This window comes from Callithrix jacchus, chromosome 8 (assembly GCF_049354715.1).
Source record: "Callithrix jacchus isolate 240 chromosome 8, calJac240_pri, whole genome shotgun sequence".
Lineage (NCBI taxonomy): Eukaryota > Metazoa > Chordata > Mammalia > Primates > Cebidae > Callithrix > Callithrix jacchus.
The window spans coordinates 53,005,120-54,158,552 of record NC_133509.1 but is presented as its reverse complement, the minus strand read 5'-3'; the positions used below and the strand labels follow the sequence as shown (position 1 = coordinate 54,158,552).

Here is a 1,153,433-nt window from a genome sequence, read left to right as displayed (position 1 = left end):
ACGAAAGAAGACATATATGAGGCCAACAATCATATGAAAAAATGCTCATCGTCACTGGTCATCAGAGAGATGCAAATCAAAACCACATTGAGATACCATCTCACGCCAGTTAGAATGGCGATCATTACAAAATCTGGAGACAACAGATGCTGGAGAGGATGTGGAGAAAAAGGAACACTTTTACACTGCTGGTGGGAGTGTAAATTAGTTCAACCATTGTGGAAGACAGTGTGGCGATTCCTCAAGGCCTTAGAAATAGAAATTCCATGTGACCCAGCAATCCCATTACTGGGTATATATCCAAAAGACTATAAATCATTCTACTATAAGGACACATGTACACGAATGTTCATTGCAGCACTGTTTACAATAGCAAAGACCTGGAATCAACCCAAATGCCCATTGATTATAGACTGGATTGGAAAAATGTGGCACATATACACCATGGAATATTATGCAGCAATCAGAAATGATGAGTTCGTGTCGTTTGTAGGGACATGGATGAATCTGGAAAACATCATCCTCAGCAAACTGACACAAGAACAGAAAATGAAACACCGCATATCCTCACTCATAGGTGGGTGATGAAAAATGAGAACACATGGACACAGAAAGGGGAGTACTAAACACTGGGGTCTATTGGGGGGAAAAGGGAAGGGCCATTGGGAGGGGGAGGTGGGGAGGGATAGCCTGGGGAGAAATGCCAAAGGTGGGTGAAGGGGAGAAGAAAAGCAAAGCACACTGCCATGTGTGTACCTACGCAACTGTCTTGCATGCTCTGCTCATGTACCCCAAAACCTAAAACCCAATAAAATATTTAAAAAAAAAAAAGAATGAACTGTCATTCACAATTGCTACAAAGAGAATAAAATACCTAAGAATACAACTAACAAGGCACGTAAAGGACCTATTCGAGGAAAACTACAAACCACTGCTCAACGAAATAAGAGAGGATACAAACAGATGGAGAAACATTCCATGTTCATCGTTAGAAAGAATCAATATCATGAAAATGGCTATACTACCCAAAGTAATTTACAGAATCAACGCTATCCCCGTCCAGCTACCATTGTCTTTCTTCACAGAACTGGAAAGAACCACCATGAAATTCATATGGAACCAAAAAACAGCCCACATAGCCAAGTCAATTCTCAGCAAAAAGAACACAGCGGGGGGCATCACACTACTGAACTTCAAACTATACTACAAGGCTACAGTAATCATAAAGCATGGTACTGGTACCAAAACAGAGATATACCAGTGGAACAGAACAGAATCATCGGAGGCAACACAGCATACCTACGACCATGCAATCTTTGATAAACCTCACAAAAACAAGTAATGGGGAAAGGATTCCCTGTTCAATAAATGGTGTTGAAAAAACTGGCTAACCATGTGCAGAAAGCAGAAACTGGACCCCTTCCTGACACCTTACACTAAAATTAACTCCCATTGGATTAGAGACTTAAACATAAGACCTGGCACCATAAAAACCCTAGAAGGAAATCTAGGCAAAACCATTCAGGACATAGGAGTAGGCAAGGACTTCATGAACAAAACACCAAAAGCATTGGCAACAAAAGCCAAAATAGACAAATGGGACCCAATCAAACTCCACAGCTTCTGCACGGCAAAAGAAACTGTCACTAGAGTGAATTGGCAACCAACAGAATGGGAAAAAATTTTTGCAGTTTACCCATCTGACAAAGGACTGATATCCAGAATTTACAAAGAACTCAAACAGATTTACAAGAAAAAAACAAACAAGCCCATTCAAAATTGGGCAAAGGATATGAACAGACACTTTACGAAAGAAGACATACATGAGGCCAACAAACATATAAAAAAATGCTCATCATCACTGGTCAATAGAGAGATGCAAATCAAAACTACATTGAGATACCATCTCACGCCAGTTACAATGGCGATCATTAAAAAATCTGGAGACAACAGATGCTGGAGAGGATGTGGAGAAATAGGAACACTTTTACACTGCTGGTGGGAGTGTAAATTTGTTCAACCATTGTGGAAGACAGTGTGGTGATTCCTCAAGAACTTAAAAATAGAAATTCTATTTGACCCAGCAATCCCATTACTGGGTATATATCCAAAGGACTATAAATCGTTCTACTATAAGGGCACATGCACACGAATGTTCATTGCAGCACTGTTTACAATGGCAAAGACCTAAAACCAACCCAAATGCCCATTGATGATAGACTGGACTGGGAAAATGTGGCACATATACACCATGGAATATTATGCAGCAATCAAAAATGATGAGTTCGTGTCATTTGTAGGACAAAATGGATGAACATCATTCTCAGCAAACTGACACAGGAACAGAAATGTAATACCGCATGTTCTCACTCATAGGTAAGTGATGAACAATGAGAACACATGGACACAGGGAAGTGTGTACTATACACTGGGGCCTACTGGGGGGAATAGGGAAGGGAAAGCAGTGGAGGAGAGCTAAGGAGGGATAGCATGTGGAGAAATGCGAAATGTGGGTGAAGGGGAGGAAGGCAGCAAAACACACTGCCATTTGTGTACCTATGCAACTACCTTGCATGTTCTGCACATGTACCCCAAAACCTGAAATGCAATTTAAAAAAAAAAACAGGACTGAAACAGGGAGCCAGGCCAGGAGATTCTCAGGTGACACTGTGCCACAAGCCTCCGGTGCAGCTGTTTCAGCTGGTGCAGCAGGTCTTGGCACAAGAACTCACACAAATCCAGGTGCCATTTCAACTGGTGGCTGGAATGCCTGGGAGACAGAGTAGCCCATTCTATTGAGAAAAAAAGGGGTCTGAGGGAGCCAGGTGATCAGGCATGCCCAATCCAACCCCCATAAATACCAGCAATTTGAAACACTCTGGATTGAGAGTTTCACAGCAAGCACAGATGAACCTGGGACAGTCCATCTCTGAGTGGGAGGGGTGTCCACCATTACCGAGGCAGTCCACCACTACTCAGGTAGTCTGCCATTGCTGAGGAGGTCCGCCGTTGCCAAGGCAGTCTGCCATTACCAAGGCAGACCACCATTACAGAGAGACTCTGCCATTACAGAGGCAGGCCACCATTGCCAAGGCAATTCTACCTATACCCCTATAAGCAGTACTTCAGGGAAGTTCACATGGCAGCTGGGCGGAGCCCACAGCAGCTCAGCAATGCCTCTGCTGGCAGACTGTGACTAGGCTGCCTCCTCACTGGAAAGGGCATCCCTGAAAAAAAGGTAGCAGCACGAAAGAAACTTGTAAATAAAGCACTACCTTTCTGGACAGAGCACCTGGGGGGAAAAAAAGGTGGTTATGAGTTCTGCTGCAGCTGACTTAAATGTACCTGCCCGGCAGCTCTGAATAAAACAACGGAGCTCACAGCTCACCACTTCAGCTCCCATAAAGGACAGACTGTCTCCTCAAGCAGCTCCCCAACCCCCGTGTATCCAAAGAGTCACCTCATAAAGGAGAGATCAGACTGACATCTGGCAGGTATCCTTCTGAGACAAAGATAGCAGAAGAAGAAACTGGCAACAACCCTTACTGTTCTGCAGCCACTGCAGAGAGCCCCAGGCAAGCAGGGTCTGGAGTGGATGTCCAGCAGTCCTACAGCAGAGGGGCCTGACTGTTAGAAGGAAAACTAAGAAACAGAAAGAAATAACTTCATCATTAACAAATAGGATGTCCACTCAGAGACCCCATCTGAAAGTCACCAACTACAAAGATCACAGGTAAATAAATCCACAAAAATGGGAAGAAACCAGCAAGAAAAGGATAAAAACACCCAGAACCAGAAAAGCTCTCCTCCTACAAGGGATCACAACTCTTTACTAGCAAGGGAACAAGGCTGGATGGAGAATGAGTTTCATGAATTGACAGAAACAGGTTCAGAAATTGGGTAATAAGAAACTTCTATGAGCTCAAAGAGCATATTCTAACCCAATGCAAAGAAACTAAGAACGTTGAAAAAAGGTTTGACGAAATGCTAATGAGAATGAACAGCTTAGAGAGGAATATAAATGAAATGATGTGATGGAGCTGAGAAACACAACATGAGAACTTTGCAAAGCATACACAAGTTTCAGTAGCTGAATTGACCCCGCAGAAGAAAGGATATCAAAGGTTGAAGATCAACTCAATGAAATAAAATGAGAAGGCAAGATTAGAGAAAAAAGAGTAAAAAGAAATGAACAAAGCCTCCAAGAAATATGGGATTATGTGAAAAGACCTAATGTACATTTGATAGGTGTACCTGAATTTGATGGAGAGAATGAATCCAAGCTGGAAAACACTTTTCAGGATATTGTCCAGGAAACTTTTTCAACCTAGTGAGGCAGGCCAATATTCAAGTCCAGAAAATACAGAGAACACCACAAAGATATTCCTCAAGAAGAGCAACCCCAAGGCACATAATCATCAGATTTACCGGGGTTGAAATGAAGAGAAAAATGCTAAGGGCAGCCAGAGAGAAAGGTCGGGTCACCCGCAAAGGGAAGCCCATCAGACTCACAGCTGCTCTCTCAGCAGAAACCCTACAAGCCAGAAGAGAGTGGGGGCCAGTATTCAACATCCTTAAAGAAAAGAACTTTCAACCTAGGATTTCATATCCAGCCAAACTAAGTTTTATAAGCGAAGGAGAAATAAAATCCTTTATGAACAAGCAACTACTCAGAGATTTCATCACCACAGGCTGCCTTACAAGAGCTCCTGAAAGAAGCACTAAACACAGAAAGAAACAGTGAGTACCAGACACTCCAAAAACATACCAAATGGTAAAGAACATTGACACAATGAAGAAACTGCATCAACTAACAGGCAAAACAACTAGCTAGCATCAAAATGGCAGGATCAAATTCACATATAACAATATTAACCCTAAATGTAAATGGACTAAATGCCTCAAGCAAAAGACACAGACTGGCAAATTGTATAAAAAGCCTAAACCCATCAGTGTGATGTATCCAGGAAACCCATCTCACATGCAAGGATACACATAGGCTCAAAATAAAGGGATGGAGGAAGATTTACCAAGCAAAAAAAAGCAAGAGTTGTAATCCTAGTCTCTGATAAAATAGATTTTAAACCAACAAAGATCAAAAGAGACAAAAAGGACATTACATAATGGTAAAAGGATCAATGCAACAAGAAGAGCTAATGATCCTAAATATATATGCACCCAATACAGGAGCACCCAGACACATAAAACTGTTCTTAATGACTTATAAAGAAGCTTATACTCCCACAAAATAATAGTGGGAGACTTTAACACTCCACTGTCAATATTAGACAGGTCAACAAGACAGAAAATCAACAAGGATATTCAGAACTTGACAGCTCTGATGGATAGCTACAGAACTCTCCATGCCAAAACAACAAAATATACATTCTTTCCAGTGCCACATGGTACTTACCCTAAAATTGACCACATAATTGGAAGTAAAACACTCCTTAGCATGAAAAAGAACTGAAATTATAACAGTCTCTCAGACCACCATGCAATCACATTAGAACTCGGTATTAAGAAACTCACTCAAAAGCAGTATTAAGAGGGAAATTTATAGCACTAAATGCCCACATTAGAAAGTTTTAAAAGGTCTAAAGTTGACACCCTAACATCACAACTAAAAGAACTAAAGAAGCAAAAGCAAACAAATTTAAAATCTAGGAGAAGACAAGAAATAAGATCAGAGCAGAAGGAGATCAAGACATGAAAAACTCTTCAATAAGAGTGAGTCCAGGAGTTGGTTTTTGAAAATAGATAGACTGCTAGCTAGAGTAATAAAGAAGAAGAGAAGAATAAAATAGACACAGTAAAAGAATGCTAAAGGGGATATCACCACTAACCCCACAGAAATACAGACTATCATCAGAAAATACTACATTCATCTCTATACAAGTAAACTAGAAAATCTGGAAGAAATTGATAAATTCCTGGATACATAAAACCTCTCAAGACTAAACCAGGAAGAAGTTGAATTCCTGAATAGACCAATAACAAGTTCTGATATTGAGGCAGTAATAATAGCCTACCAAAAAAAAAAGCCCAGGACCACATGGATTCACAGCCAAATTCTCCCAGGGGTACAAAGAGGAGCTGGTACCATTCCTTCAAAAACTATTTGAAACAATTAAAAAGGAGGGACTCCTCCCTAACTCATTTTATGATATCATCCTCATATCAAAACCTGGGAGAGACACACAAAAAAGAAAAGAAAACGTCAGGCCAATACCCTTGATGAACATCAATTTGAAAATCCTCAATGAAATACTGGCAAAACAAATCTAAGAGCACATCAAAAATTTTATCCACCACAATCAAGTCAGGTTTATCCCTGGGATGCAAGTCTGGTTCAACCTACACAAATCAATAAACATACTCTATTACATAAACAGAGCTAAACATACCCTATCACATAAACAGAACCAATGACAAAAACCACATGATTATCTTAATAGATGCAGAAAAGGCCTTCATTCAAATTCAGCAACCCTTCACATTAAAAACTCTCAATAAAGTATGTATTGATTGGACATATCTAAAAATAATGAGCTATTTATGACAAACCCACAGCCAGTATCATACTGAATGGGTAAAAGCTGAAAGGATTCCCTTTGAAAACCAGCACAAGACAAAGATGCCCTCTTTCAACTATTTTACTCAACATAGTATTGGAAGTTCTAGCCAGGGCAATCAGGCAAGAGAAAGAAATAAAGTGTATTCAAATAGGGAGAGAGGAAGGCTCTGCTTGAAGTTGTCTCTGTTTGAAGATGACATGATCCTATATTTAGGAAACCCCATTAATTCAGCCCAAGAACTCTTTAAGCTGATAAGCAACTTCAGCAAAGTCTTAGGATACAAAATCAATGTGAAAATAATTAAAAACATTCCTATACACCAATAATAGACAAACGGAGAGCCAAATCATGAATAAACTCCCATTCACAATTGCTACAAAGAGATAAATACCTAGGAATACAGCTAACAAGGAATATGAAGGACCTCTGCAAGGAGGACTACAAACCATTGCTCACAGAAATAAGAGATGACACAAACAAATGAAAAACCATTCCATCCTCATGGATAGGAAGAGTCAGTATTGTAAAAATGACCATTCTGCCCAAAGTAATTTACAGATTCAATGCTAATTTCCTTCAAGCTACTATTGACATTCTTCACAGAATTAGAGAAAAACTGCTTAATTTCATATGAAACCAAGTAACAGCCTGCATAGCCAAGACAATCCTAAGCAAAAAGAACAAAGCTGGAGGCATCATGCAACCTGACTTCAAACTATATTACAAGGCTACAGTAACCAAAGCAGCATGATACTGGTACCAAAACAGATATAAAGACCAGTGAAACAGAAGAGAGACCTCAGAAATAAGATCACACTTCTACAATAATCTGATCTTTGCAAACATGACGAAAACAAGCAATGAGGAAAGGATTTTCAACTCAATAAATATCGTTGGGAAAACTGGCTAGCTATATGCAGAAAACTGTAACTGGACCCCTTCCTTATATCATATACAAAAATTAAGGTAGATTAAAGACTGAAATGTAAAACCTAAAACGATAAAAACCCTAGAAGAAAGCCATTCAGGACATACACATGCACAAAGATTTTATAATGAAACCACCAAAAGCAATTATGACAAAAGCTAAAATTGACAAATGGGATCTAATTAAACTAAACAACTTCTGCACAGTAAAAGAAACTATCATCAGAGCAAACAGACAACCTAGAGAATGGAAGAAACATTTGGCTTTATTTTTCTGTTTTAGTTTGCTGAGGATGATGGCTTCCAGCTTCATCAATGTTCCTGCCAAGGACACGTTCTCATTTCTTTTAATGGCTGCATGGTATTCCATGGTATATATGTACTACATTATATGTCAGATGTTAGACCCGTCTGACAGAGGTCTAACATCCAGAATTTACAGAAAACTCAAATTTACAAAGAAAAACAACCCCATCAAAAAGTGGGCAAAGGATATGAACAGACATTTCCAAAAGAAGACATTATGTGGCCAAAAAACATATGAAAAAAGCTCAACATCACTGATCATTAGAGAAATGCAAATCAAAACCACAATGAGATACTGTTTCGTGCCAACTAGAATGCTGATTATTAAAAAGTCAAGAAACAACAAATGCTAGTGAGGCTGTGGAGAAATAGGAACGCTGTTACACTCTTAGTGGGAATGTAAATTAGTTCAACCATTGTGGAAGACATGTGGCTATTACTCAAGGATTTAGAACCAGAAATACTATTTGACCCAGCAATCCCATTACTGCATATACACCCAAAGGAATATAAATCATTCTGTTTTAAAGATACATACACACTTATGTTTATTGCAGCACTGTTTACAATAGCAAAGACATGAAACCAACCCAAATGCCCACCATCAGTGATAGACTGGATAAAGAAAATGTAGTACATATATACCATGGAATACCATGCAGCCATTAAAGAAAATGAGAACATGTCCTTGGCAGGAACATTGATGAAGCTGGAAGCCATCATCCTCAGCAAACTAAAACAGAAACAGAAAGCCAAACCCTGCATGTTCTCACTCCTAAGTAGGAGTTGAACAATGAGAACAAATGGACACAGAGAGGTTAATGACCCACAATGGGGCCTGTTGTAGGGAGGGAAGCAAGGAGAGAGAAAGCATCAGGACAAATAGCTAATGCATGTTGGGATTAAAACCTAGGTGACACGTTGATAGGTACAGCAAACCACCATGGCACATGTATACCTATGTAACAAACCTGCACATTCTGCACATGTATCCCAGATCTTAGAGAAAAAAAAAATAAAAATATATAAGATATAAATAAATAAGACCCTGCATAGCCGAAACAATATTAAGCAAAATGAACAAATCTGGAAGCATCGTATTACCTATCTTCAAATTATGGGACTATGTGAAAAGACCAAACCTACAACTGATTTGTGTACCTGAAAGTGATGGGGAGAATGGAACCAAGTTGGAAAACTTGGCTGTAGAAAACAGTATGGAGATTCTTAAAACTATAGAACTACCATATGATTTAGCACTTCTACTGGGTATATGTCCAAAGGAAGGGAAATCAGTCTGTTGAAGAGATATCAGCCCATGTTTATTGCTGCTCTATTTACAATAACCAAGATATTGAATCACCCTAAGTGTACTTCAACAGATGAATGAATAATGAAATTGTGATACATATACAAGATGGAATACTATCTTTTTTTTTTTTGAGACAGAGTCTTGCTCTGTCACCCAGGCTGGAGTGCAGTGTTATGATCTCGGCTCACAGGATAAATAAATGAATAAATGAAAAGAAAGATGTCTATTCAACTCATTTGCCCATTTTTTTAACCAGATTATATGCTTTTTGCTGTTACACTGAATAAGCTCCTTGTATATTCTGGATACTAGTCCCTTATTGGAAGAATCATTTCCAAATACCTTTGCTCATTATGCCTGTTGTCTCTTCCCTCTGTTTTCTTTGCAGTGCAGAAGTTTTTCAGTTTGGTATAATCCCATTTGTCTCTTTGTGATTTTGTTCTCTGTTTTGAGGTCTTCTCCAAAAAATGCTTGCCAAACCAGAATACCAAAGCATTTCCTCTATGTTTTCTTCTAGAAATTTCATAGTTTTGGGTCTTTCATTGAAGTCTTTAATTCATTTTTTAGTCAATTTTTATATATGGTGAGAGATAGGGGGTTTAATTTCACTTTTCTACATACAGATGTCTAGTTGTCCCAACACCATTTATTGAAGAGATTTTCTTTTCTCCACTGAATATTTCTAGAACTTTTGCCAATAATCACCTGGCTGTAAATGCATGTATTTATTTCTGGATTCTTTATTTTGTTTCATTGGCCTAGGTGTCTGTTTTTATGCCAATGTGATACTGCTTTAGTTACTACAGCTTTGTAGTATATTTTGAAGCCAGGTAGTGTGATGCTTCTTACTTTATTCTTTTTGCTCAGTATTGCTTTGGCTATCCAGGGTCGTTTGTGATTTCACATAAATTTTAGGATTGTTTTTCCTATTTCTGTGAAAAATGTCATTGGTATTATTATAGGGATTGCATAGAATCTTTAGATTACTTTTGGTATTATGATCATTTTCACAATATTAATTATTTTAATCCATAAACATCAGATGTCTTTCCATTTATATGTCCTTTTCAATTTCTTTCATCAGTGTTTTACTGTTTTTCTCATAGAGATCGTTCAACTCCTTGTTTCAATTTATTCCTAGGTAGTTTTTGATAGCTATTGCAAACGGAATTGCTTTCTTGATTTCTTTTGTGCTAATTTGTTGTTGGTATAAACAAACACTACTGATTTTTATGTTTATTTTGTATCCTGCACTTTACTGAATGTATCAGTTCTAAGACTTTTTTGGTGAGGTTTTTAAGGTTTTCTATATAGAAGATCATGTCACTTGCAAACAGAGACAATTTGACATTTTTCTTTCCAATTTGGATGTCCTTTATTTCTTTCTCTTGCCTAATTGTTCTAGCGAGGCCTTTAAGACTTAATGTTAAATAAGAGTGGAAAGAGTAGGTGTCTTTGTCTTGTTGCTGTTCTTAGAGAAAAAGCTTTGTCGGTTTTTATTATCTATTGAGATAATGTTAGCTGTGGGTTGGTCGTATGTGGCCTTTATTGTGTTGGCATGTGCTCCTTCTATTGCTAGTTCATTGAGATTGTTATTGTGAAGTGATTTTAAAGTTTATTTAATGTTTTAATGTATCTACTGATAGGATTATATGGCTTTTTCTTTATTCTGTTATTGTGACATATCACATTAATTGATTTGTGTATGTTAAATCATTCATTTTTTATTGCATTTTAGGTTTTGGGGTACATGTGAAGAACATGCAAGATAGTTGCATAGGTACACACGTGGCAGTGTGTTTTGCTGCCTTCTTCCCCTTCACCCACGTTTGGCATTTCTCCCCATGCTATCTCTCCCCAGCTCCCTCCAACCGCTGTCCCTCCCCTATTCCCACCAATAGAACCCAGTATAGTGCTCCCTTCCCTGTGTCCATCTGTTCTCATTGTTCATCACCCGCCTAAGAACATGCGGTATTTCATTTTCTGTTCTTGTGTCAGTTTGCTGAGAATGATGTTCTCCAGATTCCTCCATGTCCCTACAAAAAACACAAACTCATCATTTTTGATTGCTGCATAATATTCCATGGTGTATATGTGCCACATTTTCCCAATCCAGTCTATCACTGATGGGCATTTGGGTTGGTTCCAGGTCTTTGCTATTGTAAACAGTGCTGCAATGAACATTCGTGTGCATGTGTCCTTATAGTAGAACGATTTATAGTTTTTTGGACATATACCCAGTAATGGGATTGCTGGGTCAAATGGAATTTTTATTTCTAGGTCCTTGAGGAATCGCCACACTATCTTCCACAATGGTTTAACTAATTTACACTCCCACCAGCAGTGTAAAAGTGTTTCTGTTTCTCCACATCCTCTCCAGCATCTGTTGTCTCCAGATTTTTTAATGATCGCCATTGTAACTGGCGTGAGATGGTATTTCAATGTAGTTTTTATTTGCATTTCTCTAATGACCAGTGATGATGAGCATTTTTTCATGTTTGTTGGCCTCATGTATGTCTTCTTTTGTAAAGTGTCTGTTGATATTCTTTGCCCATTTTTGAATGGGCTTGTTTGTTTTTTTCTTGTAAATCTGTTTGAGTTCTTTGTAAAATCTGGATATCAGTCCTTTGTCAGATGGGTAAACTGCAAAAATTTTTTCCCATTCTGTTGGTTGCCAATTCACTCTAGTGACTGTTTCTTTTGCTGTGCAGAAGCTGTGGAGTTTGATTAGGCCCATTTGTCTTACTTCCTTGGGATATATCTCACTTGATAAAAGTAAACAATCTCTTTAATATGATGCTGGGTTTGGTTTTCTAGTATTCTGTTGAGAATTTTGCACCTATATTCATCAGGGATATATTGGTCTATAGTGTTCTCTTTTTGTTGTGTTTACTCTGGTTTTCATATCAAGGTAATGCTGACCTCATGAAATAAATTTGGAAGAATTCTATTCTCTCTAACTCTTTGGAAGGTTAGAAAAGAATTGCTATTAGTTTTTTCTTAAATGTTTGGAAGAAGTCAGCAGTGAAACCATCAGGTCTTGGACTTTTCTTTGATGAGAGTTTTGTTTTTGTTTTTGTTTTTTTTACTAACTCAATCTTGTTATTCATAATAAGTCTGTTCAGATTTCTATTTATTCTTGGTTCAATTTTGATAAGTTGTATGTGTCCAGGAATTTATCCATTTTTGCAAAGTTTTCCAATTTGTTGACATATACTTGTTCATAATAGTATCTTATGCTCCTTTGCATTTCTATGAAATCACTTATGTCTCCTTTTTATTATTTGTTCATTCATGTATTTTCTTTTTTTTTTTTCTTAGTCTAACTAATGGCTTGTCAATTTTGTTTATCTTTTCAAAAAACCAACTTTTTATTTTATTGATCTTTTGTATTTTTTAGCCTCAATTTTATTTCTACTCAATCATTATTATTTCTTTTCTTATACTTATTTTGGATTTTCTGTGTTTTTGCTTTTCTAGTTCCTTGGGATGCACTGTAAGATTGTTTATCTGAAATCTTTTCAGATAAATGCCTGTTATTATAGGCATTTATTGCTGTAAATTTTCTTCTTGATACTACTTTGGCTGTTTTATTTTTTTCAAAAAATAATTAAATTTTTCTCTTACATTCTTTATTGGTCACTCAAGAGCATGTTTAATTTTTAATTTTCAATTTCTGTGAATACATGGTGGGTATATATATTTATGAGGTATATGGGATAGTTTGATACAGAAACACAATATATAATAATCACATCAGGGTAAATGGGATATTCATCACCAAAAGCATTTATCTTTTTTCTTATAAGCAATCCAATCATACTCATTTCATTGTTTTAAATGTACTATTAAATTATTGTTTACTATAGCCACTGTGTTATGCTATCAAATACTAGGTCTTATTCATTCTATGTTTTTGTACCCATTAACCATCCTTACTTCCTTCCTATCTTTCCTACAACCCTTATTGGCCTCTGATAACTAACATTCTACTCTGTCTCCATGAGATCAATTGTTTTCATTGTTAGCTCCCATAAATGAATGAAAACATGTGATGTTTGTCTTTCTGAGCCTGGCTATTTCACTTAACATAATGTCCTCCATTATGTTCTACCCATGTTGTTGCAAATGACAGAATCTCATTCTTTTTTATGGTTGAATACTACTCCATGTGTATATGCAGTAAAACCTCACTCAAAGTCAGAACAGTAAAATCTGTGATTCCCCTTTGGCTAGGGCTCATTCCTTCTGCAGGCAGGCATTGACAATTTGGTTCAGTTTTCCTTTCTGCTCTAATAGGACAGCAATGAGTTCAATACCTCACAATTGCTCTTTTCTCCCTCCCCCAACACCTACAGACACTCTGCACCAAACCGCTGCTGCCAGAGGTGATCTCAGTAATTTGGACCATTTTTTTCTATCTTTTAAGTGCCTCTTTCTGTGATGTGAAGTGAAAACCAGGTACTATGAGTGCATACCTGATTTTTGGTTCCTATGAAGATGTTTCATCTGTCTAGATAGTTGCTAACCTAGTGTCCTTGTAGGAGCTAGGGAAATGATCAGTGGAGCCTTCTATTCTGCCATCTTGATCTACCTCCTTGTACTGTATTTTCTTTATTCATTAATCTATCGATATTGTATTTTTTATTTTTTCATTGAAGTCTTCAGCTGAAGGATTTCTATTTTTTTAAACATATCTTTCTCCTTGCTGCATTTTTCGTTTATGTGGTGAGTTGTTTTTCTGATTTTATTGAATTGTCTATCTGTATTTCCTTGTATTTTGTTGAATTTCTTTAAAATTATTATTTTTGATTTTTTTCAGCAATTAGTTGATTTCCTTTTCATTGTGATCTGTTATTAAATAGTTATTATATTCCTTTGGTGATGTCATATTGCCTTGCTTTTTCATGTTTCTTGTTTCTCTGCATTGATGTCTGTATGTCTTGGGGAAAAATTTTCTATTCCCAACTTTCTAGAATAAATTTCATAAGAAAAGAATTTAACATTCAGTTGGATCTTAGTGTACTGTTGCAAAGGTGTGGTAATTCTATTTTTAGGTGGGGTGAGTGGTATAATCTCCATGCAGTTTCTTTGGCTGCATTCAATGTTAGCAATAACTGTATGCATCTCAGTGGCGTAGGCTGTAGAAGTTTGTGGTAGTGGTAGTGTAGAAGTTTGTGTCAGCTTAGGTTGTTTATTTCCTCTATGCCAAGGGCTTTTAAAGCCCTCCTATTTTTGGTTTCCCCACACTACTGGAACTTAGCCATGGGGAATTCTCTAGGTGTCAGGTCTAACAGAGCCTAGAAGAAGCTATAGTGGTGCTGGGTTACAGAGGCAGAGCTTTGGAGCAGCAACTGGTCTTTGGGGCCAGGCTTCAAGTCTGAGGGTCTCATGAACCTATTGTGGCACCTGTGGTGAAGGTTTTTTTCTTTGTAACAGGGTTGGATGTAGGTGGCCCACAGAGCCAGAATCTGTGACTCTGAGGCACTCCCTAGCAGCTGGGGTTATGTTGTAACTATGATTCTAACCCTATAAGGCAGAGGACAGCATTGGCCTGACACCAGGGAAGAAGAGGTAATCTGGAGTTTGGGGCCTGGGACGCAGAGTATAGCCCTAATTTGGGAATCCTGAACCAACAGATTCAGTGGCAATTCAGGTCACTGGGAATGAGGCATCATGTAATGGTGACTCTAGACCCTGGAGAATCCCAGACTCTATGAACCCAGGTGCTGCAGAGGTGAGTTCTCCAGAATAACTGAACACAGCTTTCATTTGGGCCCTGGGGACATGAAGCAACACAGGAGTGATTCCACTCTCCAGGGACAGGAATGTCTCAGCAGCTCACACTTTAGGTGTTAGGCATATCGCTCATGTAAAGAAGCCACTAGGCAGGCCTTGTGTGAGCAACATGGCTATTTATTCACTGGGCTGCAGGCCGGCAGAGTCAGAAAAGAGAGTCAGCAAAGGGTAGTGGGCAAGGAGTTGGTTTTTTAGGTTTGGTTTAGGCAGTGGAAAGTCACAGAAGTTACAGTTCAGGGCAGTTTTGCAAGCCAGTGGGTGCTGCCAGGGGCAGTGGAGGGGAGCTGTCATGGGATGCACAGTTACAGGGATAGGGGTTACCTACTACAAACAGTCATGGTCATAAGGGGGGGTGTTATCAGTTGCAAGTAGAGGGGAGGGTGCAGTAAATTACATAGTTACAGGGGTGGGGACCTCGAGAAATCTAATGGCTATGGGTAAGCTTTGCAAGGCTAAGCAGGAACAATGGTTGAATGTTGCAGTGGGAAGGCAATCAGTTGGGGCAGGAACCAGATGTTTTACTCTTTTTGCGACATCTGATTACCTTAGACTTTCTGGCTCCTGGAGACCATCCAGAGGTGTACATGCAGGTTACCCAGGCTATAATGGCCAGGCTTGGACTTGGAGGGCTGACACTAGGAAGCTACTCTAGCTTTTGGGAAGCAAAGCTGTGTGGACGCCAGTCAACTCTCTTACCCAGGGTAATTGCCTGTGAGGACCAAGGGGACCCAGTGGTGAGGACTATAGATACCTAAGGTGATGCTGGGGGTTGCTGGAATCCTTTTGCCTACTTTCTCACCACAGAGAGATGTTCCCCTTAGTTCAAATCTGAGCTTGGCTGAGGAATTGGGTGATGGAGTCCTAATGTTTGCTTCTGTTCTCTATGTGGCCATCCTAAGTTTCTGTGCTCACCAGTGTTTCTGTTACTGCTTTGACTTATTCCGGTGTTCCCCATTAGTTTTTTGTTAAAATATCGTTGTTTATTCGTTGTTTTTGCTGCCTTTGTAGAAAGGATAAGCACTAGGGGCTTCTAGTCAGCCATCTTACTAACATCATCCTCCAAGAGGGAACTTCATAAAATAGGAAGTCTTTCCTTGGAGTTGACACTCAAGCTAAAACCTGAGTGATGAGGAGCCACGCTTGTCTACAGCTGGGTAAAGTACTCAATAAACTCCATAGGTCTCAGAAGGCCACAAGCTTATTATATCCAAGTTAGCAGAAAATACAAAATGCCTGAGAACCCCAAGCAAAGAAGAGAGGATCATGAAAAAGATTGGCAGGGTCAGATCTTACCAGGCTTTATATATTCTGCTTAGGCAATGAAGTACAGTAGGTGTCTAACCTCCCTGATTGTGCTGTGGTATCAACTTGCTTTGAGCCTCCAGAGTTTTTTGTGAGCTTTTCTTCTTCCCATTACATGCATTGAACTCAGAGCACTGGTCAACATGGGCCTAAACCCCATCCATAGCATTCACAAATTCATGAATCCCCTCTACTCAAAGCCTTTCATTGAATCTGCCCACCATACCATACACTTGAATTACTTTTAGTAATTTTTCACTTCAGAGAAAACTGGGTTGTACAATATTCTACAATTCAGTTGTATGATACTAACACAATTTCAACAGTTCCTAGCATAGGAATTAGAATATAGTAAACACTCAATATTTTTATAGCATTTTAGGTTTTGGGGTACATGTGAAGAACATGCAAGATAGTTGCTTAGGTATACATGTGGCAGTGTGATTTGCTGCCTTCCTCCCCTTCACCCATATCTGGCATTTCTCCCCAAGCTATCTCTCCACAACTCCCCTGCTGCTGTCCCTCCACTATTCCCCCCAATGGACCCCAGTGTGTAGTGCTCCCCTCCCTGTGTCCATGTGTTCTCATTGTTTATCACCCACCTATGAGTGAGAACATATGGTTATTTCATTTTCTGTTCTTGTGTCAGTTTGCTGAGAATGATGTTCTCCAGATTCATTCATGTCCCTACAAAAAACACAAACTCATCATTTTTGATTGCTGCATAATATTCCATGCTGTATATGTGCCACATTTTCCCAGTCCAGTCTATCATCATGGGCATTTGGGTTGGTTCCAGGTCTTTGCTATTGTAAACAGTGCTGCAATGAACATTCGTGTGCATGTGTCCTTATAGTAGACCAATTTATAGTCCTTTGGATATATACCCAGTAATGGGATTGCTGGGTCAAATGGAATTTTTATTTCTAGGTCCTTGAGGAATAGCCACACTATCTTCCACAATGGTTGAACTAACTTACACTCCCACCAGCAGTTTAAAAGTGTTCCTATTTCTCCACATCCTCTCCAGCATCTGCTGTCTCCAGATTTTTTAATGATCACCATTCTAACTGGCATGAGATAATATCTCAATGTAGTTTTGATTTGCATTTCTCTGATGACCAGTGATGATGAATATTTTTTAATATGTTTGTTGGCCTCACGTATGTCTTCTTTTGTAAAATGTCTGTTCATATTCTTTGCCCATTTATGAATGGGCTTGTTTGTTTTTTTTCTTGTAAATCTGTTTGAGTTCTTTGTAAATTCTGGATATCAGTCCTTTGTCAGATGGGTAAACTGCAAAAATTTTTTCCCATTCTGTTGGTTGCCGATTCACTCTAATTCTAATGACTGTTTCTTTTGTCGTGCAGAAGCTGTGGAGTTTGATTAGGTCCCATTTGTCTATTTTGGCTTTTGTTGCCAATGCTTTTGGTGTTTTGGTCATGAAGTCCTTGCCTACTTCTATGTCCTGGATGGTTTTGCCTAGATTTTCCTCTAGGATTTTTATGATGCCAGGTCTTATGTTTAAGTCTTTAATCCATCTGGAGTTAATTTTAGTGTAAGGTGTGAGGAAGGGGTCCGGTTTCTGCTTTCTGCACATGGCTAGCCAGTTTTTTCAACACCATTTATTAAACAGGGAATCCTTTCCCCATTGCTTGTTTTTGCCAGGTTTATCAAAGATTGCATGGTCGTAGATATGCTGTGTTACCTTCGATGCTTCTGTTCTGTTCCATTGGTCTATATCTCTGTTTTGGTACCAGTACCATGCTTTATGATTACTGTAGCCTTGTAGTATAGTTTGAAGTCTGGTAGTGTGATGCCTCCTGCTGTGTTCTTTTTACTTAGAATTGACTTGGCTATGCGGGCTCTCTTTTGGTTCCATATGAAGTTTAAGGTGGTTTTTTCCAGTTCTGTGAAGAAGGTCATTGGTAGCTTGATGGGGATAACATTGAATCTGTAAATTACTTTGGGCACTATGGCCATTTTCACAATATTGATTCTTCCTAACCATGAACATGGAATATTTCTCCATCTGTTTGTGTCCTCACTTATTTCATTGAGCACTGGTTTGTAGTTCTCCTTGAAGAGGTCCTTTACATTCCTTGTGAGTAGTATTCCTAGGTCTTTTATTCTCCTTGTAGCAACTGTGAATGGCAGTTTGTTTTTTATTTGGCTCTCTTAAAGTCTGTTATTGGTGTATAGGAATGCTTGCGATTTTTGCACATTGATTTTATATCCTGAGACTTTACTGAAGTTGCTTATTAGTTTCAGGAGTTTTTGGGCTGAGACAATGGGGTTTTGTAGATACACTATCAAGTCGTCTGAAAATAGAAACAATTTGGCTTCCTCCTTTCCTATTTGAATACCCTTTATTTCTTTTTCTTGCCTGATTGCTCTGGCTTGAACTTCCAGTACTATATTGAATAGGAATAATGAAAGAGGGCATCCTTGTCTAATGCCAGATTTCAAAGGGAAGGCTTGCAGTTTTTGCCCATTCAGTATGATATTGGCTGTTGGTTTGTCATAAATAGCTTTTATTATTTTGAGATACGTTCCATTAATACAGAGTATATTGAGGGTTTTCAGCATAAAGGGCTGTTGAATTTTGTCGAATATCTTCTCTGCATCAATTGAGATAATCATGTGTTTTTTGTTTTGGGTTCTGTTTATGTGGTAAATTACGTTTATAGACTTGCGTATGTTGAACCAACCTTGCATCCCTGGGATGCAAGGTTTCTGCCTTGTAGGATTTCTGCCAAGAGATCCGCTGTGAGTCTGATGGGCTTCCCTTTGTGGGTGATCCGACCTTTCTTTCTGGCTGCCCTTAGCATTTTCTCATTGATTTCAACCCTGGTGAATCTGACGATTATGTGCCTTGGGGTTGCTCTTCTTGCTGAATATCTTTGTGGTGTTCTCTGTATTTCCTGGAGTTGAATATTGGCCTGCCTTGCTAGGTTGGGGAAATTTTCCTGGATAATATCCTGAAGAGTATTTTCCAGCTTGGATTCATTCTCTTTGTCACATTCAGGTACACCTATCAAGCATAGATTAGGTCTCTTCACATAGTCCCACATTTCTTGGAGACTTTGTGCATTCCTTTTTGTGCTTTTTTCTCTAATCTTGCCTTCTCATTTTATGTCATTGAGTTGATCTTCGCTCTCTGATACCCTTTCTTCTGCTTGGTCAATTCAGGTGTTGAAACTTGTGCATGCTTTGTGAAGTTCTCGTGTTGTGTTTTTCAGCTCCATCAATTCGCTCATATTCCTCTCTATGTTGTCCATTCTTGTTATCATTTCATCAAATTTTTTTTCAACGTTCTTAGTTTCTTTGCATTTATTTAGAACATGTTCTTTTAGCTCACAGACGTTTCTCATTACCCACATTCTGACGTCTGATTCTGTCATTTTATCACACTCGTTCTCCATCCAGCTTTGTTCCCTTGCTGGTGAGGGGTTTTGATCCTTTGTAGGAGGTGAGGTGTTCTGGTTTCGGGTGTTTTCCTCCTTTTTGCACTGGTTTCTTTCCATCTTTGTGGATTTTTCCGCCTGTCATCCGTGTAATTGCTGATTTTCCAATTGGGTCTCTGAGTGGGTGTCTGGATTATTGATGATGAAGTTATTTCTGTTTCTTAGTTTTCCATCTAACAGTCTGGCCACTCTGCTGTAGGCCTGCTGAGGTCCACTCCAGGCCCTGCTTGCCTGAGGAACACCTGCAGCAGCTGCAGAACACTAAGGGTTGCTACCAGTTTCTTCTGCTGCTATCTTTGTCCCAGAATGATGCCCAGCAAATGTCAGTCTGATCAGTACTTTATGAGGTGCCTCTTTGGATATATGGGGGTCAGGGAGCTGCTTGAGGAGATAGTCTGTTCTTTATAGAAACTCAAGTGCTGAGCTGTGAGCTCCATTGTTCATTCAGAGCTGCTAGGCCAGTACGTTTGAGTCTGCTGCAGCAGAACTCATAAAACCCCTTTTTTTCCCCAGGTGCTCTGTCCCGGGGAGTTAGGGCTTTATTTATGCATATCCATTGTGCTGCTGTTTTTTTTTTTTTTTTTTCAGGGCTCTCCTGCCCAGCAAGGAGGTAGCCTAGTCACTGTCTGCCTGCAGAGGCTTTGCTTAGCTGCTGTGTGGTCTGCCCTGCTGCCGTGCGTGTTTCCCTGAAGTCTTGTTTATATGGATGTGTTTAGAACTGCCGTGGCAATGGTGGCCCGCCCATGTAAAGGCGGACCGTCTCTGTTATGGCGAGTTGGCTTGGCAACCACAGGCTGCATCAGCAATAGCAGACTACCTTCATAGGGGTGGAGTGCCTTGGTAATGGCAGATACCCCTCCCCCACAGACCTGGACTGTCCCAGGTTTAGCTGTGCTTGCCATGAATCTCTCAATCCTGGGCGTTTCCAATTGCTGTATTTTTTTGTTTGTTTTTGTGGGCGTGGGACCCACCAAGCCTGATCACCTGGCTCCCTGCCACAGAGCCTTTTTTTTTAAGTTGAATGGTTGACTCTCTCCCAGGTGTTACAGTCACCTGCTGAAAGGGTGCCGAGATCTGTGTGATTTTCCATGTGGCAACCCACTGTACCAGCTGAAACAACGTCGCTGCCTGGGAATCTCCTGGCCTGGCTTTATGTTTCAGTCCCATTTAATCAGATGAATGTGCTAATCTGCCTTCCCAGAGCTCCAATTGCCAGTTTAACAGGGCAACCAGACCAGTGTATTTTGTACAGTGAGCCACTGCACTGTGGCACCAACTGAAACAGCCACACTAGCCAAAACTGCCATGCCGGCCAAAACAGCCACACTGGCGACCCGTGGGTCTCCTCCACCTGGGAATCTCCTGGTCTGTGGGCAATATTCATCTGGAAATGCAGCATCCACTCATCCTCTGCACTTTCACTGGGAGCTGCAATCCTGAGCTGCTCCTACAGCGCCATCTTCAACTTACTCCCAAATATTCAATATTTTTTATTTTTTTATTCAACCTTAGATTACTGACAATATATTTTTGTATCAACCAAATTTCTATTTATACAATTTTCTGTAAGTTAATCAGCTTAGTAAATTTCTCCAGCACATTAAAAAGCACCAAAACTAGCTATGTAGAAATACAACATAGCACTTAAGAAGGCAGTTCAAATATAACAAGAGGAAAGTATCAAAAGTAAATTGAAGGGTAGCATTTAGAAGCTCTACACTCAAAGAATTCTCTCATTTAAAATAGTTGAAGAACATGTACCCCAGTCCTATAAGGAAAAGAAAGGGTTATTGATGAAAGACTGATGAATAGAGTTAAAAAGAAAACAATTTGTAGATAGTAGGAGAGAAGGTCATCAAAACTGATGAAGAAGTTGTGTTAATGTTTTATTTCATTTCATTGAACAGGCACTTATATTACTATACACAAAGAATTATTTAAAGCACTTTATAAATATTCAGTTAATTTTTTAAACCTGATGAGGAAGATACTTATAAGGAACTGCCATTTTTGTAAGTTAAAAACAGTCAAATATTGGGAATTTCAGAAAGCGCAATCTATCTCTATTTTATAGATGATAGAAGTGAGACATAAAAAGGTCAAACAACTTTAATTAGTAAAAAGCATAGCTGAAATTTGAAGGAAGGCAGTCTGGCTAAAGAGTCTGTCCTTGTAATCATGCTATTAAAAAAGAAGAAAATTTATCTACCTCTGAGGAATTATTGCTGATTTCAGTGTAATTAGGTCAAGCACAAGCTGAAATGGAATTATTAAATAGGATGTTGTCCTTGCCCCTTACCAGGCCTCCATTGTTAAATCCCCTAACAGTACAGAAACACAATTTTTGAAAAACTAGAGTAATTATAAGGCTTAATTCAGTTACCATATGCACTAACTGAAATGCTGAAGAAGCCATAACCATGTAATTGGAAGTAAATCACTCTTCAGCATTTGTATAGCATTTCACAGACTTAAATGAAATATTGGTTGACTGTTTGTTATTTTCTTCCCTTATTCCTTCCTGTCTCCACTGTTAAGCACAATTATCAGCATAAAAGAGGTTTTTAATGCCTATTTTTAGATTGCATTCCAGCGTGGGCAATAGAGCAAGACTCCTGTTCTCTCTCTCTCCTTTTCTCTTTCTCTTTCTTTCTTTCAAAAAACAAACAACAAAAAAACCATACTGCATAAAGGTTGACTTTTAGAGTATTTATCAGTTTAAATTTATTGGTCACAAGGAGCTGACCCAAAGGGCCCTACATTTATTCAGATAATACATTGTAGAAGTCCTTCATGTTTCCTGGGCTGCATAATTTCATAAATTTCCCTTATGACAGAAAAAAAAAGCCATAATCTAGTAATCCAATTTTAGGCTGATGTTGTGATCAAAAACAAATTTCAAAATAATCTTAGCTCTTTACTTCTGTTTATTAAAGGATAATATACATTAAATAATAATATAGAGACAATAATATTTTTTAAATCCTCTTTTTATGGCTCATACCTATAATCCCAACAGTTTGGGAGACTGAGGTAGGTGTATCATTTGAGCTTAGGAGTTTGAGACAAGCCAAGGCAACATGGCAAAACCTGTCTCTAAAAAAAATACAAAACATAGCCATACCTGGTGGTATATGCCCATAATCCCAGCTACTTGAAGGTGCTAAGGCAGGAGGCTCACTTGAGAACAGAAGGTCAAGGCTGCAATGAGTCAAGATCACACCACTGTACTCCAACCTGGGTGACAAAGTAAGACCCTATCTCAAAAAAAATCCTATTTTTATCTTTCATGTTTTCTTCACATTTTATAGCTACTTCCACATATTACCTCAGAGTCAAAAACACTATCCCCACACTGAGCAACATGAGTGAGACCTCATCTCTACCAAAATAAATAAATAAAATCAGCCAAGCATGGTGGTACATGCCTACAGTCCCAGCTTCTCAGGAGGCCAAGAAAGGAAGACGGCTTGAGCTTGGAAGGTGAAGGCTGCAGTGAGCCAAGTTTGTACCAGTGAACCCCAGCCTGGGCTACAGAGTGAGACCCTGAAAAAAAAAAAAAACCTATCCCTGATAATTGAAAATTTTTCTCATATTTCCAAAGCACTTTTCTTCATATTCTGCATCACAAAACCCCAAAGATCAATCTAGCAAGGAAAGATTCTCCTCAGAATGCAGAATAAAATATAGTAAGTCAGTCCAGAATTCTCCTTATCAAGGAGGGGTGGGGAAAATGTGGGAAAAAATCTATATTAATACTTTTTATTCAAACATATTTCATAAGAAAGAATATAATATCCTTCTTGATATGAGCAAAAGAATACGTTAAGAAAATCCTGCATATTGGTAAATAAATTAGTAAACAGAGCATCCATATTTCACTGGATTCATGTCTGTAGCATGGACCAGAAATTTTAGAAATGCTTGTCTTTTTTTATATCAAAATCACTTAAAACCACTTCCAGGCCAGGCGCAGTGGTTCAAGCCTGTAATCCCAGCACTTTGGGAGGCTGAGATGGGTGGATCACGAGGTCGAGAGATCGAGACCATCCTGGTCAACATGGTAACCCAGGAGGTGGAGGTCGCGGTGAGCCAAGATCACACCATTGCACTCCAGCCTGGGTAATAAGAGCAAAACTCCGTCTCATAAAAAAAAAAAAAAAAAAAAAAAAACTCTTCCAGGCCGACTGAGAACTATCCCAGCAACCCAACCACAGCTGATCTTCCCTTAAAACCATGAACCACACTGTCCAAACCTTCTTCATTCCCACCAACACCAACCATCCCCTCAATTATGAGATGCTGAAGGAGCATGAGGTGGATGTGCTGGGGGTGCCCCATAACCCAGCTCCCCCAATATCCACCATGATCCATATTTGCAGCGAGACCTCCATGCCCAACCATGTCATCTGGTCCCTGTTCAACACCCTCTTCATGAACTCCTGCTGCCTGGGCTTCATAACATTTACCTACTTAGTGAAGCCTAAGGATAGGCAGATGATTGGTGATCTGATCAGGCCCCATGCCTGTGCCTCCACCACTAAGTGCCTGAACATATGGGCCCTGATTTTGGGCATCATCATGACCATTCTGCTTATCATCATCCCAGTACTAATCTTGCAAGTCTATCGATAGATCAAGAGGAATCATCCCAGCCAGGGGCTCTGCCTGTCATCTGTTTCCCATGTACTCCACCTACCATTCCTCGCCCTGCCCCCCAGCTGAGTCCTGTATCAGCCCTTTTTCCTCACACACTTTTCTACAATGGTGTTCAATAAAATGCATGTGTTCCTGGTAAAAAAAATAAATTTTAAAAACACTTCCATAAACTCAGCACCTGTTTGAATATTCTCCTCATTGCCATCTTCATCTCTTTCTTCCTAAAAGTATAGATGGTAGGGTTCATAAATGGTAATAATTACATAAAAAATGTCAGGGAGTTTATCCACAGGCACTGTGAGAAATGGCTATGAACACACAAAGATTCATGGACCAAAAAACAAGACCACCACTGTAATGTGAGCTGACAGTATTGAGAAGGCCTTGGACAAGCCACTTGGAGAATGTTGCCAATCCGTGATCAAGATGAAGATTCAGGAGATAATCAAAATGCAAAAAGTCCCCAGAAAGATGAATCCACTGTTGGCAACGACCATGAGCTCCAATCTGTAGATGACCATGGAAGCAAGCCTAATAAATCGAGGAAAATCACAGTAAAAGCTGTCCACTTCATTGGGACCACAGAATTATAGGATAAAAACAAATACAAGTTGAATCAATGAATGGATGATTCCAATAGTCCTGGAAGCCACTAGGAGTAGAGTACAAGTTCTGAAGTTTATAATGGTCAGGTAGTGGAGAGGCCTACATATAGCAACATCTTGGTCAAGGGTCATAAAAACAAGAACCATCTCAGCTCCACCGATAACATGAATGAAGAACATCTGAGCAACGCAGCCTAAAAAGAGATTACTTTTCTGTATTTGAAAAGATCAGAAATCATCTTGGGAACTGTAATGGAGGAAACCCACATGTCAATAAAGGAGAGGTTGGCCAGCAGGAAGTATATAGGGGAGTGTAATAGGGAGTCGGAGACCACTGTGAGCACAATGAGGTTTCCTAAAATACCTGCCACAAAGAACATAGTGAAAACCAAAAGCAAGACAAGTTGCACCTCCAAAGACCTGGTGAGTCCCACAAAAACAATCTCATACACCACCAAATAATTTTCTCCCTCATGATCTCAGTCACTTTGGGCTGCAAATCTGCCTGAAAGAATAGGAGAAATAAGAAAGTGAAATTATTGACTGTATCATTCAGGGTTCCTAGAGAGACAGGACCGCTAGGAAATAATATGCTGGGAAATTGTTACAGGAAGTTGACTTTACATAATCATGGAAGCTGGTTCACTTTGGGAGGCCAAGGGAGGTGAACTACTTGAGCTCATGAGTTCGAGACCAGCCTGGGCCACATGGTGAAACACTGTTTCTACTAAAAATACAAAAATTAGTTGGACACAATGACGCAGACCTTTAATCCCAGCTTCTCAGAGACTGAGGCACCAGAATCACTTGAACCCAAGAGAGAGAGGCTGCAGTGAGCCAGGATCATGCCATTGCATTCTTGGGCAACAGAACAAGACTCTGTCAATAAATAAATAAATAAGAAAGAAAAGAAGTGTTGTAGGTGAGAAAGAGAAAAGAAAACATTATGGTAACAGAAACTTCAAGTTCTGGGACTGGAGATTTCAAATAGAAAAATACAGAAAAGGAATTAAAAACTAGATAATATTTATATCTTTAGCATTCCAAAGAGTTGTAGCCACACACCTAGCAAATGCCTTTAGAAGGAGGAGCTAATCCCACAAAGATCTGAGTTTTGCATGTCAGAAAATATTTGACAGACCCATGATGGATGAAAAATGACAGACCCTTAATTTAAAACTTTAAAGTTTAAATTTAAAAGTTTACCCCCCCATTTCTTCCACTTCTTTTCTAGTGGGACATTTTCCTAAAGAGCATTTTTCCCTTATTTACCTTTCCACCTTTGATGTGTTCCCTGCTCTAGCTGCTAACTTTCTATTTCTATCTCCCACACCAGTCTATGAGCTCAGAGACAAAAGATACTGTCTTCTTCTCTATCCCCAGCACCCACCACAGGATTGGAAAAATAATAGAAGCTGACAAAGTGTGTTTTGTTGAATGAAAAAATGTGGGTACACACAAAAGTGAACCTAACCCAAATATCAAGTTTCTTTGAATATTTCAGAAAGATGGGATCCAGGATACAGGGAAATACTTGCCTGCAGCAATCACTTCAAATTTGTTCTCCTGAATCATTTAACTGGTTAAATTGCCAGTGTCTGAGGAAAAACATGCAACTCCTGCTTCTTTGTCAAACAGCCTGAATTGCATTCTTTTATTTGCATGGTCCACATAGGACTTGTCATCTACAACCAAAACCAAATACCATTACAGACAGAAGTGGATATTTACTGCCAACCATAAGCATTAGGTTATTTATACACTTACATGCCTCTTGACTCATGCTGATTCTCCCGTATCATGCTTATCCTTAAATACCTGAGACCTTCTCTGTCCCTGTTTAAACAACAAGATAGATAGGTTCCCTGCAGAGTATTTACCAAACCCTATCCACTGATTCAACTACTGCTCTCAATTCATTCTCCTCTAGGTATCCTCTTCTCCTATATCCAGTGGTAATTTCAAACTGCAATTTAATTACCATAAAATCTCTTAGTTGGCAAAATACAAGCTGATTGAATGTGTTCTTTCTATCATTCTCACCCACCTGTTCTGAAATAGCATATCCGAAATAACAGCATCTTCAGAAAAATGACACTGGGAACAAGGAGCTATTTGAAATTGCCCCAGAATAGAAAAGGAATAACTGATTCTCAATACAGAATTAGTAAAAAGTGATACTAAATAGAACATGGAAAGGCAATATAACTTCAACCTGTGCTGGAAATGGTCTCATAAAATAAGACTGATTTTCCCAAAGCAACATAGGAGGAGGCAATAAATGAATCCTAGGGGAAGAGGTCCCTCATGAATAAATAAGCTTAATCAAGTTATTTTTATACTTCGGGGCTTGAGGTAATGATGAAGTTCTAAGATTCATGAAAATATATTTTAATTATTTTTAATAAAAATCATCTTTACTGTCTTCCCATATATACACATACAAAACATATGCAAACATAAACAGTTGATGTATGTTTTCTGGATACAAGCACTTGGACAGGTCGAGAAAAGAAAAGCAGATTTTGGGAGTTGGCAAATACAACAATCAATAAAATAAATGAAGAGTCATCAAAAAATGAGACCCTGTTCATCTTTACTCTATCCTGAATCTACCTGTTGATCTGTCTAAAGGTTAGCATCAATATGCTTACTTCTAAATGCCTATTACTCTGCTGAATAAATATTTATAAGAATTTTTATAGGTTGGGAATATATACTTTTTATATAAATATCTGACAGATTGCCTTTATTTAAAAAGACAGAATGGTATAAAAATCAGGCTACTCCAAAGACATGTGGTCACTACACACAGGATACTCTTGGAGGAAGACAGCATTGTGATACACAGGCTCTTCAAGGACCAATTCTTTCTTTAACTTACATCTTTGTATTTTTCAAACTACATGGGTAATATAAATTAAAACTCCCACAACCTAGATGAGGTATAGGCCTATGAATTTCTAGGAAATATTTCCCTCTTCCTCTTATCTGAATTCAGGCTGAGATAGAAAAGTTATCTAGCCATTTCTTTTTGCCAGTAAATGGATTAGAATTTCATTCGGGGTATAAATAAAAGGATTTGGGATATAACTTGCAAGGATTTGGGGTAGGGACTGGGTGCTGTTTTTCATTTACAACTGTGTGCCTGACAAGCCCAGGGTACTTCCATATGGATTTGAAAACTCAAGTCCTTGTGTGAACTGGTTTGGGCAAGTTTGTCAGTCTTGTGAAAAAATCACAAGTACAGCTTGTGATTTCTTTTTCCCATAGGTTATTGGGGTACAGGTGGCGTTTGGCTGCATAAGTAAGTTCTTTAGTGGTGATTTGTGAGATTTTGGTGCACCTATCACCCTAGCAGTACACACTGCACCCTATTTGTCAATTTTTATCCCTCATCCCTCCCCTAGTCTTCCCCCCAAGTCGCCAGAATCCATTGTATCATTCTTATGCCTTTGCATCCTCATAGCTTACCTCCCACATATCAGTGAGAACATGTTTGGTTTTACATTAATGAGTTTACTTCACTTTAATAGTCTCCAATCTCATCCAAGTCACTGCAAATGCCATTAATTTAATACTTTTTATGGCTGAGTAGTATTCCATCATATATATATCACAGTTTCTTTATCCACTCATTGTTGATGGGCATTTGGGTTGGTTCCATGATTTTGTAATTACAAATTATGCTGCTATAAACACGGATGTGCAAGTATCTTTTTCATACAATGATTTCTTTCCGCCTACATACGCAGTAGTGGGATTGCTGGATCAAATGGTAGTTCTACTTTTAGCTCGTTAAGGAATCTCCACGCTGTTTTTAATAGTGGCTACTAGTTTACACTCCCAACAGCAATGTAGAAGTGTTCCCTGATCAACGCATCCACACCAACATCTATTGTTTTTTGATGTTTTGATTATGAATTTTCTTGCAGGAGTAAGGTGGTATCACATTTATTTGCTTGGTCCACATGGTTTTGATTTGCATTTCTAGGTTTGAGGTATATTTTCTGTTTCAATTATGCCCTATGCAGCATCTAGTTAATTCTCTTAGCAAAATATTTTTCTTTAAATGTTATAGATTATTGAGCAAGATGGTAGGGAAAAGGATGAGAGAATTATGAGTTCAAATCACTTCTACAAACACTTATTGGAATTGTAAATATACCAAGTTCTATTATATAGAAGATGGTCATAAAAAGGGAGAAGGAAAAAGAGGAAGAGTCATGGACTATTTCTCAAAGATTCACATTCTGTAGATGAGAGAAAGGTAAAGAAATATTTTGGTGTTTTGTTCATGAAGTCCTTGCCTACTCCTATGTCCTGGATAGTTTTGCCTAGATTTCCTTCTAGGGTTTTTATCGTGCCAGGTCTTATGTTTAAGTCTTTAATCCATCTGGAGTTAATTTTAGTGTAAGGTGTCAGAAAGGGGTCCAGTTTCTGCTTTCTGCACATGGCCATAATAGACAAATGGGACCTAATGAAACTCCACAGCTTCTGCACAGCAAAAGAAACAGTCACTAGAGTGAATCGGCAACCAACGGAATGGGAGAATATTTTTGCAGTCTACCCATCTGACAAAGGGCTGATATCCAGAATTTACAAAGAACTCAAACAGATTTACAAGAAAAAAACAAACAAGCCCATTCAAAAGTGGGCAAAGGATATGAACAGACACTTTACGAAAGAAGACATATATGAGGCCAACAATCATATGAAAAAATGCTCATCGTCACTGGTCATCAGAGAGATGCAAATCAAAACCACATTGGGATACCATCTCACGCCAGTTAGAATGGCGATCATTACAAAATCTGGAGACAACAGATGCTGGAGAGGATGTGGAGAAAAAAGAACACTTTTACACTGTTGGTGGGAGTGTAAATTAGTTCAACCATTGTGGAAGACGGTGTGGCGATTCCTCAAGGCCTTAGAAATAGAAATTCCATTTGACCCAGCAATCCCATTACTGGGTATATATCCAAAAGGCTATAAATCATTCTACTATAAGGACACATGTACACGAATGTTCATTGCAGCACTGTTTACAATAGCAAAGACCTGGAATCAACCCAAATGCCCATTGATAATAGACTGGATTGGAAAAATGTGGCACATATACACCATGGAATATTATGCAGCAATCAGAAATGATGAGTTCGTGTCGTTTGTAGGGACATGGATGAATCTGGAGAACATCATCCTCAGCAAACTGACACAAGAACAGAAAATGAAACACCGCATATTCTCACTCATAGGCGGGTGATGAAAAATGAGAACACATGGACACAGAAAGGGGAGTACTAAACACTGGGGTCTATTGGGGGGAAAAGGGGAGGGCCAGTGGGAGGGGGAGGTGGGGAGGGATAGCCTGGGGAGAAATGCCAAATGTGGGTCAAGGGGAGAAGCAAAGCAAAGCACACTGCCATGTGCGTACCTACACAACTGTATTGCATGCTCTGCTCATGTACCCCAAAACCTAAAATGCAATAAAAAATTTTTTTAAAAAAAGAAATATTTTTTAATAGAGTGATAAGTATAGTATTGAAAGAGCCACAAAAAAGACAAAGTAATAAAATATGACTATAAAATGTAAAGAGGTTTTACCAAAGAGATGACAGCTGAATGACAGCTTGGCTTTGAGCAGTGGTAGAGGAAGCAGCATATGCAGAGATACAAAAATCTGAAGTAGCAGAGCACATTCAGGTGTTTACCAGCAGTTTGTGCATTGGGAGCTGTGGTTTGCAAAGGGAAATGAGGTTTCCTGGAAATAACTGTTGGCACCTTAGACCAATGAGAGAAGAAATGCTCAAAAATCACAGAGCAGCTTGTTGTGAAAGAGTACAGAGGGCTGGGCACAGTGGCTCATACCTGAAATCCCAGCACTTTGGGAAGCCAAGGCAGGTAGATCATTTGAGGTCAGGAGTTCGAGACCAGCCTGGCCAATATGGCAAAACCCCATCTCTACTAAAAATACAAAAATTTACCAGGGGTTGATGGCTTGTGCCTGTAGTCCCAGCTACATAAAAGGCTGAGGCACAAGAATTACTTGAATCTGGGAGGTAGAGGTACAGTGAGCTGAGATCATACCACTGCATCCCAACCTGGGCAACAGAGCAAGACTTCATCTCTAAATAGATAGATAGATGATGATAGATAGATAGATAGATAGATAGATAGATAGATAGATGATTGATAGATAGATAGATAGATAGATAGATAGATAGATAGATAGAGCACAGAGTAGGATATACTAGAGGGGTATTGTCTACTTGGCAAAATATAACAAACTGGTATTGTGATTCTCCTTTTTTATTTTAAAATTCTGAATTTTTGTTAGATTTGAGGGATTGGGGGTGGGAAACCTTAACCTCCTTGACTTAAGGTGAGTTTACAGCCAATATAATTTTTTATCATCATTTAAACCTTAACTTGTCTCACTTTTAACCCTTCCTATTTATGTCCAAATCATTAACAAACTGTTCAAAAATAGCAGGAGCATAAGTATATTCAGTACTCATTATACTCTTTAAATGGTACTCTATGGGTAATGTGTCCCTGAAGTTTTAAATTTATATAATTAGGTTTTCAAAGAATTCACAGTTTTTAATTTTTATAATGACTGAGATACACTTTATTGAAATCTGGATATATTGTGTCTTTCTCTTTTTCCCTTATATAGAAGTAGATAATCCTTATTAGATCAGATAAACTTTGACCTTGACCCTGAGCTCAAAAAATTGTAGTAAAACTAACCACTGCTAAACTATCAAATTGCTGTGTGATAGAGAAAATCAGGCTATTCAGCTTCTGTTTCTAATCAAAATTCATAGCACTAAACAATGGTTATATCCACAAGAATGAACAACATTTACTATTAATACTACTGGTTCAATAAACACATGATAGATTCAAATATTTTCTCCAAAGTATCTCATGATGAATAATATAATGAATATGTATTGGTTTTAAACAGCTTACATTTTCATAAGCTTTATAAATTTGTCCAATTAGGATTTTTACTGCTCCACATGTATTTTTACTGTTATTATTTGTGACATATCTTAGCAGATTCCACTTCACGTTACACTGAATTTGTGTTTTTGCAACTTTGAAAATATTATCAACTATAGTTTTTCCACATAAATTATTAATAGAGGCTAATTTCTCAGCCAGGTTGTACTTGGCATTGACTCCTAAAATTAAAGGCAACTGAAAAGTATTGGTTGTATGTCAACCTATCAACTGCCAAAAGAAACCACTTGATATAATTTACCTTGTTTTTTAATTGCCTTGTTTCTTTTTTTTTTTTTATTGCATTTTAGGTTTTGGGGTACATGTGAAGAACATGCAAGATTGTTGCATAAGGTACACACATGGCAGCGTGATTTGCTGCCTTCCTCTCCTTCACCTATATCTGGCATTTCTCCCCATGCTATCTCTCCCCAACTCCCCACCACCCACTGTCCCTCCCCTATTTCCCCCAACAAACCCCAGTGTGTGATGCTCCCCTCCCTGTGTCCATGTGTTCTCATTGTTCAACACTCGCCTATGAGTGAGAACATGCGGTGTTTGAGTTTCTGTTCTTGTGTCAGTTTGCTGAGAATGATGGTTTCCAGGTTCATCCACATCCCTACAAAGGACACGAACTCACCGTTTTTGATGGCTGCATAATATTCCATGGTGTATATGTGCCACATTTTCCTTGTCCAGTCCATCATCGATGGGCATTTGGGTTCATTCCAGGTCTTTGCTATTGTAAACAGTGCTGAAATGAACATTCGTGTGCACGTGTCCTTATAGTAGAACAATTTATAATCCTTTGGCTATATACCCAGTAATGGGATTGCTGGGTCGAATGGAATTTCCATTTCTAGGTCCTTGAGGAATCACCATACTGTCTTCCACAATGGTTGAACTAATTTACACTCCCACCAACAGTGTAAAAGTGTTCTTTTTTCTCCACATCCTCTCCAGCATCTGTTGTCTCCAGATTTTTTAATGATCGCCATTCTAACTGGCGTGAGATGGTATCTCAATGTAGTTTTGATTTGCATTTCCCTAATGACCAGTGATGGTGAGCATTTTTTCATATGATTGTTGGCCTCATATATGTCATCTTTTGTAAAGTGTCTGTTGATATCCTTCACCCACTTTTGAATGGGCTTTGTTTTTTTCTTGTAAATCTGTTTTGGTTCTTTGTAAATTCTGGATATCAGCCCTTTGTCAGATGGGTAGACAGCAAAAATATTCTCCCATTCTGTTGGTTGCCAATTCACTCTAATGACTGTTTCTTTTCTTGTGCAGAAGATGTGGAGTTTGATTAGATCCCGTTTGTCTATTTTGATTTGCCTTGTTTTAATTAATGTTGTTGCAACGTCCTTGAATCTTCAAAAAACTGTTCTTATTGAAAGGCTAAACTCTTAAACAGGTTTGTTTTATCTGAACACCTCTATTTGGCTGTATCGATCAAACAAGATTTAATTATTTTACCAACGATAAATGTCTCTCCTTCTTTGGCCAACAAATGAGCTACTTGGAAATTTACTTTGGTTGTGCCTTCATTTTCATTTTTTATTGGTGGAAATAAATTTTACTGTAAAGAGATATTTTACTTTAAATTTTTTTATTTTTCTGACCATGGTTTTTCTGTGTGTGCTTAGTAATGATTATACAATATATTGTATTCCCTATGTATACCAGCATACATTGCCTAATCAACAGTGCTCTGCAATCTACTTCAATACAAAATAATCCACATTCTACTATGCTTTAAGACACATTAGAAGTCTACTTTTCCCTTCTTTTCAGATCTTTGCATAATGGATATGCATGTGTATATCAGTCAGGGTTCAAATATGGAAGCAGAATCAATAGGCATAAATTTACTAGAAAGAATTGGCTTATGTAACTCTTTTAAGTTTTTGTCTGCTTGGGTTTTGTTTTTGTTTGGTGTTTTGTTTTGTTGTTGCTATAAGGTTTGCAATATATGTTTTTTTAATTATCACAGTCTGCTTTCAAATAATTCTATACTACTTCACATGTAGTATAAAAAAAAGTTTCTTTCCTCTATCCTGTTCCTTGTTTTATTGTTGTCATACAATTTATTTCTACATACCTCATTATCTTCAGAACATACTGTTATTATTTTCTTTTTAAACAGTTTTGTTTTTGGTTTTTAGTTTTTGATATTTGAAATAAGATCTCACTTTGTCACCCAGGCTGGAGTGCAATGGATCACCACTCACTGCAGCCCCGGCCTCCCAGGCTTAAGTAATGCTCCCACCTCAGCCTCCCAAGTAGCTGAAACTACAGTCACACACAACCACATCTAATGTTTGTATTTTTTGTAGAGACAAGGTTTTGACATGTTGCTCAGGCTGGTCTGAAAATCCTGGGTTAAAACTTCACCCGCCTAAGTCTCCCAAAGTGCTGAGATTACAGGTGTGAGCCATTGCATCTGGCCAACAGTTTTGTTTGTTTGTTTATTTGTTTGTTTTTTGAGGTGGAGTCTTGCTCTGTCACCCAGGCGAGAGTGCAGTGGCATGATCACGGCTCACTCTAACCTCCGCCTCCTGGGTTTCAACAATTCTTCTGCCTCAGCCTGACAAGGAGCTGGGACTATAGGCATGCACCACCACGCCCCACTAATTTTTTGTAGAGACTTTTAGGAAAGACAGGTTTCATGGTGTTAGCCAGAATGATCTCGATCTCCTGACCTTGTGATCTGGCCACCTCGGCCTCCCAACTGTTTTCATGTATTTGTTTGTTTGTTTGTTGAGATAGAGTCTTGCTCTGTCTCCCATATTGGAGTGCAGTGGCGGGATCTCAGCTCACTGCAACCTCTGCCTCCTGGGTTAAAGTGATCCTCCTGCCTCAGCCTCCTGAGTAACTGGGATTACAGGTGTGAGTCACCACGCCCAGCTAATTTTTGTATTTTTAGTAGACACAGGGTTTCGCCATGTTCATCAGGCTGGTCTCGAACTCCTGACCTCCTGATCCACCCGCCTCAGCCTCCCAAAGTGCTGGGATTACAGGCGTGAGCTACCATGCCTGGCCTGGCCAACAGTTTTTTTTAGAATTTGGGTTTTTTTTTAAACTTCTATCTTAAGTTCAGGGGTACATGTGCAGGTTCATTCAGTAGGTAAACCTATGTCATGGGGGGTTGTTGTACAGATTTCTTTGTTACCCAAGTATTAAGCCTAGTATTCATTAATTATTTTTCCTGATCCTCTCCCTCCTCCTACTTTCCACCCTCTTGTACACCACCGGTGTATGTTGTTCATGTTTCCATGAGTTCTCATTATTTAGCACATACTTATAAGAAAGAGCATGCAATATTTGGTTTTCTGTTCTTGAATTAGTTTGCTAACAATAACAGCCTCTGTCTCCATCCATGGTCTGGCAAAAGACCATATCTTGTTCTTTTTTTATTTTCTTGAGATGGAGTATTGCTCTGTCACCAGACTGGAGTGCAGTGGTGCAATCTCAGCTCACTACAAGATCCAGGTTCAAGCAATTTTCCTGCCTCAGCCTCCTCAGTAGCTGGAACTATAGGCACATGGCACCATGCCCAGCTAATTTTTTTATTTTTAGTAGAGATGGGGTTTCATCGTGTTGGCCAGGATGGACTTGATCTCTTGACCTCAAGATCCACCTGCCTCAGCCTCCCAAAGTGCTAGGATGACAGACATGAGCCATCGTGTCCAGCCTTGTTCTTTTTCATGGCTGTGTAGTATTCCATGGTGTATATGTACCACATTTTCTTTATCCAGTCTACCATTGATGGGCATTTGGGTTGATTCGATATCTTCACTATTGTGAATAGTGCTGCAATGAGCATAAATGCATGTATTCTTATGATAGAATGAATTATATTCTTTGGGTATTTGCTAGGTCAAATGGTAGTTCTGTTTTTAGCTCTTTGAGGAATCAATACACTGCTTTCCACAGTGGTTAAACTAATGTACACTCCCACCAACAGTGAATAAGCATTCCTGTTTCTCCAGAACCTCACCAGCATCTGTGATACTTTGGCTTTTTAAATAATAGCCATTCTGCTGACTGGTGTGAGATGGTATCTCATTGTGGGTTTTAGGGCATTTTTGAGACATGGTCTTCCTCTGTCACCCAGGCTAAAGGGCAGTGGCACCATCTTGGCTCACTGCAACTTCTACCTTCCATGTTCAAACAATTCTCCCACCTCAACCTCCCTAGCAGTTGGGACTAGAAGCATGAACCATCATGCCCAGCTTCATTATGGTTTTGATTTGCAATTCTCTATCAGTGATGTTGAGCTTTTTGTTTTCATATGATTGTTAGCCACATGTATGTCTTATTTTGAAAAGTGTCTGTTCATGTTCTTTGCCCATATTTTTATGAGGCTGTTTATATTTTTCTTGTAAATTTGTTTGAATTCCTTAAAGATGCTGATATTAAACTATTGTCAGATGCATAGATGGCAAAAATTTTCTTCCATGCTATAGTTGTCTGTTTACTGTATTGATAGTTCCTTTTGCTGTGCAGAAACTGAAAGAGTTTTAATGAAAAGGGACAGTTATATTTACCATTTCTAGTGTTACATATTTACCATTGTCATAATACATATTTACCTAGATATCATTTCTAGAGTTTTTTTTTTCTTTGAAGAGACAACATCTCACTCTGTTACCTAGGCTATAATGCAATGGTGGTCATGGCTCACTGCAGCTTCAGTCTCCTGGACTCAAGCAGTCCTCCCGCTTCAGCCTCCTAAGTACCTAAGACTACAGGTGCAGGTGCATGCCATCACAACCAGCTAATGTTTTAAATTATTATTTTGTGTAGAGATGAGTATTCACTGTGTTGACCAGATTGATCTAACACTCCTGGTCTCAAACTCTCCTCCTACCATGGCTTCCCAAAGTGCTAGGATTACATGTATAACTCGGCTGTTCATTTCTTTCTCAACGTCAAATTTCTATCTTGCATCATCTCCTTTTGCCTGAAGCACTTTGATATTGCTGTGGTCAAGGTCTGCATTAGATTAATTCTCTAAGATTTTGTTTATTTGAAAAAGTCTTTGTTTCACCTTCAATTGTGAGAAATATTTTTACTGAATAGAGTTCTTGATTGAGAGTGGATTTGTTTGTTTTTTAAAACATTAATGATATTTCTCCATTGTCTTCTGAGTTGCATAGTTTCTGATAAGAAGTCATTTTCTTTCATTCTGTATGTAATAATTTTTTTAAATCTGGTTGCCTTTAAATTTTTCTCCTCATTAGTTCTTTTCAGCAATTAGTGATGTTTCTTGACAAGCATTTTACAACTTTTTCTGATAGTTTCATTATTTCTATATTTTCTTGTTCTATTTCTGTTGACTTATTTTTCTTCTAGGGATCATATTTTCCTGATTCTTTGCATGCCTGGTAATTTTTACTTGCATGCTAGCCATTATGGTTTTTCTATTGTTGATTTTTGCATTTTGTTGCATTCCTTTAGATAGTGTTGGATTTTGTTTTAGCATTTAGATCATTATAATTTTTCACTCCACTTCTAAATATCTATTATGAGATTTGGGAAGATACTTTCCAAAGAATGATTGCAAATCATAACCAAGGAAGAAGGGAAATCTTGTCCTCTTTGCCTGATTTAGTCCAACCTGGTGCAATCACTTTAAAAGAAATATAAAAAGTTGAAATAACTCTTGGAGTTTTCTCAGATTATTTGATGAGGAAAACTTTCTTTTTTCTTCACTGCTTTCTTTAAATAAATGGTTGATTCTATTTCTTGAAACACCCAGCAGCTCCTGGTGATGGTTAATGCTGACTGTCAACTTGATTGGATTGAAGCAAGCAAAGTATTTATCCTGGGTGTGTCTGTAAGGATGTTACCAAAGGGGATGTGATGGGTAATACTGTGTCAACTTGATTGAATCGAAAGATACAACGTATTGATCCTTGATGTGTCTCTGAGGGTGTTTGCAAAAGAGATTAACATTTGACTCAATGGGCTGGGGAAGGCAGAACCACCCTTAATCTGGTTGGCACAATCTAATTAGCTGCTGGCGAATATAAAGCAAGCAGAAAAACATGTAAAGGAGAGCCTGGCCTAGCCTCACAGCCTACATCTTTCTCCAGTGCTGGATGCTTTCTGTCCTCCAACATCAGACTCCAAGTTCTTCAGTTTTGGGACTCATGACTCTCCTTCTTCCTCAGCTTGTAGATGGCCTATTGTGGGACCTTGTGATTCTTTATGTTAATACTCAATAAGTGTCCCTATACATATATTCATATATACATATACATATATACATATATATACACTATATACATATACACACATGTGTGGCATGTGTTTACCTATGTAACTATCCTGCAAGATCTGCACATGTACCACAGAACTTCAAGTATAATTTTTAAAAACTCTCTTGTATTAGTCAGGGTTCTCTAGAGGGAGAGAACTACTAGAATATATATACAAACATATGTATATGTATGTATAGATGTATACACACATGTATATACATATGCACATGTGTATATATGTATATGTGTATATGCATACATGCATGTGTATGCATGTATACATGTATGTGTACATATACATACGTATATATGTGTATGCATACACACGTATATATGTATGCACACATATGTATGTGTATACGTATGTATACATGTATATGTATATGTGTGTGCATATATGTATGCATGTATGTGTATGAATGTGTATGTGTGTACATATGTATGCATATATGTGTGTATTTATGCATACGTGTGTGCATATATACGTGTGTGTATACATATGTGTATGTGTGTGCGCACATATGTGTGTATGTGTATACATACATATTTTTATGTATGCCTGTGTATATGTGTATACATATACTTATTTGTACACATATGTGTATATGTATGTATACATATATGTGTATATGTATGAACATATATACATATATTTATGTATACATATAGGTATGTGTATATATATACGTATTTTTATGTATATGTATGTGTATATATATACATATTCTTATATATACACATGTATATATACATAAACACATATACATTAAAAGTGTGTATATATACATAATATACATAAATATATACATTTTTAATGTATATATGTATATATACATTATGTATATATACACACTTTTAATGTATATTTAATGTATATTAATTTTAATGTATATATGTATATATACATATATGTATATATACACACTTTTATATATGTATGTATGTATATATTCTATTATTTCTCTCCCTCTAGAGAACCTGAACTAATACAGAGATTTTTTTTTATTATTATTATACTTGAAGTTCCAGGGTATATGTGCAGATCTTGCAGGATAGTTACATAAACACATGCTATGGTGGTTTGCTACTTCCATTTCCCCATCAACTACATTAGGTATTTCTCCTAATGTTATCCCTCCCTAATCTCCCCATCCCCTGCTATCCCTCTCCATCCCCAAATCCTCCAACAGACTGCCGTGTGTGATATTCCCCTCCCTGTGTCTATGTATTCTTATTGTTCAACACCCACTTATGAGTGAGAACATGCGATGTTTGGTTTTCTGTTATTTTGTCAGTTTGCTGAGAATGATGGTTTCCATATTTATCCATGTCCCTGCAAAGGACATGAACTCATTCTTCTTTATGGCTGCATAGTATTCCATGGTGCATATGTGCCATATTTTCTTTATCCAGTCTCTCATTGATGGGCATTTGAGTTGGCTTCAAGTCTTTGCTATTGTAAACAGTGCCACAGTGAACATACATGAGTGTACGTCTTTATAATAGAACACTTTACAATCCTTTGGGCATATAATCAGCAATGGGATTGCTGGGTCGAATTCTATTTCTAGATCCTTGAGGAATCACCACACTGTCTTCCACAATGATTGAACTAATTTACACTCCCACCAACAGTGTTAAAGTGTTTCTGTTTCTCTACATCCTCTCCAGCATCTGTTGTGAGATTTTTTAATTATCACAATTCTAATTGGCGTGAGGTGGCATCTAATGTGGTTTTGACTTGCATTTCTCTAATGAACAGTGTTGATGAGCATATTTCCATATGTTTGTTGGCCACATAAATGTCTTCTTTTGAGAAGTGTCTCCATATCCTTTGCCTACTTTTTGATGGGACTGTTTGTTTTTTTCTTGTAAATTTGTTTTAGTTCTTTGTAGATTCTGGATCTTAGCCCTTTGTCAGATAGGTAAATGGCAAAATTTTTTCCCATTCTGTTGGTAGGCTGTTCACTCTAATGATAGTTTCTTTTGCTGTGCAGAAGCTCTTAAGTTTAATTAGATCCCATTTGTTTATTTTGGCTTTTGTTGCCATTGCTTCTCATGTTTTAGTCATTAAGTCCTTGCCTATGCCTATGTCCTGAATGGTTCGCCTAGGTTTTCTTCTAGGGTTTTTATGGTGTTAGGTCTTACGTTTAAATCTTTAATCCATCCGGAGTTAATTTCTGTATAAGGTGTAAGGAAGGGGTCCAGTTTCAGCTTTCTGCACATGGTTACCCAGTTTTCTCAACACCATTTATTAAACAGGAAATCCTTTCCCCATTACTTCTTTTTGTCCAGTTTGTCAAAGATCAGATGGTTGTAGGTGTGTGGCATTACTTCCAACGCCTCTGTTCTGCTCCATTGGTCTATATCTCTGTTTTGGTAATAATACCATGCTGTTTTGATTACTGCAGTCTTGTAGTATAGTTTGAAGTCAGGTGGCATGGTGCCTCCAGCTTTGTTCTTTTTGCTTAGGATTGTCATGGCTATGTGGACTCTTTTTTTGTTCCATATGTAGTTCAAGGTGGTTTTTTCCAGTTCTGTGAAGAAAGTCAGTGGTAGCTTGATGGAAATAGCATTGAATCTATAAATTACTTTGGGCAGTATGGCCATTTTTATATTGTTTCTTCCTAATCATGAGTATGGAAGGTTTCTTCATCTGTTTGTGTCCTCTCTTATTACTTTGAGCAGTGCTTTGTAGTTCTCCTTGAAGAGGTCCTTCACATCCTTTGTTAGTTGTATTTCTAGGTATTTTATTCTCTTTGTAGTGATTGTGAATGGGAGTTCACTCATAATTTGGCTCTCTGTCTGTTGTTAGTGTATAGGAATGCTTGTGATTTTCCCACATTGATTTTGTATCCTGAGACTTTGCTGAAGTTGCTTATCATCTTAAGGAGATTCTGGGCTGAGATGGTGGGGTCTTCTAAATATACAATCCTGTCATCTGCAACTAGAGACAATTTGACTTTCTCTTTCCCTAATTGAATACCCTTTATTTATTTTCCTTGCCTGATTGCTCTGGATAGAACTTCCAATAGTGTGTTGAATAGGTGTGGTGAGAGAGGGCATGCTTGTCTAGTGCCAGTTTTCAAAGGGAATGCTTCCAGCTTTTGCCTGTTCAGTATGATATTGGCTGTGAGTTTGTCATAAATAGCTTTTATTTTTTTGAAATATATTCCATCAATACCAAGTTTATTCAGAGTTTCTAGCATAAAAGGCTGTTGAATTTTGTCAAAAGCCTTCTCTGCATCTATTGAGATGATTCTGTGTTCTTTGTCTTTGGTTCTGTTTATGTGATGCATTATATTTATAGATTTGCATATATTGAATCAGCCTTGCATCCCTGGGATGAAACCTACTTGATCATGATGAATAAGCTTTTTGATGTGCTGTTGCATTTGATTTTCCAGTATTTTATTGAAGATTTTTGCATCAATGTTCATCATGGATATTGGCCTAAAATTTTCTTTTTGAGTTATATCTCTGCCAGGTTGTGGTATCAGTATAATGTTGGTTTCATAAAATGAATTAAGGAGGATTCCCTCTTTTTGTATTGTTTGGAATAGTTTCAGAAGGAATGGTAACAACTCCTCTTTGTACATCTGGTAGAATTCAGCTGTGAATCCCATCTGAACCTGGACTTTTTTTTGGTTTGTAGTCTACTAATTGCTGCCTCAACTTCAGACCTTGTTTTTGGTCTACTCGGCGATTCAACTTCTTCCTGGTTTAGTCTTGGGAGGGTGAAAGTGTCCAAAAATTTATCCATTTCTTCTAGATTTAGCAGTTTACGAGCATAGAATTGTTTGTAGTAATCTCTGATGGTAGTTTGTATTTCTGTGGAATTAGTAGTGATATCTACTTTATCATTTTTTATTGCAACTATTCAATTCTTCTCTCTTTTCTATTAGTCTGGCTAGTGGTCTATTTTGTTGATCTTTTCAAAAAAAATCTCCTGGATTTATTGATTTTTGAAGGGTCTTTTTGTGTCTCTATCTCCCTCAGTTCTGCTCTGATTTTACTTATTTCTTGTCTTCTGCTAGCTTTTGGATATGTTCGATCTTGCCCCTCTAGTTCTTTTAATTGTGATGATAAGGTATTGATTTAGATAGTTCCTCACTTCTCATGTGGGCATTTAGTGTGATAAATTTCCCTCTAGGCAGTGCTTTAACTGTGTCCCAAGAATCTGGTACGTTGTGTCTTCATTCTCATTGGTTTCAAAGAACATCTTTATTTCTGCCTTCATTTCATTATTTATTTAGTAATCATTCAGGATCAGTTTGTTCAGTTACCATGTAGTTGTGTGGTTTTGAGTGAGTTTCTTAATTCTGAGTTCTAATTTGATTGCACTGTGGTCTGAGGGACCATTTGTCATGATTTCTCTTCTTTTGCATTTGCTGAGGAGTGATTTACTTCCAATTATGTGGTCCATTTTAGAGTAAGTACAATGTGGTGCTGAGAAGGATGTATGTTCTGTACATTTTGTTTTTTTTTTATTGCATTTTAGGTTTTGGGGTACATGTGCAGAGCATTCAATACAGTTGCATAGGTACACACATGGCAGTGTGTTTTGTTTGCTTTCTCCCCTTCACCCACATTTGGTATTTCTCCCGTGGAAATCCCTCCCCACCTCCCCCTCCCAATGGCCCTCCCCTTTCCCCCCTATAGACCCCAGTGTTTAGTACTCCCCTCTCTGTGTCCATGTGTTCTCATTTTTCATCACCCGCCTATGACTGAGAATATGCGGTGTTTCATTTTCTGTTCTTGTGTCAGTTTGCTGAGAATGATGTTCTCCAGATTCATCCATGTCCCTACAAACGACACGAACTCATCATTTCTGATTGCTGCATAATATTCCATGGTGTATATGTGCCACATTTTCCCAATCCAGTCTATCATCGATGGGCATTTGGGTTGGTTCCAGGTCTTTGCTATTGTAAACAGTGCTGCAATGAACATTCATGTGCATGTGTCCTTGTAGTAGAACGATTTATAGTCCTTTGGATATACACCCAGTAATAGGATTGCTGGGTCAAATGGAAATTCTATTTCTAAGGCCTTGAGAAATCGCCACACCGTCTTTCACAATGGTTGGACTAATTTACACTCCCACCAACAGTGTAAAAGTGTTCCTTTTTCTCCACATCCTCTCCAGCATCTGTTGTCTCCAGATTTTGTAATGATCGCCATTCTAACTGGCGTGAGATGGTATCTCAATGTGGTTTTGATTTGCATCACTCTGATGACCAGTGACGATGAGCATTTTTTCATATGATTGTTGGCCTCATATATGTCTTCTTTCGTAAAGTGTCTGTTCATATCCTTTGCCCAATTTTGAATGACCTTGTTTGTTTTTTTCTTGTAAATCTGTTTGAGTTCTTTGTAAATTCTGGATATCAGCCCTTTGTCAGATGGGTAAACTGCAAAAATTTTTTCCCATTCTGTTGGTTGCAGATTCACACTAGAGACTGTTTCTTTTGCTGTGCAGAAGCTGTGGAGTTTCATTAGGTCCCATTTGTCTATTTTGGCTTTTGTTGCCAATGCTTTTGGTGTTTTGTTCATGAAGTCCTTGCCTACTCCTATGTCCTGGATGGTTTTGCCTAGATTTCCTTCTAGGGTTTTTATGGTGCCAGGTCTTATGTTTAAGTCTTTAATCCATCTGGAGTTAATTTTAGTGTAAGGTGTCAGGAAGGGGTCCAGTTTCTGCTTTCTACACATGGCTAGCCTGTTTTCCCAGCACCATTTGTTGAACAGGGAATCCTTTCCCCATTGCTTGTTTTTGTCAGGTTTATCAAAGATTGTATGGTTGTAGCTATGTTGTGTTGCCTCTGATGCCTCTGTTCTGTTCCATTGATCTATATCTCTGTTTTGGTACCAGTACCATGCTGTTTTGATTACAGTAGCCTTATAGTATAGTTTGAAATCCGGTAGTGTGATGCCCACCACTGTGTTCTTTTTGCTTAGAATTGACTTGGCCATGCGGGCTCTCTTTTGGTTTCATATGAAGTTCATGGTGGTTTTTTCCAGTTCTGTGAAGAAAGTCAATGGTAGCTTGATGGGGATAGCGTTGATTCTGTAAATTACTTTGGGCAGTATAGCCATTTTCACGATATTAATTCTTCCTAACCATGAACATGGAATGTTTCTCCATCTGTTTGTGTCCTCTCTGATTTCGTTGAGCAGTGGTTTGTAGTTTTCCCTGAAGAGGTCCCTTACGTTCCTTGTGAGTTGTATTTCAAGGTATTTTATTCTTTTTGTAGCAATTGTGAATGGCAGTTCATTCTTGATTTGACTCTCTTTAAGTCTGTTATTGGTGTAGAGGAAGGCTTGTGATTTTTGCACATTGATTTTATATCCTGAGACTTTGCTGAAGTTGCTTATCAGTTTCAGGAGTTTTTGGGCTGAGGCGATGGGGTCTTCTAGGTATACTATCATGTCGTCTGCAAATAGAGACAATTTGACTTCCACCTTTCCTATTTGAATACCCTTTATTTCTTTTTCTTGCCTGATTGCTCTGGCTAGAACTTCCAGTACTATATTGAATAGGAGTGGTGACAGAGGGCATCCTTGTCTAGTGCCGGATTTCAAAGGGAATGCTTCCAGTTTTTGCCCATTCAGTATGATATTGGCTGTTGGTTTGTCATAAATAGCTTTTATTACTTTGAGATACGTTCCATCGGTACTGAGTTTATTGAGGGTTTTTAGCATAAAGGGCTGTTGAATTTTGTCAAATGCCTTCTCTGCATCAATTGACATAATCATGTGGTTTTTGTTTTTGGTTCTGTTTATGTGGTGAATTACATTTATAGACTTGCGTATGTTGAACCAGCCTTGCATCCCTGGGATGAATCCTACTTGATCATGATGAATAAGTTTTTTGATTTGCTGTTGCAATCAGCTTGCCAAAATTTTATTAAAGATTTTTGCATCTATGTTCATCATGGATATTGGCCTGAAGTTTTCTTTTCTTGTTGGGTCTCTGCCGGGTTTTGGTATCAGGATGATACTGGTCTCATAGAATGATTTGGGTAGGATTCCTGCTTTTTGGATTATTTGGAATAGTTTCAGAAGGAATGGTACCAGCTCCTTTTTGTGTGTCTGGTAGAATTTGGCTGTGAACCCGTCTGGACCTGGGCTTTCTTTGTGTGGTAGGCTCTTAATTGCTGCCTCGACTTCTGCCCTTTTTATTGGTCTATTCATAGTTTCAGCTTCCTCCTGGTTTAGGCTTGGGAAAACACAGGTGTCCAGGAATTTATTCATTTCTTCCAGGTTTACTAGTTTATGTGCAGAGTTGTTTGTAATATTCTCTGATGATGGTTTGAATTTCTGTGGAATCTGTGGTGATTTCCCCTTTATCATTTTTTATTGCATCTATTTGGTTGTTCTCTCTTTTCTTTTTAATCAATCTGGCTAGCGGTCTGTCTATTTTGTTGATCTTTTCAAAAAACCAGCTCTTGGATTTATTGATTTTTTGGAGGGTTTTTCGTGTCTCAATCTCCTTCAGTTCAGCTCTGATCTTAGTTATTTCTTATCTTCTGCTGGGTTTTGAGTTTTTTTGATCTTGCTCCTCTAGCTCTTTCAATTTTGATGATAGGGTGTCAATTTTGGATCTCTCCATTCTTCTCATATGAGCACTTATTGCTATATACTTTCCTCTAGAGACTGCTTTAAATGTGTCCCAGACATTCTGGCATGTTGTGTCTTCGTTCTCATTGGTTTTGAAGAACTTCTTTATTTCTGTCTTCATTTCGTTGTTTATCCAGTCAACATTCAGGAGCCAGTTGTTCAGTTTCCATGAAGCTGTGCGGTTCTGGGTTGGTTTCTGAATTCTGAGTTCTAACTTGATTGCACTATGGTCTGAGAGGCTGTTTGTTATGATTTCAGTTATTTTGCATTTGCTGAGCAGTGCTTTACTTCCAATTATGTGGTCAATTTTAGAGTAGGTATGATGTGGTGCTGAGAAGAATGTATATTCTGTGTATTTGGGGTGGAGAGTTCTGTAAATGTCTATCAGGTTTGCTTGCTCCAGGTCTGAGTTCAAGCCCTGGATAGCCTTGTTGATTTTCTGTCTGGTTGATCTGTCTAATATTGACAGTGGAGTGTTAAAGTCTCCCACTATTATTGTGTGGGAGTCTAAGTCTCTTTGTAAGTCATTAAGAACTTGCCTTATGTATCTGGGTGCTCCTGTATTGGGTACATATATGTTTAGGATCGTTAGCTCTTCTTGTTGTATCGATCCTTTTACCATTATGTAATGGCCTTCTTTGTCTCTTTTGATCTTTGTTGCTTTAAAGTCTATTTTATCAGAGATGAGAATTGCAACTCCTGCTTTCTTTTGCTCTCCATTTGCTTGGTAAATCTTCCTCCATCCCTTTATTTTGAGCCTTTGTGTATCCTTGCATGTGAGATGGGTTTCCTGGATACAGCACACTGATGGGTTTTGGCTTTTTATCCAATTTGCCAGTCTGTGTCTTTTGATTGGTGCATTTAGTCCATTTACATTTAGGGTTAATATTGTTATGTGTGAGTTTGACACTGCCATTTTGATGCTAGCTGGCTATTTTTCCCGTTAGTTGTTGTAGATTCTTCATTATGTTGATGCTCTTTAGCATTTAGTGTGATTTTGGAATGGCTGGTACTGGTTGTTCCTTTCTATGTGTAGTGCCACTTTCAGGAGCTCTTGTAAAGCAGGGCTGGTGGTGACAAGATCTCTGAGTGCTTGCTTGTTCGCAAAGGATTTTATTTTTCCTTCACTTCTGAAGCTCAGTTTGGCTGGATATGAAATTCTGGGTTGAAAGTTCTTTTCTTTAAGGATGTTGAATATTGGCCCCCACTCTCTTCTGGCTTGTAGAGTTTCTGCCGAGAGATCTGCTGTGAGTCTGATGGGCTTCCCTTTGTGGGTGACCCGACCTTTCTCTCTGGCTGCCCTTAGTATTTTCTCCTTTATTTCAACCTTGTTGAATCTGACGATTATGTGCCTTGGGGTTGCTCTTCTTGTGGAATATCTTGTGGTGTTCTCTGTATTTCCTGCAATAGAGTGCTGGCCTGTCTTGCTAGGTGGGGGAAATTTTCCTGGATAATGTCCTGAAGAGTATTTTCCAGCTTGGATTCATTCTCTTCATCACATTCTGGTATGCCTATCAAATGTAGGTTAGGTCTCTTCACATAGTCCCACATTTCTTGGAGACTTTGTTCATTCCTTTTATGCACTTTTTTCTCTGATCTTGGTTTTTCGTTTTATTTCATTGAGTTGATCCTCGACTTCTGATATTCTTTCTTCTGCTTGGTCAATTCAGCTATTGAAACTTGTGCATGTTTCGCGAAGTTATCGTATTGTGTTTTTCAGCTCCTTTAATTCATTCATATTCCTCTCTAAGGTATCCATTCTTGTTATCATTTCCTCGAATCTTTTTTCATATCTTTTTTCAAGGCTCTTAGTTTCTTTGCATTGATTTAAAACATGTTCTTTTAGCTCACAAAAGTTTCTCATTATCCACCTTCTGAAGTCTAATTCCGTCATTTCGTCACAGTCATTCTCCGTCCAGCTTTGTTCCCTTGCTGGTGAGGAGTTTTGGTTCTTTCTAGGTGGCGAGGTGTTCTGGTTTCAGGTGTTTTCCTCCTTTTTGCACTGGTTTCTTCCCATCTTTGTGGATTTATCCACCTGTCGTCTGTGTAGTTGCTGACTTTTTGATTGGATCTCTGAGTGGACACCCAGATTGTTGATGATGGAGTATTTCTGTTACTTGGTTTTCCTTCTACCAGCCTAGCCCCATTGCTGTACGGCTGCTGAGGTCCACTCCAGGCCCTGCTTGTCTGGGGTGCACCTGTAGCGGCTGCAGAACTGCGAGGGATGCTACCAGTTTCTTTTTCTGCTATCTTTGTCCCAGGATGATGTCTGCCAAATGTCAGTCTTATGGATATAGAGAGGTCAGGGAGTTGCTTGAGGAGACAGTCTGTACTTTGTAGGAGCTCAAGTGCTCAGCTGTGAGCTCTGTTCTTCATTCAGGGCTGCTAGGCTGCTATGTTTAGTTCTGCTGCAACCTAACTCATAAGAAAACCCCTTTTTTTCCTCAGATGCTCTGTCTCGGGGGGGCTTGGGGCTTTCCTTGTGAGTGTCTGCCTTGCTGTCCTGCCCAGCTAGGAGGCAGTCTAGTCACTTTTTGCCTGCCAAGGCTCCGCCCTGCTGGTGTGAGGTTTGCCCTGTTGCTGCAGGCTCTGCCCTTCTGCTGTGGTCTCCGCCCTGTTGCCATGGGCTACGCCCTGCAGCGGAGTCTCTCTGTTGTGCCTGGTTGCCTCAGCAACGGCAGGCTGCATCAGCAATGGGCGTGTACCTCAGTAGGGGCTGATTGCCTCGGTAATGGCTGACGCCCCTCCCCCACGGAGTTGCACTTTAAAAAACCTATTCACCGGGAGCGTTTGGAATCGCCATTTTGTTTGTCGCACTGCGCTCCCCCAAATGCTGAGTCCCTGGGATTTCCTGGGCTGGGTCACAGTTCAAGACCCGTTCAGTCTCAAGTTCAGCCCTCTTGGGTCTTAGTTTGCCGGTTCAACAGGGCACCCGTAACAGTGCGCTTTTGTATGGAGCGCTGTGGAGCGCCTCTGCACTCCGGCGTGGGCCGGAGCCGCACCGGCTGCTGGCTACACCAGCGGAGACCTCTGCCTGGCGTCCCGTGTCTCTTTTATACCCGGGAATTTCCCCATTCTGTGGGCAACTAAGATCCGTCTGGAAATGCTTCCCCGACTCACCCTCTCCATGCGTCCAGCGAGAGCTTCAATCCTGGGTTGTTCTCACAGCGCCATCTTGAGTCCTCTCTTGTTCTGTAGATTTTGAATGGAGAGTTCTGTAGATGTCTATTAGGTTTACATGGTCCAGATTTGAGTTCAAGTCCTGTATATTCTTATTAATTTCTGTCTCATTGATCTGTCTAACATTGACAGTGGAGTGTTAGAGTCTCCCACTATTATTGTGTGGGAGTCTAAGTCTTTTTATGTATTTGGTGCTCCTGTATTAGGTGCATATATATTTAGGATAGTTAGCTCTTCTTGTTGCATTGATCCCTTTTCCATTATGTAACACCCTTCTTTGTCTCTATCTCTGTTTGGTTTAAAGTCCATTTTATCAGAGACTAGGATTGCAAACCCTGCTTTTTTTGATTCTCTATTTCCTAGGTAAATCTTTTTCTATCTCTTTATTTTGAGTCTATGTCTATCTTTGCTCATGAGATGGGTCTCCTGAATACAGCACACCAATGGGTCTTGATACTTTATCCAGTTTGCCAGCCTGTGTCTTTCGATTGGGGCTTTTAGCCTGGTTACATTTAAGGTTATTATTGTAACATGTGGATTTGATCCTGCCATTTTGATGCTAGCTGGTTGTTTTGCCTGTTAGTTGATGCAGTTTCTTCATTGTGTCAATGGTCTTTATTATTTGGTACATTTTCGTAGTGGCTGGTACTGGTTTTTCCTTTCCATGTTAGTACTTCCTTCAGGAGCTCTTGTAAGGCAGGCCTTGTGGTGACAAAATCTTTCAGAAATTGCTCATCTGTAAAGGATTTTATTTCTCCTTCACTTATGAAACTTAGTTTGGCTAGATTTGAAATTCTGAGTTGAAAGTTCTTTTCTTTAAGTACATTGACTATTGGACCCCACTCTCTCTGTCTTATAGGGTTTCTGCCAAGAGATCTGCTGTGAGTCTGATGGGCTTCCCTTTGTGGGTAACCCAACCTTTCTCTCTGGCTACCTTTAGCATTTTTTGCTTCATTTCAACCCTGTTGAATCTGAGGATTATGTGTCTTGGGGTTGCTCTTCTTGAGGAATATCCTTGTGGTGTTTTCTGTATTTCCTGGACCTCAATGTTGGCCTGGCTTGCTAGATTGGGGAAGTGTTCCTAAATAATATCATGAAGAGTGTTTTCCATCTTGGATTTATTCTCCCCATCACATTCAGGTACACCATGCAAACATAGATTAGGTCTTTTCACATAATCCCATATTTCTCCTAGGCTTTGTTCATTTCTTTTCACTCTTTTGTCTCAAACCTTGCCTTCTCATTTTATCTCATTGATTTAATCTTCAATCTCTGATATCCTTTCTTCTGCTTTATCAATCTGGCCATTGAAACTTGTGTGTGCTTCATGACGTTCTCATGCTGTGTTTTTCAGCTTCATCAAGCCATCTATGTTCTGCTCCAAGCTGGTTATTCTAGTTAGAATTTCATTTAACCTTTTTTCAAGGTTCTTAGTTTCTTTACATTGGGTTACAACATGTTCCTTTTGCTCAGAGAAGTTTTTTATTACCTACCTTCTGAAGCCTGCTTCTGTCAGTTTGTCAAACTCATTATCCATCCAGTTTTGTTTCCTTGCTGGTGACAAGTTGTGATCTCTTGGAGGAAGAGAGGCATTCTTGTTTTTGGTGATTTTATCCTTTTTGCCCTGGTTTCTTCCCATCTTCGTGGATTTATCTACCTTTAGTCTTTGAAGTTGGTGATTCTCAGATGGGGTCTCTGAGTGGACATTCTATCCATTGACATTGAAGCTATTTCTTTCTGTTTTTTAGTTTCAGACTGCTGAAGGTCCACTCCAGGCCCTGTTTTTCTAAGAATCACCTGCAGAGGCTGCAGAACAGCAAAGATTGCTGCCTGTTCCTTCCTCTGGTAGCTTCATCCCAGAAGGGTACTCACCAGATATCAGCCAGAGCTCTCCTGTATAAAGTGACTCTTTGGATATGCGGGATTCAGGGAGCTGCTTGAGGAGGCAGTCTGTCACTTATCAGAACTCAAGTGCTGTGCTGGGAGCTCCATTGCTCCCTTCAGAGCTTCTGGGCAGGGACATTTAAGTCTGCTGCAGCAGAACTCACAACTGCCCCTTTTCCCAGGTGCTCTGTCCCAGGAAGGTGGGGCTTTATCTGTAGGTCCCTGACATGCTGCCACCATTTTTCAGAGGTGCTCTGCCCAGCAAGGAGGGAGTCTAGTCACAGTCTGCCTGCAGAGGTGTTGCTGAGCTGCCACAGGCTCCCCCAAGCTGCTGTGTAAACTTCCTTGCAGTTCTGTTTACACAGGTAAGGTTAAACTACCTTGGTAATGGCAGACTGCCTCAGTAATGGCAGATGCCCTTCTTCCACTGAGTTTCACCATCCTGGGTTGAACTCAAACTGCTGTGCAGGCTGTGAAACTCTCAAGCCAGTGAGTTTCAGTTTGCTGGTCTTTGTGAGGGTGGGGCCTGCCAAGCCAGATCATGTGGCTCCCTGCCTTCAGCCCCTTTTATTTTAGGGGAATGGGTGGCTCTGTCTCACAGACATTCCAGGCACCTGTTAAAACAGACACCCAGATTCGTGCTGGAAACCCACAGCAGTTGTTGGCCCAGTGGGAATCTCCTGGTCTGTGGGCTGTAAAGACCGTGGGAGAAGCACAGTACCTGAACCAGGGTGCTGGAGTGGCTGGAAAAGTACCCACTGGCTTCTGTAGGAGGGGCATCCTCCAGCCCATTGCACTTTCCAGGTGAGGCAGTGCCCCACCCTGCCTCAGCAGGGTAACCCTCCTCAGGCTATACCCACTGTCCAACCAGTCCCATTGTGGTGAACCTGGTACCTTGGTTGGAAATGCAGAGATCGCTAGCCTTCTGCATATCTCTCACTGGGAACTGTACTCCAGAGCTGTTCCTATTAGTTCCTACAAGAGATTAACTTTTGAGTCAGTGGGCTGGGAAAGGCAAACCCACCCTTACTCTGGGTGGGCACCATCTAATCAGCTGTGAGCATGGCTGGGATATAAAGCAGGAAGAAAAAAATGTGAAAAGAGTAGACTAGCCAAGCCTCCCAGCCTACATCTTCCTCTCACACTGGATGTTTCCTGTCCTTAAACATCAGACTCCAGGTTCTTCAGTTTTGGGACTTGGACTAACTCCTCTCACTCCTCAGCTTGCAGATGGCCTATTGTGGGACTTTATGATCCTGTGAGTTAGTTCTTGATAAACTCCCCTTTATATGTATGTAATTAGTTCTGTCCCTCTAGAGAACCCTGACTAATATACTCCCTATAAGCCAAAATAATAGGCATGTCTTTTTCTTGTTTCAGAATTGTCTTCTACAGAAGTACCCCACAAAACATATTTCAGCAATGGTCACTGACAAAGCAAGCTTCAAAGGGATGTCTGCTGGTCATATAACCCGCCTTTCCATTCCAGAAAAGTTATTATGTAAAACATCTAATTCATAATCTTCTGAAAATAATATTAAGAAAACATATTTTCTGTACCATATAATTCTCCAGTTAGCTTACATAAACTTATTTAATTTGTATTATGTATACATAGAGAACAACTGACCAAATTTCTATTTAAATATTTCTTGATTCAACTCCTTAGCTTTAACTCTTTCATATGAGTGATCAAGACTTTTTAAATGACAAAGGTAGGATAAAATATATCTGCTTTTATCTCTTCCACTATTGCACTATTGTACTCATTCTGTGTATCATTTCTAAAATATTAAAAACAAATAAAATTTAACAGTCAAAGTAGAAACTAGGGCTGAATTTTTTTTTAAATGATTTCCTCCTGGTTCTTGTAAATGATGTGCTGTTATAACATCATAGTCTCATTAGCCAAGCATTAAGGTGCATGTCTGTAGTCCTAGTTACTCAGGAGGCTGAAGCAAGAGGATTGCTTGAGCCCTGGGTTCAAGACCAGCCTAGGCAACTTAGTGAGACCCTGTCTCTACAAATTAAAAATTAAAAACTTACCTAGGCATAGTGATATATGCGTATCATTCTAGCCGCTTGAGAGGCTAAGATGGAAGGATCACTTGAACCCAAGAGTTGGAGGCTGAAGTAAGCTGTGATCACTCCACTGCACCCCAGCCTGGGTAATAAAGGGAGACCCTATCTCCAAATTAAATAAAATAGAATAAATCACAGTCTCATGCAGGCACTCATGCTAAAATCTCATGTGTATAGTGGAACAAGGAGAACCGCCTTATAGCAGTTCTTTTTATAATTACTGGGCTACTGATTCCTATGGAATATCTATGATCATGCTACCTCATAGTTCTTTCTACTCAGTATGACAATTTTTTTTTTTTTTTTGAGACAGGGTCTCCCTCTATAACCAAGCCTGAAGTTCAGTGGCTCTATCATAGTCATGCAGCCTCAAACTCCTAGACTCAAGTGATCCTCTAACCTCAGTTCAAGCCAGGTCTGGTCTTGAACTCCTTTTTTTGTGGGGTGGCGGGTGGTGAGGTGTAGCGGGCTAAGCCTGTGTCCAGATCTGTGACCTGGATCCAGTATCCCGCCCTTTCTGCGGATGCCCTGTGAAGCGGGGAGCGGAAAGCAGCGTGGTAGACCACCAGCCCTCGCTTGTTTTGCAAGTGGCACTTTCTATTTATTGGTTGTAAGCCTAGACCTAGGCCAGAGCCAGCGTGTGTGCACTGTCGGGATCCTACGGCTCACGCAGCTGTTCTGGGGCTCAGGGCGGGAACCCCAAGAGCTCAGCCGGGCAGTGTCCTGGGTCTCCTGGCAGGAACAGCTGGGGTGGGGTGGAGGGTGGGGGGTGTGGAGGGGTGGAGGGTGGAGGGTGTGGGGGGTTGGAGGATGGAGAGGGGGGAAGGTGGAGGGTGTGGGGGAGTGGAGGGTGGAGGGTCGGGGGGAGCAGAGAGGATTTGCAGCGTCCTCTCTCTCTGCTCTCTGCCACCCCCGTGTGCTCCGGCACTTCTCCTTGCCTTGTGAGCATCTGCGGGGTCCACAGCTTTGAGAGCTGTGGGATTATGGATACCAAATCAGATTATTGTAGCATCCCACCCCACCCAGCCCCAGGCTTTGTCCGCCTGGGGTGGGGTGGGCAGGGTCGGTGGAGGCGATGGGGGTCCGGGGCCATGGGGGCTGGGGAGGGCCGAGGCAGGGAGTTGCACTTTTGGTGGGATTCTCAGCTGTGGGCCTGGCAAAGCTCTTCTCTCCTAATCTGGTTGTTACCTTTTGTGCCCACCGGAGGTCGGGAATCCAGGTTTCTCAGCTGCTGCCCTTGACTGCCACGAACTAGCTCGGCAGGGAGACTCCCACCCAGGTAGGCTGAAGATATTGAGAGAGGCAGACACCCCGGTAGCCCCCAGAGTGGCTCTATCCTGGGGACCAACAGCCTGAGAGCCTGCCTGGCCTCAAGCAATTCTTCTTCCTCAGCCTTCCAAACTGGGATTTGAGCCACATGAGCCACCATGCCCAGCAAATATGACTTTTTTAAATCTCTAGTGCCGTCTCTGGGTGAAGTATTTTTCTCTATCTGGGAAAGTTACGTTTTCTTTGGAAGGCTCATGTATTATTAGGGAAGGAAAAGACTACTTCCCTGCCAGCCATATCAATCTTTGAGAGCTGTGGGATTATGGATTCCAAATCATATTATTGTAGCATCCCAGACACAGTCCTTCCATTCTCTCTTTTCCAACATAAGAGTTCAGCTCTAAGGAAAGTAATGGTATTAATTAATATTCAGGATTAATATTGTTATGTGTACCTGCCCCACTGCTGTTGAATTTTGAAAAGTTTTATCCCTTAACCGTTTCATATATTCATGTGCCAGCACTCCCATCTAATTTTTGTATTTTTCATAGAGACGGTGTTTTGCCATGTTGGCCAGGCTGGTATCAAACTCTCGGCCTGATGTGATTCACCCACCTTGGCCTCCCAAAGTGCTGGAATTACAGGCGTAAACCACCAGTTCAAAAACTGGATAATACTAAGTTTAGATCTCATGAGGGAGAAATTGCCTACATCCGGGTTAAACTTGATGGGCCCAGAATTCCAAGTTATGGAAGATCTCACTCACAAAGCCATAGTCATAGCAGAAGCCATAGCAGAAGCAACAACAGGAGTCCCAGTTACTCCCGAAGGAGAAACAGAGGACCACTGGCCAGAATGGGTAGATTTTGATAGAGTGTGACTGCCACCCAGTGTAATTTTTGTGAATGACAGATAAACAAAGTAGATACCCTTCGATTTTTTTTTTTTTTTTTTTTTTTTTTGGTACTTTAAGTTCTGGGGTACATGTGCAGATCTTGCAGGATTGCTGCATAGTACACACTTGCCATGGTGGTTTGCTGTCTCCATCCCCCTGTCACCTACATCAGGCATTTCTCCCAATGTTATCCCTCCCCAAGCTCCCCACCCCCCTCTGTCCCTCCCCTATCCCCCTACCTTCCAACAGACCCGTGTTTGACATTCCCTTCCCTGTGCCCATGTGTTCTCATTGTTCAACACCCACTTATGAGAACATGTGGCATTTGGTTTTCTGTTCTTGTGTCAGTATGCTGAGTATGATGGTTTCCAGATTCATCCATGTCCCTACAAAGGACATAAACCCATCCTTTTTTATGGCTGCATAGTATTCCATGGTATATGTGTGCCACATTTTCTTTGTCCAGTCTATCATTGAATGGCATTTGGGTTGGTTCCAGGTCTTTGCTATTGTAAACAGTGCTGCAATAAACATCTGTGTGCATGTGTCTTTATAATAGAACCTTAGAAAATTTTTCAGTAAAACACCATAGAGGCTGTTCCAAGAACTAAAAGAAGTGCTGCAAAAAGCAACACTAGGATTTGAGATGGCCCTAAAACTATACTCCCTTTCTTCCTCATGATCAAGTAGGATAAAGATAATATAGAATGTAGTTTGAGGCCAAACGTCACCAATTTTGATACAGTTTGTGTCAGAACAATGTTGTTTAGGGTGTGAGAGCTGAATTAGCTCCCAGTGCTGAACCCCAAATCAGACTTACCCAGGAGCAAGAAGTGTTGGTCCACTACAGACTTTAGGGGTCAGCCTTCATAAAACCTAGTGCTGAGAAGAGCAGAGAAGATCCCACCTGTGCTGCCTGGGAGAAGGAGAGGAATGTCCACTTTCTCCTTCCAAACTCATCCATCAGATGTTGGGTGAATGTATGTTTATTCACAAGAAAGACAATGTCAGGAGGGAAGGCTGAGCGACCCTCCCATCTCCCACCCTACCACACTCCTGCCATTAAAAAGGTAAGGAAATTATAAATTGTTGAGAATGATAAGTAACATAAACAGTAATAGCAATAAGGACAATGAACTGAATAAAATAAAATTTTTATTTTTCACCAACCTAGACCACCAATATTTCATAGAATGTTAATGTACCTTGCTGTGAGAATTAAATTAGCTGGCACATATATGACACTTGTGGGCCAGGAACAATGGCTCAGGCCTGTAATTCCAGCACTTTGGGAGACTGAGGGAAAATGGCTTGAGCCCAGGAGTTTGAGACCAGCCTCGGCAACAAAGGGAGACCCTATCTCTACCAAAACTAAAAAACATATTTAAAATTAGCTGGGCATGGTGGGATGCACCTTAGTCCTAGCTACTGAGGAGGCTGAAGTGGGAGAATTGCTTGAGCCCAGAGTTTGAGACTGCTGTGAGCTATGACCCTGTCTCTATAAATAAATAAACCACTTAGAACATTCCTGTTTCTATGTTGTCCCCATTATAGTGAGCCATTTAAAGAACAGAACAACCATGTCTCTTCTCCACCCAAAACCCTCCATTGGTTTCTGGTTCTGCTCAGAGTGAAACCTGACTATAAGTGAAAACCTGCAAGGCCCTATCTGATCTGGCTTTCACTGTCTTCCCCATCATGTCTCCTGTAACTTTCCTCCCCCTCACTCTGCTTCTTTCCAGTCCTCCAAGGAGACAAGCATGTTTCTCCCCAGAGCCTGTACACTTGCTCTTTCCTCTGTTTGGAATACTTTTCTCCCAAATAGCTTTATAGGTTCTTTCCTCCTTCTCAAATGTTAGCATCTCAGTACGTCTTGCCTGATCACAGCTCTGACCTGCTCAGCACTCTCATCCCCTGTTCTTACCTTTTCTCCATAGTATTCAGCATCATCTCAAACTTTTTATATACTTCTCTACGGTTTTTTGGTCTGTCACAGACATACACATGCACACACACACACACACACACGCACGCACACTCTTAAATGTTGCTCCAAAAGAACAGAAATTAGTCTCTGGTTCATGGCTATATCCCCAGACTTTAGGACACTGCTAACACATAGTAGATGCTCAATAAAAGTTTGTGGAATGATTAACAGAATAAATTAAAATATTGCACAGTTTTCTAAAAGTGGGGTCTTCAGTCTGTCTGAATTCTAAGCCACCTGGAATGCTTATGAGGCAATACAGATTATAAAACCCACCCCAGCCCTTCTGAATGAAAGGTTGAGCCAGAAAATTTCCATCTACTTGAAGGCATACAAAAGTTTGAGAATGATTGGTCCAGCCCAACCCAATTATTATACAGGAAGAGTATGATGTCAAGGGCTACAGAGCAAGTTTGCAGAAAAGAAGAGCCACAACTATTATTTCGTACTTTTCTGTTGCAAATTATTTTCATTTGCATCATCTAAAATGGTGCTATCAGGAAAAACTTAGAAAACACTAGTCTCTGGAGTTCCTACAGAGAAGCCATGAAAAAGTGATATTTCTTCTGTCAAGATCTGAGATAAATAAATGAACAAATTTAGAAATTATTTATTTGTGGCAAGATGACAAAAGTAACCAAAGAAATGTGAGTCATAATTCTGAAAATTATATAAAATTTTCAAGAAAATATCAATTTTAATAATGGAATTTTATGTAATTTTTAAAATTTTTATCCACCTATCTGCACACTGATTATGAAATTCTTTTACTCAAACTTTTTACTACATTCTGTGCTGAAGAACAGCAGTTTAAGTGATTGTTAGGGAGCTCAACTAGATGTTCTGTTCTAGATTGGCAGTAACAAAAAAAATAAGTTTCTGTCCTCATTGAGCAGACATGAGGGAAACAGTCTCAGTAAACAAAATAGACAAATGGGACTTAATTAAACCAAAAAGTTTTGTTCAGAAAAAGAAACAAGTAAACAACCAACCTATAGAATGGGAAAAAAATTTGCAAACTCTGCATTGAACAAAGGACTAATACCCAGAATCTACAAGGAAGTCAAACAACTCAACAATTTAAAAAGTAAATGAACAACTTCATTTAAAAGTTTTCAAAGGACGTGAACAGACGCTTTTCAAAAGAAGACATACAAGCAGCTGATAAACCTGTGAAAAAATGCTCAGCATCACTAATAATCTGAGAAATGCACATCAAAATCACAATGAGATCCTATCACATGCCAGTCAGAATGGCTATTATAAAACATCAAAAGAGCAACAGATATTGGTGAGGATGTGGACAAAAGGGAATGCTTACCCAATGTTGGTAGGAATGTAGATAAGTAAAATCTTCATGGAAAACAGCATAGAGATTTCTCAACGAACTACAAATAGAACTACCATTCAATCCAGTAATGCCACTACTGGATAACTAGCCAAATGTAAAGAAATCACTATATCAAAAAGACACTTGCAGCTAGTGTACTGGCTCATGCCTGTAATCCAGGCACTTTGGGAGGCTAAGGTGAGTGGATAGCCTGAGCCCAGGAGTTCAAGACTCTGGGTAACATGGTGAAACCCCATCTTTACAAAACACACACACAAAGTCAGGCATGGTGGCACATGCTTGTAGTCCCACCTACTCAGGAGGCTGAGGTGGGAGAATTGCTTGAGCCTGGGAGGCAGAGGTTGCAATGAGCCAAGATCATGCCACTGCACTCCAGTCTGGGTGACAGAGCAAAACCTTGTCTCAAAGTCAATTGCACTTGTATGTTTATCACAGCACTATTAACAATAGCAAAATCTGTTTTTAAAAACACATAAAAATAAAATTTTTTATTAAAATAAACAAGAAGATAAGTATATAATTCAAGGGGTTGTCAGTGTTATGTTCTCACTTACAAGTGGGTGTTGAACAATTAAATCACGTAGATAAGGGGAGGGGAACATCACACACTGGGGCCTGGGGGGTGGGGGCTGGGGGCTGGGGAGGAATAGCAGGGGGTGAGGGATTGGAGAGGGATAACATTAGGAGAAATACCTAATGTAGATGATGGGGCAATGGATGCAGCAAACCATCACCATGGCACGTGTATATCTATGTAATAAACCTGCACGATCTGCACATGTACCCCAGAACTTAAAGTATAATTTAAAAAAAAAAAACTAAAACTAAAACCGGTAACTGAGATAGAAGGCAATAGGAGGAGAACAGGAAGGAAGGAGAGGTGCTATTTCACATGGGAGTAGTCAGGAAGACCTCTCCGAAGATATGGCATTTGAGCAAAGACTCAGATGAAATAAGGAAGAAAGCCAAAACATGTTCAGATATCCTAAGTCAGAAGCAAGCATGTTGTGGGTCTGAGGTCGGATGCCCAGGAGCAGACTGAGGTGAGGATTTCTATTCAGGTGGCATAGCAAGAAAATGTTCCCAAGAGAAACTAATAAGGGAGTTGGGGAAACAGAACACGGAAAAGGAGAAAGCCAAGAAAGGGTGAAATCTCACGCAAAACTGGCCCTCAGCCTGATCCTGCAGGAGACCTCTGGAATGTAGACACTTGCTCAGCATTTAGTTGGTCTCAGCTGGAGCCAACCGAGCTGCTACTGCAATAGCTAAGAATTATCCAGAAGGTATGTAATCTCTCTGGCATTTTCTTTTGTCTCTGCCTAAGCAAAACAGCTGTAATAGCCTGAGGACAGTCCTCCTAAGAAAGTTGCTGGTTTGGGCCATTAAAAAGCACGTAGAAATGGCAAAAGAAATCCAAGCAGCAAGAGTGTGGTGGCTCATGCCTGTAATCCTTGCACTTTGGGAGCCCGAAGTGGGAAGATGGCTTGAACCCAGAAGTTTGAGACCAGCCTAGACAATATAGTAAGACCTCCGTCTCTAAAAAATAAATAAGTAAAAAAATAAATAGAGAAGGAAAATAAAGGAAGGCTTTATTTGCAAATAAATACTAGCTAGAAAGCATAAAAAAGACTTGAATTAAGAAATTACCCTTTTATAGTCACAATGTAATCATTGATTCAAGTGAGAATGACCAAAGGATGTCAAAACTATTAGGTAAAGCAAAGCATAAAATTTGTACACTGAAAACTACAAAACATTAATGAAAGAAATTAAAGAGAACACAAATAGCAAGACATTACATAATCATAAATAAAAGGACTTAATATGATTAAGTGGCTATACTACCCGAAGCAAACTACAAATTCAATGCAATCTGTATCAAAATCGCAATGGCATTTTTTACAGAAAAAAAATCCTAAAATTCCTATAAAACCACAGGAGACCCTGAATAGCCAAAACAATCTTCAGAAGAAAAACAAAGCTGAACACCTCACACTGCCTGAATTCAACACTTATTACAAAGCCACAGTAATAAAAACAGTAGGGCACTGGCATAAAGACAGACATAGAGAACAGAATAAAATGCCCAGAAATAAATCCACAAATATACAGCCAACTGATTTTTAACAAGAGAGCCAAGAATACACAATAGGGAAAGAACATTCTCTTCAACAAATGGTGTTGGAAAAACTAAATATCCCCATGCAAACAAATTAGACCGTTATCTTTTACCACATACAAAAATCAACTCAAAACAAATGAAAGACATATATGTAAGATCTGAAACTATAAAACTCGAAGAAAACAGGATAAAAGCTTCATACATCGATCTTGGATATATCACGGAAGCACAGGCAACAAAAGCAAAAATACTAAGTTTGACCACATTCAACTAAAGTTTCTGCATAGCAAATGAAACAGTCAACAAAGCGAAAAGGGAACCCATGGAATAAGAAAAAAATACAAATTACATATCTGACAAGGGGTTAATGTCCAAAATATATAAGGAACTCCTACGACTCAATAACAATAAATAAATAAGGACTTGGGGCAAAGCAAGATGGTGAAATAGAAGGCTCCATCAATTGTTCCTCCCCTTCCCTGACCAAGGACACCAATTTAACAACTACACACAAAGAAAATTACCTTCATAAGAACCAAAAATCAGGTAAGCACTCACCGTACCTGGTTTTAACTTAGTATCTCTGAAAGAGGCACTAAAAAGATAAGCAAAACAGTTTTAAATCACAAGCACTACCCTTGCTTCATCCCCCAGCAGTGGTAGTATGCTGCTGAGAGCATTTCTGTGCTCTGGGGAAAGGGAGATTGCAGCAATTGTGAGGCATTTAACTCAGTGCTGCCCTATTATAACAGAAAACAAAATCAGACCAAACTCAGCTGATGCCTGCCCATGGAGGGAGCAATAAAATCAGCCCCATCCAGGAAAGAATTGTCAATCCCAGTCGTCCAAACTTGAGTTCCTACAAGCCTCACCACCAGGTTCTACAGTGCTCTGGGGCCTTGAATGAACTCAAAAGGTATTCTAGGCCACAAACATTGCAACTCCTAGGCATGTTCTAGTGTTGAATTGGGCCCAGAGACCCACATACGTGACCTACTGAGACACTGGCTATAGAGTGCTGGCATCACCTCTCCCCTAACCCCAGGATACACAGCTCATAGCTCTAAAAGAGACCCTTTCTCTCCACTGAAGAAGAGGAGAGGGAATACTGGGAAGGACTTCTACTCACATCTTGAATACTAGCTCAGACAGACACAGCAATATAGGGCACTAGTCAGAGTCATGAAGCCCCTTTTCCAGCCCCTCGCTCCAGGATGACATTTCTAGACACACTATAGGTTGGAAGGGAACTCACTGCCTTAAAAGAAGAACCAAGTCCTGGCAGAATTTATCACCTGAAGATCCCTTGGGTCCTGAATAACCAGCAGCAATACCAAGATACCACATTGAGAGCCTTAGGTGAGATTATGAGACTTGCTGGCTTCAGGTGAGACTCAGCACATTCAGTTGTGGTGGCTGTGGGGCAAGGCTCCTTCCACTGGAGAAAAGAAAAAGAAAAGGTAAGGGGAACTTTGTCTTGCACCTTAGGTACCAACTTGGCCAAAGTGGGGTAGAGCACCAAGCAGGGTCTTAGTGTCCCTAATTCCAGGAATTGACTCTTGGATGGCATTTCTGGACTTACCCCTAGGCCAAAGGGGAGCCCACTGCACTGAACTATGAGTCCCAGGCCAGGTAGCATTCACCACAAACTGACAAAAAAGCCCTTGGGCATTAAAGAAACATTGATGGTAGTCTGGCAGTACTCCCACGGGCCTGAGGTGTTGGTGGCCGTGAAGTAAGGCAACGCTGCCATGGGAAAGTAGAGGGAAAGAGTGGGAAAGACTGCATCTTGTGGTTTGAGTGCCAGTTCAACTGCAGTACAATAGAACAATAGGTAGACTTCTAAGGCTTTTGACTCTAGTCCCTGGCTCCTGGACAGCACTTCTGGACATGCCTGGGGTCTGGAGAACTCACCACCCAGAAGGGAAGAACACAGGCCTGACTGGCTTTCCCACTTACTGACTGTAGAGCCCCAGAGCTTTAAAGAGCATAGGCAATAGCCAGTGAATGGTTACAGCAGAACTTGGGTGAGACCCAGTGCTGTGCAGGATTCAGGTCTGACCCAGCACAGTCCTAGGAGTGGTGACCACAGAGCTGCTTGTGTCACTCCACCCTCAACTCCAGGGAAGAGGTGGGATGATTAATGGGTACACAAAAAGAGACAAAATGAATAAGAACTAGTATTTGATAGCACAACAAAGTTATTATAGTCAATAATAATTTAATTGTACAGTTTTTAAAAAACTAAAAGGGTATAATTGGATTGTTTGTGACACAAATGATAAATGTGTGAGGAGATTGATCCTCCATTTTATATGATGTGATTATTACGCATTGCAAGCCTGTATCAGAACATGTCTTGGACCCCATGAATATATATACCTACTATGTACCCACAAACATTAAAATTCAAAGTTTAAAAGGAATTTCAATAAGCCAATTTAAAAATAGGCAAAGAATCTGAAAAAAAATTCCTCCAAACAAGACATATGTGATTGTTGACTTGGGGTATCAAATTGACTGTAATTTTTTTATTGTACTTTAACTTCTGGGGTACATGCACAGAATGTACAGGTTTGTTACTTAGGTATACACATGCCATGGTGGTTTGCTGAACCTATCAACCTATCATCTACATTAGGTATTTCTCCTATTGCTGTCCCTCCCATAGCCCCTACCCACTGACAGGCCCCAATGTGTAATGTTCCCCTTTTTGTCTCCATGTGTTCTCATTGTTCCATTCCCCCTTATGAGTGAGAACATGTATTTGGTCTTCTATTCTTGTGTCAGTTTGCTGAGAATTATGGTTTCTAGTTTCATCCGTGTCCCTGCAAAGGACATACACTCATCTTTTTTATGACTGCATAGTATTCCATGGTGTATATGTGCCACACTTTCTTTATCCAGTCTCTCATTGGTGGGCACTTGTGTTGGTTCCAGGTCTTTGCTATTGTGAACGGTGCCACAATAAACATGAGTGTGCTTGCATCTTTATAATAGAATAATTTATAATCCTTTGGATATATACCCAGTAATGGGATTGCTGGCTCAAATGGTATTTCTGTTTCTAAGTCCTTGAGGAATCGCCACACTGTCTTCCACAATGGTTGAGTTAATTTATGCTCCCACCGACAGTGTAAAAGCATTCCTATTTCTACATCCTCTCCACCATCTGTTGTCTCCTGATCTTTTCATGATCACCATTCTAACTGGTGTGAGATGGTATCTCAATGTGGTTTTGATTTGCATTTCTCTAATGAACAATGATGATGAGCTTTTTTTCATGTTTGTTGGCTGCATAAATGTCTTCTTTCGAAAGGCGTCTGTTCATATACTTTGCCCACTTTTGATGGGGTTGTTTGTTTCTTTCTTGTAAATTTGTTTGTTATTTGTAGATTCTGGATATTAGCCCTTTGTCAGACGGGTAGATTGCAAACATTTTCTCCCATTCTATAGGTTGCCTGTTCACTCAAATAATAGTTTCTTTTGCTGTGCAGAAGCTCTTAAGTTTAATTAGATCCCATTTGTCTGTGTTGGCTTTTGTTGCCAATGCTTTTGGTGTTTTAGTCATGAAGTCCCAGCCGGGCATGGTTGCTCATGCCTGTAATCCAAGCACTTTGGAGGCCAAGGCAGGTGGATCACCTGAGGTTGGGAGTTCAAGACCAGCCTGACCAACGTGGTGAAACCCCAACTTTAAAAAAATAAAAATAAAAAAAGAATCACATAGTCATGAAGTCCTTGCCTATGCCTATGTCCTGAATGGTATTGCCTAGGTTTTCTTCTAGAGTTTTTATGGTTTTAGGTCTTATGTTAAATCTTTAATCCATCTAGAGTAAATTTTTGTATAAGGTGTTAGGAAGGGGTCCAGTTTCAACTTTCTGCATGTGGCTAGCCAGTTTTCCCAACATTATTATGAAACAGGGAATCCTTTACCCATTTCTTGTTTTTGTCAGATTTGTCAAAGACCAGATAGTTGTAGATGTGTGGCATTTCTTCTGAGTCCTGTGTTCTGTTCCATTGGTCCATATCTCTGTTTTGGTACCAGTACCATGCTGCTTTGATTACTGTAGCCTTGTAGTATAGTTTGAAGTCAGGTAACGTGAAGCCTCCAGCATTTTTTTTTTTTTCCTTAGGGATTGTCTTGGCTATGGGGGCTCCTTTTTGGTTCCATGTGAAATTTAAGGTGGCTTTTCTCAATTCTTTGAAGAATGTCAATGGTAGCTTGATAGGGATAGCATTAATGCTCTTTGAAACCAGTAAGAATGAAGGCACAATGTACCAGAATCTCTGGGACACATTTAAAGCAGTGTCTGGAGGGAAATTTATAGATCTAAATGCCTACAAGAGAAAGGAGGAAAGATCAAAAATTGACACCCTAATGTCACAATTAAAAGAACTAGAGGAACAAGAACAAACAAATTCAAAAGCTAGTCAAAGACAAGAAATAGCTAAGATCAGAGCAAAACTGAAGGCAGTAGAGACATGAAAAACCCTTCAAAAAATCAATCAATCCAGGAGCTGGTTTTTTTAAAAGATCAACAAAATAGATAGACCACTAGCCAGACTAATAAGAAAAGAGAAAAGAATCAATGCAAGAAAAAATGACAAAGGGGATATCACCACTGATTCCACAGAAATACAAACTACCATCAGAGACTACTATAAACAACTCTATGCAAATAAACCAGAAAATCTAGAAGAAATGGATAAATTCCTGGACACTTACACGCTTCCAAGTCTAAACAAGGAAGAAGTCAAATCCCTGAATAGACCAATAACAAAGTCTAAAATTGAGGCAGCAATTAATAGCCTACTAGCCAAAAAAAATCCAGAACCAGATGAGTTCACAGTCAAATTCTACCAAAGGTTCAAAGAGGAGTTGGTATCATTCCTTCTGAAACTATTCCAAACAATACAAAAACAGGGAATCCTCCCTAAGTCATTTTATGAGTTTAACATCATCCTGATACCAAAACCTTGCAGACATACAACTAAAAATGAAAATTTCAGACCAATACCCCTGATGAACACTGATGCAAAAATCCTCAATAAAATACTGGCAAACCAAACACAACAGCATATGAAACAGCTTATCCACCACAATCAAGTTGGCTTCAACCTTGGGATGCAAGGCCGATTCAACATATGCTAATCAATAAATGTTATCCATCACAGAACCAAAAACAAAAACCACATGATTATCTCAATAGATGCAGAGGCCTTCAACAAATTTCAAACGCTTTATTCTACAAGCTCTCAATAAACTAGATATTGATGGAATATATAGCAAAATAATAAGAGCTATTTATTACAAATGCACATTCAATATCATACTGAATAGGCAAAAACTGGAAGCATTCCCTTTGAAAACTGACAAAAGACAAGGATGCCCTCTCTCACCATTCCTATTCAACATAGTATTAGAAGTTCTGGCCAGGGTAATCAGGCAAGAAAAAGAAATAAATGGTATTCAATTAGGAAAAAAGGAAATCAAAGTGTCTATATTTGCAGATGACATTATTTTATATTTAGAAGACCCAGAAGACCTCATAGTCTCAGCCCAAAATCTCCTTAAGCTGATAAGCAACTTCAGCAAAGTCTCAGGATACAAAGTCAATGTGCAAACCACAACCATCTGATCTTTCACAAACATGACCAAAAAAAAAAATCAAAGGGGAAAGGATTCCCTATTTAATAAACGGTGTTGGGAAAACTGGCTAGCCATGTGCAGAAAGCAGAAACTGGATCCCTTTCTTATACCTTATATAAAAATTAACTCTAGATGGATTAAAGATTTAAACATGCGGCCTAACACTATTAGAACTCTAGAAGAAAACCTAGGCAATACCATCCAGGACATAGGCATAGGCCAGGACTTCATGACTAAAACACCAAAAGCAATGGCAACAAAAGCCAGAATAGACAAGTGGGATCTAATTAAACTTAAGAGTTTCTGCACAGCAAAGGAAACTATCAATAGAATGAAGAGGCAAGCAACAGAATGGGAAAAAGAATTTGCAATCTACCCATCAGACAAAGGGCTAATATACAGAATCTACAAAAACTTGAACAAATTTACAAAAAAGAAACAACCCCATCAAAATGTGGGCAAAGGCTATGAACAGACACTTTTAAAAAGAAGACATTTATGCAGCCAACAAACATATGAAAAAAGCTCATCATCACTGTTCTTTAGAGAAATGCAAATCAAAACCACATTGAGATACCATCTCACACCAGTTAGAATGGCAATCATTAAAAAATCAGGAGAAAACAGATGGTGGAGAGGATGTAGAGAAATAGGAATGCTTTTACACTGTTGATGGGAGCATAAATTAATTCAACCATTGTGGAAGACAGTGTGGTGATTCCTCAAGGATCTAGAAATAGAAATACCATTTGAGCCAGCAATCCCATTACTGGGTATATATCCAAAGGATTACAAATTATTCTATTATAAAGACAATACACACGTATGTTTATTGTGGCACCATTCACAATAGCAAAGACCTGGAACCAACCCAAGTGCCCATCAATGATAGGCTGGATAAAAAAAATGTGGCACATATACACCATGGAATACTATGCAGCCATTAAAAAAGATGAGTTTATGTCCTTTGCAGGGACATGGATGAAACAGGAAACCATAATTCTCAGCAAACTGACACAAGAACAGAAACCAAACACCACATGTTCTCACTCATAAGTGGGTGTTAAACAATGAGAACACAGACACAGGGAGGGGAACATCACACACTGGGGCCTGGGGAATGGGGACTAGAGGAGGAATAGCAGTGGGTGAAGGGATTGGGGATTGATAGCATTAGGAGAAATACCTAATTTAGATGACGGAGCAATGGATGCAGCAAATCACTACCATGACACATGTATAGCTATGTAACAAACCTGAATGATCTACACATGTACCCAGGAACATAAAGTATAATAAACATATATTTGTAAATCTCAAGCATTTCTATACACCAATAACAGATATAGAGAGCCAAGTCATGAGTGAACTCTCATTCACGATTACTACAAAGAGAATAAAATACCTAGAAATACAACTAACAAAGGATGTGAAGGACCTCTTCAAGGAGAACTACAAACCACTGCTCAAGGAAATAAGAGAGGACACAAACAGATGGAAAGATATTCCATGCTCATGGTTAGGAAGAATCAATATCCTGAAAATGGCCCTACTGCCCAAAGTAATTTGTAGATTCAATGCTATCCCCATCAAATTGACTGTATTAAGAGATACTCAGATAGCTGGCAAATTATTAAATAAAAAGAAATTGAATGTAAAAATAAATTATCCCTAAATATTACTTATTCTCAAATCTTTAGTAGGCACTGAGCTTGTCCCTCCTGTGCTAAAAGAAAACCCAGGTGGTTTTACTTTTGATTAGAATCATTGAACTACCCCAGTTTTGTCTGTGAACATTTTTCCAGAGAAAATTGGCACATAAGTGAGCCCTCAATGTGTTCAGGAGCCATTTGGCTGGGGGCCCATTGAGACAGAAAGTCGAAGGAAGGGAAAATTCTCACCCTCTCTCTCCCAGAGCCTAGACACTCTTCTCCTTCTGCCCTTGGACATCAGAACTCCAGGTTCTAAAACTACCTTTGCAAAAATTATATCAGTGAGAAAATTATGACAGTGAGAGAGGACTGAGCTAACCACCCCACCACCATCACCACACACACGCACGCGCACGCACACACACACACACACACACACACCCCTACATGCCTTACCTTTCCCTTAATTGTTCCTGAGCTGTTGGGCTGAGCTAACTTTGAGAGACATTTAGGCAATAGTTTAAATGATAATAGGCCTGTTTGAAACTTAACCACTTTTGTAAAGCCAATGGTTGGCCACCAGGCTTCAGGAAGGAGAGGAGCCTGAGTGAGCTAAGGCTCAGACACAGACGATTGTCAGTCATTATTCCAGAGGTTATAAGATATGCAACTGCCCCAATTACTCCTGAAGATACCACTATGGTAGATTGGCCTTTTGAGATATCTTTTCAAGATTTTTCCATGTCTGACACCCATGGCTCCACTTGAACCTGCCAACCCTGCCCCTGTGGCCCCACCTAGAAGGACAGCCCACTGGAGGACAGCTTTCACACTCTATGATCTCATCTCCATCCCAACCCATCAATAGCAAGCACCTGTTACCTGACAATCCCCACCCCTTCCCCCAAATTTCCTTTGAAAAACCCCTAACCAAAGAGATTTGGATGAGATAATTTGAGTATGAACTCCATCTCCCATGAGATGTGGCCAGCCTCATCTATTAAACTCTTTCTCTACTACAATGCCATGGTTTTTCTGTATGCAGCTGGCAGGAAGCACTCCTCAAGTAGTAAATTTGGGGGATTGTCTGGGATCTGCTGCCTGTGGTTCATCAGTTTCTCTCCAGTTCAGCAAACCTAGAGGTGAGCTCTGGCAGCCACTTATTTAACTTAAGGCCATCTCTGGTCCTGTCTCTGCTGATAAGGCAGTATCAACTCTTAGTGCCTGGACTTAATTGCAGTGGGGAAATAGTCTGGAACCTCTCTAGTGAGCATTCTAGGTGTTGCTAACACCCTCCCTTCTCCTGATCTGTAGGCCTCTCTAAGAGGCACTACAGCCCTGTCATAGGAACTGGTCCCATCACAGGGATGGTCAGACTGGGAAAATTTCTCCCCAGTAGGACTAAAAATAGTGGACTGTTTGGAGGAATGCTCTTCTGGTGTGGAATCGATTTGGAAAGCCTTCTGTCCCTCTTGTCTTTGTTGTGTGTGTTTGTATATGTGGAAGGGATGTCTCAAGGAATTGCTGATGGAAGTCCAGTAGGCCTAACTCAGAGAACCTTTCTTATTTGTCTGATCACATTTAGGGAGCCCTAAATGAATGTTAGCAGAAATTCAACAGGTCTGACTCGGGTGACCATCTGCTCTTCCATGTGACCCGGAGACCACCCACTGAATTCCTGGGTGACCTCCTAATCAGAGGTCATCAGTCCCCATCTTGAGTGGAAAAAAGATGACAGAGAACAATGTGGGCAAGTTTGAGCCCTTCTAGGTTAATATTGGGTGCAGAGTAAAGTGACTAGTGTCTGTTTTGTTACATGTATTTTGCATCAGTTGGGATGGAAAATGTTAATTCAGTTTCCCCATTTTTGTTCTTGCATGCAGCCCATTGAGGGGCACTTTTCAAAATTGAGAGACTTTTGGCTATGGTCCCATGAAATAGATAAAGATGGTTTTTCTTTGTGACTATGGTGCAGCAAGCACAGGCACCAGGAGCCCAGAGGCCTGGTGTATCCATCCATTCTCCCACTGCCAAAAAGTATGTGGTGGCCAGATGTGGTGGCACATGCCTGTAATCTCTGCCCTTTGAGAAGCTGAGGGAGGTGGATCACTTGAGGTCAGGGGTTTGAGACCAGCCTGGCTGACATGGTAACACCCCCTCTCTACTGAAAATACAAAAATTAGCCAGGCATGGTAATGCATGCCTGTAATCCCAGCTGCTTGGAGGCTGAGGCATGAGAATCACTTGAACCTAGGAGGTGGGGGTTGTGGTGAGCTGAGATCACATGACTGCACTCCAGCCTGGGTGACAGAGAGAAAAGAAAGGGAGGGAGGGAGGGAAGGAGAGAGGGAAAGAAAAAAGAAAAGAAAAGAGAAAGGAAAGACCTAAAACTGGGCAATTGATAAAAGACCTTTAATTGCTTATGGTTCTTCATGCTGTACAGGCTTCTGCTTCCGGGGAAGCCTCAGGAAATTTATGATTATGATGGAAGGCAAAGGGGAAGCAGGCACATCTTCACATGGCTGGCAAGAAAAAGAGAGAAAGCAAAAGGGGAGATGCTATATACTTTCAAAAAACCAGGTCTCATGAGATTCTATCACAAGAACAGTAAGGGTGAAGTCCACCCCCAGGATTTAATCACCTCACACCCAGCCCCTCCTCCAACACAGAGGATCACAACTCGACATGAGATTTGGGTGGAGACACAGCCAAGCCATATCACATAGCATGCCTGCAAAAGGGTAAGAAATTCTCACCAGTCAGACTTCTGGCATTTCTCTGTGTGCAAAGTGGTTAAGTGAATAGTAGAAATTACTTCATTAATGAGAAAAAAGATTTTGAGGCTAGTCTGAGGCTGTAGCAAATCTGGTGTACCTTGTGCTATGAATTTGTCTTTCTGTGTCATTCTGTCATAAAGAGGTACTGCAGGGTAGAATGTGGGCATAGGACCCCATAAGCCCACTTGCTCAGGCCAGCCCAGCAGACTGGTTAGTTACAAACCTTGCTGTGAGTCCCTGGAGCAAAAACTGGATGAGAGTTTCTTCTTGTTTTACATCATTGAGAGCATGACTTTATGACCATATAAGGTACTTTCTCTGTATCCACCATCTGAAGTGCAAGAATTTTTTAGTTTATGTGAGGCAGCTAGTCTGAGAGGACCAGGAGCCTAAAATGAGTCAGCACACTCTTTATCCCAAATGTATCAAGCCTTTGTGTGAGTTTTGTCTTAAAAGGTCATCCCTATGGGGCTTCTGTCATCTTTTGCTATTTTAAGGCCCTTTCTGACAGTAAATTCTTGGAATTCATGAAGATGCCTCCTCTACCTACTTTGTGGAAATAACTTTTGCTTATATGGTTAAAGCCTCACAAATTACCATCTAGATTTTAACAGGCTTTTGAACAAACATTGTTTTAAAGCCCTTACTCTCACTCTTAAACACTTCTCAGTCTAATTAATTGGCTTAAGGAAAATAAGCTCTTAAATAAGTGCTATCAGAAAAATAGAAACTTAAATGCTTTTAGGTCACATGACTCAGATATTCTTTGAAAAATAAAGACAGTTTTTAAATTATTGGTGAAATTAAAAATGTCTTCAAAGTTAGACATTTGGTCTAAATTAGGCAGGTTAGATACTCTGCTAGATGCTGCAAGATCGTAAACTGTTTCTATGATTTTTAATAATTGTTTTACTTTGTCGATAAGAGTTGGCTGTGTCCCCACCCAAATCTCATTTTGGATTGTAACTCCTATGATTCCCAAGTATCATGGGAGGCACCCGGAGGGAGGTAATTAAATCTTGGTGGTAGGTCTTTCCCATGCTGTTCTTGTAATAGTGAATAAGTCTCAAGAGATGTGATGGTTTTAAAAATGAAAGTTTCCCTGCACAATCTATCTCTCTGCCAGCTGCATCCATATAAGACGTGGCTTGCTCCTCCTTGCCTCCCACCATGATTGTAAGACCTCCTCAGCCATGTGGAGCTATAAGTTCACTAAATCTCTTTTTCTTCCCAGTCTCAGGTATGTCTATATTGGCAGCATGAAAATGGACTAATACGTCTGTTTTACAGTGTTAGATTCTAGGTAAGGCCTGGGACATACAGAGTTAGCCAGGTCCCCTGGGTAGGCTGGCAAGACTCAAACATTATCTGCACTCTGTCCTTGTCCTGGACTCTGTAATCTTATATGTGGTTAAAATTGCTTGCTTACCAGGTTTTTCACCAAAAATGAAAGTTGTTAAGAGTTAATTGTGTAATATGTACTTGAGACTACTGGAAAAACCGTTTTACATGCAAGACACGGAAAGTAGATGTCTTTTGGTCAGAAGTTATAAGAAGGCATAGGAATATGACTTTTGTTAATGGGAATGTGATTTTGTCTAGTTCAGAGAGTTTTAAAGATTGTCTTAACCTAAAAGAGTACTGGGACAAAACTAAAAGTCTAAACAAGTTGAAAATGGTTGATATTGCAAATGAAGTTCCATGGTTATGGTTAAGTTGGCTAAGATTTGAAGTGGATTATTTAGTTTTTTTAATAGGTTGAACATTAAAATAAAAACACACTAAGGGCTGGAATTTGAGCCTATGTATCTGAATAACAGAGTTTTCTTTAGAGAATTAATCTGTTTCACAGAAAATTATAGCATTAAAGAGGTTTATGAAAATTTCACCTTATTGTCAAACTAATTAAGATTGTATAGACTTGTTTATAAGGTTTTATTAAGAACTGAGCTTACTTACACTAACAGAAAGGTAAAATTTTAGTTTTTCAAATAAGATTTTAGTGTAATATTGAAAGATAATGAAAGATTTTTCTTTGCCTTTCAAATAAATGACAAAAGCAGGTGAGAGAGACAGATTCAGTTGGCCTCGTGCTGTCTTTATGAAAACCAGTTTGAAAAGTTGAGTCTCTCCTCTGTTAGTGAGTATTGTTTTAGCTAATAAGTAACTTATAGTGACCTAGGATCTTATTTTGTAATATCAAACATTTAAACTTTTGAAATTTGACAAACTGTTTTTGGGGGATTTTTTTTGGTTCTTGTTTTCTTTTTTTTTTTTTTTTTTTGCTTTTGAGACAGAGTCTCACTCTGGCACCAGGCTGGAATACAGTGTCTTGATCTCAACTCACTGCAACCTCCACATCTGAGTTCAAGTGATTCCCCTTCCTCAGCCTCCTGAGTATCTGGGATTCCAGCTGTGCACCACCACACCTGGTTAATTTTTTTCATATTGTTAGTAGAGATAGAGTTTCACAATGTTGGCCAGGCTGGTCTCAAACTCCTGACCTCAGGTGATCAGGTCCACCTTAGCTGCTCAAAGTGCTGAGATTAGAATTATGAGCCACCATATCCAGCTAATATTTGACAAACTTTTCTAAGTCAAAATCTAAATTTTCTTTTTTTAATCTGATCAACCTTTCAGTTATTAAATACTCTAATGTCCAAAAGAGACATATTTTGCTTATTTGGTATATTAAAATCATAACAGAAGCATTGTTAAGTATAAAATGGTGTTTTGCTTTCTTTAGACTGCATTATTGGTATGTTCCACAACTGTGTAAAATTCCTGCAATTCTGGTATGTTCCAGTATATGTTAACAGTAATAACTGATTTTTATGTTAAACTATTGTGTGCCACAAAGATGACCAGAACTTTACCATGGTTATTCTGAAACTTTTGTCCTCCACAATTGTTTTACTTGGATTATTTTCAAGGTGGTTTTATAATCAGCTGTAGGAATCTGACAGGTGCTCTTGAGTGCACATTTCTGATAACTTTGGAGACTGTGACATTAAAATAGAGGAAAAACTTCCAAGACTCCCATAGAGAGCTAATATGTTCATGAATATTGAGCAGAGCAGGAATTAATTACATAGGCTGAACTAATGAAAGACTGAATCTTTTTATGGATTTTTGTTTAAAGCATTGCTTTTGTTTTTCAAAATCAAGAAAACCTTTTTTTCTTTTGAGTTATTTACAACTTTTAGCAATAAACTATACTATTGTGAACAAAATTTGGAACATGTTGCTTTCTCTCCACCTGATTTCTCCAGACTTTAGAAACTATTTGTGAGTATTCTGAACTTATGGGCATATAGTTCTTTATTGCATAAGTGCAATAAGATTCTGTTTTCTTTTGTAACAGAACATGATTGGAGTTACTGGTTATTTTACCAAGGCTTTGACTGGAATGGCATACTTTCAAATATAAACACACTGCTTTAAGGAATCAAAGTTGACTTATAGGGCCAATGCAGTACCTGTACAGGATTCCTAACCTGTGATAAGTAAAGAATGTCACTTTCTGACAAGCCCAAGAAGCCCCAAGTTATCTTGCAATATCAGGGTGAGGAATTTACCCATTTAATACAGACATTTGTAGCCAGATATTGGTTAGGTCCAAGAATTTTTTTTTTTTGAATGGAGTCTCACTCTGTCACCCAGGCTGGAGTGCAGTGGCATAATCTTCACTCATTGCAACCTCCACCTCCTGGGTTTGAGCGATTCTCCTGCCTCAGCCTCTCAAATAGCTGAGATTGCAGGTGCCCACCACCACGCCCAGCTGATTTTTGTATTTTTAGTAGAGACAGGTTTCGTGAGGCTGGTCTTGAACTACTGATCTCAGGTGATCCACCTGCCTCAGCCTCCCAAAGTGCTGGGATTAGAGGCATGAGCCACCGTGGCTGGCTGGCTCAAGACTTTTTTAAAAATCCAACCTAAGATTCCTTATGGAATAAAGTTAGAGCAAAGCCAATTTTTAAAAGGGCCTAGGCTGGGCATGGTGGCTCATGCCTACAATCCCAGCACTTTGGGAGGCTAAGGCAGATGGTTCATGAGGTCAAGAGATTGAGACCATCCTGGCCAACATGGTAAAACCCTGTCTCTACTAAAAATACAAAAATTAGCTGGGCGTGGTGGCACTTGCCTGTAGTCCCAACTACTTGGGAAGCTGAGGCAGGAGAATTGCTAGAACCTGGGAGGCAGAGATTGCAATGAGCCAAGATTGTGCCACTGCACTCCAGCCTGGGTGACAAGAATGAGACTCTTAAAAATAAGGGGTGGGGGAGCCTATATGGAAAAAAAAATTTTTTTTTGAGACAATGTCTTGCTCCCTCACCCAGGCTGGAGTGTGGTGGTGTGATCTTGGCTCACTGCAACCTCAGCCTGCTATGTTCAAGCAATTCTCCTTCTTCAGTCTCCTAAGTAGCTGGAATTACAGACACCCTCTCTCACACCTGGCTAATTTTTGTATTTTTAGCAGAGATACGGTTTTCCCATGTTGGCCAGGCTGGTCTCAAACTCCTGACCTCAAGTGATCCACCTGCCTCAGCCCCCTAAAGTGCTGGGATTACAGATGTGAGCCACTACACCCAGCTGGAAAAATAATTATTCTTGCTGACTTTATGCACTCAGGCCAAATATAATAAGACTAACATTTATTTTGCAAATAAATTTGTTCTACTATGATATGACTTTAGTAACAACCAGAACTGGATAGAGAAAAATATGTTTCAGAAAAAAATCTATAGTATACCTGTTGTTAGATTCTAGTCTTGTCCATTCTTTTTCAGTTTTTATTATTTTCTGCAATGTGGACTAAATCCTGGGAAATTTCCAGGATACAGGTCCCCAAACTAATGCTTTCAGTTTTTTCTTTTATATTTCTGACTTGGACTCAGTAGAATTGCTACTACCTCTTCCATGAGGCCTTGCAAGCTAAGCTTATTTCTTGTAATAGAGGCAAGAGAAAAGTATGTTCAATTGTCACCACCTTCCTTCTCTATAACCAAAGATTCTTTGAGTCTAATGTCTGGATAAATTGTGTCCAGTGTTAAACTTTGTTTTTCATCTGTCTCTACGGAAATGCCTTTCATTAAAAATGTGTTTGCCTTCATCATATACAGAGGCCTAGCTCATCTGCAATGCCACCTTCTGATAGGGGAAACAGCTGTTAAATGAACTGATCTAGTTTCAGGTTTCAGGACTAGGACACTGCCTGAAAAGATGTGAGACAGTATATTTAAGTTTGCTCCTTCCTGTTTATCCCAATCTATCTCTTCTAATGACCTATAATCAGCTGTTCATTTGAGTGATGTACTAACCACTTAAATGTGTGGTTTTTCTCTATGCAGTGGGCAGGAAGAACCCCTCAGGTGGTTATAGTTCTCTGACTTTTGGTCTCCAGATTCGTACCAGCAGCCCCAGGCTCTCAGGCCTCAGAACCCAGACTGAGAATCACACCATCAGCTCCCTTGGTTCTAAAGGAACTGTGGGTGAGAATATTAATACATTTGTCAAACATGCATGAGTACATACAGACAGCTACAAAGCAGTGGTTTCACTCCTATTCTCCTAGAACCAACCCCAGCAACTATGCCACCTGTCAGCAGGAAGAAGCCAGAATGGTCTGTCACCCTTTTCCATCTCTATAGCCAACACCTTGAGTGTCCTCTCTATCAGTGAGCATCATTATGGCTAAATAAATAACTTATTGTGACCTGGGATCTTATTTTGTATATCAAGTGTTTAAACCTTTATTTTTTGACAAACTTCTTTTTCTTTTCTTTTTTTTTTTTGTTTGTTTGTTTTTGTTTGTTTGTTTGAGACAGAGTTTAGCTCTGTCACCCAGGTTGGAAGCGCATGTATGTGCCACCATATCCAGCTAATTTTTAATTTTTTTTTTTCATTTTTGTTTTTATTTTAAGTTCTAGGGTACATGTACAGATCCTGCAGGATTGTTACATAGGTATACATATGCCATGGTGGTTTGCTGCCTCCATTACCCCCATCACCTGCAATAGGTATTTCTCCTAATATTATCTTTCCTCAACTCCCTACCCCCGCTATCCCTCTCCTAGCCCCCACCCCCAAAAAGACACCAGTGTGCAATGTTCCCCTCCCTGTCTCCATGTGCTCTCATTGTTCAACACCCACTTATGAGTAAGAACATGCAGTGTTTGGTTTTCTGTTCTTGTGTCACTTTGCTAAGAATGATGGTTTCCAGATTCATCCATGTCCCTGAAAATAACATGAGCTCACCCTTTTTTATGGTCTTACAGTATTCCATGGTGTATATGTGCCACATTTTCTTTATCCACTCTATTGACAGGCATTTGGGTTTGTTCCAAGTTTTTGCTAAGGCAGATGGTTTGTGAGGTCAAGAGATTGAGACCATCCTGGCCAACATGGTAAGACCCTGTCTCTACTAAACATACAAAAATTAGCTGGGCTTGGTGGTACATGCCTGTAGTCCCAGCTACTTGGGAAGCTGAGGCAGGAGAATTGCTTGAACCCAGGAGGCAGAGGTTGCAATGAGCCGAGATTGTGCCAATCTTGTAAACAGTGCTGCACTGAATATACATGAGTACATGTCTTTACCATAGAATGCTTTATAATCCTTTGGGCATATACCCAGTAATGGGATTGCTGGGTCAAATTCTATTTCTAGATCCTTGAGGAATTGCCACACTGTCTTCCACAATGGTTGAATTAATTTACATGCCCACCAACAGTGTCAAAATCTTCCTATTTCTCCACATCCTCTCCAGCATCTGTTGTCTCCAGATTTTTTAATGTTTGGCCTTCTAACTGGCATGAGATGGTATATCAATGTGGTTTTTATTTGCACTTCTCTAATGAACAGTGATTATGAGCATTTTTTCTTATGTTTGTTGGCTGTATAAAGATCTTCTTTTGAAAAGTGTTCATATCCTTCACCCACTTTTTGATGGGGTTGTTTTTTTCTTATAAATTTGTTTAAGTCCTCTGTAGATTCTGGATATTAGACCTTTGTCAGATGGGTAGATTGCAGAAATTATTTCCCATTCTGTTAGTTGCCAGGTCACTTGAATGATATTTTCTTTTCCTGTGCAGAAGCTCTTAAGTTTAATTAGATTCCATTTGTCTATTTTGGCTTTTGATGCCATTGCTTTTGGTGTTTTCATCATTAAGTCTTTGCCTATGCCTATGTCCTGAAAGGTATTGTGTAGGTTTTCTTCTAGGGTTTTTATGGTGTTAGGTCTTATGTTTAAATACTTAATCCATCTACAGTTAATTTTTGTATAAGGTGTAAGGAAGGGGTCCAGTTTCAGCTTTCTGCACATGGCTACCCAGCTATCCCAACACCATTTATTAAACAGGAAATTCTTTCCCCATTGCTTGTTTTTGTCCAGTTCGTTAAAGACCAGATGGTTGTAGATGTGTGGCATTACTTCCAAGGCCTCTGTTTTGTTCCATTGCTCTATATCTCTGTTTTGGCACCAATACCATGCTGCTTTGATTACTGCAACCTTGTAGTATAGTTTGAAGTCAGGTAGCATGGATTGTCTTAGCTATGTGTGCTCTTTTTTGACTCCATATTAAGTTCAAGGTGGTTTTTTCCAGTTCTGTGAAAAAGGTCAATGGTAACTTGACGGGAATAGCATTGAATCTATAAATTACTTTGAGCAGTATGGCCATTTTTATGATATTGATACTTCCTAATCATGAGCATGGAATGTTTTTCCATCTGTTGTGTCCTCTCTTATTACCTTGAGCAGTGCTTTGTAATTCTCCTTGAAGAGGTCCTTCACGTCCTTTGTTAGTTTTATTTCTAGGTATTTTATTCTCTTTGTAGCAATTGTGAATGGGAGTTCACTCATGATTTGGCTCTCTGTTTGTCTGTTGTTAGTGTATAGGAATGCTTGTGATTTTCCCACATTGATTTTTGTATCCTGAGACTTTGCTGAAGTTGCTTATCATCTTAAGGAGATTTTGGGCTGAGATGATGGGGTCTTCTAAACGTACAATCCTGTCGTCTGCAACTAGAGACAATTTGACTTCCTCTTTTCCTAATTGAATACACTTTATTTCTTTTTCTTGCCTAATTGCTCTGGATAGAACTTCCAATACTATGCTGAATAGGAATGGTGACAGAGGACATGCTTGTCTAGTGCCAGTTTTCAAAGGGAATGCTTCCAGTTTTTGCCCATTCAGTATGACAATGACTGTGGGTTTGTTGTAAATAGCTTCTGTTATTTTGAGATACATTCCATTGGTACCAAGTTTGTTCAGAGTTTTTAGCATAAAGGGCTGTTGGATTTTGTCAAAGCCCTTCTCTGCATCTCTTTTTCGTTGGTAGGCTATTAATTGCTGCCTCAATTTCAGACCTTGTTTTTGGGCTATTCAGGGATTCAACTTCTTCCTGGTTTAGTCTTGGGAGGTTGAAAGTGTCCAGCAATTTATCCATTTCTTCTAGATTTACTGGTTTATGAGCATAGAGTTGTTTGTAGTAGTTTCTGATGGTTGTTTGTATTTCTGTGGAATTGGTGATGATATCCTCTTTATCATTTTTTATTGCAACTATTCGATTCTTCTCTCTTTTTTATTAGTCTGGCTAAAGGTCTATTTTGCTGATTTTGTCAAAAAAACAGCTCCTGAATTTACTGATTTTTGAAGGGTCCTTTGTGTCTCTATCTTCTTCAGTTCTTCTGTGATCTGTTATTTCTTGTCTTCTGCTAGTTTTTGGATTTGTTTGATCTTGCTCCTCTAGTTCTTTTAATTGTGATCATAAGGTGTTGATTTTAGATCTTTCCTCGATTCTCATGTGGGCATTTAGTGAGATAAATATCCCTCTAGACACTGCTTTAACTGTCTCCAAGAATCTTGTACATTGTGTCTTCATTCTCATTGGTTTCGAAGAACATCTTTATTTCAGCCTTCATTTCATTATTTATTCAGTAATCATTCAGGAGCAGGCTGTTCAGTTTCCATGTAGTTGTGTGGTTTTGAGTGAGTTTCTTAATCCCTAGTTCTAATTTAATTGCACTGTGGTCTGAGAGACTGTGTTATTATTTCTGTTCTTTTGTACTTGCTGAGGAGTGATTTACTTCCAATTATGTGGTCAATTTTAGAGTAAGTGCAATGTGGTGCTGAGAAGAATGTATGTTCTGTGGATTTGGGGGGAAGAGTTCTGTAGATATCTATTAGGTCCACTTGGTCCAGATCTGAGTTCAAGTCCTGGATATCCTTGTTAATTTTCTGTCTCATCTATCTGTCTAATATTGACAGTGGAGTGTTAAAGTCTCACACTATTATTGTGTGGGAGTATACATCTTTTTGTAGGTTATTAAGAACTTGCTTTATGTATTTGGTGCTCCTGTATTAGGTGCATATATATTTAGGATAGTTAGCTCTTCTTATTGCATTGATCCCTTTTCTATTGTGTAATGCCCTCCTTTGTCTCTTTTGATCTTTGTTGGTTTAAAGTCTGTTTTATCAGAGACAAGGATTGCAACCTCTACTTTTTTTCGCTCTCCATTTGCTTGTGAGAGAGCCAAAATCTTCCTCTATCTCTTTATTTTGAGTCTATCTTTTGACTGGGGCATTTAGCCCATTTACATTCAAGGTTAATATTATTATGTGTGTATTTGATCCTGCCATTTTGATGCTAGCTGGTTGTTTTGCCTGTTAGTTGACACAGTTTCCTCATTGTGTGGATGGTGTCTACCATTTGGTATGTTTTTGCAGTGGCTGGTACTGGTTGTTCCTTTCCATGTTTAGTACTTCCTTCAGGAGCTCTTGTAAGGCAGGCCTCGTGGTGACAAAATCTCTCCATAGTTGCTTGTCTGTAAAGGATTTAATTCCTCCTTCACTTACGATGCTTAGTTTGGCTTGATATCAAATGCTGGGTTGAAAGTTCTTTTCTTTAAGGATGTTGAATATTGGCCCCCACTCTTTTCTGGCTTGTGGGGTTTTTGCCAAGAGATCCTCTGTGAGTCTGATGGGCTTCCCTTTGTGGGCAACCCGACCTTTCTCTCTGGCTGCCCTTAGTATTTTTTTCTTCATTTCAATGCTGGTGAATCTGACAATTTTTTCTCTCTGGCTGCCCTTAGTATTTTTTTCTTCATTTCAATGCTGGTGAATTTGCCTCTTTTTGCTTAGGATTGCCTTGCCTATTCAGGTTCTTTTTTAATTCCAAATGAATTTTAAAATAGTTGAGAATTTTCAAAAGAAAATTTCAAGGGAAATAAGCTTCCCAAGTTTGGGCTCTGCTTCTGTGTCACTGCCCACATTTTATTCTAACAACCTAACTATGCAAGAAATCACATGACATACTTGGTCTGATAATGGGAGAAAATATTTTAAACTTACTATCTTGAAAACTCTAAGACATGCAGCTGAATATCAGATGAAATTTTAATAGGAAAATAGTATGAGCTATATTGATGGCACAGCCAGCTTGAGAGAAAGAGGCCCATAACCAGTAGGTGTCTCAAATACATGATCCTTCAGTCCCCACACATTGATTCTCTATGTTAAAGGCTTTTACACCTCTCTAAAATCCTGTATTTTCTTGGGGTAGGGCATGATGTCTCATGCCTGTAATCCCAGAACTTTGGGAGGCCAAGGCAGGGAGGTTGCTTGAGCTCAGGAGTTCAACACCACCCTGGGCAACATAGTGAAACACAGTCTCTACCACAAAAAAAAAAAAAAAACTACAAAAATTAGCCAGGCATTGTGGCATGCATCTGTACTGCCTGCTACTCTGGAGACAGAGGTAAGAGGACTATTTGAGCCCCGAAGGCAGAGTTTGCAGTGAGCCAAGATCATACCAGTAGACTCCACCCTGGCTGACAAAGTGAGACCCTGTGTCAAAAATTAAATTAAAATAAAATAAAATCATGCATTTTCTTATCTGTGGGTCAGATGATAACTTATATTTCTTTGGATGTCATTTTTTCAGTCCAGGCCTAAATTGGGTTCCATAGAACAGTAATTTCAGAGGCTGTGAACAGATACTCTGAAAACAAGAATTCTTAATTAAACACTGCAAAATAAATTTTCCTTTTGGAGATGCATGATGCCTATTGTGTACTAAAGATTGTGAGGCTGGACACAATGAATACCTGTAATCCCAGCTCTTTGAGAGGCCAAGGCAAGAAAATTGCTTGAAGCCAGGGGTTCAGGACCAGCCTGGGTAACATAGTGAGACCTTGTCTCTACAAGAAAAATTTTTTTTACATTAGCTGGTTATGGCAGCACATGCCTGTAGTCTCAGCTATTCAGGGGGCTGAGGTGAGAGGGTTGCTTGGAGCCCAGGAGCTAGAACTGCAAAAAGCCAAGATCATGCCACTATACCCCAGCCTGGGCAAGAGAGCAAAACCCTGTCTCAAAATTCATATATATGCACACACATGCACACACACACGCATATGCACACATACATATGTGTATATGTGTGTACATACACATATATGTGAATATGTACATATATATTATACATATATATGTACATATATTATACATGTATATATATGTTCTGAAAGGTCTCGAGACTCCAATTTAATTTTGTTAAACTCAGCATTCCCAAACTACTTTTTTCAGTACACCTATTAACATCCTACAGAGGGCTCTTCCATAGAATTGAGGATATACATTTTACCGTTTTTTTTTTTGGAGACAGAGTCTTGCTCTATCACTCAGGCTGTAGTGCAGTGGTGGGAATTCAGCTCACTGCAACCACTCTCCCCTAGGTTCAAGCAATTCTCCTGCCTCAGCCTCCCAGGAGCTGGGATTACAGGCATACAACATCAAGCCCAACTAATTTTTGTATTTTTAGTAGAGAAGGGGTTTCACCATATTGGCCAGGCTGGTCCCAAACTCTTGATCTCAGGTGATCTTACTGTCTCAGCACCTCAAAATGCTGGGATTACAGACATGAGCCACTGTGGTCCATTCTACCATTTCTAAGATAAACTTCTTTTTAACCTTTCAGTGAAAGATTTGTAAAATTAAGGTATATCCTAGTATCTCTGTATGGTGCCCATCGATCATTGTAACCCAGGTTGTGGATTTGTGGATTTGGTCAAACCTGTTCATATTATCACTTCAACTGAATTATGTGTATTATTGGTATAACACAAGTTGAATTTTCATGCTATTTAATATGACATATATATTAAAGTATGATTCAGAAATGAAGAGGTAATGTGCATGCAAAAAGTCATAGAAAGAGAACAATAACATGCAGAAAATATTAGTCAGAAAAAAAGTTATTGGAGGAATTTAGAATCTGATGGTGGATATTAATAGTTTTAGGAATAAGTTAATCTATTTTTAAATTAATGTTTAAAAGTTCTATTAATAAGTATAAAATAAAATTCTGGGAGAGGGGTGGAGCAAGATGGTGGAGAAGTCTCCTCTGATCCTTCCTCCCACAAGGACATCAGTTTAAGATCTACATTAAAAAAAAATGCATTCATAAGAATCAAAAATCAGATGAGCACTTACAGTACCTGGTTTTAACTTAGTATTGCTGAAAGAGGTACTGAAGAGGTAGAAAAATCAGTCTTAAAATGTGGACACCACCACTGCCCTTCCCCCAGAAGTGGCAACAATTTCCCTAGGGAAACAGAGAGCCAGCAATTGTGAGGCATTGAACTCAGTGCTTCCCTTTTACAGCAGAGAGCAAAACCAGACCAAACTCAATTGATGTCCACTCATGGAAGGAGCATTTAAACCAGCCCTAGCCAGATAAGAATCACAGATCCTAAAATGTGGTACATATACACCATGGAATATTATGCAGCAATCAGAAATGATGAGTTTGTGTCGTTTGTAGGGACATGGATGAATCTGGAGAACATCATCCTCAGCAAACTGACACAAGAACAGAAAATGAAACACCGCATATTCTCACTCATAGGCGGGTGATGAAAAATGAGAACACATGGACACAGGGAGGGGAGTACTAAACACTGGGGTCTATTGGGGGGAAAAGGGGAGGGCTAGTGGGAGGGGGAGGTGGGGAGGGATAACCTGGGGAGAAATGCCAAATGTGGGTGAAGGGGAGAAAGGAAGCAAAACACACTGCCATGTGTGTACCTATGCAACTATCTTTCATGCTCTGCACATGTACCCCAAAACCTAAAACGCAATAAAAAAAAATTAAAAAAAAAAAAGAATCATAGATCCTGACAGTCAGAATTTGAGTGCCCACAAGCCTCACCACCAGGGGCTGAAGGGCTCTGGGGATTCAAATAAGCTTGAAAGGCAGTCTATACCACAAGGACTGCAACACCTAGGCAAGTCCTAAGGCTGAACTGGGCCCAGAGGCAATGACTGGGGAGGCACGTGACACACTAAGACACCAGCCAGAGTAGTTAAGGGAGTGCCACCATCACTCATTCCTTAACCCCGTATATACAGCTCAGAGTTCTGAAAGCGCTACTGGGCTTAGGGTTTCCTCTAAATCAGATACAGCTTACAGTACAACCCCCAAGCCCTTTCAAATATCTACAAAGCCTTTCCAAGATAGACAGGAACAAACAAGCCAGACAGTGAAGATACATACCTGAATCTTCAATGCTCAGACACCAAAGCACATTTACAAGCATTGGCACCATCTGGGAAACATAACATCACCAAATGAATGATAAGTCATCAGAAACCAATCCTAGAGAAAGAGATGTATGTGACCTTTCAGACAGATAATTCAAAATTGTTGTTTTGAGGAAACATTAAGAAATTTAAAATAACACAGAAAAAGAGTTTAGACTTCTATTGTATAAATATAACAAAGAGATAGAACTGATTTAAAAGAATCAAACAGAAATTCCAGAGAATAAAAATGCAATCAGCATACTGAAGAATGCATTAGAGTCTTTTAATAGCAGAATTTATCAAGCAGAAGAAAGAATAAGTGAGCTTGAAGAAAGGCTCTTTGAAAATAGAAAATACAAAAGGAAAAGAATTTTAAAAAGAGAAGCACACCTGTGATATCTAGAAAATAGAATCAAAAGGGCAAATTTAAGAGTTATGGCCTTAAAAAGGAGGTAGAGAAACAGATAGGAGTAAAAAGTTTGCTCAAAGGGATAATTGCTCAAGAACTACACAAACCTAGAGAAAGTTATCATTATCTAATCAGAAGGCTATAAAACACCAAGCAGATTTAACCCAAAGAATACTACCCCAAGGTATTTAATAATCAAACTCCCAAAGGTCGAAGATAAAGAAGAGATCCTAAAAGTAGCAAGAGAATAGAAGCAAATAACATACAATGGAGCTCCAGTACATCTGACAGCAGACTTTTCAATAAAAACCGTACAGGCCAGGAGAGTGGCATGACATATTTAAAGTGCTGAAGGATCTGGGTGTGGTGGCTCACACTTGTAATCCCAGCACTTTGGGAGGCCAAGGCAGATGAATTAGTTGAGGCCAGGAGTTTAAGACCAGCCTGACCAGCATGGTGAAACCCCATCTCTATAAAAATCCAAAAAATTATCTGGGTATATGCTTATAATCCCAGCTACTCCTGAGGTTGAGGTGGGAGAATCACTTGAACCCAGGAGCTGGAGATTGCAGTGGCTGAGATTGTGCCACTGCACTCCAGTCTGGGCAACAGAGCAATGGCTAATGCCTGTAATCTCAATACTTTGAAATCTGCTGAGGTGGGCAGATTGCCTTGAGCCCAGGAGTTTGATACCAGCCTGGGTAACATGGAAAAACCCTATCTCTCCAAAAACAAAAAACAAAAATCAGCCAGGCATGAAGACACATGCCTGTAGTCTCAGCTACTTGAGAGACTGAAGCAAGAGGATCACCTGAACACACACCAGGTGAGGCTGAAGTAAACCATGAATGCATCACTGCAATTCAGCCTGGGTGACAGAGTGAGACCCTGTCACAAAAAAATAAGAAGGAATAAAAGGATGTTAATGAGCAATAAAACTCACTAGTAATAGTAAGTACACAGAAAAACAGAATTTTATAACACCAAAACTGTGGTGTGTAAACTACTCTTATCCTAAGTAGAAAGACTAAAAGATGAACCAATCAAAAATAACTACAACAACTTTTGAAGACACTGACAGTACAATAAGTTATAAATAGAAACAAGAAAAAGTTTTAAAGCAAGAGGACGAAGTTAAGGCATTGAATCAATAAAGACTAAAAAAAGTTTTCTTTTGGCCTGTGTGTTTGTTTATGCAAACAGTATTAAGTTGTTGTCAGCTTAAAGCCATGGGTTATAAGATGGTATTTGCATGGTAACCTCAAACAAAATATATATATATATATATATATATATATATATATATATATATATATATAATGGATACACAAAAAATAAAAAGTAACAAACTAAATCATATCACCACAGAAAATCACCTTTGCTATAAGACAGAAAGGAAAGAAAATAGAGAAGACCACAAAACTAACAGAAAAAAAAAATAACAAAATGGCAGAGGTCCTTACTTATCAGTAACAACATTGAACTTAAATGGACTAAATTCTCCAATCAAAAGATACAGACTGGCTAAATGGATTAAATAAACAAGACCCATTGATCTGTTACCTAAAAGAAACATGCTTCGCCTATAAAGACACACACAGACTGAAAATAAAGAGATGGAAAAAGATATTCCATGACAATGAAAACCAAAAAAGAACAAGACTAGCTATACGAATATCAGACAAAATAGATGTCGAGACAAAAACTATAAGAAGAGACAAAGAAGGTCATTATAAAATGTTAAAGGGGTAAATTCAGCAAGAGGATATAACAATTTTAAATATATATGCACCCAACACTGGAGCACCCAGATATATAAAGCAAATATTAATAAAGCTAAAGAGAAAGATAGGCCCCAAAACAATAATAGTTGAAGACTTCAACACCCCACTGTCAGCTTTGGATAAATCTTCCAGAGAGAAAATCAACAAAGAAACAACAGGCTTAATTTGCAGTATAGACCACATGGTTCTAATAGATAGCTACATTTCATTCAAGAGCTTCAGGATACACATCCTTTTCCTTAGCATATGGATTGTTCTCAAGGATAGACCACAAGTTAGGCCACAAATCAAGTCTTAAAACATTCAAAAAACTAATGTATCAAGCATATTCTCTGACCACAATAGAACAAAACCAGAAATCAATAACAAGAGGAATGTTTGAAACTATACAAATACATGGAAATTAAATGACATGCTCCTGAGTGACCAGTGGATTAATTAAGAAATTAGGAAGGAAACTGAAAAATTTATTGAAACAAAGGATAATGGAAACACAACATGGCAAAACCTATAGAATAGAGAAAAAGCATGCTAAGAGGACAGTTTTTAAGTTTGTACATCAAAAAGAAAAAAATTCAAATAAACAACCTAACGATGTATCTTAACTAGAAAAGCAAGAGCAAGCCAATTCCAAAATTAGTAGAAGAGAAATAACAAAGATCAGAGTGTAAATAAATGAAAAAAATGAAAAAACAATATAGATCAATAAAGTAAAAAGTTTGTTTTTTGAAAAGGTAAACAAAAGAGACAAACCTTTAGCAAGACTAGCTAAGAAAAAAAATGGGAAATGCAAATAAAATCAGAGATGAAAAAGAAGATATTACAATGGATACTGCAGAAATTCAAATGACAATTCATGGTCATGAGCAACTATATGCCAATAAATGGAAAACTGTAGAAGATATGGTTAAACTCTTAGATTCATACAACCTACAAAGATTGAACCAGGAAAAAAATCAAAACTTGAACAGACCAATAGCAATTAATGAGATCAGAGCTGTAATAAACAGTCTCCCAGTAAAGAAAAGCCTGAAACCCAATGGCTTCACTGCTGAATTTCATCAATCATTTAAAGAACTAATACCAATTATACTCAAACTGTTCTGGCAAATATAGGAGAAGGGAATACTTCCAAACACATTTTATGAGACCAGTGTTACCCTGACACCAAAACCAGACAAAGACATATCAAAAAATTAAAAACTACAGGCCAATATACCTAATGAAAAATCCTCAACAATATATTAGCAAACATAATTCAACAATATATTAAAAAGGTTATTTGTCATGACCAAGTGGGATTTATCCCTGGGATACAAGGATGGTTCGACGTACACAAATCAGTGTTATACATCATATCAACTGAATGAAAGACAAAAACCACATGATCACTCCCAGTCAGGATACACAGGGGTCAGGGAGCCACTTGAAGAGGCAGTCTGTCCCTTATCAGAGCTCAAATGCTGGGGTGGGAGATCCATTGCTCACTTCAGAGCTACCAGGCAGGGACATTTAAGTTTGCTGAAGCTGAACCCACCACCACCCCTTTTCCTAGGTACTCTGTCCCAGGAAGGTGGAGGCATTATTTATAAGTCCCTGATGGGCTGCTGCCTTTTTTCAGAGATGCCCTGCCCAGCAAGAAGGGAGTCTAGTGACAGTCTGCCTGCAGAGGCCTTGCTGAGCTGCTTGGCCTCTACCCAGTTGCTATGTAAACTTCCCAGTGACTTTGTTTACACAGGAGAAGTTAAAACTGCCTACCTGAGCCTCAGCAATGGCGGACACCTTCCCCCACCCCCCACTGAGCTTGAATATCCCAGGTAGAGCTCAGACTCCTGTGCTAGCTGCAAGAATATCAAGCCAGTGGATCTTAGCTTGCTGGTCTTCCTGGGGGTGGAACCCACCAAACCAGATCACTTGGCTTACTGACTTCAGCCCCCTTTTTCAGGGGAATGAGTGGTTCTATCTTGCTGGTATTCCAGGCACCACTGGGGTATGAGAAAAAAAAACTGCTGCTGCTAAAACAGCCCCAGTTTTGTGCTGGACACCTAGGGTGTTGGTATCATAGGCACCAGAGGGAATCTCCTGGTCTGCAGGTTGTGAACACTGGGGGAAAAGCACAGTATCTGAGCCAGAATGCCAGAGTGTCAGGAAAAGTCCGTAATGGCTTCCCTTGGCTAGGAGAGGGAGTTCTCTGGCCCCTTGAGCTTTCCAGATAAGGCGATATCCCACCCTGCTTCAGCTCACCCTCCTTGGGCTGCAAACCCACTGTCTAACCAGTCCCAGTGAGATGAACCTGGTACCTCAGTTGGAAATGTGGAGATCACCTGCCTTCTGCATCACTCTTGCTGGGAACTGCATGCCAGAACTATTCCTGTTTGGCCATCTTGGCCCAACTAAAACTTCATTACAAAAAGAAGAAGAAAATAGATATTAGGCAAATATCTAGAGTATAGACCACAAACACAAATACAAAAACCAAAGGAAAACCTGCTCTTCTCTTAGGTAAGGCATGGTTCTTAACTTTGTAGCATGAATATCTTAGTCTGTTCAGGCCACTATAATAAAGTACTGTAGACTGGATAGCTTATACGCAACAGAATTTTCTTTCTCATAATTCAATTCAGGAGGCTGGGAAGTCCAAGATCAAGGTGCTAACAGATTCAGTGTCTTTTTGAGGGCTCATTTCCTCCTAAATGAACATCTTTTTGTTATGTCCTCACATGGAAGAAGGGACCAGTGACCTCTATCAGACCTCTTTAGTAATTAGCTGCAAGAATCTCCATGTAATTTTTTTTAATTTTTTGTAGAGATGGGGTCTCGCCATGTTTCCCAGGCTAGTCTCAAATTCCTGGGCTCAAGTAGTCCTCCTGCCTCAGCCTCCCAAAGGGCTGAAATTACAAGTATGAGCCACTACACCCAGACTTAAGCTCTTAAATTAGTGTAACTAGTGTCCTTATACAAAGAGAAGAACAGACACAGATAGACACTGAGTAAAGATGGCTATCTGAAGACAGATGCAGAGACTGGAGTGATGCAGCTAAAGACCAAGGAACATCAATGATTGCTGGCAACACCAGAAGCTGGAAAGCAGCAAGGGAAGGATCCTTCCCCAGAACTTGAAAGAGCATGGCCCTCCCAACACCTTAATCTTGCACGTCCAGCCTCATGAACAGTGAGACAACAAGCCTCCGTGGTTTCAAACCACTCAGGTAATGGTATTTTGTTACAGCAGACCTAGGAAATGAATACAACTGACCTCCTTTTAATAGTATTAGTCACATAAAATTAGTACATTAGTCTTTTCAGATATCAGTCATTGAAAAGATTATTAGTCACCTGCAAACATTATTCTGAGGAATTTCGTGGCATAAAAAAGGTTAAGCATTCTTGAGAAATGTGTAAAATTGTTCTGCTTTCAAAAAGAGTCCTCGTAAAGTTTGAAAACTTTCAATTGTATTCCCTCCTTATTTTTCTCCCTCAACTCAATACAATCCAATCAGTTTTTTGGTTTGGTTTGGTTTTGTTTTTGAGATGAAGTCTGCTCTGTCACCCAGGCTGAAGTGCAGTGGCGCAATCTTGGCCCACTGCAACCTCCACCTCCCAGGTTCAAGCAATTCTCCTGCCTCAGCCTCCCAAATATCTGGGATTACAGGCACCAGCTACCAAGACTGGCTAACTTTTGTATTTTTAGTAGACGGGATTTTGCCATGTTGGCTAGGCTGATCTCAAACTCCTGACCTCAGGTGATCCACCTACTTTGGCTTACCAAAGTGCTGGGATTACAGGCATGAGCCACCTCACCTGGCCAATCCAATCAGTTTTTTAAATCTTACCTGTTACATCTCAGAAATATTTCCTAAATGCTACAGTGGGTTGGTTTGTCCAATGGACAGCAAGTCAATATACTGAGACACAGGAGACTGCAGCAGAGAAACTTTAACAATCACAGGGGAGCCGAACGAGAAGATGGGAAGAAACCTCAAATCTGCCTACCCAAGCAGTTTGGGGATAGGGAGTTTAGAGAGGGCTTGAAGTGTGGGGATTGCTGATCAGTGGAAGAGTGAAAAGTTATTTTATGGGATGGAAAGATGAAGAAAGTGCATTCTTAGGCTTCAGTTCCTCTGCGGGAGGTCTTGGTTAGTGTCAGATGTTTTACTGGAATTCTGGATCTGAAAAACATCTTAAGCAACCTAAAAGCCATTTGATTCTAACAACAATGATTCTCTCTGTAGGAACAGTGGGGATATAAATGGTGAGAATCTAGTTCTACATGACTTTTTCAGTTACAAAGAAGTGGATATAAGTGCAGTCCAATGAATGCTTAAATATAATTATATTCCTGTCCAGGTCCCAGCAGGTAATTCTTGTTAACCCTGTGAGAATGGTTTCAACGCAATTCTCTTTTTCATACCCTCACCACCATCTTGAGAATATGCCCTCACTTAACACCTCCCACCTGAACCATAGCAACACCTCCTAACTCAGCTTTGACTGCAAGTCTCTCCCCACTCCAACTCATTCTTACTTACAACCAGAGCTTCTGCTGAATCCTGCCATGTTTTTCATTGACCTCTACTTACTACTTCCTAGACATGGGGACAAATACAAATTCAGAAAACTTCAAATGATTTGCAGAATATCCCTCAGCCTCCTTTTCCAGGCTTTTTTGTCCCACCAACCCAACCCACATGAGTATGTTCACATCCTCATTAACTTTTTTTTTTTTTTTTTTTTTGAGATGAAGTCTTCACTCTGTAGCCCAAGCTGGAGTACAATGGTGCAATTTCAGCTCACTGCAACCTGGGCTCAAGTGATTCTCATGCCTCAGCCTTCTGAGTAGCTGGGACTGCAGGCACACACCACCATGCCTGGATAATTTTTTGTATTTTAGTAGAGATGGAGTTTTACCATGTTGCCCAGGGTGATCTGGAATGCCTGAGCTCAAAGAATCCACCTGCCTTGACCCCTTGAAGTGCTGGGATTACAGGCATGAGCCACCACGCCCAGCCCTCATTAACTTTCTATACACTCCTATTTCTGTTTGATTGGTTTCTCCCCAACTTCTTTGCAAACTGCTACCCATTCATTAAGATCTAACTCAAAACCCCTTGGGAAAGTCCCTCGTGACTCATCAAAGTCAACAGTTGTTTTTGTTATGTTCTATATTAAGTTTCAATATAGCTCATGTATTTCTGAGCATAAAACAGTTAAAAACTCTGAACAAGGCAATGATTTTACTTTTATTACTCAAGAATAAGTGCATTTCTTCACAACAGAAAAACAATCTTCATCTTGGACATGGACTCAGTTAGTCTAACTGAGTGGACTAGATGGCACCATAATATCTCCTCCTAGTATGCAGCACCACTGTATAATCTATAATCCCTTCCCTTTGAGTTCGGGCAGAGTTTATGACTTGCTCCTAACAGAATATGGCAAAGGTGATGAGATATACCTTCCTTGATTATGTAACATTGTTTGGCAAAAGTGAATGGATTTTACGGATGTAATTAAGGTCCCTAGTTAATTGTTTTCATTTAATCAAAAGAAGTATTAACCTAGATCAGCCTGACATAATCAAGTGAGCCAAAAATTAAATTCTAAACCCCCCAACCAACTGAATGGGCCCTCCCCTCAGCCATTCCAAAGTTAACCTGAAATATTAGTTCAGGCCATGATGGAAAGGATAGCTATCAGAAATGCTTCATTATACCCACCTCTCTTTGGAATGCAGGCACAGCTAACCAGCATTAACATTAAAACAGAGTTCTTAAGACTGAAAAACAGATTTCCTGTAGCAATAAGACACCAAATTCCAGCCTGAATCTAGCATAGCATCACATGACAGATAAGCCCTAAAAAGATTGAAGTGTTTTACCCCAAAATATATTTCTTTGACATATTTTGAAATGGCAAGGCTGTCTCTTGTGGGGAAAAATCTATATTCTGTAGAGAATTCTTGCTCCTTTCCAGGTCTTTTCCCGGATCCAGGAGAGAATTAACTAAGAGTCTGGCACATTTTTAGGTCTAATAAGAGCTCTGAGGCCTGCTCCCTAGAGGTTTCATCTGCATGATAAAACCTTGATCTCCACAACCCCTTATCTTAACCCAGACCTTCCTTTTTTTTTTGAAACGGAGTTTCGCTCTTGTTACCCAGGCTGGAGTGCAATGGCACTATCTCGGCTCACGGCAACCTCTGCCTCCTGGGTTCAGGCAATTCTCCTGCCTCAGCCTCCCGAGTAGCTGGGATTACAGGCACACGCCACCATGCCCAGCTAATTTTTTGTATCTTTAGTAGAGACGGGGTTTCACCATTTCAACCAGGATCATCTCGATCTCTTGACCTCGTGATCCACCCACCTCAGCCTCCCAAAGTGCTGAGATTACAGGCGTGAGCCACCGCGCCTGGCCCCCCCACCTTTTTTTTTTTTCTTGAGACGGAGTTTCACTCTTGTTACCCAGGCTGGAGTGCAATGACGTGATCTTGGCTCACCTCAACCTCTGCCTCCTGGGTTCAGGCAATTCTCCTGCCTCAGCCTCCTGAGTAGCTGGGATTACAGGCACGCACCACCATGCCCAGCTAATTTTTTGTATTTTTAGTAGAGACGGGGTTTCACCATGTTGACCAGGATGGTCTCAATCTCTTGACCTCGTGATCCACCCACCTCGGCCTCCCAAAGTGCTGGGATTACAGGTGTGAGCCACCGCACCGGGCAGACCTTCCTTTGTATTGATTCCAGGTCTTTAGATAACAAACCTTTTTTTTTCTTTCTATCTTCAAAGCTACTGAAAATCAAGATAACAAACTTTTTCAACCAATTATCAGTAAGAAAATTTTTTAATCTGCCTACGACCTCGAAGACCCTTCCCCACTTCAAGTTTTCCCACCTTTCTGGACCAATCCACTGTTCATCTTACATATATTATTTGATATCTTATGTCTCCATAAAATGTATAAAATCAAGCTGTAGCCCAACCATCTTGGGCACATGTTCTCAAAATCTCCTGGAGCTGTGTCATGGGCCATTGTTCACTCATCACTGGCTCAAAATAAATCTCTTCAAATATTTTACAGTTTGATTCTTTTTGTCAACACCCTTATAAATGGGGTCTGTAGGTCAGAAATGAAGAAGCCAGACTCTCTGGTTCTTGCATTAAGAAGCAGGCTGACAGCTAGGTGCAGTGATTTATGCCTATAATCAGAGCACTTTGAGAGACTGAGGCAGGAGGATGGCTAGAGCCCAGGAGTTTGTGACCAGCCTGAGCAACATAGAGGTCTAGTCTCTACAAAATTAATAATTTTGTTATATAAAATAAAATTTAAAAATTAGTTGGATGTGGTGGCACACACCTGTAGTCCCAGCTCCTCAGGAGGCTCAGGTGGAACAGGATCATGCCACTGGCACTCTAGCCTGGGCAACAAAGTAAGACCTCATCTCAAGAAAAAAGAGAAGAAGCAAGGTACCATTAATTCACAGCCTCAAGGAAACCAATTCTGCTAACCACTAAGGAAGCCTATAAGCAGATGCTTCCCTAGTCAGGTCATCAGAAGAGAAGATGGCTTGGCCAGCACCTTGATTTCACCCGAGCAGTGGACCTGGCTAAGGGTATCTAGACTTCTGATCTACAGAAACCAAAAATAAATGGGTGCTGTTTTAAGCCACTTATTTTCTGGCAATTTATTACACAGTGTCAAAAGACAAAATTACAACAAAATTAGTTTAAAGAAAGGCTGAAGAAAGCAGAAGAAGCAAAGAACAAAAAGTGTATTAGTTATTACCTTTTTTTTTTTTTCTGAGACAGAGTCTAGCTCTGTCATCCAGACTGGAGTACGATGGTGCGATCTTGGCTCACTGCAACCTATGCTTCCTGGGTTCAAGCGATTCCAGTGCTTTACCCTCCCAAGTAGCTGAGATTACAGGTGTAGTGATGCTAATTTTCATATTTTTAGTAGAGATGGAGTTTCACCTTATTGGTCAGGCTGGTCTTGAACTCCTGACTTCAAATGAGCCACCCGCCTTGGCCTCCCAAAGTGCTGGGATTACAGGCATGCACCACCGCTCCCAGCCAGACTACCTTTTTTGTATAAGGATTAATGCAGAGGTAACTTCACTATAACCAATTGAAGATTTTAAACAGGCTTGTTTGGGAAATTGGCTGTTATCTCTTTCTCCTGGTTTCTCAGAAGGTCAGACAACTTCATTTGGGTTTGATGACATGAAATTTTTTTTTTTTTTTTTTTTTTTTAATTTTTTATTGGATTATAGGTTTTGGGGTACATGAGCAGAGCATGCAAGACAGTTGCGTAGGTACACACATGGCAGTGTGCTTTGCTTTTCTTCTCCCCTTTACCCACATTTGGCATTTCTCCCCAGGCTATCCCTCCCCACCTCCCCCTCCCACTGGCCCTCCCCTTTTCCCCCCAATAGACCCCAGTGTTTAGTACTCCCCTTTCTGTGTCCATGTGTTCTCATTTTTCATCACCCACCTATGAGTGAAAATATGCGGTGTTTCATTTTCTGTTCTTGTGTCAGTTTGCTGAGGATGATGTTTTCCAGATTCATCCATGTCCCTACAAACGACACGAACTCATCATTTCTGATTGCTGCATAATATTCCATGGTGTATATGTGCCACATTTTTCCAATCCAGTCTATTATCGATGGGCATTTGGGTTGATTCCAGGTCTTTGCTATTGTAAACAGTGCTGCAATGAACATTCGTGTACATGTGTCCTTATAGTAGAACGATTTATAGTCTTTTGGATATATACCCAGTAATGGGATTGCTGGGTCAAATGGAATTTCTATTTCTAAGGCCTTGAGGAATCGCCACACTGTCTTCCACAATGGTTGAACTAATTTACACTCCCACCAACAGTGTAAAAGTGTTCCTTTTTCTCCACATCCTCTCCAGCATCTGTTGTCTCCAGATTTTTTAATGATCGCCATTCTAACTGGCGTGAGATGGTATCTCAATGTGGTTTTGATTTGCATCTCTCTGATGACCAGTGACGATGAGCATTTTTTCATATGATTGTTGGCCTCATATATGTCTTCTTTCATAAAGTATCTGTTCATATCCTTTGCCCACTTTTGAATGGGCTTGTTTGTTTTTTTCCTGTAAATCTGCTTGAGTTGTTTGTAAATTCTGGATATCAGCCCTTTGTCAGATGGGTAGACTGCGAAAATTTTTTCCCATTCTGTTGGTTGCCGATTCACTCTAGTGACTGTTTCTTTTGCCGTGCAGAAGCTGTGGAGTTTCATTAGGTCCCATTTGTCTATTTTGGCTTTTGTTGCCAATGCTCTTGGTGTTTTGTTCATGAAGTCCTTGCCTACTCCTATGTCCTGGAGATGACATGAAATTTTAGCATGGATGACTCCATTTTGATTTTTAGTGAGGTCTTCTGGAGATAAACACAGAAACTTAGAAACAATGGCCTCCTGTAATTTTTATTTAACAACAGCAATAGAAAACTAATACACATAACACAGTCTCTTAGACTGGTGACAAAGATCCTCTCCTGTCAAAAGACAAAATTGCAACAAATTTAGTCTCAATCTTAATTGTCTTATTTTCATTTCTAAAATCAAACAATACCTCATTCTACAAAGTACAATGGATGCTCCCATGAGCTGAGCAGAGGAGGTTAGCTTTATGAACAGAAAAGTGCTGAGGAAATCAAAAAACAGAAAACAAAAAGATTGGTCACTTCAAAGTTACTTTACTTGTAAAGGTTAAGGCAGAGGGGACTTCCTTATCATGGCAGCTAAAACTGACCCATTTGGGAATTTGGCTATTATCTCTCTCCAGATTTCTCAGAAAATGCGATAAACAACTTCATCTTGGTGATGTGGAATTTCAGCATTTTTGTGTGGTCTATCAGGCCTGGTGAAGGAATATAGTCAAACCAATTACCTCCTATGAGTTTTATTCACACTCTCTTTACCTAACTCAGGCCACACTCTTCTGAACTCTTCTCAACCGGGCCCTGACTTTTGGGCTTCTTTGTTTGCCTCCACTTAATCCAGTTTTAGCAAGAGCCCTACTGGGTCAGTTTAGCAGAACTCCCCCACTCTTGGTGTCTGATCAAATTCATTATCCCCCACCCTCAATTTCTTACCACCTTGGCCTGCCTTCAGCAAAAATCCTCTTAGGTCACTTTTGCCAGAATTCCCCTTACCCTTGATGTTTCCTTTTAGTAATTTTTTAGCCACCACATCTGGCCTGTTTTATTTTGTTTTATTTTGAATGAGCCACTGTGGCCTTACTTTTTGTTCCCCAACTTGAAGTATATGAAGGCTTTTGGTCTCCCTGGGATTGGGTGGAGGTGTGAAAGTAGCAAGGGGTCACCTGTACACTGACTTGAGACCAGTTTAATAAAAGTGCACACATTAAAAATAAAGTATTAAAGGCATAAAAATAAAAGTATGTGTAACTATGCATGTATAAATTGCCTTAATTTAAAAAAAATGAAATTTAAAAATTATTAGAACTACCTTGGAAAACACAAGATGTACAGAAACCTGCCCTCCTTTAAGTAGTAGATAAAGGAAAGCTATGAAATCTTCTCTAAGAACCTTTAAGAAATTGTCTTAATCTTCTCAGGCTGCTGTAATAAGATACCATTGACTGGGTGACTTAAAGAACAGAAATTTATTAATCATGTTCTAGAGGCTGGGAAGTCAAAGATCAAGGTGCCTGCAGATTTGGTGTCTTGGTGAGAGCTGATATTCTGATTTGTAGACAGCTGTGTTCTCACTGTGTGCTCACATGTCCTTTCCTCCATATGTACTCATGGAAAGAAAGAGCGCTCTCTCTCTCTCTCTCTCTCTCTCTCTCTCTCTCTCTCTCTCCCCCCCACCTCTCTCTGTCTCTGTCTCTCTCTCTCTCTCCCCCCCCCTCTTTTCTTATAAGGGCACTAACCCCATCATGAGGGTCCTACCCCATGACCTAATCTAGATCCAATTATCTCCCAAAGACTCTTCCTTCAAATAGCCATGACATTGGGGTCTAGGGCTTCAACACATGAACTGAGGGTAAGAGAGACCCAAACATTCAGTTCATAACAGAAATAAATCTTGGCCTAGTGTGCTGGCTCACACCTGTAGTCCTAACACTTTGGGAGGCTGAGGCAGGAGGATTGCTTGAGGCCAGGAATTCTAGATCAGTCTGATCAACATGAGACCCTACCTCTATTTAAAAGAAATGAAAAGTAAGATTAATAAAATTAAAAATTTTTAAAGGACAGGCATGTGTAGTGGCTCACACCTGTAATCCCAGCACTTTGGGAGGCCAAGGTAGAATGATGGCTTGAGCCCAGGAGTTCAAGACCAGCCCGGGCAACAAAGCATGATTCTATCTCTTCTTAGGAAAAGAAGAAGGTAGGGGAGGAAAAGGAGGTGGGAGGAGGGGGAGTGAAGGAGGAGGAGGAGGAGGAAGGGAAGGAAGGGAAGGGGGGAGGAAGAGAAGGGGAGAGGAAAAGGAGGAGGGGAGGAGGAAGAGGAGGAGGAGAAGGAAGAAGGAAGAAGAGGAAGGAGGAAAAAGGATGGAAAGGAGGAGGAGAAGGTGAAGGAGGAGGGGGAGAAGATGAAGAAGAAAAGAACACTGAGAATGTTGACTGCTCTCTTTGAGGATATAAAGTATGGGAGGTTGGGAGGGAGTTTAGATAGGAGTGACTTCGGGCTTCTGCCTGGTCCCCCTTCCAATAGAAGATTAACGGTATCCAATGATCCAGAATTCCATTGATCTGTCATTGTTTCCATTACCCCTAGGTAACCGTGACTGATAAAGATGCAGGGTTCAAGTGGAGGAGGAACCTGTCTAGCCTGGTGGATATTTTGAAGGGAGTGACAGATACTACCAGAGATTATCAATTTCTCAAGGTTATTCTTTACCTGGGTTGCCCCTTCTCAGACTGCCTACAGAAAGGCCACCATAATATTTTGGTGAGGGGCTAGAAAAAGGGGAGATGCGGATGCTTTCATGACTCAGTCGTAGCAATGACCTTTCTAGTTCATCCTGGATGACTGACACTAGCAAATATTTGATTACCAAAACTCTAGCCTTTTAGTTGGGTTTTCATAGTACCTACTAAATGCTCTTGAAGGGTACCAAAAAATTTCATTCCGAATTTGACACATTTTGAAATAACTGTTCAGAAGACCTGTAAAGTTGTCTTTTGTGGTGGAAAGGTGCATCTGCAGAGACTCTGCATTGACACAGACAGGCTTTCTCTGGTGCTCTCCCTTGTCCAGATCTAGGAAAGATCAAGAGTCTGACATCTTTATTTTTTTTTTTTAATTTTTTATTGGATTATAGGTTTTGGGGTACATGAGCAGAGCATGCAAGTCTGACATCTTTAAAGGTCTGACAGAAACCTTTACCATCTATTCTTTCTAAATCTGTGAGATTTCATTTGTTAAACAAGACCATTTTTGCTACCCAGGCCTCTTCTTCTTCCCTCCCATAACCTGTCTTGCCCAGATGCAGGCCCCATTCTTTCTGTAATCTCTGCAATCTCAAGGTGGTATAAAAGCAACCATTTGGCCATTTCTTTGAGTTTTTATATTTTGTATGACTCCCACACACGTATACATCAAATAAAATTTGCAGGCCTCTTTTCCCATTAATCTGTGTAATCAGTTTGTTTTATAGACTCAAATTATCAAACATTCAAGGGAAAAATTTAAACTTCCCTACACTCTCATCTTTCCCTGTCTCCCACTTTATGAACAGAACATTATCTTAGTCCTTAAACCTCCTTCTAGGCTGGGCACGGTGGCTCATGTCTGTAATCCCAGCACTTTGGGAGGCCGAGGTAGGCAGATCACGAGGTCAGAGTTCGAGACCAGCCTGGCCAACATGGTGAAGCCCCATCTCTACTAAAAATACAAAAAAAATTAAAATTAGGCATAGTGGCAGGTGTCTGTAATCCAAGCTGCTTGGGAGGCTGAGCCAAAAGAGTCGCTTGAACTCGAGAGACAGAAGACACAGTGAGTCGAGATTGTGCCATTGCACTCCAGCCTGGACAACAAGAGTGAAACTAACACTCTCTCTCTCTCTGTCTCTCTCTCTCTCTCACCCCTCCTTTTCCCCAAAGGCAAAGGAGATTAATAAATTAAGTTGTACTTTCTCGATTCTGGTGAGAATGTACAAAGCTGAAATCATCTGCTTAAAAAAAAAGTTTGAACTGGACACGGTGGCTCATACCTGTAGTCCCAGCACTTTGGAAGGCCGAAGTGGGAGGATCACTTGAGACTGGGAGTTCAAGACCAGTCTGGGCAACATAGCGAGACCCTATCTTTACAAAAATAAAATTTGGAAATGACGTATTTGTGTTGGGACCTCCTCTGTGTTATATACAAAAATATCCCAGTGTAGCTCCTACTCTCAGTAGGATGCATGAGCCTTCAACCCTCTCAGCCTGGGCTCAGAACATTTCCTGGAGCGGATTAATCTGGAGTTTGATTTAAAGGAGAAGCCAGTGGCCGCAAACACTCTTGGTTATGAGAGGTATCTTTTTCTTTCACTTTCTCCTTCAGCTGCCCTAATTGCCATTCACTGGGCAGAAGAAATAAAGTGAACTTAGGGTAGATTCTTTCCTCAAGCAATGAGACTCTTACCCCTTTTGTCATGGCAATGGATCTCAGAGTCCACCTACTTCCCTGGTCCCCGATCTCACCATGGCCTGAGGCTAAACAGTAGGATAGCTTGGAGCTTGTGGATGAGGGGAATTACTACTGTGTCCTCTGTGTTCACCCAGAGAGACTGAGATCAGAACCACTGCTTCTCCCCGGCCAGGCCTTGTCGGGCTCATGGGAAGCACATGGGCCAGTGTACTGGGGATTCCTGGCGCCTCAGGGATTCAAGCAACTTTCACACCAGTAAAGGCGGCCCTGCCTAGCGCAGGCAGGACGCGGAGGTGGACAGTTGCGGGGCGCCATGCAGCCGCCAGAGGACTCAAGTGCCTCAAGTCTCCGCGCGATGGCGTTCCCCGAACCGGGAAGGAAAGGTGGTCGGACTGCGAGGAGGTGCGGACGGGGCCAGGAAGTCTACAGGCAGAGCAGGTTCCCGCCTCACGCCCGAGCTGCCGGCCTCCGCATCCGGCCCACCTGTCCCTCCCAGCCCACCAACTCAAGGGCCCCACCCCGATCTGCGCTCGCTGGGTGACCTCGACGCCCGGGCGGGGACCAAGGACCCTCTGAGCTCCGTGCCCAGCTCCGAGACCCACTCCCGCTCCGAAGCTGAGGCCAGGAGTCTCCAAACAGGAACGACAGAGGGGCCGAAGCCCAGGGGCAGCCCGCTCCAGCCCTGGCCGCCGCGGAACAATGACCCTGGGGCTGCCGGCGCCGCGGCGAACGCCGAGGAGCAGGGGCGCCCGGGCGCTGGAAGCCCCGCCCCTCGGCCGGCGCCCTGACAACGCGGGCGGGCTGGGCTGCGCCGCCTGCTCCCCGCCCCTCGGCGGCCAGCACCAGGCGGGGCCCAGGCCAGAGCGCTGCCGCTGCTGCAGCAGCAGCTGCTCTGCAGAGTGGTGGCCGGGGCCGGGGCCGGGGCCGGGGCCGGGGCGCCCTGCCTCGCACCTTCTCCTGCCATGAGCCAGGGACGTCCGGGGGACTGGGTCCCCCTCGATCCCACCCCCGGACCCCCAGCCCCCCCCAACCCCTTCGTACATGAGTTACATCTCTCCCGCCTCCAGAGGGTTAAGGTAATGTGTGGGGAGTGGGCGTCGGGAGGACCCGTGGGGATAGGAAAATGGGGCCGTTTGAGCCCTGGCAAAGGTGGGCTTGGGGATCCTAGAGAAGGAGATGGCTGAGAGGCTTGCTGAGCGGGAGTCCGGGGATGCGCACGTGGGGGCGGCCGGGGGTGGGCAAGGAGTCCTGGAGAGGACGCTGCGGGCTTGGGCTCTGGACAGCTCGAAGGTGTGGAAGAACTGAGTAGGTGGGGATGGAGGGCTGCAGGGGACCCAGGGTTTGGAGAGATGAAGGACGCTGGGGAATGCGGATTACATCCTGCGGAGGCTGACGGCTAGGACGGAGTTAGAGGCTACGGGAAGCCGGGGGTGGGGGCGGGGGCGTGCCGAGTTCTCCTCCGGGGCTTGACTTAGACGGAAGGCGTTTCTGGGCCGGGAGCCTGCGACCCTTAGCCCTTCGTACACCCCCTCTTCCCACTCCCTCCAACCCCCCTCCACCCCGCACTGCAGCACCTCCCGGTGGGGGCAGGGAGGCTGAGAAGGGGGTTGGCTACAGGAAGTGTAGGGCCGCGCCAGCCTTGGGGAACTGCGAGGTGGTGTGGGGAGGGAGTGTCCAAGGTTTCTGCTGTCATCACCTCCCCAGAGGCAGGCTCCAGGGGCTATGTTTGTTTACCTGCTCCTTCCCCAAGGCAGCCTATGGAGTCAATCTGGCTCCCGGCAACCTCTCCCATGCGGAGTGGGGCCGAGCTCTTGTCTCCCGTATCCCCCAGTGGTATGGGATTGCTGTTGGGCAGTGCTAGAAACTGATCTCGGGCCTGAAAACTGGACCTCTCGGTATTTACAACCCTCTGCGTACTAGGCCCAAAGTGGAAAGATCTGTGCACCTGGTTTCTGTTGGGCATAGGAGCTATTTATGGAATAAGATGTGGGGGGGGGGACCTATCTCTAACCTACTGTACATCAAGCACAGCACCCTGCACTTTCGCATGCATTCTTATTAAATCCTCTAAGTGCTAGATGCATTTTATGACATTCGGTTTTATAGGTGGGGTAGGGACCAACTGAGAGATAGGAAAATAAGGTCCTTGATCCCATTAATCTTTTATCCTCTTGCCCTCATTGGTATCCTTAGCCCACCTTGGGTCCCAGTCCTCTCTCCTGTTCCCACACCACCTATCACCTGCAAGGGATGATGACTGTCTGCTCCTGGGTCTATCCTTTGTGGGAGAGAGATGCTGTGGAGGGAGCATATCCAAGCCCTAAAGTGGCATTCTCTCCCACCCTTTGCAGTTCTGCCTCCTGGGGGCACTGCTGGCCCCCATCCGAGTGCTTCTGGCCTTTGTCGTCCTCTTTCTCCTCTGGCCCTTTGCCTGGCTGCAAGTGGCCGGTCTTAGTGAGGAGCAGCTTCAGGAGCCAATTACAGGATGGAGGAAGTAAGTGGGAGGTCAGCCCCCAGAGACCCTTCTTCTCTTCCCTGCTGTCTATTTCCCTCCCTCTTTGAGAAGAAGAAAAGGGAGGATTCTGAAACTATTCTGTTTAACTTGGGTGAATGAGTCAGCCAAGCTCAGATCTGGTTCCCAGACCTCACCTGTAAGTAATGCCCTGATGTGTCCCGAAGTGGCCAGAGACCTTGGCCCCTTTGTCACATCCTATTTAAGGGTAAAAGAGAGGTGCCCTACTTCTCCAGTGCCTGAACCTGGGGGTGGGTGAGGGTTAGAACCACTGCTTCCGCTGATACCCAACCTTGCCCTGGTTAGGACTGTGTGCCACAATGGGGTGCTGGGCCTGAGCCGCCTGCTCTTTTTCCTGCTGGGCTTCCTTCGGATTCGCGTTCGGGGTCAGCGAGCATCTCGCCTTCAAGCCCCTGTCCTTGTTGCTGCCCCACACTCCACTTTCTTTGACCCCATTGTTCTGCTGCCCTGTGACTTGCCCAAAGTTGTATCCCGAGCTGAGAATCTTTCCGTTCCTGTCATTGGAGGTGAGAGAGTTCAAACAAACGGGGTCGTGAAGGGGAAGGGTGACAACTCTGGGCAAAAGTCAGGAATGGAGACACTGGAGAGAAGAACTGGCCTCAAGTGGGGAGGGACTGTTGGCAAATGAAATATAAATTACCACCATTGGTCAACCAGTCTTAGATTCGGAGGGCTGGGACAGAGAGGTATTACAGGGAGTTCTGGTCAGTTCTCTAAAAGGACAGCTGCTATAAAGGACAGCCCCAGGGCAAACAGCTAGCAGAAACTTATACTGTTGAGAGAGTGGAGGCTGCAGATGTTACTGCCCCTGGGTAAGAATGAAGTGATTCTTCTTCATATCCTTTCCAAACCCCAGCCCTGCTTCGATTCAACCAAGCCATCCTAGTATCCCGGCATGACCCAGCTTCTCGTCGCAGAGTGGTGGAGGAGGTCCGAAGGCGGGCCACCTCAGGAGGCAAGTGGCCACAGGTTTGTAAGGGTCTCAAGACCGTCTCCTCACTTTCCATGTCCTCCTGAAGAGACTTCCCTTTCCTCTCTCCTCAGCCTTCAGCCTTCTTCACCTCCTTCTGCTTTTTTCCTCCCAGGTGCTATTCTTTCCTGAAGGTACCTGTTCCAACAAGAAGGCTTTGCTTAAGTTCAAACCAGGTGAATAAAATGATAGTGGGTGGTGGGCTGTAGGAAAAAGAAGTTCCAGAGTTGGGGAGGGACTCTGAAATAACCCAAGAAGTGGAAGAGTGGAAGGGATAGGAGAGGAAGGGAGGGAGACAGGGAACCTCCTAGCTAATGCTGATAAGTTGGGGAGTCAGAGAGAAAATTATCAATGAGTGGAGCAAGACCATATCTCATTTGAGAACTGTCCCAGACCTCCATACTTCATGCCCTCTAACTACTTCTGTGTACTAACCTCTGCCTTGTGGGGGTGGGGGTGGAAATGGGATTTAGGAGCCTTCATTGCAGGAGTGCCTGTGCAGCCTGTCCTCATCCGATACCCCAACAGTCTGGTGAGTCTTAGTCCAAGAAAGAGTGGAAAGGGGGCACACAAATCCACTCCAAATGGAAATAAAATGTAAACTGTTGGTGCTATGATGGGATGTGCACTGGGGTGTGACCAGAGGTGGGAGCAGGCCCTCTGCTCAAAGGTGATTGGCCAGTTCCAGGGGGAAAAAGTAATGCTCTTATGCCCTCACCTGTTTCTCCCATAGGACACCACCAGCTGGGCATGGAGGGGTCCTGGAGTGTGAGTTCTGGTATTTCCCAGGGTGAGGGTGGGGTGCAGGGTCCATCAGAGAATCCCTGCCTGTCTTCCAATCTCCAGACAAGGTGAATGGCCCCTCTTCATCTGAGGACCAAGAGAACTCTAGAGGAGATGCCACTTTTACCCTGATCTCCCCATATAATCTAGCAATGCTTAGATTAGCTATCCTACCTAAATTGTTCCTACTGTAATTATGGCTCCTATGCACTTATTTTCCCATGCTTCTGTGATTTTTCTCCCTCGGTTGTCCCTTCTTGAGAATCATCACTATCAGGCATGCCCTTGCCTTTTTCTTCCATTACTCACACCTCTTCTAACCTACAGTTCTTCCTCTGGCATATCCATGCCGCTCTTCTCACTTTCCCTACCACGTTTCTGGCCCTTCCTTGTATCTCCCTACTGCATATTCACGCAGCTGACCGTATGGCTAGGATTCTGTCCCTATATCAATGCGCAGAACTTTTCCCACTCCCCACCTGGGTTGGGGGAGGGGAGTGGGGTTTGGAAGCCAGGGAAGGAACCCATAGTTAGAGATCGGTGAGCATTGAAATCTCTCTTCTCTTAGACTCAAAGTCCTCTGGCTCACAGCCTCTCAGCCCTGCAGCATTGTGGATGTGGAGGTATGGCCCTCATGGGTGAGGTGGGAGAATGGACATCTCGTACCTCTGAAACTTTGGGAAAAGAGGGTGGGAGTGGTCATACCTCACTTTGAGGTTCTGATAAGAATTGTGTGTGTCTGTTTCAGTTCCTTCCTGTGTATCACCCCAGCCCTGAGGAGAGCAAGGACCCCACCCTCTATGCCAACAACGTTCAGCGGGTCATGGCACAGTGAGTGCCCCACAAAGTATTTCCTGGAGCAGTTACACAGGGCAAAGGAACCACAAGGTGGTGGAGGGGGGCGAGTTTTCAAGCAAAGATTGAGGAGCAGGCAGTGAGAAGGGCTCTTGGACAGCTGAGATGGAGGAGGGGAGATTTAAAGGGGCCTGATCAACTTTTCCAGTCAGTGGGCCAGAGTCAGGAATGAACCTTCAGGAGTTTCTTCTGTTTCCTTCCCCTCCATCCCATTCCTGTTCATCGTGTAGGGCTCTGGGCATTCCAGCCACCGAATGTGAGTTTGTAGGGAGCTTACCTGTGATTGTGGTGGGACGGCTGAAGGTGGCGTTGGAGCCACAGCTCTGGGAACTGGGAAAAGTGCTTCGGAAGGCTGGGTAAGTGGTCTTGAAAATGGGAGTGTGAGCGGTGTCACAGAGAGAGAGAGAGAGAGAGAATGAGAAGTGGAGAAATGAAGAGGAAGGAAAATCTCAAAAATGAAAAAAACTGGGGAAAAAAATAATGGAGTAAATAAAAGGAAGTGGGGAATAAATGGAGGGATATATAATAAGTCAGGTGAAAAAAGTAAGAAGGACTATTAAGGGACTCACTCAGTATATCTTAGAAAAACAGCAGCTGAACCTGTCCTGGTAGAACTCTTGGTACTGGGGCTAAAGTCCTGCTGGATGGTATGTCCAGAAGGAAACTGAGACAGCTCTCTGCCTTCAACAATTCCATTGTAGGCTGTCCCCTGGCTATGTGGACGTTGGGGCAGAGCCAGGCCGAAGTCGAATGATCAGCCAGGAAGAGTTTGCCAGGCAGCTACAGCTCTCCGATCCTCAGACGGTGGCTGGTGCCTTTGGCTACTTCCAGCAGGTAAAGGAGCTAGAACACAGAGCAGAGCAGAACCGAGGCTTCTCTCCAGGCTGACATGTTCCTAGTGGCCGTATCAGTCACTCAGAGTTTGGAGTCAGTGGATGTTCTAACAGCTGTTAGATGGCCATCCCCTGAGATCCACTGAAGATTCATTTTTTAATCAAGCATCCAGTGCATTGAAAAGCAATGTTATCATCATCATGAGGAGAAACAAGGGAGAAATAATCAGTGAGGACTATAAATTTCTGAAACCACTTTAGAGATTGGCAAAAGTGGGGAATCATGAAGACTTTGTGAGGCACTGGGTGAGGGTCTTTGAAGAAGAGTCATGAAGGTTACGTGCAAAGATGACAGTAGAAATATCACTAGACAGGTGAGGTGGTAGAGAGCTTTGAGACCCAGATGTATCTACAGGAGTTGGCCAGATTCTTTTAAATACCCTATAGCTTCTCCAGAGGAATTTTCTCAAGATTCTTAGCAAGCCATGTATTTCTCAAGATTTAACCAAGTTCCCTGATCAAGTTACCAAAGTCCTAAAGGATTCTTAATGCTTATGAACAAACAAGAGTGGTCCCAAGGAGCTTTTTGATCGAGATGCAGAATGTGACTCTCAACATCCTCTGAAGGGACAGAGAGTGACCAGGTATCTAGATTCCTTAGACTGAGCAGACGGTCTATGAAAAGAGCTTCCCCCACTTGGCCTGTAGCAGAGCAGAAACAAAATTCAAATGCCGTGGTCCCGCATGGAGCTGGGACAGCAGCCATCATCCTTGTGTTTTTCATAAGAAATTATGCCAGTGACCCCCTTTCAATCTGTTGGACTAGTTCTTCTACATAGGCCAAGTCAGAGAGAACCAATTTGTCTAGCCTGGGGACCAGGAGTGCCCTCCGCTGGCATGTCAGAAACTTCATAGTACCTGCAGCATTCCTGAGGGATTCCCTTACATTCCTAGGAGATCCCTTTATGGAAAGGCTTTGTCACCACATGACCTGGTATAGCTTGAGAAAGCCTATGACCTGAGAGAAGTTCCAGGGATCCTAAAGAGTTTGGGGCTTACAGTTCTGAGGGGAGCAGTCACAGGGGTCACCCCATTATCTGCTGAGAAGAGGAGGAGCCAAAATCCAAAGAGCATGAAGCAGGGTACAGGGTCCCCACATTGCCCTGGTTTCTTTTTCACACCAGGATACCCAGGGTTTGGTGGACTTTCGAGATGTGGCCCTTGCACTAGCAGCTCTGGATGGCAGCAGGAGCCTGGAAGAGCTGACTCATCTGGCCTTTGAGGTACTGAGGAGTAGAGGGGGTACTTAATGGCTATGCTCACCCCACTCCAGGAGGCCTGTTTGGTATGCTGTTTCCAGTAGCTTCTAGATAGCAGGCACTTGGTATCCAACCTAGTGCCACACTGCCTAAAACTGCAAAGTCTCAGCCTCTATGTTGAGGCCTAACTGGAAACAAAAAGAAGGAAAAAGCTATAAAGTCTACAGTTCTGCAGAAAGGAAACTGAGGGTTAGGGAAGGCTTGTGCACCACGCTTTTGGAAGAGGAGGAGCCTGTCAGGCTTATCTGTGGGGCAGGGTGAGGCCATGGCATGAGGAGAGAAGTTGACTTGCATCCCTTTGTCTCCCAAGCTCTTTGCTGAAGAGCAAGCCGAGGGACCCGACCGCCTGCTGTACAAAGACAGCTTCAGCACCATCCTGCACCTGCTGCTGGGTTCACCCCGCCCTGCTGCCACAGCTTTGCATGCTGAGCTCTGCCAGGCAGGATCCAGCCAAGGCCTCTCCCTCTGTGAGTCACTGCCTTCTCAGCCCTACAAAGGCATTTGGGGCACCAGGGAAAGCACTGGGCTGTGAGGGAATAAGGGTTAATGGCCAGTACTGGAGATCAGAACCTATGAGAAGTGAGGCTGGGAGGAACAGGCTAGAAGAAGAAAGGACAAAAACCTGGATTTGAGAAGTTAGGCAGAGTAGAGGGACAAGATGTTTTAGTTCTGAGAAAAGAGCAGGGGGATCCTCTTCTCATTCTTAGATCTTTTCACTTTTCCCCATCTCACTCTGATTTGTCCAGGTCAGTTCCAGAACTTCTCCCTCCATGACCCACTCTATGGGAAGCTCTTCAGCACCTACCTGCGCCCCCCCCACACCTCTCGAGGCACCTCCCAGACACCAAATGCCTCATCCCCAGGTAGCCCCACTGCTCTGGCCAACGGGACTGTGCAAGCACCCAAGCAGAAGGGAGACTGAGCGCCTGAGCCTCTCACCCCCTCCTCCTCAGGGCAGCGCCAGGGGCCTCCCCTAAGCCTCAGCCCCATCTCTGCTCCTGTTTGAATTTTGTTATTGTTGTTTGTTTTTTGTTTTTCTATGTTGATTTTAATTTTTTGTTTGGTTGATTTTTTTGTAAGAAACTATTTTATATATAAATATAAATCTATATCTATATCTATTAAAAAAAATGAAGTCCAGTCACGTGTGATGCTCTCATTACTTTGGAAGGAGAGGGATGAATGGTTGTAGGACACCCATTGAAAGATCCCAAAGGTTTCCAAGGTTCGTCCTCTTGGCCACAGCTGGATGAATCTTCCTCACTCTCAGATGGGCAGGGCTCTTTCCTGCACCGAAATCTTACTGAGATTCCATATCCTCCCTTCCTGCTGTCATCTCTCTATGTACATTTTAACAGACTTTCTCATGAACCTCTTTTCAGCTCATTCCCTCTTGTTCTGCCCTCATTAGAGATTAAAAAATAGCTTGCTACCATTCCATATTTAATAATCCTACTGAGACTTGATTCCATTGCTCCTAGTGGAAGCACAGAGCTGTGACTGTAAGGAACCAGCCTCCTCCCTGCTGGTCAGACCAGCCACACAGGAGGGTTTCTCTGCTACAAGATGAGTAAGGACACTGAAGTCCTTTCTGTCCAGCCTCTTCTCAAAGAAGAAACAAGGCCCCCTAGAGTTACCTTGTCTGGACACAATTATGGACAATTAGAAAATTAAACTGGGCACAATAGCTCATGCCTGTAATCCCAGCATTATGGGAGGTGGGGGCGGGCAGATGGCTTGAGCCCAGGAGTTCAAGACCAGCCTGGGTGACATGGCAAAACTCTGTCTCTACAAACACAAAAAGAAATAGAAAAATTAGCTGGACATGGTGGTGTACACCTATAGTCCCAGCTACTTGGGAAGCTAAGATGGGAGGATTGTCTAAGCCCAGGAGGTCATGGCTACAGTAAGCCATGATTGCACCACTGCACTCTGTAGTCTAAGCTATAGAATGGGACCCTATCTCAAAAAAAGAAGAAAGAAAATTAGATTACTATCTCAGAGATCTAAGTTTTTCTATCTATAGACTTAAGGGAGGCAGATACTTATAAGACACCCAGATAAGCCTTCCCAACACCAAGTCCAGGCTTGCGAAGAGGGGATATATAAAGTGATTATTGGAGATTCCTCAGTCTGGGGACTTATCACAGCCTGAGAGCCAGTCTGTTGCCAAGAGGAGGCTGCAGGGAGCCCAGATAAGGCTGGAGACAAGGTAAGATGTGTGGATTTGTAGAATCTGAGACTACCCCTACAGCCTTTCTTTATAGCATCTTACCCTATCTAGCAGCAAAGACATGAGTACAGAAAAAGGGCACTTTGATTGCATTTTCCAACAAAACTTTATTTGTTTTTTTTTCTATATAACTCCTTCCAAAGGCAATTCCCCCTGCAGCCTAGCCAGTCTGACCTCTCCTCTCCATGCTTGCCACTTTTGCAGAACAACAAAACAACATTGAGCTGAGATTCAACATTGGGATTCTCCATTGGTGAGCAGCAGGGGTGGAATCTACTCTGGGGCACCCACCTTTAGGGACTGGCAAGTGGGGTCAGATGTTCCTGCTTCTCCCTACTGGCTACGACGTTGTTTCTTCCTTTTGCCCGTGACAAAACTGTCACGCCGCCTTTTACGACGCTGTGAGGGTTGAACTACTCCCAGAGCTAGGGGTTTCTCCCCGCGGACCCCAAGTTGAGCTCCTGAGTGGGGTCTCTTTTCAGTAGGGGCTGGACCTCCAACTAGAGCTTGCTTCCCAGACTTGGCAATTGGATTTGGAGGTTTGCTGGGGCCTTTTGCCTCAGAAGAGAGCAGGTGGGATGCTCTGTGGCTGTCCTGACCTCCTGAGGTATGGTGAGGACTGACAGGATGCCCCCTTGGTGAGAGGCTAAGTTTAGAGGCCAAGAGATAAGCAAAGTTGGAGAGTTCCTCATCCTCTTTCTCTGCTTCCTTCCCCTTCTTTTTACCCTTTCTTTTGGCCCTATCTGCTTTACTAACAGAAGTTTCTCTCAGAACTATGGCATCCCTGGTTCCCCATCTAGGGGAAGTGTTTCCAAGGCCCTGGTGAAATGTTGCTTTGAGAGTCCCAGTTGTGTAAGACTCCTGACACTCTTGTAAAGGAGCAAGGTTTTTAGGCTTGGATAGATCAGGATCCACCCCACCTTCTCCTTCAGGGTCATAAGAATGAACATTCAGTGGGTAGGTGTCCTCACTGACCCTTCGTTGGAGGTCATAGTCATCTTTAACATCTAATACGTTGACCTGTTCTGGGGTTTCCAACAGAGGAGAAAAGGAATTGCCTCTGCTCCCTGCCTCTTGACTGGCTTCAGGCAAGGAGGAGGTATCCTGGGTCCCCTTGATAAGGAGATTGCCTTGGCATGTGGGCTGGAGGGTTTCTCTGGCAGACCCCAGTGTGGAACCACCAATTCTGCTTTCCAGCAATGGCAAGCAACCTTCTGCCCATAGATCATTGGGATCCCCTATGGTTTCATGGCTTTGTTCTCGATTTTTTTTGGATATCAAGGTTGAGCTGTTGGCCCTCAAAGGTCCTGGCAAGGTGCAATAGTTTCCTTTTTCTAGGACAGCTGTTGCAACTGTGCCTCCACAGGGAATCACACTGTTGTCTGTGTCCCCAGGTACTATGGTTTCTCCAGGACCCAGGGAAATGCCCCTGGAGCCCAGTTCCTGGCAGCCTTCCTGATACTCAGTTGCACACTCTTCAATTTGGAAGCTCTCTATGACCTCTTCTATTTGTATGGGCAGCTCCAAGCCTGCAGTATCCATCTCACTGCTCAGCCAGAGTCCTAGGCTGAGAGAGACTTCATCCTTGTCCCCAGCTGCTCCAAGGGAAAGATTCTGATCATAACTCTGAGCTGTGGAGGTACCACTGTCATCTCCCCACATGGCTCCTGAAGAGCCTTCCTGGGGCATTGCCAAAGGCTCCTTCCCTTGAGGAAGCACTCCATGATCCCCTGTTTGTTCTCCTTTCTGCAATCCCAGGATTTGCTTTTCTAACCCTTGTCCTTGCAGAGGAGCCAGCTCTGCAAGTCCAACATCCAAACTGGGAGCGCTCTTGGGCTGGAAGTTTTTCTGCCAGCAAAGGGGCAGAGCCTCTGAAGTCCTATCAGCCACCAGGCAGTGCCCAGGAGACCCAGCACCTCCTAGGTGGCCATCCTGACATGGAGATACCTGGTTTATAACCTTCCCAGACCCTCTCCTCTCCATACCCAAGGATCCCAAAGTTCCCTGTGGAGCTGCAAGTTCTGGCTGCAGGTCCCAACTGCTGGGGGCTGGCAGAGTGTTCCCATTCCTGTGCATCTCTCTGGAGCTATCTAGGGATCTCTCCTGCCCACTATGCACTTCTCTTGCCTGTTTTCCTGAAGAAGAAACCTTTCCAAGGTAAACAGCACCCCCAGCTCCCCGAAGCCCAGGTAAGGGCCAAAACCGCCCACCCCCATCTTCATTCTCATCAGAAACAGAAGGACTTGACTCCAGCTGAGTTCCACTGTAACTTAGAGACGCCTCCACATCTTCCTCCTCTTCCAAGGCCAAGCGTCGCTTCTGGACCAGCTGGAAGAAAATGGACAAATAATCAGTTCTGCACATGGTTGTGAGAAGAGGTGACTGAATGAGTGGTAAGAGATGGTATTTGGGCAGGGCAAGGGAGGCAAGCAAGTAGTTTAAGCGATGGTAGCAAAGACAGATACTGCAGCTCTTTCCCACCTTCTTGTGCCTTATTCCCATGCTTTGAACCCTTACATTCTCATTTCCTGTGTTTCCAGAGCCCTCTACCCACTTGTTCTGCACCTAAAGCCCAATTCTGAAACTGTTCATCTCTAGAGCCATATTATCCATGACAGTGTAGGGTTAGATAACATCTTGCACGCTTCTTGTCCTGATATTCCCTATATCCCATTTTTACCTGGGCAAAAGTGAGTCCTTCTTCTTGCTCTAGCTCCTCAATTAAGGCCAAGGGATCTCTGTGTTTTTCTGGGGACAGCAGATCTGCCAAAAATTGAGGGTGAATGATGGCCTCCACCTGGAGAACAGAAGGAAAAGTGATATGAGCCCTTAAGCAGGTAACCTGTGAGGCAAGGGGCTGTAGAGAAGAAGCCATGAGCTCCCCAGCTGTCCCCTCTTACCTCTCCTGTATTGTTGTAAACTGACTACCACCAACTATACACATTCTCATGATGTATGCACACACATTTCTCAGTTACAGAATAAAACCTAATTCCTACTACCTTGGACAAACCCCAGAGCATTAGTTCCTGGGAGTATCCACAAGGATCTGCTAGAAACCAGATGTGCAGGCCCAGCTCACCTTGGAGACAAAGACCTTCTGAGAACACAGCTCGTTGATGTAGCTCAGAAGACCTGGATCTGGATACAGCCCTTCCTCCTCCTGCTGCTGCCCTTCTTCCTCTTTCTGTTTTCCATCTGACTCCCCAGTGGCCAAGTGAGTCCCCACCAGCTCTTCCATGATGTCAACATATTCCTGCACAGCTTCTGGTGGGATCTCCTCGGGTGCCTCAGGAACAGGAGGTCTCCGGGGTTTACGCTGACGCTGGCTGGGGGCCCGTGCCTTAGGGGCTGCCTTCTTCAGAGTGTACACTAAGGGAAAAGATAGTCAGGAGAATGGGAAGTGGCACAGAAACCACAGCTTCTGCCTCCCAGCTCTGTAAGGCCAGCAATCTGGGTACATTGAAGTGGTTCCAGGCTGGATTGGGCCAACCTGAAAAAGTACCAGTCATGGGAGATTTAGGACCTAGAGGTCTAAGAATCACTGTATGAGGAATTTTTGAACCCCTGAAATTCCAAGAAACCACCTGATCCAGCTTCCATTTAGGCAGATGAGGTATTATGTGCCTAATTTACAGTCTTGGTGAGAGTAGTTAGTCTACTTGACCAAGATCAATACCTATTTCAGAACAAAAGGAACCTGAGAACCCAGCCTCTTATGGGATGGTCTGTTTGGAACATCAAATGCCACTCTCCAGAGGGAAAGTGGCAGAGCCCGGGCCATGCCTTCTCTAATCTGTGAGTGGCTTCTGTACACCACCCTTTGAGCCTTTGGCCCATGGCTCCTGTCAAAATTGAGTAGCCTCACCTGGTTGCTGGCAAACCTCCGAGGCCAGGAGCTCTGGAGGATCAAGTTTCAAAGGGGTTGCAGAAGACAGGCCCTGAGACCCTCTCATCAACTGTGTGTTCTGAATCTGCATCTCCTCAGCCTCAAACTCCATGAACCTACAGAGGGTGAGAAAGGTGTAGGCAATGCTAAGGAGGAGACCAGACCCATCAGAAACCCAGGTGACAGCCAAGCATGGCTAAGAAAGGACGTGTCTCAATTGGGCAAAGTCTGCCTAAGTCATGTCACCCAGGAGGGTGCTCACAGGTGACTTAATCACAGCTCTAGGGAAACCTTGGGAGCTCAGCACATAGTTCCTTTCCCTATAGTCATCACTTAGGAAGCTTAAGAAAATGAATGGCCAGGTTGGGTGGCTCATACCTATAAACCCAACACTTTGGGAGGCTGAGGTGGGTAGATTGCTTGAGCTCAAGAATTCGAGACCAACCTGGGCAAAATGGCAAAAACCCATCTCTACAAAAGATAAAAAAAATTAGCCGGGAGTAGTGGCACACATCTAATAATGGCTACTTGGGGGGCTGAGGTGGGAATATCACTTGATCTCAGTAGGTGAAGGCTGCAGTGAGCCATGACAGTGCCACTGCACTCTAGCCTGGGCAACAGAGTAAGATCCCGCCAGGAAAAAAAATTTTCAAAGAAAAAAGAAAAACAATAATAAAAATTAAAAAAATAAAGAATGAGGCCAGGCATGGTAGCTCATGCCTGTAATCCCAACAATTTGGGAGGCCGAGGCAGGTGGATCACAAGATCAGGAGTCCAAGACCAGCCTGGCCAACATAGTGAAACCCCATCTCCACTAAAAATACAAAAAATTAGCCTGGTGTGGTGGGCACCTGTAATCCCAGCTACTTGGGAGGCTTAGGCAGGATAATCACTTGAACCCAGGAGGCAGAGGTTGCAGTAAGCCAAGATCTCGCCATTGCACTCCAGCTCAGGTGACAGTGTGAGACTCCGTCTCAAAAAAAAAGTCAAAAATGATCTACAGCTTGTACAGTTCTCTTGGACAGAGCCAGGGCTTTCACTTCTTTTCCATACCTTTCTCACCCAGCTTCATGGATTGTACACAGCAGTGCTTAATATAGTTTAATTTAATCAGGCATATGCAACAGCCTGGTGGGATCTCACAGTGGGATCCTCCTCAAAACCTCATTTGCTGCTGCCTACAAACATAAAGAATTCAAGGCAGTTCCTACCATAAGACAGTGCTGAGACCCCAGAGTCCTGAGACTAGGATGGGGTTCTTGGAAAGGTAAATCTAGGAAGCATGGGTCCAAAAGGTTTGGGGGAAATAAGTGGAAGCTAAGCTTGGAAAAAATCATTCATTTTTCTGAGTTTTTTCCTTTTTTTTTTTTTTAAACCAAGATATAGAGAAATAGAATAAGAGCCGGGAGACAACTTTGGGCATCCAGGACACTGGCTTTCCCTGGCTCTTCCAGAACTAGCCCCTCCCAAAAGGGGAAAGGGACTTTCTTTGCCACTATTTCCAATGGAGGAGTGCTCTTGAAGTTCTCCATCAATAGCCACTTGCTACCAAGTCAGTGAGAAAAGAACTTGCCTGGTAGAGCGTATTTCCACCTCCTCATTGCTAGGTCCCTTCAAAATGGAATTTCTATACCTATTGGGGTCCAATCCCACCCTAAGACCTAGAATATCAAGACTCCTATACAGATTCAGGATCTGGTGAGGGGGGAGCTTTCAAGAGGAAATCAGATAGAAAAACCCAAGAGTCAAGGTGGTGGAGGAAGCAGGAAGGATCCAGGAAACCCCCATCGTAGTCTGCACCTCTCCTCTCCTCCCTTTTTTCTTTTTTTTTTTTTTAATTGAGATGGGGGTCTCGCTATGTTGTCCAAGCTGGTATTGAGCTACTGGACCCAAACCACCCTCCCACCTCACTTCTAGTAGTGGAGTAGCTGGGACTACAAGCATGCACCCAGCCTAACATCTCTTTTTTTTTTCCCAGAGTCTCGCTCTGTCACCCACACTGGAGTTCAGTGATGTGATCTCAGCTCACTGCAACCTCCACCTCCCGAGTTCAAGCAATTCTCCTGCTTCAGCCTCCCCCATAACTGAGACTACAAGCATGTACCACCATGCCCAGCTAATTTTCTTTCTTTCTTTTTTTTTTTTTTAGTAGAGACAGGGTTTCACCATATTAGCCAAGGCTGTTCTCAAACTCCTGACCTCAGGTGATCCACCCATCCTCCTCCTCCCAATGTGCTGGGATTATAGGCACGCCCAGCCCTAACATCCTTTTTGATAATCACCCAGACACCAGCCTCTCCGCTGCCCCTACTGCTCTCAGCCACACAGCTCCCGTCCAGGGAATGAGGATTCATCAGACTCACTTTTCCGCCATCTCATAAAAGATCATCCGGTCGAAGTTGCTGGTATGCTCCCATTCCTGCACAGCCTTTGGTAGTCCCTCCTCCAGGGTCATAGCGGGATTCAGCCGGGCCAGGGAACGAAGCACTGGGCTAAAACCCCCATTAGGTCAGTCACATTCTAAAAGTGTGCTCCCATCCACCTGCCCTGACACCTGCCTCAGTAACACATCCCCTGCCCCTCATCAGATCTATTGTGCCCCTCAGGCCCTGTCATGCCCCACTTCCGATTAGACTTAGAGACATTCAACCTCCCATCCATTCATTTACCATACTCGCCCCTCTTCCTGTCAAAATTTACAGCTCATACAGAATCAAACATAATTCTTCTCCCCACCTTTGAAAATCAACCGCAGCTATCACCCCTAATTCTCACAGTGCCATCCTCAATTAATTATTAGAAAGGGAAGATTCTTGTTATTAAATAAACGGGACTTGCTATATAAAATAGGTTTAACCTTGTCCAGAGGCTCTTGCATTTTTTTAAAAAAAGGCATTTGCTAAGCCAAAGGAATCTCTAATTAAAAGTCATGTGGTGTTTTTATTTATTGGTTTTCCAGTCTTTGTTTCCAGATATCCCCCACAGACAGTCAAATGCCAATACTAGACCCCTACTTCTAGAAGGCTCTTGAGCCCTTTCTAATCCAGAAGAAATCAAGAGCCTATCCTAAACTAAGGGCTTCCTTTTTGCTTCTCTGACTTCCCTGGGAGTTCTCAGACATTATTGTTCATCAGCATCACCTGGAGAAGCTCATTATAACCAAATTGTAGCTGCCCAGGATCCCACAACTGAGCATTTTACCAGCTTTCCAGGTTGCTGTGGTCTGGGCTGCCCTTTGTAGAAGACCCTGCCTAGAGGCTCTGAGTGTGAAGCACAGCAGGCCAGGACCCAAAGCAAATGGATCCCAAGCAAACCTTGAGAGCCCATACTGGTTCAAGATTTAGAAATTTAACCTGCCAGGCTCCAGGAGTGAACTCAGACCTGTCAAAAAAGCAGGGAGTCAAGAAAATGCTGTACATCTAGGACTTTGGGGGAACATCTTGATTCATTTGCTCCAAGTTCGGGGTAGAGGGGAGATTCCTTTAGGAGGTCAGCCACTGGAAGAACACCATGTCAACAATTTGTTTAAAGCAATAAATTGTGGTATGTATTATATAGTGGCTTACACACACAGTGCAGTTGAGAGGGACAGTAGGTCTGGGTGCAAAGAAGAGAATATCACCCAGCTGAGGAATGACTCTGTCTTGTAAACAAAACAAACAGCCTAGGACCCTGGGCTCCTTGGCTAAACATACACTCCCTCTTAAGCAAGGATGTTTTGACCTTTTGTGAGTTCTTTTCCTCTTCTAGATTGTCTTTTTATGATAATAATAAAATAGTTACCATTTAATGAAATATTCTCTGTGCCAAGGACTTCAGATATATTAACCCATTTAATCTTCTCAGCAACTCTCCGAAGTAAGTATAGTTATCCTCCTTTTTAAATGAGAAAACTGAGGGCAAAGTTGTTAAATGTCCTGCCCAGGATCACAAATCTAGTGAGTAGTAGAGCAACTAAGCAAGCTCTACTCACCGCCCTATTTCAATGTGAATTCTCGTGAATAAAATGTGTGGAGGGAGCAACACACACAAAGTCCTTTGCCTGGCCCCACACTGTCCCCACTGCTCCCCAGGGCCCTGAGTCAGGGCCCAGCACTCATCCTGGCAAGTTTGGATAGTTCTGACTCAGTGTTAGAAAGTAGTAAAATAGAATGGGGGTACTCTGGCACTTGGAGTGAGAGACCTAAGTTCCAATCACTAGTCCTTGGTTTATGGCAGGAACCCTCTCTTACCTTCAGTCTTCTTATCTGTAAATAAAGATTACCAGAGAAAGGGTTGCCGGAACTCACAGTGTTGTGAGGATCACTTAAGATAGGATACCTGAAAGGTTGTTATAAACTAGAAAGTGGGTTAAAGGGCTGATTATTATTAATATGTTTTTCATTCTCAGAGCATCTCCATTGCCCTCATGACCTGCCCTCAAGTATTCCTAAATAGCCTAAACTACTATGTTCACCCCAAAGTTCTCTTTATTTAAAAGCCCTAGAATCAAATATTGGGTCTCCCCACTTACATAAGAAAACAGGAAAGAGCTTCTGTGTCAGGACTTTGGGATAGGTGCATCCGGGCCAAGGCTTTGTAACACTGCCATCGACGGAAGTTCTCATAAACGTCCTTGGAAATTTTGGAGCGGCCACCTAGTGAAGGCTTGGATAGAGTGGCCACAGTACCTCCTTCCCTAGCAGTCCCATGTGGCCCTGGCCAAGCTTTTTCCAGGGGTACAATGGGAGCCACTTGAGCAACTGGTAGTGGAGCCTGAGGCAGAAGTCCTGGGGGGCCCTCCTGGCTGACACCAACAGCCTTAGAGGGCAGAATAGTCTTCACATTAGATGCTGTCACAAATCGAGGTGCAGGACCCTCAAGGCCCCCACAGGGAGCGCCCGGGGTAATCCAATTGTGGGCAGTCTGATTAAGGATAAAGTTCTGAGTTTGAGAGGGCTCAGCTGATCCTCCTCCTGTCTTGACTTTGACAATGACTTTGCCAGCCCCAGCCCTAGCCCCACTGAGGCAAGGACCCCCATTCCCTGTCACCATCAGTGAGCCGGGGAAAGCAGAGAACATCAGAGAGTTGTCTGGAGAGAATACTGAAGGCCTGGTGGGCTGTGGAGGTGGCTCCCCAGATGGGTGGTCTGTTGGGCCGGAAGTCAGTGGGGGAAAGGGAAGCACAGGGAATGGAGACTGGCCGGCACTAGGTTTCATGCTCATGTCTGATCCTGGCAATGGAGATGCTGTTGAGACAAATAAAAAGAAAAAATGGAGTAGCAGAAAAGTAGACCAGAGCTAGTCATCTGAATTCCCCCTTTATTTTTAAATTTTTTGTAGAGGCAAGGCACGGTAGATCACGCGTATAATCCCAGCACTCTGAGAGGCCAAGGTGGGAGGATCACTTGAGTCCAGGAGTTTGAGATCAGCCTGTGCAACATCGCAAAACCCTGTCTCTACTAAAAATACAAAAATGAGCCAGGTTGGGTGGCATGTACCCATAGTCCCAACTACTCGGGGGACTGAGGTGGGAGGATCACTTGAGCCCAGGAAGTGGAGGCTGCAGTGAGCTGAGATCGCGCCTCAAAGCAAAACTCTGTCTCAAAAAAAAAAAAAAATTTCTTGTAGAGATGTGGTTTCACTATGTTGCCTAGGCTAGGCTCAAACTCCTGGCCTCAAGTGATCCTCCTGCCTCAGCCTTCCAAAATGCAGAGATAAAAAGTGTGATCCAGCACACCCTGTCTGAGTTCCTCTTTGGACCGGAAGACTCAGAGCACTGATTCTCAACAGATGAAAGAGGGAATATGGATGGGGAACTTGTGTAGTCTGCCAGTGTCCCCCAAGTGATTTTGATGTCCCTTACTCTTCATTGAGAATGACCGCATTAAAGAAGTTGCTTCTAGGGCCAGGCGCAGTAGCTCACACCTGTAATCCCAGCACTTTGGGAGGCCAAGGTGGGCAGGTCACAAGGTCAGGTGTTTGAGACCAGCCTGACCAACATGGAGACACTCTGTCTCTACTAAAAATAGCAAATTAGGCTGGGCATGGTGGCTCATGCCTGTAATCCCAGCACTTTGGGAGGCCGAGACGGGTGGATCACAAGGTCAAAAGATCGAGACCATCCTGGTCAACATGGTGAAACCCCATCTCTACTAAAAATACAAAAATTAGCTGGGCATGGTGGTACAAGCCTGTAGTCCCAGCTACTCTGGAGGCTGAGGCAGGAGAATTGCTTGAACCCAGGAGGCAGAGGTTGCGGTGAGCCGAGATTGAGCCATTGCACTCCAGCCTGGGTAACAAGAGCGAAACTCCGTCTCAAAAAAAAAAAAAAAGCAAATTAGCCAGGCATGATGGCACATGCCTGTAATCCCAGCTACTCGGGAGGCTGAGGCAGGAGACTTGCTTAAACCCAGGAGGTAGAGGTTGCGGTGAGCCAAGATCATGCCGTTGCACTCCAGCCTGGGCAACAAGAGCAAAACTCCATCTCAAAAGAAAAAAAAAAGTAGAACATAACCTGCCTAATTATCCTCCCTCTTACAAAAAAATATTCCACTAGCAAACTGATAACACTCAACTTCTGCAAACTCAGATTCAAACTCATTTCAGCCACATAGCAGAGGGCCAAGGGTACGCCACTGAGTATGGAACACAGTGAAAGGGGCCTGAAGGCCTGAGATCCATGAAGAAAGAAAGAAAGAAAGAAGAAAGAAAGAAAGAAAAGAAAGAAAGAAAGAAAGAAAGAAAGAAAGAAAGAAAGAAAGAAAGAAAGAAAGAAAGAAAACCCAAGAGCATCTCAGCCCCAGCTCTCATCCTGGCTGTAATGACCCACCTCCCTGGCTCAGATGAATCAGGAAAAACTGCTTCCTGAACTCAAAGTGAAGCTACCTCTAGGGCTGGAAGGAGCCATGAGGTTCTGAGCAGAGGCAGTTTATAATACATTCCAGCCTAGTTTTCAGGAAGGCATTTCCCTGCAACAGATAACTACAGATTATCTTTTCCAGCTAAGGCCCTTCCTACCCTACCCTCCCATCCTCCATCCTCCACACCCACTTCCCTTCATAAGCCCAAGCTAGCATGATCCTAGAGCAGGTTTCAGTTGCCTAAAAAAGACAGATGAACTTGGGCCTTCCCCTTGAAATTTCTCTGTGCCACTCCTAAGACACATACCTCTGATCCCCTCTCCCACCACAAAAACACATGCTGAAGTATCCCCTGTTCAAGAGAATCAAGTTGCTAATTACCATCCATTGTCTATACTTAGCATGTGCCCTCAGAGACACTTTGATCTGCCCTTAAGGAGATCCTCTTCCTTCTCCAGCCCCCAGTCTTAATGGTACAATCTCCTTCCCTAGCCTCCCCAAGTGTAATACATTTGATGGGGTCTAGCATCTTATATACCTTTAGGTCAAGCCCAAAGAGCCCGTCCCAAAGGATGCAAGCAGGTGCTGGGAATCTTCCCCACCAACTGCAGACTTACCTCCCTCTGAAGCCATCCTCTCAGGTTTGGACACTAACCATGGCTGTCTGGAAGCCTCCAGAATGAGGCAGTCAGATCCAGGACCCAGAGTAACCTGGCTCCAGTAGGTGCACAGGGATCCAAGGAAGGGAGGATAAAGATCAGATCAAATAGAACTAGAATATGGAACTCAAGGCATTCTACTGTGGGGGAGGGGAGATGGAAAAGTGGGATGGCTGTTGGAGATATTCCATGAGGTTTCTAGTAAGTATGCAAAAACCAGGAATCCCCTTCAAACTACAGTTTGGCAACACAATTGATGTTCACCTCTTTAGGGCTATTTGTAAATTCTTTCCCAGATTCCCAAATATTACAGTTTTACCATTTGGTTCCCTATACTTCAATTCTTCACCAACATATCTCATTTCCTGTCCTTCAATACCAACCAGTTCTATAACTGACTTCCTATTAACAGCAAGTTGATGGTTGATCCCTGACTTAATTTAACGATGGCTATATTTTCTGAACTAAATTCAGAGTACATTCTTCTGTATACTTAAGGATCAAGGGAACTAAAGTTTAAAACTAGAATTGTCACCGGGCACAGTGGCTCACACCTGTAATCCCAGCACTTTGGGAGGCCGAGGCAGGCAGATCAGGAGGTCAGGAGTTTGAGAACAGCATGGTGAAACCCCGTCTCTACTAAAAATGTTTTAAAAAGTTAGCCGGGCATGGTGGCATACGCTTGTAGTCCCAGCTACTCTGGAGGCTGAGGCAGGAGAACTGCTTGAACCTGGCAGGTGGAGGTTGCAGTGAGCCGTGATCACGCCACTGCACTCCAGCCTCTGTGACAGAGCAAAACTCCATCTCAAAAAATAAAAAATAAAAAATAGAATTGTCAGATGATCCAAGGTGCTCAATTGCTGTGTGCACATCATTTCCTTGGAAAGCTGTCCAGTCTATTACCATAGGCTCTGTACTCCACAGAAGCTTTATCCTTTGCTGAAAAGCCTCACTAAATAAAAAAAAAGCTGCCATGCAGTTTAAAATTTCAAGAGCAGAAAGTTCTTTTTGTTAATTATTTTGATTTAAATTTTAAAAATATAATTTCTCTGCTTAGGTTCCTGTTGACTATTTCAGGCCAGTAACTCCCAGACTGTCCTCTATAGCCGCAGATTCATTCAAACTTGGACTTCCTTCCCTGGGGTTCACCGCATCTTTCTTGCTTCCTCTGAGATATTTTTTTTTTTTTTTTTGAGACAGAATCTCGCTCTTTTACCTAGGCTGGAGAACAGTGGTGCCATCTTGGCTCACTGCAACCTCCACCTACTAGGTTCGATGGATTCTTCTGCCTCAGCCTCCCAAGTAGCTGGGATTACAGGTGTGAGCCACCACGCCCAGCTTATTTTTTATTTATTTATTTATTTTTTTTTTGAGACGGAGTTTCGCTCTTGTTACCCAGGCTGGAGTGCAATGGCGCGATCTCGGCTCACCGCAACCTCCGCCTCCTGGGTTCAGGCAATTCTCCTGCCTCAGCCTCCTGAGTAGCTGGGATTACAGGCACGCGCCACCATGCCCAGCTAATTTTTTTTTTGTATTTTTAGTAGAGGCAGGGTTTCACCATGTTGACCAGTATGGTCTCGATCTGTTGACCTCGTGATCCACCTGCCTCGGCCTCCCAAAGTCCTGGGATTACAGGCTTGAGCCACCGCACCCGGCCCAATTTTTTATTTTTAGTAGAGACAAGGTTTCACTACATTGGCCAGGTTGGTCTCAAACTGCTGACCTCGTGACTGCCAGCCTCAGCCTCCCAAAGTGCTGGGATTACAGGAGTGAGCCACCATGCCGCGCCTTGTTTTCTAAAGACTCTTTTATTAATAAGACCTGAAGGCTGAAATCATCCTTTTTCTTTCTAACAAAAGTACTTGGATTTTTTTAAACTTTTAATAGGTAATACATTAGCAAGGTTCAAAAATCAAACTGCAAAATAAAATACATAGGAATAAGTCTGCCTCCCACCCCTTTCCCCTGTAACTAGTATCATCTGTTTCTTGTGAATACTTGCAGAGATATTTTATGCGACTACAAGTAAATACAAACCATATTCTTTTTTTTTTTTTCTCAGAGATGTAGTCTCGCTCTGTCGCCCAGGCTGGAGTGCAGTGGCACGATCTCAGCTCACTGCAACCTCCGCCTCCTGGGCTCAAGCTGTTCTCCTGCCTCAGCCTCCTGAGCTGGGATTACAGGAACGTGCCACTACATCCGGCTGATTTTTGTATTTTTAGTAGAGGTGGGGTTTCGCCATGTTGGTCAGGCTGGTCTCGAACTCCTGACCTCGTGATCCGCCTGCCTCAGCCTCCCAAAGTGCTGGGATTGCAGGCATGAACCACCGCGCACGGCCAAACCATATTCTTAAAAAAAATAATAAATTGCAGGTTTTTCTGGTTACACAATTAATATATATTCCAATGCTCTTGTCATTTTAAATAATGCCGTAATGATCATCTTTATAATGATACTTTGGTTATCATTTTCATTTATTTAAACGAGTCCTGTAAGGAGAATTTCTATATTCTTTTAAAAATTATAAAAACTCCTAGAAGGTGCACTTTGTTACGCTATTATTAGCTACTCACCACTATAAGAAAGAGTGCTGAATTTGCAGTAGAGACCTGAGTTTGAATCTCGGTTTGACCGCTGAAACATACTTCACCAGTTTCATAAGATAACTTTACGCTATTTTCGCTTTACGGAATATTGATACTCGTCATGCATTCTTTACCGCCAACGCTTTGAAATGGAGCAGGGGAACTGGATGTAAAAGAGGGGAGGGAAGAAAACCTCTTCTTTCTTCCCTGGGATAAAGGGGCTCTGAATCCTGGAGCCCTTGTTTCTTCAAGCACTAGAAACTCACTGCTCCTGAAATGGGCGTGTATCTTGAGATAATGACAGGACTCCATACATCATTGTTCTATCCACATCCATCCCTATCCCCCCTCTAAAGCTGTGTACCTAGCACACAGTGGGCATACTCCACGTGTTTTAGCCTGCAAAGTTGCAAGTGAGGCCCCAAGCCAAGCCCTGCTCTCGTGCGCCCTCTTCTGTCTAGCTGAAAATAAGGCAAAAATTGAGTACATTTTCCGGCGTGCCTGGAGAGACTGACTTCCGGCCCTGCAGGAAGGAAATTGACGAACACGTGACGCGACCGGGCAGTCGGAGCTGCGTACCGAATTGGAACCTCTGGCTCAAGAGTGGTCATGTTTCTCCAGTATTACCTCAACGAGGAGGGAGATCGGGTCTATACGCTGAAGGTGAGGAGAGAAAGTAGGTTGTAAATAGGCATAGCGAAAAATGTAGATGGGAGGAGTGGGTGAGGCCATCCACCGAGTTACCTAGCTGGGTGCGGAGAACCAGAAAGACCAGAACCGAGGTGAGGAAGAACCGGGAGTGCGCGACTAATTTTTTTTATTAAAAAAAAAAATGTGGTCGGGCGTGGTGGTTCACTCCTGTACTCTTTGCACTTGGGGAGGCCGAGGCGGATGAATTGCTTGAGCTCTGGAGTTCAAGACCACCTCGGCAACACGATGAAACTCAGTCTCTACTAAAATACAAAAAATAGCCTGGCGTGGCGCCGTCCGCTTGTAATCTCAGCCACTCGGGAGGCTGAGACAGGAGAATCGCTTGAACCCGGGAGGCGGAGGTTGCAGAGAGCTGAGATAGTGCTGTTGCACTCCAGCCTGAGCGACAAAGCGAGACTCCGTCTCAAAAAAAAATGTATATATAATATATATATTTTTTATAAAATTTTTTTAAAATCGTAGTTATCTCTAGGCGCGTTAGAGTCACTTTTTCTTTTTCTTTTTTTTTTTTTTTTTTGAGACAGACTTGCTTTGTTCCTAGGCTGTAGTGCAATGGCGCCATCTAAGCTCACTGGAGCCAATCTTGGGCCAAACGCTCCTCCTGCCTCAGCCTCCCGAGTAGCTGAGACTACAGGCGTGTGCCACCATGCCTGGCTAATTTTTGATTTGGGGTTTTTTTTTGTTTTTTGGTTTGGTTGGTTTTGTGTGTTTGTTTTTTGTAGAGACGTGGTTTGCCATATTGCCCAGGCTGGTCTCGAACTTCTGACTTCAAGCGATCCTTCCGCCGCTTGCCAAAGTATTGGGATTACAGGCGTGAGCCACCGCACCCGACCTTTTTACATTTTATTTTTATTTACTTATTTGTACAACTATTTGAGCTGACCATTGCATCTAATGTTTTCATGTTTGCTCTTTTTCACACTGTTCCACCCCATTTCACCACTCCTGAACTGACATACGTTCTCTCTTCCGCGAGCAGAAATTTGACCCAATGGGACAACAGACCTGTTCAGCCCATCCTGCTCGGTTCTCCCCAGATGACAAATACTCACGACACCGAATCACCATCAAGAAACGCTTTAAGGTGCTCATGACCCAGCAACCGCGCCCTGTCCTCTGAAAGTCCGTTAAACTGATATGTCTTCTGCTGCCTGTTACCCCTCAGAGACTCCATAACCAAACTCTTCAATCCGTGAGCCCTGATGCCTTTTTACCAGCCATACTCTGTGGCATCCAGTGTCATCATGGCGATTGATCATACTTGTGTGAGCCTATCATGGTGGCATCACCCGTAAAGGGAGCATGTTTGACTTTTCTCATACTTTAAATTACTGCGAGATTATTAAAGATAAAATGATTTGAAAGAGCTCTCATTTTGTGAGTTGTTGGAGGAAAGGATTAGCAGTTTTTTTTTTTAAAGGAGAGAAATGATGGAGGAGCGTACCCCAGAGAATTGCACCAATACCACTTGGAAGAAAAACTTCAGTCCTGCTGTAGCAAGAGTGGTCATGTGTTGTTAGTGATAGGAGGGTATTGGGGAAGAAAGTTTAAAAAAGACTATGTAATTTCTCATCCCTTGAAATGACATTTTGATTTAAAATGGAAGAGTACTTGAAAAAGTAAAGGCATATTATAGAGAGAAGGCAGTGAATTGAAAGTCAGAAGATCAGTATTTCCTTTTTGTATAACTTTGAGAAAGTTACTTAACCTGTTTAGTCTAATTTTTCTCCTGATTGACTTTTCTACAAACTCAAATTGATACAGATTTAGCAGTGGGTCTTTCTCTCTCTCTCTTTTTTTTTTTTTTTTTTTTTTTTTGAGACAGAGTCTTGCTCTGTTGTCCAGACTGGAGTGCAGTGGTGTAATCTTTGCTGACTGCAACCTCTGCCTCCCACGTTCAAGCGATTCTCCTGCCTCAGCCACCCAAGTAACTGGGATTTCAGGCACTCACTATCATGCCAGGCTAATTTTTGTGTTTTTGGTGATGGGGTTTTGCCATGTTGGACAGGCTGGTCTCAAACTCCTGACCTCAAGTGATCCACCCACCTTGTCCCCCCAAAGTGCCGGGATTATAGGCATGAGCCATCATGCCTGGCTTGGGTCTTTCTTAATATATCTACGGTATTTGTCCAAACATTTTGAATAGGAATGCTGTTATGCATATTTACTGCTCCTTTGGAACTATTTCCAGACTTTTAGTTTTCTCCATCAAAGAAGTCTTCTTACATACACCTAACTGTATATTCTCTTTGGCACCTAGCCACTCTATGTAGATCCTAATTTAGATGATGAGGTATGAGACACTCAAGCAGGAATTGTTTTTTCAAGCTGTTGTTAGGGCTTAAATTTTTAAAAACTAGTGAAGTTTGTTATTACCCAATCTCCTTATTCCAATGGCTTTTGACATTGGACTTGAATATTTTGCATAGTGCTGCTGCTGTTTTTTGGAGCAGGGGTACGGAGTCTCACTGTGTGACCCAGGCTGGAGTGCAGTGGCAAGATCTTGGCCCACTGCAACCTCCTCCTCCCAGGTTCAAGTGATTCTCCAGCCTCATCCTCCAAGAAGCTGGGGTTACAGGTGTGTGCCACCATGCCCAGCTGATTTTTGTATTTTTAGTAGAGATTAAAGTGCTGGGATTACAGGCATGAGCCACCGCAGCAAGCCTAGTGCTGCTGATTTTAAAATTGCTCTGTGAAGTCTGTATTTTAATTCTGCATCCCTTATTTTCTATGATATCAAAAATTCTAGACTCCAGAAGCAGATATAACGTAAATTAGCACAGATGTGATTTATGAAGACTGGCCCTAGAAAGACTTTTTTTTTTTTTTTTTTTTTTTGAGTCAGAGTGTCACTCCTGTGGTCCAGACAGGATTGCAGTGATGTGATCACAACTCATTGCAGCGTCAACCTCCTGGGATCAAGCTATCCTCCCTCCCCATTTTAAAATTTTTTATAGAGATGAGGTCTCATTATGTTGCCTAGGTTGATGTTGCACTCCTGGGCTCAAGTTATCCTCATGCCTTGGCCTCCCAAAGTGGTGGGATTACAGGTGTGAGCTACAGTGACTGCCAGACTGTTTTTCTTGGCTCTTGCTATTTGATTATCCCAGCAGAAAAGTTCAGGATTGTTGTGGATTGCTGAGAAGAAAAAACTTCTCTCATCTGGGGTCATAATTAATAGAAGACAGATGATTTTCAAATAAATTACTGTGAAACATGTAAGAATGGTGAAATGAGACTTGTTACCTGTCAAGCAATTTTATTTCTTAACCTGTTCACTTATTTGCAGGGTTCTTAGCTTTGGATCTGAAGGATTCTAAAGAGTTAACTTAAAGAAATTGTGAAATGAGATACTTGTTTCCTGTCAAGCAATTTTATTTCTTAGCTTGTTGACTTACAGGATTGGATATAGCATTGGATCTGAAAGATTTTAAAAGGCTATCTTATCCAATTAAGAGGTTAATGGTTGCAGAAATGTTTCTTAAGCCCCAAAGTCAGTAAGTGAATTTTGCTACCAGTTTTTTAATGTTGGCCGAAATTCTGCCTTTATCTTACAAAAAAGAATTAGCAACTGGGGGTGGTGGCTCACACCTGTAATCCCAGCACTTTGGGAAGTCAAGGCAGTTGGATCACAAGGTCAGGAGATCAGGACCATCCTGGCTCACATGGTGAAACCCTGTCTCTACTAAAATACAAAAAATAAAAATAAAAATTAGCTGGGCCTCATGGCACGCACCTGTAGTCCCAGCTACTCAGGAGGCTGAGGCAGGGGAATTGCTTGAACCCGGGAGGCAGAGGTTGCAGTAAGCTGAGATTATACCACTGTACTCCGGCTCTGGTGACAGCAAGACTCCGTCTCAAAAAAAAAAAAAAAAAAAACAAATTAGCATTGCTCCATGCTACCACATATGTAGCTGAAAAGATTTATTCTAGAAATATTTCTAATGGGTATAGAGGAGAAAAAGCAAACTGGCATGAATATATCAAGGACTTTTTCCATAAGAGATCCTCTGGGGAATGAGCCTTCATTTTGTACCAGAGGCTGTGTCTCCCTGAGAAAATAAAGAGATCCCTGGTATATTAATGTCTGAGACATACACTTACAGGGCTTGTTTAGTGCTCAGAAACAAGAAAAGTCTTAATAGGTATAGTATATTGGAATTAGGTGATATTATATACATAAGTGCAGATACACTGGTAGAAAATTGGATTTTGTAAAAATTCTGTGTTTCTTTATAAAGGAAAGTCTGAAGTTTGAACAGCAGTCTTGAGGAGAAACTTGATTCTGCAGAAGATGGATGAAAGCTGTGAGCCTGAATCAAGAAACACAACCTTTATCAAGTGTCAAGCTTTAGGAGGTTTACCCTTTAAATTCGAATTTCTCATTTTGTTAGCAGGATCTTTTTAACCAATTTAACCCTGTAATTCATTTTTTTTTGAGACAGAGTTTCACTTTTGTTGCCTAGGCTGGAGTGCAATGGTATGATCTCAGCTCACTGCGGCCTCCACCTCTTGGGTTCAAGTGATTCTCCTGCCTCAGCCTACCAGGTAGATGGGATTACGGGCATGTGCCACTATGCCTGGCTAATTTTGTATTTTTGGTAGAGAGGGAGTTTCTCCATGTTGGTCAGGCTGGTCTCGAACTCCCGACCTCAGGTGATTGCCCGCCTGGGCCTCCCAAAGTGTTGGGATTACAGGCATGAGCCACCGTGCCTGACAGTCCTTAAATTCTTTAAAGGATTTGGACTTTGTGTGTCATTTGATAAATGTTCCTCATTTCATGAGGAACAAAGACCCCAGGCAAAGCCAGGGCGGGTTTCTGGTCCCAGGTGATTGTTAAATTTAGAAGTCTTTTTTTTTTGAGGAGTTTCGCTCTTGTTACCCAGGCTGGAGTGCAATGGCGCGATCTCGGCTCACCGCAACCTCCGCCTCCTGGGCTCGGGCAATTCTCCTGCCTTAGCCTCCTGAGTAGCTGGGATTACAGGCACGCATCACCATGCCCAGCTAATTTTTTTTGTATTTTTAGTAGAGACGGGGTTTCACCACGTTGACCAGTATGGTCTCGATCTCTTGACCTCATGATCCACCCGCCTCGGCCACCCAAAGTGCTGGGATTACAGGCGTGAGCCACCGCGCCCGGCCAAATTTAGAAGTCTTGATCAAAGCTATAGGAAATAGCTTTACAAACAAAATGTTGATGAGTCAAAATTTATTGAACACCACCATTTATATATTAAATAAACACTAAGGAAAAATATTCTAGCAACTATAAATGTAGTAGTGAAAACATGGAATGAAGTCAAGAAAATATCTTAACGTCCTCTGCTGTGTATTCTTCAGTGGAACTTTCAGTCTGACTAGCATCTGAATAGCATCTATTAAAAGGACAAGAACAGGGAAAAAAATAACGTAGAACAAATTGTGTTTAAGTCTAAGGTGCAATGCTTTTTATTTTCTTTATTTTCAGATGGAGTTTCACTCTTGTCCTCCAGGCTGGAGTGCAATGGTGCCATCTTGGCTCACTGCAACCTCTGCCTCTTGGGTTCAAGCGATTTTCCTGCTTCAGCCTGAGGAGTAGCTGGAATTATAGACGCGCGCCACCGTGCCTGGCTAATTTTTGTATTTTGGATAGAGACAGGGTTTTGCCATGCTGGACAGACTGGTCTTGAACTCTTGACCTCAGTTGATCTCTCCGCCTCGGCCTCCCAAAGTGCTAGGATTACAGTGCCCCGGCCTACTTTATAGTTTTAATTTTTTAACATAAAAATGCTTATTTGTCGTGCTTGCTTCGGCAGCACATACACTAAAAAAATGCTTTATTTGTATGTAGACTTTCACATAAAAATTACAAGGAGGGTTATTCCTAGGTATAGGAGAGGTGTTTCTGGTTTATAAAGAAATCATGAATGTTTTCAGACACTCATGAAAGAGAAAGGTTCCTCGGGTTCTGAGAGTGAGGAGCAGCGCCCGCCCCTAAGATGCTTCCAGAGTGAGTGTGCAGCACTGCTGGACCAAGAAAGAAAAGGATTTTTTCCTGTTTCACGCAGGTCAAGCAGTGCCCTGGACTACAGCTCCCGTCGTGCCTCTGGTCTCTTGCATTCGGTCCCGCCCTCCCGCCGTGGCCCGCGGCGAGCGCAGGCGCGCTGCACGCTGTCATCGCGGGCTGCGGAGGCTGGGCGGGGCTTTCGGGCGCCCGCGGGATGGTTCTGTCCTCTTACTGCACCCCCGGGTTTCTCTTCTGAAGGTTCACCTCGAATGAGGAACGAGCGGGGAGGGAACGGAAGGGCTGTGGCGGCGTGGGTACAGCCCGCCGGGCCCGGGGCTGGGGGAGGCCAGGTCACGTAACTGCTGCTCTGGCGTCGGGCCGGGGAGGGGGCGCTAGCCCCAGCAGCGCGAGCACTGCGCGCGCCGCGGCTCTGAAACAGTTACCGGCTAGTAAACAACAGCTGCGCGCGCACCCGCATCAGCTGGCGCCGGGATACCATACCTGGACCTCCTTCTCCCTTACCCCGCTGCCCGGTCAGTCCAGCCTGCGCTGCCATTTCCTTCTCTGCTGCGACCTGGTGAAAGAACGGCAAGGGGGTGACCTGCGCTGGGGACAGGGTAGGAGTGAACGCGCCTCCCGGCAAAGGGGTGGCCCGTTCTGCCACAGGCAGTAGAAACCTAGTGAGCGGACCGTGGCTCAGTGGACTAGCAAAGACCTGCCGCGACTCTGAGCTGCAGTCGGAGGTGTCTTGATCCGCTAACCTCCTCCCAGACCCCGGGGACCTTTCTGCCAGGAGAAGAGCGGGCGCGCCACCCCCGCAGACCTCTCGGAGACGGGAATCTGCTCTGCCCCTCATCTTCCTCTGCTCACCCTTCTCTCAGTGGTGTGGGTTATTTTTCCCGTTATGCATGCGCACCTTTCCCTCCAGACCCAAGTGGATTATCGACCCCAAAAACACCGGGTGGCTTTGCACACACCTCCCCCCAGCCAGACCTGTGGGGTATTCACCTGATACACAACAGGTGGCCGGGTGTACACCTTTTTGCAATCTGACTCCACGCTGTAGTCGCCTGATAAAGGTGGGCCTTCACGCACTTTGGTGAAGTAGAACCGTGGAACACCCACCAGATAAAGGAACTACCTCTACAGGAACCTGGGGGCTGAGCGGAGGGAGGCTTCATCTGCTGCTCTGAGACCATGGCACTGAACCTTCAGCTCTGGACCAGAGAGGAAAGCTAGAGAGCTCTTCATTCTGAAGGAAAGAAGTCACACAAGATTGACATTTTTTTGTTGTTGTTTTTTGGTTTTTTTCTCTCAAAAAAAAAAAAAAAAATCACCTATTGGGTGATTCTGGGATAGTCGGCTGGAATTCTGAGTAGAAGGATTCTTAGTTGGGGCTTTTTGTGTGGTGTGAATCAAGGTTATTGAGATGTGTTTTTTTCCAAGTTATCTTTTGTATTATTGCAGTCAGAAGTAGCTAGCGTAAGAGAGAGATTTTGCGAGGTTCCCCCCGCTTTTTTTTTTTTTTTTGTTCTTAAAAAGAAAAAAAAAAATGCATCCTCCAGAAACCACCACCAAGATGGCTTCAGTTCGGTTCATGGTGACACCGACAAAGATCGATGACATTCCAGGTTTGTCAGACACCAGTCCGGACCTCAGCTCTCGATCTAGTTCCCGAGTAAGATTTAGCTCCCGGGAAAGTGTGCCTGAAACAAGCCGTAGTGAGCCTATGAGTGAGATGTCTGGGGCCACCACCTCACTGGCAACTGTTGCACTGGATCCACCCAGTGACCGGACTTCTCACCCCCAGGATGTCACCGAGGGTAAGTGGAAACGCAGACCGCAGCATACTTTTATTACTGCCTTCTTTGTCCCAGATGACCGTCTAGGGATCTGGAAGATCATTTCCCCATTTTTATAATCATCAGGAATCAAGGCTCCTCTTTTTGAGGTGCTTAGAAACTCTTTGGAATAATAGCATAGTGGCTCTTTGCAGTAGTAATTTGGTATGTGAGAAGGTGTATGACAAGAAGGAAGGCAAATGTATATTTTAACTTCCTCATTTTTGTCTTGGAGTTGAAATGAGTATTTTGATTAAGGGTAGATATCAAAGAATGTAATCGTTTTTTAGCACAGAGAATCCTAAATTTTAAAATTTAGTCGGTCGGATATGTGTTCTCTAGCCATCATTGGCTATTTCAGTCTGCTTTAAGGCCAGTTACGTGGAGGAATTACTGATCATATCTTAGTAGCGTTCCTCCACGACTTCGGATGTGTATTGCAAAATTCTTTTTTGAAATCTATATTTTTATAGAGACGTTGGCACAAGTAGTTAAGCCTACACGGGGTGATGGTTGGTAGAACTTACGTGCTATTCTGTCAAATGGAGGACTTCTAAAAAGACTTTTAGGGCCTGATTCCTGTATAATTTCTTCTCTCTGAGCTTTAGATGTAATGTCTGTTGAGTATTTATAGTTAGCATGTAGCACACAAGCCACTCCAGGCTCATGTTGTCCACTGCAGACCTTTAGCTTCCTAAACCAGTTTATGTGTGTCAGCTGGCTTGGTTTTATTTGGTGTAGTGGGAAGAGGTGACGGAAGAGAGAGCAGAGAGAAAATGGGAAGATCGTAACATTTTTTGGACTCTAAAATTTAGAAGTTTGAGACTGCTTTTTATAAATATATAAAGTACTGCTTTATATATTTAGTTTTATGCTGTCTTGTAACTAGTACAGTCTTTTAGTGATAAAAATTTCTCTTAAAGACTCTTAAAATGATATTCCACCCAAGTTTGAAAACCATAGCCTCAGCCACTGACTTGTGAAAGCGAGGCTTACTCACCATTTTCCGGTGTCAGAAAATATTGTTCCTTTTAACCTAAAGGGTTCCGGAAACCAGAATGATTTTAGTTCCCTAATTCTGTTTGTGTTTTTAATGTCTGGAGAGAAGGTAGATCTGGTAAAGTTTCCAGTCCTAGAACTCACTCATCCTTGACTAATCATTTCTTCTTTGGAGATATTATAGGTTGGTTCTCAGACTTTTCTGTTTTCAACTTCTTGACAGATTTTATACTATGTCATGTACACTGTATTAAATTACAATATGAAATAAAAATTTATCATTTCCTCTTCCTCCAAATTAATTCCAAATTGTGGTTTTATCCTTCATGCTGTATTTAGTTGTAAAATATCAGGTAAAGACTATACCAGTATTAATTTTTTAATACATTTTTCATTAGGTAATTTATAGTTTAGTGTTGATAGACTCGTGGCTTACATGTTATGGAATTGTATTTTTATTCTTTTGAAAAGTGGGCTTATTTCAGTAATGTGTTAGCCTAGCAGAACAGGATCTTTGTCCAGGCTGGGGTTCTTAACGTTACTCTTAAGCATTCTTTACAGTTTAGAGTAGTATCCTTTTACACTATTGGGGTAAAAATGGGGACATACCTAAGTGAAGTCTATGTTGTTTACATGGGTTACAGATGTTAAAAGCTTGGTTCTCTATGTGACACATTCCTTACTTAATGTTTAAATACTCTCTGGTACCCAGATGAAAGGGAAATTAATAAATAGGCCGGCCATTAGCACTTTGCCTTATTCTCATGGAACTAGTTTTCTACTTTCCCAGTGACCTACCTTTTCTCTTTTTTTTCTTTCTATATTATGATGACTATCATCATGTGATAAATTTTCCCCACCATTAGAAGAAACCAGTTAGAAACATAATTATTTCACCCTTGGCTTCTTAGTATGTGAAAGCCCTTGTTAGATTTAGATGTAGCTTTTCAAAGGATGCTGTTGTGAATAAAGGGTCTAATGTTAATATACATTTCCCTCTAGGCTGGCTTTATTTTTATTTATTTATTTATTTATTGAGACAGAATCTCGCTCTGTCGCCCAGGCTGGAGTTCAGTGGGGCAATCTCGGCTCACTGCCACCTCTGCCTCCTGGGTTCAAGCAATTCTCCTGTCTCAGCCTCCTGAGTAGCTTCAATTACAGGCACTTTTTTTTGTATTCTTAGTAGAGATGGGATTTCACCGTGTTAGCCAGGATGTACTTGATCTCCCGACCCCGTTATCGCCAGCATTGGCCTCCCAAAGTGCTGGGATTACAGGTGTGTGCCACCATGCCCAGCCAGGATTCAGTTATTTTCTATATTAAAGCCAGCCTAGGCTGGGCACGGTGGCTCATGCCCATAATCCCAGCACTTTGGGAGGCCTAGGTGGGCAGATTACAAGGTCAGGAGTTTGAGACCAGCCTGGCCAATATGGTGAAACCCTCTCTCTACTAAAAATACAAAAATTAGCTGGGTGTGGTGGTGCACGCCTGTAAACTCAGGAGGCTGAGGCAGGAAAATTGCTTGAACCTGGGAGGTGGAGGTTACAGTGAGCCGAGATCGTTCCATTGCACTCCAGCCTGGGTAACAGAGCGAGAGTCTGTCTCAAAGAAAAAAAAAAAAGAAAACAATTGCATCCTTTTCTACAGTTGACTGTCCTTAAGCTCATAGTGTATTTCACAATTAAGTTTGCTATTTTAATATTTACAGTTCTCTGAATTTTTCGACCCTTTGTACATCCTTCTGTGGTTGTGACATTAGTATGATCCTTTCCCCCATTCTTCCCATGTTTCTTCCTATAGAGAAACTTCCCGCCTGAAGTTTCTTGTCATGTCTTTTACTCACATTACAAAAGGTGACACATTAAGTTTTAAATACTTAATTTCAGTGTGTTTTAATTTTTTTTGCTGTTGGCTTTCTTCTATCAAAGTGATTTTTCTTTCATTTTGGTAAGGCTCCATGTGAATGTATAGGACTGTCCAGTTGGTAAAATCAAGAATGTTGGCACTGTATTAGCTTATGTATGAAGAATGCCTTAAAGATACAAAAGAAACTGTTGAGAGTGGATGCCTCTGGAAAGTAAGTTATAAAAATAAAGTGGAATTTTCTTTTACCAAAACAATTAAGGGCATGTACAATTTTAAAATATTTACAGTTTGTCACTTTTATAATAGTTTTGAAAAGCACCACGTTAGAGCTAATGATCTAGACTCTCATTCTCATCAAACCACATTTTAGTAAATGAGGAAACTTAAAACCCCAATAGATTAGACTTAAAAAATAACAAAATAAATGAGGAAACCAAGGCTTACAGAGATGGTTATTTGTTGATCATATAATGGCAAAGCCAACACTGAAGTTCAGGCCTCCTGACTTTTATCCAGTCCTCTTTCTTGCATCATCTTGCCTCTGCTATGATGAACATTTTTTATGTGTGCTATGAAGTATATTTTTATATGTCATTTGTAGTCCCTAATACTTTTGTTTTTGAGATGGAGTCTTGTTCTGTCATCCAGTCTGGAGTGTGGTGGTGCTGTCTTGGCTCACTGCAACCTCTGCCTCCCTGGACCAAGTGATTCTCCTGCCTCAGCCTCCCAAGTAGCTAGTATTACAGACAGCTGCAACCACACCCAGCTAAATTTTGTATTTTCAGCAGAGATGGGGTTTCACCATGTTGACCAGGCTGGTCTTGAACTACTGACCTCAGATGATCTGCCTGCCCCTGCCCCACACCCTGCTTGCGGTCCCTAATACATTTCAACCTTTTATAATTCAACAAATACTCCCTGAGACTCTGATACATATGAAGCAGTCTGGTATTAATTGTAGGAAATATACAGATAAGATATAGTTTCTGCCTTTGCAGATCTGATGGGATAGCAGTGAAAATGACTAGAGCACTTTATTTATTTCTTCATCAAATATTTGTTACTCTGAGCACTTATTAAATATAAGGCCCTGTGCTGGCTGTTAAAGATGTTGGGTGTTAAAGACGGAGAAAAAGAATCCATTATCTATTCTAAGGAAAGTTATGATCTAATAGGGTAAGCAAACACATTTGTTTATAAATTATACTGCTGTGTAAGTCTGACAGTAGAATATGCAGAAATACAGCAAAGGAAATGATGAACTGAAATAAAATAGAAACACTAAGAGACTGGAGGACGTAATAAGGTAAAGTGTGTTGGAAGGTGTAGAAAGATTAAAGACTGGTCAGATGGTTGAATGTTGTTGGAGTAAGCAGTTTCAGAGGTGGAGCATTTCTTATATAATGTGATCTAGTGTGTAGCCTTGGGAGTGGGTTTCTGAAGTGCAGAGTTGAGGTCTAAGTATAACAACTTTGAGACTGGCTGTTAACCAAGTTTTTGTGAGAGATGTTAGAGACACAAAGGTAATTTAGATAAGTCCTTTCTGTGTGTGTGTGTGTGTGTGTGTGTAATTTAGATAAGTCCTTTCTGTGTGTGTGTGTGTGTGTGTGTGTGTGTGTGTGTGGAGGGAAGAGGAGGGGGAAAGGAGGAGGGAGGAGAGTAGGATCAGATAAGTCCTTTCTTTAAGGAGTCATGTCCTTTCTGAAACCTTTTCTGATTGAACCCCATATCCAGATAAAATAAACCAGGCTCTTATTGTCCCTATAATGCCTGTATCACTTTATTTTTTTTTTAATTTATGTATTATCTTTCTCAGCTATCCTGGAGGGTTCTTTAGGACAAGGATACAAAATTACTTACACCTAGTATAATATGTGATATCCCATATACCTTGTATACAATAAATAGATATTGAATTGAAGATCTTGTATACTTAAAAACAAGAGACAAATTAAAAATGTATTGTGATAAAGGCATATTAATGTATGTACTAGACCAGTACTAATTCATCTGGCTGCATAATGAAATGATCTAGAGAGCTTTTTAAAAAATACCTCTAGGCTGGGCGTGGTGGTTTATGCCTGTAATCTCAGCACTTTGGGAGGCCAAGGTGGATGGATCACTTGAGGCCAGAAGTTCAAGACCAGCCTGGGTAACATGGTGAAACCCATCTCTAATAAAAATACAAAAACTTAGCTGGCATTGTGGTGCATACTTGTAATCTCAGCTACTCAGGTGGCTGAGGCATAAGAACCTGGGAGGCAGAAGTTGTACTCCAGCCTGGGTGACAGAGTGAGACTCTGTCTCAAATAAATAAATTAATGAATTTAATTAAGAATAAGGCCGGGTGCAGTGACCCACCCCTGTAATCCCAGCACTTTGGGAAGCCGAGGCAGGCAGATCATGAGGTCAGGAGATCGAGACCATCCTGGCCAACGTGGTGAAACCCCATCTCTACTAATAATACAAAAATTAGCTGGGTATAGTGACACATGCCTGTAATCCCAGCTACTCGGGAGGCTGAGGCAGGAGAATCCCTTGAGCCAGGGAGTTGGAGGTTACAATGAGCCGAGCTCTCGCCACTGCACTCCAGCCTGGCGACAGAGCGAGACTCCATCTCAAAAATAAATAAATAAAAAATTAAAAATACCTCTATCCTGACAAAACAAACAAAACCCAAGAGAAAAACAACAAAATTCTCATTTTTAGCCACACACCAAAATAAGTGAATTTTATTGTATTGCCAATCATAGGTGATTATTACCTTTTTTTTCTTTTTTTTTTTTGAGATGGAGTTTCAGTCTGTCACCCGGGCTAGAGTGCAGTGGGGCAGTCTCTGCTCACCGCAACCTCCACCTCCCAGGTTCAAGCAATTCTCCTGCCTCCGCCTCCGCAGTATCTGGGACTACAGGTGCGCAGCACCATACACCATACCTGGCTAATTTTTGTATTTTTAGTGGAGACTGGGTTTCAGTATGTTGGTCAAGCTGAACTATTAACTTTCTCTTTAATATAGCTTCTATAGTATATGATTATTGAATACTATCCATGTTTTACTTTGGCATTCTGATAGTAAGCTAGATGACATCATTTAAGGAAGTAATATATTTTATAAAATACATTGATCTTTACATATCTTTTATAAAATACCTTTTTAGCTTGCCTGAAAGCATCCTCTTGATGGATTTTTTTTTTTTTGAGACAGGGTCTCATTTTGTCACCCAGGCTGGACACAGTGGGGTTATCACTGCTCACTGCAGCCACAACTTTCTGAGCTCAAGCAGTTCTCCCACCTCAGCCTCCTGAGTGGCTGGGAACACAGGTGCACACTACCATGCCCCGCAAATTTTTTTGTAGAGACTAGATTTTACTATGTTGCCCAGGCTGGTCTTGAACTCCTGTGTTCAAGCAGTTGGCCCACCTGAGCCTCCCAAAGTGCTGGGATTACAGGTGTGAGCCACCCTGCCTGGCCTTAGATTTTTTTTTTCTTTAAAAAAAGCTTTTCAGGCTGGGTGCAGTGGCTCACGCCTGTAATCCCAGCACTTTGTGAGGTAGAGTCAGACAGATCACAAGGACAGGAGTTGGAGACCAGCCTGGCCAACATTGTGAAACTCTGTCTCTCTACTAAAAATACAAAAAATTAGCTGGGCATGGTGGCAGGTGCCTGTAATCTCAGCTACTGGGGAGGCTGAGGCAGGAGAATCACTTGAACCCGGGAGGCAGAGGTTGCAGTGAGCCAAGATCAGACCACTGCACTCCAGCCCTGGCATCAGTGCGAGGCTGTCTCCAGAAAAAAGGCTTTTCAGTATCACTTGTCAAAAACATTCTGATTATTAACCTTAACTGTTTTTCCTCTCTTCTCTATGCTCCATAGCCAGATTAAACTTTATAATATACTGCTTTACACCACAAGAAGCAATCAGCCAAATCCAGAATATGGGAAGTTTTATTGAATAACTAGATTATTCAACAAATAATTGGGATGGGGTAGAGGAGGAATGATGGGAAGGAAGGGAAAGCTGTTACAGATAAAAAGAGCCATATCAACCAAATGCAGTGTGTTAACTTGGTTTGGATTCTGATGTGCAGAAAACAAATGAAAAAAGATTTGCAATAAGGGGGGGCAATTTGAACATGTACATGGTATTAAACAATATTAAGGAATTATTGTTAATTTTGTTAGAGATGTATATGACACTGTGGTAATGTAAAGCTCTTATCTGTAAAGATATATATTGAAGTATTTACTGGCTAAATGAAATATACTCCAGCTCCTTCCTCCCCACTCCTCCCCAAAAAAGTTGGGGAGCAATAGACAGAACAAGATTAGCAAATGTTTATAATTTGTTGAAGTAGAGTAAAAGGTACATTTTACTATTTCTTAGCTTTTATCTTTGAACATGTCTGTAAACTCCTGAGCCCAAGTGATCCTCTCAGTTGGGCCTCTCAAAGTGCTAGGATTGCAGGCATGAGCCACCATGCCTGGCCAAATTTTTAAAAGGTTAAATTACAATTAAAGGATTTTCTTTCATTGAGTGTATCCCAGAATACTGTAGATATTTGATTAGATATCAGTGATTGATACAGTGATTACCTCAATGTCTTGTCTTTGATCTTCAGTGGTCTCTCATATGTCCTTAGTAAGTCTTTCCACCATGAGCCCAAATTTTTTTTCTTTTCAGCGGCGTGTTTCTAGATTCCAGATTCTCATTAATTTTAATATTACCTTTACTGGAATGGAAGAAACAAATGAAAGAAGGCACTCCTGCAAACCTGGGAACCTTATGAAAGTCATGTTTTCCCATTTTAAAGCTGTTGGGAGAATGTTTCTAATGCCAACATTTAAGGCAACTTATAATTCTGTAAGCTTTTGAATTATGGCTGCTGCTGCTTTTGCCGTTCGTGTCTAACATATATTTCTTGACTACAAAGAACTTTGTGCAAATTCTAAAAAGGCACCCCTTTGTACCCTGAGCCATCATGGCTTCACTGGAGAAGGGCAAGCTGGATTTCAACCCCTTTCCCCTTGCCCTTCTGGCCTAATGCCCTTGTGCACCGTCTATACAGCTGTACCTGGTGAACTTGTTGATTCAGAATAATGAAGTTACATGTGTTTAAGTTTTTGGTGATGTGTGTTTCTGAGGAGTAGGTGTGAATGTTTGAAGTGCTATAGGGTAGGAATTATGTGAGCATTTTATTTTGTGAATGTTAAAACAATGTATTATTTTTTTAAAATTCTGTAAGTTTTACAAGTGTATGGAAAAACAAGAAGCCATCCTCTGTTCGTTTGTTTCTTCTTTGAGATGGAGTCTCGCTCTGTGTCACCCAGGCTGGAGTGCAGCAGTGCAATCTTGGCTCACTGCAACCTCTGCCTCCTGGGTTCAAGCGATTCTCCTGCCTCAGCCTCATGAGAGCTGGGATTACAGGTGCACACCACCACACCAGGCTTATTTTTGTATTGTTAGTAGAGATGGGGCTTCACTGTGTTGACCAGGATGGTCTCGAACTCCTGACCTCATGATCCGCCTGCCTTGGCCTCCCAAAGTACTGGCATTACAGATGTCAGTCACCACACCTGGCTGCCATTCTCTGTTAAAACCCTGTAACTAGTGGTTCAGTGTATGTTTTATTTTATTTTTTTGAGACAAAATCTAACTTTGTTACCCATGCTAGAGTCCAGTGTCTATTCAGAGGCACGTTCGTAGTACACTGCAGTCTGGAACTCCTGGGCTCAAGTGATCCTCCTACCTCCGTCTCCCGAGTAGCTGGGAGTACAGGCATGCACCACCACGCCCAGCTAATTTTTGTATTTGCTTTTGGTAGACATTAGGTTTTGCCATGTTTCCCAGGATGGTGTCGAACTCCTGGGCTCAAGCAAGCTGCCTGTCTCGGCCTCCCAAAGTGGTAGGATTACAGGTGTGACCCACTGTACCCGGCCCTGGTGTATTTTTAAGAATTTCAACAATTACATTTGAAGGTACGAACACAAAACTGCAGAACATACATTAGGTACACACTCATACAGCACCTTGCCTTAATGGTAGAAGTTCAATAGATGATTGGTAGGAAGCATTATCACCATATTTGCTCAGCTCTAAGGTGATTACTGTACTTTAACATTTGTGATATTCAGGTGTGTTTTACTTTTGAAGAATTTTTAAGTTAAAGTGAAGTTTATACTTAAGATTTCAGAATCAAGTCAATACTGTAAATCAGTCAGTCTGAGGGGCTATGCAAAAACTGAAATTTTGAAATTACCTTTGGATGTCTTAACAAAAAAAATGTGAAGTCTGAAGATTTTTTCTTCTTAAAATTTCAGTTTTTGCCAGGCACAGTGGTGTGTGCCTGTAGTCCCAGCTACTCAGGAAGCTGAGGTGGGAGGATCTCTTGAGCCCAGGAGTTCTGGGGTATAGTGTGCTATGCTGTTTGGATGTCCGCACTAAGTTCAGCATCAATATGGTGACCTCCAGGGTGCAGGGGACCACCGGGTTGCCTAAGGAAGGGTGAACCGGCCCAGGTTGGAAACATAGCAGGTCAAAACTCCCATGCTCATCAGTAGTGGGATTGCGCCTGTGAGTAGCCACTGCACTCCAGCCTGGGCAACATAGCGAGACCCTGTCTCTAAAAAAAGAAAAAAATTTTAGTTTTTGTAGTTAAAAACTGTAGAAGGCTGGGTATGGTGGCTCACACCTGTAATCCTAGCATATTGGGAGCCCAAGGCAGGCAGATCACAAGTTTAGGAGACCATCCTGGCTAACATAGTGAAACCCCATCTCTACTAAAAATATGACACAAGAACAGAAAATGAAACACCGCATATTCTCACTCATAGGCGGGTGATGAAAAATGAGAACACATGGACACAGAGAGGGGAGTACTAAACACTGGGGTCTATAGGGGGAAAAGGGGAGGGCCAGTGGGAGGGGGAGGTGGGGAGGGATTGCCAGGGGAGAAATACCAAATGTGGGTGAAGGGGAGAAAGCAAACAAAACACACTGCCCTGTGTGTACCTATGCAACTGTATTGCATGCTCTGCACATGTACCCCAAAACCTAAAATGCAATAAAAAAAAAAATATGACAAATTAACGATAGAAGGCTGGACGTGGTGGCATGCGCCTGAAGTCCCAACTACTTGGGAGGCTGAGGCAGGAGAATCACTTGAACCCAGGAGGCAGAGGTTGCAGTGAGCTGAGATCGCACCACTGCACTCTAGCCTGGGCAGAGTAAGACTCCCTCTCAAAAAAAAAGAAAGAAAGAAAATACAACTGTAGAAATAGAAAACAAAAGCCACATTATTAGGAAATGACAGGTACATTTAGATGTTAATTCTAATTTTAGTCTTTTTTTTCTTTTCTTTTTAAAATTTCCTGTTACCTCAGACCTGGGTTTCAGTCTTCAGTTTTCTAGCTAAATTAACCAGTGGCAGCTTTTGGTTTGTAGTTTCATTACTGCTTTGCTAACCTTCGTTACGTTTGTCACGACCTTGAGAAATCCATGCAAAATATTCAATTGGTGACATTCATCTGTTTATAGCCATAACCATTTGGTAAATAACTTTACTTTTTGGCAAAGTAGCAATTGAATTTATCTCGTTTTACCAGACAGGTCTACATTTACTTTGAGGTAAAGCTATTGGTTTTTTATATTGCCAGTTTAAAAAAAGAGAGAAGAGAGAACACTAATAAGTTAAAAGCTCTTATATATACATGGACATTTTCACTTTGAGGATCTATGAGAAATTGAATCTTACCAAAATTTACCTTTGTTCTATTTTGAGAGCATTTGCATTTACCATATTTAAAGTTTTTTTGGTTTTTTTTTTTTTTGACAGCCTTTTTCACAACTGGCTAATTTGCATCCTAAGATGTATGCAAAAGATTATGCTGGGTTAATTTATTTTTTGTCTGGTTCAATAGCATACTCCATTTCAAATGAAATTTTAAGAACTGATAGGAATAGAAAGATACTCTTCCCAGCTGAGCATGGTGGCTCATGCCTGTAATCTCAGCACTGTGGGAGGCCAAGGTAGATGGATCATTTGAGGTCAGAAGTTCAAGACCAGTCTGGCCAACATGGTGGAACCCCATCTCTACTAAAAATACAAAAATTAGCCAGGTATGTGGTGGATGCCTGTAATCCCAGTTACTCAGGAGGCTGTAGCAGGAGACTCATTTGAACCCGGGAAGTGGAGGTTGCAGGAAACTGAGGTCCTGCCACTGCACTCCAGCCTAGGCAATAGAGCAAGACTCTGTAAAAAAAAAAAAAAAAAAAAAGAAAGAAAAAGAAAAGAAAAGGCAAACGTTCTTTCCTATTAGATGAGGTCAGTTCTTTCCCCTTTTGAAAAATGATCAGTTTGGGTATTTTTTCATTTTTAAAGTCATTTTCTTCTGTACTAAGATGAAATTTTTCTCATCCAAGAGAAACAAGAGGTTGATAAGGTTAAGTAACTTGCCCAAGGTCATACAAGTAACAAATTGAAGAATAATGATTTGAACCCAGGCACATGTAATGCTAAGACCAGCATTTTTGTCATTACACTGCATTTTCTCTGGCATGCTAATAGTAGTTGGCCCTATTGAAACATTTATTAGGATGCATTTGCTAGCCTGGGCAACATAGTAAAACCTCATCTCTACAGAAAAAAAAAAAGTATCCAAGCCTGGTTGTGTGCACCTGTAGTCCCAGCTATTTGGGAGGCTGAGATGCGAGGATTGCTTGAGTTTGAGAGGTCGAGGTTATAGTGAGCTGTGATCATGACACTGCACTCCAGCCTGGGTGACAGAGCAAGATCCTGTATCCAAAAAAAAAAGTAATAAAATGGCACATTCTCTGAATAACTTAGATTCTATGTTCCTAAAAGGAAATCTAGTATAAGGTTAGGTATTTCATTGTCGTTCACACAAATAATGTGCCTAGAGCCAGGGCAGTAGTTCTGAGTTTCATCGACAGTTACTGACCTAGTTACATTAGTCCTTCTGTCCTAATGAAGATTTTGACCCAAGTCTCCGTAGATCTAAAATGGAGTTTTGTTTCAGGGGAGGGAGAAAGCAGTAACTTATAAAAACACTTGTTTTCTGATAAAAAATTAACAAGGTAATTTTGTTTTGGATTATGTTTTCATTTTCCTTCACATTTTAAGAAACATGTCCTTAGTTTTAACAATATGTTGCTTAATGTGAGATTTATTTTCTATATACTGTTTTTGTGTTGACTCGAAGCATCATACATCAGAAGTGAAATTCTGAGTTACTGAATGTTTGTGTTCATACCTGCCAGTGCTTCGTCCTTGGTTGGTGATTCTTAGGTCCTATCACACCTAGGCTATAATGACATTGGACTAAGGAAAAAGCTGGCTGCCTTTTATAAAGAATTGTGATAAGGTGAAAGAGGTAACAGTGGAAACTGAGGACTCAGAGGCATTTGATAGTGCCTGTTTTAGTATTTGGATCAGCAGCTGAAATGGCTGAAGTAGCTATCAAATTAGCCATCAACTATCCTACTGCATTGTTTCCTCTAGTGAAGACACAACTTTTAGTTTTTTGAAAAAGTAGATGGGCAGGTGGTGGTGTGTTCTCAAGGTTCGTTCTTTGCTTGTAGTGCGTTGTACTTATAATCCTAGTTTTATATTGCCTTTGAGTCTGTAGTTAATTGGATAATAAGATTATGAGCTTCTTGGGCAGGAACAGTGTCTTGCTCTCCATTTCATTCCTATTTCTTGGCACATAGTTGGCACTCAGATATTACTGAGTAAATGCATGATCCTTTTGGCCTCAGTTAAAGCATGAGATTTTCCTGAGGTGTTAAGTGGGAGAATTCTTTGTCTTCCTTACTCTGCAATATGATGAATCCATCAGAAAATAATGTATTTTATATATTTATTATCTTTTAGCCCCCAAATTCATTATATATTCACCAGTGATAACATTTCCTAAAAATCCATTTTCATAGACAGTTTCAAGTCGAGATATGGAAGACTTAAGCAGTAAGTCCATAACATCCCATGATAGTTGGTCTTTACCAAAGTAATTGATTCCTTCAATAATTGTATGCATAGGAGACAAAATTTAGAATTTGTGATCATTTTGATATTTTTCACCAATATTTACTGTCTCCATTACAGAGGGATAAAAGGGTTTGCAGAATATGATAAATAAGGAAAACATGTATACATCTTCTACTTATGAATGAGACTGTATTTTTCAGGCTCCAGGTATACTAGTAACCCTAAACGTAATGGTGAACTGCTCGTTGTCCTGTAAGATGTTTATAGCATTTTCTAACACAGAACTATTCAGAGTGTAGTAAGAGACAGTGCTGGCCCATGAGCTGTTTGTTATCTGTGAGGAGATAAGTTCAGAAATTGAGTTTTTAGAAACTTGCATAGCAGTTTGAAAGAACAAATATATGTCTGTCAAATCTAACACTAACAAATTGGGGCTTGTATTTGGTATATATTTATTTTGTTTTTCTGGTAATGCATTTTTAATATTTTCTAACAAAATTATTGGCCTGTAATGAATTGGAGATTCAAAGAAAAAAAAGTTCTTTACCAGAGATAAGTTGCAAAGCAGTATTCTAAAACAGTGGTTCCCATCCTTTCATGTTCACCTAACCTTCTAAATGATGCCACACTCAAGGGGGTGTGGAGTGTGGGATGTAGAGTGCTGTTTCCCTACCAGTAGCCCTCTGATAGAGAATCCTTATGTTGAAAATAATTTCCCACTGACATTCCCTTAATTGTTCTGATCTTTTCACTAAATCTGACTTAAAAAATTTTTAAATAAATGGGCTGAATAAAACAAAACGCTGGCTATTATGAGTTCTGAGCTATGCTGGTATAATATATTAAGATTGCAGGGTCAAAATACTACCCCTAAATAGACTCATTCTTCTGAAGAATGGGCATGCTAACTTTTTTTTAGCAGGTATAATATAGTCACAAATAATGTGTTTTACTGAAACTAATTAGTAACATAAATACAATATGTATAAGATTTGGCCTAATATGTAGAGCACTATAGGAGTAATGCCATTATAAATGCCCCTTTTGCCCCGTACTGACCTTTATATCTTATTACTTTAAAATATCATAATTTTTTAAAGTATAAAAATATAAATATTTCATACCTGTATGATTCCTGTTTATCATTGAATAATAATTCATCATATGCCATGTATTATAGGTTGATTATTTTATTGATGGATACCTGGGCTATTTCCTGCTTGGGTTGTTATGAAAAAAGCTGCTATATGTTTATTTGTTTGAATTTTTTGTGGATTTATGCTTTTATTTATCTTGGGTAAAAATACTGAGAAAATAATTGCTGGGTCTTAGGGTAGGCATATGTTTTTGATTTATAAAAAACTACTGGAACTTTTTCCAAAATGATGTGCCATTTTATACTCCCCACCAATGTTTATGCTACATCTTTGCCAAAAGTCTTTTTTCTGTTTTTGAGACAGGATCTCATTCTGTCACCTAGGCTGGTGTGCAGTGGCACAATTAGGGCTCACTGCAGCCTCAACCTCCCAGGCTCAAGCAGTCCTCCTGCCTTAGCTGGGACTATAGCTGTGTAGTAGCACACCTGGCTAATTTTTTCTGAATTTTGGTAGAGAAGGGGTTTCTCCTTGTTAACCAGGCTGGTCTCAAACTCATGAGCTGAAGCAGTCCTTCCATGTCAGCCCCCAAAAGTGCTGGTATTACAGGCCTGAGCCACCATGCTTGAATGCCAACAGTCTTTTAAATTAGCAGTCCCCAACCTTTTTGACAACAGAGACTGGTTTAATGGAAGACAATTTTTCCACAGACTAAGGTAGGGGACAGGTACGATTTTGGCATGAAACTGTTCTACCTCAGATCATTAGGCATTAGATTCTCATAAGGAGCACACAGCCTAGATCCCTCACATGTGCAGTTCACAACAGGGTTGGCGCTCCTGTGAGAGTCTAATGCTGCTGCTGATCTGACGGGAGGCGGAGCTCAGGCGGAAATGCTTGCCTGCCGCTCATCCTCCTGCTGTGTGGCACAGTTCCTGGCAGGTCAGGGACCACTACCAGTCCATGGCCCAGGGATTGGGAATCCTTGTTTTTTATTGTGATTTTAATTTACATTTCCCTGATGGCCAGTGATTGAGCACTTTTTCAACAGCTTTTTGTGGTTTGCATATCTTCCTTGTCAATTGTTTAAATCTTTTGCCCATTTTGTTTGTTTGTCTTCATATTATTGAGGTGTAGGGAATTTTGATATATTCTAGGTACAGATCTCCTTTGTCAATCATATGTTTTGTGAATTTTTCCCAGTCTCTGGCTTGCCTATTCATTTTCTTAATGGTGTTCATTGTATTTTTTCAACATTTTATTATGAAAATTTTCTCCTTTTTTGAGACAGAGTTTCACTCTGTCACCAGGCCTAGAGTGCAGTGGCGAGATTTTAGCTCATTGCAACCCTCCAGGTTCAAGTAATTCTCCTGCCTCAGCCCTCTGAGTAGTTGGGATTATAGGTGCCTGCCATGGCAACTGGCTAACTTTTGTGTTTTTAGTGGAAATGGGTTTCACCATATTGGCTGGGCTGGTCTCAAACTCCTGACCTCAAGTAATCCGCCCACCTCGGCTTCCCAAAGTGCTGGGCTTACAGGCGTGAGCCACCTCACCCAGCCTATTATGAAAATTTTCAAGCATACAAGAAGTTGAAAGACTTTTATAGTGAACACCCATACACCCACCACCCAGATTCTGTCATTAACATTTTATTATAATTGTCTTTTCACATCTGTGTCCATCTATCCTGTTATATGCATTTTAAGGTAAATTGCAGAATATTTGCTTCCCACAGATACTTCACAATGCATTATTATGAAGTATAAATAATTATGAATTTGAATTCAGTCATTGCACCTTTTTTCTTTTGAGGTAAACTTTTCGTACAGTTTACCTCAAGGAAGGGTGTGTGTGTGTGTGTGTGTGTGTGTGTGTTTTAAAACGGAGTTTCACTATTGTTGCCCAGGCTGGAGTGCAATGATGTGATCTTGGCTCACCACAACCTCTGCCTCCCAGATTCAAGTGATTTTCCTGCCTCAGCCTCCCCAAATCTGGGATTACAAACATGTACCACCATGCCTGGCTAATTTTGTATTTTTAGTAAAGACAGGGTTTCTTCATATTGGTCAGGCTAGCCTTGAACTCCCGACCTCAGGTGATCTGCCTGCCTCAGCTTCCCAAAGTGCCGGGATTACAGGTGTGAGCCACTGGGCCCAGCAAAGGCACAAGTTTATAGTGAACATTGGCTGAGTTTTGACAGATGCATGCACCCGTGGAATCCTAAGCCCCATCAAGATGCAGAATGTTACCATTACTCTAGGAAGTTCATTCAGGCCCAGTCCTAGTTAATCTCTGTCTCCATTCTTCCAGATCCAATCATCATCCTGCTTTTTCGGCATCATAGGTTAGTTTTGTCTGTTCTAAAACCTTATAAAAGTGGATTCACATATTATGTACTCTTCTGTTTAAAGCGCCTTTCACCTAGTATAATGGTTTTGAGATTCATCCATGTTGTTGAACCTATTAATAGTTTATTCCTTTTTATTACTGAGTAGTAATTCTTTGTATGACTATATCACACTTTATCCATTGTCTTGTGAATGTATACCTAAGATGTTTCCAGTTTTTGTACATTATGGATAAACTGCTGTGAACATTTTTGTTCAAGTCCTTTGTGGGAATATATTTTGTTTTCTTTTTTTTTTTTGAGACAGAGTCTCTCTCGCCCAATCTGGAGTGCAGTGGAGCCATCTTGCTCACTGCAACCTCTGTCTCCCGTGTTCAAGCAATTCTCCCTAACCCTCCTGAGTAGCTGGCATTACTACAGGCACCGGCCACCACGCATGGCTAATTTTTGTATTTTTAGTAGAGACAAGGTTTTACCATTTTGGTCAGGTTGGTCTCGAACTCCTGACCTTGTGATCCACCTGCCTGTCTCCCAAAATGCTGGGATTACAGGCGTGAGCCACCACACCTGGCCTTTTTGTTTTTTTTGTTTTTTTTTTTTTTTTTTTTGAGACGGAGTCTCACTCTGTCACCCAGGCTGAGGTGCAGTGGTGTGATCTCAGCTCACTGCAACCTCCACCTCCCAGGTTCAAGAGATTCACCGGCCTCAGCCTCCAGAGTAGCTGGGATTACAGGCATGAGACACCAAGCCGGGCTAATTTTTGTATTTTTGGTAGAGATGGGGTTTGACCATGTTGGCCAGGCTGGTCTAGGATTACAGGCCTGAGCCACCTCAGCTGCATCTTTCGTATTCCAAGTTGATGTAGTGCCAGTCTTTCTTTAAAGAGGACGGTATAAAAATGAACCCTTCCCGGCCGGGCGTAGTGGCTCATGCCCATAATCCCAGCACTGTGGGAGGCTGAAAGGGCGCGGATCATTTGAGGTCAGGAGTTTGAGATCAGCCAGACCAACATGGTAAGACTGTCTCTACTAAAAATACAAAAAAAAAATTAGCCAGACATGGTAGCATTTGTCTGTAGTCCCAACTACTCAGGAGGCTGAGGCAGGAGAATGGCTTGTACCTGGAAGGCAGAGGTTGCAGTGAGCCGAGATCGCGCCACTGCACTCCAGCCTGGCCGACAGAACTAGACTCTGTCTGTTCTGTCAAAAAAAAGTGAACTGTTCCCTAATCTTTCTTGTGTGAAATATGAAGACAAAGGTTGAAATCATGACGTTCACATAAGGATGACAACTTCAGAGAAGAAATAGAGGAGCAAGCAATGGACGGTAGTTCACTGTAAATTCTGTCCAGTCTCCAGCTTTCGGCAGCTTTGGGAAAGCAGGCTAAACTCTTCTTGGGGTTCTTCAAGTTAATAACAATAAGCAAGGGTGGAGTGCTTAATCCTTTTAAGTGATAAACACTGTGGAAGGCGTGTCTTCAAGCGTCCCACTCCCTCGGGCCTGTAGGTCACGTGAGCTTAAAGTACTTCCCGAATCCCAGCCACTGTCTCCTGTAGGCGGGGATCACAGTCTGAAAGGACAGCAAGGAAGAGGTAGGAAGGGAAAACTAATTGGAAGGAAGTTTAAATATAGAAAGAGTAAAGTATTCCTTTCTAACTATAACAATGCCGCACTTTACTGTGACTAAGGTAGAGGACCCAGAGGAGGGAGCAGCAGCTTCGATCTCTCAAGAGCTTAGTTTAGCAGACATAAAAACCCGGATTCAGGATTCAGATGAACCAGGTGAGTAAGCAACTTGGGTGCTTTTGGAACCTATAGAATTTTTCATGAAGGAAGAGGTAACTAGAATATCAGAATTCAAAATGCCTTCTTTAGGACAGAGAATAGTGTTGTGGTTGAAGTGTTTTTCAGTTACTTGTTTTACTCCCCTGTATATCTGATAACTTCTCTTACTTTTCTCACACACTGGTTTGTTTTTCCTCACAATGAGTTCTGTGTTCATTACCAACAGGTGAAACTGAATCAGTGGCAATGTTTGAAGAGTTTTCAAGCAAAAAGAATGGCACAGTAGAAGTCAGTTTATGTGGAATTTAGAATTCACTTTTTCCTCACAGTTTAGATTGTATCTGGAAAAGCCTTTAAACCCAACTAAGTGGATATAGCAGTTTATGTAATATTATATAAAGAGGGAGCATGGTTCAGTAGTTTTGTACCGTGGACTTTGACTGTACTTGTGACTTCTCAGGTTATTCAGTGTTTTGCCTCAGTTTACCAGCTGAACAGTAATTCAGTAGTGAATGGTCCAAGAATTTTTTAATGGCAGAACAAAAGTACAATAGACAGTCATTGTGGTGACTAACATAGCATCAGCTTAAAAAAGTATTTGATTAATGTGATTATCCCTGTTATTTTCTTTAAGTGGTAACAGTACACACTTGCTAGGGGAATTGTTTTGACTTTTTAAACAAGCAATTAAATCTTTGTTAATATTACAGTATTAAATATATTCGTAATTTGAAGCCTCTTATTTTTCAAGTAAATTGTGAGCAGCTTCTTTGGTTATATGAATTTAGGATAAGGGAATAAGCTCTCAAAATTACTTTTATTTTATTTTATTTATGTTTTTTGAGATGAAGTTTTGCTCTGTCACCCAAACTGGAGTCCAGTGGTGTGATCTTGGCTCACTACAAACTATGCCTATCAGGTTCAAGCAATTCTTCTGCCTCAGCCTCCCAAGTAGGTGGGATTACAGGTACCCACCACCATACTGGCTAATTTTTGTATTTTTAGTAGAGACAGGGTTCCATTTTGGCCAGGCTGGTCTTAAACTCCTGACCTGAAGTGATCCGCCTGCTTCTGCCTCCCAGAGTGCTTAGATTACAGGTGTGAGCTGCTTCACCTGGCCTCAAAATTACTTTTAATCCCGTGATTCCATGATTCTCACTTTCCTTTTTTGCGTATAACACATTGCGATTCCTTGGTGTAAACAGTGATTGGTTTTTTTCTTTCATTTCTTTTCTTTTTTTCTTTTTTTTTTTTTGTGAGAGGGAGTTTCACTCTTTTTGCCTAGGCTGAAGTGCAATGGCGTGATCTCGGTTCACCACAACCTCCGCCTCCCAGGTTCAAGTGATTCTCCTGCCTCAGCCTCCCAAGTAGCTGGGATTACAAGCATGCGTCACCACACCTGGCTAATTTTGTATTTTTAGTAGAGATGGTGTTTCTCCATGTTGGCCAGGCTGGTCTGGTTTTCTTTTTCTGAAAACCATTTGAGAATTTTTATGAATCTTGTTTGAAGATACAAACTATTGAGAAAAATGTTCCTTTTATTATTTTCCTTCTAGCGAGAGAATTTTTTTAGGGGAATATCAGAAAAAGGGATTTATTTAAACTGTCCCCAAGGTTATTTTCACTTTGCTAAATAGGATGGTGAAAAGTGGAAAACAAGTTGAACTTATTTGAACTTGAATGTTGTTCTCACAACTCAACTTCAGCTCAGAGGAATTAGGTTCTCTCTCAGGCCTGTGCGTATTTGTTCAGCTCAAAGGAATTAGGTCCTCTCTCAGGCCTGTGCGTATTTGTTTATTTACTTATTTTTTAATTCCAAATGTGATAATAAGGCTTATGTGTATTTGAATCTGCACTTTCTTTGTTGCTTATGTTTGCCACTCTTAGATTTTAATCCCTTTAGGCTTTTGTTTTTGCTGTTGTCTTCATTAATTTCATAAGCTGTAAACAAATGAAATCCATTTGTACCTCATTTCATTTATTATTTTTTTAATTTCTTTTCTTGACCACCTACTGTCTTTCATTATTTCATCTTTACTAGTCTCATTATGTTCGCAGAAATTTGCTTTCTTCAGATTATAAGAGAGTGTTAACATCATTTAATCTATTAGCAACTACCTGTAAAGCCATAAAAATTTGATAGTACCCAATTTTGTAATGAGTGACATTATTAGGCTTAATTTATTTTCTTCAGTAGTAATTGCCTTTAGCAAGGAAGAAGTGACAGATATAATCTAAAGTGAATTTAATAAGCCTTTTTATTTTGGCATTTTCCATAACAGCCCAGAAAATACTTATTTGAATAAGCTATTGCTTAGCAAGTGAATAACTGCTGGTAATATATTATCTAAATTGCACTTGCCTTTTCTGTAGGGTTAAATTCAAGGGTAGGAAAGAGAGAAATATATATGAAAACAATGTAAAAGTTGTTTGTTTTTTTAAAACCTAGAAGTAAAATGGTTTTGAAGATACATGATTTTTTCAAGCAGTTGCTTGAAATGTAGTGAGTTTAATCCCCTTGTTCTCCTAAGTAAAAAAAAAAAACAACTTAAATTGATCATGGTTTTTTTCATGAGCACTTCCAACACTGGCCAGTTATGTACCAGTAGCCTTTTTCATTGTTTTTTCTTCTAAATTTGTATGGAGAGAAAAATATGTAGCATCATGTAAATTGAACATATTTAGAAAGTAAATTATCCTTTATAATGTGTTTTTAAAAGATAAGATTTATTTGAACTGGACAGGTGAGGAATTTGAGATAAAATAGAAGTGGGAATATATATAATCTAATTTTTTGAAAAAGTACAGGTATACTTTGGAAATATTGTGGGCTCAGTTCCAGACCACTGCAATAAAATGAGTCACATTAATTTTTTGTTTGTTTGTTTAGTTGGAGTCTTGCTCTATTGCTGGGCTGGGGTGATCTCAGCTCACTGCAACCTCCACCTCCCGGGTTCAAGCGATTCTCCTGCCTCAGCCTCCCAAGTAGCTGGGACTACAGATAAATGCCACCATGCCTGGCTAATTTTTTGTATTTTTGGTAGAGATGGGGTTTTGCCGTGTTAGCCAAGATGGTCTCAATCTCCTGACCTTGTGATCCACCCACCTCGGCCTCCCAAAGTGCTAGGATTACAGGTGTAATCCACCGCACCCAGCCGTTACATGAATTTTTGACTTTCCACTGCATATAAAAATGATATTTATACTGTACTGTAGTCTGTTAAGTGTGCAATAGCATTATGTCTTTAAAAAACAATGTACATACCTTAATTTAAAAATTATTTTATTTTTTTAAAGATGGGTTTTGCCATGTTACTCAGGCTGGACTCAAACTTTTGGGCTCAAGCACTCCACCCCTCCTGCCTCAGCTTCCTAAGTAGGTTGGACTATAGGCATGCACTACCATACCTGGCTCTCAAAAAATACTTTATTATCAAAAAATACTAATAATCATCTGAGCCTTCAGTAAGTGATCATCTTTTTGCTGGTGGAGGTGGAGAGCATTGATTCAGTGTTGATGGCAGATGGGTTGCTGAAGGTTGTGGTAACTGTGGCAGTTTCTCCAGATAAGATAACAATGAAGTTTACTGCATGAATTGACTCTGTTTCATGGAAGATTTCTCTGTAGTATGCAGTGCTGTTTGATAGCATGTTACCCACAGAACTTCTTTCAAAATTGTAGTCAATCATCTCAAACCTTGCTGCTTTGTTTATGGAATATTCTAAAATTCTTTGTTGTCATTTCAGCAGTGTTCACAGCATCTTCATCAGCTGATTTCATGTCAATAAACTATCTTCTTTGCTCAACCATAAGAAGCAACTCCTTATCCATTCAAGTTTTATGAAATTGCAGCAATTCAGTCACATCTTCAGGCTCTACTTCTAATTCTAGTTCTCTTGCTGTTTCCACCACATCTGCATTATTTTCTCCACTCAAGTCTTGAACCCCTGAAAGTCATCCATGAGGGCTAGGATCAACTTCTTCCCAATGTTATTATTGATTTCTTTTTCTTTCTTTCTTTTCTTTCTTTTTTTTTTTTTTAAGGCTGGTCAAGTGAAGGAGTAGGAGTGAGAGAAGGCACAAAGAAAGCTATAACTGGTTGTGATCACTTAGTTGTGAGGTGAACACCATTTCACTCACCAGCCTAATGTTGATATTTTTACTTTTTCCCATGAATCACAGAGGTTCTTAATGCCATCTAGAATGGCGAATCGTTTTCAGTGTACTTTGCCCAGATCCATCAGAGGAATCACTATCTATGGCAGCTATAGCCTTATAAAATGTACTTCATAAATAATAAGATTTGGAAGTTGAAATAATTCCTTGATCCCTAAGCTGTAGATGGACCAAAGATGCTGCTATTGATGTTATGCTGGCAGGCATGAACACAACATTGATCTTGTGTATCTCCATCAGAGCTCTTGAGTGACCAGTACGTTATCAATGAGTAATAATGTTTTGAAAGAAATTTTTTTTTTTTTCCTGAGTAGTAGGTCTTAGCAGTGGGCTTAAAATACTTAGTAAACCGCTGGATGTGGTGGCTCACACCTGTAATCCCAGCACTTTGGGAGGCTGAGGCAGGTGGATCACCTGAGGTCAGGAGTTAAAGACCAGCTTGGCCAACATGATGAAACTCCATCTCTACTGAAAATACAAAACTGGGCATGGTGCCACATACCTGTAATCCCAACTACTTGGGAGGCTGAGACAGGAGAATCTCTTGAACCTAGAAGGCAGAGGTTGCAGTGAGCCAAGATCGTGCCACTGCACTCCAGCCTGGGCAACAGAGCAAGACTCCTCAAAAAAAAAAAAAAAAATCAGTAAACCATGCTGTAAATGGGTTAGCTGCTATCCAGTCTTTCTTTTTCCACTGAGGATAGACCGTAGATGTGCACCATTACACCTGGATTGTTGTATAATTTTTAAGGGTCTTAGGATTTTCAGAACGGTAAATGAGCATTGGCTTCAACTTAAAGTTACCAGTTGCATTAGTCCCTAACAGTAGAGTCAACATGTCTTTGGAAGTGAGGCATTGTCTTGTCCTTTCCAGCTAGGAAAGTCCTAGATGGCATCTTCTTCCAATATAAGACTGCTTCCTCTACATTGAAAATTTGTTGTTAGTGAAGCCACCTTCCTCAGTGATATTAGCTCAGTCTTCTGGATAACTTGCTGCAGCTTCTTTAAAAGCACTTGCTTCTTTACTTTGCATTTTTATGTTTTGGAGATGGCTTCTTTCCTTAAACTTCATGAACCAATTTCTGTTAGCTTCAAACTTTTATTTTGCACCCTCAACTCTTTCAGCCTTGAGAGTTAGGGTCTTGTTCTGGACTAGATTTTTGCTTACAGGAATGTTTTGGCTAGTTTGATCTTCTATCCAGACCACTAAAACCTCTATATCAGCAACAAGGTTGTTTAGCTTTCTTATCATTTATGTGTTCACTGGAATAACACTTTTTGTTTGTTTTTTGTTTTTGAGACGGAGCTTCGCTCTTGTTACCCAGACTGGAGTGTAATGGCGTGATCTCGGCTCACCGCAACCTCCGCCTCCCGGAACAGCATTTTTAATTTCCTTCAAGAACCTTTCTTTTACATTCACAACTTTCTGTTTGGCGCAAGAGACCTAGCTTTTGGCCTCCAGGCGGCTTTTAACATGCCTTCCTCGCTGAGCTTAATCATTTCAAGCTTTTGATTGAAAGTGAGAGGTGTGCAAAACACACTGCCATGTGTGTACCTATGCAACTGTATTGCATGCTCTGCACATGTACCCCAAAACCTAAAATGCAATAAAAAAATAAGAAAAAAAAAAAAAAGAAAATTTAAAGGCCATTGTAGGGTTAACTAGCCTAATTTCAGTATTGTTGTGTGTCAGTGAGTAGGGAGGCCCCAAGAAGAGGGAGAGAGACAAGGAAGCAGCTGATTGGTGAAGTGGTCAGAACACACACAATATTTATGGATTAAGTCTTCTATGGCATAGTTCATGATACCCCAAAACAACTTGAATAGTAACAGCAATTTTAATAGCACAGATCATCATAAACAGATATAGTAATAATGAAAAAGTTAGAAATACTTCAAGAATTACCAAAATGTGACAGACATGAAGTGAGCACATGCTTTTGGAAAAATGGCACTAAAAGACTTCCTTGACATAGGGTTGTCACAAACTTTCAGTTTGCAAACAAAAAAACCCCACAGTACCTGTGAAGCACCGTAAAGCAAAGCACAATAAAACAAGGTATGCCTGTTTATTAGAACCCTGCTTCATTTGGGTTTCAAAGGGCAAAGCAGAAACTCAGACTTTCCTTACATCTTCCTTGACTGTTTTCTTCCTACCCTTTCTGTTTTCTCAGCAACCTGTGCACAGAAACAGTACTTGGCCACACACTGTATTATAATAATCTGTTTACTTGATTCCCTCCCCTAGTTTACTGATTATAAGCTCCTTGAGGACCTTGTCAGATCATTTTTTATCTCCAGGTCCTAAGGTAAATGTCTGGCACATAATAAGCAACTCCATGAATAAGACATGCTTTCTGCCTTTTTTATTCACCAAACACATGTTCATTGTAAATATGCCAGGTGGTGTACTTTTTTCCTAAGGGTACAGAAGTATAAGATACATGGGATGATCCCCACCGAAGGCAGGAGAATGGCTTTAGAGTCAGACTTCACTTTAAATCCTAGTCCTACTAATTATTAGTAGTGATAATTTGTAATAATTATACTTGAGTGACTTTTGCCAAGCTGTTTAACTTTTCAAGGCCTACTTTCCTTCATTGATAAAACAGAGAATAACAGTACCTGCTTTACAGGGTGGTTGTGAGGATTACATGGGATTATGTACCATATATAAAACAATACATATATGACAACACTCAGAACTAAGAACTACCTTTAGTGCTTTAATAAGAAAAAAACAGATTTAAATAACAGATGATGGAGAGAATAACAACATTACCTGGAGGGGATCCTGGACGGGTATGGAAGGGACACAGTTCTTGCAGAAAGGTTTAGAGGCAATGATAAACAAAAGGAATACAAAGGAATGAGAGCAGGGTACAGCATTTAGCAATAAAAGTTTAGGGCAGTTAGCACATTGGACATGTGGTAAAGAAATAGATGAGGGAGAGAGGTAGAGTGAGACCATTTATGGAAATGTTATTAATTTCATTCATAGTGGGTGGTTATTGCCTTTTTAGTGTTAATCTGAGGCTGGTGACTAAGTGACTTGCCTCAGGCCACATGGTGAGTAGCAGAGCCAGTGTTCAAACTTCTGAATTCTCTGCGCTCCCCACTAAACCAAATCCTAACTTTCTTTTCTTTTATTTTTTTTTGAGTCGGAGTTTCACTTTTGTTACCCAGGCTGGAGTGCAATGGCTCCATCTCAGCTCACCGCAACCTCCACCTCCTGGGTTCAAGCAATTCTCCTGCCTCAGCCTCCTGAGTAGCTGGGACTACAGGCGTGCGCCACCATGCCCAGCTAATTTTTATATTTTTAGTAGAGATGGGGTTTCACCATGTTGACCAGGATGGTCTCTATCTCTTGACCTCGTAATCCACCCACCTCGGCCTCCCAAAGTGCTGGGATTACAGGCTTGAGCCACCACACCTGGCCCAAAACTGTGATTCTTAAAAATAGGACCAATATACACACATGCCTGTAATCCCAGCTACTCAAGAGGCTGAGGCAGGAGTATCACTTGAACCCGGGAAGCGGAGGTTGCAGTGAGCCGAGCTCTCACCACTGCACTCCAGCCTGGGCAGCAGAGTGAGAATCCCTCTCAAAAAGAAAAAATAGGACCAATATAACAAAGTTTTACTGATTATTGCTTTTACTCAATCAGGCATGAATTCGCTATTCATTCACTTATTTAAATATTTATTCCCACTGCTTCAGTTGGCTAGCTAATAAATATATATATTAAAAGATTAAAAAATAAATATTATGGTTAGTATTTTTATGAAATAATTGTTCCAGATTTTCTCCCCTGCTCCTCAAACCTTATACTGCCTATGAATTAGGCAGATTTGAATTGATGAACTTGCCTTCACTGGACACAGATTGCAGTTTGGAAGATTTTCCCTCCTTTAAAATAAGATTTTAAGGAAACTTTTAGAAATAAACCTATAGCACAATAGAAAGAAGAACCCATATTGGTGTTGAAGAGCATCTCCAAACAGTAACCCACAAGTAATACAAGTGGTAGGAGAGCAAACTGTGAGACAAATTTCTATTAAATGGGGTTTAAATTTTATTGAGAATCCATAGGATGTTAGACTGTTACAACTAAGTAATTGTTACCCATGAAAGCTTACGTTCTAAAAAAGGTGATTTGGCTGTGCTCGGTAGCTCATGCCTGTAATGCCAGCACTGTGTAAGGCCAAGGTGGGCAGATCGCTTGAGCTCAGGAGTTCAACACCAGTTTGGACAACATGGTATAACCCTGTCTCTATCAAAAAAAAACACAGAAATTAGGCGGGCATGGTGTTGTGTGCCTGTAGTCCCAGTAACTTGGAAGGCTGAGGTGGGAGGATTGCCTGAAACCTGGAGGCAGAGGCTGCAGTGAGCTGTAATCGTGCCACTGCACTCTAACTTGGGCAACAAAGTGAGACCCTGTCTTAAAAAAAAAAGTGATTATCTCCTTTTATTCACTAACATTTACATAGATTGAAATAGACAACTAAAGAGCTCCTCTGCATCAATAAAAATCTCTTCTATAGTGACAGTCAAAAAGCCTTTTATTTTCTAGTGGTTTTTTTTTTTTTTTTTGAGATGGAGTTTCGCTCTTGTTACCCATGGCACGATCTCAGCTCACTGCAACTCCGCTTCCTGGGTTCAAGCAATTCTCCTGCCTCAGCCTCCCGACTACAGGCACGCACCACCATGCCCAACTAATTTTTGTATTTTTAGTGGAGACAGGGTTTCACCTTGTTGACCAGGATGGTCTTGATCTCTTGACCTCGTGATCCACCCGCCTCGGCCTCCCAAAGTGCTGGGATTACAGGCGTGAGCCATTGCACCCGGCCCATTTTCTAGTCATTTTAACAATTCACAGGAGGCTTTTACTAGTCTAACGGAAATTTAGATCTGTATGCTTTAAAGTCTCAGGGTCAAAAGTTTATCCTTTTTTTTTTCAGTTGGCTCTGTGGGCATGTTTTCCTGTCTCCCTTCCTAACCTACAGTATCCAACCATTGTCAGAAAGACTAATATCTCTCTGAAATACCTTCTCAATTCTTTTTACTATATCTGAAATCTTAATATAAGAATACAAATTTGATTTCTTTCAGATTTTTACATCTTAAAACTTTGTTTAGGTTTTGACCCTTCTTTCTCATATTAATATCTCGGACACTTAAATTTCCTATTTCAATGCTGTTATCACTGGCTTTTTAGAATCTCTCACTTCCAGAATTTTTCTAGCTTAGTATACCAATCCTCTGAACTGCCTGCTACTTTTGCCTCACAAGAGATACACCAGGTTCCAACTGATTTAAAATTCTATAAAGATAAAAATTTCTATAAAATATACATATTGCTTAACTTTAAAATTCTGCATTGAAAGCAGTATTTAGTTGGAAATATAAAAACGTATTAAGTGTAATTTTAGTGTATTATAAAATATTCAAAAGATTTTTAAATTTTAGACTGAATTTAGACATAGGGAATAGGTTAGCAAATTGATTAGAAGCTGATAAATTTAAAGAATTTAGAAGTTCTTGCTTTGGCCAGGCTGCAGAGGAAACAATTTTTTTTTTTTTTTGAGATGGAGTTTCGCTCTTGTTTACCCAGGCTGGAGTGCAATGGCGCGATCTCGGCTCACCGCAACCTCCGCCTTCTGGGTTTAGGCAATTCTGCCTCAGCCTCCCGAGTAGCTGGGATTACAGGCATGCGCCACCATGCCCAGCTAATTTTTTGTATTTTTAGTAGAGACGTGGTTTCACCATGTTGACCAGGATGGTCTGATCTCTTGACCTCGTGATCCACCCGCCTCGGCCTCCCAAAGTGCTGGGATTACAGGCGTGAGCCACCGTGCCCGGCCTCAGAGGAAACAATTTTACCCAGAAAATGTCATCAGCATTACAGTAAAAATACTAACTACCATTGTTGAGCATGGTGAGTGGCAGGGCCAGTATTCAAACCAGGCACTTGACAAATAGTGGTTTATTTAATCCTCACAACAATTATGACATGAGGCCATTATCATCGTGTTAAAAATGAGGTGCCAGAAAATTAGGCAGATTATTTAAGTGTCAGATTTGGAATTCAAAATAAGGGCTGTGTAACTCTAAAGCCATTATTTTTCATCACACCTCGTTTCGGACATATATGTAATAAATTATTTTTGTTTTCTGAACTAGGCTCTCTATTTTTTTAGTAGTTACTAGTTCTAATTAAGCTCTGTTTTTCTTCACGGATTTAAAAAAATCCGTAGATGTTAACCGCTGCTTCTACCGTTTTGTTTGGGGTTGCTTTTTTATTTGTCGTAGAGTATTTCCAAATGTAAAATACTCTTTCAAATGGCTCTAAAAATTGAGAAATCTGAACTTACTTAATCCAACAATCTTTTGTTTTTGTTTTTGTTTTTGTTTTTTGAGACAGTCTGGCTTCTTCGCCTAGGCTTGAGTGCAGCGGGGCGGTCTCTGCTTACTACAAGCTCTGCCTCCAAGGTTCAAGCAATTCTCCTGCCTCAGACTCCAGAGTAGCTGGGATTACAGACATGCACCACCATACCCGGCTAATTTTCATATTTTCAGTAAAGACAGGGTTTCACCATGTTGGCCAGGCTGGTCTTGAACTCCCGACCTCAAGAGATCCACCCGCCTTGATCTCCCAAAGGGCTGGGATTACAGGCATGAGCCACCGTGTTCAACCCTTAATCCAACAATCTTTAGTGGCTCTCCACTCCTCACATTTCTAGGAAGATGCACAATTATCAGTGAGATAGAAATAAGAGACTTAACAATTCACAGGAGACTTTTACCAGTCTAACTAATGGAAATTTAGATCTGCATGCTTAAAGACTAAGGGTTGGTGATGGAAAAAAAAATGGGCATATGGAGTGAATGAAACAATTGAATTTTAGTATCACTGAAGGTATACAAGGTATTTTTTAATGTATTAAGAAAATTCTAATATTTAAGTCGAGTAAAAACTAAATTCTATTCAGAGAAAAATACTAATATAGATAGAATATAGATATGGAAAAGATTAAATATGGTATATAAATAACAAATGATTCTAATAAATTCTAAAGCCTCATACAGTAAATTAGGTCTTATATCTTTTCCTGTATTTTTTCCATCAACATGTAACCTTTTGTGAGAAAAGATTCTGATGGTTATGTTAGAAATGGTGAACATTAGTAAAAACCCTAAAAGTTGTCGTCATCTTCTTCCACCTCATTGCCTTTGTTCCTATTTTTTTCTTCATCTGAACTCTCTTCTCTTCTGTTTCCTGCCTACAGTAAAAAAAATTGTATATACCTACATTCAGTTTCATCACTTCAAGACCAAGTTCATACTTACTTCCTCCAAGTAAATTGCCTAATCTTCTACTCCAACTTTGATTATATCATTAATTGGTATTAATGCCTGGGCATGGTGACTCATGCCTCTAAGCCCAACACTTTGGGAAATGGAGGCTGTAGACCAGTAGTTTGAAACCAGCCTTAGAAACATAGTGAGACCTCATCTCCAATTTTAAAAATAAAATAAAAATGTAAAAAAAAAATAATTGGCATTTATCAGCAATAAAAAATTCTTGCAGTAGCATTGTAAAATACATATCTATATCTATATATATATGTATGTATGTATGTTTTTCTTTTTTTTTTTTGAGACAGAGTTTCACTCTTGTTGCCCAGGCTGGAGTGCAATGGTGAGATCTCAGCTCAATGCAACCTCTACCTCCTGGGTTCAAATGATTCTCCTGCCTCAGCCTTCCAAGTGGCTGGGATTATAGGTGCCCACCACCATGCCTAGCTAATTTTGTATTAGTAGAGACGGGGTGTCATCATGTTAGTCAGGCTGTTCTCGAACTCGTGACCTCAGGTGATTCACCCACCTCAGCCTCCCAAAGTGCCGGGATTACAGGCGTGAGCCACCTCGTCCAACCTGTAATTATATTTTTATCTCTTCAACCATATTATGAATTATATGAGGGTCAGATATGGTATTTTAATATTTTTCTGAAAATTACATATTTTTATTTTTTATTGTGGAAATTTCAAATTCAGAAAAGTTTAGGGATCTTCCTGTTCATGTCTGTTAACTGTAGGTGTTCTTCTTTATTTTTTAGGTGTTTTTTATATTTAGGGATGTCAACCCCTTTGGGAAATAAATTCAAAATGTTTTTCCACATCAGTATTTCCTCATCAAGGTGCAGTTGACATAAAGTTAACTGCATGTTTTTAAGGTGTATAGCTTGATGATGAATTTTGACATAGATATGCCCATGAAATAATTATGATGGATATAGTGAACATTTTCGTCACCCACCCCAGAAATTTCTTTGTGCTCTTTATGACCCACTCACCTAATTCCCTGGTCCCTAGGCAACCACTGATCTGTTTTCTGTCACTAAATTAGTTTACATTTCCTAGAATTTTATATAAATGTAACCATACAGTATGTACTTTTTTGGTCTGACTGCTTTTATATAACATAATTGTTTTTAGAGTTCATCTAGTCAGTATCCTTCAATTTTGACTTCCATTTAAGATCTTCCTTATTTCTTAAACTTTTTTCTTCAAAATTTAACACTTAAGGCAGTAGGTAAAAAATGCAGGCCACAGATGTTTCAACTTTACAGTGGCACTTTAAATTTTTGACTTACGTGCCAAAATTTTAATGCTTTTAGGATTAGTCTGTAAACAGGACTGACTTTTCAGAGAGGGTTCTGGGAGAGTGACTACTTGAATATCTCACTTCCAGCCTGTGTCTGCCATTCTTGAGTGAAGTGGCTCCTGGATCTAATGAACAGTTAGGTGCAAGTGAGGCCCTGGGCTCTGTGAGAACTCTGTCAGGGAGAGCTAGTACAGGACTTTTCCTCTAGACAGGAGCCTGGAAAGTCTCAGGATGAGGATAAGAATGGCAGATCCAGGAAAGAACTTGGCTTAGTAGATATTCATGGATTCTTGGAGGGAAGGAGAAAAAGAGCCAGATGTCTTAGATCTCCCTATCCCAGCGGCTGACATGTGGAAGGGGACCCGAGAGCAGGGAGGCTTCCTCCTGGGCCTCCAAAAGGACTGGTGGCTTGCCTGCTGCAACATTGCCTGCTCACAGGGGCAGAGACTGCTTTGCCTTTCCATTTCCTTGAGATACTAATATAGTATCTACCACTTGTGGTCCTCCAACAACTGAATCTAATCCCCCATGAGGTGATAAAGATAAACAACCCATCTGGGGAAGCCAGGCAACCTGAAAGAGAAAAACCACTTAGAATGAACAGTATATTGAGTCAGCTAAAGAGAAATGCTGGAGAAGACAGTAACTTGGACATGAAAATAGTAATGGGCACATTTAAGAAAGTTTAAGTGAAGTATTAAAAAAAAGACTTTATGGAACACAAAATGTGATTTTCCACCTAAATACTTGTTATCACCTGACTCCATTTATGCTCACACACTTTTTTGTTAAACTGTCTCTACTAGAATGTAAGCACCAGGAGAACAAGAACTTTTTTGTATTCACTGCTAATCTGTTATCAACTCTAATACCTAGAACACTGTCTTACACATAGTAGGCACCTGATACATAATTACTGAATACAGGGATGAATGAGTATGAACAATTATTGGCCTGGAAGAGCAAGTAAAAGAAATATTTCAGCCAGGCACGGTGGCTCACACCTGTAATCCCAGCACTTTGGGAGGCTGAGGCAGGCAGATCATGAGGTCATGAGTTCAAGACTAGCCTGGCCAGTATGGTGAAACCCCGTCTCTACTAAAAAAATACAAAAATTAGCCCAGCATGGTGGCACATGCCTGTAGTCCCACCTACTTGGGAGGTTGAAGCAGGAGAATCACTTGAACCCGGGAGGCAGAGGTTGCAGTGAGCCGAGATTGCACCACTGCACTCCAGCCTAGGTGACAGAGCAAGACTCCATCTCAAAAAAAAAAAAAAAAATTTCAAAGCATGGAGCCAAACACAAAATAAAAAAAGACTTTCAAAAAGAGACCTAGTGGATAGATTCAGGACATCTAACATGGCTAATACAAGGTCCAGAAGAAGAAAAAGGAACAAATGTAGAAGGAATAATGAAACAACAGAAATTTTTTTTCCTGAGTTAAAGACTTCAAAGTTCTGGGGAAGATCAGTGATGAAAAACACACTCCTAGGGATATCCTGGTAAAGTTTCGAGCTCCAAGGATTCATCTTGGAGGCTTCCAGATACAATAGGTTGCACCTATCAAATTATCAGACTGGAATCAGAATTCTAATTCACAACACTGGAAACTAGAACATCGTAGAAGAGTATTTACAGATTTCAAAGAGAAAAAGACTACAATCCCAAATCCCTGTTTCCCTTGAAGATACTTACCACAATGAGGGAAAAACATGTTACAGCCATACAGAAGTGTCAAGAATATGTTACCCACTTAACTCCTCTGAGAAAATTCAAGAACAGGTTTTAGCCAGATAACAAGTGACCTAGAACAGAGATCACAAAATGAAAGGGATCGAAATAATGGGAAATAACAGACTCTTTGGGAATATATTATGTAAATGCTAAGTAAGGTTTTAAACCAAGGGATGCATAGTTCAGAGAACAATAATAATTACAATTTGATAAGTAAGTCAGGGCAGAACCTCAAAACTGTGGGAAGAAAAGGAAGTAAAACTTTCCAGTTAAGGTGAGGAGAGGAAAAAGTACCAATACACACGTGAAAACATGCTCAGCATCATTAGTCATTAGAGAAATGCACATCTAAACCAAAATGAGGTAGAATTTTTTCACAACCCCCAGGATGGCTATAATCAAAAAGATATCAAGTATTGGAAAAGATGTGAAGTATTGAAAACGCTCATCCACCACTACATTGGTGACAATGTAAAATGGTACAACTATTTTGGAAAACAATTTGACAGTTTCTTAAAAAGTTAAACAGAATTACCGTATGTCCCAGCAATTAAGTACATTTCCATACAAAAACTTGCATAGGAATATTCATAGCAGCATTATACATAATAGCTAATAAAGAAGAAACAGCCCAAATGTCTTCCAGCTGACAAGTGAATGATAATGAATGATAAAATGTGATATAGCCATATGATGGAATATTATTTGTCAATAAAAAATAAAGTATTGGCTGGGCGTGGTGGCTCATGCCTGTAATCCCAGCACTTTGGGAGGCCAAGGCGAGTGGATCACACCTGAAGTCAGGAGTTCGAGACCAGCCTGACCAACATGGAGAAACCTCATCTCTACTAAAAATACAAAATTAGCCGGTGTGGTGGCACATGCCTATAATCCCAGCTACTTGGGAGGCTGAGGCAGGAGAATGGCTTGAACCCAGGAGGCGGAGGTTGTGGTGAGCAGAGATCACACCATTGCGCTCCAGCCTAGGCAGCAAGAGCAAAACTCCATCTCAAAAATAATTAATTAATTAATTAATTAAATACATACTGATTCCTGCTATAATAGGTATGAAACTTGAAAATGCAAGTTAAGGAATCTAGTTACCAAAAAAAAATGCCACATGTTGTATGATTCCATGTATAGGAAATGTCCAAAATAGGTAAATTATATTATAGAGACAGAAATTAGATTAATGGTCATTTGGTCTGGATAGGGTCAGGGAGAATGAGATGGGGATTAACCTCTGATGGGTAGAGGGTTTCTGCTAATGGGGAGACCAAAATATAAAGTTAGATTGTGGTGATAGCTACACAGTAGTGTGAGACTATGTTAAGAAACATTGAACTGAACATTTTAAATGAGTGAATTATATGGTATTGTCGTAGTAGGTTTCATGCTGCTATGACAGAATACCACAGACTGGGTAATTTATAATGAATTGAAACTTACTGCCTCATGCTTCTGGAGGCTAGAAAGTCCAAGACCAAGGTGCCAGCATCTGCTGAAGGCCTTCTTGCTATATCTTCCCATGGCACAAGAGCAGAGAGGGTAAGAGAGAGAGAGAGAAGGGGACCAAACTCCCTATTTTGTTACAAACACTCCTGACATTAATGACATTAATCCATTGATGAAGCTGGAGCCCTAATGATCTGATTACCTCTAATTAGTCCCCTACCTCCCAGTGATGTTGCATTGGAGATTAAGATTTCAAAACATGCTTTTTGGGAGGACATATTCCAACCATGGCAGGTCTGTAGTTTATGTTTTGTTTTGTCTTGTTTGAGACGTAGTCTGGCTCTGTCACCCAGGCTGGAGTGCAGTGGTGCAATCTTGGCTCACTGCAACCTCTGCCTCCCAGTTACAAGCAATTCTCCGGTCTCAGCCTCCTGAGTAGCTGGGATTACAGTCAAGCACCACCACGCCCGGCTAATTTTTGTATTTGTAATAGAGACAGGATTTCACCTTGTTGGTCGGGCTGGTCTCGAAATCCTTACCTCAGGTGATCCACCTGCCTTGGCCTCCCAAAGTGCTGGAGTTATAGGCATGAACCACTGTGCCTGGCCAAGATGTATTTTTTTTTTTTTTTTTAAAAAGGACCTAGTATTAGCCGGTGACTAATACTGTAATCCCAGTAAACCCCTGTGCGGTGGCTCACATCTGTAATCTCAGCACTTTGGGAGGCCGAGGCGGGCAGATCATGAGGTCAAGAGATTGAGACCATCCTGGCCAACATGGTGAAACCCTGTCCCTACTAAAAATACAAAAATTAGCTGGGCGTGGCGCGCCTCTGGTCCCAGCTACTTGGGAGGCTGAGGCAGAAGATCACTTGAACCCAGGAGGCGGAGGTTGCAGTGAGCTGAGATTGCACCACTACACTCTAGCCTGGTGACAGAGCAAGACTCCGTCTCAAAAAAAAAAAAGAGACCTAGTATTGATAACGCACAGAAGCTTGTCTGAATCTCCAGGACATTAGGCTAAATGAAAAAAAAGGCAGTCTCAAAAGTTTATATGCTGTATGATTCCATTTATATTCTTCTAAATTATCGAAGATCATGACACATTACTATTCAGAATATGTGTGTATATACATAAATACTGAAAACGTTTTATAAAAATTTGAATATACAGTATATATACTAATAGTTCTAGTTTAATGTCTGGGTTTACAACTTTAGGTAATGTTATATTCGGCTTACATTAATTACCTTTGACTGTAACATAAAATCAATATAGCCTCTTAATATATTGGAAATGTTTACAGTAGTCTTTTAGTCCTCCTGATTTCCCTCCCCCCCCCTTTTTTTTTTGACGAAGTCTCGCTTTGTCACCAGGCTGGAGTGCAGTGGCGAGATATCGTCTCACTGCAACCTCCACCTCCAGGGTTCAAGTGATTTTCCTGCCTCAGCCTCCCAAGTAGCTGGGACTACAGGTGCACACCACTATGCCTGACTAATTCAGAGAGAGAGAGAGGGAGAGAGGGAGAGAGGGAGGGAGAGAGGGAGAGAGGGAGGGAGGGAGGGAGGAGAGAGAGGAGAGAGAGGAGAGAGAGTTTTCTGTGTTTTCCAGGCTGGTCTAGGCTCAAGCAGGCCTCCCAAAGTGCTGGGATTGCAGACATGAGCCACTGCACCCAGCCACCTCTTTCATTCTTAATCCTGGCAGCTGTGTTAAGGCTGTGGGGAATAGAGTAGGGGAATCTCACAGCTATGAAAATTGATACCATCATAAATTCATCATTTCCACATTTCCAACAGTGTTGTACTGCCAACACTATTTAGACATTCTATGTGATTCTAGTTAGCCTCCGTTCTCATTCCTTACAGAGCCAAAATGCTTAATTAAGACCCCAATCCTCCATTCTCATATAACTGAACCTACTTCACAGAGTAAACTGTATTTCTAATATTATTCTTCCCAGGTTCTTACTCGCGTCTGTGTTGACACCTATCCTTTACCATCTTCCTTCTTTCCATTCAGTACTGATCCATACACCTGTGCTCTGGAACCTTTCTTGCTTCCCAGCTTGTGATTTCTACTTTTTTATGGACGCCTTCCCCCTTGATACATTACAATATTCAATCTTTTTGTCACTCTTTCCTTGTCTTTCTCACCGATTTTTGCTCATTTAGTCTTCCAGGTAATTCTCAAATTTTTCCCATTCTCTCCATCTTTGCTGCTACTATCCTAGTCCATTGTTATTTTTTTGTCTAGCCTCCTAAAAGCATCCACTGCAGTAAATACCAGAGGAATTTTTCTCATATGTAAATCTCATTCTATTACCCCCTCATTTAAAACCCCCTAATGTTTCCCCATGCTGACAAAGTAAGTCTGTACTGCTTAGCAGGTTATACAGGTACCTTCCTGATCTAGAACATCCAAACTTAATAGCTTCCTTATTACTCTTTCATAGATAACTGCACACCAGATATAATGAATGTTCTTCAATGTGTCTATTGCTTTAACACATTATTCCATCCTCTTGGAGTGTTCTTCAGTTACCTAGCAAACAATCTTCATTTTAAGACTGAGCTCATATACCACTTCGTCCATAGTGGTTCCTGTGATTGCTCCAGGGAATGTAATGGAATGTACACACTACCATATTCTTTGTCTACACCTCCAATATAGTACTTTAGTCACCCAGTGCAATCACTTGTCTTACCCTAATGTGCTGTAAGCCCTTCAGGGGTAGCTGCTATGCTCTGTTCATCTTTGTGTATCTCCAGTGCCTAGCACATAATCTGACATTTATAGATGCTTAGTAAATATTTGTTGAATTAATATGTTGATTAATTAAAAGATAATACATGGCAGTTTATACCCAACATTTGGAAAAAAAAAAACTAAATTATAAAGGGGCTTGAATAGCAAGCTGAAGTTTTTCAAGTTTATCCTATAAGCCAATGGGTCCAAATAAGTAAACCGTAATCTATTTATAAATGTCTACATCATTAGCCTTTGCTACTACCATCCCCACCTTTATTTGTCAGTCTGAGAATTAAAAGTAGGAAAGAAGGTAGAGCCTACAAAGGCAGCCCTTCCCCTATAAAGGCTTTGAGAGACTCAGATTTGTATCCTACACATGATGTAGATTACAAGTAAACAAGTGAAAATGATCTTCACAAAATGGTTGGGGGTCTCCTGGAAGTGTCACTTGAAAAGCTTTTAAAGTATTTATTTTAAGCATTGATGATACTGCTAAAGGCAGAATTTTAGGATTATTATTATGGATGTAGGATTGTTTGAATATGGGAGAATTGGTGGCATTTGAAGCTGAAAAGGATGAGAATCTAAATGATGGCAGTGCAGTAGAATGGACTGGTGTGGAAGCATACTGAAGCCACAGTTAACTGGATTTGGTGACTAAATATGGAGATTGAGAAGGGGAGGGGGAAGAGTGAGAGGCTGTAAGTACAAGTGCTCGCTGCTTCTATGTATCCACTTTTCTCTGTGAATGACAGCATTCTTTTCTTCTTTTTTATGTTAGGTATATTAAATTCTGATATTTTATCTCAAGAATATCTCTCCTCCATTTTCCCCCACCCATTGTTCTACTTTTTCATAAACTAATCGTCCTTTTCCATTTAGCTCAGTTATCCCCTTGATGACATCCCTGACCACTGCTTTATTTTTGTTCTTTCCTTCTTGGATCCCACAGTATTTATACTTACACTGTAATAATTATTGTATTGCTTCATAGTTGTATATTTTTTCCCTCTGAACTTCTTAAGAGCAAAGGGTTGCTGTTTTGATATCCATAGTGCCTAGCATATACCTGACACATAGTAGCCATTCAGAGTCTTGGTTGAATTAATAATAGCAACTATTACTTCTATCCTAGAGACAGCCTTAGAGATGTTTGCACATGGACACACTGCAGTGGTTTATTAATGAATGTGCCTGCCTGTCTCTAATATATCTGGCATTTATTTCATTTTGCATTTTGTACTCAAGTTTCCTTACCTAAAATACTTCTTTCATTTTTAAACTTCTACATAGACAATTTTAGTTATTTTCCATCTCCTTTAGACTTCCCTATTTGTCTTCCAAGACTTTTCCTAATATGACCCTATGTTTCCAAGCAAATCTTCCCAGACATGTGCTGTATTTATTGGTTGTCTGTGATTTTGAGCCTTCCATGATTTTTTCACAAATCCTGAAAGTTCACACTGCCTTGATCAATGTTGCACTTCTCCTTTGGACTCTTACTCTGCTTCCTGCCAGTGCGATGATCCAAAGACCAAGGCTGAGGCCTGGCTTGACCATGGTTCCCTTGGCTTTATTGGCTACACCATCTTGGGCAAATCATTTCAGCTTTCTCTGAGCTAGTTTCTTTATGAATATAGGAATAATTCTTCCTCACGTGGTTCCTGTGCAGTTTTGATGTGATAATAGTAGAAAATTTTCCTTAAATTCCGTCCTTTAGAAACTACCTTTATAATCTTTCAATTTTTATAGATCATTTTTACATTTAATACTTTTTTCTTAAATTGAGTCACTGCTTTTATGGTTTCCTTTTAAGAAGTAACGTCATGAAATGAAATACCAGCATGCTTGCCATAAATAGAGTATAAATTAAAAATAGATGCAATATAAGCAATACTAATCTTTTTAGATACTGTTGCCAAGCTTAGGCTCTGACTAAGCCTGTTAAAAAAGATTAGCAACGTTTAAAGAGATTTTAAAGATATTCTAGCACATACATTTAAAAAAAATTATATTTGGCAAAGCGCTTCAATTTTTAGTTAGCTGGGTTAATGGCAGGGTGAAGGGGGAAGGTAGAATCACAGTTAAAACTTATCAAGGTGTTTACTAGAAAGTGAACTTAAACATTTGCAGTTAAAATTTCAAAAATTTGATTCTTATGGAGTAATCAAAAGTATATAAATAATACAAGCAAAATAGCTTGGTTAAAATATTTTTTTAAATATCAAAATAGAAGCATATCTACTTTTCTTGGTGGATGTTCTTTATTAAATTTTTTTTTTCAGATATCAAAATAGAAGCATATGTACTTTTCTAGGTGGATGTTCTCTATTTCTTCTTAATTTCTCTGCCCTTTGAGTCCTGATTCTGTGTTGGATTCCGTAATCACATGAGCTTTCCTTGACCTTCCTTGTGGTCTGCCATACTCTTGGCAAAAAGGGGTGGGGCAGTCTTTTTTTTTCTCTTTTTGTTTTTGAGATGGAGTCTCATTCTCACCGAGGCTGGAGTGCAGTGGTGTGATCTCGGCTCACTGCAACCTCCACCACATGGGTTCAAGTGATTTATCTGCCTCTGCCTCCCGAGTAGCTGGGATTACAGGCATGCACCAACATGACCAGCTAATTTTTATATTTTTAGTAGAAACAGGGTTTCACCATGTTGGCTGGGCTGGTCTTGAACTCCTGACTTCATGATCCACCTTGGCCCCCACAAAGTGCTGGGATTACAGGTGTGAACCACCATGCCCGGCTGGGATGGGGCTGTCTTACCTGGGTAGGCAATGTTTGTGAACTCTGCTGCATTAGCAACGCGTAGATATGACTATCTATGGTCACTGTGTAGTTCCATGCTCTAGATACCTACTTTTAGTATTAGTAATTATTTTATAAATGCCTTGTGTGATCTTTTACCTAGATAATGATCTTCCCTGGATAATTAAAAGTTCCCTATATTACCATACTCATTCTTATACCTAAATTTTATGAACAACCAGTATAATATAGTACACAAATCAGAATCCAAGTTTAAGCCAGTCTTTGAAATTTACACTCAATTTGCCTTGGATGAACCATTGAGCCTAACCTTGCTTTAACTTTTTATGTTTCCTATCTGTATCACAGCGTTATCATGAGAATCAAAGAAAATATGTGAAAATATTTTAAAAACTGTAAAATGTGACTGTGTGTAAGATATTATTGCCATCATTCTTTGTTAGTTTCTTAAGTTGAAATTGACTTTTCAACTAGAGTATAAGCTGCTTAAGGTCAGGAAATGTCTTATGCTCACTCTTATTCCCCATAGCATCCAACGTAGCTTTAGGCATATTTAAAACTTAATGGAATTAAATTGTTGTTTATTTGAATTGGAGTCATTAATAAAATTGTATTGGGAATGTAGTACAGACAGTCCTCAACAATTACTATTATAATTAATTTTATCACAACATTCCAAACTATATGTTAATGCATATTTGGTCTACACTATAAATGTATCAGATATTTTGATATAAGACTAGTGATTCAAACAATTATCACATGACTGTATCATTATAAGCCAATGTGTATATCACTACTAAGAATTCAACCACATTTTGATATTTTCCTCAGTACTATTGTACTATAAAATGTTTAAAGTTTAGAGTTCCAAGAAATATGCCCAGCTACCTAAATTCTAATTTGTCACCATGACTACATGTAGCATATAATTGTTATTATGTCTCTTGATAATCATTCTGTGACTTACCTCACAGAGATAATTTTCTATGATACAGTATTATTCCTATTGCATAGATAGTAAATTAAGGCTAAAAAGTATTGACTCATTTTCCCAAAGTTACAGGAATAACATGGTAGAGCTAGAATCTCACATGAACTTTACCTCCTTCCCAATCCTGTGTTATCTTTTCAATCTACCTCATGTCTGCTCTCTGGGATAGTTGCACAGCTGTCCTAGTGGGCTCTCTCTTCACCACCACCCAGGAGATTCCCTTTGCCTTTCCTCTAAAATGGAACAGTCATGATAGTACTTGCAGCATGGGATGATACTGCTGTAAATGAGATAATTCATGTAAAACATTTAAGTGTCTATCACATATGTACCCTAATAAGTGCTGTTGATAACTCTGTTGTTGTTCTATCAGGAGATTTTTATTGGTCCCAAAACTATTCATGCCACTTGTATTTATTATAAACCCATAATTTAACTAAATGTTACACAAATTGATGTAATATGAATAGAGACAGTAGAGTAATATGAAAAGGGGAAAGTAAAGTTGTCTGTAAAAACTAAAGTGGTTTATTTATCAAGCCATAAACATTTACTTAAGGTGGCATGGTGGCTCACACCTGTAATCCCAGCACTTCGGGAGGTGAAGCAAAAGGATAGTTTGAGGCCACAAGTTAGAGACCAGCCTGGGCAATATATTTTGTCTCTACCAAATAAGTTAGCCCGCTACAGTGATGCGCGCCAGTAACTCCTAGCTATGCAGGATTTTGAGGTGGGAAAATTGAGCCCAGGAGTTAAAAGATTACAGTAACCTAAGATTGTGTCATTGAACTCCATCATGAGCAACAGAACAAGACCCTTAAGAAAAAAGTATTTAGGGCCAGCCACCGCTGCTCATGCCTGTAATCCCAGCACTTTGGGAGGCCGAGGCAGGTGGATAACAAGATCAAGAGTTCGAGACTATCCCGGCCAACATGGTGAAATGCTGTTTCTATTAAGAATACAAAAATTAGCCAGGTGTGGTGTCACCTGCCTGTAATCCCAGCTGGGAGGCTGAGGCAGGAGAATTGCTTGAACCGGGGAGGCAGAAGTTGCAGTGAGCCAAGATCACACCACTGCACTCCAGACTGGGTGACAGAGCAAGACTCTGTCTTGGGGGGAGAAAAAAGTATTTAAATTAGCAGTGGACAGGAGACCTGTAAAAGAGTTGGGGGTGGGGGGCTCGGGGAATGACAAAGCTTTGAAAAGAGTATAGATATTGCTTCACAAGTATCTTTAAACCAAAGGTGGAAATCACAGACTTATGTCTGATGGGTGTAATTTATACAGAAAGAAAGTGAATGAATTCAATCTGCATGGTTACATTGCTTTTATGAAATGATTGCTGAATTAATATACTTAAATCTGTATGGTTGTATTGCTTTTATAAAATGATTGGTGAATTAATTTACTTAAAGTATAAGTTAATATACTTTAAGTTGAAATATTAATGTATGAGCCTTTTGTGTGTGTGTGTGATTCTCTATTTCAACCAGCTTTTTAAATTACCTATTAGTCCAGGCTGGGCGTAGTGGCTCACATCTCTAATTCCAACACTTTGGAGGTAAGGCAGGAAGATCGCTTGAGCCCAGGAGTTTGTAGCCAGCCTGAGCAACATAGGGAGACCTTGTCTCTACAAAAAAAAATTTAATTAGCAGGGTATGACAGCACGTGCCTGTACTCCCAGGCACTGGGGAGGCTGAGGCCAAAGGATTGCTTGGGCCCAGGAGGTTGAGGCTTCAGTGAGCTGAGATTGTACCATTGCATGCCTGCCTGGCCCACAGAGCGAGACTCTGTCTCAAAAAAATAAGATCCACCAGGAACAGTGGCTCACACCTATAATCCCAGCACTTTGGGAGGCCGAGGTGGGTAGATCACCTGAGGTCAGGAGTTCAAGACCAGCCTGGCCAACATGGCGAAACCCCATCTCTACTAAAAGTAGAGCCAAGATCGCACTATTGCACTCCAGCCTGGGCAACAAGAGCAAAAATCAGTCTCAAAAAAAAAAAAAAAACCCCACAAAAATTAGTCGGTCATGGTAGTGGGCACCTGTAATTCCTGGTAGCGGGGAGGCTGAAGCCAGAGAATCACTTGAACCAGGGAGGCAGAGATTGCAGTGATCCAAGATTGCGCCACTGTACTCCAGCCTGGGCAAAAGAGTGAGACTCTCAAGAAATAAATAAATAGAATAAAATAAAAAACTATCAGACCTGACAGCAATGGTTAGAATTACTTTTACTACATTTTACTAATTTCCCTGTTTTACCTCATTGCTATGTCCTTAAAGCCATATCAGAACTCAAGATTTTTAAAAAACAAGTTTGACATTTGCTTTGTTTTGCTTCCTCATTGTCTTTTTTCAAGCGAATTGTTACAAATAATTTCTGTAGCCACACTAGGCATCACCATATTTAAGCTTTATGATTTGTCCTCTGCTGAAGCACAGTGTGAGCACATATTATCTTCTGAATTAGGAGATCAGGTTGCTGGAGAATTAAGGCACATAGGGAAATTTTAAAAATGGAAAATAGAGCTCTCATTTTAGACTTACGAATGCTATTAACGAAGACCATAATATATTTGTCAAATGCCTAAGGAGTCAAATACATTTTTTTAAATTGTGGCTTAAAAAAATAGCTTAAGGCCAGGCACAGTGGCTCATGCCTGTAATCCCAGCACTTTGGGAGGCAGAGGTGGGCAGATCACTTGAGATCAGGAGTTTGAGACCAGTCAGGACAATATGGCGAAACCCCATTTCTACTAAAAATACAAAAAAAAAAATAGTTGGGCATGTGGCACGTGCCTGTAATCCCAGTTACTTGGGAGGCTGAGGTGGGAGAATCTATTGAACCTAGGAGGCAGAGGTTGCAGTGAGCTGAGATCATGCTGCCACATGTCAGCCTGGGCATCAGAGCAAGACCGTCTCAAAAAAAAAAAGTGCAAAACTCAGCATCTTAATCATTTTTAAATATGTAGTTCCATAGTGTTGAGCATTGTTGTGCAGATCTCCAGAACTTTTTAATTTTGCAAAACTGAAACTCTATACCTAATGAACAACTCTCCATTTTCCACTCCCTGCCACCCCCTGTTAACCACCATTCTGTTTTCTGTTTCTATTAATTTGAATACTTTAGATAACTAATACAAGTGAAATCATATGGTATTTGCCTTTGTATGATTAACTTTTTTTATTTAGTGTATTGCTCTCAAGATTCCTCCATGTTGTAGCATGTGTCTGAATTTCCTTCCTTTTTAAAGGCTGAATAATATTTCATTGTATATATGTAGCATGTTTTGTTTATTCATCCATCAATGGACATTTGGATTGCTTCCACCTCTTTAAATGAATTCCTACTTACTAGCGTCTTGGTGGGTACATGGAGACCTCACACCTAATTAAAAAACCCATCCCACTGATTTTCCATTACACAGGATTCCCTACTAAGCTGGCTTGGAAAAAAACTCATCATAAGCACTGTGCCTTTAATTTAGATTACTTGCTCTTCTGTCAGTCTCCTACAACTCAGTAAATGGCATCCCTGTTCATCTAATTGCTGTGGAAATACCTTTGACTCTTTTCTTTGTCTCCTGCCCTATAGCCAGTCATCAGCATGCCAATCTTGTCAGCCCCTCCTTTGAAGCGTACCTAGGCTAGTCAGCATACCCAACATCTGACCACTTCTCATTACCTCCAGTACTTCTGATCTGATCCATACTAGTGTTATCTTTTCTTAGACCATTGTAAAAGCCTCTAACTTTTCTGTTTCTTAGCTTGCTTCCTGCAGTCTGTTCAATCTAGTTTATAGCTGTTGGGATCATGTTAAAACAGAAATCAAAACCTTTCAATGGCTTCTTATCTCATAGTAAAAATGAAAGTCCTGATTATATCCTACAATGCCACATGATCTGTGTTTCCTTCTCCAACATCTATGTCCATCTCTTATTCCATACCCTGTCATTTTCAACTTGCTTATTCTGTCTGATAATCTGGTCTCCTTGCTGCTGTTCATCAAACATGTCAACACACACCTGCTTCACTTTGCACTAACTGTTCTTCCTGTAGATATTTGTATGTTAGATATCTTCAGTTTTCTGCTCAAATGTCACATTATCTGAGAGGCCTTTTCAGACTGAGTATCTAAGTGTGCACACAAACCACTCTCCCACTAGTCCTCTGTATTCTCTTACTCAGCTTTTTTGTTTGTTTTATGACTTACGCCTCTTGACATAGGTTACTTGTAGTTGGTCTTTTCTCCACTAAAATGTAAGCTCCTTGTTGGCAGGGATTTTGTAACTACATTTCAAGTAATTAGAAAAATGTTTCACATGTAGAAGATGCTAAGAAAATACTTAATACATGAGTGAAAGAACTACAGATTTGAAAGTAACATGGGCTGGGTGCTGTGGCTCACGCCTGTAATCCCAGCACTTCAGGAGGCTGATGCAGGTTGATCACGAGGTCAGGAGTTCAGGACCAGCCTGGCCAAGATGGTGAAACCCCATCTCTACTAAAAATACAAAAATTATCCAGGCATGGTGGCAGGCGCCTGTAATCCCAGCTACTTGGGAGGCTGAGCCAGGAGAATCGCTTGAACCCAGGAGGGGGAGGTTGCAGTGAGCCAAGATCCTGCCACTGCACTCTAGCCTGGGCAGCAGAGCAACACTCTGAAAAAAAAAAAAAAGTAACATGGACATAACATTTGAAGATGAGTCCGTGAGCTCTCTTTCCAGAAGATATAATCAACCTGTCTACCTCCATCAGCTTCACTACAGTCATTATGTCTTTCTGTGATTTCTTTAGTTGGTTCCCCCAACTTCTAATTGGCTTCCCCATTTCTATTCTTTGTCTCCCCAACAATCTATTCTCAAACTAGCAGCCTGCATTTAAAAAAAAATTATGCTAGCCAGGTATGGTGGCTCACAACTGTAATCCTAATACCGGGAGACTGAAACAGGAGGATCACTTGAGCCCAGGAGTATGAGGCTGAGAGACTAGCATGAGCAACATAGGGAGATCCTGTCTCCACAAAAAAATTAAAAAATTAACTGGGTGTAGTAGCTGTGACCCCAGCTACTAGGAGGCTGAGGTGGGAAGATCACTTGAGCCTAGGAGGTTGAGGCTGTAGTTAGCCATGATTGCACTGCTGCACTACAGCTTGGATGTCAAAATAATAATAATAATGTTTCAAAAAAAATACTAACTTTTCAATCATTTTACATCATTTTCAGAGTAAAATTCACATCCTTACTATAAATGTGTAAGACTATAAGATGTAACGCCTACCTAATTTGCCCCCTTAAAAAAAAAACAAAACACTTTCTTACTCTGCTTTAGCTACATTAGTATTTCCTAAATATATCAAGTTTATTCCCATCTTAGGGTCTTTTCACAGCTATGCCTCTGCCCTGATCAGTCTTTTCAGGATCCTTACATGTCTGGCCCCTTTTTGTGCCAGTTGAGACCTTAAGGGTTACCTCCTCAGAAAGATCTTCACATTCCACCCAACCAAAAATAGCCTCTCTAATTACCCTTCTTTATTTTCTTTATAACACTATAAGCTGAAATTACCTTGATGACTAATTTTATTTTCTTATTGATGTTCCTGTATCTGCATGACAAAAGGAACTTCTTCTTATTTATTGTTCTATCCCTAGCACGTAGAGAAATGACTGGGACTTATTAGTCACTCAGGTATTTCAACAGAAGAATGGTTGAATGAATGAAGTTTGCTAGTAGTTATCTCAGGCACTTGGTAAAACTGCAGAATCTCAGCCTCCTCCCATAAAATTGAGTCATTAGTGTTAGTTATGTGACCCAGAAATTTGTAGTTTAACACATACCACATGATTGTTTTAACCAGGCAAATTTTGAAAATACTGATTTAATGGAAATAGTGCTGAGTGAATGAATGAGTGAGTGGGTGATCATAGCTCATTGCAGCCTTGAACTTCTGGGCTCTAGTATCTTCTCACCTCAGCCTCCTGAGTAGCTGGGACGACAGACACACACCACCACACCCAGCTAATTTTATTTCTTTTTAAGAGATGGGGTCTTGCTGTGTTGCCCAGACTGGCCTCAAATTCCTGGCCTCAAATGGTCCTCCAGCCTCAGCCTCCTGAATACCTGTGATTACAGACTTGAAGCACTGTGTCCAGCCAGGGAGTTATCTTTTAACCTTAGTATGTTGATAGGAATTAGTTCAACATTTCCCTAAGTGTGTATCATAGGACACTAATTATACAAGATATTTGATACAAAATGAATTATCTTTTTCGATGTATTTAGGAATGCTGAATATTCTTCTTTTAGAGATTAGCTAAGCAGTCATTAACATATTGAAGAGTATAAGAAATTACACTTTAGAGCAGTCTACTTATCTATTAAATAGATTTGCCAAGTCTACTTATAATCCCTGCTCCAAACCATTTCTCACCAAATTCCTATTAATATACTAAGGAATATGTACTTATGCACTGAGGAATACACATTGTACATGAATACAGTATGTGGTTCCATGCTACTATAACAGGTTATTCTGTTCATAGTTAACTGTCTACACAAACCACTTATGTAGCAGATGGTATGGACTAAAGTATACATTTTCGCCTAATGATCTTTGGGGATTTTTTTGGGGCATATATAGGCTCTATATATCTTTTTTAAAACTATATTCTTATTACATTAAAAATTAAAGATTTTTGTCCTTTATGAGGTAGGATAGAAACATAATTAACTCTTTGTATGCACTTGTTTACATTGCCATCTCATTGCTTACTTTGCCTAAAATTACCTACTGTTTTTTTTACTTGTTTATTTATTTGAGACAGAGTCTTGCTCTGTTGCCGGGCTAGAGTGTAGTATTGCGATCTCTGCTCACTGCAACTTCCGCCTCCTGGGATCACGAGATATCCTGCCTCAGCCTCCTGAGTAGTTAGGACTACACACACACCACCATGCCCACCCAATTTTTGTATTTTTAGTAGAGATGGGGTTTCACCATGTTAGCCAGGATGGTCTCGATCTCCTGACCTGACCTCGATCTCCTGACGTGATCCTCCCGCCTCGGCCTCCAAAAGTGTTGGGATTACAGGTGTGAGCCACTGCGCCCGGCCTACTCCGTTTATTTAAACCTCATTAATCTCATGTTAAGTTTTTCCAGATCTATCTAGTTCATTGCTATAAATTTAGAATCTATTATGTAAAGAGGATGGGCTTTTCAGATTTTGTCTTATTTCAACTTGTTTTCTCACCAAGATGAGAGCTTACCCATACAGAGAGGCAGAATCTAATAAATGTGAATGTTAGAGTAATTGTCTTTGGTTCTATCTTTTTTAAATATACATATTAATATATAATGCTCAGATCAGTGTAATTAGTATATCTATTGTCTCAATCATTTATCATTACTTTGTATTAGAAACATTCAGTATCCTCCTAGCTACTTGAGGCTAATATATTATTGTTAACTGTAGTCATCCTTCAATGGTATAGAATACTAGACTTATTCTTCCTATCTAGCTATAATTTTTGTAACCTTTAACAAATTTCTCCCTATACCCCTACCCTCTCCCCATCCCCCTGTTCTCTGCCCATCCCCCTGCCCTTCTCATCCTCCTGCAAGTATCCTCTGTTCTAGTTTTTACTTCTGTGATTTTCAACTTTTTGTTTTTTGACTCTCACATATGAGTGACACATGTAGTGTTTCACTTTCTGTTCCTGACTTATTTCACTTAATATAATGTTGTTCAATTCCTTCTATGTTGCTGTGAAAGGTAGGATTTTATTCTTTTTTAGAGCTGAATAGTATTCCATTGTGTATCTATACCACATTTTCTTTATCCATTCATCTGTTTTTGGACACCCAGGTTGAGTCCATATCTTGGCTGTTGTGAATAGTGCTGCAATAAACATGCCATGCAGGTGCCTCTTTGATATACCAATTTCCTTTCCTTTGTATAAATGCTCATTAATGGGTTTGCTGGATCATATGGTAGTCTAGTTGTAGTTTTTTTGAGTACTCTCCATACTGTTCTCCATAGTGACAATACTAGTTTACATCCCCAAATTTGGTTCCACCTTTAACTTAGTTTAATTCTGAATTGGAATAGTTTCTTTCGATGATGATGATGCTTTGTTTTTTAAAAAAAGAAAACCTGGAGTTGACCAGGTGAGGTGGCTCACACATGTAATCCGAGCATGTTGGGAGGCCAAGGTGGGTAGATCACCTGATGTCAGAAGTTTGAGACCAGCCTGGCCAACATGGTGAAACCCCACCTCTAATAAAAATACAAAAAATTAGCCAAGTGTAATGGCACATGCCTATAATCCCACCTACTTGGGAGGCTGAGGGAGGAGGATCGCTTGAACTCAGGAAGCAGAGGTTCCAGTGAGCCAAGATCTCACCATTGCACTCCAGCCTGGGTGGCAAGAGCGAAACTCCATCTCCAAAAAAAACTTGGAGTGAAGAAAGTTAGAAATGCCTTGTATTAAGACTAGGCATTTCAGGTGTTTGTTTTCCTGAAATAGCTTTTGTAATATGTCTAGATAATATAGCCAGTAGCATAATTGTCTTAATCCTGATATATATGTGCTTGATCATACCTACTTCTCTATCTAAAGAACTGGGCAACAGTTTCCACTGTTGGTGTGTTATTTAATTATATTACTGATTCTATATTTAATAAAGACTAAAACCGTCTACCCTGTGTTTTAGCTACAAGATACCAGCAGCTAGCCTTCATTTGCTTCAAATTATCTGCCAATGATGGTAAATGAAGTAATTCTTAAAGGAAATTTTGCTCAAAATAGTCTCAAAGACTATTGCTGTTGGCAAACTAAGGAAAATAATAAAGATCTTCAGAAAAATTTTACGGAGGAAGTTTTGCAAATGATCACTACCCACAATCATTTCAGTTTGTCTCCATTCTCCCAGGTGCATGTCAGGAAAATAAAATCTTCATTCTTCACTGTTTACCCGAGATAAGTTAAATATATTGAGCAAGTGCCTATTTGTAAAACTACCATATCATTGCTGTTACGAGGAAATATTTTCCATTTATTTTTCTGATTCATCTACCTATTGTTAATAGGTATATAGTTTTTTCTATTTTTTATTTGATCTATCATTTTGACTTATAGAGTATCTCTGGCTTTTTATTATAACCTGTTTGTATTTTTGTCCTAAGAGTGGCTTAATTTATGAAGGCCATCAAAGGGTAAAAATAGTTACCTTATTGGCACATAGTTCCTATTACAGGAAATAATTTGGTTAAAATAAATGTCATTTTGAGTAATCTTTAGGACAACTCCCAGTCTTAGGCAAACTTGGGTGTGTCCTCACCTATGACATAGTCAGGAAAAGCAAATGGGGGAGTTTAGACACAGAATAGTTGAAAGGCGCCCAGACATATCTCAGAGCAGTGTTAACATGATGACTACACAATTTGGATTGCAAACTCAGAAACACCCTTCAGGTTAAATCCACTGAACAATTGTAATTTTTACAGTCAAAACTAGTTTCATTCTAGTAGGTTCATGGGCCTGTATACTCCCAGATTTGCCTTTGTTTTAGTTTTCTTTTTTTCTTTTGAGATGGAGTCATGCTCAGTTGCCCAGGCTGGAGTGCAGTGGTATGATCTCAGCTCACTGCAACCTCTGCCTCCTGGGTTCAAGGAGTTCTCTGCCTCAGCCTCCTGAGTAGCTGGGATTACAGGTGCCCGCTATCACGCCCAGCTAATTTTTTTGTATTTTTAGTAGAGACAGGGTTTTACCATCTTGCAGGCTGATCTTGAACTCCTGAACTCGTGTTTCACCTGCCTCGGCCTCCCAAAGTGCTGAGATTACAGGTGTGAGACACCATGCCCAGCCTTGTTTTAGTTTTTATATATGTTAATAAAAAATTGGCAGGTTCTTGGAGGTTAGTCTTCAGATTACCAAATAAGTCTCAAGTATTGCCCATAATTTTTTAATTATAATAAGTGAAAAATAAAAATCTAAGTTGAACTTGTAGGGAACTACACAGACTTGTTTCTACTCATCTGAAGTATAGTCGGGTGTTCAAAGGAAGACTCATGGCTTGTCTCGAAAGTACACATGCATCATGTATGGTAGCTTAGAAGGCAAGAAATTATATTATACAACAGAGCGAGTTAATTCTTTTTTTTTTTTTTTTTTTTTTTTTTGAGGTGGAGTTTTGCTCTTGTTTCCCAGTGTAGAGTGCAATGGCGTGATCTCAGCTCACTGCAACCTCCGCTTCCTGGGTTCAAGCCATTCTCCTGCCTTAGCCTCCGGAGTAGCTGAGATTACAGGTGCATGCCACCATGGTCAGCAAATTTTTGTATTTTCAGCAGAAACAGGGTTTCACCATGTTAGTCAGGCTGCTCTCAAACCCCTGACCTGAGATGATCCACCCGCCTTGGCCTCCCAAAGTGTGGGATTACAGGTGTGAGCTGCCACGCCCAGCTGAGTTAATTCTTTTTAAAGGAAAAGTCATTTATATTTTCCTCTTTAAAACCATATGTAGTCTGCCAGAGTTATCTGAGATGTTTTTCTATTTCTCTTTATGGGACATATTCCCTGGCAATTCCAAATAACTTGTTTTAAACTATCATACCTTGTTTTAGAACAAGAAAGTTAGAATTACAGAATATTGAGAAGCAAGAACATAAGTTCTCAAAGCATCAAGACTATAACCTTTTTCTTGGGGGAGTAGTTGTGTTGTGTCTTTAGCCACTGATAAACCCAGGCATTCATTATTTATTTATTTTTTATTTTTTTGAGACAGAGTCTTGCTCTATCCCCCAGGCTGGAGTGCAGTGGCACAATCTTGGTTCACTGCAACCTCCGCCTCCTGGGTTCAAGCAGTCCTCCTGCCTCAGCACCCCCTAGTAGCTGGGATTACAGGCACGCGCCACCATGCCCGGCTATTTTTTGTATTTTTAGTAGAGACAGGGTTTCACCATGTTGGCCAGTCTGGTCTTGAACTTCTGACTTCAGATAATCCACCTCCCTCGGCCTCCCAAAGTGCTGGGATTACAGGCATGAACCACTGTACCTGGCTTAGTTTTTTAGAACTATAAACATTAAAATATGAGGTTCTTAACTTTTTCTGTTCCTGCACACCTGAGAGATACAAGGTAATATTAGTGACTATAGCTGGGAATCAGAATCTTGAAGGAGGGGTGTTGGTATGATTTAAGAGAAAAATAGATGATGTGATTAACCTTTACCCATCTTTTCCTCTAGAGTTACTGGAGTAGATTTAGATGATGACCAAGGTTCTCCTAGTTCTAAAATTCTATTCTTTCTCTGCTCTTCTTTACATGCCACCTATATGCTTGCTTCTCCATAACTATAGGGCCCAATTTTTCCTAAGAGAGAGTGTGACAGCAATCTAATAAACCAACTGTTATTCCTACTTTGTCTTATGTGCAAGAACAACATATATACATGTGGCAGGGGGTGGGGGGGAAAGATAAGGTCTCACCCTGTCACCCCGGCTGGAGTGCAGTGGCATCATCATAGCTTACTGCAGCTTCTAACTCTTGGGCTCAAGGGAACCTCTTGCCTTAGCCTCCTGAGTAGCTGGGACTACAGGTGCATGCACCGCTATGCCTACCTAATTTTCAAAATGTTTCATAGAGATGCAGTCTCACTATGTTGCTCAGGCTGGTCTCAAACTCTGGCCTCGTGATCCTCCCACCTCACCCCCCCAAAAGACTGGGATTACAGGCAGGAGCCACTGCACCCAACCCCAGTATCCGTTATTTAGATGGGAAGTAAGATAAGTTTAAAGTAAAAACTGGGAATTCACTTGCTGGTATGTTTGGGGAAAATACTCTAGGAGCATTTCAAATTTTTATTTTTCAAGCAAAATTAAGGAAAAAAATCCCCTGAAAATAAAATTTTAAATGTTCAAATAGCATTTAAAACCTTTGTGGCAGAAATCAGGTTTCTACCTTACTTCCTTAATTAAAGTATGTAGCATATACTCCAGTATACATCAGAAGCTGAAATTTGTTAAGTATTCTGATTGATTCTTTCTGTCTGGAATGCTTGAAGTGTTAGATTTAATTAAGTGATGCAGAAAACATATGTGGACTATGGAAGATACTTGAATTTTGTGTAAAACAGCAATAATTTGATATAAAAATATCTGAGATTTATTGTTAGAAAAAATCACAGGTACTTTTACGTAATCTGTTGCATACATCATAACCGTAGAAAATACTAAAGTTCTGTTAGAGGTTAGTGAAAATAAAAGGTTAACTTTTTTCCCATTGTTCACATACCATTGGTCTAAAATTATTTCTGTTACCCCAGGCACATTCAAGGAAGCCAGACTCCTCAGCATCTCAAGAGATTTAGTCTTTGAGGAAAGCGGAGCTTACTCTTTTTTTAGCTCTTAGTGCTTTTCAAACCTTTAAAATAAGTGAGTGGTTGACTGTTAAATGGTGATTGTCCGTGTCTCTTGCGATAGGAAGTTGGCTTATTGCCACTAATTTTATTTCGGATTACTAAGGAAATTGATATTTATGAAAGCCAATTTAGTCTGTGTATCTTAAAGTCAAACTAGAACATATCTGCTAATAACAATAAGTGACTTTAAGCTGCTGTAGCCATAAGTTTTTTTGTGTCATTAAAACGTTCATTTGTCATTAAAAATGTAACTCATGTCACAGCCCTAAATCATTCTTCTACTTTATGAAACTGTTGCTTGGTCAAATTTGTGTGATTATTATTTTTTTAATTTACTTTTTATTGTGGCAAAATATGTACAATACAGAAGTTACCATTTTAACCATGTTTAAGTGTACAATTCAGTGGCATTAATTACATTCACAGTGTTGTACACCCATTACCACTATCTATTTCCAAAATTTCTCATCACCTCAAACAGAAACTGTACTCTTTAAGCAGTAACATTCCATACCCTCTTCCACTTAGCCCCTGGTAACCTCTAATCTACTTTCCATCTTCATAAATTTGCCCTTTCTCAACATTTTATATAAATTGAATCATACATTTATCTTTTTTTTTTTTTGAGACGGAGTTTTGCTCTTGTTACCCAGGCTGGAGTGCAATGGCGCAATCTTGGCTCACCGCAACCTCCGCCTCCTGGGTTCAGGCAATTCTCCTGCCTCAGCCTCCTTTGTAGCTGGGATTCCAGGCACGCGCCACCATGCCCAGCCAATTTATTGTATTTTTAGTAGAGACGGGGTTTCACCTTGTTGACCAGGATGGTCTCGATTTGTTGACCTCGTGATCCACCCGCCTCGGCCTCCCAGAGTGCTGGGATTACAGGCATGAGCCACCGCACCCGGCCATATATTTATCTTTTTTATGTCTGATTTGTTTTCCTTAGCATAATGTTTTCAAGGTTTATCTATGTCATCAAATTTATCAAAATTTCATTACTTTTTATAGCGGAATAATTTTCCATTGTAGGTATATATTACATTTTGTTGATTCATTCATCTGTGGGAGTATACTTGGTAACCTTTTGGCTATTGTGAATAATTTCACCATAAACTTTGTGGTAAAGTATCTGTTTGAGTCCCTGTTTTCAATTATTTTGGAAGTATAATTAGGAGTGCAGTTGCTGATGGTGATTACGTTTAACTTTTTGAGGAATGTGATCATTCTTTACACTAGTTCATTCTGTTTTTTATTATCTTCACATCAATATTTCATGTTTTTTAAATTTTTTGCTTATTTCCTTGGTTGACTTTTGTTGCTGATTTTAAAGAAATTATTTGTTTTGATCATTCATTTTTTTCTTTTCTTTTCAATTGTTTGTTTTTCAGACCTGAGTCAGAACTCCATCACAGGGGAACACAGCCAGCTGTTAGGTATAGTATTACTGTGGGGATTGACTCTCTCCCAAGTCACTCTTAACTCATTTATTCTAACAGACATTATTCCCTTCTCTGATTCTGTTTTCTGTTCCCTTCTTTCCTACTTTTCACTCCACAACTTTTTTCCTGCTTCTTCTACTCCCACCTTGCTAAGTTTTAGGAAACTACTCCTATAACTGATTACTAAGACTCAGTTAAATTAAAAGTAATTTTGCATAGTCTGTGGTTAAAAAAAAATCTAAGAACCAGAACTTTTTTTTCAAGATAATTTAGCAAAGAAAATATTATAATACCTTATAATATCTCTGACTTTGCAGCTAATTTTCCCTTTTTGTTACTTTTCTTGGCCTTTTTATCACCATTTTGATTATTAAAAAGTACTTTTTAAACAGCATGGCCTTAAACAGTCCTTAGAATTTGGTGTCCCAGTTCCTTAGCTATGAAACAAGTTATGGAAATGAATTTACTTCCTCTGGTTATCACTTTTTTAACCTTCAGTAAGTGTATAATTTGACAAGAATTTTTTTTTTCTTTAAGATAGCATCTCGCTCTGTTGCCAGGCTGGAGTGCAGTGACATGATCTTGGCTCACTGCAACCTCTACCTCCTGGGTCCAAATGATTCTCCTGCCTCAGCCTCCCAAGTAGCTGGGATTACAAGCGTGGGCCACCATGCCCAGCTAATTTTTGTATTTTTAGTAGAGACGGGGTTTCACCATGTGGGCCAGGATGGTCTCGATCTCCTGACCTCATAATCCGCCCACCTTGGCCTCCCAAAGTGCTGGGATTACAGGCGTGAGCCACTGCGCCCAGCCTTGACAAGAATTTCACAAGACCTCAGGATTGATAAATTCTCAGAATATAAAAAGAAACATACTCTGATGAGGCACTCATCCCATATAAAAGGTATATATAAACAAAGTAAAAGTCCTTTGAAGTATCTCTTCTTACTACCTCACTTCCACCTCTTATAAGTAGTTGCTCTTGACAGTTTCTTGGGAATTCTTCAAGTTTTTAATTACAAATTTTTTTGTTATATATCATTATCTTTTTTCCTTTATATATCAATGGTGTTATAGTAAATAGACTGTTCTGTTACACAGACTGCTTCTTTTTACTTAACATTTTACCTTGGACATCTTATATCAGTATGTAAAGATCTGCTTCAAGGGCCAGGCACAATGGCTTACGCCTGTAACCCAGCACTTTGGGAGGCCAAGGCAGGCAGATCACCTGAGGTTGGGAGTTCGAGACCAGCCTGACCAACATGGAGGAAAACCCGTCTCTACTAAAAATACAAAAATTTGCCGAGCATAGTAGCACATGCCTGTGATCTCAGCTAATTAGGAGGCTGAGACAGGAGAATCACTTGAACCCAGGAGGCAGAGGTTTTGGTGAGCCAAGATCGTGCCATTTCACTCCAGCCGGACAATAAGAGCAAAACTCCCATCTCAAAAAAAAAAAAAGATCTGCTTCATTCCTTTGGTGGAAGAGTATTTTATTGTGCTCCTACACTATAATTTTATTCAGCCAGTTCTCATGAGCATTGATTTCTAAGTGTGTTACTGTTATAAGTTATGTTGCAATCAATGTCTTGTACTTATATTCCTGCAATCTTAATGCCAGTATATATGTAGGGTAAATTCCTAATAGTGAAATTCCTTACTCAAAAGATACATACATTTTTTTAAAAGATATATCAGCTTAAACTCTCACCAATGTATACTTGACTCCCTATAATTAAAAAAAAATAGGTATTATTAATCTAACATAGTTTATTTACCTAAAAGGTAAAAATGGCATCTCTAGTTTTTTATTTATACTTCCTTCAGTATATGTGAGGTTACTTAATTTTTAGTATATTATTTAGTATATTAACACGTGTGTGTATGTGTATGCTTTGATTTGAGGCTTATTTTGATCACTGCTGAGCTCTTAGCTATTTAAATATATGTAAAGCAGCTATGGAAAAATAAGCTATCAAAAAGTCCAAAGTAGGGAAAGTAGAGGATTTGTTGAATAAGCTGGGATACTTGTTTTTTGTTCTTTCTATGTTAAAGACTTAGAATAGTTCTTGAGTTAATGAGACCATAGCCCTCATTCCTTTAGTGAATTTATGTGCAGAACAGTACCTGACATCCTAGGCACTCAATAAATATTTGTTAAGTAAATGGCTTGACAAAAATGTAGAAATTTAATCACTAAGGTCCTGACCGTGTGATGTTAGAGTTTTTTTTTTTTTGAGGCAGATTCTCGCTCTGTCACCCAGGTTGGAGTGCAGTGGCACAATCTCAGCTCACTGCAACCACTGCCTCTCAGGTACAAGCAATTTTCCTGTCTCAGCCTTCCAAGTAGCTGGGACTACAGGCACCTGCTGCCATGCCCAGCTAATTTTTGTATTTTTAGTAGAGACCTTGGTCAGTCTGGTCTCAAACTCCCTCCACCCACCTCAGCCTCCCAAAGTGCTGGGATTACAAGTGTGAGCCACCATGCCCGGCCACTTTTTTATACTTTTATATAGTATAGTTTCTTTACATTGTTCAAAAATAGTCTTCTGTATATAAAAATTTTATATTTGGATCAGAGATGATTAAGCTTTTATTGTAAAATTTTGCCAGACCATGGAAAGAACATCCTTCCTCTAAACTATGAGAGTGCTTCTATCCCTGATACATACATGACAGCCGAGATGCTTGAGAATAGTTCATTATCATCAAGAACACATGTACAATGGAGGCAGCTTAGCTGATGAAATGGACAGTCAAAAGTTGATACAGTGCCAGTATTACCAAGCTGGATTTTGATCCCAACTAACCACCTGCAATAAAGAATACATGGGGAATTGTAGGCAAAAAGAAATAGCTTTGATTGTGAATGAAGAGTTATCTTAGTCATTTTTAGCCAAAAAAATTCTAATAATATTTGCAAAGAGACTACTTTAAACATTAATCTTATTTGGCAGCCTAGTGTTGCATTCCATTTTTAGCCAACTTGAGGATTTATCCAGTCTTTTGGCCAGATTCTCAGGTTAGTCCATCCTGCCACCCTGAGTTCTCTCTCCTGGGTTCATGGAGTCAGATCATATTTTCCTTTTTTTCATGCTCTGAAGAACTATCATCTTCTGTTTTCTGTCTTAAATGTCTTTGTCTTAGCTATAGCCTCAAAATCTTTAAAAGGCTGGCTTATTAAAAGAAATTTATGAGTTACAAAAGAGTGAAAGATGTTTTTTTGTTGTATTTTCTAACCATCTGATAAGTTACTCAGAAAAGGCATTATAAGCTTGAATGTTCAAATTCCTAATAGTGGAATTCCTTATATAATGCTTGAATGTTCAAGCTTATAATGCCTTTTCTGAGTAATTTGAACAGTTATAAGCTTGAACATTCAAGCTTATAATTCCTTTTCTGAGTGACTTACCAGATGGTTAGAAAATAACATCCAGCTAGGGGTCCAAAGTGGCTCCCACTGGAGGTCGTGGCGCTTGCGAAGGCGAGGTTATGAGTTCAGGGCTAACCTGAGCAACCTTATAAGCTCAAACTGATTGGCAAAAAAAAAGAAAAAGAAAATAACATCCAGCTTTCCCTAAAAACCTTATTTAGAGTAATTTGGACTGGTAGGTGAAAAACTGGTTCAGTTGCTTTGACTGCTTGATTGAATTTGTGGTAACATCTTTCAGATCTTTCCTGTTGAATTGGATATATAATAGCACTTTCCAGGCCTTCAAAATGTTTTTACTGTCAACAGGGCACTGTTATTTTAATGTTTCCACTGACTCATCAGGTCTCTTGCAAAACTTAGGGTCAGGTTGAGGAGCTATATAGGAGAATAGAACTGCTATTGTAATAATGAATCAAGCTGTACACCTGTGATTTATGAACTTTGTGTGTGTGTGTGTGTGTGTGTGTGTGTAGCTTTCTACTTGACAATTTTTAGAAGGTTAGCAAGCAAACAAGCCTTGGGTCCAGGCATTTTTATAAGTTTTATCAGACAACATAGGAAAAAATAATTCTAGTCTTCTGCAGTCAATCTCTCGTGGAATAGAAAACCAAATAACCACTACCTCAGTTTCGAGACTTTTGCAACCTTAATACTAAAACTTAAGAACGGCAATATGAGATTAAAAAAAATAGTGCTCGGATTAGAGGTGTGAGCCACTGTACTCAGCCACACCTCTTTTCTTTATAAATTACCCAGTCTCAGGTATTTCTTCATAACAGCATGAGAAAGGACTAATATACGAAAAACCCACTGTTTAAGTTCACGATTTCATGATGATAATTAAAAAACTAGCCAGGCACAATGGCTCACACCTATAGTTCCCACACTTTAGGAGGCTGAGGAGGGAGGTAGGAGGATTGCTTGAGGCCAGGGATTCAAGATCAGACTGGGCAACATTGCAAGAACCCATCTCTACAAAAAAGCAAAAAAATAATTGGCTGGGCATGTTGGCACACACCTGTAGTCCTAGCTACTCTGGAGGCTACATTAAGTTGTGATGGTGCCACTGCTCTCTTCCAGCCTGGGCAACAGAGTGATACCCTGGTCTCACACACACACACACACACACACACACACACACAAAAAGCCCACAACTAATTGGTTACCATTGAAGTATTTAGTGAACCAATTATTCTGACAACTGGTCAGTAAAGGGAAAGAACTAAGTATTTTTCTTGTTTTTAACTGAACCACTTGGTAACCAAATAGTAGATTAAAGGAAATGTCTCTATATAGAGGTAATCCAGCTAACAAATGAAGGAACCATAATAAAATGAAAATATTACCTTTTGGTAACCTCTCATAAATTAATGGAGCCAGGCATTACTCATCAACAATTGCTAATATCTCAAAAGGAAAGACAACCAGATGACAATGACATGTAACTCCTGGCAGATCATAATACCACTGTGAAGTAGTTTTTCTCCCTACCCTCCTAAAGTACTGAATGTGATTAAGCTTTTAGAACCAGCTACCAATTTATAGGAATTACAAAAAACAGAACAGGTTAAACAGCATTATGTGGATGCCATCATCAAAACCCAGACCATCAGAAACTCTCTAGGACAAATGGCATGGTTTCCTTAACAAATAAAAGGCAAAACAAAGTATAAAATAAAAAACATAATTTATAGCATTTGAGACAGGCTTTCAGATTCACATAGTCACATAGTACAAACCCAAACCTGTGCCAAGGGAAATTAAGTACCCTTACTGCCCTCCTGCCTATCTCAGACCAGTGAAGGCCATTTGACAAGATTAGGAAGCTAAAGGAGTAATTGAGATTTATCTGGGGCCCAAATTATAGTATAAGTGGTAATTGACAAAAGCAACATTGTAGAAGTAATAATGGTACAACAATAAGGTGTTTATGAAGAGTAAGACCTTTGGTATACGTTTTTCTGTTTACAAAAAAAAAGTATGCCATACAAAACAGAAATCTGAAATCTTGAATAGATCTATCTTAACAGTTTTCATTTGAATTATGCGTTGGAACACCAGTAAGTTTCCAAAAAAATATCAGCATTATTTAGATAGTAAAATGAGAAAAAGAAATATAATGGTGTCTGGGTGCCAGTGGCTCACACCTGTGATCCCAGCACTGAGGTCACCTGAGGTCAGGAGTTCCAGCTGGCCAACATGGTGAAACCCCATCTCTACTAAAAATACAAAAAATTAGCCCAGAATGGTGGCGGGCACCTGTAATCCCAGCTACTTGGGAGGCTGAGGCAAGAGAATCACTTGAACCCAAGAGGCGGAGGTTGCAGTGAGCTGAGATTGCGCCACTTTGCACTCCAGCCTGGGCAACAGAATGAGACTCCGTCTCAAAAAAATAAAAAAGGAAGAAACCATAATAGTAATCTGATAGATGATGTAATGCAAAGCGTTACTGAGGCCAGTCTTAGTAGGGATCCTTCAAAGGACTCATTTTAGCATTCTGGATAATCATAAAAGAGCCCTGGAATATGGAGTTGGTTCCTAGTTCCTGCAGAGTAAAGATTATTTGCTATTTAGAAACTAGAAGTTCCTTTCCATCTGGTATCTCCTGGGTACACAATAGTGACCCAAACTTTTGAAGCCTGAACTCTGAAGCTCTGTGGTTTCCCACCAAGGTATTCAAGCCAAGAAGTAATCCATGCCTTTCTGTATAACCACTTCTAATTTCATGCCTTTTGGGATAACCCACTTGATGAAAGCTTTATTTCTTGCCTTGGAAACCCTTGACCTTTCATGACTGTCCACATAACCCATGATTGACCAGGAACTCTATGGGAGCCTCCCATTGCACAACACTACTGCAAGTAGACCATGAGTAGAAGGCATATTGGAGGCGTCAATGGTCTCATAAAATGTAGGCAAAAATCTCCAGTGATGTTCTTCTAACTTCCAAATAAAAGTAAGCAAGCAAAGGAAGGTGGGCCAGAAACAGCCAGGATCTGGACTGTCTGATGATTATAATGAGTAAAATTGTCATAAAAGTTATGTTGATTTCATCTGAAACTTGAGACTAGAGAAGTTCAAACATAGAGGTGCCAGGGATGTAGCAGCGGGAGCCAGAGCTGCTAGGAGGTGGTTTGGACAGCAGGTAGCAGAAGGGTACAGGATTGTCCTCATGCAGATTTTCATAACAGCATCATTGTAAAGTTATTGAATAATAGAGAGGTAGTATGTTGACAATCCTCAAGATAAATGACATGGTCCTGAGTCTGGGTTACAAAATTCTGTTAAATGTTCAAATCAGTAAATGCAGTTATGAAGATGAGCAAACTCCTCAAGAATGAAAGGCTGTTTAAAGAGAAGGAAAATAAATGGAACTTCCAGAAAAGAAAAAACATTCATTGATATAAAAAGTTAAATGGTAGCTTAGTAGTAGGTAAATAATGTAAACAAAAAGAACTGCGTCTTAATGAAACTACAGAATATCTAAGAAAAGATCTTGAAAGCAGCCGTAGAGAAAAGACAGTTCATCAAAGGAACAACAGAATGACAGAAAAATTCTCAGTAGCAAAATACAAAGCCACAAACACAAACCAGAAAACACAAATAAATGTACACAAAAATTTTGTAGAGACAAAGTTTCATAGTGTTGTTCATGCTGGTCTCAAACTGCTGGCCTCAAGCGGTCTTCCTGCTGTGGCCTCCCGAAGTGCTGGGATTATAAGAGAGAGCCACTGTGCCCAGCCTAGAGACATTTCTGACAGTCACTACTGGAGGTGCTACTGGCATCTAATGAGGCCAGGGATGCTCTTAAATATTCTACATATTCTGCAGTGCACAGGACAGTTCCCCACAACAAGTAATTATTTGCTCTAAAATTCCGTAGTTCTTGGTTTGAGAAACAGAAAGGCGTTCTAAGGAAGGTACCTCAGGAAAAAATAAAATCCTAGAAGACTAGTAGTCTGAAATATAACAAACGGTAGTGAATAAATGAACTAGTAAACTTGTACCTTGACCCAAATCAGTGTTGTCTCTATAAAACAACTCTAATATTTGTGGAGGTTTTTTTTTAAAAAAAAAGATACTACTGGAAACATTGGACACCAATATTAGGTAAGTCAGGAAAAGAAAGTTGGAATTGAAGTATTAGACAGTCTTTGGGTTGTTCAGGAGGTTTTCAAGCAATTGTTTAAACATATTTAACAATTTAAGTAAAATATATAGTAAAATGTCAAGGGTCATTGCTAAAAGAACAGAAATAAAGGATGGAAACTAGAGGGGAAAATGGTATTAGGGAAAAACAAACCAAAATATCCAAAGAGCGAGAGAGAGAGAGACAGAGGATGAGAATGAATCATAGAGAAAGAACAAATGAAAAGATGGTAGAACCCTGTATAAATATATTAATCACTAAGGTTGATTGACTAAACTTGGTAGTTCGAAAGACAGATTGCCAGACTTTTAAAAATCTAACCCAAACAAATAGATAATAAACTTGTGTTGCTTAAAATGCCAATACATTTGGAGGTAATTTGATAAGCAAAAAAATTATTACTAAACAATAGACGTATGTTTAAAATTGTTGTGTCAGCCAGGACCGGTAGCTCACATCTGTAATCTTAGCACTTTGGGAGGCTGAGGCAGGCCAGTGGCTTGAGCCCAGGAATACGAGAGCAGCCTGGGCAACATGGCAAAACCTCATTTCTACAAAAGAATCCAAAAATTAGCTGTTCATGGTGACATGAGCCTGTAGTCTTAACTACTTGGGAGGCTGAGGCGGGAGGGTGTCTTGGGCCCAGGACGCCAAGGCTCCAGTGAGCCGTGATCACACCACTGCACTCCAGCCTGGGTGAAAGAGTGAGATCCTGTCTCAATAATAATAATAATAATGATAAAATTGTCATGCCTTCTTGGTGAATTAACCCTTTTTTTATTATGTGGTTACCTTCTAATCCCTAACAAAATTTTTCTCTTACAAACAAATTTATCTGATATTAATAAAATTATATTATCTTTCATTTGGTTAGTGTTTCCCTGATAGCTCTTTACTTAGTATTTTTCTAATGTTCAGCTTTTGTATGTCCTTATGTGTCTTATAAATAATATATGTCTTGATTTTGTTGTTTAATCCAGTCTTGTCAATCTTTATGTTTTAAATTTAGTCTATATACATACATTACAGGTATTATTGATATACTTGGACCATTCTGCCATCCTAAATTATTTGTCCCACTTTTTCTGCTTCTTTATAATCTCTTCTTAAAAAAAAAAAAAAGCTATCTATGTTACTCCTGCCTCCCAAATGAACATTAGCACACTCTCACATTACTTTCTCCTTTGCTCCAACCACATCATGTTATTTCAATCAGAAAATGAGGGTCTATTCAATAAATGGATTTGGAAGAACTATCTACGATCTGGCTCTTTTCTGTCTTTCTAAATATGCTCTCCTTTCGTCACTCTCCTTTAGCTATGTTGTCCTTTCTGCTTTATGAATCCACTAAAATTTTTTCTGCTTTAAGATCTTTTAAAATTGCTATATTCCCTTTGCCTGAAATGTAGACTTTTCCTTATTATCCTATGCCAGGAGTGTGCTGCAGCCAGCTCATATCAGCTCACAAGAGCCAGTTAAGCAAATCTCTTCCCAAAACCATGTTCATTGTCTTCACATTAGTAGTTTGAAATTAGCCATGCATGAATACTTATACCACAGAAATTATCAAGTACTCCAAATCAGGGGTTTAATTCTTGAGAGGTTGCTTATCAACACACCAATGGCCTTATATGAAGTTGTCATTCCCCTCCCTAGTCACAGTCTCTCCCAATACCTATTTCATTTTCTTCCTTGAATTTATACTTCTTGAAATTCTTTTTTTAATTTAATTTTATTTTATTTTATTTTTGAGGTGGAGTTCCACTCTTGCCCAGGCTGGAGTGCAATGGTGTGATCTCGGCTTACCGCAAACTCTGCCTCCCAGGTTCAAGCAATTCTCCTGCCTCAGCCTCCCGAGTAGCTGGGATTACAGGCATGGGCCACCATGCCCAGCTAATTTTGTATTTTTAATAGAGATGGGGTTTCTCCATGTAGATCAGGCTGGTCTCGAACTCTGACCTTAGGTGATCCACCTTCCTTAGCCTCCCAAAGTGCTGGGATTACAGGCGCAAGCCACCATACCTGGCACTTCCTGAAATTCTTTTTGGGTTTGTTTGTTTTTATTTTGTCCTGTTTTTTGTTGCTGCTATTGTTATTTTTAGTTATTTTCTATCTTCTGTAACTTCAGTATATGCACAGTGAAGGCAGTGTCTCTACTGCTGTACCCTTGGGACCTAGAACAGTACCCAGTACATCCTAGGAATTTAATAAATATTAGTTGAATAAATTGAATAAATGAATTACTCAGAAGTGGTGATAATTTTAAGCTATTCTCTAGAATTTTCTATTCTGTACAAAAATTAGCTGGGTGTGGTGGCCTTTGGTCCCAGGTACTCGGGAGGCTGAGGCAAGAGAATCGCTTGAACCCAGGAGGCAGAGGTTGCAGTGAGCCAAGATTGTGCCACTGCACTCCAGCCTGGTGACAGAGCAAGACTCCCATCTCAAAAAAAAAAAAAGAATTTTCTATTCTGGAGCCATTAGAAAGAGGAAAATAATTATATTGTTCTTTCTTTTTATAACTTTTTATTACTGAAAATATCAAAAGTACGGAAAAGTAGGATAGCGTAATGAACTGCCGTGAATGCATCATTCAGCTTCAACAATGTTACAAATCTGTTTTCAAGACCCTACCTAATTTTTCTCTAGACTGTTTTAAAGAAAATTCCAGCCATCATATGATTTTACTTGCCCTTTTAAAAAAATAAGCAATAATTTTCGGTTATTTTTTATTGTTTTAAAAATGCCTTTTTACGTTTGATTTGTTGAGTTAGGATCCTAACAGTGTTCACACTTTGCAATTAGTTGATATGTCTTGTTTTGTTTTGTTTGGTTTGGTTTGAGACGGAGTTTCACTCTTGTTACCCAGGCTGGAGTGCAATGGTGCGATCTTGGCTCACCGCAACCTCCGCCTCCTGGGTTCAGGCAATTCTTCTGCCTCAGCCTTCTGAGTAGCTGGGATTCCAGGCACGTGCCAACATGCCCAGCTAATTTTTTTGTATTTTTAGTAGAGACGGGGTTTCACCATGTTGACCAGGATGGTCTCGATCTCTTGACCTCGTGATCCACCCGCCTCGGCTTCCCAAAGTGCTGGGATTACAGGCTTGAGCCACCACGCCCAGCCTAGTTGATATGTCTTTTAAGTCTCTTTTATGTATAAAAGTTCACCTTTTAAGTTTATGCTATTTATTTGCTGGAAAAAGTCAGATCATCTTGTAAAAGTTCTCACATTCTGAATTTGGTGATTAGATCCTTGTGATGTTTAACATGTTCCCCCTTTGTGTTTTCTTTAAGTGATAGATTTTGAGGCTTGATTAGATTCAATTTCCCTTCTTTTGGCAAGAATATATCATAGCTTGTATAGTGTATTTTTCATTGTATTACAGGAGATTGTGTTGTCCTACCTTCAGAGATATTAAGGCTGATTAGCAGGCTGCAGATCACCCTGATTCATCCATTGTAAAGTTCAGCCTCAGCCTTTCACCTAATGGTTTTAACAGCCATTGATGATCATTGCCTAAATCCATTATTTCATTAGTGACTTTTTTTTCTAATTCTGTCATTCCATCTATGGAAGGATGAAATTTTCTTTTAATTAGTGGTTACCCTGATATGCAGTTGGCACAAGAAAGGCAAGATGATTGCTTTCCATTTATTTTTTTTCTATTTATTAATATTATTTTTCAGAGGCATGTGTTGTTTCCTTAACAGCCCCGAAAAGGTGACGAATTCTTCAAAATATAATTTTGGGTGTTTCATAAATTTGCATTTCAATCCACGTTATTTATTTTTAGTGTTTATATATTCCGTTTTTGGGCATTGGGAACCCCTTCAGTTTGGCTCTGTACCCTTTGATGTGACCCAGTAATTTTAATAGTTTATTGACTGTTTCTCAAGCCCATCCTTATACATTTAAGGTCATAGGGTTTTTAATTTTTTAATTTTTGTATTGATATTTATTTCCCAAGTATTGAAAATGTTAATTTTTAATATATTTATGATATTTATTTTTCACTTCTCTCCTGCCAGACTCTGTAATTATGTAACTTTTGCATAATAATGAAACAAAGTTAAGGAAGAACTCAAATAACACAGTCTGCTGTCTTATGGACCTAGTCTCTTTTTTTTCCTCATAGCTCTTTCACTGAATTTCTGTCAGATGCCTCTTTTAACATTAAAAAAAATATGGGAGGGTTTGTACAAAAATAATAGTTAAATGACATAATATAATGTTTTTCTTTTTTCAACATTTTTCTCCCTGAGACTGAGTCTCACCCTGTAGTACCGGCTGGAGTGCAGTGGATCAGTCATGGCTCACTTGCAACCTTGTACTCCTGGGATCAAGGGATCCTCCTGCCTCAGCGTCCTGAGTAGCTAGAACTACAAGCGTACACCACCATGCCCTGCTAGTTTTTAAATTTTTTTTGTAGAGGTAGGATATCAATGTTGCCCAGGCTGATCAGGAACTCTTGGACACTAGAATCCTCCCACCTGGGTCTCCCAAAGTTCTAGGATTACAAGCGTGAGCCACCATGCCTGCCCTATTTTTTTCAACTTTTATTTTGGATTTAAAGTGTACATGTACAGGTTTGTTACATGTGTATATTGCATGATGCTGAGGAATGTGTTATGTGCAGTCCTTTCACCCAGGTAGTAAGCATAGTGACACAGGATTTTTCTTCTTTTTAAGACAAACTCTCACTCTGTAGCCCAGGCTGGCCTGCAGTGGCTGGATCTTAGCTAATTGCAACCTCCAGTTCCCAGGTACAAGCAGTTCTCCTGCCTCAGTCTCCCAAGTAGCTGGGACTACAGGCATGCCCCACCACACCTGGCTAATTTTTGTATTTTCAGTAGGGAGGGGGTTTCACCATGTTGGCCGGGCTGGTCTCAAACTCTTGACCTCAAGTGATCCACCCACTTTGGCCTCCCAAAGGGCTGGGGTTACAGGCATGAGCCACTGCACCCGGCCGACACAGGATTTTTTTGGCCACTTTGCCAGCCAGAGACCTCCGGCCAGCAACATTCATGCCCAGGCCTTGCCCAGGCCCAAGCTCACCAGAAGAAATGCCCAGTCTATTCAGCCTACTGGGCTGTGCCTGGCTTGCGCTCTGGTGCAGATCCTGCAGCCATTTCAGCTGCACACTCAGACTCTGGTGGGAGTTGGGTGGTGAGCAAGTAAGCGCAGTGTCTGGCCAGCCGCTCTAAGCACTGAGACAGGAGCAGGCTCTATGTGGGGCTTGTTGCTGGACCGGGCGTGTCACACTGACGGGAACACAGTGGTGCCCAAATAGGGGTGCCTGCAACCCTGAACCTCAGAGGGGGTGTCGCAGTGTGTTAATTGTGCTTTCAGTCCCTCCATCTGCAGCGGAATGGACAGAGGCATGTTAATAGTCCTTTCAGTCTCGTTGCCCCGGCTCTGGCCTGCTGTTGCTTTCCATTGAGTGGGGTAGCTGCCCTCCACTGGCAGAGTGTGGAGGGCCACAGTATTACAGCCTTCTTTGTACCTGTGTTAGGTAGGTCCTGAGTTCTTGTCCCTCATCCAAGAAGAATGAGGTTGTGCTGATGATCAAAGGGTAAGGAGAGCAGAGAAGAATTTTGTTGAATGACAAGAAATGGTTCTTAAGGGAGAGGACATGCAAAGGTGGTTTTCTCTCCCTCCCTCCCTCCCTCTCTCTCTCTCTCTCTCTCTCTCTCTCTCTCACATTGGGGCTGGGGAGCTTATGGGCTCAGAGTGGGAGAGTGCATGCTGATTGGTTTGTGAGTATGCAAAAAAGGCTAAAACAAAGGCGCCACTCAAAGGGGCATGATAATGTAAAAAAACCAATTAGGGAAAGGTAGATACAAGTTAAATAGGTGACAGGTGGGGAATCAATCAGAGGAAAGTGTGACAAACAGGAAGAGAGGTTCTCAATCCAGTCCGTGGATTTATCCAGGACTTGTAGCTAGGCTTTAAATTGTCTTTCCCTTGAAGGTTGGGTTTCCCTAGGGATCTACCCCATCTGCCTAGGCATCTAACTGCCTCTTGATGCTATCAATAGTACCTGATTGATAGTTTTTCAGCCCTTTTCTCGCGTCTTCCCTGCCCCCTCCCAGTGTCTGTTTTTCCCATCTTTATGTCCATGTGTACTCAGTGTTTAGCTCCCACTTAGAAGCGAGAACATGAAATATTTGGTTTTCTGTTCCACATTAATTTGCTTAGGATAATGGCCCCCAGCTGCACCCATGTTACTGCAGAGGATATGATTTTGTTCTTTCTTTTTTTGTGGGGCTTATCATATTCTATTGTGTACATTTTATTTATCCAGTTTACCACTGATGGGCACCCCTGGATTGAACCTTGTCTTTGTTATTGTGAGTAGTGCTGTAATGAACTACAAGTGCATGTGTCTTTCTGGTAGAATGATTATCCTTTGGGTATGTACCCAGTAATGGGATTGCTGGGTGGAATGGTAGTTCTAAGTTCTTTGAAAAATCTTCAAATTGCTTTCCAAAGTGGCTGAACTAATTTACATTCCCACCAACAGTGTATAAGCGTTTCTTTTTATATGCAGCCTCGCTAACATCTGTTATTTTTTACTTTTTAATAATTGCCATTATGACTGGTGTGAAACGTTCATCACTGAAATCAGAGAAATGCAAATCAAAAACTTCATATAATTTATAAAAGGTTAGAGAGCTATGAAGGCAGAAGGCTTTTACTGTCATTATCAGCAGCAATAGGGTATAAAGGAGACCACATCTAGCACAGTGTTATACACTGAGTAGATACTCAATATTTTTTTCTCCTAAATGTAGGTGACTTTAAGAGTAGTCTCGGCTGGGTACAGTGGTTCGCGCCTGCAGTCTCAGCACTTCGGAAGGCTGAGGTGGGCAGATCACTTGAGTCCAGGAGTTTGAGACTAGCCTGGCCAACATGGTGAAACCTCATCTCTACTAAAAATACAAAAAGTTAGCTGGGCATTGTGGTGCACGCCTGTAATCCCAGCTACTCAGAGGCTGAGGCAGGAGTATCTCTTGAACCCGGGAGGTGGAGGTTACAATGAACTGAGATTGCGCCACTGCAGTCCAGCCTGGGCAACAGAGTGAGACTTTGTCTCAAAAAAAAAAGAAGAAGAAGAATAGAGTCTCAGTGGGCTGGACTGGAATTCCAAAAGAATAGTGTCTCCAAAGAATTCCAAAAGAATAATTCCTAAGGAAAGGAATTACCCTCCATGTTTAATTCTTAGAGATTTATTTTTGCTCCTGCTGGAGAGGGGGCCATATTCTCCAAGCAATGCTGGTTGAGTTCTACTCTCTAAGATGAAATTTGAATATGAAAATGGGTTTTATTAATAAGGAAGAAATATACAGTTATCTGATGCTAACTTGATCTTTTTTTTCCCCAGATGATGGACATAAGAAAGCTCGAAACGCTTACCTGAATAATTCCAATTATGAAGAAGGAGATGAATATTTTGATAAAAATTTGGCACTCTTTGAGGTAATATTTGGGAGAAAACTATGGACTGAGACTTTAGGAACAGAGATCTCATGATAGGCATTTTTTTTTTTTTTTACATCATTTGGTTTTAAAATTGTACAAGCTGGATTATTTAATAACTAATATTAAAAGAAAATATCATAATTATTGTAACTTGTTTTCATGCTAATTTTGTCTGTGTAATCTAATTATAGTGGGTAAATATCAAATCAAATTGCTATGTAGTAAAGAAGAGGAGTTTGACTTCTTGGACATATGGATAACCTTGCAGTCTAATTCAGCTGTGATTTAAATGTTTTTATTAGAATAATCTTTCTTCTAAGTATAAATCAGTGTATTTCTCTACCCTTTGTCTGGAAAGACTATCATTTGCCTTAGAACTAACTAAACAAAATCACTGTAGGAAGCAGGCTGCCAAATTAGCAGGACCTGCTTATTTTTTTTATGTCAAATAATAATTGTATATATTTATGGATTACAGTGTGATATCTTGATATTTGTATACATTGTGGAATGATTAAATCAAGCTGATTAGCATATCTATTACCTTGGATACTTATCATTTTTGTGGTAAAAATAATTTGATTTTCTTAGCAGTTTTGAAATATACAATATATTATTATTAACTGTAGTCACTATGTTGTGCAATAGATCTCAAAAACTTATTTCTCCTAACTGAAACTTTGGACTCTGTGACTAACCTCTCCCTATTTCCCTACATATATCCCAAGCGTCTGATAACCACCATTCTACTGTTTACTTCGAGTTCTACTTTTTAGATCCCACATGTAAAGTGAGATCATGTGATATTTATCTTTATGTGCGTGGCTTATTTCACTTTACATAATGAAGAGGGTCTGTATATCTTATCGGAGTAAGACAACATGGACTCTGTGGCCAGACTTCACAACCTGTGGCCAGGTTGTTGAAAGGACCTGCCTTGGTTTATTTCAGCACTACCTTTGTCTGGCTTTCGACAATAAATGCCACTTCTCTATGGACCTTTTTTTGGTTTGTTTCTGAGACAGGGTCTTGCTCTGTCACCCACTCTAGAGTGCAGTGGCATGATCACAGAAATCTCCTGGGCTCAAGGGAGCCTTCTACCTCAGCCTCCCTAGTAGCTGGGACTAACAGGCATATGTTACCACACCTGGCTGATTGCTAAAATCTTTTGCAGAGATAGAGTCTCAGTATGTTGCCCAGGCTGGTCTTGAATGCCTGGGCTCAAGTGATCCTCCTGTCCTGCCCTCCCAAAGCATTGGGATAGCAGGTGTGAGCCACCATACCCAACCCAATGTTCCTTTTTTTTTTTTTTTTTTTTTTTTGAGATGGAGTCTCACTCTGTCGCCCAGGCTGGAGTGCAGTGACACAGTCTTGGCTCACTGCAACCTCCGCCTCCCAGGTTCAAGTCAACTGCATCAGCCTCCCGAGCAGCTGGGATTACAGGCATGCGCCACCACAGCCAGTTGATTTTTTATATTTTTAGTAGAGATTGGGGTTTTGCCATGTTGGCCAGACAAGTCTCGAACTTCTGACTTCAGGTGATCCACCCACCTCAGCCTCCCAAAGTGCTGGGGTTTCAGACGTGAGCCACCACGCCTGGCCACTTATTTTTTAAATAATACTCTCTCTCATCTTCCTTCAAGCAGAGGTCTGAAGTCAATATTTACTTAAGTCACAAAAGTTTTTCCTCAGCCTGTCCATACTTGCCGTAAGTAATAGCTATAAATGTTAATAGCCAAAAAATGGGAGGTACTACAATTAAGGATCATATTATTGATGTTCTTTACTAGGTTACTGTGATTTTGTTTTTACTAAAGTTACATAGCTACTAGAAAGAATGTAAGGTTTTGTTTGTTTTGTTTTTTGAGACAGGGCTCACTCTATTGCCCAGGCAAGTGTTCAATGGTGTGATCACAGCTCATTGTAACCTTAACTTCTGGGCCCTAGTAGCTAGGATTACAGGCATGTGCTACCATGTCTGGCTAATTTTTCAAGAACATTTTTTGTAGAGATTGAGGTCTTGAACTCCTGGCCCCAAGTAGTCCTTCCCCCTCAGCCTCCCAAAATGCTGGGATTACAAGCATGAGCTAGTAGTGCACCCAACCCAGTAATGAAAGTTTTTATGTAAGAATTTTATGAGTGGAAATTAGCATGGAGGTTCCTCAGAAAATTAAAAATAAAATTAACTGTATGATCCAACAATTTCACTACTGGGCGTATATTCAGATAAAATGAAATCAGAATGTCATTGATATTTTCACTCTCATGTTTATGGCAGCATTATTGATAAAAACCAAAATATGGAATCAACCTGTGTCTTATCAGTTAATGAATAAAGAAGATGTGATATATAGAGACAGTGGAATCTTATTCAGCCATAAAAAGAGTGAATGCTATCATTTGTGAGGGCATAGATGAACGTGCGGGACATTGTTAATTGAAATAAAGCAGGCACAGAGAGACAAATACCACGTGAACTCACGTGCGGAATCTAAAAATTCAAACTCTTAGAAGCAGAGAGCACAGAATGGAAGTTTCCAGGAGGGAGGGAGAGAATGGGGGATGTTAGTCATAGGGCACAAAGTTTCAGTTAGGAGGAATAAATTTTTGAGATCTATTATATAGATAGTGACTATAATTAATAATAATGTATATTTTAAATTGCTAAGACAGTAGATTTTAAATGGTGTCAGCACAAGATAATTTGAGGTGATATGTTAATTAGGTTGATTTAATCATTTCACAATGTATGCAAATATTGAAGCATCACATTGTGCACCATAAATATATACATTTTTTGTCAAATAATTTTATAGAGACTCATGTTGCCCTGATTAAGTGTGATTGTCTAATGTGGCGAAGAGGGAGAATAAAGTCTCATTGATAAGTTGTCTTAAAATGTTTACCTGTGAAATATTTTTTAATTTACTTTAAAGTTTTCTGGTAGCAAGATTTGACAGTTATGTTCAGTGTTCTTTGTAACTTATTTCTTCCATGTCACTGGCTTTATAGGAAGAAATGGACACCAGACCGAAGGTCTCTTCTCTCCTCAACCGTATGGCCAATTACACTAATCTGACTCAAGGAGCAAAGGAACATGAAGAGGCAGAAAACATCACTGAAGGGAAGAAGAAGCCCACCAAGGTGAGGCCTCAGAATATCAAGGACTACGTAAAAAGAGCCCTGTATATAAGAAACAAGGAAATACCTAAGGCAGCATTCTGTATTCAGTAGCTATTTATTAAATGCTTGATAGGTGCCTGGAACTGTTCTGAGCACCAGGGTTGTAGCACAAACAAAACATACGATGCAGTCTAAATTCTAATGTGGGGATACAGTCCTTAATGTTTTAACTGCAAAAATATATAACATATTAAGTGTTGATAAATGCTTTAACAGAAATTTAAACAGAGCAAAGAGACTGAAATTGGCAAGGGAGCCAGAATGGAGGGGGATTGCTACTTTGATAGGTTGGACAGGAAAACCTTTCTGATAAGGTGATATTTGAGGAGAGATCTAGCTGCTGTGAGGGAGTGAGCTATGTGGGAAAAGAGCATTCAGGGAGACGGAATATCTTTTCAAGAGAACTGTGTCCATACCCATCTGCTGATGCCATCTGTCTGTTGTGAAGTTGTTGGGTTTTTTAAAGACTAAACATTAGTTTGTCTCAAAATGAAAATGTAAGACATTCAGTTTACCATTCTGGTTGTTCAGCTCTTTGAAAAAGGGATAAAATGGCCCTCAAACCTTCATTTTACCATCTATTTTATTTACCAACTACTGTGAAGAATTTATGCCAAATTCTGAAGAAATTCCATCAAGTCCTTATTCTTTTTAAATGAAAAAAGCCAATAGCTTTGTAAAACAAAATTTTAAATTGTTGTGGGTGCACATAAAAGTTTATTTGTGGCAAAGTGCCTATGTGTAATAAAAACCTGTGGGAAACTTTACAAAGTTAAAATGTATAGCTTTAGGAATAATGAAAGTGTGGCGATAAACACTTGAAAGATGGAGATTTTTTATGTGCCCTTTTGAAGATATTGATTAAACTTATGATCTCTGCTTTGAGACTAATATGGTAATTAGGGAGCAAGTTAATATATAAAAGATTGAAAACCTCTCTTTAGGATAACTGTTTAATTTTTTGTCAATGTCTTTCTTTCTAGACCCCCCAAATGGGTACCTTCATGGGTGTCTACCTCCCGTGTCTACAAAATATTTTTGGAGTGATCCTTTTTTTACGCCTTACATGGGTGGTGGGCACAGCTGGAGTTCTTCAGGCTTTTGCAATTGTCCTTATCTGCTGCTGCTGTGTAAGTACTGCACTGGCACCTGGAGATCACCTGAATGTTGCAAGTTCTCAAGAGTAGCTGTACACGACCTCTTTGGGAATAAAACAGAGAATGCTAGGGGAGGATTAATGATGTCAACAGAAGAATTGATTCTGATATTAAAATTTAAAGGATTTTCAGTCATTTAGTGCCTATTAGTCATGCTTGCTGTCTATTACATGATATACTAGAAATTACAAAGCAAGACTTCAAATGGAAATAGAAGATGAAGTTCCTGTCTTCAAAGAATTCAGAATCAGAACCATTTGAGCTTGAAAGCACCAAAGTTGTGACAGAAAGTATGTTAGAAAATGTGATGTACTACTCCAGTATATATTGAGAAACAAGACAGGTTATTGGGGATGTGAGGGTAATTGTTATTTTTATTTTGTTTTGAAGTCTCTTCCCTTATCCCTTCTTTAAAAATTCAGATGTTCTTTCCAGGTCTTCTCTATACTATACTGAGAACATTTGTGTCTTCCCTTAATTTAAACTTCTCCTATTTATGTATCCCAGTCACACCGATGAATTTTATAGGTTTCTACTGTCCCCTTTTATCACTATGACCATTTTACCCTACCTTTATATTATGCCCAGCTGATGAGTATATAGCTGATGACCAAAACAGGTTAAGCAGGCACAGTTCATATATTTAGTAACTTAAAACTAATGGTACCACCTTTTTTTTTTAGTTTCTTAGGGTTAAAATCTTAATGCTGTGTTTGCCTTCTTAATTGCTTTTCACATCTAATCAGCTACCAAAGCTAATCTATTCTCTTTCTGAAATCTTTTACACTCAGCCCTTTTTATTCACTCTACCACCTCTATAGTTTTTACCTTTCACTGAACTACTATGGTAGCCTGCTAACCAATCACTCTTCCTCCAGCTACTCCTATCTGCAGTCCATTCTATACTATGCTTACCAGGTAATGTTTTTAAAATGCAGTTCCTATGTGCTCAGAAGCCTTCAGGGGTTTCCTTCCTTACTGAATATTGTTCTTGGTATTGTTTAGTCTTTAGTCAGGTTCTAACCTATTTTCTGAGTTGTTTCTCTAGTTACTTCTTTTGAGTATACTATGCTCTATTTCCTGTGTAACTAGGAAATCCAGAGTGAGATTAGCAGTTTTTTTTTTTTTTTTTTTTTTTGAGACAGAGTTTCATTCTTGTTGCCCAGGCTGAAGTGCAATGGCACCATCTCAGCTCACTGCAACCTCCACCTCCTGGGTTAAAGCAATTCTCCTGCCTCAGACTCCTGAGTAGCTGGAATTACAGGCATGCGCCACCATACCTGGCTAATTTTGTATTTTTTAGTAGGGACAGGATTTCTCCATGTTAGTCAAGCTGGTCTCAAACTCCTGCCCTCAGGTGATCTGCCTGCCTAGGCCTCCCAAAGTGCTGGGATTACAGGCGTAAGCACCACAACTGGCCAGACGAGATTAGCAGTTCTTAATAGCACCTGACCTACTGATGTGGGAGCATTTTGACAGAATCCCCCAGATATTAATGGTATGACTAGTGCAATGAAGTGGACCATATCATCTTATTTCCATATCATTAGGTGTGACTGTCCATAAAAGGAGATGGAGTTAAATGTTTGCCAAGTGCTCTTGGAACACCAGTGGAGAAGTAGTATAGAAATGTCATCTTTACACAGTAACAATGCTCTCCTTTCCCTTTCCCCACAGACTATGTTGACTGCTATCTCCATGAGTGCCATTGCCACTAATGGAGTGGTGCCAGGTTAGTAGGCCAAGACTGTATTTCAGGATTTATCAGTGTTGACTCTGTGTTTATGCTATAAAGCAAGAGGTGCAAACTTCTGAGGAAAAGAGTACTATTTAGTTTGTTCTGTGCTGCAACAGAGTAATAGTCTATAGGACATAGACATATTACTACTTGACTTTAAGATGTCTTTTTAAAAAATCTATTTTTTTAAACTAGAATGTGTTAATTTCAGTCATATTCTTAGCTTGTATTAGTTAGAAAAGTGTGTGTGTGTGTATTTATAGATAAAGCCTCACTCTGTTACCCAGGCTGGAGTGCAGCGACACAATCATAGCTCACACAGCCTCCAATTCCTGGGCTTAAGCTACCCTCCCATTTCAGCCTCCTAAGGAGCTAGAACTAAAGGTGTATACCACTATGCCTGGCTTTTTTTTTTTTTTTTGGAAACAGAGTTTCACTCTTGTTGCCTAGGCTGGAGTGCAGTGGCGCGATCTCGGCTTACTGCAACCTCCACCTCTGGGGTTCAAGCAATTCTTCTTCCTCAGCCTCCTGAGTAGTTGGAATTACAGGAGCCTGCAAAAACGCCTGGCTAATTTTATATTTTTAGTAGAGACAGGGTTTCTTCCATGTTGATTAGGCTTGTCTCAAACTCCTGACCTCAGATGATCTGCCTGTCTTGGCCTCCAAAGTGCTGGGATTACAGGCTTAAGCCTCTGTGCCCAGCCCTTTTTTTGGTTTGTTTAATTTTTTGTAGAGATAACTTCTCACTGTGTTGCCCAGTCTGGTCTCAAACTCCTGGCCTCAAGCAGGACTCTCGCTTCATCCTCCCAAAGTGCTATGATTAGAGGTGTGAACCTCCACATCTGGCCAGAATGTATTTTATTGGCCTATCTCATGTCATAGTAAATATTCTCTAATTTATTTCTAAGTAATGGTGGCAAACTTTATTGCTTCATATGGCTCATTACATTAGATGTGCAGTATATCCCACAATAACCCTTTCATCTTTTACTTCCCACAAGCAAGTCTTTTTATCACATTCAGGGTCTACAGAAGCCTGAAACATTTAGCCTTCTTGTATATTTTTATTCTTAATTATGACTTGATCACATTCCTCTTACTAATACATACTCTTTATCCTATTCACCTTCTATTTTGTCTTTTACAGCTGGGGGCTCATACTTTATGATTTCCCGAGCACTGGGCCCAGAATTTGGTGGGGCTGTTGGCCTCTGTTTTTATCTTGGTACCACATTTGCAGCAGCCATGTACATTCTTGGTGCCATTGAAATCTTTCTGGTAAGTAATGACTTCATTGTGGTATATAATATAGCAGAAATATTGATTTGGGTTTATTCTTTGATATGAAAGCTTCTGAGAGATTGGCTGTAGGAATAAATCAGGTGATTGACTGCCAACCCAACCTGAGTTGGCTTCTTACTGTGAATATGAGGTGAAAGGGTTGAAATTCCCTTTGCCTATTTCTTCTTCTCAACCTGATTGCCACCACTCTGCCACCTCATCCAAGAGGGTCAAGCCTTGGAAGCAAGACTTGTACCAATGGGGAAAATGTAAAATAAAGTTTTTTATCTTTTTTGATACCTTCTTCCCTATGAAATAAAATATTTCTCATTTCTCTATTCACTGAGACATATTGTTTACTATTTAAAGTAGTGACAGCAGAATCCGAGTTAAAGATGATTATTATATTTATTTTATATAACCTTGTGAATAAAATTATTAGTTTATCCCTTTCTTTCCATTAGGAAATGTAGCTATTTAGAACAGCATGTAGACCAAAAAAATATGGATATATATATCTATAACATTCCCGTTTCTGTAGGCATTTCAGATCCTATTAGAAACTATGCTAATTTTCCAGTCATTTTCTATCTCAGCTTTGCTTGCTTTTGTAAAAGTAGATGCAAACAGCTATAGCCTTTTTACTTCTTTTGAAATAACCTAATTTTGTACTTTTTTTAACCTAACAGATATATATCGTTCCCCGGGCTGCCATCTTTCGCAGTGATGACGCACTCAAGGAAGCAGCAGCCATGCTAAATAACATGCGTGTCTATGGCACAGCTTTCTTGGTCCTTATGGTATTAGTGGTATTTATCGGCGTACGCTATGTGAACAAGTTTGCCTCACTTTTTCTGGCCTGTGTCATTGTGTCCATCTTGGCCATCTATGCTGGAGCCATCAAGTCTTCCTTTGCCCCTCCACACTTCCCGTACGTGTCTGTCTCTCTGCCTAGCCATCCTTATTGGGTAGTAATGGAAAATATCTGGTGGTGTGATAATTCCAAGTCAGAATTTCATGGAGTCTCTCTGAGATTTTCCCCTTTGGATAAGCCCAGTTAGACTTCCTTCCTTGTCTGGGCAGGAAGCCTCCCAGCAAACTATGTCCTGTTCATCCTCTTTTTTTTTTTTTTTTTTTTGAGACGGAGTTTCGCTCCTGTTACCCAGGCTAGAGTGCAATGGCATGATCTCGGCTCACCACAATCTCTGCCTCCTGGGTTCAGGCAATTCTCCTGCCTCCGCCTCCTGAGTAGCTGGGATTACAGGCACACGCCACCATGCCCAGCTAATTTTTTGTATTTTTAGTAGAGACAGGGTTTCATCATGTTGACCAGGATGGTCTCGATCTCTTGACCTCGTGATCCACCCACCTTGGCCTCCCAAAGTGCTGGGATTACAGGCATGAGCCACCACACCCGGCCCTGTTCATCCTCTTTCTTACGTAGAACTGGTAGCTATAACAATCATTTAGGTACAAATACTAGGTTTTTTTCTCCCTGATAATTGTACTTAATCTTTTTTATTATACATATTTTGAACTATTCATGAAGGGCTTTGCAAAAATGTAGTTATTGCCAGCAACCTTTATAGGTATTTAAATGTTGGATTTTTTTTTACTAATGAAAAATCAAGGGAATCAAAGGAAACCTAAAATGTTTAATAAAATAAAAGGAAATATTAGTAATTTGCATGTATATTTCTATATATGTAATATTAATTCTAATACAACTGCCTTTTTTCATCTTTTTAAAATTTATATATGTTTATGGGGATACAAGTGTAATTTTGTTACATGTACATATTGTGTAGTGGTGAAGTCAGGGCTTTTATTTTTTATTCATTTATTTTTGAGATGGAGTCTCTCTCTGTTGTTCAGGCTGGAGTGTGGTGGCATGATCCCAGCTCACTGCAACCTCTGCCTTCTGGGTTCAAGCAGTTTTCCCACCTCAGCCTCCCAAGTAGCTGAGATTATAGGCATGTGCCACCACACCCAACAATTTTTTTTTTCTTTGTAAAGACAGGATTTCACCATGTTGGTCTGGCTGGTTTCAAACTCCTGATCTCAGGTGATCCACCATCACATGAGCCTGGCCTTTTTTTTTTTGAGACAGTCTCGCTTTATTGCTAATGCTGGAGTGTGCAGTGGCACTATGTGGCTCACTGCAACCTCTACCTCTCAGGTTCAAGTGATTCTCCAGTCTCAGCCTCCTGAGTAGCTGAAACCATAGGCACAGGCCACCGAGTCTGGCTAATTTTTGAATTTTTAGTAGAGATGGGGTTTCACCATGTTGGCCAGTCTGGTCATGGACTCCTGACCTCAAGTGATCTGCCCACCTCAGCCTCTCAAAGTTCTGGGATTATAGGTGTAAGTCACTGCACCCAGCCTAGGTCAGGGCTTTTATCCATTACCCAAATAATGGACTTTGTACCCATTAAGTATCTCTTATCATCCACCTCCCACTTCAACTCCCTAGTGCAAATACCTTAAAGTATGTTTTTTGTGCAGATCTGTAATGGATTTGTGCAGATCTGTGACTCATAGGCCCACTTTTCCCTTTGACTAGTGGCATAGGGACTAGCTGGCACTGAGTGTTATTTGTAGTCTTGTTACAGGATTATCTTGAAAAGACATCTGGATTATCTGAGGATCAAACTCATTGGTCCTATGTTGATTTAACCAGATTACAGAAAAAAGATTTTTCAAGACAAAAAGACAGGTCCAGTGAGGCTTAATGACTTACCTCCAAGTTAATAAATGGCAGAACAAGAAGGTGAACTGTGATTTTATGACTCCCCATTCGTTATTTCTTTTATGCCATGCTATATGATGGCAGAAGTAGATTCCATCTTAAACTTTTAATCTGCTTATCTAGGGACTGTAATATAGCTGAAGGTCCTTTTTAGAGTCATAAAAGTTCTAAAGTTGACAGTCTGGCTGTATCTCAACTTGGGAAATTCCATTTTGCCTCAAGTTCACCTTTGAGGCTTCTCCTCTTCTTTGATTAGTACACAGTCATTATGCGTGGCATTTTCTTTGAGATATTCCAGCAAAACAAGACAAATCTAGAAGAAGACATGAAACAAGCCTGGGAAATGATGGGAGTTATTGAAGCTGAGTACTAGGTACATGGTTCATAATAATGTATTTAATCATTTTGCCAATTTTAAAAGTCTCTTTGTTGAATCTGAGAGGTATTTTAACTATGGATGTATTATTCCTTTGTTTATATTTGTGTCTCTGCGTTAAAAAAATAAAACCAGCAGTTAATATTTGTGTTATAGTTACCCTCACTCCCACTGGGTCTAGGCATAAGTTCAAAAACACTTTTCTCTTAGGCCATCGAGGGATTTACCTTTTAATTCTGGCCAAGCTGTTTTCCTTGCAACAGTAGCCAGAAGATTCGACCTTTAGCATAACATTTTCAAGGTGTTTTTATGAATGTCAGGCCTTTCTAGGCCAAAAAAAGAGGAGTGCTTTTTTCTGTATAAGAACAACAAAAGGACTTCAGTAGTCTTATAGACCTAACAATTTTAGCCAAAAATTTTGGAAGATGAATCAGCGTAATGTCTTCAGACAGTTCTTCAGTTTGAGTTCTGTCACTGCCACCTGCCACCTATGACCTTGGACAGAGAACTGTATTTCCATAACCTTCAGTTAACTCCCTAACTTCCTGAACTTCAATAACTTCATCTACAACATAGAAATTCTAATACATTGTGATGTTGCTGTAAGGATTAAATTGGCAGAAAATGTAAGTCACCACTCACAGTGCTAAAATAAATTATAAATAAATAAACATTAGTTTCTTTTCTACCCTTGATAGTAGAAGCTCTTGGAGATGAGGTTCTTGTTTACTTTACTGACCTGTTTACTTTTTTTTTAATGCATTTTTTTTTCCTTACTTGATCTCTCTCCCTATTTCTTTTACTTAGTGTCTGCATGCTGGGTAACCGCACCCTTTCATCAAGACACATTGACATTTGCTCTAAGACCAAGGAAATTAACAACATGACAGTCCCATCAAAGTTATGGAGATTCTTTTGCAACTCGAGTCAATTTTTCAATGCCACCTGTGATGAATACTTTGTTCACAATAATGTCACTTCAATCCAGGGCATTCCTGGATTGGCTAGTGGTATCATTACAGGTAAGTTAGGGAGTTATTGGACAAGGTTTTTACTGTTTTCTGAGGAAAATAGGCCTTGTCATCTTAGATTCTTCTACTGTCCATAAAGATTCACTGCCATGGTGCTACTTGCCTTCTTAAGCACGCCACACAGCTCTTAAATCAACATATTTCTGCTTTTCCATTAGTAAAGCTGTCCTTATTTAGGATTCCTTTACAGAGTGGTATCTGCTAACATTCACTTCCATTTCAGAGCAGAGTTGAGCAAATCACTTTCTAACCTTAGGATAAAATATTCTGTGTATTCTTGTAAAATTGCCAATGTTCTTCCTGCACTGACAGAACAGAGTGTCCACACCCACATGTATCTTCCTTAGCTAAATTCCTGAAACGTTCCTTAAGTGACTTCTATCATAAATGTTTGGTCTAGAAATTCTTTGTACTTAAGTAAGTTTACATTAAGGTGATAGAAACAGCATTGATGACTAATAAAAAAATTTGTGCGGCATTTAGTTTTAGTCTGTTTAACTTTTACTGATTTGCATTAGTAAAGTTAAACTGCATTTATATGTACCAAATCATTTTGCCAAATTATATTTAAACTAGATAAGAAAGAGCACTATATTTTTATTTATGTGTGTTTTATTGTGTGTGTACATGTGCTCACATAGAAGCAGGCACACCTTTAGAAACTGTATAAATGAGGAATCTGATTTTGAATGTTGTTTGGGTAGAAAATTATCTAATTATCTTCTTTCCCTACTGCTGCTGCTTAAATTCCCATTTTTCCCACTGTAGAGAATCTTTGGAGTAATTACCTGCCCAAGGGAGAGATCATTGAAAAGCCTTCAGCCAAGTCTTCTGATGTCTTAGGCAGCTTAAACCATGAATATGTTCTTGTTGACATCACCACCTCCTTCACGCTTCTGGTGGGAATCTTCTTTCCCTCTGTTACAGGTAAGCACATGAGCCGTTGTCTATTTTAGAAGCTGTCAGACCCAGGAAGTAATTTTTCTCAGGGGAGCAGAATTCTCATGGTTCCTAGATTTGCTTCTAGTTGCTATCAATATCAATATCAAAGTATCCAAGAAGTTAACTTGATTTTTTTTCCCCTTATCTCTAAAGGTATCATGGCTGGATCAAACAGATCTGGAGATCTGAAAGATGCTCAGAAGTCTATTCCCATTGGTACTATCCTTGCCATCCTGACCACCTCCTTTGTCTGTATCCTTTTATGGATCTGGTCTGAGTCTTAGTCTTAGGAACGTAACTAGATGATCAGTATTTTTATCCTGGTAACAAAGATACCTGCTTTCTATCACTTCACTTCTTGCCAGATAATCTGTCCACCTCATATAGAAAATTCAAAAAAGAATTTAGAGGAGTATTTAGCAACTCATTTTACTGATAGAAGAAATATTCTGAGTATCTACTTTCTATCTCATGTTAGAGGGTAAACAGCAGTTTCCTTGACTCTCAATATGGTAGATTTAAGCAATGTTGTCCTTTTTGGTGCATGTATTGAAGGAGTTGTTCTCAGAGACAAGTGAGTAATTAATCTCTTTGTAACAATTCTGTGTCTGTCTGCCATGACTTCTGATCGTTCCACATAGCTCCAAGACAGTTACAAACTCAACACAGCCAGGCACTGTGGGAGGCCAAGGCAGGTGGATTGCTTGAGCTCGGGAGTTTAAGACCAGCCTGAGAACATGGCAAAACCCTGTCTCTACAAAAAGCACAAAAATTAGCCAGGTGTGGTGGTGTGCACCTGCAGTCCCAGCTACTTGCGGGACTGAGGTGGGAGGATCACTTAAGCCTGGGAAGGCAAAGCTGTAGTGACCTATGATCACACCACTGCACTCCGGTGTAGGTGGCAAAGTGAGACCCTTTCTCAAAAAAATAACCCAACCTGAGTTATCATTTATGACTAACAATAAGAAAATGTATTTATGTAGTTCCCAAAGGGGCCAGTATTTGTTAGTAAATATGTGAGACAGTTATAGCTCTTCAAAAAAACAGTGAATTTGTCTGAATAATGACTTCCCTGTACATCGAGAACTGTTCAGAAACGAGACCAAAAGTAAGAAGGGCAAGTAAAAAAAATTTCAAGTGTCTCTAGCATCTCCTCTATGAGAGATGAGTATCTATTTGTGTTTGGCATTCTAAATAAAAGCCTGAAAGTTACTTTCTTCATCTTCTGTTCTTTTCTCTTGTGTTCTTTTCTACTTATTTTTTTAGAGACAAGGTCTTGCCCTGTTGCCCAGGCTAGAGTGCCGTGGTGCAATCACAGCTCCCTAGAGCCTCAAACTCCTGGCATCAGGCAATCCTCCCTTTTCAACTTCCCAAGTAGCTGGGACCACACCTAGCTAGTTTTTTGTTTTTTGTTTTTTAATTTTTTTGTAAAGATGGTGCATCACTATTTAGTCCAGGCTGATCTGGTACTCCTGGGCTCAAGCAGTCCTCCCACCTTAGCCTCCCAGAGTGCTAGGCTTATAGGCATGAGCCACCATACTTATGCTTTCCCCTATTCATTTTTTAAAATTTCCCACACTACACAGGTCTGTCTCCTATTCTTTGTCCACCTCACTCACTTTGTACAGGCCTTCAGAATTTTTGCCTATGTTTTTTGTAATAATCTCCCTTTTAGTTCTACCCTCTAATCCTTCCTCCACACTGCCACCAGAATGGCTTTTCTAAAACACAAAATTTGAACATAAAAACCTCCCTGCTTCAGCACCTGCCACTGCCTCTTAAAATCCATCACCTTGGGTACAGTGGCTCACACCTGTAATCCCAGCACTTTGGGAGGCTGAGGCAGGCAGATCATGAGGTCAAAAGCTTGAGACCATCCTAGCCAACATGGTGAAATCCTGTCTCTTTCAGATCTGGAGATCTGAAAGATGCTCAGAAGTCTATTCCCATTGGTACTATCCTTGCCATCCTGACCACCTCTTTTGTCTGTATCCTTTTATGGATCTGGTCTGAGTCTTAGTCTTAAAATTAGCTGGGCGTGGTGGCACGTGCCTGTAGTCCCAGCTACTCAGGAGGCTGAGGCAGGAGAATTGTTTGAACCTGGGAGGCAGAGGTTGCAGTGAGCCGAGGTCACGTCACCGCACTCCAGCCTGGTGACATAGCAAGACTCTGATTGAAAAGTCCATCACTGTGATCTGGCCCTCTCTACCTTGTTTTATTCTTATCTTCTGCCATTCCCTCATAAATTCCCTAACTTAGAGTTTAATATGTCTTGTTATATCTCCACTTGTATACACATTTGTCTGTGTTGTTTCCTCTGCTTAGAATAGGTTACTCCCACTTAGCTAGCTCATATTCATTCTCTAAGAGATTAGGCTAAGGGTCTTCTCTCCTGTAAAGCTTTCCCATACTCACCCAAACAGAGGTAAACATTCCTCCCTTTGTTCAGGCACTCTATTTGAATATACTATTTTATGTTATTTGTGATGCTATTTTGCAGCTACTTGTTTTCATATCACTCTACCTACACATTGAGCTTTTTGAGGACTCAAAGCCTAATATATCCGATATAAATATTGTTGACAAAAATAAAGAGCACAGTGTATATATATGTATGTAACACAGTATATATCTGTGGGTATATATATATGCGTGTATGTAGTATAGTATATTACTATACCCTTGTAATAGGAAATTCATGGAGCTTTGGTAAGTTACACGATAAAATAAAAATTATTATTGAGACTGTAAATTAGAGTATCATTTTGGAAAACTATTGGTTATTATCTCCTTAAAGAACATCCACTTACCTATGACTCAGCATTTCCTCTCTAGGTATATCTAATAGAAATGCTTACACAGATGCATCAAGAATAATTAACAAGATTTTTCACAGTAGTGCTTTTTTGTTTTTGTTTTTGTTTTTGTTTTGACTGCTTCATTTTCCCTTCATAAGTATTATTCTCAATAGCCAAAACCTGGAAATAATCGAAATGTCCATCACTAGTAGAATGATTTAATTATATGGTCATGTAATAGAAAACCATATAGCGATCAAAGTAAGTCATAGCAATATACAGCTCTCCCCAAAAATATTCACAAGCAATGCTAAGTGAAGAAAACCAAACATAAAAGTATATACTGTATATCATTTATATAAAGTTTTAAAATGGTAGAACTACATAGTATTCAAAGTCAGAAGGCTGGGTATGGTGGCTCATGCCTATAATCCCAGCACTTTGGGAGGCTGAGGCTAGAAAAGTGCTTGAGGTCAGGAGTTCCAGACCAACCTAGGCACCATAGCAAGACCTTATCACTACAGAAAGTAAAAAATTAGCTGGGCCTGTTGGCATATGCCTGTAGTATAACTACTGGGGAGGCTGAGGCAGAAAGATCAGTTGAGCCCAGGAGGTCAAGGCTACAGTGAGCCATAATCAACAGCATTACCCTCCAGCCTCAGTGACAAAGCAAGACCCTGTCTCAAAAAAAAAAAAAAAGGTCAGGAGAGTAAATAGTGGAGAGGAAGAAAGAGCTTATCATTGGGCATAAGAGAAAATTTTGGGTACTGGCAATGCTCTGTTTCTTGACCTGCATTGAGCATAGGTGTTTGCTTTGTGGAAATCTTCAGATATACATTTGTTGTTTTTTGCACATTACTTTTTGTGTGCTTACTAAAAATTGTTAAGTAATTAAACTGATGCCATCTTTCACCCATCAAATTAGCAGTGATCAGGCTGGGCGTGGTGGCTCATGCTTGTAATCCCAGCACTTTGGGAGGCTGAGATGGGTGGATCACCTGAGGTCAGGAGTTAGAGACCAGCCTGACCAACATGGTGAAACCCCATTTCAAAAAAAAAAGTTAGCAGTGATCTTAATATTTTTATTTTAATACATAAGACTGGTGTGGAGTGTGCATGTACCATAAGACTGGAATACTATTATTCAAATCACTACAAATTTTTATTCGTAGTTTTTTATGACATAGAAAAATGCTTATGTTTTAAGAATACAGAATTATAGGCGCAGTAAGATCTCAATTTTTCTTAAAAGCAGATATTTTTGATACCCCGAAGGGGAAAGTTATTACTGAAGCTTAGCTTATTTTCTAGCCCTAACGTATTTTTTTCCTAATATAGGTCAGTAGTGCCTTTTGATCAAATCTGACTATCTTTATATTTCATAATATTATTTGTCTCATTTTTGATTCTCTAAAACTTATAAATGGAAAAAAAAAAAAATGAGTGGGCCAGACACTGTGTCTCACGCCTATATTCCCAGCACTTTGGGTGGCCAAGGCAGGTGAATCACTTGAGGTCAAGAGTTTAAGACCAGCGTGGGCAACATGGTGAAACGCTGTCTCTACTGAAAATACAAAAATTAGCCAGGTGTGGTGGTGCACACCTGTAATCTCAGGTGTTGGGGAAGCTGAGGCAGGAGAATCCCTTGAACTTGGAGGTGGACTTTGGAGTGAGCCAAGATTGTGCCACTGCACTCCAGCCTGAGTGACAGAGTGAGACAAAAAAAGAAAAAAAAAGAGGGGGTAAATGTCTCTAGTATTTCAGTCTAAAGTTATTTCCAGATTAAATTTCCCTACTCCTATTTCCTTCCCAGGTTTGGGGATGCTGTGAAAGGTAATTTGGTGGTGGGCACCTTATCTTGGCCATCCCCATGGGTGATTGTTATTGGCTCCTTCTTTTCAACATGTGGGGCTGGACTTCAGAGCCTCACAGGTGCGCCAAGGCTGCTACAAGCTATTGCTAAGGATAACATCATACCGTTTCTGAGGGTAAGTGACCTTTTTTAATGTCCTCTTCTTTTTTTTCCCAGCTTTAATGAGAAACAGTATGGTCTTCATGGGCTTAGAAATTACTAGATCATAAATGTAGAGACATGGGTTTTGACCACAAGACCCTCTAAATTCCAAGCATAAGTTTATATGTGAGTGCTGTAATGATGTTTAAAAGATATCACAATTGTAACACTATTGTCTTCCAGATGTCTGGAACTGTAGGCTGGAGGAATCAGACAGCATTGACTCAGTACTCCTATGCCTGATATTTCCCTTCTGTGTGCAGGTTTTTGGCCACAGCAAAGCCAATGGGGAACCTACCTGGGCTTTACTTCTAACTGCTGCCATTGCAGAGCTTGGAATACTTATTGCCTCTCTGGATCTTGTGGCCCCAATTCTTTCCATGTAAGAACCAGTGATTCTCTTCAGTTTTTCTTTTTTAAATGATAAAGAATACATGTTTATTTCCATTAGTCATAGAACAGTAGTGACAAGAGTGGGCTAAAGACAGATGTACTTCACTTAAATAAAAATCATTTCTGAGAACTTTCAAGTAGCGCTAACTTTTGTAAGTTATTAGGTTTTTGCCTACGTATTTAACTTGAGAAGTTCTTTGGCTTCATTTCTAATTCATTATCAGTTGATTATAGCTTTTATGACCACTGTTAGTTTTATTTATTCACCTGTGACTTACTGATGGCTTACTACTTACCTGGCACTGTGTAATATGGTATTCTGGAAATACAAAGATGGATAAGACAATCTGATGGCACTGATAATGGATAAGGAAACCAGCGATCCACATAGAGTGTGATGAGTGTCATGCTAAAGGTGAACAATCAGTACCACAGGAACACCGAAGCAAGACATCTAAACAGACAGAAATGCAAGAAAGATTTTGTGGAGGAAGTGATACTTGTATCTTGAAGAATGACTGGTTACTTGCTAAGAAAACAAGGGATGACAGCCATTCCAGGCAGAGAATGTGTCTAAAGGAATTAAGGAATGATATAAGATAGCAGATCTGGAGAACTGGAAGTAGTTGGGCTCGAGGGGAGGGTGCATGTTGAGGGAATAGCAGAATAGAGAAGTAGGTAGACCAGATCACAGAGGACCTGGAAGTAGTAGGTAATCTTTGAGAACAAAATGGTAATGTTTTAGGATGATCAGTCTGGTATAAAAGATGGATTCGAAGGAGGCTAGAATTGAGCTGGGAATGCTAATTGGAAAGAAGATATGAGAGCCTGAGCTAAGGTGATTAGTAGTAGAGATGAAAAGGAAGAGAAGCAGCTTAGAGATTTTTAAATAGAATCCATAGGACTTGGTAAGTGAATTTGGTACAAGGGTAAGGAAGACGAAACCTGGATTATCCTAAGAACAACTGGGTAAAGAGTGGTTGTGTCATTGAGAGAACAGAGAAGGATCAGCAGGTTTGTGGGGAGAGGTTTAAGTTTATCTGCTTCCTATTTAATCAGGGGTTAGTTGTCTAGAAAGAGGCTTCAATACAGCAAAGGTCTCCAGTTACTTAACCCTCAAGGAATCATCTTCCAGTAATAATCATTCTTCTTTTTTTATTCTTCAGGTTTTTTCTCATGTGTTACCTCTTTGTAAACTTGGCATGTGCCTTGCAAACATTACTTCGAACACCCAACTGGAGACCCCGATTCCGCTACTACCATTGGTAAGTCTGCTGCTTCTCTTCTTTTTACTCACATTTGAAGAGGACCCATCTTTGAACTAGAAAACTAGGAGAATCTGGCTTCTTGATAAAATTTTTTTCTTTGTCAGCCATTTCATACTGTTTCAACTTTGAATTCTTAACTGAATCCTCACCCCCTATCCTATTTTCCTGTATCACTTCATATTAACTTACAACACCCAATAAAAATAGAGCAAAAGCACAGTATAGGTATTTCCAGCCTGCTATAATTTTCAGGTTAAAACAGCCTTCTCTTGCATATTTATTTTCCTGTTTGTCCCTTAGGGCTATGGAGTCAGATAATCTAAGTTCCAATCTCAGCTCTACTATGTCCTACCTTTGTACCCTTCAGCAAAGTACATAACCATGTAAAATTTAATTTTATTCATTTGTAAAATGGGACTAATAAATCTAAAGTGCTTATCATAGTGTCTGATACATAGCAAAGCTCTGCTCTCAACGAAGTGTTGCTGCTGTTGCTATTGTAGTTAAGTCTCCCCAGTCCTGAAGGGGTCATCATTGAAAGTTTTTTGGCTGTCATCCCATCTCTTTCCTCTCATAGCTAAGTGCTCATTAATCATGTCCTGTATGTACCTGTTGCTACATTCTTCTTTGCTGACTTTCTCCTTATTCCCTTTCTGACTTCACTTACCAATAGTGGGCAGTGATGTAACCTTTACTGGGCAAAAATTGAAATCTTCTACTGATTTTTAATGTCTCTAATGCCCTTTCTAGCTTTAACTTTAGTTAAAAGTTCTTTACGCAGCCTGTAATCCCAGCACTTTGGGAGGCCAAGGCAGGCAGATCACCTGAGATCGGGAGTTTGAGACCAGCCTGACCGACATGGAAAAACCTTGTCTCTACTAAAAATACAAAATTAGTCGGGCATGGTGGTGCATTCCTTTAATCCCAGCTACTTAGGAAGCTGAGGCAGGAGAATCACTTGAATCATCGTTTGAACCCGAGAGGTGGAGGTTGTGGTGAGCCAAGATTGTGCCATTGCACTCCAGCCTGGGCAACAAGAGTAAAACTCGATCTCAAAAAAAAAAAAAAATTCTTTATGAACTTTTTTTGTTGCTATCTTGCTTCTATTTTTCTCTTTCTCTTTACCTTATATTTTCATTACATGCTAGTTTTCTCCAGATTAACTCTCCTGTTCGTTCTTTAAAATTCATCGTAGAGCTAGGAAGTTCATTCTGTACACAGAAAACCTTCAGTACATGTAGTTGTCTACCTAATTTGCGTGATCAAAACAAGTAATTCTTTATTGTCTGCCAGGTTTCTCTTATGTACAGTCCAAAAATAATAGCAAATTTTTCTCAGCGAGTTCTGCAGGTACGCTAATAAATATTTATAAAATTTAAGAAATATTTACATGAAAAATTTTTAAAAGATCCTAGAGTTATTAACATTTCTGACTGTGTGTCCACCCCTGCTTTGCCAAGTAAGTATTAATTGTCCTCAGAACTACAGATGACTTTCGTAGTGTTCTGTTATTTATGTTTTTCCAGCAGTTGGAAACATCTTCTAATGCAAAGTACAGTTTGGAGTTTAGTGCCCATCTACTGACTGTTTCATGATAAGACAACTGTAGAATTGAGAATAAGCATTTAGAAACTTTTGTGGCAGTTTGACATTGCTGCAGCATCCAGGCATGTGATAATTAAGAATTCATTTTTATTGCATTTTATAAAAGTTCTATTTATAATAATTTCAAAGTTTTTAATAATCCCTTACTAGAGATAATTGGAGAAGCACCTCTAACATAGGCTTCTTTTTCAGCTACTTCAAAAAATACTTTTTGGTATTTGTTTTGTTTTTAATTTTGTAGGGCCCTTTCTTTCATGGGAATGAGTATCTGTCTGGCTCTGATGTTCATTTCTTCCTGGTATTATGCCATTGTAGCCATGGTAATAGCTGGTATGATCTACAAGTACATTGAGTACCAAGGGTGAGTGTGGATTTAATCTTGATCACAGCTAAAAGTAGCAAGACTAGCTAGTTTGGTTAGAGCCAGCTCAGTGAAAATACATTAAGGACTCAGGTAATTTCATTTTGTTCATAACTATATTTTGTACCCCTAATTCTCTAACCATCTTACCGATGCAAACTTTCATCACAAGGGAAATCCGTTGAGAAAGTATGAATGGATCAATGGAAAATAACAAAGGACGTATCCAAATAATGATTCATACTAAACGAAGTACAACACAAATATAAATAATTTTGCTCATCTTTTCAGTGAAGGGATTATCTCTGAAATGAAAAAGAAATTAGTTCTGAACAACTTTGTAACTACTAAGACTTACTAACAACTTTCAAAAATGAGGACTAAATAACATTCAGAAGACTACATTGAACTTTCCTTTCTCTGCATTATTTTCAAAGTAACTTAAATTCCAGGTCTGTTATAATTTTTTAATCTAAATTGCTCTTTTACATTATTGCTTTTAAGAATTACATAGAAGGGCTGAATGAGTGACCCCTTCAGGCTTTATTCTGAACTGTTTATGCCGTGCAGTCTGTTGGTGCAGGGTGCTGTTTGTTGATCTGCCTACAACAGGTTCATTATTTTAGTAAAGAACATTTTATCATTAATCTGGGTTTTAATCTTCTACCTTGCACATATGTGATTTTTAGATTCAGAAAAAAAACATTATTTTTTAAAATTATGCTTACTATAGTTTAAATTTGTCTCTGCTCTTTTCTTTTTCTCACAGAGCTGAGAAAGAATGGGGCGATGGTATCCGTGGGCTGTCCCTCAGTGCAGCCCGGTTTGCTTTGCTTCGGTTGGAGGAAGGACCTCCACACACTAAAAACTGGAGGTAAAGAAATCAACACTAGTGGTATTTGGCACATAGTTAACACACAAAAATATGTGCTTTGTTGATTACAGGATAAGAAAACCTTGTGGCTCAAGAAATTGGTATAATGGACCTGTTTTGAACTATTCTAAATCCTTAATTTTTTATTCCCTTTTCTTCATGCCATTTATGGTCAAGATTTCTACAATTTATTATTCTTCCTTGAAGACTGATCAACTTGAGATAGTACTGGGAACATTCAAAATAATACTCTCATCCTGTCATTTCCTGTGATCTCTTCCTTCTGTCAAGTTACCTGTTTTATACAGATCTCCTGAATTAAAGGGTGGAGTCTGTCATTCTGTTCCCCAAACCCAAAATGTTTTCTCCTCCCCTCCAACCCCCACCAACCTCTTCACAGGCCTCAGTTGCTTGTATTACTGAAACTAGATGAAGACTTACATGTCAAGCATCCTCGCCTCCTCACCTTTGCCTCACAGCTCAAAGCAGGAAAAGGTCTCACTATTGTGGGTTCAGTCATCGTGGGGAACTTCCTAGAGAACTATGGTGAAGCTTTAGCTGCTGAGCAGGTAAGAGTCAGACTTTGGATGTATTGGAACTCAGTTCACAGCTTTGTGATGCTAAGTAGTAAGACCTCAAACTTCTACTTAAATCTTGTTCCTGAGAGATCTAGGAGATTTCTCACTTAGTGCTGACCTTCAAACAGACACTTTCTCCCAAATAATAAAGATGAGCCAGAAAATAGTTATTCTTTCTTCCCATTTAAAACATTACTAGATTATAAGGTTATTAAGTCTAAACATTATTTTCAAATACACTCCAAAATTAATCTCAGCACTGAGAAGAGTCATGTAAACAAATTTATTCCTTGAATTTTGGAGAGGATTCCTCTCAATCTTGTGACAACAAGGAGTACTGACCAAATTTTCTTCCTCTTTACTAACCTATGTGGTATCATGAGTAAGATTCCTTTGCTACTTCTGGTTAGCTGTTCTTAACACTAAAGTTCTTTAACAAAGAAGTTGTTTTCACTCTAATACTTACTATATATGATAGAACTAATCCTATTGTTTTTGAAATGCCATTGTGTTCAGTGGCATTCATTTTGGAACGCTTATGAAATCCTAAATACTAGAAATGCTGAAGAAACATTGGTCCAGAATAATGCTAAAAATTAATAAAAGGTACACAAGATTGAAAATCAGGATAGCCTAGTTCTTAGCCGTATCACAAATTTAATCTGTGCCTTTGTGAAAATCATGCCATTTTCCACACCTTTATTCCCTTCCTTAACCTACCAAGAGGGTGGAGTAAGAGTAAATGAGATGATATCTCCAAATTGGCTTGACTAAATACAGGAATAGTAATGTAACTACAAGTGTCATAACTAATCACCATTAAAATGTCAAAAAGCATATGGGAATGGGAGAAGCAAAAAAGAAAACACACCTGAAAAAATTCTAAAGTGAAACTGAATCATCATATTGAATTTCTGGTAAGATGAGTCAGGGCATGACTGGGGCTGAGGCAGGAAGAAGATCGTGTTCACACTAGTGAATCACTCTGGTCAATTGAGAATGTTGAATAGTCACTTTGTAGAGATCCCTGTTCCCAGTTTTTTTGGTATGGTACAAAGGAACAAAAGCAGAAAAAGGAAAAGGCACAGAAACTACATGTAGACGACCAGCTACAGAAGTAAAAACATGTAGTATGCACTTAGAAAGTAAAAAAGACAAAAGATTATTAAATTCCTTTGGGATAATTTTAACTTTTTGGACTTTTCTATAGGCGATACAGTTTTATGCAGACTTTGGGAACAGGTGGGGGATATAATATGGAAAAGAAATAATGGGTTAAAAGGTCCAGAGTGAAGCAGTTTAGTGTTGCGCTCCTGTGTCTCTTTCAGACCATAAAGCACCTAATGGAGGCAGAGAAGGTAAAAGGATTCTGCCAGCTGGTGGTGGCCGCCAAACTGAGAGAGGGCATTTCCCACCTCATCCAGTCATGTGGCCTTGGGGGCATGAAGCACAACACAGTGGTGATGGGCTGGCCTAATGGCTGGCGTCAAAGCGAAGATGCTCGCGCTTGGAAGACTTTTATTGGTACCAACCATTTCTCATACAAACCTAAGGGCCTAAGTCAAGGGGATATAGTTAAATCTTTGTCACCCCAGCCTCCCAAAATAGACGCTATTCCATTGCTGAAGCGTAGTCTTATATGGTAACCCAAAACACTACCAGTAGTAATACCCAGATTCTGCCCACCCCCTTCAGCTTCACATTATGTTTATGAATTACTTATTTCTGTCAGGTCTTGTGCTATAAATTTTCTCCAAAATTGCCATGTTTTCATATGTGCTTTTCCATATTGATGTCCTCACAGGAATTGGAAGGATTGTTCTTCAGCATCATAATCTCCCAAATTCACATATCCCCCCTTAGAAATGTAGTAATCAGAATATACCTAGTAACACAAATTATGGTTCTCAGTCTAATTCTGTTAGCTACTCAGATTTTTCACAATTACTTTTCTTACTTAATGAGATGTAACCTACTAAGTAGATAGGACCCTTTGCTCAAATAAGTGTAAAAAGAGCATTTGCTTGCTTTCCTGATGTGATCGGAAGCAACGCAAGCCTAAGGAGTCTTCTCTGCTTATTCTTTTTTCTCCCTAGGCACAGTTCGAGTGACAACTGCTGCCCATCTCGCACTGCTGGTGGCTAAAAACATCTCCTTCTTTCCCAGCAATGTGGAACAATTTTCTGAAGGCAACATTGATGTGTGGTGGATTGTGCATGATGGGGGCATGCTCATGCTACTGCCATTCCTACTGAAACAGCACAAGGTATTTTAGACACCTTTTTTTTCCACAAAAGTCTTTCTCCCTTCTGTCCTGGTTCACTAGACAGATTCTTCCTTTGATTATATAGTGTTGGAGCTTAGAATCAGAAGGGTTGGAAGTTATTCTGGGCTCTACCATGATTCCAGTTTCAACCGTAAGAGAAATCATTGTCTTTGTATTTGAAACCTGCCTATTGTCTGTATATTGCACACATATACATGCCCATTCTATGGTAAGACTAAACTGAAATTTAAAATAGTAAATATTATAGTCTGCATGTTGTCATCAATGTACTATCTGAATAAAGCACCCTCTTAATGTATCATGAGCCATCTTTTGCCAGTGTTTTCTTGTTATGAAATTAAGGACTCCTTAAAACTGTATTAAGTTCGGTGTTTAGTTACAATAACATAGCAAGTAGGAAGCTAGGAACAAATACCCTCATACTATATATAGCAAGGTTCTTCTAGACCACAGTGTCTCTTAGGAAGTAACTTTTTTTGCCTCCTTGCTCTAATTTTCCATATATGTATGTCTCTCTCTAAGGTGTGGCGGAAGTGCAGCATACGGATCTTCACAGTAGCCCAACTAGAAGACAACAGTATCCAAATGAAGAAGGACCTAGCCACTTTCCTGTATCACTTGCGCATTGAGGCGGAGGTAGAAGTGGTGGAGATGGTGAGAAAGCTGAGTTTGAGATACAAGAGGTTCATTCCCCCATTCCTGTCCCCGTCTTCCTTGAATCTTTTCTGGTTTGGGGAATTACTCAGCTCTAAATGTGGATTAATCCCCTAGTGCCAAAAAAAAACCCCCCTAATTTGTTAACCTAAATAGGATGTATATGTGATGCATATTTGATGTTGCTTTTTGTTTTTACATTCTTGTTTATTACATAGCGCTGATATTTCTGCCAGATTCTCATCTGCTTAATATGGTTCTATGAAATTTTAATTCATATATTCAGCTTAAAATCACACATGGCTTTAAAAAAAAATCGAACAGTATTAAAAAGACTAGAGTTTGTGTTTTGTGTTTCAAGGCAACACATCTATTGGTTAGATCATGAAAAAGATTCTCAGGTCCTCTGGATTTTATCAACAATCACAAAAACATTATGTAGCTCAATGACTAAACAAAATTGAGGAGAAACTTAGGTTAATATTGTGAGGTTTTCCCTGGTTTAATTTAGTGACTGGAAATAAAAATGTGTGGGTCATCCTTCTTTCTCCTTTGTGCTTTTTGCCCCCTTTGTGTGATGTCTATGGCAGCATGACAGTGACATATCAGCTTATACTTACGAGCGCACTTTGATGATGGAGCAGAGGTCCCAGATGCTCCGGCACATGCGGCTGTCCAAAACAGAGCGAGACAGAGAGGTGAGACCTTACTGCATCAATCCAGTCCTGGCTCTCACTGAAAGGGATGATACTATATTGTTTTCACAGGATGACAAATTCTTTCCTTCTCACTGTCAGTTATTCCTCTATAACCCTATTATTACTTCAAAATAACTGAAGAAGAAGCATGAGAGAAAATTTGGTAGAATAACTTGTGTTGGATCTTCCTCAGGCACAGTTGGTCAAAGATCGAAACTCAATGCTACGATTGACCAGCATTGGCTCTGATGAGGATGAAGAGACAGAAACCTATCAGGAGAAGGTGCACATGACTTGGACAAAAGACAAGTACATGGCATCCCGGGGACAAAAAGCCAAGTCAATGGAAGGATTCCAGGACCTGCTTAACATGCGTCCGTAAGTTTTCCCACTCCCAAGTTTGTCATAAAATATAATAACCTAATCAGTGGCACAAATGTGACTTTGCCTGGATATACAGGATAGAGTCTGTTCATTTCACCTCGAATCTGGCCACCTCATTATTGTTTTCCTGTTCGTACTGGCTCCCAATGAACAGTGTACGCAAGCTAACCATCCTCTCTATCCACATAGTTCACCTCCATACTGTGTTCTTAGTATAAAATAAGCAAACAGAGAATGAGAAAACCCAGATATTAATATCATAAAGAAATCATTTTAGGCCAGGAGCAGTGGCTTATGCCTATAATCTTAGCACTCTGGGAGGCAGAGGTGGGCGTATCACCTGAGGTCAGGAGTTTGAGACCAGCCTGGCCAATATGGTGAAACCCTGTCTGTACTAAAAATACAAAAAAAGTTAGCTGGGAGTGGTGGTGGGTGCCTGTAATCCCAGCTACTTGGGAGGCTGAGGCAGGAGAATCGCTTAAACCCAGGAGGTAGAGGTTGCAGTGAGCCTAGATCACGCCATTGTACTCTATAGCCTGGGCAACAAGAGCGAAACTCCTTCTCAAATGAAAAAAGAAAACTCATTTTATCAGATTATCCATAGTCAAGTGAAAAAGCTCTGGATATCAAGTTTTTAAGGTTGACTGTATAGCTAGTTTTCTTTTTACCTTAACAATCTTTATTTCTTTCCCACTCAGAGACCAGTCCAATGTGAGGCGGATGCATACAGCAGTGAAACTCAATGAGGTTATAGTTAACAAGTCCCATGAAGCAAAGCTGGTTTTATTGAATATGCCAGGGCCACCACGAAACCCCGAGGGTGATGAAAACTGTATCCTTTCCAAGAGTGGGGCTTCCAGTAGGGAAAATCTCCTTAGCCTCTTTCTGAGATGAGGTAACAGGGTAACTATAAAAGTTATTGTCTATGCCCCCCACTTTCCCTCTTTAAGGAAGACTGAAAAATCTTAGGTAAGAATTTTTACAAAGTTAATTCTTTTAGGGGAGTTGGGGCAAATATAATTCAATTCTAGAAGACTTTTTAGATGGTGTATTTGCAACATGACAGCTAATATTCAGTGTATAAAACCCTTCCTCACAATCCTACGGAAAGCATATCCACATCCTTTCTCCGTTTCAGGCTCTACCCACTTTGCAAAACCTTTTTATTTTCGATAAAGTTAGGAAAGAAGCTGAGATAGAACCTCCTTTAACTGAGGGGGAAAAAAGAGATATGGATTCTTTCTCATACCTTCATCCCAGGACTTCTGACATGAGGGAAACTGTTCAGCACTGCAACCACATAGATTAGCTTATTCCCACCAGTACCATTTTAAAAAAAAAGAGGTTTAGGCCGGGCATGGTAGCTCATGCCTATAATCCTAGCACTTTGGGAGGCCAAGGCAGGTGGATCAACTGAGGTCACGAGTTCGAGACTAGCCTGGCCAACATGGTGAAACCCCATCTCTACTGAAAATACAAAAATTAGCTGGATGTGGTGGCAGGTGCCTATACTCCCAGCTACTCAGAAGGCTGAGGGAGGAGAATCACTTGAACCTGGGAGGCAGAGGTTGTAGTGGGCTGAGATGACACCATTGCGCTCCAGCCTGGGCAACAAGAGCAAAACTCCCTCTCAAAAAAAAAAAAAAAGAGAAAGAAAGAAAAACAAAAAGGAAAGAAAGAAAAAGAAGTCTTTAAAAAAAAAAGACAAATTGAACTGGCAGAAAATTCTGACTTGAGAAGCTTCACTTAAAAATTACTTGGGTTCTCTCTAGGCATCTTGTTAGCTGCCCTATTGTGGTTTTTTTTTTCTTCTTTCATCATTTTTATCTTATTTAGAATAATAGTTGTAGGTTTTCCCATTTTTAAAATAACATTTAGAAAATAACAAATGGGAGTCCTGTATTATGTATGCACCTGGATCCCTGGTTACTTCACAGGGTTAATTTCAATACAAAGTTCAGACTTTTCTGAATATATAATTCAGCAGCTAATTCTGTAACTCTATGACCAGGTAACTTCAGATTATGATGCCAGGTTGTAAGTTTGTACTTTTTGCCTGTCTCCTTGACAAGTTCTGAAGACATGGAGTTCCTAGAGGTGCTTACCGAGGGACTAGAGCGAGTCCTACTTGTCCGGGGTGGTGGCAGTGAAGTGATCACCATTTATTCATAATCTACTCTGAATGACTGTGCTTGGCCTGTTTTCTTAAAAGGCCTACATCCTCCATGGAAGTGCCAGCTCATTACTACCACTCCTACTCAACTAGAAGCCTGTGTTGTATACACATCATACTGAACTCTTGATGAGCTGAGCCTCAAGTACCTGTGTTAAAGAGCTCCCATCTGATCTACAGTTCTTACAGAAAAAGCAAGTACTCCCTCAACATCAGAACAATGTTCAAGTCTTAGGAGCCACGTCTGACCAGTCAAAGGCAAGTTAGAATTAACAAGCTGAGCCAATAAATGAATTGGTAAAAGGGATGCCAGAAATTCAACTGAAGAAAAAAAGTCAAGTACATATTCGACATTAAAGATCAATCTCAGAAGTCATGGTTCAATGATGGCACTGTGCGGATGACAACCAGACACAGCTTTATCTTACTAAAGAATTTATGGTCAAGTATATGTGGACCTATTATCCTTGGCAAGCCAAGATGCAAACATTTTTTAGCTATATTTCTTTAGCATACCCACTGCTCTAATTCTATATTAGGATACTAATGTACAAAACTTGAAACACAGCTGCAGCCTCTACTTCTTCATAAATATTTCCCCAAAAAAACAGATTTAAGTATCCATACTGTATCAGTGTATACTTCAATTGTTTCTCTTAACTCAGAACCCGTTCTGTGGTTGTAACACAGGCAGTTACCATGGAAATTGTTTTTGGTAAGGTAAAAATTATTCCTTTCAGTTTCCTTTCAAATAGCCAAACTAAGAGAACTCCAAAAGGAAGCTGTTAACATTTACTGCAATAGTCTGTGGTTCTCTATACAACATGGACAAAACATCCAAGCTGTTATCTAAGAAATGCAGGTCATGATGCGCATTAACCAATAGGTTCTACTTCCCCCGGCTCCACCCACCACCCTCCCCCATGCCTTTTTTTATGCCCTCTTATTAAGCACAGGTCAGAAAATCTTAAGGAACAAATTCAAGGAAAACTGGCTAAAAATCCTTCCCTGAAAGCACTAGACTGTCTTTTAAAGGGCACATCTGGCAATGTAATTGGAAGTTCTAGAGCCATACTCTTTCTTTAGTGCCAGTTACTGAGCGGCTGTTCTCCTTACCTACTTTACTAAAATGGCATTCAGACTGGCATTGGCCTGTTGAAGAAATTTTACTTTCACTAAGAAATCTGTTGCCTCATCTACAAAGCAGTAGTTAAGACTTGAGGCATTCAACTTAATGCCAAGTATAAGCATTTTCCCCTTTTCCTTTCAATTTTATCCTTCATTTTGACTACAGACACTTGGCTCTGAACTAAGAGATTAACCAAGCCAACAGTCTTCTATTTTTTTTTTTTTCTTCAGAAAGTTCAGGCCAGGTGCTATGGCTCACACCTGTAATCCCAGCACTTTTGGAGGCTGAGGCAGGTGAATCACTTGAGTTCAGGAGTTCAAGACTTGGTGGCCAACATGGTGAAACCCTGTGTCTATTAAAAATGCAAAAATTAGCCAGGTTTGGTGGCACACGCCTGTAATCCCAGCTACTACAGGAGGCTGAGGCAGGAGAATCTTTTTAACCCAGGAGGCAGAGGTTGCAGTTAGCCAGGATTGCACCACTGCAGTCTAGGATGGTAACAGAGCAATACTTCATCTCAAAAAGAAAGTTCAATGTGCCAAGGAAATACTTGTGCAAGCTCAGCTTTTTATTTACTCATCACACAACATCTGGCTTACAAGCATAGGGAAACTATTTGGCTGGCTGAGCAGTAATTTCAAGTATATGAAATCTTCATTTCTTTTACAGAATAGGTATTTAACTTTTCTTGCCTTTATTCATGGCTGTTTTTGAATTTCAATTTAATAGTCACAAATAGTGCCACTCTTGTTTGAGTACTCAGTAGGACACGGAGGAAGCTGATCTTAGTGTCACAGATTATTCATTTGACCTGTAAGTACAGAGAAAACTCTTCAGTGTAGCTTAATTGAGTAATTTTGATTTGTTCCCTCTGCTCTTTCTTCAACCTCCAGGCGAACTCAGGATGGCAGCCCAAATAGGATCTTAAGTCTTTTTCTGTTCCCTCCTGCAGATGATAGAAACATTGTTTATAACTACCACTGCAACACTCCATTGCTTAGTTGCTTCTAACAGTAGTGTCAGGTCCCGCTAAGTACCTTTTTTTTTTTTTTTTTTTTTTTGAGACAGTTTTGTTCCCGTTGCCCAGGTTGGAGTGCAATGGAGCAATCTCAGCTCACCGTAACCTTCAATTCCCAGGTTCAAGTGATTCTCCTGCCACAGCCTCCTGAGTAGATAGGATTACAGGCATGCGCCACCACACTTGGCTAATTTTGTATTTTTAGCAGAAACGGGGTTTCTCCATGTTGATCAGGCTCGTCTCAAACTCCCGACCTCAGGTGGTCTGCCTGCCTTGGCCTCCAAGAGTGCTGGTGTGACCCACTGTACCCAGCCAGGATCCAGTATCTTAAAGACCCATATTGTAAAGGTCAGCCTGCCTAGGAATTCCCCCACATTTACACACACCCCTGGCCAAAGTGGTATTTTTGTTTCCATGTAGAACAAATTATGGGCAGACAATAAAAGTTAGTTTTAGAAGTGCTGTTTGTGGTTGGAGCTCTGTAAAAATCTTTTAAAGGGATAAGGGAATTAGTGGCTATTAATGTAGCCACTACTCAAAATCACTATTACATGGAAAAATGGTTATTAGGCCAGATTTATACTAATCTCTGTCTAGAGCATTTCATGTCTGTATGTGTTGCTTATGGTGTCTCCAAAGTCTTTCATCTCTCTTAATCACTGCAAATAAAGCAATACTGAAAACTTGAGAGAATGCACCTTAGGGGAAGGGGCTGTTTCAAGAGAAAAGACAAAGGAAATACCTGCCTCTTGAATAAGATCAAGCTTTTGAGTCTTACCTATGACTTTACCAGGGCAGATTAGAAATACACATCCTCCTATTGCTGACCCTCTGCCTTTAATAGCTGTCTTAAAAGCTTACGTCTGAACTGCAGCATCTGCTTGACAGGTGCCAGCTTCCTCTCGGCAGGGGTAAGATCACTATATGTATCTTCTGTTGCCTCAGATTCCTGTGGCCCCAAGGATCCCACCAATCCTCATTCCCCCTAAACATGTTAACATAAATCCCTTATTGTGGGTATTAAAACAACAGTTAGACTGTATGCATGTTTATGTGCTCTTTTGGTCTGGTTTATTTTTCTTTTCATCATGTATAAGCTGAATCCTGCATTATTTTCTTACATCTTCCATAAGTGTCTCCAACAGAATTTTTATGATGTCCCAGCTTGTATTAAATAGAAGTGAAATATTAAGGAAAATAGATTTAAGGGAACTTGTGCAACTTTTTTTATGCATTGTTCTCAACCATTTAATTTATTGAAAGGATATGCTGCTACACTTCCTGATTTAGCAGCAGTTATTCTCTTGTTTACATAGAGTTATGATTTTATTTGTTGTTTTGCTGTGTACTGGAAACATAAATAAAGTTTTCTACATTATTTTCAGTCAGGGGTTGTGGTATAATTTCTTTGTGTTTATAGTAATATGCACACTGTCCTTCCAGGACCTGTCACCCCACCATGGAGAAAAGACCTTTGTGGTTCTTTTTAACATGAGTGGTGATTTTAAGAGTATGCTGAGGAGCCACTGGGCTTAAAGAAGGGTGTAAAGACCCAAATACATAGGCAGCAGGTGCTGCTTTCTCAGGTTCACAAAAGCAGTCCTCCACCACTGAACTCCATTCTCTGAAAGAAGAAAGAATAAATAGGTGAGTGGCAAATGAGTGTTAAAAATAACTTCCTGATTCAATTACTTAATACTTTAACCACAAGCTCTATTTTGCCTATTTTTAAAAAAGAACTTCCAGGATAGGCACAGTAGCTAATCTTAACACTTTGGGAGGCTAAGAGGGGGACAGATCACTTGAGCCCAGGATTTCAAGACCAGTCTGGGCAACATGGTGAAACCCTGTCTCTACAAAAAAATAAAAAAATTAGCCGGGCATGGGGGTGCGCACTTGTAGTCCCAGCTACTTGGGAGGGTGAGTGCTAGAGCCTGGAGGTCAAGGCTACAGTGAGCAATGATTACACCACTGCACTCCAGCCTAGGCAAAAGAGCAAGACTTTGTTTCAAAAATAGTAACTTAAAAACTCCTAATGGCTCTTATTTTTTAAGAAACTCTAGGTCAGGCGTGATGGCTCACGGCTATAATCCTAGCACTTTGGGAGGCTGAGGCGAGTGGATCACTTGAGGTCAGGAGTTTGAAATTAGCCTGGCCAACACAATGAAACCCCGTCTGTACTAAAAAAATACAAAAAAAATCTGGGCATGGTGGCAGGCACCTGTAATCCCAACTACTTGGAAGGCTGAGGCAGGAGAAGTGCTTAAACCTGGGAAGCAGAGGTTGCAGTGAGCCGAGATCGCACCACTGCACTCCAGCCTGGGCAACAGAGGGAGACTCCATCTCAAAAAAAAAAAAAAGAAGAAACTAATACCAACTCTAATTTCCCCACCATCGAGTAAGTCAGCTATTCACTGTACACTACAACCACCCAGAATTCAGCTTTTCTTTTGCCTTACCTCAGGGGGCTCAATGAAAGCTAACCAATCTGATGCATGTGTAGGCAACAGTCCCATGGACTGGCACTTGTAAACAGCCAATGCCAAACCCATCAGGTTCCCAATGAGATACACCAAACCCTGAAGAAACTTCTGGCTTGAACTCTCTAACATCTTGAAAGCTGTTGGGGTAACAGAAGTTGTCAAAACCAAAAGAACTCTTTCCTCCAATATGAATCAAGCCAACCATATATTAAAATCACACAGACCCATAGTAAGACAGCAAACAGGACCATTAAAGGCAAAAGGAAAATCATGGTAAGTACTATATTCCCCTCCATGCCACCACCATTACCCCACCTCTCTATATGCCTATTAGCCAAAAACTGTCCTTAACAATTTGCCTTTAATTCTTTTTTTTTCTTTTGAGATGGAGTCTCACTTTATCACCCAGGCTGGCATGCAGTGGTGTGATGTTGGCTCACTGCAACCTCCATTTCCAAGGTTCAAGTGATTCTCCTGTCTCAGCCTCCCAAGTAGCTGGGATTACAGGCATATGCCACCATGCCCAGCTAATTTTTGCATTTTTAGTACAGATGGGGTTTCACTGTGTTGGCCAGGCTGGTCTCAAAGTCCTGACCTCAGATGATCCACCCACCTTGGCCTCCCAAAGTTGCTGGGATTACAGGTGTGAGCCACCACACCCCGCCTGCCTTTAGTTCTTATAACTTATGGAAGGGTTATTGTTTCAAGAATACTTACTGGCTGAAATGGCCATAAGTGCCTGAATGGGTCGCCAGGCCATCATACAAACCATCATAGTAGGAAAGATGGAGATAGTATTGCCTGCCATGTACATGATGAAGAGGTTCATGGGAATCTGTTTAAGGGGACCCAAGGCGATGTCCCAACAGCGCTGAAACAAACACACAATTTTAACCCTCTGATCACCACCCTCAGATTTGCATGACATTAACAACCCACTGACATACATGTAACACTACTCTCAACAACTGCAGAATTCACATTATTTTCAAACACGATATTTGTAAAAACTGACCACTTGCTGAACCATGAACGAAATGTCAATCTCAAAGAATGCATATTGTATAAAACATTTGACTATAATGCAATTAGATTAGAAATAATTTTATAGTAACTAGAAAATCTCTTATGTTTGGAATTAACAATGATACATGAGTCGATGAAATTATAATGGAAAACAGAATTATAACAAATATACCACATTTTGAAACTTGGGGGACATAGGTAGAGCTCTGAGAAATGTGTAACTTTAAATACATACTATATGGTTGATACAAAAGTAATTGCGGTTTTTGCCATTAAAAGTAATGGCAGTCTGGCCAGGCGTGGTGGCTCATGCCTATAATCCCAGCACTTTGGGAGGCCGAGGCGAGTGGATCACCTGAGGTCAGGAGTTCAAGACCAGCCTGGCCAATGTGGTGAAACCCCATCTCTACTGAAAATAAGAAAAAATTAGAAGAAGTAAAAATCAAAACAAAAATACATACATATATATATATATATATATGAAAAAATTAGTTGGGCATGGTGGTGGGTGCCTGTAATCCCAGCTACTTGGGAGGCTGAGGCAGGAGAATTGCTTGAACCAAGGAGGCAGAGGTTATAGTGAGCCAAGTTCATGCCATTGCACTCCAGCCTGAGTAACAAGAACAAAACTCTGTCTCAAAAAAAAAAAAAAAGTAATGGCAATCTAAAAATAAACTGAGCATCTATTTCAAGAAACTAGAAAAAAAAAAGCATTTTTGAAAAGATTAATAAAATCCATACTGGTGATGGGTACAGTGACCTGTAAAAATAAATGAAAATAATTTTTAAAAAGTCAATACCAGGCCAGGCATGATGGCTCACACCTGTAATCTCAGCATTTTGGGAGGCCAAAGCAGGTGGATCACGAGGTCAGGAGTTAAAGACCAGCTTGCAAACAGAGTAAACCCTGTCTCTACTAAAAAATACAAAAAAATTAACTGGGCGTGGTGGTGGACAGTTGTAATTCCAGCTACTTGGGAGGCTGAGGCAAGAGAATCGCTTGAACCCGGGAAGCAGAGGTTGCAGTGAGCCAAGATGCCGCCATTGCACTCCAGCCCAGACTACAGTGCGAGACTCCAACTCAAAAAAAAAAAAAAAAGTCAGTACTGGTAAGCCTGATGAAAAATGGAGACAAATAAATATTCAACATCAGGAATGAAAAAACGTCCATCACAGATCTTGCATATAGGGAAGCGATCATATTATCAACAACTTTATGTAAATACATTTGAAATTTTAGGAAATGGATAAGTTCCTAGAAAAAATATAACAAAATTACACGAGAAATTAGAAATATAAATAGCCCCAGGCCGGACACAGTGGCTCATGCCTTTAATCCCAGCACTTTGGGAGGCAGAGGCAAGTGAATCACCTGAGATCAGGAGTTCAAGACCAGCCTGACCAACATGGCAAAACCCCATCTCTACTAAAAATACAAAACAGCAGGGCATGGTAGCGCGTGCCTGTAATCCTAGCTACTAGGGGATGCTGAGCCAGGAGGATCACTTGAACCTGGGAGGTGGAGGCTATAGTGAGCCGAGATTGTGCCCCCACACTCCAGCCTGGGCAACAGAGTAAGATTCTGTCTCAAAAACTATATATAAATAGAAAAAGAACTATAAATAGCCCCTATAACTGTCAAATAAATTACAGTTAAGCCCAGATGGCTTCCCTTGGCAAATTCTACTTAACATTTAAGGAAAAAATAAAGTTAGGCTGGGTGTGACCAAGGTGGGTAGACTGTGTGAGCTCAAGAATTTGAGACCACCCTGGGCAACATGGTGAAACCCCCCATCTCTACAAAAAATCTGCCCAATGTGGTGGAGTATGCCTGTAATCCCAGCTGCTTGGAGGCTGAGGAAGGAGGATCCCTTGAGCCCAGAGGGTAGGGGCTGCAGTAAGGTGAGATTGTGCCACTGTACTCTAACCTGAGTAACAAAGTGAGACCCTGTCTCAAAAAAAAAGAAAAAAAGAAAGCTAATCTTACATAAACTCTTTAAGAGAATTAAAAAATGCACATTCCACAACTAATTACATGGGGCCTCATAAATACCATGACCTGACAAGGACATTAAGGTAAAAGTTTATGGGCCAATATTACTCATGATTCTAAATGAAAAAATCCTAAACAAAATATTAACAAAGTAAATCTAGCTATATTAAAAGAAACATTATATATATAAATGATATGTAGAAATATAAAGTAAGTAAACAGGACAGGGATTGCCATGAGGGTAGGCTTCACTAAGAAGCTAACATATGAGAGACCTAAAGGAGATAAGCAAATCATAAAGTATCTGGGAAGGAGGATTTCAGAAGGAGGGAAGAACAAGTACAAAAAGCCTGGGATGGGAGTTTGTATGGCATCTTTAAAGAGCAGCAAGAAGGCCATTATGACTACAGTGGACTCAGCAAAGGGGAAAATGGTAGAAGTTAAAGATATTACAAGGAGCTTGATCAATGCAGACTTATGTAGACATTATAAAAACGGGCTGTTGTGCTGAATGAATGTACAGCTACAGGAGGGGTTTTTGTAGGAATGACTTATGTTTTAAAAGGATCATTCTAACTGCTGTGCTGAGAATAGACTACAGAGGGCAAGTAGCAAGACCAGTTAGTTACAAGTCTATTGCAGAAGGGCACAAGGAGGAATCTTTTGGAAATGAAAGATAAGTTATTTCGAGATGGTGGTTTCATGGGGGTATACCACTGTCAAAGCACATCATATCCTATCCTTTAAACTAACTAGTGGTTTTCAAATGAGGGCAGTTTGCCTCCTGAGAGACATATGATAATGTTGGAGACATTTCTGGTGTCACAACTAGGCAGGGACACTACTGGCATATAATGGGTAGAGGCCAAGGATGCTGCTAAACATCCCACAGTGCAAGTACAGTCCCCCACAGCAAATAATTATCCAGCCCAAAATGTTAATAGTGCTGAGGCTGAAAATACATGCTTTAATTGAATGTGGTTGTACATAAACTATACCCCAAAATAACTGACTTTTTAAAAAGTCTACTGCAGAAATCTAGATCGTTACTTGGGTCAGGTTGAGAGGTGAACACAGTAAGAAGTAGTAGATAAAACCAACAGAATATCCCGACAGTTGGAAATGTGGTGTAAGGGAACTAGAGTAGAAAAAAAATCACTTCAACTGGAAGATGTTGCCACCAAAAGATCATTTTCAACCTACTTTCTTATATGTTATGTTCCAAACATCTTTTATTTTTCAAACTATTAAGCACTTTTGTAGCTGATCTATAAACAACCGAAATACCGGTCTCGAGCAGTTTAGTTTCCAAATATTCAAGATAAGGGCTATCTACAGTAATTTCACCTGGGAGAAGAGGATGGGTATATGAGTCAGGACTGGCCCAAGGACTACGGTAACATCTATACCTCTGTACCTTCTCCACCAGGATCCGGTCTGTCTCTTGCACGCTGGTATCAGGCACTTGCTTGTCCAAGTAACCGACTGGGTAGAGTGAGTCTCCCTGGCCACTGCCCCGGTCACTTCGACCCCTAAAAAACCAAACCAAGAAACTAAAGCTGCAACCTCCGACACTTCATATACCACATTTCCTGATCTACCAATTATAGGAATAAAGATGTTCAGATGCACCTACTCAGATTAGACCAAGCTCCCTCGTGTGTTCCTCAGTCCCTTATCAGGAGGACTGATGTAAACATTCTTTGGGCAGAGAAACCTCCACGGCAGAAAAACCGATACCTCCCCAGGTGATGTCTGTATGCCACTCATCTTGTTCAGAGTTATGCCTGAGGGATCGGGTCTCATTACTCTGGTGCTGTTCTGGGATGAAGAGTGACGTACACTTGCCCAAGCGCCTCACCTGCTGCCTCCTCCAGGCCCGCTTAGCTCAATGGCCCACTTGAAGCGCCGGCCTCGGTTAGCCACCAGGCCCCCCTGGGCCGTCATGGCAACTGCCGCTTCCTATACAGCCCCGATGCTTCTCACTCAAAAGCTTACTCCGCAACAGGCCCACCTGCGTTCTCTCCTTTGTCTCACTCCGTAAATGCACTTCCGGCGCGTGAATACAGACGTCATTTCCGCCCCTGAAATTGGCGGTGTTGCAGGTTGTGGAGTCCGTGTTCGGATTTAGAAAAGCAGGGAGGAGAGAAAAGCAGGCAAGACTTAGTGCTTCCTAAAGCCATTTTCGAGCGCTCTCTACTTTTTGAATATACGTGTTATGTTTTCCCGGACCTCAGAGGTGCGCTTTATGGGGCAGAAAGAAAGCCCATACTGACTCAGCGTTAAGAATTGGTGGACGGATCACCTGAGGTCAGGAGTTCGAGACCTGTCGGGCCTACATGGTGAAACCCCATGTCTAGTAAAAATACAAAACATTAGCCGGGCGTGGTGGCGGGCGCCTATAATCCCAGCTACTCAGGAGGCTGAGGCAGGAGAATCGCATGAACTCGGGAGGCGGAGGTTGCAGTGAAATGAGACCACGCCATTGCGTTCCAGCCTGGGCAACAGGAGCTAAACTCCGTCTCAGAAAAAAAAAAAAAAAGGCAGCAGCAGCCAAGAAAAGCTTCTTAACCTCCTGCGCACTCCCTGGAAGGAAAGATTCAAATCCTGTGTTTAAATCCTAATTTGACCTTGAACGAGTTACTTAGTAGTTTCTGAGTATCGAGTGTCCACTGTGTCCTAGGAGCTTTGCGTTTATTTCATTTCACTTGCACAGTAACCTTGTGACGTAAACAGTTTTAACCCCATTCTGCACAAAGGCAAGGAGGCATAATGAGCATGGAAAGGAACATGGGCTCGGTATTCATATAGTCTGCGTTTGTTATTGTTTGTTATGCTTTTGTTTTCTGAGACAGGGTTTCACTCTTGCCGAGACTGTCTTGCAGTGGCTCGTATCACGGCTCACTGGAGCCTGGACTTCCCAGCTCAAGCGATCGTCCCACTTCCCACTTGAGTGTTCCTAGGAGCTAGGACCACAGGACGCGCCACCACGCCCAACCTTTTAATTAATTAATTTATTTTTTTTTTTGAGACAGGATTTTGCTCTGTTGCCCAGGCTGCTCTCAAACTCTTGGTCTCAAGTGATCCTCCCGCCTTGGCCTCCCAAAATGTTGAGAATCCCGGTGTGAGCCACTGCACCCAGCAGATGGCCTCCTCTTGAATCCTGGTTTCACCACTTAATAATTGTATGATCTTGGGCAAGTTAAATCAATTATGTTTCAGCCTCCTCATGTAAAAGTTGGATAATCTACCAACTTTCAAGGCTGTGAGATTAGTGCCCAACACATATGTGGTGTTTTTGAACTTCCCACCTCAGGTGATCCGCCCGCCTTGGCCTCCAAAGGGCTTGGATTACAGGCATGAGCCACCACACCCGGCCCATATGTGGTGTTTTTAATGATGTGTCACACCATTACCAAATCATTCACACCACTGATGGTTTTTAATGACATGTCATTAAATAATGTATGTCATTCTTTGAAGTGTTTAGGTTTGGTATTGAATAGTATACCTTTTTCATAATTTAACCTATTATTGGACTTTTCAGTTGTTTCCTGATTTTCTTCCTTTTATAACCAGTGTTGCTGTAAACATAGCTGTATCTTTTCTTATTTCCTTAAGTGATAGTCCTAGAAGTGGAATTGGAATTGCTGGATCAAAGAGTATGCATGTTTTCAAAGAATTTTCATTTTAAATGCCCACCCGGGGCCAGGCATGGTGGTTCACACCTGTCATCCCAGAACTTTGGGAGGCCAAGGCGGGAGGATTGCTTTAGCTCAGGAGTTCAAGACCAGCCTGGGCAACCTACTGAGACTTCATCTCTGCAAACGACAACAAAAAAAATTAAAATGCCCACTAGGAAAATTGGCATCATTTACATTTCATAGTCTTTATAATTTTTTTTAAATTGTGAGTTTAAAATGGTACTGTATTTTTTTAAATTTGTATTTCTTTGACTCCAAGTTAATTGATATGGCTGGAGCTGGGGGGAGGGAGATGCTGTGAGAGGTAAGGTTGAAAAATGCTTCCGTGGCCAACTAAAATGTTGGGATTCTTGACAATGATGGTGATGTAGAGAGGCTGAAGATTTCCACCTCCACTTTGTTTTCTGATTTTAAAAATATGTGTTCATAGCAGACTGCTTAAACAAGGCAGAAATGAAAGTCTTTTGCCCCTCCAATCCTTCTTAAAATGTGTATCTATCTGATTGTAGGAAGACCTAACTTATCGATTGTATTTTTGTTCCTTTCGACTTTTTGCCTTTACTACATTCTCTCTGATGAACCTTATATTCATCTCAAGCTTCTGACCCTATTGGACTTTCCTCTTTATTGCATTATATTCTTCATAATAGCACTTGCCACATTGCATTTTGTTTGTTAACGTCCCCTTATTTCTACCCCTCTGTAGACTACCCCAAATCCCTTGACGTCAGAAGCTATATATTATCTTTGAGTCTATTTCGTAGAACATAGAAAGTATTAAATAAATGTTTAGTGAATGTGAGTAAATGAAATTGAAAGTAAACAAACACCAAAATGTGAATGTACTATAACTACACTTATGTAAAATAAAACATAAAAAGGGATATACATTGTACTGGGGCAATGATTTTCATGCAATTTTGTCTTAATTTTCAAGATACTCTTCTTATTCCTTTTTTTTTTTTTTTTTTTTTTTGAGACTCACTCTGTCACCCAGGCTGGAATGCAGTGACATAATCGGGGCTCACTGCAACTTCAGCCTCCCGGGTTCAAGCAGTTTTCCTGTCTCAGCCTCCTGAGTAGCTGGAATTACAGGTGCCCAGCACCATGCCCTGCTAATTTTTCTGTTTTTAGTAGAGATAGGGTTTCACCATGTTGACCAGGCTGGTCTCAAACTCCTGACCTCAGGTGATCCACCCATCTCGGCCTCCCAAAGTGCTAGGATTACAGGCATGAGCCACCACACCTGGCCTTTTTATTATATTTTAATAAATTTTTTTAACTTACTACTTGTTTGAGACAGAGTCTCACTATGTTGCCCAGGTTTGTCTTGAACTCCTGGGCTTAAGCAGTCCTCCTGCCTTGGCCTCCCAAAGTGCTGGGATTACCGGCATGAGCCCACACCTGGCCCCTGCTTTAATAAGCTTTAAACGAACATTTTTCATTAAGTTTATCATTGGAATCATATATTCTCTCTACTTAAATTGTTCCCTGCATGCTATAAAAATTAGTAAACTATAACCTAAATTAAAGTTGCTTTGGGCAAGGCACAGTGGCTCAGGCCTGTAATCCCAGCACTTTATAAGGTCAAGGTGGGTGGATCACGAGGTCAGGAGTTCAAGACCAGCCTGGCCAAGATGGTGAAACCCCGTCTCTACTAAAAATACAAAAAATTGGGCTTGGTGGCAGGCGCCTGTAATCCCAGCTATTTGGGAGGCTGAGGCACAGAACTGCTTGAACTTGGGAGGCGAAGGTTGCAGTGAGCCAAGGTAGTGCCACTGCACCCTAGCATAGGTGATAGAGCAAGATTCTGTCTCAAAAATAAATAAATAAGTTGCTTTGGCCTCAGTGGGGTACTCTGGATCACTCATTTCTTTATCCTAGGAATCCTCATGGTATAATTTGTGAAACTCTGTTTCAGAAAATGAAACATCAGGACTAGGCTGAGGATGGTTCAAAGGTTAAATAAATTTGAAAAATTCTACATATTTTATTCTGCACACACACCCAAGTGAGTCTTAGTGCTATTAGTATAACATATGAAAATAACAAGAAATTGTTTAGTAAAGAATTTCCTATAATTTTCTTTCCCAATCTACTTAAATAAGGAACCTGTTTTTTGTTTTTTGGGTTTTTTTTTTCTTAATACATTTGTTAACATCCAATAGAATCAGTGTTCCACAGAATACAGTGAGGGCAACTGCTCTATATGCATGCTAGAACTCTTCAGGAGAAAGATGAAGGTTTTGCCTGTAAAGCTTTGCTTGTTATTTTTAAAATATTCAAAGATCATTAGAAATAATAGGTTATTTATGGAAATGGAGCTTTGAGTTGAAATTAAAGTTTTAAGGATTCAAGTTTTTGCACAAATTTTGTTTTGCAAGGAAAAGAAAACTAGTATTAGATTTTCCATGCCTGGTGTGGTGGCTCACACCTATAATCCTTGTGCTTTGGAAGGCTAAGGTGGGCAGATCACTTGAGCCCAGGAGTTTGAGATCACCCTGAGCAACATAGTGAAACCCTGTCTCTACAAAAAATAGAAAAATTAGCCAGGCATACTTTCTTGCATCTGTAGTCCCAGCTACTTGGGAGGCTTAGGTGGGAGAATCACTGGAGCCCAGGAGGTCAAGGCTGCAGTGAGCTGAGATCTTGCGGCTGCACTCCAGCCTGAGAAACCTGGATTCTAATCCTGACTCCAAATGAACTACATGATTCACTTTGAATTAGCAGTGGATGTCATTACTTGTGGAGTCGATGAGCTGTTGCTGTCTTTTAGGTCCCTTCAGGCATTGTCCTCTGTCAGGCTCAGCATCAGTCTCAGTCAAGGAGAATGACACACAGTGCAGTAAATGCTATGGCTCCTTGGACCCTGGACTGAACTACACTTTTATACCTAATGTTCTTGCCTTCAGTCTTTCCTCCCTACCCCTAGCCATCTAGCATCCTGGTGACAAATCAGCCCTTCTTGTTGTTGGTGTTTAAGAGATAGGGTCTTACTCTCTTGGTGGAGTGCAGTGGTGTAATTATAGCTTACTATAATAATTTTGAGCTCCTTGGCTCAAGTGGTCCCACCTCAGCCTCTCGGATAGCTAGGACTACAGGTATATACCACCATACCTATTTTTTAAAATTTTTGTAGAAATGAGGTATTGCTATGTTGCCCAGGCTGGTCTCCAACTCCTGGCCTTAGGTGATCCTTTCACCTCAGCCTCCCAAACAGATCAATCCTTCTAAAGCACTGACTTCACTAAGCTATTCCCCTGCTCAACTGTCTTTGCTGACCCCTTTACCTTCAAACACCTTTGCTTGATAATTCCAGATCTTCACAACCTATCAGGTACCTACATACCTTTTCAATCCTCACTCCTATGACTCTTCCAAGCACTTTTCCCTCCACTCAAATCAGAATAGACTGCAGTGCTAGAACTTACTTTGCATTTCCCCCTCTCTGTCTGGAACACCCTGTCTGTCAAAATCCTTTCTAGCTTATCAGGCCCAGCTCCATCATCCCTCCCCTGCCTGCCATCAAGCAGTGTAAACAGGACTGCATGGCAGCCCTTTTCTCATGTGGGTCACTCTACACACTGTCCTTGAATGATTCTGCACCCCATAGAGAGGGGAATGTGAGGCAGGATAGCTAACTTAGCTGCTTGTTCTCTTCAGAAGGAAGAAATGAAGGAATGGCCAGAGGAGTTGTCTACCTTGGAGATTGCCAACTGCGAAGGCTATCAGTGAACCACCTTTTTGTATACATGCACTGATGTAGGGGTGTTTTTCAATGTATGGGCTGTACTTTTTTTTATTAAGAAAGCAAAGTTTATTGAGCCCCAAAGGGGAAAAAAATTCAACTTTATTGATAGGAAAACTATCAATGAATAAATTTGCCCTGCATTTTTATCACTAAAATGATAGTTTTTGTATATATTCCAAAAGTAGCAAAATGTAAAGGCAGTTTTCCTTATTTTTATGTTAAATTATGAGATGTGGAAGCCTGGGCTGCCCATCACTACCATAAACTTTATAACTTGGCTCTGGAGATTAACCTGCCTGAGATCCTGTGCCCCAAACAAGCTCCAGAAATGAGAATATTAAGGTTCTCCTCTGGCCTCTGTTGTATGAGCTGAGGTTCTTCTGTGTTAACACAGCAGATTCCCTGAGTTTCACGACTTCATTATTTGTCTTACCTCTTCATTTAGCCTCCCTTGAGGATAAGGATAATATAGTACACTCTTTTTACCCTATTCTTCCGATGAGAGACCAGCATAGTGTCTTTTGTATAGTGAGTCATCAAGAAATTCCTTTTTATGATGATGAAGAAATTACTGGAGAGAAAGTGACTTCACCCATGTGTGCTGAGTTTTTATTTTCTTTAAAACAACACACATACTTAGTGGAAATCATATTCAGGAAATACTCTTCATTGTACATCCATGGAAACAAGGGTTCCAGCTTCGTTTAGTCACCTAGCTGGACTCTCTCAACAGTACCACCTGCTAACAGATGTGGTCCCACACATAGGTATGTGCCTGCTTACGCTTGGTGCAGTCGAGAAGCTCTCAAAGGTGTTGCTTATGCAAAATATCCTAAAACTATTTTCCCACTGCCCAAAAGCCCTGCCTCAGTTTTCACCATTACTTATTATTTTTTTTTTACCAAGTAAGGACTCTGTTACTAGGGAGGAAAAATACATAAGGTTATAACAACCTGATGACATCTTAGTTCTGACCAGTTTATCTGACAGGCTTCTGACTGCACCAAACTCCCACAGCATTTAGGAGATGCCTTTTATCACTGCAGTGTTTTGGAATGGTCTCTTTTCCTGTTTCTCCAAGCCATTGTGAGCTGCTTGAGGCTATTTCCAGCAAAATTTTCCTGGCACATGGTGGGCTTTCAAAAATACTGTTAAACTGAACTTAAGCAGCCTGCTCCCTAGGCAAGCCTTGTAGAGTTCCGAAATGAGTGCCTGAAAAATCAAGCCAAGCATGTAGTCTTGTGGTGAGGAAGTGTTGCATCAAATGCACTGCTTGGTTGGCTTCTGTAGGGGGTGAGAGGACCACCATAGGCAAACTTGCTCCTGTCACAGCTTGGCTAACCTTGACCAGTGGCTTATCTATGAAGGTGAGAGGCCTGGTTCTAGTGAAAAGAATTGCACTCAGTAATTAAAAGTTCATTATCAAGAGACCCAACTGTAACTTCATAATCTAATTTAGTGTTCCCCATCCCAACAAGACTGAACCGTCTTCCCGAGGACAGATTCTGCATCATGTACATTGTTTGTGTTCTTAAGAGTTTAGCACAAAGTTTGGTACATAATGGGAACTGAAAAAATGATGACTAACAAACATGTAGTGCTTACCATATGCCAGGCACTCCTCTAAGCATTTTATGTGTATTAATTCATTTAATCCTCAGAAAACGAAGACGAAGATACTATTGTTATTATCCCCACTTAACAGAAGGTGAAAGCAAAGCACCTAGGAGTTTATGTGACTTGCTCAGTGTCACAGTTCCACAATCCATGCTTTTAGAAACTATGCCTTAGTGCGTTTATTATTTTTATTTTTATAAAGATAGAGGGTGGAGGTGGGGGGGGTCAAGAGCAGTTGTCACCATGTCGTCCAGGCTGTTCTTGAACTCCTGGGCTCAAGCGAACCTCTTGCTTTGGCCTCCCAAAATGCTGGGATTACAGGTGTGAGCCACTGTGCCCAGACCCTTAGTGTATTTAAATAGGTGTGAATGAATAAATCTCCCAGAACCATAACTTTATAGGAAATTGTTTGCACCTCCCGGTACAACACTAAGGCACGGTCTCCCCCGCTAACTTGTCCCTAGTGCAGGGTCCGTCATTCGTTGACTTTTACCCACCTTCAGTTCCTATCGCAATATTACTTCTCGCGCCATAACTAGGCTGCCCTGCGTAGCTCTGGCCACCAGGAGGCACTGTAGGTACACGTCCTTTTCCCTCTGGCACTTCGCGACCCCCAGAGGGGCGGAGTCAACGTTGGGCGGAGCCCGCGGGACGGCTACAGCGCCAGCTATCCCGGCGGGCCACGCGCGCGGCCGCGTTTGAATGGCCCTTAGTGGGACTCGGCCCAGAAGCCGAGGGACACTCCAGGCTACCGGGCGCGGACGTTCAGCGCCCAGGCTAGGCTGAGGCACCGCGGTACCATGAGGCGCCGGTAAGTGGCTGCCGAGCCGGAGCGAGCCCCGCGCCCGCAGCTCCCCTTCCTTGGCAGGGCTTCTCCAGCCGGGCTTGACCGCGCCGAGGCCCACCTACAGGCCCCGCGGCGGCCTCGGCTCGGCCGGGCTCGCGGCGGCTCTGCCGGGGTCGCGGGGCGGGGCGGCAAGGCCGGGGCGGAGCCCCTCTGCTGGCCGCGGCGGGGAGTGTTGGGCGGCAGGCGCGGGGGGCCTCCGGGGGGCTTCAGTGGCCTGGCCCGGGAGAGGCGTGGACAGAACCTGCTGTCACTTATTTATATTCGGGTGGAGTCGACAGCTGCACCTGGAGAAGGGGAAGGACAGAACGCGTGTGGGGCGAACTGTTTTGAGGACAGGTTTTCCGCACAGCGCCTAGGCCCGGCCTAGGCATTTCCTTATTTTCTGACGGGTCCTCGGATTCCTGACAGATAAGCTTTTGTTTCGCGGGACAAAAACTTGACATAACTGCATAAGAATTGCTGGTTACAACTTTAAAAACCTTATTGTATTTTTTGAAAAGTTGTTCTGTAACAGTATCTAGGCTTTTACTACGCTCTTAAATTGCTTAAATATGGAGATAACAGAGTTGGTTTGTTTTCTTGTGGCTTATAAAGTTCCTTGAAAACAGAGGTACCTTGGTCAGTTTGTTTGCTAATTTTAAAAAAATGTAAGAGAAATTAGTTCTGTACTAATCATCAGTTCAGCACTTTGGAGAATTATGAGAAACTAGTCCACCTAATAGCTTAAACCTACTGGTTTTTTGGAGTTTCTTTGGATAACTAGCTACAGACTTGAATTGAAACATCATCCACTGAGGCTTTTACTTGCTAATAACTAATATTAGCCAATAAGAATATTAGCCAGTGTGATAATAATGATGGGCAATATTTATTTTGTGCTTTCTATGCACTAGGCACTGTATTAAGAGCTTTGTTTTGGGACAGATACTTTTATTCCCATTTGACAGGAAACTAAAGCACAGGGAATTTTAGTATTGTAACTTGTACCGTACAGGGTTACACAGCTAATATAATTAACACCCAAGCAGGCTGGCTCCATGCTTTTAACTCTGCTGCTCTACCACGTCCTTTTTCTGTGGCTCCTTTTAGTTTACAAAGCGCTTTCATGTCATTTCAACTTTGGAGACCTGAGTGTGCTTTTGTGTACACATGCATTCATTCACACACCATTCATTCGCTTTTTCTGGTCTTGTTGATTATACTTAAGGTTTGTGCCTGAGCAACATGGCTATTTTAAGATAAATGAAGTTAATAAGCTTTATGTGTGTGTTCTAATTTGTATTTTGACTTCCTTTTTGTCCTTTCCTGAAAGTTTTGAAAGTGTTAGTTTTAGCAACTTATGTATTACTTTAAAATAAAAAACTATGTGTTAAATCATCCCTAAAACTTATTGAGTGGTTATTCTGTACTTGAAATGGTTATAGTTAACTAATAGCTCCTTGACAAGGAATAAAGTTCAAAAGCAAAATGACTTCATAAGAAATCAGCAGTTTACACTTACTTATAGCAGAGCTTTTAAATGCCATTCGTCAGTTACAAAGCTTTTCATTGCTTGTATGCCCAAAAGGGTAGTAGACCTAACTGGCTATACAAAAGAAATGTGCCACAAGAATGACACTATGGACTTTGGGGACTTGGTAGAAAGAGGGTGGGAGTGGGATGAGGGATAAAAGACTTTATTTTGGATACAATGTTCACTGCTTGGGTAATGGGTACACCAGAATCTCAGAAATCACCACTGAAGAATTGATTCATGTAACCAGACACTACCTGATCCCCAAAAACCTAGTGAAATAAAAAATAATATAATTTAATAAAATAAGAAATATGCCAGGGCAACCAACCTCAGGGAGATTAATCTAGTTTGGGATATGAGATTAAACAACAGAAAGTATATGTGACACTCTTCATTAGTACAATGGATGAATGCAGAACTGAACTGAGTAAAGCTTCCGCAAAGAACCAACAGTTGCAGGATTTACGTAGGGCACTGAATACAAGGGTAGATTGTGGGGACTAGGCACACTTGGTAATCCCAACACTTTGGGAGGCCAAGACAGGAGGATCCTGGAAGCCAGGAGTTTGAGAGCAGCCTAAGCAACATAGCAAGACCACATCTCTACAAAAAACTTAACAATATTTTGCCAGGCATGATGGCATGTACCTGTAGTCCCAGCTACTTGGGAGGCTGGGGCGGGAGGATCACTTAAGTTCAAGAGGTTGAGGCTACAGTGAGCTGAGATTTTGCCACTGCACTTCAATGCAGCACCAAGACCCCATCTGTAAATAAGTAAATAAGGGTGGATGGGCTGGGCAAGGTGGCTCATGCCTGTAATCCCAGAACTTTGGGAGGCTGAGGTGGGCGGATTACTTTAGGTCAAGAGTTCAAAACCAGCCTGACCAGATCACTTGAAGTCAGGAGCTCAACATGAGCCTGGCCAACATGCCGAAACCTCATCTCTACCAAAAATAAAAGTTAGCTGGGCATGGTGACGTGCATCTGAAATCCCAGCTACACAGGTGGCTGAGGCACAAGAATCACTTGAACCTGGGAGGTAGAGGTTACAGGCTGGAGTGTAGTGACACAGTCTTTGCTTAATGCAACCTCTGCCTCTCGGGTTCAGGTGATTCTCCTGCCTTAGCCTCCCGAGTAGCTGGGACTACAGGTGTGCACCACCACGCCCAGCTAATTTTTGTATTTTTATTAGAGATGGGGTTTTGCCATACATGCTGGTCTTGAACTCCTGACCTCAGGTGATCCACCCACTTTGGCCTCCTGAAGTGCCGAGATTATAGGCATGAGTCACCGTGCCTGACCTGTTAATATTTTAATGTGATGATTTCTTTCAAGTCTTTTTTTATGCTGGTAACTATTTTTCTTTTTGGAAAACTGGAATTATGCCTTTTTCTCCCTGTGAGATTTTTTTGACTCAGCACATCATGTATATTTTCCATTCTTTAAAATTTTTTTTTGCTTTATTTACACAGATAATGAGGAAAAAAATGCTCTTTTTAATGGTAATAGTATTTTTTGTATGTGTTCTTTTGAAATTGGGAATTTTGCTTTGTATTCCAAAGAGACATTTTGAAGGGAGAAATACTGGAACATGATAATTTTTTTTTTTTTTTTTGAGACAGAGTCTTGCTGTCACCCAGGATGGAGTGCAGTGGCAAAATCTTGGCTCACTGCAACCTCCGCCTCCCAGGTTCAAGCGATTCTCCTGCCTCAGCCTCCTGAGTAGCTGGAATTAAAGGTGCGCGCCACCATGCCTAGCTAATTTTTTTTTTTTTTTTTTTGGAGACAGAGTCTCACTCCGTCACCAGGCACCAGGCTGGAGTGCAGTAGTGCGGCTCACTGCAACCTCCGCCTACCCGGTTCAAGCAATTCTCCTGCCTCAGCCTCCTGAGTAGCTGGGACTACAGGTGCACGCCACCACACCCAGCTAATTTTTTTGTATTTTTAGTAGAGACGGGGTTTCACCATGTTGGCCAGGATGATCTCGATCTCTTGACCTCCTGATCCACCCACCTCAGCCTCCCAAAGTGGCTGGGATGATTTTTATATTTTTAGTTAGAGACGCGATTTCACCGTGTTGGCCAGAATGGTCTCGATCTCTTGACCTTGTGACCTACCTGCCTCAGTCTCCCAAAGTGCTGGGATTACAAGTGTGAGCCACCGCACCCAGCCAATAATTGATTACTAAAAACAATGGAAGTAAAAGTCTATAATGTCTCCAAGGTTTTTTATCTGGGAGACTAAAGAATCATGGAACCACTGAAATAAGTTGGGATTCTCATGATACAGTTTTTTTTGTAAACTGCTATTCACAGACACATGAGATTTTAATGAAGACTCTTTCTTTCTCTCATTTACATTCTTCCTAAAACTCCTAAAATTTATCTTCCTTGATTTTTTTCTTTCTTTCTTTCTTTTTTCAGATGAGGTCTTGCACTGTTGCCCAGGCTGGAGTGCAGTGGTGCAATCTCTGCTCACTGAAGCCTCCACCTCCCAGGTTCAAGCAATTCTCCCGCCTCAGCCTCCTGATGAGTAGCTGGGATTATAGGTACCCGTCACCTCGCCTGGCTTATTTTTGTACTTTTAGTAGAGACAGGGTTTCACCATGTTGGCCAGGCTGGTCTTGAACTCCTGACCTCAGATGATCCGCCCACCTCAGCCTTCCAAAGTGCTGGTATTACAGGTGTGAGCCATCATGCCCGGCCTCAATTCTTTCTTAGCAAGCCTTCTCCTCTCCCCTTTTTTGAAAAGATTTTTTAACATATTTTTTTCTATTAGAATACTAAATAAGGCGCCGGGCTCAGTGGCTCATGCCTGTAATCCCAGCACTTTGGGAGGCCAAGGTGGGCGGATCACCTGAGGTTGGGAGTTTGAGACCAGACTGACCAACATGGAGAAACCCCGTCTGTACTAAAAATACAAAATTAGCCTGGCATGGTGGTTCATGCCTGTAATCCCACCTACTTGGGAGGCTGAGGCAGGAGAATCGCTTGAACCCAGGAGGCCGAGTTGCAGTGAGCCAAGATCACACTATTGCACTTTAGCCTGGGCAACAAGAGCAAAACTCCGTCTCAAAAAAAAAAAAAGTACTAAATAAGGCTTAAATTTGGTCATGAATCTTCACTTCGAGAGACTAAAGGACTCATTTTATTTATTTATTTTTTTAATGTATTAGATTGCTACAGTTTTTTTGTTTGGTTTTTGTTCTTTTTTGAGACAGAGTTTCACTCTTGTTGCACAGGCTGGAAGGCAGTGGCGACCTCGGCTCACTGCAACCTCTGCCTTCTGGATTCAAGCGATTCTTCTGCCTCAGCCTCCCAAGTAGCTGGGTTTACAGGCATGTGCCACCATACTTGGCTAATTTTGTATTTTTAGTAGAGATGGGGTTTCACGATGTTGGTCAGGCTGGTCTTGAACTCCTGACATCAGATAATCTACCCACCTCCGCCTTCCAAAGTGCTGGGATTACAGGCATAAGGTACCTCGCCCAGCCAGATTGCTACAGTTTTACAAGCAAGAGGTGAGTAGAACTCTTTTATCAAGGGAGTAGGAACTAGCTTTAAAAATTCTTGTCTAGGTCAGGTACAGTGGCTCACACCTGTAATCCTAGCACTTTGGGAGGCCAATGGTAGGAGAAAAGCTTGAGCCCAGAAGCTTGAGACCAACCTGGGCAACATAGCAGACCCCTTCTCTACAAAACATTTTAAAATTAAGCAAGTGTAGTGGCATGTGGCTGTAGTCCCAGCTCCCCAGGAGGCTGGAATGGGAGGATTCCTTGAGTCCAAAAGTTGGAGGCTGCAGTGATCCACAATCATGTCATTGCACTCCAGCCTGAGTGACAGAGCAAGACCTTGTCTCAGGAAAAAAAAAAAATTCTTGTCTAGTTAAAAGATGCATCATAACATTACACTAGTCAATATTATATTCATATTTTCTCAGTCATTATACTTGTTGATCTATATTGGTTAATTTTTGCTTTCTGGAAAATGTATTTAGGAATGTAAATTTTTTATTAAACACCTTAAACCTATACAAATGGTACTTATATTGGAGCATACACTTTTTAAATTGTACAGGGTATAATTTGACTTTTCTTTGCCAGATTCAAATGCTGTGTTTACTATTTCTTGCTCATCTCTAATTATTTTTTCACTATCAGCTTAATACCCTGTAACTTTGGAGACTTTTGCATTAAATTTACCATTCTTGTTCTTGGGGCATGATAAGGGTAGAAATGAGAGAAAAGGTATTCTGAAAGGACTCCCTTTTTGGTTTCCTGTAACCACCTCTCTCTCCTTCAGTTTTATATACTGTCTGAAATTTTTTTGCCTTGAGCAAATCACCCAGAAACCTACCACCTATGTATGAATCATGAGATGCTCATTCTAGCATCTCATCTGCTCACTAGTATACTCTTAAGATGCACAGCTTGATGTTATAGTGGGAAAGGCACTATTACTGTAAGTCACAGCTCTAAGCCTATTAATAACTGAGTGTTGGTGGGCAAGTCACTTAATCTCATCTGAAATTATCTCCAAGGTCCTTTATAACTCTGAGAATCTATAAAATAGTTACTTTTTAAGGAGAGTTATCTGGGGAGGAGGGAGACCTGTGGGTAAGAGGCCTCTGGATAGTCTTTTACATCTTAGTGTGATCAATCATAGATTATTTCTTCTAAAGGCATTTTTTTTTTTTTAAAAGACGGGATTTCACCATATTGGTCAGGCTGGTGTTGAACTCCTGACCTCAGGTGATCCGCCCACCTCAGTCTCCCAAAGTGCTGGGATTACAGGGGTGAGCCACTGTGCCCAGCTAAAGGCATTTTTAAAACCTACTTCCACATGATAGCATTGAGGAAGAGATCTTAGGATGGAATTTAAATGCCAATAGAATATAACCTTCAGGCTGGGTGCAGTGGCTCATTCCTGTAATCAATCCCAGCACTTGGGAATTGGAGGCAGAAGGATCACCTGAGGTCAATAGTTCGAGACCAGCCTGGCCAAATGGTGAAATGCCGTCTCTACTAAAAATACCAAAATCAGCCGGGCGTAGTGGCAGGTGCCTGTAAATCCCAGCTACTCAGGAAGCTGAGACTGAAGAATCGCTTGAACCTGTGAAGCGGAGGTTGCAGTGAGCTGAGATCGCGCCATTGCACTCCAACCTGGGCAACAAGAGTGAAACTCAGTCTCAAAAAAAAAAAAAGAGGAATATAAGCTTCATTACAGCAGGGATTTTTGTTTTGTCCACTGATGTTTCCCTAGTGACTAGACCAGTAATTAGCCTGTAACATGCACTTTATATTTGTTGAATGAGTGAAGAAATGAAGAATGGGTTGTTGGGGAAAGACAAGCTTGTTGGAGTACTGCACACATGCTCTGAGTACCTTGAAGGAATTGAAAATACAAACCAATCCAAGTACAACCCATCATTTATACAATATCAAAATACCACCCAGCAGTAGAAGTGTCTGTTGTTCACTTGCCTTTTTGAAATACTAAGTGATTACTGCCATGGCTGTCCCTGTTACTCACAGAGTACGGTTTTGACCATCACTAGATACTTAAATACCAGCTTACTTAAGTACGCATTTTACTCTTATTTGCAAAAACCTATGTCCTACCCATTCCCTGTGCTGTTTAATATAACGAATAACAGTACATTTATTTTTATAGCAAAAATGAATTATATATTGATGAAAATTTGGGCTTTCATCCATGGAGGATTCATGGCACACCAGTTAAAAGTTGGCACTCTTCACCTTCCTGTTCCAGTCATCCTAATTCCAGAACTGCCATATAAATAATCAAGAATATTTTTTCATTGTATAATTCATATACAAAGTTTCTCAGTAAGTCTATTTGTCTACAAGATAAAGTCCAAATTCCTCACCTAGCAATCAGAGACATCTGCATTTTAGCCAACCTACCTTTCTATTATTTTCCCTTACAGTGGCCTGGACTCAATAGTTACTTAATTATTGAACAGTTGGTATCAAAAATAAGGAAACAAAAAGTAGTTATTCTTGCCTAGAAAGTATCTTTTCAGATGAAGAAAGTCTGGCAGATGGTTTATTAAGCCTGTATAGGGTGGCTTTCATTATTTGAGTGAATTATCTATTTAGTGAAAAATAGTATTAGAAACAAGAATTCCTTAAAACTCCATATAAACAGTTTTTTCTCTCCTTGTTGACAGACCCATTGGAAACTAGGTAATACACTCTGCCCACAGCTTCCATGGGTTTTCTGTGTGGAAGCCATGAATACAGAACACTGACTAGGGGACATGAGTATCCACAAATATTGGTAACTGAGGTGGTCCTAGAACCAGTCCTACTCAAACACTGAGGGACAACTGTAATCAGAAGGAAATTAAACGTGTATCTAGTGACATCAGTTTATACTGCATATAACCTCTTAGTGGGACTCACTGAATCATTCTGTGCCCACAGTATTGCTTGAACAGTTTATCAGTCTGGATGGAGTAGGTGGTTTCATAGTAACAAACAATACCCAAATCTCAGTGGCTTATTCAGAGGTTTATTCTTCCTCAGTTCATGTTACACATGAGCTCTCTGGGTCTGTGGTCCTAGTTTTCTTTGTTTAGCAATGTGGACAGGAGAGTCTTAACTTTCTGGACTGTTGTTGGTTACCTGTTGCTGGTTAGAGGTAAAGTGATAGGAGTGAATCACACACACTGTCTCTTAATGGCTTCTGTTTATAGTTCATTGGCCAGAGCAAGTCATATGACCATGCCTGACTTCAAGATGATAGGGAAGCATAAACCTATCTTGTCTAAGAGGAGAGCTGGAGGCCGGGTGCGGTGGCTTACGCCTATAATCCCAGCACTTTGGGAGGCCGAGGCGGGTGGATCTCGAGGTCAAGAGATCGAAACCATCTTGGTCAACAAGGTGAAACCTTGTCTCTACTAAAAATATAAAAATTAGCCGGGCATGGTGGCACGTGCCTGTAGTCCCAGCTACTCGGGAGGCTGAGGCAGGAGAATTGCTTGAACCCAGGAGGCGGAGGTTGCGGTGAGCTGAGATCATGCTGCCATTGCACTCCAGTCTGGGTAACAACGGAGAAACTCCGTCTCAAAAAAAAAAAGAAAAAGAGGAGTGCTGGAATGTCATGGCACAGTTTTAATGCTGGCCACGGTTGGGCGCTCTCACATTGACATCTTTGACTATTTTGTTTTCTCTCCTGGCTGACCATTTTGTTTTACTTCCGTGGATTCTCTGTGTAGTTGACACAGTTTCTCTTTAGTTATGCTCCTTCATTCATCAGCTATTAGCATCTATTATTAATAGATACCAGGCCGGGCGTGGGTGGCTCACACCTGTAATCCCAACACTTTGGGAGGCTGAGGCAGGCAGCTCATGAGGTCAGGAGATGGAGACCATCCTGGCCAGTATGGTGAAACCCCATCTCTACTAAAATACAAAAAATGAAGGGGATGTGGTGGCACATGCCTGTAGTCCCAGCTACTCCGCAGGCTGAGGCAGGGGAATCGCTCGAACCCGGGAGACAGAGGTTGCAGTGAGCTGAGATTGCACCACTGCACTCCAGCCTGGCGACAGAGCAAGACTCCATCTCAAAAAAAATAAAAAATCCAGAATAGGTGTATCTATTTTAGGTACAGTGAACATAGTTCATTCTCTCATGGGGCTCATAGTCTAGTGAGTGACAGGTCATGGACAATAAGTGCATAAGCGAATTTCCAGGTGGTGATAAATGCGCTGGGGGAAAAAAGACAGGGTACTGCTATAGAGAAAAATACAGGGTACTTCATAGCAGTATAGCACTTCATATACTGCTATGAAGTGAGGGTGTGGTTATTCTTGATTGAGTGTGTGGGAGGAATATTTTAAGCAGAAAGAATGGCTCAGCCACAAATGGAAATAAGTTTGAAATATTGAAGGACAGGCCAGTGTGGCTGGAGCATTTAGGAAGCTATTATAGTCTAAAGCAGTTGGTGGTTTGGTCTAGAATGGTGGTAATGGAAATGGAAAGAAATGGACAGTTTGGGAATATATTAGAAAGGCAAAGTCAATGAATTGGATGTAGGTAATTAAGGGAAAAAATCAAGGTTGAATCCTTTATTTCAGCCTTGAGAAACTGGGAGGATGATGGTTCTGTTTACTGAGTTTGCGTCTGTTGGGAGGAGCAGATTTGAGAGGGGGCATATTAAGGGTTCCATTTTTAATATGTTAAGTTCAAGGATAGATGACTGTTAGATATCCATGTGGAGTTGACAAGTAGGCAGTTGGAGATTTGAATCCAGAGTTTAGGTGAAACATGATGAGAGATTTTTTTTTTTAATGAAAGTTAATATGTTAATTTTTGTTACAGTTAAGTCTTGGACCTAGGAGTCATATTTTCTTGACCCTGCATATGATTCATCTGTTGGAGAAGAAAGTGTTCCCTAAGAGAAAGGAGGCATTTTCAAACCTTAATACATGTTCTGATTTCAGCCCAGGAGATGTTATGGTGACCAACCACTATAACTGATAGGGATACAGTATGTTTCTCACAAGTTTTGGAACATAAGAAAGGTTTAAGCACCATTGTTACAGAGGATTTTGAATGTCTCTAGCATCATTTTTGTTGATTTCTTTGTTTAATTCTTAAAGGATGATCTACCCTTTTTTCCAAGGCTTAGGGTATACTTAACCCTGTTGACCTCTGGTACTATAGAAATTAGGCACAGTGTCAGAGGGTGGTGACATTAGTCGAAATCATGAAGATAGAGTTTTAGAATTAGTTTATATTAGCTCATCTTTTTGAGAGTTGAATACTATTTTATTGGTATATCCTTTCATATATAGAAAGTCTGTCTGTTTTGAGAGTATCAGAAATACCTTTAGTAGGCAAACAAGGGTAAAAAATGATCGTTAAAGTGACAATGTTTTATGTATGTATACAGTCATCCTTCATTATCTATGGGCGATTGGTTCCAGGACCTCCCAATGACACAAAAATCCAAGAATGCTCAAATCCCTGATAACAAATGGTTTAGTATTTCCACATAACCTTTGCACATCCTCCCATATACCTTAAATAATTTCTGAATTATTTGTAATATCTAGTACAATGTAAATGCTAAGTAAATAGCTGTTGAATTATTGGGGGAATAGTGACAAGAAAAGTAAGTCTACATATTCAGTACAGATTTACTTTTATCTCAAGATTTTTGATTGGGAATTGGTTGAATCCACAGATGCAGAACCCACAGATATAGAAGGCCAATTGTATATATTTTTCCATTTCTGAAGTCCAAGAAAACAAAACAGAATCGAGTATTTTTTCCTCCCTCCCAGTTGAATACTTCCAGAAAATACTGGGTTATTCTAACAGGAAAGTAAATTGGAATTTGACAAATTCACCAAAACATGCTAGAATAATTACAATCATCTACTTCTGGGTCTAAGAAGCCCTGAGTCTTCCCAAGGATTCAGGTGTGTATATAGCCATTTAAGAAAATATGTCTGTAATATTACTAATACATTGTAATTAAGTTAAAACATACTTGCACATTATACAAAATTTAAAAGGCCCAAAAGGGAAGTCTCACTTCACCCCCCATCCCCCAGCCACACATATCCTCTCACTGGAAGTGACCTTTGTCCCTAGTTTCTCGTGTATCCTTCAAGTGATATTTAGTGAATATACAGTACTCCCTCACAGACTCACACTTTTTAACCTAAGTGGTAATATAGTGTTTTGCTACCTTACTTTTTTCTCCCTGCTTCCATTATAAGGCATAGTTAGGTTTCTAAAAAGCCTATAGGTTTGCAACTATGGATGGTGATAAACATCTACCTAGTTTTCTAACTTTATTTTACCATTATTAGTTCCAGTTCCCTAATGTAGTATACTCAGTGGACTTGATTAAAACTGAGAAAGAGGCCGGGCACGGTGGCTCATGTCTGTAATCCCAGCACTTTGGGAGGCTGAGGCAGGCAGATCATCAGGTCAGGAAATCGAGAACATCCTGGCCAACATGGTGAAACCCTGTCTCTACTAAAATACAAAAATTAGCTGGGCGTGGTGGTGTGCGCCTGTAGCCCCATCTAATCAGCAGGTGAAGGCAGGGGAATCTTTTGAACCTGAGAGGCGGAAGTTGCAGTGAGCCAAGATTGCACTACTGCACTCCAGCCTAGCAACAGAGCAAGACTCCCTCAAAAAAAAAAAAAAAAACACTGAGGGAGATGTCATAGGAAAACTAATTCCTACTTGGCATCTCTTTTGTATTTTTTATTTCAAGGTATCTCAGTCATGAGAGAGTTGGAATTCAGTTTGATCTAAATTGACTGAAATGATATGTTTTAGTTTGTACCCACTGAATCTCCAGACATCTGTCTTTATTTTCATGCTTGATCTGCTTTCCCCAGTTTGACATTTCTCAAGTCAGATTTCTGTGGCAAACTGAATTAAGAGAAAGTGGTGTGATGAATCATCATTCAGGAAATATTAAACCTTGAGATAACAACTTTGAGTTGTTCTGAGTATGGAATCGGGATGAGAGGACTTAATTTTATGATTTGAATATTTAATAGTATCAGGCTCTGTTAATTTGGTAAATCTTTTTTCTTTTTCTTTTTTTTGAGACGAAGTCTTGCCTTTTTTTTTTTTTTTTTTTTTTTTAGTAGAGACAGGGTTTCACCATGTTGGCCAGGCTGGTCTCAAACCCCTTATCTTGTGATCTGCCTGTCTCAGCCTCCTGAAGTGCTGGCGTTACAGGCATAAGCCACCATGCCCATCTGGTAAATGTATTTTCTTAATAGGAATAAACCTAACAAGTGTACTAGACAATTCAGGTAACCTGATGGGACATCCTTTTGCTGGGCAGTGCATGAGTACCACTGCCTGTAATTGTCTCTGTTTATCTTTATTCTTCTTGCAGTGTTCACCTCCTCCCTGAATCCATGCCCCATTGAATTGATACATTCTTTCAAAATGGTAACCTTCAATAAGATTAAATGGGATTAAATGGGTGCAAAAGGAAACTAGCCAGGACAACAGAAAGTATCATTGCTCTACCCACATAATAGTTTCTCATACTTTATAAAAAGTACAGTTTAACATACCATTTACCTTGTTAGTTTTTGACTGCAAGTCTTTGTTGCCCTTGTCCGTCCCCCTTTCCAATTCTTGGCCAAATATACCTAGAAAAGGAATTTCACATTTATGGAACTGTGTAATCTTTCTTTGAATCTGGTTTAACATTAAACTATGGGGTTTTTTTCTTTGTGATAAGTTCCACCTGCTGTACACTGGGTCACATGATAGGATTAGTGAAAAGTATTTTTTTGGAACACTGTTGTAGTAGTTATGAAAATAAATTTTACACATTGATCAAAATGTAGAGAAACACTTATTGAGATTACTGAGCAAGTCCTACTAGACCAGAAGCTGTTACTTTCTGTAAAATGACTCTCTAAATATCTTTGCTTTAAACCACTATTGACTATTTCGTAGTTTAACTTCAAGAACAGTTTTTGTTTGTTTTCGCTGAGCTCTTAGATAAATCCTCAGGGATATTTCAGTGCTTGACATATTGTATTATAATTGCTTGACTATTTCTCCCACTAGAAACTATGGGATGATGGTGAGAATTTCACAGCAGGAAAGGCTGGGAAGTTTAAAAGTCTGAACAGGAGTGAGGTTGGAAGATACTACATCCTATGATGTAACTGTATATAACATAAACATTCTACCTTAGAATGGTTTAGGTGACTGAATTTTATAATTTTACAATTATTTTATGCTCCTTTTACATAGCATAAGACTTTGTGTGTTGCAAGGCTTAAGAGGCTTTATCAGTTCCTATTAGCATACTGTACTCTTTTGTGTCAAGAAAAGAAAATTGGCTGGGCGCAGTGGCTCACCTATAATCCAAGCACTTTGGGAGGCCAAGGTGAGTGGATTACCTGAGGTCAGGAGTTCGAGACCAGCCTGGCCAACATGGCAAAACCCTGTCTCTACTAAAAATAAAAAAAATTAACTGGGTGCGGTGGCACATGCCTGTAATCCCAGCTACTAGTGAGGCTGAGGCAAGAGAATCACTTGAACCTGGGAGATGGAGGTTGCAGTGAGCCGAGATCACACCACTGTACTCCAGCCTAGGAAACAGAGCAAGACTCCATCTCAAAAACAAAACAAAACAATACAAAACAAAAACAACTCATTCTTTTATTTAAAATGTATTATTTTTTAACCGTTAACAATTGTTAAAGAAAAATATGCCAAAGAAAATGATTCAGTCTTAACCTTATAGAAAAATAAACAGAGAAAAGGAATGTAATACTACTATTTAGAAAGTGGCATTACATTATCCTTTTAGTCTTCTTCTCTCTGTGCTTCATTTGCACGTACAGAGACATACAACAAATTTAGAAACTGATATTAAAGTTTGCTGACACCACAAATTATATTTCTTACACCAAAGGCAACTTGCCTCATAGGTGAAGTTTGTGTATAACTGAATAATAGCTAACATTTAGAGAGTGATTTACAGACATTGTGACAAGTGGATTATTTAATCCTCACAGCATTATTCTGAAATAAGAGGTTAGGTAACTTGCCTAAGATTGTATACAACTAATAAATGGTTAAAACAGGATTAAAACCCAAGAAGTCTGACTCTAGGACGTATAGTTCTCTGTCACACCATACTGCCTAGTCTTTTCAGTTTAAAATATATCATTTCCATGAAATTAATTGTAATGCTTTGGGTAGTCTGAACAAAGGCATATGTGTGAAAAACTGTATATCAAATAAGGTGTAGATTAGAAAGCTAAACATAAATGAAGTAAAACTGTAACAGTTTAGGATTTTGTACTGATAATGTATCAAGTTCCTGAGCCACTTTAAACCCAAACTAGAAATTATAAATGATGCATTCTACATCATTTTTAGATTTCTTTCTTTATTTATTTTTGAGATGGAGTCTTTCTGTCACCCAGGTTGGAGTGCAGTGACACAGTCTTGTCTCATTGTAGCATCTGCCTCCTGGGGTCAAGTGATTCTTCTGTGTCAGCCTCTTAAGTAGCTGGGACTACAGGCATCTGTCACCAAGCCTGGCAGGTTTTTATATTTTTAACAGAGACTGGGTTTCGCCTTGTTGGCCAGGTTGATCTTGAACTCCTGACCTCAAGAGATCTGCCCACCTTGGCCTCCTAAAGTGCTGGGATTACAGGTGTAAGCCACCGTGCCTGGCCATTAAAAAAATTTTTTTTTTAGATGGAGTCTTGCTCAGCTGCTTAGGCTGGAGTACAGTGGCGCGTTCTCAGCACACTGCAACCTCCGCCTCTCAGATTCAAGAGATTCTCCAGCCTCAGCCTCCCGAGTAGCTGGGATTACAGGTGCTGGTCTCAAACTTCTGACTTCAGGTGATCCACCTGCCTCAGCCTCCTAAAGTGCTGGGATTACAGGTATGAGCTACTGTGCCCAGCCATTTTAAAATTATTATATTTTCTTTTATTCTTGAGACAGATTCTCTATCTGTCACCCAGTCTGGAGTGCTGTGGTGCAATCTCAACTCACTGCAGCCTCCGCCTCCCGGGTTCAAGTGATTCTCCTGCCTCAGCCTCCCAAGCAACTGGGATTACAGGTGGGTGCCACCATGCCTGGCTAATTTTTGTATTTTTACTGGAGACAGGGTTTCACTGTGTTGGCCAGGCAGGTCTTGAACTCCTGACCTCAGGTGATCCACTCCAAGAATTTTAAATTGAAATGTTTAGGATACATATGTAACATCTTTTTTTAATGAATCTTTTTATTTTTTTTCTTTGAAGCCAGAATGCGCTTACCCCTTTCCACTTTTTATTATTTTGAGACATATTTTAGACAAGCATGCACACATAGTTTAAAAAAATCAGATACACGTTGATTTATCATATATAGCAAGTAAGATAAAGATTTATAAATCAAATATTCATAAATCACAAAGTTACTTTTAGTACCCTAAATTTATTTCCATTTATTATCGATTTCCATGTTGTCATAACTATTTTGTATATTCCACAAAATATAATTGCTTTTGATGAATGCAGTGTGGTTTGGAGTATTCCCAATACATACTCATTTGACAGTTTAAAAAAAATTTTTTTAATTGTTTTTTGTTTGTTTTAAGATAAAGTCTCACTCTGTTGCCCAGGCTGGAGTGCAGTTGAGGGATCTCGGCTCACTGCATCCCCGACCTCCTGGTTCAAGCAGCTGTCCTGCCTCAGCCTCCTGAGTAGCTGGGATTATAGGATACAAGTGCAGTTTTGCTACATGGATATAGTGCATGTGGTGAAGTCAGGAGCTTCAGTGAACTGAGCATTAGAACAACACGTTTTACCCAGTAAGCAACCTTTCATCCACCTTTCTCCCACCCCTACCTCTCTGAGTCTCCATTCTCTATTATTCCACACTGCTTTCAAATGTACACATTATTAGAAGTGAGAATATGTAGTATTTGTCTTTGTGTCTGAGTTGTTTCCCTTGAGATAATGGCCTTCAGTTCCATCTATGTTGCTACAAAAGACATTATTTCATTCTTTTTTAAGGCTGAATAGTATTCCATATTGTATATATTCCACATTTCTTTATCCAGTCCTCTGTTGATAGACGTGGGTTGATTCCATATGTTTTGTATTACAAATAGTGCTGCAATAAACACATGAGTGCAGGTGTTTGGGGATATAATGATTTATTTTCCTTTGGGTAGATACCCAGTAGTGGGATTGCCGGATCATATGGTAGTTCTATGTTTAGTTTTTTGAGAAATCTCCATGCTATTTTCCATAGAGGTTGTACTCATTTACATTCCCACCAGTAGTATATGAGTTCGTTTTCTCCACATCCTTGTTATCTGTTATTTTTTGTCTTTTTAATACTAGCCATTCTGATTGGTGTAAGATGATATTTCATTGTGGTTTTAATTTGCGTTTCTATGCGTGAACACTTGTTCACACGCTTCTTGGCCATTTGTCTTCTTTTGAAGAATGTCTATTCAGGTCCTTACCCTGTTTTTTAATGGGATTATTTGTCGGGGGGGTTGTTCAATTGTCTGATGAGTTCCTTGTAAATTCTGGATGTCAGTCCACTGTCAGATGTATAGTTTATGGATAATGTCTGTTCACTTTGTTGATTCTTTGGGTATGCAGAGGCTCTCCCTTCCCAACCTCCACTCCACAAGGTCCTGCTCTGTTGCCTAGGCTGGAGTGCAGTGGCACAATCTCAGCTTAACTGCAGCCTCCACCTCCCAGGCTTAAGCTGTGCTCCCACCTCAGCCTCCCAAGTAGCTGGGACTACAGGCACGTGTAGTTTTGTTTTTGTTTTTGAATCCAAGTCTCACTCTGTCACCCAGGCTGGAGTGTAGTGGTGTGATCTTAGCTCACTGCAACCTCCACCTCCCAGGTTCAAGTGATTCTCCTTCCTCAGTTTTCTGAGTAGCTGGGATTACAGGTGCATGCCACCATGCCCATCTAATTTTTGTATTTTTAGTAGAGGCAGGGTTTCATCTTGTTGGTCAGGCTGGTCTCAAACTCCTGATTTCGTGATCTACCCGACTTGTCCTCCCAAAGTGCTGGGATTACAGGTGTGAGCCACCTCACTTGGCTCTCATGTAATTTTTAAAGGTTTTTTTTTTTTTTTTCTTATAGAGCCAGGGTTTTACTACGTTGCCCAGGCTGGTGTCAAACTCCTGGACTCAAGTGCTACTCCTCATTTGGCCTTTCAAAGCACTAGAATTACAGATATGACCCACCATGCCTGGCCCTAAATCATATTTTCAAAAAAATACTTTCATGTGTAGAAAAACATACTATTAACGACAAAATGCAGTATATAAAACTAAACTGCAGGCCAGGCACTGTGGTTCATGCCTATAATCTCAGCACTTTGGGAAGCCGAGGAGGGCAGATCATGAGGTCAGGAGTTCGAGACTAGCCTGGTGGTGAAATCCCGTCTCTACTGAAAATACAAAAATTAGCTAGGCATGGTAACGTGCACTTGTATTCCCAGCTACTCGGTAGGCTGAGGCGGAAGAATCACTTGAACCCAGGAGGCAGAGGTTGCAGTGAGCCGAGATCGCGCCACTGCACTCCAGCCTGGGTGACAAAGTGAGACTCCGTCTCAAAAACAAAACAAAACAAAAATAAATAAACTGCATGGGAGGAAAAGTGGTTGAATAACTGGTTATTTTACTGTTTGTTTGTTTTTTGTTTTTAGTTTTTTTTTTTAGGCAGGATCTCTCTGTTTCGCCCACGCTGGAATGCAGTGGTGCAATTTTATCTCACTGCTGCCTTGACCTCCTGGGCTCAAGTGATCCTCCTGCCTCAGCATCCTGAGTAGCTGGTACTACAGGTGCACACCACTATGCCTGGCTAATTTTTATATGTTTTGTAGAGACAGGGTTTCACCACGTTGCCCAGGCTGGTCCCAAACTCCTGGGCTCAAGCGATCCAACTGCCTTTGTCTCCCAAATTGCTGAGATTATAGCAATGAGTTAGCACAGCCAGCCTACTGGTGATATTTTTATTTTATTGACTGATTGAGACAGAGTCTCGCTCTGTTTCCCGGGCTGGAGTGCAGTGGCCCCATCTCTGCTCACTGCAACCTCTTGTCTCCCAGGTTCAAATATTTCTTGTGCCTCAGGCTCCCAAATAGCTGGGATTACAGATGTGTGCTACCACGCCTACCTAATTTTTGTATTTTTAGTAGAGATGGGGTTTGCCATATTGGCCAGGCTGGTTTCAAACACCTGGCCTCAAGTGATCTGCCTGCCTCAGCCTTACAAAGTGCTGAGATTACAGGCATGAGCCACTGCACCTGGCCTTAAGTTATTTTTAAAGTAAGTTATACTTATATGAGATGCAAAATTTGGTATAAAGAGGGCATAAAGTAAAAACGTTAACTACTGTTGTTCCCCAGCTTCCAGGTTCACCTTTCCGGCATTCATTGATTGTTGGAGGGATATTCTAAAATGAAAGAGATTATTTTTTCTGTGTTTATTTCTGATTTTTTCTTCTTCTATGCAAACTTCTCCCTGTACCCAAATCCAGGAGTGTGGAGTGAGAAGGAGGGACAGCATGTAGTCTTTCTACACACATCTGTTTTTGTTTGTCTCTTCCCCCTGGCTGGACTTCCACATTACTCTTATTGAGACAAAGTTGATTGTACCTACAGTTATTAAAGAGAACACCATGCTCTAGGCCTAAAAGCAAGAGACATGCCATTTTCTCTGTATCATTGCAGAATATTGCCGTAAATGTGTATGTCTTCCATAAATTGGCTTTGTTCACTGAAATAGTCTAGTATCCTATTTCTTGTAACTTTTGAGAATTTTTTTTTTTTTTTTTTTTTTTTTTTTTTTTTTGAGATGGAATCTCACTCTGTCGCCCAGGCTGGATGTAGTGCAGTGGTACCATCTCTGCTCACTGCAAACTTTGCCTCCCGCTTTCAAGCAATTTTCCTGCCTTGGCCTCTGGAGTAGCTAGTATTACAGGCATGTGCCACCACACCTGGCTAAGTTTTTTTTTGTTTATTTGTTTGTTTTGAGATGGAGTCTCACTCTGTCACCCAGGCTGGAGTGCAGTGGCGCAATCTCGGCTCACTGCAACCTTCGCCTCCCAGGTTGAAGCGATTCTTTTGCCTCAGCCTCCTGAGTAGCTGGGATTACAGACATGTGCCACCATGCCCAGCTAATTTTTGTATTTTTAGTAGAGACAGGGTTTCAACATCTTGACCAGGCTGGTCTCGAACTCCTGACCTTGTCATCCACCCGCCTTGGCTTCCCAAAGTGCTGGAATTACAGGCGTGAGCCACCGCACCCAGCCTAAGTTTTTGTATTTTTAGTAGAGATAGGGTTTCACCATGTTAGTCAGAATGGTCTTGATCTGACCTCATGATCTGCCTGCCTTGGCCTCCCAAAGTGCTGGGATTACAGGTGAGAGCCACCATGCCTGGCCAAATTTTTAATGATATAAAAAAGCAGAGAGGGTAGTAGAATGAACTTTCCAATTACACAGCTTCATCAGTTATCAACATATCTTACTTCATTGATACTCCCTATTTTATGCAAATTCTAAATATAATTCATTTTATCTGTAGGATGGATTTCTAGAACACTCTCAACAACAACAACAAAACACATAACCACACTACCATTCAACTAAAAATAATTAACATTGTTTAACAACAATCCTTACACTCATACACTGCTGATCAGGATGTAAAATAGTATAACCACTATAAAAAAAGTTGGGCAATTTTCTTTAAAACTTCAACATACACCTACCATAAAACCCAGCCATTTCTCTTCTGGGTATTTACCCATGAGACATGAAAGCATATGTTCATACAAGTGTACATGATTTATAGTAATTTTACTAATAGTGAAAAATTGAAACAACCCGAACGTCCAGATGAATAAACAAATTGTGGTATGGCCACATAATAGAATACTGGTTAACAATAAAAAGGAATAGACTGTTATTACATGAATGCAACAGCATGGATGATTCTCACATTAGTTATGCTAGTACATGATTTATTTGAAATTCTTGAAAATGCAAACTATTCTATAGTGACAGAAATGCATTCAAGTGATTGGGGAGGGATATACATTTCAAGGTTTGTTTTTTCTTAAACTAGGATCTAAGCAACATCCAAACATTGTATTTAGTTGATATAGTCCTAAAGTGTTTTTTAATATGTAGGCTCATCCTTTTATTTTCTTGAGAAGCATTTGTTGAGAACACTGAGTCATCTATCCCAAAGAAAGTTTTCTGGATTTTTCTAATTGCATCCTCATGGTCACATTAACAGGTTCCTGTGTCTTCTGTATTTCCATTAAACTACTAGTTACTAACAAGCAGTTGAAGCTTAATTGTGTGTAGGTTAGATTTTTTTTTGGCTAGAATATTCATTAGTAGTGTTGTTAATATTTCCTGTTGTATTATATCAGGAGGCATATAATGTCTGGTTGTCTCTGTTTTTGATGCTAAAATTGGTTGGTGTCTTAGATGTTGTCAACCTGATTTATCCATTGTAAAGTTCCCCATCACCTTCTGTAGCTGTTTTTTGCTTTCTATTCATGCTCAAATTGAGAAGCCATTTCTGGAAATTCGAAAATGTGGAAATCTCTGGATTCTGAGTATTGAGTATAGAAGAGTTTTAGTATACTTGCTTAACTAGACAGCTTTCCTTTATTTCATGTTTACAATTTCCTGCTTGTCTTTGGGACACTGTGCCTACTCTGACCTGAGATGTGTTCTGGGATGCTTCATTGCCTCTTAAATTAGATGAAATGTTTCTGCGTTTTTAGTAAACTGTATCTATTCCTCTTTTATAGCACTAATTATTCATATTTATTGGCTTCTTTGCCGTTCATCCCCACTGGGTTGTAAGCTTCTTAGAAATAAGAATGTAATTCTTATTCATCTCTTGGTACATAGTAGTGCTAAATCAATACATGTTGGATTGAATACAAACACATTTAATTGTGTAAGAAATGAACCCTAAAATACCAGTACTGAAACATACAAAGGTAACATTTAATTTTCTCTTTTGAAAATAATTTGTATGTAATATTAGAAAGAGATAAAACATTTTTGTTTACTGTATAAGTAAACCGCAGGGAACAAAACAGAGGGAAGAGACAAATTAGTTAGCTTTGTGCCATCTTTATTAAGTCTTATTGTTTGGGAAACTGTCTCTTCTCTGTCAAAGAGTAAACATTTTTGTTTTTTCATTTTGGTTAAATGAATGACTATTTTATAGTGACCTCTGATCATATTTTGTGATATCAAGTGTTTTAAACCTTTGATATTTGACAGACTTTGAAAGCAAAATTTCAAGTTCTAAGTTCAGTCTTTTTGCCTCAAACTTTTTTTGGATGTTGGGTTCCCTGAAGTCCAAGAGAGATTTATTAGGTTTATTTGGTGTTAGATTTATACAGGGAGGCATTATCAAATGCGAGATGGTGTTTAGCTTTCTTTGGGTTATATTTATATCGATGTGGTATTGATATGTGTTCCAGGGCCAGGCACAGTGGCTTACGCCTGTAATCCCAGCACTTTGGGAGACCAAGTTGGGCGGATGACCTGAGGTCCGGAGTTTAAGACCAGCCTGACCAGCATGGAGAAACCCTGGCTCTACTAAAAATACAAAATTAGCCGGTCATGGTGGTACATGCCTGTAATCTCAGCTACTCAGGAGGCTGAGGCAGGAGAATTGCTTGAACCTGGAGGTGTAGGTTGCGATGAGCTGAGATTGTGCCAGTGCACTCCAGCCTGGGCAACAAGAGTGAAACTCTGTATCTCCAAAAAACAAAACCAAAAAGTGTTCCAGGTTATATGAAATTCCTAAAATTTGATGTCTTAATTATTAGTATGTCAGTAATGACTTCTGTGTTACATTTCTGTATGCCACAGAAGTAACCAAATGTTCTTGTCAGTTGTGCCTGTCCTGAGATTTTTGTCATCCACAATTGTTTTGCTTTGATTCATTTCAAAAAGAAGCTTACAGTCAGCTATAATCCAGGGCATACTTCTTTGGGGACTTCATGAAAAGGACTTGAATGCAGGCATCTGATAATTTTGGAAATTGTGCCATGATACTAGAGAGAAAACTTCCTGGACAAACTAAAAGGCCGATGCGTTCATAAAAATTACTAATCCAGTATGAAGCAGAGCAGGAGTTGATTGCCTGGGCAGAACTAATGGAGAACTGAAATAATTTTGTCTGTTTTTTTTTTTTTGTTAGAAACACTGCTGATTCTTTTTATTTGGATTTTTAGAGTCTAGAGAACTTTTCCAGCCACATTTTTTGAGACAGAGTCTCACTCTGTTGCCCAGGTTGGAGTACAGTGGCACAACCTTGGCTCACTGCAACCCCTACCTCTCAGGTTCAAGCAATTCTCATGCTTCAGCCTCCCAAGTAGGTGGGATTACAGGCATATGCCATCCTGCCTGGCTAATTTTTGTATTTTTAGTACAGATGCAGTTTCACCGTGTTGCCCAGGCTGATATCGAACTCCTGGCCTCAGCTGATCTATCTGCCTGCCTCAGCCTCCCAAAGTGCTGGGATTACAGACATGAGCCACTGCACCCAGCTCACTGGAGCTAATTATAACCTTTAACAGCTGAATAGAGTATACAGAATTTGAGTTGTATTTCTGTCTGCCTAGTTTCTCCAGGATTCATAAATTATTTGTGATTTTTTTTTTTTTTATATGGTGTCTTGCTCTGTCGCCCATGCTGAGTTACAGTGGCATGATCTTGGGTCACTGCAACCTCCACCTCCCAGATCCAAGCGATTCTCTTGCCTCAACCTACTGAGTAGCTGGGATTATAGGTATCTGCCATGACACCTGGCTAATTTTTATATTTTTAGTGTATATGGGGGTTTCACCATATTGACCAGGCTAGTCTCGATCTCCTGACCTCAAGTGATCCGCCTGCCTTGGCCTCCCAAAGTGCTGGGATTACAGGCGTGAGTCACCATGCCTGGACTGTTTGTGAATATTCTTGATTCATGGCAATGTGGTTGTTTGCATAAGTTCAGTAAGAATCTGTTTTCTTTTATAATGGGACACCGATGGAGGAACTGGGTATTTTTCCAGGGCTTTGACTGAAACGGCGTTGTGATAAGTTCCAACAAAACCATTTTAGGAGAGCCTAGGTAGACAATGAGTTTTGCTGTACTTTGTGTAGGTAATCAGGCCAAATATAGTTGGACTAAAGCTTATTTTACAGGTAGCTTGGTTCTACTGTGATTTATCTTTGGTGAAAGTAGGGGACTGGAGAGAGAAACATTATATTTCAGAGGAAAACTATAGTATTAGATTAACCTTTGATTCCTGGGTGGCCAGGTTGTTATGGGATCTCTGGGGTGTCGATTTTTCTGGCCAGAAACCTCTGTGACTACAGTGCCTTTGCCCAAGTTCTTGTCCTGTGTCCAGGAAGAATGAGGTACACAGACAAGTGAAGGGTGCAAAAAGAGTTTTATTTAGTGTTAGAGCTCAGAGGAGTGGGTGGCTCCTCTCTGTAGGCAGGTCATCCAGTTGTGTTCAGCTCTTAGCAAAGAGGAGGCCCTGGAGAGGGTGGCTGCTCTCCACAGACAGTCGTTCTGACATCTCTGCAGGTCTCTGAAGGTCACAGATAGGGTAGCTCCTCTCTTCTGCTTGGTCATCTCTGCAGCTTTCAGCAGAGTGGGTGGTTCTCTCTGCAGCTTTCAGCAGAGTGGGTACTCCTTTCTGCAGCTGGTGGTCCCATCTTCTCCAGCAATCAGCAGAGAAGATACTCCACTCTGTAGCTGGTCATCCTCTCCTGTTATCTCACTGTCATCTTTGTCCTCTGGCATCCTCTGCCCTGATCTGCCTGAGCCTAAGGCTTTTATGAACCTCACAGGGAAGGAAGTGCATGCCAGTTGGTCCATGGGCTGCCATGGGTGGGCCTGGAAGAGGCACCATGAGTCCCCATTCTAGTCCTCAGGACTGGTAGCTCACCCCCCTCTCTTCAGGTCTTCCCTGACCTGAGAATGGGAGACCCCACGCCTTTCCACCCAGGACTCTGTCTGCCTCCTGCTGCCATTCATGGCCCTGCAGCTTGGCCCCAACCCTGCACCCAAATCAGAGCAGGCAATGAGAGCAGAGAGAGGCCAGGCAGAGGGAGTAGACACCCCTGAACCTGCAGGGATGGTTGGGGGTATTCTTCCTGGGGATACCTACAGGTGTAGGCTGCAGAGACGCCCGGGTCCTGCACCTGGGAGGGCAGCCACAGCTGCATAGGGGACCTCTCATCCTGCCAATTCGGAAGAGGCAGGGCTCCTGCCTGTCTCCAGCTCCTGCCTGTTCCCAGGTCCCCCAAGAGCACAGGGAGGCTGAGATCCACAGCTGCAATTTGGGCAGCTGTAGTCTGCTTGGGCGGGGATACTGCTTGCTCAGTAAAGCAGGTCCCGGGTCTGCAGCTACAGTGGCATGGGAGCTCCGGTCCCAACTCAGAAGGGGCTGGCTCCCACTGGCTCCATGGAGTGTGCAGCCACAACTGCGCTTCCCTGCAGCCGCGGCATGATGGCAGCAACCCACTGCCATCAGCGTCGTCACTCATGGTATTGAGTTGCCAACAATGCCCCTTCTCAGCATGAAGCAGCCAGAAAGATCAGTGACCAGACTCCCCATCACTGAGGAACTGATAAATAGAAAGAAGGGTACTGAAATGGCCCAATTGTCCCATAGAACTGATGTTTATGGTTTATTTGAATAAACATAAAAATTGACCCTCTCAGTCTTAAAACTTTGAGAAAATAACTCTTGTCTTATGTGCATACCTTTCTCAGGAAACCAACCAGCACGCCTCTCAGATAGTATCACAGAACTAAAACTTACCATATCATACTATCTGGACAATAAGACACCAGACCCTTATTTGTCCTGATTGCTACCTGTTTCCTATTGACCAACTCTTCTCTCTTACCCCTCCCTAATACCTGTTTTCCTGCAAGTATACATTTCTTCCCTGCTATATAAACCCCTGATTTTAGTTGGTCAGAGAGATGGATTTAAGGCTGATCTTACATTTCCTCAGTTGCAGCACCTGATTAAAGCCTTCTTCCCTGGCAGTAATTATTGTCTCAGTGATTGGCTTTCTGTATGCCAAGCAGCAGGACCTAGACCAAACCTCTGGTGTTCTGGTAACAGTACTTTCAGTGTGATGATACTCATTTGTTCACTAGAGAATATATATGTATAGGTTAACATTTATATTTAATAATAATTGATTTGCAGTTTACATTGCATACATAAATGTATGAAATGTAGTTTCTGCCCAAGAGAAGTTTTGCAGTCTATTTGGCAAGAGGAGACACACCTGGATCAGTTATTGCCCAGTCATATCTTACCTTTAGGCCTTCAATTATTTGTAGATTGTTAAAAGTCTTAAACTGTGCAATATTAACTAAGTACAGAAAGAGAGACTGAAGGAAGAAATCAACAGGGATCAAGACAGGGATCAAGAAGTGCTTCAGAGGCCAGGCATGGTGGTTCCTGCCTATAATCCCAGCATTTTGGGAGGCCAAGGCAGGCGCATCTCTTGAGCCCAGGAGTTTGAGACCAGCCTGGGCAACATGGCGAAACTTCATCTCTACAAAAAATACAAAAATTAGCTGGGCGTGGTGGCACATACCCATAATCCCAGCTACTTGGGAGGGTGAGGTGGCAGGATCACTTGAGTCTGGAAAGTCAAGGCTGCAATGAGCCATGATCATGCCATGGCATTCCAGCCTGGGCACAGAGTGAGACCCTGTCTCAAAGAAGTGTTTCAAAGAGAAATATTTGAACTCAGTCATCAAGAGAGGCTATGATGAAGTAGAAAGGAAGGAAGGAGAAGTTGTAGGGAGAAGAAACATTTTGTTTTAATCAAATGAAACATTAGGAGAGACAGGAAGTATTAATAGCAAAAGCTACAGATAGTTACAATGAGTTTAGGATTTTTGTTGTTGAGACAGAGTCTCACTCTTGCCCAGGGGGGAGTGCAATGGCGTGATCTCCGCTCACAGTAGCAATCTTGGCTCACTGTAGCCTACCCTCCCAGGTTCAAGTGATTCTACTCTCACAGCTTCCCGAGTAGCTGGGACTACAGGCATCCAACACTACACCCAGTTAATTTTTGGGTTTTTAGTAGAAACGGGGCTTTTACCATGTTGGCCAGGCTAGCCTTGAACTCCTGACCTCACTCGATCCACTGGCCTCGGCCTCCCAGAGTACTGAAATTACAGGCATGAGCCACCGTGCCCAGCTGAGTTTAGGAGTTTCTACCTTTTTTCCTTTCCTTCTTATATAAGATTTAATGTGGTTAGTTTTTTAAGTTTTCACCACCTTCTCATAAATTAAATCCCTTGATCTCTGTGTGGCATTCCAATATTAGTACTTTGCCAAACTTTGCCTACCACTTTGAAATTGCTTTGCACATCAAAATATTCTCTCAAGTTTTGAGTTTGGAAATTAACTTACTTATTCTTCTTTCTCTTTATTCTAGTTTCCTCCTCTATTAAAAAATAATTGTATTGTCTGCAGGTTTTTCTCATTCTTTTGGAGTGAGGCAAGGTAGATACATAAACATCTTTACTTTCATAGATTTAAAAAAGTGAGACTCAGCTGTTTCCAAGGTTACAGAGCTAGTTACGTAGGAAAGCTAGGAATTTGAACATGGATCCTTTTGACCTAATCTTTTTAGCTGTACCAGCCTTTAAAATTTTGAATGAGTCTAATTTTTTACCCGGATTATAAGTTGTGATACCTACCTGCATAATGAGTAGAAGGCTTTCCAGAGAGCTGGGAGGGACAGGAGGAGCCTGGAGGCCTTTATAAATTAAGTTTTAACTCCCATTGGCCTCTGAGTAAGAGCACTTACCCTGCATCATTGCATGCAAAGGGTACTGAGGGCATCCCCAGCCAGCAGGGTCGGACCCAGCCCACACAGCTGAGAGGAGCAAACCGAAAACCAGTAGGGCTGGCCTTGGTAGTCACCTGTCAAAACAAAAATTCCAGATACTTAGAGGAATGTTTCTGGCACCTCCAGGATTGAAGAGTAACCAGTTTCCTGGAGAAAAAGGAATGGATGTGGACCAAGGGGCGCCATATTTCTCAGCTCTGTCAAGCAAATGCCAAGTGTCCAAGGAGTCTAGTGAAAAACCATGGATAGCATGTGCTCTGTACCCCAATTTCTTTTAAGTCAGATTATTGAGGTATCCTTTCCATGAGTTTTGGCAGTTGTGTAATCACTACCACAGTCAAAATACAGAACATGTCCCTCTCCTCAAAACGTTTCCTCTTATCCTTTTGTAGTCAGCTTCCTTCCTTTTCTCTGGCAATCACTGATATTTTTCTTTATGCATATATTTGCCATTTCTAGAATGTCATGAAAATGAAGTTGTGTAATATGTAGTATTTTGAATCTGGCATCTTTCACTTGGTATAATGCAGTTGAGACATCCATGTTGTCATGTTTGTTAGTAGTTCATTCTTTTTTATTGGTAAGTAGTTGTTCATTTCTATAGAAAAAAAGTCATGACGAAATCAGTCTAGGAAAGTAAACATTTACCTCAGGTGGGGTGAATATACATCCCAGTATGCCCGGACTGATCTGATTTATGCCTGTTGTCCAAGCATTAATTTTTTTTTTTTGAGACGGAGTTTCGCCCTTGTTACCCAGGCTAGAGTGCAATGGCGCGATCTCGGCTCACCGCAACCTCCGCCTCCTGGGTTCAGGCAATTCTCCTGCCTTAGCCTCCTGAGAAGCTGGGATTACAGGCACGCGCCACCGTGCCCAGCTAATTTTTTGTATTTTTAATAGAGATGGGGTTTCACCATGTTGACCAGGATGGTCTCGATCTCTTGACCTCATGATCCACCCGCTCAGCCTCCCAAAGTGCTGGGATTACAGGCGTGAGCCACCGTGCCCGGCCAATTTTTAATAGTAACTTCTTTCATTCTCAAAAGTGTCCTAGTTTGGATGATAAATTCTATGATGACTCTAAATGAGGGCATACCAAGATGTGATTATATTTCACTTGGTTTACAGTGCTGTCAGATTTGCCTTCCAGAACACCATAATTATATATATTTATATTTCTTATAAATATTATTGGTGTTAATAGCAGTAGTAACTTAGCGTAATCTCATTTTGATTTTCACAGCAATATTCCCATTTTGCATTTGAGAAAACAGATTTACAATAAAATAAATGACCTGCCAAAAATCATGAGCTAGAAAGTGATAAAAACTGCATCATCTGTTTAATGCATTCAGCCCTTAATCTTTCATATGAATTGGGAGGCATTACAGTGTATTGGTTATGAATGTATGCAGTGGAGATAGAATACCTGGGTTCCAATGCAGATTCTTCACCTTATTTTGTTGTTTAATCTCTGGAAAATTATTTAAGCTTTTCATGCCTTTCTTTTCTTATCTATAGAAAGAGGATAATATGTCTACAGTGCCTACACCTGGAATATGATAAATTTTTGGTAAAGGCTAGCTGTTATTTTTAATGATACGATTAAATAACACCGTGAACCTTTCCCCTGGCAAAACCCTTTTTCCTCCCTATCTCAGTATAAAAAAAAGCTGAAATATTTTGTGTTTTCTCCCTTCTTACTTAAAAAATTATTTATATAATGTCTAATTATGAATACTTTCAGTATTTAAGAGGTGAAAGATTAATATGATGTGAAGAGAAATGAGAGTATGTCTGTGATATTTAGATGAACAGTTTAGACTTGGTGTAGTAAATCAATTCCAAAAACTATATTTCTTAGAAATCTACACTTTTCAAATTTTATATGTATCTGTTAAAAATAAGATAGGATGTTGGCTAAGTTTGGGAATCACGGAATAATATTGTCCCAGCTTCTTAGAGCCTCTTTAATATATTTAATTTCCAGAAAACAGTTAAACATACAACATATCCAAACGTACTTAAATAGAATAAAGCATCCATTAAAATTCTTGGGAAATTTCATGGTAGTATTTTACCATGAACACTTGAGGTAATGATTGTATAGGATGATCATTATCCTATACAAGGACCAGGAGAAGACCGGTGGCAGGAAAATCAAATAATTGTTATGGTGATTTAGGCTTGAAGTGATCAGGCGGAAGAAAGATCTGAATGGATCTGCGCAATATTTTGCAGGAAGGTTTTGTTGTGTTGTGTTGTGTTTTGTTTTTTGGAGACAGATCTCATTATGTTGCCTGGGCTGATACTGAACTCCTGGATTGCACAATCAATCCTCCTGCCTCAGCCTCCCAAAGTGCTGGGATTACAGGCATGAGCCAATGTGCCTTGCCTGAAGGAAGATTTGAAAAGACTTAGTGATTTGTTAGAAAGAAGGAGAAAGGAGTCAAAATAACTCCCATGTTTTCAGTATGAGAGAAGTTTGCCAGTCATTTCAAATGTGATAGCTAGGAAGAGCAGCAAGTTGTTTTGACATTGAAGAGATTTCTTTTAGATGTGTTGTCTTGGACCTAGCAGTGGTTGACCAGGGGCCAAATACAAAGAAGTTAAGGAAGACTTGAGTCAAGAGAAGTAACTGAAGCCGTGAAAGTATATTTCCTTAATTTTAGTAGAGAGAGGAGTTGCTGGAGGAAAAGGAACTAGAAAAATGGTAAGGGAATGAGGAGAGTCAGGACAGCTGTGTTATATGAACAGAAAGAGTCAGGGAAGGGCCATGAAGTGACAAAAGAGCTAAATGGTGATGAAGAATGAGCAGTGTCAGTAGAGTTGGCTTGGCTAACTTTGATGAGCATCATCAGGGCTATAAAGGTTCCTATATTTAGGTTTAATTTAAGATGCATTTTGTTTTTCAGATGAGAGAGCAAAATAAAAGCAAGATTACAAAGGGTTAAAGAGAAAATGGAAGCTAAAAAGCACTCATTGTAGAAATTTGGCAGGAAAGGGAAGCAGAGAAAGAATATAGGAGTTGATAGGGGAAATCTGATCTTGTTTGAAAGCAGAAGGGAGGAATAAGTTCAAAGGGAGAAATCAAAGATTTTTAAGAAGTGTTTGTGGGAGCAAAGTCCATACTGAGGTGAGAAAGCAAGAATTGAGAAAATTAGATAAAGTTGTCCTAATTTTGGAAAAGTTAAAATAGATTCTTCTTTTGAAATACTACCTCCATGTATTGACATTTCCACGTTTTTTGCTTTTTTACTATAAGGGAGTTATACAATTAAGCCATGTTTTATAAGACAGTGATCTCATTAAGTTAAAAGTATTTACTTCTTCAGATTATAAAAATAATTCATGTTCATTGTAGAAAATAGAAAAACATATTAAGTAATGGGGGAAAACAACCATAACCCCACCAGCAATAAATAATTTCTGTTAATGTTTTGATAGACCTTTTTTGAATGGACAGATCTTACCTATATCTCTTTTGAAAAACCAGGATCATACTATTACACCCGAGCAAGTCAAGGAATGCACCACACTCTGAGATTGAATTATGAGTCCTTTATTTTAGCTGGCGACTGAGAGATGGCTAACGCCCAAAATTCTCTTGGCCCTGAAGAAAGAGTTAGGGGGTTTTTTATACCTAGTTTGAAAAGGGAGGGGGGAACCTAGCTGAAGCAATTTTTTCACAGAAGCAAAGTAAGCAAAAAAGTTAAAAGGTAAACTAGTATGTGAGAAATAATGCAGTACCAGGTGCAAGGGCTAGAGCTGTCATAAAAAGACATACAACTTGTAGATATGGGGGCTCTGGGTACTCGACAGCACCTGCATTCCCGTGCTCTGCTGGTACCCCTTAACTCAGCCTCTTATCAGCAAAAGCACTCCTGGATGTGCCTGGTGTCATCCTACCCCAGCTACATACTACAGTTATTAATAATGAGGGAAATAACTAAAATGAAGAAGCTAAGATGGAGTCTGTCCTGCTCAAGAAGCTAACAAGAAGCCTGAACAGCAGCTAAGAAAGAGTCAGTTTAAGCTAACAAAAAGCAGGTTATCACAATTCTATGCTAAATAAAACTAAATTCTATTTAGTTTTCTGTTCTGCTTTTTAAAATACTGTTGTTAGCCAGGTGGGATGTTTTGTGCCTATAGTCTTGGCTATTCTGGAGGCTGAAGTGGGAGAATCCCTTGAGCTCAGGAGTTCGAGGCTAGCCTGGGCAACATATGAGACTTTATCTGTTAAAAAACAAACAAATGAAAAATACCATTGCTGTGGTTTCAAAGTACACTCCAGAGTTCATGTGTTGGATACTTAATCCCCTATACAACAGTGTTTGAGAGATGGGACCTTTAAGAGGTGATTAGGTTATGAGGGCTCTGTCATGATTGGATTAATATATTTATCACAGGAGCAGGTTTATATTGTGAAAGTGGGTTTCTTATAAAAGTAACTTTGGCCCTCTTGCTTTCTGTATTGCCCACTTGTCCTTCCACCTTCCACCATGGGTTGATGAAGCAAAAAGCCCCTTGCTGGATGTGGGCCCCTCAGTCTTAGACTTCCTAGTCTCCATAACTATACAAAATAAACCTCTGTTCTTTATAAATTACCCAGTCTCAGCTATTCTGTTGTAGTAGTGCAAAATGAACTAAGACAACCATTATTTTTGAATTTTCCTCCTCTTCACGAAACAGTCTTTGAAAATAGTGTTTTTAATATTCCATTGTAAGCACCAGTCCCATTCAGATCAGTCTTGGCTTTCTCAGATCCGTTCTTATCACCTTCTTTTTTAACCTGATCTGTATTGCATTATGAAACATCAGAACTACAGATAATACTACGGTTATTGAAAAATACTGCACATACTGAGAGTCTGGCAACTGAATTTAGGAGGAAGGAATCAGTATGTACAGGCCCTAAGGATTATCACAGAAAAATCTCATGTTTAGGTTCTCTTCCTCTTTCCCTCACTGAAATTCTTGAAGAAAAAAGTTCATGTCCATCTTTCCCTTTCATTTTTTTGCATAGTAGCTGCTTCATGGGAAAAATGATGATAATTTTTTATGTGATTCATAAATCTCCTGGTAGGCCTTAGAAGACAGGAAAAAGATTACCTATGTTAGATGAAGGAAAGATGGTAGATAGTTTATAGCTTATGTTCATATGTCCACCTGTTATCTCCTCAGAAAAATTAGTACTCTCATCTTATTTGGCTTGAATAAGCTTTTTAAAGTGTGGTTATTCAGAATTGAAAATGTTTAGTTGAAAACAAATTGGATTGAATTAATGAAAATAGAAATGTGGTTGAATGGCATGGATTCTACATCCTGTGATCTCCTATTAACCGTCTCTGGGTTAGTTACTTGACATCTCTGGGTTAAAACAAATAAGCTAAAGCTTTACGTTCTAAAACTCTTTTATATCTTATGTATTGTATTACTATAGTGGTTATAAGCAGTTTTCAACCTCAAAGATTCTTGAGCGATAACTACACATACATACCCTTTGCGGTAGTGGGAGTGACTGTGTAGTAGTGACTGGAGGAGAAAGTTTCTTTGTACACAACCATGCTTTGATTTTCAAGAGGGGGAATGAAATTGCCTCATGAAATTACAGTTACATACGATGTGAATGATAAATATATTTTAGTATATTAATGGAAAAAGAAAGCTTAACTTGATCTTGAGCTGTAACTTAAGGTATTACAAACAAAAGTCTAGACATGTTCAATTCCTGTATGATAAATTTTTCTCATTCTTTTAAGTAAATACAGAGTATGTGAACATTTAGAACTGTTTAATCTTTTTTTTTTTGAGACAGAGTTTTGCTCTTGTCGCCTAGGTTGGAGTACAGTGGCTCACTGCAGCCTCTGCCTCCCAGGTTCAAGTGATTCTCCTGCCTCAGCCTCCCAAGTAGCTGGGATTACAGGCATGTGCTACCACGCCCAGTTTATTTTTTTTTTCTATTTTTAGTCAAGACGGGGTTTCACTATGTTGGCTAGGCTGCTTTCAAACTCGTGCCTTGGCCTCTCAAAGTGTTAGGATTACAGGCGTGAGCCACCACACCTGGCCACTTCATTCCTTTTTGTTGAATAATATTTCATACAGATTTACCACATTTCATTTATTCAGCAGTTGATGGACATTTGGGTTGTTTTTTGCTTTTTGACTATTCTGAATAATGTTATAACATTTGCATACATATCTTTGTGGGGACATTATATTTTTGTTTCTTTTGGATTTTTATATAGAAGTAGAATTGCTGGGTCATATGATAAATCTGTATTTAATATTTTAAGAGCTGGGTGCAGTGGCTTACACCTGTAATCCCAGCACTTTGGGAGTCCGAGGCAGGCGAATCATGAGGTCAGGAGTTCGAGACCAGCCTGGCCAACATGGTGAAATCCCATCTCTACTAAAGATACAAAAATTAGCTGGGCATGGTAACACACATCTGTAATCCCAGCTACTCAGGAGGCTGAAGCAAGAGAACCAGGGAGGTGGCATTTGCAGCGAGCTGAGATCGCACCATTGCACTCCAGCCTGAGCAACAAAGAATGATACTGTGTCTCAAAAAAAAAAAAAAAATTAAGAAACTGCAATGTTATTTTCCAAAGTTTGAATGCATTTTTATATTCCCTTAGTAATGCATGAGAGATCCAGTTCTTCCACATCTTTCTCAACGTTGTTACTGTCTTTTTTAATATAGCCATTATAGTGGTTATGAAGTACCATCTCATTGCTTAATTGCTTGTGCAACAGGTTTGCGAGTAGTTTTGACTTGAATTTTATAATGACTAATGATGTAAAGTCCTTCATTCTTAAATTTTAGAAAACTTATTTTAGCCTATGGAGCAATAAACATGTTTGCCATATGACAGAGGAGCAGACTATCCATAATTATATGTTATCACCTAGAGGAAAAAATAACTGTATAGATTTTTTAAAAGCACATGCAGGTTGAGTATTCCAAATCTAAAAATCCAAATCTGAAATGGTCCAAAATCCAAGGCTTTTTGAGCACTGAAACTTCTTGAGCTCTCAAAGGGAATGCTTATTGAAGCATTTGGAATTTGGGATTTGGGATGTGTAACCAGTATATAATGTACATATTTCAAAATCTGAAAAAATAAAAACTCCAAAACACTTCTGGTTCCAAGCATTTCAAGATTACAGGTAAGGGATACTCAACCTTGTATGTATACACACACACACGTGTATGTTGCTTATTTTATATTTGTATTATATTATTTTTATTATAATGAAATCTTAGTATGTTCCCCTGTCTGGTCTTGAACTCTTGCACTCAAGCAATTCTCCTACCTTGTCAGCCTACTAAAGTGCTGAGATTACAGGGGTGAGCCGCTCCACCTGGCCTGCTTTTTAAAAGTTAATATTTGTGGCCAGATACAGTGGCTCACACCTATAATACTAGCCCTTTGGGAGGCCGAGGTGGGTAGATCACTTGAGGTTAGGAGCTCAAGACCAGCCTAGCCAACATGGTGAAACCCCATCTCAACTAGAAATAGAAAAATTAACCAGGTGTGGTGTTGGGCACCTATAGTCCCACTGAGGCAGGAGAATTGCTTGATCACAGGAGGCGGGGGTTGCAGCAAGCCGAGATTGCACCACTGCACTCCACGCAGGGTGACAGAGCAAATTAAGGGGAAAAAAAAGTTAATATTTGCATGATACATATTTTTCCCTTCCTTTTACTTTCTACATACCTATATTATTATTTTTGAAGTGAGTTTCTTGTGGACAGCATATAGTTAGGTCATGCTTCTAAATTTAATCTCTGACTTTTAATTAAATGACTTTTAGACCATTTACATATAATGCAGTTATTATGTCAGAGCTTAAGCGTAAGTCTATCACTTTATTTTTTGTATTCTATTCTGTGTTGTTTGGTTTCCCTGGTTTTGTTTGTTATTTTGTTTTGTTTGCCTTTCTCCAGGTTACTTAAACACATTTCTCATTCCATTTTGATTTATCTGTAGTGTTGTTGAGTATAATTCTTGATACTGCTTTTTCAGTGATAGCTCTAGTTATTGCATTGTACATACGTAACAACACAATCTACTGATGTGGTCATTTTATCAGTTTGAGTGAAATGTAGAAATCTTACTTCTTTTTATGTCCCTTTACCTTCCACCACTTATCCTATAAAAGTTTTAGTTTGTTTACTGTATTTTGAACAACATCAGATAGGGTTATAATTTTTACTTCAATAATTAAACATAATTTGGAAAACTCAAGAATGAAAGTCTATTGTGTTTTCCTATATTTTTGCACCATTTTCTGTCTCCCTGCTATTCTAAGATTCCCTCTTTCATCATTTGTTTGTTTTGTTTGGCTGAAGAGAACTTCCTGTAATCATTGTTTTAGGGTAGATCTGCTGGTAACAAATTCTCTTAATTTTCTTTCATTTGAGATTGTCATAGTTTTCTTTTCATTACTGAAGGATACCTTTTCTGCACATAGGAATCTGGGTGGACAGTTCTTTTCTTACAGCACTCGAAAACTGCCATTCCTTCTTCTAACTCTTCCCCAGTTGTCTTCATTTTCTCTCTAATGAACACCAGGTATTTATTATAAATTAATTTCATTATTGTGGATACTTCTTCCTTACTCTGCTAATGTACTCTGATGTAGATCAGTTTTCCACTACTTCTGGTGGATAGCTTTCATCTTGGGATCTTCTTTCATAATCATCCTGGGAAATTCCTTCCATATATCCTATTGGATTTCCATTTCTTATCTTTCTGTTTTTTTGGTTTATCCTTCTCTTACTGCTTATTGTGAATAAATTTTTGGGAACTTTGCATATCCGAAGATATCTTTCTCCTACCCTCACACTTGATTGATAATTTGGCTGGATACGAAATTTTAGGTTACCTGAGAATTTTGAAGGCTTTGCTCTATATCTGTCAATTTTACATGACCATGTTTGGATTTTAGGATTTATTTTTTATTTTACTTGTTTGTATATTTTTACCTTCTCTAGCTTCCCTAATGCCCTGAAATTTAACAACGATGTGCCTTGTAGGTCTATTTTCATCCATTAAGATACCCTTTTCATCAAGAAATTTACGTTCCTCAACTTTGTACAGCTTTCTTAGATTATCTATTTGATTTGATTTCTCTTTTACTCTCCTGTCCTCTTTCTAAAATTCTCTTTATTTGGATGTTGGTCCCTCTAAGCCAGGCTTGTGATTTTTTTTCTTTTGTTCCTGTGTTCTGGGAGATAGCTTGAGGTTTCTCTTCCAACTTCTGTTGAGTTTTTTGCTATCTTTATTATGTCCTATTTTTAATTTTTAGGAGTATTCTTGTTGAAGTTTTTTTGGTCTCACTTTTGTTTTGTGGATGCAATTATTCTTTCAAAGATTTTTTAAAAGTTAGGTTTATCAGCCAGGCACAGTAGCTCACACCTGTAAACGCAGCACTTTTGCGAGGCTGAGGCGGGTGAATCACGAGGTCAGGAGTTCAAGACCAGCCTGGCCAAGATGGTGAAACCCTGTCTCTACTTAAAAAATACAAAACTTAGCCAGGCATGGTGGCATGCACCAGTAATCCCAGCTAGTTGGGAGGCTGAGGCAGGAGAATTGCTTGAACCCAGGAGGCGGATGTTGAGATTGCGCTACTGGACTCCAGCCTCAGCAACAGAGCAAGACTCTGTCTCAAAAAGAAAAGATTTACTGAAGTACAATTTACATACAATAAAAATCTACCCGTTTTAGTGTATGGCTCTGTTAGTTTTTATGATTAGGTAACCCATACCCTAGTTGACATACAGAATAGTTCTTTAGAAACTGACCACCATTGATGTTAGTATTTTAGGGGGAAGTAAGTGTGCGCGCGCACGTGTGTGTGTGTGTGCGTGTGTTTTCCTATGGGGCTGGTCAGAGTTTCTAAGGAAGTATCCTTTGCACTCTAAGCCTGGTTGCAAGCCTCTGTGAGGCAAGTGGTAGAAACAAATTTAGCAGTCTCAGTATTTAGTATGTAAACTTTCACTTGATCTCCCTTTTTAGAATATGTTCCTAGGCTGGGTGTGGTGGCTCACACCTGTAATCCCAACACTTGGGCAGGTTGAGGTGAGTAAATCACTTGAGGTCAGGAGTTCGAGACCAGCCTGGCCAATATGTTGAAACCCTGTCTCTACTAAAAATACAAAAATTGGCCAGACATGGTGACAGGAGCCTGTAATCCCAGCTACTCAGGCTGAGGCAGGAGAATCGCTTGAACCCAGGAGGTGGAGGTTGCAGTGAGCCAAGATTGCGCCACTGGACTTCAGCCTGGGCAATAGAGTGAGACTCCATTTAAAAAAAAAAAAAAAAAAAGAATATGTTCCTCCCAAGGTCTCTGTTTAACATTTTCTGCAGAATAAAACTCCAGTTTTTTTTTTTTTTTTTTTTTTACTGAAATGGGGACGATAATCTAGTAAGCCAACTGTATCTTAAATGGATATTCAATCTATCTAGTTGTTCTTAGGATTCCTTTTATCTCTACTTCTTGATGTCCTTGGTATTGCCAATTCCTTAACTTTTGGGGGATTCTACATTTCACTTTCCTCATTGCAGATTTAGGATCTGACTTTCTCAGATCTGCCAAGTCAGTTACCACATTGATTGACTGATTGATTGAGTTGGAGTCTTGCTGTGTCACTCAGGCTGGGATTACAGGTGCCTGCCACCACACCCTGCTAATTTTTGTATTTTTAGTAGAGACGGGGCTTTACCATGTTTGCCAGGCTGGTCTCGAACTGCTGACCTCAGGTGATCTGCCCGCCTCAGCCTCCCAAATTGCTGGGTTTACAGGTGTGAGCCACCATACCTAATACAGTTACCACTTTTAGCTTTGCAGTTTCCAAAATATTGTTGCCATCACCTGATCTTCTTTGTCCTCATGGGTTTTATGTTTTTACAAACCTTTTGTTGTCATTTTAATGGAGTTTTAGGGAAGGTTAGAGGTAATTGCATGTGTTCAATCCATTATCTTTTAAACTAAAAGTCCCTTTTTTTGGGGGGGAAAAAAAGCTTACCTTGTAGCATTGTGGACAAGACCCTTTATGATCTAACTTCTCTCTGGCCTCATTTCTCATTCTATGGCAAGTGGCCCCTAGCCTAAGCTCCAGCCACAAGTATCTACTTAAGAGATTGCCAAACAAATAATGTTGCTTCATGCCTGTCAGTTCTGCACATGCTATTTCCTCAGGGTGCAGTTTCTACTTTAAGACTCTTCTTGGTTAAACTTTGCTGATTTGTCTGGATGTCCTTCTGTGAAGGTACTTACTATATTATTGCAGTTATTTATCTGCGTTTCAAAAAATCTCACTCTACAGGTTTCTTAACCTGGGGTACAGGTGAAAGTGCTGTGCATTGATTAGCTGTAAGTCATCTTAGAAAATGCTGAAATTATTTGTAAAATTTCATGTATATGTTCATATTTTTGGAGAATTCAGAATATGCATCAGAAATAGTTATGGAGCTTTTTAAAAATCTAATTGCTTTGGGCTCAACTGCAGAGAGACATACTGAGTTATAGTCTCTTAAGTTTAGGCTTACAAAAATGCATTTTTAAAAAGTCTCCTTAATGATTCTTTAGAACAGGATCTCTGAGCATCATCCACATTAATGCCAGGGCCTGGCGTTTAGTAGATGTTTAAAGAAAGAATAAGGGAGGAACTTATGTTCAGGGCATGACCTAAAATTTCCAGTGTGAAACCAGAGTACAAGTGAGAAAATCACAAATTTCCTCTATTATATAAATTAGGTCATAGCATTTATTTCCATCACTACCTCCTTTTTAGACCCTCTTTAGATATAATTAGTAAAATAGGAGAGCACAGATGGTTTTTTCCCAAGGTAGAAGGGAGCTTTGGAGAGCTGTCTGTAAAAATTAAATAAAAATTTAAGGATTAGCCATAGGACAAGACAACTGTATGTAGTCCAATTTTGGTTCCTTTTGTTGCTTAGGGTTGTATTTGATCCGGCAATTTGGCTGCACAGTTTTAGATTTCTGTACATTTGGATGTCATAGATACCACTATTGTATAGACCTGATTTCATAACCTGTGCATTTAATAAATGGCTAGTGACATGGAAAATGGGGAGATTAATGTGTTGCTTTGGCAAAAAAAAAAAATACATAAAATATTAGTATTTTATGGTTCCAACTAAAGAATGAGGTTAGGCTGGGCACGGTGGCAAATGCCTGTAATTCCAGCACTTAGGGAGGCCAGGGTGGATGGATTAAGAATAGCCCGACCAACATAGTCGGCTAATAGCCATTCCTGCTTAAAAAAAAAAAGATACAAAATTAGCTGGGCATGGTGGCGCATGCCTGTAATCCCATCTACTTGGGAGGCTGAGGCAGGAGAATTGTTTGAACCCAGGAGCTAGAGGTTGCAGTAAGCCAAGATCATGCCATTGCATTCCAGCCCTGGCAACGAGAGCAAAACTCTATTTAAAAAAAAAAAAGGAAAAGAATGACGACAGATCTTTAATTTCTTGGAATTCCTTGCCTTGTGCTTCCTTTATGTTTAAGGTTTTAAAAAATGTGGAGGCTGAGCGTGGCGTCTCACGCCTATAATCCCAGCTCTTAGGAAAGCAGAGGCAGGAAGATAGCTTGAGCCTAGGAGTTTGAGACCTGCCTGGGCAGTATAGTGAGACCCCATTCTTCACAAAAGGAAAAAAAAAAGACAAAAATAAAGTGTAAAAAATGTGTAAATTTGGGGCCAGCGTGGTGGCTCACGCCTGTAATCCAAGCCTTTGGAGGCCAAGGTGGGCGGATCACCTGAGGTCGGGAGTTCAAGACCAGCCTGACCAACATGGTGAAACCCCATCTTTTAAAAAAAAAAGTGTAAATTAAAGTGGTGCCCTCTGCCTTTTTTATATAGCATGGTGCTATTATTGTATGTTTGTATGTATGTTAAAAAAGGATCAGGCTCGGTCCAGACATGGTGGCTCACACCTGTAATCCCAGCCCTTTGGGAGGCTGAGGCAGGCAGATCACAAGGTCAGGAGTTTGAGATCAGCATGGCCAACACAGTGAAACTCTGTATCTACTAAAAATTCAAAAATTAGCCGGGTATGGTAACACGAGCCTATAGTCCCAGCCACATGTGAGATTGAGCTCTTTTTGCTTTTTTAATTTTCTATTTTATTTTATTGTCTAGGTACTTAAGAGATTATGGCATCGGAAACCCACAATGTTAAAAAGCGGAACTTTTATAATAAGATTGAGGATCATTTCATTGATCTTCCTAGAAAAAAGATCTCTAATTTCACTAATAAGAACATGAAGGAGGTAAGTCCATGGTTTCTAGAAAACAGGTAAGACAATTTAAACTGTCAGGTCTCTAGATATCTCTAGTTGAATTGTGTAAACAATGGGAGGATAATAATTCTGCTTAATCTCCCAGAATTAAGTTGAATTGTTGAAGTATAACCATGATATTTCTTTCTTTCTTTCTTTTTTTTTTTAGGCCTTAACCATTCCATTATATTTCTATAAGCTCTAAAAAGTTTTTAGTCAGGCTGGGCATGGTGGCTTATACCTGTAATCCCAGTGCTTTGGGAGGCCGAGGCAGGTGAATCACCAGGTCAGGAGTTGGAGACCAGCCTGACCAACATGGTGAAACCCTGTCTCCACTAAAAATACAAAAATTAGCTGGGTGCCTGTAATCCCAGCTACTCAGGAGGCTGAGGCAGGAAAATTGCTTGAATCCAGGAGGCGGAGGTTGCAGTGAGCCAAGATCGTGCCATTGCACTCCAGCCTGGGCGACAGAGTGAGACTCTGTCTCAAAAAACAAAAAAAAAATTAACTGAGCATGGTGGTAGGCCCCTGTAATCCCAGTCACTTGGGAAGCTGAGGGAAGAGAATTCTCTTGAACCTGGGAGGCAGAAGTTGCAGTGAGCTTAGATCACACCATCACACTCCAGCCTGAGTGACAAGAGCAAAACTTCATCTCAAAAAAAAATTTTTTTAGTTAGTATACTATTTTGATATGATGTAATTTAAATATTTTAGTTTAAGAGTAGAATTTCAGAGGTGTTTTCTGTTTACTACTGTGAGGTTCATTAGCACTACTATACTTTCTTTTAAACCACATTCAGGCCAGGCGTGGTGGCTCATGCCTATAATCCCAGCACTTTGGAAGGCTGAGGCAGGAAAATTGCTTGAGCCCAGGAGTTCAAGCCCAGCCCGGGCAACATATATAATTAACTGAGTGTAGTGGCCTACACCTGTAGTCCTAGCTACTGGGGAGGCTGAGGTAGGAAGATTACTTGAGCTCAGGGCATTGAGACTGCAGTGAGCTGTGTTCACACCACTGCACTTCATTCTGGGTGATAAAGGGAGATCCTGTCTCTAAAATAACAACAGAAACAACAACAAAAGATATTAAAATTTAACTCACTTATTAAGCATCCTGTAAGTTGCAGTATAACTTGTGACTAGCACTGTGGAAAATAGGGAGATGGATATTGTATTAGTCAGTTTTCATTCTGCTGATAAAAACATACCTGAGACTGGGTTATCTCTAAAAAAAGAGAGATTTAATGGACTCACAGTTTCATGTGGCTGGAAAAGCCTCACAATCATGTCAGAAGGTGAAAGGCACATCTTAGATGGCAGCCGACAAGAGAATGAGAACCAAGCAAAAGGAGTTTCCCCTTACAAAAACCATCAGATCTCATGAGACTTAGTCACTACCATGAGAACAGTATTGGGGAAACCACCCCCATGATTCAATTATCTCCCACTGGGTCCCTCCCACATCATGTGGGAATTATGGGAACTACAATTCAAGATGAGATTTAGGTAGGGACACAGCCAAACCATATCAGATACGTTGCTTTGCCAAAAATAACTACATATGATGTTGTTGTATGCTGATTTAGGCTACAGAATTAGAATAGAGAAAACATTAATCTGAAAAACTTACCTGTTGAATTTTAGATTTGTTGATACCAATCACAAAATTTACATAACTATTAAAGGACTTAAATATGCCTCAACTATATAGTACAGTGAGTTCTGAGTTCCTTCTCAGAGACCAGTATGTCAGTATGTTCAGCTTCCTTATTCTTTGTTCTTCATTTTAAAGTTTAACATCCTTGGCCAGGTGCTGTGGCTCACACCTGTAATCCCAGCATTTTGGGAGGCTGAGGCGGGTAGATCACAAGGTAAAGAGATCAGGACCATCCTGGCTGACATAGTGAAATCTCATCTCTGCTAAAAATACAAAAAATTAGCTGGGCATGGTGACGCACACCTGTAGTCCTAGCTACACGGGAGGCTGAGGCAGGAGAATCGCTTGAACCCAGGAAGTAGAGGTTGTAGGGAGCCGAGATCTCACTACCGTGCACCAGCCTGGGCAACAGAGCCAGACTTCATCTCAGAAAAAAGAAAAAAAATGTTTAACTTCCACATTCTTTACACCTCCTTGCCTCTAGTTTCAGTAAACAACCCCCTTCTAGCCTGTATACTCACATTAATTTAGAGTCCTTAGTCATCCCTAGTCACCTGCTCTGTAACCACCCTTCCTGGTGAATCTGCTCACCCTTCCACTCCAGCTCATACTTCTGCTCTCTTTAAAATAGCTGATTAGAATTAGCTTAGACTTTTCAGTCCAACCCTAGCCAGTAGGGAAATTGACACAGCAGTAGGGACTAGCTGCATTAGGGGTAAGAAACCCTTCCCCTCCCTTGCCCGGTGTGCTCTTGTGACCACACCAGGCGTGAGTGGCACCCTTTGGAGAAGTAAATTGTCTTATTGAGAAAGCTTTTTGTTGGAGTATTGATTCTTCTTTGAGGCACCAAGCATTTGTTTCTAACATCAACTGTCTACTTTCATTTTTCAGGTTAAGAAATCTCCAAAACAGTTGGCTGCTTACATAAATAGGTAAGAGTTTCTTTAAAGTTTGTGGGCAACAACAAATATGAAAGCTGGGTAAAGATGATCCAGCTTTTTCTTTTTCCATTTTCCTAAGGATGACCAAAGGGAAAAAATAAGTATTCTCTTTAATCATAATAATAATTAACTTATTGTCAAACAGCTGCACTAATAAACACATGAATATTGTCTCTGCTCCTTACAACAGTCCTACTCTATAGATATCATTACCCCTAACAGTTAATGAGAAAACTTAAGATCAGAGAAGTTAAGTGATTTGTTCAGAATCATATAGCTAGAAAGTGGTAAGAATGACATTCATTTCTCAGATCCCCCTAACTCTAAAGGCACTTTCTACAAAACTGCTGGTTCTCAAAGTGTGATTTGAGGACTTGGAGGTCCCTGAGGACCATTCATTTTTCATAGCAATACCAAGACATATGACTGTCTTCATTTTCATTCTCTTGTTTGAGGGTACAATATAAGTTTTTGAGAAGCTATATGACATTTGATATCACAACAGACTGAATGGAGAAGCAGAAATGAAAACCCAGCTGTCTTTTGTTAAACCAGATATTAGAGATATATAAAAATGTAAAACAGTGCCATCTTTCTCAGTTTTTAAAAAGTTATTTTAAAAAACATGGGGTTTTAGTAAAATATTCCATGTTAATATGTAATTAGTCTATTTTTTGCATGAATTAACAAATTTTAAAGTTTGTTTTAGTTTTTACATGGTAAATATCAATAGGTAGTATTCACATAAAAAATTATTTTGGCCAGGCATGGTGGCTTATGCCTGTAATCCCAACACTCTGGGAGGCCAAGGCCAATGGGTCATGAGGTCAAGAAATTGAGACCATCCTTGCCAACATGGTGAAACCCTGTCTCTACTAAAAATACAAATATTAGCTGGACATGGTGGTACACATCTGTAGTCCCAGCTATTCAGGAGGCTGAGGTGGGAAAATCACTTGAACCTGGGAGGCAGAGGTTGCAGTGAGATCGCACCACTGCACTCCATCCTGGCAACAGAGCAAGATTCCGTCTTCAAAAAATATATACTACTTTGAGTTATTAATAATTTTTAAGAGTGCAAAGCATCCTGACACTAAAACACTTAAGAACCACTATATTAAACCGTGAGGTTTGCTGTATTGTGTTCTTCCTTACTCAAATAAATTAATATAATTCAGCTTAATTAAAATAAACTTTAAAATATTCAAACTTGCAATCTGTTTGCCACTTTGTTAGAAAAGATTAGGTGTCTAGAAAGTGTTATGATTTTCTTACTCTGAGAATGGTCTTTAATAATTCATTTTTAAAAGCATCTAGTCATTATGTCTTGCCTTCATTTTTATTTGGTATAAAATGTGATCCTTTCATTTGGTGAAAGCATCTAGTTATTATGTCTGCCTTCATTTTTATTTCGTATAAAATGTCTTCCAGATAATTTGTAATTTTCCTTTTACTTTCCTCTTCAAACTCAGAATTAAGATTTTTAAAATTCTATTTACTTCTAATTTTAGTAGATTACATTCACAAAGTATGGCCTGTTAACTCTCTGTTTAAAAACTTTTAAAGGATTTCATATGGTTCTTTTTTATTTAAGAAAATAATTTTTTTTACAGAACAGTTGGACAAACTGTTAAAAGCCCAGATAAACTTCGTAAAGTGATATATCGCAGAAAGAAAGTTCATCATCCCTTTCCAAGTCCTTGTTACAGAAAAAAACAGTCCCCTGGAAGTGGGGGCTGTGACATGGCAAATAAAGAAAATGAACTGGCTTGTGCAGGCCACCTGCCTGAAAAATTACACCATGATAGTCGAACATATTTGATTAACTCCAGTGATTCTGGTTCTTCACAGACAGAGAGCCCATCATCAAAATATAGTGGGTTTTTTTCTGAGGTAAGTCATTTTTCTGAGTCATGTCTAGTTTAACTTTGTTACTGTTATAATCTTGATTTTTTTCTTTGCCATATTCCACTAGCAGAATAATTTACCACCTATTGAATGTAGACTTATTTAAGTCAAAGTAACTCCCTGAGACAATTTTCTAGATTAACCATATTTGTTTTTTTTTTGATTAACCATATTTGAATCAATAATTTATTTCATTTCTATAAGATGGGATGAAATGCTTAACAGGCTGCTAAAAATATCCAGAATGACAAGTTAGCCAGTAGAGATTTAAAAGAAGGGAAAAGGAGAAATCTTGCCTAAAAAGTGGAGCACCAGGCTGGGTGCAGTGGCTCACGCCTGTAATCCCACCACTTTCAAAGGCTGAGGTGGGTGGATCACGAGGATAGGAGTTTGAGGCCAGCCTGGCCAACATGATAAAACCCCGTCACTACTAAAAATACAAAAATTAGCCGGGCGTGGTGGCGCACAACTGTAATTCCAGCACTTGGGAGGCCCAGGTGGGTGGATCACGAGGTTAGGAGTTCAAGACCAGCCTAGCCAACATGGGGAAACTCCATCTCTATTAAAAATGGAAAAATTAGCCAGGCATGGTGGCATGCACCTGTAATCCCAACACTTTGGGAGGCTGAGGTGGGCAGATCGCAGGGTTAGGAATTTGAGACCAGCCTGGCCAATGTGGTGAAACCCCGTCTTTACTAAAAATGGAGAAATTAGCCAGGTGTGGTCATGTGTACCTGTAATCCCAGCTACTTAGGAAGAGTCTGAGGCAGGAGAATCACTTGATCCTGAGAGACGGAGGTTGCAGTGAGCTGAGATCATGCCATTGTACTCCCGCCTGGCCAACGCAGCACTACTCCATCTCAAAAAAATAAAAAGAAGGAAAACATCTGTGGGCAGATCACCTGAGGTCAGGAGTTCAAGACCAGCCTGACCAACATGGTGAAACCCCATCTCTACAAAAGTACAAAAATTAACCAGGCATGATGGCGGGTGCCTGTATTCCCAGCTACTCAGGAGTCTTAGGCAGAAGAATCACTTGAACATGGGAGGTGGAGGTTGCAGTGAGCTAAGATTGTGCCATTGCACTCCAGCCGTGGTGTGAGAGCGAGACTCCATCTCAAGAAAAAAAAACATGTAGACCACCAAAGCCAGTTATCCAGACACATTTTGCTGGGCTCTCAAAATTGCCTAAAGCATAGTTCAGGCAAACCTGCTGTGGTTTGTTGCTTTTCTGGCTCAAGCAAAACTGGTTGTTTTAACAGGCTCAAAAGTATATTTGAGAGTAACAGAAGTATTCTAAAACTGGATTGTGATGATGGTTTCACAACTCTAAATCCACTAAAAACTATTGGATTACATACTTTCAATAGATGAATTTTATGGCATGTAAATTATACCTCAAGAAAGTAGTTTTTATAAAAATGTTTGATTGAAGCAATGGTTTTATAAAAATTTATAAACACATTGAGTTTATGGTAGTAAACATGTTTATTGTATAAGTTATAAAAAATAAACCCCAAGGAACATATTATCTATTATCTCAATCTTAATTATTGATGAAAAGCATTTTCTGTAGCAAACTAGCAGGAAAAAATCTTTTAAAACTAAAATTTTAATAAGTGTATATAGGTGAATGAAGGAGATTGTCATATTTAGGATAATAATTACAAGTAAATAAGATGAAAGAAAGGTAAAAAAAAAATAAAAGTACTATTAACTAAAACCATAATGAAATGATGTAAAAAATTTTGTTTGCCAGTGAAAACATTCTTACTTGTGATAATAAAATCCTGGAGTCAGAAAAAGTTAGTAATGCTAGGAGAAATAAAGGGAGTGAGTAATATCTGTGAGAAAAGAGGAACAAGGAAAATTTGACTTAATAGTGAATTATCATGGGCACTGGAGAATAGCGCCTTAGTGGTAAAGAGAATCATTGTTGTAATAATTCTCTCACAAATATTGAGGGCTCTATACCGTTGATACTTAATGCCGTTTCCAGTATCAGATGTCCTCTGCAGGCTCTGAGGATAGATTTGGTGGGTAAAAAACAGACACTGCCCCCTACTTTCAGATAATTATAGAAGTGATGCAGTACCCACTAATCAAATAATTATAGAAACGTTAAACTCTGAAGGAAAAGAACTTGTGACTGTATAACCTAGAAATCTGACCTAGGTTGGTTCTTTACTTGAACTGACCAAATAAACTTCTGAGTGCAAATGCCTTTTAAAAAAAAGTTTTTAAATGTAAAACCTCAAATTATAAAAATCCTGGAAGATAACCTAGGAAATACCATTCTTGGCAAAGATTTTATGACAAAGACACCAAAAGCAGTTGCAACAAAAAAAATTGACAAATGGGACCTAATTAAACTAAAGAGCTTCTTTTGCAGAGCAAAATGAACTATCAACAGAGTAAACAGACAATCTACAGAGTGGGAGAAAATATTTGCAAGCTATGTGTTCGATGAATGTCCAGTATCCAGAATCCATAAGGAACTTAAGTTGGTTAAGCAAAAAATGAACAACCCTGTTAAAAAGTGGTCAGAGGAGCCAGGCATAGTGGCTCACACCTATAATACCAGCACTTTGGGAGGCCAAGGCAGGTGGATCACTTAAGGCCAGGAGTTTGAGACCAGCCTGACCAACATGGTGAAACCACATCTCTACTAGAAATACGAAAATTAGCTGGGCATGGTGGCGCACTTTGGAAGGCCAAGACAGGTAGATCACTTGAGGTCAGGAGTTCAAGACCAGCCTGGCCAACATGGCAAAACCTCATCTTTACCGAAAATACAAAAATTACCCAGGCCTGGTGGTGCATGCCTGTAATGCCAACTGCTTGGGAGGCTAAGGCTCAGGAATTGCTTGAACCTGGGAGGCAGAAGTTGCAGTGAGCCCAGATCGTGCCACTATACTCCAGCTTGGGTTACAGAGTGAGATTCTGTCTCAAAATAATAATTTTTTTTAAAAAGTATCTTACAGCTGTGAGCCACCACACCCTACCTGCTTTTTTTTGTTTGTTTTTAAGAGATGAGGTCTCACTGTCTTTCCTAGGCTGGACTCAAACTCCTAAGCTTAAGTGGTTATCCCACCTCAGCTTCCCAAGTAGCTGGGACTGTAGCCACACACCACTGTGCCAGGCTATGCCTTTGTTCTTAAAAGTGAAGTTGGGGGCCAGGCACAGTGGCTCATACCTGTAATCCCAGCACTTTGGGAAGCTGAGGTAGGCAGATTACCTGAGGTTCGGGAGTTCGAGACCAGCCTGACCAATATGTAGAAACCCCGCCTGGGCAGCAAGAGCAAAACTCTGCCTCAAAAAAAAAAAAAAAAAGTGAGGTTGGGCCTGGTGTGGTGGACAGAAAAATTAGCTGGATGTTGTGGTGGGCACCTGAGGCTGAGGCAGGAGAATCACTTGAGCCTGGGAGGTGGAGGTTGCAGTGAGCTGAGATTGCACCACTGCACTCCATCCTAGGCAACAGAGCAACACCCTGTCTCTAAAAAGAGAGGTTGATCTGTTTTGACAGTGAAAAAATGTTTATATATTATAGGTAAAAAAGCAAGGTTCTGAACAATATAGGTAATTAATTTTTCAGTGTTTATATGTTTACCTAATTTGTCTTTGTCTAGAAAATGGTTTGAAAAGATACATACCAGTCTGTTAACTGTGATTATTTCTGCAGAATGATACTGGATGTTTTTGTGGGCAGGTAGAGAGTATTTACTTTTTATCTTGCATAGTTCTATGTTAAACACATTAGAATAGGAAAATGACACTTAACAATAAATAGATAAATTTAAATGATACCGCAACACTTGTCAGAAACTGAGTTTTTGTGGTTTTCATGCCATTCAGTTGGTAATGACTAGCCGGTATGTTTACATTTTTCTTTTATCCATGTTATAGTCCTAGTTTGTAGGTCATCTAAAAATAATTTTACAAATTATTGCATTTTAAAAGAAAAATGGAAGCAAGCAAAAAAAAGTATGAGTAAAAAGTAAACGGGTCTTAAACTTGTTCACATCATTTGTTTACTATAATCAACTGCATATTCCTTTTTTGTGGGCCAATAAAAGGAGTTGTCTTTGCATAATTTCAAACTATGTCTCCCAAACAATTTAATAAAAAAATAGCTTCATATCTTGTTTCGTTGTGCTTTTTAACAAATTAGATTATTGCCTTTCAGGTTTCTCAGGACCATGAAACAATGGCCCAAGTTTTGTTCAGCAGGAATTTGAGACTGAATGTAGCTTTAACTTTCTGGAGAAAGAGAAGTATAAGTGAACTTGTAGCTTATTTATTGAGGTAAGTTTGACCTTTTATCCTCTTTGTTCAATAACGTTTTTTTTCTGGGACAGGTCTTGCTTTGTCACCCAGGTTGGAGTGCAGTGACACAATCATGGCTCACTGCAGCCTCAACCTCCTGGGCTCAGGCAGCCCTCCCGCCTCAGCCTCCTTAATAGCTGGGAGTACAGGTGCATATCATCACATCTGGCTAATTCTTTAAAAACTTTTTTTGAAAGACATGACGTCTCATGTTTCCCAGGCTGGGCTGAAACTCCTGAGCTCATGTGAACCTCCTTCGTTTTCTAAACTGCCTATATGTAGCTTTAGTAGAGACTATTCTATTTAAATTACATTTATCATTCATCTAAGAATAGCCAAAATACAAAAAATAATGTTTTATCAGATTGAACAAAGCTGTTACCTTTTCTGACGCCATTCTTACCTATAAAACTAAGAGATAATGACATGGGAAAGCTAACCTAAAAATCCCTTTTAAGGCCAGGTGCGGCAGTTCTTGTCTGTAATCCCAGCATTTGGGGAGGCTGAGGCAAGAGAGTCACTTGAGCCCAGGGGTGAGAGACCAGCCTGAGCAACATAACAAGACTCCATCTCTACAAAAAAATAAAAATAATTAACCAGGCACAGTGGTGCCTGCCTGTGGTCCCAGGTACTTGGGAGGATCGCTTGAACCCAGGAGTTGGAGGTTACAGTGAGTGGTGATCATGTGACTGCATTCTAGCCTGGGCAACAGAATGAGACTCCATTTCTTTAAAAAAAAAAAAAATTAATACTCCTTTTGACTGGGAATTTGAAGCATTGCTTTCTTCATTGTATTCAAGTCTCTCAAATGTTACCTTAGGGAAGCCTTTGACCACCTTATTTTAAAATACTTATTTCTCCTCTCCCTATCTCCCTTTCCTGTTTTATTTTTCTCCATAGCGCTTATATCAACCTGCTATATATGTCTTGTTATTTGTTTATTGCCTGTCTCTGCCCCACCCCCAACCCCCACACTTGCTCACATACTGGAATGCAAGCCCTATTTCTTTGTTCATTGCTGTATCCACAGACCTGACTCATTGTAGATACTGAAATTTTTAAATGAGTGAATTTCTCAAAAGCAGTATAAATAATCATAACATGAAAATAAATAAGGAAATCATCTCTGAGGCAATGCTGTTCTTTTTATACTCTCAGGATAGAAGATCTTGGCGTTGTGGTAGATTGCCTTCCTGTGCTCACCAATAGGTAAAAACAATATTTTTCAGAAAAAAAAGTAAGATTAAAGGAGGTCAAATTATGGCCCATCCATATTTTTACAACTTGATATTTATTTTAGTTTACAGGAAGAAAAACAATGTATCTCACTTGGCTGCTGTGTAGACTTGTTGCCTCTAGTAAAGTCACTACTTAAAAGCAAATTTGAAGAGTAAGTGCTAATCTGAATCTTGATTAATTTTTCTTTTTCAACATCCTTGATTTTGTGTTTTGTGAGTACATAGTAGATTGGATTTCATGAGACTTACAAGATTTCTGTTGTCAAGAAGCTAATAGTACAGTTAGGAAAATAATATGTAATGACTAAAGGACAATTACAAAAGCATCTCTAATCAAGTTGCATGAAATACACTTTTGTGAGATAGATTATGAAGGTAATAAATTTTTAAAAGGGAAGAGTCCAATTTGTGTATGTGTTTTTTGGGAGGGAAAGTAACATCTCTTATAAAAAGTGTTCTTAAATGAAAAGCTTGAACTTTGTAACAAAATATCATTTCAGATATGTTATAGTTGGTTTAAACTGGCTTCAAGCAGTCATTAAAAGGTGGTGGTCAGACCTATCATCCAAAACAGAAATTATAAATGATAGGTGAGTATATACCTTTAAAGATAAATTCATGCTGAAATTTTCTTCAGGAAAGCTTGGTTAAACTAGGTAATAATTTTATTCTCTTTTCATCAGTGTGATATTTATTCTCTTTATAGATAGAAACTAACTTAACATACTGTTCATTTGTGAAAACCACACCTGGAAGTTGAATTACAGAGCCTACTAATCCACTGTATCTCTTCTTCTGGCACAACCCTACCCTTCATTTTAGAAGAAGAACACAATAGTGGTTTAATCTTCATATTCATTATATGAGTAAGAGAGGGAAAAGAGATGCCCACAGTAGAATAAGGAATGGAGGCGTCCTGCAGGGTCCTTTAGCCTAGACATGAATCTGAGAGTCCGGTGTTGGTGTTTACAGTTCTAAAAACTAAATTATTACTGCCCTGATGTGAAAAATGTTGGGCATTCTACCAGAGTATAGCCAGATTATCATGAAACCACAGAAAAATATCCCCCAACAGTTTCCTTAAAGTCCGTAATTTTGGGGCAGATACAGTGGCTCATGTCTGTAATCCCAGCACTTTGGGAGGACAAGTCAGGCAGATCACTTGAGACAGCCTGGGGAACATGATGAAATCCCATCTCTACAAAATATACAAAAAGTAGCCAGGCATGGTGGTGTGCACCAGTAGTCCCAGCTGCTCATGCTGAGGCAGGAGGATTATTTGCACCCAAGAGGTGGAGGTTGCAGTGCATCACTGCACTCCACCCTGGGCGGTTGAGCCAGACCTTGTCTCAAAAAAAAAAAAAAATCCACAATTTCTTTTCTAGGCTCTCAAAAATTTTTACTTCACACCCAAGGAATGTCCAAATGTTCCAAATGCCTAGTCATTTTCTTACCTGCTTTGACAGTTAAATAACCTTTCATTTTCTTTTTTTTTTTAATGGGAATCAAGAAATTTTATTAATTTTGGAATTGGAAAAAAAAATCTTTTGGCTGGGCACAATGCCTCATGCCTGTAATCCCAGTATTTTGAGAGGTTGAGACAGGTGGATCACCTGAGGTCAGGGTTCTAGACCAGCCTGGCCAACATGGCAAAACCCCATCTCTACTAAAAGTACAAAAATTAGCTGGGTGTGGTGGTGAGCACCTGTAATCCCAGCAGCTCAGGAGGCTGGGGCAGGAGAATCACTTGAACTTGGAAGTTGGAGGTTGCAGTGAGCCAAGATTATGCCACTGTACTCTATTCTGGGCAACAATAGCAAGACTCCATCTCAAAAAAAAAATATTTGTTTTTGTTTTTTCCCAAGAATTAATTAAATTGAAGGTGTTTGGGGATGTTATGTGAACAAACCTTTAAGTTTCATGACTGACATGTATTATTCTAAAAGTTATTTGGCTTTTTTTTTTTTTAAATTTTTCTCCACGTTCCAGAATGTTTTATTTCAAATAGCATAATTTTCTCCTGATAAATACCTGAAACATTTTAGAATGGTTTTTATTATACATATTTACTATGAAAGTCTGTATCTTAATATATTTGTTTTCTCATTTTTCTTCCTTTTTTTTTTTTTAAAGAAATATTCAGATTTTAAAACAACAATTAAGTGGATTATGGGAACAGGAAAACCATCTTACTTTGGTTCCAGGATATACTGGTAATATAGCTAAGGTAATACACATTTAAGTTTATAAATTAAACATTAAAAATTAGAAATAATATATTACTTTACATGTATAAATGAATTTTTCAAGTCTCTAGGCAGAATAATTTGGTACTGTTCTAATGTCTAAAGTAAGTTTAATATTTGCAAATGCTTCAGGTCCTCTGGGTATAACTGTGACCTTGGCAGCAAGCACAGGAATTAGCCATTGAACATGTTTCATGTACAGCCACTTGAAATGCTTTGCTAGAGGGTATTTATAGAGGATTTTAATTAGAGAAAAATATTTGAAAAAATTTTGAAAATCTAATAAGGACAGCATCAGAAAACAAGATGAGGAACTCAGGCAACTAGGAATAAGGACACAGTTAAGTGGTTTTGGGGGTTAATTTTTACTTTTGCTAATGTTATGCTTTTGAGAAGATAACTATTTAAATCACAGAGTGAATTTGATGTTGGTCTTTGTTCATTTGTCTCTTAAAGGAAAAAGTACAAATTGCTAGTTTGAATTTTAATATTTAAACTCCAGAAAACATTGGTAGTTAGGCCAGGCACAGTGGCTCATGCCTGTTATCCCAGCACTTTGGGAGGCCAAGATGGGCAGATCACCTGAGGTCAGGCGTTTGAGACCAGCCTGGTTAATGAAACCCCGTTTCTACTAAAAATACAAAAAATTAGTCGGGTGTGGTGACACAAGTCTGTAATCCCAGCCACTTGGGGACTGAGGCAGGAGAATTTCTTGAACCCAGGAGGCAGAGGTTGCAGTAAGCTGAGATCACACCATTGCACTCCAACTTGGGGAACAAGAACAAAACTCCATCTCAAAAAAAAAAAAAAAATAATAAAGCATTGGTAGTTAAAAAATAATTGAAGAAAAAATTGTTTTTAAGAAATTCTTTCACTCTATTACTCGGCATACTGCTATCATAAATGGGCATTAGCCAGGAATATAAAAAGCATTCTTTGGTTTTAAATATATACATATTTCTAAATACGAGGATTTATGTCATGGACTTAGTTACACGATTTTTCTTGGAGATGAAACAGCTAGTTAGAATTCAAGGGGGATAAATACAATTCTAAGGGAAACAGAGGCTTGGACAAACCTAGCTATTCTTGAGGGACAATCTGACTTCTACTCTAAGATCATAAGTTCAAATCTTACAGGAGACAGATGCTTTCAGGGAAAGAATCTAGCTGAGGGAAGAAAAGCAAATGGGAGTGATACCAACAGTGACCAACCAGAAGCTTATCTCCTTTAAAAGTGGCAGCCACAAAGGAGCTCTAGCCATTACTTATTGGAGACCATGGGCCCCAGAAAAAAAAAAAATCAAACAAAAAAATTTCTTGGATACCTTCAAAAAAAGAAGCAAAATGATATATCAAGCAAGTTTGTTACCACTGTGTGGGATTTTAGTTTATAGAATTTTTAATGATGAAAATCTTATAAACAAATCAATTTTCTACAAGGTTTTTGTTGTTTTAGGTTTTTAGAGCATACATGACATATTACCTTGCTCTAAATGGGTGTTATATTCTGTGTAGAAGAACTGAAAAATGATTGTTCCTTATGACTGAAATTTGCTTTCAATTGAATTTTTTTTTTTTTTTTGAAATAGAGTCTTGCTCTGTTGTCCAGGCTGCAGTGCAGTGGTGCAGTCTCAGCTCACTGCAACCTCTGCCTCCTGGATTCCAGTAGTTCTACCTCAGCCACCTGAGTTGCTGGGATTACATGCCTGGCTAACTTTTCTATTTTTACTGGAGATGAGATTTGACCACATTGGCCAGGCTGGTTTCAAACTCCTGACCTCAGTGATCTACCCACCTCAGCCTCCCAGAGAAATGGGATTACAGGCAGGAGCCACCATACCTAGCTGCAATCATAGTTTTTTTCAAAGGGGAGAAGCTTTATTGTGAATATGACCTTATTATTGAGGGCATTGTTGCGTGATTAAAAGTTCAGTGTGAAGTTTCTTAAGCTATGATGAGACTTTATTACAAAATTAAACCATCAGTCAATTTGTAATTTTTTTGAGTGTAGAAATTGAGAGAAGAGGGCCATGCACAGTGGCTCATGCCTGTAATCCCAGCACTTTGGGAGGCTGAGTTGGACAGATCATGAGGTCAGGAGATAGAGACCATCCCGGCCAAGGCAGTGAAACCCCATCTCTACTAAAACACAAAAAATTAGCCGGGCATGATGGCGCGTGCCTATAGTCCCAGCTACTCAGGAGGCTGTGGCAGGAGAATCACTTGAACCCAGGAGGCAGAGGTTACAGTGAGCCAAGATTGCACCACTGTACTCCAGCCTGGTGACAGAGCAAGATTCCTTATCCCCTCCCCCCCCCAAAAAAAAAGAATGAAAGAAATTGAAAGAAGAGGCTATTGTCAAGCTGGGCTCAAGTAAATATAGCACTGATAGTAAACAGCACTGTTAGAATTTCTGTGAATGTTAGCTACGAAAGCAGAGTGTTTGAGCATAGGAACCAACACATTCATTGTAGCACTTAGCAAATATTTATTGAGCACATATTATGTGCTAGGCCCTGTGCTGAACAAATGCAGATAAAAGCACTGAATAAGATACATCTTTTACCCTCAAAAGATCACAGAAGGAAACTGAGGCAAATTAAGCAGCAAATAAAGAAAAGAAAATGGATTGTTTATGTGTATATTTACTGTCTAATGAAATGTTTTTGTTTTATCCTCTAAGGATGTAGATGCTTATTTATTACAGTTACATTGAGAGATTTCATCTACTAAAGAGCATTTGGTTTTTCAAGAGATCCCTGAACTATATGATTTACAACAAAAAAAGTCTCGTCTGAGAACTGAACTATGGAAGAAATCAAAAGTATTTTTTCTTTTAAAAAGCCACATAATGAAACCACTAATGAAACTCCAACAATCTACTTCACATTGAAGTGGAAAGCAGCTTCAGCTTCATTGAGGTGAAAGTGCACTTTGAAGATTGTTCACCTTTGTTGCATTTGGGAGTTATATGGTTATTTGGTAACATTAAGAACTACTGGATTTTAATGCAATTCTGCATAAGAATATAATTTATACTATGTGAAAAAATAAGACAGGACTTATTACTAGGAACCACCAAGACCAATCATCATTAACTTTTTTAAGATTGTGTTTTATTAAAAAAAAAAAAAACACTTAAATGTGTGCAGCTATTTTCTTATGTTGAAAAGACTGAAAGTTTAAAACATGGAAAAATCAATATTAAAAATTTTTTGTTCACATTGAGATACTGTGTATGCAAAATGCCTTAATTATTAATAAGCCAGTGTGTTATGATACCAATATCTGTTTCAAAAAAGTAAAACCAACCATGCTTCTGGCATGATAAAATCATGGAATTACATCAGGGGTTTACATTCTTGTAGAATGTTCTTGAAACACTCTCTGCACCATTTTTAAACTTGAGAATAGTTTTAGTATCTCTGATATTTTTTTGCCAGAATCATCATGTCATGTATGTATGTGTTACCACTATCTAAGGAAAAAGGTGAATATGTATTTGTATGAATGTTTAACTGGAAATGTCGATGGACTTGGCTAATTTATATTCACTTTTTATTGTACATAGATTTCTAATATTTTTGATTTCTGTATCATTTAAACTTCCTTCATTTGAGTAAATTCACTAAATATTTCTATTTTTTGCTTTTCTAAATTCTGGTTTTATATGAATTCTAATTCTTTTTTCACTACATATGTTTTAAAGAATTACATACAATGATTTAGAATTGTTTACAGTTAATGCTGACCTTGTATTTTAAATCCAACAGTTTATGTCACTACCTCCTCTAATCGTTAGTATGATATGCCAGCAGACTGTATGTGGTCTTTTTTAAAAATACCATTTTAAAGTGTCAAAGAACCAAATTCTAGAATGTCTTAACAGCTCTAAATCTTATTTGTCTTGAAAATGATTGGGGTTTAATACCACTACTGGTGGTTCACACATCATCTGAGCAATTGATATTGTTCAGACAGGCATCTGAACAATTGATATTCTCTGCAGTAGCTCTTCAAGCACTTGAATGTAAATCTTTAGTATTTACCCATTTAATGACTACTGATAGGAATCTCAAGCAAATTTCTTGCTTTAAAATTATGTTTCACTGAGTTCTGGTTTTCTATAGCTATATTTTATATAGCTAGATATTCCTTACAGTGAGCATCAATTGTAGTAATTGGTTATTTCCTTAAGTCTTTAGGTTAAAATAATTTCAGATTCTTGCACTTCTGTGATTTGAGAGGTGAGTTATTTAAGAGGTAATTTTTCAGGACGTGGGAATTTGAATTGTAAACTTGTCATATCTGTGAAACTTTAACATGTTAAAATATAATCTTTCTTTGTGCTTATTCCTGTAGTTATCATCACTGTCTTATGTAACAGTTTGAACCAGTTAACTTGGTTGGAGGATTGTGCTAAAGAGGCCAAGGACAGGAGTTTGATGCTTTTGTAGGTTCATTAACTTTACATACATACAAAATAGTTTTATGGCTATCGATTGCACCTTCCCTCATGTATCCATCTCAAAATTCTAGAAGATGGTCTGTATAGCTTAGCATAAATCCTTCGCCTCAAATGGAAAGATTACTCAAATGATGGGTATATGTGATACTGTAGACTTTTAATCTAACATTTAAAATAATAGATTCAAAGTAAGATATCTAAAATACTATATAATGTTCAGTTGCAAAGTATTAAAATAACATTACATCAGACATCAGACATTTTCCACATTTTTCTCCGGGTCAGATCACTGACTGAACAGTATCTTCAAAAATCAAACTTCAGTAAATCAGACTTCAGCAAAATTAAGTGTAAGTACAAATGAAACACAGTAAGAATATGTATTATCTTGGTAACACTTATGTCTAAATATAGGTTTTTTTGAAGGCATGTAGATAATACTTTGTCTTATATACTCAGAGCTGTATAAGTCATCAGAGTCTTTAGCTTACAAAGATTGTTCAGTAGCACATACTCCTAATTTCTGTTCTTGGCCTGTGCAGTCCTTAATACCTACCTCTCTCAGTTACTGAATTGATTAGTATTAAGTGATTTTTAAGATTCTTGAATAAATGATAATAGAGAAATAAGTATTTTTGAACACTTCTGTTGCTAGTAAGCCCTTTCATGCTACAGCATTTTAATAACAGTGTTGATCTCCTGGAAGAGCCAAAGAAAGTGTTTACAAAGTTTTGGCTGTTGTATTGACCTAGATTAGGACAATTACTGTCTGTCATTGCTAATTTGTTGCTGTGCTTCTAGGCAGTATACAGAACTGAGGGACTACCCAAGGTCTCTATGCCTTCTTAGCCCTTTTATCTTAGATTTTCTATACTTGACTTTGCTAACTTTGCAAGTACAGGGGTAGGTAGTTTATTGAGGTGATGGAGGGTTATCAGATAATTTGCTTCTACTTGGGACAAAGTGGATGAGTTTTGTGATGAGTGATGATGATGAGAATAAGTGTTAAAAGTTAGGAAGTTAGTATCATTAGATGGTTCTTAAAATTAATATTTGGCAGTGATTTCAAAGGCAATTGGCACTGACTATGCGAATCTTGAGATGTGAGAATTGGGATGTAACTATCTCTGTCCATTTGAGGGAATCATAAATGCCAGCATTGAACTCTAAGGGTACTGAGGAATTAAATCCTAATGCCTTTAAATTTACTTGGTACACATCATGTCCTAACCTTAACCATGGTTGTGTGGGATCAAAGCTAGGTTTCTGACCTTTGAAACAGTAGTTTTCTCAAACTTAGAACATTTGTATATTTTGTCAAGTTGTTGATGTAATATTAATGGGTAACCAATTGGAGTGATGGTTATTAGCTACTGAATGCTGATAATAAAAGTCATATTTAAATGCTTACTTAGTCACTTAAGTTAGTCAAGGACTCTGAAAAAATAAGGTTTAAGTTAATAATTTCACCAGTCATTTCCAGTTATCTTCTTATTTAAGAACAAGATGGTAATGCAGTTGCCTTTGTTTATTTAAATAGAAAAAATTAAATTAGAAGAAAATGATCCAACTGGAATGGTGTATTTGGACACTACTTCTTATCTTTCAATATAGACTTTTATTTTTTTGATTACCATAGATAGAAATAGTATTACTGGACATATGTTGGTAGGTATTTACTTGTATGCTTTTCTTTCTGCTTTAATTTCAGATACTTCTAGCTATGAAAATTGTCATAAAACTTTGCAACACTCTATACCTCTCCCCCTTTTTCATTCTGTAACAGGATTATACAATAAAAATTCAGGCTGGGTGCAGTGTCTCATGTCTGTAATCTCAGCATTCTGGGAGGCTGAAGCAGGCAGATCACCTGAGGTCGATGAGACCAAACTGACCAATATGGAGAAACCCCGTCTCTCCTAAAAATACAAAATTAGCCGGGTGTGGCGGTGCATACCTGTAATCCCAGCTACTCAGGAGGCTGAGGCAGGAGAATCGCTTGAACCTGGGAGGCGGAGGTTACAGTGAGCCGAGATCGCACCATTGCACTCCAGCCTGGGCAACAAGAGCAAAACTCAGCCTCAAAAAAAAAAATAATAATTGATCCCTGAAGACTGTATGCTTTTGATTTGTCATCTACTTGATTGATTCAGTAATACCACCAACTGTAACAATAAAAGTAAGTTCTGCATGTCAGATATCCAGTATACTGAGTACATTTTCCAATGCTGTATTTAAAACTTATAGATACTATAATTTTCTCTGGGCCGAATCATTGACTTAATAGTATCTCCTAAAATGAAACTTTAATAAAGTCTAAGTACAACTACAAAAAAATATTTATGCCATAGTATTTTATAGACTGTAATTGGTCATAAAACACAAAAAGACATAGTTGCTCTGTACCAGTAATTTCATGAAAGGGGCCAGGGGTGGTGGCTCACGCCTATAATCCCAGCACTTTGGGAGGGCGAAGCAGGACCATCCTGGCCAACGTGATGAAACCCTGTCTCTACTAAAAATAAAAAAATTAGCTGTGTATGGTGGTACGTGCCTTTAATCCCATCTACTTGGGAGGCTGAGGCACGAGAATGGAGATTGCACCACTGCACACCAGCCTGGTGACAGAGCAAGACTCTGTCTCCAAATAAATAAATAGGCAGCCCCATAGGTGACAACATATTTTACATAGCAAAGCTTGTTATATATTATTTCTTTTATATACAGAATTATTACTCTCTGAACTAAGAAGTTTTCAGATGGAAGATGCCAGGAATTCAGATAAGGATTCAGCCCCCAGATACACATGAATTAGTGTTGATTCTTAAGCTTTACAGTATATTCTGTATTTTCATTTAGATTTAAACCAGGATTTGTTAAAAAAAAAAAAAAAAAAAAGTCCTGGACCTGGCCAGGACAGCCGTGACAATGTGGATTTACACCAAAGTTACAAAGAGTTAATCCACAGCATTTTCTAGGGTAAGAAAGAGTTGTCATTGGGAGTCCTGGAATACACTGAATCACCAGAATTACTTGCTTCCAGAACTATCCTATTGCGTTTATCAACAAAACCTGCATTGTGGAGCCTGGATTGGAATTAGACCTCATCTTCCAGGAGTCAAGAGAAGAGTTAGCATTCATTTACTTTTCTACTTCCATTTTTTAAAAAAAGAAATGCATTAACCATTTGTATACAATTACAGGTGCCTGAGGACCTACCTTACCTCTCTCTTGCCCCGAAGTACACTTGCCATTCTCTCTTTGTATAACTCCAACTTAGTCTGAACAATAGCAGCAGACATTCCTACTTTTTCCCCCCCTTTTCCTGGGACAGGGACTTACTCTGTCACCCAGGCTGGAACACAGTGGTGTAATCATGGCTCACTGCAGCCTTGACCTCCCAGGTTCCAGCGATCCTCCCACCTCTTAGCCTCCTGTGTAGCTGGGACTACAGGCATGTACCACCGTACCCAGCTAATTTTTAAATTTTTTTGTAGAGATAGGGTTCCATCATAGGGTTTCACCATGTTACCTAAGCTGCTCGAACTCTTGGACTTACATTGGCCTCCCAAAGAACTAGAATTACAGATGTGAGCCACTGACATGACTACCTGCCTTGTAGGCAAGTTCTAAAGCTTAAAAGGGGTTTGGAAGAGGTTTCTCATTTCCCCTTAGTGGTTTAAATTCCTTTTCCCATACTTAGCATAGGTGATAAATCAGTAAAGGGGTGAAATTCACTTTCTAGTTTTTTCCTCAATGATTCCTAGACTATAGAGAGGGTATTCTCATTTTAAAATCTTATTTCACTGTAAGTTATTTCTAATGCAGAGATTTACCTCAAGACTATAGTTTGTTAGTATATTTGTGGTTTTTTTTTTTCTTTTTTTTTTTGAGATGGAGTTTTGTTCTTGTTGCTTAGGCTGGAATGCAATGGCATGATCTTGGCTCACTGCAACCTCCACCTCCTGGGTTCAAGCGATTCTCCTGCCTCCGCCTCTCAAGTAGCTGGGATTACAGGCATGTACCACCATGCCCAGCTAATTTTGTATTTTTAGTAGAGACAGGGTTTCTCCATGTTGGTCAGGCTGGTCTTGAACTCCTGACCTCAAGTGATCTGCCTGCCTCAGCCTCCGAAAGTTCTGGGATTACAGGTGTGAGCCACTACACCAGTGACAAGTTTAAAATTAAACACTACAGTAATTTTAACGATTGACATGTGCTTGGTGTAGTATTCAAGAGAGTAATGTTTTAGAATAGCATTATGTCATATATTGTAAGATTTGCTTAGACAAATGATAGACTTTTATAATTTGAAGTAAGTGAATACAGTAAGACTTTCTTTTTCTGTATCTTTATTAGGTAGTGGGACCTGATGGTTTTTCGAACATATAAGTTGATATGGAAGGACTCATAAGCTTTGTGTTTAAATGACCTGAAACTTAGTGCTTTTTACAAAATGTTAATGCAACTGTTGAGTAATGTGATATTTGAGAAACTGTGTTGTATCTTTGAAATCAAATACTTTAATTAAAAGATATTTATAAAATATGCACAGCTTCCATGAGCTCCTTGTAGCAGCTGGCACACCCACATTTGTCATAACACATGTGGCATGAATTTCAGGTCTTACTTTTTTTTTTTTGGAGGTGGAGTCTTGCTCTGTCGCCTAGGTTGAAGTGCAGTGGCACAATCTTGGCTTATTGTAACCTCCGCCTCCCGTGTTCAAGCCATTCTCCTTCCTTAGCCTCCTGAGTAGCTGGGACTACAGGTGTGCACCACCAAGCCCAGCTAATTTTTGTATTTTTAGTAGAGATGGAGTGTCACCGTGTTAGCCAGGCTGGTCTCGAACTCCTGACCTCAGGCAGTCTGCCTGTCTCAGCCTTCCAAAGTGCTGGGATTACAGGTATGAGCCATCACACCCAGGCTGTTAACTTTTGTCTCTTAATCATTCTTTCATTTCATCTTTTCTTTCAAGAAAAAAGCAACAGCTGACTCTATAGTGGGGAAAGCTTCCTCCAGTACATTGCAGTAATGTTTATTAGCAGTTATCTGAGTAAGTTGTAACACAACCATAAGCCAAGTGTTAAAGATACCAAAGAAACATATTTGGTTCAACATTCAACTAGTAAGTTGTAAGTAACAACTACAACTTAATTATATGTTTAAGTTGTATATAAGGAACAGAGCCTAAGGGAGCACAGTGGGGGGAAAAAAAACCAGAACCTCAAAATTAAAGTTCAATCTATGGAATTTTTTTCCTTCAAGTTAGACTAATATAAATAAATTTCTTGTTGGTCATTCTAATTATACAGCTCTCTAAAATCATATTTCAGGTTTCCCAAAATTTTGTTGGAAAATTAATGGTTTTATGTTTTAATTAATATTGATAAGTATGATTGAGAGTATGTCTAAATTTCTCTATTGCATGTCTTTGTTTCTGGATGATAAACACAGGCATTGAGCTGCCAGATACTTGGTGTGTAATAAGATGTCAAGTGGCTGAGGTGGTGAGGCTGTTCACAGTGAACAGATTACTTGCTATATGCTTGTTAGTGTTAAGCACAAAGGTAAGATAAAGTCCCTACCATCAAAAAGTTGTTCTAAAATACAAAATGTATTGTTTCTAAAAGCATACTATTTTGGAAAGGACTCTGAAAGCTTTAGTTCTAAGTTATACTTTTAGGAAGATCTAGATCTAAGCAATTTCTAACTCAGATGTAAAGTATAGTATTGCATGTTGTAAAACCAGTTTGTTCTTTATATAGTATGTTACTTTTTTTCCCGTGACTGACTACAGAAAGAAGCTGTTTGTATTACTGTCAGTAGGCCCTCAGACCTTTATAATCAAAACTCAAGAAATAGTGAGGTTTAATAGAGAGTTTTGTATACCACGGTCATCCCTGTTTATTTCTAAGTTAGATATATTCATACTTATATATTAGTTCATTATCCATACTGTGATGTCTTTTGAGAACAATAGCATCCAGTGGGCTAAGGTACAACTTTCAAAGCCATTTTGTCTTAGGTTCTTTGTTCCTTCCCTACACATTTTGACTTGTAGAATGGGTAGCTGTTGGGAAGTTTTCCCTACAAGAACTTGACATGGAAAAATTCTTATTACATCATTTCTAAATTATCTTTTTTCTTACCTTGGCTATGAATTTCAAGAGTTATTAAGCATCCTAATGTTCTTTGGCATCACACCATTATTATTTTCACTGAAATGATGACTATCTTGTTTATCCATTAATACTTTGAAACAAGAGGAGTTGCATTAGAAAAACTAATATGATTCAAATTTAAACATTTGCTTAAAAAAATTAGGTATTTCTACTTTTATGATAATTTGCTTTTTTATTTTCTTCTACAGGCTGTGTACATCCTTGTTCCTATTTAATTTAGATTGTAAGTCCTCTACACTCTTCAGTGTTTGTATCCTGAGTCATACTGAGTAAATGGCTGCTTGGTAAATTCTAAGTATTGATTTTTAATTTTTTTTATGCTGAATTGTTACAGCAACATTCTTTCTAAATTGCTACTTTTGGCTCTTCAGAAAAAAGTGACATTTTTATAAACAATATACAAATCAAAACTATAGATAGAGCTCATTTGGGCTTGTGAAGACATCACCTTTTGTTTTGGGGGGGTTTTGCATTTGTTTTGTTTTGCTTTGTTTGTATACAGACAGGGTCTCAGTATATTGCCAGGCTAGTCTTGAACTCCTGGCCTCAAGAGATCCTCCCACATCAACCCCCAATGTTTTGAGAATACAGGCATGAGCCACCGCACCCAACCACTATCATCTTTTATAGAAAGAACTCTATATGTAAATTGTGTAAAATCATAGCCTTTAAATATACCCACTCCTCACCTCCTCTGTTATAAAATACTATTACCTGGTAAAATTGACATTGTACAGTGGTTGTGCAGTGACTAGGTTGTATTCCTAATGCATAAGATAAAGCCATGTGTTAAAAGCACTCCCTTTTTTATGGGTATGTGGTTAGCCTAGAAGAAATATATTTCCTGAACTGTCTCCAACAAAATTACTGAACTTTTAACTCCAGAGTTGCATATGTCCTAGATATTTGAGTTTTTCCTTTTAAGGAATCAGAAGGAAGCTGTTTCTTAGCACATGCAGAGTCACAGATACTGCAACTCAGGGGAAAAGATACTGGTATAGGATTAGGGGAGACCCTGAGTTTTAAACGCTTAAAATTGTGGCTCAGAGATTATCAAGTGAAGTAGGTTTTATGTACTTGGATTATGAGAAATGAGTCTGACTTCAGTTTAACGTCCCAAAATAATAATGGGCTCTGCTCCACAATAATAAAGTCCTCAACATACTGTACAACTTCTGCTTTGACACCACAATGGAAAATTATCTTACAGCTCTGCCAAATTTAGAGACCTTTAGGTTTTATGCCATCTGAAACCTTTTTTATATTCTGGAAGGCTGGCCTAGAAGCTCAGCTAAATCCTTAATCCTTAACAAACTTAAGCTCCTTCACTATAGCCTGACCTGCCCTTTTTTGTATACTTAAGATGATAAAGATCTCAATAAATATACAACAGCTAGTTGATTATAAGTTTTGAATTTCTGTGTTTATAGAAACATTACAATTTATTTGGAACAGCATTCAGTGAATACATTGCCTTCTAAAGGGATTTGCTGAGTCACTTGATCTAGTTTGTGATCCATTCAATACCTTCATAGAACTTAAACCTGTGTTTGAAGCATTAGCACAGCTATAATTGTGTCCGATAAACACATTTTTGACTCATACATTCAAATCTTGATTTCTCCTCGTGCTCTTTCAGCATTTTATACTTGTTTACTCAAAGCAACTTGCTTAAGTCAGAGCTTTACAATAATCAGGTGATTTTTTTTGTCTCCCCCCTGTATTTTTCTCCCAAGAGTTAGTGTTTGATTGCAGCTTTACATCAATAAACATTTTTCTCATTATTTCTCCTTAATATTGTACATATGTGTGTTATTTCTGCAATCAAAGATTATGCTAAAAAAATACAAACATTTCGACCCTTCTATAAAGCCCTTGCTGTAATTGAGAAGAAAAAGTTTTTCTAGAGATTTATAATAATAGCTGACAATTACCAAATACTGCCAGGTAGTGATCTGAGCACTTGCATTATCTCCTTTTGTCCTCACAACAACAATATGGTAGCTATTATAGTTGTCCTTAAGAAATGAAAGAGAATTTCACTGATTTGCCCAAGTCTGTTCAGTTAATAACTGTCAAAACAGGCAGCCTAACTCCAGAGTTCATGCTCTTCAGTTATGTTCTAGAACATAAACAATGGTGGAGGTCGAGCAAGCTTATATTTGACCTTTTTTTGTTGTTCGTTTGTGTTTTTGTTTGTGTGTTGTCACCCAGGCTGGAGAGCAATGGCATGATCTTGGCTCCTGGGTTCAAGCGATTCTCCTTCCTCAGGCTCCCAAGTAGCTGGGATTACAGGTGCCCAGCTAATTTTTGTATTTTTAGTAGAGACAGGGTTTCATCATGTTGGCCAATCTGGTCTGGAACTCCTGACCTCACGTGATCTGCCCAACTCAGCTTCCCCAAGTGTTGGGATTACAGGCGTGAGCCACTGTGCCCAGCCAGTATTTGACCTTTGAATATGTCCCGTAACAAATTAGGCATTACTGTCACCATTGACATATGTAAATAATGTTTTATTCTCTCAGGATATGTGTTTAATATTAGTTTCTTTTGTATGATACACATTAAACCTTATATGAATATTTTAATCTATTTCTACCATATTTCAGATGTTCTTGATAGGAATAATATCTCCATAAAATGTAAAATATATATTAACATGTTCATTCCTGTTTTATTAATATGTTTAACCATGTATTTTGGCTACTATAGCACCATACCGATTCATTCTTACGGTGTGTCTTTTGAACTGTAGGTGGAACAGGAAAAAATTTCATTTAAAATGTACTTTGCTAAGTTTAACAAGAATTCCTGCTTATATTTTTTCTTACTGTAGAGATTTTAGTGTGTATCAAACTCCTTTGTATCAAAATGACAAAAATTAATCAAATCTGAGGCTTATAATAATCCTTTAATACCCTAATAAAGGAAAGCAAAACCATTTAAGAAAGTTTATGTTAAAATAATGCAAATAAGCCTGTGTCTTAAGGTAGACAAAAGAAACAATTATGTTGTTTTTCTATTTAGTTTATTTTTACTAGAATCTACAAGATAATTTGTCTCATTGTACATCCTTTGTATATGTGGAAGGTATTTGTTATTCTAATGTAACCATAAAGCAGAAAATCTATAAAAGAGTAATATGGAAAGCGCTTTCCTCATTATATTTGTAAGTAAGGCACCCTAAAGTAAGGATCACAAAATGAAAATAAGACTCCTAATCTGAAGGTAAAGTTAAGAATTGATGCTGGCTTTCTTCCTAACCTTAATTCCTTAAATTTGGAGGCTTATACTTTCCTCCCTGCCACCGCCTCCCCCCCACAACCACCAATAGTATTATTAAAAAGAACAGGAGATTAATTTCCTGGGAAATATATTGTCAAGGATACATATTTCATGAGTGGGATCTAGGGTTTCACAAAAGGCTGTCTCCTTTGATTATGAGAAGCTACAGGATGGAGAATCAACATGTTTTCATTTTCCAGCTCATCCTCCAAAAGTTAGTCTGGAGACTTAAGACTTGTTTTCTTAACCCTCTCCTCTTTTATTTGGATGCTGTTTCCTGGTATGCTAGGTGTTAAGAATACAAAAATCATTCGGAGTTGTCCTGGGCCCTTAAGTGGTTTCCAACTTGAGTATAGTGTATTAAGCTCAACAGTGGAGGGGAAGGTAGGACTTTATGAGCTCACAGAGGAAGAAACATAAACGGACTGTGGGGGGAAAAAAAAACAGAAAGAAAAGATTCACAGAGGTATCCCAAGTTAAAGGAAGATGAGCATGGTGTGAGCTAGCTAGTTGGGGGAAGGTAGCCCCAGTAAAGTAACCATTGTGTCTGAAGGCTTGCACAAGTTACATTGGAAGGTGGCAGGAGTATATGTTGGGCCAGTTAGTAAATGTTTTGTGAGTTTTGATTATATTATTCCAAGTTCTTATGTTTGAATCAGTATTTGATTATTCAAAGCAAGTAAATTGCCTGAAAGTCTGTCTTTCAGACAACTCATTCTGACAGTAGTGTAGAGGAGGAATTGCAGGAGACTCGATGGAAGCAGAAAGCTCTGTTAGAAGGCTATGGGGATAAATCTAGGTCAGTAGGGGTGAGGCCCTGAGCTAAAGCAGAGACAATGGAATAGACAGGAAAGAGGTTAAGGTGGACATTGTAGGAATAAGTGAATGATTGGTGTTCCAGTTATCTATGCCCTAAAATATTGACATACGTAAGATTGCAGAAGACAAGGACAACATAGAAAAATTGGTTGTATTTCTATACAGAAGCATTGAGCAAACTGAAAAATGAAACTAAGGAAATGATTTTAAAATAACACCAAAAAAATTAAATAGGAATAAATTTAACAAAAGAAGTGCAAAACTTTTTTTTTTTTTTGAGACGGAGTTTCGCTGTTGTTACCCAGACTGTAGTGCAATAGCACGATCTCGGCTCACCGCAACCTCCACCTTCTGGGTTCACGCAATTCTCCTGCCTCACCCTCCCGAGTAGCTGGGATTACAGGCACGCACCACCATGCCCAGCTAATTTTTGTATTTTTAGTAGAGACAGGGTTTCACCTCGTTGACTAGGATGGTCTCGATCTCTTGACCTCGTGATCCACCCGCCTCGGCCTCCCAAAGTGCTGGGATTATAGGCGTGATCCACCGCGCCCGGCCAAGAAGTGCAAAACTTATACTTTGGAAATGACAAGTCATTGTTGAAAGAAAGTAAAGAAAACTTAGATAAATGGAAAGACATTCTATGTTAATGGCTTGGAACACTTAATGTTAACATGATAGTCCTCCCAAAATTGACCTACAGATTCCATGCAATTCCCATCAGAATTCTAGCTGGCTTTGCAGAAATCAGCAAACTGACTGTGAGACTCATGGAAATGCTAAAGAACCAGGATAACCAAAAGAATCAAGAAAAAACAAATTGGAGGACTCACACTCCCGATTTCAAAACTTACTACAAAGCTATAGTAATCAAGACAGTGATAGTGGTGTAAGAACTGACATATGTCAACAGAACAGAATTGAGAGAGAAAAAGCCCTCACATTTAGGGTCAGTTGATTTTCCTCAATGGTGCCATAATAAACGGGGAAAGAATTGTCTTCAGAAATGATGTTGCTGGAACAATCAAACTTCTATATGCAGAAGAATGAATTTAGACCCCTCACACATACAGAAAAATGAAAATGAATCAGAGATCTAAGTATAAGTGCAAAAACTGTAAAACTCTTAGAAAAAAACATAGGATTAAATCTTTGTGACCTTGAATTAGTCAACAGTTTCTTAGATAGGCCATGACATCAGAAGTATAAGCAACAAAAGAAAAAGGTAAATGGGGCCCAGCATGGTGGCTCAAGCCCGTAATTCCAGCACTTTGGGAAGCCAAGGTGGGTGGATCATTAATGTCAGCAGTTTGAGGCTAGCCTGGCCAACGTAGTGAACCCCATCTCTACTAAAAATACAAAAATTAGCCAGACATTGTGGCACACACCTGTAATCTCAGCTACTCAGGAGACAGAAGCAGGAGAATCCCTTTAACCAGGGAGGCAGAGGTTGCAGTGAGGCAAGATCACACCACTGTACTCCAGCCTGGGTGACAGAACGAGACTCCATCTCTTAAAAAAAAAAAAAAAAAAAGATAAAGATAAATTGGACTTTCTCAAAATTAAAAGCTTTTGTGCCTCGAAGTTTGTGCTATGAAATAAGTGAAAATACCCATAGAATGGGAGAAAACATTTGCAAATCATATGTCTGATAAAGGACTTGTATCTAGAATATATATAAAGAGCTACTACATATGTATAAAGAGCTATATATACTACATGTATACAAAGAGGTACTCAATAATAAAAAAGGCAACACAATTATAATATGAACAGACTCTGAATAGGCAGTTCTCCAAAGAAGATATACATGACCAATAAGCACATAAAAAGGTACTGAGCATCATTTGCCATCAGTGCAAATCAAAACCACAGTGAGATATTCCTTCACACCCACTAGGATGACTGTCAACAAAAAAACAGGTTATAACAGGTGTTGGCAAGGACATGGAGAAATTGAAATCCTCATACATTGCTAGTGGGAATGGAAAATAGTGAAGTCACTTTGGAACATAGTCTACTAGTCCCTCAAATGGTTAAATAAACTTACCATATGATTTAACAATTTCACTTCTAGATATTCACCCAAGAGAATACCAGGAGAAATCACAACATGTGTTGACCCAAAAAATTGTATATGAATGTCCAAACCAGAATTACTTATGATAGCCAAAAGGTGAAAAACACCCAGATGTCAATGAGAGACTAATGGAAAGATAAAATGTAGTATATTCATTCAATGGAATACTAGTTGTCAATAAAAAGGAATGAAATACTATACATGCTATAAAATGATGAACTTTTAAAACATTAGTGAAAGAAGACAGTAACAAGTGACCACATTGTATGATTCCATTTATATGAAATGTCCAAAATAGGCAAGCCTATACAGACAAAAACAATAGATGAGTGGTTGCCTAAGGATAGATACATGGGAAAATTGGGGAGTGATAGCTAAGGGGGAATAGGATGGGGGGGGTAATGAACGCTTTTTTAAAATTGTGATGGATACACAACTCTGAATATATTAAAAGCCATTGAATTGTATACTTTAGATAAGTGAATTGTATGTTATGTGAATTATATCTCAATAAAGCTATTCGAAAGAAAAATTTAATGGTAAGCTAGGCATGGTAGTTCATGCCTGTAATCCCACCACTTTGGGAGGCTAAAGCACTTGGGGAGGATCACGTGAGTCTAGGAGTTCAAGGCCAGCCTGGGCAACATAGCAAGACCCTGTCTCTTTAAATAAAATTAGCTGGGCATGGTGGTGAGCACCTGAACACCTAGCTACTTGGGATGCTGAGGTGGAGGATCGCTTGAGCCCAGGAGTTTGAGCCTGCAGTTTCAGTCATAATTGGTTTTGGTGGGTGTATGTACACCACTGAGACAGAAAAGTGCTACAAGTTAGTGTTTCCTGGTTTGAGTATTAAAGCAAGGAACAAAGAAAAAAAATAGAATGGCATCAAATTCTCTCAAAACAAAAACAAAGCCTGCAATCGTGCTTAGTTTTGTATTTTTGTTTTGCTGAGGTTTTAACATAAGGATTAAACTGTTAGGGTGCTTCTCTCCCTGAGATGGCAGAATGAAAATTGAGACAGGAACACTCTCCTGCTGCAGTCAGGCAGCCCTCTCCCAGCCTGTTTCTTGAGGATTCCCAGGTTACATACCACATGACTTATTCCAGCAGAGGAGTGAAGGATGGTAGCCTAGGTGAGGAGTATCACAGCACCATGAAAAGCCCAGGGATCTGGCATTTACTCTTCAAGGAGAGTAATTATAATTTGAAATATTTTAAATGACATGTTTTTGGAAGGGGAGGGGCATATAAAATAAGCATAATTAGGGGCCCTCTGTCAACACTCTTGTTCATATTGAGGATGAAATCCTTTGGGTTGAGCTGTTTGGAATCTCCTACTACTTTACTTCTTCTGTCTGTATCAACACAAAAGTTTGGGAAACTACGAACTCTAAATTTTCAAGTGTATTGTTGCTGACAGATTGTTATGCACATAAATGCTGATATGTATAATCTTGCCTTCATAGAAAACAGACAAAACAGACCCCGTTACAAGACCCCTGCTGCGTGAGGCTTTGTGGGCTGTATTGGAAGGTACACTTCTTTTTTTTTTTTTTTTTTAAGTAAAAAGTAGTATAAAGCATGTGAGTGGAAGGAGTGTACTTGTGTTTGTTGTTTTTGTTTATGTTATTTTTGCTGGGTGCAGCTGGTTAAGGGTTGATAACTTCAGTCTGGAGGAATCTGGGAAAACATGATCTTAGCACTTAGGCTAGTAGTTCAGGTAATGTATATCAAATACTAAATTTGTTTGTATACTTTATAAGCTTTTTGTGGACAGAATTCCTTTATTGTTGTCTACTAATTGAATAGTTTTCTTACTCATGTTGACAAAACTGCTGTGTTCCTGATATTTGATAGGTGGTTGAGACTAGATAGGCTTTAACAAGATATGAGGTGACAGCATCAATAGCTAGCGTAGAAACCAAACTCTTCAACTTTGCTCAGAATCTGCTCAGATTTAATGATGTCAACTTACTGCTGCTAGTGACCTAACTGGAACTTCCTGGCACCTTATATGGTTTTAGTAAATTCAGAAATACTGTATGTTACTTTATTTTTTTTTTAAGAGGCAGGGTTTCTCTGTCACCCAGGCTGGGGTGCACTGGTGTAATCATAGCTCATTGCTCACTGTAGTCTTGAACTCCTGGGCTCAAGGGATTCTCTAGCCTCAGCGAGGACTGCCCAGCTAATATTTGTTTTGTTTCATAGAGACAGGGTCTCACTATGTTGCTCAGGCTGGTCTCAAGCTCCTGGACTCAAGCAGTCTTCCTACCTATGCCTCTCAAAGTGCTGAGATGGCCATTGTGAGTCACTGCTCCTGGCCACTAGCCTCTTGATGTTCTTGGCTTTGCTTTCTATCCTCATGTCATCTCAACATCACACACATACATACTCTACTGTGTGCCAGGGTACTTTTCGGCCATTTGATTGGACACACCCTGCAATTTCATTCCAGGCCTTCAAACTTACCAGTTTTCTCTGTACAGAACAGTTACTCTGCCTTTTCCCCTTAATCCATCCTCCCATCTTCTCTGAAAATAACTCTTTCTTGAATCTTCAAGTCTTAGCTTGTTCTTCCCTTCAAATTTTTGTGTTGGGTGCTCCATCTTTGTGCTCCGAGTGTACCCTGTTCTTCCTCCATCATGGTGTACAAATGTAAGTGGCTATACTAAATTTTATTTTTTTATCTGTCAGTAGCCTCTTAAGTAGGATCAGTGTCTGTCTAACTCACCATTGCACCATTGTAACTGCGATAAAAATTTGTTTGAATAAATGAAAAAACAAAGGAACAAAGAGCTACTGGGTGTTTATACTAAACTAGAATATTCAGACAAGACCCAGGTGTCTGTTCCTATCAGTCATTCATCATTATTGGCTGTAGCCACCAACTAGCACCTGTTTTTCTATCAAGAGAAGATTCATTCAGTAATAGAATTCCTGTAACAGGACCCTGCCATGCTTCCAGTGAGCATATCTGCAAGCCCTATGTTACTGCTATTAGGATTCACTCCCTTACACATGGATCATTAATTGTAAGTCTGCATATTTTGTTGCAGAATTAATGTAAGATACTTACTCTGTATGGGTACCCAGAACAGTATGCTTTACAGTTGCATCGTTCCATGATGTGTTTGATAATTATTATTACTCCCAAGGGACCTCCAGAAGCTCATCAGGATCTCTGCCAGTAGATCTGGCATGAAAGCCATTGTCCTCTCCATATTTGTTATGACTCTGGCCCAGCTCCAAGAGAAGGGCACGAGTAGGGAGCTGAGCGACTCTATCATCAGCACTGTCCACCTCTGTTCAGGAACTGCTAACCTCTGGGACACTTTCTGCCCTTGCCTCACCTCTACTCCTACCCATTTGGAATCATAAAGTATCTAGGAAATGAAAAGTTGTTGTTATAGATAAAGATTAGGGACTTTTGAGAACCAGAGTTGTGTAAGTCTAGGATAGGGCCATTGTGTTTCTCTACTGGAAATGTAGTTAAAGATTCTTTATCTGAAAAATTGTTCATAATCATTTTAATGTAATAGGTCAGAGGACTATAACTAAAAGAACTATGGTTAATGCTGTTTGCTGATTACCACTTTTATGTCTGGTATTATAAATGTATGCCTTCATCACCATAAGACTAATTTATTTTTAAAAAGCATTCTGGTTTTGAGGGATAATTTTGGCCTAGGATATAAAACCAGTCTCCTAAATCTTGGATTTCCATAGCTTGTGACTGCTGTGTCACCTAGAATATGAAACAGGTGGCCATCTCATGCCATTCATTTTCTTCTGTAAAATGATCTCCCTATATCATATGGAAGTATATTTCTGAGTAAAGGATACAAACACATTAAGAATGGAAGAAACCAAATATTATTACTTACTTTAAAATAGATAAAACATTTATTTGTAGTGGGTATAATATAAATATTAGTATGTTTCACCCTCTCCAGGAACAAATATATAGTCATAGAAAGCTTAATATGGTCATATTAAGTTGATCCTGTTTCTAATTCTGCATTAATCACAGCAGGGTCACACTGAAATCATCTAATAATTAGTCAACATAATAGTAGTTCCTTTTTTTGTTTTTTTGAGACAGGGTTTTGCTCTTGTTGCCCAGGCTAGAGTACAGTGGTGTAATCTTGGCTCATTGCGATCTCCGCCTCCTGGGTTCAAGTGATTCTCCTGCCTAAGCCTCCAGAGTAGCTGGGATTATAGGCACCTGCCACCATGCCCAGCTAATTTTTGTATTTTTAGTAGAGATGGGGTTTCACCATGTTGGCCAGGCTGGGCTCGAACTCCTGACCTCAGGTTGATCCACCTGCCTCGGCCCCCCTGACTCAGCAAAGTGCTGGGATTACAGGCGTGAGACACTGCACCTGGCCAATAATTCCATTTATTGATTGCTTTCCACTTGCCTATAGCTGTGGTACATGCCTTATTTAGATTTTCTCATTTAATTCTCATAACAACCCTGGGAGATAAATAAGTACTCTAGTTCCTTTTTCCACATGCAGAAACTAAGTCTCAACAGCATGAAGCCTCTTGGACTAGGTGTCACTGTTAGTAATTGACACAGCCAGGATTCAAACCCTGGTTTGACCCCAAAACCTATGTGTGTATGTGTTCTTAACCTCTGCACTATTTTAATTGTTAAGTCATAGCTAGACAAAAATTTATTAGAATTGTGATAAATGGACATAAAATTTCTGCTTCTGGAAAGTTGCTAATGACTAATAACCACATAGGAAGCTTTATGCTTAAAAAATAAAGCTCAGCATTATGCTTTGTTTTCTAAGAGCTTTACTAGACTACTTATTTATTGCAAATGCTATTCCCCTGAGATAAGCCAGCAGCTCTCAAACTTGCAGCGCATCAGAATGACATGACAAGCTTGTAAACATGTAACCGCCCAGGGCCCCATTCCGGATCTACTTAGTCAGAATCTCTGTGGGTGAGGCCCAGACATCTGATGTTTATTAAATTCTGCAGGTGATTATCACACACACAGAAGTTTGAGAATCATTGAGGTCTGTGAGTGGTAGGGTTTTGTTGTTCTTGTTTTAGGAATTATAATTTTCAGGTTTGTCAGTTTAGTCAGGGCCTCACAGGAAGTTTGGGAATAGCTAAATTATAACTAAGAAATTATAAATCATCTTGTCTAATTGTGTAGTATAATTATCAATTGGCAACATCTGTGGCATGACCTATTATAATGGAACTCATTGAATTTTCATTTTTTTCTCATTGAAAAATTATGCAAGCATAGAAATGAAAAAACAGTCCTAAAACATATATGGAATCACAGAAGACCCAAAATAGCCAAAATTACACTAAGCAAAAGAACAAAACTGGAGGAATCACATTACCTGACTTCAAATTTTACTGCAGAACTGTAGTAATCAAAAGAGCATGGTACTGGCATAATAACAGACACATAGACTAATGGAACAGAATAGAAAACTCAGAAACAAATCCACACACCCGCAGCGAACTCATTTTCAACAAAAGGGGCCAAGAACATACACTGGGAAAAGAGACTCTTCAATAAATGGTGCTGGGAAAACTGGATATCCATTTTTCCAGAAGAATGAAACTATACCTGTATCTCTCACCATATACAAAAATCAAATCAAAATGGATTAAAGACTTAAAACCAAGACTATAAACAAGAAAACTGGGGCGGCCAGATGCAGTGGCTCATGCCTGCAAGCTTAGCACTTTGGGAGGCCAAGCGGGGAAGATCCCTTGAGCACAGAAGTTCAAGACCAGCCTTGGCAACATGGCGAAATGCTGTCTCTACGAAAAATATAAAAAATTAGTTGGTCATGGTGGTACATGCCTGAGTACTAGTCAGGAGGCTGATGTGGAGGATCGCTTCAGCCCAGGAGGTGGAGGTTACAGTGAGCTGAAATCAAACCACTACAGTCCAGCCTGGGAGACAGAGTGAGACCCTGTCTCAAAAAAAAGAAAAAGCATTGAGGAAACTCTTCAGGATATTGATCTGGGCAAAAATTTCTTGAGTAATACCCTGCAAGCACAGACAACCAAAGCAAAAATGGAATTGACAGATGATGTCACATCAAGTTAAAAAGCTTCTGCAGCTGGGTGTGGTGGCTCACACCTGTAATCCCAGCACTTTGGGAGGCCGAGGCAGGCGGATCACCTGAGGTCAGAAGTTCAAGACTAGCCTGGCCAACATGGTCTCAACCCTGTCTCTACTAAAAAAAAAAAAAGCTTCTGCACAGCAAAGGAGACAATCAGTCAAGTGAAGAGACAACCCAGACATTGGGAGAAAATATTTGCAAATTACCCATTTGAAAAGGGATTAATAACCATAATATATAAGGAGCACAAACAACTCTATGGGGGAAAAATAATCTGACTGGGCAAAAGATTTTAATAGACCTTTCTCAAAAGAAGGCATACAAATGGTAAACAGGCATATGAAAAGGTACTCAACATCATTGATATCACAGAAATGCAAATCGAAACTACAGTGAGAAATAATCTCACCCCAGTTAAAATGGCTTTTATCCAAAAGGCAGTAACAAATGCTGATGAGTATGGAGAGAAAAGAGAACTCTTGTACACTGTTGGTGGGAATGTTAATTAGTATAACCACTTTGAAGACCAGTTTGGAGTTTCCTTGAAAAGTTAAAAATAGAGATACTGTAGATCCAGCAATCCTACCACTGGGTATATACCCCAAAGAAAGGAAACCAGTATATTGAAGAGATATCTGTACCGCATGTTTATTGCAGCACTATTTATTGTAACCAAGATTTGGAAGCAACCTAAGTGTCCATTAATAGATGAATGGTTAAAGAAAATGTGGTACTTACAATGGAGTACTATTCAGCCATAAAAAGAATGAGATTCTGTCATTTACAACAACATGGTTGTAACTGGAGGTCATTATGTTAAGTGAAATAAGCCAGGCACAGAAAGACAAACATCACATGTTCTCACTTACTTGTGGGATCTAAAAAGCAACACGATTGAACTCATAGACATGGAGAAAAGAAGGATGGTTACTAGAGACTGGGAAGGAAAACAAGGGACTGTAGGGGAGGTAGGAATGTTTAATGGGTACCAAGATGTATTTGACAGCATGACAGGGTGACTATAATCAATAATTCAGTTGTACATTTTAAAATAAAGAGTATAATTGGAATGTTTGTAACACAAAGGATAATGCTTGAAGGAATGGATACCCCATTTTTTGTGATGTGATTATTATGCTGGATCAAAATATCTCACATACCCGATAAATATATATACCTACTACATACCCACAAAAATTAAAAATTAAAATTTTTTAAAGATTGTGTATTAATGATAACAGCTAGCACTCTGTTTTGTATGTGTTTCATCTTTTTCCCTTGGCATGTGAGAAATGATGGTTGTTTTTCTGTAACTACTATTAATAAACTCTCAGTTAGTTTAAAACAACAACTGTTCAGACTCCAAATAAAGAACCACAGAATCCCAAGATTAAAGTGATCATGCACAGCCATATGTTACTTGCATTCTCTTTCACAGCATCTCCACCGAGTGAGTGACTAAGTGGATTATTCCTGTAGGAATTCCTGGCTATCCCCTGGGAATGATCTATTCTGTCTGACTTAAAAAAAACTCTTCCTTGTAATAAGATTGAATCTATTTCCCTAGAGTTTCCATATATTAGTCCTTTTTAGAACTTTCTTGTCAAAACTTCTTACTCAAATCAGCCAAAACCTTGCTCAAGAAGATGGCTTGATTGCTGTTTTCTGGAATTTCACAGGTTATAGGACTTAGGCTGGGCACAGTAGCCCTGTAATCCCAGCACTTTGGGAGGTCGAGGTGGGCGGTTCACTTGAGGTCAGGAGTTCAAGACCAGCCTGGCCAAGGTGGTAAAACCCCATCTCTAAAAATGCAAAAAAGTAGCCAGGTGTGGTGGTGCACACCTATAGTCCCACCTACTTGGTAGGCTGACGCAGGAGAATCACTTGAACCCAGGAGACGGAGGTTGCAGTGAGCCGAAATCATGCCACTGCACTCCAGCCTGGGTGACAGAGCCAGAGTCCATCTCAAAAAATAAAAATTGGGGGTCCAAAGTGGCTCCCGCCGGAGGTCATGGCGCTCGCGAAGGCGAGGTCATCAGTTCAAGGCTAACCTGAGCAACCTCATAAGGTCAAACTGATTGGCAAAAAAATAAAAATTATGGCCAGGCATGGTGGCTCACACCTGTAATCCCAGCACTTTGGTAGGCCGAAGCTACAGATCACCTGAGGTCAGGACTACAAGACCAGCCTGACTAACGTGGTGAAACCCCGCCTCTACTACAAATACAAAAATTAGCTGGAGGTAGTGGCAGGTGCCTGTAACACCAGCTACTCGGGAGGCTGAGGCAGGAGAATCACTTGAACCCAGGAGGCGGAGGTTGCAGTGAGCCAAGATCATGCCATTGCACTCCAGCCTGGGCGGCAGAATAAGACTCCATCTCATAAAAAAAATAAATAAACATAAAAATTATGGCACTTAAACTAAATTCATGATTCATATTGTTTTGTTATAAATTTTAGTCATTCTTTATAGAGAGATTTGTTCTGGGGTGTTTAAATATAGAGGCTTAATGACAGAAAAAGGAATGTGATCTTATATTCTGTCAAAGCATTCTAAGTGTTCCCATTTGTAATTAGCATGTAGCAACCAAATTTAAAGTTTAAGGAGTTATTTGCTTTGTTTATGAGTTATTCAGAACTTTCTTAAAACCCCGTGGTTGTTAATGGATCTCTTCTAAATGAAAACTATATTGTATATCTGGTTCCTGTGATTCACTTGCTCCTTTGAAGCTAGAAGGAAAAAGAACATTTGGGCCAGAGGTGGTGGCTCACGCCTGTAATCCCAGCACTTTGAGAGACCGAGGGGGATGGATTGCCTGAGCTTAGGAGTTCAAGACAAGCCTGGGCAACACAGTGAAACCCTGTTTCTACTAAAATACAAAAAGTTAGCCGGGCATGGCAGTGTGTGCCTATAGTCCCAGCTACTCAGGAGGCTGAGGCAGGAGAATCACTTGAAGATGGGAGGCAGAGGTTGCAGTGAGCTGAGATCACACCACTGCACCAGCCTGGGTGACAGAGCAAGACTCCATCTCAAAAGAAAGAAAAGAAGGAAAGAAAGAAGAGAACATGTATGTCCTTACTACCTGAGATCTGAAAGAAAGAAAGATGAAAGAAAGAAAGAAAGAAACAAACAAACAAACAAAGAAAAGAAAGAGAAAGAAAAAGAAAGAAGAAAGAACATGTGTGTCCTTACTACCCGAGATCTCCAGAAAGAAAAAAAGAAAGAAAGAACATGTGCGTCCTTACTACTCGAGATCTCCTAAAACTCATTCCTCAAAGTATATACACTTTTTTTCACAACCCTCTTCCACAGACCAGAACTTGACTTACAGCCCAAGAAAAGAAGGGCAGATGTACTGCTAACCAGTAGCCCAGATGTTTGCCATTTAACCTTCAAAGCTCTGCATTCAATTAGAGTCAAATGCAGGCAGCAACTAAGATAACAAGTCAGGGGAGTGTTGGGAAGGGGCATTTTCCTAGTAGGCCTTCCTTGCTATAGGTATATTTGGGTGTAAGTCCAAATATTAGAGGAAAAGCCAAACCCTACTATGGCCATCGAGATAGACCAACCAGGTTGAACTCTGAAAATACTAATCACATGAAAGTGACATTATATACTAACATAAAGAGAATTTGCAGTTTGATTATGACTTACAATGAAAGTTACAAGGTATGTGCCCAGGAGACAGTCCCTTCTCCAATATCCTTTTTCCTGAGGTAGAATGGGAGGCCAGCATTTTCCTCCGTTTCCCTTGAGGCTTCCAGATTTGGTCCTGTCATGAATATTCTTTTCTGAAACTGTAGTGATCTCTTTTCGTCACTCTCAACCCATCTATTCAAGATATTTTGCCACCTCTTCTTTAGCATCTGGTTACACCTCGTCTCCTACCCTCACTGATGCATCTAGATTCAAGTTGATTCTTCAGGTTTAAAACAAAGTATAGGAAAGAAACATTTGAGTCACTTGTATTTATAAGAGAAGACTATGAAGTTACAGACATGTACTGACAACTAAAAAAAGTACCCCGTGGGAAATTATATATGTATACCTATGCTTTAGCAACAAGGGACTGAATGGTTGATATTTGAACTGCAATAGTACCTGTGTTAAAGTCTGACTTTTGGAAAATTATAGGCAAAAATGTATCCATTTGTATCATTAAACTTTCTAGGGTTAATACCACACAAATTAACAGAGTATACCATTTTTATAATTAAAAAACAAGAAGAGAGGCCAGGCCTGGTGGTTCATGCCTATAATCCCAGTACTTTGGGAGGCTGAGGCAGGTGGATCACGAGGTCAAGAGATTGAGACCATCCTGGTCAAGATGGTGAAACCCCGTCTCTACTAAAAATACAAAAATTAGCTGAGCATGGTGGTGCATGCCTGTAGTTCCAGCTACTCAGGAGGCTGAGGCAGTAGAATTGCTTGAACCCAGGAGGCGGAGGTTGCGGTGAGCCAAGATCATGCCATTGTACTCCAGCCTGGGTAACGAGCAAAACTCCGTCTCAAAAAAACAAACAAAAAAAAAAACAAGAAAGGTCAGGTGTGGTGGCTCCCACCTGTAATCTCAGCACTTTGGGAGCCTGAGCAGGTGGATCACTTGAGGTCAGGAGTTCGAGACCAGCCTGGCCAACAGGGTGAAAATCCATCTCTACTAAAACCCCAAAAAATTAGCCGAGCATGGTGGCATGTGCCTGTAATTCCAGCTACTGGGGAGGCTGAGGCAGAAGAATTGCTTGAACGTGGGGCAGAGGTTGCAATGAGCCGAGATCGTGCCACTGCATTCCAGCCTGGACAACAGAGCAAAACTGTATCTCAAAAAAAAAAAAAAAAAAGAAAGAAAGAAAAAAAAGAACAAGAAAAGCAGCAATGGAAAATTATGACCAACTCACAACAACACTGCTGATCCAGTTTCAGACAGCATCCTGTCTGAAAATCATAGGAATTCCAACTATCTGCCTCTGACCATTAATTGTGGGAGCTCAGCAGCCTGCCAACTATTGTATGGCTGCCAGTCTTACCCAGAGAATTCTGAATTAGAGTCTTCAACAAACCAAGGTCAGTTTTCCTATTAGGCACAGTAGATACAGGTCCTAGAGCCAATGATACTTTCAGGGCTCCACAAAAATGTCTTAATTCCTTTTAAAATAAGAAGAAATAAATAATAGTGAATTTACCTTAATGAATCTACCTGTATTATAGTTTCTTTATCCCAATAGTCATCATATATATATATATGTATATATCTTTTTTTTTTTTTTTTTTGAGACAGCGTCTCCCTCCGTCACCCAGGCTGGAGTGCAATGGTGTAATCTCAGCTCACTGCAACCTCCACTTTCCGGATTCAAGTGATTCTCCTACCTCAGCCTCTCTAATAGCTGGGATTCACCGCCCTGGCCAAGATGGTGAACATTTGTCTCTACTACAAATACAAATATCAGCAGAGCATGGTGACATGTGCCTGTAATCCCAGCTGCTAGGGAGGCTGAGTGAGGAGAATCACTTCAATTTCGGAGGAAGAGGTTGCGGTGAGCCAAGATTACACCACTGCACTCCAGCCTGGGTGACAGAACAAGACTCCATCTCAAAAAATAAAAATAAATAAAGGAGAGGACTGCTCCAAAAGCAGTATCAATACAATTTTATTTTCTCGATTCCTTTGTGGGACTCAAGACAGGTGCCCCATTTACTCAGCCTGCCCTGCTCAAGCCCTCGCTGGATAGAGCACAGGAGCAAAGGAGTGTGGGAACTAGCTGGCCACTTCAGTGGAGCAAACTCTGTTCACTAGGGTTTGCAACCATGTTTCCACCCCTTGTAGGAGGGAGTACATAGGTGAGTGAGTGCAGGAACCAGCCCACTGCTTTAGTGCTGGCAGGAGTGAACTCCGTGCAGGTCCCATGGCAGTGTCCAGGTGGGAGTGCCTATGACTCCAAGGCCCTAGAGGGCATGTTACAATGCTCACTTAGCTTCACTGTCCACAGACAGCAGTGTGTTATCAGCTCAGTGGGCATTTTGCCTCATGAGTAGGATGGCTGCCCTCTACCAGTGACGGTGAAGGGTCATTGTGAAAGCCTTTTTGGGTACCTGCAGGTGGTGCATCCTGAATTCTTGTCTAGTGCCCAGGAAGAATGAGATCATGCAGATGAACTGAAGGACGGTGAATGCAGAGAAAGAAAGTAGCTCTCATCAGAGAGGGGAGCTGAAAGGGGATGGGAATGACAGGTTACTCTCCTCTAAAGCCAAGTCACCTCTCTGCCTTTCTCTTCCAAAGTCAAGTTGCCTCTTACCAATGTCCAACCATCATCTCTGAAGTCAGGTTGCCTCTCCCTGACATCAGCTGCTTCTCTTCTTTATTGGCTCAGTCTGGGGTCTTTATAGGCTCAGGATAGGGGGAAGGGTGGGCAGTAGGTGGTTTTGGAAAAGGCAACATTCGATTAGTAAGAAGACATTATTCAGAAAGAATCAATTGAGAGAAAGTGGGCACACAGGAATGGAAGTTCTCACTTTGGGCCATGGGTTTCAAGCTTTTGAGCTTGAAAGTGGGATTTTGCCAGGTACCCACCCCTGTCTGTCTGGAGTGATTCTCCTGCCTCAGCCTCTCTAGTAGTTGGGATTCACCAGCCTGGCCAACATGGTGAAACTTTTGTCTCTACTACAAATAAAAAATCAGCAGAGCATGGTGGCATGTGCCTGTAATCCCAGCTGCTAGGGAGGCTGAGGCAGGAGAATCACTTGAATCTGGGAGGCAGAGGTTGCAGTGAGCCAAGATCACACTACTGCACTACAGCCTGGGTGACAGAGCAAGACTCCATCTCAAAAAATAAAAATAAATAAAAGACAGGTCTGCTCCAAAAGCAATATGAATACAATATATTTTCTTGATCCCTTTGTGGGACTCACGACAGGGGTGCCCCATTTACTCAGCCATGGGTTTCAAGCTTTTGAGCTTGAAAGTGGGATTTTTCCAGGTACCCACCCCTGTCTGCCTCCTGCCTCTATCAGTGTGACTAAGTAAACAGACACACAAACAAATCCTTGACCAACAACTCTACCCACAGGACATGAGTAGTCCAGATCCCACAAGAAGCAGAGGAATCTTCCAACAAATGTGGAAAGGGTAGTCATAAAAAAAAAAACAATGAAAAAACTACAAAATTCTTAGAAGAAAATATAGGGGGAAAGCTTTATGGCAATGGATTTAGACATGATTTCTTAGGCTAGGTGTGTGGGTCACACCTGTAATCTTAGTACTTTGGGAGGCTGAGGCAGGTAGCTTACTTGAGCTTAGAAGTTTGAGAATGAACATGATGAAACCCTGTCTCTATTAAACGTACAAAAGTTAGCCAGGCATTGTGGCCCATGCCTATAATCCTAGCTACTCAAAGGCTGAGGCAGGAGAATCACTTGAACCTGGGAGGTGGAGGTGCAGTGAGCTGAGATTGTACCACTACATTCCAGCCTGGGCAACAGAGTGAGACTCCATCTCAAAAAACAACAGCAAAAAAATAAAAATAAAAATAAATGATTTCTTAAATATGGCACACCAAGAAGAGCACAGATAACCAAAATAAAATAAAAACAAATGAAATGAACTACATCAAAATTAGAAACTTCTGTGCACTAAAGGACACAATCAACAGAGTGAAAAGGCAACCAACAGAATGGAAAAAAGTGTTTGCAAATCACACATTTGATATGATGTTAATATTCAAAATATGTACAATACTCCTACAATTCAACAACAAAAAATTCTATTTAAAAATAAGCTAAAGGCTAGGCATGGTAGCTCACACCTGTAATTTCACCCGTTTGGGAGGCTGAGGCAAGAGGATTGCTTGAGTTCAGGAAATTGAGACCAGCCTGGGCGCATTTTTTTTTTCTGTCTCCACAAAAAATAAACAATCGGCCAGGTGTGGTGGTACACGCCTATAGTCCCAGCTACTTGGAAGGATCAGGTGGGTAGATCTCTTGAACCCAGGAGATTGAGGTTATAGTAAGCCATGATCATGCCACTGCACTCCAGCCTGGGAAACTGAGCAAGACCCTGTCTCAGAAATAAAAAGGAACAGAAATAAATGCAACAGAAAATAATAAATGTCACTGAGGATGTGGAGAAACTTGTGTACTGTTGGTGAGAATGTAAAATGTTACAGCCACTATGGAAAACAGTATGGCAGTTTTGACAAAAACTGAAAATAGAATTACTATGTGACCCAGCAATTCCACTTTTAGGTATATTCCCAAAAGAAGTGAAGGAAAGCACTTGAACAGATATTTGTATACCTATGTTCTTAGCAGCATCATTCACAATGGCCAAAAGGTAGAAGCAACCCAAGTGTCCATTGAGAGAAGAATGGATAAACAAAATGTAGTACATACATTCAATCTAATTTATTCAGTCTTTAAAAAGAAAAAAATTCTGACACATGTTAGAACATGAATGAACCTTGAGGTCATTATGCTGAGTGAAATAAGCTATTCACAAAAAGACACATGCTGTATGATTCCACTTGTGTGAGTTATTTAAAGTAGTCACATTCACCTGGCACAGTGGCTCATTCCTGTAATCTCAGCACTTTTGGAGGCCAAGATAACTGGATCACTTGAGGCCAGGAGTTCGAGACCAGCCTGACCAACATAGCAAAACCCCATCTCTACTAAAAATACAAAAATTAGCTGGGAGTGGTGGTGCGCCTGTAGTCCCAGCTACTCAGGAGGCTGCAGCAGAAGAATCGCTTGAACCCAGGAGGTAGAGGTTGCAGTGAGCCAAGATCGTGCCATTGCACTCCAGCCTGGGTGACAGCGAGACTCTGTCTAAAAAAAAATAATTTTAAAAAAGGTAGTCAAATTTACAGAAGCAGAAAGAATGCTGGTTGTCAGGGGCTGATGGTTGCCAGGGGCTGTGGGGAATTGGGGAGTTTAATGGGTATAGTTTCAGTTTTGCAAGATGAAAAAGTTCTGTAGATGAGTTTTACAATAATGATATACTTAATACTTGCAACAATGATATACTTAACACGACTGAAATGTACACTTAAAAATGGTTGAGATGGTAAAAATTTTATCATCCACCCATTTGCACATTGATGATGATAAATTTTTATTTATTTATTTTGAGACAAGTTCTCTCTGTTGCCTAGCTGGAATGCAGTGGCATAGCCTGGGCTCATTGCAACCTTCATCTTTTGTGTTCATGTGATCCTCCCACCTCAGCCTATACTATACCACAGGTCATTTGAGAGGTGGGTTTCACCAGACCAGCAGAGCCTAAAAGCACAAAGTGCAGTCAGTGCAACATAAGTCCTTCCCCTCAGCTAATTTTTGTATTTTTTGCAGGGACAGAATTTTGCCATGTTGCCAAGGCTCATCTCGAACTCCTGAGCTCAAATGATCCACCCATCTTGGCCTTCCAAAGTGCTGGGATTACAGGCATGAGCCACCGTGCCTGGCCTGGTAAATTTTTTATGTGTATTTTACCACAGTTGTTTGTTTGTTATGGAGTCTCGCCCTGCCACCCAGGCTGGAATGCAATGGCATGATCTTAGCTCACTGCAACCTCCACCTCCCAGGTTCAAGCAGTTCTCCTGCCTCAGCCTGCTGAATAGCTGGGATTACAGGCATGAACCACCGCACCTGGCTAATTTTGTGTTTTCAGTAGAGACTGAGTTTCTCCATGTTGGTCAGGCTGGTCTCAAACTCCCCACCTCAGGTGATCCGCCCACCTCGGCCTCTAAAAGTGCTGGGATTACAGGCATGAGCCATTGCGCCCAGCCCAGTTTTTTGGTTTTTTTAAAAGTAAAATCCTAATTGAGGCATGAAAGAGATCCAGATTTGCATTTATTATGTAGAGATATAAATAGAGCACTAATGCTTTATAATGGCTGGCATGTGAGGTAGCAACACAGAGAACATGCAAGGAGAGCTTAGGATGTTGTGTCTGGAGCTGGAGTTTAACCACTGTCCTAAGTTCTGTGACTGGTCTTAGAGCCAGTCCTTTGGCCTGAGTCCCCCATAGTGCATTGAATATCCCTATACCGTACCACAGGCCATTTGAGAAGCGAGTTTCACGAGGCCAGCAGCGCCTAAAAGCACAAACTGCAGTCAGTACAACATAACTCCTTCCCCCTAACGCTTTCACTTCTTAGTCACTGTTGTTCAATTATAGTAAGTAACAATATTTACATTTTAGCATTTACAAAGCACTTTAGAATATCTCGGGATGTTTACAGTTTTATAACATTTCTTAATATCAAAGATGGTTGCCTCCTCTTCATGTTTATAAGTTATTTAGCATATCTTCACACTTTTTCAATTTATTTTACTTATGTTTTTCACAGATTTGGTGGAAAAAATGAGAATTTAGAGTAAAATGGGGAAAATGAAATATTTCCATTATAATTTATTTTTGCAGGACTCTGAGACAGGTTGGGATTCCTCTTGAACTCCCTCTGAGAATGGTGGATGACCTATCTGATTTCAGAGGGCTTTATAGGGAACTTCAGAAAGCCAAATCCACAGTCCTAGTGGATGACAAGCATTTAAAAATATTATGGGAATTGGCTCCTGTTTACTGGAGTGAAACAGATTAGCTAATCTTCGTGAAGTAAATGAGATTTGAAAACTTAAAGCTCAAAAATCACTTAAAGTAAATGGGTATTTGGAGATTAGCACAGCTGAAGTTTCCTCAAGCATTCTGCTAGTGTTACTATATTAAAAAAACAAACAAACAAACAAAAAACACCACAAACCTATTGACTTTAAAAGAGAAGTGGCTGAAGGTATGATCCTTGTTACTTTGAAGTCTTACCTTATAACTGACTACCTCTTACATGTAAATAGATAGCCAATGTGTGAAGAATAGTTTGAAAAGCATGATTACATCAGTGCTGATAAGCAGAATACTGAAACAAAACCGGGAAAGGCTGAAAATATCCCCAAAGATGTTACTTTAAATGATCATGAAAAGTCCAGAAAGAGATGATAACTGATTTTGACAGATTCCAATTTTAAGAGTCCAAAGTAAATTCTATTATATATATTTAGCATTTATATATTTTTAGTTCAAAGTAAATATTCTATATTTTTATCTAATATATATAGGTATACATATATATTTTAGCGTTTACTTCCTCCTTTATTTTGAAAAATAGCTTTATATTTTTCTGACTATAAAATGGTGCCAAAAACAGAGACTTAAAAAGAACACTGAGTAAAATAAAAATATTACATGTAAATCCTAGAGTTAACTTCTGTTGGTATAATCTGACATTTATAAAAATTCCTAAAGCATGGGTTTTGTGATTTGTTTCTGTCCCTATCTTTGTTCACCCCCTTGTGGCCATGATATGAACAGCTAGGCAGCAAAAAAAAAGGGCGGGGGGGGGGGCGCGAAAAGTGAACGGCTTGGATGATAAATCACTTTAACACTTTTTGCATTAATTAACATATGTAGTTCTTGAAATACAGATGGGTCACGGTCTTGGCAGGAAACAAAGGGAACACGCAAAAAAGGTGATTGTAAACTTCATTAATCTTTTTTTGAAGTATGGGGAGTGTTAAGAGAAACTGCAGGGGTTGTGTTACTAGTATACAGCTCCCATTAGCTGAACCCAACAGGAAGCCAGAAGCAAATGGAACCGAATTTCTGCAGCCCTTAAGGGTCCAGCCTTCCAGGACACAAAGCAGGGTGAGGGTAGAAAGTGATCTAGCTGGACCGGGCGTGGTGGCTCACGCCTGTAATCCCAGTCCTTTGGGAAGCCAAGGAGGGCAGATCACGACATCAAGAGATCCAGACCATCCTGGCCAACATAGTGAAACCCTGTCTCTACTAAAAATAAAATTATTAGCTGGGCTTTGTGGCACGCACCTGTAGTCCCAGCTACTGGGGAGGCTGAGGCAGGAGAATCGCTTGAACCCAGGAGGCGGAGGTTGCGGTGGCGAAGATTGCGCCACTGCACTCCAGCCTGGGTGACAGAGCAGACTCCGTCTCAAAAAAAAAAAAAAAAAAAAAAGGTGATCTAGCTGGACAAACTAAGCCAGTCCAGCACAAAATCTTTCTACAATATTTTATTATAATTATAGTTTCTTTTATAAAGTATGAGTCCAAGGACTACATTATGGGAAAACACATAATTTGGAATTGAATCTCTATCCAATTCCTCTGGCCTACCTGGAAAACAGTAAAGATAACAGAATTTAACAGTACCTGAAGACAATTACTCAGGCTTTTCTTCTCCATGTAATGCCTACAGGGGTATAAGCCTGACATATGAGAGGTTCGAAGCATTGGATAGTTTAGTATGTGTAACAATAAGGGAAAGGGAGAAAGGAAGAAAAAAATGGGGATACAGAGACCTCAGTTGCTGTTCACTGCTGGTCCTTTTCCACCTTTTGTCCTACTGAAAAGTAAACTTCCCAGCTCCTATCTGAGGTATTGTGATGAGCATTGATTACCTGTTAGTCAAACTGAACAAGTATCTAAGATACTACCAGCAAAGAGGGATCACCAAAAATATATGGAAAAAAAAAATCAGGAAACTTGGGATGAAGCTGTTTTTATTTCAGCGTGTTTCTAAATTTTGCAATTTTTGAAATCATTTTTGAAAAATAAAATTTTATTCATAGTTTAGAAAGTGTGTAATGGTCAGTGGGCTGTAGCACATTATAATCTTTTGTCCAAATCCATTATTTCTCAAATAATCTTTTTATTATGGTTCCAAAAATGCTTACTTCTGCTCTGGTTGGGACTGAAACAAAGGCCTGTCTCAGGGCTCAGCTCAACGTGGGCTGATTTTAAAATCAGGATTTTGAGGCTTTTATCCTTCATGATAACTATCCTTGGCTGAACACATGGCTTTATTCCTCTTTAGCTGCTCTCCATTAATCCTACAATACAACTTAGATTTAATTCCCCATATGGCAGAAGAAGGATTAAAAAACCAAGAAGGGCCAGGCATGGTAGCTCACACCTGTAATCCCAGCAGTTTGGGAGGCTGAGGTGGGTGAATCACCTGAGGTCAGGTGTTTGAGACCAGCTTGGCCAACATGGTGACAGCCTGTCTCTACTAAAAATACAAAAATTAACTGAGTATGGTGGTGGGTGCCTAGTAATCCCAGATACTCGGAAGTTGAGGTTGAACCCAGGAGGCAGAGGTTGCAATGAGCTGAGATTGCATCACTGCACTCCAGCCTGGGCAACTTTGGAAGGCCGAGGTGGGCTGATTACAAGGTCAAGTTAGAGACTGGTCTGGCCAACATAGTGAAACTCTGTCTCTACTAAAAATACAAAAATCAGCCAGGTGTGGTGGCAGAATCCTGTAGTCCCAGCTACTGGGGAGGCTGAGGCAGGAGAATCGTTTGAACGTGGGAGGCAGAGATTGCAGTGAGCCAAGACTGTGTCACTGCACTACAGCCTGGGTGACAGACTAAGACTACATCTCAAAAACCAACCAATCAAACAGACAAACAAAAAACTGATATATCAGTTTTAATTTATTTGCTTGGCAAGATAACATTGTTGGTGAGGAGGAGCAAGCCATCTTACACATTGCTGGTGAGAGTGAAAGTTGCAACAACTTCTGTGGAAGAAGATTTCACAGTATCATCAAAATTACAAAGGCACATATTCTTTGATCTAGCAATTCTACTTTCTGCTAGTACTAGTTATACTACATATGTACACTCTGGAAATCACGTGGCAAAAGAAATTCACTTCAGCAAAATTAGGAATAGTACAATAGGACACAATCTTACTGTTGCTCAATGAAGAATCAGTCCATCCATAAGCTGGGACATTTTGCAGCCATAAAAGGGAATTATGAAACTCTTTACTAATAAAGGATGACTTCCAAGATATATTAAGTAAAAAGAGCAAAGTGCAGAATTGCATTTATAGTATGCTGTGGAAATATATATGTAAAACACAGTACACATTATAGTTATATATAATCATGTTGGGTAATACATTATATATTATAGTATATTTTATATTAATACTTTTATTTCTAGAATGTTATTTGTATATTATAAATTCAATAAATACATATTTTGCCTCTTTTTTCACACAACTGGTCACATACTATATATATACATATATATGTATATATGGATTTTTTTAAATGAAAAAAAAAGTGTATTTTTTTTCTTTTTTTTTTTTTTTTAGAGACAGGGTCTGGCTATGTTGCCTAGGATGGAGTGCAATGGCTATTCATAGGCCTGCTACCATCGCACACTACAGCTTCAAACTCCTGTCCTCAAGTGATCCTCCTACCTCAGCCTCCTAAGTATCTGGGACTACAGGCATGCCATTATTAAAATGCCACTTAAAAATAAGTGCCTAGCTTTATTTTTAATATATGTATTTTTCTGCAGATAATTTACTACTTCTGGAAGAACACTCAGGAAAATGATAACACTGATTGCTTCTTGAGAATTGGGTGACTAAGGAGAGAAGTAGGTGAGAAATTTTTTTTAATACCTTTTGAATATTGTACCATGTGACAAAGTCTATCAGATAAAGACCACCAAAGAACACACCTGCAGTCAAAGTTCAGCTTATGAGTTTGCTGCTGTAAAAAAGACTCCACACCAGAGAAACCAAAGATATCACAGTAAGAGGGAACAGAAAGGAACTTTTACAGTATTTGGGCTTCTGTTGAATGACTGAGGAGAGTCTAGGGAAGCAAGGATCAGCTCTGGATTGAGTATCTCAGCAATCTGTTCAGAGGCAAGTGGAACAAAGCGAAGTCATTGGTAAAAAAGCAGTAATCACTGAAAAAAAGGTTATTAGGTATTTTGCAGGTGTGGTGTGGACTTGGGAAAAAGTTTTCTGATGGCCTTGCCACTGGCCCTATCTGTATCTAGTAGGTACATCACTGTCTGATTAAAATTAGCACTGATCTTTCCTTTCTTGGTCCTGAACTGACTTTTACTTTCTGACACTTGAATGTCTTATCTATTCAAAAACAAAAGCATATTTTAAAGTAAAAAGAATGAAAATAAACATTCTCCACACACTTCTTGATCCTAGATTACCAGTTCCCTGGCAAATAAGAGATTTATCTGGCAGACACGAAAGTCAAATGTGTTTGTTTGTTTTTCTGAGCAATGTTGCTCCTTCCAACCATCAAATATGAAGAAATAACTATCTTCAGAAAACGACAAGGGAAAGTACCCCAATGCTGCAGTAGCTGATGCCAGGAAGACTCGAGTATAGGGGTGGCTCTAGGCACCATGTCCTCATCCCCTGCCATGGCTGAGTACTTGACTCTTGAATCTCTTTTTTCAGTTGTTAGTCTTCTCCAGGATGTTAACTCTTAAAAGAGTGCACAGGCTAAAACATGCATTACCTTCAATAGGGATCTGTAGTAGAGACAGCCATGTTTAGGGCCAAGAAAATCTTAGGCAAGTTACTTTGCTTTTCTTTTTTTTTTTTTGAGACCAGAAAGAAAATGGAAGGACTGGAGCAAATGATGTCTAAAATCTTGGCTAAGGCCCCAAAGATCAACACTGACAGCAAGCAACCCCCCTCCTCCCACTACAACCTTGTTGTTTAGTTTACAGTAAAGCAATTACAACAGGAAGCATAGTGTAGCATCAGATAAATTGTCTTCCTACCCTTTTCACCAGAAAAGGTAACACTTATGTATTTTTCCAGCTATTTTTGTGCAGAGACAGTCTCTTCTTCCCATTTCCCATTTAGGACAAAAAAAACAAAAGTTCTGCTCACTGCTTGCACTCATCTAATTTTACATAAATGCGCTCTTCGAGGCGGAAGCAAATCTGACTGGTTTTCAATATGAAAATAAAAGATAGGGCCGGGTGTGGTGGCTCACGCCTGCAATTCCATCACTTCAGGAGGTTGAGACCGGCAGATCATGAGGTCAGGAGATTGAGACCATTCTGGCCAACATGGTGAAATCCCGTCTCTCCTAAAATTAAAAATACAAAGAAAAAAAATTAGCTGGGTGTGCTGGTGCATGCCTGTAGTCCCAGCTACTTGAGAGGGTGAGGCAGGAGAATGGCTTGAACCCAGGAGGTGGAAGTTGCAGTGAACTAAGGTCTTGCCACTGCACTCCAGCCTGGCAACCAAGCAAGACTCCATCTCAAAAAAAAAAAAAAAAAAAAAAAAAAAAAAAAATTGGGGAAAGGAAAGAAAAGAAAGTAAAATAAGTAAAATATAAAAACTTTTCTTGGAGTTATTGGTCTTTTTTTTTTTTTTTTTGAGATGCTGCCCAGGCTGGAGTACAGTGGTGCAATCTCGGCTCACTGCAACCTCCGCCTCATGGGTTCAAGTGATTCTCCAGCCTCTGTCTCCTGAGTAGCTGGGATTACAGGTGTGTGCCACCATGCCCGGCTAATTTTTGTATTTTTAGTAGAGATGGGGTTTCACCATGTCGGCCAGGCTGGTCTCAAACTCCTGATCTCAGGTGATCTGCCCAGCTTGGCCTCCCAATCTTGGAGTTACTTCTAAACAGAACTTGTCTCTAATCCTAATGGAACAGATATGTATAAGATGATCAGTATTTAATAATTTTTTTGTGTGTGGTAAATTTCAAAGCATGGAACAACACAAAGTGGAACATCACATTCCGCACAAAAATAGCGTGTTTCTTTCCGGATCTTCTTGCCATCCTTATCATACTGGGAGCAGCAAATTTTGCAGCGACCAGTTGGATTCTGTTTCCCTGAAGTTGGCGGTATGCTCTTGGGGAAATGTCTTCCAGATAGACGAAGAGGTGTGACATCATCAGAGCATGGACGACCTCGAAGATGTTGCTGCCCTGGCTTGTGATGCTTTTCCAGCATTCTTTCAATCAATGTCAGTCTGAAGTTTATATGGCTCATGGTATACTCAGGATTGTCCTTCTTGAACAGGATGTAGGAGTTCAGCACTGTAATGTGTAGAAGGTGGTGAAAGAATTTCTTATACCAGACCTTGTGTCTTTTGCGCTCAGATGGATAAGAAGTAAGCATCTGATCAGCTGAGTCCACTGCTCCCATATTCTCATTATAATCCACAATGACACATGGCTTTTTAGTTTTCTTTCCATTTCTGTTGTTCACTTCAATCACGGTATCGCTGTGGAATGTTGACAACATTGTCACCTCCTTTGTGTCACACCATTTCAGTGCCATAAGTTCACCACAGAATCTGGCTACAGTCGTCCCCTTTGCAATCCTTTTTTTCAGATCATTTGGAATCTGTTTTCTGTTCAAACGAGCTGTCCCAACTGCATCAGTCCTATTTTGATGTAATTCTCTGAAAAGCATGGGAGATATATTAAAGTTATCGAGGAAGACACAATACCCCTGGCCTAGAAGGTCATTGACCAAGGTAAGAACAATGCGTGATGATTTCAGACCATCAACTGAATCTTTCAAATTCATACCCGGCCCTGTGTGAACAAGCGCATTCCACACATAACCAGATTGACTTTCGCAAAGTACATATAGCTTCAGACCCAATCGTACGCGTTTTGTTGGGACATATTGCTTGATAGCTAATGGACCCTTGAACAGCATCAGTGATTCATCAACTGCAATGTTTCTGTTTGGAGTATATACAGTTGAAAATTTATTTACAAGAAAGTCAAACACAGGTTTGATCTTCTGCAGTGAAATCTGGGCCTTTGATTGACCAGCGGATATAGAAGAATTGTTGACAAAATGCAGGCACCGAAACAAAAGTAAAAATCTTTCACCAGTCATAATTTGCCTGAGGTAAGGGGTATCCAAAAGAGGCCTTGTTGACCAAAACGTCTCCAGCTCAGGTTTCTGCACAATGCCTTGCAGTAACATTACTGCAAAAAAGACTTTCAGCTCATCATTGTCAGTGTCTTTCCATTTATCCATTCGTGAAAATCCTTTTGGACCAGGTGGCTTTGAAGCCAACAAGGCAGCTTGGGCATTTGTTTCTCTAGTAATTTTTGAAACTAATTCTTCAGTAAAAAACAGTTCAAAATACTGCAATGGGTCAGTGAGATCACTGACATCCACTTTTCTGCCAGGTGTGCCGGTAAAGTCATACCTTTGACGTGGAATCATAGCACGAGTTGACCATTTCAGAGAACGCCCTGAGTCCATTGATGTAGGGCTCTTTCCATCAGATTCTAAATGGGACAGAGGCCTGATCTTATCATCTTCTAAAGCACTATCTGAAAAATTATCAGAATCGTCTATTTCCGAAAAATCAGATTCATCAAATGAATCTTCGGCCAACAACTGTTGGAGACCAGTATTACCATCACGCATAGGAATGGTACGTTTTCTCGGATTTGACATTTCAGCGATCGAGAATTAGTATATTTTGTAAATGGTAATGCCACTACTAAAAACAGAATGCTATAAATAGAATGATGTCTTTTGTTTTCAAAGTCAAAATACTAGAACCATGCAAAAATAATAGACGCGAGATATTTTGTGGCAAACTTTGGGAGTAAAGTCGGGACTGTAATCCACGCGTTATCCGGGCGTAAACGCTGCAGTCGCAGGCACAGCAGCGCCTAATCTCGGGGATAAGGAGAAATGGGTTAAACGCACACAGACAGGAGCCTTTCATCTCATACGTCTTGGGGAGTCTCTAGAAGTTTTTTGAAAGTTCTCTTCTTGATGGTGTTTCTCCTGAAGCCAGTCCCATCATCTTTTACTCCCGTGAGGTCCCTGGCCTCCGTGGCTGCCACAGCAACACAGACTTCACTTTCACTTAATGGGCGGTCCCCTTTCTGAGCATTTGACACATGCTCTGCGCACCGCCTTCCAACCCGGAGCGCCGGGAGTTTAGGGCAGTACTTCCGCCTTTCTTCCGCCTCGCTAGTCGATCGGCCATGATTTCTTCCCTCTGGTTGGATCCCACAGCTTATGACATAAGCGGGCGCGCACTGATGACGTCACGAAGCCGCCAACGGCGGCGGTGGCGGCCGGGAGACAGGGAAGGCTTCCGGGGCTGCTGACCTGAGTGTAGAGCTTCTGTCATGGCGGCCGCTCTGTGGGGATTCTTTCCAGTCCTGCTGCTGCTGCTATCAGGGGATGTCCAGAGCTCGGAGGTGCCCGGGGCTGCTGCAGAGGGATCGGTAGGGAGTGGGGTCGGCATAGGAGATCGCTTCAAGATTGAGGGGCGTGCAGTTGTTCCGGGGGTGAAGCCCCAGGACTGGATCTCGGCGGCCCGAGTGCTCGTAGACGGAGAAGAGCACGTCGGCTTCCTTAAGTGAGCATCCTGAGGGCCGCGGGAAAAAGGCTGGGGTGGAGGCGGGACAGGGGCCCCACTAGGAGAGTTAAGTGTCAGGACGTGACGACGTCGCTGTCTCGGACTGAAGGGGAGGGTGCCGCTAACGGTCTATGCCAGGAGACCTTGGGAGGCAGTCGGAGGCTTTCCCTTTCTCGGTCCTGTACCTCTGGAATGAGGATGGCAGGTGCTCACCCCCTGCCGTGGTCAGAGCATGGAGTCAGTTATTTTTAATCTTATTTTGGCCCCATGTGAGAACGACCATTCCTGCGCCCTGAGAACAGGTGGACCCTTATTTGTCTCTTGGTTTCTTTCTTTTGCATCTCATCTGGTTTCCCTAGAACCTAGTCGTTTTTTGCATTCATTTCAGTCTTTTGGTAGCTTGTTGTTCTGTAGAAAGATGCGACACACCAGGGAATTCTCAAAACCCAAAGGGCTTCTAGTGACGACAGACTGGGAGACTAATGTTACTGCTTCTAAAATTAATAGGCCCTGAAATCCCTAGTTAAAGCACTTTTGGCTTTTGGCTTGGGGGGTGGGCTTGTCCTTTTTACATTTGAATTCGTCGAGGGATTTGCTATGTCACACTTGTCACTTATGTGAGACTACATTGCTTTCTTCTGTCCCTTAGTGCTATTAGTGGAAGTGGGATTTCTGTCTATATTAAAAGACAGGATGAATTTGTTAGCACTAGTTTTGCAGCAGTCTGCTTTTGAAATGTCTAGGCACACATACATTCTTTTAAATCTTTCCACCCTTACTTGGAAGGTGAAACTGCAAACTGAAAGAAAGTAATTAGTAAAAAGTGTTTCTTTTGATGGGTTTGTACACCAGCAAATGATATCTGAAAATCAGACAAATGTGGACATTTAAATCTAAATCTTATTTACAGATTTGTTCAGATCATGTAAGTGCCCTTGAATGATAATTCCAACCTCAGATTTAATAAATAGTGACAGATTGACAACCAGTATTTTACTGCCATCTATCATTAATAATCTGTCATTAGGGCATTCTTTAGAGTTTACCCTAATTAATGATGTTTTAATGATAAAGTTCTCATTAAGCTTTAGAAAAGAGCCTTAATTGACCATTTGGCCACTCTTCTGCTGTATACAGTTCTTTTAAAAGGCATTTAATTTCTGTTTAAAAATAGTATATTAGAAACAAGAAAGAAGGGAAGCAACCCTTACTGATTTAATGTTTTATTGTATCTTTTTTTTTTTTTTGAGACAAGGTCTTGTTCTGTCACTCAGGCTGGAGTGCAGTGGCGAGATCATAGTTCATGGCAGCCTCAAACTTCTGGACTCAAGAGATCCTCCTGCCTCACTCAGCCTTCTGAGTAGCTGGGACTACAGGCAGTTGCTACCTTGCTATTTTTTTTATTTTTTGTAGAGACAGAGTCTTGCTATGTTTCCCAGTGTGGTCTCAAACTCCTGGCCTCAGGTGATCCTTCTGCCTCAGCCTGTCAAATTTCTGGGATTACAGGCATGAGCCATGGTGCCTGCCATTTTTCCAGCTTCTTTGGGAATCATACGATTTATGTTTTTACTAGTAAAATACAATATATAGTAGTTTGTAAGCTGCCTTTTTCACCTAATATTTTTGAACAGCTTTTGATACCATTTCATATTATTTCATTTATATGTAGAAAGGTTGATGGAGAATTGCCAGGCATGGTGGCTCATACCTGTAATCTCAGCACTTGGGGAGGCTGAGGGGGGAGGATTGCTCGAGCCCAGGAGTTTCAGACCAGCTGGGGTAACATTGTGGGACCCCATCTCTACAAAAAATAAAAAAAATAGCAAGGTATACAGGTGGTATGCACCTGTAGTCCCAGCTACTCAGGAGGCTGAGGTGGGAGGATCACTTGAGCCAAGGAGGTGGAGGCTGTAGTAAGCTGTGATCATGCTATTGCACCCCAGCCTGGGCTACAGAGCAAAACCTTATCTCTCAGGAAAAAAAAAAAAAAGGTTGTTGGAGAGCTAATGTGAGGAGTTTATGGTGATAATCTTATTGGAAAAGGGGTAGGTAATTTGTATTGTAGCTGTTTTGCATGACTAGCACACAGTTTTGACTTAGGTTTATGCTTATTGGAGGTGGCTTAAGACTTGGTTAATGGAGATAAATGGAATTGGGCCTGAAGACTACTCGCATCATTTCTTGCTATTATCACAATGTATATAAGCCATAATTGATTTAACCAGTCCTCTGTTTTTGGACAGGTAGTTTTCAGGTTTTTTTTTTTAACATAGTAATTTTATATTCTATAGTTTTTTGAACTTCTTATTATGGAAATTTTCAGACATGCATATATAGAATGGCATTCTACTGTTTTGTTTCATGTCTTTTATGTACCTCATTTTTTCTGAAATATTTTTAAATGGTTCTAAGCATAATATGATTTTACTTGTAAAAGCGTCATTATGTATCTCCAAAACATAAGGACTTAAACAAAAACCATATTACCATTATTGATTCAACAAAAATAATCATGCCTTAATATCATCTAATAGTCTTATTTTTATGTTTCCTCAGTCATCTCAAAAATGTTTTTGTATAATTGTTCTTTCACATCAGGATACAACAAGGTCTATATTTTTATAGACTACATTTTTAAGGACAAATTTTAAATTTTTTATTGCAAACTTTATATTATTTTTCTTAAGTAAAATATTTACCTTAGGATGATAAATATATTTGCCTTTTCTTTAAATAATTATTTCTGATATTATTTGTGTTCCACAGTCATCAGTTTGTTTTTTTTCTGGATCTAAAAAAAATGTTTTGAAATTGGTTCAGTCGGGGCTGGGTGTGGTGGCTCATACCTGTAATTCCAGCACTTTGGGAGGCCTAAGCGGGCAGATCACCAGAGGTCAGAAGTTAGAGACCAGCCTGGCCAACATGGTAAAACCCTGTCTCTACCAAAAAACAAAAAAAAAATCAGCCGGGAGTGGTGTCGGGCCCTACACCACTGAGCTACTAGGGAGGCTGAGGCAGGAGAATCACTTAAACCCAGGAGGCGGAGGTTGCAGTAAACAGAGATGGCCCCAGTCCACTGTATCTCTGGTTACAGAACAAGACTCTGTCTCAAAAAAAGAAAGCGGTTCGGGGGTGGGGGAAGGGAGGGAAGGAAAGAAATTGGTTCAGTCAGGGTCCCATTAAGAAGTAGAAGATGCACTCAAATTAGAGTAATTCAAGGAGAATTTAATGAAGGGATTAAATGATCAAAGAGTATAGTAATGGTGCAGGGAAATAGCCAGCTTGTGCAGTACCCTGGAGTTTACAACTTCAAGATTATTATCCCCACCTCTAATCCTGAAGGAAGAGAAGAATAGAGGTTACTGGAACCTTGAAAGGAAGAAGGGGCTGCATTGAAAGACAAGCCAGTCCCTTGACACAGCCAGTCATAGGTTGCCTGTCAGTGAGAGAGCTGGGGGGAAAATATACTAAACTCATTTTCTTTCCTTTCTCCAGTCTGCAAAGAGGAGAAAGGTGGAGAGTGGATCTAGAGGGCAAATGGAAGATGTCCAGCCCAGGCAGAAGTTAACTTATTTACATTGCAGTTATGTCTTGGTTCAGTGTGTGCTTTGGAGTAACACTTTTTCATCTTACTTTTTAGTAACTATTGTGGATATCATCAGTATTAGTCATTCCTCTAACTATGAAAGTATGAAGATTTAAGAAGCATTATTTTAATATATTGTTATGATATTGGGAATTATCTGATACAGTTGATTCATTTAGAACCATTTGCTTTCCTGAAACAGAAAAAATTTTCCCCTCAGAATAGTAGTTTCTCATTTTCCAAACAAATTAATTTTGATCTGTGAAATGAAATTATCAGCTCCTGATAGGATGGTTTTCTAAGTCTAGGAAGTTTAGAAGAAATCAGTAAGGAAAAGATGGATGTTTTTAACTACATAAACATTTTAAGCTTCTAGTAACCAAAGTAAATGGGAATTATGTATAACAAGTAGAACAAACATACTTAAATACCTTTTATTATTTGTTGAAAAGAACAGAAAACCAAAAAATGCAGATCAAAATTAGAACAAAATGCCTTTTTTGGGGGGCGAGGGGTAGATGGAGTCTTGCTCTGTCCCCAGGCTGGAGTGCAATGGCATGATCTTGATTAACTGCAACTGCCTCCTGGGTTCAAGCAGTTCTTCTGCCTCAGCCTCCTGATTAGCTGGTACTACAGGCACACACCACCATGCCCAGCTAATTTTTGTATTTTTTAAATAGAGACGGGGTTTCACCGTATTGGCCAGGCTGGTCTTGAACTTCTTTGTGATTGTGATATAGCTGGCCTAGAATTAGAACCAGTACAATGCCATTTTAAAATGGGAAAACTGTTTCCATTCTCCTCACAATGACTGCTAGCCATGGCTTCTGTAAACTACTAAGATTACCTTGCAAAATGCAAAGAGAGGACAAGCTGCATACTTTCTCTTATCTGTAACTGCCAGAATTGCCGGCCTTTGTTTACCAAAGTAAGCACCCCTAGATAATTCCATCCTGGCGCCAAGTAACCTAAAATTATGTGGACCCCACACCTGTCCAAATAATGTATAAACTAATGTTTACCTTGACCTCTGTAAACCACTTAAGTGGCAATCGGAATGACAAAAGTCCCCTGGCCCTTGGAATATCTGGAGCCCCCTCACCCTCCTCTCAGCCTAGGAGGTGATTGACAGCTTTCATTCCCATCTCCGTTCCTCACCCCCACTCCCAAGGTGGTTTTGTGGGTATAAAAAGGCCTTGTCACTCTTCTTTCTCTGCCACGGGTTGGAGAGACGTGAGTCCTCCGTGGTTGCCGGCAATAAACCCTGTAATTTGGCATTCTTTTGTTCTGGTGTTGACTTTCTGTGCTGAGTGCGATATAACATGATCTACCCGCTTCAATCTCCCAAAGTGCTGGAATTGCAGGTGTGAGCCACTGCACCCAGCCAAAATGCCATTTTTAATAGTAAGAAATTGTTAGGCCCGACGCGGTGGCTCACGCCTGTAATCCCAGCACTTTGGGAGGCCGAGGTGGGTGGATCACACGGTAAGAGATCGAGACCATCCTGGTCAACATGGTGAAACCCCGTCTCTACTAAAAATACAAAAAATTAGCTGGGCATGGTGGTGCATGCCTGTAATTCCAGCTACTCGGGGAGGCTGAGGCAGAAGAATTTCCTGAACCCAGGAGGCGGAGGTTGCGGTGAGCCGAGATCGCGCCATCGCACTGCAGCCTGGGTAACAAGAGCGAAACTCCGTCTCAAAAAAAGAAAAAAAAAAAAAAAGAAATTGTTGGGGTGACTGGCAATATTGAACCCTAATATTGTAATAATAATATATATTCAATGAAGAAATGGCTTTAGAATGGGAACTGTGTTTCTGTCACCTATCATCTCTACCCATAGAAGGAAAATAATTACTTTCTATGTTAGGCTTCTCTGCTACTTTGGAGTGCTTGGGTATTTTCAGAACCTATTCAGTATAATTATAGAAACTGAAGGCCAGGTTTAGTGGTTCACACCTGTAATCTCAGCACTTGGGGATGCCAAGGCAGATCACCCGAGGTCAGGAGTTCGAGATCAGCCTGGCCAACTCCGTGAAATCCCGTCTACTAAAAATACAAAAATTAGCCAGGCATGGTGGCACATGCCTGTAATCCCGGCTACTCGGTAGACTGAGGCAGGAGAATCGCTTGAACCCAGGAAGCAGAAGGTGCAGTGAGACAAGATTACACCGTTGCACTTCAGCCTGGGTATCACAGTGAGACTCTCAAAAGAAAGAAAAAGAGAGAGAGAGAGACCATTGCACTCCAGTAAAAAAGAAAGAAAGAAGTGCGAGAGGAAGGGAGGGAAAGAAGGAAAGGAAGGGAAGAAAGAAACTGAAGCATGGGACGTTTGCCTATTTATTTGCCAGTTGCTTTTAATGTCATTGTTCGGGAGAGTTGATTTGGTCATAGCAGGTAAGAAAAGACTAAGCTGTTGATCAGAAGTAGCTAAATATGATTTTCATTTTTCCAGGACAGATGGGAGTTTTGTGGTTCATGATATACCTTCTGGATCTTATGTAGTGGAAGTTGTATCTCCAGCTTACAGATTTGATCCTGTTCGAGTGGATATCACTTCAAAAGGAAAAATGAGGTGAGGGCAGCTGATTTAATTTTTGCCAAAAGCTAGGCTACCGAATACCTTATCATATATTTCTTTTAGAATTAATAGTTCAGATGAAAAATTCTTTTTATTTAAACTATAGCTATTCCTTAAAACACTTAAAATATCTTCATGTTGTGTTAATCTGAACATTGAAAAAATTGTAAAGTTGAGCATCTTGCTCTGGCTTAAAATTTATTTTAAAGCTTCTAATATGATTATATAAAGAAAAGGTATGATTACTTACTATAGGAGCTAAAGCGCCATGGAAGATATAATTGAAATATGATTATTAAGTTGGAAATAATTTAACTTTTCTAAATTAGAAATACCATTCATCACCTGTTTTTCACTAGGATATTTTGATAATACCTCTTATTATCTATCTGATACTTCATTGATCTAGAAATTACTGTGGTCCTTTCTTTCCGGAATCTTTTATGTTCAATGGAAATGTAGTATTTCTTTTTTTTCTTTTTTCTTTTTTTTTTTTTTTGTGAGACAGAGTCTCACTCTGTTGCCCAGGCTGGAGTGCAATGGCACGATCTCAGCTCACTGCAACCTCCGCCTCTCAAGTTCAAGCAATCCTCCTGCCTCAGCCCACTGGTAGCTGGGATTGCAGGCATGTGCCACTATGCCTGGCTAATTTTTGTGTTTTTAGTAGAGACGGGGTTTCACCGTGTTGGCCAGTTAGGTCTTGAACTCCTGACTTCAGGTGATCCACCCATCTCGGCCTCCCAAAGTCCCAGGATTACAGCTGTGAGCCACTGCTTGCGGCCAGAAATGTCATGTTTCTAGGGAAAACAATTGAGGTGAAAAGAACTGTAGTCTAATTTAGACTGGGAGTGTGGAGAATAGCAAGATATATTTGGAGTTGAAACATTTGTGTAGATATCTATAGTTTTCAGAGTCAGCTTCCCATTATAATAAAACAAATTTATTTATTTATTTTGTTGTCTCAGGGCATTCTCTTTGGTAAAATCTGAACAGGCAATATATTAAACAGTTTTAAGTGGTAATGTCTCTTCTTTGTTTGAGCTATCAAATATGACTCTATGTTGCAGTAATAAAGCACAGATCAGGCAAAGGCAAAAACAATTTCTGGAGGTAGAGGACTAATAAATAATTTTACTACTGATCTTTTTGGTGTGTGCCCAGCATATTTAGGCTGATTTGTTTTTTTTTGAGCTGACACATGTTTACTTAGTATCGTAGTATTTACATTTGAGTTAGTGTTTACTGCTAAAATTTGCTTCTTCTTTCTTTGCTTTCTTTGACATTGAAAGTTTTAAGAATGTAATATGTAAATACGCCATAATTCAAATAGAATGAGTCACATATGGAGCTGTCCCATCCTGTATCTTAGGTGCATGTTAGTCCTTTGATCGATTTGCCATCATTTATATAACTAGCTCCTATTGATAGACAAGTAATGGTTTCATTCTCTTCTTTTAGCATGTATACTAAACAGAGACAGTTATCAAGACAATATTCTTTTTTTTTGAGACAAAGTCTTTCTCTGTCACCCAGGCTAGAGTACAGTGGTACATTCTTGGCTCACTGCAACTGCTGCCTCCCAGATTCTTGTATCTCAGCCTCCCAAGTAACTGGGATTACAGACACACATCACCATGTCCCTCTGATTTTTTTTTTTTTTTTAGACGGATTCTCACTGTCTTCCCGGGCTGAAGTACAGTGGCATGAACTTAGCTCGCTGCAACCTCCAACTCCCTGGTTCAAGCAATTCTCCTGTCTCAGCCTCCCAAGTAGCTGGGACTACAGGCACCACCATAACCAGCTAATTTTTACATTTTTAGTGGAGATGGGGTTTCACCATATTGGCCAGGCTGGTTTTGAACTCCTTACCTTGCGATCCGCCCTCCTCAGCCTCCCAAAGTGCTGGGATTACAGCCATGAGCCACTATGCCCAGCCTGATTTTTGTATTTTTAGTAGAGATGGGGTTTCGCCATATTGGCCAAGCTGGTCTCAAACTCCTGACCTCGAGTACTCCACCTGCCTTGGCCTTCCAAAGTGCTGGATTACAGGTGTGAACCACTGTGCCTGTCCAAGAGAATATTCTTGATATTATCAGAAAACTAGTATTCTAATGCCACCAATAAACATATTCTTAAAAACAAATTACTTTTTCCCCCTACTTTCTCTTTTTAGAGAGACAAGGTCTTGCTATGTTGCCTAGGCTGGAGTGTAGTGGTTATTCTCAGGTACAATCATGGCCCACTACAGCCTCAAACTGACCTTTAGCAATCTTCCCACCTCAACCTCCTGAGTAGCTGGGATTACAGGCACACACTGTGTCCAGCTTCTTCCTTATTTTTGAAGTTAAATTATTGTCTTAGAATTTTTTTTTGTCCAAACTCTGGTGACGTTTCTTGCTTTTGACTATTTAGGGTAGGGGCAAAGCTTCAGTTAGAAGGTAGTACCTTGCATATATGTTTATAAATATTTTTTGATGGAATAGATTGTTTCAAAGTAGATGAACTTTTTTTTTTTTTTTTGAGACGGAGTTTCGCTCTTGTTACCCAAGCTGGAGTGCAATGGCGTGATCTTGGCTCACCACAACCTCCGCCTCCTGGGTTCAGGTGATTCTCCTGCCTCAGTCTCCCGAGTAGCTGGGACTATAGATGCGCGCCACCATGCCCAGCTAATTTTTTGTATTTTTAATAGAGACGGGGTTTCACCACATTGACCGGGATGGTCTCAATCTCTTGACCTCGTGATCCACCCGCCTCGGCCTCCCAAAGTGCCGGGAGTACAGGCTTGAGCCACCGCGCCCGGCCCAAAGGAGATGAATTTTTAAAAGCATTAACTTTCTCGTGGCTTTTTGGAAAGGTGAAGATTTTTAAAAATGTATATATATAGGGTCGGTGTGGTGGCTAGTTCCTAGAATCGCAGCACTGCAAGGCTGGTAAAGGAGGTGTATCACTTGAGCCCAGGAATTCACGACCAGCCTGGGCAGCATAGTGAGACCCTATCTCTACCAAAAGAAAAAAAGGTTCAAAACTTAGCTGGACATGGTGGCACATGCCTGTGATTCCAGCTACCTGGTAGGCTGAGGTAGGAGATTGTTTGAGCCTGGGAGGTTGAGGCTGCAGTGAGCCATGATTGCACCACTGCACTCCAACCTGGGCAACAGAGTGAGATCCTGTCTCAAAAAATAAAATTAAATGAAAGTTTTTTTGTGTTAAATCTAGGCATTAAAGGACTTTTTCATGACTTTGTATCTTGTATATTTTAGAATTGTAAGCTTGGAAATGGGGGGTACATGGATCATAGTATATGTTATATATACTGCTTTAAAAACTTTTTTGTTGAAAACACAATATTGGAGGGAATGAGAGCTGTTACACAAAAGGGAATACTTGTATTTTTTTTTTTTTTATCCTTTTTACTCTGGTTAAATTTTGAATAAAGTGGTTTCAGCAAATAGGAATATTGTTTTAAATATAGATGGTCCCCAGCTTACAATGGTTCAACTTAGAATATTTTGACTTTACCATGGTGCTAAAGCAATACACAGTAGAAACCATACCTTAAGTACCCTTAACAACCATTCTTTTTTTTACATTTAGTACGAACGTAGTAAGTTACATGACGTCAATAAGTTTCTTATTATAAAATGGGCTTTGTGTTAGGTGATTTTGCCACCTGTTGGCTAATGTAAGTATTCTGAGCAATTTTAAGGTAGGCTAAGGTATGCTGTGTTGGTCTGTAGGTTAGGTGTATTAAATGCCTTTTCTAGTTACAGTATTTTTCAACCTGCAGTGGGCTTATTGGAATGTAAATCGAGGAGCAACTGTATAAAGTTTTATTTGCCTTTTTAAAACTTGGGTAAAGAATACTTCTTGCTTGAGCATTTAAGAACTGATTGCAGTAGTGGGATTCATGTTTTCAGATACATTCCTGATGATTGTATGTCTGAAGCATAGGTTAAATTAAATAAAAGAAAAAAATTATTTTAATAATTGGGGGTGGGACAGAGTAGAGGACAAAGTGGGATTCATATATGTCCTAATGCTTTTTTTGTGTGTGTGATGGAGTCTTGCTGTGTCACCCAGGCTGGAGTGCAGTGGCATACCCTCAGCTCACTATAACCTCCACCTCCTGGGTTCAAGTGATTCTTTTGCCTCAGACTCCCAAGTAACTGGGATTACAGGTGTGTGCCACCATGTCCAGCTGATTTTTGTATTCTTAGTAGAGACAGGGTTTTACCATATTAACCAGGCTGGTCTCAAACTCCTGACCTCAAATGATCACCCACCTCAGCCTCCCAAAGTGCTGAGATTACAGGCATGAGCCATCTGCCCAGCATTGACCAATATTTTATAAGCATGCATAAATTAGTTTTGAATATATGTGGGATATCCATTTCTGATGTTTTGGCAGAGTGAAAAGCCTTAGAAATGCTGGATAAAAGTATGACAAACATTTCTCTTCTTCTTTTTTTGAAATGAAGTCTCACTCTTTTCCCCAGTATGGAGTATGATGGCACAATCTTGGCCCACTACAACCTCTGCCTCCTGGGTTCAAGCAATTCTCCTGTCTTAGCTTCCTGAGTAGCTGGGACTACAGGTGTGTGCCACCATGCCTGGCTAATTTTTGTATTTTTAGTAGAGACGGGATTTCACCATGTTGGTCAGGCTGGTCTCAAACTCCTGACCTAATGATCCATCTGCCTTGGCCTCCCAAGGTGCTGGGATTACAGGCATGAGCCACCGCACCTGGCTAAACATTTTCTTTTATTAGTAAATGCATAGTTCCCCCCAAAACAAAGGAACTCCCTAGGGGATAAACTGCAAACCACTCCCCACCTGAGATTTTGATATTCTCTAGCCCATACGGCTTAGATTTAATTAGCAGTGTGCAGTGGGGAGGCAAGCCGTGTGCAGTGGGGGGGCTTGCTTGGAGTCAGAATTAGATCTAAAATTTGGTCCTCCCTTTGACACTTGGGACTAAAATCCAGAAGGCTCTAGATTTTTTGGGGGAAAAGTCTGACCCTCACCTTTGGGGGAAAAAGTCTCCCTGAAAACTGATAGTTATGCTCCTAGACTCATTAAAATTTGGGATATGAATTTATTACTTCCTGCATAATCCAGGAACTTCCAAGCTGAGCAATGAACAAAATAGTTCCTGGTTATAATCCCCAAATTTCTGGCAGAAACAATTGCATAAAGTCTCTGGAAGGAGATGCCCTTTCTATCTATTTACTTAAGTAGGTAAATGAGGTCAACTAAACTTATAAAGTACCCAAGAAAACAGACTACATTGAGTCAGCAAATAAATCAGACCTCCAAGAACTTTGAATAGTAGAATTATTGGATATAAACTCTAAGATAATTTAACATATGAAAGTACTTAATGGGAATAAAAGACTGCCATGGAAATGATATACCAGGGCTGGGCATGTTGGCTGACACCTGTAATCCCAGCACTTGGGGAAGCTGAGGCGAGTGGGTCATGAGGTCAGGAGATTGAGATCATCCTGGCTAACATGGTGAAACCCCATCTCTACTAAAAGTACAAAAAATTAGCTGGGCATGGTGGCACGTGCCTGTAGTCCCAGCTGCTCAGGAGGCCGTGGCAGGAGAATCACTTGAACCCGAGAGGCGCAGGTTGCAGTGAGCTGAGATTGCACCCTGCACTCTGGCCTGGGTGACAGAGCAAGACTCCATCTCAGAAAAAAAAGAGATGATATACCAAAATAGGCTATAGATATTTGAAAAAAGAATAAAATGAACTTCTACAATGAATATAGGCATTGAAATGTACAACTTCATGGGTGCATTAAGAAATTGAACAGAAGTTTGATGAAGTGGGAGATAGATCAGAAAAAAAAAAATTCCCAGAATTTAACACAGCAGTGAACGGTGAAATAGGAGGAGGCAGTTTTCAAAAAGTAAAATGGATCATGTGTAAACATGGATGAGAATTTTGATTAAAATTAGTGTATCTTTGATGAAAAATGTAGTGTTACCTATAGCACTGTTGCAGTGCTTTCTTGCATTATAAAATTTTCTTGCAATATAGTCTTAAAAATTGGTTACATCCAATAATGCATTTCTTAGACCACCAAAAAAATCCAGTATTTTTGTATGTTCTAATGAAGTAAGTTCATTACTAAATATAATTAAATGACTTTAGCACTGGAAGGATTCTAAAAGAACTTTTGACATCAATAGAAGTTAGGAAATTCATCTAATTTCACAGGCCTACGTAATGACAGAGCTACAACTAGAAGATTCCAAGTCTAGCATTTTTTTCCTCTGTGTTTTGCTGCATATTTTAGACATTTAGATAAAGCTATTTTGGTCAGATTTTCAAGATCAAAAGTTTTGATTTTAAAGCATTTTGGAAAAAGCTGAAGATGTGTATAATGCTTTGCTAATATAGTATAAGCAGTTCTTTTAACTAGTCATGTTTTTAATGGAATTACTGTTGCTTTCCTCATGTTGCTTTATCAGAGCAAGATATGTGAATTACATCAAAACATCAGAGGTTGTCAGACTGCCCTATCCTCTCCAAATGAAATCTTCAGGTCCACCTTCTTACTTTATTAAAAGGGAATCATGGGGCTGGACAGACTTTCTGATGAACCCAATGGTATGTATCAGCCTAAAATAAAGCACTTTAGTAATACCTAATTCACTTCTAGGTAGGGGAAAACTTCAAACCACTCTGAGATAGAAAGCTGAGGTCAGATTGTTGGATGAAAGGATAATTGTGAGTAATTTGCAGATTTTAGAAGGATAATGGCTTCGGGAATACATAATGAAGAGAATATAGTGAGAATTGCACTGTAGATTTGATGTTGAAATGTGTAAAAGAAATTGGATAAATATTTATAATGACATGTTTTATATTTCAGATAGAATAAGAATATTCAGTAAGTCAGTCATATCTGGAAATGTCTCATTCTTCATACTACCTGCATATTATTAGTCCATTGGTTAATGTGCCGTCATTTATTAACCATCCCTGTTGATAGCACAAATAAGGATTTCTTTCTCTTTTTTTAACATGTGAAATGAAAAGTTTTTCTGTGGTAATTTAAGTAGTTGGCATTATGAAACTGATGTTATGATACTAATAAGAAAACACTAATAGCATGCATTCTTTAAAAATTTGTTTTTATTATTTATTTATTTATTTATTTACTTTTCTGAGGCAGAATCTCGCTCTGTCGCCCAGGCTGGAGTGCAGTGGTGTGATCTCGGCTCACTACAACCTCTGCCTCCTGGGTTCAAGCGATTCTCCTGCCTCAGTCTCCTGAGTAGCTGAGACTATAGGCGCCCACTATCACACTCAGCTAATTTTTGTATTTTTAGTAGAGAGAAGGTTTCACCATGTTGGCCAGGCTGGTCTCGAACTGATCTTGTGATCCGCCTGCCTCAGCCTCCCAAAGTGCTGGAATTACAGGTGTGAGCCATGCGCCCGGCCTTATTTTTAATTATTGTAGGTACATAATAGATGTATATATTTATGAGAGATATGTGATATTTTGATACAGGCATATGATGTGTATTAATCACATCAGGATAATTGGGATATCCCTCACCTTAAGCATTTATCATGTTTTTGTAAATGTTAGGAACATACCAATTCCACTCTTTGGTTAGTATTTTAAAATATACAATAAATTATTGTTGACTACCATTAAGAAAACAGTTTTTAGAAACAAATTGACCTTTTCTTTTGCTGTTTTTTTTTTTTTTTTTGAGATGGAGTCTCTCTGTGTTGCCCAGCTTGGAGTGCAGTGGCACGATCTCAGCTCACTGCAACCTCCGCCTCCGAGGTTACAGAGATTCCCCTGCCTCAGCCTCCTGAGTAGCTGGGACTGCAGGCATGTGCCAACATGCCTGGCTAAATTTTTGTTGTTGTTGTATTTTTAGTAGAGACAGGGTTCACCATATTGGCCAGGCTGGTTTTGAACTCCTGACCTCGTGATCCACCCTCCTTGGCCTCCCAGATTGCTGGGATTACAGGCATGAGCTACCACTCCCAGCCTTCTTTTGCTGTTTTTAAAAATTGAATTGCTGTTTAGAATTTATCTAAATAGGCTGGGCGTGGTACCTCACGCATATAATACCAGCACTCTGGGAGGCTAAAGTTGGCGGGTCACGAGGTCAGGGTTTCGAGACGAGCCTGGCCAACGTGGTGAAACCTCGTCTCTAACAAAAATATAAAAAATTAGCCAGTGTGGTGGCGGGCACCTGTAATCCCAGCTACTTGGGAGGCTAAGGCAGAAGAATCATTTGAACTTGGGAGGCGGAGGTTGCAGTGAGCCGAGATTGTGCCATCGCACTCCAGTCTGGGCAACAGAGCGAGACTCAGTCTCAATCAATCAATCAATCAATAAAAATAAAAGAATTTATGTTTTGGCCATATTCCTTGGTGATACCTATTTAGATCACACATGATATATATAGCCTCTGAATATAGAGGCTGTATATCACCTAGAGAGAAATAAATTAGTACTTAGAATCTGTCAGAGATAAAGAGGCAGGAGGGTAGACTGGATAGAAGAAGTCAGCAGTGAATCTCCAGTTTATTCATCTTCCATGTTCTCATTTCTGGAATTCCATGGAAATATCCAGTGCTTGATGCTTCTAGATCATTTTTCAGAACTCATCTGCTAAAGTAGATCAGTTTTACAAGAACCACAGTCATCCGAAAAGAGCAGTTAGCTTGCCATCAGGATCACCAATCCAATTGCCAGGCTATAGATAGAAAAAAAGTGAATAGATAGTTCCATTTGCAAACTATTTGTGTTAAATAACACACTAAACTGCAAAAAGATAGGTGGGTGGCACAACTATGAAGTGAGGTATCTATAAAGTCCAAGCATACATACAGAAAACGTTTACATTCTATAATACTCCACCATAGTCAGACAGACAGCACCTTGCTATCATCAGAACTGTTTCAGTAGAATAGAGGTGGTTGCTACTAGCGTTATTGTGTGTACAACATTTAAATCTTTAATTTCACCATTGATTATGTGCAATTTTTGTTCTATTAACTGTAAAGTGGGGGAAAAACATCTGGATTTTTTTTTTCTGCAGGTTATGATGATGGTTCTTCCATTATTGATATTTGTGCTTTTGCCTAAAGTCGTCAACACGAGTGATCCTGATATGAGACGGGTAAGATGATTGTCCAGCTGTGAAGTTTTTTTTTTTTTTTTTTTAAGAAACAGAGTCTCTGTTGCTCAAGCTGGAGTGTAGTGGCACAATCAATTTGAGTGGCCTCAAACTCCTGGACTCAAGCTATCCACTTGCCTCAGCCTCCCAAAGCACTGGGATTATAGGTCTGAGCCACCATGTTTGGTCCTGTCTGTGGGTTTTTGATATTGTGGGATACAATGGGACAGAGCAAGCATATCGTGATACTTGCTCTATCCCATTGTAGCTGGGTGGCTTAGTTTTTCTCACTTTTATTCTAGTTCCCAAGCCAAATTAATCTAGAATTTGTATTAACATAGTATTATCTTCCTGGCATTTAATTAGTTGTTTCTATTAGACTAGATAAATTGTTAGTTCTGCCTGATAAAGGCCTGAATCTTTTTGTATAGCTAAAACATCTTACTGAATCCTAGCCTCTTTGTATGCCTTACTTGTTAAATAGTTGAAATGTATAATAATTCTGGTATACTTAATCTAAATAATTCACAAAATGATTGCTCCTATGATCTGTCTTTACTTTGTAAAACTCTCTTCAGAGTACATACTCAGTTTATGTGTTCAGACACACGTAAGTAATTCAGATAGACCATGGGGGATGGATTAGTAGAAGAGTGACCTTTAAATTCTATACCACAAAACCATACTGGTTCTGCAGAGGGAGAGGATTTGCTAAGTAGGATGCTTCAAATTTAGCGCTACCACATTTTCTCTTTGAATATTGGCTTCTATTTGAACTCTTCATTTTTTCAAAAATCCATTGTGTATTTTTCCATTCAACCATCAACAAGTATCTTCTGAATTTCAAGGTTCTTCATTTTATTTAGTATGTTGATGTGTTGCCATTTTATTAATTGCTGACTAAACATTTATCAATCAGTTTCTAGGGTCCAGATACTGGAGATTCAGAAATGAATCATAGGCTATTCCTGTCATCAGTAGGCTCATAGTCCAGTTAAATGTAGGAAATAGAATGGATTTATCAAATAGTGTTCTTGCTGTCAGGGGATTTTGTAACTTTTCTTTTTTCTATTCTTTTCTTTTTTTTTTTTTTTTTTGAGACAGTCTTGCTCATGTCACCCAGGCTAGAGTGCAATGGCATGATCTCAGCTCAGTGCAACCTCCCCATCTCAGGTTCAAGTAGTTCTCCTTCCTCAGCCTCTCAAGTAGCTGGGATTACAGGCACTCACCATCATACCTGGCTAATTTTTGTATTTTTAGTAGAGTCAGGGTTTCGCCATGTTGGCCAGGCTAGTCTCAAACTCCTGACTTCATGATCCGCCACCTTGGCCTCCCAAAGTGCTGGGATTACAGGTGTAAGCCACAGTGCCCAGCTCTTTTTTCTTAATAGAAATGTTTGCTAAGGTAGTAGGTGATTACGTTCTGTGGAAGGTAGATGTCTATTCCAAGCAGGAATGGCAGAAAAAGATTCATAGGAAAAGTTTATGATATTTCAGAATGTTTTATTGGTAAATGTTTGCATTTTTGCTTCAGTGTTAGAAAGTAATACATCCTATGCATTCCTTGTATATGTTAAGCCAATTAACTGTGGCATCAGTAGAAGGAAACATGAAGAGTCACATTTGATTAAAAGTTCATTCCTTGTAAAGTGCTTTGCCCATAGTAAACATTGTAAAAAGTTGATTCAAGAGCTTCAGAAGCTCTCTTCCTTGGTACTGCCTGCAGAGGTGGTGCCATTTCCTAATTGGCATCATGACTGCCCTCAGATCCTTTGTGAAGCCCAAGATCATCAAAAAGAGGACCAAGAGGTTTATCTGGCACCAGTCAGACCAATATGTCAAAATTAAGCTTAACTGGCAGAAACCTAGAGGAATTGACAACAGTGTTCGTAGAAGATTCAAAGGCCAATTGGTTATGGGACCTGCAAAGAAACAAAGTACTTGCTACCCAGTGGCTTCTGGAAGTTCCTAGTGTACAACATCAAGGAGCTGAAAGTACTGCTGATGTGCAGCAAATCCTACTGTGCTGAGATTACTCACAGTGTTTCCTCCAAGAACCACAAAGCAATCTGGAAAGAGCAGCACAGCTGGCCATCAGAGTCACTAGTCCCAATGCCAGTCTGCACAGTGAGGACAAGGAATCAATGGCTCGTGTGCATGTTTTATTTGTTTAAATAAAACCACAAAAACTGGGAGATAAAAAAGAGCTTCAGAATTGAACAGAATCCAAAATAGAGTTGATATATGTTTGTAGGGACTCAAGAGCTCTTACCATATACATTGATTTCTTAATTATTGGGGCATGTTAACATATTTGGTTTACATTTACAATATTTCTTTTCCTAGCCTTACTTGTAAAAGCACTTTCTCCTTTAAAACTTAGGAATAAATTCTATCTTTGTGGGAACAGTTCAAGCTAATACCGTAACAGCGTTCAATTTGAAATGGTAAGCCTAGTGCTGTGGTGTGTGCCTGTAGTCTCAGCTGCTCAGGAAGCTGAGGCAGGAGGATCACCTGAGCCCTATCTCTTAAAAAAAAAAAAAAAAGGAAGAAAGAAAAATAAAGAAAGAAAGGAAGGAAGGATAGGTAATACGGTATTTGCTATCTTTTTCATGTCTGAATGGGACTAAAGTCAATTTTAAGTTCAGTTTTAGAATGCCACTTAAAATTTAAATGAAGCAGACATTACATTAATGTTATATAAATATTAAACAATACTTTATAGATTTTTGGCTCAATTAAGGGGGAGGACAAATACTCAAAAGTGCCAAATCCTATCCTGTTTTGCCAATAACTTGTTTGTAACATTTGTGTTGATTGCTTTAGCGTCTAGTTGAAGTCACCCAAGCCATACAGGATTCATAGATTTACTACTGAGGCTTATAAATGAACTCTTGGAAATACTACACTTCTTTTCCAAACTTTACTGATGCCTTCATGTATAGTTAAAAATTAATATTCTTATTATAGGCATCTAAAGAAAGCATGAACTTAAAAATATATTCATTAAAATCATAAGAAAGCATCTTAATCAGAAAATATAAAGATAGGAATATGATCAAATATATTCATTATCAGAAAAAAATATTCTTTATTAAAACACAAGCAGACTCAAACCTTAGGCAATCCTTTATTGGACATTTACTAAGAATCAAAATGTTTAGTGGTTAAAGGAAGCATGGAAAATAGTAATAATCTATAGGTGAAGTTCTATTGAGCAGGATGTTGCATCATTGCTCAGAACTAGTACCTTTCACTTGTTATACTCCTTTGCTTTTTCTTTAATAGAAAGTGTTAGGAGTTAAAAGACTTGAAGGATCCTACATATCATTGTGCCTTGTCTTCTTGCAGGAGATGGAGCAGTCAATGAATATGCTGAATTCCAACCATGAGTTGCCTGATGTTTCTGAGTTCATGACAAGACTCTTCTCTTCAAAATCATCTGGCAAATCTAGCAGTGGCAGCAGTAAATCAGGCAAAAGTGGAGCTGGCAAAAGGAGGTAGTCAGGCCTTCCGGAGATGGCATTTGCACAAACACAGTAACACTGGGCGGCATCCAAGTTTTGGAAAACTGTGTGAAGCAACTGCTGTAAACTTGAGTCATCCTGAACGTTGATCTCTTACAACTATATACATTAACTTTTTAGCACATGTTTTGTACTTGGTACACAAGAAAACCCAACTTTCATCTTTTGTCTGTATGAGATCAATATTGACGTCACTGAATTAATTACAGTGTCCTATAGAAAATGCCATTAATAAATTATCTGAAATACTATACATTATGTATATTAAAACATCTTAATCTAGAAATCAGATTATCTTTTTTTTTTTCACATAATGTTTCTTTCTTCCTGACAATTTTCTTAAGTCATCTGAGGCTTGAAATTGACCTTTCTTCTTTAAAAGAGAGTGGTTATTTTAGATTGCATGCACATTGTTTTTTATGTGGCCACCCCTTTCAAAGTTTTCAGTTCTACTCTGCCATTTAATTTCCTGATAATCTGAGGTGGAACCATATGTTGCTGATGTAGCTTCAATGTTTTATTATTACAGTTAGTTTCAGAGTGTGGATATATGAATCAGAATAGATCTTACCAACTTTTTTATTCTGGTTACCATCTATGGTACTCATTTTACAATTATTGAGTACCAGCTATGTGCTGTCATGCAAGGTAGAATATAGAGATGGATAATATCCAAGTGCTTCTCATTGACAGAGCTTGTTATGTAGTGAAGGAGGACAAATAATAACTGAATGAATGGCCAGGGGAGAAGTACAACAGTAGAAGAGCCTTCTACAGCCTAAAGATGGGAAATCAATCTTAGAGCTCCATATTGTAATTGAGTTACATGTAGAACAGGTAGCTTTCAGTCCCCTCATCTTTCTCATCATAGGTTCTCAGAGTTGTTAGAAGATAAATTATTACTTTTTTTTTTGAGATGGAGTTTCACTCTTGTCGCCCAAGCTGGAGTGAGATGGCATGATCTTGGCTCACTGCAACCTTTGCCTCCCAGGTTCAAGCGATTCTCCTGCCTCAGCCTCTGAAGTAGCTGGGATTACAGGTGTGTGCCACCACAATCAGCTAATTTTGTAGTTTTATTAAAGACAGGGTTTCACCATGTTGGCCAGGCTGGTCTCAAACTCCTGACCTCAGGTGATCCACCTGCCTCTGCTTCCTAAAGTGCTGGGATTACAGGTGTGAGCCACTGCACCTGGCCAAATAACTACTTTCCAATCAGGAGTATCTCAGAAGTTTTCTATTTCAGTAAGTTACAAAATTTTCATACCTTTTCCTTTTGGGTTGTTTTAATTAAAGAAGAACTCTTAGGCTACCGTATTAATTCTAGTAGAGGGCTCCTATTATTCTCTCTCATATTAAAGAACTCCTGTATTGCTTTCTTAAAGTTACTACATCAGTGAAGAAAACAAAGTATAGGTTCCAAACTTAATTTTCTCTTTTGTAGTAGGTGCTATTGTTCATTTTAAAGTGAGGTACGTGTTTTCTCTTAAAGAAATAAGTTCTAGGCCTGGCACTGTGGTTCACACCTGTACTCCCAGCACTTTGGGAGGCCGAGGCGGGTGGATCACCTGAAGTCAGGAGTTTGAGACCAGCCTGGCCAACATGATGAAACCCCATCTCTACTAAAAATACAAAAAAATTAGCCAGGTGTCATGGCAGGCACCTGTAATCCCAGCTGCTTGGGTGGCTGAGACAGGAGAATTGTTTGAACCCAGGGGAGGAGGAAATTGCAGTGAACCATCATGCCACTGCACTCCAGCCTGGGCAGCAAGAGCAACACCTCATCTAAAAAAAAAAAAAAGAGAAGAAAAAAATAAGAAATAAGTTCTCATGCAGAACATTTTATTAACTGTCTCTACTTATATTATATACACTAACGTTATCAAACTGGTTAAGCTGTGAATGATTAGATGGGTAACTGGTTAATGATAGAACTAGGTCTTTTAAAATTGAGTCATTTATTGAAAAGAAAGGGTTAGAACCTAGCTAAATGTTATGCAACTAGTATTCTAATTTTCACTTAAGATTAGTGTTCTAATTTTCATTTAAACACTGTTTTAAAAAAATGACATTCTCCTTTGTAATTCAAAGGAGACATAGTAAGAGTCATATGACCAGAAATCATGTTTTAAAATTTCATAATTTACTCTGTGACATGTTTTTATCTATGTAACAAACCTTCACATGTACCCCCAAACTTAAAAAATAAATACAAATTTTTTTTTAAATTTATAATTTAGATTGTCAACATTTGCACATAGAACACCTAACGACTAAGAAATTAGGAAGTACTTCCAAGGAAATTATTATTTCATATGCTATATAAGAAACTGTGATTATTTTACATAGATTCTATTAGCATCTGAATATAATGTATATCCCTTATATATACCCCTTATCATATTACCTCTGAAGATAATATATACCCCTGATGAAATGTTGTATCAGTTGTGTATGAAATCTTATATTTTCATAGAACCATCATTAAATGCTTAGGGTGCTTACAGGCACAGAAATGACTGTATGTTATTCGACAATATGGGGTTTAGTACAAAGAGCCCCTGGTTAACTGCTAACTTGCTTTGTGACTTTGGGCAAGTGACTTTCCTGAACTATGTCTTGTCTTGGTCTTTGTTCTGTCTCTAGCATCTAGCATGTAGGCACACTATTCAAAGTTTGTTGGATGAATAATAAATAGACCTTAAATTTCCTCATCTGTAAACGAAAGGATTTGGATTAGATCTGTAAATTTCTTTTTGGAATTTGAAATTTGAAATCTCAAATTCTGTTATAATTTTAACCTGGTCCTAGTATTTACTACCTTAAAGAACCATATGATCGGTGCTGGCTGTTTTTACTTCCTTAGGTTCTTTCTGCTGTTTCCCATTTGGAACGAAGTATTCTTTTGCTCTTCTTTTTATTTTTTTTTTTGAGACGGTGTTTTGCTCTTGTTACCCAGGCTGGAATGCAATGGCGCAATCTTGGCTCACCGCAACCTCTGCCTCCTGGGTTCAACCAATTCTGCCTCAGCCTCCCGAGTAGCTGGGACTACAGGCATATGCCACCATGCCCAGCTAATTTTTGTATTTTTAGTAGAGACGGGGTTTCACCATGTTGACCAGGATGGTCTGGATCTCTTGACCTCATGATCCACCCGCCTCGGCCTCCCAAAGTGCTGGGATTACAGGCGTGAGCCACTGCTCCCAGCCTGTTTTGCTCTTTTTTAGGGCCTTTATTAGATTTGGTTTACATTTATCTCCTTTATTTATTTATTTTTAATTATTATTTATATATACTTATTTTTTGAGACAGAGTCTCGCTCTCACCCAGGCCTGGAGTACAGTGGCGTGATCTCGGTTCATTGCAGCCTCTGCCTCCCTGGGTCAAGTGGTTCTCCTTCGTCAACCACCCGAGTAGCTGGGATAACAGGTGCTTGCCACCCTCCCTGGCTAATTTTTTTATTTTTAGTAGAGATTGGGTTTCACTGAATTGGCCAGGCTGGCCTCAAACTCCTGACCTCAAGTGATCTACCTGCCTTGGCCTCCCAAAAGGCTGGGATTACAGGTGTGTGAGCCACCAGGCCTGGTCACTGTGTATCTTCTTTTAAATGTAAATTTTGTGTTTTATAATTTTTCACATCTACTGAATTAAATCTGAATAGTTACTTTGTGTAAAACAAATTTTGCCTTCCATTCTTGCCCAAAAGTCGTTATTGTCCAGAATGATTTCTCCAGGGTATCTATTGCTCCCAAGTTTCAAATGGTGTTTTAGGAGCTGAAACTTCAGGATTTACCCCACATCTGGTTAACATTTTGAAAAGATGCAGGATTTCATTCACCTAACCTGCCCTGAGTAGAAAACCATCTTACCATTTTCCCCTATGTTTTCTCTGACAGGAGGGCACATGCTATTATACAGTATACTTTCCTCAGTAGTTTGAAGGGTCTGAAAGGCCCAATGAGCAATGTTCATACAGATAAAGGAGAGCTTTTCATTTAAGTAGTCACTCAGACTTTTAGGAAGTTTTGAATTTTTTTTTAAGTGCTTAGCTAAAGTACCTTTTGTTTGAAAACTTATTGAAATACTTTTATTAAATATTGTAAACCACTATTTTCATTTTTCCTTATTGCCTTTCAGGTCAAATATAGACATACTTTTGCATGGTTACAATCATGTATGTACCATTTTGTATTTGAATTCAGCAAAAAATATGCTAAGCATCAGTTTCAGGTAACACAATAGAAGCTAGTGACTGAGTCCTTTAATTTAATTCAAGGACTATGTTGAGATAGAACCAGTTGTACTGAGCTCTTATGCATTTTAGGTGTGATTATTTCCATTATTTAGAGTCTTTTTAAAAAAATTTATAAGGCAAGTAACAATATTTGGTTAAAATGTTTATATTATTCAGGAGAACTTGAAGGTAGCTTTGGTAAATTCAGATGGTGTCTACAAATTATGGTTATTGTTTTTATATTCTTGGTAAAAGATGGAGTATTGAAAATTTAAAAATGCTCCCCAAATAGCACCAAATATTAGCACATCTCTTTTGTTCATGGTAATACGACTTTATTATGAGCGCCTGGGGGCCTGAAGTTTCCACAGTGGCTTCTGTCTGATAGGACTAAGCCAGCCAGGAAAGCAACCCTGAGAAGAGGAAGGAGTAAATTAAGGTCAAACAGTAAACTAGAGGAATGGGTGGAACTAGCTATACACGGCATTTCCAACAGAAAACTGTTGACAAGGCATTTAATTCCACTGAAATGTAATAATCTAATAATTGCTGATTCATATCTGTACCTCTTTAGATAATTTTGAAATCAAAAGTTTCATATATATGAATGTAAATAATTTATTTAATTCCCTTTTTAAAACTTTAAAAATAATTTATGAAGATTGAATATAGGCTAGGCGCAGTGGCTCACGCCTGTAATCCCATCACTTTGGGAGGCTGAGGCAGGTGGATCACCTGAGGTCGGGAGTTCGAGACCAGCCTGACCAACATGGAAAAACACTGTCTCTACTAAAAGTACAAGTTTATCTGGGCATGGTGGCACATGCCGGTAATCTCAGCTACTTGGGTGGCTGAGGCAGGAGAATCACTTGAATCTGGTAGGCAGAGATTGCAATGAGCCGAGATTGCACCATTGCATATCAGCCTGGGCAACAAGAATGAAACTGTCTCAAAAAAAAAAAAAAGATGGAATATATTCAGAGTATGCAATGTGATTATTTGATATACCTTGTGTAATGACTACCACAATCAAATTAATTAATATATCCATCGCCACTCATGATGTATTTAAGATCCCTGAAACTTGTTCATCTTATAATTGAGAGTTTGTACCCTTTGGCCAGTATCTTCCCATTTCTCCTACCCCTCAAACCACCATGTAATTCTCTGCTTCCATGAATTTGGCTTTTCTAGATTTTGCATATAAGTGAGATTAGGCACATAAATTATCAATAAGTTTGTAATTATTAATATTCTTACTTTTCAGATGAGGAAACAGGTTAAACAATTTCCCAGGCTCATCAGTGGGTAAGTAGTCTTAATCTAGAGAAGACTGTTAACTACTTTCTATAGTACTGCTCTCACATGCTAAACTGAAAAACAACATTAATATACCCATCATCAACACATGGCATTATATCTCTTCCAGCCTGTCCACCCTCCCCCTACCTCTATTGGCATGGCCTAGGGACTTGCCTCTCTCCTTCCAAATTGTACTTAGAGAGAAAGCAGTGGTGTAGTCAAGAGAAATTGACTTCAAGAGAACATAGTGGTAGTCCTAGTTTCTGGTAACTGGAGTTTTAGACACTAATCTTAAAGATGTGTTAAAAAAGCAAATCTGAAGGGGTCACTCATCAGTTAAACCCTTTACTGACTCTGATGGACTTCAAGACAAATATCTTTTGTCCCTGAGCACAGTTCCTTCAGACTCATTTCTTTCCACTTATATATCTTGAATTATTCACAGTTCCCCACTGAAAACTACATGCTTTCTCACCTCTGAGCCTTTTTGAGTATCTCTTCATCTCATCTCTTCACCACCCCTATCCTTTCCCCTTATCAATCTCTTAGTCTTTTTTTTTTTAGGACTTTCTACAGAAATCTTCCAGATGCTCACGAGGGTCAAATAAGAGCCTTTGTCCCCTCTTCATGCCTATGCTTATCCTATTATAGCACTTCATCTTCTGGGATTACTTGTCTACTTCTCTGATTTTCCTACCTGGATGCTAGGCTCCTTGGACAGTAAAGCACTAGAAGAACAACAGTCCTGTTCTCAAGGAAGGGTAGGAAGAATATTAATCTCTCCTCTAAAATAGTTCTGGGGTGGCTGCCATATGTACAGCTCTATCATATTGTTGGGATTCTAATTCAAATAATTAGATGCGGATAGAGATCAGAGACCCATGGTGAATTAAGTTTCTACTTTTTAGGGAATCATAAGGATACTAAGAATACAGGGAAAAAATCTCAGATATGCACATACTTATTTAGTACTGAATACATTGTGAAGTACCTATGCCATGTACGTGCCAAGGGCTGTTAAATGAGGGGACATGATCATGAGCACAGTAAGCATGAACTCTGGCTTCAGAGCTGAGCATTTAGTGGGAGACACAGACACTGAATCAACTAAACACAAGTATTTAATGAAAACCTTGATAGATGCTACCAAGAAAAAGTCATTTATAGCTCATAAATGGGGAACCTGAATGGGTGGGTAGAAGGCAAATGTAAGAGCACTTCCATTAGAAAGTGACTTATAAGTAAGATTGAAAGACTAGGAATTGACCAGGCTGAGGCTGAAAAGAGGGGAATAAGAATGAGATGCTTCCTAGTCTGAGGAAGCTGGATGGGCTTGGAAGTTGGCTCTTGAAGGAACTGAAAGAAGAGTACAGCTGGAGAGAAGAGAGGCGAGTATCTGGAAAGGTAGACAGACATCGCCTGATTGCATTGCAGGCCTGAATTTACCTTATCTTCTGGAGGACAATACCCTGATTCTCTCTGGAAAAGTCATAACGGAAGGCCTGTGTATGGTGTTTAGTGTGCTTGAGACAATGAGGTAGCACTGAACACAGATTGGGAGCCAGGCCAACTTGGGTTTGAATCTTGTGAGTAACATGGTGGTGACTATGGCTAATGACCATTAATAATAAGTAAAGTAGTGAAGTAATAAGGCTCCTTTTAATTATTATTATTATTGTTATTTTGAGACAGTCTTGCTCTGTTGCTCAGGCTGAAGTGCAGTGGCACGATCTCAGCTCACTGCAATCTTCACCTCCTAGGCTCAAGCAGTCCTCCTGCCTCAGACCCCCTAGTAACTAGGATTACAGGCATGTGCTACCACGCCCAGCTAATTTTTGTATTTTTAGTAGAAATGGGTTTTGCCATGTTGGCCAGGCTGGTCTCCAACTCCTGACCTCAGGTGATCCACCCGCCTCAGCCTCCCAAAGTGCTGGAATAACAGACATGAGCCATTGTGTGGCCTATTCAATTACTTCTATTACTTCCAATCACTTCTAGTTGAAGCCTAGCATTATTATTCACTTTACTAAAGGATTCACTATAAGCTTCCTTTAAATAGTTCCCCCTAATGCATCTAAAATATATGTGATTGCCCCAGGCAAATCACACAATTCTGGAGGGACCCCCTCTTATAGGGACCTGAACTGGGCTGTGACTGGCCGTGATCATCTGATCAGTAATTAGATTGCCTAGCTGGTGATTCTTGGATATAAAAAGATGGTGAATAATATGATCTGGCTCTGCATCCCCACCCAAATCTCATCTTGAATTGTAATCCAACTTGTAATCACTACATGTTGCGGGAGGGACCTTGTGGGAGGTGATTTGATCATGGGGGTACTCCCCACCATGCTGTTCTTGTGATAGCAAATTCTCAGGAAATATAATGGTTTTATAAGGGGTTATTCCTCTCTTCACGCTGCACTTCTCTCTCCTGCTGCCATGTGAAGAAGGACATATTTGCTTCCCCTTCTCCCATGATTGTAAGTTCCCTGAGGCTTCAATTAAACTTCTTTCCTTTATAAATTACCCAGTGTCAGGCAGTAATTTTTTTTTTTTTTTTTTGAGACAGAGTCTCGCTCTGTCACCAAGGCTGGAGTGCAGTGGCGCAATTGTGACTCACTGGAACCTCCACCTCCCAGGTTCAAGTGATTCTCCTGTCTCAGCCTCCCAAGTAGCTGGGACTACAGGTGCATGCCATCATGCCCAGCTAAGTTTTTTGTGTATTTAGTAGAGATGGGGTTTCACTGTGTTTGCCAGAATGGTCTCGATCTCTTGACCTTGTAATCTGCCCACCTCGGGCTCCCAAAGTACCAAGATTATAGGCACAAGGCATCGTACCTGGCCTAATACAGGTGGGAATGGGATGGAAGGGATAAAGGGTAGAGTGACACTTCTCTGAGTGTATCTTCTCATATAGTTTTGATTTTTAACCATAATAATATTTTACTTATTCAAGAAAATGAAATTAAATAAACAGTTATGGGGAAATCTCTAAAATTCAACATAAACAGAAAAAACTTAACTGATTTCAAATGAACAATATAACCACACTGAATGAAAAAAAAATACCAAAAGCAATTATTGAGCATAGTAATTTGAGTATATCCCTTCAATCTGAAAACAAAACTATTATAAGCAAATCTTGGAACTTTGCTTAAAAGGTTGGTGTACTTAAAATGTTGATCAATATTAACATCACCAGTAATGAGACAGAACATTGTATGCCTCCCAGTGTGATGCACTGAGAACATAATAACACATTTGTGATATTCTTGGCCCCCCAAAAACAGTTAAATTCAATCTAATGAGAAAATAGCAGATAGCCCCAAACTGATAAAATTGTTTTTATTTTTTTAATTTTTTGAGACAGAGTCTTGCTCTGTCACCCAGGCTGGAGTGCAGTGGTGCCATCTTGGCTCACTGTAACCTCTACCTCCCGGATTCAAGCAATTCTCCTGCCTCAGCCACCCAAGTAGCTGGGATTACAGGTACCTGTTGTATTTTTTGTAGAGATGGGGTATCACATGTTGGCCAGGATGGATTTGAACTCCTGACCTTGTGATCTGCCCACCTCGGCCTCCCAAAGTGCTAGGATTACAGGTGTGAGCCACTGAGCCCAGCCAAAATTATTTTTAAAAATAGGATTGTAGATGCTCCTAAAAAATGACCATATCGTGAAAGACAGAAAAGCTTTAGGCAGATTAAAGAAGTCTAAACATGACATGACAACTAAATTCAATGTGTGATCCTGGATTAGATATTGAACTGGAAAATAAATTTTTACAGTGAACATTTGCTAGTTTTCCAAATAGAAAAAAACTAGTAAATTTTGAGTGTGGACTGTAGATTACATGATAACATTGTAGCAATGTCAAATTTCCTGATTTTTACATTTGTACTGAGGTTATGTAAAATTACCTGTTTCTTCTGAGCCCGGTGCAGTGGCTCACGCCTGTAATTTCAGCACTTTGGGAGGCCAAGGCGGGCAGATCACCTGAGGTTTGGAGTTCAAGACCAGCCAGAACAACATGGAGAAACTCCATCTCTACCAAAAATACAAAAAATTAGCCAGGTGTTGTGGCACATGCCTATAATCCCAGCTACTTGGGAGGCTGAGGCAGGAGAATCGCTTGAACCCAGGAGGCGGAGGTTGTGGTGAGCCAAGATCATGCCATTGCACTCCAGCCTGAGCAACAAGAGCAAACCTCCATCTCAAACAAAAAAAGTCTCCTTAAGAAATATACATTCTAGGCCGGGCACGGTGGCTCAAGCCTGTAATCCCAGCACTTTGGGAGGCTGAGGCGGGTGGATCACGAGGTCAAGAGATCGAGACCATCCTGGTCAACATGGTGAAGCCCCGTCTCTACTAAAAATACAAAAAATTAGCTGGGCATGGTGGCACATGCCTGTAATCCCAGCTACTCAGGAGGCTGAGGCAGGAGAATTGCCTGAACCCAGGAGGCGGAGGTTGCAGAGAGCCAAGATCACGCCATTGCACTCCAGCCTGGGTAACAAGAGCGAAACTCCGTCTCAAAAAAAAAAGAAATATACATTCTAAGGTCAGGTGCGGTGGTTCACGCCTGCAATCCCAGCATGTTGGGAGACCAAAGCGGGTGGATCACCTGAGCCCAGGAGTTCGAAACTAGCTTGGACAACATGGTGAAACCCTATCTACAAAAAGTAGAAACAATTATCCAGGTGTGGTGGCATGCATCTGTAGTCCCAGATACTTGGGAGGCTGAGGGGGGATCACTTGAGGCTGGGAGGTTGAAGCTGCCACTCCAGCATGGGTGACAAGAGTGAAACCCTGTCTTGAAAAAAAAAGAAGGAATTACACACTCGAGAAGTATTTAGCGGTAAATTGGCAAGATGTCTGCAACTTACTCTCAAATGGTTGAGAAAAAAAAAGTGTGCCCACAAACATACACATACAGAGAGAGCAGGCACAGATGTGACAAAATGTTAAATGCAGAATGTGGGTGAAAGACATTAGAAGTTTTTCATATTACTCTTGCAGCTTTTCTGTAAATTTTAAATTATTTCAAAAAAGTTTTGTTTTTAATTGCTTCTAGCTTCTTTGACAGCCTTATTTCCCTTCTTCTTGTCTCTCAATCTGGGGTCCTTATTGGACAAGGGTTTACCTAATTGGTATGGTACGGTGGCTCACGTCTGTAATTCCAGTACTTTGGGAGGCTGAGGCAGGTGGATCACTTCAGGTCAGGAGTTCAAAGCCAGCCTGGGCAACATGGTGAAACCTCGTCTCTACTAAACATACAAAACATTAGCCAGCGTTGTGGCGGGCACCTGTAATCCCAGCTACTCAGGGGGCTGAGGCAGGAGAATCGCTTGAACCTGGGAGGCAAAGGTTGTAGTGAGATGAGATTGTACCACTGCACTCCAGCCTGGGCAACAGAGGAAGACTCCATCTCAAAAAAAAAAACACACACAAAAAAACAGACTTTACATAAACTAGAACTTTACCAGTAAAATGACCTGGGGGAGATGGAAATTAGTATCACTTAAATGGGAATGAAGTGACTGGGGCACCAACTCTTTAAGTAGTTTAAGACGAAATGCTGCTGCTCCTTTTGGTGTGGTCTCTACCTGGTAAAGGACGGTGGTTTGCGGTCTGCCCCACCTCCCTTGTCCCAGAGGGAAGGGGAAGCATTTTACTCACAGATCTCTTGTTATTATTATTTAATTTTAGTTTGGTCATTGGTTCCTTAGAGGAAGAGGGGAATCAGAAAAGGTAGAAAGAAGGACATGTCCCCATATTGTGTATCAATTCCAACCTTCTTGAAAGGCCAGGCCATGCAAATGTGTGTGGGAACTACAATATAGATGGATCTAACAAGCTACACTGAAGCCATTTTCTTATTTAAACGCTCTGCATTGGACTGCTCTGTGGATAAATTTCTTTAATATCTTGAATAGTGCTAGTACAATACAGAAAAGCAGCCCAGTCCCCATATCTTTTGCTGTAATTGCAGCATTTACAGTAGACAACTAGAGATACTAATCCAGAGGTTTGGGTACAGATTTCACAATTACAAAGAGCTGGCATCAGCATTGTCTTCAAAGAACATTCACCAAAGGAGCAAAGCAAAGGCCAGGTATATTGACAAAATGCTTTGTTTAACCAAAAATTGAATGGAAAACAGATTCCCTGACAAGCCATCAAATTCAGAGCCATGGAGAAACAAATTACAATGATAGCAATGTAACAGCATCCAGTAGGTAACTAGCCAAAGTTGTACATAGTTTACCATAGACAAAGCCTGGAAGACGGGGGGCACAGATGGCCTAAGATCTCAAGTCAGGCCATGCACCTCTCCCCCACCCACCAGATCCCTGTAGTTTACAACTGGGTCTGTTCATTCTGAGGACCCCATTGAAGCCCCTATTCTACAGAAGTTTAGTTGTCTCTAGTAGGTTGGGATATTTTTTGTCTATGTCAAGGGGCATAGGTAGTTTGCAAAACTGGCTGCTTTCCAAAGCCAAGAAGGAAGCATCAACCTCTCTTTTTTTTTTTTTGAGGCAGGGTCTTGCTCTGTCAGACTGGAGTGCAGTGGTATGATCATATGATCATAGCTCACTGCAACCTTTAACTCCTGGGCTCATGCAATCCTCTTGCTTCAACCTCTGAAGTAGCAGGGTCTGCAGGCACATACCACCATGTCCTGCTAATGCCCAGCTATCTAATTTTTTTTTTGTAGAGATAGGGTCTCGCTATGTTGCCCAGGCTGGTCTTGAGCCCCTAGGCTCAAGCAGTCCTCCTGCCTCAGCCTCCCAAAGTGCTGTGACTACAGGTGTGAGCCACCACACCCAGCAATAGGCTTCTTAATCAATTTCACAAAACATTAACAAAAAAAGCCAAGTCCTAAGCAAGAGTGGAATGTGCAGAGTGCCCTTAGTGGCATCCTTTCCTGGTTTGTGTTCTTTTGTTTAAATTAACTTGTTTCACTCTCAACTGTGATGGTGAATGCCCAACATGGGCTTAGAAGCCTATTTTCATAAAGGGATTTTCATCTTTGTCAGGAATCAAAGCCTTAAATGAAAAGACTCAACTATTTATTTGGAGCGGGTGGAGCAAGTTTGCTTATGAAGTCACACCCAGTTGGCATCACATAGGCCTGAAAGCCTCTGTGCTGGATTACTGAGCCAATTACTATTCCCACCAAATTCTTGGCAAGTGTTAACCTGCCCTTTACAAAGTCTCAGCAGATATACTGCTTCCAAGATGTTTCATGTCAATGTCAAGTCCTTGTAGGGGAACCAGTCCTGTCCTGCCCGAGATTCTATTACCCTGAAGCCTCTTTGAGACATCTGTGGGAGGCTGATTATGCTCTTCAGTGGTAAGCTCTCCCATAGTCAGGTACAGATCTAATTCCCAGGACAACTAAATCAGCTATTTTTCCATCCTCTTAGCAAATGAGACTGAAAAGGACCTGGCCTACACTGAGATGCATGAAATCTGGCAATCTTTAAATCCAGCTGCAGATGTAACCAACAGGTTAAATAATGTCTGACAGGAGGGCTTCATCTTTAAAATCCATTTTGTGTACCACACGACTGCTTCTTTGTGGACTTTTGTCCACAAAGGTCCTTTGATTCAGTTTATGTACACTTAGAGATTTCAATATAAATATAATAAACCTCATGCTCTAATGCATGTTAACTTTTATTTTTATGCATTACTATGACCTACACTTTATTTTTAAAAATGAAGCTTTCAGATTATTTTTATCTTCATTGCCCCCTCAAGTGTGCTTTTCTGGCCTTCTCATTTTTGACTGAATTTGGAAAGAAATGAATAAGTCATTTTTAGGCCCTGAATTGAAGGACCTATAAAAAAGAAAGTCTTTCCATTCCCATCCCACCACGCAACCCTCTGCTTGGAGGCAGCACAGTGACCTGCTTGTATATTGGTATGAATTGGGGATCTGAACAAGGGAAATTGGAGGCTGCAAAATGGCTCTGGAAGAAGTTCAAAAGCAAATTTGTTTTCCACATTTTGCTCAGGTTTGTCCTGTGAAGAGATTAGAAAGCAAAATCTCTGAAAACAATGGAAGAATCTTAATTCCATAGCCCTGGAGAAAATCTTCAGCCAGTGAAGGGCTCTTATACAATTAGTCTTCCTAAGAACAGAGCATACATAAATAAATGGGTTCAAATGGGCACAAAATAGAATGTACAATATTTGTTTGGATTAAAGAAAAAATTTCCACCAGCAAAACCTAAAATAACTGACTGTGGAGACTTGATCCATCTGTATTAGCAGAATAGAGTCCCCTTTAAAGCACTGGGTATGACCAGGTTTCAGTCCTTCCAGATCCTGGATTCTGAGGGAAAGGATGGTTCCCTGGAGATCACCATGAGTTCAGTAAGTATGAGGAATTAACATTGGATATGAAAGGGAAGAGCAAGACCTTCACTCAGATGTAGGGACAGGAAAACAAAACACAGTATAGACCACATAATAGCTGCATAATAGATAGTGATCAGTTTAAGAAGATATTCTTAGAAGCCAGTTGAATATCAGTCTTGTTAACAAGTGACACTGATGTACATTCTCCTGGTTCTCACTGGCACAAGACAGCTTCATAGACACATACATATTGCACAAAGTTCTATGATAGGTTTCCACAGGAAAAGGTTTCCACCTGGTCCCTACTTTTCCCCACAGAAGGGACAAAAGTTCCCTGAGTCACTGTTCATTGTTACCAAGTGTGCTTTCCCCTGTGAAGGGCCATCAGCCTATCCCTTTACTTCAGTGGCAAACTCCAGTGGCATCAGGTGGCCTTGGTCATAGGCAAGAGTCATTTAATATGACAGCAATTGCTGCAGCTGTGATCCCTTCCTTTTAGCAACAGACCTTGAGCCTTTACAAAAATCCTGAAGGACTCAAAATGAGATGTCTTCTTTTTGAAAATATACAAACCAGAATCAGCTTGCTCATTCTCAGAGGATGTTGACTGTGGTCATTCTTCTTTTGAGATAAATTGTTAACTTTTCAGGGTAGCTTGCTGTTCCCCTGCCAGTACAGCTTCTCTTCCACTTTTTTCTTCTTCCATCGGCAGAGAAGCAGCATCTTAAAGGTCTTCCTGAAGGTTCTGTTACAGAGGGCATAGCAGATGGGGTTGACAGTGCTATTGACATAGCACAACCAGTAGCCCAAGTGCCACAGGGTAACTGGGACACATTTGTCACAGAAGGTAGAAACCAGGACCATGATGTTATAAGGGGTCCATGTGATGATGAAGGCCAGGAGAATGGCACTCAGTGTCTGGGCTGCTTTCCTCTCTTTGACTAGGACCATTCTCTTTCGTTTGGTCATTTGGTGGCTGAGATTGGGACTGAGGCCTTTCGTTGAAGGTTCCTTGGCCACTGGGAAGGAGCAGGGCATGATTTTCACTTTGTGACAGCCATTGTTGGTCTCCTGGGTCCCATCAGCTTTTACAACCAATTGGAACTTATAGGCCATACATTCCTGACTCTTGGGTCTATGAGCAGCTGCTGGAGACAGAAAGTAGTTTGGGGAGTCACAGTCATTTTTATCAGTTTGACCATTCACAAAAGTTTCCTCAGCCTCTTCGGCACTGAATTCTTCCCCTGCGCTTTCCTTGCCCTGACTCTTGTAGACCATTTGGAGGACAGGGTCAGTGGCAGGCTTATCCTCATCCTCTGAGGAAGGATAGCTGCTACAGGTGGTGAGCTTCTCGGCTTTGGCCCAGTTGGTGCTTGGGCCAGTGGCTTGGGCTGGCTTCCCAGTGATGGAGGTGCTCCTGTGGGAGGATGACCAGGAGGCCTGGTTCCTTTCCCTCTGGACCAGGGTGGGTCGAGGACAGCGAAAGCACGATCTGAACAAAGCCCTATGAGCTGGCTTTCTCTTCTCGGCTTTGGTCACAGAGACAGAACCCTGGAGGTCAGCCAGGTCCTTGGTTCGCTTTTCTGTTTCCCGGTAGATTCGGCAGTAGAGGATGGTCATGACAGAAACAGGGATGTAGAAGGCAGCAATGGCAGTGCCAAAAGTGATGGTGGGCTCAGAGAGAAACTGGATCTGGCACTCATCTGGTGGAACTGTCCGCTTCCCAACCAGGTACTGCCAGCAGAGAATTGCTGGAGCCCAGAGGATGAAGGAGATCAGCCAGGCCAAGCCAATCATAACGCCAGCCCTTTTTGGAGTACGCTTGGCCCGATACGTCAAGGGTCTTGTGATAGAAAAGTAACGGTCAAAACTGATCACCAGAAGGTTCATGACAGAAGCATTGCTGGCCACATAGTCCAGTGCAAGCCAAAGGTCACAAGCCAGACTCCCGAGAGCCCAGCGTCCCATGAGGATGTAGGTGGTGTAGAGGTTCATGGAGAAGATCCCAATGATGAGATCTGCACAGGCTAAGCTGAGCAGGTAATAGTTGTTCACTGTCTTGAGCTGGCTGTTGACTTTGAAGGAGATCATGACCAAGACATTGCCCACAATGGTGATCAGGCTTACCACAGCAGTCACAGCCGCAATGGTGATGACTTCCCACAAGCTGTGGCGTTCCAAAGGCTGGTGATTTACTGGGGTGCCATTGACGGTGGTTGCATTGTGGTAAGAGTCCCCTTCCATCCTGGGGCAAAAATTTTACATTAGAATTGTCTTAGGTTCTAGGCTGTTTTCTTTCAGCTCTTCTTGGCCAGCATCTGGAAGAGAGGGAAGCATATTAGCTCCAGACACCAGTATGACTTTCTTGTCCATCCGTTGTTTATAGTTTCTAACAGAATATTAAACGTGTCTGCACACATATGCAGAGCAAGATGCTGAAATCTCTAAAGTTTGATCACCTTTTTATAATGGCATCTTTTTGCTTTTTATAGTTACCCATGTCGAGTGCCCTTCTTATGCATGAGGTTGCTGCCCTCTTGTGGCAATTTTTTAAAGGGCTGGGAAGACGAGGGTGAAGGTAAAGGGAAAAAATGGATAGTTGAGAAGCAGCAAAGAGGGGAAAGCAGAGATGTTAAATCACCTTAGATTGTGATGACCGTAAGGGCGGAAACCCTATTTTTTTTAACATCCTGGCAATAAATACCTAAATTGTCATGCACTGGGGAAAAAGGGGTATCTATTCTATAGTCTCAGTCTCGATTATTAAACATTACTGAGGTGCTGTTGTGAGCCAAGACCATATTATACCACCTCTCCCTGCCCTAATGCACAAAGTCCAAGTGCAAACCTGGTTTTCATCTAGGGGGTTTTACATATGCCCCGGTTGCTAAAGATAAGGACCTTCCCTTTGTTCTTGGACTATTTGTAATACTATAGAATTGTTTTAGGTTATCATTTTTTCTGATTATAGAGTAATATATTCCTCATAAAAGTTCTAACAATGTCAAAATGTAAAACTTAGAAAGCAAAAGTCTCCTCTAATTCCATCTTGCAGAGGTAATCAATGCTAAAAGTTTAGTGTATATTTTGACATTTTCTCCTATGCATACACTAATAAATACTTAAATACAATTTACCCTATGCACATACTAATACATATTTTAAATGGGTGCCTTTGACTATTTACAATTTGAATTTTGTTTTTTACTCAACATCGGCAGGTGGCTCACGCCTGTAATCCCAGCACTTTGGGAGGCCGAGGCGAGTGGATCATGAGGTCAAGTGATCGACACCATCCTGGCCAACATGGTGAAACCCTGTCTCTACTAAAAATGCAAAAATTATCTGGGCATGGTGGCATGCACCTGTAGTCCCAGCTACTTGGGAGGCTGGAGCAGGAGAATTGCTTGAACCCAGAAGGTGGAGGTTGCAGTGAGCCCAGATTGTGTCACTGCACTCCAGCCTGGTGCCAGGTGACAGAGTGAGACTCTGTCTCAAAAACAACAACAACAACAACAACAACAACAAATCAATCATCACAGACAGCTTTTATATCAGTACATCTAGAGCTATCACTTTCATTGTAATGACTGTACATTATTTCACTTAATAGATGTACTATAATTAACCTGCTGTTGACAAATTTTAACTTTTAAAACTAAAAGGAGGCCGGGCACAGTGGCTTACATCTGTAATCCCAGCAATTTGGGAGGCTGAGGCAGGCGGATCACGAGGTGAAGAGATCGAGACTATCCTGGTCAACATGGTGAAACCCCATCTCTACTAAAAGTACAAAAATTAGCTAGGCAAGGTGGTGTGTGCCTGTAATCCCAGCTACTTGAGAGGGTGAGGCTAGAGCATAGTCTGAACCCAGGAGGCAGAAGTTGCAGTGAGCTGAGATTGTATCACTGCACTCCAGCCTAAGTGACAGAGCAAGACTCTGTCTCAAAACAAAACAAAACAAAACAAAAAACAACCTAAAAGGAAATTTTCCTTTTGTAGATTAAAAAATATATGTATATGATAAAGATTTCAGTGGGTACCAAAGGATAAATGGTAGAAATTAGGTTTCCTTCCCACCCCTGACCACCAAGCTTTCAAGCCCCTCTTTTCAGAGGTTACCACTGCTACTGTTTATTTTTCCTTCTAGAGATATATGTGCATACAACATATATTTGATGATATATGCAAATACCATCTTGACATGATAATGGGCAATAAAGGGAAGAAAATCTTTTTGAGGACCCATAAAATACTCCATGTGGGCAATACCTGGTCTGCCTATGGCCAGTCTTGACACTTTTTTCATAACTGACATAAAGATGACAAATTTGTGAAGGGCTACAGTTTTCTTGGCTTTTCTTTATATTTTCAGCTTAATTTTGAGTGTTTTCATAACACTTAAAATTCAATATGGAGTTGAGTTGATGATATTGTCTTGTATGGGAAACCAGATTCTCCCATCTTCCCCATCTTGCATGCTTCTTCACCTCCCAAACGCATGCAGACTAATTGACCTCTGAATACTCCTCTTCTTGGTCCCTCTCCATTCCTGTTGCTACCATTTGTTACCTTATACCTATAACTCCTCAGTGTTATCAACATTCTTGAACTTGTTGAAGCAAATTCTAAGGTTGCCAGGTCATTAGGTAGAGATTCCCCAGCATTTGGAAAGACCAAAATTACTCTACACTGGACAATTATCTAGGCAAATGCCATCACAGATTGTTTTCCAATGGTGAGATCTAAGCCACGCAGTGCAAAAAAGGGCCTGTGGAAATTCCTTTCTTCTTTATTCCTTCTTTTCTTCCTTCCTCTCCTGCCCCCCACCCCTTAATTATTTGAATGTTTATTATGTGACAGACTCTAGTGCTGAGGATACCATGGAACAGGCCAATGTCTCTGCTCTTAAGACACTAGTTGGGAATGTAAATAAATAAGCAGATAGAAAGAGCAGGGGTGCAGCCTGTCATAGGGGCACCATGAAGGACCTCCAACCTCATTGAGTGGACATGGGAAGCATCCTGAGGAAGAGATCTAAGAGTCGAGACTTGAAGAATGAATCAGCCATTGCAAGGCAGAAGGTGAGTGGAGGCTGGGGGTGGTAGTGCCAGAATGTTTCAGACAGGGAAGGGAAGAGCTTGTTTGTAAGCTCAGAGGCAAAAGAGGAGGAATGGAAAGAACGTAGCTGGAGACAAAGAAACCTGAGAAGTGAAAGGTGAAACTGGAGAGGCTGGCTGGAGAAGGATGGGCAGGAGAGGACCTGAGAGAAGAGTTAGCTTTCTGGGAGAGCTGTGTCAGCTATTTCCAGACTCCTCATTTGCTCTGAAGGTAGTCCCAACATCCAGGTTTTAGGGAGAATTAGTCTGGAGAGAAGTAGTAAAATGATCTGACCGCTTGCTGAATTTTTCCAGTCAATTCTACAAAATAAGAATACATGGTGTTTTGGAAGGATTTAATTTTTTCACTTAATTTTATTAGGTCATAAGCAATTTACAGAGGGTTCTGGGAATTTGGATGTATACATATTCCTTTGAACACATGTATAACCTGGGTACTTCTTTTTCATCCATTTCCTCATTTTAAAAAAGGAGGCCAGGCGCGGTGGCTCATGCCTATAATCCCAGCACTTTTGGAGGCCAAGGTGGGTGGATCACCTGAGGTCAGGAGTTCAAGATCAGCCTGGCCAATATGGTAAAACCCCATCTCTACTGAAAATGCAAAAATTAACTGGGTAGAGTGGTGCACACCTGTAAACCTAGTTACTTGGGAGGCTGAGGCATGAGTCGAGATCTCACCACTGCACTCCTGTCTGGGTGACAAAGCGAGACCCTGTCTCAAAAAATAAACAAAAAAAGGAAATTGGACTATGGGAACTAACATACCTACATTTCTATGACTATGCATGTTATATTGTGTCAAAAAAACAAAATTAAAACAAATGTAAGATCTCAGTTGACTTTATTTGTGATTCTAGAACCAAGCAATTCTTCATTCCGTGAAATTAATGTTCTAATGAGCTGAGCTGAAGAATTTGGCTTTATAGACAGAGAAGGCCTGAAGAAAGCAGAAGAAAAGAACAAGTAGTGTATTAGACAGAACAACAGACAATAACTGGCTAGTTAATATTAGGTTACTTCAGGCTACGCGTGTGTGCATGCATGTGCGTGTGTGTGTGTGTGTGTGTGTGTGTGTGTGTGTGTGTTAGAATTAAAGCAGAGAGACTTCCTTATCATGCTGATTGAAGATTTATAGTGGCCTGTTTGGGAAACTGGCTCTCTTTCTCTTCTGATTTCTCAGGTCACATAACAGTTTGGTTAGGGTTGGTAACTTGGAACTTTAGCATGGGTGTCTCCATTTTTATTTTTATTCTGGTTTGTTGGAGCCTAGCTCAAGAGCTTAGTCCAAAACAATGACCTCCTATAATTTTTAAAAAATCAATAGTGTGATGGTTAATTTTATGTGTCTCCTTGACTAGGCCACAGTACCCAGTTGTTTTGTCAAACACCAGTCTAGATATTGCTGTGAAGGTGTTTTCAGATATGATTCACACTGAAATCAGTAGAATTTAAGTAAAGAAAATTACCTACCGTAATGTCAGTAGATGTCATTCAATCATTTGAAGGCCTTAAGGGAAGACTGAGGTGGCAAATGAAAAGAGCAAGGAATTCTGTCACCAAATTGCCTTAGAATTCAAGACAGTAACATCAATTCCCGTTGGATTTTCCAGTTTGCCTACAGATTTCAGACTTGCCAGCCCCTACAATCATGTGGCCCAATCCCTTAAAATAAAAATAAATCTCTGTCTCTTTGATAAATGGAATAAGGTCTTTGATAAAAGGGAAAGGAAAATAATTTACAGTGGTAATATCACCTCACAATCATAAAACAATTTGGCATTGGTCACTCTCAGATTCAAAACCTAGTACCATTATTTACTGTATGGCATTAATTAATTATTTAGAAACAATGTCTTACTCTATCACCCAGGCTGGAGGACAGTGTCACCATCATAGTTTACTGAAGCTGGAACCCCTGGCTTCAAGTAATCCTCCTGCCTCATCCTCCCAAGTAGCTGGGACTCTGAGTATGGATCACCACATATAGCTCCAACTTACTATCTGACCTTGCGCACATTACTTAACCTGAGTCTCAGATTTTAAACTCTGAAGTGGAGATAAAAAGAGTGTTTACCTCGTAGGATTAAGTATTAAAGTTTTTTTCCCAACTTTTATCCTAAGTTCAGGGATACATGGGCAGGAGGTGCAGGTTTGTTACACAGGTAAATGAGATAATCCATGTTGTATTTAGCCAGAGACTGACACAGTGGAATGTTTACTACAAAGTAGCAATCCAGCAGCAAGAGCATCAAAATGACTCTTTCCCTGGTAGGAATGAGCCTGAGGCATGGCTATTAAGGGATAAGGTGAGATAATAAGGCAATATTTTCATGACCACACACTGGCTCTTTTAGGTGATTCATGGTGCTAATGCTGGATTGCAGTGGTGTGATCATAATTCACTGCAACCTCAACCTCTTGGGCTCAAGGGATCCTCTCACATTTTATTTATTTATTTGTATTTATTTATTTTTTTTGAGACGGTGTTTTGCTCTGTTGCCCAGGCTGGAGTGCTCCTAGATTTGTTTTTTAAATTATTTTTCTTGTCTCTGTGTCCTTCAGTTCAGCTCTGATCTTAGTTATTTCTTGCCATCTTCTAGCTTTGGAATTTGCTCTTGATTCTCTAGTTTTTGTTGCTGTTGTTGTTGTTTTGTTGTTGTTGTTGTGATGTTAGGTTTTTAACTTGAGATCTTTCTAGCTTTTTGATATGGGCATTTAGTGCTATAAATTTCCCTCTTAGCACTGCTTTAGCCAAATCCCAGAGAGTCTGGTACTTTGTCTGTTTCATTAGTTTCAAAGAACTTTTTGATTTCTCTCTTAATTTCATTATTTGCCCAAGTCAGGAGTAGGTTGCTCAATTTCCATGTAGTTGTGTGGTTGTGAGAGACTGTTATAGATTTCACTTCTTTTGTATTTGCTGAGGAGTGTTTTACTTCTGATTATGTAATCAGTTTTAGAGTAAGTTTTGTGTGGTGATGAGAAGAATGCTTATTCTGTTGTTTCGGGGTGGAGAGTTCTGTAAATGTCTATCAGGTCTGCTTACTTTAGAACTGAATTCAGATCCTGAATATCTTTGTTAATTTTCTCTCTCAATACTCTTGTCAGGGGGTGTTAAAGTCTCCCACTATTATTGTGTGGGAGTCTGAGTCTCCTTGTACACCTCTAAGAACTTGTTTTACGAATCTGGGTGCTCCTGTATTGGGTGCATATATATTTAGGATAGCTCTTTTTGTTGAATTGAACCCTTTACCATTATGTAATACCCTTCTTTGTCTTTTTGATCTTTGTTGGTTTAAAATCTGTTTTGTCAAAAGCTAGGATTGCAACCCCTACTTTTTTCTGTTTTCCATTTGTTTGGGAAATTTTCCTCCAGCTTGACATTTTGTGTCTTTTAATTGGGGCATTTAGCCTATATACATTTAAGATTAGTATCCTTACATGTGAATTTGATCCTGTCATCATGATGCTAGCTAGTTATTTTGCAGACTTTTTTATGTGGTTGCTTTATAGTGTCACTGGTCTGTGTACTTCAGTGTGTTTTTGTAGTGTCTGGTAACAGGTTTTGCTTTCCATATTTAGTGCTTAATATGGGAGCTATGTTGAAGAGGAGTGGTGAGAGAGGGCATCCTTGTCTTGTGCTGGTTTTCATGGGGAATGCTTCCAGCTTTTGTCTATTTGGTATGATAGTGGCTGTAAGTCTGTCACATGTGGCTTTTATTATTTTGAGGTATATTTTTTTCAATACCTAGTTTATTCAGAGTTTTTAACATGAAGGGATATTAAATTTTATCAAAAGCTTTTCTGCATCTGTGGAGATAATCATGTGTTTTTTTGTCTTTAGTTCTGTTTATGTGATGAAGTACATTTATTGATTTGCATAGATGAACCAAACTTGCATCCCAGGGATGAAGCCAACTTGATCATGGTGGATAAGTTTTTGATGTGCTGCTGGATTTTGTTTGCCAGTATTTTATTGAGAATTTTTGCATTAATGTTCATCAAAGATGTTGGCCTGAAGTTTTCTTTTTTTGTTGTATCTCTGCCAGGCTTTGGTATCAGGATGATGCTGGCTACATAGAAAGAGTCAGGGAGGAGTCCCTCCTTTTCAACTTTTTCAAATAGTTTCAGTAGGAGTGGTACCAGCTCTTTGTACCTCTGGTAGAATTCTGCTGTAAATCTGTCTGGTCCTGGGTTTTCTTTTTTTGGTTGGTAGGCTATTTATTATTGCCTCAATTTCAGAACTCATTATTGGTCTATTCAGGGATTCAGTTTCTTCTTGGTTCAGGCTTGGGAGGGTGTATGTGTTCAAGAATTTATTTATTTCTTCTAGATTTTCTAGTTTATGTGCATAGAGCTGTTTATAGTATTCTCTGCTGAGACTCCGCACAGCTCTGCGTGATGGACCTAAGGCCCTGGTGGCATGCATGGGCTTATAAGAGGGTCTCCTATTTCATAGGCTGCAAAGATCTGTGGTAGAAGTGTGGTTTCCTGGGTGGGGTTGCACAATCACTCACTGCTGCCATTGGCTGGCAGTGGGGGTTCCTTTAGCTCTGTGCCGCTCCCAGCTGGACCGTCGCCCCACCCTAATTTTCTTTGTTTACTGTGGGTTGTTTGCCTCATCAGTCCCAATGCGAGAGCCTGGATATTTCAGTTGAATATGCTGTATTTGCTCACACCTTTCATTCCTCTCCATGAGTGCTGTGGACTGCAGCTGCTTCTAATCGGCTGTCTTGGCCATATTTCACAATTCCACATTTCTGAAAAGCTCCTGAGTATTCTTGATGCTACTGATCCATGCACCATATTTTAAGTTGCAAGGTTGAGAATGATTTCCTAAGTTCCTAGAAAAGGGGAGTGATTGCTCACGAAGGGGCTGTTAAATCGGAATTTTCCAACTGCAATGTGCAATAACATTTGAACCCCCCACCGCCTTCCAAAAATCATTTGAGTTAAAAAAATTTGTCCTGTTTGAAATTAATACAACTAGCCTTTAGAGTTTCTCTGCCTTCTCTTTTCCCCATTTTTTTCCTGCCTCACTTTCTGGGAGAATGATTTTTCCCGATTCCTAGGCTGCTGGACAGATCTTTCCACAAAGGGACATAAGGTAGGTTCCATGGCTGATGGATTGATTTCTTTTTTTAGATGATAGTTGAGTTTGAAAACTGAGTTTCCAGCCTGAATATTTTCCACAATAAACTTCTTCAATCACTGATTGTGTTTATGAAGGGGTAACTTATTGTGTTTATGAAGGGGGAAGTTGCAGAAGCAAATTAAGTATAAGTGTTTATCTGGGAGTGTGGATCCTTTTGAGCTCTTCTCTGATTACTCAAACTTTCCAAGTTCCCATTTTTCATCCTACCATCTAGATTATGTTTATTTTTAGGGTACCAGCATTAAGCGAGAGCAGTTATCATCCCAGGTTTATTTTCTACCACTACATAAGACAAAGACTCTCACAGAAATAAAATCCTCTGTGTTTCTAACCTTGGCCGATTATTTCTTATTCTTTGCTGTCAATACATTACAAATGAAGCAAAGCAACATAAAAATCAAAGAAGGTAACCTCGTGTACCAAATGAATTCCTTTTCTTGTCAAGTTGCCTTGCCAACTTTTGAGGCTTTGCCTAAGGTGAGCTTAGGCCTTGCTTTTCTGAAACACCTTTTTTTTTTCTGAGAAGCTTTATGCCTGAACCTGTCTTTGCTACTCTTGATTGTTTCTATAGCAACTACAATGGAAAACTTTAATGGCATCTACAATCCAATGATATTGGGACATCATGATAACCAGCTCATATTGTTCTATAGAATATTGAGTGGCTCTTTCCCTCCTTCCTTTTCAAGGACAAATCAAGACAAAGTAGACTTAAAGCACATGGGGTACCACTGTGTTAGATATGAGGAAGGACTTCCAGTGAAGGAATGTGTGAATGAATAAAGGACATTCTGGACTTGCAGTTTTTGGTGAATATTTTAAAGTAAGCTATATCTAACTCCTTTTGATTGGTAGGATCAAAATGCTGACTGAAGATAAGGTGCTGATTAACTTCTTAATATCTCTGAAGCAATAATATCCAGAGCAGGATTTCAATGTGACATGTTCTTGAAAACATACTGGTGTTCACCGTTGTGCTAGCTGCTGTGGGGCATATAAGAGAGATATACGTAGTCCTTGAACTGAAAGGTTTCATCTTTACAGATCTAAGGAAAAGAGAATGTAAGAATAAAGTTGAGCTTTTAGACCAAATTCAGGTGACAGAGAGGTCTGTTACTGAAGACATTAAATTTCTGTATTGTTACAGGAAAGCAATAGGTGGAATTGCTTTACATGAAGGCATCAACTGGACCCATTTAATGCATACAATGCCCACCCCTGCCACAGCTATGGGGTTGGCTAGGTGGGTCCCCTTCTGTTGGGAGAGTACTGTCTTGTTATTCCAGAGTACTGGGAAAATATTACCATTTTCTATGTGTATCATGACATGAAAAAGTCTAGGAAGTATTGCCATAAACAAAGTTACGTGAGAATCTGGAAGTACAGAAGCCCTTGACTGTTGCCCAACTCTTCCCCTCAAACCTAGGCCAAGGATTATATTTATCTTTGAATTCCTAAGGGTAGTGTATTGTTCTGGAAGCAACAACGTTTCAAGGAGGAAGGAATAATCAGCTGTATCAAATAAGGCTGATAGATCAAGTAAGATTAGGTTGGAGACCTGACCACTGGATTTAGTTACATGGAGATCACAGTGAAAGTTGGTGAGTTGTTTTGGTGAAGTGGTGGGAACAAAAGCCTTGAGGAGTGGATGAAATAGTGAATGGAAGGAGAATTGGAGACAGTGCTATAGATGACTCTTCTGAGGAACTCTGCTATAAAAGGAAGTAGAGAAATGAAGCAGAAAGTGGAATAGGGTGTAGGGCCAAGTTTTTTTTGTTTTTGTTTTTTTTTTAATCTTTATTTTTGAGACAGAGTCTTGCTCTGCTGCCAGGCTGGTGTGACCTCGGCTCACTGCAACTTCTGCCTCCTGTGTTCAAGCAATTCCCCTGCCTCAGCCTCCCGAGTAGCTGGGACTACAGGCATGCACCACCACACCCGGCTAATTTTCTGTAATTTAGTAGAGATGAGGCTTCACCATGTTGGCCAGGATGGTCTTGATCTACTGACTTTGTGGTCTGCCCACCTCGACCTCCCAAAGTGCTGGGATGATAGGCATGAGCCACCGTGCGTGGCCTTCATTTTTTTTAAAGGTAAAAATATAGCATGCTTGGATGCTAATGTGAATGATTCGTTAGAAGGTAAAAATGATGTTCTGCACATGGACACAGAAAGGGGAGTACTAAACACTGGGGTCTATTCGGGGGAAAAGGGGAGGGCCAGTGGGAGGGGGAGGTGGGGAGGGATAGCCTGGGGAGAAATGCCAAATGTGGGTGAAGGGGAAAAGAAAAGCAAAGCACACTGCCATGTGTGTACCTACGCAACTGTCTTGCATGCTCTGCTCATGTACCCCAAAACCTATAATCCAATAAAAAATTAAAAAAAAAAAATGATGTTCTGGCGAGAGTGGGAGCATCTGCTGGAGAGATGTCCCCAAGTAGGTGAGCACAGATAAGATCTAGTGCAGTAATAGAGGCCTCATCTTGGACTGGGGCAGAGACCCCTCTACACTAACAGGAAGGAAGGCAGGAAACATAGGTACAGATACAGGTAGGCTGGGAGTTGTAGCAATAGCAACACTGGAAATTCCTGGTTGCTTCCATTTCTTCATGAAATAGGAAAGTCAGCAGCTCAGAATGAGGGTGGAAGGAGAGAGAAGATATTGTCTTGTATTCTGTATTTTAGGAGTTTGCTCCTTTCATTTTCAGTTCTCTAATCATGACTCCAGCCCTTCAAGTCAAAGTACTCTTATGACCTGATAAGCTCTTCACTTTCCCTTTTCTCCACCAGAGTACAGGTTGTGAATTCTGGGCAGAAAGAATAGCTCATGCCAGAGTCCCTCCGCTGGAGCTTGTGAGCACCCCTCAGTAGTAGTAGATAGAGCTGTTCAAAACAACACAGTAAATAAAGACATCTTTCTGGCCTGTAGCAGTGTTATCCTGGAAGTTACTTAACATCAGTTTTTGATCCCTCTCTGTCTGTAAAATGTGGACAACACTAGCTTACCTCATAGGGCAGCTTATTAGTCTCAAATGAAGTTATATGAGAAGTATATAGAATAGTGTTTGGTGCATATAAGTGTTACTATTTTTAAGACTGTTTCTCTGGAGTTCAATAGTTCCCTCTGCTTGGAAGGCTCCCCTACACCCATTTACCAACCAGGCAAACTCCTACTCAATCATTAGGCTTTAGCTCATCGTCTATTTCTCATGAAGCCTTGGGTAACCCATTTAAACATAATTAAACTTTTCTTCTTTGGGCCTTGACCTTGAATCTCTCACTGCACTTGGCAACACTGTACTGTACTGTAATCATCTGCTCACAGGACTAGATTATCTTCCTTGTGGGCAGTGAGCTACATGAGGACAGGGGCAAGGTCTTTTTTTTTTAATTTCAGGACATAGCACTGTGCCTGATGCAGAGTAGACAACTAGAAGCAATGAAAAGTATTAACTATGTATGGATATAGGAAAGAACCAGAAAGTACTGAGAGAGAAGAAAACACTTGTTCTGCTACACTGACATTTTAGCCCTTGCTTTCATTATTTTCATGTGGTTTCAGTACCAAGTTAAAAACTGCTTCCATCCGTGTAACCAACTGTCCCCCTCCCTTTTTTCTCCTTGGTCCAAAGAAGGGACTGGAGTGAGACTGCCTTAGAATGTCAGTTCCACCACTACCTAGTTGTTCACTTCAGACAAGTTTTTTTTTAACCGTTCTAAGGCTGTTACCTTCACCTGCAGAATAAAGGTAACAGTAGTCCCTACCTCACAGAGCTGTTATGAGAATGAAGTACTCATGTGCTCAATAAATGTGAGCTACAGTAGTAATTTCTACAGAAATTCTGAGAACATTTAAGCCCCTTCTAGCCATCTCCCAGTGTGCACTGCTCTCTCCCAGGTGCTGCATTCTGCCTCTCACCAAACACACACACTGTTTTTACATCCACACTTCTGAACCCTGACTTCGGTATAGTTTTAAAATGATACATATTCATTCCTGAAAATTAAAATGGAAGAAAAAAATTAACTCACTGGAAATCTCGGCACAGTTAACCACTAACATTTTTGAGTCTATTATTTGTTTAAACCTTTATGTGAATGCACACATTTAAACATTTTTCCCCCAAAAGTCCGTATTATACAAATTCTAAGACCCGTCCTTGCACTTTCCATGGTCCCCTCCACCTATCTCTGAGGCCTTGAGAACCCCACCCCGCCACCAATGCAGACCCCCACCACTCCCAGCTCCCACCAGTCTGGCCTTCCCGCAGTCCCAGTTCCGGTCCCACCTGCGGGACCTCGGCCGCGCCGCCCTGCCCCGCCCCGCCGCGGCCGGCCTCCATCCCCGGCCCAGCACCCCGTGGCCACCGGGCGCCGACCGCTCGCGGCTCCTCCGTGCGGCCCGCTTCCGGTAGGGCCGGGGAGTCTCCGCTGCGGCTCGGCTCCCTCGTGCTCAGCACTGCCAGTGGCGGTCAGATGCAGGCGGAGCTCGGAGGTCGGGGAGGCCGCGGGCGGCGGCCCGGCCGCGATAGGCCCGGCAGAGACCGCCACAGCGAGCGACCAGGAGCCGCAGCGGCGGTAGCCAGAGGTGGCGGCGGCGGGGACGGAGGCGGCCGCCGGGGCCGTGGCCGGGGCTTCCGCGGCGCTCGCGGAGGCCGAGGAGGAAGAGGCGCCCCGCGAGGCGGTCGCCGGGAGCCGGGAGGCCAGGGTGCCGGGGCCAGCGCGCCGGTAAGGGGCGACGGCTGGTGGGGCCGGACGGCGTGGAATTCGGGCAAATGGGGTAGGGGCAGCTAGTCAAGAGCCGCCAGCGACCGTGCCAGGCGCGCGCCAGAGTGGCGGCGGCGGCGGCGCATGCGCGGGACCGGCGGAAGGTGGCGGGGGCGCGCTTGTTTTGTGAGCTTGGCGTTCCTGGCGGCCTCCGGTCCCTGCTGGCGCTAGACGGCAGAGGTCGGAGGGCTTTCTAGCCTGCCCCAGGGTCGGGGTTAGGAACCCAGAGACCAAGGCCTTGTGTTGGGGCTGCAAGTCTCGGCTGCCCGTGGGGCCGGCTGGGATGTCTGCACGATTAACCACTGTGGGACTGAGGCGCAGCCAGGGCGTGGTCTCTCGGTGCCGAGGCCTTGGCAGCCTTACTACAGGACGCTCCTGTTAACTGGGAGGGAAGGGAATTTTTGGTCTTTTTTGTTTACTGTCTGTACAGTGCCTAGTACACAGTAGGCGCATAATAAAAACAGTTTGTTGAATGAAAGAACGACCCGTGCGACTGGACTCTAGTATTTGGGGGCGGGATCAGATGCATATTTCTTTGTAATATCGTAATTCTCTTTTATTACACCTATACGTGTAGCAATCAGGGACCACTGTCCTTCGTCGTTTTTAATTTTCAACTTATAAATGTTTGAGCAGTCAAATTATGAGTTTATATAGCAATATCATCAGTCTTATTGACACATTCATAGAAAGTTTTCAGAGATTGGAGCAGGGGTTGATATATATGGGGGCAAACTCAATCATATCTCAGCTAAGGAAGTTGGAGGACTGCCTTTTTATGAGCTGTTCTGTTAACATCTATAGGACAAGACCATCTTTATATTCTAAATTCTTATGCACACAGATTTAAAAAATTCTTTTTTGAATGAGGCCAAATTTGCTATTACTGAAATATTTACATCTTAAGGGCACAGCAGATAAGATATCCCTAAAGAGAGTAATTGTATACAATACAAAGCTGGGAAAAAAATTATAAAACTTTAAATGTAACAAACTTAAGTCTTGTTCGGATTAAGGTAGGTAATAGGCAAAACTTGAATGAGATATAAAAACATTTTTGGGTCAGTTTACCTAGTATTTGAGGAAGGTAATGCCAGAAACTATAGACCAACCTAGTGCCGACTTTGTATCACATTTTGTTCTTATATCTGTATTTTATATATATGTAATATGTACATAATGTAGAATTATGTAATACAATAGTATATAATAAACACAGTGTATTATATAATATATATAATAATTTTTATTTTTATAGGTTAATTGACTAAGCTTTCACAGATAGTAGCAGAGCTGGGATTTATACCAAGCTGGCTTGAATCAACTATATTTTATCTGTTACTTTTTTGTGAAACAGTCACTTTGCCGAGAACAAAGTAGACAATCCTTGGCTGCAGAGATCCTGCTTTAAGAGTAATTGTAGTAATGATACCTTTGGTATTAACTATGGTGTCTGGCACACAGGACTTTACTAAGTGTCTTTAAGTTGAATTGAGTGAGTGAAGGTGCTTCTGTTTTGTTAATCTCTGTTGAGTTAAATTGGGTGAAATGATGGTATATCATTAAAGAAAGAATAACCCAAGACTTTAAAAAATTTAAGCTAGTATTGTAACGTTCTGTTAAAAGTTTAGGCTTTTATCTTTTGTCGAGTTGGTCTTATGCCTTAATCATCATGTTTTCAGTCAAAGCTGGAGGAAGGGATGTTGGGCAGATTATTCCTTAATTTTGGTTTGGATTGGTGATCTCTAAGTTCCTTCCATTTCTCAGATTCTGAAGTACTGTTTGCATTTAGTCTTGCTAGGATACCATTTCTGGTGCTTAATGATTACATGAGACAAGATTGACTTTCCTGAATCTTTCTCGTTCTCATACCCCATGGTGCATTTGTACCCCAAGGAGAGAGTAGTTGAAATGATCAGAAGAAAAAAAAAAAATCGTAATAGACTCTCAGCCATGTAAGGACCAGTTGTCCACCTTCAGAAACCAGTATTGTTTACACCTTTGCTTTCTAGTTTGGACCACTGCATGTAAATGGAAAACAAAATCAAACTAACCAACTTTTAGATAGCTATGTAATACTCCAAGGTAACTTACTTGAGTACGAATTTGAGTACACCTCTTCTTAGTCTCTTGCTCTTATATCATTCCTTGTGAAAATGGTCTGAGCTCTAAACTTACTGATTATGGGAATGCATAATTATCTTCACAGAATGCTCACTAGAAGCATTACTGTACTAGACATAATCGTTAAAAAAAAAAAAAACTGGCTGGGTGTGCTAGCTCACACTTTTAATCCCAGCACTTTAGCGGGGCTGAGGCGGGTGGATCACTTGAGTCCAGGAGTTCAAGACCAGATTGGGCAACATAATGAGACTCCCCATCTCTATAAAAAAATATAAAAATTGCCAAGTGTGGTGGGGTGCATCTGTAGTCCCTGCTACAAGGGAGGCTGAAGCAGGAGGATTGTTTGAATCCTGGAGGCAAAGGCTGCAGTGAGCTGTGATTGTGCCACTGCACTCCAGCCTGGCTGATAGAGTGAGACTCTGTCTCAAATAACTAACTTACTAACTAAATAAACAACCGCTCAACCCCACCCCTCTCCTCCAGCCCCCAATACTAGGATTCTTTAGTATTTATCTTTGTGATGAGCTGTTAGCAGAGAGGAAGACAAGGCCTGTTGGCAGTAGTTGCAGTTTTTTTTCTTTTTCTTTCCTGTATAAATAACAGTAATTCACATTTGTTGAGCACTTAATATGAGATGAAACGGCTGACGCACCATTAAATAACTCAAAGTTAGGAGAGGTGAAATAACTTTTTAATATCACTCAACCAGAAAATTGCTGAGCCTGGATTTCACCCCAGCATTTTCACTCCAGAGCCTGTTCTTTCAACTGCTGCTCTAAAATGCCCTGGAACTTTGAGATTTGAAAAAGGGATGTGTGGAGGACTGTTGAGTGATTCCTTCACATGCTTGTTTTTTTTTTTTTTTTGGCAACTGATGTTTTAGTATGGTTATAAGGTTTTAAGGTAATATTGATACCATCTTCAATTATTGTGGGTATTAGCAGACCTTTGCTTTCTTCTTCTTTTTTTTTTTGAGACAGAGTTTCGCTCTTGTTACCCAGGCTGGAGTGCAATGGCGTGATCTCGGCTCACCGCAACCTCCACCTCCTGGGTTCAGGCAGTTCTCCTGCCTCAGCCTCCTGAGTAGCTGGGATTACAGGCATGCGCCACCATGCCCAGCTAATTTTTTGCATTTTTAGTAGAGACAGGGTTTCACCAGATTAACCAGGATTGTCTCGATCTGTTGACCTCGTGATCCACCCGCCTCGGCCTCCCAAAGTGCTGGGATTACAGGCTTGAGCCACAGCGCCCGGCCCCTGCTTTCTTGCTTCATGTTTACATTGCAGCTTTTCATATTCCTTTTAAAATGACTTATGTTCAATAAAAGATGAGACAGCTGTTTATAGCTATACTAAAAAGTAGAATCTGGAGATGATTTATTCTGATCAAACTTTTCTTTGTAAGTAAAGCCTGAGTAGTAATTAATACCAGATGCCTTTGACATTTTCATTTCCCTTGGTAAAAGGAAAATCTCTAATTTTCTGTTCAAGTTTAGTGGGAACCTGGAAGGAAGAAATGTCAGTCAGTTACAGGCAGGTGTCTAAGGCACTTGCGCCTTTATTGTTGCTGAAAGGAGCCACCAGCAACATGTCAGCCAGCTAGAGACTGAGAGCCTGTAAAAGCTCAAACTGAAATGACAGCCTCTAGACTCTATTTTCCTTGAAAATCTTGAAGCTTTCTGGAAAAAATTTGGTTAGAAACTTCACGTGCTTAAGTGTCCCAACAGAAGATTGCTTCAAGATTAGCTCTTGGTAATCCATGAAATTGACCTCCTCTCCTCATGCTACAAACAAAATTGCTCACAACTGTAATTATTTTGGCATCCTTATCCTTATTAACATATTCTGTTTTTTAAGTTGCTTTTCTCACTGACCATTATTTCACTTACATATTTTCAATATCAACACAGACAACTGAACTTTTTTGCTTGTAAATTCTGCCTAAAAAATTTTGGGAAACCATGTGCAATGTACTTTAAAGTTTATATCTAACACATTTTTATCAATGGATCAGAGAATTTCAAAATATAAAATTTCCAAACATATTGTATAGATTGACTTTTAAAATAAAACTGTCACACAACTTTTATATATTGTTTCTTTTTCTTTTTTAAAGAAACTGGGTCTCACTTTGTTGCTCAGGCTGGAGTGCTTCCTTCAACTCCTGTACTCAAGGGATCCTCCCACATCAGCCACCTGAATAGGTGGGAGTATAGCTGTGAACCACCATGCCCAGCTAATATTTTTATATTTTGTAGAGATGGTCTCGCCATCTTGCTCAGGCTGGTCTCAAACTCCTGGGCTCAAGCAGTCCTCCCGCCTCAGCTACTCAAAGTGCTGGGATTACAATTTGGATGGATTTTAAATAGTAAAGTGATTTGATATTTGCCTTTATCCATTTAAAAAATCACATTAATAAACTCTTTAGTGGTGTGAAGATTTCCATTGTTTCTTATTCTTTTTTACTTGTATTTTAATTCCCATCTCCTACAGAACTTTATTCAACAGAATACATTTTCATAGTTGAAAATCTTTTAGTGGTTGCCATTTCATGTTTTCCTGTAATAAAGGTTGAATTATGAAATGTTATGTAACCTTAAAGGCTTGAGTGCTATTTTTTCTTTTAGATTGAATTAAGATTATATTGATTAATAGTTATTTTGATTTGCAGTTGTTAAACATAAAGGTAAAACTTTATTGTAAATGAATCTCATTTTCCCTAATGAGCTTAAGTATCCGTGGATAAATATTACTTATTGCCTGCCCTAGACAGGATTTAGTGTCAATTCTTTTCTCAATTTTTGATTTTATAGATGTAAACACTGAGAAACATTGTTCACATAAATAGGTAGATGGGAATATTGGAGTTTTGCCATGTAAATATCACCCAGTTCATTAAATATCTTTTTATTTATATGCCAAAATAATTATTTTAGAAGTATTTTAAGAATCTGTCAAGTGATCACTGTATTAGGTTCTCCATCACTTTGGTTGAAAGCAAAGAATTGGAACTACCTGATTTGCAAAGGACATGTTATACTTCCTCAACATCTATATTTAAAATTGGGACTTGGGGAATACAGCCAGATTGAGAAAGGCTGAGAAGGAATTGTGCTGTCTTCAGGTGCCTTCTAAGGTAGACTGCTTTTGGGAAGACTGTGGGTCTTGAATATCTGAGAGTTTATTCTCTGAAAAACATAACCGCTCTTACACTCCTTGGAAAAATTGAACCACCAGGTATTTGAACATTCCATTTTGAGGACAGCTAAGATCATAGCACCTTTGTTTCTTAGTGAGTTAGTTCATTGCATAAATTAATTCAGAGCTTTTTTGTTTTCTGGCTATCCATCATTTGTGAAATATGGTTTCCAAGTTTGGTCATTCTTTTTTTTTTTTTGAGACAGAGTCTTGTTCTTTCACCCAGGCTGGAGTACGGTGGCCTGATCTCAGTTTACTGCAACCTCCGCCTCCTGGGTTCAAGTGATTTTCCTGTCTCAGCTTCCTGAGTAGCTGGGATTACAAGGTGCGTATCACCATGCCCAGCTAATTTTTGTTTTTTTAGTTGTGACAGGGTTTCACCATGTTGGTCAGGCTTGTCTTGACCTCGGCCTCCCAAAGTGCTGGGATTACAGGCGAGAGCCACCACGCCTGGCCTTTCTGAGCTATTTAAAATTTTGTTTAGTTACTGTGAGCATGTATTACTTTCTTTCATGATCAAAGAAACAAGTTAAACAATAAATGAAATTAACTAAAACCAGCTACTTCTTCAGAATAGATCCTAAAAGAAATCCTCACAGTTAAATGATTATCTGAACATACCTGTGAAGGAGGAAGGTGGTGTTAAATGTAGTTTTGCCGTGAAGAAATAGCAATTGGGTAGATTTTGGCTTTTTTCAGTACAGCCTAATAGTTGGTAGTGGGATTCGTAGTCGAACTTGAGGTTACTGATTTCTAGGAGGAGATTTAGTTTGTCATTATTGAATGATGAAAACAATTAATTGTACTTTTTTTTCTCTGCGATAACTATTATTTACAGACTAATTTTCATGCTTTCCTTTCAGGCATGTATACCTTTCATTTCTATTAATAACATTGCAAAATGGTTTGGCTATGTTGAAAGGTAGTTCATCATTTAGATTTGTTGACTTAAGCTTTTCTGGTTTATTCAATATATATCTTATTACCCTTCGAGATATTTAAAGGTGGGGTAATAAAATGTGGAGATGGGAATTTAGGGTTCCTACCAAATAACTTAGAAATAGAAGTCTCTGCCTGGGAGTCTAAAGTCCAGGGATGTGGCTTCACCACAGTATGCTGCCAAAGCTGAAAAGCTCTACTCCCATTTCTAAAATTATGGTTCTTTAAACCCCAGGGCTTCTAAGCTGCTGTGTGCTGTTAAAAAGACTCGGGTCTTTTCTATCTTATATGCCTGCCTTCTCAATTTCTTTTTCTTTCTAAATTTGGGACATCTTAATATTAATTCATTCTTATTCTCTCTTTTACTTATAAAACATTTTGATGTGAAAAGCCCTTAAGAGACTACTCAGTTTTCGAATGGCATCATTATAGTTTATAATCAATGAAATAATCCTTGTAGGTTTTTTTTTTTTGATACAAGTTCTCATTCTGTCTCCCAGGCTGGAGTGCAGTGGTATGATCTTGGCTTACTGCAACCTCCACCTCCTGGGTTCAAGTGATTCTCCTGCCTCAGCCTCCCCAGTAGCTGGGATTACAGGTGCCCACCATAATGCCCAGCTAATTTTTTATATTTTTAGTAGAGACAAGGTATCACCTTGTTGACCAGGCTAGTCTCGAACTCTTGACCTCCAGTGATCCTCCCACCTTGGCTTCCCAAAACACTGGGATTACAGGTGTGAGACACTGTGCCCGGCTGTAGTTTTTTTATATTTTACTTTCAGATTTGCTCTGTAAGTACATATAATTGATGTGCAGCTAGCTTAAAAGTGACCGTGAGACCAGGTGCAGTGGCTCGTGCCTGTAATCCCAGCACTTTGGGAGGCCAAGGTGGGCAGATCACTTGAGGTCAGGAGTTCAAAACCAGCCTGGCCAAAATGTTGAAACCCTGTCTCTTCTAAAAGTACAAAAATTAGCTGGGCATGGTGGTGCACACCTGCGTCTCAGCTACTTGGGAGGCTGAGGCAGAATAATTGCTTGAACCCAGGAGGTGGAGGTTGCAGTGATCCGAGATGGTGCCACTGCAGTCCCTCCTGGGCAACAGAGCAAGACTCTGCCTCAAAAAAAAAAAAAGTTCTGATTAAAGGAGTTTTTATTTTATTACTTTTTAAAGAAGTGAATACTGGAGTTGAAAGCACATGTATAGGTGCTGTTGGGCCTAACCAAATAAAGGACAATTGATTCATCTGTCAAATGAAGGTTGAGCTAGATATATTATCTTCACAGCCCTTTTCCAGTTCCAAAACAACAATGAAAAGAAAATTCCAGGCCAGTCCTGGATATCATCTGCTGCATAGAACATGTTTGCTTGCAGCTGAAATTAAACCAGTACCAAAGCACAGTTTTAGCACTGAACGGCAGGTGGGGTGAGCAGCCCAACATGTTTCCAAATACAAGTACCATTCCTATCATTCTTCAGCCACTGAACGACCATGGAATGCTTGCAAAGCTCACTCAGTATATTTAAACCTTAGCCAAGTAGATTCAAACAACAGCAATAGAGTCTTGATAGTGATTATAATACTTGATTACTCAGTTTGACTGCTTCCAGAATTGTTACTATTATTTCAAAACAGACTGGAAAAGTTTGAGAAATGATATTCATTTCTCATTCTCTTCTCTGTTTTTCCTCCTCATGTTTTATTAGATTATCAAGTACATTCTTATTCGTAGAGATAGAAAGACTGGGAATCAGAGAAAAAAGTTATAGAGGAAAATCTTTTGATGATGGACCTTTTTTTTTTTTTTTTTTTTTGAGACAGAGTCTCACTCTGTCACCAGGCTGGAGTGCAGTGGCTGGAGTAGCTGGGAATCCAGGCAGGTGCTCCCACGCCCAGCTATTTTTTTTTTTTTTTTTTTTTGTATTTTTGGTAGAGATAGGGTTTCACCATGTTGGCCAGGTTTGTCTCAAACTCCTGACCTCAGGTGATCTGCCCACCTCAGCCTCCCAAATTGCTGCAATTACAGGCATAAGCCACTGCTCCTGGCCGATGACGGACTTCTAAATCTTTTGGATATGTGAGGCATTGTCTCTGATTGATCACCAACATATATCATGGCCAAGGATAATTAGCAAATCTGTAAGCTTAATGTGATGTTTAGTGTTTTGTCTTTTACATAGGTTTTTCTAGATGAAAATGTTTACTGAAACTGGTAGTATAAACAATTGCAGTCTGGCATGTATTATCAGATTTATGAAATTTCAATATAATTTCATTTATTACTGAGCATTAATGGCTTAGAGTCAAAGTAGAGCTTATGTCTACAGAATAAATTTTATGTAACAAATAGCAAACTTTGGGAGTTGTTCTTTTCTTTTGCATTACTAATCTTTTCTGACATATTTAGTTTTGTTTAGTCTACTTTCTTAATTTTATGTGTTTTAGAAACAGAGTTTACATTTGCAGTTTACATATATATTGACTTTGTTGCCATAGCCACCTGTACCTTCCATTTTCCAAGCTCCCATATCTTTAAATATGTATTATTTTAAAAGAACAAATTAAAGCGATACCTTTGTTTTTCAGTGCAGGAGGTGACTATATATGTTATATAAACATGTGTAATTGGCCCATGTCTCTCTCTAATCTCTCTTTATATATTAATATATAAAAATCTCTATATATTAATATATATAAAATTATATGTTATGCTATTTGGAAGCTGTTTACAATCTGAGTTTTTAAAAAATTTATAGTAATTTGTGGTTTTAATTGATAGTTTTCCTTAATGAATATGCTATGGACAAAGGGCTTTGCTTTTTTTTTTTTTTTTTTGAGACAGGGTCTCATTCTGTTGCCCAGGCTGGAGGGCAGTGGTGCCAGCTCAGTTCACTGCAACCTCTGCCTCTGGAGGTTCAAGCGATTCTTGTACCTCAGCCACCTGTGTAGCTGGGATTACAGGCACACGGCACCATGCCTGGCTAATTTTTGTATTTTTTGTAGAAATTAGGTTTTGCCATGTTGCCCAGTTTGGTCTCAAACTCCTGAGCTCAAGTGATCTGCCTGCTTCAGCCTCCTGAGTAGCTGTAACCACAGGTGTGTGCTTCCATGCCCTGATAACTTTTTGATTTTTTTTTTTTTGTAGAGACAGGGTCTCCCTTTGTTGCCCAGGATGGTCTCAGACTCCTGGGCCCAAGCCATCTTCCTGCTTCAGCCTACCAAAGTGTTGGGATTGCAGGTGTGAGCCACTGTGCCTGGTCCCTTGTTAGTTTTCTGACACAAATAATGAATATTGATGACTATCTCTCTAACCACGAGAAAATAGGTTTTTGGGTTTTTTTCTTGAAGTGGTTAATATGAAGATTTCAAATGAACTTTGTGGCTAGCCAAGGTCACCTGACCATCACTGGAATTAGCCTGCTCTCTGCTGTAGTTTACTTATATCATAAGTCTTTTAGTTCCTGATCTTTTGATCTTCTTGTTTGTTGCTCACTTCACACTTACTGATAACTTTCTTCCTTTCCTTTAACTTGCATGTGGTAAAAATATCACTTGGATGTTGAGGTGAAAGGGCTTTCCTGCTAAAAAGCAGGAGAGTTCTATAAGCAGTGTATTAGTCTTTATTGCTGCTGTGACAAATTATCACAAATTTAGTGGCTTAAAACATACAAGTTTATTACAGTTCTGGAGTTTAGGGCTCCAACACAGGTCTCACAGGTAAAATCAAGGTGTCTGCAGGCCAGAGTTCCTTCCTCGAGGACTCTGGGAGCATCTGCTTCCTTTTAAGCTTCTAGAGGCTACCTAATTCCCTGGCTCTTGGCCCCTTCCTCTGCCTTCAAAGCCAGAAACATAGCATGCCTTGGACCCCGCTTCTTTGATCATATCTCTTTCCCTCTCTCTCCTCTGCCTCCCTCTTTTGCTTTTAAGAACTCTCGTGATTACCTGAGCGCACCTGGCATATTCTCCCTATTTTAATGTCAGCTTCTTAGCAACCTTGATTCCTAGCCACAATTTTTAATTCCCATTTGCTATGTAATCTCACATATGCAGATTCAGGGGATGAGGACATGGACATCTTTGGGGAACATCTTCAATAAAGCATTAAAAAAAGCATAAGAGAACTTTGGTTTGAAAAATTTTTGGAGTTCTTGTGTTTTTAGCCTGTGTCTTTCTGGAGGAGTCATGCCCTGTGAGTGTTTCTCAACCTTTTAAACCCATGTCTTCTTTTGAAAAATATAAAAATCGTATTCTCTGGTCAATAATAGACATATTCATTTCCCTCCCTAAAATATTCATATAAACAGCCCCCAAAACCCCAGCCCAAGTGTCTGAGCTAAGGAAGGTTTATCACACCTGTACTTAGCCTACAAGTGAGCCATCATTTTTGACTTATGGATTATTTTAAGCTCTGGGATATGGTGTTCACACTTTTATTGAGACTTAAAATCTGTGTAATATTTGCTTTATTCTTTATCACCAAACCCACTTCCCCCATAATAGTGATTATCTATATTGTTATCATGAACTTATTCAAAGAAGCAACACATATTTTCTGGATGTGTCCCTATACTTAAGAGATAGGTAGAGTGCAGCTGGTGCTGGTTCAGGAAACGTAGAAGGCCTAGCATCTCAACTGTGTAGTTGACTACAAGCTAATTTTTGTCTCGTTGTTGTAACAGCTGAAACAACTCATTCATAGCAATAGGATAAGATGATTGATTTTATAAGGTCTGTGGTTTCAGAGAATGTAACCTGCAGGGTGCACACACTCTGTTTCCATATATAGAAAATATATATTTAATAAGCTTTGCAGACTTTTACAATCATTCTTCAATTTACAGAAAGATTGAGAGACTAGGCTAGAGAGCATACTCAGTTTATACTCTGTACCCAGTTTCCCATATTACTAGCATCTCACGTTAGTATACCACATTTGTTACAATTAATGAACCAATATCCATATATGATTATTAAATAAAGTCCATACTTTATTCAGGTTTCCTTAGACTTTACTTAATGTTCATCCTTTCTTTCTTCCAGGATCAAAGTATACTACATTTAGTTGTCATGTCTCCTTGGGCTCCTCTCTCAGACTTTCCTTGTTTTTGGTGACCTTGATGCTTTGAGGCGTGCTCGTCAGGTATACTGTAGGATGCCCCTCTGTCTACACACTGTCAACATGATTTCTTGCTGTTGATGTAAACCTTGATCACCAGCATAAAATAGTTATTTTTCAGGTTTCTCCACTGTAGAGTTACTCATTGCCTGCAATCTGCCCCCCTTTCTACGCGGCACTCTTTGGAAGGAAGTAACTGTGCAGCAGCACCTTCTTTGACGGTGGAGTGTCTATATAAATTATTTGGAATTATATATGGGAGATTTGTCTACCTCATTTATTTATTTACTTGAACATTTTTGCTAGTGCGGACTCATGGATGTTTATTTCATACCGTGTGCTACAACCCAATGCTACTTTTTGTTGTTGTTGTTCCACTTATTCCAGCTTTGGCCACTGGGAGCTCCTTCAGTTTGCTCCTGTGCACACTTCATCAAAGGGGACAAGAGAGAGAGAGAGAGAGAGAGAGAGAGAGAGAGAGTGTTTGTGTGTGTGTTTGTGTGTTTGGAGAGGTATGGGGAGATACATAAAAATAAGATTAGCTGGGCATGGTGGTACATGCCTGTAATCCCAGCTAGTTGGGAGGCTGAGGCAGAAGGATTGCTTGAGCCCAGGAGTGTGAGGCTGCAGTGAGAGATGACTGTGCCACTATACTCCAGCCTGGGTGACAGAGCAAAATCCTGTCCCTAAAAGAAGTAAATGCATGCATAAATTTGTGATTTCACTTTGTATTGATTTCTCTTTGATCTGTTAGAACTGAGGATGAAGTAGATTTCAACATTAGGCTTTGCTCTTAATTCGAAAGTAATTTTTTTTGGGTTGAGATCGAGGGTAAGGAAGATGGTCAGATTAAACCTTGCATGTTTTGTGTCTCTGTAGATCTGCCTTCCCATCACATTTAGAATAAAATCCAAATTCCTTACTAGGCCATATAAGGCCCTTCATGATCTGACTCCTGCTTGTCTCTTAGACCTCATTACCTCTTGCTTTCCCCCTACTTCATCCAGTGTATCCATAATACCAACTTTGTTCTGATCCTGGAGTGTGGCAGGATTATCTCTCCTGAGGGTCTGAGCACTTGCTGCCAGGAATGTTCTGCTTTTCTACCCCTAGATCTTGGCATGGCTTGCTCCCTTATTCCATCTGGTTCTCTGCTTAAATATTAGTCGGCAAGGATTGCTTTTCTTTTTTCTGTTTTTTTTTGAGAGGGGGTCTCATTCTGTCACCCTGCCTGGAGTGATCTCGGTTCACTGTAACCTCTGCCTCCCAGGCTGAAGCAATCCTCCCACCTCAGCCACCTGAGTAGCTGGGACCACAGGTGCACACCATCACTCCTGGCTAATTTTTTTGTGTTTCTATAGAGACGGGGTTTGGCTATGTTCCAGGCTTGAACTCCTGAGCTCAGGAGATCCGCCTGCCTCGGCCTCCCAAATGCTGGGATTACAGGTGTAAACTATTATGCCCGGCCTGCAGAGGTTTCTTCACATAGGTTGCCCCCGTCACTCTTCATCTCATACCTACTTTATTTTGATACATTTATCACTACTTCAGAGTTATTGTGTCTTATGTATTTAACACTAGCATTATGAAGTATTCATTTTGTTGTTTGACTCCTCCAGTGGAATGCAGACTTCATGGGTGCATGGAATCTGTCTTGTTCACTGCTATGTTCCATGCACATTGGCTAATTCCTGGCGTAGTATCAGCTCTCAGTAGATATTTGTTATATAATTGAATCATGGATTTTGTGTTTAAGCAAGGGATTACATCCAATATTCTGGAAACATTCACATTTATTTTCTGGTAGCAGGTTGGATGCTTTTCCTGTTACAATTAAAACCAGTGAAGGGAGAAGGGGTTTAGTTTACATCTGAAATCAAATCCCCTCTCTGGGCTTCTCTCTGGATAGAGTCCTCTATTTTGCCATTAATAAAAAGAGCCAGAATGAGCTTAAATTTCTCTGGCCAAAAAAGTGGCATCGTCAGAATTTCTAACACATATTTTCTTTCTTTGATGCCCTTCACAGCCTGAAGGTGTGTAGATTAGGTCTTTTTAGTCCCTGGGAGCATGCAGTAAGCAACTGTTTACACTTAATATTTAATTGCCCACCTGGCCTTTTAAGCCTGGTGTGATTGAAAGGATGACAGAGGCTTACGGAGTAGGGGCAAGAATAGGACAGTACTCTGGAGGTCAGAAAGTTTTTGTTTTCTTCTGTCTTTTGTTAGCGCCTAAAATAAATGGTGACACCTAAGAGAAGGTTAAAATATTGTGGACCAAATATCAGGTTTTAGAAGAATAGATGACCAGGCTTTCTCTACCCTGACCACATCATCAAGAGGAAGGTGAGAGGTAGGCTGGGCCTGAGCTCCAGTGTGTATCAGCTATCATTATGTGATGTGGTCAAGAGAGAGGCTGCCACAGCTATTACTAACATTGCTAGAGAGGACTCGGCCAAGATGAGGTTAGTCCGCTACAGCCTATTTCTCTTGCTGATGGCAGCTAAACTCAGTTGGCAGATAACCTGAGGGCTCAGAAAAGTAAAAGAAAAGCTGGCAGATTGTAAAGTGAAAGCCTGGAGAAGCAACCTGTGTGGGGCATGAGTTGGGTGAGTTTTTCATTGTTCTTTTCTTTTTTACTGCTTTAAGACGGAGTCTCGCTTGCAGCCTCTTCCTCCTGGGTTCAAGAAATTCTCCTGCCTCAGCCTCCTGAGTAGTTGGGATTACAGGCTCGTGCCACCATGCCCAGCTAATTTTTCATATTTTCAGTTGTGATGGGGTTTCACCGTATTAGCCAGGATGGTCTTGATATCCTGACCTCATGATCTGCCTGCCTTGGCCTCCCAACCCAAAGTGCTGGGATTATAGGCGTGAGCCACTGCACCAGGTGCTCATTGTTCTTTTCTATCTGGCTTTGAGCCAAAGGCAAGCTTTCAGCAGAGCTGCAGTGGTGGTACAGAGATAGCAAAAATCCAACAGAAATCCCATCCTGCTGGCCAGAAGGTCAGGAAAATGTCAGCTGGAGGGAGGTGGGGAGAAATGCCTTCCTTTTTTAATCATGGTGTGCAGACTCCTCGGAGTCTTTAAATTTCTGTGAAGCAGAGAAATAATCTCATACTTATGCAAAAGGTGTTAGTATTGCTAACTCCAAGGGAATTTTACCAGCATGCAGATGTTCAGGCTTGCAAGTCCTGTGTTCCTGCCTCAAAGCTTATGTGCCCTTCCTGCTGCATAATCCTTATCGTGAGATTTGCATTTTGTTTTGATGGATGGGGAGCTTTGAGAAAATCCACCTTTCTCTAATACAAGGTAAAAGCTTTCTCCCTTCTGTAGGCGTCTTTGCTGCCCTTTCTTTTAATTAAATATTTTTTCCTCCTTAATGTTGGGAGAGCTTCCTAAAGGTCACACTTGAAAAGAGCTGCAGAAGGGAGATGCAGATTATCGTAGTATTCTGTCCTGTCATGGGGGAAATTGCCTTGAGAATTGTCTGCCTCTGAAAAATGTGTTTTCTTATTTCTCTATTCTAGTTATAATTGTCGGGATTGGAAGGAAGGAATTTTTGCTAACATGTAGCCATGATGCCATTCATTTAATGGCTGAGGAACAAGAGAAAGCAGTTCAGCTAGAAAAGGGGATGCCAGCCACACTCCTTTCAAATGTCATGCATTGTGTGGCAGGACTGGGTTTCCAGTATAATGCATGCACTTGTCTTTATTGTAAACAATGCTGTCTTATTCCATCTCCAAACTATTTGCACTTGAAATCTCTAAGGACAAATTTTGCAGTAGTTGTCATTTACTTTTTGTGGACTTTAAGAATGCTGCATTTTATGGACATTGAGTGCTGTGAGTGCCTACTTCTTTTCCATGTTAATGTTGTCATGTAGTAGTGCTTTTATTTTATTTTTGTTTTTATTTTTGAGATGGAGTTGCAGTGGCATGAGCTCAGTGCAACTTCTACCTCCCGAGTTCAGGTGATTCTCCTGCCTCAGCCTCCCCAGTAGCTGGGATTACAGGCACCTGCCACCATGCCCAGCTGATTTTTGTATTTTTAGTAGAGACAGGTTTTCACTGTGTTGGCTAGGCTGGTCTCTACCTCCTGACCTCAAGTGATCTGCCCACCTTGGCCTCCCAAAGTGCTGGGATCACAGGTGTGAGCCACCTCACATGGCTATGTGTAAGTGTTCTCTTAAATATATAGAAAATACTTTGTAGCCGAGTGTCCCAGCTACTTGGGAGCTATAGTCCCAGCTACTTGGGAAGCTAAGGCAGGGCAAAAGAGCAAGACTACATCTCCAAAAAAAGGAAAAGAAAAAGAAGCAAGTTTTTTAAATAGAAAACTTCAGCCAGGTTACAAATGAGAAAAAATATGCATTTTATGGACTCTTCATCAGGGAAGAACTGAAAAGGAGAATAAATTTAAAAGAGGAGCTTCAGATGCTGGAAAGCTAGAGGAGCATACATGAAATCATTTCCTGTCAGGTGACATAGATGTGTAGAAAAAGACTTTTCAGATGATTGGCCCAGTGACTCATTCCTCACCATTTGGTCAGTGTGTGCATATAGACTGTCTCCACATAAGGTAGGTGCTTAGAAGGAAGAGGATTTTGGTAGGTCCATTTGTTTTTGTTTGTTTGTATGTTTTTTTGAAACGGAGTCTTGCTCTGTAGCCCAGGCTGGAATGCAGGGGTGCAATTTTGGCTCGCTGCAACCTCTGCCTCCTAGGTTCAAGCGATTCTCCTGCCTCAGCCTCCCGAGTAGCTGGGACTACAGGTGCGTGTCACTATGCCTAGCTAATTTTTTTTGTTGTTGTTATTTTTAGTAGAGATGGGGTTTCACCATGTTGGCCAGGATGGTCTCGATCTCCTGACCTTCTGATTCTGCCCTCCTCGGCCTCCCAAAGTGCTGGGTTAACAGGTGTGAGCCACCATGCCCGGCCCCATTTGTTTTTTAATACGAAGTGGCAAATCAAACAGCTTTTACTGATTAGGGCTGGAGTTTGGCCCTTTTTCAAAAAGGTAAGTAAAAAGTTATGTAGAAATTATATCTTGTGTCTTATGAAATTTGGCCTAATTTGTTAAACTTACAGCTTTTCATGACAAGGAGAGTAAGATTGTGATTCAGTCAAGAGGACTGACGTGATCTGCTTTTATGTGATCTGTTTTTATGAAGGTATACACAGCTTTATGAAGTTACAGCTGTTCATCTGTAAACTTACAGCAAGTAGTAATGAAAGTGCAGTGAGAATTGAAATCCACTTCAGAGTTGTGAGGTGGTCTGAGAAGAGGGGATGTTCTACTAGATGATGGCATTAAGCCTTTAACCAACCATGATGGGGGAGGAAGGTCTAGGTCACATGTGTTTCACATAGTTTCCTTTTTTCACATTTTGCCAGTTTGTCACTAGCTGACATCTGTTTTGGTTTGTTCGAGGTATTTTCAACATTTTTGCAAATGGTCCTCAACTTCTTTGGTGAATTGTATGTTTTTTCTTTACTGCCGTTGATGGTGTGCATCTTTCTCCCCAATCTCTGGTAGTGGTGATTGCTTTTAACTCTGAGACACTTCTTATTATAAAGCTGTTTTCCTGTACTGTGAACTTGCCGTTTTCAATGATTCTTATGAATAACTTTCAGTGAGTAAGTTTTTGGGTTGGATTTGTTCACTTGAGTAGTTGATAAGCTTTCAGAGTGGACACTTGAACTGTTTCAACTACATTTCATTTGTATACATATAATTGATTATGTGTAAGTAAGGTCCTGTCTATCCTCCAGGGCTTCGTTGAAATTAAGGTAATTGAATGAAAATGAGTTTTGAAGAGATTCAAGATGGTGTCATTGTAGAGAAGGGTAGTTTCACACATCAGAAAATTCTTCAATCATCACTCTCTGGCTTCTTACATCTCTTCTGCCAGTTAAACATTGCCATTTTTCTCATTGGTTATTATGAGTTTTGAATAGAACCTTCACAAGTCTTTATAAACTAAGACATTTTAAATGGAGAGTGATTTTATTTTAATCTTGTTTAGTTATGAGACATTCTATTAGCAAAGCACTGGATTGCATTTTAGTAGATTGTGATTTGCCTCTGCTGTTTTGACCTTGAGCAAGTCCTACTCTGAACTTTATCTCACCCCTAAGGCCTAGGGGCTTAAACCAGATAATCTACATGCTTTAAGATAAATGGTATTATTTCATCCAAATTTCTGATTTGTGTCCTTGGATTTATATTGTGGAACAAACTTGTAAAGGCATCAGCAAGGAAGTTCTATTCTAAAAGCAGAAAATAACACTATCTTTTTAAAACCTCTATTTTGAGGCGTGGAAAAGGCATTTAAAAAATCAACTCTTGGCTGGGCACGGTGGCTTCCGTCTGTAACCCCAGCACTTTGGGAGGCTGAGGCAGGTGTATCCCAAGGTCAGGAGATGGATGGTGAAATTTTGTCTCTACTAAAATACAGAAAACTAGCCAGGCATGGTGACACATGCCTATAGTCCCAGCTACTTGGGAGGCTGAGGCAGGGGAATTGCTTGAACCAAGGAGGTGGAGGCTTCAGTGAACCGAGATTGTGCCACTGCACTCCAGCCTGGTGATGGAGTGAGACTCCGTCTCATAAAAACAAAAAACCAAAACAACAACAACAACAAAAAACTCTTTTGAACCTGTTGTATGCATTAAAGTGTAATTGCATACAAAATAACTGCTTAAGATTTTGCAATTTTATTTTTGTAAGTTTTGCTAAAATAAATAGTCATGTATTGCTTAATGGGGATATATTCTGAAAAACATGTCGTTAGGTGATTTGTCATTGTGCAGTACCATAGAGTGTACTTACATAACCCTAGATGGTGTAGCCTGCTATACACTCAGGCTGTAGGGTATAATCTGTTGCTCCTAGGGTACAAACCTGTACAGCATGTTACTGTACTGGATACTGTAGACAGTTGTAACACAATGGTATTTATGTGTCTAAACATAGAAAATGTAAAGTAAAATTACTGTGTATAAAAATGGTACACCTGTATAGGGTACTTTCTATGAATGGAGCTGGCAAGACTGAAGGTTGCTCTGAGTGAGTCAGTGAGTAAGTGGTGAGTGGATGTGAAGGCCTAGGACATTACTGAACACTACCATAGGCTTTATAAACACTGTATTCTTAGGCTACACTAATACATTTTTTTTTCGGTAGTAAGCCCTAGTTTCCTGTAATTTCCTTATAAAATTTTTAAACTTTTAATTATTTTTACCTTTTTGACTCTTGTAAAAACACTTGGCTTAAAACAGAAACACATTGTACAGCTGTACAAAAATATTCTCTTTATATCTTTATTCTATAAGCTTCTTTTTCTATTTTAAAATATTCTTCTTTTTTTTGAGACGAAGTCTCACTCTGTCACCCTGGCTAGAGTGCAGTGGTGCGATCTCGGCTTACTGCAATATCCGCCTCTCAGGTTCAGGTGATCCCCCTGCCTCAGCCTCCTGCGTAGCTGAGACTACAGCTGTGCACCACCACGCCTGGCTAATTTTTTGTAATTAGTAGAGATGGGGTTTCACCATGTTGGCCAGGATGGTCTTGATCTCCTGACCTTGTGATCCACCTGCCTGGGCCTCCCAAAGTGCTGGGATTACAGGTGTGAGCCACTGTGCCTGGCCTATTTTTCTACTTTTAAAAGTTTTTTCTTCAAAACTAAGACACAAACAATTACACACATTAGTCTAGGCCTACGCAGGGTCGGGATCATCAATATCACTGTCTTCCACCTCCGCATCTTATACCACTGGAAGGTCTGTAGGGGCAGTAACATGCATGGAGCTGTCATCTCCTAGGGTAACAATGCCTTCTTCTGGAATACCTCCTGAAGGACCTGCTTTAGCCTTACAGTTAGCTTTTCAAAAAGTAAGTAGAATGACTATACTCAAAATAATGGTAAAATGTATAGTATAGTAGATAAATAAGTAATATAATCATTTATCATTATCAAATATTATATACTGTACGTAGTTTTGCTAGACTTTTATATGACTGGTAATGTTGTAGGTTTGTTTACACCAGTATCACCACAAGCATATGAATAATGCCTTGTACTATGACATTATTTTCAGTTCCTTTATAACCTTATGGGACTACTGTTGTATATGTGGTCCATTGTTGATTAAAATGATATGTGGTGCATTACTTAGTTGCTGGATAATGGAGTTTTTAATCATTTTAGAATCCTAGGCTTACTGGCCAGGCACCATGGTTCACACCTGTAATCCCAGCACTTTGGGAGGACGAAGTGAGGGGATCACTTGAGGTCAGCAGTTTGAGACCAGCCTGGCCAATATGGTGAAACCCTGTTTCTAGTAAAAATACAAAAATTAGCTGGGTATGGTGGCGTCCATCTGTAGTCTCAGCTACTCGAGAGGCTGGCAGGAGATTTCTTGAACTGGGAGATGGAGGTCGTGATAAGCTGATTGCACCACTGCACTCCAACCTGGATGACAGAGTGGGTCCCTATCTCAAAAAAAAAAAAAAGAACCTTACTGAAATCACTTATCTTGGTTAATTGGCATCTTACGAGAATTGATACCTATGTGGTCCTAGGGACATTACCTGAAAAATCTTAAGTGGTTGCTATCTTCTCATCAGCTATTTTGAAATGTCATTCTTTGGAGAATCTGTTTTACTTTATTGGAACAGGGATGAGATCTCCATGCTGTTTAAAATGGTATGGTGGTTGCTTTGCTGTTTTTCGTTTTGTAGGAGAGCTCAGTTCTAGGCTTTTGGATGAATTATTAATAGGTGAACAGAGTGGGTAGATTTGAGATGGGTGGTTGGGTTCATTGTAGATGAGAAGTGTTGGCAAATGACATCTTTTTCTTTTTTTCCTTGAGATAGGGTCTCATTCTGTTGCCCAGGAATGCTCATTACAATCACAACTTATTACAATCTCAACCTCCCCGGGCTGAGGTGATCCTCCCACCTCAGCCTCCTGAGTAGCTGGGACTACAGGGACGTGCTACCACGCCTGGCTAATTTTTGGTACTCTTTTGTAGAGATGGGGTTTTGCCATGTTTCTCAGGCTGATCTTGAATTCCTTGGCTCTAGTAATCTATCCACATTGGCCTCCCAAAGTGCTGCAATTATAGGTGTGTGTCGCCATGCCTGGTTGACAAATAGATATTTTGGTGAACCTGAGTTATTTAGAGGTAATGGTCTAGAACTCTGAATGTGAAGAAGAAACAAACCTCTTGTCTTTGACAAAACAGTTATGCTGGTTTAAAATGGAACCACTCACCAGAGAAGGGAATTCTCTGGTATTTAATTTGTTTCTGAGTACATATTCCGTACATACTCCATAGCATATAAGCAGGCAGAGACACTTGGGTTTTGTTAGTGGAGAAAAGTTTGTTTACTGGATCAAAACTCCTGTTGGCACTATATTTCAAAGATTCAGGTGACATTTTTTAGCCCAGGAGATAAATATTGCTGAGATACTTTTGAAGTGTGATATGAAGGGAAAGGGGGAAATTTGTAAGAGCAAAGAATCATGTGGCCACATGCAGATAATCAAGTACTAGGAAGTAGGTTACTGACCTGTTGAGATGGAGAGGTCAGGACCCATGCGAGCCCACCTCAGTGTCTATTAGTATTGTATTCTAAGTATACTGCATAATAAGATTTTTAAAAGTCTGTTGTTTTGTTGATCTTATAGTACTGTGCACTTTGTTCTAATGCAGAACCTAGGAAAGATAATTGCTTTCTAGTTTTATGTCCACATAATGGTTACTGTTCCGATCTGAGGGTGTATTATTTGAAGAAAAGTTAGAGTCCATCTAAGGAGCCAGGAATGTACTGTCTACAATTCTTGATTCTGCTAATGAATGGTAATTACTCTGATGTATCTCATTTTTCTCTGAAACAAAATAACACCTATGAGAAAGATACAAGGACTTGGATAAGGAAAGGGATGGAGTGAAGATCCCCGTGGGATGTGTCACTGAATATTAGCTTTGTGGGTTGGTTTACCTTTTTCTCCGTTCTCAGAGTCTCTCTACCCACTTTTTAATCTTCGTGTATTGCTGTTTCTGAGTAAGATTGAGAGTTGACAACTGTTATTTTTATTTTTAGCCCCTAAAGACCGAAGGTGGAATTTTTAGTTAGATAGTTTAACAGTGAGATTGTATTATAATAAAACATTTTTTGATATTTTGTGAAATTTTTTTGTTTTTATTTTTTTGAGCTGGAGTCTTGCTCTGTCACCCAAGCTGGAGTGCAGTGGTGTGATCTTGGCTCATTGCAACCTCTGCCTTCCAGATTCAGGCAATTCTCCTGCCTCAGCCTCCTGAGTAGCTAGAACTATAGGCATGCACTACCACACCCAGCTAATTTTTGTATTTTTAGTAGAGTTTCTTTGTATTGTATTTTTGTATTTTGTATTTTTAATTGGCCAGGATGGTCTCGATTTCTTGGCCTCGTGATCCACCCACCTCGGCCTCCCAAAGTGCTGGGATTATAGGTGTGAGCCATTGTGCCCAGCTGATAGTCCTTTTTCTGTGCTTCCATAACATCTTGTAAATGTTTTATAGTAGTTGATATCACAATATATATGTTTACTTCTCTGAGATTCCCACAGTGCTGTGAGTTCTTGAGGCTAGGGCCGTTGGCTTATTGGTGTTTGTATTCCCAATGCCTGATCCAGTGCTGGGACTCAGTAACTACTCAGGAAGCACTGTTAAATGAATGTTGGCAAGTTAAGCGTTCAAGGAGCAAAAGTAGCTCTCAGTGGACATATTGCAGGACAGACAAATGTGAAAATAAATGCCACGGAGGGGACTCAAGATGGCGCTGTGAGAACAACCCAGGATCGGAGCCCGCGTTGAATTCGCAAACGGTGAGTCAGTGCTGCATTTCCAGACTGATCTTTGTTGCCCACAGAACGGGGAAACTCCCAAGTATAAAAAGACACGGGACGCCAGGCAGTAGGTCTGCCTGGTGAAGCCGGCAGCCGGGGCGGCGGCGGCCGGCCCTACCCAGCAATCCCCACAGGGCGCGCTTGTCCGGGTGCCTTGTTGAACCGGCAACCTGAGACTTGAGAGGGCTGGACTTGAGACTGAACGAGACTTGCACAGTAGCCCAGCCCAGGGGATTGCAGGGACAGATCGTTTGGGATACCCAGTGGGACGAACAAAACCGTGATTTCAAACTATCCCGGGCAGACGGTCCGAGACGCTCTGTGGGGGAGGGGCATCCACCACTACGGAGGCAACCTGCCCCAACTGATATACACGCCCACTGCTGAGGCAGCCAGCCGTTGCCGAGGCAACCCGCCCCAACTGAGATACACGCCCACTGCTGACGCAGCCAGCCGTTGCCGAGGCAACCCGTCCCTACTTAGATACACGCCCACTGCTGACGCAGCCTGCCGTTGCTGAGGCAACACGCTACAACGAAGAGACTCCGCCGCAGGGCGTGGCGGAGACCACAGCAGAGCCGGCAGGAACAGCGCGAATCACACAACAGCAGGGCGGAGCCTCGGCAGCCAAACAGTGGCTAGTCTGCCTTTGAGCTGGGCAGGACACCTGATCGGACATCCAAAAATAAAGCCCAAACCCCTCAACACAGAGCATTTGAGAAAAAAAAAAAGGGTTGTTTAATGAGCTGTGTTGCAGCAGAATCAAACATAGCAGACTAACAGCCCTGAATGAACAACAGAGTGCACAGCTCAGCAATTAAACCCCTATAAAGTACAAACTGTCTCCTCAAGCAGCTCCCTGACCCCTCTATATCCAAAAGACTGTCATTAGGCAGGCATCATCCTGGGACAAAGAGAGCAGAAAAAGAAACTGGTAGCATCCCTTGCTGTGCCACGGCTACTAGAGGTGCACCCCAGACAAGCAGGGTCTGGAGCGGACCTCAACAGTCGTACAGTGAAGGGGCTAGACTGGTAGAAGGAAAACCAAGCAACAGAAATACTTCATCATCAACATTCTGGGTGTCCACTCAGAGACCCAAACGAAAAGTCAGCAACTAGGCAGACGACCAGCGGACAAATCCACAAAGATGGGAAGAAACCAGCGCAAAAAGGAGGAAAACACCCGAAACCAGAACACATCGCCTCCTAGAAAGGACCAAGACTCCTCACCAGCAAGGGAACAAAGCTGGACGGAGAATGACTGTGACGAAATGACGGAATTAGACTTCAGAAGATGGATAATGAGAAACTTTTGTGAGCTAAAAGATCATGTATTAAATCAATGCAAAGAAACTAAGAACCTTGAAAAAAGATTTGAAAAAAGATTCGAGGAAATGATAACAAGAATGGATACCTTAGAGAGGAATATGAATGAATTAAAGGAGCTGAAAAACACAATACGAGAACTTCGCGAAGCAAACGCAAGTTTCAATAGCCGAATTGACCAAGCAGAAGAAAGAATATCTGAAGTCGAAGACCAACTCAATGAAATAAAACGAGAAACCAAGATCAGAGAAAAAAGCGCAAAAAGGAATGAACAAAGTCTCCAAGAAATGTGGGACTATGTGAAAAGACCTAACCTACGTTTGATAGGTGTACCAGAAGGGGACGAAGAGAATGAATCCCAGCTGGAAAATACTCTTCAGGACATCATCCAGGAAAATTTCCCCCACCTAGCAAGACAAGCCAACACTCAATTGCAGGAAATACAGAGAACACCACAAAGATATTCCGCAAGAAGAGAAACCCCAAGGCACATAATCGTCAGATTCAACAGGGTTGAAATAAAGGAGAGAATACTAAGGGCAGCCAGAGAGAAAGGTCGGGTCACCCACAAAGGGAAGCCCATCAGACTCACAGCAGATCTCTCGGCAGAAACACTACAAGCCAGAAGAGAGTGGGGGCCAATATTCAACATTCTTAAAGAAAAGAACTTTCAACCCAGAATTTCATATCCAGCCAAACTGAGCTTCAGAAGTGAAGGAAGAATAAAATCCTTTGCGAACAAGCAAGTACTCAGAGATTTTGTCACCACCAGGCCTGCTTTACAAGAGCTCCTGAAAGAGGCACTAAACATAGAAAGGATCAATCAGTACCAGCCATTCCAAAATCACACTGAATGCTAAAGAGCTTCAACATAATGAAGAATCTACAACAACTAACAGGCAAAACAGCCACTTAGAATCAAAATGGCAGAATCAAATTCACACATAACAATATTAACCCTAAATGTACCAATCAAAAGACACAGACTGGCAAATTGGATAAAAATCCAAAACCCATCAGTGTGCTGTATCCAGGAAACCCATCTCACATGCAAGGATACACAAAGGCTCAAAATAAAGGGATGGAGGAAGATTTACCAAGCTAATGGAAAGCAAAAAAAAGGAGGAGTTGCAATTCTCATCTCTGATAAAATAGACTTTAAAGCAACAAAGATCAAAAGAGACAAAGAAGGCCATTACATAATGGTGAAAGGATCGATACAACAAGAAGAGCTAACGATCCTAAACATATATGGACCCAACACAGGAGCACCCAGATACATAAGGCAAGTTCTTAATGACTTACAGAAGGACTTAGACTCCCACACAATAATAGTGGGAGACTTTAACACTCCACTGTCAATACTAGACAGATCAACCAGACAGAAAATCAACAAGGATACCCAGGGCTTGAACTCAGACCTGGAGCAAGCAAACCTGGTGGACATTTACAGAACTCTCCACCCCAAATCCACAGAATACACATTCTTCTCAGCACCACATCACACCTACTCTAAAATTGACCACATAATTGGAAGTAAAGCACTGCTCAACAAATGCAAAACAACTGAAATCATAACAAACAGCCTCTCAGACCATAGTGCAATCAAGTTAGAACTCAGAATTCAGAAACCGACCCAGAACCGCACAGCTTCATGGAAATTGAACAACTGGCTCTTGAATGTTGACTGGGTAAACAACGAAATGAAGGCAGAAATAAAGAAGTTCTTCGAAACCAATGAGAATGAAGACACAACATGCCAGAACCTCTGGGACACATTTAAAGCAGTCTCTAGAGGAAAGTATATAGCAATAAGTGCCCATATGAGGAGAATGGAGAGATCCAAAATTGACACCCTATCGTCAAAATTGAAAGAGCTAGAGGAGCAAGATCAAAAAAACTCAAAACCCAGCAGAAGACAAGAAATTACTAAGATCAGAGCTGAGCTGAAGGAGATTGAGACATGAAAAACCCTTCAAAAAATCAATAAATCCAAGAGCTGGTTTTTTGAAAAGATCAACAAAATAGACAGACCGCTAGCCAGATTGATTAAAAATAAAAGAGAGAACAACCAAATAGATGCAATAAAAAATGATAAAGGGGAAATCACCACAGATTCCACAGAAATTCAAACCATCATCAGAGAATATTACAAACAACTATATGCGCATAAACTAGTAAACCTGGAAGAAATGGATAAATTCCTGGACTCCTGTGTCCTCCCAAGCCTAAACCAGGAGGAAGCTGAAACTATGAATAGACCAATAACAAGGTCTGAAGTTGAGGCAGCAATTAAGAGCCTACCTCACAAAAAAAGCCCAGGTCCAGATGGGTTCACAGCCGAATTCTACCAGACACACAAGGAGGAGCTGGTACCATTCCTTCTAAAACTATTTCAAACAATCCAAAAAGAGGGAATCCTTCCCAAATCGTTTTATGAGACCAATATCATCCTGATACCAAAACCCGGCAGAGACCCAACGAGAAAAGAAAACTTCAGGCCAATATCCATGATGAACATAGATGCAAAAATCTTCAATAAAATATTGGCAAGCCGATTGCAACAGCAAATCAAAAAACTTATTCATCATGATCAAGCAGGATTCATCCCAGGGAAGCAAGGCTGGTTCAACATACGCAAGTCTATCAACGTAATTCACCACATAAACAGAACCAAAAACAAAAACCACATGATTATCTTAATTGACGCAGAGAAGGCATTTGACAAAATTCAACAGCCCTTTATGCTAAAAACCCTCAATAAACTCGGTATCGATGGAACGTATCTCAAAGTAATAAAAGCTATTTATGACAAACCAACAGCCAATATCATACTGAATGGGCAAAAACTGGAAGCATTCCCTTTGAAATCTGGTACTAGACAAGGATGCCCTCTCTCACCACTCCTATTCAATATAGTACTGGAAGTTCTAGCCAGAGCAATCAGGCAAGAAAAAGAAATAAAGGGTATTCAAATAGGAAAGGTGGAAGCCAAATTGTCTCTATTTGCAGACGACATGATAGTATACCTAGAAGACCCCATCGCCTCAGCCCAAAGACTCCTGAAACTGATAAACAACTTCAGCAAAGTCTCAGGATATAAAATCAATGTGCAAAAATCACAAGCATTCGTCTACACCAATAACAGACTTAAAGAAAGCCAAATCAAGAGCGAACTGCCATTCGCAATTGCTACAAAAAGAATAAAATACGTTGGAATACAACTCACAAGGAACGTAAGGGACCTCTTCAAGGAGAACTACAAACCACTGCTCAACGAAATCAGAGAGGACACAAACAGATGGAGAAACATTCCATGTTCATGGTTAGGAAGAATTAATATCGTGAAAATGGCTATACTGCCCAAAGTAATTTACAGAATCAACGCTATCCCCATCAAGCTACCATTGACTTTCTTCACAGAACTGGAAAAAACCACCATGAACTTCATATGGAACCAAAAGAGAGCCCGCATAGCCAAGTCAATTCTAAGCAAAAAGAACACAGCGGGGGGCATCACACTACCGGATTTCAAACTATACTACAAGGCTACAGTAATCAAAACAGCATGGTACTGGTACCAAAACAGAGATATAGACCAATGGAACAAAACAGAGGCACCGGAGGCAACACAACATACATACAACTATACAATCTTTGATAAACCTGACAAAAACAAGCAATGGAGCAAGGATTCCATGTTTAACAAATGGTGTTGGGAAAACTGGCTAGCCATGTGCAGAAAGCAGAAACTGGACCCCTTCCTGACACCTTACACTAAAATTAACTCCAGATGGATTAAAGACTTAAACATAAGACCTGGCACCATAAAAACCCTAGAAGGAAATCTAGGCAAAACTATCCAGGACATAGGAGTAGGCAAGGACTTCATGAACAAAACACCAAAAGCATTGGCAACAAAAGCCAAAATAGACAAATGGGACCTAATGAAACTCCACAGCTTCTGCACGGCAAAAGAAACAGTCACTAGAGTGGATCAGCAACCAACAGAATGGGAAAAAATTTTCGCAGTCTACCCATCTGACAAAGGGCTGATATCCAGAATTTACAAACAACTCAAGCAGATTTACAGGAAAAAAACAAACAAGCCCATTCAAAAGTGGGCAAAGGATATGAACAGACACTTTACGAAAGAAGACATATATGAGGCCAACAATCATATGAAAAAATGCTCATCATCACTGGTCCTCAGAGAGATGCAAATCAAAACCACATTGAGATACCATCTCACGCCAGTTAGAATGGCGATCATTAAAAAATCTGGAGACAACAGATGCTGGAGAGGATGTGGAGAAAAAGGAACACTTTTACACTGTTGGTGGGAGTGTAAATTAGTTCAACCATTGTGGAAGACAGTGTGGCGATTCCTCAAGGCCTTAGAAATGGAAATTCCATTTGACCCAGCAATCCCATTACTGGGTATATATCCAAAAGACTATAAATCGTTCTACTATAAGGACACATGTACACGAATGTTCATTGCAGCACTGTTTACAATAGCAAAGACCTGGAATCAACCCAAATGCCCATTGATAATAGACTGGATTGGAAAAATGTGGCACATATACACCATGGAATATTATGCAGCAATCAGAAATGATGAGTTCGTGTCGTTTGTAGGGACATGGATGAATCTGGAGAACATCATCCTCAGCAAACTGACACAAGAACAGAAAATGAAACACCGCATATTCTCACTCATAGGTGGGTGATGAAAAATGAGAACACATGGACACAGAAAGGGGAGTACTAAACACTGGGGTCTATTGGGGGGAAAAGGGGAGGGCCAGTGGGAGGGGGAGGTGGGGAGGGATAGCCTGGGGAGAAATGCCAAATGTGGGTGAAGGGGAGAAGAAAAGCAAAGCACACTGCCATGTGTGTACCTACGCAACTGTCTTGCATGCTCTGCTCATGTACCCCAAAACCTATAATCCAATAAAAAATTAAAAAAAAAAAAAAAAGAAAATAAATGCCACTTAGAGTTGTCATTAAATAAACAAGTTTGTCCTGGGAAGGAACTATCAAGATGACTGCTTTTATTTTTATTTTAAAAAAGTTGGCCAGGCGCAGTGGCTCATACCTGTAATCCCAGCACTTTGGAAACGTGAGGCAGATGGATCACTTGAGGTCGGGAGTTTGAGACCAGCCTGGCCAGCATGGCGAAATCTCACCTCTACTAAAAATACAAATATTAGCCGGGTATGGTGGCATACACCTGTAATCCTAGCTACTCAGGAGGCTGAGACATGATAATTGCTTGAACCCGGGAAGTGGAGGTTACAGTAAGCCGAGATCCAGCCGTTGCACTCCAGCCTGGGTGACAGAGCAAGACTCTGTCTCGGGAAAAAAAAAAAAAAGGTGGTAGAGAGGAAGAGACATGGGTCAAGTCCTTAGTATGCTGCATTCATTTTGATTATAACCATTAAAAAAGGTGGTGAGAAATTTAGGAAATTTAAAACAAACCATGACAATGAGTAAGAAATTAGAAATTTGTGCTCATAAAGGAGGAAATAATGGTTAACTTGGGTGAAGAGTAAACATAATCTGTGATTTCTGCCTGTTCTTGCTTGAGGGCAGAGGTTTGAACTATCTAGGTTCCTTCTAGTTCAGTAATGCTTTACTTGTTTTTTTTTTTTTTTTTTTTTTTTTTTGAGACATAGTTTCTCTTTTGTTACCCAGGCTGGAGTGCAATGGAGCAATCTCGGCTCACCGCAAGCTCCGCCTCCTGGATTCAGGCAATTCTCCTGCCTCAGCCTCCTGAGTAGCTGGGATTACAGGCATGCGCCACTGTGCCCAGCTAATTTCTTTGTATTTTTAGTAGAGACGGGGTTTCACCATGTTGACCAGGATGGTCTCGATCTGTTGATCTCGTGATCCACCTGCCTCAGCCTCCCAAAGTGCTGGGATTACAGGCGTGAGCCACTGCGCCCGGCCTTGCTTTACTTGTTAATAAAGTTTTCTTCCTCTGATGATTTGAGGGTTTGGGAAGTGTTTTAAAGTTGGCCGGAAGACAACTATTTAACAGTCTGAGTTTTGTGGAAAGTGGAATGTGTTGGCATTAAAACCTGATAACTAAGGAAGCCAGACTTGTGCTGGTAGATAAGAGAGTTAAAAATTTAATGAGACATAGCTGAAAGAAAATCTGGCCATTTGCAGCACTAAGAATGTGCGGTGAAATCCCAGCAAAAATGGAACAGAGAGGCGGATGTGCCTGAAGCATCCCTTCCCCCCTTCAGAAGAACAGTAAATGATCAGTGGCAATGGTTAAGGTGAATATATTTTACACACTAAGTTCACCCAGAAATGCTCAGGGTCTTTTATATAAGAGTTGATATTTTTGTATATATACATGACCTTTAATCAAATGATTTAAAAAAGGAAATTTTTTGCTTATAGGCCTTCTAGTTAGGTCACTAGTTATTGTGTGTGTCTGTGGATTAAATTGATTGGCAAATCAAAACACTGTCTTTTCCCTTAGATCATAACCACATCCAAGAAGCAAATTGTCTTTATATAGGACCATTTAGTGCCTTCTTTACTAGAAAAGTTGTCGGTAGTAATCTAGCTCATAGACTTTACCTGGGAGTTGGGACTTGCAAAATGGCTTAATTTGGTAGTTTTCAAACCTTTTTGAAAAGCTTAAAAAGTCCCAAATTCTTATAAGAAACTCTTTTTTTTTTTAATTTTTTTTTTTGAGATGGAGTTTCACTCTGGTTGTCCAGGTTGGAGTGCAATGATCTCGGCTCACCGCACCCTCTGTCTACCGGGTTTAAGTGATTCTTCTGCCTCAGCCTTCTGAGTAGCTGGGATTACAGACATGTGCCATCATGTCTGGCTAATTTCGTATTTTTAGTAGAGACAGGGTTTCTCTATGTTGGCCAGGCTGGTCTTGAACTCGACCTCAGGTGATCCGCCCGCCTCAGCCTCCCACAGTAATGGGATTACAGGCGTGAGCTGCTGCACCCTGCCTAAGAAGCTCAATTTTTAAAGCAGATTAAATGAAACTGCTTCCTTTTCATAAAGACTCCCTAAAATGACTTCCACAAAGTATAGTTTAAAATCACCAGTTAGTCCAATAAAAGTTACTCTAGTCTAATTTCCCAAATTATTCTTAAGTCATTGAAGCATAGAACTCTCAAGGTCTTGATTTTAAGAAATCTCATAGTCTGTCCCTGGTGTGGGCTGCCTGCAGATACTAATTACCTTTCTGTGCTTCCCAGTTTTAGCCAACTTTCAAACAGAATGACACACGTGAGCAAGATATAAGGACTTGGGGAAAGAGAGATGGAATGAGAGGCCTGTGAGACGAGTTACCGAACAGCTGCACTGAGGGTTGTGTTCCCATTTTCTTGGTCCCGGGATGTCTCTCCTCCTTTTCCCTTTGCTTTTTCCATATATGGACCACAAGGAAGGACAGCTGTATATACTTCTCTTGCTAGAGAACAGTTGAATTTGACTATCATGTGGAACATTTTATTCCCATTCTTAATGGCCACAGTATTTTGCAGCCCAAATAATTAATATTATGTACATTGTTCTGGGATCAAGAGATAATTCACATGTATGCTATATACTGCATTTGCTAATTTTTCAAATACGATCATGTATATTTTATGTAATACAGAATGTATATTTTAATATACAAAGACAAATGGGAACATCCTTTTATATATATATCCATATCCTTTTCCATTCAATTTGAAATTTCATTTTTAAATATTGAAAACTGTCACTGAATTCTTTAATTATGATGGTTTATGAATTTTTCTTTTGTTAAAAAGATTTTTTTAATAGTGAAAAAAAGCATTGTAAATTGTTGCTTATGGTCCAAATGATTATGTAAGATAAAAATGACCTTAATACATTTACAAATATAAAAGTTGGCAATTAACTATTAATCAGTAACATATTTTAAAGCTCAATAACATTAAATATTTTGAATAGGCTGAATTAATATTTTTCAATTATATACATTGTAAAATTTTAATTGAGCATATATGACATTATTAATCATTGCAATTAGTTTTTGGTGACTTTTTGCTGAAGGATTTCCTTAAATATGTTGTTTCTCATTTCTTTCTATTCTACTTACTCCCTTCTATGATTATAGTTTACGTTTTGCGAGGAACATAGGAGGTGGATGAAACGTGTGAATGTTTTTGAACTCCTTACTAGGTTCCCAACAGAAAGCCTTTTCTATACCCCTTTTGCTCCAGAAGAAAGTAGAAGCAGGGACCTGCAAGAACTAGGTGCTTAAAAATAAAAGGCTTTAAAGAGGATCTTTTGTCTGGTTGTTATATGTTATTAGTATTAATAACTTTCAAAATTTTTCTGGCTTATCTGAAGGCTCTTGGTGATAGAGATAATCTTTAAATATTCTCTTGGCAACCTCTTTTATTGATGTAATTATTTTTGGAAAGAAAATGTAGGAGGATATTTAATGAATAAGGTACCCAAATATACTGTTCATAGGTGGACCAGTAAATTAAGCAGATTATAAATTAATGTAAATTATTGGCTACATTATTTATTGTAAGTTAAATAGGATGGCAGCCTCAGTAAACAAATCTTTTTTTGGTTCTGTGGAGCGTATAGTTCCTTTTGTCTAGTTGGTCTAATCCATTATTAAAGGTAGGGTCTTGAAGTTTCTAATTATTATTGTTAAACTTTCTATTCTCTCTTCAATTCTGTCAGCTTTTGCTTCATACATTGTGGAGATTTGTTCCTAGGAGCATATGTTTATATGTTCATAATTGTTCTGTCTTTTTTTCTTTTAAAAGACAAGGTCTCGCTCTATTGCCCAGGCTGCAGTACAGTGGCATGATCATAGCTCCCTGTAAGTTCAAACTCTTGGGCTCAAGTGATCCTCCTGAGCAGCTAGACTAGAGATTCATGCCACCATGCCCAGCTAATTTTTTTTTTGATAGAGATGGGGTCTCTCTATGTTGCCCAGGCTGATCTCAAACTCCTGGCCTCAAGCAATCCTCTCTACCTCGGCCTGAACCATGGTGCCTGGCTCAGTTGTTATTATCTTTTTGATTGACCTTTCTATTATTGTATAACAGCTTTCTTGGTCTTTATAACAATTTCTGTTTTAAAGTCTGTTTATTTATTTATTTTTAAGATGGAGTCTTAAATATGTCGCCCAGGCTGGAGTGCAGTGGCACAATCTCTGCTCACTGCAACCTCTGCCTCCCAGGTTCAAGCAATTCTCCTGCCTCAGCCTCCCAAGTAGCTGAGACTACGGGTGTGCACCACCACGCCTGGCTAATTTTTGTATTTTTAGTAGAGATGGGGTTTCACCATGTTGGCAAGGATGGTCTCGATCTCTTGACCTAGTGATCCGCCTGCCTTGGCCTCCCAAAGTGCTGGGATTATAGGCATGAACCACTGCACCTGACCTCTTTTTAGGAGACAAGGTCTTAATCTGGCCCCCAGGCTTCAGTGCAGTGGCGCAATCATACTCACTGCAGACTCAAATCCCGGGTCAGGTGATCATCTTAACTCAGCCTCCTAAGTAGGTGGGACAACAGATGTACACCACCATGCCTGGCTAATTTTTATCTTTTCATGGAGATAGGGTCTTGATATATTGCCTAGGCTGGTCTTGAACTCCTGGCCTCAAACAGTCCTTTTGCCTTGACTTCCCAAAGTGCTGGGCTTACAGAAGTGAGCCATGGTGCCAGGCTCATTATTTTTGACTATATTTTTCCCCGGCGATAGGTGATTTTTGTCTTCCAAAAATTTTGATATGTTTAAATTCTAATTCCCAGTACCTGTGAGTGTCATCTTATTTGGAAATAGGTTCTTGCAGATGTAATCAAGATAAAATAAGGTCTTACTGGATTAAGGTAGGCCCTAATCCAGTATAACTCCTGTCCTTATAAGAATGGAGAAGATACACACCCATAGAGGAGAAAATACCATGTGAAAAAGGCAAAGGAAGGAATGCAGAGTATCTCCAGCAACTGCCGAAAGCCAGAGAAAGTCATGGAACAGATTCTCCCTCAGAACCTCCAGAAAGAGCCACCCTACCAATACCCAGATTTCAGACTTCTAGCTTCCAGAACTGTGAGAGAAAAGAGTTTCTGTGGTTTTAAGCCATCTAATTTGTGATACTTTGTTATGGCAGCCTTAGGAAAGTAATGCAGATGTTGGTACCAGGAAATGGGGTGCTGCTCTAACATACCTAAAAGTGTGGAAGTGGCTTTGGAATTGTGTAGTGAGTAGAAGCTGGAAGAATTTTAAGGTGCATGATAGAAGCAGCCCGGTTGTCTCAAAGATACCATTGGTAGAAATATGAACATTAAAGGCCACTCGGGGTAGGTCTCAGATGGAAATGAGGAACGTTTTACTGCACACTAGAGGAGAAGCAAGCCATGTTTGAAAGTGGCAGAGAATTCGGCTGAATTTTGTTCTACTGTACAGTGCTAATATGTATGTGTAAGGGGCCATTGGCTCTCCTGTTTGGAGAATGACATAGAGTTATCATGTCAATTATTATTAGGAAGTTGTTTTCTAGTCTTTGTCTCTCTTTACTTTTTGCTGTTTTCCTTTCTTGAGTATCTAATGATTTTGATGCTAATATTTGAGGTGAGTTAGGAAAAAGATAAATATTCTATACTCTGCTAGTTATGCTGGTATTAGTTTGATAAGAAAGAAAATTTAATTGTTGCCTATAGTGACATTTTTAAGATCTCTGTGGATTGAATGAGTTTGAATCTCATTTACCTAATTAGTTCAATGTAGGCTACAGTTCCTTATGGTGATACAGTGCTTTCTTCAATAGAGATTTTTCAGTATCCTTTTATTACCTGGAACATGGGTAAAAACATGATATGTGTTTTAGTTTTGAGAAGAAAACTGATAGTTTAACAGTCTCACAAATTGTTCACATATGTCCATGAATGGGCAGAGTTGCTAGGTTCCAAGTTTTTTGTCCTAGCCTTCCTTCCTGGAGAGTGTTAGATGATGTCAACCTTGAGTAGAAATCTATGGAATGATTGTTTTCATTTTCATTCTGCAGAGTAGGTAAAGTCAAAATGATCCTTGCCTATTGGAAAAACTGCAAAACTTTAAGCTACTCTTTCTAGTTGGGAATCTCAATTTGTTGTAAATGGATTTTTGTGTGTGTGTCATTGGACAAGATAATAGCTCAGCAGTAGTTTGATTATATAATAGGTCTTCAGCTTATTAATCTAGTTGGATTCCTGTTAATTTCTGAACAATGTAACCAGTGACCAATGTCCAGGTATAAAATATTACAGTGAATATCACCAGATTAATTTTGTAATGATATTAATATGAAAATGATGTCTTTATCTTTAGTTTTCACCTTGTTTTCTGATCAGTATTTTATTTGCTCTCTCCTTTTTCTCCATATTGAGGCTTTGCATATTTTTATTTTGTCTCAGATCTTTGCACAATGAACTTATAAAATTATCTAGGAGTTTTTAAGATACATCTTTCTCTCAGTTAGATCAAATGTCTTCTAAACTTAAAAAAAAAAAGATTACTTCTTACCACTCTCTTGTGAATGGAGGCTAATGACAGCTCTGTTTGTGTCTGCATTTGGGTAGGGGTAATGAGATCCTTGTTCAGTTTTTCTTTTAATTTGGGGATGAGTGAGTCATTCATATGAACAAGGCTCAGCCTATTAGAAACCCTTGGCAGGACCATTAATTCCGTCTAGATCTCCCACTTTCCATTTCAGTACTTGTTTCACTGCATTAATAGTTCCTCAGGTGTTTCAGATCATAAACTTCTTTCAGATCAATGTAACTATTTTGCTCAGGTCCACATTTTTGCCATGTGTTATAGCTGTGTTCAGAGGTTTTATACTAACTGGAGAAGCCTCTATGAACTTTATTCACCCAGTGGGCCAACATAATAATACTGGATTTTCCCGGACAAAACCCTGCTGTTGTTTTCAGCTCTAGTTCTATCCCACAAATTCTCATCAGTTACAGGCTATTTTCTTTAAAATGTTCCTGATATTTGTTATTTACATAGCAGATCTCATTCTGTTACATATCTTTAATCTATCAGAATCTTTTGGTTCTGAGAAACTTGCAGAACTGCTAGTTTTCAGGCATTCTTTGCAGTCCCTAGATCTTAATGTAGACTGCCATTTTTTTTTTTTTTTGGCAAGGAGGCTTATGATGATGTCTGAGTGCCAACAGTGATCTTGAAAGGCCATTTAGTCTGTTATTTTTTGAAAGTGCATGAAAATTGGTTCAGGTGAGGGTTATTGACTAGTGTTAAATTTGTTAAGTGAACATTTGGGGAACTAGAAATTCACAGTGGACCAAATAACACTACACAAACAATTTCGTAGATGAAACAGGGAAGACATGCCCGTATGTACACTGGGTGAGTGGATCAGACTTCATTATCCAGACCCTGTGGCCCATCTTAGTATTATAGTGCTTATGTTTGTTCAGTCATCTGATTTGACGTAAGGTAAGGTTCAAAGCACCGTGTGTGATGTATTTTAGCAAAAAAATATTTAGCTTGACTCCATTGAGCACTTACATTTTTTAGATTAGTTTATAGATAATATTGGAGATAAAAATCTATAAATAATACCATGAGGAAGCAGCCAGACCTGGCCTGGCCTTGTCAACAAGTCAGTGCCATAAAAATAGGGACTGTGCTGGATTCAAAGAGACTTAAGGAATAAACAATTAGATACAATGCTGGGTCCTGGATTGGATACTGTCCTGGAAAAAACCATCTGTATAGGAAATTTTTTGGGTTAGGGAAATTTGGAAATAGCCTGGGTGTTATATGAAATGAAATTTATTAAAATGGAGAGATGAAGAATATTTTTTAAACATTTGGTGACCAAAAAGAAGTATATGTAAATATATACATAGAAAAAGATCTGAAAGTATGTGTACTCAGGGGTTAGTGGTACTATGTGGGTGAGGGAATTTGGGGGTTTTATTTATTTTAGTTTTGCTTGTCTTTTAATTTTCTTCAATGCACATGTCCTGTTTCTGTGTTAATAAAAGCTTGTTATTTTTTTAAAGTCCACACTAACCCATCCTATACAGTTGAGTTATTTTAATATATTTCACTAGTTTTTTTCTTGATAAGGATTTTGCAATGTTTGGGACACATGTTTGAACCATGTCTTTAGATTCTATGTGCATCTCTCTCTGTTTTAAAATTTTAATATTCTATTGTGAAAAATTTAAATACATGCAAAGGAGATAGAGTAATAATATAATTTTCCATGTGCCAATCATCCAGCTTCAGTAGTTATCAATTATGTATAGTGTATTTCATGTCTGTCCACCATTCCTCTCCACCCACTATTTTGGAGCAAATCTCACATGTCCTATCTTTTCATTCATAAAGTGTTCATCATTTATATCTAAAGTTAACAACACTTAAAAAAATTTACAAAACCAGTATCATAACAAATAATAAATTAGTGATATTTCCTTAATAAAATCAAATATCCAGTCATTATTTCCTTTTCCCAATTTTCTCATGGTCATTATTTTTTCTAGATGATTTAAATTGGTACGGATAAGTTCCCTACATTACAACTGATTGTGTGTTAAGCTTTTTTGGTTTACAGTTTTCTCCATCCTCCCCCACCATTTTTTTTCTTGCAGTTCATTTATTGAAGAAACTGGGCTCCTTCTAGAATTTTTCACATTGTGTATCTTTCTGGTTGCTCTCTTAACCTTTCAGTGCCCAAGACTAGAAACCGTTCTCTAGACTGCATCTGAGCAGGGTTGCTATTTAAAGCTTATAGAAATCTATACAACATAGTCAGTTGTAATACCGCAAACTTTTTTTTACCCAAGCATTTTCTTTTCTATTGAATTAAGGTTTCATGCCAGCTTTTTTTCTAGGAGTATTGTGTATGTGTCCACGTGTATACAACTAGGTGCTCACACAGATGCTACCTGAAAAATCCCACATGCAAGTTGTAGAAATTGAGCCTGGAGAGTATTAAGAGGGCACCTGAGAGGGCACTCACAGAAAGATATCAAGGGCAAATGAAGTGGCCTTGACTTTGTCAGCGATTTGTCTCCTCTCAATATTTAAAAATGGATTCGTGTCAATATATAACCTCAGAACATTCATGAATCACCTATCTGGATGGTTCTGTTCATAACATGTATTTATTCCAAACTCAAGTTGTTAATAAGTACTAAAACAAATTTGGATGTGGACTGGTTTTCATTATTGTAGAGTATGGAACCATATGTATAAAGGTAGTACCACATAAATTCATGCTCCGTTTCACAAGCCATTGTCCCTCACTATGTGTAATGATATTTTCCTAGGAATGTGTGTCTAAGTTAAATATTTTTAAATGATGTCATACTTTAATTGCTCTAAAAATTAAAAAAATAAAGCTTACAAACATTTACTAGTCAGTTACTAATATCTGGAATGTGTTTGTAAAATCCATAAATTGAAAGGAAGAGTTGATTTCCATCCTGAAGTCCTTTGAGTTTAAGATGCTTACAGCCTTGATTATTACAACTGGGTGAAACTGCTATTGAAATAGAATACATTGGGGTAGATTTTAGAGATTAGTTACACAAATATTTAGGTAGCTGCTTGCCAGATTTTCTTTTCAATGATTACTGAAAAGTTTACTCTGAAAGAATGCTCTGGTATAGTGTGATTCTCTTAAAATATTTAATATTGTCAGACAGTTTGGTCTATAAATTGCTTTTTATTGCTCTACCTATGTACTTCTTTGTTTTACTGGGAAGTCTCCTAAGGTCAGGATTTCCACTGGCTACTTATTGATTTGTCTCTAATGATTGCAGGTTGAAGATGACAGTGATGCAGAGACCCATGGAGAAGAGAATGATGAACAGGGAAGTTATTCTAAAAGAAAGATTGTCTCTAACTGGGATCGATATCAAGATATTGAAAAAGAGGTCAATAATGAAAGTGGAGAGTCGCAGAGGGGAACAGATTTCAGTGTCCTCCTTAGCTCTGCAGGTATGAATTCCAGTTGCATGCATACTGCTCGATGCTCTGAAAGTTGCATGGACTTTTTATTTATATTTTTTAATTCCACTGTTACAACTAGCAATTTATTCTTTGTTCTTTGGATTTTAAATTCAAGTAAAGGACAGTGTTTCTAATGGCTTGTAAGGGAAAAAAAATGATGTTTCTTTAAGTGGAAGTAAGGGTTTCCATGTACTGATGTAGAATGACTAAAGTCTTTGCGATAGATAAAAGGCTTTCTATAAGTGGAAAAAGCTGAGCCATGCTGCTGTAAATTTGATAGTCTGAGAAACATAAATGTTTTCTTTGATATTAGGGGAAACATTACTTATAGGAAGCATTATGAAGTTTCTAGAATATTTGTTCTCTTTTTTTCTTCCTTTTCTTAAGTAGCCAGGCATATGCATAGTAGTAGATATACACATATTGGAGTCATATGCACTTGAACACCAAAATTCTTTTTGCTTTTGCTTTTGGATAGTCTTCTCTGTCAATACAGTGAAAAACCCAGTCTTTCCATGGTCAGCTGTAATCTAAGATTGATTGCACCTTTAGTGATGTGATGCTGAAGAGCAGTAACAGGGAACAGTGGAGGAGTACTGGGTGTATAGGTGGGCGCAGGGTCCCTACTGGGGTGTGGGTAAGAATTTAAAGAATAAGTGGAAGATAGATTGGTGATTTCCAGGGGTTGAAGATAGGAGAGTGGGAGGTGGATGTGGTTATAAAGGGGCAGCATGACAGATCTGATGCTGATACCGTTTAGTATCTTGACTGTTGTGGCAGATACACGAACCTTCACAGGTGATAAAATTATATAGAACTTAATATAGAACATGTGCACAAATGAGTATGAATACATCTGAATAAGACTGGCAGATTGTATCAGTTTCAGTGTTACCCTCCTGGTTGTGATATTATATTATGGTTTCGCAAAATGTTATTGGGGGTAACTGGGCAATATGTACAAGAGATTGCCCTGTATTATTTATTTACAACTGTGTGTGAATCTGCAACTACCTCAATAAATAATTATTGCCAGGTTAAAAATATATAAAGGATGTAGATTTGAGAAGCAAAGAAGTAAAACAAAAATAATACTTTGGGACTGGAATTTTCTCATCTTCGTGACTTTGAGGTGGCTGTCTAGTTCTACCCTTTTTCTTTATCTTCCTTTATTTTTGAATGCCTCCACCAGGCGTTCTCTTTTAACTTAATAGAATATGCTTTTCTGAGCAGGAAAGAAGTAGAGAGATCATAAAATGGAGTCAGAAGCACAAGATTCAGTTTTGTGTCATTACCATAGATGATTCAAATAGCATAACTTCTTTGGCTTTGTGGATGGCTCTGAACTCATTGACTGTTCAAGGACTGGTAACACTAAATAATTTCTTCAGTCAAATGAGTGCTTCCTTCTTGGTACCTATATTTTGGCCAGTTATGGATTTATAAGCACTTTGCCTCAAGATGGGAGAAGAGGAATGAAGGTAAAATATAGGATGGTTAGTTTTAATTCTTATAAGCTGTTCTGCCAAAAGATCTAGGGGGACAAAATTGAAGTAGTCCAATGAAATTAACTTGTGGACTAAAGTAGATTTAATTCAATCAATTATATATTCAGTTACCAGTATCTTCCCAAAAGAGATACTTTATCAATGTTGGAAGGCAGTTAAAAATTCCAGTCTAGGCGGGTGGATCATGAGATCAAGAGATCGAGACCATCCTGGTCAACATGGTGAAACCCCGTCTCTACTAAAAATACAAAAAATCAGCTGGGCACGGTAGTGTGTGCCTGTAATCCCAGCTACTCAGGAGGCTGAGGCAAGAGAATTGCCTGAACCCAGGAGACGGAGGTTGCAGTGAGCCAAGTTAGCGCCATTGCACTCCAGCCTGGGTAACAAGAGCGAAACTCCGTCTCAAAAAAAAAAAAAATTCTAGTCTAATTTACCAGGCCTGTCCTCTGGATTATGATTTTGGTTATTTATTTTAACATTCTATTTATAATTGAAAACCTGGCATGGTTTGGGTCTCTCATGTATTTTTCTTATAGTCTGTCTTTGCTTACTGATTCCTTCTGAAGAGGCTTGTTTATCTGTGATTCGTTTTTTTTTTTTGGTGATTGCAACTGTCCTGTCTTTTGATATGTACTTATATTTCTTTCCCACTCAGTTGCTGATTTTTCAGTTTTTTCTCACGATAATATAAGCCTGAGAGGAGCTGCCATGCTTTCTTCATACTTAGTGCCATAGTGCTATATTGGTTTACTTTTGAGACGTAAACTTCATTCTCTGAAAATAAAAATTCTAGGGTACGTAGTGTTCTCTAGATAAGCTATCCATACTCCTTGGAACGATTCTGCTTCCCAGGATACTATCCTTGTTTGTATAAATAAATATACAACTGAAAAAAAATTGCTGATTCCTTAGGTGTGCAATCATAAACTTTTCTAGATATTGCCGAATTGCTTTCCACAGTAAAGATGAGCTAGAGTTCCTAGTGTTTGGCATCTCTGCCAATTCATAGTACTGTTGGACTTTTAAATTGTGGCCAGTTGATTGAATGGTGTCTAGTGTAGTTAATTCAACAGATATTTAAATGCCCACTGTTCCAGGTATTGGCTTAGAGGCTGGGCATAGAGTGGTGAATAGAACAGATATAAACACCTGCCTCACAGAGTTGACTTTCTAAAGGATAGAGACAAACAAGAGTATACAAAATGTTAAATGCCATTCTTGCTTAAGATAGAAAGAAAGGGCTGTTACCATTTTAGAAGTAGCCAGGGGTCTTATTGAGACGACAACATTTGACCAAAGATATGAGGAGGGCGAGGGAGCAAGTGAGGATGTCTGGGAAAAGTATCCCAGGCAAAGGGAATAGCAAGCTCAAAGGCTGTGAGATAGGGGGATAGGGAATCACAAGGAAGGCCAGTGTGCAGAAGCAAAGTAGGCAATGAATTTGGAAAGGCAGCCAGATTTGTGTAGTATTGTAGACCATGGTAAAGATGTTTGCCTTTACTCTGAGATGAAAAAACCAGTGGAGGGTTTTGAAGAGAAGAGTGATACAGCTAACTCCTGTGTTAACAGGATCACTCTGCTGTGTTGGAAGGAACTGAAGACTGGCAAGTGGGGAGCAGGTAGACTATCATTAGGAAGCCACTAATAATAATCCAGGGGAGCAATGGTGATAGGTTCCGGGTCCAGAGGAAAGCTGTGGAGGTGATGAAAAGTGGTTGGGCTCTACATCTATGTAAAGGGAAGGGCAGAGAGCACTTGCAAATGTTGGGTATGAGATAAAAAGATACGTAAGGATGACACTAAGTTTTTGGTCTGAACAGTGAGAAGAAGGGAGTTGCCATTAACTGAGGTGTGTAAGTTATAGGAGTTAGTCAGTGTTGCATGTATTAAAATTGAAATGTCACTTAGATACCTGTTGCCATCAGAATACCTTAAGAAATGGTTGGCACACTCAATATAATTGGACATTTTGACACAGGAACCATTTACAAAGGTATGTGTGGAGTATAGTGAAAGCACTGACGTAGTGCTGTGTTGGAAGGGTGAGTAGCAGCATATATGTTACCACCCTAGTTACTAGAAATTTGAAGAGGGTCATACAGAGTTTGCCTTGGGAGAATGAATCACCTTCGTTGAGGGCACTCAGCCAGTGAAGATGACTTAAACTGAGAGAGGAATACATATTCTCTTCCTGTCTCTTTCAGGGCTTCCATAAGCCTAACCTGCTGGAAGCCAGAAGACAAGGGAAGTTGTAGTCCATACTGGTCAAGCTTCTAGGGCAGAACTGGATGGAGAAGGGTGGTGGAGGATAAGTTTGCATTGACACATGGAAGAGACCCAGCACAACATCTAATAGGAGACATGGGGCAGGCTGCCTGATAAAGGAATGTAGGGCTCAGGATACAGGCATGGGCTGGTGATAATACATTTGGGTGATGCCAGCCTTTAGATGATATTTAAAGTCATAAGAATGTATGAGATGACCAGGGGAGTTATTACCTAGAGAAGTGCTGACTTCTGGGCACCACAGTGTCTAGAGATTAGGGGAAAGAGAAGAAACCAGCAAAGGAGACTGAGCATGAGTGGTAGAAGGAATAACCAGGAGAGTGTAGTGTCTTTAAGTGTTTTGAGGCAGAAGGAGAAATGTGTATCAAATGCAGTTGATGACAATGAAGAATTGACTTTAATTTAACAGGAAGGTTATTGGTGGTCTTCACAGGTGCAGTTTGTTGGAGTGGTGGGCTAAATTTTTTCTTGAATTTAAAAAGAATGTGGGAGGATACCTTCGAGACAGCAGACATACATGACTTAATTTTAAGGAGTTTTGTTATAAAGGAAAGGAGAATAATGGGCTGGTGGAAGAAGTGGGTCAAGACTTTTTAATTTTTTCTTTTTTTGGTATTTCTTTTATAGAGACAGGGTCTTGTTATGTTTCCCAGGCTGGTCTCGAATTCCTGGGCTCAAGCAATCCTACTGCCTTGACCTCCCAAAGACCTGGGATTGCAGATGTGAGCCACTGTGGTTGGCCAGTCAAGACATTTTTTAATGATGAGAGAAATAACTACATGTTTACTTCTTGGTAGATCCAGAAAAGAGGGCAAAGTAAATGTGGGGAAAAGTGAGAATGCCTGGATTTATATTCTTTAGTAGATATGAGCTTGATAGGATCTGTTGTGCAGGTGGAGAGATTGCCCATTGCTGGGGCTTGGGCAGTTTTCCAACTGTAATTGGAGGAAAAGTAGAATACATGGGCATAGATGTGGGTAGATGGGTAGATGTCATGGGGGCTTGAGGAAGCATTCTTCTAAGAAAACCACGGATAAGTGTTGCGGAGGAGGTACTGGAAGTGGAAGGAGAGAGTAGAAGTTTAGAAATAGTTGTCGAGGAAGTGGGAAAATACAGTTTTCTATTTTCTAAATAGGAAAATATGGTATAGATGTTGGGCCACAATAGGGGTATTCATAAATTTAAGGTGAGAACAGGTATACTTTTCCCTGACTCATATTCTGCTGTAGGGGTGCAGGCCCAGAAAGACGGGATGGAAGGGTAGGACTTAATCATGATTATAGTTTAGTAGAGCAAATGCAAGGAAATGAGAGAGGGAAAAGGAGATGATTAGAATGATTGACATAAATTTAAATGAGATAAAGAGATAAGTGAAGGTATGAGAGAAGATGAGGGGCAGTAAAAAGATCGCGGGATCACAGGATGACAGATTCTTCTGGGCAGACAGATTATTGACCTTTTTGTGAAGGTGTGAGTTGGAGAGCTGGGAAGTGGTGGCTGCAGATTAGAATGTTTGCCATTGAGATTTGGTGGGGCAGGGGGTTGCAGATGATAGTAATGATATGGTCTTGTATAAAAGCATGGGCGCACCTGCTCTGAGATGATGTGGAGACCTCATTGTTGGAGGTTTTAGTTTACCTTTCTTCAGTTATTACTGTAGTTGAACATCTTTGTATTAATGGTGTTTGCTTTCTTGGTGAACTGCTTGCTCACATTCTTTAACCATTTGGCTATTTTGTTTCTTATTGACTTGTGGATTAAAAAAATGTAGTCTTTATACTTATCTTTGGATATTTGTGTTTGCAGATATCTCTTGATAGGAGATTCACTTCTATAGTGGTGTCTTTCAGTGCTTTTAAAATTTCAGTTGAATTTATCAATTGTCTATCTTACTGTTTATGCTGTTTTATGCCTTGAGAACTCCATCTTTCCCCCAGGGTTAAAGATGTTCTATATTTTCTTCCAAAAGTTCTAATTTTGCTTATTTTCCTGAAGAGTGTTACATTTTATTGTTTGCTACATGCTTTTGCAACCATTTTTGATTGGTGGAGTGAGGTGGCATAATTACCTTGTACTTCAGTCTCCTAAACAGTATATATCCTTTTGGTTTTCATTTTCTATTTTTCTTTATGAGTATATAATTTCCCTATTACATACCAACGTAGTGAAATTAGGAACAATTTATCAACCTTCCAACATTTGATTTTTAATATTGAACATTTAAATTTCGCCTGTGATGTGACAGTTTTCTTTTGACAGTGTGGTTTAGTGTAAGGAGCATAGGCCACCAAGTCAAATAAATGTTGACTTGAGTACTTCTACCATGACTCTATTTTTGGGCACTACTGTTTCTCCATGTAGGAAGAGCAAGAACAGAAGTAACAGTGCTTGATCTGATGATGCCAGCATCTTATCTCAAAGTCACCACTGATTCTAGTTCTGCTTAATACGTGAACTTGGTACCTAGTTTTAGTATTTAATTTTTTTCCTAGTAGAACCTTAGTTATCTCTGTTCAGTAAAGTCATAGTCTAATATTTTCCCTCGAATGTTAGATGTAAATAACAATGTTATTTATATTTTTCTGAGAAATTAAAAGTTCTCAGGTATACTATCATTGATTATTGAGTCGTTTATTGAATGCTAGTGTTTTTCTGAGTCTCTAAGCATTAAAAAGTCAGTGGTCTTAGGTTAAGTAATAAAAATAAGCTTTTTCCACCTTTTCCTTACTTGTAGTTGTTTCCATCTATAATTGTTCATCTGTTTTTCTCTTCTATCTCAGTGTTTGTTTGCCATGTGCCCTGAAGGATGGCCATTGCCATCATGGTGAGATATAATCCGGATTTGGTATCTTAGAGAAAGGCTCTATGGTGTGGACTGTTCCTATTTTGTTGCTGTTGTTGTATTCATCTTTTTTTAAAAAAAATAATTGCAACTTTTATTCTGAATCGAGGAGGTACATGTTCAGGTTTGTTACCTGGGTATATTGCATGATACTGATGCAGAGGTTTGGGATATAATGGATCCGTCACCCAGGTACTGAGCATAACACTTATTTCACCCCTTGCCCACTTGCTCTTCCCTCTCCGGTAGTCCTCAATATTTACTATTGCCATCTTTATGTTCATAGTACCCAATGTTTAGCTCCCACTTATAAGTGAGAACATGCAGTCTTTGGTTTTCTGTTCCTGTATTAGTTTGCTTAGGATAATGGCCTCCAGCTACATCCATGTTGCTGCAAAGGACATGATTTCATTCTTTTTCATGGCCACATAGTATTGTAAGGTGTGTATGTACCACATTTTCTGTATGCAGTCCACTACTGATGGGCACCTAGGTTGATTCCATGTCTTTGCCATTGCGAAAAGTGCTGGCGATGAACGTACAACTGCATATGTCTTTTTGGTAGAAAGATTTCATTTCTTTTGGATGTATACCCAGTAATGGGATTGCTAGGTTAAATGGTAGTTCTAAGTTCTTTGAGAAATCTCTAAACAGCTTTCTACAGTGGCTGAACTAATTTCCACTCCCACCAACAGTGTGTAAGCATTCCCTTTGCTCCACAGCCTCATCAGCATCTGTTTTTTTTTTTTTTTTTACATTTTAATCATAGTCATTCTGAATGGTGTGACATAATATCTCATTGTGGTTTTGATTTGCATTTCTCTGATGATTAGTGATATTGGGCATTTTTTCATTATTTGGCAACTTGTGTGTCATCTTTTGAAGTGTTTCTTCATGTCTTTTGCCCATTTTAAAATGTTTTTTAACTTGTTTAGTTAAGTTCCTTAAAGATTATTAGAACTTTGAGAGATACATAGTTTGCAAATATTTTCTCTCATTCTATAGGTTGTCGGTTTACACTGTTGATAGTATTTTGTTTTTGTTTTATTTTTTTTGCTGAGCAGAAACTCTTTCATTTAATTAGGTCCTACTTGTTAATTTTTGGTTTTGTTGCAATGCTTTTGAGGACCTAAGTACTGTTCTTTATACAGTTTTCTCTTGGTATCCAAGAGAGATGGTTTCAGGACCCCTGTGGATACCAAAATCTAAGAAGCTCAAGCCTCCGATATAAAATGGCACAGTATTTGCATATAACCTATGAAAAGAGTATAGATATCTTATATACTTTAAATCAGCTTTAAATCACTTATAATATCTAATACAATGTAAGTGCTATGTACAGTTGTATTATTTTTTATTTGTATTTTTCTTGTTGTATTGTTTATTTTAAAAAATTTCTTTATTTGTTTATTTTTAGAGAGACAGGGTCTTTCTCTGTTGCCCAGGCTAGAGTGCAGTGGCATGATCATAGCTCACTGTAGCCTCAATCTCCTGGGCTCAAGCAATCCTTCTGACCCAGCCCCCTGAGTAGGTGGGACTATAGATGTCTTACCACCCACGCCTGGCTGATTTCTTCATTTTTTTTGTAGAGACAGAATCTTGCTATGTTGCCTAGGCTGATCTTGAACTCCTGGCCTCAAGTGATTCTCCCTCTTTGACCTTCTAAAGTGCTGAGATTACAGGTGTGAGCCACTGTGCCTGGCCAGTATTGTTTTTATTTTTTTTTTTAATATTTTTGATCTGTGGTTGGTTAAATACAATATGGAGGATTTAATATGGAAGGTTGCCTATATGTTATATTTTCTTCCCAAATTAGCTGGACCTCTGGTCCAATTCTGAAATGCTATTTTGAAATAGACCTTTTTCTAAGAGTGCACCTAGCTTAACATATTCTCTAAGTAGATTTGCATTGTAACAGTGAATTTTTGAAGACTGGTAATTAAAAAGTGAATTTCTATTTTATACACAGTGTATGTATATGTTGATGTTCACTTTGGAAGATAGTTTGCCATTTTCCAATACAATTGAAGATCTAGCACTTTCACCCTTAAAGGATACTCTAGAGTGGAGGTCCCCAACCTTTCTGGCACCAGGAACCGGTTTTGTGGAAGACAGTTTTTCCACAGACTGGGATGGGGATGATGGTTTCAGGATGATTCAAGTACATTGCATTTATTGGGTACTTTATTTCTGTTATTATTACGTTGTGATATATATAGTGAAATAATTTACAACTCACCATAACGTAGAATCAATGGGAGTCCTAAGCTTGTTTTCTTGCAACTGGACAGTCTCATCTGGCAGTGATGGCAGACAGTGAGAAATCATCAGGCATTAGATTCTCTTAAGGAGCACACAGCCTGGATCCCTCGCATGTGCGGTTCACGATAGGGTTTGGCATCTATGAGAATCTAATGCTGCTGCTGATCTGACAGGAGGCAGAGCTCAGGCGGTAATACAAGCAGTGGGGAGTGGCTGTAAACAGAGAAGAATCTTTGTTCGCTTCCCTCCTGCTATGCAGCCCGGTTCCCAACAGGTCACAGACTGGTACTGGTCCATGGTCTGGGGGTTGGGGACCCCTGCTCAGAGAAACTCTAGAACGTGTATGCACACATGTTCACAGCTGTATGTTCAGAAGGGCCTCAGATGGAAGCAGCACAAATATTCATTAATAGTACAATGAATGCTTAAATAAATGGATGAATCTTTTCAACATAGCATGAAGTAAAAGAAACATGCCCACAGAATTCTTTAGTATGAATCTATTTATATAAAGTTTAAACACAGGAAAAAAACTGTGTTATTTAGGTATGCATATTTAAATGCTAAAATGACAATCAAGGAAATGATTATTCCAGATATCAGGACTGTGGTCATCTCTAGTGGGGGAGATGAGGTGTAATGATTGAGGAGGGCCAGATAGCTGGTGTGGTGTTGGCAGTATTCTATTTCCTGACCCAGACGACGGTTATTTATGTTGGTTTAATAATTATTCTTTAAGTTCATATGTATTGTCAACTTTTAAAATTTTGCAGATTTCTTTATAAAATGAATACAAACCTTTAAAAGTAGATTTCTAATGGGAAAATTTCTGTTACTGCTATAGAGGTGGGAACCATTTTTAGAGAGGCAGCTCTTTCCAGCCTGCTTCACTTGTGCTGCCCAGGCACTGCCTGCTTTATTTCTGGCCATGGACAGTGACACCCTCATTTTTATTGGTGTGGATATGGGAAGGGGGACGATTGTTCACAGTCATACTTTTTTTTCCTAGAATTGTGAGTCTTTACGTGTCTTTGTAGAACTCTTTCTGTAAGACTCTGAAAGAGCTAACCATGCCTTTGGCTTTTCTTTTTGAATAGTATTCTTGCAGTTCTAAGTTAGGTTTCAAGAGCTTTGAAAATGACACCCTACTCTTACCTTCAAACATAAAATGTAAGATCTATAAGAAATTTCTTCTGCCCTTCACTTTTTTCCCCCAAAAGTCAATCATTGAATTCATGCCATGTGCATTGTCTGTTCCTTTCAAGATGGCACAGATAGCCAGAGTTAGAAAAATGTTTACAGTGTGAGCAGAACACACTGGATCAATATTGAAGATAAACATGGGGAAAATATTATGTGCAAGTCCATTAATACTGTTTTCAGAGGTACAAATAAAAACGAAATAACTAGACTGCAGTTTGGTCAGTATAGTTGCTGTCGGTGCATATTTTTGCTTAAAGCTATTACATATTTTCCTCAGTGTAGGTTTATGAAAAGCTATATTGAGTGGGAAATTTTATTTGTAATGACATTTGAATTTCTTCCCTCCTCTGTATCCTTATGCCAACTATTAGACTGAAGGGAAAAGAAAGGATATTTTTCTAGCAGCCTATTCTTTTAAACTAAACCTTGAACCTTTTCTTTCCATGAGGCAACAGGACAGTTTTATTTGCCCTCATTGATTCAGTTTATTTTTTTCCATCTTCTTGTATGGAATATAGTTTGTACTAATATAGTCTCATATTACAAAGGCAACATAGTAGAAGATGATTCTTCCTTTGATATTTAAAACATCTGAAATAACACAAACAGAACTATACATTTAAAAAAAATTTCATGACTGAGCATGGTGGCTCACACCTGTAATCCCAGCACTTTGGGAGGCTGAGGTGGGCAGAACACCTGAGGTTGGGAGTTTGAGACCAGTCTGACCAACATGGAGAAACCCCATCTCTACTAAAAATGCAAAGTTAGCTGGGCATGGTGGTGCATGCCTGTAATCCCAACTGCTCAGGAGGCTGAGGCAGGAAAATCGCTTGAACCCAGGAGGCAGAGGGTGCAGTGAGCCGAGATTGTGCCATTGCATTCCAGCCTGGACAACACGAGTGAAAATAAAAAATTTTTTTCATTTCTTCTGACTGACCGGGCTAAAAAAATTTTCAGTTAGATAACGAAAAAGAAAAAAGGGAAACTTCAATAACAAAAACCTTTCCTTTCCTTATAGCTGAATATTGAAGTCGGCCTAACTTGATTTTCTTTTTTAAAAACCTTCAAAAGTTAAGAGCAGAATTTGTTTGCTCAGCTGCTAGTCTCCAGAGCCATTTTGTGTTTTCTATTGTTTTGAGGCTCTTTTCTTTCACTGGTCCAGCTGCCTCATTTTCATCATTCTGAACTTTTATTTTCCTGCCCTGAAGTTGTACTTTTCCTTTAGCAGATGCAGCCTAGGTAGCTTTATTTCCCTTTTCTTTTCCTTTAAATCTGTGACTTTTTGATTCTCATTTGTTTAGGGAATCTTGGTGGTTTTGCATGAGTTTTTTTCAGTGTTTCTTTTTCTGCCTTTCTGTCTAGTACTTTCCACATCTCTTCCTTGTTTCTTAGTCATCGGTTACAATTACTAGCTGCTTCTGCTTTATTTAGTGCTTTTTAGCTTTTTTCTTAAATAGAATTATTCCCTCTTTTGCTCCATTGATAAAGTCCATCCATTTTATTCCCCCCATGATTTGAGAAAAGGTTATGTGGATGCTTTCTATAGGTCACATCATCTACGTCACCCCAAAATTTCAGCAAACATCCAATCTAGACATTTCATTTCAACATCCTCAGCACTTCCGGTTTTTTTTTTTAAGTTTATTTTTGTGGGTACATAGTAGGTATATATATTTACTGGGTACATGAGATATTCTGGTACAGGTATGCAATGCATAATAATCACATCATGGAAAATTGGGTGTCCATCCTCCCAAGCATTTATCCTTTGCAGCTTCCATTTTTCTTCTTGCTCTTGCTCAGCTGAATTTAGTTTATACTTTGTTTTGCTTGCCTTCTTCATTATTTTTTTGCAATGTAATCCTCCTTGAAAAGTATTAGAAGGTCTGTATTTTTATACCTGGGTTCAGAGCTGGGGTCTCTATAAACTTTTTATTGGATTTAATACTGTCAAACACTGCAAATGTTGATTGCTTAACTGCTTTGTGTAATGTTTTTCTCATTTGAATATTTAGTGCTTGACCTTTATCTTCTAATCTTTAGAAGATTAGGCATGAAAGAATTACGTTACCAAGGGTTGCATCCATTGGGAAGCCTTTCATATGAATGGATCCGGTTTTATATTATGTTTTTCAACTCATTCATTGCCAGAGGGACATTTTGTACTAATCAGAGGGAGGTTTGTTTGGAAATCTTCTGATTTTTAGTTTTATCTGTATTTTTATTAGTTCTCCCTTTGATTTGTTCAGTGCTTCTATTTATTAAAATCTGTTAGGTAATTTAACCTGTTGAATTTTGTTATTTCCAGAGGTATCCAGCTTTCATACAAGCTGGATAGTCTGTTTCTTTTCAAAATTTGTCTCATGGCAAATTAAAGTCATCAAAAGAATACTTGATTTGATGGTGGTAGGTTTTAGTCCCCAGAGCAGCCATTGTTTTCGCTATCACGATTTTTGGCTGCTGTGGTTATCTTTCGGGTCCCAGGCCCCCAGAACTGAGCCATAGGATCACTAGCAGTGACTTCACTCTCAAGTTCACATTAAGGACTCAATGTTTATTTTTATTATTAGATAATATAAACTAGTTGTACTGGACACAGCTTAATGAGAGAACATGAGTGAATCTTTTTTGAGTTTAATTTGTATTCCAAGTACTCTTCTGGTTATCAAATGACTTGTATTCCAGTTATTCTTCAGTTAGATAACCGGCTGTGTCATCAAATCATCTGGGCACTACATTATTTTCTTTCTTTTTTGAGACAGGATCTCACTCTGTCGCCCACGCTGGAGGGCAGTAGCGTGATCTTGGCTCACTGCAACATTCACCCCTTGGTTCAAACAGTTCCCCTGCCTCAGCCTCCTGAGTAGCTGGAACTCAGGCATGCACCACAATGCCCAGCTAATTTTTGTATTTTTAGTGGAGACAAGGTTTCACCATGTTGGCCAAGCATGTTTCAACTCCTGACCTCAAGTGATTCTCCTGCTTCGGCCTCCCAAAGCACTGGAATTAGAAGCGAGCCACTGCGCCTGGCTTCATCTGAGTACTACATTCTAATAGCATCTCGTGTATCCCTCTCAACTGGTATTGTCTCTTCTTTGTATGATTATCTTGTAGAATCATACCCCTCTTTAAAAAAATTAAGATTATTTTAGGTGGACTTTGGGAATGAGAGCAAATAAATGTTCCTGATCAATGTCATATTTAATTAGAAGTTGATATATTCTCTTTACTTGCTCTAGAAAGATGATAAAAGGATATTTTTCCTTAAAATCAGTGTAGAACCTCTTCTAAAAAAACATGAAACATGAATTCAGAGACTATGAAAAGGGACAGCTGTAGCATTAGTTTTGTGGTAGGAAAGGCATCTTTTCAGTAGTGTACCTGAAGTGTGCTATACATGTTTAGGTAGTAGAATGGAAAGAACACTTGGTGGGTATCAGGGAATCTTAGTTTTGGTTTTGGTTGTCTTGAAACTTTTTTTTTTTTTTTTTTTAACTTAAACTGTTAGAAATAATACCTGCCTTGCTTTAATCTAGGGGTAGTTGTCAAGATCATGCAGAATTATTTTAAAAATTGTAAAGTTCTGTACAAAAGCTAAGAATTATTTTTTAGGCAAAGAGAAGCAAACTGTTGGATTAGAATATACTGTGGGTCATATCTGAAATTAGGTCATTAATATGGGGCTGTCATTAAAATATCCAAACATGGTACTAACATGTGTATGTAATTAGAAAAATAAGAGCAATGACCATTAACTCACTGTCCCTTTTATTTAGCGTGTGTGTGTGTGTGATTTATTGAACTATTTTAACTTCTGCAGCTATAGAGGTGATACAGAGAACTTAAAAGATGATTAAAAATAAGAAAAACAGGATCTGTAATGAAAGGTTTAGGATGCTAAGCAAAAGAAGTCTGAGAATGGTTTAATACTTTGTGTTTTCCAAGCTGTAAAGACAAAGGAAAAAAAATCACAGGTGCTTAAACCAAAATACAGGGATTTAGATTAGCCATTTGTGCTATGAATGTTAACTGGGCATCCAAGGGAGAGTTGGGAAATCATCTTCACTGAAGATCTTTCAAAATGAATTTGGTTTATTTAATGGAAATGGGTTCAACAATGTCCTTCTTACTGTGTGGGATAGAGCAAGGTTGTTTATTAAGGAGTTTTTTCAACCCTGTAGTTTGTTCTCTTGGCTTTTAATTTAGAGACAGTTTTATACTGTTTTACCTTTGTGTTAAGTGAGCACACCCAGTGTTCTCAGAAGGGTTAGGCTTAATAAACAGGCAAGGTGTGTGTGTGTAAATGAGCCCTGTGGCTGTTAGTGACCCTGCAACAGCAGGTGATGTTAAGCTAACAGGCTGATGGTGGTCATCAGTGCTGTCATTTCCTGAAACCTACCAGGAGCAAGCTCTGTGTGAGATGTGTTACATGGGCGCTTTCTCTATTTCATTAAATCCTAACTTTAACCTAATAGGGTAGATTTCATTATCTCACTTCTGTACATGTTGAAACTAAGCCTTAGAAAGAAAGTTCATCAATTTGTACAAAATTCACATATCTCTTAGGTAGCAGAATCAGGATTTAAACTTAAGTATGCCTGGCTTCAAAGTTGGTATTTTTTGCACTTGATACTATTCATTAAAATCGATGTATATTGTTGGTAGTAAAGAAAAAAAATCGATATATCACTATCTAAGATACACAGTTTTTGTTTCTGCAAGAAAAGAAGCTGTCTTGTTTACATTTAGTCTGCAGCTTCAGAGAGGGTTTGTGGTTGGTTAGGAAGCTGCCTTTAGATTGGAGGCAGACACCTGGACAGAAGCCCCAAGGCTTGGGAGCTGCAACCAGGCCTCAGGGCACTGCACTGCCAGGCTCCCAGTTGTGTTGGAGGGTGAGTCTTTTGATCTATGGAGGTTGGTCAGGTGGTTTTCCTTCTTGATGAATTTCACCTCCTTGTGTGGAAAGTCACAGAGAATGCGGGTCCCTGTGTCCCTAGCCCAGGGCCTGCAGATCTAGCAGGACCTGGTTTTCCCTGGGGCCAGGACGGTTTTCTAGGCACCCAGGGTGTGACCCCACTCATCTTGGGGCAGCTTCTGCGTGCAGCGCTGATTTTGAATCTTCTAGGCATGCTTGGCACGCTTATTCGCCAACTTGTGGCAGAAGTGGTTCATGCCTTCTGGGGCCACACTGTTGTATTTGAAACAAAAGCCCAGAGAGAGAAAGAGAGAGATAAGTGGAGGAGGCCCACAGATACAGGTGGACCAAGCAGCTGGCAGTAGTCTTGACCTCAGTAGAGTAATTCTGGTAGAGTTAGGAACTCATGGTTAGTTGGAGACAAGGAGCTAACTACAAAAACCATTGTTAGCTGGTCTCAGAAGAAGGAAATGGGCAAGGAGATGGTCCCTGAGGCTGCAGCTGAAGAGGCGATGAGAGGGTGATGAGAGGCCGGAGTAGGGGAAGACCCTGAGTCTGTGGGTTTATTCCATCCTAACACTGTGGAGGCAAGAGACTGCCTACTGGCTGTCCACTGCTTTTCTCTTTTCTTTTCCTTGCCTTTCCCTTTCCCTTCCCCTTTTGTTAAATAAAAAGCAAGCCAGCATAATAAACTAATTAGATCTTAGTTTATCAAATGAAAAAAGCTTAAAATGTACCTTTTCCAACTGAAAGGTGATATATGCAAAAGAATAAAGCGCATATAAAATACTGCATGGTATATTCTTAGCACTGTCGTATCTGAAGTGGGATGGAAAGAATATCCTCAGGTGATTTGTTGTGAGAATACTACATTGGTCTCAGAATTTTCAGTGACCTGAGAATGGAATTAATGCTAATGAAATATGAATATATACTGTTTAATTTAGTGGCATTGAGTGGGGAGGATGTCAACATACTGCTTTTCATAATCTGTGGTGAGAATTCCTCAGTGAAAAGTAGATCTATATTTTATCTGTTTACTTAGAACTTGAAAAGAACCTGATATAGAGCGTTATGATCATGATCTATTATATCCTGTGTATTGCACATGAAGGGAAATACTGTTTTTAATAATGGTACTACTGGTTTTTTTAAATCAGGAAGTTTTAGAAACTTTCTTTACTTCTTTCTAGCTAAGTAGACAATTAATGTGGTTTTGTATTCAAAATTCTGTAGTTATAGAGTCTTCTGTCTTGTGTTTATAAAGACTTTATAAAAATTGACAGTGAAATGTGGGGTTTTAATGAATAACCCTGAAGAACAAAACTCAACCTACTAGAATCCGAAATTTGTTTTGTCATCATGAATTTCTGCCTCTGTTGGGGAATGCACCGTATGAGTCGGATCTGTCAGAGAGAGATCAGGCACCTGGGCTTTCTAGCATTCTGCTGTTGAGAGAATCATGAACCGTTCAGTATTAGAGAATAATCCTTAGAATTCTTTCACTGAACATTTCTTGAACTTCTGTTATTGAACATTTCCTAGAAATTAAGAGAATGAAGCTTAAAAAGATTAAGTGACTGTGTACATGGTCACAGAATTGGGAGCAGTAGTCTTTTGCTTCAAACTCTAGCTTATAGGTACTTATTTACCAAACAGTAAGGAATCATGTGTATCATATACGATGCCAAGTGCTGAGGGTACAGAAATGCCTACAACACACTGCCTGCCTTTCAGAATATTGCTGGGGGAGCTTAACTGCAGTGGCCCAGAGTGCTCCTGGTGGGTAGGTCAAGAATGCAAGGCTCTGACTGTTCTTTGTCTATATTTCTCACCGTTGTGCTTCTAGCAAGCGATCTGAGGGATGAGGTAATACCTCCCCCAGGGTTGCTTCTACTTACTCAAGAAACTTCCTCACTGACTGAAAAGAACACTCAGCTCAGTGTTCCTTTCCTGTAACAAAGTCCACAGCATGTACAGGACTCTTCAAATTACCACTCTGAGACTGGGGGCATGAGGAAGCAACAAAAATTAACATGAAGTTTGACTACTGCTTTTGCCAGAGACTCCTTTGTCTCTGGCACAGGTGTCTCATATCTTCTGCTAGCAACCATGAAACAGTAACAGGCTAACCTATTAGCTTACAGATAATGTGGAATCTCAGACCCTGCATGGTTATTGGCAAATATCACTTGTGAGGTGATACAGATGTGAGGAAATGAACAAACACAGTCCAATGTGGCAGGTACAGGGTGCAGTGGGATAACCCGGGGAAAGTACCCAGTTCAGCTCGTCGAGGTTAGGGAGACTTTTCTGATTCTGCTGCTCTTGAAGTGAAAATACTGGTTGGTTCATCTATTGAGGGTAGATCTTTTCATTCTCAGTGTATGACACAGTACATGACACATGGTTCATGATGACAGCAATTGTTGAGTGAGTGAATGAGCTGTCATTTGTGGTTATTGGGTGTGATTTTCTGCACTAAAGGTCCATATGTTTGCTAGTAAAGTTTGTCTCATTTTTAAAGACCGAAGTCCTGGGACTATGTTCTTCAATGAAAAGCAACTCATGTAGAAACCTGCCATGAATCTATTCTAACAGGTGAGGAAAAAGGTTGAGTTTGTAGAAAATCTTGTATGTAGATTAACATAATACTAAATGACATTAAGGTCCAATTACTTATTTTGTAAACTTTTCATTTTCTAATACTTTTTTATATTTTTTGGAAGAGTTACAAAACTAATGCAGAGAGTTTTCATGTACCTTCTACGTAGCTTCCCTTAATATTTTATAAACCATATTACCTTTATCAAAACTAAAACTTGAAACGATCCAAGATGGCCAATCGATAACAGCTCGGGATTGCAGCTCTCAGTCAAAGCGCAGAGATCTAGAGGAGGCCACACTTTCAGACAAATTCTGGTCGCTCAGGGAGCAGAAGATCCCCAGTGGAGGAACCACAGGGTCGCCGCGCGACTCTTGTGGCCGGTGCAGCGGTTTCACCGGCACCTTGGCACCGCAGCTCTCAGAGCAGAGTAAACAGGGCTGGCTCCCCTTCTGACCGAGGCTCAGAGGACCCACACGGGCCACCAGCACGACTTTTGTGGCCGGTGCAACGGCTTCGCTGGCACCTTGGCGCGGCAGCTCTCGGAGCAGAGTAAACAGGGCCGGCTCCCCTTCTGACCGAGGTTTGGAGGACCTACACGGGTCCCCAGTACGACTCCTGAGACCGGCGAAGCAGCTGTGACGGCACCTCAGCAGGGCAGCTCTCGGCGCAGAGTAAACGAGACTGGTTCCCCTTCTGACCGAGGTTTGGAGCCTGGGGAAGGCAGAGTCGCCCATTACGGACACAAAAAGGAAGCCAGACAGGAGAATCCTGGGCAGAAAAGCACCATTAGTCTTAACGCCACCGTTCTGGCCCTGGGAACTAACAACTTGGACATCCAATCAAGAGACCTAATCTGAAAGTTGGTAATTTCAAAGACGACAGGAGGATAAATTTATAATGATGGGAAGAAACCAGCGTAAAAAGGCTGAGAATACTCAAAATCAGAACGCCTCTCCCTTTAAAGATGATCACAGTTCCACATCAACAATGGAACAAGGCTTGACGGAAAACAAGCGCATCCCAATGACAGAATCACTCTTCAAGGAATGGATAATAAGAAACTTCTATGAGTTAAAAGAACATGTTGTAGCCCAACGTAAAGAAACTAGGAACTTTGAAAAAAGGTTTGATGAAATCCTATTGAGAATAGACAACTTAGAGAGGAATATAAGTAAATTAATGGAACTGAAGAATACAATACAGGAACTCCGAGAAGTATGCACAGGTTTAAACACTCGAATTGTTCAAGTAGAAGAAAGCATAACAGAGGTCAAAGTCCAACTTAATGAAAGAAAACAAGAAGACAAGATTAGAGATAAAAGGATAAAAAGGAATGAGCAAAGTCTCCAAGAAATGTGGGACTATGTGAAAAGACCAAATTTACGTTTGATAGGTGTACCTGAATGCGACGGAGTGAATGAATCCAAGCTGGAAAATACCCTTCAGGATATTATTCAGGAAAATTTTCCTGAACTAGCAAAGCAGGTCAATATTCAACCCCAGGTAATACAGAGAACACCACAAAGATATTCCTCAAGAAGAGCAACCCCAAGGCACATAATCGTTAGATTCACCAGGGTTGAAACGAAGGAGAAAATACTAAGGGCAGCCAGAGAGAGAGGTCAGGTTACCCACAAAGGGAAGCCTATCAGACTTACAGCAGATCTCTCAGCAGAAACCCTACAAGCCAGAAGAGAGTGGGGGCCAATATTCAACATCCTCAAAGAACAGAACCTTTAGCCCAGAATTTCATATCCAGCTCAACTAAGCTTCACAACTGAAGGAAAAATAAAATCTTTTATGAACAAGCAAGTACTCAGAGATTTTATTACCACCAGGGCTGCTTTACAAGAGCTTCTGAAAGAGGTGTTACACACAGAAAGAAACAACCAGTATTGGCCTTACTAAAAATATACCACAAAGTAAAGAGCACCAACATAAAGAAGAATTTTCATCAACGAATGGATCAAACAGCCAGTTAACATCAAATGGCAGTAACCCTAAATTTAAATCGACTAAATCCCCCAATCAAAAGACACAGCCAAAACCCAACGGCATGTTACATCCAGACCCGTTTCACATGCAAGGATACAAAGACTCAAAACAAAGGAATGGAGAAAGATTTACCAACCAAATGGAGAGCAAAAATAAATAAATAAATAAATAAAAAGCAGGAGTTGCAATTCTTGTAGTGGATAAAATAGATTTTAAAGCAACAAAGATATAGTGGTAAAAGGATCAATACAACAACAAGAGCTAATGATCCTAACACCCAGATACATAGAGACTTAGATTCAGTGAGACAGAAAATTAATAAGGATATCAAGGACTCGAACTCAGATCCGGAACAAGTAAACTTAATAAATATTTATAGAGCTCTCCACTTCAAATACATAAAATATACATTCTTGTCAATACCACATCACACCTACTCATAGGTTTAAATGAAACATTGATTGGCCATTATTAATACCCATTTTTTTTTTCAGAATAAAGCAGTATTTCCGTTCACCCTCCCTCTCTCTCTTCCTCTTTCTTTCTCTCCTTTACTCATTTTTTTTTCTTTCCTTCTCTCAGAAAAAGAAATCAACTTGTAAACCTCTAGATCCAGGTCAGCAATGTCTCTCATTGCTTGAATTCCTTCCTTCCCTTCCCTTCCTTCCCTCCCTCCCTCCCTCCCTCCCCCCGCTCCCTTCCTTTCTTCCTTCCTCCCTCCCTTCCTTCCTTCCTCCCTTCCTTCATCCCTTCCTTCCTTCCTTCCTCCCTTCCTTCCTTCATCCCTTCCTTCCTTCCTCCCTCCCTTCCTCCTTCCCTTCCTCCTTCTGCCCCCCCCCCCAAAAAAAACCTAAAAATTAATATTGGTATACCACAGACTTTATTTGCATTTCTCCAGTTTTTTCCACTGATGGCCTTTTTCTCTTCTAAGTGAGGATACCACATTGCATTTATTCTTTGTATTTCCTTAGTCTCCTCTTATTTGTGACAGTTTCTCAGTCTTATCTGAACTTGACACTTTTGAAGAGTAGACCATATTGTGGAATGTCCCTTAATTTGCGTTTTTCTGATTTTTTTTTTTTCATGTTGAGGCTGAGATTATGGATTCTGGGAGAGAATACCCTAAGATGATGTACCTTTCTTGTTGGATTATGTCAGTGGACACAAAACCTACAGGACTTACTGCTGATGATGTTAACTTCAATCACTTACTTACCTCTCAGTTACCACTTAGAAACCTCTGTCAGGTTTCTCCCTGTAAACTTCCTGTATTTCTCTTTCCTTTTTTTGTTCACTAGCAGCAAGTCACTAAGTCCCACTCACACTCAAGAGGATGGGAGTAAGCTTCATCCATGGAAGGAGGGATTTCTGGGCATGTGTTAACAACAATGACAGTAAATATTTTGAGGCTATGCAAAGATAGTGTTTTTCCTTAAAGGTTCAGGGGAACTAGTTCTCTGAATGAAGCCAAGAATTGCTTTTGGACAAGAGGTCAATTTATAATGACTAAATAATCGATCTTTTTGTTTATGCTTTATTGCAGAGCTATCTATATTATAAATGGTGCTATTCTTGTGTCATTGGCCGTTCTGTCAATTTCTTTGAAGAGTGGAAGCATTTATATTAACTGAATGGGGTTAATTAGGGTACATTTGTAAAACAAGGTAAAATATCAGTAATTGATTGTAATTTCTTCTTCATTAATCAGTTACAAAAAGCTTATTTTATATTTTGGCATTTGTTGGTTACCAAGTAAGAAGCACCCCCCCCCCCCACTACGGACATGTATGTATATGGTTAGCTATATCCCAAGTGATTTATATAATATCCATGTCTAAAATCCATTGCTCAGAAAAACTTGCCCCAATGTTGTGCTTCTTGTGCAAGAGACAGTCATTGTCCATATAGTTAAGAGGTGCAGTCTTTCAAAAATTATCCCAATAGGAGTCGACGAATAGGAAGTAGGCCTGTCCCAGTGATCCAATAGTCATCCCAGGACATGCTAACCATTTGTCTCATCTCCGTCAGAAATTGGGATAATTCTAAGGTAGCCTTTACTGCTTTAGGGGTATTGTCCAGATGGGCTGGTCCAGAGAGATAATGAGGTCAATGTGTTTTTAGATTCATAAGAGAAAGACATCATGGTATTTGTATGTACAATATAACTACATTCCTTACTGCTGTTCTTGGAAATGCCATAACCTAAACAAATTATTGTTTCCATTACTAAATTCAAAAATTTTGAGTCAGAAGTGGTAGTATTCGGTACAGTGCTAGATAGGGGTAAACATATGTAGAATTTTTAAAAAATTTATATAATCTTAACAAAAAAGATCAAGATTTGGCAATGGTGGGTTAATAGCAGTCAATAAATTGAATTTGATCATTGGGACTGAGATTTGGCCTCAATCATATGTGATTACTTTGCTCCAAAAAAATTTTAGTAATAGTGTCAGAAATACTTCCATTTTTTTTCCTTTTTTAATTTTTATTTTTGGCAGAGCATAGCATTTTCTAATTCTTGGGGTCATTAGTAGGGTTTGGGTTGGGATGGGAGAGGGTGTAATCTTACAGGAATTTGAAATTGAGAAGGCAACACTGCTGAAAAATGCATTAGGGCCAACCTCTGAATCACATTGAGCTAATTTGTGGGGGGCAGAGGGCAGAAGAGATGTAGGTGTTAACAAATGTGTTAAAACAACTCTTATTTAAGGCTGGGTGCAGTGGCTTACGCCTGTAATCCCAGAACTTTGGGAGGCTGAGGTGAAAATGGATCAACTGAGGTCAGGAGTTCAAGACCAGCCTGGCCAACGTGGTGACACCTCATCTCTACTTAAAAAAAAAAAAAAATTAGCAGTGCATGGTAGCATGTACCTGTAGTCTCAGCTACTGGGGAGGCTGAGGCAGAAGGATTGCTTGAACCTGGGAGGCAGAGGTTGCAGTCAGCCGAGATCGTGCCACTGTACTACAGCCTGGGTGACAGAGAGAGACTCCGTCTCAAAAACAGACAAATAAAACTCTTATTTACAGTGTACCTGGCTAGATATTTGTCATTTTGTATACATTTTATTTAAATTCAAAATACCCCTTCAATGTTAGTATTAGACAATTTTATAGATGAGACCAATTAAGCTCAAGGAAATTAGGCAACTTAAAATCACTTAACTAGTATATGATTGAACTGCAGTGTGAATTCCTTTCAATCTGATTCCAAAGCCCATGGCTTTTCTTTATACTGCACTCTCGCCTTCTGTGGTGTGCATACAGTTGGCTGTGCAGCAGTAGGCCCTTTTGGTAACTGTATACAAAACGAGCCATTTTATTGTTTGGGAATACTTGTGTTTTCTCCCCTTTCCCCCATATTTAGTATCTGTTAAAAGAAGAAAGCTTTTGGCTACTTAAAACTTGGTTATGTTGTTTAGTTTGGTGCCTCTTGATCTGGTCATGACAATGGTAGTGATACTCTTATACTTGCTACTTGTTTTATTTAAACTGAAAAATCTGGAAAAAATACATTAATACACAGGAGTGCTAACATGGAAATGAGTTTTTCTTGACTCATTTAATTAACTCAAGCAAAAAGATAATTATGTGTTATAAGCTGTACATGCTGAAAGTGAAATGAAATTCATCTGCTTCATATTAGGAAAATTGATAAGGCATCACTGTTAACATTTTTCACATTACCTTTTGGATTTCTTAATTCAAGTATTCCCTCCACAATTTTGAGAGAAAATTAAGAGGAATTGCTGCCCAAAATTGGAGGAGTCTTGGAACCAAGTTGTTATTGTGTATTCATATAAAAACTCAGTGTGACCTCAGTAGGCCACAGCCTTTTTTTTCAATTTGATGATCTCTATTTTAAAGTGAGAAAGTGTTTACTTGCAAAGTGTTTATGAATTCTATCTTAATCTTTTTTTGAGTTCTGATTGGAGGCTCTAGTGATATGATTTTTAGGGTAGGCTACATTTAGCTATATTTTTTCCATTATATTTTGAAGTCAGAGTGGTATTGCAAGTTAGCAGTTTTCATACTCTTGATGATAATGTTTTGCATATGGTATACATGGGACTTGGGAACTAGTTAAGGTCCTTGCCTATACTCTACTTAGAGCAAAAAGTAATTTGGACTTCTCTTTGTACAGATAATGATAAATGGGCCAAGTTGTGGGGCAGGTTTATCTTTAGACCTTGCCTCTGCCTCTCTTTTTTCTTCTCTTATTTTTTGGAGATGGAGTCTTGCTCTGTTGCCAGGCTAGAGTGCAGTGGCACGATCTCGGCTCACTGCAACCTCCGCCTCATAGGTTCAAGCGATTCTCCTGCCTCAGCCTCCCTAGTAGCTGGGACTACAGGCATGCACCACCATGCCCAGCTAATTTTTGTATTTTTAGTAGACATGGGGTTTCACCATGTTGGCCAGGATGGTCTTGATCTCTTGACCTCGTGATCTGCCTGCCTTGGCCTTCCAAAGTGCTGGGATTACAGGCGTGAGCCACCACACCCAGCCTAGATCTTGCCTCTCTTTTGTAGAAAAGACAGGCAATCTTTCCTATGTGGGTGCCCTATTACCTATTTTAATTCAAGGCTTTATTACTCATTTACGCCTTGTCTGGTCTCCCAGGATACCCATACATGCATATTTAATATTTGTAGTTTGTGCTCATGTCATATATGGCCATCAGCCCACAACTAGAGAAATCAGAGGAAGTGTTGCCTGGGAGGCAGTACATTTGGAGTGTTTGTGTGTGGGACAATACTAGAACCACCTTGTGGAAGTAACGCAACAGGTAAAGAGGAATCATTTTAGAGCAGGCTGTCATGCTGAGGTCTTGTCAAGTTAAGACATTACCAATGCAGTGATTCTTGACTGCTGCCAACAAAAAGATGTTATTAAATCTAGTCTGTGTGGGAGTGTGCATGTCTGTCGCCTATACAGTATAATTCCTAAATAAGAACTTGCTGCTCCTGACATACTTACATACTTTAAACTAATGTGTCTTCAGTTCTACATGTTTGCTTTCCTTGTACCTCATTTCTTCTGTGCCTAGTTGCTCTGAGCCATACTAGTTTACTATGAGATCATGCTAAACAATATCATGGATTCAACCAGGATGTCTGAAATCTTCTTTCTTCTTATCCTCATTCTTTTTTTTTCCCTTTAAAATCATAGTGAAAAAGTGAGCTGATTATTTTTAAAAACCCAGAAAATAGAGATTTAACAAATTCATAGCTAGAACAAGTTAACGTTCACCTGAATGGTTTCCTCTGTTACCAATCTTGAATCTCTTGAATTGCTTATGTTATTCTAATTAACCAGTAGTTGATATAAGAAAAATATGTAGGCACATATACATTGCATTTTTCTTTACCACTGGAACTCCTTGGTGTCTCTCTACATGTGGCCTTTAAGAGTCCTGAGGATGCCAAACCAAATTCTTAGTTGAGTAAAGTTGGTATGTTGTGAACCAGTGGTGTCTTTTCCCTCACTCTTCAGGAACATAGAATGTTCATTCTGAAAACAGTGTTATATAACATTTGGTCCAAAAGCTTTCATTTTTTAAATGAGGAAACCGAGGCTCTTACAGGTTGAGGTTTAATGTAAGGCCATATAGGTATTTGTTGGAGGTGAATTGCTCAGATAAGTGTTTTCTGGAGGTTCATAAACAGTGCAGTTTTGTTTGTTTGTTTTTGAGACAGGGTCTTGCTTTGTTGCCCAGGCTGGAGTGCAGCCTTGACCTCCGGGGCTCATGTGATTCTTCCACCTCAGCCTCCTGAGTAGCTGGGACTACAGGGACACCCTAGCATGCCCAGCTAATTTTTTTTTTTTTTTTTTTTTTTAATAGAGATGGGGTTTTGCCATATTGCCCAGACCTTCCTAAACAGGATGAAAAAGAAACCTGGAATATTATATGAGCCAGTAGTTGCCATTTGTTGTCTGTCAAACTCTTGGGCTAGAGCAGTCCTCCCACCTTGGCCTCCCAAAGTGCTGGAATTGCAGACATGGGACACTGCACCCAGTCAGCAGTGCAATCATTAAATAATAGCCTAGATACCCATTTAAATTCTGACTTTTATTTTGAAGAGGGGTTTAAGAGTTGACTCCTCTGTGGTTGTGTCCTTTGGGGTAAGCTGTAATCAAATTGATACGCAGAGAGGAAGTAGAGGGTTCTTTATTAAAATAGACTTAAAATTTGAAACATGATCTCAAGTATGTAGACCTTCCTAAACAGGATTAAAAAAAAAACCCTGGAATATTATATGAGCCAGTAGGTCCCATTTATTGTCTGTTTTTGTCTATCTTGTTCTGCTGCCCCTCCTCCTTACTCTTGCCTGGCATGGGCATACATCTCTCTCCTATGTTTGTTTTTCATATGTTTGTTCTTGTGGACTTGGGACTTCAGGGTGAAAGTTAACATTACTCTCTGGTTTCCTCTATGTTTGTGATTCATTAATATATCCTTTTAATACTTCTTGGGTATAGGAACCATGGGAAAGGGAAAAAGTAAGTCTGAATTCTCTTTTTCTCAAACTCTTGAGGACAAATTTGTACACTTTAATTTTTTTTTCTTTCTTTTTTTTTTTTTTTGAGATGGAATCTTGCTCTGTCACCCAGGTCTGCATGCAGTGGCACGATCTCAGCTAACTGCATCCTCTGCCTCCTGGGTTCAAGCCATTCTCCTGCCTCAGCCTCCCAAGTAGCTGGGATTACAGGCACCTGCCACCATGCTGGCTAATTTTTGTACTTTTAGTAGAGGCAGGGTTTTGTCATGTTGGCTAGGCTGGTCTTGAACTGCTGACCTCAGGCGATCTGCCCACCTTGGCCTCTTAAAGTGCTGGGATTATAGGCATGAGCCACTGTGCCCAGCCTGTACACTCTAATTTTCATTTGGTGTTTTTATTTCCAATTAATTAAGTGTACTCCCCAGCTCTTTTTTTTTCTCACTCAAGAGACTTCCTGTGTCTACAGTGGGTTTGCCATAGTCTAGTACCACACATGTTCAGAGGGTGCTCAGGAAATATTAGTAGTACATTAAGTGACACTTTGTTCAGAACGGCCAGTCTGCATTGGTTCTGCCTAGAGAGAAATTTCCTTTCTTCATGTACTTGGATTGCTAAGGTTTTCTGGTTGGATTTCTATGTTTTTAAAAATAGTTTTAAATAGACATAGTGACTTTTGAAATGGCCCTCCTTCCCTCCATTCCTTTCTTCCTTTACTTCTTCTTTTTTTTTTGACAGGGCTTGTTCTGTCACCCAGGCTGGAGTGCAGTGGCGTGATCACAGCTCACTGGAGCCTTGACCTCCTGGGCTCAAGTGATCCTCCTGCCTTGGCCTTCCAAAGTGTTGTAATTACAGGCATGAGCTACCATACCTGGCCTGAAATAGTCCTTTTTAATTCAAACCTGGCTGTTTTACCAGAGAGGACTTACTTGCTCTGAGACCATTTTATTGGAAACTTAGAGTATAATAGAGAATCTTTGTTTCTTCGCTTGTAGAAATAAAGAATTTCAAGGTTGAAGATTTCATGACGTAGACATAGGGCTGTAATGAGAGGGAAAATATGTATGTACTATTATTTCTTCCAATGTGTCCTGGGAGGAGAGCAAGCATAAGAATGGTGCTCAGTGAGGCCATGAGGCTGGGATACAACAGCCTGAATCAAAACATGCTGTCATAGCCTCCTAACAAAAGAGAATGTCAAGGTATGAAACTAGAATTCCTTGTAATATGCAGTATTTTATGTACTTGTAAATAAAGGTAAGGGAGTACAGGAGATGATAAGAGGAGGATTTGTTTGAATCTGTCTCTTCTGCTTTGTTGAAGTGCTAATCAGATTATCTTTTTATCTGCCAAGATATGAGAAACAGTGTCTTAGAGTGAGATTATTTGAGCTTGTTATTAATTGTTATCCTGAAGGCAAACTTCCCTGTCTCATGTAAGAACTCCAGCTTTTTGTGTTCCCTTTAAATGTGGTTATTCTGGTTTTTGTTTATTTTGTTGCTTAAAAAGGTAGTGTGGATTTTCTAATTGTTAGTGAGGAGAAAGAGAGCCTTTTAACCTTTCTATCTCTTGGTACCAATTAGAGCCCAAAATTCTTTTTTTCTATACAAGATATTAACCTTGCTCTAACTAGTTCATGCCATTGTGACCATGAGTTTAGTTATCTCTTTTCTATATAAGGAATCACTGCTGGGAATTGGTCTCCTTCCCAAGAGACCCTGTAATTTTGATTATTTTACTTTCTTCTGGAATGTCACTATACCACAGGAGGCTGGCTGACTCGGGTGGGAAGAGAAGGCATAGGAAAATAAAGTAGTCTATGTTTCTGTACCTAGGATGTTTGTTTCAAAAGTTCAGCTGGGCATCTGAGCCAGGAAAGGGACAATAAATATATGTAAAAAATTTTTTTGCTTCTGTCTTGCTATTTACATTTATTTAAAATATTTTTAATGGAAATGTACAATTATGCCTATATAATTAATTGCCTGTATAAATCAAGTCCTATTCCTGATACTTAAAAAGCCTTAATAATGATGTGTAAATTTTAACAAGTTCCTCAAACACTTATAGAATAAAGGTGTGTTCTTCCCAGATCCATTTATGGAGAGGCCATAAAAAATCTGATGCAAGAATGGCAGAAATTGATATTTGTTAAAGCTGCATAATAAGTACATGGGTATTGGTTGTTGGTTTAAAATAACTCATAATACTTAAAAATGAATCTCAAGAATGTATGTGAAAATATTTTAAAGTATTTTAGAGAAAAAAGCAACATTGCTCCCTTAGGAGATTGGCTTCAAAGTAGGAATCATTTGAGATTTTGGATTAATAGTTATGCGATTTTCTTAGTGAATAGGATGGTGCTGGAGATGATCACTGAATGCAAATGAATAAATTGTAATATAAATAGTATGACAATAATTGAAACATGGCTTTTGTAGATGGAAGATCATATTTCCCTATATTTAAAGTTGACTATCCAATATATCCTGCTAGTTATAATATTTAGTTATAAATGGAGGCTCAAGCTTAAATACTTGCACCCCATCTCACTCACAAAGGCAAGTAAATTGCAGTGTTCACAAACCTGGAAACAACTCAAGACATTGCCAGTGTTTGGCACAATGTTGTTAGGTGGAAGAATATTATAAAGGGGACCTGGTATTTCTAACTAATTCTGTTTTCTCACACTAAATTCTGAGTTCTGTTATGACAAATTCTCACTTTTTGTTTCTGTGTCTTCTTGATTGCAAATGATAATTTTCTGAGATTTTGTTAATTTTAGTTTCTACTCCAACCCAAATTATAGATGTTTAGTCCCTTTTAAAATCAACTTATAATTTATTTGAATCCTAGCTCTTGGTTGCTTGATCAATCTTTAGGCAACAGAATAATTGAGTAGCATTCTGCATAGCTAAGCAGCACTGTTTTGCAACCTATGCCCTCTTGGTCTAGAAAATACTATTGCTTGACATATACCAGGAATTATAGAGTAGAGTGTTTGGCAATGTCTGTATGGAATAAAAACATGCAGTAAAATGGAGAATACCTTTGTGAATCCTCTAGATGGCAGAACAATTACAACAAATATATCTTAGAAGGTATCCAAGAAATGTATGGAGGAGAGATGGGGTGAGAAGGGGGCCCGTGTACTCTTAAGCTTTCTGTCTCAACCCAACCAGGGCAAATCTGCTCTTATATGTTTTATATGTCATTTTATCTAAGATCTTGTTTGAAAGAAGGTAACATGGCTAAAAACATCATAGGATGACAAAGCTCAAAATCTTTTTTTCTTTCATTTGGGACAGTTTCACTCTCTTTATCCAGGCTGGACTGTAATGATGCAATCTTGGCTCACTGCAACCTCTGCCTCCCAGGTTCAAGCGATTCTCCTGCCTCTGCCTCCTGAGTAGCTGGGATTACAGGTGCACACCATCACGCCTGGCTAATTTTTATATTTTTAGTAGAAACGGGGTTTCACCATGTTGACCAGGCTGGTCTTGAACTTCTAACCTCAGATGATCCACCCTTCTTGGCCTCTCAAAGTTCTGGGATTATAGCCGTGAGCCACCGTGCCTGGACCAAAGCTCAAAATCTTAAGTTGTGGACACCAACATCAAATCAGATTTCTGTGAGGACATATGCATGCATTATTCATGTACCTTGAGCATCTTTAGATTACAGCTGCCCTCACCCCAACACACACGTTGATGAATTGGAGTGATGCTTGCTTACGTCAACACTCTACTGTTTAAATTTCTATCATAGAGGTTGAGGCACAGCATAACCTTTTAGTCTTTGTCCCTGCTTTTAAAGAAATCACCGTTGTTGGCATATTGTGTGGTTGGCATAAGGAGGAGAGATGACTTGGGAGATGTAACATAGGTAACTTGCAAAGATTCATTCCTCACAGAGAGTGAAAGAGACGGGGGGCAGGGAAAACATCCAATAGAATAAATGTAAGATTTTAAGTCTGTCACTTTCTCTACTCATCTTTGAGTAGAAAGATGATTGCAGTATCTCTTCAATTTCATTTGCAAAATACTCAAATTCTCCTGAAGTCACTTTTTAATAATAAGACCAATTTAGATCCTTTTGGATTATTGATGAAATTCTAGATCACAGTGTAATAGAGCAAATGTGATTTCTATATGTCAAATACAGCAAAAGCATAAGGGATAAATTTGCTATCCTGTATTTGCATACCTAATAACATTATATAATATCCCTAACAGATATTATCTCCTTACAGCTATTATTTCAGTGTAAATTACTTTAAAAGGCTCCTTGATTAGATTTTTCTGAGTTACCTACTTGCCCATTATCAGTGAAATATAGCTGAGGTGTATTTTAGGATCACTAGTCTTCTGCCTGTTTGAGATTGTACCTGAGAATGTATTAAGTAAGATACATGTTCACATTCATTTAACACATCTATTGATTAACTAGTGCTGAATTTACCTTGGGAATAGACAGATAAATTAGGTGTGGTCTTTATTCTTAAGGCCCTCAACCATGAAAAATGCAATTTCATATGTGAGACAACTATATTAAATAGATTTTCTTATTTTTTTTAACTTTTAAATTTTTTATAGAGGTGAAGTCTTGCTATGTTGCCTAGGTGGTTCTCGAACTCCTGGCCTCAAGCAGTCCTCCTGCTTTGGCCTCCCAAAGCACTGGGATTACAGGTATGAGTCGCTATCCTTGGCCATAAATAGGTTTTCGGTGCAATCTAACAAGGTGTTATAAAAGAAGTATCCTCAAAGTGTTGTGGAAGTTCCTAGGCATGAATAGCTCTTCTGTTGGTATTAGCACAAGTTATGCACAAGATACTACATGTAGAGGGCTGTGTCCTTGCAACACATATGAAGGGAAGGTATACAGTTGATGAAATATTAAATGTTAGGAGTTGTACCATGTTATATACTGAGCCTGATAAATGTACACCAACAGCTTTCTAGGTTACTGTACCAAAAATTCTATAAATAGCTAAGGATTTTTAGTTGATAACTGAACTGGAAATCATTTCTAGCTTTTGCTTCTTAAAGAACACATTATTCAGTGCTACATTTCTGTAGTGATAATCAGGAAATAAGAAGGCCCACATAGTCTGAAGATGACAACAACAGTGTGACATCAAACAATATGTCTATAAAAGTGATGTTTTTTGATTGGTCCATATTCTTGAGTTATTTCACTAATAATTTCAATATGAAAAATGGAGAATGTCAGCATCTTTAAACAACTGTTGAATAATCCAGTGGCTGTAATGAACCAGTTCATAAGAATTCTCTACACACCACTGGATCAAGCAATCTGTTTAACTATAGATGATGAGACTTCAGCTTGACTTGTAATTATGCGTGGAGTTGTTACTGTACTTTTTACACATCATCTTTGTATTGGCTCTGAGTCTAGGAGGGTCAATCACAAATGACTGATACTTTGAATCAGGGTATTGCCACTAATCAAAGGACAGACTGCACATGTGTTCACTGTGGAAGGATTTGTAGGTCTGCTTTGTCCTTTGGCTACAGTTGCAAGCAAAGATTACAAAAAGAGGCCTGTATATGCCTATGTGTTTGTAAGAGGCCTGTATATGCCTATGTGTTTGTAAGAGGGGCTCTCATTTTTGTTTCCTTTATTGAACCCTAACTCCTGATTTATTTTTTACAAATATTTGTTGAAGACTTTCAAAGAACACAGTAGTTTCGCTAATTAAAGAGAGTTCTCTTTTTTTTTTTCCCTCAACAAATTCATGGTTTCTTAGAAAGGTGTTAACCAGCCCCCTCCCTGCCGTTATACTAGTCCATGTGTCAGATACGAATTAATCTATGTCATGGGATCACTTTATAATCTATATTAAGGGATCTCTTTCTCATTCAAAGAGACCATCTTTCCCATTTTGGGTGTTTCGGTAATTTTTCAATTTTCCGAGTAGCATCAGTATTTCTGTTCTGTTTATATATAATATAAATATATTATATCTATATTATACAATAGATGTAAGAGTAGCATCTTTGCTCAGTTTGAACTAAGGTGAAATTTTGCATTTTTTTCTCATTTCTCTAGGGGCCTCTTTCATGACTGTCTGCTTGCTTATTGGTATTTTCCTTATTCCCATTTTATCTTGGTCTGTGAATTTAACCAACATGATGTTTACTCCCACTTTCAAATTATTGATGAAGACAACTGTGAGATGGTACTTTTATCTTCAATAGTTGATGCTGAAAAAGTGACAAATGCAATAAAAGCATCTTTCTCTAATTCAGTTCCTGTCATGCATCTCCGTAGTGTCTTGGTCATATGACTTGAAATAATGGTGCTTACATCTCTCTTTCAGCTAGTTCACACTGAAAGGATATAATCATCTGTTTGATATCAGAGCCACTTTCCCAGGCACAGATTGTGATGTCACAAACCAAAGATTGTTCTCTCTCAGCAGGAAGAAGCTGGAGAGGAGATGCATCTTCATGGTGAACTACATCCTTGCTAAAATTTGGTCACTTCATAAAGAAAATTAACCATAATAAGGAACAAATATATTGGCTAGTTAAAATGCCTGGTTGAATTAAGCTTCAACACTGTGCCATTATAATAGAATGAAAAAAATTCCTTATGAAAACTTAAAGTTATAATAATACAGATATAAGTAAATATACATTTAATGCATTAAAAGGTATTATGTAATATCAGTCCCTTTAAGTTAAATGCTAACACACAAAAATGGATTTTAGGTATGTTTCTAATTTTATGTACAAAATTGTATATTTTGTATATAAAATTGGTATTTCAGACAAAAATTACTTTTAAGATTTTTATGTCAACAGACACAAAATGGATGTGTTCATTTTGTCCTGTAGGCCTATATTTATTTTATCATGGTTTAAATAAAAAGCTTACAGCTTTTAGATAATTTACAATGACCAGAATTTAAGGATATAGTAATAGGTATCATTATAAGAATATGGCAGCCAAAATATTTGCTCCATTTCTATGAAAGAAACCAATAATACACAATCACATTACTTTTACAATACAATACTTTTATATAATATGTATGAATGAAATACATCCTAAATTGCAGAAACAAATAGTCATTGACTACATTCCAGGACTGTTCAAAATCTCTTTAATTGTTAAATCTATCAATACCAGAGAAAAATTCCTGTAAATAAACCAAATCTTCAGGTACTAGCATAAAATTTCTTATCCATTTGTACCCATGAGATGTAAAGCTGAAGCAGTTTTCAATTTTTTTTCACCCTATGTGAAGAAAATATCGATTATTCCAAATTGCTGTAGGGTATTTTTTTTTGAAAGCTGTTGTTAAAACTTCAATAATCACTTTTCTAAATGGGTTATTATAGAGCAGAGCCTTGACTTGGATAGGAAAGAAAGTGACAATTCACTGGGATTGATGCTGACAAGGACCAGATTGGGGTGGAGTGAGGTAATATTCATTTGCCCATCCGTTGTCATTAGAAGGTGAGTTATAGAAAGCAAGCCCCCAGATTAGTGGGATGTGAGTCTCTGTTTACATTACAATGAGTAAATAAAATCCAGAACACTTAAGGAATATTGTTATTTTCCCCCTTTAATTCTGTTTATTGGAAGCAGATTGTTTGAGCATAATATAAATTTCATACTTGTGTCCAAATTAATTAAAAATATTTAATTACAATTTAAAATATTGATTAGTATTCTTCATTTAAAATATCTGCATATTTTTGACTCATGACTGTTTACAAACTGTAATATAATAAGGAGGAAACAGATGAAAGAACCCTTAAGGGTTCAGCTATTTCTTAGTGTAGGTAAACAACAACTACTTAACTTTTAGTTATGTCTGGTGTACATATGAAGTAGTTTGAGATTTCTAAATAAACACTTTTTTCTCTGAAACAAATTGGTATATTAGATACTCACTACTTGTATTAAATTGCTGTTTTCCTTTGTTACTAGAAAATGACAGGTACGTTTCTGTAACGACTTCAGATCCAACAGACTTACGATATTTAAGGTTATTTATACACTGTCTTGGAAAGCGTGAGGGAATCATATAATTTACTCCCTTAACTAAAATTTGATGAAAGAATTCAGTGAAATGGAAGACAGTTTCAAATTTGACTACTTTTAGACAAGTATTGAATACTTACTTCTGATAACTTTATGTGTATTATCACAAGATCTCCATAGTTAGGTGTGATTTGCTCTTGTTTCCCTGTCTCCTCCCTTCCAAGAAAATAGAAATAGGATTATTTGTTGTAGGGCTTCTTTATAAGGTTCTTTGGACCTCACTTTTCCAAAGAAACTTATATGAAAACCAATGTGGTTGGGATTTCTGCTAAAATAAAATCTATGTAGCAAATTAAAGTATCAGATGAAGAAGATCAGATGATTCGTTTCTGTTATTTTTACATAGATTGTCTCTCTAGAAGTCTCCTTATGCAGTGATTTCTAGGGAATTTCTAAAAGGCACTGTATCTTTTAAAATTCTTTGATGGCTTCACTAGTGCTTTGCATTTTATAGTTTGGACCATTGACCTGAGTTAAAGCTTTGAGGTTTTAAGGTACCAGACATCTTTTATCCTTTTGTCCTCTTGTTAAATCAGAAAAATGTCTTCATTTAGTCTGTTATAAAATTGTCTGGTATCTTCAGGATAAATTAGCCCCATCCTACAAGAGTGTTACATACCTTAATTTAGTAGAGATTATTTTTCTTTAGTATGAATGAAATGACATCACAGCTTTTTTTCTTGCTAACAATAGAAATCAGTCATTGAGCTTTTGTTCCTTTGTATGAAGAGAAATATTTAAAATACTTATTAATTTTTCTTTCATCAAGTACTCTAGGAAGCAAAGTTCATTTGAATATTGTTGGTAAACAATGTCTGTGAATGGACCTTATGCACCATTCAGGGCTCTCTTCATGCATTTTTTAAGCTATTAAATAAAACAAAATTGGGATGAAAAATAAAGACAAAGATGAGACAAATTCAATGAAAAATGAATGGGAGTTTTAGATGCTTTATTATCTATGAGTGACTTGTTTATGCAGCATAAGTAAAAACAAGTGTTTACCTCAGCTTAAATCTGCAAAAGCTTAAGGAAAGGGTTGCATGAAATTCAAATCCACTAGTTCATTCACAGCACGAGCAGATTTAATTCCAGTAGACAAGATATAAATTAAGGTTATAAAATTGAATCTTACCTGGCAGTGGTTTGTTTGAAGCTCAGTAATTTGAACTCTGGCTGGAAATAGTAAGCTTCGAGACCTGAAATTAATTCTCTACTTTCCTTTCATGTTTTCTTTTGCCAGTATTTTATTTCTTGCAGTGTCTTTATATCTGTATTCCTGATAATCCTGTAGCATTAGTTAGGATAGTATGCGGTACATGAAGACTCTATTTGGATAGGATTATAGAAGCAGAAGGGTGAGTTTTGCCTTTATCTGATAACAGCAGTTGATCTGACCGCAGACAATTTGAGTGTTCAGAACTTATTAAAGATTCATTGAATGCTTCAGCAATGAGAAATCCTGGTTGTTCCTATGTACATTTTACCTCCTGGAAAAGTTCTGCTTGTTCGTATTTCAGAATTACACACACTTCCAAATCAAGCTGTTTTAAAACACATTATCTGGACTAGAAGCATGAATGTTCTTGTACTCACTTGCTTTCCTTTCTGCTTACCAACTTTTCATTCCATTAGCTTCCTTTCTGTAGAGGATGAAGGCATTTGTTCCGTCCTCCTTGTGCTTTTGTAACCCATGCTTCTGGTGCACTGTTTTTTGAATAGTGAGGTAAAAATCCAAAAGGAGGTATGGCTTTATCATTTCTCTGTCCGGTGAACGTACTTGGCATGAATGAAGAGCTGATAGGAGCTATTCAAACCAGACAGCAAACTGATGGGATGACGCTTCTGTACATTAAAAACCCATTAATTACTTCCCCTGATGGACAGCAGTATATCCTGAAACGAAGAAAGAAAGGAGCAGATGATGATACATTTTGATAGGTGTTCTCTGTTTGAACAGCTTGTCACTGAGAAGCGAATGCAGGAAAAGCTGCAGCTTCAGAGTGTGATCAGGTAGAATGGGCAAGAGTTATTTGACAGACAGTTAAGTGACGTATTTTGGGAGGAAAAAGAGGGCTTAGCATGAAGGTAGCTGGAAATAAGGTTTCCAAAATGCTTCTGAAAATGTTCATTTTTCCCTCTTAGTCTTTTTGGCTGAAGCTTTTTTTTTTTTAAAGCTTTGCTAGGCATTATTCACAGACATGTTACTGAGTTGTTTTCTCATCATATGGTTTTCCCTAAAGAAGGAAAATAATTTTTAAGTTTTTGAGATAGAAAGACTATACTGTGAGTTTTAAACATTTGTAGCAAAGAAAAGACTGCTTTTTTTTTCTTTTTTGCTAAATGCACGCCTGTTTTTATACATCTTTTGGGCATATGCATATTTTGTTGCTTTGGAATAAAGCATTGTAAGTCCTCATTTGATACAGCCTTTTTAATAGGGTCTTCATTAAAGCTTTTTCTTAAATTAGATGAAATCCAGATTCGCTGTATAGAAGAATAGATTTTAAAATGTCAGTTTCATAATTTTTGCACTTCAGTTTTTAAATTTAAAATTCAAATTTTAAATATTGCACTTCAATTTAAAATTTAAATTTTAAATATAAACGTTTTTCCCTGCCTGCCAGAGTTCTTTATGAGTGTATCTAAACAATATAATGTTTTTAAGTATTTAAAAAATTATTACAAAACATTTCAAACTTACACAAAACTCTGAAAAATAATACACGAACCTCCAGAAACCCATTACTCAGATTCAATAATTGTCAAATTGTCAATTATTTGAATTGTCAGATTCAATTCTTGTCTAAAATATTTTAAAGCAAATCTCATTTCAGCTATTCATACTTTGGTATATATATTTTTAAATTATGAACACTTTTGACATGGCCCTGTGCCATTATCACACCTAATACATAAGCTGTAATTCTTTGGAGTCATATAATATTCAGTTCATTTTGAATTCCTTGTGTCTCAGAAAGTGTCGTTATGCAGGTTTTTTTCTGAGAGAGAATCTAGACAAAGTATACACTTCAATTGTTAGACAATAGAATTTTAAACATTGAGATTACTTAGATGAGAAAAATAAATTTTAGTTTTATAGTAGTCTTTGGCACACATTTGTAACAGGAATATTTACGCAAGAAAACATATTTCTAGAATATTTTTCTTGAACGTTTCCCACTTAACATTGCATGATAATGAAAAGGATTGTAATTTTATATGGTAATGATTAGTGATTATATACTGGTCACTTCCGTAATAAACACTCCAAGTTTTAAGCCCCTGATTATTAAGCCATTTCCATGATTGAATGTGACTTAGAGTTTGGTGGAGATCTAAAATGAGAGAAGTAAAAATGTGTCAAATGGGGTCATTGTGTTTATAAGCATTGATGACTATAATATTATATACTTTTTTCATTAATGTCAAGGTTTTTTCCCAATGAATTTAAATTTTTCTATGAAGTTTGAATTCCTAGCTCCTTTCTGATAAAGCATAGCATTTGGCTGTTCACTTAACTTTTTCAAAAATATAATAGCATGAGTTCCTGAAAATAACTTGTGTGCTGCACCCTCACCTGTTGAAATTCATTCTCATTCAGTTTCTCTCTTCTTACTCTTATCTCATCTTTCAAATTGGCTAGATGAATGAAAGAATGGGGGTGGTGAATATGGGAAGCCATTAAGGGGGTATAGATGAAAATTATAATTTTGTTTCCATCTAGGCTCAAAGCCACTGCTGATGACCATGCTCCCATTTTTTATGGAGAGCAATAGAATATTTCTCTCTCTTGAGAATCTCTTGTCATATGTCATGTTATGGCATGAACTCTTGGGAACTTTCCGTTATACCTTATGTTCTCAAATTATACCTTGTCCCTTAAATCTTGCTGAGGACTATATGTGCCAATCACTTTTTTGAAACCTTAGTAAATAGTTACTGATTATCACCATTTACATATAGATAAGTTGAAAAGGAAAACATGAGTAAAAATGCTTCTGTTCTCTTTCCAAGTTGTTTCTGAAATTTTTCTCAGTCGTTTGTAATGCAATGTCAACATCAGGAGAACGCTTTGCAAATATGCAGGTTCCGCTGGAGAACTTTGTATGGTGGGTGAAAAAGTGGTTATAGAGGGAATTGGAATAATAGATTGTGAGTCTATTTTGGGTGCAAGTATTTCAGATCATTATCTCTCAGTACATTAGCTATAAACTGAATTAATAGAAAACCATTGACTCAAGTACTGACCTGTAGAGTTCCAAATAAAAAATAGTTATACTTCAGCCATTGTGGAAAGTAATTTTCTGCCAAACTTTGCTCTTGGTATTCCTGATGTTGTTCTTTTTTTAAATAAAAGGCTGCACTTATTTTTTACTTTCTATAGGATGGACTTTCTGCTTTGAAGCAAGGAGTTGTCTACATGAATTGTATTGTTCAGAGATCTAATGGGTTGAGTAGCTAGTTGGGTAGATGGCTTGTTTTTTCACCCAAAATTTGAGGAGAAGGAGGAAAGTCTTAGGGATAGAGATTTTTATGTTTTTTCTGATACATATAATAAAGCACATTTTTCTTCTCTTCAGATATCTCAGCTCTCCCTCTTTGTAACTCCGTGTATTCTCATATTTAATCTAAACTCTCCTATTGTGACTGTAAAGTTGACCAAACAACTTCAGAAACATGATAGACTTTCAAATAACTTTATGTGTAAGATAAATGATTTTTTTCTTTTACAAGGTCCTTTTTTGCTAGAACATTTGGTCCATACCTGGAGTTACGTTCATAGCTGTTTACAAAGCTATAAATACTTTTATAAAGAAAAAAAGTTTCTCCTTTATGCTCTCCACTTTTTAGATGAGTAGGATTTATAGTTAACGATTTTTCCTGTGGCAACTACTACTTATTTTTAGGGCATTTCAAATATTTATAATCTCAATTGAGTGTGATTATTTTTCAATTAATAAACGAAGAGAAAAAGTTGCATTTTAAGACAGTATTGTGGACCCACGAAAGCTGTTTCTAAAATAAATATGCTTTTCAATTCTTGTTGAAGAAATCAAATCTTCGTTGACTTATGTGAGTCATACTAGGTCATTTTTAGCACATTAATTGTAGTAAACATTTGTTGACTCCTTACTGTGCTTGGTTCTTCGGATGTATAATACATTTACTTTTAAAGATCTGAGGCAGACTGTTACTATTCATCTTCTATAAGGGAGGAAACTGAAATACATAAAGGTTAAGTAACTTGCTCAAGTTTATCCTGTTAGTAACATGTTGAACTGTGGTATGAATCCAGGCAAAGTGATTTCAGAGTCCAGTAAGATTAGATTGCCTACTGAGAATGATGATCATTTCACTTAAGTGTGAGACTCTCAGAGTAATATTGAAAGAGTGGTGTCTCTTCAGCATAAGTAACATTCTACAAAAGTGAGATCTGCAGTTTCTCTGAGATCTCAGATGACCTGGAGAGTTGACTGTCTTTAATATATACAGAATGTTTTCTTCCTGTTTTCTATGCCTCGAATTTATAAAGGGGTGATTTTTTTTCTTTCCTGAATTATATTATGAACTCTCAAATAACAATGTGCTTAAAAATAGTAATCATTTGTTTAATTAAATTAAAAAACCTAAGTAGTGGTATGAGGGGGTGTGAACCAGATTCATTGTAATTTGCAATGCAGTTGATTATTAGGAAACAATTGCTGTCTTCATATGTATGCAATTCAGGTAAAATTATAGCCTTTTTTTTCTTTTGGCATCAGTTTGTTGGGATGAAAAAGATTGAATTTTTATCTTATAATTTAGATACTTTTAAAAAGGCTTTCATTTTTAAACTTCTCTAGTTTATTCCTCTACTGTAGCACCCACTTGTTTCACTCATCTCAGGCCTTAACCTGTGTCCTGGTATTTGGCTCTTTGCTAATCTGTCATCCTTAAGATTTTGCCCTTACGTGAACTGCAGACAACCACTAGGGGTCTCCAGACCACACTTTAGAAAGCTCTGATTTTACAAGCATACCCTAGTAAGTGGAACAGCTATGTTCCAGGGGAGATTAGGTACTACTGTTCCTCATCAAGTATTCATGAAATGCTTCTTATATTACAGGTTCTAGAAATATGCTATGTCCTGGGGGTAGATTTTTTTTTAAAGTAAGGTCTTAGACCCTAAGAACCCCGTAGGCTAGTGGAGACGCTGACATTTGATCTAAGGTCACATCACATCCTTTTAGATCCTGGTTACTGGAGTCCTTTAGATTTCTAAGTTTGTGAATGCCCCACTAATACTTTCTGTAGCTTCTCATCTGTAGCAAGATCATTCCTGCTTTCTTGATGAGTGCTGATACTGAATCTTCATCAATCTGGCAAGGAGCCATTCTCTGGGGGCAAGTAGGATTATTTGGATGGGCTCTAGAGTTTTTCGTGTGTTCGTTTTCATTTTTCTTTTTTTTTATTTTTTAAGACAGAGTCTTGCTCTGTCACCCAGGTTGGAATGCAGTGGTGTGATCTTGGCTCACTACAACCTCCACCTCCTGATCTCTTCCCTCAGTCTCCTGAGAAGCTGCCACCACACCTGGCTAATTTGTGTACTTTTAGTAGAGACATGGTTTCACCATGTTGGCCAGGTTGGTCTCAAACGCCTGACCTCAAGCCATCTGCCTAACTTGGCCTCCCAAAGTGCTGAGATTGTAGGCATGAGCCACTGTGCCAGTCTGGGTTCTGTTTTTTTTTTTTTTTTTTTAAATTTTCGGATATCCTTCTTAGCAGCTCTAGGCATCTGATCTTTAGCGAAGCACCTCACACAAAAGTCAGCCACTGCCTGTCTCAGTGAACAAGACAGATCCCACCGAGATTTTAGACCTCCATTTCCATTTTGCTTTATACCTGATAAATTTAAAAGAAAGAATTGGCTTTCTGCTTGCATCTCTTGTCTGTTAGGGGTGTTTAAATAGGTAGGTATCTCATTATAACAGTCTTAGAGACGTATTCTGAGTAACCCACACAAAGCACCTAGCACAATGCCTGGTACAGACAGGGCAGATGCTCTATAGATGTCAACGGTTATCATTATTATTATGGAATTAATTTAATTTTACAGCTGGAGGGGTCTGTAGAGATAATTTAGTCCTGCCACCCATTTTACACAAATCTTAGTGCTCTTTTCTTTCTCATACAGACATCTAACTGTTTGGAGTTGTTCTCATCAGTGTTATCCCATGTTAGGAAGGCCACAATTTTGATTCAGTCATTGTCACTTAATGATTATACTTCTGTATGAGAATTTTTATACGGATAAGTGTTTTGAACTAAATGGCAATTGTCAGTTTTAAAAGCATTTCAGGGCCAGACACGGTGGCTCACGCCTGTAATCCTAGCACTTTGAGAGGCCGAGGCAGGCAGATCATGAGGTCAAGAGATGGAGACCATCCTGGCCGACATGGTGAAACCCCATCTCTACTAAAAATGCAAAAATTTTTGTATTTATAAAAATACAAAAATTGTACCACTGCACTCCAGCCTGGGCGACAGAGCAAGGCTCTGTCTCAAAAAAAAAAAAAAAAAAAAAAGTATTTCAGGATGACACTGGGAAAACAATAAGCAAACATTTTTCTTTTTCTATTTTTTAAAATTTTCATTTATTTATTTATTTTTAATTGCATTTTAGGTTTCGGGGTACATGTGAAGAACATGCAAGATAGTTGCATAGGTACACACGTGGCAGTGTGATTTGCTGCCTTCCTCCCCTTCACCCATATCTGGCATTTCTCCCCATGCTATCTCTCCCCAACTACCCCCGCCCTGCTGTCCCTCCCCTATTCCCCTCAATAGACCCCAGTGTATAGTGCTACCCTCCCTGTGTCCATGTGTTCTCATTGTTCATTGCCCGCCTATGAGTGAGAACATGCGGTATTTCATTTTCTATTCCTGTGTCAGTTTGCTATGAATATGTTCTCCAGGTTCATCCATGTCCCTACAAAGGACATGAACTCATCGTTTTTGATTGCTGCATAATATTCCATGGTGTATATGTGCCACGTTTTCCCAGTCCAGTCTATCATCGATGGGCATTTGGGTTGGTTTCAGGTCTTTTCTATTGTAAACAGTGCTGCAATGAACATTCGTGTGCATGTGTCCTTATAGTAGAATGATTTATATAGTCCTTTGGATATATACCCAGTAACAGGATTGTTGGGTCAAATGGTATTTCTATTTCTAGGTCCTTGAGGAAACGCCACACTGTCTTCCACAATGGTTGAACTAATTTACACTCCCACCAGCAGTGTAAAAGTATTCCTATGTCTCCACATCCTCTCCAGCATTTGCTGTCTCCAGATTTTTTAATGATTGCCATTCTACCTGGCGTGAGATGGTATCTCAATGTAGTTTTGATTTGCATTTCTCTAATGACCAGTGATGATGAGCATTTTTTCATAAGTTTGTTGGCCTCATGTATGTCTTCTTTTTTTTTTTTGAGACGTAGTTTCACTCTTGTTACCCAGGCTGGAGTGCAATGGCGCAATCTTGGCTCACCGCAACCTCCGCCTCCTGGGCTCAGGCAATTCTCTTGCCTCAGCTTCCCGAGTAGCTGGGATCACAGGCATGTGCCACCATGCCCAGCCAACTTTTTGGATTTTTAGTAGAGACGGGGTTTCACCATGTTGACCAGGATGGTCTCGATGTCTTGACCTTGTGATCCACCTGCCTCAGCCTCCCAAAGTGCTGGGATTACAGGCGTGAGCCAGTGTGCCCGGCCATATGTCTTGTTTTGTAAAGTGTCTGTTCATATCCTTTGCCCATTTTTGAATGGGCTTGTTTGTTTTGTTCCTGTAAATCTGTTTTAGTTCTTTGTAAATTCTGGATATCAGCCCTTTGTCAGATGGGTAAACTGCAAAAATTTTTTCCCATTCTGTTGGTTGCCGATTCACTCTAATGACTGTTTCTTTTGCCATGCAGAAGCTGTGGAGTTTGATTAGGTCCCATTTGTCTATTTTGGCTTTTGTTGCCAATGCTTTTGGTATTTTGGTCATGAAGTCCTTGCTTCCTCCTATGTCCTGAATGGTTTTGCCTAGATTTTCTTCTAGGGTTTTTATGGTGTTAGGTCTTATGTTTAAGTCTTTAATCCATCTGGAGTTGATTTTAGTGTAAGGTGTCAGGAAGGGGTCCAGTTTCTGCTTTCTGCACATAGCCAGTTTTCCCAACACTATTTATTAAACAGAGAATCTTTTCCCCATTGCTTGTTTTTGTCAGGTTTATCAAAGATTGTAAGGTTGTGGATATGTTGTGTTGCCTCCAATGCTTCTGTTTTGTTCCATTGGTCTATATCTCTGTTTTGGTACCAGTACCATGCTGTTTTGATTACTGTAGCCTTGTAGTATAGTTTGAAGTCCGGTAGTGTGATGCCTCCTGCTGTGTTCTTTTTACTTAAAATTGACTTGGCTATGTGTGCTCTCTTTTTGTTCCATATGAAGTTTAAGGTGGTTTTTTCCAGTTCTGTTAAGAAGGTCTTTGGTAGCTTGATGGGCATAGCGTTGAATCTGTAAATTACTTTGGGCAGTATGGCCATATTCAAGATATTAATTCTTCCTAACCACCAACATGGAATGTTTCTCCATCTGTTTGTGTCCTCTCTGATTTCGTTGAGCAGTGGTTTGTAGTTCTCCTTGAAGAGGTCCTTTATGTTCCTTGTTAGTTGTATTCCTAGGTATTTTATTCTCTTTGTAGCAATTGTGAATGACAGTTCATTCTTGATTTGGCTCTCTTTAAGTCTGTTATTGGTGTATAGGAATGCTTGTGATTTTTGCACATTGATTTTATATCCTGAGACTTTGCTGAAGTTGCTTATCAGTTTCAGGAGTTTTTGGGCTGAGATGATGGGGTCTTCTAGATATACTATCATGTCGTCTGCAAATAGAGACAATTTGGTTTCTTCCTTTCCTATTTGAATACGCTTTATTTCTTTTTCTTGCCTGACTGCTCTGGCTAGAACTTCCAGTACTATATTAAATAGGAGTGGTGAGAGAGGGCATCCTTGTCTAGTGCCAGATTTCAAAGGGAATGCTTCCAGTTTTTGCCCATTCAGTATGATATTGGCTGTTGGTTTGTGAAAATAGCTCTTATTATTTTGAGATACATTCCATCAATACTGAGTTTATTGAGGGTTTTTAGCATAAAGGGCTGTTGAATTTTGTCAAAGGCCTTCTCTGTGTCAGTTGAGATGATCATGTGGTTTTTGTTTTTGTTCTCTTTATGTGGTGAATTACGTTTATAGGCTTGTGTATGTTGAACCAGCCTTGCATCCTGGGATGAATCCTACTTGATCATGGTGGATAAGCTTTTTGATGTGCTGTTGCAATCGGCTTGCCAGCATTTTATTGAAGATTTTTGCATCTATGTTCATCATGGATATTGGCCTGAAGTTTTCTTTTCTTGTTGAGTCTCTGCCAGGTTTTGGTATCAGGATGATGTTGGTCTCATAAAATGATTTGAGAAGGATTCCCTCTTTTTGGATTATTTGGAATAGTTTCAGAATGAATGGTAACAGTTCCTCTTTGTGTGTCTGGTAGAATTTGGCTATGAACCCATCTGGACCTGGACTTTTTTTGTGTGGTAGGCTCTTAATTGCTGCCTCAACTTCAGATCTTGTTATTGGTCTATTCATAGTTTCGACTTCTTCCTGGTTTAGGCTTGGGAGGACACAGGTGTCCAGGAATTTTTCCATTTCTTCCAGGTTTACTAGTTTATGTGCATAGAGTTGTTTGTAATATTCTCTGATGATGGTTTGAATATCTGTGGAATCTGTGGTGATTTCCCCTTTATCGTTTTTTATTGCATCTATTTGGTTATTCTCTCTTTTCTTTTTTATTAATCTGGCTAGTGGTCTGTCTATTTTCTTGATCTTTTCAAAAAACCAGCTCTTGGATTTATTGATTTTTTTTGAAGGGTTTTTTGTGTCTCTATCTTTTTCAGTTCTGCTCTGATCTTAATTATTTCTTGTCTTCTGCTAGGATTTGAGTTTCTTTGATCTTGCTCCTCTAGCTCTTTCAATTTTGACGATAGGGTGTCAATTTTGGATCTCTCCACTCTTCTCATATGGGCACTTACTGCTATATATTTTCCTCTAGAGACTGCTTTAAATGTGTCCCAGAGATTCTGGTATGTTGTGTCTTCGTTCTCGTTGGTTTTGAAGAACTTCTTTATTTCTGCCTTCATTTCGTTGTTTATCCAGTCAACATTCAAGAGCCAGTTGTTCCGTTTCCATGAAGCTGTGCGGTTCTGAGTTAGTTTCTGAGTTCTGAGTTCTAACTTGATTGCACTGTGGTCTGAGAGACTGTTTGTTATGATTTCAGTTGTTTTGCATTTGCTGAGGAGTGATTTACTTCCAATTATGTGGTCAGTTTTAGAGTAGGTGTGATGTGGTGCTGAGAAGAATGTATATTCTGTGGATTTGGGGTGGAGAGTTCTGTAAATGTCTGTCAGTTTTGCTTGTTCCACGTTTGAGTTCAAGTCCTGGATATCCTTGTTAATTTTCTGTCTGGTTGATCTGTCTAATATTGACAGTGGAGTGTTAAAGTCTCCCACTATTATTGTATGGGAGTCTAAGTCTCTTTCTAAGTCATTAAGAACTTGCCTTATATATCTGGGTGTTCTTGTATTGGGTCCAATATTTAGGATCATTAGCTCTTCTTGTTGTGTCGATCCTTTTACCATTATGTAATGGCCTTCTTTGTCTCTTTTGATCTTTGTTGCTTTAAAGTCTTTTTTATCAGAGACGAGAATTGCAACTCCTGCTTTTTTTTGCTCTCCATTTGCTTGGTAAATCTTCCTGCGTCCCTTTATTTTGAACCTTTGTATATCCCTACATGTGAGATGGGTTTCCTGGATATAGCACACCAGTGGGATTTGGCTTTTATCCAATTTGCCAGTCTGTGTCTTTTGATTGGTGCATTTAGCCCATTTACATTTAGGGTTAATATTGTTATGTGTGAATTTGATACTGCCATTTGATTCTAGCTGGCTGTTTTGCCCATTAGTTGATGCAGATTCTTCATTCTGTTGATGCTCTTTAGCATTTGGTATGTTTTTGGAGTGGCTGGTACTGGTTGTTCCTTTCTATGTGTATTGCCTCTTTCAGGAGCTCTTGTAAAGCCGGCCTGGTGGTAACAAAATCTCTGAGTACTTGCTTGTTCGCAAAGGATTTTATTCTTCCTTCACTTATGAAGCTTAGTTTTGCTGGATATGAAATTCTGGGTTGACAGTTCTTTTCTTTAAGGATGTTGAATATTGGCCCCCACTCTCTTCTGGCTTGTAGGGTTTCTGCCGAGAGATCTGCTTTGAGTCTGATGGGCTTCCCTTTGTGGGTATCCCGACCTTTCTCTCTGGCTGCCCTTAGCATTTTCTCCTTGATTTCAACCCTGGTGAATCTGATGATTGTGTGCCTTGGGGTTGCTCTTCTTGAGGAATATCTCTGTGGTGTTCTCTGTATTTCCTGGACTTGAATATCGGCCTGCCTTGCTAGGTTGGGGAAGTTTTCCTGGGTAATATCCTGAAGAGTATTTTCCATCTTGGATTCATTCTCTTAGTCACATTCAGGTTCACCTATCAAATGTAGATTAGGTCTCTTCACATAGTACCACATTTCTTGGAGACTTTGTTCATTCCTTTTTGTACTTTTTTCTCTTATCTTGCCTTCTCATTTTATTTCATTGAGTTGATCTTCGACCTCTGATATCCTTTCTTCTGCTTGGTCAATTCGGCTGTTGAAACTTGTGCATGCTTTGCGAAGTTCTCGTGTTGTGTTTTTCAGCTCCATCAATTCACTCATATTCCTCTCTAAGTTGTCCATTCTTGTTATCATTTCCTCAAATCTTTTTTCAAGGTTCTTAGTTTCTTTGCATTGAGTTAGAACATGTTCTTTTAGCTCATGGAAGTTTCTCATTACCCACCTTCTGAATTCTGATTCTGTCATTTCATCACAGTCATTCTCTGTCCAGCTTTGTTCCCTTGCTGGCAAGGAGTTGTGATCCCTTGTAGGAGGCAAGGTGTTCTGGTTTCGGGTGTTTTCCTCCTTTTTGCGCTGGTTTCTTCCCATCTTTGTGGATTTTTCCACCTGTCGTCTGTGTAGTTGCTGATTTTCCTATTGGGTCTTTGAGTGGACATCCAGATTGTTGATGATGAAGTTATTTCTGTTTCTTAGTTTTCCTTCTAACACTCTGGCCCCACTGCTGTAGGACTGCTGAGGTCCACTCCAGGCCCTGCTTGCCTGGGAATCACCTGCAGCAGCTGCAGAACAGTAAGGGTTGCTACCAGTTTTTTCTTCTGCTATCTTTATCCTAGAATGATGCCCACCAAATATCAGTCTGATCAGTCCTTTGTGAGGTGACTCTTTGGATATATGGGGGTCAGGGAGCTGCTTGAGGAGACTGTCTGTACTTTATACTTGAGGAGATGGTCTGTACTTTATAGGAGCTCAAGTGCTGAGCTGTGACTCCATTGTTCATTCAGGACTGCTAGGCAGGTACGTTTAAGTCTGCTGCAGCAGAACTCATAAACCTCCTTTTTTTTGCCCAGGTGCTCTGTCGCAGGGAGTTAGGGCTTTATTTATGAGTATCCATTGTACTCCTGCCTTTTTTTTTTTTTTTCAGAGCTGTCCTGCCCAGCAAGGAGGCAGCCTAGTCACTGTCTGCCTGCAGAGGCTTTGCTAAGCTGCTTTGGAGTCTGCCCTGCTGCCGTGTGTATTTCCCTGCATTTCTATTTATATAGGTGTGGTTAGAACTGCCTTGGCAATGGTGGCCCGCCTCTGTAATGGTGGACTGTTTCTGTTATGGTGGGTTGCCTTGGCAACGGCAGGCTGCATCAGCAATTGCAGACTACCTCTGTAGGGGTGGAGTGCCTCGGTAATGGCGGAAGCCCTTTCCCCAAAGAGCTGGACTGTCCCAGGTTTAGCTGTGCTTGCCGTGAAACTCCTAACCCTGAGCGTTTCCAGTTGCTGTTGTTTTTGTTTGTTTGTTTTTGTGGGCATGGGATCCGCTGAGCCTGATCACCTGGCTCCCTGCCTCAGAGCCTTTTTTTTTTTTTTTAAGTTGAACAGTTGACTCTCTCCCAGGTGTTCCAGTTGCCTGCTGAAAGGGCACCGGGATCTGTGTGATTTCCCATGCAGTGACCCACTGCGCCGGCTGAAACAACGTCGCTTCCCGGGAATCTCCTGGCCTGGCTTTATGTTTCAGTCCTGTTTAATCAGATGAATGTGCTAATCTGCCTTCCTGGATCTCCAATTGCCAGTTTAACAGGGCAACCAGACCAGTGTATTTTGTATGGAGAGCTGCTGCGCTGCAGCGCCAGCCGAAACAGCTGCGCCGGCCAAAACAGCCGCGCTGGCGACCCATGGGGCTCCTCTGCCTAGGAATCTCCTAGTCTGTGGACAATAAAGATCTGTCTGGAAATGTGGCATCTACTCACCCTCTGCACTTTCACTGGGAGCTGCAATCCTGAACTGCTCCTACAGCGCCATCTTGAATCTTCTGCTCAATAAGCAAACATTTTCAACATCCACAGTGATGCTGTAGAAAGCCTGGCAGCTCGTTAGCCTCTTATCTGTAGCACATGTTCCAGAGGAATTTCTGACAGCTGTGGATTAGTGACTTTCTGGATGGTGGACCTGTTTTTAAAAGTATAGAATTCCTGAAGGCACGTGGAAGTCAAGTAATTGGCACAAGATAGAGAGAGCTGATGAGTGACAGAACCAGGATCCAAACTAAGCATTCTGTGCTCTTAACCCCTATGCCATGATGTTTTTGTAAGGATGCTAACTAGCATTATTTATATTTGTGAACAAGTACAAATAATCTAAGCAGACCCCAATAGGGGCTCAGGTGAATACATCCAATAGAATACTGTACTGACATTTAAAAAACAGTGGAAATCTTGAATGCTTAGTGAATAATTACTGAAGAAAAGGTAGCTTGGTTTTAGAAATAAATATATGGGCAAATAGAAATAAGTGGGTTATACTTTAGATTCAAAAAATATTTTGACAAAGTTAGTAGTACCTTAAAATCTGTTTTAAAAACCTTAATAAAGAGCTGAAATATGTAAATAGCCTTGGGTACCTTTGTGAATAGCCATTTGTCTGACCCAGAAGACAATTACAGGACTTAACCATTAGTTCTTGGAATGCAAGAATTTTGGGGATCCTCTAAGAGTTGTGGTAATTCTCATTTAACAGTTTTATAAATACCTTGAAAGACAATAGTAAGAGAAAAAGCCCCAAGATTTGTAATAAATAAAGCCATTAGGGATAATTTCTTGGGTAGATCTTTGAGTAAGAAATGGTAGATGTGTGTTAGTTTAGTTTTTTTTTGTTGTTGTTTATTTTTTTGTTTTGCTTTGTTTGGAGACAGGGTATCGTTCTGTTGCCCAGACTGGAGTTCAGTGTAACCTCAAACTTCTGGGTTCAAGTTAACCTCATGTTTTGGCCTCCCAAGTAGCTGGGACTATAGGCATGTGCCTTCATGCCTGGCTATATATACATTTTAGCGGGATATGAAAAAATGAAAATAGTCTTGGTCATAATGATATGATATGCTGAAGATAAGGGGGAATTGTAGACAGATTTTATGCTGGGGAATTCAATGATGTGTTACGTTTTTAAAGGATTTGAGTCCTATGTAGTGTGTTAAAAAATTTAGAAATTAGCAGGAGGTTATGATTATGATCCAGGCAAAATATGATGGTTCCTTAGACTAAGGTAATAATAATTGGAAAGAAAGGGATGGATTACAGGAATATAAGGAGGTTTAGATGATAGTTGGCTGATGAATTAGGTATCTAGGTATGATGGTGAGAGAAGTGTTGAGAATGACCCCCAGAACTCTGACTTGAGTAACTGTGGCTGGAGATGCAATTTGCCGAAATAGGGGAAGCTGGATGAGGAACAGGTTTGACAAAGGGAAATCAAGAGAGAGAATATTGAACAAAATGGGCTGTGGATCTGGTAATTCTAACTTCTGAAATACTTGAGGCATATGAAGGAATGGAATACTTTACAATCATATGTGAGAAGAATACACTGTTACATGTTATTTTTGTAAATAGGTCTTTTTCTTCATTCCTTTGTTTTTCATCACAGTTTTTAACCTTACTTTGTTTTTTCTTGTTTCTGCTACTTACATGTAACACTTACCAATCATAACTTCTCTCTGTGCAAGTATTCCAGTGAAATAGGAAATGAATTAATGAATCAATCTTTCTGTATGGGGTATGGTTGGAAACAGCCACTCTAAGAATAAATATGCTGTACTCTGCCCCCCAAATCTGGTTGAGAATCATTTCTTTAAAATTATCTATGAATGGTTTTTGATATGGAACATTTCTCTAATTTCTAAAAGGATTTCTTGGTTACAGTGGTTCATAGGAACACACTCTCCTCAGATGATCAGGCAACTAATTTTCTAGATGAGAATGCTGAGCATCTCAGAGGTTGGCATTCACCCAAACTGCACCCAGTTGCAGATCTTGTAACTAGTTAACAGCCAATATGTTAGAACAGTAGAACCCTAAGAATCAAAATTCTAGTCAATAATTCCTCTTATGAGACATACCATTTACTTATCAGTTTTTGTAATAAGAGAAATTCTTACCCATAATGAGAAACAAAATATATTTTATGGCTGGGCATGGTGGCTCACACCTGTAATCCCAACAGCTGTGAGGTTTAGGAGGCTGAGGCAGAAGGATTGCGTGAGCCCAGGAGTTCAAGACCAGCCTGGGCAACATAGTGAGACTCTGTCTCAATAAAATATCAAAAAATTGGCCAGGCATGGTGGTGCACACTTGTAATCCCAGCTACTCAGGAGGCTGGGACAGGAGGATTGCTTGAACAATCCTGGAGGTCGAGGCTTCAGTGAGCTTTTTTTGCACTACTGTACTCCAGCCTGGGCAACAGAGCAAGACCCTGTCTAAAAAAAAGAAAAAGAAATATTTTTACAAGAAATATATTTGATAAGGTAAAATAGTTACAATTTTTTTCTGTAAAAAAGCATGTAAAAATGTAAAAAATGTAAACATAAAAAATGTAAAAAGTTATATTTTTAAGATATTTCTGTAAAGACTTCATATTTAAAATTTGCAAAGATTGATACTTTAGTCCTCAGTTGAACAGTTAAGCCCCCAAAACCTGTGCATCGTTCGAGAAACTGGATATATAAGCATGACTAAGGGATAAATGCTGTTTCCAAGAAGCTGATATGGACTGGGGAAGACAAGCATGCCAAGGAATAATACTATCTTTATATTATACTCAAGTAGCTATATAGAACAGAAGATAAAATAGGGCTCATACAAAGGAGGAAATAGCTAGTTTAATTTGGAGAGGTTAGGGAGGTATGTTAAGCTGAGTCAGCTATAGACATTGGTTAGGTGCTCCTTCAGAAGAGTTCGTTTTATTTTTATTTTTTTAAGAAGCTCATTTTATTTTTTTTAATTCCAAAAAATTGATAAGAGACTTATGTGCTAAGTGATGAATGTAGTTCTGAGGTTATATATGAAACATTTTTTAATATTTCTAGTGGAAGTGGCAACAAAATCTCTCACACACAGACACACACATGCACACATGTGCACATGCAAAAGAGACACAGATTCTCTTCCTCGTTTTAACCTAAGTATTCTAGTTACCATAACAACCTGATTGTGGTAGTGCATTTGCTGCTCTGCTTGAGGTTGTATCAGCAGTTCCATTATAAGCTGCAATTTTCAGGATCCTAAAATTCAGTGTCATATTCACAGACGTAACATATAAAATTCCATCTATTAATTTGATTTTGCCTCACACTTAAATCTCCAAAAGTCATTCTCCTCTCTCCCTGTGTTGAAAGAGGTTTGTAGAATTCTGCTTTTGTTAATTTGTATTTTTATTGCTAAAAGAAACCTACATATCTGATCATGGTCTCTTATTTTATAATGATGAAGTTGAGGCTCTGAAGGGTCATCCAAGAAGACTCTTGCCCTGCCTTCACCCTTATGCAAGTCATCCGACAGAAAATTAGTAGTTAGACACTATTGCACAGATGTTGGAGTTCTGCGGCATCTTCTGCTTAATGATCTTCTTGATTTTTGGTTAAACCTCACCGTGATCTGCCTTTCATTTTTTTGCATATGAGTCTCTTTGTGTATTTGATGTCTATCCTTTCTTCTATAATATGATTCATTCTGTTGTCACATTCCGTGTTATAGAAATTGGTTTATATGTCTTTCCAGTTTCCACTAAATATTTCTCCAGGGTAGACACCATGCTTTACTTCTTATAATATCTCCAGCATTTGCTGAGAAGGACCAGCTCTGTCTCTACTTCCTCCTTGTTTTCTTTCCAGTTTACCTGGTGTCTGACCTTCCTTGTTGCTTAGTCTTAGTGCTTAAACCTAATGACCTGTCTTTCGAGGAGTTGGGGAGTGGATAGTGGTGTGGAGAGAGGAGGGTGCCTCACTCTGCCCCTAGGTAGAGTCTGGGGATTCAAGAGTGTGGTGCTTGGAGGGCTGTGGCTATGACTGAATTGTAGGAAGTAGTGAGAGAGGCTAAAGAGGCATTAAGGGGCCTGAAGGTAGACTTGGATTGGACTTCCTGCCGAGGAATCTGAACTTTGTTTAGTAGGCAAGAGAGACCTGTTGAAAGGTCATAAACAGGGAAGTGATATGAAGAGATTACCTAAAACTGCCACACATTCAGGTCCTTGAAGACTGAAATTTGCATTAAAAAAAAAGGATGGCATAAATAGGTAATCATTCTATCTAGTAGGAAAATGTAAGGTCAGAGAAGAGAGTAGTTAATTCTGCCTTGGGTGTGATTATAGGAAACTCTCACAAAAGAGGTGATGTTTCAGCTGGATATTAAGAAGGGGTAGCTAGGATTGCACCAGGCAGGGAAGTTGGGAAGATGGAATTTTAGACATGAGAAAAAGCTTGATTGAAGAATCAGAGGCAAGAATATGCTTGGATTATTAGGAAAATCTTGACCTTGCTGATGCTGGTGTGGTGCCAGGTCTGAGGGGACCAGTGGCTTGAGGGGAGACCGGATAGGGTGGGCTGAAAGCAGGTAGCCAAACGTTTTTGGTGTCCCACTATGGAAGACTTTATGCTGTAGATAGAGGGGAGCTGGGAGCTTTAAAAAAGTAGCTAAAAGGGATGAGCAGACCAATGGCATAGAGAAATTCATCCTCTAGCAGTTTAGAGGATGAATTGGAAAATGAGAGATGGATGCTACTCTACCAGACCAGGTTAAAAAAAAAAAATGAAGGTGCCTGTTGAACTAGGATGGTGGGATTAGAAAGAGTATAAGTGGAGGATAGGAATGAAGAGGAGGCATGTTTCAAAGGTGAATTTAGCAGATGTGATTGGCTGTATGGGGAAAAGTGTAAGAAGTAGTTCTGTTAGGTTTTTAATTTTATTTTTTGGAGATAGGGTCACGCTCTGTCATCCAGGCTGGAATGCAGTGGTGCTATGTAGGCTTACTGCACCCTCTGCCTCCCAGATTCAAGTGATTCTCCTTCCTCAGCCATTCGAATACCTGGGATTACAGAAGTGTGCCACCATGCCTGGCTGAGTTTTTTGGTATTTTTAGCAGACATGGGGTTTCACCATGTTGGCCAGGCTGGCCTTGAACTCCTGGCCTTAAGCAATCCACCCACCTGCGCCTCCCAAAGGGCCAGGACTACAGGAGTGAGCCACTGTGCATGGCCAGAGGGTTTCTTATTCAAGCCTCTAGGTGAATTATTTTGTGATTTATCAAGGTAAGGAAAACAGGAAGAGAAGACAGATTTGGTTAAAGATAACATTTTGAGGAACGGCACGGTGGCTCACACCTGTAATCCCAGCACTTTGGGAGGCCGAGGCAGGCAGATCACAAGGTCAAGAGATCGAGACCATCCTGGTCAACATAGTGAAATCCTGTCTCTACTTAAAAAAAAAGTTAGCTGGGTGTGGTGGCATGCGCCCATAGTCCCAGCTGCTTGGGAGGCTGAGACAGGAGAGTTGCTTGAACCCAGGAAGTGGAGGTTGCAGTGAGCCAAGATCATACCATTGTACTCCAGCTTGGCTTTGTCTCAAAAAAAGATTTTTTTTTTTGAAAAGTACATCTGCATTTTAAAATTTGAGGTATAATTTACATACAAAATGCTCAAATCTTAACAGTTTGATAAGCTTTGATAACTGATGTACACCTGTGTAACCACCTCTGCAAACAAGTTATGGAGTAGTGGTTCTCAATATTTAGCTTGCATCAGAAACACCTGTAAGGCTTAATGGACCATAAATTGCTATGCCCACTCAGAGTTTCAGATTTAATAGATCTGGGGTGAGGATTGAGAATTCAACCTTGTAACAATTCCCAAATGCTGCCGGGTCCAGGGACCACTCTTTGGAAACTACTGGTATAAAATACCACTATCATACAAGAAAGGCCCTCTTCTCCCTTTTTTCTCTCTCCCCAGGCAATCAGATTTCTAGCACTGTGATGAGTTAGCCTATTCCTGGACTGCACAAATGGAATTATGCAGTATTCATTTATATCTGGCTTTTTTTTTTCATGCAATATAATGATTTTGAGATTCACCTGTGTTGTTGCATGGGGTTTATTCCCTTTTACCTGCTGACTAGCATTCCATCATGTGATTCTTGTGACTGTATCACAATGTGTTTATTAGTTCTGTTGACAAACATCTGATTTAGTTTCAACTTTGGGATATTATAAATAAAACTTCTGTGAACATTAATGTACAAGTCTTTTTGTGGTTATATGTTTTCATTTCTCTTAGGTAAATACCTAGGAGTAGAATTGCTGGGTTCTAGGATAAATTTATGCTTAATTTTATAAGAAACTGCCAAAACAGTTTTCCATAGTGGTTGTAATGTAGTCGAATTGTGATTAAATTTTCATTGACTCTAGTGAAGATCCTAGACATTGACTACACTGACGGACTTTTTGTCAAAGAAGAAAGGTCTATAGTAGACAAGGAAGCTTGGCAGTGTTACCCTTTGGGATATACATGTGGCTAACCAACAGTGACCATGGAACTCTTTCAAATCCTGAGAGAATTGACACCTATGTTTAGACTTAAACAATGTAGTTCACCATTCATTCAAAGAACACTTTTTAAAAAAATTATACTTTAAATTCTGGGGTACATGTGTGGATCATGCAGAATTGTTACATAGGTATACCCATGGTATGGTGGTTTGCTGCATCCATCTCCCCATCATCTACATTAGGTATTTCTCTTAATGTTACCCCTCCCCAATATCCCCACCTGCTACTCTTCCTCCCCTAGCCCCCCCCACCCCTCAACAGGCCCCGGCATGTGATGCTCCTCTCCCTGTGTCCATGTGTTCTCATTGTTCAACACCCACTTATGAGTGAGAGCATGTGGTGTTTGGTTTTCTGTTCTTGTGTCAGTTTGCTGAGAATGATGGTTTTTAGCTTCGTCTATGTCCCTGCAAAGGACATAAACTCATCCTTTTTTATGGCTGTGTAGTATTCCATGGTGTATATGTGCCACATTTTCTTTATCCAGTCTATCATTGATGGGCATTTGGGTTGGTTCCAATTCTTTGCTATTGTGAACAGTGCCGCAGTGAACATACGCGTGCATGTATCTTTATAATAGAACAATTTATAATCCTTTGGGTATATACCCAGTAATGAGATTGTTGGGCCAAATGGAATTTCTATTTCTAAATCCTTGCGGAATCACCACACTGTCTTCCACGATGGTTGAACTAATTTACACTCCCACCAACAGTGTAAAATGATTCCTGTTTCTCCACATTCTCTCCAGCATCTGTTGTCTCCAGATTTTTTAATGATCGGCATTCTAACTGGCGTGAGATGGTATCTCAGTGTGGTTTTGATTTGCATTTCTTAAATGACCAGTGATGAAGAGCTTTTTTTTCATATGTTTGTTGGCTGCATATATGTCTTCTTTTGTAAAGTGTGTGTTCATAGCCTTGCCCACTTTTTGATGGGGTTGTTTCTATTTTTTCTTGTAACTTTGTTTATGTTCTTTGTAGATTCTGAATGTTAGCCCTTTGTCAGATGGATAGATTGCAAAAATTTTTGCCATTTTGTTGGTTGCTGGTTCACTCTAATCATAATTTCTTCTGCTGTGCAGAAGCTCTTTAGTTTAATTGGATCTCATTTGTCTGTTTTGGCTTTTGTTGCCATTGCTTTTGGTGTTTTAGTCATGAAGTCCTTGCCTATGCTTATGTCCTGAATGGTTTTGCCTAGGTTTTCTTCTAGGGTTTTTATGATGTTAGGTCTTACATTTAAATCTTTAATCCATCTGGAGTTAATTTTTGTATAAGGTGTAAAGAAGGGGTCCAGTTTCAGCTTTCTGCATACAGCTAGCCAGTTTTCCCAACACCATTTATTAAACAGGGAATCTTTTCCCCATTACTTGTTTTTGTCAGGTTTGTCAAAGATCAGATGGTTGTAGATGTGTGGCATTTCTTCTGAGGCCTCTGTTCTGTTCCATTGGTGCATCTCTCTGTTTTGGTACCAGTACCATGCTGTTTTGATTACTGTAGCCTTGTAGTATAGTTTGATGTCAGGTAGTGTGATGCCTCTAGCTTTGTTTTTTTTTTTTTGCTTAGGATTCTCTTGCCTATGTGGGCTCTTTTTTGGTTCCATATGAAGTTTAAGGTGTTTTTTTTTTCCAGTTCTGTGAAGAACCATTGGGTAGCCTGATGGGGATAGCATTGAATCTATAAATTACTTCGGGCAGTATGGCCATTTTCATGATATTGAGTCTTCCTTACCACGAGCATGTTTTCCATCTGTTTGTGTCCTCTCTTATTTCCTTGATCAGTGGTTTGTAGTTCTCCTTGAAGAGGTCCTTCACATTACTTCTAAGTTGTATTCCTAGGTATCTTATTCTCTTTGTAGCAATTGTGAATGGGAGTTTGTTCATGATTTGGCTTTTTTTTTTTTTTGAGATGGAGTCTTGCTCTTTTTCCAGGCTGGAGTGCAGTGGAGTGACCTTGGCTCACTGCAACCTCCCCCCCCCCCAACTCCCACCAGGTTCAACCTGTTCTTCTGCCTCAGCCTCCCAATTAGCTGGGACTACAAGCATGCACCATCACACCTGGTTAATTTTCATATTTTTAGTAGAGACAGGGTTTCTCCATGTTGGTCAGGCTGGTCTTGAACTCCCAACCTCAGGTGATCTGCCCACCTTGGCCTCCCAAAATGCTGGGATTACAGGTGTGAGCCACTGTGTCTGCCCTCAGAGAACAATTATTAACACTTACTGTGTATTAGTCATAGAAGGGCACATGGTTCCCAGTACTGCTCTGAGGAGCTCACAGGTAAAACAAATTCTTATACTTTAAGAAGGTGCAAGGCAGTGCCTTATATCTAAACTATCTTAATCCTAGTTTATTTGAATGATATTTTTCCAGAAATTCTAAACATCAGACAGTGAAGACATAAAAAACCTTGAAAAACCAAAAACTCCAGAACATTTCCAATCACTGGGGAAAAAGATGGATTTGTCAGTAAAATGGTATTTGTCCAAGCATAGTTCACCATCTGGGAAAAAATTGGAATTCAAACCTCCTATCAGGATGATGTCAACATATGCCAAAAAATGTAATGTAAAACACCATAAAAATATTAAGACAAATCACAGACATATTCTTTTCTAATGTCAGAATAGGGAAGGTGTTTTAAAATATTGCACAAAATCCAGAAATATAAAAGACCGTTAAATCTGATTATGTAAAAATGATGAATTCCTGCATGGCGAAAGCCACTATAACCAAAGCCAAAAGATAGATGGTTGTGTGTGTGTGGGTAGGGGAGGTAGGATTGTGATTCATATTACAGAGAACTAGTTTCCAATATATATAATGTGTTTTAACAAACCTATTAAAAACAGGCAAAGGCTATGAGCAGACTGTTCACAGAAAATGAAATGCAAATGGCTCTTAAACATATGAAAAGATTCTCAACCCACTCGTAAGAGAAATGCAAATTAATTAAACAGAAATACATATTTGCAGTTATCAGATTGACAGAGTTCGGAAAACTTGATGAGACTACTCTGGCAAGGGTGAAGATGTGCAGTGTTGGAGAAGGGCATTTCAAATTGAGGGGAATTGCAGGAGCGGGGTGATGGAAATGGAAAAAGTAGGGCCAGCACATTAGAGCAGGACAGGTGAGGTAATGTAGAGGCAGGTGTGTTGACTTTAGCAAGGAGCGACAGCTGGCGCTCTAGTGTCAAGGGAGAAGCAGGGAAACTAGACACAGCTCTATGCAATAACTACAAATGCTAGTCACCATGGAGGCAGACAGCCCTACAGATAACAGCCCAAGGGAGTCACTTACCCGGAAAGGTTACATTATTCCCAGCATTTTCCATTTAAGAAAGCATTACAATGGAATTTTAAATGGAATGAAAATTTAACACTTAACAAATTATAATTTAAAAATATATTCTTCAGTTATCTCAAATGTAATTTTTGGAGAATGTATTTGAAGATGCTGAATAAATGAAAAACATCTCTACTGGTTTAGCTGCTTATTGCTATTCGTAGCTTCTCTTAAGGTGAGTTACATTACATCACTGAATGCTTAGGACGGAAGTGTGCAGTCATGCCTGTGTCTGCCTTTCATTGCAAAGGTAATGGTAGCATAAGTAACTAGGAGAGAGATGAACTATTAGTGTTAAATTTTGGAAAAGCAAGTAATGCATGAAATTTAACAGAATGGTGCTTTTCTTTTTAATTCCCATCCCCCCAACATTTCTTTGTGTGACTTCTGCCTCATCACTCATTTTACTTTCAGAATTCTATAATGCTCCTTAAAATGAAGTTACTATCATTTTACCTTTTGGTCTAGGATGTTATAATTCTGTGGTACATTATAGTTTCAAGCATTGTACATTGTGGATTATGCCTGTAGATTTATACATATTAGGGGCAAATAGGGTACCAAATATTTAATGATATTCTTGATTGCCTAAATTCCTAAAATAGAATGTAATTACATGTTCAAACCAACAAGTTAACTTGATTTACATTTTCCTTCTCACTCACAATTTGGTCGCTCTCTAGATTTTTAAAAATTTTAATCTTATGCCCAAATATATTTCAATAGTTCCTTGAGTCACTAAGGCAAAAGGTTAAGGGAAAAAAGTATACCTCATAGAATACTTTGAATATCGACCAGCATGGATTGTGTAGTATTTTCTGACAGTTAAGGTTATAGATTCTATTTTTTAAAAATTAAAACTAGCTGGGCATGATGGCTGATGCCTGTAATCCCAGCACTTTGGGAGGCTGAGGTGGGCAGATCACCTGAGGTCGGGAGTTCAAGACCAGCCTGACCAACATAGAGAAACCCTGCCTCTACTAAAAATACAAAATTTGCCAGGTATTGTGGTGCATGCCTATAATCTCAGCTACTTGGGAAGCTGAGGCAGGAGAATCGCTTGAACCCAGGAGGTGGAGGTTGCAGTGAGCCGAGATCATGCCACTACACTCGAGCCTGGGCAAGAAGAACAAAACTCCGTTTCCCAAAAAAAAAAAAAAAAAAAAAAAAAAAAAAAAATTAAAACAAAAAAGACAATACTGCAGTGTCAGTTAGATAGTATTCTTTATGATATCTGAAAAGCAGGCTTATTTTATATTGAATTCTTGTACAGATGGGCGTTATCCAAGATGTCTGGTACTCACTCCAGTGCAAAGCTGTAGAAAGATAACCATTTGGCACCTTCCAGTGGCCTTTTCAGACACTTTTCTGGGTAGAATATCTAATAATTGAGAAAATGTTGATATTTTAACTTGGGTATAATTTATCTTAGTTAAGAAGAGTTGAGTTTGTGGGATTCGATGCAGATTGAAAAGTCTTATTTTCTAATATAAATATTGGGATGCTTAGGGATCTCTGTGTTCTTGAAGTTGTTTATTTTGTTTTTTTTTTTCTTTAGCACCTTGTGGACAAGGGTATATGACCTGTCCAACTTGGTGTCTTGGGCATATGTAGGTGTCTTCCTTTAGTGCCCTATTAGGGATTCAAGTGTAGTCATTGATTGATTGACAAATTATTGTCCGCACTGTTTTCCATAGTTGGGTAGTTCCGGTTCCATGTGTAGCTCAATCATCTCAGAAAATTAGGTAAGATTGTATAGTTATAAAAAATGCATGTTTAATTTTGATTTTTCCATTTATGCTATTTTGGGAGTCATTTTTTTTTAAAAAAGACATAATACTCTTATTATTTATGCAATTTCATATCTTTTTGGAGAATCATTGTAATTTTTTGCCATTGAGTATTTTGGTATCTGACTCAGAAAGGGAAGAAATACTGAAATTGCAGTGAATGAGACTTAATTTCTCATTTTCTGCTAACCAAGTTACTACAGGTGTATCAGTTATGGACAAGCATCTATCTAGACAGATAAAGTAGGATAGATTTAGGAGTCATCTTCTAAGAGTTTGGGGAATAGGATGCAAGGTATATTTCTGTCTTTGCTAACGCTTTGCCTCTTCCAACTCCCTCTCTCTGTACCTTTGAACCTGGAGTGATTTTTTTCCCCCTTTTTGATGTGGAAGACAGACTGACTTGTCTTTTTTTGTGTGTGTGAGATGGAGTCTGGCTCTGTCTGCCAGGCTGGAGTACAGTGGCGTTATCTTGGCTCACTGAAACCTCCACCTCCCAGGTTCAAGTGATTCTTCTGCCTCAGCCTCCTGAGTAGCTGGGACTATAGATGTGTGCCTCTATGCCTGGCAAATTTTTTGTATTTTAGTAGAGATGGGGTTTCACCATGTTAGCCAGGGTGGTCTTGATCTCCTGACCTCATGATCTGCCTGCCTTGGTCTCCCGAATTGCTGGGATTACAGGCATGAGGCACTGTGTCAGCTAGACTGACTTATCTTGCTATTGAAGATAATATCATCCCCACCGGTTTGTGAGCTGCCGTTATCTACATATCCACCTTGGTGCAGATTTATTTCTAAAGCTAGACCAGACAGAATTTTGTTCTAAAATACATCTTTTGTGACTGCAGCCACATGAACCCTGAATAATCTATACATCTTGCTATTGAAAGCAAATGGATTTTTGAGCTCTAGAGCTCTGCTTACTTGGGTGCAGATGGTGCATTGTGTGTGGTAAGTATTTAGGAAATTAATATTTGGCCTTGGTCTTATCCAGCTTTCCAGATGGAGTTGAGAGTGATTTATCTGAGAAATAGAAGCATCCTCTCAGTTAAGATATGTTTTTACTCTATTTATCAAACTTTCCTCTGTGCTAGTATGTTCTTTCCTGAACAATTTCTTGGTATAATTATTTTATATTCATTATATGTATGGTATTGTATTAACACATGGTTCTGTAACTTAGAGAGTAGCCTTTAGCTCCATCTTTTACCTTGATTTGTTTGTTTGGCTTCCTCTTAGGTGAGCCTAATTGGGTAGGTACGTTTTTTGCCTCCTGTGTGGGAGCAGCCAAATAATATTTTTCGTATTCTTATGTGGAGGCTGGGGCAGTGCTTGTCATACAGCATGAAGTAGATGTAGCTTTTTCTTTTTTTTTTGTCTCACTCTGTGCCCAGGCTGGAGTGCAATGGTAGTATCTCAGATTACTGCAACCTCCACCTCCTGGGTTCAAGTGATTCTCCTGCCCCAGTCTCCCAAGTAGCTGGGATTACAGGTGTACACCACTATGCCCAGCTAATTTTTGTATTTTTTTTTTTAATAGAGGAAGAGTTTCACCATGTTGGCCAGACTGGTCATGAACTCCTAGCCTCAAGTGATCTTCCTGTCTCTGCCTCCCAAAGTGCTGGGATTACAGGTGTGAGCCAGCATGCCCAGACAGATGTAGCATTTAGGGTTGCCTTGGTTCACTGGACTAAAGGGGAATACCTTAAATTTTTTTTTTTTCTTACAAACAGAGGCTTTATTACGTTTGGTCCACAGTTGGGTTTCACATGATCTCATGGAGCAAGGCCCCGGGGTGAGGGTCCCTGTGCAGTACTTGGCGGGGTGTGTTGCCCGAGGAGATGGAGCAGTAGAACTGGTCAGGCCCAGAAGGGGAGGAGGGCTGGGGCTCCTGAAAACCTACTGAGGGGCCAGGCACAGTGGCTCACGCCTGTAATCCTAGCACTTGGGGAGGCCAAGGCGGGGGGATCATCTGAGGCCAGGAGTTCGAGACCAGCCTGGCCACCATGGTGAAACCCTGTCTCTACCAAAAATACAAAAATTAGCCAGCGTGGTGGAGCACCTGCAGTCCCAGCTACGTGGGAGGCTGAGGCAGGGGAATCAGTTGAGCTCAGGAGGTGGAGGTGTTGTGAGTGAAGATTGCCCCATGGCACTCCAGCCTGTGCAATAGCAACAACTGAAAAAAACCCACTGAGGCTATGGGGAGCGTGGTGTAGTGTGGAGACGGGGTCAGGCTTGGCCCCAACAACTCGGAATTCCGCTTCCTTGTACAGGCCTCACTTTCCTCACCAGGCCCCAGGGCAGGTCTGAGGGTCGGAGGGAAATCCAGCCACTTGGGAGCCTGAGACATTCAGCATCGTGGCCAGGCCCCCTTTCCGGGGGACTCATTGCCCAGCACCCTCCCCACTGTCCCTGCCCCATTCCTTGGCAGTGGTGGGGGGGGGCAGTATTTTTCTTTTGTTACTACTTCCTGAAACTTTAGCGGGTACAGAAACCACAAACTGATCGGGTGACAAAAGTGAGAAGAGAGGAAGCAACTGGAAATCTTCGGGGACCCCTTCCCTCCAAGCCCAGGCCTCTTCTCCCCAGCACAGCCCGGCCCACAGCCTGGACGTGCCAGCAGGGACCCTAACCCTACAGGTATCAGGATACAGCCTTGACCCCTTTCCCCCCCAGTCCGGTGGCTCAGTCCTGGGAAGGACCAAGGGGGAGAAAGTCCTGCTGCCTGATCCCAGGAACCACTCACAGAACCTTGGCTGGTTGGCAGCACTCAACAGGTTAATAAAAAAAGATGAAAACATAGGGCCGGGTGCGGTGGCTCAAACCTGTAATCCCAGCACTTTGGGAGGCTGAGGCGGGTGGATCACGAGGTCAAGAGATCGATACCATCCTGGTCAACAAGGTGAAACCCCGTCTCTACGAAAAATACAAAAAATTAGCTGGGCATTGTGGTGTGTGCCTGTAGTCCCAGCTACTGAGGAGGCTGAGGCAGGAGAATTGCTTGAACCCAGGAGGCGGAGGTTGCAGTGAGCCGAGATCGCACTCCAGTCTGGGCAACAAGAGCGAAACTCCGTCTCAAACAAACAGCAAAAAAGATAAAATCACAGAAAAACCCAGACGTGGGGAGAGAGCGTGCTGGCAGCCTCAGTAGCCCGCCTCCTCCTGGTGGTAAGGGGGATATTCAGGGACCTCCCCCGGGGCCAGGCAGTCGCCAGCATCGGAGGGAGCCCCGTCGGCCACTGTGCCTTATGGGCAGTACTTGGGGTCGTATATCTGCCGGCCCAGGCCGAAGACCAGGCCGCTCTGGTTGGCGCCCTGGGTGTAGCCCATCTGCAGGGACATGGAGGAGTTATCACACTTGTCGGTTCCCAGTTTGGTGTCATAGATAGGCCGCCGCGTCCCGGGAGCCGTCATGCCCACCTGGCTGGCACACTTGTTGGTGCCCATCTGGAGGCTGATGGTTGAGTGGTCCATGAGGGGCAGGATGTGGTTCTTGGGGTCGTAGAGATGCCTCCTTGTGCTGTACGTGGTCATGCCCGACTGGCTGGCACATTTGTTGGTGCCCATCTGCAGCCCGATGACGCACTGGCGGCGTCGTCGAAGTTCCACTCCTGCTTCTCCAAGTACTTGACGCCGATGTCCATTCCACTCTGCAGCCCCTTAGTCTTGGCCTTTTTCGCCAGGGCGAGAAGAGACATCTGCACCTGCGTCATGTTCCCGCTCTCAAACAGGTTGTTGGCCTCCAACAGGTCCACGGGGTTCATGCCGTAGCTGACCATGGCCTTGATGAAGTTGGAAAGATTTTCTAGCTGGTGCCAGTTCTGCATGGAGCGGTTGATCTTGGGGACTGAGCCTGGCTGTAGCTTGTTCATGAGTGTGCATAAGATAATCCCGTCCTTCAGGCCCTTCTGGAATTTGGGGCCGATGGAGAGACCGGTGAGTCCCTCGATCCAGCTTCGGAGCTCTGCCTCCTTCTGAGGGTCATACTTGGACAGGAGCCGGTTCTTGACCTTGGCCGACAGCCCGTACGAGGGGCCCTTGTTGAACTGCCTGGAGCTCATGGCTGGAGGGACGGGACGGGACGGGACGGGATGGGGCGCGGGGCGCGCGGCGTGGGACCCTCGTGGCCACCTTAAAATTTTTTATAGCTTCTGAGACCTGATGAACTATGTGCTGTACAGGTAACTATAATGTACTGAGAACAGTTGTGAACATTATAGTTTTTATTATATGGTTAAATATGTAAAATAAAATTCATTTATAGGAAATAAAAGCAAAAATATCTTTAATATTACATATATATATATATATATATATATATATATATGCACACAGACATATATATACACACACAGTTTTTAAATTTATTTTTAAGACAGGTCTCCCTCTGTTGCCCAGGCTGAAATGCAGTGCCACCACCATAGCTCACTGCAGCCTTAATCTTCTGGGCCCTTAATCTTCTCAGCCTTGTAAGTAGCTGGGTCAAGTGCACACAACCATGCCCAGCTAATTTTTATTTTTATTTTGGTAAAGACGGGGTCTTGCTGTGTTGCCCAGGCTGGTCTTAAACTCAGACTCAGGCAGTCCTCCTGCCTCAGCCTCCCAAAATGTTGGGATCACAGGTGTCAGCCACTAAACTTGGCCTGTTTATATTTTTAAAATAGAAACAGTTTGTTAACTTTTGGTTACCGATTTATTGTTTCTTCTAGAACTATTTATTGAAGAACATTGTGTTTGGGCATTGTGCTAGGAACCTGGTTAAATTGCTGAGGCTACAAAGAGGAAGACACATGGTTTCTGCCTGTATTAGGCAGGGTTCTCTAGAGGGACAGAACTAATAGGAGATATATATATGAAAGGGAGTTTGTTAAGGAGAATTGACTCACACGATCACAAGGTAAGTCCTAAGATAGGCTGTCTGCAAGTTGAGGAGCAAGGAAGCCAGTCTGAGTCCCAAAGCCTCAAAGGTAGGGAATTGGACAGTGCAGCCTTCAGTCTGTGGCCACAGGCCTGGGAGCCCCTGGCAAACTACTGGTGTAAGCTCAATTGTCCAAAGATGAAGAAGCTGGACTCTGATGTTCAGGGGCAGGAAGCATCCAGCATGGAAGAAAGATGAAGGCCAGAAGACTGAGCTAGTCTGCTCTTTCCACCTTCTGCCTGCTTTTTCTAGATGCTCTGGCAGCCAAGGGATGGTGCCCACCCAGATTAAGGGTGGGGCTGCCTTTCCCAGTCCACCAACTCAAATGTTAATCTCCTCTAGCAACGCCCTCACGGACACACCTAGGAACAGTACTTTACATCCTTTGATCCAATCAAGTTGATACTTAGTATTAACCATCACCCTGCCCTTGAGATTTCAGGCCGGTAGTTTGGTGGGTATGTGTAAGTATCTGACCAATGCCTGATAGAGATACTTATGTAGAATGCATATGAGAATGAAAGAGGAAGTGAGAGAGCCTCTCGGGGAAATTTGTACAGAGCTATATTCTGACGAGTGTCAATATTTATGTAATGAGCAGAGGAGCAGGGGCAGGAGAGAGAGGCAGAAGGAGAGATTTGGTGAAGAGTACAGTGGAATGGAAAAAGGCAAAGGTTTCAAGGAGGAAGTGATCAAAACAAAGAAAAGGAGGATGAAGATGTTAAAATTCATCAGCTGTTTTAGCACAGGACACTCTTTGGTGAGGACAGTTCCAGTGGAGTAATGGGCACAGAAGCCATAGTATAGAGGTCTGGAGAATAAATGAGCAGAAATGAGGGTGAGTAGGCACAGCTAGTTGTTTTAAGAAGTTTGTTAGAGAAAAGGCAGAAGGGCTTTCATGGAGAGACAAGTTCAAGGAAAGGGTGCACATGGATGTGTGAAATACTGAAAATCTTTCTCTTTTTTTTTTCTTTTTTTGAAATCGAGTCTTGCTCTGTTGCCAGGCTGGAGTACAGTGGCGTGATCTTGGCTCACTGCAACCTCCACCACCCAGGTTCAAGTGATTCCCGTGCCTCAGCCTCCTGAGTAGCTGGGACCAGAGGCGTGTGCCACCATGCCTGCCTAATATTTTGAATTTTAGTAGAGATGGGATTTTACCATGTTGGCCAGGATGGTCTTGATCTCCTGACCTCATGATTCACACACCTCAAACTACCAAAGTGCTGGGATTACAGGCATGAGCCACTGCACCCAGCTGAAATACTGAAAACCTCTTAAGGCTCCGGAGACTTGAGCTTCCTGGCAGATGGAGGAGAGGAAGCCACAGGAGGTGAAATTGAAGATGAAAGAAAAAGGGATAGCAATGCATGGACCAGGGTCTGGAAGGAAATAGGAGAGGATGTATGGTACAAATAATTAATGCCTTAGGCCATTTTGTTTTATTTATATCTCAATTCTTTAATCTGCTGGAACCCTAAAGAACAATGTTATGCTTACACCAAACTGGAGAAGCAGCAAACAATATTAGTAGCTTAATTCCTCACAAAGTTCCACCATTACCTTCAGTTTAAGAAAGATGAATTCAGAAAGCGAATGAGCTAGAAACTGCATAGAAATTAGATAATTTTGGGGGTTTTAGATAGAAAATACACTGGCGGAGATGGATGTAAAGCTGCAGTTTGAGAATTTGTGTGTAGTTAGGTAGATTGGGAAGGAAATTGGTTTCATGTGAATATAGAACCAATTGGGCAAAATGTCTCCTGCCTTCAGGCAGACAGGTTTGATGAACATGGAAAAGTGTGGGCTAAGGTATAATGAGATTTGTTTGAGGAGGGAATGGGGAATTAATGAAGGGATTTTTGAAGGCTTGTTTAGACTTTTTGGTTCTGGGAATAATGGCCAGAAGTATTAGACTGACATGGTCAAACTATTAATTGTTAATAAATTACTTTAAAAATACTGTGAGGAGTGTTTTGAAGTAATTGCAGCCTGAGATACTAAAAAATACTTACCTGTCTCCCATGTGCAGGCCTTTATAAAGGTTTTGGTGCTGCAGATAGGACTGCCACACAGTCTTTTCAAGGTCTGGCCTTGGCTGAAGTCTCCTGCCACCTCTCACAAGTTCATCCTTGTGGGTTTGTTTTCTTCCTCCTCTCTCCTCTCTTCCCTCCTCTCCCCTTCCTCCCACCCTATCTCCTGTCCTTTTCTTCCTTCTCTCTCTTGATGAGTACTGCTCTGTTGCCCAGGCTGCAGTGCAGTGGTGCAGTCATAGCTCACTGTAGCCTCAGAACCCCTGGGCTCAAGTGATCCTCCTGCGTCAGCCTCGCGAGTAGCTGGAACTAAAAGCATGAGCCACTATGCCTTGCTAATTATTATTATTTTTTGTAGAGACAGGGTCTCGCTATGTTGCCCAGGCTGGCCTTGAACTCTTGGCCTCAAGCTAGTCTCCAGCCTTGGCCTCCCAAAGTGCTGGGATTACAGGTGTGAGCCACTGAGCCCAGCCAGAAATTACTTTAGAAATACTTTGAAGAATGTTTTGAAGCAAGTAGAGCCTGGGAGGCTAAAATTATTTACCTCCCTCCCACATGCAGGCCTTTATAAAAGGTTTGGTGCTATAGGTAGGAATGCCACACAGATTCTTCAAGATCTGGCTTTGGCTTTAGTTTCCTTCCACCTCTCACAAGTTCACCCTTGTGGTGTCTTTCTTTTTTTCCTCTCAGCTTAGTGAGGTATAATTGACAAATAAAAATTGTGTCTATTCAAGGTGTACAATGTAATGATTTGATATATGTATACATAATGTAATGATCTCCAATTAAATGAACACATCCTTCATTACATGTGGTTGCCCTGTATGTGAGACTAGTAAGATCAACTCTTAGAAAATTTTAATAGAGTAATATTAACTATAGTCACTATGCTGTTTATTAGATCTCCAGAACTTACTAATAACTGAAAGTTTGTACGCTTTGACCAGCATCTCCTTATTTCCCCCACACTCCAGCCTCTGGCAACCACTCTGCTTCTATGGGTTTGACTCTTAGTCCACATATAAGTGAGATCATACAGTATTTGTCTTGCTGTGCCTGGCTTATTTCACTTTGTCTATCTGCTCCCAGTTCATCCACATGGTTGCAAACAGCAGGCTTTCCTTCTTTTTTATGGCTAAATAATATTCCATTGTGCGTAGATACCACATTTTCTTTACCCATTCATCCCTTGATAGACACTTAGGTTGATTCTATATCTTGGCTATTGTGAATAGTGCTGCAATGAACATAGGTATGCAGGTATGTTTTTGAGATACTGATTTCATTTTGGCTATATACCCAGTAGCAGGATTGCTGGATCATATGGTAGTTCCATTTTTAATATTTTGAGGAAGCTTCATCTGTTTCCTATAATAGCTGTACCAATTAGCTTTTGGCTTATATATAAAAACAGCTTTATTGAGATATAATTTACATATCATAAAATTTCCTCATTTTAAGAGTATAATTCAATTATTTCTTAGCAAATTCACAAAATCATGCAACATCTTCCCAGTCTAATTTTAGAATGTTTTCATCATCCAGAAAAGAAACCTTGTGTCCATTTGCAGTCACTCCCCTTCCCACACCCAGCCGCAGGCAACCACTAATCCACTTAAACAATTTATACATAATAATTATACATACTTATGGCATATACTTGATGTTTTGATGCATACAATGAATAATGATCAAATCTGGGTAATTAGGATATCCATCACCTCCAACAGTAATAATTTTTGTGTAGAGAACATCCCAAATCTTCTAGATGTTTTGAAATATAGCATAAAATAATAACTATAGACCATCTACTGTGCTGTTGAACATTAGACTTAATCTTTCTATATAAATATATATTTGTATTTGTTAACTGACCTCTCTTCATCTTCCTCTCCCTGCCACCGTTCCCAGCCTCTGATAATCATCTTTCATCTCCCTCCATGAGATCAACTTGTAGCTCCCACGTATGAGTCTGAGCACATGTGATACTTGTCTTTCTGTGCCTGGCTTATTTTACTTAGTGTAGTGACACCCAGTTCTATCAATGTTGCTGCAAATGACAGGATTTCATTCTTTTGATGGCTGAATAATATTCTACTCTGTATCTGTACCACATTTTCTTTATTCATTCATCTGTTGGTGGAGACTTAAATTGATTTCATATGCTGACTATTGTGAATTGTGCCAGAAGAAACATGGGAGTGCAGGTATCTCTGATTTCTTTTCTTTTCTTTTTTTTCTCTTGTCGGGGGCCATGAAGCCTGCTTACTTCTGTGCCACCACTTTGGAACCAAAAGTCATTCCTTTCCTTTGGATATATGCCCAGCATTGGGATTGCTGGATCATATGGTAGGTCTATTTTTAGTTTTTTTTTGGGGAACCTCCATACTGTTTTCCATAGTGGCTATAGTTGAATCTACATTGACAGACCTGCAGTCATCAACAGCATATCAGTGATTCCCTTTATCCACATTCTCTTCAGCATCTGTTATTTATTTTTTATAAAAGCCATTTTAACTGAAGTGAGAGAATATCTCATTGTGCTTTTGATTTGCATTTCCCCAATAATTAGAGATGTTGACTATTTTTTTCTGTATACCTGTTGGCCATTAGTGTGTCTTCTTTTGAGAAATGTTTATTTAGATAATTTGTCTATGTTGTAATTGAATTATTTATTTTTGGTGTTGAGTTTTTGCATTCCTTATATATTGTGGCTATTAATCCCTTGTCAGATATATAGTTCACAAATATTTTCCCTCATTCTGTAGGTTGTCTCTTCACTTGGTTAATTGTTTCCTTTGCTGTGTGAAGCTTTTTAGTTTGATGTCATGTGATCCTACTTTAATGAGAGCAAACTACTTAGACTTTCCTAAGCCTCTTTCATGGCTCTCTGCCCTTTTACTGGTCATTTTATCTGCTTTCCCCCATTTTATCTGCCTTTCCCTCTTCCTTAAAGAATCTCATCAATTCTCATTTTTTTCCTGAGACTTTTCCTGGTGCCCATTTCCACCAGTCAACCCTTCCTCTCTGTGTGCCATCTCTCTACCTTGGACTCGTGTTCTTACAAGGATTTGAATAACTTGTTGTGACATCTGTCTCTTAAGATTCTTAAATTCCCCAGTTGCAGGGGGAGTGCCTTTCATCTTCGAGGTGGTCCCCGTGCTTAGCAGGATACTTGTCACATAGTTTGACATTAAGAACTGTTTGTTAGCCGGGCCCGGTGGCTCACCCCTGTAATCCCAGCACTGTGGGAGGCCAAGGTGGGTGGATCACTTGAGGTTGGGAGTTTGAGACCAGCCTGACCAACATGGAGAAACCCCACCTCTACTAAAAATACAAAATTAACTGGGCATGGTGGCGCATACCTGTAATACCAGCTACTCAGGAGGCTGAGCCAGGAGAATCACTTGAACCTGGGAGGTGCAGGTTGTGGTGAGCTGAGATTGTGCCGTTGCACTCCAGCCTGAGCAGCAAGAGTGAGACTCCATCTCAAAAAACAAACCAACCAAGCAACCAATCAACCTGTTTGTTGAAATAAGTTGAATTGAATTGTCATATTTAAAAGCCTTCAAAAGTTGGCTGGGTGTGGCTTAATCCCAGCATTTTGGGAGGCCAAGGCGGGTGAAATCCTAGAGGTCAGGAGTTTGAGACTGGCCTGACCAACATGATGAGAGACCCCATCTCTACTAAAAATACAAAAATTAGTGGGATGTGGTGGTGGGTACCTGTAATCCCAGCTATTTGGGAGGCTGAGGCAGGAGAATCTCCTGAACTCAGGAGGCAGAGGTTGCAGTGAGCTGAGATGGCGCCACCACACTCCAACCTGGGTGACAGAGTGAGACTCCATCTTAAAAAAAAAAAAAAACAAAAAAACGGCCAGGTACGGTGGCTCACGCCTGTAATCCCAGCACTTTGGGAGGCTGAGGTGGGTGGTTCACGAGGTCAAGAGATCAAGACCATCCTGGCCAACAAGGTGAAACCCTGTCTTTACTAAAATACAAAAATTAGCTGGGCATGGTGGCATGCACCTGTAGTCCCAGCTACTCAGGAGGCTGAGGCAGGATAATTGCTTGAACCCGGGAGGCGGAGGTTACAGTGAACTGAGATCACGTCACTGCACTCCAGCCTGGCACCTGGCGACAGAGTGCAAACAAACAAATAAAACAAAACCAAAAAAAACCTTCAAAAGCTATACCTTATTTTATCCTTTATTCTACGCATCCTTGTGTTCTCAAACTCCTGCCATAATCTCTGTGAGTGACACAGTGATGACTTCTTTGTCTTACATTTTTAGTATCTTTATTTAGGTATCTAAATATTTAGATCTTTATTAAAAGACACTAACACTGTTATTTAAAAAAAGTATTGTTACTTTATTTTTATGCTTCCTTGCATCTTTAAAATACTCATGATCTTTAGACATTTAGATATTTGAAATTTATTTTTGAAATATAAAAAATAAATTTAGCTTAGTGATGTTTGAGTCTTAACATCAGTTTGTATAGCAACTAGGACAGCTGATATGGGCAATAATAGACATCATTTGATAGTCTCATAAATATGTTGGATGTTTTTAGACATAGCATGTGGTCTCAGATGAAGATCTAATTGTATATATACTTGAGTGTGTTTACACTGATAGTTTCAAAAGATTTTTAATGCCACTCTTAAATGAAGAACCTTTAAAACAGTAGAATTGTTTATGTATTTTCTACCTAGTAGAAATCTATTGCTGTAATATTTTCCATTCATTACAGAAATAGCATAGCTATAATTTTTGTTTCAAATGACTGTTTCAAAGGGAGTCTAAGGGATTATACCACTTGGTTATTTAATTACAGTTGGCCCTCTGTATCTGAGGGTTCTGTATCCACAGATTCAGCCAACAGCAGAAGGAAAATATTTTTAAAGACTTGAAAGATAAAATAATATAAATAAAAATATAGTAAAACTATTTACATGACATTTACATTGTATTAGTTATGTGTAATTGAGAGGTGATTTGAAATGTATAGGAAGATGTTGTATGTTATATCCAAATACTTCATCGTTTTATATCACAGATGTGAGCATCCCCAGATTTTGGTATCCTGGGGGTTCTGGAACCAACCTCTCCCTTCCCCACTCTCTACCTCCCATACGGTAGGATGACTATATGTGATCTCCAGATACATCTATGTATTACAGATGTTTCTATTTTCCTTATCGTTTTCTCTCCATCTCTCATGATAGTTTTTCACTTTTCCTACTCATTGGTGTGGTTTACTTCCCAGTTTTCAGAGAATTACAACACTAGGAGCACCCTAGTTCGGCTTTTCCCCTCCTCGTGCTAGGAGCATTTGTTGTTTGATTTTTGCCTACACCAATCTGCAGCAGAGGCATATGAGTCTGGAAGCCAACATTTTCTGTCTGTGGTACCCCAGAGTTAAAAGGGAAAGGAGTCTTGGAAAGGCTGGAGTCTTGTGCTTGAGTTTGGTCACCCTCTACTTTATCTTCCTGTTTCCAGTGAAGCCCGGTCCACCTCATCCACCAGCTCTGCTTGGGGTCCCTGCAGCCAGAGTTCCTCTAATTCCATGGCTCCAACCTGTCTACAAATGAGAACAACCTGGGGAAATTGTGAAACTGCTGACAACCAGCCACACCCCATACCAATCAAACTTCAAATCAGAAACTCTGGTGGAACTCTGAGTAGTTTAAAGCTCTCCAGATGGGTCCAACATGCACCTGAGCAGAGGAATCATTGCTCGGATTGCTCCTCCTGTGACCGAGCCCTCACTACATCTGTGACTTCTCTGCTGCCCTTTCACTCTTGCCGACCCCTCTCCCCCCGACCACAGCTACTTTGCTTTACCCTCTTCAATTATGCATTTTTCCTGAGGTCTGTTCACCTGCTGTTCTCTCTCTGGATGGCTCTTTACCTTGGCCTGTGCATCACGCACTTCTCCTTCCTTCCTGGTCTCTGCTCTATAGCAAAAACTGCCCCATGCTTCATGCTTCCTACCCCCTGGCCTGCTTCCTCTTGCACCAGAGTGGTCATAACATCCGAGCTAACACGGATGCTCGTGTTTCTGGTTCCCCAATAGAATGTAAGTTACATGAGGGCAGGACTTAGCTTTGTTCCTTTGGAGATTTCTGGGCATCTAGAACTGACCCTAGCATCCAGGAGTTGCTTGCTGATTATCAGTTGAATAAATTTCTATAAAGAAGATTTTCTGCTGGTGTTGGAAGGAGAGTTGGTTATGTGATTTATTTTGTTGGACAGGAGATGAGGGTGAGTGTCTAACTGCATTTTCTGAAATTTTTCAGCCCTACCTATGCCTCCTATGCCTAAGCCTTTCTTTTGGGCTATTTTTCTAAGGTTCACATTACTAGGGCTACCAGGTCAGTTTTGGCCACTGTCATATCTTCTCTTTGTCATTATAGATTTATGTTTCAAAAATATGACTTTAACACTTACTTGAGTATTCTGGAGGGAATACAGGTAACGTTTGTATTCCATCCAGTCTGTGTAACCAGAAGTTGGGCCCTTCATTACTTCCTCCTCAGTTCACACACAGATTAATTTCTTCCGTGAATTTATTGAATACTGACTGTGGGCCAGACACTATGAAAAAATACACAGTTCCTGCTCTCATTGAGGTTAGTAAATGGTGAATTTGGATGAAAATAATCAGGAGTTCTTTTTGCTATTCTTGCAATATTTCTGTAAGTTTGAAATTATTTAAAAATAAAAATTTCTAAGAGTCCACAAAGCAGACACAATCATGAAGAGCCTCCTGTGCCATGCCAGAGATCCTGAAGGCTCTGTGAGCCATTGAAGGTTTTAAATAGGAGAGTACTATGTTACGTTTTGGAATTGAGAAAAATTAACTCTCAGTAGAAATTAGGATGCATTCACGGCATGCAAGACTGGAGGAAGGAATAGCAGGTAGGAGGCTTTGCCATAATCCAGAAATGATGAAGGCCTCAGATGACACACTTACGGTGGAGAAAAGCAGCTTTTCCCATGATGCCCGCTTTATCAGATTCCCTTCGAGGTAACTCTGTTTCTGTGGTAACATAACCAGCCATTATTAAGGGGAATGGGCTAGTTCTTATGGACGAATTGTCTCTTGTGGCTGTACCCAGAGACAAAGTAGTAGGATCTATGACAAGATTGATGTTGCAGTATACAGAAAGACCCACCAGAAAGTAGCTTGGGTTATTGCTATTCAGGGAACAGCTCTGTGTGATTACAGACACTGCTCAGAACTGAATTCGTCTGGTCTGGTGGATGCAACACTGGAATTTGTAATAATAATTTTTTTTAAGTTATCTCACCCATACATTTTCTATTTCACTGGATAGCCTGTGCTCACTGTTACTGCTGTGGAGAGTCTGTCCCTGCTATGCCAGGCTAATAGGTACCTTAAGGACTCTATATATATCCGTTTTAATGGAAAGACATTTCTATCATTTTTACTTCAAGGTTTTCTCTTTTTACAAAAGAACTTTTTTTTTTTTTTTTAATTATATTGATTTCCATCCCACACGCAGGTATTGTTCTTTATATTTAGCATGGAAACTTTGTCCAGAGAATCTTCAGTCCGGAGAAGTCCTACTTACCTACTACAATTTAGCAGGTAATTTAGAAGAGCTGCGAAATTGATCAATTCACCACACAGGTTATGGTTGTTAGCACTGAGCTAGGTCCTGTGGGTTTCTCTGATCTTCTTAGGGACATGGATCATGGCATAATAATTCTGTATTCTTCTTCAGTTACCACAGTATACTTGCTTGTTTCATAAATGTTTGCTGAATTGAGCAGGGGTTATGAGAGAAGTAGAGGCATTTTTCAAAGACAACATTCAGATCTGTGTGGGTCTTTTAGGCAACTTTATTCAGTAGCTTCTTGTTGGAATGTTGAGTAATACTGTAAGTCTTACCTGAAGATTTGAGACAAATGAATTCATTAAAACCATTTTTAAAAATTGTGACTAGGCCAGGTGTGGGGGCTCATGCCTATAACCCTGGCCCTTTGGGAGGCTGAGGAGGGGGAATCACTTGAACCCAGGAGTTCAAAACCAGACTGCGCAACATAGCAAGACCCTGTTTCTAAGAATAAAAAAGTACGTAAAATAAGTTGTGATAAGAACACACAACATAGAATTTACCATTGTAGGCCGGGCGCGGTGGCTCACGCCTATAATCCCAGCACTTTGGGAGGCTTAGGCGGGTGGATCACGAGGTCAAGAGATCGAGACCATCCTGGTCAACAAGGTGAAACCCCATCTCTACTAAAAATACAAAAATTAGCTGGGCATGGTGGTGCGTGCCTGTAGTCCCAGCTACTCGGGAGGCTGAGGCAGGAGAATTGCTTGAACCCAGGAGGCAGAGATTGCAGTGAGCCAAGATCATGCCATTGCACTCCCGCCTGGGTAACAACAGCAAAACTCCGTCTCAAAAAAAAAAAAAGAATTTACCATTGTAACAATTTTTTTTTTTTAAAGATGGAATCTTGCTTTGTTGCCCAGGCTGGAGAGCAGTAGTGTGATCTCAGGTCACTACAACCTCTGCCTGGGTTCAAGTGATTTTTCTGCCTCAGCCTCCCAAGTAGCTGGGATTACAGGTGCGTGCCACCACACCCAGCTAATTTTTTATATTTTGGTTTCACTATGTTGGCCAGGCTGGTCTCAAACTCCTGACCTCAAGGGATCCACCTGCCTCAGCCTCTCAAAGTGCTAGGATTACAGGCATGTGCCCATCCCATTGTAGCAGCTTTTAATTATACAGTTCCATAGTGTTAAGTCCAGAATTTCTTCATCTTGCAAATCAAACTCTGTATTACACAGTATCTCCCTTGTTTGCCTTCCCTTCCAGCCCCTGACAGCCTCCGTTGTACTTTACATTTCTATGAATTTGACTACTTTAGATACCTCACATAAATGGAATCATATAGTATTTGACTTTTTGTGACTGGCGTATTTCACTTAGTAGTAATGTCCTCAGGGTTCATTCATGTTGTAGCCTGTGACAGAATTATCTTCCTTATTAAGGCTGAGTGATGTTCCATGGTGTATATACACAACATTTTGTTTCTCCATTCAACAGATACCTGGGTCGCTTCTACCTCTTGGTTATTGTGAAATAGTGCTGCTGTGAACATGAGGAGGCAAATACCTCTTCAAGATCCTGCTTTCAACTCTTGGATAAATACCCAGAAAAGGATTGCTGGATCATATGGTAGCTCTATTTTGAATTTTTTGAGGAACTTCCATACTGTTTTCTTTAGCAGTTGCAACATTTTACAGTCCCAGTAACAGTGCACTTTCTCTATGTTCTTGCCAATATTCACGTTTATTTTTCTGTTAAAAAATGTATCATGGTGTTGAATCTACATTCTGAAGGAATGTTAAAGGTAAAACAAAACACTTAAAACGAATCTTGATTTTTGTGGCAGATCCAATAATGAAAGCAATATAGAACTTTTGATAAATCCTGAATGATAAAAGAAATCCTCAGGATATTGTAATGGAGAATTCATGCACATAAATAAAGATTTAAAAAACTTCTCAAAGCGGCATGTTACCAAGTATACTTTCATTTAAACACTTATTACCATGAGTGTTGAGTAGACTTTTTGAATTATGTCAGTAACAGACTTTCTGAAAGTGATACATTTTGAATGGGAGCTTGAAGGGAGATGGTAAATGTGAACTGACAGCAAGAGGAGTGTGCATTAATATAAAGAAAAATGTGATCTTAAAATGATACAAATAGAATTTGACAATGGGAGCTAAGATTCAATGCTTTTTCTCTGTATTTAGTAATAGCTATAATTGCAAGCAGTAACTGAATTTATTTAATGAGGGCAGATTTTTGTTTTTTTGGGATTTTCATTGAGATTTGACAATAAGTCTTCAAGTGCTATAATGATTTGTGTCACAGAATCCCTAGAAAGGACTAAAAGCCTGCTTGATAAACACCATTTTGTTATCTATCCTCCTAGGATTGAGTGTTTTTGATGTTTGTAATTTAGGGTAGGCTGTCCCTTCATTTTCTTTGCTGTTGACATGGCTATATGTATAAATGAACACTTACTGTCAAGAAAGCAAATGCTGGAAAGCTGAGGTGTGTAAACAGCTAACAACATGTTCTACTTTTACAAGTATTGCCCATCCTCTGCAAATCTAAGTCAATCTAATTCAAACAATGACATGTTTTCCATATGAATGCGGAGTATAAAACTGTTATTCCGCAAGTTCTATGTTTTTGCTGGTAATTTAAATTATTTTCACTTTCTATTTATTACCTTTTGCTTAAAAGTTTATTTTTGTTTTTAATTTAAACCATACAGTTCCCAAACTAAAACTAGAACAGCCAGACAAGATATGTTATACTGTGACAGGATAATAGCAGTGTACATACTTGGACCAGATAGCTGGTGATGGTTTCTATCACATGCGACATATTCTTTGATTGGTAGGTTTCAGTTTCCTGTGTCAGGAGGAATGTGTTACTGTTCGTTTAAATAGTTGGATGTTGGAAAATTAATATTTAGAAGTAGGTAAATGATTCCGACATTCTGATACAGAATGTCAGAAGCAGAACAAAAACAAATCAGATTCAGTTTAGCTATGTGTGAATTTAATAACACATTTTTAGCAAATGTTTTTATGCAAGTAGCTTCCAAAGTGAGTTCCTTGGAATACCAGTTTTACAGGGTGTTAATAAACATTCTGTGAAGAAAGGGTGTTAACAGTCACTTGGGTTAGGAACCCTAGATTAAACAGTAGAAATCAGATTTCTTAACTCTGGGGCTTCTCAAAGCCTTTAATGTTTGAATGTTCATTGCGAATTGATTAGGAATATGGGATAACCTGTGGTGTTTCTGAAACATTTGTGAAATTCTTTTTTCTTAAGCATCTTCTAGAACTAATACTCTGTAAAGAAACCGTGGAACAATTGGATAAGGAAGGATTTAGAGATAGAGGTTTGTTGGAGGTTATAGGAAGTATGTATGGTTTAGATGAGGTTGAATCCATGTTCAGCCTAAGCGATAAAAATTTTACATCTTGGCTGGTGTGGTGGCTCATACCTATAATCCCAGCACTTTGGGACACCGAGGTGGGTGGATCATGAGGTCACGAGTTTGAGACCTGTCTGGCCAACATAGTGAAGCCCTGTCTCTACTAAAAATAGAAAAATTATCCGGACATGGTGACGGGCACCTGTAATCCCAGTTACTCTGGAGGCTGAGGCAGGAGAATCGTTTGAACCCGGGAGGCGGAGGTTGCAGTGAGCCAAGATTGCACCATTGCAGTCCAACCTGGGTGACAGAGCAAGACTCTGTCTCAAAAAAAAAAAAAGCATTCCACATCATACAAAGACATTTCAACTAGATTTTATGTGTGCAATCTGCCTCCCAGTTTTATAGGTATGACTGGAGCCCACTTTGGCAACATAGTACTGGGAATCAGCTGTCCTGCTAATGAGTAATTCGTAAGTGTTCTTGTACTTCACAACTTAGGGAAGAGCTGAAGGGTTGAGAAGAGGAAAAAACAAATTTGTTTTATTGAACTATTTGGCATTACGTTATTTTGAAAAGTTAATAACTGCCTTAGTGGTTTTTTAAGATTGTTAGAAGGAAACTGAGCTGCACACTTACATTACTTGTTCAGTCCAAATTATACTTTCCCCATCTGTTTAACAAAAAACACGTCATAGCTTGGGCTGCTAAAAAAAAAACAAACTTAAACTGGGTGGCTTAAATGACAAAATTTATTTCTCATAATTCTGCAGACTGGGAAGTTCAAGATGAAGACGCCGGCAGATTCCTCCTGGTGAGGTCCGGCTTCATGGTTCCTAGAGAGGATCTTTTTGCTGTCCTTACCTGGTAGAGAAAGGAAACAAGCTCTCTCAGGACTCATAGAAGGAACATAAATATACTTAATACTACTGAACTGTGAACTTAAAAATGGTTAAGCTGGTAAATTCAATGTTACATGTTTTCTACCACAATAAAAAAGTAAGAAGAGGATACGAATGTCATTCATGAGGGCTTCTCCCTTACAACTTCATCTAATCCTAACTACTTCCCAATGGCCCATCTCCTCATATCATCACATTAGGGGGTAGTGTTTTAACAAATGCGTTTTAGGGGGATACAAGCACTCAGTCTATAATAGAAGGCTTATAGAATTTCAGAGCTTTAACAACTTTAACAGTCATCCTGTGTTTAAGATGTTTTAAAAGCAGGATTTAGATTAGAATCCAGATCTCTTGGTTCATAGTTTGATAATTTCCACTGCACTTTGCAACCTTCTAGTGTGGCAATGAGTTCTCTCTGTTGCTCTCCTCTCTCTCTATAAATATATTTCATTGTTTCTTTAGACTTTACTTCTGTAGGGTATTTTGCCTTTAGCACATTTTCTTCGGTTGTTCGTGTTACTCAATAAGTAACAAGCGATACTGATTTGTAGTCTATGCTCATGTCTCCTAAAAGGGTTCCATTTGATACTCTGGCAATATGGGAATTGTAATTAATTATTGAAATTTGTCTAAATATTGTTGACCACACTGTAAATTCAGTGACAAGTTGTGGAGAAGTGAAGAAGAGGGATGAGTGAGGTTCTTTCTCCCTCCCTGCGGTCTCAAGGCTTTAGTGACTGGGAGAATGGCAGTGCCATTGAAAGAAACAGGTGTGTCTGATGCTGTTGGTTTAGTAGGGAGCATGATGTTTGTGGTTAGACATCTAGAAGTTTTTAAGTTGTAACTTTATCATTTATTCTGGTTACGTAACTCATGCATTTTCTATTTAAAAAATTTGAACAGTATGGCATGTCGATTAATAAGGTGCTGCTGAGAGGTGAGGTATGAATGTCCAGCAAGCAGTTTAGATTTGTAGTTCTTTGTATATTCTAGAATGAGTTGTTAATTTTTGGTTGATTACATGTATGCAAAATTTTTTTCCCAGTCAGTGGCCTGGTTTTTACTTTGTCTATGGAGTCTGTTGTTGAATATAGATTTTAAATTTTATAGTAATCATATTTGTTCACATTTCCCTTTATTATTTCAGACCTATTCCTTCAAGGAATTCTCCTTTCCCCCTAAGGTATTATGATACATTATATTTTACATTTTTTCTTTATTTTAAATTGTTTAATTTTCATATTTAGTACTTTAATTTACTTGGAATTCTTTTTCTCTTTATTTTTGTTATGATTTTGGTGAAGTAGGGATTTGTATTAACTCAGGCTGCCATAAATACCATCGACTGGATGGCTTAAACAATAGAAATTTATTTTCTCACAGTTCTGGAGACTGGAAGTCTGTGATCAAGGTACCAGCAGGGTTGTTGTCTGGGAAGGGCTCTCTTACTTGGTTTGCAGCTCACAGGGCAGAAGGAGTGAGGAAGCTTTCTGGTGTCTTTTCTTATAAGGCCATTAATATCATTGTGAGGGCCCTGTCATCATGACTTGGTCTAAATCTCATTACCTTCCAAAGGCCTCATGTCTAAATGCCATCACTTTGGGAGATTAGGGCTTCAACACATGAATTTTGGGGAGATATCATTTAGTCCATAGAAAGATTTAATTTAATTTGAAAAATGTGGCCAACAATTGCCCCAGCATCATTAATTGAATCGGCTGTCTTTTTCCCACTGTTTTACAATGATAATGCCTGTTTTTGGTCTTAATTTTGATCACTTTGTTTTTAATTTTGTCTTTAATTGTACCCATAGTACAGTCTTAATTATTAAGTTATAAAATAAATCTTAATATCCAAGATGGTGAGACTCCTAATTTGTTATTCTTCAAAATTGTCTTGGCTATTAGTGGCTCTTCCTTCTCTTATGTGAAATTTAGGAGTGGTTGATTAAATCACTCTCTCTCTCACACACACACACACACACACACACACACACAACATCAACAAAAAACAAGACAAAAGTCCCCAAATGTATAGATTTTGTTTGGATTTATATTGTTATGAATGATTTGGAGAGAACTGACTTCTTTACAATATTGTGTTTTCTCAGCCATGATCATGGCAAATTTCCCCATTTATTCAGTTCTTTTATATCCTAGAATAATATGTTGTTACTGTTTCCATGAGTCTTCCATATATTTTGTTATATTCTCAGGTGCTCTGTAGTTTTTTTTTGATATGATGCATAGGATTGCTTATCAATTGTGCTTTTTAGTCATGAGTGAACACATCTGATCCAGTAACCTTAGTGAACTCTCACATTAATCCTTGCAGTTTGTCTGCAGATTCATTTACATTTTCCATGTACTCAGCTGTGTTGCCCGTATAAAGGGCCAGTTTTGTTTCTCCCTTTCCACTATTGATTTCTTTTTCTTATACTGGCTTTTGCATGATGATGAACGGAGGCAGTGATAGAGGGCATCGTTTTTTTTTTTTGGCTTTAGTGGGAATGCTTCTAAAATCTCACTGTGATATTTATGTTTGCTGTTGTTATTTTTTCTTGCTGTTTTATTTTATAGCTGTTACCGGTTTAAGAAAGTTCCCTTCTATTCATATTTTTGTTTTCATTTTTAATCTTGAAATTGATTAATTTTATGATTGTTTTCCAGAATTATATATTATTTGGTATATTTCTTGCCTGAAGTACACTATTACAAAACTAAATGAATAAACATATATGTTACTGAGGATAACTTTAAAAAAATTAATAAAGGAGTCCACTCAGTCTTAAACATTTATAATCCAGTATAGATAATTCAGAAAATGCTCAAAGTACATTAAAAGAAGTAAAAATTATCCATAATCACTCTATTAAATTTTTTTTTCTGTTGATATCTTATGAAGTATAGAGGGCCCCCTCAATCTCTACTTTCTGCTAGGTTACCACTTAACCAATTCATGCATATTGCTGCTACCTTTTTTCTCTTGCATTTTCCATGTAGTCAGCCTACAAAAAGAAAGTAGGCTAATGAAAAATTTATACACATATGTAGCCTTTACAGAAATCCTCAAGTAGGATCATGCCATATATATGGTAACTTTTCTTTTTTTTTTTTGAGATGGAGTCTTGCTCTGTCGCAGTGTCGCTGTCTTGGCTCACTGCAACCTCTCTCTCCCAGGTTCAAGTGATTCTCCTGCCTCAGCCTCCCGAGTAGCTGGGATTACAGGCGCCTGTCACCGCACCTGGCTAATTTTTGTATTTTTAGACCACCATCTGGACCAGGTTGGTCTTGAACTCCTGACCTCATGATCCACCCTCCTCAGCCTCCCAAAGTGCTGGGAGTACAGGTGTGGCCACCGTGGTCAGCTATGGCAACTTTTCTAATGCAACAATACATAATTGACATTTTCTGAGTTTAAAAAATGCTACTCAGAATTCCTTATATGAATTACAAGCTGTATCACAAACATTCTCCAGTTTTGGACTATTGTAATTGTGACTATACATGTATATACATCTTTAGCTACTTGTGTTAGCATTTTTGTGTGATAGAGTCCTAGAAAAAGGTCTGAGATGCCTCAGATTCTCCATGTCTTGAATATCATTTTTGTCACAGCCTGTGAAAAGAGATGTCTTCAGTGAAGTTTCTCAAGATTTTCAGTTTGTATATTGTGGTTCAAAATGGGAGAAAGTGTAACCATCAGAATACATTAGTCATGTCCTCACATCATTACCGTGGACTCATAGCACTTGGATGGATCCATCTACCCCGGGAAAGAGCCTTAGTGATTATCTGTTTTGAGCCCTCTTTTCATAGATGAATAAGCTGAAAATCCAGAAGATTTTCAAAGTAATTAATACTTGAAACTTACACTATGCCCGGCAGGGTACTATCTGCTTTACTTAAATTGTTTCGTTTAATTCCTACCTAACAATGAAGTAGGAATTCTCGTTTACCCTTCACAGTTGAGGAAACAGGTTAGAATGTAGGCAGATAACTTCCTAAGGGTCACACAATTGGAAAATGGTAGAGCTCAGGTTTGGAGCCATATCTCCCTAATTCCGGAGCCCGTATACTTTTCACTAAGTTAATTCCATTCTGAGAGACTGTAACCAGGACACCAGGTAAATACATGATATTCAGATTGTTTCAGTAATGCTTTGATTTCACGATGTGAAGAGTTAAACATAGTCATCATCTACCACGTAGTCATCCCTCTTAACAAGGACATTATAGTGCCGCAGAGAGACTCCACTAGTCAGAGTTTGCAGTGGAGGAACCAGCCCTGATGTTTGTGTGGTTCAAGATGGCTGTCCAAGGTTACTATGAGATAGATCAAAATAAAAACACAAAATAAAACAAACAAGAAAATAACTTGGAGACAGATAACACTTTGTATGGTATTTTTCTCCCTGCCTTGCAAATTCTTTTCTCTTCTTTTGGTTCCTAGAAGAACTGCTTGGTCTCTAGTTCCCGAAGATTTTGTTTTTTGAGACTTGGTCTCACTGTGTCAATCAGATTGGGGTACAGTGGCACATTCATAGTTCATTGCAGCCTCAAACTCCTGGGCTTAGGAGTCCCCCACCTCAGCCTCCTGAGTAGCTGGGACTACAGGTATGGCTATTTGATGGGGTCTCACTATATTGCTTAGGCTGCTCTTGAACTCCTGGCTTTGAGCCATCCTCCTGCCTTGACTTCCTGAATGCTAGAATTACAGGCATGGACCACCACACCTGGTGCTGAAGATCTTTTTAATTATAGTATCTTAATTTGAATAAGTAATAGATTGAGCCTCAGCAATGAGAACAGGGGGATTTCTCTCTCTTTCCTCTCTCTCTCTCTCTCTCTCTCTGTCTCACTCTCCTCTATCTCTCTCTCTCTCGTGTGTGTGTGTGTGTGTGTGTGTGTGTGTGTGTGTGTGTGTGTTTCTTTATTGGAGGCCAGGCCTAGCTTACTTCCTGAGCCTAATTCAATTGGAGTACTTCCATAGAGAGAGGGAGATGCCATCTACTCTAGTTTAGCATCCCACGTTCATTTCTCTGTATGTTCATATGGAGCTCAACAGATCTCTCAGGTCTAACTATGTTCTCTGAGAGCTTTACAACCTTGTTACTGCTTTGGAAAGACCATTATACTCCAGCATTGTGTAGAACAGAGAGACAAGGGCGGTCTTTTGAATATATTCTACTCCTATCATAGTTGTCATGGTCTACCTAGAGTAACCTTTGTGATGCTTGAGCTCTTAGTGTTTGAGGAGGGACATTCTTTCAGGTGTCCCTCCATCTAATGCTAACATTAATCATTTATCCCTAGGACTTTGCAAAAAATGATGTTAGGTTGAGACAGAGTGGTACTTTTTCTGGTAATTGCTTTAGGGAATCATTGAGGGGAAGAAACAGGGGCTTGTGTAAAGCCATCATCAAGTTGCTTTATAATAAAGCCAGAACATGTGTAAACACCATCATAATTAACACAGTTTAATAAAGAATGAATTTAAATTCCAATTTAGATATGAATAATTAAATATTTCCTAAAGCTAAATTTTAGAACATAAGGGTGTTTGTAGATAAGGCAGAAGGAGTTATGACAGTACATTTTATTAGTCAGTTGCATTTATCAATCACATTTGCAAACATAATTTATAGTTTAAAAATATATGTATATAATGAATTACATATATTATCTATTTAATTCAGAGTAGGTACTAAATTTTCTAGATTATTTATTACCTATGTCTTTCTTCGAATAATGCTAGCAATTATGGGAACATGATAATAAAATACAATCAAAGCAGGAAGGTGCTCTGAAAGCTTACATCTATATAACTTAATGCTTCAAAAAATTTAATACTTCACAATGCTTTGAAAAACTCCATGAACATATTTGATAAAATAGTACAAGACAATCATAGTGAAGCATTTAAAAATGATGTGCTGGCCAGGTGCAGTGGCTCACGCCTATAATCCTAGCACTTTGGGAGGCTGTGGCAGGTGGATTGCTTGAGCCCAGGAGTTCAAGACTAACTTGGGTAACATGGCAAAATCCTTTGTCTACAAAAAATCAGAAAATTTAGCTGGGTTTGGTGGCACATGACTGCAGTCAGAAGGCTGAGGTGGGAGGATCACCTGAGTTGGGAAGTCAAGACTGCAGTGAGCCGTCATTGTGCCAGGAAAAAAAAAAATTTTTTTTTTTTTGAGATGGAGTTTCACTCTCCTGCCTAGGCTGAAGTGCAGTGGCGTGATCTCAGCTAACTGTAACCTCTGCCTCCAGGGTTCAAGTGATTCTTGTGCCTTAGCCTCCCAAGTAGCTGGGACTACAGGTGTGTGCCACCACGCCCAGCTAATTTTTGTATTTTTAGTAGAGGTAGGCTTTTGCCATTTTGGCCAGGCTGGTCTTGAACTCCTGACTTCAGGTGATCCACCTGCCTTGACCTCTCAAAGTGCTAGAATTACAGGCATGAACCACTGCACCCAGCCAGATATGCATACTTTGAGATATGTTTTAATGTAAGTGAGTATATTTGAATGTCTCTTTTTGGCTATTGAAAGGTTCTCAAGAAATCCACCAAATTGTGCTGACTGGGTCCTGGAAAGTACAGATTTAAAACATTTCTACCATTGTAGAAAGTTCTGGTCCATGCTTCTCTAGAGAGTTATGTTAAATCTAACAGCCTCTCTTATTGGCTACCTGATAATCATATTCAGGTGTCTAGGGTTTTGAACATGACCTTGCCACCTCTAGCTCATTTCCTCTCCTACTCTGCATTTCTCTGAAAACTTCATCCTACTTGCATGTTCACTTGAAAACCTTTCTGTATTTTCATTTAGCTGTTTCCTCTTTCTTAGAAATAGTTTAATGTCTCATCCAAGGCTATGTAAGGCTGACTCCTTAATATCAGTATCCCTAATTCTGTCCTTCACACTTTTTTCTAATTCCTTGCCATGCATCTTCACTCTCTCCTCCGCTTCCTTTCTCCCTAGAGCCTGAGCTGCTGCTGTTTCTTTAGCACAAATTTATTAGCTACTTGCATTGCCATTGTAATTTCTACTCTTAGGAACCAGTATGATATACACACACTTGCAAGATGTACAATGTACATTTTCCAGTACGTATATACTGAATTATCTACAACAAGAGTTATCTACTGTTTCCAGTAAAAGGGAACTTTGTATAGTAAATGTAAACCTCTGCTTAGATATCTTCAACATGAACCTGTACTCTAAGTCCAACCCCTAAAACTTCTCCAGCCTTCTCTTCTTACTCATAATAGGTACCCACTACTCTTCTTCAAGCACATTGGGTATATTCCCAGCTCCTCAACATCGTACACATCTTTTCCCCCACCTAGAAGCACTGCGTATCTCACCTCTCTTTCCACTTGTCTAAATCCTACCTTTATTTCAGCTTATAAATGCTCAGTATGTGTTGCTTCATCTTCTTGTGCAACTTCTTGTTCCTTTTTTGAGGACAGAGGCCAGACGGTACTCCTAGTCTTGAGTGCCTTGTTTGCTTTAGGCATTAAACAAATAGTTTAATGTGCATTAGTGGTCCCCAACCTCTCTGGCACCAGAGACTGATTTCATGGAAGACAGTTTTTCCATGGACTGGGAACATGATGGATAGTTTAGGGGTGATTTAAGTGCATTACATTTATTGTGCACTTTATTTCTATTATTATTACATTGTAATATATGATAAAATAATTATATAACTCACCATAATGTAGCATCAGTGGGAGCCCTGAGCTTGTTTTCCTGCAACCAGATGGTCGCATCTGGGAGTGATAGGAGACAGTGACAGATCATCAGTCATTAGATTCTCATAAGGAGTGCGCAGCCTGGATCCCTCTTATGTGCAGTTCACAGTGGGGTTTGTGTGCCTATGGGAATGGGGATGGGGAATGGCTATAAATACAGATGAAGCTTTGCTCACTCTCCCTGGCCTCGCCATTCATCACCTGCTGTGCAGCCTGGTTCCTAATACCCTGGAGGTTGGGAACCCCTGCCCTACATCATGGTGGGCAAACTACCACTTGGGGGCCAAATATGGCTCATTGCCAACTTTTATAAATAAAGTTTTATTGAAACACAGCTACACCCATTTATTTGCTTATTCACCAATTGCCTTTGCACTATAGCAGCCAACTGAGTAGTTACAACTGTGTGACCCCCAAGGTTAAAATAATTACTGTTTATTTACTGAAGGTTTGCCCATCTCAGCTCTACATTTGTAACTGCAGACTCTCACAATTCCATGTCTTATGATTTGAAAGTGACAATGAATTAATAGGCTTTGAGGAATTAACTGATTACTCTTCATTAACCCATTTGCTTGACTATTATTGTAAGGTGATAATTATTAAAGTTATGAGAGTTAAACATGTTTCAAGGAAAGAATACATTCACAATTACTCCTTTTTACTATTTGTAAAACAATGTTTGGCTAAGTTTTACATTACTAATTATTTTCTCTGCCTAACAAGGTTGTTTCATTGAAGTGGAACAAAAGCATGGTAATTACCAAGCTTATCTCTCTCTTAGCTTATTCTATTTTAATGTAGTTTACCTTAATCTAGTGAAAACTTTCTAATTATAGTATAAATTTGCATTCTTTAAATATGTGTTCTAAATCAGGTTAACTCAAAGTATTATTTGTTTTAATTTGATATTTATTAAATGTATATCTATGCATATATGAGAAACTGATTAGAATATCTGTAAAACAGATATAAATTCAACATTCATTCATTCATTCATTCCTGATAAAACTTTGAACTTTTTACAGGGAATTGTAGGCATCCTAAGGATTCAGTCACAGACACCCTTCATCACCCAAGAAAGAGCACAAGAAGTAAAGCAGAAAGCATATTTCATGAAATAAGCTGTCAGAAGAGAAGGCCTCTAACATAGAGAGTTAGGTTGTCAAGTCAGCAACTGGGTACAGTGTCTCACAACTGTAATCACAGAACTTGGGGGGTGCTGAGGTGGGAGCTCAGGTGTTTCCAAACTAGCCTGAGCAGCATGATGAAACTCCATCTTTACCAAAAATACACAAGTTAGCTGGGTGTTGTGGCATGTACCTGTGGTCTCAGCTTCTTAGGGGGCTGAGGCAGGAGGTTCACTTGAACTCAGGAGGCAGAGGCTGCAGTGAGCTGAGATCACACCACTGCATTCCAGCCTGGGTGACAGAGCAAGACTTCATCTCAACCAAAAAAAAAAAAGAAGATGTGTATTTAGAAAATCAATCATCAAACATGTAAGTATCTTTTATGTACTTGCCACTATGCCAGAGAACCAGAGGTGAATCAGGCATGGCCCTTGCCCTCAAGAGCACAGTCTCATGGCAAGACACATACATTTTTTTCTATGTTTTTAAAGTATTTTGCTTTGAACATGGATTACTTTTGTTATCAGAAAAGGAGCGTGTTAGGAGAAAGATAAATACCATGATATTGACAAGTAGTGGGATCGAGTGAAATAAGCCAGTCTCAAAAAGACAAATACTGTATGATTCCATGTATATGAAGTATCTGAAGAATTCAAATTTATAGAAACAGTAGAATGGTGGTTGCTAGGGGTTGGGGAGATGGGGAAATGAGGAGTTGTTTAATGGGTGTAGTTTCAGCTTGGCAAGGTGAAAAGGCTCTGGAGATTGCTTTCAGGGCAATATGCATATACTTAATGCTACTGAACTGTATCCACTTAAAAATGTTTAAGATGGCACATTTAATGTTATGTGTATTTTACCACAATGAAGAAGACTGTAGGACAAATCTGCATTGCATGGTTGACTCTAGTACCCGGTTGCATTAGAAGAAGATATCTCATTAATCCAGGGTTAGGGTTTTGCTGAGTCAGTGTAGAATAAGGTAACAGTGTAGAATAAGAACAAGGGATACTATTGAGGGTAAGCTCCATGAGTAATTAGTTCTGGTGGAGGGGATGGGTAGGCAAGGAATAATAGGTTAGGAAAAGGTCCTAAAGAACAGGTATATTGGGAAAAGCCAAAGAGATAGGAGATTATGATTAGACTAGGAAATAGAGGCTTGTGTGTATTCTGTGGAAGTGATACTTATCTGCATTCATTAGGAATGGAAATCTCCTGTTGGATGGGAAGCCTCTTAACGGTTGGTTCAAATTTTTTTATTTGTACTTTGTATTAATTTAGGAAATGCGGACAAATTTCATTGAGCACCTAGAATGTGCTCCGGGAAGAATGAATCCAGGAAGTGGAGGCTGCATTCAATGAGCTGAGATCACCTAGAATGTGCTCAATGAAATTATCAGTTAAAGAATGCTTATATTTGGAAGTAGCATCCCTTACGGAAAATGCCTTTTGCTTTTTCTTTTCCTTCTGTGCTACGCATTTCTGAGGTGTCATTCTAAGCCACTTATTTCTGAGGTGTTTGCCGAGTAGTGGACAGAATTCATATGGTTCATTCCTATACCCTTTTTGTTGTCTAAGGAGAATTGATATTCCACTGAGATTTGTAGATAAAATTATAGATATTGACTTCACCCTTATAGATTCTGATTTAACTGCTTTTGGGTAGAATGCAAGCATTTCTACTTTTAATAAGCTCTTCAGATGATTCTGATATACACCAAAATTGCATGACTGCTGTTTGAGAGATATCAATTTTATCCTTCTAAGGTTAGAATTATCTTGCTGTATTTCTCTTTGCTATATAACATTTCTGTGACCTACTGTTTTTAGATGTTATTGAAATTCGGAGTATTGAAAAATAAGTTTTGGGATTTATTTTCTCTTTTGCTAAGAAAACATATAAGCAAGATATTAGTATATATTTTTTTCTTAAAAACAAAAGCAGTGGTATGGGCTATTTCATAATGTGTTTGATGACAAGATGGCAGTAGCATTAACCTCTCTTTAAAAATGTAGATTCATTTCTTCCATATGGAGAAAATTCTGTTTAGTCAATTAAGACCACTTAATTTAGAAGAAAAAGTTTAATTATAAAAAGGATGCTGTAGGCTGGGAGTGGTGGCTCATGCCTGTAATCCCAGCAGTTTGGGAGGCTGAGGCAGGCAGATCACCTGAGGTCAGGAGTTCAAGTCCAGCTGGACCAACATGGAGAAACCCCATCTCTACTAAAAATACAAAAAATTAGCCAAGTGTGTTGGTGGGCACCTGTAATCCTAGCTACTTGAGAGGCTGAGGGAGGAGCATCACTTGAATCCAGGAAGTGGAGGCTGCATTCAGTGAGCTGAGATCATGCCACTGGACTCCAACCTGGGTAATAGAGCGAGACTCTGTTTCAAAAACAAACAAAAAAACCTGCTGTAATTTAAGACTGGGAAGACACAACGTACTTCTTCAGATTTTGTAAAATGCTTTTCTTTGAAAAATTATGGCAGCGTTCAACCAAATTATTTAATAAACAAGATTTAGAAAATGGTTGCTAGTTTATATTATTATTTTGATTTTAAAAGTACATAGAAGGAGCTAAATGCGCTTAGAATGTATGGTTATTTAAAAGAAGCTTCAAGAAGTTTTGAAATGTCAATTAATTTTTTCCAGTCCTGCCAATAGCATTTGCTTTGCTTTACTTAGATACTTACCAGAGTCTGCTTTTATTTCAGAACGCTTAGAATTAAAAAACTTATTTTTGTCTTTGTTGCATATTTTATTATGAGACAAAAAGTAGAAAGAAAAAAGTGAAATGAATGGTGCTAATGTATTTTATTATCATTTCAAAATGTTATCAAATCAAAATTATTTCAACCTGTAATTCATAGAAAAATTACTTTTATACTAAATCTTTAAAGTCTCATATATTTTATTTAAATAAGTTTTTAGGTAACAGGTGATGTTTGGTTACATTAAGTACTTTAGTGATGATTTCTGAGTTTTTGGTGCATCCATCGCCTGAGCAGTATGCACTGTACCCAATGTGTAGTCTTATCCCTCACCCCACTCCCACGCTTTCCCCTGAGTCCCTGAAGTTCATTGTATCATTCTGATGGCCTTGCATCCTCATAGCTTAGCTCCCACTTATGAGTGAGAACATACAATGTTTAGTTTTCCATTCCTAAGTTACTTCACTTAGAATAATAATCTCCAATTCCATCCAAGTTGCTGTGAATGCCATTATTTCATTCCTTTTTATGCCATATATCATTCCACGGTGTGTGTGTGTGTGTGTGTGTGTGTGTGTGTGTGTGTGTGTATTCCATGTGTATATATGTAGTGTTCCATGGTGTGTGTGTATAATGTATATTCTGTGTGTATATATGTAGTATTCCATGGTGCATGTGTGGAACACACACATACAACATTTTCATCATTGATTGATGGGCATTTGGGCTGGTTCCATATTTTTGTATTGGAAATTGTGCTGCTATAAATGTATGTGCAAGTATATTTTTTATATGATGACTTTTCCTCTGGGTAGATACCGAGGAGTGGGATTGCTAGATCAAATAGTAGTTCTACTTTTAGTTCTTTAAGGATTCTCCACACTGTTTTCCATAGTGGTTGATATGGTTTGGCTGTGTCCCCACCCAAATCATCTTGAATTGTAGTTCCCATAAGCCCCATGTGTTGTGGGAGGGACCCAGTGGGAGGTAATCTAATCATGTGGGAGGTTATCCTTATGCTGTTCTCATGATAGTGAGTTCTCATGAGATGATGGTTTTATAAGGGGCTTTTCCCCCTTTTGCTGGGCACTGCTTGCTGCTGTCATGTGAGGAAGGGTGTGTTTGCTTCCCCTTCCACCGTGATTGTAAGTTTCCTGAGGCCTCCCAAGCCCTGTGGAACTGTGAGTCAACTAAACCTCTTTTTTCTAAATTACCTTGTCTCAGGCAGTTCTTTATAGCGTTGGGAGAATAGACTAATACAGTGGCTGTACTAGTTTACATTCCCACTAGCAGTGTAAAAGTGTTCCCTTTTCATCACATCCACGCCAACATTTATTATTTTTTTGATTATGGCCATTCTTTCAGGAGTAAGTTGATACCACATTGTGGTTTTGCTTTGCATTTCCCTGATCATTAGTGATGTTGAACATTTTTTCATATGTGTTTTGGCCATTTGTATATCTTCTTTTGGGAATTACATATTTATGTCCTTAGCCCACTTCTTGATGGGATTGTTTTTTTCCTGCTGATTTAAGTGTCCTGTAGAGTCTGGATATTAGTCCTTTGTCAGATGCATAGATTGCGAAGATTTTCTCCCACTCTGTGGGTTTTCTGTTTACTCTGCTGATTGTGTCTTTTGCTGTGCAGAACATTTTTAGTTAATTAAGTCCAACCTATTTATCTTTGTTTTTGTTGCATTTGCTTTTGGGTTCTTGGTCATGAAATCTTTGCCTGAGTCAATGTCTAGATGGGTTTTTCTAATGTTACCTTCTAGAATTTTTATGGTTTCAGGTCTTAAAGTTCTTGATCCATCTTGAGTTGATTTTTATATAAGGTGAGAGAATAAGATCAGTTTTATTCTTCTACCTGTGGCTTGCCAATTATCCCAGCACTATTTGTTGAACAGGTGTCTTTTCCCCATTTTGTTGAAGATCAGTTGACTGTAAGTATTTGGCTTTATTTCTGGGTTCTCTATTGTGTTTCATTGTTCTACGTGCCTATTTTTAAACCAGTACTATGCTGTTTTGGTGGCTATGGCCTTATACTATAGTCTGAGGTTAGGTAATGTGATGCCCCCAGATTTCTTCTTTTTGTTTAGTCTTACTTTGACTATACAGGCTCTTTTTTGGTTTCATAAGAATTTTAGGATTTTCTTTTCTATTTCTGTGAAGAATGATGGTAGTATTTTAATGGGAATTACACTGAATTTTTAGATTACTTTTGGCAGTGGGGTCATTTTCACAATATTGATTCTACCCATCCATGAGCATGGGATGTGTTTCCATTTATCTGGATTTCTTTCAGCAGTGTTGTGTAGCTTTCCTTGTAGAGGTCTTTCACCTCCTTGGTTAGGTATATTCCCAAGTATTTTTTTTTCCATCTGTTGTAAAAGAGGTTGAGTTCTTGATTTGATTCTCAGTCTGATCACTGTTGATGTATAGCAGAGCTACTGATTTGTGTACACTAGTTTTGTATCCTGAAACGTTGCTGACTTCATTTATCAGTTCTAGAAGCTTTTAGGAGGAGTCTTTTGGGTTTTCTAGGTATACAATCATATCATCAGCAAAAGCAACAGTTTGACTTCCTCTTTACCAATTTCGGTGCCCTTTATTTCTTTCTTTTGTCTGATTGCTCTAGCTAAAACTGCTGGTACTATGTTGAATAGAAGTTGTGGGAGTGGGCATACTTGTCTTGTTCCAATTCTCAGGGAGAATGGTTCAACTTTTTCCCATTCAGTATTATGTTGGCTGTGGGTTTGTCATAGATGGCTTTTATTATCTTAAGGTATGTCCCTTCCGTGCTGATTTTTCTGAGCATTCTAACCATAAAGGGATGCTGGATTTTGTTCAGTGCTTTTTCTGTCTCTGTTGAGATGATCATGTGATTTTTGTTTTTAATTATGTTTATGTGGTATATCACATGTTTTGACATGTATATGTTAAACCATCCCTGCATCCCTGGTATGAAACCCACTCAATCCTGGTGGATTATCTTTTTTATATACTGTTGGATTTGGTTAGCGGGTATTTTGTTAAGGATTTTTGCATCTATATTCATCAGGGATTTTGGCCTGTAGTTTTCTTTTCTTTTTTTTTTTTGTTATGTCCTCTCCTGGTTTTGATATCAGGGTGATACTGGCTTCACAGAATGATTTTGGGGTGATTCCCTCTTTATCTTGTGGAATGGTGTCAATAGAATTGGCACCAATTCTTTATTGAATGTCTGATAGACTTCAGCTCTGAATCCATCTGGTCTTGGACTTTTGGTAATTTTTATTTTTATTTTATTTTGTTTTGAGATGGAGTCCCACTCTGTTGCCAGGCGGGAGTGCAAATGGCATAATCTCAGCTCTCACTACAACCTCCATCTCCCGGGTTCAAGCGATTCTCCTACCTCAGCCTCCTGAGTAGCTGGGACTACAGGTGCTTGCCATCACACTCAGCTAATTATTGTATTTTTAGTAGAGATGGGGTTTCACCATGTTGGCCAGGATGTTCTTGATCTCTTGACCTCGTGATCTGCCCGCCTTGGCCTCCCAAGTGCTGGGATTACAGGCATGAGCCACCATGCCTGGCCAATTTTTAAAATTACCATTTCAATCTCACTGCTCGTTATTGGTCTTTTCAGATTTTCTATATTTTTCTGGTTTATTCTAGGAGGATTGTATATTTCCAGGAATTTATTAATATCCTCTAGATTTTCTAGTTTATGTGCATAAAGGTGTGCATGGTAGCCTTGAATGATCTTTTGTGCTTATGTAGCATTGTTCGTAATGTTTCCTATTTCATTTCTAATTGAGCTTATTTGGATCTTCTCTTTATCTCACTAATCAAGAATTAATTGATTCTTGATTAATCTCACTAATGGTCTGTCAATTTTATTTATCTTTTCAAAGAACCAGCTTTTTTTCTTTTTGTCTTTTGTATTGTTTTTGTTTCAATTTCATTTAATTCTGCTGTGATCTTTGTTATTTGCTTTCTTTTGCTGGATTTGGGTTTGGTTTGTTCTGTTTCTTTAGTTCCTTGAGGTATGACCTTAGATTGTCGGGGCTCTTTCAGACTTTTTGATGTAGGCATTTAAGGCTGTAAGCTTTCCTCTCAGCACTGCCTTTGCTGTATCCCAGAGCTTTTGATGGGTTTTATCACTATTACTCAGTTCAAAGAATTTTTAAATTTCCATCTTGATTTCATTGTTGACCCAGTGATCATTCAGGAGCCAGTTATTTAATTTCCATATATTTGCATGGTTTTGAGGGTTCCTTTTGTAGTTGATTTCCAATTTTATTCCACTGTGGTCTGATAGAGTACTTGATATAATTTCAGTTTTCTAAAATTGATTGAGACTTGTTTTGGGGCCTATCATATGGTCTGTCTTGGAAAATGTTTCATGTACTGGTGTATAGAATGTATATTCTGCAGTTATTGGGTAGAATGTTCTCTAACTATCTGTTAAGTCTATTTGTTGTAACGTATAGTTTAAGTACATTGTTTCTTCATTGGCTTTCTGTCTTGATGACCTGTCTAGTGTTGTCAGTGCAGTGTTGAAGTCCTCACCATTAATGAATTGCTGTCTATCTCATTTTTTAGGTTTAGTAGTAATTGTTTTATAAATTTGGGGGTTCCAATGTTAGGTGCATATATATTTAGTATTATGATATTCTCATGTTGTATACAAGTCCTTTTATTATTATATGATTTCCCACTTTGTCTTTTATAACTGCTGTTGCTTTAAAGTTTGTTTTGTCTGATATACGAATAGCTACTACTGCATGTTTGGTGTCCATTTGCATGGAATATCTTTTTCCACCCCTTTACCTTACCTTTATGTGAGTCCTTTTGTGTTAAGTGAATCTCTTCAAGACAGCAGATACTTGGTTGGTGAAGTCTTACTGCCATTCTGTATCTTTTAAGTGGAGAATTTGGGCCATTTACATTCAATATTATTGAGATGTGAGGTACTTTTCTATTCATCATGCTCTCTCTTGCCTGAATACCTTTTCTGTTTTGTTTTTGTTTGTTTGTTTGTTTTATTTAGATGGAGTCTCACACTGTCACCTGGTCTGGAGTGCAGTGGTGTGATCTTGGCTCACTGCAACCTCTGCCTTCTAGGTTTCAGTGGTTCTCCTGCCTCAGCCTCCTGAGTAGCTGGGATCACAGGCATCTGCCACCACACCCAGCTAATTTTTTGTATTTTTAGTAGAGACAGGATTTCACTATGTTGGCCAGGCTGGTATTCAACTCTTGACCTTGTGACTCACCCGCCTTGGCCTCCCAAAGTGTAGGGATTACAGGTGTGAGCCACAGCACCTGGCGATCTTGTTTTTTTTAAAAAGTTATTGTATTTTTATTTTATAGGTTCTGTGAGATTTATGCTTTAAGGAGGTTCTAGTTTGGTGCAGAGGATTTCTTTCAAGAGCTAGAACTCTTTCCAGTACTTCTCATAGTGCTGTCTTGGTGGTGGTGAGTTTTCTCAGCATTTGTTTGAGAAAGACTTATTTATGAAGCATATTCCCTTATTTATGAAGCATAGTTTTGCTGGATATAAAATTCTTGTCTGATAATTGTTTTGTTTAAGGAGGCTGATGATAGGGGCCCAGTCCCTTCTAGCTTGAAGGGTTTCTGCTGAGAAATCTGCTGTTAATCTGATAGGTTTTCTTCATACTTTACCTGGTGCTTTTGCCTTACAGCTCTTAGGATTCTTTTTTCATCTTGACTGATGACTGTGTGCCTAGGTGGTGATCTTTTTGTGATAAATTTTCCAGGTGTTCTTTGGGCTTCGTATTTGGATGTCTAGGTCTCTAGCAACACCAGGGAAGTTTTTCTGGATTAGTTTCTCAAATATGTTTTTGAAAGTTCTAGATTTCGCTTCTTCCTCAGGAATGCCAATTATTCTTAGGTTTGGTTGTTTGTCATAATCCCAAACTTCTTGAGAATTTTGTTCATTAAAAAAAAATTCTTTTCTTGTCTTTGTTGGATTGGGTTAATTCGAAAACCTTATCTTCAGGCTCCAAAGTTCTTTCTTCTCCTTGTTTGAATCTATTGCTAAGAGTTTTCAGTGCATTTTGCATTTCTCTAAGAGTGTCCTGTATTTCCAGAAGTTGTGATTGTTTTTCATTTATGCTGTCTATTTCACTGAAGATTTTTCCTTTCATATCTTGTATCATTCTTTTGATTAGCTTAAGTTGGACTTTACCTTTCTTTGGTGCCTCATTGGTTAGCTTAGTAATCAACCTTCTGAATTCTTTTTCTGGCAATTAAGGAATTTCTTCTTGGTTTGAATTCATTGCTGTTGAGCTACTGTGATTTTTTTGGCGTGGGGAGGGTTGTTAAAGAACCCTGTTTGATCATATTACCAGAATTGTTTTTCCAGTTCCTTCTCATTTGGATTATGTCAGAAAGAAGATCTGGGGCTCAAGGGCTGCTGTTCAGATTCTTTCATCACATGGGATAGTCCCTTGATGTAGTTCTCTCCCCCTTCCCTATGGATGTGGCTTCCTGAGAGTTGAATGCAGTGATTGTTATTTCTTTTCTGGATCTAGCTACCCAGTGGAGGTACTGGGCTCTGGGCTGGTACAGGGGGGTGTCTGCACAGAGTCTTATGATGTGATCTGTCTTCAGGTCTCTCAGCTGTAGATACCAGCACTTGTCCCAGTGGAGGTGGCAAGGGAGTGAAATAGGCTCTTTGAAGGTCCTTAGTTATAGTTTTGCTTATTGCACATGTTTTTTGTTGGTTGGCCTCTTTCCAGGAGATGGCACTTTGAAGAGAGCATCAGCTGTGGTAGTATAGGGAGGATCAGGTTGTGGGTGGGGCCCTAGAGCTCCCAGGAGCTTCAGCTACCAGGGCGGTTAGAGAAAGACCGTCAGATGGGATCAGGGTTGGGTGTGTCAGAGCTTAGACTTTCTGTGGGTGGGGCTTGCTGCAGCTGCTCTGAGGGGTAGGGATATGGTTCTCAGGCCAGTGGAGTTATGTTCCCAGGGGGACTATGGCTACCTCTGCTGTGTCATGCAGGCCACCAGGAAGTTGAGGTAAAGTAGGCAGTTACAGCCATTATCCAGCTCTCATGTAGCCCAAAAGGCTGGTCTCACTTCTACCATGCCCCTCCAACAGCATGGAGTTTATTTCCAGGCAGTGGGTGAGCAGGGTTGAGAACTTGCCCCAGGCTCCCAGGCTCTTGGCTGAGAAATTAAACAGAGCTTTCAGTTTTGGGGCCTCTCCACCTGCTGTGGCTTCTATGCTGTGTCTGTACTCTTGATTCATCCCTTCTCCCAAGTTCTGTCCAGGAAATTTTGAGTTCTGTTGAAACTGTTACATAGTTCAGCTGGGAGTTTCCTTCTCCATGTTGTCTTTTCCCAGTTCCTCTGGTAGCCTTCCCCAAGGACCTCTGTGAGACAAAGTTAGAAATGGCTTTCCTGGGGACCAAGAGCCCACAGGGGTCTTCCTGCTGCTGCTTCTACTCCTTTATTTCACTTGGTTCTCTAAATTTGTCTCAGCTCCAGGTAAGTCATGTTCTTGTCCTGTGATCTGGATCTTCATATTCCCCAGTGAGGGTGTGTGTTTGGGGGTGGACAATCCCACTTTCACACTTGGGCACTCAACAGTTTTCTTGGCTCTCTCTCGGGGCCTGTAGGAGCAATCTGCTTTCTTTCTTTAAAGGGTTTGTGGATTATCTTAGCTTCTCCTGAAGTAGTTTTTGGAGCAAAAGTTTACGATGTGAGTCTCTATACGCAGCTCTGTCCCAGTGGGAGCTGCAAGTTAATCCTGCCTCCTATCCACCATTTTCCCCCAGCTCCCCTCTTAAAACACATATCAAATTGCCCCAGACTGGGTCAAGTGGAAAGCCCATTTTAACTACTGCTGTATATTTATGACATGTCCCCTATCATTTTTTGAGGGTACTTCCTTTCTGGCATTTATCTTGTCCCTGCTGTTTCCCAGCCTTGAAATCAGTCTTTTCTCTCAGGAGCCCTGGTTCCTTTTAGTGCAGATGGTTTTAAAGACCAAGATAGGGGCTCTCAGTGTGAGCATTGTACCTAAGGTGCCTTTGCTAGATGGTGAGAGCTAAGGAATAAATTTATGTGGACATATATATGCATATACTGATATGCACTACATGCATGCATACATGTATCTCTACCAACACATTTTTTTTAAAAAATCATGAGTTCACACCAGTACTTCTAGTTCTTGTCCATCCCCACAGAGATCTTTCTTGCCTTCTCCTGCTCCATGCTTGTATGTCCTTTGTTCGTGAGAATCTTGGCACTCAGCAGTATCAACGCATTCACATATGTGTTCAATCCTATAACTCATCTAGTATGATTTCTCTATAGGCCTGTTGAAAAGGAATTTATATTTTCTTCTAGTACTTGTTGAGTTTCATATTTTATATTTAGATCTTGGAGGCATCTGGGTTTATTCTTCTCTATAGTGTGAGGAATGTATCCAATTTTATCTTTCTCTAAATTGCTATATAGTTGTACCAATCCCATTTATTAAAAAGGTCATCTTTGTAATTTGAGATATCCATATGTTAGGGATGGATCTATTTCTGGACTTTCCTTTGGCATCTGTGCATATATGTGCCACACACTGTTTTAATCACAGGCCTTTAATGCGTTTTAGTATTTCTCATGGCTCTTCCTTTTCAGTGTGTTCTTAGCTATTCTTGTTTGTTTAATTTTACATTCAAACTTTGTAAAGAAAAACTATAATACCACTTTAAAAGAGTTCATTGCTATTGGGGGGGTTACATTAAATGTATACATTAATTTAGAGAGAACTGGCGTTCCACTTCTCCCATTCCTCAAAGTAAGCACCTTGTATGAGTATAATTGCATTCCTCTGCCCCTCCCTGCTCTTTGTGCTTTTCTTAACTTCTACATATACTTTGAGCCTCACTTTACAATGTTGTGATTTTTGCTTACATGATCAGTTGTCTTTTAAGGAAATTATGGAAGAAGAATATTTTATATCTGTCCACATATTTCCCATTTTCAGTGCTTTTCATTGATTTCTGCAGATCCGAGTTTCCGCCTGGTATCCCTTGATACTGTTGAGATGTCCTTACCCAGGGACACACCAGTACTTCTAGTTCTTGTCCATCCCCACAGAGACCTTTGTTGTCTTCTCCTGTTCCATGTTTGTATGTCCCTTCTTTCATGATGAGAACCTTGGCACTCAGCAGTATCAACGCATTCACGTATGTGTTCAATCCTGGGTCCTTACTCAAGAACAAGGAATGATTTTTTCATTGGTTCAAGGCTACTTTTGTGTTCTAGCACAATGAGAAGTGGTGGGAGAGGACATTCTTACCTTGCTCTTGACTTTATGGGAAAAATATTTAATATCCTAAGACTAATTATATTCTTGATCATTTCATTATGACAAGGATGGCTGGTTTCAGTTTTACAGGAAATGTACAAACTTGAATAACTTAAGGTAATTTGAGATCTTTTAGGCTCATCGTACTTGTCACACTCAGCAGGATGCTAGTCATCCTCACCATGGGGCTTAGGAAATACTGCAAGGTAATTTTAATACTAGATGAAGCAAAATATAATTAGGAATGCAAATCTGCTCAAAGCTCCTTATGTTCTGTAGGGTGCTCCCCAGTCCCAAATTAGTGATGTTTTGGTTGTCTCTATTATCTTTCTCATGAATAGAGGAACTTTAATGTTGATCATTTGTATTATTTGGACCTGTATATACATATCTACTCCCTTTAATACTAATGGGTTTAAAAGTTTAACATCTGGTTTCAGTCCTTGTTTGAATGTAGGCGTGGCCACGGGGTTTAAGTTAAAGTCTTTCAATTGAATGCAATTTCTCTGCATTCTTTTTTTTTTTTAAATGATGCCATTTACATGATAATCTAAGTAATATAGCCAGTTTATAAGTGTTGGATTAGTTTCACAAGTGAAAATTCTAGCCAAATGTGGATTTTAGTCACTGGCTTATAGGGACTCAGACTTTTCCTTTTGCCACCAGTGGGAGTGTAGTAGGCATGAGTGTCATATGTCACCAGTCATGTTGTGACAATTGATTTGTTCAATTAGCAGTGAAAGACAAGCTCGTCCCTAAAAAGAGAACATACTAGAGCTAAGATTAGGATAGCTCAGCATTTCAATTGGCCAGAACCTCAACCAAAGTATCCTCTTTGAGAGGGATTAAGTTACACATTGATGGAAATCCAAACTTGGTGATGTTTTGTATTATACTTTTGCTCTTTTGTCAAGAATTGTTCTTAACATTATAGGTAGAAGCTTTGTGAGGAACCTCATTTAGATGCCCATAATTACTTACATTTTCGGTGAATATTTTACATACTTGTGATTATTTCATACTCTTTCTTCATAGAATATTTCTCCATGTTTAAATGTTCCATAACTGATAATTTTTTAATACTAAGCAGACACAACCATATTGCATAGGATGCCTTCCAACTGTGGTCTGTCATCATTGCAAATAGTGAACCGGCAGAATGTGTAGGGAGAACTAATATTTACGCCTCTTATAAAGAACATACATTTGTTCTTTCCCTTAAACTTAACAATTCTATGAGATAGTGTTACATCTTATTTTACAGATGAGAAAGTTAAGTGAGATTCATTAACTTTACTAAGGACACAGTTAAACATGTCTCTTTGATTTCTATTACCTCATGCTGTTTCCAAAGATCCATAGGTAATTTACTTAATGCAGGTAATATGTAGATGACACAAATCTTCCTTGAAGCCTGGGGTTCTGTCTCTCCTCACTTACTCAAATCCTGTTATTGGAAGAGCCAACATAAAATAGTGAACTGACTTGCAGTTCATACCTTCTTCTTTCCCTCTCTGGAAGTTCTTGTGTACGCTAAGCCAACACCTCTCTATCAGAAACAAAGGAACTATATAACTCATTAGCTAGTCGTTAGCCTGTAAGTAATAGGAAGTTTGCTGTGATTATCCTCAATTGCTGCTCCAATTTTGTGTGGAGTTTATAAGAAGTCAGATTTTTGTGTTTCTTTTAAATATTGCCAGTTAGATACAATGGCTTTTTAATGCTTAAATAATATATGCTTTTGTGTTTAGAACTGTGTATTATTAACCATTATATTTTGCTTTTCAGCAGTCTCAGTTTGTGACTCAGAAATTATTTAAATATCATGACCTTGGAAAAGCACTGCATATCGAATGTAATTTGTACTTTTAACAGTTATTCCCCAATTTGTAGTGCTGTATTAAATAAGCTGTATACCTCTTTGTCCAGGCATTGCATTATTTTTAAGGTACTGTGAGGGAAAGGTATATAATGCCATGTGAAAGAGTATGTATTTTATAATTCAAATGTATGTAAGCCCCCCCCAAAAAAAAGACTGGGGGGGCCAGGGAACAAAGCTAAACACAGATAAGAATGGCTAGTGATGCCCTTGATTTTGTTGTGCATGCTGTGGATATCTTTCTCCTTTGTTCCTCAAGGGGTGTCTAGCACAAGCTTTGATCTGCTGCCTTCACAGTGGTATCTGGTCAGTAGAACAAGTTCCCACCATGTGTTTTGTTGACTCCTACTTAGTATGGTATTGGCAGCAGTGGTTTTGATACTGTGAGTGATGAGAAAATGTGGTGGTGCTGGAGTTGGTATTGAGAGGAGTAAGGAACATTTATTGTGCTTTTATGAAAGTTTTTGAGAGGATATTTTAATGGAGTGGCTTCTATGCAGTTTAGTTTTTAGAACTGTCCTCAGTTTTAGCTTCTTTCCCAACCTAATGTTGAGTCACAATGATTCATTGGTTTAAAACGGCTGTTCTTCCAAAGAACTCCAAGCACTCAAATAGAGAATATTTAAGATCTTGATGTCTCCTAAGATATTCTTTGTCCCATCTTATATTTGGGAAAATGGATGAATGGAGAGTTGCAGTGATAACTAGTTAGCAGTGGCAGTAGAACTGGGCTGTCCCTTAACTCTTCATTAAGAGCTGCCTGACTCTTGGCTAGACTTCAGTAAACTCCAGTTTCTTTTCAGGTCAGTCCCTACCAGAGTATCCCTTGGCCCATCTGCCAAATGTTCATGTCATTCCAACCTCACCAGTGTTTCCCATTAGACAGATATCCTTCTAGCATAATGGGTAGTGCTCCCTTGGGTAAGTTGGGCATTTTATGAGGTATATTCTCTCTCCATGTCACTTTTTAAAATCGTGGAGCAAAAATTCCCACTAGTACTCTGTAAGAGAGGAAGACCTTGTATAGCATCACTTTAGCTATAGGATAATTAAATACACAGCAGATACTGGCACAAGTATCTTCACGTCCCAATTTCTTCCACACACTTTTGCCCTTGCGGCCTGAGTTATTACAGCACCAGGCACAATGCTGTGCAGATATTGAGCATATGGTAAATGTGTTTGCTTTGTGTTATTTTTGTTTTCCTGTTTACTTTCCTGTTAGTGATTTCTGAGCAGACATCTTATTAGTTGTCCAGCAAAGTTCACAGCCACTTCACATTTTCCCCTCTTGTTTTTTCATACTTCTTTTAGCTCCCCATTGACAGATGTCAGAGAAATGAAAGGAATGTGTATCTTACAGGGAAGCCAAGGAGACTCAGTTTTAACAGGCACCACCATGCTTACAAAGCAAAAAAAAAAATTTCTTTTTTTTAGATGGAGTCTCTCTCTGTTACCTAGGCCGGAGTGCAGTGGTGCAATCTCAGTTCACTGCAACCTCTGCCTCCCAGGTTCAAGTGATTCTTCTGCCTTAGCCTCCGGAGTAGCTGGGATCACAGGTGCCTGCCACCATACCCAGCTGATATTTTTCTGTTTTTAGTAGAGATGGAGTTTGGTCATATTGGATAGGCTGGTCTTGAACTCCTGACCTTAGGTGATCCACCCGTCTTCACCTTCCACAGTGTTGGGATTACAGGTGTGAGCCACCGCGCCCGGCCAGCAAATGCTTTTAATGCTTAAAAAAGGTGCTACATAAATGCAAAGTTGTGGCAGTTATAATTTTATATACCTGATAGATTACAATAATTTTAGTCATTCCAAAATTGTTTGATATTCAACATTTGAAAAATGAAATACTTAAGTGGTTTTAACTTGTAGCTTGGTGTAGGGGTAGGAATGGAGCTGATACCTTTAGCACCTAACCAGGATTCTTTTACTTCTAAAACTGAATTGCTAATTCCAAGGACATGTTGACAGTGCCTGTAATTAAGAAGCCATCGTCGTTGTGTTATGACAGTTTTCTTCCTTACTGCAAGCATTATTGTTACCTGGAAGAAAAGATTCCTGCTTTCTTGTTCACATCTTGAGCTGATAACATATGAATATTAATCCACATCACTGTTGGTGCATTAATAGAGTATAAAATCACTCTATAATTGCAAATGGGCAAATAGGTTATTCCCATGAGAGCTCTTAGGTTTTTTTGTTTTTTTTCCTCCCTGCACATGTTACTTTTGTGTTTTTCTCTCAATTGCCAGCCTGTGTTACCTAGCTTTCTTCCCCTCTCTAAGGTAGTAGGCACAAAATGTCATCTTTATTCTTGGGTGTGGAAGTAAAGGTGCTTTCTTTCCTGAGAAACCTGGGGTTCTACAAAATCACACGTTAAAATAACAGGGCTTAAGGGAAAAATAAGGACAGAAGCTGGCCACTGAGAGTTTATGCCCCTTTGTAATCAGAACACTAACAAACTCAAACACCAAAACAAAATAAAAACCAACTAGTACTTGGGGAGATATTTGAGGGACAACCCAGGCAGGAAGCTCAGAGTGGTAGAAAGCCGTGACGGGAGGTATTAAAAATGTACAGAAACACTTCAGTGCATCTCTGAGGAGCTTCAGAATTCAGCAAAAATCATATGAGGTAAACTGCTCATGCCTCAGGTCTCCAGCTTTGTCGTTCTAGACCTCTGCATGTGACTGCTCCTGTCTTTGCTGGTTTGTCTTTTCCCCTGCAGACTTCTGCAGGAATCAAGCCCCAGCCCTCCTGTAGTTTCTCCATTAACTGAATTATTTATCTTTTTAAAATGTTGATTCATACACAGTAGCAAAGAGGTAGACGGAGTCTAAATGTTTGTTGCTGGATAAATGAATAAATGTGATGCAGTGGAGTAGTATTCAGACTTAAGAAGAAAGGAAATTCTGACACATGTGACAGCATGGAAGTACCTTACTAAGTCAAATAAGCCAGTCAGAAAAAAAGAAAAAAACTGTATGATTCTATTTCTATGAGTCACCTAGAATGGTCACCTAGACACAGAGACAGAAAATAGAATGGTAGTTGCCAGGGGTCAGGGTAGGAGAGAATGGGAGTTATGTGTAATGCGTAAGGAGTTTTAGTTTTGGATGATGAATGAGTTCTGGAGACACATGGTGGTGATGGTTACACAATAATGTGAGTGTACTTAACTCCACCAAACTGTGTACTCAAAAGTGACTAAAATGGTAAATTTTATGTCCATTTAATCACAACACAAATTTGTAAAGCATGCAATGTAAATGAAAAATAGACTTTTTTCTGTTGTTAAAAATATTTCTCCTGCATTGTCATTTGTCTTTTCTAAATTTTTGGCCATAGAGATACTTTACATTTTTATGTAGTTATATGTATTTTGTATTGTGTTTATGAAGGTCTTCTTCACGCCAAAATTATAAAAGATAATACATTTTATCCATTTTTTTCTTCTAGTACTTTAAACTTCGTTTTTTATGTTTTAATCTTTGGTCCATATAAATTTTTTTGTTTTTAGTGCTGGGAATTCTGTGGATTAGGACAGAGTAGGGTATTTCTAGTGCTTTATTGTTTTCAAGGTTTATTAGTACTTAAGAGAAACAACCTCTGTTCTCTGATTCTTGTGTACTGCTGAATGTTAACTTCTCTACAGTTGTCAGAATGGAGAGGTGAGGGGAATAAAAGGCAGACAGCCACATGAAATCCAGCTTCCAAGGCTGTGATACATTACGAATGCTTCACAACAGTCTGGCCTAAAATAAGGCTGCATTTCCTTCCTTCCTGATGAGCTGACTTAGCAACAAAAATTTTTTTGAACTGGTGAAAAACATGGAACAGAAGGTTGGCGGTGTCCCTTAGAAACAGTGTCTCATTTAAAAAGCATAATCCCATGTGGAAGCAAAATGACTGATGTTGATACCCTAGCCTTTCCTCTGTGATTCTTTGAAATTCCCAGAGCAAAGCATAGCTGACCTCAGGTTCCTGCCCTTGAGACATAGCAATGCCTGAGAGGGAAGAAAGGGGACAGCCTCTGTGTACCATCATTTGAGGTCTTGGCTATAAGAAGAGACCCACTTAGCTTGGTGCCTAGTAGGTGTCAGAAAACAACTAGAGTTGGGTGAGCAGGGACTAGCTGCTGATATTTGGGATATTGCCATATTGGATCAGATGTGGTCCAGATGCCAATATGGGGAGGCATTCCAAGTCTATAATTATTTTTCTTTTCATTCATGGTTTGATAGAAAAAGCTGTGGATCATCAAGTAGAAGAACTTGGTTGTAAACCCTGTTCTACCGTTCATTGTTTGACATTGGAAAGTCAGTTAACCAATTTGTGTACACCCCCGTCCCCTCACCTCTATTTTTTTTTTAATAGATGAATATAGTTTTAAAATTGTGGTAAAATAAACTTAAGATTTACCACTTTAATCATCTTTAAATGATGTACAGTTAAGTAGTATTAGGTATATTCACACTACTGTGCAACCATCACCACCATCCACATCCAGAGTTTTTTCAATTTCCTAAACTGAAATTCTGTTCCCATTAAACAATAACTTTCCATTGTCTTCTCTACCCAGTCCCTAGCAACCACCATCCTACCTTCTGTCTTTATGAGTCCGAGTACTCTAGGTAACTCATATAAGCAGATCCATATAGCATTTGTCTGTTTTTGTGATGGGTTTATTCATTTAGCATAATGTCTAGAAAGTTCAATAAAAATTTTAAATAGAATTATGTAATTTGCCAGTTTCACTTATTATATAGCTCAAAGAATTGAAAGTAAGAATTGGAACAGGTATTTGTACATCCAACTTTTTTTAAATTAAAAAAAATTTTTTTTAATTGCATTTTAGGTTTTGGGGTACATGTGAAGAACATGCAAGATAGTTGCATAGGTACACACATGGCAGTGTGATTTGCTGCCTTCCTCACCTTCACCTATATCTGGCATTTCTCCCCATGCTATCTCTCCCCAACTCCCCACCCCCCACTGTCCCTCCCCTATTCCTCCCAACAGACCCCAGTGTGTAGTGCTCCCCTCCCTGTGTCCATGTGTTCTCATTGTTCAACACCTGCCTATGAGTGAGAACATGCGGTATTTCATTTTCTGTTCTTGTGTCAGTTTGCTGAGAATGATGTTCTCTAGGTTCATCCATGTCCCTACAAAGGACACGAACTCATAGTTTTTGATTGCTGCATAATATTCCATGGTGTATATGTGCCACGTTTTCCCTGTCCAGTCTATCATCGATGGACATTTGGGTTGATTCCAGGTCTTTGCTATTGTAAACAGTGCTGCAATGAACAATCGTGTGCATGTGTCCTTATAGTAGAACGATTTATAGTCCTTTGGATATATACCCAGTAATGGGATTGCTGGGTCAAACGGAATTTCTATTTCTAAGGCCTTGAGGAATCGCCACCCTGTCTTCCACAATGGTTGAACTAATGTACCCTCCCACCAGCAGTGTAAAAGTGTTCCTATTTCTCCACATCCTCTCCAGCATCTGTTGTCTCCAGATTTTTTAGTGATCACCATTCTAACTAGTGTGAGATGGTATCTCAATGTGATTTTGATTTGCATCTCTCTAATGACCAGTGATGATGAGCATTTTTTCATATGTTTGTTGGCCTCATGTATGTCTACTTTTGTAAAGTGTCTGTTCATATCCTTTGCCCACTTTTGAATGGGCTTGTTTGTTTTTTTTCTGTAAATCCGTTTGAGTTCTTTGTAAATTCTGGATATCAGCCCTTTGTCAGATGGGTAAACTGCAGAAATTTTCCCCATTCTGTTGGTTGCCGATTCACTCTAGTGACTGTTTCTTTTGCCATGCAGAAGCTGTGGAGTTTGATTGGGTCCCATTTGTCTATTTTGGCTTTTGTTGCCAATGCTTTTGGTGTTTTGGTCATGAAGTCCATGCCTACTCCTATGTCCTGAATGGTTTTGCCTAGATTTTCTTCTAGGGTTTTTATGGTGCCAGGTCTTATGTTTAAGCCTTTAATCCATCTGGAGTTAATTTTAGTGTAAGGTGTCAGGAAGGGGTCCAGTTTCTGCTTTCTGCACATGGCTAGCCAGTTTTCCCAACACCATTTATTAAACAGGGAATCCTTTCCCCATTGCTTGTTTTTGTCAGGTTTATTAAAGATTGCATGATTGTAGATATGTTGTGTTGCCTCCGATGCCTCTGTTCTGTTCCCTTGGTCTATATGTCTTTTTTGGTACCAGTACCATGCTGTTTTGATTACTGTAGCCTTGTAGTATAGTTCGAAGTCCGGTAGTGTGATGCCTCCTGCTGTGTTCTTTTTGCTTAAAATTGACTTGGCTATGTGGGCTCTCTTTTGGTTCCATATGAAGTTCATGGTGGTTTTTTCCAGTTCTGTGAAGAAGGTCATTGGTAGCTTGATGGGGATAGCATTGAGTCTGTAAATTACTTTGGGCAGTATGGCCATTTTCACGATATTGATTCTTCCTAACCATGAACATGGAATGTTTCTCCATCTGTTTGTGTCCTCTCTTATTTTGTTGAGCAGTGGTTTGTAGTTCTCCTTGAAGAGGTCCTTTGCATTCCTTGTTAGTTGTATTCCTAGGTATTTTATTCTCCTTGTAGCAATTGTGAATGGCAGTCCGTTCTTGATTTGGCTCTCTTTCAGTCTGTTATTGGTGTATAGGAATGCTTGTGATTTTTGCACATTGATTTTATATCCTGAGACTTTGCTGAAGTTGCTTATCAGTTTCAGGAGATTTTGGGCTGAGACGATGGGGTCTTCTAGATATACAATCATGTCGTCTGCAAATAGAGACAATTTGGCTTCCTCCTTTCCTATTTGAATACCCTTTATTTCTTTTTCTTGCCTGATTGCTCTGGCTAGAACTTCCAGTACTATTTGAATAGCCAATATCATACTGAATGGGCAAAAACTGGAAGCATTCCCTTTGAAATCTGGTGCTAGACAAGGATGCCCTCTCTCACCACTCCTATTCAACATCCAACTTTATAGTAGCATTATTCACAATATCCAAAAGGTAAAAGCAAACTCAAGTGTCCATAGATAAATCAATGGGTGAACAACAACTTGTGACATCTCCATACAGTGGCATATCATGTAATGTATTTTAAAAGATGCTTCTCCTTTGTATATCTGTAAAACAAGGTGGTTGAACCAGTTAATCTCTGAAGCTCCTCTAATACTCTGTGTAATACATTGGTATAAAGGGCTTCTGTGTCCTATTGGTGCATGGTACATTTCCTCTTTGGTGTCTGCCTTCCTACCCCTTCCTCTCTCCACCCATTCCACATACACAGAAGTACATGTATGCACATTTGACTCCAGTACTGATCAGTAAGTTGGAGAAATACAGACCTGTTCTTAGGTAACCGAGTAGCTTTAAGCTTGACCTTTTTTAGGGCAATGATGTTAATAAAATGCAATTTAACAACTTAATGTATGCTTTCATGGCCATATGGACAGCAATTTATGTATAGGAGATACTGAGAAAACCTAGAAATAGAAGAAAGACAGTATCCTAGAAATACAGGAAAGACAGTAGGTAACTGGTGTGCTAAACACGCTTGGTGTTCACTAGTGTCAGTGCATTTGGTTGAATTGGGTTGGTGTCTGGGAGCAAATTTTACCGTCTTTGCTTTTTTTTTTTTTTTTTTTTTTTTTGAGACAAGGTCTCACTTTGTCATCCAGGCTGCTGGAGTGCAATGGCACAATCTCGTTTCAGTGCAACCTCCACCTCTGGAGCTCAAGCAAACCTCCCAGCTCGGCCTCCCTTGTAGCTGGGACCACACACACATGCCAGCATTCCTGGCTAATGTTTTTGTATTTTTTTGCAGAGAAGGGGTTTCGCCATGTTTCCCAGGCTGGTCTTAAACTTCTCGACTCAAGCAGTAGGTCCACTGTTGCCTCCCAAAATGCTGGGATTCCAGGTGTGAACCCCTGTGTCCAGCCAATTTTATCTTTCTTCTTTTGGAAGAAATAATCTCTGGAGAAGATTAGTTTGGTTTGGCATTGAGGGATAGGAAGATTTGAGGGCTGTACTCTCAGAGTTTATTGAGCATCTAATACATGTGAGATACTGGGCAAGGTGTTTTATGTATATTATCTCTCACCCTACAAATAGCCTTATAGAATAGGTGTTTAATTATTCTTATTTTTCCAATAAGAAAATTGAGGCTCAGATGATTTAAGTAACTTCTCCTAGGTTTCACAGCAAGAAAGTAGTGAACAGCAGTTCAAACTCAGTTTTTTCTGACCCCAAAGCCTGTGGGTTTTTTGTTTTGTTTTGTTTTGTTTTGATACCTAATTAGTTTAAACACCTAATGAGTTGAGAAACAAAAGTAGTTATCTTTTGTTTTGTTTTGGAGACCAAGTCTTGCTCTGTAACCCAGGCTGGAGTTCAAGCAATTCTCCTGCCTTAGTTTCCTGAGTAGCTGGGATTACAGATGTGTGCCACCATGCCCAGCTAATTTTTGTATTAGTAGAGATGTGGTTTCACCATGTTGGCCAGGCTGGTCTCGAACTTCCAACTTCAGGTGATCCACCCGCCTTGGCCTCCCAAGGTGCTGGGATTACAGGCATGAGCCAAGCACCCAGCCAAAAGTAGTTATCTTTTAACAGATTTTTATTTATTTATTTTAATTTAATTTAATTTTTTTATTGTACTTTAAGTTCTAGGATACATGTACGGATCTTGCAGGATTGTTGCATAGGTATTAACAGATTTTAAAAATATAATTAAATATAACCGAACTTCATTATAAGGAACAGCAGATAAACATATATATTTGTGTGTGTGTGTGCATGCACATACGTATATAAATAAATATGAGAAATACAGTCTCGGCCAGGCGTGGTGGCTCACACCTGTAATCCCAACACTTTGGGAGGCTGAGGTGGGTGGATCACCTGAGGTCAAGAGTTCAAGACCAGCCTGCCCAACATGGCGAAACCCCGTCTCTACCAAAAAAAAAAAAAAAAATCGCCAGGCATGGTGGTGGATGCATGCGGTCCCAGCTACTCGGGAAGCTGAGACAGGAAAATTGCTTGAACTCAGGAGGTGGAGGTAGCAGTGAGCAGAGGTCACGCCACTGCACTCCAGCCTGGGTGACAAGAGCAAAACTCCGTCTTAAAAAAAAAAAAAAACACAATCTCTTGCATAGGCTTCAGTGCAGTGGCATGATCATAGTTTACAGTAGTTTTGAACTCCTGGGTTTAAGTGGTGCTCTTGCCTCAGTCTCCCAAGCAGTTGGGATGGGACTATAAGTGTGTACCACCATGCCTGACTAATTTTTCCTTAAATATTTTTGAGAGATAGGATATCACTACATTGCCCAGGTTGGTCTCAAATTCCTGGCCTCAAGCAATATTCCTGCCTTGGCCTCCCAAAGTGCTGGGATTACAGTTGTGAACTACCGCACCTGGCCTACAAATATGTGTTAATATATATGCATATACAGTTACACACTGCATTATGATGTTTTGGTCAATGGTGGACCATATATACAACAGTGGTCCCATTAAATTATAATACCATACTTTTACTGTACCTGTTCTATGTGTAGATATGTTTAGAAACACAAATACTTACCATTGTGTCATAGTTGCCTTCAGTATTCAGTACAGTAACATGCTGTAAAGCCTTGCAGCCCATGAACAATAGGCTATAGCATGTAGCCTAGGTAGGCCGTGCCATCAAGGTTTGTCAGTACCCTCTATGATGTTTGTACAAAGACACATCACCTAATGATATTTCTCAGAATGTATCCCATTTGTTTTATGATGCATGACTGTATATACACATATACAATATATATTGTTTACATTCACATGTAAACAAACATGTTCTTTTATATATACCATGTTTTCTGTTTTTCATTCTTTTTAGTCATTGAAGATCTATACAATACAAACTGTTTATATATGTGTGTGTGTGTGTGTGTGTGTGTGTGTGTGTATATATATATATATATATATATATATTTTTTTTTTTTTTTTTGAGACAGATCTCTTTCTCCCAGGCTAGAGTGCAGTGGTGCAGTCTTGGCTCACTGCAACCTCCGTCTCCTGAGTTCAAGCAGTTCTCCTGACTTGGCCTCTTGAGTAGCTGGGAGTACTGGCACATTGCCACCACACCCAGCTAATTTTTTGTTTGTTTTAGTAGAGACAGAGTTTCACCATGTTGGGAGGGCTGGTGTTGAACTCTTGACCTTAGGTGATCCACCGGCCTTGGCCTCCCAAACTGCTGTGCTTAAAGGCATGAGCCACCATGCCTGGCCAATATTATGTGTATTTTTTTTAAATACATCTCCTTACCTAAGATCCCATATGTGCTCTGAGGAAACTTGTAGTTAATGAGATTATGTAATGCCAAAATATATAAAATTAGTCTAAGTAGACCAAGATGCTGTATCAGTCAGGGTCTTAGCTGCAACCAGCAGAAACTGACTTAGGCAAACTTAAGCGGAAAAGGAATTTATTAAAAGTATGTTGGGCAGCTCCCTCTCTGGGAGGGCCTGGGGACTGTGTTCATAAACTGGAGGGCTGGTATAGGACCTCAAATAGCAGAACTGACAGAGGACCTGCTGTTGGTACACACATGAACACTGCAACTTGTGCCATCCACATCAGTGTTACCGTCACAGGACAGTGGACACTGCTGCTGCCTCTGTCCTTTTATAAACCATGGTTGCCACCACCTAACACTAAGAATGGATTCTGCATAATCATTCTTATCCCTAGTTTTTGATTCAAATACTGCAGATGAGTATGATCAATGTGGCCTCATTTATGTGCCCATGTTTACAGCAAGAGATGCTAGAAAAGAAGTATCTAGAATTTTATGCTTTGGTAGTAGGAGATGGGCTCTGTTTCATAAGGTGAGGGATGCTAAGGATTGGGAAGGGGATTCAGATACTGGTGGCCAAAAGAATGATAAGTGGCTCCATTAGATGGTAAGTTGTTTTAGCAGTTGTGAAGGGTGGAGGGCAAATTGATCATCTAACCATAGGAGAGACTGCTAAGGATAAACAGGATTAAGGTATAAAGTAATTAGTTTAAGCTATAGAATTTGTTCTTACGTATTTTTTATGATATAAAAAATGGGATCATTGTCTTGATTTCATTTTTAGCTAGCTTGTTATTTGTGTTTACGAATGCACTGACTTTTGTGTGTTGATTTTGTATATTGCAACTTTACTGAGTTCATTTATTCTAACAGGTTATTTTTGTGTGGGATCGTTGGGGTTTTCTACATATAACATCATGTCATCTGTACTTCTTCCTTTCTGATTTGGATGACTTTTATTTCTTGTTTGATTGCCTTTGCTAGTACTTCTAGTACTATGTTGAATAGAAATGGTCATCCCTGCCTTGTACTGGATCTTAGTGGAAGGTTTTTCAATCATTTCCTGTTGATTATGATGTTGGTTGTATGTTTTTCATGAGTGATCTTTATTATGTTGAGGAACTTTATTATGATCTTTATTATGTTGAGGTAATGTACAGATATATAGTATAACTTGGATGAACCTTGAATACATTAAGTGAAAGCAGCCACAGAAAACCATATATTTTATGACTCCATTTGTGTGAAATTTCTGGAAGAAGGAAATCCATAGAGACAAAAAAAAAAAAAAAAAAAAGACTAATGGTTGCCTAGGGCTTGCGGGGTAGGAAGGAAATAAGGAATAACCACTGCTTATTGGTATGGGTTTCCTTGTGGGATAATGAGAATATTTCAAAGGTGAATGTGCTAAAACCTTTGAATGTACAACTTAAGTAGGTGAATTATATAGTATGTGAGTTATATCTCAATGTAGCTATTATATATTTTAAAAAGTGAAGTAGGAGAATTTGGGTAACAAGGCCCTCAATTCAGATCAAGAAAGTCACCAAATATGTAATCAGTGATTGCCCTTAATCATTTGTATTTTCTTTTGAAATGTAGCTAGAGGGACAGTCCTCAAACTTGTTTATATCACTTTGTTTTGAGTGGCACAACATCAGGCATAACCAGGTTCACGCATGTTTATGTTTTTCTAGAAGGTCAGACTGTTATTAATGCTATCTCTATCATAAAAGCCACATGGAGTTCTCAAGGAGGCAGTTCTCTTTAGTGCCGCCCATTCACTTGGCATCAGAGCCACAGGCACACAGGCTCAAGATACTCACAAGTCAGTCAACACTGCACACTATACATGTAGTATACTAAATTAATATGTAGATGTCATAGAGTTAACATTCCACATCAAGCAACATAACATTTAACATAACAAAGAGAAAAGGGGATAGGAAAAAGGGATTATTGAACCAGTTCAAAGAGTGACATGGACAAGGAGATTGTCCTGGGCTGATCCAGACAGATGTCAGTGTCTTGCAAGGAAGAGTCTTTGACTTGGGCAGAGCCTTTGGTGGCAGATGATGAGTGCTGATCATGAGTAACAGCCAAGACAGTGTCTATAAGACCTCAGAGTCCTCTGGTGAGGACTGATAGTAAAGAGTATGCCTGGTTATGTACATATGGTTGGGTGCAATCTCTATTGATTAGGTGAATATCTAGTCCTTGTTAGCATGATGCCTTTTGAAATGTAAGGTGGAGAGTCTTTTTCTAAAATGGAGTTACTTACATCAAGGGTGCTCTGTAGACGTTTCCTTCTCCTTTTTTTTTGAGATGGAATGTCACTATGTTGCCCAGACTGGAGTGTAGTGGTGCAGTCTGAGCCCACTGCAACCTCCACCTCCCGGGTTCAAGCAGTTTTTCCACCTCAGCCTCCAGAGTGACTGGGACCACAGGTGCATACCACCACACCTGGCTAATTTTTGAATTTTTAGTAGATACATGGTTTTACCATATTGGTCAGGCTCGTCTCAAACTCCTGACCTTGTGATCTGCCCGCCTTGGCCTCCTAAAGTGCTGGGACCACAGGTATGAGCCTGGCCAACATTTCCTTCTTTCTAGCCCCAGGCCAAGGAATCTGAGGGAAAGGTAGAAGACTGTCTCAAGGTTACTACTGAGGAAAACACCATAAACTGTCCATTTACAATTAATAGTTGTCTGGGTATTGCTATTTATGAAATAGAATAATTAAGACTTAGAAATAAAATTTAATTTAAACTTGTCACCTATAAATGAAAGTCAAGTTTAAACCTTAAGGTAATTATTGTGTGGTTGAAAATAAATACAGCACCAAATGATGTTTTACTTGACCTATTTGGTTATGCCAACAGATTTTTTTGGATTTAAAAATTACGAAATTGGCCATTCATGGTGGCTCACACCTGTAATCCAGGCACTGTGGGAGGCTGAGGTGGGCAGATCTCTTGAGCCCAGATGTTTGAATCAGCCTGGGCAACATGGCAAAACCATGTCTCTACAAAAACTACCAAAATTAGCTGGATGTGGTGGCTCATGCCTGTAGTCCCAGCTGCTTGGGAGGCTGAGGTAGGTGGGAGGACTGCTTGGGCTTGGGAGGCTAGGCTGCAGTAAGCTGTAATGATGCCACTGCACTCTGGCCTGGGTGTCAGAGCAAGACTTTGTTTCGGCGGCGGGGGGGGGGGAAGACTGTTTTCCCAAAACTCTATCCACTTTACCACACTAGAGTGGCTGTAATCTCACATAGTTGAGAACATTTAGATGTAAATGTTTCCTACCTCTGTTTTTGTGGGAGGGGTGACCTTCTAGATTTGAAAGGGTTTCAAGGACTCATTTTCAATAGAACAACTATAATTGCAGTATCCTAGAAAAGGGCTTAGAGAGAAGAAAAGGGGGGAAAAAAGGTGATTCATAAATACAGATGTAGACACTAGACAAGAATATATGCAATAATTGTGACCTTGGTGTTCTTAATGCGAATCTCCAGTGGATTGCTGTAAGTTAGATTCTCTGTTCAGTGTACTTCTTTGCACATGACTTTATATTTGTGTGTAAAAAAAAAAATAACCAAACTGTGATTTGAGGATCCTTAGCTTTTAATCTAAAAGAAAGTTTGTACAACCTCTGGAACATACTTTTGGAGAGAAGAATTACCTAAGAGAATGGTTTCTCTACAAGTCAGAAATCGGTTTTGTGTGCTAGCCTGCAAGTTAAGAATAGAAAAGGTTTTCCCTGAAGCAAATAAATGTAAACATTTTGAATCAGTGTTGCATTTTCAAGATAAAACTATTTCAGCAGATGAACAAAATAGATTAAACACAATAGCAAAATGTTTGAGGACCCTTGGGCTATTTCTAGTTCTACTAACATATAGCAGCTAGACCAATAAAGAAAATTCATTTTGAACATCAGTAATTGTGACCTGGGTGATATGAAGAGTTGTAAGAACTGCACTTGAAAGTGTCCTGTCAACATTACATGAACCTCTTCAGTGTGTCATCAGGGCAGAGATGAGAAAGGGGAGCTGTTTTTACTAGTGACTCCCTCAGTGGTTCCCAAAAGTCTGCTGACTGAAGTACAGAAACCTTATTTAGGCATTTGACCACCTGCTACCTGTTCCCCACTTAACTTTCCAGTATGTTACACTTAGAGCTAATGCTTTTATGAAATTGGACTTCTTCCTGGTATTATCACCCTTTCCTACCTCTGTCTTACAAAATTATAATATTTCCCCCCTTTACTTGGAATGTCATACTCTTCTCCTTTATATCTCTTAACTCAAATTGTACTCTTCTTCAGGACCATTTCAGATACTATTTTCAAATATCATGAAGTCCTCTCTTAATCCCCCTGGACTTCTGAACCATAGCACTTTATATGTCTATCTGTGGTATTTGTCATGTTTTTGTCTTGTTTCATAGCTATTTTTGTGTGTTGGGTTGAATTGTACCCTCCTAAAAGATAAGTTTAAGTCCTTTGAATGTGACATTATTCGTAAATATGGTCTTGGCAAATGTGATCAAGTGAAGATGAGGTCACACAAAATTAGAATGTGTCCTAATTCAACGACTGGTGTCTTAAAAGGAGAGAGAAATTTGGACAAAGACATGGTGGGAAGAAGGTCATGGGACCACAGAAGCAGAGATTGGAGTGATGTAACTACAAACTGTGGAATGTCAGGGGCTGCTGACAATGCCAGATGCTAGGAAGATGTAAGGAAGCTCCTCCCCTAGAGCCTTAGAGACAGCATGACCTTGCCAGCATGTCGATTTCAAACTTGTAACCTCTAGAACTGTGAGAATAAGTTTTATTGTTTTAAGCCACTCACTTGGTGATATTTTACTAAGGCTGCCCTGGGAAACACGTAAACTGTGTTGATCTAATTTTCCTCTCTAGCCAATGCATTATAAGTTGGTTAAGAGCTTAAACTGTATTTTACTTATCATTATCTTCTTAGCATTGACTGAGTCATTAAACTGTTTTTTGTTTTGCTCTTTTAGAGACAGGGTCTCACCCTGTCACCTGGTAGTGCAGTGGCACAATCATAGCTTACTGTAACCTAAAACTCCTGGGCTCAAGTCACCCTCCTACCTCAGCCTCTCAAGTAGCTAAGACTACAGGTGCATACCACCATGCCTGCATATATATGTATATATATATGTATTTTTTTTTTAAATTTTTAGTAGAGATGAGATTTCCTATGTTGCCCAAGCTGGTCTTGAACTCCTGGCCTCAAGCAATCCTCCTGCCTCAGACTCCCAAAGTGCTGGGATTATATGCATGAGCCACCATGTCTGGCAGCTGTTGTTTAAAAAAGTTAATTCATGGCCGTGTGTGGTGGCTCACACCTGTAATCCCAGCACTTTGGGAGGCCGAGGTGGGCAGATTGCCTGAGGTCAGGAGTTTGTGACCAGCCTGGCCAACATGCTGAAACCCTGTCTCTACTAAAAATATAAAAATTATCTGGGTGTGGTGGCAGGCACCTGCAATCCCAGCTACTTGGGAGGCTGAGGCAAAAGAATTGCTGGAACCTGGGAGGTGGAGGTTGCAGTGAGCTGAGATCGCGCCACTGCACTGTAGCCTGGGCAAGAGAATGGGAGTCCTTCTCAAAATAAATAAATAAATAAATTTATGTTTATTGAGCTATAATTTGTGTTGAGCAAAAATCACCTTTTTTAGGTATACAGTTTTTACAAATGAAAGCAGTCTGTGACCATATTCATCCCCAACACACAGAACATTTTCATCATACCAAAAAGTTCCCTAATCTTCCCTATCCTTTCCTGGCAACCATAGATTTGTGGATTTTGTCATTTTCAGAATGTTATGTAATGAAATCCTATAGCACGTAGCCTTTTATATCTGGCTTCCTTCGCATTGCATAATGCATTGGAAATTCATCTATGTTGTTGCACTTAATGGACGTCTGTTCCTTTTTACTGCTCATTCAGCTGATATTTGAGTGTCATTGCATGCTAGCTATTGTGCTAATGTTCTGCATATAGATTTATAAATAGGGTGGACACCATATCTTAGCTTTTGGGGTTTATATGTTGGATAATAACAACATAGTATCATAAGGGCTGTGATGGTGTAAGTACAGTGTATTATAAAGGAGTACAGAGGAGGAGCATTCAACAGATTTGAAGGATCTTTTTAGGCTTCTTAGAAGAACTGATGTTTAATTTGAGACTTAAGGCTGAATGATTAGGCTCCAGGCAGATGATGAGAGGGACAGTTGCAGGCTTATACCAGTTTCAGAATTGATTGTTAAAAATTCAGGAACTTTGGAATCTAGTGGCTAAATTTTTGATAGCTTGGAATTGGCCATGGTGGGTGTGTTTACACTGTGGATATTGTTAAACACATCAAATGAGGACTCTCTCCCAGCCCCCAAATGATTTCCCTGCACTCCGCTAGATGGACAGATACTATAACCAAGAGAGGTAATTAACTTAAATGCAAGAAAGAACGTGGCATTTTTGAAGAATTAAAATTCAGTAGAGTTGAAGTATAGAGTGTAAGGGAGGGAACTGAGGCTTAGAGAGTTTTTTTTTTTTTTTTCATCTCATTTGTTTAATCCATCAACTATATGGAGCACTAGTGTTCCCATTTTACATATAAAGCAATAGACTCGGAATGGCCTGCTTTAAAATCACCAGCTACTCCATGGCAGAGCCAGTATTATAATTCAAGTCTTTTGATTTCCAGTTCGGCATCATTACTATTCACTCACAGCCTCAGAGGTCTTTTTCTTTTTACATTTACTTCCCATGTCTTGTGAAGTCATTTGTCTGAAGGTTAAAGTCCAGAGTTAATTCCATCCTTTTCAAACCTTTGAGCCAATAACCTGACCTTGCTTCTCATGCTGTGTGGCAGTTAACAGTTGGCAATAGAGGGCCTGTAAACTTCTCTTCATGGTATCATCTGGTCCTGCTTATCCTCCAGTTTATTCATGATTCCTGCAGTAGAGGGTGTGGAAGCCTTCAAACGCACTTACATCCTCATGACCCATCAGCTCTGCTGCTTTTCACTGCTCATTCATTTCTGCATATTGGATGACCACCAATCTACTACCAGCTCTGGAGAAGCGCTCCGGCTGCCTCCAATGGCTTAGGAGAAAGCCCCACCGCTGGCGCACTCGCGCCTTCGCCCCTCCCTTTTTTTTTTTTTTTTTTTTTAAGGAAGACTTTATTCTGATGCAAATGGAAGTCCTTGAAGAGATTTTTGTAGCTCCAATTAACGAATATCCTCTGTTCTTCTCCATTAAAGCTGGTACATTGAAAATGTATATGCATCTGTATATTTATATCTGAATGTATGTACACCAAATGTATTCACCCCTAGGCAGGAAATAATGTGTCAAAAATCACATCCATAAAGAATAGCAAAGTTGAGATTCAGGTTCAGGTATTTATATTTATTATCACTCTTCTGTTATGATAGTGAGTCCAAATATCTTTTCAGAATCCAGTCGAATTCAACAGGAGTGCTGAACCTTGTAGTTTTTTCTTCGTTTCTGCTTTTGTGTTGCTGTTTTCGCTGTGGTTATTCTAACAAGGAGAGAGAAGAAGGAGCCCTGACGGAAAGCAGAGCTCCTTCTTCAGAGTTGGAAGGCAGTTGAAATCTGGGGGCCAGATTGTATTGGGTGATGTAAGCTATGCTAACGAGCCGCAATGTCCTTTTCTGCTAATTTTATATCTGTGTCAGTTCTGGCATTATTTGGATTGATTTATCATCATTCTTCTCTTTAGGGGATCATTATTTTCCTGCTTCTGGGCATGTCATGTAATTTTCGATGGCATATCAGAAATTGCTTTTACCTTGTTGCCTTGTTGAGTGCATTATAATTTTGTATTCCTATAAATACTATGTAGTTTTTTTTTTTAATTTTTTTATTGCATTTTAGGTTTGGGGGAATACTATGTAGTTTTTATTCTGGGGTACAGTTAAGGTACTTGGAAACAGTTTAATCTTTTTAGGGCTTGCTTTTAATATTTGTTAGGTGAGACCAGAGCAATGTTTCCTGTGGAGTTAATTATTCTCTACTATTACAGCAAGAACCTTTTGAATTCTCTACCCAGTGCCTCAGGAATTCTCTGCCCAATGCCTCCTGCGTTAGGAAGCATGCATTAGGAGGCAGAATTTTTGGCTGTTTCAGGTAGGAGGATATATTTGATCCCTGGCCTCCATCTTGGCTGGATATAAAAGTTATTATACTTTATCTAAAATTAGTGGAGGGAAATTATAGAGAGGTTTAATTAGGAGTCTTACAGGATCAGATTTGCATTTTTAAAAGATCATTTTGAATATAATACAGATAATACATTGTTCTGTTTATCTGGTGGAGTTGTTGGGGCATTCAGAATACTAGACTGGAAGTAGGTAAACAAGTTAGAATACAACTGCAACAATTCAGTAAAGAAATAGTTATGACTGGGCTGGGTGTGGTGGCTCATGCCTATAATCCCAGCACATTGGGAGGCCGAGGCGGGAGGATCACTTGAGCCAGGAATTTGAAACCACCCTAGGCAACATAGGGAGAGCTCATCTCTTCAAAAAATAAAAAAATTAGCTGGGCATGGTGGTAAATACCTGTAGTCCCAGATATTTAGGAGGCTGAGGTGGGAAGATTACTTGAGCCTGGGAGAGTGAGGCTGCAGTGAGCTATGATTGCACCACTGAACTCCAGCCTGGGCGACAGAGGAGAGCCCTGTCTCTTAAAGAGAAAAGAAATATAGTTGAATTGAAAATAGCATCTGAGTTGTTCAGAAAGTACCTCTGAAGTAGAAAATATAAACCATTGCAGAACAACAATGAAAAAAACAGTAGGTTAAGCTTCAAAGATTGAAATGTCAACTCAAGTCTGATTTAAAAAATATATTGTCATACTAGAGAGTAAGTTCGTTTGAATGCAGAGAGGATGCCCGCCAGTGGTAGAATCCAGACACCTACAGATGGGTGTGAAAGAGCTATGACATTGAGCAATAGAGGAAAGTTAAAGATGGATACATGCTTTCAATAAAAGAACATTCTGGAATCGGGCTATGCTATAGAATCAGGGTATCCAAAAGGTAGCCCAAAGTTTAATTTCCAGATAGCACCATTTGAACACATAGATAACATCCAGCAATTGGCATCTAAGGACATACAAGTTAGGAAAAAGTTATGTGGAAAAATGGAAAGCTTTAGAAGCAATTAAAACAGCATTATATTAAGAGGCAGAAAGGCTTATACTTCTTAATATACTTAATAAAAAGGCTTTTATTTAATAATACAATTGTGTATGTAAATATAAAAGTTACTGGTAGGGCTTTCAGGAAACAGGTCATTCATTTAAATTTTTTTCTCCCCTTAGTAGACATTTAAGTAGTAGTGATTCCATGAGAACAGGGACTTTGGGTAACATTCTTTATCACTAGCTTCTGGTCTGGCACATAGTAGGCACTTAACACGTTTGTATAAAAAAAAAAGTGGATGATGTCAATATTGAAGATGTCTGCCATTTTTTCTCCTTCCCACTTCTTCATGTAATGAGTAAAATTTGGATATTGGATCTGTTTCAGCAGCTGAATAGAGTAACATAACAAATAGTTTAAAAGTAAATGTTATCCTTGGACCTGATAATTCCAATTTTAGGAATATATGTCAAGAATAAAATATGCCTAGACCTTAGCTTTATGTTGAAATGTGAATCTTGAAGAGCAGGCTATAGGGGAAAACTGCATTTGACAGATTTGGTGATGGGAGACAGAGTCTTGCTCTGTCACCCAGGCTGGAGTGCATTGGTGCAATCTTGGCTCACTGCAATCTCCGCCTCCTGGGTTCAAGCAATTCTTCTGCCCCAGCCTCCTGAGTAGCGGGGACTATAGGCGCACACTGCCATGTCTGGCTAATTTTTTTGTTTTTTAGTAGAGACAGGGTTTCACCATGTTCCCAGGCTGGTCTCGAACTCCTGAGCTCAGGCAGTCTGCCCGCCTCAGCCTCCCAAAGAGCTAGGATTACAGGCATGAGCCATTGCGCCCAGCCTGATGATTTTTTTTTAAGAGAAAAACCCTGTCACCCCAACTGTATGTCTTCTTCTAGTTTGTTAAACTTTTAGTTGCGTTTTCAGTATTAACTGTCAATGGTTTCAGTTTTGTTTACCAGAAAAGAGGAGTAAGATCCTAATGAAGGCGTGTCAGTGCCTTTGTGTTCTGTAGCCACACTATCCAGTGCAGGTTCTTTCTGGAGATTATTAGAGTTCAGTAGCTCCTTCCTGGTTCTTCACTTTTGGTGCTGGTACAACTATTTAAAATTCTTGGCGTCAGCCAGGCACAAGTCCCTCATGCCTGTAATCCCACAACTTTGGGAGGCCTAGGTGGGCAGATCACCTAAGGTTAGGAGTTTGAGACCAGCCTGGCTAACAAGGTGAAGCCCCATCTCTACCAAAAATACAAAAATTAGCCAGGTATGGTGGTGCTGACCTGTAGTCCCAAATACTGGGGAGGCTGAGGCAGGATAATCGCTTAAGCCCAGGAGGTGGAGGTTGCAGTGAGCCAAGATCACGCCATTGTACTACAGCCTTGGCAAAAAAGCGAAACTCTGTCTCAAAAAAAAAAAAAAAAGAAAAATTCTTGGCATCAAGGTTGTTTGTTCCTTCTTCTCATTCTTTTCTGTTTGAGAAGCCTTGAGTTGGAACTTGGTGTCACTGATGAATGATGGAACACTATGACCATACTCTCTTCCAACTGCTTCTTTGATTCGTTGCATATTTGGTCTGAGCCAGAAGTAGCTAATCAGAGGGGCTGCACAAGCACAGCAAGGAACCCAGAGAGTGCACGCCCCTTTCTGCTGTTTCTATCACCAACTTTAAGACGTTTCAGGTAGAGTTCATTTTTCTAGTAGTGGTGATGACAGTTTTTATTCAGGAAAGAAAGTCCAAATAGAACAAAAGTGAATTTCTAAAGAATTCACATTATGCATTGCAAACAATAGTTTAAAAACACGATCCTCAAGGAAATACTACTTTCTTTTTTTCTGTTCAAGCTGGAGTACAGTGATGTGATCATACCTCACTGAAACCTCCAACTCCTGGGCTCAAGCTATCTTCACAGGTAGTAGGGATTACAGGTGTGAGCCACCACACCCTGCAAATACTACTTTCTGATAAAAGCAAGGCTGGTGTTTGTATGAATTTCTTCCTACATGTTAAAATTTCTGTAGGGATAAATTTCTAAAGCTTATTAACAACAAGGGAAATGTTTAAGAGCCAGACATTGTAGTTTATCTTTTAGGATTTTTTTTTTCTTTCTGACAGGGTCTCGCTCTGTTGCTGGAATGCAGGGGTGTGATCTTGGCTCATCGCAGCCTTTGCCTCCCAGGCTCAAGCAATACTCTTCTCTCAGCCTCTTGAGTAGCTGGGACTACACGTGTGCACCACACCACACTTGGCTAATTTTAAAAACTTTCTTGTAGTAATGAGTTCTCACTTATATTGCCCAGGCTGGCCTCAAATTTTAGGCCTCATGTGATCCTCCTACTTCAGCCTCCCAAATTTCTGGGATTAAGCTGTGAGCCACCATGCTTGGCCAATGTTTGCTTTGTAATGGTCATGTTCGTAGCTCATCAGCTCGTAAGTTTGGACCATTCCCTTGTCTTGGATAGTGGTAATTGTTGGAACATTATATTTTGAGATCCATCCTTAGTCTCTTTTCATCTTTTTCCCTTTTTAAGAGTGGTTTAAGAAAATTCTAATTGAAGATCTCTGCCAATTTTTCTCCTTCCCACTTGTTCTTATTTGAGGTCCTTGATTTACTAGAAATTTCTGGTTGCAAACAAAATTCTGCATTTTACATTTTTGCCCTATGTTTTTGGCAAGCTTCATGAAAGTAACATTACCCTCCTTGTTTCTCTGTTCCCTTACCTTCTTTATGGCACGTAGACTACTTATGTTCGTTTGTTGAACTTTTTTTTAGACTTGTATACTTGTTCATTTGCTCATTTATTTTTGCATGCATACACTTACGCATTATTCTTATTTCCTTCTTTATTAAGTGTACATTTACTAACTGCCTACTGTGTGCCAGGCACGGCACTGGTCACAGGAGTAGTAATAAAAACTGGGCTCTGATAGTTACAGTGCTTTAGTGAAGGTGTGTACATTGCAGAAATTATGTTGGCATTGTGTGGAGCAAGGTTGCATGGAGCCCCAAGAAAGATAAGATCACTGTATGCCTCAAACTATTGAACAAATAATGTATATTACCCCTTTACCCTCAAGGAAGTTAAAAACCCAAAAAATACAAAATACTTTTTGTGTCAATGAACAAAACCTAGACACTCTCAGTGATGCACAAACATCCTCAGAGCCAGGTAAGTTTGGCACACCTGAGAGGGAACTAGCCTTAACACCTTGTGGCTACTTGGTTTTATGTGAAGTTTGGTGTCAGCAGAACATAGGTTTTGCATCCGCTTTGCTGCACCTTGACTCCACTGGTGGAAGGCACATTTGTTTGCACATCATTTTTCTGACTGAGCTTCGAGTCTCCTCTCAAAGTGTATGCTGAATTTTCTAGACATGTATGCTGTGACAAGAAGCCACAGCTGCTCCGTTAGTCTCAAAGGATATGACCTGAAAAAGAATAAAAATTACAGTTTGCACATATTTGCACTAATTTTTGACAGGAAGGCTAAACAAAAAATTTAAAAGTTTAAATTATTCTGTATATCATTTGCTCATTTAAATCACAGCTCAGTAGAATAGTGTTTTTCAAAACTAAAAGAAAACCTAATGAGATGAGAAGGCAAGTTGGCTGCAGTTTTTTTTTTTTTCATGCAGAAACATATTTCATGTCCATTGGGTTGAATAGGAGGGGGGAAAGGCAGAGAAACAGATAATTTAAGATTTACATTGCAGTGTAAGACATATTCAGAGGACATTATGAACTTCCTAATTGGTCTAATATTATTTTAGAGTTTTCAGCTAAGCTCATACTGTGCACAAAAACAACAAAACAGACTTCACAAGTCAACAATGGGGAGAGCAATAACAGCAAGAAACCTGCTGAATACTTACAGAAATGATCTTGGCATTGTTGGGGAAAGGTTTTGTTGTGCTGACTTAGATTAAAAGGCTACCATTATTTGAATAATGTGGTTTAGAGTTTTTGAATTTGATTTATATGTCATTTAAAGTCTCTGTAGTATAGCAGTCAAAAAAGATGCCAATTTTTATGGTTTTGTTAATAGATTTTTCATGTTTTTATTTCAAAATCTGGAAGATGTTCAAAATATTAAATGATAATTTTCTGAAAGGTGTATTTTCAAGTGCATAAAAATTAAAATATTTTTGAATATCTGTAAGAAGTACATCTCACCTGAGTTATATCAAAATAGCAAAAAGGGTGGCCGGGCACGGTGGCTCACACCTATAATCCCAGCACTTTGGGAGGCCAAGGTGGGTGGATCATGAGGTCAAGAGATTGAGACCATCCTGGTCAACAAGGTGAAACCCCGTCTCTACCAAAAATACAACAATTAGCTGGGCATGGTGGTGCGTGCCTGTAATCCCAGCTACTCGGGAGGCTGAGGCTTGAACCCAGGAGGCGGAGGTTGCAGTGAGCCGAGATTGTGCCATTGCACTCCAGTCTGGGTAACAACAGCGAATCTCTGTCTCAAAAAAACAACAAAACTGCAAAAAGGAATTCCAAAAGTATTTTCCATAGGCAATTTAATATTAATCACATTGAATTTAAATATAAATATTAATTAAATTAATAAAAACATTAATGTTAATTTGATTGAAATTACATTGACTATAAATATTAATATTGATATCTTTACAGTTGTAAAGTTTCATCCAGGGATGTTACACATTTTCATTTATATCTTTGTCTTTACCTTTGATTACTCCCTTCCTCAAATTTTATGCTCTAGTAACAGCAGGCTGCTTGTAGATCGCACAGTACCTGCATTTTCTCCTTTCTGATTTTAGCTCTTCCTTTTGTTACCATCTCCTTCTGGCTTTTTGCTTGGGCAGCTCTTTATTTTCTGTCAGATCAGGTATCACTTCTAGGAAGCCTCACCAGACTCTGCCCCAACTTGGATTCACTATGCTCCTCTTCCCCCTGCCACACACACACAATGCTCCCGTAAGACTTTTTGTCTGTCATTGTATATTCTGTAACTGCTTATTTATGTGATCCTTAACTCAGGTTGTGGCACTAATCTGTTTAATATCATATTTTCAGCACTTACTACAGTATCTGGCTCTTAGCAAATTTTTGTTAAATGAATAATCAAGGATCTTTCTGTATAGTTTTATATTTTTACTCATATACGTCTCACCAATTCTTAAGGTTTTGTTGCTGTCACAGAGAGATTACTTTTTTCTCCTTACAGTTATCTACTTGTTTATTGGTAGTATGTGGAAAAATTATTGATCTAGTTCTTCGTTCTCATCTGCTCTTTCTGGGGGTGAACTAGGTGTGGTTGCAAGATTGCTGATGGTGTTGGTGGGCTTTCAACTCCAGGCATTGGACCTGGAAACTTTGATTATTTGTTTGGTGGTTTTCACCAACTAACAATCAACATTTTGGGTGTCAGACAAGTTATTAGTGAGATACATATAAGCTTCTTGGTGGACCAAATCTTTTCTAAGTAAATCAGCACCATGAGCATGTCATTGTATGTATAAAATAATAAAGGGAGAGAGTATGACCTTCTCTAAGTTTTTGAGGAAAGAAATTCAGATTTCCTTTAAATTTCATTTTTTCTGTTTCATGTAGTCTTCTCTTGTCTTGTTCACCTCTGAGAACAAGGAGAGCAGGAATGTGTCTTCTACATTTGTGTTATTAACACACAATTGTGTTTGGCACATAGTTGTGCTAAAAATGTATCAAAAATGAAAATTAATAAATAGAACCATTACTCCTGAAGTCATTCCCGTTTTCCCATAGAAAGGTAGTAAACAATATTTGTTTTGGTAAAAACTGTTACATTATGTTGGAAACTAGAATTTTACCACATAATTACCCTATGTTAGAATTGAAAAAAATGTTGAAACGCGCATTATCTAAAATTAAATTCCAATTTGAGAAGTTTGAAAGCTACAAGTATTTTTCAAAATGGTTGGGAAGACAACTCATGCTTTAGTGAGCATGATCCCTCCCCTAGAAGTTGACCCTTATTAACCATCTACTTCTCAAGTAGGATGCTCCTGTAACTTGTCACAGAGCGTATTTGCTTCCTAACCCCATATTCATTTTCCCTTTTTCTCCATGGTAATAGAACCTCTGATGCTTGTCTGGGACCATTGCCACCTGAAAAAAAATACTTATATACTTTGTGGTTTGATAGAACCATGATATATTCTTATACTTATGATATAGCTCTATCCAAAAGAGAAATAAGTGGAAATGTTCTGTTGTCGTTTCTACAAAACCTTAATAGATAGGTGCTGCATGCTTTCGACACCTTTTTCTTCAACTATTTTTCCATCTTGCTGTCTGGAATTTTGATGAGATAGCATGAGCTCTGGTTCTCATACTAGACTGTGGCAAGAAGGGCCTCCCCAGATGGCAGAACAGTGAGAGAAGCCTGGGTCCCCTTCCTTATCAGCCTTTGACTGCTGGACTCTGGAACTTCATTTAGTTGATGTGTATATTAGTCCATTCTCACACTGCTATAAGGACATACCCAAGACTAGGTGATTTGCAAAGGAAAGAGGTTTAATTGACTTATGGTTCTGCAGAGCTAAGGAGCTTCAGGAAACTTACCGTTATGGTGGAGGGGAAGTAAACATATTCTTCTTCACAAGATGGCAGGAGAGAGAAGAATGAGAGCAGAGTAAAGGGGGAAGCCCCTTGTAAAACCATCAGATCTCATCAGAACTTAATATCATGAGAATAGCATGGGTGAAACCACCCCCATGATTCAGTTACCTCCCACTGGGTCCCTCTCATGACACATGGGGATTATGGGGACTACAATTCAAGCTGAGATTTGGGTGGGGACAGAGCCAAACCATACCAACAGAGATAGAATCATTTGTCTTGTTTAAGCCATGATGTACAGATCTTTGTTACCTGCAGCCGACCTTATCCTGACACACTATACTACAGATCAGTTCTAAGATCTTATGACTTCATTATTTATCCAAAGGCTGATGTTTGTATTCCCTTATTTATTCAGCCTTGTCAAATCATCTACTCTCATCTCTAAGTTCTGTGCCAGGGTTGGATGCTGGCCTTGTTCTGAAGATGATGATCTGAGAATTTTTACTAGGTCATATATAATGGTACAGGGTTGACAGAATATTCACCAATTGTTTTGGGGAAAACACCTAGGTTCTAAATTCCAGAGTGTCATCATCCTTTTCTCATAAAGCCTAGAATCCCTTTAAGGTACCTTGGTGTATTTGGCATTTCCTTCAGCATAATCCATGCAGATGGGGAAGCAGCTTTTTAGGGGCATTGGGAAGATAGGCACATCCTATTATGTAGTGCTCAATGTGGAAGTTCGATGCTCAGGGGCTTTTGGGGCCCCATGCTTGGTGAGAAAGCTAATTATAGACCACTGTTGAGCAGGAGGAGACATTTTTATGATTATCCTCTTCTTGTTTTAGCTCAGCCTAACTTTTACAATAATCAGTATAGTGGCTTGCATGGTCTTCCTCACAAAGATGAAGTGTTAGGCGTCTCTTATTTTAGGGTAAATATTGAGGTGAAGGACATCACATCTGCATCTACAAAGGCTGAATTATGGAAGCTAGAAATTGAAAGTGGTGAGGAATTTTTATGTCCTGTAGGCTGAGCTGTGGATTTTCTGGATTGAACTATGTCAGCGTGTAGACATGGGATCCACCTTGACCCTCCAAATGTGTCCTCTTTCATAGATGAGATTAGAGAATTTCAGAGAAATGAAAGAGGACATTTTATTTTTTGTAGTAGCCATTGTGGTGACTATTGGGCATTCTCTCCTCTGAAGATTGGGATCTTTTCAGCCTTTTTTGGCCTATAAAGTTCATTATTGTGATTTTTCAGTGACTTGGTGTCCTGGTTGAGGGCATGTTCTAAAGGCTCTGGGTTAAATAAAGGAAGATGATAATGATGAAGAGGAGTCAGGAAAATGGACTTTAAGTTGAAGTATTTACCCAGAATTGGTCTCACCTTCCTCTGCTTTACTGAGTTGTTTCCTAAAGGAGACACCACAAAGATCCAGGTCAATTATATGGTTAAAAGATCCAAATAGCCAGGATGAATGAGTTCTGGAAATTGCTACTACCAAATTATCAGAACTGGGTGGTAGGCTTGGGCAGATTTTCCATCTTCGACATCCACTCTTCACATATGCCTGATCCATATTGTTCATTCTGAAAGTCTTTGCAGGTTTCTTTCTGCCTGGGTGAAGATTGTCCTTGTAACCCCTGAATTCTCACTGGACAGCTTTATATTAAGTACTTTTGTTTGACTGAAAGCTCTTTTTTTGTTGATGGGGCTGAAAGGGTAAGCTTAAAATTGGCAGCTGTATTATCTATGACTAGATGGTAAGTTTTTTGAAAGCATATTATTACTGAGGAATTCTAGCAAGTTTAGTGTCCACTTTGCCACTGACCATTAGACCCGTGTTAGACCAGTTTGGGAAGTCAGGCAGAGTGAAAATCCTGGTTATTATAAATACAGTGATGGGATTGGCATGTCACCTTTATTTCACTAATACTATCATTATTAGAATACTTAGAGTTCTATAAGAAAGATTCTTTATTTTTAAAAGCACTATAAGCATAATTTTAGAAAATTCCTGAGGTATTTTCCTAAAAAGAAAAATTCTTCATTTCTTAGTTTGGACTTCCATGTCTTCAAACATGTCAACAAATCAAATATTAGTATACCAAGTATTATAAAATATTTATTGAGCATTTGTTTTTTTTCTGGGGAACTTAAGACAGCCAAGAAGCCTAGAAGAAACAGTGGAGAAAAATAGATTTATTACTTAATAATTTATTATACGTGCTATCTGGGCACAGTGGCATGCACCTGTATTTCCAGCTACTTGGGAGGGAGGGTGTGGTAGGAGGATCCCTTGAGCCCAGGAGTTTGAGAAAAATCGATGCCAGGTTGTCTTTTGGAGAAGCAAAGTTAAAAAATAAAATAGAATAACAAATGCTATGAGCCAAGAGTCTTGGTGTCGAGCTATTAAATGGCCATGTGGTCTTGGTTAGACCATTGAACATTGCTAGAGCTAAGGTTCTTCATAACTCTATAAAGTGAGAGTTAGAATGAATGATATCTGCAGTTTCAACTTTTGAAGTCTCTGAGTATTTTGTCTCAAATATATTCTGAGAAAGTCCCTGTCCTCAAGAAAATTCAGCCTTTTCTCCAGATTTTCTTTCATTTTTTGTTGTTTACAAAGGATGATTCAACTGGAAAATATATTGTGCTGAAAGGAAAAGCCTCCTTCAATCTCACATTCTGAGAGATAATCATTTAAAAAATAGGTCTTAATTAATTTGACTAATTTCTATGCATAAATTCGTATTTTTTGTGACATGTATACTTATATGTTTGTGTGTGTGTGTGTGTGTGTGTATAATTCATACTATACTGAAGCTTGCTTTTATCAAGTAGTGGTTGAGATAATGGGTATCTTTCTGTGTCAGTACATACAGACTTAGCAAATGGAGTGCCACCGATTGAATATTGTGGTTCACTAAAACACATTTTTGCCAACTAATCAATATTTGGCTGAAGCTAAAGCTAAATATCATTGTTGTAAAATGGACTACTGGAATACAAAGAAAAAAACTGAAATTAAAGAAGACATTAAAATTTTAGTAGCCAGAGTTAGACAAATGGGCATACTGATTTCTTACCACTGTCAGCTATTCAATTCTTACTGTAGTCACCATACACTATACTACATCTTTGCAATACTAAAGTTGCTAGCCAAACAACGTCTTGTTCCTCTGCCCACCTCATCTTTAACAGAGGTGGGTAGAGGAACAGATGTTGTTTGCCTAGCTCTGCCAGAATAGAGTACTGAGGGCGGTAATGTTGTTCCTCAGCCACTAAGCTTGTTGTCTTCTCAAACAGTAACTGACTAGGTAAGGACTTTATTTCCTCATCAACCCCTACCCTTGGAGATTTGCTTGATGGACATGAGTTTCATGAAGCAGCCCTAGAAATTGAAGCATTGTATACTGCTTGAAACATTCTTTTTGTATATTTTCAGAAGCATGTGTAAGATTTCTGTTCTTGCTTATATTTATTTCCAATTGTCTTCTTCTTCTTTTTTTTTTTTTTTGTTTGAAACAGGGTCTTGAATCTTATTCTGTCACCCAAGGTGGAATGCAGTGGCATGATCTCAGCTCCACTGCAGCCTCAAACTCTTGGACTTAAGCCATCTCCCGCTTCAGCCTCCTAGGTAGCTCAGACTGTAGTCGTAGGCTACCATGCCTGTGTAATTTTTTTTCAATAGATATGAGTTCTTATTTTGTTGCCCAGGCTGGTCTTGAATTCCTGGCCACAATCGATCCCCCCACCTCAGCCTCCCAAAGTGCTGAGATTACAGGTGTAAGCCATTGTACACCTGGCCTTATTTCTAATTTTCCAACATTTTTGCTTCACACAATTACTTGATTTAAAAATCTCATACTAATTTTGGCTCTATAAATGTGGCAATAAGCAATGTAGTTGCCTGTCAAAACACAACATAATTGTGTCAATATCTTCTGTGTCTCAGCTTTGATTGCATGCATACCAGCTTCAATATTGTTGCCGGAATGGAATGAAATGAGGCTTTTTATCATGTAAGGAAAATGTGAACTCTTCATGTACATTGGTTTTGCTACCCACTCCCCCCTTTTAAACATATTCCAGTAAATAAACTACCTTCACAATAAACAGTCATTGGATTTTGTAGATCTAATATTTGGTATTCTTATCTACAAAGTAGTAGAATATGATGGGATTTGTATTGTTTTTTAAGCAGGCTGTGTAGGGACTAGCTGCTCTTCCATCTTGTTTGAGGATATTGTATTGCAACAAGGCAGTTTTACAATCTTCTATAAGTCATACCATTAGTCTTTAATTAAAGAAGAGGGAAGACATTGGTATACTCGCTTTGAGCTTCCTAATTCTTTCTAGTTCTGTTCCTTTCACTATGCTGTAAATAATTCTGGACACACAGCTTAGGAGTCTTATGACTCCTAAGACACTCAGACTTTTCCATGTTTGTTCTGTTGTCAACCACATTTGTCTGTCCCTGTTCTTTTCTGGTTTATCCTTTATACTTCTTAGTCAGATTCGCCTTGTCTTTAGTATTTGAGAGACCAGGAACTCTTCTGGAAAATGAATAAAGCTGGCGCAGAATTGAATGTGCTGTGAATGCCCCATGCTATCTTACTTAAAATAGGTTTCTAATTGTCCATGCATGTCCAAATGTCTGGTATATGAGATACAAAAGTAGCACATTTGGTAAATCGCCACACTTTGTGTAACAGTATAACTCAGAAGAATTTTGGTAATATGTTTTCCAGAAAGGCTTTTAGTTCTAGGATTCATAGTTTCGACAGGTTTGTACACTTTCATCTTCAGTGGGAGAATTTGAGAATTAGAGTGGTCGGTGTTCTATAGCAGTCATTTTACCAAGTTTCTTACTTAAAATTAGCCAGGAAGATCACTTGAGCCTCAGAGGTTATGACTGCAGTGAGCTATGATTGTGCCACTGCACTCCAGTCTGGGTGACAGAGTGAGAGCTCATCTAAAACATAGTGATATGATAAAAGTAGCCTCTAGGCCATGTGCAGTGGCTGATACCTATAATCCTAGCTTTTTGGGAGGTTGAGGTGGTACGACTGCTTGAGGCCAGGAGTTTGAGACCAGCCTGGTCAATATAGTGATACCCCATCTCTATAAAAAAAATAATAATAATAATTTAGCCGAGCATGGTGGTGTGCACCTGTAGTCCCAGCTACTTGGGAGGCTGAGATGGGGAGATCACTTGAGTCTAGGAGTTTTAGGCTGCAGTGACCTCTGATTGTTCCACTGTACTCCAGCCAAGGTGATAGAATGAGGCCCCATCTCCACTAAAATAAAATAAAATAAGCCTCTATATGCTTTATCTGTAAGGATTTTTTAAAGCCTTCTTTAAATTATGTTGTTTTGAAGTTTTATTACTGAAAAAAATTTGTTTTATTTAGGTAACTCATTTTTCTTCAACATTTTCTTCTTTATATTTTATATTAAAAATTGTCAAGATCATTGGAGGTTATTGATAGTATCATTTTCCTCCAAAAATGATTTACTTTTGTTTGTAGGCAGAATCAGAGGTTGAGCTGACTCACAGCTGGACCTCAGACTTGATGAGGGCTGGTCAATTCCTAGTGTACTCCTGCTTATAGGATGTAGTCATCAGGGGGTCCCACCTGAAACCCTTGGTTTTCCAAGACTATTCCTCATCCGTGGGCCCTGAACTCAAGTTTTTGTCCACCCAGTGCTATAAGACTGGCAGACTAGCAGCTTTACAAACCTCCTGGGTTGTCACTTTATGCTCAGTTTTTTAGGCTCTCTGTGCCACCTTTTCATAAACAGCCCTAAATGTTAGCCTAACCTTCTTGTATGCTTCCCTTTTCTCCAGCAATTTCATCCAAGTTCTCACTGCCTTGGTAGCTCTGATATCTTCAGATAAGACTTTTTGGCTAGCAGGGTGTGGTTCTTCATTCTCAGCAAGAAGACTGGTGGAATAAGATAGTCATTGGAATTTTACCTATATTTATAAGTGAATATTCAGATATTAAAATTAGGTATATATAGTATGCCATATTTGCATTACTGAATCTTATGCCAATTATATATATTAATCTGTGAAATCCTATGATCATTTCTAATATAGAAGTACAGAAATGCCATAACAGCACTGAATAAAGCATTCAGCAATTTGGTCAGTTTTAAAAAATCTACCAGATTTTAAATTCATACATCTGTCATTTACTTTATATCTATATTAGCAATCATATTCCATATAGTCTTCCTTTTTCCTATTTTCCTACTGGGTTGCTTTATTCTAATTGATTCTTTACCAATAGTATGTGCTACAAATGTTTCTTCTCAGCCTGTCATCTTTTGAGTTTGTTTATAATTTCTGTTATCCAAAAATTTTTTATTTTTATGTATTAACATTTTTTCAGTAGCCAAAATTTGCCCTTCCACTTCCAGATAATAATAGATTCATCCCTGCTTTCTTTTGATAGTGTTATGATTTCCTTTTTTGTAAACATTTAAATATCTGATCCATACAGAATATGTTTTACATCTGAGAAATGAGATATTGGGAACTAGCCTAATTTCTCACATAGCTGGTCAGTTGCTTTAACACTGTTAAAGTGATCTCTCCACAGGTATCATCTGCTGCTCTTACAATATCTTAAGTATCCACATACCTGAGTCTGTTTGTAGACACTCTTCTGTTCTTATTTTTTTTCACCACTGGCTATCCATTTTATTTATTGAGAATTTTGAATACATTTTTTTAAATTAATAAGACAACTTCTTTACCCTTTAAAAAAGCATATCTTCATTTCATATATGTTACAACATGAATTTGAGTAATTTGGACAAACTAAAAATCTAAAATTTGCAGATCTCATTAGATGAAATTGGTATCTTGAGACTTTTTTTGTCTTCCTTGTTAAGTTTTATTTTTCAAAGTTTCTTTTAATAACTGTTTATTCCTGATTCGTTCATAGGAATTTTTGTATGTTATTACTATTATGAATGAGATATTTTCTTCCATTTGTTATTTATTTGTTTGAGACAAAGTCTTACTCTGTTACCCAGGCTGGAGTGCAGTGGCGCAATCTTGGCTCACTGTAGCCCTTGCCTCCCAGGTTCAAGCAATTCTTCTACCTCAGCTTCATGAGTAGTTGGGACCACAGGCGTGCACCACCACACCTGGCTAATTTTTGTATTTCTAGTAGAGATGAGGTTTTACCATGTTGGTCAGGCTGGTCTTGAACTCCTAACCTCATGTGATCCACCCACCTCAGCCACCCAAAGTGTTGGGATTACAGGTGTGAGCCACTGCACCCGGCCCCATTTTGTTTTCTAACTGGATTTGGTTTGTATATGAGAGAGCCGTTTATTTTTTAATGTAAGTTTTCTAACTGAGCCACCTTTCTGAATCCTTTCACTCATTCCTTTGGTATTCCAGACACACAGCATTGTTTCTTCAGATTATCATATCGTCTCCTGCTTTTCAGTGTTGATACTTCTTAATTCATCCTCTTCTCTAATTGCATTGGTTGCTCTTTGAAAAGAAAATGTTAGACCACCATGGTGTTAGTTTATATTTTTAAATATAATCCTGGCTTTCGGTTATTTAGATAACAGGATTGGTGTGTTTTTTTCTTTAATTAAAAACAAACCCAATACTCTGTTGGTTCTTTTCCTCAGCTTCTCTGGCTTTTTAGGAAGTTAGGAAACTTTATAAAACTGCTTTATTTCTTCCTAAAGTTCTTTCTTTGCTTAGTAATGAAAGTATTTGACTTTAACTTTTACCCTGAGAACAACACCTACTTCTTATCGATTGGTTTGTATTAATTTATTACTCTTTTCTGTATTCTGATTTTACAGTTTGAGTTCTGTTTTTTCTGATCAAAAAGTCATGTGGGGAGGAATTTAAATTTTTTTAAATTATGGGTTTTTTTTTTTTTTAGTTTTGTGATTAATTTCTGCCTGCTTACACCAGTGACTTGATTTGTATGACTGCTATATTTTAGAATTCATTTTTTCATGGTCTTATTTAATAGTGCTTTTTAAAAATTAGTATTACATTGATACTTATAGAGCAAGTACACACACCTATCAAAATATGCTTGACATTCTGACCAGGTGATTTTTGTAGTGACAGTAGAGGTTGATAACCTCTTCTCATAGAAAAGTTTAAGTCTGTTATGTTATGCACACATACACATATATACCCACAAATACATATAAGGCCTTATTATATTATTCAGAGCCTTTATGTCATAATTTTTTTTTTTTGAGACGGAGTCTTGCTCCTTCACCAGGCTGGAGTGCAGTGGCGCAATCTCGGCTCACTGCAACCTCTCCCTCCTGAGTTCAAGTGATTCTTCCACCTCAGCCTTCTGAGTAGCTGTGATCATAGGCATGTGCCACCATGCCCAGCTATATTTTGTATTTTTAGTAGAGACGGAGTTTCACCATGTTGGCCAGGATGGTCTCAATCTCTTGACCTCGTGATCCGCCCACCTCAGCCTCCCAAAGTGCTGGGATTACAGGTGTGAGCCACTGCGCCTGGCCTGTCATAATTTTTTTTGAGACAGGGTCTCACGCTGTCGCCCAGGCTGGAGTGCAGTGGCATGATCTTGGCTCACTGTAACTTCTGCCTCCCAGGTTAAAGCAATTCTCCTGCCTCAGCCTCCTGAGTAGCTGGGGATTATAGGCATGTGCCACCATGCCCAGCTAATTTTTGCATTTTTAGTAGAGATAGTGTTTCACCATGTTGTCCATTCTGGTCCTGTACTCCTGACCTCAAGTGATCCACCTGCTTCAGCCTCCCAAAGTGCTGGGATTACAGGCATGAGCCACTGTACCTGGCCTATGTCATAATGTTTTTTCTTTTTTAGACGGAGTCGCCCTCTGTTGCCAGGCTGGAGTGCAGTGGCGCAGTCTCAGCTCACTGCAACCTCCACCTCCCTGATTCAAGCGATTCTCCTGCCTCAGCCTCCTAAATAGCTGGGATTACAGGCACGTAACACCACACTCAGCTAATATTTGTATTTTTAATACAGATGGGGTTTCACTATGTTGGCCAGCTGGTTTCAAACTCGTGACCTCAGGCAGTCCACTCACCTCAGCCTCCTAAAGTGCTGGGATTACAGACATGAGCCACTGTGCCTGGCTCTGTGTCATAATTTTTGAGGAATGAAATTGATTTACCAATGACTAAGAGTAGTGATTTTATCCTTTCTCTTGGTCCTTTTTTGCTGCATTTGATCTTACCAGGTGTTAACATTATGATCTGTGTGTTTTGGAAATGATGGAATTGGAGGTATGTTCCAGTTTTATCCTTGTCTCTTTGAGTTTGAGTGCTTCAGAAATGGCACTTTTGCTCTAGCTGGGAAATTTTTCCTTTGGCTTTTGCATAATTTTTTTTTTTCTATTCCTAGGGGACTCCTTCTCACAGTTCCGATTTGCTGAGGAGAAAGAATGGGATAGTGAAACTTCGTGTCCAAAACAGGTAAGACAAAGAGTTTGTTGGTTGGGCATGGTGGCTTATGCCTGTAATCCCAGAATTCTGGGAGGCAGAGGTGGGGGCGGGGCAGATCATGAGGTCAGGAGATCAAGACCATCCAGGCTAACATGGTGAAACCCCGTCTCTACTAAAAATACAAAAAATTAGTTGGGCATGGTAGCATGTGCCTATAGTCTCTGCTACTCAGGAGGCTGAGGCAGGAGAATCCCTTGAACGTGGGAGGCAGAGGTGACTGTGAGCTGAGATTGCGCCACTGCACTCCAGCCTGGTGACAGAGTGAGACCCTGTCTTAAAAAAGAAAAAATGTGTGTCTTAAGTGTGGACTGACTTTTCTTCAGATTGAAGGCTGACACCTTTTACATTCTTGTTGTGATAGAGTCTTCATGTAGAAAAGAGTAGTAATTCTTACACAGTTTATTCTCAGCTAAATTTTTCAAACAATTGTCAGGGGCTGAAATGACACAGGTCCCTGAAGCTGGAGTTCACCTTTCTACCTGGGCATCTGTGTGAATTATGCAGCACACGAGGACTGGGTCTTGAGGTAGAAACTTGATAGCCATGATTTTCACAGAGCGGATTACTTTGCCTTTTGACTTTCTTCCTTTGCCACTCTGACAATTCCCCTTAGAGTTGAAAATTAGTTTTCCCTCTCACTGTTTTTGATGTTAGGTTGAGAAACCCCTTAACCTTATAGCTTTAAAACATTTCTCCTGCAATTAGGAGAATAGAAGTATAAAATAAGGGCAAGTATTCTAGAAGTCTTTCAGCAAATCTCTAACCCCTAAATGCTTTATTTTCTTTGTGTGTGTTTAATATTTTCTTCCCAAGGAGTTCTGATTATTTTCCACTAATAATCTTTCTTTCACTAATTCTTTTCGTATAAGGAATGACAGGTATTGTCCTCTTTTTAGGATGCACAGGGACATAGTGGTGGCTTGTCACATGTTCCCCAAATCCAGGGCTAGAGCATACTGTCTGATAAACTGATTACCATCTGCCCACAGCTTCAGGGTGGGGCCGAAGCTGTAGGCGGGGAGCCCATAGGCACTGTCCTCCCTATTCTGCTTCCAGATCAGCTTACGTGCTGTAGTGGCTCGTTTGAACTCTGGGCCAGTTTTAGGCTCACTTGTTTGGGATGGCCTTTAACTCACACAGATTACGAGGAGGGGAGTCTCTTAGCAAATGACTGCCTGGCACTTTACAAAGAGTGTGTTACATATGCCATAGAAAAAGGGGAGAATGACAAACATTTGTCTTGGCTTAAGTCTGGGCATACGCCTCAGGTAGTGTTTAGTATTCTAGGACACATGGAAGATAGATTGTTGAGGAATATGGTGGAAGCCGAACAATTTGCATTTTATCTCCTTTTGAACCACATTGATTACCAAAGAATATTTCAAGTAACTCGAGAGTTTCAAGTAATTCTAAGCTTCATCGTTCATCAAAACATAGCGCACTTGTTTATGAGATGTTTTTATTAAATGGAGCTTATTCAAAGTGAATGAAGCAGAGTCCATGCTGTTCGTTGCTCTAGGCCCCTTCCCTGGGCACACTGGCTGACCTGTCGTATGGTGGATGCTCAGTAGATATTTACCTGATACATGAAAAAGAATACAACCTAAAACAAGGGGTGTGATAAATGAATTAACAGTACTGTGAGAGATAGCTACTTTGGACTGGAAGTGATTAGAATAGGTACCATGGGGAAAAGATCATTTGAATGGGTCTCGGTAGAGGAGTGTGACTCTGGTAGGTCCTATCTGAGGAAACAATATAAAAATGGTAAGATCAGGAAAATCAGGTTATGCTCAGAGAAGGGTGAGGCCAGAATTTAGTATTCCCAGAAGAGGAGGCCTCAGTGGTAGGTCTGAGCTAGTTAATACCAACAGTTTCAGACCTGAATGTGAATGCTAAATCTAAGACTTGGGGATACGATTTCCCTTCTCTATTGCTTTACCTGTAAAATGGAGCTAATAACAAAATATAACTCAGAGTTATAAAAAGGACTAAATTAGATAATAAATAAGAAGCCCTTGAGTGCAGTTCCTGATGCATATGAAATATTCAAAATTAGCTCTTTTATTACTAATATTATTTTTTAACCAAGTTTTGTTGAGCAAGAACATGGAAATGGTTAGATTTAACTTCAGCAGTATTGGGAAGGATAGGGAGAGATTGAACGGATGAGATGAGAGGTTAGAGGCAGGGAAACTGAGTAGGAGGATGTGATGTTGAACGAATGGGAAAGGACAAGAGCCTGAGGGGGTGCAGGCAGTGAGCGTGGGACACGGGTGACTCATAGACAGGACTTGAGTGGAGGATGGGATCAACTGTGGACACTGGCCAGATGTGAGACACAAGGACAAGAAAGATTTGCAGTGGCACTGTGCTTTCTAGCTTGAGTAACTAGGTGGGCGGTGATGCCGTTAATGGAATGAAATAAGAGCAGAAAGAAGTTAAGTTTGATTTTGAATAGTTAGAGTTGGAGGTGTTGATAGTACATGACTGAAACTGAAATCTTTTCCCATCAAAACCATTTCCTGTCTTACTTACTGCCTTACTAAATTTTCTTTCTTGTTGATGAGAGAGAAAAACTGCAGAGAGAGATATATTACACACATATCACATATACACACATATACACATATAAACATGTAATTCATTGTTGTTCCTTATGCCATCCCATGTCCTCAGTGTGACCAGTAATGCAAGACAATAGAGAGAGAGGGGCTGGATGAGATGAGAGGTTAGAGGCAGGGATGGCTCATGCCTATAATCCCAGTACTTTGGGAGGGCGAGGTGGGCGAATTACCTGAGGTCAGGAGTTTCAAGACCATCCTGGCTAACATGGTGAAACCCTCTCTACTAAAAATACAAAAATTAGCTGGGTGTGGTGGTACACTTCTGTAATTCTAGCTACTTGAGAGGCCGAGGCAGGAGAATGGCTTGAACTAAGAAAGTGGGGGTTGCAGCGAGCTGGGATCTTGCCACTGCACTCCAGCCTGGGCAATAGAGCAAGACTCCATCTCAAAAAAAAAAAAGTGAGAGGAAAAGAAGAAATACGGTTTGTGTTTGCAGTTAAAGGAAGTAGGAATTTGATAGGGGAACATGCTGGAAATCCTCAAGGGAATCCTGGCCAGAGAGGGACCGGGCGTCACAGCTTGGCCTTAGTGTTCATTGCTCTGTGGCTGATGTGCAGGGTCAGGGACACAGGCTGGAAGGCAGGGTGCTCTGATCTAGCTGTGTTGGCCTGCATGACCACAGGGGCATAGGTCCCTTAGACCCAAGAGTGGGATTCTCACACCTTCCCTTTGGATAGGGTGGGCACCATGTTAACAGGGGATGGGTGGGAAGATAATTTTTTTGGGTGAACAGATTTATTATTTTTTTAAATGACCTAGGCTTTTTAAATTCCAGGTGAAATTTCTGTTGACAGGGTGACTTATCCAGTAGGCCTTCCTTGAGCATTTGCTGGGTGCTGAGCGATATGTGGTCATTCCTGAGGGCCTGACTTTTAAAGTCACAGATTCCCTGCTTCCCTGACTCCTCCCAGTGAGTCCAGTTCTGTGGGTAAGGCCTGTGAACCTGTATCTTAAAAATCTGCCCAGCGTTTTACTCCACCATACTGTGTACACATGGTCCCTGGGCCCCAGATGCGAATGGACAGTAAATGCTGCAGATTCTGGGGAGGATGTAAAGGTCTGATTAAAGGCTATGTTTTTTAACTGCAAAGTGAAGTGTATAGCAGGTTCTTTTCTCACTAAAGAGTGTGCCTTTATACAGATACTGAGACTCAGAGTCTAAGATTCCTGGACAGAGAGGCACATTCAGGCTTGCAGATTCCCACCACACAGACAGGGTCCTGTGCACACTGATGGCAGAGAAGTGGGACAGAAAGGCGTTGTCCTAGCAGTCGGGATTGGCTCCCTCTCCCAGCATTGGCGTGTCTCCTTCCTCTCTACATGCCGCCTCTTAGCATCTTTAGTGGGGGTTGTCTGCTCTCGCCTGTTGCCAGATGCTATAGGCCAGGCCCTTTATTCCAGCTGCAAGTGGCTGCCAGGGTTGACCAGGTTGACGCGAGAGCTGGGTTACCCAGGCAGAAATAACACACTGAATACTTTAAAACATGTATAAAACGCTGATTTGTTGTTATTATTCCAATTAAACCTATTTTAAAAATCTACAGTTTAGTATTAAAAGCAATTCACTTTAGCTAACTTTATACCTAAGGCCTTCTTCAGCTTTAGCCCTTTATAGGAGTGCAGTGGCACGATCTTGGCTCACTGAAACCTCCGCCTCCCGGTTCAAGCGATTCTCCTGCCTCAGCCTCCCAAGTAGCTGGGATTACAGGTGCATGCCACCACACCTGGCTAAATTTTTGTATTTCTAGTAGAGACAGGGTTTTACCATGGTGGCCAGGATGGTCTCAAATTCCTGACCTGAAATGATCTGCCCATCTTCATCTCCCAAAGTGCTGGGATTACAGGCATAAGCCACCGTGCCAGGCCACAAAAGTGGCATTTGATGGGAGATTCTCAGCTGCAGGACTCCTGCAAGGAAACGAGAGGAAACCACTGTGATTGGAGGTGCAAAGGCATTCTGGAGGTAGTGTACTGTCACCTGGGTATTGGGTGATGGGTGGGAATTAGAAATGTGGAAGAAGAAGACATTCCAATAGGGGACACAGATGAACTTCATTTGTTCAAAGTACTGCTCATAAACACAGCCAGGCCATTCTCTGTGCCTTTGTTCGGTCTCCTAAAATTTTTCTTTTTTATAATATGCCTTGCAGTCATGTTGCATATGATGCAAAAGAGAGCAGAGGAAGTTGGGGCACTTTTAGCCAGACCCAGCCCATCTCAGTGGTCCTTATCCAGAGAGTGAAGAGAGGACATGGGACTGATCTGCCAGGCATTGCAGAGGTCAAGTTCTCCTTCTTCTTCTTTTTTTTTTTTTGGAGACGGAGTCTTTCTCCGTCACCCAGGCTGGAGTGCAGTGATGCAATCTTGGCTCACTGCAACCTCTGCCTCCTGGGTTCAAGTGATTCTCCTGCCTCAGCCTCCCATGTACCTGGGACTACAGGCATGTGCCACCATGCCTGGCTTATTTTTATATTTTCAGTAGAAATTTTACCATATTGGCCAGGCTGGTCTTGAACTCCTCACCTTGTGATATGCCTGTCTCGTCCCCCCAAAGTGCTGGGATTACAGGCTTGAGCCACCATGCCTGACCTCAAGTTATCCTTCTTTTTATAGACTCAGAGAAGGTTATTTACACAGTATGACTTTGCAGACACTTGGCTATGGAAAGGGTGAGATTTCCAGTTTGTCTGGTGGGGACCTCCCCCATGAATTAAGCAGTCCGCATCACAACTTTCTAGTGGGCTGAGAGGATTTTTCCAAATTTGAGAGCAAAGACTTGGCCACAGGGCTTGTTATCTTCCATCTGGTTTCTTAAATACACTATATATAATTTTTTTAGTTTAAATTTTTTATTTTTATATGCAGAGACAGGGTCTCATTATGTTGCCTGGGCTAGTCTTAAACTGTAGTTCGAGCAGTCCTCTCACCTTGGCCTCCCAAAGTGTTGGGATTACAGGCATAAGTCCCTATGCTGGCTAATACAGTATATTTTTTAGATGCAGCTTCCTTTTTTCCAGCCCAAGGGGTCACGTTTGTTGCTAAGAGCTCATCATCTCTGGACAATTTCAAATGGGCGGTTGACAAGACAAGTCATTTCTTTGGTTCCCCGTGTACTGCTGTTGTGTGGATTTGTGGTGGTGGGGGGGTTTCTGGATTTAGTGGCAGGGCTCTGTTTGAGTCTACCAGAAGTGTGTCTCCATCTCTAGTCTTTATAAACTCATTGAAGACATTCCTGCATTGGAGTAGGGATTAAACTTGGTGACTTCTGGGTTTTCTTCCATCTGAAGTCAGAGATTATAGGGTAAGACATGGTCCTAGCTAGACCTGTGACAATCCTTGGCTGACTAGGTGGCTAGTGGTGTTTGCCTCTGTATGTGAGGTCGTTGTGACCAAATTTTAGTTTTTTGCTTCTCTTGGGTGCTGGGACACCTAGAAAGAGCTGTTAGAGACCATGAGATTACCTGGAATGTTTTCTCACATAGTGTCAATTTGTAAGGTCAGTGCATTGACATGACTTTACTTCTATGAATGGGAAAGGAATTAAAAGGAAGCTTTCAGTGTTGGCCTTACACAGGGTGCCACTAGCTAGAGAGGCTAAGTTTCCATTCTCTGCATACTTCACCCTCTCCTTTGCAACTCTGGCCACACCAGTCAGCCCCATCTCACTGAGTAAACAGCCCTTTCCTTTTCTGTCTGAGGCCAGGAGTCTGAGTTTAGGGAAGGGATCAGGTTAGATTTCATTAAATGCTTGTGTTTCTTTCAGCTTGTCAGTCATTGCAACAGCCTCTATAGTTTCCAGGTTACTGGACAGCTTTTTTTTTTTTGAGATTGAGCTTCACTCTTGTTGCCCAGGCTGGAGTGAAGTGGCACAGTCTTGGCTCACTACAACTTCTGCCTCCTGGGTTCAAGTAATTCTCTGCCTCAACCTCCCGAGTAGCTGGGATTTCAGGCATCAGCTCCCATGCCCGGTTAATTTTTTGTATTTAAGTAGAGATGGGGTTTCACTGTGTTGGCCAGGCTGGTCTCCTAACCACAGATGATCCACCCGCCTTGGCCTCCCAATGTGCTCAAGTTACAGGCGTGAGGCACCACGCCAGGCCTGGACAGTTTTGATGAGAGGGTGATCAAGGCCCTGTTGTTGCTCTGACAGTGTGAGCTGTGGCCCAAGAAGGTAGCTTTGGTTTTACTGATCATAATGTGGAGATGCAGAAACTATTACACCTCAAGTGTGATGTATGGCGTGACTTACTCCTAGCCAAATCTCCAGTGGGTTATTTACAGTTTCTTCTTTTATTTCCAAAAGGTCATACTTGATCATCACCTGACATTTTCTTTTCTTTTTTATGTAGAATTCAGCATTTTATGTGGATAGTGAGTTACTGGTTCAAGCCCTTCAAGAGCTGCCTCTCTCCCTCCGACTCAATGTTGCTGCTGAGCTGATCCAGGTAAAAATCCCGACTTGAAGCATGTGGATTAGGGACAGGAGAAAAAAAGGGAGAAGCTTCCCTTAGCAGGATGTCTCAGTCTCAGCTTCCTTTTATAAAACTGAAGGTTTCATATCAAGGTGGCATTTTGTAGTTTAAAGCAGAATCCAAAAAGTGTTTGAAGTTACTTTTTTACATTTTGTATTTGAAACATTTTAAAGGATCAAATGTAGTGGAATTGAGTGAAATGTGAAATAGAAAGTCTGGCTATTTTACTCAAAGCATTTATGCACCACGCTCTGTGTTCAGCCCTAAGGACAGAGTGGTGAGCCGACAGACATGCTCCTGCCTTCCCGGAACTTAATCTGTTGGGAAGGATATTAATCAAATAGTCACACAAACATATACAAATTGTAATACGTCCTATGAAGTACAGCATGCTCTGAGAGTTAATCAGGTTCTGGTGTGGTGTGGTTAGGAATGGCTTTTCTGAGGTCGCGATAGATGGGCTGAGGTCACAAACATAAGGATATTGGAGCTGGAATTTAAAGGAGAAAGACCCTATCAATTCTGCATTAACACAGACAGTGCTGCTACTGCTGCTGCCGCGTGGAGAAAACTGGAATTGGAGTGAATTGTGGGGGGATGTGCTTGCGCATGTACACATGAGCAGAGCAGGTGAGGGAGGCACATATGCAGGCTGTTGCACAGGTGCAGGTGACTGGTACTGTAGCTTGGACTACAGGAATGATGGTGGAGATGGCAGAAAAGAGGGCTGTACTGAGAGGTGTTTCAGAGGTATGATTAACAGGATTTGGTCATATGTTGGAAGTGGGGAGAGAGTGGTCAAGAAAAAATTCAACGTTTTCTAGACTGTGCAACTCAGTGATAGATAGTATCAGGAAGGGTGAGATGTGGACATTATGAGTGTGTGCCTCTGAGATAATCAAGTGGACATTATAGTCAGTTGGATGTAGAACTTTACAGTTCAGGATTAAGGGCTAGAAATGCAAATTCAGAGGCCAGGTGTGGTGGGTCATGCCTATAATCTCAGCACTTTGAGAGACGGAGGAGGGAGGATCACAAAGTCAGGAGTTTGAGACCAGCCTTACCAACATGGTAGAACCCTGTCTCTACTAAAAATACAAAAATTAGCTGGGTGTGGTGGTGTACGCCTGTAGTCCCAGCTACTTGGGAGGCTGAGGTAGGAGAATCGCTTGAACTTGGGAGGTGGAAGTTGTGGTGAGCTGAGATCACACTATTGCACTTCAGCCTGGGCAACAGAGTGAGACTTCATTTAAAAACAACAATAACAACAACATCAACAAAGAAAGAAAGTCAGGAGATAACTGGACGATGTGTGATAATCGGTGAAGAGAGGGGGAGTCCCGAAGACTATGCCATGAAGAGCTTCAAAATTTAATTCTGGCATGATCAAATAAAAAAAAAAAAGCGAAACCCTGGGAAGTACTGATTTTAAGTAGAATCCTAGCAACCGAAATGATCAAATTACTTTGGTGGCTGAATGTGATGCTAAGCTTGAGCATAGCAATGCATTGATTACCCACCTATTTGCTGTTTCCATTGCATTTACTAGTTTAAAATTTGGGGCAGCAGGCAGAGTTAAGGGATGGAGGACAGTTAGAGACAGGGTAGAGAACTAGAAAGAACTGCATTTGCCTCTGATGGGAGATTGCCCTGGGGGTTCTTTGGAAACTTTTGCGGGTGTCTGGGAGAGTACTGGTGGCTTTTCTGTTGATGTCCAGTGAGGTTCAAAGTTCTGAAGTGCTTGGTTTAATCTCACATGATGAGGAATGTTTGGCAGAACTCACCACGGAAATGCTGAGATAAAGGCTTCAGGACTCAGGGCAGAGAGGAGGCGGTTGTGAGTGTTTGACAGTGAGGGATGTAATGTCAGTGGCAGGCGCCGGAGTAAAGGTACAACGTAATTACGGGACTTTAAAATCCTGGCTAAATAACCTCAAAAAATTTCTCCCCCACCCATGCTGTAAAGCAGTATTCTCTACCTTGTTAGCACATTAGAATCACTTGGGCAGTTAAAAACAAACAAGAACAAGACCAGATACCTACTCCAGACCAATTAAATGACTCTAGGATTAGAATAGAGGATGGTGTCCCAGAGGACCATGTCCCAGCTTTGCCCTGTACAACTGACTATGCTGGTTATTTATTCCTATTTGTATATAAAGCCATACTGTCTTGCATGCCTGCTCAGGATGTTTATTTATGTAAAAATAAGAGGTCAGGACCCCCAGGAGAGGTTGAACTTCTGAACCTGCCCACTATGAGGCCTTGCTAGTCCCTGGAGCCTTCCCTTGAGAGAACTGATTCTCAGCCTTAGATCGTAACCTTATATTACAATCAGTGGGGGAGTTTTTAACTTTTATTAAAGTATGACATAGATTCAGAAAAGTGCACATTTAAGTATAACCATTGAATGAGGATCTGGATAAAGACTTAGAATAGGCTGGGTACAGTGCTCACACCTGTAATCCCAAGACTGGGAGGCCGAGGCAGGCAGATCACCTGAGGTCGGGAGTTTGAGACCAGTCTGACCAATGTGGAGAAACCCCTTCTCTATTAAAAATACAAAATTAGCCAGGCATGGTGGCTCATGCCTGTAAATCCCAGCTCGTCAGGAGGCTGAGGCAGGATAATCACTTGAACCTGGGAGGCGGAGGTGCCGTGAGCTAAGATTGTGCCATTGCACTCCAGACTGGGCAACAAGAGTGAAACTGTCTCAAAAAAAGACAGAATATTGTCAGCACCCAGAAGCTACCACTCATACATACTCCAAGTCCCTCTCTTCCCTAAAAGGTGATCACTCACGGGACTTCTAATATTGTAGTTTGCCTGTTTTTGAACTTTTTACAAAAATAATCAAAAAGTGTATTTTCTTTTTTGTCTGGCATTTTCTACTTGATGTTGCTAAGAGACTGTTCTTGGTGAATTTGTTCCTGCACCTTTATATTAGTGCACATGAATACAATGAACAGATGTGATTTGCTAATTACTTCTTGGTGACTTTTTACAGATGTTCATGTCTTATTACAGATTTAAGTTTACAGCCAAATAGACCTCTGGTAGTGGAAGTTCTCAGGCCAGGGCTAGGAAGACATAGATCTTTTAATTCCAAATCTGAGCTAGTTAGCACATGGCCGAGGTGCGGAGAGTGGGAGGCACAGTGCTGGCATGTTTCAGTGAGGTCTCCCACATTTACACCAGATGCTAGGAAGGGTGCCAACCAGGGCCTGAAAAGGAGCCACTTTGTGAACTATCTGAAGTGAGTTTCCTGTGTCACAAAGTGTGATGACTTCTTTTAGCCTCCTCTGTGTTTACTTAAGCCAATATGGCAAGACTTACGTTTTTAACTCAGTTTTTATGCTTCTCTTTCAGACCACAGTTCCTTTAGAGCTTCCTCAGGTGAAACCAAAGAGAACTGATGATGGCAAGGGATTAGGGATGCAGTTAAAGTGGCCCTTGGGGCCTGGAGGAAGGGAGCTGAAATCTGCCACTACTGGCTGCCCTGTGTTGCTGGGCAAAGACAACCCAAGACCAGGTCCTTCAGATGATTCTCAGAAACCCACTTCCCCACTGCAGTCGGCAGGAGACCATTTGGAAGAAGAACTAGATCTGTTGCTTAACTTAGATGCACCTATAAAAGAGGGAGATAACACCTTACTGGATCAGACATCTCAGGACCTGAAATCCAAGAAAGATAGGGAGGTGGTCCAGGAGGAAGAAGGTATGGCTTTCATTTTATTCCCCATCCATCTTGATTCTGGCGGTTTTCCGAAAACAGCCCCACCTGCATCACATCCTTACACATCTCTCTCAGTGTCTGACATCGATGTGGTGCTCTCCACTGACAGGTATTTCTGTGCTCACATCCCTGCTTCCCCCTGAGCTGACCTTTCTGACAACCTTCTCTCACTCAACACACCGAGCTTCCAAAGCTGCTACCTGCCCAATTGCAGTAGAAACCTGGGGCTGCAAATGGAACTGCTATGAAAAGGCATTGGGATACCTGTAGCCTTCAGCTTTTCAGCAGTGGACCTTTTAATCGACTGTCTGACAGGCCAACTCTTCACTTTTTTCTTGCTATTTCAATCTTATTTTTTGACAGAATGCCACCACATTCTAATTTGTGCATGTCCTGTGAGATGGTGGCCTATTTGATGTAGAGGGGCCCAAGGAGATTGCCACATCCATCTATTGCATTTGAGATCCTTTAATTTTCAAGGACTGCTGCAATAATAGTAAAAATAAAACTGAGCTGTTGGTCTTAACAAAGAAAGAAAAACTAGCAAGCTGTGAAGTTCAGCTTCAGAATAAAGAGCAAATCCTCTAACCAGCTTTTATTAATTTGTTTAGATATTGCTGTATCATCTTAGGGAGTAACAATAATGAGTATGTTTCCACTTGTTGTAAGGAAAGTAATAATTAGGGCTGAATTATATCTGGGAACAAACCCGAGGGAAGCTTTAACTCTCAATTGTAGGACTCATCTGAGGGTGTTAACATTGCTTTTATTTCCCCAGTTTGTGCAGAACCATCTGTGACTGAAGAAAAGAACATGGAACCTGACCAACCAAGAACATCCAAAAATGTTACTGAGGAAGAGCTGGAAGACTGGTTGGACAGCATGATTTCCTAAAAGAGGGGGAAAAGTGCCTGAAGCAAATCTTGGTTGCCTTCTAAGGGCAGGGGGGCATAAGGCTGTCCTTCAGGAACAGCCAGTTTACAAGCATGCTCCAAGCTAGTGTGTTCCATTATGCTCACAGCAGCAAATGCAATGCCTACCTCTGTGTGTGACATCTGAAAGAATACCTTGAAGCAGCTTGTTTCATTTGTTTTTCTGGCTTAGTAATCTAATAGATTTCCTCAAGGACAGGGCATAGTGTGGCCCTTGTTTCTAGCTGCCACCTTTTTAGTGTTTACAGCTTAGCAGGTGCTGCTGCTGATTGAGAATAGATGCAAACAAGGCATGCATTTGGTGAAAATAAACAAATGCTGGTCTGTCCAGTTTTTTGTTCTTGTGTGGGGCCCTGGGCAATTTGTCTCATATCCCCTTCCCCAGCAGTCACGGAGTGGTTGTAGAATCAGCCAGAAGAGGTTCATTCCAAGAGGCCAAACCATGGATTGGTATGTATTACTTTATTGCAGTGGGCACTTCGTTTTATTTGAGGAGATTCATCTAAACATAGCAGCTCCGCTACTTACAAGGGACCATTAAGTATTACTCAATTTTGGCATAAGGTTGAGATTTTTTTTTCTGAATTTTCAGTACAGTACTTTTCTTCTAATAACAGCAGTTGACAGCTGTTACTAAAAAAAAATATGAATAACCTTCCAGTGCACTTTCATAAAGTAAGACAGAAGATCACCACTAATTAATGGAACTGTCCTTTTGGAACACAAACATAAAAATCTTGCATAGCTACATCTAAAGAGGTTTTAAGGCACTTAATCGAGATTTCACTGTCGACAAAGTGTCGGGTTTTTTCTGTTTCTTTAACTGCTTAAAGCTTTTCTGGATACAGTCACTAGCAAGTACCATGGGAAAAAATTAGACTCAGTTAAAATTATTTTTTGTACTTCAGACCCTATGAGTCACAAGTTGATATCATCATATGACATTCAAGTGTTTAAAATTTCAGGTATTACACATTCAAGACTTCATACTTCTCTAGCCCTTTCCTTAATAATGCTACCATCCCAACAAACTAGATACCTTAGAACTGAAAAACTTGAAGGCATTTGACTAGAGATTATTTGATTCTTTGCCATCCTTCTTAAACATTTTGACAGGTTCCCACAGTGTATGTATGTCCATTAGGCACAAAAAGCCAAATCAATTTCAAAATAGCACAGATTTTTAGCAAACAGTTTTTTTTTTTTAAGGGAGGCATTTAGAAAATGTCACATTTCAAATATGTTGCAGATCTGTAACAGGAGGACTTTATTTCATTGGAAGTTGACTGTCCAGAATTGTGGCACTTCTTTCATTCAGATTTATCCAAGCTGATCTTCATATTGTTTACGAAAGCAGTCACCGGCTGGGAAGAAATCCCAACACCTTTCTTGGTACATCTTCCAGACATAAGATTCCTGAAATAATGTGAACAACGGGTACTTATTTTTAAACCACAGTAAGCTAAAAAAAAACCCAGTGTGTTGTTGCTCTTTGTGGCTCCCTTTAGAAAGACTGATGTGAATTTATATGAGGCTAAACCTGCTCATTCATTCTTGTTCCATTCCCAGCACAGGCTGTTTGGGGAGCAAGAAGCCATGTCTGCCTGACACTCTGCTGGCAGGGAAGGAGAAAACCCTCCCTTGCCCCAATCAATGTTTGCCACTAAAAATGCTTAAAGATTTGGCAGTAAGCTGACTGCATGCCATTGGAGGAAGATGGAGGAATACATGAGGGAACGTTTACTGCTAGCTAAATCCAGATCTGGAAACCAGCTATCTCTCCCATTCAGTGAGTGAGCTGTGAAGTTTTCCTACAAAGCCAATGATGTTTGAATATTTGGTAACTGACTTTTTCCTCCCCTGTTCTCTACCACTAAGTTTCCTTTTTACATTTAGTCACAAAATTTGACACATCCTCTCACACACACACCTCCACGCTCCTGTGTCACCCACACATGAGGTTGTTATCTTTCTTAGGCTGTCTCTCACTCCGTTGTACTCCGACTTTCCTGCTCTTTGTTACAGCCACCCACTCCATTTCTCATTGTCTTTTTCTCTGTTATGTTCTCCCCACCTCCAGCTATTCTAGTCTGAAGCGGTAGCTATAAGCGTTTAGAAAATGTCATTGTTTGTTAAGTCACAAAAAAGCGATGGAAAAATGCATACATGGGCTTAAGGGGGTCATCTGTCTATTTCAGATAGCCTGTGCCCTACTCAGTCACATGATTTAGGAAGGTGAGATCTAACATGGGTCTATGATTCGTTGAAGGCATTTTATTTCTCACCTGACCCGTGTGTTCTGTTTCATCTTTATTAATCAAATACATCAGAAAGAACCTGGAACAAGGAAAAAATAGTATTAGATACTCTGGTCAAGACCCAAGTTCATGCACACGGATTAACTGTAATCAGGGCTCAAAAAGGCTGTTTGGTCCTATGCTGTCTACAGTGACTTTAAGAATCAGGGAATTGTTGGCCATGTGTGGTGGCTCACACCTGTAATCGCAGCATTTTAGGAGGCCGAGGTGAGGGGATCAAGACCCTCCTGGCCAACATGGTGAAACCCTGTCACTACTAAAATACAAAAATTAGCGGGGCGTGGTGGCAGATGTCTGTAGTCCCAGCTACTCAGGAGGCTGAGGCAGGACAATCGCTTGAACCCGGGAGGTGGAGGTTGCAGTGAGCTGAGATTGTGCCACTGCCCTCCAGCCTGGCAACAGAGCAAGACTCCATTTCAAAAAAAAAAAAAAAAAGACATCAAGGAAGTGTGGCACAGGAACACAAACTGTCATTTTCTAATAGTAGCACACGTGAATCTCGAAATTAGCCTCTTTGTGTGGAAAGATGCTTTTTGCCATCCCTAAACCTTGAGCTGAGATCACTTGCAAGGTAGCATTTTGGCCACCATTTTATTATTAACAACATTCTAATCTAATAAAACAGTAAAATGGTAGCCCAAATTCTTACCATAGAATATTTTACAGGGCATTTATCATCCCATACAGATACAGAATTGAAATTATGTATGTGTCTCTAGAATACCTGTCACAGAAAAGTTAGAAAGTATTCAGTCTCATTGGGTTGCTCGAATTCTTCCAGAAGTATAGTTTTGTTTTCATAGATAGCTGGGGGAATGTGATCCATGTCTTAAGAGTCACAGACAAACTCAAACCTAAGTATCCCAGGGGGCAGGGGCTGAACTCTTAGCTCATATTACATGATCTCAGAGACAGTCTCCAAAAGAACCAGGCTCATGCCCTTCAGGAAAAGGATTGTGAGGTTGGTGATACAAGAAAGTAGCAATCACATCCTTCTGAGGGTAGGGAGTCTGAGCCCCAGATCTTGAGTTCTATCAGGGTGGTGCGTGGTTAGAGCTTTAGGTCCTGGCCCACAGTAGTAGCTCTGAGTATGTTTGTTGCCTTCCCCCTTTTCATTTACTGAGAAAGAAACCAGGGTTAATCTCTTTATACTACTTGAGACTTAGGACATCATTCCTTTCCCAGCACATTTACTTGACGAAGCAGCATTTTGGGTGGGAGGCTCAAACACAAATAATTTGGGTTCTTTCCCTCTCAAGCTTGCTCTTAGAGAGGATAGAGACAGGAAAGAGACCAGGATAACAGTGCCAGGGAAGGCATAGAAGGGGTTCCAACCCAAATGACAGCATCCCTCCACAGGTCTGTAATCCATGAACTGACACGTGGCCATGAGCTCATTCATCTCCATTAAGATGTATATTCTCTTAAAGATGGGAATTAATGATGATAAATACGCATGACATGAGGAAGGGCACACTACAATTACCTTTTAAAACTCAAGTTTTGAGGCCAGGTGTATCATTTCAGGTCAGGAGTTTGAGACCAGCTTGGCTAACACCATAAAACCCCGCCTCTACTAAAAATACAAAAATTAGCCTGGGATGGTGGCCGGTGCCTGTAGTCCCGCTACTCGGGAGGCTGAGGCTGGAAAATCACTTGAACCTGGGAAGTGGAGGCTGCAGTGAGCCAAGATGGCACCATTGCACTTCAGCCTGGGCAACAAAACCAGACTGTCTCAATGAAAACAAACAAAACTCATGTTTTTGACTTAAGAAACTTAGGCCCTAGCAAAAACATATCTTTGCCACTTCTGACAATGCCTTCTCCAAAAGCTGAGGGTGCTCTCTCCTAAAGAAAGATGAGGGCTACACTCAGTAGTGTGTCACCAGCCTGGGCAACATGGCAAAACCCCATCTTTACAAAAAAAAAAAAAAAAATTAGCTGGTTCTAAATTAGTGGTGTGCCTAAAAAAAAAGAAAAAAAGCTGAAAACAGAGGGATGCCTCAACTCAAAATATCCCAGGTCCTGGGGCTTCGCTGTTTCTTTTTTGAGACGGAGTCTCTTTTGCTCAGGCTGGAGTGCAGTGGTGCAATCTCAGCTCACTGCAACCTCTGCTTCCAGGGTTCAAGCAATGCTCGTGCCTCAGCCTCCTGAGGAACTGGGACTACAGGTGTGTACCACCACACCTGGCTAATTTTTTGTATTTTTACTAAAGACAGGTTTCACCATGTTGGTCAGGATGGCCTTGATCTCCTGACCTCGTGATCCGCTCATCTTGGCCTCTCAAAGTGCTGGGATTACAGGTGTGAGCCACTGCGCCTGGCCAGGCCTTCACTATTAATGAGAAAGGACAGACATGATGAGGCCTGAAAACTGACCACAGAATTTAGCAACATGCAGATTACAGGCCTCCTTGACAAGACCATATCTTATGATGTGGGGAGGAAAGCCTGCCAGTAGGAGGGTCACAGGCGAATGGGAAGAGAGAAATTGAACACAGTGAGTGAGCATGGACAGCTTTCAATTGTGTTGAAAGGCAAAAAGAAGTAGGGCAATAGCTGGAAGTAAAAATGAGGACACAGATTTTTCTGTTTAGGATTAGAAAAAAGCATATTTATATCGTGAGAGAAGTTGTTCAGCAGAGAAAGAGAAATCCTGGAGGGGTGTGTCCTGGAGGTCGGATGGAATCCAATCACAGGTTGAGGAGCTGGCCTTTGCTAGGAGCAGGAATTGCCCACAACACACGTCTATCACACATGGGAGAGGCAGAGTCTGTGGACAGAGGTACAGGCTCAGGGGACTCCTGAAAGTTCCTTTCTTGTAAGTTTTTCCAGCAGAGACTGAACTGTATGACATAATCGGGTTTTTTTACACTACAGCTCCCATCACTTCTGTTAACCAAGAATACTCACAAGTAGTTGGCCAAGTTGTGCTCTTGTAATGTATGTGTTTCAAAACCATGAGGGGTCGTGTCAAAGTAGTCATTCCCAATCCCACAGATGAAACATTTAGTCTAAGAAAAATAACAGAGGCAGAAAAGGCATTTGTAGGCAAAATAATGTAGGCAGGAGAGGAGATGGTCATGATTCTATTTGAGAGACAATGAAAAATCTCTCTCTAATGCTTTCGGGTATTAGTCATTTACTCAGTAGTACCACACACTTAGCTCCTGATTTACTGGGAGCCGATCCGATTAAGGGACAGTAAAGGAGGCAGCAGGGTGGCTGCTCCTGTGGTCTTGCTTACAATGGACCCTAAGTAACAGTAAAACCTATTGTTTAAACAATCCATTTGCTTGTGAGGATATTAAAATAGAGCTGGGACTAGTAGTTAGAGGAACATTACCTCCATGTCTTCTCGTACTTGTTCCTGCTGGTCTCTCAGCTCACCAAAAGCATCAATAATAAGACCTGGAATTTTAAATACAAAGACAAAGCAATCTGTGTAGTGGTTCAGGGGTAGAGGGAGTGGAAGAAGCCACTTTATTCTGTTAAAAAAGGGAATTGTTAAAGCTGACCTACTCAAAGTAAAATGAGAAAAATAATACTCATGTTTCTAAGTGTTACATCCTGGCTGTTTCTCATTGTTCCTCCTCACTCTACCTTTCCACACTAGGCCATGCTGTTACCTACGGGCTCCTCCCTGAAACTCTTTCCTCCCCGCTTCTCCCAGGTTAGTCTTCTGTTTTGCTTAGCTATTTGGTACATCTGTGTGATGGGCTCTCTCTGTTCTCTTAGCCCCTCTGACATTGAGGTGGATCATGGTTCCCTCTCAGTTCCTTGGCTTCCTAGCCCTCAACACCCGCCTGTCTTACAGGTTCCTCCACTCAGCATGGCTCAAGCTAAATTCATCCACATCCTTCTCCAGTCTTGACAAGCTATTGACTCAAATGTCATTCTTTCCCTCCCCTCCCTTGCACTGTCCAGCTCTCTGCTCCTTCCCTGCCTAGGAGGAGAATGAAGAGGACCAGACTAGCCATAGGAGACATCCTAGAAGCAGAAGTAAGGAGGAAATAATTCAGAGTAGAGGAACAGAAAGAAGGGGTTTCTCTGTATGGATTACGTTTCTTATAACTGTGCATAGATGTGTCTTTGGCTTTATGTATTGCCACAGCCTTAGGCATAGTAGATGCTAAATTAACAAGTAATTGAATTCACATACTTCATAAACCAATTAAGTCATAGATGAAAGAAAGCAAAAAAACCTAGATGAAACCCTGCTCCTACTTAACAGAATTGGCAATCATACCTTGAATGATGGCGAGCAAGATGACAATGACAAAGAAGAAAAAGGTAATGTCAAAGACAATGCGATACATTTCATAAGGATCACCAGCAGGGTCTTCAATTTCATCACCAATGCCACCTCCTGCTCTCACTCCCACGTACATGTGGAAAAGGTAACACTAGAGAAGAAAAACAATGGAAATTCAGGCCAAAGTCACAGTTCAGTTTGTTTTTAGCAAGGTGGTCAGATCATATGATTCAGTCAGAGTGTGGCAGCCCTGGGCCAGGGAAGGGGAACTCCTCAGAGGTCCCAGTATTCATGCTGCTAGCTGCTGTCCACTATACTCTCTGGACAGTTTGTTTATCTACAAAGATGGAAAGATTGTTTTTATATTTAGGCTTTTAAAAGATATTTTTAGGCCCATTTAAAGGTTTTAACTATTGGATACAACAGAAATCATTTAAGGTGTATATAAGTTAAAAGATCTTAAAGCCTTGGTGAGTATGGCCTAGGACAGATACTAATTTTTCCTCATTTAAGAGTGTTAGCCTGGCAGGGCAGAGATTCCTGCAGCAGGAAGATAAAAGATAATGGAACTTTCCGTTCCTCCCATTCAGCATGTTTGAGCCAATCTAGGCACCTGGGCATGGGCTCACGGAGCAGTGCACCCTCTGTCTCTCCACCTGATGGGATGGGTTAGACTCACAGAGAAAGGATTGTCTTATACCTGGAAAATCAAAAGCGAGGGGCAGCCTGAAGACATGGTGATCATTCCAGTCTCTAGGGGCTAGTGTTGCTGTCTCATGACAATGCTTGGCCCAAGAAAGAGTTCTTAGTCAAGAAGTATTACCTCTTTTTTATGGAGATGCTCACAGAATGGGCAGTTCAGTGTCCCTGAGACACATGTTCTTTTTCTGAAATCTGGTCAAAATAAGCTGGAGATGCTGCTGCAGCCAAGTTGGCTCACTCTGGGCAGTGCCTTTTACCTCACGAGGGTCTGGCCTGACAGGACCCCCTCCCCCGCTTCCAAACCTGATTCTGCTGCTGTCATGTTCTTCAGCCAGGTGGCTGTCCTGAAAGAACCCCTGACTGGCTTGCTGAAATAAATCAAGTGCTCATTCCTGGTTTGTGGGACTTTCCTCTCTGTTCTCAGAGACAGCAATCAAAGCTCAACTCCCAGGAAATTTAAGATACAGGTTCAATCATAATAATGTCTCATCTTTACCCCAGAAAAGAAATAGATGAATGATGAGCCCACTGTTCAGGCTGCTGCTTTGCCCACAGGGCTTAGATGTGTGGTAATGAAACCTACCTCCATCACTTCTGTCTTCCCAGGACACATCTGTGTTCTACTCTATCTCTACTGTGCTCTGTGACTAACTCTACAGCTCTTACTTAGCTCTCCAGAGCACCCACACTCAGCCCTTCTTCCCAGCAGGGTGGCCTCTCACCGTCATCATGTCATCGCATTTCATATCCGGCTCGTCATCGTCTTCACTTTTGTTGTAGAACTTGCGGAAGAAGTTGAAAGCCACCACAGTATAGAGATAAACCACCACTGCCAGGAGACCCACAGTCAGAACCAACTAGGAATGAGAGGACAGAGAAAGGAAAAGGAGGTGGGGTCTGCTCTATCTCGAAAGGTTTGTGGGAGACTCACGGAGGAACAGTGAGGCCCAGCAAGGAGAGGAAATGGGGAAGGGGTGGAGGGTGGCCAAGAAAGCTGTCGGGCCATGAGCAGAGGAGGAAAGATGGGACCACAGGGAAAGACAAGTGAGCTTACTGGGAGAAAAGAGTAATGATAGGGTGTTAGGGGCTGAATTGTGCCCCCCCACATTCATATGCTGATGTCCTGGCCTCCAGTACCTCAGAATGTGACTGTATTTGGAGATGGAGATACAGCCTTTGAAGAGGTGATGAAGTTAAATTGAGGCTGTTAAGATGGGCCCACAACCAATCTCACTGGTGTCCTTATAAAAGAAGGAGTTGGGGACACACAGAGAGAGGCTGGACACAGGCACACATGAAGGGATGGCCTGTCAGGAAGCAGCAGCGACAGGGTGGCTGTTCAGAGCCCTGGAGAGGCCCCCAAGAGACCAACGCTGCCGGCACTGTGATACAAACTTACCGCCTCCAGAACTGTGGAAAAGGCATTTCTGTTGTTAAACAAAATACCAGTCTGTAGTATTTTGTTCTGGCAGCCCAAGCAGACTGATTTCTAGGGTATTAGATTCGGCATAAGTAAAACATAAAAGAACTTCAGTATTGAATAGTGAAGGTGCTATGAGGAGGGTTATATTGTTTTGTTGTTGTTTATACAGAGCTATCTGTTACCTGACACTCACAATGCTGCTGCTTAGAAATCCCAAAGGTTCTTTGGACTGATGGGTATCCCTACATTATACTGTTTCATAAATAATCATTCCCTGGATAACTGTCACAACTTTGAAGTTATACTAAGAATGATGATGGTGGAGCCAAGTCACACTTTTTGTTACGGAGAAATCTGCCCTGGCCCATTGCGGTGTCCTAGGGCATGCTTACTTCCAGGCTTTAGGAGTTAAGTTCAGGGGCGTGAGTGAGGAGTACATGGGACCTGCACATCGGACCTCTCTCAAGGACTAGGCACTGAGCTGGAGATTCGAAGATCAACAAGATCAGAGCTCTGCCTCCAAGGAGCAACACAAACGGGAGTGGGCTAAGTGTGAAGATCAGCACCAGAGGAATGTATTCAGCAGACTCGAGGGAGGAACAATCACTCGAACCTTGGAGAGCAGACATCACAGAAAGCAGTTGGTTTGGGAAAAAAAGAGAAAGAACTTGGACTTTGCATCAGGGAAGAAAGGGGCTTGAATCTCAGCTCTACCACTTAACAGCTGTGTGGTCTTGGGTGACACATTTAGCCTCTCTGAACATAGTTCTCTTATCTGTCAAGTGAGCCTAACATCTACTTTACCAGGTAGTTGTGAGACGGTCACAGTAACTGGGACATGGCATAAGCACATTTTAACTTCCATCTTTTCTCCCTCTCCCATACAAAGGTCTGGAGATGTGAGGGAGCATGTCTCATATACAGACTTGTACTTAATGAGGAATGAAATGTTAAACAGTTTGAATTTGTAGATAAGGAGAAGCCATTAGATTTTAGTATGGCTATAGCCATTCTATATCCAGTCTAATCAATATCTAATCTTCTATATATTATCAATCAATTCCTTGATTATAATTATATAGTTTGTACTATATATATATAGTATTAACTATCTTATATATGCACTATAATGTGTACTGTGTGTATCATATGTAACAACCATATACATTATATGTGTGTGTGTATCTGAAGTCATTGGTTCTTAATTGGATGCAGATATTGGAAGTACCTGGGGAGTGTTCTGTGGACAGTATGTCTACTTGCTAACCCCCAGGGAGTATATCAGATTCAGGGAGGAAGGGGTAGACTTTAGAAAGATCTCTAAGGTTATTCTGATGTGTCTATCACCTCACTCCCTCCCTGGTTGATCTTAATGTCAGTGGTTACCGAATCAAGGTCTTATGCTTTCTACATGATGGTTGCAGCTATATTTTTAATTGTCTACAATTTTGCAAAAACACTCTCTATTAGTTCAAGCATTTGGCAAAAAAAAAAGTACATTATACACCAGACACATTCCTTCCTGTCATACACTGTATACTACCTGCTGATTGTTTTTTTCCCTAAGCATATATAAGTTCATTCCATTCTGCATCAGTAGAAACCATACCTGTTTCCCGTTGTGAGTTACAGATGACAGAATGGTCCTCAGTGTCTTAAAGCCCATTGCGATATCCAACAGGTGAGCAGCAAAGAAGAAGTTATTGTAGTGGCCCAGAACTGACATGGTTGTATACCAGGCAAGGTAGAGAAAGGACTGGGGATGGAAGAAAGCATCTTAGGTATTTTTGCCTGATAATGTGCTCATTAAACCATTTTTTCTTATTTTGGGGGACAAACTGAGGGAGGTGAGGTGCTGTGAGCTGGCCCAAAAAATTGCTAAGTGAACTCTATCTACCTTACACCATTGTATAAGTGTCCCCCAGGACGTGTAAGACTCTTGGCCTTTGATAAACAATCCCTGAATCTTTCTGGGCATTCTCCATGGCTTGCTTCTCTGTGGCATCCCTGAACCTGGGGTACAGAATTTTGTTTTTCAAGGTGCAATACTTACATTGTCAGTAAAAACAACTCCAAGCTTCCAGATATGGTACTTCATGTCAATGGAACTTAGCCTAGAGAAGAACAGTAATTTTAAAACTTATAAATGTCAAGAGGTACTAAAGTGCTTAATAAGGGGAAAAAAGTTTTTTCTCTCAGGTTTAATAACCTAAATATGGCTCTCAGCTTTATCAACTTGTATGTGTTCCCCATGAGACAGAGAACAGCTGAATCACACAGCCTGATTTTTTTTTTTTTTTTTTTTTTTTTTTTTTGAGACAAAGTCTCACTCTGTCACCCAGGATGGAGTGCAGTGGTGCAACCTCGGCTCACTGAAACCTCCGCCTCCTGGGTTCAAGTGATTCTCCTGCCTCAGCCTCCCAAGTAGCTGGGATTAAAGGTACTTGCTACTACACCTGGCTAACTTTTTTTGTATTTTTAGTAGAGACAGGGTTTTACTATGTTGGCCAGGCTGGTCTTGAACTCCTGACCTTGTGATCCACTGCCTTGGCCTCCCAAAGTGCTAAGATTACAGGTGTGAGCCACCACATGTGGCCCAGCCTGAAATTTTAATTAGTCTTTCTCTTTCAGCTCTATAAAGCATAAAAATATACTCGTCTTCAAATGTTTTTGTTTTTTGCCAGGCTGGAGTTTAGTGGCAGGATCTTGGCTCACTGCATCCTCTGCCTCCCAAGTAGCTGGGATTACAGATGGGCACCACTACACCCAGCTAATTTTTGTATTTTTAGTAGAACGAAGTTTCACCACGTTGGCCAGGATTATCTCAATCTCGACCTCACGATCCGCCTCCCAAAGTGCTGGGATTATAGGCATGAGCCACCGCGCCCGGCCTATTCTTCAAAATTTTAAAGTAGTGCTTTCCCAAATTGTTAGAACCTAGAAAAAACACCTAAGCCAGACCAGAGCCTGAGAGAACAAAGACACAGTTGTAATTTTTCCCTTGAGCAACTGAAGAGGAATGGAAGAGCGAAAGATCTATTTTAGCTGCTTTGTATTTTAACTCCTAAGCTTTATGTACCATGACACCAGAGACGCCGCCTCAACTTTGGTCTCTTCTACTGGGCTAAAGTCAAGAGCATTTTTGTCCAAACCCAGAAGTTCAGCAATGCGTTCTGCTCCGTAGAGATCTCCATACTTGTTGATCACCTGAAGCAAAGGATGACAGGGTGAGCTCAGGCCACAAGCCGCCACCAAATCTTCTCTCGCTCTGGGGTCTTCAGAGCTTTGCTGCCCTATGGTCTCTTCCAAGGGGTAGCTTAAGACATAGTTCAAAATGCAGAAAAAAGAGAAAAGAAACCCCAGAAAAAATAGAAGCAATAAAGACAATTAAGTGATAACTTTTAAAAAGCCGATAGTGGTATCTTTTTGCAGGGGAGAAAACATCTATGCAGAAAACAATGAGGACTGTGTTAACTTGCTTAAGGCAGATGAGTATATGAATGAAGCCAAAAACCTACATATGTTCACATCCAACCCCTTCTGTGTGACTTACTCTTCTTGAGACACTATCATAAAAGTGGCATCACATTTACTCTTGTTTGTATGTGGAGAACTTAAGAAACATACACCACATTTCTTTGTGATCATGGAACTCACCCCCACTGACAAGGCATACCTTTCTCTTTACAAACTTGTCCCAATAGTTATTAGGAAAAGATCTGAAAAAGAAAATGAAAAAGGTAGATTCTTCATTCTTAACATCAAGGAAAGCACATCAAGAAACTTTTCAGTTTGAGTTCCTGGATCTATGATCTTTTTGGTTTCTGTCCTGCTCACTAAAGAATTCAAGATCTGATTGAAGTTCAGCGTCATCACAGGTCCACTGATGACTGTATGATTTCACTACTTTGTATTGGCTTCTGAAACACCCGGAAGACCGCTGGACAGGTTCTGCCTCAGAATTATGGTTTGGAGCCAAGAATTGTGATGACAGATTAAATAGAGACAGATACATGTTTCTAAATCCTTTCCCTGATCCCAGTATAACCAGAAACAAAATGCTACAGAAAACACATGCATTCCATTCAATGAGTCGCCACTTAATGTCAGCTACTGGGGTAGATAATGGGAATAAGGGCTGTGGGATGTGGTGGAAAGTACAGACAAAGTCCCTAACTCTATGAAGTTTTCAGTCTGGAAATCACCTTTAGTTTATTTATTTCTATTGAATTTTTTTAACCTGAGTGATCTTCCACTCTATTTCCTATTCCCAAGTAATGCCGAGGGCCTGCTTTCCTCAGGGAGTTGGGTCCCTCTCTTTACCATCCCCGGAGAGATGATCTTTCTTTTGTCTTTAGTTTGTACCAGCTCCACTGCAAATATTTCTTACTGTTAAAGAAAGAACTGTAATCTTCAGGAATGTTGGCAGAAACCATTGAAAATATTTTGTTCCTATCCAGAATTACTGAATCCTTCCTGTGGGGGTTCCTTGTCAGGCTGGATTACAGCCTAGGAGCCTCTGGCCTTTGGTTCATGCGTTCTTATTTTTCTTTGATTCATTCTTTTTGGTTCTGGAACACAACAGTTCCCTGTTATTCAGAGACCACCCAAGTTGGTGATAAGGAATTATTTACTACTTGATTGTTTTCATGCATTGCATTTAAATTGAAAATAAATAAAAATGAGCCATGCTTTCTCTGCCACACTGATACCTCCTTTCTCCTAAATTCTTTATAGAAATGGTCCATAACATACAACTCAGCCTGGTCATGTTCTGTCCTAAGCAGAAGATTCCATGGCTGATGCTGAAGGGGCGAGGACCACAGGCTCTGGGCATGACCTTTTCATAGATATGGTCTTACCTTCATTTGAGCATTCTGAATTTCTTATCCTCTGACTAGGTATGCAAACTCCTTGAAGGTAGAAAACATATTTTTACTTGTTACTAGTCCTTAAAATGTGGCATAAAGACCTTCAGAAGGAAAGTATATAAATTAAGACTATATCTATACATGAATGTTCAGGGAAAAAGTACAAGATGCTCAACCCATTTAGTATTAATCAGGGAGATGTACAATGAGGTGCCGTTATACGCCTACGAGATGAGCAAAGTTATCTGCTAATAATAAGTGCTGACAAAGAAGCAGAGAAGTAGAAACTCTCATAAAGTACTGTTTGGAGTAAAAATTGGAACAAACATTTTGCATATGCTACTATTCAGCAAATTTCTCTCCTGTGTCTATACTCTAGAGAAACTCTACTTGTGTATCAGGTATGAGAATGTTCACTGTAGCACTGTTTGTAAGAGCCAGAAACAGAAAAGTTGAAATATCTACTGTCAGGAAAACTGATAAATGGGATAACATACATAATAGAAAATTCTACAGCTTTGAAAAAGAACAGTTATATCTACATACATCAACAAAGGTGAGTTCCCAAATGTAATGCTAAAAAATATTCAAGTGGCCACGTGTGGTGGCTCATGCCTGTAATCCCAGTACTTTGGGAGGCCAAGGTGGGCAGATCACGAGGTCAGGAGATTAAGACCATCCTGGCCAACATGGTGAAACCCCGGTTCTACTAAAATACAAAAAAAAAAAAAATAGCTGGATATGGTGGTGCACACCTGCAGTCCCAGCTACTCCAAAGGCTTAGGCAGAGGAATCACTTGAACCCAGGAGACAGAGCTTGCAGTGAGCTGAGATCACACCACTGCACTCCAGCCTGGGCGACAGACTCCACCTCAAAAAGAAATTGAAGTGACAGTATAATGTATATAACATAATTTCATTTATATGAAGTTCAAAATAGTCAAAATAGAGCAATATATTTAGGGACAAATACCTAACTGGAAAAACTATAAAGCAGGAGAATGAATATCACTGATTGCTAATTAAGAATTAATATTACTACTAATGAACATCAAAAATGTAGATAGCTGTAGGATAGGAAGACATGATCAGGTAGGATAATACAGGGGATTTTTTTTTTTTGAGATGGAGTTTCTCGTCACTCAGGCTGGAGTGCAATCTCTGCCTCCTAGGTTCAAGCGATTCTCAGCCTCCTGAGTAGCTAGGATTATAGGTGTGTGCCACCATGCCCAGCTAAAATTTGTATTTTTAGTAGAGACAGGGTTTCACCATGTTGGCTAGAATGGTCTCCAGTTCCTGACCTCAGGTGATCCACTCACTTTGGCCTCCCAAAATGCTGAAATTACAGGCATGAGCCACCACACCTGGCAATACAGAGGATTTATAAAGTTCTCTATAATCTTCTAACCTTTTTGGTTTATAATTATACCATAAAATGTACATATATATTTTATATGTGCTTATTTATGTGTGCTTAGCAATATAAAAGAAAAATTTTTTAAAAGCTCTCCGTGACATATGGTTAACAAAAAAAGCATGTTATAAAACATGAACATGTACTATGATGCCATTTTTGTGAAAAACATTAACCATTGTTCTATCTAAAATTTTTTAAAATAGTTATTTATGCAATTCCTACTCATGGATGTTTAAGCTACTCTAAGAATATTGGCAAATACCTTTGTTGGGACATTTTAGTGTACTTGTCTCACTGTCTCTTTAGGATATATTTCTAGAAAGTGAAGTGCCTTCTTACTGGGACTTTTAGGCCATATCCCCTTGTATAACAGACACAAGCATTGCCGATGTTTGCACAAAGCTTGCCACAGGATTCAACTATTTAATAGTGTCCAAGGCTTCTGTAATATAAGGACAAAGGGTCAGAGACAGTGCTTAGTAGTACTGTTTTTCCTTGTGTGAGAAGATTGGCAGGGGACCTGCAGGCGGGGACAGACTTAAGATGTGAAGATGGGCGTGTTCACATTTTCCCTTCTCTAAGAGAAGAGCCTTCCTTTTCTGGAAACTATAAAGAAATATGCTTAGCTGTACCGTTGCAGAGCTGCTTCTCAGTTTGCCTGATCATCTTTGGATAGGACACAGTTTTTTTCCCGTGGAGTCAGGATGCTTGCTTCTTAACATGCCTATCTTAATTTGGCACACCAAAGAGTTTCAACACAGTCACCTTTGTTTACATATTTGGCCCTAAACTGTCACTTACTTTGTGAATCAACTGCCATTAGAGCATGACAATTTGGTAATAATGATGGCCAGTTTTTGAATAGTTAGGGGAAAGAGAATGAATAACAGCTTAACCCCTATCATGTGCCAGGCATTTGCCAAGCACTTGACATACATTCATTAATCCTCCCAGGACTGTAGGAGGTGATATTCTAATCCTTCTATTACTGAGGAGAAAACTAAGGCTGAGAAGGTTTGATTACCTTGTGCAAGTTCACAGACCACTAAGCTTCAGAGCTGACCTGACTGTCAATCAGTGCTCTTGCTCCTTCCCACCACAGAGCCACATACCTACAGGAAGGAAAGCTTGCCTCTACAGGTCTTCACATCCCTACCAGACAGCTCTATTTACCTGCCCACGTAAGTGCTTCTCAATCTTATGTTAAGAGGAGGTCTCTTACCAAGTAGCCTATTTGGTTAAGAAGACTTCAGAGATGGCACAATTACAGGACTGCTGTGCCATGGAAGGCTATGGAGAAGCTGAAGCTGATCAACTTGATCTCTAGCCTCCCGGGCAACTTACACCCTGGAAACACTGTGTGACTCGAACATGGAAAACTAGTTTAAGCAATATTGTACTGGACTGTCCCGTCTAAATAAAATATACTCGGTACCTTCTGATAATATCTTCTGTCCACTGTTAGACTAATAGAAGTCTATATAAGTATTTAATGGACAGTAAGTGGCTTTATTGAAGAGGCAAGGGAGAAAAGTCCCAGAAACCAGAAGAAGGTTTATATTAAGCAGTTTTAAGGCCAGGAGAAAAGAGTTAGTCTATTTACAGTAGAGACTCCGTCTCCTTTTTAAGTTGGGGTAGAGGGACACTTACGGTGTGTTGATCACCAAGCGGTCCCACTGCCCCTTGATGTCATCTTCGGATGGCTGTTCGGTGATATATAGGCCATCAAACTCCAGCTTCCTGGCTATTTCTTTTTCTCTTTTGAATACTACCAAAGGGACCTAGGATTGGGAAGACAATGGTTACACAGAGCAGGCTTTGTGAGTAAAGCACCTGCTGCCAGGTATTTGTCACAAATTAACCTTCCAACTTCAGGGCAGCAATCTCCTTATAGTGGGATTCTTAGGGGGCCTAGTTGTGGGCTTGAAACCAAATGAATCTCTTTGGCTAAATACCTACCTCTTTAAAGCTGATCTGATTTGAGTCACCCTTTAAGTTTTCAGTTAAATAGCTAATATTAATACAAACTAGACTTTTTGACCCTTGCTAGTGTGCAGGCCAGGCCTAGACGAGCCCAGGGCTGAATGAGTTAGGTCTCCTAAGACTCCTCGACTGGAGTTGAACCAAGATTTAGAAAGGACAATAAACCATTCTAGAATAGATCGGCCAGCCACAGGAATGTGATGAAATGTTCCAACTCCCTTCAAAATACAGGGCCATATTTACCTCATGGCTTTGACGTCAGTTAATGAAACATGGTTTGATAGAATGAGAGGATTCAGTCTGTCTGAAGTTTCCTTCCTGAGATTCTTTCCGTAAGGAGCTCTGTCCAGGTAGTGGCATACTTGTTTCCTCCCATCACTCTCCATTCTTTTATAATTGTAACTTTAATATGAGACTAGATGTAGATTTATGGCTATAAGGACCTACCTCCAAAGGGGAACACAGAAAGGGATTGGAAAATAATCCACTTGGCGTAACCATCACTAAGTGCACACACACACCAAACATGGGACAGAGTTAATGAGGCCAGAGGCTACTGCTGAAATCCCAGGAAATGAGAAGTCAGAATTGACAGAGCTGCTGTAGCCAGAAAAACTTCTCATCCCATCTCTAGCTGAGATGCCACTGGCTACTGGCAACATCCTTGAGAGCTTCATCTCCAGACTCATGATTTGCATGTACCCTACATTGCTTTTGTCCGAAACAAAAGAACAAAATTCAGACAGTGATGTGTAAAGAGTTACCTCTCGTTTTTCTTTAAAAACAATGTGTTTCTACCTGTTTTTCTTTAAAACAATGAAATAACACTGATGAAGTAAAAAACTCACGACAGGAAGGTGGCAAAGGCTAGTAGCCATGGCACGTTGTGCGGAATTGATGATCACTGTTAGTAAATAGATGATGTGCAAGGTGAGGCCTGCTGTTTTGAATGACTCTGAAGAACAATAGTAATGCCAAGTTGCAGAGTGGTGCTTATCTCTGGGATTCCAACTATTCCCCTTCAGTCTTCTAGAAGTTTGTATACTCTCATAAGCAGAACTTCCATACTCTTTACTTGCTAAATAGTGTTACTTTCTGTTTTCTCCAGGTCACAGTATAGTGTGTACTCCATTTACTAAGCTGAGCTCGAGGATGTCAAACTATGGAGCAGCAGCTAATATGCTTAAGGGTTTACTATGTGTTCTGACTACGTTTACACAGACTACTATATTTAATCCTCCCAGCAACTTTAAAATAATCCTCTTTTTTTTTTTTTTTTTTGAGATGGAGTCTTGCTCTGTCGCCAGGCTGGAGCACAGTGGCGCAGTCTTGGCTCACTGCAACCTCTGCCTTCCAGGTTCAAGCAATTCTTCCGCTTCAGCCTTCTGAGTAGCTGGGACTACAGGCATGTGCCAAACGCCTGGCTAATTTTTGTATTTTTAGTAGAGACGGGGTTTCATTATGTTGGCCAGGATGGTCTCGATCTCCTGACCTGTTGATCCACCCGCCTCAGCCTCCCAAAATGCTGGGATTACAGGCATGAGCCACTGTGCCCAGCCAGAACAATACTCATTTTTACGTATGAGAAGAGAGAGAGAGGACTGGGAGTTTCAGTGGCAGAGATGTGAGTTCAACCCAGGAACCCTGGCTTCAGAATTTGCAGTTTCATGGTTGGAATGGAGCCCTTAGTGTAGCCCAGGGCACAAAATCTCTTCAGCACGGTAGCTGGACTTTCTATATGACACTGTAGTTCACTGGGGGAAGAAAGAAACACAAGATAGGAAAATATTTCCTGGATTCTTCCCAGGAAGAAGATGGCTTGCTGTACTCAAGAAGACTTCCTACTCAAGAGAAGGAAGAAAAAATTTAATGAGAAAAGCAGTGAGAAAAACAAAATTATGATGTAGCAGAACTGGAACTGGACTTGGAACACCAAAAACTGAATGATTGAAGATTGACATAACTGTAGTGGTTCTGAATATGGCCCCAAGGAACCATGCCTCCTGGAATTCATGCCTTTGTGTAGTGCCTCTCCCCTCTACCATGCAACAGTGAATCTGGGATGGCCAAGTGACTTTCCTTAAACAACAGAATGCAATGGAAAGGTCACTGTACCCATTCTGGGCCTAAGACTTAGGAAGGGCTAGCAGCTTCCACCTCCATGATCTTTTTGGAAACCCAAGCCTTCATGCAAGAAATGCAGCTACCCTACTGGAGAGATCCTGTGGAAAGGCCACCTGGAGGAGATGCTCTGAATCTACCTGGAGAGAAGGAGAGAGAGAGAGGCCCAGCTACCCCAGCTGAGTCCATTCTTCCAGTTGTGTCCCCACTGAGCTGCCATGCATGGGAATGTGCCATCTTGGCCATTCTAGCCCAGCTGAGCTTGCAGACAACTGAAAAAATGTTCGCTTTTCATTGAACAGAAGAACTGCCCAAATGTGTCGGTCATCCCACAGAATCAGAGAGATAAACAGTGGTCATCCTAAACCATTAAGTTTTAGAATGGTTTGTTATACAGCAATAGATAACTAAAAACTAACACATCAGTAAGCTTTCTTCTGAGATCTTGAATCATTACAACCTAATGAAAAGGTATTTTTACAAAAATTTCAACATCAATTAAAAGATCAGAAGACTCTCTCATGACTAGCTCTCCATGTGACTTAGCCTGATGACCCATTCTATGAAATTCAGGAAGAGGTACCCAAAATGGGACTCCTAGCGCAAGGCTTCAAAAACTTGAAAGTGCATACAAATTGCCTCGTGATCACGCTCAGTGGTAGATTGTGAGTTAAAAGACCAGAGGTGAGGCCCGATACTCTGCAGGTCTATGCAGCTCCCAGGCAATGCGCTGCTGCTGCTGTTCCATGGACCTACAAGGACCTTTACGAATAGCAGAGTCCTAGAGCAAAGGGCTGGCTGGGCTCAAAGAGGACACTTCTTCCTCAAGGAGTCAGATTAGATCCAGAGTGGCAAGCAGCTCACCTTCAGGCAGTAGTATCCCACCACACAGACTAGAGAGATGATGGTGTGGATGACAGCCAGGGCCCGCAGCGTTGGTGCCATATACCCAGTGCTCTCCTGAAGGACAAAGAACACCATCGCTTCTTCCTCTTCCTCATCGTTAAAGGAATTCCACAGGTTTGCAACATCCTCTGTCTCTTCTTCTAAAGGTTCTTCAGTGACCTGGCCCAAAACACACTCGCTTATTAAACATCAAAAAGAACCTCAGCCATTGTGCTCTCCCCACATATTTTATATTGTTAGAATATGCTGTACAAATAGTAGTGACTCAACATTACTTGCTGAATGAATGAGGTTTTCAGGTAACTTATTACTAGGAATCACCAAGTATCTCTAATAATTGCAAACAAACTTTTAAAAAGGAGACAACCGAGGCGGGCGGATCACAAGGTCAAGAGATCGAGACCATCCTGGCCAACATGGTGAAGCCGCGTTTCTACTTAAAAAAATACAAAAATCAGCTGGGTGTGGTGGTGCATGCCAGTAGTCCCAGCTACTCGGGAGGCTGAGGCAGGAGAATTGCTTGAACCCAGGAGGCAGAGGTTGCAGTGAGCAGAGATTGCGACACTGCACACCAGCCTGGTGACAGAGCAAGACTGTCTCAAAAAAAAAAAAAAAAAAAAAGAGACAAAACCTATCTCCTCTCCTGAAAAGAAAGCAAAAAAATTAAAATTAGGAAACTTCTACTACATATGCTTTTAATCCTTATGCCACAGAAGGGAATCTCTGATCATGCTGTGGCCTGAGAGGAGGCTAAGACACAAACATACACGGATGTGATGTGTGTGCCTGCTCCCCCACCCCCACACCACCACCTAGCTGGAGACTCAGTATTTTCCATTCTTTCTGAGATGCTATTTACATTCATGGCTTCAGCTGCTATTCTTACACAGATGACTCTCAAATCTACATCTTTGAGGCTTTTGTGCTGTAGCTCTAACTGCTTGCTGGCTTTCTCTACTTGGATGGCTGTCTGAAGTCACCTCAATCTCCATGTGTTCAAAACCAAGCTTTGTCTCTCTTGGTTACAGACTTCCATTTTTCTCTTATGCGCAACAAAAGGTCATTAGTTTGTTGACTGGAAAATTGGTGTGGATAAAAGAGGCAAGAGATGGAAAAGCCAGTTAAAGACTATGCCAAGAGTTCAGGAGCATTCATTCATTCACTGTGCTAACAATTATTACGTGTCGACAGCATGCGAGACCAACTTGCCAATGTTTAAAACCTTCATTTAACTCAAGCAGTCCCCTCTCTTCCCAAATCCTGTTAATTCTTCCTTTAAAATGCTTCTAACAAATAGGCCAACCGTAATGGCTCTTAGTTACCTATTCCTTGAAGAAAGAATTGTATTTATTATTCATTTTGAAATACCTTGAGGTTCCTAAATAGGGTTTAGCTCATGGGAGATGCTCAACAAGTATTTGAAGACTAGAGTAAGTAATGACTAAAGTAAGCATGTACTATAGAAACAGTCCCCTAACTGGCTCCCTTGTCAGTAGTCTCTCCGTTGCTAGAAATTGTATTCCTTTTAGAAGCCAGTGTCTTAGAAATATGCTTATGTATTAGAATTTTTGATAGAATTAAGACTAGAAATTCTGTCATGATTATTTTTCTACATGTATCATAATTAGTATACAGTATATTTAGCAATTAGCCCCTGAATGAAGTATCACCTTATAAAAAAGCAGGATGAAGTTGATAGCGAAGGCTACAAACAGAGCAAGGAACCTCAGGTTGTAGAAATTCCTGGCCAGGTAATGCTGCAAAGAGAAGGACAGACAGAAGTAGAAGAGCTTTGCAAGGAAAAGAGAACTTCCTACTTTCACACAGGTCAATTCTGGTTAGGAGTTCACACGTGACAAGTCCTACTCTTTGATGACTGCTCTTCTAGGGCAACCATGGCATTCTTAACACAGGCATGGCATGACTGTTATGTCATGAACATGGGACCAAAAGGTTGATTTGAAAAAAAATTGCTTGGAATTGCTATAAAGAATCCTGCTCTGGCTCATTGCTCAGGGAGCCAAAGGCGTAAACACGCCACCAGCCTTGGACTGATCAAGCAGAGGACTCCAGCCTTGCCTTGAAGTGCTGTGTGTATGCGTTTTCATGATCACACCATGCAGCAAGCAGTCTATTAGGAAACCATAAGTGATCTAGGCTCGCAGAAGACCCTTGGCAACTCCTACCCTGAATGTAGCTATTATGTGGCCTCAGTTCTCATTCCTTTCCAAGTTACAGTTCCAGGAGCCTCTTCTTCTCCCTTGGTGGGAGAAACATTCCCATTCTCACTGCCATCTTCCCCCAAAAAATCAACATCCAAAGAGTCGAGTGGAAACTGCCTGGGTAAAGTTTCCAATCTCTCTGTGGGGAGCCCTCACTAATGGTACTAGGGAAGGTGTGGTCCTTGCCTTCAGCCACTGTACCTCAGTGGGCAATGTATCAGAGAAAGAATATTACAAGCTGTTCTAGGGTTTGATTGCATATAGAACAATCAAGGTTTGGAGGACTAGTGGGGAAGATAACCTAAGAGGAACATTCTTTCTGATTCCCACATGATCAAATCACTTCTGAACTTTTGGACCAAGATCAGCTAAGTCCCCACATAATACACATAAAGGACTAGGTAGAAAGAGGTGTTCCTGCTCTCCTGGTAAGGAAGCAGGTCAGAGAGGACACCTTGCTGATAGCAGAGCTGTTTTAAGACTGCGGTTCTTTCCAGACTCTCCCGCTTTTCTTTTCCTCCAACAGAAAAGGAACAGGTAGACACATGGGAGAAGTGAAGTTTAGGAATGAGAAAGGGGAGGAAGTATAACTGATCAAACAGTGAAACAAATCAGAGGCACCTCTCTGCCATGTGCCTGGGCCAATGCCTGCACCATGAACAGGGCCAAGGCTGGAGCGCTTACCAGTAACTTGGTCTGATAGATTTCCATCCCTTTAAAGAAATTTGCTGTGAAAGCTTCTGGCTTCTCAACCTTCTGACCACGCCGTTGCTTCTTCTTTTTTGTCACTTCTGTCCACAGGTATTCGGCTTGCTCCTCCTCTTTGTCTTTGTCTTCCTTCTCTCCATCTTCCATGCTGCAGAAATGGGAAACCCACTCAGCAGGGGAGGAGGGAGGGAGGTCTGACCCAAAATGGGAGACTAAAGAGAAATCTGGGTTGAGGGGCAGGAAGTAGAATCATTCCTTGAGGGTGGACATTTCAGGTCTTTGTCAACCCATCGTGGCTGGACATTAAATTTACATTTAATGAATGGTGGCCACTTGGATGAGCCATGATCTTGGTGTACATCAGCTATATACAAGTTGATACTCTTCTTCTGAAATTAGACTTAACCATCTTTTTCCCTTCTGAAGTTACCCTTTATTTTCTGAATAGTAGTACCTACTCTTCTAAGCTTCTGGCAAGATTTAATAAGATACTCAATAGAAGACCTTAGCACAGGCCTGACAAATAAAAGGTATTTAATAAATATTATATATCATTGTCATCATCAATATATGAAGTTGCAAAGTCATCTGGCCAGGTAGTGACACTCAGATCTGCTAGCGGGATTATAAACTTAGTGAGATGAATATAATGTATTTACTACATAGCTAGGGTAAAAGAAAATATACCCAGGGCTTGCAGAATGATTGCTTGCATTGATAGAAATCAAGTTTTCCATTTACTATAGCAACAGAATATCAGATACTGTCAATAACTATCTTTATTTTCTTTTTCTTTTTCTCTTTCTTTCAAGACAGGATCTTGCTCTGTTGCCCAGCTTGGAGTGCAGTGGTGTGATCTTGGCTCACTGTAGCCTCAACCTCCTGGGCTCAAGCAGTCCTCCCACCTCCCTAGTAGCTGGGAATACAGATGCACACTACCATGCCCAGCAATTTTTGTATTTTTATAGAGATGGAGTCTCATTATGTTGCCCAGGCTGGTCTTGAAGTCCTGGGCTCAAGTGATCCTCTAGCCTCAGCCTCTCAAAGTGCTGGGATTACAGGTGTGAGCCACTCTGCCTGGCCTAAAAACTATCTACCATAGCAATAAGGGTAGTTGATGTTACCAAGAACTTACTCTGCCTTCTCGGATTCCACTTTTCCTTCTGCTTCATTTGCTGCTTTCATCTCTGCTGCCTAGACAAAAATAACAATCAGTCAAGCTTTCCTCAAAGAAGTGAAGTCATGATGATGAGACATTTTCTTGGCCATTTGCTTCTTGGTCACAAATTTCAGTGGCTTTTTCTTTTCATGTTTCTGCTTCTCTCAGGACCACTGAACATAAGTATTCTGCTATATATATCAAGTGACTCTGAAGAGATGCCAAGACAAAGATTTGACACTTGAAAACTCAACTGCCCTTCTATGGTTAACTCAATTCAAAGAGGAAACTTGTGTTGGGACATCATGAGGGCCTCATGGCAGTGATTGTCCTGCCCTGTGGGGTCAGAAAGAGATGGGACACAGACCAAATCTAGTTTAATTGGCCTGCTTCCATCTCACAGGCTTCTTGTTGCCTTGTCTTTAATCCTCTTGCCACTATTCCAGTCCCTCTGGCTGAGGACCAGTGCACTTAGAATAAAATTCAAGCTCCTCAACATAGCCTATGAGTCTTGCATGATTCTGGGGTTTCTCTTCATTGCCACCTTGTACCATTTGACTTGTGTCCTGTACCCAAACAGACAGACTTCCTGTAACATTCCCGATCCTTCCAGGCATACTTTCCAGAGGATACTTAGCTGTATCCTCTGCCTGGAGTATGACTGCCCCAGCTTTTCATAAGCCTGCTACCTGTCAAGACTTGACTCACATGACACCTTTTCAGAAGCCTCCTCAACCTATTTCTGATGGGCCTACATTCACTCTGTAACTTATTGCAGGTTCATGTATTCTTTTATGTATTTATTTATTTATTTTTTGAGATGGAGTCTTGCTCTTATTACCCAGGCTGAAGTGCAGTGGCATGGTCTCGGCTCACTGCAACCTCCTCCGCCTCCTGGGTTCAAGCTATTCTCCTGCTTCAGCCTTCTGAGTAGCTGTGACTACAGGTGCCTGCCACCATACCCAGCTAATTTTGTTACTTTTAGTAGAGACGGGGTTTCACCATGTTGGCCGGGCTGGTCTCAAAGTCCTGACCTCCAGTGAACCACCCACCTCAGCCTCCCAAAGTTCTGGGATTACAGGTGTAAGCCACTGTTCCTGGCTGCATGTTCATGCATTCTAACATGCAGCACAAATGATAATTATCTTACTTGTTGTCTTCTCCCACTAGTAGTTAAGATCCATGAAAGCAAAAACATGGTTTCTGCTTTGAACCTATATATTCCCATATCCTAGAACACAGCCTGGCACACAGCAGTCCTGGAATGGGACCCTATTATGTATCAAACTGTGTTCTAGGTTTTGGGACTACATCAGGGAGCAAAGCAGAATAATATTGTAGGAATGCTGATTCTGATGTTTTCTTCCGTGAATGTTCAAACCAGGTGAGAGTTCTCTCCTACAGAGAACTTTAACACCTGACATTTCTCCTTCCTAACATTCTTTATACTTGTCTTGACTGTCCAGTGCCTTTCTTCTCCACTGAACTGTAGGGACAGTGTGTTTCTTATTCACCACCACCATATTCCCAGAGCCTAAATTAGTGACAAGTGCACATGAACTTGTCAATAAATAATAATGGAATGAATGAATGAATGAATGAATGTTTTTGGGTTTGGATCTTTTCACACTTCTCTACTCTCTTTGATGCTAGAATGACACTGTGAATTGGATACTACAAGTAAGTGGAACACCCAGAACCTTTCATGGTCAAGGGGCTCTGAATTCCCGCTATCTTGTTCACTTAATCTAGTTGATTGACATGAAATACTAACTGAATAGTGGGTGTATCATAAGGATAAAAATGTCTCAAGCATGATCAAACTTAATGAGATAATCCTAAGATATCATTGTGACCTTTTAAAACCCTGAAAAAGCACTGTCTCAAAATGAAGGCCTCGTGTTATGTTATCCTTGGTTTTCTATGCCTTGGTTCACTGAATGAATCTGCATAGCACGAGAACTAACCTTCTAATAAAAGACTGAGGCAAACTATCACAGGCCATCATGTTTGAATTCTACAATGTAAATTAGAAGACCAACCAATGACTAGACACTGAGATGACCATGCGAGTCTTAATTTCTGCAGACATGTCGGAAGTGGAATTATAAGATCAGCATAGTTGCCCCAGAGTTATTGTCTGATACAGTATTGGCACCTGGAGAACGGTGTCAGTACTGATCACGAGATATAGTGGCAAGTCTTATTCTGGGGATAAAGAAAGATGAAAGAAACAAATGACACTTACCTGTGCTTTCCTCTTCTTCCGTACAGTACTCTCTAACGTAGGGGGTTCATCCTTGCCAGTAATTTCTGAGAGGTCACCCAAACCCACTTCAGGCCCATGCTTTAAGCTGCCCTCTTTCTTTGGGTGGAGTCCAAAGAGGTCTGACATGATATCTGCATCACCCTTCTCACCCTTTATGAAGTGTACTAGTTCAGTGGTGATACCTGGCTCCGTCACCTCTGCCCTCTCAGCCTCCATAGTGTCATCATGGATACCAAATTGGGTTGGGTCAGGCATGTCACCCAGGATCTTGGTCACTCTGATGTTCTTTGCCCCTTCTACCAGGCCCCCTCCAAACACTGTGCTCCAGAGGAACTGAAAGATTCCTCCCAGGATGGTGAAGAACAACTGGAATAGCCCCACGAACAGCATCCAGAAAAAGGAGAAGAACACCTTCACCAGCTCCTTCGCAGTCATCTTTTTCACATTCCTATACTGCTTCCTGAGGTTCTTCAGGGTTGCTCTCTTCAGAAAGTTGGTGACATTCCTCTTCACAGAGGCACAGGCCATAGCAAATGCAGAGGCCGGCTCAAAAGACCCATCTTCCTCCTCTTCACCCACAATTTCTAACACATAAGAAGAATCTTCATCTTCTTCCTCCTCTTCTGGCCTGTCAGCTGAATCAGATTCAGAGATCTGAGATGCTAACTGCATTTCAAAGATGGTGTCCTCACAGAAGTTCACAAACAGCTCCATCTTTTCCTGCTCCCCACCTTCGTTGACAACATCAAAAATGAACTGTCGCTTAGATTCCTTCACCTGGGGCTTCTCCCACTGAGTGCGACTGGATTCACTGATCTCAAAATAAACACGTTCAATTTTCTTGGCCCCACCCATGATCTCGATACGTCCTAGGTATGGTTCGAAGTAATTTAGCACACTTTCCGCTGGGTCCAACAGACACTTCAGGCGGGAATCATTTGGCATGTGTTCAGAAAGATTTGTCAATAACACAGCCACATTAAACCCTATGTCCTTGGCTGGCTCATGGAACCGGTCTACAAAATCAATGTAATTAAACATGTCATTCTCATCAGCTTCTGCACACGAAAGGAGAAAGTCAATCTCTGACTGTGTATACTGTTTTTGCCCTTCCATGGCCTTCTGGAATTCTTTTTTGGAGATAATTCCTTTACCATCTGTGTCATACTCTTTGAAGGTGTCTGAGCTGGTTAAGTCTTTAAGTTTCAAGAACATGTCAAAGAATTTCAAGATCATTTCTACATTGGTAGATGATTCTACCAGTGTGTCAACCATCTGCTTGCCAATGGTGCCATTTACCACATTCCCTGTGAGGCAGGTTCAAAAAGACATACAAATATATAAATAAACCCAAGCCATCATGTAATTTGTCAGGTAGCTATTTTTAGAAGACTTTTGTGCCAAATTAGTCAGCTCTTCTCTCACCATGATGATGTAGGCGGGAGCAGCAAGCCATAAAGACTACACCACTAGGAGCCAAGGGGGAAAGAAACAAAGGGAAGAAGGTGGTGGCCACACCACTGCCTTTAACATGGCCTGGGGCCTGGGAAGTGGTTTCGTTATCAGATTACTGGGGACACACAGGGATATGTGGTGTCCCTCTGATCCCCTTAGACCTAGGAGGGTGCCCAACTAGATGGCTGGCATACACACTGGCAGCCAGATGTGTTGAAAAGCAATGGGGAGAGGGAGAGGATAGGGAGGAGCAAAGCTTGGAGGTTTTCCCCAGTTCATTCTGGCTTTCCTATTGATATAAAATGAATTGATTTCAGGCTGTGTCCATCAGACCAGGTGCCCCTCATTTCATTTTTTGTTTCTGAAAATTTGGCTTTCTGACCAATGTCATATGGCATTAGTGACCTGCCAGAAGGATAATCTGCATGATCAGTAAGGTTAGTGCTCAGACCAATTACAGTTGTGTGAAGGCCTAGTTATACCAAACAGCCCAACCTTCCAGGAGGGACAGAAGCATCACCACCATGTCCTGAAGGAGATCCAAGAGTTCCTTCAGCAGCTCGATCTGACTGGAATCCTAGAACAGAAACAGGAGATACCCCTGAGCTATCTGATCCCTCAGTAAAGTACAGGGCAGTGAGCAAGAAGAGCCTGCTCTGGAAAGGTTAGGTGCAGGCTGCATCAGTGTCAGGGAAGAGCTTCCTTCTCATTCTGAATGAGGATGCCTTATCGTCCACTGTTTGCAGCACCGGGAGACTCACGGTAGCAGGACTCATCCAACAAAGCTCCTTTACATTTTTCCTTTTATTAGTACAATGGGGCAGATAGACCAAGTGTTGTCCAAAACTACTGAACAACCCAATGCACCAAAGAGCCTTCAGGTATCTCTAGTAGTTTATGTTGCCATTTTCTACAATGGAGAATTACCAGTGAGCTTTACGGGAACACTAGACATCTGGTAAAGGTATCAAGGTTTTAATCACCAAATGGGTTCTCCTTTCTTTCTGGATTAGAGTCACCTAATTCTAGTTGGTGGTGATCTGGGTCCCACTTGTCCCTTTAAATAGTATAAAATGGAAGCTATTCTTCTTGATGGTTTAGATACTAGTCTGTTTGGTTTTAATTTTAGCAATGCAGGAAGAGCATTGCTAAGCTAACTCCATGCTTTATACCCTATGTCACAATAGAAAACAATTCTTTTTTTTGGTGTGTGTGTGTGTGTGTGTGTGTGTGTGTGGCCTGGGCTACACAGTCTTGCTCTGTAGCCCAGGCTAGAGTGCAGTGGCACAACCTTGGCTCACTGCCGACCTCCACCTTCTGGGTCCCAGTTCAAGCAATTCTCCTGCCTCAGCCTCCCAAGTAGCTTGGATTACAGGCGCACGCCACTATGCCCAGCTAATTTTTGTATTTTCAGTAGAGACAGGTTTTCACCATGTTGGCCAGGCTGGTCTTGAACTCCTGACCTCCTGATCCACCCGCCTTGGTCTCCCAAAGAGCTGGGATTACAGGCGTGAGGCACTGTGCCCGGCCAGGAAACAATTCTTGGAAGATCTGAGTTGGGCAATCTGGGGATTCAATTAAAAATGTATACTGGGTCACATACCTTTTATAGACTCCCCCTCAAAAAAAAAGAAAAAGGAAAAGGAAAAAACAAAAACCCAACTATAGCCCTTTGCCTAGCTCTTCAACTTTCAGAGGAATCGTTATCACTTATGGTGTGTATCATAAGCTATATATAAAATATCACAGAAGTATAGAATATCAGAGCTGGGAAAAGACCTCAGAGATCACCTATTCTAACTGAGTATTTTAGAGAAGATGAAACCAAAAACCAGAAAGGGAAAATGGCTTTCTAAAAGTCACTGGTGAGGAAGTGGCAGGACTAGGGCTTTCATCTCAGAGACTCAACACCACACTGCCTAGCTGACATATAAATGGACCTCTTACTGTCAAATTGGCAGCCCTCCCAGGAACTCTCTCCTCCCATAAGGCCAGAGTCAAAAGGGGAAAAATGAAAGGGTTAAATAGCACATTCCAAAAGAGAGGAGGCAGATGTGATAGCCTTGAACATTTTAGATACACATTATTTAAGTTAAAGCTGCAAATGTTACTCTAATCAGCCTGAAATACCTCCTGAAGGTCTCCTTCATGTGTTGCCATGGAGAGAGGCAATAAACTGCTACATATGCTACATTTATTTGTTCATAATAAATGCTCTGAGCGGTTCTGATTCATCTTGCCAGAGAGATGGGGAGTGAGAAGGAGAGGCTGGAAAAGGGAGGAAGGAAGCAGGGGTGACAGAGAAGGGGGATGTGGGTTTCAGAGACATGCAACATGGGACAGACAGGGCTGGTAGGGAGTGTTTATAAGTTGACAGAACAGTGACAAGGAAGCAGAAGGATGAGCACCATAGAAAGCAAACATTGAGGCAATAATAAAAAGGGTAGGTTGGTGAGACACAAAGAAGGAAGCTGCATTCATGCAAAAGCCTGTCTGGGACCCCCTGGAGGCATTCATTTCTGTCTCCCATTTTGGCCCTCAGTTTTAAAAAATGAGATCTACTATGTGTGGCTTGTCCAGCCTTTGATCAAGCAGCCGCATCACAATGGGAACACTAAGGAGTGAGGACTGACTTAGCATTTCACACCAATGATACGTGCAGGGAATGGGCCACAGTACCTGAGAGAGTTTCATCTGCATATTAGCAAAGACATGGAGGAAGCCAACCACTGCGTCCCACAGCCTGCTGTGAGCCAGGCTCTGCTGGTTACCAATGCAAGGGCCCTATGGGGAAGAAGACACTCCATGTCACTTCAACATCACAGTTACTCTGAAACCTGTCTAGTAAGGGCATCTGATACCTACTTACACGAGCAGATAGACTTTCCAAAAGTCACATATTTCATAGTTCAGTATTTTCCTAGGATATTACTTTTTTCTTTTTCCTCATTGTAGGATACCCATGTCTAGGAAAAACCACTAGGGATTTCACAGTTCAGAGATTTTCAGAGACTTTCTTTTAGCCTCAGAATGAGTTCTTTAAGAACTTATTTTAAATAAGTTTATACTGGCGAACAATATTTAAAACTGTGAGATGCTGTGGTTGACACGGCTGAAGGGCAAGCTCCCCAGCCTTACCTTGGCCTCAGAGGCCTTTGGAGGAACTCAAGGCCTGTGAAAACCAGGTCCTCACTTACCTATTGTTTCAGGCAAAGTTTCACATGCTGATGACTACACAGCTATCTAATTTAAAAAAAATTCTGTGTAATAATCCTGGCATTCAACCACTTCTAGGATTTTCCTATTAACCTAAAATCAGATATAATAGAATCTCTAACAATCTTTTCTGAAAGTCAAATGTAGAGGAATAACTTAGTTTGCATTTTCATGTTAATCTCTGTGTGTGTGTTTAAGACAGTTTCACTCTGTCACCCAGGCGGGAGTGCAGAGGTACAATCTTGGCTCACTGTAACCTCTGCCTACTGGGTTCAAATGGTTCTCGTGCCTCAGCCTCTCAAGTAGCCGAGATTACAGGAGGGTGCCACCACGCCTGGCTGATTTTTTTGTATTTTTAGTAGAGACAGGGTTTTGCCATTTTGGCCAGGCTGGTCTTGAATTCCTGACCTCAAGTGATTTACCCGCCTTAGCCTCCCAAAGTGCTGGGATTATAGGCATGAGCCACTGTGCTCAGTCAATAATTCCACCATTTTTGAAGATCATTATTAAGTCAACATTTCTTATCTTTTCTTTACAGTCTAGTTTTTTTCCTATCCTTTAACCAATCTCCAAATTACTCAATAAGAAAGTTTTAAAAGGAGCACAGATATTACCTTAATTTCTAGAAAAGTCTTGGCAGGATACCCAAAGTTTAAAAGGTGAGCAGGAGCAATACTGTCTGCATTCCTAAATCACAAAGGTTTGTTAAAAATCACTCTTTATATACATTCAGTGTCTGATCACTAGAAACCATTAGATTCTTTTTGAAACAAAACTGGTTGCTGAAAGAAACTCCTATTTACCAAAAAGGAACTTCTCTTTTACTTTTGGGTTAGTGCTCCATGGGAAGTTCTGAAGATAAGGATGGCTTTTATAGAGATCAAATCAGATGCTTATCATATATATTCAATGATCTCCTTAGGTACACTACATTCTGTGAAACTTCAGATAAGTAACTTGTTATTACGTTTATCTCCTCGTGTTGTTACAATGCTTGAGTGACAAGGATATATCTCCCCTCAAAAATCCTCCCTTTCAAGTTGACAGTGTTAGCTTTGTCTTTCTTTTAATGAGCAAATATGATCTAATTTTCCAGTTGGCTCATCACATGAATCTTTATTTGATGAGAATTTAATGTTTTTCATAGAACAGGTTTTGGCTCAGTCATATTACCTGTAAAAAAGAAAAAGCCACTAAAAACTCTTGGATTCTTGGAATATAAAATATTCGTTAGGAAAGAAATGAAGGTGTACAGGAAAAGGTAAAAAGCATTCTCCATTTCTTTCCTTACCTATCTCTTCTGTTTCAGCAAGACTGGCATAATTGCTGACATTATTTCTCATAAAGCCATGCATAATCCTATCTCTAACTTTTCCAAGTCACTGACACAGAATATACTTCCTCCTCTGTATCTATCCATAGCCTATGTGTGGTCCGATGGAGACTCAGGGCCCTTTGGCTTTTCTTTTTTCTTTTTTTTGAGACTGAGTTTCACTCTTGTTGTCTAGGCTGGAGTGCAATGGCACTATCTCAGCTCACTGCAACCTCTACCTCCCATGTGCAGTGGTGTGATCTTGTCTCACAGCAATCTCTGCCTCACAGGTTCCGGAGATTCTCCTGCCTCAGCCTCCCCAGTAGCTGGAATTACAGGTGCCTACCACCATGCCCAGCTAATTTTTGTACTTTTAGTAGACATGCAGTTTCACATTGTTGGCCTGGCTGATCTCAAACTCCTGACCTCAGGTGATTGACCTGCCTTAGTCTCCCAAAGTGCTGGGATTACAGGCATGAGCCACCATGCCCAGCTACATATGTGGTTCTTAAGCACAGTATGTATGATCATGTATGATCATTTTTTCTTTTTTTTCTTTTGAGATAGAGTCTCGCTCTGTTGCCCAGGCTGGAGTACAGTGGCACGATCTCAGTTCACTGCACCCTCCGCCTTCTGGATTCAAGTGATTCTCCTGCCTCAGCCTCCTGAGTAGCTGGGACTACAGGTGCATGCCAACATGTTGGGTGACTTTTTTGTATTTTAGTAGAGACAGGGTTTCACCATGTTGCCCAGGCTAGTCTCCAACTTCTGAGCTTGGACAATCTGCCTGCCTTGGTCTTCCAAAGTGCTAGAATTATAGGCATGAGCCACTGTGCCCGGCCATATGATCATCTTACATTGAATAATTTTTCTTATGTATATGTATTTTCTCAATTGCATTGTAAGCTCTTTATGGATAGAGGCACTATATTGTGTTTCTTTTCAGGAACCACAGCACAGAGTACAAGCTGAGCATTTTGTTGAATGAATGAATAAGAGCCCTATTCATGAGTCTTCTGATTATGGTAATCTGAAGATGAAGTGTTACTTTTGCTTCAAAAACATCTTGTATCACAGAGGGTAATGATATGCCTACTAATTTTATAGCAAACTGTGCCTGAATACATCTTCTGCTCCTTTTCCAGAATAGTTAGACCACCATAGACAATGAATAGAAAAATACTATGGACAGAGAAAGACTGCTGCAAGGTCTAGACATTTAACATGAAATTCATTTGCAGATTTGACCACCACTGCATGTCATTTGTGTGCTTCTGAAGTTACTTTTTCCACAGTTAATTTCTGACAAGTCAATAGGATCTCATGGATTCTGTTTTTAATCTCTATCAAGATAACATCATTTAGCCCTTAATTTCTTCATTCTATGAATCATTTCTCTGCTCCACTCTCCATGCTTACTGAACAGATATATGCCAGGCACTGTTCTAGATAAAAAGAATTTTAAGTTTGGTAAGACATTTTCTTTCCATAAAAAATTTTTACTTTAGGAGGGAAAGCAAATTGTAACTAGATAAATGCAAGTAAAGTATTAACACTGTAAATAGGTCCAGTGGGGGGACCCCAAACTATGGCTTCTTATAGAATGCAGGTACTATTGCTTCCTATTGATAGACAGAAAAGAAATATTGTTAGCATTAGGGCTGGATGTGTTCAACCAACTATTCTGTAGGGAATACAGAACATGGACGTGTCAACAACATTCTTTGGTCTCAAGCATGCACTCTATAGCACATACCTGGATGTATTCTGTAAGAGAATTGAAAATCTGCTTGGTGACTGCCAGAGCTTTGGAAAAATTTTGCTGTCCAGATTCATCAATGATGTCCTTCCCTGAATAATACCAGTAGAAATCACTGATTGATTCCTAAAAACAAATGAGTAGGGTTTAGTATTTCTCAGACTTTAGTCAGTGAGGCAAAACTTGGTGTTTAGGAAGAGTACATGAGAGTCATGCATCTCTATGACCTCTTTACTCTGACAGGAGCCAGGGACTCTGTGAAGAAGTACAGATATACCTGACTTCTAGAATCTTTCAAGCACAAATATCCCTCCAGAGGAAAGAACAGATAGGAGAGAAGACTGCCTTCAGCTGGAACTGGGAGACTATGAAATAGGATAATTTATTCAATGTGAAATATGTGAAGATAATGGTAATTATCCAAATAATCGTAATAACAGCAACAACATAACAGCTAACATTGTAAGTGCCAGACATTGTTCTGAGTACATTAAATATGCAGGCATACATCAGAGATTCAGAGACAGTGTAGGTTTGATTACAGATAAACTACAGTAAAATGAACATCACAATAAAGTCAGTCAGACAAAATGTTGATTTCTCAGTGTACATAAAAGTTATATGTACAATATGCTATAGTCTATTAAGTGTGCAATAGCATTATGTCTTTAAAATAATGTATGTGCCATCATTAAAAATACTTTATTGCTAACAAGTGCTAGCAATCATCTGAACTCTCAGCATATTGTAAGTTTCACCATCATTTTGCTGGTGGAGGGTCTTGCCTTGATGTTGATGGCTACTGACTAAAGAGGGTGGTGGCTGCTGAAGTCTGAGGTGGCGGTGGCAATTTCTTCAAATAAGACAACGACGTTTACTGCATCAATTGACTCCCTTTCATGAAAGATTTCTCTGTAGCCTATACTGTTTGATAGCATTTTACCCACAGAACTTCTTTCAAAATTGGAGTCAATCTCAAACCCTGCCACTTCTTTATCAACTAAGTTTATGTAATATTCTAAATCCCTTTTTAGCATTCAACGATGTTTAGAGCACCTTCACCAGGAAGATTCCATCTCAAGAAGCCACTTTCTTTGTACATCCATAAGAGGCAATTCTTCATTTGTTAAAGTTTGATCATGAGATTGCAGCAATTCAGGTACATGTTCTTCAGGTTCCACTACTAATTCTAGTTCTCTTGCTGTTTCCAAGACATCTGCAGTTATTTACTCCACTGAAGTCTTCAACCCCTCCAAATCATCCACAAGGGTTGGAATCAACTTCCTCAACTTCTGTTACTGTTGATATTTTGACCTTCTCCCACAAATCACAACGTTTTTAATGACATCTACAATGTTGAATTTTTTTCCAGAAGGTTTCAACTTACCTTCCCCAGATCCATCAGAGGAATCACTATGGCAGCTATAGCCTTAGAAAATGCATTTCTTGTGTGTGTGTGTGTGTGTGTGTGTTTTGAGATGGAGTTTTGCTCTTTCGCTGAGGCTGAGTGCAGGGGCGTGATCTTGGCTCACAGAAACCTCCACCTTCTGGTTTTCAAGTGATTCACCTGCCTCAGCCTGTCAAGCAGCTGCAATTATAGGCACTTGCCACCACACCCAGCTAATTTTTGTATTTTTAGTAGAGACAAAGTTTCACCATGTTGGCCAGGCTAGTCTCAGACTCCTAACCTCGTGATCTGCCCACCTCAGCCTCCCAAAGTGCTGGGATTACAGGCGTGAGCCACCGTACCAACCACAAAATGCATTTCTTAAAAAATAAGACTTGCAAGTCAAAATTACTCCCTGATCCATGGGCTGCAGAATAAATGTTGTGTTAGCAGGCATGAAAACAAGATTCATTTCCTTGAATACCTCCATCAGAGCTCTTGGGTAACCAGGTACATGGTCAACAAACAGTAATATTTTGAAAGGAATCTTTTTTTCTGAGCAGTAGGTGTGAATGGTGGGCTTAAAATAGTCAGTAAACCATGCTCTAAACAGATGACAATACAAGCTTTGTTTTTCCATACATAGAGCAAGGAGGCAGAGTAGATTTACCGTAATTCTTGAGGATCCTGGGATTTTTGGGAAGGTAAATGAGCAATGGCTTCAACTTAAAGCTACCAGCTGGACTGCACCTAACAAGAAAGTTAGCCTGTCCTTTGAAGCTCTGAAGCAAGCATTGGCTTGTTCTCCCTAACTATGAAAGTTTTAGAAGGTATCTTCTTCCAGTAGAAGGCTGTTTCATCTACACTGGAAATCTGTTGTTTAGTGTGGCCACCTTCATCAATTATCCTAAATAGATCTTCTGGGTAACTTGCTGTAGTTTCTACATCAGCACTTGCTGCTTTACCTTACACTTTTGTCATGTATATAACTTCTTTCCCTAAACATGTGAGCCAAACTTTGCTAGCTTCAAACTGTTCTTATGCAACTTCCTCACATCTCTCAGCCTTCACAGAATTGAAGAGAGTTAGGGCCTTGCTAAAGATTAGATTTTGGCCTACAAGAATGCTGTAGCTGGTTTCACCTTCCATCCAGACCACTCAAACTGTCTCCGTTGCAGTTGTTGCCCAGGCTAGAGGGCAACGGCACAATGTTGGCTCACTGAAACCTCCACCTCCTGGATTCAAGTGATTCTCCTGCCTCAGCCTCCAGAGTAGCTGGGATTACAGGTGCCTGCCACCATGCCTAGCTAATTTTTTGTGTGTTTTCTAGTAAAGACAGGGTTTTGCCATATTGGCCAGGCTGGTCTCAAACTCCCGACCTCGTGATCTGCCCACCTCAGCCTCCCAAAGTGCTGGGATTACAGGTTGTGCTGAGCTGGCTTTCTTATCATTCATGTGTTCACTGAAACAGCCCTTTTAATGTCCTTCAGTAACTTTTCCTTTGCATATCTTGGCTGTTTAGTGCAAGGGGCCTAGCTTTTGGCCTCTCTTAGCTTTCAGCATACCTTCCTTACTAAACTTAGTCATTTCTAGCTTTTGATTTAAAGTGAGAGATGTGTGACTGTTCCTTTCACTTGAACACTTAAAGGCCATTGTTGTAGGGTTATTAACTGACATAATTTCAATATTGTTGTGTCTCAGGGAATAGGAAGGGCTGAGGAGAAGGAGGGAGATGAAGGAACAGTTGGCTCAGTGGTCAGAACACATGCAATATTGATTAGGTTTGCTATCTTACATGGGCATAGTTCATGGCACCCCAAAACAATTACACTAGTAACATGGATGATCACTGATCACAGATCACCATAACAGATCTAATAGTGAAAAGTCTGAAATATCGTGAGAATTATCAAAATGTGACAGAGACATGAAGTGAGTACATGCTGCTGAAAAAATGGCGCAGATAGACTTGCTTGATGCAGGGTTACCAAAAACCTTCGATTTGGAAAACACACAGCCTCTGTGAAGCACAGTAAAATCAACCACAATAAAATAAGCTATGCCTGTATTAAACCTCCCAACCTTTACCACCAGCCTACGGCATAAGTCCTACCCTTTATACTGACGAAAAATCTGGAACACAGGAACATTAAATAGATTGCTCTAGACTACAAACGAGTAAGTGGCAGAACCAGGATGAGGAATCAGCAAAGAGAAAAAAAAATCCCTTTTTATTAATATGTTTGTGTGACCATCTGAATTCTCAACATGAAGTGGGAAACTCATCTTATTCCTATCATCTTGTGTAAGTCTTTTATTCTAGTGAAATCTGTTCTCATTCACAGGTTGTTTTAGAGCTCTGGGTTGTATTATAGCTCTTGGTTGTTGTACAGCACCACAGTTAGGTTTTCACTGACAAAACTAAAGTAAACCAGCATTTTATAACAGATGATTTGGTGTTTAACCACTCCTTTCACTTCTGACTTCAATGTACTCTTTGGGCACTGGACTTCCCATGCATCTGTGGACATAGATTACAATGCCTTCCTTATAGGGGCTGTTCCTGACACTGGGTAACCGTGTTTATCTTTTGGAAGCAAAGGTGAGAGGTATCATTGTCCAAGGCCCTCCGACTCACCTGCAGACGCAGAAGGTAGTCCACAGTGCTGATGATGACATTTACGGTGGTGGTGTTGCCCATCTGAGTCCGCAGGAAGTTCTGAAAGTCTGAGAGCACCAGTGCTGGGTCAGAGCTTGTCCTCATCATGCTGAAGGAGCCAGGCATGCCCTCTCAGCTGAGCTCAGACAAGACATTCTATGTGAAAAGGCTTACAAGCATACTAGGCTTGGGTCCTGGCAGATCTTGCAGATCAGAGCAGGTGCTCTGCTTTGAGCAACCCCCAACCCGCCAACAGCAGAAACTGGACTGAATGGGCTAGATGGAAAAGGCTGGGTATCAAGATTTCTCATCTGAAGATTCTGGAAGCAGCTTAACCTTGGTGGCACTAAATATCACTAGCCATGATATTTACAGTTTCTTATTGAGGAATCCATTAACTAATGTCCTTGAGTAACAACTGGTTGCATCAAATAGGGCATACTGAACTAAATTATTTTGCACCTGAACGCTGTGTTTCCTTGGCAGATCAATCAGTTCCACTCACCACTATTATGTCCCTCACAAAGTAACTGTAGGAATCTAAAGAGATCACGCGTGAACTCGTCATTCTGGAGTACTTTTTCACCTTGAAAACATAAAATGTTGATGAGCATGTTTGGCTTCTCGACAGAGAATACTTTCTAATGCAGATGACTATGCGGATGATAAAGGAGTTGTGTCAGAATCATTTGGAAAAGGAACTTTGAAGAATGGTGAAAAGCTGGATTAAACTGAGCTGAGGCTACAGAGCACAATGCCCAGCAAATGCATTTGTAATGAAGACAGCTTGGATAAAGAGAGTAAGTGGTTCACAGTTCATAAACCATGCTTTACAGATGGAAGGCACTTCTTTAATTAAGCACAAACTGCTGAGTTAACTCAACATGCAACCACCAAGCCTAAAATGTTTCTGTGCTGAGGCAATTAAATGAGATCTCCTAGGATTCACACACATGGTAGAAACTCAGGCCAGAAACTCAAACTTACCACGTTCACGAACAATGACTGGTAATGAGAGAAAAACAGAAGAATACAAAGTAAGAAAACTAAACATCATGATAAACTGTCTTTAGTTAAAACTGGCTAGGTGAACACTTCCATCCTAGATGATGGCTTTACTAAAGCTACTGATGAAAACGTTTTGCTGAAACTGAGTTAGTCCTTGCTTACTAAGCAAAGACCTGAGCTCCGACCAGAAATAGGTAATTAAGATTTTAAATGGCTGGGTGTGGTGGCTCACACCTGTAATCCCAGCACCTTGGGAGGCCGAGGCGGGTGGTCACCAGAGGTGAGGAGTTTGAGACCAGCCTGGCCAACATGATGAAACACTATCTCTACTAAAAATACAAAAAATTAGCCAGGTATGGCGGTGGGTGCCTATAATCTCAGCTACTTGGGAAGCTGAGGCAGGAGAATCACTTGAACCTGGGAGGTGGAGGTTCAGTGAGCTGAGATCATGCCACTGCACTCTAGCCTGAGCAATAAGAACGAAACTCTATCAAAAAAAAAAAAAAAAAAAAAGAGATTTTAATCAGGAAGAGCATGGCCTTCACATTCACTAGTCACTTACGTGTTCCTTCTTCAGTCACCATCCCCAGGCCTTCAGCTTTATTCTGCCTCTCAAATGCATTCAAATCAAGGACACTTTTAATAGACAGAAAGAAACAAGGTTCAGGGCTACACACACTGGGAAAGCAGACTTCTTAAGTTAATGTATCTACTGACTACGAATATCCTGCCCCTGTCTTATCATAAATAAACTTACACATTCCAGGATGGTTGAAAGTCTAATGATTCCTTGGCTTTGTGCCAAGTAGTGCTATCTTAGGTGCCCATAGCTCACAGACTTTGTTACATATAGGGAGAGGGGTCACACACACTTATGGTGACTCTCATTGTCTGTCCAGTTTGATTCTTTTCTTATGAAGATTTAGAAAGGTTTTCCTAATAAAGAAGGAATAATCTGTTTTTAAGATTTCTTCAGGGAAAGTTTACTTAGACTGCACTGATTAATGTTCACCTCCCACCTTTATCTACTTTCTCTGAGAATCATGTGGAATTGTGGTTTCCAGAGCTTAGGATGAGATACAAACTTCCAGATTTCAAAGGGCCACACCTTTTTATGATTCTCCATCATTCAAGAGCCTACAGAAGCTGAAGTTCAGCTTTCCATAGGCAATGGTGTCTCCAGGTGTTCCTGAACTTACAAGTTGGCCTTCATTTTTGTCCCTACTCCCCTCAACCTTCCCAGTCACAGCCACTGCCAAATTTTACTTGGCCAGGAAGCCGTAATGCAACCACAAAGCTTGGCAATGAGACCACTATATAATCATGTTATTTTTAAGTAGGGCACATTCTATTTTACTAACAGAGTCTACCTTATTCCCCCAATCTGAAAGGTTTCAAAGAACGTAGCTCTTAGGAAAGCTTAAGGCTAAGTCCATTAAGACTCTGCAAAACCTAGCTTTTCCTCTACCACTGGGCAAAGACACGGAGAAAATCTGACATCCCTGTTTTCTTTTTACAGAGTCACATGTTTTGTGATTTAGGTAAACTCCATTTACCCAATTTCATCACTCAGGTAAAAATGACTTAGGTAAACAGTAAAATCTCTACTGCCATTTTTGTTTGTTTTTTTCCCAGATTCTGCTGGCAAAAGGGCCTGCTCATCAACACAAAACTATCCTTCTGCTTTGGTTTAACTGTCAGGGGAGGAAAACATGGGAAAGGACATTTGGACATAGTTGCTTTGAAGCAGCAGTTTTGAATCTGAATTCGTGCAACACACATTTCTGATCCTTACTCCATTCCTAAATACCCATTCTGAATGTTTTAATTTCCCTACTGCTTAAATATTTTAAAAACATATATTGTTTTTACTTGGGTTGGGTGTGGTGGTTCACATCTGTAATGCCAGCATTTTGGGTGATTGACGGGGGCAGATCATGAGGTCAGAAGTTTGAGACCAGTCTGTGCAACATGGTGAAACCCCATCTCTACTAAAATACAAAAAATTAGCAGGGCATGGTGGCAGACACCTGTAATCCCAGCTACTTGGGAGGCTGAGGTGGGACAGTTGCCTGAACTCAGGTGGCAGAGGTTGCAGTGAGCCGAGATTGTGCCACTGCACCCCAGCCTGGGTGACAGAATGAGACTCCACCTCAAAATAAATAAATAAATAAACAAACAAACAAATAAATAAATAAAAATAGAAGAAGAAATTGCGTTGCCCTGGTTTTTGCCATCTCTGGGTTCTTTTGTACTATTTTAGCCTCAGAGAGTCAGGCCTGGAGATATTCCATTTTGTTTTCCTGAAAGGATAGTAAATGAATAGACTTGGTGGGGAAAAAAACCACACAATGTTGAGAACAAAGAATTATATTGCAGCTCAGATATGCTCCCTACTGCCCAGGGTACAATATTTTACCCAAGGAAATACAGTTAGCAAAAGTATAGTCCACCAAAAGAAATGATGTCCATCTTCCAAATTTTTAAATGGAAAACATAATTGGAGGCAAATGAGCTAGCTAATTAAAAGTTTAATTTCTTTTAGAATGATATCCAGACTATTCAAATACTTTTCTTAGATTCTAGCTCATCTCTGAATCGAGCAAGTGTCATGACCTATGACTCCTGATGATATATTATTTATGTGTGAGAGCCGTTTAGCCATGGGGGTGGTGTAAACAGCTTAATAATATGAATGCTAAATGCAAAGCCTAGTCTTTTAGGCTATGTCAAAATGTTCCCATGCCAGGATGTGGCTCTGTCAAAACGGATGTGTTAAAATTCATACCACCCCAGCATACATTCAAACTCAAAGAATTGTTAAGGATAAAGATTAATAAAGTGGGTTTAATAAAACACAGCCTTGAGTCAGTCAGGAATCCCCCTTCTTTTCTGCTCTTTTCTGGTTTGACTTTCATGGGCATACATGTTTGAGGAGACACTCAATGTGCACACTGAGCCTCCTGGGAAAACAACATGAAAATGGAGGTAAGGAAGGGAGATTAAAAACAACAGCAGCAGTGGGGGAGCATGTGTATGTGGCTGACGGCAATCACATTTCCCCCTCTGAATGCCAGCTGAATTGTAATCCTGAAGGCTGGAGGAGCAACATCTACTCTCTTAGCTTTCTAAAGTAGGTGACTCCTCTCTCAAAAATTCTATGGTAGGCCAGTATATTTTGTGCTCCCCTTCTTCTACCTCCCTATCCTTGGAGGGAAGAGTTTTTTAAATGCTATGATAGTTTTCCCACATTTACCTGCAAGACTGCATAAGACCAGAGAGGCTTTGAAAGAATCCAGCATCCTTTTTCTCCTTTAGGTAATCTAGCATTTTCTGCAAGGAAGACACAGCGTAAAGGGAAACGCAATGAAAATGAGGCCACAGGCTGACTCTCCTGATCCTGATGGAGAAATCTCCAGCCATATTGAGTTGGACCCTCTACTTATGGCATCAGAATCCCTTGGGGTAGACCATGTTTATTTTATAAACACCCACTGGTATTTCTTCTAGGGCAGATTGACATTCATAGATCTACTGATTGAAGTCCCTCCCATTTGGGAACAAGCACCAAGGCTGTAATAAAGTAGTGTATCATGAAGCTGAGTTATAATCTGAATAGCTCATGCCATGAATTTGCCGCACAGGAGCAAGGAGCTTAGCCAGTAAGGAGCCTTGGTGAAAGCTTAGTATTTCTTTCACAATGAGGCTTTGTTTCCTGTGTTCTCTCTTACTGGAAGGTAGGAACTTTGTCTGACATGATAAAAATTTTGTTTTTTAAAAAAATAAACAAAAGGCCATGTAGAAAAGTCAACTGATACTAGAGGTAGGTGGTAGAAAGAAACAGAAATGAAGGATCACTTAGAAAATGAGTTTTTAACGAGAAATTTGAAAAGTCCGTTTGGGATGAGTTAAAGGCTGGGAAAAGTTATATGCAATAATGGCAGTTGTCAATCTGGAGACTCTCAAAGGCCCTGGGATATAACCCCCATGAATGCCAAGGGTCTGTTTGAAATTTCACTTCCTTGTACACACAGATGCTTTTAACCAGAACCTGGAGTGCCTGAGAGACACTGGTGCATTCCTGTCTTCTGCAGCCTGTTCCAATTCAGATTGCTGAATGAACACCATGTGTCAGTACTTGGCTGTATGCTTCTAGGTGTTGCCTCCTTTAATGCTCACTAGAGTGTAGGCTGCAGGATGGCAGGAGTTTTTATTTGTATTATTCACTGCTACACCCTTAGTCCTTACGGCAGAGTCTGACATGGTCATCAGTCAGTAAACAACTGTTCAATGAATGAATGAATGAATGAATAACAGGTTTGTGAGTTTATCAACTCCACTTAACTGATGTGGCTCCTTGCTCAGAGTAAGGCAACTAATAAAGTGAAAATAAAGGGCCAAAGTAAAAATATAATGCTTTGGAAATTTTTTCTAGAGAATATTTACATAGAAAGATATCTACTGATGAGAAAACCAAATGTTTTTATCTTTAATTCTGGGTAAAACTTCTTTATTAAAGACAAATTTGCCTGGAGACTCCCAGCCCTGGTTGTGTTCCCAGCTACTCTGATATAACTGGCCACTAAGGACAAATACCAGCTAAGTGATTCTGGGCAGCCCCGCTCTGCAGCAGTCAACTCCTCTTCCCTGAGCATGACAGGTGTCAAATGGGAATACCCCGGGAGCCTGCCCAGCCACTGCAAGCTCCCATTACCTGTTGCACACCAGCATTGCCTCCATTCAGAATGGCGATTCCCAGCTTCAGAGTTTCAACCACCATGGGGCTCATCTCACCTGCCATGACAAAGATTTGACTGAGTCACTAAGGAAACAGGTGTTAAATCATGCCTACTGGGCCTTAGCAGGACTCTTTAATAACGGCTTTATGTTACAGCATGATATCTTAGTGGAAGTTACATGGGCCCATCCAGAAACTGGGGCAATCACCTTTGCTGGCACTTATCATCTGAAGGACCATCTCTGCAGCACCACGCTCGTGCAGCCGAGCTTGCTGATAGAGGGTTTTCTGCTTCTCCATCTCTTTCTCCTGGAAAAAAAAAATCACAGGGAAAGATCAGTTCCCACCTACCACCATGGAGTTCACTCATAGCGAGGTGAGAGAGAAATTTCCAGTTGTTTAAGGAAGGCAACACATATCAACTCGAATAAAGCAGACCTCTGAAGTTTATTTCCAGACACTACCCAGCTTTCTAAACTGTCTACACATCATTCATATTTTGATGATACATTTTCCATTTTTTGTACTGATGGAAAACACAGTCCATTCCTTTTGGATACCATAATTGTGAGAAGCAACCCAACATTAAAATTTGTTTTCAATGTTCTATTACACAGGGAAACCTGCTGAGGGGTCAACTTGAGTATTTCTGGCTGAATGAAGGAAATGCTCACTCATCTGGAATGCTCAGACCACAGCTAACACTTTTTTTTTTTGAGATGGAGTCTCGCTCTGTCTCCCAGACTGGAGTATAGTGGCATGATCTCAGTTCACTGCAACCTCCGCCTCCTGGGTTCAAGTGATTCTCTTGCCTCAGCCTCCCAAGTAGCTGGAATTATAGGCATGTACCACCACATCCAGCTAATTTTTGTATTTTTAGTAGAGATGGGGTTTTGCCATGTTGGCCAGGCTGGTCTCAAACTCCTGACCTCAGGTGATCCACCCGCCTCAGCCTCCCAAAGTATTGGGATTACAGGCGTGAGTCACCGCTCACTTTCTACCAGACCCAGGTTATGAGAATGTCAAAGCTTTCCAGACTGTAATTATAGTCATTTGCTTCTGCTGTGTTTGGTCATGTACTTTGTCTATAAAAGAGTACAAGTAACATAATATGGTTTAATCTTGAGAATTTCACGGTCCTGTACTGCCTCAAAATAAACATCACTATCAACTTGCATTTACAGAATAATAGTACAAAAACCATTCAAGTGCCTCTATTGCTCTGATTTTTTAATTTTTTTTTTTTTTTTTGAGAGACTGGATGCTACTCTGTCATCCAGCCTGGAGTGCAGTGGTGCAATGAGAACTCACTGCAGCCTCAAACACTTGGGCTCAAGTTATCTTCCCACTTGTATCCTGAGCAGTTGCGTCTATAGGAATACACTACCATGCCCAGGTAATTTTTTATGTTTTGTAGAGATGCAGTCTTCCTATGTTGCCCAGGCTGGTCTTGAACTTCTAAGTTCAAGTGGTCTCCCCTCCCCTGGGCTCCCAAAGTGTGGGGATTATAATTATGAGCTACCACACTGGGCAGATACTCATTTTTCTGATTTTTTTCATTTTAGATGTTTTAATTTGTCCTTCTATGGCCCCTGTTACTACAGTAATTGGGTAAAATTTCCCCCAAGAACACAGCTAGTGGTTTGCTGACTGGCATACTACCTGCTATCTTTTCATGAGCAGAGAGACAACAGAACCACAGCTAATATGTGTGCTTTATTAAGGCAGATTTGCCAACTCACACACTCCTGGTGGGTGAGCCACATATGCTAAAGTCAGCACCCACCTCTGAAGGCCTGGCCTATCAGCCTCGGAGGGTGGGTGGCTCTGTTTTTAATCTTCATGAGAACTTACTTCAAATGTTTTTTCCTTGTCTTCATCTTCTTCTTCATCCTCACCACTTTGACAACTCTAGATTTCATGGAGCAGGTAAGAGAGAAGACAGACAACCAAATTAAAGGTGAATCTAATAAACACAACTCTGCTCTGCAAGGGCAGGGGACAGGATGTAATTCACAGGCACCCCAGGACCTCAGCTCGGTGTAAAACCAGGAACACTTTGGCTCCTGCAGGGTAACATTTGTACTGTAAATGCCATCTCTGCAGTTTCCATAGAATTCGGAAATGAGAAATGAGAATGCACAGCTCACATCATCGAAGGGGACCTGGCTGGTTTAACCACAAACTTGAACTCTTCTACCTTACTAAAGTTCTGGTGTAAATGGGAGACAGAAATGCAGGGAGCTGCCACTTCCTAGATACAACCTCAAGGGCATGGCAGTAAGATTGGAGACAGCTTCTAGGCTGTGAATCCTAAAGTTGTAGGCCCCCACTGGGGGCCTGCAGTACAACTAGATAAAGGAATAGGTGCTCTTATGACCCAACACATCCTTTCTGCCTGATATCAAAGTTTCCCTTTTTTACTTAGCATTCCAGAGGTCACCATCTTCTGGGCGACATAGAACATCTCTGGTCACACTGCCTCTTTCAGAACACCGGGAGCTCTCTCTAGTTTCTAACCTTCACCTGAGTGAACTGTTTGATGTATTCTGAACATTGACTGAAAACACAAGGGCAGTCTGTATGCCCGAGCCCCATTTAGCTGGCTTCAGAAATGTCAATGTGAACCTCTCCACCAGCACCCATTATTTCTGCAAAGCTTCAAGGTTTCCTTAGGAACACAGTGAAGTAGCTTACTAATATCACTATGGCACATGAATTGTGCAATGCCTGAAACCTATATCATGACAAAGTCCCAGGCCTGCTATTCAACACGACAATTTTCATGCAGCTGAAGAGGTCTAAGGGAAGACAAAAGACAGAATCGATGGGCAGAAAACCTGGGTGTACCTTGGCCATCATGCTGGAATAGGAGGTATACAAAGGGTCGTCTTCCAATTTGCTGGAAAGAATGGAGGACATAATTAGCAGGCTACTATTTTGTGTGTGTCTGTGTGTGTGACAGTTTTACTCTTGTTGCCCAGGCTGGAATGCAATGGCGCAATCTCAGCTCACTGCAACCTCTGCCTCCTGGGTTCAAGTGATTCTCCTGCCTCAGCCTCCCCAGTAGCTGGGATTACTGGTGTCTGACACCATGCCCGGGTAATTTTTTTGTATTTTTAATAGAGATGGGGTTCCACCATATTGGCCAGGCTGGTCTTGAACTCCTGACTTCAGATGATCCGCCCGCATCAGTCTTCCAAAGTGCTGGGATTACAGGCATGAGCTACAATGCCTGGCCTTAGCAGGCTACTTTTTGGACCCCACATGAAAGACTAAGAGTCATATAAATCTCAAATTATAAGTACTAGTAAATTAATTCAGAAATTCCCCACTCCAATTCTTAGTAACCACTCTGAAAATGTGAACCAGCATTGGCTTAACATGGAATTCAGAGATGAAGGTTATAGTTTTAGGCTGTTTAATCTTCAGCTCAGTGTCTGACACAGAGCAGGCTGTGGCTTGATGTAGTTTCCCTAGACATATCTTGATGGCCAAAAATAGGGCAGCAAGGAGGGCTGCTAAATCTGGCTTCCCTTTTCCACTCACTGCCTTCTGAGTGAGGAAGGTTAGGAGGGGACACCAATATCCTTGGTGCCTGGGAGAAGCAGGTGTTCTGGTGGTTCTGACCTCCTCTCCGTGAGAGCGTTGCGGCTAAAATAGAGAATGATCTGATGTAGTGGGTCAGGTTGTTTTTCTCTCTCTTCCTCCTCCTCCTCTTCCACCTTTGGAGATTTCTATACAAACCAACACAGATAGGTTTTAGGCATGAATTTAACCTCGTGCCACATGACTGCATGCGAACAAAGAGAAAGTAAAGCACAGGCATAGAGCGCATCAGACTAAAGCACAAAATGAAACCACTATGTCATATATTTATTTCAGGATAGAAACCCTAAAGGTGCAAGGTTTGAGATATATGTGTATATAGGTATAAATACGTATTTTTATTTCTACAGCCAATCAAATAAACATTCCAATTTTAGGTTAAAACAAAATAAAAAGCAAAAGGCTGCCCATAAAGGGAATAGCTGCATACTCCAATCAGCAGATCTTTCATGCAAGCTCTGGGCACCCAAGTCCAGGAGGGAAACCCCACAGTCACCTGAGAGACTGGTTCTCTCGGGCTAACAGCTGACATTTCTTTTGCAAAGCTGGGCTCGACATGTGGGTGGAGCAAGAGTTACAAAGCAGTGGGACCATTTTGGGTCTAACACTATTCTAGATTCAACCCGGCAAAACATTTCTCTTTCCTAACCAAACTCTCCATTCTAAAATTCTTGTTGCTCCTGAGAGCTGCCATCCTGGAGCTGCAAGTCTCGCCCTTCCCCTTTGATCAGATCTTTTCTTTATCGCCTTTCACAGAAAGAGAAACAGCAGCTAGTATCAGAGGTAAAAGTGAATTTTGTAGCAGTGACAGAGGCAGCAGGGTGGACTGTATTTGGTAAATTGATGAGAACTACATGGGTTGTATGAATGGTTCAGAAGAAGTAGACAGCTGAAATGACGGTCATTGTCAGCTTCACACTCATCTAAAAACTGAGAAAACCAACTGAGTGTCTTTCTCACCAACAGGAATATATGAGAACAATGAAAGACATAAAGTTGAGGGGAAGGAAAACAGGAAAAGGCTTTAAAAAAGAAGGAAAGAAACATAGGGTGACAGGGAAAGACAGAAAGACATTTGGAAAAGAGTGACTATCAGAAACACAGGACAAGATGAACAGAGAGAGTGAGTGGTAAGAGAAAAATGTTCGTGAGAGAAGGAGAAAAGAAACCACAGGTTGGCCAAAGAAGGGGAGGGTTTATTTTCTCTCTGAACCAGAATGAGGCTCCGTGGCACCTCTGCAATAAGCTTTTTCCCCTCGTATATCATTTTAAGTGGCTTTAGAGCATGAAGTCTGTTAGAGAAAAGGCATGCCAAATTTTCTGAAATGCCAAATATAGAAATGCAAGATGCAGAAAGGGTATTTAGATGCATCTTCTGCAAAGCAGAACCACTGAGTGAGAACATGGGGCTTTGGCTGGGGTGCCTCCTGCAACCAATGGTGCTCAAAACTTCACTTAGCATGAACCCCCCATGACATGGCTGTGCATTTCAAGAAGTATTAGTTGTTAATAGCGACGACGATGAGGATGACGATAGTGTTAGCACCTCCAAGTGAAAATTCATCCTCTAGCTCTTATGACCATTAGCAGAGCCTCCCCTGAGCAGTCAGTTGCTTTCAAATTTATACACGTTTCCTTGTGAATGTTTAAGTGTTACAACCACACACATGAATACAAAAATCAAATCCATCCACACGCATCTCTGCTCCCAGGGGAGTCAGTACTTACAGCCAAATCCTGTACTAGTTTCTCTTCAAAGGAATACTCCTCTGTTTCTATCCAAAATCTCTGATAGCCATGGAGGAAGAGGTTAATAGAGCGGTGCCTGAGCGGAAGGGGTGAGAGGGAGGTCAAGAGGGAACTTGTTCTTTTAGTTTGGGCAGTTAATGGTTAGTAAGAAGGACAGACTTTTGTACAATTTTTATCTTCTGATTGGTCAGGGTAGCCAGTAGCACACCACAGAATTTACTTCTAAGAAACCAGAACCCTCTAACATGGTGGGTCTTGAATATTAGAGCACCTTCTGAAAATGACAAACGACATGGCAGTTATCTCTCATCCTACCCTGTTCTCGCAGCGACTTTATCACATTTCCTCTCCATTGAGAAATCAGCCATTAAGGCAAGTAACAGAACTGAAGCATTTGCTTCATATGGCAATTTAGTTGTTCCTTTAGGCTGATTACCTCTCTAGGTAATCCAATCTAAGTCATGCTGATGATCAGTGGTTTAGTCCTAGAGATAGCAAAAATACCACAGGGTGGCTTCTTTTCATTCTCCAAGTAACCATACTGGCAAGGCGCTCCAGCTTTTACTTAGCAAAACAAGGTTTAAGCATGGTACGCCATTGGCATATTTTCTGTGTGCCTCATGGATGCTAGCTATGGCCCCAGCATGTGGGTGCACTGATTAACTAGCATGAGCCACTCCCGATAAGCCAGGCTTGACTTCTGGGAATATCAGCCACTGCAAAGCAGCCAAGTGTTCACAGAATGTGAGGACATGGGTACGGAGGGAAGGGGAGAGGAGGAAGATAAAAGTCAACACAGTCATTAAGCCCTGGTCACAGTTTCTGGAAGAACACGGTCCTTGCCATCTTTCTTCAAATCTGACCAATCAGAATTCTTCTTAACAATTGTACAAATTTGTGTTTTTATGGTAACGTTAAATCATGGCCAATAAAGGAGGAGTGTGCAGAGAATGAGCAGGTCTCTCCACAGGTTACATTACCATTAAAATGGGTATAAGCCTGTCATACTGAGTTTTTTCATTAACCTTTTCCAGCCAAATTTGTTGAAAGGTGCTCAGGAAGAAATTACTAATTTTGTGTCTGGAGAGAAGCATACAGGTTTTCTTTTAAAAACTAGCATCAGAGAAAGTTTCCACATAATAAAATAAATCCCTTAAGCCCTTTAGTTTGGGAGATTCTATGCAGTTAGATCATCACAAAGTGGAGAAGAGGAGTTGTTTCCATCATTAGCTTCACTGTTGTTATGAAATCTACTTCCAGTCTTCCATGCTAAAGAGATCACCGACAGCAGCTCCTCTAAAACAACTGGGTTAGGGACAGTCATGCTTTATGAAGGACAGAGTGAACTCCTAGACTTGCTCTTACCCATACAGACTAGAACTACTGAAGGCACAGCCCAGATATGTAAGGATGGTGTAATATCTTCAGTAGATTTAGAAAAAAATGCTTTATTTTATTTATGTATTTATTTTTCTGGCGAGACAGAGGTTTGCTCTTGTTGACCAGGCTGGAGTACAATGGCGTGACCTCGGCTCACCGCAACCTCTGCCTCCTGGGTTCAGGCGATTCTCCTGCCTCAGCCTCCCAAGTAGCTGGAATTACAGGCATGCACCACCACACCTGGCTATTTTTGTGTTTTTAGTAGAGACAGGGTTTCTCCATGTTGGTCAGGCTACTCTCAAACTCCTGACCTCAGGTGATCCGCCTTCCTCAGCCTCCCAAACTGCTGGGATTATGGGAGTGAGCCACTGTGCCTAGCAAAATGCTTGTTTTTGAGAGATGTACTTTCTGCCTAGCTGTCCTGGCCCTAGAGACATGTACTTAGAGTTGGGCTCTTTTGGAGCCAACTTAGCACAGTGTCAGGTAGGAATCCCATCCAGATAAGGAAGGAAATACTTTGATGTTTCGACACTTCCAGAAAAGAAACACAAATTCTATGTACTTCTGCTTTTTCTACTGGGTTATGAGTTTCACTTTTCTGTCAGGTCTTCAGCAGCCTTAATGCCCATGATTGCTTGACCTTGTTTTTCATCTTTCTATTCCTGAATTCTACCTGATTTGGTAGTAGCTCATTATCTTCCAAAGACAGTAACCTGTTTCTTGACAGATCTGTTGGAACAGGTATGTGTCTCAGAGACCATGACTTTTTTTTTTTCTTTTTTTTGAGATGGAGTCTTACTGCGTCACCCAGGATGGAGCAAAGTGGCATGATCTCAGCTCAATGTAACCTCCGCCTCCTTGGGTTCAAGCGATTCTCCTGCCTCAGCCTCCTGAACGGCTGGGACTACAGGCATCTATCACCATGCCTGGTATTTGTTTTTTTGTTTGCTTTTTTGTATTTTTAGTAGAGACAGGGTTTCACCATGTTGGCCAGGGTGGTCTCGAACTCCTGACCTCAAGTGATCCATCCACTTTGGCCTCCCAAAGTGCATGGGGTACTGTGCCTGGCTGAGACCATGATTCTTAAATATCTTCAAAGATCCTAACGAAGAAAGCCAAGGTGGCCAGTTGGCTCAGGATGAGGTTATAGGCTACTGTTGACAAATGATCGCCAAGTTCCACAATTTAATGAAAATAAAACGTCAAGCATAAGAATAGTCCTTCATCTGATATTTCAGATAACACATATATTTCCATAAGCTTCAGAATGTACTTGCCTAAAGGTCAGTTTATTTTCCCTGATCAAGTGAGAACATTCCTACTGATCTGATAGTCAACGAAGCAGAGGCTGATATTCAATTACTCGCTTTGTTTATTGACCCAAGGCCCGACCTTACCTACTCTGTGATGAGTCTGAGGACAGGAATGTCACCACATCATCAAAGACACTGAATGAGTCTGGGTGGGCGACTCTGGGCCAGTGTGTCAGATACTATTCCCTATATTGACAAGGATGTGTCACAAACTTTTCAGAAAAAGCTTCAAATATTTTTTACTTCAAAGTATAAGCTGAAACACCTGAAGACATCGTGCCTCTGGCAAGCCTCTTGAGGCATCTCCAGCCTTTTTATATTTTGACAGTTAGTACACTGTGCTAAAAGATTCTCAAGTTACATTTCTGTACCTCTTGAGGAAATGGTAATTTTAGTTTCAAGTGCCTGAGCAGAGAAATACTGTTTGACCCGTTGATAGAATTTGGGGTAAAATGTTTCAGAAAAACAGTTTCATCTTTCCAGAGGACTTTACATGCTAATAAAGAATCCCCCCTCAGCAAAAGTAGTGTACTTCCATATGCTTACTTGGCTGACTTTAGGGTACAAAGGGTGAGTTGGCAGGAATGGGATCTAGAGAATCTCATCTGGGTTCAGTTTTTATGCTTACCTTGATTGTCTTAGCCAGGCCCTTACATTATGCAGACCACCATAGCTCCATAGGCCAAGGATTCCAGTTTCTATTCCTTGGATTAAGAGCGAGAAAGCACATCTGTGGGAGGACACCTCCATTCCCATCACTGCCTTACGTGCCAGGAAAAAAGACAAAATACTTGCCTGGGCAGGTTGTAGAGAGGGGCCATTCTGAAACAGGCCACCACTGCCCGTTTGCGTTGCTTTGATAACAGTTTGTGCCAGACGGCCTTCTTGGACCTCAAAGGCTGTTCCACCTGAGAAGAAATCACACAGGTTGGTACATCTTAGACTGATCTTTTGGGGGCAGAAGCTAGTCACCTGCAGCCCAGACTTCTTAATCCTGGAAGAATTTTGGCTTGTCAACTGTAGTTAGCAAAATGCACCCTGCAGTGGATGATTTCAGTTGTGAAGGTCTTAGGTTTTCCTCTTTCTCCCAATCGCTTTTAGTCATTTATTGTCTAATAGCAGCTTATTAAATGGTAGGGGACTTAAATGGGGCATTTGAGTGAATGGCAAGAATGCACAAAACACTGGAGGGGAAATAGTGGAGAGATCTGCTATCACAGGGCATCGAGATGGCACATGGGGGTGATCTGGGATGATCCTTGCTCCTTGTTTTCTCAGTCTTATGAGGGCACTTGTACCTGAGAGCTGAGTGTGGACAGGAGCCTGGTATTGTTCCGGGTATTTCTACTTCCCCATTCCTCAGGGCAGATGCTCCTTACCTGTTCCAGGTGGAAGACAGCTGCTGAAATTCTCTGTACACGCTCCACTGTCTTTTCTGGATTGAAAGGTTCTTCACTCTTCAAAACATCCTTGTAGAGGTTCAGCTGCCATTTTACAGCTGGGTCATCAGACTGAAAATTGAAGCATACTCATAAGATGAGAAATTTCCTGTACCTCTTATACTGAAGGAGCCTTTTGGTCCTACCATGGTTCTGTAGGAGTCAAGACTCTATTCTATTATTGCTTCACTTTCATTTTCTCAGTTATCTTCTGGAACACTGTAGATGCTCTGTAGGAACTTCTCATTCTAATCTCCATGTCTCTTAATGCTTCTGTCATATTTTCTATCTTGTCATCTTTCTGTGTGTTGCATTTTGGATGATTTTCTTAAAGCACTCTTCTAATTTATAACTTCTCATTTCAGCTATTTCTAGCCTATTTTAACCCACTTACTAGGCTTTTAATTTCAATGACTATTTTTTATTTTTATAATGACTACGAAGTCTTTTTTCAAACCCATCTCCCCTTCTCCTTTTAAAAAACATAACATCCAATTATTGCTTTACAGGTTCTGTTACTTCCTTTATATCTCTTTAAATGTTTTAATCATATTTATATTTACATCTCTTTCAATAGCTCCTTATGCTTGAATTATTCTTTGTTTCATATGATGACTAACAGATTTCCTGATGTGCTTTCTAACAAAAAAAATGAGCTTATCTTCAGGAGAAATTTTACTTACAGGTATCTCAGTTTATATTTTAGGAGGTGGAGACTCTCCAGTGGTTTAACGGGTTTCTCTGTGGAATGGTTGTGGGTTTTACTGGTTCAAGGCTAACTTCATGGAAGTTTCTTGCTCTGTATTTATGCACAGTATGGGTACTTAGGTCCCTATTCCTCTTCATTTATGATTATTAAAAAACCAAGTCCCTTTTTTTCTGGCCCTTGAGATTTTTTTTTATTGCCTTTTTTTCTAGTGTATTTTATTCACCATTCCTCTATGTTTGGGGCAGAAAGGAAAGACTTTTTGTGTTGGCTTAGTTCTCCATCTCAGGGCATAGTGTACCTGAGGAAAGAGTTGTTCAGATTCACGGGCTTTAAAACATGTCAAGTGGCCTTTAAAATCAAAATTGTATTTTTTAATTGTACCAACTAGACACAAAATTATTTTGTTTCAATATCTCTTTAGAGCAGGAGGTGCTAAAACTTCTCCCAGGTGTCCATCACATGGTTTAACAAGATTTACAGTGAGTAAATTCTGAGACCTAATCTACACTCTCCCTGCTGTGGCCTGACATTCACATAATGGGAAATTGGAATAGATGCTTTATTGGAGTCCTCTTTGAATCCTCTTTGCAATAGCAAAGAACACAAATTAAGGGCAAATAAAATAAAATAAAGGCAGTTTGTGTATCAGTAATTAAAAAAAAAAAAAGGAGACAGCTAGTCCTACCAATTAAACACAAATACCCCAAAACTCTTTTTGAAACACATATAAGAAACATGAGTAAATTAAGCGAAAAGATGGAACCCTGCAGGCAGAAGGAAAGGCTGTGTGAGTTCTCACTGCCTTCCTGACTCATCACCTTTTCCTGCAAGTGCAAGTTGTTCCGCAGATGTTCTTTGACCTCTTCATCTGTGTCCCTCTGTGGAAAGAGATGTCAAATTTTATTCCTGGAGATCACCATGGAACTGTCAAATAGCATATGGGGATATATGGAGAGTCAATGCACACTTTTGCTGGGATCTTTATTAGAAGAACAAAAGAGAAAATATTAGAGATTTTTCCCAAGGGCACACACTGATTTCCAAGCCCATTTTAAGATGAGGGCATGTTGCCTCCATACACACTGGTTTCTGCTCATTTGCCCCCTGCTCCCCAGGGGAAGAGGACTAACCATTTCGGGGGCTGAACACCTAGCACTACACCACCTGGGTCACACACTCAGCGCAGTCAGACGGGCAGCTTACATGGCCATATCGTGATTTTGCAAGGGAGATCAGCTCCTGGTCTCCTGGAGTGCACATATTCAAACCAATGGGCAGCATTTTCTTGAGTGCAGCCACGATGAGGGAGGTCTGGATGGAATACAAGTCTCCCCGCCGCTTTGTCTTCTTCCGCTCCTGGTCCTGTCCTCCAGACTAGGAGATGATGTTGGAATAAACAGAGAGGGGCTCGGTGATTCTCCAAAAGAAATGGCCTCATGTCAGAGGCTGCCTGCCTCCTTGTGGCCCTGTCAATATAGACCAGGCCTTACTACACCTCAAAGGACAGTGAAAACAATGTGATAAACAAGGATGAATTAGGTATCCATAAAAGACCAGCCATAACCCTGAGCCTTCTCCTTCTGTGCATGCACACACAACCACATAACTAAACACACATCACAGATGCTTACGGTCTTTGCTCACTCACTTCTGGACTGAACAAGTAAACTGGTGTTCTATAAAATAATGATTTGGTAACCGACAAACATGACCCCAGAAAAGTTCTGAGAATTCTGATGCTGGGGGATCACTAAAAATGCGAAAGAGCATCCACCATAGGATAATTGCCCTGTGTTTCCAAAGCTGAAGCTGGTGTTTTGGAGAACCTCACTTAGACTCCCCACCACGAGCAATGCAAATTCTTACAGGAAAAGAAAAATCTAAAGTAGGGCTGCTTTGGAATCCAGCTGAAGGAAAGTTAGGAGAAAAATCTGAAGACATGAAAGAAAGGAACTCCTCAGTTCATGGAAGCTTGCACCCATCTTTGGCTTATGACTTCTCATCCTTTTCAGAGAGAGTTCACTCAATGAAGTTGTATTAAGAGAGGAATCCAGGCCAGGCGCAGTGGCTCACACCTGTAATCCCAGCACTTTGGGAGGCTGAGGCGGATGGATCGCCTGAGGTCAGGAGTTTGAGAGCAGCCTGGCCAATGTGGCAAAATGCACTGGGCTATGATACAACAGCAACCCCAGGCAATCCACTAAGAATCCTCAGCATCCATAGCACAGGGAGATCACACAGTGGGTCCACGTGGGCTTGAGGAAATAAGGCACTATGGTGACTCAACTTTCATGATTCCAGGTTCCAGAGAAGCAGAACTGCTCAAGTGGTACGTGCTTGCATGACTTGGCCTCAGTGGGCACTTGCTAGAAGTGGGGAGGGCTGGGTAGCAAGAAGCATGTCAGGGACCCCGGGAAAGAAGGAAGTGGTGCTCATCAATGCTTTGCGCTATGAGGTACCATGGAGTGTTTGCAGCAATGAGGGGCAGCACTGTGATTTATTGTGACATACAGACATGGGACTCTGGGAGCATGCCAGACGCCTCCCCTGGAACTGGCACACAAGACCTGGTCCTCCTGGCCTGGGGCAGAATTCATTTTATGGGAAAAGGTTTTTGAAACAGAAGAGTATGGTCAGAATTAACACTGTCTTGGGACTAACCTCTTTAAATTGCTTTCCAAAGGGCAAAAGAGTTTCATAATTATTAATGGATACTTTTAAGAACAGTGAAATTTCTTTCAGCACTTGTGGTGGCTGCACTTTCAGACAGCTGTATCACAGTATCACAGAAACCACAGTGAAATCCCTGGCCAACAGAATCCCAGTCTGGCTAAACATTGCCAGAAAATTCTACTGGTTGCAGGGGTACCTTGTATCCAGTGCTTCAAAACACCAGTCAGCCCCTGGACAGCAGTGGGAGGGGCAGTAAGAAATATGAATAAAGACAAAGAAATGCGGCTAAGAGGAGGAGGGTCCTGGTGTTCCAGAAAACAGCAGGAAGGGAAAGCTGCTTCACACAGACTGTGCGAGTGCCGACTCCCACTGGCCGAGTGGTTTCTGGGCTCCTCACCATTCTACCACCAGGTTTAAAATTCTAAAGGTTGCGACTCAGGGCAAAACTCATTTATAGTCTAAATTACCCTTGAAAATGTTTCAAATCATCCATAAAACATAGAACCTGGTTATATGTATATAAACGATGATATCACATATATATACCTGTAAAATATACATGCTAATACACAGTATGCAATCGAATAAGTATGCTTAAAAGTGCAACTATGTGGATTTGAGTACAAAATCTAAATTATTTCCTGCTCTCTCTCTATTTGATGGGCCAGTTTCATGTTGTTCTAAACATCAAAGCTGCATATGCAATTTGACTCCAAAGTGCCTGCTACTTATAGAAAGCATTTATGATTCTCTCCAACACCCTGAAATATTAACAAGTCAGTTTTGTAAATGAGAACAGGACTGCTCAGGGAAGTGAAGCAATTTTTCTAAGATCACATAGCAAGTAAGTCTCTGAGCTATCCAGATGCAAGTCTATCTCGCCTGGGCTCCATCTTCCCTTCCTAACTAAGAGCTGCATGTGTCCTGGTTCCTGTGTATCTCCCTTTCCTCACTGTACAGTGTAGAGAGGAGGGTTTAGGAGAATGGCAGCCGACACACATTAATTAAGAGGAAGATAAAACGTCCAGTGATAGCCTGAAACTGTACCTGGGAGATTCTCCCATGGTAGTCTTTGGAAGACTTGCTTTGAATCATGGGAGCCGTGTACAGGAGGCAGGGCTTCTACAGCGTGAAATGGCTGAGATCACTAGTAAAAAATTAGACTCTGACCCTGGGTAGCACCACGAGGAGCAAGTCTCCTGGGTTCTCAAGCCCTGTCCCTCATCCCTATCTCTGTTAGTGTGGTGGCTGCCAACAGGGCAGCTGCAGAAGGGAGCAGAGATAGCAAGGAGACCTCGGTTAGGGTGAGGCTTGGCTGGCTTCCCCGGCTTCCCCATTCCAAGGGTGGGTAGGCCTACATTCACTCTTTGACAGGCAGTTGTCTTCCCTGGAGCAGGCCTGGGGGACCTCCAGGCAGGAAAATCCATTCTGTACCACCCCCATGGTGATCACAGTGCAGAAGGGGCCAGAGCCTGGTACCTCTAACACTAGGACAGAAAAGACACGTCATGCATTTGACCTGTACCTTTACTTGCATGGCCTGTGTGGAAAGACAAAAGAAAAGAAACAAGGAGAAGAGTCAGTTAGTAAAAGCAGGGCTCCAAGGTATAAGGCATCGTATGTTAGTTAAAGCTTCTTAGCCCCCGTTTCTCAGCAAACACAACAGAAACTCAATGGTTCTGGAAGCCAGTTGAGCATGGCATGAAGAGTGAGTGGGAAGTTAGGATGGAGGTTAATTTGGTCCAAGGACTTAAATCCAGACTAAGAAATCTACTTCCTGGGTAAAGCCAACCCAGAAGCAGCCTTCCAGAGTGTGTGGCACTTGGACCTGGACCAGGCTAGTCTTCAGATCTGGCCACCCACAAGAACTCTCTAGATCTAAAGTCTTTGCCCCTTCCACCTCCCTCCTTTCACCTGGGTGGACTGTACACAATCTGTCATGGAACCAAAGAACCCAATATTCTTTCTTCCTTCTACCCACCGCATTATCAACTCCACACACAGAAAGGGAGAACTGAGCTAAGGGGCAATGCTTGCACTCATGTTAAAAGAAGGTAGCATAGGCCAGACACAGGGGTTCATGCCTATAATCCCAGCACTTTGGGAGGCTGAGGTGGGATGATCACTTGAAGCTAGGAATTCAAGACCAGCCTGGGCACATAACCACCGTCTTTACCAAAAAAAAAAAAAAAAAAAAAAAAAAAATCAGCAGAGTGTGGTGGTGTGTGCTATATAGTCCAGCTACTGGGGAGGCTGAGGCAGGAGGATCACTTGAGCTCAAGAGTTTGAGGCTGCAATGATCTATGATCACACCACTGTACTCCAGCCTGGGCAGCAGAGGGAGACCCTGTCTTAAAAAAGAAAAAAGAAAGAAAAAAAGAAAAAGAAAAAGATTTATTAACAAAAAGTACTCTAGGAATATCCAAAGTGATTCAGGATCACTAAGCATCCCAAAAGATGGAGCATTTCCCTTCTTGTGCTACAACCTTTCAACATGCCCTAGGTCGAGGCTATAGATTCTAATTTTATTTGTTCTGTCACATACTGCTAAGATTAACTCACTACAATTTTCTAATGAAATGCTTTTTTAAAAATTGGTGGCAGAAACATTTTATTTTCTTCCTTTTTTTTCTCTCTTTTAAGAGACAGGGTTTCCCTATGTTGTCCAAGCACATATGGAACTCTTGGCCTTAAGTGAATACTCCCTCCTTAGCTTCCTAAAGTGCTGGGATTATAGGCATGAGCCACCATACTGGACCATGTTTTATTTTCTTTTTAGAAATGTACAGATTCCTATACCTTCAAAATCATTTCATCTCCCCATGCTGATATCACAGACTGTCACCAGTAGTTAGTTTATAATCAGACAGTTGATTTTGTGTGTAGAACTTAAAAGACAGACACAGACTTTTGTAGGGTAAGCGACTTAAAGGACACACCACAAAGGGATGACATAGGGAGAGCTGGCATCAGACTTCTGAACAAAGACAAGCCTGGGCCATGGGAAGCTCTTCTCCCACTGAGAGGTAACTAAAGCAATGATGAGTCAATCCAACAAAAGAAGACTTTCTGTAAGTCAGAGAACGAGAAGCAAGAGATACAGTGAGAGAAGGAGGACAGTGAGGGAAGGAAAAAAATGGTGGCGAGAGGGTGACATGGAGAGAAGCGGGGGAAGAGGCAAGCGGGGAAAAAAGGGAAGGGTGACAGGGGAGAGGAAGAGGATGAGTGTGCGTGTCCGTGTGCACGTTCATGAGAGAGAGAGAGCATGCACATGTGCCTGTGAGTACACAGCAGAAGTGCAAGAACAAAGAGAATAAAAATAAAAGAAAAACGGGGAGGGTGAGGGAATGAAAGAGGGAGTGTGAACAAGAAAACTCACGCATATAATGTGAATGCCCTTGAAAAACTCAAAGATAGCTTCTAAAATATTTCCTGTCCCCTTTTGATCTGCTGAAATCATGCTTCATGGGGTGGAGTGGCTTTGATCCATGAGGCACTCTAATATTTCCTGCATCACAACATTTTTTATCTTACTGTTTATAACCTTGCTCAAGGAATTGGCATTTCTTGGGCTGACCACATTCTAACTTACCATTCCCTTCTGAAGAAGCTGCTGTCATTTTTCCAGAAAAAAAAAAGTTTCAAAACAAAATGACACAAAAAATACTTGCTCAGCTTAGTTACATTGAGCTTAACATACATTTGCAAATTGGTGTTATATACACAAAATATACAATGAGCTCTCACAAGCAAAATCTGCTTTGACTGCCAGGAAAATAACATATCTTGGAACTGACCTTCGATTAGTCTAGTAGTAAGAGTGTGGCCCACTGTATATTTTCTCCACCTCCTTTCATTTGCAATGGCATATGTGGTATGTGTGGCATGCAGCAATCACATACGGGTATACCTCCGCAAATCCTGCCATATACACTGAGGCTGACTTCATTTTTACAACACCAGAATTCAATTAAGAGTGGAGATAAAAGCAAGTACAGGTCTCTGTTCAGATTGGGTAAGAGAGACCATCTCAGTGCAGGGAGGCAAAGGCAATAGGGAGTCAGCCAAAAATGAAGAATCCCCTAATCCCTAAGCCCTCAGTATGTAGTTCCACAGCCAAAAAATACCAGAAATGGCTATGAGTTACTGCTTTTCAGAGGCATGGTATCTCTTTTTCTGAAATAATACACTACATTTATCAAACATTATTCTATCCTAGAGATACTGTTGAAACTGACTTTAAACCAGAACATCTTAGTACAGTTGGGAGAAGTCAGGCAGTGAGCTCAGCCTCCTTCTGCAGACTGGTAAATCGGGACCCAGAGGGGCTGAGTGAATCATATAAGGTTTAGCTCTAGCCAACAGATGGGCCAGGGGGAAGACTTATCTTCCTTTCACATTCTGGTCTATTTATTACTACACTGTGTCTCAAAGCAGGCAACGGCAACAGTATGAATACTTGTGACCCTGAGGACCATGGCGAATATCATTCAACATTTAGGGAGTGTCCTCTCATCCATTTGTTACTTTGTAATTTTGACCCTATCCCATGTGGCTCAGAAATAATTGGCAAATGACAACAATGGAAACGAAACAAGAGACTTTGCTTCTACAGACTAACCAGACCAGCACCAAAGAGGCCCAGATTCTGAACATGACCATCCTTTGTCAAGAAACAAACACTCCCTTTTCCTCATTCAGTGATGTGAATGAACAAAAGGTCCTGTTAGTTTGTCAGTAGGTGGGTTTTGAAATGCCATTTTCTGTAATCTCATCTCTTTCCAAATGTAAATCCAAGGACCTTTAGCATGCATTCATTACCAGAGGATTGAGATGTCTTTGCCATTTCTGCTCATCCAGGATCCAGGTCCTGGTATCAGAGTCATTTTCATTGCTTTGTTACCATTCCCTAACAATCCCAATGGATGCTTGCGGGTTCAGTCCTGAGCCACTGAATCTACCTCAATTTGAAGATAGGGCCAGGTCTGGTGGTTCACTCCTGTAATCCCAGCACTTTGGGAGGCCAAAGCAGGTGGATCACTTGAGGTCAGGAGTTCGAGACCAACCTGGCCAACAGGGCAAAACCCCATCCCTACTCAAAATACAAAAATTAGTTGGGCATGGTGGTATATGCCTGTAGTCCCAGCTACTTGGGAGGCTGAGGTAGGAGAATCTCATGAACCCGGGAGGTGGAGGTTGCAGTGAGCTGAGATCATGCCACTGCACTCTAGCCGGGGTGACAGAGACTCCTTCTCAAAAAATAAAAATAAAAATAAAAAAAAAGAAGATAGTATGGAATCTGTCTGGGATTTACTGACTTTCTGTAGGTAGATGGGTCAAAGAAGAGGCTGGGTTAGTTGTAAGAAGACCTGCAGAGGCAACTTAAGATAAGCTAGCTGTCCAGAGAGGCAGATATGAGAAAACCTTACCTTGTCTACATCATATTACAGTAGATGTGTTTACCAAAAGGCAAATTTAAAATGAATTTTAGAAAATCAAATAAAATCTAAAGTACAAAAGAATCCTTTTGCAGCAAAGATTACTCATGAATGTGATCGCTCTACTTTGTGTGTATGTAATTTTGTTTGTCAAAACTTATTAAGCAGTACATACTAAAAGTGTATACTTAGACTATATTATAAACTCTAACAGTTTCTATATGTTGGAAGAAATGTGTCAACGTAAATAAAAGGGACAGAAAGCTCAGAATGATTGCAGCTGACCACAATTAGCTATGCCTGGTGGAGCTCCAGGTGCTTAAGTTTTCATTTTTGGTGTTATACCAGCCCCTTGTCTGCAGCTTATATATGAGACCTCTATCCCAAATGGTTATTTGGAAAGATGCCCAAGGGCTTTGTTACAAACACATGACACTTATCTTTCCAGAACTGACTTTTACTTCTGAGGGGTCCCCATGCACACTTCACCTTGATGTTCCTCCAATGCTGCACTGTACCAGCAGTGAGAGAGATGCACATCTCAGGTATTACATGTCACTTGCACTGGACATACACAATCAACCCTCACTGAGGCACATTTCTCAGGGGTACAGAGTCAAGGGTAAGTCATAACAGCTGGTAACAAAACATCTCATTTAAGTAGGTTTTGCTTTTGTATGTACACCTGAAGAAATATGTCTGAGAAGTCTCTTAAATCAAAATAATGAAGCCTCAGTGTGCGGAGATGACTCAAGAGGAGCTGGGAGTCTTGTGGCCCTTGTATTCCTGCTATGCTCCTCTCTTTAGGTTACTCTTTCTTCAGAAAGATGTCTGGAATGCCCTCTTTCAAACATTTCCTACAGGAAATGGACAAATGTTTGGCTTTCTGAGTGCAACTGCCATGAAAAATAAACAGAAGGCATTAAGAGACCAACACAGCTGGAATAAAACAGGTATTGAATATTACAGATAGGAGGAAAACAAGCATGATGTGAGAGTACATGCTGTCAAAATCTGCAAAGCAAGGTAATTTTTTCCTAGCCATCAAAAGGTGGCTCTAGGCATGTGAATTTCTGTATCCTCACTATACAGGAAGTAGTTCTATTTTAAAACCACTAACAGTAGCTTTTGTTTTGGAGACCTCTCAAATGCCTTAGGCAATTCTTGAAACTTAAACTTTTTGACATACAAGCAGCTATTTATTATTTGAGAGCAGTTTCTTCTGGCTCACTCTCAAAGAAACAGCAGCAAGGACTGTTGGTTATGTAGTTTGACCTAAATGCAGTACAGTGTTAATCCCTAGAAAACAGGAAATAGATCCAAGTCACGGCTGAGGTCAAGGTTGAAGAGTTTTTGGAATTAATTTCTAAGGACTTACTTTCGACATCTTGCTTTTGCTGTCTCCAGTTAAAAATGCCAAATTATTAATTTCATTCTGAATCACAAAATTTTGCTCTTCCCTCTTGAAGTTCTAAGTGGGAAAGAATTGAAAAAGCAAACATTACAAGAAAGTTCTGGAAACCAAAGAGATTCTAAGCTCCCCAGGTAACTGAATAGAGTCCGCCTCTCAGCCAAGGTGATTCCAAACACCGAAAAACTCATTCGTGCCATGATGAGAAGAGGGGGTCAGGCATGTCTCATTATACCCTCTCCTTTTAGAGTTTAGGCATATATGACCAGCATTAACATTAAAACAGAGATCTTAAGACTGACCAAATAGACTCTTGGTAGCAATAAGACACCAAATTCCAACCTGCCTCTAGCATAGCATCAAATGACTGACAGCAGGCCTTGAAGGAAGTAAAAATATTTTACCCCAAAATATATTTATTTGACATATTTTGAAACGGCCCTGCAAAGCTGTCTCTCCCGTGGGGGAAATTCACATTCTGTAGAGAATCCTCTTCCCTTTCCAGGTCTTTTCCTGATGTTGAAGAGATTAAATGAGAGTCTAGCACCTTTTAAATGTCTGAATATGAAACACTTGCCACCTGTTGTCTCTATGGGCGGCCATGTATGAGACTTCATCTACATAATAAGAATGTTGGTCTCCACAATCCCTTGTCTTACACACTGTTTCTATTGATTCCAGGTTTTTAGATAACTTTGACAACTGTCACTCAGAAAATCTTTGAATCCACTTATGATCTGGATGCCCACTACCTAACCCTGCAAGATATCCTGCCTTTCTAGGCTAAACCAAGGTATACTTTACATGTATTGATTTATGCCTTGGTCAGTAACTTCTGTCCCACTGAAGTATATAAAGTCAAGCTGTAACCCAACCACCTTGGGCACATGTTCTCAGGACCTCCTGAGGCAGTGTCATGGGTCATGGTTCCCACACTGGCTGAGAATAAAGTTCCTTAAGTATTTTATAGAGTTCGACTTTTTTCATCAACAGTTTTCCAAGGTCTGCCGCTTTCACAACTATTCTAAACCCAGGGCCCAAACGTGTTCTTACATGAGATTTACACCACAGGATGAAGACTTCTGCCACCATGCGGAAGAGCTGGTCAGAATCAGCATCAGGGCTTTTGAGCCAGTTAGATCTGTGCCAAAAAGTAAGTAAATGAATGGACATTTGAAATTCAGTAGGGATTAAAATATTCACACCCTAAAAAATTATACCGACATTGGCAACACACATTTATCCAGATCAAACTGCATTCTCATATGAAAGCAATAATCAGAGAGACTAAACAGCAATATATTCCTTAAACATTTAGATGTAGGTACATAATTGCAGTAGACTTTTTGAAGAATCTACAATAATTATTTGCATTTGTCAAAGGATTCAAGAATTATCTTAGCAAACTGATGTCAGAAATAAACATTTTAAAATGGTCAAAAGTAGGTTTTGTTTTTTCCTCTAAACTAATTAGTTGATTAAGGGTAAGCTTTAAGTTTTGGACATGCTTCCTTTAATATGTAAGGCTAGCAAAAGTAGGCAAGTCTTGGTCACTGTGACAACTAACCTTGTCCTTGACACTTGTCATTGTCAAACCTCTGACATTCTGAGTACTCTAAACAGTTCATGTCCCACCCTTTTCCTTGAAAGCCAGTGTTCTGAATGAAATTTGTAAGATAATATGTTTTTCACTATGATTTGAAATGTATAAACAGAGAACAATTATCCTCTGTGCCCTCTAAAGTGGTTTGAAGATTCCCAATAAATAAGCATTACTCATAAAAAAAAATTAGACTGGTTAAGATTTTCTGCAGGCCAGGCGCGGTGGCTCATGCCTATAATCCCAGCACTTTGGGAGGCCGAGGCGGGTGGATCACAAGGTCAAGAGATGGAGACCATCCTGGTCAACAAGGTGAAACCCCGTCTCTTACTAAAAATACAAAAATTAGCTGGGCATGGTGGTGCACGCCTGTAGTCTCAGCTACTCGGGAGGCTGAGGCAGGAGAATTGCTTGATCCCAGGAGGCAGAGGTTGCAGTGAGCCGAGATCGTCCCACTGCACTCCAGTCTGGGTAACAACAGTGGAACTCTGTCTCAAAAAAAAAAGAAGAAAAAAAAAAGAAAGAAAGGAATTCTACAGTAGCAGCAAGAAGGCTAAACTGCAGATTCAGGAATTCAGTCATTTCTACAAGCTGTCTTGCTGTGAACTATCTTACATACTCGATTTAAATTATATTTCAAAGGGTTGGGTGAGTTGCCATGTTCAAATATCTACACAGAGTAACTTAAAAAAAAAAAAAAACACCCGTTTCTCTGCTCAACACTTTTGATATAAAATATGTGGCATTTTTCCTCACATTAAGCAATTCTTCAACTCTTCAGACACTGACTGGATACCCTACAATTCAAATATGACCCTAACTACGTAGAGTTTGTGCAGACCCTACAGGTGAAGGGCTCAGACCCACAAGCCTGCCCTTCACTTCAGATGCTGGTCTCAAGTCCCAGGGTGTGACCTGTACTTCTGAGCAATTGGCTATAACCAACCCCTTCATTAGGTTCAATAATTTGCTAGAGCAGCTCACAGAACTCAGGAAAATACTTGATTTACTCTTAGCAATTTATTGTAAAGGATACAATGAAGGAATAGCTAAATGAAAGAGATGCATGGGGCAAGGATGCATGGAGCTTCCATGCCTCCTTCAGGCACCGCACCTTCCCAGTACCTTTGTGTGTTCAGCAACATGGACATCTCTGAACACCAGAGCTTAGAATTTTTTGTGGTGGCTCGATTATATAGGCATGATTGGTGAAACCACTGGCCACTGGTTATTTAACTCAATATCCAGTCATTCTCCTTTTTCCAGAGGTCAGGGGAGGGTAAATGGTGGTAGGGCTGAAAGTTCCAACTCTCTAATTGCAGAGTTGGTGTATCTGGCAAGCAGTCCCCATTCTTCAAGAGTCACCTCATTAGAAGAAACTCAGGTATGGTCGAAAGGGGCTTATTATGAATAATCAAAGATGCTCCTTTCACCCCTTTCCCTCAAGAAATTCCGTAAGTTTTAGGAGCTCTGTATAGGAAGCAGGGATGAAGCCCAAATACATATTTATTATATAACAATATCACAGTGACATAAGTTAAACTATTGTCTTTCTTAAGTTAAAAAAAATTACATCTCAAAAATGGTTTGAAAAACCTAATGCCTCTTGCCCCAGGTAGGGTAACAGTTACCAAAAGCCAGTTCCAGAAGGCCTAGGACATCCAACTGAATTGCTGTGGGTAGCCTGTACCTCCTACTCATTCATGAGGAGCACCAGACTATGATATGTAAAGACTCATGAAGTCAAGATCACTTTGGGATCCTTCTTTTATCTCCTGAATTCCTTATTGCCTTTGGTTCCAGTCTCAGGGACATTCTTACCTAATCCTGCTTGTTTTCAGATGCAAGCAGCCTCTCCTTTTACATAGCTGACATTACTGATGGTCTATCCAATACTCCTTCTTCTCCTGTTCCATAGTAATAAACCCTATTTTGTCCAGGGTGGCACTGTGCCCTGCTAAAGATCACATTACCCAGCTTCCTTTGAGCTATAGCTATGTAACTAGGTTCTGATCAATAAGATGAATGTAGAAGTCGTTGATGGGCCTCCTGGAAATCAATCTCTAAGAAGGGATCAGATAGCTGAAGATGCCTTTTTGCCTTTCTCCTGTTGATTTCCTACTTTCTGTCTGGAATGAAAATATGACGGCTGGAACTCTGATTGGCATATTACATCATAAAGTAACTTCAAAGATGGAAGGCAATGTTGAGGATATAAGGACAAAGGAATGAGGCCAGGCATGGTGGCTCATGCCTGTAATCCCAGCGCTTTGGGAGGCTAAGGTGGATGGATCACTTGTGGTCAGGAGTTTGAGACTAGCCTGGCCAATGTGGTGAAACCCCATCTCTACTAAAAAAAAAAACAGAAAAATTAGCTGGGCACGGTGGTGGGCACCTGTAATCCCAGGTACTTGGGAGGCTGAGGCAGGAGAATTGCTTGAGCCCAGGAGGCAGAGGTTGCAGTGAGCACCGAGATTGCACCAGTGGTCTCCAGCCTGGGCTGTAGAGCAAGAGTCTGTCTCAACCAATCAATCAACAATCAATAAAACAGAATGAGCCTTTCTAACAAGGAACAACAATACTGGCTCTAACCATCTTTGGATTTCTTTTCTGTGTGAGATTAAATTTCTCATTTGTTTAAGCCACTATAGCCAATTTTTCATTATTAGCAGCTAAATGCAATTCAAACTTGAGGCTTTAGGTTGGCAATGTTTCCGATTTCGTTCCTATTGATTTTTCAGGGTCAAATGTAAAATTTTATCAGAACTACCAGCTGTTCATTACTTAGTGTTTTGGTTTAAATGAGTTTAATGGCTTTTCAAGATGCCTTCAGTGGGGAAAGGTGAGGGTCATATCCTATCTAGCCAAGGAAAAGCACAGCCACTGGGACTATGAGTAGCAAGAGCACCAGGAACAAAATCTTGGAAAACATTTCCTGGTGGGGGAAAGAAGAGGATTTTCATTTTGTCTACTTCATGTGGGAATGCAGCTTCAGCAGAACATATTTTGCTTTGACCACCCCTCTTCTAAGAGGCAGGTATTTGCTCTTTATCTCTAGTGAGTTTCTTTCTTCAAGCTCAAAGGGATGAGTGCAATAAAAAAATCTCATTAAAGGTTTTCCCCTAGGTATACAAGTCAAAGCAGGTATTTGTGGGAGAAGGGAAATCCTGACCTAGCTTTTCGGGTTCGCTTATACCCTCTCTGCTCCCAGTTAATGCAACCAGGTGTCTCTCCTGCTTGCTCCCAGTCTCCCATGGGATTCCCCATCTCTGTCAATGTTTAGTCACTATCTCTTGTAGATACCTAGCTGATCTGGGAGTCTCTTTTATCATCGGCACTGCTTGCTGCCAAAAGGCAGCTGGAAAACTCAAGGCTGTAGGAAGAGAAGAAGGTTGGGTTTAGAGGTAACCATCAGAGATTGTGCCACATGCAGGAGATGGCACATTACTTGAATAAGGTACACTGTCCGCTTTAAGTAATTTCTTATTTCTCAGCTCCATCCAACCCTTCCGAATCTCCGATGTCTATTATTCTATACTCTATGTCCATGTGAACACATTATTTAGCTCTCACTAAGTGAGAACCTGTGGTATCTGACTTTCTGTTTTTGAGTTGTTTCATTTTAGAAAATGGCCTCCAATCCATACACGTTCTTTTTAATCACTAAATAGCACTCCATTGTGTGTGCATGTGTGTATCCCACTTTTTTCAAATGCAGGCATCCACCAACGGATGCTTGGGTTGATGTCAAATCTTTGTTATTATGAATAGCGCTGCAATAAACATATGAGTGCAAGTATCTTCTTGATATAATGATTTCTTTTCCTTTGGGTAGATACCTAGTAATGAGATTGCTGGATTGAATAGTTCTATTTTTAGTTCTTTGAGAAATTTCCATACTGTTTTCCAGAGAGGTTGTACTGGTTGATGGTCACACTAAAAGTCCACACTTCGCCACTAAGCAATGTATCCACGTAACAAAACTGTACTTGTACCCCTTAAATTTTTAACCAAAAGAGCAGCAGCAACCCAAGTGGATGAAATAACTGAGCACAGTCACAGAGAAAATGCGAAGTCATAAGAACAGAATGCTGGGTGGTGGCAGGAGTAAGGAGACTCACACTTCTATTTTCAAAAAGACAAATAAGGCCGGGTGCTGTGGCTCACTCCTGTAATTCCAGCACTTTGGTCGCCAGGAGAACAGATCACCTAAGGCCAGGAGTTCAAGACCAGCCTGACCAACATGGCAAAACCCCTTCTCTACTAAAAATGCAAAATTAGCTGGGCATAGTGGTGCATGCCTGTAATCCCAGATACTCAGGAGGTTGAGGCAGGAGAATTACTTGAACCTGGGAGGCAGAGGTTGTGGTGAGCAGAGATTGTGCCACTGCGCTCCAGCCTGGGTGACAAAGCAAGACTCCGTCTCAAAAAGAAAAAAAGACAAATGATCAGGTTTTGAAAGAAAATAAAGCCATGCTCCTGAATTCACAGTCAGCATGTCTGCTTCAGAGGTGAGAGCTTTTTTTAAGCTTTGCTCCAAAGCCTCGCCTGGAGGACCCAGCCTGAGGCAGTCAACTGCATGGAATTAACTCTAATTCCCTTCAACAGTTTGAGAGATAGGTTTTCACCAAAAATATCACTATTTAGGTTCAATGCTAAGTTCTAAATGTTTCTGACTCCTAGGAAAGAGGCTAAGAAGCCACTGCCTCTTAGAAAGAGGGAGTTGTTGAATGTGTCTTGAGTTTTACCTCCTGACATGAGGAAATGAAGCACTTCTGGGCCCCCTGCCGAGCACACCACACCTGGTTCTTGCTCATTTTGGGTCAGCTGCAGGTTGCACACTGACCAATCAAAGCCACTCCTCAGAAGAGTATTTCAGACACCAGAGAAACTTTACACACTGCTGTGGCAGGGTAGAAAAGAGCACAAAGGTTTAATATGACGAGAAAAAGCAGGGAAGAGGAAAGCCAAGATAGCTCTGTTCAATATTTAAAGAGCTGTCACAAGAGGGATGAGAGTAATTTTGTGTGGTTCTGAAGAGTAAAATTAGAGCTGATAGGTAGGAGTTATCCTGCGAGCTCAAATGGTTTGAATTGTCTGAAACGAGAATGGGACTGCAAGCATGGCAGTGCTGTCCCTGTCATCTTTGGCCCGCCACTTTTCTCAATAACCAGAGGCAGAAAGTCCTGAAAGGAAAAAAGAAGGGGCATTTCTCCACTGGGAGGTAAGATGAGGTGACCTCTAACATCCCTCCCAAGGTCACAGTTCCATAATTAAAAGCCAGCTGATTTTTTAGATGAAAAAAAGGACCTGAAGAAAGTAAAGGCACTCACAGTGGAAGGCTGTATTTCTTAGCATGGCTCATATGACCGTGATGCTCAGGGAAGAACAGATTGAAAAGTGGGGATGAATGAATTAATAATGATCTCAAAGACTCTCTGACATTGCCATTTTTAGCAACTGTCAAACACTGCATAAGTAGAACATACTCTGTCTTGAGTTTTGATCGTCAATAGTGACAAATGCAATTAAAGAGCTATTCCAGGAGCAAATTTACTCTACTTTTATTTTTCACTTCAAACTCTGGCAATTTCCTTCTCTACACTGCTAACATTATTATGATATGTGAAATGACTAAAATCATGACCCTCAAATAAGCAGGGTTTTGTGTGGAAAATGAGTACAACGAGTACAATTTTCCATAGACAGGTAAGGAAAGATTTTATATATATGCACACACACACACACAAACATACACACACACATATAGAGAGAGTGTGTGTGTAAGGTGTTGTATGTAAAGTGTTTCTATTGGAATGCTAAATATAAGTAATCTTAATTAGGTTATTTTAAATACTAAGTACAATTTGCCTTATAAAATAAATGCTAAAACGAGTATATCCACGTCCATTTCTTGCCCATGGCAGAACAGATCACTCAAAAAGTTATCAATGTTCCCCCAAATATTCCTGCATTCCTTCATTATCTATAATGGGGACCTTATTAAACATTTTCAAATTTGCATTTTAGAGTTTTAAACTTTAGAAGGGTGTGGTGTAATAAAAATATGTACTAGTCTTTGCCTCTGTTTCCTGACACAGAGCTACTAAAACTTGTGGAATTTCCTGAGTAACAGGAGTTTTTGTTATATAAAACAAGTCCCTTTGACCAGATGTGGATTTATGCTAATCAAGTGACCCTTGAGCGGGGAAGGGCTAGGTAGCTTCAGGATGGCACTGGTTACCAGAAACACCAAGCACACGACTAGAGGGCTGGAACTTTCAGCCTCACTCGCTACCTCTGGGGAGAGAGGAGGTGCTGAAGATTCAGTTCAATCCCAATCACCAATGCCCAATGATTTATCAATGAAACTTACATAAAAACTTGTACATTGAGATACAGGGAGCCTACAGTTGGCAAACACATTGATGGGCTGGGAGGGAGTGTGCCAGGGTGGGCACAGAGGTTCTGCACTCGCCTACACCCATACATTCCTCTACGTGTGCGTCTCTTCCATTTGAATGTTCCTGAGTAATATCTCTTCTAGTAAGCCTGTAATTGTTAAAGTGCTTTCCTGAGTTCTATAAGCTATTCCAGCGAATTATCAAATCTGAGTGAATGATCAAACCAGGTCATGAGAACCATGGAATTTGCAGTTCACTGGGCAGAAGTATGAGTAACCTGGGTAACTCATTTGTGGCTGGTGTCTGAGGCAGGAACAGTCTTAGAACTGAGCCTTTGATCTGTGGGATCTGCATTAACTCTGCATAGTTACTGTCAGAATTATGCTGGCTTGTTGGATACCTAACTGATGTTGGAGAGCTGGAGAATGGACTTGGACAACTGACACATATTTGGTTACAGGGAAAAAACAACAACCAACAAATAGGGTAAGGGCTTAGTCATACCCGAAGATACAATGAAAACATCTGCATTCACCCCATCAATAGCTTTATGACTTTACAGACTTCTATTCCCAGAAGCCTTCACGTTTCTCACATAATTGTGGTTTAATTATTTATTTTGACTCAGCTAAAGTTTGTGCACCAAGTGAACACTGGGGAAAAAGTGAATTACATTGAAAATTTTTCTTGTGACATGAATTAATTTGCCTAATAATGACATTAGAGAGTTTCAACCTTTGAAGTTCTGTAGAACAGGAGTGATGACAGTGAGCTGGGATATGCAGCCTGTCCAGCGCAGCATATGGCCACCACCCAGGGGACTGACTGATGGGAGAGAAGGGAAGGTGCACAGTCAGTGTGAGGGGCTGAAGGCAAGGGTTACAGAAGGAATGAGGATTCTGGGTGACCCTCCTGAGGGACTCAGGTTGGGGGAGAGGTCTTGAGAGAAGGGAGCAGCAGGTTTGGTAAGTTCATTATATTGTGTTCTCCACCTGTCCTCTCTAAATGGTGCTCAAATGTCAGAACAGAGACATGCACCATGAACTGTCTCTGAAAGTCTCCAGTTTTGATTTTCATCTCATACCAAGGTGTCCACTAATCCTAGCCATTTCCCTTCCTTTATCCATGCTTTAAGCATATATCTCACAGATATTCTTCTCAACATGTCACCAGTCTTCATTCTCAGTGACCTCAATGTATATGTTTATGATCTTCCCAGCTCCACGGCCTTTCAGTCTGTTGATTTCTTCTCTAAGGGCCTTGCCCTCTATCTGCCTCAATGTACAATCCCATGGTCATTACTAACAGCTGCAACCTCCCCCAACCCCACAGTCTTAAATCCACGTATTTCCCTTCTCTGACCACCACCCCCCTCCTATCTAGTACCCACTCTCCAACAATCCTTTGACCCTTTGTCTGCTCATGGACATTATGCTTTCTGTGTTCTCACCATCCTCCTCATCATCCAGCTTGAATTCCACAGTGAATCTTTATAATTACCCTCTTACATATAACCTTAACTGCTTAACCTGTTTTTGTTATACTCAGCAACACCTCACCTCTCATTAAATGGAACGTATTTCCTATTCTTGGTTGGTATCTACAGCTGAATTTGGCTGGAGAGAAAGCTTAACATGCTGATGGGTCTTACTGTAAATTCACGACCACAGATCTCTTAATGCTCTTTAGTAATCACCCTGCATTTTCCTGGTCCATTTCCTCTTCCACTCTTCCTGGAAGCCACCTCATACCTTCTCTATACTTTTCAAACCTCTATGCACCTTTCCCCATCTTCATTCCCAACTGATTATCTTGCTTCCTGCTTCACTGAGAAAATAAAAGCAATCAGAAAAGGACCCCCAAAGACCTATATGACCTATCTGACCTATCTGACCTACCTACCTACCTCTCTCTCTCTCTCTCTCTCTCTGAATGTAGGTGTGGGTGCCTATAGGTGTGTGTGTATACATATATATGTGTATATATATATATACACACATATATATATATATACACACATATATACGTGTTTGTGTATATATATACATATATATGTGTTTGTGTATACATATATATACACACGTGTGTGTATATATATGTACACAAACCAGCATCAGTGCCCACAGTCTCTGCCCTCTTGCCTGTTACTGTGCATGAACTTCCTAAGGCTGACCTTTTGCCTGCTCAAGGGCACTGCTTTAAAAATTGTCTCTCTCTTACATGATCATAGCCCCTGTCTCTATTATATCCTTCCCATTATTGAATAAACAACCTGACAAGTTTCCCATCTTAAAAACTCCTCTCTTGACCACACTTCTGCCTCTAGCTAGTGTCCCATTTCTCTGTTCTCCTTTAGAGTAAAACTTGAACAAGTTGCCTGTATTGCTGGATCCAAGTCCTTTTCTCTCATTCTCTTTTAACTCATTCCAAAGAGGCTTTTTATCCTCAATACTTCATAGACACTGCTCTTGTTAAGTCCAGAAATAAATAATGAGCTGCTTAATCTAATGCCCAGTCTCAGTCCTCATCTTACTTACCAGCAGCATTTGAAACAGTTGGTCATTCTTTCCTTCTGGAAACTCTTTGTGAAGTTGGCACCCAGACAGTTGGCTTTGCTACTGTCTCATTGGTTTCTCCCTCTCTCTTTTGCTGTTCCTCTTCTTCTGCCTGACCTCTGAGTACTGAGGAACTCTCCTGTCTCTTCCTCAACCCTTAACTTATCTCATCTAGTCTCACAGTCCTCTAAAATTCATATGTCTACACCAGATCTGTCCCCTGAACTCTATCTCATATGCAACTGCCCACTCAACATTTTCACATTTCTATTGAATAGGCAACTAAATTCAACATGTCTGAAAGTGATTTCCTGATCTTCCCCTCAACACATGCACCCCAACCTTGGCCAAATCTGATATATCCACAATCTTCCTTATTGCTGAAAACTCCATTCTTCCATGTACTCAGGGAAAATGCTTGGAATCATTTTGACTCTTCTCTTTTCCCAATTTGGAAGTTCCAAGGGCTCTACTATCAAAAGAGACCCAGAATGTGATAACTTTTGTCAATCTTCACTGCTACCATCTTGGCCACAGCCACCATCAACATTAAAAAAAAAAAAAAAAAAAAAAAAAAAGGGCTGGGTGCAGTGGCTCACACCTGTAATCCCAGCACTTTGGGAGGCTGAGGCAGGCAGATTACCTGAACTCAGGAGTTTAAAACCACCCTGGGCAACATGGTAAAACTCCATCTCTACTAAAACACCCCAAAATTAGGCAGGCATGATGGTATGTGCCTGTAATCCCAGTTACTTGGGAGGCTGAAATAGAAGAATCGCTTGAGCCCAGGAGGTGGAGGTTACAATGAGCCAAGATCGTGCCACTGCACTCCAGCTTGGGCAACAGAGTGAGACTCGATCTCAAAATCAATCAATCAATTGATCAATCAATCAATCCTCGTAAAGTGCACATAACATAAAATTTGCTATCAGTGATGTTTAGTACATTCAAAATGTTGTGAAACTATGATTATTATCCAGTTTCAGGATATTTTCATCACCTTAAAAGGAAACCCCAGCTCCATAAAGCAGTCCCTCCCCATCACTCTCTCCCATCTGACACTGCTAATTCACTTTCAGTTTCTCTGGATCACATTCCACTGTTGCCTGGATCATGGAGAGCCTCCCACTGGTCTTCTTCCTGCCCTACTGCCTCCACCCCTTGCTACGGTGCTCCAAGAGCGAATCAGATCACATTACAGACTCCCCCTAAATCTCCAGGGGCTTCTTACCTCACTCAGAGCAAAAGTCAGAGTCCTCACAGTGGCCTCCCAGGCCTGGACTCTCAGCCCCATGTTGCCTCTCTGACATCCTCTACTGCTCTTCCCACCCCTCCCTCTGCTTCAGCTACACTGGCCTCCTTTTGGTCCCTTGAACATCCCAAACACACTTTTTCCTCAGGGCTTGCACCAGATGCTCCCTCTTCCTGCAACTCCCTTGCCCCAGATCTTTTGGTTTCAAAGTTTACTCACTTCAGGTCTTTGCTTAAATGTTGGTTTCTCAGTATCACCCTATCTAAAAACACAACTCCACCCCACCCTGACCCTCCTAATTCCCCTCACTCCACTCTATATAATTTACTTATATGGGATGTTTATTGTTTATGCTCTCCTCCTGGCCCCCGAATGAAATCTCCCTAGGTCAGAGAGCTTGTCTATTCTGTTCCTTCCTATCACTTAAAGCCTAGAACAGTGTTTCATACACAGTCAGGCAGTAGTGGTTGAAGGAATACGTGAGTGAACAGCAGAGGGGCAGAAGTGGGTCACTGCTACCTTTATTTGACCAGCTTCCTCTGACCTGTGGTAGCCTGTAAGGATGGAGGGGATGGCCATGTCACAGACCATACAGAATCACGGCTCCAGGAAAGCACTACCCAGAGCTCCTACAGCAGGAACTATTGGTGTTGGGAAGGAGAATGGTGGAAGCACATTTCACATCCTTTATCTTACTGATAATAACCCAACACCATCTTTCCATTTTATTCTGTTGCCTACACCAGCCCACTGAGGGGTAGACAGGCTACTAGAGGTCTCCTCCGTACCTGTTGTTGTCCACGTAGCGGATCAGCATGGGGTAGAAGGCATAGAGATCTCTGCAGAGGACCGCAAACTCATCCAGGATGAGGAGCTCTGCCTCCTGGGTGTCCCCTTTGCCGTCGGCTTTCAGCTGCTCTTCCTCCTGCACAGTCTTGACGGCCTTTTTCTTCATCTTCTCCAGAGTTGGGATGAAGTGGCTTCTCAGCAGGTCGGGCCTGGCTTTGCTGATGATGGGCTGTGCATACACTGTATTTACAAACAAAGGGCCTCCCCATCATTTCATGTATTATGGCAATGGATGAAAATGAAGGACATGACTGAAAGTTGAGGTTATGGAATCCTATTAACTCAGGATGGTACCTGCCCTCTGTTCCCTTCCTCAATATTCTCCTTGATATTTCCCTCTCATAGCACCACCTCAGAGGATAGGGGGACTGAGGCCATTATGGGAGAAGGTCCATATTCCTGCTCTGCTCTTCCAGGCCATGGGGAGCCCCTGCCTCCCCTGAACTCTTCACGCATGCATGGCCTATGTCACACCCTTAGCTCTTCATGACAGACTATTTTGTATTATTTTATAGTCCATTCTTTTTGCTTTTTGCTCACTAGCAGATTGTATACTTCCTGAAGGAAGTCTTTTATTCATAAGAACAAGTATTATGCTGAGCTAAGAGCAGGCACTCAATATATGCTTTCTGGTCATTTTTCAGAACAATCTGTTAAAAGCACATTAACCCTACTGCCATTCTCAGCCCTCAGCACTTGAAACCTGCCAACCTATCACCTGGAGACTTCTCTGGGCTCTGAGGGAGAGATATCAATTATAAATGAACAAAAAGAGTCTGGGGTGATTGCTAGAAGTTGAAAAGCAGAAACAAGCAATCAGAGAAAGAGCAATATGCCATTTCATGGGTCTTTTTTTTTTTTAAAGATCAGAGTAATTCTAAGGAAAAAATGAGTGAGAGTTGTGAACCATTGACAATGTACATTCACATGTATATTTCAAAGTATCTTTAGCTTAAGGCATTTCAGTTGGAAACAACTTGCCTTCCAGTAATTTTCTTCTAAATCTCACTTTATATTTTACTTTTATAAAAATGATACTTTTAGAAAGAGAAGGTTAATGGCATTCTCTGATGAGATACATGAACCAAGAAGTTGTGACTTCTTAGCCTTATTTAATGAGCAGCTCTGCTTTGGATATGTAATCAGAATGGCTAAACTTTATGTGGGTAATTTGGGCTTACTACTTAAAATTGACTTTGTGGCCGGGTACAGTGGCTCACGACTGTAATCCCAGCACTTTGGAAGGCTGAGGTGGGTGGATCACGAGGTCAGGAGTTCAATACCAGCCTGGCCAAGATGGTGAAACTCTGTCTCTATTAAAAATACAAACAATACATGGATGTGGTGGTGGGTGCCTGTAATCCCAGCTACTTGGGAGGCTGAAGCAGGGAATTGTTTGAACCTGGGAGGTGGAGGATGCAGTGAGCCAAGATCACACCACTGCACTCCAGGCTGGGCAACAAAGTCAGACTCCATCAGCACCAAAAAGAAAAAAAAAAAAAAAAAAAAATTGACTTTGTTTAGTCACCAAAAATAAGTGGCCTATCTGAATGGAATCTGGATTCATCTGTGGAATAACAGGCTGAATATCAGTTTCCATCAGTGGCCCTCACGCTGTGACACTTTCTCTCTGTATGCCTCGAGGAAGGTAAGGGAGGAGATTTTTTTGAAACCCTTCCTTCCCTGAATTCAGTTTTACCAAGTAAAACTCATTGAAAAATTACCTTATTGTTAACAATATTTTAGGGCTAATGGGTAATAGAGGAACACCAATTCTATTTACTCAAATGTCCACAGAAGCCTGTATTATCTAGCTGTCATCAGTACCCAATGTATTTACAATTTTGATCTCAGTTCATCTGTGAGACAGGAAGAAGCAGTAACTTTTCTTCCTTGGTCTTGCAGAAGGACATCGATTACTCAGTCCAGGAAAGTAAATCCCAGTGTTGGATTAACAATTCCCTTTAGCCTAGCCATCGTATTCACAGTCCAGGAGATCATATGAGTGAAGAGGTTACCAGCAGACTCCACTACCTTAATCATAGGTCCATCAAAAGCAGTGACTTCGCCTTAGCTTCTGTCTCTTTGGACTATAGTTTGACAGAAATAACACAAATGTTTTTGTATTACTGACTGTGGAAAGTATAGTTATTCATTTTCCAAGCCTGTCCTTTTTCTGCAGTTGCTTCAGGAACAGAACATTGGCTAATAACATTCACTGAGAGCTGACTGCATGCAAGTAACTTTAAAGGGACGCAAAAGAAAAAAACCCAAAGGGCTGCTACTGTGAGCCTGCATGAGAGAGTGTCTTAGAAAGCATAAAATGAAATCCAAATGCAGAGTGACATTAAGGAACTTACAGCGTAGGTCAGATGGGAGTGAGTTTTACACAAGTGGAAAACACACAGAATTACTTACCAGGGAAATTCTGGACAATCATTACTGTAAGAGCAAATGGGATTCTTGAGTACCAAAATCAAATAAAGCAATGCTCACTGGTCTTGAGTGGAGTAGATTAAGAAAGGCTTCCTGGAGATTTGAGGGGCTTGGGCAAGTAGGGGAGTGGGGCAGGAGAATTTGCTCCAGGAAGCTCTTCAGGGAAATATGTCAATTCTTTTTACTGTTAAGCAACTGGGGTGGGGATGGAGAGGTTTAAATATAGAATAGAGCTTGTGCAAAACCATTTTGGAATTAATAATAGAGATGAAAAGAGAATCCAGTTATCTTGACCCCTGGGGTGGGGAATGGGGCAAAAAGGCATTGTTACCTGCAATGCGCTTCATCCAGGAGGCCTCATCGATGCCCAGGTTGTTGTTGATGATTTTCAGAATGTTGCCCAGGATGATACTGAGGTGTTCAGAGGTGACCTTGGTGCAGCATGGCCCTGTGCTGGGGGCTAGGTTCTCAGGCCCCCGCTCCCACCAGTAGGACAGGTAGTTGCAGAGCATGGGTAAGATCACCTCGATGACATGGGGCATCTCTGTGTACCGGGCCCCTGACTCGGCCAGGTCATTGATTTCCTTCATCAGGCCTTCCAGCTGCGGGATGTCAGGACACATGTCTTCCACCGTGTCTGGCATCCCCAGAACTGATCGAAAGAATAAAGGAACAGAAATTCAAAAACACAGTGGGTGCAAGTTTCTTTCTCTCTGTCCCTCCTTTCCTTTGGTCTTTAGAAATAAATTTCCAGAGCTTCATGGGCGTGAGCTTGGATGTGGAGTGGCTTTTGTCCTCCAGCTATCAGTGAACAGACTACAGCTTCCAGAGGCTGCATTATCTTCCTAGATGTCATGTTGAGGTTAAAACAAACGTGGTTAAAGGAGCAGAGCAGACACAAGGATGAGGGATAGTTCCTAAGACTAATCTGTGCTGGAGCCAGTCCTCTGGCTTCTCCCTCTTGACCTGCCTGCCTGAGCCTTAGTGTGTCTCCTGCAGAAAAATCAGTAATCAGAGGAGAAAAGCAACTGATCAGTGTTGAGTTCCAAGTTGTGGTGCCTGGATCACATCTGTACAGCTTAGGAAAGGCAAAAAAAAAAAAAAAAAAAAAAAAAAAAGAAAAAAGAAGGCCACTCATCTAATAGTCCTTCAGCTCAACCAGAAACAACAACTTTCCAGCCAGCTGGAATTCTGGGGAAAAAGCATCACAGGTACACTGATTTCTGGCTTCACAACAGAAATTATGGATGACCTGAGGTGACTTGACTGACTTCCTGTCAATCGCTTAAACCTTTTTGTTTCCAAAGACTGATTTGCAAGGAATCGTGAGAGCCCTATCGTTTCTTCACCCTGAATGATTGGGGTGCTACTCTAGATAAGGACACACGGGATAAATTATCAACAGATGGAGTTCAATCTTCAACCAGGGAGGGTTGTCAGATACAAGAACTGTAAACAAAAAGCCAGGGTTTATCCGTCCTGCTTCCCTTAGGGTAAAGGACACTCTTTCCTGCAAGGTGGGAGGAAGACTAGAAGCATCCTGACGTTCCTGACAGGTGAGAAGTTAACAAGGGCTCTGAGTGGAGGAACATGGGACCATTCTGAGTAAGAACCACAAGCCCAAAGCTTAGCAAACACATCCGCTGATCTAACTGCTGTGTCTACTTCATCCTAAGGCCAAGCTTCTCAAACTGGGCAAAAACATCCGGCACTGAAGGAGCTAGGCAGTCTGGGAAGCCACAGGAAATATGCGGCTTGTTGTCCCAGAACATCAGCTCACTGGAAGATTTGAGGAAATTATTTTTGATATTTGGAATCGCATGCAAAGTTCTCATACATTTCCAAAAATAAAGCCAGTCTCCAGGTGATACACAAGACTGCAAATACAAATTTGTGTTTAGCGAATTGGCTTATGCCTGCAGGCCCTTTGGCATTGGGATTACTGTTGGCTTGAGGTCTTTCTTCAGATTTTCAAATTTTATATCCATTGGAATTGAAGGAGTCATAAATAGGAGAGGCCATACCAAATTTCTTGGCCTGTAGGAATACTGGTCAATTGAAAGGGACTGTCTCAATTTATCTCATGGTTATACTGCATGGAGCAGAGATACAGAATAATCCTGGCTACCTTGGAGAGAATTAATCTGCAGCTGAGACAAGTGGTTCTACCTGGAGAGGAAGTGCAGTTGCAAAGCAATGGATCCTAGCAGCCTTTATGCTGTGGAATAGGCCCAGTGAATCACTATCACCTTTTCCCTAGTGATGACTTTTGTTGCTGTCACTAGAGCCCTTGGTGGGTAGAAGGCTAAAAATCTCTCTTCCTTGGATGTCAGGAGTGGACCACTACCTTTTTTTTTCTGGAGACAGAGTCTTGCTCTGTTCCCAGGCTGGAGTGCAGTGGCGCCATCTTGGCTCACTGCAAACTCCATTCCCTGGGTTCAAGCAATTCTCCTGCCTCAGCCTCCTGAGTAGCTGGGATTACAGGTGCATGCCACCACACCCAGCTAATTTTTGTATTTTTAGTAGAGATAGGGTTTCACTATAATGGCCAGGCTGATTTCGAACTCCTGATTTCATGTTCCACCTGCCTTGGCCTCCCAAAGTGCTGGGGTAACAGGTGTGAGCCACTATGCTTGGCCTGGATCAATATCTTTTAAAACTCGGACAATTCAAAAGGATTAGTAGCATGAAAGCCAAAGAACCATGTCAACTCTTGTGATTTGCAGTAGAAGGAAACTATGGGTTAGATATGGTCATTTGCAGAGAATGAATCTGTCCTGTGTCTCACAGCAGGACCATGGTCATGGGTAACAAGAACACAGGAGTCTGGAGGGACCCTTACAAACAATTTTACACCAACACTCTCAGAGTACAGAGGTAAACACAGGGTAGTCAAACGTTCTACCTTGAGGTTCTACATGCAGAACAATGCCACTGTCATAGATGCAACTGAAATTGACAACTATTTGCTGTGGGATTAGATATAAGGCTCAGGTGCATTTGTTTAAATGTCACATAGACAGTACATCATCATGAACTGTTTTTACCCCCTGCCTAAGAAAAAGAGTTGCTTGAGGTTGCTGCACTGGAGCCATTATAATGACCTTTAAAAGTTATTTATATGTAATTGGTCCTTGAGTGGAACAAACATTTGTGATTCAGTAGTTGTTTTGTACTTCAAATGCCACAGCAAAAACTCACAGAATGAATTCTGAGTTTGCTAGAAAAACAGCCTCAGCTGTCCTTTTCAAATCAGACACACGACTGTGAGGGGGAATCTTTAGAATCACTGTCCTTTTATCTTCTAGATCAATGATTCTCAAAGTGCTGTCCTCCTGCCAGCAGCATCAGCATCACCTGGAGACTGGCTAAAAATGCAAATTCCTGGGCCTCACTCCAAACTGACTTACTGTATTAGAAACTCTAGGGATGGGGCTCAACAGTCTTGAACAAGCCTCCCTGGTAATTTTGATGCACATTCGAGTTCAAGAACCACCAGATTAGATTCTAAAGTCCTGTGTGCCTCATCTTAGCAGCTCGTCTCTTTGCAATACAGACAGATAGATTGCATTAGAATTGGAACTCTTTTCTCTTTGGTTGATTATTCTAATAGGGTATAGAAGAAAAGCAAACTGGTAATATGATGTTTTGGTCTACCTAGTGTACTGATTAATGGATCACTGCCACCCATAACCAAGTATTTATCTAGTTTTGAGTAACTGCACATAACAGTATTAAACTTTTTTCTAGGTATATCTTTTTTTTTTTTTTTTTTTTTTTTGAGACGGAGTTTCGCTCTTGTTACCCAGGCTGGAGTGCAATGGCGCGATCTCGGCTCACCGCAACCTCCGCCTCCTGGGTTCAGGCAATTCTCCTGCCTCAGCCTCCTGAGTAGCTGGGATTACAGGCATGCGCCACCATGCCCAGCTAATTTTTTGTATTTTTAGTAGAGACGGGGTTTCACCATGTTGACCAGGATGGTCTCGATCTCGTGACCTCGTGATCCACCCGCCTCGGCCTCCCAAAGTGCTGGGATTACAGGCTTGAGCCACCGCGCCCCGCCTAGGTATATCTTAATAATTTTGGGATGAGAAAGAAAATGCACCAGGATATTATAAGGCATCAAAGTTACTAATGTGAGTAATTCTGCTGGCAAAGCAGTGTCAATTAATAGAGATGCCCAATTAACTGAAGACATGATAAATCAATCGTATTACATTTCTAAACCACAGGCTCACATCATCTGTCACCTTATACATCCCTCCCCACCCTTTATCCCTTAGGTCACCCACTTTGTAATGAATGAAGTCTACCTTCTTACAGCTCATTAAGCCTTCAGTCATTCTCTGGCTCTAGATAAACTTTTTAAGAGCCATACACACGGTCAGCATTCACTCTTTGCTGAATCCAACGATGAAAAACATAGGCTCAGGGGAGTTGGACCTAGATTCCCAAAGTGTGTCACTAATGGAAAAAGTACTGTGTCATCTCTAATTACAACCTTGTCTCTTTTCTTCCTTGGAGTATGCAATGATGGATAGTCATTTTTTATTTATGAATATGTCTTATTAAATCAATGCAAAGGTATACAGAATGAGAAGGAACACTTTTCAAGTAGCTCTTGGGAAGGAGCACAATGCAAGAGACTCATTCCCCTCCCTCCCAAAGCTAACCTAGGCTTTTCTCTGTCACATCCTCATTTCACCCTGCTACTGTGCCTTTATGAACTGAAGAGCAGAGCTGCTTTCTCTCTGTCCCCAGGAAAAGCTCTACACAGTGCTGGTATAAAGACAGAGATACACTATTTCTTAAGTCACAGTTGAATCAGGAAAAATGTATAGATATCCAGAACTGTCAGTGACTGGGCCCCATATCCTTTTGGAGTCAGGGAGCAACACCTGGGCTGGCATTTGCCTGTGGATGTCACAGCCACTTCTCAACTTCACCAAAGCCTGCTCTATTGCTCAGCTTCCGTTTTGATGAAAAGCTAGGACTCATTTGGAATCAGGAGTGGGAAGAAAACAACCAGGTTGGAAATACTTTTTATACTTTTTTTTTTTTTTCCTAGTCTTGAAGGGAAGAAAGGGTGAGATAAGGCTGAAGGGATTGGGGAAAAGTTAACTTACAGATTTCATATGGGACTTTGGAAAGTTGAGGCATCTTGTAATGTTTCTTTCTTGCCTAGCTCTGAGAACACTAGTCTCAGCTGTATTCTATCTAGCTTAGTGAAACATTTTTAGTAGTGGCCTTATTCGAATTGTCCTGGTTATCATTTCTGGGGGTCGATGTGCTCCTCTCATTTCAAGTAACAAGAAGCAAGTAGAAATAAAGCTGTCATGGCTTAGCACTTTGCATTTTCAGATGGAAAAAAAAAACAGTGGAAATGTGGCACGAGCTCTTTGCTGCTCAGAATGCTTCTTCCTTAAATCTCATGGCAGTTTGAGAAAGGGAGCTTGAACTAAATGGAATTGCTACCACATTCATCCATCTACTGGTAGTCTGTGGCAGTATTTCAAGAAAACATTGGTTCTGAACAGAAAAGGCTCTGGTTGAAAATAATTCACTGTGACTTTTTCTTAATATTGATTAGCTTACAGTTCAGTAATTTTTGCTTCAGAATGGATTGAATCATTGCAGTTCTTTCTAGTTGGAGTCCAAGCTTGATTCAAGGCTCCTACTTGAACTCCTCTAATTCTATTCCCTTGTCCTTGGTCAGGATCACAATTAACCCAGATACAAGGACCCTTCAGAAGCACATTTACAACCTGCCCGGGATTTTAGTTCCAGATTATTCTACAAGGGAGGGTGAAAAACTTCTCCCGTAGAGGACCTGGTGGCAAATATTTTAGGCCTTGCAGGCCAAACTTTGCTGCCTCTACTCAACTCTGCTGTCGTGCTAAAGCAGCCACAGATCAAATGTAAATAAGTAGGTATGGCTGAGTTCAAATAAAACTTTATTTGCAAAACTAGGCAGGGGACCAGATTTGCCCTGTGGTCACAGTTTACCACCCTGTTATGGAACCTACTGTGTCAACACTTCCGCTAAGAAATTATCTTTCTTGTATAATTTCTCTTCCTTCTGGTGCCTTTCTATGTCATATCTTCCATGAAGATGAAAATGTGTGGTCAGCATCTTTAGAAGCACAGTCTCTCCATGGACTTGAAGAGTATAATTAGGTGATTAGTGTAGATATGCACCTCGAATACCACTCTGGAGAGGGACCACGAAAAAGCAGTCACATCCCCAGGTGCAGAAGGGGAATTGAAACCCAGGGCAGAGAAGAGATCCTGAGATCTTAGGATGCAAAGGATTTCAAAATCAGCAATGCCGATTCCTCACTGTACAGAAGAGGAAACCAAAGCCTAATTGTAACAAAGGCTTGCCCTTGCTTATTTCTCCAGTAAGATGGAGACCTTCAACCTAGTCCCTAACCTCACCTCCTGGCTCCTCTCAGACCAAGAAAGCCACAGTGCTGCAGGGCTGCTGCTCCCTGCCTGTGTGGCTCTGCTCCTCTCAGCACATGAAATGTGTCGATGACCTTTGTGGGGAGATACTTACTAGACCTCTCCCTGGGGGTTTTAGTGTTGAAGACCGAGAGTGGATTGTAGCGATTAAGGGTGGGCTCCAGAAATGCCACTGGTATGGCAGCTGCCAGCGAGGCCAGACATTCTCCAAGGGCAGGGCGTTGCCTGGAAACAAAGAAGTCCATTTAGAAGTAGTGCCTCCCACATGCTGACCCCATGCATTGGTGGACCTTCCCCATAGATTAATCCATGGACATCCCCAGGCACTAGGCTCAGTTAGGCTGCATACACTTCTCCTTCCCCTCATCTTTCTTTGGACACTCTCACTACTTGGATCCTAGTTCTTAACTGGTTAAGATGATATAACACACTGTGCAGCTTTGTCCCTTTCTCCCAGCATGTCTGAGAGCAAATTCAGCTGGTATCCAAATTGAGATGAATCCTCACTGTTCTCAAAAATGCTTTGAAATCTGTGTACTTTCTCTGTGTCTATTCTCTGCTCTGGATGGAGTCTATGTCAACTAGTGGGAACAGTAGGTAGCACACCAAAGTACCAATGAGACACAAAAATAAGACTTGCCTTACAACAGAAACGACAGGTCCTAAAACCTACTGCTTGATTTACAGGCAAGACATCAAATAACTATTACTCCTTTCCCTCTTTTTTACAAGGAGTTTACTCTTCACCATGTCTTAAGGTCTGTTTTTTTAAAGTCTTCCTGTGAAGCAAGCAAGCAAACAAGAAACAAAATGCTTGGGGTTCCTTGTTCAGACTCCAAGTTCTCCAACTGAGGTACTTACACCTGCCTGCAGGGTAACCAAGTCTGTAAGTGCAAGGGATTGGAACTAGCCTTTGGCTAGTCAAAGCAGAGCTAGGACTGCAGTAACTTTTCTCCCTCCCAGTTCTGGGCTTAGCTTTGGGTACCTTGCCTACTGGTAGTGAGATAAGACAGTGATAGAGCTGGCTAGGAGGGCCCTGTGCAAGGACGGACAACTGTTGCTTTCTGATGAATAAGAGACCAGAGCCATCTGTTTCCCACCCACCAACATCTTTTGTCAGCCACTCGCCCATACAGACTACATACCTGACTTATGAGTTTCATGTGATATCAACTCCCAAATAGGAGGGATTTTTTTCAAATAAGCCAATAATGTGAGCCCTTTGTTAGATCATGATACAAAGATAGGTAAAAATGCACACAACAGGTCTATACTTAAGACTCAGATGGGGCTTACTGTATGCAAGCCCTCACTCTGCCTTCCTCTATCGCTGATCAATTCAAGCCAAGAACTGATGCTGTGCGTATGAGCTCATAAGCAGAATCCCTGGGAACTGAGGGTGCTGGGCTGCACCTCGGGGAATGTTACAGGATCATCACATGACAACAGTCAGCTTAAGAAAAGGTACTTGGAGCCAGGATCCAACACTTGTCGTGTTACTGTGATTCTGTGGAAGCAGGAGGGCACCCAACTCTTGTGGGTTCCCTTCAGCTCCCGCAAGAGCTGTGCCTAAGACTTTGCATTAATTGCCTCTCACTGTGACAACAGCCAGTAATTCCAGCAGCACCAAGAAGCTAGAATGCCAAAAGCATATACTGTCTTAAAGTGGGTAACAAGAATTTATTATGGGGAGGTTAGAGGAACCTTTTTTTTTTTAAGTGAGAAGTAAACTGGATAGTCTTAAACTTAACCTTTGTCCTCCAGATTCTTTCTAATTAAATGCAGGGCAAATACAGAACCTGTGTTCTATACTGAACTCTAAATCAACAACGTGATCAAGTAACATATCTCTATGGACTAATCATAACGACTAAAGTCAACCTGCAGCTTTGTTCTAACAGAGAAATAGACATACTTGAGTTGGATTAAAAATGTGATCTTGGCCAGACGTGGTGGCTCAAGCCGGTAATCCCAGCATTTTGGGAGGGCAAGACGGGTGGATCACGAGGTCAGGAGTTTGAGACGAGCCTGGCCAACACAGGTGAAAACCCATCTCTACTAAAAATACAAAAATAAGCTGGATGTGATGTCAGGCGCCTGGAATCTCAGCTACTCAGGAGGCTGAGGTAGGAGAATTGTTTGAACCCAGGAGGTGGGGGTTGCAGTGAGCCAAGATTATGCCACTGCACTCCAGCCTGGCAACAGAGACAGAGTGAAACTCCATCTCAAAAAAAAGAAAAGTTGATCTTAACTGGTCTTGAAAAAAATGAACTACACAAGACTGTCTATGATAGAATCTGCAGACAGCAAATCTAGGGATATACAGAATTGCTCTGCTTGAGATATAAGATAAATCTGCTGAACTAGAGAGGAGGAGGAGGGAAGGGTGGGTGAGTTGGCAGAAAGGTATATATTCCTTGGAAAAATCACGCAGTCTTCATTTAAGTTATCAAATATATTTTTAAAAGTGATCTTTTAAATTCCTATAAGGGGGAATTAATATATGTGGTTTTATGTTTTATTTTCTTCTTGGGCTTGGCTGATAGCCTACTTGGCCATGAATCATTGGAGTGGATAACTTGAAAATCAGCCCCCAATCACCAACACTGAATTGAGAAGTCCTCAGTCAGGCAATCTCTTCTTAGCTGATGGCTCCATCTTGTCCTTGGATGTAGGTTTGAATGCTAAAATCTCCCCACTCAGGACTGCTCCAGAGGCAGAGTGGAAGCCCTTGGACAAACCAATCCTGTCAACCAATCCTATTGTGCCCTGTGTATCAACGCTGCTCAGAGACGGAGACTGCTGAGAGTCAGGTGCTGTTTGGGAAGCTTTCACAATGCAGCTTCACTTCCGAGTAGGCCCCAGGCCAGGCCTGTTCCCCCACCCTTCTCAGCACCTGTTCTTCCCCAGTTATTTCTCTTCTTTACTAAGTTCAAGGTGGTGGACAGATGTGGGAAGACGGGCATCATTTTAACTTCAGACCTGAGTGGCCAATTTCTTTGGTGACAACTGAGCATAGTGAGTGCTCCCACATAGCAAAGACAAGCATTCACAAGGGGCAATTTTTTTCAGCAAACAGTTTTACCATCTTTGCCACCGTGGCCAATGAGGAGAAATATGTTGTTTTCTCTCTTCAGTCTTGCTTTGTGAGTTGGAGGAAGAAATAAGGAGATAAATTGTGAATGGGAAAGAGAGGCCACAGGTAGAGCATTAGTGAAAGAAAACCTGGGTGAAAATCAGGAATAACAAGGGCTAAAACCTCAAATCTGATAACAATTTTTTTTTTTTTTTGAGATGAAGTCTTGCTTTGTTGCCCAGGCTGGAGTGCAGTGGCACAATCCCAGCTCACTGTAACCTCTGCCTCCCAGGCTCAAGTGATTCTCCTGCCTCAGCCTCCCAAGTAGCTGGGACTACAGATGTGCACCACCATGCCTGGCTCATTTTTGTATTTTTAATAGAGACAGAGTTTCACCATGTTGGCCAGGCTGATCTTGAACTCCTGACCTCAGGCGATCCGCCCACTTCTGCCTCCCAAAGTGCTGGGATTACAGGCATGAGCCACTGCGCCTCCCTGCCCAATAGCAAATTTTACATGGAGACGAACCTAGTAGACAAGTGGTCTAGAGTTGGCTTGGGACTAGATGGATCCATTATTCTTCTCTTTTTATTTTCTCTTTCTTTCACCAAAATTAAAACCATGATCTCCTGAAAGCGGATTTCTAGGTTAGTCAGACATGAAGGCAGTCCTTGGGGCAAAAGGCTGTTGCTAAGTCTCAGTTCTCCGGTGCTGTGGTGACTCGGGGAACTGGCCCTGCAAACCTGAGCGCTCCACAAGCTCCGTAACAGGGCATTTTCTAGTCTGGGGCACACAGTGGTGCTAATTAGCTTCTTGCCAAGAGATAAACAACAGCTCTCTTGGCCTAGCTGTTAAAAGTTAAACCCAGGAAAAAAAAAAAGCAAAACTCAGAAGTCTGTAAAAGTAAAACCCCAAAGTCTGCCAATTAATGCTCCCGGCTGTGAAATATCAGTGGGAATGACTTTGGCCCCAAAGCCCAAGGAGAAATTGAGCTACACAAAGACTAGCTGTTAATGATATAAGGCTCCCTGGTCATTAGTGCTTCCCGGGGGTAGTGTTGGTGTGGACCAAGCTTCCTTCAGAGAAAGGTCTGGAGAAAAAGCTCCATAATAACCAGAAGATATACTGGAAGAGCTTATCATTGGATATGGAAACTCCCTTGTTCTGTAGTCCAGGCTGGAGTGCAGTGGTGCTATCACAGCTTATTGCAGCTTTGAAAGCCTGGGCTCATGCAATCCTCCCACCTCAACCTCTTAAGTAGCTAGGACTAGGACTATAGCATGTGCCACCATGACTGGCTGATTTTTTCTTTCTTTTTTTTTTTTTGAGACAGAGTTTCGTGCTTGTTACCCAGGCTGGAGTGCAATGGCGCGATCTCGGCTCACTGCAACCTCCGCCTCCGGGGTTCAGGCAATTCTCCTGCCTCAGCCTCCTGAGTAGCTGGGATTACAGGCATGCGCCACCGTGCCCAGCTAATTTTTTGTAATTTTTAGTAGAGATGGGGTTTCACCATGTTGACCAGGATGGTCTCGATCTCCTGACCTCGTGATTCACCCGCCTCGGCCTCCCAAAGCGCTGGGATTACAGGCTTGAGCCACCGCGCCCGGCCGACTGGCTGATTTTAGAAATTTTTGTAGCCACTGGGTCTTGCCAGGTTGCCCAGGCTTGTCTGGTCTCAGTTCTTGCTGCCTCGTACAGTATTTTTCACACAATACATACTTGGTCAGTGGTGACAGACTAGATAGTGCTCAGTTTGTACTGCAGTTTTTGTTACATCCTAATTTGCCAAGTAGCACTTTCCTTTTCAATCTCTAAGTTTTATTTCCATATATCTGAATCTTTTGCCTCTCAAAATCTATTGTTATGGATACAGGAAAAGACAAAGACATGGAAGTGATGTACATAAATGGTGCTTTGCAATTTTGAAAGATCCTTCATGTATATTCCAGGGGCTACTAAAGAGAGGAAGTAACATGTAGCAGAAAGGCAGGGAGCTCAATGGGGACAGGGCAGGACATATGTCTAGATAGCAGTATTGGTGACCTCAGAGGGTTAGGGAACACTGTGCAATGTCTGATCAGAAATAATTGGTCAAAGTGAGCCAGGCAGAATGGAGGAAACAAAATAGCTTTAAAGCACTAAGTAGAAAACTTAGTCCTCATTTGAAATAAAACTGAGACTCAATGTTTAATGTTACTGAGTTTCAAGCTCTGCTTTCTTGAACAACCCCCAACAAATGCTCTTTAATCAAAGTATCTTCAAGTTAAATAATTAGGTATTCTGCATGATTACATGCACAAACCATTACCCTTTTCTGAAATTTTGTGTCTTAAAACTCCACTTATTGATGACATCAGTGCTGTTGTCTCAACTAGAAAATATTCCAAAAGAAATGCCTCTACTCTGTTTCAATAACTCTGTCCATCAAAGTCAACCCTATTACCAAGGTGTCTTGAATCACTTCTATCTACAAAGCATACTCCAGGTATAGCTGGAAAGCAAGTATGTAGTGATTCCCTTGTATACGTTCATTGGTCAAGGAGATGACAGCAAAAGGTGGTAGAGAAATGGTGGGTTCATTGTACTTTCCTCAGTGGAATCCACAAGAAATGAGAAAAAGAAACTGGGAAGAAATCTTGAGCTATGCTAAAATTTGAAAATGTACGATAATTCCGAACCCATCAAATATGGACCAAATCAAGCAAGGACACCGAAATGAAAACATCCTCCCAGATGTGAAAGAGGTCCTAGGAATTTCTGGAAGTAAATGTGAAGGTTTTAAGGGGAGCAAAAGATAAGATTTTGCCTGAAACGATGGGGACGAAGGGTGTAAGCATGCCATGGAAGACCTGGCAGGCAGCATGAATGTGCGGCTACGTTCCGTATTACAGAGTAGCAGATGGAAACAGACTGGGGAAAAGTATACATGTCATCTGCCATTCTCATGACCTGGACTCCTAGCCTAGAGAAGCCACTGGATCTCAGGTGAAGCAAAAGAGTGAGAGGTAGCCTGTTTTGTGACCGTTGACTTGAGTTCTCCAAGTAGAGGACACAGTTACATTAAATCACTAAACACAAGTCCTATGACTTTATGATGCACTGAGTTTCACCATCTTCTCACCTGGGCCAGCTGCTTGCTTTTTTGGGGGGAGAATATCAGAGACCAAGCACTGTTGCACTGCTAGTGCTAATCACACAGCTGGATTCAGGGAGAAAGAATTAGTCCTGAGCCAGCTTCTCAGATGTGAAGCTGCTTGCTATTTTTTTCTGTTCATTCTCCTTCACTTTAAAACACACAAGCACACACATTCTATCCATTCTCAAAAACTAGCAATATACCTAACAACCAACGAACAGATGAAAAACATAGCTCAGGGGAAAAAAATATTTAGGAAAAAAATATATATAAAAAAAAAGCAACCAGGAATAGGAACAGCCTTAACCTAGGGGCTTCTCCAAGCCTGACTTCCACCAACATGGTACGAAGCATAGGCACAATTTTCATGGTGCTGCAGATATGCAGTCAACCTGGAATGAACACATGAATAAAGGATAGAAAGTCACATGAAGAGCAGTCTTCTTCTGGCCTGACATTTCAGAGTTGACTTTGCTTTGACTTTTTTTTTTTTTTCAAGAGAAGAATGCATAAGCTTTACAAACAATTTACAAAGAAACACACAGACAAGGGATAAGTGTGTGTGTGTGTGTGTGTGTGTGTGTGCGCATACATATGTGTATATCCATGTATATATATATGGATATACACACACAATGAGAGAATGAGAAAAGATACTGAGGACATATTTATAAATGCTCAGTGGGAAAAATAAATGAAAAACATCTGCCTTAAGTGAAATTTGGCATTAATAGAAATTTATTTTTATTAATTTTTCTGTGATTTGGTATAAAATATGGATAAAACTTTGCCCAGCTCCTATCCTAAATTACAAGTGATTTATCTATATTTTTTGTAAAACAGTAAGGAAAGCCTGACAACTGTTAAGGACTTAAAATCATAATAAAAACAAATTTAGTCATTAGTTCAACTAATTTTTTATATTCTGGAAGCTTTTTAGAAGCTGCAATTATGAAGAAACAGACATTTCTACAACATTTTTTGGTTTCTAATATATGACTTCAAGTTAGTAGTTCCTTAGTTCTTGAAGGGGCTGGTCTTTTATTTTTGGCTTTTTTGAGAAACTGCAATTGGAATAAATGTAAGTTTTGACATGAGACAAGGGTTGACTGTTGGTTTGTTTGATAAAAGAATCCCACATAGAGGCAGCACATGGAAAGTAGATACCGAGGGATTTTAGATTAAGTAATGGTAAGCACAGATCGAATTCTTTCCAGTTTGCTTGTTTGAAAAGGCAAGAAAAGAAAACAAAAGACTTCCAAGGATAAGAGTAAGATCGTTTTGTTAATACTGATTTTGTTTACACTGTTTATCCTTCCAATCTTCCCCATGGATTAAACAAAACAACAGAACACAAGGCATTTAATGCTGAAAAGCAAGGGGTCACCGAGGGCCTCTGCTACAACAGACAGATTAGAGAGCAAAACTGGAACCCACACACTTCTGCCATAAGCTTGCTCAGACTCAAGAGTATTGACTAGCACTGCTAATACCAAAGTGTGCACTTGTTGAAAACTATAGCAAATCTGACAGCCAAGACTGGTAAAGGTTCAGGGTTGTAGCACATAGAAACTCATTAAACATTGAATCAACTGCCTCACGTCCCTTGAGCTTCTCAGCAAACTTTAACCTCAGAAACTCTGGAAATTATTTAGAAGCTGTGATTCTGAAGAAACAGATATATCTTCAATACCTTTTTTTTTTTTTACAAGCACATGATTTAGCTTGGCTATATTGCTTCTCCGGCCACATACATTCACCACCTATCTCTACAGAAGTCATAAATCCCAATAGCCTCATTGTACTTCTTGATATTGCCATAAGCATGTCATAACCAAGACTCTAAACCACCACTCCATATTAGTGAGCATTTTGGTTGTGCTGGATCGAAATGATACTATTGTTTAAAAAACTGTAAGTAACATTTTGCTAAGCCTGAAAGTGTTAGCCTCTTCGTTCGCTAATTACCTTTCAACATAAATGTTCTTTCCTGTCCCAAGGGAGTAGAGGCTGCACAGTATGTGGTAGCATGAAATCTGCACATCACCTACTGAAACAGAAAAGAAATGTCATTGACTTGCATCAAATCCTGAACACAGAAAGGATCCATGAAAAGAAAAAGAAAAATGTATAAACATCAGTCAAAAGTAAAAGATCTCTCTCTCTCTCAACAGACATATCCCTTTTCTACCCAGATGCCAGTTTGCTAATTGCTGGACTGGGCAGGAAAAAAAAAATAGAAAAACATCCTTCACTGAGCAATCCCAGTTCCTTTATTGGGCTTATCATTGCTTCACAGGGAAAGGAATCTTTTGACCAATGGGTCTTTCCATAATGCAATTTGTTTAGTTTCCAACAGAGATAGGCATTTTAGCCAAATTTTATCCAGCGCAATATTTCCTTCCTTTGGGAGAAAGAAGGCAGAAAACATGAAGTTTGAATGAGCCTTCTGCTCATTTTCCAGGAGGATATGTCTAACTGCTAGACTTTCCTCAGAGACAGAGCAAAATCCCTCATGCCTGCCTATCCCAAATTCTCTGCTGGGTGTTCTGTAAAAGGCAATTCAATAGCATGATTTTATCATGTTTCCTAGGGGAAGGGCATGTTTTGCTTGTGAATCTGCAGGCTACACATCTCTAGCCATGTCTGGAGCTCATACCAAGGCTGGGACTACTTTAACACATTCAGATCTAATTTAATGTTTTATTTTTCAACCAAGGAGTTGCATTGTTTCTATGACACAAAATAATGATTTTGGATGTTCTCCCAGCCCCCATACAACAGTAATCATTGATTTTCAGTTGTTTAAGGATATGAAAGACACAGTCTTAGCTATCAACAACTGGTCAAATTAAATCATGTGTCAACATTTAAAGTGTAAAACTAAACTTTGGTGGCAGAATATCTGCCCAGGGGGCTAGGGGTGGCACTAAACACGGTGCTAAATGCAAACTAAAATAAAACCAACCAACTTCGGTCTTCTGAAAGCTCAGATAATGAAATGTTAGCATTTTCCTCTGCTCCTGATATCCAATGAATAAATTAAGGCTTCTTAACAAGAAAAATGACATCTGAAAAACCCAGGAGCAAATCTATATCTCCCACTGTATTACTCAGATAACCTTTTCAAATTAAGCGGGAGTACAATAGCTGACAGCCAGACTAGCAGATGGGAAATTCTGGTGCAGAACAAAAGTGGAAAAAGATAAATGTTAAATATTCAAATTAGGGAATTTCTTTCCATTACAAGAATATATTACTTCATTTTTTAAAAATCTGTTTTAAAAAAAGGATTTAAAATCCTTTTAAATCTTTTTAAAGAAGAAAAAAGCATGGAATAATTCTCTCTACTCTGCCATCAAGGTCAGCATAAATGAATGGGCTCCACACCTCCTATCTGGGGCTATGTGCACATAAATCCACAACAAATACCAGTAGAACTCACAGAGTAGGTCCATTCCAAACTGATGCTGAGCGACGTGCTCAAAGATGGACGTCAGGATGGGGAGCAGAGCCACTGTAGTATAGTTAATATTCTGAGAAACGCCTTTAATCTGCGTTCGGGAATGGGTGAACTTTCCTAGTTTCAGGTTTTCTGAAGTCTTCTCCAAGTCTTCTGCAGCATTTTCAAAGAATGCTCGTAACCCAGCTTTCACCAGCTCTGAGCCTGACTTCATGACAGTCCTGAAAGCAAACAATGTTCAAATCTAGAAGCATAATCTGAACTTTTGGCCAATTCCCTTCTTGAAACTGGCAGTGTCACCTGAGCAGACATTTGCCACTCCTGTCGCCCAGTGACACTGTGTCAGGAGAAAGGGAGACAGCAGTTAACATCCAGGAAGAAACCTGAATCACACAATCCCAGAGGGGCTGGCCACTGAACAGTCTGAGGAAAATATTACTCTTCAGGAAATACAGAGAACAATCCAGAATGAAGCCAATACTGGTTACCCACTACCATCTATAGTAAGTTGCAACTGGCTAAAGTCTTCTGTAAATGCCTAGTTAAAAGAACAGAGAAATGAGCTTTAAGAAAAGGTGTGGGATAAACAACTTTTATAAAGACTAGCTAGAAACATAAACTCTTCTGAGGCAAGACTTCTTAGAGAAAACGAGCAAGGAAGTAAGTCAAAAGAAGCTTAGATTTCTGTTAGTTTGCAGGAAATATCCTAGGTTGGATGAGAAAAGAGAAAAAAAGACACCTAACTCTTTTAAAATAGACAGCTGGTTCAGATCTCTAGAAACAAACAAACAAACAAACAAACAAACAAAAAACATTGAAATGTGACCTGCAGGGATGAAGATCAGCTGTGGATATTTGAAGCATTCCCTCACAATGACAGAATTTAATAAAACTTAGAATTGGCACAAAACTTACAAGTCATCTATAATGTTTATATTTCTATACCTTATTCAGAAGATTAGGAAAGATTTGCTTCAAGGACAGATGCTTTTATCTCTATCATTTTCCCGATAATCATTCAACTCATCAAGACAATAAAAACAAAGAAATAAAGTCAGTGAGGTTTGTCTTTATAAGTATTCATAAGGTATCTTCCTGTTTTTTGAGATGGGGTCTCACTCTGTTGCACAGGCTGGAATGCAGTGAGCTCTCACGGGAGCCTCCCGTGCTCAGTAATCTTCCCACCTCAGCCTCCCGAGTAGCTGAGATCACAGGCATGTACTACCATCCCTGGCTCATTTTATACATTTTTTGTAGAGATGGGGGTCTATGTTGCCCAGACTGGTCTTGAACTCCTGGTCTCAAGCAATCTAGCCACCTCTGCCTCACAAAGTGCTGGGATTATAGGTGTGAGCCACTGCATTTGGCCCTTCCTAACTTTCTAGTCCCAGGTTTTGCTAGGAAAGATGACTAAACACACTAACCTGCAACTCACCTTCATTAAACCAAAAACAGGGCCGGGGGTGGTGGCTCATGCCTGTAATCCCAGCACTTTGGGAGGCTGAGGCGGGTGGATCACGAGGTCAAGAGATCGAGACCATCCTGGTCAACATGGTGAAACCCCGTCTCTACTAAAAATACAAAAAATTAGCTGGGCACGGTGGCACGTGCCTGTAATCCCAGCTACTCAGGAGGCTGAGGCAGGAGAATTGCCTGAACCCAGGAGGCGGAGGTTGTGGTGAGCCGAGATCGCACCATTGCACTCCAGCCTGGGTAAACAAGAGCGAAACGCCATCTCAAAAAAAAAAAAAAAAAAAAAAAAAAACCCAAAACAAAAACAAAAACTGGACTCTCTCCAAAGACTTTTCCCAAATTTCTTAAAGATTTCTCATCCCTTTAATAGCCCTTACTTACTTCCCTCCTTTTTTGCAGCCATTTTCAGTTCACTGTGGATTTTCATCTTTGGAACACTCTTTTAGTGCCCCACTCTTTTAGGTTGGTATCCTCTTTTGCATTGGGTCTTAGGAGGTGTGTTCTCTTCCCAACTTTGCTAAGGACCTTTTTTTTTTTTTTTTTTTTTTTAAAGATGAGGTCTTGCTACATTTTTCAGGCTGGTCTTGAACTCCTGGGCTCAAGCAACCCTCCTACTTCAGTAGCTTTGACTATAGTCAGAAACCATGGTGCCCAGCTCTGACAAGGACCCTTCTTAATGGGCATGTTAAAGAAAGCTCCCTGTCAGTTCTTTCTACTGCTTCTCTCTCTTTCTCTCTCTCTCTCTCTCTTTTTGACACAGGTTTGGGCTCTGTCATCCAGGCTGGAGTGTAGTGGTGTGATCTTGACTCACTGCAACGTTCATCTCCTGGGCTCAAGCCATCCTCCCACCTCAGCCACCCAAGTAGCTGAGACTACAGGCATGCACCACCATGCCTGGCTAATTTTTGTATTTTCTGTAGATAAGATGTTTCTCCATGTTGCCTAGGCTGGTCTTGAACTCCTGAGATCAAGCGATCTGCCTGCCTCGGCCTCCCAAAATGCTGAGATTATAGGCGTGAGGCACCGCGCCCAGCATGCATCTCTTTTTGTCTCATCATTTGCGTTAATATTACCAGAACTTATGTATTATTTTTTATGACTTATTCTCAAATCTCTAGGCCATGGGATCAATGTCTTTGTTTCTGCTTCTTTTGAAGCCAGATCTCTCTGCATTTCCTTCTTTGGCCATTTTGAATTCAGAGCACTGTTCATCTCTCCCATAACATTTGTAGATTCACCACCCACCAGGGAGCTCTGCCGCATTCTAAATTTTACCTTCTGAAAGATGCACCCCCCAGGAAGACAAAACAATAACTGATCAAGACTTAGCATTCTGTCTATGCCATGGTAGTGGCTCTTGTTATATGAACTGAGAAAAAGAGAGTGCTAACTTCTAGGGTCAGACTCATCTTTGCCCTGTCTTTCCTCTTTTCCCAAACCGAGCCAGCAGCGATCTGTCTTCTCTTCAGTATAATAATTAGTGAGATGAGAGGGTCAGAGAGGAAGTCATGAGAAACTATTGGGAAAATGGGGCAGACTTACCTTGTGTCAAGTGTCTGAGCTAAGATGTGAAGACAGCTCACCATTGTAGTAGAATCACTACCTAGAATAAAAAATACCACCTGTGATTCCCCCCAAACTACTCAACCTGTCTTTCAAATGCAATCTTCTCCATATGCACAAACCATAGCCTAGTATAATTAACTACCAACACATAAAGAGCCGGGCTTGAGTTCAGAGGCAATGCATTCATTTCTAGCCTGACACAACCTTTGCTTTATGATGGATGTTAGAGGCAGAACTCAAAATTTTCATTGGTGTGGAAAATCTGAGCAGTTAAAAGGGTAAAGAGGTCATTTATCACACTTCAGACCAATTTTCTACAGCAAATTTAGGTGACACCTTAGTCCCAAGGCCCAGGTTGTCTGAGGAAGACACAAATAAAGGCAAAATGCAAGTTCAGGATAATTAAGGGAGGAGAGGCACCTTTAGCAACACTTCACTTACCAAAGAGGGAAATCCTGTGTCTAACAAGAGCAGCAAGCTTGCAGAACAGGCTGAAGAAGAAAAGAAAGCAATTCAGAAAGTCATGGAGATTAAAGGACTCATACTGTGTATCCTCCACCCCAATGTCCCTTACACTGCGAAACAGAGAGCATAGAGTGGCATTCTAGGAAGATGCACTATGTTCCTACCAAAGAATCCTCTGGTCTATGCTCAGGAACATGTGTGGTTCACATTGCCTTGGAGAATCATGAAAGGTGCCTTGTACGTAGCTCCATCCTTACTAACCACAATCCCTCTGAAACAGTTATAGTATTTTGCAGTGACCCAGTGCAAAGTATCCTTTGCTAGAGTACCATGTATTGAAACATTCATTTGTGTGACATTCAGGGATAAATGAAGACTCTGGAAAAAAGCATGATTTTCTCCTTGTTGCAATGGATTGCAAACCATTTTACAGCCTTCAGCTGAGGGTGTGACATTTTAGTTGGGAGGCTGGCAAGAAGTTGGGATTGGAAAAGCGTTAATGGTTCAGGTACAAGGTGAGATTGTGTTAAACAAAAACATTTTAAGAATTGTGGGCCAGGTGCGGTGGCTCACGCCTGTAATCCCAGCGCTTTGGGAGGCTGAGGTGGGTGGATCACAAGGTCAGGAGATTGAGATCAGCCTGGCTAACACAGTGAAACCCTGCTTGGGTTTCAGAATAAGGGGCAGGTAAACTCAGATTTTCTGGTAAAAATACAAAAAAATAGCTAGGTGTGGTGGTATGTACCTGTAGTCCCAGCTACTCAGGGGGCTGAGGCAGGAGAATCGTTTGAATCCAGGAGGTTGCAGTGAGCTGAGATTGCTCCAGTGCACTTCAGACTGGGCAACAGAGCGAGACTCCATCTCAAAAAAAAAAAAAAAAAATTGTATATTCTCTGTCATCTCCAGTTAGTCTCTGGGCCTGACCAGGTTGCTGTTCCAACTCGGTCCTTGGAAACTAGGAAAGCCCATGATGTATATTTTTGTGTTTTTCGACTCTCCTTCGTGATTTCACCCATATTTTCCACCGTGGAACCGCTGAAAGTTCAGCTGTGCCTCATTATTTGACTTTCCACAGTGCCTAATGAGGGCCTTGTGACTTTCGAAAAGAGCCCATGGACGTTTCTGAACATGCTGCTAATGGACCCCATCTAGGGGTACTGTGGCCATGATCTGACCTGTGTTGCTGAATCTCTTGGGAGGAGACTGCTCAGAACTGACATTATTGACACTGACATGGCTAGACAAAAACACTGCAGTTGCTTCAGAAAGCAGTGGAACAGAAAGAGGGGAAAAAGAGAGAGAGAAGTCACCTGTACGGGCCACGGTTCCCCTGGTGACACATTCCCAGTTTCTGATTCATAACCCATCATGGAGCTCCTTAGCCCATTCTGGGCAGAAGTCTTCCACAGGACAACTCAAATGGGGGAAGGAATACATCCCAAGTGTCAGTGGTGATGAAAACCTGCTCACCTTTAAATGGTTTTCAATAAATGCCCTGAGTCTTTCTCGGCTACCTACTGGAAAATCACAGCCAAAGTTTCCATGGCTAGTTATTTGGTTTTGAAGTGGAAAAAGAGTTGTGACCCCCTGGCCTATAGCCTAAGAGAACACACAGTAAGTTACCAGAAATTACCAGCAATCTAGGGTGATATTAAATATGGGTCACTCTTTTTTTCTTCCCATGGTGTTGTTTTCAGAGATGGGTATGTGATGCAAACTCATGGAGTTGTGGGGAGGGGATAACCCTGTGGAATGCGGGCTCTGTAGCTCTGCCTGTGATTAGTGGGGCTGTCTTGGGGAAGCCTCTTAACCGCTCTGTGTGTTCAATTTCTCACTGTAGACAGTCATCATGGGACTTGGGTTTCAGAATAAGGGGCAGGTAAACTCAGATATATCTGGTGAAAATGCTTTGAGGTGGACACATGTTCTGTATGAACATAAAACAATGTTTTTCTAACAAAGGCAGATATTTGGATTGTTTGATCCTAATATTAACATGGCTCACCTCACTGTCAGAAGTGCTTTCTCAGGCATGCCAAGGCCAGGATCTATCAGAAATTTCCAAAGGCTACTGCTTGTTCCCTGTGGAGCCCAGGATTTCACTGGAAGCAGTGTCCTTAGGCCAGAGTTATGAGTGGCCCAAGTCCCCAAGTACCTCTCTTCCATCTTAGAGTTTGAAGGCAAAAAATGAAAGCAATCTCAGGGAGAGTCTGAGACCCACGGGCAAACGGCTGCAGATGCAGAAGAGGTGGAGCAAGGGCGAAGGATGCAAACAAGAGGAGTCTGGCAATGCAGAGACATTCAGTGCAAACATGACTGCTTCTGTGGGAGGGCAGCAAGCACACTGATGGATTTGAAAGCTATTTGCAAGGCTGATCAACTCTAGGTTGTATTCCCGCCATGACAAATGGTGCCTGGTTGAACAAATGTTACATTTCCATGAATTAATAATCTAAGAAAAACAGATGAAGAAAACAGACACATCTGCCCTCTGTTGGATTATCTGAATACCTCACTTTACCCACTGTTTCTCTAGCTTCTTACATAATACACTGGTGCATTCTGCAAATGTTTAGGTCATCTTTGGTCAGCACCTGATTTTAAGGGGGTCTTGTTTTGATAGCATTGGGCTTTTCCTGTCTTAACTTAGAGTAAGTAATTATGGTGCAAAATAAATCATACTTCATGTGGATGGAGAGGACTGGATTTTCTTTTTTTTGAGATGGAGACTCACTGTGTTGCCCAGGCTGGAGTACAGTGGTGCCATCTCAGCTCACTGCAACCTCTGCCTCCTGGATTCAAGCAATCCTTCTGCCTCAGCTTCTCGAGTAGCTGGGACTACAGGTGTGTGCCACCACGTCAAGCTAATTTTTCATATTTTTAGTAGAGATGGGGTTTCGCCATGTTGGCCAGGCTGGTCTCGAACTCCTTACCTCAAGCGATCCACCCACCTCAGCCTCCCAAAGTGCTGGGATTATAAGCGTGAGCCATCTCATGCAGCCAGGACTGGGTTTTTATTCTTGTTCTAACTTATTAGAAGAGTCACTGTAGGCAGTAGAGTGAACCTAACTGAACTTCAACATCTTTATCTGGAAAATGGAGATCATAATACACAGGCAGGTCTCAGAATTTAAAACATTGTGATGTTTCACATGATTTTTATACAAATGGGTGGCAACTCTTATATATGAAAAACTGTGCTCAATGCTTAGTTACACTAAGTGTTTCATAAAAGTTAGCTAAATCTAAGTTGAATATCCTCCCCAAGATGGTGATACTTAGTGGACAGGCCCTATAGTGTACACTGTTCACTGGATACTAGTATTTACACACTATTTTCATTAGAGTCCTTAGCTTTTTACTATTTAAAAGTCTTCGTCCATTTCTGTCTTTCATTAATAAAATACAGAGAGAACTTGAGGCATAGCAGAATCCATCTCTTAGCCCAATCATGAAAGATCCCCTCTTTTCTCATTTCTGTTAACGTATCTACATGTTAGCCTAGTGGAATGAGTAGGAAGGCTGTTGCTTTTGATAAAAATTTTTTTCTATTAGGAATTTAAATTGAATTATGTTGCTTTAGACTACAGATTTCAGCTCATCCACACCAGAACTTGTATGATCTGACTCTTTTAAATCGTTTTAATCTTACAGAGTCTGATAAACATGGGATTCAAGGCAGTGTCCACCTGTTTATGCTCTATGTCATGTGTTCACTTTTCCCAAGCTTCAGAATGATCTTGCCTTCTTCTCAATGTTGTCTCAAGACAGATGTTGATTTTTAAAAATTATACTTTAAGTTCTGGGATACATGTGCAGAATGTGCAGGTTACATAGGTATATATATGCTATGGCAATTTGCTGCACCCATCAACCTGTCATCTACATTAGGTATTTCTCCTAATGCTATCCCTCCCATACTCCCCCACCGTACAACAGGCCCCAGTATGTGATTTTCCCCTCCTTGTGCCCATATGTTCTTATTCTTGAACTCCAACTAATGAGTGAGAACATATGGTGCTTGGTTTTCTGCTCCTGTGTTAGTTTGTTGAGGATGATGGTTTCCAGCTTCATCCACATCTCTACAAAGGACATGAACTCACTCTTTTTTATGTCTGCATAGTATTCCATGGTGTTTATGTGCCACATTTTCTTTATCCAGTCTATCACTGATGGATATTTAGGTTGGTTCCAAGTCTTTCTTATTGTGAATGCTGCTACAATAAATATACACGTGCATGTGTCTCTATAGCAGAATAATTTCTAATCCTTTGGGTATATACCCAGTAATGGGATTTCTGGGTCAAATGGTATTTCTGATTCTAGATCCTTGAGGAATCACCACACTGTCTTCCACAATGGTTGAGCTAATTTACACTCCTACCAAGAGTGTAAAAGCGTTCCTATTTCTCCACATTCTCTCCAGCATCTGCTTTTCCTGGATTTTTTTTCTTTTGGTTTTTTGAGATGGAGTCTTGCCCTGTTGCCCAGGCTGGAGTGCAATGGCATGGTCTCGATTCACTGCAACCTCTGCCTCCCGGGATCAAGTGATTCTCCTGCCTCAGCCACCATGCCTGGCTAATTTTTGGTATCTTTAGTAGAGGGGGTTTCACCATGCTGGCTAGGCTGGTTTCAAAATTGTGACCTTGTGATCTGCCCGCCTTGGCCTCCCAAAGTGCTGGGATTACAGGTGTGAGCGACAGCGCCCAGCCTCCTGACTTCCTTCTTTTCTTTCTTTCTTTCTTTTTTTTTTTGAGATGGAGTTTTGCTCTTGTTGTTCAGGCTGAAGTGCAATGGCACAATCTTGGCTCACTGCAACCTCCACTGCCTGGGTTCAAGTCATTCTCCTGTCAGCCTCCCAAGTAGCTGGGATTACAAGCATGTGCCACGACATCCAGCTAACTTTGTATTTTCAGTAGAGATGGGGTTTCACCATGTTGGTCAGGCTGGTCTCAAACTCCTGACCTCGGGTGATCCACCTGCCTCAGCCTCCAAAAGTGCTCAGATTAAAGGTGTGAGTCAACGAGCTCGGCCTACTCTTTAATGATTGCCATTTAAAGTGGCATGAAATGGTATCTCATTGAGGTTTTGATTTGTATTTCTCTAATGACCAGTGATGATGAGTTTTTTCATATGTTTGTTGGCTGCATCAATGTCTCCTTTTGAAAAATGTTTGTTTATATCCTTTGCCCACTTTTTGATGTTTTTTTTTTTCTTGTAAATTTGTTTAAGTTCCTTGTAGATTCTGGATATTAGCCCTTTTTCAGATGAACAGATTGCAAAATTTTCTCCTATTCTGTAGGTTGCCTATTCACTCTGATGATAGTTTCTTTTGCTGTGCAGAAGCTCCTTAGTTTAATTAGATCCCATTTGTCAATTTTGGCTTTTGTTGTCATTGCTTTTGGTGTTTTAGCCATGAAGTTCTTACCCACGCCTATGTCCTGAATGGTATTGCCTAGGTTTTCTTCTAGGGTTTTTATGGCTTTAGGTCTTACATTTAAGTCTTTAATCCACCTTGAGTTAATTTTTGCTTAAGGTGTAAGGAGTGGGTCCAGTTTCAGTTTTTCACATGTGAATAGCCAGTTTTCCCAACATCATTTATTAAATAGGGAATCCTTTCCCCATTGCTGGTTTTTGTTGGGTTTGTTAAAGATCAGATGGTTGTAGCTGTGTGGTGTTATTTCTGAGGCCTCTGTTGTGTTTCATTGGTCTATGTATATGTTTTGGTACTAGTACCATGCTGTTTTGTTCACTGTAGCCTTGTAACATAGTTTGCAGTCAGGTAGCATGATGCCTTCAGCTTTCTTCTTTTTGCTTAGGGTTGTCTTAGCTATGCTCTTTTTTGGTTCCAAATGAACTTTAAAGTAGTTTTTTCTAATTCTGTGAAGAAAGCCAATGGTAGTTTGATGGGAATAGCATTGAATCTATAAATTACTTTGGGCAGTATGGCCATTTTCATATTAATTCTTTCTATCAATGAGCATGGAATGTTTTTCCATTTATCTGTGTCCTCTTTTATTTCCTTTAGCAGTGGTTTGTAGTTCTCCTTGAAGAGGTCCTTCGCATCTCTTGTAAGTTGTACTCCTAAGTATTTTATTCTCTTTGTAGCAATTGTGAATGGGAGTTCACTCATGATTTCTCTCTCTCTTTGTCTATTATTGGTGTATAAGAATGCTTGCGGGCTTTTTTCATATTGATTTTGTATCCTGAGACTTTGCTCAAGTTGTTTATCAGCTTAAGGAGTTTTTGGGCCGAGTTGATGGGTTTCCTAAGTACAGAATCATGTCATATGCAAACAGATGATTTGACTTCCTCTCTTCCTATTTGAATACCCTTTCTTTCTCTTGCTGAGAGAAAGAGAACTGGCCAGAACTTCCAATACTATGTTGAATAGGAGTGGTGAGATTAGGCATCCTTGTCTTGTGCCAGTTTTCAAAGGGAATGCTTCCAGCTTTTGCCCATTTAGTATGATATTGGCAGTGGGTTTGTCATAAATAGCTTATTATTTTTAGATACGTTCCATCAATACTTATAGTTTACTGAGTGTTTTTTTTTTTTTGAGATGGAGTTTTGCTCTTGTTACCCAGGCTGGAGTGCAATGGCGTGATCTTGGCTCACCGCAACCTCTGCCTCCTGGGTTCAGGCAATTCTCCTGCCTCAGCCTCCTGAGTAGCTGGGATTATAGGCATGTGCCACCAGGCCCAGCTAATTTTTTAGTAGAGACGGGGTTTCACCATGTTGACCAGGATGGTCTCGATCTCTTGACCTCAATGATCCACCCGCCTCGGCTTCCCAAAGTGCTGGGATTACAGGCTTGAGCCACCATGCCTGGCCTACTGAGTGTTTTTAGCATAAAGGGGTGTTGAATTTTATTGAAGGTTTTTTCTGCATCTATTGAGATAATCATGTGGTTTTTATTATTGGTTCTGTTTATGTGATGGATGTTTATTGATTTGTGTATGCTGATCCAGCCTTGCATCCCAGGGATGAAGCCGACTTGATCATGGTGGATAAGCTTTTTAATGTGCGGTTGGATTCAGTTTGCCAGTATTTTATTGAGGATTTTCACATCTATGTTCATCATGGATATTGGCCTGAAATTTTCTTTTTTTTGTTGTGTCTCTGCTGGGTTTTGATATGGGATGATGCTGTCCCCATAAAATGAGTTAGGGAGGAGACCCCCTTTTTCTATTGTTTGGAATAGTTTCAGAAGCAATGGTACCAGCTCCTCTTTGTATCTCTCATAGAATTCAGCTGTGAATCTGTCCGGTCCTAGGCCTTTTTTGGTTGGTAGGCTATTAGTTACTGCCTCAATTTCAGAACTTGTTATTAGTCTACTCAGGGATTTGATTTCCTCCTGGTTCAGTCTCGGGAGGATGTATGTGTCCAGAAATTTAACCATTTCTTCTAGATTTTGTAGTTTATTCGCATAGAGGTATTTATAGTATACTCTGATGGTAGTTTGTATTTCTGTGGAATCAGTGGTGATATCCCCTTTATCATTTTTTATTGTGTCTATTTGATTCTTTTCTCTTTTCTTATTAGTCTGGCCAGTGGTCTATTTTGTTAATCTTTTCAAAAAACCAGCACCTGGATTCATTGATTTTTTTGAAGGGTTTTTTGTGTCTCTATCTCCTTCAATTCTGTTCTGATCTTAGTTATTTCCCGTCTTCTGCTAGCTTTTGAATTTGTTCACTCTTGCTTCTCTAGTTATTTTAATTGTGATGTTAGGGTGTCAATTTTAGATCTTTCCCACTTTCTCCTGTGGGCATTTGGTGCTATAAATTTCCCTCTAAACACTGCTTTAGTTGTGTCCTAGAGATTCCAGTATGTTGTGTCTTTGTTCTCATTGGTTTTAAAGAACATCTTTATTTTTGCCTTAATTTTGTTATTTACCCAGTAGTTATTCAGGAGCAGGTTGTTCAATTTTTATGTAGTTGTGCAGTTTTAAGTGGGTTTCTTAATCCTGAGTTCTAATTTGATTGTACTGTGGTCTGAGAAACTTATGATTTCTGTTCTTTTGCATCTGTCGAGGAGTGTTTTACTTACAACTATGTGGTCAATTTTAGAATAAGTGTGATGTGGTGCTGAGAAGAATGTATATTCTGTTGATTTGTGATGGAGAGTTCTGTAGATGTCTATTAGGTCCGCTTTGTTCAGAGCTGAGTTCAAGTCCTGAATATCCTTGTTAATTTTGTCTCATTGTTCTGTCCAATATTGACAGTGGGGTGTTAAAGTCTCACACTATTATTGTGTGGGAGTCTAAGTCTCTTTGTAGGTCTCTAAGAGCTTGCTTTATGAATCTGGGAGCTACTGTATTGGGTGCATACATATTTAGGATAGTTAGCTCTTCTTGTTGCATCGATCCCTTTACCATTATGAAATGCCCTTCTTTCTCCTTTTTGATCTTTGTTGGTTTAAAGTCTGATTTATCAGAGACTAGCATTGCAACCCCTGCTTTTTTTGCTTTCCATTTGCTTGGTAAATATTTCTCCATCCCTTTATTTTGAGCCTGTGTGTGCCTTTACCTGTGAAATGGGTCTCCTGATTCCGCACACCAGTTGGTCTTGACTCTGTCCAATTTGCCAGAATGTGTCTTTTAATTGGGGCATTTAGCCCATTCACACTTAAGGTTAATATTGTTATGTGTGAATTTGATACTGTTATTATGATGCTAGCTGGTTATTTTGCACATTAGTTGATGCAGTTGCCTCATAGTGTTGATGGTCTTTACAATTGGTTATGTTGCAGTGGCTGGTACTGGTTTTTCCTTTCCATATTTAGTGCTTCCTTCAGGAGCTCTTGTAAGGCAGGCCTGGTGGTGACAAAATTCCTCAGCATTTTCTTGTTTGTAAAGGATTTTATTTCTCCTTTGCTTATGAAGCTTAGTTTGGCTGGATCAGAAATTCTGGGTTGAAAATTCTTTTCTTTAAGAATGTTGAATATTGGCCCCACTCTCTTCTGGGTTGGAGGGTTTCTGCATAGAGAACTGCTGTTAGTCTCATGTGCTTCCCTTTGTGGGTAACCCAACCTTTCTCTCTGGTTGCTCGTAATATTTTTTCCTTAATTTCAACCTTGGTGAATCTGATGATTATGTGTCTTGGGGTTGCTCTTCTCGAGGAGTATCTTTGCTGTATTCTCTGTATTTCCTGAATTTGAATGTTGGCCTGTGTGCTAGGTTGGGGAAGTTCTCCTCGATAATATCCTGAAGTGTTTCCCAACTTGGTTCCTTTCTCTTCATCACTTTCTGGTACACCAATCAAATGTAGTTTTGGTCTTTTCACATAATCCCATATTTCTTGGAGGCTTTGTTCATTCCTGTTCATTCTTTTTTCTATAGTATGGTCTTCATGCTTTATTTCATTTAATTGAGCTTTAATCTCTGATATCCTTTCTTCTGCTTGATTGATTCAGCTACTGATATTTGTATATGCTTCATGGAGTTCTCACGCTGTGTTTTTCAGTCTGTTCATCTCTAAACTGGCTATTCTAGTTAGCAGTTCCTGTAACCTTTTATTGAGGCTCTTATGACCTTGCATTGGGTTAGAATATGCACCTTTAGTTCAGAGGAGTTTGTTATTACCCACGTTCTGAAGCCCACTTCTGTCAATTCGTCAAACTCATTCTCTCTCCATTCTGTTCCCTTGCTGGTGAGGAGTTGTGATCCTCTGGAGAAGAGGCATTCTGGTTTTCAGAATTTTCAGCCTTTTGGTGCTGGTGTTTTCTCATCTTCATGGATTTATCTACCTTTGGTCTTTGGTGTTGGTGATCTTTGGTTGCGGTTTTTGCATGGGTGTCCTTTTTGTTGATGTTGATGCTACTGCTTTCTGTTTGTTGGTTTTCCTTCTAACAGTCAGGACCCTCTGTTGCAGGTCTGCTGGAGTTTGCTGGAGGTACACTCCAGACCCTATTTGCTGGGGTATGACCAGTGAACGCTGCAGAACAGCAAAGATTGCTGTCTGCTCCTTCCTCTGGAAGCTTTACCCAGAGAGGCACCTGTCAGATGCCAGCTGGAACTCTCCTGTATGAGGTGTTTGTTGACCTCTGCTGGGAGGTGTCTACCCGTCAGGAGGCATGGGGCTCAGGGATACACTTTAGGAGGTAGTCTGTCTCTTAGGAGAGCTCGAGTGCTGTGCTGTGAGATCCACAGCTCTCTTCAGAGATGGCAGGCAGGAACATTTAAGTCTGATGAAGCTGCACCTACAGCTGCCCCTTCCCCCAGGTGTTGTGTCCCAGGGAGATGTGAATTTTATCTATAAGCTCCTGACTGGGGCTGCTGCCTTCTTTCAGAGATGCCCTGCCCAGAGAGAAGGAATCTAGAGAGGAAGTCTGGCTACAGCAGCTTTACAGTGCTGTGGGGTGGAGAGCGGCGGGGGGAGGGGAGTGGGGTAGGAGGGGGTTCCCCACCCAGTTTGAACTTCCTTGTGGCTTTGTTTACACTATGAGGAGAAAACCGAATAGTAAAGCCTCAATAATGGTGGACGCCCCTCCCCTGACCAAGCTCAAGCATCCCAGGTCAACTTCAGACTGCTGTGCTGGCAGCGAGAATGTCAAACCAGTGATTAGCTTCCTGGGCTCCATGGGGGCGGGATCCACCGAACTAGACCACTTGGCTCCCTGGCTTCAGCCCCCCTTCCATGGGAGTGAATGGTTTTGTCTCACTGGTGTTCCAGATGCCATCAGGGTATGAAAAAAAACTCCTGCAGCTAGCTTGGTGTCTGCCCAAACAGCCACCCAGTTTTGTGCTTGAAACCCAGGGCCCTGGTGACGTAGGCACCCAAGGGAATCTCCTGGTCTGTGGGTTGCAAAGACCGTGGGAAAAGCATTGTATCTGGGCTGGAGTGCACTGTTCCTCATGGCACAGTCTCTCATGGCTTCCCTTAGCTAGGGGAGGGAGTTCCCTGACCCCTTGCACTTCTTGGGTGAGGTGACACCCCACTCTGCTTCAGCTTGCCCTCTGTGGGCTGTACCCACTGTCTAACCAGTCCCAATGAGATGAGAACCTCAGCTGGAAATGCAGAAATCACCTGCCTTCTGTGTTGGTCTCACTGGGAGCCGCAGACTGGAGCCATCTTAATTTCTGTCCAGATGTTGATTTAAGTATATAAATCCTTCCCAAGCCTTACAGATACTCCCACATAGTGTACCTCATTTAATTGCTGAAACAATTCAGACATGTATGAACAGTTTCTTTCAAAACCAAGATGACAAACCAAAACATTAGCCTGTTTCATTTCTCCAAAAGACTCACCATTTAGTCTACAGGAACCTGGCATTTTAAGTAAATTGTATCTGCACCATGAGCTTCTCTTTATTTTGTAGACTCACCTGGCCACCATTTCTTTTTCCTTATGGGAGGCATATCCGCTGCTGCTAAGGGGCTTCAGAGGGGATGACAAGAAGTAGAGGTGATGATTGGTGAAGTACTGGTCAACCAGTGGGAGGAGAACCTGGAAAACCCACCACAAATCAACTTCTAGGAAGTTATCCCAAACTCTTCATTTGGTTCATTACAAGTTGTTTATTTTCAGTGAGCAAAGAGCCTCTGAAAACTGGTCCTGTAATTTCCAGGAAATTCTACCCTTGGATCCCAGTTACCATCACATTTTCCTTTTCTATGCCTCAAACCAAAGTCCTTGGGGGTACATGAAAGGAACAGCCACTGACTAAGAGCCCAAAGAAATGTGTGCACTGCCTTTAGTCAGCATTTGCAGAGGAGTCCTATGGGATGGCTGTGTTCAGATCTGGCTTCTTAGGCACTGCATTCCAACAGAGGCACTCAAGGTATGGCTTAGTGCCACCTCAAGCATAGCATTCTCTCTGCTATGCATTCTCTCTGAAAGCATAGCATTCTCTCTTGAGCAAGGTGACTCAAGGCCTTCTGTGCCTCTAGTCTTCTGAGTAGGGCTGTATTGGAATAGATTGCTAACTAGCACCCAAATTCATTCTCCCCTTCTTCCTTTTGGCAATAGAATTCCACTGGGTTTTAGCTTGGTAGAGAGCCACACAGGCAGAAAACATATCACCCCATCTCTCTTGCAGCTAGATGAAGCTCAAATGGCACTTAAATAGGTCCTGTGCCTTCTCCCTGAGAAGTCCCTGAACTTTTCCTTGGCAGTCAAGGTATCATATGGTACCAGAAGAGGGTACCACATGTACTGTAAGGTCAACTTGTCATCTCTTACCTTATCGACCCCAGATGTACTGCCTGGGATCAGTAAAGGGAGAGATGACAAGTTCTAGCCATTGGGATAGAATTTTTAAAAAGCAACAGCTTGCCTTCCCTTCTCCTTTTCCCTTTCCCACAGATGCGGTGCAGGTGAGCTTGTCTGAACCATGCAAACACAGGCCACACCTCCAGAGATGGTGGAGTAGCAAGGGAGGAAGAACCTGGGCTCCTGGGTAATGGCACAGGGCTAGGCAGCTGCCTATATCCTTGGACTGCCAGCCTCCTGTAGGACTGTTAAATGACAGAGAAATACACATCCACCTCACTGAAGCCATTGGAGTTTTAGATATCTTCATTGGATCCACTTAACCTATTTCCTAAATAGTAGAGATCCTAAGAAGAAAGTAATTTAATTAAATGCAGAGCCACTTACTTTAGCAAAGAATTTGATCTCCTGGTCATGGGGAGACTTTTCAGTTTTCCCACTGCTGACAATGGCTTCTACAAAGACACAGGTAACACAAAGTTGATAAGAGTTATAAAGTAAAAATCAATCACAACATTTAGAAACAGAGCAGCTTTTCCAAAGGTTATTTTAAAAATGTATCGGATTTGACAAAACATATTTTACAAAGTACTTTACAACTGTGCGGGTTAGTTATTTCTTGTGTGAATTTTTAAAGCTGTTTCACTACCATTTTGTCTACTTTAACAATCAGAAAGCAGCTTCAAGGCTGGGCACCATGGATCATGTCTTTAATCCCAGCCCTGTGGGAGGCTGAGGCAGGTGGATCACTTGAGGTCAGGAGTTCAAGACCAGCCTGGTCAACATGGTGAAACCCTGTCTCTACTAAAAATACAAAAATTAGCTGGGCATGCATGATGGCAGGCACCTGTAATCCTAGCTACTTGGGAGGCTGAGGCAGGAGAATTGCTCCAACCTGAGAGGCAGAGTTTGCTGTGAGCCGATACTGCACCACTGCACTCCAGTCTAGGTGACAAAAGTGAAACTTCATTTCAAAAAAGAAAAAAAAAAGCAAGCAAGCAAGCAGCCTCAGAAAGGTTGAGTCATATGTCCATAGTCATAAAGCAAGACAATGGGAAAGTTAAAATAGGATGAATTGTGTGAAAAAATGACAAAAGATTCAATCACATCCATTAGGAAAAAGATCTCAGCCACTGTTTCCCCCTAAAATCATGTATCTAAATGAATCATAAAAAGTTACAACCTGAAGGGATTATTTTTTGATAAAAGAATATTGAATTCTTTTGGGATATTTCATGATGATACTTACCTAAATGAGCAATAAATTCTTGAGCAGAATCAACATATTTCAGGATCTTCTTCAAGAACTTATAGGCAAACCTCTTTTCCATGGAGGAAGCGTCCAGCTCCATATCTTTCATACCCCTACATTGGAAATGGACAGACCCCAGAAAGTAACAAAGCAACCATGTCACTCAGGTACACCACCCGTCCTGCCAGTGTCGAATTTAATTTCCAAATGTTAGTGTTTATGCTGGCATAGTGACATGATTCATCACTTGACTAATTTCTCCTCTCACCTGGAACCTGCCTGTGTGAGCACACAATACCTGTGTTATCATCATTTCTAAAAGGATTTTTCAGAAAGACCTTTGTCATTCATACAATGAATATTGATCTGGGGATGTCAGAGGGGAAAGCAAAAATCTCTGCTCTTATGGAAAGAATTTACATGCTAGCTGCAAACAGACAGAAACCAAATACAAATCAGCTGGAATCCTAGACATTAATACATTTTATGAATAAAAGAAAAGTTAAAGCAGAATGGAAAGGCCCAGACCTGGGGGAAGGAGGGTTTGCAGACTGTAGTGTTAAACAGGGTAGTCAGGTTTGGTCTCATTGGGAGACTGACGTTGCAATAAAGGCTTGAAGGAGATAAGGAAGTGAACCATATGGACATCTGGGGAAAGAGCTCTTAAGGTGTGAGAAAAGACTGTGCGAAGTTCTTGAGGCAAGAGCATGCATGTTGAGTTGAAGGTTAGAGGGGTATGGGGTAGGAAGTGGGGACAATCATGTATGTCCCTACAGGCCATCTTTAGAATTTTGCTTTTGCTCTGAGTGAGAAGGGAAGCCGTTAGAAGTTTTGAATAGAGAAGTGACATGATATAACTTGCATCATAATCGGATCATTCTGGTTGCTGTGTTTAAAATTGACTGTGGTGGTGAGGCAAGTGTAGAAACAGGGAGCACAGGCAGGAGGATGAGGATAGCACGAAGTAGGTGGGAAGTGATCAAATTCTCAGTTTAGTTTTTGAGACACAGTCTCGCTCTCTTGCCCCGGCTGTAGTGCAGCGGCACCATGCTGGCTCACTGAAACCTCTGCCTCCCGGGTTCAAGCAATTATCTGCCTCAGTCTCCCAAAGTGCTGGGATTACAGGCGTGAGCCACCGTGCCCCGCCTCTAGGTATGTTTTAAAAATAAAACTACTAGGATTTCCTGAAGGATTATATGTGGATTGGGAGAAAGAGAGGAGTCAAGGTTTTTGGCTTGAGCAAGTGGAAGAATGGCTTGCCATTGAGTTATGGGGAAGCTGAAGACAGAATGGGTCTAATCGGGAGAGGGGAAGCTAGGAGTTCTCCTTGGCTACAAAAACTTGCTTAATCATCTGTGCATCCAAATTCCTACCACAGGGTCTGGCACATGGTACACAACTCCTTCAGATATGTTTGCTGAATTCATTATCTTTCTTCTTGATTTTCTATTTCCTTGACTTCCTTTATCATTACAGCAACGAGGAATTTTTCTTTTCTGTGAGCAAGTTATTTATCAGCAGATCACACCACAGATTCATCCTGGTGTTAGGAACAGGATTAAAATGACGGCGGGAGTCTTTCTCAAATGCTTCCCCGGAGGCTGTCTCCTACTGACTGACCTTTCCTGCTCGACAACATGGCAAATAAATCTTGTTATTTTTTTATATGAGATACAATAGAAATGTTTGTATAGATTTTTTATTTTTGCCTTTCAATGGCATACAATAGAAATGTTTGTATAGATTTGTGTTTCCATTTTGGCCATTCAATAGCAAAGATTCTACAGGAAACTAGAAGAAACAGCAGCTTGCTCAGCAAATGCTTCTTTTAGGAAGGATGGCTATATCAGAATAAAAACACTGGCTTTTCATTTGACAAAGAATCAGCAAGCATGATCCTATGTAGCACAGCCCACCAGCACCAGGACCAGGGAGAAAACAGAGCCTGCTTTTAAGACTTAAGCAGCCACTGCCATCCTATATAAAACACTCATCTAGATGATTCTGACTTACGTTTGAGATAAAACATCTTAGGACATCATGATGCATTCAATCCCTCCAGTGGAGTTTTTTCTTTATAAGAATCAATTCCCTTTATTCCAAGACTGTTTATGTCAGTTATACTTGCTATTATTACTATGTAATTTAATAAAATATCATATAAAACAATAAAAGTATGAAGAGAACTGCTGATTTTATGCAAACTAAGATGCATATTTTGTAAAGACCCGCAAATGGAAGCTTCCAAATATGTAATTTTTGAATTAGGTATGGGTGAGACCACTGTCGAAGCTAAGAGAAGAAATTTAAAAAATATCTAGGGTGCCGCATGCACTGTTTTCATGAGCTGCAAATTAATCACTGTTCTTTAAAGAAGCCCAAATTCCAAAGCTTTGAGGTTGTATTATGGATGTGGTTTAGCAATCCAATAAACAGAATATACGAAGAAAGGGCCTTGGTCCTCTGTGAATGAATGCATGTTTATATATTTTAAGTTACAATGAAATGTTTTAGGTATAACTTGCAATGATTCTCTGTTGTTGCTGATCTTTAAAAATTAATACCTAACATTTATGCTTCTATCAAAAAAGAGGACTTCATGTTCCAAAATAAAAATGTTCTCATTTTAAAAGACGGTTCTCCTTACTTGGATGGGTTCTGTAGGCAGGTAATTAAATACCTTGGGAGGCAGAGGCCACACCCACAGCCCTGACCCACTAACATCACATGGAAGGAGACTTACCTGGATACTATGACGCCATTCACTTGAAGGAACTTAAACAGGTCCTGTGCCTTCTCCCGGTCCTTGAACTTTTCCTTGGCAGTCAAGGTGTCATATGGTACCAAAAGAGGGTGACTACCACCACCTGGGATCAGGAAGGTGAGAGATGGCATTTGGCTCTTCCTTTGCATTTCTGGGACAGCATACCTGCCCCAGCTCAGCTTCTTTAGGGATGTTGTGAATCTCGCTTACCTTTGCTCTCCAGCTCCACCTTCTTCTTCTTGGCCCAGATATTGTGATAGTTCTCAGCCACGACCTCCACCATTCCCTGTGTCCCACCAAGAAAAGCCAAGTCAAAAAGGAGGCAAGTAAGCTGGCTTCATATCTGCTGGGCTATTTCAGCAGCCTCGGGAACAGCACACCACTGAATACCAACAGCACAGGGCCAAGGACCTCCCATCATCAATTGGTCTGTGCTTATGCACCTCATTAGTTTTATATCTTCCCATACACACAGAAAACAATTTCTAACTCTGTCCTTCCCTTGTAACAGATTATCCTGACAGTCTGGTGCATTTATCAGAAACATCCATTTCCTCTTGGACCTGCATGCTGGCAGCACGTCATTTTTCACAGCAGCTTGGTATTATACTCCTGACCTCAGACGGCGAGTTGGGAGTGCGGGCCAAGAAAAGCCTAGAATCCCTGAAAGCCTGTAGCTTCACAAACTAAAAATTATCACATCTTAAAGAAAAGTGCTGAAAATAAGATTTCTCTAGTAGAATCTAGAGATTTTTGTAAGGCTCGTAAAACAGTGACTTAGAAGGAAGTGTGTACTCTGGAAAGAAACTTTCTCTAAGGTCCAAGGGGCTGTTATGATGGACTTCCAAAGGGGTGAGTGCCCCAGGCTAGGGCAGGCCACAGCCACCAGTGTATATAGGAGGGTAGGAATGGCAAGCAGCAGTTTAGGGCTTTCAGTTTCAACCTCTTGCTCTTGCATTCTACATCCTGCAATGACTGCCTGCCTGCACCATCCCAGGGAGCTCCAGCAAATCCACCATGGGACGTGTGGACTGTCCTATGTTTTGGGGGCCTTACAATGACCAGAAAGCACCTCTATTGAGGGGCTAAGTTTCACAGATTTTGTCCTAGCTGTTTTACTTATTTGGGGTTTTGATACAGTACAGTCAGCCTTCCTTAACCATGAATTCTGCAGATTCAACCAATTGCAGATTGAATATATTTGGAAAAAAATGTGTCTGTACTGAACATGTACAGACTTTTTTCTTATCATTATACTCTAAAAAATATAGTACAATTATTAATATAGAATTTATATTGAATTAGGAATTATAAACAATCTAGAGATGATTTAAAGTATATGGGAGGGTGTGTGTAGGCTGAGTATAGGAAAATACTATGCCATTTTGTATCAGGGACTTGAGCGTTTGTGGGTTTTGGTATCTGTGGGAGGTCCTAGGGCAAAGCCCCCATGGATACTGAGGAATGACTCTAATGTGCTGGTGGTTCTTCACATTGAGTCAGTACCCGTCATGATGTCCTTGGAAGAAGTGCAAAGCTCCCCTTATTGGATGACTGGTTCACTCTGCTGAGACTTCCCCTGTGGCCTCTGCACAAGGTGACCATCTTCAGTTTTCACATTTTAGTGGTGGTATGTTCTAAGCATTCTTCCCCTTTTTTCCCCTTTAACTCTTTGGAAGGTAATACATCCTGCCCTTGAAAGCAAGTCAAGCTGTTCTGAAGGTATCAGCACTGACCTGGAGCTCTCTGGAAAGCACAACATTTGAGAGGTCGAGGGGAGCAGGGCTGTAGCTGTTGCCCTAGGAAAGCAAAGGCAGAGTCACTGGGTTGTCACTATTTTCCTTGTTCTTATCAGCATCCCCAACTTCAGCTGTCAAAGATGTGTCCTGAAAAATCCCCAGGGTTCATCTCAGACCGTCCCACCTATGATGCCCCAGGCAGAACATTCCCCAATCCTTCAGGGGTTCCATCGGCCCAGAATGGGCCTCTAGGTGTGGTGTCCTACCTGGTTGGCCTGGGACACACTTCGAAGCTTCTCATTTTCCCTCTGTTGAACCAAAGCTTCTCCCTCTTTGGTCCTCTCCACAGTCCAGCCCACAGCCAGCATGGTTTTCAGGGACTCTCGGGCAGGCCAGCGATAAATTTCCTTCTCCTAGAAGAGAATTTGAGCGAGGCACGTTGCAGAACACACCCCAGCACTGTCCCGGGCCCATCTCCACATGGAAGGTGGATCCTGCTGTGGGTGGGGGTGCTAGTTAGCGCCAGCCTTCTCTCACAAGGTCAGAAGATCCTTTGCAGCATCTTACCCTAAGCACAATCTTTCTGGTGTTTGTAGGTGTAAGACCTTACAGTTTCTCCTGCCCTGGGAGGAAACGTGCCAGACATTATTAATGACATCATTCACATCCCCTAGATAAAGAAGAACAGGAACAGGAGAGTGGCTCTTCATGCTCTAGTAGTTGTTGACGATGAGACACTGTCAAAATGCATCTGCATAAAGCTTTCTTGTGAGTTTGGGAAAGAGAATTTCTTAGATTTAGAATTCTCTTTTGGTCTATGTACAATTTCATAGGTAGTCAATATGAACACACAGACACATACGCTATTCTTTACATGTGACACTAGCTTAAAGCTCACAAAGAATCTTACAGATTGCAAGATAAGAAGTCAAGTTGAGTTAAATCAAATGTTATTATTTTTTAAAGCAAGAGATGTGTTCTTTTAACTATGTTTTCTTGAGGATTCTCTTCTCTATTACTTGTATCTTCCATTTATTAGAAATCATAATTGGCTGGGCATGGTGGTTCACACCTGTATTCCCAGGACTTTGGGAGGCTGAGGTGGGAGGACTGCTTGAGGTCAAGAGTTCAAGAACAGCCTGGACAACATGGCAAAACGCTGTCTCTACTGAAAATTTAAAGAGATTAGCTGGGCATGGTGGTGCACACCTCTAGTTCTAGCTACTTGGCAGGCTGAGGCAGGAGGATCACTTGATCCTGGAAGGTGGAGGTTGCAGTGAGCTGAGATCACACCACTACACTCCAGCCTGGGTTACAGAGTGAGATCCTGCCTCAAAAGAAAAGACAGGAAGAAAGAAAAAAGAAATTATTTTTGTCTGAACTTTTTCAGAGAAAAAAATTTGAGATGAAGCCGCAATCTGTCACCAGGCTGGAGTGCAGTAGCGCCATCTTGACTCACTATATTACAACCTCTGCCTCCTAGGTTCAAACTATTCTCTCGCCTCAGCTTCCCGAGTAGCTGGGACTATAGGCATGCACCAACATGCCCAGCTAAGTTTTGTATTTTGAGTAGAGACAGGGTTTCGCCATGTTGGCAAGAATAGTCTCAATCTCTTGACATCGTGATCTTCCCACCTCGGCCTTCCAAAGTGCTGGGATTACAGGTGTGAACCACTGCGCCCAGCCTTGTCTGAATTTTCACCAGCAATTCACTGTGGCTTCTCTCTGCCCTGCCCTAACCAGACCCCTTCCTGGTTCAGTTCAGTTGCAGAACTATAAATGTATTTTGGTCCAGCCTGTAAGTGCTGAACAACGCTTCTTTCACCAATGGCCTCTGCAAGCCGAAGAACAGAAAGTGAGGCTGAGCTCTTGGAAACCCGTCCTGAGGCAGTTGCCCATTAGCAATCTTGTGAATAGTTTACCGAGTCCTAGAAGATATTTTGGGGACTTGAGAGTGACTGTGTCCTGAACTCCTCTGAGCTCCTGATAAAATCACTCAAGGAAGGAAACAGAATGGCCACACAGTGTTACCAGAGGCCTGTGTCTTACCTTCTCTGTTAATGTCTTGAAGGGCCTTATCAGTGGGTGGGTCTTCACATTTTCATCCAGGGAAATCCCATATTTCCATCCATTCTGACTCTGTAGAAATGTTCTCAGTTCAAATATCCTTTGCACACAAAGAACCCTGCTATATGACCAAAATCCCCGCTTCTATTTGCATTGAGCAAGTGGAATAATGGATAGTGACAAGGCTTGGAAATTCCCCTCAAAAATGTCTAATTGATCCTTTCAGGCCATCAGGCTCTCTGCCTCCTGAATCTTGAACTCTGCTCTTTTATTTCTTCTTGTTTCAGCTGCTGTCCTCTTCACTTTCTCGCTTGTGTTTCAGGCCCACTTAAAACAGGATGTTTCAAAAGGCCCTGGGAACGGTGCTTCTCAGCTCAGTGTATCTCCCTCACAGGAAGAAGAGAAGCCAGGGCTGCAAGGCCTGGGAAGGGTGGACCTACTGCCACTGCCTGGAGGGGCCCATTTGGCTTGCACCTCTTGCCTGTCAGTGCCAGAGCAAAATGTAGTGATGCGTGCTTCCTAGAGTCACAGAAGTTTAAGAACTGAGAGTTATTCAACAAATACTGGGTAAATGTCTTCTGTGGTACATGCCAGACTCTGTCCTAGGCACAGCAGATACAGAGACAAGTAAGAGCCCCTGATTTCCATAACTCCACATCCCAAAGACTCCTGGCTGCTCTTTCTCAATCTCTATGTCTGTCCATTTGTTAAATGAGTGTATTTCCTAAGCTTCTGTCCCTTCTGAAGAGACATATACTCCCTCTGTGATCTAATTTAGGCCCATGGTTTCATTATCACTGAGAAGTGACTAATATCAAATCAGTGCTTCCAGCACAGAGCTCCCTCCTGTTTTAAACCTATTTAAGCTTTGCTTGGATGTTCCACAGGCCCCCCTCAAATTACTTCTCTCAATGTCTCCTCCTCTTGGTCCCTTGGTTCTTAGTGAACAGCCCAGTTTACACTAACTTTCCAAGCCAATGACATGAGAGTCCTCCCTGACACTACTGCCCTGCACCCCACCCATCATTTGTCTGTTTCTCTCTCTCTCTCTCTCTCTCACGCACTTCCCTGCTAGTATGTTAGCTCAGGCCACCATCAGCTCGCACTGGGGTTACTGCAACAGCTTCCTAAGTAGCCTCCCAGCCTCCAGTCTTACTGCCTCTCCATGGATTCATTTTTTAGACTATTATCAGGGGATACTAAAAAATTACAGTAATTTGTATGTACTCACTGCCTTCAAATGTTTCTGTCAGCTGCCATCCTGGTAAAACCCAAATGCTTTCACATAACCTGGAAACCTAGAAAGGTGATTATGTTGACCTCTCCAGACTCATTTCTCACCCTCTGTCCCCATCCTACTCTACGTTCTAGCTATATTGAAGCATGGTTCCCTAAAGCCAAACTGTCTCTTGCCTCCCTGGGTCTGCACCTGCTGTTCCCAAGGCCTGCGGTGCACTTATCTCCTTGTGACAAATGGCTCCCACTCATCCTTTAGCACATATTGTAGATGTCACCAACTCTGGGAAGTGTCCCTGGACCCTGAATACTGAATTAGGGACTCCTAAGTGCTCTAATCCTGTGCTCATGCCCATTATAGCCCTGAACAACTTGCCCCAGAATGGCTGGTTCATTTTATTTCTCCCACAATATCATGAGGCTTTTGAGAGCAAGGAAAATACTCTTTTTCTTGTGAGGTAATTAGTGCCGCCTGGCACTGGTAAGCAGGCATGTGTCTATGCTCTCGTGAAGCTTACAGTCTAGTGGCAGAAAGAGATGTCAATCAAATAAACATATTAGTAAATGCAAAATTGATAATTAGAATAAATGTATAGATGTGTAACTGTTATAAATACATAAGTGTGCCATGAAAGTACTATGAAAGAGAAGAATAACGTGAGAAATCTGGAAAAATGCCATCCTAGGAATTCATGCTTGGGGCATTATTTGCAGGATGAATTGATGAACACTGTGAGGAAGTGTGTGAGCACAGGTGGGTATCTGGCCGGCTCAGACAGAGGGTTTCTGGCACGTGTAATGCATATGTGACAGAGAGAGGTTCTAAAATAAAGGGAGGTGGCTGGAGGGCAGAGGGTAGAGGAGGAGATGAGGCTAGAGATGGTGGCAGAGGTCAGATCAGGCAGTGCTAACAGGTCACACCAAAGATTTTGACCATTATCTTCAGAATAGTTACAAACTGTTAAAGGATTTTAATAAGGAGAAGGGGCTGGGTAAGAGGAGCAGTGGTAAAATATGTATGACTCCATTTGTGTATTGATATTCTGACTTTCTTGCAGTGTGAAGAACAGACTGGAGCAAAAGCACTTGGGAAGACCTGTAAAGAGCATGTCCCAGTCATCTGGGTGAAAGATGATGGCAGCTTGGACTGAAGTCATGGCATAAGAAAAGAGACAAATATACAGATTCAAGAGAGACTCAGGAGTTAAAATCCACATGGTTGAGTGATGGATTGGCTAATGCTATGGACTCCTGGAGGTGAGTCTTCTCCCTAAGCCACAGGCTGGCCAAATGACCATAGGCAGAGTTCTTAGAAAATGCAGAGGCTCTAGAGCAAGGGCCCACTGGCTATGTCCCCTGAGTCAAATCAGCTGACCACCTTTTCTGAATTAAGAAAATCTGGTTGGAACACAGGCACCCACTTTTGTTTATGCCTTGTCTATGGCTACAGCAGCCGAGAAGAGTTGTTGCAATGGAGATGGTCTGGCCCTCAAAGCCTTTAATGTTGATCATGCAGCCCTTTACAGAACAGATTTGCCAACTCCTGTTTTAGAATCATGAGGTATCAGCCTGTTCTATAGTTACAGTGATAGCTACTATCATCAGCCCCCAGGAGACTTTGGAAGGATAAGCTGAGCCTACATCCACAGAGGCTGAGCTGATGGTTCAAGATGTCCCCTCTCTGAGGGCATGTTGCATGGAAGTGGTTTTCTGTGACTTTGTGGTGGACGTGGGTCCACTGTTACACACTGCAGGCTGCAGGTGAGAAATGGCCCCAATCCTTAACTGGCTGCCCACAGGAATCCTGGAGAACTTTGGCACAGTCTTCCCACTTTGCCTGCCAGTGTTAAAGGGCTGATATAGCAGTTAAATTTATTAAACAGCCTGACCTCATGTGGTGAGGAATTTTCAACACCAGATGGAGAGCCTTATTAATAAGGGAGTGTCTGGGAATTCTACCACTGCCTACCATAAGAAAATGATTGAGTGTCTTCCCAAGAATAAAATCCAGCCTTCTAGAAAAATGCAAGGGTTAAGCTTTCAATTTCATTTTTTCCCCCAATCGCCATTCAAAGACAAAAATTAAATAGAAGCCTCCCTGTCCCCATCATGCATTTATGTCAAACACATATGAGCCTGTGTTTGGGCACAAACTCCAGTAACTAAATGTTAAGAAAGAAGTTAACACTTCCAGAATTGATCATTTTCTTGAGAAATACAAAAGCAACACCAGCAGCCGCTGTCACCGATTTCTCTGACATCCACCAACCCTGGGAAATCGCTGCTCAGAAATAATAAATGCTCTTGGCACAGTAAGTCTGCCACTTAGACAAATCAGGCAGATTTCCAGGATTGCGTTCTTTAATGTTCTTGGGCTGTTTTTCCTTCCTGATGATTGTCAGTTGGAATGATAATCCCTACCTTGTCACAGGCCCATTTATCATGTGAATGCTCAGCATACTTGGTGACGATGTATTCCAATTTTTCAGGCAAGGAAAAACTGTGAAATGAGGAAAAAAAATTACAACCTCCCTAAGCACTTCAGCCAGATATAGAAATAGATGGTTAGACTACCAATCAGTCAGCTGTCAGAATTGGATTGATCAGCCAGCTAACCCCGAAACTAAAGCTGGACTCCAGGCAGTGACATTCCTGAGTGGGAGTGGCACAGCCAAGGTTAGGTCACAGACACTCCCAAGTCTAACCATGGAACATCTCCACGGGATCCTTGGCTGGGCAGGCCTGCTGCCATCTGCTCTGGGTTCTCCTGGTTCCTGGGCCAGATCCATCTTGGTTAGACAGAACAACCAAGGTAAATGACTGGTCATCCTCTGGCTGCAATTTGGAAATGGTAGAAATGGGTAGCCAGAAGCCGTATGTTATGAAATAGTGGTTTTCTACTTTTTTTGGCTCAGTGGCTCATGGTAAAATACTAGAATTTCAGAAGTATGGTAGATAACTGCTATTTTTATTTTCCCAGAAAATAGCTCTTGTCCCTTCTGTTGGTATCAGAATCTCCATTCCCCCTTTGCATTGCACAGTCTTCCTATGTTGCATGCAGTGTTACATGAACCAAAGATGGGCATATGACTAGGCAAATCAGACTTACTTTCTGTGGAATTTAAGTCTTGAGTAGTTGGGTGAAAAAAGGGCAGTAAATGCTTTTTGTTTGTTTGTTTGTTTTTGTTTTTGAGAAGGAGTTTCGCTCTTGTTGCCCAGGCTGGAGTACAATGGCGTGAGCTTGGCTCACTGCAAGCTCCACCTCCCAGGTTCAAGCGATTCTCCTGCCTCAGCCTCCCAAGTAGCTGGGATTACAGGCATGCGCCACCATGCCTGGCTAATTTTTTTTTGTATTTTTGGTAGAGACGAGGTTTCTCCATTTTGGTCAGGCTGGTCTGGAACTCCCGACCTCAGGTAATCTATCCATCTCCGTCTCCCAAAGTGTTGGGATTACAGGCATGAGCCACTGCACATGGCCATAGGCAGTAAATTCTTCAAGGTGATTCACCCAATGGAGACACTTGAAGATTGTCCATTTGCTCAGTGTGCCTGATTCCAGTCTTTCCCTGGTGACTATGTGTGCTGAGGCCAGGTTAGCTTTCACTAGGTTTTGATAATTACCCTGTGTTCTTGCAATAAGGTGCTTTTCTCCTTAAGTAAGTCAGGGTTAGTCTCCATTCCTCACATTAATCAATGAACTATATTGATGTCACGAGTATATCTGAATAAATCAGAACTCTCAAAATAACACAGAACTACTTGCCATTAACACACAATTGCTAGAGTATAATGTTTTCTCATAATGCTTTCAAAGTGATCCAAGTTATTACACCATCTGCTTCGTCTTTCTTCAGCACTGTTATACGAACAGGCAGAGTTCTCTGAAGTCAGCACCTGCCTTCGCTGGCCCCAGCTTGATGGTTTACCATGCTCCTTACCTCTTACTTACAGAAGGTTCAATTCTGTCCCACCATCCCCACAGCTCAAGGCTCTGTCCAGCGGAATGTTTAATGTCCCAAACATGAATTTTACACATCATCAAAGCAGACAGTGCCCCTGGGAAGGGTTCAGGCTTTCATTTGAGAACTACTGCCACGAAAGACAGGTCCAAGAGGCTCATATAGACTCAGGCTTAATTTCCCTGCTCACTGTGAAGCAGTGTTGGAGCTCTTCATTTAAAATGCACCTGGAGCTGACTGTATATCCTATAGCACATATTCATAACTGGGCAGAACTACCACAAACCAAAACTTAGCAATATTTTGCCCAAGGTATAAGCACACTTCCATGGCCTAGTCAACACCACTGAGAAATTCAGGAAAATTACAGGCAGAAATTAAAAGGCGGAATGGTAGGGCTCTTCCAAAGTTCCAGCATCCCTTGGCATGGCAAAGAGCAGGTTCAGCTTTTCCAGTGAGGACCCTGCACTGTTCTGCCATCACACCCCAGCCTTTCCAGGACTCAGCTGAGTGTTATTTATGGAGCTATTGTGACATATGATGCTATTAGAACCATATGGGCCTAATTCACTAAGAGCAAAGATTTTGTCAAAAAGCTCATTAATAAATTAATTGTATAATTTGTCAGAGTAGTTCTCTCAGTGCCTCATGAGACATTTATTTGTGGGAGCATCCATCTCTTGTAATAAATAAACCAACCCTTTCCTCCCCAACCAAAAGCCCCGACCAAAATACAGATATGTATGGATTAAATCTTGTGCCTGATGGGACTTGTCGTGTCAACAGAAATAACGAACACTGTTGGCAGGTGGGAAAGAGGTAAAGCTCACATTTCGTGCTACCATCTGGAAGAAAACATTGGCTACTGGACAAAATACAGGAGCAGCTTAGAGATGATTCTGGCTTACTTCATGGTGTTGATAGGTTTTGGGTCAAAGTTGCCATCTGCATCCACTGAGATCTGTTTCTCCAGCGTGGCTGTGATTCTGGTATCTAAATAATCTGGTGGCAAGGCGCCAGCTATCGCACTGAGACAAGGTAGGGCCATTCGGAAAAGATCTGGGTCATATTTCTGTGAGGGAAGATCAAGGCCATATTAGTAGAGAAAGCAGAACCATGCCCTTAGACAGAACCATTCACCAATCAGTTGAAAGCACAAATAAAATGCAGGCATTTATCCAGGCTAACCAAAATGAAAAATGTTTAACACCGGAAATATCTTCTGGTGGAAATGAAGGTATTCTTGCAAGATAAACAAACAAACAAACAAAAAAACAAAACAAAACAAACAAACAAAAAAAACCCCCACTCTATAAAGCCCTCAAGCCACCATTTGCTTTAAGTTGAAAAATCTTAAACAGGTTTAAATTGATATCTCCTAAATGGTTAATTTCAAGACTACCTAAGGGTTAAAATGGTTCTCACTAGGCCAGAAATGACTATCAACTTGTCTGCTAAGGATGGTCATAGAAACAGACCCAACCTACAACTAGACAGAGCATAGCTCTGTAGTAGCTGATATGGGTCATATGTTGACATCATCTGCAGGCTGCTCAATATCCATCATTCTCTCTTGAACCCAGCCAGAAATGAATTTCAGTCAAACAGCATGGGGTTGGGAAGAGCTTTTGACGGCTTATGCTCAATAGCATTGTGGTCTATGGCCATACCACCCAGAACACGCCCGATCCTGTCTCATCTGCTTATATTAGACCAAAGAAATCCACAGATAAAGAAAATCTAAGTGTAGGTGAATAAGCTATATGTATGTTCTAGACTTCTCTAAGAAAACCAGACCTACTCATTTTCTACCGTTCAAGCTGGTGACTTCACAAATTGGGTTAGGGGAAGTGGAGCAAAGTCCAAGAGTCAGAGCTCTACGTCAATCACACTGTTCAGTAAGGCCTGGGGTTCGGAGGCTCTGAGTTCTCACTTGACGCCTCCTCAAATGAGTGGCTGCGAAGAACCTCTTCCAGAATGGCTTCAGGTCTTCTGGAAATCCCCCGTCCCACCATCACAGCAGATGCCAGGACTTTTCCTCCTGGCTCGAGCTTAGTGAAGGTTGGCAGACAGGAGCCGCACCACATGTGGGTGAAAGGAATAGGGTGGTAAGACATCACCAGATAATACGTGTGTAATTCACTCTGGTAGTCACTTTCCCATGTATAGCTTTGAAAATGTGAAAATTTATTCAACCACTCTGAGGCTTCTCTTCACCTGTAAAATAAGGATTTTGCAAGTTTCTGTTTCAGAGAGATGGGTAAGGATTAGCTTAATATGCTTGTGAAGTACTTAGCACAGGTCCTGGCAAATGGAAAGCTAAATAGATGATGGCTGTTATTATCTGTAGGTGCTGGGCACTAAGATTCTCACTTTTTGTTCAGAAAGTATTGTCATTACCTTATGGGAGAGAGAGTCAAAAATCCCCCAGAAAAGCTTCTCTGTTAGGTGCAGCTCTTCTTCCACAGCTAGCCCATAGCTCCCCCATCCTGAAGGCAGGCAGTAATACTTCCAGCACTGTTCATAGTGATTCGTCAGAAGCTGGGAAGTTCAGAAGTGGATGGCACCAGAGGGGTGGCGTAGAGAAAGTCCACGGGCATCAAAAGCATGCAGGAGAGAATAAAATAGTAAGCAGAGATCATGAGAATGAAACATGCGAAACAGCTGGGCTGTCTACGAAGAGGCCCTTCAAACACCGCTGGGAACAGTCTGCTCTCTGCCTAATGAGCTTGAGCCTGAGCGGATCCACCTGATTAATTCTTGTGCCTCCTAATGTGCCCCTAGCAGTTACTAGAAAATGGAGAACTGTTTCCACTTCAAACAAGAAAATGCTACCTTCTGAAAGTAGTCACTGTGTGCTGTTCTAGCCAGTCAGGGGTGGAAAGAATTTCTTCTGGGACCTTTGCTTGTAATTCTGGAAGATCTTGGGGGAATGCTAATATGAGGAGAGGACGGCGGGCAGCAAGTTGTGGGTCTGAAGATTTTCTCTACATCAATTACTACCGTTGTTTTCTTGCCCCTGCTCCCGGGATTCCTCCCTCCACACTGTCTTTCTCACAGCCTGCTCATTTTACAGCGGTTTCACATTTTGCCAGTAGAGGGCGGAAGTATACCAGTAATGTTTCCATACCAGCAGGTGTGATCCGCGTCCTCTTAAGAAAAATTCCACTGATATGAGAGGTAAAAGTGAGCTTATTGAGTGTTATCATGATGTCTCTTCAAAGCCAGCATCCAGCTGGCAGCAAAGGATTTCAGAGGAAGCAATATCAAATTAAGCTGTGCACACTATGGTTTGCAGTTGAAGTATTTTTTTGACATTAAAAATGGGGTTGCTAGAGAGAAGAATTAGTCCTTGGAGGGCTGTGGAGTCTCTTAACACATAAATTGTTTTCTGCCTGGTATGGAGACAGGGGATTGAACTAAAGGCCTCTGAGAATTCTGGGTATCCCAGTAGAATGCTTTCTGAAATACTTGCTCGGACTATAAGGAAAAGTGCTGTTAAAAGCATTAGGTAGGATTTTCAGGTGTGGCTAGCCATTGCTAACACTTTTGCATACGGGAATATGGCAAGTGCCTCAGTGATAAAAGTAAAAACATGGTGTGCTTGGGTGGGTGGCTGGTGCAGGCCCCCTCCCACCATGTCAGATGCCTCTAGTGAGAAAGTATTTGTAATTTATGAGAAAAGCAGGAACAAGACAATAAAAAAAAGGGAAGGCCAGCCATGGTGGTTCAAACTTGCTGTAATCCCAGCACTTTTGGAAACTGAGGAGGGAGGGTTGCTTGAGCTCAGGAGCTCAAGGTTGCAGTAAGCTGTGGCTGTGCCACCGCATTCAAGTGTGGGTAAAAGAGTGAGACCAAAGTCTCACTAAAAGAGAGGGGTCTTTGGTTCTTTTTTTATTGGCAAAAGAGAGGGGTCTGTGGGTTTTTTAATTAAAAAAGACAGCCAGGTGCAGTGGCTCACACCTGTAATCTCAGCACTTTGGGAGGCTGAGGCAGGTGGATCACTTGAGCTCAGGAGTTTGAGACCTGCCTGGCCAACATGGTGAAACCCTGTTTCTACTAAAAACAAAAACAAAAAGAAAACAAAATAAAAAACAAAAATTAGCCAGGCATGATGGCGTGTTCCTGTAATCCCAGCTTCTCTGGAGGCTGAGGCAGGAGAACTGCTTGAACCTGGGAGGTGGAGGTTGCAGTGAGCTAAGATTACACCACTGCACTTCAGCCTGGATGACAGAGCGACTCCATCTCATTTAAAAAAAAAAAAAAAAAAGTGGAAAACCTAAAAGGATTTCTTACAAAGAATAAAAGCACAAAACACCATGGAATAGAAAAGGGACATTTTAATCCATTTAATAAAAAAATCACATGCACTTCAAAGCTTTTTTGACAGAAACACATTCTGAAAACCTAATTATAGCGGGAAGGCACAAAATCTAAGTCCCCATACTAACTGTGGCTAAATATCAAGTAGTCAGTGGAAAGCATTTAAAGAAAATTAGAGCAATTTTATTCAACCTCGACATTCAAGAAAAGACTTGGTTTTGGGATCTATCTTGTTAGCTAACCATCAACTCAAGGGAGTGAAATCCATTTAGCATGTAATTTTACCTCCAAACTGTGAAGACATCACATTATTAGAATGCAAGTTTCCTGTGCAATAGACTGTATTTCTGTAACAACAGTGATGTTTACCTTGAGAGGCATTTTGCAGTATTCATTGAGTTGTGGCACATCAAAAACGAGGCGTCGCAGGAGCTGCTGTAACATGGAAGGCCTCAAGTGACTGCAGCATGAAATCAGAAACATCAACAAATGGAATGAAAAAATAAGGGAAATAATAAAGGAGGAATGAAAGAAACACTCAACAAGAAGCATATATTACAGCCAAGTCTCTAAACGACTGGCTCCTAATACCAAAGATCTTAGATAAACAAGAGATGATAAAACACTTTAAAACTGAGTACAGTGAAAATTCAGAATAAGACTGCTAATGAATTGGGATACCCAAGGTGGAATTCTAATTGTTATGTGACAAAATGTTCTGAGATCTATACGTACTCAAAATATCTTCACTGATTTTGTGCAAAGAATATAACAGAAAGAAGGTGCAGTTAATTTCATAGTCGTCTCTAAGGGCTGCTGAACTCTGCAGAGGGAGAAACTGGAGTGGAGCAGCTGCACAGGTGGAATCTGAGGCCACCTACTGGTATTATTTGAAGAGAACTTTAAAGCCCTCTGCCTTACAATCTGGTACACGAAGTTCTCACTACTAGAATCATTTGTTTGGGGTAAGGTTTTCTTCTCAAAACAACCCCATTGATAGGCAAATCCAGTAACTAATTAAAGAATAATCTATCAAGTTACAGAGTTCATGGCACAAATAAATTTTGAGTAGAGAAAGGAGAGGTAAGCAACACTGATTTAGCTTTTTTACACTGCCAAACTTTAAAAAAAACTAGTGGAACCTGTGGTTTTCTCCAGAGAAAGGTGTACACCCATAAACATAATATATAAGTTCAGCTCATGAATCCCTGAATTTTTTCCACTATTGCCTAAGTAGCTACAGAGGGAAAGCTAACACTCCTTTGTTAAATGTCAGAATGCCAGGGAAGAAATCCTTGGAGCACCTACAATAAGAAGGATGTGTGCAGATGGAGAACAAAAGTCATCTGCTTCACAACTGTTTCTAGAGCTGGCCTTATGATAGAAAGCCCTGGGGTGAAAATATATGGCGAGTAAGTAGCCTTGTCTCTGAATCTAATAATGAGAATGCAAAAATCACTCAATATTTCACATTACTGTTCACCTATTAGCAATTATCACGTAAGATTCACTAACTTGATTGCACTCAACCACATAGATCCCCCGCCCCATACAGGTGCAGCCTTCCCCATTATCATTATCTCCCAGCAGTGGTACATTTGTGACAACTGATAAACTTGTACATTATCACCCAAATTCCATAATTTACATTACGGTTCTCTTTTGGTGTTGCACATTCTATTGGTTTGCACAAGTATTTAATGACATACATCCACCCTTATATTGTTTCTGCTGCCCTAAAAATCCTCTGTGCTCAGGCTATTCATCTCTCCCTCCCACAGCCCCTGAAACCACTGATCTTTTTACTGTTTTCTTAGCTTTACCTTAGTTTAAGGTTCCTCTATGTATTTTCATGGCTGGATAGCTCATTTCTTTTTAGCACTGAATAATATTCCATGGTTGGATGTACCACAGTTTATTTATCCATTTGCCCACTTAAAAAATCTTGATTGCTCCCAAGTTTTGGCAGTTATGAATAAAGCTGCTACAAGCATCTGGATACAGGTTTTTCTGTGGACATGTTTTTCAACTCATTTGGGTAAAAACCCAGGAGTAAGACAGTTCAATCACGTGGTAAGAGTATGTTTAGTTTTGTAAGAAACTGCCAAACTACCCTCCAAAGTGGCTGTGCCATTTTCACGCCCACCAGCAATGAATGAGAGTTCCTGGTTGTTCCACATCCTTGCCAGCATGTGTTGTCAGTGTTCTGGATTTTGGCCATTCTGATATGTGTGTAGGGCTACCTCATTGCTGAGATTACCTTTCGGTGTGATGTTCTACTCACATCGATGTGAGGACTGATGAGTTTTTTTTCTAGGTGGTCCTAGCTCCCCAATGCATAGTAATTTCTTCTGTGATTAGAGCAGGACTCATTCACTAAGAAATGAAGGCCATTCTTGGCTGGGCTCTAAAGGGGAAGGCTGTTGATCCTCTCTCCAGAGTGACCTACAGCAGTGATTCCTAACCTTGACTGCATATTGGAATCACCTGGGAAGCTTCAAAAGCTGGAATTCTGGGTCCCATCCCTAACGGTTTCAACTTTTTGGGCTGGGGTGTGGCTTGGGCACTGGGTTATTTCATAACTCATCAGGTATTTCTGATATACAGCTGAGAAGGAAAAACACTGGCTGAAAATAGCAGATCACAGTCCTGGCCTGTGCTGCTGAGACCTGCTGTTGAAAGGGTCGTCTTCCTTTATTCTACCAGGCTTGACTCAGATTCCTGAGGACTTAAGGCTCTGGGAATAACTTTATCTTTTATCCTCAGCTGGCTCTGATGCCCTTCTACAGTTGTAAAAATTATTGCCCTTAATTTCCCACTGTGACTGGAAATTTTTTTCTTTTATTTGCTGCTGGTCTTGGGAGGTCCAGAGATAGGTCGCTTTTATTCACACTCAGAGTCTGGCTTCTATGTAAGATGTGCTCAAGTAGAGGACAGAAACATCCGTGTCTGGCTCAATCTTGAGAAGGAAGACAACCCTTAATTTGAACACTCTAGTCCTGAAACAGTCTTCAGGTCTATCAACCATAGGGGGTAAAGCGTGAGCTGTGCCTTCTCCCTTCCCCAAAGGGAAAGATGAGCCTCAAGAAAGAGCCTGTGGGAAATAGGGGAGCCGAGCAAATCTGATGACATGTCTGGGGGAGGGCTGGTGTATGACAAAGGCCTGGAAGCTTCCTTAGACTGGACCACCAGTTTTTAGATTACATAGTTAAATGCAGGTGACCTGGATGCATACACAGAAGAAACAACATAGGATGTGTACTTACTTGCAAATGGCAAGCAGACATTCTTCTATAGTGTCCCTTTGTGCTTTGGTGAGGGAACGTCCTTTGGAAAGCCTGTATATTGTCTGCAGGGTAGAATCAATAAGAGAGGTGCAGTGTTCTGTTCCAGCAAAGAGCGGGGCACATCTTGTGAGGAGCGGGAGCACAGCAGAACATATATACCTATTGAGTGCAAGCGCAGCCTCTGTGGTGCTTAGGGAAACCTACAGAAAGAAGATTGGGACACAGGTTAATCACCCTGAGGAAAAGAGCAAAGCTGATTCTACACTGAGTTCCCATGTAGTGAGTTGTGGGAGCTCATACACATTCATGATGCATAGCAAGGAGGTGAACAACTTTCTACCCTATCAGCAGTTCTATTTTTCTTTGTGCATTTTCAATGAAAAAAAAAAAAAAAAGAAGCTAAAAGAACAAATGACAACAACAACAACAACAACAACAACAAAAAACAGGAATAAAACAGTAACAAAGGCTGGCTGGCTCTGTCTTCCCAAATGATCCTATAAATATCTATTCCCTTCAAAAGAGTTTTGAACTCATTAAAATCAGCTGATGGCCAGTCTAATCCAGCATTTTGATACCTGCAAAATCCAGTTGCCAGACTACTGAATTATTATTCTAGTTTTAGCTCTCTTTTCTCACCTCCTAGGGACTTACACACTGTCATCTTATGACTGTAAGATTAGTGAATGGTTATAGGCCAAGGAGTTTCTCAGTTTCATCAGTTTTGTGAAAGACAAAGTGGAACTCTGACTCCTTTCTGTTCATTTGTGAGCACTGTGAGCAATTCACAATCAATACTGACATGACAGCAGACCTCACTGAAGGGACCCTGACAGCATGAGCAATGTGTAAAAGGAACAGAAACTTGGGACCTTCTATAAAACTCTGGCATAATTCTTGCCCACAATGTTCTTTTGTGTACATTTAGACGGACAAGTTGAATACAAGGAAAATCCATTTGGTGACACTAAATACAGCCAAAGCACGCTTTACTACCATCTTTGAAAACTGTAGAACCTCAAAAGAAACCTTGAGATCCACAGAGATGAAACATTCCCATTTCTTGTGATTATTGCGGTCATTCTATCTGTAACACTTTTTTTTTTTTAACAACTTAGGATTTGAGAAACCATTTTCTTTGAACTATATACATTTCTCATTATTCCTATAAATTATCTAAATTATCAAGTTTGTCTCCTAGAAACTTCAGTAATTCATGCTGGGAGAAACAGCTAATCTTTCACATTTGTCACTTTAATATACAGAGTTAAAATGAGAAAGGACAGAGCTTTGATTGCAGATGATTGTAAGTTTTCAAAAGAGAATGCATGAATGTCTGTGTGTCAAGGAACAGAATATAACACCTTTTTGTTGTAGATGGTGTTTGGACAAACGTGTGATTGAACACCAGATACCAGCATGTCATTTGCTGTTTATTTGATTTATAAAAACATTAAATTATTTGATCAGGAAGCTTGGGGAAGTCTTGTGAGTTAAGAAAAGTTTTTTTTTTAAACCGAAGAATTTATAGAGAAGTTCAAACCAACAGCAGTGGCAGAAGCATTGCTTTAATTATTCAAAGGGATTGTGTGCCCTAACACTGTCATATGCACCATTTATCATCTCCATGCCACAGATGCAAATGCAGCCCCCATTCAGGTTGGGGCTCATATTTCTTTCCATTTCTGGGTAACCTGTGCAGGTGGAATCTACCCAGGTTAAGGTATTTGCCACTGACAACCCATCACGGAGGTCCAATTTCTATCTCTGTTGGACACCAGGTGGAGCCTTTGAGAAACCTTTTAACTAAAAACAACCTTAAACTGGCAAGATGTTGTTTAGACTTACACTGATCTCGTCTGTCTTTTCTCCTTAGACCTAGGACTCCTGGTGTACCTTTTCTCTGCTTAGTTTTGACTTGTGGCACCTGGTATCTGAGCTGTGTAATTCTAGGGGCTTTTCTTGATGTCTGTGGAAGGTCAACTACCTTATCTATCTCACCCTTGAGTTCCGGACTTATATTGCCCTTGTCTTCTTGTACTGACCTTTGTCATGCCCCTAGCTTCAGACCTATCCATCCTGAGGGTCAGTATATGAAACAAAGGAGTCAGAGTGGGAAGAGTGACATCAGCCTATAATGTTGCCAGACAGCCTTTTTCAAAAGCTATAGAAACATGGTTCTCACTTGAGGGTGCTTTTGTCCCCCAGGGGACATCTGGTGATATCTGAAACAGATTTTGGCAGGGATTTGGGGTGAGCTAGGGTGCTACTAATATGTAGTGGGTAGAGGCCAGGGATGTTGCTCAACGTTCTACAATGCACAGGGTAGCCCCTTACAACAAATACTGCCCAGGTTGAAAAACTCTGCAATTGAAGGAGTTGGATTTGAGGGGAAATTTACCTACATCTAAGTCTCTGGCTCAGTAAATTAAGATATTCCATTTCATGGTGCCTCCATTTTCTCACCCACTAAAGTAAGCTATTAAAATGTAATTGGTGGGTAAATAAAAAATATTTGCTTCTAAGTTCAATGTTACTAATTTTACAATGATGGGAAAAATAATTTTTGTTATTTTTGCAACTTACTGTATCTAGAGAGGCAGAAGCTCTTAGGTCAGGTAAAAATCCAACCTCCAGCAAGTGGAGCAGAAAAGTTTGATCCTTAATGCCATAAACACGATCCAAGAACAGCACCATAGGTGCCTTGTGGTCAGGGCAGAAGTTGGCCGCCATATCTGGCTCACTGACCGACCCATCTGAAAGACACACAGAAAAGGTAATTTCCCTTTTTTCTATCTCCAAAGTCTCAAAAGATAACACAGAGCTTGTCTGTATATAGTTTGTTCTCTTTATAAGGAACAGGAATTTTGGAAAAATACAGGTTGAGCATCTCAAATCCAAAAATCTGAAATCTGAAATGCACCAATATCTGAACCTTTTTAGGCGCCAACATGATGCTCAATGGAAATGCTCATCAGAATATTTTGGGGTTTCAGATTTGAGATACGCAACTGGTAAGTATAGTGCTAATATTCCAAAATCCCCCAAATCCAACATACTTCTAGTCCCAAGCAGTTAGGATAAGGAATACTCAACCTGTATAGTGTTGTGCTGAAGGCAGCTTGTACTTTGTTGAAAATCCAATTGTTAAAATTCCAGCCAGTTGTTAAACATGCTCATTATTGAAAATTAGAATTTACAATTAAGTAAATATTTTAAAAGGTAATAAATACCAGAACTCATTATTTCCTGATGATTTCACTGTGCACTATGCTCTTGAGCTTTTCTTCATCAATTGTGTTTGTGTGTCAGGAACACAATATCATAGTGTGCCAAGTCCATTCTCTTCCCAACGCTGTGTTCAGTGACATCACATTGGTAGCTTGAAATTGGTCATCGTGAGAATACTTATACCACAGAAATGGGCAAATGCTAGGAATCAGGAGTTGATTTATTGCTTTGTTGATTTGAAACATAAGTAAGTGAGGGAGAACGCATTAATGAAGGCAGATTAAATTTAATGTCATGTCTGTGGTTATTACATCATAATTAGAACAAACTTGGAGGACATATTCTTACAGTATTTGGAAACATTGTCTGATTTAGGTGAAACGTAGGTCAGGTTATCCAAGAATTCTACTCTTAATCAAGAGGTTTAAGGGTGAAGTGTGGGAATACTATGAAGAAAATTAAAGCTGCTTGACCTGAGGATAAAGACAAGATTTTAAATGAGGATAGAAAGCAATCTTCCTCTTCCTGTTTTAATTACTAAAAACTAGGAAATAAGACCCCCAAAGGAGCAAACTATAGCCACAGATTATTTAAATACTGCACTGGAAAGGTGTGAGACTCCATAAAGAATCCTGAGAGGCACAAAGATTAAGTCCTAGCCAGCCCGGACCCTCATCCTGCCCAGGAATCAGCATCAGACTCTGGGAGAGCCAGAGAGAAGGGACCTTCCAGACTTGTACCAGGCAGAGCTGGGACTGAATGGCTGAGGCTGACTTCCTCTCTCACACATGCCTGGTGTGGTGGGATATGAATTAGTGTTTTGTGTTTGGGAAACACTGAGTTCAATGTCTATTTTCATTATCCTAAGTTTTCTCATAGATGTTATCGTTTTACTGTGCTTATAAAAATGTGATGTATTTCATAGTATTATAAAAATGTGATGCATTCCACAGCATTTCCTAAATTTATTTGGTCCCAGGCCCCTTACTGATAGTTATACCTATTAATATCTCCTACAAAAACCTTTCATAGAATATCAGTTTGGGAAACATGGCAACAATTGGAATCACACTTTTCAATTCCTCCATTTGCCTGGATAATGGGTGAGGTGACTCAGAGAAATAACACTTAGGGGAGAGTGTGACTTTTGCAAAGATAACACTGACTGATGTCAAATGTCACAGGTAGCGTTGGGGGAAAACACTTTATGATCCTCAGCCATGAGGTGTGCAACTGTGGCTGAAGAGAGGCTGTGTGGGGACCCATCTGTCTGTGCCCCAACTGCCTACACAAGCTGGGGGACCCAGTGGCAAAGACGAAGGGAGGTCATGGTGAGAGCTTTCACTTGTTTCATTCCATCAGCCTCCCTTGGAGGGTTGGCATGCTTGTAGGAGGACAGCGAAGTCTGTCTGTACCTGTGGGACACAGGGTACAACTGTCTTGACACAGATGAGAGAACAGATTGAAATCATTACTTCCTAAGTATTTCACTGTAAACTATACTCTTGAGATTTTTCGCATCAATTGTATCTGGGTGTTGGGAATACAATATAATTGTGTGCTATGTCCATTCTCCTCCCAACTCTGTGTTCAGTGACATTACATTGAGACTGACCATGTTGAGACTGTTTATACCACAGAAATGGGCAAATGCTAAAAATAAGTAATCAATTTATTGTTTTGAGATTTTTTTTCTTAAGCAGACAAGAGAGCAGCTGGCTAGAGCCCAGAGGAGAAAACTCATCATAGGAAAAAGAGCGAGACACTTGCCCTGTGCAGCCTGCTCTGCAGTCAGGACCTGGGGGTGGCTGTGCTGGGGGCAGAGTCCTGCTCGAGCCAGTGGCTGCTGGGAGACTGCTGCTTCAGCCTGCAGTCACTGCCCTTACCTTTGTTGAGGGAGGGCAGTTTCAAGGGGATACTGATGATCCCAACCAGGTCTTCTGTGGGGACCAGGGAGCGCAGGATGGACCTGATGCGGATGGCTTCCCCCTTTCCTGTCTGGATGAGCTGGAAAATAGAGAATAGGGTCGAGAATGAGATTAGATAAGTGAGGTTCCCACACCTTGCCCCACCCACTTCCAAACCTCTGGCAGTAAAATGACTTAAGGATAGGGGTACATTTCTATGTTTCTCTAATTACTACAGACACCTGTGGCCACAGGGAAAGAGGAGAGTGGTCTCTTGATTTTCCAGAAAAGGAGGTACTGAGAAGTAACTGACTAAAGAGGTTGCTCAATTCCTTTGCAGTTATTAAAGTGGCCATAAGGTTGTGGTATCAGGTCCCAAGAATAAGTTCACGGCCTGCTGGTGGCTTCTCAGTGTGACTACACTGCTGGGAGTGCTAGTGACCATGATAGATATGTTGACACTGTGGCCACAATGGCAGACTCTAGAATTCTGTGAAATGTAGAAATGGCTTATGAATTTCAATTTCAAAGAGTCTGATTAATGTGGGGGATGAGAAGTGGGCTAGAAGGGTGTAGAGAATGTCAGAGAGAACTTGAAGGGCTCAGTGGAGTTATCCTGGCATGAACAGCCTGATCCACCCTGACACTGATGGGCCAACCCAGCATGTGCAATGGTGTGCATGCATATCCTCCTTCACACACAGTCTCTGGTGAGGTGTAGCAGGTGTTCAGCTCAGAATTAAATGTCATAGCTCAGGGTCACACCTTCCCTAGGTGGGCTGGATGGTAGGCTGAGATACAGTGCTTGGTGCCACTAGGGAAAGGAGAAGGCCTGCTTGCCCACCCACCCTGGTGCCACCTCCATCCCCAAGGGTAGAAAAAAGGTGGTTGGTGATGATGGCATCTTTCCCTCACCACTGATAGAGAGGGGCCCATAGGAGGGGTCCTGAGAAGGGCTGTGTGCATGTGTATGTGTCAGGTGTTGGAGCAGAGAAAGAAGGGAGGGGTACCCCAGATGGGGTTCTGGTGACTGAGCTATTTCATGCCACCTTCTTGAGAAGCAGCAAACTGTAGTGTGCTTTCTGATGTGATGAGGGGTGACCAGGAAAATTAGAGTGTGAACACACAGGGGTCCCTGATCCTCCCCACCCCCACCAAGACTGTACAACACCCTAGTGTTTTCTGGGCTCCAAGTTTCCTGCATTGGCATAAAGGCACAGAAATGGAAAGACAGGCCTACGTGGGTGAGGTTCATTTATCATACAAGGAACTGGAATCCTAGGAATTCAGATCAGCCTTATCAAGATTTAGAGTTGCTTTTCATATGGAAAGCAGCTATTTCCTCTCTTATGATGTCAGGCCTTATATGAAATAAGGCTTATTCTTTCAGCCCTCAGCAGAGGTGAAAAAGGAAAGGAAAAGATCATACTTTTTAGTTCAAAACTAAGTCTGAGAAGACATCACATAGAACAGAAGACATCTCATAAAGCTATCCTTTTGTGATGTTTGCAAAGCTCTATCTCTGGGGGAAAAATCAAACACCATCCACAGGAGATTCTGTGTTCCTGGGGCCTAACGCCACAGTCATCCTGAAAGGGATTTTCTACATGGAGTGTCCTGATGGCCGTGATCCAGAATCAAGACACTCTCATTTTGTCCAAATTGAGGCATGTCAAAACATAATTCCGGGAGGCTTTTGAAACAAAGTGTGTAGGGGATATGCTCAACCAGTGCCATGGAGAAATCACACAAGACAAGGATCTACCCAGGAGTCCCTCCCTAGAAAGCAGCAGAGGCAGGTATCAGAGGTAGAAACTACTTTTGAAATAAGCTAAAAGAGACCTAGAAAAAAATGTACGTTAGCAAATGCCAGAGACAGAGGAAGAAATGAGGTTCTGGAAATCTATAGTGTTCTTGGTGCAGGCTTCTCAAAACTGTTCTTGGGGATTTCCGGCAAGATGGCTGAATAGCAACAGCTCTGATCCACAGTTCCCAGCGAGAACAATGCAGAAGGCCAGTGATCTCCGCGTTTCCAACTGAGGTACCAGGTTCATCTCATTGGGACTGGTTAGACAGTGGGTGCAGCCCAGGGAGGGTGAGTCAAGGCAGCCCAACGAGGCATCACCTCACCTGGGAAGCACAAGGGCTGGAGAACTCCCTCTCCTAGCAAAGAGAAGCCATTAGGGACTTTTCTGACACTCTGGCTCAGATACTGTGCTTTTCCCACAGTCTTCACAATCCACAGACTAGGAGATTATCTCCAGTACCTACAACACGAGCGCTCTGGGTTTCCAGCACAAAACTGGGTGGCTGCTTTAGCTGCAGCAATTTTTGTTTTCTCATATCCCAGTGGAGCTCGGAATGCCAGCGAGACAGAACCGCTAATTCCCCTGAAAAAGGGGGCTGAAGCCAGGGAGCCAAGTGATCTGGCTTAACGGGTCCCACCCCCATGAACACCAGTAAGCTAAGATCCACAGGGGGGAGGTGCGTCTGCCATTGCTGAGGCTCGGTTAGGCGGTTTTAACCTCACCTGTGTAAACAAAGTCACCTGGAAGTTTACACAGTGACTGGATGGAGCCCACAGCAGCTCAGGAAGGCCTCTGCAGGCCGACTGTGACTAGGCTTCCTTCTTGCTGGGCAGGGCATCTCTGAAAAAAGGCAGCAGCCCATCAGGAACTTATAAATAAAGCCTCTACCTTCCTGGGACAGAGCACCTGGGAAGAGGGGCAGTTGTGGGTTCAGCATCAACAGACTTAAACATCCCTGCCTGGCAGCTCTAAAGGGAGCAACGGATATCCCAGCACAGCACTTGGGCTCTGATAAGGGACAGGCTGCCTCCTCAAGTGGCTCCCTGATCCCCCTGTATCCTCACTGGGAGACACCTCAGTCAGGAGAGCTCTGGCTGGCATCTGGTGGGTACCCTTCTGGGATGAAGCTACCAGAAGGAGAAACAGGCAGCTATTTTTGCTGTTCTGCAGCCCCCAGGGGTGATTTTCAGGCATGCAGGGTCTGGAGTAGACCTCCAGCAAACTCCAGCAGACCTGCAGAAGAGGGGCCTGTTAGAAGGAAAACTAAAAAACAGCAAAAAATAGTTTCAACAGAAACAGAAACTCAGAGACCCCATTCAAAACTCACCAACTTCAAAGACCAAAGGTAGAAAAATCCACAAAGATGGGAAGAAACCAGCACAAAAAGGATGATATCTCAAAAAACCAGAACACCTTTCTCCTCCAAGAAATCACAATTCCCCATCAGCAAGGGAACAAAACTGGATGGAGAATGAGTTTGACCCATTGACAGAAGTAGGCTTCAGAAGGTGGGAAATAACAATCTTCTCTGAGCTAAAAGGAGCATGTTCTAACCCAATGCAAGGAAACTATGAACCTTGAAATAAGGTTAGACAAAATGCTAACTAGAATAACCAGCATAGAGAAGAACATAAACAATCTGATGGAGCTGAAAAACACAGCATGAGAACTTTGAGAAGCAGACACAAGTTTCAATAGCTCAATCAATCAAGCAGAAGAAAGGATATCAGAGATTGAAAATAAACTCAATGAAATAAAGCAAGAAGGTAAGATTAGAGAAAAAAAGGGTCAAAATGAATGAACGAAGCATCCAAGAAATATGGGATTACGTGAAAAGACCAAATCTGTGTTTGATCAGAGTATCTGAAAGTGATGGGGAGAATAAAACCTACTTGGAAAACACTCTTCAGGATATTATCCAGAACTTCCCAAACCTAGCAAGGCAGGCAAACATTCAAATTCAGGAAATACAGAGAACACCACAAAAATATTCCTCCAGAAGAGCAAACCCAAGACACATAATTGTCAGATTCACCATGGTTGAAATGAAGGAAGGGCAGCCAGAGACAAAGGTCAGGTCACCCACAAAGGGAAGCCCATCAGACTCACAGTGGATCTCTTGGCAGAAACCCTATAAGCCAGAGGAGAGTGGGGACCAATATTCAACATCCTTAAAGAAAACAATATTCAACCCAGAATTTCTTATCCAGCCAAACTAAGCTTCATAAGCAAAGAAGAAATAAAATACTTTATGGAAAAGCAACTGCTGAGAGACTTTGTCACCATCAGGCCTGCTTTACAAGAGCTCCTGAAGGAAGCACTAAACATGGAAAGGAATAACCAGTACCAGCCACTGCACAAACATACCTAATTATAAAGACCATTGACACTATGAAGAAACTGCACAAACCAACAGGCAAAACAACCAGCTAACATCAAAATGGCAGGATCAAATTCACACATAACAACATTAACCTTAAATGTAAATGGGCTAAATGCCCCAATCAAAAGCCACAGACTGGCAAATTGGATAAACAGTCAAGACCCATCAGTATGCTGTGTTCAGGAGACCTATCTCACATGCAAAGACACACATAGACTCAAAATAAAGGGAAAGAGGAAAATTTACAAAGCAGATGGAGAGAGAGAGAAAAAAAAAGCAGGGATTGCAATCCTAGTCTCTGATAAAACAGACTTTAAACCAACAAAGATCAAAAGAGACAAAGGACATTGCATAACAGTAAAGGGATCAATGCAACAAGAAGAGCTAACTCTCCTAAACATATATGCACCCAATACAGGAGCACCCAGATACATAAAACAAGGTCTTAATGACCTACAAAGAGACTTAGACTCCCACACAATAATAGTGTGAGACTTAAACATCCCACTATCAATATTAGACAGATCAAAGAGACAGAACATTAACAAGGATATCCAGAACTTGAACTCAGATCTGGACCAAGCGGACCTAATAGACATCTACAGAATTCTCCATCCCAAATCCACAGAATATACATTCTTCTCAGCACCACAATGCACTTATTCTAAAACTGACCACATAATTGGAAGTAAAACACTCCTCAGCAAATGCAAAAGAATGGAAATCCTAACAAACCATCTCTCAGACCACAGTGCAATCAAATTAGAACTCAGAATTAAGAAACGCACTCAAAACTGCACAACTACATGGAAACTGAACAACCTTCTCCTGAATGACTACTGGATAAATAATGAAATGAAGGCAGAAATAAAGATGTTCTTTAAAACCAATGAGAATGGAGACACATGTACCAAAATCTCTGGGACACAGCTAAAGCAGTGTTTAGAGGGAAATTTATAGCACTAAATGCCCACAAGAGAAAGGAGGAAAGATCTAAAATTGACACCATAACATCATGATTAAAAGAACTAGAGGACCAAGATCAAACAAATTCAAAAGCTAGCAGAAGACAAGAAATAACTAAGATCAGAGCAGAATTGAAGGAGATAGGGACACCAAAAACCCTTTAAAAATCAGTGAATCCAGGTTTTTTGAAAAGATCAACAAAATAGACCACTAGCCAGACTAATAAAGAAGAAAAGAGAGAAGAATCAAACAGATACAACAAAAAACGATAAAGGGGATATCATCACTGATCCCAAAGAAATACAAACTACCCTCAGAGATTACTACAAACACCTCTATGCACATAAACCAGTAAATCTAGAAGAAATGGATAAATTCTTGGACACTTACAAACCAGGAAGAAATTGAATCCCTGAATAGACCAATAACAAGGTCTGAAATTGAGGCAGCAATTAATATTCTACCAACCAAAAAAAGTCCAAGACCAGACGGGTTTACAGCTGGATTCTACCAGAGGTACAAAGAGGAGCTGGTACCAGTACCATTCCTTCTGAATCTTTTCCAAATAGTACAAAAAGAGGGAACCTCCTTAACTCATTTTATGAGACCAACATCATCCTGATACCAAAACCTGGCAGAGACACAACTAAAAAAGAAAATTTCAGGCCAATATTCATAATGAACATTGATGCAAAAAACCTCAATGAAATACTGGCAAACTGAATCCAAGAGCACAGCAAAAAACTTATCCATCATGAACAGCTCGGCTTCGTCCCTGGGACACAAGACTTGTTCAACATATGCAAGTCTATAGACATAATCCATCACAAAAACACAACCAAAGACAAAAACTGCATTATTTCAATAGATGCAAAGAAGGCCTTCGACACAACTCAACAGTCCTTTATGCTAAAAACTCTCAATAAACTAGGTATTGAGGGAACATATCTCAAAATAATAAGAGCTATTTATGACAAACCCACAGCCATACTAAATGGACAAAACTGGAAGCATTCCCTTTGAAAACAGGCACAAGACAAGGATGCCTTCTTTCTCCACTCCTACTTAACATAGTATTGGAATTTCTGGTCAGTGCAATCAGGCAAGAAAAGGCATAAAGGACATTCAATTAGGAAAAGAAGTCAAATTGTCTCTATTTGCAGACAACATGATTGTATATTTAGAAGACCTCATTTTCTCAGCCCAAAATCTCCTTAAGCTGATAAGCAACTTCAGCAAAGTCTCAAGATACAAAATCAGTGTGCAAAAATCAGAAGCATTCCTATACACCAATAACAGACAGAGAGCCAAATCATGAGTGAACTCCCATTCACAATTGCTACAAAGAAAATAAAATGCCTAGGAATACAACTAACAAGAGATGTGAAGGACCTCTTCAAGGAGAACTACAAACCACTGGTAAAGAAAATAAGAGAGGACACAAACAGATGAAAAAATGTTCCACGTTCATGGATAGGAAGAATCAATATCGTGAAAATGGACATACTGCCCAAAGTAATTTATAGATTCAATGATATTCCCATCAAGTCACCATTGCCTTTCTTCACAGAATTGGAAAAAACCACCTTAAACTTGATGTGGAACCAAAAAGAGCCCACATAGCCAAGAAAATCCTAGGCAAAAAAAAAAAAAAAAAAAAAAAGAGCTGGAGGCATCACGCTACCTGACTTCAAACTATACTATACAAGGTACTGGTGCCAAAACAGACATATAGACCAATGGAATAGAAAAGAGGCCTCAGAAATAACACCACACATCTACCACCATCTGATCTTTGACAAAGCTGACAAAAACAAGCAATGGGGAAAGAATTCCCTATTTAATAAATGGTGTTGAGAAAACTGGCTAGCCATATGCAGAAAACTGAAACTGGATCCTTTCCTTACTCCTCATACAAAAATTAACTTCAGATGGATTAAAGATTTAAACATAAGATCTAACACCATAAAAACACTAGAAGGAAACCTAGGCAATACCATTCAGGATGTAGGCATGAGCAAGGACTTCATGACTAAAAAACCAAAAGCAATGGCAACAAAAGCCAAAATAGACAAATGGGATGTAATTAAACTCAAGAGCTTCTGCACAGCAAAAGAAACTATCAATAGAGTGAACTGGCAACCAACAGAATGGGAAAAAAATTTTGCAATCTACCCATCCAACAAAAGGCTAAAATCTAGAATCTATAAAAAGTTAAATGAATTTACAAGAAACAAACAAACAAACCTATTAAAAAGTGGGCAAAGGATATGAACAGACACTCCTCAAAAGAAAACATTTATGCAGCCGACAAACATGGAAAAAAGCTCATAATGCAAATCAAAACCACATTAAGATACTATCTTATGGCAGTTAGAATGGCAATCATTCAAAACTCAGGAGACAACAGATGCTGGAGAGCATGTTGAGAAATAGGAACATTTTTACACTGTTGGTGGGAGTGTAAATTAGTTCAACCATTGTGGAAGACAGTGTAATGATTCCTCAAGGATGTAGAAATAGCATTTGACCCAGCAATCCCATTACTGGGTATATACCTAGAGGATTATAAATCATTCTATTATAAAGTCACATGCACATGTATGTTTATTGTGGCACTGTTCTTAACAGCAGAGACTTGGAACCAATCCAAATGCCCATCAATGACAGACTGGATAAAGAAAATGTGGCACATATACACCATGGAATACTATGCAGCCATAAAAAGGGATGAGTTCCTGTCCTTTGCAGGGACATGGAATAAGCTGGAAACCATCATTCTCAGCAAACTGACCAACAAAACACAAACCAAACACCAAACAGAAAACCAAACACCGCATGTTCTCACTCATAAGTGGGTGTTGAACAATGAGAACACATGGACACAACAAGGGGAACATCATAAACCAGGGCCTGTCAGGGGTGGGGGGGCTAGGGGAGGGATAGCAGGGGCAGGGGGATAGGGGAGGTATAGCAGGGGGTTGGGGATAGGGGAGGGATAACTTTAGGAGAAATACCTAATGTAGATGACAGGGTGATGGATGCAGCAAACCACCATGGCACATGTATACCTATGTAACAAACCTGCACATTCTGCACACGTACCCCAGAACTTGAAGCATAAAAAAAAGCCTGTTCTCTGAAAGCTCTATCACTTACATGCATTTCAGGAGCACAGCGGCCCAGTAGATCTATAAGTGCCGAATAAAATGACATAATTGCATTGCCCATGTGTACGATTTCTTCTTCCTCTTCATTGTCCTCCGTGCTGCTGAAAGAACCAACAAAGGGTGGTGTGAGGAAGGCTGGCAGCACTGCCATGCTGGAAGACATAACTGCTTGATATAGAAGCACTCTGCTTTTCTTGGTTATCATACATCCTTTTCCCTTGGAACCTTATCTTCCTCCAGAAATTGACAAGGAGCCAAAATATTTGTCCATGACATTCACGGGATCCCATAAATCTTAAGGCATGAGTACTGACATGAGCTGATCATCAGACCATCACTCCTACCAACCATTCATTCCCTTTTCCTCCCTATGAAGGGAAGGTACATGGAAAGCACATTGGACCAGGAGTCAGGAGGGCTCAGTCCCTGTCCTGGCTCTGTTGCTAATAAGTCATATGACCTCGGGCCTCAGTTTTTTTCTCATGTTGGTTGAGGAAGTTGGGAAAGCCTATGTTTAGGGTCCTTTCCAGCTCTACCAGGTCTCATGACAAAGAAAAAAGCCAACTGTCCAAAGAGTTTCTGCTGCTGGGTTATACCCACTCTCTAGATTCTAGGGTCTAAAAAAGGCTGTGATAAAGGGACATGATCATGAGACTTGATAAGGGGAAAGTAACAAGACAATCAGGTAATCTACCAACTATTTGCTTAATAACATTATAGTGCTGTGACTTTTCACATTCTGCAGCTTGCTTTTTTTTTTTCTTATGAAGTCAAATCAAAACACTTTCTTGATTAGTCCTCATGCTTTTAGAAGAGGAAGTGGAGGCAGTATCTGTTTTTAAAAATGAGATATGGGATGAGACGCCATGGGACAAAATACTAAAGGAAACATGCTGAAATTAGACAAGGAGTAGAATCTTGGTCCAGTCCTTTTAGTTTGCGACCCCATGGTGATGCTATAAGGAGGCCAAGAGTTTGCCCACTTTGTGATTTCCAGCTGTGCTGGGCAGAGTAGAGAACATGGAAGGGGGTGAAGCTGGTACTGATCACTAGGCTTAATGGAAGAGTCAAGACAATGCTGTACTTGATGAGTGTAAATATTTTAGTTGTAACTGTTAGGAACGTGTGCTTTCTCTATTACATCCTAAATCATCCGTTTACCGACAACATCTGAAAGCTCACCAACCATTTCTGTGCTGGAGGGCAACTCCATTCACTTACACTTCTCTCTTGTATCCTTGAGACGGGAGGTCAAGCGCTGGGTTCTCAGAGATCTTAATGGCACCCTGCATGGCTGCCAACAGCCCGTTTCCCCCGTCACCCCGCAGGGCTGGGCCAAAGCACTCTGGGCGTCTGATCAGCAGCTTGACCACAACACTGGCATTTTCTTCCACACTCTCACCTAAGGAAGAGAGGCATCGTTTCCTTCTCACTGGAAAGGACAACCCCAGAATTTATTTCCAGTTGAGGAGGCTGGGAGAACAGTATTTTGTTCAGCTTATCACATGTTCTTTTTCTGGTTTAGGTTAGTCAAGTAAGCAGTAGAAGTAGAGAAGGAACTAAGAAATCTGTAACGGACTGTGGTCAGTTAGTCATAAACTCACTGCACTCAAACCACCTTCATATACTCAAGATTAGGAATTGACACTGAAGGAGAAAAAGGTGGCTTTGATAAATTGGGTCAGGATCTGTTTATTTAAAGTATTAAGATCAACCATTACAAGCAGATTTTTACTCTTCAGCTCGGGATTTTGTACTGTAGAGATTATTTCCATCTATTTAGGGCCTCAGAGGGCAGTTAATAAGCTGCTGAGTCTGCCATGGAATACTGATTCATTCACAAGTGACTTAGAGAACAGAAGAACTTTACATCTTTATTACTTCAACGAGGGGATGCAAATCTGCTTGTTACCTTGAAAAGAGGTGAGATGGTTACTCAAGCTGGTGTGCTTCAATTAATGCTTAGGAAAGTGATATATCAGCTTCTAACTCTATTACTGTACTAGATATTATCCTAATACTCTGTGAGTATTAGGATAATAGAGTCAGAAGCTGACACAGGACAGCCAGGTTTGTATGGATGGACTTCAGGTCATTTCTGGAATCCTGTATCCAGATAAGAATCTGCTTGGTAAAGTTTTATTGGTTATTTCTAAACTCACTTCAGGAAGGCAGAGGTTAGATAATTGTATTCTGTGGCATTTATTTTTGGATGCACCATAGACAATGAAGTTAGGGTCTCATTTCCTGATGAAGTGATCAAGTGGTAGAACTGGACACTTAGGGACAGCCATTCTTTCTTAGAGCCAATACTTACATCCAAAAGTGGGTTGGCAGCTTGTTCAAACAACTTAGTAAAAACATATCTGTCTCAGATGAAGTCCTAATTTGTATCTGAGAATTCATCTCTGAGCCAAGACTCCAGAGGGCAAGACTTTTTTGATATTGTGTATTAGCTAAAGCCTAAAGAAAAACTTTTCTAGGAAATCATGAGAGATACCTAATTTGTGTCTGAGAATTTATCCCTGAACCCAATATTCAAAGGCAAGACTTTTTGATATTACGTATTGGAATCTTGAAGAAAAACTTTTCTACAAAATCATTAGGTATTTCTTGAAGAACTGAGCTATAACAGAGGTTACAATGTGATAAGCTATTGTATTAGTTATTCTTGTGCAAAAAATTACCTCAAATATTGGCAGGCTACAACAATAAATATTTATTAACTCACAGTATTTGTATAGGTCAGGGATTTTGGAGTGGCCAAGCTAGGTGGTCCTGCTTTGGGATCTCCCATGAGGTGGGAGCTGCCATCTTCTGAAGGTCTGTCTGGGACTGGAGCATGAGCTTCTACATTCACTCACACACTGTTGGCAAGAGGCCTGAGTTGCAAATTGGATGTTGGGTGGAGGCTCCAGTTTCTCACCATGTTGACCTCTCCAGAGGGCTGCTTGAGTGCTCTCATGATGTGGCAGCTGGCTTCTCACAGAACAAATTGTCCAGAAGGATGGTAAAGCAGAAGCCAAGCTGCCTTTAATAACCTGGTCACTTATTGACACTCTGTTATATCCTATTCATTAGAAGTGAGTCACTAAGTCCAGCTTATATGTAAAGGGAGAATTAGGCTCTGTATTTTCGAGAGAGGAGCATCAAAGAATTTATAGACATATTTTAAAACCATCTTAGAAGTTTAAGTTCTATTTAATAAAAACTTTTATGAGTTGACTTAGAGGTACTGTGAGTAAAGTATTCTTTTTTTTTTTTTGAGACAGAGTTTCGTTCTTGTTACCCAGGCTGGAGTGCAATGGCGCCATCTAGGCTCACCGCAACCTCCGCCTCCTGGGTTCAGGCAATTCTCCTGCCTCAGCCTCCCGAGTAGCTGGGATTACAGGCACGCGCCACCGTGCCCAGCTAATTTTTTGTATTCTTAGTAGAGACGGGGTTTCACCATGTTGACCAGGATGGTCTCAATCTCTCGACCTCGTGATCCACCCGCCTCGGCCTCCCAAAGTGCTGGGATTACAGGCTTGAGCCACCGCGCCCGGCCTAAAGTATTCTTTTTTAAGAGACAGGGTCTGGCTCTGCCAGCCAGGCTGGAATGCAGTGGTGTGATCTCAGCTCAGTGCAGCCTCATCCTCTGGGGTTCAAGTGATCCTCCTACCTCAGCCTCTTGAGTAGCTGAGACTATAGGCACATGCTACCACAACTAGCTAGTTGTTGTTGTTGTTGTATGTTTTGTAGAGACAGGGTTTCACTATGCTGCCCAGGCTAGTCTCAAACTCCTGGGCTCAAGCAATCCTCCTGCCTTGGCCTCACAAAGTGCAGGGATTACAGGCGTGAGCCACTATACCCCGGCAGAACTTCTGAGTGAGAACCCAGAAAACCTAACTTCTTGTTCCAGCTTTTTAGCTCATCACTGTGTAAGTATGCACACTGTACAATCTCACTGGGTCTTTTCCCTATTCAGATATGCATGCCCCGTCTAGTTTTAGAGTGGTCTGTTAGTCTAACTCAGATGCAGAGATTTTTCCCATGATGCTCAGAGGAATAGGAATGGGATGGGCTGGCAGCTGAGCTTGCTGTTTGAATACTTGAAATTAACGCAGGCTCACCTCTCACACCACCCTCCATCTTGAGCATACTGAATGTGTCTCATAGCCCTGAAAAGTCTACCTCAGGCCACAGGTATGGTCCTGTCCTAGAGCTTAGCTTGCTGACATCTGCTTTTATCACTCAAGCTTTTGCACTGTGGGTAACATCCAAGACTGTAAGCAAGTCCCACTCTAAGTTTTAGAGTTGTGTAATTTGATCAAGAAAAAATTTTATTAAACTGAATTTAAAGAGCTTATCAGCTTCCATTCAGTTTTATAGCTCAATCCTTCAAGAGTCTAAAATTTTTGTAAAGAAGTTTGCCTTCAAGTTCTACCCAATGTATCATACATCAAAAAAGAATCAGTTTTTATTAAACCAGAATCCATGTGAAGAAAATTCTCAGGAGATACTAAAAGGGTAAAATTATCATAATTGGATGTGGAAAGAATCAGCATATTCTGAAAAAGAGAAACCTAGGAGAGGTTGAGAGACATTGTACAGTTTGTAGAGAACCTTGGAGAAGAGTATGACACCAAGTGCTATGCCCATGCCCTCTTATCACTTGAACCTATCATTTATACCGAACAGAGTTTACTCACAGGAGGGATACTTATAGAAAAGCAACAGAAGAACCTACATGTTTAAAAGCCAATGTTCTCATACATAGCTGTTTCTCACAGTTCACTACTTTCAAATCATTTTCGGCCTCCAATACTTATCAGGTAGCACATACATCAGCCCTCTCAGTTGTTATTTTTTACTGTAAGAATAATAAAGCGAAAACATTGAAATTTTAAATATAAAAAATGGAGGAAAACACCCAACTCTGTTAATCAAACTTATTTAAATACTATACTCTGATTCTTTGGGTTACTGGGTCAGCCACTGATTTTACCAGCATGTTGAATTTAACTTAGCTTTCCCCACGGTGATTGGCATCATGAAGTTAGTGGGATGTAACACCACAATATGCAGAAGTTGAAAAATCAGACTGAATTCTACATTGAGCTTGTGATTGAAATTCATTTGCCCAATTAGCTTTATCTTGTCTGAGTCTCAGGCCTTCAGAACTGAACTAATTGGGTCTGCTCCTACAAGTGACCCAGGAAGCCAGCCCTTGATTACTGAATTGTGGACATCTGCGGAGAACCCAGAGCACACACTGCAAGAGGAAGGAGCTAAAGTGCAACCATTGCTGCTAATTAGACAGGGGACCAAGGAAAAGAATTTCCAAAGGCTTCCCAAGGCAAAGAGGATGGCATGATTAGAAGGGAGAGACATTCTCTTCCTAATTACCTGTAGCTCAGCAAGCTTGACTGTTAACCAAATACATTGTGGTGAAGCTAGATATTGACCTTGAGGGCTTTTTTTCAAGTGTGGGGGGAGAGATATTTGAGGTAAACTAGTTTTCCCCAAGGGCTTGCAACAATGTTTTTTTGCTTGAGTTCTAAAATGAATAATGAGCTTAGTAACAGCATGAATGTTCACAGTGCCTTTATTCAAAGGCTTCAACACTGTCTTCATGTTACTATTTTCTTTTCGACATTCCTGAACAGTCGGATGGAAATGGAAATGACTCTCCCATTCTACCCTGGTAAAACAGTCATACTCGCCACAGGGACAGTTATCAGGAATGCAATTATTTAATCTTCAGGTCATCACTTTTCTCACACTCTGTGCTCTAACTATAGTTCCTCTTTTAAGTTCCATTGTCAGCAACACTGTTTTTCTTCCTATTCTTTCCATGTAAACCCTCAACCTAGGTAACTCCGTTTCATCCTTCAGGAGGACACTAAACATGGGAGCCCCCGAGGACCTGTTCCTCTCTAACTCCCTGTCCTCTTCCTTTGCGCCTGCTTTTCCCACTAGACTGTACACTCCATAAGAACAGGGTCTCATGTCTGAATTATCTAACACTGTGTGCTCAATGGTCTTGCTAACGTGACATATCATAGGCATTCAAAAAATATAGTTCTTCAATAAATCAATAGACTTCATTGAGACTCAAGGTAGAGACTTGAAATGATTGGGTGGAAAACCAAAGGTGGCTACCCATTGTTGCATTATTCCAGGCAATGACCAGCCTCTGTTTACAAGAGCCTGCATCATCTACTTCCTCAGATTTCAAGTAGTCCTAAAGAAAAGAAACATATTCCCAAGCAAGTCCTACTCAGTAAGAGAGAGCATGGGGCTTCAGCATGAATGAATGTATTGACACTCTTATTTAGTTAATTAAGAGAATCACATGGCAGGGTAATGGCCAGTATCCGACACCTCTTTTTGTTAAATGCCATCTTTGATATGGTGCCAGGTAATTTGAATGAACCAAGTGATTCCAAATGGTAAAGACATACCATCTTCTTTTTAGGGCCTTCCAGCCTGGGAAGGGATGAACTGGGGATGTGTCTAGAAACCACTGTGATAGCACAGACAGCAAACCAGGAATTGTTTGTCCATTTACTAATTAATTCAACTATCCATTGAGTCCATACTACATGCTAGTAACTGATCTAGAAACAGCACACAAGTGGTGAATAGGACAGTCAAGCCTGAATGCCAGAATGAGACTGGTGGAACAAAGTCACCCAGCAGACCTGTGGACCTGCCATAGAGCTTTCCCACCATGTTGCAGATATGTAAGAATGAATGCTTATTATTTTATGCCTTTGAGATTGTGAAATTATCACGTAGCAGATGCAGGCTGATATGAGTGAGAGTAGAAGGAGGGAATTCAGTTCCCATACAACTACAATGGCCCAGGTATAAGATAATAACAACTTGGAGTAGGATGTAGACTGTGGAGATGGAGAAAAGATAGATTTCAGGTATCTTTTAGATGCTGAATCAACAGAACTTGCTGATGCACTATGTGGGGATAAGGAAAAAAGTTGATTCAAGGATGCTATCCAGACTTAGTCCGAGTATCTGAAAGGTTGGTGAAGCCAGTTAAGGAGATGGGAAGTCCTTGGAGAAGAACAGATTTGGGGTGGTCATTACATACTCGACTTTAAGACGTACAAAATTTAAGATGCATATTGGATCTTCTAGTAGACATACAAGTAGATATCCAGGATATACAAGTCTGGGGCTCAGGGAAGAGAACAAAGCGGGCAAAGTACATCTGGGGATCATCAGTGTGTATGTGGAATTCAAAGCCAAGGGACCGCATGAACCATGCATGGTGGACTGGCACAGTAGTAGCCCAGATATGTTGAAGACCAGTATTTAATCACAGAATTATGCTAAAATTTTTCCCATGTGTCTAAAGTTTGAGTCTATGTGGTTTTTTCATGATATATGCAAAATAAAACTTGAATGCCATAGAACCCTGGAATCAGAATTGAGATGTGCTCTGACAAAACAGAACCCAACCTGTTAAATATGGGCATTCTCCATAAGCTGAAGAAACAGCCTTTGGTGAGTATGAGGCTCACGATACTGCCGCTTTGTCTGAATAATGTTGATGAAGCAGAATTTTTTTGTTTTATTCAGCTTAATTCCATAATTTTATTGAAGTGTCAGGCTTCATTTGCTACTCTTATCAATAAAATGATTGATGAAACCCACATACATATATTAAGGAGGTTCTGGACTCTTGAGTCCACTGCCAAGACACTCAGTTACCACTACCAGTGGAACTCCACAGGGGCCTTGGAGGGAAGCTGCTGAGAAATTCACATAGGGTGAAAAGAATGTGGTTGACATCCTTTCACCCCAGCCAGCTTTCCCTATTTTGGTGCTTTGGGCCTAGGTTTGCCACTGGCTTCTTCGGTTGAGGAATTTATTTTCTATTACCGGTAGCATTTTAACTATTTACTTATTTCTGGGCTTTGATGCTGCTTCACTTTGAATGTTTACAGATGGAGGCACGTTTCTTTGCCTTTGTCTCTATATGCCCTTTACCTGCCTCTGATAGGTTTTTTTTCCCTTTTCTCAGGTATCGAGATTCCAGGAGGTCCGGTGGAGTATGCAAGATTGTACATGTTTTATGCTATGGTTTGAATGATGGTGCCCCTCCAAAATTTATGTTGAAACTTAATCCCTAATGCAACAGTATATTATGCCATTCTTGCCTTGCCGTAAAGAACTACCTGAGGCTGGGAAATTTATAAAGAAACGAAGTTTAATTGGCTCATGATTCTGCAGGCTGCACAGGAAGCATGGTGTCAGTAACTGCTTGATTTCTGGTGAGGCCTTGGGAAGCTTTTACTCATGGTGGAAGGTGAAGGGGGAGCAGGTGTCTCATATGAAGAGAATGAGAGAAAGACTGGGGGAGAGGTACCACACACTTAAGCGACCAGAGCTTCTGAGAACTCACTAGTGTGAAGACAGCACAAAGCCATGAGGGATCTGACCCCATGATCAAAACACCTCCCACCAGGCCCCATCTCCAACATTCAGGATGACAATTCAACATAGGATTTGGAGGAGACAACAGCCAAACCATATCAAATAGTATGAAGAAGAGTGGCCTTTGAAAGGTGGTTAAGTTATAAGGATCTCTGCCCTCACCAGTGGGGATAAGTACCCTTATAAAAGGATTTAAGATTGAAGGGATGTTCTCTTGCCCTTCAACTGATTCTGCCATATCAGGACACAGTGTTCCTCCTCTCCAGAGGATGCAGCAACATGGTACTATCTTGGAAGCAGAAAGAAGCCCTCCCCAGACATCAGTCTTGCTGGTGCCTAATTCTTGAACTTCCCAGTCTTCAGAGCTGTGAGAAATAAATTTCTGTCTTTATAAATTATCCAGTCTCAGGTATTTTGTTCCCGCAGCATAAACAGACTGATACCTTACAGTTAGTACAAAGGTGTAACACAAATGTTAAGTATCCAACTGCAACTAGCCATATCTCAAACGCACCTTATATTCCACCTTCTTATTCCTCTAGCATGAAGTGTCTCCTGAGTGCAGCATTGCAATGGTCTTCCTATTTGTCTTCAATGGTTGTTTAAATCTTTCACCATTGGTTCATTTTTCAAGAGTTTGCTGAATCTTTTCAACTGTACTATAAATTTGAGAACAAAACTATGTCTCACACATTTAGTCCTAACCACGCCTATTCTAGTACCAATCACACTGAAGAATGATTAATATACCCTTTCTGACTCTAGAAACATGAATATAAGGACAGAAATAAACCAGATGATTCTTAAGTGTCTACATCTTACATGTCCTTCAAAGCTAAGATGACACTTGGTACTCTCAACCCTAAAAGATGTGTGTCTCCCAGCACAACAGTCTGTCTGTATGCTCTCCCTGTAAGACTTTGATAAACTATATCCATTTATTTCAAGATGTTATTCAACACTTGCCTTCTTCCTCATGCATTCCTTGATTAATTCTACCAGATTTTAATAACCACCACTATTTTGGCATGCCAACAGTCCCCCGTGACACTATGTAGGTAGGTGTGGTTGATTACTAAGTTTTTAGTAATTATTCCACACATGTTTCTGATCACTGTACTTGGATTTTCTCTGTTTCCTGCTTTGAGTTGCAAGAAGTGACTTCTGGGCAGGACTTCTAGAGCATCATGCTTCACAGCCCCTCACAGACTTCATATGTCACATGATGGATGCCCAAGTTATGTCCACTGATAATAAATCTACCTAGGAAAGCAGGTTCAGTAAAGCTAGGAGATATTATGTTCCTTAAACTAAGTTTGTAGTCTGGGGAAGATATTGCTGAAACATTCCAAGGACTCTAGGAAAACACGGGATAAAATTTCCCTTTTTCTAGTGGATTGATAAATCTTTTCCTTCTCAGAATCTACAATAGGAAGGGCTTAATCACAGACACCCAAACACATCTGTGTTTAGCCTGGCTACAGTGTTTACAACTGCCAGGAAAATAGAAGCTTACTGACTTCATTACTTCCGGAGTTAAACACAACCCAAGGCTTCTCAACAGCTAATAAAGTGAAGCAAATTATATGACTTAAAATGTTTTCTTAAAGACAAAGATTATTTAAGATGATGGACTACAAACATTAAGAAATAATAGTAAAATTATGTTACAAAGAGTTTTCTAATTCCATTATTTTGATATATAAAAAGCTTTAGATTTGGCTTACAAGTTTTTTTTTTGTTATTTTTATTTTCTTTCTAAAAAGAAAATACCCATGATTTTAAAAAATTCAAATAGTACAGAGTGAACAATGAAAAGTCTCCTTCCCACCCTTGGCTTCAGTAATCCTCCCCTAAGGGACTGTTGTCATGGATCCAGCGATGTTCCATGCAAATACAAGCAGAAGTGAGTTTTTCTACCCACATAAATAGGGGAATACCATTCATCCTCCTTGGCACCTTGCTTTCTTGTCTTTCTCACTTAACATATTTTTAGCACCAGTGATTAAATACCACAATTTTTGACAAACTCAAAGGAGAAAATGTTGTTTCTCCTTGTTTATTAGGGAGACAGGAAGACAATAGTGCACAATGGTTCACATAAAGTTTGGTCTCTGCAGTCATACTTCTTCGGTTCAATTTCTGGCTTTATTTTCTACTGGGCAAGGTCTTTACTTAAAGTTTCAGGGTCTTCATCTATAATATGAAGATAACTGTATCCACTTGCTATGGTTTGAGTATTTGTGTCCCCCGACCCTCCAAAATTCATATGTTGAAATCTTAACCATCAAGGTGATAATATCAGGCAATAGGGCATTTGGTGGATGAATAAGTTATAAGGGCAGAGCCCTCATGAATGGGATTTATGCCATTATAAAAGAGGCCCCAGAGAGCTTCCTTGCCCCTTCCACCATGTGAGAACACAGTGAGAAGGCACCATTTATGAACCAGGAAACTTCACCAGACACTGAATCTACCAGCACCTTGATCCTGGACTTCCCAGCTTTCAGAGGTGTAAGAAATAAATTTATGTTGTTTATAAGCTACCTTGTCTATGGTATTTCTTTAAGCAGCCTGAACAGACTAAGATGCTTCCCTCACTGGATTGTCATATAATTTAATATATGTCAAAGTGTTTTGAAGAGTGCCTGGAACATGGTAAATGCCCAATAAGTGTTAGCTGTTTTCATCCTTACCACAATCCTCACCACCCACATCATCACTCACCATCATTCACCACACTTGCCCTTAAAATCTCCTGTGACCATGTACCACCCAACCATTGTATCCTATCATCACCATCCCCCACCCACTATTAACATGTCTGCCTTCACTAACAACCACCTACCTCTATCACCCTACAACCCACCATAACCACTGACCAATTATCATATTCCACCATCACTATCATCACCATTCATCACCCACTATCAGAACTCCCACTACCACCCACCATTACCCACCATGAACATCCCTATCACCCACCATAATCTTTACCATCACCTATCATAATCTACCATCACCCACCAGGAATACCCCCATCATCTGCCATGACTCCTTATACCAAATTTTATCTTTCATTGCTGAGCAGAGACCACAAAAGTATCCAAAAAGTCCTTTTTAATAACCTTTTAGACATAAGGACTTAAAAAGGGCTTTGAGATCCCAAAGAAATCTATTATAGTTTTCCCATTTTAAATGCCCTTACCACTCTCATAACGATCATGAACAACTATCATAAGTACAAGTTTATAAGGTTTCTGGCACTGGGCTAACCTAAGTTTTCTATGGATTATTTCACTGAAGCCTCACAACTCTGTGAGGCACATGTTATTATCTCCGTTTCACACATAAAAAAGCACTGAGGCTAGATAATTTTGACTAACTTGCTTAAATTCATACAACCCGTAAATGATAGAGCCAAATGTGAACCCAGGGTACTCCATTCTCCAGCCTTAACTCTTCCATATCATTCTGTTGTGATTGAGCCACTGTTTCTCCTGCTGTAAGTATTCAGAAATGTTCTCATTTCTCTTTTTTACAGCCTCCATAATTTTTCTTTTCATGCCTTCGCCTGTCTCAACCTACTGTGGACTGCAATCTACTTAGTTCTAATCTGTTGATTGATTGATTTCTATCCTATAAATTCAATTAGGGGTATCTCAATATGGGTTTGTAAACAGAAAAATCAATATGATGTGACCCAAGCCAAGCTTATTACCTTCCATCTCAAACCATTTTGCTTCTTCTGACATCCTTATTTCTATCTTTCTACCCTCAATTCTCTAAGCTTCAGTGTGATCTCCGTTCCTTTTCTCTCAACATTCCTAGGCTCAGCCATCATCATTGCCATTCAGTCTTTGTTACAGTTTATTAATAAATCGCCTAGTCTCAGTTACTTCTTTATATCGATACAAGAATGGCCTAATACTGAAAATTTGTACCAAAGAATGGGGCATTGCTATAAAGGTACCTGAAAATGTGGAAGCAGCTTTGGAACTGGGTAGGTGTCAGAGATTGAAAGCATTTGAAGGGCTCAGAAGATGATGATGATGACAGAAAGTTTGGAATTCCTTGGAGACTGGTTAAATGGTTGTGACCAAAATGCTGACAGTGAAGTCCAAGCTTCTGAGGGCTCCAGTGGAAATGAGGAACTTAATTGGAAGTGGAGCAAAGGTCATGCATATTATGCCTTAGCAAAGAACTTGGCTGCATTCTGTTTGTGCCTTAGGGATCGGTGGAAGTTTCAACTTGAGAGTGATAACCTAAGGTATCCTGGTGAAATAAATTTTTAGGCAGCAAAGTGTTCAAGAGGTGGCATGGCTGTTTCTAACAACCTATGTTCAGATGTGAAAACAAATAAATGACTTAAAGTTGGAAATCATATTTAACAAGCACAGAGTGTAAAAGTTTGGAAAATTTGCAGCTTGGCCATGTGGCAGAGAAAGAAGCTTTTTTTTCAGAAGAAGAAATCAAGTGGGATGTGGAGCAATTACTTACTAGAGATATTTGCATAACTAAAAGGGAGCCAAGTGCTAATATCCAAGACGATGAGAAAAAGGTCTCAGAGGCATTTCAGAGGTCTTCATGGCAGCCTCTTCCATCATTGGCCCAGAGGCTTAGGAGGGAAGAATAAATTTGTGGGCCAGGTCCAGGGCAGCCTCATGACGCTGCTCCCAACATATCCTGACTGCTCCAGCTCTAGCTGTGGCTGAAATGGGCCCAGCCATAGCTCAGGCTGCCACGTAGGAGAATGCAAGCTGTAAGTCTTGGCAGTTTCCATATAGTGTTAAGCCTACAGGTGTGCAAAATGCAACAGTGGAGTACACTTGTCAGCCTCCACCTAGATTTCAAATGATGTATGGAAGACCTGGGTCCCCAGGCAGAATCCTGCTATGCGAGTGGGGCCTTCACAGAATACATCTATTAGTGCAGTACAGAGGGGAAATGTGGGTTTTGATGCTCTATGCAGAGTCCCTCCTGGGGCACTGCCTAGGGGAGCTGTGAGAAAGGGGCTACCACCCTCGAGACCCCAGAATGGTGGATCCACTGGCAGTTTGCACCCTGAACCTGGAAAAGCTACAGGCACTTAGCAACCTGTGAGAGTAGCCACAGGGGCTGAACCCTGCAAAGCCACAGGGTGGAGCTGCCTAAAGCCTTTGGAACTTACCCCTTGCACAAGTGTGCCCTAGATGTGGGACGCAGAGTCAAAGGACATTATTTTGGAGCTTTAACATTTAACAACAGCCGTGCTGGGTTCCCAACTTGTCTGGGTCCAGCAGCTCCTTTCTTTCTTTCTTTTTTTTTGAGACAGAATTTCGCTCTTGTTGCCCAGACTGGAGGGCAATGGCACAATCTCAGCTCACTACAACCTCTGTCTCCTGGATGCAAGTGATTCTCCTGCCTCAGCCTTCCAAGTAGCTGGCATTACAGGCATGCACCACTGCACTTGGCTAATTTTGTATTTTTAGTAGAGACAGGGTTTCTCCATGTTGGTCAGGCTGGTCTTGAACTCTCGACCTCAGGTGATCCACCCACCTTGGCCTCCCAAAGTGCTGGGATTATAGGCACGAGGCACCATGCATGGCCAGCAGCTCCTTTCTTTTAGCAGATGTCTCCCTTTTGAAAGGGGAAAGTTTATCCAATGCCTGTATCTTCATTGTATCCTGGAAGTAACAAACTTCTTTTTGATTTTACAGGCTTATAGGTGGAAGGGATTTGCCTTGTCTCAGATGAGACTTTGGACTTTTGAGCTAATGCCAGAATGAGTTAAGACTTTGGGGAACCTTTGGGAAGACATGATTAGAAACACAAGAGATTTGGGAGAGACCAGCAGCAGAATGACATAGCTTGTATATTTGTCCCTGCCCAGATCTCATGTTGAACTATAACCCCCAGTGCTGGAGGCAAGGCCTGGTAGAAAGTGTTTGAATCATGGCTAGTTGCTGTCTGCCTAACAGTGAATTCCCATGAAATCTGGTCAGTTAAAAGTGTGTAGGCTGGGTACAGTGACTCATGCCTGTAACCCCAGCACTTTGGGAGGCCAAGGTGGGCAGATCACTCAAGCCCAAGAGCTTGAGACCAGCCCAAGTAACATGGTGAAAGTCCATCTGTCTAAAATACAAAAATATTAGCCTGGTGTGGTGGCACATGCTTGTAGTCTCGGCTACTTGGAAGGCTGAGATGGGAAGATTGCTTGAGCCTGGGAGGTCAAGGCTGCAGTGAGCTCAGATTGCTGCCTGGGTAACAGAGTAAGACTCTCTCAGAAAGAAAAATAAAAAAGTGTGTAGCACCTCCCCATCTCCATTCTCTCCCTCTCTTCTGCCTGCTTTCACCACGTGACATGCCTATTCCACCTTTGCCTTTCACCATGACTGAAAGCTCCCTGAAGCATCACCAGAAGCTTAGCAGATACCAGCACTATGCTTCTTGTAAAGCCTGCAGAACTGTGAGCCAATTAATCCTCTTTTCTTAATAAATTACCAAGTCTCAGGTATTTCTTTAGAGCAATGCAAGAATGGCCTAATTCAGTCCTGTGAATTCCATCTCTAATTTCTATCAAATGTATCTCTTCCAATCCATTTTAACCAACACCATAATTTAGAAACTCGTTATGCCAACCTGAGCACAGAACCCATGAATGGGTATCAACCCATCAGTCCCTCTTCTGTTAAAAGGTTTTGCAGTTCTCTACACACTGAATCAATACTAAACTTTTCAACTTGGCATTTAGGTTTACCCTATTATAACCACTTACCTTTTAAACCTCATGTGTTACCACTGCCATCCATGCATCTACCCTCTAGACTGACAGATCGTTGGGTATCTTAGTCTGTTTTGTATTGCTGTAACAGAATATCAAAGGCTAGGTAATTTATAAAAATAGAGGCTTATTTGGATCATGGTTCTGGAGGCTGGCAAGTCCAAGATCAAGAAGGTGCATGTGGTAGGGGCCCTCTTGCTGCATCATAACATGGCAGAAGGCAACACATGTCAAGAGAGTGTGCACAAGAAAGCAAGATATTGAACTCGTGCCCTCAAGTTCTTTTATAATGGGCATTAATCCTTTAATGAAGACAGAGTCCTCATGACCTAACACCTCCAATTAGGCCCAATCTCCCAACTCTCAGGATTACGTTTCTAAAACATGCTTTCAGAAGACACATTTAAACAATAGCACTAGGTTTTCAGAGCACAGTATGCTGTAGCCTTTGAGCCACTGTACATGCTGTGCCTCAAATGAATGTTTGTATTTGGAAACTTGACCTTTCAAAGCTTATGTGTAACATTACCTCTTCCATTAGGCCTTTTCTGATCTCCTCAATAAGGTAAGAGTTTCCCCTCTTGAACCCATTCAGTGCTCTCTCCCTGCCTTACTCCTCTTGCTTTTATTGTATGATCTTGGTCCATGTCTGCTCCCCTTAAAAGACTGAGAATTCTTTGAAAGGAGAAACTGACATCCTTTGTCAAAACTAGACATGGCTATTATACAGACAAATAAACATTAAAATTCACATATATTTCTATTGATGGGCCAATATGCCAGAGTTTATTGCATTAAATTGTGGTGCAGAAAATATATTGAAAAGATACAAAATAATGTGAAAGCAAAAGGGGTGGACCAAACATTTTGGTCTAGAGTTTAGTTCAATATGGTTGTACCTAATCCACAAAAGCAAGTGTTAGAATTTAGGCAATTTGGGTAGAAGAAGAGTCAGTGGATTCCTTTACTTTCACAATCTCATAAAATGACTCAAAAAGCTCTTGATCTTGACTGTGAAGGTGACCAAGATGAATAAATTGGTCCTGCCTTAATCGGATTTGTCTGCAAACGATCTATTTACATAATTCGGTGAGCCGTATAAATTCTTAATATCCACTTCCTACACCCACAAATTTGTTTTACTCCTACAATAACTCTGCATTAATTCTGGATATGTGATCATGTGCATACAAAGTGAACCAGGCTATTAGAGGATACTCTAAAACTGCCCTCGAGAGAAGAAAATGGAGGTTAGCAAAGCTGGTGATAAACAGACAGAAGGATGTAGTGATGAATACACAGAGAGAAGCAGAGTTGATTAGGAACCTGGCTGGGTGGGTCCCAGGGGAATAAAACACAGCCACCCCAAGGCCTGCAATCTAACCAGGTCAAGGAGAAAAGACTCCATTTAAATATTAAGAATACAGTATAGTATGGTGAAGAAAAGTAAGCGGGTGAAATGAGAGGGTAGAGAGACAGCAAGGAAAGCACATGGGAATATAATGATCACATTATGTCAACATATTTTGAGACAAATTCTTATACTTAGAACAACTGGCATGATTGTGTGTTAGCTGCAGTCTCTCTTTGAGATCATCTAAACCTGCTTAGTTCAATTTGTTAGCCTGGAACCTCGAACTGAGAGAAGAGAGAGGGACTATAATGTCACAACAAGTGAATTAGTATTATAACAAGATTCTTATGAGACAAGGCTCATTTTCAAGAAAGTTCCCCACTTATTTTTACATAATATTCAGCACATTACTCTGGTACAACTAAAGAATTCTGGTAGTGTTGGAATTCACTATAAATGGGAGGTAGATTGTATTATGAAGAATAATATTTAGGGTTGCTATAGCAATTTTTTTCTCCTGGGAGTTATCTTTTACAGCTACTCCATCACACTTGATTTTATTCATTCACTCATCCATCCATCTGTTCATTCATTCATTCATACCATAGTCTAATGATCTAGACGCACATGTGCATTTAGCTCTGTGAAACAGGTGAGGTATTAACAATGATATGCATAAGGCCCCTTTTTATAGTGCAGAGGGGTGACAAGATTAACCTCAGGCAGTGAGTTTGTTGCTGGATCTGGGACTAATGCTCAATGCTCTGTTCATTGGATTCTACTCTGTGTCCTTGTCTGGCCTGATTCTCCCTGCGATTTCTCTTGCCAACCACCAAACACCTGTGGAATCTATTACATTTTTGTGTAAGAAGCAATGGAAAGAATATCCCTTTCCTTGCATATATCCATGAGCATGCTATTCTGGGTATAAAAGGTATGGAAAAAATGTGGGACTCACTGTTCACAAAGACGGCAAACCTCAGGAAGGACAGGTAGCGTTCCCCTTCAATGGGGTTCCAGCCGACATCAGGGTATCCTTTGGCCAGAAGCATGGGGCAGCTCTGTAGGCCACAGCCTGCTAAGTACGTCACCACCTGCCAGAAATAGTACAGAAATGTTCTCTCATACACATTAGGAAGGCTATTAAAAAATGCACCTCAAAAAATAACAAGAGTTGTTGAGGATGTGGAGAAGTTGGAACCCTCGTGCACTGCTGGTGACAATGTAAAATGGTGCGGCCATTGTGGAAAACAGTACTATGGAGCCTCAGAAAATTAAAAACAGAATTACTTTATGATCTAGCAATTCCACTTCTGGGTATATACCCTAAAATAATTAAAAGCCAAAATGTGGAAGCAATCCATTTGGCCATTGATGGATGAATAAGCAAAATGTGATATATAGGTACAATGGGATATACAGCCTTAAACAGGAACAGAATTTGCTATGTGCTACGTAGTGATGAATGCTGAGGACATATGCTAAATGAAATAAGCCAGTCACAAAAAGACAAATACTGTATCATTCCATTCATATGACGTAATTTGAAGAGAACCCATAAAGACAGAAAGTAGAATGGCAGTTGCCAGGGACTTGGGGAAGGGAGGGAGGAATGGAAAGTTATTGTTAAATGGGTATAGAATTTCAGGTTCACAAGGCGAAGAGAGTTATGGAGATGGACGGTAGTGATAGTTGAACAACATTACAAAAGTACTGAATACTACTGAACTATACAGTTAAAAATGATCAAGATGGTAAAATATATATTTTGTGTATTTTAACAGAATAAAAGTTTAAAAATAAATCTTACACATACATAAGAAACAAAAAAAGAATGGCTCACGTTTGTTTTTGAGATAGCTGTGAGGCCTGTAAAATTCTAAGAACTGAAAGGCTTCCGTGTCCCTAGAGGCTAGAAAAAGCCTCCAATTCATTTTTGTTTCCAAGTAATTAACAAGTTTGAGTAACATTGTTATGTAGGAACACACCATGTACTGTCAGTTCCAGGTTGTTCCAGTTCTGGCAGGAGGGAGCTGCCATGGAAAACTAAGCCTAGCTTGTGTACATCTGGGGAAATAACAGTGCAGAAAAGGAAGGGACCATGGGGGCCTGTCCATGTTCATTTGGCCATGGTATTGCAAGGCCAAAATATTCAGTCACTGATTGACCCAGAGTGGACCCTTGCATAATCAGGGATCTCTACTCTCATTCTGCATCCACGATAGCTGTCCAAAGTCAAAAGCCAAGATGTTAAGGTTGGGATGGCCAGAAAAAGAGCTCCCTATCCATTAAGGACTGGGATTGGTGGTGTTCTGTTTGATTCCAGGTTACCAAACACTTCTCACGAGATCTCTATGTTAGGATCTTATAGAGAGTTTTAGACTCTGTTTTTCTTTTCAGCAGCTGTCAGACAAAAATTCTGGCAAATGGACCTTTGTTTAAAATGCAGTTGCTGTTCTAATTTCACCTTTGATATTTTATGTATACACAGAGAAGAGGAGAATCCACTGTGCTCCAAAATCCTCAAAGTCAGGGATGGTGTTTTAAGGAATTTTTTAGCCCCCAGGGCCTAGCACATAGTGGTGTTCAATAAACGTTCAATGAATCACTTATTTGTTGATGTCAAATACTCTATTTTGCAAGTACAATAAAAATAAGGCAAAACTCAGCAAGAATCTATCACCACACTTTTTCCTTCTTAAGCCAGTAAAGGTAATATTCTGTTTAGAGTTCAGGTTTGATTTTGTCTTTAGAATGTCAGGGAAGCATCAATAAGGACCAGAATTGGGCAGAGTTTTAAAGGATGCAGGCGCAGAACTTTTCACAGGCTGTTATAATTTCCCATGAGAGAGAGAGAGAGAGAGAGAGAGAGAGAGAGAGAGAGAGAGAGAGAGAGAGAGAGAGGTGGGGGGGGTGCGTTGGGGAAGAGAGAGAGAATGTATGTGTGTTGGGGAGGGGTTATTGTTCAATCCTAATTGCCCTAATTTCTGTCCTGATTTGTAGAAGGGAGAAATTCCAGCACACCAGTCCTTGCTGTTCTTTCCTGTGAACCAAACTTGGGTAATTTCCTGACACTGGGCTGAATAAAGTCTATGGCAGTGTGCTAAGCCACCCCAAATACTTGAAAATGGTGTGGCAAACCTCATCCCCCTTTACAGATTTTCCCAAGTGCCATTTGTCCATCTCCCAACTTGCTAGCCTGCATTCCTCACATCTGACTTCTTCCAATAGAGGCTCCATGTCTTTGTTGAGAAACACTGTTTCAAAAGATGAACTGAGGCTGAGAATAGGATACTGAGTTCAAAACCTTGTGACATTGCCTTGTCAAAGAAGACTCATTCAGCTGCTTTTCACACAAACATCGGTTATCATCACACCACCTAAAACACTAAACTATTTATCGTCATCTAAATGTATGAATAACAGAATTTGGCGGAGGTCCCTCCCACTGGAAGCAGAGACCATGAATAGACAAAGAATTTATGGTGGCTCTCCCACAAGGCACGGATGGGTGGCATGGTGCTTGAGTCTTGGCGTGTGTATGCAGGAGGTAGGTGGTGTCCTTTGCAACACAGGCCTACAGGGCCTGGAGGAGCAACTTCTAACATTTCCCTCTGGTCTGGTCATTTTCACGTACTCCTTTTGCAGCTGGGAGGGCTTATTAAAGTTAAATCTAAGTTATATTTGACTGGGACTTCTTTTAACAGAATTTTAAAAAGCAAGGTTCCTTCATTATGTTCTTGGATTGTTTGATAAGCATTGTATTTGATAAGATCAGTAAATAGATGCTTTCCTTGATTCTTGCTTTTAACTTAATGATTTATAAGGGATCTAATGAAGTCCAGTGGAAATAATGAATCTGATACAATTTAAAAAACGCTTTTACTTAAATTTGTCACCTCAAAATATTGTCATTTTAAAAATATTTCTTTGATATTTCAAGATACTTTAAAGAACAAAATTAAATGACCAATTCAAAGACAAACTCCTCTGTCACGTGCTAAATTGTATTCCCCCAATTTTATATGTGGAAGCCCTAACCCCCAGCACCCCAGAATGTTTCTGTATTTGGAGACAGGAGCTTTAAAGAGGTGATTAAGTTAAACTGAGTTGTTGGGGTTACGTCATTAAAGAGGAGGAAATGTGGACACAGAGAAAGATACCAAGGATATGTGCACACAGAGAAACCACCACGTGAGGACAGCAAAACAGGAAGTGAGGCCTCAGAAGAAACCAAATCTGCCCACACCTTGATCTTGGACTTCTGGCTTCCAGAACTGTGAGAAAATAAATTTCCAATGTTTATGTCACCTGACCTGTGGTACTTTGTTATGGCAGCCCTGGCAAAATTGTATCTTTTCTTACTAGAACGGAAGTTCCTCTTATTAGAAATATGCTGTATCAACACAGGCGCTGCGTCTGTCTGGTTCAAGATAGGCCCTCAGTAATTATCAGTTGAATGCATTTGAAATAGAATTTACTAATTCAAAAATGTCAGTGAATTATTGGTGGGTAATTATCATCTCATCCTAATAGATCAGCCGCGGTTTTGCAGCTTGGCCAACGATTCTCTGCCAAGGCCTGAAACAGCAGAATCTTCGTGAGTGGTAAATGTACGACGTGGTCTTTGTGGCTGCCTCAGCTAGATGATGGCCATCTGCTGCCATCATCATTTAATCAAGACATCCCCTTCTCTCTTCCTTACTCTGTGTTCTTTGACCCACCCCACATTCACTATGTGACAGGAAGAAAAAAATATTTATATTTCTAGTTTTTCCTCTCAGCTTCTCAGACACTACATTTCCTGGGTTTTCTTGTCCTCTTGGCTGCTCCTCCTTCTGTTTTTTTGTTGGCGCCTTTTCCCCAGTGACTCCCTTAAATGCTGGGGGTCCTCAGGGCTCTGGCTTGGCTATGCTTCTCTTCTTGTTCCAGGCCAGCCCCTGGAGTCACCTCATGTGTCCCCTGAGCTTCAGCCACCCTCTGTGTGTTCTACCTGTAGCTCAGAGAGCTCTCCTGAGATTTAGGGCCACGTACTCAACTCCCCACTTGACACTGTTATTTGGGAATCTTAAACTTGACAGAACCCAAAGTCAGCCCATCACCCGCCTCCTCCGATCTGCTCTACTTCCTGCACTCCTGAGAGGAAAACATGGGCTGAACTGATATCTGATTAATGGCTGTGATTTGTCCTCTGACATACAGGTCCCCTGGCTTCAAACACTTCTCACACCCACTGCATCAACATGAATTGAAGCCAGCACAGTCTTGTGCTTTGATTACTGCAGAAACTCTCCTCCTTGCCTCAAGACTTACTCCATTCCAGTCAGTTCTTCCTACTGAAACTGGGATGTGTTTACTGAAATGCAAGTCGTACCATGTTGCCTCTTTGCCTAATACTCTCCAGTGGTTTCCATGCCTCTTGGCTCTCTGGTGACCTCGTGTAATAAAACAGGTAGGAGCACAGCCTCTGGAGCCCAACACTCTTGATGCCTGGCTGTGCCACTGATGAACTGCATGACACTGAGGATGCTACCCAACTTCTTTATGCCTCCACTTCCTTGCCCGTAACTGGCAGGCTACAATGAAAGATCTCAGGGTCACATGAGTTCTTCTATGGGAAGCATTCAGCATAAAGCCTGGCATAGTGTATGAGGGTGAATGTCTCTTGCTAATAGAAACGGTAGCATGAAGTTCAATTCCTTACTGCTTCTGCCACATTTCTCACCACATCCCCCAGGCACTCTGTGCTTCAGTCATACCCAATCTCCTACTCCCCAGCACGCCATGCTCTCGTCTCGGAGACGCAAACTTCGCTGGCATGCATCCTCAACAATGTGGCTGCTCTGCGTCTGCTCATCCCTAAGGTCAGGACTGTTTGAGTGACCGTCCCCATCCCCTAGTCAGGGTCAGGGCTCCTTTCCGCGTGTTCCCAAACCCACTACACAGCAATGACCTTTAACTTGTCTTTGACTTGTCCGTGTTCCCCCTCTCCACCCCTGCGGGTTGCTCTTCTTCACACTCAGAAAGTCACACTGTGAATCCTGTCAGCCCTCTGGTCAAGGACATCATTGGAAGAAAAAGCTGGGGAAAAGATGCAGTGAGGCCTTCCCAACCATCGCCACCACCAGGAGCTTCATTCACACTCCCTGCGGAGGACAGCTCAGTTTGTCTCAGCTGTACGTGGAAAGGACACCAATTATACAACATTCTGCCATGTCTCTTCCTTATATAGGTAAATTTATAAGTTACACAGAACTTTATTAGGAACCACAGGTATCTGATAATGTTCCATGTAGACCAATGAGGCTGGGTTTCCACATACAAAGAACACAAATGTTCACATATCCATGTCCCTGAAGTTGGCTACCTCTGCTCACAGGAGATCCCTTGGTCATAAACATTGTGCTGCTACCAGTTTCTCACTCTTCCACACTCTCCCTACAAGCCCACCAAGACGATGATACGGTGACAGAGACTCAATCTGTGGTCTGCTTATCCTTAGCTTAGCTGCACTGCAGGCGGAAGAGAACAACACACTGCCTCCCCAAGGGCAGTTACCTTCTCGAGGTCTGGTTCCTCTAAGCCCAGCGCTAACTCGTTGTTGTCCATCACGGAGGACGCTGCCACATCCAGTGGGGTGGATCCCCTCATCGATGGGGAGGCTGAGGGAGGAGCGGAGAATTAGCAAGAAAGGGACAGAGGAAGCCACTCAATGCTGAGCTGACATTGCAGTGCACATAAGTGGACAGGAGAGGGCAGCAAACACATTGAAACCGGTTTACCCGACCCTTCTCCAACGGGACAATCTGCCTAGGAACAGTTCTATTAGCTATCCTTCCTCCCCACATTCATTACCATGAATACGAATTAATAGATAAGCAGTTTATATTAGCAGCCGGGACCATGTATTTCCTAAGGTTTTTCTAACACAAAACTTCTGGAGGCCCCATATCAGATGCCACTTGACCAATTAAGCCCAATGGAACTTGGATATTTCTGGGTCCACCACCTAGAGTTTAAAAACAGCATCAAACGGGATTAGCTCATATAGTTTCACCAGGTCACCAATGTTGTTTTTGACTTGTTTGGTTCTCAGGCTAGAATCAAGAAAAACTTCAGGCGGCAATTTACAAAAACGTCAGTAGCCTGAGGTTGCATCTGATAAATAAAAACCCCTGAAATTTCAGTTTTCAAGTGCAAGTATTTGTGTATTCCACAAATTCATTTCATTTATATCCAGAACAGTGAGTAAAGCATATGAATTGACTTGCTTTTCTAGTAGTGGTGATGGATTTACATGTTTATCCACAATTGCTCTTGGCCAGTCTGCCTCCCTGCTAAGGAAAGCATTTGCGGGGAGGTTGATGGACAGGCATGCAGCCTGCAGCCAGCCTGCCAAGACAAGATGTGATCCATGACCTTCGTCTTATCAGCACTGCTCCCTGGTCAGTTGAGTGGGCTGGGAAGAGCTGTGCACCCAGACTGTATCTGCAATCCCAGGGGCATTTTGTAAACCACAGGCCACTGGTCCGAAGACAGAGGAGGTAAAACTGTATGACTATGCCAGCACTAATCTGTCACCAACGTTAGCTGGTAGCAACATCTCTACTTATGTTGGTGAACGTTGTTGTGGCATTGGTATTCCAGTTGTTTTAGATCAGGCAGGGTCCCTTCTAGTATTTACAAATGTCACAGGATGCATGTGGCTTCTTTCCCTGTATTTCCTCAGTGGTCAAAAGAGGGAGTGTAACCTTTGAGTTTGAATGTGGAAGTTACAACAAGACTCACGCACCTAGGCCAACACTGCTGTTCTCCAGAAGATAACTCAGATGCTCAAACATGGCCTTCTGATTCTGCCGGCTAATTCGACAGAAATAGCAAAGGAAACGGCAGCAGCTAGCAACCATCTTTGGAAATGCAATCTGTAGGGAGAAGTAGAAAGTGTCAAAGAAAAGTATCTATCATAAGGCCTTTCTGAAAACTCTGACCTCAGAGTCTTAACTGGGTAAAGTCTTATAAGCTGTGAACACTTGGAAAAATGAACATTCTCCTTCCATTTTTTTTCTAAGACTTATTCATAGGAGAGACAGAGAGAGTGGACATCTAAGAAGAGTCTCCCAAAAATACTGAATGATGGTTATAGTTCCTGAAATATCTTTCCTCCAAGAGAAACAGATGTCAAACAAGAATCCCAATCATCCTTGGAAGTCATGTGAAATTGCATGACCTTGTACCAGGCTATTGTTTCCAACTAGGAAGGAAGTGGACAGAATTCTGATGGGAAATGAGAGAGAGAGAGAGAGAGAGAGAGAGAGAGAGAGAGAGAGAGAGAGAGAGAGAGAGAATGAATGAATCACAGACAAATAAGGCCCACCAGTATATCAAAGCCCAAGTGCCCTGGGTCAAGGCCAGCCTCTACAGTTAGGCAAGCCTGAAAGGCATCACTCTTTGTCTTCCGTGGTTATTTTGTCACTCCTATGGGATTCCACAGCACTTGTAATTTGATTCACGCAGTTTAGCATAAAGATGCCAACTTACACTACTGTTGATTGTGCTTGGTTTTTCTGCTTAACAAAGTAATCAGCATCTCTAGGTTGGGCCAAATCATATTTTTGATCCTACAATGCTCAATAAATGGTGCCAGTGTTAGCCTTGCTCAGGATCCTGAGACAACCCTGATTTCCTCCTTTAATATCATGGAGGCTGTGCTAAAATATAAGGTTCAGAAACTTACAGTCTATCTGCTTGCTGAGGCATCCAGACATGTGCTTAGGGATCTTCTAGAGAGATTTCACTTTCCCAAGAGATCAGAAGGAAGCCCGTAAGGAATGTGACCTTGGCTTCTATTCCTTCTTGACACTCCCTCCATTCCCCAGTAGCACTGATGAAACTGCACTGGAAATCATCCATTCCTAGGACGCTGGCACTCTGGAATTTCCAATATTTGAAGCCATACGCTATCTACTGCCTTCAGAAGCAGTAGGACCCCTCCATGAGGAGGACTCCAGCCTAGCTGGATAAAAAAACCTCTAGTTGTGTCCTATCCCCACTTCTTTCCCCTTACCAACAAGAGATCCCCCTGATGCGGGTTCCTTATGGGGAAGCTGGCAAGGAAACCTGGCTTCTCCAGGAGCCTGGTTGACAGAGGAAACACAAATACTTCTGGAGGAACACAGCCAGGATCACTATTGAGATCCTATTCTCATTTAGAACAGCCTTCTCCTGCCTCAGCATAAGGCACATCAGGCTCCTAAGTGGAACTCAGAGTTATTCCATCTTGGAAAGAGCAGGGCTGCAGAAGACGGGAAATAAACTTAGCAAATGAATAGCCCAGTGGGATTAATGAAGAAAGCCTTTAAGCTTCAAGAGCTCTTACACAATGGGCTTTCATCCAGCAGCTTTATCCCATTGCTTGGCTCCTTCCTGGCACTGGGCATGTCCCTTCCTCTCCCTGGAAGAGTAACTGAGGCAAGGGATGTCAGCCATGTGACTCTGAACAAGTGACCTCACATGCTCCTGCTCCAAAGCGGGGAGTTCTGGTAAGGTTCTCCCTATAGCATTACCTGAGATTTCTCTGTACCCAACACGTTCACCATCACCTCCATCACCGTCTCGTGCATGCCCAGGACTCTCATGAGGTTGGGATGCTGGTAAAACACCTTGTTGTTCATTATGTCTCTAGGATAAGGATCAGAGAGAGTCTTCAGCACTTGCTTATATCTATGCTATGAAAATTCAGGGATGAGAACATACAAACACATGGGGGTGAAGTAATATGAAAGTGACAGGCTTAAAAGATAATAAGAGAGCACTAGGCCAGTTGGAATATATGCGGAGGGTCATTTTAGCTGACAAAAATATTCTGTGCTCCTCTATTTCTATGTACTTGCTTTTTCTCTTTGAAACATTTCTTTCTAATGACCAATTAAACATCCCTTGTTTTATTTTTTTCTTGTAATCATTTTAGATACGAATGAAGCTTTTGGATGATAGTCTTTAGAAACTCAAGACTATCTCTAACTCACGACATTAACATGCAAGAACAATTAAATCTTTAAGTCATTTAATGTAAATTCACAGAGTAAAGCTGCATGCAAATCAAAATACAGAAACAGCCCAGTAACTGTCTGTGTCCCCCTTGCTTGGTGGTTACTTTCTGGCTGCCCATTCCCTTTCTCTTCAGGGTTTCGGGAAACACCACCTGCAACTGCCATGCTACGTCTCTACAGCTTTTGCTACGTCCACTACGAAGCCTGGGGGAGAGAGTCATTCTCTACCTGTACTCTCTTCCTATAAAAGCCTCTTCATTTATATAAGTTTCTCTTTAGAAATGAGTTTGACGAATGCATGCCTTTCCCTGCAAGGATCCTGAACTTCCCTTTCCTGCACCTTGGTGATGCTCCTTTGGTTTGCTGGCTCAAGGGTGGTAGGATGGAATTGCTGGCTCAAGGTAGGTAGGAGGGTGCCTGTAGGTCTAGCTCTCAATTCTAATAAAGTAAAACTGTAGGCTGGTCAGTGAATCTTTTTGGGCCTTGATATTCTCATCTGCAAAACAGAAGTGCTACACTGCATAATGAAAGGAAATCCTTTTGATGTCTAAAATGCTCTGAATTTTTTGACTACATGGTTTCTATGGGAGAGCCATGAGCTACCGTTATGGGGAAAGGTATCTCAACGAACTAACAAAAATGCCTCTAGGTTAGTCCTGAGAGAAGGGAGAGATCGGGGGCAATTTTTGGGAGGGAAGTGTTGGAAGATATCTAGTCAAAAGCGCAAGTGCTCACATCATTTCTGTCTTGGGTTGAACATACTATCTCTTCCTCCAAATGTTTTCATGGCCTCCCTGGGATTATTTTCCAAAGACTAAAACCAAATAACTCCTTTCCCCCAGATTCCTCCATATCTCTTTTAGCAATGCCTTCCTGTGAGTAGTTGGGTCTCTTAGGTTACAAAGGGGAGGTATTGGCAAGGATATGACCTCATGAGAAGTGAAACTGAAATCAGGTCACACAAAGATTTAATATGATTTGATTCCAGAACATCCATTTATCAAGGCAAATCAGTTTTCCCACTTAAAGTCTCTAGAGAGAATGGCATGTAACTGAGAGTCACCTACCCCAGCCCATTGATCATGAGCAACTCCTCTTCCTTGCCCATCCTGACACTCAGGAGGGAGCGGATTTGGCCCAGGGCAGCCAGCAGGTTGATGGTGTCGCTTACAGAGGCATGGCTGATGGTGTAGGTCTTCCGCAGTGCCTGCAGCAGCTCCCCAATGCTGTCGTACTGCCTCCGGAGGAGGTTGAACATCATTCGGACCAGCTCTGCATCCTGGATCTGGTCCTCCTGGGCCCAACAGATCATCGTCTGTGAGATGAGTTCCTTCAATGTTGCTGGAAGAACAAAAGGAGGGACCAGGTCTGTGACTGTCATGGCTCAGGGAGAGCTGGGTGTTTCAGCCACTTCATGCAAACATAAGCTACATTGTTGGTTGAAGTTAAAAAATTATTATTATAGGCAATGTGTAGAGGCTCATGCCTATAATCCTAGCAATTTGGGATACTGAGACTGAAGGATTGTTTGAGACCAGCCTGGGCAACTTTGGAGACCCTGTCGCTACAAAAAAAAAAAATAAATAAATAAATAGCCGGGTGTGGTTGCACACGCCTGTAGTCAACTACTTGGGAGGCTGAGGTGGGAGGGCTGCTTGAGCCTTGGAGGTTGAGGGTGAAGTAAGCCATGACTGCACCAGTGCACTGCAGCCTGGGCAACAGAGTGGGATTCTATCTCAAACATACATTTGTATTTTAAGGGTGGGGTATGACATGCACAGAAGTAGAATACGCCATCAAAAGACAAACCGTCTATATAACAATGAAAGAATTATGAGTTGAGGGTGCTAAATATTCTATTTCAATTAAATAATATTTGCATTCATGCTGGGATGAGAGAACAGATCTAAAGGATTTACAATGGGACATCTGACCATCAGCTGAACAGACTTTTTTTGTACTGGATCTTTGGCAAGGGTTAGCTGACACTGTGCCTTAATAAGCATCTTTCATAAGCATCGACAGATAAAAACCACAATGACTTTGAATTCAGAATTTATTAGGGCTTAACTGGTTTTACAGAAATTTTACTGTCTATACAAGTAAAAGAAAGATCACTGAACTGGGACTCAAAGCAGCTGTGGAACCTTCAGAGGTTATACTAAAAAGGCTCTGAAAATTGTGATTGGCACTGGTGTAGGAGGTAAATGAGGAAGGGGACCTGTTGGAATGGCTGGGAAGGCAATGCTCACCCCTTCCCATGCCATCCACACTTCCAGAAGATGACATGCTACTCTTAAATCACAAATGAATCCTACTCTGGCACTGCATATCACAGTCCTACCAGGTATGCATGGCAGGAAGATCCTTAATTCAGGCCAGGCAGAGCCAAGGGGACAATGAAGGTCACTCAGTAAGTCAGTGAAAGAATCGGGAGTAAACAGACCAGTGCTTCTGGTAGCCTGTGCCATCTCTAATAGTCAAGGTTTCTACTCTATATCACTCTAGATGGCAGATGTCTGCTCTATATACAGTCTTGGTGCATCATAAGGATATAAAAATAGAACTCAGTTACCAAGCTCTAAAAGAGACCTAGATGTAAAGGATTAATTTAACTTACTGCTGTGTCTATCAACCCTGTGGGTGTGTTAGGTTCAGATGGGAGACATAAACGAAAAACCTTAAAAAGGGACACCCAAGTCAGAGAGAAGCAGAGTTAAAGGACGTTCTTAAGAAATCTCACTAGGCAGGGACTAACACTCTAATGCCTGTTAGGTTAGATAATATCTGTATCCTCTGGGGGCAAAGTCATTTATGGGCTATGCTGGGCTCCTTGTCGAAACCCTGCTTCCTCAGAGTCCAAATATAAAAGTTCCTGCATCTTCTAGTTAATGCACACATATATATTTTGGAGGAGAAAACCCAATTTCATTGTCTATCATATTATTTTAAAAATCTAGTAATAATATATTTGCACAGACCAAATGAATAGTAAATGAGAGCACAAAAGAAGTAATTTAAATTTGCTGTTTTTTCTCATGATATTAGAATGATAGTGCCTGGCTTCACAGCAGGATTTTTCACTGGCCAAAGCCTGCCATAAAACTAAGGCTTTCAGTGTCTGTCTAGTTGCTGGCTCTTTGCAAAACTTTTGAGATCTTCAAGAAAAGTAACGTCCTCCTGGTGCTGCAAAACTGTGCTGAGCGCCATCAACCCATGCACAAAAGCGACGTTCACCCCTTGGTCCTCCAGGAAATAATACAAAGCCTAGTCTGGGGACTTTGTGTTGAGTGTGTACTAGTGTCTTTCCATCCAGACTTGCCATTGGACTGACAGCTAACCTTCCTGATGGAGAAAATGTTACTCTCCACCTGCTCTTCTTGTCCCAACTCATCCTCTGATGGCGATGATTCAGTACCAGGGCCTTCTTGCCACCATTCTTCATAACTATGAAATTGGGAGTTGATGTCAATTCAGAATCCCATTCTTCAATGTTCTGCCCTTGTGAAGGCTCCTCCTCACCATCAGATGTGGGTGGGGTGCTGTTGTTAATAGTGAAAGCGACAGTGATCTTTCCCCTGGCAACTTGCCACACTAATTTAGCTTCGGTTCCATTTAAATTCTAGCTCCCACCTTCCAGACCTCCTAGGGAGGGAATGTCTCTTAGGCTTCTGGATTTTTCTTTCCTCCTTAATTTCATCACTCAGAAATTCAATAGAAGCTTTGTTTCCTTTGGTGTGCAGTGCGCAGCTGCTGTAGTCACGGGCACAGGGCCTAGGAGGCTACAGGAGGCCAAGCTGCCGTGCAGACCCCACACACTTGCATGCCGAGCAGTGCAAAGGGCCAGACGCAGGACCCAGGTGCTGCTGGCATGGTGGGGGAGCCATAGTAGTGCGCAGGCCAGCAACTGCGGAGCCCAGGGCACTGGGCATGCAGCACAGCAGAGGCACCATCACAGAGGCAACCACAAATATGTATGGACGCACTCCTAGTTATTATTTGTGTAGTAAGAACAAAAGCAAGACAGAAACATAGACTCTTGAGCCCAACCTAAGTTTTTCTAGTCCTGTCAGTACAATTTCCTCTAATACCTGTACCTTGGCTTGAAAGAATTATAGTTCTCACCAGCAACAAAAAAAATTCTCTGCAGATTTAATACATGTTATCCCAGCCCCTGCTACACTTGAAAAGCAATAATCAGATCAGGTGGAATTACTAATCTGCTCAAGGACCATCTTCTTTTCAACAGAGAATTTTACAGAATCATAATAAAACCAAGTAAATGTTAGTTTCCCTTAATCTGGCTTTCAGATGAATTCAGGATTTGGTAAGCTTTTAGCCTCACACCGATTCAAAAATCTAAATCAACATTTGTGGCCTAGAGAAGAGAGTATGTATGTAAAGCAAAACACCTCACTGAGAGCAAATAGAAAAGGAAAGAGCCTTTCAGCCTCAAAGCATGGAGCAGCAAATACCTTCCAATACCATCTTTGTCCAGGCAAGCCTTCAAGGCAAGTGTCAGAGAATGGGATAAATATTTCCATATGACCAAGCTAAAGTGCACTTACACAAACAAAAAAAAAGTAGCCACCAAGTCCTGCCAGAAAAGGCAGCAAGACTTACTGCTGCATTGCTGACAGGTAGAGGGAATTCCACAGAAGGTCTGACATTTGAAGCCCTGTGTACTGGACACTGTTTCAAATGTGAGACCACGGTGTAGCAGATGAAAGAAACAATAACTATTAAAAGAAATGAAATTCAGGGGGAGAGGGGAAGAAGGGGACATTTTCAGGAGCCATGAAAAACACAGCATACTTTGTGATATGACATATACTACAGACTCAGGGCCTACCAAGCAAACCCAGGCAGAATCAATGAACTTCTCAAGGTCTAAACACTTTTGGGACTGAGAAAATGGAGTTTTATACCCCTAGCAGCAAATGCTACTGAAAATTCTTCAGATTTTAATTAATGTCCATGCATTAGTTTCCAAAATGTACCAAAGTCAAGAAGTTAAAAAGAATACATTTTTTAGACTATGTTAGGCTCTCCATATACCTCTACACCTGATGATTAAACTAATTAATGCATACAACCATGTGCGGCACATACTGTAGGTTTAATAGCGGTGAACTATCACTGCTATCTATACCAATAGCTATACAAATGTGATATGCAGAGCCCTGAGGGCCCAAGACCCTTGAGATACTCTTCAAGGCCAAATGTGTTTTCATGAACATTGCAAGATATTGTTTGCCTTTTTCATTGCATTGATAATTACACTGATGGTACAAAAGCAATGGTGGGTAAAACTGCATGTGCCTTAGCCACAAATCGAGTCAGCAGCACCCAACTATATCTTTATCACCACACTTCCAGAAAAATGCCCAGTTTCACATGAGGATATCCTGAAAGCAGCAGTAAAAGTTATTAATTCTATTAATATAAACTCCTGAGTGTACATCTTTAAAATATCCTGTGTGACAGAATGGTACACAGAAAGAAAAGAAGAAAAGCACTTCTGCTGTGTTTCAAAGTTCAGTGGTTTTTCTGGAGGAAAAGCACTTGTATGATGGAATTTTGAGCTAAACTAGCTGCTTATTTCAAGGAATGCCATTTTTAAGTCAAGAAGGACACACTATGGTTAACTTGATAACTGGACTTAAAATGAAAAAAAGTAAGCCTTTCACTTCAAATGACAGTATTTATTGCCAATAATGAAATTTGAGCTTTCAAGTGAAAATTAGAATTTTGAAAAATGTTTATCTGCCACTGGGAGCTCAATAGTTTCCCAATACTTAAAGGTTTTTCTGATTAAGCTGTCAATGTTAAAAAATGTGATTTAAAAGTATTTTATAGTGAAATGTGTCAACATTTGGAAATTCTGATTACTCAGTGAATCATAGTCTCCCAATGATCAATGAATGACATTACAAAAACATTCATAGGTAAAAAATCTATTCAATGTGCAAGATAGGCCAACGAATTTTTATGTAATGAAGTATAAACATCTATTTAATATGGTTTCAGATTCCAGATGCCAACTAACTTTTCAGAAACTACTACTCGTTAAGACATAGTATTAGATATTTATATATTCAGAGAAGAATACCCATAATTATTGGAAAAGGCTGTGAAAAATACTACTCTCCTTCGAATTATATATTTATTTAAGGCCATTTTTCTTCCTATTCTTTAACCAGATACAAACATCCAGCTGCCTTCAATTAAGTCAGACATTAAAGAGATTTATAATCATGCAAAGAAATGTCATATTATTTTTGTTTTGAAAAATTTGTTTTTCCTAAAAGTATTTTTATGTAACATGTATAAGGTTTTTATTGTGTTTAAATAAATTAATAAATATTTAAACATCTGTCAATTTTAATTTTTAATTTGGTAAACATTGATAGATATAACCCACACAAAATAAAGCTTTTGGGGTCCTCAGTAATTTCCAACAGTGTAAAGGGGTTCCAAGACCAAAGGGTTTGAGAACCAGTGATTTATATAAAAGGGCCTATTCCAAAGTGAGGCTATAATTGGAAACCAAAGCTTTCCCTCCAGCTAAGATGAACCATGTTCTATTCGGCTGCATGATTCTGATCAAGTAGCTGAGACCCGAACCTCGAAAGCTACAGCTTAGGAAGCTTTCCATGTTTACTTCTGGATGGGAGGGGGTATGTGTGAGATTAAATGTGAGTATCTCATGTAAGAAGAGTGTCTCATATAAGAAAAGTAAGACACCTCACATTGAGAAATAAAGTGAGGATTAAAGAATCATTATTTTGAAAATTGAATCCTGGCAGTCAAGGACCCCGGCCATTATCAAGCATTTGTCACCAAAGGGCTCCCTGATAGCCTGAAGGGCTCCTAAGGCTTTCTTCCTCCTTAATTTGGGCTTAAGAAGTCACCTTCTAAGCAAGGAGGGAGTCACACTTATATTAAGCTGAGGCTGCATGTCCTTCTTTAGCCTGTTCTGCACATGCACAGAGGAAGGTGGGCTGCAGGCTGGAGGGGGAGGCACTTAACTCTTTGTCCCCAACATTAGCTGATCCTTCAGCAATGACTTTGCTCTTACTAATACTGGAAGCTAGAGCTGTAAACTACAGAAGGCTTTGCCCTGAGGTTGACATGTGTCGAGGACTCAGGACATATCTAATTCACAGGTTTCTGCCTGTCTTCATCTGAGCAGCTGAGTTAATTCCAGTTGTGACACTCCTAAGTTAGCTATTAATTGAACAGCATTTTCTGGTTATCTGTTTCATGCTCCAGGTTAAGTACTCCCTGAGAAACTATTTCAAGACACAATTACTATCCACAACAGCCTAGTTGGGGAAGCTGAGTAACATATGTGAATCATTTAATAAAAAAGTATAGAACAGTGGGTAAAACTGTGTTGTCTAGTACAATTAGGAAATACAATTCCTAAGAAGGCATAACTCCTACAGTGACACATACATTCAAAAGAAACAAGAGAAGAGAAATATTAAGATCTCTTTTCTTCCAATGGCTTTTTTATCTGAAGTTTTTTATGTTTCTAGCATAAGTCTCCATTAGATGGAGACTAAAGAAGCAGGGAAGATAAAGCTCTATCAGAAAGTTAAAAGAGGGGCCTTCCGAGTGATATCAGAAACGATCTGATAAAAAAATTATGCTTTGTTATGACTATTTTAGAATGCCATGTTCCTTAGGGAGATGATTCATACATGTAGTACCTGTATGTGTGTGTGTGTGTGTGTGTGTGTGTGTGTGTGTGTGTGTAGTATCCATGGGGGAATGCGGACAGTTTTGGTAGGATTTTCAAACAGCAAAGGGACTTATTTCTCATTAATATATTTGAATCTCTTTCATAAACAGAGAGCAATAGAGACATTAAGAAGAGTTACAACTCAATACTGATTTTATTTCTGTTGCTTTTCTGAGTTCATCTTTGGAAATGCTACCATTTAATGACTACAAAACATTTCAGTATTTGTAGAAAACATGACTCTCTAAGTGGGACAGCCATCAGAAGCAAGGTGATGTTGAGGCAAAGGGGTTAAGTCTACCATTTGCCACAATGCATAGCCCATCTTACTCTTACACACACACACACACACACACACACGCATGTGCACACCACTTTACCCCACTCAGAGCCACCACGCATAATTAGGAAACCTTAGCAGACCTTGTTGCAGCTCTAGGAATTTTATGCACTGACTTAGCAGAATTTCAAGAAGCCCTTGTCAAGTGCACTTGATGGTTCAGTTCATGGGATTATAAGATAGCGTTTTTTCCAAAAATGAAAAAGAAAGAAAAATATGTAGCTAAGCACATGTTTTCTGATGAGAAATAAAGCAAATCCTCTTGAACAGAATGTCTTAGGGAAGCTAGTCATGTACAGATGGCTTCCTTGATAATTATAAATGGCTTCATTTATGAGATTATTATTAACATTCTAATTCACTTCACTTTTGCAATTGGTGTAATTAGGGGTAGTCACATTAAGGCAATGGTATCAAATATATAGTCTAAAAGCTGCATTTTAAATCGCTGTTCAGGCAAACTCAGAATGGAAATATTTCTAAGGCACTATAAGGTTTAGGGAGACTTGATGCCTGAGGGATGTTTCAAAAAGAAAAAACAAAACTACTCATTACCTAACTTTTGGACTATTCAGACATCTCATATGATAACAAAGCATCAGTGTCTTTAAATTTGAGCTGGCCTTAGTACTCTGTTTGGAGTCCAGGTATCACTCACTGTTGTTTATTCTCTTCCACTTGTCATTTTGTATATTTCTCCTCTGACTTTAGAGCCCAAGCCCACCATGTGTGAACCTTATGAGAAATTCTCTACAGATTAGTTGGTGTAACTCCTTTTTAAATAATAAAATTACCAGCTTTGCAATGCCAACTACCATAAAGAAAAGGTCACTTATTTTCATGGAAAGATCACTGATTTTCATGGTGCAGGTTAAAAATTTTAGGCTGCAGTGGTCTGGAAAGAATCTTTTACTTCCTCCCCCAAATTTAGATCATAATCCAAGTGGCCGTCATGCAATGGAGTACATTATTATCGAAGAGTAGAGACAAAGCGCTGGCAAAGCAAATCCCCGCAGCTCACAGGTCTCAAACTTATGCTGGCTTATTTTTGTGAGTGCTCTTAAATCTGGGTCAGTTTGGAAGGAAAAGTCATCTAATCTTTGAGTAGACGGAGCAAACAAAATTAAACCATACTTAGGTTACACTTAGAAAGCAATTTATAATGCTCACATTACAATGGGAAAAGAAAAATAATTATGTGCATTTAAATGATGTACACTTATTTTTAAATTGTAAGTGATTGAAAAGTCAGCTTCTGGTATGCTGCAAATGCTCTGGAGGCAGGAACAGGTGGTAGATCATTTCCAAGTATAAAGAACAAGTGTATTTTGACCTTTGCTTTCCTTCTCCATGCAGTGGGCTAAATAATGTCCCTCCACCTCCCCCAACTGTCCATGTCCTAATTACCAGAACCTATGAATATGTTACCTCACAGAAGAGACTTTTCAGATGTGATCAAGTTAAACATTTTGAGATGGGGAGATTATTCAGGGCTCAATGTCATCATAGGAGTCCTTCTAAGAGGGAAGCAGGAAAATTAGTCAGAGAAGGACAGATGACGACAGAAGCAGAGGTCCTGAGTAATGCTATCACAGACGGTGCTGGGGCCATACACTAGAAAGAATGAAAAATGAAGGAGGCCTCTAGAAGCTGGGGAAGGCATGAGATGTATATTCTCCCCTAAAGGGTAGAGAAGAAATGCAGCCCTACTAGCCTATTGTAGACTTGTGACCTCCAGAACTATAACACAATAAACTCGTGTCATTTGCAGTACCATTAAGTTTGGGATAATTTGTTATAGCAGCAATAGAAAACTAATCAGTCCAGCTGTTAGAAAGTCTTGGGTTGAGAATGGTTAACTCTTTTCTGAAGCTGTAAATCAGACTGGAGAGTCTCTGTTAGAAAGCCACAACAAATGTGCACACAGAAACTGAGACCTGAGAGAGATACAGTCTTCTATGTTTTTGTTGGGGTGACTAGAGTCAATTGCAGGACCATTGATATAACAGGTCTGGCTCAATCTGGCTAGAGCTCTCTTGTGAATAAACAGAGAAAGCACCTACTGAAGAGCTGTTGTGGACCATTAGATAACGTGTGTAGATTACAGACAGCATAGTCTTCAGGTTCTAGAACACAGATTTTGTTTTTGCCCTGTTATCTCTCTGAAAATCATGAGCTAGAATGGCTGCATCTCAACAATAACCCCTGAATAAATTAAAGATGCTGAAAATGAACCACCATGGATAATGGGTATTACTGACCACATACACAGCACTCCTCTCTTCTTCCTTCTTAACAGAACCCTAATTTTACACAGGTTTCTGCCTCTCTAACTTATAGCCTATGCTCCTTAGGAATGTAAAATGACCCAAACCTATTTCAAAAATGGACCCTGTTGACTTAAGTCAACCAGCATGTTCAATTTTCTAGGTCACATTCTGGTACATGGGTTAGCCTGTGACCAAGTTTTTCCGATCAACAGTGAGCTCGGAATCCTTGCTTGTAATACCAGGGCAAGATAAACTTTCTCACATTTCTCTTTGACACTGTAGTCCATGGATATGAGGCCCAGAACTGCAGCCACCATCTTACTGCCAGCCCGAAAGCAAAGCTGGAACAAAGAGCAAGATGCCCGTCTGGGGTGTGAGCAGAGCCACTGGATAAATTCAGCCCTTGGCTGGCTCCATGGCTAAACTCACAGTAATGGCTATTCTACTGAGTTGAGCTTCCCGTTGCTTGTTTGCTGAAAGCATTTGAAAAGATAAATGTGGAGATGAAGTTCTTATAAGCTATGCTTTGTGTGCTCATTTCAGAAGCTGAGGTATACAAACTTCCAAGCACCAGGACATCAAGCTGAACACTATTTTATTTAATCCTTATATTCCCTAGCCCCCATCCCCCAGGATGGGAGCTAGTATTCTTGTTTTTCATACAGAGGAGCTGCAACATATAGAAGTTAAGAAACTTGCCTAATATTACAATCAATTAGTGAATGTAAGGGCTAGGATTCAAACTCATGCTGCGGGAATCTAAGCACATCTACTTGACCATCTTACAGCTGCTTACTTTTAATAGGTCCATAAAACTCAGAAAAACAGTTATCTTTGTCAATGCTTTAAATGTACATTGTATGGTCTAGATGATGTTCTCTTAATAAACCATAACATTGATTCTGAAATAAAATCCCCCAAATCATAAAGATTTAGTTCTTTTTCAGACTCTCAGCTGGGCACATTACTCATTTTCCCAGAGCCTTCATTTTTTCACCAATAAAATGAAATTAGCAATATAAAATTTATGTTGAAGAAAATGAATATAAGTGTGGTATAGCAACAAGAGAACTGGGCAGGGAATAAGAGTCCTTTGTTCTAGCTCTGGCTATGTGACCTTGGGCAAGTCACCCTGCCTCTCTGTGTGTCTGTGCACTTCTATGAAGTCAAGTCACTTATGTATTAATATTCCAAGATTCTATCTCTATCTCAATCACAGAGCTCTTGAAAGGGTTGTGCCAGTTTACTAAAATGGCAAATGAAAGCCTTTGGCTTCACTGGGTTAAATTAACGATCATCAAGAATTTTACCACCACATTTTTAATGCCCTATTTTAATGGTAGCCAGATTACTTTTCCTAATAGTAAAACCTGAGGATGAAGAAATAAAATCTCAAGATTCCAGTGGTTACTGACTGTGGTGAGTAATCGGCCATTATCAAAACCTCACTGCACATCACTAATCATTTACATCGAGGAGATGAGCTGTGGCAACTTGATGGCCTTTTTGATGACTGTCCTGATTGCTGGCAGAGAAACGAAGCTTCCTGTGTCAGGGGTCAGGTGGTGCAATAACACCCTCTAGATTTAGTTGGGAAGATTTACCGGGGAAAACTCATGCCCTCTGTGCCCTAGAGCTTCCTCTAGACCAAAAGTCTGGTCTGAATTACAAAGTAGTCAAATATCTACTACTTATTAGCAGAGAAGGTCGGGGAAAAGTTAAATCTATGGACTTCAAGAGAACTTTCTGAGAATGCATCATGCAAATTTCTCTGTGTTTCCCCAGTGACTCTCTGGCCCAGGTTGTACAGTAGGCACCATTTTGGCCTTATTTTGCTAGAATAAGGATGCTGTTGTGATTATTCAGAATAGAGTTATAAGGGTCTTTATAGTGAAAGGAAAAACCTGTGAAGATGACCTGGAGCATTGTTCTCGGGTGATAAGAATGAACTGCTCTGTTTATGGTGTATCAGGGCACATAAACAGGCACTGGCTATCAGACCCCTTGAGGCCTGTGATGGTATGGGGCTGGCCCAGCCTCCACAGCAAGCAGCAGGACACATCCCAGGTCTGTATGTGATTTTTGGGTATGTACACCTGTATCTTTCTATATTGGCTTTCTTGGCTAAAGAATAAAAGTTCAAACTGCCTTCTAGAACATCGCACCTCTCATTATCATAATGTATTAGTCCATCCTCATAGTGCTATAAAGAACTACCTGAGATTGCATATATATAGATTATACCATAAGCAGAGAACTATGAAGAGATTGCATAAGTTTTAAAGAAGAGAGGTTTAATTGACTCACAGCTCTGAAGGCTGTGCAGAAAGCATGGCTGGGAGGCCTCAGGAAACTTACAATTGTGGTGGAAGGCAAAGGGGATGCAAACATATCTTATCATGGCAGAGCAGGAGAGAAAGAGTGTGTACAAAGGGGAAATGCTACACACTTTAAAACAACCAGATCTTGTGGAACTCTATTATGAGAATAGCATGGGGGGAAGTCCTGCCTCCATGATTCCATCATCTCCCACTGGGCCCCTCCTTCAACACATGGGGATTACAATTTGACATGAAATTTGGGTGGGGATACAGAGCCGAACCTTATCAAATAATATAGCCAACATTTACCAAGAGCTTTCTGTGTCAGACTTAATTACTGTGCCTGAATGATCATTTAATCCTCACAATTACCATGTAAAAACAGACAAGACAGGTGTGACAGGGACCAAATTTCCCCAACAATGTTGGCCCTTCTTAACCATAGCCTCACTTTATGGTTTAGTTAGGCAAAGCAATGCTTCAGCTGAATAAACAAAAATAGGTTCCTACAAATAGGTGGTAGTGAGTGCTGTCGAGGAGAAGGTGCAGTGGATATGGACTATATCCATGACTGGCTGTGAATCCTACAAAACTGCCATAGTCATACTGGCCCACAGAGCTTGGCTCTCAGGACAGGCTGTGTCTAGACAGGCTCAAGAGAGGTGTATATTTCTGCTAAATCTGTTCCTAAATTTCCCTCTGTCTGTGGTTTTCTACCTTGACCAGAGCCTCCATGTCTATAAGGATGGAGACAAGTGTAGAAGCAATTGCTTCACTCCCAGGACTGTTTCCCTAGCTAGGTGGATACCCATCCTGCCAGAGGCAGCCCTGCAAGCCACCAGTGAGACTGTGATTCTAACAGTCCTCCTCTAGAGCCCCACAGGGTTTCATCCATCAGATGAAGATAATTAGCCTGTTTCTGAAATCTGTCAACCAGCCTCATAATCCCTTTCTCAATACATGTAGGCGATTAAATGACCGATGATGATGATGACAGGAAAAAGAGCACAGTGAGGACAGAGGGCATTTGCTGATGCATTAGGGAGGGATGCCTCTGAAATAAAGATGAGGCAGAGATGGCCCAGCGAAGGACTCAGGGACCTGGGGCCTTTTTCTTCATTCAGCTGGAAAGTATCCAAATTGCTTTTTAGTTTCAATATAGAGAATAAATGATTGTGAGGTAAGCTACTGGCCATGCCCCATAAGCATCCATGCCTCCCTATGCCCCCCTCTCCATCCCCACAGCCCCCTTTCCAGGCATCCCTGCACAGTGCTCTGGAAAGAGTGTGGGTCTGGGATATGGAATGCAATTCAGATCTTGGCCTTTTTTTTTTTTAACTTGCTGCAAGACTTTGTTCAAATTATTTTTCTATCCTCAGGCTTAGTTGCCAAGTGCATAAAATGGGAGCCTAGAGGTCACTATACTTGGTTACTTGTTTCCTGGATAAAATCAAATGAAGTAAGGTGAAATGCCAAGCACATACTGGGCACAAAGTAGGTACTCAATAAATGTGTGACTTTCTCTCTCCTGAGAACCAAGCTATCTTCCCCATTACTAAAGCACAGGCTACCGAAAGAGAAGGCCTGACACTGATTCATTAAACAGGTCACAGAATACTTCAGCATCTATTACTCTGAAGCACCATTCCAGTAGCTCAATACAATGAGTTTTTATGCCTGCTTTGCTATCCATGTGGTAGGCAAGTTGCTTAACACCTCGGATTCCCCATTTCCTCATCTCTGAGTTAGGACTAATGATGCCTGTTTTGTTTGCCATGCAGGGTATCAAGGCAAATGAGACTGTGGAAAATCTTGCAACCTCTATGAAGTTGAATAGAAGTAAAGTTCTGCCCCTATTCCCAGACATATCCTGTCTGCATGTCTATTATGCACTTGCCCATCTCTCAGCAATCTGTAATGCTCTCTTTAATGCCGCCTCCTTCTCCTTTTCCTCCTTCTTTAGAACTTCACATTCCGAATTGCGTACCAAGATATGCAACCCTACCTCTAACATGTCTGCCACCTAGAAAACACTTTTAGTTGTCACCACCTTTTCTATTGCCACTGTGACAAATTGGCACAAACGCAGGTGCTTATAACAACAGAAATCTCCTGTCCTATGATTCTATAGATCGTAAGTCTCATCCAGATCCGAACTAAAATCAAGGTGTGAGAAGGTACAGTCCTTTTTGAAGGCTCTAGAAGACAATCCATTTCTTTGCCTTTTTTGCCTTCTAGAGGAGGTGTACATTCATTGGCTCATGACCCCTTCCTTCAGGAAATTTAAGCCACACTCTTCTCATGTTACATATATCTGGCTCTCTTCTGTCACACTGTCTCACTTGTAAGAACCATTGTGATTACTTTGGGTCAACTCCAATAGTACAGATTCCCTGATTAGCAATCTTAATTCCATCCGCAATCTATTTTTATTTTTTATTTTTTTTGCCATTTTAACCTAACATATCCACAGGTTCTAGGAATTGGGATGTGGACATTTTTGGGGGGCATTATCCTGCCTACCACAGCACCCTAATTCAAGGCCTCAGAACCTTTCACTCAGAGCACTGGGATAAAATCCTAACGTACCCCTGTTCCCAATGTCTCCCTGCTGTAGGCAATGGCTATACAAAGCTGGCAAAGGCTAAATCATTAATTAAAAGACTATCGTCTTGCTAAAGCGATTTGATTTGGGTCTAATATGGCAGATAATCAACAAACAACAATCAATCAAAAAAGTTAAAATTAAGCACTCACAATATGCCAAGCACACATTTAAACAATTTGCATATATTAACTAATGTAATGCTTATATCAACCCAATGAAGTAAATATGTATATGCCGTGTCCCTTTTATAGATGAGAAAACTGAGGCACAGAGAAGCTGTCTCATGCTCAGTCTCCTGGATATCATAAATTCTGGGAGAATTTAAGAATTTAAGACCATAGCCTAACTCTGGAGCCCTGTGCCCATAACTATCTCACTATTGTGAAGCAAATTAACGATTTAGTCCTCAACAACCTTTCACAGCCATTGCCTATAGGGGGCAGAATGTTTTTACATAAGTGTTATCGATGGGAATTGAATTCAGGTTGACAAAGCTTTGAATTTTTATGCCACCTCTATGTGATTTTGGCAAGTTAATTAATCTGTCTTTACTTCAGTTTCTTCAACTGTAAAATCGAAATAAAATTGTGTATTGCAGACTGTTGTGAGAATTACATGAGGTAATATTTATGGAAGCGCTCAGGACCATGCCCAGGACAAAGTGCTATCATGTAAGTGTTAGTCCCTCCCTCCCCACAGTTGGGAGGCCAAGTGTTATAAAATGCACAGGTATAACAAAGAGTAACACTCTAAGCCTGCAGACTTACATATAGTTTAGCCACTGGATTAAATAGCCTGCAGACTTAAATACAGTTTAGCTGCTGGATTTCTCAAGATCTTCTATATTCTAACACCACGTTATTTTTTTTGTTTTCATTCTGACCCATTCTATTCTTTTTATAATTTAGCTAATCTCAACTTGTTGCCACTCCTGTATATGACATGAACTTTGCTGCCCCGGGACTTTGTTGAAGCAGCTTTTTTTTCTTTTTTCTATTACAAATGTCTTTTCCTTCTTATTTTATCCATCCATCTACATTCTTTATGGACGCTTTCCCAGTCCCCTCCTCTGGCCACCTACTATATGTTTTCTTACGTTTATTCCAACACATCTAACCTCATGATCATTTTGAGTTGCCTAGCCATACCCATTTCCTTCTTGTTCTGAAGGTCCCTGTTTTCTTCATTTTTATGAGCCCCAAGTGACCAATATTCAGTTGGAGGCCAAAAAGATTTGTGCGACTGAGCGGAGTGTAGAAACAAGTATGACACGTTCCCTGCCTTAAGACCCAGTGAGTAAAACCAACAGATAATCAAATACCTCACATGAGGTGGAAAGTCATACATACACTACTAGAAATTCCACAATATGGAATGGGTAGAGGGAAGGAGAATGAATTTGAAAGACTTCATGGAGAAGGTGTTTGTGTGCATTTAGGGAGAGGCTCTTGGGAGAGGATTTAGAGAAGAGGCTTAGAAATATGCCTGAGCTCTGTAGATGTCCTTACTACTAAGTTATCTTTGCATGTCAGCATTTGTGTTGAGGGCCTAGGACTGATTTTGTATAGATGTTTTCTTCTTCTCCGCGCTAAACGCATTGCAGCATTTAGCTGGGAGAGAATTTTGGTCTAGGGCTCTCTTAGGTCGTTTAGTGAACAGGCAAGACCTAACACATGTAGGGGCTTTGGGGCTTGACAGGTCCAAGTTCACCTCCAGTTCTGGTCTTCATTAGAAGAGTGGCAGGGGAGAGTAAGTGCTATTCAAGGTTAAGAGTGCCAAGTCAGCTCTCTGAGAGGTAACATTCTGTGTTACCTTTAGCACAGGGCTAAAGACAGAAGAGGGATGTTCACCTCCTTCATATAGACTCAACCATAATCACCTACAACTCAGTTTTTAACCAATGCTACCCAAAGCTGAATTGCAATAGGTCATCATCATGAGGCCGCTAAGCATAGAGACAAGATGCCAGCAGGGAGCTTCCTTCTCTCTTGGGGGAAGCATTCAACAGGTGGCAGAGATCAATGAAGCACCAAATTTTAATCTGTAAAGTTTGACAGATTATTTTACTTTGTTAATTTTAAAATTTAGCAGAAATAACTGGTTAGCCTCTTCTGGAAGAATAATTCAGTGCCTGTGTATTTACATTCAAGGAAACGCTGCTTAAACTGCTGTGTTGGAGAAGTACTGGCCAAAACGAACAGGCAAAAATTTTCTAGGGAATTTTCTGAATGGAGGTTTGAAAAATAAAAAACAGTGACTTAGTACAGTGGCTAATATTGCTAAATTTTTTCCCTTGTTCAGTATCATTTGATCCTTCGATAATATTGTAACAGCTTTCATTAACGATATGGTTGGGAGTTAATTTAGCCAAATCCCTTTAACATTGAGCCAGCTAGCAGATTTCAGGATACGAGTTTCAGGGCACTGTTCCCCTCCCTTTCCTAGAAAAGTGTGGCTTTTCTGCAAGTCTTCTGGCCAACATCAACTGCTCATAGCAGAGGGACTGCAGGGTGAACCCCCACCACCTTATCTGAAACCATTCAGATCTTTGGTTTGGTGAACTTCTAAACTTTAAAACACAGAAATCCATGGGGTTCAGATTTTGAGTCACAATAGTGAGTTATCTCAAAGATGTAGTAGGCAAGATAAAAAGAGAGTGATTTTAAAAAGCCATTGCTCATGGTACAGTGGAAAAGCGCAGTATAATACAAAGAGTCAGAAGACCTGCCTTCAAGCCATAGCTTGACTCACTTTAGGTACCTTGGGTTGGTGACAATCAGACACCTGGACATTTTTCTGAAACCAGGTAAGGGTGGAAAAAATAAACAAGTACCCCTTAATTCTTCTGAGTCCTACTTCCCCCAACTATACAATGGAGGAGTGTAGAACACTAACAGCAGTAAATGAGTATGTGTGGAAGTATTCGGTAAACTGCCAATTCACTGTAGAATGTTTCTAATGCTATCTACACTTTTATTATGTTATCAAATGCAAGGGTAATAGAAACCAGATACGCAATAACATGAACAAAGCTACCAATAATTTAAGGGATTTTGACCCTCGAATGCATCTGGTTCTGCGATCAGAAACCTTGCCTCCATTTGATCATATTAAAAACAATTTATGGGGGAGGTGGTTGTTAAACCACCCTCTAGAAATTATCTTTAAATGTCAGACTTGAGCGAGGGGATTCATTGTCTCTGGAACATTAAGCAAAGAAGCCAAACATGCCTGACCACCTTGATCATTTCCTCTATTTCTGGGATCCCAGGATAGAGCACTTATGACATGAAGCGTGAACCTCTCACAACTCCTCCTGTGGAAGGGAAGCAGCATGAAGTGAAAACATACAGTCTCATAATGGGCTGGCCTCTCAGGTGTGCGTGTTTTGCCAAGACAGACAGAATGTGGTCTGCCTGCCTGAGGCCTGAGGTAGGGGTGCTGCAGATTGCAATCCTTGGTGCCTGAACACCATTCACAGACGTAAGGGGAAGCTTCACAGAGGCAGATGACAAATGACTTCATATGACTGCTCCTACCTCACATGAAGTGGTCACCTGGTAGGACCCCTAGCCATGACATACTCTCTGTTAGAAAGAAAGTGGGAAAGGGCCAGCTGCGGTGTCTCATGCCTGTAATCCAAGCACTTTGGGAGGCCAAGGCGGGCAGACTGCTTGAGATCAGGAGTTCGAGACCATCCCGGCAAACATGGTGAAACTGCTCTACTAAAAATACAAAAAATTAGCCGGGTGTGATGGCATATGCCTGTAGTCCCAGCTACTAGGGAGGCTGAGGCAGGAGAATCACTGGACCCTGGAAGACGGAGGTTGCAGTGAGCCAAGACTATGCCTCTGCACTCCAGCCTAGGTGACAGAGTGAGACTTTGTCTCCAAAAAAAATTAGCCAGATATGGTGACACATGCCTGTAATCCCAGCTACTTGGGAGGCTGAAGCAGAAGAATTGCTTGAACCCATGAGGTGGAGGTTGCAGTGAGTGGAGATCACACCACTGCACTCCAGCCTGGGCAATAGAGCAAGACACTATCTCAGGAAATAAAAAGAAAGAAAGAAGGTTGGCAAGAAACATCTACTTTCAAAATAGATTCTCAGCAGGTGATATAGGAGACATTTGGGTAACAGCCTATTTTCAGTTCTCCTTTGGCGGTAACCACAAAGGGAGTCTAAACTCACATTTTTGTGGCTTTAGAATCCTGCTGGCACATCCTCACAAAAGACTCACCCTTTCCAGAGTGATTGATGGAGCTACCAAGGATTGCCAGTGCCAAGTCCCCCATATACTTTTCCAGAGGTTTCAACACTTCTGCTGACAAATGGTGAGATTTGCTCCCTTCGGAGATATTCTGACAAAGGCGAAAGGTCGATAGAAAGGGCTGTAAGATGTATGAACCCCAAAGTAGTGTTTTCAGACAAACTGATCCTATCTTGACAGTCAACTGCTCTAGTCTATGATTTGAAAGTGTGTACCAAGATGGATAGGAATAGAAAACAAAAAAAAAAAGCAACTATATTAAACCTGGGAAATTCCTTCTGCTTTAGACAAATGATAAATTTGCTGAATCTGTACCAAAGAGCAGACTGATTATATATAATACTCAATCTTCCTCTTGAAATTTCATATCTTAGAGACATTCTAACAGCCCTGCAAAACCAGTTATAATCTTGTTTCATCATGGGTCAAAATGGCAGGAGTCATCTATAGTATAAGGATTAGAGAGAGAAATCTGGACAAAGCTTGGGATTGTTGAAAAACAGAAAGTCAAAATTTCTAGGATGCTGCATTTTCAGAAATCATACCCCAAATCCCAAAACAACCCCCCTAAACTCATATCCTATTTTCGTTACAAACTCTCTTTTTAAATTATTTTATTTCCTTGCTGGGGGCAATTTTCAATGCTAAGGAACCACAAATGGAAGTGATAGAAATAACGGTGGTTAAGAATCAATAATGCTTAAAAGAGGAAGACTATGAAAACATAAAAGAAGAACAGAAATGTATTTACAGGCACCTCTAAGTAGAACAAGACAGCATGAATACACACCAATCAATTCACCTCAGGTTTCAGAACAGTCTGAAAGTAAGTTTCTTCAATCAGAAAAAAGGCAGAACCCAAAATGCATAACAGAACTATCAGCAATTATCAAATACTGCCCAGATGCTTTCTTTGAAGTAAAGCAGCCCATATCTATCTTACGGTATTTGTTAAGAAAATGTTACTTTAATGAAGTCTTACAAGAGCACAGTGTTGGGAATACTGTCATTAAAAGGCAATGTCACTTACTGGGGCATCTCTCCTCCTCTTCCGTTGGCTGCTCCTTCTCTGGATTGGGTGGGCCTTTGATTTTGTAAACCAAGGTACGGAGTTTTCCTGTCCAGGAGGTGTCCTCCTCCTCCTCTTTCTCTTCTTCCAAAGGAACCCCTAGTAAGCCATAGAACAGAGTGAAAATCTAAAGCAGTACATGAAACCAACATGGTATCAGAAAGAACATTTAAAAAACTGCTTCCTATCCTTCTGGAACTTTCTAAAGAGTCTACAGGCAACCTCTTGTCAATATTTACCTACGGTATAGCTTCTGAAAGTTTTTTTTTTTTTTTTAAATCAAATAAGTAATTTCCTGTCTATGAAAACATCAAGTAAGTTTAATCCTGAAACAGGTTTTTCAAATCTGTATTCCCCAAAACCTCCATAAGAGTACATGGGGTCTAGATTGCATACACTCTTACAGTCTTGAAACCTCTGGAAGAATGTTTGCGGGACGTAGCCCTAGAGTCTGTAGGAATTAACATTGAGTTATATCAAATGAAAAGCTTGTCAATTACCCACAATTACCCATATGTTATTCAACCTACCCATGTACAAGCAGCACAAATGCCGAGAACCACGAGAACCACTTAAAACCAGTAGGTATGTATCCAAGTAGAGACTGCTGGCTGAGAAGCCTTAAGGGGAGAAGTTACTAAACACACACACACACTCTCTCTCTCTCTGTCTCTCTCATAATAGCTAAAAAGCAAAGGGATCAGAATCTTGTCTCACCTGGAAGCTGAGAGTCCTAACATTTAAATAAATTAGGTGAGGTTTATATAAGGATCAGTTATCTTCATTCTGTTGCTAGAAACCCTGTTTCCTCTCTGTATCTCAGCAAAGGCTCTTCTAGGCAGAACAAATTTTGGTAATATATTCTGCCAGGGTTACTTCCTGTATCTTCTCTGACACAAGTAGTTAGGATAGAGTCACTTCTTTTTTTTTTGAGATGGAATTTCGCTGTTGTTACCCAGGCTGGAGTGCAATGTCACCATCTCGGCTCACCACAACCTCCGCCTTCTGGGTTCAAGCAATTCTCCTGCCTCAGCCTTCCGAGTTGCTGGGACTACAGGTGCACACCACCATGCCCAGCTAATTTTTGTATTTTTAGTAGAGATGGGGTTTCACCTTGTTGACCAGGATGGTCTCAATCTCTTGACCTCGTGATCCACCCGCCTTGGCCTCCCAAAGTGCTGGGATTATAGGTGTAAGCCATCGTGCCTGGCCTAGAGTCACTTCTTAAAAGACAGTATTGCAATTTTAAATACGAAAATAACTTCCCACCCCCCCAGCCCCCAACTAGCTTTCGAATGAAGGAATCAAAAACAGACTTTTCTTGGACACAGTCTTTCTCTGGGCAGCTCACCACAGTGAATGAGAAGGTCCTCATGGAAGTCATACAGCTCCTCCCGAATCTCCTCTGGGCAGGGGCAGTTCTCTCCCAGTTGAAAGTTAAGCAGCATGTTGATCTTTGAGGAGTAAGAGAAGAATAGCTAGCTGACTCTCAATGTTGGTCAAGGAAACTCAGATCCTGCCTTAGACAGACACCTAACATTCTTTGCAAATTTATTTTGCTTAGTGAATTTTTGGTAAAAGTGGCTAATATTTAAAAGTAGCTTTCACCTTTTTCTGATTCTAAAAGTTACTTTTTTTTTTTTGAGGCAGAATCTCATTCTGTCACCAGGCTGGAGTGCAGTGGTGTGATCTTGGCTCACTGTAAACTCTGCCTCCCGGTTTCAAGCGATTCTCTTGCCTCAGACTCCCGAGTAGCTGGGATTACAGACGTGTGCCACCATGCCCAGCTAATTTTTGCATTTTTCAGTAGAGACAGGGTTTCACCATGTTGGCCAGGATGCTCTTGATCTCTTGACCTCATGTTCTACCCACCTCAGCCTCCCAAAGGGCTGGGATTACAGGCATGAGCCACAATTCCCAGCCCTAAAAGTAACTTATTAATTGCATAATATTTGGAAAATATCTAAAGAAGAAAATTTTCTGTGATTCCACCATCCAAAAATGACTACTGTTAATATTTTAGTTAATGTCTTCCTGACAGTGTGTACATATCCACACAGATTGAGATCACATTCCAGATACACCTTTTAAAAAATCAGAATTTCCACTTAATGTTACTTGAACATTTTCAAATTTTCTTAATCTAATTTTTAATAGGTGCATTGTATTTAATTATATAGATGAATGATTTATGTAAAACTAATTCTATTTGTTTCTATTATTTGTCCTTATAAAGTTGGTTTGAGTTTTCTTTAAAATAAGTTTTGTTCATGTCTCTGATTATTTTCTTAGAATAAACTCCCAGAAGCAAAATGACTAGAGCAATAGGTTTGCGTATTTTAATGGTTTTTTAATATGAATTTACAAATTACCCTTCAGAAAGCTTACAAAATTTGCATCATTACCAAATTCATACAAGTGTATATTACTTTGCCGTCTTCATTATAGTAACGAGAGTTAACACATTTTCAAATATTTTCAGTTTAATGGGTGAAAAATGTCATATCCCTGTTGCTTTAATTTATGCTTAAATGGTGAGGTTGAACTTTGTTTTTTCCACACATAAAGATTAATTTTATATTTTATAAATTTCCCATCCATATTTTTTCTCAATTTTTCTATTGGTTAATTATCTTTAAAAAATTTGCCCTTGAGTGCTTTGCACACCTCTAGATTTTTAACTTTTTGCAATATATACTACAAATGTATTGCCCAGTTTTTAGTGAGCTTTTAATTTGGTCTACAAGTTTTTGTTTTGTTTTTGCCACATAGGTTTATGTTTTTCAATGCCATCTATAATTCTTTTCCTTTAGTTTTGTCACAGGGATTTTTTTCTTTTTCAGGATGGAGTCTTGCTCTGATGCCCAGGCTGGAGTGCACTGGTGCAATCTCGGCTCACTGCAACCTCCACCTTCTGGGTTCAAGGAATTCCCCCACCTCAGGCTCCCGAGCAGCTGGGATTACAGGTGTGTGCCACCATGCCCGGTTAATTTTTTGTATTTTTAGTAGAGATGAGGTTTCACCATGTTGGCCTGGCTGATCTCGAACTCCTGACCTTGTAATCTGCCCGCCTTGGCCTCCCAAAGTGCTGGGATTACAGGTGTGAGCCACTGCACCTGGCCTGTCTCAGGGATTTTTAGCAGTTTTTGTGCTATGATAGTCTGGTGAAATCCACGAACTGTCTCTGTGATTAATATTTTAAATGCATAAAATAAAATACATAGGACTACAAAGATAAATAATTATATTGAAACACAGTTATCAAAACTGTAAAAATCAAATTTGTGATGCAGTAACATATGTACTTATTAACTCATTAGATAAAATGATCAAGTGGCAGGTCTTATATCCACTGTGGTCTTGAAGTAGTAAAGACCACAAAGTATCTTTCTAGATACTGTGACCACTGTAATGTGATATGAAAAATGTGCAATTTTGGTTGTTGACAAAGTCAGGTACTTGTTTTGCTGCCAACATTAAAAAAAGAAAAGAAATGCTATCAGAGGTCAGTGAAAATAAAGCTGTCATTCATTTCCCATTCATGTTCCTAGATCTCTGAATTCTGCCCATAGGGCCACAACCCCACGTCACTGAACACACAGAATGACAGAGAAATAACCAGAGGTAATCATTCTGCCACATCAGCCAGGATAACCCCAAACTCCTTCTGTTTAGGATCTCCACGTTGGAAAAATCTGCAATCTCTTATTAAATAATGAATCTTATGTATCATTGTTAGGAAGAACTCTACTCAAAGCCCTTACTGCAAGCCATTTTTTGGAAGTAGGTAGAGGTACTGTTTGTAAGAAAAAAATATTCACAAAACAGGTGGGAAAAGACATGTTTGTGGTTTTTCTGTGAGGTAAAATTATGGTCATTATATTAACAACATACATATTGTTATGTGTAACAACAACATATTATTGTAACAAGCAACTGATATGTTGCTTATTAAATAAAAATAAGATTTGAAGATCTGGTTTCCAAGTTGGAAAACTAATTTCTTTACTAAAAGAGCTTTCCTTTGGCAGAACATTTAGGAGGCAGGGGCTTCCCTGCCTGTACGACGTAAAACAGAAAGCTGGGCTGAGCGGAATTTTCTGTTGCAGGTCATGCCTTTTAATGAAGTCCTCTTGGAAATGAAAGGCCAGCTGGCTTTGCTTGGCTAACTTGCCTGCAACCCTTGGACTAATCTTAGTTTTACCTTCTTTTGTACTTAGTGATATCCCCCAATTTTTTTCATCTCCCTGAATACTCTCTGGATATAGGGCTTAAAAATCTATTTTCTCCTCCAAGGTTGTAGAAGGATATCACTGTTTTAAAATTCTAATTTCCAGGCATCCTATTTTCTAAGTAATTTTGCATTGCTATTCTGAAATTGATCTAAATCCACCATATCCTCTGATGACATTAAATCTTCCTGATGTTGAGAACTCTATGGGTAGGTGCCTAGCAGAAGTGAACACTCTGGGAGGAATGGCAGGGAACAGCTGAATCTCATAGTGGCTAGGGTCCCTTCTTTTTATTCCCAGACCAGAAGAATCAGTATCATCTGAAAACTTGCTAAAAATGCAAATGCTTGGGCCTTACCCTAGACCTACTGAATTAGAAACCCTAGGAGTAATGCTAGGCACAGGGGCTCACACCTGTAATCCCAACACTTTGGGAGGCCAAGGCAGGTGGATAACTTGAGGTCAGGAGTTCAAGACCAGCCTGCCCAACATGGGGAAATCCCATCTCTACTAAAAATACAAAAATTAGCTGAGCATGGTGGCGCATGTCTGCAGTCCCAGCTACTTGGGAGGCTGAGGCATGAGAATTGCTTGAACTCAGGAAGTGGAGGTTACAGTAAGCTGAGACTGTGCCATTGCACTCCAGCCTGAGTGACAGAGCAAGACTCTGTGTCAAAAAAAGAAACCCTAGCAGTGAAACCAGACAATCTGTGTTTTATTCAGCCCTTTAGATAATTCTGCTGCTTGCTGAAGAATCACTGGTCTAATACATAAGGGAAGAATTTCTTGAGTGACAGACTTCTGAAATGAGTCTGAAATGACTGCTCAGAGGATTGTTTAGAATACTAAAGGAGGGTACATACTCATCATCCCTTTGCTAGATGTAAAATGAGAAATCCTTTTGGATTGACTGGAAAAGATTATTTGCACCATGCCAAATGCACAGGTACGCTGTTTTGTCAGGAATTACTCTTGAAGGCTTTACAAATGTTGTGAAGCTGTTTTTAGACTGGCGGTGGATCTAAACGGCAGCCCAAGAGATGGTAGAAGGTGTGGAGGCAGAATGCGGAAAGGAAGCGTGGAAGCAAACCTTGTCCTTTCTAGGAGCCAGAACCATGAGCAGCTAGATCCATGAGGACAGTGTTGGGTGGGCAACCCCAGTCTTGGCTGAGAGAAAGAGATGTCTGAAAATGTGTGTGAACTCCACTCATTGGGTCACTGACGGAAGGTCACAGAGCCTGGCATGAAGCAACTGCAAGTACCTCCAACATTAAAACTAATAGTAGTTTGCTTAGTACTTACAGAATGCTTACGCTGTGACAAGCATCACACTAAACAATCTAAATGAATTATCTCATGGGATCCTTACAAGAACCCTGGGAAGGAGATGCAAACATTTTCCACATTTTGCAGCTAAAGAAAGACACAGAGAGGGCATGTGGAAGCCCACATAGCAAGCAATGGGGGAGCGAGTACAGGGACCCACAACCTGAGGCCAACATGTGTTACCATCACCATGTCATTCGTCTTCTGTTATTCACAGATACATATGAAAGAGCCAGAATTTGCCCAGTGATATAGGGAACGTTCAGATCTATTGTCAGTCTAAAAGCAGCCTGGCAACATTTGTAAAGCCTTCAGGAATAATTCTCAGGAAAATAGCATACTTGCGCATTTTATATGGTACAAATGATCTGTTCCAGTCAATCCAAAGGGCTTTCTCATTTTGCAAAAGAATGATAAACTTTACTCGCTCATTAGCGAGGCTGGTATCAGTCAAGAGAATTGTTAAAAGCCAAGATAGGTCATTTGTTTTTAAGCCAATATAAATATCTATATTCTATAAAATAGTTTACAAAAGTAATTGGATGAAGTTGTAGTTCTTCCTTTAACATAAAATGGTGGAAACTATACTGACAACACTTTATGGACAGGCTGCTTATTTTATATATACATATCCTTACTCCTCTATGACGGGCATCACGCTAAGCAATCTAAACAAATTATCTCATGTGATCCTTGCAAGAACCCTGGGAAGGAGATGCAAAAATTATCCACATTTGGCATCTCCCTCCCAGGATGTATACATATATATGTATTTATATAATCCGAAGATCTGGTTACAAAACAGAAACTAAGTTCTTCACTCAAAGATTTATCTTTTCTTTTGAACACTTAGGGAGCAGTGGCCAACCTACCTGCAGGGTCTAAGTGAGCTGCTGAGCAGTGGGGAAAATGGAAACTATTATTCTACAAGATGTCCCTCCCTCATTTAGAAGTTTTTCACTAGGATCTTGATTCTTCTTAAAGAAGCCCTTCCCATCGGGTAAGGCTAATCCCAAGGTGGATACTGTGAAGAATGAACACAACAAATCACAAAGATGACTCACTCACTGAGTCCCCTTCTCCAGGCTCCACAAGGCTGGGGAGGCTTTGTGAGAACGTCGTGCCAATGGCGAGGGAGTTTAGACGCATTAGACAAAGAAAACTGTGCACCAGCTCTCGTTAAGTTGGTGCAGGTTGACCCTATTCTGTTGGTGTCTGATAGACAGGTAGTGACTTCTGGAAGGGTTGGCAGAAATCCTTCTGAGTGGTGGATCCTTGCTGAGAGGACAATTGAATCCCAACAGTGATCTGGTCTTTGAATCAGTAAAGGAGGCATTGGAGAGGGTAAAAGAAGGGAGGAAGCCCTGGCCCATGTGCAGTTTAGAAAGGGATATTTTCCTACGCAAGAGAATTGGCACATATTCCTTAGCTCTCAGGACTAGGCCTGTCTCCTGGCATTGCCGTGGGTCTTTTCATCTTCTCTAACTCTTGAGGCTGCCCCAGACATCACAGAGGTTTCATGTGCCCTGTTCTATAGGTCTCAAGTTCTTCCACAGGAACTGGATGGAGGCTCAGGAAGGGACCCTCACCTGCTCCTGCGGGGGTGAGCGGAACTCCTTGGTCTTCCGGGCAGTCAGGGCCGCAGACATGTTCAGGGCCTGCATGAGCTCATTGTAGCGGAACTTCTGATTTGCCTGCAGCTTGGAGACATAAATGTCACCAAATGCCACAATGGCCTCCACTCGGTGCTGCAGCTCACAGTCACAGAGATAGCTGAGGAGCTCACACATCTGCAACAGAAGTATTACATACATAACACTGTGTACATTGGTAAGGCTGCTACCATCCCCATTTTACAGACAGCAGTACTGAGACTTCAGTTGACAATTAAAGTAAATTGTCACACAGTAGCCATAGAGCTGTTACTCAAATCTTCACCATTAAGGAGAACTCAGTGACAGAAAACTAAGCTCATTAAAGACAGAGGAAATGTACCTGTGGAGAGAGAGAATGATATTTCTAAGAAAATATTTTCCCAGGAAGCTCAGTAGAACAGCAAGCACCATAATCATCAAGCACTCTTGGCCAGACACTATGCTGAGAACTTGACACATCTTATCTCCTTTAATCCTCAGTGTGTTCCTGATACTATTATCAACGCAGAAGTTCTATTAACCTGCCTCCACTTAACCACCTGCAGCTTACCTGCAGCTTGACCGACTCGGGTAATCGAGTCTGCAACAAGCCTTTGATGGGAGCCTCCTTGCTGGCCTTCTCTCCAGCCTCCACAGCCTTCTCCTCCACCTGAGTCACTTCCTCCTTTTCTGCTCCCTCCTCTGTCTCTGCACTATGCTCCCCAAACACAGAGGGATCAACCAGGAGGAGGATCTGCCGAACATCATCATCATCAAACACCCCCATGATGAGCAGCGTTCCAATGAGTTTCAGAACAGGCACAAACTGGAACTCCACAGACCCCCCCACGGGGTCTCGGATGTGTGCCCCACTGCACTGCACTGCCTCTGTCAGCATACTCAGAGCCTTAGTCCTGAGACTCTCCAAGGGAATCTCAGGGCTTTGCTTTTGGTGCTCTTCACCAGTCACAACAAAGCAAGGGGTGGAAAACCTGAACCCGGGCTTGAGACATGTTCTGAGGCCCACCCCAGGCAGTCCGTGCCTCTTGGACTCATCCGGGAAGAGGCAGATGTTCCTGGTAGTGCTGGTAATGGGAATGATGTACTCATTCTTCATCATCAGCTTCCTCTCCTTGGCATTGGCCAGGTGGATGCTGATGAGGAGGTCATAGAAACCAGATCGAAGGAGGCCGGGGAGGTACTTGTTGTCAATGGCATAGAAGAGCTGGGAGAGGTCCACGTGGCTGCATAGGGCGTAGGCCACACGGCTGTTTCCCAGGGCGCACACTGCACTGTAGAGTCTCAGCGTGTGGTAATGAAAGCACATCAGGTCCTCCTGCTCACAGAGCTCCAGGATATCCACACACCTGAGGACAGGACAAGCAATCAGCCACACCATGGGGAGAAGAACCCACCAGAATCCAGCAATTTCACCCAGCCCAACAAAGGCAGAGTGTGTGGAAGGATGGAGGGGTCTCTGCCATGGTTCCTCTTATGGTTTATCATGCCTCTCTCAGCTCTGGTCCATATTCCATTTCCCAGTACTCCACCATATTTAACTACAAGGCTCTCAAAAGCCTGCAAGACACTGATTTACCGAATACAAAAGTCCTCATTTTTAGAAAAAAACCCAAAATTCCCAAACAGAAAACGTTCACGTATATGAGAGAGATAACTTGGTCCTCTTACTTGTAGGATCAAGTAGACCTTGCATTTTCCGGTGTAAAATCTCCTCAGCAAACGTAGATTATGCTTTCTGTCAGTCTACCATCTACATCAAGGGTTCCCAGTCCCAGGGCCATGGACCGGGATGGGTGTTAGATTCTTGTAGGAGTGTAAAACCTATTGTAAACTGTGCATGCAAGGGATCTAGGCTGCATGCTCCATATGAGAATCTAATGCCTGATGATCTGAAGTGGAACAGTTTCATCCTGAAACCATTCCCATCACCTCCTCCTCCAGCCTCACCCCATCACTGGCTGTGGAAAAACTGTCTTCCATAAAGCCAGTCCCTGGTGCCTAAATGTTGGGGACCACTGATCTATATCATTTGTATAATGTCCAATCTACCACTATCCATGGGGTATTCCCCCCAGCAACCTGAAAACAAACACAACTGCACTCCTGTCCAGAGAGGAAACACCCTCCAACCTGAAACCAGCTAACATAATCCAGTTTGCCTTTCCTTCCTGTATTAGAGGTCTATTTGTATGTTGCTCCCTTGTTTGTGTGGGTCCAGGGCTTGGGCTCTAATCTCTGCTTAGATTTTCCATTTTTGTCTCATGCCTCATCATGAATCTGAGTACCCTGCAGAACTGATTTGGCTGGGCTTCTGGTCTTTTCTGCCCCTTTCCTGCAGTGGCCTGCCCTGCTGCACATGAGCCAGTGGGACACTTAAATGGGAGCTATACAGGTGTCACATAACTCCACCTTTTCCCATTACTCTGCTTTTTTATTCAAAGAGGTCAAGGGATGGCAATAACTGTAACAATCAAATTTATTTCTTACTATGTACAGAAACTGTACCAGATTATATCTATATGGTCTCATTTTTTTGCCTCTCAGAAACCCTTTGGGTGGACCTTTCTCTCACTGTGTAGATAAAGAGACCAATGTTCAGAGTGCACAAGTAATGTACCCAAGGCCACAAAGCCAGAAAGAGAGAGCAATGGGATTGAACCCCAACCATCATTCAAGAGTACCTCTTAGCAAGGGGAGACCAGGAGCCCAATTCCTGATTCTGTAAGTCAAGCTAGGATGCCTTGGTCTTCCCCTTCCTGTCATAAATGACGCATATTTCAAGGTAAACTGGTTTTTAGTGAAAGGCATGGAACTGTTCCTTGATCTCAGGCACTAGGAGCTGCAAGGAAGGCACCGTGACAGGCACCTCATAGTGTGTTTCCTGCTGTTTCTGAGTGAGCAGCGAAAGTGGAACAAATAGAAACTGAGGCACTGGGGAAATCAAGTCATCTTGGGACTGAGCAGGATTTAATACAGATGCTCCTGGTTCTCTTCTGGGCCTGCGTGCCTCTGCCTCACCTGCCCCCCAGGCCTGCCCCTTCCTTTGCAGGCCCCTCTGGTACCTGTTCTCCTCAGGGATGTGGAGTGCCATCATCTGCAGGGGTTCCAGGCACTGCACCACCCAGCCGTGGCGCTCGCTCACCCGCTCAGTCTCTACTTTCAGGAAGCTGTTGGGCATGCGGCTCCAGAGCACGGGCTGGATGGTTTGGACATCCAGCCGAGGTGGACACTGTGGGACTGGGTTCTTCTCTTCACTCTTGAATATAGCCGCCGACAGGGGCATTGCATTCTGGGGCACATAGAAAAGGCATTAGAAAAGAAACGTGTGGTTGGTGGATGATGCACCCAGCCATTTTAACCAATATGGTCAGTATAAAGAGGAACAAATGTATTCAGGGATATCTAAGGCTTTACCAGCATTAACTATCACCTCAAACAATGGGTTATATGAGCATTAATTGATTCTTTCAGCACCCAAAAGAGGTGGGAAAGGGGGAAGATAAGAATGCATGTCCTATCATCTGAATTCAACAGGTAAGGGCAGAGCCTGGGGGTGGGGGGCTTATGAAAAGTGAGAGGGCTTCTCCTGTCTCCTGAGGCCTGGGATTTTCCCCTAATGGTTAGTGATACTTTCTCTTGCAATGGCCATTAGGTGAGAGGACAGATAAATACCTTCAGCTTTCCAAGTTCGAACTGAAACAAAGAAGTACTTGTAGGCTGCAGGAAAACTGCTGGAAACACTTTGGTATTAGGCTCCACCTGGAAATCAAAACAAATGGAAAGCTTTGCCCAGAGCTGGGCGAACATCACAGCTGGCTCAGCCATTGAGTGTTTTGGTCTCATTCCAATGACTGCGAGCTGTCTGGTCATTTTCCCCTGCTTAGAAATTCCCAGAGACCAGGTGTCTACCAGTGGAGATTGTCACAATTCCACACCTTAAACACTCTCTTTACTTGGGGCTAAATAATCTCAGGTCCTTTCACTTTTTCTCTCAGATAGCTGTAGCCAATAGCTTCCACTAGTGCACAGCAGGACAGGTAGGTGGGAAGATAACTCCCTACCAAAGGCAGGCAGTCACTCGACAGTGTGATGTGCTTGCTCTTCACAGAGCCCAGAGACGTGGTACATGGGCGGCACCATCATTCTTCACACCTGCCTATATGAGATGATAACTGGGGCGGGGTGGTGACTCAGGCAAATCGGCATTAGTCAAGCAAGCCCAGGGAGATTCCATGGTAGGGTTTCTCAGCCTTGGCACTGTCAACATTTTGGGCCAGGTAGCTCTTTGTTGTGGAAGCCATCCCATGCCCTGTAGGATATTGAATGGCATCCCTGCCCTCTGCCTGCTGCACATCAGCAGCACTCTGTCTCCACCACAGTCATGACAACCAACAATGTTGGCAACCAACACTGCCGAATGTTCTGTGAAGGGCAAAAGAACATCTGATTGAGAAACACTGCTCTAAAGGCAAAGACTGTGAGGTCCCTCACCGGAATAACAAAAGGACACTGTCTCCCTCTCAGATCCCTCATTCTCCCTGGGTTCCTCTGGACCCCTCTCCACCCTCTCCACCCTCTTCTCATTCTTCACCATTCCAGTTCTTATGCTGGAGTGTTTGGGATTCACTAATTGTGCTCCAGCTGCCACTTAGATGAAGCATGTGGATTTATCAATATACCACATCAAGAGCTCCAGGTATTATTTAAAAACTTGAATTCCTCTGAATACCCTATTACAAAGCATTTTCAAGGGAGAGTCACTGGAGGACGATGGAAGATTTCATAAAGTCTACTCACATACTGGGACTTTAATTCCACCAGTTGAAGCCTTTTAGTTTGAAGCAAATGTAGACATAAGGACATTATTGCAACTCTCCCCATCTACAAATGAGGGGATGACAGATGTGATGGACATATCCTAAGGTGACTCCAGTGAGTCACCATTCCCCTAAAACATGTGTCTTGTTTTCAGCAAATAGAACGGCAAAGGTGAAGGACCTGCCACTTCCTAGATTAGATTATTTATGTAAAACTTCATCTTGGTGGACTGGAGAGTAAGCTTCTCCAGTGGACCTTGGAGATGTAAGTAGCTGTTGTTAGAGGGCTTATGAGAGGGCCACAAAACAAGGAATTCTTTGGGGTGAAAGGTGGGTAGAGTGGCCCCTGGCTGCAGCCAGGACAACAACAGGACCTCAGTTCTACAAATCCTAGCAACTGAATTCTGCCAACAAGCACATAAGCATGGAAGAGGATATTGAGCTCTTGAAAAGAATGCAGCCTGGCTGACACCTTAACTCTATCCTTGTGAGAGACCTGTGAGAGCTGAGGACCCAGCTACACTGTGGCCAGACTCCTGATCCACAGAAAATCATGGGATAATAAATACATGTTATTTTAAGCTGCTAAATTTGTAGTCATTTTTAATGTGGCAACGGAAAATGAGTACAGTGAGTTTTCTTTTTATCAGAGCAACTTTCATAGGTTTTCTTTAAATAGTGAATCACCTCAATGCATTTAGACATAAGATTTACAAAAACACACTTTTCTGTGTCTGTGACTTACAAGATTCCATGATTTAGTGCTATCATTTGCTCATGATGAAACAGGCTACGCTGGTTAAACCCCAGACTTTCACCCAGTACATGGTCCTTCTAGAACACACAAGTGGGCTGACATTTCAGGTAAAAATATTTGGTTTATACTGGAGGTTTCAAGTACCCACGGATGATATGAAGAGGCAAGTGCCTGTAAAACCATAATGTTGGAGCAGACTCTAGTACTGCCTGGCTATGCCTGAAATAAGCTCTGATATTTAGTATCTATTACATACTTGCTTTGTGCCAGACCCTGAGTTTATGGTAATGAGAGAGATGATTACGAAATCCTGATTTGATATTGCTCTGACTTTAGCTATAAGGTAGGAGTCGTCCCTGGGCTGGCTCCCAGATTTCTTAAATACCTAATATGTGAACTCTAGAACAACCTGTAGCCCTCAAATTACTGCAAACTTAAGGAAGCAGAGCTCCTGTGGCTGAGAAAACTTCATTTGGACCAGCAGGAAGCCCACACGTCTGTGCTAACAGGGAGAGAGAAATGCATTCAGTTGAAGTCTTCCTTGGCTGAACTAAATCATGCCAGCATGGGAAGCCATAGCTTGAAGAGGGAGTTTAATTTTCAGGTCCCTCATGACTGGTTCCTGAAAACCTCATAAACTGCCCAAACTCCAGGGCTTTCCTCAACCCTCCCTGCAGAAAGTAGGTACTTTGAGGGCATTTAGGAATGTTCCTGGGATAGGTTTATTTTCCACCATGCAGAGTATACTCCCACATGATAAACAGAGGAAATTTCTCTTCAATCACTGAAAGAAGAAGAAAACACAATGTGGGCTCATGAGGTTGCATATGAGGATAAAAATGGGCAATTGGTGGTGTGGTAAGCAGGATTCTAGAAGGCCCTCCAGACCCCTGGTGTGACTCTTATGATCAGGCTATGTTGCATGGCAAAAGGCATTCTGCAGATGTAATTAAGGCTCCAACCAGCTGGCCTTAAGATAGGGAGACCTTGTTGGCTTTTTCAAATTGCATGAGTTTTCTAAAAGCAGGAGCTTTCCTGCTGGAGGAAGAAGGAAAAATCAGAGAAAAACTGGATGTGCCCTTGTTGGTTTTGAAATGGAGGGGGCCACGTGTAAAGGAATGTGGGTACCCTTTGGGAGCTGAGAGGGGCCCTGGCTGATAGCGAGCAAGGAAGGAGGGGCTTCAGAATCTCTGACCTCAGACCCATGATCTCAAAGAACTGCCAACAGCTTGAATGAGCTCAGAAGTGGATTCATCTTAGAACCTCCACATGAGCCTGGTTCAGCTGAATGGACACCTTGTGGTTGGCCTGGCGAGAACCTGAGTACCTAGTCAAGCCTGCAGAATTCTGAAATAATAAATGTGTGTTGTTTTAAGCTGCTGAATTTTGTGGTAACTTGTTAGGAAGCAATAAAAATAACTACAAGGGAATTTCCCAGCCATAGGTCAGTCTGGCAACACACACTCGGTGAGCATTCACTAGGTGCCAGGTACTGTTTTATGCATGGGGAAGTGATAGTGAGCACAGGAGAGGGCCTCTGCCCTCTGGGAGCTTACCTTCAAAATGAGCAACTTACATGCCCATGGATTGAGCAGTCAGCCCAGATTTAGCACTGCCGTGGTGTGCCACTGACATTTTCCCTTTTGTATTTGAGGTACCTTTCATCACTGGCTGATCTGTTTTGTCCTTCCAATAATGGATATTCTTTTTCTAATCATGTGTGAAGGTCATGGCATAGGAACTGGCCTGAATTGAAAGCTAACCCTTCTTGTAAATCCAAATCTCACAGCAGCCTCTGTCTCAGACTGGTGTGCCTAGAGTGGCAATCACTGAGGAGTATCTCTTGAACGTAGATTTTATTTTTCATTTCTCCACTGATTGTATTAAGTGGGACAGAAAAATGTGTTCAAATTGCTTATCGCTATTTAATGGGGAGGTCTAGAAACATTGTTTGAGAGACTCCTTCTCTCATTATTTTGGTTTCTAGTCCTTTCTGAATCTGAAAGCCAGTGTATAAACATTGCTGGCCTGTTCTTCTTGAGATAATTGAAAAGTGAAAATGGCTACAGCTGTGGAATAACAATGATCCCACTGTCAGGGACCAGAAGCACGGCAGGACATGGTACTGTTTCTCCTGGAATGAGAAGGGGGCTGGCTGGGTGTGAGCCTCCCAGGTCCCTGGACAGAGCCCTGACACTGTTTCCCTTGCAGCAGCATTCTTTAGGACAAGAGTCAGGACTAGGACCGCAGAGCAGGGTCGTCAGGATTTCTATGCAAGGGGCGGAGGAAGGCTCTCCAGAAGGTAAGTATCAGCACCCAGCTGAAAGAAGACAACTGACCGGCGACAACTGTCGCCCAGGAAGGATGGTGAAAAGTGGGCTAAAGCTGCCACAGTGTCCTCTTCAACATCATGGGCTCTTCCCTGAGGAAGGAAGTCATTGCAGTTGCAAATGCCATTAAAAAAAATTTTTTTTTTTGAACTTCCAAAGATCAGCTAGTCTTAAAAGTTATGAGGTGCTTTAGCGTTCTCTGCAGCTCAGGGAGGACCCTTCAGTTAAACTCATTTCTAAAGTTAATGGGCAAAAGCTAATGGATTCTGAAGGACAGCAGTGATGTATATAAAATATTTCTCAGGGGATTTTGGGGGCAGAGGAGACAGAATCATGAAAAAGTACTAGAAGAATAATACTTTACTTTCTGCTTCAAAGCCTGGCTTTGCGGGTACATCTTTCTGGAAATGGCTGGTTGGGCCCCAGCTGCTGAAGTAAGTGCGCCAAGTGGCGATGATTCCACTTTCTCCCAGGAAGAGGAGGAGGTGCAGAGGGTGTCATGCACTGCAGGCGGTGCTGGAGAGACAAGGTGGCTGCCCCTATACCAGCAGGCTGTTCCCTCCCCCCAGGAAGAGTTGGTCCATCTGTTCTTAGTCAATGAACGTCTCAGATGGGAGATGGCTACTCCGTCTGCTCTCTATCTTACATCTCTCCAACCACAGGCCAGAGAACTGGCTGCCAAGAGGCTTTTCAGCCTGGAGGCTGTAACCTGAGGCTGATTTAAGAATCAGGGGTTTTATCCATGTATGTGATAGCAGGATATTTTTAATTTGCTGTAGTTAGGCAAACTGGTGATGCTGAAAAACTACTGGATTCCTTAAATACTGCATGCCACTTTCCTGCTCAGAAACCTTCAATGGCTCCCCATTTCTACCTATACCTCCCTAGCTTTCCAAATAAATTTCCTACCAATAACTGTAAGAGCCCCATACAATGCTGTCCACTGATCCTCAAGCACACTTTATGCTTCCCTATCTCCATAATGCTTCTTGAGCTATGTATCCAACATTATTCTTCTCTTTCTACTCATGAAATTCATTCATTCTTTTTTTTTTTTTTTTTTTTTTTTTTTTTAAAGACAGGGTCTCACTCAGTCACCCAGGCTGGAGTTCAGTGGAACAATCATAGCTCACTGCAGCCGCGACCTCCCCAGACTTAAGTGATTCTCTTAGCCTCCTGAGTAGCTGAGACTATAGGTGTGTGTCACCATACCCAGCTAATACTTGTATTTTTTGTAAAGCTGAGGGTCCACTATGTTGCCCAAGCTGGTCTCAAACTCCTGAGCTCAAGTGATGTGTCTGCCTTGGGCTCCACAAGGTGCTGGAACTACATACAGGTGGGAGCCTCCATGCCTGGACTGTTAAAACTCTTTTTCCTTAAAAAAATCAAGATTCCTCCTTAATGAACATTTTCCTGACTGCTTGTGATGGAGTGAGCTCTTCCTTTTTGAACTTGTATAGCATTCTCTGTCTACACGTACTTGTGACTCTCCATTCTACCCTGGAGGGTGGAGAATGTTTAATATAGACATTAATTCCTTAACTCCCATCTCCCATAGTATGCTCTGTAGAACTCTAGGTTCATAGAGTATTACTGATTCTTAAAGTTAAAAAGTGCTTTTCTTTGTCAAATAATTTGAGAATTGCTTGGTTAGACAGGTTTCTTTCTGAAGAATTTTTCAAAGGTTTCAGTGCACTGACCTTAATTACAAAACTTCAAGAGGAGGATGTGATAGGTGGCAGTTTCCCAGGCTCACCCAGCCATCAAGGATGAGGAGATAAGGCTGCCTGCGGTTAATGACAGGTAAGCCTACATGTGTGTGTAATGAATGGTTTTCCTGAGCAGCAGTATGGAAGTTAACAGTCCCGGAAATGAGGAAACACATTATTTACATAAATGTATTTTTAAAGCATCCTATAAGGTGGTCATAAGGAATGGGGATAACCTCTTTGTAAAAGGAATACTTCCTGGCAAATTAATTCATTTTTATAGGTTTCTATTTTGAGTACAGAAGTTTCTTAGTGTGACAAATATTTCTGTTCACCTTTTACATCTTTTATATAGTGTGGGTAATAGATAAGGCTGCACAAGAAATATTTATGAAATAAATGAATAACATTTTACAGTCCAACACGAAGGAAAAGCCTCTTCATCCTTTAGAAAGATAACTGGTATACTGGATCAACCAGTAACTATGATTGTCCAGCCCTTTTTTCATTGCACACAAGGAAGTGGCTTTGTTCTTGTTTATTTGCTGTCCTAAGTGGCCCATGGCCCACGTGGGCTTATCAGCTAGACATACTGAGGCAGGATGCTGAGTACAGAAAACAAGGAACATAGTCATAAACACCAGGCCTGGGATACCACTGTTTCAGATCCAGAAGCCACCCTTACCTGGTAGCAGGTACCCAGTTCTTTTCCATTGGCTGAGAAGGACAACATGCCCATTGCCAGATCCACGAGACAGCCGATCTCCAGGTCCACGTTGCTCCGATTTGATCTCTGGGAACTGGCCACAATATCCCCACCCCAGACCATGTAGCAGTTGCTGCGTTTCACACTAGGAGCCAAGAAAGGAAAAGGCAACAGAATTTGGACTGGGGTAGTTTGTAATCAAGACTCAGGAATGAAATGCCCCAGACACTTTCCTAGGAAGCTTTCTGTTCAGCCCCAAATAATATTTTTTTCTTAAATGAGTTCATTTAGCTTCAGCCCAATTTACTTAGGCATGAGCCACTCAGTGAAGGGATGTGGCAATCTATTCAGGCTACCTCCTTCCAGAGAGCACAATGTTCAGAGAACCGTTCCCCAACTCAATGTCAAGACACCTTTGTAAAACAGATCATGGGCATACAAGTGTCTTACTCAGAGATGGGAAATTGAGGCACAGGGTGAATGGCCACCTCTGGCAAACTTATATGGAGATTTAGAATAAGAGGCAGAAATGAAAGTCTGAGTTCAGAGTCCCAGTCTGGTAAACAGGGCAAAAGGCTGTAAAACACTTGAAAACTTGGGCCCACATTCCTTAGGATAGCTGGCCTGGGCTCCCTACAAAGTAGTTTCTGACACCTTGCCATCTCCTTGACTTATACGCCCCTGTCCTTCCCAGTGCCTTGGAGTTCTGCCTCCTGCATTACTGGCTAATAATCAACTTAGGTGCCTTGCTTAGTTTTCTATCTACCAACTCCCAGAATGTAAAACTCCATTATAGGCATTTACACTTAAAAGCAAACTATAATAACCAAAAAGTCCTTAAGGCTACAAAGCCTGTTTCTGTAATTGTAGGATTTCACATCCCAGGGGAGCTGTGGAGATGTTTAGTGGCAGAGGTGATTCTCAGAGCCCCCCACCATGGGCAAGAGGCAGCTGATTCTTTCTCCTTCTAAGCCCACACTGGTGTATGTCATCTCAGGGACCAGGTCCCTCAAAGTGACATGATATGACTTTTCTCAAGTTATATCAATGAGTGATGCTATATCTGATGCAAGAGCAGCCCTTTAAATGCCTTAGGGTCAGTCTGATGTGACTCAGTTTGGCTTCCTGTCGTTGTCCTCAGCATGGAGGGCAAGTCCACACAAGGGCAGGGAGCGTACATTTGGCACTGTTGGGGTGGGTAGATCCTGGAACAGATCCTGTAAACTCTGAGAGTTGCTTTACCTCTCAGGATGATATTCTCATTTGCAAAACCAAGGGTTAAGTTAGGATTCTTCAAGGTTCCTTCTGCCTCTAGAAGTCTATCACTTTCCCCCTTTGAAGCATGCATTAATCTCCTGTCCTCTCCTTTGGGGCAATGATGGGTCTGCTTACTCCCTGTGAATGCCCTCAGGCAGGGGCCAGTGCAAATAGCCTCTTTCAAAGAGTTATAGCATTATTAGAGTTCCATAACTGCAGCCATGTTAGTACTACTTTTTAATGATTAAGGTACTAACCATACTGATGACTAATACAGAATTCTATTAATAATGTATTGATGCTGTGGGAATGTGAAGTGACTAGCTTTGCTTATATATTAAAGATTCAAATTCAAAATGTCCTACAACATCTGTAAATTGATTTTTTATTTATTTCTTATTACATAGGACAAAGAAGAAAGGATTATTGATTGTGTATCATATAATATGTCTTATCTTAGGTGCTAAAATGTCAGTTAATTTTCACAGTAAATATGGTTATTCAGGCTCAGATAAATCAAGTAATGTATCTGGTATGGCAGAGCCAGCAAACTGGAATAATAAACTCAAATGAGTTAGACACTTCTGCCTTCTCTTTTCGCTGAAGAACAAAGCCTGAATTGGTCAATTACTTTAGAATACTTCACTTTCCAATCTAAACTAGATGTTGCTTATAGCATTTACTTTTGCTCTCATTAATCATGGACATTCAATAAGGGAAGTAATAATGACGCAGTTGACCCTTGAAAAACATGGGTTTGAATTGCATGGATCCACTTACACGTGGGTCCACTTAGGCATGAATTTTTTTCAACAACTCATGGATTAAAAATACAGTGTTCACAGAGTGCAAAACTCACGTATAGGGAAGGCTGACTTTTCCTATACAAGGGTTCAGTGCTGACTGCGGGACTTGAGTATGAGTGGATTTTGGTGTAAGTGGAAGATCCTGGGGCAAATTCAGCTAATATACCAAGGGATGACTGAAGTTGACATTAATAGAGTGCCTGAGTTGAGGTACTGTCCTAAGACTTTTTCTGTGAATTAATTTACTTAATCCTCATGATACTCTATGTGATAGGAACTATTATCCTCATCTTATAGATGAGGAAATTGAGACCCAGGGAGGTTAAGTGATTGGTCCCATGTCATACCCCTAAAACCCAGGCAGTTTATTCTAAAGCTGGCACTCTTAACCAGCTGCTGGTCCCTCATGACACAGTGACTATGACTCAACTCTGGCCACTAGTCTTTGGTGAGCCACTATTTTCTAAAGGGCACTGATTGCAAGACATTCCTGTCTTTGTAGGGAGTAAAGGCCAGTGTGAAAAACAACTTATGACATCTCTACATATGGCCATAAAGAAAAAAGATGCTCCTGCTCATGTACTCAGGAAACAGATGGAAAACAGATGAAAACCACAAGCCACGTTCTCCTGCGTCACCTCTGGAACACATCTGGCCAACAATCTTTTCCCTGGCTGCAGTGCCAGCAGACCCGTGGAAGGGTATGAGTGTGCCTAGAATGCGCTTTCCCTAAGAATTCCTAAGATTCCTAATTTCTATTTAGTGGTTATTATTCACAAAGTTTCAATGACTCTTTTATTCCTTATGCTTTCAACCATTTTAAACTCTTGGGATGAGGAGCTCTGAGTTTATCAGTTAGTGTGTGATGCGGTATGTCTTTTTATTTCTCCTGAACCAACTTCTTTCAAGCATCCAGAGATTTTCCCTGTCTTGTTCTGATGTTGTGGAAATTGGAACTTGCCCAGAAATCCTGGAAAAAAACTGAGAGAGACGACATACCTCAATGTCTGTCTCTATTTTCCATTCCTAAGTCACGATTTATATACATGATGAAATGCTTCTCTATTTTCACTAGCACTTTTTCTCACTGTCATAGTACTTTTTTAAAAATTTTAAGCCTGTGCTTCATCTTCTCCTTTTAAGAGAGGCTGAGATGTTTCCTTCTTTGGGTGTGGGGTGGAAGAAAAAGACATGGGGGAGGGACTGAGGAGCCCAATGGCTAACCCTACCACTTGGGAGCCCCCTTACCTTTCATGGACCCGGCCTCTTTCATCCCCTAGGGTGACAGTCACTGTGCAGTTTTTATTCAGGTCAAACTTTTCACTGTACAAGTGATAGTCTGGAGTCACCCATCCGACCCAGACACAGGATGGATCCTGTCCAGCAAAGATGCGGATGGCATAGTAGCACTGCTGTGGAGAGACCGCAGAGGGGAGTTAACGCCTCCCATCCAGTTGAGGAAGGGGGCCCAAGAGGCAGAAATAACACAGCAGCTCACTTGGCCCTTTTTTTTCTGCAAAAGTACACACTTGTAGAGGTAGACTACATGCTAGATCTGGAAGGAAGGCTGGATAGGGATTCTGGCTTTCTAATTTTTCCCTTTCTGTTTTGCTGCAGCATTTGGCAAAGCAAATGCTTAAGCTAATCTACCACCCTTTGCCCAGAAGATGCTGGTGGTGAAATAAGGAGATGCTGTGGATGGAAGCAGTGACAGCTGCTTAGAATGGGCATCACAGAGCAATAACCCTCTCCTGGCACTAGGGCAGATCTGGGCTGGAGGAAAGAGCGCGCATGGTCCCTGCCCTTAGATAGAGTGGTCAAGGGTCAGAGCATTCCTGGTTACACTTTCTCCTTCTACAGGGAGGTCCAGCTTTTTTCTAGAAAGTCTTGAAAGGGGTTGCTTAAGAAAGAGTTTATGTCGTGGCCAAATGTGCTTTGTGTAGCTGTCACACTCAACTAAAGGCAGTATCGAGAAGTACAGCAGTTTTTGGCAGGGGTCATACAATTCATGGGGTTATCACTATATTACAACAATTGCTACAGCACTGAGGCAGGTGACTACCTCATCACTTTCTCTATGAAACTTAGCAGGTTCATTCTTAATGAAGTGGCTCTTATTTGTAGTCTGTCAAATTTTCTTAACCAGAAGAAAAAAGGGTCAGCTAGACACACCTGAGCTTGAATATTGGCACTGCCACGTACTCATCATGTGACTTTGGACAAATCATTTGTCCTCTCTGTGCACAATATTATCCATTTCAGGGCTTGTTGATTAAATCAATTTTAAATGAATTAAATGGAGATTGAATGGGAGGGCAATAACGTGCCGAGCACAGTGTCCCACACATACTAGGTGTGTGATTCACTGCAGCAAGAATCTTATTCCTGGTGAGGGTTAACCTATGAATTCAGGATTGTTGGATAACTTTATGGAATGGTTGACACATGTTTCTTCCATACTTTTTTTTTGGTCAGATGGTAGAGAAGAATGAGAGAAAGAAAGAAATCAGGAGTTGCTTTCTGACTACCGTCTAGGGACCAAAAGTAGCTTCTATCTTCTGGGCTGGCTTCTTGCTCGTCTTCTCATTTGACTGCTTTTAACATCACTCCTAACACTGCACAGAGACATGGGGGAGCTGACTCACAAAAGTTTACACAAAGAAAGCAAACAAAGATTTAATTTAGCACCCTCCAACCGATGCTCATTTCAAACAGAAAGGCAGTGTTGGGTCCCTGATGGCAAATGGGCAACAAGTGCACAATGATGCCCAATTAGGAACACCAGGTAGAGCTTTTGCTTTACACTGAGTAACTGTATTTCCTTCCCCCATTTGAGAAATGCCATAGATGTGTTCTGAAAGCATCAAGATGGATATTAAAAGATGGAGTAATTGGTAATTAAAGAGGATCTCTAGACAGATTGTTGCTGTAAGGGGCATATTACCAGGCACAACAAAGAATCAAATAATTAAAACTATAATTGAGCATGTTTACTTACTGTTGTTGTATGAGAGAGTATTTCTTGCATCTGTTTCCTGGGGGGAAGATAATCCATGTTTTAGTTATTCAGCTGTATAAAGAATCCCACAGTTCCAACAGGCAGTTAGTTGATCTACCTTTAATGATCAAGGCAAGTTTAGCAAACTGGCTACTTCCTGAATACAAGTGATTGCAACCAGTATTGGGGCTTGTTCATTTGTAAGCTGTTAACATAAGGCAGGGATGTGACTCCCAACTTTTATCCCTTAGCCCAGATGGTAAGTTAGATGGTAAGTTGAGAGTGAGGATGGAAGATTGCAATAAGATAAGCAGGGATATCTCTGAATAAGTTATCCTAGTCTCTCAAGCAGCTGTGCTTATTGAAAAGCTTGATAGAAAGCGAAAACTCTAGAGGGAACCCCAACAAGATGGCTCCAGAGAGCAGACATACGTCAATGATTAAAAATAGACATCAGGGAAAGAAAGACAGCAAGGAATGTATTCCTTATCAGGAAGAAAGAAGTCACATTACCCATGAATCACACAGCTGCAGGATTGGATAACGCCCATACTTATGCAAAGAAGGCAATATCTGCCTCCAGAAAATTCTAATGACATACAAAAGCAAAAATAATTGTACCCCCTTATGCACTCACAAAACACAGGAATTATGGGCAGCAAGGAAGGTAGGGACTCAGTTCAAGAAGAGCAGAAACTTTTCTACCAGATGTGTCTGTGTAACATGATTGGTACGTTAATTATATACTACACACACACATGTACTTGTATGCACATGTGTGCACACATATTCTCATTTTTATTTTTTTCTACCTGACTGAAAGCAGAGAGAATCCTATCTGTGGAGTTCCTGCGCTGAGTTAGAGTAAAAAGCAGAAAGCCTACTTTACAACAAATACAATGAGTGCCTCTGAGAACCGGAGGCCTCACCCTCACCTTTTCTGGAAAGCTTCACTGTCCAGACAGAGGCTGTGGCTGAAGGAAGAGTGGCACTCGACGGGCATGCTCAAGCGGCAATAGATCATGTCGGCATTGCTATTCTGTGTGCCAAACGTCTTATGGGTCACCTTGAGACATGGAGGGCTGTCCATGGTACCATCAATCCTCATGACCTGGAAACATGAATCCTTACTCTGACACACCAAAGGGCCTGACCTTGACCCAGTCCCTTCTTCCCTCATCGACATGCATATGACAAGGCATTCTGTGAACTATGGAAGTAAGTTGTGTCCAGTGATAACCAAACTATGATTTTCATCATTACTTTGGGCCTTGTCCTGTAGAAAGTAACAGATCTGCTCCTGGCTAGGGAAATTAGAGATTGAAAAACATGCCCACTGGGTTCTCTGTAAGGCCGAGTGGAGAATAAATGTCAAAGGTGAGTGGCATCTGGGAGATGCAGCACAGTGTTCACAGAGGCTAACCTTTTAGGTCGGGGGCAGGTGGTTAAAGAAGAGAATCTTTCCAAGGACTGTGCTTGTCAGTGGATATGAGAACATCTAAGGGAAGGGGGAAAAAGAAATCCCAAATCTCAGGAAGGATGTCCAGCTCTTGAGGAGGGTACCCTCCCCACCCAGCCCAGCTCTCATCTCTGCCAGTCACAGCCTGAAGGCTGAGGTTCCAGGAGCCTCCTCTCAATCCTAGGGAAATCTGCAGTTTCTAGGCACAAGCACTGCAGGGGGCAGAGTTGGGGGAGGAAAAGTCAGAAACGGATTTTTGCAATGTGCATGTGGGGCGGGGGATGGGGGATACAGGGAAAGTGAACTGAGGCTTACAATAATCATTTTCCTATAATCTGAGCCTCTTCTTTGCTCTCTAGAGAGCTATTCTTGTCCTGGGGCCTATGAGAATACATTAATATTTGTGTGTGACTTGTATATTTTTCTAAGTACAGGGCCTCCAGATTCTATCAGATTGTCAAAGGGATTTGTGACTTCCAAAAGTTTAAGATCACTTTTCTAAAGTAATAGTTAGGGAGGAATCAGAAAAATAAGTCTCTACTACTTAACTGAGTAAGAAAGTGGACTTTAAGGATGATACTTGTTGAATTCAGATGGGAGGATGAGTTAAGGAACTTACAATGAGGTTGAAGCAAGCCAGTGAATCTACCTCGACTAAAGCTACAGTGCGGCTGATCTCTCTGGTGTTTTTTTTTTTTTTTTAATCAACACTCTTCCCCCTCCCCACCATGGAAAAACCATGGTCTGTGTACTGAAACAGAGGCAAGCCTAAGTCAGTGTAGGGCCAGAACCCAGGTTAGGTGCCTTACAATCTTTGGCTCCTCTCTGCTCCCCCTAGAAGGTGGAGACAGATTAATCAATGATCACACATCAGTTTAAAATCTAGGAAACACCATCAAAAAATTAAATAGGTTCTACAAGACATCAAGTCATGAGTGGTAAGAACATACATGTTCAGTACATATAATCTTGAATATAGGTATTGAACTTGTAAATTTTTTTTTTGAGACAGAGTCTCCCTTTGTCACAAGGCTGGAGTGCAGTGGCGCGATCTTGGCTCTCTGCAATCTCTGACTACCTACATGGTTCAAACAATTCTCAGCCTCCCAAGTAGCTGGGATTATAGGCATGCACCACCATGCCCAGCTAATTTTTTTTTTTTTTTTTTTTTTTAGTAGAGATGAAGTTTCACCATGTTAGCCAGGATGGTCTCGATCTCCTGACCTCATAATCCACCCACCTCGGCCTCCCAAAGTGCTAGGATTACAATCATGAGCCACTGACCCCAGCATTAAATTTTTTTAAATAAAAAAATTGTTTTAAGAGACAGGGTCTCACTGTGTCACCTACACTATGGTGCAGTGATGTGATCATAGCTTACTGTAGCCTCGAAATCCCAGGCTCAAGGGATTCTCCCCTCTTAGCCTCCCAAGTAGCTAGGATTACAGGTGTGAGCCACCACACCGAGACTGAACTTAAAAAAAGTTTAAGGTCTCCTGATACTATATTACTATGACAATACAGTATGGGAACATCCAGAGCAAATGCAGAAATGCAGTGGCCCAAAATCTTGAGAATCGATCTGCAAGGTTTTATGTAACAAGGTTGCTGCCTCTTGTAAGATGCCACTAAGCTGCCCCAATTAAGATGGTTGCAACTGTAGCTCTGAGGGACAGCGGGGAGGTGGCTGGTAAGCGGCCAGGGCATGACTTAGGTAAGCAGCTGCCTGTTGACAGGAGACTTAGGGGGAGCTTAGGGCCTTGGCCCACCTGACCTACCAGGGCTACGCATGTTGTGTAACGTTACCTCTATGTGCGGATGATCCTTTGGCACGTTGACAAATGTTGGGAGGCGCTTGCTGAACCACATGGCAACATCTCTGTTCATGTTGACGGCAAAAGGCTCAAAGCCCTCCTGGAGACCACACATGGTATAAAACTTGAAAGTGCTGGCATCTGTCCCGAGATTCATCCGGCCGATCTGAGATAGCCCCAGACAGCAGATGGGCACAAAGCCTGCAGAACAGTTAGAGAGTCCCGCTTCAGCCCAAGGGCACCATCCCAGGAAACTGTGAGGAAGCTGAATCTTTGCTTCCTTAAGGGCTTTGACGCCCCGTAGGAAAGATGGGACACATCCCTCTTTATTTTTTTCTTTCTGGCACATGAAATCAACAACAGGAGGTCACATGGAGACCACCATTTGCTCATGGTACGTAGGAAAGAAAAGTGAGCTTGGTTCAAATGATTTGGGAAGAACAATCATCCAGTTAAGAATATTCTTAAGATATCAATAAATGTCAACTGAAAAGGTAAAGTCAACAAGAGAAAAGTGAAATTCTTTATCTGTCCCTTAGTTAAAATTGATCTTAGGCCCTGGAAAAATTTAAATACTACCCAAAGCAATGCAGTGAGCCCAAAGGATGACTTGGTGAGATTTTTTTCCCACAAAAATAAAAAGATGGTTAACTATGTGAGATGATGAATGTTATTTTGCTTCACTGTAGGAGCCTTTTTACTATCTCTATGTATCTCACAACATCACGTTGTCTACCTTAAATATACAAAATAAAATTTATTTAAAATAAAAACATGAGTTAGTGCAAGTTGCCCAACTTTTCTGGACCCTAGCATCTTCCCCAGTGACCTGAGAAGTCCTTGACATTTTGAGAGTAGAAGTCTAAGGAGTTTTAAATGCTAGCACTTTGATTGTACCTGCTAACAAAAATACAATTTAAGGACACCCAATTGCACAGCCCACTGTCCTCCTCCTTGCCTACTCAGGAAGGCAGAGTTTTAAGCAGGAGCCAGAGAAAGCTTCTTTCCTTCCTTCCTACAGCTATCATCTCTCCAAGCTCACATCTGTACCCTGATCATATTTAAAAACTACCATTCAGAACAGACCAAAGCAGAAGTTCAAATTGTTTGGTCTTCTTGTTTGTGGGCTATTTATAAGTCCTAATTGTGGACCAACAAATCAGCAACACAGGGAAAGCACTAATTATATTGGATTTGGGAGGATGTGACAGGCAGGCTGGCTGCTGGAGAACAGCTGAAGGCTGCAGAGAGTGCTTGGAAGGGTAGGAGTAGTTCTGAGGCTGCTGGATGAAGCAGGGGCAAGAGCTCCCTATAGAAGAAAGTGGTGTCACTCCTAGGATTTCAGGGACATTTAAAGGCCAATTCTGGGAGCATTTACATCTAACAGTAAGAACTTTGTTTCATAGACACCAAGGCCAAGATGCACTCTTCCTAGCAGGGAGACTTATATACTATCATCTAAGCCATGAAGTTTCTATGTAAATAAATTACATAAATGAAAAGTAAATCTCTTGCAAGCTATGTGGTCGCTTTTAGAAACTATAAACTCACTTAGGATACATATGTGTTTAATACCATTTCTAAATAAGAGTGAATGCCAATGCAGTCCTAGCAAAATGACAGTGATGCTTGTACAAGAAGCCTCCTCACGGGGCTGCCAGCTGAGGACAGACTAGGAGCCCTGCATCTCAGGACAGTCAATGGATTGGTCAATCGGACAGGCACCCGTTCATGTAACATCCTGAGCACTGCTATGCCTGTGGCATTTTTGTGATAGGGGCTGCAATGGATGAAACCATCTCCTTTCTATAGACAGATGTTTATAAATAAGGAACCTTTGGAAATCTGACTACAGTGTGAAATAAGAATTGCTTAGTAGTAAAATTTCTAGGCTCCCCATTGGGAAAGATGGTTTTGCTATGTGCTATAGCAAGATGTGAAGGAAGAAGAAACTATCCCAATTCCAAAGAGCTTACAGAAATGGGGACAAAAAATGGAATATAAAGGAGTGACTGTTTTTGCTGTAAATCATGCTTATTTCCAAGACAGTATTTTGGTCATTCTAAGGGAGGTAACTAAACAAAGAAAATCACCAGTATAGGTTTATCTTGGAGCCATAAACATGAACATCATGAAACAGTCCAGCCTTGTTGTAAGCACAGAATAGGACAGCCTAAGAAAATCTCTCTATTCTCTATGAACTTGGATGGTGCAATAAGTGAGCACTAGGGATAAAAGCCTCAGTGGAAAGCAGCAACAATGAGGATTTGACCTCAGGACATAAAAACAATGTCCTAGTCACAGACCCACTGACAATGTAAGGGGGAAAAGGTAATCAACTGCATAAGACTTCTCTTTTTCTAAGGATGTTGAGCTCCTCCTCATTCCCAAGCATGAGTAGAGAGGACAACCCTTTAACGAGACTAAAACTAAAGACAGGAGGAGTTAATGAACTTGGCCAAGGTCACAGGAAGGGCAAGTGACAAAATGAGATGAGGTTCTTTATCCTTGAGTCATAGGCCAGCTGGCAGTCATTGTGCAAGAGAGGGAGTGAGTGTTCAGGGGATGGATGCCCCAGATTTAAACAGTACTTATGACCCGGGCCAGAGGACTGCATTCATTAGAGAGTGAAGTGTTGTTCCTGTGGGGCAGAAGCCCTCTCTACAGGGAGAGTTGTACTTCATGGGAAAAGACGGGCCAAAGATGTCATGGATGCAGGAGCAATGTGAGGTACAGAGTATTGAGGACCTCCAAAGGACTAAGTGGGTACAGCTGGGGCAGCTTTGTAAAACAGCAGTAGAAAAGCTAAATCTAAGGCTTGAGCCAGAAAAGAGAAAATCCAAAAGGACAGAGAGGAAAGATTAATTAATTCTCATAAAGCACCAGTGCTTTCTCCTGGGGGAAATGATATGATAACTAGATACATTTAATCAGCTCCCTCCACCTGGCTAAGAGGATCTAGCTAATAGCTCCATTTCTAAAACTTCTTTATGTGAGGCATTTAAGAATCTTGTAACTTTATAACTCTTCATGATAAATAGATGGGGGAAAGAACCATGACAGGATAAACCATAATAGCTAATATTAACCAAATATTTTGTAAATGTCAGGCTTAGTGCTCTACAGATCTATCTCATTATTATGCCAATTTTGCAGATGAGGAAACTGAGACCTAAAAGTGGACTTGCTCAACATCTGCTACCTGGTAACCAGCAGAGCCAGTATATGAATAAAGCTGCCTGAGCAGGAGTCCACAGCAAGCAATGGGGACTGAGGCCAGGATGTCTGGTTTCTAGTTGTTGCCTAAGCTAACTAGTTTTGTTAACAGTTAAATTGCTTTTCAAATGATTTTCCAAAATGTCAGGTAGTTCACAAGTTTGTCTCTAGATTAGACAGATGGAGACCCATGTCCACAACATGATTCAGGCCCCTTAGATGAATAGAGCTACCTGTACACAGCTCACCACATGGTTCTCTAGAATTCATTGGGATAAAAGGACCCACTGGACAAGATCATGTGGCATTACTATGAGCACTGACTGTCATAAAGAAGGATTTCCATTTTGCCCACAGCTTAATTAACCCATAGCCTCAAATGAGACTGGAGAAGAAGAAAATGAAAATAAGGGAAAAAAGAATACGACCTCCCTACATGCAGCCTAATAGATGTAATTATGCGGACATCTTTGAAGAGGTTTGAAAAGAAAATCTGCAAATGGCACAGTCTTTAGCCAAGATGTATATAGAAGTTCTTGTCCCAGGAAACAAATGCAAGAATATATGCATTTACATTTTGCAGAGGACTCCCAGTTCTGATATGCTTGATATTATAGGGCTTCATACTGGGTTTCTGATTAGGAAGAGGAAGAGCAGGGAGGTAATCTTATAATTCCAGGAGATTACAAACAAACCAGCTCTCTCAAAAATCCAAAGGATAGATCAATTTTCAATCCATTTCAAACTAAAGGAAGACATAAAAGAGAATAGCTATCAGCAAGGGAAAAGCTGACATCTTAAAGAGAGGAAGGCAGACGACCTCTCAGACCAATCCCAAGGTGTTTCTGGGAGTTTTAACCCAGCAGCACACACGTTGTACCCATTCCCTCTCATTTCCTGATAAGTCTTGCAAAGACAGAGTTAAGGGATGACATGGAGATGGTCATAAGCCTTGTAGAAAACAAAGGAAACAATAGGCCACACTCCCCTACCATAGCCACTTTCTGAAGCATAGGACCCATCTGGAGAGAGAATGACAGGGGACCCTGGGTACCAGCGTGTGTGCCTGCAGATGGCAGTGACACTTCCTGCAGATAGCTTTTATTTTCTGCCTATTCAAAAGCTGCCAACAGAAATAAGGGATATGTTAAATCAGACGAGTCAATGGGCAGGAACAGCCTGGGAGGCTGCCCCTGCAGACACCAAAGGTATAGCAGGAGGCAGGATGTCTTTCAGGGGAGTGCCTGGCAGAGAGGCAGCACAGGAGACCACACCAAAGCCTCTTCCAGATGTCACATTCTGAGGTCTAGCAGGATGTTTAGGATTTTATCTTCCTTTCCTTTAAACAGAGAAAAAGAGAAGGCTAATGGCAAAGGCTTTGCCTTGTAGGCTTCTGAGCTCTCATATACCTCTAGGCTGTGATGGTCCAGGCCAGGGACCAGGGGAGGGAACATTAATTACAAAATTCTAATGAAGCAGATAAAGGCATATAATCTATGATGCATAAGAGGATAAAGATGACAACTTATAAGTAACCCAGAGGTAAAAACAGACATGAACTATAATGTCTGCCCCCACTGCTTCCCCAAAAGGGCAAAAGACTTCCCAAGGCACAGCTCCCACTGGGGTAATGGCTGAAATCAAAGCTGACATGCTGGCAGCCAGAAGAACACAAGCATATAGGGCATTTTGCTTTATGGAGTGGGGGGGGGGTAGCGCTACAATACATAAAATATTTTATTTTCAACGGATACTTTTCCTAACAATTCAAGGCAAAAATTGCTACCTCTTTCCACTTGAGTCAGAGAGAAGAGAGATGCCATGTGGTTATTCCAGGCCTCTGGGCTACTGTCATCAAACAATGGCATGTCGACTTCCTTACAACTACCCTTCCAGTAGCTCATGAGCCATCGCAGAGCTGAAAGAGCTTGCTAATGATCTTGCCTCTGTGTTATTAAAGTGTGATATAATACTACAGTATAATGTGCTAACACATTACAGGACAATTCTATTATTAAACAGCATCCTAATAATACTTTGTTATTCTGAAGGTCAAATCACATTTCTGTACACAATAGGCCTATGGCACATTACTTTCATTACAATACAGAAGATCTCTAAAAGCAGAGTTATGCTCAAATATCCCTCTCCCTTACAGTATTCCTTTGCTCAAACCCTATAATGGCCCCTTATTCCCTAGAGGGTGAAGTTCAAGGGTGGTTGGGCCAGAGAAGACAATAGTTTGTTGAGCAAAAAGGCTGCATCTCAGTATTTGACCCTATAATCTGCACCTTATCTACCTTTCCAGCTTCATCATCCATACATTCCACACACAGATCTTCCATCCTTTCCTACAGCTTCCTGTAGCCACAGAACTACTCCTGTTACATCCCGACAGGACTACCGTTCTCCTTAGACATACACATCTTGTATTCTTTATTAAACACGCAATTCAAATCCCATTCATATAGACTTTTCATTCTGTATTAGTTACTTGCCACTGATAACTTACTGCTTTGTATTATTATCTTATTTACAACTAAAAAATGAGCTCCCTAATACTGCTACTACTCACATTTGCATATGCTTTAGACCACTGCTTCTCACACTTCAGTGTGCATGCAAATCACCAGTGTCTGGTCAGAATGCCGATTAAGATTCTGGTCTGGGGTGGGGCTGAGATTCCTCATTTTGAAGAAGCAGATCATACTTTGAGTATCAAGGCTTTGGACTTTACAAAGTTCTTGTAACTCTGCACATATATAAGATTCTTATCTACCCATTAGAGTTCGATAGACAAGTAACCTCTTCCAGTTCACACAATAGTAGAGCCAGGAAAAGGCCCTGAGTTCCTGGGGCTCTTTCTACCCCAAAGAACGACTTTCCCTGGAGATGTGCCTAAATCTCCTAGGCTGTTTTCCTTTCGGCCTCAGAAGAAAGGCACTGCATGAGGAGGGTGCCTGGCAAGCATCTGGTGGTCCTTGTACACTGCTCTGATGTCTACCCACAGTATTCCTCTCCTTTGCCTCTGAACCAGCACACAAGCCATTCCTTCCTCTGGCAACGTCATTCTCACCTGTCTCCAAAAACAGAATTATTTCTTTAAAACCTTGATTTTAAGCCTTTCAGAAGGCATTGAAATATGATCCCATTTGACTTTAGTCACTTGTCTTTTCAGGAAAATACATGACTTGTACCCTTTTTATTTCTCCAAATATTTGGCTCTTAGAAAAACCTTGAAAGATACAGTTGGATATGCATATTGTAAATAACAGGTGTCTGAAAAAGTGTGAAAGTCATTTATAAAGCTAAAAACGCTCCATAAACAAATAGCATGTATATTACATATACACAGTCCATGTATTTGTGCTTTCTTGCCTATGTAGTTGTATCATTTTAGCTTTCTAGGTAGGAAATATTTTTTTGTAAAGTCTCAGAAATTTAAGGCTACAAGGAGACTTCATCATTTACAGAGAGGAAAATGAGGCCCCAAATGGGCAAATAAGGTCAAGTAAGATGTCCTGGGTAGGCAGGAACAGAGGCAGGGTGAGAGCCCATGTCTTCTGACCCAGAACAATGCCCTTCTCATCAGTCAGGAGGAAACAGAGTGTGGCACAGCACCAGGCATAAGGGCATTCACACAGCAGGCGTTAAGTCAGTGCCGTTGAATTTTATATCTGTGAAGAACATAAGATTTTATTTGATCAATCCTTTTATTCTCTCACATAGATGAAGAAAGTAAAGGCCAGAGAGATCAAACAAAGACTCCTTGGGAGCCACCAAGCTTGTTAGGAGCAAGTCTACTGACTTGCAGTACACTCTTTCCCCTATGTACCAATAGTCTTGTGTATGTAATGTAGTTATATAGACAAGAAATAATAAGCTCCAGCTCCTCCTTTGTGTAGCTGGAAGCACTCCCCTGACTGTGGTCTATTCATGAACATTAATATGTGTAACTATTGTTGGGTTTCACAGTGTGTCTGAATTTCAAAATAAATTCTATTTCATTCAAGGAAATAGCTAAATCTAACTTTCATATTTCAATGGTTCACTTCAAAGCATCAAGTTCAATTACACAAACATGCAGACTGACAATTCAAATCAGAATAAAAGGATAATTATTTAATTCACTGATTTTTCTCTCCTGTCAAGGACATTAGTCATGTACAATAATAATTTTCTAATACTGGGAAACCTGGAGAATCTTTAAATGACAAGACACAGGACAGGGAATTATCTTCTTGGTTAACCTACCTAAGAGTTCAGAATTTATAGGTACACTGCACACACCTACTGTCACCATTATCTCCCATAATTCTTTGAAATTGCTACTCTAAGGGACTGTATTCACCATTAGGGTTTCAGATGTGCAAAGGACAACATAGGCCAAAAAAGGAAGTAGAAGAGCTTACTCAGCTTGCCCTGTATTTTTCTCTAGCCTCATGGAGCTGGGGTTGGCAGAGGGTATTAGATTTACCATTTTCAATCTCGTAGTCAGCGAAGGCAAGTTCAGAGCCTTTGTTGGTGATCAGCAGCTCCCCATTCAATGTGAAGATCATTGAAGCATCATCCAGGTTAATCATACATCCGACCACATCCCCTGGCTGCCAAGTGCGCCCAAAATACCCACTTCCTTGATGCCAACGCTGGCCCTAGAAAACAAGACTCTAGGGCTTAGAGAAATGGATTTCCTAGAAGCCCCTGTGGCTGGAGAAACCATATCTGCAATATTTCCTAACTAGTAGTGGTACATAATTTCTATGGGGCACTCAAGGATAACTCACAGGGAGGAGTGGTCTATGTTATAAATAAAATCAAGACACACAAGGTGGCCCAAGTCTCTTGATTTCTAGTCACAGCTATGACAGTAATCAGGATTCTCTCTAGGGAAAACTGGTCAGATTTCCTGACATACCAGCTGCATAGTGATCTTTGAGTCACCTCTGGAGTGGAGTCAATGGGCTTGGATACAGGAGCAAATATGGAGGTGACTGTAGAAAGAACTTGGGTACAGTGCTCCCCTTCAACAGAGTGAAGAGCAAAGAAACAGTCACTAGGTGATGCTCATTCAATGTCTACATTAGTCAGTGATTGTGGCCACTCACTTTGAAGCCAGAGATCCAGACACTCAGTAATCTGTGCTTCCAGAAAAATGTTAGGAGAAGGAAAACCTGGTCTGAGAATGTGTGGATGATATAAACATACAGACTCACCCTGCTGCCTTCAAACACAAAGGCTTGGTCATCGGCCCCCAGCTCGACATCAGGTCGACAGCCTGGCCTGGCCCAGCCGACTCGCATGTCTCCTCCAGTTACCACCTCAAACTCAAAATACCACTTTCCAGATCTCACTGCATAAGATCGCTCTACCCGGAAAAACCGGATCTTGTCTATGCTGACTTTCTCCACAGCCGGGTCAGCTGTTGTGAGAAGGAAGGTGAATAGAAGGTGTGGAAGGGAGAGAGAAAACATAAACTTTTAATAATTAGGTAGCACTACTCAAAAGAGTTTGAGGACAATATCTAAGACTGACTATAGGCTGACTACTATCCAATACAGCATTCTGTTCATAACAGGTCATCACCATACAAGCTACCACTGACTGATGGATTGCTTCATAGTAGACCCTGGAGAGACCATTTCTCAGTTTTCCCTCACAATAGTCCTACAAGGTAAGTAATATTGTCTTCATTTTACTGATGAAGAAATTCAGCTCAAAGAGGTAAAATCATTTATTCAAGGTCACAGTGCCAATAAATGGAAGAGCAAAGCTATGAACGCAGATTGGACCCGTGAACCATCCCCTTAACAACTCAGAATTCTGCTCCTGTGGTCTATAATACTTCCTGGGGCATGGTATGACAATAAAATGTCATCAATTTAAAACTGTTGATTTTAATCTGCACAAGCTTTAATTTGGAGATATGATTACCTGATCTAAAAGTAAGCTGATACTCACACATTTGGAAATAAAAAAACAGTGACATGGTTTTTGATCAGGTATTCTGAAAAGCTGAGCCACCTAAAAGGATAATGTATTCCTTGTGGGAATAAGTCACAGAAGTGGTCATTACAGATAATCTGTCAATGGGATGATGGTTTATATGAAACACGGTCTCCCCAGTTAAAGAAAAAAAATCACACCATATAGTTTAGTGCTCTTCAACCCCAATACTATTTCCAATAATTCAAGTTAGACTTATTTGAAGTTAGGATGCCCCAAGAAGAGGACCTGTTTACTAAACTGGGGGAAAAACAAACACTCTCAACTCATTACCTAGTTCTTGGTCTGATGGCTCAATGTTATACCCGTAACCAACAAAAGTGCGCACAGCTTCCCGCAGGCTGTCCCTGTTTGACTTCTTGGTACGCTCGTCTAGTAATGCATATGGCACCAGACGGGGATTTCGTTTGTTCTTCAAATCCTATGTGAAGCCAGAGAAAAAAGGTGCCAAGAAAACATTTCACCTTCACCACAGCTTGCCCTATTCACATATTCCCAGCAACAGTCCTGGCTTTCTGGCTGCTCTATGTCTATTAGCTCTTTGCTCGGTGCCTTCATATTTACCAATGTACATATTTGCCACTTCTTCTCAGGATTAAATGAGTATAAATGGAAACATTTTACTGATGCTCAAAGCTAGCATTAGAAAACACTTTTAATAATACCAGCCTGCAAATAAAATGAAATATCACAAAATTGCTTAGAAACCTCCATTCTCAAGGCAAGGCAGATGGAGATTTGTGTAATGATTTCCCTATGGAAGATCATGTTATGATTTAAGCTACTATAGCCTTCTCATGATGGCTTAACAAGTCTTCATGGAGAAACATCAGAAAAGGCGGCAGAGCCACAGTGCGTTTATTTTATGGCAAGGGGCACACATTTGTAGTAATGTCCTTCTCATTTCCTTAGGAGGGACTAAGAAGACAGTAGGAACAATTGTAGTGGTAAGTCACCCAAACTCATACACATAACATGCTATTTGAATCTCTTCACTCCCCCACTCCTCCCCTCCACCCCATAGTTTCCATAGTTGTGTTCTTCCTGGCTTCCAGATGTGTACAGGTTTGAAGGCTCCAGTATGAATAAACTAATGTGCACACAGCACTCCTGAACTTCCCTGATGCTAACCCTACCACTGGTGGTTACTAAGATGAGACATACCATCTTAAGGAAAGAGGTACACCAGGTGGTTTGAGGTTAAACTCTGTCTAATTTCTTGCTGTGCTCTGGCTTTCAAGTTGCCTCCTGCTCAGACCAACACCTCTGCCCAGCAATCTATGGCCCAATGGACTGAAGTAAAGAGGCAAAGGCTTTTGGGCAGGCTGGTTTGCTGCTCTGCTGGACTAGTTTCCTCCCCTTTTCATCCTCAGCAGTAGATCCATGGGACCATCTCAGAAATACTGCTTAGCTATGATGTGACCATTACAAATTCTGCCCAGCCTCATGATTCCATAAATAATGAACACACTGAGGTGTGAGGGATAGAGTGCAAAGGCAACCTCTTCCTTCTGATCTAACACACAACAAAGCAAATGGCATGTGGATGGATGATGCTGTCTTCTAACTTTTCCAGCATGCCTGACCCAGCAGTTCTTACCTGTTGGATGCCATAGGTCCATCCCTGTTTTATTCTGTCTTTTGCCCAAACGTTGTGCGCGTTTTCTGCAAGCTTATCCACTAAAATTTCTTGAGGAGGTAACAGCTTCACATCAGACAAATCCAAAGGGGCTGGCTTATAGCCATTGGACATCATATAGCTACAAGTAAATGTAAAATATACATTTTTAACAGATCTGTATGAGTTTCTCACTGCAGATTTTAGACCAAGAGCACATGGTAAGAACGCTACACAAATGAAGCTACAGTCACGGGTTCCGTTCTTTGGCTGAACGAAAAGCTCAGCTCTGTTTCAAGTCTATAGATGAAACACCTAATCTATCATCCTTCCTCCCAACATATGTAACATATTTCAAAGAAGACTTGGAAAAAGCAGATGGTCAGTACAAACCATCTTTGTTTCTATGAAAACTACTTCTGTTCTCTACAAATAATGGGCACATCCAGCATGCTACAACATTACCAGAAGTCCTCCGTCCCACTACAAAAACACAGAAAGTCAAAACCAGATTGACAAGAACAAGACCTTGAGTCAAATCTTGGCAAGAACAAGACCTTCAGTCAAATCTTTCCTTATAAATCAGCACAGAATAATCACTCAGGCCTACAGAGCTAAACTTTTACTTTCAGAATTAAAAAAAACCCATGATTTCAGATAATTTTTGAACTTAAAATGATCTTAGCAGTCAGCTGTCCAGTCCAAGAGTCACAGCATCAAATCTCTGTAACTTGACAATGGGAGGAAGCAGAAGAGCTCTAGGTAGACATATAGTGTAAATGAAGAAGACTGGGGCACACTGTGGAGTGAAACTCAGGAAAGCAGCTTGCCATAGCTATGTATGAATCTGAGTTTAAAGGTATCTATGGCCCTAGGGCCAATGACTGCCTAGATGAGAGACAGACTCCAACAGTGATGCCTCATAGACCAGGGCTCCATCCATTCAGGACCTCTGAGCAGCATGAGATCCAGGGTCTACTGTAGGTAGGTATAAGATAATGTCTTGCATCTACCTATTCAGGACGCTGCTCTTGGGCAGAGTCAGCATGCACTGACTGTTGCGTCCTGACCTCAGCAGCTTTGGCCAGCAGCATGTCCCTCCACTGCAGCCTGTCACATGTGCTTTGCTTGGTACTAGGAGTTGCATGTGTCAGAGTGGAGCTTGGGAGTTTAAGAGGAAAGAAGGGGAAGATAAATGTTTGATTAGAGCTGCCATTGTTTGGCTCTTAAGTAATGATGACACCTGTGTGTGAATCCATCTAAACATGCATGAGAGCAAGAAAGCAAGGGAGCCAGTGGATATGCCATTGAGCAAACATTTGAATGTGCAAGGACAAGAAGTGTACAACTCCATCTGAATGTATTGGGAGAGAGGGAGAGGAGGACACAGGCAGATCCAGGGGGCCAAATGAATGCTGGCAGAGATACCCCTTCCACAAAGGATGTATAAGGCTGGTCCAAAGCCAGAGTGACTCTCTGCCATGGCTGCGAACCATTTTTAAGCTTTTGTGCTGAAGACTATTTTTATAGAACAAAGACAGTGCATCCATCTGAGGTCTCCACACCTCCAGGCTCAAAACCAACAAAACTAGTGTGAGGTCCAGGTAGAAGGGGCAAAAAGAAGGAAAACGCTAAAACTTCTTCACCAGCTTCTATCTGAGGAACTCAGTGCCATCTAGGAAACAGGGGAGCCCTTCTGAGCTGGTGCTAGCAAGTATGTGGGCTATTGCCCATCTTGGTACCACCCTCCTGAGTTAAAAATTCAGGCTGAAGCATTAAAGTCTTGAACCATTAAGAAAATCACGTACTTTTTGGGAAGTTTGACTTTCTTGAGATCCTCCTCAGCAGCTGGGTTAACATGGGCAATGTGGCACCCCAGGGCCAGGAGGGTTCTGTGACATACATACAGAAGAAGACTCAGGTCAATTGCAGTGTTAAGAACAGCAGGAACCCTAACTCACGTCTGAGTTGAAAACAGAGAACAGCCATTCGTTTAGACCAGGGTTCAGTAGACTTTTTCCGTAAGGGGCCAGAGAGTGAATGCCTTAGGCTTTGTGAGCCATACATCTCTGTCACAGCTACAACTCCGTCATTACAGAGCAAAGCCAGCCATAGGTAATAGGCAAACCAATGAGTTTTACTCTGTTACAATAAAAAATTTATTTACAAAAATAGGTAGCTGGTCTGATTATCCCATGGGCCATAATTTGCCAACTCCTGGTTTAGATGATAGCAAGTATAAGATTATAAAAGAGAAGTTTGTTAATTGCCCCTCTTGCAGACGTTTTTCCAGTTGATAAGTTTGCATTAGAATTATATGCTGCTTCGAATTCTATGGAACAGATAGAATTCTGATATCCAGCCCACAGGTCAGTAAATATTTACTGCATGATGCCTATAAGTGCATGAGCTGTGCTTAGCACCATGAAGTATGAAGCTGTACCCTCAAGAAGCGCCAAAGTAATTGAAGGCATCACATGTGAGCCTGTTGGACAAGGGATCTTATGGAGCATCGTTAAGCCAACAAAACCACAAAGTTAAAACGTTCTGCAGTGACTAGAGGACAGGGAAATACAAAGACAAGAGAACAGGGAACAAGGCCCCAAATAATTCAAAATGGGAGATACCAATTTGGGCTAGAAAAGTTAAGGTCTAAATTAGGCCCATGGGTAGCATCATGAAGAAGCAAAATTTATTTCAAAACTGAATTTTAGTGAATCAAATCATGTTTCCCAATGGATTTTAGAAATGCTTTATCTTTTTTTCTTTATTTAATGTGAACTGCAGAAGGTACTTGATCCTTTGATTCTGTTTCTTTTTTTCTGACTCTAACCTTTTCTCTGTCCCTAGCAAATAGCAAATGGTTTCTTAAGAAACATATATGTAGTCAATAATAATGGTGGATGGTTATGCTAAATCCTCTTGTGACATGAATAATCACCATCCCCTCTAATTTATTAGAATATGCCATGTTTTCAGGCAAGAGACATACCTTTGCAGTTTAGTTATAATGCATTAAATTATCTAATCACTGTTTGTAAAACTTCAGCTCAATTAAACACTCACTTTAAGGTTTCAGTCGACATTTGCAGGTTATAATTCTTCTCAGTTTCGGGGAGCTTTGAAAACTCCACAAGGCAAGGATGTTGTCTTTTATTGTCATCTCGTATCTAGGTGGTGACATAAGAAAGAATGTGATTTAAGTTTTGACAGCTGGCATTGCATGGGAAAACAGAACAGAACATACTTTGAAACACAGTCCAGGCAATCCGTATCAGGCAAGACAAAGACAGCAACTTGCTGATAGGGAAGCAGATGATCTCTCTAGTCAATGAGACACACAGTCTCCAAGTGATCAGTGGTTTGTGCTCTGTGGATTTATTTCTAGACAGGCATCTGCATTTAGAACATACTTTCCTAGAGAAGCAATGTAACATGTGGTAGCCATGATCTTGTTCCTCTGAAATTTGTGTAACCATAATGTTACTGAAGAGGAACATTCTTCAGTACAGAACAGGCTACAGAATCTGGACCAGTGTTGTCCAGAAGAACCATAAGTTGCCACAAATGTGAAGCACATGTGCAATTTCAAATTTTCCAGTAGCCACATTGGAAAGTCAAAAAGAAGAGCTGAAATTAATCATGTTTTATTTAACCTAATAAATGCAAAGTAATCATTTAAATCAATTTAAGTAACAGATAAAATAAATTGTTTATGAGGTATTTTACTTTTTCCTCCACACTAAATCTTCAAAATCTGGTGACTATTTTACACTTAAAGTACATCTCAGTTGAAACTAGTTACACTTCAAGTACTCAGTAGCCACATGTGACTCATGACTTTATATTAGACAGTGCAGTTCTAGACATTAAATAATTCATTAATTTATTCAACAAACATTTGTTGAATCCCTGTAGTACATGACAGACCCTGAGCTAGATATTAGGAGTTCAACAGAAGCTATCCTCATGTGGCGAGAATATTTTACGGTAGCTATATAAATATATAAGTGTGGGAGTGCAGAGACCTTGTCAGTAACTAAGCTAGAATGTGTGTCATTTGAGAGTGTCGGTTTACAGGAAGTTTCAGAACTCACCTATCCTTCTGCCCTTAGACATGACCTCACACAAATCATGGAACACAGTATATTTGCATCTTCTCTGAAAAATGATTTCTAGTGAAAGACTCCCTAACCTCGTCTGAGTGTCCATTAATCTTAGTGTTACATCTTAAAACCATATTAAACAACTTCTCACTAATCGCACTGAGAGGACAACTTCTCACTGACCACACCGAGAGGACAACTTTTTTCTGAAGGAGGGATATGAGTATTTTGAAGCTGGTGCTGAGAATCAATGATATATCCCAAATAAAGGAAACCAATATTTGAGAGTAAGAAGGGGAAGAGACTTAGTTCTTTCTGTGAAGACCTGGTCTTCCCATTGTATCTAACAAGTGAATGCAGTGAAAACTAGGCATGCACCAGGAAGAGTTTCCGGGTACCAAGGCAGTCCCACCCTCCACCCCAGCCTGGCCACTGTGACACATACCTTGCCAAATGTCCAGCCAAGCTCTATTTTATTCATTCCCCAAAGCTCATGGATGTTTTCAGCTAGCCTGTCTCGGATCTTTTCTAGGTGAGGTGGCAAAACAACCTAAAGAAAAAGGAACAAGCGAAAAGCCAGAACTATTAGAATTGATTGTATTGAAACCTATCATAAAATCTATAGGAGTCAGGCTCCCCACTTGAATTCACTGGCGCATCACCCAGGAGGAGGTGCAGTATGAGAACTCACTGCCTGACCCACATGCTTCCAACCTTTCTCCCTCTTCCTTTCTTGGCTTCCTCTCTGCTCCTTGCTGCCTCTCTAACCACTGCCTCTTAGTTTTTTCTCTAGGTATATGTGCTGTATGTTCTTCACAGGTGAATGCCTGCCTCACCTTATTTCCTCTCACCCCATGCTCTCTCACCCAGTAGATGATCGCTCCCAAGTCAGGCCATTTCTAACCATGGTCTCTTGAAGTTTAGACTCATGGTTCCAGCTGCCTACAGAATTTTTCCATTAAAGTGAGCTCAATATGTTACCCAAAGCTGAATTCATTATTTTTTCTTCAAAATGTTTTTCTCTTCCTGTTTTTATTTTCTCTTTTTGTTGAATGGCCTCACTACGTGTTTAAGCCTGTAAATCATTCTACTGTCTTTCCCTTGGCACTACTCCCCCATCTAATCAGTCAGGAAACCTACCATGTTCATTTCCTAAGCGTCCTTCCAAGGAATCCCTTTCTCTCCATCACTCAACCTCGTGATTTTCTCCCTGACCACTGCAAGAGCCTTATAATTGGCCTCCCCAGCTCCCCACTGATCTATCCTCTACACTGCAGCCAGTAGGATGAATGTACAACAAAAAATCATATGAAAACATTCTCTAGTGTCCCCGAAGTGTTCCTTGACACTAAGACTAGATGTATTAACCACATACACAGTGCTCTTCTTTAGTTCTCCTAACAGTCTCCACAAACACATCCTTTTCAAACTTCTTGAAATTCTTGCAAAAGACCACACTGTTTCACGGTTCTGTGCCCTTGCATATGCAACCTTAATCCTTATTAATACTTCCCACTGTGCAAATCACACACACCCACACATACACCCCCACACACCCTTCCTCAGCACCTAGTAAATACCTTCAACATTCATCCTCCTGCATTTAGTTCAAATGTCACCACTTTTGAGAAGTCTCCCCTGATTACCTAATGGGAGAGTTTCGCTTTATTTTCCTAGTATCTTGCTCCTATCTCTCCACAGAGTTACAAACTGGAAGCCCTGTTTTTTTTCCCCTTGCTCAGGTTTTTAAAAATTATCATTTTCATGTTTATTTGTTGACAATCCCTAAGAAATGGTAGATTTCCTATAAAACTCCAGATTTCTAGTTTCTTTTGACAACTTAGAAGATGGATAACACTGGACCCATACTTTTGCCTGGCATCTGTCAGATGGAGCTGAGAACTAACCATCAGTTTCAGGAAGATCTTTGTGCTTGACCTCTCCATCACCTGCCTGGCTCCTGCAGTCCCTGCCCTATTATAATAATCAGTGTTTCTACCATTTAAAATTTCACTATTAAAAAATCCCTTTTTGGGGGATTGTAAGTGCCTATGGAAAAAATATTGTTTTGTATAAAAAGAACATCATAGAGAAAAGCAACAATATTTAAAATGTGCTATAATTATTATGTATCTTAATTAAAGACTTTTAAAAAACCTAACATAACCTAATCATTATTATTAATACCATTTTTTTTTTTTTTGAGATGGAGTCTTTTTCTGTCTCCCAGGCTGGAGTGCAGTGGTGTGATCTCTGCTCACTGCAAACTCCGCCTCGCAGGTTCAAGTGATTCTCCTACCTCAGCCTCCGAGGTACCTGGGGTAACACGTGTATGCCACCATGCCTGGCTACTTTTTTTGTATTTTTAGTAGAGATGGGTTTCGTCATGTTGACCAGGCTGGTGTTGAACTCCTGACCTTAGGTGATCCGCCCACCTTGGCCTCCCAAAGTGCTGGGATTACAGGTGTGAGCCACCACACCTGGCCCGTTGCATACTTTTTGAGACAGTGTCTCATTTTATCACCTGGACTAGAGTGCTGTGATGCAGTCATAGCTCATTGCAAGCTTTAACTCCTGGGCTCAGGTAATCCTCCTACCTCAGGCTCTTGAGTAACTGGGATTATAGGTGTATGTCACCATGGTTGGCTAATGTTTTAAATTTTTTTTGTAGAGACAGGGTCTCCTAATGTTGCCCAGGCTGGTCTTGAACTCCTGGGCTTACGTGACCCTCCCCACTTGGTCTCCCAAAGTGCTGGGATTACACGCATGAACCACCTTGCCTGGCCAAACCTAATTATCGAAAAGTCAAAGTTAACACAGTTGTCCTTTTGCACCTGCAGATGATTGGTTCTAGGACGCCTCCCCCATAGCAAAATCCACAGATGTTCAAGTCCCTTATATAAAATGGGATTTTGCATATAAATTAAATACTTTAAATAATCTCTATACTACTTATAATACAATGTAAATTCTATGTAAATGATTATAATACTACATTTTAGTCATGTGTTTTTCTTATATATTTTTTAAAATGTGTTTTTCTTATATATTTTTTAAAATGTGTTTTTCTTATATATTTTAAAATGTGTTTTTCTTACATATTTTTAATCTGTGGTTGACTGAATTTGCAGATATGAAATCCATAGACAGGGCCAACTGAAAGTGGCATGCTTTTGATAAGGAACAAAGTGGGGCAAATTATCAAACAAGTTATATTTGGATTTTATTGGTTAATTAAGAATCTGTTTAAACTAAAGTACTCTTTAGTTGATCATAGCCTGAAAGTGGATTTGCAGGCCAGAGGAGCCACAAGGCTTCAGTGAAAGGGTAAAATGTAGTTGCTGTGGACAGAACCTCCACAAACAACCCTAAAGCATAATTTCCATTACCTCCTTTGGTGACTACCTGGGACAGAGTAACATTGGCTTGATAATTATCTCTCGCGGATCCTAAGTAGGCTGTTTGGAAGTGGGATCTTGTGTTAGTCCATTCTCATTCTGCCCCGGCCCCTCCCAAATCTCATTATCTTCCTATTAGAAAACCAGCCATGTCTTCCAACAGTCCCCCAAAGTCTTAACTCATTCCAACATTAACCCAGAAGTCCAAGTCCAAAGTCTCATCTGAGACAAGGTAAATCCCTTCTGCTCATTGACCTGTAAAACCAAAAGCAAGTTAGTTACTTCCTAGATATAAGGGAGGTACAGGCATCGGGTAAGTAAACCTGTTTCAAATTGGAGACATTGGCCAAAACAAAGGGGCTATAGGCCCCATGCAAGTCCAAAATCCAGCAAGGCAGCCAAATCTTAAAGCTCCAAAATATCTCCTTTGACTTCATGTCTTACATCCAGGTCATGCTGATGCAAGAGTTGGCCTCTCATGGTCTTGGGCAGCTCCGTCCCTGTGACTTTGCAAGGTATAGCCCCTCTCCCAGCTGCTTTTGTGAGCTGGCGTTGTGTCTGTGGCTTTTTCAGGTGCATGAAGCAAGCTGTCGGTGGATCTACCATTTTGGAGTCTGGAGGATAGTGGCCCTCTTCTCACAGTTCCACTTGGCAGTGTCCCCATGGGGACTCTGTGTGGGGCCTCCAACCCCATATTTCCCTTCCTCACCACTCTAGTAGAAGTTCTCCATGAGGGCCACACACCTGCAGCAAACTTCTGCTTGGACATCCAGGTGTTTCCATGCATCCTCTGAAATCTAGGTGGAGGTTCCCAAACCTCCATTCTTGACTTTTGTGCACCCACAGGATCAACACCATGTGGAAGCTGCCAAGGCCTGGAGCTTGCATCCTCTGAAGATATGGCCTGAGCTGTACCTTGACCCCTTTTAGCCATAGCTGGAGTTAAGTGGCTGGGTTGCAGGGCACTTAACTCCTAGGCTACACAAAGCAAGGGGGCCCTGGGTCCAGTCCAGGAAACATTATTTTCCTTCTATGTCTCTGGGAGGTGCTGCTGCGAAGGTCACTGACATGCCCTGGATACATTTTCCCCATTGTCTTGGTGTTTAACGTTTGGCTTCTTGTTACATATGCAAATTTCTGCAGTGGGATTGAATTTCTTCAGGGAAATGGGTTTTTCTTTTCTATTGCAATGTTAGGCTGCAAATTTTTCAAACTTTTATGCTCTGCTTCCTCTTGAATGCTTCACTGCTTAGAAATTTCTTCCCTCAGTACCCTAAATCTTCTCTCTCAAATTCAAAGTTCCACAGATCTCTAGGGCCGGGGCAAAATGTCACCAGTCTCTTTGCATAGTAGGAATGACCTTTACTCCAGTTCTCAACAAGTTCCTCATCTCCATCTGAGACCACCTCAGACTGGACCTTATTGTCCATATTACTATCAGCATTTTGGTCAAAGTCATTCAAGAAGTCTCTAGGATGTTCTAAACTTTCTCACATTTTCATATCTTCTTCTGAGCTCTCCAAACTGTTCTAACCTCTGTGTGTTATCCAGTTCCAAAGTTGCTTTCATATTTTTGGGTATCTTTACAGCGGTACCCCACTCTCAGTACCAATTTACTATATTAGTCTGTTCTCATGCTGATAATAAAGGCATACCTGAGACTGGGCAATATATAAAGGAAAGGGGTTTAATGGACTCACAGTACCACATGGCTGGGGAGGCCTCACAATCACGATGGAAGACAAAGAGCACAGGGACATCTTATGTGGTGGCAGGCAAGAGGGCATGTACAGGAACACTCTCCTTTATAAAACCATCAGATATTCTGAGAATTATTCACAATCATAAGAAGAGAATGGGAAAGACCTGCCCCCATGATTCAATTATCTCCCACTGGGTTCCTCCTGTGACGTGTAGATTACTACAATTCAAGGTGAAATTTGGGTGGGCATGCACAGCCAAACCATATCAGGTCTTTTATCCTAGTGCTTATTAAACTGCTGAGGCAGACCCTAGACAGGGCTCTGGTTAGGCCATACATTAAGAGCTCTAGTTGAAGATACTTAATCTTCAAATTGGTTAATGTGCCCCAAGGAGAATGGAGAGTTGACTATGTGAGGATCTTATATTTAACTTCTCCTTTCACAGTAACTTCACAGAATGATAGATTCTAAAACATTGTAAGTTCTTATTCAAGATAATAAATTGTACCTTGCACATTTCCCTATTATATGATTTTCCAGCAAAATTTTCCTAGTTTCAGAGTCCACGCAAATTCAGCCTTGGGTCTAGACATCGAAGTTCCTCTGGATTGTGGATTTATCTCTACTTTTTGATTTCCAAATCCTCAATTCTGCATGTTTAGAGAACTCTTCTCATTCTTTGTTCAAGACCTTCTTTCCTCCTATATCAAAACTTTCCCTCATTCTTTTGAACTCTTGTGGAGGCCAGCATCTTCCAGAAAGCCTTGTCTGAATAACATACATTTCTGATTACTTAAGTCAGGAGAGGCAGCCCAGACAGCAGTCACACTCATGCTTCCACTCTCTTCCTACTTGGGCACCAGGAGCCCTGTATCCATGGAGGGCTGCTGGTGCCCAAGCAGGCAGAGAGTAGTCCTCACGCTTCTTGTCTATGAAAGAGCCCAGAAAATGCCACAGTGGTATAAGGATTATCTTGTGTTGAAGACTTTGATACAGAATGGGACTTTTTCTGGACTCCTCTTATCTGCCTTAAGAAAAGCCCCCCAAAAGAATTAAACAATTTTTTTTCTAAGGGAGATGGACGCTTACCACCAGGAAAAGGTCAGCACCACACTTAATCAGACTCTATCTCTTATCTGTTCTCCTAAGAATCATTTATCTTTCTCCAAGACATTTATTTTCCCAGAAGTGCCTTTCTCCCCATCTCCTTTCCCTATTAGGATGTAAGTGTCAAATTCTAACTTCCTCCCTGACTTACATTTCTTTGTGAACTCCCTATCAGGTGATTAAACTCTGTTTTTTTCTTCTTGCTAATCTGTCCATCTGAGTTTAATTCACAGGACCCCAAAATCAGAGCCTAGGAAGGTAGAAGAAAACTTTTTCCTCCCTGACATCTAGAAGCAGGCAAAGAAATACTGAAATGCTATCAGAAGTGATGATAGTTTGGCTCTGTGTCCCCTCCCAAAACTCATCTCAAATTGTAATTCCTACATGTCAGGGGAAGGGCCTGGGGGAAGTGACTGGATCATAAGCATGGCCTTCCCCCTTGCTGTCCTCATAATAGAGTTCTCACAAGATCTGATGGCTTAAGTGTGACACTTCCCCCTTCATGCGCTCACTTGCTCCTGCTGCCTTGTGAAGATGTGTTTGCTTCTTCTTCATCTTCTGCCATGATTGTAAGTTTCCTGAGGCCTCCCCAGCCATGCAGAACTGTGAGTCAACAAAACCTCTTTTCTTTATAAAATATCCAGTCTCAGGTAGTTCTTTATAGCAGTATGAAAATGTACTAATAGATGGTTATCAGCCACAGGAGGTAAGAAGCAAACTCATGAACGCATACACATAGATGAATGTAACAGGGTCATATGAATATTATGGGAAAAACATATGCTAGAGAAAGTCTCTAGGCTAAAAGAGCTATACTTGCAAATTATTAACCCCAAGTGCCTTAGAGGCATGGTCTCTTTTCATTTATTTTCTATAACATCTGGAATAGTGATTCAAATAGTATTGCTGTGTAGAAAATGCTGAAAGCTCTTGTGCACCCCTCGTAATACCATATGAATGCATCTCTCTCAAAATACAGACCCTGGAGGGAAAAGAAAATGTGCCTTTATCAGCACTTTCAAAGCCCTCCACGCTATTCTCTGTTTCTCTCCCTTTTATTTTCTAACTCTTCTCCCACACACTTCTCTCTCTTCCAAGAGCCAAGCCATATGAGAATATGCATTGCCACCTGTCTATACTTCTACTTTGTGTTTCTACTTCTAGGCCTTTATTTATACCATTTCTTTCGTATCACCCCTGAAGACTCTCCCCATTTAAGCTTATTAAAGGCTGTAAATGAATTCTACCCTTACCACACAGACTTCTGAAAACATTCTAGCCTAAAGGATTTCGCTAGCATTTACTGGTGCATACTGTTCATTTTGCATTTATTACATTTGGCCTTTAAAAAATAATACATTTGCTTCTTACATCTTTAACTTGGTTGAGAATTCCCTGAGAATACAGAAATACTTCTTTCTATCCTTCACAGAATATAGCACATGTAGTAGGTGCTCAACATGTTTGCTGACTGAGAAATCCTTAAGGGCTCCATTGATGCACATGGTGAAAATGTGAACAGTAATATAATAGTTGCTCACATTATACAACAATTCTAGAGCATGTATATTAAGAATGGTTTAAAGACAACAAAGAAAGAAGTATTTAGCTCTATTGTTTCATCTATATCAGTTGCCTTTTGCTGGCAATTTGAACCTACCTGACTGGTGTCTATGGGACATGGGATGAAGGAGGCTTGGGAGAGGAACTGGGTGGTACCCAAGAGATCTCTAACACCATCAGCATCACGTTTATATTCTTTGACAGGCTCCAATCTCATCTTCTCTTTTGGAAGTAAGGCTTCATAGCAAGGGGCATAGCCCGAGGGAGGCAGGAACTTAAACTCTCCATGACGTCCACCCATCAGGAAACGTACTCTGTGTCATTTGAAGACAGCAGAAATACAGAGGTTAAAAAAAAATGCAGCCCAAAGAAGTGAAAATTAAAGATGAATCCCTACATCCCACCCTCAACATAATTTTATTAAGAAGTGACTAACTTCAGATTAATCATAGCAAACATCCTCCAGTATGTACCAAAGCAGCAGGGGTGTAAGTAAGCATCAAGGCATGTTCCTCAGCTGACCCATCATGGCTAAGTTTCTAAAAACGTATATATATAAACAACTAGGTTTTTAGAACCAAGTTTATCTGTACTCTAATAGGTAAATAATTACTATAGATATTACTGCAGTATTGAAAAGCATAATAGTGATAATGATGAGATTATTCTCTGTAAAGATGATATTGAAATTACAGTATGATAACTTCAACTTTTCTTGAGGGAGATTATCCACACATCAGTTAAAGAAAGCATGATGTATCTATATTGAGAAAGTAGGAAAATCTTATTTTAATATTCAGGGGAAAAGACTAAGCAACACCAGAGTATTAAACACAAATGGTACATGGCTGGCAAGGTTACTTAAAAATGTTACACTGCGTAGGACGCATTTCCCTAAAGCAGCCACAAGCGGGTGGCTGTGAGGAGGCAGCTATGGCTGTGTGGGGACAGATGGACATCAAGGCTTTTGCTCACTGGGATTCCAGTGTTTTAGTATCATCCCCCTGATAATACCCAGACCTGACACCCTGGCCCACCTCCTGCAGTTCTCACTGGGACTTTCCAACAAAGTAGGGAAGGACACTAAAGGGCTCACAGTAACAGCAAGCAGGCACTGATCACAACCACACAGAAATCCCTCAATATTATAATTCAGCATTCCAGCTGAAAGTCAGCCTCATACATATGGGTGAGTTTAGGGTTAGATTTGACCCTAAAGTTCCCCATGCAAAAAAGGAGAAGGTGAAAGTAAACTATTTCAAAATGATACTTAATATGATCCCAGGTTTATAATCAAAAATAGAACTTTCACAAATCAACTGCAATCACATTAAACTGACAAGGAAATACAACCAGTTTTACATAATTAAAACATGGCAGAGATGTAGCTCTGTAGGTTCAACAGTAATTGAACACTGGAAAAAAGTCAACACATACGCAGTGTTTACATACAACGTTCATTCCCCTCCTTCTCTCCATTTAACAAATCTTTACTGAGCCCATACAATTAGCACTTGTATTTGTACTGGGGATTCAGCAATGAACAAGGTATATGGCACCCCTAGCGTCACAGAGCAGGTATTTTAGCAGACAAATAGGCATAATTACTGATTGGGAGACACATGATGGGGTTTTAAAACGGGAGATGTGAAATAACTCAGCTAAGGGGTTGGCTGCTGGAGACAGTGTCAAGGAAGGCCTCTCTGACATGTCACTTAACACTGAGGGATAAGTTAACACAGAGTTAACTTATCCCTCAGAGGAAGAGGGTTCCTCAAGATCTGGAGGAAGAGCATTTCAGGCAGAAGAACAAGTGCAAAGGTTCTGAGGTGGAGAAGACCTTGGGTGGATCGGATAACAGGAAGGAGGGTGGTGTGGGTGAGAATGCCATGAGCCCGAGCAGTAGGGCTCTATCAGGCAGGGTCTGTGAGCCCTGGCAAGGAGATAGGATTTTATTCCAAGTGGAAAGCTACTGATTGGTTTTAGTGTAAGGAAATAAAAGATTCTCTGCCTGCTCTATGCAGATAGATCTGTGGATCCATGGGGAGGGAGGCTCTTGAAATAGTCACAGGGAGATAATGGTGGGTTGAACTACGGTGATCCAAGTAGCTACACCCAGTTTTGTTTTGGAATTCGGCTTGTTCAGAATTGCTTATGAACTGGGTGTATGTGTGGAGGGGGACGAGGTAAATGGAGAAAAGTTATGATCTGGCAAAACTTTCACAACAGGATACTTTCTACTGGGCCTCACCTCCTGGAACGTTCTGGGAGGGCAGCCTTGCAAGATATTCTCCGTGTTGGCTGCATAACTGTGATGAATCTACCCTAATTATGAAACTGGAAAATAAAAGCCTCTTTAAGAAGGGCTAAGGTTTTTTTCCTTCCCAATACGAACACTTTATCTGAAAAGCACGTTATAAAATGCTGTTTTAAAATTAATTATAGAAATTATACAAACCTCCCAGTTTCCCATTTTAAGGTACTCAATAATAATTATGTAGAGTTAGAACCACAATTGTCCCTTGAGAATGAATGTTCCCACATTAAGTGTTATGTAATAGGGCACAATCTATGTGTATTAAGAATTTGAACAAAGAAATTAAAACAAAACTGAGTCATTAGCCTGCAGTATTACTAGTTTAGTGAAACTCAGGAAATAATGACTAAATCTTAAAATTATTTGTGGAGAACTTCCCAATTCAACTGCAACGTAACAGATTGCGTTACTGACATATGGAAACCATGGGATAAAACTGGATCTTTCTGGGCTAGGAATTAGTGTGGGAAATTTTCTGCCTCTCTCTTCTCATTGAGCATCTTTTCCTGTGAGCAGCTGAATGCCTATTAGCTTGTATAGCAAGTATATTCCATTACTCACTAGCATATGGATTCCAAGAACAAGTATGGTCTCTTATGAGGATTTCTAGAGGAATTTAATTATTCATGAGCTCTCTTGCTAATTGTTGAGTTTTGAAATTTCTCTTAGGTTTTAAAATCTGCTAGATAAGATAACAAATCAAGAAAGGAAGAGTTTCAGGTAGCATTTAATGAGAGCAATGCTTAGTTTTTATGTTCAGTTATTAAAAGGAGAGTGATCATTGGTTATAAATCTGAATCTTCTTTCTTCTAATGGCCACACGAACTATAAAATAAAAAATTAACACAGGCAGAAATCAGTGTTTACTGCATACCGAAGCTTTGGTTTTCAAACATGATCGTGTTCTGCTTCAGTGGGTGGAAGAAAAGGTCCTGGATTGCTTCAGAAGTCCTGCAGGTGACAGTCCCTGTGCCCTCAGCAGGTGGACTGAACCGACAGTGGTCCCAGGCACACCCACCACCTGTGGCTCCTTCCCTCACTGCCTGTGAATAAACTGCCCAGAGTCTGTGAGAAGGGTCCAACAAACCGCCACCAGTATTGAAGGTCCCCATCATAACTCGCCCTATGAGATCCAGACTGATGAGATCAAAGGTAATAACTAGGGAGATAAAATTTAGGTTTGAAGGGAACAACCAAAAGAAGGAAACAAAATACCTGAAACTCTCTTTAATTACCTGAGTATATGAAAATGGGCTCCCCTCTGCCTCAGAGTTTTGGTTGAGGTCCCAAAGTTAGATGTATAAATCCATAATTCAGAGGATGCTAAATATTTTCACATTCTCAAGTGAAGTGCTGAGTCAACTATGCAGGATATACAAAAAAACTGTGAAACCAGTTCTATCAGCAACAGCCTATCACATACCTCTAGACGGATAAAGTAAAGAATTCCTTTGGAGAGCACTTTCAGGGAGAAAGGGAGGAGTCTCCCTTTTCAGAAGCCAAGTGATGAGGGCTTCAAGAAACCATGTAGAAGCGTGACAAGTGTTCCCTAGAGTTTGCTGAGGGACACATTTTCCTGGTGACAGAGCTGAGAGCATGAGAAAGGGCTACATGGAAAAGAGATGTCCTTCTGCTCAGGGTGACACCAAGGACTGTGCTCCCTACCAGGCTATATAAGGGCTCCATGAATGAGCCTACTGTCTGCCATCTTAAAAAGGGACTTCCCAGATAGGCAAATGTCTGAGCAGAGATCAGAAACCCAGGGATAGGGGATGGGTGAAGGGGGATCTGGAGGGAGGTTTAAGGTCAGCCAGAGGTAACAGACAACAGAAGTGGTAAGGCTTGTGTCAAAAGACTGTGGTGAGAAGCTCCCAGCCTGAGGCTAAGAAAACTATAAAAGGGCCCCAAGAAAGAAAGAGGCAGCAACCAGTACAACTGCTACACAGACCCAATGCCACCTGACAACAGCATGGACTCTATTGGACATGCCTACTCTAGTCATCTTTCCCTGGGCTCAACTCTAGAGGTCTGCAATAGGAGCTGGCCAACGAGGGAGGGGCAGACCAATGTGGGGAAGGGGAGGCAGCTGCTTCATACTGCAGGCTCAAGCTGGGGAGGTCAAGCTGTAAACTGGATACAAACTTTCATTTTATATTCAAATAGATGGAACTTTTCAATTGCTGACAAGATTGTTCTTGTTCCTGAAAGCAGCGATAAAAGCTACAGGACCTACCCGAGAACTTCTCCAGGGCAAGAAGTCCAGAGCATAGAGTTACGGGTGTAGAAGAAGAAACAACAAAGTCAAACCTACCTAGTCCACGTCTGTCAGTAAATGTGTTACCTGGCACTTACTGTTTATCTTAAATCCTTTGCCTCATTCACAAACGAGAAATGTCCAATTGGAATGTAAATCTCCCTTCTCTACATGTTTTCTTCCCTGGCTCCTTGAGTTCCATGGAATCACCCAGCATCCCCAAAATGTTAAATTTAAAATAAAAAAAAATATTTTAAAAATTGATTTCATTATAATTAGTTTCTCTTTATCCTCAGGTTTTTCTCTACATTAATGGATTTTAAAAATCAAATTCATTAATCAATTTAATCCTTTCCACTACAGCACTTGAATCATTTTCTGGGGTTCTTCCTATAACTCAGATGTTCCATCAGCTCTCAAAGATTTTTTTCTTTCCTAAAGTGTTTATAGTAAGCGACTGTGCCCTTAGATTCTTTCACCTCAAAGATGAGCAACAGCTTCAGTAAGAGCTGCCTGGGAGAAGTGAAGTTTTGGGCTAGGTAGGGGAAATTTTTATTTACTTGACTGATTTTGGAAACACAGGACAAATTATACTGAAAAACCTCTGCCAGCATTTTCAACTTCGTCTTTGAGATTTGCAGGAGATGGGACTACCTACTACAAATTCGAAGATTTGAAAGATTGATCCATTAATAAAAAGGATGGTAAAAATTATAACAAAGTTGTGCTGTGCTCAAAGAGGTAACTAACTCTCCTTTCATTGGGCTATCGTATTTTTATTCAGAGCTTGCTAGCAAATGTGTAAAATCACTTTAGTCTTAGATATCTCATTATTGTTATCTGCTATTGAATTCTTCCCAGAGAGCAGGGATAACGTTTCACAGAAGAAAAGGATACAAGCTGTGGTTAAGAGGAGAAAGAATTAGCCGCTTTTGCTGACCTGAATTCAACTCGTAAGTCACGATTCATAATTGCATCTTTAGCCTGTATCGCTAAGACTGGAGAACAATCTGAGTTATGGACATTCCCACATTCATATTTCTTTCTGGCTAGTATTTGATGAAAGCTCAGGGCAATCCAGCCAGTGCTCGTCATGTCCTCTGCAGAAGTATATTTATCTCAGCAATAATTTCCACAGCATTGACCACAGCAAGCTGGAAATAGCTAAGCTGTTGCTTACCTGAATTTTAGCCAAGTCTGGAGAATACCAACAAAAAACAAACAGCAACCACAAAGACTATCTTTGGATATGGTTATTTTTAGAAATTAAAGCTGGCAAAAGAGTTATGTAAGATGATTAAATAGATTTATGAGAGTTTAACTATAGCCATAAAATATATTCTACTATGATAACTAACTCATTAATTTTCTGCAAAGAAAATTAGCACCTAAATTTCACTATATACTATGGCTTTCTGCATAATGCTCTCTAACTCATGCCCTGATGCCATTTGTGGGGCATATATAAGATAAACTTTAATAAGAGCTTCCTGGCATCTAAGTAATTCAATCTTTTTAGTGGGCTACAAGGTACATATACCTCATTCCAAATTCTATTCTATAATGAATAGGGTTGTTACACTGGGGGCCTACTACACTAATAATACTGTCTATAAACAAACCACACTGAGAAGAAAATTATGGAGGCATATTCATTAAAAGAAAAGAGGCTATGACATTGATTTGTGGGTTTTGTCAGTAATTACTAATGCTAACTCTGATTTCACTGTGGGTAAATCTAATTGAAAAAGATTTTTGCTCTTCATGTGGCTTTGCTCTTCAGTGATGGCTGGCAGGGACATCCTAATCAGGTATTATTAACAACATAGCTTATAAGTGTAAAAATTATTTAAACAATTAAGACAAGGATCTTAGTAAAGACCATTAAACAGGAGGAAACAGGACCGTGAAAGAGAAATCGAATTTAGAAGCCATACAGAAGTTAAAAATAAATATGAGAAACAACTCTGAAGACTTCTATGATGGGAGAAGAATCTCTCTCTAGATGGGCATAACACCTTGCATCTTGCTGGGAGAGATGCTATAAAAACCAGGCAAGTGTTCTACAGTACTGGATGAAACAATAATTTCTTTTCAATTTCATTATAAAACACATTTATTTTCAATAAGATACCTTAATTAACTTGGAATTCACATTGTGGTTTCTCTTTCTAGCTCTTCACTCAACTGGACTAAAGTAGTACAGAGAAGAACTACTGGGTTTCAGCACCAAATCATACTTCACCAGTTGATATAAGTGTAACATTTGTGTTGTAGAGGAGCCAACTGGTTCATTCTGATTTATGAGCAACTGGCTAGTCCCCAGTACAGGTACTGCACTGACCCTGACCAAGGTCATCATGTGAAATACTAGATGCATTTCAGTAAAATGTATTTCCCAACTATGCAGGGCCCTGTGATTCCACTGCTTTTCAAATCACCACATGCTGTAAGACCCGAAGCCAGGAATATATCAGAACAGATAGTTATCTGAGAGCCAGGAAGCTTAAGTGACTTAAAGCCCACCTGCACACCCTACTGACACTGCTTTTTAGCCTACCACCTGTTCAGCTGCTATAAGCAAAAAGCTCTCAGAGCTAAGCTGTTGATTTTTCAAGTCGACACATCTGGACCCTTCAGTTTCTTAAATTTCCTCAGCAGTTGTGCCTCCTGAATGATTAGTCATCTCATTTTTCTTCTCTTGCAACTTTGCTTCTCTTTCGTCTGTGCACTCAGGAGGCTGCATGATCTGCTGACCTAGACACCAGATGCTAGAAATGTCTTCTACATGTGGATACCTTTCAGTCAACTACTTTTTCACCTGCTAACTGCAGCTCTTATCAAGAGAGGATTCAAAAAAAAAAAAAAAAAAATCCCCTCACTACCTCTTAAAAAAAATCACAGACACAAGAATCCTATATCATTCTGAGGGAGATGGGAAGGATGAACTAATGATTAAGAATCATTATGCAACATTTGAGAGCAGAAGTTCTGTTCTCTAAACAAAAAACGTGGAAAAGTCCGTTAGCCAGTAGACTGGAGAAGATCCCTTCTCCATAGATCTAAATTCATCTAAGTAGTTTTTTTCAGATGACATGCTTGTGAAATAGGTTTACTCCCTTTGAAAATAAGTAAAAAACAATGAGTGAGACATGGGCAAAACAAGTAAAAATGGGAGGAATATTAATAGTAGGTGACCAAGGCCCCTAACTACACAGGCAAATGCAGTCCTAGGAACTGACTGCTCAGAGTCACCTTGTTTCTTCAAGGAAGGCCCTGGATCAAAGGGTGGGTGACCCTAACACTGTTGTGTTGTATTTAGATTTCTATTCGTTCTCTTTATTCCTAAGGAATGGAGTGAGGAAGATGGAAAATAGGGCTAGAAGGTACTTTCTCTCCTCCAGAAGGCCTTTGCTCCAATCAGCTTTTTGTAAGTTTACAGTGCCTCTCTTGTCAACAACACTTCCTGTTTTCCCATATGCTCCTTAGGGATATCAGTGAGGATAGCAATATGTGGTATCCTCACATATTTAAAAAGAAAGAAATGGGATGAAATATCCTCAGCACAGAACAACTTTCAACTCTTAGGATACAGTGTTTGCAGATACTGTGAGATTCCCTGGCTTGAATCTGTGATGAGAAGATTTTCAACCTCAGTAAAGCTTTACTCTACTGGTTCTCCATTTGTTACAAGAACCTCAAATAATACCAATATATATTAAAATTATATATTGGTGTTGAGGTTATATCCATTTATATGAGTATGTTTGTATATATGCTTGTGTATATTTACACATCTGACCCAAATTCCAAAGGTTGAGTACCATTCAAAAAAGACAATTCTTTACTTCTAAATAGTTTATATAACTGAAACAGAACCAAACTCCTTTGTAAACATATGAACACATCTTGGTTTACTAGTCTACATGAGGTGCTGAGGCCTAAAAGAGTGGTTTCTCCCTGAAAATCCCATCACTTGGATTTGGATCCCTGAAACGGTTTCTTTGTGATCCCAGATCTCAGCTCCTACTTCCCACAACTCTCCTCCTGTCATGACCCTTTCCAGGGGCTTCCATGATTCTATGTTGACTCCAGTCTCCTGCTCAATGGACTGCGATGTCTTTAAAATACAGGGATGAAGAAAGGCTGAGAAAAGTTCAGGGAAGGGTTATTGTGGGGTTTTGCCTTACAGACATTAAAATGTATAACGTGGTTAAAATCATTAAAAATAGCATCCAACTGGTACAAGGAAAGAGGCAGAGAAATAGTTAGCAATATTAAATAGGAAAGCAGCATGCATAGCATGAGCCCAACTCAATGAACAATATTTAACTGTGTATTTAAAAAGCTAATATGATTATCTCTGGGTGGTACTATTATGGGTTTCTGGTATTTTCTTTGACTTACGTTCCTTTTGTGAAACAGAAAAACAAAAAACAAGAGGAAAACTCAAGTGTTAAAGGATAAATCAGAAACTGGGAGAAACATTTGAAGTCAATAAAAATAGTTTAAAAGCCTTAATAAATACAAAATTATATGTAAATAAATTACATACATAAAGTCAATATACACAAATATGTAAGATACCTACCAAAAAATAAATATCAGAAAGGCTGAGAACACCAAGTTAGCAAAAATATTGTGTTGACAAAAGTACATAAAATTAAACATAAAAAATGTTTAACCACATTAGTAATAAAAAAATAAATACTCCAAGGTACTATTTTTCCAAATCAGCAAATATTTAAAACTACCAATAACAGTAAAATTTAATGAGGATCTGATCAGGTGGACATTCTTCCCATATGTTGCTTTAAATAATACTGCAAGGCCAAATCCTTTATCTGAAATCATTAGAGATGTGCTTCAGACTTTTGAATTCGTTAGAATTTTTTTTAAAAAGGTACATGTTATATTAAGCATAACGTGCAGCCAGATGAGGGGCAGTACATCAGAATCAAACACATTAATATTTCTGCAGTTAAACATATAAATATTCACAATAAGTAGAATAAATCAAAGACTGAAAACAGCCTCATTTCTGCTGATGAGAGTTTTGCCACAAAATGAGTTCAGGTTAGATTTTACTACAAAATGAGTTATGAACACATTTACGGTTTTCAGAGCTTTTTAAATTCTAAAGTTGTTGTTAAGGAATTCTCAACTGTTCATAGAATTTTTCTCAAAATCAATTTGGCAACATAATTATAAATGTAGACTTTAAAGGGTTCATGTATTTTGACCAATTTCAAGGAGGAACAAAACAGAAACACACACAGAGTTGCTTCAGGATATTCATAAGAATTTACAACAATAAAAATGAAATTGGCATAGACTTATAACAGCAGAGTAATGGCTGTATTACAAAACAGCCAAATAAAGGGATATTATATGGCCATAAAATCATTTTGAGGATACTCAATGACTCAGGAAAAGGCTCATTATTTATTGCTGAATAAAAGATAATCAAGATACAAACTTCATATTCAGGGTGATACCAATTAAAAAATAGACCCATATTTGTAGAAAAAAAAGACTTGAAAAATATGCCAAAGTATTAATAGAGATTATAGCTAACCATTGGAATCACAGGTGATTTTTACTGTATTATTTATAACTAAGTCTTTGAAGTTTTTCTTATACTGAGCATGTAATACTTTTATGATTATTATTTTTCTATACAGGATTCATCCTATTAATCTTACTGTTTATCTGAACACATAATATAACTCCTGGAGGAGGTTCTACCAGTAGAGATGAAGCAAATGACTTTGGATGGCTCTCGCCTTTGCACTATCACTGTTCTGGGAAACTTGGTGCCCAGTGCTGAAGCCCTGAAGGAGACTGCTGGCTCCAAAGCTCACAGTGGTGGTGTGGAGGTGGGGTAACTGCTACTTTCCATGAAATCACAGTAATAACTTACTTGACACCTGCTGAAAAGCTCATTACAGGGAAGAAGAGCCCGTCTGTGTTGAAGTTCTCAAACATCCCCTGCACGGGCTGCCCATTGATGCGGAATGAGATGCTGGGCACTCCGAGGTCCAGGCAGCAGCTTACCACGTCATCTGATCTCAGGAGGTGCTGGTTGATGGAAGCCACTGCTCTGGGTATCCGGCCTGGTGAGGAAAGAACAGGAAGGTGGCTGTGGAACTCTGGAGGCACCTGCCAGGCTGAGAAAGGCTCAGAGCCCTCTGGGGGAGGTAGGGAGGTATGATGGGTACCCAAGAGATCTGGAGGTACTACTGCATTTGAAATGCAACTTTGCTTTCCCCATGTGAGATGAGCAATGCGAAATGAATTCCTCAGTTGGCAAGTGGGCAGACACCAGGCTTGATTTGAGATGAGTCTCAGGGGAAACGCTCAAGCTAATAAGAATGAGAAATAACAAAAACTTAACCAGCTGAATATGTGTTCAGACTGTGGTCTGGTGTCTGAAGTAATGGACAGACTGCTTTTGCTGGTGTAGCTATTCCGAGGTAGCTGGCGTGTATGTCTGTTCAGTTGTAAGTGCCCAAAGATCTTCCTGCCTTCTACTTTCTCAAAAAGATTAGGCTCTTCTAGTGTTGGATAGAGAAGCCATCAAAGAATGGCAAGGCCATCTAGTCATTACACAGGCTGGGCACAGTGGCTCACGCCTGTAATCCCAGCACTTTGGAAGGCCATGGCGGGCATATGACCTGAGGTCAGGAGTTTGAAACCAGCCTGACCAACATGGAGAAACCCTGTCTCTACTACAAGTATAAAATTAGGCAGGCGTGGTGGTGCATGCCTGTAATTTCAGCTACTTGGGAGACTGAGGCAAAAGGACTGCTTGAACCCTGGAAGCAAAGGTTGTGCCAGTAAGCTGAGATCGTGTCACCGCACTCCAATCTGGGCAACAAATGCACACTCTGTCTCAAAACCACCACCACCACCACCACCACCCAAAAAACTATGCTGCATAGTTTGCTTATTTGTTTTAAAGAACTTTATTATTTCAGATAAGCAGGAAAACACATTGCCAGCAATACTGTGCATTGATGTTTAAAAAAACTTTCTTCATATCTCTTTCATAGGATGATTTATCATTTCCTGACTTAAAGTAGTAAGGAAAATCACCTTTATGCTTTCCTATCTCATATCATCTTATTCTGGAAATTCTAAAAGTAAATATTAATAATTATAACCACCCACCCTTCCCCTATTGGGTTTACATTTCTATTAGAAAGAGAGCAACGAAAGGGAAGAAGTTAGGTATTAAAATAGGGTCTCTGGCGAATGATAAAAAGATATCTTGTTTCTTAATTACACAAGTAATATGTATTTATTATAAATGGTCACAATTTATACAGGAAAGTATATAAAAATGCCAGGTGAGGTGGCTTATGCCTATAATCCCAGCACTTTGGAATGCCAAGGTGGATAAATTGCTTGAGCTCAGGAATCCAGCCTAGCTAGCATAGTGAAACTCTGTCTCTACTAAAAATACAAAAATTAGATGGGCATGGTGGCATGCACCTGTACTCCCAGCTACTTAGGGGACTGAGGTGGAAAGAGCGCTTGAACCCGAGATGGAGGCTGAGGTGAGCTGAGATCATGCCACTGCATTCCAGCCTGGGCGACAGAACGAGACTCTGTCTCAAATAAATGAATACAAAAAGAAAAAATATAACTCCATAAAAATGCTTCCAAATATATATATTCACACACACTCCTTTTGTAAAGAGTTATACACATACATATTTTTTATTCAAACTGGGGTAAGTTTGAATAGGTTTTTGTAGCTTGTTCTATTAATCACATCACAAACGTTTCATTGTGTCATACAATATTCATTAGAAACTTAATTTTAATGGCTGTGTAATATGCTGTGAAAAGGTAATTTCAAAAAATCCCCACATGATATGAGTTATTTATAAATTTTGTACATGTATCTTTGCTATGTAATATTTATAATCTCAGTTTAGAACTATTTAATGTTTTCAGTGGTTACTGTTAGTCTAGTTCAGGTTGAGCATCCCTAACCTAAAAATCCAAAATCTGAAATGCTCTCTAGAGCATCTGAAACATTTTGAGCACTGACATGATGCCACAAGTGAAAAACTTCATACTCAACCTCATGTGATGGCTCACGATTAAAAAAAATCAACGTTTTGTTTCATGAACAAAATTATTCAACATTTTGTATAAAATTACCCTCAGGCCATGTATGTAAGGTATTTATGAAATATAAAGGAATTTTATGTTTAGAGTTGAGTCCCATTCCCAAGGTATCATATTATATATATGCAAATATTCCCAAACCCAAAAAGTCTAAAACCTAAAACACTTTTCGTCCCAAGAATTTCAAATAAGGGATACTCTACCTGTAATGGGTCTAAACTAAGTGGTGAATTTTTAAATGGTGAAACCACTATGCTCTTTTTAATTAATAAAAAAAGATTAGGTAGCTCCCTCTAATTGTTTTGAGTAAATGACAAAGCCATATTGCATTCCCTCCCACTCTTCCACAAGCAGTAATGAGGCTCCTCTCTGCACCAGATACTATACCTGGGGCTGGGGATCCGACAGAAGACCCCGTTTGTGCTCTCAAGAAGCCTGTGGTCTGGTGGGAAATGGACATTTAAATACAATATAACATGATAAATAGTGGAATGAAGGTGTGTATATGTTGCCTTCTAGAGGGAAAGGAAGATGCTGGGAATCTGGGAGCATGGAACAAGCTGAGACTTGGAGAATAAAAGGCTCACTAGATAAATGAGAAAGGAAGAAGCAAGAGGAGTCTAACATAGCTGAAGAGTGGCTGGAGCTTTGTAAGGCTGGAATGTGAAGGTTAATGAGGGCTGGATGAGGGAGATACGGTGAGGCAATAAAGCTGGACAGGAGCATCAGGCTTGGACCACCTGCACAGCGAGAGTGCCGCTGCATATAATGTATTCAACACATATTGGCAAATAGTCAGAGGTGGCCTTAGACTCTTTTTTTTATAACTTTAATGTCTTGCTTTACCACTGAGAAAGAGGAACAAGCTTCTCCTTATGGTGCTTCTAGGTAAAATTATTTAAAAACAAAACAAAACTGAGCCAAAGTTGAAGAATGTATAGGTTTGAGATCTTCCAAATTTCTCGATTTGAGGACACTGAGGACTCGTAGCTCATTTTACGGAGTTTAGATAATCAGGTCCCAGGATCTTTTCTTCCTTCTGTTCAAGTCTGTTATGAAAAAAATATCTATGATATTAAAATTCAGCAAAGCTTACAGTAATTGTCTCAGTTTTGATTTATTTTACCATTAAAAACAATCTGAAAGCAAATAATAATTATAAAAATTATAAAAAACAATCTTTCCTGCATAAACTTTTTTTGCATTAGTTTAACCTCTGGAAAATATCCCTATAGTTACTTGAGCAAAAAAAAATTTTTTTTTTGACAGAGTTTTACTCTCTCACCCAGGCTGGAGTACAATGGCATGATCTTGACTCACTGCATCCTTTGCCTTCTGGGTTCAAGTGATCCTTTCACCACAGCCCTCTAAGTAGCTTAGAGTACAGGCACACATCACTGCCCAGATAATTTTTCTATTTTTAGTAGAGATGGGATTTCACCATGTTGGCCAGGCTGGTCTTGAACTCCTGGCCTCAAGTGACCCTCCCACCTTGGCCTCCCACAGTGCTGGGATTACAGGTTTGAGTCACCTGGCCTACTTGAACAAATTCTAAAAGATATTTGTGAATTGAGGAACACCAGGAAATAACTCAAATGCTACATCAGAAAATTGTCTTTAAAAGTATTCAGATCCTTGCTGGATAAAAATACAAACTCCAAAGTTCTTTAACGTTCTAAGAATTATACAAACTGGGACAAACCTGCCACTGTTGAATCGTGACTCTTGTGTCCTCTCTCCCGTCCTCTCAGGGTTCCCTGTTGGTTTCTATACTGGCCTGACGCTCGGCCACTGAAGACAAAGAGCGGCTTTCATGGGGATGCTCTTCATCTGCAGCAGGGCTCTCATACCAATAGAAGCTGAGCTCTGAACTTTAGTTGTAGCTGACAATGCCCTCCAGAGGAAATATGGCTGGGAGAATTTCTCCTGCTTGGCTTGTTCATTACCATTGAAAATAACCACCAGGAGGGGCAATATGCCTTCGTGGTGAAAAACACTGTCTTTTCCCACCTTTTCTCTAAGAGACTGGGCTCCAAGTAGACATTTCTTTGGAACACTTGCTAAGAAAAGTTATAAGTAAATTGAAATCATAGGCTCGGCCTTTTTCTTTTTTTCTTCTTCGAGATGGAGCCTTGCTCTGTTGCCAGACTGGAGTACAGTGGCACAATCTTGGCTCACTGCAACCTCCACCTCCTGGGTTCAAGTGATTCCCCTGCCTGTCTCCCAAGGAGGACTGCAGGCACACACCACAACCCCCAGCTAATGTTTTACATTTTAGTAGAGACAGGGTTTCACCATGTTGGCCAGGATGGTCTCGATCTCCTGATCTTGTGATCTGCCCGCCTTGGCCTCCCAAAGTCCTGGCATTATAGGCGTGAGACACTGTGCCTGGCTGGGTGGGCCTATTTTTAAAGCTTGTACAGTAGAGAACAGAGTTGAGACTAATATTATCTAGAAATGAAAGGGCAACTGTTGATAATTACTGGATATGAAGTATATACTTAGCAAGTGCTTACAGCAATGTAATGGGAAGACTATTTGGATAAGAGAGCCCATTTCACATAATATTCCCACTGTAAAAGGTCATCTGATGAAGTATGCTCATTTTAAATATGAGTAGCATGAAGAATTTGAAATTGGAAAATGATGGAATTGTGGGATTGCTTTTGCATACTGTGTTTTATAAATCTCCTCCCATGCAGAGAAAGTAATCTTCACCCTTGTGAAGCCTTTCAAGGCTTCCTAATCATTTAGGAAGGGTTTTGTACCCCACATTTAAACAAGATGCAAATCCTTTCAACTGAGCTGCAATGAGGTAGCACAGAGAGGTCAGAGGGGCCTTGGTATCACACAGGACTTGGTTCAAATCCCAACTCCTTACCTGCTGCATGAACCTGGACCCATGATTTTACTAGAGGCTCAACTTCCTCATCTGTGAAATGAGCACAGTGGTGCCCACAGGGATGCTATAAAGAGAGTTATTTGTAAAGGACCATTATTATCCTTTTGACTTTAATGAAATAAATAAGTTATGTCCTGTGTACCACTTAAGAGGCAGTTTATTGTAGAGGTTAATGGGTTTCTGGAACCAGGCTGCCTGGGCTCTAGTTCTGGCTCTGTCACTGTGTGACCTCGGGAAAGTAACTTACCTTTGTAGACTCAAGTTACCTAGTCTGTCAAACAGGAATAATGTCTACCTCTTAAGACTGCTATGAGTTTTAAATCAATGAATCTACATGGAACAATAGAAGAGTGCCTCACACACTGTAACCCATATCAATTGCTACTGTTTTTGGTTTGTTTTTTTTTCAACTCCAGGAACCTTAATTATTAGGCTGACAGCAGAAAAATTTACCAGGACACTGTAAGAACATTACACCTTTTACAATATTAAAAACATTAAATATATGGGAAATCATAATGGAGGGCTGAATCCAAAAAGTGATTTAAAATCTACTCTCTTTATTAAAACATAGTATTGAAAAATATGCACATTTAAAAATGTTTAATGTATTTGACCCTTTTAGAACAACTGGCAGAAATGATGCGACACTATAGAATGAAAAATCAAACTTGTTTCAGAGAGCTTTTCTAAGAGCAGCCTCAAGTACTTTTTATGATTTGAGGAACTCTGAGTAATTCTAGAAACCATCCACAGAGAGAGGCCAGTGGTTCTTATCTCTGCCAGTCCGAAGAAAAAAAACCGTCCCCTGGTTTAGAGGCTCAGGCCCACCTGAAGGGCTCAGGAAGCTCGGAAAGGCCATTCCAAATCTGATAACTAGATTTTTTAAAAGTCCACTTAATCATATGCTGCACATCTTCAACTAACCTCAGGATGTACTCCTGCGGAATTTAGTCCCTTCTAACGAATAATGAGGCAACTGGAAACAGTGACACTCTGCACTTGCACAGGTCCAGGCGCTGCAGAGTTTGCTATTATAATACAAGTACAAATATTTAGGCATTTGGAATGAGAGAGGATCCAAAGACAGAAAAGTGTTGCTCTTCCTCAGCTACTCCTTGGATCTTTGTCCACATAACACTGAGGCTGGAAAGGTCTGAGTCACAGTGGGTTGTGTTTTTATAAACAAACAAATACCCTGGAACTCATCTTAGCTGAGAGAAAAGTGAAGTCCCCTTGCGCAAATCTGACTGCAGAGGTAAATTATCTTGATGAGTCAGTAGTCTTAGTCAATCAGGAAACACAATTTTATTCCATTCATTCGTTTCTGTACCATTGGTCTCTTGGGATGGTGAATTCTTTTGCTTATTTCAATTCTGAGGAGGAAAAAGTGGTTAAAAGGGAAGGAGAGATATGATTTCCACCTGTGAAACCTCCCCTAGCCAGTAACATACTGTAGGCTGCTCTGAGCTGAATTTACTTCCAACTGCTATCCTGAAAGCCCCACTGAGGCTCCATCCAGAGAGGGAAAGTGATGCCATCACAAAAAAGAGCGATTTCTCCAAAAGGCGGATCACAGTGTCCGAGTTGACCCTGGACTCTGTAGGGAGAGTTAGGCAGAGTCGAGGAGGGAGATGTTCCCACAGCTGATGCTGGAAAGTGACTTCCCAGGCTGCCATGGCTAACAAGGCCTGTTAAAGCTGTCCTCTCCCCTACAAAGAGAAAGCTCATTCATACTTTCAGGATGTCACTTTGAGAATTCTTTTCTCATTCGGCATGAAACTGGGGTTCTTTATTCCCTTAGACATCACTGGGGTATCTATAACTGGGCTATTCTCATGGTCTTGAGTGAAGTACCAAAGACTCTGGATTTGGTTTTTGAAACTACAGAATTCATAGATGATTAGGGAAGGTAACTCATATTTACTGTGTATCTAATGTGTGTCAGGTACTTCATATTCCTTACCTTATTTAAAGTTCATTAGAATCTCATCCTTATTTTACCAGAGGAAAACTGAGTCTCTGAGAGGTTAAGTAATTTGTCCAATGTAAAAAAAAACAAAAAACCATTAAGTGGTAGAGCTAGGATTCAAACCCAGGCATGACTCCAAAGCTATGCTGTTTATTCTTGACTTTCCATGAACAAAGAGAGGCACTGCAATCCTTTCCAACTACTGCAAAATCTATTGTACTTTAATAAGTATGTTAAAGACCAGTTCAAGGCAGTGGCTTAATTTATGCACACGAATAACTTTAAAGGTAATGATGCTGGCATTTAAATCTCAAATAAAGGACAATAATTTATCATAACCACTTTCTAATATATCCCCCTATCTACCAACCATGCTCTCCTGTAGTAAGTTGGAGTGTTATTTCCATTTCATTTCTTCATTAGACAATTACCTTTTCATCAGATAGTCTGAAATTCATGGCTCTCCTGGTGGGAGTCATTAACAGAAACTTTATTTCTTCAGCTGAAGCATGCCCTGACACACTGCAATGCCTTCTGCAAGATATATGTTCCCTGTGTGCTGGCTGGAGAAGTCAGAATGATGCCCAAACCCAGGAAAGCTGTGGGTTTTAGTGAGAATGAAAGATATAAAACTGTAGACACTGGTTTCTCCATGTCTCATCAGATGCTAAAAACTGAGGGATGAAATCCCTTGAGTGCAACTATATGGCAATATACCACCAAGTGCAGGCCATTTCAGAGAGTCACAATCAGTTTTTGAAAAGCTGAGTCACCCGCCTTCTTCCCACTTCTCCAATCATAGGAGCCATTGCTAGTGATTTTCGGCATGAGCCTGAAGCACCCTACTTCCTTGCCTTCAGAGGAGACAGGATGGATGAGGGAGAGGATGGGCACTGTATACTCCTGGAAGGATACACAATTACACAGGACATTCAGGTCCTGAAATGCACAGAGAGCAGCACTTTATGGATGCACCATGAGTGGGTTCCATGCCTCCTGACTCACGGATGTATTCATTCCTCAAAATTCTACAGAGGGATACAGCAGTACAGTAAGTGTCCCATGCAGTGCAGTTAAGTCTGAAAAAGACTAAATAAATGGTTTCCTTTGAGAATGATTAGTTTCTCTTTGAAACAAAAGTCCAGTTTGCTTCACCCCAGGGTCTAGGTATGCTTCATACTTTCTTAGCCAATCCCTGGCAGAGCCCTCTTCAGGTGCAGCCGGGCTCCAAAGAACATTCTTAGGCTTTAGTGTGAGTTGGCAGGAGATAGGCAGCAGTCAGGGGTGTCAAACAATTTTTACAAGTCAGTCTTGTTAATTCTCCCACAGACTTAATCCTTCCACACTCAGGAGCTCCAAATGTACAGGAGCATAAGGATTCTTTCTTCTCAGATCATTTCTTCAGAGACAGTTTCCTGTGAACTTTATGATATCTGATGATAACCTAAGCATAAGGTTTCACTTCATTGCAACAGACTCAGTGGCTCCATGGTAAGAGTATGAGAACAAAGGGAAGCTCCACTTCCATGAAGAATTAGAGAAGGTTAACTTGGGAGGGTGAGAGCACAAGCTAAGACTTTCCCTTCACATAGCCCCATTATCCTGCCATTGGAATCCACTTATTTCAGGACCACACTGTCCTCTGGGACACAAAGAACATGAACAGAGACTTTTTCATTCTTTCCCCTTGGAAAAGGATCCAGGATCAGTAAATACACAAATAAATGTTTATAGCATTCCTAAAAGTTTTACAGTGTTGACGCTGAATGTAACATAGCTCCTAAAATAACAGCAATAAAAAATAATCCATATGGACCAACTGAAAATAAAGACCAATTAAAAGAAGTATGTCACTGGGACCTGAGCAGCCTAATCATCAACAATGGGCAATTAGGTTGAAACTAGAAAGCTAAGGGAAGGAAGAAAATGTCATGGGTTATGTAGTTACCCCTTACAGAAGAAAATATATAGGTTTGTAGAAACTATTCCTTTGTACCGGATTTGAGGAAGTGTGTGTGTGTCATGGTTACTTACGTAACAGGCACGCTTACATAAGGGATTTTTATAAGGGACAGGACGTCTCCAGTTGCAGTTTTGCAAAAGATACGGAAAATACACGCTTTGGACAACAGATGGGAGAGGTAGGGCTCTTCTTTTTGATGAAAGCCTACGAGTCTTGCGTGTTTTCACCCAGGCAGAAGCCGAGATATTCCTCCACAGGCACAGGCCATGGATGAAAGCATCAATTATTTATCTAAAAAAAAGGAAGCTCTAAATTCTTTTAAAGAGTTTAGCACCTACTGTGTGTTAGGTATGGATCCAGACATTTTGTAAACTGTATTATGAAGCAGCAGGCTCTGTTGACAAAATCAGGGACTTGCAATCAGATCTGGGCCCTTCCCAGTATGACTCTGAATAAATTACTGAACCATGTTTATGCTTCTGTTTACACATTTGTCATATGAGGTCAATATTTTCTACCTTAAGGGGTTACTGTGAGGATAAAACAAGAGAAAAACGAACAATAAGTACGTAACTCACTGCCCAGTGAATAAAAGCCGGGTCTCTACTCATGTAACCCTAACGATTCCACACAGTAAGGCTCATGCAGATACAATGAGCTTGAGAGGTGATCTGCAGTAGATCGTGTAGCTAGGAAATGTCAGAGTAACGGTATGAGTCTTATTTCAACCTGATACTGTTTTCCACCTAACCGTTTAATTAAGAGACTCTTGAGTCTGTATTATTTCAACTGAAAGTGGCAATTTCAGCTAGAATAAGTCAAGCCTCCGTCATTTCCAGTGAGATTATGAGCCAAAGCTTTAGCAAGGTACTCACCTGACCAAAGGTGAAGTCCATCAAAGCCATAGGAGTACAGGTCATCACCAACACCATTGCCTCCCCATCCTTCTCCACCTCCTGGGTATGGGGCATAGCCTGAGGAAGAGGCCCAGCCCACCCGCAGATGTGTGGGCTCTGCTGTTAGGAAGGGGTCCACCTGGTCGATAATCAGCTCGAAGTACCACTTCTTGTACTGGGCTGAGCCCTCCGCGACTCCCAGGAAGATGTTTGGCCGGATACTGAAATTAAACATGGGGCAAGTGGCTACTACAGACCCTTAAAAACTGAGAAAGTAAGTTGAACCAGACCACAGGAGGCAATGGCCCAGTTATACTTAGGACAAGAGCAATGGTGTGTTCTTCATATTACTCAAAAGATGGGAGGGCTCTCTAAAAGCCAGGAGTCTCAGACCAGTCTGGGGAACAAAGCAAGACACCGTCTCTACAAAACTTAGCTGGGTATAGTGGTGTGTACCTATAGTCCAAGCTACTTGTGAGGCTGAGGCTGGAGAACTGCTTCAGCCTAGGAGTTCAAGGGTCCAGTGAGCCATGATTATGCCATTTTACTTCTACCCTGGGCAACAGAGTGAGAGCCCGTCTCCAAAAAAGAAAAAAAAAAAAAGAGTTGAAAAAGCTTAGGACCCTTAACATTTGATCAAGTTCTTAGCGTGAGGCATCAGGATAACATTTTCATTACAAAACATGAAGGATATCACTTTTAATAGTCCATTCAAGGCAACCAACATTTACCGAGCACTAACCATGGGCAACAATGCTGCAAATGTTCTATAGAGTTACTTGATTATAAATCTTTGTTTCTTTAAGTTAAAAAGAAATTTACTTGGGTTCCATTTTCTGGTCAATTGGTATAAGCACCTTCATTTTCAGTACGGCAGCTTTGTTACCTAAGCATTATTAACAACACTGGTTTCTTAAAACCATTAAGAAGTCATTACTAGGCAACCTTGTTAAGGGCAAGTGGTTTTAATGTATCCAGCAAAGTGGTTAAAAGCTTAAGACACACCACTTAGATTTTTATGTTTGGAATCATACTCTTAGAGACAAGTATGACTGGGGGACTAGGTTGGGGCTAGATGACGGGTGGAGAACCCACTGTTCCTAGGCTGGAGCTATGCCCTATTTTGGGTAGGTAAAGAAAATCCTAGCTGGCCCCATGAAGAAAGTAAGTCTGTGTGACAGCTCAGGTCAGTGGGCCACTCTGCACTTCAGAGGGAAGGTTTTATTCTTGTCATTGTGGAGTAGTGCGTAGGCCTAGGTAGAAAGTGGCTAGAAAATCGAAGATCTGCCTAGTCTCAGCCCAGTGAGTTCACATGACTCACGTGCAGCCACAGGTATGGACTAGCAAGCCAGGAATCCACCATGGGCCCCTGCTCTTCACCCTGATCCTCACAGACAGCAGTGAGATACATGATTATGTGCCAGAGGTTGCAAGAAACCACAGTCTCACTTGGGATATCCGTTCTACGAAAAGATTATAGAAAAAAGTTGGTATATAAAAATAAATATGAATATATTGTATAGTTACACGAGTTGCATTAATGTTTAAAATAAAACATGGTAGGCCACTTTAGGTCAAATTCTTCAGCACTCAGGTGCTACAAATACTCTATCCTCAGCTATTAAAATAAAAAAGTTTGAGAAATTCTGCTAAAAGGGTTGGAGGCTCTAGTCATAGGGAAGTGCACATTTGCCTGGTACTTGTATCACCATGGAAACTATGGGTGGGCAACTTTGGAGTTCAGATCAGCCTTCTTTTCCCGCCTAGAGACAAAACAGGCAGAACTATGCTCGGCATTTGGAATGATGGTAGTGGCCTTACCTGGTTACATCATTAATCAGTCGTGTCTGCAGCAGTAGGTTTCTCCGGGGCAGCAAATTGTCACAGATCAGATTCTGGTTGGCTCTCACTGCAACCCCATTGCAGAGACAGAGGGAGCACAGGATATCCAGAACCTGCAGCAGGACACACCCACCAAACCTTAGGACCACCAGGAGGGCACAGTGGGCAGGATCACCGAAATGCATGAAGGATGAAAGGATTCATGCATGGGGGGCTAGGCTCTGAGCCAGCTCAGAGCCAAGGAACCCTCTTACCCAGAAGCAGAGTGTGATGCCTCAGAGCCTTCTGCTTCTTGGGAAAATGAGTCTGGGCTTCCCTCTAGCCCCTCTGCTCTACTCTTACGCCCCTTCCTTCCAAACTATGCACGCCATTGGTGGCCACTGTTCTATTACAGTAAGTAAGAGGCTGTGCTCTGAAGACAGACTAAGTTAATATCCCAGCCAGGCCAGGACTAAGGTGTGGTGAGGCATCTAGGGCACAAAATCTAGGCCCTACTCACTGTCCGAGTTCTGAAAAAACAGAGGAGAAGGATAAAAGGCCCTCCATGGACTTCAAACTCAAGCAGCACACTCTCACCCAGCCCTGATGGTGCTTGGCACTGAGTATTAGTGGATGCTCATTACAGAGTTTAATAAAATGGCATGTAAGATTCCCATTTGGCTAAGGTCTTGCATGTAGCAGGCTTGGGACTCTTGCATGGGTGGGGCCAGAATAGGGCAGACCCCTGTTCTTGGGTCTTTTGCTGTGATATCATCAAAACAAAACTCAGGAAGATACCCTTTAATTCCTGGAAATTGGCATTCTAAATATTTTACCCATTCTCCTTCTCCCTTCTAGGAGAACAAACCTGCAAAAGCCCAGGTGGCCCATGAATCTAAGAGACCTGTCATTAAACTGCTTCTTCCCCTTGTTTCCCAGCTGGGAAAGTGGGAATAGTTCATGTTTGCCTTGTCCTGCATGCCCACCTCTCCTCTGTCCTCTCCTTGCACTGTATCTTCTTTCATTCAGATTTTATGTTCCTATTATGGCAAAGCAACTGTGCTGGGCCAGTCAGGCTGTTCCTCCCGCTCTCCTTCACAGAGAGGAATGTGCAAACAGCAGTCAATAAATAACAGCCACGATATGGCAGGTTACCCCAACAGGGAGGCAGGCAGCCTCATTTCAGTCTCTCAAAGTGGTCACTGAAGACCCAATGCTTAGTGGGGTTTGATAGCTTCAAGCAAGGTGTTCATGGCATTTGTATCCATAATTCTCACAAACCAATTTTCTAGCTGACTCCCTGAATGTCAGCTTTGTTCCTGATAAATACAAAGCACATTTATGGAACAAACAGAAAAGAATCCCAAATGCAGTTTTATGGGGGACCCTTACCATTAGCACTCTGTGAAAGGTATCAATGGTGGAAACTTGAAATCCAAAGGATAATTTCTCACCCTAAGAAAAGAGCCATAGATGGCCAGGAAATGAAATACCTTTCACCAGCCTTGGCCTCCCATCTCTACTAAAAATACAAAATATCAGCCGGGTATGGTGGCGCGTGCCTGTAATCCCAGCTACTCAGGAGGCTGAGGCAGGAGAATTGCCTGAACCCAGGAGGCGGAGGTTGCGGTGAGCCAAGATCACGCCATTGTACTCCAGCCTGGGTAATAAGAGGGAAACTCCATCTCAAAAAAAGAGAAAGAAATGCCTTTCAGCCAGCCTATCACACATTTCATGTTTGGCCTTGGGGTGGTGGCTGCAGAAGATTTGCTGTTACAGCCAGAGGGAGAGCAGAGTTTAATCCACATACAGTAAGAACAGCAAAGAGAAAAAGGCTCTGTAAAAAGCACACAGCCTAACAGTGTGTGCCTCACACTGAAGAGAAGTGCCTCCTCTATAAATAAATAAATGATGCTACTAAAAGAATCAAAGTTGACATTGTTTAGGTTTTGCTTTAGGAGTCACTCCTTCAGGTGAAACTGGGGAATGGGGATAAACTTCGTTTTCTAAAAAAGTTCAAATGGGTTGGTGAAAGGAAAGTATCTCGGGCCCCCAGAATCGCTAAGGAAAACTCAAGCTGGGAACTGCTTAGGGCAAACCTGCCTCCCATGCTATTCAAAGTCACTCCTCTGCTCACTGAGATAGATGCATGTCTGATTTGCCTCCTTTGGAAAGAACATAACCATTTGTGTATCACTTATCTATGACCTGGAAGCTCCCTCCACACTTCCAGTCTTCCTGTTTTTGCTTCAAGTTGTCCCGCCTTTCCAGACCAATGTACTTTTTACATATGAGTGATATCTCACATCTCCTTGAATGTATAAAACCAAGCCGTACACCCCACCTAGGGCACATGTCGTCAGGATTTCCTGAGGCTGTGTCACAAGCACGTCCTCGTTCTTGGCAAAATAAATGTTAAATTAACTGAGACCTGTCTCAGACTTTATTGGCTCACATTTTGGTAACCAGAGGGGACTGTGATTGGAGATGCCCCTGACCTTTGACAAATCCTCTATCGGTGCTTTGTACCAGCATGAGCTAACCTTATGGCTCAAAACAGTTTGCTGAGGTCTGAGAGCACCCTCTCCAGAGAATCCCTGATCTCCCAAAACTTGGTCAATCTAAAGTTTGTTTTGTTGTACAACTCCTTTTCCTTTTTTCTTTTTTCTTTTTAGTTTTACTTGCTTCTAACAGGAAGACAAGTTTTCCTGCTTCCATGATGATAGAAGGCAGGTAACTCCTTTATGGAGTTTGAGCTCACTTCCAACAGAAAAGATACGTTTTTTTTTTTTTTTTCCTGCTTCCAGGCTGGTAGAGAGCAGTCTACAGTCTGAAACCCATCACTAGGTAAGAAACTGGTTTGGGATTCTGTCTTGCAAATTCCCTTTAAACAACCAAAGTTAGCATTTAACAATCAGCTGGTGTTAATTTCCACTTAGAGTGCTCAGAAATCATACAATTTGTGTGATCATTGTTAGTTTAGCAGCATTTTGCCCTAGCTCAAAGAAATATGGTAATAAGATTAAAAAAAAATTTTTTTAAAGGAGCTCAATGGTTATAAGGCAGCTTAATTAAAAAGCTAACATCCAAGATGTATGTGTGTGTGTGTGTGTGTGTGTGTGTGCGCGCGCATGTGTGTGTGTGTATGTTTGTATTTGAAACACCTTCATGTTTTTGGTTTTTTTCTCTCCTAAACCCTTGTCTTTTTTTGTTGAGCAAAAGTTCTTATTTTTCTTCTCAGTTAATGGAATTCCATTTTCATCTGATTTTTTTTTTAAATGAAAATAGTTACTGCAACAGAGGCCACTTGGGTTTTTAAGGAAGAGTATAGTTTAATTTTATGTTTAATTTGGCTCAAAGAAAAATAAAAGTGTTTCCCTCTAGCACCATCAGACTCTTTCTCTCTGTACTTTATGATGTAAATTTTGCTATTTGATTTTCACTTGTTTCCTTTAATGTGCAAATTTGAGGCTATTTTGCTGACAACTGCCTAGGGTTGTGAAACAGGTTATTGAAAATCTGAAAGTCTAAGATAGGGGAAAAAAAGGTGGGGGGGGTCTTTATAAATCTATAAATGTACTTCCATTGGCATGCCTAATATATTTTTATATGTATTTATGTGATGTGTACAGAATGTTTTACTACTAGCAATATGTAAAAAAAAACCTCTAATTGGCTTAAAAAACAAAAGCTCTTAAAGTATATACTAAAAAAGACTATTCAAATGCTTTTAAAGTTTCTGTAACTTAAGTAAAATTTTTATTTTTATTTTGACATGGAGTCTCACACTATTGCCTGAGCTGGAGTGCAGCAGCACCATCTCAGCTCACTGCAACCTCTGCCTCCCAGGTTCAAGTGATTCTCCTGCCTCAGCCTCCCAAGTAGCTGGGATTATAGGCACTGGCTATCACAGCCTGCTAATTTTTTGTATTTTTAGTAGAGATGGGGTTTCACAGTGTTGGCGAGGCTGATCTTGAATTTCTGACCTCATAATCGACCTGTCTCTGCCTCCTTAAGAGCTGAGATTACAGGCATGAGCTATCGCGCCTGGCCAGTAAAATCTTTAATAAATAAGCTAGCCCTAAAATTACTGGTAAAGTACGATTAGAAATGCCTTAAGAATTGCCCAGCATACATTTTTGTTTCCATTTATTAATCAAGCAATTTCATACTTATCCCTGTCAAACACTGCAAGGTGTCAAAATTTGGCATAAGGGTTGCAAAACTATAAACCCAGCCCAAAACAGACTCATCTTTGCTTTTGTGATTTTTAATAAGATATTGATAAGGGTTTAATGAAAATAGCTGCATCTTGAATTTACTAAAATTACCCTAACTTCTAATCTGGTGGCCTTAGGTAGTCTAGTCCACAGACAGTAAGGTGGTTTGCTTTGGGAAAGACTGTTATTGTCACTTTCAAAGCTGAAATATAAACCAAGTTCCTCCCAAAGTTAGTTCTGCCTATGACCAGGAATGAACAAGGACAGCTTAGAGTAAGCAATATTGAGTCAGTTAGGCCAAATCTCTTTTCACTGTCTCAGTTATAATTTTGCAATGGCGGTTTCATAACTTAAATGACTGTCATAGTTTTAGTGAATAATCTAGGAAAACCATTAAAACAATTAGGCAAATGTAAAGGGATAAATATTTATAGACAAACATCATAATTTAGAATATAAAGTTAAATTAAATAATAGATATTGCATTATTTGGATATTTTCCAATAAATACATTTTAGGAGAACATAAGTATGTCCTTTAAAAAAAAAAAAAAGAGGTGAACCAGTTTTGTCTAATTCAAAGCTTATTTAAAGGTTATACATAGAACAAGGTGAAAGGAACCAGGACTAAAAAAGATGTAAAGAAAGTTATAAAAATAAAGAGTATTTCTTTTTTGAGGTAAAAAGGCTTAAAGAGAAATAATTTTAATTGCTTGAACCCATAAGGCGGAGGTTGCAGTGAGCCAAGATCATGCCATTGCACTCCAGTCTGGGTAACAACAGCGAAACTCCGTCTCAAAAAAAAAGAGAGAAATAATTTTATTTTTATTTTTATTTTTTTTGAGACGGAGTTTCGCTCTTGTTACCCAGGCTGGAGTGCAATGGCGCGATCTCGGCTCACCATTCCTCTGCCTCCTGGGTTCAGGCAATTCTCCTGCCTCAGCCTCCTGAGTAGCTGGGATTACAGGCACGCACCACCGTGCCCAGCTAATTTTTTGTATTTCTGGTAGAGATGGGCTTTCACCATGTTGACCAGGATGGTCTCGATCTGTTGACCTCGTGATCCACCCGCCTTGGCCTCCCAAAGCACTGGGATTACAGGCTTGAGCCACCGCGCCCGGCCCAAGAGAAATAATTTTATAAGAAAGAATCTTATATGATAAATTTAGTACTAAAATAAAATAACCGTTTTTTTTAAAAAGGAGGGATGTTCAGAGCAAATCAGAAAGTCTGACTATGTCATGAGCAGTCAGTGTAAGTTACAGTAAGAGGTAGATATTAAAAAAATAAAGGCCGGGTGTGGTGGCTCACGCCTGTAATCCCATCACTTTGGGAGGCCAAGGCGGGTGGATCACGAGGTCAAGAGATCGAGACCATCGCGGTCAACATGGTGAAACCCCGTCTCTACTAAAAATACGAAAAATTAGCTGGGCATGGTGGCGCGTGCCTGTAATCCCAGCTACTCAGGAGGCTGAGGCAGGAGAATTGCCTGAACCCAGGAGGTGGAGGTTGTGGTGAGCCGAGATCGCACCATTGCACTCCAGCCTGGGTAACAAGAGCGAAACTCTGTCTCAAAAATAAATAAATAAATAAATAAAATAAAACCCCAGAAACTTTCATATGATCAAGTTGTCATATTAAGTTTTGATTTGCTTAGAAAAAAAAACTGAGATAAAATTTTTTTTTTTTTTTAGAATTAAGGTTATTGCTTCCATGAATCTTCCTGTATATGGTTTTAAAGTTCTTGTAACACTGAGTTACAGGACTCTAACTCCTGGGTCTAAAAAGGACACCAGGTCCTGCTAAATCTTAAACACTGACAGCAATTAAAGCCTTATCTTCAGGCCCCATAGAAGATGCCATTCAAAACCAACTGCATTCCTGAGACACAGGACAAGAAATTAAAGCTATTCAACTCCTCAAGACCCAGGGGCTGTCACCCAAGAGGTGGGTGTTTTAAGACTGTAAGGGCCAATTTTGAACGATAAATTCAGTTTCTCTATAAATTATTAATGTCAAAGGGACACTGATGCAAACCCATATATGGACCCCTGTTGCCAGATTAGTAAGGTTTTCTTGAAGCTTAACCAACTTCTTAATAAAGATTATAAAAGGCTTACAGAAGTTATATTTTATAAACAAGATTAAATTTTATAAATTGTTTACAAACGTTTGTTGACTTCATGCCGTTTCTATTAGGGCTTCTTGTTTAGAAAATTAAGTCTTCTCTCTCAAAGAATGAAGTCTTTTGCTTTTTTTTTTTTTAAATGCTTGAATTATCACTTAAATAAACGACTTTATAGTGACCTGTAATCCTATTTTGTAATATCAAGTGTTTTGTAAGGTCTTCTAGGCTGACTGACTGTGCAATGGATTCTATGACAACCCCGTGACCAGCACATACACCTCTTGAGGGCCTCCTGGAATTAGAAAACCTGAAGTAGCTGGAAGAACATGAAAAATGGAAGAATAATCAACCTGATCAACCCCTGCAGCACCTAACTAACTTGAGACATTCTTCTGTTGTTTCTTATTCCAGCCCCGCTTGACAAGGCCATTGGACTTTGTAACCAACCTTGGTCAACCTTGTGACTCCAGCCCCAACGACCCCCTCCCAGCTTGCAAAAAACTACTCTGAACTGTAACTTCTGTACCTTTCCACTGCCTACCCCAAACGTATAAAACCATCTCCTATCCCACTGCCCTTCACTGACTCTCTTTTCAGACTCAGTCTGCCAACACCCTGGTGAATAAACAGCCATTTTCCTCACATAAAGACAGTTTGGGGGGGGGGGGTCTCTTCATGCAACATGCATGTTTTAACACATTTTAAACCTTTTATATTTGACAAACTTTCCAAAATCAAATTATAAATTATGTCTTTTTCTAACCTAGTTAATTCTTTAAGATATTAGTTTCCCTAAAGTCCAAAAATGATATAATTTAGCTTGTTTGCTATAAAAATGATACAGCAATCATTATCAAATATGAAATGGTGTTTGGTTTCTTTGGGCTGTATTTGTATAAATGTTTTATTGGTTATGTGTTCCAAAATTATGGGAAACTCCTGTAAATCTCAGGTAACTTAGTGTACATTATCAGTAATAATCATAATTGTTATGTTAAAATTATTGTGTGCCACAGAGGTAACAAATTTCCTTGTCAATTGTTTCTTTTAACTATGACTGCCTTAAAACTTCTTTTTCATCCACAAACAATTGTCTTGTTTTATCTTGTTTTAAACCCTCTCTAAAATGTGGGTTTGTAATCAGCTATAGGTCTCTAACAGGTGCACTTAATACAGGTTTTCTAATAACTTTAAACATTGTGACATTGGAATAAAGGAAAAAACTTTCAGAACTCTCATGGAGAGCTGAAATGTTCATGACTATCAAAAACAACTGGAGTTGACTGAATTAACTGAAGCAACAGAAAACTGAAGTAATCATTTTGACTTTTTGCTTAAAACATTGCTGATACTGTTTGTTTCACAGAGTTAAGGAAATTTTTAAGTGATTTACAGCTTTTAACAATCGAGTAAAGAATATTCCTGTGAACAAAATTTGGAGCCTATTTGTTTCTCTCTACCTAACTTCTCCAGAAGTTGGAAACTATTTGTGAGTATTCTCAAATTATGGCAATACAGTTATCTGCATAAGTACAGTAAAAATCTGTTTTCCTTTGTAATGGGGCACGATTGGAGAAATTGGTTATTTTACCAAGGCTATGACTGGGATGGTGTGCTTTCCTTTAAGGAATCAAACTTGACTTATGAAGCCAATCAAGCCCTTGGAACAACTGGCCTTGTATTTTGTGTACACAATCCCTGTACAAAGTTTCTGACCTGTGTGGTAAGTAAAGACTGTCACTTTCTGACAGGTGCAGAAGCCCCAGGTTTATCTTGGACCCTCAAGAGGAGAAGAAATTCACCCAACTCATAGTTATTTAATGGCACATATCTTTGGCTGGGCTTAGCTTTAAAGAGTCTTATGTGAGATCCCTGCTATGGAACAAAGTTCCATCAAAGTCAGTTTAAAAGCCTAAGTAAAAACTAATTATTTTTGCTGCACTGTATACAAATAATTAGGCAAAATATAATAAAGCAAACCAGTCCTAACATGATTTGTCTTTAGCAAAAATGGGAAACGACAGAGAGAAAAATTATGTTTCAAAACTATAGTAGACCTGTTGAATAGATTCTGGTCTGCTCAATTTTTTTTTCAATTTTTATTATTTTCTACAGTTTGGACTGAATAATTTTTGTTGGCTACAAGTCTTCAAAATAATGTTTTCAAAATTTTTTCCATTTTTCCTAATTTGGAGTCACTGAAAACTAAGCTGTGCTTTCTTAAAACCTTATTTACATACATAAGCCACTTTCATGTCTGCCTAGTAATGTACGGACGTCAGAGTAATGTGACCTACATAGATTTTTCCAGGATTGTTCTTTTATTTGTTGTTTTTTCTTCTTCCTCTTGGCTGTTTTCTCTTCACAGGACATTCTTCTTCGCAACCTCCTAAAAATGAGCCTTTGGGACCTACCCATCTAGGAATAAACCCTTCTAGCCATGAGAGACCAGATGTGAAACCTGAGACCAGAGACTCATTCTCTTGTAAAATACTTTTTCCAAAAGATATTTTAAAACAGAAAAGTGGGTAAATGTGAAAGGAAAATGTCTTGAGCTCCCAAAATCACTGAGGAAAACTCAAGCTGGGAACTGCTCAGGGCAAATCTACCTCCTGTTCTATCCAAAGTCACTCCTCTGCTCACTGAGATGGATGCATATCTGATTTGCCTCCTTTGGAAAGGCTAATTAGAACCTCAATAGAACATAACTATTTGTGTATCACCTATCTGTGATCTGGAAGCTCCCTCCCAGGTTCCAGTCTTCCTGCATTTGCTTCAAGTTGTCCCACCTTTCCAAATGGAATCATTCTACTTCTTACATATACTGATTGATGTCTCATGTCTCCCTAGATGTATAAAACCAAGGTGTGCCTGGACCATCTTGGGCACATGTCATCAGGACTTCCTGAGGCTGTGTCATGGCCATGTCCTCAACTTTGGCAAAATGAAGTTTCTGAATTAACTAAGACCTGTAAGGTCGGTTTCCTCGCTGGGAGCTCGGACACTCCCATCCCTCTCCACACCTGAAGATTACATCACCAGAATCTGCACTCAACACTAAACTCTGCACTCGGCACCAATGCACACTTCTGCACTCCACACCAGAATCTGCACTCGACACTAAACTCTGCACTCAGCACCTAGCCAGCCATTGGAAAATCCACCAAAATTTAAAAGAAGCCCAGCCAAAACCTGCCCAATAGCATAGCCTGCTCACCAGAAATCCCACCTACCTACCAATAGCAGCTCGCCCTGTCCACATCCTGTTTCTCCAAAGCCAATCAAATGCCTTCACTCCCTATAAAACCCCCCATGCGGGAGAGGAGTCAGGCGTGATTTCCCTGGCCCCTTTCCCTGGAACCACAGAACCTTGTCTGAGAGTTAAATAAATTGGCATTTAATTTTCTTATGCTGGCCTCAGTTTCCTCATTTTAAACTCAGCAATAAACCTCACAAGAGAATAACCCTTACAAGACCTGTTTCAGATTTTCTGGGTTCACAGTTTCTTTTAAAAGAAAAAAAAAAGTGTAGATAGGTCCAATCCACCATGGGGGCATGCAGGCATTGCAACTAGAGGCCATCTGTACTTTCTGACAGGGGGCATCTTGGTGACCTCTGGAATACCTGGCTGGAAAGTCTGACTGGAGAGGCAGGTACTGCTGAGTATTCACCAGACTTCATTTTCTTCTCCTTCTGAGCATACAGAGGCTTTATTTCCCAATACTCCTTGCAGGTATAGGGGATCATGTGACTAAGTTTTGGCCAATAGAAAGTGGGTGGACCTCAGCAGTGGGCCCTACCTTCCTTACCTTCCTTCCACTGGATTCAGATATCCAACAAGGGATTTCAAAGCCTAAAGATCTCCTTACTCCAAGTATGATCCCCAGAACAATAGCACTGGTACAATCTAGATCACCAGCAATGAATGGTGCCATCATTCTAGAAATACAGATGCTTAGCCCCAGCCCCATCCCCCAAATTATTAAATCAGAAGTCTCATGTTAACATGATTCCCAAGAGATTTGTAAACACCTTACTGTCTGTGAGGCTCTGCCTTTAGGAGATGGTAAAACCACTAACCACACTCAATGGAGCCCTCCCACTGACCTTGAGCAGACATATGAGCAAAAATAAACCTTGACTATGCTAAGACACTGACAATATGGGGTTGTCTGTCATAGGAGTCAGGCCTCCCTAATCAATAGCCCATTTGTGGGGTTCATTTGTTTCTGGTTGTAATAATTCTCATCACTGATACTGCCTTTCATTCGAGAGCCTCTCATTTTGCTTTTATCTCCATTACCATCTATCTCAAACACAAGCTTATATAGGAATTATAATTTGAAGATAAATATCTATGGAAACATTGTTAGGCTGTTGAATTTTTGTCATCAGCTTTCATCTGTAAAAGCAGCCTTATTAAACAAATGCTAACTATATTTATTTTGAGATTTTCCTATCAAGTCCTATATGAGAAATGAGTGTTCTTCAGTCCCCAGGCTAAACCTTTGATTCCTGATTTATATTTTCTGAGAGTCAACAATATCACTATTTTATCATACATTTTTCTCAAAGGTAGCCCCAAATCCCTGCAAAACAAAGAAGGTAAAAAATATTTATCTATGACAACTTTGAGCAAATTTGGAGTAAGGCAGCCTCAGGGGCAAGTAGAAAGTGCACATTTTATTTATAATAGCAGAATCTTACTCTGGAAAAATTACAGGGTGACTGTTATAATTTTCACCAATTATTCTTTTTATACTAATTAACAAAATCAGTGCCACTAACATAGTGTGTTTCTTACCACTGATGAGGCATCTGTTGGAAGAGATGATGCCTGTACATATACGTGAGCTTCAATCAGTGTAAGGTGAGACAGGAGTAGATTTTGGCTCACTCATTTGTTCCTTTAATTCATTTATTAAACCTTCAACAAGCATGCATGAATGCTTGCCATGTACAACATCTTAGCTTGTCACTATGAGGATTACAAAGACAGTCCCTATCACAAAGGAACTTACAGGTTTAAGAGAGATATGCAAAAATAATTATAATAAAAGGCAGATTGGAACAATCATTATAGCAGAGAACAAATCATAAGGAGAGAGGAGACCAATTCCAATTGGAATCAGAAAAAGATTCCTGGAGGAAGTGGCATTTGAACTAAGTTTTAAAGAGCAGACCAGAATGTTTTTATTTTTATTTTTTATTGACCAGAGAAAAATTTTGATGAGTCTTTGGAAAGTAGGAAGCAAGGAGCTACTGAAGGATCCACAAGAGTGAAATCATTGAGAGGTCAAAGGGTAGAATGCATTAGAAAAATATGGAGTAGGCACTACAACACACTCCTGTCTTTTTCACTTCAAAGAGTGTATTCTTTCCCTATAACTTTTTGACCTCAAATCTGATCATGTTTTGATGAGTAGTAATTATTTCCACGAAAGGGACAAAGCTAATGACTTAAATATTTTAGCAAAGAAGTAAAGGTATAATAATTGCCACCATTATATGTAGTCTTGATTCTAAGCATATGACTGGAAGTGGCAAGATACAGAAAGAATTTTTACATCTCAAACCCATGAGATGTAAAATTATTTTTAAAAGAAAAATGTCATACCCTAAAGGCTACCTTCGTGAACCCATAGGGGCCTTCCAATTCCAGTCTGAGAAACACTTATGACATGAAAATGCATTCTAGGTAATCACATTTGCAAGAGCTGCCAAAAAAGGAAATTGCAGATGGCACAAACAAATGGAAAAACATCCCATGATCATGGATCAGAAGAATGGATATCTTTGAAATGACCATATTGCCCAAAGCAATCTATAGATTTTATACAATCCCTATCAAAATATTACTGTCATTCACAGAATTAGAAAAAAAATCCTAAAATTCATATGTAAAATTCATATGGGAAACCAAACCATTGAGTTTCCCAGGCAATCCTGAGCAAAAAGAACAAACCTGGAGGCATCACATTACTTGACCTGAAATTATACTACAGGGCTATAGTAATGAAAATAGCATGGTACTGGTATAAAAATAGACACATGGATCAATGTAACAGAGAACTCAGAAATAAAGCCACCTATCTACAGCCAACTGATATCTGATGAAGTTGACAAGAACATACACTGAGGAAAGGACACCCTTTTCAGTAAATGGTGCTGCCAAATTTGGATTGCCATATGCAGCAGAATATAAACGGGATCCCTATCTATCACTATACATAAAAATCAACTCAAGTTATAATTAAAGACTTAAGGGTAAGACCTGAAACTATAAAAGTCCTAGAAGTAAACTTAGACAAAATTCTTCTGGACATTGGTCTAGGTAAAGAATTCATGACTAAGACCTCAAAAGTACAAGCAACAAAAACAAAAATATATAAGTGGGACTTAATAAATGAAAAAGCTCTGCAAAGCAAAATAAATACTCAATAGAGTGAACAGACAACCTGCAGAATAGGAGAAAATATTTGCAAACTATGCATCCAACCAAGGACTAATATCCAGAATTGACAATGAACTCAAACCACTCAATGACAAAAAACGAAATAATCCCATTAAAAAATGGGCAAAGGGCCGGGCGCAGTGGCTCATGCCTGTCAACTCAGCACTTTGAGAGGCAGAGGCAGATGGGTCACGAGGTCAGGAGATCAAGATCATCCTGGCTAACACAGTGAAACCCCATCTCTACTAAAAATACAAAAAATTAGCTGAGTGTGATGGCACAAACCTATAGTTTCAGCTACTTGGGAGGCTGAGACAGGAGAATCACTTGAACCTGGGAGGTGGGGGTTGCAGTGAATGGAGATCATGCCACTGCATTCCATATTGGGCAACAGAGCAAGACTCTGTCTCAAAAAAAAGCGGGGGGCAAAGGACGTGAACAGACATTTTTCAAAAGAAGACACGCAAATGGCTAATGAGCATATGTAAAAATGCTTAGCATCACTAATCATCAGACAAAGGCAAACTGAAACCACTATGAGATGTCATCTTAACACTAGTCAAGATAGCCATTATTCAAAAGATTAAAAAATAACAGATGTTGGTGAGGATACAGAGAAAAGGGAATGCTTATATATATTGGTAGAAATGTAAATTAGTAAAACCTCTGTGGAAAACAGTATGGAGATTTCTCAAAGAAGTAAAAATAGATCTACCATTTGATCCAGCAATCCCACTACTGGATATCTACCCAAAGGAAAATAAATTGCTATATCAAAAAGATATCTGCACTTGTATGTTTACCAGAGCCCTATTCACAATAGCAAAGACCTGGAATGAGTGTACATATCCCTCAATGGAAGATTAGAGAATGTGGTATACACACACACAATGGAATACTGTTCAACCATAAAAAAGAATGAAATCAGGTATTTTGCAGCAACATGGATGGAACTGGAAGCTATAATCTTAAGTGAAATAATACAGATACAGAAAGTCAAATACTGCATGTTCTCACTTATAAGTGGGAACCCAATAATGTAGAGACGTGGACACAGTGTGGAGTGACAGACACTGGCAACTTGGAAGTGTGGGAGGGGATAAATGATGAGAAATTGCTTAATGAGTATAATGTGCATTATTTGGGGTTACAATAAAAGCCCAGACTTCAGCACTATGCAATATATCCAGGTAACAAAATTGCACTTGTACCATTTAAACTTACACAAAGGAAAAAAAAGAAAATGCTTTCTAGTGGTGAAGTTTTCACTGCAAAAGTTTTGTATTTAGATAACTGTAAAAATAAAATTGCAAAATTAAACATATTCTCACAGAACATTTGGATTCTAAAGAACAAGTTTACAGACTACAGCTTGAGAAATACTGGAAAGAACATTAAAATTCTGCTCCTATTCTGTCATTAATTAGCTGTGTGATTCCTGGGAAACTGCTTAACATCTAGGGACCCAGGCCCCAGCCTCCTTTCTGCCTCTGTCATGTACAAATAATAATGATGGTATGTCATAAGGTTGTAAGGAGGCCTGAATAAGATACACATGAACACTGACAGCAATAACTGGCATTGGTTAAATGCGAAATAAATGTTGGTTATCATCACTGTTGTTGCTGTTTTGAGAGGACTTCTGACGACCCCTGTGGCTTTAAAATTCTGCATATTTTGAATCATTGTCTTCACTGAAAACTAAGTGAATTGGACAGAGACTCCTGAAATTCTAGGACTGGAGGCAACAATGCAGCCTGGAGAGAAAATCACTGCCTCAGCATTTCCCAAGTAAGGATCAAGTGTTGCAATGGAAGCCTGGCCTTCACTCAGCACATTCTTTGCCAAGTGACCACAAATACATTGGTGATGGTTTGAACCTGGTTTTTCTCATTGACAGTAAAAGGTATCCAATGGAATAGTACCTAAAGAAGGATCTGAACTCATGACAAACCTTTACCCCAAAATCTATCCAAAGATGGAAAAGGAACATCTTTGAAGAGACTCTATGTACCAACATCCCGTTGCTTCAACTTTTATATTACCAGAATTTCTCTAACAATGTCTTGGTTCTACAAGATTAAAGGCTACTCTGAAAACATACTGGGTCAGGCACCGATTTCTAGCAAAATATTTCAACTTGCTAGGCCTCAGTTTTCTTAACTGTGGAATGGGTAGAATAGTAATCAACTCACCACCAAGTGACATGCATCAAATGCTTTGTAGCTTTTGGCTGTAAGAAGCCACAATGAAGTTGGTTACTGATTAAGTACATTATGTGGTCTAATAATAAAGAAACCTCTGGGGCAATGAAACAAGAGCAGCTTTCCTGTCAAAAGGCTTCTGACATTTGCACACAGCTCATGGCTCCTAGCACGTGTTACTCAGATGCTTATCGATTATTCTCATTAGACTTCGCAGACAGGAAGGAACATGTTGGAACACAGAGAATCTGGACTGAAGCTGAAGCTTCATGCTTGCACTTGATTTATTGCATTTGGAAAAGTGATTTTAGACCCCACATATTTCTTTTTATTCTTTGTCAAACAATTTCACACATGCTAAGGACCAAGGCTTTCTACTGCCCAAGGCTGATGCATATCATACAGTCTAAGCTGCCGAGTCTCAATCTCCTGGACACCCTGATCTGTCTCAAATGTGCAGTACTCCCAGATGATGACAAGCAGAGACTGTCAGTGACCAAGCCTACTTCTCTCCACTCTGTAGAAGCACAGCTGCAGTCCCACATGCCCTATCATGCCATCCGCTCTGAAATACACCTCCTCAGCCATTGAATATTCCCTCTGTCCACCAATTAGCACAGTAGCCCTCATGTGTGGGGCAGATGTCAAAGGGTCAGGAAAAAAAAAACTCTCCTTGCTTTAGTAGAGTTTCCCCATAGATCTCTGTGTCTTAGAGATACAATTTCATAAAAACAGAGATGTTAAATTGTAAGAGATCTCAAAGAAATGATATAGCATTCCACTTAGTGAGATGCCATTGTGTCCATTTTACAGATGAAGTAACTGCAGCCCAAAGTCATAGAGCTGCTTTGTATCAAAGGGAGGGACTAGCAGCTTCAGTTCTCATGCTTGCACATGTACAGATTCATTTACTTTATTTGGTTGAACTCATAGTAAATCCGATTTTGTTTAATAACAAATCACGTGGCTAAAACGTTCTACACTGTTTTAAATCTGATTTCTTTATATCTTTTCTATACAGCTTGGTATAAGCTGTTTCACTACTAAGTTCCTGGACCCTAGGGCGGCAGCCAGTTCCATACAGTTAGTCTTGTGCAGACAGGACCTATTGAGTGCCCCACAGTGAGCTGGTGTTAAGGGCTAATGATAATGAGCAGTGACTGGGGAGCTGGTAGAATCCCACAGCACCATCCAGCGTACAGTGTGATTGCCCAGCTTGGAGTGTGCTTGTATTCAGGGAAAGTCTTTTTCCAGTTTTCCAAAACTTTTGTCAAAGTCAAGAAACAGACTAGTCAGCATGCTTAGTAATACACAGGGTCATGAACATTGGGGAGGAAAACACCAGGCAAAGTCAATCACTGTTTTTTCCACACCTACCTTGTGATTCCGCCCATGCTTATCCAACAGGGAGATGATGGACTTGATGTGGCCCTCTGCTATCAGGTTTAAGGCTTCTGGGCTTTCAGTTAAGATGCAGTGCAAAACTTCCAAGATACCTACATGAATGCCACAAACATCATTTGGACATTAAATGCCCTGCAGCAGTGACCATAATTAAGAAACCTGAATGTGAACAACCTTCCTGAGGGGACAGGATATCATCAGTTCTTTAACTCTATCAAGTATTTTCAGGCAGAAAAAAATATGTTCATTCCCGGTAGATTTCAGATTCCCTGGAGGCCAACTGATCTGTAATTTAGTAGTGATTTTAATTCAGCACTAACCCTATCTCCCTCTACCTGGACAAAGACATGGCCTTTGTATGATGAAATATAGAGAAGCAGCTGTAAAATAGCATTTTTCATTTGATCAAACCAAATAATATTTCATTTAAAAATAGATATAAATATGTCCAGTTTACTGTAAATTCTAAAGGTCATTCAAGTAATTTGGAAAATATTCTGAGTTTCTCCCAAATAAGAATTTTTCTAGTAGCCACTCTAGACATTTTTATTTTAGGTCTACTCATGTATCAAATAGACTGAAGCCTCAGAAAATAAAGTCTATTTGGCTTCTCCCCCTTTGTTGGAACACTAGATAGGTTATGTAAGTGAAGGCTTAAGAAAAACTAGTGCCCCTGCAGCCTGGCACATACATGGCAACATCATGATGGAAATTCAAGGGAAACAGTTGGTTAATAGCTTAGTTTTATTAAGAAAATTCCTTTTGATTCTGTTTTTTTTTTCATAAATTAGCTTGAAATGTAATCTAGCCCATGAGACTGAGGCACTGCAGAAAAGAGAGGCTTAGGAAGACGTGTGTAGGTGGATGATCCTTGGGGGACCCTCTCCTGGCTGGTCTGTTAAAGCACCTGTCATCTCTAGGCTATGAGAAAAGCATCAAAATCCTTCACCTTTCCCATGAGGGGCCTACATCTGCCATGTTTACTCATCTCGGAGAAAGCAAATTGCTGAGCCCTGCAGCATGGTCACTTACCAATGATGACCACACTCTTGGCTCAGATTCTCCCTAAGTCATTAGAAAGGACTATAGATACAAGGAGAAGGGTGAGTCAGTGGAGATGGGTGAGCGGGGATTTTTCCTCTCATTCCTGTCATTCTTCACCCCTGCTTTTAGAACTATAAGAAATAGTTTGGACAATATTGAAAAGCATTAAAAAATCCAGAGAATAAGAATGTAATGGGAGTCAGAAGGAGACAAGGATCACTGGGTGGAGGGGGTGGGGATTAATGGACCTAAGGAATAAAAATGAAGGCACAGAGTAAAAAAATTAAACAAAAAAGGAAGGGTTGTTGAAGTCTGGGTTGGAGTTGTTAAATAAAGTCATGCGGGTCCCAGGAAGCTTTAAGACAATTTCTCTTATTTTTAAGTAATGATTTGAGGATTGTTTGCAATCCACTGGAAAAGATTCAACATTTTCTTTTTTATGGAATGAAAAAAAAACCCCTTCATCTTTTCTAGTTATAGTTTCCTGTCAATTCTCACCTGAGGAAGATTCTAGTCTGTCCAATTTACTGATGAGCCAATCAAGGTTATTGGAGAATTGAGCGCAATTGTTTCTGTTTCCACGAATGAGAGCAGCTGCAAACAAGATGTTTGATCATAGAGGTTAAAGGTTATAATGAGAACTTGGAAAGCTGAGAACTTTCATTAGGAGATGTTTGAACATAGAGGTTAAAGGGCATGAGAACTTGGAAAGCTGTTGAATACTTCACCTGCTTAGCAACTGAAAATAACTAAATGCAGATCTTACCCTGCCTAGCCCTTTGATACAAATGTTTTTTTCTTTTCTTTTCTTTTTTTTTTTTTAAAGAGACAGTCTCACCCAGCCATCCAGACTGGAGTACTGTGACTCACTGCAGCCTTGATCTCCTGGGCTCAAGTGATCCTCTTTCCTCAGCCTCCAGAGTAGCTAAGACTACAGGCATGCATCACCATGTCCAGCTAATTTGTAATTTTTTTTTTGAGATGGAGTTTTTTATCTTGTCGCCCAGGATAGAGTGCAGTGGCACCATCTCAGCTCACTCTGCCTCCCAGGTTCAAGCAATTCTCCCGTCTCAGTCGAGTAACTGGGATTACAGGCGTGAGCAACCACGCCCAGCTAATTTTTATATTTTTAATAGAGATGGGGTTTTACCATGTTGGCCAGGCTGGTGTCAAACTCCTGACCACAGGTGATCCGCCCGCCTTGGCCTCCCAAAGTGCTGGGATTACAGGCAGGAGGCACCATGCCTGGTTTAAACATTTTTTATTGAGATGGGGGGTCTTACTATGTTGCCCAGGCTGGTCTTGAACTCTTGGTCTCAATCCAGCCTCCTCATCTCAGCTGCCCAAACTGTTGGAATTACAGGCATGAACCACCATACCCAACCTCTTTCTATACTTAGAAGAATAAAAATCGAGTACTGACTCACTTTACAAGTATTTCCAGAGAGTCTGCTGTATTCAATACCTGTCCGGTTGTTCAGACAAGAGCAGTGGGGAAGGAAGGGAGATTTCCTGCCTTCATCAAGTAGGGAATGGAGACAATAAATGCATAAAGTAGTAAAATTACTTCAGATAGTGGTAAGAATATTAAGAATTAATTAATATTAATAGGTTACTGACTTAAGAACTCAACTTCTTGCAAAGTTTTCTTAAATTTAGCTAGAGATTTATTATTCTTCAGTGCTAAAGGCAGGCATCCCAGTGAACACAGCTGGAAAGGTTAGTTATATACTAATGGATAAATAATAGCAACATGCAACTATAACATATCTAAAATATATCCCTATTTGACAGTGGTTCTTGAGGCATGGTCCCTGGATCAGTGACACCAGCATCACCTAAGAACTTATAATAAACAATGCAAATTCTCAGGTCTCATCCAGCTTTACTGATTTAGAAACTCTGGGGGTGGGCCCTGGCATCTGTGTTGTAACCAGCTCTCCAGCTGATCCAGATGCCTGTTCCTACTTGAAAGCCACTGGCAGATGATACTGCAAAGAGAGGGAGAGAATATGCTGTCATCAGAGTTTTACCAATCTATACCAAATAACCTTTCCTCCACAGGGCAAGAAAAGCAGATGCAAATCTCGAACAAGTCCATGTAAACTGATTAGCCTCCAAGTAGCTTGCCCCTCACATGGTAGTTTTGAATTGGAATTTCACTAAGGATGATACATGGCAAATTTAGGATAAAGGAAGGCCTTCTCCAGGGCCTCACCTTTGTATCTTCAGTCAGTAGAGGGCACAATACAGTGTGAGCTCCTAACCTCCTTCAGCAAGGAAGTTAAGTGTTTAGAGTCCTGGCGCCAAGGCAGTACATGCATATTGGGGTTTCCTTTACCTTTTCTGTAAGTTGCACCAAAACATCTACTTAAGTTCTTTGTACCATTCCTTCAAATAAAGAAATTTGGTACAAAAAAAAAAAGTCCCAGAGCTAGACTGCTGGGTCTCAAGTCATAGCTCCATCACATACTAGATGTGTGACCTTGGGTTATGAGCGTCTATGAACATCCGTTTCTTCATCAGTGAAATGAGAGTAACAACAGTAACTAACCCTTAAAGTGTTTCTCTGGGGATCAAAACGCTATTTCACTGCTTGCACACAGAGATTAATAATTGTTAGATATTATTGTTAAAATCATGCCTACTGGGTCAATACAAAACACTAGAGTTTGAAGAGACTTTACAGTGTCACATAGTGGCTATCTATCAGTACTGTGGTAATCCAATCAGTCTGAACCCTAAGTTGGGGAATAGGTCTGGACTGGGCTCCCTTCCAGCCTACTGAACTATGATAGACTTCCTCTCAGTGGGACACACACTGCAGAGCAAAGCCTGAAAGTACTAGCTTATCACAGTGTCTGAGCAACTCTTTGTGGCCACCTTCTTGCACAGGCTCATACTGTCTTCTCTCTGCCTCCCACCCATAGGCCGGTGGCCCAGGACTATTGGATGGCACCTGTTGTAAGCAGGCACCAGAACATCACCACACACTCCATATTGTGAGACGATAAGATTGTGGCTGGAATATTCTTACTTCCTATCTTTTTCTTTCCACCAAAATGAAATAAATAACAGGCCAAAGCAGTGGGGATCATGACTAACAAGTGGACAAGTGACAGGGCAGTGTTAAGAGAATAACAATTCTTTAAGTGCAGGTGATATCTTGGCAGAAGTTTAAAACTGGAAGACATCATAAATGTGTTCTAGTCTTGTTTCCTCATGAAAGGTAAGGAATAGAGGTTGAGGGAGTGTAGTGACTGTCAAGAATTTCACAGATAGTTTCAGTGAAACTGATTACCATCTGCTTCCACTTGCTGCTGACTTCTTGCTCTGTTTGAAAAGTATGATGAGCTACTAGTTAACAGAAAGAACAGCTGGATTAACAAAAGGTTTCTAAGGAATGAAGCAGTCCAAATATCACAGGGTTAATGGCAAGTTAAAGACCATCCTGGGATTTCACATAGAAATCCCATGGAAATCGTCCCAGGGAGAAGGCACTGTGTGTGTACTTACCCAGCAATTTGTAGAGGAGGTTCAGAATTTCTTTCCAGGCCATGCTACTCTCTTCCCTTGCAATCCCTGCAAAGTGTGCTACGCTATTGTAGATATTTAAGCGGTCAATGCAATTTAAGACAAGGGCCAACATTCCCTGAGAAGGAGAGTAGAGGAAAATGCAAACACTGCTGATTAAGAAAGCAAAATCCCTTTTGCTCTTTCTCCTCCGTATCATTCACCTGTTAAAACTGATAATGCCAATATGCAAATAGACCTTCATGGTGCCAGTTGGGTTTTGTTTTTTTTCCCTCCTAAAAACAAAATATGCATTTTTATGCCTGAGAGACCTAAATAGCATCCATTTGGAGAGTGAGTCAGCAGCCTCTTCTGATGGGTTTGCCCCCACGTGCTTTACTCAATCCAAGGACATACTTGGGAAGAGGGAGGGTGAATGAGTTTCACAAAAACCTGCTTTCAGTCTGGTGTGAAGTGGTTCTGACTCACCCAGAAACAGCTCTAGATATAGTACCTATTTTTCTCTTAAATATCAAGTAAGTTCAAGTTCCATTCAGATGCACAAAACAACCATGCTTGCTTCCTACCTCCCCACCCCTCAAAAAAGGTGGGATTTAGAGACAATAACACTAAAAGAGGATCTTCAGTCACTTTCCTAGCTAATTTAAAGTACTATGCCACCCAGTAAAAATATCTGTGCTAGCTGTTCTTAGAGCATAGGAGGGAGATGGTAAACGGAATTTCAGTAGCCTTTAAGGCATAGAGAATGCCCCTGGAGCCAAAGTCTGGTTAGACCAGAAGACTGAGCTGGGATAGTTCTGCATCCCACGCCACAAACTTTGGGAATGTCCAAGGACAAGCCCTGTGCCCAGGCATGAAAGGTCCAGAAGTACAACCATGTCCTGTTGGTACTAAATCATCAAGTCTGAGTTTGAAGAAGGTCTGTGACTTGTCTGTGGTCATACACAGCTGGAGATGGAGCTAGAATAAGACCCAGAATGAGGGTCTCTTAAGCCCCTAGTTGGTGTTTTTCTCATGGCCAGGCCCCACTTACAGTGACTCAGATGTTGAATTCTGACATAAGATATAGCATCTTCTGTATCATTTAAACCAGCTTCTCAGGTATTCTTGATGGGGTAGAATCCAGACATCTATAATTTTTAGACAGGTTTCCCAGGTAATTCTAACATTTCCCCGAACTTTGGAATCACAGCCAATGTCATGCTCTCACAGCCGAGATTTATTGAAAATGGATTTTTAATACACATGTGGCACTGAAGCTTTAAAACGTAATCTGGTTTGAACGTGCCAGCCTTTACTAATGTAACCAGGTTTGGCTGACAGCTAAGAATGGCTTCCAGTTTCCCAGCTTCCAAATATCTCTCTTGTCCTCTGGCTGTCTCATAAACACGTGCATGCAGAAAGACAAAGCTAAGTTGCACTCATAGAAATATTTTAGCTCTGGACACAAAGTGGATTTCAACTTTTCATTTCTCTTCTTACCTCTTCCTTGAAAAGATTTTGCCTGTTTTTGAGTGAACGGAGCTTGTTCTGCTTGTCTTCGTGTCGCATCTCCTCCTCTGGGGGCTGGAAGTAGGCGATCAAGTCCTGTAGGGTCTGCAGGACTTCGTCTATAGGCAGGGTGATGGGGGCAGCTGTGCGATTGTTTCCGCTAAAGACCATGAGATTGACATGGGTTAGGCACCAGCCAGCAGCTGGGCCCTGATTGAACACCCACTGGGTCCCACTCCTAACAGCTCCCCATGGTGCACCATGAGCTGCTTCCTCGGGTGGCCACTGCACCAGCAGCTACAAAATGAAGTTTCCCAACGAACATAGCAACAGGAGAAAATATTCACATTTAAGTTCAAAGCTATTTTCATAAACAAAGGGAAATGACTCCTTTTAGCACATTTATTTTCAAGCAACTTATAACTCATCCTGTTAATATTGCTGTAATATTTCAGCATCTAGCATCACTGGGTATTCACTGAATGTCTAATAATGATTTCCCTGTAATCTAAAGAGGTAATTACAATTGTAATGTGACAGTGACTCTTCTATCTACAGCAGATGCTTCCCCTTCCATTTACCCCTGGCTGTCTGTCTCACTTAAAAAAAAATAGAAACATTAAAAATAATTAAACTTATTAACGTATCAGTCTTTTAAACAATCATACCTTCTTGGAATTGATTAATCATAAGGTTGGAGGAATTTCTATCACTGGGTCTTTGTGTCTCTCTCCATGTTAGTTTTCTCTGTCTCTCCTCTTGCACCCCCATGTCTCTGTGTGTCCTCTGGGATCTCTACAGATGTTTCTCATCATGTTTCTCTGTGTACACACCTGCTTTCCCTCCCTCCATTTGTTGATAGTTCCTTTCCTCTCTATATCTGTGGTCCTTTCATCTGACCTTCCTCGTCCTGTGTTCCCTCTCTGAATATCACCCTCCCTTCTCCGTGTCCCCTATCTCATAAACATCCTTCCTCTCTGCCTTGAGGTCTGTCCCTCTTTGTTTCTTGGTGTTCCCCAAGCGCATGTTACCTGCTCTTCTCTCTCCCTGTTGTGTTCCTCCTATTCTGCAAGTGTCTCTGTCTCTTTTTCTGTTTTAATATCTTCCAAAGTTTTGTACTTAAATTCCTTCAACAGCGAGAGAATGCAAAGCACTACAGAAAACAAAATGAGCCTCCATTTCCCCCGTCTCCTTGAGGGGCACACCTGTGAGCCTCTGAGAGGGCAAACGCTATGAAGAGGAAGGGGAAATGGACCAACCTCTTGTAGATTTGCAACATTAGGCCCTAAGTGATTGAGAATTGGCTGAATGTTCAAGTAACACCAAGAGGACTTTATTTTTTTCTAAGTTCTGGGATACACGTGCAGGATGTGCAGGTTTGTTACACAGACGTGTGCCACAGTGGTTTGCTGCACCTATCAACCCCTAACCTAAGTGTTAAGCCCAGCATGCATTAGGTATGTTTCCTGATGCTCTCTCTCTTCCTACCCCCAATCCCGCTGACAGGCTACAGTGTGTGTTGTTTCCCAACCTGTGTCCATGTGTTCGTGATGGTCAGCCCCCACTTATAAATGAGAACAGATGGTGCTTGGTTTTCTGTTACTGTTCCTGTGTTAGTTTGCTGAGGATAATGGCTTCCAGCTCCATCAATGTCCCTGCAAAGGACATGATCACATTCCTTTTTATGGCTGCATAGTATTCCATGGTATATATGTACCATATTTTCTTTATCCAGTCTATCACTCATGGGCATTTAGGTTGATTCTATGTCTTTGCTATTGTGTCTAGAGCTTCAGTGAACATATGTGTGCCTGTATATTTATAATATAATAGAATGATTTATATTCCTTTGGGTATATACCCAGTAATGGGATTGTTGGGTCAAATGGTATTGCTGAGTCAAATGGTATTTCTGGTACTAGGTATTGCTATATTGTCTTCCATAATGGTTGAACTAATTTACATGCCCAACAATAGTTTAAAAGCATTCCTATTTCTCCACAGCCTTGCCAGCATCTGTTGTTTCTTGACTTTTTAATACTTACCACTCTGACTAGCATGAGATGGTATCTCACTGTGGTTTCGAGCTGCATTTCTCTAGTGATCAGTGATGCTGAGGTTTTTCATATGTTTTTTGTCCACATAAACGCCTTCTTTTGAGAAGTGTCTGTTCCTTTGCTCATTTTAATAGCTTTTTTTTCTTGTAAATTTGTTTAAGCCCCTTGTAGATTCTGGATATTAGACCTTTGTCAGATGGATAGACTGCAAAAATTTTCTCCCATTCTATAGTTTGTTCACTCTGATGATAGTTTCTTTAGCTGTGCAGGTCTTTAGTTTAATTAGATCCCATTTGTCAGTTTTGGCTTTGTTGCATTTGCTTTTGATGTTTTCATTATGAAATCTTTGCCTGTGCTTGTGTTCTGAATGATTTCACCTAGATTTTCTCCAAGGGTTTTTACAGTTTTGGGTTTTACATTAAAGTCTTAATCCATCTTGGGTTAATTTTTGTATAAGGTATAAGGAAGGGGGATAGTGTCAATTTTCTGCATATGGCTAGCCAGTTTTCCCAGCACCATTTTTTAAAGAGGAAATCCTTTTCCCATTGCTTGTTTTTGTCAGGTTTGTTGAAGATCAGATGATTGTAGATGTGCAGTCTTATTTCTGAGTTCTCTATTTTGTTCTATTGGTCTATGTGCCTGTTTTTGTATCATTACCATGCTATTTTGGTTACTGTAGACTTGTAGCATGGTTTGAAGTTGGGTAATGTGATGCCCCCAGCTTTGTTTTTTTTTTTTTTGGCTTACATTGTCTTGGCTATATGGGCTTTTTGGTTCCATATGAATTTTTAAATCGCTTTTTCTAATTCTGTGAAGCATGTCAATGATAGTTTAATGGGAATAGCATTGACTCTATAAACTACTTTGGGCAGTAAGGCCATTTTCATGATATTGATTGTTCCTATCCATGAACAGGGAATGTTTTCTATTTGTTTGTGTCCTCTCTAATTTCTTTGAGCAGTGGTTTTTAGTTCTCCTTGAAGAGGTCCTTCACTTCCCTTGTTAGCTGTATTCCTAGGCATTTTACTCTCTTTGCAGCAATTATTAATGGGAATTCATTCATGATTTGGCTCTCTGCTTGTCTGTTGTTTGTGTAAAGGAATGCTTGTGATTTTCACACATTGATTTTGTAGCCTGAGACTTTGCTTAAGTTGATTATCAGCTTAAGCTTTCGGGGTAAGATGATGGGGTTTTCTAGATATAGGATCATGTCATTGGCAAACAGAGACAGTTCGACTTCCTCTCTTCCTATGTGAATACCCTCTATTTCTTTCTCTTGCCTGATTGCCCTGGCCAGAACTTCCAACACTATGTTGAAAAGGAGTTGTGAGAGAGGGCATCCTTGTCTTGTACCAGTTTTCAAAGGGAATGCTTCCAGCTTTTGCCCATTCAGTATATATTGGCCGTGGATTTGTTAAAATTGACTTATTATTTTGAGGTATGTCCCATCAATACCTAGTTTATTGAAAGTTTTAACCATGAAGAAATGTTGAATTTTGTCAAAGACCTTTTCTGTGTCTATGGAGATAATCATGTGACTTTTGTCTTTAGCTCTGTTTATGGGATGAATGACGTTTATCGATTTGCTTATGTTGAACCAGCCTTGCATCCCAGGGATGAAGCCAACTGGATCATGCTGGATAAGCTTCTTTATGTGCTGCTGGATTTGGTTTGCCAGTATTTTATTGAAGATTTTTGCACTGATGTTCATCAGGGATATTGCCCTGAAGTTTTCTTTTTTTGTTGCATCTCTGCCAGGTTTTGGTATCAGCATGATTCTGGCCTCATAAAATGAGTTAGGGAGGAGTCTCTCCTTTTCAACTGTTTGGAATAATTTCAGAAAAAAATGGTACCAACTCCTCTTTGTACCTGGTAGAATTCTGGTAGAATTTAGCTGTAAGTCCATCTTGTCCTGGGCTTTGATTTGTAGGCTATGTATTACTGCCTCAATTTCAGAACTCATTATTGGTCTATTCAGAGATTCAATTTATTCCTGGTTCAGTCTTGCAAGGGTGTATGTGTACAGGAACTTATACATTCTTTCTAGATTTTCTAGTTTATTTGCACAGAGTTATTTATAGTATTCTCTGAGAGTTGTTTGTATTTCTGTGAGACCAGTGGTGATATCCCCTTTAACATTTTTTATTTTGTCTATTTGATTCTTTTCTCTTTTCTTCTTAGTTAGTCAAGCTAGCAGTCTATTTTATTAATTTTTTCAAAAATCCAGTTCCTGTATTTGTTGATTGTTTGAAGGGTTTTCTGTGTCTTTATCACCTTTAGTTCTGCTCTGATTTTGGTTATTTCTTGTCTTCTGCTAGCTTTGGGGTTTGTTTGCTCTTGGTTCTCTTTTTAGTTGTGATGTTATGAGGTCGATTTGAGATCTTTCTAGTTTTTTGATGTAGGCATTTAGTGCTATAAAATTCCCTCTTAACAGTACTTTAGCTGCATTCCAGAGATTCTGGTACATTGTCTTTTCTTTCTTATTGGTTTCAAAGGACTTCTTGATTTCTGCCTTAATTTTATTATTTACCCAGGAGTCATTCAGGAGCAAGATGTTCAATTCCCACGTATCTGTGTAATTTTGAGTGAGTTTCTTAGTATTGAGTTCTAATTTGATTCCACTGTGGTCTGAGAGACTGTTATTATTTCATTTCTTTTGCATTGCTGAGAAGTGTTTTACTTCCAATTATGTGACCAATTTTAGAGTAAGTTCCATGTGACACTGAGAAGAATGTATATTCTGTTGTTTTTGGGTGGAGAGTTCTGTAAGTATCTATCAGGTCCACTTGATCCAGAACTGATATTCAGGTCCTGAATATCTTTGTTAATTTTCTATCTCAATGATCTGTCTAATATTAACAGTGGGGTGTTAAAGTCTCCCATTATTATTGTGTGGGAGTATAAGTCTTTGTAGGTCTCTAAGAACTTGTTTTATGAATCTGAGTGCTCCTGTATTGGGTGCATATATATTTATGATAATTTAGGATAGTTATCTCTTCTTGTTGAATTGAACACTTTACCATTATGTAATGCTCTTCTTTGTCTTTTTTTTAATCTTAGTTGGTTTCAAGTCTGTCTTGTCAGAAACTAGGATTTTAACTCTTGCTTTTTTTCTGCTTTGCATTTGCTTGGTAAATTTTCCTCTACCCTTTATTTTGAGCTTATGTGTGTCTTTGCACATGAGATGGGTCTCTTGAATACAGCACATGAATGGGTGATATTCCAGCTCACCATTCTGTGTCTTTTAATTGGAGCATCTTGATGGCCAATTTCTAATGAGTTCTCCTAGGCATTTACAGTATATTTGTTAAGTCACTAACTAGTGTATGTTAATCTGCATACATGCTAAGAAGAATTTTCATCTAGCCCCAAAACAAAAACTCAAAAAAGCTCTGAAAACAACCAGGCTGTGCCTGTGAGGTGATTAGACCTGAAGGACCCTGGCAATCAAAGAGTATGCCTTTCCTAGTTTCCAATTTTGGTGAAAATTCAAATTTTGTATTAAAAAATACTAAGTCCAGAGCTTCTGCACAGCAAAAGAAACAATCATTAGAATGAATCGGCAGCCAACAGAATGGGAAACATTTTTTGCAATGTACCCATCTGAGAAAGGGTTAATATTCAGAATCCACAAATAACTAAAACAGATTTACAAGAGAAAAACAAACAAGCCCATTCAAAAGTGGGCAAAGGATATGAACAGACACTTTACAAAAGAAGATATATATGAGGCCAACAAACATATGAAAAAATGCTCATCATCACTGGTCATTAGAGAGATGCAAATCAAAACTATTTGAGATGCCACCTCATACCAGTTAGAATGGCAATCATTAAAAAATCTGGAGACAACAGATGCTGGAGAGGATGTGGAGAAACAGGAACACTTTTATACTGTTGGTGGGAGTGTAAATTAGTTCAACCATTGTGGAAGACAGTGTGGTGATTCCTCAAAGACCTAGAAATAGAAATTTCATTTGACCCAGCAATCCCATTACTAGGTATATATCCAAAGGATTATAAGGGCACGTGCACACGAATGTTCATTGCAGTACTGCTTACAATAGCAAAGATTTGGAAACAACCCAAATGCCCATTGATGATAGACTGGACAGTGAAAGTGTGGCACATATACACCATGGAATACTATGCAGCCATAAAAAATGATGAGTTCATGTCCTTTGTAGGGACATGGATGCACCTGGAAACCATCATTCTCAGCAAACTGACACAAGAACAGAAAATCAAATACCGCATGTTCTCACTCATAGGCGGGTGTTGAACAATGAGAACGCATGGACACAAGGAGGGGAGCATCACACATTGGGGTCTGTGGGGGTGAATTAGGGGAGGGACAGTGGGGGGGTGGGAAGATGGGGAGAAATGGCAGATATAGGTGATGGGGAGGAAGGCAGAAAACCACATTGTCATGTATGTACCTATGCAACAATCCTGCATGTTCTTCACATGTACCCCAAAACCTAAAACACAATACACACACACACACACACACACACACACACACACACACACCAAGTCCATGCAATGGGTATGGAATACTGTGGGACTGCAAGCTTATTATAGGCAGGGAGGCACATCAGTATGTATTCAACCCCTGGCAGTGTCTGGCACATGTTAAGTTCTCAGTTAGTATTTGCAAATGGCAAAGAATACCTGGGATATTATTAGACACAAAAATAGTGGGGAAGAGATTGCCATGAGTACATGAGGAGAAGTCTTGGCAGTATGAAACTCAATAATATGACTTCCCACTTCTGAATTCAGTGAAGGAATGAATACATTTTCCTCAATATTTTGGTCTAGTTTCAGGGCTTGCTTTTGAATATTTGTTTTAAAAATACTTTCATTTTACTAGAGACACCGAGGTTGGTCAAGAATAATTCTTTACATGATAGGAAAAGATGACAGCAAGAGATGTACAGGCGTTTTTGTAGCTTGCTGAGGCAGCATATGCACCATACAGGGAGTTGGAAATCACAGGTCTCAGCCTTGCCACTGCCATTATTGGTGTGATATTTGGATTGCTGCTAAGCCTCTAATGCTCCCATTTAGCATTTGGAAAATAGGAAAGGTGCACTCTTTGATTGCCAGGTTCCTTTAGGTCTAATTTTTCATCTGTTGGGTTCTCATTGCTAGACTACTTCCTCTTACCCCTTGAAGAAACATGAATATTACAGTTCTCCACTAGACTAAGGCAGATTTATTTCTTCCTCAAAAAAGAAGACGTATCACATGCTCGGCATGGGGAGCAATGGTGAAAACAGACAGGACTTCTGAACAGTCTCATGGTGTTCATATTCTATTATAGAAGGACCTCAGAGAGTAAAGAGATAAGTCAAAGCCTCAAATTAGAGATGACACAATTGGTACCTATCTCGCCCCACCTTCTTCAACTCCCTGTAACTTGCCCCACTATATTCTTGGGTCTTTGCCAATGAATTCTTTTATTAAATTCAAGTGAGATCCCAGTTGATTCTGAGTATTTATTATAACATAATGATTTATTTGTTGTCTCTTTCCTAAGGTTAAACTTAGAGGACAGCTGACAGTATCTTTTCCTCAGCAGGGTTTTCAGACTCCTTAATCTATCACACTGGTCATTCATACTGGACTGTTCCCAGCAACTCTACAGGGAAGATGAGATAGCATGATGAAATTTTAACCTCTTGTTTTCCATTTTTCTTCCTTGCTCCTTCCCTCTTCCCTTAACCTTAACATGTTCCCAGAAGGCCACCCCTCCTCCTGGCTTCTGTGTACACACAGAATACAAAGTTGATTTTTCAAAAGAGATGGGAGAGAAGAATCTACTTCCAAAATGTTTTTTTCTCCTTTATTTCCTGGCTCTTACAAAATCCAAATACTATGATTTTTGCAGCCCACATCCCCTCAGCATTGATATTTTTTCACTATGCCTGGGAGAATCAAGAATTTCCTTCTTGAGGGTGACACTTAATAGCTGAGTAAAGAGCTCAGCAAATCCTTTCTCACACAAAATAATAGCAAAATTGGGCAAAATAGTTCAAAATGACAATCTTTGATCTCTTGAAATTGACTAAAGGCACACCAAAAAAATAAAAGTTTTTTTTTTTTTTTTTTAAATGAGACTTAGTAAGAACAGCTGGGGTCTATGGTGTTTCAGCCTGTTGATGCTTCCATCTCCTCCCCTGCTTCATGGCAAAACAGCTCTAACTGGGCAGAGTAGGCAGTGTGCAAGGACACACACTAGCTCAGGAAAAACAGGAGAGGACCCTCGCTATCTATTCATTCCCACACAAGCAGAAAACAAAATCCAGGACGGAACTCTAAACTGCCTGAACCTTGAACTCTCATCCATCCAGCCCACACACAGGTCCATTAGCAAATGGTCAGAGGCTTGACTTATAAGAAACTCTAAGGGAGATTTTTCAGGCTGAAAGAAATGACACCAGGCAGTAACTAGAGACCACACAAAGAAATGAACACGGGTAAAGGTAACCATACAGGTAAATATCAGAAACAACATAAAAATATGTATCTTCTGTTTTGTTCCTGTAACCAATTCAAAAAACAACTGCATAAAGTAATTATAAAATTGTGTTGCTGAGCTTATAAATTATGAAGACGTAATATAACGTGGCAAGATTATCACAAAGAAATAGGCAAGGAATGGAACAATGTTAATGCAAAGTTGCTTTATTTGTTAAGTTAGTATTAATTTCAAGTGGATTATTTCAAGTTAAATAAATATTAAATTCCCTAGAGCAACCACTAAGAAAACTCCCCAAAAAAGCATTTTTAAAAACTCAAATTAACTAACATATTACTCTAGAGAATATCTATTTAACACAAAAAGGTAGTAAAAGAGGAACTGAGGACAAAAAAATAAATAAAACAGACAAATAAATAGCAAAGTGACAGACATAAATCCAGTTATTTAAATAATTACATTAGATATAAATGGATTAAGCATACCAGTGAAAGGGAGAGACTGTCAGACTATTTAAAAAAATCAAATATGTGTTGTCTACAAGGAATGCACTTTATATTCAAGGACACAAATAGGTTAAAAGAAGATAATATGCCACACAAACAAAAACCATAATCTGCATGTAAGATGCCTGGAAGGGCTCCACAAAACAGACTTAAGACAAAAATGTTCATAGGGAAAAAAGGAAAATAGTTTAAAATTATGAAAGGGCAAATTTATCAGAAATATGTATCTATTATAAACATATAAGCACCTAAAATTAGAAACCAAAATATGTGAAGCAAAAAACTGATGGAATTGGTGTAGAAGATGACAATTCAATAGTAAAGGAAACATCAATACCCTATTTTCCACCAGTTAATGTAAAAGCCCATATTAACATAAGAAAAAACTATAAACTTATATCGATAGACCAAGAAAAAGCATTTGACAAAATCTAATGCTCACTCAAGACAAAAGCTCTCAACAAACTAGGAATAGACAGGAACTTCCTCTACCTGATAAGGACATCTACAAAAACCCTATAGTCAATATCACACTTAATGGGGAAAAACTGGCGTTACCCACCCTGCCCTTACCCCCACAGGAACAAGACAAGAATATCTGTCCATATTACTTTTATTCCACATTGTAGTGGATGTTCTAGCCAGTGCTATCATGCAAGGAAAGGAAATAAAGGGCATCCCTATTGGAAGGAAAAAATATAAAATTCTTATTCACAGATAACATAATCTTATATGTGGAAAATTCTAAAGAATCCACCTGCTCCCCAAAAAGCCCACTGATCTAATAAATAATTTAATTAGGTCAAGGATATAAGATCAATATTTTTAAAACTTAATTTCTATATGTCAGTATTTCTATATATTAGCAGCAAATAATCTGAAGTTAAATCAAGAAAATAATTGTATTTGTAGCAGCACCAAAAAGAATCAAATACATAGGAATATATTTCATAAAAGTATAAGACTTATATAATAAAAACAACAATATCTTCCTGAAAAGAATAGAGAGACATTTTATACTTATAGATTGGAGGACTTAATATTACAGGGATAACAGTCCTCCAAAACTGATATCTGTATTAAATATAATACCTATCAAAATTACAGCAGGGTATTTTTGGACAAAAATTAATAAACTTACCCTAAAATTTTCATGGGAATACAAAGGACCCAGAAACACCAAAATAATTTTGATAAGAAGTACAATATTGGAGCATTCACTCTACATGATTTCAATACTTACTATAAAGCTACATTAATTAAGACAGTGTTATTTTGAAATACTGACAGGCATATAGATCAATGTAACAGAATTACATTTTTTTTTTTTTTTTTGGTTTTAGGAGCAGAGTTTAATAGGCAAGAAAGGGAAAAGAAAGAAGCAGCTCCCCTGTACAGAAACAGAGGGAGGGGGGCTCCAAAGCCGAGAGGAGACCCCATGTGCCATGGAAAAGTAGCTGCTTATATGAGTAGGCTGAAGGCGATGTTGTCTGATTTGCATAGGGCTCAGGGGATTGGTTTGACCAGGCATGTTACTCACAGAGCCTGCAAAAAAACTGGTCCCCTCACCCTAGTCTTTCAATATGCAAATGCAGGGCACCATGACGTTCCGCACACGTGGGGATACGGGGAGGCAGCCAAGTTGCCAGGCATTTGTGGAGGCAAAGGCAAAAGAACAATTGGGGGAATCGCCACGTTTGGGTGGACCTAGTTTCTAATAGCCTGCATTTGCATATCAGTGGTTGCAAATGAAAGAAACTCTTAACATTTATGAGCACTTGGTTTTTGACAAAGGTGCCAAGGTAACTGGATGGGGGAAGGTTGTCTTTCCAGAAAATTGTGTAGGGAAAAAAATCTGATCTCTATATGGCCCACATGCAAAAATATTAATTTAAACCTTTGCCTCATACTATGCACAGAAATAGACTCAAAATGGATCACAGACCTAAATGTAAGGGCTAAAATTTGGAAGCTTTTAGAAAAACAGAGGAGAAAATCATGATGATTTTTGGAAAGGTAAAGAGTTCTTAGATATGACACCAAAAACACAATCCATAAATGTTAAATTGAACCTAATCAAAAATCAAAGCTTTCGTGCTTCAAAAGACATAATTTTAAAAAATGAGAAGAAAAGCCAAAGACCAGGAGAAAATACTTGCAAATAATAAATATGGCAAAAAAAAAAAAAAAACCTTGTAATCAGAAGATACCAAGAATTCTCAAACTTTAAGACAAATGACAAAATTTAACAAGGCAAAATACTTAATTACATTTTACTAAAGAAGATACATGACTGGCTGGTAAGCATATGAAAAGATGTCCAGTATCATTATTCCTTCTGGAAAGTCAAACTAAATCCACCATGGTAATACCACTTTATAGCTACTAGTATGGCTACAATAAAAAAGTCAGATAACAAATAAAGAAACAGAAACTTCATACATTTATGAGAGAAATGTAAAATGGTACATGCACTTTGGAAAAGAGATTTTCAGTTTCTTAAAAAGTTAGACATACCCAATTGAATAAACAAAACATGGTATTTATGCATGATGAAATTTTATTCAACCTTCAAAAGGAATGAAATCCTGTCACATGTTACATCATAGACAAACTTTGAAGAAATTTTGCTAAGTGAAATAAGCTAGACACAAAAGGACAAATAGCATGCGCTTCCACTTATATGAGGTGCTGAGAATAATTACATTCATAGAAGCAGAGAGTAAGTGAAAGCTGTAAGGGGCTGAGGGAGAGGAGAACAGGCAGTTTTTGTTTAATAAATACAGAGTTTCTGTTTGGGATGATAAAAAAATTGTGGAGATGGACAGTAGTGATGACAATGAACTTAAATATGGCTAAAATGATAAATATGATGTGATGTATATTTTACCACAGTAAAAATATATCAAAAAGTTACACAAATTTATATCTGACTCAGCAATTTCACTCCTAAGTATTTACCCAAGAGAAACAGAAACCTACATCTGAAAACTTTTCCACTAATATCCACAGAAACATTTTTAGTAATCAAAATGGAAACTATCAACTGCTCATCAATTCGCATATATCACGAAAATGTGATATATGTGCACTTCTATCTATATAGATCTTTCACTCTCTCTACACACACACATATGAATACTCTTCAGCAACAAAAAAGTGAAGAAACAAATGAATACACTTCAAAAATGTAATGCTAAGTGAAAAGGTCAGATGCAGAAGAAAACATATTTTATGTTTATTAATTTAACGTATTAAATTAAGACAGAAAGCAGATTAGTGGTTGCCTAGGGCTGTGGGTGGCAACTAGAATTAACTGCAATGAGAATACGAGATATTTTTGGAGTGATTGAAATGTTCTAAAACTGAACTGCAGTCATATTTGTAAGGCTCTGCAAGTAAGTATATTAAAACTCACTGAACTGGCCAGGGATGGCGGCTCATGCCTATAATCCCAACATTTGGGAGGCTGAGATAGGAGGATCATTTGTGCCCAGCAATTTGAGATCAGCCTGGGCAACATAATGAGACCCTGTCTCTACGAAAAATTAAAAAGTTAGCCAGGTGTGGTGGTGTTTATGTGTGGTCACAGCTACTCAAGAGTCTAAGGTGACAGGATTGCTTGAGTCTGGAAGGTGGAGAGGCTGCAGTGAGACCTCATCTTAAACAAAAAACAAAAAGTGAAATGTCATGGAATTGTACATTTAAAAGGATGAATTTTGTAATATGTAAATTCTACCTCAATATAGACATTTAAAAATAATTTTTCCATTGTCAGGCATGTAACTCCCACTGACTTTTTAAAATAACAACTTTATTGAAATACAGTTCAAATATCATACAGTCACCTATTTAAAGGGTACAATTCAATGGTTCACTAGTTTTTGGAATATTCAGAGGTGTGCAATCTTTGCCATGATCAGTTTTAGAACGTTTTCATTAGCGCTCCAAAAAGCTTTATGCAGTAGCAGTCATGCTCCCTTTCCACCTAAGACATCCCAGCCCGAGGTAACTCTTTCTGCTTCTGCCTCTATAGATTAATTTATTCTGAACATTTTGACCACGTGAATGAAAAAAACATCCCAGGGTAGCAGTTCTTAACTGAGGTTCATGTTAGAATCACCTAGGGAGCTTCAATAAAGTATCTGCAGATTCTGATGCAATTGGTTTGTGATGTGGCCTGGGCATCAGTGTGTTAAAACCTCCCCAGATGAATCTAGCATGTAGCCACAGTTAAGATGTCTATTGTAGGGCAGTCGTGTTTAAACTTTAGCATACATCAGCATTGCCTGGAGGACCTATAACAATATGAGTTGCTGGATCTTATTCTCAGAATATCTGTCTAAGTAGGTTTGAGGTAAAACCTAAGAATCTGCATTTTCAACAAGTTTGCAAGTGATGCTGATGCTCTGGTACAGAGACGCACTTTAAGAATGTGTGTGAGACGTCAGCACAGTGAAATGGAAGAAACCTGAGCCCCAGTAGCTAGGCCACCCATTTCCCCTAAACCACCTACCTTCTTTATATTATTACTGAAACAAGAAGTAAGAGTTTACTCTGCTATTGTGAATAGTGCCACAATAAATAAACATGTGCATGTGTCTTTATGATAGAATGATTTATAATCCTTTGGGTATATACCCAGTAATGGGATTGCTGGGTCAAATGGTATTTCTATTTTTACATCCTTGAGGAATCGCCACATTGTCTTTCGAAATGGCTGAACTAATTTACACTCCTACCAACAGTGTAAAAGTGTTCCTATTTCTCCACATCCTCTCCAGCATCTGTTGCCTCCTGATTTTTTAATGATCGCCATTCTAACTGGTGTGAGATGGTTGGTTGAAGTTGGAAACCATAATTCTCAGCAAACTGACACAATAACAGAAAACCAAACACCGCATGTTCTCACTCATAAGTGGGTGTTGAACAATGAGAACGCATGAACACAGGGAGGGAAACATCATACACCAGGGCCTGTCACGAAGCGGGAGCCTAGGGGAGGAATAGCATGAGGAAAAATACCTAATGTAGATGACGGGGTGATGGATGCAGCAAACCACCTTGGCACGTGTACACCTACACGTTCTGCACATGTACCCCAGAACTTTTAAAAAAAATTTTACTCACACTGCAACAGCAGCCTAGCCTATTTCCTGATACATCCCTTGGATTGCAGTCTTTCAACAGCAAGAAAAGTAAAGATCTAAAAAAAAGTTCTCATTTCATGCAGATTTACACATGTAATTTATACCCCTTGGCTTTAGACAGATTTTCCTACAAGAGAAGAATGATCTTGGAACACTGCACAGTTTACAACAGAATCAGTTTCTCATGGTAATTGGTACAAATGATCCACGGAGTTCTGTTTTGGAAGCATTATTTAGACTGGAGGGATTGTGATCCAAGCAGGCAGTTTGGTTAATTTTCCCATTTAAGCCACAGCCACAGTTGGGTAACCCAAGGCTTCCAATGCAAACCACAGCAGCAATTCTGAATGATGTAGAAACCCTTTCTACACAACACTTGGGGAGTGTATCGGTTTCTCTTTGCTCTTTCTCTGTTTACACACAAATATAAAATGGACTCCAACTATGCACTCCAACTCTTTTCACTTATTTTCATGCAAAGATCTTAGATATTCATCACTCCAGTCTGAATAGCTAATGGGGCTTGGGCATTTGTTGGGCAGTGAAGCTAGTAGGAGTTCACCTATGTAGGAAATATGTTTCAGTCCCAAGCTCTTGATGGTAAAACTCTTTGCTGGTTCATCATTGTTTCCCAAAAACACTCACCGTATCAAAAGGAGGTGGTGGTGGTGGTGGTGGTGTTGTTCAAAGACCACGGTGTAAAACTTACCAGGTAGAGGAGGAAAGGAGCTGACATACCTGACAAACTGGCTGAATAAGGCTGTAGTGTTCCGGATGATCCGAGCAGCCTGGGACTCTTCACGCTGGCATCTCTGCAGTGTTAATCCATCATCCATGTGGCCTTCCTGGTGGAGTATGACCTACCCACAGGGCAAGGGGCAGCAGCTCTAGGTTACAGTTATTCCACATATGGGCAGTCAACATTTCCTGCAGTATTTCCCTCATCCCTCTTATGCCTTTCTCCAACTAAGCTCCCCTGGGTTCATTTTGAGAATGGGACATTAGCGAAGTTATTTTACCCATATGCCCCGTTAGCGACATGTGAACTATTCCTGGGACACGGTGCTTTGATGAAAATGAAATTTTATGTGCCACCATGGTATGAATTATGACATACTCCTTGGGCCTAAATGGTCAATTTGAAAGGGCGATAACATACCTCAGAACAGATTTTTCTCTTAAAATGAACATGGAATCTTACCCTTGGAAATGTGAAAAGTCACTGTGTTCAAAGCCTTTTTCTCCAGAGATGAAATGAAGAAAAAGGCAGTCAATTTAAAGCAAAACTCCGCACTGGGATCAGTCTTGAGTTACTTGACTGAAGGCCAACTACACAGAAATACTTAACTACAGGGCTGGAGAAAGAAGCTCAAGGTGGTAGCTCGCTTCTCTTAGAGGTTAGAGAGTAAATTTGAAAGCATAGGCTCTGATATCAGCAGACCTTTGTCTAGTCCTGCTGTGCCACTGACCAGCTGTGTGACCTTAGGCAAGTTACTTAACCCCCTTAATACAAATACAAACAAATATAAATAACTTAATACAAACAAATATACTTTGAATTTCACCATCTGCAAATAGGCTTATCTTAGAGGGTTGCTTGGAGGATTTGATGATATACATGTAGTCATTTGGCATGGTACCTAGAATCTAATAGGTGCTCAATGAGCGTTTGTTTTAAGGGACAGCATATTACTGATCATAGATCAGTAATCTGGAAGCTAAGCATATCCACTTTTCATTAATGACATCACGACACAATTTTTGGGGGAGGGGCTACTAGCTTTTTGTGTGGTCAGTGGCTTTTCCCTTATAATGGTCACATATGTGAAGATGTTAAGTGAGATAGTTTGATGCTGATTCAAGTTCCCTGGCATGGTTTCCGCTTAATGGAAGTAAGCAAAGAGAGAGACCGTGTAGATTTGGAAAGTCTGTATGTCAACACAGACAAAATGTGTGGCTCCAGAAAATGTCTTTAGAATAAAGATTGTTGATCTCTCTCATTTTTAGCATAAAGAAACAACTTATTTTCCTTTCCATGTGAAAAATCTCTTCCTTGCTTTTTATTTTTTTGAAGGCACTTCCTAATATGATGAATTCATGCACGAAGTTGAATATAGGCTTGTTCATTTTTGAAGCAATACTGCATCTCATCTACATACTGCAGTGTAAGCATGAGCAAAGCATACTCTTACCATTGAAATCACTAACTGTTAGAAAATACTACTTTGTTAGAACTTCCCAGCAACTGGTTAGCAATGTTGCATTTGGGTTTAGCAACATATTGCCACTATGTTTGCTTTGGTCTGGGTCCCAGATTTCTGGTCCTTAAAGACCAAAATTCTTAGGGTTTGCTTGTTCAGATAAAACATTTAAACTAGCCAGCTGAACGAGAAAATAATGACAACTGAGGGGAAATGCAATTGTTAGAATGTTGTTCTTATGAATGCCATTGATCTCAGTAGCCCAGTTCCTAAGGTCCTTTTTCTCTTGGAGAAATCTCACAACCCAAGAGCAGAGAGAAGCAGCCTAAGACTGGAATAGGAAAGAGGATGCTTTACAGTGGGTACTCATCAGGTGTTTCATTGTCTTTGTGCTCCATTGGGTTTTCTTGATTATTGTTTTGTTCATTTCATAAAAAACAACAGATTTGGACAATCTTTGTATTTTTGGAGAGGGCACTTAACATGCTTCGTAGGAAATGAAGTGGTGTAACTCTGTCAAGGGCTGAGCACCATCACACCATCTGGAAAGGGTTTATAAAAGCACCTCCCAAATTCACATATACATTCTAACAGTTAAATGAATCTACAGGCTATCGTCCTAGAAGAGAAAGGCAAAGGCATGGACAGGCACAGTAAGTGAACAATGCAAACTGAGATTTCTCGACATTTAGAGTCCTTGGAGTGTGTACCTGACCACCCAGAGTTATAGGCAACATCCATAAATTCCATGTTTTTTTTAAATGCTACCATCGCCTTACTAGGTTTGAGAACTCTAGAGTCTCTAGATGATATTACTTTGCTCTATAGAGGATTTAATTTTCTTCTGATAGGCTGGTAAGAACAGAAGATGGATTCTTGGGATTTATTTTTGATTTCTTTGCATTCCCAGCATGTAGCCCGCATTCCCGGGGTGTAGCTCTTCTAAAGATCAACCGAAAGCCTACTGTGTTTCCCAGGGCCATTCCTACTTGGTATACCCTGAACTCTGACTTGTGTCTCCCTAGCACTGTCATAATGTCAACATCTCTGCTTTGTTCCTCATCACTACAGCACTTTTCTGTTTGCTATTTTGGCTTCACATCCCATCTATGGTCAGCTTAGGATTTTAGAGGAAACTGCATGTAGAATTTCCAGCTAATGTTTTTGTAGTTCTCTCTATTCTGGACTCATGGCCCCTTGAGTCCCAGAAGCCTTGGCAGACCCTATGTCTAATCTGTCTCTTTAGCACAATTGAGCTAATGCAAGATCCCATTCCCTGCTTCTGCAAATCAGCAAATGTGCTGAGGGGAAAACAAAGATGAAGGTGGGCTCACCTTATTGCACTTGTGTTGTATGTGCAATATTTCATGCTTATGTTTTGAGTTGTTTGGTTGTTGAAACTTTCCTTTTTTGAGATGGAGTTTCGCTCTTGTTACCCAGGCTGGAGTGCAATGGCGCGATCTTGGCTCGCTGCAACCTCCTCCTCCTGGGTTCAAGCAATTCTCCTGCCTCAGCCTCCCAAAAGGGAGGGACTACAGGTGTGCACCACCATATAGGTGGGACTACAGGTGTGTGCCACCATGTCCAGCTTATTTTTGTATTTTTAGTAGAGACAGGGTTTCACCATGTTGACCAGGATGGTCTCGATCTCTTGATCTCGTGATCCACCTGCCTTTGCCTCCCAAAGTGCTGGGATTACAGGCATGAGCCACCATGCCTGGCCTCCTTTAATTTTTTTTTTTAAGGTACTGTATCTAGCCTTTCCAGTTGTTTTCAGAGGAAGGGTTGACCTCATACCAACCAGATATGTGGCCTCTTATGTATTCTATATTCTATCCCCTCTTGATCATTTCATTTCTCCTTTTCTGGATATTTTTCTAGTCTGTGTTGCTTTACACAAAATTAAGATATTGCCTTATGTTTGTTCTCAATATCCTTTCTTACCATAGCCTGTATTCTGGAAGACTTTTCATCACGATACCTTAGGCTGCTATACCTCAGCACAGTGCCTCCTAGGACTAGATGACTGGTCAAACCCATATTTTATAAGGATTTTTCAGGAATAAAAGCATCACATCCTTGGCATCCATTATCTGGTTCCCACCAAAAGAAACATTGTTATGGCAATTGATTTTCTGGTAAAAATATTCTGTATGTATCCAAAGCTAGTTTTTCTCACTGGAGCAGGCTGTGATACACCACTCAAAAAAGATACAACCTCTGTGGATACAGTGTCATTCCACAACATCTCTTCTTTCTGCCAGTGGGTTCCTGTTGGCTTGTTATTATGCAATCTGCATTTTCTGTGTAGAGATCTATTTAGTCTTTACATTATGAAAACTGCACAATAGCTCAATTATTCACTGAAATGAAGGGAGCAATGATGTGGATAATTCCAAGACAGCAAATCACTAAAAGCCATTTAGATCAGGTTTTAGAGTGCATTAAACACATGCCACCCCTTCCTCACAGGTTTGCTGTGTATTTGTTTTTTCCTCCATTGAATATGGGGTCAAAGTATCCAAATTAGGCTGAAGCATTAGAGAAACTATGTACAATCTATCACAAAATAACTCTTCTGAACAGTAGGAAGTAAAACACAATCACGTCCACCTGATTCTCAGAACCACTTCTATTGCCTAGTTGCTTCTAACATAGGGTAAAACAATTGTAGATAGACTTTCTGACTCTCACCTTTCTTTTTAGAGGTCCCAGGCGGGAAGTTTTGACATCCTGTGCTTTGTAGGTCACCCAGAGACCACTGGCTATATGCTGCACAAAGCAGACAGAATCTCCATACTTGATTTCTGGAACTCCCATGCCTTCTATATCTCGCTTGTGACTGGAATCTAATTTCTCCTTGATTTCCTAATTCATACACAAAAAGGAACAAACATAGGCATGTCTGATTAAATAGAAACTTAATATACAAATCACCTAGGTAGAATTTGTAAGCAAGGCAACTGATCACCAAAATAATCGTGGTGTGCCTCTCCAAGCCAGGGTTTCAGAAAGACTTGCTTCTCTTATCTCTTGTTAATTGTAAAATCAATGGCTTTCAAGTTCTGGTTACTTCGGTGATTATTTAAATCCATGGGAAAAGGAGGCACCTAGAAGGCTCTCTTCTCTGTTCTGATTTTGTGTAATTCTTCGCTATATTTTCTACTTTCCTCATCCTGATTTTTATACCTAAATAAGTAACCTTCACACGCCAATTAACTTATTTCCAGCAAGTGTCAGCTTCCATAATTGTAATGGTTATCAGTCATAAATGCACTGACTCAGTGACTTTAATCATATCTACTGATTTCATATAAAAATTTCTTATGAAAATCTGCAGAGAAAAATGATCCTTTTAGTAGGCAGGGTTTACTACTGTGCCTTAAGCTAGTGTAGTAATTTGTACATCAGTCTCTTAGGGCCTCCTCAGTGGTGTGTTGTAGTCAAGCGGTTTCATTCTTTAGTTGTCAGTTTAACTACCTATTCTCCAGTGTGGAAACAGGATTTCCTGTGCATCAGGTAACAACTCAGTGACAACCTGACGTACCTGTCTGATGTATGGTAACTTCTTCCCCTGCTCATCAGTCAGGGCCTCCATGGTTCTATTCTGAATGGTTCTACCCTATTTCCACTTCTTTTCTACATCTTGCATTAAATTGCTCACTTGTAAAAGCCATTAAGTAGGCAGCAATTTGAACTTTTACAGAATAAAAAACGGCATTCCCTGTTTGCAAAAACATTCTTCTGTTTTTTTTTTTTTTTTTCTTTTTGAGCCAGGGTTTCACTCTGTCACCCAGGCTGGAGTGCAGTGGTACAATCTCGGCTTACTGCAACCTCTGCCCCCAGGCTCAAGTGATGTTACCCTCCCAAGAAGCTAGGACTGTAGGAGCAAGCCAACACACCTGGCTGGTTAATCTTTTTTTTTTTTTTTTTTTTTTTCAGAGACAAGATTTCCCCGTGTTGCCAAGGCTGATCTTGAACTCCTGAGCTCAAGTAATCCACCCACCTTGGCCTCCAAAATTCTTATGCCATTCTTAGTAGTGGAACAAACAGCAGTGCATGTATTGAGTCATTATCATGCTCCATACAATGTTCTAAGTTCTAAGTTTACATGTATTAATTCTTCATACATGTAAAGTATGACTACATTCATAGTAGTCTCTGATGTAGCTATAAATGCCATTCCAGTTTTACAGATGAGAAAATGAAGGAGGTAAATTTGTCCAGGATCTTTCAGTCAGGAAGTAATGACAGGATTTAAACCAGGAAGTCCAGCTCCAGAGTCTGCACTCTTCTCCTCAACTACGACTCACCCTTCAAAATCCTGCTCAGAGGTCACCTCTGTAAAGGAAGAGTTGTCTCTCCTGCTGTTCTTCCCCAGCACAGTCTCATTGCTATATTGGGCACTTAGCACATCATAATGTAAATGTGTTTGTTTATATGACACTTTTTTTTATTGCATTTTAGGTTTTGGGGTACATGTAAAGAACGAGAGGATGTGATGAAATAGGGACATTTTGTTTTTGTCAGGCTATTAAAAAAAATCCAGGGCACAGGTCAAATTTTAATTAACTTTGTATTTATAACAAAATTCAACACCTATCAATTACTTAACGGGCGTATATTGAGAGAATAAACATAGATAGCTGAGTGATTTTCTTTCACATTTTTCATTTCAGTTATTTTTCTTCAAACTTTCATAAAAACAGAATTATTTTGTACAACATTTAAAGGCTCACTTGGAGCAATATTAGTACTTCACAAGAAATTTCTTTTTTCTTTTAAATGCGTGTGTTGAAATATTGGCTGGATTATTAAATTTGACTTCTTTATTTTTTCAAGCAACAATATAACATCTAATAATAAGTATGAATTTTTTCTTTCTCAAAAGGATTATTTCCAGAAAAATTTATTTCTGATTTTATAACGTCAGCTAACAGGAAAATAGTATTTAATATATTGGGATTTTCTTCATAGGCAATTATTGATCAAGAATGCATTTTTTCTATAAAACAATGGATACTTGATTTTCACTGCAGAAATATTCACAGCTCTAGAGACATACAAGCCAGTAACAAGACTGAAAAGATGCCAAAATTTTCATCTCTATTCTGCTCTGTAACCATAGCGAATGCAGTGGTTGAAAATTACGTACACCACAACTATTAAATATGAATAATTACATTAATTTTTAATGGCTCCTGATTAAAATAATGCTTATTTACCCAACTATCAATGAATATGGTATCTTCCTTATTTTCCTGCTTTTCATTTATTTAAATATGGCTTTGCCAAAAAAAAAAAAAAAAAAAGATCTGTTTTCCTGAAGTCACTGAAATACATGAGTCATTATTCTGTACAGAAAGGAGTGTTTCTGTGTCTTTACTTTTACAGAACAGCATTGGCTTCCAAATTTTATGGTAGTCCCTGCAGTAGCCGCTTCTAATTTAATAGAATAATAGTAGCAACAACGAAAATGAAGACAGAGAAAAAATCAACACTAAAAACAACCCCCTTCAACCCTAAACAATAATGATAAATCAGTAAAGGAAACTAAAGAGCTTGGTGATAGAAATGCTTGATTTTATTGACAGCACACTGGTGACATTTTTTTTTTTTTTTTTGACTTGAGAATGAAGTAATGCTCCTTTCTGTTTTTACTTGAATATGGTCCTAGCTGCGGTCACCCTACCGCTAGAAATGGAACCTTTCTAAAAAACAGAGCTAATCCAATCATTCTCTTTCAATAACTCCCAAGTTCCTATGGAATACAATTGTTATCTCTAAAGTTTTTATACCCAAAATGCTCTAAATAAATTGGACTAAGAGGACTTATCTTCATGTACCAAATGTTCCCCTTCTTTGGGCCTTTACTGATATTACACTTTCTGTTCAAAATCCCCCTGCATTATCTTGGCATCACTACATCTGTATTGTTTATATTTTGTATCTTCTATATATTACAGTGTTTTGATATTTTTGAAAGCTTTCTGGCTGTGGAGAGACTGCCCTTCTTGGAACTAGCCAATTCTTCAAGATAGCAAAGGGCTCAGCTGCATGCCTTTGATATGCAATCTAATCAATTCACAGCCAGACCTCCTCTATCTGGCTCATACCTCCCAGGAGGCAATATTCCTCTGCTTTCCCAAGGCTAGGTACTAGGTAGATAGGGACCACTCTATAGCTTCAAGCCCCTTGAAATTAATCAAACTAGCAAATCCCAAACTGTTTACCCAGCCCTGCCTTGCCTTAACCGTGGAAACCTCAATAAAAGTGGTAGCATAGGTTCTCACTTTGCTCCTGCCCCGTTTGTCTGCCTCCTGACCAATGCTGGTGCTCTGCCATGGCATGCTGCATCTCCTGTTGCTAAGAGCTGTGAGTATAATAAACTTTGTTTTCCCAAGTCTCTCCTGTATCTCCTCACATGGCTGCACCTGACCAATGATACATTAAGGAATATAGCACAACATCTCATTCATCAAGCCTCCTCTATAGCCAAAGTTGGAGGATACCTATGCACATCTGATCTCATCGTCTTGTGGACCATGCGAGGACTGCCCTTTCCAGGGCTAGCCAATTCCTAAAAATGGCAAAGGACTCATCTGGGAGACCACCTTTTATGTGCAAACCAACCCAAAGCCCATAAAGCCAACCATTTCCTGTACCCTCTGGACCACCATTCCTCTAGCCTAATTTCCCCAGGGCAGGTACCAGACAACTAATGCTCCAGAGCCTGCTGAAATTATTCAAAGTAGCCAGCCCTAAGCCTTTGTATCCTGCCTAGCCCATCCCTTTCCATGGAAACCATGAAAAGGCTCTTTCCCCCCCGTTTCCCCTCTCTCTGCCTCCTGGCGGATCCTGCTGCTTCTCCATGTGGCCCTGTGTGGTATGGCATGATCATTCCTCTTGGAAACTGTAAGTAATGAGTGTTCTTTTTCAGTGCTGATTGTCTCCTGATTTTTTGGCTTCATCATACCTGAATAATAAAATCTACATTTTAGAAAACATGTATTTTGTTGTTGGTATACTAGCTGACCCATGTCAGACTGAAAACTCCAAGGGTGTAAAACTGGGATTTGTCTTTGTATTTCACAAAGTGCTCTGCTTAAAATTGGTTGCAAATCCTTTGTTACTGTTTTATTGTTCTGCAGGCATTCAATCTGTATCCGTTTATCAGCATGAACCTTGTTTATATTAGATGATAAGCTGATTCTAAGAAGGAAGAGTTTACCTGGCCTAGTATGTGTTAAAGAGCAGTAATGATTTTGCCTCCACTGACAGCTTATTAAGGAAATGCTCATGACCATATCATAATTATCATATTAGTATTTGGCTGAGACGATCAAGTTGCTACTCTCCAGATTGGTTTAATATTCCTCGAAGGATGAAGAAAGAAACTAGACCCAATAGTTGCCCAGTGCCTGGTTTGAATTAGGTATTGTGCTAAGTACTTTACAATGAAAATGCCATCATGTAAATTCGCCAAAGACCTACGAAGTGGTATGCATCATACATGACACTTTACATTTTCTCTAAATCTTTCAATGGCCCTGCAGTTTTTATTATCCTACTTTGTAGATGATAAAACTGAGGCTTGCAGAGTTTGAGCAACTTGCTCAAAGCCACATAGTTGTAAGTAATGGAACAAAATCCAAAATCAGGTACAATTCCAAAGCCAGATATCATTCATTTGAACAGAATTATCTGAATGGTTATCATCACTAGTAGCACAGTTAAGTAATTAATTTTACCAATAGTTTAATTGCTTAAAGGTTAATATGAAGAAAAAGTTGAAAACATATACTATTATTAGAAAATGGCTTTGGGTTCATATGAATTTTAAGAGTTATACACATAAATCAATAAGCACACCGAGGTGGTATGGTCTATATTCAGAGTACAATTGGAGTTTGGAAGAAAAAACAACTCTACCAGGGGAGTTAAAGATGGTTTTATGCAAGAATTTCTACCTGAAATGCAGCCAGGGGAGAGAGGACTGAAGGGGAATATGGAAAGGATTGGCATTCTAAAAAAAGGGGCACCACACAGCAAGGAGAATGCTGGAATCCAGACAGAGAGATGAGCAAAAATTAAGGAATCTGAACTCTATTGTACAGGTTCATGCTTCTCAAGCTCACAATGTTAACAGACTTCATGTGGGGAAAACACGACCGTGGACAAATACTGAATCTTCTAAGAGTCAAAGGGAATATTACAACAGTATAAGCTCTTTAGTCCTATGGTAAAAACAAAACAGCAGCATCAATGAAAAAGTCAAAATGACCTATAGAACTCTAATGCAGAATTTTGCTTATTTCCTACCACTATTATCTGCCTCTTGGGAAAAGCTAGTGTAGGTAATGGAAAGCCACTGAAATACAAGAGTTGCATCTTAGAATAATCATTCCAACATCAATGTGAATGATGGGCTGACAAGAAATATGGTTGGAGATTGTTAAATTGTATGTTATGCCATTAGTATCTAGGATGATACATGGAATGGAGTAGATTCTAATTTATGCTGACTAATTAGAGTGAAATGTGTTATTTAATACAATTAAGCCCCCTGTGTTGGCAGATAACAAAGTACCTTTTACAATATAGGACTGGAGGCACCCAGAAATGTTTCAGAGGAAAAGTGGATATGGAAAGACAGACCTCATTCATGGATTATAGGGTAAGCCTTCAAGAAACTCCTGGTTAGCCCACTATTTCCAGGTGTCTCTGGAGAAACCTTAAGGAATCACCTTTGGGTTTGTTTCTATATCCATATAGCCCCCTTAAGACTTTGTAATCTAGAATTTGAGATCTTAGTATTGCCCTTAAACACCATACACTGCAGGACACTGATAGGAGTCTAGCTGGCCCCAAGCTTTGTGTGGGAAGAAGAGGAATACCTTCCTCCGTTTATGACATGCTGGGAAGCAGATTCATCTGCCTTATTGGGGATGGCATATTTCTTGAGCAGAAGTCACTGTACTGGGCTCTTTTCTCCGTATTTCTCAGTTAACCCTTGCACCATCACCTTGAGATAAATAGCACTATTTCCATTTTATGGATAAGAAAACACCCAAGTCATCTTCCTGGTCTCATTTAATTTTCACAGCAATCTTTCAAGACACACTTCTTTAAATCCCTCTTTTTACAAAACATATGAACAGCATATGGCAGAGCCAGGGTCCAAACCAAGGCTTCTTCCACTTCAAAGCCAAAGTTTTTCTTGACCGACTCTCTATTTGGCTCACTTTGAACAGTAAACACTAGGGAAAGCACATCAATTTAAAGTTTAAAAATCCTTTGTTGATTTTATTTAAAATGAAGATACAGTAAATGATGTTGTCTTCAGGCATTTGAATCTTACTATCCATATTTTCTCCTCTCCCCTTCTCCCCTTTGCTCTATAACCTCCCTTCCCCCAGTGGATAACTCAGTGAGAAAACGGAGCAAGCAAGGGGACTGGCAAAAACAGTGCTGTTTCTGCACCAGGGTTTCAGAGACAGACGCACCATGAGCACAGCTGTCACCTTGGTTAGGGTCGCCATGGCTGCTGAGGTTAAAGGGTATGTGAAAGGTAGGGAGGAAGTAACATTGCTCATCACATAGTAGATGTTTCATAAATATTTACTAAACTGAATTTAAGTTTTTATACAGTGAGGAAACTTTTTCTCTGATTGGGAATAATGATAGCTCTATGTCCTTACACAATGAAAAAGGCAACATTTGAGATTCTATCCCAGTCATTCAAGATGCACGGTGCAGTCATTTAAAATAGCTTTTTAATGCACTTTTAAAGTGGCTATGTGTAGTAAGGCCTGCTTTAACATTATTAATTCACCCTTCCCTGAAAAAAATTCAATGCTGTAAACTGACATTGAGACATGACATCTAAACAGACAATATTGCCGTGCCAGAGTAAATATTAAATCACATTATCTGAAATCCTTGTGGGAATGGCCTTGCAATGTCAAGACCATGGAAAACTGATGTGAAATCAAGTTCATAGAAATTTGACTTAGATCTTCAAAATAAAATGAATCTTTCTCATTGGATGTGTCCTGGGGAAAGATTACAGTAGCAAAATAATTACACAAGGATGGCAGGATGTTTCTATGAAGACTATGGAGGTTGGAATGAAATGGATTCACTATTTCAATGTATGACCACACTGATATAATCCTTCAGTAAGCAATTTTCAAACTTACTACAAGAGATTCTTGGATGCAAAAATCAAGTAGGATGGGTTATGTGTGGTCCTTGTCATCCAGGGGCTCCCAGTCAAGGAAGTGATGGCCTTGAGAATGCATGAGTAGGTTTGCCTCTCAAAAAGAGCACTTGTCACCTGCCTGAAAGCACGAGAAGATGCTCACCATGGTAGAGCACAAAAGGGCAAAAGGCATTCTAGGCACAAGTGTGGTGGTTTAGATTAAAAAATATGTTCCAAGACTGATAAATATTTAGTATGCTGGACCTCAAGGAAACCTCAGGCAAGTGGCAAGAGATACAACTGAAGGGCAGACAGCTGTCAGGTCTGAACCATCTTTAATGACAGACTTCAAATAAGGTGCAAATTGATTAAGAATTGTGTTTCAGGGCTCATAGGGAGCAGGTGAGAGTGAAGGCCAGATCTAGGCTAACTTTGAGCCAGGCTGTGTCTCCCACAACAGCACTCTCAGATCAAAGGGATAAGCCTGGGATGGTACATTTTAGAAGTAACACTACATTCTGGCCCTCCAATTTGAGTTGCATCATCTGCTGAAGTGGGGGAAGGAGGACAAGGATCAAGATCACATCCTGATCTTTATTCTTTGTGATTTGTACAGTCTGCTAAAAGTCTTCAGTTTGATTTCATTTTAGCCAGGCTGGGCCAATAACTGCAGCTGGTTTTTGGACTTGGTCACCTTTCAGCAAGGCTCAATCACACTCCCATCTTATCATGCACATACAAGGTGCATTGGGGCAACTGCCATCTTCCTGGTAATGGCAGGCTGCTCAGGATGTTAGCATGCACCTGCAGCTGTTCAGTGGCCCCCCACTTTAGTACTCAGAGCTATCACAGGCTAATGCAACCTAACAGAAAATGTGGGCCTGAGAAGCTCATCATTACCAAATGACTCACGGCCCAGCACACCCAATGTCCTCCCAAAACACCTGACTGAAGCCCCAAAAGTGCTCTTCCCAAGAATCTCTTTTTCAGAAACTCCAACATATGGAGAGGATCACCCTGTTTCCTTGCCCTCTGCCCCAGTCCCATAACACATAACTAACTGTCTCCACCTCTCCCTCAGCCTTTCCAACTCCTGTGTCACCCCAAAGATCCTGAATTGCTATCTCAGGCTACCATTTTCTGTCTTCTCTGTCACAAAACACCTGTTACAGGCAAGGACTGGCCAGATGATTTAATGCCCTTACATTGTTGAGAAACAGAACCCCAAACCTCTTTCTGCTGAGTATTGTCACTTGTGCCCATGGAGGGGAAGCACACTAGAGAGTGCATTTAAGAAAAACCCATGTTGAACAAGGCAAGAATATGCTTACTAAGCAGGTTTATGGAAGCCCAGATAAATTAGGGCCCTCCAGCACTCTCCCTGCAGAGTTACTTGGATGGTGTATGACAGAGCTATGTGTTCTTCACACAGTCTTCCTTATTGTGCGGCTTCACAGTCTAAGGTGCCAAAGCCCTGCCCACACAATGTCCCAAAGAGACCCTGCCATCAGGTGGGAACACAGCCATATCTTGGCCTGTCGTAGAGCCTAGGCCATTTTAACTTCAGTGCCTTTCAAACTGAAATGAAGGTAGCTGGGTTGAATACTACTGAATGGAGAGTTATTTAAAATCTCTAGCATAGTGACTCCAGTGAAATATAACCACACTGCCAAGTGCACAGGACAATGCGACTCATGGGTGACTTTTACCTCCAGCTCTGCTATGCCGATAGCCCCCACGGTACCATGATGATTTTCCAGCCATACACTGCTTGCCTTCCCATACATGGAAATGGAGGAACTTGGGGAGACAGCAATGGGTCTTTTGAAGGGAAATATATTCAGAGACCAGAAGTGGTGCCGAGTGGAAGGAGTGTTACAAGGTTTCTATGGGGCTCTGAGCTTTTCTTGCTTCCCCCAGAGACCACAGCACAGTGCTGAGCCATGCTCCACAAGGCTGAGCCAAGAATGGAATAGAATGGAAGAATCTCCTTGGAATAGGATACTGCCAGCTGCCTGGAAGGCCGCCTAATGCTGTGCTATAAGAAAAGCCCCTTTTTGAAATGGTAAAGACCTTGAGGTCATTATTCTATCCCCAGCAGCATATCCTGAGTGGGTCAAGGAGAAAGGGGTAGAATACTCAAATAAGGAAAGGGCCAAATTGGCATTCTTAGAAAAACACTTGCTTGGTCATTAGCCATGATGAGTCATTTCTTGTCTTCTACCTCCCTCTTCTACTTTCACCTACCCTCAAGCCCCCACTCTATGTCCCAGTCTCTGTTCTTAGGACTTTTATGTTGCTTTGTTTCACTTATCCTTTTAGAAAGTTGCACTGCTCTAAATCACTTCCTGGAGGTAAAAATGTTTATTAAATAGAGATAAATTTGAATTTAAAGAATCCCTCTTGTGTTGGGAATCTAAAAAAAAAAAGACGGCAACATGAGGAAGATGTGCTCAGAAAACCAGAATGAAATCAGAGTCAATAGCCATTGGAAGAGAAGCAGATGGAAGATGACATTTGAGAGATAGGAAAATATAAAGAGGAAGCTCATGTCTTTTAATATTTTAAATAAAAGTATGAAAAAAGCGTAATTCTGATATAGGGCAATTTTAAAGAGAAAAAAACTACAGGCCGAAGAGTTTCTCTGCCTAAAAAGACCATAGGAGCACAAAATGAGGGGGAACAGACTGAAGCCCAGCGTCAGAGAAGAGTAATGCTGACTGTTTTCTTCAGGTGCATTAGGAAGCAGAAATGCACCATAGAAAATTCAGCTGTTAGCCTCATACCTAGTCCTACATGAACAGAATCCTCAATAACCCTTGAGTGAAATCATGGTGAGAACACACATCAGGATTTATTTCTGGAAAAGAGCAAAGAATGAAACTAAAGGTGAAACTCTCAGAGGAGATATTGAGCTATACTCTTAGGAAGTGCAGACTTCCTGACAACTATGCATACATCTGTACAGAGCCTTTCTCATGCTTGCATGATCTTTTCAGAACACTCAAAGTGACAGACCATCCAACTGTCTGTCAGAAGTTAGCTCAGCATGCAATTCTGACCATTCAACTAGATCCAGCTCAGCTGGACAGAGTCAAAGCCTGGCCAAACATTAAAGGTGAAGGTTTCAAAAAAAAAAATAGTTTTCTACATACACATCAGATGGTAAAGCCATTCACTTGAGGTTAACCCAACTCCTAGAGGATCCGTTCTTCATGAAGGTTTGGGATGGATAGGAGAAAGCTAAGAGATCTGGGGAACAGGGATAGCTAAGGAAAGTAATGAGGAATACTAGTAAATTTTGTCATATAACAATAACTGCAAGATGAGGTCATGTCCAGAATGTCTTCTCTGCATCATTTAAAAAAATTTAAACAAATATAGCACTGAGGCTGGGTGTGGTGGCTCATGCCTGTAATCCCAGCACTTTGGGAGGCTGAAGTGGATCATGAGGTCAGAGATCGAGATCATCTTGGCCAACATTGTGAAACCCTGTCTCTACTAAAAATACAAAATTAGCCAGGCATGGTGGCATGCACCTGTAATCTCAGCTACTTAGGAGGCTGAAGCAGGAGAATTGCTTGAACCTGGAAGGTGGAGGTTGCAGTGAGCCAAGATTATACCACTGCACTCCAGCCTGGGTAGCAGAGCAAGACTCCACCAGAAAAAAAAAGCACTAAAACTCTTACTTTTAAATTTAAACCTTTAAAAACAACTTTAACAAATCACCTTTTTCATTTAAACAATTGTAGCTCTGAAACTCATGCCTCCATGTTACTACTGCTTTAAAAGAGTGAAGAATATAACTTGGAAATTATTAAAGACAACTCAGAATGCATTAAACAACAATAGTTTCCATTAGCCTTTGAGCAACAATGTCCATTCCTGTGATCCCTGCATTTAAGACTTTCCACTGTCTGCTTTTGCTCAAGACTTCAAACTTCTTTCAAGGCACACATTCCTCCATGAACTCAATTCAAAAGATAAAAGAAGAAAGTGTTTATCTTAGGTCAAATTTCCAGTTTCACTTTGTTCCAGCCTACTTTCTTTTCCAGTTATAGTTCTACCTGGACATTTCTGAGTTTTCACTTTTAGAACAGGGTCAAAGGCCACTTTATCATACCTTACCTTTGATGCCCTGAAAGAGAAAGCTGTGGACTTGGTGTCTGACTTTGCCTGGTCTTGAAGTATAAGGCCTTGGTCCTCTGTCAAAGCCAGGTAGTGGCCTGTGGTGAGATGCCGGAGTCGGAAAGCCTGGCCCCATCTGATATTACTGCCACTCCAGCTGAGCAGATGAAACAGACAAGAGATTGCATTTATACAAAAATAAGTCCTTATCAGTATTTATCCTGTGCTTTCTTACATATGCTAGTGGACTTATAACCCTTATGGTGTCCATCCTTAAGGGAAAATGCACCAGGATCCTGGCTTGCTGCAGGATTCCACATCTGCCTCCAACCCAGCAAAATGCTCTTCTTAATGACAGCAACAAGGAATGATCTTGAAAGCAGGTCAGTGGTTTCATACAACGGGAAGTCCCAAGTTTCCAATTTCTCCATCTCTCCACTGAAAGGTCTTGAAGAAAATAATCAGAAATCAACAGTAAACTTGTCTTTGAATGGAAACTTGTTTCTGGGAAAGCCTTTCCAAATCTTCCATCTGAACTAAAACACGTTACTACCACAAAGAGTCCTGTCTTCAAGGGAAATAGTAAAACACCTGCACAGCTTACACTTACCAAAGACAGACAGTAAACAAGTGTAATAAATCAACACTGCATTACATTAAAAAAAGATAAATTCTATGGAAAATAAGTAAAACAGTGAGGACTGAGGCAAGTGAGACCTCATATTGAATGCTGTCCTCTTCATGGTCCTTCATCAAAAGATCAGCACTCAGCAAAAGTTACGGTAAGTGTTAGGGAACAAATTATCCACTGAATTATCTAACTGAAAATTTATCTTTTTAAAAAATTTGCTCATATGCAAAATGCTTATCTCTTAAGAATATGTTTAAGAGATATTTGTCAAAATTTAAAACAACTCTCCATTTTGTCCAACTTTTTGAAGCATCAATAAATCTAAATCACATTGATAAAAGGCTTAAATTCTTCATATTTAGTCTCTGGGGAAATGAACAAGCAATCATAACATAACCAGAAGTATGTATACATACCTCTTTTGACCTCTTAAAAAGTCTATTAAGCAAGAATCAAGTCCTAATGTCCTAAGAACAAGCGTATTACTCTCAGATTTTTAATGGGTTTGGAAAGAGGATGCAACTGCTTCAAGTCAGTTAAGTGTGTGCTTCTTAAAATTGATATTCCTTAAACCATCAGCTACCAATTTCTCAGAAAAAACATGTGTGCACGTGTGTGTATAGTGTAAGAGAAGTCCTCATATTCCCTTGGGGGCATATACCCTGCATGAGAGAGATTTGTTTTGAAGATATATTCAGGAAGAGACTGAGCAGAAATAACTAGAGGGAAAGGCAGAGAAGGAAAAGCAGAGGGTGATACTTAACCCTCCTCTCTCATTTCAAGCAGTTTAGCTCTAGCATAACTTGCAAACCCTCTCAGCCCAATAAAGGTCCTGAATTCAAAGTGATCCCCCATCAGTGGTTTGAAGTTAAACAACCACCCTAGGTTATTCAAGCTTGTGGTTGGCAAGTCTTAGCCTTCTGTTCCTTCCATCAAGGGACAAAACTGCCTCTGAAAAGTTCTAGTAAGTATCTTTTTCTTCACAGCTACATTTCCAGTGAAGTTTACATCTTCCTTATCTTACACCATCTTGACTACATGTCTGTGTGCCATTTAAAGCTAACTGTCCACTGGGGACAACAAAACTACTGAGAGGAGAGAGAAGACTTAGTTGGGTTCCAGAGAACCTGTTAAATAAAACAAATGGGAGAACTTGGATGGGTTTTGGTGGCCTTGTCTGAGCTTTTCTTTTATAGTCAGCTACTGAAAGCACAGGAGAGCCAGCTAGCCTCTGAGTCAAAACAGTGGCTTTGGTAGTGTGTGTGTGTGTGTGTGTGTGTGTGTGATCATTCTTTAAAAACAAAGTCATAGAAATCTCAGAACTTAGCTCTAGTCAAAGGACATGTAAGAGTTTGTCAGGTGATGTGGAATGAATAGACTGTATTAGAAAAGAAACTAATCTTGAAAAGAGCACTCCCAGGCCCTCCATTACCTTATCCGAAGGGGTTCCACTCTCCACAGAGACCTGGCTCGAGTCCCAGCTCCCCCAGCTTCGTAGAATATCCTCCTGTGAGCAGAGTTGGAAATCAGCTCCTACTTACATGACACTGATCAGCACCCCGGTTAAGAACAGCTCCCTGCAGAGGCTGTTCAGGAACCAAGCTTGCCTGAGCCCTTTTGGAGTCAGCAGAATACAAAGCCAGAATAAAAGGGAGGACAGTTTCCTAGTTTCTCTCTCTCTCAGGAGGGATCAAAACAGCTAGAGGGGAGAGAACTGCTCACCACATCCATATCATAGAAATTTATGCATCATCAGGTATACAAGGAAAAGGTAGGAAAAGAACATCTCCATTTCTACATCAGGAGTCACATTAGCCCAGTTACACAATGACAACAGACACAGAATGCTCCAGTTCCTTCAGGTTAAGCTCCTTGATGTAGTTTTGTATTTTTAAAAAATGTATTTGTACTTTAAAAACACATATTTGACACCGTGTGAACTCATTTTCATTATTCTAGGACGCTTGGAACAAAGCTTTATGCTCAGTTGTTACAGTGTTCACAATTTTACTATTGTACTGTTGCTTCCTTTCCCATGTTTAGAATCTTTTAATGTGTTTTGAAATAAAATTTTTATTTTAGAAAAATGTTAGATTTATGAATAGTTACTAAAGATAGTCCAGAGAGTTCCTGTATTATCACACTCAATTTCTCCCAATGTTTTCTTCTTATATTACCAACGTACATTTGTCAAAACTGAGAAACCAATACCAGTATGTCATTACTAGCTAAACTCAAGACTTTATTTGGATTTCAGCTTAAATTTTCCCATAAACTTTTTCCGGTTCCATGATATAATCCAGGATACCATACTACGTTTAGCAGCCATGTCTCCTGTTTCCTCTGACCTGTTATACTTTCTCAGTCTTGCCTTGTTTCTCATGATTTTGACAGTTATGTGGAATACTGGTTGGATATTTTGTGAAATGTCTCTCAACTTGGGTTTCTGATCTTTTTTCCAGTGATTAATGAAGCCTCAGTTTTAAAATTTTAGATCACAGGTTATACAGAATTAAATAAGTATCACAGTTTAAGAGCATGTCTCAAGAACAGTGGTCCCAGATTACCTGGTATACTGAATCCAACCACTTTTTGAAAATCTTGTGACCTTTGATCAAAGCTGATTATTTAACTGCATTTACATTCACTAACTTAAAACTCTACCTCCACTGTAGAGAATTTGTATTTGTCACAATTGAACTGATCCAACTCCAGAAGAATCCTGATCTAGGTTTTAGAGACAAGAGGTCATCAACAGTGGTGAAAAGAAAATGTATACTTATTTTTTTTTTTGGAGAAGTAGTGTAATTATGAGTTGATTCAAAATATGAACTTGGAAGTTAGACAGACCTCGGTTTGGAGATGTTAGCTGTGTGACCTTGGGCAAATCCCTTCAACTCTGTGTCTCAAGTTTGCTTATCTGATAAGGGTATTTACATCATAGAATGTTGTGAAATTTTAAGGTTTCTTTTTTTATTCTTTTCTTTTTTTTTTTGAGACTGAGTTTCACTCTATCACTAGGCTGGAGTGCAGTGGTGTGATTTTGGCTCACTGCAACCTCTGCCTCCCAGGTTCAAGCGATTCTCCTGCCTCAGCCTCCCAAGTAGCTGGGACTACAGGCATGCACCACCACGGCCAGCTAATTTTTGTATTTTTAGTACAGACGGTGTTTAACCATGTTGGCCAGGATGGTCTCGATCTCTTGACCTCGTGATCTGCCTGCCTCGGCCTCCCAAAGGGCTGGGATTACAGGTGGGAGCCACCATGCCCAGCCTAAAGTGTTTTTTATAAATGTTTAGAAACATGCAGAGAGGAACACATTAATGGTATAGCAAAACAATGAAACACTGCATTAACAGTGGTTACCTCTGGAAGGTGGGACTATAGAGGATATTTCTCAATCTTTCTTTAATGTACATGTTATCAGGAGATGCCCAATAAATATTAGGAAGAAAATTCAACATTGCTTTAGTGTTCCTAACACCCCAGGTGTCTCTGTACCAGGCCTAGATTGGAAATGATACTGTCTGTGCCAAACTCCTAGCCCCTTAGGAGAATTTGCTGAGATTCTCACTGATGCTTTTCCTTTTCTAGTGCAAGCTGAAAGGATCCCTTCAGGAGAATAAGGTGAAGTGGCTCACCTAGGTCACAGGTTAAACAGTGCTGGAGTTTGTACTAGAAGACTCTCTACCCCAACATCTGAAGGATTTGTGAAGGTTTGTTCTTCCCACCTGTGACATTTGGGCAGCTTACTTCATTTAATCTTGCGAGGTTACTGAGGTTGAAACAACTTGTTCTTGTTCTCTAAAACAATTCCAAGGAGAGGAGTAGAGTGGGTGGCAAGCTGAGGTGCTTTTGAAAGCCTGGCTGACAGCTTAGCCTTAGCTTCAATAAGTTAAAAGTAACTTATCCCAGGGTGTTTGACAAGCCAGAGGCAAAGCCAAGGCTCAGAGCTCAAAATGTCAGAGGGTTAATCTTGGGTTTCCACTCTGGGACAGTTTTTCCACATAGCCTGGCTGCTCTCAGGATTTACAGGGACTGAAACGATTTCTTCTACAGAGTCAGCACCACTGCAATGGAATGCCTGCATGCCTTAGTGGCTACTGGAATCTTTCAGTGTGCTATTTCCTATTCTATCATGCTCCCCCAGATTTTGGTGTTCCTGGCCATCCTGGCCAGTTCTGAGGATTTACCTGACAACAGAAGACAAAGACAAGGCTTATCACTCCCTTTACCTAGACATTAAATAACGCCAAGGCATCCTGTTTTGGTCGAGAAACTAGTTGATAGGAAAATTCAAGTTCCAGTGTGCTGAACAGCTGCTCAGTTGCCCCAGTCTCAAACCCTTCATGCTTGCTTATAAAATAAGCCTTACTTTTATTGATATTTTTTCCCCAAAACACAAATTAAAGCCTATGAAATCCTGGGCTAAAGAAAGGGCATCTTCATGTTTATTTAAATGATGGCATACATGTCTGTTCCAGTGTGGTCATTGTAAAAACTCCTCTCCAGCTACCTCACCATCCCCATTATATCCTTTCAAACACTTGCTGAGCCTTTCCTTCTAAGCAGAATTGTGCTGAATTATTTGACAGGAATGTTCACCAAATGACTAACCTTCTAAGTAGCATAGTTTCTGCCCAGCTGTTTCTAATTTGGCTCTAATTTTGATGACAGGTGTGTGCACATGGGTGGGGGCATGCACATGGTAAATACTTCATTTTTTCCAAATTCCTATCCTTAAATGTAGAACAGGAATAGAAAGAATGAACTAGGAAAGTTCTGACGTATTCCATCTTAGATACAGATAACCCTGCCAAACTCACAATATTTCAGTTCTTCATCCACCTGCAAACCTTCCCCTTGATGCAGCAGAATATGATGTAAAAGCGACAGTAAAAGGGTTACTGTATAGCTTCAATATTGAATAAAAGGCAAACCACAAGTGAACAGGACCACATAACAGGGTAGAGAACCCTCACTTCGATGGGAAATCAGGTCGACCTAACCTCCCTACTCAGAGATAATTATCAACTGCTGGACCAGTACCAGGGAGGCAATGAGTGAATTAAGCACAGCACTTTACATAGGTCTGTGTTTTATGTGTCCTAGGCACCCTTCTGGGTCACATCTGGTTCCTATGAAGGGGTATTCAGAGTAGACAGCAAGTAGGAAGAGACTCAGAACTATAAAAGATACACATTGCCAATGGGTGCTTTCTAAGGTCCATAATAATACATTCAAGCTCATTGCTTCTGTGGGTCCTTGAGTATATCAAATAGTAAATGATCCCCGATGGAGAGTCAGCAACTCTGGCTTCTAGGCTTGCATCTGAAATCAGCCAATGTGTGACCTTTGGCAGGAGCCTGACCTACATAATCTCCAAGATGTGAAGACTTGTGAGCCCATGTTTCTAATGAAGCAAGAGAAATGCAATTGACAAGGTTCCTGTAGGTATTACACAAAAGGAAAAGAAAACATTAACACTGGATCAGACTCACTGCTGTCCTAAATTCAATCTAGTTTGGATCTGAGGTTTGATTTTTAAAATGTCAGATTTCTATCGTTACAAGGCCAAGGTTTTTATGTTCTGTTCCTTTGATGACAGAATACCAAATCACTCTTCAGAATGTGTTTAAGACCTGAATTCACATCCTCCATCTCATGGTTTTGAAATTTTGAAAGGCATTCATGAAGAGGTCAAGTATAAGGACAAGAACACATCGCCCTCTAAATGCACCCTTGGCACCACCCTCTGCTAAATCCAGCTCCTGTTGGACATCATTTAGTTTCTCTAATGCTATCTAGTAATAAACAAAACCAAATCAACAAAGTTCACCTTATTTACTTAGTACATGAAGCGGGAATAGAGATGATTTGGCTTTGAAGAGCCTGGTGAATAATTTGTTTAAGTGCAGAGCCAAAGAAAATGAAGGGATCTGGAAGCATTAGAGAACTGTCTGCCTAAGTACAGCATGTGTACAGACCCCCTCCTGTGAGCAAGCTGAACTGCCGTTTCTGTTTTGCAAACTGGAACCCATGGCTGGAGGAAGGTGTGTCAATTTACTGACACATACAGAGTTCATCTGCGGCTAAATACAAATGTAAACTCTTTAGTTTGAGTCACTTGAGACTGGAAACAGCTAGGGAAGAATGAAGCTATTGGCTTACCTGTGCTGGGAATCATTCTGGTCTGTAGATGGTATTGTCAAACACTCATCATGACCATGGAAAAGACGTACTACGTGCCCACCAAGCAGGTATCCTATAAGAGAATTATATTCTACTGTAAATGATGGGAAATTTAATATAGAGAATGGCATATTTAAAAAGGGTAAATTCACACAGGTCTGAGGCAGTTACAGAAAATACCGAGAGACACATTTTGATAACTACATATTCCATGAATTCAGGCCTCAGGCAGAAAAGACAGGTAAGTCAAAACAATTCTAATGTTGAAAGTTAAATAGGGCTTCAGAGGTGAGCAAGTCCAACATCAAAAAGTAAGGTGAAAATAGTGTGTCAATTGATATAATTAAAAATCAAAAGGAAAATTAAGTTGCTAATGTTAGTAGTTTCCGGTTGCTTAGGATGTAAATACACAAAATACCAAATTTCTGGATAAATATCCACAATCTCACTGTGTATGCTTTGCAGACAAATCCAAATAAAACGGCAGTCATGGGAAAGAAAGGTGCTGGGAAGTGGGTAGCAGATCATTCTTAAGAACCTTTAGGGGAAGCCAATATTCAAATACATTTAACAAACAAAACAATCTCATTGCTACTCCTACAGCATAAAGGGAAAGCAGAATTACTCTCCAGCATCCCTGAGTGAACAAGTGTAGATGCTTTTACCAGAAAGCACTTAGCTTTCAGAATAAGAAAAGAAATCTCAATAGTCATGGGGCTCAGAGATGGAAAGGAAAATGAACTTCAAGGATATGATCATCCATTTGTCTTCAAATAAATGCTGAGCCTTAGTTAAAAGAACATAGTAGCAGGAGAGGGGCTCCCGTCTGAGATTTAACTTGCACAAAGAAATGGGACTTGTTATTCCTCTGAAATAAGAAATTCTCTGGGCTACTTTGTTCTCAGGAGACATATGAACTTAATATACCCAATTTCTGTGTCAGAATTTTTAAAGGAAAGAAAATCACATAATTAGATCATGTTAGGGGCTGTCTTAAGCTATTTTGGGTTCTGGATTAAAACAGTAAGAATGAGAAATCATGCCAGAGGAGAAAAGGGTATTATTAGTGAATCTTGTATAGTGACAGTTTGATATTAGTTCAGTTTTTTTCACCTAGACAAGTTTTTCTAAAATTCCCTCAAATATTCAGAACTTTCCTTCCAATTTTCCTGTAACTTACTGTACTGATATTCTGAGTTATATTCTTCTCTGCATTAAAAATGATTCATGAGATGCTCTAGGGAGATTTTTAACAGCTAATTTTTTAAGAAAATTAAAGCCCTCCATGACCAAGCTCTTGATTAAACTCTCATTCATCTCATGATGGTGAAGCTATGCCCTATTTGGAGTTTATCCTTTACAGTTCTTGGGCTCCTTCAATCAATATCCTACTCACACTGAGAACACTGCCAAGTGCTGGTGCATCACGACTTTTCTTAATTGAAATGTATCAGGGCCATAGTCAGGAAAGCAGCATCAGGATGAAGATCACTTATATTCTTAAGGGCTGAAGTGGGTTTCTCAACATGGATGCCGAAGGACATTTTCTACAGAGCCAGATGACTTAAGTGATGAGTTATCCAGACTATATTACAAGGGCACTCAACACTTTTATAATGACCTTTCGACATGATTTGCAAACAATCTTTAATTAATCTCCACAAGCCCTTTGTTGGAATCAAGAAATAATTTTATTCCTATGGTAAAAATAAAAAATTTAACATGAAGAAGATTGAGTCAAAACTTTCTTGGGAAAGACTTAAATCCAGAGTTCCTTGATTCTTAATAGAAAGAGACTGACTGACAATAGACTTAGGAGGGTGGGTTAATTTGGGCACAAAGGAAGAGGGCTAACCACATCCTACCTTTTTTTTTTTTTTTCTAAATTTTTTATTGCATTTTAGGTTTTGGGGTACATGAGCAGAACATGCAAGACAGTTGCGTAGGTACACACATGGCAGTGTGTTTTGCTTCCTTTCTCCCCTTCACCCACATTTGGCATTTCTCCCCAGGCTATCCCTCCCCACCTCCCCCTCCCACTGGCCCTCCCCTTTTCCCCCCAATAGACCCCAGTGTTTAGTACTCCCCTCCCTGTGGCCATGTGTTCTCATTCTTCATCACCCGCCTATGAGTGAAAATATGTGGTGTTTCATTTTCTGTTCTTGTGTCAGTTTGCTGAGAATGATGTTCTCCAGATTCATCCATGTCCCCACAAACGACACAAACTCATCATTTCTGATTGCTGCATAATATTCCATGGTGTATATGTGCCACATTTTCCCAATTCAGTCTATCATCAATGGGCATTTGGGTTGATTCCAGGTCTTTGCTATTGTAAACAGTGCTGCAATGAACATTCGTGTACATGTGTCCTTATAGTAGAACGATTTATAGTCTTTTGGATATATACCCAGTAATGGGATTGCTGGGTCAAATGGAATTTCTATTTCTAAGGCCTTGAGGAATCGCCACACTGTCTTCCACAATGGTTGAACTAATTTACACTCCCACCAACACATCCTACCTTTTAAAGCCTTCCACCTGTTGCCAAAACAGTTAACAATTTGTCTTTTCCTGAGCATTAAGTTTAGCCATCATGCATTCTGAAACTGGGGTATCACCTGGACAACTCTCAGTTTTCCCTTTTTTTTTCAAACATCATAACATAGAGGGCATTCCCAGTTTGAAAGTACTAGCCTTTAATAGGGCTAAAGCCTGTGATGAGTATTTTTAAAAATTCTGATCTTGCTATAAAATGCCAAAATATAACACAATAGCCCACAGATCACTGACAACTGATTATTATTCTCAGCTGTGATATTACCTATGTGTGAGGTCAGGGTAGGACATTTATTACACAACTTGAAAGATGTGTTGACTTTGCTTGATTCCATGAAATATGTTGAACAATGTTGGATGACTTTATTTCCAAGGGAAAAATAATTTCACTTATTATGTTAAAATGGCCTTCCATAAATACAAGTAAAAACAAATGACCAAACACTTTTATGATAGAGTAAGTGCTTCACCTGCATGGAGAGATGCATAGGGAGAAATATAAACAATGTCACCTTCTTGGCAAACACTCTCTTCTAAAACTGAAGGCGCTGAGGTCTTTATACTTACAACTAGTAAGCAAAAATAAAAATGTGGAAACTCAGGGAGAGAGAAAAGGTACATACCCAAGTCCTGAATGCACATAGTACTAAAATAATAGTGGGTGCCACGGTATTAAAAAATAAGTTCAGGGATGCTCATGTAACTGGAAGTTAGGACAGAAAGTAATCCATACTTTATTCAGAGAAAGAAATTCAAATGAGCTAAAATCAGGCTACCTGTGTACCAAGAGATTCAGGTGAGATCTGGGAAGTAGCAGAAAATGTCAATGTATATAGCACAAGAGAGACAGGCAGGCACAGGGCTAAATGCATATAAAAAAAGCACACCTTCTTCGATGCTACTTCCTGAGCAGGTAGGATGTACATTCCAGAGTGTTTGCATAAAGGAGGCATCCACTTGTATGTTACCATTTGATACTGAGAGATGCTGCAGCAGAAACAGAAATGAGACATCCTTTAAATCACCAGTCCAGTCCTGACAGAAACAGCTCACCTAGAACTTCAAGGATTAAATTTAACAGCCTTACTGTCATCTGGCTCTTTCTAGATAGCCTGTGGGAGATTTCTCCACCTGATCTAGAAGCAACTTCGAAGTGGGATACTTTATTCTGGGGTGAGTAATTATTCAGCTACAGAGATGGCAGACATGTGTTGACTTTATGCCCTCAGCTGGAGCTGATTCAACACCAACTCATAAAATGTCCAATCTTTGTAGATAAGGTAACTCACAAATGAGAAAAATTACCCGACATTTGACCTAGGCAAAGTAAAACCTGCCTACAGATTTTACTTCATTTGGCTCAGTGAGAAGCTTCTCTGACATTTCTCTCATCTTCAGGCATCCCCACCCCCAGCCAAGTAGCTGATATAAAAATGGTGCTTGTCTATTACCCACCCCCAGCTGCAAAATCTCACCTGAGTCTTCTACCATCTACAATACATGCCCTGAAACATTGTATATTTTCCTTCTCCAACATAAGCTTATTTTCCTGTATTCCATCCTTTCTTGCTTATTCTTCACTAAACAAGAGCTAAACAATGTAATAAATTCAGAATAATGGGAGTTAATGTGCAAATAGTGCTTGGAGCATTCGAAAAGTTTGCTGGACACAGAACCATAATCTAGAAGTATAACAGATCAGTTCCAGGTACCATGATTATATGGCAAGGGAGAGTATTTAATCATTCCTCAAGTACAGTTGACTCTTAAACAGCACGAGTTTGAACTGCACGGATCCATTTATACATGGATTTTCTTCAGCTTCTACCACCCCTGAGACAGCAAGATTGATCCCTTCTTTTCCTCCTCTTCCTCATATTCAATGTCAAGATGACAAGGATGAGGAGCTTTAGGATGATCCACTTCCACTTAATAGACAGTATATATACTTTCTCTTCCTTATGATTTCCTTAACATTTTCTTTTGTCTTACTTTATTGCAAAAATGCAATATATAATGCATATATCATATAAAATGTGCTTTAACAGGCTATTTACATTATTGGTAAGGTTTCCTATCAGAATTAGGCTGTTTCCTATCAAAAGTAGGCTATTTCCTATCAAAAGTTAAGTTTTTAGCAGTCAAAAGTTACACTTTAATTTTTTATCGTGCAGGGGGTTGGCATCCACCTTTAACATTGTTTAAGGGTCAACTGTACATGTGTAAAAGCATCTTATTCTATCCAACCTGTTGTGGCTCAGTTCCTCATGGCCATCTATTCCTAAAGGAAAAATTTCTGAAAACAAAACACTCTTGTATTATGAGGTACTTACAAGGTATCTTTCAGAGGACACGCTGACAAGGATGAGGTCATCGCCAATTCGAACTTTCTCTCCTTCAGACCTCTGTTTGGAAGCAGGATGTATAGTCCACCAACAGGCTTCTCCTACATGAAGGCTCCTCGAATTAGTCATTGCTTCACAGAAGCCAGTGTCCCTAATTTTGCCCCTTGTTCTCCTTCTGCCTAGGACAACCCTTCATGTGCACACAGCATGTGCATATTCCAGACCTCAACTTCTATTCGTCTCTAACTGTTCCAGACAGTCCCACATCTGCTTTTGACTATGTTTGTCATTTTCATTTTCCCTAGAGGCAGATAAACAGTGTTTGGAAAAGAGTATTGGATACCAGAAACTACAGAAGCCTCTGAATATTTTTTTTTTTAATTTTAAAGAAGGTATATTTATTAACAAACACATATGAACTATTCATTAACAGTCAGGACTGTGGAGGACTGGGGACAGAAACAAGCCTTGAAGAGATCACAACATGGTGGAGTGCATGCCTGGTGCACCTGCATATCTGAATCAGATGTTTGTCTCTGTGTGTGTGATGAAGACAGTAGTGAGTGGAATGGACAGAGTAAATGTAAGTTCTGTAAGTGAAGAAAATGAACATTTACTCATTCTGTAACAGTCTTTTGCTTTATTATGGTCATATACAACTGTTAGTCTCCTAGCCTCAATTCCCAGATACCCACTGGAAAACTGGTAACTTAACCTCTGGATAAACTTTGATTACAGGTGAGGAGTGAGCCAACCTGAAGCCATAAACAATATTCTTGCAGTAGCGGGGAGCTGCAATCATCTGAATGCCAGTTCTCAGAGCCAGCCTGTGACTGTTTCATCTGAGGGATGTTTTTTCCGATGATCATCTTATCATTATTGCATCTTAAAGGCTGGAGAAGCCCTCAAAGCTGATTTGGCACAAATGTCAACTCAAAGGAAGAATGTCCTCTGTAACACTCATGGCAGCTACAGGCTGTTCACAGCAGCAGAATGTATTTTTACCCAACAATCATTATTAGAAATGGCTTCCTCATACTGAACTGAAGCCTCCTCATATTTTCCAACCATTTCTCTAATGGAATTTAATTGTTTCCATTTGATTCCTGAAGCAATATAGAATTAGCCTATTCTCTCTCCCATATCCTTCAACTATTTGAAAACAATTCTCATCTGTATGTCTGAATTATCTCCAGACTGAACTTCCCAAATATATCAACAAATCTTGATATATTTGTTTTGAGAAGTATTTTCAAAGTTATCACCAACTTCTTCCTGCTCCTGGAAACACTATAATACTTGGCCAAAGTCTGCTTAAGATGTGATACCTAGGAGGGAACACAATATTCCAACAGTGATCGATCTTATACTGGAGTCTGGAGGGATTATTCTTTTGATCTGGGCACATACTTCCATCAACACACTCTTAAAAAGCCTTCATTTTCGCCTCCTGCCCTTCTCCCCAAGTGTGCTGTACTATGAGCTGATATTGGAATTTGGCCAAATAAAACTGCCAACTCTTTTTTTCCTGCATACTACTATCAAGTCAGGCTTCTCTTTTACCTTGGTAATGAAATGTGTCTAATTTCATTTTGAGTTTGTCTCCACATTGAAATAATTTGAAATATAATAATAATTATTTTTTACTTTTGAGACAGAGTTTCCCTCTGTTGTCCAGGCTGCACTAAAGTGACACAATGTCAGCCCAGTGCAACCTCTGCCTCCCGGGTTCAAGCGATTCTTCTGTCTCAGCCTCCCAAGTAGGTGGGACTACAGGTATCCACCACCATGCCAGGTTAATTTTGTATTTTTAGTAGAGATGGGGTTTCGCTATGTTGGCCAAGCTGGTCTTGAACTCCTGACCTCAGGTGATCCATCCACCTTGGCCTTCCAAAGTGCTGGGATTACAGGTGTGAGCCACCATGCCCAGCCAAAATAATTTTTAATATTAATAACATCATCATACATAATAATTCCAGCCCTGTCATCTGTAAATCTGATACCTTTTCATGGGATTTTTTTTTGCATTTTTAGCCAAATGACTTGAAAGTATCCCCAGTTTAACATTAATCATTATGCAACTATCTCAGACTGTTTCAATAGCTAGGAATCCACCTGGATAACTATTAATCACATTCTCCGTCTTAGCCACAAAGATGTCAACAGTGACACCAGTGTCTTGTTCATGGTGGACTCAATGAACAGTTCTTCTAAACTATTTCTAGCCATACAGTTTCTCTCATGACAAATGCTAGAGACACTTTATCATGGGAGTAAAATTGAGGTGAGCCTCTGGGGTCTGTGAAATATGCAGCTGGTACAGGTTTCAGCTCATGTGAGCAGAACAAGGGAGCCGAGTTCCTGTTTACCCTTTCCCCTTGTATGTACATAATAGACTAGATGAGTTGAATGTATATTTTCTCAGGAAAGGGAACTACAAGGTGAATTCAACCAAATAAAAACTCAAGAATCACTCATGGTGTGATATGAGGGTGTGTAAATGGTTGTGTTCATTTTTTTTTTTTTTTTTTGAGTCGGAGTTTCGCTCTTGTTACCCAGGCTGGAGTGCAATGGCGCGATCTCGGCTCACCGCAACCTCCGCCTCCTGGGTTCAGGCAATTCTCCTGCCTCAGCCTCCCGAGTAGCTGGGATTACAGGCACGCGCCACCATGCCCAGCTAATTTTTTGTATTTTTAGTAAAGCCGGGGTTTCACCATGTTGACAGGATGGTCTTGATCTCTTGACCTCGTGATCCACCTGCCTCGGCCTCCCAAAGCGCTGGGATTACAGGCGTGAGCCACAGCACCCAGCCCATTACCTCAATTTTTAAAATTTTGTTTTGTTACAAACTTACAGCATTATTGTGTGTTTGTTGAAAAAGTCTGTTTTGGTCTAATATTTACATCTTACAACCTTTACCTTTTGCCTTGATACAGTTACTAGATAATCACTTAGGTGAATCTGTTTCCAGCAGGAAATTTCACCACTAACGATGACTCAAAAATAAACTTTTTGGATGTTGACTGTTTTGCAAAAGAACTGAACATATGTAGGTCTTTTCTTTTAAATTTTAAGGTATTTTATATGTTTCTTCTTTTCTTTTAAATTTTAAGGTCTTATTTAAGACCTTACATAAGATCAGTTCTTTGCAAAAGAACTGGTAGTCTCTGTCACCCAGGCTAGAGTACAGGGGCATGATTACGGCTCATGGCAGCCTTGACCTCCTTGGGCTCAAGTAATCCTCCCACATCAGTCTCCTAAGTAGCTGGGACTATAGGCATGTGCCACCATCCCTAGCTAATTGTTTTAGTTTTTGTAGAGACAAGGTCTCACTATGTTGCTCAGGCTGGTCTTAAACTCCTGGGCTCAAAGATCCTCCCGCCTCAGCCTTCCAAAGTGTTAGGATCACAGGTGTGAGCGACCGCATGCGGTTCTTTCTTGCTTTTATTCTCACCACACATTTAGGAGAAGGCATGTTCAATTTCAATGGGCTATCCAATTTCAGATGGGAGACATCTAACTGCTATATGTTGATTTGAGAGAAGCAGCTTTGGTCACTGTATCTATTCAAATAAAATGGATTTTCTCTTTTAACATTCTTAGGGGGCTCCGTTAACTATGTTTTTTTTTTTTTTTTTTGAGACGGAGTTTCGCTCTTGTTACCCAGGCTGGAGTGCAATGGCGCGATCTCGGCTCACTGCAAGCTCCGCCTCCTGGGTTCAGGCAATTCTCCTGCCTCAGCCTCCCGAGTAGCTGGCCTCTGAATATTTTTAATGCATATAGGAAAAATGCCTTTTATAGTCTTTCAAATTTTTGTTTTAAGAATTGACTTCAATCAAGAGTACCAAGAAAAATAAATAAATAAAAAGAATCTATTTCATTGGTCTACTGAATACTTACACACTTTTATCTCTGTCTCCCCCATCCCAAAGGGATTTTTTTTTAAAGGCTTACATCTGCGAAGACTCAGACCATAAGTGAGAAACCGATAGCAAAGAAGATAAATTGATATTTTGGAAATAGAAAAGCAGGTGGATGCTTTTAGCCAATAAAAACTTAAAACCCAGGTCTTTGAGTAAGAAAATGGAGAAGAAGAAATCAATACAAAGCCAATTCCTGCTGCAGAATCTCAAGAAAGTTCCTGGAATTGGAGGTACCAGCTACCTGTGAAGGCAGAAGATAGGTTGAAAACAGGACTGACTGGTGGTAAGCTTTAAAAGGACATTCAAATCCCTGATTCCTTTCCCTGCCCTGCACAGCCAGAACTGTCCTTCTCCACACTACAGAAGATCAGAAGGTTAGCTTGTGGAAAAGCAAACCACCAAGGGTCTGGTTTTGGAAATACCAGGCATTGTCAAACAAAGAGATAGAGTCTTGCTGAAAACAGAGAATAATTCAAAGTTTACAACCTGATTAGTGAAATCCCAGTTGCTTTCCCTCCCACCCTTCACCCAAATTTGAGAATCACTCTTTAGGGAAGCCAAACTAGTTAAGATGAAACATACTGTGGTTTGAGGTCACCAGTCAAATGCTCAGTTCTCTGCCAGATGACCTAAAAGTGAGGCATAACAGACAACAAGTCTCAGCCAGCTTCTAGTCAGCTTTTCCTGACTTGATCTGAATGCAATTGAAGACCGAGGGCCACCTGACAGCTGAGGAGCGTCTCTAACAGGAACTACAGAAACAAAGTTAAAAGAGAGAAAAGGAACTTGGAGGAAAAAAAGATTATAGAGGACAAAAGAAAAGTAAAAAAAAAATCTTATAATTAATCATCTCGGAGATAAGAAGTTAACATTCGTGAAACAGCTACATTGGTATCTATGAAGGATCCCTTCCAAGGAAAAGAAAAATACTCTTTGATCTTGAAAAAAAAAGAAGAAGAAGAAGAAGAGGGTTGTAGGATTAAGCTGAAAAATTCTTCCAGAAGGAAGAAGATGAAAAACTGACTAGAAATATCAGAAAACCAACCGAGAGGAATTCCAGAGAACAAGAACTAAAAAAAATCACAGGAAATTCACAAAGAAAAGCTATGAAAGTTTTCTCAAAGCAGAAAAATGAGCATTTCCTGATTGAAAGAACCTACAATCCCTATCACAGTAGAAATTAGAAACCCACTCTAAGGTGCATTCCTGTGAGATACCAGAACAAAAAGAAGTCCCACCAAGACACATCGCTATGGAATTTCAGACAGCGGGGCAAAAGAGACACTCTTAGCTTCTTTCACAAAATAAAAGCAAGTCACATGCAAAGGATAAGGAATCAGAATGTAGACTTCTCAACAGCCAGACCATTGGCTAGTAGAAAGCCTTCAGGAAGCTAAGGAAAAAGTATCTCCAATATAGAATTACAGTAAAGTATGAATGACTTGTGAAGCTATATTTAGGAAACTTGCAGACAAAAGTTTACTTCACACGCATCTTTTCTGTAAAAGTTACTAGATAATGTGTTCCACCAAAGTGAGGTGTAACCAAAGCAGCAAAAATTAAAATAAAATAAAACTCTGTAAGATCAAATAAACATGGACTCTAGGGCAAGGCAATGAAAATTCCCTGGATGATGGCTGATGTTTCTAAGATGATGAGACTGAGAGAACAGATCATGTGACTGAAGCCAACCAGAGAGATTTTCAGTTCTGTAGGAAAGTTTGAAAATGAATAAATGATTGGATCACAAAAAAATTAAGCAAACAAGGCAGTTATTAACTATTGGAAAATCCCAAAGTAATATAATAAATTACCTGGCCAGAATATATTATGTGGCTCATTTGTAAGTAAGAGTTACAGTTATAGCAGTGGAATTAGTTAATATTGATTAGATAGTTAAATAAAATAGAGGCAAATCTTTTGGGAGGATGGGAAGAAAAGACAGGGAAGAGTGAAATAAAAGCAAATTTTTTTATCAGGACATTAATAGATAATGCATAATCTAGAAAGAATTTTAAAAAGCATTGTATTAATATGTTACTGTAAACAAGTGGTAAGGAATACTGAACGAGCTGAAAGTAGATGCCCCAGAGAGACGTGTCCAGAGCAGGGAGGGCAGGACACTGATGTTTATAAGCTCAGGAGCACTATTTATCTCTTTCAACTGTGTGTATTACTTCAATTAAAGTAAACATGACATGATAAAGAGGTTGATCTCTACATTCGAAGGGGGAAATGTTGTATACATCTTCAACGTTCTCTGAGGACCACTATAGGGTGTCCAGGATGAAGGGGGTCCTGAAGTCAAACACACAGAAAGAGTATTTTGTTTTCCTGCCCTCTCCCATACTCCGGAGCCAGGGACGGAGCTGTCCCTGAAGCAGTAGGATGGGCCAGTCCATGACCCTAAAATACAAAATAATGCTTTTAGTATGGTTATACCTTTCTTTCCTCCAAAGTCTAAATTCTAAAGCGATGTCTAAATCCTAAAAGCAAAGCAATTAAACAACTTTAAAAGGAGACCAGAATAAGTTCAAGTAATTTTATCTAAAATCAAGGGTAAAATGATCAACGATCACATGTTAAGTGTGAAAATGTATAATTCAATGTGTTGAGGGAAAAATTCTAGAATTGTTCAAATAACTGCCCCAATCTTTCTCATCATATTCTCCTATAGTTTCAACTCCACTACTGGGCAGTTTAGTTGTTTACAACTCTGAAGGGGTTTCTAAGCCAGAATTGTGTTCAGAGAACTAGCCAGGCAGGAACAGGGTACCCTTCTGTGGGATTCCATGTGAATCTCATCCTGTAGTGAGGAGAAACCCCAGGTAATGCCAAACCTAATCTGACCTGGAGGTCAGATTGTCCCTTATGAACACCAGCTAGCTTTCTTCAGAGTTTGGGTGAGAGAGGCAAAACAAACGTAAGTTATTTTAGGCTCTAGGTTTTCATGAAGAACCTAGTCAAGCCTTTTCTCCCTGTCTTCTGCCTTAGGTAGCTTCTCATCAGCCAACATAAACTTGGGTTAGTTCTATTGTCTGCCTCGTCTGTCAACAGAACTCACACCTAGTCTGATTTTAGAAATTTTTAAAGACTGCTGAAAGGAGTAATATTGTCTGCTGTTGCTTCCCTTTATTTTTACTGGAGGTTCTAACAATTAAAATAATTCTCTGAACACTTGACTGGCTAGTGGTATTTCTCAATTTTTTTCCAATCTCAAAAAGTATCAAGTCATTTTACTGATATAAATAGAGTGACCATATATGACTTTTCTGATTATATTCTTCCAGATTGACAGTTGGTCTATATTTAGAAACCGTTGTATATTCAGAGAGTGTGGCATTTCACTCAGTTTGTAATTTTCAGCAAGGTTGACAACACCTTAGAGGAAATTATATTTTAAGACTAACACTTTGGCTGAAAACAAAAAAACCTTAAATCAAATTCAAATCTAATCTTATTTTAGGGGGAAAAAAACATAAAGGGCAAAGGCAGGGACACTTTTTTGCTTGGTACAAAAACAGGAAGAGGAAGAAAAGAGAAAAAGGATCCCTCAGGTACTCTTAGGACACCATTGCGCAAGATGTGGAAACAGGAGGTACGCATGGTTTGGATGCTGCATTTTTTTCTAGATCTATAAAATTAGACAACCTGGATCCTTCCATTATGAACTGACCTAGCTTTAGAATAACAACATAGACTTTTGTCTTTCTTTGGCTACCCGACATTAAAACTCTCTTCCTATTTAAGGGAAAACGTCATATTATAGACTATATTCAAATTAGACTCTTCCTGCACTGTGCCCTAACCTTGTTTTCTCTTCCTTGGTCTCTGTTCCTACCCAACTTCCAAGCCTCAGGCTCCAGCTTTAGTGCATCCTTCTAGTAAATTCTTATTCTTACTTAGTTAACCTGAATCAGGTTGTCTTGTTTGCAACAGAAAATCCTAGTCCAACCTCAAAATGGAGCAGAAATTCCATAAATAGTGCCCTTGATGGATGGTCAGGTTGTTCGCGAATATTTTTAGCCGCAGGGAGCACCCTATATCTCAAGGCCAGCTGTTCTTCTGCTCATTACTTGCAGATGTTCCAAAATAGTTTTCATCATTGACATGAAATGTGCCTCCTTTTAACTCCTACCCACGGCTCTGTTGGTCTTTGGAAGAACCTCAGCAAGTCAGCATCTTGTTTGATACTATAACTTTGACTATCTGTAGATTGTTATCTTAATCCTCCCTCTGTTCTTTGTTTCTGGTTTCCAGTGAGAACCTGTGTCATCCTGGTCAGCAACTTCAGCACCTGATTCTTGACTGTCAATATTTTTGACTATACTAAAAAAAAAAAAAAAAAAAAAAAATCCAGTGGTTCCCAAAATATATGCTGAATATCATTGGTGGAAGGCAATTAAATGACATTGGTACATACAATGAGAAATTTATTTTTATCTTTACTACCCGTTTATACCTTCTGATGCTTTCAAATAAAGTTTTACATTTGGAACTAGTGTGTCGTTAATGCTTTATAATATTTGTCAACATCTCTTAAATTACTTAATGACATGGTGTTCTTTGATTTTTGAGGCAAGCAAAAACAGTTTATACTTACGGCAATAAGTTTTTTGTCTGTAAAATTCTAAGTACAAAAGTAATGAAATTTAAATAAACGCATAAATTAAATGATGTTGAAAAGGATCCAGTAGAATGGCAAATCATGATGGTAGATGTCATTAAGCAACATTTGGAGAACCACTTTAGACATAGCTCATTCATTGCAGAACAAAACAGGACTACTCCTTTGATCTAGACACTACATTTCATTATTTAAGCTTTTATTATGCTACCTTCATTTTTTGGCAGTTATTTAGTAACAGTGGTTCTTATCAAGAACGACTTGTCCACTTACTTTCAGTACCTAATGATGTTAAAAAATTGTTTTTCTTTGAGATACTGGCTGACTATGGTAAAAACATTATGTTCTCCTTCATTCTTAATTTCTGAGTTTCCATTACACTTTCTCTCTCTAGTCCATTATTCTGCAATTTTTTTCTCAGACCTATTTCTTAAACAGGTTGGTTTGGAATCCCAAATGAATAACACATTCAGAGTCCTTCTCAAAAGCCCTTAGCTCAAGACCCTGACTGAGCTCAAGAGATCTGGGAATGTTGACTCACCTGTGGCATGTTCCCGGAGACCTACATCAAAGGCAAGTTTGTCTGTCTGGGATCTTGATGTAGTCAAACACGTTAGATACTGTGAAAGAAGAGCAAATACTAGTGAAGTCACACTCTTCCATTGAGTCTTGGTATCTTACCACTAGCTAGCTTCCAGTTACGTTCAACAGTGAGCTACTGTGAAAAGAGCTCTATTTATCTTGCTCTTTGGAAAGTTAATCGGTACATGTCTTAATAAAATACTTTCATTTTTAAGTATTATTATTTTAGAGACAGGGTCTCATTCTGTTGTCCAGGCTGGAGTGCAGTGGCACAATTCTAGCTCACTGCACTCTTAAATGCCTGAACTCAAGCAATCTTCCCAGCTCAGCCTGCCAAGTAGCCAGGACTACAGGTGTGTGCCACCATGCCCAGCTCATTAAAACAATTTTTTGTGGAGATGTGGTCTAGCTATTTTTCCCAGGCTGGTCTTGAACTCCTGGCTTCAAGTGATCCTCTTGCCTTGGCCTCCCAAACTGTTGAAATCATATGTGTGAACCACCCTATGCCCAGCTGAAAATACTGTTACGATACACTTAAAACCTCAAAGATGCTCTTACCTGATGACTCAGTGACTTAATGTATAGAACTATATGTTATAGAAATGAATTTGAAATATTAAAGGTGCCTCAAAGATACTCTGAGACATTTTTAAGTTAGAAACAATATAAATGGAACATAAATGACTAACAATAATGAAAAAGCTAGATCACTTTTGATACATCTCTTTTATATAATGCCATGTAATTAAGAATATTTATCAAGAATGTGTAATAGCTAAAACATTGTTTACAATACACTGAGATGAAAGGTAATATATAAAACAGTACATTTATATGTTAACATGTAAACAGAAATTTAAATGTGTAGCAACCAGACTAAAAGGAATTACACAAAAATGAAACAGAAGTTGCTTTTGGATAATGTGCAGGGACATGGATGACTCGCCCACTTCTATTTTTGTTTCTTCACATTTTCTATGAGCTTTAAAACTTCTCAAAATAATATTTATTTTTGCTTATTATAAAGATACATGGGGAGGTGAAACTTAAAAATGATTGCTAAACTAACTTAATAAAGAATCCCCTGGCCTCCTTCACTGGATGGGGACAGCAGCTCTTCTTAGAATTAGAGTGAGAGGCAGGTAAGCTGTTGGGATGTGCTTTCTGAGCCACAGTTCTAGTTCTCTGCAAGAGGAAGATGGGAAACCATTGCAATGTACAAAATCATATCTTACAGGCTTTATTCCCAGAGTTGTACTTAAAAGGAGCTAGCCAATATACAGTATATGTTCACTGTGAGTAGAACTTTTTTTTAAGGAGGGGTAAACTTAATGATAAAGCTTTTGTGTCACTACCAGGATGTTAGCCTGTTTTTGAAGCCAGTAGGCTTTTGAAGTTTGGTTTATTCCATTTAGGTAAAGAAAAGTGTTAGGTTTATTTACCTTATAGATAAACACGAGAGATCACTCCTCAATTCCAGAGATTATCAGGGTTCAAAGTTTCCCTACTCTCAAAAACGTCTCCATCTCCTACTTGGATACTTTCTGTTTGGTCATTTTTGTTTTCGGTCTTTTGCCAGAAAGGACTACAGCAGACAAACGTTCAGGCTGAAAAGGTCAACTTCTTACCAGTGCTCAAAAAAAAAAAAAAAAATATGCTGCAGCAAATGAATTATTTAAGAGGCAGCTGTTGCTCCTGTTGTCAGTTTGATAGTTCAAGCCTGGAGATGAACTTTGTATCACGCTGCTGGTATAAATGCGTGGAAATCGTTTGAATTAATGTATCAGTTTTTCACTAGGGCTAGAGAAAAATGACAAGCCTTCCTTATATGGATAGAAAGTGAGGATGATACACTATTGGAATGGCATATGTTATACTTGATTGAGACAATAATATTCTCCTTAATATTCCATGCAAAACTATAATATCTGTATTTTAAATTATAAAATTATAATTGTAAATTATAAATAAATTATATTTATTTAAAATGTAGCAATTTTTTTTCAAGCTACATCATTGAGACGTCATCCTTTGGTTAATTCTAGTTCTAGATCCCTGATTAGTAATAGCCATGCAGCTTTCTGTGACTGCCTTCCCCTTGTCTTCCTCCTGTCTCTGGATTAGCATAACACCTGCAAGTTCTTCCAGGACTGAAAGCATTGGAATCATTCTATTTCTCTTGTAGGTAAAGGAGGTGAACTGTCACAAAATTTGTTTGATTGGTTTTTCTTCTATGCTGGTTATCCTTGTATACTAAAGAGATCAGTTGCTCCATGAGCCATGTGATCATTTGTCAATTAAACAAATATTTATTGAGCATCTAGTAAATCAAAGTGCTGTATTTGGTAGGTTTAGGTTTGGCAAAATAAAAGATACATGGCCTTCTTCACGGAGTTGGAGGTGGGGTGTCAAACACCAATACATCATTTTAACCACTGCAAATTGAGGTAGGTCATACAAGGAAATGCCAAGGTATACTGTGCTATAATTAGTTACATTCCAATTGTTCCTGATGTTACATTGTTGTTATTGCTGGCTTCCTGTACTCAGCTAGTTCAGTTTTTCCTCCTCCTCCAATGATGAAAGTGGACATAAGAGTTGCTTACCATTCCACTGAAAGAGTGCCTCAGGAGAATTGCATGGCCATATAACAGGGTCCTGTGGCCACCTCCTTGTGCTGCCTGTGGAAATGAGGAAGAATAACGTCAGCACATGCCAACTGTGGCTTCTCTGGGAGCAAGCAGCACAATAATTCTGGGAGACAGACTACCATGGAAAGACCCATTGCAAAGCTCCTAAGGAATTCATTCCAGAAGCAACTGGCTGGTCTATGGGCAAAAAGAGACGTGTGACCAACCACAGCCATGCAACATCCTTGGGAGAGGGTGTGTGGGACCAAATCTATTCCCAGAAATAGCCTCTGCCCAGGATCAGCAGAAATCCAGAGCTGTTCTACCAGAGAAGCATGTAAATGACACAGGTACTGCTTACCTTCCTTTGAAACTTCTCAGAAGCATTCAGAGTGAGAGAGAGAAACAAACATGATGTAGCCATAGCCTAGCAACACAAAGGCAGCATGGCAGGCAGGCAGGCACATGGTCACAATCTGTGCCATGCAGTCTTTTCCCATCAAGGCACTTATGCCTTCTGCCCACTCCCTTAAATGGGTCCTTTTTACACAGATCTCACCAACAAGAGATGGCTCTGAAATCCAGGACTTTAAAAGGGTAACCAGTTATGCAGAAATAGATCCTTCAGTTGAGAGACCATCTAGGTATCTTCTCTGCCTCACCAGGCAGCTCCACTTTGGCTATTTGCTCAGTGGCTGCCCAAACAGTGGGAGAGGGAGGCATGAGAGGGAGAGATGGCCCAACATAAAGCCACTGGCGTCTGTTTCTTATTCTTTCCCTGAATCTGATTCACAGGTCACTATGCTGAACTGAATAGTACATAATGTGAGACAAAGCTATAATTTATTATAGTTAGAGATGAGTAGGTATCATGGAAAATGGCAACCTACAGAAAATTCTAGGATTTTTATGGCATCAACATTTCCAACCTCTCACCTAAGTATCTCCTCATCATGCTAACCAGTGACAAAGTTTTTGATCACATACCCCTTTGGAGAAAATATTTGAACATAAACCCTGCCCTCCCCAAACATGCACAGAAAGAAAATCCAAAGCTTGAGATAAAAATTAATTATGAAGATAATTCTAGCATTTTTCTTATGCAGTCCATTTTATTCAGAGCTACAGACCAGCAGCCCAAGGGCTGGTTTGAGGCTCTGCCCGGCTCCCATGTCCACCTGCAACCACAGTAATGAGAAATGCAGAGGAAGGGGAATCAGGTGGTGTGGAGTCAAGGCCTGGAGTAATTTTATTTCAATTCTATTTGCATTAACAGAATCACTCTGTCAAAGAGATGGTTTTTCATGTCACATAATGAGCTTAAAGAAGAGAAAAAGGATAAACGTGCTATCATGTTCCAAAAAAGTCGGTAACTAAATATAAATGCGGCTGTGCTTTTTCCCACAGCTACAGAGATATTTAAGTGTTCTCCAGGTTTTAATACTGTGTGGAATTACAATGCTCTTCACAATATTTTCATATTTCTTGAAATCATTTGCACTAACTTTAGTTTCTGTATTTACAAATGTGTCAAGAGCTTACATTAAAATTAGACATACCAAATAATTTTCACATCTTGTCAATCTAACAAAAACTGGTCCTAGTCACTCATATTGTTACAAGTGAATCGATGGCTCCTGATGGCTTATATTGTGGACGTGTCCTCTCAAACAGTCCTACATCTCAAACTGATCTACTGACCAACTTATACTTCCTACTGTTAATCATGAGTCACATCTTCCTCCAACTCTTCTTTGCCCCTACCAACTCTGTAATCATAAGGAGAATTAAGAGTCATTGATCCCCAAAAGCAAGGGGGCTCATGTTTTGAGAACCATTGCTTTCAGGGAACCATCAAGCATCAAGGGCTAGAATGGCAGAAGTAGTTTTCCAACTGAGCTTTTGATAATTATCATGGTGATTACTACCATTGGGCACAAACTGCTGAGGTTTAAAGGGATTAAGTAACTTGCTCAAAGTCATAGAGGTTCCAAGTCCACAGTCAGGATTTAACAAAGGTGAAAGCACTTAACTGTATGCTATATCATCTTCTTTTCTGAAGTTTGATGGTGGGAGATAAGATTTGTGTGTAAAAATCATGTTACAAATGGAAACACCTGTTAAAAGAAGTGAAGGTGGAGAGTGTTGAAATAGACTAGAAGGATAACGAGGTACCATGCAATTACCTTATTGTAAAAGTAAACCACAACATTCTGGTAGGACTGTTGGCACACCTCCATAGTAAGAGAGAGGTGCACATGTAGGCAAAAGCCTGGAAGTGGAAAAACTACAGCACACATGGGGTCTCGCAGACCATTCTCTGGTTTGGGCTGGGGTGGATGAACAGGAGTGACAGGACATGATACAGGATACAGGTGAGGGGTGGCCAGATTATGGAGGGCTCAGACTGGCTGGCTCAGTGGTGGACTTTGTTCCACAGCTAATGAGATACTGGAGTAGATTTTTGAAAGGAGAGTGTCACACTCAAAGTTGTGCCTTAGAAAGGAAACCCTGACTGCAAAATGGTGGAAGAAATGGAAGGGTCAAGCCACAGAAATAGAAAAAAATTAGTTTCTCATTCTGTTTCTAAAACAATATTATGAGGGGTGAGTAGACCAGAAATCCTGGTGCCATCCTTCACTCCTTTCTTCTTCTCAGACCCCCCAGTTAGTCCAAAGCATCTTTTGGTGCCATCTCTAAAGTATACTCTGTATCCCACTACTCAGCACCTTGCACCTGTCAATCTAGTCCATTCTGTCATCACCAAGTCTCATCAGGATTTTGCTAATGACCAATCTTCCAACTGTGCTCCCTGCTCCGTCCTTCCTCCTTTCACAGTCTGAGCTAACATGGCAGCCAGAGTCATCCTTTAAAAACTGTCAATCACATGTTACTTGCTTGCTCAAAATCCCCCAGTTGCTTCTTATGATACTTAGAATACAAGTACAAAGTCCTCACCCTGGCCTCTAAGGCCCTGCATCAGGAGTTGGCATTTTTATTCTGTAAAAGGCCAGATAGCAAATATTGTAGGCTTTGTGGGCCCAATATGATACTGTCCTACTGTCCTCTTTTTTTTTTTTAAGATGGAGTTATCTCACTCTGTTGCCTAGGCTGGGGTACAGTGGTGCAATCTCCGTTCACTGCAACCTCCACCTCCCAGGTTCAAGTGATTCTTCTACCTTGGCCTCCTTCCTGAGCAGCTGGGATTACAGGTGTGCACCACCATGCCCAGCTAATTTTTGTAGTTTTGGTAGAGATAGGGTTTCCCCATGTTGGCCTGGCTGTTTCAAACTGCTCACCTCAGGTGATCCACCCACCTTGGCCTCCCAAAGTGCTGGGATTACAGGAGTAAGCTATCATATGCCCAGCCTTATTTTATTTTAAGAATTTGTCCTTTAAAAAAACTTTTAAAAAATTCTTCTAAAAATTTAAAAACCTCCCTTGCCTACAGGTTTGTACATAAACAGGTCATAGTCTGGATTGGCCTACTGGATGTAGTTTGCAAATCACTGCCCTGCACTACCTGGTTCCCTCATACCTTTCTAACTTCACCTATCAGCTGCATGCTCTCCGTCACATCCTCTGCTTCAATCATACTGGTCTTCCTCTATTTTTTGGACAAGGATGCTCCCATCACAAAGCCTTGGCACATGTGTTTCCATCTGCCTGAAATGCTCTTCCAATATTCTCAGGGTTAATTTCCATCCTTTATTCAGTTCTGTGCTCAAACATCTTATGAGAGAAGTCTCTGGTCAGCCCTTTGAAAACAACAATCACCCTCACTCTGTCACGGGTTTTGCTTTATTATCTCCTGTGGCATTCATCATTTTAAAAATAAATTTACTCCCTTCTCCACTAGAATACGAGCTCCATGAGTGTGTTGCGTCCTCTGCTGTGCCCACCTCAGTGCCTGGCACACAGGAAGTATGCATTAAATATTTCCTGAATAAGTAATTAGGGGAGGTGATGCTTTTATTTTCATTGTACAGATGAAAAAAAGAGGCATAGTGAATTTAAGACACATTCCCATGATAAGATTGTAATCAACATGTTTGGATTTGAACTTGGGTCTAGCTACAAATACTACTACTCTTTTCATTGTTTGAGTAATTCTTGAATAACATTCCAGGAAAGATGTGATATGCTACATAGAAGATTGTGTGGGTCAGTTCACGAAGGAGATCCATACCTCAAGACTGGGAGGCTTTATCAGAATGGCAGTCCTGTGCCTACGATGAGTGACCTTGACTATTATCATTGGCAGAAGGAAAACATTTGGTTCCATCTCACAGGATGGGGGTGGGTCAGGGAAATGCTGCTAAAAGGCCCTGATGCCATGTCCAGAGGATAAATGTTCCACTAGCTCATTAACTCAATCATCTTGCCCATAATTTCAGAATTAATTTCTGTTACTGACATTTCTTCTAGTAGTTCCCAGAGGACACTGCTTCCCGGTCAGATAAAACAGATACAGCAACTAAGGAGGGGAGGGGACTATGCTTCTAGCCAGCCACACACAAATGTTTCAAGATTGTCAAAGCTCCAAGCCAACTTCCTTTAATATCTTGAACCCCAAGTTCCACTTTGGCAGTAAGAAGTATTCCAAGGCCTCAGGAAGGCTTCTTGCTGTGCTTGTTTGGAAGGTCATATTCCTAGGAGATCTTGTAGGGGATGAAGTCATTTTCCCAACATGGATGTATGTACTTTAATTTTCTCTTCCTTTCATACCTCACTTCAGTTCTACTCTTTTAGGCTATTGAAGAAAGAAGGAAGTTTTCTCAAAGGTCACAGAACAACATTTCCTGAACAGACTGGAGCCCTTTTACATTGCCTGGGAGGTTTGCATTTCTTCTGATACAAGTGACAACTAAATAGTGATGATGCCTTATAGGTGGAAAACAATAATACCTAAACTAGAAATAAACAAAAGCAAGTAACCCATATATTCAGTTCGAAATCATAATGAAAGATTCTACTATGGTTTATACAAAATATTAAATTTTTAGGAATCTGCTTAGGTGAATGCAATCTTTAAAATCAAACTACAAAAACTTATTTTATAAAAAAAGATTTGATTTGATGAAATGGAAAGGTGTACTTTGTTACAGGATGAGAAGATTAATATTTGTAACTGCTTATTACCCTCAATGTAACTTAAAGATTTAATAAGGTTTCAATTATAATTTCAATAGGATATTTTGGAATTTAACAAACTGCTACAAAACTAATCTGGAAATACAAACAGTAAGGACTTCTTATTCTGAAGAAAACCAAGATTTAGTAAATGTTATGAAGCCAAGTTCATTAATTCACTCTGATACGGGTTCAAAGAGAAAAAGTAGCACAATATGGACAGTCCATCAACAGGTCTGACTATGTAAAGTGTAGCATATGACAAAGCAGATTTCCATACAACAGGAGAAAAGCAGGGTTATTAAGCACATGTCTCTGTGAGATGTGGATGGGAAATCAGAAAAGCTTTCAGTAAGATCCACAGGAAACATAAAAAGATAAGTTATGGACAGATAACATAATCAAATATTTCATTTTAAAATTAAATTCTAAAACAACTAGCATGCAACAGAAGAGGCTACATTCTTTACAGACTTAATACTTATCCATGCTCTGATGTATCAGATATACTCGAAGGAAATAAAACAGATATGATTGTACAAAAATTATTGAAATTCAGAACAATGGAAACACCAACATTTAACAGACTACAGACAGACTGTAACACCATGACAAAAGGGTTACTATTTCATTGAAATGTAGGGGAAAAAAACAAGCCTCAAAGAAATCAGCAAAGAATATGAATAAATGATGCATATTAGAAGAAAATTCAAACATATGGAAGAGATTCTATCTTTTCTAGTAATGAAAGGAATGACACTTAAAGCAACTTTGATGTATCATTTTACATCTACAAAACTTGCAAAAGTGGGGAAAAAATGCTGTCAGAATTGCAATTTAGCTGATGAAATTCCAGGCAAGGTGGTACTGAGTACAACTCTTTCGCAAAGCAATATGGAAATATGTGAAATGGGCCATAAAGAATTCCATAACCTTTTCTGTTGTAATTCTACTTCTGGGAGCAATTCAAGACAAGCAAAGAAAAGTGTGCACCCAGCTGTGATAAGAGCAGTATAATGGGTGCAACAAAACAAAACAAAAAAATCTTGAAAGAATCTAAATATCCCAAAGAAAAAGATTATCTATTAATTATGAGGCTTCTTCAGGATGTTCTATGCTTTAACAATTAAAGAAGGCAATTATAGAGGTTATGTGGAAACACAGAAAAACATTTATGATGTGAGGAAAGCAGAATACAAAATGCCTTCAGTGATTATATACAGGCAAGAATGATAGACACCTATGAAAATGAAACAGCCACTCGGCTGGTTGCAGAAGCACTCAATTTTTCCTTTTCTAAATTTTCTTTAACACTATTATTGTATCATCATTTTGGGTAAAAGTATAACGTGTGTGGCAGGGGCAACAACATGGTGCATGTGTTTAATGAAATTGAGCATTATAAAAGTATTTTGTCTATTCCTTATACCTTGAGTTGCTTGAGGGTGCAACTACTTTGCTAGGATACTTAGGAAACAACTTTACCTGCCTGAAAAGCAGATGGGGACACATATCTAGCATCACTGCTTTTAAGGCACTGACTCCAGAGTCTTGCTCTACCTTTGGTGTTACATGGAAATGCTAGAGAGACAGCCTTTATTGAAGATACCTGAGCCCCTCCTCTTAGCTCTCTCAGGCTCAGCTTCAGACTCCATAGGAACTATCTCCTGCTGCAGGGATTCATTGCAGTTTGAGTCCCAAACCCACTGGCTCCTCTGACTGCCCCTTGTCGACTCTTCACTTTAGATCCCATTCTTATTTCTGGAGACTTAGTTCATTCCCTATTTCTCAAGGCTGCCTCACTCAGCTGTGAAATTCTAGGTCTGCTACAGGTTAGGGAATCACTCCCTCTGGTCAAACTCTGAAGATCCTACTCAAGCAAAATGCTTTTCTAGGAGGGGTGGACAGAGGGCTGGACAATAACTCTCCAGCTCAAATTACACAGAAGGAACTGATGGGGCACTTTCCAAACAGGCCTTGAATTGTAAGCATCTGATAACAGGGACAATTTTTTCCTCTTTAATGATATTAATAGTTAATGAAGGATTTTGTGGTAGTACACCAGGAATTAGAAAGTTCAGCCCAGGGGTGGGAGGGGCACGTGCACAGATGAATATGACTTATGATGAGGCATCAGAGTCAGGGAATGAGACAACAGGAGCTCACTAAGTACACATAGCCATCCTAACTCCCTGAAATTGGTGTGAAACCCCAAAGAGCCCAGTGTGGGACACTTAACTTGTTTCTTCACCACCTTTTTTGGATCAGATATTTCACTTCTCAACTGGCTAATTGCCAAACCCTCCTTCTGAGCTGAACAGAGATTCTACCTACTGCCTGTGGCTCTCAATCTTGGAGTATAAAACACTGTACAGTGTAAGGAATCATTCTTTTGCACCTTAATTTTCAATTCAAATTGCGGTGATAAATATGAATCGAGACCCAATAGTCAGAGGTGCTTGAGCCATCAGCTTCAGGAAACTACGTGAAGGCGTTTTCCCCTAAGAAATCTTCCAAGTGGGCTTGGACTAACTGAGCCAGAGTGGCACAGGTCCTTCACAGAAACCCTCTCGAAATGGGGACACACCCCTGGCATCTTTCATGGGTATCTTGGGATATCAGTGAAAACTGAACCTGTGACATCGAATCTTAATGAAAGCCAGAAAACAGGAGGAAGGTGCAGCATCTGATAGCACTACTTCCCCCACATTCAGTGATCATGGCAGTCTTACTTGGTCAGCTAGCAGTTGCCTTACTAAAAACACAGGACCAAATGTCAAAGGCTACAATGCACACTGGGACAGCCCTTACCCCAGAAAAGAAAGCTGACTGCATCTGGTGGCAGAAGGACCTACGGCAGTCACTCCATCTGCTACTGTGCTCTTGTAGAGTAACCTTGACTCCAGGGAGCCCCACCTTCAACACCCACAGTACTGCCTTCTCCCCATCTCCTCATATCACAGGACAAAAGAGAAGAATACTTGAAAAGCAGTGCACAGACAGGCACTCCTTTGATTTGTTAAATACATAAACTTTGCCACTAAGGAAGGACAACAGAGGCAAAATCAAACAATCCATCCCCCCTCCACCCAACACTGAATGTCAAATTTACCATTCCCATGGTTTATAATTTACTGAATCCAGCCAACCCTCTCTCTTGGAAGTGCCTAGAATTATTTTTCCTGGATGAGAAGGTAGTGCAATCTCCTTTTTGTTCATGTCATTAGTTTCACAGCCACATGGAAGGATTTCAAAACAAAAGGACAAAGGGCCAGAGCCGAATTTGAGAAGCTGTAAATTCCCAGCCACAGGCATCATTTGCAGCAACAACCTGTAAACCAATAAAGTAGTCTCTTCCAGGAAAATACCTACTTGGATTCTGCTTTGCACAAGTTTGGCACATAGAATAGGTATAATCTGAGAGATGGCTCAGATGGGTTGGAGACTGCAAAGGAGGTGTTGTGGTGACCTAGAGTTGATTCTTTCCTGTGGGAAGAGTCCCTGGATGGTACAGCCTTAAACTCCAAATGTACAACCAAAGACAACTGAGGAAACTCCTGTGTTCTAAGACTTCAAAAATAAGAGCCTTTGCCCTATGAGAATCGATGTAGATTTCTGCAACCATTTTCCTGTCCTTTTATCCCAATCCACAATGGTTGAGGAACAAATTAAATGACTGAATTTTCCACTAGTCCTGATACTTTTCGAACACTGCTTCTCAAACAGACGGATAAGCATTTTTCCATTGAGGGGGGAAAGGTGGTCACTGCGATGCCTCCAAATTGGGCAGGGTCATCCTGTTTACATCTGTGCTTTTCTTTGAACACAGATGCCATGGAGTGAACAGAGAGCCAAAATGGCAGCCGTAACACATGTTTCTTATTATGGTGTCTTTTAAAACAGCAAATCGCCAGATATTTGTCAAAGTAATAATGACATTTAGATTGATGACAAGTATGCTTTGGAAAGAGGTGAGGCAATTATTTTTTTTCTCTGAATTATTCCCCCCACCTTCTCCTACGGCAAATAGATTAAGAATCTGATGTTGCCGAGTTCATTCTTTACATAAAAGGAGACAAATTTGTCAGCCAAATTTGTTTTCCAGTCACTGCTCTGGTTTCTCTTTGAACTATCCATACTCCTCCTCCTCCTTTCAGGCTTCTGATAAAATGGTGAACCAGTGGCCACAAACAATCAAGACTAAGAGCTCTGCCCAATTATTTCCATTCACCAAATGTAGCATAACAAATATTTCCAACAAGGAATCTAACATTCAAATGGTCCAATTACCTTGACATGAAAATTTGAGCACTGTTTTGAATCTACTATTTCTCTACAAAAAACTCACTGTTCATCCTGGGGATTTATAGATAACAAAATAGGAGTAAGTTTTTTATCATAAGACTCTGCTGACTACTACTGTGAGTGACACCTTCACCTACACAAGCTATAAAGCAGAAGGTCAACTGGATTCTATTTTGTTATCTGATCCTCCTCCCCATTTCCTGCACTCCTTCAACTTACATGGGGTTTTTTTCCCCCTTGGATATCTTGTATCAACCAACCTCTATTTTTTTTAATCTCTCTATCTTTGTTGTGCTCATCTCAACTATGATTTTGCTAGATGGAGAGCGATTCATCCTAGTCTTTCTATATCCACATAATGAGCATGGGGCAGAGTGTATAGTCCCAAGCAAAACAAACAGCCAACTTGCTTCTTTCCTGAAGTATATGAAGTGGCCTTGGGTGGACAGACTGAATCTCCAGGGTCCTATGTACGTGGGCCGTGGTGTAGACAGAACAGATGCTCCTAGTACTTCGTACCTGCCCATGGACCAGGTGCTGTTCTGAGGGCAATGACATCATTCTTCTGAACCTCTCATGATTTCATTCTAGAAAAGTGGCCATCAATCCCAGCTATAGACCGGAATAACTAGAGATTTAAAAATGAACACAAAAGAAAAAAAAAACATAAAAGCTGGGTCATTTTCATAGGATTCTGATTTGGTGGGCCCAGAGTGAGGTCTGAACTCCCAGTTAATTCAGATGCATAGTCAGGCTTCACAGTCACCCCTCTGGGACTTAGCCACACAGGACCCTTCATCCAAGTAATCAGTATGACCCATGAAGTCGGCAAGCACTTCTCTGTTCTTAGAATCACCATTTTGGATCAGTGATTGACTTTCCTTTTAATATTTCTCCAAAACCCCAAAGAAGCAAAGAACAAACATGATTACTTGTCCTTACTAGCTTTAGGACTAATTTTTGACTCTCTTTCCTTCTCTCTCAGCTCTGCTTCTATATATATGATAGAAAGACCAAAATGCCCATTGATGATAGACTGGACAGGGAAAATGTGGCACATATACACCATGGAATATTATGCAGCCATCAAAAACAATGAGTTCATGTCCTTTGTAGGGACATGGATGAACCTTGAAACCATCATTCTCAGCAAACTGACACAAGAACAGAAAATGAAACACTGCATGTTCTTACTCATAGGCGGGTGTGGAACAATGAGAACACATGGACATAGGGAGGAGAGCACTACACGCTGGGGTCTGTTGGGGGGAAATAGGGGAGGGACAGGAGGGGGTGGGGAGTTGGGGAGAGATAGCATGGGGAGAAATGACAGATATAGGTGAAGGGGAGGAAGGCAGCAAATCACACTGCCACGTGTGTACCTATGCAACAATCTTGCATGTTCTTCACATGTACCCCAAAACCTAAAATGCAATTAAAAAACAGAAGAAAGACAAAATCCCTACTACAAAATCTATGTGTGGTGAAGACTTTAGATAAGCTTCTCAGAAGAAGCATTTCAGGCCCACTATGATCAACCCCAGATCCACCTGCCTTCACCACATCAAAGGTCAACTAGACACTTCCTGAACTGATTCCCATGCATTCTAGACCTCCCTCCCTGCCTGTGTGGACTCTGCAGGGCCTGGGAAAAGATACAGTTGATTAATGGCAAAGAACAAAGCAGGCTGGGGAAAACTGACTTGCACTGTTTCTTCCCTTACTACTTGGTCACCTCCCTCTGGAATTAGTCACCTCTGATCTTATATTCTCACTCTGGTTTCTGTGCTTTGCAGACCTCCAGCCCTTAAGGGTACACCTCAGCATTCATTCTGCATTCTTATGGTAGCACTCTACATTTCTCTCTGTTATCTGCAGGGCTCGTGCTTCCCAGAGTTGTTTTGAGTTGTCTAACGTTTGGACAGCACTATTCGCATAGCTGCTTTCCAAAGCCCACCTTTCAGAGGCTGGCTTATGTCCAAGCATTGCTTTCATCCACTAGCTCTTCTGTCAACTGGAAGAATAAAAGTTAAATAAAAAGGCTTTTCTGATCTATGAATGGAAGCTGGGACCCAGATAGAGCGAGCACCATCTGATCTATTTTCTCCCATTGTGTGGGGAGCAAATTTATCACTCTGACAATAGGAGGATAACCTATGGGGCTGACAGTAAAACCTGACTTCCCTTGAGCTGCAAGACACTGTGGCAGGCTTTGCAGCAAAGAAAGAAGGCATATTAAAAGTAGCACCTGCAGAGCTCCTGTGAGAGGAGGAGGAGCGGCCAGCTCAAAAACACCAAGTATGATTCACAATTTGAAAAAAAAAAAAAACTTCAAGATATTAATAAAATTGGTATCAGTTATGTTGATGTTTACCTCCTCCAATGAAGGAAAAAAATTAATTCAATCAGTTTGTAGCAAGTTTGGTGGTTACCATTAATGTAATGTAATGACTTGGTACCGAAAAGAATTTGCTGCTGATCTCTGCTCTTTCCACTGAGAGAGATCACTACTGACTGGGAATGATCTTCAGAAACCTGCAGAAGAAAATATGTTATCTAAGAGAAAGAGTTTGTGATGGCCCACAGCAAGGGGAAGTGCCAGAGAAACAGATTTAACTGACTGACTTGAGCCAAGGCAGGCTATATAAATCACTAGAAACCATATCAGTGTCCAGTAATCAATATGTATCCACAGCTATTTATACAGCTTGAGGAATCAAAGTAGACATAGAAACTCTAGAAAACTGTGCCATGAAACCAGAGGATGGAAAGAACATAGCAGGTGATCTATAAGTGCTGTGTTAATGAATGGAGAAAGGACAGCAAAGTACTGTAGCTATGGGCCACATGAACTGTGTTACCTCAAAGAGGGGGAAAAAAACTCTTATGGAGCTCAGAAATAACGCCATACACTTACAAACACCTGACCCTTGAGAAAGCTGACAAAAACAAGCAATGGGGAAAGGACTCCCTAGTTAATAAATTGGGGCTGGGATAACTTGCTAGTCATATCCCGAAAATTGGAACTGGATCCCCCTTCCTTATACCATATATGAAAATCAACACAAGATGGATTAAAGACTCAAATGTAAAACATAAAACTATAAAAACTCTGGAAGACAACCTGGGAAATACCTTTTTGGACATGGGAACTAGCAAAGATTTCATAAAATATATGCTAAAAGCAATTGGGACAAAAGTAAAAATTGATAAATGGGATGTAATAGAACCTAAGAGCTTCTGCACAGTAAAAGAAACTATCAATGGAGTAAACAGACAACGTACAGAATAGGAGAAAATTTTTGCCAACTATGCATCTAACAAAGGTCTAATATCCAGCATCTATAAGGAACTTAAACATATTTACAAGAAGACGACAATTTCATTAAAAAGTGGGCAAAGGACAGGAACACTTTTCAAAAGACATATATGCAGCCAACAAGCCTATGAAAAAAATTCTCAACATCACTGATCATTAGAGAAGTACAAATAAAAACCACGATGAGAGACCATCTCACACCAGTCAGAACAGCTATTATTATTATTATTATAAAAAAATCAAAAAATATGTGCTGGTGAGGTTGTGGAGAAAAGGGAATGCTTTTCACTGTAGGTGGGAGTGTAAATTAGTTCAACCATTGTGGAAAGCAGTGTGGTGATTCCTCAAAGAGCTAAAAACAGAACTACCATTCAACCCAGCAATCCCATTACTGGGCATATACTCAAAGGAATAGAAATTGTTCTACCATAAAGATACATGCATGCATATGCTTATTGCAGTATTATTTACAATAGCAAACACATGGAATCAACCTAAATGCCCATCCATGGTAGACTGGCTAAAGAAAATGTGGTACATATACACAATGGAATATGACACAGCCATAAAAAAGAATGAGAAGGTATCCTTTGCAGGAACATAGATGGAGCTGGAAGCCATCCTTCTCAGCAAACTAATGCAGGAAAAGAAAACCAAATACCACGTTACCACTTATAAGCAGGAGCTAAATGATGAGAACCCATGGATACAAAAAGGGGAACAGCAGACACTGGGGCCTACTTGAGAATTGAGGGTAGGAGGAGAGAGAGGATCAGAAAAAAATAACTATTGGGCACTAGGCTTAGTACCTAGGTGATGAAATAATCTGTGCGACAAATCCCTGTGATAGAAGTTTACCTATATAACACACCTGCATATGTACTCCTGAGCCTAAAAGTTATTTCAAAAAGTTCTCATATTTAGGCAGGAAATAAAAGGGAGGCTAGAAGTATATTGGAGTAACCATGGTGAACTTTAAATTCATGTTCCTCATAAAAATAATAAAGTCTCACTCTATCATTAAATAATGCTGTGATCAAGGTGATTTAACCTCTCTTCTCATAAAATACGAATATCTCCGCCAATGTCAGGCCAACTTGGCTTGGCCTGAGATGGGTCATAGTGGGGGTAATAAATATATATCCCTGAAGCTAGAGTTTGATCTGTAATATTCTCTATGAAACAGAACCAGGGATATTAAAGAGTTGACAATTTCATGTCCTGAAGTAGAAAAATCAAGATGAGCCTTGACCACCTTGTTGCTGCAAGAAAGCAGAGGTGTGGTCCAAGATAGCAGCCACGATGCTGCAAAGGTTAACACACATTCCCTCGGACCAAGCAAGGAGGATCTCAGTGTCCAACAGAAAATGACAACTGGATCATGGACATGTTGGGTATTTTAAAAGAGATTTGAATCTAAGATGATACTAAAACAGGAATTGGTGACACATTATGTGAAATGGTCATTGTAATGTACATTTACATTATATTACAGTGAATTTATAATGTAGTGTTATAGCAGTGATTCTTAGTTCAAATTATAATAGTTCTATGCTGAGGTTATTTTTCAATCATTGAGTTATCAAGACGTAACTGGTACAGTGGCTCATGCCTGTAATCCCAGCACTTTGGGAGGCCAAGGTGGGCCGACCACGAGGTCAGTTCGAGACCAGCCTGGCCAACGTGGTGAAACCCCGTCTCTAGAAAAAATACAAAAAATTAGCCAGACATGGTGGTGTATACCTGTAATCCCAGCTACTTGGGAGGCTGAGGCAGGAGACTTGTTTGAACCCAAGAGGCGGAGGCTGCAGTAAACCAAGATTGTGCCATTGCACACTAGCCTGGGCAATAGAGTAAGACTCCATCTCAGAAAAAAATCAATGAATCAATACATGGTAGAAGAACTCTGGGTGATGTGTTTGCCTCTTGCCACCAATTCTGTTAACATGGTGATCCAGGTTGTTCTTTATTCATTCCTTATTTTTTTTAAGCCAATTTGAAAAATTGCAGAAGCTCCATCTGGGAGAGAATGCTATGCGAGGTCTCATGGGTTACAAACTGGATGGTCTGAGCCAGCAGGACATAGCTACACGGAGGTTTGGGAACATTAGGGATAGCATATTATCTGACTTAGCATCGCCCTTTCTCTGAAGCCCATTCAGATTTGTAAGAAAAAATTGGATTTGGCCTGAGACTGTTTTCCTAAATCAAGTAAGTGCATTTTAAGTAGATCTTATAGTCCAGGTACAGTGGCTCATGCCTGTAATCACAGAACTTTGGGAGGCCAAGGCAGATGGATCACTTGAGATCAGGAGTTCGAGACCAGCCTGCCCGACATGGTGGAAAGCTCACCTCTACTGAAAATACAAAAATTAGCCAGGTGTGGTGGTACATGCCTGTAATCCCAGCTACTTGAGGCAGAGGTTACAGTGAGCAGAGATTGTGCCCCTGCACTCCAGCCTGGGCAACATAGTGAGACTCTATCTTGGCAGGGGGGAAGTAGATCTTATAGATATGAGTCTTTTGGTTTAGATGAATATACATGTATATTAAAACAGGATCATTTTGGGGTGGGTATGTCTCTCTTTCATGCTAGAACCTGAAGATAAATTAAAGTAGACTTTAATAAAACATGGGGGAATTGGAATACAGAAACCTCTTGATTATTTTGGCATGTTTTGTAAGATATAGCAACTAGGGCATTACTCTTCAGAAAAAAAGATTGAAGCAACTGATTTTTAAACATAGTTCAATATAAAAAATCAAGATAATAAAGGCTTCTTTTCTGTTAGAATTTTATCTTAGTAACAAAGTACCATGTGGAAAAAAGAAGTGAAGTACAAAACATAGACACCCTAGAAATTCCTTTTATACATGGGTAAATGTTTGGAAAGGCAAGTGTAAATGTGAGGAAGTACTAAGAGGTATCTATTATGCACACATGCACATACACGCACACAATACTACGATTTGTTAATATGAAGTTAATGTATTTAGAAAACAGTGCACATCAATGAATTTTTATAGACAGAAATGGAGGAAGAGACTGGCAAACTGAAGAACGTTTTATATTTCTGCAAGCAAAATACCTAAGGTAAGACAAGAAACCAGTTTGAATTGGATCTGTTTGGACCAGGAGTTCAGCCCAGTGAACTTAACCATTCCTGGTTGCCCTGGGAACAGCTCATTTTAATAAAATCTCATAAGAAATTGCAAATGCAATAAATATTGTTAGCTGAAGCCTAGGTAGCTCCACTTGGGGAAGACATAGTAAGAAGTTCAGAAGGGATTTGTGCCATAGGAAAGACAGAAGTTATGAGAAGAGGAGTTGGAATTCCATATGTAACAGGTTAAGACTGTATTTTTGAGAGAGTTTGAGACAGCTGCAGACAGACCTATGGTTTCTCCCAGTGACTTTCAGTGAAATCTGCAGAGCTATTAAAGCATGGATTTGTGTATCCCTATTGCTTCACTTGTCTTGCATGGTCAAAGTGGTTGCCTGGGAACAGCACTTGCTCATTTTCCTGGTAACCTGGGTCAACTGCCTGAGGTCAGAGAATTAGTTGTGGCTTCGAGGTTTAGACAGCATCATTGAAGAGATGAGGTTTTATGAAATCAGCTCCATAGCTCTATTTCACTGACTAATGATGCCTCAGTAATTACAACTCTGTTATTTGTAGCCACTGAAAACAAATTCTGAGGGTTTCACTGATTTGGTCTTTATAAATTAGATGAATGTATTAAATTTTCACAAGTATTCTGAAACTAGGTACATTATGCATCAATTAAAAAAATTTAAAATAACTGGAGATTTTGGTACCCTAGCAGTAATTCTGAAAATTCCTAAAACCAAGTCACAACTTTAGACATTAAACTATGAAGATATAACGTAAAAAAAAAAAAAAAAAAAAGCAATGCATTCAACTTACCTTTCTAAATAGCTCATTAAAGACATGAAAATGAGTATTGGAAGGAATAGTTCCACCATGAATTTCCACCTCTGGCTCCACCCAGAGAGCAGGATTCAGGGGAGCCAGCCAAGAGAGGGGCCTTCAAAAGCAAACTCCCAAAGGCTGTTCCTTAGAAGAAACCTCAGTGGTGAGGGCCTCATTTACACTGGGTCAGCTGTCAATTCAGTCTTTTGGAATGGCACCCCAGTCCTCCTGCCTACCTCCCTCTACCTTTTCAAGGCAGACAAACAGCAGAGAAATGGGGTCTGGAGCATCAAGCCCCCAGCTGGACATCCTTAATAGGATGGCACCAGGTGATTCTTATCAGCGCTGGTGCCAATGCATGTTTCTTTCTCGAGAACAAAAACAAAATGAGGGGTAACTGGAAGAGTACCTTTCCTCTTCCATCACAGAGGCAGTTATCTACAAAGAAAGAGGTGAATAACCATAACCAAGAAGGGAATTGACTATCCAGGTTTCACTAAGAACATTTTATGGCTTTTTTTTTTTTTAAACCAAAACACCTATCTGGTATTTGGGCAAAACTACTTAGTGTGTCAAATCCATTAGCTGCAGGCAAGAATAGACCTTACAAGTGAACAAGTTCAAGAACCGGTACAATTTCAACAACAGGAATGAAACTGATAAATCAACATAGGAAGGGTGTACTCAAAACAGTTTTTTCCCATTTTCCTTGTTACTTATGAATCTTTCATCATGGGTAGACATTGAGCCTGGGATAGGTGTTTAGGAGCCACTCGTTTAGTTCAGAGTCCATGCTTTGCAGATGGACAGCAAGGACCAGAGAGTGGCAGTACCAAGGCCAGAATGTCCACCCCCTGCCTAATCCACCACTTTCCTCCCTCATACCAGGGCACCATCATGCAACACAGAAACAAGGCTCAGCCTTTTCCCCATCTCCCACCTCACTACGAGCCCAAATACGTGTAGTACCCATAGGAGGAAAGTCTAGGTGGAGGCAGAAGCATTCTGCATTCAGCTTTCCTCTTACTTTGCAGGTAACCATTGTAGCCCTTGGAGCCATTTTTACACCCTGGTTTTCCTAAATATATTTGATTTTATTCCTACTTTCTCTCCACCGATTCCACTTCATCATTTTAGCTCCTTCCATTCTAAAACCAGATAGTGGCAATCATAGGCCTGGAGTGCTGATCACAAGGTTTTAACTCAAGGATGAAAATGCCAGCTGAGACTGGGGTTTTCTCTAGCACCAAGTTATATTTCCTTTACCAGAATATCCAGATTGGTGCTCTTATTAAACTTTTATGAAATGGAAATAAATTAGAGTTTGCTCCAGTTCATTCAATTCTCCCAACAAATATATAATTTAAAATGTGGTAGCTATTAAAAAGTGAATTACATGATCAAAGAAAAAGTCTAATAAATAAACTGAAGAATTTCTATTCTTCTAGGATTTAAACAATTCCAAATATGCTTTATTTTCAAAAGGTAAGCAGGTTTAAAAAGTTTCCCAAAACTTCAAATACTGTACAATCAAGAATTAAAACATGTTCCCAGAAATGCAGCTGAAATTCATTTTTACAACCCATCTCTACTCCTGCCCCGCTTGAAAACAGTTGTTTTTCTAAAAACTCTCAGCAAAATCTCTCATCAAAACATCTCCCTGAATAATAAACTATTTACCTACAGATTGTGTCCTGGAGAAAGCTCAGACACTCTAATCCTTCTTCATGCCTCTAAGAGACTTTAATGCAGATGCTTAAATTTTTTGCAATTAAAATATAAAAACAACCACCTCCAACAACAAATACCTTTAGTCCAGCCATGGAGAAGAAGCTCAAGCATTTTAGATGACAGATACCATTATGACAAGATTATTTCAATAGAGCATTCTAATGTCCACAGCAAGGATGAACAGGATTCCAGTTTGTGTAACATTAGCAAAGCTAAATGTTAACACATTTGCAAAAACACCACCAGGATCAGACAGGCATACTGATCTTAAACATGAGTTGCCAACTTCATAATACGCCCATTTCACCAAAGAAAAGACAGTTAACGCTAAAGCTGAAGCACTATATTCAATAAATGGGGGGATCTGAGAGAGTCTGGAGCTTTAAAAATTCATTCTGTGGGTTCTTTCACTTGAAAAGGCACTGCTCAGCATTATGAAGAAATGTAAAAAGCTAGTTAACTGGATGGTTAGTCTTAATCGTTAAAGTTCACATTTAATTCTTCTGCTGGTTCACTTTAAAGATATTGCAGAAGAAAGAAAATATCAAACTAGCTTTTTCCATTTTTATCATGAATTCCAGCCTTATGGAATAGCGGAGCTGGGGTTGCATAATAGCACTGGAAGAGGTCTGAAGCATCGAGAAGCTGAGATGAAGGCAAAGCTGCACACTTGTGTCATCTTCCCAGATTGAAACCTATGGTCACAGGCCATCTAGGCCACATTCAGAGCAAAAAAGAGATTTTAAAAACAACTTGCAATGATTTGAAGAAAATAAAAATGAGCCCACAGGCAAGTCGTTCTACTTGCAGAGCGGCGGTAAAGCAAACTGCCTGGCAACAGATTTCTAAGTGTGCAGCCACCTCTAATTTCACAACACTGAAGTGTGAGGTGCACTAGTGTTTGAGTGTGTGTTTTTTAATTGCAGAGACACAAAGAATGGAAACTTCCCTGAACACTCACAAGTGGGAGGCCCAGTTCATGACAAATACAGATTGAGTCATTGTCCATGCAAAGTACACGTATATTAAAGGAGTGAATAACATACCCATTCCGAGAGATCACTGAGCTAGCAAAATCAAAAACAAAAGAGTAAATGCATATTTTAGTGTGTGTAGGTTTTGCTGAAAGCTTTCAACTTATTTGAAGAGTCTACTGATGCTCACTACAGAGAAAAAAAATGAGAATAAAAAAGGTGGATTTCCTACCTAGTAAATACTTTATCTTGAGGTTTGCAATAGCATTAAATGTAAAAGTTTGTTTTTCCTGTTATGTTCTAGTACAATGCTGATGTCACCAACAAACTATAAGCAAGCCATGTGCTGTCACCTAAATCTGCTGTATCAATTTTTTATAACTACATTTACATAAGAAAATCCACCCAAGAAAAATGGTTAATACCTATATCAGGCAATTTGGAATTTCTTTCTTTTAGAATTGCAATCAATCAATCAGATTTGGTTGAAGTAAGGTCTTCCAGATGGCATATTTTAACTAAAAATCATGTCATCAAAAGGCCAGTCCAAAAATAAAATGTGAGTTATTTGTATATATCTTCATAAATATCAGCTTATCATGGAAACATTAGGACATACATATGTTTAATAACAATTTGGTCTGAGAAAAAACATATTGAAACCTTAGTTTAGAGGCCTCTAAATTACACTAATACATATCAAAATAGTGCCTAGCTCTTTGAGGAAACAAAATCTGTCAAATATACAGGATATGTCCCCTACAATTCCACAAGAAAATTTATAGGAGACTCTCATCTCAAAATAAATTAGAATTACGTAGTCAACGCTTGGTGCTTTAGGGTTGCCGTCCTGGAAGGACTTTGTAAAATTCTCCGTGTCCACAGCAAAGCAGAAAGAGAATAAACACATTCATTCTACTTAGATAAATAGGAGCCATGGTCTCAAGAGTAATGGTTAATACGAAAAGGCGAACATTTCCACACCTCATCAGTGATGGGCTACAGCCCAAAGGACACACCGGAGGAAGTGACGTGGTGACACTTTTCCATTTCAACTTGGTACACTGCAACCATTACAGACCTGAGAAAGGACTTTGCATTTAAGTGATGTTGTCACTTAGAGGTGGTGAACCTAAACCCCAGGTAGTAAGAGATTTGCTTGAAGTTAAATTTCCTGTTGGTGGCAGTGTTAGGACCAAATCTAAACCTCCAGACTCCCAGCTTTGTCACTGAAACAGGCTGCCTGCCCTGAGTACCTCTGTAAGGTGAACTCTAACACAGGACAGCTTTTAAAGAGGTTTTGACAAGCTTTTGCACATGACAGCAATTTTACCAAGCAGATTTGTTATTTTGTTGAGAATAAAAATATTATTTTTGCAGCAGGTGTGGACAGCCAGCCATAGGTTAAAAAAGGAAAGAACAGCATCTGAAAACAGAATGTTATTTTTCTCCCTCTCCAAAGAAAAAGCAGAGTTAAGTCAAGCAGGTTAAAAATTTAATGATGGGATACCCTGCTCTTACCAATTAGGTGTAGGAAGGTGGAGTGTCCCCAAGGTTAGCAGCCTAAAAGGCATCAGCACTGGGCTGGGGAGGTCCTGAGCAAGGGCACCAAGGACATTCTAGGGACAGCTTCAGGCAGTGACTTTTTACCAACCAGTACAAAGGAAATTCAGGCTTTCAACAACTAGCATGGCTATTCTGGCTGCAGGGACTTGACACATATGAGGCAAGACCTAGGACTTATCACAATATGAGCACGAGTGACTTAGTACTTTCTCACCAAAGGAAATCTTAGGAACTCTCCTAAAGTATAATCAATGACTGTTAGCTCTGACTCATTATTTATTTAAAAAAATGTAATATTAAAACATGTAAATGGGGATGAGGTTTAGAGTTACAGATGCAGTTCCTCCATCAGTCATGTTTCCTCCCCTCCCCCCACACACAATAAATTCTATTTCTAATTTTTTTTCCAGCAGTTATAAAGGGAAGATAAAAACCTCAGAGTGAGACATGAAATCTGGATGATGGTGGTTCCCCCTTTCTTCTATGATATAAAAATGTTGGCAGGCACACAGGGACCTAGGAAGAAAGAAGCAAGGATCCTACTAGCCTTCTTCATTCTAGATGAGTTTGCACGACATGTCTAAATCTTGGCACAGCCACAGGTCAGACTTTAAACAAGGGGCTTCGAACAATTCCCTTCATTAGTGTTTGTTTTATTTATCACCTAGTGGTGTCAGGGTAGATGCATCTTAAGCTAATTCTTTTTTAATGATGTTACCACCTGTTACTAAATTTTCTGTGACTTTATGAGATGAATGAATGTCCTAAACTTGGCTGCAAGGTAAATATCTCATGTATCTCACGACATGTACTGTAAGGGCCTTTACATGAATATAGCATAATGTATGTTTATGCTCCACTGTCTGTTCACAAGGTCACATGATACCAGGAGACAGCCCATAGCACTCACAGGAAAGTGACTGTCATGTCATCCTCAGGAAGCAGTAACTTCCTTTTGTGATATTCCCTACTGTAACCACGAGGATAAATCAAAGGAGCCAAAAACTCCTTTCAGAGTTAGTGGGACTATCACACAAGTAATACAGGGAAATGAAGAACTTCTCAGTGAGGACATCTGTTATAAAGGTTCTTGCAGAAATAATATCTCCCTCAGATCACATTTTCCAAGTAAGGTTAAAAGGCTGCTTGTGTATTAGCATGCCAGATATTTTAGAATCCAAAGTCAAGCATAATCTTACATGTTCTGGACATGCATCAAGTGTAACATTCATGTGGCAAATCGTACCATTAGTTCATTTTATATTTATATCTCATCTCTCTTTCTAGTTGTAAAGGCCTGACATTGATGAAGTCAACTTTTAGAGAAAACCGGAGCCCTTATTGGAAGGAGTGCAGTTGGTAATTGTGTTAATCAAAGCCTTTCATTTCTAGAAGCATTATGCCAGTTCATGTCAGAACTCATTTGGAGTTAAGTTTAACATGCACTTAGCCTGTAGCATAGGACTCTCCTTCCTTTCAGGCAGTTTGAATATTCCTGAAGGATCCATATAACAGGAGGATGTGGACCAGGGATGAAGAGGGGAACCGATACTTTTGTTTTCAAACTCACAGGCAGTTGTAGGCATTAATCTCATTTAATTCTCTTTTGAGGTAGATTGCATCTTGAAGATGTGGAAAGTAAGGTACAGAAAGGAGAAATAATTTGCCCTCTTGGTCACCTGGTCTAACACATCAGCCTGACACTGAAGACAGAACTTTTTTTTTTTTTTTTTAATCACAAATGCTGTTTGCTGTCACTTTAAAGTCATTTCTACGGGATGATGGGGATTGAGGGCTTAGAGGGAGATGCGGACATCTGTTTTGGCTCCATGTCCTGCTAAATGTTGATAGACACTACAGGTCTAATCAATTGAAAATGTGAAAATACTTTAATATTTGATTGCAGGAATTTTACTTCAAATTGTATACATAAAATTGGCCACAGTGCCAAGAGCTATCCCTTGGTAATTTTCCCCAGAATAAAATTAGATAGGATTAGATCAGAGGTAAAGTGATCCAAGGAGGAGCTGAGATAAGGCAGACTCTGAGAGGCACTAAATGTTCTCTGCTTCAGGTCCTCCTCATCACTTATTCTTCTTCTCAATATAAAGCTGGCTCCCATGTGCTACTGGCTGCAGCTAAGGACATTACAATAATAAAGAAACCTCTTTGCTGTTAAATTAGGGCACTTTTGTTTTCTTTGTTAGTAGGAGAAATTGCTGCAGAATTGTAAATCATTGCAAAAAGACTTCTGTGTACTCAAAACGTGAATAAACAGCTGAAGTCATTTTTTAAAATGTCCAATTGCAACACACCAGGACCAATTTTTGACTAGAAGGAAAAATTATACTCTTCAAAGCCTCCCGTTTGGTGGCAGTCATGATCATTAGCGAAAATAATATCTATTTAAGAGCAGAAAATGGCTATTTCCAAACAGAACGGAGTGGCATGCAAAGGCTTCATCCCACTCAAACATCCCCAGGCTCCCCAGAGAATCGTTCTGCTCTGTCATGTTAACTCACTTCCTTCTTTGTTTTTCCTTTTTCTTCCCTGCTGAATATTATCTTCTGAAATCAAATTAAGTACCCATAGTAAATGTGCACAGTAATTACTTCAGAAAAGCAGAATAATCAGACTCAAGAGATGATATAAAACTCGTGTATTTCATACGAAAGACTGATAGCCCAGATGGGATTGTGAGCGAGTTCTAGGAGGGTTCTAGTACTTGAAGCTGCTGCTCAGGTAACTATTTTGCGGAGCCATCAATGCACAGTAAAATACATGACTTGAAAAGAGTGCCTTTCCATCTGTATTCCATCTCTCTTCTCAAGTCCCTTTTCTTTGAGATCTCCATTACTACTCCTTATAATAATAGTGATACATGTGTCAAGATGGGAAATGACTATTAGGTCTCTCTTATCTTTGGCAAAAATAGAATAAAAAGGCAATGTGGAAAATTTCAGAGTCTGACTCAACATGATGATGATAATGATTCTATAGATATTATCAAAAATGTCATGGATCATTTATTTTGAATGTGGGTTTTTAAGAAAAGTAGATTATTCCAGTAAGATTTAATATATTGGTTTCAAATGCTGTAAATTATAGATGGTTCCTGAAATATATAATCATACTGAACAAACTTCTGCTATAGCATACCTGGTAATCAGTATAGGTCTTTATATTCTAAAATGGAGAGCTCAATTTTATTGAAGTTGCTCCTTCCATTCTACTTGGAATATGAATGTTTACTTACTTCTCTTAAGACAAACCAAGTTAAGACTATTAAGTTCTTTGCAACGAGAAAGAATCAGAAGTTTTGAATTTACTTTCTCATCCATAGGACTCTCTGAACCACTAAAGCTAAATGATAAAGAAAAAGAAGTCCTTTGAAATATACTTTTAAAACAGGCTAAGAGAACAGCCAAGAAATAATTCTCCAATTAACACAGTATCTATTTGTCTTCTTAATTTCTATCCTGGGACTGTAAGTAGGCTGGGTTTAGCAGATCTTGTTCGACACTGAAAGTGGTGATATTTAAAATCAACTAGGTCTCCCTCACTGAAGATTTCTGTATATGATGCATCTTGGAAAAGGAAGAGTGACCAATTAAAAAAAAGTTTCCCTAAACTGGAAGTGTTTGAGGGCATGTGGAGGATACAAGATGCTGAGGTCAATGCAAGAGAGGGAGAAGTGAACCCAGACCGAGGCAAACATTAAATGAACCAAAATCTCACCTGTGTTAATGATCTAAGGCACAAAGCAAAGCTATTCTCAGTTGTCTTACTAAAGCATACTTATAAACCAAAAGAATGAAAAAACACAAATATTTGTATTAAGGGTCTTAGAGATCTAAGTCACAGAACACTGTGGTCCCAAGAGATTAGATGTACCCAAGATCACATTAAGGGCTGGATGATGGCTGAAATGGAAACATCTATTCCTGTGATTCTACAGTCATTGTCTCTTCTACTATGAAATGAGACATGTCCATATTATGTATGACTCCAAGTAAAAACAAACTGTGCTACTAGGTAAATGCAAACAGTTTCTACCCAAAGACAGTGTACTCTCCAGTATAGAAGAAAAAAAGACTTGCAATGACAGTACAGAGTGATAAGAGCTGTGACAGAAAAAGTACCTAATGTGGTTTCAGCAACAGGTTTGTGGGGTCAGCAGAGGCTTCACAACTGATCTAATAACTAAACTGGTTCCTTGAAGGATACACAGAGATGACTTAAGGGAAGTGAGAGAGGAGGAGGAAAGCTGCTCCATGTTGAGGAAGTAGCTAATATGCCAGATCAGATGCAGAAGAGAACTGGCATGTTTGAGGCAGAGCAAAGAATTCAATGTGGGTGGGACACTGAGTACTTGGTGGGATGTGGTGAAAGATGGGGCAGGAATGGTGAACAGGGCTCACCAACTCCTAAAGGGCTCTCGGCCATGTTTTAGAATTTGGAATTGATCTCAAAATAACGGGGAGACCAAGGATTTTCAAACAGGCAACTGTAATAATTGTATTTGCATCTTGGAAAGAACTGTTGAGTGGAAAAATGGGAGGAGGGGTTAAGTATAGAAGGAATCAAAGCAATTAATAGGCTGTTGCACTACCAAAAGGTAGAAGGTAGTCATCTAATGGAGTATGGGGAAGTGAGAATGGTGGAGAGAAGTGGTGGAATTTGAGATATTCAGGCAGCAGAATTAAAGTATTTGATGATAAATATATATAAGTGAATGTGAGTTATTAGGAAAGATTAGAGTCAAAAATTATTCTGAAGTATCTGGCCAAAGTTTTGCCCAACAGATTTGTGCCATGGGCTTGTCTCTTAGTTAAACACTGAAGGATAATTTTACTGACAATGAAAACTCAAGACAATTTGTACTTGCTCATCATCAGTGAGACCATCAAGTTCTGGACACATGTCAAAGACTCTGAAATCTGCAGGAAATCATGTTCGAACTCCTGTAAATTGGTTGTGGTCCATTGGAGCAGTCATAACTCCCTAGTGAGGTTTTCCCCCCAAAAAAGAAACTAACTTATAGCCAACCTCAATCTCAAGACCCTCTCAGCCTCTTCACATTCTCTGGTGAATTCTAGGGTAAGAGAGGAGAGTAGGCTCAGCATCCCGTGCCTTGCTCAGGCAGCGATAGTGGTGGTCTATTTTCTGGTGGAAACTGATTAACCCAAAGGAAGCAGAAGTAGCATTGCTGAACAACAACAATTAAACTCAGGGAGAAAGATTTGCTACCTCCATATGAATTGCCTCAGTCGTCTTAAAAATTTTCAGTTCAAAGTTGGATGAAATGTAGAATGTATTTTAGGGATGTGGCGCATCCCAATCCCAGCCTAGGACACAATTCAGGTACTCACCCCTTCGCCGCCATTTTCACCTGTGTTGGCAAGCATTTCCTGCAGGGCTCTGACAGATAGGGACTGTTCCAGCACAAAATTGCAGACGCAGAGATCTGGAGGAATGTACTGTGGAAATAAAATCAGAGTGAGGATACCTACTCATATCAGTCAGAGATCAGTCACACAACAACATCTCAAGGGCAAAGAACCTATGAATCAAAATGACAGTTGGATGGATGAATAGGAATGCAAAAAGGCAGTTTCCTCTTATTCAAGATGGGTTTTAGGCTGGTTTGTAAAGAATGGTAAGAAAAGCCCCATATATCAAGGGAATAGTTTTCAACATGTCAGGATCAACTTGAGGGAAGGCTGGTGATATACATGGAAGAACACAGAACATAGCGTTGCCAAAGAAGGCACAGGAAGGGAAGGCTGATCTACACCCATGTCTGGGTGAGAACAGAGAAAGAAAGCCACTGGTATCTCATCCACAACAATCTGTAAGAGGGCAGTGGACAGACCATAATGTGGCTCTAGATAACAGTGACCCTAATAGAGAATCCATTTATTTGTTAAGAAAACCTGGATATAATATAAAGAGAGGCAATAGAGGGGGTTAAGAGGTATACAAATATAGCATAAACAAAGAAATATCCAGAACTTCAAGAATTGATGACCCCTACAATAATCATTCCAATTTATTAGCATCAGTTAACAGTAACGAGTTAACATCTTGACTGACATTCATGCCTGTTCTGGAAACCTTCTTAACAGTTAAAGACAATCTTCTTTGCATACTGATTAACAGTAGCTAATATTTACTGAGACTTTATGCCAGGCCCTGTACTAAGGGCTTTGTATATGTTAAATCATTTAATCTTCACAACCACCCTATAAGATAGGGACTATTAATATTCCAGTTTCTGGCCAAGGAAATGAAGGCACAGTGAGCTTACATCACCTGCCCAAGTGGTATATTTGGCTGAGTCAGCTTCAAATCCAGTCTGTTTCCAAAGTCCATGTGCTTAACCCTACACTGTTTCTGCCACTGATAAAAATATTAAAGATTTTCTTCACAGTGAGAACATTTTAGATCAGCAAATATTCAAGTATTTCATTTATGCAGTGCTTGATATTGGAAAAGATACAAAGAAATAAAAAGCAAAATCATTGACTTACTGGAGTTTACAATCCTGTTTCAATGACATACCGTTTTGCTTGGGAATACAGCTTGTGATCACCTGTGCACCAATTCTTTGTTTCCTACATGATATTGGCAGAACATCAATACCATGAGAAAAACAGGAGTGAGTAATGAGGCCAGAAGTCACCGACAGCCATGCCTACCACTTCAAAACAGGTAAAGCTGTTTCCATGGAGCTCCAATTTAAAAGCTAAAGCAAGTCTGCTACTAAGGCTCAGACAACCTCTCTAACTTCAGCATTTATTTTTAAAACAAAAATAATGGAACTGGTCATCTTTAAGTTCCCTTTAATTCCCAAGTGTTTGTTTATTCTTCCTCCTCTCCCAACTGCAATATTCTCAAAGATAATATAATTGGCCTGCTGGACTTGCCTACAATTTTCCTTTTTTAAAGTTTTAAGCCAGGAATGGATAATCCTATTCCAAAAGCTGCTGGCTATGGGTGACTTACATTTTCAAGTACTTTTCTACTAAGAATTTGAGTGAGTACTTTTCTACTTAAATACTTTTCTACTCAAGGTCTCTATGCTGAGAAATCCTAAAAGCCTAGTCTTAGAATTCTGGCAACACAGGAACTTGCCCAGTTCTTTTTGTTGAAACAATTAACCAAGAAGAGATTGTAACACGGGAGGATTACAGCCTTCATTTTATGTTTTTCACTTTGTTTTCAAAGTCTGTTCCCAAAGCAGGTAATTAACTCATTTGTATGGGACTTGAGCAAGGAGGCAGCTGGTGATGCAGGGCAGAGATTCATGCCCAGAAATATTTGTACACATATAGCATTATTACAAGTAGCATACAATTAGATGACAAAGCATTTCCTCACTGACCTTATGCCATAAACATATATTGTCCAACTTTGTCTTCCAAAATGTGATGCCATCTCAGGAGATTTTATAGAGATTTTTTCCACCACTCTTTGCTTACCTGAACTTCATGTTCCCAAAATAGGAAGCATAAAAGCCACAGTTTGCTTGTTTCCTCTACTTTCAATTCATTAGAATGAATGATTTGGAGAATTCCCATTGAGGAATATCTGCAGTTATGTTTGGTCCTTTAAAGGTTGCTTCTTGGCAAATTAGTTAAATGGTCATGACATTCAGGTTTATTTTACAATAAACCTATTCAGTCCATTATCTTTAAGACAGAAATCTTCATAGCTCCAAGTGCTAGAGATTCTGTCCTTACATGACATCATGTAATTATAAGCCAGCTTGCTTTCCTTCCTCTGTCTGGTTTGTTCAGACAGGAGACAGAAACTCTCCTTGTCTCTGGCATCAGCCATTCTGAAGAAGGAGTACTAATAGGTAATAAGGACAATAGCATGCTATAATTATAGCTGTCCTTTCACTCCAGGTTTTGAAAGTCCCAAGGTGGTCACAATTTCATTACTGGTGTGAAACAGTATGTTTAAACAGGACAGGAGTGTGCATGGAGAGGAAGCCTCTCAAATGGGAGCAGTGTACCTGCCACTGGTTTACAAAGCTTCCTTGCAGCTTTGTTTCTGTACCTCTGCAGCATGGTCCCTGCCCGGACTCTGTATACTTGGGAAGGAATAAGATCATGCCACTCCAATAGCACACAGAACAAGGTGTGGGCAGTGGTAAGGGGGGAACAGAGCAACTGGAATGTCTGGAGAAAAAACAACTAAAAACTTGTGACATGAATGGAGCACAGAGCACAGAGCCAACAGACCTGCTAATGCCAGCTGCCCTCCTTAATTAAACTCCAGCTGGCCTGAACTTCCACCTCCAAATTCCTGAAGAATGAGCAATAGCCACTGGTCCATCAGAGCTAATTTGTTTTCAGCCCTGAGAGTCCCCTAGGAGGTCAGCTCATTGTGTCTGTGCTGTGGAGCCTGTGCCTCAGTCACTCTACCTGGCAGGCAGGGGGCAAGCATTTGATGATTCTCAGCACGGAGAGAAGGGCTCTGTTGACAACTGTTCTGAAATAGCTCCTCATCACTCACCCCAGCCCTGTCCTGAGCCTACAGAAGCACCACGTTTCCAACTGTCCTACAGGAAACCTTGAGATACCAGGGCCCTGGGTAAGCCAGGAACTAGTATTTGCTTAGCCTCACTATGTGGAAAATGGTAGGAGGCAAGGTCTATAAATCCTCCATGCTCTATAAATCTACATAATGACATATTTTTCTGGGGCTTATTGAATCTGGAATAGTGGGAATCTGCTGCCCCTGTTACTATAGACATTTAACATTTCTCTGTCTGGCAACCCACAACAGACACTTCGCACGGTACTATCATACACTAGCCAAGCCCTCAGGGAAATGAGGTAGGGGGTTAATTATACAAAGGAAGACTGTCACCTCTCCATTGCACTGTTAACCACTGTCTGTTTTGGCTTAAACAGTCTTGACGTTTGTCTGTTTCACTATATTGTGCGTCGCTCAAAATAATCTGTGCCTTATTTTACTGTTGGTATCCCAAGTACCTAGAATAAGCACCCAACTCCAGTCTTCTTGAACAGACTCTGTCCTTCAAGCCTATCCAGGAGTGTGTTGCTGATGATGGCTGTGGCTGCAGACAGACTGCATTGAGTTCTCGTCTGCCTGGCTGAGCCTCCTCCTCAAGTCTCCTACTTATTTATTATTCAAGAGGTCTTTCTTCTCCCAGTGATATGAATCTGTTTTCACTTCTCTGTTAATCTATCTGGTTTACACATGGTCATGCCGCAGTGACATACCTTGCAGGTGCATCAGTGGCTCTGAAGGCAATATAGGGGCTACTGATGAAGACTGAACACTAGTGTAGGACTACCTGAAGTCAAATCTCTGATTGACTACTCACTAGCTGAATGACCTTGTGCAGATAACTTAGCTTCTGTTATACATGATTTTGTTCCCTTATCTGTATAATAGAGGTATAATAGTACCTACTTCTCGGATAAACTTTTTATGCTTAAAGAGCTTAAAATAGGATCTGATGTATACAGTAAATACTTAATGTTTAGCATATACAACAAAGAGCAATGAAATCAAAACTTCAATAACTCAGTTATATGTTCACTAATATATTTCTGAAGTTCTTATTTGTGTAAGAATAAGGCAAAATCCCCGTCTTACAGGATTGTGTGATTTAGAGGAATGTCAGGGAAGCAAATAAATAATTTTCAAAGTATGAGACAAAAGGTCCAGAGGTAAGAAAACCTGAGGAGGCACACAGAGTTGAAGATAGCTGAAGTGGAGAGGAGAGAGGGAGAAAGGAGGAGAGAGGGAGACAGAAAGAGGAAAGAAAAGAGGGAGGAGTAAGGAGAGGGAGGGGGCAGAGATGGAGGAGGAGGGAGGAAGGGGAGGGGGGAGAGATGGGGAGAAAAGGATGGAGGACAGGGAGGGGAGAGAGGAAAAGAGGGGTAGAAAAGGGGAGAGAGGAGGAGAGAAAGGGAGAGAGAGGGAGGAGAATAAGCATGGGGAGGTTAGAAGTGAGGCTGAGGAAGAATTAGGTATTAGACTGAGTCTTGAGTACTCTTGCCAAGGAGGAATTTGGGCTTCATTTTCAGAGATTAGGGTGCCATTAGATGAAGTTATGTAGGAAATGGTATAATCAAATTTGCATCTTTGAAATATCATTGCAGGTTCAGTGTTAAGAAGGCTAAACATATTTTTGACAAAGGCATTAAGAGCATACACTGGGGAAAGAACCATCTCTTCAACAAATGGTGCTGAGAAAACTGAATGTGCATATGCTGAAGAATGAAATAATACCCCCCACACATACCATATACAAAAATCAACTCAAAATGGATTAAAGATGTAAATGCAAGACTGGAAATTATAAAACTGTTGGAAGAAAACATTTAAAAATGCTTCAGGACATTGATGTGGACTAAGATTTTATGAATAAGAAAGATATCAAAAACACAGGCAACAAAAACAAAAATAAATAGGATTATATTGATCTAAAAAGCTTTTGCACAGAAAAGTAAACAATCAGCAGAGTAAAGAGACATCCTACAGAATGGGAGAAAATATTTGGAAACTATTCATCCAACAAGGAAGTAAAATCCGGAATATCAAGCAACTCAAACAACTTAACACAAAATGAGCACATGGTCTGAATAAACATTTCTCAAAAGAAGACACAGAAGTGAGCAACAGGTATTTGAAAAACGCACATATCACTAATCATCAGGGAAATGCAAATCAAAACCACCATGATAGTAGTCCAGTTGAGATGCCTACTATCAAGATGACAAAAAACAAACACTGGTGAGAATGCATGGAAGAGGAAACTCTTATACACTGTTGGTGGGAATGTAAATTAGTATAGCCATTATTCAAAACAGTATGGAGCATCCTCAGAAAACAACTACAATATGATCCGGCAATCCCACTATGGAACAATAATGAAATCAGTATATTCAGGAGATATCTGCACTCCCATGTTTATTGCATATTACATAGCCAAGATATGGAATCAACTTGTGTTCACCAACAAATAAATGAATAATGTGGTATAGATGTACAATGGAATATTATTCAGCCATAAAAAAGATTAAAATCCTGTTATTTGTAACAACATGGGTGAGCGTGGAGGACATTATGTTAAGTGAAATAAAAAGGCACAAAAAGAAAAATTCTGCAATTCTCACTTACATGTGGAATTAGAAGAAGTGGATCACATAGATATAGGGAGTATAATGGTGGTCACTAGAGGCTGGGAAGGGGTAGGGAGAGAGAGGTTGGCAAATGGATGTAAAACTGCAGCTATCTAGAAAGAATAAGTCCTAGTGTTCTATAGCACTTTAGGATGAGTATGATTAATAATTTAATGTATATTTAAAAATTGTCACAAGAGCAGATTTTGAAAGTTTCTAACAAAAACTATGATAAAGGTTTGAAGTGATAGATGTTCAAATTCACCTGACTTGATCATTACATATTGTATATATGAATCAAAATCACACTATACCCCATAAATATGTACAATTCTTATGTGTCAATTTTAAAAAGAGATAATGAGGGCTACACTGAAGCAGAGATGTAAATTAGGAGGTTTTGCATTAACTTGGTAAGAGGTGACAATGACCTAAATTAAAGTAGCAGTAGTAAGAATAGAGATAAGGAAACGGATTTTTAAAATCTTGAGAAGTTAGAGATGAGGCCTGGTGACTAGGTGGATATGGGAGATGATGGAGAAAGAGTGGGAGATGAGCAGATTTCTACTGGATGGGACAGAATACAAAAAGGATAGGACTCAGCAAGAAAAAGCCATGGCAAGTATCAGAAAGACCATGCAGATAGCATTTAAATTTGGCAGATAGCCCTCTGGGACCTCTCATTTGGGCCAATAGAGAGGTGACAGGAAGTGGAGAAACTTCAGTGGTGATGTATAGGTACCTCTGCAGATGTCAGCAGAGGTAGGCTCCTCTGGGAGCAGAGGAGGAACCTGGGGAATTAAAGCATATTCTCCACAAAACAAGAATTAGTAGAAGCTGGGCAACCAAAGTCAGCCCAATTAACCTCACTGTCCTTTTCCGTATCAGCCATGCAGCCAGTCAGTACTCAGAGAAGGAAACAATGTGCACTGAGTTCTGTACCAGCTGCTCTGGGGACAAAGAAACAAAGGCAGGCATGGTTCCTGTCCTTTAAGGAGGTTTTTACCCGTTTGAAGAGACAGATCTACTGTACACGAGACTTTATAAAATAATACAAAAGAAGGAAATTCTAAATTGAGAGGCTAAATTGAGAGGCTTGGCATATAACGTCCCCCGCAGGAACTCTCCCAGGGATGATGTGGTTAGGCAAGTACACCCAGGCAGGAGCTCGGCCTGAGGGCTGAAGAGGATGTATTCACATATGGGCAAGAAGGAGTTCCTGCACATAGTAAGATCTCAAATTTTTGTTTAATCTATGATCTAAATGGGAGAACAATTCTTTCCAATTTTTTGTATTGTGTGTGTGCATTCTTCCTTTCTGTTTAGAATTTCATTAATTGAAGCAACATTTTAAAATTACACGCTTTACAAAATCTCTGTCCTTGCCTCCCTTTGGTTTTTCTCTCAACTCCTCAAAGAAAAAGAGTGCATATAGGAGGATACCATGAATGAGGAATAGGAGTGAACAAAGGAAGGAGAAAGTAACGTGCCATGCACCAGGCCCTTTATGCTGTATACATGCTATCTGAGACTGCCTAATCCAGGAATAAACACGGCTGGTATTCACTGCCATGGCTCTAGATTTCAAATTGTGTAGACAGTCTACTTCTCCAGGGTTCTTATGTCTGCTGGTAGCAGGTAGAGCTGAACTCAGTCCCCAGTGGTCTGACTATGCATTGCATTTACTCCATGACACCACACCACCTCAAACAGGACGGACTGCCATCTCCCTATGATGGCTTGCTATAGTCCTACTCAAAGACATGGATGAGAAGACTTCTCAAGCTCTCCTGGGTAGAAAATCATGATCCCCTCTAGAAAACATCCCAAGTCAACCAGGCCTCATGGGGTACAGTAGAACTGGATGAGACCACAATTCATGGGACAGCATCAGGATAGATGGAGATGGTATGTGTTGTTTGTATTTCAGGATCTTTGAACACTTTAAAGACAGTATCTCATCAACCTGAGCTCATTTAAAGACTTCCAAATAATTATCAATAACACATAACTACTTGCATTGTATTTATACTTCAAAGGTGAAGCCAGTCTTTAATATTTGTATCTCATCTTAATCAGATTTTATTTATGTATTTGGGTAGTTAAGTGCTTTTTAAGCCTGCCTTTGTGACCTCTGGAAAGTTGATAGTTTATAATGGAGAAAGTTATATGGTAAATGTTTAGATCTGATGCTGTTGGCTAGTCTCTGGAATTCTACAAAAATAATCAATGGTTGTAAAACCATATTAGAGGTTAGTCAACTGAAATACAAAGGAACTAGGTAAAGATTATGTGGACAAGTATAGAAACAAAAATAGAATCCATATATGCATTTTAAATGTATCCATGAAACTATCTATATAATTGTACCAGGCATTGCACTAAGATGCTTTATAAATATTATGTCATCTAGCCCTTACAATAGTACTTTTACAGAAGAGGTTTTAGCCATTTTGCAGGTGAGAAAGACTCAGAAACGCTGAAACATTTCTCCACAATTACACTGCTGGGATGAACATTTAAACCCTAAATTTCAGACCTAACTCTGACTCATATCGTATCAATATCCCTGGAGATAGGGTTCCCACTAGGCTACCTATCTCCCAACTCTTATACCTTAAATGAAGTTAAGGACTTTATACTACGTTCTTGAGGGTATCTCAGAAAGCATTCTCTATTTTGGAATAACCTCTGAGAATGTAAACACTATGGACTGAAGTTACTAGGACTATCAGGGGTCCAGAGCTTATACAATTTATATTTTGTAAATGTAGGCAAGTGGGATTATTTTTATTTTACACAGTTCTAAAAATCTGAGACTGACTCACCGCATAAGCTTTTTCTTCCAAAAGACAATTTAACTCTGGGCATGGTGGTGCAAGTTTCAACTATGGACCAGATGTGTGACTTTAAATGCATATATATTCAGACTTTAAACATTTTGAGAAAAGAGAGTTTGCCTGTTTGTGTTAAGAGCTGTTATCATAAAATAAAGTTAAAATGTATCAACCTTTCTTAAATTAAAAAATATATTTTGCTATGATAAAAGGAAGTTTTTATAAAGAAAAATACAGAAGCTATTCACGATATTTGAGCTGTAATGTTGCTTAGACACTGCTAATAAAAGCAATTATATGTACACAGTAAGATGCAGAAAATTTAAACTTATAGCTGGAAAATATTCTTTTTTGAAGGAGATAGGAAGTAAGATGTCAGTATCTTTTAAAAGAAGGAAGTAAAGAAAACACCTTTTGATATCTGAGGAATAAACCACAGAAATGTAATGCTTTCAGTATAAAGACTGTCTCTAGGTGTCTCTTCATTCTAGGGATGAGTGAGCTGCCCGAAGAGAACTGACAGTGGTGGAAAAACATGACTACAGCACCAGGAGACTTCTAAAGCAGAAGCACTCACAGTCATGAGCAGAATGACTGCTGTTTCTAGGCACCACGCTGGCCTGAGGTTTATTCCAATAAAACAAGGAGGATTCAGGGAAAAAATGTTGGAATAAATTGATCATATGCAAGGAAATTGGAGAAGGTTATCAAATTTATTTATCAAATAGATGAATAAGTAAGCTCGTTCTAGAAAGCTTAAACAAATATTTACTTAAGAAAAACGCTTGCTAAAGCATTTCTTATGCAAGGGAGGCATCACTACTGCCTAGAAGCAGAAAATCCAAATTGCAGGATAAATATCCTTTGATGAAAGTCTTGCTGAGAAATGCTAACCTAATGTGATAAAAAGCTAAAAACAAACAAACAAAAATGCCCACAATCACTGCTTCTTTGCTTATTCCTCAAAGGCCCAGATATTTGGCTATTAATTGACAATGATCAACAGATCCATTAAAATCTAGCCTCACTTAAGGAGGATGCTATTAACTCAAGTGAGAGTAACACTTGCAATGACAATTTTATCATCATCATCATCATTATTATTTTGAGACACAATCACTCTCCGTTGCCTAAGCTGAACTCATATTCCTAGGCTCAAGAGATTCTGCCGCCTCATCCTCTTAAAGAGCTGGGACTACTAGCCTGCATCACAGCACCTAGCTAATTATGCTTTTGGTGGTGCTCAGAGATTTCTCACAAGAGCTAAAACAGGTATGTATAAGCTTTCTCTGGAAGGATTAATGCAGAAACATGGTGATCCCAAGAATCTCCTGGGCAGGACTGACAAAATTTCATACTCCTTGAACCCTTCTCCAGGTGTGTACATTAAAAGGATATCTCAGGTGATTGTTAAACAGGAGATACCTGACACCTTGCTTGAGAGACACTCAAACAGCTAGACCAAACAAGCAAATTCAGGTCTCTGAGAGTAACTGATTCTTACTCTATACCCATTCATCAAAATGGACTGAATAAAGTTCCATTCATTAAGAGTTTCTTTCAGATATATAACCCAATAACTTGAGATCTACATGATTGTTATTTTTATTATTTTGCTTGATATGACCTCAACCAAAAGCAATGCTGCAGTGCCCTGGACACCTACATTCTGCCAAGCATCAGCTGTTTCTGGGAGTTAGGAAAAATGTTAACCAAGAACCTGGTGAAACTTAGTGCTATAAAGCTTGTGTCTTTAGAATTAGGAAGAGGGGGGCAGCCAAGAATCAGACAAAATGCTGGGCCTCTGGCTTGCAAAACTGCCTGCTGGGAAAAGTGTAAGTGGCAGGTTGGATGGTTACTTTAGTTCTGGATGAAGCCAATTTTTTCTCTCTGCCTGGCAGCACATGGTCAGTATGTTACAGAGCTAAGTAAGGTGCCAATAGGTGAAAAGTTGGAATGCTTGTACCTGGAAAAACAAGTTGTGTTGATGAGCAGCAACTAATACCTACTGTCGATGGACAGAAATACCTGAAACACTGACTCTTCATATGGTCCTAAAAATATATGGCCATAAATAAATCACCACTTAATAAGCAGTACAGGCACTACAATGAGCTGTGGACACATCATGGGAACATACAATCCCTGGAATTCTAGCTTTCAGCGGATGCTGGGATGAGAAACCATGAAGCTGTTATTCTGAAGAGCGTGCGTATCAGAAAAATAGCAGAGGCCAGGAGGGAGGAAGGCAGAATGTCAAGCAGCAGATAAAAATCAACCACAGTGTTCCATCAGTAAGTTAGGGTTGTAAGCATCAACTGAGGGAGGAAGGCAGGATACATGATGGGGGAGCTAAGATGAGGTAAGATATGCACAAACACAGAGAGATGGGGTGAAAGTTGAGGGGAGAGAGGAGAAGGAAGGTCTAGTCTCGAGCTAATGTTCGCGTTTTTGTCTCAAATTTAGTTTCACTGCAGTTTTGGTGGGAAGAACACAAACTAGCATCGCATCTCCCATGTGTTGCTTTCCCATTCCACTTACACTCTTCTCCCTCTGGAATGATGATACAGTTGCTACAGAATTTATAAACCATGGAGAGGCTTTTCTCTATTACCAAGACAGTGGTATCCAGCAGTTGCAGGATGGGAGAATATGTGTCTCTTGGCCTTTTCATTGCATGAGAGGAAGTGGAAGACTGAGAAAAGCATTGTTAAGCACCCACGAGAGCTGAGGAAATGCCAAACTGGAACTGAAAGCTTACAGACAGAACAGAGACACTGAGTGGCCAGAAGTGGGGCTGTCCCATAGGTGCAATCGTCATCGACAACATTTATCACTTTGGGAGCAGTTCTAGTGTACTAGGTCCTGCCTTGACTGCAGTATTAGCTGCATGAGGTTCATGAACCCAGGACGGGAAGCGAACACAAAGCTCAGGGCAATGAAAGGCAAAGATAACAGCTTGGCCTCCAATTGTTTTTGAGTTTTTTTTCCCCTAGTGCCTTCTTACTACTCTCGAGCTGAATCCAAGTCCCAATGTGGACGTGTAGCTTTTGTTTTTTCGCTCCTACGTGGCATTTTTTTTTTTTTGAGAGAAATAAGACTATTTCTAGAAACTAGATTCTAGATTTAAAAAATAATTGGCAGCAGTACATGGACAGATATTAAAAGATGTGCACTTTTCAAAATCCTCTGTGGACATAAGTGTTATAAATATTTTTCTCCAAAATGAAAAAAATTTCTCTTATTTCTCCCTAAAGAACTAGACCCCATCCCCTCAAAATGTCTAATACCATCTGAGCTTAACTACCACCACTACATGTTTATATCTGCAAGGATTTGTACTACACATTCCATTGCAAGAAGGTACATAACACTCATCACAGACACTTAAAAACATGTACATTGGCATGAATTTAAGCACTGCTAGTCAGAGTCTGCAGGAGTTAGAATGTTCACCTAGCAGTGTTTGAATAAAATGGTATCAGAAAGACTTATCTCCTCCTCAGGTCATATCTTCTTCAATCATGTCATCCTTACCAGAAAGAATTGTAAGTATGGAGATTGGGTAGAATCAAAGGGCTCAGTGAACTGTAGTGATCTATTGGATCTTCTTCTCCCTAAATCTTTCCTGGTTGAAGTCACTGACATCTTTCACCCAGGGCATGAGCTGTCTCTCATAAACACAGGGAAACCATTAGGAGACTCAGTCTCCTCCTACTTGAATCTAACCCATCACTCAATATCCGGGGGGACTGGCCAGGAAATACCACGTCTACTGCTACATCTGTGCAACCATCCAAGTTCACATGACTGGGCTTTCACCTTGAGCTCCCTTCCTCTGCTCTGCTAAGTCATTAACCAGGGTTACTGAGGTTCCCCATCAACAATGAAACAGGGAAGGGGTGTTGCATTACAAATTATGGCCTTTCTTTTCCCCTCCTGGGTAACTAAGAGTTATCTCCAATACATAATGGTTGAGTGCACTTGGCAGAACTAGACAGAATGAATGCCTTGATAGAAACTGATGGGGCAATGCCACACCTCAAAAAGGAAAGTCCTTGCTCACAGTGACCTAAGCAAAGTCTGTCATACCCTATGAAGATAAATGCTTCAGATTAGCCATTTGCTCTCCTGTGGGATTCATCCTTATGTTCTTAGTGAACTAGACACAGATGAAAGCCATGTTTGGCTTCTTATTAAAATTGAATATATTGGAAAGGAAGCAAGTGTATTACTATAGCAATTGGAAACCTACGACAGGATGTGGGTAAGTTTGAATGTGATGCTAATGAAGTCAAGATCATCGCTTTGCTTCATTTTACGTGACACCAGCACACTTAACCTGGCTAACTAGATAGTGCCTTTGTCATTGAAGATATTAGTTAAATGATGAAACAGGAGCATAAACTCAATGACTGAAAATTTAGCCCTGCCAACAATTTCTTAGAGTGGGGGCTGTAGACCACCTGTATAAGAATTGTTGGGAGTTAATGTTTTTAAAAAAGCCAGTTTCTGGCCCCATCCAATCAAGAATAGGAATTGATGGATATGTTCATTCAGTATCGAGAACCACCACCTGTCCAATGGAGCTCTGTGTCAAGCCCCATGGATATTGGCCAGGTTTATCTTTATAGAGAAACATTCTTGACACAATTTACCAAGGAAATTAGTGGGGAGCAAAACTACAGAGCTCATTTTTTCAAGTCAAAAATTGATCAGAGAAGGTTGTAAAAATTTTCTCAAAAACATCAACAAGTTCTCATTTTTTCTTTAATATAATATATATATATATATTACAAAAGAGTAATACTTTTTAGCTGTTTACTGGAGATTTTCTGAAGGATAATGTTAAGCCTTCTTCTGTTCACTTCATTTCATAGATTGTATTAAATTCTAAAAACTCTCTTCATCTTTAGGAAAGAGAAGTTAAATTGTTTGAACCTAAATGCCACAGCTTATTAGGGTAGTAATTCAAATTTCAAGTCTGAAGTGACTACTCTCAGAATTGAAGAGGTGAGGTTGAGATCAATTATTCCACCCTCAGTGCTATTAGGCAGTAGTGTACCTGAACCACCTCAAAGAGATGATATTCTGTTCTGTTTTAGCGTGGAAATATCTTGGGATGTAGAGTGAAGTACTAAAGTAGGGCTTAGAGCAAAAATCCTTGATGAAAATGCTCCAAGAAGAAACAGATCATTAGGTCAAGAGTTTTTTAATTTTATCAACTGCTCAGTGGCCCAAAGCAGCTGTTCTACAGAGGCTTACAAACAGCTTTCTTGTCCCAATTGTTCTCTTTCTCTAAAAGCTTTGGATAAAGCTCAGTTAAGTTAAATGGAAGAATAGCGATTTGAAGACATGGTTATAAAGAAAGCAGCAAAGTCATGGAATGACTGAGTTAGGAAAACTTTGTAATCATTTCCTGAAATAATGTAGATGAAGAAAAACAAATTCTTGAGAATGTTTTATTAATAAATGATTGAAAAATCAATTATTTGCTGTATGTCAGGAAGTTGAGAATAAAAAAGTTTTTTGTTTGCAAATGGTTCAAAATGTTTCAGTTCATAGAATCTGTTCAGGTCATTATTTAAAAAGAATGAAACTTTAAGGAATGAATGGGCAAATAAGGTACCATCTCACAGCAGTCAGAAGGCTGTTACTAAAAAGTTAAACAACAGATGCTGGCAAGGTTGCTGAAAAAAAGGAAAACTTATACACTGTTGGTGGAAGTGTAAATTAGTTCAACTGTTCTGAAAAGCAGTATGGTGATGTCTCAGCTAAAAACAGAACTACCATTTGACTCAGCAATCCCATTACTGGGTGCAAACCCAGAGAAATAGAAATAATTCTCCCATAAAGACACAAACGTGAATGTTCACTGCAGCAGTATTCATAATAGTAAAGATATGGAACCAAACTAAATGCCCATTAATGTCAAATTGGATAAAGAAGATATGGTACACATATACCATGGAATACTATGCAGCCATAAAGAAGAGCAATATTATGTCTTTTGTGGAATGATGGATGGAGCTAGAGGCTTCTATCCTCAGTAAACTAATGCAATAACAGAAAATCAAATACTTGATGTTCTCACTTAAAAGGGGGAGCTAAATGATGAGAACTTATAAGTATAAAGAATGAAGCCATAGACATGGGTCTACTTGAGGGTAAAAGGTGGGAGGAGGAAGAGGAGCAGAAAACGTAACCATTGAGTACTTGGTTTAATACCTGGATAATAAAATAATCTGTACAACAAACCCCTGTGACACGAGTTTACCTGTGTAACAAACCTTCAAGTGTACCCCTAAACCTTAAAGTTAAAACATAAGGAACATAAAGCTGTCAATGTAAATGTCTGAAAATCTTAATTTCCAAAAATATTGTAGGTATTTCCATCATAAAACATTTCCTCATGTGACAGATAGCAAAACTCAGGCCTGCAAGGTCATTTTGCATAACATTGTACAGTTAAGTTAGAGGGAGAGCAAAGCCAGATCTCTTGAATCACTATCCAAAACAGTAGTATGATTTGTGAATTATGAGCATGCACATAACTTCAAAATACAACACAAAAGGTCATAACCATGACTTGAGTTTTACCTCCTGGTTTTAAAATATCCATGGAGACTTAAGATGATAGATGTAATATGACTTGATTTTTTTTTTTTTTTTTGAGATGAAGTCTTGCTCTGTTGCCCAGGCCGGAGTACAGTGGTGTGATCTTGGCTCACTGCAAACTCCACCTCTCGAGTTCAAGTGATTCTCCTGCCACAGCCTCAAGTAGTTGGGAGTACAGGCACGTGCCACCATGCCTGGCTAATGTTTTTATTTTTTAGTAAAGACAGGGTTTCACTGTGTTAGCCAAGATGGTTTCGATCTCCTGACCTCATGATCCACCTGCCTTGGCTTCCCAAAGTGCTGGAATTACAGGCATGAGCCACTGCGCCCGGCCATGACTTGGGTTCTTAAAAGTCAAGTTCTAACACAAACACAATACACCATTTTATTTCATTTTCCTTGTAAAAGCAACACCTAGAAAAGAGATGTTCTAATCACAGAGAAAAAAGGCAAGACTGTGATCTAATTAGTAAGTTCAGGAGTTGGTGGAGAAAGAAAAAAATACTGCTAATCGAGACCAAAATAGCAGCTGTTAGGTCTAAAGAGCAAAGTACTAAGTGTGGCAGAGGTGCCTGTGTATGAATAATACCTATTCATAATTCACCTGGGGCCATTTGCCTGCTGTGAGCAAGTAAATGACAAATGAACAGCAGACCTATGGTGCTACTTCACACACTGAATAAATTCTTTGTGAAGATTCCCACCACTAAGGTACAGATTGCCTTTAAATAAAAAGAGGGGGTTGGTAAGGCCTCTAGCAGATAAGTTATCAAGACAGAATTAATAACTCAAGTAGGAAAGGAGGACAATATAGATGAGGAGAGATCTCAGAGTTAAAAGGTGGATTTTTTTTTACTATGGGTTCGACAAATGACAAATGCATTAATAAACTTGACATGTGTTGTGCTTGACTTCTATGCTATTTCTTTAGATATCTGCTTCCCTTCTCCATTCTTTGACTGCTAGAAATAGCAGAACATGAGAAGTAATGTGGATGTAGAAACAGGAAGAAAACTTCCCGAAAGGAAACAGTTCAGCTGACAATTGGGAAGAATGGGAATGTGGAGCCATGTTTTTCAGAATCTGAACATAGTTAGGATTGCATCCCAACCCTTCACCTTGAAGCTGCTTATGGATCAATATGAAATGAGTCTATTTGTCCTGCCTGCATTTATGTGACAGCAATAATCCCTGGTCCAACAGGAACAATAGCCTGATGTAAACTAGTTTCTCCATGCATAGTGCCCACTATGGTCCCCCTAAAATCTCACCACAGGGCCATATTATGCAATATATGTGCATAATACTGAACGTTCCTCATGAACTCTGTTCACCCAAAATGTTGGGCAGCAAAGCTTGAACTTGTAAAGAGGCACTCTGGTAGGTAAGATAAAAAAGAATGTCTAGGTCAGAGAAAACAAGTATCCAGCCTCTATCTCCTAAATGCTGCTACATGACCACCATGCTCTAGAAGACAGCAGGATTAAACCCGTAAGGCTTGTGCTCTTGTTTTCTTTTCTTTCAGCAACTGCCACTATCTAAATCCTCCTATGTATCATTTTTCTTCTTCTGTATTCTCATTTTCTTAATTCTCTCACCCTCCATTCACCTGACTCAGACTTTTACCCATTCCAAACCTGCTGAAATGCCTACTCCATGATCAACATGCTCCATCATACACATCAAACTTTTTTTTTTTTTTTTTTTTTTTGAGACAGAGTCTTGCTCTGTTACCCAGGCTGGAGTGCACTGGCGTGATCTCAGCTCACTGCAACCTCTGCCTCCTGGTTTCAAGCAATTCTCATGCCTCAGCCTTCCAAGTAGCTGGGATTCCTGACATCACACCCTTCACCTTGAAGCTGCAATTCTAGCCTCCAGAACTATAAAAACCGGCTAATTTTCATATTTTTAGTAGAGACAGGTTTTTGCCATGGTGGTCAGGCTGGTCTTGAACTCCTGGCCCTCATGAAATCCATCCACCTTGGCCTCCCTAAGTGCTGGGATTACAGACATGGGCCACCGTGCCTGGCCATCCAGCCCAAACTTCTCTCTGAGAACAACTTCTCACTCACAGCCTGAGTAAATGAATCTCAGCTCCTCCAAAGGATCTTGCTTCTCTTGAGGACTTCCCAATCACAGGATACTCATTCTCTCACAAAATAACTCAGGCTCAGAAGGTGGGGGTCTATGTCCTTCTCCTGCTCAGCACTGATCTCAGATCATTATTCTTCCACAAACTGTTAACTCTGAGATTTGCACACCTGGCAACATCACCCTCCACTCTCTTCCTCTTTGGTGTTTGTGGACTTTGACCTATCATTCCTTTACTGAAATCTGTCTTCTCTTCATTTCTACTCCTCATAATTTGAACATTCATACCTTTATGTTTTGTGTCCTCCCCAAAAAGATATGTTGAATTCCTAACCCCCTGTACCTGTGAATATGACCTTATCAGATATACGCAAGTTTAGATGAAATAATTAAGGTGGGCCCTCTTCCAAGACGATTAATATTCTTTATCAGAGAGAACGAAATGATATGTAGAGGCAAAGACATACACACAGAACAAGGCCGCCTCGTAAAGATGGAGGCAGAGATTGGATTATGCTTCCATAAAACCAATGAATGCCTAAAGCTACCAGAAAATGGAATGGGCAAGGAAGTATCCTGCCCTAGAGACTTTGGAAGGAGCATGAACCTGGTAACACCTTGACTTGCAATTCTAGCCTCCAGAACTATAAAAGAATAATTTATTGTTTTAAGACATCCAGTTTGTGGTAATTTGTTACAGTAGCTCTCCTAATGAATGAATACTCCATCTTACAACTCCTCAGTTATTTTGCCTTCTCTTTAAAAATGATCTCCCACACTCCATGTCAGTCACACTTCCTCATGGTCATACACCTAGGGGTTGTTTCCATGAAACTCCTCTACTCTGAGACCTCTGATTGAGACAGCCCACTATCTAACCAACTACTTATCTTCCAACTTGCTTGCTCACTCACTAAACTACTCTCCCTACTATTTACATGCATTATATATTTTCACTCCTATCTTTGGTTATCCCCTCATTCAGCTTAAATTCCAAGATTCCATGGTCCAATCTTCTAAACTCCTTTGCCCCTTTGTTGTTTATCATACTTGCCTGGCAACACTTTGATCCTGGATGAATTTAACTATCCACTTTCTTCATGCCTGTGCTGGGACTGCTGCAGAGTGTGACACCATCTAGAAAACTGGTAGCACTAAAAATTCATGGTCACCATCCTCAAGTGGTCTTCAACCCTATGCTTTCACACTACTTGGAAATTCTATTACTCTTATCTAGGCAGCTCACTTTCCAACACTTTCTGCACAAAAACCTACAGATCTATCCTCATCCTTGACATTTTCCTTCCTATTCAATGGGAGTTCCTTACTTATTTGAAAGTCAGTTCCTGTCTCTGTTCATGACACCAGGCCTTTCCACCATATCAGCAATTTTTCACACTAACCACCTCTTCCCTTTCCTGTATCTCCTCTCTCTTCTTTTCCACATATATTCTCCCCTCATAATTTAAACATTTTGAAGTCTTTCCTATTAGAAAAATCCTTCCATTCTTAGACCCTATTCTGCTATCACTGTTTTTCAGAGATGAGTGCACTGGTTGTCTTTATTTTCTTACTTTCTTCTTATTCCTCAAGTTCTCTAAATTGGCTTCTGTCCTCACCACACACCACTGAAAGAGCTCTCTCCAAGGTTGCCACTGGCCTCCACATCACTATACCTAATGTACATGCCATCTTCTTGTTATTTGACCTCTGAGTGGCATTCTACCCTATGGCTATATTCCTTGACACTCTTCTTTTGATTTCCATGACTTCTATGACACATGCCTATTTCTTCTCTGATCTCTTAGAATGTTCCTTCTTATTGTTTCTCTCATTCCATTCATTTTTAATTATTGACATTTCCCAGGCCCTCCTCTTTTTAATACACATTTCTCTATTTACTCTCATAGTGTGATTTACTATCCTTAAGCCAGTAACTCCTGAACATTACTTCCATCCCAACCTCTCTTTTGAACTCTTAAGCCATATATACAGATGCCTATTAAAATTTTCTGCTGGAGGACCGACTCAAGATGGTGCGGTGAGAACAAGCCAGGATTGAAGCTCTCCATGAACGCGCGGAGGGTGAGTCAGGGCCGCATTTCCAGACGGGTCTTTGTTGCCCACAGAACGGGGAAATTCCCAGGTATAAAAGAGATGTGAGACACCAGGGGAGCGGTATTGGGTGGTGCAGCTGGCGGCCGGCGCGCTGTGTAGCTGGCGGCCGGTGCGCAGCACAGCGGCGCTCCACAGCACTCCACACAAAGCACACTGGTCCGGGTGCCCTGTTGAACTGGCAATCTGAGACTTGAGAGGGCAGACTGACATATCCATCTGATTGAACAGGACTTGGACAGTGAGCCAGGCCAGGAGATTCCAGGGAAACGGCGTTTGGGCCAGCACAGTGGGACAAACAAAACAGTGATTCCAAATGCTCCGGGTGGAGAGTTTCACTGCGGGCACAGCTGAACCCAGGATGGTGCAGCTTGGTGGGGGAGGGGCATCCACCATTACCGAGGCAATCCGCCCCTACTGAGGTACAGGCCCATTGCTGATGAAGCCTGCCGTTGCCGAGGCAACCTACCACAACAGAGAGACTCCACTGCAGGGCATAGCCCATGGCAGCAAGGTGGAGACCTCAGCAGCAGGGCAGAGCCTGCAGCAATAGGGCAGACCTCACACCAGCAGAGCGGAGCCTCAGCAGGCAAATGGTGACTAGACTACCTCCTAGCTGGGCAGGACAGCATAACAGACACTCATAAAGAAAGCCACAACCCCCCAAGACAGAGCATCTGAGAAAAAAAGGTTTTTTTTTTAAATTAAACATAGCAGCCTAACAGCCCTGAATGAACAACAGAGCTCACAGCTCAGCACTTGAGCTCCTATAAAGTACAGACTATCTCTTCAAGCAGCTCCCTGACTCCTCTATATCCAGAAGACTGACATTTGGCAGGCATCATTCTAAGACAAAGATAGCAGTAGAAGAAACTGGTAGCATCCCTCACTGTTCTGCAGCTGCTATAGGTGCACCCCAGACAAGCAGGGCCTGGAATGGACCTCAGCAGTCGTACAGTGGAGGGGCTAGACTGGTAGAAGGAAAACCAAGAAACAGAAATACTTCATCATCAACAATCTGAGTGTCCACTCAGAGACCCAATCGAAAAGTCAGCAACTACTCAGATGACAGGTGGATAAATCCACAAAGATGGGAAGAAACCAGCTCAAAAAGGAGGAAAACACCTGAAACCAGAACACCTCACCTCCTACAAAGGACCAAAACTCTTCACCAGCAAGGTAACAAAGCTGGACAGAGAATGACTGTGATAAAATGACGGAATTAGACTTCAGAAGGTGGATAATGAGAAACTTCCGTGAGCTAAAAGAACATGTTTTAAAGCAATGCAAAGAAACGAAGAACCTTGAAAAAAGATTTGAAAAAAGAATCGAGGAAATGATAACAAGAATGGATAACTTAGAGAGGAATATGAATGAATTGAAGGAGCTGAAAAACACAATACGAGAACTTCGCGAAGCATGCACAAGTTTCAACAGCCGAATTGACCAAGCAGAAGAAAGAATATCAGAAGTCGAAGATCAACTCAATGAAATAAAATGAGAAACCAAGATTAGAGAAAAAAGTGCAAAAAGGAATGAACAAAGTCTCCAAGAAATGTGAGACTATGTGAAAAGACCTAACCTACGTTTGACAGGTGTACCAGAATGTGACGAAGAGAATGAATCCAAGCTGGAAAATACTCTTCAGGATATTATCCAGGAAAATTTCCCCCACCTAGCAAGGCAGGTCAACACTCAAATGCAGGAAATACAGAGAACACCACAAAGATATTCCGCAAGAAGAGCAACCCCAAGGCACATAACCGTCAGATTCACCAGGGTTGAAATAAAGGAGAAAATACTAAGGGCAGCCAGAGAGAAAGGTCGGGTCACCCACAAAGGGAAGCCCATCAGACTCACAGCAGATCTCTCGGCAGAAACTCTACAAGCCAGAAGAGAGTGGGGGCCAAAATTCAACATCCTTAAAGAAAAGAACTTTCAACCCAGAATTTCATATCCAGCCAAACTGAGCTTCAGAAGTGAAGGAAAAATAAAATCCTTTGTGAACAAGCAAGTACTCAGAGATTTTGTCACAACCAGGCTTGCTTTACAAGAGCTCCTGAAAGAGGCACTACACATAGAAAGGATCAACCAGTACCAGCCATTCCAAAATCACACTAAATGCTAAAGAGCATCAACATAATGAAAAATCTACATCAACTAATGGGCAAAACAGCCAGCTAGCATCAAAATGGCAGTATCAAATTCACACATAACAATATTAATTGGACTAAATGTAAATGGACTAAATGCACCAATCAAAAGACACAGACTGGCAAATTGGATATAAAACCAAAACCCATCAGTGTGCTGTATCCAGGAAAGCCATCTCACATGCAAGGATACATAAAGGCTCAAAATAAAGGGATGGAGGAAGATTTACCAAGCAAATGGAGAGCAAAAAAAAGGAGGAGTTGCAATTCTCATCTCTGATAAAATAGACTTTAAAACAACAAAGATCAAAAGAGACAAAGAAGGCCGTTACATAATGGTAAAAGGATCGATACAACAAGAAGAGGTAATGATCCTAAACATATATGGACCCAATACAGGAGCACCCAGATACATAAGGCAAGTTCTTAATGACTTCCAAAGAGACTTAGACTCCCACACAATAATAGTGGGAGACTTTAACACTCCACTGTCAATACTAGACAGATAAACCAGACAGAAAATCAACAAGGATATCCAGGGCTTGAACTCAGACCTGGAACAAGCAAAGCTGATAGACATCTACAGAACTCTCCACCCCAAATCCACAGAATATACATTCTTCTCAGCACCACATCACACCTACTCTAAAATTGACCACATAATTGGAAGTAAATCACTCCTCAGCAAATGCAAAACAACTGAAATCATAACAAACAGTCTCTCAGACCATAGTGCAATCAAGCTAGAACTTAGAATTCAGAAACCAACTCAGAACCACACAGCTTCATGGAAACTGAACAACTGGCTCTTGAATGTTGACTGGATAAACAATGAAATGAAGGCAGAAATAAAGAAGTTCTTTGAAACCAATGAGAATGAAGACACAACATGCCAGAATCTCTGGGACATACTTCAAGCAGTCTCTAGAGGAAAATATATAGCAATAAGTGCCCATATGAGGAGAATGGAGAGATCCAAAATTGACACCCTATCATCAAAATTGAAAGAGCTAGAGGAGCAAGATCAAAAAAACTCAAAACCCAGCAGAAGACAAGAAATAACTAAGATCAGAGCTGAACTGAAGGAGATTGAGACACGAAAAACCCTTCAAAAAAATCAATAAATCCTAGAGCTGGTTTTTTGAAAAGATCAACAAAATAGACAAACCACTAACCAGATTGATAAAATAGAAAAGAAAGAACAACCAAATAGATGCAATAAAAAATGATAAAGGGGAAATCACCACAGATTCCACAGAAATTCAAACCATAATCAGAGAATATTACAAACAACTCTATGCACATAAACTAGTAAACCTGGAAGAAATGGATAAATTCCTGGACTCCTGTGTCCTCCCAAGCCTAAACCAGGAGGAAGCTGAAACTATGAATAGACCAATAACAAGGTCAGAAGTCGAGGCAGCAATTAAGAGCCTACCACACAAAAAAAGCCCAGGTCCAGAGGGGGTCACAGCCGAATTCTACCAGACACACAAAGAGGAGCTGGTACCATTCCCTCTGAAACTATTCCAAATAATCCAAAGAGGGAATCCTTCCCAAATCATTTTATGAGACTAACATCATCCTGATACCAAAACCCGGCAGAGACCCAACAAGAAAAGAAACCTTCAGGCCAACATCCATGATGAACATAGATGCAAAAATCTTCAATAAAATAGTGGCAAGCTGATTGCAACAGCACATCAAAAAACTTATCCATCATGATCAAGTAGGATTCATCCCGGGGATGCAAGGCTGGTTCAACATATGCAAGTCTATAATGTAATTCATCACATAAGCAGAAGCAAAACCAAACACCACATGATTATCTCAATTGATGCAGAGAAAGCATTCGACAAAATTCAACAGGCCTTTATGCTAAAAACCCTTAATAAACTCAGTATTGATGGAACGTATCTCAAAGTAATAAAAGCTATTTACGACAAACCAACAGCCCATATCATACTGAATGGGCAAAAACTGGAAGCATTCCCTTTGAAATCTGGCACTAGACAAGGATGCCCTCTTCCAACACTCCTGTCAATATAGTACTGGAAGTTCTAGCCAGAGCAATCAGGCAAGAAAAAGAAATAAAATGTATTCAAATAGGAAAGATGGAAGCCAAATTGTCTCTATTTGCAGATGACATGATAGTATACCAAGAAGACCCCATCGCCTCAGCCCAAAAACTCCTGAAACTGATAAGCAACTTCAGCAAAGTCTCAGGATATAAAATCAATGTGCAAAAATCATAAGCATTCCTCTACGCCAATAACAGACTTAAAGAAAGCCAAATCAAGAACGAACTGCCATTCACAATTGCTACAAAAGAATAAAATACCTAGGAATACAACTCACAAGGAACGTAAGGGACCTCTTCAAGGAAAACTACAAACCACTGCTCAATGAAATTAGAGAGAACACAAACAGATGGAGAAACATTCCATGTTCATGGTTAGGAAGAATTAATATCGTGAAAATGGCTATACTGCCCAAAGTAATTTACAGAATTAATGCTATCCCTATCAAGCTACCATTGACTTTCTTCACAGAACTGGAAAAAACCACCATGAACTTCAAATGGAACCAAAAGAGAGCCCGCATAGCAAAGTCAATTCTAAGCAAAAAGAACACAGCAGGGGGCATCACACTACCGAATTTCAAACTATACTACAAGGCTACAGTAATCAAAACAGCATGGTACTGGTACTAAAACAGAGATATAGACCAATGGAACAAAACAGAGGCATCGGAGGCAACACAACGTATCTACAACCATACAATCTTTGATAAACCTGACAAAAAGAAGCAATGGGGAAAGAATTCCCTGTTTAATAAATGGTGTTGGGAAAACTGGCTAGCCATGTGCAGAAAGCAGAAACTGGACCCCTTCCTGACACCTTACACTAAAATTAACTCCAGATGGATTAAAGACTTAAACATAAGACCTGGCACCATAAAAACCCTGGAAGAAAATCTAGGCAAAACCATCCAGGACATAGGAGTAGGCAAGGACTTCATGAACAAAACACCAAAAGCATTGGCAACAAAAGCCAAAATAGACAAATGAGACCTAATGAAACTCCACAGCTTCTGCACGGTAAAAGAAACAGTCACTAGAGTGAATCGGCAACCAACAGAAGGGGAAAAAATTTTCACAGTCTACCCATCTGACAAAGGGCTGATATCTAGAATTTACAAAGAACTCAAACAGATTTACAGGAAAAAAACAAGCCCATTCAAAATTGGGCAAAGGATATGAACAGACACTTTACAAAAGAAGACATATATGAGGCCAACAATCATATGAAAAAATGCTCATCATCACTGGTCATTAGAGAGATGCAAATCAAAACCACATTGAGATTCCATCTCACGCCAGTTAGAATGGTGATCATTAAAAAAATCTGGAGACAACAGATGGTGGAGAGGATGTGGAGAAATAGGAACACTTTTACACTGTTGGTGGGAGTGTAAATTAGTTCAACCATTGTGGAAGACAGTGTGGCGATTCCTTAGGACCTTAGAAATAGAAATTCCATTTGACCCAGCAATCCCATTACTGGGTATATATCCAAAGGACTATAAATCGTTCTATTATAAGGACACATGCACACGAATGTTCACTGCAGCACTGTTTACAATAGCAAGGACCTGGAACCAACCCAAATGCCCATCGATGATAGACTGGATTGGGAAAATGTGGCACATATACACCATGGAATATTATGCAGCAATCAGAAATGATGAGTTCGTGTCATTTGTAGGGACATGGATGAATCTGGAGAACATCATTCTCAGCAAACTGACACAAGAACAGAAAATGAAATACCACATATTTTCACTGACAGGCAGGTGATGAAGAATGAGAACACATCGACACAGGGAGGGGAGTACTAAACACTGGGGTCTATTGGGGGGAAGGCCAGCGGGGGGGGTGAGCTGGGGAGTGATAGCCTGGGGAGAAATGCCAAATGTGGGTGAAGAGGAGAAGGGAAGCAAAACACACTGCCATGTGTGTACCTATGCAACTGTCTTGCATGTTCTGCGTATGTACCCCAAAACCTAAAATGCAATAAAAAATTTTAAAAAATAAAAAAAATAAAAACAAAATTTTCTGCTGGATATCTTACAGGCTTTTTGAATTCCACATGACTATAGTTCATAAATTCCATCACCTCGCTCTGTCTTACTTTATCCCTCCTCCAATATATGCCCTATTTCACTCAATGATATGCCAACCAGCTATAGGCAGCTAAAACCTATAATTTAGCTATAGGAAGCTAAAAATCTAGCATTGAACTTGACCCTCCTACCTTGATCCCTTTGCCATCCCAAGATTTTGTTACCCATACCTGAATTCAATATAAACCCAGCCTACTCATCTCCTATCCACATGAGGAATCTATACAATGATCACAAGTCTTTGTTTTCCAGTCCCTGTACATGTTCAGCTCCCATCCTTGCTACTTCAAAATCTGTGCCCTCATCACCTATCTTTTCTTTTGCACATGCCAAAGCCATACTCAATTTAATTCCCTCTCTAGTAGTGTCATCTATTAGAGAGGGAATTGAGTGAAGCTTTGGCATAGGCAAAAGAAAATTCTCTCTTTTGCATATGCCTATAGTTCTATCTTTTGCAACCTTCTATCTCCTTTTTGAGGGCCCTTTTCTCTCTCCCTAGAAATGTGCTTGTCTCTTATGAAAACTTTTTCTTTACAACTATAAATCTTTTTATTTATAAAACTTCAACTTCAACCTTCTTTTATTCTCTTCTCCATTTCAACATTCAACTTCTTTTAAAGAGAAATGAACAGGCACTGATGAGGTTCTGGTTCAGGTAATGGTAGAACAGCTTATAGCAAAATAATCCTCCTGCTAATAACAATTACACATTCTGGATAAATATTTAAATAAATAACTGTTTGAAGTCACCAGGGAACAATCTAGAACTGAAAGGAATATGACTTTTTAAAGATAAGAAGCCAATCAGGTGCTATACACATTTAATTAAAATTTCTTATAAGGGTACTCTCCTGAAAATAGAATTCATGGGGAATAGAAACCAAAAAAAAGGCTTCTAGGAAGTAAGAGACCTGAGTCTGGGGCTACCAAAATGTCTGCAAATTGAGGAGGAAAAATGTTAACAAGGAGGAAACCACCATAGATGAATAAAACCCAAGATCAATATACAAACTCCCTTCAATTTGTTTGCCAACTCATAAGATATACAAGACAGCATTGCTGGAAGGCAACAGCCAAAATGCTAAGAATATGTAAAATTTTCAACAGCTACTTTTATTTCTGGAGTGTCAAAATTTGATTTTTAAGTCTGGCTATTTAGAGGGGCTTAGAAAATACCACAGGCTTTTCATTAAAACCCCAAAAGACTACATCAGGAGACCAGGAACAATACCTTAGAACTAAGGGCAAAACTAAAATGGAGCAAGCTGGCACAAGATCAAGGAGACGTACTAGGAATTTAACTGCCTACTATAATAAAAAATAATATTCCTCAAGGGGCAGACAACAGAAATCAGAATAACTATAAAATATCATCTATACTGTTCAGTGTAGAATTAAAAATTACTAAGTATTCAAAGAAATAGAAAAATGTGATTTTTAAACAAGAGCAAACCCAGTCATTAGAAGCAGACCTATAAACATTCAAGATGTTGAAATAGTCAAGGATTTAAATAGCTATTATAAATTTGTTAGTTAACTTAACAAAAAAAGGGAAGAATGGAAGAGGAAAGAGATAATGGAATGGGAGAAAGAATAATGGAGGAGAGAGAATAATATGTAAAACCTTAGAAATAAACAACGGGAGGATGGAGGCAGCAAACCACCTTGCCATGTATGTACCTATGCAACAATCCTGCATGATCCACACATGTACCCCAGAACCTAAAGTACAATAAAAATATATATTAAAAAAAGAAAAGAAATAAGCAAATGGAAACTTTAGAATTTAAAAGTAAACATCTGAAATAAAAAAATTCATTGGAGGGGGTTAATAGCACATGTACAGTAAAAAAGAGAATCAGGCCAGGTGCAGTGGCTCACTCCTGTAATCCCAGCACTTTGGGAGGCTGAGGCAGGTGAATGACCTGAGGTCAGGAGATTGAGACCAGCCTGAACAACATGGAGAAACCCCATCTCTACTAAAAATACAAAATTAGCCAGGCATGGTGATGCATGCCTGTAATCCCAGCTACTTGGGAATCTGAGGAAGGAGAATTGCTTGAACCTGGGAGGCAGAGGTTGTGGTGAGCTGAAATCACACCACTGCACTCCAGCCTGGGCAACAAGAGTGAAACTTCATCTCAAAAAAGGAAGGAAATAAAAAAAAATGCTGGAAATCAAAGGTAAAGAAAAAAACATTAAACCTTTCCAGAGGAAAAGATTTGTTACATACAGAAGAATGATGAAAAAATGAGAGCTAACTTTTCATCATAAACAATGGAGGCAAAAGGGTAATAAGATGCCATCTTCAAAGTGCTCCAACAAGAGGGGAAAAAAACCCTAAATTTTCTATCCAGAGAAAATCCTTCAAAAATAGGGACAAAATAAAGACATTCTCAGTGAAACGAAAGCTTGGAGAGTTTGTCTCCAGTTGACCTGAAGTATAAGAAACACTAAGGAACATCCTTTTGAAGGAAAATGCTACCAGGTAGAAATCTGGATCTCAAGAAAAAAGAGCACTGAAAATGGCAAATATGTTAATATTATAAAAGGTTATTTTTCCCCTTTATTAATATATTTAAAAGACCATTGACTTTTAAAACAAAAACAAGAATTTGCTACACATTTTATGATGGGTAAAAATAAAACCCCTGACAATAATAGCACAAAAGATATAAAGGAATTTGTATAAATATTAATGCAAGGGAAGCTGTGATAAACTAATGATTTATATTTTAATTGATAAAAAATATTCAAGACCACGTGTGGTGGCTCATACCTGTAATCTCAGCACTTTGGGAGGCCAAGGTGGGTGGATCACCCAAGGTTAGGAGTTTGAGATCAGCCTGGCCAACACGGCGAAACCCTGTCTCTACTAAAAATAAAAAAAAATTAGGTTGGCATGATGGTGGGCACCTGTAAGCCCATCTACTTGGAAGGCTGAGGCAGAAAAATTGCTTGAATCCAGGAGGTGGAGGTTGCAGTGACCTGATATCTCGCCATTACATTCCAGCCAGGGCAACAGAGAAAGACTCTGTCTCAGAAAAAAAAAAAAAGTATTCCAAAATAATACTAAGAGGTGGAGCTAAAAAGCCAACAGAGAAGACTAAATGACAACTTTATTTTTTTTTAAAGGCAAAAAAGGAGAAACAGAACAAAATCCAGAGGAGACAAAAAAATAGCAAGATGATAGACTAAAACCCAAGAACAGATACAATTATTACAATAAATGTAAATAAATAAAACATTCCAATTAAATAACAGAGATTGCAAAATGAGGTAGGAAAACAGTGCTTACCTATGTTGTTTATAAGGGACACATTTTAAATATAAAGATATAAATACATACATAATGCTAAAATGATGTGATGAAAAAGATATACCATATAAACAGCAAGCATAAGAAAGCTTATGGCTGTACTAATATCAAAGTATACTATAAGATCAAGGACAAACAGGACAATTTGATAATGACAAAAGGATCAATTCATCAGAAAAACCAAAAATTCTGAATATACATGCACCTAATAACAGAGCTTTAAAATATGTGAAACAAAAGTGACAGAACTAAAAAGAGACAAATCCTCAATCATACTTTTTAACACCTTCCTCTCAATACTTGACAAAACAAGCAGATAAATTTCAGTAAGGACATAGCAGATTTGAACACCACTATTGACCATCTTGACCTCCATAAAACCTACATCCAACAACTACAGGATACACAGTTTTTTCAAGACACCTGAACCATTCACCAACATAGACCATATGCTGGGTCATAAAATTACTCTCCATAAATTGAAAAAGATTGAAATGATATACAGAATGTTCTCTGAGCATATCAGAATTCAAATAAAATTCAGTAACAATGAAAACCTATACTCCACTGATTCACTGTTTAAAACATCCACTCGCTGATTAACATTTTCCATCTAACTTCCTCTGACTCTCCTTAATATTTTACCTTCTTTATTTATTTTTTTTTTTTTGAGATGGAGTTTTGCTCTTATTACCCAGGCTGGAGTGCAATGGTGCAATCTCGGCTCACCGCAACCTCCGCCTCCTGGGTTCAGGCAATTGTCCTGCCTCAGCCTCCTGAGTAGCTGGGATTACAGGCCCATGCCACCATGCCCAGCTAATTTTTTGTATTTTTAGTAGAGATGGGGTTTCACCATGTTGACCAGGATGGTCTTGATCTCTTGACCTCGTGATCCACCCGCCTCAGCCTCCCAAAGTGCTGGGATTACAGGCATGAGCCACCACGCCCGGCCCAATATTTTACTTTTAAAAGTCACAAATGTCCTCCCAACCTTTACATCCAGGCTTTCAAAAACTTAATTACTAAATTCAGTACATGGACAACTTAACTAATTCAATCAACATTTTCTGAGGACCTAATATATGTATGACCCTGTGCTGACACAAAAAGCTACTGCTCAAATATAGCACCTCTGTTGTACTAGGTACTGCTGTAAAGCATGTTACAATTTGGAACCTGTGTCATTGAATCTTCATAGTAATCCTATGAGATGGGTATAGTTTGAAGGATAAAGTAACTGAGGCAGAGAGAGGTAAAGTCATTTGCCCATGGTCACACAGCTAAGTGTTGGAGCCAGAATTACCTGTCAAGGCAGTCTGACTCCAGGGTCAAGTTTATTAAGCACTGTGCTATACAGAGCTACACAAAGTCCTTCATTTCAGTGCTCACAGACTGGTGGAAAGGCAGAAAAGTTAGATAAACTATTGTAAATCAATGTAGATGTTTTGCACCTGTCCTCCCCAGTCTTACCATGTCTGAGTACCTCTATCCCAATACAGAGTCACATAGTAATCCACCTTATATCCCTTTAGAAACTTACTTTGAAGAAAATATATGATAGTCTCATTTATATTGTAAAATATTAGCTGTAAAAAATTTAACACTTCTTTATGGCTCACTCAGAGCATTTGCATTTTACTAGTTCCTCTTTGATTTAAGCAAAATATATATTTCTAACTTAGCAATGGCAGTCAGTTATAGGACAAATGTAGAAAAGTTGTGGGAGGGGTATGGAGATGTACCCAGATATTTTTCAAGTCTAATTACATGGAATAATATGGCTTCTTTACCCTTATGTAAGTTGAATTAACAATACTCTTTATTTCTGAATATTACAGAAATTAGACAGTGATTCATGAAGTCACTTAACTTGGTTTAAAATCTTACACCTTTCTTCTCTGTAAATGAGGACAATATTTGCTTTGTAAAATCATAAAGAGTAAATGAAAACTGTAGGCACCCACAGCATTACTTGGGACATAGAATGTGATGCCTGGTAAATGTTAAAAAAAAAATCAAAATCTCAGCTTATACGTCTCTTGATATTACATGACAAGGGAGCTTTTTTTAAAGTAAGTTTCATAATAGCTTTGTCTTTCATAAGATCTCATGTCCATAGAGAATACTATGTGCTAACATCCATCAGAAGTTCGAAGAAGGATGTACAACCTCAGGATAAGCCTGTCTCTGCAGATCTTCAAAAACTTAATTTTTTAGGAGGAAACAATCTCTTTCTCAGCTAAAGAATTTAAAAATAAAAAAATAAGTTATTTTTAGCTAAAGACACAATGTTAATTTATGTCATCTACACAATGATGTTTGCACAATAGCTAATGTTTAATCCTAGGTCCTGAGTGCCTATATAACTCTCAGAAACAACAGCAGACTATTCCCCTTCATTCTCCAAACAGGAGGTGAAAACAATAAAAAGATTTCCCCTGGAAATTTCCAATTTGAAAATTGGATTTGAAAACTTTTTTTCAGTTTGAACAAGCCATGATCTGTAAGAAAGACAAAGTACTCCTCAAAAAAAGAGGTGGGACTTCATCGTTAGATACCTAGAACACCAAGGCTTTAGATGTGCCAGTGGCTTTTAAAGGGCATGGAGATAAATTGTTTTACTCCACCCATCTTAGTTTCTTCTGCCTTAAAATCAGTGTAACAAACCTTGGTCTGTATTTATTTTAAACAAAAAATAGTTCCCATATTCTTCCCATTTCTTGATGATAATCTACTATTAAGAAAGGTAGAAGTTGAGATTTGGAAGAGTATTGGGGTTCCAGATATATCTAACAAAGCTGCAATAGTTACGTAACTGTCATCATTGAAGATTACTGTGGGGTAAGTGTTACAACTTTTTTTTTATCCTTTTGCATGAGAGTTTGAACTTCAGTTAACTCTCCAGTTTTGTTCCCATGGCCACCTGATACAACTTGTATGTAAATTATGTTACCAGGGCACATTGCTTATGGTGGAAATGATCCCTCATGGATAGTGTGCATGTGGACTGGGAAGATTATCAATGCATATTTTAGAAGGGCATATCTTTGGAGTGCAGTGACTCTTGTAGCTGGGGTTGTCTTTTGTGGAGTCCTCAAAAGCTATGCCTGTGGAATTGTTACAGATATATTGGCTCCTGTGGAAAATGAGGCTTTGAAGCCATCATGCCTCTCACACCTGCCTAATGTGGACCCCTTCATCTCTTTGAACCTGAGCTGTCATCTGGGGATTGGAAATCCAGAAGCCAGCTCCTGAATTGCTATGGGGGTTTCTGCTGAAAATAGTGCTGGACACATCCCAACTGGCAAGCCATGGTTCCTGTCCTATGTCCTTCTGAGAAGACTGATGCTAAGTGGTCTACGAGAGTCTTATTAGTACAGATGTAAAGTTGAACCAAAGACTCTCACCACTCCCTTAAATGGACACTGCAGATACAAAATAGATGAGACCTAATATGAAGGACTAGAGGGGAAGTACTAAATTCCTGGTGCCTAGGAACACATTTTCTATTTAATAAAAAGGAAAATAAAGAAATATTTGCTATTGATAAAAATGAACAAGAAACATTTCCTCTCTCTTTTCCCTGGGTCTCTGGTTATAGCCCCTAGTCTTTTTTTTAAAAAAAAACAAAACAAAACAAGATACCCCTAAATTCATGGATCTTTGCTTATTTAAAAGGGAGCTGAATAATAGTGCTTGCACAATTAGTAGCAGTTTCTGGAGACCTTCAAAGTCCTGGGAGAGTCCCAAATGCTAAATAGTCTTCATGTGTACAGCAAGTGTTGATGATCGTATACTTATGCTCTTTATTCTTACATCCTCTCACTTAAATGATCCATACGATCTCCTTTGTTCCATATGATCTCCTTTTCTCAGGGTCACACACTAAGAATAGTTTTTGAGCACTTTATCTCTTTTTTCTCTGAGGTCTTTCTTCTCCATAGAATTCATCTCAGTTTTCTCTGAGTTTCAACTAGCTTGACTAGAAAAAAACACCCTTGACTAGAAATGCCCAAGGTCAGTGGTAGGCCATGTAGCCAGCTGAGAATTGTGCTTGATGTCTGTGCCTCATGCCCAGTGCCAGGCTCAGCAACATACCTCCTCACCTCACGGCATGACTTATGTTAGGGTCCAAGAACCTAAGAATGGCACAGCTGGTTAAGAAATTTGATGGTAGAGAATTAGGGCAACTATTTAATAATAAGGGAGAAGACAGACAGCCAAAAGGGAGGCTAGCATAGTTGCAAATGACTGCAGGAAAGAATGAAGCTCTCAGAACCTGGGTTCATCTAGCAGGCTGCTTCCAGGAATGGTGACAAGAAATTCTGAATATCTGCTCTATCCTTAGCTTGAGTTTGATCCTGCTTCTCTGTGAGAACCCTGGTGACGCACTTCCCTCATACTACATATAGAAGAGGCACACTCATGCAAGGATGGTGGATATGCCACCTGCAACAATTTGTGTATTATTTTGGGAAAGCAGTTTAATAGTGTTCATGCTTCTGACACCATTAATTATACTCCTCAATATTTACTCCAGAGAGTCAAAATAAGCCAAGAAAACCACATGCATATTTTTCTTTTTACCATTCACAAAGATCATATAACAATATGAAACTGGCTGAAATATTAAAGAAAAAACCCAAAACACAGAATGTCTGAATAACCAGTATGAGTACAACTTTGAAAACATACAAGTATATGTGGACATGAATGAAACAAATGAAAATAGTTATGACAAAGTGGTAATGAAAAACGAATGAAAGTAGTTGTGACAAAGTTGTAAAATTATGGAGGACACATCTCTCTTTTTAAAATTCTTCAGTCTCATCTTGTTTTAAATTTAGAATGAAAGATTAAAATAAGAACACTTAGTTAAGTGGATGTTAGGAAAGACATTTTCTCATCCCTGATACATCTATGAGTATATGGCTTATCGTTTCTATACCTGAGGGATACAAAGCATTCTCAGATTACAACACACAGTTGTTTCTCATCTGGCTTGGGTAAAACAATGATAAATACAGAGCCATGTTTATAGAATTATCTAATTTGATAGTTAGATGAATTTATAATTCCAAGACTTTCATTCTAAACTCAAGATTTTGTAATTTCAGGGACTGATCCATGATCTTTCTGCCTTTTATACAAAATCAGACCTTGTAAGTCAAAAGGGATAACAATATTATACTTAGTATTACTATCAACTCTAGCTATTAAGTGCACTGTATTAGTTCACTACTATGTGCCATATATATATATATATATATATAATTTCTCTTTATTTTCACAGTCTTCCTGAAAGGTAATTAGTTTTCCTTATTTTAAAAAACAAGGAACTAAGTCCCAGTTTAAATACCTTGTGCAATATGAAATCATACTAACCAATTGTTATATCAAGCTTACAATGCACGAGGCAATTTACTAACTCTTTTAATCCTAAGAGTAATCTTATAAGGTAGTTACTGTTAAATTCCCATTAAGAAGATGAGGAAACTCAGCTCAGAAAGGTGAGGTACCTTGTCCAAGGTCCTGGTTTAGCCAGCAAGTAGTGGAGACAGGATTTCAACTCTGACAGTCTGGCTCAGAGCCTGTGCCCTAAAGCAGGGTCCCAATCCACAGGGCCATGGTTCCTGGCCTGTTAGGAATGAGGCTGCACAGCAGGAAGTGAGTGAGCATTACTGCCTTAGCTCCGCCTCCTGTCAGATCAATGGCAGCATTTGATTCTCATAGGAGCACAAACCTTAATGAGAACCGTGCATGCAAGAGATTTAGGTTGCACACTACTTATGAGACTCTAATGTCCCGTGATCTGAGGTGGAACAGTTTCATCCTGAAACCATCTTCCACCATCTGTGGAAAAACTCTCTTCCATAAAACTGGTCCCTGGTGCCAAAAAGGTTGGGAACTGTTGCCCTAAAACACTGCCCTACACCATACTTGATAAATGACTAGAAAAGGATACCATTTGTTTTCTAATTTGGGTCAACACACTTTCCACTGCATCTTCCTTCACCTCATTTGCAAACATGAGTGACTGACTTGTCCATTGTCATATGAGTCGTTCATGGTTGAGAATTAACTTCTTGACTTCTAATCTAATGATCTTCCTATTATCCCAGAATGCCGGAAATGAAAAAAAAATCTAGCTAAGAACAGAAGCAAATGAGAAAAGACCTTAGGAAAATCAAGTCTAGCTGGGCATGGTGGTGCATGCCTGTAATCTCAGCTACTCAGGAGGTTGACACAGGAGAATTGCTTGAACCCAGGAGGCGGAGGTTGCAGTGAGCTGAGATCTGCCATTGCACTCCAGCATGGGCAACAAGTGCAAAACTCTGTCTCAAAAAAAAAAAAAAAAAAAAAAAAAAAAAAAAAGGTAAAAATCTTCCTTGTCTCTCTTCTATCCCGTTTATTTTCATGGGACTCTGGTTCATGTCTGTTCTTATGGATCAATGACCTATATGGGAGTGAGAAGCAGTGATGTACAAGAGGGGCTTCTGGGGTACATGGCCATCACCCTGGACATCTGGTGTTCCAGGTTTTAGCCAAACTCTCTATACGTCAGTGTTGTGCATGTTTATGTGGGAATGGCATGCCAATAGGTGGGTCTTTTGAAAAATGTTACCAATTTCTGATTTTTGCTTTTTTAAAAAAAAGAAAAGAGAAAAACTGAGCTTAGAAGGTGTGATGGTAGGTTTGTGTCAACTTGGCTAGGCCACAGTGCCCACTTATTCAGCCAAATGACACTATAGGTTTTGATGTGAAGGTATTTAGTAGATGTAATCAATATCTACAGTCAGTTAACTTTAAGTAAAGGCTATTAGCCTTGGTAACTTCAGTGTGCCTCACCCAATCAGATGAAGGCCTTCAGAACAACTGAGATGTCCTGGAAAATAAGAAACTCTACCTCAAGACTACAGCACTAACTCCTGCCTGAGTTTCCAGCTTACTGATCTTAACTACAGATTTCAGTCTCACTAGCCCCTACAAATGTATGAGCTAATTTCCTAAAAGAAATCTCTATACACTTATCTACTTACCTACCCACCCATGCACTCACCCATCCACCCATCCACCCATCATCCATCCATCCATCCATCCAGTCGGCTTTGTTTCCCTGGGGAACCCGAATGGATATAGAGGTTTTCCCAGGACTGAAAGGCACTACAAGAATGCTGAGCACATGGATCCATTTGACACACACATGATGAAAAGCAGAAACAGCTTGAAAACAGAAAAAGAAAAGTTCTGCTGAAGAGACATGGCATTATTGCCACCATGCAGGCAGGGACCAGTGCAAACATTACTCTCTGCCCTCGTGTCACAGCGGGCAGGAAGTTACGACAATCTCAGTGCAGTCAGAACTGAAAGGGGTGTGCTCGCTGTGAAACATAGGCTCAGGCATCTGTGAGTCCCTGTAGCAACAGAATGACAGCAGGGAGTAAATAACATGCACTCATATTTCTAGGAATTAACAGAAACAGAAAAGAGTTCTGGGAGTATTAAGAGGATCTCCTCGGTCATCGTTGACAGTGAGCTCAAAGCCTCCCCAGAGACCTGGACAACAATGACAGGCAAAGCATCTCTAATTCTTCATAGAGCTCTAAGGTTCCTACGTCAATTCCTGTGCTTGCAGAGAGTTATGGTTTTAACCAGATCTGCTTCTCATTTTAAAAATAAACATGTCCTTTCAAATGTCGTCCTCACCACCACCTCCCAGCAGTATCTCCCCTAAATGACTATGTCACATGCCAAGTTGGAGGAAGGTGCAGGGCAGACAACTAATCTCACCTTGGCTTCTGAAGTGGGTTCCAAGAAGCACAGGCGATTCCCAAGTCCCTCGGCTGCAAGGCAGAACTTCCTCTGCTCCTTGTGAATTGTGGCAATGCACTGGAGTACCACTTCATCCTCCTGCCGGGAGAAGAGAAACCCAAACATGAGTAAGGGGAACTGCTGAGCCAGGCTCTGAGTCACCTTGCTGTACCTGAGTCAGGTAAGCTGCCAATCCCTGAAGGCCATGTGCGTTTTTATTTTTAAACCTGATTATGGAAGGAGATTGTCTATTCACAGGGCATCACTGAGCATCTAGCATAGGTCAGAACTCTACTTAATCCTGGAGTGAGGTCAGTGGGGGCAAGTGCACATACAGCATGAGCCTCATTTCTGAGAGCTGTGCAAAGCATATGGGCTAGGTGAGCTGATGATTTCAACACTGGGCAAATATGACAGCAAATTTATACTACCTCTCTAAATATAGAACAGTAAGATGTGATTGAGGGGAACAGAGAATACAGACGAGATCAGAGCGAGGGTGTTGGGGTTTCAGGTTGTGGAAGAGGCAAAGTACATTTTGTTGGAGGTAGGAAGTGTATGTTGTGGGCCAGATATTTGCCAGAGATGGTAGAGAAAGATGTGGAGGGTGAAGGAGATGGGTTTTAGACTCACAGAAAAGGAATATTAAGGAAGCACTGAAGATCAGGTAAAAGGAGTAGGAACTGAAGGTCAAGCAGAAGAACTGCTCTGAATTCCCAAGGAGTAGACCTCCCCCCTAAATATCAATCTCAAAAGCAGCCATCCTAAAATTTCAGAGGCCCTGAAAAGAGTCAGCCCTCCATCTACACCTATATGTTCACTTCTTGTACAACCCTCCCTGAGGTGGAGAGGAAAACAGTTTCCTTATCAATCCGTCTGTTCCTGTCCCTCCTATTTGTCAGGCCATGTCCCTAGTCACTACCACATGACTTTGGATTTCAAGCACCAAACAGATTTCCAGGTGTGGTTAAGTTACAGAAGTAGCGGGAAAAGAGGGGGAAAATAGAGCCTCCCTCCTTCTGAGCATCCGCCCATCCACTGCCCCATCTCGCCTCCATGTCCCTCAGTGTCAGAAATTATCTTGAAGTGTTGGAAAGACAGATTATGTAGAAATCATTTTTCTTAAACTGTGGCTGGAATGTGCCTACAAAATGAAAAAATAAAATGGTCCTACCAGGTGAGAGTGTGAAGCGATTCACTATTAACAGACCCCTACAAAGATGTCTGCTTCTGCCCAGAGATAGGTGAGGGTCTACAGGGGAAGGTGAGAAGCCAGAAATTGTAGATATATGAAAAGAAGACTGGGAAAGAATAGCTCCGCAGTTTTACTAGCACTGAAATATCACTGTTCATTATCTAAGTGAGTCAGAAACAAATTCAGGAGTCTCTGCTTACGGTAAAGTCAGAATTCATGGTCTACATTTTAAATGAGACTGAAGAAAACTCCAGAATATCACTGCTTTAAAAGTGAGGGTTTAGTGAAATCTCTTAAGATAACGAAATTTTTCCCCAGGTGGAATGTGCCCCCAGATCCCATATAACCAGGGGTGATCTGATTCTCCTAATGGCATTGGCAGTGGGGGCGCACTCTTAGCTGCCAAGATAACTGAGCTGTGCTGCTTGTGTTGGAAAGCAGGGGCCATGGATGTTAAATGACCAGCAGTGCAAGATGCAGTACTCAAAACTTAACATTCACACCTAAACCAAGAACACACCTATTGAGAAATATTTAAGTATCTCCTCCATCCACATTGAACCAGAAAAAGAAAGAAACAAAAAACAAACTCCCCCCAAAACTTAAACACCACCACCACCACCTCTGCCCAGGAATCTAGATATCATAGAATTGTAATTATGGATTTTTTACAAAGGCAAGAGAGTTGACAGTTTTCCCATCAATGTGTGCCTTTGAGGTTCTCTTTTCAAGATCTCAATTCCCTCTCCCTCTCTATCCCCAGGTGCCCAAACCACCAAGGCCTTGACCTTGCACTAGCTGCCTTGGGGTCTCCCCATTTGTCTTCTGAAATTTCCCTGTCCTATAAGTCACATCCTTCTAACCCAAGCTACCAAGAAACTAATGCAAAACCTGCTCTGATTTAATCAATAGCCATTTGCAGAACAGCAACCCCACACCCATGTGTTCCTAGGTTGGTGCTTTGGTGACACACACGTAGATATGGGACTCTGGGCTGAAGAGATGCTTCTCCAAACAATTTCTACAGTTTCTCACATTCTGTCTGGAACCTTCTGCTCAACCATGCTCACCTGGCTACAGACACCACCTGGAGTGGCAGCCTGCACCTGCCTTTGCTTCATATAGCAGTGATTATTTCCATAAACCTTCAATAGACAGACATCTGGAGCCGCTGAGTACCTGACACTGAAATCTTTGCACTGAATTCCATTTGGAATTATGAGATGAGTTAATTCAACCCATCTGATTACTACTCTTGCTCCCGAGTAAAATACAGAACACAAGCTCTCCATTTAGAGCACAAGCCTTTCTTCATTCTTGTACTGGTTTGTACTTTCTCCCCTAGAATTATCCTCCCTCTTTTTTTTTGCCCACTTTGCTTTAAATTAGATCTGCGCATTGCTGAAGGATGTCATTTCCAAGGAAGCCCCCTTACTTGAAGGTTGCAAATTCTTTCACATTTTGTATCTTCTTTCCCTGGAAGCTTACCTTCTTCTTACATGCCCCAATGCCAAATTTGGACCTTACTATTTTACCCATGTGCAAACACTCTTTGCTTTTGAAGTATGTGATAGCTACTCTCCACATCTTCTTTGGCAACCTGTGAAAATCCTGGCTACTACTGCTATCATTTATCTGACTCTTAATGACAATCAGAAAGTCTGATAAAAATTTGTGTTAGTCAATACATTTGTATTAAATGCAAATTAATACAAATGCAATAGTACATTTATTGACTATGCTGCAATGACAGGAAGCATACTATGAGATGCACAGGTTTTATAAGGTAAGACCCACTAATACTGTAATAATGGAATTGTGGGCTGCAAGGCCATCTCACAGCCTTCCTCCACTCTACTTTTGCTACCAACCCAAGTAACTTCAGGGTTTATGCAGACATCTGTTCAAAGTAAACACCTGACCTAATGATTTCTACTGTTTTAGTAACACACTATGATGAACCTTCCATGTCATAACCTAGAATTATCCCATTTCTAAAATTCAAAACTGGACTATTCAACTTTACAGACCCATTTTCTCTCTTGCTTTCACATTCCTTACTTTCACTAGATTTGCTCTACTTTATTAAGACTTCCAGTTCCTACAAGGCACTCTCATCTCCATTATTTCCTCTTTCTCAAGAAAACTTGATTTTTTTTGATAGAGAAAATATTATAACTTTAGGGTTTTGTGTCATGATAAATTTATGATTTCCAGGTAACTTATTTTCAGCTTGTTTCAACTCTATCTCACTGGAGCAAGACCACAAAAATTTCCCTTTTTCTGTAGGCGTCAGAGCAGATTCAACTCTGTCAACATAAAACAACCACACCTCTCATCTTTAAGAGAAATAGAAACAAAATGAAGAGAAGAAAGTACTAAGAGGGTGAAGTAATAAGTAACGGTGCTGGGGGCTGGAGGAATACTAAGACCTTTCAAACCCAGAGTCTGTCTTACAAGAGTGCGATTCTCTTAGTCTTCAGGAAATAATGTCTTTAAGATCACATGGTTTCCTGCTTTATAACAAATAAGCCTAAATATCTCTGCCTGGATTTTAAGTTGCCCATAGTTGAGTTCTACCTGACACCTTTAGTTTTGTCTCTCCTTCATTCCTATTGCCTTCCTATCTCCCAAATAAGTCATGTCCAGGCTCCCTAAAATGCTCCTTCTTGAAACCCCTCCAATCCCGTATTCGTCTCCCTATTCTTCTAATCCTCCTACCCTTATGATGGATCCTCCTTATCTCTATTTTCTTCTGCCATACATAAACATAAGGGATTGCTCAGGGATTGATCTGTCATTTTCCCTTGGCAATCTCATTCTTCAGGCTTCCTGCTTTACTTCTGAGGAGCTGTTACATAGTCTGTACCTCCGACCTGGTGGCACTAAACCTCCATTTAGTTTTATCTGTAGACTCACCAACACTTCAAACCAACATGTCCTGGTGCACTAAAAGGCTTAATTTTCAGTCTACCCATCCTTTTATATTCCCCAAATGGCATATCCAACCTCTGGGCAGCCTCAGATTGCACATCATTATCTCCTATCTCTGAGTCCTCCGTCTTTCCAGTATCACAGCAAATGGGCTGGTACTGGTAGGAGGAGAGACTGCAGATCTCAAGACCAAGACAAGGTTATTACAAGACCCAAAGCATTCTTCCTTAGTCTGTTACCAGATGCATAGCTCTGACCTTATTTTCCTACTGAAAGTCCTTATTCTCTCTACTGTTCACAAAACAAAAACTTCTTGACCTAGTATCTGAGGAACTTCCACATTTCCAAACTATTTGTGTTTCAACTTCTTCCCTGTAGCCTTGGGTTTCCCTATTTCCATGCCTTTGATCATGAAATCTCTAATATTAAAGCTGCCTTCATTTGCCCTAGTTTCACTTATTCATATATTATCTATCCTTCTAAGCTTAGCTTAAATGCCACATTCTTTTATGAAGCCCAAGTAATCTCTCCTGTCTCTGAATTTCCATAGCAATATCACCTTACTCTGCATTATTACTTACATGCATGCCTTCTCCCCAACTATGTTTTAAAATGGCCAACATTTGCTGATCCCTATGTGACAGGCACCACGCTTTATACACAATAACCCATTTAAGCTTCACATCAACATTACGTAAGCAGTATCATTTGTCTTCATTTTACAAATGAGGAAGCCAGCATAGGGCAGTTATGTAACTTGCCTCAGGTCTCATGGTGGCAGGCGGCAGAGCCTGGTATCTAATCCAGGAAGTCTGTATTGATGCACTTGCTACCACTACTTCCAGCTGACTGTGTGCCCCTCAAATGCAGGACCACATCTGATTCTCATTTCTACCTATCATGATACTCACTATTGTGGTATATGATGCATATTATGCACCAATTATAATTTATAGAATGGGTATGTTTTTACCTCATAACCCTATTTAAGTATAAACTCTATTAGAGCAGAAAACTTTCGCTTTCCCATCCAAGCTGGAAACATAGTATGTTTTATAAAAATGTGTTAATTAATTGGGATATAGACTCAGATTACAAGAAATTTCCCTACTCTCACCCATATAACAGGGTGACTTTCATTGATGAGTCAGAACTGAATAATCAAATAAAAAGAGAACAGATGCTGGCATTTAAAATGAACCAATAATGAGGCTTTGGAGTCCATAGCATCTATTTCTTAATTACTGTTATTAATAACGTTATCAGCTATTCATTCAGCGCTTCTATGCCAAACACTATGCTGACATTTCCCCCTAAATTAAATTAACCATCACAATACCACAATCATTTTAAGAATGGGAAAACCAAAACTCAAAGGAGTTAGGTTAAATTTAATAACAGTGACTATTTAATGACCAGTCACTATGTGCCACCATGTTATAGTATCTCCATTTAATCCTTTCATTCACTCTGTAAGGTAGGTGCTAATATGTCCTCTATTTGATAAAGTGGTTAAGAAAGGTTAAGTCACTTGCCCAGTGCCACACAGCTTGTAAGTGACAGATGCAGACCTTAAGTCCAGGACTGTCTGAATCAGGAGTCAGTTCTCTTTATCATGGTGCCAAACTGGCTCTCTTACTCTAAGAGACTGACCTTAGCAATAGGTATGAATTAATGTCTAATTCTAAAGCCCACGGTGACGGTGTTGACAAAAATAGATGCACTCAGTCCTATCACATGATCAAACCACACTGAAACGTAACCACATCACAGAGCACAAGGCCTAAGAGAGCAGCCAGAGTGCCAAAAAATAAAAATAGAAACAACAATAAAACAAGATTTGTCTATCCCCCACGACTACAACACTGGAAGGGGTAAATATTAGCCCAAAATTTGCTGCAAAGGGAGAAAAATGATGAAAATCCAAGTTGTATCATATGTCAGCCTCCCTCCAAGCTACGTGGTTCACACACGCCAGCTATTCCTGTCATGGATTCAGCTTGTGGTGGTGCTGAGTGATTGTCCCTGAACGAGGATATATAGCCTTCAACTCTCTTTGCTTAGATTTCACATTGTCACAGGTCATCTCTGACAAAGTCAGGTTCTTTCTACCATCCTCTGGCCAAAGAACTTTGAACCTGAAAATGAATGGAGCTATTTTATCCTTACAGCTTTCTTTCTTATACCTTGGCTCCCAGCCTGAGGGCCAGAACAATAGAGAGCCATCTTTGCTGGCTCTAAGCTGATGGTTGGCGTACCTTGGCTCTCCTGCTTGTCTATGGGTCACTTGTGAAGAACTCTCTGGAACAAAACAAAATGGCTGACAGTCCTATTTAAGGTAGATCACCAGGCAGCTGATGACAGCCCTATAGTTAGATCTGCACATCACCTGTACTGAGCAGCTCATGACCAAGAGCACGTGGGACAGAGTGCCACCCAGCAGATTTCATGTTTAAGTGCAGACATTTACTGCAGAGGAAAATCCATAACTATGTATTGCTTTAAAAGGGAAGATGTTTCCTACCTACTCATCTCAAACATCAGACACTATTTTAGGAAACTGATAAAGTTAGAGCTACTTTCTAAATATATGACAGAAATGGGTGTGAGCTTATTCTAAGACCTTACCCCAAAGCCTTTCTTAAATGAAAAATAAATGGGCTTTTTGGAATGACAAGACCACACACAGATTATTTCACAAGAATTAATGATATGGTCATTTACTTGTATATTCTAATTAGCAACCATTTGGACTATTTACACCCTTCAGTTCTAGGATCTTTAGTGACGGGAGCCTCTCGTTTGTCATAAATCTTCAGTGCCTAAAATAGTACCTGGAACTGAGTATGAAAAGCACAAATATTTGTGAATTCAATGAAATAATTTTATCTTCTGAAAACAACTAACCATATTAACAAATATGCTTATGTACAAAAATTCCAAAATAAAGCTCCTTCTTAAAGGAATCTATGATACCCTGTTCACTTCCACAGTAGCCCATGAGACACAGAAATACTCTTAATATCATTTTGAACACATTGTGAAAATAAAGGTTACAGCTTGAAGAACAACAACGAGTCCCATGTCCGGTTCTCAGATCTCCTATCTCCTGCAGCAATGCTTGAGTTTTTGTTGTTACAACTGCCTGTTTTGGTTTCTGGTTTCATTATCCCTTGGATATTTCTTATTGTCTAAAAATGTGTCAAAAGTTAGTGATAGCTACCCATCTCCAGTTTCTTACTTATTGTTAAAAAATACAATAAAATGGAAATTTCAGTATACCAAGAGACAAACTGACAGACTTATTTATCTTTCTTTTTTAAAATACTCTCTTCATTTGGCTTGCAGGATACTATTTTTACTATTCACTAGCACCTCATTCATAGTCTCCTTGGTTGGCTTCTCCTCATTTTCTTCTCTCTACTGCTAGAGTGGTACTCCAGGACCAGTCTTCAGAGTTCTCTCTTCTTTACCTGTACTCTGCCCCTTGTTGATTCCATTTGGTTACATGGCTTTAAAAAACAGGCGTATTTTAAGTGCTCCCAAATTTGTGCCACCACATTAAACCTCTTCTCTGAACTCGACTTGTGTCTCCAGCTGCTACTGAACATCTCCACTTGGATGTCCAATAGGCATGTCAAGCTGACTATGTCCAAAATCAGATTGCTGAGTATCTCCCGCACACGTGTTCCTTTTGTAGTTTTCTTTATTTCGGAACATGGCAACTCCATTCTCTGGGGTTGCTCGACTGAACGGAGGGAAGAGAAGGACAGATGAAGAAAGGAAAGGAGGAAAAGAGAAAAATCTTGAGATCATGTGATTCCCTTTTCTTACCTCACAACCACACCATCCACAAATTCTTCTGATTCTACTTTTAAAACACAAGCAATTGTATCATCTTTTATCCTCTTTACCACCACCACCTAGCTCAGCCATCATCTCTTGTTACAAGTATTGTAATCACCTCCAAACTTGTTTCCCAGTCACTTTTCTCCTCCATACAGTAGCCAGAGTCTTTAAAAAACTTGAGATGGCTGGGCACGGTGGCTCACACCTGTAATCCCAGCACACTGGGAGACCAAGGTGGGTGGATCATGAGGTCAGGAGTTCAAGACCAGACTGGCCAACATGGTGAAACCCCGTCTCTACTAAAAATACAAAAATTAGCTGGCCATGGTGGCTCATGCTTGTAATCCCAGCTATTGGGAGGCTGAGGTAGGAGAATTGCTTGAACTGGGACCCAGGATGTGGAGGTTGCAGTGAGCTGAGATCGCGCCACTGCACTGCAGCCTGGGCTACAGAGTGAGACTCCATCTCGAAATACATACATACATATATACATACATACATACATACATACCTGAGATTACATCATTTTACTACTTGAAAGCCTCTAATTACTTTCCATATTACTTAAGGAAAAGGCAGAACTCTCATCTTACTATGGCCTACAAGGTCCTAAAAAAATGCCTGTCTTGAAATGCAAAGCAAAACCACAGTGGATACCATCTCATACCTGTTAGACTGGCTATTACCAAAAAGACAAAAGCTATCACCTGCTGGTGAGGATATGGAGAAAAGGGAAACTTTGCATGCTGGGTGTACACTGAAAACCATTGCCTGGGAGGGACTGTAAACTAGTATAGATGTTATAGAAAACAGTATGGTGGGCATTCAAAGAATTGAAAATATAACTGCTATATGATGAATCAATCCTGCTTCTGGAGATATGTGTGTGTGTGTGTGTGTGTGTGTGTGTGTGTGCGTGCGCGCATGTGTGCGAATCTGTGTGTGTGTGTATATATGTATATCTAAAGAAAATCTGATTAACAAACAGATATGTAACTCCCATGTTCACTGTAGCACATTCACAATAGCCAAGATACAAAAACAACCTAAATGTCCATTGACAGATGAATGGATAAAGACAATGTGGCAAACACATAGTGAAATATTATTCAGCCTTAAACAGAAGGACATCCTGTCATTTGCAATAACACAAATGTTATTGGATCCTGGATGGCATTATGCTAACTGAAATAAGCTATGTGCAGAAAGACAACTACTGCATGATCTCAATTTTTGTTGGATCTACAATAGTCAAATTCATAGAGAATGGTGGTTGCCAGAAACAGAGGGGATGGGGACAGTGGGAAGATGCTGGTAAAGGGTAAAATGTTTCAATTATACAAGGTAAGTTCTGGAGCTCTAATGTACAGCATGGTGACTCTAGTCGACAACATTGCATCTTATACTTGAAATTTGCTAAAAAGATACATGGTAAGTGTCCTTATCACACACACAAGAAGGTAAGTATGTGAGGTGGTGGAAATATTCATTAGCTTGATCATGGTGATCACTGCACAATGTATATCAAAACATCAACTTGATACCTTAAACAAAAACATATCAATTAAACATTATTTATATAAAAATATTTACATTATATATTAAAATACATATTATCTACATTTTATATATATGATATATACAGATAAATGTACATATATATGTCCATCTCCCTACAATCTCTCTTCTGTAACTCTCTTGCTTGCTTGGTTTCAACTATACCGGCCAGCTCCTTAGAGATCAAGTTTTTGAAGTATTATCCTCCCTCAAACCCTTGGTACTTGCTGTTCCCTTTATGCAGAATGTTCTTCCCCCACTTACCTGTAGGGTTCCCCGCCTCACTTTCTTTAGGTGTCTGCTCAAATGTCACCTTGTCGGATAGGCCTTCCCTAATCACCCCACATAAAATTGTAATTCCATTTTCATGTGGCACTTCCTTTCTTGCTTAATATTGTTTTTCAACTAGCATTTACCCTCTAACAATACATTTCTTAGCTCTCTCCTCTTTATTAGAATGTAACCTTCATTCATATTATTCTGTTCACCATTGTATACTCAATGCCTGAAACAATGCCTGGCATATGGAAGGCAATTAGAGAGTCCCTGAAGGAAAGATTAGTCCTTTAATTCTTACTAAATACAGTGCCCACAAAAACCTGGGAATTCATTACATTCTTTTATTCTTTTTACTGAAAGTGTCCTAACAGCCTTTGTTCTCAGCTGGAACTGTTTGCTTAAGTGGACTGACAGAAGAGGCACCCACAGCTTACAGGGTCCTTTGGGATTCAGGAACAGGAAGTAATGTTGTATTTCCTTTTTACAACTTTTCCCATTACCAAGAAGGCAGAGGTTGGAGTTTGATCATAAAATCTATTCAGCCTCCCATGGCTTGTTCCCTTTAAAACTTGCAAGGGAGAGCAAAGGAGAAGGCCTTTCCCTGAACTGATTAGGGAGATGTAGCAGCATACAGGCATTAGGGTTTACATATGCAATTAATTCTCTCTAAGGCATAACATGCTACTGTGTAACATGGAAGAATGCAGTGACCTATTACCTATGACATTTTCCCCAGAAATAATAATCAATTTGCTTAAATTTTCTGTTCTCATAGGATGAAAAAATAATGATTTAGTGCTACCCAGGGAATTTCAGGTCCCACAGAAGGATTTTTTAATAAAAGTGTTTGTAACACTGATATTCTGAATATATCTCTCCCACCCAATCAGAACACATCAGGGGAATGACCACACCCAAGTACAGCTATGGAGAAGAATGAATGGGAGGAATCTAAAATACTATAGCAAATCATAATTTTTACTCTCTAACCTCAGAGGTAGCAAGGGTTGTTAGTAATAAAGCTATGGCAGGAAAATTTTGGTCTCTGGTTCTAACATTGTTCTGAATTATTTTTTTTTTTTGAAACAGGGTCTCACTCTGTTGCCCAGGCTAGAGCATAGTGGTGTGATCACAGTTCACTGCAGCTTCGACCTCCTGGACTCAAGCAGTCCTCCCACCTCAGCCTCCTGAGTAGCTGAGACTACAGGCAAGTAAATTTAAATTACTTAAATTTCTCATGTTCCTATCATAAATGTTGTTGAGTTTGTGGCTGTGTCTCCATCTTAAGACGCACTCTAAGCACTGTGGCCCCAGAAAGACAGAAGAGCATCTAAGTCTGAGGCTATCATGACAGTATTGAGAGACCCTAACAAGTTGTGCAATGGTATCTGTGTTTGTATGTTATCAGATCTACGGTATCTGCATTTGTATGTCATTAGATCTATTCTTTATTTTTAAGTAAATTTATCTTCCTGCTTATTATTGATTCTGGAATCCTTGGCTATTGAGTTAAGACATAATGCCTTCCCTGAGCCATACAAGTGACCTATGACAACCCACCTACTTTTATTTATTTATTTATTTATTTATTTATTTAAATTGCATTTTAGGTTTTGGGGTACATGTGAAGAACATGCAAGATATTTGCATAGGTACACACATGGCAGTGTGATTTGCTGCCTTCCTCTCCTTCACCTATATCTGGCATTTCTCCCCATGCTATCTCCCCAACTCCCCACCCCCTGCTGTCCCTCCCCTATTCCCCCCAACAGACCCCAGTGTGTAATACTTATGCTCAGGGGAGAGGCCCACAGTAGATCCACTTTTGTTTTGGGGAAATAACTAACTTATTTAGATTCTTTCTACTTGTATTGCCTCATACAGGGTGCTTTCTGAAAAATTTCCCTTTAACCTTTGTAGAAAAAGTAAACAAAACTAAAATACTCAGCACATAGGACATTCTTTGAATATCCTGTATGTGCATATCCACTGCAATTTACTGACAGATGTTGTAAAATCTGAAGCAACAACTAAATATACAGCAATTTCCATACAAAATCTAATAACCAGGCAATACCATCTTTTCCAAAAAAAGATGCTATATGAAGTTAATAGATGTTAATACAATTTATGGGCTAACTTTTAGAAGGTTAAATCTTTGGAAACAGGTCACTTACAGGCAAAAGAAATGTTTTCATAATTTAATGGTACATATATGTCCTATGAACCGTCATGTCCAAGACTAGTTTCTTTAAAAAGAAAAATTAGAAAAACAAAAGCCAAAACAAGGCTGGGCATGGTGGCTTATGTCTGTAATCCCAGCACTTTGGGAGGCTGAGGCAGGCAGATCATCTGAGGTCAGAAGTTCAAGACCAGCCTGACCAAAATGGAGAAACACCATCTCTACTAAAAATACAAAATTAACCAGGTCTGGTGGCACATGCCTGTATTCCCAGCTACTTAGGAGGCTGAGGCAGGAGAATCACAAACCTGGGTGGTGGAGGTTGTGGTGAGCTGAGATTGCACCATTGCACTCCAGCCTGGGTAACAAGAGTGAAACTCCATTTCAAAACAAACAAAAAACAAAAAACTTCCAGTTTTTTCCAGTTCCATTCACAACTAAATCATGCATTCATTCAAGAAATATCTGTGTTATGGTATTGGATATGGTGGCGAACAAGGCAGGCATGGCACCCACCTTCGTGGAGGTCATATTTTAGGTGGATAAAGAGCCCATCTTATACATTAGCTCAGACAGGCTTGGGGTTGCACTTGTTTGCAGAGATGACGACATAATTCAGGACCAGAAGAATCTGAGTAAGACAGCAGGAAGAATACAGGGATGTTTGGGCTACTTTTTCCTCTTTCCTGACAAGTTTTCTGACCCAGGCTGAGCTGCTGTAAGCAAATGTTTCCATTGGAAAACTTACCCTTTAATGCTGCAACTCTTATATTTCTAATTTAATTCCCCTTTCACTAGAATGTTTAGGCTTAGAAGGCAAGGATCATATCCTGACCACCTCCATCTGTTTATCTTGTATCCCTAATACTGACCATATGGAAAACATGTTAAAAGCACTCATTGAATGAAAATAATGGTTAGGAGAAATAATAGATCAGAATTGTGGGTCAAATAGAATAAAAAGCTGTGGACCCAAGGTATCCAAAAGAAGAACCAAAACCAGACACTGTCCAGGGTTATAAGACATGCCTCATAAAGAGGCAAAGGACCCATGAAACTGGAGTGAAGCCTATTTCTGCTGACAGAATTCTCCTCAACTCATTCTATTGTAGTGGGACTCAGTGTTTAGTTCCCAGGGTCTAGTCTGGATTAAAAGTTGGATATTATGGGCAGCAAATTCCCACACTTCAAGGCTGCAATACAGTTGGGCTCTTCCTATCACAAATCACAAAGAAAATAGCACTTAGAGAAGGGATAAGCCAAGCAGGAAACAAATTTACCAAGAGTCCTCCAGGCACTGGTTTGAGCATTTTATAGTCATGAACTCCTAAAAATTCTCTTCCAGATAGTTATCATTACACCCATTTTACAGGCACTTAGACTTGGGTTCAGATGTATTAAGTCACTGCTCAGAGCAAGAAGGCTATTTCTTTTGTTAATTATTTGTCAATGTATCATGCATTCATTCAGTGTCCATTACACACCATGCACTGCTAGGTCCTCAGAATACAAGAAAGCTTCAAAGTTAGTAAGTGGTGGCGTAAATCCACTTCTGTGTGACTCCAAACTTCAAGTTCTTCCCACTAGACACTAAGGCTCTTTTGTGAATAAAGCATTTCATTCAGTTGCATACCAAATGTAAGAGTTGCAGTATGTCCATCATTCACCACTCCCACTTAGTGATACTACTTTTTCAACTTCCTACTCATAGTGTAGTGGTGGGCACTGCAGCTGGAAGGCTTTAAAGGAGCAGCTTCCCTTTCTTAAGTATGAATAACCAATTGTTTCTCCACCTTCAGTCAAATGAAAACAGTTTCAAGCCTAGGGACTTTCAGGAGGCTGATGTGGGAGGATTGTTTGAGCCCAGGAGGTTGAGGCTGCAGTGAACTGTCATCACACCACTGCACTCTGTCCCCTACCATGTGCAATCACTCTGCTCACCTACTGACCATATGCCCTGCCATAAAAATTTCTGGAGCATATCCTATCAACAGGCTCAGAAAATGCACCTGTATTGCAGCAAAAGTCCTTAGAGTGCTTGGCCAAAGTCTAGTTTAAAAACCAATAAACTTAGAAGCATATGAAATAGAGTTACTCAATTTATTTAAGCATGACTGCTTGATTCCTTTTGTAACCGAGGCTAGAATTTGCTCCATATCCTTATATTGCTTTTTTCCCTCTAAATATAATCATGTCTGGCTTTAAATCCTTACTTGCAATAATTTCAATCTCAGTCATGTTTGGAGAAGCTTTCCCCTCCCTAGAGACATTTCATAATCCCAGAAGAATTATATAGTATACAACTTTAAAGCAAGGCAGCTGGTCTTCAGTTAAAGATTGCTGTCAAGATACTCATTGTCCAAGCCTGCATTGGCTATGTGATAGCAGGTGTCTACCACTTCATCAGCATGTTTAGCCTCAGACTGTGATGCCCAAAGTCTTTGTGGCTTCAGGGTCAGTGCCCAGGTCTCTAGCACCTTGTCCCTCATAGACCCTATGTCTCTTGGGAAGAATGATGGTCAGGGTTGCAGGTTTCTGCCATCTAGTAAGCCCTGCCATGCTCTTACACCAGTGTTACACCAGAAAGCACAGCTTTCCCAGGTTTGACCATTTGGTCTTAACTTGTCCAAGCCTCAGGGACATCTTACTAATAGCACCTGAATTTTTATCTCCAAGATACTTTGGGAATCAAGTCTCAGCTTTACCCCAGGGCAAAAGGGAGCCCCAGTTCTCCAGGATATAAATCCCTGTTTCACCAGGTGAGGAAGGGACAGAAGATATATATATCTTATTTTTTCCAGAATTTTTCTCTTTTTGATGAATCTACAGGAAAAGAATAAACTTAGCTCTGCTGTGAAACTATGGGACTCAAACATATGCGAGCATCATACTCACCTGGAGCACCTGTAAAAATATATTGATGCCTGGGCCCTAACCCAATTCAAATGAATGAGAATCTACGGGGAAGGATGGGTGCTAGGCCAGGGTATTGAAGAACTTCCCAGGTGACTGATGCCAGTGAGGATGGAGGACTCCTCCATTGACTCAGGTCAGAAATGATAGCTGGGGAAATTAGAGAAGGTTGGTAGATATTCTAATATAGGCATGACATCACAGGTGAAAATAAAGGAGTTCTGGATGTGACAAAAAGAAGACAGTGGTGGAAAAAATCAGGTATTGTGTACTCATTTCCTTTCAATCCAGAATCCAAAGGCTAGGCCATTGTTGACCATAGAAAATGCCAGTCACCAAAGCAGATAGTTTGCAAGTCCCTCATTTGGTACATTACTCTAAAGCCTTCTTTTTTCTCTTTTCTTAAGCCCTTTATAATATTGTCTCATAGGACTTCTCCCCTGGATACAGGGACTAGCGGGGAAGATGATCTGTCAGCTTTAAGTGAATCATCAAAAGAAACTACCTACTTTACAGACATCTCCAGAACTAAGGAATCATGAACACACAGTGAATTGAGAAATCTAAATAAAAAATGTAGCTGTATTAGTCATGGTTCTCCAGAGGAACAGAACCAATAGGAGATACACACACAAATATACACACAGATTATAAGAAGTGGCTCATGTGTTTATGGAAGCTGCGGAGTCTCACAGTGTGACCTCTGCAAGCTGGAAAACCAGGAAAGCTGGTGGTGTAAGCAGTCCTGGAGTTCAAAGTCCCAAGAACCAGGAGCACCAATGTCCAAGGGCAGACAAAAATAGATGTCCCAACTCAAAGATACAGAGAGGGGAGAATTTGTCCTTTCTCTACTTTTTTGTTCTATCCAGGCCTTCAGATAGGATAATGCCCCGTCACACTGGTGAGGGTGAGTACAAAGTGTACTCTCTTTGTACTCTCCCTATCCCACTCTCCACCCTCCCCAGACTCTGGTAACCACTCTCCTACATTCCTTACTCGGCTTACTGATTTAAATGCTCATCTCTTCCAGAAACACGCTCACAGACACACCCAGAAATGATGTTTTACCAGCTCTCTGGGCATTCCTTAGCCTGGTCAAGTTAATACATAAAATTAACCATCACATTAGCCAAGGAACCAGCAAGTTCATTGAATTAGCCAAGGAACCAGCAAGTACATTGAATGCTCTCAATGTACCTGGCACTTTTGACAATAGGAAACTGGTGGATCCTTATTTTCCTTTCCCCAGTCCACTCCCAAACTGCTCCATGACAAAGTGTGAATGACTTTCTGATAGCTTCAAAGGAGAGCAAGTAAAACTTTAAAAAATTTTTTTAAATGAACACATAATTGCACATTTGGGGGGAAGAGTGTGATGTTTCAATACATGTTTATATAGTATGATGGTCAAATCAGGGTATTTGGCATATCCACCACCTCATACACATATCAGTTCTTGGTGATGAAAACATTAAAAATACTTTCTTCTAGGTATTTTAAAGTATAGGGTATTGTGAATCACAGTCACCCTACTGTGCAATAGAATGTGAGAACTTATTCCTCCCATCTATAACGTTTTACCCATTGATCCATCTCTTCTTACCCTCTTTTCCCCTCCCCTTTCCAGCCTTTGGTAACTACTACTCCACTCTCTAGTTCTGTAAGATCAACTTCTTTAGACTTCACATATGTGTGAGATCATGTGGTGCTGCTCTTTCTGTGCCTGGCTTATTTCCCCTTAACACAATGTCCTTCAGGCCCATCCATGCTTTTGCAAATGACAGGACTTTATTCTTTAAGGATGACTAGTATTCCATTGTATATATATATTACATTTTCTTCATCTATTCATCTACTGACAAACACAAGTTGATTCTATATCTTGACTATTATAGATAGTACTGCATAGGAGTACAGCTCTCTCTTTTACATACTGATTTCAAAAAGAATCAATGTCTCTCTTCCACAATAACACATTTTCTTCTCAGAGGCAGGAGTCAGAATACCTAAACAATATTTCAAAGCTAATATGTATGTATCTTAATTTTCTTTTGGTACATATTTTTTCCACTTTATGATAGGGAAATAAATTTTAATATTCTTCCTCAAATTTGGGGAAAATACATGGTTACACAATAGCATTATACAATGTAAAATCACATGTGTAAATGTATTCCAAACATTTAAGAAACCATAGTTCATCTACAGGTAGCTACCTATATGTTGAACACAAACAAATTCTAGTCATTATGCAACATTTATGGCCCTAAGAATTGAGCGATTTTATAACTTTGGATTATAAATGTGTAAGTCAGTTTAGAATTAAGTTCTAATATTCTTATCTTTTATATAGGGAAAATTACTGATATAGAATAGCCCCTATTATACAACTGCAACTTATTGTGCTCTGATGATTTCTGATTCAGCATTGAGCCACTGAAACAACACAACAAGAGACTTCACCACGCACAGGTAAAGGCAACATTCATCTCTACCAGCAAAACCCTGAGAAGGTGCTCATGGCCTCATTTCTCATCCTTTGTCATTATCAAGTTCTTTCATGCTGGTGTAACCTCTAAAGCAAGATAAGGGAAGGAAAAAATGGTCTAAGTGGAATCAGTGTTTAGGAGTGAAGCACCTCAGGAGCCACTGAATCCCAACCTCTCAGGAATTCAAGACAGAAGTTCAAACTGCTCTCTTTGCAAGGAGAGAAATTCACATGCAAAGCACCAAAAGACAACCTGAAAAAACCAACCAATCACACACCAAGGCTTACAATAAAAGATATAAGACTATTTCATACACTTCTTTTTCTGATTAAAAACTTTCTCTGTCATGTGCTCACCCACTCTCCCTACAGTCTGTGTCCATTAACTGGTTAATCTTCTTGGCATTCTGCAGGATCAATTATTTGGACTTTATTGAAGTTATTTAACCTGGAGCATTCCAAGCAGAAGAGAAATTTATTATTCATCTCCAACTACGGGAAGGATTGATATATGAAAGATGGTAACCATCCATTATCCAGTGAAGTGAGAATGAGACAGACTAGCCCTAAAAATATAGCAGAAGAGATTGAAATGAGATGTGAGAGAATACTTACTGAAAGTGAGGGTTAAACACTACTATAAATTACCAAGATTGGATTACAGTTATCTACACACAGAATACAGCAGTATCTTCGCTGGGATATTTAAAGTGTCTTGTGATTAGTATTCTGTAAGGATACAATCTAAGGAAACAGTCATTAACAAAAGGTTATATTTGGTGAATTTATCCAATTTTAGTCTTGATGCTTGTGTACTGATGAACTTGAGCTTCGTGGATGCATATACACTTCAGCCTGCCTCCAGTATGTTTAGTGTGGGATTATGTACAATAAATACGAAAATATATTTGCTGTTCTTTAACAAGGTAGACATTTTTGTCTAATATTTTTCTAGGACCAATATCCAGAGACTAAGGTTCTTGGGCTTTGTCCCTGTGACAATGTGACAAAGCTGCATCCATTTATTTTTTCTACAATGTGTGATATTATCTGTTCCTTCAGCCAATTGCTTTCACTTTAGATTGCCAGTAACTTCCAATTTGTCCTATCTGAGGGATATTTTCTGACCCTTTCTTACTTGACCGCTCTATGTGGCGAGGGACACTGTGAACCTCTTCATTTTTCTGAAAACCATGTTTTCTTTTGGACTCTAAGGCATGTAACTCCTCTCCCAAAAAGCTTCCCATCCTTTTCTTTTAGCCTCTTGTGCTTTTGGAGTTGGAGTTCCTCAGGCTCTGCCCTCAGCCCCTGCTCTTCTCACACCACTTACCAAGTGACTCCATCCAAGTTGTCGGTTAACTCCAACATCTTTATATTTCTGACTCCTAAGCATCTTATCTGAGCTCTAGACCCTATGTTAGATTGCAGGCTGCCAGTCATCTCCTTTGGATGCCCCGGCACACTGCAAGTCAGTTCATCCAAAACTCACGCCATTATCTGTCCTTCCCACAGTTGTTTCTTCTGCCCTCCCTACATGGTGACAGGTGTGATCATTCACCCACACCCCGATGGAGAAACCTGGAAGTCATCCACAGCTCCTCTGTGTTACATGTTCAATTAGAATTTCCTTTGCTTCTCTCCATTCCCAATGCTGTTTCCCTAGTTTAGGCACCTAGGATTTCTACAATAGCTACCTTACTGAGCCACGCCTTGTTCAGCCTCGCTTCTCTCTTCTCTGCTCCTGACACAGTGATATCCTAAAAGACAAATCTCAGCAGCTCACCACATTGCTTAAAACTCTTCCATAGTTTGCCAATAATGTTCAAGTTTTATAGCTGAAGTTCAAGTTCCTCCTTATCTGGTTCCTGCCCTCTTCTCTATAGCCTCAGTTCCTACCCCTTTCTCAGCACGCCTGACCCAAACACTAAACTTCAGCACTATGGAGCTACTTGCCACAGTGCCACACTTACTCTCATCTCTCAGCCCTTGCACATGCTGTTCTTTTGAGCTAGGATGCATGTCTCTATCACAGTCCTCATTTTCCGAGGCTTGAATCATATACATCATCTAATCTGGGAGCGTCCATCAGTGTGCATCCATAGTGCTCCCTGAATACTTCTGGCACGACATTTATTACCTTGTACCTTAACTGCTGTTTTGCTTGTCTGACTCCTCCAGGCTATAAGGTCCTTGGAGATGGCAACCACGTCTGACTCAACTTTGTGCCAAGGATAAGGCCTAGCATAGAGGATATGTTCAGTAAATGCTCAATGACTGGGTGATTGAGTTTAGTTTGGCCAGGGTCTTAAGTTTAAACTCAGCATGTTACTACCAATATAGTCACAGGTTAATGTCTAGTTTTTATTTAGTTCAGGCTGCTGGATGGGAAATGTAGATAGAAAGAAAAGGCCAATGTTATCTGCAGTGGCATAACAGTCAGGTTTAAAAAGTTTTACAAGCAGGCACCTAAACTGCCTCCTCTGGCCAGTTACTTTAGTTTGGGGATACTCAGCCAGAGCAGCTTCACTCCTTAGCCTCCAAGTTCTCTGTTTACTGGATGCTCCACGTCAACAGGAGCCATGTTCTCCAGTACTCCAGCATCTTCGCAGAACTTTGCCAAGTGAACCTCCCACTCACAAATCACTGAAGGAACAGACCAGAGGGACAGCTTCCTGCCTCGAGCAGAATTCTTACGATGTCTGCTTAGATTCTGAGCTATTGCCAGTTTTCAGGTCCACTACCATACTCTAAGCCTCAACCTGGCAGGAACTCAGCAATTCCTCATTTAAAACAAGTTAATCGTTTACCCACTGGACATTAGGAAAGGACCCAATGAAAAGAAAAGTCTGTGTTTGATTCACTGTTCCTCTCCAACAGAATCAAAGGGTTAATCATTTGTGTGCAGTCTTGGTTCCTTGATTATAAATTAATGTTTTCCATATGAAAACATTGAAAGACACTGTATTATTTCCCTAATCCTCCTTTAGAAGCAACATCCTTATTTTTCTTTTCATAGAAAAATCAGGAAACTGTGTCAACTGTTGCAGAAACACAAAGATGATGCACCACCACCTGCACATTTTCCAAGTATACCAGGATTTGTGGATTAACAATAGACAGTTAACATTTGTATACAGATATACATTCTTAGGAAGAATTATCACTATACTATAGCAGTTGCTCTTTTTTTGCATCAAACCTACAAAATTGTTTTATGTCTTATTTTATATTTCTGCTTTTTTGTGGACAAGTAATCAATATATAAGACTTTCTCACTTAGGCAATCGTGGAAGCAAATGTTTCTTTCAGCCATGTAAAATGGTAGGCATGTTATGCAGAGGTAGCCCTAGAATATACAAAAGTCCCCAAGTAGCTAACGTACTTTTAAAGCTAAAAAAAATGCTGGTAAAATCAACGACATCTGGGCCAGAATCAGAGGTAAATTGACATAAAATGCCTAAAAGCCATCTGAACAGTAATTAAGGTTTCTCCCCCACCAAATCTTACTTTAATATAGCACATAATCTTCCAAATTTTCTTAAACCAACAAATGGATGCTTTAATAAAGGTCTTGGTTTATTTTCAGCTTTGAGATAGAACTTGTTGCTTGCCGATATTTCATTTTGAAGCTTTGTCCTGCAGTTCAGGCTGCTACCCCTAAGGAAAAAAAACCCTAGTTTAAAGTGCAGCAAACCTCACTGGAGCCTTCAAAGGAAGGAAAGAGGTTGGAGCCAGGAGGCTTTTGGCAAACGCTGCTATGAAGATTTGCTTGCAGACAAGTCAAACATTCAGAGAGTAAGCCTCCATTGGCCCTAACAGATTGCTGTAGGTTTTTCTGTAATTAGGAATAAAGGATTACTATGTTTTTAAAGTTTATCTTATTGATTTATTTTACTATTTTAATTTTCATATAAAATCCATTATAGGCCGGGCATGGTGGCTCACACCTGAAATCCCAGCACTTTGGGAGGCTGAGGCGGGCAGATCACAGGTCAAGAAATCCAGACCATCCTGGCCAACGTGGTGAAATCCTGTCTCTACTAAAAATACAAAAATTAGCTGGCGTGGTGGTGGGCTGTAGTCCCAGCGACTTGGGAGGCTGAGGTGAAAGAATCGCTTGAACCCGGGAGGTAGAGGTTGCAGTGAGCTGAGATTGCATCACTGTGCTCCAGCCTGGGCGACAGAGAAAGATTCCATCTCAAAAAAAAATGCACACACACACACATACACACACACGTCCATTTTAGCAGAGAAGTAAAAACTACCAGGCTCTGAAATGAGACTGCTTGGGTTGGAATCTTCTCCCTGAAGCTCACCATGTGACTTTTGGCAATTTTTTTTAACCTCTCACTTCTCAATTTTTCTGGCTGTGAAATGGAAATAATAATTTATTTACACATTTTTTGAGAATTAAATGAATTAGTAAATATAAAACCTCCAAAATAGTATTTGTATCTAACAAGTACTTAATAGATATTGGCATTCTGTTAATATTCTTATTATCATTATGTTTAAGAAGCCCTTTAACTCAATGGCCTACATCTCCTTATAATAATAGAAATAAATAGTCTGATTTCATAGACCTAGTATTCCCAAAGTTGCAACCATGATTTAGAAGAAGAAAGGACTGATTTTTTTTTTTCTTTTTGGTTGCTTTTCTGGCAACCAAGATGCTGCTTTAAATCTAAGCGATATAAATTATCCTCGATAGATTACTGATCCAAAGCCAGTATCCGTCCTGCTTTGGAAAGTTGGAAGGTAAAAAGAAATACCTTGTTTCAGTCTTGCAATGAACTGGCAGCAGTCCGGGTGATCTCCAGGGCTGAACCAACAACAGGAAACATTCCCTTTCAGCCCTGATTTGTACCCCATAACTGAGCTTAGTCTAAAAGCAAGGCTGGATCACTGTCATTCTTTAGAACCAATTTTAACTCAGAGAGGCAAATACACATGCCCTGGCCCCAGAGCCTTGTTCCACTATCACGTCTATTTGGTAGTTGAATCATGGAGGCTCTTTCCTGTCCTTCAACCAGACTTCAGTGCCTTAGACAGTTCGATTAAGTCTGTGATTATGATTTAATTTTTAAAAAGACACCAAAATGTAATTCCAAAGACTCCAGTTTGAGTACTCACTGGCTGCACAGCTTTGAGCAAACTCCTTAATTTTATGAGATTTACCAACTGAAGTTAATAATGACCAAGCCAAAGACTACTGTGAAAAGTAGCAATCATACATGAAGATGCATTTCATAAACTATAAAGCAGAAATATTAGTTACTCAAATTTTCAGCCTTCAACTATTTTAGTCTCTCAATTTGCATGGGATTACATCTTTCTTACTATGTCACTCTCACGCTCCTCTCTGGACTTGACTGTGACCTGAAGATCTTCCGGCTTTTCTTCCATCCTGCCAAATTCTGGCAGGTTGCTGCACATGTCACTGTATTAATAATTCTAGAGTTAACATAATCTGCTTCACTCACATGATTGTGGAGCATATTTTTCCCCAATTTTCTTCAAAATTTGGGTTCCTTTTCCATGACAATCTTGACAATTTATAACAAAGCTATGCAGTCAGTGGGCACTCTCATCTGTTAATTTTATATTGTCCAGCCTCTCCCAGGCTAATGGGAACTGTTACTATCCTGAAAGGTAAGTGGGGAAGGGGTAGAGAGAAAGAGAAAGGAACAGAATAGGGTACCCATGTGAACAGAAGCAATGACAGTCACTGCTATCTACTGGGGGAAAGGGGAAGGAAGCCACCATTTACGAAGTGCCTGTTACGTACCAGCTCTGTGCCAGGTACTTTATAAGCAGTACTTTATTAAACACCAACAATGATCTTCTTTGCATTTTACATATGAGAAAACTAATAAGGCTCAGACTATCTGTCATTTGCCCAAAGCTACACAGTGGTAGAGATGAAATGAGAATCCAGGTCTGCCAGCACAGACTTGCTTCTGACAACACTGGGTTATTTTGGGTGCTGTAAGGAGTCTCCAGTAAGGACCACAGGACCTTTCATTTCTGCTTCCCTCAGTGATCACAGAAAACCTCTGAGGGAATGGGAGTAGGACTGGAACGTGTCAGCCAGAAAGTCACCAAACATGCCTTCTACCTTGGGGCTGTGAGGAGTAAGTGGAATAGAAGACACGTAAGATTGTACTGTTTCCTATAATTTGGAATAAATGTTCTACAAGTCCCCCCATTTTTTTTTCCTGGCACATGTACATGAACTAGGGATGACTAAAACTCATTTACTTGACATGAAATTCATGAAGCCAGCACTCAGTGCTCTGTAAAAATAAGGATCCTGCAAGGTTTGCAGTATCAATAAAGGCTACATATGTAGCCCAGAAGCAGTCCCCCCTCCAAAAAAAACCACACAGACACACAAACACACACACACACACACACACACACACACTCTCTCTCTCTCTCTCTCTCTCTCTCTCTCTCTCTCTCTCTCTCCCCCCCCCCCTAAAAATTCAAGATCAGGGAGTGCAAGGAGCTCAAGCACCTCCACCCAGGAATACCCAATGTCACTCTGCTCCAAGCAGTTTCCTCTCAGCACCTTGGGCTCTGTAAACTGCTGTGTGGAAGAACTTTGATTTAGAGAAGCTTGAGATGAAGGCGGGACACAGGGTGTCTTGCTGCTTGCAAAGCAACAGTGTGTACAGCCTGGGGCTTGGTGGCATCCAGTTCCTCCCCTCTCTGCCTTCTAGCCGTAGAAATTCATTATGGTTATAAACTCACAATCAGAGTCTTGTTTTCCTAAATAAAGTACAGTCACTAGTCTCAAGAACTATTTATTTAGCAGGATTTTTGTCTATAAGGACATCACAGAATCTCAGATTCTTGGTCAGACATCTGAGCCCACTAAGCTCTGTGTGGGTGAAGCCGTGCAGGGTGTGGATGCTCCTGGAATTCTCCCATTTGAGAACTGTGACTGCTAATGCTCACTGCTGCTGCCTCATTTTTCTTTAGGTATTAATGCTTCAGCCACAGTAAGGATGGAAAAAAGTGTGATTGAAATAACAGATAATTTATGGATACTTTTCCTACAGACGGGAAGGGCAGGGCTGCCACTAAGCAATAATTCGAACTAGGTTTAAATTTCCTTTGGGGTATTCTCCCCCTCATTCAGACCCTATTCCGCTTCCTCAGCTGCCTTTTGTCCCTCTTCCCAGTCCCTCACAGGATTTGGGGGATCTTTATGCTTCCCTCTGGTTAAGTACTTTCCTTTCATACCAGCATGAACACTTTTCAGGAATCTTTATGCTTCCCTCTGATTTAGTATCTTCCTTTCACACCAGCATGAATACCATCTTTGAAGCAAAGAGATACATGCTTGAAAATGACTGACCAATCCTATACACCTTGCCAAAACTTCATTTCTCTTGACGTTATTGCAAAAAGCAATCCGATTAAACTTTAGGGAACAATCAGAATTCTTTCAGGTTTCACTATGGTATTTGTGTTTTTATATTCAGCATGGGACAACGCATGACACTGTTATGTTTTAAAATACATTACTAATAAAACAAATGTACTTCTATAATTTATTTGATATTCTGCTCCCTGTTCACACTATGTGGAAACCTCCTGAATAGCCTTCAGTGATTCCTGCCTGCTGGGGCTCACACCCTTGTCCAATCCCTGCCCAGTGAGTATGGACTGGACCTAGTGGATTGGTTCATGATGCCATTGCCAAGATTACACTACAAGGAGAATGTGAGTTTCATGTTACATGCCCCCTCTTTCTCTCTCACTTGATCACTGTGGAATCCACTGCATTATGGAAGGGTACCCATGTGGTCAGAAATGGATGTCTCTGACAGCCAAGGAGGACCAGAGGTCTGTCTTCCCCAGCCAGGTGAGAGAGCTTGGAAGTGGATCCCCCCCGCCCAGTGGAACACTGATGAGACCACAGCCTGTGCTGACACCTTGATCCAGCCCTATGGGAGATCCGGAGCCAGAGGATGCAGCCAAACCACACCCTGAATCCAGACCTACAGAAACTCTGATAATAAGTGTTTGTTGCTTAAAGTTGCTAAATCTTGGGATAATTTGCAGACAACTAATAACTCTCTCTGTTACAAGTTTTGAGTAGTGAAACTCCTCCCAGGACTGCCTCTCTGTCCCTTGTGCACAAATACCTGACATTTGTGGCACCACTTCCCTCTCTAAACCTGTGGAAGACGAGGATAATCAGTGCTCACGTTCTCTCCTCACACTCCAGGCAGCCACAGCCACTTCCAATCAGTTGCAAGGGGCAATCAAGACAGAGCCACTGACCCTCAGGAGCTGACTGCCTGAGAGAGGTCCTGCCACCTGTCTGCCTCCTTACCTAACGAAGATAGAATCTGCTTCCCGGAACCGTGATTCTCTTATTCTCTTTGATAGTTTTTTCCCCAGGAACTCAACTGCACTGACATAGTGAAAATACAGATTAAAACTGATTTCTGGATAAACTTTACCTTTGCTCTAGCAGCAAAAGGCGCCTCATTACTTTGCCACCATCTGTGGAAACTCTTGTGCATACTTTTAATTTTATGTACATTTCCTTGTTAGTGCTCAGCCACCTTCAAATCTTGCTTTCAAGGCTTTGCCTTCATTTTTCTCTTCAGAAATAGCCGTTTCTCTGAGAAGTCTACAACAGTATCCCCGATGAGGGTGTTGTATAACTCACAGGGAAACATGAACAAATGTCTGGCCTCCTTCACCATTCAGGGTTCTATTCTTTCAATGGGACTAAAAGCAGGATAATACCTCTGAACTGGGTAGCCTCAGTCAAAGGTATTATCCTGCTTTTAGTCCCACTGGAACATGACTCTGATCTGGAAAAGGGAGAGGAGCAAAAAGCAGTCATGAAACACAAAGTGCCTCCGTATTCTCTCGAGGCCAGCAGCTGGGCAGACTCTGCTTTTCTGAGAGGGGCTGCTCAACCTCACCAAGGCCTTCACTGGAAAACTCACTCAGCCACCTCAAGTCACTGGGAACCAAGACAAGAGAGAAGAAACTGAGGCCAGGTTGGTCTGAAACAATATCTTAGATGATTTTCTCTATTGAACTTCATTGTAAAGGCATGTAAGTTGAAACTAGAGTACAGGAACATTTTATATATTTTACATTGGTAATTTTAGAAAATATCATATTTATTATCCTCTCTTCTACTTTCTAATTGGGGGACCTTGGGAAAATTACTTAATTCACTGAGCCTCCATTTTCACATCCTCAGAAAAAATTTTATTTTTAGTCTAACACATGGTAAATACATGCTAAATGGCACTTATTACGATTATCATCTACTGAAGTAAATAAAAAGTTATGAGCTAAGCTTTAGAATTATGCTGAACAAAACAAATTTCAGTGATGACCGAAATGGTCCATATTCTGTAGCCACTAGTCATGTGTGGCTACTGAGCACTGGAAATGTGGCAGGTGTAACTGGGGAACTGAATTTTTATTTTATTTTAGTAATTTAACTTTGACTAGCTACACGTGGCTAGTGGCCTCCATCCTGGACAATGCAGCTTTCAAGGACGATCTTATCTGTGAAGAGGCCTGCCTTCTCATGTCCTTCCCATCGGGGGCACAAGTCAATGCCTGCTCTGACCAAAGTAGTGCAAAATACAACCTTGACCTCCTGAGAAGTCCAAAAACCCAGTCCTGCCCAGAGGCAAGTAAGTGGGGAAGAAAGTAAGTGGGCATGGGATGGGGAAGGAAGTCCTTTTAGGAAAAGAGATTGCTTCTGACCTATTATTAGCAGAATGCCCAGTTCTCCTGGTGCTTTGAAGACTGGCCAGTTCATATTCAGTTATCCCCATTCTCATTTAGTCACCCTACTGGCTACTCACTGAATGAAGTCAGGGGGTTCTCTGTGTGAAGGTAGAGTACTGAAATCTATAGTCATTAATACCACATTCTAAGCAGTGAACAAAAGATTACCTTTATTGACACTGTATAAAATATAACCTGTCTCCAAACTCATATTGACATGCATACATCCCTCCTCTTCTTTTACTAAGTGCTTATTCCATGCTGGACTAAATAATTAGAATGCAAAGATGAAAATAGCTTTTGGCCTCATTTCTCTCATTCTAATCAGGGTTATAGATGGAAGTAAAGAACTGTGGTGCAGGGTGAGACATACCCTGCATACAAGAGTCTGTAGTCAACTGCATTTAAGGAGGAAAGAGCAGGAAAAAATTTTCTGAGAGCAACAGGCAACTGAGCAAGGTGGTGAAGGCACTGGAGAACTTGCCTTCTACGATATATTTAAGAGAAGGAAGAGTAACAACTGTTAATGATACTAAAATGCTAAGAGGAAGTTTTAAGTTTCTGCACTAGAGTGAGTTTTCTCGGGGAACTAGTTAAGCTTGGTGCACTGTTATGGGCTAAACTCTGTTTCTCCAAAGTTGCTATGTTGAAGTCCTAGCCCAGAGTACCTCAAAATTGATTGCATTTGACGACAGCATTTTAAAAACGATAATGAAGGTAAGATCAGGTCATATGGTGGGCCCTATTCCAATCTCACTGGTGTCTTCAAGAAGAGATCAGGACCCATCAACACACAGAGGGAAGACCATGTGAAGACACAGGGAAAAGACAGTCACCATCTAAAAGCCAAGGAGAGAGGCCTCAAAGGAAACCAAACCTGTTGAGACCTTGATTTTGGACTTCAGGCCTCTAGAATTGTGGGAAAATACATTTCTGTCAAGCCACCCAGTCTGTGGGCTTTATTGTGGCAGCTCCAGCAAACAAATACAAATAAATACATTAAGTTCATTTTCATGCCCAACTTTCACTCATCTAAAAAGATGTTAGTATTTATTTTAAAGCTTCCATATCTGGGAGGGAAAAGCTCAGTTGTCCTAAGTCTTCAATTTAAAAAGAAAATCTCAATCTCTTGTCTGGTCCTTGTGAGGAGAACACTATTTTGAGCAAGAAAATCAGAAAAGCAGAAGTTAGTGAGGTCGGTGGTAATTAAAGGAATTTTCTCCAGGGGGCAGAAAAAGTTCCTAATTCTCATTCTACACCTGGCCAGTGGATAAGGTAAATATTAAGTGTGGAAATTACTTTGAGGAAATTGCCTCCATTATCCTCAAGGCTCTAATCTAATCTGGACAATCACACTTAAGCCACTCTTGAGAGTTCATGTAAAGGTTTAAAGGAAGCAAGTCTACCACATATCCCACTAAAGCATCTCAGGGTCCCAGAACATTCAGAATCTTAAGGTTAAGCTCTATTATATAATGTAAAGTAACTTCTTTTGCTCTTTATAACAGTACAAAAATTACATCAATTTTATTCTGTCTGTAAGTACAAATCCAGTACCTAATAAGGATGAACTCAGTTGAAATTTAACTTTCATAAAAACACACTGAATTCTTTCCTTGCATTGCTTCCTAGAATCTCAAATGGCTTTCATGCGCACGTGTGTGGGGGGGTGTGGGTGGGGAAAGGGTGGTATTTATTCTTGTAGAAAAATGAGATGAGGAGGGACAGAAATTTATATTCATCACACCTGAGACTGGAAAACAGAACTGCAGGTTTTCCAGAATTTAATGGTATTTATTAAATCTAAGGTCAGTACCATGTCTCTGCTACATTCCCTAGAGGGGACCTAGATCTGGAAAAATCAGATATGTGTCTCTATTGGGCTGGCTGCTTATAGGCATTTCAACATAAGTATGTCAAAAACAGATATTGTCATTTTTGTCGCCTGTCTTCCCCATCTCTGAAAATGCCATCACATTTACCCAGTTGTTCAAACCTCAAACTTAAGATTCATTCTTGGTTTCTCCCTCATTTTTATTCCTCAATGTCCAATCCATCAGCATTTCCCATCACTGCCACTTCCAAGACATATCCCATCTGCCCCCTTCACATTACCCTCACTCTCTAGCCCAAGCTCTCACCAACTCTGCTCTGACCACTGCAGGGGCTTCTCAACTCATCTTCCTGCTTCTATTCTTGCTCCCTCCAGCCTGCTGCCTTAGCCAACAAATGGAATCTTTGCAAAACGTGAATGAAATCGTACCACTCTTCTGCTAAATGTGTCCTTTTTCTAAAGGATATATCCAAGCACTTATAGTGCCCTACAAGGCCCTACATATGCTACTCACTGTCTTCTCCACTTTAGCTATCAGCATTCTCCCTTCAGGTCACAGGGCCTGCTTATACCAGTTTTATTCGGCTCCTTGAGCATGACAAGCCTTTCCTTTTCAGGGCTGCTGAACTTATCAGGCTCTCCACCTGCAACGCTCTTTTGCCAGCTTTGCTGTGTGGCTGGTTGACTCACTGCTCAGGTCTAAGCCTCCGATGTAATTGCCCTAGCTAAGACAGTTCTTTGCCCTTTTTCTTCCTCACACACTGGTAATATATATCAGAGCACCTGCCACAATTCTTACTTATTCATGAGCTTGTGTGTTTGTCTCTTCTCCACTAGTATGTAAACTCCTTGAGGGCTGGGAGGTTCCGTCTACTTCATCCCCATATGTCTAGCACTGAGCTACATGTACAGCTATGGGCACAGCTAGTGCTCAGTCGATAGCCACTAAACAAACATAACCGTGGAGTAGGGTGTATGGTTTTGTCATATGGCAAGGCACTTATATTTTCCTATTGCTTTGAAAACAGTAAGTAAAATTAGAATAACAATTTCTTAAACCTTTAATTTTTCAGAAAGCAAATTAAAATGCAAATTGGCTGAACTTGAGGGAGCTGCTTAGAAAACTTCCTGTAGTAACAACCTTTTTGCTCCCAGAGCAGAATAAATAGTGTCACCTGTCTACAACAGGTCTATGGTAGCCTATTGGCCCCAGCTTTGTAGATGAACCCCACAAGGAACCCATGAAATGGAGAAAATCATCCCATCATTTTTTTTTTTTTTTTTTTTTTTTACTGTCGGTCCCAGTTTAGTTTTCCTGACTAAAAATTTAATTTCCAAAGAATGCTAACCACAAAGCCGTCAAATTTATTTCAGGCACACTGGGCATCTTGCAATTATCATTCCAATATAACCTACAGGGTGTGGGTAACTCGATTTCACACGGCGGCTGCCTCCTACAATAACTATGGTTTGCTGGAATAAAACAGATTTTCAAGCTGTCATATAGGAAACCCCAGATGAATCGTCAACACAGAGGCTGAAATCTCCAAAAATGATAGCAGGAGCAAAGGATGATGGCAGAAAACAGGAGAGTTATCAGGAAAATGTGATAAAAGAGCATTCCACTTCCTGGGCATGTGGCAGAGACATAGCCAGAGAATTCCTGATGAGTGAGCAAAGTGGGCCCGTTTATTCTGTGTCTGCTCCATCATTTCCAGACTCGGGTGCCCCATGTCTTGTAAAACAATAGAAGACCTGACAACCTGCTAATTACTACTCTGAACGATGTCAGAGGAGCAATGACTTTACTGTCCTAGATAAGCAACACACAATAGGATATTGTCATGTGATTAGGGGCTGTTTTCTAATTTCTTGGGTGGAAAAGAGTGGTTAATCTCTTTTTAAATGCATTGCAAACTTTGCTTTACTAAACATCCTATATCAAATAAAATGTAACCATTGTTTATAACTTAGGCTTAATCTCATCATAATGAAATTATGCTGTGCTCTTAATGTTGCTGCTCTTTCAATTTTTCTGACTTCCAGGGTTTAGTTTATTTTTAGCTGTAAAGTAGAAATGCTTCACTTTTGTTTGTTTGTTTCTTGAGACAGTCTTACTCTTCCATCCAGGCTAGAATGTAGTGGTGCAATCTCAGCTCACTGCAACCTCCTTCTTCTGGGTTCGAGCAATTCTCCCATCTCAGCCTCCAGAGCAGCTGGGATTACAGGTGTGCACCACAATATCTGGCTAATTTTTACTATTAATGTATTTTTATTGGAAATGGGGTTTCACCATGTTGGTCAGGCTGGTCTCAAATTTCTGACCTTAAGTAATCCACCCGCCTCGGCCTCCCAAAGTGCTGAGATTACAGGCATGAGCCACTGTGCCCGGCCTTGTTTATGAAGTCTGTAATACCCTTCTTTCTCCTACCTTCTAATGTGTCTGGAAATCACCACTATCAGGACAATTAGAACAACTGTATCCTACTGTAAGAGTAAATATACTTTGTTTTAGCCCTTTATCCTGGACAAATACATGGATTTAGTGTTTTGGCTGTCCAGAGGCTTTTGCTTATTGTTATCAATTATGTTTTAAATGTTTACAGATACTGGATGAGTGACCTCCAGATAAAGTCTTGCTATGGTTGAAATTTGTCTGAAACCTATTTGACTTGAGGAAGGGAGAGCAACAACATGTGGCATTTTCAGGCCATGTGCAATCTGCTGATATGGTCGGGTGGCTATAACCTGTGGTTGTAATTGCCTTTGTTATCAGTACCACCATTATTACATGTCACTTCGTTGCAAACTCACTCCCTTACTTAATTCTGCCAGAAGCAGAACACCATTACACACTGAAATTCTCAAATCTAGTTCTTTGAAGTTGTTTTTTTTTTCAAGTTTTAGAAGCAAAGAGACACTAAATATAATTAAATGTTTAATCTACCTAATATTCACCAAAATAAACAAAAATAATAAACACACATGCTAAAAGGTGAATTGTAGTTCCAGAGAACATAAAAGTGAGATGGCATCAAACAATGTAATTAATTCATGGTGGAAATTTCAACTGCTTGACTGAAATATTGGTTTTACAACCATCTTTTATCTATATTTCCTCTCTAAAATAAAAAGGTAATTTATTACATTAATTAATGTATCATTGGAGTCAACTTTCAAATACAAATATAAGGGATAGATAATATCTAATTGAGAATTTGAAAATTGTTTTTACTTGCTCGGCACACACTCAGAAGTCGTTCACTGACACTAATACCAGTTTCTGGGTTTGATCTCTCTCTGGCTTCATCTTATAGGTAACAGACTATGAGCCAGCTGAGCATTAGACAAAATGAAACTTGGAAATTCCTGTGGATAATCCAAAAAGTGATTGATAACTTGCTGAATGACATTTCAATGATACATCCAAAAAATTACAATGAACATTTTGTTTTTCTTTTATCTTATGTCTTTCCTACTCTTGAGGAAATAATTCAGTCACCATCAAGAGGCTCTCATGGAATCCAATATGGTAAATATGTAAGGATGGGGAAAGGTAATTCACATTCAACAGCAGTAAGGTCTTAAGACATCTGCAGAAATAAAGTAGGAGAACCTATCCAAATGTATAAAGTAGGACATTCACTTAAAAGCTGAGCTCTTTTAAACAATAAACTTCCAGGGCATGAAAATTTTAGTTTAATGTTATCATTCACAGAATTTTGAGAAAGTATCTCAAAGAGTTTGTTCAAGTGGCTGAGAGCCTAGACTCTAAAACAAGAATGCATGGGTTTAAGTCCCCACTTCCACCAGCTGTAAGACAACGAGAAAATTACTTAACTGCCTCCCCTAACTCCCTGCCTAACTTTCCTCATCTAAAAAATGGGAATAGTAACAGATATTATGTCGTTAGGCTGTCATGAAAATTAAATTAATATATTTAAAGAACTTAGGATAATTGCTGGAAAATTATAAGTGCTATACAGGCATTAACCAAAAATCACCCATTATAGAAATATTATCCCTAAAATAAGTGTTTTTTTCCCCCCTCAAAGTGACAGTAGTTAACACTGTGGCTAAAAAGGATGGTTAGAAAATCAGACTGAACAATTTGGCAACCAAGGATAAGAGGTGATGTGCAATTTCCTCTACCCATTCTTAACCTTAACTGTAACAAGAATTGCAAGAAATGAATTTCATTCAGCCCTGTTTCCAGCCTGCCTAGAATGATGGCAGATTCTCACCACTGAAGTGACCCTGAAAATGTGGCTGGCTGAGCACCAAGTGCTTGATAATGACGGAAACCATTCAGCTGTGCTGTATATGTAACTGGGTAAGAAACTACTGTCGCACAACAGCTAGTAACTAGAAAAATCATTGTTACCACCACAAGAAAGAGCCAGTGAGAGTCTGACTGCTCCCAAATCCACATCTCTGAGCACAAATACTCTTGCTGCTGTCTGACCATTCTTTTCCTTTTTGCTCTCTATGTACTTGGAAAATGCATTTATCAACATGTTTTCACTCTTCGTTTATTTATTATGTCTTATAATGAACTTTCTGGACCACATATATCAAACCCATCTGCATGCTTAAAGAGCCAGGTGTTAAGCTCTACCAAGTTGAAACAGAATCTCTAGGGATAGAGCCTGGAATTGTGGAATTTTGAATAAGGAACCCCCAACATACATAGAAACGCCATGTTGGAGAATCACTTTGATAATGCAGGTTTTAAAGTCAGCACTACTGACATTTTGCATCAGATCATTCTTTGTTATGAAGGCTGTTCTGTGTATTGCATGATGTTAAGCAGCATCCTTGGCCTCAACCCACAAGATAGCACCCCAGCTGTAACAACCAACACATCTCCAGGCACTATCTAATGTCCCCTGGAACATAATCACACCTGGCTGGAAGCCACTGAACTAGTCTCTCCTAAAACATCCATAGGATAGAGGCTATGATGAATGTCTCAAAGATGTGGTTCTCTAGTGCTTAACTATGTACTTTCTTGTTTAAATGGATTTGAGTCAGCAGTCCATATGAAGTTGGACTCAAACTTTTGAGACAGGGTCTCACTCTGTTGCCCAGGATAGAATGCATGGTGTGATCATGGCTCACTGCAGCCTTGCTCTCCCAGGCTCAAGTGATCCTCCCACCTCAGCCTGTCAAGTAGCTGGGACTACAGGTGCATGCTGCCATGCCCCACTAATTTTTAGAATTTAATAAAAGTGGGATCTCCTTATGTTGCCCACGCTGGTCTCAAACTCCTAGGCTTAACAGATCCTCCCACCTTGGCCTCCCAAAGTGTTGGAATTACAGATATGAGCCACCATGCCCAGCCTAGACTCAATCTTAAAATGTAAAATTGTTATTTGAGAATTTAAAACAACTTTGTTTTTCTCTACCTGTTGCTAGCAGCTCTAACATCAAAGCAAAACAGATGAGTTTAAGCCAAGGAGGCCCTGTTTCCACAGACCTGATCTCTGATGCTTGGTTATTCTAATAATGCTTAAATTGATCACATTAAGTGGTTTTAAAAATCCATGCTTGTATACCTACAATACATAAAAAAGGCAATTTATTTTCCATAAGAAAAGAACAAGCCCATCTGTTTGTGAATGAAAAAGGATTAATAATAGCTAATATTCACAGCTATGTTTTTTTTGTATATTTACCATATGTTAGTCAATGAGCTAAGTATTTCATATGGATTATTTCAATTCAATCTCTTAATAACCTCATGGCATCAGTATTATTCTAATTTTATTCATAAGGAAAGTGAAGGTTTAGGATTAAGTAACTTGTCCATGACCACACAATTATTTTATGGCTGCAGTCAATTTAGTCTTAAAACATTTTGAATAAAGATTAGAAATAGGAAATACTCCCCAACTCATTTTATGAGATTAAAACCACATAGGAGAATATGAAAATGACAATGAAGACTGCTCTCATTCATGAGCATCAGTGTAAGAAAAACCCAAAATAGCAAATTGAATCAAATAGATTATGAAGAAAATACATAATAATTTTAAAAAGCAGTTGAACAACCACTCACCAAGAAATTCAGAAATTTATGAGAACTTACTTAAGTCAGGTACAATGATGAAACACTTGAAGTAGCCCCTTTAAAAATTAAAACAAGGACAGAGGACTCAAGATGGCGCTGTGAGAACAACCCAGATTGGAGCTCGCGTTGTGTCCGCGGAAAGGTGAGTCTGAGCTGCATTTCCAGACTGATCTTTGTTGCCCACGGAACGGGGAAATTCCCAAGTAAAGAGGAGACGCGGGACGCCAGGCAGAACCTCCGCCTGGCGAAGCCGGCAGCCGGGGTGGCGGCGGCCGGCCCTACCCAGCGCTCCCCACAGGGCGCGCTTGTCTGGGTGCCCCGTTGAACCGGCAACAGGAGACGTGAGAGGGCTGGACTTGAGACTGAGCTAGACTTGGACAGTGGGCCAGCCAGGGGATCGCAGGGACAGAGCGTTAGGGTTGGCCCAGTGGGACGAACAAAACCGCGATTTCAAACAAGCCCCGGGCAGACGGCCCGAGACGCTCTGAGGGGGAGGGGCGTCCACCATTACCGAGGCAACCCGCCCCAACTGAGATACATGCCCATTGCTGATGCAGCCAGCCGGTGCCGAGGCAACCCGTCCCTACTAAGATACACGCCCACTGCTGACGCAGCCTGCCATTGCCAAGGCAACCCATCCCTACTGAGATACACGCCCACTGCTGACGCAGCCTGCCGTTGCCGAGGCAAACCGCTACAACAGAGAGACTCCGCCGCAGGGCGTGGCAGAGACCACAGCAGAGCCTGCAGGAACAGGGCGAATCACACAACAGCAGGGCGGAGCCTCGGTAGCCAAACAGTGGCTAGTCTGCGTTCTAACTGGGCAGGACCTCAACGGACATCCAAAAATAAAGCCCAAACCCCTCAACACAGAGCATTTGAGAAAAAAAAAAAAAGGGTTTTTTAATGAGCTCTGTTGCTGCAGAATCAAACATAGCAGCCTAACAGCCCTGAATGAACAACAGAGCTCACAGCTCAGCAATTAAGCCCCTATAAAGTACAAACTGTCTCCTCAAGCAGCTCCCTGACCCCTCTATATCCAAAAGACTGACATTAGGCAGGCATCATCCTGGGACAAAGATAGCAGAAAAAGAAACTGGTAGCATCCCTCACTGTGCCACAGCTGCTAGAGGTGCACCCCAGACAAGCAGGGTCTGGAGCGGACCTCAGCAGTCGTACAGCGAAGGGGCTAGACTGGTAGAAGGAAAACCAAGCAACAGAAATACTTCATCATCAACATTCTGGGTGTCCACTCAGAGACCCAATCGAAAAGTCAGCAACTACGCAGACAACCAGCGGACAAATCCACAAAGATGGGAAGAAACCAGCGCAAAAAGGAGGAAAACACCCGAAACCAGAACACCTCGCCTCCTAGAAAGGACCAAAACTCCTCACCAGCAAGGGAACAAAGCTGGACGGAGAATGACTGTGACGAAATGACGGAATTAGACTTCAGAAGATGGATAATGAGAAACTTTTGTGAGCTAAAAGATCATGTATTAAATCAATGAAAAGAAACTAAGAACCTTGAAAAAAGATTCGAGGAAATGATAACAAGAATGGATAACTTAGAGAGGAATATGAATGAATTAAAGGAGCTGAAAAACACAATACGAGAACTTCGCGAAGCAAACACAAGTTTCAATAGCCGAATCGACCAAGCAGAAGAAAAAATATCTGAAGTCGAAGACCAACTCAATGAAATAAAACGAGAAACCAAGATTAGAGAAAAAAGTGCAAAAAGGAATGAACAAAGTCTCCAAGAAATGTGGGACTATGTGAAAAGACCTAACCTACGTTTGATAGGTGTACCAGAAGGGGACGAAGAGAATGAATCCAAGCTGGAAAATACTCTTCAGGACATCATCCAGGAAAATTTCCCCCACCTAGCAAGACAGGCCAACACTCAATTGCAGGAAATACAGAGAACACCACAAAGATATTCCGCAAGAAGAGCAACCCTAAGGCACATAATCGTCAGATTCAACAGGGTTGAAATAAAGGAGAGAATACTAAGGGCAGCCAGAGAGAAAGGTCGGGTCACCCACAAAGGGAAGCCCATCAGACTCACAGCAGATCTCTCGGCAGAAACACTACAAGCCAGAAGAGAGTGGGGGCCAATATTCAACATTCTTAAAGAAAAGAACTTTCAACCCAGAATTTCATATCCAGCCAAACTGAGCTTCAGAAGTGAAGGAAAAATAAAATCCTTTGCGAACAAGCAAGTACTCAGAGATTTTGTCACCACCAGGCCTGCTTTACAAGAGCTCCTAAAAGAGGCACTACACATAGAAAGGATCAACCAGTACCAGCCATTCCAAAATCACACTGAATGCTAAAGAGCATCAACATAATGAAGAATCTACAACAACTAACAGGCAAAACAGCCACTTAGCATCAAAATGGCAGTATCAAATTCACACATAACAATATTAACCCTAAATGTAAATGGACTAAACGCACCAATCAAAAGACACAGACTGGCAAATTGGATATAAAACCAAAACCCATCAGTGTGCTGTATCCAGGAAACCCATCTCACATGCAAGGATACACAAAGGCTCAAAATAAACGGATGGAGGAAGATTTACCAAGCTAATGGAAAGCAAAAAAAAGGAGGAGTTGCAATTCTCATCTCTGATAAAATAGACTTTAAAGCAACAAAGATCAAAAGAGACAAAGAAGGCCATTACATAATGGTAAAAAGATCGATATAACAAGAAGAGCTAACGATCCTAAACATATATGGACCCAACGCAGGAGCACCCAGATACATAAGGCAAGTTCTTAATGACTTACAAAAGGACTTAGACTCCCACACAATAATAGTGGGAGACTTTAACACTCCACTGTCAATACTAGACAGATCAACCAGACAGAAAATCAACAAGGATATCCAGGGCTTCAACTCAGACCTGGAGCAAGCAAACCTGATAGACATTTACAGAACTCTCCACCCCAAATCCACAGAATACACATTCTTCTCAGCACCACATCACACCTACTCTAAAATTGACCACATAATTGGAAGTAAAGCACTGCTCAACAAATGCAAAACAACTGAAATCATAACAAACAGCCTCTCAGACCATAATGCAATCAAGTTAGAACTCAGAATTCAGAAACCGACCCAGAACCGCACAGCTTCATGGAAACTGAACAACTGGCTCTTGAATGTTGACTGGGTAAACAATGAAATGAAGGCAGAAATAAAGAAGTTCTTCGAAACCAATGAGAACGAAGACACAACGTGCCAGAACCTCTGGGACACATTTAAAGCAGTCTCTAGAGGAAAGTATATAGCAATAAGTGCCCATATGAGGAGAATGGAGAGATCCAAAATTGACACCCTATCATCAAAATTGAAAGAGCTACAGGAGCAAGATCAAGAAAACTCAAAACCCAGCAGAAGACAAGAAATAACTAAGATCAGAGCTGAGCTGAAGGAGATTGAGACACGAAAAACCCTTCAAAAAATCAATAAATCCAAGAGCTGGTTTTTTGAAAAGATCAACAAAATAGACAGACCACTAGCCAGATTGATTAAAAATAAAAGAGAGAACAACCAAATAGATGCAATAAAAAATGATAAAGGGGAAATCACCACAGATTCCACAGAAATTCAAACCATCATCAGAGAATATTACAAACAACTCTATGCACATAAACTAGTAAACCTGGAAGAAATGGATAAATTCCTGGACTCCTGTGTCCTCCCAAGCCTAAACCAGGAGGAAGCTGAAACTATGAATAGACCAATAACAAGGTCTGAAGTTGAGGCAGCAATTAAGAGCCTACCACACAAAAAAAAGCCCAGGTCCAGATGGGTTCACAGCCGAATTCTACCAGACACACAAGGAGGAGCTGGTACCATTCCTTCTAAAACTATTTCAAACAATCCAAAAAGAGGGAATCCTTCCCAAATCATTTTATGAGACCAACATCATCCTGATACCAAAACCCGGCAGAGACCCAACGAGAAAAGAAAACTTCAGGCCAATATCCATGATGAACATAGATGCAAAAATCTTCAATAAAATATTGGCAAGCCGATTGCAACAGCAAATCAAAAAACTTATTCATCATGATCAAGTAGGATTCATCCCAGGGATGCAAGGCTGGTTCAACATACACAAGTCTATCAATGTAATTCACCACATAAACAGAACCAAAAACAAAAACCACATGATTATCTCAATTGATGCAGAGAAGGCATTTGACAAAATTCAACAGCCCTTTATGCTAAAAACCCTCAATAAACTCGGTATCGATGGAACGTATCTCAAAGTAATAAAAGCTATTTATGACAAACCAACAGCCAATATCATACTGAATGGGCAAAAACTGGAAGCATTCCCTTTGAAATCTGGCACTAGACAAGGATGCCCTCTCTCACCACTCCTATTCAATATAGTACTGGAAGTTCTAGCCAGAGCAATCAGGCAAGAAAAAGAAATAAAGGGTATTCAAATAGGAAAGGTGGAAGCCAAATTGTCTCTATTTGCAGACGACATGATAGTATACCTAGAAGACCCCATTGCCTCTGCCCAAAAACTCCTGAAACTGATAAGCAACTTCAGCAAAGTCTCAGGATATAAAATCAATGTGCAAAAATCACAAGCATTCCTCTACACCAATAACAGACTTAAAGAAATCCAAATCAAGAGCGAACTGCCATTCGCAATTGCTACAAAAAGAATAAAATACCTTGGAATACAACTCACAAGGAACATAAGAGACCTCTTCAAGGAGAACTACAAACCACTGCTCAACGAAATCAGAGAGGACACAAACAGATGGAGAAACATTCCATGTTCATGGTTAGGAAGAATTAATATCGTGAAAATGGCTATACTGTCCAAAGTAATTTACAGAATCAACGCTATCCCCATCAAGCTACCATTGACTTTCTTCACAGAACTGGAAAAAACCACCATGAACTTCATATGGAACCAAAAGAGAGCCCGCATAGCCAAGTCAATTCTAAGCAAAAAGAACACAGCGGAGGCCATCACACTACCGGATTTCAAACTATACTACAAGGCTACAGTAATCAAAACAGCATGGTACTGGTACCAAAACAGAGATATAGACCAATGGAACAAAACAGAGGCACCGGAGGCAACACAACATACATACAACTATACAATCTTTGATAAATCTGACAAAAACAAGCAATGGGGAAAGGATTCCATGTTTAACAAATGGTGTTGGGAAAACTGGCTAGCCATGTGCAGAAAGCAGAAACTGGACCTCTTCCTGACACCTTACACTAAAATTAACTCCAGATGGATTAAAGACTTAAACATAAGACCTGGCACCATAAAAACCCTAGAAGGAAATCTAGGCAAAACTATCCAGGACATAGGAGTAGGCAAGGACTTCATGAACAAAACACCAAAAGCATTGGCAACAAAAGCCAAAATAGACAAATGGGACCTAATGAAACTCCACAGCTTCTGCACGGCAAAAGAAACAGTCACTAGAGTGGATCGGCAACCAACAGAATGGGAAAAAATTTTCGCAGTCTACCCATCTGACAAAGGGCTGATATCCAGAATTTACAAAGAACTCAAACAGATTTACAGGAAAAAAACAAACAAGCCCATTCAAAAGTGGGCAAAGGATATGAACAGATACTTTACGAAAGAAGACATATATGAGGCCAACAGTCATATGAAAAAATGCTCATCGTCACTGCTCATCAGAGAGATGCAAATCAAAACCACATTGAGATACCATCTCACGCCAGTTAGAATGGCGATCATTAAAAAATCTGGAGACAACAGATGCTGGAGAGGATGTGGAGAAAAAGGAACACTTTTACACTGTTGGTGGGAGTGTAAATTAGTTCAACCATTGTGGAAGACAGTGTGGCGATTCCTCAAGGCCTTAGAAATAGAAATTCCATTTGACCCAGCAATCCCATTACTGGGTATATATCCAAAAGTCTGTAAATCGTTCTACTATAAGGACACATGTACACGAATGTTCATTGCAGCACTGTTTACAATAGCAAAGACCTGGAATCAACCCAAATGCCCATTGATAATAGACTGGATTGGAAAAATGTGGCACATATACACCATGGACTATTATGCAGCAATCAGAAATGATGAGTTCGTGTCGTTTGTAGGGACATGGATGAATCTGGAGAACATCATCCTCAGCAAACTGACACAAGAACAGAAAATGAAACACTGCATATTCTCACTCATAGTTGGGTGACGAAAAATGAGAACACATGGACACAGAAAGGGAAGTACTAAACACTGGGGTCTATTGGGGGGAAAAGGGGAGGGCCAGTGGGAGGGGGAGGTGGGGAGGGATAGCCTGGGGAGAAATGCCAAATGTGGGTGAAGGGGAGAAGAAAAGCAAAGCACACTGCCATGTGTGTACCTATGCAACTGTCTTGCATGCTCTGCTCATGTACCCCAAAACCTAAAATCCAATAAAAATTAAAAAAAAAAATTAAAACAAATTAAGTATGTTTATTATTATTGGTTCCATTCAACATTGTACTGTGCAATATGGGAGAAAAAAACCTGTCATATGAAGAGTGTAATTTATTTTGTAGAAATGCCAAATAAACCCAAAAATAAAAATAATTTTACAAGATGGCTAGTTCTGAGATCAACATGCTAACAAGTGAAAGCATTTCTATATCCCAGCAGTAAAGGATTATAAAACAAAATTTAAAAAAAGTTGTGGCCGGGCGCGGTGGCTCAAGCCTGTAATCCCAGCACTTTGGGAGGCCGAGGCGGGTGGATCACGAGGTCAACAGATGGAGACCATCCTGGTCAACATGGTGAAACCCCGTCTCTACTAAAAATACAAAAAATTAGCTGGGCATGGTGGCACGTGCCTGTAATCCCAGCTACTCAGGAGGCTGAGGCAGGAGAATTGCCTGAATCCAGGAGGCGGAGGTTGCGTTGAGCCGAGATCGCGCCGTTGAACTCCAGCCTGGGTAACAAGAGCAAAACTCCGTCTCAAAAAAATAAATTAAATAAATAAATAAATAAAGTTGTAACTAGCAATAACAACAACAAAAAATCCAGAAAAATTTATTAAAGGATTACAGAACTTTTTATATTTTTTAACATTTTGAACTTTGAGTTACTAATACTGCTTGACTCTTGGCTCATGTATCAGCATCGGCCTGTTCTCTCATTCCCATTTCCATTCCACAGTGACTATAGAAAAGCATTCTAATGTATTTGTTATATATCCTTTTGTTTGCATAAGTTCTTGTGAAGTGTAGATTACTGTTTTATGTGCAGGTTTATTTATGTGATGTAAATAATAATGTGCAATACATTCTATTCTTTTAGTTATTATGCCTTTAACTCTATCAGTTTTAGGAGAAAATCATATAAAGACATTGTGTATTTTACTGTAAGACATTCAAGAAGACCTGAATAAATGTACCATGCTCAAAAATAAAAGAGATATTGTGAATATGTCAGTTATCCTCAAAGTAATCTATAAATTCAGTACAATGCAGTGAAACTACCCTGTGTGTGTTGGCCCACATATGTGTGTAACTTGTTAATTCTAAAAACTATACGGGAGATAAAAGGAGCAGGAATAGCTGAGATGCTTGAAGAAAAAAGAAGGACAGGAAATGGGGCTGGGGGTAAGGCTTTCCACACCACACAAAAGACACTTTGAAAGTTATGCTTAGTGAGAGATGCTAGGCACTAGGCACAGAAAGACAAATGCTGCATAATCTCGCTTGTATGTGGAATCTTTAAGAAAGAAGGAGCTCATAGAAGCAATGAGTGTAATGGTGGTTACCAGGGCTTAGGGGTGGAGGTTGGGGAGGCAAGTAGGGAATGGGAAGATGTTGATTACAGGGTACGCAGTGTCGGGCAATGGGTATAAATTCTGGAGATCCATAGTACATCATGGTGGTGACAATTAATAATGTATAATATACTTGAAAATTGCCAAGACAGATTTTAAATGTTCTCACCGCAAAAAAGTATGTGAGATAATGATAATGGCTATGTTAATTTGTTTAGTTCAATCATTTGATAGTATATACATATATAAAAATATCACATTGTACACAATAAACACATGCAATTTGTCATTTGTCAATAAATAGATTTTGGGAGACTGAGGCTAGTGGAATGCCAAAGCCAGGAGTTTAAGGCCAGCCTGGGCCATGTGACAAAACCGTTTCTACAAAAATTTTTAAAAAATTAGCCAGATGGGGTGGCGTGAGCCTGTAATCCCAGCCACTTGGGAAGCTGAAGTGGAAGAATTGCTTGAGCCAGTGTGATTGAGGCTGCAGTGAGCCATGATTGTGTCACTGCACCCCAGCCTTGGTGACTGAGCAAGACCTTGTCTCAAAAATAAAAATAAAGTTCTAGTAAGATAACACGATATTAGGGAAGAGATAAGTATACAGCCCAGTGGAAAAGCAGAGCCCAGAAACAGCCCGCTGTGGCATATGCTATAAGCTGGCTCACTCAACAGTTCTCCCAACTCCATTCCTCCTGTTTTCTTCCACAGTGGAAACAACTCAAATAAGTGCTCTATTTTAATTTCCAGTCTCCTTTCCACTAAGGGTGGTGTACATATAAGTTTTATACAGTAAGATTTTGGTGTAAGTTCTTGAAAAAAAATTTCCCTTCCTGAAAAATGAAAAGGTAAAGCACAACAAGATCGGGTCTTTGTCCTTTTTTCTTCTCGTTTTCCCCCGACTTAAACACAAATATGAAACCTGGGATTAAGGCAGCCATGAGGAAAATGTTAAGGATGGCAATGATGTAATGAAAAAGGAACCTAGGTCCTTGATGACACTGCTGAGCTGCCATGCCAGCCTCAATGACTTTGCTCTGGACCATGGAGCACTTATTGCATGAGACTCCATGTTTAACAAGCCACTATTTTTTTTCTATTTTTTGCAACAAAATTGAATTTTAACACACACACACACACACACACACACACACACACTCCTCTCTCTCACACACACAGAATTCTTGATATTGACTGAGCTGATATAAATCATCACATTAAGTGATGCTAAGACAACTAGTTAACACTTGAAAAAACAAAACTGAATCCCCATTTCACAACTCGCACACCAACCAATTCCAGGGGATTAGATATTTAAATGTGAAAAGAAAAACTAAAAATGTTAGAAGAAAATAAGAATACTTTTGACATTGTGGTAAATAAGGACTATTAAAAAAAATAACTTAAAGGCTAATACATCAAATTGCATTAAGATTAAGAATACGGTTTCATGAAAAGACAGATCAAGTAACACATAAGCCACAAATTGAAAGATGTTTGTAACATATAACCAACCGGTTAGCAGTTGTAATGTCCAAAGAACTACTATGAATTACTTAGAAAAGAAAGAAACCCAAAGCCATGAGCAGGTATTTCAAAGAAAAAAGTAACACCAAATATATAATAAATACATGAAAAAGACACTCAACCTAAATGGTAAGATTAAAAACACAGTGTGACACCATTTTACTCCATCAGATTCAAAAAACAAAAAAAATCAGTATAGCAAAGATAGTGAACACGGAGGGTGCAAATATTTATGGTGACAACTCAAATGAACACAACTTTGAAATACAACTTGCTATGTATGGTATGGAGGAGGCATACAGCCCATTTGACCCATCAATTTCACTTCAAAATATAAACCCTGAAGAAATTCTCACACAAGTGCAAGAATGTTTATTACAGTACAGTATGAAATAGCACCCACACCCACACACACAAACACACACACCCAACTATCCACTGACAGGAAAAATACATCTTGATAAATGTAGACACTGGAATACCACAGAACAGCTGAAAATTAATAAGAATCATATATATCGATGTAAGTGAAACTCACAATGTTAATTTTAAAAGTTCCAGAAAAATATATAGAATATGACACATCTATATAAAAATTATTGTTATCACAGGTTGGAGGATCATGAAAAATAACTAATGGGTAGTCCTAGGCTGAATACCTAGGTGATGAAATAATCTGGGTTTATAACAAGTAACATAAATAATATGATCACTTGGGTTTACAACAAACCCTAGTGATACAAGTTTACCTATATAACAAACCTGCACATGTACCCTTGAACTTAAAAGTTTTAAAAATGTAAATAAAAATATTTTTATTATTGTTTGGAGAAAAACCTATAGCAAACCCTAAAAAGAAGCAAGAGAATGATAAATTCTGGCTATAGGTCATCTCTGGATAGAGAGAAATACAGTTGGGGAGGGGCATGTAGTTATTGGTAATGCCCTGTTGCTTTAGCCGAGTAGCAAGTATGTGAGTGTTCAGTTTATTTTTATTCTTTGTACCTTATATATATGTACTACATATTTTTACTTGTGTAAAATATTTCATAAAGTTAGCAAGGCTTCAAACTCTACTTTCAAAATAGTTGCCATGAAATTGATTAATATTGCTCTGTATTATAGAGAGAAGATAGTTTTAGAAACATGGAAACATGGAGAGAAATAAACAGATTCAACTGAATTCTAACACATTCTGGAGTAAACATACTTTGAAATCTTTTAATGCGCAAATGACAAAAACTCTTGCAGCTAATACAGACTATAAGCACAAAACCACCAAGACACCAGACGTGATTTGCAGAGCAAATTTCTGAAGCTGTAACTGGCAAACAATCAACAAACAACCAACCAGTGAATTTTTCCCTGGGAAAATAAAAGACAGTATTTTTACTGAAAATACAAACTACATTTACCGGTAGTTTGATGGGCTCACTCTCAGGCACAATTTAGGAAAGACACCTTCCTGATATCATAAACTATTTTTGAAGAGATTGACCCAGTGTGCCATTACCTAGAAAAACGTCCAACAAAATGTCAACTACTATCAGAAAAGGTAGAAAAATTATCCCAGGATTTTGGAGAATGAGGGTGCTTCCACACTTGGGACACCATGTGAAGTTCAAAGTGTTGCACTTCAGTAAAAATATGATGGAGCTGGAGAAGACACAAAGATTGAGTACAATGATCAGGGAGATAAAGTTGTGTCCAATGAGGTCACACTAAAATATGAGAGTCTGCCAATCTGGAAAATGGGATTTGAAAATAAATACCACTAAAATATGTCAACTTACTTAAAGGTATGGACAAAGTAACCACCTGTTTATGGAATGGGGCATCCCAAAGCTTGAGGTAAGGAAAGGGAAGCAAATACATTGAAAGCCTGAAATGTACTAGCTACCCAGTAAGGTGCTTTCTCACACATCAATTTAGTTTTTTAACACTAAAAGTAATTTGTATAGACTAATCATGTGAAGCTTGTTACTTCAAAAGATGCTACAGAATCAAAATATAAGTTGGCTACTTCTGTATTTTTACTTCGTACCCTTGTTCATAGTCCTATGGCTGCATTTATTTACTTACGAATCTGTCTTCCCTAATTGTCCTTTAATTTCTTCAAGTGTATCATTACTTCTATTTCATTTTATATGTCCAGCAGACAATACCCAAGAACTTTAGTGCACATAATATGTACTTATTATATAAAATGATGAAAATGTACTTTTTATATAAAATGATGCTTTAGATGCAAGTCCAAAGATACATTAATGGTCTGCTAATGAAATAAAGGATTTGGGGGACATGCCTAATTTTTGATATTAATGCCTGAAAAAACCGAATCACTCCAAGATGCTCTACTGTAACAATGAATTTCCTGCAGGGAACAAGTGAAACAGTATAGGGTGGCAGTTTTATGCTTACCACACACTAACAAAATACACATATCTGAATAAATACAGCATAAAATACATCTCTATGCAGCAGATAACAATGATTTGGAGAGTTCCATTTTATCTTCTGGTAGAATGTTTGCGTGAGTTAAAGACCCATGAAGGAAAAGGTCAATATAGGTCTCAGGTAACAAACAAACCAGTTAAAGCATTGATTAATAAACTAATTTGATTCAGCCAACAAAATGGACATTATGTCCATGGTTCTAAGACTAGATTAATTTAAGCCAAAGAGTCAGATTTTATTTATTTTCCTATTCTGACTTCATGTAAGATAGACATTGAAAAACTAATTTGATGTGGAATTATTGAGACTAGAAGAAGCTTTGCATCTAATAAAATATAAATGGGTCTTTGTGGCCAAAAATTTTCAGAAAACATGGCTGAGTATCTCAAGAATGGTTTCAAACTCACCTGGAAAGAGGATTTAAATGCAGCAGTGTTGCAAAACTCATGAGTAAGCATCTGAAGAAGAGGAGAAAGTCTTGGAACAGCAAATTTTCCTCAAACAGATGATGAGGCTACAGGGTGAGGGCTGGCAGGTTAACGTAGGTGTGCTGTTTTAAAAACTACATTGATGCAGTTCAATAACATCCTTTGTGTTCCCTAGATACCATGCTATTCTTCCTTTTAACTAAATGCAGACACTTGGTTTTCTCCCTCCTGTAGTAGTCATCTTTTTACATCAGCACCTATGATTTTTATGATCCTCACAAGCTCCTGCTTACTTGGCTTTCTCTAAGAAACTATTCAGCCATGAAGGGAAAATATATTTATTCTCATCCAAAACTGCATAATGAGTATTTATAGGACATCTATGAGTTTAAAAAAGCCAGAATTTTATCGATAGCCAAATCTGAAGTAAGGCAAGGTAAGCAATGAGTGAGGGTAACCCAGTGAATTACTAGTAGAAGTAATTCCTATCTACTCCAGTAAATCTTGCTGTTTCTTATCTGAAATATGTTGACAGATTACTTGATGATGCAAAACCGTCCCCCGGACCCAGTCCCACCATAAAAGGAGCAATGCTTTACTTTTTGGATTAGGCTTAAATTAGATCAGTAATATATCAACACATACTTTTGTGACATTTCGAAGAAGGCTAAGTCATCTATGGTTGTCCTCTATCTTCTATCTCTGTTGTCCCCTCTCTTCTTCTTCTTCCCTTTCCCTCTTTGGAGATAGCATCTCACTCTGTCACCCGTGATACAGGATGGAGTACAGTAGTGTATGCTCGGCTCACTGCAGCCTCAACCTCCTTGTCTTGAGCAATCCTCCAACCTCAGCCTCCTGAGTGGCTGGGACTACAGGTACACACCACCATGCCTGGTCAAATTTTTCATTTATATATATATTTTGGGGTGGGGGCAGAGATGGAATTTTGCCATGTTGCCCAAGCTGGCCTTGAACTCCTAGACTCAAGCCATCTGCCCACCTCAGCCTCCCAAAATGTTGGAATTACAGGGGTGAGCCACTGTGCCCAGTCGCTCTCGTCCTTTTCAGAGGTAGAAATTAGGTTTATTCTCCTTCCAGACATATCTATACATACATATGCACACACTTACGTGTGATTGCACATAAATGTAGCTACAGAAACTATATGGTATCTCATAAAAGGTATGTGATTACTTTTTTTTCCCCACTCAATGCATCTTAGAGGTGGCTGAGTTCTAACTCATCTTTGCTGAGCTTGATACAGATCTAACTCATTCCATTTAACTGCCCCATAGGTGGTTTCCCACTAATATGGGAGTACTTTTGCTTTTGTTATACGGCAGTAGTTATTTTTATGCTTACCTCCCTTCTAGTTATACTGACATAGAAATGCTGGGTTGGATAGACACTTCTAATTCAATTCTTTTTTTTGAGATGGAGTTTCACTTTTGTTACCCAGGCTGGAGTGCAATGGCGGGATCTCAGCTCACCGCAACCTCCGCCTCCTGGGTTCAGGCAATTCTCCTGCCTCGGCCTCCTGAGTAGCTGGGATTATCGGCACACGCCACCATGCCCAGCTAATTTTTTGTATTTTTAGTAGAGATGGGGTTTCATCATGTTGACCAGGATGGTCTCGATCTGTTGACCTAGTGATCCACCCGCCTTGGCCTCCCAAAGTGCTGGGATTACAGGCTTGAGCCACCGCGCCCGGCCTAATTCAATTCTTAAAGTGGTGGTACAACTAACAATTCCACCATCAATGTGTCAGAGTTACCCCCACACTCTCACCATTATTGGTATTACATTTTATTTAGGGCAATCCACTTTGACAAGTCTTTTTTGAGTCCCTAAGTCTAGTTGTTTTTATAGGCAGTAATAGGTAAATGGGCATTAAAAAATAAAGAGTAAGAAAGATATTTACACTCTCTTCTGAGGCTGCTGGCAGTTGGAGAGTTTACTGAGACACTGCAGGGACCCACTCCTGGGGGCCTGTCAGGTATCTCTCACCTCCATAGCATGGAAATAAAGGAAAATCTTGAATTTCTTCAAGGGAAATTCTTGAAACTTAACCGGCCTTGAGAAGTAAATGAGCAACATGATAAGCAAGAAGGTAGTAGTAGCTTAAAACAATAGCCAAAGAAGGTAGAGTCACCAGAATGTTTCTTTCTTTTTAGGAACTGCAGATAACATCAGAAACTTGCACCTCCACCAAATGGATCCTCTGGCACAAAGACCTCAGAGAAGGGGGAATCTGAGGACTGAACTCTGACCACTCCTCTTTGTTCTCAATTTCTTTCTGAGGGGCCTGGAGGAGGTCACGTCCATAAGCCAGTGCTAACATTCTTTTCTGCTGACCCTAAATTTTTAGATAAAGTTCTACCTCTTTAATCTACTGCAAATCAGAAATCTTCAAATCCATCTATGCATCTGTGGTTCCCCAGTTTGAGATGCCTTCCCTTTTTAGGTCAAACCAATGTATAGTCTCGATGTGCCAATTTATCACTTTGCCTGTGAGTTCTGCCTCCCACCTTTGAAAACCTTTATCTGTAATGCATCAGGGAGTTTGGGTCCTAATCATTAGCCGCCTGATTCTCCTTGCTTGGCATACTGCAATAAATGCCTCATTTTCGCTCACTGCAATCCTGATACAAATGTTTGGCTTTGCTGCACTGGGTGAGTGGATCCAATTTGGTTGGATAACACTAACAGTCATCTCTCTCAAAACAAATAGTATACACCTCCTCTTCCTGATTTTTGCTGATGTTGGCTGGAAATTGAACTCATTCATGTGCCCTCCTATCCCCTCTCATCTTAGACCAAGCACCAGCGCTCCCAGCCAGAAGGCCCTGTGGGTGCTTGACAACCTCTGACTGAAGGTACAATAGAGAACCAAAGCAAAGACTTTTTCCTATTGCTGCTCTTCCTATTTCCCAAAGAATCACTAATAATAAACCATCTTTTGAAAAGAAACCTTGTTTATGTCATACAATATGTAACAGAGCTCTGCCTTTCCAGAAGACAACTGTCAGAGCCACCCAGTCACTTACATGAGCTACCTAAATTATTCATTCCATTTTTTTTTATTTTCCTATACATGCTTAAGAGTTCTCAACAAGTCTATTTAAGTAAAATGTATAAGGGAAGAAATCTCCTCAAAATAGTGTTTTGGGAGGGGATAATAAAGAGGACTGTTGGGGTGGATGCATTCAGAGTTCTGAGCTGTGTGCCCTCTAAGAGATTCATTAGAGCACAGTGAAAACATTAGATACGGCAATGACATGTTGAACCAGTGAATTAGCACCATTAAAAGTGCAAATCCGAACATCAGCATCTGCCTTTCAGAAGACCAGAGGAAGAAAGAGGAATCCTGAAGCTCTGTGTTCCTGCTATTACCTTGGATTTTAAAATCTGTATCAGAAGAGGCTGACTGTTACAAGGAAGGTAGTCTATAAGAAAAAAAGTTCATCTCTTTGAGCTACATGACAGTCCTTTGTGACATCTATACTTGGCTAACGTAGGGTACTCACTAGGCTGAAAACATGTTCTCTTCCCCTGCTTCCTCCCAAATTTCCACACCAGCTCCTGAGTGGAAACAAAAACGTTTAAGTCCTCTGGGGATCCTGGTGAAACAACTCTAAAAGTGCTTAGACACATCTGAAAGATCCCTCCCAGGCTTCCTTCATCATGTTTCAACGATTATTCTAAGCGAGTATGAGAAAAAGGATCAGAGCAGGAGAAAAGGGAAAACAAACTCCTGCAGTGCCCTCCAGCTAAACAAAGGGTCATTTTTCCCCAAAGACATCTAAGCCACTGGGCAATTTCACAACTAGGTTCTTGTAGAAGTGTTCCTGACATTCCCAGGCTTTAACAGTGAAGAATCTCAGCAGCTTAAGGCAACAGAAGTCATAGGATGTTCAAGTCACACTTCGGTACGTGGTATGTTTTGTTATCTCAGGTATTTGAAAAGTTCTATGAAAAACTAAATGTGGTACCCTATACAATTATGATAACAACTTTGACTTTTTTTCATTAACATGTTTCCCTGAACTATTTATTATTCATTTTAAAAATATGACATCACAGAAAAAAAATCCTCCAACTTAATTGGGTCTGACTGAGTGAATGCTAGAAAATAAGAAATCTAGTAATCTTAAGATTGAAACATACCTGATAAGTTTTTTTTTTTTTTGCTCATCTTCCTCTTGAAGGAGGAGAGAGGAAAAAAACTTGTGAACAAATTAAGATTAAGGTTTTATTTTGGTATTTATGTTGCCTTAATTGGATATAGGAAAACCCAGGAACATGGGTCTAAGGTATTTTGTTATTATTATTTGCTCAGCAAGAGGATTTTGTTTATCTGAGATATCTGGGTGAGGATTATCAAAACCTTTGAAGTACAAACTTAATACCTACCTGCACACAAAGACTTTTCATAAAATAAATTAATAGAGAAAAACCAAAACCTTTCCTTGAGCAGAGCTTTTTAAAACTGAGAGAACACGTATCATCAATAACTAAGGGTTCACATGTTAAGGATCATTGCACCATTTCATATGAAATTAGCTCATTAACTTGAATACAATACAAGAGTTGGAGACAGGTAGGAATAGAAGGAAATGTATGCCATCTATATCATGAACAATAAGCTTATCTGGAAATTTTAGGTCATTCAGTATTGGAATGGCCTTCTACTACCACAAACCAAAGACAAAGTCATAAGCCTTATGTTCAAGGAGTTTACATTACAAAGGTAACAGACAATGCATGGTACCATGTTCTACCTGATGACAGGGATAGATAATGGGAAAGAGGTAAGGTCAGAGAGATCTCCCTTTCTGGGAGAAGAGGGGTTTTCAGAAGGGTTCAGCAAGATAGCAGTTCCTACATGAACATTTCCTGTCTACTTAAGGCCTGCCCTTTGCTATTTTCTTTGGATCGAGCTCCTACCCAGAAATAAGACTGCCCAGTAGAAATGGGGGGAAAGAAATGCAACCATGAGGCTCCTTTAGTGTCTAATGGACTCCAGTATTATGTTTTATATTAGTCAGTCTCAACCTGCTCTTTCTACCTCTGACTTTCATTGTGATGCCATTGACTGGTGACTGGTTCTGCTTGGAGATGTGAGGGGAGCTTTGCACAGGCGCATAAATACTCATTTCAAAGAGAGCCATGAATAAACTTCCAGTGATGTAATACAACATTCAGTTCCAGAAAATAAAATCAAGAGTTTGAAAAAATGTTGTCATCCCAAAAAGTATTTTTCAAAAAAATACTAGTCATAAATCAATACCCTCAACATGCACACAAAAAAATGTAGTTGTGAGCAGAGTTCTTTATTACTATCAATCAGAGTTTGAATATTTTTCATTTGTTTTTTAGAGACAAACTCTATGTTGCCTGAAACTCCTGGGCTCATGTGAGCTTCCTGCTTCAGCCTCCCAAGCAGCTGGGACTATAGATGCACACCACTGCACCCAGCTTTGAATCATTTAGTCAGAATATCTTAACATCCATTCTGTAAAATCAAATTGGGAACAAATCCAAGAACGAGTGAACACTGAATTTTGATACAACTGTACTTTTAGAGTGAATACCACAGACTCACATACCCATCCACTTCTACACCCTGTTCAGTGCCTTTCTGCATATCCTCCTGGATCCCTGGATCCATCAGAGGTTTATCTAGCTGGTAACTATAGAACCCGGCTGTTATAAACTAAATGTTTGTAATCTCTCTCTTCCCCCAGATTCGTAAGTTGAAGTCTAAATCCCCCATGTGATTGAAGGTGGGGCTTTTGGGAGATAATTAGATTCTGAGGGTGGGGCCTTTATAAAGGGGCTTTGTGGCCTTGTAAGTAGAGGGAAAGACCAGAGCTCTCTCTTCCCATCACATGAGGATACAAGAGAAACTAGCAGTTTGCAACCTGGAAGAGGGCTCTCGCCAGAACCTGATCATGCTGGCACCATGATCCCACACTTCCAGAGTCCAGAACTGAGATAGAAATTTCTGTTGTTTATAAGCCACCTAGTCTATGGTATTTTGTCATAACAGCCAGAATAAACTAAGATGCCAGCAAGTAAGACCAACGTTCCAATCCTGGTTCTGCAATTAGTCAGCTGGTAATACACTTAACTACCAGCCTCAGTCATATCTTTTATAAATCCAGATAAGAATATCCGAAGGATTATATGTACATAAAAGCACTTAATAAACCATGTATCTTGTGTAGTTTTTTATTAAATTGACTTCAGTACAAAAGAGTTACACCCTTACCATTAAAAGGATGGGAAAGTACTACTTCCAGGAGCAACACTTTTTTTAACAACTGGCTAAAAAATATGGAATAGTGCCTGTAGCCTGCAATCTTTTGAACTCAGAAACAAAGGTCCATCCTTACTTCTGAGCCTGGATCCATCATCATCTGAAATCTGGAAGTCAGGCCGAAGAGCAGTAAAGGACCACAGTGGATGCCCATGTTTGCCATGTTTTCTTAAAAACAAATAACATTTTTCAACTAAGTGATTTCAAAGTACTGAAATCAAAGTATTTTAAAGTATTAATTCAATCCTGATATTTTTTCTATTTTGCTTCACCTATCAAGAAGCTCATAACTAAGTTTTATGTCTACTTTACAAAGAATGCTTAGCATATACTTTTTGTTGTAACTTTTCTCCTGACTCACACTACCTCCCTCTCTCATTAAATACCTCTTTCCAAACAGTGAGACTGATTTGTAGCTTCAATTAAGATCTTTGATCTTTACATAAGATCAGAGAGTCAGGGAGATCGATTACGAACAATGTAGGAACACATCAGTACATTTTCTTTAAAGATGTAAAGATTAAAAAAAAAAACAAAACTGAGTCTCAACCTAGTAGAAGCTTCAGACCAAATGGTGTCAGAAAACAGACTGTAGACTACAGCAGAACACAGGGCTATTTTGTTGGTGTTTACTTCTGAATAGCTACCTATTGTCGTCTCCTTTTTGAATCCTTTGCAAACAGGATTTCTTTCCTCTCTGCAGTTTTAGATTTCACAAGAAATTCAGAGGCTGAGTCAGGACTACATGTGGCCCCATGTGCCAAGCAAGAAGGCTGAACTGTTTTGGAAATACAATGATGACAGGAGGAGTCAATTTCCCACAGCCTCTCCAGAAAACAGAGAGACTATAATTGCTCCGGCTAGATTTTACATTCCTTGAAGCCACAGGACAAGCGAGCACATTTATCTTGAAAAGCCTCATTAACAGAAACATCTTATGCAATTCTATATCTCCCTTAGGGGGCTATTAAAGTCACTTACATCAACAGAGTTGCTGAATAAACAAAACGTGGTGGAGATCAACTCTACCACACTGGATTCATCCATGGTGCAGTTTTAAGGAGTCTGTTGACTGTATGGCCACACGAACCGATAGGGAAGTTTAGAAAACAAGGGTACCAGGCTGATTTCTGTAGGTAAAATAATTCCCATGTTCATATCTTCTTGTTTTTTAAAATGTTACCAGGCTAGACTCAAACTCATGGGCTCAAACAATTTTCCTGCCTTAGCCCTCCAAGTAGCTGGAGCTACAGGCACACATCACTATGCCCAGCTTCCCATCTTTCTATCTTGATAGAGGCCCTATGGTGCTTATCATATAAATAAGATATGATAAACAAGATAAATAAGACACAGAGGAATTCACATAAACTCTCATGTGATGACAGATAATCACTCCAACAGATAAGTGAGCCCAGACCCAGTCCAATATGCCAGGTGGGGCTTCAGAGAACAATCTTTTTATAGGCTTCAGAGAAAGGACAATTTCCTTATATATGGCTCAATCAGGCAGACTGAGAGCATGCACTGAGCCATAGTCACATGCTTATCTTGTCTATACTGGCCAGTGGCTCAGGACGGCAGCAGACAAGGCTAACACCTGGCACTGCAAAGGGCCTCTTACAAAGTGCCAAACAGTTTTAAGTTTGTTTTGAGAAAACAGAAATGTGAAGTGGTTCAGAGAATTCCATAATCAGGTCTTTAGAAAAGTAAGTCTACAGGCAGTGTAACAGCACCCCAACTAACCACATTTGTCTATGTGCCAAGCAATGGACTAAGGGCTTGATGTGTCTTGTCTTTGCAACAGCCCTGTTGGGCAGGCAATGTTGTCCTCTTTTATAGGTAAAGAAACAGGTATTCATTAAGATGACCTGACTTGCCCAAGGTGTCCTGGCTAGTAGTGGCAGAGCTGGGACTTGGACCAGGTTCTCATTCTGATGCCTGTGCTCCTAAACACTCTGCTCTACTGCCTGCAGTATTTAGGAGGAATGAGAAAAAGACGAGATCAGGTAATCAAAGAACAGCTTGCAAGCCACTGCACTAGTCTAGCCCAGAGACAAGGGACATCTGAACCAAGGCAAGGAGGATTCAGCAAGAGTACTAGCAAGGCATGTTGATTGACATGGCCAAGAACTGCTGTTTAGCAAACTGTTCCTGGATGCACTGGAGGATATTTCAGAGCAAAGGGTTTTCTTCAAAATTTTTGGAAGAATGCTTCAACTAGCTACAAACCTTAACTTGAAAAAAAAGGTCTATAATCAGTTATTTTCTATGGCAAAAACAGGAACAGTTAAGAAATCTCATGAACAAAAATGTCTTCAAAGCTTATTACTCACTACAACACATTTTTGCATATTCCAAATCTAGGGTGCATAAGACCACGATAAGATTCTACTTCACACCCACTAGGATGGCTGTGACGATATTAAAAAAAAACTGGAAAATAATAAATGTTGATAAAGATGTGGAGAAATTAGAATCCTTGTGCATTGCTGGTAGGAGTGTAAAATGGTGCAGCCTCTGTGGACAACAGTTTAGTGGGACCTCAAAAAATTAAACATAGAATAACCACATGACCCAGCAACTCCACTTTTAGGTATGTATCCAAAGGAACTGAAAGCAGGAACTCAAACAGATACTTATAGGCCAATTCACAGTAACCTAGGGTGGAAACAACTGAAGTGTCTGTCAAGAGATAAATGTATAAACAAAGTACAGCAGATACGTGCAAGTGAATTTTATTCAGCTTTAAAAAAGGAATGAAATTCTGATACTTACTACGACATGAGTGAACTCTGGAAACATTTTGTTAAATGGTTTAAGTCAGACACAAAAAGACATATATAATTTCAATTATATGAAATGTCTAGGATAGGCAAATCCATAGACACAGAAGGTAGATTTGAGATTACCAGGGGCTGGAGGCATGGATGGAGAGTTACTGCTTAATGGTTGCAGCGTCTCTATTTGAGGTAATGGGGATGTTTTGGAAATAGTGGTGGTGGTTGTAAAACATTGTGTAAGTACTTACTACCACTAAATTTTAACTCTTAAAATTAAAAATTATTAAAATGGCAAATTCAGTGTTTTATATATATATGTTACAATTAAAACCCTGTTGAAACAAAATAAAAACACTTATGTGCAAAGTTGCCTCAACTACTACAAGAGGGAATAAATGTAACCTTTCTTGTCTTTAGGTCTATGTAAAATGCAAATACACTTAGAACTAAGATGCCTTTAAAATATACTATTCAAAACAATTCAATGGCTTCCTGCAGGCTAATATTTAAACTATTTTACAGGTGATACAAAGCTTCTCCTGATCTGGTTCCTACTTACCTGTCCAAGCCCAAGCTTATCTCTCACATTGCCTCTGCCATCTATAAATTTATGGCCTCACAATACAGAAGGGTCCCAGGATGTGCCAGGTTCTTTCCTCTCTCTCTGCTTGCCCATGCAGTTCTGTGTACTTAGAAGAGGCTCACATACCCCACTCTTATTACCTAGCCTAAGGAATCCATGGTCGAGGCCACTGCCTTGATTTATCCCTCTGCAATGGCAATCTTAATATTCCAATTGCTCATCTGCATGTCTATATTCTACTAGACTGTTACTTTATTAAGAATAGGAAATATTCCATTCCATGTATTTCTGCAAGGACTAGTATTCCATAAATGTTTTTAAATAAATGAGCAAGAAAGTAAACTCAGCACTCAGCTGGGGAGTAAAGATTCTGATCACCTGCATTCTAGTCACTCACTGCTGGGGCCTCATTGTCCTTCAGTGGACACCAAGTTTGAGTATGAATACCAGGTGTCAAGCTAAACAACAACAACAACAACAACAACAACAACAACAACAATCAAAGTCAGAAAAGCCACAAAGGATCACCTGCACCACGAGACTATCCACATCACCTGGAACCTGAGGAAGTTCTGAGAAGGGAAGTGGGAAGCAGTTTATTGAAAATGTGCTCCATGTGAAACAGAATTGCTCAATTATAATAATGAAGGGAAGCCACACTGCAGTGAAGGGAAGCAAAATTTTAAGGTAAAGAGAGAAAATGTTAGTAATCACCCAAAACTGCCAACCTCAAATGGGTAATTTGATGAATCCTATCTAAATGTCTGTTTCCGAGCAGAAGGTCTTCCACATTTTATGTGACTAAATTAATCCTCCTTTAAAATATGTCCATTTTTTTTTGTTCTGCTTCTAAATACATCTGATAATTGGGTTACTCCGAAGCTCTACCTAACGGATGAAACTGATATAAATAGGTGATTTTCCAGTCATTAGGAAATAAATGCTTCTAAATAAAAACAAACTAATACTCACATTTATAAACTCCTGTGAGTTTGGTCACCGTGAATTAGGGCCTCATCAACACTACATAGACATAATTAGAAGTGGGCATTTGGTCCTTTGGCACTTAGAATCACATCCTGAGTAATGATGTCTTTAGAAGATTATGGCTCTTGCTTATGGATAGCATGAGGATTACATGAAGCAAGACCTCGTCCTGGTCACCTTTCTTCCTCCCCTTTAAGAGGATAGAGGGTTGCTATACTCCTGAGGTTTCCCTTTTCATCAGTAGCTACTTCAAGCTCCATTCAGTTTTTACTATGTACAACTTGCCCATTTTTACCATACAACTTTGCCCATTTTCTTTTGGAAAACTCATTACACATACCCCACAGCCAGCTTGAAAACAAACTTTCTGACCACTTTTAAGTTGCAGTCTATTGCCTTTGGCCAGATTGCATGGGACTCACTCCTGATCATTTGTCCACTGAATTTCCGTGCTATTGCTAATGAGACCCTTTTTTACCAGCATGCCAGATCCTTACAGAGTTAGACACATATATCAATATCTCATCCTTCTGCTTTTTGGTAGCTTATCAAGAAACCGAGGGGAAGCCTGAGCCATTGCTCTGCTGTGGCATCCTGGAGCCCTGCCCAACACTTGGAAATGACCTTGTGTTCTAGATCTGACCTCATGGAGGTACCACCTGACACCACAGCAGGCATTTTGCTGGTCTTTAAGGCATTCCAAAAAGAAACAAGCTGAATTCTGCTGTGATTCAATCCCCAATGGCCTAGCCGAGTAGTTTCCCTAAAGGTTGCGAAACATTTCATCAGAACCTCACAGAAGCTTTAACATGCTTATTTCAGAAGGATGTGCCTTGACCAAGTCCTAAGCGTTCAGGGACAGATAAAGCTCACACATGCCCTTGAACAAATCCGATTTGTAAGTCCTCACTCATGCTCCTCATCTCTCACACCCAAGGGCTGAACCTATGTTGTAGCTGATGCTATAGCGAGAGTGGTGAGGAGCAGAGCCTAGGCCTGGATCTCAACTCCTGCTCCCTGAATTAGCCCCAGTGCACAAACCTGGGATTGTTACTCATTCCATTTGAGTCTCTGTGTTCCCAGCTTTAATGCATGCACTACATATAAATCCTACAGGTTTGAAAAGGTGGCCAAAAGACAGTACTGCTAAGAACCGATCATTACAAGCATGAGAGACAGAAACTTGTTCTTTACTAATTGCTGAGACTGACTCATGAGTCTGGCTCCCTCTAATATGCTGCCTATGTATCTGCTCTCTCTACTGACTGGGCTGGCTTCTCCTTGCATCCCTTCCATTTTAATTTATCCCTTTTAACTCCCTTAGAAAGCTCTGGTGAACTGAAGTAGTAAGGAGGTAGCAGCTCAGTGGGGTTCTGGAGAAATTGAGGGCTGAGGCCAAGCCCACAGAAGCTAAAATGGAAAAAAAAAACACTCTTGGCTTCAAGTCAAAGGATTTTAAATTGCCATTTTTGCAAAAATAGGCTCTGTTTATTCGGTGGTTAAATAAAAAATTTAAAAGGCAACACTGTTCATTCAGGGGTGATGTGAAAAATGATGGAAATTCAAAGCCTTGGATGCCTCTGAGTGCTTTTATATTGTGGCTGCTTTGTGGTCATTGTACCAAGAAAAACACTTTTCACAGTTCTGTGGCTTTGAAATGAGATGTACCTCTCATGTTGGTCTGTTGTTTTTAATTTAATTTGTTGAATTGTAAGTGTAAATCTCTAGGCACCCAAAAAGGATGGCCCAGCCTGACTCTTGAAGGACCTAGTGAAAAATCAGGTAAAAGTTGAAACCACTCTATGACATCCCTGCCACTCCATCAGCCCCATTCCACATTAGCCTCCCACCCCACCCCATTAGGATATTTGATTATTGAATCTCTTTTTTTAATAGCATAGATTGAGACAGAGTTCACAAGTCATTCTTTCAAAGAATACAAGTCAGGGATTTTCAACATATTCAGAATTATGCAACTTTCACTGCCATCTGATTTTTAAACACTTTACCACTCCCAAAAGAACCACCTTACACATTAGCAGTCATTCCCCATTCCACCTTACCATGTATCTACTTTCTGCCTCTATGGATTTATCTATTCTGGCCATCTTAATAATCACACAGTATTTATCCTTTTGTGACTGGCTGTTGAAGTTCCTTTCAATCTCCTCCACATGCTTTTGTTCCTCTAGCCTTCCCTTACAATAAGGTACATGCCTTAGGGTTCTTTTCCAGGTTTTCTGCTCATTCCGCTCTTCATTTCTTGCCTTCATAATCTCAACCCCTCCAAAGGCTTTCACTCCTCTGGTGAAGTCTCCTATCTTTATCTCAACAGGCATGGCCTCTTGGGTATCTTTCTTTGAATTTCTCATAAAGTTGGAGGTCTAAAAGTAAGCTTTTGTCTCCTACTCATCTTTCAAAACTCCCTCCTGTGCCAGTGTCCCTTATTTCACCATCCACCTGTGTTTGAGAACCAGAAACCTAGACATCATCCTTGAAGCTTCCTTCCTTTGCCTTCTTATCCACATCCAATTATCATGAAGCCCCGATAAAATTTCCCAAACCATACAGATTACTTCCATCCTCAATGCCATTATCCTAGTCCAGGCCTTGGTTTTTCACCTGGATTCTTGCAACAACTTAAAATTGGTCTCTGTGCTTCTAATCTTGTCTCCTTTCAACTTATCTCTAGGCTTAGATTGATCGATTGCAAAATCAGCTCTAATTGGACAACTTCCTTGCATGATGTTCTTCTAAATACCTTATAAAACCAATTACATCTTATAATATCTGTCCTCTGCCTCTTTCTCTAGTCTCCTCATGCACCCCTTTTAAATAGAAAACTCAGCTTCATTCCATTTCTCCTCTAACTCACCAAGATCTTAGTTCCAGGCCTTCACTGCAGAAAGAACAAATGAATAGTAAGGAAATTCCTCCTCTCCTGCCTCCCCAAATTGATGTTTTTGGCCTGGATAACCCATTCAGGACTCAGTCATCTTTGTAAGGTAATTTTTCCCTAAAGAAACAAGACTCCAAGAAAAATTTAGGAGCACCTCCTCCTCCGTCTCCAGCACACTGCATGGTACAATGTAGGTACTCAAAAATGCTTGCAGAATGGCTGCTTCTCATCACTGCAGGTAGGTAATGGACATGGTGGGATTTCATTTTACAAACAGTAGGTTCTGACCTAGATTATTTTTGCTTTCCTACTTCTATATCAGCATATTTCATCAAGGGGCCTTATCAGAAGCAAACACCTTCCTTTCCTGTAAGTTAGGCAAAGAACTAGACAAATGGCAGCTCAATTTTTAAAAATTGTGGGTTTTCTTTTCAAAAGGAGAAGGAAAAGAACATGCTGCAAATTTAGAGATCTGATTCTCGTGCTCCATCTGTCCTCAACTTGCTTTGCTGAAACTGATTTCTTGTGCTTTAACTTTGTCTGCAAAATAAGGACAGATTCTACCTTACCAGGATGTTGCAAGAACAAATAAGGCATGGCATGAAGGTACCTCCACTCGCAACGGAATGGTCTGTAAGGAATCCAACAGAATCTCCTTGCTCTTCTATGTCAATATAAAAATATTAATCAACTTACAAAGAAACATCAAGAACAAATGTATTATGCTTTGTGGGACTTATAAACAGGGCCTGGGCTTCAGACCCTATGGTCACCTACTAAACACTCAGACCCTTGACACTGATTATTCTCTGGGCTGCTTTGGTGCAGCTAAGGAGGAACTCAATTGTAGTTTCTTTTTAAGCTTTGCTGGATGAGCACCACATCCATTTCCCCTCTCCCACTCTCTGTGCAATGCAAATCCTTAAAACAAGGTTTGATTCTCCAAAAGAGAAAGTATGATTATGGTAACACATTAAGAATTGCTGTGGAAAGTCACCTATTGTCTGATAAATTCATAATTATAGGTTGCATCTCCGTTCTCTTAGAGGCACCATAACAGTCTCATAGTTTTTAATTCTGCTGGTGGAGAGGAAGACTTTAAATCATTTAGGAGGCCAGCTGTGTTGTACTTCAGCTGCAAAATACGAAAGTTCTCAAGTGTGCTTGGCATATATTCTGAGCTGAAGCATACGCTGCTTATGCAGGCAAAATGTCCTTGTACTGCAGATGCCTGGTAAAGTTACATGGGGATTTTATACATATGTAGTACATCAACGCCAGCACCCTCACTGATGAGTACACACTGCATCACTTTTTCCTTCTGTTTCACGTCTTGTAAGTGGGCACCAATTCAACTTGGTACCATACCATCACGGAATTTCAGAATTAAAAGGAGCCTTAGCAATCATCTAAATGAATGCTAAGTTTTAGAAATTAAAAAAATGAAGCCCCCAAAGCGTGAGAATTTCATGTGTTCACACTGTCAAATAAAGGTACTATTTGTGCCTTAGGTTTGACAGAGCCCTTCACCAGAAAGGTTCTTTCTTCACAACTTTTCAAACCAAGGTCCAAATGAAAGCATACAGATTAAAAATAAATGACTGATAGATGGAGGGAAGGAAGGACAGTAGCCAAAAATTTATGATTAGAGGCAATAGAGTCTTACATCTGATTACTTCCTGGCACAGAGTACAACTCCAAAAGCCAACTTTTCTGCCTGAAATGGGTTTCCCACCCCTTCCAGAAAGTCAACGGCAAGCAGGAACAGGACCGTCACTTCTAAAATGATTTGGGTGAAAAAGTTCAATGTGCTTGGCCTCTATTACTAAAAGAGACAGAACTGAGGGTTTCGGCAACCTGTTTCTCACAGTGGCTTTTTCAAATTTACCTGATTCTCTTTTACCTAAGTCTTGTTTCTTAGTCCCTGCCCAGGCTTCCTCAGGAAGCTTTTCCCATTCATGATTCCCTTGATGTTGTATCTCTAATCTCTTTCTTTTTACGTGGTCCTGCTTCCCTGCCCAAAGGCCAAAATGTACATAAAGCACATATAAAACACATAAGCAGGATGGCTGTGTACCACACCACACCTCCTTGCCTCCCACTAAAAGCTGTTCAACTTTCTGCCTTTGCCTACACCTTCTGGAAATAAAGCTGCCTCTTCCTTACTTCCATTAACTCCTCAACTCACAGCATTCTAGTTTCGGCTGTCCTCATGACAGCTTATTGCTTTGATCTCCAAAGCTGTTAGATGTCCAAATCCTGGCTTCTATACCACCTAAATATCTTGTGAATATGTTCCCTTGGCTTTATCCCTACTCCCAGTGTCTAAAGTTAGGGCTTGGTTTTTCCAAGGTGCCTTCCCCAGTTACTTAATTACACTGCTTCCGGGGGTAGTTGTCTTAAAATACAAATCTGATGTCACTGCCTATTCAAAAACCTTACTGACATATCACTATAGGTTAGCCTTATTCTATAAGATAAAGTATAGTGTCTCCAACTACCATCCCAGGGTCGTCTTTCCTCCACTTGCTACCCATCTGGCCACCCTCAATTCTAGCAAAATCTACTCTGTCTAGCTCTTTCATTTCTCACCATCTTCCCTTATGCTTTTTCCTTCACCTGAAAAATGCTCTTGCCATTTTCTCTACCTGGTCTATTTCTACTAGCCTTTAAAGCCCAGTTCAAGGCCAATAATGAGTAATGAAATTGAATCAGTAATTAAAAAAATACCCTACCAAACCAGAAAAACCTTTGAACCAGATGGATTCACAGCTGAATTCGATCAGACTTACAAAGAAGAGCTGGTACCAATCCTATTAAAACTATTCCAAAAAAAAAATCAAGAAGAGACTGCTCTCTAATTCATTCTGTATCATCATCCTGATACCCAAATCTGGCAAAGAAACAATAACGAAAGAAAACTATCCCTAATGAATGTAGGCAATATCCCTGGTGAATGTAGACACAAAAATCCTTAACAAAATACTAGCAAACTTAATCCAGCAGCACACCAAAAAGTTAATTCTCCATGATCAAGTGAGCATTATATCTGTGATGCAAAGATACTTTAACATATGTAAATGGATGTGATTCACCAAGTAAGTAGAATTAAAAACGAAAACCATATGATCATCTCTATAGATGAAAAGAAAATGTTCAATAAAATCCAATATCCTTTCATGATAAAAACCCTCAAAAAAACTAGGCATCAAAGGAACATTCCTCAAAATGATAAGAGCCATATATGATGAATTCACAGCCAATATCATACTCAGTGGGCAAAAACTGAACTGGCAAAAACTGAAAGCAATACCCCTGTGAACTGGAGTAAGACAAGGATGTCCACTCTCATTGCTCTTATTCAATATAGTACTGGAAGTCCTAGCCAGAGCAATCAGGCAAGAGAAAGAAATAAAAGGCATTCAAATAGGAAAATAAGTAGTCAAATTATCTCTCTTCACTGAGGACACGATTCTCCACCTAGAAAACCCTAAAGATTCAATCAAAAAACTCCTAGACCTGATAACTTTAGCAAAGTCTCAGGATACAAAAATCAGTAGTGTTTATATGCACCAATAACATTCAAGCTAAAAACCAAATAGATAATACAATCTCACTTGCATCAGCCACAAAAAAAAAATAAAATACAAGGGAACCTATAATCAAGGACAAGAAAGATCTTTACAGGAGAACTACAAAACACAGCTGAAAGGGACCACAAACACAAATGGAAGGAAATTCCATGACTATGAATAGGAAGAATCAATATCATTAAAATGTCCACATTTCCCAGAATGATCTACAGATTCAATGCTATTCCTATCAAATTACCAGTATTATTTTTCACAGAATTTGAAAAAACTAATTCTAAAATTTTTATAAAACCAAAAAGCCCTGAATAGCCAAGGCAAGCTGAAGCAAAAATAAAAAAGCTGGAGACATCACATTATCCTACTTCAAACTATACTACAAGGCTACAGTAAGCAAAACAGCATGGTACTGGTACAAAAATAGAAACATAGATCAATAGAACAGAATAGGGACCACTGAAATAAAGCCACACACTTACAACCAACTGATCTTCAACAAAGTCAACAAAAATAAACAATGGGGAAAAAGACATCCTATTTAATAAATGGTGCTGGGAAAACTGTCTAACTATTCACAGAATAATAAAACTGAATTCCTACCTCCCAACATATATAAAAATTAACCAAGATGGATTAAAGACTTAAATGTACAACCTCACACCATAAAAATTCAAAGAGAAGATGTAGGAAATACTGTTCCAGACATTGGCCTAGGCAAAAAATTTATGACTAAGTCCTCAAAAGCAAATTCAACAGAAACAAAAATTGCCAGTTGGAACCTAATTAAGCTAAAGAGCTTCTGCTCAGCAAAAGAACCCATCAACAGAGTAAACAATGAACCTACAGAATAGGAGAAAATATATTTTCTTTTTTTTTGAGACAGAGTCTCACTCTGTCGCCAGGCGCTAGGCTGGAGTGCAGTGGTACAGTCTCGGCCTCCCAGAGGAACCTCTGTTTCCCAGGTTCAAGCAATTCTCCTGCCTCAGTCTCCCGAGCAGCTGGGACTACAGGCGCACGCCACCATGCCCGGCTAATTTTTGTATTTTTAGTAGAGACAGGGTTTCACCTTGTTGGCCCGGATGGCTTCAATCTCTTGACCTCGTGATCCACCTGCCTTGGCCTCCCAAAGTGCTGGGATTACAGGCTTGAGCCAAAGGACTTATATCTAGAATCTATAAGGAGCTTAAATCAAGAAGAAAAAAATAACCCATTAAAAAGTAAAGGACAGGCACTTCTCAAAAGAAGACATACGAGTACCAAACATATAAAAAAGCTCATCATTACTAATTATTAGAGAAATGCAAATCAAAACCACAAGGAGATACTATCTCACACCAGTCAGAATGGTTATTATTAAAAAGTAAAAAAAAAAAAAAAAATAACAGATACTGGCAAGGTTCTAGAGAAAAGATACTGCTTATATGCTATTGGTAGCAATGCAAATTAGTTCAGCCCTGTGGAAAGCAGCTTGGAGATTTCTTAAATAACTAAAAATAGAGTTACCATTTGACCCAGCAATCCAATTACTGAATATACATCTAAAGGAAAATAAATTGTTTTACCAAAAAGACACATGCACTCATATGCTCACTGCAGCACTATTTACGATAGCAACTACACGAAATCAGCTGGGTACCCATCAATGGTGGATTAGATAAAGAAAATGTGGGCTATATACACTATGGAATACTACATAGCCATAAAAAGAATAAAATCATGTCCTTTGTAGCAACATGGATGCAACTGGAGGCCATTATCCTAAGTGAATTAACACAAACAGAAAACCACATGTTCTTACAAGTAGGAGCTCAACACTGGCTACACATAAAGATGAGAACAGTGAACACTGGGGAATCTAAAAGGAGAGAGGGAGGGATGGAGGGAGGAAGGAGGAGTGAGGGAGGAAGGTGGGGAGAAGGGTTGGAAAACTACCTATTGGGTACTATGTCCACTATTTGGGTGGTGGGATCATTCGAGACCCAAACCTCAGCATCACACAATATACCCATGTAACAAACCTGCACATGTACCCCTGAATCTAAGGGGTTTTTTAAAAGGTAAATGAATTATGCCTTGTAAAAAACTAAAAATTAAGTCTAGCTCAAGTGTTAACCTCTCTGAAGCCTTTGCCCACTCCCTGGCTTGCAGTAGTCTGAGGGTCTTTCTCCTCTGTTCTCCTATAGCACTGGTACACGTCTCTATTACAGACCTTACATACTGTACTGTAATTATTTTTTTTAACACAAGTATCTCTTTCACCAAATGTTAAGCTGCTGAATATGTGGAACATATGGAATCTTTATTCATCTTTGTAAGTCAGGTCCCTACAGTCATACAAATTATTAAGTGAAAGATAAAAGGGAAACTATGGGAATATCTGAAAATTATTTTTACAGCTATATACACACAAGAATATCCATGCCAGTGCTGTCTTATAGAAAGACACTGCCAGACACATACATAATTTTAACTTTTCTAATAACCACAATAAAAGGTAAAAAGGATTGGTAGTTCAGTCATATTTACTCAACCCAATATTTCTAAGATACTATCATTTCAATTTATAATCAATAAAATGTTGTCATTCTTGGGATACTTTACACCTTTGTTTCTTATACTCAATCTCTGAAATCCACAACGTGCCTCTTATAGTTACCACATCTCAATTTGGACTGGCCACACTCTGGGAGCTTAATAGCCACATATGGCCAGTGGCTACCATACTGGACAGAGTGGCTTATTAGTCCAAATGCATTCACATATTTACAACCCAAAAGTTATCAGGCACAGAGATGATTGGCAGGTTATTGATAAACCACTGAAATTACTTATTAAAACTTCAAGGTGCCTCTCAGGCATGACACATCCTGTCCCTGCTTCTGAGTCAAGATTCAAATATTGCCTAGCTTCACTCATACCCAAAATGTTGAGGAAGCTGTCTCTCTTGGTCTGGGAGTCAGAGTTTTTTGTTACATATTTAGAACTGTAAGCAAGATACCCATGGAGGCCTCCAGACACAGTCTTTTTCTCTTTGGTCTCCAGGACTTGAGCTATATGGACCCAGCATGCAACATAACTTTCTACCATAAGCTTACCATACCACTCTCCAAATCTTTTAAAAATCTCAGCTCAAAGTCAGTCTTTTCCAGGAAGTCTCTAGTTGTTTGGCTGTTTTAGTCACATGCTCTTTTCTTTCTAATATAATTTTTGCAATTTTATCATGCAATACTTTAAGTCAATGAACATTTTTGTAATTTTATAGTATGACTAATTAATTTGTTGTTCAACATGGGGATGAAGTGGAATCTGGGACTCCTGAAGGTATCCATGTATAACAAGTAGAAATAGAAAGATTCATTAGGTAATTTGGTATACATTTTAATTTTTTGTTTGTATAGTAGCATTCATTTTAAATGCATCTGAGAGACGTTTCAATGATGCTAATCCTGAGAAACCTCCTTGAAGGCCTGCCATGGTACTTGGAATTCCCTCTCCTTACTTTGCAAAAATAGCCACTAAGAGCTTTTTCAAATATAAATATGATAATACTCTAAGTAATGAAGACTATTACTAATCATGGTAAAAAATTAATAGAATAATGAATCCCAAACACATGGGGAACAAGACAGGTAAACTTTGATGGCGAAGGTGGCAAAGCATGCCTCAGGATCCCGAATAGCACAGGGCTGAATGGGGAACAGGACCATGGGGCTGTAGCACAGCACCGGGGCACCAGTCACTGGGTAAGGGCCTCATGAGGCCCTTTAAACACATTTCACCCACTTTGCAATTTTATGGGGTGCTGACTCTGCAACTGATGGTAAGGGAGGCTTTCATCAGTCCTAGATCAGAAGTCAGTGTGCAGACCACACGTATCTCTTTTCATGAAGATAACAGCCCTGGCTGACCTCACTCTCCCTGTCCCTAAATCAGAACAGTGGTATCTTCTTGACCTGCTAAGAAAGCTCTCGGGAAGCACACAGAAACCTCTCAGTGGCAATGACAGGTCTGTCTTGTTTGCTCTCCACACCTTTCCTCATGTGACACTTTCACTAGGAATTAGACAGTCTTCTCTGCTTTGGTTTAAGAGTTCTTCACACTTTTGGAAGTCACACTTGTTATAGCGTCTCTTTCTAATGTTCAGCCTTTGATAAGGTTCTAAAATATGACAAACTCTTGCCCAAGACATAAATGTTTTGAGAATCCAAGTCAGTGAAAAGACTTATTGGCTAATACAAATGTGTTTTAACTAGGTTTTCTAGGAAATGCAAACTCTCTCCCTTTTTTCAAAGGGCATAACAAGGCCTCTCCTAGAAAAATACATGTCAGAATTCCAAGAGGTTGAAAGAAATCTCATTTTTATTTCTTCAGAAGAAGAGACCCATTTTATCAATGAAATAATATTCTTGGAATTACACCATCCTTTTTATCAGGATGGTACACTTGTCTTTCAGGCCCAGAGATGGGTAGACCATTCTCAAAGAGAATAGAAAGAGAAAGATGGAGTAAATAGGCTAGTTTCTTGAATAGAATTTTTTTCTCATCATCAACACTCAACCCCAGCTGCCATCCCCCAGGAAGACTGGCTTTCCTCCTCCTTTGCCTGACACAAATGCATACAAACTTGGTTTTCTCCATTTAACAAGCAAATCTGTTTGCAAACAGGAAGCTGTAGAAGTGGGAGGGTGTGAAACAGGCAAACCGGAGGACAGTTCTGAAAATGCACCAGTGGAATGGGAGCTTGATTTAGCCACAGTATTCAGCTTCAGAGATTTACAACCAAACCAGCCCATCTCCAACGGTGCAGGAAAAGACCTGAGCCTGGAAGAAAAACCATGGGGCTTTCCTCAACTTTCCCCGGAGGGCAGGGACATTTCTGCCAACACACAGGGCCAGGGTGGCTTCAAAGTGATCCTACTGGTGACAACCAAATTATGTGATGGAAATCCACATACCACCACCTGCTGTCTCTCCAGAGGCCTTAAATGGAGCCAGGGTTTCCACTGCCAGTTTGTCTCCTGCTGAGAAGAGTGGCATCAAAGCCCAAATTCACCTCGAGAACATACCTTTGGCACTTGGAAGAGGTCACTGGCAAGTCACTGCCCAGAACAACCCACGGTCTTCCCAGCCTCAAGCCAAAGTTACTAAATTGAAAAGCTGCATTCCTTCACCAGAAATTACTAAATCTATAAGCCCATGACTGTATCTGAGAAGAAAATAAACCTACTTCATTTCAATGATAATATTTACAATCTCTTATTTGCTTAAGAGTTATTCTAGGTAACTAAGAAACTATACAAAGTAGTCTAGTGAATGGCAGCAACAGGTGTGGCTGCCACACAAGGAACCTAAATTGGATATTACCTTCACAGTAATATGAAATTTCTTGACAGACAACAGTGACGAATTCTTTTGGGGGGATTAATTTGGCCCTAAAGTGTCTTCATGGAGCTGATTATTACTACAGAAAACATCCAAAAAACAGGAAAGACAGGCTAGACCCTTGCCAAGTGTCTGACAGTCCTGTCCCTATTTCTTGAGGCTTGCTGCTGAGGCATGGCCATCAGTGTGGTTTGTAAAAAGCCTTTACTGTGCAACCAGAGGGAAGAGATCAGTACAGAACTATGATTTTCAAATGAAGACACAGCCTCTCAGAAAGCTCCAAACCTCACATACCCTCATCAATTTGTGTGTGTGGGCAGTCAGGAAAATAAACTCCTAAGGTGAAGTTGAAGTGGTGCTAAGTTTTGATTCAGATTTTACCAGCTTTGTCAAATTAGTAAATAACTAGAAATAATAATCTTCAGAGGAGTCAGTGGGTTGACTGTAAAGACAGCACATGCCCAGGGAACAGGTGGCACAATTTCTTCACCATGTGCATCCCATCTGAACCATCCTCATATATCATTCTGTCTTATATCCATGTGGCCACAGAAATTCTTCCATGTAAATATGAGTAGAACATATAGATTTGTTAGCAATGTTTGCAATGATAGATGTCTGCCATCAGACTTCTTAAAGGCAGGCAGCACAGCTGCCTGCATTACTTAGTACCCTAAAGACGTCAGTGATGGCCGAGGGTTGTGTAGAAACAAGGAAAATATACTATTTAAATTTAGTGTGAATAGCTTATAACTTTTCTCAGGGGTTCAGAAAGGCAACTTTAGTCCTAGGTAGGCAGACTTTTCAAACAGCCAGTGCTGTTTGAAAGCCAGGTATTGGGGTGCTTAGAAGTGGTTACCAGCAAGAAGCCAGCTTCTGAGCCAGGAAGGGAAGGAGGATGGCTGATAGGGTTGGTCTGTGTCCCCACCCAGATATCACCTTGAACTGTAATAATCCCCATGCATCAAGGGCAGAGCCAGGTGGAGATAATTGAATTATAGGCAGTTTCCCCCATAATGTTCTCCTGGTAGTGAATAAGTCTCAGAGATCTGATGGTTTTATAGATGGGAGTTCCCCTGCACAAACTCTGTAGGCTGCCACCATGTAAAATGTGCCTTTGCTTCTGCTTTGCCTTCTGCCAGGATTGTGAGGCCTCCACAGCCTCACAAGAGAGAGCAGCCCAGAACCATGATTTTTAAAATGAAGACACAGCCTCTCAGAAAGCTCCAAATCTCACATATCCTCATGAATTTCTGTGTGTGGGAAGTCAAGGAAATGAACTCCTAAGGTGAAGTTGAAGCAGTGGTAAGTTTGTGAGTCCATTAAGCCTCTTTCCTTTATAAATTACCCAGTCTTGGGTGTGGCTTTATTAGGAGCAAGAGAATAGACTAATACAGTGTCCATGGTACCTCCCATGGCCTTCTACCCGCTGCCATGCTGTGCGGGGCCCATGCCACTCATCTTACTGAGACTGAAAGAATTTACAGTGGGGAATAAAATCCTCTGAAAGACATTCATGCCTCAATTCCAACTCTCCCCAACAATTAGATTAAAATAAGGCAATCAAGTACACACAGACTTCTTATTGCTTTCTGAGACATTGGCTTTCTTCACCTACTAAACTTTTCTTCTCAAATCTATTATGGATGGCTGGTCCTGTGTTTAAATAATGAGGATGAACCTTTACTGACAAAAAGTTTGTCTAAACTTGTAACAAATCATTTTCAACATCTTGAGACATAGTGAATAATTGGTTTCCATTATGGAGGCTACCTGCTTGTTCATTCCAATTCAACTCCAATGATTCCAAATTAGGGAGCCCTGGGCCTGTCAAACCAAGTGTTCTGAACAATCAAAGGCTCATGTTCAGTTATTTAAAAACACATGAGGAGCAATAATGCCACTAAGAGTGATGAGCTAGCAGATCAGCCCCAGGATTTGTTTAATCAGTACTGTGGCATGTATTCCCCAGGCATATATGGGCATTAGATGGGCCAGGTATGCTGTTCTTCTCACTATCATTTATCACTGTGCACACAACCCCAGACCATGTTTACACAGCAGGATATACAGTTTTTCTATGTTCTAAATCAAACAATAAGGGAACAGAAATAATCTCCTTCAAATTGACTTCTACTTTCTTTGGAGTTTATGCCTGCTTTGGACTGCTCAAAGTAAGGGAAATAAATCCCAGGATCACTAGATCACAGGCAATGTTTTTTTTTCAGAAGTTTCTCAGGTTATAATCCTTTAATCCAGGTCTAATGGAGAAAGAAATGGGAACTTGCATTTTCTGACTCCTTAGACAACATTGTGCCTTTTTGTCTACAAGACAAATTCTTGATTCCCTCTAAGAGACAAATTATAATTCAGCTATTTTTTCAGACATAGCTAGAACTCTGCAAGTGAGTAACTCCTAAGACATTCTCCCTTGTACACCCACCTCTGGCCAAGATGAAATAAACAGAAGGGTCAGATTTACCCTCCTACTCCAAAGGATAGGGAAAATTTTTAAAAGGGATGGAGGATTATTTGCCAAGCAAGTGGGAAGAAAAAAATGAAAAAGCATGGGTGGTGATCCCACTCTCTGACAAAACAGACTTTAAACCAACAAAGATAAAAAAGACAAAGAAGGGCATTACATAATGGTACAGCTATCAATGCAACAAGAGCTAACTATCCTAAATATATATGCACCTAATACAGGAGCACCCAGATTCATAAAGTAAGTTCTTAGAGACCTACAAAGAGACTTAGACTCCCACACAGTAATAGTGGGAGACTTTAACACCCCACTGTCAATATCAGACTGATCAATGAGACAGAAAATTAACAAGGATATTCAGAACTTGAATATTTTTTAAGTATAAATATGTCTCAAATATTGCATGACATCCTGTATTTTATCTGGCAAACCTAGTAGGCAGCAAACAACATAAAATTGCAATTTTTTGGGTCTTGGCTTCAGTTGCTTCTTGTGTAAAATAGAAAAGCAAATAGAACTTTAAGATTTAAAGTCATCTACTTACTCAGAGTGATCTATGACTAATAAAGTGCTCCTCACAATTCTGTCAGAGGTAACATTAAATCCATTCTCTGTGTATGTGTATTCAGATAAGGGGAAAAAAACCCTCCATCCGAATCCTAAGTACCACTTTCTCATAATGCAAGAGGGGTTCAGTTTTTGATTGTTCATCAGTGGCCTTTCTGCCAGGAAGTGCTGACAGGCAGAGGATTTCTTTTGCTATCCAGTTCACTTGGCCAATGGCCTAGGTAGTTACAACCTATGTACTTAGAGATAATAAACAGGCCGCCTTGTTCTCAGAGACACTACCTAGATTCCACTCTCTGCAGCTCTCAACACTCTGATACTCTGTCCTGTGAACTCTGGCTGTCTTGGGCAAATATAAACCATAATGAGATACCATCTCGTGCCAGTTAGAATGGCAATCATTAAGAAGTCAGGAAAGAACAGATGCTGGAGAGGATGTGGAGAAATAGGAATGCTTTTACACTGTTGGTGGGAGTGTAAGTTAGTTCAACCATTGTGGAAGACAGTGTGGTGATTCCTTAAGGATCTAGAACCATTTGGCCCAGCAATCCCATTACTGATCACCCCAACCTAGGTGCCCATCAATGTCAAGGATTACAAATCATTCTACTCTAAAGACACATGCATAGGTATGTTCACTGCAGCACTGTTCACAAAAGCAAAGACTTGGAACTAACCCAAATGCCCATCAATGACAGACTAGATAAAGAAAATGTGACACAGATACACCACTGAATACTATGTAGCCATAAAAAAAGGATGAGTTCATGTCCTTGCAGGGATATGGAAAAAGCTGGAAACCATCATTCTCAGCAAACTAACACAAGAACAGAAAACCAAACACTACATGTTCTCACTCATAAGTGGGACTTGAGCAGTGAGAACACATGGACACAGGGAGGGGAACATTACACACCAGGGCCTGTCAGGGGTTGGGGGGCTAGGGGAGGTATAGCATTAGGAGAAATAGCTAATAGATAATGGGTTGACGGGTGCAGCAAACCACCATGGCATGTGTATACCCATGTAACAAACCTGCATGTTCTGCACAGGTATCTCAGACCTTAAAAGTATAATTAAAAAATTCTGTATCAGAATCAAAATCACAATGAGGTATATCATATGACACCAGTCAGAATTGCTATTATTAAGTCAAAAACAGATGCTGGTGAGGCTGAGGAGAAAGTTCATACACCATTAGTGAGAAAGTAAATTAGTTCAGCCACTGTAGAAAGCAGTTTAATTACTTCTCAAAGAACTTAGAACTACCATTTGACCCAGCAATCTAATTACTGGGTATATATCCAAAAGAAAAAAAAACTGTTCTAATAAAAAGACACATGTACTTATGTATTTATGACAGCATTGTTCACAGTAGCAAGGATATGGAATCAACCTAGGTGCCCATCAATGGTGACTGGATAAAGATGATGTGGAACATACATGTAATGGACTACTTACTACACAGCCATAATAAAGAACAAAATCATGTCCTTTGCTGTGACATGGATGCAGCTGGTGGCCATTATCTTAAGAAATTAATACAGAAACAAAGACCAAATACATGCTCCCACTTATAAGTGGCAGCTAAGCATCAGGTACTCATGGACATAAAGATGCCCACAGTAGCAACTGGGGACTACAAATGAGCTATGGGAAGAGCTTAAAAGCTATTAGGTACTATGCTCATTACCTGGATGATGGGATCATTCATACCACCAACCTCAGCATCATGCAATATACTCAGGTAACAAACCAGCATACATACCCCCAGAATCTAAAATAAAAATTGGAAAAAAAGCCTAAATAAAAATTTAAGCGGGGTATCATTTTTTTTTGTTTCCCAAATAAGGCAACCCTACCCTCAAACAATGCTGTGCAAAGGAACACTATCAGGTTTAACTCTTTTAAGTGACAGTAGAGAGAAAACAAGTAATGTATACATGTCACAGGAAATGCTCACATGTTAACTAACCCTAACAACCCATAGTTAACTGAGAATCCACTTTCCATGCTGGGAATAAATGCTTTTCTCCAGATTTTATGTTCCTGGATTTTTTACAGATGCCTCTATTTTCTCTTTACTCACTCTCTTCCACTACCATGGGTCAAGGTTTTTACTGCAGTAATTTGAAGCTATGTGAATCCAAATCAACTCTGTCTAATGACACAAAATCAAACCTATCCAACTTTCAGGTTTTGGCATCTGGATGAAATGGCATGTCACCCATCCAATGCCTTCCCATCTCCCTTAGAGTACAAGTCAACAACCTCACAGTGACTTCCAAGGCCCCCAGTAATGTGACTACCACGGCCTCATCTGCTGTTCTGTCACACCAAGCATGACCATCACAGGAACATGGACTTCCTGTTCCTGCTACCTGGAACTCTGTCCCCAAAATTCTACGGTTTACTCTCTCATCTTCATCAGGTCTCTTCCAGTAAGGCTACTCCGCTCCCCATTTATACCCTATCCCTGTTACCTTGTTTTACTTCCCTTCTGTCATATTACGTATTTACATCTTTGTCACCCTCTACTATAGTTTGAACAATTATGTCCTCTCCAAATTCGTGTTGACACTTAATCCCCACAGTGGTGGTATTAAGAGGTGGGAACTTTAAGGTGGTGATTAAGCCTTGAGCTCCAAGTCCTCATGTATGGATTAGCGCCTTATAAAAGGGCTCAGGGAAACTAGTGTAGAACCCTCTTGACCTTCCATCCCTTCCACCACATGCAGACACAGTGTTCTTCCCCTTCGGAGAATTCAACAACCAGGTGCCATCTTGGAAGCAGACAGCAATCTTCACCAGATACCAATCCTGCCAGTGCCTTGATTCTGGACTTGCCAGCCTCCAAAACCACAAGAGATAAACTTCTATTGTTTATAAATTGCATAGTTTGTGGTATTTTGTTATAGAATTGTAAGTTCACTAAGATATCCTCTTGTTTGTATGTATCTGAATAAACACTCCATTCAGGTAGGAACTTTGCTTTGTTGACTGCTGTATCCTCAGAATCTAGACTAGGATCCGGCATGTATTTAGAATTCCAAACATTTGTTGAAAGAACAAATGAACTGGCCTGAGATAGTTCTTTACTGTTTGACTGACATACTCTTGTCTGATAACTTTCAGCTACGTTCAAACCAACTGTACAGAATACAAGGCTGAAGACTGTATCCTAAAGCCAACTAGTGGGCTGCCTGCACTGTATTATTTGAGGATTTGTAGGGGGCCACCTGACCCCAAAATAGAGACCATTGTTTCATGGTAATTCTTTATTCCTCAGCTCTTAAAAGGTTATCTTTGAAAAATTATTCAGTATATGTTTTTGAGAGGCAACTAAATATCATGCATCAACACTTTCACGGTCATGCTGATGGGGATAGATCACAGACAGTTTTTGGAAGTGGAGTCAGGCCAGAGGTGTAGGAGAGACAGTTGAAGGATTCCTGAGAGGGGAAATGAAAAACGGTGAGGGTCAAACACTTGGTCAAAGGGAGCCTGCCATCTGTCATCAATAGATTCATTCCTTGGGACTTCTCCCCTAATCATCTATCTAATTAGAAAGGGTGGTAATAAAAAGAAGGCATTTCCTTGGCATCCAATGAGATCACTATTCCTATGTATCCATGACAAAGCACAGAAGGTGCTCTGTGGAAATACTGTGATATCCCTTCCCTTCTACCTCTCTACTGCCATTAGACACTCTTTTCAGCCACAGGGGTTAGCAGGTAACTCAGAATGGATCTCCAAAATAACATGTCCTTCTAGGTACACTGCTTGGTTCAAGGGTAGGTGCATAAACTAAGCAGAGCCAATGACAGTCCTTATTAGGAGTCAACATGGATTAAAGAGAAGAGAGGGACACACTCTTTTCTCCATGACATATACCTGTCAGGATGCTATGGGCCTATAGCCACTTTGCCCCACCCCCAGAGAAAAGCTGCCTGAGATTGAAGCAGAGGACAGCAGAGCCAAGCAAGGGAAGCAGAGCAGAGTCCCAACTACATCGTCTAAATCCTTAGATTAACTGAGTCTGAAGCCAGTACCACCACTTGGACTACCCAGTCAGGTTAACAAGTAAGCTTCCCTCTTTGCAAGCTCATTTGAGTTGGGTTTCTGACACTTGCAACTGAATGAGACTTGGTTAATATACATCATTACTATCAATATGCCTTGCTTGCTTGTAAGTATCAGTGAAGCATCAGCCAGTCAAATGACTAAACTACTATGCTTTATACATATAAAAAATATTTATTGAACATGAAACTGTATGTGGGTTAAAATAATACATCAGCATGCCAAGGAGGTTTCATGGTCCTCCAGAATTGTTCAACTCTATTTCTTTCTACTATCAAAGCAAGACAAAACCTCCCGTGGTCTCAGGTGCCAGCAGCCTAGAATCTTGGCCACATACTCAGTGAAAAGGCACAGAGAAAATCCCTAGAGAGGAGACACAAGATAGTTTATAAGGTCACATCTTATCCCAGTTGAATTCCAAGACACATTCTTAATGAAGTGAATCAAGGGAGTGGTTTACAACCTCAGTCTCCAATGCCAGAACCACGGCCTTAAGGAATGAAAACCACTCATAATTGCTAGATCAGATCACTAAGCCAAATTCTGCATTAAAAATACTCATCCAAGAAGACCAAAGTTTTATATGTTTGACAAAAACTGCCACCTTTGATTCAAATACTTTATGTATTTCTAATGTTTCCATAAACATTATCTCAATGGGCCTTTCACAGCACCTGCGAGGTAAGTGTTATTCCAATTTACCAAATGAGACAATCATGGCTTTCCCAGGTTGCCAATTCCCTGAGGTCACACAGCCAGTTGCTGGCAAAGCCAGGACTTAACCTCAGGTCATGCTCTTTTCATTATATTTCTAAGTTTCTCCAGCAGACAGCCCCTAAAATACTTGACACTTGATGCCAAAAAGACAAATTTTAAAAATAAAAATTATGTATACAGATGAAAGGAATACATTCTGTCCAGAAGGAAAAATTAGCCTATAGTCTTCAAAAAGTAAATTATTTTAGTCCAGTTTACACTTTTATTGTGAACTCTATGCATTCTCATTTGTATTAAGACTTTGTTGGAATGGTTAATGTTTCTAAGCTTCTTGACTTGTATACTTTCAAAAGTGACTGAAGCCTAATTCTTTCCAGTAAATAGTCATTCCTCATTTAAAATTATAAATAGTTCCCTATTTTATTGATATGCTAGTTAGATTAGCTATTTCAATGACAGTAGTTCTGCCATAAACAACCAGTTGGCTAAAGAGAACCATATAGAAGAACCTGAACTTTGAGAGCAGATAAGCTTGGTCTCACTGCCGCAACCACCCCTGTCTGTGTGACCTTGGCCAAGTGACTTAACAGCTCTGAGGCCCATTTTTTAGTTGGTAAGAAGAGATGAACGTTTATCATTTAGAATTGTTGTAAAGATTAAATGAGCACCTGCACACATACATGTTCAATAAAAGTGAAATTTTTCTCCCTCTAAAATATCACCAAGATGTTTCACCATTTATAGTCATCAGGGTAAGCTAGAAAGCAACAGCACAAGCAATATTTTGATTTTTACATTCTCCTAATAAAAGGCACCACTCCAGATGTAAGCTGTTATTTTACTACCAAATCCATCCCTGGAAGGGAGAGGCAAAAACACTTCTGAAAGAACAGTAACATGTGGCTTGCTATATAAGCAAGAGGTATCCATACAAAACAACTGTTTATCTTTAAATTGACAAGATATTCCATATGTTTTTTGGCAATTGCGTTTTTCTACCACTTCTCTAAAATTATGGCTAAGAATCTCTCTTTTGGCTTCCATTTGAAAACCATCCAAGATTTATTTTAAGGATAAACTCAGACAAACCCAACTAAGAGGAAAGATATTTCAAAGGAACTGTAGGAATCAATGATTATTCAGAGTCTACTTAATAACCATTTAAGATGAATGTTTTTAGAAATAGTTGAATTGTTAGCTATCAAGCAAATGGGAGACAGAATTATGACTATTTCACTGAAGAAAGAAATCTGATTCATTTTGTTTTCTAAAATTACATTAATTTAGATTAATGCATCATACATGTTTACTGAGTTTTGTTACAGATTATTCTGTAGTAAAATTTATAATTTGACAACAATTTTTAGATTCTGATACACTTACCTATTAAAATATTTATGTTTAATCTGTATTGGGTGTATACATTACTGGAAAATTGTACTACTGACACTTCATGAGTATGTCAATTCATCTCTGATTACTAAAAACATCAGACAACCTCCCCCCCCCACAGTCAGCGGTTACTGCGAAGTTACTTTCATGGCTTTAAGCATGTATCTTATCATTTGGAGTCTAGATTTGCTCCTCTTCACAAACCACAACTATTTTTTAATAGTTTAATTTGAATAAAGGTATTGTCCCAGAGTATAAGAAAAGGAGCGTGATTGCACACTTAATTTTCTACCTACAAATGGTTAAAAAGAAAATAATTAAAACATGCTAAAGAGATGTTTCAACAGTTACTGAGTTTCATACCTCTTTATAGAGTCCTGGTTCAGAAATGAAGTCTTTAAAATTCTTCATATCCGAAAGCAGCTCTCTTGACCCTTCATTCATTTTTCTACTGCCTCATGTTAAAGATACACACTAAAATAAAATATTAAAGTAAAGGCCATTAAATGCTCATTTAAATACCTATGTCTCTAGTCATTTGATGGTGGACTTGCTGGCTAATAGCCGGGTTGTGGCCGACACAGCGAGATGGGCACTGCCGGTTCACATCCATCTGTGGTCAGATTCCTGCCTGCCTGCATCCCTGCAGCTGACACCATGGTCAACCTAATTAGTCCCGATCAGGCATTTGATTTCATAACAACAAACAGCACCAAGTCCTACTGAGACTTGACAAAACTCAAATTTGATATCCCTAACAAATTTGAAGCAAATCTTCTCAGTCCTTGAGTTACCGTCTTCCCAGGGCCACTCTGCCTACATGCAGGATTTATGCTGAACGGATCATCTTCAAAGCTGGCACTTAAATCTAGCCAAGCTGTTTAATATGTAAAGTTCAGCCTAGTATTAACAAAAACAGCCTGTCTACATTTTCATCGTAAATCAGCTCTAAATAGAGCTCTAGGTTAAGCTGATGAATAAATAATATTTATCCAAGGCAGATTATGAATTTACATGAAAAGTGTGACAAACACCAAGCACCTGGTTCATGCTTTTGCCATATTTGATACAACTAGTTTATGAAAGCCTCCTCTGTGCCTTAAGTACGTAGGGAGAGAAAAATCAAATTGGGAGACTCAAATTCCTTGCCATTTACTAATCATGCCACTCAGCTGTGTTACTCTTGGGTCTCGTTCATCTATGACCTTATTAGTGTCTTATAACTTCTTTCCTATCAGATAGTTTTACATTGTACAAAAATATCTTACAAAAAAAGTTCTTGAAATACAACATTTAATTTATATTTGCTTTCCCCCAAATCAACCTCTAAATGCTTTTAAGTATTCTTGCAGATGATTTTAGATGTTTGGCTTCTCCATCTGTTATTTTATAATAATCATAAGAAGAAACTCATCTTTCTTGTATACTACTATGTGGTCCTTGGCCTTATAAATTATCTTTTCAAAAAGCCATTGCTGAAATTAATATGTACTCACTTAAATTTGGAAAACACAAAAGAGAAAAAGATTAAATCACCCAATGCCCCCACCCAGAGATAATCACTGTTAACATCTTGGTAGACATTCTTTAAATTACTTATATAGGTACAGAGTTGAGAAAAAGAGATCGTATTAATTCTAAGATGCTTTCAAATACAGCATTTGTCATCCATATAGTAACATTTGTAGGGGTAGGGCATTTACATTGTAAGATGTGTCCTTATTTCAAAAAGGTTAAATGGTGAAAAAATCTGTTCACATCTTAAAGGTGAGATATCCTTTTCCCACATGACATAGCACTGAACATACTGTTTCGTAATCCATTTCCTCAAGCAAAATTTTACAAATGTTTTTCCATGCAAAAAGTTATTCTACAGGCCAGTAATTCTTGAAGTTCTACAGCATCATCTTAATGGCTATAGTTTTCAGCTGGCAGTGATAGGCGGGAACAGCACTGAATGTAAGATTTGGAAGACCTGTGAGAGGATTTTACCACGTGACTGAAATTCATGCACTACACAGTGTACTTGTGAAATCAGACTCTGAGGCAACAACAGGGTTACCAGCCAGCCTGACCAGCCTATTGCAAGGATAAAATTAGTAAATATTGTAATGAGCTGGGAGAAGTTAAAAGTGCTCTACGAATGTAAAGCAGTGCTTCTATCATCTGGAGATGATACATTCAAGGATTTCTCAGCTCAATTCCTCTTCAGGATGATTGCCTCAATGAAGGAGTACTGTTTTTAAGCCCTCATAATAGCTGAGCAGAAGAGACTGCTAAATGAGACTCTCAAGGGGTACACCTCCTATTCTGCAGATAAAGAAGGGCATTCGCTCATATTTGGCCCTGGGCTGCTAATGCCTTTCACATGTTCCAGTAACCAGAAAATATCTGTTACAGAACCAACAGTCATTTCAGGGTGACCAGACCACAGTGGGTGGCTAAGGCAAGCTGCTGGCCTTGCAAATTGTGTATTTCAAATTTGCCTGTCCAGGCTGTCTTGACTTTAGGTCAGTATGATTGACCCAAACAGTGGCTCAAAGAGCAGAGGTAAGAAAAGGGTGCCAAATACTTACAAAAGAAGGTTTACAGAGTGTTTTTCTTATTCAAGTCGTAGCTTTAATGTGTTGCATTCTGAGTTGGTGGAAGAAAGGGAAAGCATAATAATATCTTTAGAAATACCACTCCCCAGTGCAAGCAAACTCAGGCCTCTTGTACGGAAGCCAATTTTTTAAGACTCTAAGAAAGCAAGGGCTCCTACTCTACTACCTTACAAAACCTCCCCTTTATCTTGTTCCATACAACTCACCAAGAAGGAAGAACATCTTCGTGAAGAAAACTCGAATCAGTGATAGAACTCAGCCCTCTGCAGCTTTCACAAACCTCTAAATAGAGAAATCACTCAGTAGCTCACCGGCTTTTCCCCAGCACGTGAATGCAAAAAGACTCAGGTACAATCAATTAACTTCATCACTAGGAATGGGCTTTAAAGGAAAAGTTACAAGAGTAGCCTATAGTGTGGGGGCAGGCAAAGGATTCCATGTTTTTTCCTTGGTGGTAGGTAGGGTTGATCATTCCATTTATTTTCCAAATCAGGACACTTTCCAGAGGGAAAGCGTGTGCTATCAGTAATTATGCCAAATGGCAGCATAAACTGGGATAGTCCCAGTTTACATATGGCGACCATAATGTTAGGACATGCATTAATGTGTTTGACTCTGACAAATGTAAGGCTAAATGAAAGAAGCCAGACACAAAAGGATTATACATGATTTCATTTAAATAAATTTCAATACATGCAAAATTTATCCGTGAGGTAAGAAGTCAGGTTAGTGTTTTCCTTGGGAAAAGGGGATCAGAAGAAGAGGGGAGGGGCATGAGAAGGGCTTGGTGATGCTGGTAGCATTCCATTTCATGACTTGGGTGGAGTCTGGAGTGTGTGGTAATTCACTGAGCTGCTCTGTTGCGGCATGTGCACTTCTATGTCTGTCCTACCTAGATCTCAGAAGTTATTAAAAAGGAAGACTTTGGATTTGATTTTATGTCCATACATATACATATATGTATACACACACACACATTTTCATGGATTTACTTACAGCTACAGCTGTAACTATCCATACAGATCTATCTTTCCTTCAGTCTTACTTTAGTATCAGCTACCATGTCATTGTTCTTGCCTGGGGGGTTGGGGAGGTACAGGTAAAGCAGCTGATGCCCATGAACAATGAACAATTTTGGGGTTCTTTTTTTTTTTTTTTTGAGAGGGAGTCTCCCTCTGTTTCTCAGGCTGGAGTGCAGTGGTGTGATCTTGGCTCACTGCAATCTCCCCCTCCTAGGTTCAAGTGATTCTCCTGCCTCAGTCTCCCAAGTAGCTGGGACTACAGGTATGTGCCACCACACCCAGCAATTTTTGTATATTTAGTAGAGATGGGGTTTTGCCATGTTGGCCATGCAGGTCTCGAATTCCTGACCTGGTGATCCCCCCCCGCCTCAGCCTCCCAAAGTGCTGGGATTAAAAGCATGAGCCACCATGCCCAGCCTCAGGGTTCATTTTTTAATTTAGGAGAAGAGAGCCTGGTTCTGGCTCACCTAGTCTATTGAAATGTAACAATGCAGAACTTAATAGCACTATAAATGCTGTCCTTTAAATTGGCTAGCAAGCAAATACAAATTACGACAGATGAGTCTTACAATGATTTAGCTCCATTTCACAAATGAAGAGACAGAGACTTTTAAAAAGGGTCACTTGTCAAAGGTAATGCCAGGATTTGGCCCTAGGTGTGACGAGTTCTTAAGTCTTTGCTCTTTAACATAGTGTCTCTGCTGTTAGGGCTCTTAGTCCTCTCTTTATCTAAATCCTGGCCCTTGCATAAATCCAGGATTCTGGATTAACATCTATTGCTAAAGTTTGGGGGAAAAAAACTTTTTTTTTTTTTTTTTTTTTTAGAGAACCAGGTAATGCCCCCACAATCTGAGAGGCCCATTCTTGGCTTGCCCTGTGAGATAATAGCACCCAGATACCCAGGCTGCCAGAGACATGATCATCTCACTGTATGAAGGAGTCCCTCCGGGCCGGGGCCTCCTCAAAGCCAGGATCGCAGCTTAGCTCCGCCCTGTGGGTCTACAACACCCATCACCCCTCAACCTCCTGGTCCCTCCCCATCTCTGCTGCTTTGCGGTGCACCTAACCACATGACACCACTCACAGGAGGAGACCAAAGCTCCACCTGCCTGAAAGAGAAGAGCATGGGAAAAATCCCTCTCCAAAATGAAACTCCCTGAAATCCCATGCATGGAGAAATTTCTTGTTTTACACACATTAAAATAAGTATAGATATACTGGCTAACTGAAGACATTCTGTCAGACTAGCACACCTTAATAATACCAAAATTCACTGTGACCTAATCATTAACCCATTTGTCTCAGATCTCCTATTTCTGGCTGTGAAGTTGCCAACGAACACCATTCACTTTCCCCACTCAGAGTTCATGGTTTATGTTCTCTAAAGATGTGACAAAGTCAGGAGTTCCTTTCACTGCTTGTTGCACTAAGAATGGTGTGCCTGATACCCACAGCATCGTGGATGGACGGCCACCCTGACGGTTTCCAGTAATAAAAACTTAGCAACTTTGCTTTGACCACTCACCTTACATGATCTTTATAACTATGAAAAAATCCTTTGAAAATGGCAGTTCATTTCTGCCAATGTTGTATGTTCATCATCCATTTTATTTAAAGCTACTTTAAATTTACATCAGATCATTCTTCAAAGAAGCCCCCAGTTGAGTATTTTATCTCACTGAGATGTAGAAAAATAACTGAAATATGTTATTATATGGATTTTGTATTTGGTATACCAGGCTTGTGAATTTGCAAACTAAAAATCCTAAGACCTCGCCCACTGATGGGCCACAGACCCCCTTGGGGACAAAGGGGGCCCAGAAAAAAGATAAACTGAATTTCTGGCCATGATGGGATGGGAGGTCAGATAGGCCTCATTACACTCTCTCCATCCTGGGTTTAGACACAACAACTAGCCAGAATTAATGTTAAAATAGAGATCGGAAGACTGACAGAATAGCCTCTCAGCGGCAATAAGATACCAAATTATAAACAAGACCTAAGGCCATGCCAGGCAAGGGGTAAGTCACACACCCTTCACCTAAAGAATAAACTGTGTTCTCATTGCCACAAGGTTTTTCTTTTTCTCTGGCTGCAAAACAAGACCTATCCTCCAGATACGCAATCTTAGAACAATTACAATGCATCCAGCTCACAGAGGCTAACTCCCAGATGATGTCCCTGTTCCACCAGCCATGACTATAGCTTTGATTGGACAACAGACTCTTTTCTCCTGAAAAGAGACCACTGACCACACACTGGTCTTGGCCAGTTTACAGAGATTTTGCACTTGTGTGTTTTTGTGTCCTGAAAAGACCTTTTGATGTGTAGGGCCTAGCTGTAATACACTTAAATGTTAAGGCTCCACTCAAAAGTGAACATGGGTCATATGTTAATAAGCATGTTTATTCAATATGCCTATGTCAGGACCACCTTCATGAATATTCATAGCTCCTCCTGTAACCTGCTGAATACGTATGTTAAGCCAACCTGTTCAGCATAAAGTCCTACCTCCACCTCTCTTCCTTCAAAGTTCCTGTCTCTGGTCTTGGCTGGAGGTATATTTTCTCAGCCTGGGGGATGGCCACCTTACAGGTTGTAACCCTTTATAAGAAATAAATTTTCTTTCTTTCCTTTTCCTTTTCTAAATTTATACATTGTAACTTTTTTCAGTTAATAATTTATAACAAAAATCAAATGTATTGTTGCCTTCTTTGGCATACAGAAGCTCCAATTTTTCTGCAGACATTTTTTTGCCTTATTACAGTAGTATTAATAAAATATAAGTGGCTTTGTTTCTTTACCAGGAAACTAACGAGGTTGATTTGTCTTATTTGGTCATGTAAGCATTACTTGTCTGGGTTTCAGTCTATAAAGGGAGGTTGAAGGAGAAAGGGGTCTCTCTAAATCTTCTTGCCTGTAGCACAGGATATCTACGAGTAAGAGGTAAAAATCTTTTTAGACCTGGGTCACTTGTTATCTCACTGACAGTAACCACCAACTGGCTGGAGCTGAGAGGCAGGTACCCTCTGCAGATGGGTCGCCCACCCTCCAGTTTGTCACAGCCTTCAGCACTTCCACTATCTCTGAGCCTGGCATGTTTCACTCATGCATTAGGCTGGTGCAAAGGCAGCTGCAGTTTTTGCCATTGAAAGTAATCGCAAAACCCCAATTACCTTTGCTCCAACCTAATGTCTGTCTGGCCAAGTGATCCCCAGGGCTTGAGATCTCTGATCTAAATACAGAAAAGTCAAGAAGATTAGGAGTTGGAGAACTTAGTAAGACTCATTACTTCACTGAAAAGCACAGGAAGTGTCCCTCAGGTGGGCAGGCAGAGGCCAGAAGACAACCACAATTGTCACTGTTGGGCACAGGTGGGAGATGACATGCAGGTGTCAGCCACAAAACACTGAAGGGTTGGGAACACTGAAGGGTTTCACTCCTCACTCACACAGACTGGATATATTTTGTGGCTCTTAATCTAAATTTGGCAGTTGTAAAGAAGGCCCGTGCAGGGCTCTCTCAGTGAAGTGTGCTATTCTGGCCAGAATAGGTCCAGCTTTCATAATCATCAAGAGGGCCAGCCCCTGAACTTAAGATCCCTCATACAACACCTGCTTCTCTTCACCCACTATGGAAAAGTCACCAGCATGAATCTGAAGTATCTGTGTCCCTGAATGATAATACAGGTGGATGAAGTCTCACCCACTCACTCAGGCCAGGTTATCCGAAGCAGCCAGGCACAGCAGGACAGATAAAAACAGTCAGCCATCTGTATGCATGGGCTTCCATCTGCAGTTGGTTGAATCTGCAGAGGCAGAACCCATGGATACTGAGGGTCAACTATGCTATGCCATTTTATGTAAAGGACTTGAACATCCATGTATTTTGGTCCTGGAACCAATGCTCTGCAACAAGGGCCAAGTGAAGTCACTTTCAAGGCAAGCAGTCCCTAAGATAATCACTCAGCTAATCAGAGAAGATTTAACAGGCAGAAGCCCCAGAGAGAACCATGTCCATGTTCATCACTGCACAGAGCACCCAGATATGATTTCTAGGACGGCGGACAAACATAGGGCTCCTGGCACAGTGGAAGGACTTACAAGCAGAGTGCCTGCCTGTGTCACGGGAAGGCTGTCAGTCACTGGGTCTGGCCCAGATTCATTACCAGCTCAAATTTTATGCTCTCTCTCTCTGGATTTCCTGTCAGTCATCCCAGAGCCCAGGCTGACTTTCAGAAATGCCCAGTGTTGAAGGACTTATGTGCCTTGCGTTATGTAGCAGATGATGAAAATAAAAGACACCTAAGTGGTTCCATTTTAAGTTTCAGTTTTTAAGAAACCATCACAAACGTAGCAGTGCTCCAGGGACTGCGGGTTAGAAAGAATAAAATGTAAAGCATCATCTCTGCATTAGAAATGCCTTCCCATAATCAGGCAACTGCTGAAGAAAAGGGCTCCAGCTACATCCCCATGTTTGTGACTGATATGAAAAGTCACACCTTGATGTGTACACAGCTATAATGGTGGGCACTAGTTTTACACAATCAAATTTTAAAATCACCCACCATCTTTGTATAACTGAGCACATTTTCTTGATTTTCCTCTCAAGTTCACAGTCCTTGGAATAACACACAGTATTTTCTAGTCCAGAGGTTCTCAAACTTCAGTGAGCTTATAAAACCTCAATGCCAAGACTGTACCCCATACCATACCAATTAACTCAGACCCTCTAAGGTTGGGACCTGGGTATCAGTATTCTTTTTTTTTGCATCAGTATTTTTTAAAACTCCTCATGACTGGCATTATACTATATGTCCATCTGGCTCTCCCTACCTTTCACATTCCAAGTTTATTTCCATTCATGTCTCAGAACTGGCTTTTAAAATCCATTCCTCTCCCTCCTGTGATTGTTCTAACTGGTTGCTACATTGTGTAGAAATTAGCTTGACTTGTGAAAAACAGAATCAGCACATGTTTGGTTGATGAAAGCCCCAGAGATTAAGAGATGAGCTCTTCTATACAGCATCATTTCAGAATCAAATTAGTTTGTAGCTTCAGCCAAGAATCTCATAGAATGGAGGAAAGAATTCTTCCACTGAAATTACAGTTCTTTTCACAGGATAACACCTCAAAGAGATACCAAGGAGAAAATCAGCTCAGCAGCCAACATGACAACTTGTGACTCAACCTGATGGAAAAACAGGGTGTCCCATACCCCTTGCTCCCACATCTAAACACCAAAGGTATACAGTCTGGGCCAATCTAAACCACTTGGAAAGTTGGAATATAACATGTAAATTGTATCTCTCTTTCAGATCACTGGACTCAGATTACTACATACTCTGATTTTTCTGATTCTCATATATCTCTTTCTGTCTATACTGAAAACATTTGAAACAATGTTGAACTCTATCAAAAAGCTTGTGCTCCTGTAATAAATTCCTTTCTTCCCTGCTGTCTCAGCCCATCATAGGGTTGGCACCATGCCACTACAAAGGACCGTTTTACTCTGGGTAGGAGTTACTGCCATGCAGTGTTGCATATTTTACTTTCCACATTTCCCAGCATGGAAAATGAAGATAGTAACACTCAAACTAACTTCCCAGGGTCACAAGACAATGGAGAGGTACCCTGTTCCACACAAGATTGTGAAAAGAACACAAACTTCGGAGCCTGACTGAACTGAGCCTGGCTCTACTATTTGCCAGGTGGATGACCATAGGAAAATTGTTTGATCCTCCTGTGTCTCAGTGTCCTCATTTGAAAAGGGGATGTCAATATCTATCTCATAGAGCTGCTGGGTGTGCTAATTGAGGTATTGCATCATAGAATGCCTCACATTGTATCTAGCACACAGTCTTTTCTCAGTAGCTGCTTGTTTTCTTTCTCTGAGGTAGATCACAAATGCCAACAGGAAAATCCATGTTGTGGTCCAAGGATCCAAGATTGTGAATTTGCCTGGCTTAGAATTCAAGCTTCTCATCCTGCACCAGTATCCAATAGTGGTTGTGAGAATTTACCAAACTGGCAACATGCAAAGCCTAAAATACACAGTGAAGTTCCCAACCCTGAGTCCTACCAAACCATCACCTTTTATTGTTGAAAGCCGCCCACCATCTTTGTGTAACTGAGCACATTTTCTTGATTTTCCTCTAAAGTACACAGTCCTTAGAATAACACAAAGTATTTTCTAGCCCAGAGGTTCTCAAACTTCAGCAAGCTTATAAAACCTCAATGCCAAGACTGCATCCCATACCATACCAATTAAGTCAGACCCACTAAGCTTGGGACCAGGGTATCAGTATTTTTTTTGGCATCAGTATTTTTCACTCATAAATAGGTGCTGAACAATGAGAACATGGACACAGAGAGAGGAACATCACACACTGGAGTCTGTTCCAGGGTGGGGAGCTAAGGGAGGAATAGCAGGTGGTGGGGAGACTGGGGAGGGATAACATTAGGAGAAATACCTAACGTAGGTGATGGGGGAATGGAGGCAGCAAACCACCATGGCATGCGTATGCCTATGTAACAATCCTGCAAGATCTGCACATGTATCCCAGAACTTAAAGTAAGAGAAAAACAAAAACTCCTCATTATTTTCCTTAAGTTCCTCTTTCTCAACCATAATGGGCTCAAGTGGGCTCATTCTCAAAGTTTGCAGAATCCTGCTTCCCTCCCTATAAATAGTAAGTTCTTCCTATTTCCTCCCCCAGTTTTTTAATATGTGAGTCTTTCTCCCTTTCTTCCCAGAAATGGCTTAAAGAATGTTGCATTTTCATACATGTTGTGCAGGTTCTCAGCATGGTTCCTGTGGTCTTTCTAATGACCTTTCTATAGAAATATAACCACTACACTGATGGGGGGGTCAATGGTATGGAATAAGTTCACTTGATTTTTATGATGAAGTTCTGAAAGCAAATCATGATTATGTGACAATAATCAGCAGGTTTCTTTAAGTCCTGGGAAGTTTTAGTTTCTCATTTAAGTCAAGTCAGCTGTTAAACAGATTATCCCTGTTAACATCTGCCTTGCAGAACTGTTCCCTGAAAAATGTTTGAGCAGTTACAAAACAACCGAGTTAAAGACAAATGCTGTTGGCAATATCCCTCCTGATAGAGCTGGTTCCAAGTGGCAGAGATGAGGTGGCAGCAGCCGTTCATTCAGGACTCTTAGAAGGGTCTGTTTTCAGAGTTTCCAACTCAATAGCCAACATGGGCTTTCTTTTTGCCACAGCTATGTATCTGTAGTGTTCCAGCTTCTTGTGCAATTCCATGCCCTTGCAGGCTTCTTAAAACATACTTGAACAATAATTAGAACTGCATATATGTATAGGTTTTATTTTCTTCCTGTTTTGTCAACATATAATTATACTGGCATTACACTATATTCTCCTTGCTTTGATTTCATCCAGTTGCATTTCTGACCATAGCAGATACCGTGGATGATTCACTCATAACCCCTCAATGCCATTCCAGTAGTGTCTGGTCTCCTGCTATTACAAGTATTTTCTACTCTCTGCATAAGGGGATTCTCTACCCACAGGAGCCTGTTAGTCCTCAAAGTGGCATAGGCTGGAAGTGGCAGGGAGTTAATGACTCAGGGAGCAGCCTTCAACCAAAATAAAGAGATTGAGCGAATAAATACCAAATTCCTCAGCCCTCTTGCATGCTCTGCTCATGTACCCCAAAACCTATAATCCAATAAAAAATTTAAAAAAAAAAAAAAAAGAAAGACTCTGAGGCATGTTCTACATTGTCTCTCAGAGGCCTGAAGCAGGATCAAGTCCCAGCTGCCCACAGAGTGACCTGCCACTCACTCTCCCAAGGTTGGCTTCCTTCCCTTCTCTGCCTCACTTCCCCACGTGCACTGGTGCTTCCTGGAATCCTTCCAAATAAACTACTTGTGCTCCAGCCTTATTTCAAGTTACAATCACAGAATAGGATTGGAGCACAAGTAGATTATTTGAAAAGATTCACCCTAAGGCGATGGCACATGCAATAAGACCAAGACAGAGTCTCTTGTATCTTTATTTTACTTGGTTTTTTTTTTTTTTTTTGAGGGGTTACCATGTGCCTGGCTCTGTACTAGGTTCTAGGGATGCAACAGTCAAGAAGACACATACTATCCTTTCTTCAGCAAATTGATGATTGAATAGGGGAAACAGACATCAAGTAAGTAAGCATCTAATTGACGGGTGCTATGAAGACAAAGTGCAGAATAAAAGCAGAATACATAATAAGGATATCTTGCCACATTTGCAGTAAAGGTTTCCCTTAAGAAGCAGCTTTTATTCAAAGGCTGAAGGATGGGTAGGAGTAAGCAAGTAGCGTGGGTGGAATATTGGCCCAGGGAGAGAAAACAGCATGTATAAAAACCCTAAGGCATAGGATACAGTGTTGCAGAGAGAAGAAAAATATGGCTGAAGCATTTTGGAAGCACTCTCCTCCAACCCCTCCTAAGTAATCAAATTGGGCAAAGAACCCTAAAGAAATGGAAATCACTATGCAATTTCTTTGGGAGTTAAAAACCAAAACTCAACACTATTATTTTAACTCATCTAACGATTTATTAATTCTTCCTATTTGGTCCAGCCCTTCAAATTTTAACTACTTGTAAACTCCATTTTATAACATGCAATGTTGCACTTGTTTAAAAGTAAACTTACTTGGCTACACTAGAGTGAAACCTCAGTGGAGTCACACCATTTCAAAATGGTTGGAATTCAAGTCCTTTCTTAGAAAACCATGTCTGTTTGAGAATTACTCCCAAATCTTTGACCATGTGCAGAGTGGTAGGGCTGGAGGGATGATGGGAAAGAGGTAGGACTAGTCTATTTCTGACTGCTTCAGGGATCCCAAAGAATGCTCCCAACTTTGGAGATTTGCTAGAAGGATTCGTGGGACTGAGCAAACAGGTGTACTCAAAGCTGGAGTTTATTACCGCCACATAGTAAGGATATACATCTGGATCATGAGGGAAAGATACAGGCAGAGAAATTAATGCCAGGCTTTTTTATACCCACTCCCCCCTGTGATGGGGCACAACTGAGCATGTTCTTTTCTCCAGCAACTGAAAGTGAAGTACTGTTTGCAATTTTTCTGCCCTGGGATCCCATTATGGACTCAGCATCTGAGATTTTAATTGGGGTATGGTCACAGAGGCACCCTCTGACTAGGAAGTACCACTCTTCTAGGTTCCCAGAAGTAAGCAGGTGTTCTGCATAAATCACACTGTTTGTGCAAACAGTAGGCAGAGTGAACCACTGTAATCTCTTAGAGAATGGGTCAAGTGCCAAGTTCCCAGGTGTCAGTCCTGGGCCCCCCCTTGCAGACAGACCCTTCAAAACATAGCAACCTCATGTGTGCTTTGTTAACTCTTTTCTGCACATCCTATCACACCATGAAGAAGAAGTTGTGAAAACAAATGCATTGAACTTTCCCCCTATTTTCAGCATCATAAGATCAATGGATAAAGAGAAGCAACTTCATAAGAGGTTTTATAGGAATTCTCTTTTGCAGTGGCTTGGTCCTGAGTGGTTTGGAAATATCAGTGTTCAATAGCAAGGTGAAATGTAGAGACCCCCAAGCATACTGGTACTGAGGCTCATGTGGGGCTAGCTAAAAGAACAAACCAAACCAAAGACACTCTTATTTTGTCAGCTATAGACAATACCAGTGGGCTATATTTAATGACTGCCTTCATTTGAAAAGCAAGCGTATTAAAAACTGAGATTTCATTTCTTGTTTCCCAGCAGCAAGACTCTGCTTGGAATAACAGTACAGATTTCCAGCAATGAAGCCGACTCATCCAGTGACATAAATTTCATTTACCACATACATAAACCATATTTTCAGCAATAATTTACATATCTGAAGTGATAGAAATTGGAAACTAATCAGCATAGCTTAAATACATGGCTCTCTTCATTGTAACTCTTTATAGCCAAAGTGACCTTTCTTAGTGGCAAGGTAGCATATTTATAGGATGCTATTTTCTCATGTAATTCACTGTCGCATTACATTTTCATAAATATTACCAAAAGGTGAAATAGCTGCATGTAATAATAGCCCACAAATACTAAACTGCATCCTTGAAAAAGCAGTAAAAAGATACTGAATAAAAGTTTGCAGAGAAAATTATTCACAATTTCACATAAAATGTCTATTTTGCATGTTACCTTTTAGTTTCTAACCACATCATACATATTTTCTGAAGTTATGACCATATTGTGCATCAATATTCAGATTTTTAACATGAAAAATATTTTTCATATTTCTCCATAGATGTCATAATTATCAGGTAGAATACAGTTTTACTTTTAATTTATCTATTAAATAAATTCTTAATTTTTAATCTAAGTATTCTATGCCCATTGTTACAAATAAAATAGTCAAGAAATTATTTTAAATGAAAAGTCACAGTCTTCTGCCTTACCACATACGAGCTGCTGTTATTCCCCAGTAGCAACGACTTTTATTCGTTTAAAAATAATAATTTTGTTTTTACTTTTCTACTGACTATCTCCATATCACTAAAAACATACTATTATTTCTTATTTTATTGATTGTAGATATGATCTATTGGTTGCTACTTTCAATTTCTTATTGGTTTCCTTTGTAATTACTTAAACCCTTCATTTGTTGTTCCATCTATGATGGGTAGAATTTTCTTAATTCTCCACTCTGTAGGAATAAAAAGTGATGAGTGCCCTTATCTTCCCCTTCATTTGTCCTCCCCAACTTCACTTTGAAGCTCTCTGTTGTTCATGTTTACACATTTATAGCATGAAGGTTGATAATAAATGCTGTTCTGTAGCCATGTCTGTCAATCAATGAACAGTGTCTATATAATGGTGACTCCATAAGTATTGTTCATTCCTGGAAGCAAATGGTATAGTGTAGCTGTATTTCCTTTATTGTACAGCTTTTCATTTTTCCTGGAATTTATAGCTTTCCTTGTCTTCCTTCTTGCAATGTTTGCCTTGCTTCCTTATATTATCGAGGAAATTACAGGTAGTAATATATCTGTGGAATCTCTTTCCCTCGCCTATCCTTACCCTCTGATGCCTCCCTCCCAAAGCAATCATTTCTCCTGCTCCAACCGTAACTAATTGTCAGTATATTCAGCTGTCATCCTGGGATTCTTCTTCCTTACTCTATTGGGTTGAAATTATTTCCACGATTCCATCTTCCTTTTTCTTTTTTCTCCCACTTAGAACATATCTGAATATCTATATTCTATTCTTACACTTGCCAGATAGATTTTTCTGGGAAGATAAATATAAACTGAAAATAATTTTCCCTCAAAAACTTGAAGTTTTACTTTATCAGCCTATCATGTCCTTTGTTGCTATGGTTCCTGATCTTTTGCAGGTGGCCTGCTTTTATGTTTGCTTGTTTTGTCGTTTTCTTCCTCTACAAACTTGTAAATGTTTCTCTTTATCCCAGGTGTTCAGAATGTTCAGAAACTGTTTTCTCTGTAGATCATGTTTTATTTATGTGCGCTAGGCATTCAGTGGGTCTCTTCATTCTTGTTTTTCAGTGTTATGAAATTAACCTTTTTAATAATTTCCTCCTCTCTTATTTACCTGTTCTCTCTTTCTGGTCTGTCTAGTTTTATTCTCTATGACTTATCTTTTCTCTCACAATCTCCATCACGGTTTTTCTCTATTATACCTACCTCAAAATCATCTAATCTTTCAGTGTTTTAAAAAACATTCTACAGTCATATCAAACATCTTGTTCTTTGTTCCTTTTTTAGAGCATTTTGTTTTATGGATGCAGTGTCTGCTTACATTTTTCTGAGAATCATAAGAAAAAAATCCAATCTCTTCTCCGAGTTATTTATGTTTCTTTTTTGTGAGGTCATTTTTCCTGCCTATTTATCTGGTGTTCTTTTCTTCATTTTTCAGATTTTCTTCAAATATCTGGTGATACTTAGTTGTGCATATTTAAGGATCAAGCAACAAAAAAACTGCTAGGTACCTTATGCCTGTCAAGATGGCTACTTTCAAAAAATAGAAAATAACAACTATTGATGAGGATGTGGAAAAATTGGAACCCCTGTGCACTGTTGCTGGGAAAGAAAAATGATGCTGCTGCTATGGAAGAGTGTGGAAGTTTCTCAAAAAAATTAAAAATAGAATTTATATGTGATCCAGCAATTCCACTTCTGGGTATCTACCCAAAAAATTGAAAGCAGAGTCTCAAAGAAATATTTGTATAACTATGTTCATGTCGGCATCACTCATAATAACCAAAAGGTAGAAGCAACCCAAGTGTCCATCAATGGATTAGTGAATAAACAAAACATGATATATGCATACAATGGAATATTATCCAGCCTCAAGAAGGAAAAAAAATTCTGACACGTGATACAACATGGATGTTGAGGCATTGTGCTAAGTGAAATAAGCCATCAACACTGTACAATTCTACTTCTATAACACATCTAGAGAGTAATCAAGTGCATAGAAACAGAAAATTGAAAGGTGGTTGCCAGAAGCTGAGGGAAGAGAGAATGGGAATTGCTGTTTAATGGGCATAGAGTTTCAGATTTGCAAGTTGAAAAAGCTGTGGAGATTGGTTGCACAATGATATGAATATACTTAACAATACTGAACTATACACCTGAAATGGTTAAGATGATTTCTTTAAAAAGAGCAAAAGAACTTGACAAGGATCTGTAGCAGAAGCATTGGGGCATTACCCATTATCTTCTCAGCAATTAGAATTTCAGCTCGTGCTGGCATGACTCTAATTTGATCTGGGCACACCAGTTCATGGCAATGTTTTGAATTTTTGATGTGATAATAATATTAGCAACATACATTTTTCTATTAACATTTTGCCCCAAAAGATGGGCTCAATGACATGAATTTTCTGTATTTGGAAATTGTCTTAATTATGATACATCAAGGAATGAAACACCAATGACTTAAAGAAACTGCCCAGAATGCAGGAGTTCTGATCTTTAGTACAAATTTTCTAGGAATATATAAAGCAAGCAAGAGGGGTGGTGTTGGAAAGAAAAGAATTTCAGGCTGTATGAATCAAATGAAATGCTACCAACTTAGGACAAATTGACATAGAAGGTTAAAAGATTTTCTCAAAGATTTCAGCCTTTTAAATCCATAAATTATATTTTCTTGAAGAAGCATTGTTTCAATTTTGTAACAGTAACATGTTTTTAAAAAAGAAAAGAGTCTGGGCACAGTGGCTCACATCTGTAATACCAGCCAAGGCAAAAGGCCAAGGCAGGAGGATCACTTGAGCGCAGGAGTTTGAGAACAGCCTGGGTAACACAGTAAGACCTGATTTCTACCAAAATTTTAAAAAATTAGCCAGGCTTGGTGGTGCACACCTGTAATTCCAGCTACTACTTGGGAGGCTGGGGTGGGAGGACTGTTTGAGCCAAAGAGTTGGAGGTTGCAGTGAGCCATGATAATGCCGCTGCACACCAGCCTGGGCTACAGAGTGAGGCCCTGTCTCAAAAAAAAAAAAAAAGAAAGAAAGAAAGAAAGAAGGAAGGAAGGAAGGAAGGAAGGAAGGAAGGAAGGAAGGAAGGAAGGAAGGAAGGAAGGAAGGGAAGAAAGAAGAAAAAAAAGGCTGGTGGGGGGGCAGTAGTGTCAGCACACTTCTTGAAAATACTAAATATAGAGCCAAGTCATTACTGTCCAAAGTCAGTGTTAACATAGAGGATGAATATTTAGCCTTACCATTCAGATTTTAAACTATGAGGTTTTTGTTTGTTTTTAACGCAGGATGATAAGTAAGTACTTTTTAACTCTGGAGTCTCATTACTCTCTAAATAAAAGCAGTGGTAGAGGCAGCTACAGACTAAGAATGACTTGAATCATAATGCCCATTACTCAGCTAAAAAATAATCAATTGAACTGAAATATCCTGGCATTTATAGGGATAAAAAAGAAAAATCCCATTTTCACTGTTGTTAGCAAAGAAAACATATTTCTCCACCTTCAACAAGGGAAAAAAAGCACTATTAAGCACAAGGGGATAGTATCTGGCTCTAATTCAATTCTGCCAAGAGGCTCAGAAGAAATCAATAAACACTTATTAACTAATCACACAGCATCTCATTTCCGTGAGTGAAATGGTGAGTGTTGTGTAAATCCAGAAAATAACCCTTTAATACAGATGAAAACATAGAGGAATAAGGAAAAGGCTGTGGTGAGTGGCTGATTTTACATCAAAAATTTCAGGAAACTTTAGCTTTCTTTTTCCTATACCTTGCTGACACATCTAAGGGTGGAAGGGAAAAACATCAAGGCTAATATATTCTCATATTTTACTGTTTCTTTCATAGTTACCCTTCAAATGCTTCTGATGTAGTCTGAGAAATTCCATATTACCTCGAATCAACCTTTAGAAAATCAGTAATCAAAACAAATGCAGTCAATTTGGGGTGGGGCCCATGTTAAGGAGATGTAGGTCAAGGGATACAAAATTTCAGGCAGACAGGAGAATAAATTCAGGGGATCTATTATACAATATGGTGATTATAGTTAACAACAATACATTGTATTATTGAAAATTGCCAAGAGAGTAGATTTTAGGTATTTTCGTCACAAAAAAATGGTAAGTATGTGAAGTAAGGGATATCTTAATTAAATTTTAGTCATTCCACAATGTGTGTGTGTGTGTGTATAAACATCATGTCATATACCATAAGTATATACATATTAATTAAAATTATAATGCCCCATAAAACAAGTACAAAGTACCCAATTTGTGTTTACAAAACTCAATTATAATAAGAGGAGCCAAGGAATTTTTCAGATAGTCCAGGAAAAACCCTGATGCCTCTGGCCTGCATTCTTTAGTAGACTAATTGCCCTTTAGTTCACTTTACCTCTTCCCTTGAGGAAGGCAGAAGTTGTACGTTGCTATCCTCTCTGAAGCCTTAAAAAAGAAGATGAACAGTCAAGGGATCTTTCCTCAGTCTGGATCCAAAAGCTATATTCATAATGGCAAGATTCCCAAGGAGAGACCTTGCTTTAAGACCTAGGGGACAGAACTTACCTATCAAATGGGGGCAGACTGCACAAGACAAATGCCATCACTTTGTTTAGCTCCCACTTATAAGTGAGAACATGCGAAATTTAGTTTTCTGTTCTTGCATTAATTAAGATAATGGTCTCTATTCCATGTTGCTATAAAGGGCATAATTTTGTGGAGTTTTTTCTTAATGGTTGCATAGCAGTCCATGGTGTATATGTACCCCATTTTCTTTATCCAATCAACTGTTGATGGGCACCTAGGTTGATTCCATGCATTTACTACTGTGAATAGTATGGTGGTATACATACGAATGTCTGTATCTTTTTGACAGAATGAATAGTTTTCCTTTGGTTACATACCTAGCAATGAGATATCTGGGTCAAATGGTACCACCAGGGACTGCCAGATAGGAGAGAGTGGAAGAGGGGCATGGGCCAAAAAAACTACCTATTGGGTACTATGCTTACCACCTAGGTGTTGGTACCATCTGTATTGCAACCCTCAGCATCATGCATTATATCCATGCAACAACCTTCAAATGTATACCTAATTTAAAAAAAAATGGTCACACCAACTAGAGACCAAGGTAGACTCTAGTAGTTCGAAAGATAATACTTAGGCACTGTGGACCCCATGAAAATTCTGGACATTAACTCAGGTTATCGAGTATGAAATCCAGAAGGCAATTCCTGGAAGATGCCAACAGGGATCACCAGTTCCCTTAGTCAAGGAATACTAATTGCCTACCAGAGGCACCACAAATGTGACATATACCCAAAGTGTGATGGGTATCTCAAAACTGCATTCATTTTTTTGGCCTTCTTTCTACTTTTTCCTCACTCATGACGGCAACACTAGCTAGCCAGTTGCCACAACAATACAAAGCTGGAGTCATGGCATACTCGTCCCTCCTTTCTCACAAGCATGTCTTGGATCCTTGACATGCTCATCCTTCAATTTTGCATGCCCTCTTGGTCTTGATCTTCACTGTTACCCCCATCACTTCTCTCTGGGATCCCTGTAGGAGCCTCCAACAATCACCTAGTCTCCCTGCTTCCAGGAGGTGCTTATTCCATCTGTTTCCTCACTATGGCCTAATGGTCTTTTTGAAATGTCATTACATTGCTTTCTTATTTCAAATCTGTCAGAGGTGCCAAGATATTCTAGGTTTGAAGATTTGTTCATTCTTTAACTGAAAAATATTTTTTAGTCATGGTAATATAGCTACAGGTTTAAAATTTCACATATTACCAAAGGGTATGAAATGACTCTTGTCATTAAAATGTAAGGGTCATTCTCATGAAATGAAAGTTGTTCACTCACCCCACACCCACAGGGCTTCTACTATTAACAGTATCACAAAATTTGTCTATGCATATATATGTGTTATATTAAAAGATATGTCATATATAACATTGTATACAAGTGCATTTTATGTAATTTATATTGAAGAGTATGTCATATTAAAGTACATAGATCTACTTCATTATTTTGCACAGTATTGAATGTATAAAATGTCATCTTTTGGGCTGGGCATAGTGACTCACTCCTGTAATCCTAGCACTTTGGGAGGCCAAGGCACGTGGATCACCTAAGGTCAGGAATTCAAGACCAATATGTGAAACCCTGTCTCTACTAAAATTACAAAAATCAGTTGGGCATGTTGGCACATGCCTGCAGTCCCAGCTACTCAGGAGGCTGAGACAGGAGAATTGCTTGAACCTGGGAGACGGAGGTTGCAGTAAGCTGAGATCACACCACTGCACTTCAGCCTGGGTGACAGAGCGAGACTCCATCTTAAAATAAAAATAGTCATTTTTAAATTAGCATTTCCTGTGGATACTTATATTGGTAACTAATGCACAATCAAATTTTAATGCCTAAGTTCAGCAGACAAGTCCCTTATGATCTGGCTGCTGCCTACACACTTTGCTTCATTCTCCTTTACTTCCCCATATCCAGTTTTCCTTTCAGCCCCACCAAACTTCTTGGTTACATTTGCCTGTAGTGTCCTCTTTGGCCTTTCTTTGGCCAATTATCATCTTTTAGAAGTACTAAAATTCTAGTCTAATTTTGTCACCCCTCTTCTGAACCCCCTTGATTCCTGTGCTACGCTATGCTACATGGGCTCTGGAAATAATTGTTATACCTACCACTGCCCCTACACTCAAGACAGGAGATGGAGGCATATAACTAAGTGAAATAATAGAGACTTACAGGATTGAAAAGAAGAGGGGGTGAGTCTGAATGAAAATCAACATCACACTTCATAGCATTGTTGTGCTCATACTAATGAACAGAGCACCTGCAGGACGGAGGAGGCTGAAGTGAGTGAGCAACAGAGTGTGGTGCTCCTGGAGTAAAACATCAATACAAGGTAGTGTAAGGTAAGTCAGCCATGCATATTGCAGAACCACAAGAGGCCAATGAAGGGAGAGGAAGCTGAGATTTGGGGCTGTCTGAAATGATTTCAAGGACTGGTAGAAATAAAATGACCCTTGAAGGAAAAATTAAACTGAAAGGAGTGGTCAGGGTAGGAAGAAGGCTATGAAAATACAACTGGAGGATGGGATGCTGATCCGTCAGGCTGGGGCAGCAGAGGATAGTGGAGGACAGCAGGGAGATGGAAAGAGGGCTGAACTGAGATGCTCAAGGTTCATGAATTAATTCAATAAATGGTTATGGAGCACCTGCTGTTTGGGGAACTGGTGACACTGCAGTAGACAAAATAAAAATCCCTGACCTCATAGCACTTCATTTCCAGGGGTTCTCCTGCTAATTCCTGGTGTCATCTCAGGCAAATCACCTCGCTGCTCTGGATCTGCCTCTTTATCTGTAACATATGGGTCTTGGACATTTCTGAGATCACTTTTCTCTCCAATATTCTAAGATGACTAGGAAGGCGTTGGAATCATTGGTGGAACCAGATGATGGCAAACTGAGGAACCTGGACTCCTTCATCTTGGCAGTAGGAAGCTGTGTGGACTTGTTAACAGGGAACACTTTCAAAGCAGAGATTTAGGAAGATTTCTCTAATAGACTAAAACTAAAAGAGAGAAGACTGGAAATTGGAAACAACTTACGAGATTACTGATCCTTACAAGGTGATGAAGGCTTGGACATACATCCTAAGATCAAAATCATGAGTGAATAGCACAGATGTGATAAACCAAGAATAAGGTCCTTCTTTAAAATATTTGTTTTATTAAATAGTTGGCTATAAAGTATTTGTTGCCATGATACTGACCAAGATCGGGAGAACTGGGGAGAGCTTTGCAAGCTGTCATTTCTGGGTCTCTGTGTAAGACCTGGCTGAAGTATACATGTGCTGCTTCGTGGGCTCTGAAGGAATGTCCTGTCTGAAAAACACTACCCAGGGCATGGCTTAGTGCTGTGTGCACATGTGACCGGCTATATTTTGGAAGATGAATGAAGCCCAAGTAACATGAGTTGTCGCCCTTGGCATTCTGATTCTAAGTGCAGCAATTGGAATTTGCTATTTTTAGCCCTCTCCCTTGAAAATTCTAGAGTGCTTATCACCCTAGTAGCTAATAGCTCAGCCATCTCTATTTCAGCCTTCCTATGGCTAAAAGAACTTCAGAAGTCACTCAAAGATAAATGTCCCCTGCCAGAAAATGTCTTAAAATAGAATGTTGTAAGGGTTTCCTTGCTGTGGATAATAGACATTTACTTAACCATCCTTCATGCCCAGTCCCACCTCCTGCCTCCAAGAACAGGCCTCCCTGGTCAGTTCCCTTTGCTAAGCCTGGGGCACTGGGAGCCCCATTATAAAGGTCCGTAGAGTTACCAAATTAGAAATGGAACAGAGTTCAAGGATTTTGTGATGGTTAATATTAGGTGTCTACTTGATTGGATTGAAGGATGCCTAGATGGCTGGTAAAATATTGTTTCTGAGTTTGTTTATGAAGATGTTGCCAGAGGAGACTGACATTTGAGTCAGTGAACTGGGAGAGGAAGACCCACCCTCAGTGTGGGTGGGCATCACCCAATCAGCTGCCAGTGCAGCTAGAACAAAGCAGGTGGGATAACCTTGCTTGTTGAGTCTTCTGGTTTCCTTCTTTCTCTTATGCTGGATGCTTCCTTCAGCTCCTCATGCCCTTGGACCTCAGACTCCAGGTTCTTCAGCCTTTGGACTCTGGAAATTGCACCAGGGGCTTGCCAGGGATTCTGGAGCTTTTGTTCACAGACTAAAGGCTGCACTGTTGACTGCCTGCCCTGGTTTTGAGGCTTTCAAACTTGGACTAAGCCCCTACTGCCTTTTTTCTTCCCCAGTTTGCAGGTGGCCTATCATAGGACTTCACCTTGTAATTGTGTGAGCCAATTCTCCCTAATAAATTCATATATATATATATGCATATACACACATACACATACATATATCCAATTGGCTCTGTCCCTCTGTAGAACCCTAATACAGATTCAATTTCAATTCTATCTTCTTGACTAATTAATTCCATTATTTGCTTTCAGTTGAGTGAGAAACAGACACATTGAAGAGTAATGAAAGCTAGGGTGGCAGGACAGTTCAAGTCAAAATCAGATGAACTTTGAAAACAGAACAGTGACAAAAAGTATTTTTTCCACAGGCATTAAACTGTAACCAAACGCCCAGTTGCAATGTCCATTTTGTTCCAATCCCCAACATGGCCCTTCATGTCCACTCCTTCTAGAGCATAATGAGAAATAGCCACATGACTAGTCACTAATAGTCAAGTGTCACTTCTATTCTCATTTGTGAATATTACATCAGTGACCTCTCAAATTCTTAAAAATCACAGTGTGTTACAGCATCACAGGCATTCAGTTTTATGTGATTAAAAACTAGTAGCCAGAACTGCTTGTACTTATTTTTTTTTCCTGATGAGAAGACTTTCGGAATTTTCTTTTACCCACTTTATGTGGGTGGGGAAAAATCAAAACCTGGTGGGGGGAAGGGGGAAGTAGTTTATCCACAGTCTCTTAGAAGTAGAAAAAGAGAAGCTTTGTGGTAACATAGATAAGATTTTCACCTGGAGTAAGTGTAATATTAAAACATATATATTTTTTAGATAAGGTCTCACTTTATTGCCCAGGCTGATACAATCATAGCACACTGTACCCTTGAATTCTTGGGCTTAAGCAATCCTCCTGTCTCAGCCTCCCACCACACACTACTATTCCTGGCTAATCTTTTTTTTTTTTTGTAGAAATGGGGGTCTTGATATATTGCTCAGGCTGGTCTTGAACTCCTCAAGCAAGCCTCCTGCCTTGACCTCTCAAAATGTTGGGATTACAGGCATGAGCCACTGCACATGGCCTTAAAACACATTTTCAATCTTCTTTCTGTCCTGATAATAACTTCTGATAAGTGAAACAAATAGGCACTAACACTGTTCTGGTTATTCCATAAAGAAACACTAGATCCCCTCTCCTTATTTGCTTCTTGTTTAAACAACTTGGGTTTCATTAGCTGTCATTGCAAACAGCTTATTGCCAACCACATCAGCCTCTTCATCTTTGATGAATACTTACAATTCCAGAGGCCTGGGATGAGGAACCCTTTAAATTAGTTTCTGCTGTGTACAGCCTCCGACCACTTAACAACACTTTTCCCAGTAACACTGTTAAGTTTAAAATGATAGGAGGCTGGGACAAGCAGAGGGGACATGGAGCTGTTTCAGTTCTGATGTTCTGATCCCATCAAGGGTCCCCAAGATCTGTGGAAGAAAGTGCTCAATAGAATGGGAAGAAGGCAGGCTGGCCTGGCTCCCCCAGATCCGAATTCAAAGTAATGTTTATGGGCCATATAGGTATAATAATAACTACTATTTATTGAATGCTATTCTATGCCAAGCATTATGCTAAGGGCCATATATATACTGTATTATTTAAATTCTTATGGTAGGCTAGGTACAGTGGCTTGCACCTGTAATCCCAGAACTTAGGGAGGCCAAGGGAGGAGGATCACTTGAGTCTAAGAGTTCAAGACCAGCCTGGGCTATATGGTAAGACCCCCATCTCTACAAAAAAATACAAACTTTAGCTGAGGTTGGCAGTGTGAAACTGTAGTTCCAGCTACTGGGGAGGCTGAGGCAGGAGGATTGCTTGGGCCTGGGAGATCAAGGATGCAGTGAGCCATGATGATGCCACCGCACTCAGCCTGAGTGATACGAGACCCTGTATCCAAAGGAAAAACAAAAGATTTCTGGAACTTATTTTTTTTTAAATTTCTCACAGCAACACTTTGAGATAAGTATTATTTACCATTGCATTTTCCAGGTGAAGAATCTGAGGTATCAGAAGATGTATATGATTTGCTTAAGGTCACCTATGTATGCGGTAAGTGGCAGAGATGGATTTAAACCTGGAGGAATCAGGCCCTAGAGCTCATGTGTTGAACACTTCTGCTATAATGCCTTGCATATGCAAGTTATCAGACTCTAACTTGCTCCAATCCCACGTGTGGAGAATGCTTCTGTTTAACAAAGACTACATTTCCTAGCCTTCCTTGCTGTTAAGTTGGGTCATGTAACTGAGTACTGGACAGTTAGATATGAGTGGAAATAATGTGAGAATATCTAGGCCAGACACTTAAAACATCCTTCAGCTTCCTCTTCCCCATCCATGTGGTCTTGGAAGGCACAAGTTCCAGATGGTACAAATATCAGATGGAAGCAGCCAAGGTGTCTGTGTCATTGTTTAGAGAAGAGCTGCCCAGAAGAGCCACCGAACTCATGTGACATGAGCAAGAAACAAGTGTCTTCACTGGGTTAAGAAACTGCGATTTCAGGGTTGGTTTGCAACCATGGCATAGTCTTGCCAATTCAGAGCCTATACCACCCAATTTATTTCAGGTGTTAACTTGTTAGGGCCCATCATTGACCTCTGCCTAAATGAACCCAAATGCTACATGCTGCTTGCCTTGCTTCCCTAAGCTACTAAATTACCTTCCAGAACACAAAGGGTTACATTGTTTCTACCAGATTTCTTTCCAACATTGTGTCACGTAAGGATAAATAGATCAATGAAACAGAACAGAGTCCAAAAATAGGCCCACACATATGTGGTCAATTGATTTTCAACAAAGGCACCAAGGAATTCAATAAAGAGAAAAAATTTTCAACAACTGGTGCTAAAACAATTAGATATCTGTATGTAAAAACAAAAAACACTTCAACACCTAACTCATTCTTAAAATAAACATGCAAAAATAAATTTGAAATGGATCACAGACATGGATGTGACAGTTTGAACCATAACACTTCTAGAAGAGAACACAGGGAAAAACGTGAACTTAGACAGGTGAAATAGATGTTGTGCTGCACCACCCAGGTTCCCCTCTTCCAACCAAAACCCCATTCTCCCAGCTGCAAGAACTGGCTGTTATGGCTCACAGCTGTGTCTCTTCAGACATTTCCCTCAGCAAAAGGATCTGCCTCACCAGGGGGTAGCCCTCATCCAGTGATTAGTCAAACTAGGTATACATAGCCCTGTTCCCTTGCCTCAATTTGAGACAAATTTGAAGATTATCCCATGAGAAAAGAAACACATGTCCACAAGGACTTATTCCTGAATGTCTGGAGTAGCCTTAAATAATAAACAGAATAAACAGAATTTTATAGCCTTAAATAATAAACAGAATAAACAGACAGCAATAAACAGAAAATTCAAATGTCCATTACAGGGGAGTGTATAAATAAGTTGTTGGATATTCATACAAAGAAATATTATTCAACAATAAAAAGGAACAAATGCCGGGCGTGGTGGCTCACGCCTGTAATCCCAGCACTTTAGGAGGCCGAGGAGGGTGGATCACAAGGTTCACCATCCTGGTCAACATGGTGAAACCCCGTCTCTACTAAAAATACAAAAAATCAGCTGGGTATGGTGGCACGTGCCTGTAATCCCAGCTACTCAGGAGGCTGAGGCAGGAGAACTGCCTGAACCCAGGAGGCGGAGGTTGCGGTGAGCCGAGATTGCGCCATTGTGCTCCAGCCTGGGTAACAAGAGTGAAACTCCGTCTCAAAAAAAAAAAAAAAAGAAAAAAATAGGAAAAAAAAAAAAAAAAGGAACAAACTACAGATACACTCAATATCATGAATGATTTTAAAATCATTAGGTTGAGCGAAAGAAGCCAAACACAAAAAAGTATATAGGCAATCCATCTATATGAAATGCCAGATCAAATAAAACTATGGTGCTAGAAATTAGAATGCGGTTGTCTCTGGGGTAGGGAGGAGAACGTTGCCTGAAAAGGGACAAGAAGAAACCTGGGTTTACAGAAATGTTCTACATCTTAATTGCATTGGTGGTTACACAGATGTATGCAATTGTCAAAATTCAGCAAAGTGTAGATTTGAGATCCATGCATTTTACTGTGTAAAAATTTTGTTTCAGTAAAAAATAGTGTTTTAAATTAGAGCAAGTCCTTCAATCTGGGCTTGCTCTAATCAGCCCTACATGTGGATAAAGATATCTATCGCTGTCAATCCCACTGCAGTGAATTTTAAGAGGGGTTCATAGCACAACTCCCATGTTTGAATCTGGAGCCTTGAAATATGTCTATTTGGCTTTATCCAGAACTCAGCCTCTCCATTTTTATCTGGATTCCGCCCTGCTCCCCACCTTTTTTGAGATAGAGTCTTGCTCTGTCAGCCAGGCTGGAGTGCAGTAGCATGATCTCAGCTCACTGCAACCTCTGTCTCCCGGGCTCAAGCAATTCTCCTGCCTCAGCCTCCAACTAGTTGGGATTACAGGCATGTGCTACCAAGCCTGGATAATTTTTGTATTTTTAGTAGAGATGGGGTTTCACCATGTTGGCCAGGCTGGTATCAAACTCCTGACCTCAGGTAATCTGCCCACCTCGGCCTCCCAAAGTACTAGGATTATAGGAGTGAGCCACCATGCCTAGCCCAATTTCCCTTCTTTTAGGAGCTTTAAAGATCTCTGAAGGAAGGGACAACTTCCCTCCCCATATCTCTCCCCATCACAGTCCACTGGTTCCAGCTGACTAGACTCACTATTTTACCAGCTAAAGAATCAATATCTCCTCTGTATGCAGACTTGTGATGACTTAACAAAAACAACGGCAATAACTGCTATTTCTGAGTGCTTACCATGCATCAAACAGTTTCCTAAATGCTTTGTATTATTTCACTTAAAAACTTAGGGCAAGGCAGGTATTACTACTCTCATTTTTTAGAGAAAGAAAGACTCAGAAATTTATCCATAGTTATAGAGCAGTACTTTAAAAACTCAGGACTCAAACTGAACTCTCTCTGGCCTCAAAGGCTGGATATTCTCCACTAGACACTATTTGCTTTCAATGTATGTTTAATAAAATATTGCTTGCTTGAATTTAAAAATAGCTATACTATTAATAATGTAGTGATTATAATAAATATTCAAGATAGTTCTTTAAAGTAAATAACAGCACTTTTAAATTTAGAAGCAAGGAACACCAATTCGCAAGCTCCGAGTTACCCTGGGTAATGACCAGCCAGAGCCACAGCCATGGAGCAGCTGAATCCAGCTGCTGAGTGTCCTGGAGCACTAGAAGACTTCCAGAATGCTCCAAACACATGCTCTCACAATTACATTTCTGTTCATTGAATGTTTAGTGCAATGTGATTCATCTGCTCTCAATTATAACATTACCATTTCATTACCATTCAGAGCACAAATTTGTTGGCCTTTTTAAAAAATCCCAATGAGATTAAATTCAGTCTACCAGATACAACTTCAAACCATCCCAAAGGGGCATGTGTGATCTGGTGTGCTGAGGAAATTTTCTTGGTGCCATTAAACTCTGGGTATTTTTCACTTCCCTTTGGCTATGGACTGTTCAAAGCAAAGAAGGCATAGTTGGCACTGACCATGACTGAGGAAGAATGAGATTTGGCTGACGTGTACATCCATGTGTGTGGGTGTGTGTGGGTGGGCATGTAGATATATATATACACACACACACACACACACACACACACACACATATACAGGAAGAAAGCCAGAGACACAGCGAGCAAGGAGACAAGGATACTATGAAGGCTACTGGCTAAATGAGGAATGAGCTTAGAACCAGTTGCATGTCAGTCAACCTGAGGAGGCAGGCACAGCTGATACTCCATTATTCAGATGCTGAGGATGGAGAGTCTGAAGTTGGCTTTTTTCTTTAAAAAAATTTTTGTTATTCATCTTCCTCCCTCTTAATTGCCTATCTTCTTAGCAATTTGCCACTTTTTAGCTGCTTTGTTAGAGATTTAACAGGGAAAATAAAAATATGCCAAATTAAAACCAGCCAATTTTGTTTTTTTTGACAGCATCCCTGATTCAAGACATTATGAGGAAAGAATTTTTAACTATCACCTAGAATAAGATTTCTTTTTCTTAATTATCTGTACATTTCAATTACTCTTTATATTCTTGATCTCTTTTTCTCTATTCCTAACACAACATATTAAAAAATGCATTTACCTTTCATTTTATCTGTCTTATACTTTTATAAAATAACTGCCTTCTTCTCATTCATATATGCTACTTCTAGTAGCCCTCAATTTAATTATTCTGGAGCTATTTGAGGGCATCCAATTTAATTGTTGTAGGTCTGCAGCAGAACCAAGCATCGTGATGCCTTTTGCTAAGATTACATGATTTGAAATACATCAGAACATAAAACTCAAGTTATCTCCTGGAAACATATCCTAGACAAAACAAGAAAGAAAACAAACAAACAAACAATTTTTAAAACCTCCAAAATATGAAGTAGCTATTGTATCAATATCAGAAAAATACCTAGAAATATATATTGAAATTCCACTCTGTGGTGTATTCCAGTAACAACAGTTATTTTTTCTAAACATAGGCTTATCACCTACTGTGCCAGACCCTTTCAATACATAATTTCATTTAGATTTTGCAACAACTGTATGAAATAGGCATTAGCCCATTTTACAGATATAGAAATATGATTTAAAGAAGTTATGTAACTTGTAGAAAGTCTTTCATCTGGTAGGTGAATTAAGAACAAATACATCTCATCATCTGGATATTTTCTGGCATTTATATAGAGATGGTAGAAAAGGAAAGAGGAAAGAAGTAAGGACTAAAACACCATAAGGAGATGTATTCCTAAAATAGAAGCTGATGAACTAGGATTCCCTGGTCAGGGTCAGCCATTTGCAGATGTTTGTTGGTAAATTCAAGAGAGAATAGGAAAGAGAAGACTTGATCAGCATGAATCCACCATTCCTGAAAACCTAACTCAAAGTGAATTGATCACTTAACAAATTCACTGATAGGAGAAATGGGCAAGAGATACTTGAGATGTATGAGATGGTATCCCTGCCTGCACAGGATGCATAATCCAGATTGGGTGCCAATCTAAACACCAAGACAATCAGCACTGCCAGGCTATTTAGCAGGCTATCTATTGATGGATACCATATTACAATTCTTATGACTTTGGAGAAGGTAAAATTTAACACACACTGGAGTAGTCAGGAAGGTTGGTAAGGAGTGGAAACTTGAGTGGAGCCCTAAAAAGTCAAAGATTTATGGGTCAGGCATGGTGGCTCATGCCTGTAATCCTAGCACTTCAGGAGGCTGAGGTGGGTGGATTTCCTGAGCTCAGGAGTTGGAGACCAGCCTGGGCAACACAGTGAAACCCTGTCTCTACTAAACTACAAAAAATTAGCCAGGTATGTGGTAGAGTGTACCTTTAGTCCCAGCTACTCGGGAGGCTGAGGCAGGAGAATTGCTTGAACCTGGGAGGTAGAGGTTGCAGTGAGCTGAGAACACACCACTGCATTCCAGCCCGGGTGACAGAGTGAGACTGTATCCCCCAACTGAAAAAAAAAAAATGCTTATCAGCCGGGCAGTGACAATATCAAAACCTGAGTTTCTTAATCTACAAATTGGGACTAGCAATCCGATCTTCACAGCAGTGCTGTGAAGACTGAATGGGATAATTCAGGTGGAGTAGTCAGAACAACACATAGCACATAGAGCATCAAGAAGTGGAAGGTATTATTTGCAAAGAAGCTTCATGAAGGCAAATCCCTAGTTGTCTGGAATGAGTGAGCTTCAGTTGAGGCCTTCAAGGCCTTAGCTTATCTGGCTGAAATGCCAGATAAACAAGTTGGCTGGTGCTCATAAGGGTTCCAGCAGAACCAGCCATCACTGCTGCCTTAGCCCACACTCCTCTTCAAACTCCTATCTGACAGCAGGCCCTGGACTTGGACTTGTAGGCAGCTAATTTAGGATACAGGATGTGCTTGCTGTAGCCAGCAAGATATCAGGAGTTGCTGCTTCTCCAGCCTTATGCTGCCCAGTTGGAGAATCTGTCACTGGTTCCCAGAAAATGAATATGATCCTCCTGCTAGGTGTCTGTCTATCTCTAGTTCCAACTTTTCTCTGCCATCTTGTCTGCTGACAGCAGACAAGCAAAATGTCTACTGCTTGACTTGATTATAAACCTCATGGACAATAAAGCTTAGACCATGAACAGTATCTTATTCATCCAAACATTCATCCATACCTAATGTAATGTGCTAGCACCTAGCACATAGAAAGTGCTTATCAATGTATGTTTGTTCACTTGAATTTTAGAGGCCTCATGACTCTTTCAACCATCACATTGCCACTTATTTAAATGTTTCTGTGCTACTAACAAGTGTTTGAAAATGCATCTTTTCCCCTCCTGCAGGAGGCTTGATACCATGGCAACAGCACTGGTTTGACTTGGAAGTATGCTTTGGAGCTGAAGGCTTTTTCTTCTACCTGCTCCAAATAGCAGCAGGAGCTCTAGACTTGAAGCTGAAGCCCTGTGATGCCAGTTTCCAGCTGAGCAACCCTCTGTTTCTCAGCCACTTTACCTTCTCACCTGTTCTCTCATTCATAAAACAGGATAATATACTTTCTCAAAGAGCTATTACAAGGTTCAGATGAGATTGTGTGTGAATGCTTTTGCTAAATATATTACAAAATAAATATGAAATAAAAATAATGATTTGTCTTGGGCCCATTCATTCAGTTACCAAATGTTTACTGAGTTCTCTGTGCCAGAAACAGTGGTTCTCGGAGCAGAGGGTCAACTAAGGGACAAAACAGACTAAAATCCCTGCTTTGTGATATTTCCATTCTTGGGTCTATAGCTTCCCTAGGAGATAGACAGTAGACAGTGGGGTGAACCACCCATCTCTATCTGCTACTGCTCTAGATATGAGTCATCTTTATTTCCAGTACCTTATGTCTGTCTTCCCTGCTTGCCTAAAATTGCTTTGAAGCTGACTTTGCTTTGAGCCCTGCCCTGGTTCCAGTTTTCTTTCTGGTTCATCTGGATGCTTTACTTGACTTTCTCCATCCTGACTGACAGCCTTGCTTATCTTGCACCAAAGTTGCCAACATCTTGGCATGACAATCTTCTTAAAATGCCTAGCTATAATATGAAAGCCTGGGTACCTGTAACATGTTTAATAAGTTTACTTTGTATGTGGCCCACAAAAGTGATTACCTTCATGAAAGATGAGAATCACAGCCAGGAACTGAGAGTCAGCATTCTTTATGGCCAGCTGTGTCCTATATGTGAGCAGCATAGCTTGCCAGCTGCTCTTCTTAGCACATCTGGCCCTAGAGCTCTGGACTTTAGTGTTCTGAGTCAGTAAGAGAATCAAGGGAACAATTGCTGTTGATTTTCTGACATGATGATTACAGACCTCAAAATAACTCATCAGTAACAGGTTGAGAGGTAGAAGTGGCACAGACCAGGTGGAAACCATGCCAGAGTGTGTAGAGCACAGGGCTCTACCTATTCAAATCCACTCAGATGGAAATAATAGCCTTTTCTGGAAAGCATCTCAGTGCATGGTTGTTACAGCAGCAGGTAGAAGGAAAACTGTTAGCTCCTAAGCATACTTCCAAGTCAAACCAATGTGGTTACCATGGTATCAAGGCTCCCACCGGGGAAAAAGATGCATTTTCAAACACTTGTTAGTAGCATAGAAACATTTAAAAAAGTGGCAGTGTGATGGCTGAAAGTGTCCCTCAAATTCGAGTGAACAAACAGACATTGATAAGCACTTCCATGTGCTAGGCACTAGCACATTATATGGTAAGGGATGAATGTTTGGATGAATAAGATACTGTCCATGAGCTAACCTTAGAGTCCAGGGGGGATATAATCAACTCTGGAAGAGAGACATTTCACAAAGAGAACCAACACAAAAGGTAGAATGTGACAGTTATTACCGGAAAGGTACACACATCTATTAACTTATTTACTCATTCACTCAGAACATATTTCAGTCCAATCTCTGTTATAGGTGCTGAGTGTCTAATATTAAGAAAAATGGGCATGGTGTCAGAGAAATATCTGAGCAATAGATAATAAATGAGATAGACAAATGATGATGAAGATAGATAGATAGATGATAGATAGATAGATAGATAGATAGATAGATAGATAGATAGATAGATAGATAGATCAAGGAATTACAAACTGACACCTGCCATGAAGGTAACAGAGAGAACCCTATGGTAAAGGAGATCCTCAAGCACAGAGGCTACAAGGAAGAACAAAACTCCTGTTTTCAAGTTGCAAAGCTAGGCGATGAACCAGAATCTACTCTGATGTTATATATGTGGACAAACTCAGTAGGATTTTTTTTGTTGTTGTTGTTCTTTACACTGAGTCCTGACATCTTTTTGTGAATTGAAAACTAGGCTGGCTTTTCAAAAAGGGATGATTAAACTGTGTGAGAAAAGTTAAAGAGCTTTTGCAATTTATTGACAGGATAACAAAATATGAATAAAACTAGAGTTCACTTCCAGGTTCCTCCCTTCCTTCCCACTTACAGTGCTAACAATACTTCATCAGATATGGAAAATATTTGTCACCAAAACAAGATACAGATTAATATAAAGGATTATTCATTGCAGAGAAGCCCCACAACTTTATATAAGTTATCTCTCTGGGACTTAATATTCGTATCTGCAAAATAGTAAAGCTGGACTGAAAATCTCTTGGGATTCCTGACAATTCTTGTGAATTTAGAGGAATACGTCAAGACTAGATTAATCAACACTACTACCAGGATTAGTTTCAGGGATATAGAAACAGTTCAGAAATTTGTAGTCACACTGTACTACAGAAAAGGACCTTGTTGTTTTGTTTTGAAATCATAGCATAAGTTCTTAAGAACAAACTCCTTTACCAGCACACCTGGTATACAACCAATAACTGTGCTCATTAGAAATGGTTCTCATCTAGCTAAAGCCTGGGCAGGATTCTAGAGCCCTGTTTTCTCTTCCCTCTTACCACTCTTATATTCTTATGACTGAGCCACTGTGGGAAGGTTAGATAGAATGGCTATTGTTCATATGTTTTCATTAATTCAGTATGACTTCTCCATTGCCTAAACTAAACCAACAGCATTTTAAAAACTGAAGACTACAACAGAATTGGTGATCATCCAGGAGAAAATGGGTAAGAGCAGGAAGGCAGAAAGGAAAAAAAAGGAAGAAAGTGACAAAAGGGAGAATTCAGAGGAAATAAAGATTGAGGTCGCTATAGTCTTTACTTGGTTACTTATTTTCTTTATACTTTCTGAACTTGTTTTCAGAAATGCAATGTGAAAGAATTTAACATCTGGTAACTACAAGTTTTCTGACTTGAAGACATAGCCACTAGGAGGTATTACAGCCTTTGGCTGCTGAAAATAATAAAAATAAGGCTTTGTAATTTATTTGTCATAGTTCTTCAATCATTGGCAATGCCTTTAGTAGCATTTAAATAAATGGGTGAAGAAAATGTTACAATCCCAGTGCTAAATTGGCCATGCTAATATCAGATACACCCAGTGTCATCCAGACATCCCTGTTTTCCTGTAGAGATGGGATAGCTTGCTTCCTCCTGTGTGATAGTCCATCTTGGCTGTTAGAAAATCCTTCCTTTTATTGGGCTCAAATTCATCTCTCTAATTTTCTATGGATTGGTCTCATTGTTCTCTATTTGGGCTATGTATAACAAGTATCTGCTATGCAGTTGAATTCTCTTGTATTTTGAGTAAAACCATCTACTGTGTCTCCAGGCTCCATATTCCCATGGGCCCAGTGGTTCCTCCTAGCACTCTCAGGCTCCTCACCATCCATCATTTTCCTAGCAAACCCCTCCTCCGATTTATCTTTGTCCATCTCAATGTTTCCCAAGTTAAAATTAGTTCTTCAATAGGCACAGCACCCTGTTGCCTCATATTGAGTTGACTGTCCACTTAAAACCCTTAATTCTTGTTCAGATGTGCCATTGCTGCTGGTTCTCTTAGTTTTTGAAACTAAGTGCAGGGCCTCACATATACTTTTACTTAATCTTCTTAGATAAAGCCCATCATTTCTAACTATCCAGATCTTTTTTTATTATGCCATTCAATACATTAACTACTCTTGACAGCTTTATGACATCTGCAATTTGATAAGCATGTCTTTTTGAACTTTACCTAATTTGTTGATAAAACTGTTGGACAAGACCGAGAAGAGAATAAATGACACATGACCAGAAAATGGATAATCTATGACAACCAATAGTAAATAATCAACCTATATATTTTAAGTTAATTAATTTGTAAAACACTATTTGCCAATTACCTACTATATATGAAGCACACAGGTGCTGCAGAAACAGGAAACAGAACAAAGACTGCTCACACAGAATTTGCACTCTAGTAAGAAATGATCAGTGTCCTTTAATTAGGAGCATTAGTTCCCAAGCACAGTTCTGATATCATTCAGTTTACATTTCTCAATTTGCTTTAGGACACTTTCAGGAAAGACCTTATTAAGTGCCTTATGAACTGCTGATTGACATGTAAAACCCTAATATTCCAGTCCAATAAGCTAATAAATTAAGAAAAATAAAGTACTCTGAAATAGCTTTTTAAAAAAACACTTTATTGAGGTATGACTGACATGTAAAAAGCTGTATATACATGATAAATGCAATGCAATGATTTTGGGTCTAAGTATACACCAGTGAAAACATCACCACCACTAAGGCCACAGACCTATCCATCATCTCCCACAGTTTCCTCCTATCCCCTTTATTTTTATTTCTACTTATTTATTTGCATAGTAAGAACATTTAACATGAGCACTACCCTTTAGAAAATTTTAAGTGATAGCTACTGGCACTGTGTTGTATAGTAGATGAAATGACTTATCTTTGCTGAACTTAAACTGGCTCCTACCAATCACTGATTGCTTTTTTGAGGTTTTTCTAATGTCCACAAACTACACTCTTCGTAATCTATCCTAGTGTCTTGTCTGAACTGTGGAACTCACTATCCTGGAGTCTTTACCATCCACTGACTTCACTTTTAAATCTGGAAACGTCTTCTCCTCCCTTCTCTGCCCTTCCCAGTCCTGAGCACCTTTCTTTCCTTCTACTCTTTTAAAGGTTCTATCTGAAGGTCAGTGATTTTAATGACTGCCTTTTGGTCCCATGGAATGGAATTCATCCAATCCAGGAGTGACGAACTCTCAATTTCACATAATTAATTAATGTCTATCCTCCCCTCCCCATCTCAGGACATGGATAAACACTGTGGGCCCGAAGGAGGAGGGTTATCCAGACTGTCCTGTGTTGTGACTCTTTTTGTACCAGCTGAACTAAAGTAGCTGTTAGTGTGGTCATTATTTTTCACAAGCATCAGCTGATATGAGCCCTCAGCCCTCTGGGTAATGCTCCTACATCTTGCTGCTACCCAGTCATACTCCTCTTGGTTACATGTCCCTTTGTCCATCTTCGATATATGTCCTCTGCCTCTCAGCTCCTGAGAAAGCTGTTCTTATGTATCTCCTTGTCTTCCTTCCTGAGATCATTTGCAAGTGGCAGACTTACTTTTTGAGACCTTCTTCACATTAATGAGCGCTCTTTCCTGTTACAATTGCACGCCATGGAATCACATCTACTGCTCTTTTCTAGTTTCTGAAGCCTGCCTTGTCCAAATCCAAGGTTCTTCTGCCTCATCATCTTTAATTTTGTTTCGAGGAATGTTAGATAGAATCCCTTCCTTCCCTTCCTTTCTTCTACAGCACATCAACCTGGTCTTCCTTGTTGGACAGAATTCTGTCTACCTTGTCACTTCTGTATCTCAGGAGAAGACTTTTTCAGCAAGGCCTGACCATGCATTGTCGGGCCCTCTGCTTTTTAGTTGAACGCATCTGCCTCTACAGGCTCAAATATTTGAAGTCTTCCACCATTACTCTATCTTGTACTTCTCCCTGTCTTGTGCCTATGGTTTTGCAAGGCACATTTTACCCAGAATTTACAATCCCTTTCCTCTAAATCCTCATTTTACCCAGATCATGATATTTTTAGCAAGCTGCTAGCAAATATCATGATCTGGGTAAAATGAGGATTTAGAGGAAAGGGATAGATGGGGAACAGAAGGACCCTGAAAACGGCTGCTCATGAGGTGTGCATGCAGTCTCAGCAAAACATAGCCACTTATTTTAAAGTAACTATAGAAACCTCTTATTTCATGTGAAACTCAGAGAACAAGGAGAGTGAATAGGTTTGTGATGGAAAGAATCAGTTAACCACTGAGAGAAATGGTTCAGTGCAGCTCTGTCCAACAGAAATATAATGAGGCAGCTATGTAATATAAATTTCCTATTAACCACATTCTAAAAAGAAAAAAGAAACCAGTGAAGTAAATTTTAAAAACATTTTACTTAGTCCAATATAGCCAAGATATTTCTCATTTCAATGTATTCAATATAAAAAGTTACTAATGAAATATTGTATGTTTTTGAAACCTGGTCTTTCACACTCACTGCACACCTCAATTCAGAAGCTAAATTTTCATTGGAAATACTTGATCTGTATTTAGATTTCATAAAATTTATAGTTTAAAAAGTAGATTCACATATCCAAGTAGTTCCAAACATACTTAAAAAGTTTCCCAGTAACTGGATCCAGTATCAGTTTTTAAATTTAAATTAATTAAAATTAAATAAAATTTAGAATTCCATTCCTCCATTGCATCAGCTACCTTTCAAGTGGTCAGGACCCACATGTGGCTGGTGGCTATCATACTGAACAGTGTAATCTAGAGGCACAGAAAGTTCTGAGTATGAGAACCCATTTGTTAAAAAAAAATTCTTGAGCTCAACATATGATAGTCATTTTATGTTACCACCTCATGATTGAGAAACTGCAAATTGACAAAACGTTTGTACACAGTAATTCCTTTAAATAATTTCAGCATACTCATTACAGCATCTACATTGATTTGAAGAAAATACTGATACAAATATCTAAAAATAGTTTTTTTAAAAAAACTACATATATAGATTTGAAAGCTCACTGTATAACTTCTGCCATATCCTGGGAGCTTCCATGCCAAAAGTTATAGAATCTGCTGGCCAAAGGATCCCCTGTGTCCCAAAACTGAGCATTAGAAATTGATACTGGTTAAAACAGAAGAGACGTCTCTTAAGCCATTATCAACCTCTGGCATACTCACAAAAATTAGTCATCAGATGTTAGCGAGCCAACAATTGCATGCAGAACCAAGATATTTTCATTTGAGTGAGGGAGGGAGGCTAACTGGGAAATTTTGGAGCACAGGTTACCCCATCTAAGTGAGCCTTTGCCAAAAGAGAGGAAAAAGAGCACCCTCCCTATATAAGTTGTCTACTTTCTCTTCTCTGCCCATGACTGACTTGTACACATGGACCTTGCAGTATTCATTGTATTTTACATATTCATCAACCAGATAAATGGAGATGCCAGATAAAAGTCATGATGTTGGGGAAAGAGCAGTGAGGACAGGGTTGAGGATATGAAGAAGTATATAATTCACAGCATGTCCAAAAGCCACTGCCCTGCTGTTCTCCAACAGGAGAGAACAGACCAAGCTCAACTGATTCCATCACCAAGGTAGAACAATGCATTAGGTGCTATAAGGGAAGTGCAGATAAATGATACAGGTAACCCTCTGCAATTTCATGGGAAGAAAATGTTAATACTATCTGGGAGGGTTGGAGAAACCTTAATGGAGAGGATGACTTTTGTGTTTTGGTCTGGTACTGAAGGACAGTCATGGTGTAGGATATTTCAAGGAAGGGCTCTCCAAGCATGAAGTCTAGTAGAAGAAAACATGTGGAAAAGCCATAGGAGGGAACAGAGAGCAATCCAGCTCAATTCCAACACTGTATAGGTGAAAGGAAAAGCTGAGACTGACAAGGAAGGCTGAGGTCAGCCTTGGCTTCCAGGGTAGGAGGTGGGTTCTATTAAGTAGGACACTGGGAGCCACTAAAAGCACTTGAACCGAAGATTTAATCATGTGTGTGGATTTACATTAATACAAATGGGCAGGTTTATACCCATGAAATAGTGATGATGATGCTGATGACAACAAACATTTATAGAGTGGTTGTTGTGTGCCAGACCCTGTTCTACATGCTTTACATGCGTTAGTTCATTTAATTCTCTCAACAACCCTATGATGTAGAGGACACAGGTTAACATAGGCTGTTCATTTTGGAACACAGGGAGGGAAAGGACAATAGAAGGCAAAAATACCAAGCAATTAATGCAATAACACAAGCCAATGGGGAATTCTATTTACAAGAGCTATAGAGCATTCAACCAAAACCTAAGAGGCAACACACTGCAGGGGGCAAGGGTGCTGTGTTATAAATAACACATTAGTCTTTTGCATTCACCTCTTCTATGATTCCATGAAGATCAGGCCTGACAAGGGATGAGTGGCCACTGGTCTGGAGGCTCAGCCTTGGGAGTGAGACAACTCAGCTGGCCTCCAGGTTCCCACTGAACACTGCTCACAGAAGAAGATGCTGGGCTTGGATCACTCTTTCTTCTAAGTATGGTTTCCTAACAACAAGCATCACAATCATCCAGGAACTGTTAAAAATGCAGATTCCTAGGCCCCATCCCAGATCAATTAGCTTCAAGTCACTGGGGGTAAGGTTGTGGGAATCTATGTTTTCAATGCACCACCAGGTACTTCTCACACACTAGGGATTGGGTGTCACTGGCTCATATATTTGCCAGGATTCTCCCAGTGCAGAAGGGAACAATATAAAATAAAGAGTCTCTTCAAGGCCAGGGAACTTATAAAGGAAGTCACAATGAAGGAAGCCCTTTCTGCTGCTTATTTAGCCCCTATTTACACTCACGATTCTGCCTGAGGCCCAGGTACCTGCAATCCTTGCAGTCTCTTTTACCTTTCTCTGCTCTGAATACTCTTTGGAAGCTGCAATGCTAAACATCCCTGAAATTCACTCTCTCTCTCTGTCTCCTTTATCCTATTGGTATAAAGTATTTACTGCTACCATGAACTTTCTATACTGCTAGAATGGAGAAGGCCATGCATGGGTAGGTAATTTTATTTCTGCAACTTTTTATAAAAACTGTATTATGTATATTTGCTTGGCTGTCATCTGCTGAGGGATTCTATCCTTTGTAATAATTCTGCATCACTTGTTTAGCAAGTGCCCAATGGAGAGTCCCAGATGTGAAAGAAAGGGATTTCTTTACCAAAGTAGAGAACTGAAATCCAGAGTCCATTTATCACCATATACATGGAAGGTGCAATAGAAAACCTACCTACCCCAGCCCAGCTGATGACCTGCATCCAGGCACATGAGAAATGTGGGCCCCAGCTGTATGCAGGCTGAGAAGCCTCCAGCTAGAGGGGAACACAACATGTGCTCCAGTCAGAATAGGAGCTGCAACAGCTGCTTTTTCCTCAATACAGCCATTACTGCTCTGTGCTCAGAGGAGAAAGCTAGGGAATAGCAGCGGAATTGGGGGCAGAGAGAGAAGGGAATCAAGGTGCAGTAGATGTGCAACCTCTGCTCAGCCCCATCTACTGGCCTGTCTCCAGGAGCACAGGGCTGGCCACACTAAAGCATGGGCCAGATTCCTTGGCTGCCTTGAGCTATAGAAAATAATTTACCTTCCATGAAAGATGCAAAACTCAGGCACTTTGCAGTTAAGCCATCCAGGTGCAAACCCCACTCCAACACGCTGGCTGTGCGGTCTTGGGAATGCCACTGACCCTCTCTAAAGCTCCAATTCTTCACTTGTAAAATTCATTCAAAATATATTTTAAGCCTTACCTAGGTATTTAGTACAGAGAAGTGAAAATGTGTATCTTCGGGAAGACCTGTGTATAAATGTTCAGGACAGCTTTATTTATCATATCCAAAGACCAGAAATAACCCAAATACTCACGCCAGCAGGTGAACTAGCAAACCGTGATATATCCATACAAAGTAATGGTACTCAGTAATGAAAAGGAATAAACTACGGGTACATGCAATAATGTAGAAAAATCTCAAAAACATTAGCATGAGAAAAAGAAGCCAGTCACAAAAGAGCACATATTGTTGGATTCCATGTATACAAAATTCTAGAAAAAATAAACCTAACGTAGAGATAGAAAGCAGGTCAGTGATGGCCTGGGGCTGGGAGTGGGAGGTGGACCAGAACCAACTGTGGAGGGGTGGAGGAAACTGTCCTATCTCACAACTGTAGAGTGATTTTACAGGTCTACTTGTCAAATGATTCATTCAAATGGGTACTGTTTTTGCATTCAAATAATATCTTAAAATTTATTTTTATGGAGCACCACCACAAGTCAAGTACTGTTCTAAGTGCTGGAATATGAGATGAACAAAACAAAATCCCTGCCCTTGTGAAATTTACAGTCTAAAGAAGGGAGACAGATAATAAACGCATAAAAATAGATTCAATTCATAATGACAAATGCCATCAATAAAATAAGCAGGGACCAGGTGTAGTGCTCATGCCTGTAATCCCAGCACTTTGGGAGGCCGAGGCAGGTGGATCACCTGAGGTCAGCAGTTCGAGACCAACCTGGCCAACATGGTGAAACCCTGTCTCTACTAAAAACACAAAAATTAGCCGAGCATGGTGGCAGGTGCCTATAATCCCAGCTACTCGGGAGGCTGAGGCAGGAGAATCACATGAATCCAGGAGGAGGAGTTTGCAGTGAGCTGAGATCACACCATTGCACTCCAGTTGAGTGACAAGAGTGAAATTCCATCTCAGAAAATCAATCCATCAGTCAATAAGGCAGAGTAAGGGTATGGAGAGTATCATAGGTACTATTTAAATAAGAGGTCAGAGAAGGCCTCTCTAAAGAGACTGTGTTTGAACAGAAACCTCAGTGAAGTGAAAGTCTGAGAGAGAACATGAGCCATGGAACTATCTGGGAAAGAGCATCCCAAGTACTGACAAGAGGACATGCAAAGGCCCTGGGGTGGGGTCGTGTCTGGTGTAGTTGAGAAACAGCAGGGAAGCTGCTGAGGCTGAAGCCAAGGAAGGAAGGCGGAGAGTTGGGAAAATAAAGACACGCAGGGGCTTTAAAGACTGTAGGAAGACTGTAGGTGAGGAATTTGGAATTTAAGTATGCTGGAAAGTGAGTGAGGCCTTCGTCTGCTTGTTGTGTTGTTACTGTTGTGGCTTTTTTCTGAATGAGAAGAAAGATGCGTTGATATTACCTGTGTTTTAAGGGTATCATGCTGATTGCTATGAAGAGAAGAGGTGGAAGTGGGTAAAAGATGGAAATAATAGTTCCGAGACTATCACGCCATTGGAGGAAGAGATGACAGTGCCCTGAACTAGGGTGTAACAGTGGAGAATGTGATCAGGGTAAATTTGGAGAGTAAAGAGTGCCTACTTCATAGGTTGGCTCTGAAGAAACACTGAAAAGTATTTGGAATGCTCTAAGCACTGGAAAAATACTTAAAATACTCTAAGCACATGAAATAGTGCTTAGAAAAGTACTTAGAATATTCTGAAGAAAATGGGCTTAGCATAGTGCCTGGCACCTCGTTAAGTTCTCAGCCATGTGACCTAGGATTGACACTCTTCTTTGGTAAAAGAGCACTAATTGTCTTTCAGGAGAAGAAAGCAGCTCATTATTTTGGCCAAAAGGTTGTAAGTCTCATTTTTATAAATTTAACTACTGCTAAGGTGCTAGGTACTGCAAAAAAAAAAAAAAAAAAAAAAAAAAGCAAAATCTAACAGTATTAAAATTAAGTTTTAAAGCAGGTCCTTTCCCGCCCACCCCCAACAATACCACTTCCCACATTTCAACAGGTGTGAGAAAGCATTTAAATCAAATCTTTTGTAGGGCAGGGATTAAGAACCATAGCTGCATCACAGTCCTGGGCTGACTCATGACCAGTCACCATGTCTCTGCAGCCTTTTCACAGAAGTACAAAAAAGTATTTTCTTTGTGGAGACAGGACTAAATGTGATGCATTTCAACCTTGTCTAAATCCTTCTCTTAATGGGTCAGATAGATATACTGTCAAACAAATTCCAAGTAAGCCAAATAAAGGCTGAAAGAATTTGTCAGTGGAGAAACAGAAGTTTCACTTATTGTTGATAGAGTGAGACTCCACATAGGTAGCAGTGCCCCAGTGGGTGGAGTACCCAGCACGGGGGCAGACCCTGCACCCCACTAAATACTTTCTGGGGGCCTGGCAGTTTGTTCTTAATCTGGACAATAAGTCCATGAAGTTGGCATTATTATGTTCACTTTACCAAGGAGGAAAGCAAAGCTCAGAAGATGTATGACTTGCCAGTGATCACTCAGCCAGGATTGGAAGCAACCTGACCCCATATTCTTCCCATCACTCTACTCTGCCAGCGTAGAAGAAAGTAATTAGAGGTCAAGAGTGTGCCCTGACCTATGCTGCTCTGGTAAAAGGTAGTGGTGCATGCTTTTGCCCCTGGCAACTGCAAGGACAGTATCACTTACTGGCTACTACCAGCTACCTTGCTATAAAGAGTTTGGACACCACTCTCCTTCTAGTAAAGTTTTTCCATCTGATCCAACATTAAATTTGCTATTAATGTAAAATACTTCAGGTATAAAAGAACCAAAACATCATTAGGCTCACTGGTGATTGCTGAGGGCAGGGTGTGGGGAAGATTACCCTGCATGTTTGTTTTAAAATGGCCATGAACAGTCAATTAATGAAGGAGCAGGTTGTTTCTTAAAATAGTTATAAATGAACATTGAATTTTCTCTTTTTTTTTTTTTTAGAAGAAAGCAAGTATATTAAGAAAGTAAAGGAATAAAGAATGGCTACTCCATAGGCAGAGCAATCTAACTCTAAATTTTTTCTATGATACCTACAGATGATTGCCTTCTTTAAATAGGCACTATAAAATAATCTACGAGAGAAAAATGCAGCAAGGTGGAGAATCTGGATGGGTTAGCTGAAGAACAAGGTTCTGATGTTAAAATTTGAAGGTTTTTGAATGCCAGAGAAATTCTAAGATGTAGAAAGGTATTGATAGATGAGGGTGACAGAGTGACACAAGTGTCACTAGAGAGGAGAGTGTTACCCAGGTTGTGCTCTCACCTACCAGGACTCACCTTTTCTCTTGTTCAGTTAAGTTTTGCAAAACAAGTAAATTCATAAGGGACAGGATTGCTTCTTTTCTTTGTTTGTTTAATTAAGAAAATCTTTCTTGATCCACTCAAGACAAGATCTGAAGTTGTTTTAAAGAAACCCAGCACTGTCCCCATAATTCAGGTGTGATAAGTGGCAGAAGTAGGACTGGGCCCTCTTTCGAAATTTTTAAACTTCTGTTGCTGCAAACACCACACATGTCCAGGACCAGGCCATGTGGTGGAAAGCAAAGTCAGAGGTGGCAGACAGGCAGGGCAAGCAGGTGGGATAGAGAAGTAAAGGATGGGACACCACATCTTCCACTTCCTAAAGACCCTTCCAAGAGAGCAGAGCATGAGTCACCAGCCATAAAGAATCACTCCTTTCCAAAGAGGCATCTAGGATATATGACCTAATAATAAATGATATTGCTCAACTATGGCCCCCAAAGGCCTATTTTCCCATGTTATAACTATTACTACCTGTGATTTACTGGATTCTTAATATATGCAAGGTTAGAGGAGAGTTAATTAATACATTGGTTCTCAGAGAACAAACCTCAATCTTATGCTACTAAATGACTTTCTTAGGGTTTGGGGAAAAAATTTCTGCTTTTCAGATTTCAGAGCTTTGGAGAAGGCTTGCAAGTATCACCTTAGATGTACTTGAGACTCTATCCCAGTGACTCAGAGAACCACTTCCTCCTTCATTCCCTACCCAGGTTTGTACCCTCTCGTCCTGTGAACCCGTATTCCTGCCTCAGTCCTCTCTAGGAGCTTCTTCAGAGACGCTGTCAGGTTGGGATTTCCACTCCTAGGATCTCCTATATTACCTTGATCCATGTCTTTTGGTCAGCCCTGCCTGACCTCCACCTTTAGCCTGGGACCCCAGGACCAAGGCTGAGCCTGGAGCCCCTGACCCTGCTTGTCCAGGAGAGTGGCTCTGCTATGCTGGTATTGACAGAATATAATCACAGATGTTGGCACTTGGCACTACCAGAAAAGCATGTGTAGCTATTACTAAATTGCTTTTTAAAGTGAATCTCCTTTCAGTCAAGGATGAGTTAGAGCTGAAAATATCTTGGACTACCAAGATGATACCTCTTAAAACAGATTAGAATTACAGAGTTTCACATTTTTGTCATTTATTCAGTTCAATTCCATTTGACTATTTCTCACACACTTTAATTTCTGAAATCACCTAATCACCAGATTTTAATAAAAACATTCGCAAACCTGCTAATAATAAGCCCCCTCTTAAAGATCTTAGTGCTTCTTATATAATGAGTACAACTAAGGACTACTTACATAAACTTATAACAATAGCTTTTGTAAATTATTTTTTATGAACTATGACTTTCTATAATCATCCATCATTCTATTTATTTTCGTGGAGTTAGCTGCTTTTGCTATTTGACAGCCAAACTTGATGCTTACTGAAGTTAATGAATCTATAAGCCTATAAATTTATTATTTTATTTGGTTATATTCTTTTAAATGAGTAAAATAAACTGATCTCATCTTTTCCCTACACAGTGTTGAGCAGTAAATTTAGCTGATTTTTGCTTCTACTTCTGTTTCTCACTTTTATCTCTAAATAGCTCACTATGGGCAATTCCAGTTCACCTGTCTTTTTTTTTTAAAGATAGAGTCTCACTCTGTCACCCAGGCTGGAGTGCAGTGGCAAAATCTCAGCTCACTGCAGCCTCCGCTCCCCAGTTCAAGCGATTCGCCTGCCTCAGCCTCCCAAGTAGTTGGTATTACAAGCATGTGCCATTATGCCTGGCTAATTTTTGTATTTTTAGTAGATACAGGGTTCCACCATGTTGCCAAGGCTGATCTCAAACTCCTGACCTCAAGTGATCCACCAGCCTTGGCCTCCCAAAGTGCTAGAATTACAGGTGTGAGCCACCATGCCCAGCCATCACCTGTCTTTTCCAGGTCCCTTGTTTCTAGCTGCGTTGAGTATCAGAATGGTGAGGAGCAGACTCCAACACCCTACCATTCTAGACAATTGATCCTGACTAATGGAAAAAATAGATGGTAAATCCTCATTGGGGTCCATCTGTCTAAATATTAAGCTTCCATGAATTTCACTTACACCCACTAACTCTTATATCAACTAATTGTTAATGATGCCTACCATTTATTGGATGCTTACTCTGTGCTAGGCACACTCACACACAAAAAAATCTACAGATGAGGGAATAGAGAGTAGAAAACTTGAATAATGGTCAAAGCACATGGCAGGGCTTACTGACTATAATACTAGGCTGCTTTTAAATAGTAATTAGGCCAACTTCTTGTGTGATTAGTATGTGCCAGGGACAAATCAAGGAACACTGTGTGTATCTGTGTACATATATATATATATGCAGAACCAGAGATATGTGTATATGTGTGTATACACACACACACACACACACACAGAGATACACACTCACAAAGAAATTTCTGCTTTCAAGATTTCAGAGCTTTGGTGGACAGCTTTGGTGTAATATATATATATATGTGTATATATATATAAAAACACAAGTATTATGGTTGTGTAATATACATGTTTATATATATACATACAATACAGCTATTATAGTTGTATTATGTATAAGTATATATTATATATAATAAATATATTAAATATACTATATAATATATATTAAATATATCAAATATATATTTATATAATATACAAGTATAATGTATATTTATATATAAATATATAATAGCATGTTTATAATATAAATAGTATATATTAAATATATATACATATATACCTATTATAGTCATGTATTGTGTATGTCTATCTATCTATAGATAGATATAGATAATGTATTTTTTCTTCTCATTTAATCCTCAAAATAAGCATATGATGTGTCTATAATTATTCTCATTTTACTGAGGGAGAGATTAAAGTTCAGAGAAATTATATATAATTTTGTTTATTTTGATATGTTCTTAATAATCATTATATCTTACATCTGTGCCACTGTGTCCATAGAGAAAAGTCCACAAATTCAAATTGAGACTTCTAAGCCTAACTGCAAAGTGGCAGATTATAACTAGAGGCACACTTTCATGTGGATCACCCATCACCTACTGTTGTTTTTCTTACTTGTTTATGATGGAAACAAAAATAACACTAACAACTGAAATTTAGATATAGCATATCAAAAAGCACACCAGCATACTTCCCTGCTACTTTGTGACAATGCTGTGAGGTAGAAATGATAGTTATTCTTATTTAAGAGATAAGGGATCTTAGGTTTAGTTGAGGTTATAAAGATTGCCAGAGGTATCTAGTAAGAGTCAGAAATGAGACTCTCACAGACCTCCTCACTCCAAATTCCAGGCCCTTTCCAAATAACCACGCTGATGCTTCACTTAGATTCATGGAACCTCATTATATGCATGATTCACAAATCTATACTCCCAGTTCTTATCTATTTCTGAAACTAAGAATACCCCTGCCGTCCATCTGCAGGAAATCTCCATCTGAATGTCCTAGCTGAAGGTCTTACTCTTTAGTTTCTCTCACAGTATCTACTACAGGGTTCTATATGAAGCAGACACTTAACAATGTTTGAATAGACAAATGACATATTTCAAAGGAAAATGGAGAAAGAAGCCAATAACTAAGCTGAATTGTGTGGTGGGAACCTGGGCAGTATAGGGAACAGAGGGATACTAAGTTCTCATCCTCTCCACCCAAGATGAATATCATTGGCACCAGTTGTATTCAGCTAGAGGATCAGGGATAAGAAGCAGCCATCTTCTTCTGGTGGCCCAAGTGACAAAGGGCCTCCATACAGCCAGCTACAATGGAAGCAACACCAACCTGGAAGGTTTTAGACACTGTGGATGTCTCATGACTAGATTAAAGGCTCTTTAAAATTACTAGAGAAAACATGGCAGAAGAGAAGCCTAAGATAAAAGCATGGCTTTGATTGTCTTATGACTTCCATAGCAGTTGTGACTCTATCTCTGATGCTATTAGCAATGTCAGCTCTCACAGACTCCTTAAAGTTTTTCAACCTCAGTTTCCTCATATGTACAGTAGGAATAATAACATATACCACCCAGGGTTCCTGGGAAGGCTGCTATATGATGCTAAAGGTATCATATGATGCTAAATAAATATTAGTTATCATAAGCACAAGCCTTATTCTCCTTGACATTAAATAATGACTGCAAGTTAGAAACACACACACTTAAATAATGAAATCATAATTTTGCCTGATCTCATGCTTTGTTTTGGAAAACATAAAGATGAAAAGTCTGCCCAAGTCAACTAATACATGATTTTTTTTTTCTTGAGGGGGTTTCACTCTTGTGCCCCAGGCTGGAGTGCAATAGCATGATCCTGGCTCACTGAAAACTTCACCTCCCAGGTTGAAGCAATTCTCTTGCCTCAGCCTCCTGAGTAGCTAAGATTACAAGCATGCATCACAACATCTTGCTAATTTTTGTATTTTTAGTAGAGACAAGGTTTCATCATGTTGGTCAGGCTGGTCTCAATCTCCTGACCTCAAGTGATCTGCCCACCTTGGCCTCCCAAAGTGGTAGGATTACAGATGTGAGCCACCATGCCTGGCCCCAACTAATACATGATTTGGGTTGTGGAAATAATACATGATGAATGCTGTCGAAAGGTGGTTTTCAACTGATCCTGTCAGAGACAGGCCAATAAAGTCCAACGACTTTACTTGTGAATTGCTAAGGAAATCGAGCATCAGAGAAAATAGTAAGCTTCCAGATCAACCTTGATAAACCACCTCCTGAAAGTAAGATGTACTTATTTTGTAAAGAGTATATGTGAGAGTTAGTGAGAAACTACTCCCACACTACAACTTCCCACCAACCTCAGAAAGATGGTTAAATCAATTCCAGTGCAGGCTTGCAAAGAAGATGAAAGGCTTGGTATTCTTGAATAATAACAAGTCAAGAGCTGCGTTATGAAGTGTTAGCAGTTTTTCTTTTTTGTAAAGATGCTCTCATTTAAAGGATTTGGAAAAGACTTTGAGTATTTTCCCACGGGTAGGTTCAAGGCATCACAGGTGACATTAGTCAAAATGTCACCTGTATGTGTGCAGTTTGCAAAAAGAAAGCAAACAAGAGGCCATGCTCTACCAGAGTAAGGGAGGGCAGACCAGATTCCAATGTAAGAAATGACACTGAGTGAAGAGGAACACTAACAAATGGGCATCTTACTACATGGTTCCTTTACCAGTGGTTTCTTGGTAGATGCTGCAGAGAGGCTGAATTTAACAGCTGAAGGTTGAATGCCTCTCAAAGGAATTCTCATAGAGGTCACCTGTATTTGAGAAAATGGGATGTTAAACATTTATGTTGTGCAGTGACAATAAATACTCATTAAATTTTGCATCTGCCAACTTCTTTTGCTGTAGAACTCAAACCACTTGTCAAAGAATCAAAAAAGTGACCCCAGGAGGTCGTGTCAACCTTTCCTTTGATTCTGGGCAGCCATCAGATGAATGAACATCCAATCTGCTCTTCAAAGATCTTTTAAAAGGGAGGAGTCACAGTTTTCCATTCCCCAGACTCTAGAGTTAAAATATTATTTATTTTATGGAAACTAAATTTCTCCTACCATAAAGAATTTTCTTTCACATAGGTGTTACAAAGGATGGGATGTGTTATTCTTACATAGGATGCCTTCCTCTGCAATATCTGCCCTGGACCTATGTGAGAAAAAAGAAATCACCATTAGACCTTCTGTTAATTGAGGGAAAATTGCTCTGCAGAAGTATTTCACAAAATCACAGCAACAAAGAACTTTAGAGCTAGGGAAAAGAAACTTCATGATCTGTGGATCCAACTTCTGACTTTTTAGTGTGGGTGTTCCTCCACTAGGGCAACCATCCATTCCAGATGGGGTTTCCGGGATGTGGGACTTTCAGTGGTAAAACCAAGACCATCCTGGGCACTCAAGTATGGTTAGTTGTCATATTTTCCAGTCAGATTTAATCTAACAGCAAATCTGGTTAGCTTTACCTCCCAAATAAGCTTCAAATCTGATGCCTTCTCCCCACCTCCACTGCCACCAGATGGTCCAAGCTATTTTGTAGCTTTGCCTATTGTGATCACTCCCTAACATGTTTCTCTGCTTTTGCTCCTGTCCAACTAAAATCTCTTTTGTGTGCACCTTCAAGGATGACCTCTGCAAAAAAACAAAAAAGAGATCAAATCATATCAGTATCCTCCTTAAAATTCTTCAGTTACTTTCCTTGGCAAATAGAGTAACAGAAATATCTTACCAAGGCAAAAATCAGACTTGGCTGTATATTACTATCTTCCCCACAGTTGACTTAGGCTGTTCTAATTGAAATTCAAGCTAAATATAAAAATGCACTCATATACCTTAGAGAAGAGGAATGAAGAAGATGAAACAACACTAGAACTGCTGCTCTAAACCTTTCTACTTTATCTAATAAATTTCAGAAGAAGATTTCATAGAGTAGGTGCTCCATTTTGGGAAGCAGTTAAAAAAGGAGAGCTCATTTTAGGTCCAGGGTAGATTTCAAAGTGTATAGTAAATATAATATACTAAGAGAAGAGCAAACAGGTCTTCAACATCCTAACATATTAAGTGAAATGTTTGGAACTGCTTCAACCTATTTCCTAGAACTCATCCAGGTACCGCTTTAACCTTGGCTTTCTAAATGACCACTATGAGTAAACAAAAGTGGGCATAGGCATCTGTTTTAAAAGCTATTGTAGTAGTCAACCTTGAAACTCAGTAAGAGTAATTAAATACTTGGCCAGTAAAACTTTTGCTTGTGAATAATATTCTATGCATTGTTAGATTAAAGAGTATCAGATCCAAAGTAACTACAGCACAGATAAATACTACTGTCTTTTTGAAGCCATGCAGCTGATAATGAGCAGAGAGAGAACTAAGCACCAAGTCTCCCAGGATTTTGTGCACCTCCTCATTGCTTCTATCTAGTTAAGCCAACAAGGGCAGGCTCCAAAGTGTGATGGGCTTGGCCCAGGAATGGGAATCTACACCAGTGATTACCAGGGACTCTGTTAATCGAGAGGAGGGAGAAAGCACTGGCTGTATCAAATAATTGATCTTGCATACCACCAGAAGAATTTGACCCTTAGGTACTCTCTGAGAGTAAAGAAAATGGCAACAATATTTAAAAACACATGAAAGACACTGGTAAGAGGATGAGAAGATAAGCCACGGAAAGAGGAAAATACTTGCAAAACACATATCTGATAAAGGACCTGTAATTAAGAACCATCTATGTAAGGATCTGATAAACATTGAAAATATTTTTTTTAATTCCTAAAACTCAACAATTTTAAAAATTGATTTTAAAATGGGCAAAAGATCTGAACAGTCACCTCACTAAAGAAGGTACATAAATGGAAAAAAAAAGACATATAAAAAGATGCTTGGCATCATTTATCGTTAGGGAATTGCAAACTAAAACAATGAGACACCACTAAACATCTATTAGAATGTCTAAATACAGAAAACTGACATACTAAATGCCAGTAAGGATGGCAAGCCACAGGAACTCTCATTCGCTGCTGGTGGGAACTCGAAATGGTGCAGCCACTTTGGAAGATGGTCTAGCAGTTTCTTATAAAACTAAACCTGCTCTTACCATACAATCTAGCATTCGCGCTCCTCGGAATTTACACAATTAGGCTGAAACCTTCCAGGAATTTACACATTTAGGCTGAAACCTTATGTCTACACAAAACCTGCATGTGAATCATTAGTAGCAGCTTTAGACATAATTGCCCAAAACTGGAAGCAGTTAAAATGTACTTCTATAGGTAAATAGATAAATAAACTGTGGTACACCCACCCAGTAAAATGTTATCTAGCAAAAAAAAAAAAAAAAAAAAAAAAAGACATAAACTATCAAGCCACAAAAATATATACTGGAACCTTAAGTGCATACTGCTAAGCAAAAGAAGCCAGTCAGAAAAGGCTACCTACTGTATGATTCCAATTACATGACCTTTTGGAAAAGGCAAACTATAGAGACAATGAAAATATTAGTGGCTGCCAGGGTCTAAGGGAGAGCAGCAAAAAATGAAACACAGGGTATTTTTAGGGTGATAAACTATTCTGTATTATGCTATAATATGGATACATGACACTACACATCTGTCAAAACTCACTGAACTTCACAGCACAGAGTGAAACTTAATGTATGCAAATTTAAAAAAATCAGGCCAGGGGTGGTGGCTCAGCCTGTAACCCCAGCACTTTGGAAAGCTAAGGTGGGTAGATCACTTGAGGTCAGGAGTTCGAGACCAGCCTGGCTAACATGGTGAAACCCCATCTCTACTAAAAATACAAAATTAGCAGGGTGTGGTGGTGTGCACCCATAGTCCCAGCCACTCCAGAGACTGAAGCAGGAGAATTGCTTGAACCCAGGAGATGGAGGTTGCAGCGAGTCGAGATCACACCACTGCACTCCAGCCTGGGCAAAAAGAACAAAACTCCATCTAAAAACAAAAACAAAAACAAAAAAAGTCATTTAGGTCAGAAGAGCTCAGGAAAGAATGAAGACAACAACAGGAGAATCTAACTGTATTACAATGTATGAAACAACCTCACTGAAGTGAGAGTGGAATTTATAGATAAGGAAGGGGAGAAGGCTAGAATAATACATGTGATAATGTAGAGCTGAAGATATCACTCAGCACTCATGTTTAGCTTACTAGAGATATAGATGGTTACATATAGGAATGTTTATAGATATGTGTATATACTACTCAATATACATATGTATCTTTCTTTGCTCTGTCAGTTAAAAGTGCCTAAAAAAAAACCCAAAATGCCAGTAGCAATGAAGGTACATAGTACCTGGAATTTGGTTTCTGATACTACTCTCCAGTGAAAGGAACTAGGGTTCCTGGAAGAAGTGGCTGATTCTAGGACTGGGGCAGGAAATATACAAGATGAGGTGGGAGTATCTCCTAGTGCAGAAACTAAGGAAGTCCTAAAAGCAATTTTTTTAATTGATGGGCTATGTCAAAGGGACATAGGAGCCAATTGAAAGAGCTCCCAATGCCCAAAGCTGACAAAACATGAGCAATGACATGAAGTGATGCTGGACTGTAACTCAAGGTATAGAACAAGTATCCACAATTCCATTTATTTACTTTCATTATATAAATCAATGATTGAATGAATTAATAAAACAGGAGAAAATACATATCCTCCATGCAGGAGAGTTTCAAATCATTTATGAGGATTCTCTGTCCTTAAATAGGTAGAATATAACTCTTCACCCCTTAAGTGTATGCTGTGCATGGTGACTTCCCTTTGAAGAGGACATTATGAGGGTAACTTTGCTGTGAAGACACCCAACAAGTACTATGTCAGCCAAGTGATCAAGGTCAGCATCAACAGTCAGTAACGTTGATAATATGGGTTCATGATATGATGTGATGAAAATGGCATTTTACATCTGTGATCTTCCTCCCCAAAACACATAATCCCAGACTTATCATGAGAAAAATATCAGATGCATGTCTGTCCACCACCATGCCCAGATTATTTTTAAAATTTTTATGGATACAGGGTCTTGCTATGTTGCCCAGGCTGGTCTCAAACTCCTGGCCTCTAGCAATATCCTTCCACCTAAGCCTTCAATTTTTTTTTTGTAAATCTAAAATAAAGCCTAGTAATTTTTAAAATCAATAACACTTGTTTGAATTTGAATGTGCTTTTAGGGCCGTTACAAATAAAGCAAGCATGATCATGCTAGAGGTTCCCTTTCTGGTGTACTTATAAAGCGAGGTTCAGGGGAAAATCTTGCCTATCATTCTTTCTGACATCAAAAGGATTTCTAATTACTACAAGCTTCCTCCCGCACAACAGGGCATATTGAAGAATTTTGAACCTCAACAGTAGATGAAGAATGCCAGTTCTTACATTTGGATATCTATATTTGAAATATTTCTCTGGATAATGCCCAGAATAAAAGGTGAAGCCATACATAAACCACTGTGCTTTCCTTCCAAATGGTTCCAGCGTTCCTGGTCTTGCAGCTTTATCAATTACTGCCACATTTTGGGTGCAAGTTGTATTGGAGAATTCAGGTAAATAATTAGGAGAAGAGACTTCTCCTCCATTAATTTCAGTAGTACTGCTTTGAAACCACTGAGGTCAGTGTGTAGACATAATAAAATGTCACCATGTTCTCTGCAGAGAAATTACAATCTACTTTTGTTCAATACATTTTTATAACCAACTCCCTCTCAGTTACGTCTTTCTCCCTCCAACACATACATGCACACAGCCATCTAAAAATAGAACGTTGTATTTCTCTCATTTCCAAGAATCACCTGTCACCTTTATTTTGCAACCATGAAGGTCAAAATCCTTTGGAAGTTGGTATAGTATTGTTGTTTTAAAAATAGAAAAACATATATATAATGATGGTTTATACTTCCATTCAACAAAATGCTGTATAAGCCTTTTTCAAATAAATACAGTAACATCGAAAATATCTGAGATAATTAAGTAAAAAAAAGGCTGCTAAGTAGAACATAACTAGATCTTTATTAAGAAATTGCATATGTTAATATATTCAAAAATGCATTTAGAGATATGTATGCCAAACTGCTTTACTGGGTGGGTGGAATGATTAAGAATTTTCACTTTCATGTAGGGATTTCAGTAACGGTTAAACTTTGGTAAACAGAGCATATTAATGTTGTAGTTTGGAAAATTTTCCATATTAAAAACTATGTATTTTCTCTTGAACACTGTGTAGACTGATGCAATGAGGTGCTGGCAATTCAGTGGAGAGCTGCACACCCTTCTCCTTCTGCTCTGCTGGGACCCAGGCTGGACCCATGCACGGCAGAGTACAAAGTCTGAGACCCTCTCCTTAGTGCTATGGCTGGTCTAGAATACATACTTCTACCTCTGTGCTGAATCTATATCTAAAACTCCATCATGAAAACATTTATAGAAGTGTTCCCAGGAACCATAGTCCTTTAGAGCTATAAAGGACCTAGGAGGCCACCTAAGAGCCTGGGAGGTTAAGGCTGCAGGGAGCTGTGATTGCACCACTACACTCCAGCCAGAGTGATAAAGGGAGACCCTGTCTCAAAAAAAAAAACAATAATAATAGCTGCTGAAAATTATAAGATAGCTGTTAGATGACATCTTATATAGCCCTTTGTAAAGCAGTACCTAGCACCATGCCTGGCACATAGTGGCCACTCAATAAATATTTACTTAGTGCATAAGTTGATTGCTGAAGAGTAGACAGGCTTATACACTGTTCCATTTTTCTTTTACCTGAGTTTGTAACACAGATTTTGACAACTACATCTCAGTTACTTCATACTGAACTTGAAAAAAAAAAAAAAAAAGCTGTGGACTAAAAACCAGAAAACCTGAGTTCTCATTCTGGTCATGCTATTTATCAGCTGTGCAAACTTGGGGAAGTCATTTAACATCTGTGCAAGTCTCTTTCCTACCTGAAAAATGTGGGAGAATTGGGAAAGTGAATTTTGCAACAAAATTCTGAACATCAGCTATAGTGTCAGAACTTCTGCTGTCTCTCCGTCATGGCTAAGCTCAAGACTTTTCAATTAACTTATTAAATATAATCTTAGTCTTGGCCTCTTAATTTGTAGGTTAACCCACCTCCCCTACTTTCAGCTTTGTAGTGACTGAAGCAGTGATTACTGATTTTTACATGACCAGAAAGCAGGCCTTGGTTGTTTCAAGAAACCGTCTTCACAATGGTTGTATCATTACACTTACCAGGAGTTTTATGCCCAGAACCAGCCTTTGAAATTAAGGTCGAGTAGAAACATCTGAAAAATGTTTTGAACATGGTAGTCTTAGGAATAACCCAGAAACAAACACCCTACCTGGGAGAATAAACACATTTTTTTCTATATGAACTAGACGATTCCAAAACTTCTTCAGGAAATATATGCATGTGTGTGTGTGTGTGTGTGTGTGTACTTTTTTTCCCCCACTGAAACTTAACATACAAAAACAAGCAAATGGGGAACCAAAAACTTTATTAGAAAACAACTTGTCAATGTGTATATATACCCATGGCAGGGTCTATTTTTCCAAATGTAGTTTTACATTGGCAAATGGACAGTACTAGCAAATAATGTCTAGGAAGAAATTACTTTTCCTTACTCAACCCAATGTCAGCAAACACATTTGTTCAACCATTAGGCAGATTTCAGTACTAGGTGCAAGCTCTTTAATGAAATCAGCAACTGAGTTTCCATTTTCGGTGCAGGTTTACATGGATGAATTGAAACCTTACCTTCAACCAGGGTAATGAGTTTTCCATTTGCTTTGGCTAGTACAGACAGATTGCATCTCATTACTCTGCATTAATACTGCTTTGCCAAAAACAACAACAAAAATTCCAGTAAGTGAATGTATGTTTTTGAATTTAAGCTTGTGACAGCATTTCAGGACTTTTTCTGTGGCAGAGATTTTTTTCTTAATCTTAAAATAAGATTGCTAGAAGCTGCCATCTTTCAAAATCTTCTTAACCTTTCTCCATTCCACTAATTACTGCTCCAAAGCCAGAAGACATCAAGAATTACTACTGTATAGGATAAATGCAAATAGCCAAGACATCCTTCTCAAGCTATCAGCAACTGGGCCAAAAAAGCAAAAGTCTGCTTCCATTCCTGGGATGGGACACCTCCCACTTTGTTCTTAACTCATCTGAAAAATTGAACCAAAACAATAGAAACTGAAAATAATAATAATAATTGGCAAAGTATTTTGAAAAGATCAAGATGTGTAGACAAGAAATAATGATAAAGAAAAAGAGGTGTTTTTCTACTGATAACAATCTCTTTTCATGACACAGTAAAAGATAGGCAAGGATGATCATAAATCACTCTGAAGATGGAAAGCGCAGGAAAATTCAAAAGACAGTAAAGCGAGAGCATCTGGGAAGTCAAACTGCGGGGGATGGGAGGAGGCATAAAATAGTGCAAAATAATCCAAAATAGATTCTCTTGTGTGATTCAGCAGGAGGTGCCACAAAGAAGACAGTTCAGAGGGAAACACAAAGAGAGGTGTTCGTTAGACTGTAAAAGAGATAGGGAATAGAAGATGAAGGGTTGTTTTTTTTAAACTTTGCATTTGACAATGAAGGGCTGCTTAGGGAAAAGTGGGAGATTGTTTAGGGAAAAGTGGGGTGGGAAGGTATAAAAATTGTACTCCCTGATTCAACGTTCTCATTTACATTATAAAAATAGCATTTTTTAAGGATGTTCATTTCTGTCTTAATTAACTAAAGTGAGACAGAACATTTAAAACAACCAGCTCCTAGTTTTTTCAAAGCTCTATATTTCTGCCCCTGTAGAGTCCCATGGTATGTAGATATCTCATATGTCATATGCTGCAGTTTGTCCTCCAGCACTGGGAAGGATCTAGGGACATAGTTTGAATAAAACTTCTGGTCCATGAGTTAATATCAATAAGAAATGTCTTTTTCTTTTGGAAATGGTTTTGAGATTGATTCTGTAAGTGCAGCAGGGAAATTTATAATCTAATGGCAAGAGCAATGGGAACCAGAAATCAGGCCATTTTGAAGAGAAGCATCTTGCTTTTGTTTTTGAATTTGGGGGAAGGAAGAAGGATTTTGAAACAGGAAACTGAATAATATAAATTTACTTTAATTATACTAAACATGATTGATTATTGGATATTATATATGTGAAACCACAGACCTGTTTTCCTTGAAAATGGTTTTTAAAACTATTGCAGGTTATGGAAATCCTATCTATTAATATATTTCCAATACTTAGTTAATAGATATCAATGCATCAAACAGGTGCATACAGGAAAACTGACATCAAGGGCTGTGATCAGGAAACATAACGCTAAGTCTCAATTCATCTGAGAAGAATGAACATGGCTTAACTTTCAGTGGACATAAATTTCTTTTATGAGTGCAACTTCTGTCATCTTGTATTTTATTCCTAATTTGTAAAAATTGATCATTAAGGCACAACAAATTGTCAGTTTTCTAAGCCCCACACTATGAAAATTTGCAGATGGCAGGGGCCAGAAGTCAGCAAAGGCTCCCAGCAGGAGTGCTCATGTGACATCATCTGCCACCTTCCTAAGTGCCGAGGTAATACACCCACCACAGCTGTCGGGGCAGGACTCACTGCTCCTGGTAGAAAGCAGAAATCCTGCCCACCCACTTCCATGTTGATTCTCTTACTTCTCTTGCTGAATCATTCATTTCTCATGCTAAGTAGGTATGGAACACTGGTCTGGACAGGCGAATCATGAACCCTAAATCCCAGTTCAGGTCCTGACACTAATTTGCTGTCTGGCTTTGCATAGGTCACCCTTGAGCCTCAGTTTTCTCCCCTGAAAAATTATACTTCTGGTCTAGAAATGACTTACAATCTCTTTGAGCTCAAATTAAAAAAAAAAATTTTTGTGCCTCTTTGGACAGAAGAAAGGAACAGCTAAGAGGAGTTCTCCTCTCCTGCAAGCTGTGAACACCACCTTGAGGGAAGTAAAGTTCATCACTGGAGTCGTCTCAGTCTGCCTGAACCTCTAATATCAGCCTTTTCCAACAAGAGTTCCATGAAAGATTTAGGCTTAAATATATCCTACAGCACCCACTCTCTATGATAAATGAACTTCCCTTCTCTGCATCTAGATGGTATGATTTATATACCACTTTTGGGAGAATTTCGAAAACAGCCACTCAGATCTACTTCCAGGTTGTGGTTCAGATGACGAACTCCAGTTGAGAAAGGATGCAAGATTTTACTTTCTAATAGATTTCATCTTAGAATGATAAGACTTAAAAGAACTACATAGATCATTCTATTCCAGTGGTTCTCAAAGTATGGTGCTCCCAGAGCAGCAGCAGCAGCAGCAGAACCTGAAAACCTGTTCAAATGCAAAGTCCACTTAATCAGGCCAGGCATGATGGCTCATGCCTGTAAGGCGTGGAGTGGGTGGATCACTTGAGGTCAGAAGTTCAAGACCAGCCTGGCTAGCATGGCAAACCTGTATTAGCTGGGTGCAGTGGCACACGCCTGTAGTCCCAGCTACTCAGGAGGCTGAGGCAGGAGAATCGCTTGAACCTGGGGTGTGGACGTTGTAGTGAGCTGAGATTGCACCACTTCACTCCACTCTGGGTGACAGAGTGAGACTCAGTCTCAAAACAAAACAAAGTCCACTGAATCAGAAACTCTGGGGATAGGGTTTAGCGATGTGTGGTTCAACAAGCCCTACAGGTACAGGTGATTCCAATGCACACTGAAGTTTGGAAACCACCATTCTAGTCTATAGATCTTTATTTTCAGATGAGAAACACAGAAGTACAGGAAAAGTCACTTGCCCAAGATTGTACTTCTAGGGTATGGGTGGGCCATGATTAGACTCCAAGTGCTATGGACTGAATTGTGTCTTCCCACAAAATTCATAAAGGCCTAACTTGCAATGTGACTCTATTTGGAGAAAGGACCTTTAAAGAGATAATTAAGGTTAAATGAGGTAATAAGGGTGAAGCCCTAATCCAATAGGACTGGTGTCCTTATAAGAAGGAGAAGGAATACCAAGGACCTGTGGGTACAGAGAAAATTCACGTGAGGACACAGTGAGAAGGGGGCCATCTGCAAGCCAAAGAGAGAGGCCTCAGGAGAAACCAAACCTGCCGACACCTTGATAATGGACATTCAGTCTCCAGAACTATGAAAAATAAATTTCTGCTGTTTAAGCCACCCAGTTTATGGTACTTTATTATGGCCTCCCAGCATACTAATATGCTATGTCTTCTGATTCTCTGGAGAGGAATATTTAAATTTTAATTAAATGATTTTGGAATTCTGGATCAAGCCTCCAGTATCAAAAGAAACAAATGAAACTCTAGGAAGGCTGTGCTGTCAGCATGACAGACAAGAAGAAGAGGACGTCCTAGAACCCCTGACCCTGTGCACAGGTCTGGCACTGCTTGAAAGGTGAGTTCTCTTAACCTGCAGTGTGTGTAATGGTTGTGCCATGGTGATCTGAGAGCTGTGGTCCTTCCTTAAAAGGTTCAAAGGGGGCCACTAAGTTGGAAGAAGCTAAGGAAGATTGAATAATGCAAAGTACACTGTGTTTGTCCTTGGAGGAGAAGCAGGTAGTAGGATCAGGATGGGTTTGTAGGAATGGCAGTGGCCAAATGTCCTTGGGACAGGCCACCCCTGGAGAAAAGTGCCTCATATACACCTCAAGCTCAATCTGTCATCTTCCTTTCTTCTTCTAAGTCACAAAAACATTCCTCCTTTGGTGTCTCATGACTTAGGTAGTGGCAGATTTAAACCTCTAGTCATGCCAGCTGAAATCCTTCTGAGACCACCTTTGACTTTTTGTGATTCCCTCGTCTTCCATATCCACTAGACAGTATTCAATCCCATTCATTTTACCTCTGAAATATCTTTCAAATCCTTCCTCTCTTCTTCATCCTGGCTACCATAACTTTGGATGACACTTCTGTCATCTCTTGCCTGGACTAGACTTTAAGTCTTATAACTGGTTCCCTGGTCACTGGCCTTACTCTTTCATCCACTCCAAAATATGGGCAGAAGTCTTTCTTTCAAAACACAAATCTCAGTAAGCGCTCTCCATGAGCCCATCAGCCCTTCCAGTCTGGCCTGGGGCCACAGCCCTGCCACCTCCGCTGGCTTCAGTGGCAGCCATACCTCTCCAGTCCCAAGGCCCAGCACATAAGTGCCTTCAGTCCTGTGGGTCCGAGTGCGCAGTAGTCCTAACGCCTACTGGAAATGTCTGCTCTTTACTTTGTGTGTGAAATCTCATACATAATATAGTAACAGCCCTCATGTTCCAACCACCAATATAAGAAAGAGAATATGACCAATCTTCAGAAGCCCTCTGACTACCCACCTCCCTTTCATCTGCCAGAAGTTACAGCTATCCTTAATCTGCAGTTCTGTTGGTCTCTTGCTTTCCTTTATAGTTTTACCATGTGTATGTATACATAAATAATATATCATTTAGTGTTGCTTGTTTTTAAGAGGAAACAAATGTTTGTATTTTCAAGGACTTATTTTTTTCACCATTATGTTCATGAAATTTACCCACATTGTTGCAGGTAACTAGCTATTTCATTTCACTGCTCCCTCTATAAATATATATGAATATATGTGTGTGAAAGGAAATTAAATTTTGGGACCTAAACACATTTAGCCAAAGCGAAAAGTCAAGCTGGGAACTGGGTCATGCAAACATGCCTCCCCCTCTTAGTTCCTAAATAAGATGGTTACAAGATGAAGAGCTACATGCGTTCCCCATATTTTGCCCACAAGTAAATTCTTAGTGAGCTGTCAAAGTTTTACCATGGCAATGCAAACTGACAGCTTATCTTTACAGGTGCAGTCACCTCAGCCCACCAGACACAAATGCACATCAGACTGTTCCCCTACCCCATTTTGTTTGTGTTATCTTCTGTAAAATGCAGATTCCCCGCATTTTTCCTCTGCCCCTTTTGTTTATGTCATCTTATGCAAAAATGCAGATTGACTTACATGAAAACTATGTACAATATCCTGCCCTTTCCCCTTTAAATTTGGAGGCCTCAAAATCATCTTTGGAGAAAGGCACAGACCTGTCTCCCGGGTACATCCCTAAATAAATCTTCTACAATGATTGAGACTTGTCTTGTCATTTTCCTCTACTAACATGTATAATGTACACACCTTCTCCATTCTATTGTTGATGGGGAGGTGTATTGTTTCCAGCTATTCCGTATATGAACACACTTGAACACATACCTGATGCACATGTGCATGAGTTTAGAGGCTCCACCTGGAGAAATTGTTGGACCATAGGATAGGTGTATATTCGACTTTACCATGTGCTCAGGTTATTTTCCAAAGTGACTGTACCAGTTGGCAGTCATGATGAAATAGCTTTTTCATCTATTCATAAATTCAGTCTGATGTCATTCTGTTTAGGATTTTTGCATCTATATTCAAAAGTGAACACATGCAAAAAAATGACACTTGGATTGTAATTTTCCTTTCATAATCTTTGATTTTGGTTTAAAGTTTGTACTGGCCTCATACATTAATTTGAGAGTGTTTGCTCTGTATCTACTGTTTTAAAAAGTTTTGCAGGATTGGAATTATCACTTGCCTGATTTTTGTTGCTGCTGTAGCATTTGCCTATAAAATTACCTAGGCTCTGTGTTTCTGGAGAAAACTTTCCTTGGTAATGTATTTTTCATTTTATTTAATAATTTATAGGAGCATTCTAATTTTCTTTTTCTTCTTGAGTCAGTTTTGATAATTTATATTCCTCTAGGAATCTGACCTAACATCTAAGATTACAAAATTATTGGCATAAAGTAGTTCAAAATATTCTCTTATCTTTTAAATCTCTGTTGCATCAGTAATATACTCTTTTTTGTCCTAATATTGATTACTCATGCCTTCTCCTTTTTTAAAATCAGTTTCCTCAGAGTTTTAGAAACTTTATTAGTCTTTGCATTGCAACACAAACCTCGTGGGCATTCTTAGATTCCCTGCACAGCTTCTTCTTTCTCCTTTGCACAGAGCTGACCTGTGCTGGATCATACCTCTACTTTCAAATGAGGATGAAAGATCATGCTGCTGAGCCAATGTGCCTGCTGGGCAACATGTTGTGCTCTTAATGGTTCATGGTGCACCCTTGCACCCGTCCTTCCTTCCTTCCTTTTCTTCCTTCCCTTTCCTTCCTTCTTTTTTCTTAAGACAGAGTCTCACTCTGTCACCCAGGCTGGAGTGCAGTGGCACCATCTTAGCTCACTGCAACCTCAGCCTCACAGGTTCAAGCAATTCTCCTGCCTCGGCATCCCATGTAACTGGGATTACAAGCATGTGCCACCACACCTGGCTAATTTCTGTATTTTCAGTAGAGATGGGGTTTCACCACGTTGGCCAAGCTGGTCTTGAACTCCTGACCTCAAGTGATCCACCCGCCTCAGCCTCCCAAAGTGCTGGAATTACAGGCTCATGGTGCTTTTTGTTACTTTTTATCTCACTTCCATAGCCCTGGACATGTTTCTCTTAGATAAAAGTACTAGACACTTTAATCTATACCTAAGTTTCTACTTTTTGGAAGACCCAGGCTAAAAAGTCTCTTAAAATAACCAGAATTTGTCTGGTCAACGTGTTGAAACCCCATCTCTACTCAAAATACAAAAAATTAGCTGGGCATGGTGGTGTGTGCCTGTAATCCCAGCTACTCAGGAGGCTGAGGCAGGAGAATTGCCTGAACCCAGGAGGTGGAGGTTGCGGTGAGCTGAGATCGCGCCATTGCACTCCAGCCTGGGTAACAAGAGTAAAACTCCGTCTCAAAAAAACAAACAAACAAAAAAAACCAGAATTTGCTTTTGTTTTATGAAATCTTTCCTTTTATTTAGTGCTGCTCTTGTCTTTATCATTTATTCCCTTTCTGTTTTTTTCTTTATATTTATTCTGTTGTTTTTTTAAATTAAGATATTATGTTGGCCGGGCGCGGTGGCTCACGCCTGTAATCCCAGCACTTTGGGAGGCCGAGGCGGGTGGATCACGAGGTCAAGAGATCAAGACCATCCTGGTCAACATGGTGAAACCCGTCTCTACTAAAAATACAAAAATTTAGCTGGGCATGGTGGTGCGTGCCTGTAATCCCAGCTACTCAGGAGGCTGAGGCAGGAGAATTGCCTGATCCCAGGAGGAGGAGGTTGCGGTGAGCCGAGATTGCGCTATTGCATTCCAGCCTGGGTAACAAGGGCGAAACTCCGTCTCAAAAAAAAAAAAAAAAAAAAAAAAGATTATGTTACATGATTAGTTCATTTATTCGAACCTTTCTCTTTTTCAAGTATCAATCTTTAAAACGGAAGGGTTTTGTTCTATGAAGGATGATTAAATGAAAATAAATAAATAACTAGCAGGCAGGGGTTGGCAAACCAAGAGCCCTGGGTCAAAACTGATCCACTGACCTTTTTTAAAAAAAAAATTACTTAATTTTTTAACTTTTATTTTAAGCTCAGGAGTACAGGTGCAGAATGTGCAGGTTTGTTACATAGGTAATATGTGTCATGGGAGTTTGCTTTACAGATTATTTTATCACCTATGTATTAAGCTTAGTATCCATTAGTTATTTTTTCTGATCCTCTCCTTCCTCCCACCCTCCACCCTCTGATAGTCCCCAGTGTGTGTTGTTCCTCTCTATGTGTCCGTGTGTTCTCTTCATATAGCTGAGAGAATGCAGCATTTGATTTTGTGTTCCTGCATTAGTTTGATAAGGACAATGGCCTCCAGCTCCATCCATGTCCCTGCAAAGGACCTGATTTCATTCTTTTTTTATAGCTGCATAGCATTCCATGGTGCATATGTACCACATTTTCCTTATCAAGTCTATCATTGATGGGCATTTAGGTTGATTCCATGTCTCTGCTATTGTGAAAAGTGCTGCAATGAACATACACATGCATGTGTCTTCATAATAGAATGATTTATATTCCTTTGGGTATATACCTAGTAATGGGATTGCTGGGTTGAATGATATTTCTGTCTTTAGGTCTTTGAAGAATTGCCACAGTCTTCCACAATGGTAACTTATTTACACTCCCAGCATCAGTGTAAAAGTGTTCCTTTTTCTTCACAACCTTGCTGACATCTGTTATTTTTTGGCTTTTTAAATAATAGCCATTCTGACTGGTGTGAGATTGTATTAATTTGTATTTTTCTCTAGTGATCAGTAATGTTCAGCATTTTTCCGTATTTGCTGACTGCATGTATGTCTTCTTTTGAGAAGTGTCTGTTCATGTCCTTTGCCTACTTTTTAATGGGGTTCTTTGGTTTTATTTCTTATAAATTTGTTTAAGTTCCTTACAGAGGCTAGGTATTAGACCTCTTTCAGATGCATAGTTTGCAAAAATTTTCTCCCATTCTGTAGGTTGTCTGTTTACTCTGTTGATAGTTACTTTTGCTGTGCAGAAGCTCTTTAGTTCAATTAGATCCCATATGTCAATTTTTGCTTTTGTTGCAATTGCTTTTGGCAACTTCATTATGAAATCTTTGCCTGTACCTATTTCCTGACAGCTATTGCGTATGCTGTCTTCTGGGTTTTTATAATTTTTATGTTTTACATTTAAGTATTTAATCCATCTTGAGTTAATTTTTGTTTAAGGTATAGCAAAGTGGTCCAGGTTCAATTTTCTGCATATGACTAGCTAGTTATTGCAGCATCATTTATTGACTAGGGAATCCTTTCCCCATTGCTTATTTTTGTCAGGTTTGTGGAAGATCCAATAGTTGTAGTTGTGTGATTTTATTTCTGGCTTCTCTATTCTGTTCCATTGGTCTGTGTGTGTTCTTGTACCAGTATCATGTTGTTTTGGTTACTGTAGCTTTTTAGTATAGTTTGAAGTTAAGTAGCATTATGCCTCCAGCTTTGTTACTTTTGCTTAAGATTGCCTTGGCTATTCAGGCTATTTTTTGGTTTTATATGAATTTTAAAGTAATTTTACCTAGCTCTGTGAAGAATGTCAATGGTAGTTTAATGGGGCTAGCATTGAATCTCTAAATTGCTTTGGGTGGAAGGGCCATTTTAACAACATTGATTCTTCATATCCATGAGCATGGAATGTTTTCCCATTTGTTTGTGACATCTCTGATTTATTTGAGCAGTGGTTTGTAGTTTTCCTTGTAGAGATCTTTCACTTCCATTGTTAGCTCTATTCCTAGGTATTTTATTCTTTTTGTGACAATTGTGAATTTGGCTCTCAGCTTGACTGCTTTAGCGTAAAAGAATATTAGCATTTTTTGCACATTGATTTTTGTACCCTGAGACCTTGCCGAAGTTGCTTATCAGCTTAAGAAGCTTTTAGGCTGAGATTATGGAGTTTCCTATATAAAGGAACATGTCATCTGCAAACAGGGATAGTTTGACTTCCTCTCTTCCTATATGAATGCCTTTATTTTTTCCTCTTGCCTGACTGTCCTGGCCAGAGCTTCCAAATACTATGCCAAAAAGGAGTGGTAAGAGAGGGCATCCTTGTCTTGTGCTGGTTCCAAGGGATATGCTTCCAGCTTTTGCCCATTCAGTATGATGTTGGCTGTGGGTTTGTCATATGTGGCTCTTATTATTTTGAGGTATGTTCCTTTAATATCTACTTTATTGAGAGTTTTTTTTAACATGAAAGGATGTTGCAGTTTATTGAAAGCCTTTTCTGCATCTATTGAGGTAATCATGTGGTTGTTGTCTTTAGTTCTGTTTATGTGATGAATCACATTTATTGATCTGCATTGTTGAACCAACCTTGCATTCTGAAGATGATGCCTACTTGATCATAGTGAATAAGCTTTTTGATGTGCTGTTAGATTTGGTTTGCCAGCATATTGTTGAGGATTTTTGCATTGATGTTCATCAAGGATATTGGCCTGAAGTTTTCCCTTTTGTTGTATCTCTGCCAGGTTTTGATATCAGCATGATACTGGCCTCACAGAATGAGTTAGGGAGGAGTCCCTCCTTTTCAATTTTTCAGAATAATTTCAGTAGGAATGGTACCAGCTCTTCTTAGTACATCTGGCAGAATTCAGCTGTGAATCCAACTGGTCCTTGGATTTTTTGGTTGATAGGCTATTTATTATTGCTTCAATTTCATAAATAGTTATTGGCACTATTTTCATAAATAAAGTTGTATCAGAACACAGACATGTCCATTTACTTTCATATTTATTGGATATGGTTGCTTTCATGCAATGACAGCAAAGTTGAGCAGTTGCAACAGAGTTCTGACAGTAAAGAGTGATATTTATCATCTGTTTTGTTACACCCTGTTTGTTTGCCCACCCTGGTTTTTTCTAAGAGATTTTTTTCTAAGTATTGCTTGAGCATATCACATATATTTTGCTATACGGTATTTTCATAACTCTTCTAAACTTAGCTATTTCTACTATCAGGAATATTTTATTTGACTTGTGCAAGTTATTTGGGTCAGTTAGAAAGTGCAATTTTTAAATTTCCAAACACAGGTTTATTTTCAAGATATCTTCGTTGTAATTGATATCTAATCTAAATTCTTCCATAATGAGAGAATATGATTTGCATGATACTGATTGTCTAAAATTTTTAGAAATGTTATTTTACAATATAATTTTTAATGATTTGTGTGTGCTTAAAAATAGTATGTATTTTATAATTGTTAAATGCAGTGTTTTGTTAATTGTATCTTTCAACTCTCTTAAATTCTTGCAGATTGCTTAACAAATCAATTATTGAGATAAGTGTTACAACCTCCCATTAAACAGTAGATTTAACAATTTCTTCTTGCAGCACTGACCATTTTTTATCTATATTTTCAGATGCATGCATATTAAACATTTTATAACTTTCTGGTAAACAGGACCACTTACAAAGGTAAGCAGCGTCTCTATTCATTTCTAATAATATTTATGAATTTGATTATGTATCCATTCTGAGAATCTTTAGCATTAATTGGAGGGTAAGCCCATTAAGTCAACTGTCATTATTGCTATATCTAGATATTTGACCAATTGATTTTGTATTTCCAATTTTGTTTTATTTCAGATTGATTAAAAATTTCCTCACTATAATTCCTGTACTTGCTTTAAAGTTATGTACTATTTCCTTCCTTCCTTCCTTTTTTCCTGGATAGTCTTGAAATTTTAATCTGCATATGACACATAAAGTCAAAAATTACTGTCTTTTACCTCTTACAATGATAAAAGGACCTAAGAATTCTTTATCATCAATCACCTTCTACTTATCATGCTATTTACATGCAATTATTATCCAAAATTTTAGATACTGGTTTATTAACCCCACAATTTACACATATTATTACTGTTTCCAGTAGATTTATCACTTTGTTTTAATTTAATTTTGTTTTTCTTACCATTTCTTCTTTATTCTTAAACCCCCTTTGTGTGATCATTTTTATTCTTCCTGAAATACATCCTTCAACTAAGTTCTGTCTGCAACAACCTTTCTTAGGTTTGATTTTTTTTTTTCTGAAAAATTTCTTGAGTCTTTATTCTTGAAAGATAATTCCACTGAATATCCTATTTTCTCTTAGCAGTTAATATGTAAATATATATTGCATGTATATGTATTTTTAATCACAGAAGAATAGCCAGAGGCATTTTTATTACCAAGCGAAACAAGAAAAACTAAGAGTCTATTTTTAGTAAAACAACTAATTTGTTACCAAAAATTACTTAATTAAACCAAACTATGCTTCAGTACATCCTTATAAAAAGTAGAATTAGCTAGTGATCTAACTTATAAGAACATTAGTGAATTAAATAGCTACAGTGGAATGGATTTAAGAATACATTTTTTTGCCTTCTTAACTATGTGCTTTCACCCTAAGGTACTGAGAAAGCAAGAGCATTTTAAAATTAATATTTGAAAGACAATGAATAGTTTTAAAAGATTATTCTCTCAAAAAGTCCAAAGTGTATTTGTCTAGGAAAAAAGTTAACTTTAATATATTTTTAAAATATACAGTAGGATGAAAATACTCCATTCTGAAAATCAGCCTTTAAAATATATTCTCTCAACTCTGTTCATAAAATTACAAAACAAAAAACTAACAAACCAAAAAAACTCTGTCACAGGAGCACATTGCTCCTGGGGAAAGAAGCTACAAGGTGAGATCCTCTGCATTTACAAAGCATTCACTTTAGATATGAAAGAGCAACAAACCAAGTTTGCAGAGTTAGTAGCAGAGCTAATACTAAAACAAATGGTAAATGCTAAATGCTATGGTGGTTTGTTTTAAGAGAATCCTGTGAAAACTAACATTTCACAGCTTTCAAAGTTTAATGCTATACACTCTAAGATCCACGAAGGGGATTGATAACCCTGGGACTAGGGTAGCTCTCAGTAGCAACCACAACCTATGCCATCCTGTTCCTAGCGTGCCTAGAATGCCAGTTATTGTTCAATTATATGAATTAAGGCATTGAAGACTGATTTTAAAATAGAACTATCTGGGAACACAGTATCAGTCAATCTTTAATATCCTAATTCAAAGCAACTCATAGAAACAGTAGAGATACCAAACTGAATCACAATGTGAAGGAACCCTGGTCCGGTAAACTTCGGAGGAGAGGAAGAGGAGGAAGGGTTAGAGAACAAAAGAGAGGTGACCAGCCTGTGAACAGTGCTTCAGGGCATAGGTATAGAAAGCTCTGGTTGATTTGAGGAAAGCTGGGTGGGAAATAATGTCATCATGGCAACAGTTCAGATGAGGAGACTGCTTCAGAGAGGGGGATACAAAGACAGAAAACAAAAACAAAGAAGCTTCTCTGCTTGTTTTACCTAGAATAAGCTCTGGGAATAAATAGAACACATGAAGAAGGAGTACAGGTGGCTGCTGAATAGAAGACAGTGGAGCCCATAAAGAGGTGTAGCCTGAGTGTACTGGGACAAAGGAAATGTATCCTAAAATTAAAGCCAACAAGCACTACCCCTTCAAGCTAAGTTACTTATGAGATTAATTGGTTAGGATGGTGCCTCTATAGAATGTAACCCAAGGAAAAACTGTCCAGTCTGACTTACAACTGACTGTTCTCGGCCCAAACTGTCCTATGCCTGGGTAAGAAGACTGCCTTGAAGGACCTCAGGGTTTGTGTACTAATACCCAATATTACTCCCTTTCACCCATTCACACCGACCTCTTAATTTACCTAATATTGCCTTCCTAACTCGCAACTTTTGGCTCCATTTCCTGTATTTTGATGAATATCTCCTTGTATTACATTGCCACAGGCAAATACAACAGTGACCATGTCTCCTTGGAAAAAAGTCTGGAGTCCTCTATATTTGGGTACTATCTGTAGGCTGCTTATGTGGGCATAGACCAGTCCTATGCACAGGCATTAAATGAAAAATAGCCTATCCTTTTTCACATTATAAGAACAGATAATGTTGTGATGGCAAAAGATTTTGATGTTAAGGAGTGTTGCGAATATTGGGAGAACTGGTGAGTAAGCATTTTTCTACTACATAGCTCCAGCTTCCAGTACATATTGTGTTCCAGTTCTTCTGATGAAGATGTACAAAAGTGGAATCACTCCACACACTGAAATGAGTGAGCCTGATGCTCCTTTCAGGAACATCAATTTCTTTTTGACTCCATCAATTCCATACTCATCAAACAGCTTAATGAACTTTAAAACTCTACATAGATCATCAGTCGGAGCCAAGTATATTCTGGTAAATTTGAAGCCTCAGTTGTAGTCTTCAGCTATATCTTTCACAATTTTTATTAGCAGCATTCATGTTCCTTGGTAAGTGACTTCTCTGGGGACATGAAAATTTTCATTTCTCAGATGACAAAATTAAATATTCCATGCTGACCACTCATGGAGACCCAGGTTAGAATTATATACCAGTCCTTTTTTTTACATTATTATTATGGTTTAAGTTCTAGGGTACATGTGCAGGTCATGCAGGATTGTTACATAGGTATACTCATGCCATGGTCGGTTGCTGCATCCATCTCCCCGTCATCGACATTAGGTATTTCTCCTAATGTTACCCCTCCCCAATCCCTCCACCCCCTGCTATCCCTCCCCTATGCCCCTACCTCTGGTTATCCCTTCTCTAGCTCTCCCACCCCCCCAACAGGCCCTGGTGTGTGATGTTCCCCTCCCTGTTTCCATGTGTTCTCATTGTTCAATACCCACTTATGAGTGAGAACATGCAGTGTTTGGTTTTCTGTTCTTGTGTCAGTTTGCTGAGAATGATGGTTTCTAGCTTCTTCCATGTCCCTGCAAAGGACATGAACTCATCCTTTTTTATGGCTGCATAGTATTCCATGGTAGTTCTTACCCACATGAAAAACAGAGAAGAAAGAATCACCTGCCCATGTGCCTGGAGCATCCTCCAGAGGCTTTTTGTAAGCCAGGGGAAGAAATGGGGATGGGAGAAGAAGAGGCAGGAAACTGTCCCTCGGCTTGCAGACCAGACTTGATAGACAGCTACAGAAGGTCACTAAGCAGGGAGTGACTGCTGTTACTCTAACCATAAATTTCATTTAACTGTCATACTTCAGCCTACATTAGTATTCCATAGCTGAATTTTACTTGTACTTACTTATATTTCCTGAGAAAGACTGAAAAAGGAAAGCAAAAAATGAGGAAAGAGAGGTGTATCTGCAAGCAGGGGAAAAGGGAGAAAAAGGGGAAAATAATACCACAAGCTAGAAACAGTAAGCAAGTGATGAAGGAAGAGAGAATGAATAAGCATGAGGAGGAAGAGGAGGAAATACTCTTACAAGTTAGACATACTTGAAGGAATGCCAGGTCTGCGTTTATTCAAAGGCTACAAAATGATTTAGGCATTCAAATGACCGTGCTGGATCCACAAACCAAAGTCTAAGACAATAATTACACCTCTGTAACATCTGGAAAGGAAGATGACAAATCAATCTGAACTAAAGCACAGGAAATATGTGCACTTATAATTGCTTATATGTAATGTTCCCAAAACTGTAGTGAAGCTCTCGATGAAAGCAAAGAGAATGTTATCTGGGGCACTCACTTTAATGACCACATGTAGATCAGTAATAGAGAGGGAACCCATCTGAAAATGTCACAGGGGATATTAGACCTGAAGAAAGGAACCTGAGAAGCAATAACTGAAGATTAGGTGAAAGAAGGAAGCTATGATGGGTGGCCCACTTAGTTAAGCACACTTAAAAGGAACAATAGAAAGCTTGAAAGTGAACAGACAAAACACTCCAGAAAGATAAGGACAGTGTAGGCAGAGCTGCAGTAACAGCCCATACAGGGAACCCAAGATACTTCATAGGTGGAAATAGGATGGATGTAGAGTTTAGTTGGAAAACATGAAATGTCAGATTTCAAACTTATGCTTCTTCCCATTTTCTCCATTTCATTTTGTTAGGTTGTTCTGCATATGTTTATTTGGTGCATGCTACAGGTGAAATGCTGTGTTGGCCATTAGGGCTATATCAGAAAACACAGCAACAAAAATCCAGAGTCTCTGACTTAATCTGAGTCATACACACAGACACAATCCCCTTTAAAAATTTTATGGAAAAGGAGTCATTCCCATCAGAAGTTCACATTGTCTAAGTCAGAATGTAACCTGCAATTTCTGAATGTGGATTTTCATAAGTAGGTAAGAAAACACCACTTGGGGAGATCTGAAGTCATACTTGCTGAATATCTAGTCTAATCAGTGTGGTCATGCAGAAATGATGCATGGAAAATCATTCAAGTAATCACTGAGTCACTGTATACCCAAATATGAGCACTGACAAAGGAAAGGAAAGGAAGAGACAGAGAGGGAGAGAGGCAGAGGAAGAAGACAGAAAGGAAGGGAGGGACGGAGGGAGGGAAGGAAGAAAACTTCCCCTCCAGGGAGCTATTCAGTGTAGCGGAGGAAAGGAGATTTTCATAACATGAAGTAAAATTTGCACAATATGATCAAGTACCAGATTGTTTAGTTCAGAAAACAGTAATTAACAATCACTTTCCAGTTATAGTCCTTATTAAACATTAAAAAATTTTTTTAAACAATCTCATTGTGTTGATTTGAATTCTCTAAATTTTCTTCACTATTAGATGTAACCAAATGGTAGATTCAAAGGGCAAGAGCGATGGTAGCAAGGTCTATAAATGTGTATTCAAACAAGGGTTGCACCGCACTATCACCAGTGGCTTTAAGGCAGCCCCTGTATCCCATGGACTTGAGGCTTTCCATCTGAAGTGGAGGAGCCTACACACTTAACAGTGTGAGGTATGAGGGATGCTGCCGATACTCATCTTTCAACAACCAGAGTCCTCAATGATGCCTTTAATGAGACAATAGCACTTCAGTGCTCATCAGCTTCTCTTTTCTACATGTTCTCAAAGTATCTACTTCTTTTTGTGTCTCCTTTAATCCTTTGGCCTGAGAAGGTGAATCATCTTCTATAGCTGTGTAACATCTCTCATTGCATGAAGAAAAGTTTAGGTGTAATATGCATCTTGTCTTTCACTTCCATTCAAGGGGCAAGACCAGTTCCCTGTCAGTGGAGTTTTTTTTTTTTTAAACTATACCCTAAGGCTTATCAAGTACAGTATTTACAGTTTCAATTACACAAATGATCTACATCAGATATATAACAATAAGTTGAAGAAAGCAACATAAAAACATCCTTCATAATCTATGTCTACATAGTCTACCTTACCAAAACTATGCTATAATAAATTAACATAGGTATGTTCAAAATGTTTAGAGTTAATTGTACTTATGTTAGATAGTTCTCCATTACCTAAAGAATTAAGGCCAGATTGTCTTGATTTACTCCCCAGTTTTCCAGCCTTATCTCCCAATATGGTCAGTCTTCCATGTACCTCCCTATGCTCCAGTCTTCATAGTTTCCTGAACATGTCACATACTGTTTCTCTTGTCGCTTTTTTGAGATGGAGTCTCACTCTGTCACCAGGCTGGAGTGCAGTGGCACGATCTCAGCTCACTGCAACCTCTGCCACCCGGGTTCAAGCGATTCTCTTGCCTCAGCCTCCTGAGTAGCTGGGATTACAGGAGACCGCCACCACATCTGGCTAATTTTTGCATTTTATGTATACAAACGGGGTTTCACCATCTTGGCCAGGATGGTCTTGAACTCCTGACCTTGTGCTCTACCCACCTTGGCCTCCCAAAGTGCTGGGATTACAGGTGTGAGCCACCACGCCCTGCCACATGTCACATACTTTTATACTGCTGAGTATTTCTTTATGATTATCCTTTTGTCTGAAATGCCCCTTTCACCCCATTTGCAACCTATCAACAACCTACATAACCCCCCAGTTCAAATGTTTCCTCTCTTTTCAAATCTTCCTTGATTCCGTAGTTAAAATTAACTATTCCTTCCAGGATTTAAATGTTACCTTTATTTAACACATTTTTGTTCTGTTTTATTGGTTAGTTCCTTAGATGTCTAACTCTCTAACCATACTTTAACGTTCTTGAAAATGGGATTATGTATTTTGGTCACCTTTAAACCTTCTCTGATCCCTAGCACATGCCTTTCATGTAGTAAGTACTTAACAAATGCTTGTTGGATGAATGGGTGGATAGATGGATGAATAAGGGATAGCATCTCAGTTTCCTAATACAATAGTTAAGAGATGACTGCCAGGGGTCTTTTCCTATCTATAATGCCCTATGGCCCTTTTAGAAAGATAGTAGCTTTGATTTAGTTTAGTAGACAACATTGGGGGGAAAAAAAAAACCTCAATAGACTCCTATAAGAGAGAAATAGGCTGGGCGTGGTTGCTCATACTCATAATCCCTGCATTTTGGGAGGCCAAGATGAGCAGGTTGCTTGAGCTCAGGAGTTCAAGAACAGCTTGGGCAAAATGGCAAAACCCCATCTCTACAAAAACTAAAAAAATTAATGGGGCATAGTGGAACATGCCTGTAGTAATAGCTACTTGGGAGGCTGAGGTGGGAGGATTGCTTGAGCCTGGGAGATGGAGGCTGCAGTGAGTCAGGATCATGCTACTGTTCTCCAGCCTGAGACTCTGTCTCAACAACCACCACCACAACAACAACAACAACAAAAAGAAGAAGAAGAAGAAGAAGAAGAAGAAGAAGAAGAAGAAGAAGAAGAGGAGGAGGAGGAGGAGGAGGAGGAGGAGGAGGAGGAGGAGGAGGAGGAGGAGGAAGAAGAAGAAGAAGAAAGAAAAAGAAAGAAATAACAGCATCATAGTCCTATGGGAATTCAGGACCCTACAGGAGAAATCTCAGAAGGCTCAGAAGAAGCGGTAGATTCTAAAGGAAGATGAGAACCAGAAGGAAACAGGACTAGTATAAAAGTAGAAACAAGCTAAGCAACATGAAAGTAGTAAAGTACATTTCAAAGCCAAACAAAAATTAATCTCGGACCATTCAGTAACTTCAACCATCAATAAAATGTCCTCCCTTCATCTTTAGATATGAGTGATGGCTGAGTTTATCCTCCTAACTGGCAAGTACACATGCCAGTGGACAGGGCTGGTATCTGCTGCTGATGGTGCTCAAGAATCTCATGGAAGTAAAGGGGTCCTATAGAGTAGTTACTGGTTTGTATCTGGTACAGATTTTTTTTTTTTATTGAGTTAATAGGAGTAGGTACTGGAAAAGGTCATCAGAATTGCTAGGGATATCTCTGACCAGGAGTTAGATACCCTTAAGTTTGTCAGGTGCCTAAATTTAGCATGAAAACGGTGGAAGAGAAGGAAATATTCTTTTTTTTTTTTTTTAAGAGAAAAAGAAGGTGGGGGGGAAAAGAGGGAAAAAGGAATATTACTTCATTCCTAAAATGGGTTTCAATAATGGCCGATCAATTTTTTGAGTGTTTAAAGTGGTTAATGCATATTTTATGTGTTTAAAATGGAGACCTCTATTGTGTTTATTTGTTCTGGCTCTGAGTTCAAGTCCTGGATATCGTTATCAATTTGTTGTCTCGTTGAATCTAAATCTCATTATGTGTCTTATGTATCTGGGTGTTAAGATCTCTTATTGTTACATTAATCCTTTTACCCTTGCATCCTTGTAGCTTTGAAATCTATTTTATTAAGTGTGAGAATTACAACTCCTGCTTTTTATTTATTTATTTTTGCTCTCCATTTGGTTGGTGAGTTTTTTTCCATCCCCTTGTTTTGAGTCTTTGTATATCTTTAGATATATCGTTAGATTTTGTGGATAATGTATATTTTGTGTGTTTAAAATGGAGAGCTCTATTGAGTTTGTTTGTTCTGGATCTTAGTTCCAGTCCCGGATATCGTTACCAATTTTCTGTCTCGTTGAATCTAAATCTCATTATGGGTCTTATGTATCTGGGTGTTAAGATCTCTTATTATTACATTAATCCTTTTACCCTTGTATCCTTGTATCTTTGAAATCTATTTTGTCAAATGTGAAAATTGCAACTCCTGCTTCTTATTTATTTATTTTTGCTCTCCATTTGGTTGGTACTTTTTTTTTTTCCAACCCTTTATTTTGAGTCTATGTATATCTTTGGATATACCGTTGGATTTTGTCTGTATCTTTTGATTGGGAGATTTGGTTGATTTAAATTTAGGGTTGCTGCCATTTGATATTAACTGGCTATTTTGTCCTTTCGTTGATAAAAATTCTTCTTTATGTTAATGCTCTTTACTTTTTGGTGTATTTTTAGAAAGGGTCATACTGGTTGTTCCTTTCTGTGTATAATGCTTCTTTTAGAAGTTCTTGTAAAGCAGGCCTGGTGGTAATAAAATCTCTGAGTACTTGCTTGTTCCTAAAAGATTTTATTTTTCCTTCAAATGTAAAGCTTAGATTGGCAGGATATGAAATTCTGGGCTGAAAGTTCTGTTGATTAAGTATATTGAATATTGGCCCCCACTCTCTTCTAGCTTGTAGGGTTTCCGTTGAGAGATCTTCTGTAAGCCTAATAGGCTTACCTTTATGGGTAACTTGATCTTTCTCTCTGGCTGCCCTTAATATTTTCTCCTTCATTTCGATCTTGGTGAATCTAACGATTATGTGCCTTGGGGTTGGTCTTCTTGAGGAATATCTTTGTGGTGTTCTCTGTATTGCCTGGGGTTGAATAGTGTCCTGCTTTGCTAAATTAGGAAAATTTTCCTGGATAATGTCCTGGAGAGTATTTTCCAGCTTGACTTCATTCTCTCTGTCACATTCAGGTACACCTATCAAGCATATATTAGGTCTTTTCACATAGTCCCATATTGCTTGGAGACTTTGCTCATTCCTTTTTATCCTTTTTTCTCTATTCTTGTCTTGTCGTTTTGTTTCATTAAGTTGGTCTTCGACCTCTGATACCCTTTCTTCTGCTTGATCCATTCGGCTGTTTAAGCTTGTACATATTACACTAAGTTCTCGTGTTGTATTTTTCAACTCCATAAGTTCATTTGTATTCCTCTCTATATTGTCTATTCTTTTCAACATTTCATCTAACCTTTTTTCCAAGTTCTTAGTTTCTTTACATTGGGTTAGAACAAGTTCCTTTAACTCCCAGAAGTTTCTTATCATCCACCTTTTAAAGCCTACTTCAGATAATGGAACACAGTCCTTTTCCATCAGGGCTTGTTCGGTTGCTGATGAGTCCTTTTCCAACAGGGCTTGTTCCGTTGCTGATGGGTTCTGATTTTGAGTATATTCGGCCTTCTTAGGCTGTTTTTTTCCCTTCATTGTAGATGAACTGCCTTTCTAATTAGGTTTCTGAGTTGACGTCCGACTTATTGATTCCCAGTGCTGGGATCCGAGCAACCCACTGTGGCAGCCTAAATAGCAGCGATAAGACTGATGGTGCTCTTCTGCCCGGGAATCTCTGGTCTGGCTTCCCTCCTGAGTCCGCAACAAGCACCTCTGACTTCCCGCAGCTCCAAACTCCGGTCAGTAGGGGAAGCAGTCCCGTTGGCTCTGCGTGAAGAGCTGCTGCGCTGAGACGCTGGCAAAACCACTGAGGCGGCCACAAGAGTCGCACTGGCGACCCATGGGGCTCCTCCACTGGGAATCGGCTAATCGGTGAGTGACGAAAATTTGTCTTAAGATGTGGCGTTGTCTCCTTCTCTGAGCTTTCACTGGGCGCTACAATCCTGAGCTGTTAGTGGTCGGCCATCTTGGATCTATCTCCGTATCTGGTACAGATTATAGGATTCCAAAGCACACAGAAATTTTGTCCAGAGTACACTGAGATCAAATATTCTTCAGTTCCTCAAACAAGCATCAATTAAAAAACACAAGGAAATACAAAAATATGAACAGTCACCAAACTGGTATCAATAATATGTAGACATATGTCCCATAAGTATGGAATTGTCCTATATCTATTTTCCATTTTTAGAAGAATCTAGAAATATCCCTTATGTGTGTTTAGTCCTGAGAATCAGGCAAGTACATATGTGATGTCCAAGCCATCCTGATGTCTCAGTCTTTACAAGCTGGCTTCCTGTAAATCATTGAGATCAAAAATTGAGACATTAATCCCCAGATCCCCAATGGATCATTCTATAATATGGTCGGGTTTTTATCTTTGTGACAACACACACTTCAGTCTCATCAACCATAAGTGCACAGAGAGGGGAACTTAACAGAGACTTGAGTGAGATGAGCACCTGGGCTGGAGGCACAGCAGGTGAGGATTTATTATTTCTTTCAATAACTATTTGCAGATTCCTCCTATATGCTAAGCACCATTCTTAGTACTAAGGATATAGCAAATAAAAACCCAAAATTATGACCCCTGAATGCTTGCAAAGTAGGAAAGAGACAATCAGGATAAATCAGTATAATATATAGCATGCTAGATGGTGACAGGCACAAAGGATGAAGAAAGGTAGGTGGTAAGGAAAGAAACATTTAGTATTAGAATCACTCCTCTATTGATAGAAAACACTGAGTTTTATCTAAGATATTAGCATCTACATCAAAATGAGATTGGGATAAAAATGGTGACATGAGTGAGGTTTGGTCTCTGTGCTCCTACTCCTTATCCTTAAGATGCCACTTTTTAGTGTACCCTTCCTTCTCCCATTTCCCTAGAAGATACAGGGTAACTTACTGTGAGCAGAATCTGCCAGCACTAGTGGTCATTCTTTATATCCCAAGTTACCCAATCCCACATTACCATACCAAGGTTTTACTCATAGATAAAGTCATAATCCAAGAGAATGTATACCCACATCTAAATTCACTCCACCCACCCCCAGACAATACATTTGCCTTGGAGATAAAGCCTTAATCCAAGAGTGTTATGAATGTCAGGAATTCCATATACCATGTCATATGCTGATAAAGAAGTCTGGGTAAGGGGTCATTTCCTGCCCATTTTATACCTAACCTGTGGGCTAGAGAAAGGTTAACCCTAACTCTTTTCTTTAAAATCTCAATAAACCTGCCTGTTAATCTGCATTTAATTTGTGCCATTCAGACTAGATCTGGGATCCTCTTCCAGCTTTGTGAGTTATTTGCCCTCTCATGTGTATTCCATAGGCCTCACAAGGATGTGAACAAGTGGCATGCATTTAGAATAGCCAGAGACGAGAGCAAAGCCCAGGAGACAGTCAAAGCTATCACCTACCAAACAGCTGGGAGTCAAGCACAGGCTGTGGTTAAGTTAAAAGCATAACTTGGACTGCAACCTTCACATGTTTAAAAAATCAAGTACAAATGCATGCACACCCACAAGTTTTCATTTGGCTAAGGCTTCCAAAGTGCAGGTGGGAGAGCTACTTAGACTTTTTTCTCAATTAATTGAGTTAGAAATTGTAGTAAATAAACAGTTTAAGTACATCTTCTACCACCCTCCCACCCCACCCCATATCATTGAAGAGCAGCTGCTTCAGGATCCCAGGTGGCTCATTAAAGTATGGTCTGAGCATGGGTGCTGGGGCTCTGGCAGGAAGACTCCTCAGCCACTGGGGAGTAGGCTCTGCCATTAAAATATGTGTTAAATATCATCTCATATATTATAGTACAGAAGAGAAAATATGCCTAGCATGAGCCAGGTATTATGCTTTTTACAGGTCTACAAACACAAATGATAAGTTCACAATTCACACTCATGTCTACCTTACAGTAAGCTCCTAACCACTCTCTTGTCAGAATTGCGCATGACAGTGATGCTGATACAGATGACAATGGTGACAATGGTGACCTGAAAATGATGTGGTTCCAGAGAAACCATCAACTTTAAGATCGATAATAAGAGAGAACTAGGATAGTCAATGGATAAAAAGTTGTTCTGAATAGACAACACTTATATAGATTGTAGTCATTTATGTGAATTGTGTACCATCAGACCTAATGGTCAGCCAATATAATAAAATTTATGTACGAAAACAAATATGTCAGAGTAACTTTGATCTGGAATGTATTTAATTAGAATAGCAGGCTCTTTATACATGTGAAATAATTTGCTATATGTCCCTGACAAATCTCATGTTGCATTGTAATCCCCAATGTTGGAGGTGGGCCCCTGTGGGAAGTGTTTGGGTCATGGGTGTGGATTGCTCATGTTTTGGTGCTGTTCTCATGATAGAAGTTCTTGTGATATCTAGACAGAGGGTTCTTGTGAAATCTCGTTGTTGAAAAGTGTGTGGCACCTTTTCCTGCCACATACTCCCTCTCTTGCTCCTATTCTGGCCATGTGACATGCTTGCTCTTGCTTTCCTTTCCACCATGACTAAAAGCTCCCCAAGGCCTTCCCAGAAGCTGAGCAGATGCCAATGTCATGCTTGTACAGCCGCAGAGCCTTGCGCCAATTAAACCCTTTTCTTTATAAATCCCATTCTCAGTTACACCTTTCTTTATGGCAAACCAAGAATGGCCTAACACAATATGTAATCAGATGTCAACATTGTCCACATTCTAACATGCATGCGTGACATCTTTGTAGCATTTTACAATTTATAAAATGTACTTTTGGAGGGCAGTCTCAAGTGCTGGGCATAATTAGATGCTGAGTAGAAGGGAGCAGCAAATAGTAATAGAATAGAGCCTTGATCTAGAGAATCGCAGGTCTGATCATTTTACCATGACTCCTCCGTGAATTAGTTAAAATTTTCACCTTTCTATATAGATTAGGAAACTGAGGCTGGAATCAATGAAATAATTCATCCATAGCCTTCACTTTTCTATTTACAACTAAAAATGTTAAATGTGCTGGTGAAACACTCAGATATCAGCGCCAGAAGAATCTCCTTTCTTTAAGGAAACCAAAAGCCCACCTATTCTCTATTAGTTGAAGAAATTTTGCTTTAGTTTTTTCTTTTTTTTTAATTAAATTTCCCAATCATAAGTCCAATGAAGCTTTCAGTGATTGGGACCAGATTTCTGAGTGAAATAAAGAGCCAATTAAGGTGATCCGAACTAATCAAAAACAAGATGCCATCAGCCTGTCCATGTGCCTTTCTACACACCTGTCACTTAAGGAGCAGAGCATTTTAACTTAATAGGCATCTACTCTCAACCAGGGAAGGAAAATTTTAAATAGGGTTAAATAACCAATATGATCCATTTTAATTCCATGAAAAGCAGAGGGAAAAAAGACAGGAATCAGGTTTGATAGAGAGGAGGGAGAAAGAATCAGAGGCTTGAACAACTGCCCCAGCAGGAGCTCTCAGGGGAGAGGGCAGTGAAGTATGTGGCAATCAAGCTTTACTTTAGGTCCAGGCTTTGCTTCCTTAGATATGAAAAGGGATCAGAGAAGGTGAATAGCCAGATTTTTACAGCAGGATGACCTTGTGTTGTTAGAAATACAGTAAATTCACAGAGAGGTTATCTTCTACACTTAAGACATAAATTGTAAAAAGTGTCTCCCCAAACCAGATGATGAATTTTTGTGTAGTTGAGGGTTCTCCAAATCATGTTGCCCATCTATCAACATGAGCAATTTAAAATTGCCCGCGGAAAAATCAATCAGCATTTGCATCAAGAGGCTTTGCAAAGTAGACACTCAGAGAACTGACCTGTCAATCTGTACTCCTGAGGCTGTGACCATTGCAGGCTCATTTCCATTCACAAAGCCTGCACATATTTAGAGTTAAGCAGAATAACAGGAATTAAGACTATGGACTAATCACATGGTATTTTCACTTTGTACTTTCCAACAATAAAATGACTGTGCAATGACATTTGGAATAGCTAGTGTGACTAATGTCAATGTTTACACTGTTTTTGTTGAGACAATATTAATAAATAATATTTATTGAGGATTTACTATATGTTGAGCACTGTTCCAAGTGCCTCACATGGACTAACTCATTTAATCCTCGCAACAACCCTCTGAGACAGGCACTATTATTACCCTCACTTAACACGAGGAAACAAGCACAGAAGTAAGGAAACTTCCTCCAGGTCATACCTTTCAACAGGAAAATTTTTGTACCATAGAAGCATGGAAAAGTTAAATTAATTGTTATAAAGTCACCTAAAGTGACTGATATCCTTGCTACCTCAAAATAAGTCTGGGCTCCCTCTTGACCCTGAGCTGTCAAAAACAACAAACATTACAATGTCTTTTTCATTTATGTAACTTCCAGCAACTTGTTTAAGGCTAAGTGGAGAGTAGTTGATCAACCATGTTGAATGGACAATCTGCTTTCTTTAAATTTCATAATGTCTATTTCCATATGACAATTTTAAATGGTGTTTTAAAGACTAGCAAAATCTGAATTCATTTTCATGATAAAATCTATCTTTTATTAAGCCCATTAATCTGTCTGCCTGCCAGTCTTTCTTTTATACCTTGTGATAAATGATACACTTTTATGTTGACATTTTTATCCAACGACCATGATGTGTATTGTGAGCCTGATCCTATCATGAAAATATTCATGCATTCTAGGCAGTGCATTCATTCAAACGGATTCTGAGTGCTCATTCACAGCTGCACACTGGCAGGCAGCTCAGAATCCTGCTGCAAATGTGTTGTGCTTGACTGGCTGTGTTGAGAATTTTTTTATCTGAATGTGCAGATCAGGCCCACCTCTATTTGCAAATAAAGCCCGATTCACACATTTAGCTACCTACTTGATCCCAGAAGTGTTTAGATTTGTGAACCTTCCAATCTATAGGTACCTGAGGACTTAGAGTAAACCAAATTTAAGAACCTTGTGTTCCTGGAGCTTATAATGTATGGCTCATGCTTTAGGCTGACAGGAGCATTTTCAGGGAATAGGGCAACTATTATTCCAAGCTACCTTCTCCATACTTACATATCTAGTTCTCCTGGAGGAAATCTGGAGTTCCTTTAAGGCATCTCTGAGGTGTAGTCATTAATTATTAGCATGCCTTTACAAATGGATGAACGAAGATCTGGGAAAAGCAGACAATCCCACAGGTATCTGGCAATAGAAATGCTGCCAAATATAGCAAATGCTTTACCTCTGACTTTTCCCCTCTTTTGACTGGTATGTTCTTTGCTATGTTTCCTAAAATGCCTCTTTCAAAGAGATGAGATTTGTTCAAGACCTTTCTATAGTTTATTCTTAAACTGTTCTCTTCCAGCCAGCCTGGACAATAAAAAGGATTACTTGGAGGAAAAGCACTGCCCTAATGCCAAACAATGGCCATGTGTCCCGGATGACTGAGAAGGGACTTAGGAGGGGCTCCAGGATCAGCTGCCCTATTTTGATCTGATCTCTTGGATTCAGCTTCTGGTTCAATATGGTGTGGTCGCCAGCTGAATCTCTCCTCCTGCCCCAGCAGTATTTATAGTTTGGATCTGGTCCATGGTATAGACACCACGATTCAAATCAATACTTCTCACACTGTGGACATTTACGGGCCAAAATTGATGGAGAACTTTCCATTCCTTCCTGTAATCCTGCTGACTAGCTCTCTCTGCCTAGCCCCATTAGAGAACTCAACTGTGAAATTTTCAGAGTTGATGCCAGTACTGGTGAGTTGCAATGCCTGTACCTTCCAGTGAGTGCTTTTCCTATTTGCTGTTAGGGGATAAGCAGCTCCCCTTAGCACTTTCCCTTTTTTGCCGTAGGAATTGTTTTGAATTGGTTTCAGGGACTCTGGAGTACTTGCTTGGGATCAGTATGAGTGACATGTCAATGAATATAATAATTGATCATGAGGTTTTGTCTCTTAAACACTTTTCTACTTTTAGAAAGGAGGCACCTTAGTTCTCATTTTGTTATAGAGTCACTTTATCTTACTGTTGTTTCTAATTATGGATTATCTAAAACTAAGTATGTATTAGCACCAGTCCTGACTGTGAATAATGCTGTTCTGAATGCCTGAAGGTTGCCCACTTTCTCCCAGGTAACTCAAAGCTTCTCCTCTGCTCAAAGGTCTAAATAAAGATGGAGTCTGAACCACCATCTCCAGAACCCAGATTCCTGTGCCTTGATGCATATTTTTCTACTCAGGGTTCCCCAAGAACTAATGCAGTGCCCTACTCAGGCTTGCCCCTCTCAGCAGCGCTCCCATGTGCTCTCACTTTTCACCAATCCAGTTCCTTCAGGAACTGGCTCTGCTCAGGTGTTAATGATGCTAATCATTAATGGTACCAGCTGAGCTAACAATTTTGCACTTCATCAATTTAATAAGGGGAATTTCTTGAAACAGTGCTTTATCCCAAAGAAAAACCAAGGAGAAAGATATCCTTCTGGATATCTACATGGGTCACAATAACACTGATGCCAACCCAGACTTTCATCCCTACACTTTTCTTACAGATGTGCTGCCTTGGTCATCACACTGGCTGTTTCCTATAGCATGAAACCACTTAAAACGGAACTCAGTAGAAAACCTGTTGATGGCCTGTACAATTCTGCACAGGCAGCAGCAGCTCTGTCTCCCAAGCTCTCTCTGCCTCCTTTGCACTCTGAAGTAAGCAACAGCAAGCAGCTGTCACCCCAGAGAGAAGAGCTCATGTTGAGTGTAATTTCTGAATCTCTTTGTAATCTGATTTTAGGAGAGTGCTTGCTTTCCTTCTTCTTGGGCATTGAATCCAATAAGAATAAGATTTCTCAAGCAGACAAGCCTGTGCAGGAGCCGAGAGACCTGAAATCAATGAGGAGTTCACTGTCTAGGGAGGTGGAGGGTGAAAAAAGAAGGTCCTGGTGTCTCAGTGTCTCCTCCTTGTAAAGCTATGCCCCACCACAAAGGACAATAGCCCAGTGTATGACTGTATAGTCAGCAATGTACTCTAAGCCAGAGGAGGGGAGAAGTGCATGTGAGGAGAGGAGGTATAGCTCTTTTATTTTGGAATACTGCATCATCAGTCTCAGAGATGATCTGAACTTTGTTTTCTAATTCTAACTACCGGGAATCAGAATGACATAAAGAGAAAAAAATAATCTTGGCATCTCAAGAGGCTCATCCCTGTAGCAGGATCAGGGCTGAGGTGCCAGCACTTTTTCTTCCCTCTCTCTGAATTGAAGAGGTGCTATGATGGCAAAATTCACTGAACCAAAGGAAACTGCAGTGGCTGGAAATGTCTTTGTCCCTAAAATACCCCCACTGGCTTCCAAACAAGAAGATGGCTGAGAGGACACCATCTTCTTGTTTGAAGCCTGGTGGCCTAGAGGACCCAGCATGGCTCCCCAGGGAGAATTGTGGCCCTACAACGTCACCACTGGCTGTACTCCCCACCCCAGAAGCATCTGCTTCATCCAGGTGCAGCCACAAGGAACTGTTCAAAGGCCCTGACACCCTGAGCAGACATGACTAAAGTAGCAGAATCCCTGGGAGGAAAAGCTGCTCTGGTTTTACAGGAAAGCAGGTCCCCAATGCTTTAAGCAAAAGAAAAAATGGGCTCATAAAAGAAACAGGAGGGGGAATAGGAAAGATAGCTATGAAAGGAAGAGCTACGGGATTCAATAAGAAAAGGCAGTCCTATGGGAAACAGAAGCTTTGGTAATTTTCTGAGACGACAAAAAAATAACTCTGAATGTTCCGTTTGGTGGCTGGGATCCTGGGAGGAGCCTACCTGGCCTTTTGAAGGCTGTTGCATACACAGATTGGACTTACCAAGTCTTTTAATCAAATAGTTTAAGAATAGTTGTAGTTGGCTTTAGTGAAGAAATTGCCCAGAAATCCTGGGGTAAGCTCAACACTGGAGGCTGTCCAACCACTCTGGGATGGAGGGAAGGACCAGCAACAAAGACCACATTAGAGATGGGGGCAACTGGGGTGTTTTTCCAACAAGATCTGATGATAAGAAGGGTCGACTTCCTAGTGCAGGAGAGACACAATGATAATACCCTATGAAACACAACTTACTCACTAATTTGGGGTAATATGGCTCTCATTTGAAATGACTATAGCCTCTCACAACACTTCTATTAATGCAGATTCTATCTCCATACAGTGGGAAAAATGAAACCTCAGTTTTCTTATGTGACTCATGGAAGGTCATAGTGATTTAGACCTAAAAATAAGAATTCTTGCCTCTAAGCTCAATTTTTTTTTTATTACAGCATCCCACTCCTACTGGATAAATCTTGTATTAAGGGTAGCTTAAAGAACAGATCTAATTTAGAAAGGTTTATACTGTTATGAACTTGTGGGAAATTAGCTAAAGTATTGGGTTCTTAAGACCTAGGACCACCTAAGCCTGTACTTAAGATTGGTAAAGATCATTCAGAAGAATGCCAAGTCAATTAGATGATGGAGTTGATGGCTTCTAAATTAAAAATTCTTTAAGTAGTAAGGTAAAGAAAAAGTCAAATTATAAAATAAAGATTCTTTTCCATGAAGGCGTAAAAATAACATAAAGGAGAGGCAAATAAGCACAGATAGCTATGCCTTATTTAAATACAAATCCCTCAAAAATAATTATCAGAGTATTTTTCTCTCCAGATACATTCCTCCCACTCTATTCTTTTTCACCATTTTTTTTTTTTTTTTTGCCCTCAGATCAACCCTAAGGAGCTGGAGAAACCAATATTAAAAATTGTTAAATAACATATTTCACTTGTGCCTTCATCCTTGCTTAATAATCAAAGTAGCATGAGAAAAAATATGCACGATGTCAGACACACATTCTTCAACTGCAGAGCTATCCTTTGACCTCAGTCCTTATACAGTGGGTCACATTGCATTCCAAATATTTCCAAGCTTGCATTCATGACCACTTCCTTCCCCAGGAGCTCAGCAGCTTAAAATCCTTAGGACAACCCTGGACATGGCAATCTTGCCTTAGCAGAGAAGGTAAGTGCCACCACCCCTCTAGTCCTGATGCGGCCTTTCTGATTCGAGTTAATTGCTTTGGGGAAAAAAAGGACTCAGCTTCCTTCTCATGTCCCCGGGAACATTTCCTTGGAAAGGAGGGAATATTGTGTGTCCAGCATGGCTGATATGGGTCTTTAATCAGATAAGCTCTGAGATGCCAAGGGAGAAGAGACTGAGAACATAGGAAGCCCTGAAGTGACCTTGGGAGGCTCAGAGTGTGGGAATATTCTGAGTTTTGTCATTTTAACCCTCAAACCTAACCCAGCAGTAGAGCTTACAGTTCAGCTCTACAACAACTCACACTGTATGTCTGGGTATCTGGTGTCTGCATTTTAGCACTACTTCCATTGCTACGCACTAGCATCCAGAGCCTGGAGGAGGGTGTCCACCTCCTTTCCCTTATCTCCTTAAGGAAAATTTGCCAAAACACAGGCTTCATGCAGCTGTTATGTAAATGGACTCTGCTTCGGGGAGATGAAAGCAGGCATCCATAAACCACCAGGTATAAATTCACTGTCATTCCAACCCAAGACAATGTGCTCTGAGGAGGGACGAGAGACGTGAGCTCAGGTGAGTGCTTCAGCTCAAATTCAAGAATTTGTCTTAGGCGCCCTGTAGGGAGGAACCCAAGACAGGGGAGCAATCCTTGATTTTCAGCCCAAGTGCCTTTTCTCATCCCTCGAGAGCTGCATATTTAGATGAAGGAGGACAACTTTTTACAGGGAGGGCTAAATTAGGCTGTCTATAACCAACCTTTAATTGAAACTAATGCAAACAAATGTCTATCTCACTCTGAGTTCTGTTTCAATTAATATTGTGGTGGAAAGGCAGTTGGCAAGGAGAATACTGTGGTATTTTAAAAACAATAAGCTGAGGATTAGAGTTTTCTTTTGTTTTGTTTTTTAAAATGGATACTGTAGTCTAAGGAGAAAAGTGGGAGAGAAAAGTTTTCTCCTGGCACTCTTAAAGTGGAATGTGGTGCCAGGCACTCCACCGACTGTCTGAAGATAGGGTAATTGTCACTTTTCTCACCATAACTTCTTGCTTTCAGATCAGCGGCTGGCAGGTTTATCTGCTTCTGAGCAGCTTCAGAGCCACGTCAATGACACTGGCTACGTCAGCAAGAGCAATCGGAAGAGAAGAGGATGCCACTGCCAGCAGCAGTGGGAGGGAGAATTTTAGCCTTAAAGATTCTATCTGTCTGTCTGCCTGATTCTAACTGGCATACATGACTTTTAGTGATTTCAGAAGGCCAGAAGAGGGTATCTAGTTTTAGACTGCCTCCTTAAGGCTTGAGGTACAGTAGCATTTAGTTAATATGTGTTTAAGCTTCCAAAGCCCTTGTTTAGGTCTTGTTTCCTACTTAAGAGAGGCTGGGCTTCCAAATGTATCAGAGGAGATAACCAGAATAAACACTACCACAAATAAGTGTCTAAAGCCACACCACACACACCTAGAGTGATTACTGCAGTAATTCTGGCTCATCTCACACTATCGATAGTTCTAGCTGCTTTCATTTTTGGCACTATTATAACAAACATGACACTACAAACACCAACAATTTGATTAGGACCTGTGGCATAATGCTATTGTATGGTCTTCTTTTTGTAAGTAGGTTAACAGCTTCTGCTCTCTAGGATGGCAATCCTTTAAAGTTCATGGTCACAAAGATATTCTATTCCACGGTCAAGTATCAGCCACCTTCCCATCCAGGACCATGTTGATGTGAGGAAGTATTATATATGACTAACACATTGCCAAAATGCTTTTAACAGTGTTGAGGAGGAGAAAGAAAGCCTAAGGCAAAGGTAACTGAGTGAGTTCAAAGTGAAATAGCTTCCCTAACCCAGACATATTCAGAGGAGAGAAAAATCCCACAGCTAGCACAAGCCTGGTGTTTCCAATTACCCTAAAGTCAAAATTTTGGGCAGAGATAAAAAGCTTATGGTTATTGGGTTCTGATAAATCATTTTGTCTAATTTTTCACAGATGAAGAAGGAGGATGCCAAGCTCAGAAAGCTACAGTTCTTCTCTATATTCTTAAGACTATATATAACATCTGGCATAATGCTCAATGCCAGGCTCCAGCAGGAATGTAATTTAACATTGTATGATGAAAATTACCAATAAATTGTCAACAACTATGGCCAAGTCACTTGATTTCCTGTGCTTCAGTTTCATCACCTATTTCCTTCTCAGTAAGCTAAAACTGAAGATGTTAAGGTGCCTCATAGGGTGAAGAAATGAGGAATACACCTTAAAAATATGTAAGGTGATAACTAGAAGGAAAAGAATCAATAATGCCACATTTGAAGTCACTGCCCCATGGCTAACGGTAGCACTCACTCTAAGCCATAACTGATATGCAGTTCTCTGCAACAGGGGTTCTTAACCTAGGTCATTAAATCCCACAGGCAGTCATGGGTGTGCTTTAAAAGAGGTCCACCAGCTCTGATCTCTAGGGCAGGAAGCCCAGGACACAAAGCTTAAGAACCACTGCTATAATAAACCTTGGTTACAGGTATACCAAAAAACAAACAAAAACAAAAAAACCTTACACTGCCAGATAGAGAGAAAAAGTCAGGAAAGATGGCTCAGAAGCCAAGAGAAATGCCTGAGATAAGGATCTCAAGAAAACCATCACCTTCCTAAGCCCCAACTCCTTCGGCCATCTATTCTACACTGACCCTTTCTGTCTGAAGAGAATTTCTTTAAGCAACAATACCTAGAAGATCATTAATAATAAGCAGAAGAAATGATTAATCACAAAGGACACAGGCAGAAAGTCCCTGAACTGCCACCCATCCACTACTAAACACACCTGTCAGAGGGACAGCCAAAGGATTTCATGGGGCTTTGAGGGGAGCAGGTAGCTTTAAAACAATACAGTTGTCATGAGTTGCAACTGTGGGGCCATCTTGTGTGCAGTGTGAGGGATGAGAATGGAGTATGGGTCTGCAGGTCAGACCCAGGATGAAGAGAGGAATACTCTAGCCACTCAGTAGTACCAGCAGGGTGATGGGCACTTGCATACCCCCCCAAATAAGACCCAACTCCCAGCTTTGACAAAGGAACCATGTTTGGAAGAGAAACTGTAGAGAATTGGAATGAAGCACTTCTACAGGAGGAGAGTGGTTCAAAAGATGGACAAGAAGTAAGTTGTGATCTTCAAAGACCAGGTCATGGAGGAGGGACACCCTTAAAGAGGAGTGAGAGGGGGAAAGAAAGAATTTCATCCTAATTCCTGAGAGCTAGGCAGTGCATATAAAATTACCTAAGACTTACAGAGCAATTTACATTTACAAAACATTATGACATTCACGATATCGTTTAATCCGTATCACCCTGAAACGCTAGTTATATTTTATTTTACACATGAGGAAATTGAGGCTGAGTAGGGCGAATTATGCGACTTGCTCAAGGTCACTTGGCTGAAATCAGCGCTAGGACTCATCTCCAATGCCCCAACCCCTCCGAGTGGCCATCCACCTTGAAACGCTTTGCATTAACTCCTATAGGGCAAGGCTGGTGTGGCTGCAACAGACTTCGCCCCCCCACCCCCAAATCTGGGACAGAGCAGCGCCCTCAGGTGCCAAGGAGGGGACCTGAGTGACGCGGAGCCGCTGACTGGGGTTTCCCTGTCCTGCGGGGCTCGCGGGAGACAGGAGCAGAAGCCACAGCTCTGGAACACAGGGCAGACAGGCAGTCAAGTCAGCCTCCAGCAGCAGTTGCCGGCGTGGGGCTTAACACGAGACCCGCAGCGCTGGGTGAATTCCCCTCCGAGCGATCCCAGGGCTGGGACCAAGCGCCTGCACCCGCTTCTCCGACCCGGCTCTCCACGCTCCCCGCTGCCCCGCTGGCTCCTTTCCGGCGGTTCCCCGGTGCGTGGGTCGCCTTGGAAGAGGTATGGGGCTGGCGCTGAGTGTGGAGGTGTCAGAGGGCCGACCCCAGGGGAAGGGCTTCCAACGCCCATCTTTTGGGTCAGGACAACCGTGAACAAACCCCGGCTGAAGTTTGGGTATCAAAGGTTTCAGACCAAGTAGCAAGTTGCCTGGAGAGCGAGCGGTCCTAAGTGGAGGGTCTGGGGCAGAGGTGGCGGTAGGGGAAGAAGGGGGAGACAGGAGATGGTGCGCTTTTCACGCAGCCCCTCGCGGCCCCTCCGGTAGGTGGCCGGTCCGCCTCTGCAGCCCGCGGGTGCGGAGAAAGCGCCCGGCACCGGTCACCGGGCACCCCGCACCGCGGCGCAGCGCAGCCAGCCCCTCCTCGCCGCGCTCCGCGCTCCTCCCCACCTGCCCACGGGCTCGCCCCCGCCGCGGAGACTCACAGTCCTCAGAAACTGGATCTCGTCCTCGCCTCCTTCTCCCCCTTCGGCCATGGCTCCCGAGGCGTCGGCGGTGCCCCAGCCTCCGGCGCCTCTGCTTCCCTCGGCAGCAGCTCCGCGTGCGCTGACTGCTGCTGCGCTCTTTCTCCTCCTCCTCCTCTTCGTCCTCCTCCTCCTCCGGCTCCTGGCTCAGCCTCAGCAGCGCCTAGCTAATCCCCGACCATATAGGGAGATGGGCTAACACTCCACTGCACTGCAGAGCGCCAACGCCAGCCGAGCCGCCCGCCCACCCCTCTCGCCTCTAGCCCTAGCCAAGTGCGCTGCGGCCGCCCGCTCCGTGGAGAGCGCAACGCCAGGCGCGTCGAGCGGGCGGGGGCGGCGCGGGGGCTCTGGGCTGGCGCGGTGGAGCCTCCCCCGCACCGCTGGGTACCGCACCGCACACTCAGCGGAGGCGCGCACCCCGCGGCGACCGGAGGATGTCCCCCAAACTGCTCCGATTCACAAACAAAGGCCAGTTACTTAGCTCCAGCGCGCCCAGACTGGGTACCAGCCCTCTGGCTTTGCCCAGTTTGTGTGTGTGTGTGTGTGTGTGTGTGTGTGTGTGTGAGAGAGAGAGAGAGAGAGAGAGAGAGAGAGAGAGAGAGAGAGAGAGAGAGAGATCTCTGAACTCGAATGCCTTGCTCAGACCCAGGTGCCTTTTTGAGCAAGGAGAAAACGGTGCAGTGAGCAGGGAGGGTGACTGTCCACTCATAACAAAGTTTGCAACTCCCTAGATAGTCCTTTCTACACCTTAAGACAACCCCTTCCCCCTTCAAAATCGGTAAGTACACTTTACCAAACCCCTGGATTGTCCAGGGTTGCTGTAATTTATTTCTGTACCCCTCTGGGGGCTCCTGTTCGATCCTCAATATGAAAGTCAGGTGGCATCACAATCCTTCTTTTACATTGACTCCTAACCTTATTCTGCATTTTAGAGTTCCAGCCCTGTGGACTCTAAAGGAGTAGAGGGGAGTAGTCCCAGGAGGTTCTCTTCCAGATCCGGGAAGGCTCATACATCCCACTGAGCCTTAGGCCCTTTTCCATGGTTGGGGGCTGTCAGCTTGGTCCTTCCGTAGGCTAACGGTGCAGGGTGCCCCCTTCTGTTGGATGGCCGAGAAGCTCCAAGGCAAGAAACTGTTCAAGGCAAAAGGCACCAGACAGAGATGTAGATTTAGGAGGAAATGCAATTGGGAAGGTGGTCATTCTAGGCTGAGGCTGGTGGAAGACACTGGAAAACCCAAGCTGTTTCACACCTTCATATACCGCCTCCTTGTGGATGACATCTATCTCTTGATTCTACCTTAAGATCTATTTCCTGCACTTCTGTTCCACATTTTCTGATGAACATCAGAAATGCTAAGAAAAATAATGGTTTTTTTCTTATATTGTACTCAAACTGCTACCTTCTAAAGGCTGCAGCTTGGTCCCTGTGCCTCTTCTGGAGTCTGCCTAGAACAAGTCAAGCCATCTGTACATGTGGCCTTTACCTCTCAGAAGGCATCTGCCATGCTTGTCTCTATGGCCCACCATCCGCTTTTCTTCTCCTGGCTACAGATTCTTCTTACTCCCAGCTTTCCCTGTAGTATAGTTTTCAGAGCCTACGTCATCTTTGATGGCCATATAAACATTCCAGGTTGTCTTCTTCCTGAATTGTTGTACTCTCTGTCCTTGTTTTGGACAGTCTTTATGTGTAGCCTAATATTGCATTGGCTTTTGGGGAAATACCAATGATACTCACTGCGTTTGCAGTTAACAAGAATTTCTAGATTTTTTTTCTCCCACATGAACTGCAAAAATCAGCTCCTCTCCGTCTTGATCATGTGCAAGTGCTTGAGTAACAGCTTTAAAAAATATTCCTTCCAATTATAATACACAATCATGTATTAGTGTCTCTATATGTGAACCTTTAAGATATTTTTTAATCTAGAGTATGCCATGCAAGGTGCTAATTATTACTAACTTGTGATATGAC

The 1,153,433-nt window shown here is 40.3% G+C and overlaps 12 protein-coding genes, 2 long non-coding RNA genes and 2 pseudogenes across 48 annotated transcripts; 8 read left to right on the top strand and 8 right to left on the bottom strand.

Moving 5' to 3' along the window:
* The first annotated feature begins 100,970 nt into the window (after positions 1 to 100,970).
* LPCAT4 (lysophosphatidylcholine acyltransferase 4) lies at positions 100,971 to 108,548 on the top strand. 3 transcript variants are annotated; one of them, XM_002753589.5, is made up of 14 exons: positions 100,971 to 101,191; positions 102,467 to 102,609; positions 102,934 to 103,154; positions 103,505 to 103,617; positions 103,734 to 103,794; positions 104,092 to 104,150; positions 104,352 to 104,386; positions 104,970 to 105,024; positions 105,150 to 105,232; positions 105,487 to 105,612; positions 105,958 to 106,090; positions 107,274 to 107,372; positions 107,719 to 107,875; positions 108,155 to 108,548. In XM_002753589.5, the coding sequence occupies exons 1-14, from the start codon at positions 101,078 to 101,080 to the stop codon at positions 108,328 to 108,330; spliced, it is 1,575 nt and encodes a 524-aa protein (XP_002753635.1). In that variant the 5' UTR covers positions 100,971 to 101,077; the 3' UTR covers positions 108,331 to 108,548. The 3 variants fall into 3 exon arrangements, with proteins under 3 accessions (XP_002753635.1, XP_078190555.1, XP_035115833.1); XM_078334429.1 differs by having other exon boundaries at positions 102,467 to 102,766; XM_035259942.3 differs by lacking the exon at positions 100,971 to 101,191 and adding an exon at positions 101,204 to 101,420 and having other exon boundaries at positions 102,467 to 102,766.
* Positions 108,549 to 109,730: 1,182 nt separating this feature from the next.
* NUTM1 (NUT midline carcinoma family member 1) lies at positions 109,731 to 123,992 on the bottom strand. Of its 2 annotated transcripts, none has more exons than XM_009005625.5 (7): positions 123,605 to 123,992; positions 118,044 to 118,758; positions 115,894 to 116,022; positions 113,510 to 113,646; positions 112,724 to 113,013; positions 112,322 to 112,438; positions 109,731 to 111,969 (listed from the first exon to the last, which is right to left on the bottom strand). In XM_009005625.5, the coding sequence occupies exons 1-7, from the start codon at positions 123,672 to 123,674 to the stop codon at positions 109,975 to 109,977; spliced, it is 3,453 nt and encodes a 1,150-aa protein (XP_009003873.4). In that variant the 5' UTR covers positions 123,675 to 123,992; the 3' UTR covers positions 109,731 to 109,974. The 2 variants fall into 2 exon arrangements, with proteins under 2 accessions (XP_009003873.4, XP_035115831.3); XM_035259940.3 differs by lacking the exon at positions 123,605 to 123,992 and adding an exon at positions 120,990 to 121,110 and having other exon boundaries at positions 109,834 to 111,969.
* A 166-nt stretch (positions 123,993 to 124,158) lies between these two features.
* Positions 124,159 to 125,691, top strand: NOP10 (NOP10 ribonucleoprotein). The gene is made up of 2 exons (XM_002753588.7): positions 124,159 to 124,279; positions 125,307 to 125,691. Exons 1-2 carry the CDS (start codon positions 124,226 to 124,228, stop codon positions 125,445 to 125,447), a joined length of 195 nt encoding a protein of 64 aa, XP_002753634.1. The 5' UTR covers positions 124,159 to 124,225; the 3' UTR covers positions 125,448 to 125,691.
* A 4,788-nt stretch (positions 125,692 to 130,479) lies between these two features.
* Positions 130,480 to 233,795, top strand: SLC12A6 (solute carrier family 12 member 6). 6 transcript variants are annotated; one of them, XM_078334426.1, is made up of 26 exons: positions 150,019 to 150,056; positions 150,153 to 150,246; positions 186,604 to 186,648; positions 201,623 to 201,717; positions 204,733 to 204,864; positions 205,887 to 206,033; positions 207,738 to 207,792; positions 208,946 to 209,076; positions 209,769 to 210,010; positions 213,012 to 213,226; positions 214,004 to 214,162; positions 214,331 to 214,429; positions 214,694 to 214,751; positions 218,789 to 218,963; positions 219,253 to 219,371; positions 220,549 to 220,647; positions 222,497 to 222,616; positions 223,386 to 223,490; positions 223,891 to 224,059; positions 225,397 to 225,592; positions 226,165 to 226,334; positions 226,878 to 227,009; positions 227,600 to 227,707; positions 227,901 to 228,085; positions 228,790 to 228,923; positions 230,172 to 233,795. In XM_078334426.1, exons 5-26 carry the CDS (start codon positions 204,739 to 204,741, stop codon positions 230,261 to 230,263), a joined length of 3,036 nt encoding a protein of 1,011 aa, XP_078190552.1. In that variant the 5' UTR covers positions 150,019 to 150,056; positions 150,153 to 150,246; positions 186,604 to 186,648; positions 201,623 to 201,717; positions 204,733 to 204,738; the 3' UTR covers positions 230,264 to 233,795. The 6 variants fall into 6 exon arrangements, with proteins under 6 accessions (XP_035115823.1, XP_035115824.1, XP_078190552.1 ...); XM_035259932.3 differs by lacking the exons at positions 150,019 to 150,056; positions 150,153 to 150,246 and adding an exon at positions 130,480 to 132,136; XM_078334427.1 differs by lacking the exon at positions 186,604 to 186,648.
* EMC4 (ER membrane protein complex subunit 4) lies at positions 231,941 to 239,964 on the bottom strand. 7 transcript variants are annotated; one of them, XM_009005620.4, is made up of 5 exons: positions 239,775 to 239,964; positions 239,331 to 239,445; positions 235,612 to 235,765; positions 234,871 to 235,031; positions 231,941 to 232,339 (listed from the first exon to the last, which is right to left on the bottom strand). In XM_009005620.4, the coding sequence occupies exons 1-5, from the start codon at positions 239,858 to 239,860 to the stop codon at positions 232,196 to 232,198; spliced, it is 660 nt and encodes a 219-aa protein (XP_009003868.1). In that variant the 5' UTR covers positions 239,861 to 239,964; the 3' UTR covers positions 231,941 to 232,195. The 7 variants fall into 7 exon arrangements, with proteins under 7 accessions (XP_009003868.1, XP_078190560.1, XP_078190559.1 ...); XM_078334434.1 differs by lacking the exon at positions 231,941 to 232,339 and adding an exon at positions 233,460 to 234,035 and having other exon boundaries at positions 239,323 to 239,445; positions 239,550 to 239,964; XM_078334433.1 differs by lacking the exon at positions 231,941 to 232,339 and adding an exon at positions 233,460 to 234,035 and having other exon boundaries at positions 239,550 to 239,964.
* A 7,705-nt stretch (positions 239,965 to 247,669) lies between these two features.
* KATNBL1 (katanin regulatory subunit B1 like 1) lies at positions 247,670 to 306,452 on the top strand. The gene is made up of 10 exons (XM_035259937.3): positions 247,670 to 247,796; positions 287,964 to 288,094; positions 290,652 to 290,692; positions 292,315 to 292,594; positions 296,796 to 296,914; positions 298,094 to 298,144; positions 298,236 to 298,325; positions 298,674 to 298,763; positions 300,307 to 300,400; positions 303,106 to 306,452. The coding sequence occupies exons 2-10, from the start codon at positions 287,978 to 287,980 to the stop codon at positions 303,136 to 303,138; spliced, it is 915 nt and encodes a 304-aa protein (XP_035115828.1). The 5' UTR covers positions 247,670 to 247,796; positions 287,964 to 287,977; the 3' UTR covers positions 303,139 to 306,452.
* Positions 306,453 to 317,813: 11,361 nt separating this feature from the next.
* LOC144577363 (uncharacterized) lies at positions 317,814 to 337,831 on the top strand. The gene is made up of 3 exons (XR_013521060.1): positions 317,814 to 318,789; positions 332,707 to 332,823; positions 337,741 to 337,831. It is a non-coding gene; the product is annotated as an uncharacterized LOC144577363 (long non-coding RNA).
* Positions 337,832 to 338,786: 955 nt separating this feature from the next.
* Positions 338,787 to 342,098, bottom strand: PGBD4 (piggyBac transposable element derived 4). Its single transcript, XM_009005616.5, has 2 exons — positions 339,761 to 342,098; positions 338,787 to 339,299 (listed from the first exon to the last, which is right to left on the bottom strand). The coding sequence occupies exon 1, from the start codon at positions 341,650 to 341,652 to the stop codon at positions 339,895 to 339,897; it is 1,758 nt and encodes a 585-aa protein (XP_009003864.2). The 5' UTR covers positions 341,653 to 342,098; the 3' UTR covers positions 338,787 to 339,299; positions 339,761 to 339,894.
* Positions 342,099 to 342,323: 225 nt separating this feature from the next.
* EMC7 (ER membrane protein complex subunit 7) lies at positions 342,324 to 363,658 on the top strand. 2 transcript variants are annotated; one of them, XM_002807203.7, is made up of 5 exons: positions 342,324 to 342,574; positions 348,616 to 348,735; positions 355,225 to 355,363; positions 357,826 to 357,906; positions 361,254 to 363,658. In XM_002807203.7, exons 1-5 carry the CDS (start codon positions 342,342 to 342,344, stop codon positions 361,404 to 361,406), a joined length of 726 nt encoding a protein of 241 aa, XP_002807249.4. In that variant the 5' UTR covers positions 342,324 to 342,341; the 3' UTR covers positions 361,407 to 363,658. The 2 variants fall into 2 exon arrangements, with proteins under 2 accessions (XP_002807249.4, XP_035115822.2); XM_035259931.3 differs by lacking the exon at positions 348,616 to 348,735 and having other exon boundaries at positions 361,254 to 361,715.
* A 9,210-nt stretch (positions 363,659 to 372,868) lies between these two features.
* On the bottom strand, positions 372,869 to 465,182 carry CHRM5 (cholinergic receptor muscarinic 5). 2 transcript variants are annotated; one of them, XM_002753583.6, is made up of 2 exons: positions 464,311 to 465,182; positions 372,869 to 377,651 (listed from the first exon to the last, which is right to left on the bottom strand). In XM_002753583.6, exon 2 carries the CDS (start codon positions 377,575 to 377,577, stop codon positions 375,979 to 375,981), a length of 1,599 nt encoding a protein of 532 aa, XP_002753629.2. In that variant the 5' UTR covers positions 377,578 to 377,651; positions 464,311 to 465,182; the 3' UTR covers positions 372,869 to 375,978. The 2 variants fall into 2 exon arrangements, with proteins under 2 accessions (XP_002753629.2, XP_035115820.2); XM_035259929.3 differs by lacking the exon at positions 464,311 to 465,182 and adding an exon at positions 437,853 to 437,986.
* AVEN (apoptosis and caspase activation inhibitor) lies at positions 389,944 to 578,799 on the top strand. Of its 3 annotated transcripts, XM_002753582.5 has the most exons (6): positions 389,944 to 390,330; positions 428,788 to 428,965; positions 566,603 to 566,673; positions 573,680 to 573,775; positions 577,172 to 577,520; positions 578,317 to 578,799. In XM_002753582.5, exons 1-6 carry the CDS (start codon positions 390,079 to 390,081, stop codon positions 578,430 to 578,432), a joined length of 1,062 nt encoding a protein of 353 aa, XP_002753628.2. In that variant the 5' UTR covers positions 389,944 to 390,078; the 3' UTR covers positions 578,433 to 578,799. The 3 variants fall into 3 exon arrangements, with proteins under 3 accessions (XP_002753628.2, XP_078190556.1, XP_035115821.2); XM_078334430.1 differs by lacking the exon at positions 573,680 to 573,775; XM_035259930.3 differs by lacking the exons at positions 389,944 to 390,330; positions 428,788 to 428,965 and adding an exon at positions 557,841 to 558,196.
* Positions 437,965 to 447,467, bottom strand: LOC100404308 (cholinergic receptor muscarinic 5). The gene is made up of 2 exons (XM_078334435.1): positions 446,801 to 447,467; positions 437,965 to 438,088 (listed from the first exon to the last, which is right to left on the bottom strand). The coding sequence occupies exon 1, from the start codon at positions 447,336 to 447,338 to the stop codon at positions 446,868 to 446,870; it is 471 nt and encodes a 156-aa protein (XP_078190561.1). The 5' UTR covers positions 447,339 to 447,467; the 3' UTR covers positions 437,965 to 438,088; positions 446,801 to 446,867.
* LOC100403939 (calponin-2 pseudogene) lies at positions 492,465 to 493,443 on the bottom strand (annotated as a pseudogene).
* A 115-nt stretch (positions 578,800 to 578,914) lies between the features above and the next one.
* Positions 578,915 to 1,151,552, bottom strand: RYR3 (ryanodine receptor 3). Of its 16 annotated transcripts, none has more exons than XM_054240576.2 (105): positions 1,151,426 to 1,151,552; positions 981,152 to 981,271; positions 944,244 to 944,351; positions 937,378 to 937,398; positions 917,885 to 917,959; positions 915,238 to 915,316; positions 906,135 to 906,247; positions 904,689 to 904,788; positions 901,222 to 901,315; positions 896,483 to 896,557; positions 894,420 to 894,576; positions 882,782 to 882,955; positions 878,625 to 878,746; positions 863,678 to 863,846; positions 862,178 to 862,313; positions 859,160 to 859,255; positions 857,591 to 857,709; positions 841,209 to 841,342; positions 839,367 to 839,608; positions 829,436 to 829,628; positions 819,039 to 819,255; positions 811,616 to 811,720; positions 810,131 to 810,234; positions 808,873 to 808,956; positions 807,047 to 807,206; positions 805,720 to 805,867; positions 804,657 to 804,862; positions 803,921 to 804,095; positions 796,220 to 796,428; positions 793,890 to 794,065; positions 792,955 to 792,991; positions 791,205 to 791,368; positions 787,873 to 788,038; positions 781,247 to 781,333; positions 780,637 to 780,863; positions 778,125 to 778,920; positions 777,509 to 777,709; positions 771,713 to 771,815; positions 770,323 to 770,460; positions 750,801 to 751,074; positions 749,248 to 749,362; positions 747,477 to 747,606; positions 746,243 to 746,346; positions 740,643 to 740,778; positions 724,347 to 724,527; positions 723,115 to 723,226; positions 714,778 to 714,898; positions 712,247 to 712,416; positions 709,640 to 709,860; positions 706,743 to 706,833; positions 704,451 to 704,591; positions 702,959 to 703,122; positions 700,513 to 700,591; positions 696,838 to 696,927; positions 695,055 to 695,201; positions 694,786 to 694,848; positions 693,260 to 693,335; positions 693,029 to 693,152; positions 690,283 to 690,398; positions 689,421 to 689,488; positions 688,147 to 688,268; positions 676,795 to 676,844; positions 676,330 to 676,390; positions 673,297 to 673,535; positions 671,820 to 671,901; positions 663,734 to 663,864; positions 657,506 to 657,826; positions 654,678 to 654,918; positions 643,132 to 643,219; positions 642,046 to 642,138; positions 636,755 to 636,769; positions 633,760 to 633,930; positions 633,375 to 633,434; positions 631,788 to 631,919; positions 631,204 to 631,316; positions 627,695 to 627,791; positions 625,988 to 626,094; positions 625,208 to 625,259; positions 624,212 to 624,268; positions 622,567 to 622,666; positions 622,334 to 622,413; positions 620,876 to 620,952; positions 618,182 to 618,255; positions 617,599 to 617,616; positions 617,117 to 617,197; positions 616,591 to 616,679; positions 612,563 to 612,691; positions 608,958 to 609,062; positions 606,774 to 606,855; positions 604,803 to 606,130; positions 602,531 to 602,589; positions 601,372 to 601,543; positions 600,136 to 600,222; positions 598,424 to 598,624; positions 595,106 to 595,236; positions 590,844 to 590,886; positions 590,247 to 590,374; positions 589,221 to 589,281; positions 588,777 to 588,923; positions 586,467 to 586,601; positions 585,037 to 585,193; positions 584,134 to 584,198; positions 583,701 to 583,801; positions 580,756 to 580,807; positions 578,915 to 579,886 (listed from the first exon to the last, which is right to left on the bottom strand). In XM_054240576.2, exons 1-105 carry the CDS (start codon positions 1,151,474 to 1,151,476, stop codon positions 579,791 to 579,793), a joined length of 14,634 nt encoding a protein of 4,877 aa, XP_054096551.1. In that variant the 5' UTR covers positions 1,151,477 to 1,151,552; the 3' UTR covers positions 578,915 to 579,790. The 16 variants fall into 16 exon arrangements, 15 of the variants coding, with proteins under 15 accessions (XP_054096551.1, XP_054096554.1, XP_054096552.1 ...); XM_054240579.2 differs by having other exon boundaries at positions 671,820 to 671,898; XM_054240577.2 differs by having other exon boundaries at positions 723,115 to 723,223.
* On the top strand, positions 579,789 to 589,136 carry LOC144577364 (uncharacterized). 2 transcript variants are annotated; one of them, XR_013521062.1, is made up of 3 exons: positions 579,789 to 579,927; positions 580,040 to 580,259; positions 586,454 to 589,136. It is a non-coding gene; the product is annotated as an uncharacterized LOC144577364 (long non-coding RNA). The 2 variants fall into 2 exon arrangements; XR_013521061.1 differs by lacking the exon at positions 586,454 to 589,136 and adding an exon at positions 584,404 to 584,468.
* Positions 752,742 to 760,410, bottom strand: LOC144577524 (complement component 1 Q subcomponent-binding protein, mitochondrial pseudogene; annotated as a pseudogene).
* Positions 1,151,553 to 1,153,433: the final 1,881 nt, after the last annotated feature.

What these genes read in the sequence shown, in the direction of transcription:
- PGBD4 (XM_009005616.5), bottom strand. Translation starts at nt 341,652, where the DNA reads ATGTCAAATCCGAGAAAACGTACCATTCCTATGCGTGATGGTAATACT.
- LOC100404308 (XM_078334435.1), bottom strand. Translation starts at nt 447,338, where the DNA reads ATGGGCGACTCTGCCTTCCCCAGGCTCCAAACCTCGGTCAGAAGGGGA.
- SLC12A6 (XM_035259932.3), top strand. Translation starts at nt 131,866, where the DNA reads ATGCATCCTCCAGAAACCACCACCAAGATGGCTTCAGTTCGGTTCATG. An exon ending in AAGTACATTGAGTACCAAGG is followed by an intron (nt 222,617 to 223,385) that starts GTGAGTGTGGAT and finishes TTTTTCTCACAG; the next exon opens with AGCTGAGAAAGAATGGGGCG. An exon ending in CGCTTGGAAGACTTTTATTG is followed by an intron (nt 225,593 to 226,164) that starts GTACCAACCATT and finishes TTTTCTCCCTAG; the next exon opens with GCACAGTTCGAGTGACAACT.
- LPCAT4 (XM_002753589.5), top strand. Translation starts at nt 101,078, where the DNA reads ATGAGCCAGGGACGTCCGGGGGACTGGGTCCCCCTCGATCCCACCCCC. An exon ending in TCCGATACCCCAACAGTCTG is followed by an intron (nt 104,151 to 104,351) that starts GTGAGTCTTAGT and finishes TTTCTCCCATAG; the next exon opens with GACACCACCAGCTGGGCATG. An exon ending in AAAGTGCTTCGGAAGGCTGG is followed by an intron (nt 105,613 to 105,957) that starts GTAAGTGGTCTT and finishes ATTCCATTGTAG; the next exon opens with GCTGTCCCCTGGCTATGTGG.
- NUTM1 (XM_009005625.5), bottom strand. Translation starts at nt 123,674, where the DNA reads ATGTTTCAGCGGTCAAACCGAGATTCAAACTCAGGTCTCTACTGCAAA. An exon ending in CAGCACTCTTTCTTATAGTG is followed by an intron (nt 118,759 to 123,604) that starts GTGAGTAGCTAA and finishes TTGTCTCAACAG; the next exon opens with CATCTCCATTGCCAGGATCA. An exon ending in GCTCTTTCCTGTTTTCTTAT is followed by an intron (nt 116,023 to 118,043) that starts GTAAGTGGGGAG and finishes TGGGGGTTTTAG; the next exon opens with CCCAGTGCTTCGTTCCCTGG.
- EMC7 (XM_002807203.7), top strand. Translation starts at nt 342,342, where the DNA reads ATGGCGGCCGCTCTGTGGGGATTCTTTCCAGTCCTGCTGCTGCTGCTA. An exon ending in GAGCACGTCGGCTTCCTTAA is followed by an intron (nt 342,575 to 348,615) that starts GTGAGCATCCTG and finishes TCATTTTTCCAG; the next exon opens with GACAGATGGGAGTTTTGTGG. An exon ending in ACTTTCTGATGAACCCAATG is followed by an intron (nt 355,364 to 357,825) that starts GTATGTATCAGC and finishes TTTTTTCTGCAG; the next exon opens with GTTATGATGATGGTTCTTCC.
- RYR3 (XM_054240576.2), bottom strand. Translation starts at nt 1,151,476, where the DNA reads ATGGCCGAAGGGGGAGAAGGAGGCGAGGACGAGATCCAGTTTCTGAGG. An exon ending in TTGTGAGGGACATAATAGTG is followed by an intron (nt 616,680 to 617,116) that starts GTGAGTGGAACT and finishes TGGTGCTCTCAG; the next exon opens with ACTTTCAGAACTTCCTGCGG. An exon ending in TAACTCACAACGGGAAACAG is followed by an intron (nt 586,602 to 588,776) that starts GTATGGTTTCTA and finishes TCTCATTCCTAG; the next exon opens with TTGGTTCTGACTGTGGGTCT.
- KATNBL1 (XM_035259937.3), top strand. Translation starts at nt 287,978, where the DNA reads ATGGCATCGGAAACCCACAATGTTAAAAAGCGGAACTTTTATAATAAG. An exon ending in CTAATAAGAACATGAAGGAG is followed by an intron (nt 288,095 to 290,651) that starts GTAAGTCCATGG and finishes TTCATTTTTCAG; the next exon opens with GTTAAGAAATCTCCAAAACA. An exon ending in ATACTGGTAATATAGCTAAG is followed by an intron (nt 300,401 to 303,105) that starts GTAATACACATT and finishes TTATCCTCTAAG; the next exon opens with GATGTAGATGCTTATTTATT.
- NOP10 (XM_002753588.7), top strand. Translation starts at nt 124,226, where the DNA reads ATGTTTCTCCAGTATTACCTCAACGAGGAGGGAGATCGGGTCTATACG. An exon ending in ATCGGGTCTATACGCTGAAG is followed by an intron (nt 124,280 to 125,306) that starts GTGAGGAGAGAA and finishes TTCCGCGAGCAG; the next exon opens with AAATTTGACCCAATGGGACA.
- CHRM5 (XM_002753583.6), bottom strand. Translation starts at nt 377,577, where the DNA reads ATGGAAGGGGACTCTTACCACAATGCAACCACCGTCAATGGCACCCCA.
- EMC4 (XM_009005620.4), bottom strand. Translation starts at nt 239,860, where the DNA reads ATGACGGCCCAGGGGGGCCTGGTGGCTAACCGAGGCCGGCGCTTCAAG. An exon ending in ACCGGATCCTGGTGGAGAAG is followed by an intron (nt 235,766 to 239,330) that starts GTACAGAGGTAT and finishes TGTTTGTTTCAG; the next exon opens with CGCTGTTGGGACATCGCCTT. An exon ending in CTTTCATTGAGCCCCCTGAG is followed by an intron (nt 232,340 to 234,870) that starts GTAAGGCAAAAG and finishes TATCATCTGCAG; the next exon opens with GAGGGAACAGAAAAAGACTT.
- AVEN (XM_002753582.5), top strand. Translation starts at nt 390,079, where the DNA reads ATGCAGGCGGAGCTCGGAGGTCGGGGAGGCCGCGGGCGGCGGCCCGGC. An exon ending in TGTCCTCCTTAGCTCTGCAG is followed by an intron (nt 428,966 to 566,602) that starts GTATGAATTCCA and finishes TTCTATTCCTAG; the next exon opens with GGGACTCCTTCTCACAGTTC. An exon ending in TTGCTGCTGAGCTGATCCAG is followed by an intron (nt 573,776 to 577,171) that starts GTAAAAATCCCG and finishes CTTCTCTTTCAG; the next exon opens with ACCACAGTTCCTTTAGAGCT.